The 1,052,541-nt window shown below is 42.0% G+C and overlaps 4 protein-coding genes and 4 long non-coding RNA genes across 9 annotated transcripts; 4 read left to right on the forward strand and 4 right to left on the reverse strand.

Annotated features, from left to right (window-relative positions):
- Positions 1–1,784: 1,784 nt before the first annotated feature.
- Positions 1,785–7,845, reverse strand: LOC140517624 (uncharacterized). Its single transcript, XR_011971653.1, has 2 exons — positions 7,280–7,845; positions 1,785–6,786 (listed from the first exon to the last, which is right to left on the reverse strand). It is a non-coding gene; the product is annotated as an uncharacterized lncRNA (long non-coding RNA).
- On the forward strand, positions 7,826–589,911 carry DOCK1 (dedicator of cytokinesis 1). 2 transcript variants are annotated; one of them, XM_072629055.1, is made up of 52 exons: positions 7,826–8,007; positions 67,012–67,095; positions 75,608–75,648; positions 78,861–78,916; positions 81,172–81,268; positions 83,132–83,280; positions 88,928–89,063; positions 89,313–89,470; positions 91,272–91,353; positions 91,787–91,922; positions 96,385–96,457; positions 99,758–99,900; positions 105,111–105,236; positions 109,539–109,663; positions 111,575–111,673; positions 113,354–113,426; positions 130,112–130,215; positions 130,782–130,965; positions 134,084–134,181; positions 140,502–140,591; positions 142,396–142,496; positions 144,805–144,939; positions 156,765–156,873; positions 187,491–187,561; positions 191,207–191,313; positions 213,245–213,372; positions 214,014–214,109; positions 366,225–366,326; positions 385,769–385,863; positions 459,202–459,280; positions 462,257–462,357; positions 479,881–479,939; positions 491,501–491,649; positions 506,231–506,316; positions 506,504–506,660; positions 511,233–511,273; positions 512,876–512,966; positions 522,211–522,330; positions 540,496–540,585; positions 541,648–541,752; positions 545,314–545,455; positions 545,593–545,671; positions 547,309–547,393; positions 551,266–551,352; positions 555,361–555,537; positions 556,831–556,914; positions 561,386–561,523; positions 566,007–566,152; positions 572,780–572,978; positions 577,516–577,666; positions 580,779–580,930; positions 588,563–589,911. In XM_072629055.1, the coding sequence occupies exons 1-52, from the start codon at positions 7,962–7,964 to the stop codon at positions 588,656–588,658; spliced, it is 5,658 nt and encodes a 1,885-aa protein (XP_072485156.1). In that variant the 5' UTR covers positions 7,826–7,961; the 3' UTR covers positions 588,659–589,911. The 2 variants fall into 2 exon arrangements, with proteins under 2 accessions (XP_072485156.1, XP_072485157.1); XM_072629056.1 differs by having other exon boundaries at positions 7,827–8,007; positions 99,821–99,900.
- LOC140517626 (uncharacterized) lies at positions 214,127–221,401 on the forward strand. Its single transcript, XR_011971655.1, has 2 exons — positions 214,127–219,802; positions 220,349–221,401. It is a non-coding gene; the product is annotated as an uncharacterized lncRNA (long non-coding RNA).
- INSYN2A (inhibitory synaptic factor 2A) lies at positions 224,328–278,974 on the reverse strand. The gene is made up of 3 exons (XM_072629057.1): positions 277,660–278,974; positions 249,137–249,208; positions 224,328–224,511 (listed from the first exon to the last, which is right to left on the reverse strand). Exons 1-3 carry the CDS (start codon positions 278,856–278,858, stop codon positions 224,328–224,330), a joined length of 1,455 nt encoding a protein of 484 aa, XP_072485158.1. The 5' UTR covers positions 278,859–278,974.
- LOC140517625 (uncharacterized) lies at positions 446,562–483,075 on the reverse strand. The gene is made up of 3 exons (XR_011971654.1): positions 480,911–483,075; positions 461,810–461,862; positions 446,562–446,998 (listed from the first exon to the last, which is right to left on the reverse strand). It is a non-coding gene; the product is annotated as an uncharacterized lncRNA (long non-coding RNA).
- Positions 589,912–709,986: 120,075 nt separating the features above from the next.
- Positions 709,987–714,996, forward strand: NPS (neuropeptide S). Its single transcript, XM_072628101.1, has 3 exons — positions 709,987–709,994; positions 710,091–710,172; positions 713,312–714,996. Exons 1-3 carry the CDS (start codon positions 709,987–709,989, stop codon positions 713,489–713,491), a joined length of 270 nt encoding a protein of 89 aa, XP_072484202.1. The 3' UTR covers positions 713,492–714,996.
- A 191,724-nt stretch (positions 714,997–906,720) lies between these two features.
- Positions 906,721–908,862, forward strand: FOXI2 (forkhead box I2). The gene is made up of 2 exons (XM_072640412.1): positions 906,721–907,312; positions 908,209–908,862. Exons 1-2 carry the CDS (start codon positions 906,721–906,723, stop codon positions 908,736–908,738), a joined length of 1,122 nt encoding a protein of 373 aa, XP_072496513.1. The 3' UTR covers positions 908,739–908,862.
- Positions 908,863–994,558: 85,696 nt separating this feature from the next.
- LOC140517627 (uncharacterized) lies at positions 994,559–1,021,825 on the reverse strand. Its single transcript, XR_011971656.1, has 3 exons — positions 1,021,472–1,021,825; positions 1,008,092–1,008,268; positions 994,559–994,985 (listed from the first exon to the last, which is right to left on the reverse strand). It is a non-coding gene; the product is annotated as an uncharacterized lncRNA (long non-coding RNA).
- Positions 1,021,826–1,052,541: the final 30,716 nt, after the last annotated feature.

Here is a 1,052,541-nt window from a genome sequence, read left to right on the forward strand (position 1 = left end):
AATCCTGGTTGGGTGATAGGGATTTTTGTTCTGTTTCAGTTGTGTCTGACTCTTTGTGACCCCATTTGGGGTTTCTTGGCAGAGATACTGGAGGATTTGCCATTTCCTTCTCCAGCTCATTTTGTAGATGAGGAAAGTAAGGTGAACAGGGCTCAATGACTTGTACAGGGTCTCTCAGATGGTGAGTGTCTGAGGCTAGATTTGAACTCAGGTCTCCCTGCCTCCATGCACTGCCACACCTAGCTGCTCAAAATATGGACTAAGTGAACTTCTGAGGAGGAGAGGTTACTGAGGAGTGGGGGTGGTAGAAGGGGCTTCTCTACCTTACAGCTTCTGGCATAACAAGGCAATATAGCCTTTGACAGCTTCCTCCTCTCAGCACTGGTGCTCTCTTTTCTTACTTCCCCAGGCACACACTTGCTAAATATATTCTCTGTGAGGTCAGCCTGTTCCCACTCAGCCCACACGGAGCAGGTAGATGACAACATAACTGAACTCCTACTATGTGCTCCCTCTTGGGCCAAGTGTGCCATTCCTGATGGCTATGTGGAGTGTTGCAGAAGCACCCTCAGCTCCTCCTTTGCCAAGAATCTCCCTTTCTGACTGCTGGTGGCCTCAGAGCTTGGCACTGCTCCTTCTCTGCTCAGGGACCAAGAACAGACCTACTGTGGCTTGCCTGGGTCTGCTCCTTCCATAGCACCTTCTCCTCTGTCTTCAGCCCAGAAGCTCTCAGTATGCACAACTTTAGGCTCGAGGCTTTGCTTATAGTCGAGGATTTTGTCATTGATTCTGGCTGGCTCTTGAGTATGTTCAGATGAGATACTAATTGTAAAGCACTTAATACAGTACTTGGCACATAGTAGGCACTTGTTTGTCCTTGATTTTTGAAGAGGACCAATGACATCATGATGTTGGGATAAAATAGTGAGCCAAGGGTGATGTCTTGACTTAGGTGTGAATTGGATTTAAGTGAGACAGAGTTACACAAAGTCATCAGCTCTTCCAGAGTTCAGTGACAGGACCAAAGTTAGGGTGACTGGGCTTTGGCTCTGGCGACTTTGGCAATGGCTCTAGATGCAATGGGTGACCTTGGCGTCTTTGATGTCTGACCAAGCTTCTAAGACTGTATCCCAAAGAGATCATAAAAATGGGAAAGGGATCCACATGTACAAAAATTTTATAGCAGCTTTTTTCATGGTGCAAAGTAGTGGAAACTGAGGGAATGCCCATCAATTGGGGAATGGCTAAACAAGTCGTGGTATATGAACGTAATGGAATATTCTTGTGCTATAAGAAATGATGAACAATTGGACTCCAGAAAAACCTGGAAAGACTTATATGAACTGATGCTGAGTGAAATGAGCAGAACTAGGAGAACATTATACACAGTAATAGCTACAGTGTGCAAGGACTGTTTCTGATAGACTTAGCCCTTCACAGAAATGCAAGGACCTAAAACATTCTCAAAGGACTCTTCAGGCAAAGTGCCATCCACATCCAGAGAAAGAACTATGGAATTGGAATGCAGAATGAAGCAGACTATTTTCTCTTGTGTTATGTTTCATTTTGTTTTGTTTTGTTTTCTCATGGTTTCTCCCTTTTGTTTTGATTCTTCTATGCAACATGACGAATGTGAAAATGTCTTTAATAAGAATGTATGTGTAGAGCCTATATAAGAATACATGCTATCTTGGGGTGCGAGGGGGAGAAAATTTAAAACTTATGGAAGTAATTGTTGAAAACTGAAAACAAATTAATTAAATTTAAAAAAATAGTACATATACTCAGTTTAGCACACTTGTTCCAAAGCTGTCTCTTGCCCATTTTCCCCTCTGAACTTTGCTACAACAGAATGTGCACATGGGCCTTTTCCCTTTTTCTTTCCTCTCTTTGGGAGCATACACAAAGGATCTACACAAGTAGAGCTTGGGGCTTCTATCTTTTTGTGCAGCAACAGAACTGGTGCCTTTTTTTAAATCATTGTTGGAGTCTTTGTGGGACTGTAGGGGTCCTCTGTGACCTCTCACAGTCATCTGAACTATAAGGTAACCTATTTTAAAACACAATATAAGTGCCTGTTAAAAAAAAACAAAAACAAAAAACAAATGTCCCAGATGTGTTATGTGACATTGTCCAGTTAATTTCCTAAAGTAAATCCCAGTCCATTGATGGGGAAATCACGGACCAGGCATCCTTTGGGAGCCAGCAGCACTGCCACTTCCCTCCTCTCTCCTCCTCCACCTTTCCAAGGTCTTCCTTTCATGATTCTGTTTTGTCCCCCTTTCTCTGAGCTTTGTGAAGCCAACACCTCCCAGGATTCACCTGAAGAACTCTGGATGCTTTGAATTCTGCTCCAAGGACTGGGGGAGAAAGAAGATGGAAAATTAGTACTCAGGTAATTCCTGTTTACTACAAGGAGCTGCAGCGATGGCATGTAGGGCTTTGTCCCTAGACTTTAACTTCTCATCTTTTAGAGGTGGAAGGACTGTGAAGATCTTCTGGTCCACTCTCCTCCCTTTCATTCCAATCAATCAATCAGGATTTATTTATCAATCCAAGCACTTACTGAGCACCAGGCACTGGGCTCAGTGTCAGGAGTACAAATGCAAGCCAAAAGAAAGGCATTGCCTGCCCTCAAAGAGTTTATAATCTAAAAGAGGAAGTTACACAGAAGAAACTGAAAAGTCAAGGGCGGGGGGGTGGGGGTGGCGCAGAAAGTATTAGGCCAGGGCATCGCAGTGAAAGTCCCAAGTCAGGAGTACAGCCTCCAGATGAAGGAAGTGGTTAGCTTGGGTGCTTTCTTAAAAGGAAGGTTCTGGGAGGAGTCAGCCAATCAGAGGAAGGGGCTGCAGGGGACCTCCAATGGGAAAAGTCCAGGGACAAAGTGGACTTCGAGGGTGAAGATGCTTTCTTGGCATCACAGAGAAAGTCCTGGAAGTCAGGAGGGGAGCCTGGAGATGGATGAAACACTTTATCAATTAGTAAATTTTCTATGTGCCCTCCCTCCCTCCTTCCCTTCCTCTCTGTCTCTTTCTGTCTCTCTTCTCTCTATTCTCATTCTCTCTCTCCCCCTCCTTTTTCTCTTCCTCCCGCTCTTTCTCCTTTCTCTCTCTTCCTCCTTTCTCTCTCTCTACTCCTCCCTCTCTCTCCTTTCTCTCTTCTCTCTCCCTCCCCCTCCTCTCTCTTATCTATCTCTTGCTGTCTGTCTGTATCTCTCCCCACCATGTGCCATGCTCTAGGCTAGGACCTAGGGAATACAAACAAAAAAGAAACACTCCCTGCCTTCAGGAAGATTCCATTCTATTCTACGTACATATACAGGCATATACCATATCCATACACATATATTCCGATCATGTCGATCCCTGTACTCAGTGAACTCCAATGGCTCCCAGTTTTCTGTAACATCAAATGCAAACTCAATTTAGTCTTAAGATTTATTAAGCTCCCACTATAGGCAAAGACCTGTTCAAGACCTAATTTTGTAGATGAAGAAAGTTAAGGACAGAGAGGGGCAGTGACTTGTCCAAGGACACACAGTAGTAAGTAGCAAGCTGGATTCTTCTCCTCTCCCAGCTCCTTGGACCCCAAACTCTGCCTCTGATGACTGCCCAGGAGCCAGACTTGCTCACTTGTAAAATCAAAGGGCTGAATGAGAGATTGTTGCATGTCCCTCTGGCTCTAAAATGCCCTGCTGTTCTGATTTCTTTGCCTTTGAACAAAAGACACCAGTTACTTTGTTTTTGTACATTGTGGCCCCCTCAGAAACTATGGGCAGGGACTGGCTGACTTTTTTGTCTTGGCACGCCTTGCACACATTAGGTGCTTGATGAATATCCTTGGGTTAGTTGTTTGTTGGGGTGAGAGGATCTCCAGTGTGCTCAGGTGAGTATCTGAAGCTTGTGAACCCAAGGCCCCATGGGGTGGTTGGATAATCTCTAAGGCCCTGTCCAGCTCCACATCCCACAATCTCTCTCCAGCAACAGGAGTTTTTCAATGAAGATCATGGAAAAATACCCAATTAGTCACGTGTTAAGCAAATTTGAATTCTAGGTGGAGTCTTCTTCTCTTTAGGTCCAGGCAATGTTTCAGCTGCAGTTGGAGCATGCTGCATGCTTTGACAGACAGACAGACAGAAGTCATGAGTCGGGCAGGCTTCCTGTAAAAAGCAGAGGGGATGACACATAGCCTTGGCAGCCTGCTGGCCTGCACAGAGAGAACTTACAACATCTCAAAGTGACTTCAAATTCCCTTGGGGGTGTCCTGGATGGAATGTTAGTAGTTTAGAGCCTGAAGGGACCTTATCTAATCCAAGTTCCTCAGTGCACTGGCACCTGACTGATTTTCCCAAGGTCAAACAGGTAAGGAGTGTTATCAGAGATGGGATTTGAACTCAAGGCCTCTGATTCCAGTCAGCTCTCCGTCTACACTCAGGCCTAGAGACAGAAGTAAAGTGACTTAAGTAGACACAAAACTCATTAGCAGCCAATCCAGGTCCTGGGGAGCAGCTGAAGCATCCCAGAAAGCAATTCAGATTGTTATCTGACCTGCAGATAACTCTGCCCTGAAGTGCTTAGCAAACAAGCTGTTTTGGGTCCTTTACTTGGGAAGAGGCCTCCAGAGCTCCTGGCCTCCACCCTCTCCAGTTAGGGTGACTACTCCTCTCTGAGCAGGGGCTCATCCTGAGATTGGTCTGTGGGGAAGGATGCCAGGGAAATTCTTGAAGAATAAGAAGTTCAAAGTGGTGCTAGCCCAATGTTAGTCTTTCAGACTCTGAAGGGAAAAGCATCTTAAGTATTAAGCACCTACTATGTGCCAGATGCTATATGTGAGCTCGCAGAATGTAGAAACAAAATAGAAATTTAAAGAATTTATATTCTATAAGAGAAACAAGGTGTATCCATATAAACACAACATTTATACAAAGTAATTTCTTGGGGTTGGGACACAGGTCTGAGAAGAGGCACAGTTTCTTGGCAATACAACAGGAGTCCACAAAGAAAGGTTGGAGATGAACATGTATGTGGCATGTGTGGTGGATGCACCCTGGTAAGAGGGCAGCCAAGAAGCCTCAAATCCGTGGGTGAAGTAGGAGGCGTCTACCCCAGACACATAAGGACTTTTCCCTGGAAAATAGGCAGATGAGAACAATCTGTTCCAATGGCCATGAAGGTGCCGGAAGCAGGCTCTGTACAGTTTGGTCAGCCATGGAAGATGCCAAGGGAGATGCTACTGCATCTCTGGCTATGGTCAGTTTTCCTGACTTTGGTCCTGCCATTGATTGGACTTTGATGGCTCTGGAGGAGAGAGTAAGGCTGCCAACTTTGTACAACTTTGCTTCACTTAAATCCTGTTCAAGACATCACTCTCCTGATGTCATTGGTCATTTTCAAACATGAAGGACAAACAACAGATATGAACAAGAGACACACTGAAGAGAAAAGGGGCTGGCTTGGAAGGTAGGAGAGGGCAGGGAGGGGAGAAAAAATCGACTCAAAGGTTAAAGCAAAAAGAACAAAAGGAGCTAGAATATGGCTGGGGAGTGGACAGTGCACCAGCTGAAAGTATCCTTTCCCTCAAATTTTTCTGGCCCACTCTGAGTCTTTCCTTTGACTCTACCTATCTCAGTCTACCTTGGACCACAAGTCCTCTAATAAAATCTATGCTTTTAGGGGTGGGAGGAGGGAGACGGGGCAGCCGGGATTGCAGCAGCCAGCACAGTGTCTTGTATAAATGTATAGAATGCAGAGGGAGTAGAAACTTATCTTTAAGAAAATCTCTAAAATAAATTTGGACAAAAAGGGAATAACTGGATGCGCAAAGAGCCTTGGAAGTCAAAACTGGCAGATTGTGGTGCTAAAGTGGGGACAGAACGGTTCAGAGTTTTACGCTGGAGAGAAGGATAATTCGAGAAAGGAAGGCTGCCACTTAGCGCTGCTCTCAGTGGTAAAATCACTGGACTTCATTTAAGTCAGGGGCCTTCATTCAAATCCTGTTTCTGCCTTTCTAAGCCTGTTTTCTTATCTGGTTAATGAGTTTGGATGAATCACTTCCCTCTTTGTCCCAAATCCAGTAATTCTGCTTATTCTTTCCCATTTCTGGGCTTCAGTTTCCTCAACTGGTCTTGAGATAATCTCTAAAGGGAGCTCCTTCCAGCTTGAAATTTAATCAGACAGCCTCAGTTGTCCAGCTGTAAAATGGGAGTGAGTGGATTAGGTATGTTTGATATCAAGAAATGGGGAAGCCCTTTACCTGAGTCCTCACTTATAACATGGGCAAGCCAAGTCTGTGGTAACATTCATCCTCCAGGACTGTACTGAGACTCAAAGGAGAGAAGGTTGGCAAAGCATCAATCATCAGGCACATCATTATTAACCTCAAAGTCCCTTCTAGGTCCAAGTCCTATAACAACTAATGTTTATAGAATGCTGCAAGTAGCATTCCCTTTCTCCCTCTGTAAAATGCGGCTTTTAAGATAGAGACAGCGTTTGTCATGGATCAAAGCCACCCTAAACCTCAGGAATCACTGGCTTCCAGCTCTGTTTCTGATGTGTGCAGGCTGGGTGACTCTGGGCCAGTCCTTAGCCTCTGTGCTCCAGGTAACTGCTAAGGTGCTGTTGCCCTGGACTGGCTGGGGGAGTGTCTTCATACAGGTGCTCCTGCTGTCACGGAACTCATAGGGATGGGTGACTCGGGAGGTCCCCTCTAGTGGTCGAGCTTATCAGTGTGTCAGTCACCTGGGTAACAGACACCTCTTAAGCACAGGTGAGCTGGGCACTGGGCAACCTGGAGATGAAGACAACAAACACATTTCTGCCCTCAGGAGGCCTACCTTCTCTCTGGGTGACCAGAGATTCCCAACTAGGACCTGCAGAGCACTGCAATGGGGTGAGCTAAGGTTTGGTTTGTTTTCATGGCTTGGGAAGGCCCTCGAAGCTGATTTGGATCTGATCATCTCCCAGGTCTCTTCAGACTCCAAAGTGTAAAAGCTCATTTTCTTAGCTGGCCTCACTTTCCTCCTCTGTAACTGCCTGGTTTGGATAAAATTTCTGACCTCCAGATCACTCGGTCCTGCAAGGGCAGGGGCTGTAATGGTTGGAGGGATGGACAGCTCTCAAACTTTTTGATCTGGGACCCCTTTACACTTTTAAGACTTGAAAAAAATGTTGGTAGACTATTTCTATGGATGTTTACTACGTTAAAAATAAACCTAGCTCCTATTATTATGGAAAGTGTTGACCTCAAGTTCTGACCCCCCTCCCCCAGAGCGTCCACGGACCACTCCCTGATGGCTGCAGGACTAGGCTCCCTCCTCGCTCCGACGTCGTTAGCAGCCGGCGAGCCGAGGTTTGCTTTTGTTTCGGACATGGATACGTCTTAGGGACACGGAATAACCACCCGTTCCTGATGGATCGGAGTGACTGAAGCGATCCTGGAAAAGGGGGCGGCGGCTGTTGGGGGAATCTCTGCCCACCCGCGGGGGATGGGGCTAGGTGGTCCCTTCCAGCGGCCCCAGAGCCCGAGGGCAGGCGCGGCGGCTTCCCCTCCCGCGGCTGGACAATGGCCAGACCCTTTCGCGGGAGTTTTCCCCGGACCGCGTCAGCGTCCCGTGGTGTAGAGAGCTGGGGGGCATGGGGAGGCCCCTTCTTCCAGGGGACCCCAGCCTCGGTGTCCTCCCCCGGGGCCCGAGGGGGTGAAGCTCAGCGCCCCGAGCCGCCTCAGTTTCCCCGCCCCGCCGGCCCGGCCCGCCGCCCCGGGCGGCCCAGACTCCGCCCGCTTGCCCGCCGCCGGCCCGGCCCCCGTGACGCCGCCTCCGCCCCAAACTTTTTCCTGCCCATCCCGGCGCGGCCGGCCAGGAATGGAAAATGGCGGCCTAGGAGCGGACCCCGCCGCCGGCCGGCCACCCGCGCCCCCGCCCCCCGCCTATCCGGCCACCCCGGCTATCCGGAGCCCCGCGCACCATGAGCCGCTGGGTGCCCACCAAGCGCGAGGAGAAGTACGGCGTGGGTGAGTGAGCGGCGCCCCGCGCCCCCTCCCCCCATCGCCCCGCGCTTCCAGCAGCGCCCCGCGCCCCCGGATCGCCTGGCTCCTCCCGCAGCGCCCCGCGCCCCCCCCGGCCCCCCCCGGGTCCCCAGCCCGGCCCCCCGCCCCCGGGCCGGACCGGACCAAACTTCGCGGCTGCGCTCGGCCAGCTCCGGACCCACCCCCGGGGCCGGACCCCGGCCTGGGCGGGAGCCGAGCCTGGGGGCGCGCTGGAGGAGGGGGCGTCCGTCCCTCCCTCGCTGCGCCCGGGGAGTCCCCTGCCCACTCCGGCCCTTTCTCTCCTTCCCTCCCTCCCTCCTTTCCCCGCCCGCCCGGAGCCTGTTGCTGCAGCTCGGAAGCGGGGCGGGCGGAGGACCTGGGCCGGGCCGGGAGGCCCCGCGGGCACCCGGGTTTCCGCTTCGGAGCTCCCCAGGCTCGCCAGCCCGGGCCCTCGGGCCTCGCCCTCCGCCTCCCCTCCCCCAGTCCCTCTTCCCCGCTCTCGTCCACTCCCCCTCGGGCCCAAGCCCACCTCCCGCGCGACGCGCCCCCCGCCCCACGTGTCAGCCCGCCGGCCCGCCCGCTGCTCTGTCCTGCCCAAGTTGTGCTGCCCGCGCTGACTTATCTGGGCACACTCTGTCTCCTGATGTGGTGGTGGGGGCAGCGCCCGGAGGGCACGGGGCAGGGACCCGCCCGTCGCTGGGCACCAAGCCTGGCACCGAGTGTGGGTACTTCCTAACCTCCTCGGGGTCTCGTCAGGGAGGATCTCTAAATGCCCCTCCCACTCTGCCAGCCCCCAGGCTTCTCATCCTGCTCCGTCCTTTCCTGCTCCCAGTCCCCACACCCCCAACATGTAAACACATGCACACACTCATACTTGCACCCACTCACAGAGGCACACACATGTTGGCACTGGGTGCTTAACTCTTGGCCCCATACTTGGGTCCTTACGTGTCTCCTTCGCCCAGATCTGGCGGCTGCTCCTCCAGGAATTGGAGCCTGTGTCCCCCAGATTTTAATGTACACCTCCTATTACCATTGCCCAATGGGCACCCTTCCAGAAGCCCCTTCCCCATTCAGGGCCACCTTCCCTGAGTAGGCTGGGCCAGGTGGGCAGAGCTCACGGGTCATGGTTCTTTCATCGCTTTGATTTTCTTGGATGAATTTGTAACCTTAGGAAACCCTTGAAGCCTTAGACCGCCCTTCCCCCCCCCCCCAACGAAGTTCTAGGATGTGGTAATCAAAAAAAAATCCTGCCCTTGGGTTCTGAGAGGGTGGGGCTGGTCTGCATCCCTCCATCCCTGCCCTGGAAGGTCCATGCCTCATCCCTCCAGTCCTAATTGAGCCCAGCCTTCATCCCATTCCACTGAGGCAGAGGGAAGGGTCAGGCAGGGAAGGGAGCAGCCTTGCCTGAGAAATCTTTGCTAATCCATGGGGAGACAGAAATGTCCTGTTGAGGTTGAAGCCTTACTGCCCAGATGACCTTGGACAAGTCAGTTTTCTCAGCTATAAAATTCCTAAGTTGGACCTGAGGGCCTCAGAACTAAATCTGTGACCTGATGATGACAGCTGCTCACTGTTCCCACACCCTGGCTCATTTCTACCTTCAGAGTTCTTGAACTTGGCTTAATCTCCTTCAATGCACTACTAAGGCCATCATCTCAAATGAGTTTGATGAATGCTAAATTAACAAACACCTTGCTCTGTGCCAGGCTGGAGTTGGAGGGAAAATCCGCATTTGGGAGATAGATCGTAGGTCCTTTGGAGTATAAATCCCCTTTGACCACTTAATTTTTGAGTGATTCTGGGCCAAGCACTTGCCCTCTCTGAACCTCACTTTCCTTATCTGTAAAATGAGTGATTATTCTCCTACCTCTCCTATTTTGTAATATCATAGGAAGTAAGGCAGTAGGTGCAGATGTATTGTTGATGATCAGCTTTTTGCAGATCTGAAGGTCTTCTCCAATGGTGACCAAGAAGAGTGTATGTGGGCAGTGCCAAGTGGTTACCTCTCACCCAGGTTTTTGTCATCACCACCTACTGGGGCTACTGGCCTCCCCTGTCTCTTCTCAGACTTTCCTAACACTCAGACCTGACCAGACTCACTTTGATGTCTCCCTGTTCCTCCGGGGATCACATGTCCACTCTGCTTGGTGCTTGAAGCTCTTTCCAGCTGTATTTCATTTCCCATTTCACACCCCAGCTCCCCATCTAGTCCAGCCCCAGTGGCCTCTTAACGGCTCTTCACACAGACAGACCCTTCCTCATCCCCCACCTCTGGACCTTTGCCTTCTCTTTTCTCTCTTCCAGGAATGGCCTCCCCCTTCTCTGCCACCTCCCACCTTGTTCCCTTCCAAACTCTGCTCAAGCAATTACTTCTGCATGGAGACTTTTTTGACCCCCATGTGGCTAGCACTGTGCCCTGTCCCTGGTAACCTTAGATTTATCTTGTATCTTGTCTGTACCTACATACTGAAATAAAGGAGTGTGTGACCCTCAGGAGCTCTTTTCTATAGTGGAAGGGATATGCATGTATAACTGTGTACGTGTATATGTGTGTATGCATGTACAGATGTGTATGTGTGCATGCATGCATGTACTTACAAATGTGTATGCGTGTATAATACATACACATGTGTATGTATGTGTACATGCATGTACAAATATGTCTGTGTGTGTGGTCTGCATAGGGGTGATGGGGGTTCCTGGGAGCTGGGGGATGGATGGACAGAAGAGGCCCCATGGAGTGGGTGAGGTGAACTGAGCTCAGAGGGAGGCTAAGGTCCAGGAAGTCGGAAGGGAGAGGATTCAGGGGGCTCATGCCAGGCATGGGGACAGAGACAACAGGCTGGTGGTGTGTTTGAGGAGCAGGAAATTGATTGGCTTATCTCAGCAGGCGAGCAGGTGAAAAGGGCATAAGGTATGATCAGTCCTTACAGGTAGATTGTAAGAGCTTTGGTGCCAAACGTAGATGTTCAGGGGGCCGCTGGCCTGCCTTTGTGCAAAGGAGAGACTTTGTTAGACTCTGCTCCTTTACTTAGTGATCCCATTTTGGTACTGGACAGAGGATGGATTGGAAAAGGGAGTGATTGGAGGTGGGGAGGCCAAGGAGAAGGGTCTGCTGTGGTCCAGGTGAGCAGTGATGAGGCCTGAGCCAGGTGGTTGGGGTAGGAGTGGCTGGTGAGAAGGGGCTGCTTCTGAGAGCTGGCATCCAGGCAAATTGGCAGCTGCTTAGCTCTGGGGGTGAGGTTAGAGGAGAGTGATGAGGAGTCAAGGATGTTGGGGTGACTGGAAGGATGGCAGGGTGGGGGCCCCTGACAGAAGTAGGGAAGTTCACAAGAGGGCTTGGCTTTGAGGTGACCATGAGCAGTGTGGCCTGGAGCTCAAGACAGACTTGGGCTGAGAGTATAGATCTCAAATCACTCAGATAGTGATGGGAATGGAACCTATGAGCCCCGATGGGGGAATATTGAGAAAAAAGAAGGCCCAGGCTAGCGAGAGCCCTCAGGTGACATGGCATGGTGCTGTGGGTTCAGTGATGGTTTCCCTGGGCAAGTCAATCCTGTTTGCTTCTGTTTTCTCGTCTGTAGAATGGGCGAGCAGTAACCTTTGCCTTCAGGCTGTTTCACGGATAAGACAAGATATTTGTACAGCACTTTGCGGGACTCCGAGAAAGGATAAGGAACTGTGAGACCCAGAGAAGGAGGCCCGTGACAGTGGTCAGCAAATCCAGGGAGGGGAGAAGAAAATGCTACCCCAAGGCATTGTCCATCCATCCCTGAGCTCCCAGGAGCCTCCATCACCCCCATGTTGACCACACACACGTATACATAGTTGGACATACACACACATTTGTACATACATGCATTTATGCAAACATATATGTAAGCATTTGTAAGTATGTATACATATACACAGTACATACCTGTACATACATATATATACATATACATGTACACATTTGGACAGGTAGGGGTGGTGACTTGGCCACCAGGAGGGGCCATGAGGGGGAGGCCATAGGGAGGGCTTTTTTAAAGCCTGGAGAAGATTTGCCAGGTTTGCCATAGCCGAGCCTGACGTTGGAGGAAGGCGGAAGAAATTGTCGAACGATGAGGGGCAGTGGTCTGTGTGGCCCCAATAGTCAGGCACCTGGGGAGGGCGTGGTCAGTGAAAAGAACCATCTCTCTTTGCCAGAAGGCAGAGTAAAGGCTGTGAGGATGGGGTACCAAGGGCTTTACACACACAGAGAGGGAGAGAAGTGGGAGCTCGGGGAGCGGCCTCGAAATTGTTTTTAATCTATGTTGATATAAATGGAGTGTCAGGATTACCAGTTGGCCATTGGCACGCTTTTATAAAGTGCCTACTGTGTGTCAGAGCATAGGGGAACAGTTAGGAAGAGTGAGACAATCTTTCTTCCTTTTAAGGAACTTACATTCTCTCCCAGTTATGTGCAGAAAAAATGTATAGAGAGGTAGCTGGTGGCATGAGGGATAGAGGCCTGGGCCTGGAATCGGGAACACCTGTGTTCAAATCCAGCCTCAGACACATTGGGCATGTGACCTGCACAAGTCACTTCATTTTGATTTGCCTCAGTTTCCTGAGCTGTAAAATGGGAATCATAGTAGTACCTACTTATCAAATGAGATAAGATTTTAAGCACTTAGCCCAGTGACTGGCCTGTGGTGGCACTATATAATTCCTATTCCCTTCTGTTTCCCTATAGAGAGTATACCCAAGGTGATCAGGGAGGTGGGCCTCTAGCACTTGGGGGAGGGGCAGGCTCTGAGATGGAGGGCAGGGGGAGGCATTCAAGGTATGGGGGACTGCAATTCAAAGGTAATAGAAGGGGGATCGGATATTGAGTCTGGGAGAAGTTTGACTCCAAGCCGAGCAGAGGGAGTCATGTCCACTGAGGTGGAAGGGTAATTTGGGTTGGGCTGGGAAGGGGTTCCTGTTTGATCCTAGAGCTGGGGAGGGGGTCCATTGAGGGGAGCAATAAACTGCTTATGTCCTCATTTAAGGACAGTCATTCTGAGCTTGTGTGTGGAGGCTGGCCTGCAGTGGTGATGAGGCTGGGCTTCTGATTCAAAGGCCATCGCAGTTCTAGTCATAGAGTGATGAAGATTCTTAAGGTTTGCAAAGCCCTTTGCATAGGTGATCTCACTTGGAGGTGCTCAGTAAGTGTTGGGTGAATCCAGTTTGTCTGGAAGCTGTGCAAAGGAGAATTGGAGACTGAGGACCTGAGTTCAAGTCCTTGCTCTTCTACTCAGTGCCTGTATTCTGTAGATGAACCATGGTTGACCCCTGGTCCCATTTTCCTCCTCAGGACCATGATGGCTTTGGATGGAGCCCTTTGTGAGGGCCTTCCTAGGCGAAGGGCAGTGTTCCTTTGAATTGCTATGATTGTGTGCGATCCTGGAATTGTTGAACCATGAGGGGCAGTGCTCTGTGTGGCCCCAATAGTCAGAGAGCCCCCAAAAGCCTTTTGGGCTGGCCCAGGGGAATGGCTCAGGCTGTCTGGCCAGACCTCTACCTCTGCAGGTCTAGAATTAGAGGGTCTTGGGGAAGCACCAAGGAAGATTCCTTTGTAGTATGAGAAACTGTACTAGTTATTGTCTGAGGACAGTTCATTCTACAGTTCATAAGAACTGATAAAAACTTGGAAGCTTTATCTGAGGATGGGGACCAGGTCTTAACTGTGCCTCCTTTGGATGACCTTGAAGCCCCCTGCTGGGCCTCAGTTTCATCCTTTGTAAATGAGGGGGTTGTATTTGATCATGTCAGGGGACCCTCCAACTCTAGGTGTCTTAAGTTGATCCCTCCCTCATTGCTCTGCACACAGTAGGAATTTAAAGTTTAGTAAATGACTCAGAATGAGACCTTGCCTGTAATTCAGGTCTCCTCTTTCTTACTAGGAAGGATTGGTTCCTGTTTTCCCACCCCTTTTAAAAGGAGCTGGCTAGCAGGTTTCGAGTCCTCTCAATGATTTCTGGGTGTCCTGGCATCTGTAGACAGGGTTTGCTTGAGGGGCTACTGGTCCCCTTTCCCTGGAGAGTGTGTTGTCTTGTGGCATTGTGGTCCCCTCCTGGGCCTGTGGATGGATCCCTGGGGTGATATCAATACTCACTCCTTTGTAAAAAGCCCTTAGCTCTCACTCCTAGTCCTGGAGGCCTGGGGGGTCTGGTCTGTAAAAAGGTAGAAGCCTTCACTTGCCAATGTGGAAGTGCATTTGGCCCAGCTGGGCTGCTTGCCTAAGAAATCCTCCTCCCCTGCCTCCCAACTGGCCATCCTGTAGAGGAAGGAAGGAAATCCTGCTAAGGCTGCTGGGGAGAGCCAGGGAGAGACTTAGTCCTTGGGGAGAGGGCGTGCTAATGACTTCCAGGGGCTAGCTTTGTCTGTCAGGCCTTGGCCCAGGAGGCACAAGGTGGCCCACCCTCAGCTGATACAGCTGCGTGGCAGCGAGCCCACCCCACCTGTGGCCCCTCAACCCTTCTGCTCTCCTCACTCCAGCTGGTCTGACCCTCCTCTTCCTCCATGGCTCAGCTCAGGGCCCCTCCCTACCCTGGGAGGTCTGCCTAGAGTCGTGGTCCCGTAGTCCAGAGGATGACATCTTTCCCTTTCTCTAGCTCACTGATCGTCTTTGGCCCTTCTTACATTCACCTTGCTCTTGCTGGGGCCTGGAGATACCAGGATGTTTGGAAAGTCCTCTTGGGTGGAGACAGCCTTGGGCCTGAAGGAAAGCCTGGCCCCTGGGAGAAGGCAGACGGGCGTTGGGGTGAGGAGTGGAGAAAGCCTAGGATTCTAAGAGGCAAACATTGGTTTAGCACCTTCTGTATGCCAGGTGCTGTTCAAAGTGCTGCTATAGTGGGAAGGGTTGGGTTCTTTCAGATGGCCTGGGTTCTAATTTTGCCTCTGTTACTTATTACTTGGCCTTGGGCAGGTCACTGGGCCTTCCTGAGCCTCAGTTTTCCCAACTATAAAATGGGGGGGGGGGATGTTTGGACTGGATAACCTGAAAGATCCATCCTAGGTATAGATCTGTGATCTTTTGACAGGTGAGGAGGGTATGTGCTCCCGCCAGGCAGCACCATGGTAACTTGTATAATTGTTGGCAGCGGGGAGGTAGAACTGAGTTTGGGGAATAGGAACTGGACAGTTTGGAGCTTAGAATGTGGAAAGGGGAGTAACGTCTGGGAAGTCCATAATGGCAAATTGCCACTAGATTTGTCTTTTATCCTAGAAACTATCAGAGCCCTGGATAGAGCTGAGGAAAGATGGGGTCAGGGTCTGGATTTAGGAACGTTATTTTGGCCTCAGCTCCGATGTCAGTCAAGATAAATGATTGTGGGAATCAAGATGGACTGGTGCCATGCCAGCTAGGAAGAGCAGTCAGTTTTCTCATCTGTAAAAGGGGGAATGATAGCAGTACCCACCTCCTGGGGTTCTTGGGAGGAGCAAGTGCAGCTCCATCTGTGAAGCACCTGGTGCAGGGAATGCCAGGTAGATTAATTCTATAGACCGTGTGCCTCATCGGTACCTATTGGCGTGAGGAGAAAGTTAGGAAGCCTCTTAGCAGGTTGGGTGGACTCCTGTGGTAGGGAAGGAACATCCTGGGGGGGTGGTGGACCAGAGCGACTGGAAGCCTGTGTCTAATGGGGGTTCCTGGGTTCCTGAGAGCAGGCACTGATTCGTTTTGACCTATATTTGTTATGTATTTGGCGATTAGTAAATGCTTGTTGATTGTTTTTCAAATTGTGTCAATCCATGGTGCTTACTATGTGCACTCTGTGCCAGGCACTGTGTCTAGTGTGAAAGGTACCAGGCCCTGCCCTCAAGGAGCTTCCTTCCAATGGGGGAGACCTTAATATGAGGATCTGACAGTGAATGGAGGAGGGCTCCGTTAGCTGAGAATGGAAAGAAATCACAAAGGGAAGGTGGTAAGGAGGGAGATTGTTCCAGGCCTGGTGACTGGGGAGTGTAGAGACAGAGGTCAGAGACAGATGGCTTCTAGGAACAATGTGAGAAGATTGGAAAGGCAGGTGGGGCATATTGTGAAGGCCTTTACGAGCTAAGCCATGGGGTTGTTTTTGATCCTGAGGGTGAGAAGGAGCCAGGGGCAGACCTGGGTTTTAAGAAGAGAACTTTGAAAGCTGAATGGAGGAGAGACCAGAAGGCTAGACCACAGCCCTCAATAAGTGGTTATTAAATTAAATTGTCCTGGGAGGACAGACAATGACAGTTCAGAAGTGAGGCCGGGGAGTCGTTGCTCATTCCTTTTCCCCACTCAGGAAAATCTTTACTATCCCAAATGCTCAAAGAAAATATAGATGATCACATATTCAAAAATTAAGTGAAGGCAGCATGTACTCCAACTCTTAATGATTTTTGGGGACTTCCTCTGCTAACCACTCTGATTTGAGAAGATTGATATCTAAAAATTGGACTTGGCAGAAACAAAAAGTGAATCTTTAATCTTTAAAAAAAATGTGAAAAATTCTTCCAAATTCAGAGGGTTCCTTTACATTGTGTAGAGGGGAGATTTTTGTGGTTCAGTCGTTTTCAGTTGGATCTGAGTCTTCCTGACCCCATTTGGGGTTTTCTTGGCATAGATACTGAAGGGATCTGCCATTTCCTTTTTCAGATCATTTTACAGATGAGGAAACTGAGGCAAACAGGGTGAAGTGACTTGCTCAGAGTCACATAACAAGTCAGTGTCTGAAGCTGGATTTGAATTCAGGACATTGTTTGTCACATATCTCTGGGCCTGAATTTCTTCAGTGAGATTGTACTGGATGACTGTTACCATTATTTCCTCAGGTCTCCGTGGTGTGGTAGATGGAGTTCTAGGCCAGAATTTCAACCTTGTCTCAGTCACTTACTGCTTTTCCCGACCAAGTCACGTAACTACTCTGTGCCTCAGTTTCCTGCATTGTAAAGTGGAGATGATTAACTGCACAGGGATATTCTGAGAGTTGTAAGGACATCATGTGGTAATGTGCTTTACAATTCATAAAACACTGTAGAGATGTGCTAGCTGTTATAGTCCTTGGTAAAATTTTCTCTTGAAAGTTTAGTTTCTTATCAGTGAGTATAATGGAAACGTTGCCAGCTGGGCTCTCTCTTTGGCATGACCCTTGAGTGAGGAGAATTGCCGGGTATGCTCACCTCCTTCCACAAAGCTGAAAGGTGGAGGAGTTGGGGACAATGCTAGCCAGCTGCCGTTTTGGGGAAGAGAAATGAGATTGACTTGGGGGCTCGGGGCAGCTTCGGCCCAGCTGACCTTCCTGAGGCCTGCGATTCTTTCTGAAGCGTAATTGACATAACTGGCCCGACACTGTGGGGGCCCCTTCAGGATGGGGGACTCTGCTGCATGGATGTTTCTTAGACTGGCAACATATAAATTCCTTTGAAAAACTGTAGAAATAGCTTCTGATTAGCTATTTCATTTGACATTGAAACTAAGACGTTCATCTCACTGATGCTCATGATGCAGAGGAGCCCAGATAGAGTTAGAAGAGGCCTTCCTTGTGCCCTCCAGCTTCCCCATTTTACAGAGCAGGAATTTGAGGCCCCAACAGGGGAAGTGACTTACTCAGAGTCCTATAAGATGTAAGAGGAAGAGCAGGAATTTGAACCCAGGTCCTTTGAGTCCTGATCTCATTGTTCCCTGGATGGATGCCATAGCATAGCCTGGTACCTAAAGGTACTGCCAGCCAGAATTTGCTTGTTTTGTTCTGCTGAATGCCAAGTTCCACCCAGGGCCTGGGGAGGGAGTGGGCATCTTTCTTCCCAGAGACCAGGCTAAGTTTGGAGAGGCTCAGGACCAGAGAATGGGCTGGCTACCAGTGGCCTTTTTTTTTCTACCTTTGGCTGAAGCAACTCAGGAAGCCTACTAAGGGGAGGTTGGTGGCCAGAATGTACTTAGAGGAGACGAAATCATAGGTCCCTGAAGTCCTTATATAGAAGCATTCATTCCACAAGCATTTTTTAAGCGCTTCCTATGAGATAGAATCTCCATGGGCGAGAATGTGGAAAACAGGACAGATCCTTGGGAGACACCCACATCTAGGGGGTTGGGGCTGGGAGCTGTGAAACTCAGAGGGGTGGGGGCAGGGAAGGAGTAGTTTTGGATGTGGGGGAGGCACCCCCTCCCCCAAGTTCTGAGGGGCAGGGAGGGAATGAGTAAAGTGTCAGCCCCAAACTGTATTTTCACATTATGATCATTTTCCTTGTTCAAGATTCCTATAAATGTTACCACAAGTCATCTGGGGGTAGGGATGTATCTGAGACCATCGCAGGAGACTTTGCCAGTTGGGACTTCTCTCTATAAGGTAGAGACATCTTGGATTCAGAGTAATATGAAATTAATAAAAATTGTTTGTAACATGCTCATGCCCAAAACGCAGAGTATAGTATTAATATTTTTAATTCTGTCCATAGTAGAATCAGAGGACCTGAGTTCAAATCCCACATTTAATGTTTACCACATGTGTGACTTTGGGTAGGCAATTAACCTCCCTCTGCCTTTGTTTCCTCATCTGTAAAATAAGGGACTAAGAATACAGGGGCTTCTGAGAGGTCCTTCCTATTCTAAAACTATGATCTTGTAACTTTCTCCTAGCCCGTACCAAGTCAAGAAAACAAAGAGAGACTTGCAGATTAAATGACGTTATCTAGTCTACATACTTTAGAATGTGAGCTCTTTGGGGGCATGGCCATCTGTTTCATTTTTGTCTTTATCTGGGCTTAAGGGATGCAAAGGGAGGCCACATTCCTATCATGTAAATAGAGTGTCCAGGTTTTAGAGAAAGTGCTAGGAGCTTGGAGCCCTGGCTGCTGGGCTGACCACGCCTCAGTTTCCTTTGCAGGATTTTCATCTGGGTCTCACCCACTCACCTCTTCTTCCTTTCTACCCTTGTGTCTGGTGATCTCATTAGCTCCCTTGGGTTCAGTGATCTCCATGCTGAACATTCCTCCTCCTTGTTCTCCCACCCCCATCTTGCCATTCCTAGAAGCCTTGAATTTGGGCTTTCAGAGCCTGCTGCCTTTCTAGTCCTCTGCTCTGGTCATTGCAGGGAGATGGAGATGAGGGCTTCATCCCTGCCCACCCTAGGAAGGGCATCGGAGATCCCACTAATTGTCTCCTTCCTTGCTGTTGGCTCTGCTTTTCGATGTGGGATTGAGATGTAACAAATGTTCTTTGTATGTACACAGACCAGCTTTGTGAGTCCCAGGAAGTCAGATTCTTCCTTGACATCAGAAGGCCACAACTAGGGACCGAGAGCGCAAAAAAAAAAGTGCAAAAAAACCCCCAAAACCCAAACCTTTCATTTGCCCACAAATCAACTGCCAGAGTCAAGTATCCCTCCCTTCTCACCATCGGCTATTTTTAGAGGGATCATTCATGTGGAGGAGGTCTGGGGCTGCATCTGTCACCCATTTCCTTTCCTCCACCCCCTTCTTGCACAGGAAAATAAAGTGGGATGTATGGACAGTCCCTCGACCTTCTGACCTCCCCAGGAAGATGACGGGATTCTGGAAGTCTCGCCTTGCAGTGATGTAGAGCACATTGTCTCTGTAGGAACGTGGGGTACCAACAGTGGACCACCAAAGTTTCTGGGACACAAGATTATAGAAAAGATCCTGGAAATTATCCAGTTCAACCCCTCCAATTTAGAGGAAGGGAAACTGAGTCTTGGTGATAGAAAGTGACTTGCAAAGTTCCAAAGCTAGTGACAGAGGCTTAGTGGCTGATTTCCTCCTCTTCTTCTTCTTTTCCCCCCTCCCTGCTCCTATTCCTTTCTTTCCTTTTCCCCCTCCCCCTTGTTTTAAAAGCAGAGGCCAAAGTGCTACATGCCAGATTTCTTAGAGTGGCAGTTTCTGTTCAGGTACATTTGTGCCAGATGACTGCTACTGTTGGGGATGGGGTCCTGCCAAGACCCTTGATTTAAGGTGGACACCACATGTATATCATGAGGTCCATGATTTTATCCTTGGGTGCAGCGTCATGTAGACTCTTATTTAATAAGGAGACTGACTTCATGGGTTCCCATCGCTGTTACCACCAGCCTTGGGGTAGAAGCCTTCACACACTGGGCTGGGCGAGTCCTGAGACAGTGTACATACAGCCCAGTCCTCACTGTGAAGTGGTCAGCTGCTATGGTCTTCAGCTAGCCTTTATTAAGCACCTACTGTGTTCAGGGCTGTCTGGATACTGAGACAAAATTCAAACCAATCTGCCCTCAGGGAATGTAGACTTTCCTGGCTCTCTGGCCCACCTCCTGCCCTGAGGGGAATTGGAGGGAAGGTGTTTGTGGGTATATTTTGTGCACATGCATGTTAGGATTTTATTTGGTTGGTTTGAACAGAGAAATGATATTTAGAGATAGCTTGGTTGCACAGTGCATAGAGCCCCTCAGATACTTAGTAGCTAAGGGACCCTCATTTTCCTCATCTTTAAAATGGGTTTAATAATAATAGGGCACTGCTTCATAAGCACTTGAAATGAGGATTGAATGAGTTAGTTTTTATGGAGCCCTTTGCGGGATCTTAAAGTGATCTCCAAACACTTGAGCTTATTATTGTTGTATCTATCACTGTTATTAGATGACTTATGTTGCTAAGTAGCTAGGGAATGAAAATTCCTGGGTTTTTGGTGGTGGTACCTTTTTGCTTCAGCATTGTCTGCGCCCCTGTCAGGCCTACTGCTTCTGGTGGTGCTGGGTTGTTGGGCAGGCAACGCGGGGCCCTTCAAACATCAGCGCTGTCATCAGATCGGCAGTGGCTGGTGTATGGGGGGCCTGGCACATGGAGAAGGACCTGCTTCATAAATGCTCACTGGATTCCTGCTCGAGGGGTCTGGGGTGGAACCCTGGCTCCAACGTTGCTAGCTCTATGACCATGGGCAAGTTCCTTCCCCTTCCAAAGGCAGCTTCTAATGCTAAGTTTATTTCCTCTGTTTGTTATGAGGAAAGCCCAGGAAGTGTCGAGGAAATCTGTGCTTTTGGTGCAAATAAAGAAATCCAATACTGACTCGTGACAGGAGAATTTGAGGCTGTTGGTGGCTCTGAAGAGAGGTGAGCTGATGAAGACAGCCATTCTCCCCATACTCTGGGGCCTGTGTCCAAGCATTTAGCCAGTATAGACATTAGCCAGTGTAGACATTAGCTCCCAAAGGGTACCACAGCTTCTGGCAACATGACCTAGTGGGTAATGCAGTCTGAATTTCTCTTCCTTCCACAAGCAGTATTTAGTAACTGTTTGCAAGGTGACCCTTCCTTCAGCGCACTCTCTGTTTCCCAGCTCTCCTCTCTTTTTATATCCAGCCAAAGTGGCCTGCCCTGGTCCTTGAACATGTTGGGTATCCTGGCTCCTCACGATGTCTCTGAAATGCCCTCCCTCTCGTTCCTCCTGTCAGCCAGTTTCTCACCCATTCTTTAAACCCCAAGTGAAATACCACAGGAAGCCCTCTTGAGTCTGCTTTCCCTTTTCCAGCTCAGAAATCAGTTTGTGTGACATCTCTTTCTCATGCAGTATTATATTTTAGGATCATCAGTGTGGGGTGGTTGTCCTCTGATAGACTTGTTGCCATGATGGCAGGGACCGCATGTTACTGGTGGGACAGCACTGAGGACACAGCCACCTTGGTACCTCTATGACCTTGGACCAGTAATGTCAACTCTTGTGGCCTCAGTTTCCCCTTCATAAAATGAGTGGTTGAACATGTCCACTCAAGTCGCTTGTAGCTTCATATTCTTGATCCTATGAACCTCGAATAAATGTTTCCTGTGACCTGTCTTTCCCTTCCCTTCTCCCCGCTGATTGTACCTTCCTTTCCGAGGTTTCCAGCTGTCTACTTTGTAAGTGTTTTCTACGTCCTTATATATGAATGTATTGTCTTTGTTGGCATAAGGTCATTGGAGAGGGCGGGGGTCCTTGTAGATGGTTTTGCTTCTTTCTTTGTAGCTGCTTACACACAGTATTGGGTAGATCATAGAAGCCTGCTGGCTTGCTTGACTTTTGAGGCTGAACTTAAACCTGCTGAGATTTTGGGGGCCAATCCTATTCAGCCCCCCTGTCACTTCACTGCTTAATCAGTAGTCCTTGAAGTCTCTTTCATTTCATTTCATTCCCACCATTAAACACAGTTAGTTAACATCTCTGTGCTCAATGATACTTAAACAGGTTAAAGAGTTGGAGGTGGGTGAGAGCCTGGGTGATGCCCCTGATGGAGTGGGCAAAGTGTGGTCTGTTCAGGGAACCCAAAGCCAGAGCTTGGGGGGAATCATGCTTGGGACTTTGGGGGACTGGACAGAATCACAAGCACCCCAAATTCCTATTTCCTGGAAGAAAAACACTTTAATCGGCCCTTCTTTCAAACAAATGCCTATTTCCATTAAGCTTATTGACTTTATGGGGACAGAATACATTTTAACAAGAGGAAAATTTGATTATTATTATTTTTTTGTCTAAACTAATTGTTGTAGCTTTTCACTTTCATAAGGTTTGGTTTGAATTCCTTTTGACTTGATGGATGACTTTGATTGACATTTTTCCATTTGTCAAAAATGAAACTGCCCTCATGCCCAGATGGAGAAGTTTTTCAAATATCTAGAAAGAAAAAAAGGAAAAGGTGGGGGGGTGGGGAGTGAATGCAATTTGCCTTTACATGGAGGAGAGGGCGCTGAAGAAGGACAGCCTTCTGATGCTTCTGCGCTTTGGGTGATTGGGGAAGCCATTGGCATTAGGATGCTGGAGGTAGGTGTGCGCTTTTAACCCCTTTGGAAAAGGTCTCCTTTATGTAAATCTATGGGCAAGTTGTTGAGTCAGGCCTAGGTTTGGCTATTCACAGTCAATAGTCACTTATTGACTCTACATCTATGCGCTGAACTGAAGATTAGACCATGCACATTGGCCAAGTGTTGTGCTAAGATCCAAAGAGAAAAGAAGATGGTGTCATTTCCTGAGGAGCTTACATTTTCATTAGGAGAGAATGCATTAGGGACAGGGCAGATGGAAAGGTCCGAAAGTCCTTGGGGATTAGAACTTTCAGGACAGAAGTGGGATTCACACCCTAGTTTTACCGATTGTGAGACCACTCTCATGCTATCCACTCCCCTGGTTGGATCCTCTCCCATGGTACTCACAATGTAATAGGGAGACAGGACACACAGTATTTGTCTTAATACAAAATAAAGGGCTGTGGGAGGGTTGGAGAGAAAGTTATTACTGTCTAGGGGCTAGGAGATCAGGAAGGGCTTCCTGGAGGAGGCAGGCATTGGGTTGAAAGTCACAACACTAAGGGGGTGGGGACAGAGGACTTTATAGACATCTGAGGTCTGATTATAGATTGAAAACCAGCTGTCGTTCTGGGCTGCTCTCTGCCTTGATGCTTTGTGGCTATGTTCTGTTTCTGTACAAGCCTGGTTTGGGGCTCAGGGTATGGGGTTCTGTCCTCTGTGCCTCCATTATTCTCTCTTCTCTCTGCTCCCTTCTTGCTGGGACCAGAAGCCTTTCCTGACTCACTATCAGTTATTTTTGTGTTCATGTGTCTATTTACTTGACTGCATATTTTTCTAAACTCTGGGCTTCCCCCACTCCGAGTTCCTAGAGAGCTGGGGTGGTTTCATTGTTATCTGGCATATAGTAAGCACTTAATAAATGTTTGCTGAATTGAATTGAACTGGGAGCTAAAAAATATGTCATGTTATATATTGCCTTTAACAGTTTTTTTCTTAAAACACTTTTATGTGTCAGCTTCAAGTCCACTCATATCCCATCCTGCCTAGATGTCTGGAGAGCCATCCCTTTTTTATTTTTTAACAAAGAAGGAAAAAGCAGGTCAGTAGAACTAACTATCACAGTAACCAAGTGTGACAGCATATACACCATTCCTCACCTGCAGCCCCCTCCTGCCCACACCCTTCCCCTCCAGCAAAGCAGGCCCCTCTGGTGACCAGGCTCGATGGTTTTTGCGATATGGGCTTTCCATTCTTTTCTTTTGTGCTGTTGTTGTCTTTGTGCCATTTTGAAAGGCTGTCCCTAAAGTACCCAGCATTCATCTTGGGTGGGGTCACTAAGACAGAGATGTGGAAATGGGGGACATCTGTCCTGAGGTCAGTGCAGGGCTGGAGCTGTCACCAGAGGGAAAAAGCCAAAATCCCCAGGCTCAGGTAGAATAGCTGCCGGATCCTTGCCCACCCCTGGCAGCCTGCGCAGGCACTAGGTTTAAAATCTCTATCCCCAGCTATCTTTGCAGTGGCGGCCAGGCTGTCTCCACCATCCCACTCCCATTTTCCTCTTTGGACTTTATGATTTACAGGGGAGCACTTAAAAGGTGAATTAAGTGCGAATGAACCTTCACAGTAAAGAATCTGATTCCCTGGAAATGAGGTTTAGGTGAAAGGGTGTCTTCAAGACAGATGTTTAACACTCTTGGCATAAACATTACAGTATTAGAGCTTCCCATTTTAGATTTAAACCAATATTTATTTACCTGCCCCAAAAAAGGCCTTTACTGGGCAGCCACAGGCAACAAACGGCCTTGCAGACTTTTACAAATGTATCTTTCGGCCCACCAATTATTATTTTTTTATGAACTTACAAAATTTCCACCAGCCCTTGACCCATTTATCAGGGATCCAGCCGTGATTCATCTCCTGGCCTGATGATCTTAGCCCTTGCCTGAAGGAACACAATCCTGGGCTTCAGTCATGTTTTCAGTTTGTATGAAAATTTGCGGTTTCCTATCATCTGATTTCCTTTAGGAAATCTGCCATTAGTTCATATTCTAAAATAATTTCATGGGTCATACTCACACATGTATACACAAACACATATGGGAGGTGATGTAGGGGTGTGGGGAGGAAAGTAGCATCACAGAGTCATAGACCCAGTGCTAGAAGACACCCCAGAGCCCTTCATTTTAGAGGTGGGGAAACTGAGTTCAGAAGTGATGACTTTTGGCTAGATGGTAAGCACCTGGACAGTAAGGGGTCAGGAACCTTCTGTTTCTTGTCCTGGAACCCAACACCCCTGGCCCTTAGCAGGTAAATGTTTATTGGGAGAGAGTCCTTGAGGATACTGCATCCTTTCCATTCTTGGCTTGCCAGCCTTGGTCAAATCCCTTTTGCTTCTGAGGGCCCCACTTTGTTCCTTTATCCAGTTATGGGGTAGGATGACTAGATTTCCAAGGTCACCTATACCTGTCATTGGATTATGGATTTAGAATTGGAAGGAACTTAGAAGTCTTATATTCAAATTCCATCATTTTACAGATAAGGAAACAGCCTCATAGGGAGATGGAAGTTGCCCAGGCTCATAGGTTGATGGTGGCTGAGCCAGGATTTAAACTCATGACCTGATTCTAGATTTTCCCCCTGCCCCTAGTTCTCCACTGGGCTCCACTGCCTCCAGTTCTGTGATTTTACACCTCCTTCTGATGTGAGTAACTGTTGAGGAGGGGGCCGCGTGCAGAACATCGAGGAGAGGGAGAGTCTTCGTAATGGAGACTAACTCTCCTTGGGGAAAATTGATGTGAGCAAAATGAATATCCTCTTGATCATGGAAAGGGTGAAAGAAAACCTAATGAGCATTGGAGTGACTGGTCCTCAGACAAATAAATGGAGCCCATCTCAGGAGCTGATTACAGCCGAGGGAAATCAGATGGGAGAAAGCAGCAAGATGTATGATGACCTGTAATGAAGGATTGGGAGAGTTTTCAATTCTCTGTTAATAAGACAGCTAGTGATGACCTTGCCTGAACCGCTCAGTAGCCTTCTAATGGGTCTCACCTTCACCCTCCTACACTGTTAGGATCCCCTCCCTGTTACTTCCCTTGATGACCTTGTCCTGCCTTGCCTTTCCTCATCCGAGACAATTCATTTCCCATTAGTCTAGGCAGCCTCCCCGCTTTGGGTCTTGGATACCCTCCCCTCCTCCTCTTAGAATCCCTCTATGCCTTCAGTTCTTAGCTCCTGTGAGCATCACTGATTGGGGCTGCCTCTTCCTCAATCTCCTTCCTTCTCCCAGTCCCATCACATCCTTAGGCTCAAGAAATTCTTTTTATTTTGTATTCCTGCTGTGTTGGAGCTAGAAAAAGGCTTCCCCAGGTCAGAGCCTGGGTTTTACTGTGGAGTTTTTGGGTCATTTTGTCCCCAATTTTTAGCATGTTTCCTTTAACAGAGTTAAATGCTTGTTGACTTGAGGTGAGTCATTTGATGGGCCACACACTTTCCATGGCTCCTCTTTGCTTACCAAGTCAAATCTGGCATTCTTAGTGGCCTTCAAGGTTCTGGATAGTCTGGATGCAGCCTGCTGCTCCTCTGGACTTCTCTCGAACCACAGCCCTTTATGGACTCTGTGCTCAGTCCAGATGGGCAGCTAGAAATTCTTTTGGTGCCCTTAGCTCTGTGCCTTGGGTGATGTCATTCTCTGAGACTGGAACCCAGTATGGAACCCACATTCTCAAATGTGGTGTTAGCCAGTGGGCCTTAAAGCAGCAGTTCTGTGTCCTAGGCACCATACTTGATACTGAGGTCTCCAGACACAAAATCAAGATAGTCAGAAGACCCAGGTGAAATCCTAGCTCTCCCAGGTCCTGCTAGCTGACCTCAGACATGTTGCTTCACTTTTTGTGTTGGAATTCCTCATCTTCAAAATGAGAGTGTTGGACCAGTGGACCTCCAGATCCCCTTCCAAGAGCCCCACCTTCACTGGCTGGGATTCTGTCCAACACTCCAGGCCAGCTGGGGGCACCTGTAGCATGAGATATTGAGCATAGGTTAGGATGGTGAGGAAAATCTCAGCCCCTGGATGCCCCATTTTAGCCAGAAGCCGCCTCCCTCCCTTCCTTAAGGCTTCTGCACTTTGTCCTTTTTTCAGGCAGTTATCCTATAAAATGAGGGTGGTTTTACTGCTCTCTTCTTAACTCTGTGAATGGATTGTAACACTCTTTGGAGGGTAAGGATCTTATTTGTCCTCTCCTTTCTCAAGAACAAGCAGAATGTCTTATGTAATGGGCAATGCCTAGGAAATAAATTGAATGGATTCTTTCATTTACCAAGGTATTTCCTGAACACCTGCTAGCTTTGAAATGCAAAATTTAAAATATTATTTGTTTTTACCTCACATTCTTTCCCAATGGAGAATAGGGAACAGAGAAGGGAAAAGAAAGCCCATGCGCCCATCTAACCTGACTTTTTAAGTGGTGTTTTCCCCTCGCCAACCTTGTGCTGACCCCCTCACCTCCAAAGGAAAGGTGGAAGGGATATTTGCCTGCCTCCTGCCATCTCGTCTTTGAGACCAGACAGGGCTGTCCTAAGGATGCCGTCTTCTTTCTTCTGGTCTTTCCACTTACCTTGTGTCTATTGTTAACCTGTCTGTTGGTTTCTTTCTGTATCTGTTAGCTTGGGTCTCTCATGTGAATCTCTCCCATGCTTCTCAGCACTGATCACATCCATCATTTCTTAGAAAGTCCCATCACATTCAGGTGCCTCAGGTTGTTCAACCAGTTCCCAACTGATGGCAGTCTGCTTTTGTTAATGGTGATAATGACTACGATGATAAAAATAAATAATGACTAGCATTTATGTCACCCTGTACAGATAGGATCTCATTTTATCCTCAAAATAACCCTAGGTAGTAGGGGTGCTTAGCATCCTCATTTTCTAAATGAAGAAACAGGCAGACAGAGAAGTGACTTCTTGCCCATAGCTAGTAATGTCTTGAGGCTGATTTGAACACAGTTCTTCCTGACTCTGAGTTCAGCACTGGCACCCCTAGCTGTCTCTATCACTGGTTCCGTTGACCTGCCATTGCCCAGAGAACTCCAAAGGGGGAAAGCCCACCAGCTCCCAAGGGAATGCATTCTACCTCTAACATTGGGCATCTCTGCACCTTCCTCCCTTTGCTCCTGGTCTGGACTTTGGGACTTGGCAGAACAGAACTCAGTCCTGCTCCCCATAACAGCCCTTTAAATACTTGAAGAGAGCTTTGCTGACCTCCCCTGGATCTTCTGTTCTCTTCTCCAGGTTAAACCTGTCCACTTCCTTCAGAGGTTATTCAGAAGGTAACATCTCGAATATGGTCACCGTTGAGGTGTTTGCTATGTAAAAATAATATCAGTTATACACCTATGTTCTTTACTCCTATCAAAGTTTTGCTCTATATATTTTGGTATCTACAGGGCCTTTCTCTTTGCCCTGGTCCTCTGCTGGCATGTTCTTAGCAGTGGTATCTGGGGGACTGAGTCACTTTCTTAAGCATCCTCGTGCTGGATGGCTGGACAGATTCCCTGGTCCACCCACAGTGTATCAGTGAGCCTGCTTTTCCATAGCTCTGCCAACATTGCCTGTTCCTGTCTTTTGTCATCACTGAAGCCCGTTGTGCTGGGTGGGAGATGAAACCCCAGAGTTATTTTGAGTTCCATTTCTCATATTTTTGGTGGTTTGAAGTAATCTTTCACATGATTACTCAAACTTTGTAGGTTTTGGTTTTTTTTTAATTATCTGTTCATGTTCTTTGACTAGGGACACTTGTGTTCTCTTTCCTGCTCTGCTTGTTAGAAATTGAGCGATGCTGGCCAAGCTGTCTCCCCTCTTGAACCTTGTTTCCTCCTCACTAAAATGAGGGGGGTTGAACCAGATGGCCCGAAGGCCCTTCCAGCATAAACATTTCTGGTCCCAGCTCCACCATTCTGTGGTTTTCTAATCAAAGGTACTTACTGGGTAGTTGCAGCTGATAAAGGCTTGACCAGTTTCCAAGCTGGAGACACCCACTTATTGGATGGAGTTTCAGCCATTGGAATCCTAACATTTCTTCCTTGTGACAAACCCAGCATCTCCACTCTCATGGCTTTGTGGTCTGTTCTAAGATCATCAACAGAGACATTTACAGTTAGAATTATAGGATTTCAGTGTCATTGACTTTTCTGTCTCTTGGTTCAGACTATTTCAGAAATGCTCATCTGAGTCAAACACATTCTGGTAAAGTAGTAAATCACTTTAAGGCAGATCTTCCTCGGGGCCCACACATTTTACTCTTAGTGTTTGTGGGCCTTTACATAATTTACAGAAAATATAACTGAAAACAGAGCTCTTTATTCTTGGGTTTCCTTCCCTCTTTCCTTTCAGTGTCTTGTGAGGTAGCCTGGAGGATGAGGCAGGGAAGACGATTTTGGTCATGGGTGGGGGTGGTTGGCAGCTGTGATCATGGTAGGGAATGGGAAAAGAGAATTGTGGAATATTAGAGCTGAAAGGGACTTTAGGGGTCCCCTAGAGGTCAGCCCTTCCATTAACCAGATGAAGAAACTGAGGCCCAGGAGAGAGGAAGGAACTTGAGGTCACCCAGATAGCAGTGGCAGAGCTGGGGTGGACCCAGCAGATGTGTCCCAATGTGGATGGGCTAAAGGCATTTAGGATGAGGGCTAGGGTGATTGACTTGCTCAGGGGTGGAAAAGAGCAATGGGCCTAGAGTCAGAGGAACTGAGTTCAAATCCTGCCATCGATCATTACTAGGGTGACATTGGACAAATCACATAGTCCTGTTTTCTCATGTGCAAAATGAGGGTTTGGACGGAATGTCCTCACAGGTCCCTTCCAGCTGGAGAGGTTCGGTCCAACATCTTCCCTCCCCCTCCTCACTCTCTCCCTGGTATCAGAACTCAAAGTAATCAGTAGCAGGGCCTGGCTTAGGCTCAGGACTCGAGGCTCCCAGGAACAGCAACAGGTATTCATGTAGTGCCTATTGCGTACCTAGCGCTTTACAGTTATTATCTTATTTGATCCTTACCACATCCCTGGCTATTATCCTTATTTCACAGGTGAGGAAATTGAGGCAAATAGGAGTTGAATGATTTGCCCTGGATTGCACAGCTAGTGTCTGAGGCTGGATTTGACCTTGGGTTTTAGGATTCTATCCACTGTACCATCTAACTGTCCTGCTAGTACAACATCTGCCCCAGTTTGGCTCCTAAGCCAAGCAGATGGTATGTGTTGATGCCCTTGTGGTTCATGGCAGGAGCAAAACTCTCAAATATAGACTTCTTGGGAAGAGTTGTGATTTTGAGGTTTCCCTCTAGGGCCACTGAATCATTTTTGGAGGAGTTTTCTTGGAATAGCACATGAATGGGGTGAGGTGGTCACTCTACACACCCATTAAGGGGCTGGGCTTCTGGGTGTGTCCTCAGGGAGCTTGAGCAGCTCTGACTGTCCTGGAGTGACCCGGCCTGGCCTGACCCTGCAGCCCCTGCCCAGGCTGCTGCTGCTTTCTGGACCCGGGAGCTCCTCCAAAGGCCTTCACATGTCCTTCCCTAGAACCTTGGCTCACCCCTCTCAGGTCAGCCACTCCCCAGCTTTGCCCCAAACTGCAGAGAAATGGCTTTGAACTCAGGCCATTTATAAGCATTGGTTTGCACAATTGCCACGCTGCCAGCCTAGCCTTGAGCCAGCAGGCCTTGATGGATTGAGTCTAGACGGGGATGATAGTGGAGTCTTCCATCACTTCTCATTCTTACTCTCTGCTTGGGCTGTTTACACTTATGGGGTATTCATAAACCTCTTGGCCTGAGGAGGTCCAAAAGGATAGAAAGAACGAGGAATTCATGCTAAATCTGAATGTCTGTTTTTGTTTTCTTAAAGCCTTGCTATCTAAAAAGCAACTTATGCCAAGACTGAGATACTCTATTTCCTGCCACCAGACCTTTGCATAGAATTCTCCTGCCCCATCTCCAAGTCTTCCATGGTCTCTCTCCTCATCTTGACCTTGTAGAATCACTAACTGTGTCTTTTTAAAAAAATAATTAACTTTTAGTTTCCAACATTCACTTTTATAAGATTTTGAGTTTTTCCCCCTTTCTTCACTCCTCCCTCCCCAAGACAGCATGCAGTCTGATGTGAGCTATATATGTATGATCATATTAAACACACTTCCACATTAGTCGTGTTGTGAAAGAAGAATCAGAACAAAAGGGGAAAACCGTGAAAAAGCAAAAGCAAAAAACAACAACAAAAAAGAGAAAATAGTCTGCTTCGATCTGCATTCAGACTGCACAGTTCTTTCTCTGGATGTGGACAGCATTTTCCATCAGAAGTCTTTTGGGATTGTCTTGGATCATTTTATTGCTGAGAAGAGCTAAGTCTATCAAAGTTGGTCATCACACACTGTGGCTGTTACTGTGTATGATGTTCTCCTGGTTCTGCTTGCTGCACCCAGCATCAGTTTAGCAAATCTCTCCAGGTGTTTTTGAAATTTGCCTGCTCACCATTTCTTATGTACCCATTACATTCATATGCCACAACTTGCTCAGCCATTCCCCAATTGATGGGCATCCCCTCAATTTCCAGTTCTTGGCCACCACAAGAAAAGCTGCTGTAAATATTTTTGTACATGTGGGTCCTTTCCCTTTTTTATGATCTTTTTGGGATACAGACCTAGCAGTGGTATTGCTGGATCAAAGGGTGTGCACAAGTTCATAGCCCTCTGAGCAGAGTTCCAAATTGCTCTCCAGAATGGTTGGATCATTTCCCTACTCCACCAACAATGCATTAGTGACTGTTTTGTAGACACAGCTCAGGCGCTTCCTTCTGCTTGAGGTCTTTTGGGATCCTCGGTGATCTCTTTCTCCACTGTGTATTTTGAATGCACTTACCCACCCACAATTACTTTGTATTTATATGTGTATAGAACATGCACATCTTCCCCTACCCCCATTCCACTAGTGGGTTGTAAGCTCCCTGAGGGAATCACCTCCTTTTTTTATCCTTTGTATCCCCAGAGGCTGCACATAGTAGGTGGTTAATAAATGATTGATTGTAGAATTAAATGTACAGCTGGTGCCCATTGTAGTGGCCCCGAGTGGTGAGTGGGCACAAGTTCCAACTCTTGCAGACTAGTCTCTCCCTTGGAAGTCAGCTGGTGCGATGGAGACGTAAGTATTTGTCCTGAACTCATACTATTTGATTTGTCTCCAAAGGGCCCTGGGAGGGAGGAACTTCAGATATGAGTGTGCCACTCCTCCCCCACTCATCCCCTCCACACACATAAGAATGTTGAGGCTCAGAAATGACTTGACCAAATGTCAGACAAGAACATGAACCTGGGCTTTCTAGGCTCCCAGGTTAGCATACCATTCCCTGTTCCACAAGGCCTTGTACTGGGGGTAAAAGAGAACTCTGGCAGCTAGATGGCACAGTGGGCAGAGTCAGGAAGAGCTGTCTCAGACACAGCTGTGTGACAACAATGGTGCCCATCTCCCAGGGTTTTTGTGGAGAATAAATAAGAGCATCGTAGTAAAGCAGGCAGGTTTGCTAAAAATCAGTTCCAGGTTTGAAGCCTGAGAGGAGTTGGCTCCAATTTTGATGTCTATGGGCTGTGTGACTCTGGGCAAGTCAGTTACCTCCTCTGGTCCATTATTATTATTTTTAAAAACATCATTTGGACACAGCACGGGACAGCAGGAAGTCCAGCGTTGGGAGTCAGGATCTGGGTTCAGATCACGAGCTCTGCTCTTGACTAGATTTATAAGAGAGGTCCAGTCTTTCATCTGTAAGTGGCAGAGGTTGGCCGGGATATTGAATGGAGGGTTGTTCCTAATGCTCAATCTCTGATCCGTTCAAAGAAAGATAAAGGATTGTGGGTCCAAGTTTTCATTCAGACTTCCAAGGGATCATTGATTCCGAGCTGAAAGGGAGTTTTGAGAGCACTGAGTCCAACCTTGCTGTTTTACAGATGAGAAAGCTGAGACCAAGAGAAAGTGGGCAACTTGCTTGGCCAAGGTCCAGAGAGGAAAGGGCCTGAGCTGGGATCTGGGCCTTAGCTCTGCCTTAGACATGCTGCTTTCCCCTCTTTGTGGCCATGGGGCAAGCAAGGCCCTTCCTCCTGTCACTGGAACATCTTGGAGACCTTTGTCCTTTTGTTCTGTGGGCTGCTTGGGGCCCTGGGGTATACTCATTTAAAGGGCAGAGATGGGCAAGCTAGATGGGAATTGATTACATTTGGTTCTGTTTTTTTATGAAAGTACAGAGGACACAGGCAGCTTCTCAATGTACTAAAAGAACACTCAGTTCTTTTCCCAGGTTGTTGCCAGCACTGGGAGGGTGGTCCCTCTTCACTTCTTCCGCCTCATCTCTCTTCCTTGAAAACATAACTTGTGCCTGCTGACGTTGGGGAAAATTAGTGGGGAACGGAGTTGGAGGGACCTTCTGAGGCTGTCTTGGCCATGCTGTATCTGAACAAAAACTCCCTCCAAACTACCCCAGCTAGTGGACCTGCCGTTGATTAGAGAACTCCAAAGGTGGATAGCCTACCAGCTCCCAATGGAATGCATTCTACTTCTGTATCACTCTTGGACATCTCTGTACCTTGCTCCCTTTGCTCCTACTTCTGACCTCTGGGGTTTAGCAGAACGGAACTCAGTCCTCCCCATGTCAGCCCTTTAGACACTTGAAGAGAGCTTTGCTCACCTCCCCTGGATTTTCTGTTCTCTTCTCCAGGCTCAACATGCCCAGTGCCTTCATAGGTTATTCAGATGGTGTCATCTAGAACCCAGTAACTATTGAGGTGTTTTGGCTCTGTAAAATTAATCCTGCTTATGCATCTGTGTCAATTGCTGCATCAGACTTTCCAGTCAGCCCAATAACTACTAAGTGCTGGGAAAGCTGGGTTGTAAGTTTTATTGAATTACAGCACTGAGCTACCAGGCCACTGATGCCTCCAGGAGGGTCTCGCAGAGCAGGGTTGTCTGCTTACCACTTTGTTCCAAGGCTACTTAATAAATGCTAGTCCCTAAGTAATTTTCTAGATGAATACCTTACCTGTGAGGTGAAACTATGCCTTTTAAAGGCACCCATCAGTAAAACAGCAGCCAGTCCTTTATAATTTATTTTTTAAAAAAATAACACTTCACTACTGTCATTTTAATTTTTCCATCCTCTACATTTCCCAATGTAACCCTCCCCTGTTCTCCCAGATAGCCATTCCTTATAACAGAATTAAAAGGAAGGAAAACACCAAGAGTTCAGCAGCTCAGACATCCCAAAGCCTGCGGCTCTGTGCTGGGTCCTTTCGGGCCCTTTGACACCTGCTTTGGGGCCAGGCCTGGCCCTCACAGCTTAGTGTTGCTTGTTTTGTGGTGGTCACTGCCCTTGTGGTGACTGCAGAGATTCTTTTGCTAGGTTTCCTTTCTTTGCGTCACCTCCATTCACATAATGCTGCTCACATCCCTCTGGATCCATCACATTCATCTTTTTCTAGAGCAGAGAGATTCTCTTACATGCATGGGCTTGGATTGTTGAGCCATGCCCCATGGAGCGGGCATCTACTTTGTTTCCAGTTCTTGCTACTGTGGAAAGTGCTGCTATCAATATTTGAGTAGATGGGACCTCTTTGAGGTTTTATCTTAGCAGTGGAATTTATGAGTCAAAGAATATGAGCATTCTGGTCCCTTTTTATGTAACTTCAGTTCACCATCACACCCACAGTGCCTCAGTGTCGCCGTCTGGCCACATTTACAGCAAACTTGGCTATTCCCATCTTGGCCAGTTTTCCTGAGGGAGGGGTAGAATCTCAGAATTGTCTGGATTTGCTGTTCTCTAATTCTTAGTATTCTGGAGGCTTCTTATTTATGGGTGTTAATAGTTTTCCATTCTTTTGAGGACCATTTGTTTGTATCCATTGACTACTCATTTTTTGGGGAATGACTTCTGTCAGTCTGTCAGGAAGCACTGATTAAGCACCTACTTATGTGTCAGACACCATTCTGCCATATAAAGAAAGGCCAAAGACAGTTCCTGCCCTTAAGGCACAACAATCGTATTTCATCCGGAGCAAGTGGGGATAATCTCAGAGGGAAGGAATGGGAAAGATTTCTTACCGAAGGTGAGACTTTAGCTGGGGCCAATGGGAAGCCAAGTGGAGGAGGATGGGAAGGGAGGGGACAACTAGCCACAATGCCCAGAGTCCTGGCCCTGGAACGTGTGTGAGGAGTAGCTGTATGGCGTTGTCTCTGGAATACAATGACACTGGTCCTCTATATTCCCATTAGTTGCTTATAAATCTTGTATGTCATATCCTTATCTGAGATACCTGATACTATTTTTAAAAAATCAAGTTCCTTTATCTTGGTTGCATAATTTTATTCATGCAAAAGTCTTTTACTTCCATGTCATTGAAATTTTTTTAAAAGTCTTTTGTAGCCCTCTCTGATTGATGAAGGATTCTCCCCTAGCCATAGCTGTAAAAAGTCCTTATTGGATCTCTCTCTCTCTCTTTTTTTAATGGTATGTATTTTTGTATTCAGGTCTCATGTCCATTTTGGGCTGATTATGGCATATGGTGTAAAATGTTGGTTCCACACTAATTTCAGCCAGATTGCTTTGCCATTTTCTCAGCAATTCTGATCAATTAGGAAGTTCTTTTCTAGGGATGAGTAAAGTGAGTGAATCAATGAACAATCATTTCTGAGGCATTTCCTATGTGCCAGGCACTGAGTCACATAGAAAGCAAGACGGCCCTTGTCCTCATGGACTTGGCTTCTCATGGAGGAAGACAATGCATATATGGGTTTGCTGGCCTGGGTGGGGGAATAAATAATGGGGTGGTGAACGGAGTCCTAGGGTAATTGATCATGATTCTAGGAATCATAGTGTTAATGTGATTACTGTTTCCAGAACTGGTGGTGGATTTTGGTGGAAGAGAATGGAAGGGGTATCCATATGGGGAACAGCATGAAGATGACTGGCTTGGGCCAAATCTGGAGAATTCTCCCCATTAACAAGGCTGGTGTGCCCAGTGGCAGGTGCAGGCCAGAGGACAGGAGCAGGGCATGTGAAGATGGTGGGGAAGTGGAACCAGATATGGGGAACTCTTGGGGTTTTTGAATACTGAGTTGTTGAGTTTAGTCCTTCCTCATTCTTTCTTAGCTTGTGTGGTCCATCCCTTAATGTTCCAGTTTTGGTTGTTTTTGAATCTAAACTGCTTCTTTATAACATGGTTGGAGGTCTGAAAGTGCTATTCCTACTTCATTCCTGCCTTTTTCATTATTTTCTTAGATTTTTCTAGAACTTTTATCCAAATGCATTTTATTCTTTTCTTGTTTAGCTCTGTCCAGCATCTCTGTGGTAGTCTGATTAGTAGAACACTTCATCTGTACATTAATTCCGGTGGTGCTGCCATTTTCTTGCGTTGGCCCAGCCTGGCTGCTAGAGAGCACTGAACATTGTTACTCCATCTGTTTAACTTGTCCCTTACATCTTTAAAGAGAAGCTTATGGTTATCCATACAGGTACTGAGGGTGTGTAAATGGATCTTTTTATAATTTACAGAAAGAGGCTCTGATCAGGGGCCTCCCATGGAATGATTCTTCCCTGATCTTCTCATCCCCTTGAAACTGTTCTTTTGTTCTCCTCAAATCACCATGTAGTGACCTCGGCACACATTTTGGATGGGTACAGTAGAATCTATGTATCTCGAGGGTTTTTTCCCTTTTTGTTTCTCCAGTGTCTAAGTCCAGCTTTTTGTCTATCTAATGAAGGTTCTCAATACGTTATTGTTAACTTGAAGTGAATCCTTGTGGGAGAAACGGTTCAGGGTTTCATGTGTGTGTGCACATGTGTATACGTGTTTAATGTGTGTGTGGGGTGTTTGCATTGGTGAAAACCAGCCTAGTATAAGTCTTGTAGACGGGCAAGGCTTCTTGAAAAAGGGAGATGGGAGGAGGACAGGGATTGTTCCTTTGGAGTCAGAGGGATGATCCTTTTCTGTATTCAGAATATGCAGCCTTGGCTGTGACACTGAGCTGATGGGAGCTTTGCTCTGGTCCCACTCTAGGGCAGCTTCCTATCTAATAATGGAAGCCAAGGACCATGTGGTGTTTCTCCTAATCATGCTGCTTGCTCTTTCAGGAGCCAGGCCTAATAAATTCTGCAAATACCTGAAAATGAGTTTTTAGCTTTATCAAAAAAAAAATCACTGATACCTGACCTAGAGCCATAAATTGGAGGAAGAAGGAGCAGCGAGTTTGAATCGACATGGAATGGATTTTTTTTCCTCCTAAATGATGGGTGTCAACTTTATCTCTTCTTCCACCTGCTGTAAGGCTGACTCTTTGTGTCTGGTTCAGTATGCTGCTCATCACTACATGTTTGGAATCGACAGCCTCGTACTTTTTATTTTTGCTTTGTCTCCCTGACAGGATTTATGTATAGAATGTGATGTCCAGAATTATTAAGAATCACAAACAACTCTTTGAACATTTCTATTGGAATACCAGATATTGTGTCTAAAAAAGGGCCCTATTCGGGTGTGTTAATAATAATGATAATAAAATAATAACTGGCATTTCTATAGTGCCTATTATATATCTGTGTGTATATGTGCTAAGCCTTTGTAATTATTATCTCATTTGATCATGGGAGCTATAATAATATTCATAATATAGTATCTAATATAATGAAAGCTGGGTGTTATTATTAATCCCCATTCTACAGATGAGGAAACTGAGGCTTGTCTAGGTTAGTAAATGTCTGAGGTCTTCTTTGATGCCAAACTCAGCGCTCTGCGCACTGTGGTGCCACCTTGCTGCCTCTCTGTTTGAAAAAAATGCATGTTTATTGATTTTTATCCTAAATGGCATGGGAAAAACCCAAAGATTTTTTGAAGAACTGCTTTACTTTTAATTCAGTAAAAAATTTCACACACAACCATGGGCATGTTTGCTACACACACATGTGCCTGCCTTCACTGCTGCAAACACGTTACCACTTCTCTCTACCCCAGGAGTATGGAATTGATAATAAGAAGTCATTTTTCTCTAATGCTTTGAGGTTTCCTAAATTCTTTCCAGTTGGTCTCGCTTGATCCTTGCCACAAGCCTGTTGATGGGAACACTTGATGTGTTATTAACCTCATTTTATAGAGTAAGAAATTGAGGCTTAGAGTGGTGTTGGGTTAAGTGATTCCCATTCCTGGGTGAGGTAGGATTGGAACCCAGATTTTCCTGCATTGAAGCCTAGCTCTTGCCATTCCTCAGTCTGCCTCTCTCAAGTCCCAGAGTTGTGCTGACCAGTCCTGGCTGCCCAGGTAGTTATCAGTCCTTGTTGTGGACCAGACACTGCCAGGCACTTAGGTTTCTTTATAGTGTAAGAAGCTAACATGCTCATGGATAAGTTTCTTTTTTTTAAAAATTAATTAATCTTATTTATTTTCAGTGTTCTACAATCTCTACCATATAACTTAGATTATTATTTTCCCCTTCCTCCACCCTACCTCCCCCTTCCTCCCTGAGATGGCATACAATTTTTTTTAAAATTTATTTATTTAAGTTTTCAACATTCATTTCCACAAAATTTTTGGGTTCCAAATTTTCTCCCCATTTCTCCCCTCCCCCCACCCCAAAACGCCGAGCATTCTAATTACCCCTATCACCAATCTACCCCCTCTTCTAACATCCTTCCCTTCCCTTATCCCCATCTTCTCTTTTGTCCTGTAGGGCAAGATAACTTTCTATACCCCATTACCCGTATTTCTTATTTCCTAGTTGCAAGAACAATACTCAACAGCTGTTCCTAAAACTTTGACTTCCAACTTCTCTTCATCCCTCCCTCCCCACCCATTCCCTTTGGGAAGGCAAGCAATTCAATATAGGCAATATCTGTGAAGTTTTGCAAACGACTTCCATAATAGTCGTGTTGTGTAAGACTAACTATATTTCCCTCCATCCTGTCCTGCCCCCCATTTATTCTATTGTCTCTTTTGATCCTATCTCTCCCCAAGAGTGTTGTCTTCTAATTGGTCCCTCCTCCCATTGCCCTCCCTTCCATCATCCCCCCCACCCTGCTTATCCCCTTCTCCCCGATTTTCCTGTATTGTAAGATAGGTTTTCATACCAAAATGAGTGTGTATTTTATTCCTTCCTTTAGTGGAATGTGATGAGAGTAAACTTCATGTTTCTTCTGTCACCTCCCCACTTTGTCCCTCCTCTGAAAAGTCATTTACTTGCCTCTTTTATGAGAGATAATTTGCCCCATTCCATTTCTCCCTTTCTCCTCCTCATATATTTCTCTCTCACTGCTTAATTTCATTTTTTTAAAGATATGATCCCATCCTATTCTATTCACCCTGTACTCTGTGTGTGTGTGTGTGTGTGTGTGTGTGTGTAATCCCACCAACTACCCAGATACTGAAAAAAGTTTCAAGAGTTACAAATATTGTCTTTCCATGTAGGAATGTAAACAGTTCAACTTTAGTAAGTCCCTTATGACTTCTCTTTGCTGTTTACCTTTTCATGCTTCTCTTGATTCTTGTGTTTGAAAGTCAAATTTCTTTTTAGCTCTGGTCTTTTCATCAAGAATGCTTGAAAGTCCTCTATTTCATTGAAAGACCATTTTTTCCCCTGAAGTATTATATTCAGTTTTGCTGGGTAGGTGATTCTTGGTTTTAGTCCTAGTTCCTCTGACCTCTGGAATATCATATTCCAAGCCCTTCGATCCCTTAATGTAGAAGCTGCTAGATCTTGTGTTATCCTGATTGTATTTCCACAATACTTGAATTGTTTCTTTCTAGCTGCTTGCAATATTTTCTCCTTGACCAGGGAACTCTGAAATTTGGCCACAATGTTCCTAGGAGTTTCTGTTTTTGGATCTCTTTCAGGAGGTGATCAGTGGATTCCTTCAATATTTATTTTGCCCTCTGGTTCTAGAATATCAGGGCAGTGTTCCTTGATAATTTCATGAAAGATGATGTCTAGGCTCTTTTTTTGATCATGGCTTTCAGGTAGTCCCATGATTTTTAAATTGTCTCTCCTGGATTTATTTTCCAGGTCAGTTGTTTTTCCAATGAGATATTTCGCATTATCTTCCATTTTCTCATTCTTTTGGTTTTGTTTTGTGCTTTCTTGGTTTCACATAAAGTCATTAGCCTCCATCTGTTCCATTCTAATTTTTAAAGAGCTACTTTCTTCAGTGAGCTTTTGGACCTCCTTTTCCATTTGGTTGATTCTGCTTTTGAAAGCATTTTTCTCCTCATTGGCTTTTTGAACCTCTTTTGTCAATTGAGTTGGCCTATTTTTCAAGGTGTTATTTTCTTCAGCATTTTTTTGGGTCTCCTTTAATGAGGTGTTGACCTTGTTGACCTGCTTTTCATGCTTTTCTTGCATCTCTCTCATTTCTCTTCTCAGCTTTTCCTCCACCTCTCTTACTTGATTTTCAAAATATTTTTTGAGCTTTTCCATGGTCTGAGACCATTGAATATTTATTTTGGATGTTTGGGATACAGAAGCCTTGACTTTTACGTCTTTCCCTGAGGGTAAGCATTGTTCTTCCTCATCCAAGAGGATGGGAGGAGATATCTGTTCACCAAGAAAGTAACCTTCTATGGTCTTATTTTTTTTCCCTTTTTTGGGCATTTTCCCAACCAGTTACTTGGCTTTTGGGTCCTTTGTCAAGAGTAGGGTATACTCTGGGTGCCTGTAAGATACCAGTTCCTCCAAGGTGGCACAATCCACATATACACTGATCTGGGAGCAAAGAGAGATTTTTGTGCCCAGAATCTTAGCAGTTACCTCTCCACAGCCACCTGGCCTTCAGTTCCACCAAGTAAGCACTGGGGGCTAATTTTCAGATAAGCTGGATGGGCAGGGCTGCCATTCAGTGTGAGACAAAGACCAGCTCCCTCAGGGCCTCTACACAGGGGTGAGGTAATATTCAGCTCCTCAGTGCTCCCAGGGGTTTTTACGATCCAACAATGTATGGTCTCTGTGGGCCGCTGCCTGAGGCCCGAACTATGGAAAGGCCCTTATCTCTTCACGGCCAGCTGAAAAAATTCCGTCACTGACCTTTGGCGCCTGTGGGTTGAGGGATCTGTGGACCTGCTGCTGCTGTGACTGGAGATTCCACCCCCGAGGAATCCTCCTCCCAGAGTCGTGCCACACCGTGGTCAAGGCTGTGCTGGGCTCTGCGCTCCTCTCCCCATCCAGTGCAACCGATGTAGGCCTTTCAAGTCACCCTGGGCTGGAAATCTCCTCCACTCTGTTGTTCTCCACTTCTGCTGCTCCAAAATTTGTTGAGAGTCCTTCTTTACAGGTATTTTATGGACTATGTAGGGAGACCCTGTGTATGTGTGTCTTTGTACTCTGCCATCTTGGCGCTGCCTGGCATACAATTTTGTATAGGTTCTACACATACACTCCTATTAAATACATTTTCACTGTAGTCATGCTGTGTTGAAGAATTAAAATGAGTGGGAGAAATCATCTAACAAATCAAAATGCAATACACACACACACACACACACACACACACACACACACACACATGCACAAAATGATCTGCTACCTTCTGTGATTGAATTCCATAGTTCTTTCTCTGGATGTGGAAGGCATTTTGCCTTAGAAGACCACTGGGAAATTTTTTAAGTCCTTACATTGCAATGAAATTCCAAGTCTACCTGAAAAACTCTCGCACGCTGTGGTTGTTGCTGTGTACAAAGTTCTTCTGGTTCTGCTCCTTTCACTCAACATCAGATCATATAAGTCTTTCCAGGACTCTCTGAAGCCTTCCTGTTCATCATTTCTCATAGCACAATAGTATTCCATTAAATTCATATACCACACTTTATTCAGCCATTCCCTAACTGATGGGCATCCCTTTGATTTCCAGTTTTTGGCCACCATAAAGAGTGCTGCTATAAATATTTTTTACATGTGGGACCCTTTCCCATTTTTATGATCTCTTGGGGATACAGTCCTTGAAGTGCTATTGCTGGGTCAAACAAAGGGTATGCAGATTTTTGTAACTCTTTGGGCATAGTTCCAAATTGCTCTCCAGAATGGCTGGATCAGCTCACAGCTCCACCAACAGTGTATTAGTGTTCCAACTCTCCCACATCCTCACCAACATTTATCATCTTCCTGTTCTATTAGCACGTGGATAAGTTTCATCCAAAGTGGAGACTGGGGAGAAGGCCTCCCTTCCTCTTAGGGGAGTCTTGAGCTGAATCTTCCAGAGAGAGAATTTTGGAAAAGGGAAGTCCAGTTATGGGGTTTGGCCTCTCAGATGCTTGGAGCCAACAGGTGAAGGCTGGATTAGTTAGTTCTTCTGGATGCTAATAGATGAAGGAGAATCATGTGAAGTAAGACTGGAAGGACCGATGGGTGCAGAGTTGTACCAGCTTGTTTCCTGTGCCTTAGAATCATGAAACGTTAGTGCTGGAAGGGATCTCCAGGGATCTCACAGATCATCCGAGACCAAGAAGCAAAGTGAGGTCGAGAGGGTGAAGTCACACAGGAAGTGAGTATGGGGGATTTGAACCTCAGTTCTCCAACTCCAGAGACAATCCTTCCCTCCTTCCTCCTTCCCTCCCTCCTTTCCTTCCCTCTCTCCCTCCCTCCTTTCTTCCTTCCTTTCTTCCTTCCTTCCTTCCTTCCTTCCTTCCTTCCTTCCTTCCTTCCTTCCTTCCTTCCTTCCTTCCTCCCTTCCTTCCTCCCTTCCTCTCTCCCTCCTTTTCTTCCTTCCTCTCTCCCTCCTTTTCTTCCTTCCTCCCTCCCTTCTTTCCTCCCTTCTCTCCTTCACTTTTTCCTTCCTTTTGTTAATTAATGAAACTCTTCCTTCTCTCCTTCCTGACCCCTACTGAAAAAAGAAAGAAAACCAAAGCTCTTCTAACAAACGTGTAGTCAAGCAAAGCAACGTCCTCCATTGGCCATGTTCACAAAAAGATCATGGTTCAGTCAGGACTCCTGGCCCCTCTCCTCTCACTCAGAAAGCAGTTGGCCTGTTTCACTGTGAGGCCTCTGAAATAGCATTAGCTGTTGTGTGGGTCTGAGTTCTTGTAAAGTTGTTTGTCCACAGCCAATTTTGTTTCCGCAGTACTGTGCTGTCTCCGAATGTAGACAGCCCTCTATAAACCAGACCTCAGACTGTTGGATTCACAGGGTGGAGTGGAGTTGGTCTCTGGGTCCTGTAGCATGGTTCTTGGAGAGCAGGATGATGTTAAATCCCTCTTAGACTTCAGGTGCTTCTGACTGGGACATGCCGCATTCCTTCCTTGGCCACCAGTTCAGTCTTTTTCCAGGCTCTTCAGACTCTCCTTGTAGATGGTTGAAAGTGAATTGTTCTTCCCCACAGAGAGGCTGGTTCTTAGACTTGATCAGCCACTCTGAAAGAATCAGGACACTGTGGCAGGATTTATCCTCTACCAGATTGTAATCATTTTTTGATAACTTGATCCAAAACGTTTTGGAAGCAAACAAACAAATGAGTAACATTAGGTTCTTCCTTTTCCGGCATGTTCTCCCTAAACTCTCACGTGTGTATATGTCCCAGTTCCTGCCAAGGCTGCCTGCTCTGATGGGAGCCCTGTTAGAGAAGGAGCGTCCTGAGAACAGAGACTGTCTTTGCCTTTCTTTATATCCTCAGCAATTAGCACAGATCCTTGCACATAGTAGGTGTTTCGTACATGCTTGTTGACTTGAAAAATGGTGTTGGCATAGAAAGCTTGGTCCAGCTTTAGAATGGCCAACACACTTGCCACATGGCTTCTACCTCCCTGCCCTCAGAAAGCTTTGATTATTATTTGTTCAGACTGGGATTACAGGTATGACCTTCAGAGAGGTCAATGAGCCACTAGCGAAGTTGCCCCATTTGGGGGAAACCTCTGATCTTCTTTCAGCTCAGTGAATTTTTTTGAATTTCCATTGATGCTATTTTTCTCAACCTCATCCACCATAGATGTCCTTCCTTGTCACCAGCAAGTGGAGTCAGTCAAGAAAAACCGGGGCATGGAGGCCTTGTTCTGTGCCTCTGATCTAGTCTAGTCCACCAAGAGCTTCCAGAGCATCAGCATCATCAAGAGGAGCACTGGACTTCTCCAGGGCTGATTGGGCAGGGCTCTGGAGCCTGTCAGAGTGGTTTTCTTTTGTATATTGTGGTCTTGTGTTCTTGTGGTTCTGCTTCCTTCCTTCTGAAACATTTTCTAGAAGTCTTCGCTGGTTTCTTTGGCTGTATTATTCCTCCCCTTCTTCCTCCTTTTCTTCTTCTTCTTTTCCTTCTTGCTGTTGTCTCCTCTACCTCCTCCTCTTCCTCCTCCTTGTGATTTTATCACTATTCCTGTTGAGAAACAACTTTACAAGAACGTAGGGTCACATTGCAGCTTCTGGGCGGCCATTTGTCAGGCGTGATACAGTGAGCGTTCTTTTGGTGTATGAGATAGACTAGATGATCCATCAGTCAGTCAACAAGCATTTATTCAGTGCTTGGCACTGGGGGTACAAAAAGGGGCATAAGAACATTGCTATCCTCAAGGAGGGCCTCTAAAGTTCCTTTGGACTCTCAAATTATGTGATTCTTGGAGAGTCACATAAAGCATTGGTAGTTAAATGACTTGCCCAGGTCACTGTCAGGATGTGTAGGAGACAGCACTTGAACCCAGGTCTTGCCTCGGAGGTGGGCCCCCTGTTCAGGAGCTGTGCTGCTCCTGTCATTGCCTATTGCAGAATCATCCTGTGTTACATTCATCCACCACACTCAGTTCGGCCATTTCCCAATGGTGAGGGCTTTCTGTGTTCTAGGTTTTGACTACAACAGAAGGAGCTTCCATAAAATGCTTTTGTCCATACGGTCTTTTTCCTCTTGGGGGTAGACACTCCCTCCTGACTTTTAGGGTGTCATTTCAGCTTGCTCACCAGAGAGTTTCCAGCTCCACCAACAGTGCCTGACTGTGCCTGGCTCCTAACAACCTCCCAACAATTACTTTGTCACATTTGTTGATTGGCTGGTGTGAGGCAGAGCCTCAGAGCACCCTCATTTTGCCGTGGGGAAAGTGAGACCCGTGTTGTGGAAGTGACCTGCCCCAGACACACAGATGGCCAATGGCAGAGCTAGGTTTGGAACCCCTGTCCTGACTGCTGGTCCAAAACCCTCTCCCTAATCCACAGTACTTCCTGCAGTATGTCAAGAAACATCCTGAGTGAATGAACCCAGCTGGGCATGTTACTGGAAATTCTGCCACCAATGTTGCTGCCTGCACTCGGAAGGGAATTGAGTCAGAATATTTTCAGACCAACCTCACCTTAGGAAGAGGATGTGCTTGTACTGATTCTTCCAGAGCTGCTGCTTCCCTGATTGGGTAGTTGAGGGGGATTGGAAACATTTCTGAAAAGATGCCACTTTTCAAGCTACCTGGCTCTGTAGAGTCTTGGCTCTTGCGGGACCTGTTGACTTGGGTAGTTGGCTGAGGCTCCTGTGATTAGTCCATTAAGTAGCATCTGCCCCCGTGGACGAGAACTTGGGTTGTGATAAACAATCACCACTCCATTTTTCTCTTATCAGGCAAGTGAGAAAAGCTGGGCCATTCCACGGTGTGGTTTTGTAACCAGACCAAGATCATTCTGTGGAGGGTGATTAGATGTAATCATGAATTCTCAGATATGAAAAAGGCAGCAGATGGAGAAACAACCCCCAGTGATTGTCAGCTGTAACGCTGCCTTTCTTCCTCCTTCATGATTTCTGGGCCTGTTTACTCTGCAGCTTGGGCATTGTTGTGGGTGATGGAATTCTTTTTGCTTTTTCTTTCCTTTTAAAAATATCAGTCATTTCTCCTCTCCTCCTCCTGTGGCAAAGAGGAGCAGGAAGCCATGCTGTCTGACAGAGCAGCAACATCTAATAGCGCATGCTGCATTCTGCACCAGTAGGCACCGCTCAGTAATGCAGGGTGCGGGGGAGAAGCTTCATCATCTGTCCCCCGGAACCAAGATTATTCATCGCAATTAGTCTGAGTTCAGCTGTTTTCATTTATGTTATCATAATCATTGTGTGAATTGTTCTCTTGGCTGGTTGGCCTTTGAATTTCTTATAGTCATTGTTTTTCATGGTACAATAATATTCCATTACATTAATACCAGTTTATTCAGTCGTTCCCCAACAGATGGGGAGCGACTTTGTTTCCAGTTTTTTGGTACTACAAAAATTACTGTTCTGAATATTTGGCTATATAAGAGGTTGTTGTTTCTGTTTTTGACTCCATTGCAGTGTGTGCCTCGCCCGTGGGATGGCTGGAGCATGTGCCTCATGGTGGGATGGCTGGAGCATGTGCCTCGTGGTGGGATGGCTGGAGCATATTTCTAGCAGTAGGATGGCTGGAGCATGTACCTAGTGGTGGGATGGCTGGAGTGTGTGCCTCGTGGTGGGATGGCTGGAGCATGTGCCTCGTGGTGGGGTGGTTGGAGTGTATATTACCTCATGATGGGATGGCTAGAGCATATTCCTAGCAGTAGGATGGCTGGAGTATGTGCCTCGTGGTGGGATGGCTGGAGTATGTGCCTCGTGGTGGGATGGCTGGAGCATATGTCTTGCCATGAGATGGCTTGGTTAAAGCAGAGCAGCAGTTTAATGACTTTTCTCCAATAATTACAAATTACAAATTGTTTTCTGGAGTAACTAGTCCAGTTCACGGTTTCATGCACAGATTATTAGGATGCCCATCTTCCCACAACCATGCCAACATTAAATGATTTCTAGTAGGAGAATGTGAGGTGAAGCCTCAGGATCATTCTAATTTTTAGTTGTTTGGAGCAGCTTTGCATACAGTTGTTGATGGCTTTCATTTATTCTGAAAATTCTGTTTATACCAGTAGGGGAGAGTTCTTGCTCTTAGGTAGGGATTTGTGTCAATTCTCTGTGTGGATGATGAAAGTTTTCACAGAGTGCGCTGGGCTGAATTTTTGGTTTATTTTTGGAGTGGGGTGGGGTCATCTGGACCTGAACTGGGGAATCCAGGTGTGGAAAACTCTGATACAGATAAGCCATTGATTTGTGACATTTGTGACATTCGTAGCTTGGTTCCTTGGTCTTTAATCTGGCCAGAGTGGCTACCATTTAGGGACAGATTTTTAGGAACATTATCATAGTTATTATTGTTTAGAAGACAGAGTGTAAGAAGAAAAGTTTATATTGTTTTTATTTTTTAGGTATCTCTCTATGAAGAGACAACATCTGGAATGCCCTTGGGGCACTAGGCAGGCACTTCCATTTTTTATAGAGCCTCAGGTCAGTGTGGATTCTAAGAAGGGAAGCTGTAAGATGCTTGGGAGATCAGCCTCCTAGCCCCTGGGGGTCTCCCTTGAGCTCTGCATTCTCAAAGCAAGTCCTTGCCCTCTTTAGCCCCCATTTGTCATCCCTAAAGTGAGGGAGTTAGATTGTATCCAGTTAGTCAATCAACACACATTTATTAAGTGTTTGCAGTGTGCCTAGTCAGTGAATCAGTATTCATGTATTAGGTGCTGGCAGTGTGCCTGGCACTGTGCTAAGGATGGGAATGAGGCAATCCATGTCCTCAGGGAGCTCATTTTCTCCCTAGGCTCCATCCCTTTTAGTTCTAAAATCATGATTCCAGTCTTTTTTCTGAAGGAACAAGAATTAACAGCATTTCTGTGGATCGCTTGCTGCACCCCGGTGCCAAGCCTTTTCGCTTTTTCAACTAGGTATCTTCTAAAACCATCTGAGACTCCTTCCTGTTGGTGTTCAGAGGTTGTGGTCAGAAGTCTGGGCCTCATTCCTTTTCACGCACATGATTAAGCTGCTTTATCCATAATGTGACACACTGTGTGTGGCAAAGCAACCCAGGTCTGTCCTGTGGGCACCTGGCATTCTCTTGGCATCCAATGAGTTTGACCTCAGAGAGGGGGGAAGGGCTACCCAAAAGGGGGATTAGCAGAGGAAGAGCTCCCCATGTTCACATCCACATCTCTTCCTAGGTTGGCGTCCTTAGGAGAAAAAAAATATGTAACCTATGTTTTATCCTGGAAAGGTTGAAATTTATATCTGAGCTTCATTTTCAGGCAGGTTATTGGGGTTATGACTGAAATAAATCTTGTAAGATCAATAAGTATTAGAATTGGAGAACTGATAAAGCTTCTTCTTTGTTCTGGAGTAAACTCCATTTCCAAAGCCTGGGCTGACATGGGAGCTCCCCTCAATGAAGTCGAGCCTTCAGGCCGAGCCTAGGAAAGGAATGGTGAGTCTTTTGCTGTAAATCTATCCAGCACAGCAAACACACATTTAAAGATAACGTTGGTCTGCTGCCCTCTGGGAGATGTTTAATTTAAGTTATGGTATTTACTCCAAGGAACACACCATGCATAGGATTTGGAAGGCTGGACTGGGGAAGCAAGAAGGAGCCAGACAGAGATCTCGAGACTTGAGGCTCTAATGGCCAAAAGGACATCTGGTTTAATCTAGTCAGAGTCAATGAGCTTTTATTAAGAGTGTGTCCCTGAAGCAGGCAGTGGCTCAGTCTTTCTTCAGTGTGGCAGACCCATGCTGGGCCCTGGGGGTGTTTAGAGACTCCTGAGGCCTCAGCCCATTGCTTGCCTGCCCATCCTCCAGGCCTCTCCTCCACATACTACCACAAACTTGTCCCACCTCCCAATGGGCTGGAGGTTTTGCTTGCCTCCTCTTCTGGCCTGCTCTTCCCTCATGGCATCCTTCACTGCCACCTTTGTGCTCACACTCTGGTGGCCTTCCGGATGGTGCCCACTTCTAATTCTGTAGAGATGAACATTCTGTGACCTGCTGCCATTTAATGACCTTGGAAGTGTTGGAATTACAAACCATAGCCTTTCTTGTGGGAAGTCTGGGATCATTTTAGGAGCTTTGCAATAGTTCCCTAAGGCAGCTGGGCCCAACATGCCTTTCATCCACACTGTCTGTCCTGGTGATACAAAGACAAAGGTCAAGTGGCCCTTTCCCTCCATTCTACTGGGAGAGACAGCATCAGCACATGAAGTAGATACAAGGAAATTTGGTGTGTGGGAGGGAGGTGGAAAGGCCTTGTGGCCATTGAGCCTCTGAAGGAAACTGGGTTGGCCTGTGTGGTTGGTGGGTGAACACTGGCCCCATCTCCTTTGCTGTGTGGCCAAAAGCCAGGCTTTTTTGAACTCTGGACGTGGCAGCTGTTTTTCCTGGGGGTCCCATGGATCGTGCCTAGTTCAGATTTTGTTGTTGGTCTCTGCTGTCCCTCCAAGGCCAGACTTTTCTCCCAGGGACATCTGGAGAGCTTAGAATTCTTTCTCTGTGACTATCTTCACTTAATTCTTTTCAGCAAGTATGGATCGGAGGGGCTGCAGAGCCTTCTCCTGCCTCAAGTCCCAACCCTGGCCCATGGAAGCCACGGGGCCACTGTGACAGGCAGACACTTCTCCTTGATGGAAAAAGAGGAATCCTGGTCCATCCAGGCTTGGTTGTGGGAAGAGCCTTCTTACAGAAGCAGCCCCCTGGGTCAGGGTTCATAGGACTCAGGCTTGGCTGGACCTTGGAGATGGACTGTTTTGTCCAACCCTTTTACTTTATGGAGGGGAAAGCTGAGGTTGAGAGGGAGCAGCACCTTGTCTAAGATCCCACAGAAAGCTTTGAACCTCGCTTTCCTCCTTATAATCCCTGCTCGTTACGTGACTAACTACATAAAGCCTGTTCACAAGCTGACTTCCACCAAACCCTGGTTCTCATCTCCTTTACCCAGTCACATCTGCCCGTTCTTGTATATGTGGATAGAACTCTGCATTTGAGAGTCAAGAAGGCCTGAGTTTGAATCCTGTCCCCCACAGCTTCTGTAGTTCAGACAGCCTGTGGCTGGTTCCCATAGACAGGATTCTGTCTTCAGCTTCTTTGCTTTTGCATAGGCTGTGCCCTATGCCTAGAATGCCCTCCCTCCTCATCCCTACTTCTTGGAATCTCTGCTTCTCCTTAAGACTCTGCGCCACCTTTCACAGGAGACCACTCTTGGGTTCTTTTTTTAGGCAGCTAGGGAGAACCAGAGTGCACAGAGTTAAGAAGACCTGAGTTCAGATCCAGCCTTAGACACTAACTAGCTCTGTTACCCTGGGCAAGTCACTTAACTTTTGTCTGCCTCAGTCTTTCCAACTGTAAAATGGGGATAATATTAACTCTTATTTTGCAGGGTTGTTATGAGGATTAAATGAGATAATATTTGTAAAACATTTAACACAGCTCCCAGCACATAGGAGGTATTTAGTAAAGGCTTATTCCCTTTCTCCTCTCTTCTCCCTAACCCATCCCAAGCTTCTACTGCTCTTTCTCCTGAAGGTCACCATGTTTTTCTTATGCATGTGTTTTAAATTTCCCTCCGTATACACATGGCATCTCTCCCAATAGAACCAAAGCTTCTTGACTGTAGAGGGTGATTTGTTTGTCTTTGGAATCCTTCATTCCTTTCAGGGTGTCCCCAGATGTTAATTCATTCTCATCCCCATTTCAATCAGTATTTAAATACATGTATGTGTCTGTATGTATGTATATATGTATATGTCAGTCAACAGGGAGTAAGCATTTCTAACTCATATAAATACATATTTTTACCTATACATCCCATATTTCCTTATTTTTGAACCTGTTCTCTCTCCTTATTGGAATTTAAGGGGGGCCTGGGTCTTCTCACATTTGTATTTTCTCCCCAGTACTTCTGTTTTACACATAATAAGAGTTTACCAAGTATTTAGTGGTTGTTTGAGGAGCAAATCAGGTCTGGGCCTCTTGAAATCAGACATGTTTTGAATTTTCTCCAGTGGTGAGGCCTTTAAAAGCCAAACTGAAACCCCAGACCCCCGCTTTAATGAGGTCGGATGTCATGCTGTTTTTCATTTGGGTTGCTAGTCCTAAGAGGCGCATTCTCATCAGATTGGGTATTTGTGGTCTCTCTTATTTTATTTCTGCAGTGGTGTAAACAAGGGCTTTCTCGCTGACCCGTGGAGATCTATGTTGGCTGGGTGGCGAGTAAAAGTTAGTTGTTGTGCTTCGTGGCTGCAAATGGCTAAGATACTATGTGGGCATGTGGATGCTGCACGTGGATGGGGCTTCTTTGGGGTATGTAACTCTTCACAGAAGGGTGTCCCCTCATGGGGAAGGAGGTCTCTCACCCTGAATTGGGAGTCGCCTCATCTTTGGTCTTGGAAGTGTGTTCTCCTGCCAGTGTGATCCAGGGGAAAGAGAGCAGGAGCCTCTTTAGTGGCTGCTGATGTTTTGTGGGTGTGTAGTGGCTTCTTAGTAAACATGTTAGTTAAGCCTATTTGGACTTTTTGGGAGAAGTCTGATCCTTTTCCTGGAAGCAGAATTTCATAGAGCAAAAAACAGCCCAAACTGAGCCTGCGCGGAGGTCCCAGATCCAAATCCTGTTAGCCAGTGGCCTCATTTTAGCAAGCGAGGAATGGAGTCCTGGCAGGGGAAGTCATTTCACAGAATTTTTGAGGGGCCCAGGCGTCCTGACAGCCGCTGGCTACCCCACTCCATGACATCTATCATCTGGTAACCACTCCAGCAGCCACCAGCCTTCCACAGTCAGAAGAGCTGGCCTTTGTTAGCGCTTTCAGCTTTGCAAGGCGTTTTACACATCTGTGATCTCATCAGATCCTCACACTGACCCTGTGAGGAAGGGGCGATTATTGTTCTCATTGTACAGATGGGATTGAGGGCGACAGAGCTAGTGAGTGTCTGGTCTGAGGCAGCATTTGAACTCGGTTCTTCCTGCCTCAGGTGTCTTATTCTAGCTCCACATCCAAGAAAGAACAGGAGGACGGGGCTGGGCAGAGGGGTTGAGACTCTGCCTTGGTGCTTTCTCTAGCCTTTGCTGAGGTCAGGATTGTGGCAAATAGGATAGCAGAGCCAGGATTCGAACCTAGGCCTTCAGACTCCAAGTCCTGTGCTCTTCTCACTGCTTGTCCCTACCTCTGCCCTGCGCCTCCTAAAGGGTTTGACCATATCCTTTTTAATACTACCAAAGGAAGACAGTGTTGTTTGAATAGGAATGAATGAATGGTGGATTGAGTTTAAATATCACCTTCCATTTATTTGTGTGACTTCGGATAAGTCACTGCCCCTCCCTGGGCTTCAATTTCCTTATCTGTAAAGTGAAGGAGTTGGACTCATTGACCTTAGAGAGCCCTTCTAGCTATAAATCTAGGACCTTTGTGAACCTTGAGGGGCTGGGCTTTGTCCCAGTCTTCACCATTGGTGCCCAGGCTGACGTTGAAATTTCAGCATGTCAGAGACCATGGAGTGTAACCCCCATTAATGAGAAGCCTTTGAACAGAATCTCCGACCACATGACATCCTCCAGCCTCCGCTGGAACCCCCTACACAGTGAGGGCAGTTCCTCCCCTGAGGCCCCCCATTTTTCCTTTTTGGGTATTTCTGAAAGTCAGGGAAGACCTGATCCCATGGCCCTCTCCCTTTTTGCCTTTGTTCCAACTCTGCTCTGGGGCCAAGTTGAGCAAAGCTTGTCCCTCCCCTCCCCCACAATTGGATCTGGGTCCCCCGGAGTCCCCCCTTCTCTAGTTGGAATGTGGCTGATAGTTGGGACATCAGATCGCCAGGAGTCGTGGCCTCTGGTCACAAGAGTGTTGGTTCTCTTTAGAGAAAAGCAAGATTCCTTTTAGTAGCTGTTCCACTAAGATTCACCCTGCATTTCCCCTGTGTTGGGGAGGAGCCCATCCTTGATCCTGTTCAGATTCCAAACTTGTTGTTTCTAGGGCCGGGGCTTCCCTGCCTTCTCTCCTCCTTGGGGACCAACCCAGGGTCTCTTTTGTTCTCTTTGTGGTTTCTTCTGAAACCCCTTTAGTGCAGGCTTTGCCCCTTGTCCCTCTCCCGCTGGTTAGTACAAGGGTGTCTGGATGCACCTCATGCCTCACCTGGGTGAAATCATGTCTGTAAAATGCTTCGCTAACTTTAAAACTTAAGTGTTTTTATTATTATCGTAGTCCTTACTGCTGTTTGTCATATTTAGCACCTGGAAGATTGTACCCTGTGAGTGGTTTGGTTTTCAGATTTGATTAAGAAAATAGGAATTCCTTTGGAAGCTCAGTGAATTCCTATCAGATGCCCCCCCTTCTCCAATTATATAATTTCTAAATCAATTCATCTGTGACCATGGGTTGGGAAGAATCACTTTGTTCCCTTAGTCCTCACATTTTGGAACTTAAAATGAAGAACACGGGGACACATTCATCTTAGTTTCTGACCAGATTCATGCCAACCAATGTACTTACATACATACATAAGTATGTACATATGTACACACAAATACATATAATGTTATATGCATATATTTTTTTCTTCATGACCTGCAAAACCACTTAATATACACCATATTATTTGAACTCCACTACAACCGTGAGATCTGGGTATGATTATTATTTCTATCTTAAACATGAGGAAACTGAGAGGTAGGTTGCATGTCTTGCCCAGGGTGAGGTGACCAGTAAGTGTCTGAGACAGGATCTGAATGCAAGTCTTCCCAACTCCAGGCTCAGGACTCCTTCCAGGATGCAGATTGCTTTCTGCTGCTATGTGGTTGGAAGGCTCAAGGTTAAGTGACTTGTCTGGGGTCACACGGCTAGTAGGCATTAGAGGTCTGCTGTCTCCGGGTGTTCTCTTGCCCCATTACCTCTTGAGATACCAGGGAATGGGCTTCTGAGAGGAGTTTGTCTTGATTCAGCCTCACCCTTGGGTACGCATGTCCTTTCTTGGGCCCAGTTCTCTGGGCTTTCAGCCTTTGTGGGGCCATATTCCAACATGACATCATGAATCTGGAGCTGGCGATGATGATTCTGGAGGACACAGTTCACCCCTCTCATTTAGACAAGGACCCTCAGGCTTGGTGCCTGCCCTGCCTGGGCTTTCCTGGGAGTCAGCGAAGGAACGAGACCCAGCCTCTGACTCCAACCAGTTTAGGCATTTTCATCTACGTGACCCAGAACTGATGAATAGGATCGCAAATAATCATTATGGAGCAAAAAAGAGTCTGAGAGCACTGGATTTGGAATAGGATCTGGGTTCGAATTCTGACTTGACTGCTTATGTTGCTGTGTGTCACTCTCTTTGCTGAGAAATTAAGTAAATTAATTAAAAGATTGGTCTTTGAGGTTGCTTACAGCTCTGATTTCAATGATCCCAGGATAATGATGATAATTAGAATAACATCCAATTAATTTTTTTAAGGTTTGCAAAACCTTATGCATATTTTATAAGCATCATCTCATCTGAGACCCACAACAGATCTTTGAAATAGGTGCTATTAGCATCCCGAAATATATGAGAAACTGAGGCAGACAAATTAAGTGACTTGTCCAGGGTCACCCAGCTAGTAAAGTCTCTGAAGCCAGATTTGATCTCAGGTCTTCAGCCTAGTGCTCTCTCTTGTGCCACCAGATGCCTCACGATGTCAGCCAAAGCTTCTGAACCCTGGCCCAAAGTGGACCAGGCGGCTTTGGAGGTAGAGGGCTTCTGGAGCTCCTTGGTGGTCTTGAAGCTAGGATTGGATGACCATTTCTCCTAGGTACTGTGGAGGGGATTGGGGCACATGTCTTCCAGAGCTGAGATTTTGAGAAAAAAATGTTGCTCAGGTGGGCCACAGCTTTGTTCTCCTTCTTGGACCTCGCTTTATGTGGGAGAGATTTCCGGGAAGGGTCTTCTGACTTCTTGCCTGTTGTGGGAGGAGTGGGAGCCAGAGCTTGGCCAGGGGTCAGAGAGAAACCATTGCAGACAGGTTGATGTTTGTGAAGCTCCAGTCAAAGGAGATCTGAAATAAAAAAGAAGCAGGTGAGACCTGGAAAGTTGTTCTGTTTTATGAATATGCTTCCCTGCTTGAATTATTGCTGGTCCGCCTATTTCTTCAAGGCAGGATGTGCTACAGGCTCAGGCCTGCATCTGCCCTGTTCTGAGACCTTGTTCTGGTCTCAAAAACAGTGTCATGTCGAAGCAAACAGGGTTTTATAGTCTCTTGCTAAGTATTTCAACAACAGGGCAAAGGCGATTTTATTACTTGGTGCTAGACTTTTATAGTCAATTGAAATGAGTATAAAAATATACCATCTCCTGTAAAGCTGGTATTTGCCCACCCTGAGGAAGGTGAAGTGGGCTCTGGGCCTCTGCTCTGGCCAGTAGAGGAGGCTGCCTTGGGCTGACCCTGTGGTCCTGGGAACTTGGGCTTTCTTCTCCTCGGGCTCCCAGCTCTTTCAGGGTTCTAGCGTAGCCACCCAGGAGGGAGATAGAGGCAGGCATTGGTGCTGCATGCACTTTGTCTGGCATGCTAAATTTCTCTGTCTGGGAAAAGACACACAGACACACAGACACAGACACAGACACAGACACAGACACACACACACAGACACACACACACACACAGACACACACACACACACACACACACACACACACACACACACACACACACACACACACACACACACACAGAATTGGTCCTCATCAGGATTCATGAGCGGCTTCCAGGGTTGACACATTTTTGGACCCTGGCTTTCTCTTCTCCAGGATCCTGCCAAGGGGCCACAGTCCTCTTCCTCCTCATGACCCTCCCCTTTCCCATTCTTTTTATTGCAAACTTTGTCATACTCTCCAGTAGAAGTATGTAAAAATGAAAGGAAGCCCTCCCTGCCTGGGCTCCCTGGTCTTGGAGTCTTGCCAAATTTGATTATAAAAGACCACTGTTGGGCGGAGTTTGGGGGATTTTCAGTGTCAGATGCCCAGTGGAAGAGAAGACACTTTAGATGGAGATGAAAATTAAAACAAAAAGGCTCCCCCTTCTCACCTTGGTCTCTTTTTTCTTCAAAGCTCAGTGTAATTCTTAGCTCTTCCTTGAGACCTCCCCTGCTGCCAGTGTGGGGGTGGGGCAGAGCAGGGGCTTAATTAAGAGCTTGCTGATTGATCGATGAGAGCTAAGCGCTAGGAAAGCCCCAAAGATAAACCGCTTGGTAGTTCTACCCTTAATATTTTGCAGAAAAACAAATTGATGCCCAGAGAAGGTCAGGGACTTGTCCAGGGTCACACATCTAGGATCCTAGGCCAAGTCCTCTGCCTACTTGCATATTTTGCATTCTTTCAATTCCACGGGGCTGCTATTGATTGTAAACATAGCAACCTTCTCAACAAATGTAAACCACTAGATGTGGGCTTGAGCCCCAGAGCAAGCGAAACAATGCATTTTGATTGAAAAGGGGAGAATCATGACTTCCAGTGTGGGAGTTCCCCCTGCCAACACAGATAGCAGCTGTCTGTGATTTAGCTAAGTCCTGGCGAATCTCTGAGCCCCAGACCAAGATGCACAACCAGCGTGCCAGAGGCAGAATTTAAACTCAGGTCTTTCTGACTGCGGCTGGCCTCTGTCCGCTCTGCAAAGCTGCCTCTTACTAAGAATAATACAGTAACAATAGCATGTAGCAGCAGTAATAATCATGATACAGACGATCTCTCTGATACAAGTAGCGATTCTACAGAGTAGGCAGTACAGGCATCAGACCTGGGCTTTCGCTGGGGTGGGGAGCTCTGGTGGGAGCCAAGTCTCTTTACATACAGTCTGAGAGAGCTGCCTGGGACCCTGAGAGGCTGTGACCTGCCCAGGCTTTCAGGGTCCCTCTCGTCACCATACCAGCCTGCCCCATTTTACAGATGAGACACCTGAAATTCAGAGGTGTGTTGTGTTGTTTTGCTCATGGTCACACAGCGTGTCAGAGGTGAGATTTTGGGGTGGATTGTGCCTTCTGGGGATCTTTCCTTGGCTTTCTTCTCCCTGCATTGCCTCTGTATCCCCAGTATCTCATTTTTCGATTTACCTATTGATGATCAATGGTCACTCGGCAGCTCGAAAGCTCCTTGGGGGCAGACTCTGTTTTCTTTCTGTCTTTCTAAAGGCTTGGGGATCAGTTGGTCACCAGCAGAACACAGAATTTCTGTTGTTATAATTCCCAGCCTTCATTTTCTTGTCTCTAGGAGACCATCTCAACCAGGAGATTCCTAGGTCCATGGGGGCAATCTCTTTGGGTATTCACCATTGGCGATGTGAACCTGGTCTCCATCCCCGAGGCCTGATCCACAGGCCTGCCAGCCTCACCAGGTGTGAGGGGGCTCATGCCTTAGTGATTGTTTTGGTCACTTCAGTGCCTTGTCAGCATCTTTATACAGTCAGTTACCAGGCCTTCCCTAGTGAAGCGGCCCTGTGCTTGGAGAACTTCCATAGTAAGCTAGGATTTCTGGCCTCCTTGACTCTTCACCCAGCTTGGCCCCTTGTTAGGCCCCTCACCTCGTTCTTCCCATCTTATTTGATGAGGGATACTTTCCTTATTGTGTAGATATTGTAATCAATATTATGTAGAATAATTCCTCACCATGTGTAATGAAGGATATTTTCCTTATTATGGTGAAGTCCTTATTGTCTTCTGTATAGTGAGGGCTCTGTGATACTTTCCTTTCCATGTGTGTGTTCCTGGGAGTCTGTCGCCTACTCTGACATGAATTCTAAGAGGCAGTGTGGTGCAGTATATCGATAGAGAACTTTGCTCAGAGTCTGCAGACTTTGATCTGAATCCTTGTTCTAGCTGGGTCACTATGGGTGTGTACTTGATCTCTTTGGGCCTCAGTTTCCCTCCCTGTAAGATGAGTGAGTTGGTGCCTGGAGGACCCCTTTGCTGCTCTGAATCTGGGAACCTGTGAGTTTGGATCCAGTGAAATGATGTGGGCCAGCTCCAAGGACAGACTTGGAAAAGTGGCCTGGCAGGTGAGGCCCTGGGCATCCGCCCTCAGTGTTCATTGTGCAGAGCTGGCCTTGCTCGCGTTTCCAGGCCTCTCCCTCCCAGGGTGACAATGGCCCGCTTCCCTCTGCGCAGTGGCCCCGGGCACAGGGCCAAGCAGTCGCATGTATCCCTAGTGTTTATTCACCAGTCTCTGGAACACTGAGTGCTCTGTGTCAGGCTTTCTTTGGGGAGAGGGGAAGCTCATTAGCAAGTCATCAGAAGGGGGGAAACGAGGCACAGGAAGGCGTCCTCAGCTTCACACGAGAGCTAGAGGGACCCTGGGCAAGGCGGTGCCTTCCTGGACACTGGCTATCTTTGTCTTATGCCGCTGCCTTTGGCAGGAGGTTAAGCGGCTAATGCTGGAAACACAAATGGCTACCTGGCACGTCAGTCCTTTGAGGCCATTTGGGGAGGGACCGATGTGACAGGAAGAGTGTGTGCCCATGGAACACAGTGTGGGAGGGAGCTGAGTGCTACCCGCTGGGGCCCTGAATTCCCCATTTCTTACCCAACACCCACCCAGCTTCAAGACTGGCACACAGCTGGGAGGGCCAGAGAGGGCCCAGGGACTGACGGCTTGCCTTGTTTTGCCTGTCACAAGAATGATTGGATTTTTGTTTGCCCTCCGATAACGGAGGCTTATTTATCAACCGGGTATCCTTGTATGCCCTGGGTGTCGAGCATGGGCCCAGTTTGTTGCAGATGGCTTCATAGCCTCAGCTCCAAGCCTTTCCTGTCTCTCCTCTACCCATGCCAAGTTCCTTGTGTTTATTCTGTTGTGTGTGTGTGTGTGTGTGTGTGTGTGTGTGTGTGTATGTATCTATGTGTGTCCCTATAGAATGTAAGATCCATGAAAACATGAACTGGTCCATTTTGTTTTGGCATCTGCACAGAGTCTGGCATATATAACTTGCTTATATGGATTGATTTAAGATATGTCTTCTGAATTAAATGTCAATGAGGCACTGAGATCCAAGGTCAGTTAAGTGGAGAAGAGGCTGATGGAGGCAGTACTTGAATCCAGGTCCTCTGCCATCAACTCCCATACTATATCCTGACAATGTCTTAGATAGGAAGATGGAATGAGTAGATAATTGTTTTTATACAAAAAAATTATAATAAAATGATGGAACATAGAAATGGGGACAATTGTCTTCCAGGTACAGGGGCCTCAGTGGGTTTTTCCTCCCTTCTTTGGATCATGGTGTCATAAAGGCCAGAGCTAGGACGACTCCCTTAGGCAATCTAGATTAACACCCCCATTTTGTGGTGGAGGAAACTGGAGCCTAGGACTTGTCTAAGGTCACGCAAGGCATGAAATGTCAGAGGAAGGATTTGAACTCAGACCCTCCCACTCAAGAGTCAGTGGTATTTCCACTAGACCAAAGTTGCTTCCCCAGATCCTACATTTGAGTGGCAGTGGCTGAGGTGCCAGTCGTTGGTGACTGGTCGGTAATATCCACAGGGTTTTGGATTTAGGGCCCTCCTCATACAGAGAAGGAAACTGAGATCGGGAGCACGGAAGTGTCTGGCGTAACGAAGGGTGGAAAGCACAGTAGAGTTGAGCAGAGTCTGGATTTGGAGTCAGAAGGCCTGGGTTCCAATCTCAAGCTCTGCTACTTCTTCCTTATGTGACCTTGGGTAGTTCCTTCCCTCTTCGGAGTTCTCTTCATAGCTTAAAGAGTTCAGATGACTTGGACATAGGTCACGCATCCAGAGGGTGCAGGCAGGCACGGCAGGGAGAGACCGGAACTTGTCTATCTGTCCATCCGTGGAGCTGTCTTGTCTGTTGGGAAAGTGTGTGGCTAAGGCAGGATTTGAACTTGGGTCTTCCTGATCAAGTCAAATCAAGTCGACAGGCATTTCTTAAATGCTTACTATCTGTTGGGTACTGTGCTAGACTTGGTGCTAACTGCTTGGGGATGCAAAGAAAGGGAAACTGAGGAAGTCCAGGGCTCTCTCTTAGCTCCTAGAGGGAATCTGTCTGTCTTTCTATCTATGTATCTACTCTGTATCTCTCTATCCTATCTATCTGTCTGTCTGTCTATCCATCCATCCATCATCTATTTATTTTATCTCTCCATCCTATCTCTCTCTAGCAAATTAATGTACTGACTTTGTGTCCTCAGGCCCTAGCAGGGGTATTGAAGCTTAACAGGAACTTTAACACAATATGCTAAATGTTCATAGAATTGAATCTTTGATTGTCTTGGCAGACACAACAGCCCAGGTTTCCCCCCACCCACTGCCTCATCTAAGTTGTCGATCTCATTACAATGTGAAGAATTCATTTTTGTCTCTATAATGCTCACACCTGCCACCAGACCTGCTAGCAGAAGAAGCAAGCACTTGTTGGGGGGGGCGGATTTCACAGATCAGGCCCTCAGTGGTGGGGGCCTCCCTCCATGAGGGAGCAGAGGGGAATGTCCAGGTGCCCATACTTATCTTGATTCTTTTTCTCTGGGGAAGGAAGTAGGGTAACAGAGATTCCATCTGTCTTGGCTGTATCTCATGACAGCATCTCTTGCATCTTGAATAAAATTAAGTGTGAATACGTAATATTTAAGTCTGCAAAATATTGTCTAATTTACAAATTCTTCTGTGGCACAGGCCATATGAGAATTAGTCTCTGGTTTTTGATCTTGTCTGGGGGAAGGGTATGTGTGAGTGACCTGGTTTTTTGTTTTTTGTTTTTTTTGGCCTGTCAAATACATACACCAGATGTCTTATGATAAAAGTTTCCTGAAAATCATTATCAGTTCCAAACACTTCCCCCCCACCCCCTAATCCCTTCAAGTGGCTTCTAGAGAAGATCCAAATCTTTCAGGCAGGCATTTAAGGCCACCCACCAACCTTGTCAGCCTTATTCTTTACTCTTTCCCTTCCCATATATGTATGTATGTACAAACAGGAAATATCTGGAATAAATTGGGGGTCATCTCAGAGGGACTTCACTAATCTCTGAAACCTTCTGAGGTCTTCCTTCATGAAGTCACTCCTCATCTCCCAGTTAGTAGTTTTCTCTGCCTTTTCAGTATTTCTTGTACAATACTTATTTGTGTTCTTGGTAGAATGTAAGCTCTCTGGGGTCAGGGATTTAATTTCTTTTTAGAAGTCCCTTCCCAGGGCCTACTATAATACTTTGCATATGGTGGGTGCTTAATAAATGTGCCTTCCATTGGTAGACATTTGGGCACTCCCTGGGATGTGAAGCCTTCTCAGCTTGATAGGAGGTACTGAGCTTACTCTGTTGGCAGGATCTGTAAGAAACCAGGTCACCTCTGTGCCATGAGGAGGCACTGGTGGGCTTTGAGGGAAGACACATTCATATATATGTGTGTGTGTACACACGCACATATGTATGTATGTATATATACACACATGCACACAAATACACACACATATATACATACATGTACATTATATTTGCATATATATGTAATTTGAATAATCATAACTGACTTTTCCCTTTTCTTGTTACAGCCCTGCCCCCCCCTGCCTCCCCACCTTCCTTATTCCCTTAATTATTCATATCATTTCTTCGATTCTCATATCCAAACTCTACATGAATCTTTGCTACAGGGCATCTTGCTGCTAGAAGGATGTTTGAGATATTATTAAAACCAGAAGCCACAAGCGGCGACCGACTGCCTCTTGTTCCTTTGAAGGTTCCTGATTCTCCCTGAATCTCAGTGATCTCTGTCTCAGATGCGGGCATGTGGGGGTGTTTGTTGTCCTGGTGGCTGTGTTCACTCATCATACAAGTCACCATAGGCCATGGGGGTGGGTTGGGTTTGGGTGTCAAAGTTACTTTGAGCTTGAGCGATCTCATCAAGGGACAAGAAGAGAAGAATCACCTTGGAGCTTCTGTGACCTCAGCACACATTTAGCAGGCATGGCCCGTGACCCAGCGGTAAGGGTGGAACATGCACAATTGTAAGGCAGGCCTCAAGAAACACGGCCTCGCCCCCTGCTCCAGACCCTGAAGGTTGTCTTTTCAGGCACTATGATGGAAGAAATGGCCAATGATGATATCACTCACAACTTGCATTTCCTTTACTCTCTAAGTTCTGCAAAATGCCTGCAGGATGTTCTCTCCCATGGCTGGGTTTCTGTGGTGCCAGGCAGCATGGTACCAGGTTTTCTGCTATTGCTGGGAGTTCTGAAGGGGGCGGTTTTCTGTGTAGAGAAGCTGAGCTTAATTCAAGGGGGTTTGCAAAAGGATCTGGGAGGGTGGCAGGTGGAGGTTATGAGAAAGAAGTATACGGATCCCTAGAGCCAGCCAGAATCTCTCAAGATTCATCATTCAGAGGCAGCACCGTGGCCAATGAGTACTGACTTTGGAGACACAGAACTTGGAGGTAGACCTTGGCTCTGCTGCTGCCTATTTATGGAAACTAATGGAACTGAAGCTCCACAGACCTCAGTTTATTCATCTGGAAAAGAAGAGAATTCTATGAGATGGTCTCCAAAGTCTCCTCCAGTCCTAATAGAATGTCAGAAGTGGGAAGGATTGTAGATAGCCTGGTGCACTGGATTCACTATATGGAAGGGAGAAGGGGGCAGAGAGCGGAGTGACTTGTCCAAGTCACTGAGCCTACTAAGTATCAGAATAGGAATTTGATCTAAAGTTTTCAGATGTCTGTCTTGGAGCTCTTCCCAATAGACCCCATTTCCACTGTTATTTCTACTTCTGCTCTTGCATTCTCACTTGGGTTTTGGACATTTTGCAAAAGGAAATTAATTATTTATTATGCATTTAACTTTAAAGACCAGCTAGACCAAATGAGCTTGCTTTACATCTATTTACATTTGAATAAATGAGCTTCAGCAAATAAAATGTCCCCAACAGCTGGACTGTTGATACCATTGGGTTTTCATTCACTTTTTTTTCTTAAGCTCTTTGTGCTTTTTCTTCTATGTAGATATGATTAGTATAAATCATATGTGCTGGGCTGCTTCTCACTTATTGTTTTTTTTAAAATTTAATTTAATTACCTTTTTTTGTTTGTTTTGCATTATTTCACAAGGACCCTTCCAGATTTCTTTACATTAATTATATAAGTTTATTGACCTTGATTACCCTGATGTTGTATGCCCTTGTGTCTCTTCTCTGGGAACTTTCCCCTTCCCCTTTGTTCATTCCTTGTCTCTCACCTTCAGTCTCTCCTCCTTCTCTGGCTTCTTCCCTGATGCTCTTAGACTCATCCAGATCTTAAAACCCTTCCCTTGTCCCTGCCATTCCTTCAGGCTGTTGTCTTATATCTCTTATCCCAAGAAGACTGTCTCTGCTCCCTGTCCTGCTCCCTTCTCAGCTCCCTGTGGTCGGCATTCTGATCCTATGACTCAGGAAATGGTCTTCCTTGCTCAAGGTGAGGAGGGTTGGCTTGCCTGTTCTCCTTGTCCTTGGCCTCTGAGTACTTGATTGGATGCTTTATGGGCTTTTGTGACCGTCGTCTGTATTGTTCTTGGAGTGCTTTCCTCCATCTTTGCCTGGGTGTTCTGCCATGCTTTGTTCGGCATTCTCTTCACCCCCGACTTTCTTTTGGTGACATCATCTTGCCGTGGGTGAAGTCATTGTCAAGGCAGATGCCTTCCAAATCGTCACTGCTGTCCTTGTCCCTCCTGAGATGATCCTGCCAAGGTCCTGGTGGACATGTCCATTTAGTATGGCCCATAGTGACCTCCAGCTCAACATAGCACTGTTGCAATGGGAACTCCCTCTTACACCTTCTCCTTCTCCCAACTTCCTCATTTCTGCTGATGATGCAGGCATCCTGATTGGGGAAGAGGGGAGAAGAGGCGTTCATTCAGCTCCTGTCCCTTCCATGTGTCAGGTACCTTGCTAAGTTCTCTGCAGAGATCTCCTTTGATCACCTCAGAGTCACCCTTGGCTCCTTGCTCTCCATCAGCCCTCCTATTCACCCAGGTACCAGATCTTCTTGTTTCCTCTCTACAACATCCCCTTCTTTCTTTCCACCTCAGCCCCCCTGGTTCAGACTTTCATCACTCTTGCCCTGAGTGATGGCAGTGGGTCTCCCTGCTCTGCCCTCTGCCATTCATCCTCTGTATGGCCTCCAGAGGACCCTTCTACAGGTATCTGCATGAATCATGAATCTTTGGAGCTTCCCTTTGCCTGTGTGATTAAATCCAGCCTCCTTCACCTAGCTTTGAAGAACCTCTGCAGCCTACCAGACCCTACCTTTCTGTTCTCATTCTGTGTGCCTCCCTTTCATGCAGCCTTCATCAGCTCTTCCTGATGCCTCTCCTTCCTCTGGGTCTTTGCCCAGGCTGCTCCCCATGCCTGGGACGTCTTCCTTCTTGCTGCCTCTTTGAATCCCAATTCCTCCGAGTTGTTCGTGTTCTTGACGGCCTGCAAACACTTTGTATCTAGTTACCTGTGTACTGTTTTACCTTCCGGTTTGGAGACAAACTTCCCAAGAGTGGCAGCCATTTCATTTTTTCCTTGTATCTCCAGTGCTACAAGCTGTATGATTAATTAATGTTCATTAAGTTGATTGTGTAGTTGCGGGAGCAGAGGGTCCTCTGTGCCATGGTCACTTCAGCAGCTCCCTCCATGCAGATCTCTGCCTACGTTTCTGGTTTGGGCCCATGTTTCACCTCTCCCTGATTTCACCAAATGACTCTCTTGAGGTCTTCAGGGCCCTTTTATTGTGGGATGTAGAATCATCAAGTCCAAGCAGCTTACTGCACAGAGGAGGAACCTTGAGCACACAGAATAAATGACTTGCCCACGGTCACACTGGTAGTTAAGTGAGGACTTGGGTCTGAAGCCCTCGACTCCAGATGCAGGAAAAAATGAGATTTAGACCAAGAAGAGCCTTCTGCTCAGGGAAGATGAGGCCACACCCTTTGTTGAAGGTGACAGGTTAGAAGGAGCAGATGTGGAATTGGAACCTTTGTCCTCCCCATCTCAACGTCAGAGTCTTTCCTGGTCCTCAGGTTTAGAGGAGTAGCCAAGAATCCACATCCCAAGGGAGAGGCTGCTGGGCCATCTCATTGAAATATAAAGATCCAGAGACCAGAGCTGCCATTTTCCTTGTGCAATTGCTGAAATAATGGGTCCAATCCCTTTTGTTGATTTTCTGTTTACGATCAGAGAGGATGAAGGCTGCTGTCAGAAGGGCACAGCCATTTCAGAGTGGGTCGGGAGGATGACTGATTTCATGAGACTGGTTCATTTTCTAGACGCAGGAGAAATAAAATACTTATCTTGTAACATTCTCTGAATGGACAACAGATGGCTAAGCAAATACAGATTCCATTTGGACTAGTAATAGGAAGCGGCCTTGAGGGTATTGGATTTTTGGTTGAATGGAGGAATTTCTAAATTGGAAAAATGCTGTTGATGATTCCACAGCAGGTCCACAGAGGCCAGATCTGAGTGTGTTAATAATAGTAACTGATACTTATACTTTCAAGTTGGCCAAGTGCGTACCATACCATCACTTAGCAGAATATCTGGCATATAGTATGTGCTTAATAAATGCGTGTTGACTGAGGATGAGCAATACCATCCTGCAAATGAAGAATTTCCCCCCAGAAGTTGGGCTGTTGGGCTAATGTGTGCTCCAGTGCCAAAGGCTCCCCTGATGGTCATTGCTAGACATGGTACTATGTAATTACAGTGCAAGTGCCTGCCCCCCAGAAGCTCACAGTTTGATGGAGGGGAGAACATGCAAGCCACTATATGCAAACAACATCTCGGCAGGAGAAAGTGGAGATAATCTCCTCATTCAACATTAAGGGGAATCAGGAAAGGCTTTTTGGAGAAGCTGGAATCTCAGTAAGACTTGAAAGAAGCTCAGGAGACTGTGAGACAGAGGAATGAAGGAAGAGAGGAAGAAAAGAGGAGAAAGAGAATTCCAGGCATGGGGGACAGCCAGGGAAAATGTGGAGTCAGAATTTGGAGTGTCATTTCCGGTTGCCAAGCCTGGTCCGAGTTCAAATTCCTGCTTTGCCAGTAATTAGCTCACTGTGGGTTGGTAATTCTATGGGCTACAGTGTCCTCATGTAGAAAAAAGCAGCATTGAACTGGAGCCCTCCCCCTCCCTGTCCACTCTCCTTCCTACCCACCTGCTGCCATTAGTAGAACAAATGTCTGGTCTTCCTGGACCAGACAGACAGTCCTGGGGGATAAGATCCCTTGCACCCCTTTTTCACTCTGAAAGAGTTTCATATCCACCAGAAACACACCACAGTGTCCCATCAAAAGCTTCATGAGGGCAAAAGCCTCATAGTTATTTTAATAGAGGTCCATTCTCTCTTTTTAAATTGAATTTTAAAATGCAACAGATGGGTAATTCATCAAGGAAAAAAATCCTCTCCTGGACTATTGACCCTCTAAAATTTTATGAACATGAGCCCTCATAGTGCAGAAGGAAGAACTCTGAATTTGGAGTCCAAAGGCTTGGGTTCAAATTTTGGCTCTTGTCCACTTATGTCTAGGTGGCCCTGTGCAAGAGCATCCTTGGACCTGGCTACATGGAGCAGGTGGTTACTTCCATAAATTGGCCTGGATGAATTTTGCCTTCTTAAGAATTAGGTCTGTCTTGGTACACAAATAATTCCTATCTGAGAACATGCCAATTTCTTATAGAAAAAACAACAGGAAAAAAGAACCCTCAATTAAGAGCCAATAAACTTCTATTAAAAAATGAAAATAATTCTTTTTGGTGAAGGAGGGAGTGATTAATAAAAATATTTGCCATGTTTCCCTGAATTTTTATCCCTCTCTCCCATTGATGTCTGATATATGTACACTGATATTTGACAGGAAAATGTAAACCTTCCATACAGCCAATATTTATTAAACTCCATGAGTCAAGCGCTGTGCTGAGGCTTGGAGATACAGTAATAAATTTGGACAATTGTCCCTGCCCTCAAGTAAATACATTCGACCATAGGATCCAATGTATAGACAGCGTAAATGTTATAAAAAGTGTCACAGCAGATATTTTGATATCTTTCCTTCCTGTCATTGACCTCCTTGGGCATATGCCTGGCAGTGAGATCTCTGTGTTAGAAAACATGAGTGTTTTAGTTACTTCTAACTTAGTCTCCATTGTTTTCTGGAAGTTGAACTCAATCACAGCTCTATCAATAGGAAAACATCATGCCTGTCTTTCCATAGTCCCACCAACATGGACTCTGTGTTTTGTCACACAGTAAAATACAAAGTAATTTCTTGAATGGGAGGAGGGTTGTGGGAGGTTCTTGCTTTGAGTGAAGCCTTCTAGAGTTACACTGGAAAAAAAATGAAGAGAAAGATACTTTCTGAAGTTCCACCAGAACAAAAAGTCTCATTTTATTTCAATATTTAAATAACAAAAATGACTTTTGTTGAGGGTGCCTTTATGTTTTCACTAATAGCTTTTCTCCCCCCTTTCTTCCAGCTTTTTATAACTACGATGCCAGGGGAGCTGATGAACTTTCTTTGCAAATCGGTGACACCGTGCACATCTTGGAAACATTTGAAGGTAGGCCTGCCTGTTAGGGTGTCTGTGGCATTATCTAGTGGGGCAGGCGGTACATATATTTCTGCACCTAATGGACATAGCATTGTATGGTGGCTTTTTTCCTGCCTCATGTTAATAATGGCTCCTTTTTTCTGAAGAGCAATTTTTCTGCCTAGTGAATGCTGCCTCTCTGCTTTCTTTCTCTGGAATAGTGCAGAGGTTTGCTATCATTTAGATAAAATATTCTTAAGAGAAACTCAGTTCTACAAGGCCATTATTTTAGCATATAAATGTTCCTTTGACACAGTTATGTGCCTTTTAAAAATTCAGTGCGTTTCTTGTAAGTGGATGTAGAGCTGAATTCTTATTCTCCCACCACTTATAAAGGATGACCCATTTGGTGTATTTTTGTTTCTGGGGCTTGGTTGGATCTGAAGTGGTAGGGACTGGGGGAAACTCAGTTTGGTCTGCTGATGGTCTGACTGGGTCACCTTGGAGCTGCTCTTCCTTGCCCCTTCTCTTTTCCACAAAGTGGTCCAGGGTGGTGGTGGGCCTGGTGAAGGGCAGCAGGGGCACTGCCAGAGGCACAGCAGGGGCTTGAGGGCTGCTGCCTTGGGCAGATCCTTGGCTTTTTGGAAACTGGTTTGGATTCTCTGCTTTAGGAACATCAGTGTGATGAGAAACCCTTTGTTTTTGGCTGTTAACTGTGGAAGAGAGAAGCAATGAGAGGCAAAGGGTAGGTTAGAGATCTCAGGATACTCAGCATTTCTCTGGCACTTTAAGATTTGCTTTACAAACATCCTCTCAGTTGATCTTTACAACAGCCCTAGACATGTTTGTAACTATAGATAACTGATAAATACTAACATGGGATTTTAGAGGTGGGGCAAGGGCCTGGACCTGTGAGACCCCTGGCAAAGGAACTCCTAGAGGAGGAAATGTTTTCCATGAGTGCAGATCAGGACTTTCTCTGCTACTTAGAATCTTACAGAATCACCTATAGCGTTGAAAAGGTAAGTGACTTGCTCAGGGCCATGCAACCACAATGGTTGATGGGAGACTAAGTCTGTTTTGGATGGTTATTCCCCTCCCAGATCTTGGAGGGACCATGAGGGCTTCTGGGACAACCTGTACATGGTGAAGATTCCTTCCCCAAACACGTGATAAGGGATTGGTTGGCCAACCTTTGCTGGAAGGCTGCCAATGTGGGAGAGTCACTGACCTTTAAGGGTGTCTGTTCCCCTTTGGGATCACTCTAGGTAGGTGGTAGGAAGTTTTTCCTTATATCTTACGATGGCATAGATAGACAGACAGAGAGACAGACAGATGGCTAGATAGGTAGATGGGTAGATATTTTTGTTGTTGCTTAATCATTTTCAGTTGCATCTGACTTTTCACGATCCTGTTTGGGATTTTTGTGGCAAAGATACTGGAACTGTTTGCCATTTTCTTCTCTAGCTCATTTTACAGATGAGGAAACTGAGGGAAACAGGGTGAAGTGACTTGCCCAGGGTCACACAGCTAATAAATGAGGCCATATTTGAACTCAGGAAGAGGAGCTTTCCTAAGTCCAGGCCAAGTGCTCTTCTCCTGAGCCACCTAGCTGCCCTATATATACAGACAGGCACATCAGATGAATAGCTAGCTAGGTAGCTAATAGGTAACAGAATGAACGTTTGTACCAGATACGAACTAAATGAACTGATAGTCAGTGAGAGGGAAGGAAGTTTTGGTTGGACCTGTCATATCTGGAAGTATCCTAAGGATCTACAAAGAATTCAGAAGCACCGTGGTGAACCTAGCCCTTCTCTCCATCTCCTCAGCCTCATTTGTTTCTGACCTTCTCTTCATGGGAGCTGCCTCTTGGGGGCTATAAACAAACAATATGGGGCTCTAGGACTGCCTATGAGTACTGGGAATGTTGAAGGGGGCTATGGCAGACACCCCTAAGAGACTGGCAGCAATCCTTGGATAAGCTCTAGCTCCAGCCCCTGAGGTCAGTTCTAGGAATTCACTTGGTACCAAGCATGTGAGGGCACTCAGCCGCCATATTTCCAGCAAGCTGTGACAGGCCTGTCTGTTCTTCTCAGACACCTTTTAGAAGCACAGATCTATTAAAATACCAATGTCCCACCGCCGCTATTTCTGTGTCTGACTCATGCTGTCAGAGAGTTTCATTCCATTTGTACCTTTTACACTTAAAATAGAGTATCTGTGAAATCTGTTTTCTTAAAGTTGGCCTTGCCTGAAAACAGATGTGAGACAGCAGGAACAGATGCCTGTCTTACAGGAGTTCAACTATTGGAGGGATACTTTCTGCTGATTTTCCATTTGTTACAGTTGGAGCTCCTCATCTGGGTCTCCTTTGAGGGTACCAATCACTCTAAGGTGGATAGAAATTCAGAAAGGGGTTCCTTCAGCTTGGAGCCCCCAAGCTCTTCTTAGGGACCCGAGGAATGTCTCATTATACGTACCAGTATGGTTCTGACATTGTAAAATTGTGATCCATTAAGGAAAAAAAACCCCAATAACTGTGTCACAGGATAATTAAATTTTTAAAATGTTTGTGCAGTCAAAAAGTTTAGAGCTAGGGAAGGTCATGTGGTCTGACCCCACTGTAAGCAGAGGTGTGAGAAAGGAGCAAAGGTTTGTAGAGGACAGTGTTCACCTGAGCTGGTTAACTAATGGTCTTGATTTGGGAAGGGAGGAGAAAGTATTGGCAGCATGGGTGACTTGAGAAGGTACTGAGGGCCAGAGGGATTGGAAGGACCAGTGAGGATGAAGAATAATGTTAGGAGTTAGAAGGAGCAAGGAGAGATGGGATGATAGGATTAAGGAATTTCAAGATTTTGGATCTTGGAAGTGGTATGTTTGTGGAGGATGATGAAGATCAAGGCTGTGCCCATCTCTTTGTGTGACCCAAGTGGAGTAGAGGCATTGACCCTAGGGAGCTGGAAGAACTGAGAATTGAGGCAGTCTGAAGGAACATCACTATTATCCCTGAGCTTGAGGCCAGCTGACTCTCTATTCAGTTTTCTGTACCACCCTTTTATTTTGCTTAATCTTATTTAACCATAAATCTTGTTGTTATCTTTGGTTTTTATATCCCTTAAATTTCTCCCTGCATCCTTCTCCCTCCCAGAGGGCATCTCATATAACAAGAATTTTTTTTAAAGAAAAAGATGAAAAAGTGGAAGAAGAGAAAAAAACCATCCATACTGATCAATACACATCTCCATTTTAATAATGGAACTCTTATTTTAATCATTAACTTTTTAAAGCAGCCATTGATTTTAGCCAATATTGTGGCAGTTGAGTTCCCGGTGGATGTTTGTTAGTCGGCTTTCCATCTTTTTCCATTAGAATATAAGATCTTCAAGGTCAGTGACTTGTACTTTTGTCTTTGGGGTCCTGATGTGTAAAGCAATGCTTGACACGCAGTAGGTGCCCAAAAGTCAGATCTCTTTGGCTGACTTCCCATGTTGTGATGTGAAATTAGCAGCCTGTTTGCTACTCTGGTTTCCATCTTGACTTGTGTTGGGGTGTCCATCAATTAAGAGGTGAGTTTTGGACCAGAGCTTTTACTCCAGAAAGGAGTCACTTGCACCAAGCTTGTTTTCTCAAGGGGTCACCTTATGCTTCATGGCCTCAGTTGATTATCATGAATTCTAAAACAAATAATTCCTCCACTTTTTGGCCCCGTCTTAGACCTTGTCTACTATCCTACTTTTATTTTTATAGCCCTCTATTGGATTCCTACATCAATAATAGTATTTCTCCTTCCCTATGAGAAAATCTATTTCTGTACATCATGTGACACACTTCTCTGCTTGGTGGTAATTTTTAGGATGTCATTAAGCTTACTACAGAGGATACGGTTTCTAGATGAGATCTCTTTGTTTAAGGATCAGGGGGTGAATTAGCCTTCAAATTTGAAGGTTCATTTTCCTAGGTCTTTAGCAGAGTTAGGAGTAGGTAGATCAGAAGTGGCAACTTAGATGGAAAATAATGCAGCTGGAAGGGTCCTTCATTTACGTCCACATGTATTTATTAAGCACTTGCTATGTACCAGGCTGCATGCTAGGGAGTGGGGGAATAAAGGTAAGATTGAAATGTTCTCCTGGGCCATTTAGGGCCCTTACATGCAGGGAGGTAAAAGGTTAATAAATCAGGGGCAAGTGGTTATTACAGTTCAAAATATAACTAATAAGTTGCCAACTGCTTGGCTAACATTTTCAAAGACACTGGTTAATCCCACAGTTCTTAAAAATCTTCAGGCTGTGGATGGAAATTTGAGTAAATCCCAAGAATTATGAAGGGCAGGCATTACCTGACCCTGTGACCTGTGGGAGGCAGTGGAGTGCCATGGAATCAGAGGGCCTGGATTCAAATTCCAGCTCTACAATTCATTGGCTGAGTGTCCTTGGATGTGATTCGCTTTCTCCAGCTCTCAGTTTCCTTTTCTTTTGGACTGTAATTGTCCCTTGTGGCTCTAATTGGATGAACTTGGGGCAATTTCTTTCTGTTCTCTGGGCCTGAGGGTCAGATGAGGCTGTGGGGTGGGTGATTGCTTGTCCCTTTTAGCCAGGAAAATCTGAGATGCTCTGGAAGAAAGAGGGGTTCTTCACATGTAGAACTCAGGCTACTTAAGCAAAGGAAAGGATTTTCAAAAGCTAATTATGTATCTTCAGCTAACAAGGTTATTTCTAATTTTTTTTAATGATATTTGGACCTGGTCCAACTATCACCTGAAGAGGACTCCTCAGGATCTTGCCAGTTTTCAGTTTCAAAGATGGGCAAATGAAGCTGTTAGTACAGAACTCTTGTCTTTGGGCTGGAGCAGGGCTTCCTCTTGGTGTCACCAAGCCCCTCTGTAGCTGTTTGGAGTTTGTGGACCCTCCTTAGAATCCTGATTATAAATCATGAAAAAAGTACAGGGGATCATCAAGCTTTTCCTTGCATACATACAGCAAAAGAGGATACTCACTAGTAACAGCAGTGATGATGATGATGGCTATCAGTATCACCACCCTCCATCATCTCATTAGAGTTTCACAACAACTTGATGAGGTAGGACTCTGGGTATTTTTATCCTTGTTTTACAGATAAGGAAACTGAGGCTCAGGTAAAGTGATTGGCTTACTTTGTGATTTGGCCTGTTGCATTCATGGATAGGGCTCCCTGTTTGGGTATGCTTTATGTAATTATATCATGATTTATCATTGTGATATGTAGCGTTACCTGTAGCACCACACCACGCAGTGTAGCACAAGTTGTTCTTTGTGCTGAGTTAGCATCTTCCTCACTGCACTTTTCATTCATTGGCTATTCATTCAATAATTCAGTAAATATTTATTAAGTACCTACTATGCGCCAGACACTGTGCTGAGCCCTGGGTCCTAGCATTTGCACAAAATAAACCCTATCCATTTCTTAAGATGGCAGCCCTTCAGAATTTTGGAGATGACAAGTGGTCAGTGCCCTCTTTCTGACCCCAAAGTCTCCCTTAGCTCATTCTACTCTCCATCCTGTGGTACTATTTCCATTGGCATTATGGTTCCCCCATGAGAAGGATGGACTAGATGATCTCCCAAGTTTAACATCTGGATTGCTCTCTTTGCTTGCTCCAGATCATGTCTACTTTCACATGTTGGTCAAGGCCACCAACAGTGTTCCAGATGTGGCAGGTGGAGAGGATATGAGGATGAGCGTTTTCTTTGAACCGAAAGCTTAATTAATGCAACCTTTCAAACTAATTTTCCCTCATCCTTAATTCATGTTCAACATTTTTAATATAAATGTAAGACTTTGTTCACACTTACTAGTTTTATCTTATTAAATCTGCTCTATTGAAAATCCTTCTGAGTTTTGTTATCTCTCTTAGCTTTATGTCATCCTTCTTTAGGTTTGATAGGCCTGCTTTCAGTCATGTGATTCACATTATTAATGAAAATGTTGACTAGACCAGGACTGAGTACAGAGACTTGTGCATGTGGTTAGACCTCCTTCTAGACGGACCTGAGTGCCCTTACTGATACTCTTGTACTCCCCTCTGCAGCCATTGACCTGCTCTTTCTCCTTACTTGGCTCATTTTTCCATGTTCAGAAGGATAACAAACTTGAATCCTTGGCTGATAACAGGCTGTCTCATCTCTACCGTGTCACCTCTATTCAGTCTAATAATTCTGCTTCTAAAGGGAATTAGTCTGGTTTCATTTTCATGAACCTGTAGCGATGCTCAGTGATCCCTGATTCCTTTTGCACAGACTCACAAATTCTCTCTTTAGTGAGTTAGTGATTGACACCAGATTTTACTGGTGGCCATTTCCATCACCTTCCATTTTGAAAATGGGGACAGCATTTGCCACACTATCTCATTTGGCACCTTTTTCTGATCATATATTGATAAAACATGGTTATGGAGAAAATTTGACTATCCTCATCTCCCAGGAAGATGGTTGAAAAGACCATTTTATTTTGTTTAGAAATCAACCCATAGCATCTTCCCTGAGTGTCATACTTCCATTTCAGAAATGTTCCTTTTAAGCTCTTTTCTAACATCCATCAGGACCACAGGAGGTGCTTAATGTATGCTCTGAAGTCTGATTGGTCCATTTAGATTTAATGATCTTTTGATATAACATTTGTTTTGCACAGAGAGCAAGTTGGGACCAGAAGGGATGAATGATTTGCCCCAAATGATGGAGGCAGGAATTAGACACAGCAAAGTGGGCAATAGATATAGCCCTGGGCCTGGAATCAGGAAGACCTGAATTAAAATCTAGCCTGAGACACTTACTAGCTTGGTGACCTTAGTCAAGTCACTTAACCTCTGCCTCTCTCAGGGTCCTCATTTATAAAGTGGGGTCAGTGACATCACCTCCTTCTCAGATTATTGTAAAGATTGTGAAGTGCTTTGCAAACCATAAGATGCTTTCCAATGCTAGCCATCATCGTTACCTTTAATATCATTCAGACACTTAGCCTGACTTGAAGACCAGCCCCTCTCAGTGCAGTCATTGGAATGATGCCAGCCTTCTCCAAGAGCCTTGCCCCAGGCTCCTGTGAGGATGCCAGCTCTGGAGGTGTGCGCTGAAGGCAGCACCCAAGCAGGGTAGGAATCAGGGGGTTGGCGGGCATCCCTTGGGTCAAAGGTGGAGTGGTGTAGAGAATTCAGTCGGAATTCAGGACTCCCGGAGAAGTATCACTGGAGGAGGGGCCCGTGTTCTCTGAACTCTCATTGATTTTCATTTAAATCTAATTAGATGCTGTCTTAGACTTGTGGCTCGGTTCTTTGTTAGCTTTCATTTCACTTCCTGATGTGGGCTGATCTGGAAAGCTGGCCCATGTTTGTCTTCAGGAAACATGCCTGAGATCTCAGACCTCATGGTCAACACACTCATAGCCAGGCACAGGAAGCCCCGAGTTAGAATCCTACCACCACTGACCTCCTACAGGCTGGCTACCTTAACTGGTGATTGTCAATTTCCTCACCTGTAAAATGCGATTATTGATTGTGGCACATTCCTCATAGGCGCCTGGTGAGGCCAAAGTGAGATAATGATCATCCAATGCATGGAAAACTCCTGCATGCTCTCTGCAAACACCTGGGAGTTATTGAATTACCTGCTTTATTACAAACCAAAAGTACCAGCTACTCGAGGGACGCAGAAGTCCTTCCTTGCTTCCTCTATTGCTTTATTTCCCATTTACTGTGTCTGAATTCTGTCTTTCCTGTTGTTTCTTTTCTGTTAGAATGGATGCCCCTTGAGGCCAGGCACTGTTGGTTATTCAGTTAAAAGGAGATGCTGATTATAAAGCAGTTAGCCCAGTGTGTAGAACATGATATGTGCTGGATGTTATTGTTTGTTACAGTAATTCTCATCAGCATCGGTACCCCCACAACATAGTCAGATTCTGGGCTTCTTCATCACTTTTGTTCAATGAATGAACAGCAGGTAAAGTAATGAAAGTGAATTCAGAGGGAGCAGGACAAGGATCATGCAGTTCAATGTTATTTTTATGAAAAAGTAATTTTTGGATGAGAGAGTTGCCTTTCATTATGCCAAGTATACTTCACAAGTCAGAGTGGATGTCACTCTGTCTTTTCACTGAAGTTCAAATACTGAGTCCAAGAAAACCTAATTTAGAGCTTTCCTCTAATTTAGAGCTCCTTCTCTGCACATGGTTCTGACCTATTGGATTATCGTTGTGGTCAGCCCTCTGCAAATTAAAAGGACCAGATTTGTTGCAAGTTGATTTTTATCCACTTCTTTACCCTGACTGTATCTTGCATGGATGGAGTTGTTTGCGTGCTGTTTCCTGCAGCAGATCCTGTGCATTATTTTTTGTCTTTCTTTGTATCCCCATGATTTAGCACAATGCCTCGCATACAATAAGTGTTTAATAAATGCTTGTTGATGTGACTTCTTTACTAGTGTGATGCACTTTCTTTGCGATTTGCTGGTGCCAGTATGTCCCTTTTACTATGTGGGTGTACTGATTTCTTTTTCCCCTTTTTCTCTTTCTTTAGGGTGGTACAGAGGATATACTTTGAGAAAAAAATCTAAAAAGGTAAGTTTTCTATGTTTTTCTCTCTTTTTAAACTTGAGAAACAGAAACATGTTTTTAATACCTTCTGGAATTCTTTATGATCAGTTCTAGTTTAGAAAGAGCGATCATCTGTTTTAACGCATGGGTTGGAAGCCTGCTGGAGCCTGTGCGGGTGCAGAGGGGTGAGCACGCTGACCTGTAGTGATGGGGCACTGACCTTTTTGGGAAAGATGAGGGAGGCTGGCCTCCTGCATGAAAGGACAACCCCATGCATCTCACTGCTGAGATTAAAGGGAAAACATGACTCATGGCTTCCAGTTTGGTTCTTGTGTTACACAAGCAGATTTGAGGTCTTCTTTGGCGGACTCCCCTCTGCTTCTTGTCACCTATTTGGTCATAGTTTGGGTTGCAAAGCTCTTCTCTCCTGAACTCAATGTCTCTCAGCTCAGGGCTGGCCAAATGCCATAGGTACAGTGGCCATAACACAGCCCCTGAGATGGGATTCCCCCAGCCCAGGCCACTCTCTCTCCTCCTGGGCTTTTTTCTTTCAGCTTCACCCAGTCTAAGGCCAGCTTTGGAAGCTTTGTCCACTGTGATCCGGAGTCAGGCCTTCCACCTATAAATGGGCATTTGAACGTAGTCCTGGATTTTGTCTTTTGGACTCTTAAGCTTCTAGTCTCATCATCTTCTAATTGGCCCAGTTGTTTGCTAGTTGCTACATCCCTGCAGCCAGTGCTTCTGGCTTTAAAATGTGCTTCAGGTTTGCAAAACACTTTGTGTGCTCAAGTTCTGGGTGTCACTTTCCTTTCCTGTAAAATGAGGAGAAATGGGATAGAGCAGGTAAATTCTTAATATTTTCTGTGACATTGATCCCTTTCCCTGTCTCTGCTGACACCTCTGGACCTCTTCTTAGAATTGTATTTGGAACTGCAAAAAAGAAAATACAGTACATAGAAGGCATAAAGGAAGTCAATTAGATTGAAATACAGTTGTCATAAAAGTAAAAAAAAAGTTCATGGGACCCAGATTAGACTGAATGATTGATGAGACCTCTTCCAATCCTGAATCGCTCATTTTGTCAATCTTATGAGGTAGGCAGTGTTGGCCTTATCATTCCCATTTTACAGATGGGAAACAGGTTAAGATTGACATGACATTCCCTTGGTTCTTCACACAAGTCACATACGACTGGTGGATGAACTTGAACCTTGGGCTTCCAACTCCCATTTTAGTGCCATATTATTCCCTGGCATACATTGGGATCCCCACCATCATGCCATCCCACTGCAGGTGTACTGTGTCCTGGGGAAGAGAAGGCTTCCAGGGAGCATCTTATGGGTGACTCCCTTGCCCACCTCAGCCGTCACCTCTCTGGGCCTGGTAGATGATGCGAATGTCTTTGGTGAGACATTCATTTCTTCCTGGGGCAGCCCCTCTCCCTTTGGCACAGTTCTTTTAGGAAGTTTTTCCTGATGTCATGCCTGTTGCCTCTTCTGCCCAGTTCTCCTTGGCTCCTTCTTCAAGTAAGACAGGGTGTGGAAGATCTTGAATGTTGGAATCAGGAACTGGTTTCTTGGGTAATGTGGCACCATTGGAATGCCTTGAGAAGAGAGGCTATGAGATCAAGGAAGATGATTCAGACCACAGTGTGGTAGAGGGAGAGGCAGAGGCTGTGACAAGTATCCAGGTGGGAAGTGATGGGGGCCTGGGGCTGTGTGATGGCAGAGGAGGAGTCAGATGGGAAAGATGGAGTGAAAGGAGAATGGACAAGACAAGCCAATTCTTGGGAAGGGCAGGATCAGAAGCCTGCAGGACCTGGAGGTCATGGTGTCTTCCCCAGCACGAGGGAGATTTGGTGAAAAGGATGATGCTTTTAGAAACTTTAGAAATGTTGAGATTGAGTTGCTGGCTTGACATTGAGGTGGACATGGGCCTCTGGCTGGAGCCTCTGGAAATCTGGGCCTGGAGTTCCGAGATGTGCATTGAACCTAGCTAGAGAGCAGGAAGGGATCTCACAGGCTTTGTGTCCAACCCCCATACTTTACAGATGGGCAAACTGAGGCCAAGAGAGGAGAAGGGACTCAACTAAATCCTCCTATCCTGTTGGTGTCCGAGCTGGGTTTGGACCCAGACCTTTCTGTCTCTAACAACTCCCCCATGCTTCTTTAGATTTGGAATGGATCATTGGGCAGAGGTTTTCTGAAGTGTAGCCATGTCCTGGTTCCTGTTCTTGAGAACTGGTCTGACCAGCCAGGCCCTCAGCCAGTGCTCATTTTGTGGGATTTGGTTGGCCCATTATGAAAGGAAGTTTGGATTTGAATTCATTCAGTTTCTCTAACGGCAGTTCTTGCAAGGGTTGAGAAGCTGCTCTTTTCCCACGCACAGGGCTGGGCAGTGGGGACATCTTCCTCATCTCAAGGCTTCATGGACTTCATTTTTTACATTCCTCTTGGTGATTGGCTCGAGGAGGACACTTGTTGGGGATTCCCCCCCAAAAAAATTGTTTCTAGGTCCAAGTTGGTTGCTACCTAGTAATGAATAATTGTATGCATCTGTTCCCTTGTAAAATAGATTGCCCCCCGATTCCTTTTAATTTAAGGCCTCACTGACCTCATTGTAGCTTGTGCATATCGTTTTTTTTAATTGTTAAAAACTTTTAATTAATTTTATTTTAAAATATTTAATTGATCCCCTTTTTAAAACATTACATATATTTGTGTCTTCCCCTCCTAGCCCTTATCACAGAGAATAAAAAGGAGAGAAAAAGTCTCCTTTTTAATGGAATTCATTAGTTAAATTTTTGTTCCTTTTGAGGAATGGATGAGTTTAAATTCCTTTTACAACTTTAAATGTTGTGTTTCTTTCTCTTTCACCATCTCTTCTGAAGAACCAAGGAGTGTGATATGTGGTGGATGGAACATTGGAACATGGAATCAGGAAGCGTTGGGCTTATATTTTTCTTTGGATATTTTTAAATAGTTTTGTGATGTTGGGAAAGTTGTCTAAGGGTCCATTTCCTCATCTGTAAAATGGGATCGTAATAATGCCTGTATCTCCCAGGAGTCTTAGGAAAATCATATGAGAAAATGTGTGAAAGTACGAGGAAATTGTCAGTTGCCATGATTGGTATGATGATGTTGGCACAAGGCATGGTGCCACTTTCCCCACTGAGGCAGAGTTGTCCATCTGACGTTTCCGATGTGTTGACATTTTTTTTTTTCTCTCTGTCCAAGGGCATATTTCCTGCTTCGTACATTCACCTTAAAGAAGCCATAGTAGAAGGAAAAGGGTGAGTTCAGTTTGGGGACTTTTTTCAACACTATTATTAAGCTTAAGTGGGCTGAATCTGGTTCTTTTTAGAGGAGGGAGAGGATGAAGGAAGGGCAACTCCTGGTCACATTTGGGTTGTGACATGAGATAGACCTTTGGAGAGATGTGTTTCTTCATCTATGGCTCTGTCTGAGCTGAGAAGATTTCTGCTCAGGGTGGGGGCCCCCTCCCGCCTTGCTGCGGGGTCCCCACCAGTAGTGACTCACATGTTCCTCTGCACATTCCTATGTCCTGAGTCCCTTTTCTGAGAGCTGTTCCCACCCATCTATGGCACCAGCCCTGTTCAGGGTAAAGCCAGACTTTGGACACAGCCTGCTTAGAGATGAAATGTACATCATGTCCAGTTTGATGTATGTTTCCTAGAGGTTAGAGTGCTGACGGATCAGGCCATTAAAAGGACATTTATGAAATGGGAAGCCATTAGCCAGGTGCATCTTCATCATCGTGGAAAGGCAGCATTAAACTGTTTTCCCTTTTTATCTCAGCTACACCTTCACACTCAGTTAAATATGTAAATTATAAAATTACTAATCATATGATTACTGCATAATGACATTTCTTTGGCTGATTACAAAATTGCCTTTCCAAGCCTGGCACTTTGAACGTCCAGAGTGGCCTAGCTGGGGTGTCCTGGTTGCCTGATGCATAATTAGAAAGAAGCTAATTTAGAGGCATGAAGTGGTGATGACCTATGAGAGGGCCTTCTTTTACGCAGAGGAAATGCTTCATCGGCAGAGTTTCAAAGGAAGTAAGAATCCAAAAGAAAATGCACCAGCTGAAACTTTCACAGAATCATGACGTTGATTGAATTAAATCTCTTTTAGTGGAACTTTGGCCCCAGATTGTTCCAAACATCCCTGTCCGTCTTCATCAGATGGGGATTTATTGAGCCTAATTGGATGTGACTCTGAATAATGTGTGTGATGGAGAATGGTCACTGCTCCATGAGCTCCTGATCTATGATGTGCAAATGTGGATGGGTTTACATGGGATGCAGATATACATTTTCTTGCAAGGCTTCCATCTGGCCTCTTATCCTTGTCCACTTATTCTGTCACAGACTCCTTGTCCTTAGCTCTCACTACCTGGTGCCATTACTGTCTCTACCCAATGCCCTTGATGCCTCTACTCAATAACCCTGTACATCCTTATTCTCCTTCTTAGTCCTAGAGCTGGAACAGACTTTAGGGTATACCCAGTCCAGTGCCTTTCTTTTATCCATGAGGAAACTGAGCCCTAGAGGTCAAGAGACTTTGCTGAGGCCCCCCCCCCCCCAAGGCATATATGGATGAACCAGGATTTGAATCGAGGAACCCTGACTTCATGTCCAGCCTTTTCTCTATGATACCACCCTACACCGTGCCCCATGGAGTACCCACTCTTCTGTGGGTAATGAGATGACACTCTTTAAGCCAGCCTTTTATTCCTCTCCCTCAGACCTTTTCCACCATGTAAAGATATGGAATTCCTTTGTGCTATCTCTCATGGAGTCCTCCTCCTTTTCCATGGAAGTGTCCTCTTCCTATCCCCACGATTCACCTCCTGCATTCCCAGTGGAGACCATGGAAAGGCTGCTCTCTGTGCTTTGCCTTTGACATCTGCACCATCCTTCCCGCATCTTTCCCGCACCTATTTCATTTCTTTTTCCAATTCCAACCCCCTTGTTGATGCATTTATCACCTTCTGCTTTTGGTAACCTCCTGGTTTCCTGTATCTCTTTTCAAACCCATCCTACACAGGACTGTCAAGATCAGTCATCCTGCAGTTACATCCCTCCCTGGCTTAGGGAATCTTCAGTGACTCCCCATTGCCTTTAAGCAGGATCCAGTTCAAGCTTTTAAGCATTGGGCCAGTTGACACAGGACTCTGATAATGCTGTGCTCTTTGTGGTGACACCTGTTTGGACTTGGCCTGTATAGTCTGCAAGCAGCTTGGGAATATTGCAAGAGAGGCTCCTTCATGCAGGCCAGACTGGACCTAACTTCAGGGAAATGAAGAGGACCTTGGGAGTCTGTGAGAGAGCAAGATCCTCTCTGTGTTTACTCCCCTGACAAACTCCAGTTTTTCTGGAAGGTTGTTCACTTGGGTATTGGTTTTCCATCAGTTATTATTGGATACCTTGACCTGGACCAAGAATGGTCAAGAGATAAGTCAGAGCTGTTCTGATGTCCAAAAGATATTTGAGTATTCTAACTTGTATTGTTAAATTTTCAGCCAACATGAAACAGTCATCCCTAGTGAACTTCCACTAATCCAAGAAGTCACCACCACTCTGAGGGAATGGTCGATAATATGGCGGCAGCTTTATGTTGTAAGTCACTTTCTTTTGCTAGAACTAGATGCATTGTATAGAACATTTTTGCCTAAAGAATGCTTAGAACCAAGCTCATAGAAAAGGACCATAATGATCAGAAGGAACATTGCCCATCATAGAATGGGGTGGCTTCAAATTTGATGGACTTTTTTTTACCTACCTGGAGAGGGCTTTTAATGTTCAGTCATGTGATCCTAGCATAATGTCCTATCTACCCCGCTATAACACTCATGTTGTAGAGGAATCTGAGATGTATTAGTACCAAAGCATGATGCGTGCTCATTAGCTCATGCTTGAGAAAGATATTAAGTTTTAAAGAAGAACTTAAGTGCCCACATTCAAGGATCCTCCATTCTAACCAGAGGAGACAGCATATATGGTGTTTAGGTGGCCAGAGAAAGATGAAGGTGCAGGCCTGGGGTGGGGAGCCATAGTACAGTCCCTTTATAAAATGAGTGGTTGTATTGGTTTTAATTTCTTTTCCCAGAGTAAGAAATGGGAAGGAGATGGGCATGGAGATAGTATGTAGCTGGGGTGAAGCTTGGTTGAGGTACTCACAGTGGGTAACCTTCCATCTCTAAATCTCTGATTCTTTGAAAGTATCCATCACAGTTTCATGGATGCCATTCCATGTGTATGCAAGAACAGGGCAGGAACATAGATAGTTCTAGTGCTTAACTAATATGGTGGTGGGACATGACACAGTATATGTGTGTGTGTGTGTGTGTGTGTGTGTGTGTGTGTTTTGTGTAAGTCAGGAAGTAAGTGATCACTGTGTGTATACCTTTTATTTTCTTAGAGTTGCTAACAGATGTCTTAGTTTCACTGAAGGAGATGTAAGCCTTCTCCCTCAAGGGATCTATTGTCTTCATGCAAATCCATGAGGATCTTTTTGCCACATGGTTGTGTTTGTATTTCATGCTCGAACTGTGGGGAAAATCAGAGCATCCCATGAACAGTGTTAAGATGAGCTACTAGCTAAGTTCCAGAAGACTAGGAAAAGAGTGGAGGCAGTAAAAAAGCTAGATGCATGCTGGGATTTCCTGGACAAGCCAATGATTTTGAGGTTTTAGTTTAGTTTCTTGTGTCAGAATAAGTCAGAATGGTGAGAAGACTGGGAAGAACAGTCGTGGGGATGGGAAAGGTGTCATGATGATGTGATGTGATGGCGGCCAAGGCTGTCCAGGAAAAGGTGAGGAAGAAGCTTAGTCAGAGGGGCCTCAGGAGCCATTGACTGGGTGCTGCTCATACCCGAGCACGAAAACAAATGAGTTGTCATCCAGCCTGTCCCTGCAGACTTCATTGAAAGGGCTCCTGATCAATTCTCTTCTGAATGCCTCGGTTTGTTGGGAAACTTTTCTTGACATCAAATCCAATGTAGATTTCTTGAGGGCTTCCTGCTTTGTGTCCCTGGCATTTGGCACACTGACCTACACATAGTAGCCACTTAGTTAATACTGATTGAATTTAATTGACTCATCCTCTTTCACCTCATAAAATTCACCAATAAAAACCTTGTGGGGTCTCCACAAGGAGTGGGGAGTGTAGAGGTGTGGACAGTCTACTTCACAGCCTAATTCTTGGCTTATTGGTGCCTCCTGTGGGGTACTGGATGGGTGTTTGAGACAGGATCTTGATTCTACAATTCAGTTTTTCTTTTTTTTAAAAGCATTGCCTTGGTACCAATGAATTGAATTCTTGACCACTTTTTGCTTACAGTGGTAAAAAATTGTTTTCCAAATTCCAGCTCAGGACAATGCTAAGTAGAACTAATCACTGCCTGCTTGTATTTTTTTTTTTTTAAAGTTTAAACTGAAAGGCTTACTCTCTATTCTCTATGCTTCTTTCAAACCCCCACAGCAAGACAACAGGGAAATGTTCCGAAGTGTCCGACACATGATCTACGATCTCATTGAATGGCGGTCCCAGATTCTTTCCGGAACTTTACCCCAGGATGAACTCAAGGAGCTAAAAAAGAAGGTCACTGCAAAGATTGATTATGGAAACAGGTTTGTTGGGGCTGCACTTTCTCCGCTTCATGTGGTCCTACCTCAGCCCAAAATCTTGAGCAGATAGGCCCAACTTTGTGTTAGAGGGTAAAAGTCCAAGATGCAGAAATGGCTATTTTGCTTTCTAAAATGATGAATTCTCTCAGTTCAGGGTCAGAAACTTAGGAGAGAGAGAGAGAGAGAGAGAGAGAGAGAGAGAGAGAGAGAGAGAGAGAGAGAGATTGAAGTCTTGTCAGAAAGTCTTACGTGGGGGCCTTCATGCTATTGAGAACTTCTTACTGGATAACAACCACCATTGGGAGGGACATGATGGTAGTGGGCAAGGTGTTGGAGTTAGGGAACATTGGTTCAAATTGGGGTTCTGCCATTTGCCACTTGTGTGGGCAAGTCACTGAGCCTCCTTGGGCCCCAGTTTCCCCATTTGTAAAATGAAGAGTTTGGAGGAGGTGAAGTCTCTTGACTTTAGGGATGAGTCAGCTGGATGATACAGTGGCTGTAAAAGCTAATGCCATCTCGGGCTATCCTAAAAGAGACAGAATTTCCATTAACAAGGAGATGATGGTCCACTGGACTCTCCCCTTGGTAGATCCTATCTGGAGTACTGGGTTCAGTTCTGACTTCTGTGATTTTAAAAGGAAAGTGATAAGATGGAGGATGTCCTAAGGAGGACCACCAAGATGGTGGAAGGCTGCAAGAGTGATCCATGGGAAGATGGGTTGAAGCTCCAGGGCTCATTTAAGTTGAAGAAGAGAGGACTTTTGGGGGGTAAAGGAAGAATCATCTTCAAGTGTTAGAAGGGCTGTCATGGAGAACAGTCTAGCCATGTCCTTGTTGGCCTTCGAGGGCGAAACTGGGGGCAATGAGGGGAAGTTGCCAAAAAGGTCAATTTAGGTTTGATCTCCTAACACTGAAAGATGTCCCAGAGGGAATGTGTTGCTTAGAGAGACAGTGGGTTCCTCTCTTTGGAGGCTTCAAGCAGAGGCTGTACCACTAGTTGTTGGGGAGATTAAAATGGGAATTCCTTTTGTTTGTGAGTTGGATGAGATAAATGCCAAGGTCCCTGTCACCTCTCAGTTCTATGATTCTCTTGTCATTGATCCATGTGAATTTCTTCTTTTGAAAGTAACTTTTTTTACATCTTCAAATCTCATATTTATTGGGCCTGGATTGATTGAACCTGGAAATCTGGAGTGTGATCATTCCTTCTTGTTGTGAGAGGGCCTGTCGGCTCAAGAAAAAGCTGGTCTCCAGGCTAGTATTTTCTCTAACTCCAAGCAGGGAAGCATTTCATATTGTCTTGACTACAGGATTATTTGGAAGCTTGTTGGATAGATCTGTGAAGTTGTTTGTGTGAAACTTGTGTAGAAAATACCCCCCTGCCCAAGGCCAGCCTTTCTGGGTGTGGATATTATTCTTTTTTGGTATAATGGGCTTTGCACTTGCACTCTGAGAACACCTGCTCAATGTGACTGAGGTCAGCTGCTAAAGTGGCTTATGTAGTGGTATAATTCTGTTATCAACGGAAGAAGGTGAAGATTCAATAAAAAAGCCTTCTGGGAGGCATACTATTCCCAGAGACTGTCGGGTCAGCAGTACAATGGTGACCCAGGGGATGGCAGATGGCAATCCCTCTAGGATTGACCTGGAACTTGGACTGTTCCATTTTCTGAAGGTAATCTTAAAAGGAAAGTCAGAAAAAATGTGAGCTGTGGTTCCAGGATGGTGATGGTGGTGATGATGTCATCATTCTCATCCTCATCTTCATCCTCATCATTATCATCATCCATTGATTTATTCCTGTAAAGTTTGCTTAGTACTTTGCTTATTTTCTTTCAGCCCATGAGATTGGGGTGAAAGTAAAATTTACTTTACTGATGAACAAATTGATATTTAGAGAGTTGAAGTGATTTTTCTCAAACGACTTTGTCTTTATTTTGGATCAATTTTGTGTGGGAGGCAGTGAGGCATAGTGGACAGAGATCTGTCCTGGAAATCAGGAAGCCTTGAGTTCAAGTTCTGCCACTCACACGTCCTGGCTGTATGACCTGGGCAGGCCACTTTATCCCTCAATGCTCCATGCATCTGTCTCAGACGGTAACTTTTAGTGTAGGTGCTGTGCTGCACTGATGGATGAGATTTCTTCACTGGAATTTCCCTGCACAAACGGGACAGTACAAAAGCAAAAGGGCCTTCGTGTGCAAAAATATTTATAGCAGCCCTTTTTGTGGTGTCAAAGAATTGGAAACTGAGGGAATGCCCATCAATTGAGGAGTGGTTAAACAAGTGATACTATTATGCTATAAGGAATGATGACTAAGCAGACTTCAGAAAAACCTGGGAAGACTTGTACGAACTGATGCTAAGTGAAATAGGTAGAACCAGGAAAACATGATACATAGTATCAGCAGCATTTTGTGATGATCAGCTCTTCTTAGGAACACGGTGATCCAATACAAGTACAAAGGACTGAGAAGGGAAAATGCTTTCTATATCCAGAAAAAGAACTGATGGACTCCAAATGCAGATTGAAGCATAATTTTTTTACTTACTTTATTCTTTTTGATCTGTTTTTTCTTTCATAACTGACTAATATGGAAATATAGTTTACATGACAGCACATATATAGAATATCCAGCCATTTTAGGAAGAGGGGAGCAAGAGAGGGAATAAAATTTGGAACTCAAAATCTGGTAAAATGAATACTAAAAAGTGTCTTGACTATAATTGGGGGGAAAATACTATTATATTAAAAAAACAACAACAAATGGGACAATACATAAAACAAATTCCCCTTTGTAAACCCCAAAGCCCTATACAATTGCTAGCTTTTCCTGTGTTATTATGATCTGATCCAACAATCCAAGAATATTTTATGTCTTTTATGAGTATATGTTGCCTTATAGACCAGAAGCTCCCTGAAGGCAAGGACTATTTCATTCTGAGCACTGAACACAGTGATTGTCATATAGCAGGAGCTCAATAAATGCTTACTGGATTGACAGATTGCCTAGTTAGAAATGGTTTTCCAGACTCCATGGGCAGCTCTCTGTGCTCTGTGTCACACTGATTCTCCACATGCAGATGGAAAAATGTCTGGTGCTGAGAACATCATGAGATCCCCCCTAGAGAAAACCTCTCACCCTTTCCGAGTGGACTGTAGTGAAGGGAAGGATATGGATCCTGGCTCTTGAGTTAGGGGTTCCAATCCCTTCTCCTTTTGTTCCCTGTTTGACCTGGGAGAAGTCATTTCCCTTTTGGGCCATTGGGATGGACTGGATGGTCTCTGGTGACCCTTGCTTCTCTAAATTTGTGACCTGCTCATGATCTCCAAAGGTCTTTCCTGCCTTAAAAGCCCCGGGATCCTAGTGTGTTTTCACCATTCTATACAAACTTGGATTAGAGTAGAAAAGAAAAAGACCATCCCCCTAACCCAAAGTTTGACTGGGGAGAGAAGGGTCTGTGGGGCTGTTTCATGACTGGAGTTCTGAGCACCGCCGAAAGATGTTCCAAGGATTTAAGGCAAAATTTCTCAGCTAGAAATATTTGTTCATGAGGCAGATTGCCCTCTAGGTGATGCCCATACCAGTCCCTTCTTCTTCATGAGCAGGGGCATGTTCCCAGTGGTTATGAAAAGATGACATTAATTCCAGTAATTGCCTTCCAAGTATTGCTGTGGCTCAGTAATCACTGTTTAAATACTAATACGTGTTAAACATGTGTCAAGACTTTTCTCTGGGTTAGGCCTATAACCTTGGTGAAGGGATGTCTCCTGTCTGGTTGTGCAGATGGAATTTTTGAGAGTAAAACTTAAAAACAAACAAACAAACAAAAAAACCCCACAAACCTACCACCAACCAAAACAGAAAAACAAACAAAAAACCCAAACCATTCTTATCATTATCTGGAAACTATTATATCTTTATTTTTGGTCTCTTTCAAATTGCTTTGTCTTTTCTATTATAGATCTAAGACAATGTATGTAAGATAGTCTATGTGGTAAATTTCAGTAAGTTTTGGTTATTAATGTAGGAAAGCCCAGTGACAAAGTCCAATTTCTGTTGATTTATTGATTGTAGGATCCAAAGTTACCCAATCCAGTTGGGAATTTCTGGTTAATCTGCTCCCTAGTTTTTATGTGGATGTTATTAACTAATTTTAAATGGTTTACTTTTAAAAAATTTTAATAAAAAAATACTAGACCTGTGATTTCATCAGCATAGGGACCTGTCAGTGAAGAAAGTATGCTTCCTTTTGCAGGTTGGTTGCCACCCAATAGAACTCCCGCTATAGGATTCTTACTGGATTTTGCTGTGGAATTCTGAGACGCTGCCAACATTTTATGTTGGGTTACATTGTCTGAGCTTCTGGCCAAGGAAGAGGCTAAAATCATTCGGAATAACTTGCAGGCTGAGGCTCAAGGATCCCACAGGACAAGGCATCATTTAAAAAGGCTCTAGTCTAGTTATTAAGTGATTACACCTACCTTTGTAGAAGGAAAGAAATGTATTTGAACCTGGGGATAAATATGAAAAATAAATAGTGTCATTAGGAACAGAATCTCAGAATCCCAGACCTAGAGCCAAAAGGGAACTCAGAGGCCCTTGAGTTCAACCCATTATACAGAAGAGGAAACTGAGGCCTAGGGAGGTCAGCGTGACCTCCCCAGGGTAGTAAGCATCAGAAGGAAGATTTGAACCCAGGTCTTCTGACTTGGAAGCCCACACCCTTTGCACTGGACCCCTTGGAGTCCCATTTTTCCAGTGAAGTGGTTGTTGGCTCCTTTCTGTTGGTTTACTTAAACCTTCTTTTGTTCTATTTCCTCTTTCCACCCCACAGAGGACCTCCACAAAGAGAGCCAACTTTGAATTTCTGGGTCTAAAGAACATTATTAAATGACCACCTTGGGCTTCAACCCATTATTTTCTTGCTGGTTTTTCTTCATTCTGATTTTGAACCAAACCTGAGATTTCATGAATGTTGGGAAGGAGCTCCTTGCATTGACTTTCTGCTAATGCAGGCTGAGGGTTTTTCTGCCATTTGTAAATTTAGGTTGTAGTATGAGGAGTAAGGTTTAGTGTCAGAGGAGGGACTGACATCAGTCTTCTGGACCCCCAGGCTGGCTCTCTCTCCACTGCACCCATTTATTCAGAACCATTTTAAAATGTTTTTCTGACTGCTTACATATTCTGGTGAGTGCCTTCCACTTTTGTGTTGAGGTCTTGTGCTGATGTACTTCCAAACTCCATAGAAGTCTTCCTTATCAGAAAGCTGAACACTTAAGTAAAAGCAGTGGATGCAGCAAACCTGGTGCAGCCAGAGCCCCTGTACCTTTCAACAGAGAGAAGAGATGGGTATTTCCTCTTCTTTATAATGACTTTTAAAATGGAGTCTGGTGGATCTGATACACTTCCTTGCAGGGAGAAAATATTTATTGGAAGGAAACTGAGGTTTAGGCTGGATTTTTTCTTTAAAGAATGGAGTGCATTTTGAGTTAGTGAAAAACTATCCAAAGAAGTAAGTTCTGGGTCTATGAAGCCCAGCAAATTTCTCTGGTGATGCAGTGTGTCCCATTGGTTGGTTGGTTCCAGGATAGAATGCCAACTGAATGACCTCTTCAGGATGTATCAGTGATTTATTCTTGTTGTAGAGTTCTGGATTTGGACCTGGTTGTCCGTGATGAAGATGGAAACATACTAGACCCAGAGCAGACCAGTACCATAAGTCTCTTCCAAGCTCACGAAATCGCCTCTAAGCAAGTAGAAGAAAGATTGCGAGAAGAAAAAGTGAGTTGACTCCTCTCTGGGCATCTTTTTTGCATTCCCCATGAAGCAGTGATCTTCTCTAGGGATGTGTCATTTTCTTTGAAGGATTTGTGTTCTTCACAAGAAATGTTAAGCATAAATTCTGAAGTATTTGTTCCTTGTGTTACCAAGTTCCATGGGCTACATCCTTTATACACTCTCGGCTTAATTTGGGAGCTCTTGGAATGGGCTGTTTTTCTTACTCTTTTCCTCTTCTTGCCCCCTTTGTAGTCTCAAAGGCAGAACATTGATATTAACAGACAAGCCAAGTTTGCTTCTACACCTTCATTTGCTTTATTGGTCAATTTGAAGAATGTTGTTTGTAAAATTGGAGAAGATGCAGAGGTGCTCATGTCCCTCTATGATCCTGTGGAATCCAAGTTCATCAGGTGAGTGACTCTCCCTGGCCACCATCTTGGGTGTAGGTGGGTCTGTGTTTTGTGGAGAGCCCACACTATGCTGGCTTCACCAGTACCTGGGAAAAATAAATTCACCAAAAAACATAAAGGAAGACATTGAAATGGAGACAAATCCAGCTAATTCTATTATATTGCCATTAGAGCTTGATTTATACCCAGCGCACTCTCCCAGACTAAGGGCACCATACCATTGTTATAATCTGGGAGGACTGGAACATCCCACCTATAAAGGGAGATCATTTTTGAGCTGGGCCTTGCCAACTCTGTCATGGGGGAAGCTATGTGGTATAGTGGATAGCGCATTACACTTGGAATCAGGGAAGAACCAAATTCACATCCACCTCTGATCATGACTAGCTGTATGACTATGAACAAGTCACTTAATCTCTTTGTGCCTCCATGTTCTCATCTGTAACATGGGGTAATAGGTATACTACCCAGCAGACCAAAAGGCTGTTATGGAAAAAGAGATGTCATGAAGAAGGCATTTTTGAATGCTAAAGCACTATTTAAATATTCATAGGCTTATAGACTTAGAACTAGCAAGGACCAGTCCTTTCATTTTACAGATGAGGAAACTGAGAAGTTAATTCACGTGCCCAGGGTCACTGTATCTGAGGCAGAATTTGGGCCCCAGTCTCCCTGACTGGCATTCTGAGCACCATGCGCCTTTGTACTATCTGGACTTTTCGTTCAGTTCCTTTGTTCTTTTTAAACTTTAAACTTTGAAAACTTAGGTTATAGGTTTGCTTGAAATCCAACAAACTTAAAGTACCAGCTGAACTTGAATGCTTTGTCTTATCTCCTTCTTGACATTTTCTCTTCAATGGCATTTAGATAGAAAGGGTCTCATGACAAGTTGCTATCCCACAGTTAATTGTACTTTTACATTTGATGTTTGACCACCTTGCCTTGTTGGATAAAATGATGGCTTTTGGCCAAGAAATGAGAAGTATTGAGGTGCAGGGTCCCCTTTGGCTCCCTGAGGATCTCTTTGGGGCCCCTCTTCGATGGAATGAACAAGAGAATGACGATGAAATGAACATTGCCAACCCATTTCCATAGGATTTTGACTTAGGATAAATGTGATCATGATAGGAACAGCTGGGAATTTTCTTTGCCTTTAGGCCTGCCAGGCATAGGACATGGTTTACCATCTTGCCCATGGTAACCATTTTTCATTTGTCCTGGGATCTAAAATAATATTGATAATAATATTAAGTTATAGAGGATTATGTAGTTGTTGTTAATAAGTGGTTTGGAATGACCAGTGGGCCGTAGCTCAGACTCTTATGTTTTGATTCTAGGCAGAAATAGAAAATATGGAAGATGGCAGAAATCCAATGTTTTATATTCTTCATTTAAAAAAAATTTTTTTCTTCAGTAATGTGTAAGAATAATTTTGTAACTTTAATTTTAAAAATTTTTTAAAATTAATTTATTTGTTTTCAGTTTTCTACAATCACTTCTATAAGTCTTAGATTTTCTCTCCTTCCTTCCCCCCATCCTCCTGGACGTAGCATGTAGTCTTATATGGGTTCTACCCATACATTCTTAATTAACTACCTTTTCACATTAGTCATGTTGCATAGGAGAATTAAAATGAATGGGAGAAACCATGAGATTTTTACACTGTTTCATTGGCACTTGGAAACTCATGCAACTCAGAACCTACTGTCAATTTGCTCTGTGATGGGCAAGTGGATATGAAATATTGGTTTGAACCCATATTTAGTGATGGAGATTAATTTACTTTTTCTCTTTTTCCTAGTGAAAACTATCTAGTCCGTTGGTCAAGTTCAGGATTACCCAAAGACATAGACAGATTGCATAATTTGCGAGCGGTATTCACTGTAAGTATATCTGTGTCTTTCACAAGAGTTAACCATTTTAACCTGATTAGACCTTCGTGTTCACTCTCCCCTCTCCCAAAATATGTCCACATTTTGGGGTTAGAGTTAGGGGTGGGAGGATTGTGTGCCAGTCATTCTATTGCCAGTCCTGACAAGATTTCTCCGAACTACCACAGTTCTCATCTGGAGAGCAGAGAAAGCCTTCCCCCAGGACAGCTGAGCCAGTCTCTTGAATTTCTGTCTTCTCTGCCCGATAGGAATGGATTATTCTTCCCGTGATACTTTTGTGTGATGCTTGTGTAAATAGCTTATTCAGATGCCAGGAATAGTTAGGGGGAAAGAACAGGGATTCATCTTCTTAGCTGACCATTGCAATTGAAACTTGGTTGAATGATGGTTTTCCACGATAATTTATGGAAATTCATCTTTCCAGGACCTTGGCAGCAAGGATCTGAAAAGGGAGAAGATTAGCTTTGTCTGCCAAATCGTCAGGGTTGGGCGGATGGAGCTTCGAGACAACCACACCCGCAAGCTCACCTCTGGCCTACGGCGGCCTTTTGGTGTCGCAGGTAGGATTTTTATCCCTTTTCTCTGCAATGATCTCCCATTGTCAGGATCCCCTGGAAATAAGAACTTTGATATTGAATAGTGGACAATGGGCAGCTTTGGGTTTTCTGGCTTTTTTAAGAAAGGAGGAAATCATTTGAGGCTTTTCAGTTAAAAGTTTACCTTGGCACTTGATGTTTGGGATTGGAAGAATTGAAATCTAAATCACTCTTTTGATTTTTAAAGTTGGTCACATCCATCCTGGGGAAGACAATGATCTACAATGTAAGCTTGTGGGAATAGTAGCGGGGTTCTAGTAGTCAGGTGTCAGTGACTGATTGAGTAGTAAATATATGGAGGCCACAGAAGGAAGGGTAAATTATTCAATGTAGACAAGGCACTTCACCAAAAATAGTCAAGGAGAAATGGATTGGTTTCATTTGTGAGCAGTTTCTGATAGTATTGAAACAGAGAGAGAAATATAGATAAGGTTTAGCTAGTAAAACAAGCTTTGGAGTGAATGCAATATGAATGAATAGGTCATTCTCCCTGAGTTCTGGAACTCAGGAAAGAGTGTGTGTGTGAGTGTGTGTGTGTGTGTGTGTGTGTGTGTGTGTGTGTGTGTGTGTGCGCACATGCATATGCGGACATGTTTGTTGTTTACTGACATGATGATATTCTGTCATGGTCTAGTCAGTAGAATTTTCACCATGAATTGGAAAGCACCCAGGGCAGAGAAGTCCCAGCAGGCAACACTTGTTGGAACTTGGGACTGGATAATGTTGATCTCCCAGTGGCCCATTTTTAGAAACACAGAGAGGCAGCATGGCCGAATAATAGCATGTTTGTCTGAGAGGCAAGAACCTGGGTTTACATCCTGCCTGTGGCATAGATTGGCTGTGTGACCCTGAGCGAGTCACTTAATGATCCAGAGCCTCAGACAATTCCATGGGGTTTATATTCTGATTTTAAGCCAAATCAATGGCCATTATTCAGTTCTCTTCCTTCTCTTCTTTCTAGTGTTGGAGCCTGATGATTAACCTCTCTCTGGATACTCCATTCTCTCTAGGTTTCCATAGCATTTCTCCTTCTACCTGTCTGACTACATCTTCTGAGTCTTCTTGGCTGAGTCATCATTTACATCACATGCTTTAACTGTAGAGATTCCCCAAGGCTCTTAGTGGGTCTTCTTTTCTTTCTGTGTTCTCTTTTTTGGTGATATCATCTGCTCCAAAGAGTGTAATTGATATGTCTACCCATCTGGTGACTGTCCTGAACCATGTCTGTGGATCCCTGGTCTCTTTCCAGAGTTCCAGCAGTTAGATATGCCTACTGGATGTCCCATAGCCACCTCAATCTCAGTAAGGCCCCGAACAAGCATGTCATCTTTCCCTCCAAGCCTGCCTCTCCTCCGGCCTTTCCGCCTTTCCTGTATCTGGCTAGACCTTCCTTCTGGTCACCCAGGTTTGATGTTATGGCATCATCTTCAACCCCTTTTTCTCCCTCACTTCCAATAACTCGCTAGTTGCCAAGTAGGTGATGCCTTCTGAGCATCTCCTCTCTGTCCCTGCTCTCTACTCACCCCCTGCTCAGTCGCCCCACTTCAGGCCTTTATCACCACCTTTCATGCCATTGTCCTCTACTTGGTCTTCCCATCTCCACTCTCCTGCCAGCCATCCTTCGCAGCTGCTGTGTCCATGTGCTTAATGCGCATTTCTCATTATGGCATGATGGGGACTCAGAGGTCTTTTAGTCTAGCCCCCCTCCCCTGACCTCCATCCCCATTTTACAGAGAAGGAAACTGAGGTCCCCAAATGTAGAGCATCTTGATGATGGTGTCACAGGGCATCAGATTCAGAACTTAGACTTGTATTTGGATCCTCCTACTCTTTCCACTGCACCCCACCCCAAATGTCCATTTGTATAAATTTAGATCTCTGTGAGGTGAGTGGATTCTCTGGGAAGGGAGTTTGGTTAGAAGGGAAAGCAGGTAGTGCTGATGCTGGAGAACACTGAGGGCATGGGGAGGCCTTGACTTATCCCTGGGGAAGGAAGTGCTGAGAACAGAAACGTTGGCCCAAACCAGCAGCAAAATCCAGTTTTTCTGCTCCACAGCAGGAGCTGTGGCTTCTTGCTGTGTTGAGATCTCAGGACCTGGAAGCACTCAAAGCCTTCTGGTGACAGCACAGGTAGATGCAGGCCTGGGAATGGCCTCGCCTGCCTGTGTCATCGAGGCTCAAATCCTGGCCCATCCCATCTGCCTGGGATGAAATTCTGTGGGTGGACTTCTGAAGCTGTTGGTTATTCAGAGTCTGTAGGCCCATAGCTGGGGACTAGGAATATTTAGAATCTCCAGAATCAGCACTTTTCTGAATTTTCATCAGAAACATCTGAACTTCCTGGGGGGTTTCATGGTGTAAAATAACTGGGTTATTGCCATGTGTTAGAGGCGTGTCATTGATTGGCACAGGGCCTCTCTCTGCAGTCTGCTTGTCTCACATTTTCTTCTTACACTTTTACTTTGTGGTTAGGAGGAGCTGATAATGTGCTCACCTTTCAGTTATGTCAGATAATGTCTCTGAGCCTCCGTTTTTTAATATATAAGATGGGAATGTTAATAGCACCTCCCACAAGGGACAGTTGTGAAAATCAACTCAATCAGGAATCAGTTCATAAACCTTTATAAAATGCCTACTATGGACCAGGCACTGTGCTAAGCACTTGGGATACAAAAAGAGGCCAAAGACAGTCCCTGCCCTCAAGGACTTTACAGGAGACAGCATGCAGACAAGCTGTGTTCAGAACAAAGAGAAATAATTAACCGAGGGAAGACACTAGAAGTGAGAAGGGTTGGGGGCAATGACGAAGGGTTGGAGTAAGAGATATGGAAATAATTAGCTACATAACGTGCTGAGTAGCATCTTGGTATAAGGCATCAATATCAAAAGGACCTGGGTTCAAATTTCACCTTTTTCACACTGATGAAATTACAGGGATGCCTCTCCCATGTCTATGTATATATGTATTGGTTTCCATATATACATATATATATACGTTATATACATATGTATGTATGCACATACATATACACACATGCACTTGTATAGGTAGATGTACACTTATGTATATATATTAATGTCTATGTATATTTGATATTTTTGTGATATAGACATCTGACTTTATATAGATACCTATATGTAAACATATAAATATCTATATCTGTACATAAATAGACATCTCTGCATGTATCTGTATAAATATCAGCTGTTATTCTAATAATTTAATTTTTCAGCTTTATAGCAACCTTTGGGGTCCTATGGTAGAGTTAGCACAACTGCTTAAATTGTACCAGATTAGAACTACCTTCAGTCCTGCTCTGCCAGGTTCTTTGAGGCTGATTATGTAAATAATTTGAAAATATTTTGAATCTGGCAATGTGTTGAACTGCTGGGAGGGCCACTTAGTTTTCTATGTGGCAGAATGAACAGGTCCTCCAGTTTTTGCCAACAATTCCAAGTATGTGCCTGCACCTAAAGGGAGTAAAATCTCCTTGGGAAATTCCAGTGGAAATAGCGGTTGAGTATTTTGTTCCATCAACATTTGAGGTATGGCCATTGCAGAAAAAGTCAAGTTTGGAGCAAAATTTTGAGTTAAAAAAACTGGAGAGAAAAAATGTTCATAAATGGCAGACTACGTAAATAATGTATTTGAGGTTTATCTCAGGATTTGGTTGCTGGCCAAATTTCAGTTCAGGGCTTTTGGGAAGGGCAAGAATAAAGGAGATGTTCTGTGTAGGGACCAGAGAATGGCCTTCAGTTGACCTTGAATTGGGCATTGGGCTGCGTGATGTAGTGAGAACTCAGCCTTATAGGATGCTCTGATGAGAGACTTAGGTATGAGGAGTATAGATGTGAGCATGAGCAGGTCTTGGGACAGGTCTTAGCAGGAATCAGCTGTGTCAAAGGGATGGACTGTGGGGAGAGGTGCCACTATGCTCAGGAAACCAGAGAACTTTGTAGATTCTAGGAGTAAGTGAACAGCTGATTAAATGACTTCCTGAATCATCTGTAGCTCTGACCCACTCAACAAGGTCCTTTTAAACTTGCTGCTTATTCTTTTCAGAAACCTTCAAAAGCCATTTGCACCTCAGGCTTTTTGTGAAGATCACCTGAGAGAGCACAAGGTTTTCCAAAATTCCACTCAGTGGACTTTTAAACTATTTAAAGCTAAAAGTATTTAAGTTTTAAAACTTCAAACTTCACTAAGACTTTTGGAACACCTTCAAGATGCCAATTACTTGCAAACGTTAAAATACTATATTGATGTTAGTTGTCATTGTTGTTATCTTGGCTTAGCAGGGAAAACCCCCAAACTTGAGTGTAATAAGTCAAAAGTAAAGTTTCTCTTCAATTTGGTGAAGGATATTTGCATGGCTCAGAACCAAATAAATACACATTTAAGTGGCTCTTCCCTTTTCTGTTGCAGTGATGGATGTCACAGATATAATCAATGGGAAAGTAGATGATGAAGATAAGCAACATTTCATTCCATTTCAGCCGTAAGTATGGCGCCAGCACAGTGCCTGGCAGTGTGACTTGGGGGAGGGCTCTGTTATGTTACCTTTGAAGTTCGCTCCCCAAAGGAGTCCTACAAAACCAGTTTGTGAAACAGGCCAACTTATCCACATTTGCATGCCTTATGTGTTTTTCCATTTTGTATGCTTAGGGCTTAGTACAGGGCTTGGTCCAGAGTACAGGCTCAATAAATGCTTTCTCATTCATTCATTCACTCACTCATTCATTCATTCACTCACTCATTCATTCACTCATTCACTCATTCATTCATTCCATCATTCATTCATTCATTCCATCGTTCATTCCATCATTCATTCACTCATTCATTCATTCATTCACTCATTCATTCATTGACTTCATTCATTCACTCATTCACTTCATTCATTCACTCATTCACTTCATTCACTCATTCACTTCATTCATTTATTCACTCACTCATTCATTCATTCACTATTCATTCACTCATTCATTCATTCATTCACTCATTCATTCCATCATTCGTAGGTGCTGCCGAGAGTGGTCGCTTCATATCTCTGCTCTTTCTCTGAGTGGAGACTGTGTCACCCAGGTGATGTGAAGACTTGAGTGATGGTTCCTTTCATCCTAGACACAGCTGTAACTCAGTGTATATGATTGTTTCCCCAAAATGTTGTGCAAGTGTAAATTTTTGATTTAAAACATACCACAGGAATTTAGTTCTCTCCTTTTAAAATAATCCACCTGGCCTCTAAATATTGAGGACCTCATTCTGTGGTGCATTACTTTGTTCAATGGCAAAGCCTTCAGGGAATGTGTAATTATCCCCTCAGTGCTCCCTTTTTCAAGTTCTTAATGTGGTCTTTCTCTGCATTGGACAATATTAGTCTGTTGATACCTAGTTCTGGCCAGAAATTCCTTGGGGGAAACAAGGGGCAGTGTGGAATCCTTAGAATCTTTGTTTCAATAGTGATGGGAGCTGGAGAATGATTTGTTAATAAATTCTAGGGGAAGAATTAAAAAGAGGAATTTGATCTGTTTCCTTGGAGAATTGAAAGGGAAGGGTACCCCAGCAGTGACCTTTGCTGGGGGCATTCAGAGAGTTTCCATCTAGGACAGGAAGATAAAAATCAAGATGGTAGCTATTGGCTTAGCAAGGCATGTTGCTCAATTGTTGTACCCTGGAACTTGGCCTCTTCTCGTGAAGATCAGGACTCATTGGACCACGATTTGTTGAAAACATCTGTCCCTGACTACTAACCCTGAAGTTTATAAGGTATTCCAGGCAAAGACCTGGTCCTAATTACTTGAGTAATTTGAGGCTTGTTCCCTCTGGTAATTTCATCCCCTGAGAACTTAGATGGAGAGATGGAAAAAAAATTCCAATGGGAGGCATGCCTGGAGTCCATCACAGTGCTGAAAGAGCTGGGAGTCCTTGGGCAAATTATTGATTCTCTCTTAGCCTCATTCACTTCATCTGTAAGATGGGGACAAGAATACCATGCCTGCTTGGCAAGGAGGAAGGTAGGACCAAATGATATTTGGTTAGGGCCACGTTCAAACTCTCTAGGACCTGTGATTCTGTGCTTTTAGAAAGGAGAGGTTTATGTTTGGAATCAAGAATCAAGGAAAAAAGGCCATTTATTATCTAATTCATAACTCACCTTCATCATTAGTCCATCGATTTAGGGAAGAAAGCCATTCTGGTGGACATGTGTCACAGGTATGTGTTTTTAGAAACAGCACCTAGTGAAGAGTGATGGAGGGTCACACAAGGGAGAAGACACTTTGGGATTTTATGGGAGAGGATTATCCCATGTAATGGGTAGGCAGTGGGATGAGAAATAATGATGTTTTTCTAAAATTAAAACATGCAAGTATTTTCATTTTCTTTAATGTTATTTGTTACAATATCCTCCTGAGTCCCTTGATGACTTGACAATGACTTAATATAATATTAAAGTGCAATAATTTATCAGCAAACAGGATCAGTTGGAGAAACTCAGGCTAAGAAAGAGAAGTGTTCTTGTTGGGAGGCTAGCGATTACTTTCAAAATAACTCAGTTTCTAGGAAGATGAGACTCTATTAAGCACCTACCTAATGGTCCAGTTTACCAGAATATAATCTCTTTAGCAAAGTGTCTCATTTTTACAATGTTGGATGTTAAATCTTTAAGTATAATTTGTGACCCCTTCCCCTAGTGCCTGGTAAACAATAGAACACTGCAAATAAAAGCTTAACATGATTTTAATAGTAAAACAAGCTCTACAACCAGGTCTTTGTGGAAGACTTAGATATCATGCTAATGAAACCATTTTTTTAATCCATTAAAACTGATTTATTGCCCTCTAGAAGAGATGTCAAGGAGGATGCACCATCTACTTCTTTCTCTTTGCTTATAGTAAATTAAAGCATTGTCCACATAGGTGATAGGGTGGCTTGAGCAGCATAGCACCACCCTCCCCTCTCCTTGATGGGCATCATGGTTGTTCCCTTCATAATATGTGGCAGGTTTTCTCTCTCTTTTCTCTATCCACATGTTGCTCCTTCACATTCATTCACTGGCTCCCAACATCTGTCCAGTTAACTGCCCTTGACAGGGTTGACCTGGGAGACATTTGTAAAGTTTCTTTTTTGCTTATAAATAGATCCACTTTCCTGTTTTTCACATGTGCTCTTAGGTTACTCCAGTGGCTTATATTTGATTTTCTTTTCCTACACATAGAGTTAGATATCTTGTAGATACAATGGAGAAGAAGCCTTTCTATGTTGAAGGTGTTTATTTTTTTTGTCTCCGGTGTGTTCTTTCCTTCAAACCATGTGTTCTCTGCTAGCGTGTCTAGAGAAATTTGCAAAAATCACCCTTGATTTTCTGTGAAATCACATTCTCTCCTGCCAAGCCACCTGTGGATGATAACACAGTGCGCTTATGGGCTGCTGCTGTCATCTGCTGGTAGCCATGGTTTGCCACACTGCGTGTGCGTGTGCATGTGTTTGCGTGTATATGTGCATGTGTATGTGTGCATGTGTGTGTGTGCGTGTGTGTGTGCGCGTGTGTGTTCTAGGGGTAGAGTGCTACCTAGATTGGCTTTGCCTCTCTCGGGCAGTGGAGTATCGTCCTGATCAATGATCTTCCTGTGTCTTTCTTGTTGCTTCTCTGCCTGCCCTTTTGTCCTGCGTTGACTAATAACCGGCTCTCTGTCACAACTCAATGATGACCATCTCTCGTGTCCCCTTGTTACGGTGCCTTGTGATTCTCTGTGCCCCTTTGTCTCCCGTGGTGTTGGTCGTCCCGCGCACCCTCCAGGCTAGCTTTGGACGACGTCATTCGACACAAGCAGCTGAACCTGTCATCCCGTTTTTCACCCAGGGTGGCGGGGGAGAATGATTTCCTGCAGACTGTTATAAACAAAGTGATCGCGGCAAAAGAAGTTAACCACAAGGGACAAGGTGGGTGAATGACAGCGTGTCCATCAAAATTTAACAGACTTTTTAAGATAAAATAAAATTATTTGTTAATTATATTATTAAAGTTAAGCGAAAAGCTTTTATTAAAAGTTGGCTTTTCTTGTTCATGTTCCTGGGAAAGGATGTGGGAGACTTGCCTTGCAGGTGCTTGGAAGGATTCAGGATTTCTTGTCAGTGAAGACTACATAAGCCCAAGATTCTGAGGTTTTGGGAAATTGGATGGGGCTGTGTGGAATGGTGAATGGAAAGTGGCCAGAACTTGGTTTATCTTATTAAGGAGACACGATTTGGAGCTGGATATGACCTCGTTATAGATGAGTTTAGAGTGGGTCCCAGAGAGGGAAGTGCCAATATTCCTATGGCCTTTGGAGATTTGTATTCATCTCATATGGCCCTGTGAAGGAGGTGCTCTTCTTTGCATTTTGAAGAAAACTGAGGCTAGCGGATCCTAAAGGACTTAGTCAAGGTAACCCAGCTAGTAAAAAGGGGAGCCTGCTTTCAGTCTGACCCCAATCCGACCTACCTTCCACTAGCCATGCTGGCTTGGCCCACCCATTGCTTCCTAAATCTTGTGTTTTCGTTATACTCAGGATGATTTCAGGTATGAATATAGGACTGTGCTCCCAATTATCCAGTGATACTGACCCAGCCACTGGTGGGAGAACCCTAGACAGTTTGGGACTGTTTGGTGTCATGATAATGAGGCACCCGGCTCTTCCTGACTGCCCTCATCCCCTGCTGATCATTTGTGCACGTGTCTTCTTGCAGTGTCTCTCTGGCTCATTATGGCCCGCTGCCTTCTCCACCCCCCTCGGAAAGTGGCTCTCGTCGCTCAGACCATTGTTCGTTTGAGTTATGTTACTGGAGCCACGTTGCTGCTCCCACTTCCTTCTCTGTTCTATCATCATTTTTAATCCTCCTGTGACAAGTTTCCCAGCCATTGACCTTCTGCTAGGAGAGGTAATGAATCCATCACCTCTGAGCGGATGACAGTGGCCACCGTGTGTTGATGAGGAGGGATGTCAGAGCATGGCTATTTACCAATGATACCCTTCCCCCGCAACGTCCCCCATGGCAAGAGTCACCTTCACAATTTACACTGAATCCATGGCATACTTGAAGCAGGGGGGCAAAGGCAGGCCCCCCAACCCTGGTATTGAATTACCCGATATCCAAACTTCATTTTAAATGGACAGTGATGATATAATAGTAACAGCAGTGCCTTTTCAGAGTTATGAAGGTATTTCCTCACAGCAGTTAGCTCAGAGACATGAAAAGTACCCACATTCTGAAAAAAGAAATTGAGGTTCCTTGAGGTGACTTGATTTGTTCAGGGTCATACAATAGGATCAGGATTCAAACCTGGTTGTTGTGATTCATGGGAGCTGAGGGGTCTATCTTCTCTCATTCAGAAGCTCCCACCCCAAGGTACCTTGTGGGGTGGTAGGAGCCTGATCTGTGAAGGTTTTAGAGTGCCGCCCTTTAATGGACTGGCAGGATGAGCCTGGCACAGTTGGGAGAGGCTTCTTGCTAGATGGCATGAGAAGCCGTCTCCTGAGATCTGGGACTGACTATGTTGGGGAATCACTGATCATGGGTCTGGGATTTAAAGAATGGAACTGAGAACTGCCCAGGAAAAAGTGGATTCTCTGGCCACCAGAAATTAATTCCTAAAGAAGGTCCAAATGGGCTGTCAGCCTGCTGTCATGTAGCTTATTAATCAGCAGGAGTATGAGTTATTAAATGCCAGATTCCTCACACTTCCAGGTGTACTCTAGTGAGACTGATTGTCATGTCACCTCAAACCACTATGTCCTTAGAAGTTGTTTGGGTCACCATTAGGTGAAATCAGTTGGGTGCTGTGGTGGCTTGTTATGTTGACCTTGAAGTAGAAATGGTAGCTGGGTGAGGGCATTGCCTGAAAGCAAGCAGTTTATGTAGTAGGGAATGGATGTGTCCCCATCTCCCAGAAGGGGCTGCAGAGAATTTGGCAGAGGGGATGAGAAGGTACTGGCTTCTGTTAGTGATTCATCCTTCATGCAGTGATGTGGACCAGTTCCAGCACTGAGTATCTAGGTATGGTTCTCTGTGTGTGCACACATGTGTACGTGCATGTGCACAGGCACCCATATACATGGGCATTGTTGGTATTGGAAAAAAGTTTTGAAATAACATTATTGACTAAATTGGCCTTAGCACATTCCACATGTGCTCTTATTTCTATCTTATCTAGTGATCTAGCATTATTCTAGAGCTTGTATTTTTTCATTTTTCAAAATATTTTAAATTAGGCCACAACCTGACATCTCTATGTCAGATTATTGCAGAACTTGTAGTGCATATGGACAGTGAGCCTACAAATATCCCCCAAGAATCTGCCCATGGCATGTGCTAAAAGATTTATTGATACTATTATGGTTGTGTATTTTTTATTAAAAAATAGTCCAGATTTGTAATTTCATAGATTTTTTTTTGAGCATTCTTGGTGTGCAAATGACCTTTACGACTACATGACTCATAGTCTACATGACTCATAGTCCTAGAGATGCTGAAGAGTTAAATGTTCCCCCCTACTCCTCCCAACTTCTTTTGTCTGGCTCTCTTGGGGTCGTCTAGCTGAGGTGTCTCTTGGGTATGGGTCTTTCCAAGGGTGGCCTTCTACCGATCATGGCCCATTACTGTTTCCTGAAATGGTAGATTAAAAACAAACCCCTCAAAACCATATGGTGAAAAGTGTTCATCTCTTTCTCCTTTCAAGTGTTCCTTTTAAATGAAATCTAATTGAGCAGTAAACATAAAGTCTCCCTAGGCCTGCACTATTTCAGTCAAAGGGGACTGAATCTCCCAGATGTTCGATTTCAAATTAAGATGCTGTATTTCCTTACACTATTTCCCCCTCAGTTTTTCTTAAAGAAACACCTCTTTTTGACATATGGGAGAGGAAGAACAGGATCCTGTCTGTCATCCTCATCCCCCTGAAACCAGCAACAGCAGGTCCTGCCAAGTCTGCCTTTATGCCTCGCCCCCTAGAAAAGAGCGAACCTTCAAAATAACAAGCGAACATTGGCATCAGAACGCCAAGACATTTGGAAACCTTCTTCTACACTGTTTAAAATGATGAGTGAGCAATTTGATCCTGCTTCTCCCATGCAGTTGATTATTAGTTTAGAGGATTTGCTTATAAAATAAAATTCTGGGCTTGGAGTTAAGATGATTTGTGTTCAAAACCTGACTTGGACACTTACTAGCTGCGTGGTTTTGGTCAGGTCATCTCACCTTGATCCGTCTTGGTCAGTGCCCTTATCCGTGAAATGCTGGAAATGGTTAGATTGCCTCCAAGGCATCCTGGTGCTGTCACTCTCATGTCACTCCTGTGACAAATGGGATCGTTTTCCTCTTCAGTGAGACTGGATTATAAGAATTTTAACAACTGACATATACTCACTTTCCAGATCTGTAGTGATGCTCTTTGTAAACTTTTAAAATGCTACATAAATATCATCTTTATTATTATTATTATTAGAGTTAGTAATAGTAGTAGCAGCAGCAGCAGTAAAAGCAGCAGTAGTAGATGTAGCAGCAGCAGCATCAACAGCACCAGTAGTAGTAGTAGCAGCAGCAGTGGTAATAAAAGTAGTAGCAGCAACAATAGTAGTGATAACAGGATGAAGAGTGAGAAGACCAGTGTGCGTTCATCCTTCCATGCAGTGGACTTTGCTCAGTTCCATGGATGGTGTTTCTTGCAAGGCTCGTCCACCCAGAAGTGAAAGTGTCTTTCTTTCTGCCCCTTTGCCATCGTATCCCCCTCCTTCTTCTCCAAATGAAACTCTAGGCTTGGCTTGACTGGCTTGTCATTGGTTATGAGGAGAGGGTCTGCCCTGGCTCTTTCACCTTTCTTCCTTATCTGTGGACAGTGTTCTGACCTCTGAGGACTGAGCCCCCTGTGTTATACAAGATACTCTCAGGGGACCACAGACTCCACTGAGACACAACATTTTAAAAATGTTTCTGAAGGACCCCAGCCTCAGTGCACTGTGCCATCTCTGTATGTCTTGCCATGCTGGGGAGCTGGTATTCTTGCTGGAAACAAGTCTTTATTTCTGCAGAAAAGGAAAAAGGGAAAGTAGATGTTAGCTAGGGAATGTACCATGGTGGGGGTGGGAGTGTTTAAACATGGGGAGGGAGACTCACCTTCCTTTGCAGACTGTTTATAAGTGGTGTAGGGGACAGAGGGCTGGGTTTGGAGTTAGAGCCTCTTCCAGGTGTGTGTGACCTCAAGCAAGTCACTGGGGCCTCAGTTTCCTCATTTGTAAAATGAAGTCACTTCCAGCTCTTAGTAACACTAAGCAGTGCCGCAGTGAATAGAAAGAACTCTGGGCTTGGAGTTACTAATTAGCCATGTGACTCTGTGCAAGTCACTTCACCTCTGTTTACCTCAGTTTCCTCATCTGTAAAATGGGGATAATAATAGCATCTGCTTCCAGAGTTGTTGTAAGGATCAAATGAGATGATATTTGGAAAGTGCCTTCCAAACCTTGAAGTGCCAAGTAAACGTTTGTTGTTATTGTTGTTATGATGGTGAGCTAGGCCTTGTTTCTGTTTTCCCAGGGCCATGTACCCCAGGAGGCTGTGAGCACCATGAGGTCAGGGATGGTGCCTTGGCTAGGCTTTACCCCTCGGTCAGCACTGAGTGCCGTTGTCTGCACCCACGACCTACGCAAGAAATTTTTGTTGACTCTTTTGAAAGAACAGTTTTGTGAAAGCAAAAATTGTCCCCTGAGTTGGCTTGATTCCCAGACATGCCCCCTCTTTGGGAGTTTCATGATTCTTTGTAGAAATGTCAGACTTGGGTTCGAGATCCTCCTCTGCATTCCTCTTTCTTGGATGAGATGCAAATGCCAGTCTTTGCAGCCTACTCCCTGAGCAGCCCAGCCTTCTTGCTTCCTTGAAATGCCATATGCCTGAGAATCATTTGTCCTATGGAGCAGGTGCTTCTAGATATGGTGGCAGCCTCCATCCCCCACCACCAGTGATGATTGTGTTTCAAAGGATTTTTGCTTCAATAATGCTAGTAATACAATTGTAAAAGTATTGATTTTGGATTCAGAAGACCTGAGTTCAAATTCTGACTTGTAAAGTAAATAAAATCTCTTAGAGTCTATTTTACTAAAACCCAGATTTTTCTCCCTTAGGATTGTGGGTAACGTTGAAGCTTCTCCCAGGAGATATACGCCAGATTCGCAAAGAATTTCCTCATTTAGTGGACAGAACCACTGCTGTTGCTCGGAAAATGGGATTTCCTGAGATCATTATGCCAGGTAAGTTTGAAGGAGGTCCAGTTGGGGCTGGTTGAATTAGCAGAATGCAGGCCCAAGGATGGCAAAAGGAAGGAGCTCTCCATCCCTGATGTGGTGCTGAATACTGAGGAAGTACGTCCTAAATAATGACTAGCTGGTATCCATTGGTGGGCAGTTATGGGAGCTGGTACACATGAGCCCCATCTCAAATGCTTCCCTCTTCACCTTTAGCTCTTAGGTGATTTTGTTCACTTCACTTCATATGTTGTGTTTGATCTGGTATTTGCTTATACGTATTGTTCAGTCTTTCAGTCGTGTTTGACTCTTCACGTCCCTGGGGACCTTAGCACACCAGGCCCTTCTGTCTTCCACCATTTGTCCAAGTTTATCCTGGCTCATCATTGATTCCATGATACTATCTATCTGTGCCTTTCATTGTCTGCCATCCCTTTCTCCTCTTGCCTTCAGTTTTTCCCAATATGAGAGTCTTTTCCAGTGAGTCCCATCTTATTATGTGGCCAAAGTATTTAAGCTTCAGCTTTAGTATTTGTCCTTCCAGTGAATAGTCTGAATTTTATTTAAGTATTGACTGATTTGATCCTTGCTATATAAGGATTCACAAGCCTTCTCCATCTACACGAATATAATATCCTTCTTTTCTCCCCCCAGTATCCAAATTTCATCCTTCCTTGTGTTAGGGCACTTGATGTGCAGCAGAAGATAAGAACATGGGGTAACCTTCCCTCCTGCAGATCACCATCATCATGGAGGATAGTCATTCTGCTAGCCATGCCCACAGTCTCTGAGTAGCACTCTGGGGTGTCCAGCCAAACAGAACAAGAGAGTCCCTGCCTTCCCTTACTCCCTTGTTGAATAGAGATAAAATATTCCATGAGACAACTGGCCAAAATAGAGTTGCCAACCATCAGAAAATGGTGGTAACCTTTTCAAACTGGATTGTAAAATCTGGTGCCTTTAAGAGGACACAGCTATCCCAGGGCTGAATGAAAGGTCTAACCTGAAGCACTACTGCTCAGGAACTCATCATCCAACATAGTGCGTGCCAGGAGAGAATGTGAGATTGGATTTCAGTTTTCAGTTTCCTCATCAATAAAATGGGAACAATAATCCTTGGACTTGGAACAATAATCCAGTAAGTGACTGCAGAAATGGACATTATTTATAACCATGCCAGTTTGCCACTTAGAATGTCGGCCACTTGATGACAGGACATAGTTTCACTCTTTTCTTTATATCTTTAATACTTAGCATAATGCCTGCTTTGCACGTAGTAAATGATTAATAAGTGCTTGTTGATTGAATGTTACTTTCCCATAGAGGCGCTTCCGACCTAGTAGAAATGATTATATGTACTTTTCTCTGCTAGCCTTTCCTCAATTGTGCAAATGTGGTTTTGACTTTTCAACATATGAAATATTTTGTAAATTCGTAGAGTTTTAAAGCCAGACAGCGCATGAGAGAGATCATCTAGTCCATTTTCCAAAGGAGAAAACTTTGGTCCAGGGAAGGGAAGAGACTTGTCTAAGGTGACCATGCCATTTGTGGGCAGACCCAAGACTCTCAGATCTCCTGACTCCAATGCTCTGTCTTTTCCTGAAAATATTAGATATTGTTTGTCTTATGGTTAGGAGGAACCCAGAGTTAGTGGCTGCTCCTGTAGGGCCCCCCCTTGGAATAAGGCAATAATAATGTTTTCATTTATTACAACTTAACCTATTAGTTTACTTCTTCAAAACAAAACAATACAAAACCTTCTTAATTGCCAGAAGCTGAAACAGAATCATTAAGAATCAAAATAGACAAGTTGACTCTGAGACATGATCTCTGCCTGGAGGAAGTTTTCCCAAATACTGGTGGATTGTGCCGGGTTTGCCTTGGTCTGAAGATGAGAGATCAGTGGGGGTCATTGTGGCTGACTTGGGAGACCCAAAGTCTGTTTTTCAGAATGTGCTCCTCTAGAAATCACTTTGCTCCCTGATTGTATTTTCCTGGTTATAGACTTGAAATGTTTGTTCAGTTTGTTTGAACTAATATTTGTCTAGCACCTTCTGTGTTCTGGGAGCTATGTCAGGTACAAGTGGTGATGCAAAGGGAAGTTCAGAATCTGTTCCTGCCCTCTTGTTGCTTATGGCCTAATAGAAGAATAATCCTAACAGGAAATAGCCCTGGAGCAAAGAGGTGAGCCATGAGCAGAGTGTGAGGGACCTTTGGTGAGGGGTATAGCCATGATGCACTACAGAGAATCTCCGAGGAAGGGTGCTGCCGAGTTGGATGTTAAAGGATCAGGGGTGGGACACGAAGTAGAATGAGTGATGGCAGCAAGTAGGAAAAATCCTGGGCCACCAAAGGCAAGTAAAGAAGGACCAGTTTGACTGATGGAAAGGTTGGCTAGCATCTGGTTGTTGAAAGCCTTGAATGCCAGATGAAGGCATTTAAACTTTACTCCTTAACAATAGGTCGGCATTGCAGGTTTTGAGAAGAGGTTGTCTTGAGTAGGCCACATGGGGTCTTGGATAGAGTCTTTGAGATTAGAACATGGTTTTGAGCCCTGGTTCCTTTTCTAATTAGCTGGGCCACCTTGGGCAAGACGTTTCTTCCTCCTCAGACTTGATTTTTTTCTTCTGTAGAATAAAGAGGGAAGATGAAGCCAACCTTCCAGCTTCTAGTTGTGATGTTATGATCAGTATTTGCTTAAGGGTGGTCCTTGAGACAGGAGGGACAGATTGGAGGGGAGTGCAGAGATGGGAGGAATGGAATAGAAAATGACTGCTGAAATGTGTAAGGCAGGGGGATTGAGGAGCTGGAAAGGAGAGGATTGTGAGAGGCAGCCTTGGCAACTTATTGGTTCTAAAGGTGAGAGATGGGGCAAAGTCAAATACTCAGGTTTCAAACATGGATGATAGGGTGGATGGTGGTGCCACTGGTGAAACTGGTGGGTTTGGAAGGAGGAGCACACATAGGGAGGGGATGGAGAGCTCGTGGCTCACACAGGGACTGAACTTGTCAAACTAACCTCATCTGCATGGAGACCTGAGGAAAGGCAGAACCCAGAGAATAGGTGAAGTCAACTTCATGGGAAGTGAGAGGATGCCGACTGGACCAAGCTAGAGCTAATTCCTGGGACCATAGGGCTAGGAAGGAGGAAGAGAAGGAAAATCCTCTTTTTCTCTGCCTCTGATGCTCAGCAGTTAGCCTATGACCTAGCATGAGAATTGTCAGCAGGAACAAAAGAGAGGACAGGGATGTGTAGACTTTTGGGCTCTTCGACAGCATGGCAAATGAGTAGCCAGGGCAGTGGGAGACATAACCGTGAAAAACTGTTAAAGCTGGAAGTGTATAACTGGAGGAGAAACTGAGAGAGGATCTCACAGGATGGTGAAGTCAGTGTGAAGACGCTTAGTGGTCAGTTCCAACCTCTTCATTTTACAGATGAGGAAGTTGAAGCGAGAGAAGTTAAGGACTTACCAAGGTCACACATCTAAGCGTTGAGGTTCAAACCAGGTCTTCTTTTCTCCAGGACTGCCCCATCCACCACGGCCCACTGACTCTTATAGATATACTCCTCTCTTAGACATACTGGTGGTCACAAGGAGGGCAGGAGATGGAACCTAGGGATTTTGCTTTACATTTCTATTGCTGAGCACAGAAACCAGGCACACAACAGGTGCTTAATCATTGCTTGTTGATTGACATCCAAGTGTGTGTGGATAGGTTAGTGCAAATGTCTTATCACTAGAGTGTTTGTGAAGTGAATAAATGAACAAATATTAGATGATGGAGTGGGAAATAAAGGAAAACTAAGGTTCTTTTGGCAGATGGGATAGTGGGGTAGCATCCCAGGATTTGAATGGGAAAAATCCGTTCACATCTTAGTTCTTCCCCTGTGGCCCACCTTTGTGAACTTGGGCAGTAATCTCATGCCTCAGTTTCCTTATCTGTAAAGTAACATTGCTGAGCTCGACATCCTCTAAGATTCCTTCCAGTTCTGAACCTGGGATTGATTGTCCGATGGTGGGTCAATTGTATCAGTGACTTACACGAAGGACAGAAGAGATAACCATGATTTCACCAGGCTTTATCTTTATCTTTGACAAGGCAAGGTGAAAATGAAGCATTTGGTGAATAAAGATGACCATTAGCCTGTCTTTTAAAAAATCCTCATTTGGGAAAATGCCTAATAATCGCCTGATATAATATTTATAATATTCTGATAGAGTAGACAGCAGTTTGGCAAATTTTGCATAATTCACTGTCATGCCATGCATAATGGATTGATTTTCCAGGTATCATTTTTCCCCTCAGGTGATGTTCGGAATGATATTTATGTAACTTTCGTTCAAGGAGATTTTGACAAAGGCAGCAAGACTACAGCTAAGAACGTTGAGGTCACAGTGTCTGTCTATGATGAAGATGGAAAGCGATTGGAGGTACCTATTTCTGGGGTGTGGGAGAGTTGCTGTTCCACACATCCATTTATGCCCAGTCCTTCCCTTGGTCTCAGAATGCGAAGGAGAGAATTCAGCCACATCTGAGTGAACACGACCTTAGCTCTTTTCTCTTCTGGAGATCTTTCTTTCTGTCCTTAGTCTTTATTTGCCCTCAAAGGAGATAATGTTTTTAAAGTACTTTGCAAACCTTAAGGAACTATGGAAATGCCAGGTCTTGTTATTACCTTTCTTTTCCTTACTTGTTCAAGGACTTCTAATCTGGAGTGTGAAATGCATGCTCCTTGGAAACCAGTTTGAATTTACTTTGGAGGTCTTGGGCTGACTTCCCTGTGAAAGTTGAGTCACCATGCAGAATTCCCATCTTTATTGATTTGACTCTTCTGAGATTGAGATGATGCTTGTCTCTTCCTTCTGGTTCCTCAGTGATTCATCAGAGGACCCACATGGTCTGGGCACTCTGTCCAACTCCTGGCACTATGCCAGGCTGCTTGGAAGGCTCTGGGGTGCTTTAGAATGGCCCCAAGACTGCCTTCTCTGATTTCCCAGACCCATCCCTGAACCATTTCTTGGTTGCCCATTCAGGGCAGAGCAGGGAAGACCGCCAGTGGAGATGACAGCCTGCAGCTCAGTGGGGCCTTAGAGCCCATCCCATCTGATACCCTCATTTTACAGATGAGGACATTGAAGCAAAGATATCAGGCTCCTTGCCTAAGGTCATACAGCCAATAAATACCTGAGGCAGGAGGTAGACCCAGGTCTTTTTGACTCCACATTCTGTGCCCTAGCTGGTACCTCCCACTGCATTTCAAAGAGACAGGCGCTTTGGGTTTGGAGTCCCCAAGGATGACTTGAGTTTCTGTCTCCTTTTCGATGATTCCAATTCAATTTTCCCATTTAAATTTTGTTCAAAACTTTTGTTTTTTGCTTCACTTTCATTTCCCCCTAATTTCACTTCTGTTTCCCCCATTTGCTCAATTTGAATAAGCATTTATTAAGCACCTACTACACACAAGGCATTTTGCCTGGCACTTTGATGAGGGTTGAAATAAAAACCGTTTCCTGCCGTTACAGAGTTTAATATTCTACCAATGCTGTCTTTTGATTTAAGATTTTTAAACGTATAACATGCATTATTTCATTTGATCATTTTGATAGCCCTGTCAGAGAGGTTCTTGCTCTAAGTGTCTAGGGGATGCCCAGGGTTGTGTTACCAGGAAAAGCCATAGGCTGACCCTCCGCCCACATGCTATTCCATGATGTTTCTTATGGGCTTGTACCATCCCAAGTTCTTCTGTCCATTTCTCTGGAGATCAGCAAGGATCTTTTTCATGTTGCTTGTAGGACATTCACTCTGTAGGAGAAAACATAAAGGAACATCTGTTTCCATTCTACGGTGTTTCTTCCTACATCAGCTTAAAAGTAGGACCTCCTCAACTAAGAGCTCTCCCTTTCCCTTTGAACTTATGGGAAGCTCTGGTTTGGGGGCATTGGTGACGCTGTTCTCACTGTCTGTAGCATAGCTTATAAACCCAGAGATCACTAACACCCAGAGGGAAGACTTTAGTTCTACCCTTTGCTCTGAGTCTGTCTCTGTCTCTTTATCTCCGTATCTGTGTATCTCTCTTTGTCTCTCTCTCTCTCTCTCTCTCTCTCTCTCTCTCCATCTCAGTGTCTCTGTCAATCCCTTTTTCCTTCCCCCTTCTCTCCTTTTCCTTGAATGTTTAGATGCCACTTTCTGATGACATCCCTCACAAGTGTCGCTTCTCCTTCTGGCTGATATTGCAAGAAAATGGGCCCAGATGTTTGTGTGTGTGTGTGGGGGGGGGGGGGGGAGGAGGCCAGGCTGGGCCAGCAGGGGCGTGACTTACCTTTCTGGTCCTTTCTTTGCAGAATGTCATTTTCCCTGGGGCTGGTGATGACGCCCTCTCTGAGTACAAGTCTGTGATTTACTACCAAGTCAAGCAGCCTCGATGGTTTGAAACGGTGAAGGTATCCCAGCCTGGGGGCTCTCCCTAGCTTGTCTCCCTGTTTGTCCCTCCTGTCCTTTATTCCTCTGTCCCTTTCCTCCTCCATCCAAGCCTCTCTCTGCTCTATCCCATCTTCTGTTCCTGGTGTCATGGGATCATAGATTTAGAGAGAGAAGGCTCCTCTAGTTCAACCCCATTTCAGAGATGAAGAAAGTGAGCTCCAGGGAGTTTTTGATGTGGCTGAGGATGGAAGATCACCGGGTCTGAGATCAAGGATGAGTAGGGATCCCTCAAGCCATTCTGTTGAATCCCCCCCCCAATTTTACAGGTAAAGAAACAGCCCTGGCGGGGTAAAATGTTCCCCAGGCTTGTACAGGTGATAAACTTCAGAAGTTTTCTGTCTGTGGAATCAGATCTCTTTATCAGATGTCATTTTCCCTCTTTTCCTTTTTCCCTCCCTCCTCCCTCTCTACTTTCTTCCTTCCCTTCCTCTCTTATTCCTCCTCTCTCTCTTTCCAATATCCCTCCATTTCTTTATCCCTCCTCCCTTCCCTTTCCCCTGTATCCCTTTATTTCTTCTTCCATCTTCCTAGTTTCTCTCACGTTCTCCTATTCTTCTCTGAGTCTCTCCTTCTCTCTCCCATCCTCTGCCCCTCCCTGTCCCCCTCCCCCAGTAATAATGTTTGCTGCCTGCCCCTGAAAGAATACAGGATGGCTGAGCTGACAAAGTCATCCAAGGTTGCTAAGGAACACTTTTCTTGGAATATGGTTCTCCTCCTTTGGGACATGAACATAAGACTTCCATGGAGAGAAATGACTAGAGTCCTTTTGAAGAGAGCACTTTGCTTTCCTCTCTATGAGATGGTGGTGGTGGTGGTAGTGGAGTATGTGTGTGCACACGCGCGCGCGCACGCGTATGTGTGTGTGTGTGTGTGTGTGTGTGTGTGTGTGTCTGTTAATGATTCCAAATGAAGTGAGAAGCCATCCTGTAATGTCCAGACCAGGTTACCTGGCACACAGAGATCTGAGATTTCTTAAGAAAGCCATCTGTTGATATAACCCAGTTAATCTGACTAGCCAGGTCTGAGCCTGGGTGTGCAAAGGTTTGAATATATAAAAACAAGACCAGGGCCAGCTTTCTGGGACATAGATACCGAGTGTTAGAGTGAGAAACAGTATCATAAAATAGAAATTGGAATTTAAAATGACATTCCAAATGAGTCATAGTTTCTCAGGGAAATTAGATGCCTTTCCCATCTGGCCTGCCAGGCTGGCTTGGCCTTTGCTTCCTGGGCATTATTTAAGTTTTCATTACAACTGCTACCATGAGAAATTGGAACCATGGGATTAAACCTGATTTCTTAGTGGTGAAAGAAGTATTTTGGTAATTGTATATCATCACTAGAACAGAATTTAAAGATATACTTAAGAACTTTTAAACCAGGAGTTTTCTTAACCTGGGGTCTATGAATTAAGAGAACGTTTTGATAACTGTTTAAATATAATTGGTTTCCTTCGTAATCACATGTGTTTTGAGTATTTAAAAAAAAACAACAAACCAACCATGATACTGAGATGGCCTCCCTTGGTGCCCTGGACTTGATCCTCTGGTATTTTTCCCATGGCCCCTCTCTGTTTTAAATTATGATGCCGTATAAAGATGTTATGAATTCTTGGATTTTTTTTCTTCTCATTGCTATAGGTGGCGATTCCCATTGAGGATGTCAACCGCAGTCATTTACGGTTCACATTCCGTCATCGATCTTCCCAGGATTGTGAGTAGCACTAGATTTTACTTTTCTCTGTTTTTCCTGGGGATGGCAGAAGTAATGTTGGGCCAGTCTTGCAAGCGCCCTTAAGTTCAGGCTGGAAAGACTCCTTAGAGAATTTTGCGTCTCTTCAAAGGAGAAAGGCTACGTTTTTTCTCTCCCAAACCTCCTCCCTTGTTCCACTGCTTTCTTTCCGTTGTAAGTGTCTGAATTGCCAAGGTCATGAGGTCCTGACTCCTCCAGCCTTAGCCTTGGTTTTATGGAAGTAGCTCTTAACTCTTATCATAGTAACTTTCTGCATTTTCTGCAGGTCTGTCTCTTCTAGGGCATCTTAGTGAAAACTTTCTTTCCATACTTGTCTGTTGAGAGTAGTCTTATTTCCCTCCTTCCTGCATGCAATAGTAATTGAAATAACTAACTGAAATCTAGCATTTAATGCTTTGGTGATTAGGAAAATAAAAGTCTTCCTGCCTTTTTCTAAAATACCTAGGTCATTCCATTTTATTGCTTGTGTATTCAATAAACATTTGTAGTTGTGCCTTTATGAAGGATAAAGTAATGTTATTCATATCTTTTACCATTAAATATTATTATAAATGTAACATTCAAAAAATCTCTAATAAATAATCCAACGACATATGGGTGAAATCTTCACTGACATCTCAAAAGTTATGGTATGTACATTTTGCTTAAAAGGAGAATAATAATGTACTATTGACTTGAAGAGAAATAAAACAGTGACAGAATATATTTACTTTCTTTTAAATTGGTTGTTGTATTTCTCAGGATCATAGAATTCTGGGCTGTAAAGGACCCCAGAAGCTGCCTAGTCTGATCTGACCCTGAACCAGCCTTTTTTCCATGGTCTGTGCACTTGTGGGGAGGTGTCCAACCTGGAAACAACTTTCTAAATTACTGACTTCATGTGGACATAGCAGTCTGGGCTGCTCATACTTCAGATCTCATAATCCCCTGCTAGGTTCTCTTGGAAGCACAGTCTTGGCTTTCCCCTCTGTAGGTCTGGGGCTTGGTTGGCAATCATCTTTGTTGAAGTGGCGGTACTAACAGCAACATCAACAAGACACTTTACCAGTGTTATCTCATTTTATCATCATAGCAACCCTAGGAAGGAGGTGCTATTGTATTATTGTTCCTATTTTATGAATGAGCAAACTGAGACAAACAGGTTAAGTGACTTACCCAAGGTCACACAGCTAGGGTATGTCTGAGGCTGAGTTTGAACTCAGGTTCAGTTTTGTATCCGCTGTGCCATTTAGCTACGGGAACTATTCTTCTTCTGTTGTGGATAGTGTGACAGGAAGGAATCTCAGCTGCCATGTAGTCTGGCCCCTGCCAGAGTAATCTCAGTGTCTCTGACAGTGGTCATCTAGACTGCTCAAAGAGCTGGAGTTACTGGAAACTCACTACCTCTCAACATAGCCCATTCCCCTTGGGGAAGGGGGTAATTATTAAGAAGTTTTTTCTCACCTCAAACCTAAATTTGTCTCTTTGCCATGTCTGTCTATTGCTTCTAATTCTGCCCTCTGGGGCCAGAAGGATTATCATTCAACTGTGAAATCCATCCTCACCTGATGGCCTTTCCTGACTTGAAAACACTGGCCCAACCCCTCCCCAGCTCCTTCAGCAGTTCCTGAGGCACCATCTTTCACCATTGTGTTTGCCTTCTGGATGATCAAATTCATTTCTGAAAATATGGCATCTGGAAAAGAGGACCATAGTCCAAATGTGCGGAGGCTAGTGGGCCTCTCCCCTCCCTGGCTCTAGACTTCTTCTTTAGGTCAATGAGCATGGACTTCTCTAGTGGCTACTGTCCCTCCCATTTGGCTTGGGATGATTTTGATTCTATAAAGAAATGCTGATCTCTGTCCCTCATCTATTATCTATCATCTATAACATTTCTTGTTCTCTCTCCACACACACACACACACACACACACACACACACACACACACACACACACACACACACACACACACAGGATATATTCCAAATTTGGTCAAAATAATATTTAAAATAAAATTCAGAACAGATGTGGGTGCCAAGAAAAATAACCTTGTGCTTTGTACCAATCTCAGCAATGCTTTTTGGATTCTTGAATAAGAACTTGCAGTTGGATTTTCTTCACCTTGAGCTCCAGTGCCACCATGACACCAAATTGTCCTTTGGCTTCTTCCATTTACTGCGTGCGCGCACCCCCCTTAGGTTCCTACTTAGGAGAATCCGAGATTTGAGTCAAGGGAGGGGACTAGGAAATGACTTTTGATTATTGTTATCTTCCAATCTTCTTTAATTGTGGATTCCTAGGAATTCTTCAGTGGCTCAAGACTTGCCCTCCCTTCTTTATGTGTATTGTATGGGCCACTGAAGTTGCATGTTTCCTTCCCATGGGAAGGTAAGATCCGTCCCCCAGTACTTACATAAGAAGCCCTTACTAAGTGCTTGGTCTTGATTTGTAGACCACACATGTGCAGATACACACGTGATCACTTATTCTCATGTTTTATCTCTGTACTAGTTCTTGGAACTCCTTCCATATTTGCATGTATCCTTCCTATTTTTGTATTGTTACTATTATTATTATTTGGTACCATTAGGACAGGGGTAGGGACAGCTAGGTGGCTCAATGGATAGGGCACCTGGCCTCAGGTCAGGAAGACTCATCCTCCTGAGTTCCCATCTGGCTTCAGACACTTACTAGCTATGTGACCCTGGGCAAGTCACTTAATCCTGTTTGCCTCAGTTTCCTCATCTGTAAAATGAGGTGGAGAAAGAAATGACAAACCACTCTCTGTCAAGAAAACCCCAAATAGGGTCATGAAGAGTCAGGCATGATTGAAACAACTGAGCAACAACAAGGATGGTGGAGAGAGCCCTGACTCAGAGATCCAAAGGCCTGGGTTCAAATCCCATCTCTGACCGTTGCTCCCAGTGTGAACATTCCTCAGTTCCCTCTTCTGTCAAATAATGGGATTGGGTTCTATGATCTCTTGTTCCATGGAGTGGGTCCCTTATCCTTGGACCTTGTATGGTTCAGCCATTCTGAGGTCTCGACTTCTTCAGGATTCTTTCTGTTTTTTTACTCCCTCTAAAGAAAGCTGGAATGAGTTTCTGTACAGAAAGGACCCGTTTTCTTCACTTACCACAGCATCCTCAGCTCTCCGTTCACATTGACATTCAGTGCTAATTCATTCTTCACTCTTTTGGCTACAAGGTCCCACAGTGTGTGAGCTGTTGAGTGGGGTACCCAGAGAACGTGTGAGATGGTCCTGCCCTCCAGGAACTGTGAGACTCCTTGGAGATAAGACAAGTCCATGAAGCATCCCTGTAATCTTGTTAGCCAGCATTGATTTAGCAGCAGAATGAGTAATCAGCACAACCAGGATGTGAGGAGCCCAGAGATGGAGGAGCTGGGCAGGGAGGCTTGGGTCGTACTCAGTTCACCAAGTCAGCCGAGGCCCCAGCGCCTTTTGGACGCAAAGTTTTAAAGAATCTTCCCTGATATCAGCTCTGACACACAAGGAGAGGTGCTCTCCTTAGGCCCATTTGACAGACAGGGAAACAGAGGCGAAGGTGCCTTGGATATGTTGGTGCCGGCTCTTAAATTCAGTTCTTATGACTCGAGGTCTAGAATTGAGGGACTTGAGTCGGGCTGCAGGAAGGGGAAGGGATATAGGTCATTTCATGGGCAGCAAGTGAACAAAAACGTAATGTGTCTTAATTAACTCCTCTGGGACAGATCGTTTGTGTTATTGGGAAAAAGGAAAGCTGGTTCTAGGCTAGAAGTGGAGACTAGATTAGGGAGGTGCTGAAGGGCATGCCAGAGATTCTGACCAAAGGGCAAAGTTGTAGAGCAGAGGGGTCACATGATGAAGCAAAAGATTTAACAAATGAATAGACCATGAGCTGAGAATCTGAGGGACATTTAGGGCAGCCTTTTAGCAACTTCGGGAACGTTCAGAAAACTCAGTAGTCTCCTTCTATGGTTGTTGCAAGTGATTTTGACAAGATTCAGTTATTATTATATCTTCTTTTTTTTTACCATAGTACATTTTTTTAATTCTAATTTATTTATTTTTAGTTTTCAACATTCATTTCCACAAGATTTTGAGTTCCGAATTTTTTCCCCATGTCTCTCCTCCACCCACCCCAAGACAGCATGCATTCTGATTACCCCTTCCCTCAATCTGCCCTCCCTTCTACCACACCCCCTCCCTTCTCTTATCTTCATCACCTCCATTTTCTTGGAGAACAAAATAAATTTCTATGCTCCATTACCTGTATATCTTATTTCCTAGTTGCATGTAAATACAATTTTTAACATTTGTTTTTAAAACTTTGAATTCCAACTTTTCTCCCTTCCTCTCTCTCCACCCATCCCCATTGAGAAAGCAAGCAATTTGATATGTGTTATACATGTGTAGATATGCAAAAGACTTCCATAAAAGTCATGTTATGGAAGACTAACTATATTTCCCTCCATCCTATCCTGCTCCCCCATTTGTTCTATTTTCTCTTTTGACCCTATCCCTTCTCAAAAGTATTTACTTCTGATTACGCCCTCCTCCCATTTGCCCTCCCGTTTATCATCTGCCCTTCCCCTCCCCCCACTTGTCCCCTTTTCCCCTATTTTCCTGTAGTGTAATGTAGAGTTTCATAACAAATTGAGTATGCGTGTTATTCCCTCCTTAAGCCAGATGTGATGAGAGTAAGGTTCACTTTTTCCTCTTACCTCCCCTCTCTTCCTTTTCATTGAAAAGGCTTTTTCTTGCCTCTTTTATGTGAGAGATAATTTGCTCCATTCTGTTTTTTTCTTTCTCCTTCCAATATGTTCCTCTCTCACCCCTTAATTTTATTATTTTAGATATCATTCCTTCCTATTCAACTCACCCTGTGCCCTCTGTCTATATATATATATATATATATATACATATATGTATATGTGTATATAATCCCTCTAACTACCCAGATACTGAGAAAAGTCTCAAGAGTTATAAATATTATCTTTCCATGTAGGAATGTAAACAGTTCAACTTTAGTAAGTCCCTTATGATTTCTCTTTCCTGTTTACCTTTTCATGCATCTCTTGATTCTTGTGTTTGAAAATCAGATTTCCTATTCAGCCCTGGTCTTTTCATTAAGAATGCTTGAAAGTCCTTTATTTCATTGAATGACCATTTTTTCCCCTGAAGTATTATATTCAGTTTTGCTGGGTAGATGATTCTTGGTTTTAATCCTAGTTCCTTTGACTTGTGGATTATCATATTCCAAGCCCTTTGATCCCTTAATGTAGAATCTGCTAGCTTGTTTTACCCTGATTATGTTTCCACAATACTCAAATTGTTTCTTTCTAGTTGCTTGCAATATTTTCTCCTTGATCTGGGTGCTCTGGAATTTGGCTACAATATTCCTAGTTTTTCTTTTGGGGTCTTTTTCAGGAAGTGATCGATGGATTCTTTCAATATTTATTTTACCCTCTGGTTCTGGAATATCAGGGCAATTTTCCTTGATAGTTTCTTGAAAGATGAAAGGCTCTTTTTTTGATCATAACTTTCAGGTAGTCCCATAATTTTTAAATCATCTCTCCTGGATTTTTTTCTGGGTCAGTTGTTTTTCCAGTGAGATACTTCATATTGTCTGCCTTTTTTTCATTCTTTTGGTTTTGTTTTATAATTTCTTGATTTTTCATAAAGTCAATAACTTTCATCAGCTTTATTCTAGGAATTATTTTCTTTAAATAATTATTTATGTAAATTTAAGAAATTATTTTCTTCAGTGAGCTTTTGGACCTCCTTTTCCATCTCGTCAATTCTGTTTTGTAGGGCATTCTTCTCTTCATTGGTTTTTTGGATCTCTTTTGTCATTTGAGTTAGTCAGTTTTTTACAGTGTTATTTTCTTCAGCATTCTTTCAGGTCTCCTTTAGCAAGCAGTTGACTTGTTTTTCATAATTTGCTTGCATCACTCTCATTTCTCTTCCCAATTTTTGCTCTACTTCTCTTACTTGATTTTCAAAATCCTTTTTGAGCTCTTCCATGACCTCATACCAATTCATATTTTTCTTGGAGGCTTTGGATGGAGAAACTTTGACTTTGTTGTCTTCTGTTTGCATGTTTTGCTCTTCCTTGTTGCTAAAGTAAGAATCTATGGTCTGATTCTTTTTTTCGGTTTTTGCTCATTTCCCCAGCCATTTACTTGACTTTTGAGCTCTTTGTCAAGATAGATCTCTGCTTCCAGTGGGGGTGGGGGGTGTAGTGTCAGCTGCTCAATTCCCCCACAGTCTGTGAGCCTAGAGCTCCAGAAACAGTCTCTGTCTCTGCCCCTGCTGCTGCTCCTCTGCCCCCTTCCCCCTCTGCTGCCCTGGGGCAGGGGCCAGACCACTCTGCTCTTCCACACTGGTCCTACAGGCTTTTTTCACTGACCTTCCAATTTTTCGTTGGTGTTTTGGGGTTTTGAAGTCTGGAAACTACCACAGGTGTGAGGGATTCAGTCTCCCCAAGGTCTGCTCAGGTTCTGTCTGTGTTGGCATGGCCCACGCTGAACTGCCCCCTGCCCCCAGCATGGCATGATAGATACTTCCCAGCAATTGTCCAGGCTGTCTTGGACTGGAGATTTGCTTGACTCCATCATTCCATGGGTTCTGCAACTCCAGAATTTGTTTAGGGCAATTTTCTAGGTATTTGGCTGAGCTTGGGGACAGTGCTCTAGAAAGTACATACTGTTGCTCCGCCATCTTGTTTCTGCGACCCCCCCCCCCATTATGAATATTTTGACTAAATAAGTTATTTAGGATTACTTCGATTTAGTGGATGCCTCAGTGGATCTCAATAAAGTGCATACTCCCTTCAATAGGACAGACATTGGCCCAGCTCTGGCTTCATTTTCTTGAGCAGTTCTTGGCTATGTCAACCCCAGGTCCCTCCAAGTTAAAGTATATGCAGTTGGCATTTATATGCCACTTTAGAGTATATAATATAATATAATGTAATGTAATGTAATATAATATAACATAACATAACATAACATAATATAATGTAGTGTAATATAATATAGTATAATACAATGTAAGATGTGTTGTACATGGTGTCTGATTTGACCTTTACAACAGTTCTGGGGGATAAGTGCTATTATTACTCCCATTTTTCAGATGAGGAAATTGAGGCTGAAGGCAAGTGATTGGCCCAGGACACACAACCAGTAAGCGTCTTGAGTGGGATTTTCACTTGCCTTCCAGACTCTTCCCCATGGGGCTGCCAAGCTGCCCCTCAGAAAGCAATTCTGCTTAACTGAGGTTTTCCTCTAGATCTTTTCATATTGTTGCTACTGGGGTCACACTTGACCAATTCTAGATCATTATTCATTTGGGAAATTAAGCCATGTTTTCCATTATCTTGAGATGTTCCCTAAAGGAAGAAAAAATCTTCCCTAAAGCCCTAGTGTTCATGGAATAGTGCATTTTTGGAAGAATCTACATGGCAGCCAGTGGAGAACCTCATTGTGGGGCCCAGGAAACTGCAGCAAGCACTAGGGACCAGCTGGTTTGTGAGGAGGGCCAGGAAGGTGAATATCATATGATCTAGAATGAGATGAGGAAGTATGCCATGGGGATGACAGTGACACTTGCCTCCTTGGGTTGTTGTGAGGGTCAGAGGTAATGATCATATTGGCAAAGTTCTTAGCACAATGCCTGACACACAGTAAAAACGGTATGAGTGCCAGCTGCCATAGAAATTCATGTTAATCATGATGAGGATAATGATGATAGTGAATATTGTCTGGTGTCCCACGAGAGACTTGGAAGGGACATGCTCTCTCATCTTTAAACAACTGAAGGGCTGTCCCACAGAAGTGGGTGCATTTTGGACCTGCAACCCCCAGAGGATAGAACTTGGTGTACATGGGGAAGGTAGATAGAAAGAAAAGCTTGATTGCCATCACAACTGTCCAAAGGTAGATGGGCCCAGCCCAAGGGCCATGTTGGTTCCCCTCCACTGGAGGTCTTCCCACAGAGAATTCAGGGTCCCTTGCTTGGTATGATGCCTTTGGTTAAGGGATAGCTGAGGTGGCTGGACTTGGTGTCACCCTCCCATCTCTGAGGTCTCAGGATTTAGATTCCTTCACTTTCTAGCCATTCTCAGGCCACACAGTTGATTGTAATCATTTGAGCACGGCTCTCATTCCTGAGCCTTTGGGTGTTTTTGGTCTCGGATTCCAGCTGTCCTTCCTGTCTTTGGATCGGGCTACTCTCCTCATGCAGAAGACCTCCGTCACATCCTAGAGAAGGGGCTTTTGTACTTTTTGATGACTAGTTCTCCTGCCCTGGGACCCCAGGAAATCCCCTTTGGAGCATGCCTGATTTCAGGTGTGGTGCTGGATGGCCTTGGCAGGTCTGCTCAGTCCTGGTTGGGGTCTCAGGGCAGCAGGCTCTGTTTGAGCCAGGCACTCATGGGTGCATGCAGTGCCCACCCACCCACCCGCAGCTCACTCCCGCAGGTTTGTCTTTGGTATGCTGGCCTTTTCTTTTTTTAAACATGCTTTTTACCAGAAATTACTTTCCCTGCCTCCATGTACATGACCACAGGAATCCGTAGACCAGAAAATGAAAGTTTTCCACTTTGTAGTTACATGGCGCATGGCCTAGTGTAGCAGACAGAGGGCCAAGCCTGCATTCCACTTCTGCCCCAGATAACTAAGCTGTGTGGCCAAGGTGTAAGGCCTTGAATCTTTTTCCTTGCCTCCCTCAGAGTCCCTCTTCATGGGAGGTCATTATAGGACAGCCAGTCAGTAAATACCATTTATTAAACACCTGCCATGCCCTGTGCTAAGCACTAGAATACATAGAATCTGGAAGAAAACAAGCATTTATTACATGCTTATTATGTGCCCGGCTTTGGATAAACACTTTAGAAATATTCTCATTGGATACTCACCCTGAGAGGTAGATACTATTATTAGCTCCATTTTATAGTTGAAGAACCTGAGGCAAATAAAGGTCAAGTGACTTGCCCAAGGTCACACAGCAAAGTGTCTGAGGCTGTAGTTGAACTCCAGGCCAGGCACTCTATCTGTTGCCCCATCCTGCTGCCTCTGTGAAGACCTTGCTAACTTTCTTGGATACCACGTCCCATTGCTGGCCATTGAGTTTTCATTCCCTACAAAACCCTGTACTGAACCAACCTTTCTGGTTGTTCATAAATGCCTATCGACTGACCCAATGCCCCAAATGAGGAAACTAAGAAGCTAGACATGTTAAGTCATTTGCTCAAGGTCTCATAAGTTATTAGTAGCTAGGCTAGAATGAGAAGTCTCCTCCCTTAATTCTACTTCTGAGTACTTTCCTCTGCCCAATTGTATTCCATTTTTCCCGTGTTGGCTAGGAGTTGCATCCAGGTTTCTCCATGTGGTAAGTGAGACTTCTCCCACTGAACCATCAGTATACAAGTCACTTAGTTTTTGACCCTCAGTTTTCTCATCTATTAAATGGGCTCATAAGACCCAGAGCTCCTTTTTCAAACTGTTGTTTTGAGGCTCAGATGAGATAATATGTTCAAAATGCTTTATAAACTTTGAGGTGCTGTGCACTTGTCTGTTGTAGGTGGTGTCATCCTCCTCATCCTTGGTATTTTCCCCATTAATTCTTTTAGTTCCCTTTCTGGGATCTTTATTTCCTTGAGCCTCCCTGTCTCTCATGAATTATGATTCCTTTGGGTGTCTTTGGAGCTATTCTTTCCTTTGTACACTTTGACATCTCCTTCCCCAAAGTCTGTGGGATGCCGTTTTCATATCAGTCACTCCCATGGGTCCCATTGCTTCTTTGCCCATCAGTCCATCTTGGCTGAGCAGAGTTAGGTTTAGACTAGGAAGGTGAATAGAGTTCAACGACTGTATCCCATTGGGCTCCCTCTTGGGTTTTTTTTTTTTTAATGTCTAATAGATGAAATCTTGAAGGGTCACATTTCATGATTTTTTAATGTTTATTTACTTTTAGTTTTTAACATTCATTTCCACAAAATTTTGAGTTTTCCCCATCTCTCCCCAACCCCTACCCCATAATGCCTTGCATTTTGATTACCCCTTCCCCCAATATGCTCTCCTTCTATAACATCCCTCCCTTCCCTTATCCCCTTCTTCTCTCTTTTCTTGTAGGGCAAGATATATTTCTATACCCCATTACCAGTATTTCTTATTTCCCAGTTGTATGCAAAAGCAATTCTCAACATTCATTCCAAATACTTTGAATTTCCACCTCTCTCCCTTCTCCCTCCCCACCCATCCTCACTGAGAAGGCAAGCAATTCAATATAGGCTGTACATGTGTAGTTTTGCAAAAGACTTCCATAACAGTCATGTTGTCTAAGATTAGCTATATTTCCCTCCATCCTATCCTGCCCTATTCTCTCTTTTGATCTTGTCCCTCCCCAAAAGTGTTTACTTCTGATTGCTTCCTTCTCCCATTTGCCTTCCCTTCTATCATCCCCCTTACCCCTCTTGTCCCTTTCTCCCCTATCCTTCTGTAGTGCAAGATATACTTTCATACACCGAGTGAGCATGTCATTCCTTCCTTAAGCCAAATGTGAAGAGAGTAAACTTCTCTTTTTCCCTCTCACCTCCTCCTTTTTCTTCTCCACTGAAAAAGCTTTTTCTTGCCTCCATTATGAGTGATAATTTGCCCCATTCCATTTCTCCCTTTCTCCTCCCAATATATTCCTCTCTCACCCCTCAATTTTATTTTATTTTATTTTTTTTGGTTTCATCCTTTCTTATTCAACTCACCCTGTGCTCTCTGTCTATGTGTGTGTGCATGTGTGTGTGTGTGTGTGTGTGTGGGTGTGTGTATAATCCCTCCAACTATCGAAATACTGAGAAAAGTCTCAAGAGTTACAAATATTATCTTTTCATGTAGGAATGTAAACAGTTCAACTTTAGAAAGTCTTTTGTGATTTCTCTTTCCTGTTTACCTTTTCATACTTCTCTTGATTCTTATGTTTGAAAGTCAGATTTTCTTTTCAGTTCTGGTCTTTTCATGAGGAATGCTTGAAAGTCCTCTATTTCATTGAAAGACCATTTTTTTCCCCTGAAGTATTATACTCAGTTTTGCTGGGTAGATGATTCTTAGTTTTAATCCTAGTTCCTTTGACTTCTGGAATATCATATTCCAAGCCCTTTGATCCCTTAATGTAGAAGCTTCCAGATCCTGTGTTATCCTGATTGTATTTCCACAATACTCAAATTGTTTTTTTCTAGCCGCTTGCAATATTTTCTCCTTGACCTGGAAGCTCTGGAGTTTGGCTACAATATTCCTAGGAGTTTCTCTTTTTGAATCTCTTTCAGGAGGTGATCAGGGGATTCTTTCAGTATTTATTTTGCCCTGTGGTACTAGAATATCAGGGCAGTTTTCCTTGATAATTTCATGAAAGATGATGTGTAGGCTCTTGTTTTGGTCATGGCTTTCAGGTAGTCCCATAATTTTTAAATTGTCTCTCCTAGATTTGTTTTCCAGGTCAGTTGTTTTTCCAATGAGATATTTCACATTATTTTCTTTTTTTTCTTTCTTTTGGTTTTGTTTTGTAATTTCTTGGTTTCTCATAAAGGCATTAGCTTCTATCTGCTCCATTCTAATTTTTAAAGAACTATTTTTTTCAGTGAGCTTTTGAACCTCCTTTTCCATTTGGCTAATTTTGCTTTTTAAAGCATTCTTCTTCTTGTTGGCTTTTTGGACCTCTGTAGCCAATCAAGTTAGCCTATTTTTAAAGGTGTTATTTTCTTCAGCATTTTTTTGGGTTTCCTTTAGCAAGCTATGAACTCACTTTTCATGATTTTCTTGCTTCACTCTCATTTCTCTTCCCAGTTTTTCCTCCACTTCTCTTACTTGATTTTCAAAATCCTTTTTGAGTTCTTCCATGGCCTGAGACCATTGCATATTAATTTTGGAGGTTTTGGACATGGCCTTGACTTCTTCTGATATTATGCTTTGTTCTTCCTCATCTGAAAGAATGGGAGAAAATACCTGTTCACCAAGAAAGTAACCTTCTGTAGTCATATTTTTTTCTCCCTTTTTTGGACATTTTCCCAGCCAGTTATTTGACTCTTGAGTCCTTTGTCAAGAGGAGGGTATACTCTGGGGACCTGCAAGTTCTCAGTTCCTCTAAGGTGGCATAATCAAGGGAGAGGAATTTACTCCTCTCCTGGCCTGCACACTGATCTGGGAGCAACCAGAAGCTTTTCTGCCCAGAATCTGCAATTGGATTTCCCTCACCACAACTGCCTCCAACTACACAGCCAGTACTCCTCCTCACCCCTGGGTGGATCTCAGGGCTGAGAATCAAATCTATGGCTCAGTTCCCCCAGAGGCTTTAAGCAGAGGTCTCCCAGGGTTGCCATTCAGGGCTGAGATGCAGATCAGCTGTTCAATTCCCCCAGGGGCTCTGGGGGAGAGCTCCAAAAATGGCAGCTGCGGCTGTAGTGCCTGCTCCCAGAGGTCTAGATCATGCTCCCCTCTTCTGGGTGAATGAGCCTTCCAGCTATCTGTGGTGTTATTGGGTTGAACAATCTGGGAACTGATGCTGGTGGTGCCCTGAGGCCTGTTCCGGGCCCTGTACCTGCTGCGTTGCTCTCGTTTGCACGCTGTGCTGGTCTGAGAACCATGCTGATCTGTGCGCTGCATACTTGGCTGGTCTGAGTGCTGCATGCTGCACACCAGGCTGCTCTGAGTTCATGGTTTTTTAGAAACAGATTAAGGTACCACCAAGGTGCACTTGTTCAGTCCTGACTCTGAGTATTTGAGCATTGACTCCTAACTCCATCAGTGGTTGAAACCTGCCACATCAAATTCAGATCAGAAATCGGTGGAGAGACTGAGACTATATTGTCATCCTCCTTTTCCTATTCACCTTTAGTGGTGGAATCAAATTTATTGGGAAGCAGTCATTCATTGACGAAAACATGACCTACCATCTAAAATGAATGCATGAGAGTTACTGAACTTTATTAAATTGATTTGAAAATGATATGAGACACTGCTGAAGGCTAAACTTCTGGAAAAGGAAATGGTAATCTCTAAGAGACATCATGACTTCCTGGAAACAGGACATTTGTGCTAGCGGAGCAGCATTCCCTCTTTGTGACTCGGCACTGAACTGGTGGGACAGGTGATAGAGTCTATTCTGATCTGAGCAAAGTCAAGCCTCTCATGCTGTTCTTATGGAAAAAGAGGAAATTGTCCATTGAAGTGCATTTGGAACACATTGGATGAATAACATGATACCAAGAGTAGTTCATCTTAGAAAATGATATCCAGTGGAGTGCTCCAGGGATCCAGGCTAAGCCCTTTGCCCTTTGCCATTTTCATCTCAGACTTGGATCAAGGTTCAGGTGACATATGTCTTCAGTTTGTAGTTGACGGAAAGCTGGAATTAAAGGTGACTAACACATTGGATGATTGACTCAGAGCTCCAAAAATGTGTGATGAGTTAGAACATTTGGTTAAATTTAATAAGAAATGGAGTTTAGTAAAGCTCAGTATGTTACATTTGATTACCAAAAAATTCAAAGTCACAAGTACAAGATGGGGGAAGCATGGCTACGTAGACATTTGTCTGCAAAACATCCTGGAGTGTGAGTGGAGTGTGAGCTTCATGTGAGTCAATGGTTTGAGACAGCTGCCAAGGAGGCTCATGCAGTCTTAGAACTAAAGTGACCAGGATTGGGGACATGTTAGTCCTGATTTCCTCAGACTTAAGGTTGGATTCTTGTGTTTAATTTGTATTACTTACTTTAGGAAGACCATGGTTATACTAGAGATTGTCCAGAGGAAGGCAGTCATGGTAGGAAAGGGCTAGAACCCATATTTTGGTTAGGGTAGGCAGGAATGATAAATGTCTGCAAGTATCCTGAGAGCTCTTTAGCTCTTTTGTGGAAGAGAGATTGATTTATGCTTCTTGGCCCTTGAGGGCAGAATTTGCCATAATCACAGGCAGTGGTGAAGTCAAATCCAGGCTTGCAAAACTTCCTAATAATTAGGATTCCCCCAGAGTAGAATACATGGCCTCAGGTGGTAAATGGACTCCTCCTCACTGGACGTCTGAAAACAAAGGCTGGTTGACAACTTGTTTGGGATATTGTAGAGGGGATTTGATGACCTCGGACCCCTTTCAACTATAAATCTGGTGACAATTCTGGGACAAATGCTCCCTAGAGAATGGGATTTTCAACACTGATCACACATCCTTTGGGGTGTTCTTTTGAGGTGATGACTGGCTCTAGGTGTGCTCCCAAGATCTACTTCCTTCTCCCTGTCACTGGTAGCAAGTTTGGTTGAGTGTCATTTGTTGAATTTTACCTTTACTAGGAACTCAGCTCTGTGTACTGTATTTGGAACGAGGACCATCCCCCCTATGACTCATGATTCCCAAATCAGCTGTGGGTTTGTTGCGCTAAGAACCACCTCCTCAGTAATGGTGCTTAATGATCCTCTAATAAAGTATAGTCACTTATTTTGATCTCGAAATTAGTAAGGTTAATAAAAGCAGCACTTACTATATTAGACTTCACCGTAGGATTAGGGAAATCGTGTGTAGACAATTACTGTCATTTATTCTTCTGAACTGCTGTTGCTTTAGTAAGAGAGAAGTACACATAAGCACGTCTGTCTGTATTTCACTTTCATCCTTGGTCAGACTTATTAGGCTTTTGATGCTGCAGTTAATAAAGAGTGAGATCTTAACTCTGGGAGTAGGGAGAACCTTGGATTTGGTGTCAGAGAGCCAAGGTTCAAATTGTAGCTTAATTCTCTCACTTGATCCTCACAAGTCTGTGAGTAGGTATAATTGTGTTCATTTTAAAGATGAGGAAACTGAGGGAGGCAGAATTCAAGGGAGTGGCCCAGAGGAACAAATAAATGGCAAAGGCCATTCAGTTACCCTATGTGACCTTTGGCTTAGCATGTAACCTCCTTGCATGCATTTCCCAAGTCTGTAAAATGAAAATCTTGGGCAGGATGACTCTGAGATCTTCCCTCATTCCAAATCTTTGATTCTATAATCATAAGTCACTGCCTTTCTAGGGGCCTAATATTCCTCTTCTGTAAACTGAAGAGACTGGCCTCCATTGTGTCTGAAGTCCTTCCCACAATGAGCTCTTGGACCCTGGGACTTTTCAGGTGCCTCCCAACTCTTAGTTCCTGAGCCTTGGACAGCTGAAGATGCTTCTGGTTTTCAGAGGCCCACTGAAATGGGTATTTTCTTTGTTCATATCCATATTTATCTTGTGACAGTAGAGTGTTACATTCATATGTGTAGAATAATTGGATTGCTGTATCTGGAAAACTGAGCTTATTTAGATTACTGTTTGGAGAATTGTCAGAGAATTTAATTGAGAACCACAGGACTTGGAGCCTTTTCTACCATTTGACTTCTTTTCTGATGATTGCTTAATTAAGGAGAGGAGCATCTACATACAGTCAATAAACATTTATTAAGCACCTACTGTGGCCTGGGCCTGCAAAGATAGGCAAAGAGCCTTCCTGGCCTCTAAGTGCTCACCATCTAATGGAGGAGACAACTATGTACAAACAAGTCCTAGGTAGGATGAATTGGAGATAATTGACAGAAGATAGGTATTATAAGGAGCAACAAGAAAAAGGCTTCCTGTAGAAGATGGGATTTTAGCTGGAATCTAGTTGGTAAGGAAGCCAGTGAAACCTGGAGATCAGGCTGAAGCAGTCCTGGCCTGGGGGATCACAAAGAAAAGACCTGAAATTGGAATCACCAAGGGGCTTCTCTGGCATATTTCCATGAAATTCAGGAGGGAATGTTTGTAGAATGCTTTGCCTTATGAGTGTTTGGAGAAGTTTTATTTTTCCAAGTGGGTGTCATCCATTAGACTCCCTTGGGTGGATCTATGGAAGCACACGGGATGGAGACGTGTGGGATTGGCTGTACTTCATGTTGTTAGAGGGAATGCCAACACTGAGGAGGTCACAGATCCCCTGACTGTTGGATGACATTCCTGTGACAAAAATCAGTCAGTGTGCCAGAGACGTGGACAGAAATCTTCCTTCCATGCTTCATCATCTAATGCTAAGGTCACTGGATTCTTAATGTCTTTGCCACTAGAGCATCATCTGATCCTAGCAATATGGAAAATCTTTGAGCTGGGGCCTCTAGTCTAAGGCTCAGACCACTGCATTTCAGTGAAATGTGTCACCATGTGGAGGGCTGAGAATCTTTCAGCTGTAGTGATTTGGGAAGGTCATTTAATAAGGTTTAGAGAGGTCGTGGTCTGATTGGGTGGAAGGAGTCCTGACATCAGTGACATTACTGATACTTGAGATACTGAAAAGAGAGAGAGAAGGGGGAAGGAGAGAAACAGAAGAAGGAATGGAGAGGAAAGAAGGAGGGAGAAAGGGAGAGAAGAACAGGGGAGAAAGAGAAGGGAGAGGAAGAGAGAAAATAAGGGGAAGAACGGGGGAGGGGAAGAGAAAAGGGAGAAAGTGGGGAGAGGAAGTGGAAGAGACAGACACAGAGAGATTATGTGTAGGGCAAGTTTACAATCTGTTTTCTATTTGTCCAGCTTTCTAGTCCATTTTCTCATTGAGTCCTAAATAATACAATGAAATAATGATTGTGAAAACAGGCCTGCTCTGTAATCAGTTGGTGTGTTTGTGTGCTTAATTCCAGCTAAGGACAAATCTGAGAAGATCTTTTCCTTGGCCTTTGTGAAGTTGATGCGATATGATGGGACAACTTTAAGAGATGGAGAACATGACCTCATTGTGTACAAGGTATGTCCTTGGATCAGCTTGGCTGCATTAGTTTCTTCAAATCCTTTCCTAGTGGGCTGACCTCAACTGGCTTTTCCCATGTTTATGAGAGAACTCATTACTCATGTAAGGTCAATTCTTTGGGAATGGAGAGGACCATGATGAAGTGGGAATGAGCCTTGTTTAAAGTGTTAAAGTTGGTTCTGCTGGTTGCCAGCAGATACTGGGAGATGGAAAGAAAAGTTAAGTAGGTGTGTGATCTAGGACCAATTAAATGGTCATTTTGATTCTTGAGTGGAAAAGTATGTGCATGTGCATGCATGTATGTATGTATGTGTGTATGGTATGTATGTTTATGTATGGGTGTATTGTATGGTATGTATGTATGTATGTGCATGCACAGGTTAGATGAGTACACGTGCATTTTCATGTGTGTATGAGTGTGTGTTAAAAGTCTTGTGTATGAGGGTATGAGTATATTGGCCATGTTCATGAGTGTGTGTGTGTGCGCATGTGTGTACATGTGCACGGACCTTCTTTTTTTCTGACTTGTACTGGATGTCACAATTTGGTAATCCACCTTCTAGGCAGAAGCAAAGAAACTTGAAGATGCCTCGACATACCTGTGCCTCCCATCAACCAAGATCGAGCTGGAGGAGAAAGGCCACTCAGCCACAGGCAGGAGCATGCAGAATCTGGGCAGCTGCACCATCAGCAAAGACTCCTTCCAAATCTCCACGCTCGTCTGCTCAACAAAGCTCACCCAGAACGGTGAGTCTCAAGGCATCTCGTGCTGCCCCATGAGTTTCCTCCTTCCTTTTCATGTTCTAGGGCTCTAGACTGTAGAGCAGGATGGACAAAGACCCTGTGGATTTCTGGCACTGAGAGGGGAAGGAGTAGGGAATAAGCCTTTGTAGGGAACCTGCTATGTGCTGGACACTGCGCTAAGTGCTTTCTCACTTGGATCTCATTTGATCCTCAAGACAACCCTGAGAGGGAGGTGCTGTTATTATTCTCATTTTATAGTTGGGGAAACTGAGGCAAACAGAGGTTAAGTGGCTTGATCTGGGTCACACAGGTGCTAAGTGTCTGAGGCTAGATTTGAACTTGGCACTTTCTTTCTCCAGGTCCAGTGCTCCAATGACTGGGCCCATTTGGCGCTTAGAGATCTCTTGGTCACCCGAGAGATCTCTTTCTGCCCTTGCCCTTTCTGGGCCTCTCCATAGTGCCATTGCAGCATGATCAAGGTGGACATCAGCTGTGGACATAAGCAAAAGGATCTGGTTTATTTTAGACATTCGTCATTTTGGTTTTCACCGTTGCTGGAAACAATGATGGATTCCAGTGATTAAGCTTTAGGGAGAGAGGCAGCTGAGGCATTGTTTTCAAAGGTGCCCTTTGGCCAAAGCTTGATCTGTAATGGGATTGGGGTCGCTAAGGCATCATTTGGCCAGCTAGCAGAGGTGCCTTTGGAAGAGCAGGGATAAGTGGGGTGAATCTTCAGCATCCCAGTACCTACTTGTGGGTCTCAGACAGCCCCAGAGACCTCGCTTTGTGTGGTCTCTTTGGCAGCATCTCTATGTCAAATGTCTTTTGGTTGCTTTGTAGTCTAAGCACACCAGAGACACTGTAGGGACTTGGGGGAAGAAGAAAGTACTTTGTCAAATTCAGTCATTGAAAAATGGCCTCTGTAATGTGGGACGCTTTGGGACCTTTGAGGCCATTTTGGTTCCTCCTCTCTGCCCATTTTCCAGGAAATAAAATCAAGACCTTCTCTTTTATGTTGCTTTGAAATCTTAGACCCCAATTTAGCACCATTGATGGTGGGATGGACCCTTACTGTGTCTGCTTCTATCATGACCTACATTCTCAGGGACAGTAAGTGAGTTGTGGCCTGTATCTTGATTTTGTATCATTGTTTGTACTTCAACAGCATCAGTAGTGGAGAGAAGGTAGAATCAGAAAAGGTCTAGGGAAAAGAGAAGGGAGATGGGAATTGGAAATCCCAGATTCTAGCATGGACCAAACTTTGTTATGTACCACTGTGTGACCCTGAGTTTACTTAACCCTTCCATGCCTCAGTTCTTTCCTCTGGAACAGTGGGGCTGTTGGGAATACAACTTTCATAATGATCAATCTTAGCCTTGGCTTCTTAGCTTTAGAGCTGATGGAGATGTTAGAAACCAACCTACCCGTTTTCCACATAGGGCAAAGAATTTGCTGATGATCACAACGAAATTAAGTGTTGGAGGTGGGCTCTCAGCTTAGACCTCTGATTCCAGTCCCAGATCACTCTCCACTTTGCAAGTGATGGGCAGAGGTGAATGCAGGCAGAGGAAGAGGTGGTTCCTTTCTGGAGAGATAGTGGCATATATGTGGAAGATAATTTTGGTTTGGAGTTGGAGAACTGGTTCTCTTCCCAACCCTGTTCCTAATGACCTACATGTTTCTGGACTTTACTTTGTCCTTCTTTAAACTGAAGTGAGGGGTACTACATGATATCTGCCTTCCTTTCCAATTCTAATTTTCTTAGCCAGGCAGCAAGCATTTATTAATCACTTATTGTGTGCCAAGCCAACATGATACTAAGCATTGGAGGTACAGAGAAAGACAAAAACATGGTCCCTGTACTCAAGATTTTATATTTCAATGGGGAGGGGACTACTAGTAAATAATTAGGTACGTACAAGATATATGTAGTATATATAGATGGAAGGTCACTGAGAGAAGAAGTGTGGGGGACCAAGAAAGGCTGTCTGTAGAAAGTAGGGTTTGTGTTGAGTGTTGTGCTGAGTCTTGAAGGAAGCCAAGCTATTAATCAATCCCTGTGTTGTGAATCTTGGCTTCTTTCTGGTCAGTGAACCATAACACTCATAGTCCTTGGGTCTTCCTGACTTCAAGGCTAGGGCTCTATGCCCCAGGGGACCTCCTGGATGCCCAATGTAGATGTGATCTTGTGCCCCATGCTTGGGCTGGTGGCATTCATTTTTGCTGCCCGGATCTCTCCAGTGGATGTTGCCAGTTCCCTGCCCTCCTCCCAGTGGCCACAGTCCTGAGTCCCAAGTTGCATCTCCATTGGCCAGCCTCTCTCTTCTAGGAACATTAATTAGCCTGTGTTCAGCCTTGACCTGACAAGCTGTACAGGTGTTTTATTTCTTCTTAGTGACTTGTTTGTTACACTACCTCCCTTCCCGAACATCTTGCAGTGCTTAAAAAATGTAACACTGTACATCGCTCCCACCTTTAGCCCTTAAAAATCAATTCAGTCTTTGAAAATGTTCTTAAAAAAAAAAAAAGAAGCCACACCCCTTCTGCAACCACCCCAGCCTCCCACAACAAAAGAGCGGATAGAGGCCAAAGAGCTGCGGAGGAGGACTGATATTATGAACCACAGGTCCTTAGAGCTCTGGGAGGTCACTTTCCTGGATCATGCTGGCTCTACGTTGAATCCATTTCTGGGATAGTATTTGAATTCATGGATTTTTTTTTTCTTTTTGGTAAAGGTTTGATCTGCAATGTGAAACTGCTCAGATAACATTTGATTCTGTGTTTTTTGGATGAACTCCAAATACCCGGGCACCCTGTCCCTCTCTGAAAGCCACTTTCCATCCAGAATGGAAAGCTTTGCCCTCCTTTGGTCTGGGCAGTCTAAATGGGTTTATGAAGCTGTTATAGAGAAATCATGTCCTAGTAAATGTTTTTGGGAGCCATCAGCCTGAAAGAGCAGGCACAGCAGTGGACTCCTTAGTCAGATGTCCTTGGGAGGGAGGCAGGGCCATCCCAAGCTGGCAAGAATCCTGTGTGCAGGAGGGATGGGGCTGGGATTCCTCCTGATGGGGAGGGAAGACAGAGTTTCTGGGCACTGCTGATTATTGATTTCTGTTTCCAGTGGATCTCCTGGGCCTTCTGAAATGGCGCTCCAACACCAACTTGTTACAGCAGAATTTGAGACAGTTGATGAAAGTGGATGGAGGAGAAGTGGTCAAGGTAATATACATCCCCCAACTCCATGTTCTTTTCCTCTTAATGCTGCAAGAACCCTTGGAGGCCATCTGGCCCAAGCCCCACATTTTACAGGGGAGGAGACTGAGGTACCAAAGGTCCTGAGATCCTGTAGTTAGGTCTGGATGGGACTTCAGAGCCTGCATTTCAGCCCATTCATTTTACACAGGAAGAAATGGAGGTCCAGAGAGGTCTAGTGAAGATATTGTGGGCATTCCAAGCTCTTTGTTCATGCCTTTTCTTGGGCTGTTAGTCGTTCATACTTCTCTGTTCAGTTCCAAGTCAAATACTGCTCACTCCGTGAAATCTTCCTTGTTCTTTTCTAGCTTTCCTCCTTATCCCTCAGAATGCAGTTTGGTTAGAAGCCTCTAAATATACTTACCAAGTAGTTGTGAGTATTAGAGCTGTATGTGTTGGGGATTTGTCCCCCTTGAGACCCTTTCATCCTAAGAGGGCAGATCCTCTGCCTTCCCCAAATCCTGCTTCTCCTCGATTGCCTACTGCAGCTACTACCTAATTTGACAAGCATTTATTAAGTTCCTTTTATGTGTACTTAATGAGTCAGATATAAATGAAAAAAATGAAATGGTGCCTGGCTTCAGAAACCCAACTTTTTGGGGAATGTGACCCGTCCACAAACATCGCTCAAGTAATTTCAAGAGGAAGAGAGCTCTGACAGTCTTCAGACAAGAGCTAATGAAGCAGGCTCCTGAGAAGGGTGTGAAAGGAGCCTGGGATCATGCTTTTGGTGAATGAATATGGGATTGTCTCCTTGGAAGAAGAACATTTGTATTTTCCATGAATGTGATAAACTAGGACAGTTTGCTGATATTTTGCATTTTCCTCTTTGTCCTGCGTATGGGGTCACGTAGGGCACTGTGTGGCTTCTTCGGCTTTCATCAACCAGGCTTGTGGAAGGAAGGAAGCCTTATCTGAACAAGAGTGAATGACTCCAGATATTTGGACCAAAGCTGGTGTTGTGACTGGCTTCTAGCCTAAAAAGGAATGCTACTCTGCTTCTTCCCAGAATTCATTCTCTATCTGTTCACATGTCTTTTTTGGCAAAAGAGCTAAGTTGCCTCTTAAGCCTGGATTATCATTTCAATTTCAAGTTTTTTCCTGATAGCAAAGGACCTTTTGGCCAATCAGGAGTGGGAACTGTTGACTTCTGCAGATCTCCTCATTCAGGTGATTAATTGATTCTCTCTCCTTGTGCCCTGGATCCTCTTCCTCTGGATGCTTGCCAGCTTCCATCGTTATCTTTCCACTGCTTTTTACTCTGTCTCTAGTTCTTCCCCCGCCTACCACTAAGCCCAGGCCTGCCTCAGTCTTTCAGACTTTCACTTGGTGCTGGGATCCCTCCAACATCCACAGCCAGACTTCTAGAAAGGATTGTCCATATTTGCTGTCTGACTGCTGACCTTACCACTTGACCCAAAGTCCTCTCAATGCATTGGTCAATGTTGACTAGTGTTCTTTTCACCACTTAGTTTGGCGGCCTTTTCTTTCTTCTTGACAGTGGTTTTTCACACAGCTGATCCCTTGGTCTCTAGGCACCTCTCTCCTCCCTTGACTTCATGGACTTTGCTGGTCCTTTTGCCCTTTTCCCGATGCCTGGCACACAGTGAGTGCTTAATAAGTATCTGTTGCCTGGACTTCTACCCCTCTTAAGTACTTTTCTCAGTTTCCTGTGTTGAGTCATCCCCTAACTCTTCTTCCTTCCCCTGTAAGGGTTTGTCTGTCCCTTCTTCTTCTCTATTCTCTCTCCCTTGCTTACCTCTAATGGGTTAAAGCATCATCTGTGCTGAGAATTGAAAAATCTATGTGTTCAGCCCTACTGTCTGTCTGGAACTTCATCCTTCTTCACGTCTTACCTTCTGGATAACCTCCGCTGGTTAGTCCCATTGAATGAGCATCTCACATTCAATGTGCCCTAACTGTAGGGCCTCATCCTCTACCCTAAATACATCTGGTCTCTAAGCTCCTTTTTTGTCCTTAGAGTCACAGCCTAGGCATGATTCTTGATGCTTTCATGAAAGGTGGAAGGGTACAGTAGAAAAACTGCTGGTTTGGGGGTCAGAGGATCTGCATTCAAATCCTCCCTCTGTTACTTAGGATCTGTGTGACTGTGGGTAAATCACTGATGTCTGTGGGCTCTACTTCCTCTTCTGTTAAAAATGGCTTCTTTGATTCTTTCCAGTGGTGAGTGTATGATCCTTTTTGTGACTGCTCAATCATTGTATTGTTTCCAATTCAAGGGACTTGTACCCTGGCAACATTTCTGACATCGGTCTCCTCCTAACTCACATGGGGCCCACCACCTCACTTCCTATTCTACTAGACAGGTGGATTAAGCTCCAAATGGGTCTCCCAGTGATAGTGTTCTATGCCTCTATCTTTCCAAAGAAGGCACTCTTAGTGTGCTCACTTAACTATTTCTTGTGGTGCTCTTTCCTTCCATGCTCTTCAAAGTCAGGGATTTGACTTGTCTGTTTAGTCAATCGCTAGTTCTTCCTCACAGAAGTAAAATTAAACATTCCTGTGACCAGGTTTGACAATTTCATCTTTTCACTCAAAAATCTTCAGTTGTTGTTCAGATGTTTCAGTTGTGTCTGACTCCCTGTGACCCCATTTGGGGTTTTTTTGGCAGAGATACTGAAGTGGTTTGCCATTTTCTTCTCTAGCTCATTTTACAGATGAGGAAACCAAGGCAAACAAGGTTAGGTGACTTGCCTAGGGTCTCCCAGCTTAGTAAGTGTCTGAGGATTTGAACTTAGGAAGAGGAATCTGACTCCAGGCCCAGCTCTCTGGGTGCTATGGGGCCCTCAGCTGATCTTCAGTGGCTCCCTTTTCTCTAGGATAAAGTGCAAACTCCCAGCTTAACCTTTAAGTCCCTCCAATGTTGACCCTCTCCTTTCTGTGTTCTCCTCTGTGTGCCTGAGCCTAGCATTCCATCTCTTGCCTCTGGTTCTCCAGGTTGTCTGGCCCTGTCCTTGGACATGCTCTTTCCTCCCCTCTGAACCCCAGTTCAGATCCCATTTGCAATATGGCTCATTTCCTGGTCTCCCCAGTTGTTACCCCCCATCTCTAAAGCTTGGTGGGAACGTCAGCTGCTATTTTTATTATCTCCTTGTTCTCTTTTTCCGTGGAGTTCAGACAGAAATGGTACCCACATAAGAAAATGACTCTTCTGCAATCATTCTTTTATATTTAATGCAATTCACCCTGTTGTAAGTGAATGATTAATAGTAACCATCAAGACGGATTGTCAGTTTGGTTGCTCCTGCTCTTGCCCTTTTCCTCTCTTGTGTTTCCTGATGTCTGTACCTTTGTATCCCCAATTAAAATGGAACCGCATTGAGGGCAGGGCTGTTCACTTTGGATCTCTGCATCCCCAGCAGTCCAGACCAGGGCTTGTTGAGTTGTTGACTGTACAGTATGAAGAGTAGCCATTAAGAGATTGTTTTCTCCCTTTCCCATCTTTCTAAAGGCCCCTCTTGTTCTGGAATTGCCCATTTAGTGTTTCCATTACCTTACTGAGATGGAGGATGAGAGCAATCTCAGATTCATCTCGAATCTTGCTGGTGTTCATTCTTCACTCCTGTCCCATCCCTGTCCCTTGTCAATTCTCTCACTTCCTTCTCTCTTGTGCCTAGGCCAGTCAATTCCTTCCTCACCTTTTACGGGGAAATCCTCATGGCCTCTTCACTGTTCCTCCTGAATTCTGTCTTTCCTGTCTCTGCTCTGGGTGGCGTGGACACTGACAGCATGTTAACCCCTTGTGGGCACTGTTTTCATCCTGATGCGCCCCAGATTTCCAAGAACATCCATCTAGTGATGCCTCATTTCCTAGAGAGTAAAGGCCACATTGTTTAGCCTGTTTTTCAAGGCTCTCCACAGTCTTGTCTGGCCTCCTTTTGTTGCCTTTTAAAAACTGCTTTGGTAGATTTCTCTCTGTTAGTCCTAGTGCCATTGAAATGCTTTCTCTGCTCTCCTCTCATCTTTTAGGCTGAATTCAAGACCCCCTCCTGGAAGGTCTTTCCTCCTTTCTTTGGATATTGTCAGTCTCCTTTTCCCAAATTCCTCTAGCACTGGTGGGCTCCCTTGGACTCTCTTTGGTACCGAGTCTCATGCCCTCTCTGTGAATTCTTGACCCTTCCTTGTTGGTGTGCTTTGCTTCCCCAATGGCCTTCTGAGTTCTGGAAGGCGAGGTACTGCAGCACATCCTGCTTAGAACCTTTCTCAGGGCCTCTCCTTGTGCTCTGCTCATAGTAGACCTTTCGTAAATCCTTCCTTTCATTTTCACACTCAACGATGAGTCCATGGAGTCATAATCTATGGAAAGAGAGAAGCACAGAATGCTGTCCCTTGCCCTTTCGTTTTACATATGAGAAAACAGAGGCCCCGAGAGTTAAAGGAGCTGGCTCATGTTGCGTATCTTGTTAAGGCCAAAGCTGAGCCTCAAGCCCAGCTTGCTTTGACCCCTGTATTTATGCCATTCCCATTACACTATGAAAGTCGGGCCTCTTTGCTCCAGACTTCAGCCACTGATGGGCGTTGGATTTCTGATGCTGAAGTTTGGAAACTTTTCTTGTTCATGAGTAGAAGCTGAAGTTTGGGCTGTAGGATGAGGGTTGGGAAAACTAATGAAATATTCAACAAAAATGAAATTTTCCATTGAAAATGTATAAAAAAAGGTCTATTTTGTAGTGTTCAAATTCAGGAACCATTTATTAATCTACTGTGTACAGAGCACTGTGCTTAAGTGCTACAGACAAACAATGTTTGATATTCTCTGGTCTGTGCTCTTAGGGACCTCAGAGTTTGGAGGAAAAGCAGCAGTATCTGCTTGAGGATGCTGAGAAGTTGTCAGGAGTGTGGAGGGCCAATGGGAGGTTTTTCAGTCTTTGGGCTCTAGCCTTCTCAGGGAAGGAGAAGATCAGTTTCCTGCCTGGGGCCAACTGGGAGGTTGGACCAGGATTGGGGCTCGTGCAGAAAGGTACCGGGGGAATTGCTGTGAGACTAAGGAAGGTGTGCTGGCCGATGAAGCCTCTGTCCAGAAGCTGGGCCTCGTTTGTTAGCCACGATGCCTAAGATGTCATGGAATATGTGGGTAAAAGGAATGTCAGGAAACTCCTGGATTGGTTGTTTATTAGCTTCATAATAATATCCATCTTTCTGGGGCGGTTTTTTGGTTTTGTTTTGCAAAAAGCTTCCCTTACAGCTCTTTGAGGAGAGCCACAGAAGTGCTCTGATCTGTGTTTTATGGGTGAGCAACTCCAAATTCTGGTGACTTCAGTCTCCTAGTAAGCATTTATTAAGGGCCTTTTATGTATCAGGCATTGTGCTAAGGGCTAAGGATTCAAAGAAAGACCAAGGGGCTCACATCCTTTTTATCCCCAAATAATATCTTATTTTTCCCCCAATTACATGTTAAAACAATTTTTTTTACATTTTTAAAAAAAATTTTGAATTCCAAATTCTATCCCTTCCTCTCTCTCTCTCTCCTCTCCCCTCTCCCTGAGACAGTAAGCAATCCAGTGTAGGTTATACATGTGCAATCTTTTAAAACATTTACGTATTAGTTATTTTGTACAAGAAGACTTGAACAAAAAAAAGAAAGGATGAAAGAAAGTGAAAGATAGCATGTTTCAGTCTGTATTTAGACAATGTGCCACAGCTTCAACCATTTTCCAGTTTTGTAGCCCTTTGGGCATAGTTCCAAATTGCTCTCCAGAATGGTTGGATCAGTTCACAACTCCACCAACAGTGCGTTAGTGTCTCAGTTTTCCCACATCCCCTCCACCATTTATCATTTTCCATTTTTTGTCATATTAGTGTCATATTACCTAATCTGATAAATGAGATGGCTTTGTTTTAATTGTTTTAATTTGCATTTCTCTAATCAATAGGGCTTTAGAACATTTTTTCATATGACTATGGATAACTTTGATTTCTTTGTCTGGAAGCTGTTAATATCTATCCTTTGACCATTTTGGAAATGAGATCTTTGTCAGAGATAACTTGTTGTAAACTGCAGCATGATAAAGCGTCTTATAAAGCAAAAGGAGGCCTGTGTCTCAGCTATTTGTTATAATAACAATAATGATCATTTTTATTATTTTCATTGATTCATGTCTAGGAGTGGCAGACCTCCTTTTGTGAACCCCAAGGCTAGGAGGAATCTCTTAAGACTGTTTCAGATTTCTTCCTCAGGGAGAGGTCAAATCCTTTACACCTTGTATAGAGTTATAGGGGATGGTCCTCGGGAGCCCCCAAGTGACAGCTTCTCCTCCCCCCTGCAGTTCCTTCAGGACACCCTGGATGCCCTTTTCAACATCATGATGGAGAATTCTGAATGCGACACATTCGACACGCTGGTCTTTGATGCTTTGGTAAGAAGCTGCAATTCAGAATGGGCCTTCTGTCTCTGAGCTCTGTTTCATACTGGGGGCCATTCCTTGATGCCCAGGGTCGTTAAGGACCCAGTGAGTAAACATCCAAGGCAGGTACCATATTGGTACAGGTTGATACCTCCCCCGAGCCCTCAGTTCACCAGTCTGCTTCTAAAACACCTTGGTTTGTGTGCTTGGTTTTCCAGGACAGACACACATCCTTTAAGGAGGCTCTAGGATTCTGTCTACATAAATGTTCCTCAGAATGATGTGGCCTTCGTGATTGGCCAGGATTAAAATGATCCAGTACCATCCCAATCAAACCTGGTGATCCCTCATTACAAATTGAGGCTGGTCTCCAGAGGACAAACGTGCAGCCTGGTGTGATGTTAGTCCCTTTTCCTGCCCCTGTTCTTGTGTGTCTCTCTCTCTTATCGCTCTGTCTCTGTCATTTTCTTTTCTAAGATATATCTGTTATGTGATAGTCATTCAGTAAACATTTACTAAGCACCTACTATGTGCTGGACATTGTACTAACGTAGATACATTGATGTAGTATCTTTATATTATCTAGATTAATGTTATATGTGGGATAGTTACATATCTGATTCTGTATCTATAGTATTACATATGACATAATTATGTGTTATATAAGTATATATGATATACAATTATGTGTAACATAATTATAGAGAAAGGTGATATATATTCTCTATAGTATACACTATATATATACAGATGCATGTCTGTGTATACATATTTACATATATGCACATGTATATATACATGTAAGGATATATGCATGTCTCCATATAGATACATTACATACATGCATGTATAGATTATTATAGTCGGGTGTCTCTCATGTGTGATACATGTGTTTGTATGTATATGTGTATGTGTGTATATATGTACTTATATGCATTTTTATGTTTTATACAACATACTTCTGTATATAGGTGACCCACTGTCTATCTTTCCATCCATCCATCCATCCATCCATCCATCCATCCATCCATCCATCCATCCATCCATGTGTCTGTCTATTCCCTCAGAGAAGTTGTATTTTTTTTGGTGGGCCCCTCTATTCAGAGGTCACATATATTTGTACCAATATGAGAAGCAATAGGAGAAACTGAGAAATGTGTCATTCCTCTTCCTGCTTATAAAAAAGGAAGTACTGCCCTAGAAATGTCACCACCATCATCAGGAGAAACCATCATACTCGACAGTAGCTATTGATCTTTAAATTCATTTCAGTGCTAGATGGTGAATGTAGCATGGTGCATAAGCCTATGGTGGTGGCCTGGGAGCTGGGAGGCCTGGCCTGACCCATCCTGGTTGTGTGAGCCTGGTTGTATAGGCATGTCCATGAACCCCTCACTGTGTTAACTCCTTAAGGGCACATTACTCGAGAGCCACCATTTGTGTTTGAGGAAAGCCTTTCCTTCTCAGCAGACCCAGGGCTGCCACGCCATCCCCTTTCCTCCGCATGTCCCTCTGTGTTCATTCTCATTCCCTTTTCCTGCTCTGCATCTTCTGTTGATTTTTATTATTTCATAAAAGGCTTTCCAAAGGTTGAAATGTTCCTTTTAATGCAAAACTGCTATTATTTTGAAAATGGGATTTCCATGTGGTAAAGGAAAGCTTAGTTAGTGGTGGCTCACTGCAGATGGCCCCTGAACCCTCAGACATAACAAACCTCATGGGCATGCTGCCTGATCCAGGTCCAGCGTGGGGGTGATTCTTGAGGTTGGCATTGTTTTTTTCTTGATTGGTCACTGGGCGATTGTTGCTTTGGCAGGTGTTTATCATTGGGCTGATTGCAGATCGCAAGTTCCAGCATTTCAATCCTGTTTTGGAAACCTACATTAAGAAGCATTTCAGTGCCACACTAGCTTATACGTGAGTCACTTTCTTCTGTCATTTTTACATAAGACCAAACAATTTGTGGGTTTTTTTTTTAACAGCTGGGGAAGAAGTGTGTTGGTAGTTTTGTTTTCTACTTCTGATGTTTTGTGTATAGACACGTATCAGGGATCTGTGAATTTGGAAAGGAGGGAATAGATATTTACACAGCTCCTACCGTGTGCACCAGGCTGAGCACTTTTTCACACGTGGTATCTCATTTGGTGAGGTACTTGGTTGGACATGGAGTGATTGTTGCTTTGGTAGGTGTTTATCATTGGGCTGTGTGAGGTACGTGCTGCTCTTATCTCCATGGTATGGCTAAGGGAACTCAGAAAACAGAGGATAAGTGACTTGCCCAAGGTGACACAGTGTCTGTGGCTAGGTTTAAACCCAGATCTTCCTGACTCCAGGAGAAAAAAATGACACCTTTATTTCAATATTATTGATTTCCTTTGTAATCCTGTGCACATTATTTTATGCCTTTAAGTCCACAGTTAGGCTTCTGGATACAGAAAGTGTTAAACAGATAAATAGCTTTGTAAGAAGCCCCCACTTTGCTGGTAATTCAGTCATTGTCTTTATTTTGCCCATTTGTTAATTAAATACATCTTTGGAGTGGGGAACATATAACTCCATTTGTGTAGGAAATGTTCTTCTTCTATATATAGCTTTGCCATTTCAAAGGTTCCTTGACCCTGACACTAAGTGACTTGTCCAAGGTCATTCATCTAGGAAATGGCATTGTACCTGCCAAGCCTTCCTGACTCCTTAACTGTACCCACTGAGCTGTACTGCCTCTTCATTTTACTAGGAAAGAGGTCCGTGACATGTGTCTTCCTTCATCTTCACTCCTTAAAAAAGAACTGGGTGATTTTGTGGTAATGTGACAGGGGTGTTCCTTGATCACAGGCCTTAGGACTCTCATCCCCCCTTTCAGTTCTGTGTATGGTTAGTCATTTCTGGAAGTGGTTCACGTGCAGTTCTTGCCCTGCATCTTGAATAAGGCTTATTCACATTCTTAGATAACCCTGCCCCCCCTGTCCCCTCCTCCCCTACTCCAAACAGGTTTCTCCAGGCACAGGAAGAATGAGTGACAGCTTTTTCCTGTGAGTGTCTATTTGTCAGTATTGCTTTTGACAGCTAAGCTCAGTTGTGTGAGTGTGCTTTACAGAGAAAAAATGATTAAATAGTCCATTAAAAGTAACAAACACTTTCCTTCAGGATAGCTGGAAAGGCAAGCATCTTCCAATTTAGGTGTTTCAAAAAGGCCCTTGTAAGTTAACGGAAACCTGTCCCATTTTGCCACAGGAGCCACATTGGTCATGGGGCTGAGGTTCCCAGGCTAACCCACCTGGGTGGAAGTGGGGATGGTTTGAGCTTCCTGCCTGAACAAAGTCAACTCAGCAAATGTTGATTAGAGGTCTACTCCAGGTTATATGTGGTTCTAGATCTTGAAGACATGAGGCAAAGAACAACATAGTCTTTACCCTGGAAGGTGGAAGGCTAAGAGGAGAGGAGGTGGAAGATTTGGGTGGATTGCTTTTTGCCTATTCTAAGAGCTACAAATGAGCCCTAGACCAATTGGTCTCATTTTTTGTTTTCCCGAGATGATGGTGGTTCAAGGCCCTCTCTGTGTGGAAATACCCTTCTCTGCTAGAGATAGCCTGAGAGAGTTGCCTGAGGTCAGGTGACTCAGCCTGAGTCCCTCAGCCCTTGTGTGCCCCTTCCCCATGCTTGCCTTTCCTCTTCCCCAGGCCACCTCCCAGGCCATCTCTCACAAGCTTATTGTTTAAGTCAGCTAAACTGAGGCAAATGGAGCTGAATTTCACTTCTTTCCATTTTAATGAGGAAACAGAGGTTTGGAGAATCAAGGCCGCCAAAGCCCCATGATTTCCTGACTCCAGACTGAGGACTTGTCAGTCTCAGTTTTATCATCTGAGAAATGAGAATAAGGGTGCCTCACCCATCCCACCTGGCTACATGAGGGTCCAGTGGGACAATGTTGTTACCGCTCTTTGCAAACCTTGAGCTGCTTTCCTGACATGAGCTGCTATTATCTTTTCCATCTGTCACAAGATGCTCACTCTTTCATGGCTGTGTAAGCATTTGGGCCTCATGGGTCACTCCCTCTGCCTGGGGCATTTTATCCTCCTCTTAGCTGCGACAGGGAAGACACATGAAATCAGAACTTGACAAACCCCTGAAAATGGAGAAAATTATTTCTCTGCATTTCCATCCACCTCCTGGACAAGGGCTCCATCCTCGGGATACTCACAGTCGCTTGTGTCTTGTGTTTGTCCAGGAAACTGACCAAAGTGTTGAGGAGCTACGTGGACAGTGCCGAGAAACCTGGTGTCAGTGAGCCGCTCTACAAGGCCATGAAGGCCCTCGAGTACATCTTCAAGTTCATTGTGCGCTCTAGGATTTTGTTCAACCAGTAAGTGCTGCTTGCAGCCTCTGAAGGGCCCTGCTTGTGGCTTCTGAGGGGCAGGCCAAGGTTGGGGGAGGCTTCTTGGGGTGATCATATTTTCTGTTGGATTGGCAGAGGAGGCGATGTTAGCAGGGATCACTAAGCACTTTGAGGGGGCTCCATGGCTGAGTTACTTCTCTCAAGTGTGGGGGGGGAAGGTATTAGGAGGTAGCCCAGAGTATTAGCTATAGGGCCATTAGCCATACACGCAGAAGAATAAAAGCTTGTCTCCTAGAAATATGGTTATGTTTTAAAAATTAGAACTATTAGAATGAATAAAGATGTAGTCCTTTAATGGCCATTACATTGAGAATGACAGAATATTCTGGGCCAGGAAGGGGACAGTTATCCTGCATTCTGCCCTCTTTAACCTTTGCTTGGACTCTCATGTTTGGCCATGGCTGAAGGAGGATGTTGGGTGAGTGTCCAGAGGATGGTAGCCAGCATGGTGGAGGACTTCGAACCCATGACATGAGACAAACAAGAAGCCAGGGATATTTAGTCTAGAGGAGCTTCAAAGGAGACATGAGAATCCTTTTCTGATCTTTGAAGGGGGGTCCTGCGGACAAGGGATTAGCTTCATTCTGCTTGGCCATAGAAGGCAGAACCAGGGTCAGCGCAAGAATGAAAAGAAGCCACTGTAGGCTTGGTTTCCAGACAGACAGACTTCCTCACTGGTTAAAGTGGGCTGGACTGCCTGGTCAGGAAGGGGCCTCCCTGTCACTGAAGGTCTTTAAGCAAAGTTCCCAGAGGTACCATTGGAGTGGTACTATTCCAGGAGGAAGGCAAGGGGATAAGCACTTTACCATTATTATCCTCACAACAACCCTGGGGAGGTCGATGCTATTGTTATCTCTGTTTTACAGTTGAGGAAACTGAGGCAGATGGAGGTTTAAGGGACTTGCCCAGAGTCACACAACTAGTAAGTTTCTGAGGCAGCATTTGAACTCAAGTCTTCCTGACTCCAGGCCCACTTTTATCCACTGTGCCACAAAGGTTGGACTAACTGGATGCTGGGTTTTTGGAATTCTGTGAATGTCTTTCCCTTGGCCCTGACTTTCTTGTCCCCCTTTCAATCATCCCCATTGCTGTGACCCTTTTCCCTCTTTCAGTAACCAGTCAAATAAAAGTGGGAGCAAAAATAGGAATTCTGGATTTTCCTTTTTTCCCTTTGTGTTTTGATTGAAGATTCTAATGGAAAAGTTTATCCACTGTTTCCTTTTCACGGGGGTTCCCCTTTGGAACTTGGGAGGTCTGGTGCACATTCAACTCTCTCAGTATATAAATTAATCATCTTATATGAGAGTACTTTGAGTTTTTTAAGATAGTTCCTAAAAATTAGAGGTAAAATGAAGAGTCTCAGCTATAGACCAGACTATACGGAGACCAGAGAGCCTTCTTCATTGCCCTAATGTCGCTGGGTGAGAAAAGGTCACAACTGGTCATTTAAACCTTCACTGTGGGAAGAGACCAGTACAGACAATTAATTGGTCTGACTTGGGAAATCAGAGTAGTAGAGCGGGAAAAACAAATCCCCTCACTGCCATCTGTCCTTCTCTATGTTCTTGACAAAGTCCTTTTCTCCTGCCCTGGGTTTCTTCATCTGTAAAATGAGGGGATTAGGATTGGTGACTTCTCAGGTCCCTTCTGTGATTGGTGACAGATGTTGATGTTGGTTTGGGAGTCTAAGTGTGTCTCTTGGTGGGGAGGCTTTCATGGAAATGGGGCAGATTCTTGGCAGCAGAAATGCCCCCATTACTGTCCCAAAGTAAAGAACCAGTGTAATATATTCCTATTTCAAAATCCAAGTTAGGTTATTGAAAAAAATCAATATCTTCATATTTCCTCTGAGTCACATTCATGTTTATGTAGCTGTGCCTAAGGCAACCTTCATAAGAGCTAAGCAGAAATTGAGGGAATTTAAAATCCAATTTTGTGCACCATGATCTGACTAAAGCCAAAGAAAAAGTTATTTTTTGTGTGTGAATCTTCGTAAAATTTATAAAGGGGCTAATGTCCATTAATAATCTATAGTTAGTATACTATTGAACCTTGCAAGGTAATAAACTGTTTTTGTTTAGTGTTCTCTTCTCAAGGCTAATTAAGAAGGAAATACAGTATAAAGCTTATTAAAAAGAAGGTCTGATTTTCTTTAAAGGCCAGGGCCATCTCTATCTAGGAGTCTTTTGGGGCAAGCTAGGGTAGAGTACAATTTGGAGACTGAACCCCAGTGATTAAACTCAGAATCTGTGTCTGTATGTGTGCACAGAGAGAGAGAAAGAGAGAGGGAGAGGCAGACAAATACAGAGAGAGAAGTGTGTATATGTATGTAGATAGACACACACATATATGTATGTATCTGTACATATATATGCAACTCTCCATTTTTATATATATTTTTATGAGAGAGCAAGCACATTAGTTCATGGATTATCAGGAAAGTTTCTCTCTGAATATAAACATTCAAATTCATCCAAATGACTCCTGAAAATTAATGTTTAATAGTAATCTTAAAGATAGAATTAAAGGTAATTAAAGATAATATCTAAGGCTGAAAGGGACCTTAGACACCTTTGAGTTCAACATCTTCATTTTGCATATGACAAAACTGGGGCACAGGGTTAGTTAAGTGACATACTCATGGTCACACAATTAATCACTGTACAAGATAGGATTTGAACCCAAGTTCTTCTGACTTCAACACCAGTGCTCTAGCCACTATACTTGAGAACAGGATGTCAATGTGTTGCCAATCATCACCTTTCTTAAGCTTCCCTATTTTGGAATATGTTGTAAGATCTTGGTCTAAACCTTATTTCTGCCTGACTAATTTCCGGTTTCACCAGAAGTTCTTGTCAAATGGAGAGTTCTTTCTCACTCAGTTGGGTTACTGAATTCAAGTATTTCTGCTTCTTTCTTGTTAGTCTGTTCCACTGATCTAGATTTTCTATTGTTTAACCAGTTTCAAATGGTTTTGATGACTGCTCTTTTATGATATATAAATATAGTGTATATGTTTGATGAATTGAAATATTATTTCTCCTTCATTTGAATAACTGGTGGGAAGAAGAATGATCATGGAAAAGGCCTGGGATAGGGACAGTGGCTAAATTCTTTGGAACATGGCTTCCAGCCACATTACTTCCCTCATGAATTAATATTTCTAAGAGTGAGACAGCAGAAAGAAGGATGTTGGAAAAACTCCATAAAAGTGCTTTCACTTCATGAAGAAAACAAGGAATTAAAGAATAAATAAATTCAGGATATAGACCATGAGTCTGAGAATAAAATTTCAGAATAGGCAGGACAAGAAGAGAACTGAGAAAAGTCCATCTTAGAAACAATTGCACGGGGGAAAGAACCCTAAGAAATAAGGAAAATCTTAATAGAGTTTTGCATTTGGAAGGGACATCAAAGATCATTTAATCCATTCTCTTCCTTTTATAGAAATTTTGGCCTAGGAAATTAAAAGTTCTATCCAAGGTCAAGTATCTAGTTAGTGGGAGAGCTAAGCATATCTCTAGCTGGTAGAAGTCCATGATTCTGACTGCGTATGGTCATGTGGCTTGAGTCCAAATCCCATCCCTTTTATCTAAAAGTCTGACATTGGGCAGCCTCCTCACCTGTAAAGTGAGGGTGTCACATCAGAACAAGCATTCTTCTGTATCATAGAGCTCTCCCACAGTCTGGTAAAGCTTGTTTTTAAGTTCATAAAGTAAGGCCCATTATATTGAATTATATTGAAAAACAGTGATCCAAAAAATAGTAAAAAAAAAAAAAAAAAAGGTGCCAGACTCCAGGTTAGGAATGGCTTAAATGGTCCCCAAGGTCAATTCCAGGTGTAAAGAGATGATCCTAAAGCCTCAGAGGGAGGAAGATGCAGAGAGAAGACAAGGCTTCTTGAGCTGGCTCCCATTTAACTTGGCTTTACCTTGTATCAGCACCACGGCCAAGGACAGCAACACAGTCCTTGAGTCTAGTCAATAAACAAGTATTTATTAAGCACCTTAAAGTGGGGGAAGCATTATGCTAAGGGCCTGAGTATCTGAGCTGTGAGGTAAGGATAAGATGACACAACTTGTGTGTTGGGATCTGGGGACCCTGGGGGAGAAGAATGCAGTCAGATGGACAGGCAGATACGAGCCAGCTGTGGTATCCTTCCTTGGGTTGCTTTGTTCATGGCTCAGAAATAGGCAGGACTAGGGCAAGGCCAGGCTGCATTGTCTGAGATCCCTAAGAGGAGAAAGGTTCCAACGCTGGTGTCCTCTGTCCCTCTGCAGGGTGCTTTCCTGTGAGAAGCCTGTCAGGGATGCTGCTCCCTGTGCTGGGCTTGGTCTCCATATTGTGTCCTTCTCTGTTGGGCCAAGCTTAGATAGTAGCTTCCTGCTGGGACGAGGGTCAGTTTTCTGGAACAGATGAAGTTGTGATGGGAAGTCCTTTCTGAGATGGTCTCTCTCTGCCCCATCACCTTCAGCCTCAATCATAAAACCACTTATGTTCTAGACAGTACCTGGGAGACAGCACAAGAACAAAATGTCTAATAGGAAAAGGATGTAAGCCTGCGCTGGAACCCTGAGACTTGGAAGTGACTTTTTAGTCCAGGCATTCTTAACCTGGCTGTGAAACCTTTTTCTTAATATTCTGAATCACTGTATTTCAGTATAATTAATTTCCTTACAAATGTGATGTGCTTAATCTTATACATTTAAAAACAAGCCTTGCAGAAGGAGGCCATAGGCTTTACCAAACTGTGAAGGGGTTCCATGGTACAGAAAAGATGAAGAATGCTTGTTCTGATGTGACACCCTCACTTTACAGGTGAGGAGGCTGCCCAAGGTCAGACTCTTAGATAACAGGGATGGGATTTGGACTTAGGCCATGGGGCCATGCGCAGTCAGAATCATAAATTCCAACTATAAGGGACCATCTTGAGGCCCTCTCATTGTACAGATGAGGAAACTGGGCAGCTCTGAATAAGCTAAGTGACCTGTCCAAGGTTAAGTAAAGTGAGAGAAGTTAGATTTGGATTCAAAATTCCAAACCCCAGGGAGGAATGTAAGAGGGAGCTGAGAGTTGACTGACATCCTAGGATTTCTAGTTCCAAAGGACATGTGATCCATCGCAACCCTAAGAGGGGATGGGACCATTGCAGCCTTGAAGACAGGAGTTTTTAAGGGACACACCAACACCCACCCTCTCTCTCTCTCTCTGTCTCTCTGAGACACAACTGAGAGGAAGGAATGTAGACCAGCAGCGGTGAGGAGACTGTCCTCAGCCCTGCCTGGGACTTCATGAGCAGCTTGAGAAAATTGGTGACAGGAGAAAGAAGATGAAAGGAGAAAGGGAGAGGTAGATTGAACAGTGACAGAGAAGGAAGAGAAGGAGGAGGGCCATTGGGCCCTCAAGGGTATGTTGGGGCACAGGAGTTGCACTAAAGTTACTAGTTCTTAAAGGATTAAAAGGAAGCCCCCCCAAAGCCTGCTCTTCCCCAAACTTCCTCCTTCCTGGTCCTAGACACTGTAATCAACTCTGTTCACTTCTTTTACCTTCTTTTATCCTGAGCTCGCCAAGTGTCCCAAGGGGTAGCTAGAGATAACCCCACATTCTCATTAGGGCAGAGAGTTCAAAGCAGCGTCTGAATGTCAGCAGTTTTCCTAACTGGGATCTCTAAGTTGTGCTGGTTATGTCATTACCTTTTCACTGAGAAAGGCACTTGATGCCATTATGTTTCCTCTCCTAAGATCATGCTAATTGTTCTAGCTTGTGATGTAGCTGGTTCAGTGTCTAGAGAGAAAGGAGGAGTAAGGGAGAGGGCAGAGAGAAGATCGTGCCCTTAATCACTGGAAGGGCAGGTACTCTTAGGAAAAGCCTGGGAAGGACTAGCTCTGCCCCTTCCTAACAGATTGACTCAAGCACTTGCTGGCCAAGTCTACCCTCCACAGTGACACCCACTAGTCTTATGTTGTTGTTCAGTTGCTTTGGTTGTGTCTGACTCTCCGTGACCCCATTTGGGGTTTTCTTGGCAAAGATACTAAAGTGCATTGTCATTTCTTCTCTAGCCCATTTGACAGATAAGGAAACTGAGGTAAACAGGGTCAAGTGACTTGTCCAGGATCCCAGAGCTACTAAGTGCCTGAAGCTGGACTTGAATTTAGAAAAAGGAGTCTTCCTGACTCCAGGCCTGGTCTTCTATCCACTGAACTACCCAGCTATCCATCATTATAACAAGTAGGCTCAACATTCTCAGATCATAGTATTATAAGCAGTCTAGAAGAGATCTCAAAGGCCACCTGGTGTCTATGTCCCCCTCCCCCCCCATTTATTTTATAGTTGAGAATTTGAGAGCCAGAGAAATAGTAAATTTCAAAGGTAGAATATCAACCCAAGGCTTCTGTCTTCAAATCCAGATTTCTTTCTGGGCCACCATGGTGGAAACAACTGACTTTTCCATAGAGCTTCATGACCCTCAAATGTAAGGTGGTCAGGACAGTATTCATATCTAATGAGCAGGAGATCTTTGCTATAGCTGTGGCCCAATCACTTCTCTCTCAGGATGATTGGTCTTGTCGTTTGTAAAAGGAGGCTGACCAAAGGTTTCTGGCAAGCACCGAATGAAATAATCAAAAGTCTTTTGCAGAGCATACAGGTCTCCCAACACTGTATTCACTGCAGAATCTAGGCTGCACCCTCAAGGTAATAAGAAGGAAAAAAATAGATTGACATATTCTGAAAATTCAAGCCAAGATCTGCATGTGTGGGGCCTGAGGCATGTGGCTTGTAATATTCCAGGGAGTGTCCCCTACGGGCAGGGACATCGAGGAGGCTGGCCACGTTGTGGCATCGTTCTGGGTGCTGGGGAGGGGGCAGTGAAGGCTGATGGCACTTCCTCTCAAGAGTCTGATAACTGAAGTTAGGAGTCAGAGTGTAGAAACATGAAAAGCTAAATAATCCTGAAGACCACAAAGAGGAGATCTCTGGCCAAATCAAATGCCCAGACAGTCTGTGGTGATGCCTATTTTTGGGTACACTAATTCTTATTTTTCCTTTTTCATGCATTTGGTAGATTTTTACAGAAATTCTCTCTACTGTAAGGGCCCTAAGTAATAAGGGGATAGGGGACTGCTTCCAAGGGGCTTTGTCTGTAGGAGAGAGATAAGAAAGAAATACAGGGGCTCTACTTCAGAGCAGACCATGGTGAGCAGATAAAAAAGGAGCCACAAACCCCAGGAACCTTCGGAGTGAGGGTGAGGGGGAAGGCTTTCTGCTGCAGCTGCTTCTAGGTCTGCCCAGTTTCCCACGTGAAGTCAGACCAAACAGCCAGTCTTCTCTCCTCATCACTGTACCTGAGCCCAAAGACTCCATTCCCCCATGGGGTTATGGCCGCTTCCTCATTTCAGACCAGAATGACCACCTGAGGACTAGATTTCTCTCCTTTGAGATCATATTATTGGCCTAGTCCATTGCCTATTTCCTCCTTAAGAAGAATGTCTTGTTTCTTGGTTTGATGCATCTTTCCTCTAGTGCAAGGGATCTTTACCTTCTTTTGTGTGTACCATGGACCTTTCTGGGGATGGTGACGCACATGGATCCATTCTCTGAATAATGCTTTTAAATGCACATAAAATAAAATTCCAGGATTGCAAAGGGAACCAAGTGTATTGAAATATAAATATAAAAACATATTTTAAAAAATACTCTTCATTGTCCCCAGGATCAGACTCCTACTCTGAGAGTCTCTTCTCTCCTGCCCCCAGACCACCCTCCACATACTAGAACAAATAGCTGAACATAGTTGATGTGCCTAGAGTTCTGTAGTCCCAGGTCCTTGTGCCAGATTCATCCGTCCATCCATCCGTCCATCCATCCATCCATCCATCCATCCATCCATCCATCCATCCATCCCCTCTCAATTCACACTTCCTCAATACTTCTTTTCCCGTTTTTAAAAATTGGGTAAGCATTTAGTAAGCATCTTTTGTATACCAGATACTGTGGAATGCAGTGATAAAGACCAAATGGACATCCTTGCCTGACGCAGTTTACATTCTTAACCAAGCCAAACATTTTATTAACTTCTTTGCCTTTCTAGAAAACCTTCGCTTCTTTGTCTGTACTTCTCCCTCATCTCTCATACTAAAGAATAAACAAGAAAAGGTTTAAAAAGAGCTCAGTAACCCTAAATAACACTTTACATGAATTTGCTGCTTCCATACCCATAGTCCCCTACCTTGAAAAAGAAGAAGGTGAGCCAGTGAGGAGCTAGGTGTCCACCAGCCTCATTCTCACTCGATTCCACCTTCTTCTAACCTGCTCTGAAATGGATCTGGGGAACCCTGGAAACCTCCCAGTCTGTATTAGAAGGCAAATGATTGTGACCCTGAAACTGAAAGTTTTAGGATGTTAGAAAAAGGAATTTTAATAATTCTTCCTGTTGTTTAGCTTTACTGACCTTTTTCAGATCCCCGTCTTCAAAAGTGATCCCCAGTTGCTGCTGTAAAAAGGCCTTTATTTCCATAGAAAACAGTGGGAGGGCTTGACTTTCCTTTGTAGGTTACAAAAAACTTTTAAAAATTGGACCGAAGTGTGTATCCTGCCCTCTGATGGCTGGCGTCACTAGGCTTCTTGGCAGGTTGGACATGGTGTTTTCAGCTGGAAGAAAAAAAAGTGACACTTTCTGTTACCTAACCTGCAGCACATTTATTATCTTGAGGGGGAGGGAGAGGAGAGTGAACTCCTGAATAGATTTGACAATTGTGCTTTTCCTCCTCTAGTTGAAATAAACTTTTGAAGTTTTTCCCCCTTTTTTTTGCTTGGTCTGCATTGCTGTGTTTCCTTTAAGGAAGACTCTTCACTGGGACTTAGTCATGTTTCTGGATAATTGACAATAACTTTTCTTCCAAGGACCTGACAAAGAATAAATCCTTTGAGCTAAGGACATTGATATCAATGGTTATGATCCCTTTCTCTTTTCATGTATGTAAAACTATACTTTTTTTCTTATTTAAAATCTTTTTTTCCCATAAATTTTTATTGATGCCTTTTGTTTTCTCATTGCCTACATTTTGCAGTATATTCCTCTCAGTCCTATCCCTCCATCCCTCCTTGAAAGCCCTTTTTTACCATAAAGAAGGGGAGGATATGTTTAATAAAGCTAATTCATTCACTGAAGAAGACTGACCTTATCTGTGGTTCTCCACTTCCTTTCAGGGAGACAGGGGAAGGTACTTTCTCACGTATTTTATTTGGGGCCTAAGTTTAGTCATTTAAATTTTTTAGCATTTAGTTTTATGTGTTTTCTTGTTTTTGTCCTTAACCTTTACTTTGGTGTCATTGTTTATGTTTTTTTCCTTGTTTGGCTTACTTTTCATTTGTTTCTAACTTTCTGTATTTCTCAGCATTCTTCATATTTATCATTCTTCCTCAGAAATACGTCATCATGTTCCTGTAGGATCATTCAATCAGTCAGTCTTCTGTTATTGGGCATCTACTTTATTTCCAGATCTTTGCCACTACAAATAGTGTTCTAGATGTGGCTTTTGTTTTTGTCACTGACCTCTCTGAAATATATACTTCCCAGCGGGATTTCTGGGTCAAGGGCTTTGGCTATTTCAGTTTCTCCCTCTCGGGGAGAGTGTGCTTGTTCTGCCACACCTCCTCCAGCATTGACCACTCTCATTTTTTGTCATCTTTTCTAGTTTGCTGAGTGTGAAGTAAAAGCTCAGAGTTATTTTGATTTGCATTTTTCTTATTCTTAATGATTGTTTTTAAATTAGAAAAACAGCAAGCTGTTTGACTCCAGATCATTTGTTCAGTGGCAGTAGGCTTTTTTCAGAGCCCCATCATGAATCTTTGTAGTGAATGCTCCCGTCTTGGCAGGGGGTTGGGTGTTTGTGAGTGTACAGACCCACATTAATGAGAAAACCAGAGAAAGCCAGCTTCAGAGACTGAATTAAGCCCTGCAAGTGCTAATGTTCCACCCCTAGGAAAATAGGAATGGCCAGATTCCCCTTCTCACTGTCCTTGTTCATGGCTGGACTTGGTGTCCCACCAGGGAATAATGCTTAATTTGGAGTCAAAAGATCCATCATTCCTTGGATAAAGTTAATGGCTACATAAGTGTCACTTGTGTTCTTGCTGATGACACTGAGAATGTTTAAAAGCAGACAATGAGTGATGAGTGGCCTTTACTCAAATCCTTGGGCTTTTGCTTGTTTTGCTTCTCCTGCAAGTTATTTAAGAAATGGGGCAACTTTTTGGTTCAAGGTCACTGGGATACTTCCTTAGTCACTGGGTGATTTTCTGTCACTCTTTGGGGCCCCCACCCTCATTTGCCATGCCAACAGGGGCCTTGAATGGCAATTGTGTGGCATGGTACTTGACTTCATGATGAATAAACATTCACCATCTTTCCTTGAAAGGTTCCCTCAAGTGGTGGAAATTTAAATACGGCCAGACTCCAGTCACACAGACCATCCGTGTCTTCCCTTTGTGTTGTAAGGGAAAGCTCAGCTTTACGAAAAAGCTATCATTCTTTCTTTGACTTGATGACTGTTCGTTTTAGGACAGAATTCATTCGTCATAGATTCAGAGCTGGAGGGGCCATCAACTTGAGTCTCTTTCTGAGTCTCTGTGAGGTTAGATGACTTGCCCTGGGTCATAAAGCTGGTGTGTGTCTGAGGGCAGATTCAAACCCATTTCTTTCTGATTCCAAGCCTAGCACTTTATCCGCTACACTATCCGAGATCCTTTTAAATTAGAATTTCTTTTAGTGCGTGTATGGATATTTTCTCAAGGATGTCTCTCGTCTGTGAAACTTAGTAAAAGTTCTGAAAAACTACAGGTGTCAGATGAAGCCATAGCTAATAAAATCCCGGATTTATTTAGGTTCACAAAGCACTTTACATAAGTTATCTCACTTCATCCTCACAGTAGCCTTGGAAAGCAGGTACTGTTATTATCTGCGTCTTACAGATAAGGAAACTGAGACAAATAAAGGGCAAGTGACTTGCCCAGGGTCACGTAGCTAGTAAATTTCATTTGAACTGTGGTCTTCTTGATGACAAGTGAAATACTCTGTGTACTTTGATACCCAGTTCTCTCCTTGCTTGGGAATGCAAATAAGATCTATACATCCATCTCTCTATCCATCTCTCCATCCACCCATCCATCCATCCGTCTGTCCGTCTGTCCATCTATCCATCCATCCACCACTCTGTCTCTATTTATCTATCTGTATGATGTATCTCTGTGGGCTAGTGGGCTCCTGGATTTAGGACTAGAAGGGACCTCAGAGATCCTTAGTTCAACCCCTTTATTTTTCCTATGAGAGACTGAGACACAGAGAGGTTAAATGACTTTTCTAATGTCACCCAGGACGTCACTGTCCTAGGCAGGATGTGGACCTAAGTCTTCTGAACTCGAAGTCCAGCGCTTTCTCAGCTAAGCCTCTATGTTGGTTGCTTTGCTAGACTCAGAGTCAGATTTTGGGCCCTTCAGTTATTACTTATGTGAATATGGGCTTAAACCCCACCCAAATCCTCCCAACCTCAGTTTTCTAATCTATAAAATGAAGATGACAATTACCTGTAGTATTGACCTCATGAAACTCCAAGGAAATCAAAAGCCTCAGCACACTCTAAAATAAATATCCAGTTTTATCAACGTCATCATTTTTTGTAAACATATGGATATGTGTGTGTGTGTGTGTGTGTGTGTGTGTGTGTGTGTCTGCCCTTGGATTTGAGTCCAGGTCACTGGACTCCTGTTAATTCCGTTGGCCGTTTTTTTTGCAGATTGTATGAAAACAAAGGGGAAGCCGACTTCATGGAATCCTTGCTGCAGTTATTCAAGTCCATCAATGACATGATGGGCAGTGTGTCTGATCAAACAGTTCGAGTAAAGGTAAGGCTTCTAGGACCTCGAAGGCTCTGGAGGAGCTATCCACTTCTTCTGAGGAGCTAATGTGGAGGGGAGGGGTGGCCAAGAGGGAGGGAGGGGAGGCTGGGAGGGAGAGGAAAAGGGCTTCTGATTGTGGGCTGGAGAGAAGTCCTAATTATGCACTCAGTGAAGCCTGAATGCCCCAGAGTATATTTTGCAAGGAGCATAATCGTGCTCAGTGTGTATAATGAAGGTTTTTTTTTCCCCCTCTCAGATGCTTTTAAATACTTTTATTGCTTATGTCTGTGCCCTCTCTGCAAGGCAGTAATCTGAATTTACTTTTCTTTAGATAAGCAGACTTGACGATCAGCTCCTTCTGCACTTTCTGACTCTCCTCGGGTGTCAAGGGATGGGGTTTGAGCTGCTGCTCATCACCCCCTAGGCCACTGCTTTCCTTCCTCCAGGCGATGTGTCGGAGCAGGCTGATGTCTCAGTCCTTTGGCCTCCTTTTTTGTTTTGATGTGAGAGCACTGCATGGGGCCTTTCTCTTCCTTTTCTTCATCCTTCATATGCTCTGTGCTCTCTATTGGCCATCAGATAATTCCAGATCCCTTTAACAGGATTGTTTTGCAAGCCATTGCTGAGTGGGGTTCTTGTCTTGTCAGATGAAGCCATCCTCTGTTCTAGTAGGTCTGCTTTGTAGAACATCATAGATTTGGAGCTGGAAAGGGCCTGAAAAGTCATCCAGTCTGACACCCTCCTGCCCCCAGTTTTACAGAGGAGGAAACTGAGGTCACTTGTGAGATGTTGCTATTAAGTGGTAGAACTTCTCTTCGAAGGGACACCCTCTGAATTCAGGTCCAGAGTGCTCTCCCTGGGCTTTGTCGCTACATAATTTGAAGTCTTGTAATGTGGTTTCTGTCTCCAGACACCATCTTTCCAGAGTGATGAGATTATAAATCTAGTGCTGGAAGGGTCCTTGAAGATGATGGTGCGCTGCCCCTTCCTTTAACAGATGGGGAAACTGAGGCAGTCTCTGAAATGAGGGTGAGGAAAGCTAAACTGCTTCAAGCATGGAAGTGGATCACATTCTATGGCTTTCAGGTCTATGATCCTTGACTTAGAGAGATTTGTATGTCATGTGATCAGAAATGGGCCATGATTGGTTTCCATGTTTCCCCATTCCACCCACGTGGGGTGTGGATCATGTCAAACATTCCTTTGGAGATGGGATAGCACCCCCTGACCCTCCTTACTTATGTCTCCAGGGCATCGCTTTTATTTTGATTCTCTGTGGATGACTCTTCTCCATTACAAAATTAGCCATGAAATTGGCGATGTGTTGTCAGTGTGGATGCCCTAAGAGGACTTTCCACCTGATTATCCCAACACAATGGCATCTCAGCTCAGCTTCACTTTCTTGTTTCCATTTCACAAACATTTATTTAATGTTCTTTTTAATGTTTAATTTCAGAAAACAACCCTCCAACTATTGTTTTAAAAGTGTTTTTGAGAAGTAATTTCCAAGCTATAAAAGCTTTGCCAAGCACTTCTGAACGAAGATTTATTTGTGTTCCGACATGTTGAGCGGTTGTTGTGACCAATGGAACAAATATATATCAACGTGAACAAAATAACTTTCCTTTAAAAAAAATCTCCTAGGCATTGCAGTTTTCTGACAGTAACATTTTATTTTTCTAAGAGAATTGTTCATCCTATGTATTGGTTCAACATTTCAGCAAACATTTGTCTTTTTGTTTTTTGATAAGATAAATCTGTAGTTTGTCAAAAGAGTAAAGTGTGTGTATAGTTAACTTGTTTAGTTTGGTTATTTTGGCAAGTGAAAGCTCCTAAAAACAGTCTTGATGGTCTAATGATAAAATGTGCTCTGTATCCACTATCTTATTAGTGAAATTGATGCCCGATAGGAGTCATTCCAATCACCAGTGATAACACAGTGCACAATGTCAATGCCCTCCCAAGGTTCATTAAGAGAGGCATAGGTTTCAGAAAGAAGTGATAGCTCCCCCTTCCTCTGTCCTGCTCACTTCATGTCTGGAGTGAGTTTTGTGTTCATTTTTGGGTGACACAATTTAGGAAGAGTATAGGAAACTGGATTGTATCTGGAATGCCCCTTGGCTGGTGAAGAGATTTGAGAGTTAGATACCTGAAGATCCTCTAGTGAAATTGGGGACATTTAGCTTATAGGAGACTTTAATGAACCTGGGGAGGGAGTGTAGTTGAATGACAGACTGTCACATGGAAGAGGAAGTGGGTTTGCCCTCTTTGACCCCAGAGGACAGAAGTAGGAATGGTGAGACAAAAGGGCAGAGATTTCAGCTTGATGTAAAGAAATCCTTTGTCCCCCACTCTCCTTCTGGAAATGGATGGCCTCACTATACAGTGGGCTTCTCTTCCCTGGAGATCAGTGAGGACAATTGGACCAACTCTTGTTTGGAAAGTGTTAGGGCTGGATTCTCAGTCAAGTGTGAATAGGCCTAGATGACCAAAGAAGTACCTTCCAAAACAGATGGGTGGCACAAAGCTGATGGGGCCAGCGATCACAAGAGTCATCCTTCAAAAGATCTTGGCAGGCAAGTGTATGGGTCTGAATGTAATAAGGTGAAATTCATTAGAAATAAACGTAAAGGCTCCTCTTGGGGGTGCAAAAAATAAACTTCACAGGTACAAGGCATGTATACCTATCTAGAGAGAGATAGCGGTTGTTCAGAAAAAGGTCTGGGTGTTTAAGTAACTGGCCAGCTCAGTATGAGTCAGTTAGGACAGTGACGTAGTAGCCCCCAAAGTTAAAGAGGTCATGGGCTGCATTAAGAGTGGTGAACATGGCTTCTATTAAGAAAGAGGTGTCAGAAAAAGAGGTTGGTTTAGACTTAATATTAGGGGAGATTTCCTAATCATTCCTAAAGAGGAATGGCCTCTCTTGAGAGGTCATGGATATCCCCTTCTTGGACATTTCAGAGCTAAACCTGGACAACTATTCTTTGGAAATATTCTCTTGTGGGTCCCTTTTGGATGAGGATTGGGCTTAGAGGCCATCGACTCCTTTCCAACTCCCTGGTTCTAGGCTTCTCTGAGAAGGCCTGTCTGTGATTCTGTGTCCCTGACTCCAACAGGCATTTTAGCAAAAGAGGAACAGTTAGTATAAGAATAGATGAAATTACAGGAAGTATTGGGCTCAGAAGAAGTTTGGGATTTCTAAATATATTTTCCCATCATTAAATTTAGCTAGGCTTTGACTTGCGTCTGCCTCCTTCCCTGTGTGTCAAATCATTTTGTGACGGAAACCGTGGGAGACCTTTCTTGGGAAGGTGTTTTATTATAAGAAACAGACTTCTGTGACGTTCAGACATCGGTGCCAAGCTTTCAATTGTTGAGATGGATCCAGCTATTTGACCTTGAAGTGATGTTTCTCTAGCTGCCGGCTCCTGTTCAAGCGCCATATGCCTAAAGGAGCCTGGAAATGGTCTCAAATTGGAGCGTTTCCATGTCTGAGGATTTGTGTTATACAACTCTCTGGGGTACGATGGAAGAGACCCTGGGTCACTGGGGTTCTACCCCTTCATTTTTACAGCTGAGGAAACAGAGGCCTAGAGAGGGAAAAGGTCTTGACTGAGGTCATTTAGCTAGTGAACCACAGAGGAAGCATTGGGTGCTGGGTGTCCTGATTCCAGATCCGTTGTATGTCGATGATTCAGTGTTGAGAGTGGACATGAAGTCATGAATGTTCAAGCTTGAGATATGTCAGCGATTAGCATGGTGCCTGGCACATAGTAGGTGCTTAATAAAGGTTCCTTGATTGATCGATAATGAGGAAATGCGGAAGATGGAGTTCTCAGCCAGGTGCTTCAATGGTTACTTGACTTCATCTTGGTAATGCTTTGTACAACCAAGATTTCTTCAGAAAGAGAGTTTTTGTTCATCCTGACTTGTGAGGGCTCTGACTGTCTGCCTTTACTGAATCTGAAATGGAACAGAGGCCTTTAGTAGAGTTTTGCAGCTGCCATCTTGATTTGTTTCAGTTCCACGAACCATTCCTAAGGGCCATCTCTCTTTTCACCAAGCACTGTCCTAGACATCATGAGATAAAGCCAAAGTTGAAATATTCCTATCCGACCTTCTTTAGGTTTTTTTCCCCCCCAATTTGAGGGGAGTTGATGGTTTTTTATAATAAGGGAATCTAAGTACCGGAACTCTGATTTCTTAGTTACGGGGAACTCCCAGTGAGGAAACTGCTTTGAGCAGTACAGGTTTCTGATTTCTCTGAAACTTGTAGTATTCAAGGGCACCTAAGTGGCCTCACAGTGTGACTGGGAGACAGGGAGGCCTGGGTTCAAATCTGCCCCTAGACACTACCTGCGTGAAACACAACCTCTGTGTGCCTCAGTCTCCTCACCTGTAAATTGGAGATAAGACAGCACCTACCTCTTAGATAGGGGAGGATCAAATTAGACAGTATTTGTGAGGCTCTTAAAGCGATATATAGATACTGTTATTGTGACTGTTACTGCTGTCAGTCATTATTATTATAACGAGTAAGTGATTGAGTGACTTGCTAATGGTCATATGGCCAATAAGTGCTCCTAGTTTTTCCTATTTTTATCATAGCAACAATAACAGCAATGAATAATAGTAATAAAAAAGTGACATTTATATAACACTTTTAGCTATCCTAGAGATCCTGGAATAACACAATACTTAGTACCCCAAAAAGGCAGCAGCAGAAATCTAGAGGACAAAAGGTCAGTGCAGACCTTACCTCTAGAAGTTCTCAGAGCCTGTCCCAAACATAAAGTCCGAAGTCAGGAAATAGACTGTACAAATGAGCAAACAAAACTAGAGTCCCACCATAAAAAGCTGTTGGGTTGCTCAAGACACAAATCCAGAGCGAATAACTCCCAAACATCTTCAAGAAAAGCCTTCAAGAAAAGCATATTGTGGGCACAAGTTCAACTAGAATTCATGAAAGAGATGAAGCAAGAGGCTTTTAAAAAAAATTTTAAAAGATTTGTATAAATGAAGTGAGAGTACTAATGAGGGAAAAACTGGAAAAGAAATGAGAGCTATGTAAGAAAGAATTGGAAAAAGAATTAACAGCTTGACAAAAGAGGTATAAAGCCTTACTCAAACAATAAACTTCCTGAAAATTAGAATGGACAAAATAGAAGCCAATGATTCCACAGAGCAACAAGAAATTTTAAAACAAAGTCAAAAGACTGGAAACAATAGAAGAAAATCTAAGGTATCTCATAGTAAAAACAACTGACATGAAAAACAGATCAAGGAGAGATACTTTAAGAATGATTGGACTACCTGAAAGCCATGAACAAAACAAAACAAAAAAGAAAGAGGCTGGAAAAAAATCAAAAGTGGCTCAGATCTCTTAGAACCAGAGGACAAAGTAGAAGTGGAATCCATTGCTCACCTCATGAAACCCAAAATGACAACTCCCAGGAAGATTATAATAAAAATCTAGTCCAGATCAAAGGAAAAAAAATGCTTCAAGCAGCCAGAAAAAAAGGATTTCAGTACCAAGGAACCTCAGTCAGGATCACACATGATTTAGCAACCACCAATATAAAGGAGCAGAGAGCTTGGAATATGGTATTCCAGAGGGCAAAGGCTATTGGCTTATAACCAAGAATAAATTACCCAGCAATACTAAGTGTAACACTACATGGAATCTTCAATGAGGTAGAAGATTTCCAAACATACTTGATGAAAAGAACAGAACTGCATATAAACTTCAAAGTGCAAACATGGGAGGTAAGAAAATCAAAGCTAAACATTAGCAAACAATCATATGGAGATGATACATGTGTCCTTTCAGAACTCTGTCTTCATCAGGGGTCATAGTGGGACATAAATAGACTGAGGGCCTGGAAGTGACTCTATTATATTTTGATTATCTTAAAGGAAGAATGAAAAGAGAGGGGAGGGGATGCACTTGGAGGAAAAAAGGGGAGAGAAAGGAGGAGGAAATTATCTCTTGTAATCAGAGTATGCAAATAGAAGTCTATGCAAAAGAAAGGAAAGGGATTGGGGAGCAGCTGCTAATTCAACCTCTTCTGAACTGGTCTAAGTAGGGAAAATGGAAGTAAGCATTTATATAGCTAAGCATTTACAACCTTGTTTGATAGGTGCTATTATTACCCTCATTTTATAGTTGAGAAAACTGAGGCAAACAGCAAATAGTGTGATTTGCACAGGGGTCATAGAGCTAGTTAAGTTAAGATAGGATTTGTGACAGCGTGTCCCAAATTCTTAGTGCAGCCTTAAGCTATTAAAGCTTGAAATGGCACTGAAACTTTTGGGACACATGGTTCATATTAATCTCATTGAGAGCAGACAGAAATTTGAATGAGCTTTGGCTGAATAAAAATTTCGCTAACATCCAGAGGCAGTATTCTGACTAACCCAGACTGAGAGAGGGAGGTGCTTGTACCATTGTGCCAATCTTCCAATAGAAAATCACTCATTCTGGATTTCCTTTGCTCTAAAGTAGGGAACAGGGATTTGGGAGCTTTATTTGGCAAAGTCTTCTGAGGAAACTGGGTTTGAGTCACCTTTTGTTCATCTCTATTAGGCACCTGAATGGCAGGGCAGACGCCTGGGCTGAGATGCCCACTCCGGCCTCCGTGTTGGGGTCTAAACAAAATGCTCAGGTCTATTCTAGCTCCTAAATACTCTGATCATCTGAATTTGTCATAAAGATTTATAATGTGTGCACCCTATCATGTGGCCACTTAAGCAATGTGTATACAGCAGGGAAAGGGCCATTTCATTGTTTTGTTTGTGGACCTTCTACCCTGAGCATGGTGTCAGGAACTTCTTCTGTCCTTTCTGGATTGAATTTGAATTGAAAGAAAAGACTGAGAAGAAAAGTCTGTTTATGTTTCTAGACATTAGGCCATGGCTGGATGTTTAGAAACATCTGGGAGCCTCACTTAGTGTTCTGGTCATTTTCACATTTGGCACCATTGGGACCAGTAGCCCTCATCCTCTCGAGAAGACCAGAGGGATTCTGGGGTTAGAAATGGTTTCTCCAAATCTGGATCTACAGCATTGGGAGCTTTTTCTCTTCAAGCTGATTCCTTTGTGTTCTCCTTGGAGACCCTGACTAATCTTTTTTCTTTAGCTGTAGAATTGTTCATAATAATTCTTCTTGCCCATCATTTACTCATTAACTCGTTGTGCATTTATTGAGCTCTGCTTTGTCGTTAGGGCCCTGGGGGCAGAACAGAGAAATTGATAATGTTCCCTGGAGGAGGTTAAATCTGGTTAGAGAGAGAACATGCATAAACTCCTGGAACAACTGGAAAAGTTGCTCAAGGAAATGGAAGAAGCGTTGGAGGAAGATGCTTGTGCCATGTTGCTCTAGTGTGACCCTGGGTGGTTGCCGATACCCCCTGGGCCTTTTCTGTAAAGGAAAGGGCTCCCTTCTGGCTCCACTCCATAATGTGTCCAGGCCACACTCCTCCTTGTCATCTCTTCCATGAATAAATCCTTATGTTCTTCTTTTCTGAGTCCCTATCATACCCTGCCTTGTCCTACACTCAACCCTGTCCATGTTGTATCTCCTCCCATTAGACTGTAAATTCCTGAAGAGGTGGATGTGGTATATGTCAGTACTTAGAGTGGTGCCTTGCACATAGTAGGTACTTCCTAGACTCTTGTTGAAGTGAGTGGAATTGGATCAGCTAGTTTTAGAAATGGCGCCTAATGGTTGTGGCAGACCTGAATCTGTAGGAGACAGCTGCCCTTTCCAGGGATTCAGCCCGTGTTGTCCTGGATTTGAGCTTTTTGACCCTGAGTGCTTTGTAATCTGGCTTGTTAGAGCAAATGATATTTTGGTGACACTCCACAAGGTAAATGCCTGTCAACTGTCCTTTCAGCTGTTTTTGATCTGAAGAAACACTACCTTTGAGTGGGCCTGGGCCATTCCCTTGTATTTGCAGTGAGTATGTCTGGAAACCTGCATCAGCTGTGGTTCCCTGGTGTTCAGTCTGGAAACTATCCTCTGATCTCTCCCCTGGTCATTGCCTCCTTGCCCTCTTTCCCTTGCTCTCTCCTCACCCTCTCTGTTTAGGATTTGGTTAAAGTCGAATGGTTCTGTCTGCTTTCTACAGATGTCAAGCTTGCATTTAGTGGGGGGCTCCCCAGAGCCTTGCAGCACTCCTCACACATTTAGCAAGTGTTGAAATTGTTTGCATTTCATGACTCTGGAGAAGATTGGAACAATGGACAGCCAAGTGTCCCCTTCTGCATCTGTTCCTGTGGCCACTGCCCTGGAGTGACCCTCTTCCTTTAGCTTTTCCCTTCAGGCAATTTACCCAGTTTTGACAGGATTAAATGCTGCAGAAGAATTGGCCCTCCCTGCCTTCTCCTTTACTTGGGCTAGGGGGATGAGTTCTCTCTTCTTTGAGGTGCAGTTTCCTGTTTCCTTAGAAGGGAGGCCAACTTGGGGTTCTAACTTCCCTTAGAATTATTTCTACTATTGTCTCCTTCAGGTCTTACTGTTTTTATGTTTACAGGTTATATGCATGGTCCTCCCATCATTTGGGTTTATTACTGTGTTCCTCTCATCATTTGAATTTATAACTATGGTCCTCCCATTGTTTGGGTTTATAATGATAGTCCTCCCCTTGTTTAGGTCTTCTTGTCATTTTGAATGTATTTTAGGCTCTCTTGACTGGGAGATGGCACCTCCGTGTGTGATAATGCCTTACATCTTTCATGTTGAGGGACCAAACCCTATGGGAGGTATCAGGGCAGTGGTGGACTAGTGAGTGTTTAACCACCTAACATATTTCTTCCTTTGCTTTCTTAAGGCTAGACAATCCACAATTTTCAAGCTTTCATTTGTAGTGTTTGCTGTTTTCTGGGTTAGAAAGGCTCATACTGGCTCCTGAGCAGGTTGGAGTTGGCAGGACTAGGGGAGATACAAACATGTTGATGCTCCCAACTTAGTTGCATGTTCCTCCCCTGTGCATCGTCTATGATCCAGTCCAGCTGGCCTGTTCTGGTTCTTCACTCCCACCTGTCCATCTCAGATCCCACCACCAGGCTTTTGCAGCAGGTACTGCTTTCTCTCATCTCCTCCTCTTCATAAATGTCCTGCTCTTTCTCAAAGACATAGTCTAAACTGTGTCTTCTACATGGAGTCTTTCCTGATCCTTTCAACTGCTGGTCTCCTCCCTTTCCTTCCCCTCCTCTCTGTTTTGAATGTTTAATTTGCTTATCCCTTCACATGTGTTTGTTGCCTCTCCCTGTGGTGCTGCTACAGTCTCAGAATCCCTGTTGGAGTAGACTTTGCAGTCCATGTGGGTGTCATCTCACCGTATCTCGGTCTCCCCCAGCCCCTTACTTAGTCTCAAGCTCTTGATTCCTTGTAGGCAGGGGCTATTTCCTTTGGCCTTGTTTCCTGAGCCCCTAATGAATGCTGGTTGGACTGCATTAATTGGGTTGGATTTTCTCTGTCATGTGCTTTAGTCTAAAATATCACATCATTTTTGCCCTTAATAAATTTGATGGGGATTTGAATAACCTTCTGGCCTTTGAACTGCCAGTCTGACATTTCCTCAGTCAGGTGTGGTTTATTTCCCTTTGAGGGCAGCTCATGCATTCAACTTTGGCCAGGCCAGTGGGGCAGAAGAAAACCGGAGCTACACGGTCAAGGTCTGGGCATGTTAAAATGAAGCTGTCTTGGCTTCCTCACTTGTGTAACCTTTAGATGGAATAATTTATAGTGAGAGATGCTCATCTAGTGGCATAAATTTCTCTGTATGTCTCATTAGATGATTAAGCAAGATTAACAGTCCTCGTTGTCTGATTAGCTAAACATCTCAAATACGTAATTAATTCTTGGAAAATGTCATTTTTATAGAATTTCAGGAAAATAAAGTTTGAGATATCCTCTTGTGGGTTTATCATTACAGAAGAAATAGAGACAAACAAGAGTCATGGAATAGAAAGAAGGCAATTATTGAGGTGGGATAAGTATTTGTGATTTTCACACAGTTGAGAATCGATTTCATTTTGACTTAAGATAAACATCTTGCCATATTTATGTTGAAAATGACTGTGTTAGACCTCAACCCCCTGGATTTGTAACCTTGGGGTCATGTCCCTTTTCCTGCTCTCTCTTTCCCTCCCCTCCCCGTCTAATCTGTGGCCATGTCTTGTCTGTATTACTTCCTCAGCGTATCTCCCAGCTGTCCTGTTCTTTCAAACGCCCTGGCTCCCAGCCTACTTCAGTAGTTCCACGTCTAGCCCCACTCCAGTGTGTTCCCCATCCAGCGGTATTGCTGGGTAAAAGGGTATGCACATTTTTGTAGCCTTTTGGGCATAGTTCCAAATTGCCCTCCAGAATGGTTGGATCAGCTCACAGCTCCACCAGCAATGTACTAGTGTTCCAACTCTCCCACATCTTCTCCAACATTTATCATCTTCTTGTTCTGTCATGTTAGCCAATCTGATAGGTGTGATATGGTACCTCAGAGTTGTTTTGATTTGCATCTCTCTAATCAATAGTGATTTAGAGCATTTTTTCATATGACTGTAGATATTTTTAATTTCTTCCTCTGAATACTGCCTGTTCATATCCTTTGACCATTTATCAATTGGGGAAAGAAGATGGCATCTTTAAAAGAGGAGAGGGTCTCTGAGGTGGGAGGGCTGGCTCTGCCCTGTCTGAGACAGCCGTAAGGGGCCAGTGCAAAGACTGCCCAGAGAAGAGGGAGAGTTGTGTGTAAAGAAACCAGAGAAGGTCAGTCTACATTGTCCTGGATGGTGGGAGGGGGAGCGGTATCCAGTGAACTGGAAAGATAGGTTGGGGTCAAGCTGTAGAGTGCTTTGACAACTCATTGAAAGAGTTTGTTTGCTCCAAGGGCATTAGGAGGCTGTGGGACTTGTTTTAGCAGCAAATTACACCTGTGTTCACATCTGTGCTTGAGGGGAATTCCTTTGGCCCTGTTGGGGCAGGGGGTGGTGATAACCGGAGTGGAGAGAGACCTGAGGCAGATGATGGATCTGTGGAGTTATAGACATGTTGACTTGGACACAGGCCCCCTGCCTAGATCACTCACCTTCCTCACCAGCCTCTTGGGATCCTGGTCTCCTTTCAAGCCTTTATCGAAGGCCTTTCTTGGCCTGGTGGTAGTTAGGGCTCCCTGCACCTATCATTCTCCCTTTGGGACAAGGCAGCCTGAAACATGGGGGTGCTATGCTCCTCAGCCTTCCCCAGGTCCATCCATCATGCATGCAGGTGATTAAAGAAGCAAAGCCCCCTCCTCTTGTCACAATGTGGGCAGGCCTGCTCAGCCCTGGCACGTGCCTTGGAGGACCTTCAGCATTCCGTATCCCTCTGCCCTCTTCAACCTTTCTCTTTTTGGGTGCCTCTCACACCCCAACCTCAGCCTTTCTGGGGCTGCATGCAGACATGTGTCAGCCTCCTTGTTACTGACTCTGTAATAAGGGTGACGACATTAAATACACCAATCAACTTAACCTTGATGAACATTCAGAGTGTGGGGAAGGGGCCTCTTTTGACCAAGGTGGCAAGACCTTTATGTCAGGCCAGCCAGATTGTGGTTCCCTCCACCCCAAATAAGGGAGCCTCTCCCTGGGGCTCCTCCCACGTGGGACTGAGACCTGGCCTGTGTGTCACAGGGTCAGCGTGAAAGTGGGGAGGGGACCTGAAAAGCCATTGTGCCTAGTCCCTTTACACATGAGGACACTGAGGTTCAGAGAGGTCAAGTAGTCATTATCTATGGCAGAATCTGAACCCAGTTCTTTGTGACTCCAAGCCTAAGACCTACCCCCTGCACCAGGCACATGAGTGCATCCAGAGGGGACGATGCTGGAGGCCTGGTCTACTGTGTTTGTGTAGACAGGAGCATGCACACCTGCTCATCTTTTGGCCTGTCCCCTGGCCTCTCAGGTTTTCCTTGCTCACCCTAGAGGGAGAATGGGCTGCCCAGGGCCTTCTGGCTCCCACTATCTGATTCTGTGAACTTCATACACTGGGTGGGATGAAGAGGGGGGTTAGGAGGGACGCGACCCTCAGGGACCTGAGGAAGCTGGAGGAGAGTGGTAGAGGGGACCATGGGAAGCCATGGCAAGAGGGCCAGCTTTGGAAGTCAGAGGACCTGCTCCAATACTCTTTATACCCTTCCTGGCTGGGGGTCTTTGGACCAATCAATTCCCCTTTTGGACTGCACTGTCCTCTGTAAAATGAGGAGGTTGGACACGCTGAGCTTGGTCTGTGATCCCAGGATGGGAAGCATTCTGCCTTTCCTTTGTCTTGTCCTGTGTAAAAGTCAGGGATTAAAGGTCAAGGTGAGTGGCAAAGACAGAGAATGTAGATATAGGTAAAGTTGCAAACATGTTGGCATCTGAGAGTTGAGGGAGACATTTTGTAGAGGGTAAGATTGGAGGTTTGAGGTTGACCTTGGAAGGCAGGAAGAAGCGTTAAGCCATGGAGCTTTTATTGGTTTAATTTTTTTTTTTCCTTCTGAGAATTAATGGGTGTGTGTGCACGTGTGCTTATGTGTGTGTGTGTGTGTGTGTGTGTGCATGCACATGGGTGTATTCGTGTGTGTGTGTCTAGTTTGAAACTGAGAAGTAGAAGATCTGGGCATTTGAGCATCATCATCTCCATTTCTGAAGGCCTCCCTCCATTCTTCTTTCCCCAAAGAACTATCTGTGGTAACAATGAAAGAGAAAACACAGTTTTGCAGAAGTAGCCAAGACATCAACTGATTATGAAAGTCTATGCTGTGGTCCCTATCCGTAGGATGCTATTTTCTGTAAAGAAAGGGGGAAGATTCATTTTCTCACCTCTTCTTTGGGAGGGGCAGCATTTCATACAATATAGCAGCTCTCAGTGAAGGCATCTGAAAGGAAATGGTACAGACTGGTCGTTTTGCAAGACCAAGTGTTCACTTTCATTCATTGTCAGTGAGCAGATGAGAAGCTTCCAAGGAGGAGGAGGAGGGGAAGGAGAAAGAGAAGGAGGAGGCAAAGGAGAGGGAAGAGTAAGAAAAGGAGGAGGGAGAGGAGGAAGCAGGAAGGTCTAATGAACTTTGGAGGATTGGGGGAGTTGGACGTTGACTAGCATGTCCTTAGATCTCAGAGACACATAGCTGCTGTGGACTCAGTGAGGGAAGACAGAGTCAAGGCTCTGCGAGCATTCTAGTAAAACTAAGCTACACTAAATCTTAATGAATCCCCTGGAAGACTCCAGAACACGGACTTCCAGGAGCTATGAGTTACTCTTTGCCACCTGTGCTTTCTGAGCTATACCCCACTTTCCCTTGGATTCTGTATGCACTAGTGACAAGTTGAGTCACATACTTTGGGGGATGCTTTGCACCAACTATGATAATTATGCCACCTTAGTAAATACTGCTTTCTCAAAGCTAACTAAATCTTGCCAGCTAATTAATGCTCCCTAATAATTATGGGAGGGAAGGATACCAGTTGGGACTTTATTCCATAGTAGACTAAAGATATCCCACAATCCTTAGAGAGTCTCCCTGAGGGAGGTGTACGCTATACTTTCTAGTTGTTTAATCTGCTATTGCAAATGAGAGTTAGTAGAATAAATTCAAGGCATGTTCTACTTTTTTTTTTATCTCTGTGTACATGCATATGGTGAAAAGTAGAGAAATTCTTTCAAATTTCATCTCCTGGAATTTTTCGTTAGTTTTTGTATTAGCATCATGGGATTTTTTTTTTAATTTCTCGTATTTTATAAAGAAAGAAAAAGTTTTCAGCTTAACAAAAGTTTTTATTTGAAATATATGAAAGTTTTGTGTACTTCTGTGGTTCTAGGTCTGGTTATGCTGATGGGTCTTTTCCCAGGTTTAGAGCCTGTGGTACTTGATAAAGGTATGATTTCTGATTTCATGGCACCCTGAGTGGTGATGGTGACTCTAGGGGAGGCAGTCTCTAGATTTTGTTGGTTTGGCCTATGTTTGACATTCCCAGAAACCCAGAAGTGACCTCTTCCAGACTGATATAGCAAACCAAACCTACATGGTTCTGCCAGCTGAAAATTCCCAGGGTGCATTTCCAGAGCTTCATGGTAATTCATATAGCATCTGGTCATTGAGGATGACCCTGATGCTTGTTGGTAGTGTGCGGTGATGTTTTCAAATATCTCTTGTTTCTTTTCTTAATGCCTATTGAATAATGAAAATGTCTTGAAAATCACTGGGCTGAGCATCACTCATGTAGCCCTTGAGCTTTCTAAATCTGGTTCTAAATGAGAAACTGAGGTTCTGTGCTTGAGGTCAGACATGGTATGAGGCAATAGCCCTCCGTCTGGTGTTGTTTCAGCTGTTTTCAAAGTGCTTTCCACACTTATCATGTTAGATCCACGGTGTCATCCTGTTCTAGTCCCTCATCTTCACCCCTCACATCTCTCTCGTTGGCAAGTTTTAGGAGTTTTGCCTCTGTGATCTCTCTCTTGCTCCTTGTTCATGAGAGAATGGATGGATGAGAATGCTTCGAATAAGTCCTGACTGTGGGCAAAGCTCTGTACTCAGCACAGAGAAAAGACAGAAGGCCAAATGGTCCTTGTCTTCAGAGAGCTCACCTTCCAGTGCTAGAGGCTGCAGAATCCCCATTGTTGCTTAGAATCCCAGAGTTTGAAGGGACCTGATAAACTTTCTGGTTCAGTCCATAGCTAAGCCTATATTCCCTCCACACCATTATCCTCAAAGACTTCTTCCCTTTGGCTTGTCCACCTCTGTGATGGGGAGCCCAGAGCATTCATTCTGCTTTGGGGAGTCGATGGTGGTTAAGGAATCACCTTGGGATTCCCACACTCTGGGAGGACTAGGATGCTTTTCTTATGTGAGTTTGCATTGTAAATGCCACCCACTGCTGCTCTTGATTTCCTCCCCTTCCCTACCCCAGCAATCTGTCTTGCATGTGGCAGCTCCATGAGCCCTTGAGCATTTATTAAAGCTCACTGTGTGTCCCAGGGTTATGCCAAGTGCTGTGGATACAAAGCAAGGGAAAAATGCTCCCTGCTGTTCTGGAGTTTGTATTCTAGTGTGAGACAACAGACATGAGTGCACACACACACACACACACACACACACACATGCACACACACATATACACACATAATATTCAGAAGATGATCTGGTGGGGGTGGAGGCACCCCCTCCTGTTGGGATATGTGTGTGTGTGACTGGAAAAGCTTCTCATAGAAGCTGGTATTTGAGCTGAGTCTAGAAGGACATGAGGGAAGCTTGGAAACAGAGTTGAAGAGGGGTGCTGGGCTTGGGGGGAGCCCTCCTGTTCCCTCCCGGTCTTCTCTTCTCTTGGCTGGGCATCCTTGGGTCCTTCGTTGGGTCCTCACATGAAAATTGAAACTATGGATCTCTTCCTCCCGGGGCTCCATGTGCAACCAGTGCTTAGTGTCTGGAACATTGAATGAGGTGGAATTGGAGACTCTTACACGTTGACCCGCTGGCAATATGGTGTATAAGGCATCTTTACAAACACTTGAGGTCACACATGTGATCTCCAGCCATGAGACAGATACAGGTGTTGTGCTTAGCATGTTACAGCTGGAAAATGGAGGTCCTGCCCCATAGGATCAGAGCCATCCCCTCCTCCTGAATTCATTACATATGTATTAAACATCTCTTAACGTGCCCAAATCTGTGAGCCCTTGGGTACCTTTGCTTATTTCCCTAGTTAATTTGTTCTTTCTTTCTCCTTAAATTTTTATATTTATTTATCTGTGTACTGTGTCATCCCCTGGTAGGGGGTAGTGAGCTCCTTGAGGGCAGGGGCATCTGGGCTGGAGCCCTCACAACACAACGTGGTGCCCTTCACATAGCAGAAGTAACAGCAGTAACTAAAATGTGTGGAGCACTGCACTTGCAAAGGGCTTTCACCTATATTCTCTTATTTGATTCTCATAACAATCTTGTGAGGTAGAGACTGATTATAACTCCCATTTTACAAATGAGGAAACTGAGACTCAGAGTTTTAAGTGTCAGATGAGGGGTTTGACTCAAAGTCTAACTCTATTGCCTCATGCTATCTGTCAAGTTATAACAATGTAATGACATCTGACTCTGTGTCTGTGTGTATAAATGTAACATTTTGTATATATACACACACACATTAACATGTTATATTTGTAGACAAAATAGGCCACAAATGAATAAATGACAGAACCGGGCACATATGAAATATATCCACACGTATGTCAAGTGCTTGATTTGATGTCAGGGAGGCTGTGACTGGCCAGGCTTCCTTGATTAATCGATGGGAAAATAGATCAGAACCATAATTCTGGGGGGGTTCCAAGGTCATTGTTCCTTCCATGGCCCTGGTGCCTTCACAGCGGCTCATGTTCTTGTGGAGGGAAGTTGTTCCAGATGTGATGTATGGAATTGAGAAGGGATCATTTGTGTCTGTTAGTTAATATGTGGATAGCATCTCTGGCCGTGCTTTCCTGCAGTGACATTATGTTCCCTCTGGAGCAGAACTTCATCTGAATATATATTAAAAAGCATGTGCATGTTTAAATATATATATATGTATATATATATATATATATATACACACACACACACACACACACACACACATGCATATATACACGCATACTGTATTATATATGAGTGCATTTAAATACTAGAGGTACAATTAAATTGGCCATAAGCAAACGCCTAGCAGCCTGCCTTGAAATGGGAAGATTCCATAAATCTGTCTCTTTTCTGCTGGGTGTGAATTCCTTCTTTCTCCAACACTAGTTTCCTCTTTCCTAAATGACACTATTTAGCATTTCATTTAAATGAAGATATAGTTGGACTGTGTCTCATTTGTTTCTCCCTCTTCATTCCTCCATCCTCCATTCAGTGCCTCAGAATTGTTTTCCTCTCCTTTTCTGAGACTCCCCTGACCCTGCACTTAGCCTTTTGGGAGCCATTGAGAGTGTGTGAGGGGGTGTCTTTCTGTCTCTAGGAAGCTGCTTCTCTGGAGCTATCAGAAGCATCACTGACCCGTAATCAGCATAGTTTGATGAAATAAACCCACCTGCTTCAGAATTAAAGGAAAACAATTGAATACATCATTGGCATTTCTTATTGTTTTCAGTCATAGCTGTATTCAGCTTTCAGAGCTATTTCCATTTCAGGATACTGATTCACATAAGCACCAACACCCAGGTCTTGCCCATTCAGTTATCACACTGTTCTCTGGGTTATGTGCAAACTTGTTGGGGGGGTGGGGCATATGCTGCTGTAGTACTTGAATCTCAAGTTGGACCCATCAAAGATGGACTCAGGAACTGGCAGAATCTCAGAGCTAGAGGAAACCTCAGCTGCCATCTAGTCTAGCCCATATTGGGATGAGGATCTCTTCTCCAGCTTCCCAATGGGTGGTCCTTGAACCTTTGCTTGGAGCTCTCCAGTGAGGAGGAGCCTTCCCAGCCCTAAGCTAGCCCATTCTACTTTTGAACAGCTCAACATGTTAGGAAGTGTGGCTTGATATCAAACATTAATTAGATGGATGTGTAATGCACAAGTTTAGAAGGTGTTTCCTTCCTTCCTTCCTTCCTTCCTTCCTTCCTTCCTTCCTTCCTTCCTTCCTTCCTTCCTTCCTTCCTTCCTTCCTCCCTTCCTCCCTTCCTCCCTTCCTCCTTCCCTTTCTCCCTCCTTCCCTCCCTCCCTTCCTCCCTCCCTTCCTTCCTTCCTTCCTTTCTTCCTTCCTTCCTTCCTTCCTTCCTTCCTTCCTTCCTTCCTTCCTTCCTTCCTTCCTTCCTCCCTTCCTTCCTCCCTTCCTCCCTTCCTCTCTTCCTCCCTTCCTCCTTCCCTTTTTCCCTCCCTCCCTCCTATTCCCACTTGGCCATGGTCCTTTATTTCCTCTCCATCTTCCATCTCAATGGTTCTCATTACCACTTATACAACTGAGCTATTCCCCATTTTATCACAAGAAAATAGTTTATTTTTCCTCCCACCCAATAAAGCTTCCATCTGATTCAGAGGCATTCTAAAGCAGAAAAAAAGCCCATTGCTCCATCCCAATGGGGGCCTGAGGAAGGGAGACAGATGCCATGGGAAGCTCCTCTCCATGGGGAAGTCTGACCCCTTAGGCCTGGGTCAACCTATGATTCCAAGACAGGGCAGACTCAGTCATGGTCCTGTGGATTCTCATCTGAAAAGCATCTTGACTCCTTTCTCAGTCATGATTGTACTTGTTAAAGTGATGTGTTTCCAGCATGCAGAAGTGGGTTGTTTAGCACCACTGTACCCCCACCCCTGGTGTCCTCCTATGATCTGGCACCGTGAAGGAGTCCCAGCCACTCCATTCTTCCTTAGTTTGGTAATTTCCCCTGATGTGGACGAAATCATTCCTCACAAATTCCAAATGAACCCTAGCATCCTATTGTGTGAATTAATGTCTAATTCTGAATGTCTTAACCTTGGTTCCTTTTGTTTACTAAAGGTAAGGAACTGCCTCCACCCAAATGAACTAAGGCAGGACCTTGGAATTTTCTCCACCTTATGTTTCTGTCCTTTGTGATGGAGCAGAAAATCTGCCTTTAGAAACAGAAAGTTTGGCTGCCTGCTCTTCTCCTCTTCACAGTTTTTATTGTCATTTAAATGTGACTTTTCTTCTGCCTCATTAGTAAGCATGGTAACCAGCAAATTCTGCTGAGAGAGGAAAATGTCATTTTAAAAAAAAATTTTATTGATGCCTTTTGTTTAAACACCACACTGATTTCTGGATAGTAGACTCCCTCTCTCCCCTCCTTGGCTTCCCATGTCAGATCTGATACCTCTTTGGTCATGCTTGTGCTTGACAATGTCTGCAGCCTTTAGCTGTGGCAGCTCTTGTCCTGAGGAGAGGGGCAATACATATGTCTTTATAATGCTCTGAGGCCATTCCTGATTTTCACTTACTCAGAATTCAGCTTTTTTAAATATTATATTCAGTCTGTATAATTGCTTTCTTGGTTCTACCTCTTTCCCTCTGTATCAATTCATAAACATCTTCTCATGATTCTCTGAATCCCAAGTTTTCCTTTTCCCCTTCTACACAATAGTGATCCATTACATGCACATACACTTATATAACTGAGCTATTATCACAAGAAAATAGTTTATTTTTCCTCCCAGCCAGTAAAGCTTCCATCTAATTCAGGGGCATTCTAAAACAGAAAAAAGCCCATTGCTCCATCTCAGTGGGGGCCTGAGGACAGAGAGACAGATGCCACTTCAGCCTCCATCAGACACTCAGTTCAGTTTCTAGTTCTACTTACTGCAAGAAGAGTGGTTATGAACCTTTTGTATGTAAAGTGTTTTTGACCTCCTTAGTCTCTAGATCTCACCTTGGGCTAACTGGGTCCTAAGACATGGACATCTTCTTCCTTTTTCATTGATAATTACAAATGCCTCTTCCCAAAAGTTCAAATAAGTCAGTTAACTTCCCAGTGCATGTTTCTGTTTTTGCTTCATCTTTGTTTTAATTTATCCCTTCCTTTTTTCCCTCCCTCCCACCCTTCCTCCTTTCCTACTTTCCTTCTTTCCTTCCTTCTTTCTTTCTTTCTCCCTTTCTTTCTTTCTTTCTTTCTTTCTTTCTTTCTTTCTTTCTTTCTTTCTTTCTTTCTTTCTTTCTTTCTTCTTTCTTTCTTTCTTCCTTTCTTTCTTTTTCTTCCTTCCTCCTTTCCTCTTGTCCTTCCTTCCTTCCTTCCTTCCTTCCTTCCTTCCTTCCTTCCTTCCTCTCTTTCATGATCATTAACAATGTACAGTTCTTTTGAAAACTGTCCATGTCTTTTGACCACTTCTATATTAGAGAATGACTTTTAGTCTTATATATTTCTGTCAATTCCCTGGATATTTAAATATCAGCAAATTTTTGCTGAGATGGAAGTCAGGAATCTCACTTCCACCTTAATGCTCTCCAAATCTGGACATACTCTTTTAAAAGAGTTATTTAATGAAAACTTAATTCAGAAATTTAAATTGCCTAACTCCAAGTCTTGTACAGAAATTTGTGCATTTTACCTAATTGCTCTTCATTATTTCAAGGGTGTATTTTGTATTTGTGCCTTTTTTTTTGGCTTTTTATTTACAGTTGGTCCCTAAGCATTAGCATTACAAAATTGGGGCAGATTAGTGTCTTCCTAATCGTGTATGCTGTCTTTTAATTATCCTCAAAAAATGAACATGCAAACTCCATCTTCTTAGTGGGTGATGATCACATCCTCTTTGGATTAGAAAACTAAGCTAGGGACTAGTTATTATGGCCTGTATCCCCATGTCTGTGCATGACAGCTTGCTCATGATTGTAATACTTAAGTGTATCACAATGACATTGAGTTGAAGGAGACCTTCAAGGGTTTTCTGTCAACAAGTCAGTAAACATTTATCAGATGCTCGCTTTTTCCTGACCACTGTGCTGGACAGACGAAGAAGGAAATGAAACAATCCCTACCTATAAGACACTTTTATTCTCTTGGGACATAAGCCTGTATCCCCAGCATTTAGCATAGCGCTTAGCATATAGTAGGTGCCTAATAGTTGGCTTGTTAATGAATTAAGATGTAAAAGGTGATGCAAGATGATTTTTTTTGAGGGGAAGGAAGAGGAGTATAGATCCTGGAAGCTCCAGGGACCAGGAAGGCTTCTTATTGTATTTGGGATTATATTTGACCCGAATCCTGGAAGAAGCTAAGACTGATTCTAAGATACAAAGGTGAAGAAGGATGGTGTAGCAGGTGGGAAGCCCAGGCCAAATGGAGGATTGCATATGAGGAAAATCTTAGAGTCCTTTGGCTGCACTAGAGAGAGCACAGAGGATCTTGAGAGAGCCTAGCAAGAGTTCCCACTGTTGTCTGAGGGCACCTGGCACATAGTAGTTGCTTAACAAATGTTTATTGACTGAGTGACATCATGCTATGTTCCATGGCTTTTAGCTGTATTGCAAGGATTCCAAAATATTTGTCAAATAAGAGAAGCAAGAAAGTCACCTTTGTGTTGAGCTTGGCCCCTTCATTTTGGAGAATGAAAGCAGAGAATGCGAATGCACTGTTGCCATTCATGTAGGGATGACCCTCTAGGTATCATGAACATGGCTCGTCAAAGCCCTTCCAGGTTTTTCTGTCTTACTGCTCTCTACTAATTGTTCTCCTGTAAGTTAAGGGACACATTGAGGTACCTCCCTCTGTCCTCTCCTGCCTCCCTTTTGAATGACTACTCTGCAGTGCCTAATGGCTCCTCAGTTGGGATCCAGGCAACAGCTACCTCAGTGGTCCTTTTCGATGCTGAGTGGGCATCCTACAAGGGTAACCCATGCCCTCCCTGCTGCCCGGTGGATACCATGTGAACCAGTGAGAGAGAGGGTCAGACTGTAGAGGTTTACATAGTAGAATAACTGCCCACTCCATTGGGCCATGGGTGCTGGGTTGGGTCTAGACTGGGCTAACTGGTGCCAGAAATCATCTCACCACTGAGAATCTGTGACTCCAGAGGACTGAGGGCAGTGAACACTAATTTCTAGAATAAGAATTATAAATTCCATTGTAGTAAAACAAAGCACATCAATTTTTAGAGACCTCAGATTACCAGTGAGATTTACATTCAAAGCTTTTTAATATTTAACTTGTTCTCTCTTTGTATGCCCTGGGCTTCATTTTCTTCTCCATTGGTCACTGGAGGGAGTATCATGGAAAACAGCTAATAAACCTTTCCTGCATGTGGTTCTTGGTGACTAACATAAAGGAGAGGGAGAACATAGGTAAAGAATACATGACAATGGGCACTGGTGGCGTCTCCCGTTTTAGGTCAGGTCTTTCAGATGGTGATCTCAGAGAGGAAGAGCTCAGGGGAGGCAGAGTTTAGAAAGGATGCATGGGTGGGTGGAATAGGTGGAGCGTGCCCGCCTTGCCTGGAGCCTGGCCTCCATGGCCATTTTCCCATCACCTCCATAGCAGGCCGTCTGCACAATGGTCATCCTCCTTTCCATCCCAATGAACAGTGGGCTGTGCCCTAGGATGCTGGCTCCTGAGAGGTGAGCTTTGTCTTGGCTCAGCCAGCACCAGGCCACCATGTTACTTCTTGGGCACCATTTCGAAACCTCCCTGCCATACCATACTCTCTAACCCCTTCATGTAGGCATTATCTTCCCCTACTATATGTAAGCTCCTTAAATCAGGAGCTATCTTCTTGGTATATATCTGTGAACCCAGTGCTCTCCCATTTTGCTTATGCTATCACCCTTTATGTTGAAATCATGTTGCTGTCTCTCCAATAGAATGGAGGTTCCTAGAGAGGAGAGAGTATTTGATTTTTGCCTTTGTAGCCTTAGGCAATTTTAGATGAGAGGCAGGATTAAGAATATTAAGACCATAGTTTCTTGCCTTTCCAAGCTCTCATCTGAAGAAGAGAAGGTCAGACAAAATCTCTGACTTTAAGCTCAGGTACAATCATTGCTTTCACTGTATAACCATGAGAATGCTGAGTTGGGGAGACAAGACAGTCTCATGGTCATTAGGCAAAAAGCTGTCCACTTGGGTACCTCCACCACTGGAAAAAAAGACATCTTTCTGTTTGGAATTAAAGTCCTTCTTGTCCTGTTTCCGTGCAACCTTTCCAGCCTTCTCTCATGTTGCTCAGCTCCCTGCACTGCCGTTCAGCTAAGCTAGCCTCCTTTGCTATTCCTTACCCTTGACATTCCATCCCCTACCTCCTTACCTTTGCATTGGCTGTCCCCCAAGCCTACAGTGTTCTCCCTCTTCACCTCTGCCTCTCAGAATCTCTGGCCACCTTTAAGACCCATCTCCAGGCTTCCTTCTTCAGAATGCCTTAACTGATTTTCCCATCAAGTTCACCCTCTCCCCCTCCCCCAGGATGTCTTGAATCAATGTCATGTACCACATCCTCTATGTGCCTGTATGTGCCCATATCTCCTCTCCTTTTTAGTAAGTTCTTTGAGGGAAAAGGCTGTTTGCATTTTTAATTTCTTCATCTAGCATCTAGCATAGTGCTTGGCACATAGTAGGCACTTAATAAGTGCTGATGGGAGTGAGTTGAGTAGAATTTCAGCCAGTGAACCACTAGACCTTGAACTTTGCCCTCTTCCTTAGCTCCTGTGCCCTCCCCATGGAAACAAAGGGAGGGAAGGAGACAGAAGGGGAGGGAAGCAGGCCTGAATGTGCCCTTTCACTGCTCTCCTTCAGTTCCAGGGTGAGAACAGGCCCTTTAAAGAGACTCTTGAGCCAATCAGTTTCTTGTTGAGAGACCTCAGAATGTCAGATGCCTTTGAGTAATCCTCCAACTTAGGAGTTGTCTTCTTCCTGTTGGAAATGAGGTCTAGACATGTAACCAATCCCCACTGATTTCTAGCCTTCGAACACCTCTTCCAAGTCTTTACTGCAGTCGTCTCACCTTTGCCATTCAAACAGTTAAGCAGCTCTCTCCCTGATGGCCAGAGGAGCTATTCACCTCAGTGGCTTCTAGCTTGCAGCCTATCTCTAGTCCATTAACATTTCATCCTCTGTGTTTCCCATTAGCTGCATTTTCGGAGGTTAGGACTGAGGTTATCACTCCACAGGCCGTGAAGTTTTCAAGCTCACCAGACTTCTGGTTCTCCTGGAAACCAGCTCACATTCACCATCTTAGTCCTTCCAAGCTTAGCAGAGCCAAGGATGTTTTCAACAACCCAAAGTCAAAGGCAAAGATGTTATCTGTGACCCAAAGTAATTGCACATCCTAGAATACAAACTTACTTCAAAATGTATTTATTAAGCACTTCTGTTATGCAGGCCTGCCTTCTACTGAGATGAAGATAACTTACCCAGCTGTCAGTTTTAGAGAAGCTGAGGAGCCTGTAGAGCCATGATTTGGCAGACAGGGCTTGACCTCAGCTTATCTTTATTCCACCTTGTACTCAAACCACTGCACTTCCTTTTCTAGTCTCAGGTGTCATTTGGAGAAGGGTCGTGTTTAGGAGTATAGAATGGAAACTCCTTGAGGTCAGGGATGTTTTTTCCTTTGTAGCCTTGGTCCCTGGTACAATGCCCAGCACCTAGTAAGTGCTTAATAAACACCCCTCCCTCATCAAATAATTAAATATTATATTATGCTATATTATATTTATTGTTATATTATATTACATTATGTTCCAAATTATTAATATGTATAGTATATTATTGTATACTATATATCTAACATAATAATACATAAATTAATGCTTGTCAAGTTGAATTGAATCAGTATATTATCAAGTGATAATGAGATATTGACATTCTAAGGTACACATCATGTCATCTTGTACATGGTTCTGCCTTTACTGACTCTGTTCCGGACTTGTGACCAGTCCAGTTCTGTAGGTAAATAATATCAATGTGAATGATGCTCAGTGAAGATTGGCAGAACTGATGGGGTTTGAACCATTAAATTTTCTTTGAGATATGTGCTCTTTGTTGAAACATCATTGTATCAGTGAATAAATTAATAGGACGTTGCACATCTTCACTATGTAGTTCAGACATGACATGTCAGTGACATGGATTCTCCCACGAGGTGAGAAAGGGAGATCTATTGTATTTGAAATCTTCTATGACTCATGTGTTTGAGTGCTTGTGTATGCCTGTGCTGAGTAAAGCCAGCCGATTTTCGATGGTGGATGAGAGATGGTCAGTTGCCAATATCCCTTGGTGGACCACCAAGGTCACCTCTCTACTGCATTTGTCTTGGCAAGCTGTCTTGTCTTTGGGCCTACAGCCTACAGCTGTTTTTATTGGATACCTTTAAGACCATTTGGAGACAGCCAGAAGCCAGGGCTGCAAGTGAGATTTGTGGATTATATCTATTTTCACTCGAAACCTCTAAGTAAAATCAATTTAATATGCATTTTCTTGAGAAATATGTAAATTAATAATTGCTTCATACATTATTCAAGAAAAAACTTATTTTTTATCATTGATAGCTCTTCTAATCTTATATAAAGATATGCTAATGGATTTAATTAAAATAATTATCCTGAATAATGTAGCCTGAACTTTACCCTAAAATAGTACATATTAATCATTATCACTAGTAACATTTTTAGCCAGAGAGGCACTTATAATATTAAACAGATCCCAGCAGCAAAGTACAGTTTTGGGGGTGGGGAGGGCATGGGGATGGGGAGCTCTGCTTTGCTTTACAGTACGATCGAGTTTCCATAGAGGAGAGCATAAAACTGATCGACTCTCCTGAACGTAACTCTTTCAGCATTTAGGACCCTTTCAGCCTTCTCTTTGCCTTGTCCTTCTTCCCCAGACTTCTCCTCTTGCTCATTGGTCCCAGAAATCTTAAGAAGTAGGACCATTTCTTGGTCCTTTGTATCTTAGGAATTTGCAGTTATCACCTCTGCTTCTCTGATAGGGAGGTGAGGGACCTTTGCTGTGATCAATGAGCCCACTAACATCATGATTAGAAGACAGGCTTCATTTAAATATAACCTCCCCTCCATCCCACCCCACCCCACCCCCAATTCCCCAGATAGCCAATAGAAATCGTAGATTTCTTAGAAATAGAAATATGGTTATCCTGCTCAACAGATTCTTCTGACTCTCTGTTACCTCCGGGACCAAATGCCACATTAAGCTCTTCACAGCCTGGTCCCTTCCTCCCTTTCCAGGCTTTTTATACTTTGTTCCCTTCTGTGGATGTGATGATCCTGGGACATTGGTGCCCTTGGAACGTGACCCTCCACTTCTCCTCTCCAGGTGTTGGGACTGGCTGCTCCTCTTGTCTGGAATACCCTTCCTCCTTCCATCTGCCTCTGAGCTTCCTTTAAGTCTCAACTCAAATCTCAAATCCACCCCCTTCCATGGAAGGCCCTGCCTGTGCCCCCAGCGAATGTCCTCCTCTCTGGGGTTATCTTCCTTCTGTGCTGTGGATCTCCTGTATGTGCCAAGTTATGCCCATTCTGTCTCTCCTGTTAATCTGTGAGCCGCCTCTTACAAGTGCAGACTTTTTCATTCTGCGTTCCTACGTCCCCAACACTTAGCAGAGTGCCCAGAACACAATAAAACCTTAATAAATGAAGGAGTGATTGACTGATCCCCTGGGCATAAATTAGACCAATTGTGATTGTATTAGCTTCTAAGTAATTGTTGTCCTTCAGTAACTGAAATTGTGTGTGTGTGTGTATGTCTACACCTGAGTTTAAAATATTCTGTACCTAATCCATTGGCTAATAAACATGACCCCCTGCAAATAAAAGGAAGGAACTTACCTAAGCACAGTAGAAAAGATTAATTCTGAGATTCCAAACAATCAGTCACCAGTATTTACTTAGTTATGATATTAATCATTATATTAATCAGTTAACAAACTCTTTATGAGTACTGGGTCCTATGCTCAATCCTGAGGTTAACAGCTAAAAATAAATCAGCCCCTCCCCTCAGAGGTCTTCCATTCTACTAAAAGCAATAAAATTAATTACAAATGCTATACACTAAGCTTAGAAAAGATAGTGAATTAGTCATTTTTAAGTTAAAACGGTGACTTAATAAGAGTGAAATCATCATTGCAATTTGGCACTTAAGAAAAGTGGTGTGCACTGACTGGTCCAATAAGCCTTTGGTACCCTGTTCTCCTGTGCCAGCTGCCATCCCAGCCCGGTTATGCTGGCAAAAAGGACATATTTCTGCCCCTACGGAGCCTAGGTCTCCACAGTCTCAATGCTATATTTCTATTGCTGTGTTCTTGATGCTCCATATATTCCAGAGCAGGGAGTTAGAAAGACAGTACAAACATGTGCTCTTTCCTCATTTTTTTTTTAACATACCTCTATCACACTCTTCTTTGCACAGGTACCTGTATCTTTGAACAGGTCCCATCTACCCGTTTTCAGATTGGCCAGAAAGTTTGCAAATCTCGCTGGCACAGTACCAAGAATTCTGAACTTGGAGTCAACAAAGCCTCCTTTCCTCATATGCAAAATGAGAGGCCCAAACAAGAGAATTCCTAATGTTCCTTTCATCTCTAAGATTATATTATTATGCAGATAAATATAAACTCACAAAGCACATCACTGGTGCTTTTCACTGAATTAAGCATAAGGTCTCATGTGTGAATAATGCAGCTAGATAAATGCTCAATGATAAAATATTTATATTGCAAAAAGCTATAGACGGCTAATTATAATAATAATGATAATAAAAGATAGTTAAAATCGATTCTATATTAATGGAGCAACTAGAAATTGTCATGAGGCCATAGAACTCAAGAGCCTGTTGCCACAGTATGTTAAAGTTTAATTTTTTATTATTGAATTGAGCTGGGTTGAGATTGAAATACAGACTTAGGACAGGCTGCTTGAGAAAATATTTGAATATGGATGTGTGAATGTGCATTTGCAAGGTTAAAAAGGCTGGAGGAAAAGCAATTGTTTAGATTGTGAGCCTCAGTGCGTGGAGGCCAGATGGATATGACCATTTCTAGCCTCGTATTTGGGCTTTGGGATCTAGTGGGGCAGAACTGGGGTGATTAAGGGAATAAGGAAATGATTTGAAAAGCCCCTGAGACAGAAAATCACGGATGGGAGACAAGATGAACATGGGGGGAGGTAAAAAGGGGGCAGAGAGAAGTGCCTGTGGACATTGAGTTAGGTGGAGGAGGGGGTTGAAATTGGAGTTGAACAATCCTCACGTGAATCTCGGCTCCTTCCCCTTGGGATGACATTCGGTGCTTGACTCACCTTCTACTTTTCTCATCTCTCAAAGGAGATTTTGATGATAAGACTTTGAAAGTCTCTTCCATCTCTAGATTTCTGACTACTAGACCTTGGGCAGGCCAGACTGCCTCCCAAAACTTTACTGTGGGTCCAAGCAAAGAAGCTTGACCTGTTAATTTACATTTAAAGCTGTAAAGGACCTGAGAAAACAGGCCTAACTCCTCTGACTGTTGGCATTTGTACTGTGCTTGTATTAGTGAATGCCTTCTTAAGAGGAGGATGGTTGAAGAACCAAAGTATTCTTGCCATGACTCTAAGGAGGAATTCATTCTCTCTCTCCCTCTTTCTCCCTTCCTTCCTCCCTCCCTCCATCTCCCTCCTTCCTTTCCTCTCTCTTTCCCTCTCTCTTTTTTTCTCTCTCTCTGTCTGTCTGTCCTTGTCTAGATATATATCACTTTATACATTGAAAAATGCTATACAAATATTTTACCATTTCATTCTTAGCCTCATAACAACCCTGGATGTAGGTGCTACTATTGTCCCCATCTTAGAGAGGCAGAGGTTAAGTGACTTGTTCAGGGTCTACAGCTAGTAAGTGTCTGAGGCCAGATTTAAACTCATGCAGGAGAGTCTTTCTAACTTCAAGTCTGGCATTTAAGGTTCTAAGAAAACCTCAACCCCACTGTGCCATCTCCCAAAACAAGCAAAATAAAACCAAAACAACAAAAAAAAAATGAGCAACTAACCAAAACACCCTAAATGTTTGCTCAGTGGGGATGCTTTGTTTTTTACCCGCATGGATAGCCTTTTCCTAGCCTTGCTTGGCCCTGGAACATTCCTGTCATAGCTAAGTACAGGCCTGGATGTTAAGCACACTTCAGGGCCCAAGGTGCCCTAGTTAAGAGAAGCCTCCTGGCCTGAGGGAAGAAGAATTGAAGGTGGGTTTAGAAAAGTCCCAATGTTTATTTGTTGATGTCCTTTTTTTTATATTGTTGCCCCTTTCAGATGGCATTTATTAAAGCACCTACAGGCTGAATGCTTTGTCGGACACAGGAGGCAGAAAATGAAACCGACATGTTCCTTGCCCCCTGGAAACTTACAAACTAAACTCGGTGCTTGAAGAGTCCCAAACCTCAGCCTCCCTGTTTGGCTGCGTATACGAATACCCTTAGTTGTCAGGAAAGATGTATTTTTGCTTGTTTCAAAACCACTCAGTGGGCATGGGAGCTGATTCTTTGCAGCCATCATGCAATTACTGAATGTAAATCTTTGTAACATAATTGGTCAGTATTCCATTTTTTAACAATTATGTTTTTGCTTGTGATGTTACATAAGTCCAGTAGAACCGCTTTACCTTTGCTGGCATTGGCTCAGAAAATCACTAGAGCACCTGATTGTGTGTGGTGTGTGTGTGTGTGTGTGTGTGATGGATTTCTGTGGCTATTTGGACTTGTGTACTGTGTCCAGTTTTCTGAAAGACATGCATGTATACATACAAATGCATGTACATATACTTGATGTCGGAGTTATTAGAAGAGAAAATAATTAGAGAATGTGAAGTGTGACATCTGTTTAATGAGGGTGGGGGTCCTGTGGAAGGGATGATGAATGGTTTCTGCTGAAAGAGACCATAAAGATGGAAAAGCTGTGACTCAGTGGAAGAGATGAAATTCTCAGTGGAGAAAGTCCCTGAGTTTATTGGTCCACCTTCATTGGATTGATAGTACCCTAGGGAAGCAAGTACTCTGTAGAGACTCTGAGCTAGCCATCCTCACCAACTGCCACACACAGGACATGGAAGCCAAACTTGGTACAGCTTCCGGGCACTCTGAGGAAGCCAGGCAAATCAGACCAGCACTCTGACCAGCATCTCTATCCTAGCCTGATGGAGACAGCCTGGGACCCTGAACCTAAGAGCCTTGGGAATAACCATGATTTCAGCCCAGAGCCTTCAGTCATCATCTAGTGAAGACATGTCTGTGGAGATGCAGCCTGACAGCCACTCTGGGAGATGCCTGAGCCCCTGAGGACCCCAAAGAGGAAGTTCTGCCCACCCAGATCCCTCCCAGTATCTAATGGCTCCATACCAGAAATGGATATTTTTCTTAGTAGAATCATTCTTTTCCAATTGTGCCCTAAGGCCTGTGGGATTTGTTCCATCTGACTTCCTTTTCTTTTTATATTTTCTGGGCTCAGCATAGTGGATTGTACATAGTAAATTCTTTATTCATTCATTCCATTTTTAGGAGAGAATCCTGCTGTCTTTGTAAGACATTATACTTTAAAAATTTTTGAAACATAGAAATTCAGAGTGGCAATTCAATGGCCCAATAAAAAGACTTTTGGACTTGGAGTCAGGAAGACTTGAATTCAAATCTTGCTTTAGACACTGACTGGTTGTGTGACCCAGGACAAATCATTTCACTTCTTTTTGCCTCAGTTTCCTTCTCTCTGAATGGGGCATTTCAATCTTGTTCCTCTTAAGTTCCTTGCAGTGGTAGCTCTGTGATCTTTGGATTTTTTCCCTACTGCTAATCCTTCTGGGCATCTAGGTAGGGCAGTAGATAGCCCACTAAACTTAGAATCAGGAAGACTCATTTTCATCAGTTCAAATCCAGCCTCAGACACTTAGTAGTTGTGTGACCCTTGGTAATTCATTTCCCCCTATCTCAGTTTTCTCATTTGTAAAATGAACTGGAGAAGGAAATGGCAAACCACTCTAGTATCTTTGCTGAGAAAACCCCAAATGAGGGCATGACACAACTGAACAACAAAATACTTCTAAAATTCATTCTACTGCAATTTTTTTCTTAGGTTTTAGTGTTTTCAGTAGTATTTTTTTATAGGAAAGTTAAAGTGTTGTTACCACCCTACTAGCATTGGTCAGATAACTCTTTTCCTTTGTTATTGATTTGCAGGGGGCAGCCCTGAAATACTTACCCACAATCGTCAATGATGTGAAATTGGTGTTTGATCCCAAAGAGCTCAGGTAAGGGAAAATCTGGGGAATCTTCTGCTTGGTATTTGCTATCATTCTTGGTAGCAAGTATCTATAATTATTACGTATATGCATTTAGGACTTTTAACTGAATGAAAAGGAATTTTGGAGAATTAACTCGTGCTTTTTTATATATACCTTCCCAGTGAATACTCAAACAATTCCACATACAAAGCATTTTAGTATTTTACTTTCAACCTTCTCCATAGCTCATCATAACTCAGTGCTGATCCCACATCTTCCATAGCTTTGCCAATGGAATGGGCACAAACTCTGGTTTCTCCTTCCAACCTGGAAAGTAACGGATGAGATTTTGTGACTGTTGGCCAATCATTGTTCTAGCTTGGAGGGATCACCAAAGGGTGACTCTTTTGGTCACAGAAACTCTTGAAGATCACGTACTAAACTATTCAGGGATTGTCGTCAGCATTGGTGGGAGAGTTACAAATGCCACCAATATTGCAGATTATTGAAGCAACTGAGTATTGTCGTTTTTTTGTTCATTTTCAATATATATTTTTTTCCCCTCCAATTACATGTTAAAATAATTTTTTAAACATTTTTACTTAAAGTTTTGAGTCTCAAATTCTATCCCTTCCCTTTCTTCCCCTCCCTGAGATGGTAAGCAATCAAATATAGTTTATACATGTGCAGTTATGTGGAACATTTCCATGTTAGTCATTTTGTACAGGAAGACTCGAATAAAAGAAAGAATGAAATAAAGAAAGTGAAAAACAGCATGCTTAAGTCTGTATTCAGACAATATCAGTTCTTTCTCTGGAGGTGGAGAGTACATTTTGGATAATTGTGTTGGTGAGAATAGGTATGTCATTCATAGTTTTTCATCAAACGATACTGTTGTTACTGTGTACACTATCCCCCTGGTTCTGCTCACTTCACTTTGCATCTGTTCACGTAAGTCTTTCCAGGTTCTTCTGAAATCATCCTGGTTGTCATTTCTTGTAGTACAATACTATTCCATCATAATCACATACCACAGCTTGTTTAGCCATTCCCCAATGGATGGAGATCCCTTTAATTTCTAATTCTTAGCCAAAAAGACCTACTACAAATATTTTTGTACAAAAAGTTCCTTTTTCCTTTGTTTGGATATCTTTGGGATATATACCTAGCAGTAGGGCATAGTTGCAAATTACCCTCCATAATGGTTGGGTCAATTCACAACTCCACCAACAGTGCATTAATGTCCCAGTTTTCCCACATCCCTTCCAATATTTTCCTTTTTTGTCAGATTAACCAGTCTGATACGTGTGAGGTGGTACCTTAGAGTGTAACTGAGTATTATTGATATCTGTATTTAACGTCTCCACGTTACAATGATTTCCTTTGGTGGTATATAACTGACGGCTCTTAGATGCTAGTCTGTATTGCCATCAGAGGATCATTAGTTTAGAGGTAGAAAGGGCCTTTTTGTTTAGTCCAGCACATTCATTTAATAAATAAAGAAATTGAGGCCCAGAGAGATGATAGAACTTATACTCACATAGGTCATATGTTGCAAAGCCTAAAAATGTTATAGCCAGATAGCTTTTTAAGGATCCTCCCTGAGGAGCTACTGGTATCATACCTAAAGGATACTAAGTGCCATTGTGGTTTTATGTCCATTTAGCAATGGAGTTTCCCATTATTTGTACAGTTTGGTGTTTGTATTCTTAAAAAAATACAGAAGAGTCTATCCTTAAGTATACCTTTCTTCAGTGGCAGCCAGCAAAATTGTGATATTCTCCTTTAAACCAAAGAATTGGTTAGCAGTAACAGGAAGAGAGAGAGAGGTTATTGGGGATATCTCTTAGAACTTTGCAAAATGGAGCGCTAACATGAAAGATCTCTTTGTAAGGGTGACATATATCATCTCATTTGAGTCTTAGTACAACAGCTTTGTGAGATATCTGCTACTGGAATTATTAGCTTCATTTGAAAGGTGAGGTAACCAAGGGTGAGGTCCTTGCCCAGCGTCACAGGTTATGAGTAATGTCAGGATTTTTACCCAGGTCTTCCTTACTGCAGTCCAGCATCTCTTATCCACTAAAGTGCTACAAAAAATTTGGCCATTTCGTTTTCATGGGATCAAAGAATTCTAAAGAGCTCCAGAAAATCTGAAATTAAAAGCGTACAGGTTCTGTGATCATGGGAACCTCAATTTAGTATTGGAAGGAACCATGTAACTAGTGAGTCCAGCTTCCTCATTTTCCAGATGTGGAAAGAGAGGCAAAGTGAGCTTCCCAGGATCACATAGCTACTCTGATGAAGGTGTGCTTGAGCCCAGAGCTTCCTGACCCCCAGGTGAATGCTCTTGTTACTCAATGACTTTAAATAGCCTGTTGTCTTCCTGACCTAAATATCTCTTAATGTGTTTGCTCTTATCTGCAGCATTTACTGGGTCTGCTGTGTTTGGGGCCCAGAAATAAATCCTGAACAGCCCCCACCTTTCATAATTTCTCACCTATACCCCTGGCAGGAATGGACATTAGTCAGTGGAGAAGGTGTAGAGATTCCAGCCCTGCCTCTTCTGTCTGTGTGGCCTTTGCTTCTGAGGAATCCCTGTTTCCTTGTTTGAAAGTGAGGCTCCTAGACTAGATGACATTGCTTTTTTCTTTTTATGTAGTTAACTATTTCCCAGTTGCATGTACACTTTTTTTTGACATTTAAAAAAAATTTTTGACTTCCAAATGTTTCCAGATCTATGATCTTAGTGAGTAACTATATGAGACACTGTAGCCTGATGGTTAGAAAGCTGGACTTGAATCAGGAAGACCTGTTGCTGACATCCATTTGCTGTGTGACTCTGAACAAGTGATTCCAGCTCTCTGCTCATTGGCTTTCTCAGTGGTAAAACCAAGCAAGGAAGCATTGGGTGGTAGATAGAGGTCAGGGCTGGGTTTGTCCAAGCCTTGCTTGGGACACATCTGGCTGTGTTACTTCCTCTCACCATGCCTCAGGCATCTTTAGCATAGTGAAGAAGATGCTGGTCCATATTAGGAGACTGAGTTTCTTCTATCCATGAAATCCCAGACATATGGGAATGACAAAACTGGGCTAATTTCCTCCTTGGGCCATTGTGGGACTCAAAAGCTTTGCCACTGTTTTTTGTTCTTGGTTCTTGAAGAGGACCAGTGACAACACAGAATCGAATTGAATTTAAGTGAGTCACAACTGCAAAAGTTGGCAGCCTCACTCTCTCCTTTAGTCATTGAAGTCTGATGGCAGGACAAAGTCAAAAAGACTGCCATCTTTAAAGGCCAGTGGAAATATCAGCAATGATCATGATGGTGATGCTAAGGAGGAGGGAGGGAGGAGGAGGACTCTATCTCTTTTGGCCAAAGCTCTTTTGATTTTCCTAACTACCTCCTCGTTATCATTTTATTCCCTTCTGTGTGCTTTTCATTAGAACCTGGAAATTCTCAAATGCCTCCTAAAAGTGTCTCAGGTAGGTTTTGAAAGTATTATGTGACCCAAAATATGAGGATGCCCTTATTATACAGCTTTGTATGAAGACCACTTTTCCTCCAGGATTGAAGAGCATCTCTTATCAATTTCATCTTGTCAATGGCTAAACTGGTCGTTGAAACAAAATCCCTAACAGGTGTCCTGTTTTTTTTTTTTCTTTCTACACAGCAAAATGTTTACAGAGTTCATCCTTAATGTGCCGATGGGCTTGCTGACAATTCAGAAACTCTACTGCTTGATTGAAATCGTTCACAGCGACCTCTTCACCCAGCATGGTGAGCCAAAGGCTAGCAATCCTTAAATTGTCACATTAGTCATTGTCTGCAAGCCTCGGTTGGACTGGTGGTGGTGCTCACTCCTCCTTGCATAAGGCAACAGAGGTTTCAGGCAATTAAAATTACTCTCTTACAAGAACAGGAAGATTTAGTCCCTGCAAGAAGATGCTAATTGACACAGAGTGTAGGTAATAGCTGACAAATGGAGGCAGAGATGTGTAGGTGGTAATTCCTGGGTGTGCTGGACAGCACCACTAATCAGCTGCCATTGTCCATGGGAGACAGCTATGAAAGGGGTGATCCTGGGAGCCTTTTTTTGGCGGAGGTGGGATAAGTGGATCTGCATCTATACTCTTTTGAGATGATTGCTGAAGAAACTATCATTTTCTGGAGTTTTGAAATAATGGTGGTCATCTGATCTTTGTCAAGTTTGCTTCCATATTAATAACTTCTCAATGCTTTTTATTGAGAGGAAACTCCCTTTCTGCTTTAACCAGGGAAGGGTGGATAGGTCATTATTCCCACTTTTTTGAACAAATGGGTATCATATTTTGTGCTTGTAGAGAGCACTTTGAGTAAAAGCTTTACGCCTTCGTAATCGATGTTCTTGCTTGTTTATTTGAGGCCTGTGTGAAGTCCTGACAGATGAGCATAGATTGAAGTCTTCTCTGAGAGGGTTTGTCTTCTCTATCACAGTTATGCTTGTACTTTGATATGATATTTTATTTTTTTTAAAAAAAGAAAACAACAAAAAACCCCCCAAAACTAAAGCTTCTGTACTCCTTCCTTATCATGATTCACATTGACTATGTGGAGAAGCTGTGGCAAAGCCAAAGGGACTGGCCTGAAATGAAAACCTCCCCGACTTTGACTTCTAGTGCATTTTTTGGCCCCATTTGACAGTGATAATTAGGCTCCAGTGTTTTCTTGAGCACATTAATGTCTTGTTGGAGGCAGGGAGAGAAAGAGAGGGAGGGAGGGAGAGAAAGAGAGAGAGAGAGAGATTGTGTGTGTGTTATAGACTGTGATTTCCTCAATGTAGGGAAATCTGAGTGTTGGAATTTATTCTATTGGTTTAAATTAGTTAAATTTATAGCTTTAGAGAGTTTTCTGGAGACACCAAGAGTTATATGACTTGCCTACCCACAACCTGCTAAAATGTATCAAAGGCAGGACTGATGCCCAGGACCTGTGCTAATTCTCTACCATATCTTACCTCTACTTACCAAGATAAGCTTGTATTAAAGGGATGGTGCCAGATTTTTAACTCCAACTTCAGACTGTATTTTTAAGAAAAATATTTTCAGTCTTCGAGTGTGCCTTGGTATTCCTGGAGGAGAAAAAAAAACTCCACAAAGGAAGTGGTTAGTGGTCAAAGGAGATGAGAGGATGACAGCGAGGGGTAGATGGAGACCTGGGGTAAATTGCCGTCTTTTTCTCAATGCAAATGGACAGTTTTGTTCTTGATAGTGAATCTTCTCAGAGAGGAAGCTGGTTATGAAACATGCACAGCCAGAATGATTATGGGCTGAGTCTGTGAGAGGTGGCCTGTAGCTCCATGTCCTAGAAGTTGTTTTAAAGTCACACTGGCTGCATATGGCCTCCTTAGGGGCATGGACTCTTCTGAATTGTTGTTTTTTAGAACGACAGCACCTAGCATCATGCTCGGTACACTGGGATCCCTTAAAAATCAAGTTGACCTTTTGTTGAATTTTAACTTTTTCCATGCTCCTTCTTCCACATTGGTCCTCGAAGAGGAAGGCCAAGCTTCTGGCAGCAGTGACCTGTTTACGTAATTACTTCACTCAGTTCAGTTCATTTTAATCCACAAGCATTCATTAAGCTTCTCCCTCCTCCCCCCCCCCCCCCACACACATACACACACAACTGCTAGGACCCTCCCTTCCGTAACCTACCTTGAATCATATTCTATTCATTCAGAATATACATGACCTGATAGAGTAGTAGTTCCTCCAGAAGAGAGACTACTGCATCTTTTCTTTGCATATTCTACCTAGCATACAGCTGGTGCTTAATCAGGGCTTGTTGAGAGATTGACTGAATGATTCAGGGACAGCCTGAGTAAAAGCACAGAGAAGGAAATATCTATGTTCGGATTTGAACGCAGGCCTCCTCAGGCCCTCCCCTGTCCACTGTAATGCACTATGACTGCTTGTCCAGTTGTATTAACCTGCATGCTCCTTGATTCTCAGAAACAGCTAGCAGCCATCTCATCTGCTTGTTAGAGGAGATTTAATAGTGGAGATCTCTGGGGAGGTCTCATTACAGAAATTTCATTGCTTTTACAAAATAGACCACCCTGCATTAACTATAAATAATTAAAGTCAAGCCACACTTGTGAACAGAAACAGCAAAGAACCAAGCAGAGAGATGGCATTGTTTTTTCTCCCCCAGCTGCCTGGATTCCCATTGTTTGCTTCCTAATTCACACGTCTCTCGTGAGTTCCCCAATTCGGCCAGAATTAGCCAAGTTCCACTACTTCCTGCTGCTTGGTCTCGGCTGTGTGAGATTTAGCTGAAGATGGCATTCTAGAGTGAGCTTCTTTCTAAAAAGACTCTGGGGAGAGTTTTCAAAATCTGTCACTGTCAGAATTTCTGCAGCCTTCTTTGTGGGGTCTTGGTGTACTGATGACTGTACTGTTGGTACATGGCTTGCTGCTGTGGGGTGGGGTGTAACATGCACCTGTTAGCTACATAGTGTGCATTGATACAATGGGCTTCACTGGTGGGGGTGCTGAAGGCTAAAATGAAAGTGGCCCCATTTTAAAATAGTGAGCTTCCATGTACTTAACACTGGGCCAGTATCATACAGTGGAGAGAGCTCTTGGGTTGGATCCCAGAGATTTGGGTTCATTTTCCAAGTTTGATGCTTCCAGATGGTGTGAGATTGAGCAAATCAATCTGCTTCTTTGTGCCTCAGTTGCCTCATCTTGCTGTACAGTACCGATCATGCTTGTGTGACCTAACTCGGAGAGTGGCTCTGAGGAAAGCTCTTGGACAGCCTTAAAGCACTGGAGAAATGGGAACTGTTAATATTATGATCCTGCCTTCATTCTTATTGGATGGGTTCAGCAACATGTGTTCTTTGGACTGATCACTAACCTGTTATGCTTCTAAATTTAAGGCTTAATGGACATTTCGTTGTTGAGACAGATAAAACGATAGCTTCTCTTCTTTCCTCTTTTCCTCCTCTTGCTCCTTTTCTCTCTGTCTCTTCCCCTTTCTCCTCTTGTCATAAATCACCTGGTCTTTGTCTTGTTGGTTAGCGAAACCAAGTGACTTCCTGGTCCCTTTCAGCACCCTGGCTGTTGGGATGGTTTCTTTCTCTTTTCCTAGCCTCCTCTTCTGCAGTAGGAGTTACTAGGAATCCATCTGAGAGTGAGTTTGCTCTCTACTTGACAACTCTGCTTTCGGTTCAAGTTTCTTCAGACCGTGCATGGGGTCAGTGTTACTTTCTCCCCTTCTTGAATGCTCCGAGGGGTTCTAGGAGAGGGTCCATCCTGGCTGAATTCGGTAGATCCAGAGATTGAGGTGTAATGAATGCTTGTCAAATAGGATTGAATTCTCCAACTATTTGTAGTCCAGCAGAAATCCCGGAAAATGCTTCTTTCCCCACGGAAGACAAGAACTGATTCTTACTGGAGGACAAAACAGGGGGCTGTCCTAGAATGGAAAGAGCTGGTCAGAGAAGGGCTGGCAGCTGCCATCATAGGTGCCTAGTTGGGTGAGCCCCTTTGGGTTGTGTAGAGAGGGACAAAGCTTCCAGGTTAAATGAGATTTATTTTAAACCCTAAGAGCAAAAGAAAAGTTGGTATTGAACTGCAATATACCACTTCCTCTTCCTTCCTTAAGAGAGTGTTAACATCTGGGGTTCTTTACCTTTGGCGCATCTTGGAGACCTGTGGCAGTCAGACGAGCCTGTGGACTCCTGCTCAAAATGTCGAAGTCTTCCAGGTGGGAGGTGCTGAAGGCCTGTAGTAGGCAGATGATGTTCCTGGCAAGAGATATTAGTAAAGATAGAATCAGGAGGACCTGGCAACTGATTGGATGTTTGGATGAGAGAGTGAGGATTGAGAATGACATTTAAATTGGTACCCTGCATGACTGAGAGAATGGTGGTACCCCCAACATTCATAGGATAAAAGACATTTTTCAGTAATATCCAATCATATGCCCACTTGGGATTTCTTTGGCAGAGATAGTGGAGTGGTTTGCCATTTCCTTCTCCAGCTCAGAAAACTGAAGCAAACAGGGTGAAATGACTTGCAGATATCTAGTAAGTGTCTGAGGCCGGATTTGAACTCTGGAAAATGAATGTTCCTGATTCTAGACCGAACACTGTATCCTGAAGCTGCCCCATTAAAGACATACAATAAAATGAAAGGCATAAAATTATACAGGAATCCAATTGTAGTTAAATCCAATTAACAAAAATTTAAAAAAAGTTATTTCACAGACCTCTTATTTGAGAAGGTAAGGTCTTTGAGGTGAAGCACTATTTTTGTCTTCCTCTTTTCATCTTCAAACTCTAGGACAGCAATTACCCTGTTGAAATGAAAACAGAACTAAATTTTCCCTTTAGAGACTACACAAACCCCCTTGGCTCTCTGTACAGGATGTCCCAAAAGTCTTGATGCAGTTTTAAGCTTCCGGTAGCTCTCCTTCCCCCCCAAAATACATTCCTTGAGGGCAGAAAGAGTTTCATTTTTTGTTCTTGTATCCCCAAAGCCTAGCATAGTTTTGGACACACAGAAAGCATTTCATGAATGCTTGTTGACCACCAGCCATGGACGTGGAATGGCCTTAGGTAGGGGCTGGCATTCAGTCTTGTACTTTTCCACGTTTCCCATCTCTGTTCCCAGGTGTGTGCATGCTCACCTAATGCTAGTCTGTATGGATGCTCAGATGACTCCTTGTTTGTGTCTGGAGTCTGCTACAGATGCCCCTCCTTCCTCTCTGCTTTTCCTTGCTCATGGCCCATGGTGTCTTGACCTTTGCTGAATGTCACCATTGAGGCAGCCAGTCTTCCCACTTTGATAAGTGTTCAGCCCTGCTCTGTGACCAATTATTGCTACCCTCAATGTCGTACAGTGGAGAGACCCCAGGGTGCGGTGCCAGGAGATGTCTTGGAGCCGTGCCTTTGTCTCCATGTGACTCTGGGCAAACACTTATGAGCCTGTGCTTCTGGAGCAGCTAAGTGGCCCAGGAGATAGAATGCTGGACCTGGGGTCAGGAAGACCTGAGTTCAAATCCAGCCTCAGATACTTAAAAACTATGAGATTTTGGGCAAGTTTTCCTCCATTACCTCAACTGTAAAATGGGGTTAACTGTCCTTCCTGGGCTTGTTGTTAGAATCAGATGAAGTAATGAATGTAAGTTCCCTCGCACGGTGCCTGTCACCAGTAAGTGCTACATAAATATTATTGTTATTATTACCGCCTGTTAAATGGTGACAATATACAGTCTCCTCCCTCCGAATCTCCCATGTTGTTGTTCGGGTTAAAGCATGTCAGATGCACAGAGTGTTTCAGAAAGATCTCTTCTTGTTTCTTTTCAAGGAGGTTCACAAACAACAAACTCACAGGCATCCACATAGGCAAGTTATTATGATTTGGAATCTTTGCCGATTTCAGCAGCATGGAAGCCGAATGTAGACCTTCCTTGTAGTTCTCTTGTGCAAATTGATTTTGGACTTTGTGTGAGTTTCTGAAGAACAACAGTATTAGTTCAGTTTAATCATCCCTGTTATCCTGCAGTGCTGATGACCACTAAACTGTTCTTAGCTTCCAGACACCTCCAATGATGCCCAGCTCATTCACTGGGCAAACATCTAGTTGAGTGTTTGAGTCACCTGACTCTTTGCCACCCAGAGTCTACAGGTTAAAGTCCTGCTTTGGGTAAAGCCATTGGTTATTTAAAAGAAAAAGCAGGGCTACATATTATTATCTTTTTAGACCTCAAGGGTGCTAACCACTGTTCATGTTGGGGTCCAGTAGTAAGAAGTGGGTACAAGTGGGGAAGGGCTTTTCTCCCTTCAATCTCACATTAGTCTGTTGGCATGGTTCTTACACATTACTCTAATGTTGGCTGTTGTGGGTTACCTGTTCCCTACTAGAGCAGGAGCTGTTAGAGGGCAGGCCCTGGTCTAATTTAATCTGGGTGTGTTCTCCTAGAGCTTACTTTTATATATAAAAGTTTGGGAGCCCTTTGGTATGAGGGGTGCCATTGGCTTGTGTGGGAGGGGAAGGCTATATTAGAAATCAATGAAAAACGTCTTTAGTATTATTATTGTTAGTAATATATACTATTGTAGTAAGAAAAATAGTAATATAGAGATAAAGGAGATAAAAAGTCAGAGGAAGAGGAGGAGAATAAGTGTTGTATGGTGTGTAAAGAGCTGACCTCTTAGAGACATCTGGCTTCAATTCCTGCCTCAGTGAGTCATTTAAGTTATTAAGTTTTCCAATATTCTAATATTATAAATTGCTGAGTAAGGACCAGTCTGCATTGAGAGAAGGAGTTTCTCCATTGGAGCTGCCATATAACAGTACAATCCCTAGTCTGGCCCTATAGTAACAGTAGTAATTACCATTTATGTAACACTTTCAAATTAGACAAGCATTTGGCCCAGGTTACCTTATAACATGGATAGCATGATGGATGTCTGGAGAAGATTCACGCCCAAATTGTGCTAGACGCAGAGCACCATTATCATCTCTGAAATGGCCAGAGCTTGGGGAAGAATGTAGCCAGGGATGGTGTCACATGATGACTGGAAAAAGAGCCAGAAATCCTCCACTAGGATTGGGAAGGAATGAGTGAATGAGCAGCATTTATACCCAGAGTGGGTCAGTGACTCCTTACATGATAATGGGGCAGATGACACACAGGACGGAATGGTGACTGGGGAGCCTGGTGAGTGAAACTATGGGGCATCTGACTGGTCTGTCCCTTTCTAATAGTAGTGGCACTGTTGATTTGCTTATTATTTTAGAAGTAGAACTGGGGCCCAGGTGTGTGGATGCTAAGGCCCAGTGATCTGGAGGGTCCAGGGGCAGTCAAGGCAGGTGCCTCCAGGGGAGTGTCAGGTGTTTCCAAGGCTGCTTGATACAGTTGGTCATCACAGTCATGAATTCTTCAGGTAGGTAGGGCCTTGCGGGCCCCAAGGGTGAGTTCCAGAGCTGGGAACATCCAAAGTACAAAGAAGTGTGAGAGGAGAGCAAGGATATAGGGTGAAAGAGAAAGCAATGTTAGCTGTCTTTAAGAGAATTGATTAAATCAAAATTATTCCATAGGAATCCCAGCTCATCACATCCTCTGAGGAGAATGTTGGCTAATTGGCCCCATGAGGGAGTGGTTACTCTCTCAGTCACACTGTTCCACTATCCTACCCCCAGAGAGGTGCAGGGGTATGCAGACCAGATGGTGATGGGTGATCAGGTCACACTGGTTGAAGGAAATGGGCATGGTGAGCCTGGATCAAAAAAGATGGAGACAGGACATGGTAGCTGTCTTTAAATATTTGAAGGGCTATGATATAGGTGAGGTATTGGTGGTTTTCTGCTTGGCCTCAATGAGTAAACCTAGGTAAAGTAGGAGGAGATGGCAGAATGACTTCTGTAAGCAAAACTACCACGTAGCCCATTCCAAAGTTCCCTGAGCTCTGTCCTGAGGCAGGGAACTCTCCTTCTCTACTGGGCTGAAAGTGGAGAGTCTGTGACTCCTGGATCAGGGTTATAGCCAAAGATTCTTGATCAGCATTGATTACAATAGATGGTCTTTGCCTTCAGTTTCTGAAATTCCAGTGATTTTCTGTGAAACCTGGATATAATGATCTCTGGGGTGAAGATCTAAAGGTGACATCATACATAAACCTTGTCCTTAGGAAGCTCCTATGACCTTGGGTAAAGAGGGTCAAGCAGCAAAGGAACACGAAGTGAGGGGGCTGTCAACCCTAGGATTCTGTGTGGTCACTGAAGTGGGAGCTTGTCTTCAGTGGAGGTGGATGGCTAAAGGGGGCTGGGCAAAGAAGGAGGTCTGGCTTTTGTGTCATTGAGCTTGAAAGAGGCTACTGATCCAAGTGGAAATGGCAGCAGGGCTGGTGAATTTATGTGATCGTGAACTGGGGGCAGAAATCCCCATCAGAAACAGGCTTTCTTTGACCTCAGGTCTCCATTTAAACTCTGAAAAGGACAGGGTGTGTGTGTATTTTCTGTTGGCAGGAGATTTGATAGGGAGGAAGAGGATGAAAAACTGCATACATGTAGGTGATGCCCTTGAGGAATCATCTGACCCTGGGTTAATAAATTAGGAACATCTGTTTCTGCTCTTGATTGATCAGCTTGTCATGGAACAGTGGTGCCCAGCTGTCCTTCTGAGCCAGGAAGGGACCACAGAAGGCATAATCAGATACTTAGAACATCAGATTGGAGAAAGATACTGGAAGATAGAATGTGGAGAAACCTTAGAACTTGAAAAGACCTTAGAACTTAGAATGTTAGATTTGGATGGGACTTCAGTGACCTGATATGGCAAAGCTGGAATCTGGGGACCTAGAATATCAGAGCTGGGTGACCTTTCAGAATGTGGATGGGCAGGGATGGCACAGACCTCACTAATAGTTTCATAATACTTTCAAGTTTTCAAAGCACCTGGCATGTTAACTCATTTGGTCATGGAATAGTGAATGTTGGTGCTGGGAGGCACCTTAGAATATAGAGACCTTAAGATATAGAATATCAGAGTTGGAAGGGGCCCTAGGACATGGCATGTTACAGTTGGAAGGAAATTTAGAAATGAGAAGGGTCTTAGAACGTAAGAAGACTGGTCAGGGAAGGATTTCCAAACATAGAGTGTAGAATGTTTGAGCTATGACAGACCTTAACATGTTCTGTCCCATCTATGTCATTTTACAAATGAGGAAACAGGCCTAGAAAGGGGAGCAGTTGGTGATGACTTTTCTAGGGAAATGTCTTTGGGTGATCACCATGTTAATGAAAATGGCTTTCCAAAAGGCCAGGTATGCGCCGTGTCTGAAGCAGGCACAGAAGCCTCCCTTCATGTGCCTCTCTCCTGGGTCATGGCTTTAAAATTCCTGTTGATGCATACATTGGTGATGGTGGACCTGCAACTCCTCAGCATGCAGCTTCTGTGCTGTTGGGTGGTCTGTAAGGGCCCCAGACAAGTCTACCCAATGGGTACTTAAAAAGATTAGAGGTTTCACAAAAAAGATGACTCGAAGAGAATCTCTGATGTGGAGAGAGCCAATTTCAAACACAAGTTACAAAGAGGAGGTTAGAGTTTTTGCATTTGTATCATTGCCCTTGCATGGTTATTCTGTTGTACACACACCTGGCAAAGATTGAGAAAGGGAAAGTTGAAATTGTTGACAAGAAAATAAAATTTCCAAGTAATTGAATTATTATCACAAAGAAACCCCCTCCTCTCACCTGAAGTGCCAGTGTTCCAAGTTGATGCTTCTTTTGGAAATGTCCTGCATTAATTTTAGGGAAGTGTGGAATAAAATGAATGTATCTAAGATGCATGCCTGAATGCCAGGCTTGATTAGACCCTGTCACATTAGAGGTGATTAATGAGAGGAGTAATGGAAATGTGTACTTTCCCAGCATCCCACAATGAAGCAGAAAGGTTAGTCAAGTTGTAGGTTCCGCACTCCTTCTTTTTCTTCTATTGAAATGTTTATGGATCAGTAATCTCATGGAATAACACTTCCGTTAGGATGCTTTTATCCCCCTTCCCCTTTGAATCAGAACTAAATTTTCTGCTAGGGCCAAATAACCCAACACACACACACACACACACACACACACACACACACACACACCCCACTTTAATATTTTTTCAGAACTTAATCTCAAGTGAAATGGACAAAGCCATAGCATTGTATGTGAAACTGTGAAGCAAGTTCATATAAATGCTCTTTTTCAGCATATGAGAAAGTCAACATGTAAATCTCCAGCTGCCCTGCTGGTGTGTGATTGTTTCTGGACGTTGTTTTCTTCTCTTTCTTTTTTGTGGGAGGAGGGACCCTTTTGCCATCTCTTCTTACCTTACTCTTACCTCCTTCCCTGTACTTTAATGTGGGAGCTCTCTTGAGGAATCATCTCACACCAGGTTATTACTGGGGGGTGGGGTCCCTGTGTTTACTTTGTATAAGTAAACAAATGAAGTCCTTATTTGGCCGTATCTGAAAATGTACGCAGAATTCTGAGTCTCAAATCCATCACCTCTGTGATGGGAGGGAACAGGCTTTCTCATTGGTCCTCAGAAATCATTGTCTTGCAATTAATGCCTCATTTTTACAACATTGTTGTTACTGTGTAAATTCTTCACGTCCTTCTGTATCTGTCAATATAGGTCCTCCTGAATTCCCTCTGAAAAGCCTTCTTTGGTCATTTCTTACAACACCTTCCACTGCATTCAGATGCCATAGTGTCTTTTCCCAATTGATGGGCACCCACTTTGTTGCAAGTCCTTTGCTACTACAAAAGGATGTACTATAAATATTTTTCTAAGAATGGATCCTTTCTCCAATAAGTCTTTTTGGGTAGCCGATGACACCTATTTTGTGGCATTTCCCTCACTGGGGTCTAGTGAAAGGTAATACAGGTCTGAATTTTCCTGTTTTACAGAGGAGGAAACTGAGGCTCCTAGACTCGATCAGGATCACAGAGCTGGTAGAGCTCAGAGCTAGGGTTTGATTCAATGTCTTTGAGTTTCAATTTCATTATTTTTTCATCTTTCTCTTTTTGCCTCGCAGGTTGGTTCTCCCTCAGGCTGGGCACAAAGCCCAGTTTTAGTTCCTGGAGTAGATAGGAGACTTCAGAAGAGAGAATTTCTGCCTTCAATGAGTCTACAGTCTATAGTCTTGTGGGTTTGTGTGTTTCTTGTTCAGAAAGTACCCTTCAGAGTATTACTTATTCAGAAATAGAACTTGAGTGAAGATCATTCCAGCTTTCTGATATTGCCACAGGATATTGGAGAACTAACATTGTTTACCACGTGCCTGATCTTGTGCAGAGTGCTGGGGCTACAGAGAAGGGCAAAGCTGAGTGCTTAGCCTCCTGGAGTGCTCATGGTGGAAACATTGGAAGGATCAGGAAAGACTTCATGGAGGGGATGCCATTGGATCTGGGCCTTGAAACAGACCTAGAATTTTGACAGATGGAGAAGAGGTAGAGGGAGACAAGTCAGGAATAAAGTTAAAAATCTACCTAGGCAGGGAAGGGTGGCAGCCCTGGTGGGTCTTCTAGCTTGGTTGGAGTGTAGAATATGTCTAAGAAAGAAGGGTATGAGAATTAGTAAGCTTCAGATTAGGAAGAGTGTCCATGAGATTAGCTGAAGAAATAGGTGTGCAGGCATGGGAGGGTGGCCCCACTCCTCTGGGAACTAGTTTCCCCTAATCATGCCTTTGTCTTGTAATTACAGAAAGACAACAAAAGGTGGTGGTAGTCTGCTACCGGTACTCTTATTCTTGCTGCTAGCTAGCTGCAGTGGTTTTGGTGAGACAGGAAGCAGTGTTGGGATGCCTATTGCCTCTGGAGCTGAGCTGATCTACTTGGGTTTGGAAAGGGAGCCTGGGGAAGAGCAGGAATTATGTGGTTTGTTGGTGTTGCTTAGGTTTCTGCTTCAGAGACCTTGGGTCAGTAACTATGACGGCATCCTCTTCTGTTCCCTGTGGCTCAAGGGGGCCCTTTCAGCTCCTTTGTTGCTATTATCATGGTCCTTTACACAAATCACATGGGCCAATGTGGATGCTTCTTTCCTCAACAGTGATGTACCTTTTTCTTCTTGATTCAAGAGCTCTAGACATATTTTGTATGTTTTCACTGTAAAAGCTTATTATAGTTATTGAGTGGAGTGAGAATCTGTTTTTGTTATGAAAGGATCTGTCTTTATTACCCCACTCTTCTAAACTTGAGGATGCAGAACTGGGTCCATCCACACTGGTTGGCTCATCCATTGATCTTGGGTTTAGTGACTGAATGTCACGTTCATAACTCTTGATGTTAGTGTGCTAATTATTTCAGAACCAAGAACTGTCCTTACCATAATGGTGCAGAATGTAAGTTCATGAATGTTATGGGGAAAATTGTGTAGTGTTCTGATGACTAAATCACTAAACGTCTCCTTCTTCAGCTTTGTGTTTCTTCTATTCAATGACTGCCCTCTTCCCTCCTGCCGAACATTCTCCTTTGTGCGAACAGTGTAGGTGGCTTCTCTTTCCTTTTTTTTTTTTCTGGTTTTATTTTATTGATGCCTGTGGTTTTTTAAATCAGTTCACTTCTGAATGTAACTGTCTCCTCCCACTCAGTGAACCTTGCCTTGTAAAAAAAAGTGGAAAAGCAAAAACTAAAAATGACATTTCCCTCCCCCCACCCAAACCACCTGATATATCGATTGCATCTGATGTGATTTTTTGCAAGTCACTTGACCTCTGTTTATCTCAGTTTCCTCATCTGTCAAAAGCAGATAATAATGGCACATAGCTCCCAGGGGGGTGGTGAAGATCAGATGAAATCATAATTGTAGAGGGCTTAGCTCAGCGTCTGAGCCCGTAGTAGGCACTTTCTAAATGCTGGCTGTTATCATTACCATCACTTAACATTCATTACCCTTTGTTCCCTAGGTATTCAGAGAAAAGAGAGAAAAGGCATGTTGTCAGCTCTTCTCCAAGGCCAGCCTTGGTCTTTGCCATTATTAGCTCATTTTTTAATCTCTATCCCTTTCCTCTCCTTCCCTTTCTTCTGTTTCTTTAAAAAGCGTTTATCTCTATCAAATTGCCTTTTCAGGCCTCCACATCTACACCAGTATTTGTTGCCTGTTTGTCTATAAAAAATGATATTGGACAAAATTAAACTGGTCTTTTGAGAGGGTTTTTTTTTTTCCTCTCTTTTACTTAACTTAGTTCCTCACTGTTATTTATGGACAACTCACCATATGGTTATTAGTGTTGGGAGAGCTTAGTGCTCATGAGACAACATGGAAGATTCATAGGTTTATGGAAATTTGGAGTCATTGTGAAACTGATGGGAAACAGATGGAGAGCCATAGGTCTGCCCCAGTCCTCACAGGTACAAGGCCTGGAAATGGTGCTCTGAAACTCTCTCCAGGAACTTGTCTTTTTGGTATGTTGATCACTGTGTTTCAATATAATTGGCTTCCTTTGTAATCTTATTTTATTGTGTGCTTTTAACAGTATTATCCTGAGAAGGTGTCTATGGGCCTCTCTGGACTTCCAAAAGGATCTATCCAGAACACACACACACACACACGATTACGTAAGAATCTCTGACTCAGGGGGAGGCCTCCATAGGAGGTAAGACAACGGACCAGAACACTCCTGAATGAGAAGCAATGACTAATTCTCTGCTGTCATAGGGGGTGAAGGCAAGTCTTCCCACTGATGAGATCATAGGTCTCCCTCCATTCAAATCTGCAAGCATTTATTAAACTCTTATTGTGTGCCAGGCTCTGTTGCTAGGCACTGGGGTGGTAAAGGCAAAATAAACAACAATTAGGCCCCGCTTTCGTACTTATATTCTCATGGGGGAGGTAGAGCTTAAGAATGACAATGCCAAGAGCAAACGTTTCTGTGAGCATTTAAGGTTGACACTTTCCATATACCATTGACTATCCGTTCTTCAGAGAAGCCTGCTGACACCAGGGCTGCTACTATCCCTATTTTAAAGGTGGTGAGACAGAGGTAGAACATTTAGGAAGTGCATGCTATGTCCTTGGCAGTGATATGGAAACCGAGGCTAAGTGAAAAGTGAAATGATCGGCTCTGGATCCCAGTGTTAGTAGGTGTCTGAGGGGAGATGCATACGCAGGTCCACCTGATGCTGTGTCCAGATATCAGTCTGCTAGGTCACTCTGCCATGGTTTGATGAGCCGGAGTTCATTAACAGGGCATTAAGAAGGACCCCGGGTGGGAGGAGAGCCTTCAAGGAGGCCTTTGAATCTGTGATAAGAAGATAAGAAGGAGGCAGCCTTGGCAAAGGTACAGACAGGATACTGAGATGAGAGAACATGGCCGCCAGCTGGGCTGACACCTAAGAGAGTCCAGCAAAAGATAATTTCACACAATCTCTGAAAGGTGTCCTGTTGCCAGAATAGGCAGGGCTTCCTATACTAATCAGAAAAGAAGTATATGGGAAGAGAGAAGCAAAAATGGTGCTCCTGGAGGCAGAGCCTGGAGGCCAGCGTGGGATCTGGGAGGTTGATCCTGGATGCAGCAGAATCTGACAACCCAGGGCGTGTCTCCTTATGACGGTGGGGGCTTCTGAGAGGGTGGGGGGCTAGCAAAAGGAGGGAGGAAGGAAGGACACCAGCCCTGACCATCTCACCTAGCCCTTGGCTTTTTGTCATGGTCCCACTCTTAGCATCAGGCATTTAGAGCTGGAAGGAAATCCTTTGACTGGCGACCATGTTGGGCACGGTTTGATGCCAGGCATTACTTTTTCCTAAATATTTTGAAAGCATCACCTGATGGCTATAGAATTCTGTGCACGTCCAATAAGACATTTTATATTGAAGTTATATTAGACTCATAGCCTGCTGTCCTGTAGATTGTATTTCATGGATAAGAAATATGGAATCTTTTTCTAATCCATTTTTTTGCTTTTCTTTCTTCATAAACCTGTCAACTAAAAATAAGAGAAATCTGGGGGAAATCTTGGTGTGGAAATTCCCTCTACCAATACTGATCAGAATCTGTTTTATGCTCTAGGCGATAAAGCTTAGAATCTGGTGAAGTTCTTTGGTGACTTGACCAGGGTCATACAGCCAAGAAGTTTAAGAGACAGGATTTGGCCCCAGAGCTTGGTGATGGCAAGTGCATCTATTTAACGCTATTGCATATTACCCCCTCCCCTGTGTGTGAAGACAGTAATGAAAAATAGACTATTCTGTGCTATTAATAGTGAATTATCATCATGGCTAATTGTCTTGGCCAGAGATACTTTCAAGCCCTGTTTTATGGACCCAGGGCTTAACTGCCTACAGATATTTTCTAATATATGCCGTTTATTTTCTCCTTTGCTTTATAACTTGCCTGTCAGGGGCAGACTTTAAATATTCCGTCATGGGTTCTTATGTTACTCGCAGTTAATTGGTGCTACAAAAAGGGCTGGTAAAATATTTTTGTACTGATGAGATCTTTCTTTCCTTCTCTTTGGTCTCCTTGAGATCTCTGCTGATGTTGTATCTCCGGTTTCAAGGATATTCACAGTTCAGTGATTATTCCAACTTACTATCCCTATCGCCTCTTGACAGAATGCACCATCCTCTCTTCGACATCGAAAGCCCAGCTTAGTTTGCCCTTCATCCATCTCTCTGGACATTTTTCAGTCTACACACTGTTCTTCCCATTTAATTATGTCCAGCAAGCATGTCTTTGAAGCCCTGGGGCTACAAAGACAAGAACAAAAGCATCCTGGCCCTCAAGGAGCTCACCTTTTGCTGGGAATGGATTGTTAGGCATTAGATACAGTTGGGTAAATGCAAAACAGAAAGTAAATACAAAGTCATTTCTAGGAGTAAAGGTTGAAGAAGCAACTCAGTCTTGAAGGGATTTTCAAGAGCCTTTTATATGTGAGCTGAATCTTTAACATGCATTTATTAAACACCTACTGTGTGCCAGGCATTCCAAGAATTGGAGGTAAAGGGATAGAGACCATTCCAGGTTGGGGGGAGAGGGGTGGCGCAATCTGTGCCAATGACATGGGGATGAGAGGTGGAAGGTCAGACCTGGGGAGCACAAGTCAGTTTACCTGAAATATAGAATACACTGAAGGGGATTTGGGGGGAGTGAGAGACCAAAGCCAGAACCACTCAGCTGAATTCTTGCTATGGCAGGGGTTTTCCACAGGTGTTTGAGGACAGGCATTCTTTTTCAGGTACAGGTTGAATCAGATGGGCCTTCCTTCACTGATTTCCATGATCCTACAATTCCCTCTCTCTCCTCCATGGCTTTGCCTAGGCTGTGCCTCACACTTGGAATACACTCTCTGTTCCCCTCCACCTTGTTGATCCCTTTGCTTCCTTGAAGGCTCAGCTCAAGTCCCGTCACTCGCCCCTGACATTTCCTCACCCTGTAGTTGTGAGGGACCCCCACCCCCTCGCACCCCTGTGTTTATATTTATATTTACTCTGTACGGACTTACCTGCAAACGTACTGTTCCCACTCAGCAGAATGTAAGCATTTTGAGGACAGGACTTGTTTCGCTGTTGTCTTTGGATCCCCGGAGCCTAGGCTGGCACCTTATACATCCTAGGTCCATGTGATAGATGCTGGATGAATGTTGAATGAAGGGATGTTATTCCATTGTGCAAACATCTCTGCTGGCTCAGTATTACCTATAGTGTAAAACACAGCTGGATCCACCCCAAACTTCCCCATCCTGACTGATTTCCCATTGCTCCCTTTCACACACTCTAATCTCCAGCCAAATGAGACTGCTCACTGTCCCTGGAAGCAACACTTTGTCTCCTGCCTCCATAGTGTGGCGCACGCTCCTCTCATGCTTAGAATAGTTTTGTTGCCCCTCTTGCCTAGATTCGGTGCCCGGCTCAGGTTCCATTTCTGTGAAATTCTGTTCCTCAATCTCTCCTTCCTCTGATCATCTCCTGTTTAGTTATGTTTATATCTTGTACTTGCCCTTAGAACATAAGCTCCTTGAGGGCAGGGTCTGTGGTTTTATCCTTCTGTTCCAACTGTTTGGCCCAGTTGTACAGTAAATGCTTGAGAAATGCCTGCTGTGTACAACTGAGTTGCACCCACAAATGCATAGATCATCTCCAAAGTTATTTATTACTTTTCCTTAAGGATTTACCTGGGCAGGTAAGTGGGGGTGGGAGACAGATGAGCCTAAACTAAGTTAAGTTCTTAGGTTGCTGAAAAATAAGATGATTTCTCTATTAAAAAATGATTTGTCCATGAAAAGATTAATGGAAAGCATCCCCCATTTATATGAGCTATTCCTGTCTGATTCTCATTAAAAGTGTTAATCGTTATCTTGGTGCCATATAATGGGAGCAGGGTTATTAAAGATCCCTTTATGGGTCATTTGTTTCCTGGGCCCAAACTCCAAATGAAGAAACATATTGCTTGGTGTTCATAAAAGCAAACGTCTTAAATGGATAAAACTATGCACATGCCCATGTTGGGCTGGAACAGGACTCTTATAAGATGACCAGATGTTTTGCTTGGGCATTGAGAAGGCAATAATGATGCCTGCTGAATATCTCTTTATTAAGATAAATGTTATTTTTTACATGTGTTATCCAGTGTGCATCACTGGGCTTTGGACCTGGGCAGCAGCTGGTGAGCTGAGGTCAAAATCCTGTTGTCTATGGTTGTGTATCTTGGTCATGAAGATCCCTGGATGGTTCTAGGCAATTCTGCCAACTTTTATTCAGCATTTTCTACATGGCACTTGCTTCCCTTGGTGCAGGGATGCCAAGGCAAAAAAGGAGATACCCCTTGCCCTCAAGGAGCATGTAGTCTGTTGATGGAGACAACTGGGGCAGAGATAAGATGCAGATACAGATAAAAGATACAATAGATACAGAGTCAAGACAAAAGAATTCCAGAGATGGGGATAGCACTGACAAGGGGAGGATCAGGAGAGGTGTAACAGGAAGCCACTTAGACTTTGAAGGAAGCCAGGCATTCTTCAATGTGGCCACAAGGAGAGTGAGTGTTCTGGACATGGAGGAAAGCCCATGCAAAAATGCAGAGGTGGCACAAGTAACATCAGGGCAGATAGCTGGGCTGGAACACAGTGTCTGAAGGAGAGTGATGCACAGTGAGCCTGGAAGGTCACTTGGGGCTTCCTCCATCCTTAAGCCAGGGGAGGTAGGGAGATATATATCTGGGGCCAATGGAGATTCCTGTGGTCTTTACTTTCCTAGGACTGGCCTCCACTTAAGATTTTGTTGTTTCTCTGAGATTATTTCTGGCTGGAAGATGGAAAAGTGATTACCCTCAAGTTATTTATTGCTGCTGAACCCTAATCATTGTGCCCACAGACCAAAGTCAAGTTGTGATTCTTTTTTCTTGAAATGAGATGCTGGGAGCTCCTCCAGGAAGGGAAAGAAAGCCCACTGACAGTGTTCCCTCCAGACAACAGTGCCGAGCTTTGTGAGCTGCTGGCTTAACTTTCAGCATCGTGATGTCTCTGGAAAGCACCTCAGTCCATTTAAAGTCTGATGTTCTGTTATCACTGAGCTCTTCTACAATCATAAGATTTAGTGGAGGCCAAATAGTCCAGTCTCATTTCACAAGTGAAAAAACTGAATCCCCTAGAGACAGTCATGTGCTCAGGGTCACAGACTATCCAGGGTGGGATTTGAACCCCCATCTGCAGTGCTATGCTACACATTCTCATCCAGCCCTCCTCAGAACCAAGGTCTTTATATGTTCTGAAATCAGACAGTGATTCTGGAATAGCTGGTTATGTCACAAGGGACTTTTGGAAGGCTCTGAGGTTTGAAACCGAGGAGGGAAATCGTGCTTGCTGGTCTCTGAGACATGTGATGAAACACAGCAACTTAGTTAAGGACTTAGTTAAATCGACTTTTGTTGTGAACTTTTTCTGAGATGTTATCCCTAATAAATGCAGGGGAAATAGAAGCTTCTGTGGATCAGGGCACTTTTCTTTATGAGATATGGACTCTGTTGTTTACCATAGGTTTGGATTTCAAATGAAAAGAATTCCCTGCTGGTATATTTGCCTTCTTTTAGGCTTTGCTCCTGGCAGAGTCTTTGAGACTATGTTAGCGTGTAACTAAAATGACCATTGTAGACTCTGTTTTAGCACAGTTCTGACCAGCAGTTTTTGTACCAGGGATGAGTTGTTGTGGTCAGGTAGGGGGCTTTGGAAGAGACCTTGGATCTTGGGATGCTGTGCCCTGTGAGATCTTTGATTATGTGGACACCGAGAATCTGGGAGCAGGGCATAGGCCTCCTGGTGGATAGCCCACCAAGGGATTATGGCAGGGCTTGCCAGGAAAGAATTCTCCCAAAGTATTGCTACCTCAGGTAATATCCCAACATCTGTTAGATTCTTGTCTTAAGAAGTAATTACTCTTGTTAATGAATTTCAACCCAGTTCTTTCCAGTGGATTGCATATCGCAAGTGGAGCCAACCCCCCTGTAAACATGGACATCCTAAGCCAAAAGTGCCCAGGGCTACCCCATTATCCTAGTTGCCTTATGGACATAAGACAAAGGGTTTTGGACATTTCTCTCAGTAAAGGGTGTCACAAATGGGCATGTTGGAAATGATAGGATTGGATAAGAGTGAGTGAGAGTGAGGGGCTAGGGATGGCATTGAGGCTGTGAACTAAGAGAATGGAAGGTGTTTGGAATGTTCTTTCTTCTGACCTCTGACCCCTGGACTCCCCGGGGTAACTGTGCACTTGACATAGGAAGGTTGGAGGAGGAAAAGTTTTTGGGGAAAGAAAATAAGTTCTTTTGGGGACATGTTGAGTTTGAGCTAAAAAAATATATTCATTGGAATGATATGTTCCTTCAGTGTCAGAAAGCCTTTGTGCCAAAGAGACTCACTTTAAGGTCAAATTAGATGCAGCTGAATTTAGTTCATTGTGTGCCCTGTCTGCTTCTGAAAGAGCTCGAGGGGGCTTCCAGATTGGAACACAGCTATGCAAGGCCAGAGCCCATGCAGTGTCACTTGAATTTGCTCATTTGAAGGCTTATTCTGCTTGAAGTAGAGGGAGAGGGAGAGCTCAGTCAGTTCCCCTTTTCAGGCAGGTCCTGCCCTGCCTAGGCTTGAGCTCTAGGTCTATGGAGGATGCTTTGGGGGGAAGGGAGAGGGAGCAAAACCAAGGGATGGGTTCTTTCCAGCCCCGTCTGCAGACTGGTCCTGCTTCTAATAAGTCTCACAGGTTAGATGATGTTCTTGGAAGGTAGAATGGGAGCTCCCTGGGGGGTGGGATACTGTTTTGTCCATGTGTCTCCATTTCCTCTGTGTGTGTGTGTGTGTATGTGTGTCCTTTGTTGCTGAAGAAGATCCATGCCATCAGAGAAATAATGACATGACGTGCACTTGACTTTGTTTTGAGTGAGGGAGGGCTGTGCAGGTCTCAGCCTCACTTCTCCTTCAGAGCTATCTGAATCCACTCACCAGATATTCATCAGGATGACTGGAGATGACCCAGGATGAGGCAATTGGGGTTAAGTGACTTGCCCAAGGTCACACAGCTAGTGAGTGTCAAGTGTCTGAGGTGAGATTTGAACTCAGGTCCTCCTGACTCCTATCCAGTGCTCTATCCACTGCACCACCTAGCTGCCCAAACATTCATGAAGTGCTTGTGAAATGTGTGCATTGAAAATGAGCCGATGTGGTATTACTGCCCTTGGGCCCTGCAGGAATACTCTGAGGGTTTGGTCCTGCTAGGATGGAGGGGCCCAGTCAAGTCTTGCAGAACGTAAACTCCTTGAAGGCAGGGCTTTAAAAAAAAAAATCATTGAAGCAACAAGCAGTTATTACGTGGCCACTGTATACCAAGGACCTTGCTAGCTTATGGATATAAAGAGACACAAAATCAGAGCAGTCCCTACTCCTAAGAAATTTATATTTTATGGCAGAACCTGGGATTCAATGAGAGACCTTACTCTTCTCCTTCTTCCGTTCTTTCAGGAGATGGGCATCAAAGAGTTCTAGAAAAGGGCAACAGAAGAACTAGGGGATGTTGTTTCACTCACATTTTAGAACTAAGAAAGGTCAATGCCAAGTCAGTGCAATTGGATGAAAGTTGGGCAAAGGTTCCCCTGCTCAGTTATTAGGCAAGATCTGGACCTCTTAAAGAAGCCCAGGCACCTTCAGAGCACAACTCGGGGGTGTCTTTGTGGGACGTGTCCTCATAATTCACTTTCTTTACAATTTCTCTGTGCAATTTACTTTGTATATAACTTATATTTATCTATATAAGTGTGGTTGTCATCTTGCTTTGTCATTGATAGCAGGGGTTAGTCTTGCTTCTAACCCAAAACTCTTTGAGGACAGCTCTCTCTCCCTCCTGTCCCTTCTTCCTTCTTTCTCCCCCTTATTTATTCATTTATTATTTTTGATGTTTATTTGTTTGCATATTCATTCTTTATTTAATTTTTGTATATTTGGAGGCTTCCACACTATGCCTGGTATATAGGAAACATTTGCTAAATATGTGATGAATTAATTGATTCTCAGCTACTGTATCTGTAGTTGCTTCAGGTCCACCGATCATTTCCCCCGCCAGACCCTTTTAGGTTGCTAATGTCATACTAATATTATCCTCATTTTATAGATGAGGCTACTGAGATCAGACAAGTAGCAGGACCTTCACTATGGCCCCTGGGCTTGTTACCCACTTGTCTCTGTCCTCTAAGTGCTGTGTTTTGCTGTTGCTCTTGTCTTTGTTTTTCAGTTGTGTCTGACTCTTTGTGACCCTTTTTGAGGTTTTTTTTTTTTTTGTTGTTTTGGTTTTGCAAAGGTGCTGGTGTGGTTTGCCCTTTGCTTTTTTGGATCATTTTACAGATGAAGAAACTGAGGCAAGTAGGACTCAGTAACTTGCCTAGGGTCACACAACGAGAAAGTGTCTGAGGCTGGATTTGAACTCAGAAAGACTCTTCCAGGCCTGGCACTTTATCCAGTGTATCATAACTGTCCCAAATGTAGATGCCCTCTAAATGTAGATGGGCATAAAAGTAGAAACACGGGCTCATCCAGAGATTTGATCCTGTCTCCCAGTGAGTTTTCCTGTTGTAAATCATTATTTATGGTCCTTAAGATGCCCGAAGGGGTAAAGTCCCTCCCTCTTCCCAGCTGAGATTGTGTCCTCCCTCTGTGCCTCTCCTAACATCTGTCCTCCCATTTCTGCCCAGACTGCCGAGAGATCCTGCTCCCCATGATGACTGATCAGCTGAAGTATCACTTGGAGAGACAAGAGGACCTGGAAGCCTGCTGTCAATTACTCAGTAACATTCTGGAGGTGCTCTACCGGAATGATGTGGTTAGTAGTGACCTCTGTGTGCTGGCTGCCCGGGAGACACAAAGCAGGGAGGATGGAGTCTTGGAAAGCTGGGAAGAAGATGGCATTGACATGTTGGGGGGGTCTGGGGCTTGTAGTTTCAGTGGGCACCTCATCTGTCATCTGGCTTTGGAGAGTTACCTGGAGAGACTGAGACAGGAAGCAAGTCCAGGGTCCCACAGCCAGGATGGGTCAGAGGCAGATAATTATCCCCAAGGCCTTTTGCTTTCCATTATACCATAATCCCACCATTAAATTATAGAGCAGTTATATTCATTGATTTAAAAAGTGACCAAGTCTTTAGATGGTTAATTGGTTGACTAATGAAAGATCATAAAAATTACGTTCTTTGAATGGATCTGCTCTTTATTTTTAAGATTTACTTAAATCAAATCCCTGTAATTGTACAACAAATTATCATTAATGGGCTATAATTAATAAAATGGCTTGGACTTTCTTTGTGTGGGCTTTTGCCTTTGACAGGGGCCATTTTTCATCTTGTTAAGGGTTCTAATTGATTTACTCTTAACTGAGTAAAAGAGATTTCATAACAAACGTCAGGGCTAGAATTTTGATGATAGTTTTTTGGTGTTTATTGTCACTGCTATATGATTCTTCTCCAGGGACCCACACAGCGACATGTTCAGCTCATCATGGAGAAGCTGCTTCGGACTGTGAACCGGACCGTCATCTCCATGGGACGGGATTCTGAGCTCATTGTGAGTGCTTACCCATGTCAGCCCTGTGTGTGTGTGTGTGTGTGTGTGTGTGTGTGTGTGTGTGTGTGTGTGAGAGAGAGAGAGAGAGAGAGAGAGAGTGAGATGATGATGATGATGATGGTGATGATGGGGGCTATTTCTTCATAATGAACAAATTTAAATGTTCATCACATTGAACAAATTTGATACTTTTATAATCTCTATAGTACAAAAAGCTTAGGAGTGTTGGTTTTTGTTTATTTGTGAACAAAACTTGGAGCTCATATGGCCAAAGAAAAACTGTGACCTGGATAAAATTATCTCATCAAGTCAGTCACTGCATGCTGGCCTTTCAAATGCCAAGTCAGAAATCTCTCATATTGTACATGTGGCTGAACTTGCCTTTCTGGTACTCCAAGTTAGCTGCCTGCTTTTGGTGAGTGTCATGGCAGCCCTGTGCTGGGTGGAGCTAATGACTTTGCCCAGACAAGACAGGACAAAATGTCCTTTAGCTCCTCTCAGAGTCTGCTTCATGGTAATAAGTGATTCCAGGCCTCTTCACAGCTGATAAGAGATCAACCTGCTCCCTACATTGTACAGAAGTAGAAGCAAAATTAGCACTTTGGTCTCTTTTTCATCTTAGTAAAGTAACTCATTTTAGTATGTCACATCTCCTATGTCTTCCTTCCTTCCTTCCTTCCTTCCTTCCTTCCTTCCTTCCTTCCTTCCTTCCTTCCTTCCTTCCTTCCTTCCTTCCTTCCTTCCTTCCTTCCTTCCTCTCTCCCCTCCCTCCCTCCTCTCTCTCTCTCTGTCTCTCTTTCTTTCATACCAAGCACAATTTGGGAAAAAGCTTGGATGAATTAGCATGTGAGGAGACAGAGAATTTGGTTTCAAAGGAATTTGGGTTCAGGATAAGTGTTCTCTCTCACATGAATGTGGCATGTGTTGTATGTCAATATGCTAGATTATTTCTGCTTTTGGTAAGATGGTTCTATGATGTTTCCAATTTTTTTTATCACTTTTCCTGTGAAAGTAAATTTTCCTTACTCCTAATTTTCTACTCTTGTTATTCTGTTCTCTGGTGCAAATAAGAGTTTTCTGTCCTAAAATAAAGAGGAAGCTGAGCCAACCCCAGGATGGCTGTGTTTCTAGGATGAAGCTGGGGCTTCTTTTATATGTGTTGCTGGCTACCCCTGTGGAATGGTCTTAGGAATTATATCAACTACCATTTCTGTTTCTGGTACCATTGGTACCCCAGTATTGCCCTGGTTGGGAGCTCATCCACGTGGGAATTGTTCCTTGGGTACATTCAGAGGTTCTTATCCCTTGCATTTCTTTTTCATGTTCTCATCTGTGTGGGGGTGTCTTGTGTTGAAATAACTTTTCAGATTCTACAATGTTGGGCCAAATGAGGATGTATACTAAATGTTGGAAGCGTTTCCACCTTAGTTTGTAGGAGACGTGGAGATGGGAACACAGAATCACTGGGCCAATTTCACAAGTCCATTTGCTGCAGCTTAGAATCCTTAAGTTGTACAGAATTTTGATAAAATATTCACCAAAATATTGGGAAGGATGGCTTAAAATTTAGTGAAGATGTAGGAAGACTTTAGAGCTGGAAAGTGCCCTTGAAGGAGAATGATCCAAGCCTTTTGTATGACAGATGAAGAAACTGAGTCTGGGAGAGTTCATGATAGGCCATGTCAGTAACAACACTTCATGTTTACCTAGCACTCCCATATGCCGTGTCGGCTGACCCTGCGAATCCAATGCAGTAATTATTATAAGTTGGTTGCAATTATTTTTCTCATTTTGGAGTTGAGGGATAGACATCTATGGGGAGATTCAGACTCAGGTCCACTTGATTACAAGTCTGTTCACTGTGCCACCCATACCTTACTGTCACATAAGGTACATAAGCAAGATGCTTTTGGGTAGGGAGGTAGGAGCCCGACTGAGCAGGGGATGTGTATTGGGAGGTCACGGAGAGTTTGTCAACTGAAAATATTCAGGAATCCTGTTCCTTAGTCATCCCTCCAATTTGTGCCAGTGTTGAAAAGAGATCGGGTCAAATTGTATAAAATCCTCTTGCTTGCCCTCAATCTCATGGAAGGAACATGAATGAGCAGAGTTGTATAAACAGACCACACCCTATCTATTTAAAAATGAGAGGTCACGGCATCAACTTGTTTTTCAAAGTCTTTCAAATGTCATATCTACTCTGCACCCAATGGACCTCTCTGGAATCAGCTGGTGATGCTGCAAAATGAGGTGGAAATGCTGCCTTTGCTTAATATGCATCCCCATGCTCTTCATGAGCATCCCTGGATCAGGATTCATGCATTAATTGCCTTTCATGTCAGTGTTGTTGCATCGAGAATTAGATTAGGGATAAGACAGAGAAGGCCCTGACAAGGTGGTGGACCTCAGCAAGGTGGTGGGGAAGAAGGCATCAGACAAGATTGTGAGTGGTCACAGTCCTGCTGGCTGAGGCAGGACAACTCCCACCTGCCAGAGGAGGACGCTCGAGAGCTTGATCTGTGTGTATTTGCAAAACACCCAGGCACAAAGTTCTAAGGCATCAGCAAAAATCTGGGCTTCCTGATTTAACCAGCAAAACGTTCCTCCTTGGAGCTGGCTCCTTTCATTCTTTTAATTGTGGCAATATAATAAGAAGAGAAGGTAATTGGGCAGATTGCCCTGGCCAGGGCACATTTCCTTTTCTTCCCTGATTCTCCAGTGCCTGATACAGTCTATGGTTCTCTGCATGCTCTCGTTTCTGTCTTGTGGGGGCATGTTCCCTCCCCATCATACTGTGAACTCTTGGAGAACAGGCAAAAGGACTGTTGTTGACTGTCTTTGTCCCTAGTGCTTTACCTACTGCCTGACACATAGTAGGCATTTCCTAAATGTCTGTGGCCTTGTTGACTTGACTTTCTTAATGACGGATTGTGAAGCAGTGAGGCCTTTCCCATCTTCAGCTGGGTAGGAGTGTTGTGAAGAATATTGTGCTGCTTTTAGGCCATTTTCTGTCTGTCTCTGTCCTTCTCCATCCTTCCCTCCCTCCCCTACCCTCTTTCCCTTTCTCTGCCCCTTCCTTCTCCCCTTTTCTTTTCCTTCTCTCCCTCTTTCTCTTCCCTTCCCCCTTCCTTTCTCTCCTTCCTTCTCTCTCCCTTGCACCCTACCCAGCCCTACCTCTATTTCTCTTACCTTTGCCCTGGCCCTGTGCCTACACAAAAATGTATGTCCTGCACTCTGCAAAATGACATTTATTGGTGTTCACTGGGGGAGGGGCTGCTGGGATTCAGTCTCCGGAGAAGGCCACATTGACCTTACCATGTGTGTAAGGGGTCATATGATTTTTATATTTAGCCTGCTGGAGTTTTGTTCCTTAGGAAAAGTAGGAGAAGCTGCTCTTGCCTGATTTATCGCACCGCAAAGGGGACAAGGTGACAACTTGGCATCACAGATACTCTTTTATAGCAGATTTGATTGGAAAAAGAGGGAGATCATTTCTTATGCCAGAAGCCTTTGTGAGCTTCCTGAGCTCAGCATTCAGTTAGGGACTATGTGTCATGTCACCAAGGCCTGCACCCTATGCATGTGGGGAGGTCAGCTCTTGTAGGTCTCATGTGGATCTTTACGAAGCCATGATTTTGGCCCCTGCATGGATGACCATCAGAGTGTGTCGGGAGCTGCCATGATGAGGGTTGACTTCCAGTCAGCTGAGGATGGATGATACTCCTGAGACGTCTTGCGGTAGCATCTTAGGTGCCCGGCCACTTGCTTGTTCTTAGGACTTTTCCAGCATGATGTGCACCTTTCTGTAGCCTAGATTCCCCTGGCTGAGCATTTGAGGGTCCAAAGTCACCTCCTTAATGAGATGAACCCTAAGAGGGAGGATTTTGAGGTCAAGAATTAGTGACCAGACGGAAGAGAGAATATGGTGGAAAATCAGATAGTGAACACGTCAACAATGAGCTTCCTTCGTTTGGAAATTACTCTCATTAAAGGAAGACTAGGAATTATTAAAAAGGGAAAATGTGTGTGCGTATCAATACAGCAACATGTAGATATAGAACTATATACACACACATATATGTGTATATATAGACAAACAGGGTCAAGTGACTTGCCCAGGGTCACATAGCTTAGTAAGTGTCTGAAGCCAAATGTGAACCCAGGAAAAGAAATCTTCCTGATTATGCTCTGTGGTAGCACCTAGCTGTTCCACACACACACAAACACACACACACACACACACACACACATATATCTATATAAAATAAAAGATGTATTTGTTATGTGTCATTTCCTAGACATGCAAAAGTGGGGCTACAGTATACAACCAGAACATTCAAAAAAAGTTGGCCTCATGAAAGAATAAATCTAGTTTATTAAATGTTACCTGTAAGCTGCCTTAAAGGTGGTAGGGGCATCTTAAATTCTCACCCATCCTCTTGAGTGAGCTGTGTTTTCCAAACATTCATCCTGTGAGGTGTTTACTTTGAAATAGATTGTTATTTTCAAAGCTGGTTCACTCTATTTATTTTCATAGGAAACAGTCTTTGAGGATAGTCAGTGTTCAAAGCCATTTAGACACTTTTGGTGGTGAAGAAGTCAATTTCTCTTACTTGGCTCCAACAAAAACTAAGAAAAGTGACTTTACTCCCATTTACTCTTTTCAAAGAGAACATTCCCTGCCTTGCAATGTCCTTATCCTCCTTGTTTGGCTGCTGACTTTTTCTAACTTTTTTGCTTTACTTGACAAGAATTTTTTCAGTTGTTCAGTGTGTTCTTCTCTCTTCACTTATGGCGAAGGAAAAGCTATTTATTTGAATAGAAAACATGAAGACTGATATTCTGGAAAGCAGGGAGTTACTTCTACTTTTCTTTGTATCACCAGGAACCTGACACATAGTAGGCACTGAGGAAGTATTAATACTGACTGATAAGTCTTTTATATTAAGCATCTTTAATAGTTTATTATTCATTCTGAAAAATTTCTTATAGATTCTTTCATGACTATTTCCGACATCAGTTTTTATTCTGTACCTTATAAAATGAATGAATGAATGAATGAATGAATGAATGAATGAATGAATGAAAAAGATGGCTGGGTATGATTAGTATGCAATATCATTATCAGAAAATTGCGCCAGAGAATACAGCATCAAGGGTGTCTAAATGTCAGTGTTAGGGTATCTACACACAAAAGAAAGAAAACTGATGAGAAATCCCCCTCCCTCCATTGGTGTTCCTGTAATGGCGGGTGCTTGAAGAATGAACACCAAGGGAGGGTGTTGATGGGAGAACATGGCTCTGAGACTGCTTGAATGGGTCACCAGAGTGTGGAATCCCCACATTGTCTCTTCTTAGAGCCTCTCTCGGCAGCCCCAGTTTGGCAAACGGGATCTGGTGTTTGGAGTGTATCATAACCACATCCAGAGAAGTGAGTTGGGTTTTTGGGAACCAAGTGGCCTCATGTGTAGACTGGGTCTAGTCAGGAGGTTCTTTGTTTACTGACACACAAAAAAATCACATTTATGTCTGTATCATCCTCCACATGGAGGGACTTTGCCCCAGTGATTCTGTTGTGATTGAGATGTTTTACCTGTGCACCAGAAGGCTCAGCCCCTCCCCCAGAATGCCCGATATCGCTCTTCTTTTCTTCCTAGAAGGAGAGGAGCAAGACAGGCAGTATGTTTTCTGTGGTGAGTCTTTGCTGTTGTAATCATGGGCATTTGTTCTAATTATGTCATTTGCTCCAACGAAAACACGTCTGCATGTGTCCTTCATGCAAGAATTATCCCTGTGCTCCTAAACCCCTGAATCTCTTGAAGCCACAGTGGCTGCCCAGAGGCTTCGGGGTGGCATCTGCCCCCTCCCCTTGGAGGGAGAAGTACCAATATTATGAAGGGAGGGTGGGGACCTCAGTTTCCTGCTTCACCTCCACCTCTGGAAGAGGGCCCTAGGTCGCCTCCAGAAGGTTAGACTCATGCTGGTGGTAAGAGTTCAAGGGAAGGCTCCTAAAGGAATTACAGGGCCTGACCCCTGCACTCCTTGGGCCATGAAGTAAGTCCCAGCCCTGTTAGACATTAGTGCCCATTTTAGTCACTGGGGCCATTGGGTGGGTGGGTTTCACCTGAAATGTTGACCACAGCAAATGCCTTAACATTTCCTGAGCCAGTCCTTTCAGTGAAATCGACTTGAGCTCTGCCTCCACCCATCACCTTGTAACTCTCTATTTGCCCACTCAGGGATGGAGCAGCTGATAACCAGGGAATTGGGAAGTGGTCTAAAGGATAGAGCCTCCAAGGAAGGGACTAAAGGGAAGATGGATGAATGAAAGAAAAAGCTTTTGTCATTAAGCTGTTGGACTGTGTTGCTAAGGATTGGGATTACAAAAATAGTGAGGACCTTCTCTCAAAGAACTTTGATTCACCTAGGGCAGAGGACCCCATGGGGAGGAGTAGGGATCAGGCCAGGGAGTTTGGGGCTGGGAATCACTGCTGGGGTGAGTTGGAAGTCATGTGCTACTACTCTTAGTACCATAAACCACAAAAAAGGGGGGAAGTGGGTGTGGGGCTAGGGTTGGGGAGGGGGTACGCAGTGGCTGTAGAAGTGTCACTTTAGTTCAACAACCACTTCCTACTGTGGGCAAGCTAGAGATCTAAAGCATAAAGGCCTCTTAGAAACTGACCAATGGGCCAAAGCTGGTTCCCCCAACCTCTGAATCTCTTGAAGCCACAGCGGCTGCCCAGAGGCTTCGGGGTGGCATCTGCCCCCTCCCCTTGGAGGGAGAAGTACCAATATTATGAAGGGAGGGTGGGGACCTCAGTTTCCTGCTTCACCTCCACCTCTGGAAGAGGGCCCTAGGTCGCCTCCAGAAGGTTAGACTCATGCTGGTGGTAAGAGTTCAAGGGAAGTCCTGTGCCCTCTTTTGGCATCTCTTCTAGATGTTAAGAAAGTGTGAGTGACTGACCCATTCCTGGCTTCTCATTCTTCATTTTGTACTGATGAGGGAGAAGAAAAGTGGGGCTTTGGCACATCTCTGAGGGGAGGCTGTTTATTTCATGGTACTAGGATAGAAAACTAGCACTCTTTCAAAACCAGAGTTTGGGTGGTGTCTGGGTAAAATGGCCTGTACTGACTCCATTTTCTTACCAACCCACGTCCTTTCCAGCTGTTTGATTTTCTTTAAAGATGTGACATATTGTTCCCAAATCTCATGCAATGCAATGAAATAAATGTTATTGTTCTATGTATTTTTCATAAAAAATTTAGATTCATTAAAAAAAAAAAAACTTGGATAGTTTGAGTAATATAGTTCTGTAAGGGATGCTCTTATCACCAGCTCTCTGGGTAAGGAAAGGCCACCTTTTGTTTAAAATCTCAAGGAGGGGTCATTGTTAATTACCTGATCTGTTTTAAGAGAAGAAAAGAACTGATTAGTGACTCATAGAAAAATAATAATTTTAGAATCATTTTAAAATGAAATTTGTCCTACTTTAATGAAATTTTATTTCCTGTGAAGGTCATCGGCAGTGGCTCCATCATGTTTTCCAGCTGAGAAAAGCTAGTGTTTTTGTGTCTGTCTGCCTCTCTGCCTCTCTGTCTTTGACCAGTTGGGAGGCTGCTTTGGAGGCTGCTGGCTGCTTGTTGTGGCTTGGGCCTGGGACTCACTCTGGCAGCCATGACCTTCCCTCGGGCTGCTTTGGTACCTCATGTTTACATGCCAGCTTTCACTTTGCTCTCTAGAAAGCTGCTAACATTCCAGGCCTTGCACTGAGATAGTTGCAAGTCTTCAGACAGAAGGTGGGCCAGCTTGTTCGAAACATTTTTATAACTTTAATTAGAAACTGTAGAAAATACAGGAAACACATTTTTCCCCCACACGAAACAATTATACTTCCTTCCTGGCCCAGTGTCACCTTACTCATTTCTTTCACAAAAATACTTTTGAATATAGTTTACTTATATACAAAGATTGTTAGCCCTCACGTAGTTTTGCCATAGAAGTGAGATGATCATTAAAGCCCCAGAGTCCAGGTGGCTTGCCCTGGCATCTCACTGAGCATTTGCAACTCATTTTCCTTATGAATGGTTTTCAAGGCAAGAGCCAACCTGCTCACTTCAACATCTTTGTAGACTAAAAATACTTAGAACTAAAATGGATTTGATGTGGAATAAGGAGGAAGCAGGACCCAAATTTGAAACGTGGGTTGAAGCTCCTTGTAAAGATGCTCACTCCTTCCCTTTTCTCTTTTCCCTTTCTTTCCCCTTCCGTCCCCTTCCTTCCCCTTCCTTCCCCTTCCTTCCCCTTCCTTCCCCTTCCTTCCCCTTCCTTCCCCTTCCTTCCCCTTCCTTCCCCTTCCTTCCCCTTCCTTCCCCTTCCTTCTCCTTCCTTCCCTTTCCTTCCCTTTCCTTCCCTTTCCTTCCTTTCCTCTTCTATCTCTACTCTCCTTCCTGTTTTTCTTCTTTCCTCCCTCCCTTTCTTTTTTTCTTCCCTCCCTCCCTTCATTCCTCTCTCCCTTCCATTTTTTCCCCTAGCTCTGCTGTAACAGTACTAAGGCTCTGTGGCATCACTGGTATTGTTACTCCCTCCACTGATGCAGATTACAACCCCCTAAAGACTTAGTTGAGGAACTGTATGAATTGCTGAGCCCATAAAATTCTTCACCCTCCAGCCAGCCTGATAATGAACTCCAGCTAAATTATTCCTCAGCTAAAAAATATACTGTCCATCACTGGGACCATATTTGAACATGTAAAGAAAGAGGCATTCATGTTGGAGCCCTGGCTTAGCTCCATGAACTGGCAGAGCTAGGATCTGGAAAGGACACGCATTAGTTGTGTGATCAACACACTGTTCACAATTATTTCTCTGTACAAAAAGGAGAATCTCTAGTTCCTACTATGACAAGCGAAGGTTTGACAGACAAGAGTTAGTGACACCTGGGGGATTTAGTGATTATAAAAAGATAGTTGTAAAGGTGCAAAGAATGAGTGAAAAAATAAAGATTTCCATTGTTATGTGGAACCAAGAAAGGATTCCAAGTGTCTTTGTTTATTTAAAAAATACCTAAAAACTTTTGATTCACAGCTTTTCCTAAGGATGTCAGTGAGTACAGCTTCCTACTAGATTAAGTGGCGATGATGTCTGTCCGTTGAGGCTGCTAAGCTAAAATGCACTGTGTTTCTCTTTGAGATAGTCAGGTCATCAACAGTTGTTACAAAGCTTAACAAATAATATAAAACCTCTGGCTGCTTTTACATTGGTATACAGTCTGTCTATCTGAAGAGAGCCTACAAAAACACATTTTCAGCCGAGGCAACAGAATGCCCATGATGCCTCAGTAACCGTGGTCTTCACTGTCTGTCTCTAAATAGGTGGTTTTCAGGTTCTTGCCAGAATTGATTATTTGGCCTTTGGGTACCAAAAAGATTAAAAATGAGCTCTAAGAAAGCTTAGTGTCCCATAGCTTTGACCCTGTCAACTTGCGGTGATTAAAGGCATGTCCTGACTTTGGGTGGTTCGTGGCTGCTTGCCAATTGGGAAATGAGCAGTAAACATGTCGTCAGTCTGGAGATGAAGAAGATGCTCAAAACAGGTGTTGACGAGACACAGAGATGGGATCACTTGGCTTAACTCTACAGCACATGAAGGCAAATATACACAGAGTCACATTTTAGAGAGTATTCATGGTCTCCGACCACTTGAAAAAAATTGTGCTTTCTCCAGAATTTTGTGTGCTGAAAATTGCACTCACCCCCTGCTTGTTTGCAAAATTAAATGTAAAAATGAAGTCCCTTGCAAACGTAAGGCTTGCTTTTTTCTTCTTATTAGTATTTCAGAAAAATAAAGGCTGGACACTAAGTGTAAGTTTCTCTGCTGTGTACAGAATGACAGCCTGCCCACCATTTCTTGAGCAGGTCTAGGGAACGGGGGGAAAGGGTTTTACTTAGCTGTCATCTTTGACCACATACGTTTCATTTCCCATTTTCCATCACACAGCAGTGAACTGCAGACATAAGTGGGCAAGGGCTGAAGTGAACCCTTGCCTCCATTTCATTATCTGTTAAGTAAAAAGGCCTTTTTGGTAAGCGTGGTGAGAGATGGATGTTGCCCCAACGACAGCACTGTTCAATTGATTGGGAACCTTTGAAGAAAGGGAGAACTTGATTCCAGTGTGTTTTCAAGATGGCGGCCTTTAGACTCCAGATTCAGTGGCTTTGTTAAAGAAACCAGAGTCTCCATCTTCCATGCTTTTTGGATTCAGTTTTGGATTTTTGCTTGGGAGCGGAGGAATAAGTCTCCGGAGAATAAGGCAAGGGTGCAACCTGAGTTTCCTCAATAGGATGAAGTTTTCTCAGAACTGGCTGGAGCTTATCTTCTTGCTGCTTAAAATCCAGTTCCACACTAAAAAGCGAAAGAGAGGAAGAGATTGAGTGCCGGGACATGTTTACACTAGACACTAGTCAGTACAGCTCAAGCTCATGAAGGGTTTTTAGGTTAATAGGGATTATTTGTTGGCTGGGTTCCAAAAATAGGTGTTTTCAAACATTTTTATGGTTAGCCTCCAACATTGTAGAAGTGCATGGGAAATCATTTCATTGGGCTGGAACTTAATTTGCTATATGCTTTAATTTCTTACCCTTGTAAACTCAGTGTGGCATTCTTTAAGGCATTAAATAGGTTTGTAAAGGGGAAAAAGTTAAGCTGTAAATGAAAGAACGTGATTCCCTCCCCCTACCCCCACACTTACACAAACACATTCACAGGCACGTATGCAAACTCATCCATACTCACATAAAACATATACAACACACACACACACACACACACACACACACACACACACTTTTGGAATACAAAACTCTTAATAATTGGAGTAAAAGGAGACAGCAAAAAGCAAGTCCTTGAAAGATCTGGATGCTGTTTAGGGAAAGTAGCTTAAGAATAGCTAACATATCCAGTGCCACACTTTCCACTTGTTATCTCACTTGGGCCTCCTGACAACCCTCTGACCAGGTATCCTTTTCTCCATGGAAAAATGAAAGAGCTATGTTGCTCAGGTCCCGAACATGCAGCAGCCATGGGTCACAAGAGGGAGGCAAATCAAGTTATCTCCTTAGCCCAGCATTCTTTCTCCCACACCCATTGCCCTTCAAAGGGGCTCCTTTGACCCCCGTATGGGAACCAAATTAGAAAATGTCAGCTGCATAATAAGAAAGCACTTATCATCATCATGGCACCATCTCACCAGCCCTGTGATGGAAATGAATCACAATGTACTCTTAATATCTGATTCCTAAACATAGATGGGCTAGAGCCAGATGTCCTGGTCTAGTAATTAGGTGAAATGACCCTCTCTCTTTGAAGTATCCTCTTGTCATGATAGAGAAACAATGTCGTGATGACTGTGACACATTACCGACCATTGCTTTTAAATGGTCAGTTTCCCCCCCAAAAAAAAATCTCTCCCCCTCCCAGTCCCCATCCCCACATTATGCTCATGGCATTATTTCCATATCACCTTCTCTGGACTGCAGCAGGAAAAGCTGAAACCCAAGGATTGGGAGCCTTCGTCTTTTGCTCCTTTCTCCCTCCCCAGACCCTTTCTTTGTGGTTAGAATGGGATCTCCGTGTGAGGAAGGATTGTTTCCTTCTTTGTGTCTGTATTTGCACTGCTTAACATTATGCATCCCACAGAGCAGATGTGCTTATATTTACCTTGTATTTTGCAAGTTTCATCTTTGCTGTTTCCTCCATTGGACTGTAAGTTCTTTGAGGTCAGGGGCATTGTTCTTTTTGTCTCTGTATCTCTATCACTGTACACTGTATCTAGCATATATTAGTCACTTCACAGATACCTGTTAGGTCTTTCCCCTTCATAAAACAAATTGAGATGACTTGGCAGATACTTTGTATTCATTTCTCTGTGCAGATGTTTGTCATCCCTCCCACCCCATGCAACAGAATATCAGTTCCTAGAGAGCAGGGAGTGACTTTTTTGTGTCCTCTGAGTATAACACAGCGCCTGGCACTTGACAGGGCTTTGAAATGATCCTTATTGAATTCAGCTGCACTGTCTGTCCCTTCCACGAGCCTTCTGAGAAAGGCTCTGGAGGGACTTGTGCGTTGTGATCATCATGATTGACTTACTCACCCCATTTGACTCTATGTAAAGTGTGTTTTAAACAGGGATGCTCTCCCCACAGAAATCAGCTGCCATTGTGATTACCTGAAGCACATGCAGGCCAATGGAAGCCTATCTAGTCGCAACAAATAAGCTAGGCTCCCCTGTCTTGGGGTCCTCTGCTTTGGACAAGTAGGGGGTAGTGGTGACCTAGACCTGCGAGAGCTCCATTTTCACATGCCCTTTGGAGTCAAAGGTGATGCCCAGCTTCTCCAGCTCCTCCTTATTTGCTGTGATGTTTCTGAGCAATGATGATGGAAGACATCGACCTTACAGGGAGGATGTCACTGTCTCTGCTTGTCTTCTTTAGAGGACCCAAAGAACTTAGTTTAAAAAAATCATAAAACTGCTCCTGGAACGTGCCCCCAGGCTGAATCAAGTCTGAACCAGTGGGCTGGGAAAATTCTTTGCCTTTACCTCCTCTGGTGGAATGACGTGCTTGCTGACTCTAAGCGCTGCTGGATCACACCAAGATTTTTATAAGCATCTACATTATCACATGTCACAATCCACCAGGAAACAGTCTAAAACTGTTGTCCTGTTTATTTTTTCCTCTTACCTCCCTCCCCTACCTCCAGCCCCCTTTCTATTTTCACGGCTGCGTGACGTAGTAGAAAGAACCAGAGACTCAGCATCAGGAGACCTGGAGGGAGTGGGATGCTGCTTCAGACGTTGTGGTTGTTACTACTGGGGGCTGACTTGACTCAGGCTGTTCTCCTGGTGGTTTAAGTTTGATATTGACAGAAAATGAGACACTTCTACGTAGTTTAAAACAGCAAGAGAAGGAGCATGACTTAGCCAAGATTTGAGAAGGATATTCAACAAGATGACTCAGCAAGAATCGTGCAAATGAATTTCTCTGAGCATACATCCCCTTCCCCTGAGCTGTTCCATGGTGGTCCAACAGCCAAGCATCGTTGGCGGGGCTGGAGTGCCTCATATTCTTTTTAAAACAAAACACAAACCCTCACATAGCCAGAAATTGTTATCGAAGACTGGAGATTCAGTCTCCTGAGTCAAACTAGCCTTGATAATGTTCTGAGTCCTTTTTAGAGAAAACAGCTAACCAAACCTACACAACAGGTGATCTCAGTAAATTCCCTCTACCCAAGAGACAATGAGGAAATCTATTTGTGCTCAGTTTGTTCATCTTTAAAATGGGGATAAGAATATTTACCTTAACCTACTTCTTTCTTATAACCGACTTGAAGAATGTGCCCTAGCAACCTTAAAGAGCTATGGACTTACCTGCTTTTGGGGAGGTCATTGTTATTCTATATGGTCAGGATTTCTGCATGAGTTCTCTTCATTTTTATGTGGCATCATTAACTTCTTAAAAATTCACACTTTCCTTTTCTCCCTAAATTGCTGTCACTTCCTGATGACTCTCACCCCTAACCGAATGTTCCCTCGTAACTCAGAGGTAGATTGGCCAAATCAATGTATTGACTCAGTCTGTCCAAATTGTGTTGACATATGCATATAGTGTGAGCTGTAAGGAATAGTCTGCATGGTTTGGGGTGTCATGAAGAGGAAGAAAACAAGAAACCCTATTTGCCCCTGTGCTTCTCTCTCTGAGAACAGGGAACCTATCTGGGTTCCTAAATCAAGAAATGTTAATAAACAAATCTCCAAACTTCCCAAGGACTTCCATTAGCTAAAGTCAAATTCATGTGAAGCAAAAGCTCATTAGTTCATATTCTCCTAATTAAGAATTTATGATAACTCAGATATGATGTGCACTTTCATCTTCCAGTCAAACACTTGGAAGAAGTGGTAGAGACGGGACTTTCCCAATAGCCTGGAGGACCACTGGAGGGCTCTCTTATAGACTCCATTTTGGTGATTAGGGCTCATTATTTCTTCCCTTCTTTTATGTGCTATGAGATCCATACCACTTGAGGATCAATGGAAGGAACAGGGCTTGTTTAGCTTGAAGAAGAGAAGCCTTGAATGTATGTGCCCTCTTGTTCAAGTACAGCCAAGCTGTCACGTGAAAGCTGAATTAGCTTGTTTACCTTGGCCCTTAAGGGTGGAACGGGGAATGGGTGGGCTGCTTGTTCTGACCTAACTTGCTCTGGAAGTCATCTGAGAGGTCCTTTCAAGGCTGTTATGGTCATTCTGAAGTTACAAGTGGCTAGATTTAAAGAGTTTAGAATAATAGCTCATCTTGAGAGAACATCAAGATTAACCAGTGGCTAAACCAGAATTCCCTGTACTATCCTTTGTTGAAGACCTTTAGCTTGGGGCAGCCCACTCCCTCGCTGCCCTGGGCCAAACAGGATAGATCTCGTCCCTCCTTTCCCTGAGCCCTCTGCAAGTGCCTGAAAGCCAGTGAGCATGCCCCCAGGAATCTCCCTTACTTTAGTTTAAACATATCCAGTTCTTTGAACTGCTTCTCCTAAGGCATGATGATTTCCAGACCCTTGACCATTGTGGTCGCCATCTTGCATTTTTAGTATCAGATTAAGGAACATTCAGCTCTAGCTTTACATCCCACCACATGCTCATTCCCCCTCCTCTGAAACAATCCGATATTAACTTCCTATATTTTTTTCCTCTGGTTATGGGTGAATGTGCTGTTCATTTCAGACGAGAACATAGGCTGGGGGGCACAGCAGATTTCCCTCTCATCCCCACTGTCTCTTAGCTTCAGCCTTTTCCAGTTATCTTGGAATGCCTTCCTAGCTGCCTTCACACTTGCCCAACTCTTCTCCATCCCAAAACAAGCAAGTCTTCATTCCCTGAGGTGTTGTCCTGTAGCTCTTTTCTTCTTCTCAACTATGTTCCTGTTGAAAAAAAATCCTCAATCTTCTTGACCCTCTCTAGCCTTTCACACTGCTGACCACCTTCTCCTCTTGGGTGCTTGCTCCTCTGTCCATTTTCAAGACATTTCCCCTTTGTGATTCTCCTCTGACCTCTCTGGCCACTCCTCAGCTTCCTTTGGTGAATGGTTATGCACACCCTTCCTATTCCCAGTGAGTATCCCTTAATGCCCTGTCCTGCTGGGAATCTCTCTGCCTCCTCTGACTCTGCCATCCAGATTGGTGTTTGCCCTACTAGGCCACCATTACTGGAGAAGCCCTACTTTGCTCTACTCTCCATTTTCCTCTGGACTCTACTCCGCTCTTTGGACTTAGCATAGTGACCATCACATAGCAGGTACATAATAATGTTTATTGAGTGATGATTGACTGACTGGCATCTGCTTCTCCCCCTCCCCCTTACCATTTTTCTTCCACCTCCTGAACTCTTCTTTATGTGTTACCCTTTCCCATTACAATATAAGATCCTTGAGGACCTGGCACACACAGTCTTTTTCTGTCTCTTCCCTTCCTCTCCCTCTCTTCCTCTCCCTCCCTCTGTGTGTCTCTCTCTCTGTGTTCATCTGTCTCTGTCTCTCCCACTCTTCTTCCTTCCCTCCCTCCCTCCCTCTCATCTCTACATTCTCTTGCTTTGTTCAGTGATCATCTCTATATGTCTATATGGATGACTCATAGATCTATAGAGACAGCTCACATCTTTCTTCTGAGCTCCACTCTTGCTTCACGAACTGCCTGTTGGATATTTCAGACTGAGCACTCTGTTGGCATCTCAGAGACAACAGGTTCAAACAGAACTCACTGATTTTCTTTTTTCTCAAACTTCTCTGTCATCATCAAGGGCACCGCTGTCCTCCTCATCAGCCTGTCTCACAGCCTGGGCATCATCATTCATCACCTCTCCCTCTCCTCTGTCATATCAAATCAGCTGCCATGCCTCTTTTTCCATCTTTACAACATTCACCTTGTCCCAGCTGCTCTCACTTAGACCTTTACAGCTGACTCCTAATTACATTCTCTGCCTCTTGTCTGTCTACATCCTTCCCTGGTAACTCCAATGGCTCCCTATTATCTTCAAGATCAAATGGAAACTCTCTTTGGATGCTACACCTCTTCACAACTGCCTGTTCCTTGCTTTCTTGTCTTTCCATAAGTTCCTCCCCTCCAAACACCCAATGGTTCTTCCTTTCCCTAGCTTCAACTGTTTTTTCCTTCCAATGTTACCTTGCCTATACTTTGTATGAAAGCACATATATATACACATACACAATGTCTTTCTCGCTAGATTGTAAGCTGCTTGACGGTAAAGACTGCTTTGCTTGTCTTTGCATCCCTGTCCCTCATTGCGTTGCCCGGAGTACAGTAGGTGCTTAATAAATGCTTGCTGTTTACTAGTTAGAGCGATCTCAAAATGAAATTGGCTATCTCTGGAAGGGCCGTGGAAGTGGGCTTCCCCTTCTTGGAGATGTTCCAGCAAAGGCTGGGTGCCCCTTGTTTGGAATGCTGCAGAAGGGGTTCTGGTCCAGGAGCAGATTGGACTCTGTGAGAAGTGACAGACTCCATAGAGACAAGAATTCTGCATTTGGGATGTTCCAGTCAGTTAAATTTTTCCCTTGAACTAGTGATGATGTATATCACTTAAGATGATACTGTTGAAAAAAAAATTAACATTTGCAGAATGTTCCTTGGACCAATGGATAACATGTACATACCCTTGAAATTTGTGCCCATTTTAGTGTCATTCAGTTAGTCTAGAATTAGCACAACCAAGAGCTTGGATTTCCTGTCTTAGTGCAATTTGGGGACCTGTAATTATTGCCTTTCCACTAAGCAACCTGTTATTAAGTAATTAATCACACTCTAGAACCATGTAATCATGGAAGAGTCTAAGGGGAGGCTTTGTGAACAAAATCTGTGGACTTGATCTGGAAAGACAGATTCTTTCCCATGTCCTCACTCTGTTTCTCATTGCAGTGTGGCATGGAGTAAAAAAGTTCAGTTTTAGAAGAGGCTTGAATATCATGCCAGCAAACATTGGGTCCCAGCACATGTGGCTGTGCCCTCCCTTCTCCTGAAATGGGAAAGGCCTACTAGGGTGGATTCAAAAAGCATTAATTACAAATAACATGAATTTCCATGATACCTTGCTTCCTGCCAGTGAATCCCTTGGGGTCCATGAAGCCTTGTACTCAACTCACTCATTAGAGTTGGAAACAGCTGGCAAGCAATGGAAGAGCCAGAGAGTTAATAGTTTGGCCTGGCTCTGTTGCTCATGGACACTAGAGATCCTATAGTCTTAATGGGTAAATGGTAAAAGAAGGAAACTCTGGCCTCCTGGATGAGATTAGCCTCCCTGTGAGAGAGCCATAGTGGTGGAGTTGGAATTCACAGGTCACATTTCATGACTTCTATTAGCATTTTCTCTTTAAGGTGGAGAATGCTCCTTATGGGGTTGGTAAAACCAGGTGGGAAAGGACAAATCTGTATACTTCTCTTGCCTCTGCCAATCAAGCCTGGGAAGAGACAACATGGAAATGTGGAGCAGAGCTGAAATCATGGAAAAGCACTCAGAGAAACGGAAACAACTTAGAGCCACTTCTGATAAGCATCGAAACCAAATAGACTTACCCAGGTTGTCGTACCCAGAAGAACAGGGGGTTGGGCCTTCTCCAAAGGCTCCCCTGGCCCAGGCATGCAGGAGACTGTTTAAGCACTGATGTATTGCCTGCTCAAAGGGACCTTGTCAGGGGTGTGGTAAAGTGGCTGCCCCGGATACATGGTGGGGGATGTTGGTAGCCTCTCCCTCTAACCTTAGGCTTTCCCTCTTCAGGTTGTGCACACCCCTTTTCCTGCTGCTGCTTTAGTTTCAGGGGTAAGCATACTAGTAATAGCTGGAAAGGGCCTTCATGATCTTGACTTAGAGTGAGGAGTCTTCTAGGTCATTTATTCCCCACCCAAGGTCATTCCTGGAGTGAACCAACAGAATTAGGCTTTGACTTTGGACTTTCTTACTCCACAGTCTTGTTCTTTTCACCTCACCTCTGTGGGCTTCACTTAACTCATTGGGAATGAGTGGACACTGGTCCTGGGTACTGAGGACTTGGTCCAACTCCCACCTGTGATACTTATAGTCTTTGTGACCTCTATAGTCCTTAGTTTCTCATTTTGTAAAATGAGTGGAGTATACTCAATGGGTTCTGAAGTCACTTTAAATATTAAAACCTTTACAACATTCCAATTTATTGATATGAACAGGAAACTCCATTTCCTGTAAGTCTTTCCTCCCACCCTAGCACCGTGCCAATGACCACAGGGGCCTAGAATGAGACTCTTTTTCCCCCTTTCCTGGATAAATTCATTTCTACTTTTAACAGCTTACACTGTTGTATCATATTGTTGGAATGACATTCTTAGTATAATTCCAGCCAGAGGGTTTATCCCATGGCGTCAGACACAGATGGGCCATGTTTGCATTCTGAATTCAAAGCTCTAGGAAAATCCTTGTTTCGTAAGGCTAGACCACAGAGGTTACATGGCCATACTCCACTCTTCCATATTGCATCTGATTCCAAACAGGTGTGGGCAGGGGTAGAAAGGAAACTTGGAGGCTGCCCCTTCATTGGTCTGGTGCATTTTCCTTCCAAGTCTTCCATAGCATGTCATCTTAGTGCATAGGATCAGGGCAGGGGAGGATGTAGGGGTCAATCATTCATTTCTGTATTCTTTGTCATAGATCACAGCTTGAAAAAATACAGATGAGTCTCCCTTGGTTTGATCCAGGCAGACTTCCCCTGTGCTTTTGCCTTGGTGGCCTCAGCTACAGAAGGACATGCCATATTTGCAGAGTGACAGCCCCACTGAGATACAGTTCAGATTTCCTCTTGTATTTTCACCGCTTTTTTAAATGGAAGAAACATCTCCTGTTTCATGGATTGGCGGCCAAAAGACCTAGATTCCAACTCTGATTTAGCCCTTCCCTCTTTGTGTGACTTTGGCCAAGTGATTGCACTTGGCTTCTGAAGGAGACCATGAGTATTTCTTCTCCTTGCTCCCTCCCCCTCCCCAGCTCCTAGTGCTTTCCTCCCTTGAAGATGTCCTTGTATCTGCCTTGTGGGTACCGTGGATGTTTCTGTTGAACCCTTGTCTCTGTTGCTAGACTTGAAGCCTGGGACCACTGATGCTTTTCCTTTCTCTCCCTTAGTTGATTTAGTTAAGTACTTGATTCATTATCTCAGTCTCACTTTCCCCTTTCGTAAAGTAGAGATGATGATAGGACTCAGACTGTCAATCTGGCAGGCTGGGTGGGAGAAGTAAATAGAATTTTCTATCTAAAGTTCTGGCAAAGGCCAGGTAATTTACAATGAACCAGGACTCTCAACAGTGAGGAGGGCAGAGAATCTGATAGGATCTTAATCTGCAAAGGAAATCTCCAAACTTATTTCCTCTCATTTTGGAGAGGTGACATAGGGTAGGGAATCAAATGGGTAGAAGCTGGAGTCATAAGAACACTGGATTTCAGGCTCCTCTTTCATCCATTTACTTGGCAAATGACAGGGACCTAGGTGCTCTTAGCTGTGATTAGCTGGTGTGTGTATTATCCCTAATAACGCTCGTAGGGTCTGGGCCATAGAGAGGAAAACGCTGGGTAAACTGTACAGAGCTCTGTAAACTGTGAAGATCTTTACCGAAATGTGATCTTTTGGCATCATTGCTTAGAAAATTAATGAGCTGTAGGGATAGAAATTTGTCAGAATATTTACCTCTGAGGTTTAACTAAACATAGTTTATCTAACCTTGTCCAAGGCCATGGTTTCCTATTCTGACTCTTCCATCAAACCAAAGTCCCACTTCCTTTCCAAACCAGACAATTGCAAGGCCTTTGTCTTCTCTTCCCTATCTGGAGAGTTCTCATTCCTTTTACTTATTTATTTTTTGTTAGAGTGTTTGCTCACAACTCCTTTCTGAATGCTTTCAACATTGCCTCATTTTATGGTAAAACACAGTAATGGATGTAGTGTTTTCATTGGTGTTAATGAGTTTTACCAAAGAAATGGATGCCCTCATCCTTGCCAAGTTCCCTCAGCCAGACTCCCCCCTTTTTCTTCCCCCAGACCCAAGCAGATGCCAAGGTCATTGATTTGGCCACCAGATTCCATGTCCTTTCAAGGCTCCTCATTCTTTAAATTCCCCATGAGCCCAGTTCCTTTTCACCTCCTGCACACACTATTATAACAGACTTGACTCTTAAGTGTTCTCACTGTAGTCAGTCTTTTTCAATCCATCTATCCATTTATCCATCCATCCATCCATCCATCTATCCATCCATCCATCCATCCATCCATTGGTTCATCCATCCATCCATCGGTTCATCCATCCATCGGTTCATCCATCCATCCATCCATCCATCCATCCATCCATCCATCCATCCATCCATCCATCCAGCACCTGCCAAAATAATCTTCCAAATACAAGAACTGAGCATATAACATCTGAGAAGCTTCCAGCCTCTTCCCATAGACTTTGGGATACAATTCACCATGCTTAGTCTTTTTCTCTGTGGCTCTTGGCCCCATTTTTCCCCTTGATGGTCTCCATTTTGTACTAAAATTGACCAGTTAACTGTTCCCTGCCTTCAACATACTACCTCCCTCACATAGGCTTTGCTGTTTCTCTTGAAGCCGTTTCCCTTATTCACCTGCTGATATTTTCCTTTTCCATCAAGGGTGGCTTCAGTTGACCCCTCCTTCAGGGAGCCTTCCCAGATTTCTTTCACATTTAACTCATTATCCATTAGTCAGTGAATTACTCTGATCCAAGGATCTTCTCTCCTTATCCACCTGTACAGGATTCCTTTACCAATGGGTATTGGCACCATTCTTTTCTCCTTGCCCCAGGTACAGGTCAGTGCCACCCTGTTCTTTGGGTTGGGCTGCAACTGAAATGTACACCTAAGGTCATATTAAATAAATTGAACCCTGTTAAATGGTCTTGGCGCATCTTTTACTCACTCTTTGGAAAACATCCCTAATTCTGTTCTCTCCAGCCTCTGACTAAAAAATTCTTCTTATTTCTCATCAGAGGATTTACATACTTGGGTTATTTGCATTTACATTTTTCAATAATTGTGTTCCAAGAAGAATGACTGTGTTCAGCTAATTTGATTGAAATCAATGCTTTTTCTTCCTTCTCCCCCCACCCCCCCCCCACCCCCATTTGATTTCTCTTGGTTCTCTTACTTAATCCAGAATGACCCAGATTAATCGAAAGCATCCCAGGCAAGGAGTGAGTGGCATAGTTTCTAACGTAGGCTCACTCTGCTCCTAACTACTGGTGTTAACTTAGAGAAGCCAATTCCTTTACCTCACTGAACCTCAGTTTCCATATTTGTTCCTCCCACCTCTAAGGTTTGCCCCTTAACTTCCTGCAGCCAGGGCCCCCAGGCTCTCAGTCATCATTCATTTACTCTCACTGTACAGTGAATTCTTAACATGCTCTTTTATCCAGTTTCCTGCTCACAGCCAATTAGATGATCACAGATGATGGTGGATGGGGTGACTGCTAGCTTGAATGAGGGACCTGCCCACAGCAGGGAGAGGAGGCAGCTCCCATCAAAGGGAGAGGCTGGAAGAGGAAGCGAGGGAAGGAAGGCTGTGCTGCTTTTGACAGTGGAATAAAGGATGTCCCCACAGGGGCACTGAATCATCAAGCCAAAGTTAAGCCATGCTTCATGCTTTGTTTCAGGATACATTTTTCTACAATACCCCTTGAAGATGCTTCAATGTTAATAAAAGTAAAAAAAGCCTTCAGGGTAATGAATGTTTATGAAGTTAGTATCATGTGCCAGGTGTGGGGTTCTGCTTGAGGGCACATGGTTCAGACCATGACCCCTCCTCAAGCCAAAGCCCAATCTGAGTCAGCCGGGAGACAAATAGAGGCAGCAGCCAGGTGGTACAAGGGATAGAGCCCTGTACTGGGTTCAGGAAAACTTGAGTTCAAATCCTGCCTTAGATACTTATTAGATATGAGACCCTGGGCATGTCTACCTAGTAGCTGTCTGCCTCAGTTTCCTCATCTGTAAAATAAGTCAGACCAAGTAGCCTCCGGGGTCTCTCTCAGTGTAGAGCCTGAATTCTATGAAACCCTCTCACATCTATATATCATGTTGTTCTCTCCTGTGAATAAATTAAGCTTTCCATTGCCTTTTCCTCTTAGCAACCCTGAGAGGGAGCTAATCAAAGCATTATTCCCATTTTATAGATGATATTATCGTCACCTGACAGAGTTCCATGGCTTGCCAGCAAGGCAGAGTTTGCACCTGAGTCTCCTTATGCATTGGTCCTCTAGGAGTTCACAGTTAGCAGAGTACAGGGGCTTCCAATCTCACCTTTGATGCTTACTGGCGTGACACTGGGCTAGTCACTTAACCTTTCTGGGCCTCAGTTTTCCCATTTTTAAAATGAGGGGGTTGGACTAGATTGCCTCTGAGGTTGCTTCCATCCCAGATCTATCATCCTATTGGGAACACTGCTATATGAACAAAAATGTTGTGCAAACCAGATTATTTAGTGCATGAGAGTGATCAGGAAATGATACACAAGACTCATTTTGAGAAGAGTCATTTCTAGCTGGACAGAAGAGAGGGAGTTTCATATGCATTGTCTGGCACCTTGGTTGGACCTTGAAAGAAAAGGGAGGATGTGGGAGAAGGTTTCAGGTTCAGGGCAGGACCAGTTATAGTGTTGAGAGAAGCATGACATAAGGGAGTAGGACACCTCGGTTTGGCCAGAACTAAAGAATAATGAAGATGAGTTATGTTAATAAGATCAGAAATATTGGCAAGCAGCAGATTAGGGAGGACCTGGAATGCCAGGCTAAGGAACTTTTATATCTTCTTGTAGTCAGAGCAGAAGCAGACACTTTTGAGAAGTTGAATGGTGTGGCCAGATGTGTGCCTTTGGAAGTTGATTTTGGCAGCAAGCTACACAAAGAATGGATTGTGGATGGGGAGGACAAGTCATGAGGCCTAGAACAGAGCAGGCATCGATAGATTGGGAAGGGGGATGTGCATGACAGCCATGCTGTCAACGTAGAATTGTTAGGACTGATAGGTAATGGGAAGGAAGGTGTGTGGGCAGCCCAGGATGACTCTGGAGGCTTGAGTCAGGGAATTGGGAGGATGGTGGTGGTATTAATAGAATGGTTCCTGAGCAGGAGGGAGCCAGCTGGGTTAGAGGGTTTGAGGGCATGTGGAATTTAGGGTTTCCATGGGGAATGCTTCAAGTGGCCATGGAACTGGCAGTTGGAGCTGTAGGACTGGTAGACAGGGGAGAGTTGGGGCTAGAGATGGCCACTAGGGACTGGTGAAACCGTGGAGGAGATCAACAAGGGAGGGAGGCTATGTGTGAAAATGAAATGAGGACCAAGGATGGTGCTTTGGAAGGTCACACCCAGGAGAACTGAAGGGGGCAAGAAACCAGTGAGGGGGACTGAGGCAGGAGAACAATTGGGAAAGTTCAGTGCTACATAAGTCAAGGAAAGAAGGAAGTTAAAGGGAACAAATGCCATAGGAAAGGTCAAGGGTGATGACTGAGAATATGGTCAAACCGAATAATCAGCATTTTTTGTCCAGAAAATTCATTTATGTGAAATGCCTTAATGAATATACCATGGAAAGTGGGCTGGTTTGGGAGTCTGAGGACCTGGGTTAAAATTCCAGGCCTGCTGCTTGTTACCATGTGACACTAGATAGCTGAAATACTTAGTCTTTTGCAAATTCAATTTACTCATCTGTAAAATGAGACAGTTGGACAAGATGGCACCTGAGCTCAAGATCTTTGGTCTCTTTCCTGAAGTCAGGTGTTCTGAGATCATTATTATCAGTGAACCCTCAGAGCAGCTCACCTTTACTAAACCTCTCCTGTGCCCGAGGCACTTGAGACACAGAGATCATAATATTACAGTCCCAGCTCTAAGATCTTATTTTCTATCAATGAGTCCATATATATGTAGACAAGTATATACAGAAAATATGCCCCTTTCCCTAAATATAAAGTGTTTGAGGGAGGGGTTGGAGACTTCCATAAAGTGATACTTGAGCTGAGCCTTGGAAAAAATCAGAATTCTGGAAAGTGCTGCTGAGGAAAGAGGGCATTCCATGCCTCCCTGAGGTGGGGGGAATGGACTGTTTGTTACATGTAAGGAAATATGAGGCCAACCTGGCTGAAAAGGAGACTTCCAAGTCCAAACTGTGCAGCTTATCTTTCTAATGGTAACAGAAATGATGACGATGATAACCCTTCACCCAAAACCTCCTCTGAGGCCTCCACTTAATATACCAATGACCATTAGGTCTGCCAATGGTAGCTCCTGCCTCACTGACAATACTCCAAATGTAGACCAGCCTACCCAAATACACAGAGGTTTATCACCCGAAGGTTGGAGGTTGGGAGGGGAGTGGTTGGCTTTCCTGTCCCTTCTGATTCTAAGGGGCTGTAATCTCCCCAGATGCTCACCCAGAGCACTAAAACAGTAACATTGTAATGGATCTCAAGGGATTACTCTTACACTCATTCATTTTCCTTCAGAGTTCCCATGGCATTCTTAAGATTATCTTTATTATGGTCTTTGGACCCTCAATTTTCTTTGCAGTTTAGGAACTTGGAGCAGATAATCACTGACTTGCACCATTTCAGAGCTGGCAGGGTTGTCAGCAGGGATCATCTGTTCAAATTCCAAAACTCTCTGTAGTATCTGCCAAGTGACGCACCAGCTGTCGTCTGATCACCTCAAACAAGGAAGGCAGCCCAGTGGAGCCTTTTGGGGTCAAAGAGACCTTTGTAATCCCTCCTGTCCTTCCTGAGGACACAATATCCCTGGATCTATCAGCAGCTTCTCTTCCATCAGGGGTCCAAAGCCCATCCCCATCCTCTATAACCTCTTCTGACTCTTCCACAGTTTGTCTCTGCCTTTCCTACAATAGGATGCTCAGAACCCAAGGCAGTCCTCCAGATGTGTGCTAACCTGGGCAGGGGGCAGGACAGTGATACCTTTTATGTAGACTTTAGAATCAAGGTCACATTAAACTGTATTAAAAAAATGGAAGTGGAGTGTCATTTGCAAATGGGCATCTATGAGCTTTTCAATCAATCAGTGGACATTGATAAGGCACGGACTGTGTCAGAAATTGGGTCAGGCACTAGGAACAAAGTGACAACTTAAAAATTTGAGTTTGTGCCTTTGCTGGGCCCGAATCCTCATTTTAGATATGTGGATGCCAGCCCTGTCTGAGAAGAAAGGACAGCCACAGATACCCAAAAGGTGTGAAATAACAGAATTGGGACCATACCCCCTGCCTCCTGAGTTCCCAGTCCAGTGGTGGTTCTGTGTGCCCTGCAGCCCCTGCTGTCTTTGTGTGCTTACATTCTCGCCTTCTCTATCCTCTGCACTCACCTTTGAGAGGTAACCATTGGCTGCTGGTAGAAGACATTTTCTAGCTTATTAGGTGTGAAGATATGTTTTCATTGGTGTTTGATTTATGTCCCAAAGATTTCTGACTGAAAGTGGTTAAAGTGGGCAGACGGTCCGTGCCTCTCTTGGTGGGTCCATGTTCTGGGCTTTTCCAGGCTTTGGTCCTAGGTCATGCCCAAGTTAATAACAATTATCTCTAGTGGTTATAACTTCCATATTGGAGATTCCCTTGACTAAAGGAATTTCATTTATTCCAATTCCAAGTTTTGTGGTGGCAATATGAACCCCATATTTAACTCTTAAGAACAATTTGACATTTATTTTTAAATGAATTCCATTTATTTTCTCATGAAATTAAATATTTAATGACCACCAACTGTTAGAAATCAGCATATGTGGCTTTAGTTTTGCCATAAGCCTAAAAATGCTGTGGAGTCACCCACGCTAGGCAGATACAGCTTTTGCCCCTTGACTTGGCTTTTATGTGGTGTCTTGAACAATGGATCCAGTGGAGATATCCTGATGCTCAAATTTCAGTTTACTGTTGAGGTGATATTGGAATTAATATGCTGCCAAAGATCTTACCGAGCTCTGAAGGCTAAGAATCAGAAATCAGATGCTTCTGATCCCAGGGAGGAGGAAGAGCTTTGGAGGTACTGGTGCAAGTAATTTTCAAGGAGACTTCTGTGTTTGGCTTTCTCCTTCTTTCTTCCTGAGTAATGAGTGAGTGACTGCCTTTTGAAATCATTCAAATAATAGAGACTGAGCCATATCTGCCCTTCCTGACCCATGAGGAGACTTATTTTATGTTCATTTTCTGGGATAATTCATAATAATTGCCTAAGAGCAACACGCAAACTATGAGACAAAAGGCTCATTTCTTCCCCATCGATTCCTGTTGTTAACGAACTTAATATGCACAAGTGATGGTAATTTAAGCAGGAATGGAAAGGGCATTTCCTCTAAGAGCTAATCAGGGAACGACAAAGACCGCCGAGCTTTTATTCCAAGTGGGCTTTGGACATGATCGAATTGGCAAAATTTCTGCATACAAATGCAATTACCTCTCCTCACAATAAGACTTCATTAGGCTGAAGTATTGGAGTTCTTGTCTCTGTCTTGATCGGGCACTATCAGAACCTGCTTCTCCTTCTGCATTATCTCTTTTGAGTTGGGTAGAAAAATGCTGATCTGACTGCAGAGGACTGGGAATTTGGGATTTTTCTCTCTTCAGACTTGGGAAATAGATTGTAATTCTTGAATATGTGATGGGAGGAAACACATCCATTAATTTTCTTCTTTTACATTTGTTGCAGAAAATTAGGAGCCTTTTTTCTTTGCTTTTATATGTGGCACTGTTAATATATAAATATTAGAGTTGGACTTTCAGCTTTCACTGATCTGGGTGAAATTCCCACAAGGTGGGCTTTGTCCTTCTCTGGATGGGTAATCACAGAGAGAGAGAAATAGAAAATAACCCTTGTCAAAATAATTTCAGGTCTGTGGGCCACATTTCAAGAAGGTAGACTCAAGGGAGAGTGATTTTTACTGCTGAAGGGGCAAGGGGCCATGTCCCTTTGCTCGTGTGTCCTACCATTGGCCCAGTCTGCACCTGGAATCTACTTGGCCTAATACCCTCAAAGCACTACCCTTTGCCTAGTCTGCTGTCAAGCTTGCCTCTTCTTTGGTCACCCAGGCACAATTATGAACCTAGTTTGGTACTTGGTGAGGATATACAGACACAAATAAAACATCCCTTGCCTTTGAGGTCTTTGCCAGTTCCTACTGAATTAGAAGAGGTCCTTCAACACCCTCCGGTTCTCCCTGAGCCTGGGGAAGCTTTCTGCCATGTTGGCTACTTAGACCAGTTTTCTGTGGCCAGGGGTTCAGGCATTCTGTTCATTCAGAGAACCATAAGAACTGAAAGAGGGGATTTTGGAGACCCTGCACATTGTTCCTCCTCCTCCAGCAGAATGTATGTCCCCTGAGGACAGAGGATGCTTCCTTTTTGACTTTATGTGCTCAGCATGGAGGAGCACAGGACTCATAGGGAGGTCAGCTTTTAACATTTGCTCACTTTGTGACAAGTGCTAGGAAAAGCCAACAGAGTCGACTCATGTACAAGTAGCATACATTCTAATCAGGGAGAAAAGATGCAAATGGTAGATATTTAATAAATGCGCTTTGAAGTGGATTGTGTTTAGGTGAAAAGAAAACAAACAAACAAACCCACAGACAAACCTAAAAATTTTGTTGTTGTTCAGTCATTTCAGACTCTTTGTGACCTCATTTGGGGTTTTCTTGACAAAGATACTGGAGTGGTTTGCTATTTCCTTCTCCAACTCATTTTACGGAGGAGGGACTGAGGCAAGCAGGGTGACTTGCCCAGGATCACACAGCTAGTAAGTGTCTGAGGCCAGATTTGAACTCAGGTCTTCCTGATTCCAGGCCTGGTACCACTTAGCTGCCGATGAAAAGAAAAGAAAACAAAAAACCCCAGACAATCCTTTGGCTACAATATTTCATATTAAGCTAGATGTTTGTCCTATCAAATAATAGAACAGCAATGTTAAAGCTGTCAGCCCAATTTGAAGTCTTGGTAAAGACACTTTTTCAATTACATTGAGTCCCCAGTGAATTATTTTGGAAAATGTTTTCTTTATCCAAAATTGTTGTTGAATCAAGGGTCATCTGCAGTGTTTTCATGGAAATGGGTCCAGTTGAATACAACTCATTATGTTTCATTAGTATCTTTGGAAATGCCCTCCGCAGGAAACAAAGAAATAAGTGACCAATTTTATACCTGTGTTTTTCCTTGTTCTCTTATGAAACAAAACCAGGACAAAAAGGTGCCTCATCAATGATGTGACTCATCAGATGAGTTTTGCAAAGAAAAGAGTAAGAAAGGTGGGGGGCAGGGAGGGGAGCAAAGTGTTTGGCCTCCCATGTGCAAAGATCCTATTGGTAATGGAGCCTTAAAATATTTTCTGAAATAATTAGAGCCTGTTTTGACAGCTGTGTGGATGGTAAGCTGAGGGAAAGGGAGGGAGGAAATTTCACCAAGAAAAAACTTCAGCTTCAATCTCTCCGTCTCCTTTCATGCTGGGATGGTCTTTAATTAGAATTTAACAACTGAGGTATGCCATCTTGAGAAAAAAGGGAAAAATTCTATCCACTGTTCCCAAATTCCTATTTTTTCTAAGGCCACCTTGTGGTTTGCTAGTTTTCAACCCCCCAATGCTGAGGGCTATTTTGCCGGGCTGTCTTTGAGTTGCCTCCATATAAGGAAAATGAAGTTACTTCATTGAGAAATGCCTGAAGTCCCTTTAAGGTTTAAGTAAGCTCTTTAAGCCTCAGTTTCCTCATCTGTAAAAGAAGGGGCTTGAGCTTCTAGGGGCTTGACTTCTAAGGTCCCTTCTAGCTCTGAGTCTATGAGTGTTTAGATGTGCGTGAATGCTTTGAATGTTCCCTTTCATCTTCCTTTCTTTTTTAGCTGTAAATCCAGCAATTCCAGAAATGACAGAGAACTTGGTAATCATGGATTCCAGTCCTTAGTTAAACAATTTGCTGATTCAAAGCCAAATAGAGATGCGAAAGGATGGATGTAGATCTTAAGTTTTGAAGGATCGAATGTCAATGTAACTCAACTCAATTTAATTAACAGTCAGTTAGGACCAAAATGGCACAGATTGAGAGTTCCAGGATTCCCAGACTTCATCTCCTTTTACAGAGGAGAAAAACCAAAGCCTGGAGAGATGACTTGCCCAAAGATATGTGGCTAGTGAGTTGGTAGGGCTGGGATTTGTACCTTGCTCTATCTCTTGTTTGCCCCAGTCCTCTCAATATCTGTTTTGTAATTATGCTTTCATTGAGATGTATTTCATGCTATCTGTGAGAAAAAGGGTACCAGGTATTAGAAAGCTACACTCACCTAAATTTGGAGCATAATGCATTTTTTTCCAGTTTATGCACATCCTAATTTCATGAAAACAATGTTCTGAATACTCCTTTGGGAAGGTCATTGAGTTTCAAAGGACAAAATGGTAACCCCCAAATCAAGATGGATTTGGTCGAGTTCACTGAGCCCACTACTCATTACTGGGTGTGCTGGTGTCAGGCTTTCTGGCCAGCAGGGAGACATGTCTAAGGAATTGCATGTGTGGAGGAGGCCTGATAGAATGCCCTCTTCTATTCAGTTTGAAGGAAGCATATGATCATTAAGAATTTGACATTTTTAACATATATTTGACCCATCAGATCCTATAGTATAGGATATGCTATGTCAGATGCAGTTGGGAAAAGTGATGGTGATGAGTTAGGGGGCTTTCCATCACTGGGAAAGGAAGTATGCTCATATGTGGCCTCCAGTGGACTGATTACTATTGGACTCACTGGTTTCTATGCTACGATGCGTATTTCTACCCCTGTTGCCCCTCTGTCCCCCTCTACATCACCCTCCCCCCAAAAAAAGCAAATCTAGCATTTCTTAAATTACTGGTACTTTCCAAATTCTATACTCAAATAGTAATTTTACCTCTTCCAGTCTGATCTCTTGAGATGATTGACCATTTTCTTAGTAATTCTATATTTGATAAGTAGTTGGGGGGATCTCTTGGCCAAGTAGCCCTTAGTGGAGGTAGTTTCTCTTAATTAAGCATTTTCTATCACAGAATGTTTTATTCCTTAACTTTGATTCATTTTATGCATTGGGACAGAATGATCATATTATCATGTACTCATAAGGGCTTTTAAAAGACTACTGGGCAAACTCAGCATCTCTTGCAAAGTATGACACTTAAAGACTAATTCTCTACTGCCTCAAGGTATGGTCTGGGGGGATGGAAGACAGAAAACTTTTCTGGGCTAAAAAAATAATTACTCCACTGATTAGGATGGAGCCTTCCAATATTGGAGAGTTTATTTTAAGAGCAGTCTTATAGAAAATTGATATTTTTGATAAAAAAGGTCATGGTTACCCAAACCAGATGACTCAGTGGAATTATATCTCATCAAAAACAGCCACGGGATTAATTCTGTGATGACTTTGGTGACTTACGGCACAGGGTTGTATGTGTTGGTGGTTTTCTAAAGGAAATTCTCTTCCTATGCCCCTTTGCTTCCAACTCTCCCCTTGTATCTAGTTGTTCTAATCTGGGAAGATGTTAGACTTTCTTCAATAGATGTCTTGCTTACATGACCATAATAAATAAAGAATCCACAAACCACATATGAAATCCTTAAAAGAAGCTACCTTGGGATTCTTTACCAAGACCAAATGGTGAGACATATTTCAAAAAAGTAACAGAAACACAATTTTGCAAGCAGGCCCAAAGCTGTGTTCTTGACCCTTTGACCAGAGCTCTCCTAGGGTAACTCTGTTTGCTTAAGTTAACACCCTTTTGCTCAGGTAATACCAAGGTGGAAGGTACCTTGGTGACCACATATAATCCAGCTCTTGCCTAAACAAGAATCCTTTCTACCTGACAAGTAGTCATTCAGCCTCTGTTTGAAGACCTCAAGTGAAGGTGAGCCCCCTGCCTCCTGAGGAAATCTCTTCCATCTTTGGGGAAGGCAGAAAAGTGACCCCACCCACTTGACCTGCCTCATTTTTATCAAATTCAGATGAACTTTGATGGGAAATTGATACCCCCTGCTGTGACAGAAGGCTAATATCAATGGATTAGGGATCACAAGTCACAGAAGCATCCTCAAAGATCATCCAAAGCAGTTGAAAGCCCTTATTTGCAGAAGATAAAAATGGAGCCTAGCAAAGTTAACTGCCTTGCCCTTGAACATGGCAGTTTTGGGATTCAAGCCTAGGTCATCTGACCCCAAATTTAGTGATGTTTCCCATTCCCTGTCACTGCACTGACCCAATTAACCCAAGTTTGTTGAACTCTCTCCCATTCTTGGCTGGGTCGAGTATAGCATTGGCTGTATAGACAGTATGGAGCTCAGTTATTGTCATCTCATTATTGTCATCATTTCTGTTGCTCTCCCCAACTGCAGCTATGCCGGATGGTCCTCTGGCCCAACTCAAGGTCAAATCTGACTGGGAAATATAAACACTGAACTCCTAAAACCTCTGATTTTTCCCTGGCTGCTTAAACTACTTTCAGAGGAGGATCAGTCTTGTGATTTGTTGAGGGACAAAGTTTTAATATCAGTTTTCTTTCTAAAGTTGCCTACCTTGTGCAAACTAGCATGGCATCATCCCACTTGGACCAGTCCTTTCATGAAATTATCCCTGGAGATTAAAACAATTTCAGGAACAGTGATGCCCCCTAGCTCTACAGCAGGCTCTCTGCTCTTGGCTATGTGTGTCATGGCTCTGGAAGTCTTCCAATGGCTTATGGCCAAGAGGAATAATACCTGACACAGCTTTCCATGCTTTTAAACTTCCTTATCTGGCTAGATGGGCATTAGTGTTCTCAGAAAAGATCAATGTCCTGCTCACCACCAGGTTACTGTGGTGGTAGACATAGGGAGGGTGTTTGAATGGCTCTTTCACAATATTGGTTCTTGGGATCAGTGGGCCACTAATGAACTTACATAGTTATGTGCTCCTCCTTAAAAAGCAGTCATGCCCATTTGGGACCATGAAGGTCTCCTCCAGCTCTTTCTCTGTGTGTTTGAGGAAACCAAAGCTCTGAAGATGACTTGCCAAAGGGTCACACTGGTAGTAAGCAGGAGAACCTGAAATCCAACCTTGATTCCCCATCCAACATCCCCTCCACTACTCCATAGTTCTGTTCGGGTGTAATCTTGGCCAATCCCATCTCCCAATGACATCATTAGTGTATTATAAGCCATTTGTTTACTGTAAAGGTCATCTAATTAGAAGTAGACTTTAATGAGTAGTTACTGGATTGACTTTAATGAGAACATTCCTACAATCTTTCTAAAGTATAGGTCTGACCCTCTCCCCATCTTTCCCAACTGATAAACTACCATGGCTCTCTCTTATCCCCAGAATAAAATGTGGAATCCTCTGTTTAGCCTCTCACACCCTTCATACCCTGGCTCCTTTCTACCTTTCCAGCCTTATACTTTCCTCCTCTCCATGCATTATAGGAGTTAGCAGTTCTTGTTCCTCACAGAAGGTAGACTCCCATCTTTTGTATTGGCTGTCCCTCATTCCTGGAATCCCATCCCGCCTCACCTTGACCTCCTAGATTCCTTCTAGACTCAGATCAGTGCCTGTCATTCTGCAGGAGGCTTGTCTCTCCCCAGCCTACCTCGGGCTAGTGCCTTTCCCTTTGTGGTTACCTTCTATGGATGCAGAATGTATTTTGTGTGTGTATCTATCTATCTGTCTCTCTGTCTATCACTATCTTTATTGTCATGTTATCTCACAAGATTCCACCAGTTTCTACAAAGGTTTCCGTGAAAGCCTGGACTCTCAAATCCTCTGGATTTTGCTTTGCCAGAGTCTCTACTACCATCATCATAGTCCAAGGCCTTGAATACTTTGTGTGGTTATAGATTCCTTCCCTCTGAAATTACTCATTTGTAATGCTGTCTGATAAACCTTGCTTACTGATTTGACCAGGTCTTTCTCAAATCTCATTGTGTCATGACTTAGATGCTGCATAGACCAGTCTCTTAAGCCAGGCATTCGTTCTATGTCCTTGATCAGGCCCTTTCTCTGTTCCCTGGGTTAACATGGCCCAGTTAAAGCTAGTCTATCCCCCCACCCCTACCCCAAGGCCTTTCACAAGCCATTTTTGCCTCCTTGGGCCCCTGTGATGAGGCAAATTCTATATTCTGGAAGGAGCATTTTGGGTTTCACTTTCCTGACCACTGAAGTTTGCTCTTGTCCAAAATCTCCTGACCTTTATATGCAATCTAACATAATTGGCTCTGTATGCCTTGTATCGCTGAGATGCTGGTAACATCTCCAGTTGCTTTCTCATATTTTCCCCTAGGTAAACATACCTCTCCAGCAACTGTGTCAAGCAGGGAGGGCTGGGAGCCCTCCCAGCCCAGCAGGATATGTGCACATAGGCAACATTCTAATGACTGTTGACCTGACTCACTGGAGACAAGCAATTTAACATTTCCCGCTGAAATACATAAAAAATCCAAGGGCAGCTATATTGTTCTCACTCACAGCCTTACATGCAGACAAGAAGTCTTGGGGTTGCAGTCCTAGAACCACCATATGTCAAAGCAGAAAGGGACTGGGCCATAGTCTGTCAAATGTCTAACCTAGGAGAGCATCTCATTCAGTATTTAACAGTTAGAGAAACTTAGGCCGAGACATGGAGGACTTGTCCTCCAGCCTCCCCCTTTCCCAGGACAGCCTTCTGTCATCACTGCAGCTGCCAAATGAGATTTCCAGAGTCCCAGACATGACCATGTCCACCGCTTCTCAAAAAGCTTCCTCTTGTCTTTAGAGTAAAATGTAGTCTCATCCTTTTAGCCTTTAATAATCTTCGTAATAGGTGCTGATGAGTTTTACCAGGCTGATTTCACAACGTTCACTCCTGCCTTCTAAATTCTTTGGTCTGGCCAAGCAAGTTCCCAGTGTGCCGTCAATGTCCTAGCTCTGAGCTTTGGCCCAGACTCTCCCCAGCCTTTATGATATACTCTTTCCTTGTCTTTCCCCCTAGAATCTCTGTCTCCACGCAGGACTTGACTTGCATGCCACCACCATTCAGAACCTGCCTGGTCCAGTGAATTGGCAATTCTTTTTCCAACAACTAATTTTTTTTAAAGGTTATTCACTTGATACAAATTGTTCCAACTATTTCCTCATGTATATATATATATATATATATATACATATATATACACACACATATATGTTCATGTATGTGTGTATGTATATACACACATACATAATATATACATATATACAAGTATATGTATATTTTGCAATATAATACAACTTAATGTAATATATACATGAATTTATACATACATACATACTTACATATATATTAATATCTATATCTACATCTCTCTATATATCTGTATCTATGTGCATCTGAGTTCCTTGAGGGCACAGGTGGTTTCATTTTTGTCTCCGTATTCCCAGTCCTGAATATAATGCTTTAGACTTAGCCACTTCATGGACCCTTGAACTAGATCTCAGAGACATCTTTGATTAGTCAGGGACATCGATGTGGAACTGAACCAAAGTTTCATGTCTCCTTCTCCTGTTCCTCTTGTGCTTTGCTCAGCACCTTGCAGGGAGCCTGATCAATCAGTGAAACCCAAAGCATGTAGGAAATATCAGTGCCAGGCCCTGGATCAGGTAATGGGGATGCCTTGGATGGGAGGTTGGGACTGACACCAGGCCTTTGGATCTAAAGATGCCCCAGGGCACATCCTTTTCAGGGCCTGCCAGGCAGGCCATAAATAAAGGAGGCAACCAGATTCAGACCCTCCTCTGTTCCCAGCCCCATCATGCTGAGGAAACGCCTTCACTGATGTCCCTGTCTTCTAGCTTGTTGTGAGCCTCCCCAAACCTAGCCAGTGATGGCAGCTCGGGGCTTATGGGGCTGTGGTGGGTGCACATCATTTCTTTCTGGGGAGATTGGTGACTTACCTATAGATAATGCAGGCGCTGTTCCTGCACGTGGCACAGTTTGCTGTGTCTTGGCCAGTCCTGTAGGAAAGCCTGCAAAGACAAGAAGACCTGAGTGTTAGCAGTAGCCTGCAGTCTACTGTCCTTACAGTTAGGCAGAAGCGCCACCCCCTACCCCTTCCAGACCAGGCCTCGTTGCTGTTCATAGTAATGAAAACTGATTAACATTGAATTTTCCGTTCAACTACTGATTATGTGTTTCTTGTCTTTAGATCTAATGTGTGCAGCAGGAAAATATTTCAGTTAAATTTTGTGTGGGAACAGAAGCTGTTGGTTGAACTAAATCCTCTTTATCATCAGAAATGGGGCTTTGATATCAGTCCCTGCAATTTATGTTTATTGTAATCTAACTTTGATGTTAAAGAAATAATAATTCTTAGAAATGGTGATGCCGTGTTTTGGACTTGCCTCTTGATAAGGGCCATTCTAAGCATTTGGAGACCATAGAGTAAGTGCAGCCCCTTCATTGTATCAGGGAGCAAACTGAGGACCAGGACTGAGAAAGGACTTAATGGCTGCCCTGGATGCTGGCAGGGATTCAGACCTGGGTCCTTGGAATTCAGAAGTATTGCATGTGGAACTGGATTTTGCTGCTGGGAGCAGGAAGCTTGGCCTCCTCCCTAGGCCTTGCTACAGGGAGCTGGGAGCTCGGCCTCCTCCTTTTCTGTGGTGAATTTTTTTCAGATGATTTCATTCAGCTGTATTATGGATGGTCATGAGGGTTTTGCAAAGATAGTCATTTTTGATATATTTTGGGCAATCAGTTCATATGAATACAAATGAACTGCTTTTTGGCCCACATTTCTTGGAGACATCTGGGTTGCCCTGAAAATCTGTTAGGTTCCTCCTGAGAAAGTGATGTCAAGATGACTTATAGTACTTCCCCTGGCTACCTTAGGTCTGCCTTTAATCTGACTTGTTTGAAAAATACTGAAGCATTTTTCTGCATTTTTTCTTCCTTTGCTTCCAGAGACAAGTAGAGTTGCCCAATTCCTTTTCATTTAGGGAAGAGGATTGACTCAGAAGCAAAGTGAGGAGTTGTTTCTGTGGATGGTCCATGTGCCTGGGCAGTGATAAGAGTGTGCACACAAAGGGTTTGGTCAACATCTGCCTTTGATATTTTTGGCGCTTTCACCGAATAAACTAAATGTCTGTTCTACGGATCATGTCATTTAAATAGAAAAGCACTTTTGTTTCTCTGCTGCTGTTTTCCTTTGCTCAAATATTTAACAAAAAGCTTTTCTCCTTAATGTCAGAGTCTGTCCTTGGGGATCTGTCACCTGGGCCTTGACCTTTGGTTTTGGTGCCCTTGGATATAATAAATGAATTCTATCTCAACATGAGCTCATCAGGCACCTGAATTTCCAGGTAGCGAATACAGGTAGGAATTTTACCGTCATAGTATGACCATACTTTTACCCTGGCTCCCTCCATCTCTGGTAATAGCCCAGCTCCCATTTGTCCAGCCCTGGAAGGTCCTTTAACTCCACAGCCCAGGGAGGCAGGTGATCTCCTGATGTCCTTAGTACAGAGGAGGAGCCAGAGATTCAGAGAGGTGAGGGGTTTGCCCTAGATCCCAGAACTAGGAAATGTCCTTCAAACCCAGACCTCCCAGACCCTGGATGCAGAGTGCCTTCTGCTTCACTTTCACCCTGTCAGGGAGAAGGTAAACTTGCTGGGTGCCTTCAGTCTAAGGGAGTGTGTTCTTATAGCCTCAGACAAAGAAGAGCAGACCAGCTTGACCCATGGATGTGGGCTCATCTCCTGGCTCTGTTGGTGTGACTTTGAGCAAGGCTCCAAGTCTCAGTTTCCTCATCTGTAAGATGAGAGACTTGGGCAAGGGGGCACCAAAGGTCTTTCTGGTTCTGGATTTCTGATCCTCTGACCTCTCAGAGCTGCTTCCTCCTCTCTAAGGTGAAGAGAGTTAGTGTATGTGGACCTGTGATCCCATGAAATATTTGAAATCCTTTTAAAAAGATTAACTTCCCAAGTATCCTGATGATACTCTGCAGCTCTGGGACCACACAGAAGGAAGAAGAGGTCTTCTTAGTCCCGTCTTTTCTTGCTCTTAGTTGAAGTCAGTCTTGGCTTGGCTTGAGTGTCACTTACTATCCATTAATCTGCCCTGGGAGGGCCTGGAGCAGGGAAGACTCATTGCTCAGCATGTGTTGTCAGTGACATCAGACAGACCAATTACCATGTAGCCCATTCTGGTGGGTGACACCTCTCTGTCTATCCCCCACTTAACAACTGATTCAGTCAATAAATAACCTGATGATAATGTGGCTGGTTTCCCCCTAAGTCTTGCAGGCAGTTTGCTGAAACATCAGCCCAAGTCCTGAGTGTCTGCTTGACAACACACTGGCTCAGTGGAATAATAACGTAGAGACCTCAAGCAAAGCATTTCAGAAAAACAATTCTGTTTAATAAGATCCACCCTAGGAGTATGGCTACAGTTGGGGTTGACTCAAAGGGACAAACCCCACTTGCTGCATGGGGAAGATCTCGGTAAAGTCTCCAGCCTCTGCCGCCGCCCCCATTTTCCATATTGGTTACCACTAGTCATTCCATAATCAGATGTTAAGTGCCTATTTAGCATCATACACTATGCTAACAGATTGACAATGCCAAGACAAATCTCGAAAGTTCTTGTCCTTAAAGAGTTAACAGTTCTTGGAGGGTCCATCCCAATGCGCTTTCTTGGTGCACAGTTCAGTACCTGCCACAGAGTAGACCCTCACCAAATGCTTGTTGACTGATACTGTGGAATGATGTCTCCCTGTGTCCTCAAGGCTTTTCAGCTTCAGAGTCTGCTTTGCGTCCTGTCTTGGGGCCTTAACTTCCTGCTCCATTTGCCCCAGCTATAAAAACTCTCTGGCTCAGTGGCGTTATGATCAAAATGTGTCAATGACATCATTTATGGAGGATTTTAAAGCTTGCAGACCAGCTCCCAGGTATGAACTCCTAGAAGCCTGACGTAACCCTGTTATGCTCGAGGGGTGGGGGTGTTTTTTAAATAGTTTTCTTTTATCTTCATTTTACTGATGTGGCAGGGGTAGCTGCGTGGTGCAGTAGATAGAGCACCCGGAATCAGGAGGATCTGAGTTCAAATGTCACCTTAGACACTTGACACTCACTAGCTGTGTGACCTTGGGCAAGTCACTTAACCCCAGTTGCCTCATCCTGGGCCATCTCCAGTCATCCTGCTGAGTATCTGGTCACTGGATTCAGATGGCTCTGGAGGAGAAGTGAAGTTGGTGACCTGCACAGCCCTCCCTCACTCAAAACAAAGTCAAGTGCAAGTCATGTCATTATTTCTCTGATGGCATGGTCTTCTTTGGCAACGAAGGACAAACACACATACTGATGTGAAAGTTAAATGTCAGATTTGTCCAAGGTCGCACAACTCTTCAACTTTAGGGGCAAGATTTAATCTCAGGTCTTTTTCTTTTTTTTTTGAATTTTGAACTTGTCATCAATGAACACAAATGTTTTGTAGTATAACGAAAACAACTTGAGAAACTGTCTAATAAATGATAAAACAAAATGCAACGTGATGATTTGACTTCAGGACATCCTGATGGAATGCCCAGGGCTCTAACCACTGTACTACTCTGGTTCTCTGTTTAAGTTGAAGTGAAACTGATGACCAGAAAGTTATCTGCATAGGACAGGGGAAAATTTGTAAAGGATTGCCCTTGTTTTTATTCTTTACCACTTCATTTAGAACAAGCTCTTCTAAACTGCTGAAGACAGAGAAGATGGGCAGGTGGCCCAACTATTTGGAAATAGTAGAGATTCCAACCCTATTCCTAACACTGTCCCACCTCTAAAATCTACCTTAGCATCTGTGCCTGGGTGGGAGGGCTCTGCCAGAAGACCCAGTTCTTGCTGAACTTCACTATGAAGTCTTGGTCAACCAGCTTGGCATCAGCTGGAGGTTGACCTCCTGGGGATGACCCTTGCTAAGCCTAGCAGGGAAGCCACTTAGGACAGACTGACAGCCATGAGGAAAACAAGAAAACAACAAGACACTTTTCTCCATTGCCTTCTGCTATACGTACTAGTGAAGGAGGGTAACAGTGGGGAGAATGAGCTATTTGAAGGAAGAACTGGGGTTGATTTGCCCACATGACCACTTGTGGTCCTAGCCAAGTCACTTTACCAGTCCCCTCATCTGCAGAATGGGGATTAAAATCCCTGTAGTGTACATTGCTGTCTGACCCCAAAGCTTCTTGTAGGTCCTGGGATGTGGTCTTCAGAGGCTCTCATGACCATAGTTTGGTATACCAATGGATGGTTTGTTTTGGGGGGTGGGGAGAGTGTATAGGTAAGCATCCCCTAAGACCAATCCCAAAGATGAGGAAGGGTGTCATCTTTTTTTAAAGGCATTTCCTGTATCAGAGACGTTGTTTCTAAAGCTGGAAGGGAACCAGGGGATGGTATTTTAGCAGGTTGACCCTGCTAATTTTCTAAAAGCCTTGCTAGAATATGGCTTAAAGCATTGCTACACATGCCCTGGGGAAGAATATCTTTAAGAAATGGTCCGAAGTGTGACACCTATTTCTAAAATTTTAAAACTCCTCCCAGGGGATCTGATATTTCTGGGCTCTCTCTAGTCTTGTGCTTACCCCAGGGTGAAACAACCAATGGGCAACTTGGAAGTATCATTAATTATATCAAATAAAAGAGAAGTCATTCTTGCTGTTTTCACTTAGCCCCATCCAAGATCACAGACTAATTTCATCTCTTTGTTCTGACAATATAAAAAGAAAATGAAAATCATAAATTGTGAAAATCTCTCAGCTCCATGTTTTCCCAACAAGACACCTCCTCTGGGCCCTAACTTTCTTATTTTGTGGTGGCCACAGGTGGATATGGGAGGTTGCTTAGCTTATACCCTTGTAGGATTTCATTGAAATTTCTGTTGTCAAGATTATGCATTGTGTTCAACATTTTGTGATCTTAGTATTGGCTAATTTTCTGAAAACCCTTTAAATTTGTAAGGTTTCTAGAGTTTGACAAAATGGCTCCCTGGACAGAGCCCTGAGTTAGAGTTAGGAAAGGCTTGGCTTTGAACCCAGGATATGACACTTAAGAGCTGTAGGGACACAGGCAAGTCTCAGTCTCCCCATTGATAACATGAGCCTTAATAACACCACCAATCTGATAATAAGAGCTGACACTTCTATGGCACATGAAGGTTTGTAAAACGCTTTACATACATTGACTTATTTTATAGTCAGAACAACTGTAAGATGATGTCTGACATTCTTTCCGGTCCTTACTTGGATCAGTATTAGCTGTTACCATGCTTTCTATTTTAAGTCTCTTGTAGGATGGGGCTTGCCTTGTTTAGCACAGTGCATAGCATAGGGCAGGTGTTTAATCAATGCTTGTTCATGGATACAGCATCGCCATCAGCACTAAGCACAGGAATTTCATTTCCCCAGAATTGTGTGGTTTTTCCCCCTTTGTTGTGGTCTGCCATATTATCCTTCATCATATTTAGGAGTCCTTTTCTCACTCTTCCTTCACCTCATGTCTTTTTCTTTTTTTCCTTAAGTCAAGTATGGGAAATCCCGATGGAAGTTAAGAAAGATATTTGAGACTGGGTGCTAACTACTCCTAGGCTCTGAGAAGGGAATAATGTGCCCAAGGTCCACACAAGTAAGTAGGAGGATAACTTTTGCTTTGGGTTGTTAGTGTTCAGTTGTTTTTCAGTTACGCTTACTCTTCATGACCCCATTTGGGGTTTTCCTAGCAAAGATACTGCAGTGGTTTACTGTTTCCTTCTCCAGTTTATTTTACAGATGAGGAAACTGAGGCAAACAGGGTTAAGTGACTTGCCTAAGGTCACACAGCTAGTAAGCCTGAAGGTGGATTTGAATGTAGGTCTTCCTGATTCCAGGTCCAGTGCTCTGTCCACTCTGCCACCTAGCTACCCTTATGCTAGAGAATTACTAAATGTCAGAATCAGGAGGGACCTTCTAATGAATCCTGTCCCTGAACCTTCTACAATATCCTAGACAAGTGACCACCCAGCCACAACTCAAGGTGGCCATAAAGTTTCTGTCTCACGGGGTTGTTATGGGAATCAAATAAGATAATATATTTCAAGCACTGAGTAAGCCTCAGAGGGGCAGAGAAATGCCAGCTGTCGCTGAAATCCCTTTAAAGCCTGAATTTGTAATCAAGCCCTACCCTGGAAACTCAGGCAGATCCCAAAGCTTGGGTCGGATGGAGCCACTGTGCTCTGAACAAGTAGAATCCAGTTATATCCATGTTTGCCTCATTATTGTGGAAAAAAACCCTGCTGCCTTTGTTCTCATCTTCTAGATTTCAAAGGATCATATTGCACTTCAGTAAAGGGAAATATTAGAAATCAAAGGGACTTTGAGCTGGAGCATTTCCTTCGGTCCTTATTTTGTTGATGAGTAATCCAGAACCCAGAGAGGTCTAGCGACTTCACATGTTCTCTCTGCGGGGTGATCTCGAGGCCCACCCTAGAATCCAGGGCTTTTCACCAGACCCAGCAATATCTATGTTTTAAGATACCTTATATTTACATGCCAACTGTGTAATCCCTGCATGAAAACTGTTTTTATAATGCAAATCAAAGCAACTGGGAGATGCTGCCTCAGCCCCAGCAAATTGGCCCAGAGAGCAAAATTCAGGGGAAAAGTCAACTTTGGAGTACTTGATGGAAGATAGGTGCATGAAGTCATCCTTGGTGAGGATAGTAACTACTCCACAGGTCTGGAAAACAGCTTCAGATTGTGCAGGTAAACTGGCTGGAAAGCTTATACATAGTCTTTGACTCCTGGATTCCCCATGTTAGACTTCTAGAACCCAAGGAAAACATTGTCATCTCAAAGCCTAGTTCTGTCTCTATCTCTGCCTCTATCTTTATGTCTACTTATGTCTATATATCTGTATTTACAACCTCACACATACATATACATCTGTCTATCTGTCTGTCTGTCTATCTATCTATCTATCTATCTATCTATCTATCTATCTATCTATCTACCTATCATCTATCTGCCTACCTAGCTAATTGTATACATACCTAAAATTAAAGAAAGTAAAATATGAATTCCATGAGTAAGGGAAGAGAATCTGGTTAAATATCTAATGGCAGAGAACACTGAGTATTCCATGAAGCAGGCAGCTTTCAGGAAAATAGCAGTAGGGTTGTTGGCCACAGTGCCTCCAGGGGTCAGAGGTGCCATGTACCGCAAGCCTCAGAGCAGCCTATCTGCTCTGTCTCATGCTCTTCCTCCTTCCTTTCGCTCCTGGCTTGGCTCCTCACAGCTGCCCTTGTTTGACTTATGGTTCTGGTTTTCTCAACTTACAAATGACAGGTCTCTTAATTCAGTTTAAAGGGCCTTTAGTCAGTGACCTTTCCAAAATCAGGCCCTTCTGTAGATAACTGATCCACTTTGATTTGGGACAAACATCTCCAGTCTAGACTTTGACTGTGGTCATGCTAATATATGTTTTTGTACTGGGTCAATGAGAAGATCTACACATGTCAACCAGTAATGGCACCTGCCTTGGTTTCCCTATGTGCAGAACTTTCAGTGACAAGTGCCTCATGGGGTCCTAAACTTAGAATTGGAAAAGTTTATAGAAGTCATTGAGTCCAGTACCCTAAGTTAAAGACTAAATATAAGGAAAGTGAGGCCCTATTTAATCCAGTAAGCATTTAATTAGGTACTTACGTGCCAGTACCCAGATCTTCTTGCAACTGCAGTTGTTCAGGTCACTTTGCCAGAGGAAACCTTGTTTTTTCTTATTTTTTAAAAAAATTAATTCTTATTCATTTCTTGTGTTTTTATATTACCCTTGGGTATGAATAAATCCTTCCCTTAGCTCTAACCCCCCATATTTCCCCCTTTCAGAACTTCCTTGTTTTATATATATATATATTCCTAATATAATTTATTTTGTTAAATATTTCTCTAACCCATCAAAAACTTTTTAACATTCATTTTTGAAAATTTTTCGTTTTAAATTCTCTCCCTCCTACTTCTCCAATACTCTTTGAGAAGGTAAGCCATGTGATAGTGATTTCATATATATATATATATAGTCATACAAAACATATTTCCATATTGGCCATGTTGCAAAAGAAAATAGGAGCCAAGAAAAAAATAAAGAAAATAGAAAAGTCTGCTTCAATCTACACTCAATTCATCAGTTCAGTCTCTAGAGATGGGTAACATTTTCATTTTGGGTTCTTTGGACTTGCCTTGGATCAATTGTCTTGATCACAATAGCCATCTTTTTTCATAGTTGATTGTTTCACAAAGTTGCTTGTACTGAGTACAGTGTTCTTCTAGTTCTGATCTCTTCATTTTGCATCAGTTCATTTAAGTCTTCCCAGGTCTTTCTGAAACTATCCTGCTTGTCTTTTCTTACAGTACCATAGTATTGCATTGCAATCACATACCACACCTCATTCAGTCATTCCCCATTTGATAGTCATCCCTTCAGCTTCCATTCTTAGCCACTATTTGTGACTTTGTTGAGGGAGATTCTCATCCTTTCAGTGATATAGACTCAGAGCCTTGGGTATTGTTCTCAACTCTGTCTCTCACCCCACAAGTCCAACCTGCTGCTGACTTGCATTGATTACATCATCTCTTGGAAATGTCCCTTGTTTTCTCTGACCCTGTCTCACTTCACTCCTGGACTTTTGAAGCAGCCTTCTGGTGGGTCTGCCTGAAGCTGGTCTCCTTCCTCTCCAGTCTCTTCTCCACTCAGTTGCAGATTCATTTACCTAAAACCCAGATTGGAACACCATGCTTACCTCTCCCCAGTTCAGCAAACTTCACTGACTTCCTATCAACTTAAGGATCAGAGGGAAAAATGTTCTTTGTCCCCCAAAACCCTTCACAATGTGCTTCTGCTCCAACTTTCCAGACTTCCTCTACTTTCCCTCCCCTCCTTCTCCCCTCAGTGTTCCTGAGACTCTGACTTCCTCCTTCTTCCTCACAGGAGACATTCCATTGTCAGACTCCAAGCATCTTCCCTGGCTGTCACCCAGGCTTGCCATGCTATCCCTTCTCATCACCTCCTAGCTTTTCTTGCTTCATTCCTTTCTCCTCAAAAACCTTACTTCTATAGGAAACTTTCCCTTGACTCTATTAATTCCAGTGTCTTCCCTCTGGTTTTCCTTCAACTAATACTGCTGAGAGCTTCTTTGTACACAATTGTTTTCATGTTGTTTCTCCCAACCAAGTCTGAGTTCTTTGAGAGAAGGGGCTGCCTTTTCCTTTTCTTTTCATTACTGATATTCAGCACAGGGCCTGGCATTCACTAAGTGCTCTCCCCATTCATTCATTCATTCATTCATTCATTCATTCATTCATTCTTGTACACCCAGCTGCCTCTTAAACACCTCTGTTAGATAATAAATGTTGAGTTGAATAAAATAATTAAATACCTATTTGCGAGTGGAACTGAAGGTGTCATAGTCGTCCAGGAACCTCAGTGCCTCCTTATTGCTTCTTGAATGATTAAAAAAGAAGAAAAAAGCCCTCTACTGGGCATTTCTCCCTCTTTGCAATCTGATTTCACTCAGACTATTTGGATTGATTTTACATCATAGACACACACACATACATACACACACACACACACACACACACATACACTCACTCACCTTACTGGCTTATCTGCTATCTATCTAAAATAACATTCATTATCCTGCCTCCATGTCTTTGCATGGAGGTCCCCCTGCTGCACCCTTTTCCCCATCTAGTTCTGTCTTCTTCCTCCTTACAGCTAGGTCTTAGCATCCCTCCTTCCTTCATGCAAAGTCAAGTTGCTGCTCTTCTGATCTCTTGCTTAGTAGTCCCCTCCTCAGTAAGACTGTATTCTCTTTAAAACACACACACACACACACACACGTATATGTATATATACGTGTGTGTGCATGTGTGTGTTTGTAGACAATGTTGTTTCTTCCCATTAGAACGTAAATCTCTTGCATGCAGAGACTTTTTATTTTGGTATTTGTTTCCCTGGCACATAATTCAGTGTCTGGCACATAGAAGGGACTTAAATACTTGTTCAATGAATGATTTAATGTGTATCCTCTTGGTGGGCAGCGACTATTCTTGACATTCCTATGCAGACTGATTATGGGATGAGGAGAGTATTGACATCTAAGGATATGAGAGTAAGCTGTATATTTAGAGGTAAGACTCTGGCTGAGTATGGAGGGAATTTATGGATTTTGACAGATGGAGGGAAGGATGGAGTTCATTCTAGGCTTTGGGATGTAGACTGTGCAAAAGTGTGGAGGTGAGATATGAGATGTGAGGAAGGGGAAAGCCACTCTTGCCATTTGACCAGAAGTCTTGTGAATTTGAGGGAAATGGCTGTTTGGGGCCAGATTGTGAAGGTCTACAAACACCAAACTGAGAAGTCCTGTCCCTTGGACCTCCTTCTTGTCCCTATGTACTTAATATCTGTATCATGGTTACATGTTTGGGAATATTAGACTTCTGGACATTGGGTCTCATTTCCTTGAGATGACTGGACTTCCCATTGTCCCATCTCACACATCCTCACTGAGTCAGAGAATCTTTGAACAGATTTTTGAAAGTTGGATTGAGGCTGCCCCTGATTTACCATTGACTCAGACATGTATATGTGTGCATGAGGAAGTTTGGAGTGTTGAGTGACTCTTGGTTCAGATGGTAGGGGTTTAAAAACTGGAGATTTCTGTGGGGAGGATTCAAAAACTTTTACATGTAGAATCAGGGGCAATGTCAGTGCTCATTCAGTCCAACTCCACATCATTTTAGTGCTGAGTAAACTGAAGCCCAGAGAGGTAAATTGACTTTTACTCAAGGTCACTTAAGTATGAAGCTGCAGAACAAGAATTCAAACCGGAGGCCTTTGACTCCAAAGCTAATTCCCTTTTCACTGTACCAGGGATACTCAGTCATTCAATTTCTTGGATTTCTTGGACTTGAGGTGGCTGCATTAAAAGCCCAGCTGGAGATTGTTGAGTGGAGCTGTATAAGCAAAGGTGAAACTAGAGAATCCAGGCACCTTAATCCTTTGCTTTTCTGGGCAGGGCATTTGGAGGTGGTGAGTGAGGGTTGTATAAAGGGTGTTGGTGCCATCAATGAACTCAGCCACTTTCTTATGTCTTCTGGGGAATGTTCCTGAACCCCAAAATAGGAGAATGAAAATTTTCTTCTACCTCCTACCCTGCCCCTCATCCACAGGTCCCAGGACAGTCCTAGAAATGTGATTGCCAATCTAGGTTATGGATTAAATATCCTTTTGGGCCTTTGCCTCAGACCACAAGGAATGCTTATAATAGTGTTTCTGTAGGAAAGTCCATTTTCCATCCCATGGAGTGGACTCATAAATGAATAATAACCTGTATTTCCACAGCACTTTGAGACTTACAAATGACCATTTTCCCAACAAGTCTGGGAGACTGATATTGCAATTGTTACCATCGACATTTTATAGGAGATTAGGTTTAAGAGAATCTAAGTGACTTCCCCATGACCACACAGCCAGTAAGCTTCTCATCTGGGAACCAACGCCAAGACTGGAGCCTGTGTCCAGCTTTTTTTCCACCACTTTGTGCTGGTGTAGATCATGGCTGCTCACTTCTATACTGCATTTCCAAAAGACCTACAAAGTGTTTCATGTTCATTATTGCATTTTTCACCACGTATCAAGGACCCCTGGGTTGCACTGCTGGGGGCTCCTAATCCTGCCTCTTTCTGAGTTATGGCTAGAGTGGATTGGTTGAGAACAGGCTTGTTTGCTCACGAAAAATAAAAGTTTCTTGTCCATGTCATATGATGGAGGGAGCTTTGTCATTTGAGACGTTTTCTTATTCTAATAGAAGCCATTGAAGAGCTTTACCTCTACTATGAGTAAGGTGGTTCAGGGATCATCACATTCACTTTACAAATGTGGAAACTGAGCTCAGAGAGATGCCATAGTCAGAGAAGGTCAGACTTGCCCTCACTTTCCTCCTGACGTCAGAACTAGAGTGCTGTGTACCTCTCGTACTCAAAGTGGGGCTGGAAGCTTTCTTCTCTATCTTTGATTTCACTGTAACCTACTTGTTCTTGTTAGCCTTTCCTTGAATGGAGCCTGTGCTTACCCCTCACTTGTACATCATGAAGATCCTCCAGTGATACATTCCCTTTTTTACTATTCTCTAAGACGGTGTGGACAAATGAACTTTTATGCTTCCAAAAGTCCCTCGGGGGGGTTGAAACTATAATTTTGGGCACCCTCTAGCTAGCAAAGAGGCTTTTATCATTTATGTTTTCATTGCCAAGAGTAAAAAGCAGATGTGAAAAGAATAGCTTCTGAAAACTATTGCTCCTGCTGCTCGTTTAACAGATTAAAATGGATGGTCTACCTTCACACCAATCCCAAAGCAGGTACCTGGACCATGGTTTGTTTCACCTTTTTCTTTCCTCCTCCCTCCATCGCTCTCTCTCTCTTTCCTCTCACTATCCTTTCCTACCTTCCTCAATTTTCTTTGTGTCTTTCTCCTTTCCCAAAGGAAAATAAGATGGTAGACGTTCAATTTTTGGCCTATGCTTATCTGCTACTATATTGGTGAAGTTCTGGAGATCTGGACCTCTGGTTTTCACAATATCTTAACAATTTCCTAACTTGCAAAAGGGACTCAGTTTGTAAAATGAGTTAATAGTAAACACAATTATCTCCCTCTCCTTGAAGATAATAGTACTGTGTTTTTGCAAGGTACTGAACTGATTCTTTTGTTTTCTTGGAAGAGAAGCAAATCTTCATCTGGGCTTTATTAAAAAATTAACACCAATAGAAATCTGGTCGGCTGGCATTACCAACACAAATACAATTATATATGTAAATTGACCCAATTAGATAATAATCTGCCACTGACACACCTCCGACTAGCCCGGGGTTATGTTTGGCACCTGTAATCTTTTGTCTTCTTAGCATTGTGAATGGTAAATAGCTATTGAAACTTTTAGTCTTTTATTTATAATTTTCTTTGATGTACTTTTTAGAGAAGTTCAAGTAACTGGGTTCCCAGCCCAAGTTGTTTTTTCATGGAAGCCAGGGTTATTTCTTGCTTATCCTTTCCAAAATCTTGGCTCACATTTATTTATCAATAAGTGCTAGAGAATTCTTCCTTTTCAATTTTCCATCTTCTGCTGGACTTTGGAAAACAGAGTAATTCATGGGAATCAATTTGGAAACCTCTGAGATTGTCTGATGGTCAATAACTTCCATTCCATCTGCCTCTGATACTTGGACACATTGGGCCTGTTTCATTAAAAGCATCTTTATAGGGAAGGTGAAGCTTCTTAGAGAAGCTTCATTCCAAGGGCTCCCCTTTTAACATTTGGCCTCTGAAATTCATTGGATGTTTTGATTTCTTTGTAGCCTGTCATTGAAAATTGTTCACTAAAATCTCAGCTTCTATTCATTCGTTCATTCGTCCATTTATTTAGTCATGACAAATGTCTTCTATGCGTTTGAGTTCAATATATTTTAGAAGACCCTGGGGAGAAAATGAAAAATATAAGCGATAAAAATAAACATATTAGAGCTCATTCCAGTAGAGGAGTTGGGTTTGAATCCTTTTTTTCCCCTGCTTTTTGCTCTTTATGTGACTCAGGAAAAATCTCATTCCTTCTCTGGTCTCTGGACCTCAGTTTCTTTATTTGTAAAATGACAAGCTTAGATCTGCTCTCTCTAATGTAGTTTTGAGGTTCCCTGAAGATCTCAAAGAGATGACACTCAGGACACAGAGAAACCTTTATAAATTCTTAGTGGTTGGATGATTGACGCTACCAACCAAATTCCAATTATAAAGTCCAAACGAGTCCTGGAAAGGGTCACCTGAATAATTGTAGTTCAATGCCTGTTTTCCTCAGGAAGGCAAACTAAAGCCTTGTGCTTTGCCTGAGGCTTGGTGCAGCTTATTAAAGCAGAGCTGGCAGGCTTGAACACAGGTCCACTGGGTCCAATTCACTGTTCCTTCTCCTGGACATGGCAGGCTGATGGCCCAGGCATCTCTGAGTCCATATGGTGATGTCAGTTGACCTCCATTTCAATGCCAGTTGGTCTTCCCCATCAGAAAAGAACCTGATGCTTCTAGGGGCACTTCAGTGATGTTTTCCCAAAAGACCAAAGATCCAGAATTATCTTGTCTGTTCCAGTAGTGTTCCCTGAGCCCCCAGCTCAAAATATCAAAAGCTCCTCATGATTTTGTGAGCTCCTTGAGGGTGGAGCCAGGTTTTTGCCTTTTCCTGTAGTCCCAGAGCTTAGCACAATGGGTGGCAAATAGCGGGTACTTAATACATGCTTATTGATGGATTGCTGGATTCGATCCTGTGGCCCCCTCAAAACAGAGGAAACCACACAGCTTGAGAGCAGTGGGGAAGCATTTGTTCTTGAAAAATGTTGAATACCTTTTATTGACAGATGCGTTTTATCTTTAGCATTGGAAGCTGAAAGTTTTCTCCAGCATAGCTACAATTTCCAACATAGTGTAAACCATGTACCTTCAGGTTTGTAAACATGTATAGACTGGCTGAGCTGGGATCTTTTTCTTTTTCCTTGAGCTGAAGACCCAATTTCTCACAATTTAAAAGACAGGATTTCTCAAACATGAATTCCATGTATTATCTCTCATACCCCAAATTGTTCCTTTTCTCTGTCAAAAGAATAAAGAAAAAGGACATCTGGGCAGCCTGGTGGTTTGGAGGAGTGGCTACTTTCCTCCTCTTGACTCCAAAGGCTTTGGTGGAATTGAAAGCCTCGTTTAGCATTCCACTTTGGAAGATGGCTTTTCCAAGGGTCTGGGTTATAGGTAATAGGGGAGCTAGTACTGCCTTGTAAGAGGGAGTCTCCTTTGCTAGGAATTCCATACGTAAGTCACAAGTCTGGTCCTTCACACACATCCTTCCAACTCCTCAAAGATATAGGGGCCACAAAGACCAAAGTAAATCATTCTTGCCCTCTAGGGATTAAGCAAATGCAAAATGTATATAAAATAATCAAAGTAATTTCATGAGGGACAGGTTACCAACTTCTGGGTGGATCAGGACGGGCCTTGGGCAGGAAACCAAGGACTCTTAGGAGGCTGAGGTGAGGAGGGAGAGAGCAGGAGTTCTAAAAATTCAGTCATAGGAGAGGCCCTGTTGAGGAAGTATATAAAGGAGGGAGGAAAGGAATTTTTTAAAAAAGAAATGTTTCAGTAAATATTTCTATTGCAAAATGCTGATGATGAATTATTGGAATCTGGATTTCAGACCATTGTCTTAGATGCTTTTTTTTGTGGGGAGGAGGGGGGAAGAGAAAAGCTGCTACTTTACAATTGAAAATGAAAAGGATGGGCTTGAAGTGAAAGTAGCCCATTAAGGAGAAAAGATGTAGCAGCTGTGCTGCTGGTACCTGCTGGGAAAACAAGGGACTCTTCAAATGTCAAGAAGAACAAAATGTGAGCACCATGAACAGGAGAGATGATGCTCCCTGACCAAAGCTGAAGGGAGGGATGCTTGCTCTCCAAACTCTGATGAGAATTTAAAAGGTGACGAATGAATCAGCTTGACCTTGTGTCTTCTGGGGGATGGGATAGAGCCCTGAAGTTCTGCTCCTCCAACTGCTTTGACTTTCCTACCTTCAGAGCTTATTTGTTTGCCTCTTTTGCTTATCTGTTATTCCCCCGACATTCTTTATTTATTTTGAGAGAGAGAGAGAGAGAGAGAGAGAGAGAGAGAGAAAGAGAGAGAGAGAACACGAGAGAACGAGAACAACAGTTTTAGCTAGAGGAAGAATTCTTACTCAAGCAAAAGTTAGAGGTGATTACAAAAGATAAAATCGAGAAATCTGATTCCATCAAACAGAAAGGCTTTAGCACAAGCAAAATCAATGCAACTAGAAAAAGGGAAGCTATCAGTTGGGGGTTTTTGTTGTTGTTGTTGTTTCAAATATCTCTGATGTTCAATATTTAGTGGGAATGAATGCAAAGATATCAGAACAGATCCTATGCCCCGATGGATTAGTGGAAAGGCATAAGAACATAGTCAAAAGAACTGCACATCCAAAATTCTCTCAGAAGGAGAAGCAGTGAATGGCAGTTTGAGAGAAGCCAGTAGAGGCCTGATGTGAGGGAGAATTTCCTAATGATTAGTATATCTCAAAGTGTGATATGATGCCCTGGGATGTAGTGGCTTCCTGTTCTTTGGTATTCAGGGAAAGAGTGGGTGATCACTAGCCATCACCATTAACATTTGGGTTGGCTTTAATTTCTGAGATCCCTGACAACTCTTAAATTCTGAGATCCCAATCTGTTGGGATGTTGGCTCCCCTACTAAACTTCCTAATGGCAAGGACCGTCACACTTTTGCATTTGTATTTCTTGCCCCTACCTAGCTCAGTGCTGGACACCTGGATAGTTTCTTGATAGATATTTGCTGATAAAGACCCAGACCTAAAAGACAAGAAGTGTGGCTCATCTATTGTCACTCAATTCAATTAGACAGTGTTCAGGTACAGAAGATCAATTGGCAGAGATCTCAGTTAAGTATGATTCTGCTTTTGTGGTCTATCCTCACATCCCCTCTATTGAAATGGATTGAATTTCTTTGGAAAAATCTTTCCTGGAAAAGATGGAGAACAACATTCTGGAAGATCAGTCAAAATGTCTTTGGGAGACTCTCAAAATGGCACCCATCTTCCCTCCTTACAGTTGGGCCATTCTCAGCAAACCAGGTGCAAGACTTTGATCTCAATTTAGGTTGTAGTTTTTGGCAACAGACATTCCCATAATCAGTCTAAAGTGTACTTGGCCAAGCCAAGATCAATCTGCCCAATAAATCCAATTTTCTCTGCTTTTTCAGAGGAAAATCCACATCGAGAGAAAGCTTGACAATGTTCTTCAGTTCTTTGAAATATGGTTGATGCTGCTGAGAATATTTTCTCTTGTAGATTTTAGTCTTTTTCCAGTGAGATAGTCCCCTTATTACCTTCAAAAGAGTAATGATGATGATGATGATGATGATGGTGATGATGATAACTGATATTCATATATCATACTAAAATTTGCAAAGCTATTTCCATGAGTTAATTCAGTGTATCCTCACAGCTCCTCAGTAGGCAGATGCCATTATTATCTCTAATAAGACTGTGAATATAGGCACTATTTTTCTTTATTTTGGCCTTTGTATCTCTAGTTTCTCTCATGGTGCCTGGCACATCATGGTAAACAACACATGCCTGTTGAGTGAATAGATTTTGCAAATAAGGAAACTACAGCTCAGAAACATTAAAAGTCAAGTCAGCAAGGATTTATTCAGTGTTCAGTAGATGCTTGGCTTTCTGCTAATCACTGGGAATATGCAGACAGGCAGAATGAGTGTCCCTGCTCTTCAGAAGCTTATGATCTATAGTATAATAGATTTAACTCTAGAGGTGATCACGAAGTCATTTTCACTTTATCGGTAAGGAAACTGAGTTCTGTGGAGATAAGGTGATTTGGCCAGGGTCATACAAGTTCATGTCAGAATTAGACCTTGAACTTGGGTCTTTCTGACTTTAGGTCAGCTCTGCATTGAATATAGCACTTTCCCTCACCTATGTTAAAAACAACAAGAACATTGAAAGTATAAATCCTGTTGTGTTTTGAGGCAATGGCGCAGTGGATAGAAGGCTGGGCCCAGAGTTAGGAAAGTGTGAGTTCAGATCCACCTTCAGGCACTTGGACTTGACTTCTGTCAGCCTCAGTTTTCCTTATTATAGTTTTGTTGAGATGATGTGTATACCATCATCATCGTCCCCTGATGAGCCACTGAGTTTCTCACCAGTTGCTCCAGTGACTAATGGCACTAAATTATTTATATATGTTCAGTAGTATAAAAGAATGAAAAAGTAGTCATTCTTTCCATGTTTCTAATTCTTGGAATAAGTTCAGTCCCCTGCAGCAACCCATCTGGAACATGGATGGTGAGCTTGTGAGACATTCTGTCCCCTCGCTCAATGCTATGGCATAGAGGAGATTTCAGGTTGTTTTCCTAAAGCCCAGTGTCTGAACAACTTAATGTGCTGTTGAGGTTTCCCCTTGAAGCCTATGATGGGCCTACAAGCAGACACCCTCCCCTCCGCTTCTCTAAAAAGCCAAGCCATGGCCCTGACAGTGAGCTTCAGCACTCACCTGGTGCCATCCAGATAAAGCATGTTTTGTGACTTTTCCCCTAAGCAAGAGCCCCTTCATCGACCTTGTTGTGATTCCCTTCAAAGGATTCCATACTTTCAGCTCAGCTAAAAACTATGTTAGCCTTAAGGCAGAATAATTTCAAGGACAGTTAGCCTGACCTTGAAGCCAGTGAATTGGCTGCCCCCAAAGAACTTATTTTCTTCATCAAATTTCCTTCTCTTGTGTGACCTGGACCCTTGAAGGGATATTCATTGATAAGACTTCATATAGGTAAGGGAGGAAAATGGGGATTTTACAAGAATTACACAAATAACCAGTAAAGAGACCATTAGGAAAGAAATTAATGAGGTAATGAACAAGGAAATTGAAGGTAATTAAGAAAAGGAGACAGAGGGGTGTGGTGGAAAGAATGCTGAGCTTGGCCTAAGGAGAGACCTGGTGCTCTTACAATTACTACCTTCACAATTTATCTTACCCTCAGTTTTCTCACGTGGAAAATGAGGGTAATAATATAAGTTGTATCTACTTCACAGTTTTGTTTTGAAGTTAGGATGTTCCAAAAGTCTTAGTTGCAGTGCTCCTAATGCTTAAGAATGCACTGCATAAAATGTTCTCATACTCTAAACAGAATGATATGTAAACACCAGATCTCATCATTACCCTTCTCACTGTCATCATCACCACCACCATCACCATTATCCCCATCATCATCCCTGTCATCATCTCCATCATCACCACCATCACCAGCATCATTTATTTATCTTTTATGGTAGGATTTAAAATTTGTCTCTTACTTCCATATGAGAGTTTTAAAAGAAATATTTTCTCATATTAAATCAGACTATTGTGATTGCAGTCTTCAGATTCAATTTATTTAAAATGCCCAAATCATTTTCTATCACCCTCATGTCATTGATTATACTAGAATAAGTCATCACTGAATCAGAAAATTTCATCAGTGAAGTGTTGCAAAGACCTTATTGTTCATCTATCCAGCCCTTCCTTTTGTGGAGGGCCAGAGAAATAAGAGAGTTGAATTAGTTGTTCTGAGGTCCCTTTAAACTCCAAATTTCAGAGCTTCTAAGTATCCAGAATTCCAGAATTTGAGAGCTGAAAGAGTTATCTATGATGAGCTTGTCCAGCCCATCCCCTGACAAGTGGTCATCCAGCTTACGCTTGAAGACAAGACCTCCCGAGCAGAGAAATAGTCTGGTTTGGGGCAGCCCCTCTGTACTAGCTCTGATTGGTGGAGAGCTTTTTGTGACATCATCTATATTGACCTCATTGCAAGTTTTACCTGTTTTCAGATCTGCCTGCTGAGCTCAGACCCAACAAGGCTGATCCTTCCACTACCTTACAGCCCTTCAAATCCCTAAATCTAGTTATCAGGGCCTATTCATTGGGTGACATTATCCTTGCCATTTCCCAGATTTTTTTTGCAGATGGCATATTTTCCATTATTTTTCTCTCCACCAGGCTAACTATGCCCAGTTCTTTTCAGTTCATTCTTTGTAGGAGATGAACTCAAGGCCTTTCCCCTTCCTCATCACCCTACAGAACACTCTCCCTCTCCTTTTAAAACTGTGTACCTGCGAAATGAATGGAGTCCTTGAGATGAGGCCTACTCTGGGTAGAATCAAACAGGATTCTCATTTTCTTATTTCTTGAAACTCTGTCTCTGGTACCCCAAAAGATGCCCACATTAGCTTCCTTGGCTGCCATGTTATACTGATGACCTAGTATTGAATATGGTTTCTACTAAAACATTCCAGAATGTTTTTGTTGTTGTTGTTGTTTTTTTTCAGACAAACATACCAAAAAAAGGAAGTGATCTAACTGATAAGTAGACATTTGGAGCCCAGAACTCTGGCTTTCTGATTCCTACCCATTGTGCTTTTCACCACACCACATGTAAGAAGACCAAAGAATTTAGAGTGGAAAGAGTCTTTAGAAGTTATTCAGTTCCAACTCTCCCTTTTTATAGAAAGGCAAACTGAGGCCCAGAGGTGAATTCTAAAGTGACATAACTAGGAAGCAGCAGGAGCGCAAGCCTTTTGACTTCTAATTAAGTGTTATTTCCACAGCCATGATTTCTAGTTTCTATGTCTTTTCCTGAAGCACACATGGAAGTGTTTCCCCATTCTGCTCTTCAAGCCTCAAAGAAAAGGTGGGGAAGGGCTGAAAGATCACTAAAGAATACTGCAGGAGGGTCAGAAATGGCATGGGGGACTCTACTCACTAGCAGGGATTGGGATTGAGTTCCAGCCTTGGTGTCAGGAAAGCTTTGGGTTCGAATTCTTGCTCAGATATTTCTTATTTGTGGTGATCGACAAGTAACCGACTCCAGGAACTCTAGTTTTCCATCTGTAAAATGATGACCTTAACTTTTATGCTATTCATCGTGATAATCAAATGAAATGCAGTACTGTATGGATCATCCTTCAAACCTTAAGATACTCCCAAAATATAAATATCTGTCTGCATTATGGTTTATTCAGAAGAAACTTGGAGAGCTTCGTTGTAGAGCAGTGTTACCAGTAGTCCATAACAACTTCAGAATGCTAATGCAGAATGAGAGACATTGCTTCTAAGAAGTAAATACTTCCTTTGCTCTCCTTCCTCCAGACTGCATCCCTGCCCTGTCCTGCCCCCCCACCCCCAGAAGGCTGTTTCAGTGATCATAGAAGCTAATAATAAGAAAGGAAAGAAAACTAGAATTTATTAATCACCTACTAAGTGCTAACATACAAATATTATCTTATTTGATCATTGAAAAAACTTTGAGAGGCCATGGCTATCATCATCCTCACTTTATTGTTGGGGAAACTGAGGTAGAAGGTCTAAAAGTGACTTCCTGGGTCACTTAGCAAGTAATTAGCCTAGATTTGAACTTATCTTCCTGATTCCAGGCCCTCTGTTCAGTGTACCACCTAGCTCCCTTTATCATTAGCTTTAGCTAAGTTGGTTGTTGGAAAGTGGGTCTCCGTAATAGTCTAAGTCTGGCACAGAATGGATTGGTCCAAAGTAGTCTACTCATTATGAATCCTTTGGAAGCTCTTGGGAATCCTGGCTGTTGATGTAAGTATTGCATTGGAAACCCAAGTATATTGCTTGTCTTATTCATGGTCCCCAGTGATCATTGTAGGTGGGGCTGACTAGTGGGACTGAATGACTAAATATTTGTAGGGGAAGGTCAGGAATCATATTGATAAAGGCTTAAGAGAGGCAGAGAGAAGCAAGTGTTGTCATTAAGGCTGGTGCAAGGACACATTTCCTGATTAGAAAAGGAGAATGCACTACCATGAGACAGACTAGGTTTCACCTCACTGAAAGTAGTTAAACAAAGTCTGGCTGACTGCTTGGCATTCTCTCCCAGCTCCCCATCCAAGCCATTGGCCACATGGCTGCCTCAGTGGTGTTCTTCTGGCTCAGCTCTCACTTGGGTAGAGTCTTGCTTGGGAAGTTCCAGTGATTCCCTGTCACCTCTAAGGTAAAGGACCAACTTTCCTGCTTTCAGCATTTAATGCACTCCACATTGTCTCCAGGATGATTACATATTGGGCTTCCTCATGCACTGAACACTTCAAGCAAATGAACTAACTCAATGTGCCCCTCCAATGACATTCTCTCTCCCTTTGTCCACATCTTGCCCAGTCTGGCCCCCAACCTTTGGCGCTCTTGCCACCCTTCAAGACTCCTCTCAGGTATTCTTTGGATCAAGGATTAGTGTGCAAGAAGTTAAAAAAACCTGACTAGTTATTCTGCAAAATGAATTGGTTATATTGATGTTTGATGTTAAGGTTTTAAAAATAAGAAATACATGATGGTCTAAGATAGATAGATGGGATAGATAGAGAGATGGATAGGTTAGATGGATGGATGGATGAATGAACAGATAGATAGAGAAAAGGATTCAAGTAAAAGAAGTTTGAGTTAAAAAAAAAAAAGACATCTCAAGGATCACCTCCTCCACCTACCTCTTTCCTCCACATGTTAATTACCTCCCCTCCAAATTATTATGTGCAACAGTCATAACAGTATGTGTGTGTGGGGAGGTAGAAGATGTGTGTGTGTGTATGTGTGTGTGTGCATATTGCCCCCCTCAGCTCAGTAGAGGATGTGTTTCTGAAGGGCAGGGGCTGTGCCTGATGCAGTGCCTGGCACATAGTACAGGTACAAGGTTTATTGAATTGTTTTAGAGAGGAATCCTAATCAGATATTCATTGGACTAGATGGTGTCCAAGATCCTTCCTAGCTGTTACAGTGTGCTCTGCGTGCTCTGAATAAGGAGAGCACTGTTGGGTTTTGCTGCAGGCCAAGGCCACGGCCAAGCGACCAAAGATAGACTAGGAAGGGCTGGTTGGAAGAGGGATCATTTCCATCCATTGCAATCCTGTTTTACAGGAGTCTCACTCAGAGGCATGTTTTGGAATACTCTGGGCCCAGCTGTCCACTGAGGCAGTCCTAGCTGCTGCATCCCAGCAAAGAGAGGACTCTTCAACACCTGTGCAATGAAATGAGACTAATGAATGAGGTCCTTGAAAGATGCTGGTCTCCAGCTAGAGTGGTCAGAAAATTTCATCCAGTATCTCAAAAGCTGCTGGGAAGAAACAAGTTGGAGGGAAAGATGACCAGTATATTTGAAGAGAAATCTTTCTGTGGGTCATGAATCCTGAGCCAGGATATGGGGAGCTTAGCCTTCTCCTCTCAAATTTTCCTGCTCTTTCACATTGTGTTAAACCTTTACAGTTTGCTAAAGCTTCTTGTGCTAGGAAATGCTGTCCAAGTGCCCTTGGGTTTCATTGTGTATGTATGTGTGAAAATGTGTGTGTGTATGTGCATGTGTGTGTGTATGTGTATTTGTGCATGTGCATGTGTGTATCAGGTTGGGGGGAGAGGGACTGATCTCTTCGGATTCGGAGGCCTATGCCACGGGCCTGGCCCCTCTGTCACTTGCTGTTGTACGTCACTATGCCCTAATTGTGTCAGTTTTTCTAAACATGCAAAAAGAACGAGCACAGCTGCAGCCTCCTTTCCCCCAAAGCGAAAACCTGCGTGTCATGATTCTTCTTCAGGGCTCTCATTCTGAGAGGGGTGGCAGACACCAAGATGGACCTTGTTCTGTTTCTGAGACCTTGCAAAGGATCCACTGGGCAGGGGAGTGGTTGGGGATGGGGCAGAGTGAAAGGAGTGATGGCTTTCAGGACTACCTCAGACACTTCCTAGCCTTGTCACTCTGAGAAAGTCATTTTAGCTCTCACTTCCTCAGTTTCCTTATTTGCAAAATATAACTAGTAATCACAGTATGATTATGGGGCAAGTGATCTGTAAGCTTCAAAGCAACAGGGACAGAAATATGAGTTGTTTTCTTTTAATATTTCAAGGAAATATTCTAATTTTATGTACCTATTAAATGATCACAAATTATACATTATATATGTAAGTATATATTATATATCTGTATTTATATGTGACTATTGATCTGTGTTTGTATAATAATATATCCAATAGGCAAAGACCCATTTCCTGGATACTCTTTTTCCTTTTCTGACAAAGAGAAAGATGAGGGCTGGATTCTAATTTCATTGATGTAGGAAGTCCCAAATGACAAAACAGATACAAGCCAGTGACTGTTCCCCAGCGTATGGTCTTAGAGAGTTGTCTCCAGCACAGAGGGGTTCAGCAACTTTCTTGGCCACAGCAAATACATCAGAAGTGGGCCTTGGAAGCCAACTCTCCATCCTGGAAGAGAAGCAGCTAACAAGCTCTTCTCAAGTCATGCCTCTAAAGTAACAATTTAAGGGAGAAAATGAGCCATATAACCAAGTACCATGGGCAGAACTTGAGATTTGGAGGCAGGAGACTTAAGATTCTTTTTCCTGCTCTGTTATGTCCAAACTGTGTGACCTTGGTGACCCCTTCTTCCCCCAGGTCTTTTATTTCCTCAACTCTAAAATGGAAAGGTCCAAGTAGATCCTGCCCACGGTTCCTTCTATCTCAGGCTTCATGATCTAGCATTAAAGGCATGAGAATAATACTAAACTTTGGAGTCCTTACCTCTCTTATTGTCCTTCCTCATCATTTCTCCCCTGACCTGCTGTGCCCATATTGAAAATTTATCAAGTTCATGACTCAAACTTACCAACCCAACCTTGTGGACTAGAACATTTCATGTTCAGGGTATTCAAATAGAGACAGAAGTCCTATGATCATGGTAGGCTTGCACTAGCAATATCTGTCTAGGGTCTGAGGGGATAAATCCCTTTATTTTGCAGAGGAAGAAACTGAGTCCCCAAGAACAGAAGTGAGTCTGACAACATAATTTGGGTTTCAGGGGTTTTTAAGGAACTCTATCACAAAGTTGTGACTTGTCCAAAGGCGCATAGGTCTTAAGTAACCAAAACAAGATTTGAACCGGGGTCCTCCCAGTCTAGTCATACTATACCACTGTCCAAGTAATGCTGTCCTTAACTATATGTATTGTCCTGCCTCAGAGCTGACCAAAAGAAATGTCTAAATATCTTCCTCTGCACCCTGTCTCCATGCACTATCCATAGCAGGGTTTTAAATTTATCTAGTGGACATAATTTCATGTTTAGTGAGCAGCAGTCCCAGGGTTTGGGGGACTCATTGGGCAAAGTCCATTCTTAAAAATATCTGTAGAGTGGGCATTCAGGGAGTTACCACATAGCAGAAATGGAAGGGAGGAAAGAGCCTTAGAGAAGACCTGGTCGTCGTCATCCCACCCCCACCCCAGGCATTATGTAGGAGGCCAAAAAATGTTAAACTTCTTGCCTGAGGTCCCTGAGCTAATGAAGGGTCACTCATCCCAAACTTCGAGAGTTAGAAGAGAGACCACAGGACCTCTAATAAGTTACAGCCTTTGCTTGCCTCTCTTTAGAGGAGCACTTCACTACCCACTGAGCCAGACCATTTCTATTTGGGATAATTCTGGTCATTGGGAAGGCTTTCTAGACACCAAGTGGAATTTCACCTCTTTGCAACTTCACCCTATGACAATTAGTTCTGCCCTCTGTGATCTGGTATAAAAAGTCTGATCCTTCTTTTGCATGACAGATAAGTAAAATGCAATTATTTGTCAAGGTGAAAGGCCCTTTGTTTCATATGCTAAGTTAGACTAGACAGAGGAGGAATAGTGAATAAGAACAAGGAAAGCAAATGCAATTTGTAATGGAGGAGAGAGACCTAACATGGAGGCTTTAAGCTTTGCTTTTCATGCTTCCCTGAGATATATGGAACAATGTGTTCACCAAATTAAGAGCAACTTAAATTCTCATGGAAGTTCACAACACAGGTCTACCTCTGTGATGACCAAACTTCTCCAGCTAGCTCCTTGTCCCTGTCCATGGTGCTGAAATGCCTGATTCAAATCTTGATCTTCTGGTGCCAGTTACTAAGCTGACTGTACTTCTTGTGGATAAAGTATTCCCACACACTAGCAGCTTAGCTTTACTGCATAGGCACTGGTCTTAGATGAAGGCTCTGGCTTTGAATCTTAGTTCTGCAATTTAGAGGTTCTACGACCTTGGACAAATCTCAGTCTCAACATTGCCACCAGTCAAGTGACCTACTATTGCTGCTGCTACTCATTCTATTACACACACCAGAGACTGTTTTTCATAGGAGGAAAAATTAGAAATGAACGAGTGTGAATTCTGCTTTTGCCATCTTTTTGTGAATTTCAGAAAGATTGTAAGACAGTGATTTGGACATCTGAATGCGTGTTCTAGTGCCTGGCACAGAGTAGGCCTTTACTAAGGGCTTCTGGAATGAATACCTAGATTTTCTGCTAACATCCTTGTGTCTAGTGTATGCTCAGACCCACTTAAGACTTTGATCCCGTAATGTACCTGAAATACAGACTCCTGTGATAAACAAGGATGGTAGGATAGAATATAATAGACTGCTGTAGACTGTAGTAATGTAATGTTCAAGGTGCAATCTCCCTATTTATATAACAGTGTTTCTATGTGAAAAATGTGTTCAGAGTTACAATTTGGAATTCCTGGAGCATGCTATATTGCCATCTTCCTTTTCATTCTCCTTCCCCATCCCCCCAGAGATAAAATTTCATTTGTCTTGGTATTCCCAGAGGCTGGCATAGAGTAGATCCTTAAAAATGTTTGTTGAGTCAAACTTAACCTCTCCTTAGTCAATTGATCCACCCCCAAGCATTTGTTAAGTGCCTACTGTGTATGCACAGTCCCCTTGTCTTTCCCACTCAGTAATCTGTTGGTCCCAAATGGTGTCTACTTTGACCCTAAGGCTGGTTGGTTCTGTGGTCTAAAGCAAGTAATTTAGGAGACACAGAAAAACATCCTCATCATAGTCATTCTGAAAATACTTTATATACACAATCTAACTTGGTTCTCTATCACATATTCCTGTGAGATAATAGTTTACTGTCATTATTATCTTCATTTTACAGATGTAGCTAATAGTCATTTGGATTTACTCCAGGTAAACTACAAAACCCAGCCTTCTGTCTCCACAGCCATTGCTACCTCTTCTATATCATGCATACCCACACTGATAGCCTACCTTGGTTGGAAAAGCCCAGGATTGGAGACTGCGAATTTGAGTTTCAATCTTAGCTCTGCCACTTACAAGCTTTTTTACTGTGGGTAACTTCCTAGATCTCTCAAAGCCTCAATGTCTTTACTGCTTAGCTGAATATGGCATAACTTTTCAAGTTTCTTTTAGCTCTTGGAATCTCGAGGGATTTCCACCATGTCTCTGTCCTTCATATACTATGCAGCACTGCTTTTGGCATTAGGATAATGGGGTTGGGAACAGGGATTGGGCAGGAAGAGGGATTCCAGGGGACTGGAACCATTCTCTCTGTCCAATCATGCCAGTCTTAACTTTCCTTCAAAGAAAAGCTGGAATGCTACATTTACCAAGAAATCTGATCCCAGTTACCTGACTTCCCCACTCATCTTTAGCTCCTACCATCAAGGCTGCTTTTCTCTTAATTTCTATTGCCTTCCTACTTCAGCAGCTAGTCCACTTTTGAGGTATTTGGGGGATATCTCTTTGTCCCAGATGTCTTTCCAGTCTCTCTTATTTTCTCCTCCTGCCCCAAGAAATGACCACTCTCCCAGTACAGCTTGTTGAACAGAATTCAATCCACTATGCATGTATTAAACACTTGCTACGTGCTAGGCTCTGGACATAACCAGAGGAAAACAAAATAGTTCCTGACTGCAAGCAGCTTACATTCTAGTGCTTTCAGCTAGCATTTACCCATGGTAGAACAGAATGAAGTCTCACATCTTTCCCTCTGTTTTTCTGCCATCAGAATAGCCCAAGATGTCATCAGAAGGTTGCTAAGGGTTTGTTATCGAGGAAGCCCCATAGGCTTTAGGAGCCATTCCTAACTCCTTTTTATTTTTATTTGTTCATTAGATAGGAATTAGATGTTTGTTTAAATGATTAAAGAAGTCTCTCCTGGAGAGTTCTATTGCACTATAAAAATATAGAAAATAACACATGGAGCTGAGTTTACCCAGACCATGTCGACAGGGAAGAATCAATAACGCCCAATCAACTCCCGTGGGTTGAACCATTGTTTGGCCTATCTACTTTATTTATAAAGGTCATTTTCATTGCCTTTCTGTCAGATAGGCATATTCTTACCATCATTACTGGTTGGAGAAATGGCATCAGACTTTTAAAAAAATGTCCTAATACATCTGTGCAATGTTGAAGAGAGATCCTCAAAATTCTTGTGTAATCAACAAACTTTCTAAATTCCTACTATGTGCCAGGCAGCGTGTGTGGTGCTGGGGCTCCAAAGATAAAAGTGAAACACAAAATATTCATTCATGCTACACCATAAGAATTGTTTATTTTTGCTTCCTTAATGTGATTCCTTAAAGAGAAATTAGTGTTAATTTAGAATTGGTGGTTTGGGGCATTCATATTAATATATAGTAAATAACTTCATTGTCATAATTCCAAGGTATAATTGTTCAAGAAGAAAGAGAAATAATTCTTTCAGCATATATGAGGACAATTAAATTTTTTTAAAAGCAAGACAAATAAGCAAGTTTGAAAGAAATTATGCCATTGCTTATAGCCATTTTTTCAGGTCCTTGAATAAAAAATGCAGGCATATTAACCACATTGAAGAAAGTGGCCACCCTGCTTCCTTATTGATTGGGGCTTTTAAAATGCAATATGGATATGAAAAGAGAGTTATTGCCACATGGCATGAGGACCTGGAGAAGACATGTTTGCTTGTACATACCCTTCCCGATGAGCCTCTCCCTTTTCCAACTCCTGGATCACGCCCAGTAGCACTTTGATTGTTTCCTGGCTGGAGCTGATCAAGTTTTCCATCATCTGGAGCTGTGCTTTCAAGTCTATTACTTCTGTGTGAGGCACAATATCCCGGCATTCTTTGCTCACTGCCACAGTCGTTGGACAGGGCAGATTCTCATCCGTTGGTGAGACGTCCCTCTGAAGGGTCTGCTCGTTACATTCAGTTGATGGGCACTGTGCCTGTGTGGGACAAGTTTGAGCATTTTCTGCCTGGGGATGGAGTCCATTCAGATGCCCAGTTCTCTTTTTCTCCTCCTCTATGGCTGGGCACAGTGACCATTCGCTCTCTGCTGCTGAGTTTGGCAAGGTGGACTCAGTGACTTGGGAACCAGATGCAGGTAAATAAACAGTTGCTACTTCTGTCTTAAATACTCTGCCTTGTGCTGATGGATGGGTATCCTCAGCATCTGGGAGCTCTTTGTCTTGTTTTGCCTTGTCATATGGCTGGTGATCAGACTCTTCAGAAGCCGGGTTGGTGGAGTTTTGAAGACGTGGGCCTTTAACACAACTGTACAGATCTGGGTTTTTACAAGAGTCTAAACAGGAGTCACTAGGAGCCCGGTTGATGGCATTCATGTGTTCATCAGAATAGGCCATCAGATTCTCTGCCTTTTGCTCACTGACTGTCTTGCTGCACTGAGCAGCCTCCCCTGAGTTTTGGCCATCACTCTGATCCTGGACGTCTATTAGAAATCCATTGTTTTGACTCTTGAAGGTGCTGGCCACCTGGGTGCTCTTAATGATGCTTCCTTTTTTGCGATCCAGAGGGAATGTCTGGTAACACTTTTTCAGATCTGGAGAAGTCTGTACTCCTGTGCTCTTGGTCACATTAGGGATGGACCTCCGGGCAGGCACCGTCATATACTTGCGGTAAGCAGCCGCTTTATAGGAGATGGGTTTGGTGTCCTTTCTGTCTGTAGGTGGAACAGCAGCGAGCTGTCTGTCCCTTTGTTCGCTCTGGGCTTCACAGATGTCTTTAAAGCGCACCTGTAGGGCTTTGTTTCTCTTCTTAATCTGCCTATTGGCATCCAGGGCATATCGCATCTCCAAGGCCAGTGAAGCTGCTGGCTCCACTTCACTTTCTGAAGGTGTGAGTAAGCATTTGCCAGGTTCCTTACTCACCATGATTCCTGCATTCAAAAACAGCACACAAAAAATCAGTTACAGAGGGAACAGGAAGGGGGAAAGTAAAGATATAATCAGCAAAAACTCATTTGTCTTTAGAGAAAGATATTAAAAACCATATAATATTCACAGGTGAGGTTGGCCTGAGATGTGGATTACCAGCCTCCTGAGAAAGCTGAGCTGACCCAACTTGGAATATCTCTGTGACCATCATGCTTGCGTGGGCTTCCATGTGGATTACACTACCTTTCTTTTCATAGCAATGCCTGTTTCCTCATTACACAATCCCACTTCATTCATCAGGCAGGCTAACGACATTCCTTGTTCTACTTTAGAAATTATCATTTCATATATTACTTCCTTTTTTTTTTTAACAGATGGTTTACCAAATGCTATTTATTCCACTTGGACTTTCCTTTTTCTTGAACATGACATGATTAATCTGTCCTTGGATCCTAAGAGCATTACCATTTCTGTATACCAGAGTATCTGAGCACTAGTTCTGAGTCCACACATCTTTCCACCTCTGCCTGTAAAACAACAGTTTCAGAGCTATTTTAAGTTGCTAATTATGGTAAGATGTGGAAGGATGTTAGTCATACCAGGCAGGCTCTCTTGATCAATATGATAGCATGGATAAAAATGAACTGTTGGGGGCATTAATGCACCTTGTGGAATGGACTGGGGGTTCCCCACTTTGGTGGAGGTTAAGGTAGAAGCAATAGCCTTGTCTGGAGGGCGGTGTAGCCTTCAGAAACAACACTTTGGTGGTTTCAGGATTTTTTTTCTTGAAAGAATAAATTTTTGTATTTTCACCCATAACGCTATAAAATGAAAACAATTGTGGTAGTTTCTGTACTTAAATCCCTCCCTTCCCCCCAAATCTGAAGGCTTTGTGTTAATCATGCAAATTCATCCCGGGAGATGATGGAATATGCCTGAAAGGCTGCAGGTGGCTGCTGATTCCTCTCAGGGAATACCCGCCGGGTAAAAATGCCCGATTTTTATTAGGCAGCTTCACAGATGTTGTGAGCACATGGAAAACCTTCCTTGAGTGTTTAACTCAAAGCAAGATGTAGTTAAGTGTTGCAATTGTCAGCAAAGATCCTACTTCCTCCTGCTTTTGTGGACAAAATCCCTGGAAGAGTTCGAAGGCAGAACTCTTCATTCTTGGTATTGGAGTTAGACAGCTTGGTTGGTTGGTCTGTTGGATTACTGAGGCCAAGGTGGCAAGCTGAAGCTTTAAATATGGCATTTAATGCAAAGCCAAAGAACTATCTAGTCTCAAAGTGACAGGGTGATACATGGATAGAGCTCTGAGCCTTGAGTCAGTAAGACCCAAGTTCACATCCTGCGTGAGCACTTGGTAGATAGGTGATGACCCTGGACAAGTCACTTAACCTCCCTCTGCCTCAGTATCTTTAATTATGAAATGAGGATAATAATAACACCTGCCTCCCAGGGACAAATGTTGTGAGGATTGAATGATATAATATTTGTAAAGTGCTTAGCCTAGTAGCTCTTACATAGTAGGTATTTCATCAGTGAATATTTCCATCCGCCAAAGCCCACAAGTGAGTGTGCAGTGATTACCATCAATAACAACGCTTAGTTGTAGCTAGCAGCACCCTTGCTGACCCCCATTATTGCTGAAGTTTAAGGTTCAGAGTTCCATAGCACAAGGACCCCATAGTGGAGATTTGTCTCTAATGCCTAGAAGCAGTGTCTTGAGAAGCATCGGCACTTAGTAAGCTCTTTCACAATTGAGTTGAATCCCCATTTTCCATGAGGAAACTGAGGCAGAATAAAGGGAAATTTGGACAGGTTCTATCTAGGATTCGAACTCAACTCACTATTCCTAATCTAGCTCTTTCCACCAAGGTATTTAATTGATTATGTGGAATGATCATAGGGCCATAGAATTTGGATTGGGAAAGGCCTAGATCATTACTCCACTTCTCTCTTTTTGTAAGTGAGGAAATAAGTCTTGAGTGGGGGAAAAAAAAACAACCAAAAAATCTTCCCCAAGCTGCATGGGGAGAAAGCACCCCTTCTCCTGAGAAGCACGACATAACCCAAACCAAAAACCCACCAGGATCACAGACCACAGTGGTCAGTTAACATGCGTTTCTTAAGTTCTTTCTATGTCCCAGGCAGTGTGCTTCAATGAAGAGGTCAAAGCCAGCCAACCCCTACCTCAGGGAGCTCCCAGCCTAAAGGGGAGGGGGACATGCCCACAGCTGTGTCTTCACAGATGAAGGATAGGGTATTCAGAAAAGGCTTTTTTTTTTCCTTTGGTGGTCTAAGATCATGAGCAGAAGGCCAAGTAAAATTTCCAGCACTTTGGATATTTGCCTGATATTTAAAAAGCAACAACCAAGACAAACAAACAAACATTTTATTTTACGACTAAGATAAATTAAGCATTTTATAAGTTGTGACATGAACAACTTAATCAGTGAACAGTTTGGAAGATCATGAAAATTAACAATGTCTGAAGACTCTTAGGCTTTTAAAAAATAGGGATAGGAGGGACCCTTGGAGGTCAGCCTTTGCCATGGTCTTTCATTTTAGACTCTGAGGATATGAGTCAGTTGAAGGGAGCAAAAAGTGATGGAAATGTACAGTGTGGCACTGGTACGTTGTAACAGCCCTCCAGACAACTTGAACTGTTTTCAGCACATTTGTTGTGCCAGATACAAAAACACAAGTTAGAACTTGAGTGATAAAACCTGCTACCCAAAGGGATCAGCCATTTGAAGATAAAGAAAGGGGCATTAGCCAAGTCAATCCAGAATGACTGAGTGCACGTACAGAGGGAGAGAGGGAGATGAGCTAATTAGTAATAGTATGATATTAAGAACTACTTAGAGTTATGGACCTTCGGGGTTTATAATAAACTTAAAGTTTTGCCATCTGCACAGCTACTCTATGAGGTAGGTAATGCTTGTTTGAGTGTGTTGGTACCATGTTACAGATGAAGAAACTGAGAACCAGAGAGATTAAATGACTTGTCCAGTCATACAATTCCAGCTATGATTTGAACCAAAGTCTCTTCCAGCCTCCCTTTTTTTGGGGGGTGGGGGGAGGGAGTTAGTTTGGTACATTAGAAAAGCACATATTGGTATATTAGAAGAGCACACACTTTTTTAGGTGTCACAGGACCTGGGTTCAAATCCAGACTTTACCACTTACTGCCTGGGTGACCTTGGGCATGTCACTCAGTCTTTCTTCTTTTTTGTCTCATCCATAAAATGAGTCATTTGGGCTAGGTGGCATATAAGGGTCTTTCCAGTGTTCAATCTGTTATCCTATGATCTAGAGTCTGTCATTCTACACCATTTTGAAAAACTCTTCCTGGTTTACCCATCCATGCATGATGATGGGGTTGGGCTAAATGGCTTCCTGTGTGAGGCAGGTGATGGTAAAGCAAGAAGTTTTGTGGGTTCTCTTGGGGGCATAGGATGGAACATCTCTTACCAGGGCTCTTGCCTCCTTCAGGGCAGGCTCTGTGGATAGCAGGCACTTGAAAAAGGCCTGATGGTGGTCTCTGACCCTTCCTGGATGGACCAGAGCTCCATGGTCACCCTTCTCCACCTCCTCCCTTCTTTTGGGGTACCCTTATCCTGAAGAAGGTATTCATACTGGGGGAAATCTGAGAGAACATTTTCACAAAAAGCAATTTACTGGTGATTTTTCAGCGTTTTCTCTGCCATGACTGAAAAATGTGTGTCTGAATAAATTTGTCCTATCATGCGATTCATCATGAAAATTGCTAGCAAGGACCCGCAGCCGGCCATTGGTTTTGGAAGGTATTCTGAATCAGCAATCTTCTCTCACTAATAAAGCAACGTTAGACATGACAATTATTTGTAGCAGGAGAAATTACAACTTAGTGCTGTAACTTGGGGATATTAGAGAATTGATGAGCTGACCAGCATCCAGAGGAGGCCAACTGTCATGGTGGAGGGCCTCGTACTCACTAGGGTGCAGGTTGGCAAAGGAAGACAGAATAGAAAACAACAGCAAAATACTCATGATCCTAGGCCTTTTCCCTAATGGAAGTCACTATCACAGAGGACCAGTGTGAGGAAGAGAACCGCTGGAAGACTCTATGCTATGCTGTGTCCTTCAAGTCTGACCCTTAGAGATACCTGTTCCTGACTTCCCTCAGCAAAGGGCTGGCACTAGTTATGCCAGTGGGCTATTACAGAGAACACCACTCACTGCCAAAGACCTCATTAGATGAGACATTCTCTCAATTGGAGCCTGCGTCCAAAATCTGTCATCTCAACAGGGATATCTGAGTTCTAATCTTACCTTCAGACACTTGCCAGCTAGGTATGAGACAGAGGGCAATGCACTTAAACCTTCTCTGCTCTAGTTCCCTGTCTGTTAAATGAGGATAACAGCAATTCTCCCCAGTCTTGTTATGAGAATCCAATGAGGTACCACCTGTACAACACTATAAATCTTAAAGCACTCTAAGAATGCTCGTGGTTCATGATGATGATGATGATGAGGAGGAGGAGGAGGAGGAGGAGGAGGAGGAGGAGGAGGAGGATTCCTGGTTTGCTTAGGGGCATGTTGCTACAGTTGTAGAGATTATTTACTTTAAAGTTGTGAGAGACCACTATGTTTGACATATAAAACCCTTCACAGTCTGGCTCCTGACTAGACATCTTGGTTATTCCATTTTATTCCCCATTTTGCCCTCTACAGTCCAACCAAATTGGCCATCCCACTGCCCATCATACCTATTCCTATTGTCCCTGTACAGGCTCTCTTCGTGGCACTTCCTCTTTCCCTGCGCTCCCTGGAACCCTTGACCCCAGCAGCATCACATTCTTCATGAGGCCTTTGCTGACTGACGTAGCTCTCCTGTGAAATATTACCTACATACATACGTATGTAAGCATGTATGTGTATAATGCATACTTACACAAGCCTACACGTACACATACTTGTAGCTGCTCTTTCTCCTACTATATTTTATAAGTTCCATGAAGGAAGGAAGTGTTTGATTTTGTCAGTGTGGCCCTGCTGCCTTGTAGCACCTCACCTGACACATAGGGCAGTGCTCAGCACATGCTTCTTCACTGATTACCTAATAAATATTTGCTGGCCATGAAGATCTGCTGAAGGGCTGGAGGCTGTTGGACCTGGAGGAGGGCAGGGTGACTCTAGAATTTGACTCTGGGAATTCAGTGGGGCATCACTCCCTCACGAGCCGTGGAAAGAGCCAGAATTTGGCCCCATAAGCCTAAAGTCAGAGCAGTGTGTGGAATGTGCACAGTGGCCACATTAGGCTTGAGGAAGGCAAGGTTTCTTAGTTCTGTCTCTGTGTGAAATGTTCTGCCTTCTCAGCTTATGTCTTCCATTCAGGAGAGGGCTTCAAGCAAAGACCGATTGATACCTCTCTGGTCGTAGGGTCAAAGGTTTGTTTTTCTAGTACAATTTGAATTCTGTGGCCTGAGACCTTCCCTCCATGTCTGAGATTCTGTAAACATCTACTTTTTTCCTTATTAGCAAAAATCAAATAATGCCTTTGATTTCAAATCTCTTTGAAGATACTGAAAAAGAGGTCTATTTTTTTCCAACTTTTATATTGTCCTGGTTTTACAAATAACAATGGGACTTGGGTAATTTGTTCTTTATAGAATTTCACAAGAATAAATTGCTGTTCTTGCAAGTTCATTACCCAGCCTTGGAAATAGTCCACATAAACATGTTTTAGGCCAAAACTCAATCCCCTTCCCAGTACTCATTCCATACATCTGATGGCCACAGGCGTTCTTTCCTGTTGTTTACAATTATGAGGTTGTTGGTGTAAGAAACCTTCTAGGCCTTGTCTCTTTGGTATATTTTGAAAATAACTAGAACATTGATTTTGCCTAGTTTGGTTTATCATCTGATAGGCGATCAATTGAAGTAACAGAGGGAGGGTACTTCGGGCTTCTTTAAAGAGCCAGATAAATAGGAGCAGAGTTTCTCATACTTTGGGGCTTCACCAGATTTTGTGATTCCAATATTTTGGACTTCACCTGAAGTCACTCTACAATGTTGATTCTTTATGAGTTGGCACAACCATGAGCACACCTGGTGACGACCTCTCCCCAACTCAGCTTGGCTAGTCCTTGGATGACAGGTACAAAGTTCATCCCAAATCCTGATGCTGAAGATTTCCTAACTGGGTATGCCTTGCCTTAATATGGAATTTACCAGCATTGTCCTTGAGAACCAGGATTCTTCCAGTTCCATTCAAAGATGACTCAGTATTTTCAAAGGCCATGCCAGTCAAACACAATCTGTGGCTGATGCCTCTGGGCTCTACCTCGGTCCCTAAGAGGGTGTCTGAAAATGGAGAAATGGCACCATAGAAACCAAGAACCCTGGGAAGCAGCTGGACCAATACAAAGAAATCCATGTGGGCTGTAACATAACAGTGAACAGTGGATTTTCAAGCTATTTGAAAGAGGGGATACCAAAATATAGCAAAATATTAGGTAACGTTAACTGAACCCCCAAAGAGCTGATCAAGAAGAGACCAGAAGCTGTGACCCTGTATGCTTTCTCATCCCTATCATATCTTGATGAGAATGATCTACTCTAGACACATATTCGGTCCAGGTTACTTGATGAATATAGGGAAGTGGAATAGATAGGCTTTTACAAGTGATTTTATACATTATTTTGAACTTTTAAAGTAACTGTTGACTGAATTGTATCAAAATGTAAGAGCTCATCATATAATGCTATTTAAAAAATTGACTTGGGAGAGTGAAATTCTGCTGGAAGAGTCTCTTCTCATTTGGTTTCTTCCTTGTGTAGGTTAGGATGATACAGGATCTATTCATAGATCTAATCTGAGAGATCTTTATTCAGCGATCTAAGCTATGTCAACTTGTAAGTTCACATGTGAGAGGGCTTCCCTAGATATGTCACCACCCTTCAGCTGATTGTATCCAGCCTCAGAGAACTGCCAAACTCCTCAGTGACTGAGTATTGTGGAGATGTAACCTGTCAGCTGGGCAGACTTACATGAATCGATCACTGCAGAGACCTTGAGCAAGGAGTACAGATGGACAATGAGCTGGACCCAGAATTAAAGAGGGAGAAGTGAACAAGTAGTCTTGATTGTGATTTTTACGAATTGTTAAAAATATCCTCCCGATCATGTTTTATAGCTACAAATTATGAATACTATAATCGCTAAAGAATCAAACTTTGAGAAACACATGATGGGTAAAAGGTGGCTAAAGCACATTATACACAATGAAGAAAAAGGGGCAGAAGAGAAGTAAATGCTATTCCCTAGTAAATTTATGGCCAGAAAAGAAGTGGATCCATCATTGAGAGAGAGAAAGAGAGAGAGAGAGAGAGAGAGAGAGAGAGAGAGAGAGAGAGAGAGAGAGAGAGAGAGAGAGAGAGAGAGAGAGAAAGAGAAAGAGAAAGAGAGAGAGAGAAAGCACAGATGGTATCATAGCCCATAGGGTTCATGGGTGCACAGAATGCTGATTGACCTATAAGAATGACTCCTGAATGTTGAATAGAAGATTCTGAACCCAAGTCTTCCAACTTCACATCCAGCCCCTGCCACACAGTATCATTCTGTTGAACTGAAGATGGTTTTTTAAAATGAATTCATAAATGAAACTCCATTGCTCTTTGTGGTTAGGTATCTAGTAATTTCAAATTAAAGATGAATTATCATACTGTTGATGTGCTAGCTCAAACTGAAGAACAGTGAACTCACAGGCCTGTGGAAAAACACAAATATTTGTTTGTGGAAAACACTGAAGTTATTAGACTGTCAGCAAGAGCAGTCCCCAAAGGGCCAGATTTTATTATTTCAACGAAATTTTGAATAAACAGAAATGTAGTAAGAAGGAAGGAGAGCAGATCCAAAGTCTCAGTGCTATAGTAGGATGTTAGAAGAAGACCTGTGAAGATCTCCAATCCTTGGAATGGAGCTTCCATGGAAGATTCCTGGAAGGGCATGGCCAAGGTTAGCCCAGGGGAAGAGGCCTGGATGGTTTGGTATCGACAGTAGTGGAGAGATCACTGACACTAATCACAGGGATCCATCAGGTATTGATGAACAATGAGTTTCAGAATTTTATGACTCTAATGATTCAATGGAACATGTCTCCATTAATTCTTTGAACAAGACTTGAGCCTAGATCAGCACAGGAAGGAGCCACATTTTGCTACTTCTGGTCTGTTTCATAAGCTTGGAATTTGGCCCTATAATATGATGCCACGTAAGATTGATGGAACAAAATCCAATTTGGAATGTTTGAACAGAGGGTGTTGCCAAGAAATGTCTCACTATGCATTGAGCCCAGAAGATCTCACCCGTGCCTGGTCAGCAATCTGGATAACCCAGCAAGGGCTGTGGGATTTTATCAGCTTTCCTGGTGACTGATCCATGGTTAGGACACCTTGAAGTCAGAGATGCTGACTCTCATTGGAGAAGAATTTGGCCAGCATTCTATTTCACAGCTGTAGGAGAGTCAGAAGGTTTGGCAGTTTGACTCAAGGAAATGGTAAAAACTGTTGTTGTTGTAGTTATACCAATGATGGGATAAAATAAAGAAGCCTCATTCGGAGACTTCCTCTAGGTTCAGGAAGAGTTAATTCTGAAATCAGCTTCATTGGCACCCACTGATTGTTCAAAAACGGAGTTGTCCTCTCTCTCTGGTCACAGACCACACACCTAGTCCAGTAGTTGCTAGGTTCATTATTCAGTTTAATCTACTCATACAATGAATAGGTATTTTTTGAGATATTTGTTCTCTTTCATGGAGGTCAGGGATTAGCATTTTTATGGCCCCAAAGGGGTAAGACAGCAGAGTAAATCCAATGGGTGATCCTTTCTTGAATAAAGAACTGATGCATTGGGGGTGGGGAGAAGCTGAGTCAGTAAATGAGGGGCTTCCCACTGGGTCATGTTCTAGGTAGTTATTCATTTTAGTTGCTCTGACAAGGAGTCAGAGCAAAAGGCACTGGTTCACAATAATTAAAAGGTCAAGCTGAATTAGGTAAAAATTTGAATTTTAAATATGAATTCTAAAAGTAAATGCTGTTTTCTGATTATTCTTACTATGGTCCTACTAGACCTATTCTAAGGAATGCATAAAAATCCAAATGATTAATTGCAATTATATCCAAGTGGTTATAACGGATCTGAGAATATCTGTTGTTAAATTATCAGCAGCCCCATCCCTTCTCTACTAATGCTATCCTATCCCCTCCACCCCCAGGTGAAGGTAAACTGTGTCCCAATTACCATGAGTTCTGTAGTTGTGGGTACCAAATTAATGAGTTCTGTCTCCCTGTTTAAAGCCAACAGAGGAGATGTTTGTAAAACTGAATTGGGTTGCGTGATACACTAGGACATGTTCAATCCAGATTTCCAGATCATCCTACCCACATCACTTGGTTGATTCCTTGGATTTACTTTTTTCTTTAGCTACCATATGATTCTCTTGTCAGTGAAATAGGTGCCTGAAATTCCCTGCAGTTCTGCTAATAACAGTAAAATAATAGGTGCCTTACCTATGGTACTGTAAACTTGTTAGGTATACCATGGATTTCCCATTTAGTATCTTACTTGGTCCTGCCTCCCTCTCAAATCTGCCTCATGTGTAGACTTCCTCTGTCTACATCTGTATCTGGATCGATATGTGCATCAATATCTGTGGGGGTTTTTTCTCCAATTGGAATGTAAACTTAACAGCAGAGAATTTTTTCTCTGGCACTTAGTAGGAGCTTGGCTGATTGATTGACAGAGCAAATGCATCTTTGCCTTCCTATCAGCTTAGAAAACAGCCAGTTCTGACCATCTAAACAGGTAGATTCCCAGACATTCCCTTGTTCCTTAAACTAATGGTAATTCCAAAAGAGGAGTGGCAGCTTGGTCTCATGGAAGCCACATTAGCTTTGAATTAGGAAAACAGAGATTGTGGAAAAAGTATGTAAGCTTTTGTTCCAGGCCCCTATGCTATACCCTGGTGATACTGAAGCCAGCACAGCCCTCACCCTCATGGAACTCATGTTCCAATGGTGGAGACAAATAACTAGGTACCCACGATATATGTGGAAGGTGACCCGAGAGGGGAAGGCACTGGCATTGAGGAAGATGGAAGAAGGTGCCATTTGAGCTGAGTCTCCACAGGCAGCCAAGAAACCTGGGAAGTGCGGGTGGGAAGAGGGAGAATTCCAGGCATGGGGGCAGGTGTGAGCATCTTATTCCAGGAAGAGCTGATGTCCTGGGAGACTGAATTAGGGAGTTTTTGAAGAGGACTCAAGTGTAAGAGACTGAAACCTAGAAAGGGTCTGTCTATAAAAGGCTTTCGGGGCCCAGCAGAAGAGTCCATATATGATCCTGGAGGAGATAGGGAGGCAGGGGAAGATTTCTTTTTACTGTACCTTTGAGGATACATATGTGAGTCTGTGTTGTAATGAGGTCAGCCTCTTATTAGTAAATACTAGGACTGTGCTATGTTAAGTAGGAATCTGACTAGAAAATAATCACTTTCATCTGCATTTGTTTACTGTATCATTCTACCAATTGAGAGAGCTGTTTGATCTGGTCTTTCATCAACTAGTGATTTCTGTTACCAAAGACTCTAAATTTCATTTTCAGAAGAGATCTCAAAAGCCTGTTCCACTTCCCTCATTTTATAGATGAGAAAACTTAGACCTCGACAGAGTATATCCTTCTAAAAAAAAAAACCCCAAAACAAACAAACAAACAAAAAAAAGGCTCGGGGATGGGGTTTTACATCATCTATTGTCTGTCCTCCTCCTCTCAGCAATTCACCTGTATATCAAAGAAGGAGAGAGAGACAGAGAGACAGAGACTGACAGACAAGTGGACTGTGCCACTGCCAAACTGTTAAATGTCATAAGGGCTGCTTGGCTCAATGGAGAGAGTATTGGATGGGAGTCAAAGGATCTGAGTTCAAGTTCTGGCACTAACATTAATATTCATGTTAGTAAAACTAATACTTTGAGCATGGACTGAAGGTCTCTGGACCTCACATTTCTCATCCATAAAGTGAAGTCAAGGTGCCTTTCAGCTTTATAGCTACGATCACAGAATTGTAGGATAAGGAACCATAGAGGCCACTGAATCATACCCCCATTTGCCAACAGGGAAAACTGAGGCAGTGTAATAAACCTAAGGGATTCATCCACTGCCTCCTTGCTTCTGAGGCAGAGTTGAGCTCCCATCTTCCTGACTCCGCACCCAGCATGCTGTTCACTAGGCTAAGCTGTCTCTTCTAGCCTCCACTTTGGGGTGATGCAATCCAACCCTTTCATTTTAAACATGAGACATCTGAAGCACAAGAAATAAAGGGACTGTTGCAAGGATGTAGCCATGGTGGAGAAGAGCAAGACCCACCTTGAAGGCTGCCTCAGCTCTGCTGAACAGTTTTCTATCCTGAGCCATGTCAAAGGATCAGCAGCAACATGTTTGGCCATGTATTCCAAGTCCCCAGCCTGGATGGCAGTGTTCTTCCTTGTTCCTTGGTTCCTCCACCAGGAGGGCTACAGCCCGGCCATAACTGAGTAGGTACAGTAGGATTTCTGCTTTGAGGTAACCATTTACTCCACATGGAATTTTCTTGACTCCCAGTTCTCATCTGTCTTTCTGGCAAGGCCATGCAGTCACCTATACATTACCACTGGCACTGGAGCTCACTCAGTATTTTTCATTGAAGTGGCATTGAGATATGGGCTAGGAAGCATCCCAAATGCCTTCTCCACTCAGCCTGGCCCAAAGGCTGACTCTGGAAAGTCCTTGATTCACTGCAGAGGTGGGTAAGCCAAAAGGAAAGGCTGAAAGACACACATTTTGTAAATGATTTCTATTTATAATTGGACGGTAGGATGTGTAGAAAATGTTTCCCAGAACCTTCATAAAGCTGATGCATCTTCTGAGGAGCCAGATGCCTTGTGACCTCAAAGCCCCCTCTCCTTTTCCTTCATCCTGCCAGAGATGCAAATCCTGACTCAGTTTCCTTTCTAGATTCTTTGTCTTGACTCCTAGGCCAATCATGCTGGGATTAGCATAACAGGAGGAAATGGCGATAAGTGGTTATTCCCTAAATGGAGCAATGGAAATGTTAGGAAATGTGGTAAAAGTTTGCTTGCTGCAGAATCTCCCTGAAGACTGGAGGAGCAAGTTTGGTAAGAGAAGTACCAGAGTAAGACGTATTTGTAGAACAGTATCCCTGGGATGGGGAGGGAAGGAAGGGGCGATGAGGATGGCATGTTAGGAGGATGTCTTGTGTGTTGGGTACCCTCTGCTATACCCTCTGCCTACCCCATGTGGTGTGGCTATGGCTCTTGAACGGTAGGTCCATTGAGTGGAATCCTGGGCAAATCCTGCCAGGTTGGAAGTACTTCATGCTCAGGCTTGATTATGGATGCTCTCATACATCTGCATGAAGACCAGCTTCAAGAAGTCCCTAGGAGTCCATCCCCAGATGGGTCAGGATTCCCAGGTTATGATGTGTTTTGTTTTCCCTCTGGATCCACATTGGTGAAGGGCATGTTGGAACCAATGAGGCACTCAAGAGTGGGCATTCCGAAAAGCTAAGTAAGTTCGCTTTTCATCGTGTGGGATCTTGGTATTTGTTTCATCGGTGATATCCAAAGGGCTGTCACATTTTGTTCCATCAGAGCCTATTTTCTGAATCTCCCATCAGTGATAATATCTGTTCCTGCCATATTGGATTATCCCAGCTTGTAGCATGTGTGGATGTGTGTGCATCTTATGCATAGAACCTGGACTTTTCCACTGCAGATATCAGGCTTCCCTTTCCTTAATATTAGTTCTGGAAAATTTAGGGGGAATAAGCAGCATTTTTTTTTTTAAATTTGAAAATGCTTTGATTTGGAGCATTCCTGATCCTTTATATTCTTTCTTTTTGACCTCAATATCTGGATGTCTGTGGCAGGGTTTGGGGTGTAGTTCCATCTAAGTCATCCCTATCAGCCCAATCAAGGCTGGACAATAGCTATTCCTCACTAAAAGGGAGAGGGTCCAATCACCTTGTAAGAGAATCCAGCTATTTTCTGCTTCTTTGTGTGTGAAGTTTCAGCGGGGTCTGGCAGTGCCAGTACAGGGTCTTACCTCACTTGGGCCTTTGGCCTCCAACTTATCCAGGAATTCAGAGTTAGGAGGAACCTTAAAGGCCATGTGGACTAATTTCTTCATTTTATACCTGAAGAAAACCTGCAGCATGGAGAGGCTAAGGTCACCTAGGGATCAAGAAGCAGAGACTGACATAGGCTAGCCAGGTGTTTTCACACAGGGGACTCACTCCCCCAAAGCTAAGTAGTTTGCCAGGCTGTTAACTAACAAGGATTTTTTTCTTTGAGTGCCTAGAGTATGTGACTCTATTGTTAAGCAGGTTTATTTCCTATGCCTAAAGGAATTACAGATGCATTTTGCAGACCAAACATATAATAAAGTAAATTTATACTCCACATCTTAATGTGTGGCTGTATCTTTGCCAATCCTTTGGCATTTAATGATATTCAAATTCAGAGTTAAGAAAGCTCACTTGGGCTGGGTGGCTGGGAAAACTTCATGGCCAATGTAAGACTTAAGCTAGGTCTAAAATCATGACTGGGAATAATACTTGCCACTGGGAAAAGGGAGCAAGGAGGGCAGGGCTGGGTAAGATGCACCTGTACCTAAGTGCCATGTTTATTCTCAGACTCTGAGCCAAGAAAACCCTAGAGATTTGAAAGTTGTGTGACTAGCATAGGGGCACAAATCAGAGGCCAGCTCATATAATGGAAGACAGAAAAATAGCCTAAGTCACACAAGCAGTGTAGACAGCCTGAGCCATTAAAAGAAATTAGATGTCAGTGGATTATTCACGCATACAGCAGGAGGTTTGCTATACTATGGGTGATCTGCTTAATTCAAAATTAAAATAGTTTGTCCTCCTTATAATATATGTTACAGAGGGGGTGAAGAGAGGTAGTCCCAAGGTGGCCCAGATGACAGGGTACATATTAAAAATGTACTGTGAAAAATGGGCATCAGGCACAAAGTCCTGACGCAGAGCTAACTTGGAGATTATTTCTTGCAGCTGGCATATAGTAGGCATTTAATAAATGCTTGTTCAATTGAATCAGTATAGTTGATGGTAAGAGAAATCGTCCACAGAGCATTTTTAAGATTAAAAATAGGATGCTAAGTTGAAGTGAGAATTATGGTTAAAAGTTTGATATTGGTTTTTGCTGCATAGCAGGGGTGAGAAACCATTTTTTATTTACAGGAGAAGTCAATTGAGGGTCACACTCTGGTGTGACAATTATGTTATTGAGAGGTTTGGAGTTTCTCCAGGATTATGGTGGGTGAGTGTGGGTGAGTGTGTATGGGTTGGAGTGTTTTCCAGCTAAAAGAGAATGGAAGCTTCACCTCAAATTCCTTTTTGTTTTTTATTCTGAGCATCTAGTACAGTGTCTGCCATATAGTTAGGCCTTAATAATAATGAACTAAATTGGATTAAATAAAGAAACAGGAAATTCTTAATTCAAAGGGCTTCTAAAATCAGAAAAAAGGATTTTCAAACTTCTCCACTAAAATATTATAGATATTTAGAAATAAGGCCCAGTTACATGAGGAAGGAGAGAAGACTGAAGGAATGGAGGGGAGAGGAAGCAGACACAGGCGTGGTATGGGGCAGATAGAGGAGCAGGAGGTTCTAACGCAAGTATTAACCTGCTTCATCTGCCCATGTGACCTGCTTCCTGATCAGCATTCTGGCAGTGGGCTGATCCCAAGCCTCATCAGTCTCTCTCTGTGGCTCCTCATTGGGGGGCATTGTGATGGAAGCCTGTAATGGGAGTGCCAGAACAGACCCGTCCTTCCCCTGGACTGGGGGCAGACAAACAAAATTTTACTCTTATCTGAGGGAAAAGACAAGGTCAGTGGAACTCAGGCCTTTGAAGGAAATCTAGTCAAATCCTGGGAAATTTTCTCCTCATGCTGTGCTGGGAAATAAACCTGGGAAACCCTGCTTACGATGGAAAGCAGAAGAAAACAACCCACAGACCAAACAACACAGGCAGGACTTTGAGACAGAAAGTTTGGGTATTTTTCTGCCCATCCTTCAGATAAAGAAACTGAGACGGGAAGAAGGAAAAGTGACAAGAATCTAGATTTGAATCTGTAGTAAGTGCCAATTGCTTCCCTTCTCCCAGCCTCAGATTTTTATCTGCAAGATGGGTATGAGAATACTTGTACGAGCCACTCTGCCATGTAGTTATGGGGATCTGGTCTAGATGCTTATTACAGGTGCAGGATGGATGACTTAGAAGCTGCTCTCTATTCCAAAAGCATTTCAGGCATTCCAGGCAGGGAACGATTACCAGCTATCATAAAAATCCCCAAATCGCAAGGTTGTAAGTAGAACAAAAAGAATCTTTAATCCCATACCCAAATGCCCTTCCCAGTGATTGTTTCTAGATACTCTCTGTTTTTGCTAATGGTGTGGGTGTTCAAGAAATGGTAAGTCATTGTTTAAAATTCATGAAAGGCATTTATAAAATACTCACATCTGTTTGGACAGAAAGGATGCTGGGCAGATGCAGAGCTATCCTACTTTGATGGCTACCCTAGAAAAGTAGGTGTCACGGGAGGGTGGCCAAGGTGTGCTTAGTTTGGCCATCTCTAAAAACCCCAAGCAGCTAACACATCACTGGCTCAATGGCCTGGCAACCTCACCATGACCCATTGGATCAGTCAATGTGCTGCCCCTTCCTGTACAGTTTGAGAAGACCTCACTGGGGTTTCCTATTTAATTCTACTCAACACACTTTTGTTAAGCTCCTACTATGTACATGTCTTATATGAGGTACTGAGTGCCACAAAGACAATTCTTATTTCCCTCAGTGGAGGCCCCATAGGCTTTTCCAATTGTTCATCTCCAAAGGAGAAGTCATCTTTCTCCATACGTGCCTCTGCTCTCCCATTTCTTTCAAGCATCTCCCAGTCACCCATACATATTTGACACCTTGGGTCCTAGACTTGCTATCCAGATCTAATCTTTGGCCAAGTCTGATGGATTCTTCTAATGTGCCATCTCTTCACTGCCTCATTCTCTCCCTGTCACCCTAATTCAAGTCTTAATTACCTCTACCCTAGAGTCCTTGGGTAGCCTTTTCATTGGTCTTCTTGCCTCACTCTTCTCTTTTACCACAACATCCTCCATAAAACTTCCAAACTGATCATTAGAATGCGTTAAGTTTGACCCTATCACTCTCCTGCTAAACCTTCTGTAACTCCCTTTTATTTCTCAGATAAAATATCACTGTGACTTTTGGCATGGTAAACCCTTTACCTTTACCAAGACTCCACCTTGTCTTTGCACACTTACTGTGCCTCAGTTCCCCCTTGCACACTCTGCTTGCCATCCTCTGTAAAGGATATTCCATTTCTATATCTGCAGCTTTTCTCTGGCTTTCCCCATGCCTCTGTCCCCTCACTTCCCTTCTTCTTATCCTTAGCTCCTTATCCAAGGCTCAACTCAACTGCTCCCTAGAATGTTCATTAAGCACTTAGCCCAATAATTAGTCCCTTTAACCCTCATCACTCTTTATATTCTTTTCTTTCAATGTATGGTATCCCACTGTGAAATAAAGATTTCTTGAGATTGTAAGCTGACTTTTTTTTTTTTTGCAGCCTCAGTGTTTAAGAGAGAACTTTGCACATAGTAGGCCCTTAATAATGGTTGTTGAATTGATTTTTTTCAAAGCTCTAGCTGATGACAACAGCCTTACTTCTGGAATCTTATCAAAGGGGGTGCAGTAACACTGATATTGTAGGGAGGGGGTAGAGCCTGGCTAGTGAGTTAAAAAAAAAGAAACAAAACCAACAATAATACCCTGTAATGATTGCATGGTCAGAGGTGATGGTCTGTCCCACTCCTTGGATTTGAGTTTAGGATCTTCCCTGCTGGGTCACATGTAAGTGATATGTACACTTGTCTATAATCACCCTGCCTCTGCAGGATGTTTTGCAACAGTTTTGAATTTAGAGTTTCTACCTCAAACTGAATTAGTTTGAAAATCAGGCAGTCTTACTTCCCTGGGTCTTTTGTGCAGTCATGATTTTATCCATTTCAGTGGTTTCTCTGGGCCTTCTCATCCTGTGGGTTTCTTTTCCATGTTTTGGTATAACTTTTCCAAAGAGGACTGACCCAACATGTTTTGGTGGTCTTACATGTCCTTGATGGTTTCTTTTGACCTTAATCATTGCTAACATTATAAACTACTTATGCCCATCATTCATCTTTCCATTGCTTCATTTTAATTCTTCTGAGATTAGAGTATTGCCAAATGAAGAAATAAAGGATGTAATGAGAAGTTAAGGAGATGTGATTGCTATCCTCAAGTAATGGATGGGCTGTTGCATCAAGGAGGGAAATTAGACTTCATCTTTTTGACCTTGGAGGGCAGAAATGCAAGTTTCTAAGGGGCAAAGGTGTACTTGATACCTGGAAATCTTTATTAACCATTAGAACTGTCCTGAAGTGGAAAGGTCCATTTGGGGCACCAAAAAGCCCTTCCTCGTGGCAGGGTTTCCAAGCTAGTGTCATCTGACACTTTGCTAGGTATATGATAGTGGGCCTAACTTTTCAGGTGTGGGCTGGAGTAGTGGCTAGTAAGGTCCCTTTCAGTTCCTAGAATATGTAATTTCCTGATTCCTAGGGATGTCATGGGATTTATCAATTATAGGATACCATCACATATGTATTAGTTTTGAAAAGAAAGTCATATTGCAGATAAGAAAAGTGACTGATATGTCATAAAATAGACTTTTTAGCCTAATCCAATTCTCCATATGAATCTTCTCGTCAGTGGTATAAATGTTCCTTGAAGTTTAACTTGACTGAGTGAATGCTGAAACTGACTAGGGCTGTGTCTCCTCAAAGATCAATAAAATTTTTCCATGAACAGCTGAGTTTTACATGGTACTGAACAATGTCCAAAGCACTCTCCTGATGAGGGATTTGAAACTCTGCAGAGGTTAATGGAGTGGTATAAAATCTCCCAGTTCTGGTGAGTAAGAGATGGGTTCAGAACATGGGGGTCCTGAGGGCTCTAAGGGGCCTGCTTTCTCCGTTGGACTGTGCCACCTTGCTTGGCCTCGGAGAGATTAAATTCCTGGATGAAGTTTAGTAGATAATATTTTAATGTGGCACAGAGAGTTATATAGATCAGTTATAGCTAATTCACATAAACTTGGAGACAATAGGTTGAAACAATAAAGACGATAGCAATAATTCCAACAATAATAAAAATACCTGAAGTTGATGTAGCATGTTAAGGTTTGCAAAGCACTTTACAAATATCATTTCATTTTACCTCATAACAACCCAAGGAATTAGGTGCTACTATTACCCCCATTTTGCAGATGAGACAGCAGGAGATTAGGGTTTTCTCAATTTCCATAATATCAAGGGAGGATGGCTTTCCCATTTATTGAAAAATTCATTGGAGTGCAATGAGAATTTATTGCTTAATTGTTAGTTTCTCCAGTGAAGGCTTCCTCATCTGTAAAATGGGGATGATCATAGCATCTAATTCCCAAAGCTGCTGTGAGAAAAAGCTTCCAGGCATAGCCTGGGCATCTGTGGTCTAAGGATCCACCAAGCTGTTTGAAGAAGTTTGACCACCATGGTATCAGTAGAATGACAATGTTATCCTTGAATCTGGGAGGTAAGACCCCTAGAGTGAGGGTCTGAGAGATAATAGCTTGCTAGCTACAGACTCCCTCCTATGCAAAGCTGGCTTTCCTCACCTGCAGAAGAAGGAGTTGGGATTAGCTGATCCCCATGGACTCTTGCTGGCTATCCACAAAATCTAAACATCATGACTTCAAGCACTGGTCTATTTCAAATAATTTTAGTCAATAAAATTCGCAATATTTCAGGCTTGATTGATTAGATCCCCTTCTCCTACAGTACTATCTTTCATTTGAATATTAACTCTTCTTTCTCCCTTATCACCATATCCCTCTCCCCAAATATACAGCTTAAACATTTGCTCCTGGAACAATGATTTTTAAAACAAAACAGATTACGATCTTTTAAATTAATTAGCACTAATCTGCTATGAAAGCATACTCTCAGAGACATAGAGATTTCTGTTGCTTCCCTAGATGAAGATCATTGAGAAATAAGACCTATTGATACTTGGGGGGAAAATATTTCCTATATGACACTGCCTTATGCCTGTGTCTTTGTCCTTTTTAATTTGTGATGTAATTGAGTAGCACGGAGAATAAAGAGTATAGGCTAGGAAGACTCAAGTTTGAATTCTGCCTCAAACATGTACCTTGGACAAGTCACTTAATTCCTGCCTACCTCAGTTTCCTCATCTGTAAAATGGAAATAATAATAGCCCCTAGCTCATATAATTGTCGTACAACCAAATGATTATACGTGTCTGTATGTTTATATATGTCTTTGTGTATATTTAAATATTTATATATGTATGTATATAAATATATATATCCCTTTGCAAACCCTAAAGTGCCTACACATAGCGTTTGTATATAAAAAGTGATATATATATATATGTATTTGTGTGTATATGTACATATTTGTGTGTGTACATACATATACATATGTATGCATACATGCATATATTTGTATTATCACTTAGCTCTAATTTCTACTATGATTTTAGTGTTCTTCGGGGTAGTGTTACTAAGAATCCTGGACTTGGCATTCTGGAAAATTTAAATTCAGGTCTCACTTCTGGCATTTATTCCTGGGTAACCTCATTTATGCATTTTGAAACTCAGTTTCCTCATCTGTTGAATGGGGATACAATTTCTATAGTTCTGACCTGCCACGGTTGTGAGGTTCAGATGAGATAGTGACTGCAAAGGGCTTCCCATACTATAAAGCCCCAAAGAATGCTGCTTGTCAATGGTTGTTGATTGATTAGTTGTTTAGTGTTATCACTATTTGGCCAGTGAAGAGACAGAGGCAGTTTATGGATCCTGTGTTGTAGTGGGTTGATTAGAAGATATTACCAATGCTGGATTTTCATTAGGAAACCTAGAAAGCTTGATTCCCATTCCCCACTATCTAGAGAGATTTGGGGAGGCCTTCAAGGCACACCTGCCTTTCCCCATTACCAAAGCGTCTCATTCAAACACTGAAAGTATTTACTGATTGTAGTAAAGATGGGTCAGGGTTTTTTCTCTCTATTATATATTAGTGTCTTTTTCTTGATCTATTAGCTACTGCTTTAAATAGAAATACTTGTCCTTTAAAAACCTTATAAATCATTTCCCCTTAAGCAAGCTTACAACTCGGCATTGTAGCCACCACCATCCAGTTCTACAGTTCTGCAGAAACAAAATGCCAAATGTCCTTATCCTTGTTCTCTTTTTGGAGGGCCCAAGGGAAGCTGGTATGGTTTATCTTCATTACCTTGTCCTGACTTTTTTTGTTTTAATTCTACCCCTAGTTTTTCCATTTATGTTCCCACTCCTGAGAATTCTACCTTAGCCCTATTTAAAATGGAAAGCCTAACTCTTTATCCCTATCAGTATTACTGTTTTGCTGAGGATCTGTACAGCGTGTATAGCCTGGTGGTCCCAGGTGGTCTGAGTGGCCATAGCAAGATATGCATTTGAATCTCTCCTCTGAGGCTTACAAATTCTGTGACCAGAGTCAACTTCTTTAATTTCTCTGGGCCTCAGTTTTATTATCTGTAAAATGGAGATGTTATCATCTCTCGTCCTGGTCTCCAGTGTTGTTAAGAAATTCAGATGTAATAATGTATGTAAAACATTTTGTAGGATTAGAAGCTCCAAAGTCAGTTATCAACATTGTCATTAACATCATAATTATTTTTTTAAATGGTTATTATGGCTGCCATCTTGAATTTATCCTCGAATTGTTTGTAGAAAGTATTTGATCAGTGTCTTGTGGGGAAGTGGACGGGCTTCCAGTACTGTGCTCTTGTTACCTGTGAAGTCATTCTGCCTCCCCTAGGCCTCAGTTTCCTTATCTGTATAACAAGGAGGCTGTACCTTTTTGACCTGGTGATCCATCAGGTTAATTTAGCCTCCAAATCTCTGATCTTTTCATCCCTTCTAATCTAGATATGCAATTCTCAATGTGCGTGTCTTATTTCTTCTTCTCCTCACTTCTGTCAGCAAGATTCTTCAGTTACAGCCCTGAAGAAAAACTGGGTAGGGAGGGGAATTTCCCACACTAAAGAGGGCACTGAACCTGAAGCTTCAGGTGTGGGTTCTCATCCATACCATGACCCAGTCTCAGCATCCAGAGCTAAGTCAACTCATTTCTTTCTGACTCAGTTTCCATCCCTGTTATGTGAAGCAGGGAGTAGGGGCCTGCCGTGTTCTCAGATCTGTGAGATTTGTGAAACCAATTTGCGGGGAGTTCATATCTACTGAAGAGGGGACATACATCTTCAGTGGCTCAGTGAGTCTCCAGAGTCAGCATGGCCTGTACCCTTCAAAAACCAAAGAGAACTAAAATGACATCCTTCACAGAAGTGCCAGGTAGCTTCCAGGTTAATCAGGGTTAACCCAGGGAAGCATGGCAGGGGCATGAGTCTGGGCTTCCTAGGGAGCATCTTCAGGGCCTGGCACCCTGCTCCCTCCCAGGGCTCTGCATACAGCCTTGTGCTGTGCCTAGCTGCAAATAGAAGCGCGTCTCAGCAATAAAAGAGATAAACACAAGGACCACAATCCCAGAAATTAGTTAGTGCCAAAGAGATAAGGGGAAAAAGGTCCAAGAAATAGAAGAAAACAAACAAAAAATGAGACAGCTTCCTGAAATGGGTTCCTGGGGGCATATCGGCTGGTCAAGTCGGAAAACATTATGAAGTGTTTAGTGTGTGCCAGGCAGTACCCTAGCCACTGAGCACAAAGCAGAAGGCAAAAGATGTTGCCTGCCCTCTGAGAGCTTCCTTCCTAATGGGGAACAGAGAGTCTTAGGGGGACATGCAGATGAGTTCAAATCCTGATTGAAACCCCAACAACTGTGTGAACTACAAGACATCGGCCTCAGTTTGCTCACCTGTTAAGTGAGCATCCTGATAGCACTTTCTTCACTGGGCTGTTGTGAGGATCCAAGGAGATCCAAAGAGCCTTGCAGTTATTAAAGGACTGTAGAAATATTAGCTATTACTATCACTGTTATTGTTATAGTTCTGATCGAATGAATTTCCCCAATATGAATCTCTTGGCATATGCAACTGAGGGCACCCTAAGGAAGCCTGGGGTTTCCCAGATAGATGTGAGACTCCCCCTTGGCAAATGGAGATGGTTTCTAGGCAGAGACTCTGCTGAGAGAAGTTCCAGGACTCTTGGATAGATCCACCTCAGCTGTGATGTTTATGGAATCAAACAGCAATGGCTGCTCCTTCTTCCCCATGAATGCTGTGTGGAAAGGGGGTGATGGTCTCTCTTTCTGTCTTTGTGGGACTGTCTTCATTTCTTCCTCATCCTGTGGCTCGCTTATCATTTCTGTCATGGCCTATAACTTACTGCTTTTAATGCTACACCCAGGACCACATTATTAAGGATTAAATTGGATTTTTCCATAGTAACTGCAATATAAACTTCAACCAGCATTTAGCCATGCTGTTTATTCCTTGGGCAGTTCATTCATCCTTAGGGTAGTCTCTTGTGTACATGGGTGCACAAACCCTTCATCAGTGACACCTGACACCTCAAGTCATTCTTGGGCCAGTACTCTCACCAAGAGAATGGCACCTTGAGTGATAAAGATGGAGGCTCTGGACGTGGCCACTGCTTTGTGCGCATTCGGTGAGACATTATGACAACCAGCTAACTCATTAATTCGCTCCGATCCCTGCACCGTACTAGGTGCTAGGGAAGATACAACACTGAAGTAAGATAAAGTCCCATCCTCTAGGGATGACAGCCTCCCAAAGGTAGAAAAGCACGGTTATGTCATTGAAATCAGCAAGCATTTACTAAAACACTCCCTCTCAGACTCCAGAGAAAGACTAGAACTCTTAAACAGGAAAAAGCTTATTTTGCTCATTTTCCAAATGAGAAGAATATATACAATGCTCTCTATACTATCTACCCGCTTGGATTATTACAGGTGAAGTGCTTGGCAAATCTTACAACCCTAAAGGAGCATGAACTGTTAGCATTCACTCATTCCCGCACCAAACATTTATTAAGTGCAATGCTCTATGCTAGATGTTAGAGACTATGACAAACAAGTAAGAGACCCTTCAGTAAGCTTATACGTTGTTATCTTGTGGTTTTTGTTTCTTTTTTTTTTTTTTGGAGGGGGACAGAATTTAGATAGAAATGGCCTTGGAACAAGTCAATATTCTAGTATTCCTTTTTAGTTAATATTCTAGGGATTATCATTATTATCATCACTACTTTTATTAGGTTGTTAGGTTTGTTAGGTAGGTTTCTTTTGGTTGTCTAGGTCAGTCCTCTCCCAAATTGTTGTCTGAATGGAGCTTTGGTCCAAGAGTTTAGGAGTATTAAGAAGATGTACTCATCTCTCTTTGTTCCTTGCATCAACTCTCACATTTGGGAGCTAATTTTCTGTCAGAACCCATTAGAGTCGTGAGGTCTGCAGGCAGCAGGGAGAGACAGCAGCTACAGGCTTAGCATATTTTGTTTTTATTTATTTTTGTGGTTTGCCCCCGGATAATACCTGAACACACCTCAGCGGCCCTCACCTCCTTCCATTCATTACCCTTTGTCTAATGGCCATTTGCCAAATGCTTCGAGGTCATCCTCTGTTATCCTAGTAGCTTTTGTGGTTAGTACCTGCTAGCCCGACCCAAGCTTTGGACCTAGGAGAGCCTGGTTTCCCTCATCCTCTTCATCATATCTTGGTGACTGAGCATCTCGGAGCCCTGCTTCTCAAGCTGCATTAGCTGTTTCTGGCCCTTGTAGTCCCCGTTAAGACGGAAAATGCTATGGTTTCCAGTGACAACCCCAAAGGATATTACTTTTTACAGTGAATGGGGGATGACTCACCTGCTCAGTTGAAAGCCATTAGCTGGGGGCAATCCCCAGATTGAATCCTCATTTCAAGTGGGAAAAAAATGGTGTTTATGCAAGGAATGGATTTAAATGTTGCAAAATATAATCCAGTTAAGGAAATTCATCAGATCACAGGCTGTACAATTAATAATGAATTTAAAGTCTCATCCAACTGTGGATATGACTTTCTGGGTAGTGTTTACAGTATTGTCATGTGATATATTAATCTCATTAAGTTTAGTTTAAAAAATTTAAATTAGCACCATGATATTGTGAAATATTAAAATCAAATTTGTAAAGAGATTTTTAAAAATCAGCCTTGTTAGATGAGGAACAGCTGAATAACCTAACAGTTATGACAGCTCAATTTGGGAGAGAGGTTTTTGAAATAATCTGTATGGGTTTTGAGGGCCTCCTAATCAGGGCTTTACTGAAATCAATGAGACCTTCTTAAGTGATCCAGGTTTACCTGGGGAGTCGTGCCTTCTGATCTCTGATTTTTCAGCAGTTAGACCCTGTGATTACTTGAGCTAAAAGCTCCCCTCTAAGCTGCTAGGGCTAGGAAGTGCAGTCACTGTCTCAAGATTTCACAGCCCAGTTCCTCAGTGGGCTTGTCCTTGATATAAAAGGAAGAATCCTGGCAGCCAAATGTATTTCAGAACAACACTGATCCCAAGCCTAATTCCTAATTCAATGGAGCTCCTATTCTGTGATGTAATTGTCATCCTCACTTTAATAGTAGACTATACTCTTCCTCCACCCCAATTTCTTTCCCTGTCTCTGGGGATCTTTGTTTTTTCTAAAAAAGAAACAAAAAAAATTGTGGAGCAGTGACCGGGAGGATCTTATTAGCTATAGAAATGTCAGCACAAGCTCAGCGCTGGAGGGGCCGACATCTATTTCATAGGCCTCTTCTTCTTGGATTAGTTTGGCTTTTTATGCTAATTTTAACAAGCTGTACCTTCTTTGGGTCCTGATGATGTCCTTCACCGTGCCATTATCACCTTTGCCATTGCTGGATAGAAGGCCGAGGTCTCTCATTCAGCTGGCAGGTAATACAAAGCAACATCTGGAGATGGCCTCTACCAGACCCAGAGGCTGGTTAGCTGAGGGAGCTGACCTTGGTTACTGCCCAGATGTTGTTTTCACTAATGCTTTACTTAGCTATCTTGTCTTCCCTACTTCCTTTCTAAATAGTCTTAATTCTATATGTGATTAAGGATCTTCTGTCTCTCTCTATCCTCCTCCCCCCCCATATCTTTAACGACAAATAAAAGTCTAGAGGGTTAACTAGAGGAGGTTTAAAGGTATGCTATCCTTTTCAAGGACATGGTGGGTTTTTTTCTTTTAGAGAAATGAAGTCCACTTAAACCCTTTATTTATTTTTTTTCTTGTCCCAGGAAGAGATGTATTTAGTGAAATGACAGGAGACTTGATGGGGATGTGACAAATAATCTATGCAAAACTTGCAATTAGTAACATCTAGATTAGACATTTTCAAAATATGCCTTTAATAAAACCATCACGAGGAGCAGTGCCATCTAATGTACGTAGTAAACATAGAGAGTGAATTATTAATAACTAGTGGGGCATGCGGCTGACAGGACTCTCATTTTTCTCCGAGCTATTTGTGTTCAGGGCTCTTAGAAAAAGGAACAGAAAGACAAATAGGAACTTTTCTTCAGAAACTAATTATAGTCCCCTAGGATAAGAATGTCCCTGGCCCATGAGCAGACCCTTAAATGGCCCAGTGGTGGGCACTGTTCTGCAAAGGGAAATACACCTCCATTTCTGCTTTGCTCCTAAGGGTCAGTTCCATGCCATTAAAATTAAATTAATCTGGATGTTATGTAGTCCTCGTTAGGAGTGTCACTGGTCATATGATTTAGATGGTCATTTGTTAGCCCTCTCCCAATTTGTAACCTTGAGAGTCATCTTTGCTGAAATTGAATAACTATGAACACAGAATCAAGCAAGCTTTTCTTTTCTTTTCTTTCTTTTTTAAACTAGTATGAATCTTTAAATTGCTTCTGACATGGTCCTTTATCTGCTCTGCTTTTTTCCTGAGATTTGCTTGTGGAATTGTCTTTCCTGTGGAAAGCCCAGGAAAAACCCTCTCAAAGTTCCGGCTGCCAGTTGCCAATGAGTTAATTTTCTCCCATTGATGCTTCTGCAGAATTGGGACTGTTTAAGTAGACAAGGTCAAATTAAAGTGTTTCACTGTTCATAGGTTGGGAGGAGAGAAGGAGGGCTGCAGCTCTTTCTCCTGGAGTACTGTCCTAGCTAGGCAAGAAGCAGGAAAGTGTAGACAGCTATCTCCCTGGAGCCTATCAAAGGTATAGAGATATCTCCTAATAATGCCCCAGCAACAAGACTCTGACTGATCATCCATCCATCTGTCCTGTGTTCCTCCCTCCCTGCTTTGGTCCCCAACTCCAGTTCCCTGTGGCATCTGGGTGCCAGCTAAGGTCGTAGGGATGGGTTTGCTCCCTCCGGGAGCCCTCCTCCCTAGGAAACTGCAAGATGCAGCGCCCCAGCCTCTGCCTAGCTTGACTTTGTTGCAAGATGCCCCCATCGGCTGCTGCTGCTGCTGCTTCTGCTGCTGCTGCATTTATGCGCCCCCCACGCCGGCTCAGGCTCTGGTTCCAAACGGGATGCCCGCCCATCCACTCCACTCCAAGGCGCGCAGTGGCCCCTACCGAATACTACGCTTCTCAGGCTGCCGCCACGCACCAGCAGGCGGCCTCGGGTCCTAGGGAAGGTGAAAGGCAGAGGGGGCCTGGAGGTGCCAGGAAGGCAGGGGGAGAGAGGGACGGGAAGATCACACTAAGTCTCGGTATTTGCTAGGTGCCGCCCCCTTCATCCCCCGCTGGGCGAGGGGTGCTGGCCATTTTCATCACCCGGGACAGGCGGGCCCCAGAAGTTGGGCGGTACCTTTGGGGTGCTCGCCCCAACTCCAAGGAAGTAAACCCAGCCCCAGGGCCAGGGCCACTTCCCGAACCCCCTCTCCCTGGCCTGCCCCCGTGACACTGCGCCTCCCCTCTCCTAGCCTAGGCGGGTTTCTAGAACAAACAGCCCGAGTGGTATTCGCTCCCTTGGCCTGGACCACCTTCTCCGCGCGCCCCCCCTCCGCCCCCCCACCCTTGGCGGCCATCAAAGTTCACGGCAGCTGTGAGGTAGAGAACCAGCTATGGAGGGGCGCTCCGAGGGAGGGGGTTGCGTAACTGCGCCCCCCCATCTCCAGCCGTCTCTATTCCTGCCCTTCTTGCTACCATCCTTCCCCCTGCCCCCCATCAGCCACACACACACTAGGCTTGAGGCGGCCACATTTGGCGTCTGCCTGCCTGTCTCCGGACTTTGCCGGCTAAAGTTGCACCCCTGGAGCCCAGGCAGAGGCCAGCCGGCAGCCTCCAGGAAGGAGCCCAGCACGGACACCCTCTCTGGTCTGGGGGGGCTGGGCTAGGCTGGGGAGCAGCAGCTCTGCGATCTACGCTAACACGTCGAACTGCAGCGGGAGGTGGCGGGGGGGGGGGCGCAGGGGACGGGATTGAGGGGGGGGCCCTGGTTGGGGCCGCCAGCTTACCTTGGGCTTCCTTAGCAGTGAGTGTGGGGCTGCGCGGTGACCGGCTGCTGCATCTCTCGGCGTGGCGCGGGCTGGGGCCGGCCAGGGGAAGCGGGAGCGGCTCGGGCTCCGGGTCCGGGGGCGCGGGTGCCCCGCATCCGCGGCCGCTGGCGGCCCGGGCAGCCCGCCGCCTCTCAGCGTCGGGGGGCGTCCGCCAGCTCCTAGGGCGCGCCCGAGCCTCCTGGCTGCGCTGCGCTGCCCACCGGCCCCGGCGCGGCTGCCAACGCCTCCGCCGCCTCTTCCACTACTACCGGCGCCGCCGCCACCGCCGCCGCCGCCGCCTCCTCCTCCTCCTCCTCCTCCTCCTCCTCCTCCTCCTCCTCCTCCTCCTCCTCCCCCTCCTCCTCCTCCTCCTCCTCCTCCTCCCCTTCTTCCCCCTCCTCCCCCCGCGGGGCGGGTGCTCCCCCGGTGCTCCTCCCCCCTAGGTGTCGGAGCTCGCCATGGAGCTGGCGGCGGCGGCAGCAGCAGCAGCACCACGGACAGAGGCAGCAGGGGCAGCCCAGGCGGCGGGGGCGGCGGCAGCACTACAGACTCGGGCAGCAAGGGCTGTGGGCGTGCAGGGGGTCCCGGGCAGGCGGGCGCCAACCGGGGGCGGGGACGCGGGCACAGGCAGCAGCGGCAGGAGAGGCGGCCGGTCCCCAGCGCCCCCCGCCTCCAGTGTCCTCATTGACTGCGCTCCGCTTGGGCTCTGGCGAGAGATCTGGGCTGCCTGGCAGTGGGGGAGGAGGGGGCGGAGAGGGGGAGGAGGGCGAGTGCTGGAGAGGGAGAAAGAGAGCTGGAGAGGGGAGGGTGGGAGAAGGCAGAGGAGGAGGGGGAGAGCCCGAGAGGGAGATGGAAGAGAAGTAGGTAGGGAAGAGGGGAAATGAAGAGAGGGAGAAGGAGAGTGGGGAGGAAGGAGGGGGAGCTCAAGGAAAGAGGAAGGGGAGCCCAGAGAGGGAGGAAGGGGAGCCCAGGGAGGGAGGGAGGGGAACCCAGGAAGGGAGGGAGGGGAACCCAGGAAGGGAGGGGAACCCAGGGAGGGGAACCCAGGGAAGTCCTAGCAGCAGCAGCAGCCGAGGCAGTAGCAGAGGCGGCTAATCGCTCTCTTCTGTTCTCCATACATGGCCAGCCTGAGAAAGCAGAGAGCTGCTCCCAAGCCCCTGACCCTACCCCCTTGCTCTTTGCCGGCCCCCTTCCTCTGCCCTCGAAGGAAAGGTCAACACTCGTATGGAACTGATGCCGGAGGGTGGAAACATAGAAGGGAGCAGAGACCCCAGGCTAGGCTGCCACGGCTGCCCTCACCAAGCCTCGCCACTGTTCCGCTCTGGCTCCCTTCTCCGGCAGCAGGGCAATGGTACGCGTGGCCCCGGACAGCTGCTAAGCTTATGCCTCCATCACTGGTCGCTCTTCCTCCGCTAGGGAGAGTTGTGGAGTTTCCTCTGATGTTATGGCTTGGCCCTGGAACTTGTTGAGTGCTCCCTGCAGGTGGCAGTCCCCTGCCTCAGGAACCTCCCTTCCTGGCAGGCCCCAGTTTGGAGATCAGGCCCCAGAAGAGCCCACACTCCCCCCAGAGCTTCTATTTGGGAGGGGGAGGCATGGGCTTCCAGGACATCGCAAGACCCTTGTTTTTCCAAGGGGAGGAGGGGACTCCAAACTGACTACCAGGAAGCCCCAGTCCTTTGTATTTTGGAAATTAAATCCACACCTTTTGGGGAGGGTTAGAGTCTTAACTTGTGACCTCCTGGACTGCTGGGCTCCCTCACAGCCCCAGGGCTCACCCCCTCTTTTGACCTGGTTCAAGAACTGAAACCATCTCTCCCCCTCTTCCTCCCTCAGCTCTCTATGCCTCCATTTTCTCCCCAATCTGGCTCTTGCTTTCTTTTCCAGGGTTGTTTTTCCCTACTCCCCTCCCTCTAGGGTAAGGACCTCTAGCCATTCCCTGACCCTGACCTGTCACTTTCCATCCCTCTGGGCTATATTTTGATAATCCTTACTTCAAAGAAATTGTTCCCCTTTGTAAGCCTTTATATTTAATGCATTTAAAACATTCTGAGAAGGGATCCATAGGTTTCCCCAGGCTGCCAGATGAGTCCATGCCATCAGTACAAATCAGATCCTATTTTCCAGTTGAGAAACCTGAGCCCCTGAGAGCTGGAGTGAATTGTGCCCTGTTGTCACAGAAGCTTGGACATGCCTCAGATAGCTGGGCAGTCAGAAAGGGGCTCAGCTCAGACAAAGCCTCTCCAGATGACCCCCTCCACCCTCATTTGCCACTCTCCTCCTCAAAGGTATTTATTGTTCTGTATCTGCAATATAGGCTGTCCGCCTCTCCCCATCCCACAGGCAAAAGGCAGATTCACACCCCTCCCCTTGGGCACCAGGGGATGCTCCCTGTTCTCCCCCCAGTGTACTGAGCTGTCTCTTCTCTTTCCTTGGTGTCCTCATGGCCTAAATGGCCTTAGACAGAGTAAACACTTAATAAAGGATGTATTGAACTGAGCCTGTATAATCAAGGCCTGGGGCAGGAATGGAGAGCCTCTAGTGGTACTTCCTTATAATCAAATCATCCTGAGAAAATCAAGTTTGACCTCCTTAGATGCCTAGTGCTACCCAAAGACTAGGTTGTGGTGGTGAAAAGCATCCATGTTCTGCCTTCTTCTCTAAAAGCACATGTCTTTAGTGCTCAGGATGATCTGCCTCAGAAACCAGCTGCCCACTTGGCTGCTCCCAGCTGACAGTGGAAAGACCATTGAGGTATTTACAGATGATTTCCCACAACTCTGACCTGTGAATGTCCTAGTCTAATCCCCCATTTTCCAGGGGAGGGAATTTAGCCCTAAAGAATTGGAGTGAGTTGCCCCCATAGTCACAAGAGCTAGGAAGGACCACATATGGGCCCCAGCTGGAAGAATGCTGAGCCCAGGTTTCATCCTCTAGGCCCCACTGTCTTCCTGACAAGAATTCTCAACTTGCTGCTTCTCCCTACCTGTTCTGGATCCAGCCTGCAGGGGAGGGGTTCTTAGTTTGAGGGTTAGGTGAAAGGAGCCTGCACTCACACCTCTATGGATACATACATATACATACACGTATAGTCGTTGTTGAGTCATTTCAGTCATGTCTGACTCTTTGTGACCCCATTCGGGATTTTCTTGGCAAAAATCCTAGACTGCTTTACCATTTGCTTCTCCGGCTTATTTTACAGATGAAGAAACTGAGGCAAACAGGCTTAAGTGATTGACCCAGGGTTACACAACTAGGAGGTATGTGTGACCAGATTTGAACTCAGAAATAGTTGTTTTCCTGATTCCAGGCCTAGCGCTCTATCCACTGCTCCACCTAGCTGTCCATACATATATCCATATCATGTGTAAAAGTTGGTTTCTCAGATTTGTGACATTATCTGTATTGCTTTGAAAGTCATCGGACATCTCTCAGGATAGAGCGCAACCCACTGAATCATCCCTAAAAAGCAAGAAAACCAAACCAGATAGCAAATCTGAACTTCTGGCTTAATTTTGGACATTAGCATCTGGTCATTTCTGACTCCATTTCTCTCCTCTCTTGTTATCAGTGATGATGATATTTGCTTCTGACCTTGAGGGACTGTTGCCTCCCCTCAGTTGCTGCCCTTCCACAATGTATGGTGTCATAGTCAGGGGGCCTGAGATCTACTCCTGGTTCTGCCACCAATGACCAACTACCTTTGTGACCTTGGCATGTCACTTTTCTTGAGCCTCTGTTGTATAATGTTGAAGAAGAAGGAGGAGGAGGAGGTGGTCAAGGGGATCGGACTAGAGGGCATCACTGTTGCTGGAGAACCTGTAACCACAGGGCAGGGGAGAGTTCATGTATCCGTAAAAACACATACATGTTCTTTGAGTCCATGCTATGAAAATGCCTCATGTCTATGGTCTCATTTGAGCCTCACAACAATTGTGGGAGGAAAATGCCACAATGATTATTGTCCTCCTTTTACAGACGAGGAAAAGGACAGATAGAACCCCAAGGAACCCCGAGGAGGCTGTGGGAGGCAGTCCTGGCTCTGTATTCTGAGTCTCCAGCTTCCATCACTGCCTCTGATGCTTACTCCCTCTTGAACCTTGGGCCCCAGCTTGGCATTCTTCAGTCATTTATATCATTTCCTCAGTTCTCAACTCGGGCCTTCCTGGGTCTCCTTCCTGGTCTAATCCAACTTCTTGACTTTGCAGGAGACAGCCAGTCTTGGATGGGGGCCTGGGCTGAACTTGCTGAGAGATGTTTGCCCAGGATTGTCACTCACTAGTTCTTGCTCCAGGCCTTTTCTCTCTCCTAGACTATTTTCTTATCTATTCAGTGAGGGAGTTTGTTTGAACTCCCTTCTAGAATTAATATTCTCTGGCCTGTTCTTCATAACCAAGTCCTCTGCTCCACATTATAGGCTCTGCGTTGTACCAAGCTAAGTGACAGCTGTTGTTGGACTACTTCAGACTGATAGATGGGAGGGTTTGGCCTATCTCGGTCTGCTCTACCTGGTTCCCATGGTTCAGGATGGGATGTTGGGCCTGTTTGTTCCCATAATTCTCCCGGTGGTTTGGGGGCCTTTCTGTAAATCTTACTTTATTGCTAATCCATAAAATCTAAATCTGCCTTCCATCTCTCTTAAACATGTCACTATAAATAATGCTGCCAAGGAAAGATGGAAATTACACTTGGTAACAATGGAGAACTCCATTTTGGGGGTTGTGTGTGCAAACATAAAAATCCCCATGCATGTACACAGTGTAGCCAAGAGGCAAGCCACATGGGGCCCAAGAGGAGAGCAGACAAACAAGAAAAGTGCCACTTAAGACCAGCAAATTTAATGCCTTAAGAAAAAAAAAGGAAAAGTAAAAAAGCAAATAGCAAGGTAGGAAATTCCATAGGTTAAATTTTAAATGAATATTTTCAAGTCTATAATTTGGGAGAAATGAATAATAGAAAACCACTCTTAGGAGTTTAGGCTTTTAGTAGACTGGTCCATAACCAAAACCGTTTGTGGCACTTAAGAGAGTATAGAGCCTGAGTTGACCTTGGACATGAAGCATCTGGAACAAGCATAATTTTTACATATATTCTCCCATTTGATCCTCAAGCCAACCCTGGCATATTGATGCCATTATTACCATCACCATTTTATATCTAAGAATTTGACAAGGGTTAAATGACTTGCCCAGGGTCACTTAACTAATGAGTGTCTGGGGCTGTATGGGGCAAGCATTTAGTCTGCTCTGTGATCTAGTTGTCTCTAGCATGTTAACCTATCTGAGCCTTAGTTTGGTTATTTGTAAAGTGGAGGGAAGGGTACATACCTCACAGGGTTTAAGGCTCAAATATGCTAACACATGCAGAACATTACATAACTCTTGGCTTTAGATCTCTGCTCCTTAGATGCCATGCTGTGTCATGGGCCTCAGTTTCCTTGGTTCCACTTATTCCTTATGCTGATAAGCCTGTTTGTAAACATGCCACATTCTTCCAGAAACCTTCACCTCATTTCACTTAGTGCACCCAGTATTTCAAGCACTTACTACGTCTGAGGCACTGTGTTAGGGGCTAGTATCAAAGATAAAATCTAACTCTTCCTCTCCCCATGGAGTGTGCTTTCTCCCTGGGTTGGAATAGGCTGGGTAGAATACAGCATTGTACACAGATAAGTTGATACCAAGTAGTTTCAGGTGGGAGAGAGCACATATACGTGTGTGGGCTGGAACTAGGTCAGGCAGCTGCTGTTTTCCTCCTAGCTGTCTCTGGTCAGCATCTCCCAGACCCACTTAGTCTACATCTCTCTGGCATTTGTGGGTGGATTCTTTGCAAGTTCATTGCCAAAGATGAGCAGTCATACTTGGCCATCTTTGGTTTCCTCTAGAGAAAATTTAGGAAAATAAAACCTAAGGTGGTTTCAGGAGACTGTGTGGACCTTGGCCTCTCATCCATTTTTTCTGTTTGTTAGTTTTGTTTTATTTTCCCCAGGCTGAGGGACTAGGTAAGGTGATCTGAGAGGGCACAACGGCTAGAAGACTTTAAGGGAAAAGGGACAAAAACAGGCATTTATTCAGCTTCTGCTGTAATGGGAACTGTACTATGCATTTACAAATATGATCTTTTTTTGATTCTGCCAACAGCCCTGTGAGGCAGGAGCTATTATCATCCCATTTTAAAGGTAAATAAACTGAGGCAGGTAACTAGAAGTTAAGTGACTTGCCCAGGGTTACACAGGTAATGAATATCTGAGGCCAGATGTCTTTTAAGATTCTCAACTCTCCTTTAGTATCTTTCTTGTTGCTTCCTATTGCTTTTGGATAAATGTGACTCCATTTCTATGAAAATATAATAACTCTCATTTCACTATGAGCATTTTTCTCATTTGCTCAATTAGTCCGTGACCCTTAAGTCAAGGCTTACTGTGTGCCAGGCTAGGCATTGTATTGGATGCTGGGGATGCGCACAACCCCGTGAGGTAGAAACCCCATTTTCCAGAAGAGGAAATTGAGGTTCAGAGAAGCAACAAGGATCATGCAGCCAGTAAGTATGTGAGGCCAGAATTAAACCAAGTCTCCCTAACTGAAGGTCTAGTGCACTATCTATTTGGTAACACTTCCTTTCAAATTTCTAATTCATTTGTTCTTCATTGTGATATATGCCCCAGACCTACTATTGACTATGGTTAGACATGGAAGGGGCCTTAGAGGGCATCTAGTCCAGTATCTTCATTTTACAGCTGGAGAAACTGAGGCCAAGCAACATGTGCTCTATCAGTCTTCTGTTTTTGAGAATCATGTGTATCCTCCCCAAGGAAAGTGAAGTGCTGAAAAGAATATGTCAACTGGAGCCACTTGACCTGGGTTCAAGTCCTGGTCCAGCCCCATGGCGTTGGACAGCCCTTTCTCTCCTTTTGATTGTGTCTTCCATGATTTCTGCTCCTCCTTAAAGCAGACAGATCAGGAGAGTTCCTCAACTCCCCTCCAGGGCTTTTCTTTGGAAAGTTAAACTTCTGCCAGTTCCCTGGTTAATTTTCTCCTTCCAGCCCCTATCCAGGGTCCTGGTCCTCAGCTCTTCCGCTTTCTCAGAGCACTTTGTCTGGAGCTGTTTTTGACTGGCCTCTTAGCTCCTCTGTCTTGTGTGTAGGCTATACTTCTTTTCATCCCCACTTTTTAATGTATACCTCTTGAGGGCTGGAACATGCCAGGCACATAGATGTTGATTAATAAATGCTTGTCAAGTTGAATTGACATGAGCTGAATCCCTTATGTTCAGCACCCTGCAGAGAACCCTGAGACCTTTCCTGACCATGTGACAATGAGCGGGCTATTTGATCCTTGGAATTTCAGTTTCCCCATCTCTAAAAGTACAGGCTGGCTTCAATGGCCTCTCACTTCTCTGCCTCTACCTTTGTCATCCTGTCAGTGTTTGTCGTAGGAATGACCTCTGGTCTTCTGGCATCTGTTAAATTCAGTGAACATTCATTAAAGCCAGGAATGCAGAACATTCCCTGTCCTCCAGGAGTCTACATTTTGTTTTCAGTAAACCAGTATTTTCTGCTTTACCATGAGGACCCTGGAGAAGAATGGTCCCCCTATCCCCTACCCCTTTCCCAAATGCCCTTGTGGCCGTACAATAAGGGGTGATAGTGGCAGATGATATGACTATGGAAGGGGCCTATCTTTGTTTCCCATTTAGTTGAATTTCTCTCATTTCTTTAAGGGTGCTCATTCCCAAGGAAGGAAGTTATGGTCTTTGTTGCCTCCAACCTTACTGATTAGTTAGAGGGTGTGGAATCCTTATTCAACCCTAAGCTCTTCTAAGAGCCAACATTTTAGCAAAGAAGCTTTTCCAGATGGTGAATGTCCACTTTCTCCTAACTGAGATCAGCTGCAGCCCTCTGGCTTGGCAGGAGCGAAGTATTCATTTTAAAAAGGAATAGACCTCCAGAGGTCTATGTGATGAAAAGAGCCTGAAGCCCTGGGTTTGAATCGTTACTTGGATAATAGCTGCCTATGTGACCTGAAGGAAGTCTCCTCCCTTCCCAGGGCTTCCTTTCACCCTGCTGAAATAATACCCTTGCTACCTGTCTCACTCACTGGTTATTTGGGGGATCCAAAGAGGTGATGGAGATAAAGCCCTTTGTAAACTGTTAAGGGCTATGTAAATGTCAGTTATAATAGAGTAGATGATCAGCACACCTGAAATCAAACATCTCAGCATTTTATTGATGAGGAAAACTGTGACTCAGGTTGTGTAAGCTCCTTGTGAGTAGGGATTGTTTCATTCGCTGTGTTTATTTTCACACTGGTAGTCCAGTGGCTCACATAGAGTAATTAATAAATACTAGTTGATTACATGCCAAGGATCAAGTCTCTAGGAAGTATCTGAGAAAGCATTTACTTCACTTCTCCTTGACTCCATGTCCCACTTTTAAATCCAGTATGCCCTGGCTGCTCTTCATCCCCTTCTACCCCCATTTTCTTTCATTTTCCTCACAACAATGTGGCCAAATTATGATGAAAAAGAAGTAGAAGGGGAAAATAAACATTCTTTTTTTCCCCAGTCTATCCCTAACACTTGCTTAAAACTAAGGTGTTTGATTATAAAATGACTTTGAAAAATACTATTATGTAGTTATTCATTTTGAAAAATTTTGAGAACATCTGGGGACGTCTTAGTCTTCAGCTCTTGGTCACTATCATATTGATAACTTCTAGCATTATTAAACAATTAAACCCCTTTACAATGCCCCCAGTTGGTACTGGGGTGGGTAGCTTATGACCACTAGGTGGTGCCTTAATGCACAGAACCCTGGACCTGGAGTCAGGAAGACCTGAGTTCAAATTCAATCTTAGACACTTACTAGCTGTGCGACCCTGGACAATCGACTTAATCTCCATTTGCCTCAGTTTCCTCATCTGTAAAATTGAGATAATAGCATCTTCTCAAAATTATTGTAAGAATCAAATGAAATGATATTTGTGAGTGCTTTGTAAACCCTAAAACATTATAGAAGTTGCTAGACTGAAGCTCTTCCTGGGAATGTTGCTAAAAATATATACAATTTTAATAATTCGTTTCTGACATACATGGGACAGAAAAATGAGGTTGTTGTTATGATGAACCTGCTCTAAACTTTTCTTGGAGGCTTCTTTTATTTCGTTTAAAACCATTCTGGTTTTTGCATCCCAATAGAATATAAGTTTCCTGAGAGCAGGAACTACTGTTTTATTTTTGTTGCTTAATGAATGTGTCAGATTTTAATATAATCATGTTGCCCCAAGGTGTAGACACAGTTTCTTTCAAAGGTTGTCGGAGATCTCTTGTTTCTATTGCTTTTCTATGGGACACAAAGTCCCGTCCTGTATCTCTAGCTTGAGAAAAATTTAAGTGAACCCCAAGTCCCAGGTCTGATTGTGATCCTTGTACCAGACAGTAATCAAATCAGAGAGGGGAAATCCATGAATACATCAGCTTCACTATAAAAACCCCTTCAAATGCTGGACCCACTTGACCCTAGGTCAGTGGCTTCCCTTTCCTGTCAAAGAGACAGCATTTTCCCATGATTTTACTAAGTCACAATAAATGTGGAATATAACCATTACAATTCATCCTCTCATCTTTCCATTTTCTTAATTATGTAAAGTATTTATTATTAAGCACCCACTTTGTAGAAGGCATACAAAAATGAAACTACTTGAGAGGATCCAACATGTGCTCACCTGAGTCTGATAACATACATGGAAGTGACAAGATCACTAAAGTAAAAAACCCTCAAAGTAATTTTAGAAAGAGAGAATGCTAATGTCAAGGGGATTCTTGGAAGAGGCCTCCTTTAACGATGCCTTCTGAGCCGTGTTTGGGAGGAAGGGAGGCAGATATGTATACTGACTCACATGCACCCTTCTCTCCTACATGAATTAAATCATATACTCTTCTGGTGGTGACAGGAGGAAATTTTCTGCTTATTTTCTCCTTTATTGTGAAACTTGAGGTTTGAATATGGAAATGGAATAGGTAGAAGTTTGTAGGCTGGTAGGTCACTCTGAAAGAGTCTCTGCTTCCAAGTAGGGGTTGAAGAAATGTTGGTGTTGAGTAATCCCCAAATAAGCAAATCACAGCATGTTGGTTCTGTGATACAGATGCTAGGTACAATAGGAAATGGATATGAGCAGGATGGAAGGAAGGTGAATGAGGCCCAGAATGACTACCTCTGGGTCCTATTTGAAAGGTATTTGTGGTTGTCCTTGTTAGAGATGATTTGTGCTTTCCCAGACCTTCCTTCTCTTTTCATTTTGGAAATCTTCTGCTCCCTCCAAATATAGATCACTTGTTCTCTGTCCATGGGTTCTGTTACAGAAAATACCAAATTCCAGTTTGGCGAGGATACCTTGGCTATGTGTGCTCTTCCTTTGAAGATTTAACATAAAGGAGAATTCATTGATGATTTGTTTTCCCCGATGAACCAGCATATGAAAATACATCTCCAAGTGTTCTGAAAATGGAGAAAAAGTTGTCTCCTGAGCATTCTGGTGATGCTTCAGATTATATCTAAAAACTGGCTCATGATTCATTCACGCTGTGAAAATAGTCACCAGCCAGCATTTTCACCTTCAAAATCATAAGTAATTGCACCTTCTTTTTTAGGCAGAGGGTGTTAATGAACATTTTCACCTATGCAGCCCTTTTTTCTTTGGAAAACTCTAGTTGGGATCCAGGATTCTATTTCAAGGAACATTCTGGAATGATATCTTGAAGTTGTCCTGGTGCGTCAGCCATCACTTTCAACATTTATCAAGCACCTACTGTGTTTAAGGCACTGTGCTAGGCGCTGGACCTATGGTTTCTCTGCCTGTGAGGAATGAACATTCTGCTGGGCAGATGCGGTATTATGCAGAAAGGTAAATACAAAGAGTGTACAAGCAACCCACAGAAAGTTTCACAAAGAAGAGAGTAGTAAATGGTGGGACTAGGAGATGCCTCATGTTGGAAACAACAGATGAGAGAGGTTTGCTAACAGCCAGGGCATCAACTGGCATCCAGAATTCCATCTCTGAACGAGCTGCTTTTGCATCCTTAGGCAGCTTTGTTTACAGGCCTGGTGGGCCCCTTGTGGGAGTTAGGAGAAATGCAAAATGCAACCGGCTCATAAAAAGTGTGCTCATATTTAAGGATTTGGGGGAGGGGGCAGTCAAGGAGAGTGGGCATTGGCAACTGGTGCTGTCCCATAGTTCTTTCTTGAAGCTGGATGATTTTTACAATGAAACTTTTCAGACAGTTATGGGTTTAAATACATGTTTGTGCATGTGTGTGCATGTGTTTTTCTGTGTAAGTAATGATGGTGATAGGTGTTTTCTGATGGCCATACTGAGTAGAGTGCCAGGTACATAGTAGGTGCTGAGTCAATACTTGTTAGTTTGCCATTCATCTAAACTTATCTCAAAGAAATCCTTGTTTTCAAAAAGAGGAATATCATCTCTGTTGATTAAAATGGCACTGACATTGATTTTATGGATCTCCCTGGTATTAGGAAGATTTTAATTCCTAAAAGTTATGTAGATTCAATGCCTTCAAATACTAAGTGATTGATGCCAACCTATAAAATTGCAAGCAGAGAGTCCATAGGAAGGATATCTTTTATTTTATTTCTGAATCTTGACCAACAAACAAATTAGGGAGATATTCCTTACTTTCCTAATGGATCCTTCTCTTCCCCCACTGTTGAGAACACATCTAATTTTCTCCCCTGGCCTGATCCCCAGTCTGTCTTGTTGTTTACAAACCAGATATCACTCATTTTATTGAGCTTACCAGATATTGCATTTTTTTACAAATTGAAGGTCTGTGGCAACCCTGCATCAAACAAGTCTATCAACTCCATTTCCCCAACAGCATGTGCTTGCATAGTATCTCTGTGTAATGTTTTGGTATTTCTCACATTTCAGACTTTTGCATTATTATTAAATCTGCTATGATGATTTGTGATGATCTTTGATGTTCCTGTTGTCATTGAGATTCTATAAACCATATCCATATAAGAGAGTGAACTTAATCAATAACTGTCATGTGTTCTGAGTGTTCCTCCAAGTTCCCCATCTCTTTCCCTCTCTTTGGGCATCCCTATTCCCTGAGACAACAATATTTAAATTAGACCAGTTAATAACCCTGCAATGACCTCTAAGTGTTCAAGTGAAAGAAAGATTCAAACAATGTGGCAAACTTCATTCTTGTCTTATTTTTTAAAATTGTCACCACTACCCTAACTTTCCATAACCACATCCCCGATCACATAGCAGCCATCAGTATGAAGGCAAGACCCTCCACTAGTCAAAAGATTGTTCCTTGCTCACGGCTCAGATGATGGTTAATGGTTTTTAGCAATAAAGTATTTTCTAAGTAAGAAATGTACATTTTTAAAGACATGATATTGTTGCACATTCAGTAGACTACAATATAGATTAAACAGCTTTTATATGCACTGGGAAACCAAAAGGTGATACGACTTCCTTTATTGTGATATTTACTTTACGGCAGTAGGCTGGAATCAAATTTACAATATCCTCAAATTATGCATGTACTAAGTATAGTTAACATAGTATAACTTAGATTACTAGATGTAGTATACTAATATACTTTGTGTAGTACAAACACTTGACTTCGATATTATCTGTGACATTCTATAGTATATATTATCTCTAATATTCTGTTGGATAGCCAAGAGTAGTGTAACGTAGTACACTGTACAAAGTCTGGTCTAGGATAGTAGTGATTTATGATCTGGTCTGATCTGGTCTGGGCTAATTCATCCCTCTCTTTAACTACAGAGTAGATTATTGGTGTCTATCATTAGATTCTCAGTCCCCTTGTGTACCACAAAACACTCTGTAAAGTTGGAAGCATCAACCTTTTAGTTCCTCCAAAGATCTCTGATTTCATTATCATGGCTATTTTATCCACCTATCCACATTATCATCCTCCAGTAGTTTATTATAATTGTTACAGGTTTCGAGAATAACTGTGTCCCAGAATTAGACTTCATTATTGTTGGGTTCTGCTTTTAGCAACTGGGCCCTGCTGTATATACGTCGATCGGCACTTCCCCACATGCCTCACAGTTGGACCCTGGCCCTGTACTTGGCACTGTATCGCTTAATTGGGTCTGCCAGTGCTTGTGCTACATGGACACAGCCCTTGGGAGCCCAGGGTCACCTTCATGCAACAATGAGCTTGATTGGGCCATTAATTTTCTCAGGTCATGAAATATGATTTGGCACCTAGAAAGATGTACATTTATTGAATAGTTCTTTAAAAGAGAGAGGGAGAAGAATTGGTGCCTATTATTATTAGGCCCAGGGATACTTATTAAAAAGAAGCTGGGCTCAATATATAGTGTACTATACACTATGCTAAAAGTGTTTTTACCTTCTGCCTCTGAGTTTGAAAATGAGACTTTTTGGCCCTAAATCAAGGTGCTGTGTGAGACCTGAGAAATCAACTCCAGCCCAGCCCAGCAAAGAGGATTCCTGATGAGTACTATACTCCCAGGGAGTGTTTAAAGCCTAAATGAATAGGATACTGAATTCATCATAAAAGGGACCCTCAGTTTTGTTTTGTTTTGTTTTGTTTTGTTTGGCAGGAGGGGGTAGGGGGCAGTGATCTTTGCAGGCAAACTCATGTATTTGCTATTTCTCATAAATGGCATCACAGCTCCTACTGGGGCTTCCTGCCTAGCACATCCTCCCCCTTCTCCTCCTCCTTTTTCTCCTTTTCTTCCTCCTTATCCTCACCTCTTGAAGAAATACTAGGCTTCCCCCATGCCTTAGTTCATGCACCATCTCCTATATGAGTTTTTGCCAAATGCTCCAGTCGTATGCGGATCCCCATTGATTGTAAAATGGTTGGAGAAAGAAAAGCCTGTGAGGATTGTTTTCCTTTCTTTATAAATGAAGAAACAGGTCATATTGGTGTAAAGATACACAGTGAGCCTGTGTCCTCCTGACTTTGAATTCTACCTCCCAGTCCAATGGTCTATCAACTAACCCTTTGTAGAGCTGAGCAAGGAAAAAGGGCAGATTGGCAGATCAGATGGTACCATCTATTTACTCTCCCAGTAGAAAGTAAACTCTTTTCAGCAGATATTATTATTCTCACTTTTCCAGTGAGGAAACCAGAGAATTTGGGGTAGCCAGGTGGTACAGTACATAAAGCTCCAGGTCTGGAGTCAGAAATACCTGAGTTCAAATCTGACCTCAGACACTTATTAACTGTATGACCCTGAGCGAGTTACTTGACCCTATTTGTCTCAGTTTCCTCATCTGTGAAATGAGCTGGAGAAGGAAATGGCAAACTGCTCCAGGATCTTTGCCACACAAATCCCAATGGGATCACAAAGAGTCAGACACAAGGGAAAGGACTGAACAACAACGGAGAAGTTTAGTAACTTGCCTGGATTCCATAGCTGGTAAACGTCATACATTTGACCCTCAGTCTTCTGATTCTTAACTCATCATTTTATCTTTTATGCTTCCTTACGGTTGGCTTTCTTATTGGATGGCTGTCATACATTGCTTGCCACGTATATTAAAAATATTATGGCTGCTATGAAGTAAGGAACTTTCAAAAAAATAATTGAGCCTGGAACTACAGTTATGATTCTTGGGGACTTGGGAGCAACACATGAGCTTGGTGAGATCCATTCCATCTCTCCCATCTACAAGGCACCCCTCCCCTCCCCAGTGGTGGTGCTGGAGCACCAAAGAATCTCGACTCCTCCATCTGTCCTTTCATTCCTAGCACCTGCTACCCAAAGACAATGATGTTTGATAATGAAAGAAATATGAGGCTGGTCTGTGTTTGGTGCCTCCCCGATCTGCTCTGCTGTGCGGCCCCTGAGAGCCCAGTGGATGAAGCAAAGACTTATTAGGAGCCAACGCTGAACAGTTAATATTGGATTTTTATTTTTTCTCTGATTTATTTCAGAGCTTGATGGGAGAGAAGGGAATGTTTGCCCTGGAGGCAGACAGCCCAGAAGCCCCTGTAGTGCCTTTGTTGATGGAGGCTTCTCCTTGGAGAGAGTGCTTCAGTCCAGCTGCGGGAGGCTGCCATTACTGTTTTCTAATTGTTCTTTGCTTCTGAAGGAGCAGTTAAATTGTAGCTTAAAATCAGATCATGCATCAAAACAAGGGCCATTCATGTGTCAGAATTGTCATTCTCAAGGCAGGATTGCATGTGGCTTAGAATAGGCTACGGTGTTGTCAGAGGTACCCTGTATCTATAGTCAAGGGACCTAAATACATGCTTGCCGATGGAATTGTTCTCTATCTCCATATCTTGGTTTCCATATCTTTAAGTAAAGGATTTAGGTTCTGTGGTCTCAGGGGTTGCTCCCATTTCTAAATCTGTGATCCTGAATGTGTTAATGGGGGGGAGAGGGTGTTTGAGACAGCTTCATGATGAAGGATCATTGCCTTAAATATGCATAAAATTATAAAATATTAATCATATGAAAACTCATATTAGGGCATACAGATTGAAAGAGTCTTCAATTTGGAGTCAGAAGCCTGAGATTTAAATCTGACCTCTGCAGCCTCCTAACTGAGTAACATTGGGCAAATCATTTTGCCTCAGTTTCCTCATCTATAAAATGGGAAGGTTGACTAGATGACCTTACGAGTCCCCTACAGCTCTAGAACTGTGCTCTTTTGATACTGCTCTTAATCGTACTACTATTCTGAAAAAATTAATACTTAATTAGCAAGATGTTTTGCCAGAGAATTACTCTTAGTAAAAATCCAAATTTTGTGGCCCTTTCTTAGAAATGAACAACCTGTGAGTTAGCTGACATAAGGATGTAATCCTGTTTTTCAGATGTGGAAACTGAGTCCCCCCAAAGATGATTACCCTCATTCAGATGTATAGACAAAACATTTGTTAAGCTCTTACTTTGTGCTCTGCACTGTATTAGTTCATATTGGGGGCAGGATTTGGACATGGGCTTCTGACTCCAATCTTTGTAATTCTTTCCCTCTACCATGTAGCCCCTCTCTTAATATGTGCCATCACCATAGTTGTTTTTGTTTGTTTGTTTTTAGTGGTCAGAACTACCATCATCTATTGGTGGCCAAGCCTCACTTCCCAAGTGATGGTGAAAAAAACACTCTTTGTTTTTCTTCTTTCCCTGTTTGTGGGTGAGGACATGGGCCATCCAAACCCCACTTTTCTGAAGCATTTTTAGTGGAGGAAAGTCTCCTTAAATTTATCTAATTGGTGGATGACTAGTCACACTCAAGTTTCTCAGGATATCCAGAGGCAATATTTTAGTACAAGGCTTTAATTCAACTGGCAAGGAGCATTGCTTTGAGAACTTGGTTTTATTCCCCTTCCCTCTGAGGCTTAATTTGACGAATAGCATTGTTTAACTTATGAGCGGAGCATGATTGCCTACTAGATTAAAAAAATCACCAGGGTTTTAGGCCTTCACTTTAATTTTCTTAAAAAATAAACATACACACATGCCATTTCAAATGGGAAAAATTCTATTTGGCCACCTTTGAGGCTGAGACATGGGGCAAAGAGATGAGGTAAGAATGGTAACGGCTCTACCTCCATCACCATTTATAATATAATAGTAATAATAAACAACAATGATGACATGTTAATAGTATTTTAAACCTTATAAAGGATCTTCTATGTACATTATCCCCTCCTCTATCCCATTAGAATCTTATCACAATCCTATGTGAATTTTATTGCAATTATCTGCATTTTACAGATGAGGAAACAGAGGCTCATGGATGCTTTAGTTTACCCACAGTTAGCCGGGTAGTTCCAAATCAAGTCTTCTTAACTCCAAGCCCATTAATGTTTCTTATGTATCCACAACCACAGGACCTATAACTCCCGTGGAATTTATAGTCCCTCAGAATGGAGACCAATAGGAAATTGTGTACCTTTCTTTACATGTGAAGATGCAGCTTATTCGTATTTTATTGGATACTTATTTAGATAAAATGGGTTGTTCCATTTAAATAGTTCAGTTCTTTCCCTGAATGCATATTTGTAGATGCAGTGGGTTAATTGCATCAGACCCTGGAATACTAAATCTGTTATCATTTAAGAGAAGTTGGCCTCCCTGTGCACGGCTGGGATACTAGGAAGACTAATGGGGCAGCTAGGTGACTCTGGGGATAGAGTGCCTAGCCTGGAGGCAAGAAAATGGTTCAAATACAGCCTCAGACACTTATTCCTACTCATTCTACTCTGTATCAGTTCTTCCAAGTCTCCCCCCATTCCTCTGGATTCCTATTTGTCCTTTCCTAGTGCACATAAATGTTCCATGATCTTCATATATTATAGGTAAACTATTCCCCAACTCTGTTTCTCGCTCTTTACTACAATGAAAGTGCTACCATAAGTATTTGTGTATGTGTGCAGCCACATGTATTTGTTTTAACAGTTGTGCTCTCTGAATGATAGCTTATGTTTGAGAATTCTAGTCCATCACAGTTTTGTGTGTTTTTTTTTAATAGACTTGATGCTCATATGTAATGCAATGGGATGTCATATGACACATGAAAGTGTGTGGTAGCCTATTTCTAGTGATGGTAGCAGCACAAGAAGTTGCATAAGAAATGTCATCCAGGAACTGTACAGGTAAAAGCGGGCCTCAGAGTGAGGACAGATTTGTGCTTCCTTAGTGCACAGAATGTGTTCGTCCTTCGTTGCCGAAGAAGACCATGCCATCACAGAAATGATGACATGACTTGCACTTGACTTTGTTTTGAGTGAGGGAGGGCTGTGTAGGTCATCAGCCTTATTTCTCCTCCAGAGCTATCTGAATCCAGTGACCAGATATTCATCAGGATGACTGGAGATGACCCAGAATGAGGCAATTGGGGTTAAGTGACTTGCCCAAGGTCACACAACTACTGAGTGTCAAGTGTCTGATGTGAGATTTGAACTCAGGTCCTCCTGACTCCTGCAGTGGTCCTCTATCCACTGCACCACCTAGCTGCCCTGATGCATGGAGTATTAACAACCCATAGGAAGGACTTCCTCCCCTTGAGCAACTCCTATGAAGGCTGTGGACAAGCATGGAGGAGGATTGCACAAGATGGGAAGGCCTGATTGGCAGGAGGGTCTCCATTAAAGACACCCCAGACTTGCTTTTTCCAATGAGTTGGATGAGACCCCAAAGACCATCTGGTCCATCTCATCCTTGACCTGTGATTTGCTCATTAATGGAAGAACCACTGAAACAATGTGGTCTGATGCCTTTTTTTCTTTGTATTCTGAAGGGAAATCTTACATTTTGAAATGAAAGATGGAAAAGTCATCAGTAAGGAAAAATATTCTCAGCAAGTCCAATGACAAATACCATATCAGAAAAAACTTGTCGTCTGAGCTTCACAAAATCTCAGTGGGATAAAACAATGAGAAGATCCCAAGATTCTCTTTTTAGCCATAAGCTAGACAAGTTTATTAAACTATTGAGAGTATTATCAAGTTCCTAAATGATAGATGACCTGAAATGTATTTGTCTAAAAGAAAGAATCAGAACAATAAAGCTAAGCCAAAAGCTTTCTATTTAGAATGGCCAGTCTTGGCCCAGAAGAAGACAGTGAAAAACACACAGCTTCCCTTTGTGGCAGTGATAGGAGATTACATATGTGGAATATTACATGCTCTGTCAAACTGCATCACTGTGTCCAATGGATTTGATTAACTATTTTCCTCTATCAAAAGGGAAAATTTGCTGGATGGAGGAGAGGGAACTGTCTCTGAAATTCACTATGTTCTAGAAAAAATAGTCACTTACTAAACAGTTCCTAGGTGCCAGGTACTGTGCTAAATCAAAGAAAGACAAAAGCCAGTTGATGCTGTCATGGAACTCACAGTGAAGAAGACATGTAACCAACTACATACAAATGAGATTTATGGGGTGAACTGAGGCCAGTCTTAGAAGGAAGTCCTAAGATTAGGGCAGTCTGGAAAAGGTATCTTGCAGAAGAAATGTGTTTATCCAACCACTTCTGTTCCAGAGTCAGAGTTTCTCCATGGTTTCTTGCATACATTAGGTGCTCTGTAAATGCTTGCTGAATGAACAAATTAATGTTCAGTTTTTCTGGCTGCTTAGACTAATCCATTGTTTGATGATTATTTTTATTATAGATGAATTCTTTCCTTTTCAAAATTGGCTCTTTAATCAGATGCCGGTTACGTTTAATCTCAGTATCTGCTTGACCCTGAGTTTGGGAGCAGAGAAACTCTCATGTTGGCTGGAGATCTAATATTTTCAAGCTCCCCAGAATCCACTCATTTCTATTTAATGAGATTTCTGGGTCTAATTTTCTTTTTGTTCCATTTCTGCTCACAAAGAACAGTCAATGGCTTGATCTGAAAGGCGGAGCCTTACGTTAAGCAAAATCAAAGCCAGTGAAATAGATCATAGACCTGGAAGCTTTCATTTTATGGTCATTGGGACGCAGTTTGACTTCATATGATTCCTTTTTCTGTTGTCAACCAAGAAAGAGATTCCTCCCCACCTCTTAACAACTGTTATATCTCTTGGTTTTTCCTGCTATATGAAGGAAATCTTTGCAGGGGACTCCCTGGCTCTTCACATAAAGGAAATATTACTGAGTTTCACTCTCTCTAGATAATGCTAGATAGTGCATCCATAGGCTAAAAGTGTCATAAATCGTCCATTGTGTCACATGTTTACTCACCTGGGCACTTTTGAGACCCCATGCATGGGGTCTGGAGGGCAGGAAAGGAAGTTCCCTATGAACCAACAGAATGGAGAAGCCAGGGCACTCTGTTTCAGTATCTAGAACCATAATAGGGCTTTGGACACCTATATTGGCCTCAAAGGGACACTCATACTCCACCTTTCCTGAAAAAAATCCTGCTCAATTAAAAAACTATCCTACTGTTGAATACAGTGGTTCTTTTCATTTCTCCTCTGCCTCATTTCATATGAAATTTGAGCTCTGCCTGCTTGGTCTCGTTTCTGTCCCCTCTCAGGATGCCAACATGAGGACTGAAATGGCATCGGCTGTTTTTACAGCACAACCGTTCAGCCCCAGAGCTCTGATTGGAGCAGAAGCCAGGAGGACAATGACCTCCACTGGTCTCTCCTTCTCCCTTTTTCTCTTCCTCTCTCCCTTGCTCTTTCTTTCCCTGTTGGATTTTTTCCCCAGGGCCTGTTCAGTAATCCCAAGTTTCTAGCATAATGCCAGCTTTTCCCTGCATTGTCACATGCCTTACATTTTTGAAATCTGTAAGGAGATTGCTGGGCTGAACTCGTATGTATGTCAAATAGTGGGTGACCTTTAATGTGGTCCAGAGCTATTTGTCCCAATCTCTTGTAGGTCCCTGATGGTAGGGAACACCAAAAACAAAAGGACAATGTGAGGGGCAGTGCAGAATGGCTCTCCTGCTGGTATTGTGGGTGTTTTGGTTTATTTTATTTTGTTGGGGTTTTTTTTCCCTCACTCTCGGATCTCAAGTCAGAACGCAGCTTGACATTCTAGAGGGAGGCTAGTTTCTCCTAGAATCACCTTAGAGCATAGAAACTAAAATCTAGACCTGATGCTGGGAGGTCTCTCTTTCTAGATTTCTCACAATGTCTGCAGGGGAGGGTGGGGCTCATGGGTGAGATCCCAGAAAATTAGAGTAACATCCTTCACCAAGGATTATGGATGACCCTTCTATGTGCCAAGCACAGGACTGAAAGAGTAGAGAAGAAATTGGGGCCAGGGTAATGGGTGTCCCCAGGAAGTTTACTATCTTGTGGAGAGATGACATCGAAGGATGATACATCATGATTTCTCCATGGTGTCTGTGGATTAGTCATGTCAAAGGGCCAGAGCTGAAGACTTCAAAAGGTCCTTCCTTAGCCATGGAGCAATACATCGAATACCAGCAGTAGCATTTTCATCTCCTTAGGGAAAGTCTAGATACTTCCCTCCCTCTTCTCTTCCCCTTCTCTAATAGTCTTTGTTCCAGATACCAGCCATTTTTATTAGGGGAATAGTGAATAGACAAAAGTCTTCTACATATTAAGTCACCAAGATCTGGATACCAGCTTGGATGTATTCTAGCTGGGTGATATTAGGTGACTTAATTTACCTTTCTGAGCTTATTTCCTTTATATGTAAAACCAAATTATTACAATGACAAGGGTATAGTAAAGAGACTTTACTTTGTGAAACTGTTGAGATGTAAGCTATTAGTCTTTCTACATGGAATGAGTCTTTGTATAAGGAATGTGTTTATTTTTAATCTGAGATGAAAAGCCCTCAGTTTTGACAATGGTTGAATGGCAGCATTCTGGTACTTCCATGGGGTAAAGCCTAGATTCAGAGTCAGAGGGGCTCAGTTGAAATCTCAGCCTGGCACTCACTATTTGGATAACCTTGGACAGGGCATTCTCCTCCCTGAGTCTCAGGATTTCCAAATGTAAAATGATAGGGCTGTAAAGCAGGACCACTAAAGTGACCCCTAATTATCACTCTTCAGTATGAAAGCCCCAAATGCCATATTTTTCAATATGATATTTACAATGGTCTCAAACACTTCAATTTGATTCTTTAAATAATGGAGTCAAGTTGGAAAGCTTTTATTAAATGCTGACTGTGTGCCAGGCACTGTGCTAAGTGCTGGGGATGCCAAGAACAGCAGAAGTCAATCACTGCCCTTAGGAAGCTCCCAGTCTAATGGGAAAGACACCATGCAGACAACTGTGTGCCAACAATATACATGTGCAAGCACATGTGTGCATGCATGCACACACACACACATACACACACATACAGAGGTTACAGTGGAGACAACCTGTGAGGGAAAGCACTAAGATTAAGGAAGAGTAGGAAAGGCTGAGACTTGAAGGAAGCTGGGGAGGTCAGGAGGCAGAGATAGGAGGGAGAGAATTCCAGGCATGAGAGAGACGAACGTGAAGTTGGGAGATAGAATGTTGTGTATGTGTACGTGTGTGGGGGAGGAGAAGGGGGTGGGGAGGAACAGCAAGATCAGTCACAGAATCTCAGACTAAGGTGTAAGAAGTGTAGGAAGCAGTCAGCTTATGAAGGACTTTGAACTTTAAACAGATTATTTGATATTTATTCTTAGAGTTAATGGGGAGCCTCTGGAGTTTCTTGTGTAGGAGGTGTCCTATGGGCTGGTTGGAATATTTGGAAGATTGATTTTGCAACTGCTGGAGAAAGGACTGATGTGGGGAGAGGAAGAGCTCTGAGGCAGGCAGACTTCCCCAACGGGCCCTTGCAGCAGTCCAGATATGACTCGATGAGAGCTGACACCAGGCTGGGGGAGTCAGAGGAGAGAAGGGGGCACATAGGAAAGATGTTGAAAAATTTTTTGGATCATAAGTTTGCAGAGTCTCTAGAGGCCAGATATTTGATCTAATCCCCTCCTATTACAAGTGAAAAACTAATGTAGGTAACTTCTTTACTGTCACAATAGTAGTAAATGGCAAAAAAAAAAAAAAAAGTTTCCTGACTGCAGAAATGTCTGCGATAGTGATTTTTCCTCTGTAATGTATTATCTTGTCCCTTTTAAAGTGATGTACTTTGGAGAATTAGCCAATAATCATACTAATTTTAAATGATAGTGGCACTTTAGTGCATATGTGTAGAAGATATAGAGAGGCATTGTAATGTGTTATTAATTGCTTTGGTAACACATTTCAACTATCATCATTAAAAATATAATTATCACTATTTTTCATCAGTAGTATCTTCTGTAATTTGATTTTTCAACTGATTACATCAGTTTAGTTTCCTGCATCTTTTGGTTAATTGCATGAACAAATCATAAAATTATACAGCTTAATTTGTGTCAATTGGTGCCAAATATGTTGAACACAATGTTATGTCTGCCTACTTAAATTGGTAAAAGCATTTCGTGCCTCATCCTCATGGCCTTCGAAATCCATTGTAGTCATTTTCCTAATCAGTCACTGATGGTATCCCTGATGAAAAAATAAGCATGATAACTGGTTACTCTGAATTCTCACTTGTCTTGAATTCCTGTCAACTCTAGATGCCCAAGTTGGAGTGTTATGCTGTACAATACCCAGTGCATTCTTCAATCCGACCTTTCTTTTCATTGAAAAACTATAGTGCTTCTTTTCTTTGGCATACCTTCATTTTCTTGGTTTTCCTCTTCCAGGGCTTCTGACGGCCCTTTGGCCATCTGATGAAACCTGTGGATCCCTTGTCAGAATCATGTTATTAATAGATAAAATAAAACACATAGGATCATAAGGAAATCAATTCTGTTGAAATACAGTCATCAAAAAATTTAATAAAACAACTTAATGGACCCCAGGACCCTGTGCTAATGGATGGTCACATGAAAAAAGAAATCATTTTTTCTTTCTCTTATTATATGTTAACAGTGGGATGACATTGGGGATAATGGGAATGACAGATTGCTCACTGAGAAATGTTTGTCCTTTGGCGTGGCCTCCCTTTCCTTTAATTAGAAGACCAGGCACATAGTAAGCACTTAATGAGTGCTTATTGATTGATTGACTTAATGTGAAAATACTTGGATCACATCTCGCCCTTGGCACTAACTAGTTTTCCGACCCTGAGAAAGTCACAGCCTCTCTGTACTTTATGCTTTTTCTCCTTCTTAAGTCATGTATTGCAGATCACTTGCTTATATCCCCAGTGAGTTTTGGCTTCATTTTAGTTAGGACAGGGGCATTGTGAGCCTCAGAACTGACTTCTACTCTCAGAAAGGTTTCAGCATCTCCGATTTGGAGAGCTCCCATATTGTTATACACTCCTTCTATGGCAACAATTCATAAAACTCATTAGTTAATTAATTTTGTTACCACTTTCTTTCACAGTAACCCAAGACTCAATTCCTTAATTTAGACATTGTGATGTGACTATAGAAGAAGCATGTTCCCATGCATTAAATATCTGTAAATTTCTCTTTACAAGTTGGATGATGTTATTCCTGATTTCCACCTCCTTCCCAAGTAGTTTCTGAAAGTTCTAATTATCCTTCATTCAGATGCATAGATGTGTATCTTCCCATGTCAAAAGTGGAATTTTCATGGCATTCCCATGGGTGTCGGGGATTTCAGCAGCATGAGACAATGTGGCTCATTCTCTTCTAGACTTCTCTCCACACCAGAGAATTAGGTTTGTTGTTCTGAACAGATCAAATATCACTTGGAATACCGTGGAAGACATCTTCCTGTACAGTTGCCCTGAAATGAGAGGTTTTGCTTCACAGGGATGACGACAGTGTACTTCACGGGTTCACAAAAAAATTACCACCCTTTGAAATTTATATTCTAATATGGGATTCAAGAAACTATCCCTGAATTATACATGAAAAGATAAAATTAGAGAAATGTTTAAGGCTTGAAATCTACTAACGGGGTCCCCAAAAACCTAGTCTGGGGAGTCTGGGCTTTTGTCATACTCCTTGGATAATAATGGAGTGAGGAAATAAAAGCCTATTTTCATATGCTGCAAAAGTCTTATGCATTCTGTAGAAATGGACTGCACATTTTTAGTTGTATTTTTTTTTTCATTTTTTTGCGAAGTGAGTTTGGAGGTGGCATGTTTTACCTACCTCACAAGGAATTTCTTGTGGAACCAAGCCAGGATTTATTTAACCTGTCTGCCTCATTGTCCCCAACTGTAACATGTTAACAGTAATAGCACCTATCTCCCAGGGTTCTGGTGAGATTTAAATAAGATAATAATTGTGAAGTGTTCACTATTTATTGCTTACAGAATATACTAGACAGATGCTAGATGATGAAGATGATGATGATCCCACTGCTTTATTTGGCTAGGTCAAGTCAGGCATTTTACTAAGTGTTGAGTATACAAAGAAAACAAAACCAGCCTTTGCCCTCAAAGATGTCATTATCTAACTGGGGAGGGATCATGCAATCAACTATGTACTAGTAGTTATTCATATAAATATGTATGCACACATCTAGACATTCCATGTATGTATATGGACGTGTATATTATATATATACACACATACATATATTCACACACTCCTACGTGTATTTATATATGTATATGCATATGTGTATACATATATACACACATTCATATGTGCACATACATATACGTATATGTATATGTATAAAACCATGATAACTTGGAGATAACCAATAAAGACATGAAGCAGCATTAGGGAGGATTGAGAAAGGCTTTTGGAAGAGGCAAGATGTAGGCTGAAACTTGAAGGAAGCCAGCAAAGCCAGGAGGCAGAGATGACACGGGAGAGCTCTGCACCTGATAGGATGGGCAGGATCAGCCCTATCTCTAAACTTCATCCCTCTGTCTTCAGGGCAAACTCTTTATTTGCCACTCATCCATTCCACAGTTTGGTCTCACAGTGTGGACTCTCTTAGAGTCTACCCTTTCTGCCAAGTCTCTTCATCTGATTAATTTATAATCTATCCCAACACATTCAATAAACTACGCCAGTAAGAACTCTTACCCATGTTACCAATGGCTCAGACAAGGAGTGTAGTTACCTGAGGCTCCATAGCTCAGCTTGCCATTTCCTTGTTTCTCATCTCTTTTGGATTCACAGCTCTCTGGTCCTCCAAGAGGAAGATTTTGTTCTTGCTCTCTTCTGTTCCAGAGGTGGAAAACTGTGTATCTCATCTGATTAGGTTCTAGTAATTATGTGAGCAAGCCAGTAGTGGTCACACTTTGCCTAATAATAGTCATGATGAAAATACTTCATTATCCTAATGAAATTGAGCCCCTGTCAATATGGATGTTTGCATTCATGACAAAAGGCACACTTCCAAGCCCAGCCATTCAAAGTTCTGAGACCCTTCCTCAACTTCTTTTGACCTCACTTGGATTCCTATAGTTCACACGGATTGTCCACAGCTTATTTTTTGCTCTTGCCGCATGATGAGGCCATTTTCTTTTCCTTCTTCTGGTTGTACAATTTCTTTAATGACATCCTTCACAGCCCTCTTCCTGTATAATTTCTCCTTTGCAACCTTCTACATCTTTCTCTTGCTCATTTTGAAACTTGTGGTAGGGGTGGTGAAATTGGTACTAGTAATAGCAGTGGTGGTGGTGATGGTGGTGGCAGTAGCAGCATTGGTAATAGTAGTAGTGATGTAGTGGATAAACACCTGCCTTTTCTAGCCAACAATAGGGAATTAGGAAATCCTGAGTTCAAATGTTATTTCTAATATATACTGTGTAACAATAATAGAACTTATTTATTCCTTCAAAATTTGCAAAACAATATATAAATATCTTGTTTTTTAACAACTCTGGGAGACAGGAGCTATTATTATCCCCATTTTACAGATGAACAACCTGAGTCAGAAGTTAGGTGACTTGCCAAAGTTACCTTGCTGGTAAGCATTGGACGAGAGATTTGTATTGTCATCTTCTTGACTCCCACGATCTGTACTCTATCTACTCTATGTGTCTCTGAGGATTTCACTGAACTCAGTGCTCTTGGCACTCTTTAAGAATGTAAGCTTCAAAGCAGATGCTGAGCAACATTGGTAAGAGAACTTTCCTAACTGTGAGTCATATACACTTAGTAAAACCAGCACTGAGGACATGAGCAGGTATTGCTTTATGGCAATGTTTCTTTAAGGTTTGCAAAGCACCTAACATAGAATCTTTCATTTGAGTTTTATTTGAGGGATCTAGCCTTTCATTTACTCCCTTTGGTCTGGTTGTGAGTCATTTCTTTATGATGTCAATGGAGTGCCTTCCACTACAGTGTCTTTTTATCCATATCTATCTCAGATCCTCCATGACGTTCTCAACTATGGGGGGTCCAGCCTGACTCCCCACCCTGCCACTGTAACTCGACTTGCTCCTCTGCCTCGTACATCAGGGCCTCTGCTAAGATCATGGCAGTGGATAGTGAGTCAACAGCCTTGCTGACTTTGTTGGATATATTGGAACAAATGTGATTTTTTTGATGATACATTTTAACTGATGTTCACTAAGCTTAACTGAAGATGGTACAGGTACTTAAAACATGCCTTCATAACGTTGGTTCAGGGAGAAATTGTATCAAAATATGTTGGACATAGCGGGAAATGGCAAAGAATTATATATGGAAATCTTCAGAATGACCCAAACGTAAAACCCATTAGCAAACTGCACCCTGGAATCAAGTGGTGAGAGTGACTCTCTCATTTCCCAGCATCCCTCTCCATCAGGCAGCACCATCCTTCTTCTCCTGCTGAGACACTCTATTCTGAATATTCATTTGACTTTCCAATAACCAAATAGTTCAGTGGTTCCTTTGTATGTGAATGTAGATGCAAGGAAATGTCTCTCTGGAGTAAATGCATCTCAACCTTGACAGGAGGATTTATGTAGCGGGATTGAAGGTAATAGAATCCCTGATCCCTGGGAGCCTGGGAAGTGACTGCTTGGGGAATTGGTGAATGAGATTGTCTTGCAGGGGGTGAGTATTCAGCAGCATTTGAAAACTGTATCCTTCTTAATGTCTTCCTTTGAAATCACAGGTGTGCTTGGGAAAATGTGTTTTTTCGATGCATCATTCATTAATAGATTCACATTGCCCCCATTAGGACATAGATATGCGTGAACCCTTACCAGGTTTAATAACAGATTAAAATAAAATGTGCAAGCATGCAGGCATATGTATGTGTGTTTGTACACACATGCACACACACAGAGAGGCAAAAAATTCAGATTGATTGTGAAAAGAAGTAAATTTCCCCTAAAACCATCCACCATTATTGTAATATACTTTGTTGGAGATAACAATTAGGAGGAGATGATGGATAGAGTACCACGTATTTTCTGGAGTATAACTAGAGAAAGTAGACTAATTCACAGAGGTGACACGAAGCAGAAAGTGAACGTGTCAGTGACATAGAAACAGGGGTGGGATGCAGCCTGGCTTAGGGAAGGGTGAGCCAGCCTCAGAAGCAGGAAGACCTGGGTCTAAGATACTGACATCTACTCAATGTGTGGTCCTAGGTGCATCACAGCTTCATAGTTATATGCACAAGGTGTGCATACAGGTGGCTTTATAAGACTTTACCATCTAATGACCAGTAGTGATACACTGGATAGGATCTTGGTCCTGGATTCAGAAAGACCTAGCTGGGTGACCAGGCAAATCACTTAACATCTGTTTGTTCTAGTTTCCTCATCTGTAAAAAGGGATCGTACCTACCTCCCAGAGTTGTGAGGACCAAATGAGATAATGTTTGTAAAAGTGCTTATTAGCACATGGTAGGACTATATCAATATTTAGTACTTTCTCCCTTTCCCCTCCCCCCTTTCCCCACCCTCAGTGTCTAAAGTTGATCATTGTTTTTCTATGGAAGCTGGTTGAATTCTAAGCATTGCATCTCTTCTGGCATCTCTGAGACAATCTCTCCTAGGAGTTGAATGGTACACCCAGTAGGGGGGGAAATAGGCCTGATAATGTGTTCCTTCAGTGAGGAGACTATATCTTCTTGACTCTTAAGGAAACAATTTGTGGGTGATTGTCCCGTCCCCCATTGGTATCTAATGGCAATGTTCAGACTGGCTCCTTCACAAAGGTGACACAGGGCAGAAAGTGAACATGTCAGTGACATAGAAACAGGGGTGGGATGCAGCCTGGCTTAGGGAAGGGTGAGCCAGCCTCAGAAGCAGGACAACCTGGGGCCAAGAAATGATTCTGACATCTACTCAATATGTGGTCTTAGGTGCATCACAGTTTCATAGTTATATGCACAGGCTGTGCATATAGGCAGCTCTATAAGACTTTACACACAAAGAAGGCACTGAGCCTCAGTTTCTACATCCATAAAATACTCATCAGTATTTGAAAGTCAAATGAAATAATGATTTTATGTCTAATTAAGAGTGCTATAAAATTAGAAGGAGTTCAGTAATTATCACTAATATTGATAATTCTTTCAGTGATTCAGATGGTCTGTGTTTTAGTCAGATGGGTCACCAAGAGCCTGGTGGCAGGCTCCTGGGAGCCTCCTTGCTTGGCAACACTTGCCAGGACTCAGGGTCTGTTGGCAAAGCCTTCAGAAATCAGGGTGACCTCCCTGCCACTGGGAGGTGCCTGAGGAGGACTGAGCATCACCATAGCAAGAAGTCAGAATCCATCAGCTTAATGTTCCTAAATCTATGTCTGGCATTATTTCCTCCCCTTTTATCTTTCCAAATCCAAATCTGCTGAGTACCTCAATCCCCTTTTCTCTTCCTCCTGGAAGGTGCTTCCTCCTGATCTAGTCTTCTCTTCTTTAGCTGGCTCGATGGGCAACCCTGAATCAAAGATGAGGCCAGTAGCCTCTCTCCTTCCCATGCCATGTTTGGGGCCTCGTCACATGGAGAGGAGGAGGAGGAGGAGGAGGTAAAGAAACAATCCCTCATGACTGCCATGGCTTCCTCACCTCGTGTTCCACATCATTTGTAGTGAAATCTTTTTTTTTTTTTTTTAACTCTGGGACAACTGAATATGTCACCTGTTAAAAGATGAAAATAAATATAGCTTTTCAATGCTATACTTGATTCATCCTAGATGTGTATTTGAGAGAGACTCTACTTGAAAATATAATAATGGTGATCAGAAAATTGTCAGCAATAATCCTTTATAAAGGATTTTAAAGCTCATCGCCATGTTCTGTGTCTCATTTGAACCCTTGTGGCCATTCAGTAGTTTTCAGTCATGTCCTGCTCTTCCTGACCCCATGTGGGGTTTTCTTGGCAGAGACACTGGAGTCCTTCGCCATTTCCTTCTGTAGCTCATTTTACAGTTGAAGAAACTGAGGCAAACAGGGTTAGGTTGCTTGCCCAGAGTCACATAGCTAGAAAGTGTCTGAGGCTGGATTTGAACTTTTGAAGATGAGTCTTCCTGACATCAGACCTGGCACTCTTTGCACTGTGGCGCCCCCTAGCCTCTACATTTGAACCTTATGACAACCCTATGAGGGAAATTCTTATCCCAGTTTTACTGATGAGGAAACTAAGTTTTAATCATTTTCCCCATGGTCCAATACCTACCTACCTATCTACATACACACATACATGCATGTATATGTACATACATGCATACATACATACAACACACACATGCATATGTGCCTGCATCCATAAATATGTATGTACAAATAGACATAAGTGCATACACAAACATATGTGTCAAATATAAGATTTAAGGCCAACTCCTCCTGATTCCAGATGGAGGTCTTTGTCTTTCACTGGGTGCAACTCTCAACTAGCAATTCAGAAAGGAGTCAGCTGTGTGCAGGGGATTGGCATTTTACCTCCCACTTTGCTTCTAAAAAACAAACAAAATACCAAATGTCACTTCAGTTCCTATGATCACTGCCCAGCATCTTCCCCAATAGATCAATGCCTGTATGCATGTTTTTCTTAATATACATTTCTGATTTTCCTAACGTCGTTCTCTTTGGCATATTTCTTTATCTGCTTGGAGAAGTAACTCTGAAATAATGGAACAGTCACTCTTCAAAAGTCATAAATGTAATTGTATTTTGAGATGTGAGTTGACTGAACATTTTCACACATCGGAGGATAAAGTTTTCATGTGCTTTGGTTATCATCTATATTCCCTCCTCATCCCATCCGCCCAAAAAATATCATTTAGCAAATACCTTGCTGAGGAGTGAAAATCCCAGCGTATAATTACTTTTACTCATCCGCAGGATGTCTCATTTCTTCTGTGTTTATTTTGCAGAAGTGCAAGTTCACCATGCCTTAGGAGTCAGCTCTCTTTGTGGGGAGCACTGTTAGTGGGGTGCACTAGTGTGATCCTAGAGACCACCAATCTGCCCTCTCCACTCCCAGTATTCCTGCTGGGTCTAAGGAATGGGCTTGACTGGGGTAGACGATCATGATGTCACAGAATCATAGGATGTCAGACAGTCATTTGAACCCAAGTTATCTTCCCACCATAATGCACTACCATCCTAAGTTGATCTGCCTGGGGTTTTAGAATAAAAATGTTCCTTCAAGGAAGATCCTTTTGTCCAACCTTCTCATTCCCTAAGCTAGAACCAGAAGCCCAGAGAGGAGTGTGACCTGATCACTTGTGTTAGTTTGTTATTGGCAGAACCAGGTCTACAACTCAGGTCTTTTGAGGCCCAAGGAATTTTTCTTTCCATTATCCCATGAGGCATCTCTTCAATCTTTAAATTTCAGGGGTTGAATGCCTTTTGCAGAACCTGCCTCCTGCCTCCCATCCACTCATTCAACTTCAGAAACAAACAAAAAATCTTCTGATGGCATTTAAAGCTCTTCCCAGCATCCCCCGCTCATCCATTTCCAGTCTTCTTGTACCTCTTCCCACCTTCACCCCAAGTATCTTGTGGATCCATCTAAACTGGCCTCCTTCCTGCACCTCACACTTGGCTCTTTGACTCATATCTCCATGTCTTTGAAAAAACAGCATTACCCCCCATCTCCCATATGCTTGGGTGCTTTCCTTGTTCATCTCTACCTCTTGTTTTCCCTGCCTGTCTTCAAGGCTGTGCTCGAGTCCCATCTGCAGGAGAGTCTCCCCCTTCTCTGCTCCCTGCTCCCTGCCCCCCCCTTGCTAGTGCCTTCCCTTTCTCTACATTGGATATATGTCTTGTGGACCCATTTACTTACATGATGTTTCCCCCATTCGAAGGTGAACTCCTTGGGAGCAATGGCTGTTTTTGCCTTTCTTTGAACCCTCAGCACTTGGCCTCAGACATAGTAAAACACTTCCAGATCATAGATGAGCCTTCCACTCTAAATACCCAACCCACCCTGAGCAGCCAACAGCCAGCCAGCTCCATGGATTGGGATGGTTTGGTCCAACTCTTTGTTGTCAGTTGTGAGAATAATGAGTGTGAAGAAAAGATGATTTCTCACCTTGGTGGCCAGAGCCTCTTGGAAATGTCGAGCAAGCCCCAGCAGGTCCCAGGCTCTTGGACAGGCCCTTCTGTGAGCAGTGCAAATGATGAGCTAGTTGTCAGCAAGCCGGATAGAGATTCCAGGGCTGGCTTTTCCATTGCAAACATGGTAAGGACACACATACACACACACACACACACACACACACATACACACACACACACACACATCAGCACCCACCCAGGCACACCCGTTCATCCTCCTCATAAGATGATTGCACATGAAGCAATTTTGGCTTTTTCATCTGGTGGGCAAGCCATCATCTCTCCTCTGACTTCTTTCTTTGCATTTCCGGTGATGCAGAGGGGCCAGCTGGCTTACGACACCCACCTTTCCTGTCAGTTACTCCACTGGGACAGAGCTGGTGACTAAGCTCAAAAACTTGTTTTTGGTTGGGTGGTTCAGAGCATGCACATTCCCTCTGTTACCTTCTATTTCTGAACACCAGAGTGGACACCTGGATGGGCCTGCCCTCCTCTGTTGAAGGAAGCCATCTCATCACTGTCCCTGACTCTCTGGACTTTGGGCCTTCTTATCATGCACTATATCCCATCTGTCTTGTGCCTTAGCCTCCATCTTCTGCTTTCTACAGCTCTGTTAATGGAAATGCTTTTTTTTTAATATCTGTGAGATATTAAGACAGGGTCAAATGCCCAGGTCCAGTGGCATAAGGCCAAAATCCAATGCTGATGTTTCTTCATATGTTCCTTGCCATGTGATTGAGGGACAAGCACACCTCTAGACCATCTCTCTTTAATTTCCCAGTCAGGACCTTCGTTAAAGTTCTCCACCAATACCTCCAAGTGTGGAGGGGACTTTGAGCTCCTGAAGGCCATAACCTAGAGAATGCCCAGCCTTGTGTGCCCTTCCATCACAACTGAGGGTCTGCATGCTTCAGCCCAATGTTGGACTGCATTCATCTTGTCCAAGGACCAGCCTTGTTCATTCCAGAGCTAGTTACCAGGTTGGCTGCAGGCTCAGGGCCTGAGTTCTTAGCAGATCACTTTAGTTCACTGAGATTAAGTTTTCTCTTTTCTAAAATAAAGAGATTGGACTGACTAGCTTCTTAGAAAGGGCCCTTGCAGCTCTAAATATGTGATCAATGCAGTTCTTTTTGGTTGTTGTTCCCTACCTCAGCAAGTTAAAAAAATGCCTTTCAACAATTTCTGTCTGTTCAGTGAATACCAACTCTAACAAGGCATTACTTGTTGTGTATATGTATCTGTATATGGTGAAAAGTGGTTATAGGTAAAACTACATGTGGGTTCATTTATATACATATATATGTATGTATGTGTATGTATGTGTGTACGTATAGAGAGAGGACATAGTGGACAGAGAGACCACAGGGCTCAGGAAATCCTGACACATCCTGGCCATGTAACCCTTGGCATGTCCCAGGCAATTTTCCTATATGTGTAGGGGATGTTGCCCTGCATTGGGAGAGTGTTTCTTAACTATGGGATTCCCTAGATCAATGAAATCACATTTTATCCCCTTTTGTCCTTCCTAGGTCCCAGTCAATTCTCCCAGCCCAGTAGTACGTTTTGTTCCCCAGGCCCTCCCCCAAGTTCTCTTGTGTTTCTTGCTCATATCCTGGAGTAAATTCAAGCTCTCTCAGGTTCTACCCCACTTTGGAAATAGATCTACTTAAGGCTCGGAGGATTTTGGTTTGCTGAATAGCACACACACACACACACACACACACACACACATATAATCATTTTATATGTATACATTCATTTGTTGGTTTGTTTGTACTTTGGACTTATTAAGTCCCTACCCTGTCCTCATTGTAGGGGATACTAATAGAAAAAGTTCCATCATCCTTCATTTCAAGTTGTTCCCATTCCAATTGGAGGAGGCAGTGCCAGAGTGGAAAGAAAGCTAGCTGCAGGATAGATCATAAGGCCCACAAGGCCCAGCTGAGCGGAAGAAGGGCAAGTGGTGAGGTCCACAGGTCCTTAAGTTACATCTATAGGTCATAGGATAATGCTTGGGGTCTGCCAGGTGCAGAGGCAGAGAATGATAAGGGCTGTAGGGTCTATAGAGACAGAGGCAGGGCAGAGGGTGGAGCCTAATGGCTTCCAGCCTCAAACGTTAGCTAGCTGTGTGACCCTGGGGCAGTCACTTCACCCTGTTTGCCTCAGTTTCCTCATCTGTATAGTGAGCTGGAGAAAGAAATTGAAAACCATTCAAGTATCTTTAAACATCACTAGCCAAGCCCTGTATGGGCAATTACAGTACAGAACGTTAGAACCTGAAGAAACCTTAAACATTAACTAGTCCATGAAATTAACCTTGGAAACTGAGGCCCGGAGAGGAAGTACCCTTCTTAATGTCACGTAGATCCATTGTGGTGCTATAATGTAAAGTAGTAAGTGCTACATTGTAAGTTTCTCCCTTCCCCAGATACTAAAGAATCAGGACTGAATTCAAACTGATCACGTAACTGATTTCACTGATAGTTCCATGACATTAATAAGGAGGAAAATGAATCAGTGGGGCTGCTTTCATCAAGTCTTGCTCCTAAGTTTCCAGATTATTTTTTAAAAAGAAGAATGTTGTTTTTCTTAATAAGGGAGGTGTTTGTATATAATCTGAGATTTATTTCTCCTAATTTTACTTACCCTGAATGAAAAAAAAATGAAATCAATACAAAAGTATTTATTAAGTGATTACTGTTGTTTCTCAGTCGTTTCAGTTGTGCCTGATTCTTTGTGACCCGATTTGGGTTTTCTTGGCAAAGATACTGGAGAGTGGCCATTTCCTTCCCCAGCTCATTTTACCAGTGAACAAACCGAGGCAAGGTTAGGTGACTTTCCCAGGGTCACACAGGTAGTAAGTGTCTAGGGCCAGATCTGAGCTTAGGTCCTCCTGACTCCAGTTCTCTGTCCACTGTACCACCCAGCCTTTCGTATGGACCCATAAGGCAGCAGATTGATACAGTCATTCTATAACACTGGCATTATGGGTTTGATAGGGGTTCTCTGATAGGAAAGCAGAAAAGTAGAGTGAGAGTGTGCATGTTTGGGAAAGAAGGTAGCCTAGGAAAAAAAGATGTATGGCTGAAGCCTACCTACTTATGATGGTATCACCAATCAAGATGGCAGCCCTCCCAGTAGAAGACATTTTCAGTCCTCCAGAGTGACTTCTCTGGTCCAGGAGCCCAGGCGGCTGGCAAGAAAGCGTCAGGGCAGTTTTAAGCTGCAGTTTGAAATTCCAATCCTCCATTCCTTATTCATCTCATTATTGTTGTTAAGGGTCCCTTTCTTGATTTTCTCTTTACTGAATTACTGAATGAGTTAAAATATGCAATGACAGGAACTTAATAGGCAACTCATGTCTGAAGTCCATAGCATGAGTCATTCCAAATGAGGTTGCATCTGGGGATCAGTGTTGGATCTGTGACCTGCCCTATTTGGTAACACAGTCTCACAGCTGGATTGAACTTGACGAATTATCCAGAGGAGCCTCCACCATTTTCCACAGGGATTATGGAGGTTCTCCCTGAGAATCCTTTTCCTCATCTCTTGGAGAAGGAAGTTGGAAATGAACATTTTTCATCCGGTCAAGAGTTTAGCTTTTGTCTGTAATCTTCTGTCTTGAAATGCCCCCTTGCTCATAACCAGCAAATTCTTTCTTATCTTTTCTCAGTTCTTCAATTATTTCTTTAATTTAATAAAGTGTTTAGTTCTGTTTCAATTAATATAACTTTACCGCTAAGTGTTTGGGGAAAAAAAGCCTCTGTGTCCTTTGATACTTGGTGGTTTTCTGAAAAAAAAATGATAAAGAAATCCATCTACTACAAATGGGAAATAAGGTTATTTTCAGTATTGCACAGATTGTCTTGCTGTCTGACAAAGCCCTATTAGAGGGACTGTGTTTGACAGGGACCTCTTTAATTTAATGAAATTCTATCACTGAAATGCAGTTTTAATAGCATTGTTCATTTCGTTCTGTCTCTGAGATATCATGGTGAGCAAGTTCTTGCTTATGCATTAGTTGTGGGTGGTGGCCTGTGTGGGACATCACAACGTGGGAGGCAGAGTCGTGATACTGAGCAGCCCAGATCCAAAAGAGACATTTTAGGTGCCTTGAATTTTTTGGAATTTATTTTTAATCATCAAGCTTACTAATGACCTGTTAAAGACAATGGCTTAATTACTTTACTTAGCCACCTTTATTGTCATCAGTATCTCTTCCATAAACTCTGAAAAATAAATTTCCTTGCCAGAAGCCCTAACAAAGTGACTGCTGTTTATTAGCTTCTGAGACGTACTTCTGGCAAATATAAAAACCCATTTAACATGGCTTTTAAGTGGTTTGTCTTTCTCTTTGCTGAGTTTATTTCTTTCTTTGCTTGTGTTCTCTCTTGGAATTATTTTGCATGAATTTATGTAGTCTTCAATCATTTGTTTACCTGATGATCCAATAGAATGTGATCTTCAGCTTCATCAATTGTCCTGTCAAAATTTATGGTTTTATAATTTAGGGTCCTCTTTTTAATAATGTGTAAGTACTTATTTTAAATATATTTCTTCTTCTTAAAAAAATAATTGTCCATGGTATAATTTAGGCTTAAAGGTAGTTAGCTATTACAAACAACTTTTTGGATGTTTTTTCTTTTAAATGGTGCCTTAATCTGTTCCCAGATGTTTTACAGGATCATATCTTGGAAATGTAAATTATGAAAGTGAGTCATGGAGACATTTGGTCCTTATGCCTTTTCAAAGGCTTGAGAGTATAGTATTTTATATTATACTGCGTTATCTTATCCTATCATAGCATGTATTATATGTATATTTTGTATATATATATGTATATAAATATACGTGTGTGTGTGTGCGTGTGTGTGTGCATGCGTGTGTGTGTGTTTAGGGTACGAAGAACATCCCCTGATTGCAGATGCCAGATCCAGCTGCCTGGCCACTCTTTGGGTTTATTGTAAATTGGGCATTCTGTGATCCACAGACACTGGTGTCTTGCTGTCCCTGGCCCATGCCGATCTCCATATTCCAGGCATTTTCGCTGGCTGTGCCCTATGCCTGGAATGCTCTCCTTCTCTCTCTCTTCCTTGTAATTTCACTGGCTTCCTCCTAGTCCCAGCTAAAAGCCCCCTTTTCCGTTACTTCTCAATGGGAGTTACCCCTCTCATGATTATTTCCAATCTACCTTGTCTAGATCTTGTTTGTATGTCATTGTTTGAATGTTGTCTCTCCCATTGGACATTAGTCCCTCTCCTTGAGGGCAGGGACTCTGTTTGTGCTTTGTTTTTTCCTTTCTTTGTATCTCCAGTATCCAAGCACATAGCACCTGCTCGGTCAATGTTCTTTGACTGAATGATGTATGATCAAGGTTGACTCTAAAGCCCCTTCACCACTTTGAGATTCTGGAATCTTATGTTTGGAACAACACGAGTCAGTAAATCACAGGATGAGAATGTATGGTCAGGAGGGATCTGGCTGGACAGAGGTTGTGCTCCCCCTCCCCCACCCCTCACCCCCCTGGGCATCGTCACCATCTCAAACACATACCCCTTTAGGTTAGGGTTAGTTTCACTTTTCTTTCTCCACCCGTCAGAGCTTCCCTGGCTGTCGTCTTGGAGTTGCACTGATTGCTTAAAGGACCTTGAGGAGAGCTGAGCATATCTGCGTGATGTGCCCAGCCCACTGGAGGTCCTGGAATCCCTCCTGCACACTTCTCTGTCTCTTGTTCAAATGCTGTTAGATGCTCCAATCTATGAGCTTCCTCATTATACACCATGTAGAATGGGTCCTCGGTCAATGCTAGTCAGGAACCAATCTTCTGTGGGTTAACTTGACAGCTCTTGTACATAAAACCAGAGGAATCATGGTTAATAGTCACACACTTTGCTGGAGTTTAATTCCCTTACAAGCTGTTGCATTTCTGTTGTTTAACTTAGTAAACAAACCTGTCTATTTGAAGGTACTAACAGTAAATGGCCATTTTCTTAAGTTTTTGCTTCAGAATTACCTTCCTGCCTCACTTGGGCTCTTGTTCTCCTTTGGAGACACTCATGTACTACATTCTTTTTCTGTGAAATCACTTCTTTCCATGATTCACCAGTTAAGTAATTAAGACAGAGTTCAATTTCTCCTTTAATTTCATCTAAATGGGCCACATTTTGGACCCCATTAGCCCAGTTTATCTTAGGGGGCTAGAATGAGGAAACCAAGAAAGATCCATTCTAAAGAAAACCATTTCAGAGAAATGATAGGTAGGTAACGACTACATGCCATAGAATGTGGAGATGAATATAAGCATAAAAGAAAGATGGTTCCTCTCCTCAAGAAGCTAACATTCTGATGGTGAAGACAGCACGTAAGAGAAAGGGCAGAAGGATGGCAAGAGGGGCACCTGCCAATTACTCATTGGCTTAATGTTTTGAGACTAGTGAGAGTCTCCTAAAATGTGAATTCTCTCCACTGGGCCAAGAATATGGAAGAAAGGAGGATATTTATCTAGAATAATAATATAAAAACAAATTATTGACATTTTAATCAATAAATCATCAATATATTATGATATTGAATAATATAATAACTGTAGCTAGCATTTCCATTAGACTTTTGAAGGTTTGAAAAGTGTTTGAAAATAGCTCATTGTGTCATCACAACAGCAGGTAGAGGGCCTGACCTGGAATCAGGAGGATTCATCTTTGGGAGACTAGCTGTGTGACCCTGGGTAAGTCATTTAACCCTATTTACCCCAGTCCTTCATCTGTAAATGGGCTAGAGAAGGAAATGGCAAAGTCTTCTAGTAATTTTTGCCAAGAAAACCCCAAATCATGGGTCAGAAGGCATGGGGAAGGACTGAAAAAAGACTGAACTGATCTGCACAACAAACTTGGAAGATAGGTCCCATTGTTATACCCATATTGCATATAAACAAGCTGAGGCACATAACAGTTATATGACAGGCTCAGGGTCATACATATAGTAAGTGTCTAAGGCTGAAGGCCAGATTTAAATTCAGGATTCCTGATTCCAAGTCTAATGCTGTATTCACTGAACCACCTAGTTGATAGATTTAGATTTTGAAAGGCTATGGCAATGTTATTGGTACTAACTGTTGTTATTATAGGCTTTATTATGGACAATTCTCTAAGAACTGAAGGTGCTTACCTTCGTTAGTAGAAGGTGCTCCCTCATATGGGAGTTCCTGTGCCAATGGTATCCCAGACCCAGACCTTCCTCTCCCCACCTCACAACTGATCTAGGCTGACTCTTGCCATGGAGCATCTCCCATCAAGGGCTCACCAAGCACCTTCTCCACAACCCTTATCTTGGACAACACATGACCTCAATTAATGAAAGAACCTGCTTCCAAGATGGCAGAATCCTCACCAAGGGTCAGTGGCAGAGCCTGCCAGGCCTCTCCACATTGGAGGGAACTGGGCAGGTCCTTCTGAGAGGGAGCCAAGAACCTGTCTCTGGGCCTTTGACCACATATTTATACTTATTCAATTGTTTGTTCATTTATTCATCCATTCATTCATTCATTCATTCATTCATTCATTCATTCATTCATTCATTCATTCATTCATTCATTCATGTACCACTTCACTTGCAGAGTCTGCTCTTCTCTGGGTTCAGCAACCTTATTGCCTTCAGTTCATGTGTCAAGTTCAGGACATTCTTTGTATATCTTAGTCACTCTGCTTTGCCCCTGCTCAAACTGGTCAATGCCTAGCTTAAAACATGACTGCGATCTATAAACAATCCCTAAATGTCTACTGTATATCAGGCCCCCTGCTAGACTCAGGTCCTAGTGCATGTATTGCAGTGAGGCTCTCACGAAGCCCAGAGAATGATATGATTAGAACTCTCCCTCTGAGTAATTAGCCCTGTGAATACTAGATGCCTGTGCTATTGAGGATGTTCATTATAAAAAGGAACCTTCAGCCTTTTCCCCTAGGCTGCTGTCTGCCAGCCTTCCTGCCACTGGATAAGCCCTATTTGTTTTAGCTCAGATGCAGAACTTTGTGTTTCTCCACATTACATTTCGGGATAGGATATTTGGCCCATTTTTCTTGTTCGTTGGAACCTTTGGAATTTCTGACTCACTCTCCTGGCTGGCATGGGAGCTCTTCCTCCCCTGTCAGGGGAAAACTGGATCAATGGTGCCATGGAGGGCTTCCTCCAATTTATTAATCTTCCTCCATTTTAAATATCCTCTTTAGTTGTTAGAGGACAGATTTTTGACTAACATACACTCCCTAATATGTATCTATGTATGAATACCAGTGTACTCCTACCTCATTAATTCAGGACTTGTAGCAGCTAGAACAGGGACTGGGATGAAGGTTATCTTTGCATTACTGAAGACAGAAAGAGTGTACTAGTCAAGTTAAATGTAAGGATGATTACAGGGATTGTTTATGATAGTCTCTGGTCATCCACTGGAGGTCATTCTCACCTATTCATTAAAGATCCTCTAGGGTATGTCATCATTGTTTTAATTGATGTTTGTATGTACAAGTAATATTCTTTTGAACCGTGGGTGAAATTCAAAGTTTTGACTCACCGACTAGGAACCTCTAGCATGTAAGGTGCTGTCCTAGGGGCTGAGGATAGGAAGAGAAAATGAATTTTCAGAACCCCCAAGAACCTCTGGGTTCCCAAGGAGCCAAAATATTCTCCTTCCCATCCTTCTCTTCCTCGTCAGTGAACAGTATGTCAAATAGAGGTCATCACATGCAGTATTCATAATCATCTAGTCAATCAGCATACATTTATTAAGTACCTTCATCATACAATGTTTGAGTTAAAGTCTGAGGTTACAAAGAAAATAATAGTCGCTGTGGTCAAGACCTGAGAGCCTCCTTTTCATGAACCACGAACAGTATTTCTAATAAATGCTTCCATGTGGAATACTCCTAATCAATTAATCATAAACATTTATTCGGATGCTTACTGCCTTCCAAGCTCTGTGTCAGACCATGATGGTACAAAAGGCAAGCAGTGAAATCATCTCCACTCTGCAGGTACTCTCCAAACATAAAGACATCTGTATCTGAGCACCCATATATCATCCCTGTTGTACTGAAGCTGCTTTCAGTGAACCAGGATGAGATGAAAAGGCATCCCAGTGCCTTTTTGCCATTTCAGAAACCAGTCCTTGTATCCAGCTGTGGGGGGGGGGGGTAGAGAAAGAGGGGAAGGAGAAAGAGAGAGAGAGAGAGAGAGAGAGAGAGAGAGAGAGAGAGAGAGAGAGAGGGAGAGAGGAAGAAGGAGGAAGAGGAGGAGGAGAAGGGGGGAGGAAGACAGTTAGTCAGTTCCAGGGTTATTTCTATCAGAACTCTGTTGAATAAGATGAAGAGAAGGCAGATAATTGCAATATAATGATGAGCATCTGTGTAGTGCTTTTGCACCCATGATCTCATCTGAGCCTCCAATCACCTTAGAAGGGGAGAGATACCATATGAGTTATCATTCCCATTTTACAGATGAACAGATCGAGGATCAGAGATGGAGCATTTTGCCTGAGGCTACACAGCTAATCTGCAGGTTTGGGGGTCCAACATTCTCCTTGCTCCCCCTTTCTGATTTTCCTTTAGCCCCAGAGAGTTGTGTGCTTCCTTTGGGCGAGGCGGCAGCCTGAGTATCATTCCTCAGCAGCTCTAGCTCTCAGACATACAAATGAGAAGACTGTGTTGCTGCTGGAAAGACTCATTTCCTCTCCTTGTACTGAGGTCATGTCTCTGCCCATTATAGGAGAAGGAAAACATTCATGATTTCCTGTTTGAAAATGGGAAAAATGGAGGCCAAATTAAACATGCAGGCAGATGTTGAGGAAGACTGATTCCAACACGGTCAGTTCAGCCTAGGAGCATCTGTTCTTATTGCATTCGGGAAGTAGTGTTGACAATTTACTGAGAGACCTTTGCTCATTCCTTTAGACATTACTGGAATTCTTTCATCCTGGATGGGGAAGACTTGTTACTTCCATCCAGAGGGACTGGGCAGGACACGGGCCCTCCATCTCATGCTCTTCTTGATCCCCAGATGGTTCCCTTTTTGGTATGAACCTGAGTGACAGTACCATTACATGTCCATGTTCTGTGGACTTGACTTATAAGACTGAGTCCCTCTTTCCCCTCCTGTTTAGGACCTTGTGGCATAGTAGAGGTTAAAGAGAGGCCCTGGACATGGAGTCATGGGACCTGGATTTAAATCCTTTTATTACTGCTGACTTCCTGTGTGACCTTAACCAAGTTTACCTCCCTCTCTGGCCTTCAGTTTACTTCTCTATTAAATGTCTTTTTCATTCAGCAAAACTTATTCTGAAAGGACCTGAATAAGTCCTTTCGTGTTTTGGAAAAAGTAGCCTATGCAGTGAGCAGAATGCAGAGTTCAAATACTGAAGTCTCCCTTTGGATTCAGAATTAGAAAACAATACCTCCCCCCACTCTCCAAATCCTCCAGCTGGACTCCATTTTCCTTTGAAAATGATAAATCACTGAGAACTCTCTTGAGAAAAGATTTGCTTCCCTGTGTCTTGGAAATATTTTCAATAGATTGAATATCGTTGCATCAAATTCCATTGTAATGAAACCCTCCATGCAGCTAAGAGACGACCATGGCCTCAGTGGTGACAACACCAGTTTCAAGCAATGATCAGCATTACAAATTTCACTATAGCCATGGCAGGTCCCTGTGGCTTATTATAAAGGGATCTGACTGATTTCTGGCATGTGGTCTTTAATGTTACACAGCATCTTGTCCACATTATCTAATTTATTCCTTATAACAACTTTATGAGATGAATACTTCTTAAATCTATGTTACCATTGCTCTCATTGAGGCCTAGGATGATAAGTGACTTGTCTAGGCTCATGCAGCTAGAAAATGAGATAGTCATGGAGATCCTTTATCTTGGAACCACAGATTTGGAACTGGGAAGGTCTTCAGAAGTCACCTTGTGCATTTACTGAGAAGGAGTGGGAGGCCCAGAGAGATGGGCTTGCCCAGTATCTTGTGTAGGTTGGGTTGGAATTGAGCTTTACTGACCTGAAATCTGGCAGACTTTGCACTCAGTCCCAGCTAAGCCCTAATCTGTACTTTTTGGTATCGTTACCTTACTTGGCATCTCCATAGCCCCCTTAGCTTTGAGGTTTGTTTTTCACACTTGGCATTCAGCAAAGGGGTAAAAAGTCTCCAGAGCCTCTAACAATATTAAGAAGAAGCCTTTGTCTCCCTCATCTTTCAAATTAGCATTTGTTTAATGAACACTGAGCTCTCCAATGTTCAATATCTTTTCCCATTTTCTCTCATAAACCAATTCATATTCTCTCTGTAAATTGTAGTCCTGATTGCAGTTAAACATTAAAATTCCAGGGGGAAAACCATCTCATTGGGCTTTTTCATTCTTCTCTGAGTTGAGTTCTTCATGTTACCTTTCCAGCTGTCCCCTATGAACTGATACTACCACCACAACCACCCTCCTCCTGTACCCTGTCTTCCTTTCAATTAATTCCTGGGAGGCGGAGAAGCTGAGGCTGCTGACACTATGCCAGCATGAGCTGTCTGGCCAAGGCTGCATTTCAACTCCAATGATCACCTTGACTCTTTGGGCCCCAGTCATCCATACCAATGCTGCCCTTGATTGAAATTCAGAGCCAGCGGACTTCATTAGGCCTTATCCTTTCCGTTGGTGCATAAATGAGGAACATTCCATTTCACAACATTTTAATTATCTAACCAGGTAATTAGCCTGTGAAAAATATGCTGAAATTTGAAAACAAGTGATGATTCTGGAAAGTAATTAAAATTCTTCATTATTGTGTGAATTTTTAGATTTCCTTTCTTATTAATGTTATAAGCCTCTCTAAATGTCTGGTATGAAGTTGCTTACTGTTTTCCTGGCTTCCTTGGGTTGGGAGCTGGACTGAACTTAGATTTGAGAAATATCAAGCTGAGACCTGGAGAGCGCCCCCTTCCCACCTCCCCACCCCCATTCAGTCACCAATACCATTTGGCAAACAGAAGTTAAACTCCTACATTGGACCTATGGTACTGGGAAAGATGCTGTGAATCTGAAGACAAGACTGAAGCAGTCTTTACCATGAGAGATATTGCATCCTCCTGAGAGGAGATTCCATTACACTTTATAAGGAGAAGTAAATAGAAGGAAATTTGGAGAGGATGGCTTTCACACCTAAGGGCATCAGGAAAGCCTTCCAAGAAGGGGATTCTTTTGCCATTCCAGACTGATGGCAGTCTTCCATTGTGGTCCTAGACAAGGAATTACAGCAAGCCCTGCATTGAGGAAATGCTCCAAACCATTTGAGTCAAACTTATCTCAGCAGCTCAGTATCTTTTTCCTCAATGAGAACATAGTGATTATAGAGGACTCTGTTCAAGGCTATTCAAGGGCCATCTGGTCACTTTAAAATGTGGGTTCTCTAATGGGCAGCTAGGTGGTGCAGTAGACAGAACACTGGACTTGAAATGAGGAAGATTAATCTTCATAAGTTCAAATCTGACCTCAGACACTTACTAGCTCTGTGCCCCTGGGCAAGTTACTTAATCCTGTTTACCTCAGTTTCCTAATCTGTAAAATGAGTTGGAGAAGGAAATGGCAAACTGCCTCAGCATCTTTGCCAAGAAAACCCCAGTTAGGGTCACAAAGAGGTAGGCATAACTAAACAACAGCACCAATAGAAGTTGTCTATTGTGCTTCATTGTTGCTTAGCAAGGTGCCTGGCACACAGTACTTATAGTAAAAGCTTAATAAATTCTTGGTAACATGACTCCATCTATAATTTCTCAGTTGGAGGATTGAGTACTCAGTGTACGTGGACAAGTTGAGTCCATTTTTAGCTAAGACCTCCCTATGCATATCTCCCTCATAGGGGCAGCAGCCAACGTGTTTGTCCAGTATGTCAGTCTGTAACCCTTTGAAGCATGACTTTGCCCTTGCTGTTGATACTGAACCTTTTTTTCAACTTCCCTCTAATTACCAGGTTTTTCAACATTACCACATATGAACTCTGCAGTTAATCTGAGCCACTAATTCAGACACACGTACTCCCTGAAAGCTGCTTCTCCATCATTGGCACCACTGTCATCATCAATCATTGAATAAAATTATCGAAATAATGAAGTGATTGACGATGATGATGATGATGATGATGATGATGATGGTGATGATGATGATGAAGGTGATGGATTCCCCCCATCACAGTCATGAATGCTGCATTGGGTGCAGTCTCATGTCACATACAGGTGCTTTTTGGTCACCGAGTCCTCCTTTTCCAGAGCCTTCAGTTACATAAACCTCTTGTTTTTCACCCTGCCCTTTTTTGCTCCTTTTCCTAAGATTCTTGGGGGCAAGACAGGAAGTGTATGCTCTGGCTTCTGAAGATTTTCCTTTTTCAGGCACTTAGTATGGAATGGAAACAGCTGTTTGGTTTGTCAGATTCCTCTTTCCATGTGGATGGAGGACTCCAGGCTTTCATGCCTAAAATAAATTTGGGGGGACTTGTTCATTTCACTGTCTTTTAGGTATAGCATATAGAAAAAAGCCAGCCTCTCTGGAGAATTGCTAAGGCACAGATAGATCACTTTGTAAAATTTGCTCTTTGCAGTGAAATGGAGATTTCCCATTAGCAGGCAAGGCCTGTCTCCCTCCCAGGTTGAATAAGAGCAGTACTTGAAAAACAACAACAACAGAAACCCAGCTGGTTATATTTAGTTTCCTATAAAATGGCAAACACTGTCTTACTTAAAAATTTTTGAACACTATCTTAATAATGTTCCACTTGAAAGATTGTGAGAAAATGGTGATTTTTTTTCTCTTACACCTATTGGACTTCACCTGTCCACTCCTTTGTTCTTGAGTAGGTTCTAGATGCAGACTTACTAAATCCTTAATGGAAGAGAACCACTCCAGTCTCATCACATTCCCACCCAGTGGGAAATCTGTATGATTCATAAAATCATTGAACTGCTATGTTGAGAGGATCCATGGAGGTCATTTTATCTTACTCCCCATTTTTACAGGTGAAGAAACTGATTGTGTTGTAGCTTATGCCAGATCCCTTCACTCTATCAGAGCAGCATTTGAATGGATTTCCACCAGCATCCTACAGGATGCAGGGCTTGGCCCACTGGGGGAAGATCTGGATATATGATACCCTTCTCCATACTTCCCCAAGAAGGTGAAGAAAATGCAAGTTCCCTGTTCCCACATTTCCCTGGAAGTTTCAATATTTGGGCATCCCCCATTTTTTTTAAGAATAATGCTGCCTTCCCGTTTACCTTGTTTCATAACCTTAGACTCATCCTTGAATCTTCTCACCACCAAATTTCAACAAGTCTACCTACATAACATTTTTCATCCAGCCCCTTTCCTGTACCCTAATGTAGGCACCCCTCACTTCTCACCTGGATTATTATAGTGGCTTCCTAATTCTTCTCCCTGCTTCAAATATTTCACCTCTCCAGTAATTTGCTACCAGGAAAATCTGCTGAATGCCCACGTCTGACTATGCCATTACCCTGTTCAACAAAATCTATTGACTCCATTCCCCAATGGATAAAATGATCAAAGGTATTTCTCAAAAGAAAAAAATATATAAATTATCAAGATGCATAAGAAAAAATAATGAAAATCACAAATAATAAGATCAATGTAAATTAAAATATTGCCGATCCTACCACACACTAACACTCACATCAGATTGGCTGCTATGATAAAAAAGGATGAGGAAAATTGTTGAGGTTGCAAGTGGACAAACACACTAAGGTGCTGCTGGTGGATATATGAATTGTCCAATCAATTTGGAATTCTGCATCCAAAGTTATTAAACCATGCCCACTCTTTGACCCAGTCATACCTGGGAGTGATACCACTCCTTGGCAAAGAGTTCTGAGGCAGAGGGAAGGCTTCCTTTGTCAATAAAATAAAATTAATTAATAGCAATGTTTTTTATTGTAGCAAAGACCCAACAACTAGGGAGGTGTCCATCATTTCTGGAGCAGACGATCATGTTATTGTATGTGAATACAATGGAATAGTCTTGATCTATAAGGAATGATGAATGGTACCCATTTAGAAGGACCTAGCAAAGACATGTATCAACTGCAGCAGGCAAGTTGAATGGAACAGGAGAATCATTAGACAATGAGCATCATATTGTCAAGCTAAATACCAGGGAAAGTCTTCAGAACTCTGATCAATAAAATTACATGGTATTGACTTTTTTGTATTTTTTTAATTGCTTAGGTTGTTTTTCAAAACAGAATATTTTGAATGCCCCTTGAAGGCAAGGCCTTTTTCATTCTTCTGTTTATATCCCAACACTTAGCATAGCATGCAGTAGGCACTTAATAAATGCTTGGTGAATGAATTATTCTTCTTACTGGTTTGTGATTTTACCATATTATCCATTAGAAAAGCTTCAGGCTTAACATTAATTTTATTTATATAAAAGCAGTTCTTTGATTTTCCCCCTCTAAAATAGTGAAAATATCTGAGAGAGCTGAAGGTCTTTCTGAACCCCATACTAAAATTCCATTTTATCTTAAAGAGAATTTCCTATACAGTCTATTACCTGGACAGCAACAGTCCTTTATGGACAGAAATCAACCTTGACATATCGATCTCTCCTTCGATACTGAGAGTTTATTAAAACTGAATTACTCTTTTTTCTATTAAGACACAGTTACAAACAATGCATCACGGAATAAGACTTGCAAAATCATAAGCTTACTTGGGCTCTCCTCTTGCCTATTTTATTGATTTTTAAAAGAAGATTAATTTTTCAGCATTCCTGGTTGTTTGTCTTGTGCTCTGAATGAATAAATTGCATTAAGAAACTGCAGGCAGGGCGCGGTTTGCATGTGGAATGCTATAAATTGCCCCTGTCCCCAGTGAGCCATTGCTGGAGCCTCCTTGCCCCAACCCTTTGGATCCACAGGGGAATACCTAGAGATGTGGTGTGGAATATTACTATACTATAGAACAGGTAGATGAGAATGACTAGAAGGGGTGACAGCTATGGGCAGATTTTCTCTTTTGGCTTGTTTCTTATGTAAACAACTGCTTACCCCAGCAGGAACTTAGAAACTTTTTTCAAAATTTGATTTATTTTTGTGGTTCTTTGACAATAAGAGACGCTGTTGTTGTTCAGTCTTTTTTCAGTCATGTCTGACTCTTTATAACCCCATTTGGGGTTTTCTTAGCAGAAATATGGGAGTGGTTTGCTATTTCCTTCTGCAGCTCATTTTACAGATGAGGAAACTGAGACAAACAGTTAAAGTGACTTGCCCAGGGTCCCACAGCTAGTAAGCGTCTGAGGCCTGGTTTGAACTCAGGAAGATGAGTCTTCCTGACTTCAGGCTCTGCACTCTATCCACTACCTACCTACCCAGGAGACCCTAAACCTCTCTGAATTCAACTTAGCTTTCCATGCCCCCCTAATATGTGTGGTGTTGCTTCTCATTAGGGCTCATTACCTTACAGGTGTAGGTATCTATTTTGAGTGTCTTCTTAAAAATAATACTTTATTTTGTTTCACAAACATACAACATTCTGATTGTAAACAATGAAAAATTAACTGCTCTAGGCAGGCAGCTTTTAACTTACCGTGAATATTTGCTCGCATGAAGAAAAGAATTAAATATTGGTCCTTCTTTTGATGAGAGTGAGCTGTTTCATAGGGAACTACTTGCATTTGACAGCAATTCAAATTTGGTCAGTTTGTCCTAGGGAATGACTCATGACCAGGCCCAGGAGAGACCCTGACAGTGTCTCAAGTTTCTCCCAGTGAAAGTGTGAAAAACCCAGCTGGGAGATGCTGGCTTCCTGTCAGAAGACAGTTATCAGAAATGGACTAGCTTTGTGTTCCGTGGCCCACGACAGTCATGCAAGGCCTCACAGCCTTGGTTTTCTCTTCTGCAAAATGGGGTTGGACAACCCTAACCCAAAAGACTGTCGTGGGATAAAAAGCCCTTAGGTCTCAAAATGCAAGTTCTTATTGTCATTGTATGATATTTTCAAGAAATAATTTCACCAAATTCATAAACAGGGTTAAGTGACTTGCTTATGGTCACCCAGGCAGTAAGTTTCTGATGCTGCATGGGAATTCAGGTCTTCCTCCATCAGGGTCTAGCACTCTCTCTACTGGGCTACCTAGCTTCCCCAAAGCAACTATTACTATTATTGTTACTTTATTTTAATGAGAAGCCTTCGATCCTGCCCTGGCACCTGTGATTTTTCAGTTTGTGAGATCCTCCGGAGCCAGATCCTCAGGCACTCCCAGAGAGGGCAGATGTGAACTTTAAAACTCTGGGAGAAAGGGGAGGCATGAGCTGACCAAAGCCATCCATGTCCTGAGGTGCCTCTCCAGGCCATGTCTGTCCATGCTACCTTGGCATCATCAGACCTTGCTTTCTCTCCCTTCTTAAGGATTTGAAGGGAACTTTCCTGTGGCTTTTCTTGTTGCACAATCCTTATTTTTAAAACTCCCCTTTTCCTGTCCTTTTGCACTTCCTGTGGGTACTTCAGTGGCTTGGGATGGAGGAGGGGTGGGGGGGTTTGTCTTGAACGTTTCCTCCTGGGATGCTGCCTGGAGCCCTTGGCTGCCTGCTCCTAGCGGGGAGCAGGGGTGCTGTCCGGGGCTTCCCATCACTCCCACCACTTTTTTCCCGCTCCATCCTCCACCCGCGCCGGCGCTGCTTCTTGGGGAGGCTGCTGCCCGGGGCTTCCCATCACTCCCATCCGCTTCCTTTTGGGGGGGAGGCTGCTGCCCGGGGCTTCCCAGCACTCCCCCCGGGGGCCCTTGCCCCTGGCATCCTGCGGACCCCTGGCCTCCCTGGCGCTGTCCACTCCCTTTCCCTCGCCCTTTTCCCTTCCAGCTGCCTGTTCTCTCCGTGGATGACACACCCGCTCCTATCCTCCGACATTCGTCCTGTGCCCCAGTGCTGCTGCTGCCCTGACCTGTGTGTCCTCTGTGTGTGTGTGAGGCTCATTTTCTCTCCTTTGGAGACTCTCGGTCCGGTCTCAGGCTCGGGCTCGGGCTCTCGAACCTCTCTGGGCAGATCTCAGTCTGGTAAAGATCTGCCTTTGTTTCTGGCAGCCGCCTGGGGCCATTAAGGGATTTCGCAGTTTCCTGAAGGCCATCCAGGCTGTCTCCTGCTCCTGGTTAATTCTGGCTGCTGCTCCGAGTCAGTCTGTAGCGCCTGCTCGAGATACAGACGAGAGAGGCAGCCTGGCATAGGGGATAGAGAAGCGGCCTCAGCCTCAGGGAGACCTGGGTTCAAGTCCGCCTCTGGCCCCTTCTGGCTGCGTCACCCTGGGCATCTCACTTAATCTCTCAGTGCCCCAGGCAACTCTCTTTGACACCAGGTGCAGAGAAAGCCTGGATCTGCCTCGGTCTTTTGTGCTTTTTCCTGCCTTGCACACTGCTCCCTGCTCCCTCTTTCTCCTGTGCCCTCTCTGTTCTCTGGGCTTTTGGGGGACTGCTCTCTCCCTACACCACTTGCTGCCCCTTCTTGTTCTCTTTGCTGCATCCTCGTCCCTTAACTGGGACTGCCCCCCAGGACTCTGTCCTGGACCCTCTCCCTCCTTTATTCGCTCTCCCTTGGGGACCCAATCAGCCCCATGAGTTCACTTGCCATTTCTTTGATAGAAGTGCCTCAGATCTAAGTAGCAGCGCTCATGGCCAGCTGTTTCTAAAAATGTTTCAGACTGGACGCCTCCTAATTTATTTAGAATCGACCTGTATAAAACAAAACTCATGATCTTTACTTCAGACCCACCTCTCTGCCAAAGGGCCCTATTTCTGTCCAAGGCACACACCTCTGGGTTTGCCAGACTCCTTGGTTATGAGCTGCTGTTAGCACTGTGCCTGAAACTAATAAGAGCTTGATGAATACTTATGTCCTTCCTTTCTATGGCTTCCTCAATTCCTTCCTCCCCCTTATTTCACAAATCTGTTGCCAAATTGTGCTGTTTCTAGCTCTCCAACATCTGCCCTACGGAAGTCCTTCTCTCCACTCACAATGCTGCTACCTTAGTTCAGAACCTCATAGCCCTTTCCCTGGTCTGCTAATTAATCTCCCTGCCTCAGGTCTTTTCCTCCCTCCTGTCCATCCTTGAGTCAACTGCCAAGGTGACTTTCCTTGAGTACAATCACACCCAGACATTCCCCTAATCAAAAAATTCTAGTGACTCCCAACTGTTTCCATGAGCCTAAAATGTCACTTCCTTGATTTGACTTTTCAAACCCAATCCATCTTGCCCCTAACCCGTTTTTAGTGGACTTTATGCTCCCTACTGCCTCCTTTGTTCCTATCAGTCTGATCTTCTATTTCTTCCTAATATTTGGACTCCATCTCTCACCTCCAAGCCTTTGCATTAACAATTTTGCATGCCTGGAAAGCATGCCTTCTTCATCCCTTCACTTCGTCTTTCATTTTGATGCCTTGCATAAGCACATCCTTCCTCACAAGGCCTCTTCATCTTTTGTATTTATTCAGCAAATATTTATATTCTGCTTATATTTATTCATATGTAAGCTACTTTTTTCCCTCCTTATTAGAAGATAAGATCCTTGACAGGAGAGATTATTTCATTTTTGTCTATTTCTCATGCCAGGCATAGTATTTGGAGACCAACAGGGGCTTAATATATTCTTGAGAACTGATTGGGAGAGGAAGTTTTTTCACCAACTCTCCAAACCACTGAAATCACAGGTCTGATCTGTGTGTGTGTGTGTGTGTGCATGTGTGTGTGTATTCATATATGTATCTAGATGTTCATATATAAGTGCACGAGTCTGTACTTAAAGCTGTGTGCATGGGTATGTGCATGTTCACAGGTATGTTAGGTGAAGGGTAAACAGAGCATGTAACTGTAGTGAATTGCCAATAACATGCCCTAATTCTTTTTATAGCTGTTTTAAAGAATTGAATATGGATTCGGAAAGTATTGGAAACTGGCCTTCCATTAATTAATGAATTGCTTGATAGATTAACTAATTCCACAAAGTCAATGGAAAAGATGGAGTTGGATTACCCCCTCCACACACAGCACCAGTAGCTCCCAGTGCTGCCTAGTCTGAAGCTGTTGTCATGTCTGGTCAGACCTTGCTTCCAGGTCTCCTTCCTTTCTCCCTGGGCTCATTCTCTCATTCTCCCTTCCTTCTGTCTCCCTGTCTCCTCACTGCCCAACCTGCTTTTACTCCACTTGGCCCTGTCCCCTCTGTCCTTGAGGGACATTTTTCAAAGTTGGTCCATGTGGTAGTAAAGTCCTAGCAGTTCCTAGGGGAGATCTCAGGACCATTTTGAGTACTGCACTCCATGACCTTGTTTTGCTTTTTTTTCTGACCTCTCTGGACTTCCCCCCAATCCTCTGCTGCCTTCCTCCTTGCTTCTGTTCTTTCTTCCTCTGTAACCTCCTTCTCTCTTTGACAGATTCATCCTGGAAGCTCCATTTTGAGGAAAAATTCTCAACATCCATCCTTCCTTCTTCTCCCATCTCTGCTTTTGATTCCCTGAACTGTTCTCCAACTCCTCTCCCCATTTATGTCTCTTCCCCCCCCCTTATATTTGTAAGCTTTTTAAAGCTTTTTTGAGGTTTGTATTTGTGTCTCTGTTGCTTAGGATGGTGCCTGGTGCATGCTAATAAGCCTTTAACAAATGCCTATTGGCTTCTATTGACTTGGATGTCCCTTCTGGTTCCACATCCATGACTGTGAACATGAGGGCTCAGCCTTCTGGGATGGACTCAGCTTAGGGATGGCTCTAGGAATGAGCTGGGCAGCACTGGAACAGTTAGTTAGGAGTGAAGAGAGCCTGTGTTCCACTCGGTGGAGGGCAGCCTGTGTGGGGGGGCAGCTCCTACATGGTTGCAAATGACCCAGTGGTCCTTGGACCTCTGGAGAGGGGCCCTCTCACATCTGTTTGCAGAGCACATTAGGACCTGGACTTATCTCAGTTCATTTGGTCCTGCCCGCCAGCTGGAGCAAAGGGAGTCATTGGCCCAGCTCTGTGAATGTGAATCACCAGAAGCCAGGGACTTCCTGGATGGTTATCTTTCAGCTCGAGAGTTCATTGTTTCTTGGGCTTTTGGAGTCAGAAGAGAAAAATAAGGGGGTAATTTATTTTGTACCTCCTTTTACATTATGTCTTAATACCACTGATGGACTTTTTATCAACTTGAAGGGGGATATCGGGGACATTTATAACTGTGTTCATTACTGTTCTGCTGAAAAGGGAAATGGATCACAGAGACTCAATGACTCTCTTGAAATCACAGAACAAACATTGCTTGGCCAAAGAGAATGCTGAAGTTTCTGTGCGTGTCCGATGCTGTAGTCTATGCTAACCTCACTCCAAGACAAAATCTCATCCTTCAGAGCTTTGCAGAATCTGTGAAAGGCACTGGGTCTGTACTCTAATGCCCCAGCAGCCCCCTCTGCCACAGACCGGCCCAGGGCTCTTCCAGGCTTCCCTGGTCCTTTCTGATCCCTGGCTCTTTCAGCCTGCACTCCTTCCCAAAGCTGCCACCCCCTTCTGCTTGAGGACAGGTCTCTGTCACAGTCAGGAAGGATTTGGGGTCATCAAGCTTATGACTCTATCTTCTGGGGTCGTTCACATACCTGACAAGAGCTTTCACGCCTGTCTCCCCCAAGTCTTCTCAAGGCCAAACAAAGTCCTTTTAGAGGATCCTCATGGTGTGATCCATAGAACTGCCCCTATCCCCTAAAGCATCTCCTCACCCTCTCTTCTGCTTACCAATGGCTTTGCAATAAATCAGCCTAGAACTGAATGCAAATCTTTCAGCATGGTGGAACCAAGCCCAGTACAGCATTGCCATCTCCTCCTGCGGCCTAATATTGCCTTCTCTTTCTTGACTGCCCTATGTATCACATCATAATTCATGTTGAATCATATGGAGCTTGTGGCCCACTGAGGCCCACAGATCAGAGAGTTAACGGAGAGTGCCAGCCTTGGAACCAGGTGGACTTTCTAGCCATAGCTGTAGCTTGAAACCTCCCCTCTCCATACTCATAAGAGTCCCTCTTACTCAGTCCCATATTCTCATTGTCCCTGATCATCCTCCACTCAGCTACCCAAGTCTTCTTCCTTAAGCCTGCTATGCCTCAAAAACCTTCTAGAACTCCTTGTTTCCTAGAAGTCAGATGTGTCTTAAGTGTAGAGAACCCAGGAGGTCTCTCCAGGATACTGCACTGGTAAGCCTGAAGAAACTGGTTGGCTCCATCCTGGAGATGAATGCCATGAGGATTTTATGCAGCTCAGGAAACCCTGTGGATAGAGTGCTGGGCCTGTATTCAGGAAGACCTCAGTTTAGATCAAGTTCAGATACCTAGCTCTGTGATCTTGGGTAAGCACTTGTTTGCCTCAGTGTCCTCAAATATAAAATGAATGTAGTTATAACACCTATCTCTCCCCACCAGCTTCTTATCCCCATTTCCTCCTGCAACATTACATAGAAAAACAACCAACTAGGTTTCATTCTGCGCAGCCACGTCACCATACTCCTCCCTTACAAAGCTGTTGTGAGCTAGCTCAGCAAGGGAAACTTTTCTAAACCTTAATGTGTTGTAGAAATGCAAGCTATTATTGCTTTTAATATTTTCACTATTACCAATGGCATTATTTGAATTTTCCTGTGATTCATTGGATTTCTCCTTTTCTCGTATTATATTTTGCCTTTTGTAGTTCTTCATAGATATTAGAGATTAACAAAGAGAACACACCAGAAGTGAAAGGAGTGACCTTTGGAGGTCACAGCTTCCTCCTCGTTGGATATGTTCTTGCAGAGGTTAGACCACCACTTGTCCAGTTTGTGGTAGAGGGAATTCTCTTCCAGATAGATAGATAAAGAGAGAGGGAGAGAGACAGAGAGACAGAGACAGAGACAGAGAGACAAAGAGAGAGACACACACAGAGGGCAGGGGGAAGAGAGGGATAGAGCATTTATTAAGAGTTTATTATTTGCCATGTTGGAAGCCAAAGGAAAAACAGCCTCTGCCCTAGCAGCTACCATTCTTATTGGGTAAGACATCACATTAAGCAGTGTTCACAAAAGGAGGCTGGTGGGTAATATGTGGAGTGACGTGGCAGGTTGCAGGAGGTCTTGCCCTTGACAGGATAAGTTCAAAGCAGAGGAACCAGAGGGGGCGTCCTAGGCTTCCCATCAGATGGAAATGGTTGTTGAGGAGGGCCTTGGCAAGTTGCTTCAGGAAGGGCTTTGTAACCCATTCAGTTATGGCTGGGACTAAAACCTTTGAACCCCCTCCAGGTCTGAGATTTTAGGAAAGATTCTGTACTATGTGAATTTTCCTCCCTATTAGATTGTGACAATTCTAAAAATAGAAGCTCTAGATTGTTTGATTTTTGCGTTGCAGTGGAGGCCATGGCATCCTCCTCTTCGCAGATGTGTGTTGGGTTTGGGGGAATTTTCCTGCACTCCCTGATTTCTCCCCACCTGCTTCTCTGAACCTTGACAGCACTCCGCATCAACCTAGCTGCTTAGCACCTGGCTACTTGGGCTCATTCACATGTTCTGGGTGATAATGTGTGTTAAAGTCATTTGAAATCTAGCTGCAGCAGGTGTAGGAACCCAGGAACAGCTGCTTTTACCCCCTCACCCACAAAGATTCCCTTTCCTACAACTCTTCCCCTTTGGCTACCCCACATTTGATGTCGTTTGCAGATATAGGACACACTGAACGTTTGTGTCATGGGGGCAATATCAACAGCAACCATCACTTAAGGAAAACCCCCATGAGCCAACTCCTTCTCCACATATGAGCAGCAGGTTGGAGTTCTGAGGTTTGGATACCTAGCTTTTTTTTTTCATCCCACCAGTCACTGTCAAATGAAATTCTCCTTGTAATAACTGAAGTGTTTGTTAAAAAGAAAGAATGACTTAAGGAGCTGGGGGGGGGTGGTGGTACTCATTTGGAATGGAAATATTCCTCTGGAATTCACCACAAACCGAAATCTACTTTGTTACCTGGACCTTTCTTGGACACAGGTCTCCAAATTTATTCTCACTTAAGAGAGGCAGGATGCCAACTGTTGGGACTAGTCCAGGGCCATGAATGGGACTCTGATTTTGAATTACATTCAATCAGTCTACAGGAGCAGTTAATGTCTTTCTGGACTTGCCCTGTACCATTTTAGGAAGGTTGCTATCGATTCCACCTTGGCCATAGTTACATACATTATCGCCTGTATCATTCATTATTCAGAAGAATAATATATGGAAAGGGGGAAAAAAGCCCATTTCCTAATGGGTTGCCTCGAATCAACCTCTAAAAGAGCTTAACTAAGAAAACCTGACTTCAGAGAGAGAGAGAGAGAGAGAGAGAGAGAGAGAGAGAGAAAGAGAGAAAGAACGAACGAGGGAGGGAGGAGAAGAAACAGAGATGGGAGGGAGAGTGAGAGAGAAAGAGGTGGGGAGGGAAAGAGAGAGACAGAAAAAATCAGTGCAAGTAAGCACTAGATAGAGAAGGATCTGTGGGAAATGTAGCAAGACACGAATGAATGAACAAGTAGATAAATAAAGCGTTTATTTTTTATGTTTTATTAAATTTTATTAATACCTTATATTTCCATTTCACCTAAATTCCTCTCTGTGTCCTTTCACCTCCCCCATTCCATAGATCCATCCCTTAGAATATCTTTTTCTAAAAATAAAAAGTAGAGAAGAACAATTCAGCAAAGCTAATCAATATATTGAGAAAAAATAACATGCAAAATTCAGCATCCATGAGGGCTGTCCCTCATTTCTACAAAGGAGTAGAAGGACCTAAAACATTTATTATAAACAACACTTCCAAGCTTGCTTCTCCATAAGTCAGCTGTTGGCATGGTAGACAGAGTACTTGCTCTGGAGTCAGAAAGACTTGAGTTCAAATTCAAGCTCCAGCACCAGACACATACTTGATTTGTGATCATGGCAAATCACTTAACCTCTGTGTGTCTCAGTTTTCTCATATATACAATGGGGATACCCACTTGCCAGCACAGAGTTCTGACAGAATATTTTTGAAGCTGCTTTGCCATCCTTAGAGCACCATGTAAATCCTACCATTGTTATCCAGTACTTAGTATGGTACTGGTACACAGTAGGTGCTTAGTGAATGCTTGTTAACTAGCTGATGGACTGGTCACTGACAATTTATTTCTTCCTATGCAAATTTTCTGTGTGTGTCCTTTGGCCGTTACTGTATTTGACACAGCAACTTGTTGTCCATTCTAGAAGAAACATAATTAAACACACATCATGTTGAGACAGTGAGTTGGAAGTCAGAATGATCCGGTTCTTGTCCTAAATTTTGCCCCTCTTGGAGATGATCACTCCCTCAATTTCCCTCCCCTGTAAAATGAAGGTGTAGGGCTAGGTGGTCTGAAAGGCTCCTTCTCTGTTAATTTCCTAGGTAAAATGTTCCACAATTCCATGCCACTTACTGGAGTAAAAGAGATTATTTGCATTTACCTGCAAAGGAAATCATTTGTCTAAGTGTTAAGGAATAATGGGTATAGAGGCTTCAGGGCAGGATCCCTTTAGCCCAACTTAAGCTCTCCATGTTTTGTTCGTGTTCAGCTGCAGATGTTGCACTTGGTGCATTCTGGAGCCATGGTCCTGAGCATTCATTTGGAGTTTACAGCTCAGTTAGTGATCATCCTTCTGCAGTGGTTTCCATTTCAGTGCCATTTGCATCAAGGCCCCAGATACGATTGTGGGCATTTTCCATTTTCCTAAAGGCTCCTTTGAGGAATGATAGAGCAACATAAGTCCATGTTGTACAGAGATAAAGTATCTAGACCAGTGTCTGATTTTAAATACTTTACTGGCATAAGAATATTCTCTGTTATTAAGACACAAGTCACCAAAGCATTGAAATTTACTATTTTTTAAAGGAGAGTTAGAGAAAACTGGCAATTCAAAAGTGAATCTGAGAGGAAACAGGTTTGGAAGAATTCATACTAGAGTTGAGCTCCATTGACCAACATTGGAAACACCAAATGTATCTGTGCTCTGTTTTGGTGAAACCCAACCCATGACACGGAAAACCACTTACTGTTCAGGCAGGTAAGGAACACAAAGCCAAAGCTGGATTCAAGTTTCCAGAATTGACACATTCATGTGTTTTCCTTGGTGAGAACTATTGTTGATTCTTGTTGAAAAACCAGGTCTGATTGGTGTCCTCACTGTTCCCTACCGCTGGCTAGGATTTTGCTTTTTTTTTCTAGATCCTCATTTTCTGCTCTTGTTCCATTTCCCTTGCTTTCTACTCTGCTCAGGTTGACAGATATCCATTTTCTCCCACTTTACATTCTGATGAGCCCAGGTCCCGGTTATCAGTCTTTTTCTTATGGAGAATTGGAACATTCCTCATTTTTGAGGTAACAGTAAAGGTTATTAGATTGGCCTAAAGAGGATAAATGTAGATTTTTTGAAATAAAAGGCATCTGTTTTCTAGCTCACTGCTAAGAACAGAGATATGACACATACCCTGTCTTCTAGCTCATTTGGATGACAAGTCTTTAAAAAAGTGAAAAATAAGTTCAATTTTATTTTCAACTTATTTGGATAGTAATAGCAGTGACCACAATAATAAAAATAATAACTCAGATGTCCATAACACATTGTGGTTTGTGTGGGACATTCCTTCCTAAGACGCCTGAGGGGTAGGTACATGTTTTTACCCTCATTTTACAGATAAGGAATCCCATGCCCAGAGGAGACATAAGTGATCACTCATTAAGTGTCAGAATTGGAGCCTAAACCCTGAGGTTTCTGACTTAAACCATGGAGCTTTTTCCCCCAGCACCATCTGCTGTTGCCTTCAGTTTATTTCCAAAGTGAGCTCTCTGGCTTGAGACTCATGTTCTGTGGCACGTTGTCTGTATGTCTGATTGAATGAAAAAAAAAAGAGCCAAAGGGATTTTTTTTGGAGGGAGGGGAGGGAATTGAATCATGCATATCAGCCTGAGTCCCTGACCTATTCAAGATGGAGCTGCGTTTCTCTGGTCTTCAATTCCTCAAGAGCAGAGCAAGGATTGGGGGCCTAAAAACTAATAAGATGCAGACTTAAACAATCATAGTGTAATGAAAGAATACTAGGTGTGAGGCCAAAGGACCTGTTTTTGAATCAGTTCTATGAACATAGCAGGGTGCCTGGCACACTGTGGATGCCCCTTCAGTGCTAACTGACTGACTCTTGTGTCTTGAGACATTGTATCTACCCTTGTTGCTCTTCTGCAAGTATTAGGTGCATATTCCATATTTGTGGAGTGAATGAAAGGAAGATTGAATGGACAATAGGTGCTTAATACATTTTTCTTCCATTTTGCTTCATTTGTATCTTTTGAAGCATTCAAACTATTGCAAAACCAAAGGATAAATTATTAATTGCGAAGGAACCAAACTTACATTATCAACCAGCCACTCCTTGAATTCTCTGAGTTGGGTATGTGGGTTGGGTGTGTGTGGGCAGGTGGGGAGAGGGATTCTGATTATCTTTTTAGCTGTAATCTTGCCTCAAAAGTCCCTTCCTCCTCAGGACTGAATGAGCCTGTGTAATGGAAGCTGATAAACTTAGCACATTTGAGTTGGATGGTTGGAAAACCCACCTAAGGAGCTGATAGCTTGTGGCTGTTTTTCTTTGGTTGTTGATTTGTTTGTAAACTTCTACTTCATCTCACCTTGTTTCTTGGTTGTTTCCTTCTCAGGGCAACTTTGTGGCTAGCATGACGGCGATTCTAAGACAGATGGAAGACTATCACTATGCTCACCTGATCAAGACTTTTGGAAAGATGAGAACTGATGTGGTGGTGAGTTCACTGTTGCCCCTCAGCCCCTACCAGATGGGCTGGTAGAGTGATGGTATATGTGCTTCAACATCTCAAGTCACAATCTTAGCCATTGTAGCTGTTAGAAATGGGAAAAAAGTGAGTGAATGTGTATTCACAACATTGGAAGAGGGTAGGGCAGCAGACCTAAAACTAGAAATAGTTTCCAAGTCCATTGAAATACAGATTCAGGGGACTGAAATATATAGCTAATATCTAAGGTCAAAAGGAATCCCACTGTGATCACTGCTCTGAATGATGACCTTGGCTATTGAAACAACTCAGTTTGGAGCTTTTGACCTTCACCTTTGCTCATACATGGCCTGCTGTTCCATGGTCTATACCATCACAGAGTCCAAAAAAAGTCATCTGTCAGGAGGATACAAGTGGTAATAAAAAGAATCCGCCTTGATTTATTGGGCCCCTACTGTGTACCAGAGCCAAAGTGTCCAAAGGTAACATAAAAACAAGCAAACAAACAGGCCGTAGTCATCAAGGAGCCACCATTTTTAGTGAGCATGGTAAAAATACTCCTTTGAATAAACAGGGAAACTACTCTGAGCTGAGCTGAAGAGGCCTTACTCTTCCTATCTCGCCCCCTGTCTCAGATGTTCCTGAACCCCAGTTCTGGGTGAGATATACTGGTCCACCATGTGGATACAAAGTACCTGCTCATTCAGAAGCCTCTCTGGAGTTTTCTGGGAGGAAAGGCTGGGAGTGAGAGGGCTGAATTTCAAAGTGATTTCCTTTCAGCTTCAGGGAAAGTAAAACAGAAGAAGGGTTTGGTGCAAACAAATCAAACAACTAATTAGAGTAGGTGGTAACTATCAGTAGACTTGCCATTGATTTGTGCTTTCCGTATGTTGAAGTTTAGAAGAAGCTATGCAGGGATAATCTAAAGGAGCTCGTAATTGGTTTGTGAGTAGGGTTTCCCATTGTCAGAAGGAGACCAAGCGTGTTTTCAGTTTTAAATGGCTCTGGCTTATTAATTAGCCCCAAAGACCAAAGCTCAGAACCACTTCTTGCTCTTGTTCTTTAGTTCTCACTAAAACTGAGATACAGCTTAATCAGGGACCCTGCAATAGAGGGGGATTTATCGCGCTACTTCCCTAATGACCTGGAAATTGCATCCCCATATGGCAATCACTTTGCAAAGTACCCACCCAACATGTTGGCCTCAGTTTGGATGAGTTAGACTTGAGTCCTGCTATCTGGGCACCCTGGTCACAAGGGGAGAGAATGTTGGGAGAATATATTAGTTAAATTTCTCTGCTATGGAAGCCACTTTGATGGGGAGCCAAAAATACTTTATCTTTTTCATCAGGTGACACAGTCCCAGAGGTGGAAGGGACCTCCGAAATCCTCTGGTTGAACCTTTGTCTGAGGGAGAGTCCCACCTACACCATCTCATGTATTGGGTGTCCTACTTTTCCTTAAAGATCTCTTGTCTTCAAGGTGGAACCCACCACCTCCATGGCAGAAACCCACTCCACTTTCTGATAACTCCCACTGTCAGCAACTTTTTAGTTAGTGAGCCTCTATTTTTCTCCTGTGATGTTCTACCAGGTACTCCTAGTTCTTGGCTTTGGAACCAAGAAGAATACGGATGAGTAATGCAAGGCATTGTCATCATCGTCATCATCATCATTAGGGTCACACAGAAAGTGTCTGACGCAGGTTTACGTGACAGGTCTTTATACATAAAACCATCTAGTTGCCTCTCTTATTTTTTTACATGATTTTCCTTTAATTTTTTAAACAAAGTGTTGTTTTATTCTTTAACTTAACATCTTCTAAAAAGCAACAGTAGACTGGGTTCCCCATAAAACCGCCTTAAGTCAGAACACGTAGCAATCAGCAGCAATGTTCCTGCATGGTGGCTTGCCTATTTGTGTGTGGAGCACATATACAGTATTCCCTAGGACACCAGTCTGCCCCCAATCTGTTTTACACCGAATCCAAAGGAACAAATCCCTTTGATGACTCACTGCTCATTTCCATTTAGGTCCTTTGCTATCTTTTTTCCCTCTGAAAGCCTCACATTAATGAAGGATTATTTTATTCTGTATCATTCAGGCTTAATCTTCAAACAGATCTCTGAACCATATTTAGGTCAGTGGACATAATGAACGAGAGAGTTTTGCCATATGGAAAAACAGAGTCATCCAGCTCGAGTTTGCCTGCAAAATAAGGGTTGACTCCTGCAGGCTAAGACTATTCCTCCTGAATCCGGCTTGGTAGAAAACCTTGGGAGAGGGTAGAATTGGAGGAATTTTTGAGTATTTAACACCACGAAGACAATAGTAAGATAAAGTGTTCTGGGGATAGAAAGTTGGTCTTGGAGTCACCATGACCTGGATTCTAATCCTCCCTCTGATATATACTATTGTCCCTGCATTTCTCAGCAAAGAAGGGAAGAGGAGTGTGTGTGTGTGTGTGTGTGTGTGTGTGTGTGTGTGTGTGTATGAGAGAGAGCGAGGGGAAGGAAGCCTGGCTTTAGATTCATAGAAACATAAGATCCTGACACCAAATGACCTAACCCAATGAGCCTACTATGTACAAAGTATGGTGCTGGGGAGAGGGAGTTCACCCATGAACTGGCCCATTGAACAACCATATGAGGAAACTCCCTCTGTCAATGCCGGGTCTCACTTTCTTTTAACTCACAGTCTTAGAGTTACCTATAGCGCCCAAAGATTATGGGACTTAACCAGTGTCAGAGAGATAGTACATATCAGAAGTGGGACTTGAACCCAAAGATCCCTGGGAGTGACAGCACCTCCCATCCCTTGGACTCTGGAACCCCAGTCCCCACCCCTCCTATACTTAATGGCCGTCGTCCAAGAAGAGGGGGCCAACTAACCCTACCAACTGCCATTCCCAGGGTAGGAGGGCCAGATGTGCCAGGCACCACCCACACCTTGTCCACCATCTCCTTTTGGATCCCAGTGGAGATTGCCTAAGACCTTGAACCCAAGAGCCTTGAGAACAGACATGCTTCCATCCCAGTCCCCTTAGCCATGGTCCTGAGAATCAGCTCCGGGGAGATGCAGCCTGGCTGTGTGCCTGTAAATGCTCCTGAAGACCTAGGAAAGAAGGTTCTGTCCCCAAAGTCATTGGTGCTGTAGGATGGTCCCTCATCAGAAAGTAAAGAAGAGACCTCCCTGTCTGCTCTGCTGCTGCTCCCTCAGGACCTCAAGCCTGTGCCCTCTGAATTGTAGCTGGAACCTTCCCTAAGCTTTGTCTCTCCCACTTGAACGTGGCCTCCCTGAGAGCCCTTTCTAATTTGTGTCCAAAGCACTCAGTACAGTTCCTTGCACACAGTAAACACTTAGCAAAGGCACATATCATTCATTCCTGACTGGATGGCCAGTTCTAACCACTAGGCTGTGCTGCTCTCAGGGGTTGCCTCCCAAGACAAACATTAAACACCGTCCTTGCCCTAAGCAGCTTCCATTTGGGGAAGGGGGTGCAAAATGTCTGTAGGTAAACTAGTTCTAAAGTATTTGAGGGATGGGACAGAGAATGCCAAATGCCAAACTCCAGCAAAAGGCTGGAATTTCACTTGTAGGACAGCAAGGAACAAGGATTCTGGGATGTGGAGATGGGGGTGGGGGGCAGCCCAGTCACAGTGGATGCCAAGGTGTGGAGGTGGGTGCTGGGAAATCCCTGTCCTCAGGTGAGGCTGGACAGGGTGTTCCAGGAGTAGCTGTTGGGATAAACCCACTAGCTTCCCCCTCTCATTACCAATGAATAATTCCCTTCTATGACTGGCACACACCCCCTTATCCCATGCTGGCCTCAGGACAATCTTCTTTCCCTTAGGCTTTGTTTTTCTTCTCTCATTCTCTATAGCCTTGGACCAGGATTACTTTAAATAGCCATGCACTTTAATTGCAGATCCAGATAGCCAGAAATACTGGCAGCCAGCAAAATAAAGCATTTTATGTGAATGATTCTCCTTTACAGTTTTTCTCTTCATATTTAAATGTTCATATTTGTTGATGCTTTATTAGATTTGTATAATAAAAACAAGGACTTTTTTTAAAAAAAATAATATAATAAAACCAATCATCCAAATCTGCATTATGAAGAGTAGTCAGGGAGTTCAGTCTTGGCCCCTCTATTCCTCCCTCCCACTTCAGTCCTTGTCTTCATGGTCAGAGTGAGAGCCAGGAAGAAAAGGTGAGGGAGATGAACAAAGGCTGACTTCCCCAGGTAATGTGTCAGGAACCAGGGGCGCCAAATGTCTTATAAATTGAGCTTCAGTTGTACTCATTGTTACCTCTCATCTGGTCTGGTTTAGCTGGTTTGTCCAGTGGTACGTCATCTCTTTGGGTCATCACATCCCTTCTGCTCCAGGTCTGATCACGTGTACTGTGCCCTGATTTCTAAGCAATGTTTGCCAACCCATTTACTTGCAAGGAGGGACAGAAATTTGGGGTTTGGCCTTTCTCCATGTCCCCTCTCCCCACCTCATGACTTCCCCATAGAATGAAGTTTCTTTGAGGTCAGAAGACCCAGAAGCTTGGGGAAGTCTGAGAAATGCCTTTCCTCTAGTCCATCAAGCACCCCCAGGCTCATATCTGGAGGAAGGGGCTGCCTCCATGAGAGAAACAGCCACAAGGCCAGTTGGGCTCCCAGTAGACCAGTGTCATGGAGAATGATCAACAATATGCCTGGAAAGATAGGGCCAAGCCATACAGTAAAGGGTTTTAAATGCCAAACAGAAGAGTTTGTGCTCCATCCTCGCGACCCTACATACCTTGTCCTTTGTCTCATGAAAGAAAAGATACTTAATCAGAACCAAAAAACTTTAATCTCTTAGAAAATTCCCCTGAACCTTTTGGAGAGTTATTGTTGGCCTGGACAGCCCTAGTGTATTATAATAAGGATTAAGCAAAATGATGGTAATAAAATTAATCTGATTTACTGGCCTCTAATGGCAATCATTCCTTGAGCACGTGGATAGCAAAGGCGAAGGATCTGGCATTTAGGACTTAGGTGGTCTTGATTTCCCAGGGGAATTGTTTCTCTTCTCTGAGCAGTCCCGAATAACAATTAAAAGGAGACAATTTCGTTTCCATTTCCAGCTGACATTTGTGTCTTGAATGTCATCAAATTATACTGATGAAATTTTTAACCTCTTTTTATAGCAGTTGATCCTATGTAAAATTTTTTAGAATATGTCCATATCTATTAACCACAGAAATTTTCTTTAAAAAGAATCTTTGGAACTCAGCTAAATTAGGAGCTAAGTACCAAACACATTAGGCTATAAATCAGGAGTTTTTCAATGTTCTATCTTCTGAGTATTTTGACGTTTTAAAATGTCCATTGTTTTTTAATTTATTCATTTAATATTTTTAATTATCGGTGCACCAATAACACCAACCTCTTCCCAACACAAATCCGAACAAACCTCCTACAAAGTACATTCCTTTATTTATTTATTTATTTTTATCAAATCCAGCCAATATCTGGGTTGGAAATGAGAGAACCTACTGCTTTCCATTTTCATAGGTTAGTGAACCACTCATTGATTGCAAAAAGGAAAGACCACATATTGCCAACTTGACCTGTTGTATTTAGCCTTGTTTTGTTGCCTCTAACTGTATTGTTGTCTTCATTTTCATCGTTTTTATGCAGTTTTTTTCTCTTTCTGCACACTCTATCATTCATGTGAAACTGCTGGTGGTCTTTCTCCCCCAAGTGACCAAACAAACTCAGAAAAAAGATGAGCACCCACGTGGGGTGTGATCAGTTGCCAGCAATTGCTGAGTGGTCTCTTGTATTGGAAGGGTCCATGAATTTTATGTTTATATGGTATGTGCATATGGTGCGTGGATTGCATGTGTATTTGTTCACATGCGTTTGTTTGCACATGTGTGTGGACCACATTAGTGGGTGCACATCAATGGGTCTGTGCTCTGTCGAACAATGCAGAACATAAAAGCTCAGGAGAAGGACATTTTGAATTGGTGTAATCAAAAAGTTCTTCCACCTGGAGCTAACCCAGTAATGAGCCTCTTACAATTTGGTGACCTTGTTATTGAGGGAAGAAAAACAGAGTCCATTGCTGGGCCTGTTCACAAAAGCTCTGCTGCTGCTAAGTGTTAACAAAGCCAACGTCCCCTCCTCACCAAGAGAGGAGAATGACATCTCCGGAGAAGAAATGCCCGACACCCGCTGAGGACTCTTGTGATGAGTGCTTTGTACATTATTAGTGAAGCTGCAGCATGAAATTAGTACACAACACAGTATTAGAATCAACTTAACTGGGACCACTGAAATTTCTAAGGCTATATCATGTGATATTAAACATCGACTGAAGATAAGCAGAAATATGTAAAACATCTTACAACTCACAGAATGTGAACAGAATGTGCTTAGAAGCCCCTGAGCTGGGCTTTGTGCTTCACGCTAGAAGATGCAGAAGGCTAGTGTTGGTTTGTTGATTATTCATCTTTAAAGAATGACCTGTGAAGTCACTGGCAATTTCATGTAAATAAAATAAAACTGAATCTTGGGACTCAGTAAAAAGTGCAACCAGATTATTAATACATGAAATCTGTTCCAAATAAATTTTTAATAAAAAACAAAAAGAATTTCCCTGATAAATCCCCGCCCAAAAGATACAGTGAAATACCTGTTAAAGAAATGTGTTGTGGCTAACTTGACGAAATCAAATGCTTAGGGTAAGAGTCAGGGCCCTGGGCAGCATAGAATAATCTGATTTGTTACCCACTGACTTTTTCAGAATTACATTGTCTGAACAGTAAAAGGAGGATAAATATAATAAAATGAACTGTTACTTGTAAAGTGAAGCCCTCTCAGGGTCTCTAACAAAGGTAAGATGTGACATTTGCCATGAACATTCTAATGAGGAGAAGGCTCCGAAAGCTAGCCCTGGTGCCCATCCTTCAGGTTTTACCTAACATCGTTACCACATAGGCCCCTTTCCCAGGCAACACTCCCCTAGGTGCTACTGTGGGCTTTCCCGTTCTGCTGCCTAATTATGATTTAGGAGATTAAGAAAATGAGAAAATTCAGCTTAGCTGCTCTAGCTCATATTCCATCAATTCCAAGTTGCTTTTCTCTTTTCCATTTTAATTTGTCAGTGAGCAAGTTGAGGTTCCTGAAAATTGAGTGTGGTATTCCAATCCTCTCGTGGAGTTTGGTTCATGTCAGCCAAGGGAATGTGTGGCTACCTCAGAGAGGTGTGGCCAGAGAGAAGGATTGCCCAGAAGCCCTGTTACCTTCTCTAGGAGGCCAGCTGAAGAGATGGCTGGATATAAACTAACAATAACATTAGCCTTAATCTTTTTTTTCAGTTTATTCAGTTTCACAAGCTTCTGAGTTTCAAATTTTCTCCTCCTCCCCAAGATGGTGTGCAATCTGATGTTGTCTTTACATATACATTCATATTAAACATATTTTCACATTAGTCATGTTGCAAAGAAGAATTATAACCAATGGATTGAACTACGAGAAAGAAGAAACAGAACAAAGCAAAACAAAAAAAACGAGAGAGCAAATAGTATGCTTTGATCTGCATTCAGATTCCATAGTTCTTTTTCTGCATGTGTACAGCACTTTCCATCATGAGTCTTTTGGAGTTGTCTTAGAACCTTGCATTGTTGAGAGGAGCCAAATCTATCAAAGTTAGTCATAGCATAATGTGTCTGGAACTGTGTACAGTGTTCTTTGGGTTCTGCTCCCCTCACTCAGCATCAGTTCATATAAGTTTTTCAAGGTTTTTCTGACTTTCACCTGCCCATCATTTCTAATAGCACAATAATATTTCATTACATTCATATACCACAACTTGTTCAGCTATTCCCCAAACAATGAGTATCCCCTCAATTTCCAATTCTTGGACACCACAAAAAGAGCTGCTATAAATGTTTTTATACATGTGGGTTTAGCCTTAATTTTAATGACAGTTTAAAGGGATACACATTACTCATCAGATCTTCTACTAGATGATGGTCATAGCCAGCATTTTTATGTTGCTTTGAAATTTTCTTTATTTTAAATTATTTTATTTGCTTTCAGTTTTCTACAATCACTTCCATATATCTTAGATTTTTTCCCCTCCCTCCTCCTCCTTCCCTCCTTCCTCCATGCTCCCTCCCCAAAATGCCATGCAATCTTACACAGGTGCTACACATACATTCTTATTAAATACATGTTCACTTAGTCATGTTGCATAGAAGAATTCAAATGAATGGAAGAAACCATGAAAATAAAGCACAAGAGAAGATGGTCTACTTCATTCTGCAATCCAATTCCATAGTTCTTTCTCTGTATGGGGAAGGCATTTTGCCTCAAGAGTCCACTGGGAAGTTTTTTAGGTCCTTGCATTGCTGTGAAGGATTGCATCTACCAGAAAATTTCCTCACACAGTATGGTTGTTGCTGTGTACAAATTTCTCCTGGTTCTGCTCCTTTCACTCAGCATCAGTTCATATAAGTCCTTCCAGGCCTCTCTGGAGTCTTCCTGTTTATCATTTCGTATAGCAAAATAATATTCCATTACATTTTTATACCACAACTTGTTCAGGCATTCCCCAATTGATGAGCATCCCCTTGATTCCCAGTTTTTGGCCACCACAAAGAGAGCTATTTAAATATTTTTGTACATGTGGGATGCTTTCCCATTTTTATGATCTCTTTGAGGTACAATCCAAGAAGTGGTATTGCTGGGTCAAAAGGTATGCACATATTTGTAACCCTTTGGGCATAGTTCCAAAATACTCTCCAGAATGGTTGGGTCAGCTCACAGCTCCAGCAGCAATGATTAGTGTTCCAACTCTCCCACATCTTCTCCAACATTTATCATCTTCCTGTTTTGTCATGTTAGCCAATCTGATAGGTGTGATATGGTACCTCAGAGTTGTTTTGATTTGCATCTCTCTAAACTAGTTCATATTCTTTCACCATTTATCAATTGGGGAATGACTTTTTTTCTTGTATTCTTGTAAATTTGACACAGTTCTCTATATATTTTAGAAATGAGACCTTTATCACAGATACTAGTTGCAAAAATTCTTTCCCAGTTTTCTGCTTCCCTCACCATCTTGGTTGCATTGGGTTTATTTGTGCAAAAACTTTTCAATTCAGTGTAATCAAAATTATCCATTTTGCACTTCATAGTGTTCTCTTTCTCTTGCTTGGTCATTAATTTCTCCATTTTCCATAAATCTGACAAATACACTATCCTTGCTCCCCTAATTTGTTTATAGTATAAGTCTTTATACCTAGATCATGTGTCCATTTGGACTTTATTTTTGTGTACAGTGTCAGGCATTGATCTTTGCCCAGTTCCCACCATACTGTTATCCAGTTTTTCCAGCAGACTTTGTCAAACAGTGAGTTCTTTATCCCAGAAACTGGGGTCCTTGGGTTTATCAAGCAGTAGACTACTATATTCATTGACTAATGTGTCTTCAGTACCTAAACTATTCCACTGGTCTACCCCTCTATTTCTTAGCCCAGCACCAAGTGGTTTTGATGATTGCTGTGTTATAATGCAATTTGAGATCTGGTAGGACTAGGGTACCTTCCCTAGCATTTCTTTTCATTAATTCCCTTGATATTCTGGACTTTTTGTTCTTCCAGATGAATTTTGATATTACTTTTTTCTAGCTCTAAAAAATAATCATCTTGTAGTTTGATTGGTATGGCACTGAATAAGTAAATTAATTTAGATAGAATTGTCATTTTTGTTGTATTAGCTTGGCCTACCCACAAGCAACAGATGTTTTTGCACTTACTTAGATCTGACGTCATTTGTGCTATTGTGTTCATATAGTCCCTGGGTTGGTTTTGGCAGATAGATTCCAATATTTTATAGCTTCTACTGCAGCTTTAAATGAGATTTCTCTTTCTATCTCTTACTGTTGAGGTTTGTTAGTAATATATAGAAATGCAGATGATTTATCTGGATTTATCTTGTAACCTGCAGCTTTACCAAAGTTGTTTATTATTTCAAGTAGTCTTTTACTTGATTCTCTGGGATTCTCTAAGTATATCATCATATCATCTACAAAGAGTGATGACTTAGTTTCTTCTTGCCTGTTCTAATTCCTTCGATTTCTTTTTCTTCTCTTATTGTTAAAGCTAACGTTTCTAGTACCGTATTGAATGACATTGGTGATAATAGACATTCTTGTTTCACCCTTGATCTTATTGAAAATGCGTCTAGCTTATCCCCATTGCATATAATGCTTGCTGGTGGTTTTAGGTAGATATTGCTTATTATTTTATGGACAGTTCCATTTGTTCCTATGTTCTCCAGCATTTTTAATAGGAATTGGTGTTGTATTTTGTCAGAAAATTTTTCTGCATCTGTTGAGATAATCATGTGGTTTCTGTTAGTTTTATTGTTGATATGATCGATAATGCTGATCATTTTCCTAATACTGAACCAATCTTGCATTCCTGGTATAAATCCTACCTGATTGTAATGTATTATTGTCATGATAAGTTGTTGTATTCCTTTTGCTAATATCTCATTTAAAATTTTTGCATCCATATTCATTAGAGAGATTGGTCTATAATTTTCTTTCTCTGTTTTGGCTCTTCCTGGTTTAGGTATCAGAACCATATGTGTATCATAAAAAGAATTTGGTATGACTCTTTCTTTACCAATTTTCCTAAATAGTTGATATAGTATTGGAATTAACAATGTTTGATAGAATTCACTTGTAATTCCATCTGGCCCTGGAGATTTTTTTCCTAGGGAGTTCATTGATGACTTGTTCAATTTCTTTTTCTGAGATGGGGTTATTTAAGTATTCAGTTTCATCTTCAGTTAATCTGAGCAATTTATATATTTTTAAAAATATCCATCCATGTAATTTAGATTGTTGAATTTATGGGCATACAGTTGGGCAAAGTAATTTCTAATTATTTTTCTCATTTCCTCTTAGTTGGAGATGAGTTCATTATTTTTGACACTGGTAATTTGGTTTTCTTCTTTCTTTTTTTTTAATCAAATTGGCCAAAGGTTTTTCAATTTTATTGGTTTTTTTCTTCAACCAATTCTTAGTTTTATTTATTACTTCAATAGTTTTCTTAATTTCAATTTTATTAATCTCTCCTTTGGTTTTCAGTAATTCTAAATTGGCATTTACTTGGGGATTTTCAATTTGTTCTTTTATCTAGCTTTTTCAGCTGCATACCCAATTCATTGATCTCCTCTTTCTCTATTTTATTCATGGAGGTATTCAAAGATCTAAAACTTCCCCTAAGAACTGCTTTTGCAGTATCCTATAAGATTTGTTAGATTGCCTCATTATTGTCATTCTCTTGAATGAAGTTGTTAATTGTTTCTATGATTTGTTGTGTAACCCACTTATTCTTCAGGATTAGATTATTTAGTTTTGAATTAATTTTTGGTGTATCTTTCCATGGCCTTTTATTACATATAATTTTTATGGCATTAGGATCTGAGAAGGATGCATTGACTATCTCTGCCTTTCTGAACTGGATTGTGAGGTTTTTATGCCCCAGTAGATGGTCAATTTTTGTATATGTGTTATGTACCGCTGAGAAATAGGTATATTCCTTTCTATTCCCATACAGTTTTCTCGAGAGATCTAGCATGTCTACCTTATCCAGAGTTTTATTCACCTCCTTAACTTCTTTCTTGTTCATTTTGAGGTTAGATTTATCAAGTTCAGAGAGGGAGAGGTTGAGGTCCCCCACTAGTATAGTTTTGCTGTCTATTTCTTCCTGTAACACCCTCAACTTTTCCTCTAAGAAACTGGATGCTGTACCACTTGGAGCATATAATGATATTGCTTTTAGCAGGATATAGTTTCCTTCCTTATCTCTTTTGATTAGTTCTATTTCTGCTTTTGCTTTGTCTGTGATTAAGATTGCTACCCCTGCTTTTTTTACGTCAGCTGAAGCACAATATATTCTGCTCCAACTTTTTACATTTACCCTGTGTGTATTCCCCCCATTTCAGTTGTTTCTTGTAAATACCATATTGTTGGATTATGGTTTTTAATCCTTTCTGCTATCCATCTCTGTTTTATGGGAGAGTTCATCCCATTCACATTCACAGTTATGATTACTAGCTGTGTCTTTCCCTATATCTTATCTTTTCCTCTGTTTATGCTTTTAGTTTTCTGTTTTCCTTTCCCTTCTACAATAGCGTTTTAATTTTGACCACCACCTCCCTCAGTCTTTCCTCCCTTCTTTCAGCCCACCTCCCTTTTACTCCCCTTTTCCCTTACTACTTCTTCCCTCCATTTTAGCCTCCCCTTTCTATTCTTTCCCCTTTCCCCTTCTACTGCCTATGGGGCAGCTAGGTGATACAGTGGATAGAGTACCAGAGCAGGAGTCAGGAGGACCTGAGTTCAAATCTCACCTCAGACACTTAACACTCACTAGCTGTGTGACCTTGGGCAAGTCACTTAACCCCAATTGCCTCATCCTGGGTCTTCTCCAGTCATCCTGATGAATATCTGGTCACTGGATTCAAATGGCTCTGGAGGAGAAGTGACCTGCACAGCCCTCCCTCACTCAAAACAGTCAAGTGCAAGTCATGTCATCATTTCTCTGTTGGCATGGTCTTCTTAGTCAACAAAGGATGAACATACACACATCTGCTACCTATAGAGCTAGTTAGATTTCTATACTTATCTGAGTTTGTTGTTCCCTCCTTAAACTAAATCAGATGAGAGTAAATCTCAAACAATGGTCATCTCCCTCCCCTCTTTCCCTCTACTATAATATGTTTTTGTGCCTCTTCCTGTGATGTAGTTTAACTTTTTCTGCCTCCTCTTTTTCAAATCTCCTGTTCCAATCCCTTAAATCACATTTTTATCATCACATCATTTGCTTTATTCCCGCTCCCTCTATCTATGTATATCTCTTTTAAATATCATAATAAATATATAGTTCTCAAAACTAACAAGTATCATCTTCCCTTATAGAGATGTGAACAGTTTGCCCATATTGAATAGCAAACTCTTCATTTCTCTGTTTACCTTTTTATGCCTCTTTTGTGTCTTGTGTTTGAAGATCAAATTTTCTATTGAACTCTGGTCTTTTCATCAGGAAGGTCTGGAAATCCCTTATTTCACTGAATGTCCATCACCTTGCCTGAAATATTATGCTCAATTTTGCTCGGTAATTGATTCTTGTTTGTAGTTCCACCTCCTTTGCCTTATGGAATATCATATTCCAATCCTTCCTATCTTTTCATGTAGAAGCTGCAAGGTCCTGTATGATCCTGACTGTAGCCCCTCAATATTTGAGTTGTTTTTTTCTGGCTGCCTGCAGTATTTTTTCCTTTGCTTGCTAGTTCTTGAATTTGGCAACGGTCTTCCTTGGTGTTTTTAGTTTGGAATCCCTTTCAGGAGGTGATTGGTGCATTCTTTCGATGACTATTTTGCCCTCTGGATCTAGGACTTCTAGGCAATTTCCCATGATGATTTCTTGGAAGGAATTGTCCAAGCTGTTTTTTTTTTCATCATGGCTTTCTGGTAGACAAATCTTAGATTTTCTGTCCTGCCTGGATCTATTTTCCAGGTCCATTGTTTTTCCAATTAGATATTTTACATTTTCTTCTGTCTTGTCATTCTTTAAATTCTGATTAACTGATTCTTGCTATCTCATGGGGTCATTAGTTTCTATTTACCTAATTCTAATTTTTATCAAATTGTTTTCTTCAGTTAACTTTTGTATATCCTTTTCCATCTGTCCAGTTGTTCCTTTTATGGAGTTATTTTCTCCATTTAGTATTTGTACTTTCCTTTCCATTTGTCCAGTTTTCCCAGTTAGGTTTTGTGCTTCCTTTTCCATTTGTCCAGTTTTTCGAATTAGGTTTGTGCTTCCTTTTCCATTAATCCAATTTTCCTTTTAAATTCTTCTGTGATTTCTTTTTTCTTATTTTTAAAATCGTTGGCAAGTTTTTCTTCTGCTTCCTTAATTTGGCTTTAAAATCTTTCTCGTGCTCTTCCAAGAATGTTGTTTGGTCTTGAGACCAGTTCATATTCCCTTCTGAAGTTTCACATGGGAGTACAGTCTCAATGCTTACCTCTTTGGTATTCTTGTTTTGGTCCTTGTCCCTATAGAAAGATTCTGTGGTCTTTTCTTTTCTGATTTGCTGCTTGCTCATGATGATTGCCCTTTTCCTGGATTTTAAAGTGGATCTCTGCTTCTGGGATGCAAGGGGCTCTGTTCTTCTACTTACAACTTGAGGCTTTGTGTATTTTGGCCTCTGGTTCTTTCAGCTAGAAGCTAGAATCCTGTAGCATACCTGTTGCTGAGCTGGCTTATATGCCAAAGCAGAGGCCAAGTGAAGTCTTTCTGAGTTTCCCTGGAGTTACCCTGGAGCTAGCCATGTTAAGTGTGTGAGAGGGGTGGTTGTGCCACAGGAGGTCTCCTCTCCTGAGCACAGGCTGGTTCAGTGGTTGGTGACCTAGTGTCTGCACTAGTATCTTCCCTATTCCCCTGGCTTTGCTGAGCCACACCTGGGGTCTTGGTGTTCACAATTGCAGGGCTCCATCCCCTGGGGCTCAGGATCTCCTCCTGGTTCACTGAGGTGGGGCTGTCTGGGACAGCTCCAGTCCTGTACTGGTCCCCTTCAGCCACAGCAAGAGGGGCTGCACTTTGTGATTTTCCTAGCCTCACAGGCTAAGAGACTGTTTATCCCTTTGGCTGATCCCACTGTTCCAGGATTTTTCCTTTGGAAATATTCTCTGAGTTTTTCAAGGTCCACAAGTAGAGGGGTAGAACATTTACTGATCACCTCATCATCTTGGCTCCCAGAAGTTCAAGTATGTGACTTACAGACATTTAGTCTGAGGGCTTATAGTCTCAGGGAAGCCTGCTGCAGTTACCAGCAGTTCTGTGCTTCTCTCTTGCTCAGTTCCCCTAGATTCCTGTCCTGGGCTGATACGTTTTAGATTCTGCACTGCTGCTGCTTCAGACTGCCCGAGGCTTCCTACTCAGCTTTGCTGTGGTGGAGTCTATGCTCTTACAGCCTACATGCTTCTCTTCCATCCCTGTGCAACAGATCCTTCCCATTGACCTTCCAGTCTGACCTGGGTTGAAAATCTGATGTGCTCTGTCTCCTATTGAATTCTCCCACTCAAAAATTTGTTCAGATTCTCTTTTTAGAGGTATCTGAAGGAGTTTGTCTTAGAGGTTAGGTGAGTATTTGCTCTCACTCTGCCATCTTCGCTCCACCCCTAAAGTGACCTGCTTTGAGATTATCAAAGCATATTCAATTCATTTAAAATTTATTAAGCACCTACTATGTGCTGGGCTTTTTGCTAAGTGTTGAGGATATAAAATGAGGCAAAAAACCATCCCTGCCCTCAGGGAGCTTGCAATCTGATGGAGGAGACAATATGCCAACCAAAATAACAGTGACATTTCTAGAATTAAGGGGGCAGGCTTCCTTTAGAAAGTGGGGTTTTAGTTGCAACTTAAAGGAAGCCACAGAGGTCAGTAGTCACAGCAGAGGAGGGAGAGTGTTTCTGGCATGGGGGATGGCTAGAAAAATTCCCCAGGCATGATACACTTCTGCTTTCAGAACAACCCTAAGAGTTCTTTTTGTGTCCATTTACAGGTGAAGAAATTACGATAGGAAAAGGTTTCAAAGACTTACCCAGGCCAGCTAATAAGGATCAGAAGCAAAACATGAACACATGTCTTCTTCACTCCTGTCCAGGGATTTATTCACTGCCTCCCTTCCCCCTCCCTCCCTCCCCACCCGCCTGTTATGGTTGTAATTGGGTAACCATGGTATAATTGTGTATGAATGTCTGGCATTTGTAATCCTCCTGAACAGTGCCCCGTAGCACAGAAACCCTGTGGGAGATTATAGTATCTTTTCTTCATTTAGCATATGTATTTTTTTTTTAAAGAATGTAATAAACAAAGAAACAAAAAGGCCATTTTCAGCCAATATTTCCTATTATCTCCATTCTGAATAGACTAGCTAGAGACTGCACAAGCTTGTTGATGCAGAAGGCAGATCTAAGCCCTTCAGCATCTTGGAATGACAAAGAATGCACCGAACAGAGTAAAAGAACAATAATAGAAAACCCGAGAAAGGAAATAAATCCTCACAAAGAACACGGCCCTGACAAGCCAGCAGAGGGACTAAAGAAATGAGTCGACACAAAAGAGCTCTCAATATGGTGAAGAAATAGGAGAGGGTAATAGAACACCTAGAGATGTCTCCAGAAGTTAACTGTGACTCTCCAGGCCCTGCAGTAGGAGCTTGAGAAGAGAGAACTGAATGCACTCAAGGAACCCAGACATAATTTTGGAGCTTAACTGGTGATGCGTGGCACAGACTATTCCCTAAGGGGACTGAGGACCATCAACCTTGCTCTCCCAGATTGTGAGTTGATACAAATACATGGCTCTCCCCACGCCTGTCCCTTGATGGTTTCAATGTGTGGCCACTGCTGGTCTTGGCCACTTTATCCTATGGTGGGAGAGAGTTGCCCAGATTTAAGGGTCAGCTGGTACATTGTTGTTATTCTAAGGTTTCCCATTTATTGAATAAATGTTAGGATCATTCTTGAGGAAAAAGGGAAAGAAATGAGGTACAGTATTGGAATTATTTCATGAGATTTTGAAAAGAGAATTGATGGTTTTAAAGAGAAGCTGATGATTTTTAGTAAAGGGCTTTACAGCCCAGCCGAGCAAATGGAAGTAATGGAAATCACACACACAGAACTCTCGCCAGAAATACCAAACAAAAGACCAGGGACAGGAAAATTGGAAGAAAGTATGAGATTTCTTAAGATGAAATTGAAAGACCCAGGTGTCTGACATCCAGCACAGGAATAAACAAGCAAACAAGCCATAACAACAACAACAAAGCCCCATGATTCAACATAATACCTCTGTATCATATTTCTGTAAGTCATTCTTTTTTTATTTTTTCCTGATGGTATTGGAACTGGACTAGACTTTCAGAATCAACAGGAGGCAAACAAAATGGAATCTCTGAGACAAAAGGAATCCAGGGACCCTCTCATCCCATCCATGTACTTCAGAAATCCCCAGGAGAACAGCCTAACAAATGGTCATCTCCCCTCCAGAGAGGACCACCCATTTGGGGACAGTTCTCATTGACAGGAAGTTCTGCCTGACGTTGAACCAATGTTGGCTTCTCTTCCACTTCCTGATCACATTTCCTCTTGCTAGACACATTTCACCACTCCAGCCTGTCAAGACCATTTTGGATTCTGACTCTGGCCTCCAATATGGTCACTAGCCCTCTAGGCTTTCTGTTTTCTACAGATTTTATGAGTTCATCATCTATGCCTTTGCCCAAGTCATCTATACCAAAATGACACAGCACTGGGCCAAGCACAGATCTCTGGGAATGCTTCCTTCAACCCCTCCTGCTTCACTGATGGTGCATCATTAAAAACCACTCTTTCAGCTGGGTCATCCATCCCATCAATTTATCTGGATATAGCTGGCATCTATCCATCCTCTCCACAAGAGAAAAATTGGGAAAAAAATCAAAACAGTACAACTAGATTCAGAAAAAAAGATATAGACTAGTGGGAGAAATTGCTTTATATATCATTGATAAAACTCTAGCATGAAAATCTATAAAATTCAGAGCTATTCCCCAGTAAACTAATGCCAAAAGCATATCAACAGTTTTCAAAAGACAAATGAACCATCAGTAACCACTTGGCAAAATATTCCGAATCACCAGTAATAGAGAAATACAATTGAAAACAACCACCAAACTAACCAATATGTTAAAAGATTTGAAGGAATTCTTTAAGTAGCTGCTGCAAATTGAGCACAATAGTGCTCAGCTCTTGCCACTGTAAACAGGCTCGGGAAATGTCAAAACAGTCTTGAATTATCCAGGAAAATTACCTAATTGGCTTGTGCCCTTTGATCTAGCGATCTCCCTACCAGAACTTTGTTCCTAGAAGTCACTGACAAGAGTAGATGCATGTAAACAAATGTTAAAAATTATTTTTACATGTCACTGGGGAAAAATAAAATACTCAATAAGAGTAGATGCACAAAAGTAGAATGCTTTTAATGATGTTATTTTGAAAGAAAGTAGAAACCAAAACATGTACTCAGTCATTGGGGATTGGCTAACTAACTGGTCCATGTGTGCATCGCATGGCCATGTAGTATAACATTGCTATATTCTAAAGGGATGGATGATAGATATGAAGAATTCAGAGAAACATAGGAAGGATACTTATAGAGTGATGGCAGGGGATGAATGGAGACCCAAGACAAGAGAGCACCTAAGGATCACAGCAACAGGCCACCTAACTTGGGGTGAAAGACAGAAGGGAACATGGCAGTACGCTATTAGTGTTAATGCAGCCAAGTTTCATTTATGTTGACAGTCAGTAAAAGAGAAAATGAAATATGACATATTTTATCCATCTCCGTGGTTCTTTGAGGCCATTTTGCTTGGAGGATGATCTCTCTAGGGAAGGGCTTATCATGATCCTTCGTGTCATGTCCCCATTAGGCAATCTGGTGAAGTAGATGAATCCCTTTGCAGAATAATTTTAAATGTACAATGTACAAAGCAAATTAATTATTAGAATGCAAGCAACAAAAATATTTTTAAAAGCCGAGTCCACGTGCCCAGGTTAAAGAGGAAGGTGGTTATTATAAATTGCTTATTGTGTCAAAAGCTCTTTTCTTTTTAAGGATGACTATAACATTCCTACCATTTTCTGTTATCAATATCTGATTTATTTTTTTATCCCTCAATTATACACTAACCTCTGTGGGGTTGGGGTCTTTGACTTATCTCCACTCTATATCTTCTCCCCCATTTATCACAGTTGTAAATTGTAAATTTGCATTGTAAATTCATTTATATTCACTAAACATGAGTCATGTTATTAGTATTTGATGCTATCTTTGCACAACTATGGTCTAAGTGTAAAGGCTATAAAGTTGTGTTGGCTTTTTGTGAACATAAATCTTTTACAAATCTATGAAATCCAATGGAATGGCCTATATCTTGGGATGCTGAGTTCACCTTCTTCTTCCAGTAGTCTCTTGGCAGTGCTGGGTGGCTCTCTATCAATACTGTTGTAAAGAAGGCACAGGCTATGGGTGTTGTCTGATGCTTGTGATCCTTTCCATCTCCTAGATTCAGTGATTCAAAGAACTTCCCCAATCATTTATTTCAGACACGTCTGAAAAGGTCTTTCCATGTGAGAGAAATTGTTTGAAAAGGAAGGTATAATTAATATGGAATTCCTATAAAATGTATCTACATTAGTGTTCTATGTGCTTTTCATTTAGCTAAAAGAGAGGTTCTTTGAAAATCCAGTCCATTAATCAAGGAAGTTTTTGTCAGCAATTTGGTATCACTTGGGATCTCTCATGATGGTGGCTTTTTTCAAACATTTTTCTCTTTTGTTTTAGGACTTTCTAATGGAAACATTCATCATGTTTAAAAATCTCATCGGCAAGAACGTCTATCCTTCTGATTGGATTATAATGAATATGATGCAGAATAAGTAAGTACAAAGAAAGAGCCTGCTATGGGTCTTGGGATAGCAATTTCCTGGAGAATCTGGAACGATGGCATTGCTCTGAAATGTTGTGCTTCCTTGCACCCAGTGCATGAGCTGGGTTTTGGACCGAAGGAGTTTGGCAAAGATTCTGATGTCGGGATTTGCTGGGATCTGCCAAGATGGGAGGGAGGATGGAAAGAGGGGAAGAAAGAAGCAAAGAAGGGAGGTGCTTATAGAAAAGCAAGACTGATTTATCTCAGTTGGTCGTGTAACTTACAGTTTATGGCTTTCCTTTGCTTCATTCCCATTTCCAGAATTCCCCTAACCTCATGAAATGTGTTTACATCTCACATAACTCATATCAAGGGGGAAAAGAATCAGCGTTTCATGTTGAGTGGACCTTGATGCTTGTTTACCTCAACAGTTGGAACATTTTCTCTTTTCTTATTTAATGGGCTTGGGTTTGAAATTCGGCTTCTGTTTTGTTTTTTTGTGAAAAGACAATGGACCAGCCTGTTGGCTTGTCTAGATAGCAGACCTTTTTGGCCTCTTCTCTGCTCACATTTGGACACTGTTTAAATTTACTGGTGAATAAGACTGATTTGGGAAGTGTATGCTACGGGGGGAGGAAGGCATCGTTGCCAACCTAATTTCCAATTCTGCCAATAACAAACAGGGTTGCTCCTTGCATGGTCTCCCCTTCTGGAACTGGATCAGGTGGAGGTCATGTCATATGCCACCATCTTTGTCTTTTCTTTGGGATGCTCTGGTTTTGATAGTAGGACTTGCCTTATTGTTTGTGGCCCTTTCTTGAGGGAGCATATCAGAGTGGGGATGATTCTGTCTTTAATGAAACCAATAGTCACCATATATCTTCTAGCCTGTGTTTTTAAATTTCCATGATTTCCTTTCTTATGCCCAAGTTTTTCAGATGGCTTCAGACCCAGATACAGGTCAAATGCTAAGGCTGTGAATGTAGTTACTTTGGGTAGAAAAAACAGACTGTATAATGGGTTCCTTCTCAAAAATAGTCTCATCCAAAAAGGCTCTTTTAAGTGTTTGGTATGTGTAAGTGCTGAAGTGCTGAGTGCTGTGGTTATAAACAAAACCCAAACCATCCCTGCCCTCAGAAGTTTGTATCCTAATTGCTCATCTATATATGTTTCATTTTCTTCTCATCAAAAAAAAAATCACATCAAAGCATGATCAAGTAAAATCTAGGAAACATCCGGGCCGTAAGTTAATTTCTACTGTTGTTATTCTTTTTACAAAAATGAATGAAATGTTTGCCAAGTATATTCCTAAGTGATTGGAAGCACCAATAAGAAGCTGACCAAAGCCTAATGGTAAGGATGGTAAAGTTCTGTAGTTGAAGCAGTTTTTTTGTGGGTTTTGCCATCTTGCTATGAGAGCTGCTTCTTTGAAGGCTGTGTGGTGGATTGGAAAGTGCTCTTGAGCTGGGATCTGGAGGGAACCCGGTTCAAGTCTATACTTGCTGGGGTGGGAGGGAGGAGTAACTCCCATATATTATCCCTTGTAAAATGGGGATAATAATGCCTGGAGGATTGACCCCTAAAGCCTTCTGCATGGAGGCACAAGGCCTGTAAAACACTCTGTAAAGCTTAGGTAGGATACCCTTTCTCTAAAGGTTGGGTGCATATTGATTATTGTTGGGATCTCTTGTATTGGATGACCCAGTGACTTTACTGATTTGAGATACTCTTGGAAGAGAAACGCAATCTGCTAGTAAAGAGAAGCAATTATTCTGTAGTTCATAGTCTTTGAGACTCTCCAAGGGCTTAGGGAGGTCAAGTGATCTCTGTGGGGTCCTCCCATCAGTCAAACACCGATCTGGAGCCTGGACCCTTAATCCCCCAACCACACTGTTGTCATCATTGCTGGGGAGGTCTTTGGTTTTGTGGTTGTTGTAAAGACTTAGAAAATGACTTTCCTCACAGTCACCCTCAGAAGGACAGAGAGGAAGGTAGTTTTTATCCATATTTTGCCTCTTAGGGAATTCAGTCTCAGAGAGGTGAGAGAACCTAGGGACAAATCAAGAAAAGCCATCAGAATTCTTTTGAGGATCCTCACATCAGATCTTGAATTGTTCTGATCTGAGATCTTGTTATCGAGGGTATATCTGACACCCTAGGGCCATAAGGAGGAAGCACTTTAAACAGAAAATGAATCTGTCAGAGTGCTTGGAGTCCTGGGCCCAGAAAGTGTGGGCTAGGGGATGTGGGCTTATACCTTGACCATCCTTGTAGTTGGCCAGAAAGGCCTGGCTGTACTTGTTGCAAGTAGCATTAGCAGCACTACATATCATGATAAAAGAAACTTGCAACTTGCTTAGGAAAGATTATTTATTTCATTAGTTTTATTTCTACCTCCTGTGTTTAATAGAGTGTCTAGAAGATACTAGGTGCTTAATAAATACTTATGATTAATCAGTTAAAAGCTGAAACTAGTTAATCATTATTAGATTAATAATTATGTCACTGAATCTTTGTGTTTCCTCCTTCCTCCCATAAAAGGAATAGTATGAAAAAGGTGATTTCATAGGCAAACTCTTAGGGTATGTTAAACGCCACTGGTATTTGGTTGTGGCCCAGGTGGTACTTCCCACCTCCCATTCCCCATGTATAACACTGTCCTATTGGTCCTTGTGACCAACTTGAGTTGGCATCCCACCTCAGACCCTCAACAAGTCCCAACCTTTCTCAGTCCATTTTGTCATCTATAAAATCAGAATAATGACACCATCTACCTCCCAGGGTTGCTGTTGTTGTAAAGATCAATTGAGATAACATGAAGAGTGCTTCGCAAAGCCATATAAATTCTGGCTGTTTTTATTGTGATCACTATCATGGCAAATATATGTTGTTGCAATAAAACGGGTCTGTAAGGATTATTTCTGTTGTTTCATATCCTTGGCATACTCAGGAACTCATGATGGGTAACTTTTTTTTTGGATTATTACCACTCATGGGCACTCTATGAACTGGCTGCCTTTATCAGGGGTCAAATACTTGAGTTAATAATCAATTGTTGCCACTGTATTTGAGGCCATTGAAGTTCATAGACCCAGAGCAGGCAGGAAATAGAGGTCTTCTATTTCCCTTTCAGGTTTTAATATCAGTCACTTAACCAATAATCATTATTACATGCCTATTGGATGCCAGGCATTTGGCCTATACACCATCCTTCCCTCAAGGACCTTCCATTACTCATTTATTTCAAATGAGGAAACTGAGGACCAGAGAAGCTAACCATCTCACAGTAAGTGTCAGAGCTAGGATCTGGACCCATGGTCTCTGCTTCCAAATCCTTTTCACTCTTCCCCACGGAGTTGCCTCTTAGAACCTCCCCTCTTTAGCCACACCCAGGCTTTCAAATGAAAGTGTTTTTTCTTATGTTTGTGGAAAAGCCTAGTGTTGATGTTGGAAGTCAATGATAGATGTTTCAGTGCTAGGGAGGGACTTGGCAAATCTCTCCAGTATCTCCACCAAGAAGACCCCAAATGGTTCACCAAGAGTTGGACCCAACTGAACAACAACTTCACCTCTTCCAAGGTGCCCACTCAGAGTCCCTCATAAATGTAACTCTTCTTCTTATTCTACGATTCAGCTTGCATAGAATTTCATTATTAGTGTAGAAGGAAAATTATTTTTTTAATATTTTTCCCTTCAACACTTGTGAATTAATTTGCTCTTGCATAGGCCCTGCTGTGAATTCTATTAGGGGAAACAAAAACAAAGAAAAAAACCTGCTTAGATTTCTGATATAATTATTTTCGTGTAAAATGGATTAAATCAGAAGAATTGGTGTTCGTGATTAACATTTCTTTATGTCATTCTCTGTTCACCATTATTTTTTGTCCAGGATGTGCTTAGCTCATGGTCTGATAGGTTGTGTGGGTTCTCCCCCCACTTCTGTCGTGCTCCAAGGACTTTCCTCCATCTCAGGCAGCCCATGTGAGTCTTTCCCAGAAGCCCGCAGTGTCTCTATTTAAGTTTTAATGGCACAGCTGGGCACCCCATGTTGCCACCCAGTGTCTGCAAATAGACAAAATACAACTTTACATTAGGTAAAATATTTGTGGATTTTTGCAGTTGCTTGAATTTGTGTTGTTGAATCTGTGATTCTTCAGTCTAGGAAGCTTGTGAAACTTAATTAAAAAGTAGCATCAGTTGATTTACAGCACTACTTATTTAATCTCAAATCCCAGAATTCTCCATTCTCAGAGGGAGCAGGACCCAGAGAGACTTCCTAGGGCCTCCCCTCTCCAACATACCTGCTAACAGTCCCACCTCTTCTGCTCGTCCTAGGATCCTGGCATTTCTGAGCTCACAGGAACCTTCGAGCCTGGCCAGCCTGATCTCTCACCCAATGTGAATCCCATGCCCATGCTTCCTAGTGATCATATTTTCCAGTTTACCAAAAGATAAATCAATCTTGGCTTCCCCCTCCATTGTTCACCAGGCCCTACACTAACAGGAAAGAGAAATCTGAATAGTTATTGTTATTGGTGGTGGAGCTCCTGTGTCCATTGGGACACTTGCCATCACTGTTTAATAAATACTGATTTTCTCTCTTGATAGATTTGGGGAGTCCAGCCTTTTTACATTCTGTCTTTGTATCCATCTATGCTTTAGCATCAGTTGACGATGTGGTTGGCACACAGCAGATGCTTCATAAATGTTTATGCCCTGACTGTCTGACCAATGTATATGCTGATGGAAATCCTAGGTAATGAAAGGACTAAATGTTCTTTCTTTCTGCCTCTTTTCCTCCCTCCTAGTCCTTGGTATAGGCAACTTTGTGTGCTAATTTTTGCCGTCATTGTTCAGTTGTTTTTCAGTCGTTTCTAACTTTTCATGACCATTTGGGGTTTTGTTTCTCCAGCTCATTTTACAGATGAGGAAACTGGGGCATAGAGGGTCAAGCAACTTGCCTTAAATCACACATCCAATAAGTGTCTGAGGCTGAATTTGAACTTAGGTCTTCCTAACTCCAAGCCCAGGGCTTTACCAATGCATCACCAACTGCCCATGTGCTAATGCTAAATGTCAAATAGCAGTAATGAGGATGAGGATGGTGAGGATCACAAGAGCCATGACAACTATCATTAATGTCTGGCTTTATCGTCACCAAAGCTTTAAGGTATGATCCCATTTGGACGTCTCAGCAACCCTGTGAGCTGGTACTGATTATCCCCATTTTACAGGTGAGGACAGTAAGACTCAGGGAGGTTAAACTACATTCTGGTCACACAAGCCTGGAAGGGCTGAGAGAAGACTCAAGCCTCTGTCTTCCTGGTTCCAAGGCCATGTCTCTTTAATTGTTTACGATTTATGTTTGGGAAATTAAACGTGTTCCCTCTCCCTGGAATCCTCATTCCTGGGCAGAGATCATGTAGCTGCCTTTCTTTGTACCTCCAGACCTGAGCCCAGTGCCCAGAACATGGTGGATGTTTCCTAATGGATGTTGACTGATCCCTAGTCCCCCAGAGCTCCCCCAGTGCCTGATTTCTCCTCATCACCAGCTGCCACTGGGGCGATTTTATGTCCATGAGCAATGAAAGCCCATAAGTTCACTGTACACTTAATCCAGGGAAGCACCTGCAGAGGGCAAGCAAAATTGGGGGGATACATTGGTCTTTTGAAGTTTCCTGTGCTGTTCGTCTTCAATCCTACATGTGCATCTTCAAGGTGCTTGGGGGAGGGGATCATTTCAGATCAAAGGCAGAAGCAACTGTGGGTCCCAGAAAGAAGCTAATGAAGCTGCCTTTGGGAGGTGGGGAGCTACTGGGGAGAATGTTGCATACACAATCTGATATGGTTGTTCCTTTGATTGACTTGGTTCAGTTGTTTTTCTTGGCTGCATTTTGGGAATTGGGGGTGATGTGCTGGAAAATGATTGTAGTGCAAAAAAAGTAGCAAAAGGCAACAAAAGCAAATGTTTGTCATTCTTTGTTTTTATTATGCTGCTTTCCCATAAGATAAGGGATGTGGAGCCAGAAGGGACTGGAGAGGGCTTTGAATCCAATCCCCTTACTTTTTTTTCCAGAATGTTTTTATTTTATTTCTCTCCATTATATGTAGAAAACATTTTTCACATTTTAGCATTTTTTTTAACATTTTTGAACTCCAGATTCCCTGCCCTCCCCGCTCCTTGACAAGGTCAGCACTGTGACATAGATTCTATATGTGCCATCGTGCATATCAGTCATCTGACCTCCATAGCCAAGCTGAGGTCCCAGAAAAAGGGAATGATTTCGCCAAGGCCACAAAACAATTAAGTTATTGAGGTAGGATTCAACCCCAGAGCTTCAGAATTCAGTTCTCTCCACACTACACCACCCTCCTGTCTCTTGGTTAGCAGGGATAACAGAGAAATCCAGGAATAATTAATAATAAGAATTACAATAGTTATAAAAAGATCATCGACAAAAACATTTATGTAGTGCCTACTGTATGCAGTACTTTACAAATACCATCTCATTTGATCCTCACAATACTCCTGGGAGCTTGGTGTTATTATCCTCATTTTACAGTTGAGGAAACTGAGGCAGACAGTGGTTAACTGACTTACCCAGGGTGACACAACTGTCAGTGTGTGAGGCTGGATTCGAGTTCTCTTCCTTGACTCTCAGCCCAGCTCTCTAGCCATTGAGCGGCCTGACTACCCATGATAATCTAAATGAATCTTCATGCTGAGGAAATGAAGACCTTTCTTTGGGATGGCCCTTCAGTCTTAGGCTGGATTCCCTACTTCGCCCCAAAGCCCAAATCAGATTGAGTGGTGTGTCTATGTCTGGGGGATTCCTTGAACTCATTTTTCCTCTGTAACTATGGCTTTGTTTAGATACTTGAACTCATCATCAAAGTATCAACACTGCTTCCTCCATATCCTCTAGTCCCCTAGTGACTGACCAACTTAAGCATGAACCTAGGCACATATTCTATCTGTGGGGATGAGCCCCAGGGAGGGGACACTGAGGCTGCCTCGACTTACCCTGGGGTCCAGAGGGGGACTGCATATATCCTGTCCCCATCTCTTGGTGAAGAATTACAGTCTCCTGCTGCTGTTGTTTTCCTAAGTCTTGATGCCCATACCCCTCCACACCCTGACATGAGGGGTCCAGGTGTCTGTCATCTGTCTGCGGTGATGGATGCCCTGGGTCAGGGCCTGTGCTGGCTGACATTTCAAAACTACTTTGTGTTCCCATCTCGAAGAAGAGTTTGATCAGAAAGCTAGAAGAGTAATGGTGTAGGGAGTGGGGTACTGAGGGCCATCCATGAACTAGACACTGTGCCCATGCTGAGCAGACAAATAGCAGGCCCTGCCCACAGGGAGATCACCCCCTAATAGGAGAAGCCAGCCTGCTGGATCTCTTTTGACTGAACTGAATTGAATTGTGTTGAGTTAGATTTCTACCTTCTGTGTTTTGTTCTTTCCTGCTTCTTAAAAATGTGCACAAGTCACTTCTTCCTGCCCTGTCAGATCCCCCAGGGCCTGGAAGAAATGGTGAACATGGATTAGCCTGGACAGTGGTTTCACAGTGTGTTTGATTTCCGAAGGAAAGTACCTGTGACAGCTGCAGACTCTTCCATGCTCAATCAATGAGAACAGTTCAATATCGCCCTGAACAAGGTTTCCTCAGGTGCCTTCTCTGACTTTTTGTATGGAAATCTTTTTCTTCCCCCCTCATCTTGGCCCTCTTGGCATTCACGTGGCCCTGGGTGACTCCCACTCTGGGACCCTCATGTGCTCTCCTGGGTCCGCCCTTTTACAGAGACACTGGTCCCCTTGACACGTTAGATGTGCAGCCTTTTCCTGCCTTGCTGTGTTATTCTCTCTCATTAGAATGGAAGTGATCTGAAGGTAAGGGGGGTCCTGCTTGTTTGGATTTGTATCCCCTGCCCTCAGCCCGGGCTGCCTGGCTCAGAGTAAGCACTTCTATCTCTCCATCTTTCTGAAGGCTGATGCCTTTTCCTGTCTCTGTGTTGTTCCTTCTGTTGTAATGTCTGAGAAACTTCTCATGAGTGTGACACTTTCACTGTTAGTGTCAAGGGTGTCAGTGTTAGAAGTAAAACCTTGGAAGCTGTTTAGAAGGAAGAGAGCTTAGACTTTAAATGATCTGGGATTTTACCCATGGCCAGCACATCTCTCCCTGGAGTCAAGCGCTCCAGGATACATCTCTCTGTGCTTAGCTGGTCTCATTCCCAGACAGGGGACCACCTCTGAACCCCATCCTTGAAGATGGACCACAAGGGTAGGACAGAACCTATGTTCTGCTGCCATTGTGACCTTTGAGAACAGTCTCATTTCCATGCCAAGATGTGCCAGCCGAGGACTGGTCTGTACTGAGTCTCCTGCCCCAGTGTTGCCCGTAGGGAGGTAAGTCACAAGCCATCATGACTGCCAGCCTGTTCTTGTCTTCCCCTAAATTTGCCACGGTTGGTTCATGCAACATCCTGGAAGCCTAGCTCATCTTTGCCTGTTATCACTCAGATGCCAGTTGTAGTACTTAGGCTTTCCTACCATCATCCCTTAACCTCTCCATTGACTCAGCCCATTTTCTCTTAAAATCTATTTAACTGCTGCAATCCATATAAAATCCTGTGTTTGACATTCAATCCCTTCCCAACCAGGCTCCTGCCCACCTTTCCAGCCTTCTTACACCTTGCTCCATAATCTAGTACCACTGGCCTCCTTGCTGTTATGCACACATGATGGACCCTTCATCTTTCCACTCCTGGCACTTCCTAACTATCTCCCCCATCCATGGAACTCTTTCTCCTCATCTCAGCTTCCTTATTGAGGTAGAATTCAACCCCAGGTCATCACACTACATCATTGTCCCTCAAGTCTCAGCTCAAATCTCAGCTTCTACAGAAAGCCTCTCCCCCATTCTCTTTAATCTTAGTGCATTCTTTCTGAGACTACTCCCAATTTTTCTCGTATCTATTCTGTGTATACATGGTTGTCTACACATTATCTCTCTTATTAGATCATGAGTACCTTGTGAGCAGGGCCTTTTTTTTGTTTGTTTTTTGGGGGGTGTGCCAGTGTTTAGCACAAAGCAGGTACTTAATAAATACTTGTTCACTTGACTCATGCCTTTCTTGGTTCTAAGCAATTTCCTGCTATGCCTGCTGTGTTCTTCTCCATTGCTGTCTCTCTGCTTCTGTCTATGGACAATAGCATTCTGGTAGCATCAAATATCAGGATATTGCATAGAGATTGGCCTGATCATCCATCACTGAATGACCAAGTGGATAAGGAATATCTCTCACTCAGAGGGTGGCATGAATTTGGATGCCTCTAGGGGTTGCCTACCAGTGTGTCCATCTGGCAGGGAGGATGGCAGAATGACACAAAAGGAGTTACAACCAACTGGATTGGCTTTGGGAAATTTTAGACTCCTTTAATGGCCCACAGTTTCTCTTGGCAACAGTAGTCTGTCCTCTTTTTATACTTGCTTTCTACAAGTGCTGTTGTTTGCCTGCAAATCTTGGAATGCAATAGACTCTGAAGACTTGAAAATTAATAACGTACAGAGAAAGACTCTAATGGAGGAGGAGGAAGATAAAAATCTATCTGATCTCATAAGGTCCCACTGTTAGAAAGGACCCTTGAGGCTATCCACACCTATTCAAGTCAGACTGGATAGGTTTCCCTGTTTATTGCATCTTTTCTGCATCTGCTTGAATACTTCCTGGGAGCAAGAGCTCATGACTTCCTGAAAGAACTCATTCATGCTCTTTTGGATACCTCTCAGAGTTTTTGCTGACATGACATCTCCCATCAATCTATTGGACTTTTCTTAATATATGAACCACACTCCAAAGCATAGCATATATGCATACATATATATATATACACATACATACATACATATATATGTATGTATGTATGTATGCATGCATGCATGCATGTGTATGGTAGACAATTGATAAATGCTTACTCATTTGAACTGAACTGAATTTGCATTAATGTTATTTATATTCCTCTCTTCTATTAAATCAGAAATTTCTTGAAGAAAGGTTCTATATTTTTGTTTTGTTTTATTTTTAATAGTTGTGACGTCTTGGAATGAGTATCGACTATGGAGACAAAGGATGTGGATTCAAATCCCTCCTCAAACCTTAGAACCTTTAATTATTATTTTTTTTACTTTGGCCAAATTCCTCGGCATTCCTAGTCCTTGGTTCTCTCATCCTTAAGATGAGGGAGTTGGACCAGATGACCTCTGAGGTCCTTTCCAGCTCTGAATCAAAGATCGTACGAACCTCTCCCAACACAGACACCCTGAGGTTCTTGTCAGCATTTACTGCCTCTTGCTAAATAGCTGACAGTAGTACATGCTACTTTCCTCCTGTACTGACTGATTTCCTTTCCCCCTTGTTCCTCCTCTTTCTCCATCCTTGGGATCTCTGATTTGCCACATTAGTCCTTCAGCAACTTTTCACATCAATGAAAATGATCTTGCTAGTGATGTAAGTGTTTAAGTAAGATGGTTGGAAGGAAGAGAAAATCCTTTTCTCAGATTACTCTGGGCAGCCTCCCTTGATTTCCTGATTCTTCTTTTCCTTGAGGGGTGGAGGGGGAGGACATGAAACAGAATGAGCTGGAAATTCTAGTGGGATCTGTCACATGGCTAGACTGAGCAAGGTGTTGCTCCTCCAGGGCAGTGGATCTACAGGGGTCTCTCAGCTTCTGGGTAATCCTGTTGGACTCATGGGTGTCCTCCCTGAAGGAATGTTTGACATATTGTTGGACGAGCTGGTCTGTTTAAGTTTTCTACACTCTTCTCATCATTGTGGCTTATGATGATTCTTCCTCCTTGGGAATTCCCTTGACTCTCCAGGCCTAAGTAGATTTTCTGTGGGGAGTTGGAGCTCTGCCCCTAGGGCTGCCATCTGTGGAGGACTGGGGGATGTGTAAGATTCAGGGATTCCCTCAATTGCCAAGAATTTAAGTGGGCTGCCATTGAATTTGATTGGATCCAGGCTAATGAGAGTGGCTAGTTTTTTGTCATCTTTTGACATAAGACTCATTTTCACTGAGATGTTAACCTAGAAACAAACTTGGAGTGCATCTTGAAGTGAACATTGGATACATTTCTTTTCTTTTTTGATACTAAAACTAAAGGGACCAAATTTTATTCCAAGCAGTTGGAATGGAGTGTTGTTTTTAAGATGACCACTTAGAGATAATCAGGATTTGCATATTACTCATGTGTCATTAACATCTTAAACTAGTGTTTATTAAGAATTTAGATCTTCATGGATGTCACAGAGCTTAAAGGGCTTGAACTGAATGTCATCTGTGCCCAGACATTCCCTTCTCAGGGTATCCCTGGAGAGTGGCAGCTTTTTGAAAGCACAGTCCATTTCTGAGCATGGAACTTTGCATACAGTAGGTCCTTGATAAACAATTATTGAGCTAAATTGAAGGGGATATCTTTTCCTTTTTCATTCCAACAATTTACATGTTTCTTTTTTGTTTTCTTTACCTTTTTATTCGCAATGTTTATTTCCTTTATGAAAGAGAGAGTAGTTGTCTGGAGCGTCAGGGTTTGGGAGTGGATGATCAGTGTAAGGGAAGGAAGAGAGAAGAATGAAGGTGGAAAGGGGAGTGGCATTGTATGGACTGGGCAAGGAGGCAAGGAGAAGAAGGTCATTGTAGGACATGGAGCCATTCAAGATATGGAGCATGAAGGGACTTTGGAAACCCCTTCATTTTACAGAAGAGGAAACTGAGGCCCCAAGAGGGAAGTAACTTGCCTTAGATTAGGCCAAAGTTGAGGGCTGTTCTGAATGGTCTTTGATGCAAAATGGTCCTTTCTATTGACTGATCAGTGGCATTGCCTGGAAGGAAGCTGGGAGGCTGGTAGGGAGGGCCTGTCTTAGCCAGTGATAGCACTTACAGCCTTGGTCTAAAGGTGGGCACTCAGACAATGTCCTTCAGGCACTGGGAAAACAATGGCACACACACAGGCTTGTGAGCTATGGCTGTGCCGAGTCTCCTTTGCTCCTTACTGCAGTGGCCGTGATAAGCCTTGTCAAGGAGTAGGGAGATTCTAGGAGGTAAGATCCGTGCCCTAAATCATGTTGTTGGATTAGTACAAATGTGAGTCTTACCCCACCTCCTGCCATGAGCCTTTTTCTGAGGCAGCTTGGGGACAATGTCTGTCATTTAATCCCTCAAAGAACAATACTGATTTGGGACCCAAGGTGACTCCTCCTCACTCTCCCTTTTTGTTATCATCAGGGCCATTTACTACCACAGCTTTGGACCATTACCCTCATGTCATGGGAACTATTGCCCCAGCTGTTGCCAGGAGTTGAAGAGGAGAAGAATATCATTTTTTCTGCCTTTATGTTTTTCATGATCAGACTTCAAGAGGAACTGAGATGGGTCATGGTGGTAACTGAAGCTAGCCTTAAGGGCTCCAAATACAATATTCAAGTTTGAGAAGAAAAACGTTCTGTTGCATTGAGTCCTTTCCTGAGTGGGGATGTCTATCTTAGTGAAATAGAATTCAGCTGGTACTTGTTGTTAAGGGCAATTGACTAGATCTGTCAGTCAATAAACATTTTTTTAAGCACCTACCATGTGCTGAGTTAGATGCTAAGTGCTGGAGATGTAGGAATCTCACAGTCTAATAGGAGAGTCAGAATGCAAATACCCTGTCCAAACGAGCTAGAAACAGGATAAGTTGGAGATAATCAACAGAGGGAAGGCCTAGAATTAAGAGGGATTAGGTCCAAGGAAAAGGCACAATGGTATAGTGTCTACAGCAAGATATGGATTTAGACCCCACCTTGGACATTTACTAGCTGTGTGACTCTGGACAAGTCACCCAACCTCTCTGGGTCTCAGCTTCCTCTTTTATAAAACAGGGGTAGGGGGTGGGGGGGAGGTTTGAACTCAGTGACCTCTAAGGTCCCTGCCAGGTCTAAATCTATAACCTTATCAACGTTATTCCAGGGAAAGAGGGAACTCTAAATAGAATGTTACACTGGCCCTGGCCAGAATTCCCTGAATAAGAAAATCAGTGACCTTAGATTTGGAATTGGAAGGAGCCTATACTAGAGGTCATCCAGTCATTTCTAAAAATGAAATTTATTTTTTTCCCAGTGAAGGAAAGTCCCCTTTTTTCTCTCTCATCTTTCTCATCCCCAATGAAAAAGAAAGAAAAGCAAACACTTACAACATCCATTGTCAGTCAAAACTAATTCAAGCATTGTCCATCTTTTTTAAGAAGTTCCCATCCTAGTGAGGGTAAGTGACATGCCCAGAGTCACACAGATGTCTCATGGCAGATCTGAGAAGAATTCCTCTAGGAAGTGCACCAAAATCTCACCTTCATTTAGTTCATATCAGTCTTGTGCTTAATCCTGCAACCTGGCATTATTACCAGACCACTGGGCAGTAAGGCAGAACTTGGTTCAAATCCCACCCCAGTTTCTCTGATTGTCAATTTCTTTATTTGTAAAATAGGGCTAATACTTGCACTCACCTTGTAGGGTTTTAGCATTTATCAAATGAGAAGCAAATAGAAAGTGCTTTGCAAATTTGAAAACACTATGGAAAATGAGTAGATCCTTAATTATAATGCAATCATCTGCTCTGTATTCTAGTCACCTAAATTTTGGGGGAAAAGGTATAGCATTATTTTAGGAGGCTTTGAGTCTTGGCCCTGGAATTCAAAACTCTGAGAAGAGAAAATAAAAAATAGAACAGAACTTTGCCAGCTTTCATGAATTTACCTGTAAAAGTATTCCAACAATACCTCTAGCTGTTACAGTGGTTAGAAGTCTGGACTCAGAGTCAGGAAAACCTGGGTTCAAATCCTTCTTTGACCACTTGATGCTGGGCAAGTCGCCTAATCCCCCTCTACCTCATTTTCCTCAGCTGTAAAATAAGAGGGTTGGCCCAGTGGCTTCTGGTCTTTCTTCTAGCTCTAAATCTTTGATCCTCTGATTTACAAATTTGGGGACAGAGCTCCTTGCAGTGGCTCAAAACCAAGGGATTCAGTCCAAAAGACTCCCTTGGGAACCAAGGAGAGGAATGCAGTGTTAATTGGTCCAGTTCTCTCCCTGAAGTGGTTGCCATTCTAGCCAATACCTTTTATGTCCCTCCCTTGGGATCTGCACAGAGGAGCTGGACACCTTGGAGGCAGCTGGACAAAGGAATCCCCCAAACAGCTTTTGGCCTCTTAAGATTTTCCTAGAGTGATATTTCCAGGGTTAGCTTCTCCATAGCCCCATTTATTGTTGGGGCATTTATCATATAAATTTCATTTCTTAGGTGAATGTGATACCTAGACCAAATTCAGGAAATATTTATTAATGTTTCTTTTGTAGAGAACTTGTGGCAGTCCCTGAGAAAGAGGAATTATTTAGATGAGAAATGGTCCCTAATTTAAAAAGGCTTGTAGCCTTGTACGAAAGATTGTGGTATAGGCAGGAAAGACCCTGGATTTAGACTCAGTAGGGTTTGGTGTTTTAATGCCATCTTGTTGTAGCTGTAAATACACTAACTTGGAGGCACATGACTTAGATTCAAATCCTGGCTAGTACTGATTTGGCAAAGAAGAATCATGGTACAATGTAAGGAGAAGAGACTATAGATTCCAAAGACCTTGGTTCAAATCCTCTAAGAACATTCCAAAGACCTTGGTTCAAATCCTCTAAGAACCAACTGGGTAGTTTTGGGTGGTTTAGGATACTAAATTGGGAGTCAGGAAGACCTCAGTGCAAATTCTACCTCAGAGACTAGATAGATCAATAGATAGATAGATAGATAGATAGATAGATAGATAGATAGATAGATAGATAGATAGATAGATAGATAGATAGATAGATAGATATGTATAGCTAGATAGATGACAGGCAGACAGATAAAGAGAGAGAGATTGATGATAGAGATATATAAAGATAGAGATGGTAACTATAGATAAATGATTGGCATAGCTGATTGATAGATGTAGAAGGGAAATGACTATAGAAGGATAGATCATAAAGACAGATAAAGATGATAGACAGAGGTAGAGGATTGATAGATTCTCTGTTCCAGGAACTGAACTAGACCCTGGGATAAAAACAAAAGCAGACTCAATGGTCTTTTCCCTCCAGGAGTTTTTATTCTAATGGAGGGAGACGGAATAAAGAAGGTATCTTTTCATGCCTCTATGACTCTGTCTATAAAATGAAACATTCAGACCTGGTCCCTTCCATCTCTCCATCTATGATCCTAAGACTTAGTTTCTCAATTTCTTCACTTGTAAAATCAGAAGTTTTCACTAGTATCTGAAGCCCCAACTAGCTACAAAACTATGGTCCTTATGTAACTTAACCTGGTTAGGCCTTATTTTATTCATTTCTGATATGAGAGAATTGGATAAGAGGACCCTTCACTAGGTCTACAAATCTTCCACAGCCCTTGCCTTAAATTCTGAAAATAAGTAAAAGGCCAATGAGGCCCCTAATAGGTGGAGGTGGAAGTGGGGGAGTCTTTTTTCTTGACCACCTCTCCCTGTCTTCAGCCTTGCACACATGTCTGGATGAAATATAAATGAATTTAGGTGTGTGTTTACCTGTGTTTGAATACACTCACCTATTGAGGTATGAAGACATAGATCTTTGATTAGTTGCTTAATGGATTGACTAATTGATAGCCCCAAAATTACCCAAGCATACATCCATAGAGAGTAGATGAAATAGGCCCCAGCAGGTGACTCTCCCTCAAGTCTTATGTAATGTTCATGCAAGAGGGGTCTCCTGAACTGCAAAGACAAATAAAGATATTGCTTTAAATACAGTCTATTAAATCATCCTTCTGTGAACATCTCCAAATGGATTTTATCTTTTAAGCTGCAGTTCACCCTATTAGCCATCAAACCCTTCTCTGGCTCAAAATAGCCCCTTTCAAATTTGCCATCCTCCACATTCCCTTGTGGAAACAGCTCTGAAGGTTGAGCTGAGGATAGTTCCCTCTGTGTAGGCCTTGTTCGTTAAAGGCCTCCTACCTAAGGGCTGGAGGACACTAAAGTAATTACTTGACAGTAATTAGATCTTACCATCCACATGCATTCTCGGAGGCCCATTATTTGGCAATGAGGCTGCCTGGATTCCCTTCCCTTTGTCAGTATCCTCTTTTCTAAATTTAACTAGCATTCTCAGCAGCCACCATTGATATGACAGTCTTCCTGCCCCATGATCTGTGAGGATGTTTTGGTTTTTTTTTTAAGACCATGAAAAGGAACTTGGCTAAAGACAGATTACTGATAACTGCAAATCTACTACATTTTCTTCATTCCCTCTATACCCTGCCAGTAAAAAAAAAAAAATGGTGGTTCAGTTGTGGTATGTTGTCAGTGATTGGTTAGCTGGCCATTCTCTGGTCTAGATTTGGAAAAAAAAATAACAGTTTCTAAAGCATTTAAAATTAAATTGCCCTTTTGAAGAGGCATAAAGGAGGCTGAGACTGGCCAATCTCTTGTGCTTTGATCTTGGGTGTTGGGAGCTGTGATGGTGACTCTTTGTGGCACTTCTTGACTGAGCCCCTGAAATTGGGAAGCCATCAGACTGTCCAAGGAGGAGCAAGCCAGCCCAAGATTTTCAGGCAAACAAAACTGTGAGTGGCCCTGCCCTTCCAGCTTCAGGGAGATAGGGAAGCCCAGTCTTATACTTTAAAAAAATTAAAAAGAGGAGGGTCATTCAGTCAGTCAACAAGCACTTTTAAAAATCATCTCCTGTTTCTCAAGCATTGTAGTAGACACTGGCAAAAGGCAGTTGCTGCCCTCAAGGATCTGCCAGTGTCTACTCCTGTGCCAGGAACTCAGAATTCAAAGGAAAAACAGTGAAAGAACCTCCCATCCCCACCCTCTCCCAGAGGGAATTGGAAAGGCTTCCTGTAAGTGGTGAACCTGGAGAAGAGAAGGGAGCTAGTAATTTGAAGAGGTCAAGGTGAGAAGTGTGTTCATTCTGGAGTTGGCAAGGCCTTCTGGGCCAACCAAGGCTTTAGTCCAAGAGATTGGAGCATGAAGGAGGTTCCCTTCCCCAGGCGGGCAGCATAATGATCAGAAAAGGCACCATAGGGTGATTCACTTAGGCAACAGAATTGAAAGCTTTTATTTCAGTCTGGTTTGAGAGGATTTCTAAATCCTAGACATTCTGAATCTGAGCATCCATTCATTCAGTCTACAGGCATTCCTTCAGTGCCTCTTATGGCTCAGAAGCTATGCTGGGTTGGGATGCAAAGACAGAAGCCCTTGTTCAGTCCAAGGAGTGAGCATCCAATCGGGAAAATCGTACTCGGTGTCCCTGGTAGGCAATTGTCCTAGTAGACTATGCCAGAAAGTAAGTGAGGGAGGAAAAGGCCAGGTAAGGTGGGAACGAATTCATTTTCCTTCTCCAAAATTGGCCATATTGTATAACAGTATGATCCATATTAAAGATGAAAAAGGAAAAAGGTGATTTTCATTGCATCTTAAAATTGGAAGTTGCCTTTCTTGCTTTTCTTGTCTCTTCCCCCCACGCCTCATTTGACATTCTGGGCATCAGCAAGAAGTGCATGAGGCACTGGCAGGTGCCAAAGTGTTTAGCGGTAAAAGGGTCTGGTAGCCTATGGTGTGTATGTGCCTGTGTTGGACGGTTTGGATGATACGTGGTTAGTCGTTACAAAATCGGTGAAATTATGCTCTCAACTTTAATCGATGCCTGAGCTCTCTGATGTGGCGGGTGCCTCCATCAATCCAGCCCAGAGTACAACCTTTACTGGTCCCAGAGTGTCCTGGGCTGTGACCTCTTCTGAGTGACGCCAAGAGGGGAGCAGGCCAAGAGGCTGGGGGCGAAGGGTCATCATCCATGCCAGGGCCTCTTTACCTCTGGTCCAAGAACAGTATTATTTAAGAAATTCTGATACCTGTACCTCATTATCATTGTTTTCCTTTGTTATCTCTTGTGTTTTGTTTTATGTGCTTCAGAATATCATTATAGGAAGGCATCTATAGGCTACACTGGTATTCCAAAGAAGCCTGAGACCAAAAAAAAAAAAAAAGAAAGGTTAAAAAGCCCCTTTCTGGGCTTGTCACTGTTCTGCTCCTGCCTGAGGAGTGCATTACTTGTGAGTGTAGTCATCAGAGAGGCAGCATGGGTCAGTAAATGGAGCACTGGCCTCTGAGCTAAGAAGATTCTGAACCAAGTGTTCCCTGGCTGAGTCACTTCAGAGCAACTCAGCTGCCGATTTGCACTGGAGGAGGGAGTTTTCTCCCTGGGAATATCCCGTACCAGTGTGATTATAGATCTGGCAGTCCCTCAGCCTCTCATTCCCTGTGCCAAATTACCCATGTGTATTCACGCCTATTCCTTCCTCCAGCAGAAGGAATGTCAGTGCCTGAAGGGTAGAGACTGCTTTTTCTCCCTCCCCCTTTACTTATCCCTTCCCCCTCCCTGGTATTCAGCCCAATGCCTGGTATGATTTACATCTTTGTATTGAATTGAAACTATCATTCCAGCTTCAGTCAAATGATGGTCTTTCTGAGGTAATTCCTTGTACTCTCATGTATAAATCCTTTCTGGAGCTGCACGAGGCTTTTCTCCTTTTCAGTTGAATTCATGCCTCTGGCCTCATTCATCATATGGCCACATCCTTAATACATTACAACATCCCTCAGAAGCTAAACGAGCCATTAACGGTGGATGTGTCTCCTCTTGAATGGGCCCTGCATCCTCTGGTTATGATGTTCCCCCATTATTTGCTGCCCAACTCATAGCCGAAAGGGCAGCAGACGTGTTGATAACACCATATCTTGGAGAAACATTCTGCTCACCCTTTCTCTGAAGGAAAACCCATTGTCGCCACCCATAACCTTCTGCTAGTGAAAGCAATGTTAGGACATACAAATATCGCTGTAATTTCAGTAGGAAATGTGTTAATATTCAATGCAAGGCTGTCCTTGCCTTTTCAAGACATGCAGAACCAAGCAGCCCAGCCTCCGATGTAGAAGAGGCAGCCATCCCCAGTGGTGGTACCTTCCCTTCATTTAGTCAGTGCACCGGCTTTGTCCGTCTGCGCTCACTAGGAGACTTGCTGGATGTCCTGGTGACTAAAGGATTATTCAGTGAAGCCCAAGATCTATTTTACTAGGGGACCCTCTCATGTGCCAAGTTATCAGCAATCTGTTTGAGAAATACTTTAATTCAGTCAGTGAACTGACAAGCATTTATTGGGGGCCCAGTTACCCAAGAGGCATAGCTTTCACATGGTTGTGCCAAAGTCATCTGCCTTAAAAACCCAGGTCTAACCAGCTAGGTATCGGGAGGAGAGGAGCACTGCATGGGATTCAGGGAGGATCTGAATTCAAATTCTGACTCAGACTGGCTCCAATTATTCAGCTTATCTGTAAAAAAGGCATCTGCCTCACAAGGCAGGTGTGTGAGGATTCATAGAGATAACCTATCTGAAGGGCTTCGTGAGTAGATGTGAAGAGCTTTGACCATCTTAAAATGCTACAATAAATGTAGCAATTATGATGGTACCTTGTATGCATATAAGGCAGTAGGTGGCTCCACAATGAATAGAGCATGGAAGACTCCTCACCTTCCTGAGTTCAAATTCTTCCTCCGACACTTAACTATCTCTGTGGCCCTGGACAAGTCACTTAACTTGTTTACCTCAGTGTTCTCATTTCTAAGATGAGCTGGAAGAGGAAATAGCAAACCACTCCAGTACCTCTGCCAAGAAAACCTCAAATGGGGGTTGAATGTGACTGATAGGACTGAACAGCAACGCTTATTCACATTATCATTTTTCACTTCCTTTAAAAAAATAAAAATAAAAACACTACCTTCTGACTCCTGCTGCCTCTTGGATAAAATTTTATTTCCCAAGCCTAGCATTGAAAGCTGCTCAGAACCTGTCTGCCCCTTGCTTCTCCAATCATATTTTATACCACTTCCTATCATGTCCTCCATATTCTAGGTAGACTGGAATCTCCCACCTCTGTGCCTTTTTCACAGACTGCCCCTCCTCCTCCCCACCCCAGGGGACATCCCCATTATGTCCAACTCCCAGAATCCTTGGCTTCCTCCCAACTACTGCTCTAAGACCACCTCCTCCATGAGGCCTGTCCCCATGCCCACTCAGCAGCCTTTTGAAATCACTTGGCATTGCCTTCTATCCATTCTGTATTTAATTATCTGCATCTACTTTATTTCTTCCAGTAGCTTAGAAGAAGCGGAAGACCCTGAGCAGCATCTAGAACAAGGGCTTGTCCATAGTCAGTCCTTTACAGGCATTTACTGCTCTTCTCCTCCACTCCCCAGCTGTATAATTAGATGTATGTCAAGGAAGAAAGCCTTAAAATATGCCCCACTGGAAATGTGGGTTCATTCATTCGCTTTTTCAGCAACTGGACAGACAGAAAGGCAGATAAAGCATTTATTAAGTGTTTATTATTTGCTAAACGTTGCGATAAAGACTGGGGATACAAATCAAAGTGAGCGAGATCAGCCTGGTCCTCCAGGAAACATTCAAATGGAGCAAGACGATAAATAAAGGGGACTGTGAAGGTGCCATACTAAGGGCCAATGGGGGCCCACGTATGTGCTGTAGAATTGGTGTCTGAGAATGTTGTGGATACCTGCATCTTGACAAGACCATCTCATGGCTGGCCTTCTCAGAGCAGATGTATCAGAAAAGTTGATGTTTTCATATACTTTTGTATGTGCATATGTGTATAAGTAATATGTAAATAAACTCAAAACTTAGAAATTTATCAAATTTATATACTTGCATTTAAATATGCTTATATATGTTTTTCTATACTTTTAGATAATAAAGCAGTAAAATATCTAACTTTATATCTAATATACTTATAAATGTTTCATATGCTTTTGTATGCATATATGTGTATATAGAAGTAACGTAAATAAACAAATTTATCTAAATTTATATATTTGTATGTAAATATAAGCATTCCAAAATAGATGTGCATTATGTTACATGAAATACTGCATGCTTGATGAACTTTATGCTACAAGTATAAAATATAGTTTGTCATTCCACGCCGCCTTAGCAGGCCGTCATCTTTGCCCTCTGTCTTCTCCGCCATCTTGCTGAGGCATTCGAGGTTGTCTTGCTTGCTTTCTTGGTTGTGAGACAAAGTACAGAATATTAAAGCGGTTCTGATGCTGACGTTCTTTCTTCCCTTTTCACAAACTTGCCATCACAGAAGGGTCTATTCAGCAGCAGAGCTCTGCCCCCCACCCAAGGCCTTCCAGTCAGCTCCACACAGCTCACAGTTATCAGGCATCCTCTCTGTGGCTCACCACAGAGTGCTTCTCTGGAGGAGGATAGAGAAGCTTACACAGAACAAAAAAAAGTAATCAAAAGGCGAGGGGAACTTGAGAGATTCAAACTGGATTTGGGAGATTCTGCAGGAGGGCAAGAGCAGCTTGACCAGAGGCCCTGGGCTGACTTCCTGAAGGAAGCAGCATTGGAATGGAAGGACCTGGAGGAGGACTGGCTTTCCAAAGACTGGTCTGAGGAGAGGAGCTTGTCTGGGCCCTCAAAATGGACTCCGAGGATGCTGTTTGATTTTAGAATTGAAAACTGGATTTGTTTCCTGTTATCCAAGAGGTGAATTCCTGATGCTCAGACTTATACAGAATGTCCTGCCAGAGTAAGAATGAAAAGAGCGCAGCCCTGGCCTAGCTGAGCATGACAGGGTGGATCTGTTTGCTGACTTGGTGAGGGATGTGTGTGTGTGTGTGTGTGTGTGTGTGTGTGTGTGTGTGTGTGTGTGTGTGTGTGTGTGTGTGTGTGTGTTCCTGCTAATGTAAGCACTAATGGTCCCAAACATCCTGAGATTCAAGTGGATGGGGCAGAGGGATTATGAGCTGATGCAGATTATAATCAACAGAACCAGGGAAACATCCACAACGACATGCATGGAAAGAAGAACACAGTAATTGAAACTTAGTGCTGCAAAATGCTAATCACTACACTTGGCTCCAGAGAGGGATGAGATGCTGGGAGGCCAGGTCCATAAAGAATGAGGCAGTGAGGCTGGAAGGTCAGCTTCCCTCCATCCTGTGCCAGAGGGGGGGATTGTGAGAGGGCAGCCTCATGGATGACACCATGCTTTCTGTCATTTTTGTTATTGATGGTATATTGGTTAGGGTGCTACACTTTTTTTTCTGCTTTCTTTTTTATTCTCTTTTTTAAATAAATGGCTCTCTGGAAGGGAGCATGGGGAAGGATTCAGTATGAGATGTAGAAGATATACATTTTTTTATAATAAACTTTTAAATGAAAAATTTACTTAAAATGGCCACACTTTAGTCTAGTCCATGCAGTGTTCTATTTGATCATGGACCCAAGGACACAAATGTATGTAAAATGAATTTATGGCCCTCAATCCTGGAATGCACCTCAAGACTCACTAACTTTGTCTTATTGCCACATCACAACTTTCCTCCAGAGCCACTGTGGAGTGATAGAACCCACTTTTTGGCCAACATAATGGGCAAGGGTGAGTGACAAGTTGGCTGTAATTTGGAGAATTGGATCAGCATTTCAACTGGATATTTTCTTTTTCAAATAAAATGCTGGAATTATATATCTTGAATTGGAAGAGGCCATTGTGCTCAATCCCCTCATTTACAGATGAAGAAACTGAAGTATATGGAGGCTAAGTGACTTGCCCAAGGCCACACAGGGCCTAAGTAACAGGATTTGAACTGAGGTCCTGATTCCAAACGTAGTACTATTTATTCTTCCTCCTCTGCCATGCTTTCTATCTTCTCACTCATTGGTCCCTTCTTTACTGGCTGTGTACATAACCAGTTCACTGTCATCTCTAAAAGGCTTTCACTTGATCCCCCCTTTCCCCTAATCTCCTCATTGACTTTTATGGTATAGCTGGCACAGTGGAGGGCAGTCAGGACCCAAATATCTTGACAAATTACTTGGGTCTGAATAGAAGGTGAAATGCAATAGAGCTGAGTATAAAGTATGATGCTGGAGTTTAAAAAAACAGCTTCACACGTAAAAGATGTGGGGTATCTGTAAGAAGGCTGGGAGTTTGGGTGAATGTCAAGTTCAGTCTGTCATCTGAGTAGTTATGGGAGACTAAAAAGTAAAGCAAAATAGCTAATGTCATCTTGGGCTGCATTGAGAAGCAGTGTCCAAGAGGAGAGAGCCCCTAGCTCTTTCTATTATGCTCCATCCTAGACACAACAAATATGGAAGGCTGCCTTCAACTCTAGACTCTGCATCTTAGAGGGGACATTAATCAATTGTAGAACATCCACCAAAAGATAATGTAATGTGTTTGTCCTTTGTTGCTGAAGAAGACCATGCCATCAGAGAAATAATGAGGTGACTTGCACTTGACTTTGTTTTGAGTGAGGGAGGGCTATTCAGGTCATCAGCCTCACTTCTCCTCCAGAGCCATTTGAATCCAGTGACCAGATATTCATCAGGATGACTGGAGATGACCCAGGGTGAGGCAACTGACGTTAAGTGACTTGCCCAAGTTTACACAGCTAGTGAGTTGTCAAGTGTCTGAGGTGAGATATGAACTCAGGTCCTCCTGACTCCTGCAATGGTGCTCTATCAACTGCACTGCTTAGCTGCCCATAACCACCAAAAGGTAAGGACAATGTCAAAGGGCATTAATTCTGCACTATCTAAGGAACAACTCAAAGAACTTGAAAGATTTGGTCTAGAGAACACAAGACTTGGGCTACATGGCATCCATATTCAAATATATAGAGGGCTGACCTGTAGAAGATTGATGAAATTTATTCCAGCAAAGAGGTAAATTTGGGCTGAATCTCAAGAGAGGCTTCCCACGGGAGAGTAGCTACCTTGGGACATGGTGAATAAGGTGCCACTGTCCATCTTGGATTGGACCAGATGACTTCTGTGGTCCTCTCTAGCCCTAAAATTTGGTAAACCTGGATTCTTGCTAGCTTTGGGTTTAAACATGGTGAATGCTTTAATATTTGTTGAATTGACCTGAATTTGCCAAATTCCAGGGATTTGGGGAATCAAAGATTAGTATGTAGGGTAGGGCATGGAATACTTAGGTAGATGTGTGAGATGTTGAACCTGGCACCAGACTTACATGAGCATTCCAGGGGGATCTTTATCACTTCTCACATTTGATCTGTTCCTGTCCTTTGGAGGGGATTGTGAAAACAGTTCCTTCCCTATTAGTGCCCATCTTCCTGGAAGGAGCTTTTCTTCTGTCCTATTGTCCTCTTTGTCCAGTCCCTGAGGGCATCTGTCTTTAAAGGGCATCCAGAATAGCTGAAAACACTGGCTCATATGTCTTCTTTGAATTAAATCATTGTCTCTCCATACTGACTGTAGCATGTCAGGGAGATGAGGGCTTAGAATATTCTATAGCTTAGAGATCCTAGCCATGGAAGCCTGAATAGCATTGAACGTCAGCACAGCTGGCTCTTCTGCATAGTTGGCTTGAACAAACGTGGATGCAGGTCAGGGCTTCCATGTGGAGGAGGTAAGGTAGGTAGGCAAGGGAACAAACCCTATTGATTCTATTCAGATGTGCTTCTGTCACCCTTTGGGGGTAGGGGTTGCGACATTCATGCCGGGTCCTTCTAGTATGCCCTACAACATTATCATGCACTAAATTGATACCGAGTTAGCTTGGTCAGGAACACATCCTGATTAGGACCTACCAGATGGTGTTCTGCCTGGCTACTCTCACACGTGAATGTAGTGAACATGAAGGCTCCCCATGTGATGAACCATGGGACCTTGTCCTCTGAACTTTTCCATATCCCACCTTTCTTTATCAGTCATTTGCATATACATATACATATACATATATACTCACACATATAGTATATATACATGTATGTATACATACACACACATATATACTATATACACACACACACACACACACACACACACACAATATGTCTAGACTGTAGTGGAAAGAGTATGACTATCCTGGCTTCAAATCTTACCTTCACCTCTTTCCAGTTATCTGGTTAAATTACTTAATATCTGTCAGCCTGAGATTTCTCATTTGGAAAGCAACAGTAATGATGTCTGTAGTGCCCCACTCATGAGGCGGCTGGAGGGACCTTTGAAGATCTTTGTAGCACCTCTGTCTTTCCCACCCGCCACTTTGCTTTAGTCCAGACAGAGGGGAGCAGAGAAGTCACTCTGAGGATTGTTCCCCACTTCTAATAGCCCAATTCTCTCTTGAAATTTCATCATACCTAGTGGATATTTATTCACACATGTCCACGCTGCATGCAGTAATAGTGGTAACTGGAATCCTTATATCCATGTTGCACTCTCCCATAGAGAGCAGGACCAGTTATGTTCTTGTCTTTATATCACCAGTGACTAGCCCAGAGCCTGGCAAATAGTAGACACTTAATCAATGTTTATTGAACTGATCTGAACTGAATCTGATTGAAGTGTGGAGACTTCCTACAGTGCCCAAAGTTATGAGAAGCCCCCCCTTTTTTTTCCTAGTGGAAGGTTGCCTCATAGAAGAGAATGCTCAGAAGAAAATAAAAATGAATAAGGAGTGTTTAGTTCCTGTCAGAAAAAGGAACTCAAAGGTCACCCTTTGCTTTCTCCTTCATCTATGCCTGAGTTCCCTTTCCATGCCATGTGCACATGTTCCAATATGGAGTTAAACAAGAAGGGCCCTCCAAGTGGACAGCACATGGGATCCCAGTGGTGTGTACAGAGCAGTTGGGCTCTGCTCTCTTCTCCTCTCCAATTCTCTCACAGGCAAGGGGATGTTGCTAGACTCCATGTCAGGTCACCAGGCTCTTTAATTTGTAAGGCAGCAGTGGAATGTCAACTGGGCCTTCTGCTCCTAGAGCTGTAACAAAGGGGCTTTCCTCTGTCACCTTTACAAATGAACCATTGCCCTCCTTCCTGCAGCATTTCTTTTCCTGCCCCTGCTCCCAGACTGATGGTTTTGTTCCTTGTCAGTTGGGCAGCAACAGTTTGGTGAAGGTAGTGGGATAGGAAAGAAAGAGAAGGCCCCCACCTCCACCTTTATCAAGCCCACCAAGGCCTGAGATCTGTCCTTTGTATACACAGGACCCAATTTTGGAGCAATAGTCTGATGAAAATTTCAAATTCTCCCTTTGCTGCTCTGTCCACTGGACCATAATCTCACCTAATTTTCATAGAATAAAGAAAATGCTGTCATAGATAGAAAGATGCCCAGATTTGAAGCCTGACATTCTGAGTTTAAATAGCACACGATGAGGAAAAGAGTTCTCCATTTGGGTGGTGTGGGCCGTGTGTTCTAATCTATGTTGTTCACCCGCTGCTAGGTGGACAGGGAGCTGGATCCAGAGTGGAGAAGAAACAGAGAATGAGCTGGTGTGAAAAGCCTTGTTTCTGACTCCAAGCTGGTGCTAAAACCCAACCCCAGCTTTTCAATTCATTTTACATCAGTAAGACTGCCTCTAATAAACTCCAGCTGAGCATCCCACTGGAGCAGTGGGGATGTGCCTGGCATAGCAGGGATAAGCCAGTTACCCCCATGTAACCTACAGGAGCTCTGAAGAGGAAGATGAGGAAGGATGTGGGCAAAGATGTGTGTGCTGCGAAGAGAAGATGGGCTGATTATGTGGTGGGAGTATGGGAGGAGAGCAAGGTGGCTTGAAGCCTTTTCTACCTTGTGATCTTGAGAGAAAGCAAGAAAGCATTTCATTCCACTCAGGTTTGCATGTATTAACTACCTGCTGTATTTTCTGTCATGAAGTAGAATGGTGGAGTATAAGGACCCAGCCTTGGATTGAGAGGACGACCTGGGTTCGAATCTTGCCTCTTATAAATCTTGACTTTGTGACATTGAGTATGTTATGTAACCTCATTCTCCCAGGAAATTTATATACATGTCTGTCTATCTATCTATCTATCTATCTATCTATCTATCTATCTATCTATCTATCTATCTGTCTGTCTGTCTGTCTGTCTATGCACATATCTGTTCATTTGTTTATTTACATCAGAACTGTATATGAAGCAGAGAATTTGCTATTTTCCCTTAATAGAGGGTGTTTACTCAGGGTTCTCTGAGCTGAAAAAAATTGCAAATAAATGAATATGGCATTGTGCTGAGCCCTGGAGATATAAAGACACATTTCCTGCCCTCAAGAATGTTATACTCTCCTGTGAATACTCTGCATTTACCTCAAATTCAGGACTTCAGGGGTCTGTGGTGGTGTCTGTAAGCGTATGCCATCCACCAAAGCAGGTCACAAATCTGCTCTGCTGGGATTCCTGTGGGTACACGAAGTCTCACTCTCCCTCCACTGACCTTCCAGGGGTTTAGATTTCCCATAGTGAGCACTGGAAGACTAGAGGAGACTCAGACAAAGTATAAGACAAAAACATGACCAGGGTGAGGCTGGGCAAGGCCAGGCAGAGCACACCAGGAAACTTGGGATTTGAGATGCAGACATGGAAATCAGTAATTCAAAGGAAAAAATCAGCAAGTGGAGCCAGGTGCAGACCAGTGAGAAGGTGGCCTGTTCACTGGCTCCTTGGGGAGGCTTGGCACAGCATTGAGGCACGTGCTAGTCCCACATAACAGTTTAGGAAGGCAGCATTGCTCAGAGCAAAGGCCCCTACATTTGGAATCAGAGGGCCCAAGCTGAAGCTTTAACCTCTTGCATGAGGGTCACACCCTGAATCACAGGAATCATTTATTAAGCACTGACTGTGATCGAGGTTGTGTGAGGGTACACAGACAGTAGACCCTGCCCTCCAGACTCTTACTTTGGGTGCCTCGGGGAGTAGAGGGGAGATGAGAGAGACAAAGTATGAACACAGACAAGGATGGATGGATGGTGGACTTGTTGGCTGCTGAGGTTCCATAGACCTCAGAAATTTAGTGAAGGAATTGTGTTTCCTCTCAAGATCACACACCTGACTTAGAACGGATTTGGGGGGCAAATAATCTAACTCACTCATTTAAGCCCAGGGAGGTGCAGTGACTTGCCCAGAGTCACAAAAGTCATAAGCATCAGAGGCTGAACTTGAACTCAGATCCTTTGGCCGTGTGGTATAGTTTATAGTGTACTGGGTTTAGAATCTGATGAACAAGAGATTGTGGCTTACTGTACACATTTCTCTGAGTGCCTGGTAGGCTCCTTTGCATGGAGCGCTTGCCTAATAAAGCTTGGTTTTATTATATTTTATTATGGCTGAAAATAATCACCAGTAAATTGTCCAACAGAAGAGAGGAAAATTTAAAAAGAAGTCCTTTACAGTCATGGCATCTAGGTGGCACAGTGAATAGAATGCTGAGCCTGGAGTTGGGATGTCTCCTGCGTTCAAATCCAGCTTCAGGTACTTATTACCTGTGTGACCCTGGACAAGTTACTGAACTCTATTTGCTTCAGTTTCCTCATCTGTAAAGTGAGCTGGAGAAGAAACTAGCAAACCACTCTGGTATCTTTGCTGTGAAAACCCCAAATGGGGTCAGCGAAAAGCCAGACGCAACTGAAGCAAGTGAACAACAAACTTTATCAAATCAATATCAGTATAGGGTCCTGCCTCTGAAAGTTCATGGACATGGGAAACAGTGAGTTTTGTTGTGTACCGTTTTCTCTCTTCTTCCGTGAAGAAATCCCAGAAAGATCTTGTCTCACATTGGTGCCTGCTAATGTTTTTTTTTAAGCAGATTATTTTTTAACCTATGATGTCCTTAGTGTATGGAACTCCCCACCAGTCAGCAAGCAATTATTAAGCACCTACTATGTGCTATGGTAACATTGTAATGGGGTAACAACAAATAAGTATAAAACGTCTATATTTCCCATTGATAAGACAATGCCCTTTGACGATGGAGATCAGCACCTACTACGTAAATTATCATCTGAGAGAGTTGCCAAGGGTGCTTAGGCTTGCCTGAGGTCACACTACCCTGATGGGTTAGAAGTGGACCTTGGGACTTGCGCACAGTCTTCCTGACAGAGGATCTCTCTTCTATTCAGTGCTCCTTTGTTTATCAAATTGTAATAATTTAAATTAATGCACAGTATACCTTTGGGATACAAGCTCACTCAACCTACAGGCCACATACTAAATCCTGGGGTTCTGTATTTGTTAAATTTATTCTTTTTTGCAGTGCATTAGCCAATCATGCTTGGAGTTAGCTTGGGAAACCATTCTGATAAAGGCTGTATCAGTTAGAGAAGAGACAGGAGAAATATTTAGAAGCATGGGTGACAGCACCAACTGGGAATGGTTTTCAAAGCTTCCCTATAAAGAGTCATTTAGCTGCTCTGTGGAGTTCAGTCAACATTTGTTTATTATGTTTTCTTTTTTCTGCCTCTGGGTCAGAATGGTGTCTACCTGAGCAAGATTTTATTTATGGTCTCTTGAGAAAAGGAAAAAACAACAGCATTTCTTATTAAATCCCAGCCTACATATATTGAAAAAGTGGATTTTCCCACAAATAGCATTGCTCAAGCTATTGGGGGGAAATAATCCATCAAGTTGGGGTTCTATATTGCTGATCTTGAGACCCAGTTTTCCCCTGCTTGTAAATGTTATAACCACCAGCATTTTCCTTTATCCATTGGTATCCATTCAGTGGTCTTGGAGGACCTCTGAGTTAGTAGCAGTGAGCCTCATGTGGAAATGAGCATCAGAGATAGAAAACCTGCCCATCTAAGTGCCTCACCAATAAACCTTGAGTTCAGTTACTTTTAAACATGGGACTGTTTCTGTCTTAATTACAAAACAAGTCTCACTAACGATTATTTTAGATAAGCACTAGCTTCCTACGTATTTTCAATAAATCCACTGTCAACAGAAGTAAAACTTTCGAGTTAAATTACCTCTCTCTCAATTTCTTGCAAGTAACTCTGGAGGATTTACTGTTGTATCCTTCAGTTTTCCTTGACTACACTAAGCGATCACTTTGGCCCTTGTCAGCCATCAAGACTTTCCCTCAAGCATCTCTCTTTCCCTGACTGGACCATAAATTGTCGCTCTCCCTGGATGGCTGTGCTCCACAAGGGAATATAGCAGCTAGTCATAGACCTCAGAGATGAGCATTGTTAAATCTCATGAAGGCTCATAAAAACAGTTATGGGTGGATTGCAAGGGAAACAGAAGCTTTTTGTTTGTTTGTTTACACCACAAAGCTGAGCGTATGGCATCCATGGGAAGACCAGGGCAAGTGGAGGTATGGCTGCCTTGGCCCCATCCTCTCCATCACCAGTTTGCAAAGGGAAGAAGCTGCCCTTTGGGGAGTGGCTCAGCTCTTCCTAGGCCTGGTCTCTGAGAGTCCTCTTTTAGAAGCAAAATAGCAGGGAGCTTTGCATGTTGGTTCACTCTCTTTTTCCTCATCATATTTATGGTCATTCTCTTTCTAAGGTAGCATAGAGGATAGAGGGTGACTGGTAGTCAGAAAGATCTGAGTTCTAATTCTGCCTCAGATAAATGCTTATTGTGTGATTCTGGACAAGTAAATTAACTGTCTCAGCTTCAGTTTGTTTGTCTGTAAAATAAAGTAATAATATCATTTAGTTCCCAGCAGAATGAGCAGCTTTCTGGAACAACAGATAGACTGCCAGGCCTGGATGCAAGAAAACTCATCTGCCTGAGTTCAAATCTGGCGTCAGACACTTACTAACTATCACTTCACTCTTTGCCTCAGTTTCCTCATCTAAAAGAGGAGCTGGAGAAGGAAATGGCAAACCATTCCAATATCCAATATCCAAGAAAACCCCAATGGGGTCAATGAAAAGTCAGACACAACTAAAAAATGACTAAACAGGTAAGGTTGCTTATAGTAAGGTCTGTCTCACTCTTGTATTTCTAACACTAGTGTTTGGCACAGAGTTAGTGCTTAGCAAAATGTTTATTGAATTAAATAAGTTAAATAAGTGAGATGAATTAAATTAAATATCACAGCCTTCCTTTTACCGGTGGGTCAAGTTGCATTTTTCCTTCTTTTTTTCAGTTTGCATGTATTCCATCTATCACAGTAATACCTTTTGTTTTTATGCCACAACCATTTCCAGGGAGACTCTCTGCAGTCATTGAGCACATCTTGGTGTGATGGCAAGCCAAATAGGATCTTTTGCTGTTTTTGTTTTAGTATAATCAAGGGTCTCTGATTTAATCTTGCCAAGAGTCTTTACTAGGAGTAAAATACAGAAAGTGTAGAAACAAGACTTTCTTTAACTACAGACAGTATATGTATTTGTATTGTTAATTATTTTAATGTGATTAAAGATCTTCCTTACCCATTAATGGGCCTGCCCATTAAGGGGAGTTTGATTAGAGAAGATTTGTGGGAAGGACCTTGCCTTTTTTTAATGAGGCACTGGTTCTCAAGGTTTGTGATGTCCTGTGGTTCTAAAAAAAAAAAAGTATCAGTACTCTGAGTTGAGGTTTTACTTTGGGGCTTACTGACTGGAAGTGTTTGTTTGGCCAGAGGAGGACTCTGGGAAGCTGCTAAGGAGGCCCCTATCTTGGAAAACCCAGATGTCGGTCCTTCACTCTCTGGTAACTATGGTCAGACAGTTGGACCTGTCTGTTGAATTCAGGCAGAAGAAGCCATGTCTGTTGGTCTTTGATTTCTCTGTATTTTCTTTGAAGTTCACAATTCTGGGTGCTGACTCCCCTAAACTAGGTGAATGATATATGTGCTTGCTTAAAGGAATGATACATATGTTTGACAGAAGTGATTGTTAACCCTTTGAAAGTTGCTTTCCTTTTATGAATGCAGATCTAAGAACCTGTGATAACAGGCCCCTCTGTGTATGCTGGGGTGTTTGCTGTTACACTTGGAAACAAAATGCAGTGAGGAAACTCAGTGCATTGGAGTGCCCATCAGACAGCTCCCTTCCTCAGTAATCCTCTGCCATGCCTGGAGGAGGGAGGTGCCATGTCTGTGAGAGCAAGAGCATCATTCCAGTTATTCAGAATTCCCCCTGCTTAATTCCTCAGCAGGTCTTTCTTTCTCAACTTCCCTTTGAGACATACAAAGGGTATTATACTTGTGCCTCACTAGAGAGAAGACACTGTTTTCTCTGAGCGGAAACATGTTCATCTTTGGGATTGACCCTTTTCAAGGAACAGCCTTGGAAGGAAGATGTATAGACAGGTGTGCAATTCCTGCCTGTTCCTGAAGGCCAGTGCCAAGCGTGGTTGCTGTCTTTCTGTCTCTGCCTGATCCCTGTGAGTTCTGGGACTTGCTTAACTAAATTGGAGGATTAATGATTCCATCCCTAGAAGCCTGGCTAAAAAATCAGTGTGTTGCCATTCTGGATAACCTAGACTCCTCTTTTGTTTGAACACTGAGCACTGTGAAATGGCTAGAATTGATTACCATAGAATGACTTCACATCCTCTTAGTGTGATTTAATGAGTTTCTAGAATGAACTTTAATGAACGTGTTATTAGCAAACATTAGCCCTAATTCTGAGCCCTGGAAAAGGATGCTTTGGCAAAGGATAAATATTTTTATCCAATCAAAAACCTATTTTTCCAAGGCTTTATAATCACCTTGGAGATGTGTGTATAGGTGTGGGCGTTGGTATAAAAACTGATTATCATCCTCAGAAATCTTCTAAGAAGAGCTAATTAAACAAGGCATCCCTTAGAAAATAACATTTGTTCTTTTTTCCAAACCTTGGAAAGTAGAGGTACTAGAATGTTTCTGGTAATGGCATCTCTCATTTTGGCAATAAGCCTCATCCAGAAAACCTGTTGGGGTGTTAAAACCTGTCCTAGCTTTTCCTCACAGGCCTGAATTTCTTTATCTTCTTGTCAATATCTTTAAATTCCAAGAGCAGGATGGATCCCTCCATATATGAGGAAGGCCTTTGTAGCAGACTGGTCCTGTCTCCCCTCACACACACTCTGAATTAGGAGAAAGCTGGCTGCTTCTGGTACCTGGCATGCCAGGAATCTAATGTGTTTAAGCACATCGAGGTGTTTCCCAGGTCTGTTTCCATGGTAACCTTCATGATTGGGGGGAGGAGGGCACAGAATTGTCACAGTTCTAGAACCTCTGACTGCCCAGGTCCTGTGACACCTGCCACAGGCAGACATGGAGAGCAGGGTTGGGCTCACAAGGTAGGATGGAAGAGGCTGCTCCTCCTGAATGGGTGCCATGCAAGGTGTTCCTGCCAGTACATAGGATTTTCTGTGCACCCAAGACCCTAGCCTGGCTGTAATCCAGTCCTTCTCAAGGTACATGCTTAGCACAGGAACATACAAATAAAGACATGTAACATGACTAATTCAATCTGATAGTGATTTACAAAAGGTTTACTAAGCACATTGGTGATGCTGGCAGCTTTGGATACAGAAGCAAACATGACATTTTCCCTGCCGTCAAGAATCTTACATGCTAGCTTAGTACAAGGGAAGACATAAGAAAATACAGAAGAGATGCAAAGTCATTTCAAGATACAGATGGGGAGAATAACTGGGAGGATCAGTTAAGGCTTAGTATAGGACATGCCCCTGTACTGTGCTGTGGAGATATGGAAGGCACAGACAGATTACACTCTAGACAGGGGGACAGCTTTGCAAAGGCATGGATATGGGGGATACTAGGAGCATGCTCCAGGTGATAACTTCATATCTAGGGCCCAATAACTTAAAATACTTTTCCAGCTTTTCCTGTGCTTGAGTATACAAAATGGCTCTTGAACCAGAGGATCCTAAGGAATTCTCCTCTGGCTCTCTTGCTTCCCTTCCCTCCCCGAAGCCTCACTTTCACAGTGCTATGTAATGGGTCCCTCAAAGTATCAGCCCAGAGAATGTCCCTTCCTACTTTTATAAGCCACCCTTGGGTGGATTTGGGAGGAGAGGCTGGGCTCCTCTTCAGGTCCACTAGCAGCAGTTTCTATCTTTTTGTTCCTATAACTTAACTCTATCCCTCTGCCAACAGTAGTGGGCGTGAGGGCAGAAGCAACAGCTGACAGGCTTAACATTGTTCAGGAGGAAGAGAATGTATGAATTAGGTGGAAACATAGATGTTAGAGATGAAAGAGGTGTGATGGACTGTTGTTGTCACATGATGGCTCTGTAAGCAGGAGATGGAAGATTATGGGCACTGGTAACTTTCCACAAAGATATTTAGAGGCTCCTCTTCCATACCAGTAAATTCAATGTCTGGTTTTGTCAGTGACCTCACTGGGATAAAGCCTTTCCCACTCGGTATCTTTTGTGATATGGTGATACCAGATCTCCCTTTTGAGAAGGGAGACCAATAGAAAATGTGAGAGGTTTGCACAAAGGTGAAGGGATGCCCATAAATACTACTTCTAAATTTGACATTTTTCCCTATCCAAATTTTTTTAATTGGCTTCAACAATTGTTGAATATTAAAGGCAGATGGATCTTTAGAAATTGTCTGGTGTAGGAAGCAGAAAACTGGAGAAATGCTTTTTTGTAGCAAGTATCTCTGATAAAGGTCTTATTTCTGAAACATACAAATATATATTCATTATATATATAAAACTGAAGCAGATTTGTAAAGAAAATGCAAGTCATTCCCCAATTGATAAATGGTGAAAGGAAATGAACAGGCAGCTTTCAGACAAAGAAATCAAAGCTATAGTCATGTGAAAAATGCTCTCAATCACTATTGATTGGAGAAGTGCAAATTAAAACAACCGAGGTACCATCTCACACCAATCATATTGGCTAATATGGCATATATGACAGAAAAAATGATAAATATTGGAGAAGGTGTGGGAATATTGGGACACTAATGCACTGTTGATGGAGTTGTGAACTGATTTAACCATTCTGGAGAGCAATTTGGAATTATGCCCTAAGGAATATAAAGCTGTGCATACCCTTTGATCCAGCAATACCACTGCTCGGTCTGTATCCCAAAGGGGAAAAAAACCCACTAGTATAAAAAATATCTATAGCAGCTCTTTTTGTGGTAACTAAGAATTGGAAATGAGAGGGATGCCCATCAACTGGGGAATGGCTAAACAAGTTGTGGCATATGATTGTAGTGGAATATTATTGTGCTATAAGAAATGACAAGAAGAATGATTTCAGAAAAACCCAGACATACATGAATTGATGCAAAGTAAAGTGAGCAAAATCAGGAGAATGTTGTACATAGTAACAGCAATATTGTATAAAGAACTGTGAATGACTTAGCTCATCTCAACAATATAATGATTCAAGACAATTACAAAAGACTGGTGATGAAGCAGACTGTCCACCTCCAGAGAAAGAACTGATGTTGTCTGAATACAGACTGAAGCAGGCTGTTTTTCCCTTCCTTCCTTCCTTCCTTCCTTCCTTCCTTCCTTCCTTCCTTCCTTCCTTCCTTCCTTTCTTCCTTCCTTCCTTCCACAAAATGACTAATATGTAAATGTTTTACATGATTGCACATGTATAACCTATATCAGATTGCTTACCACATCAGGGATGGGGGAGGAGAGGAAGGGAGGGATAGAATTTGGAACTTAAAACTTTTTTTTAAAAAATGTTAAAAAATTGTTTTAACATGTAATTGGGGAAAAATAAAATATTTTTAAAATTTTTTAAAATTATCGTCTAGTCCAACAGCTTCATTTTACAAATAAGGAAACCAGACCAGAGCAGTGAAGTGACCTGTCTGATGTCACATATCTTTAAATTTTTCTTATTTGTATAATGAGGCTAAGCGTATTTGGAGAGCTATTGTGAGCAAAGACTTTGCAGACTTTTCTGTGCCATAGAAATGGGAGCTAGGGTTATCTCCACTTTCAAAGGTGATGCCCTAGAGTTTCTAAATAAAAGTTCACTCTAAGTGCCTGAAGGAATAGGCAAGTTTTGCAGAAGGGAAGGGAACACACATTTTTTTTTTTAATTTACTTATTTTTAGCTTTCAACATTTGCTTTTATAAGATGGCATACAATCCTATATATGATCATATCAGACATAATTCCACATTATCCATGTCATGAAAGAAGAATCAGAACAAAGGGGAAAACCATGAGAAAGAAAAAACAAAAGCAAAAGCAGTAGTGTTCTTCCAGCTACATCCAGGCTCCGTAGTTCTTCCTCTGGAGGGGAATGGCATTTTGCATTATGAGTCTTTTGGAGTTGATTTCAATCATTGCATTGCTGAAAAGAGCTCAGTCTAACAAAGATGGTCATCACATGGGAACAGACATTTATTAATCATATTCTGTGTTTCAGGCATTGTGCTAAGTGGTTTGCAAACATCTCATTTCTCCTCACAACAACTTTGGGAGATAGGTACTATTGTTTTTCTAATTTTACAGTTAAGGAAACTGAGACAGAGATGACATGACTTTTCCAACATCGCACAATCTAGTGCTCTATCCACCTAGATGTGAGTGGTATTCTACAATAGGTAACTTAGAAAACAAAAGGATAAAGCAGCAGACTTGTGGATGAAGCAAGGGGTTAGAAATGTCCCTTGAATGTCCGATGTTCACTTTCTTAAGTGCTAAAATAGAGCATTCAGCAGCCAATAATCTGGATGCCTGTTCGACATGTCCAAGGTGCTCAAGAGCATGCAGAATGGTGATGAACTTGACAGTCTTTCTTTCCTGAAGAAAGGAGACACCTCACATCTTAGAGGAGAATTAGCACATGCACAAAAATAAATCTAGCTACACTCCTTGAAACATAGTAATCACAGGTGTTACAAAGTGCTATCAAAATTTAGGGGATTGTAAGGTCTTTTCTAATTGGAGGTAAGAAATAAGTCAGGTATGGTTTCATGGAATAAAGAGCATCGTTTCCAATCTTAATCAATGAGCATTGACTCTACCTATTCTTGTAACTCAAATTTGATTAGACTATTCCACGGATTTCTGAGTGCCTGGATGTGCATACTCCTTCCAAGGGCACCAATCTTAATTCATGAAACATTGTAGACCATTAATACATAAATATATTTAATAGAATTTTGTAGACTTTTGGTTCATTAACTTTGCTTTGTACAATGCAAACCTGGCTTTGATTTTCAGGTAGTAAATTCCCTCAGGTAGGGTATAAGACAGACTTCTTATTCTGAATAACGATGAAAATCTTCTCTGTATTTTTATGTATGATGGAAATTATCCAAACTGACCAATATTTGTAGGGCACTTTGAGCTTAGCCAAGTCCTTTGTAAACATTATTCCATGTGTCTATGGTTCCCATTTTACAGATGAGGAAACCCATGCTTCCATGAGGTAGTTTGCCCCATGTCCGCTAGTCAGCAGCATTGATGAGGAGCCCACAGCTAGTACTGATCCAACTTTTCATCTTCTTTGTCTAGGCTACTCTGCCCACACAGCCCTATCTTTCCATCTGCATCATCAGCTCATCACTTAGGAACGGTCTTCTTGCCATTTCCCAAAGTAGTGAGTCTGTGTTATTGCCATGTGTGTATGTTATTAAATGAGATATAAAGTGCTCATCACCAGGAGACCCATTGTCAAGTGGCAGCCCACATTGCCATTTGGAAAGAACCTGGGTGCCTTAAATTACGTCATTAGTTTCATGGAAGAAGATGCGCTTACTTCCAGAGGGAGAAGTTTTTTTCTTCTTGTACAGTCAGGCTCAACCCTGACTGTACAAAAAGTGGAATTTTTGAAGTTTGGAAATTTATCTGGGAAATACATTGTGCACATCCTGAGAACATCATTAGACACTGGAATGACTGTTGAGAGTGTCCTCAGTTTACTAGTGGGACACTTTTGGAGCTATTATGAAGCTAAATGGAAAGAACAGTGATAGATTAGTTTGTTTCTTCAAAAAAAATCTTTACCATAATCTCTCTCTGGATAAGAATTAAGAAAAACATCCTAGTTTGTTATGCGTGAAGTAGAACAGTTAAAATACCTCTAATTGAGGATAAATAAAATGCTGATGATAATTTTCCTGTTGTTTTAGTCATCTAAGTAAAATCTGTTTTTTTGGAATTATTCTGGTTTTTGTTTGCTTAATTGTTTTTGTGTTTGTTTAAAACAGCTGCTTCTGGGGTAGCTTGTACTCTCAAGATGCATCTTGTCCTGAAAGATCGTAAATGTCTGACCTTGTAAGGGGGTCAAAATCTTATTTTCCACTTGGGGGCTGGCTCCTTTGTTTCCACATTTGAGCATTTGACATGGTTTTCCTGACTCAGCTTCCTGGACTATTGTTTGGTCTGCTAAAATAACAAGCCTCCATGTGACATCATACATACGCTTATTCGTCTGCCTGCCAACCCAGCTCTTTAAATCTGGGCTTATTACTGCCATCTTCATAATAGGTGTTAAATACAAATAATTCCTATTGTTGGCGTTGTTTTGTAAACTAACGTAACAAGTCATGTGAATAAAAGTCTGTGAGTAGCATATTCAGTTTTAGATTGTTAGCATTTGACAGATTGAAGGGATCATAGTTCATATCTCACCTACTCATGATAATATGCCTGACACCTGGTCATGAATCCTCTGCTTGAAGACCTGTGAGGAAAAGGAGCTCACCACTTTTCGAGGTGAACCAACCTCATTTTTATAGCCCTCAATTTCAAGATTTTTTTTCCTGACAGAATGTTAACTTGTGCCTGCTTTAAACTTCCCTCCATTGCTCTTGAGGTCTAGTGAGGTGATATAATAATATTTAATGGTAATAATAATGACTAGTATGTATGTGGTACTTCTTAAAGTGCTTAATACATGTTATCTCAGTTGATCTTCACAGCAACCCTGGGTGGTAGGTGCTATTGTTATCCCTGTTTTATACATAACAAGACTGAGGCATGACAAGATATGCTCAAAAAAACATACACCTACAGATGTATGTAAGTCTGTGAAGCGGGATTTTTCTTCATGTCTCCTGAACTTCAAATCCAGTGCATTATCCAGGGTGCCTTGCTTCCCATGAAGGCTCACTTTACCTCTGGGTACTAGAATTTCCTCTAAGAGAGAAAATGCATTGTTCCTTTTCTGCCTTCCTAATGTAATGAAAATGATTAGATACTGTGGCATTCATTAGCAAATAGCCCTGGAAAATGAGGAAATCACATTGAAAGCTTAGGCTTTCATGACAATGTGCCAAATTAACAGAGATGAATAGATAGTGGGTAAATAAGCCCGGTTTGCCACTAGCTTATTATGGATTTGTTGATAGGAAATAAAGTACCTACCCATTTACAGCACACTGGTTTGATAACCTGTTTGTATTACTTAAGTGACATCCTAGGAAACTGTTGTCCAAGTAAAGTCATTTATAACAGACAAGGATGTACAAACTTCTCCCCTAAAAAGAGTTTTCTAAATTGCTTTGCTCAAAGCTATGAAGGCTGCCAGAAAGGACAATCTCTCATATTGAATTTTCTTAGCCACAGGTGTGTCCATAGAGCAGGAGAGGGAGCAACCTTGTGATTTAAGACTATTTAATGCCCTAGTAGTTGTGAAGTAGAATGATGTAACCTCCAGTGGGCTAACGAAACATTTGACTACAGTCTTTTGATTAGCTATTAGATCTGAAAAGATGATAGTCAAAAGAAGAGGGGAAAAGAACTGTAACTATATGGCAGAAAATTGATCTCAAATACTGATCATGTGTACTGGCCTTGTTAGTTTCCAATCCAAACTCATCTGTGTGTGCCTGAAGTTTCTTCTAGTTTTGACTTAGTTTTTTTTTTTATAGGTATATGGTTAGATAAGTCTTTTGATTGGACCTCGGGATAGCACCTAGTTCCTTCCCATGCCCTAGAGCAGTCCATACTCAAGCCAAATCACTCTGTCCTAATTTGGAAAGAGACTTGGGTCTATCCAATCACAACCACAGGGATGGAAGCCACCTTAGCAGCCATCTAGCCCAGCCCACACTTGAACAACCATCTCTAACACACCCAGATCATTGAGTCTTTGTTTGAAGACCTATAGGGGAAAAGAATGGTAGCCCATTCTGCCCTTGATGAACAATTAATTGTTAGGAATTGTTAGGAATTAGCAATATTTGGCTCTGCTCCTTTCACCCATGGCTGCTAATTCTGCCTCTGGGACAAAGCCAAACCAGGCTAGGCCCTTCTCCACACAAGAAGAGTCCCTCAAACACTTAAGGAGAGCTGCAATATCCTCCCTCTAGCTCTCTTTCTCCAGACTGAACCTCTTTGTTTTTTCAACTGATTCTCATGTGCATGAAGTCAAGGTCCTTCGCCACACTCCAGTTTATAAGTATCCTTCCTAACATGATACCCAGAAGTTTTCATGCATAGCTCACTGTGTCTATTTAAATATTTAAATTCACATAAAACTATCTCTTAATCTCTCTGGGCTCAATTTTCTCATCTGTAATTTTGAGATGAAAATACTTATTTTACCTTCTTTACAATGTTGACATTTTATGCGGTAAGAATGGACAAGTTAAGTACCACCAGGTGGATAGCCTTGGATAGCAGGCTGAGGAGTGTGAATTTTACCAGTTAGGCAGTAGGAGATAAAGGAAAAGTTTTCAGCAGAGGAGTCATGAGACTAGATTTATGCATCCAGAAAATTAGACTGGCAGCCTTAGAAAGGATGGATTCGAGAAAACAAAGACAGAATTTCAAATTAAGAGGCAGCTGTGAAAAGTCCTGGCATTTTGGAAAGTACTCAATGGAAAGAGAAAGCTAAGAGCAAGTTGGGAGAGGGACTGGAGTGTTAGAATTATTAGTGACTGGATGTGAGTTCAGGAAGAGTCAACTTTCAAAGAAAACGTATCACAAACCCCTGGAGGCTGACAATGCAGCCTTCCACCTTTCATTTTCTCCAAGAAAACCCAAGCTCAAAGAAGTCAATCCATTTCCAACCCTCCTACTGAACAGCAAGTGCTGAGGCCCCAACCCCGGCTGCTTTTCCCACTCTACAGCCATTAATTTGAATTAATAAGTTGTGGGTGTTCTGTAAATATTTGAGTGTAAATAAATATAGACATGAAACCATATGCCTTCACAGAGAAAAGTCAGCTTTGCAGTTTCTTCATTTCTCTCCAGACTGCAAAGAAACATCCAAAGTTTGTTCTGTTTCTCCTCTCCCATGGTGTCATCATAAACAGCATCTTCTAGAGAAACAGTGGCAAAGGCAAAGGTGGAGAAGCTCAAGCAATCATTTTCATTCACTTTTTCTACCAGAATTTCCTTTCTAAAGCATCTTTCACTGCATTGGATTCCACTGAGATTTACTCCTGGTTTGAAACCTACTGCTCTCCAGTAGAGAAAGAGGAGGGGGAGGAGGAAAGGAGGAAGAAAGAAATAAAGGAGAGAGAAGGAGGGAGAGATAAAGAGAGGGAAGAGAGAGGGAGGTAGGGACAGAGAGAGAAGACAAAATGTTTGAGGGAGATTTGAGTCAGCTGGGAAGGTTTCAATTCCATTTAAAAAACTTTTTTTTTTAATCGTTGACTCTTAAGTTTTTGTGGAGATTTAAAGACAAACTCCCCAGACAGTCCCCCCATACACTCTAGAATTGGCTTTCATGGCCTCCAAGCTCTTCTTCACAAATGACTCTCCATCCTCTGTCCCTGGGCTTATTATTGTCTATCTCTCATGCCTGGAATGTTCTTCAACCTTGTCCCTCTGCCTTTGAGTTTTTCTGTCTTCCTATTTCTTCACTTTCTTCTATCTCTTCTCTAGTTAATTTGAGGTGGGGGGACATGGGGCCTCTTCACTGTTAGATCTGGGATCCAAGTCACTACATAAATCCAGAGATTTATCCTTAATTTTACATGTGAAGCAAAGAGTGATTATGTAATTTGCATAAGGTAGCACAACTAATCAATGGCAGGACTGAAATTGGAACCCAGGATTTCTGAGTCCCAGTCCAACACTCTCTCCACAGCACCAATCTAATTGCTGTCTCTCCCATTTTCCTGTGGAATATTCAGCAAACTGCTCAGACACTTCTGTCGCCCTTGACATTTGGTACTCCCAAACGTTGGCCCTTGTTTTCTCAGTAGATAGCTGTCTTAGCAAAGACCTCCTGATTTAGAGTGGTAACATTTGAAGATGAGGGGAATTCAGTCTGGTAAAGTCTTTTAGCTTTCCATGCTGATAAAACCCTGCTACTGGGAAGCAACATCCAGAGTAACACATATGGTAATTACCAAGCTCAACAAGAATGGATTCATAGTCAACAGAGAAGAGAGCAATTTATTCCCTCGCCTAATGGACAACTCAGTAGGGAGTTGTCATTGATACTCAGGAACTCCTGTTACAGAAAATTTCCTCGAAATTCACCACCCTACTGCACTCCCAGGCCATGACAGAATGCTCACTGCTATACCTTATCTCATCCCTTTCTAAACCTGTACCAGGATCAGGGAACCATTGAATTAGATCTAGAAGAGACCGTAGAGGTCAGGTAGTCAAACTCCCTTCTTTTACAGGTTATAGTACTGAAGACAAGAGAAGTCATTTGCCTTTACTGTTCCTTATACAAGATCCTCAGACTCTAAACATTTCCCCTGGCTCTACCTAATGCCTGGAATGCTTTCCCTCCTCATCTCCATCTCCTGGATTTCCCAGATTGTTTTCAATCCCCAACTAAAATTCCATTTTCTCTGAGAACCCTGCTCTGAACCACTTAGGAGTAGGTAACAGTGGTAGTTAGCATTCCACCCTGCAGGACCTTGGAGAGCTTCCATTTCCTTCTGTGTTCTGCAGTCTCCCCATCCACCTACCCCTTGGATGTGTGCAGCAGTGGATGCTTGCTATTTCCTCCTTTTCTGTGGTAGACAGATTTCACCTAAGGACAAATTGACTTTATCAAGTAATAAAGAAAAACTTTGTGACTCATGTAGAGTGAAACGTGGGTCTCTCAGGCAGCCTCACCTTCTACTTTTCCACCTTGTTTTGAGATCTCCTCAATTGTTTTGCTCTGTTAAGAGGTTTTATATGGAACAGGTTCTGAGTTGTATTTCTGGCACTTTCTTCTCTTCAGAAAAAAATGGATTTTTCATGCTCTCTAATGTTGAAATAGGAAGTATCTCGCTTAACTAAGGGGCATCTTGCTTCCACCTGCGTTTTACACTTGGATGAATGAATTGCCTTCTGACATGAAATTCCCCTAGAGGCCTAGGTTATCATAATGCTGGTTATTTATAGGCTATCCTGGTGATGTGACAGGTTCAACTGTGGAAGTGGCACCCTTTGGGGTTGAGAATATTTTGTGATGGGGGGGAGGGCAGGTGGTCATCTCAGGAGCCATGATTTCAAAAGATTGTTTTCCCCTTGACTACAGATAAAGGAGGAAAAATAGTAATAAAACAGCCAAGGGAAACAGATACATTTCAAAGCAAGCGATTACCCCCTCAGGTGGATTTTTCTACAAGCTGAGGGTAAACTGTTCTTGCCTGTTTCACAGATTGTTGTCCCTTTTGTGTATGGAAGCTGGATAGGAAAAAACCACTTAGGAACTCGGGTTACCTATTGGAATTGTTCAGTTTTGTATTACTCTGTTTTCCTAGACTTGTGTCAGCTCTGTCTATGGGGAAGGCTACACTTCCAGATTCTGCTAACAGCATCTGGCTCTCAATGTTTCCTTCAATTTTTGATTTTGAGAAAGATGAGGAATGATTGGGTGGTAAAAATTGCTATATCTCCAAATATATAAATGTCATTTAGGCACTAGAAGTACATAAAGATGTATTTTCAGAGACTATCTGACTTATCTAAAGTAAAATCTAAATTCCAGAATTAGGGCAGGATCACTAGGGTTTGGACCCAATGTGCTGAAATATAAACTGTTGAAAGCACAACCTAAGGCTGGCTTCTTGCCCCAACAACCACACTTCAAATGTACTTTCCTCACCTCCCCAGCAGTAATCAATCCTTTACCAGCCTAGAAACCCTACCGTATTCCTCAGAAAATTCTTCTCCTGAATGTTGTACCCCAAAAGGAGCTTCCTCCACTTCATACTCCTCTTTCTATTTTCCCTTTTCCCAAGCCCAAGAATTTCTCATTAGAGCTCTCTGAACAACTCATGAACTTTCTTATTTATAAGTACCAGTTGTCAAGTCTGCACAATTTTTTATAGCATACAGAATGGTCCTCTGTTACTTTGGGGTTGGGAGTTGGATTTCTATTGATGGATAGCTGAGCACAGGAAGCTTCCCAGAAACCATCTCCCAGTAAGTATTGTGGGATTTGGAAAAGCAAAGACCCTTAGAAATCTTCAGTTCTTTTCCAGCCTCTTTATTTTACTGATGAATAAGCTGATGAGAAAGTGTGATGCCCAAGCCCCCATAGGGAGTACATAACTGAGCAGAGCTTTCATCCTTGGTTCTCTGATTCCTAGTGGCACACAGCTTGTATGGAGCCAAGGCAAGTTTGAGCTCCAGGCTTTCTATACTGAGTATAGAACTGAGTCAAATTTATAAAAACATAAATAAATAAGAAACATTCTCCAAAGGATATAAACAGACAATTTTCAGAAGAAGACATCAAAACTATCTATAGTCACATGAAAAATGCTCTAAATCACCAATGATAAGAAAAAGGCAAATTAAAACAACTCTGAGGTACTACCTTATACTTATCAGAAATGAAAAAGTGCTAGAGAGAATGAGGGAAAATAGGTACACTAATGAACTGTTGGTGGAAGAGTAAACTGGCCCAAAGATTCTGGAGAGCACTTTGGAACTAGACCTAAAGAGCTATTATTTTTATAAATTTGACTCAGTTCTATACTCAGTATATATTTGAGAAATGAGGCCTTTATCGGAGATATTTGCTATCAAAAATTTGGGTATTACTTCATTTTTAGTGATACCTTTAGCAAAATGTAGTTTCTCTTCTTATCTCTTTTAATTAGATCAGTTTTTGCTTTTGCTTTGTCTACAACATGATTGCTACCTCTGCCTTTTTTAGTTTAGCTAAAGCATATTAGATTCTGTTCCAGCCCTATTTTAACTCTATGTGTGTGTTTGTGTCTTAAGTGTGTCTCTTGTAAGCAATGTATTGTCAGATTTTTTATTTCTGCTACCTGCTTCCATTTTATGAGTGAGGTCATCTCATTCACATTCATCATTATGACTCCTAACTGTGTATTTCCCTCCATTGTATTTTCTTTGGTTTCTTCTTCTCCCTTTTTATCCTGTCCCTCCTCCAAAGGCTGACCTTTTGTTGGTTCTGCTTCTGCATAATTTTATTTGAGGCATTACTTTAAAGTTGTTTGGATGGGAAAGTGGAGGGAGTTCAGCTGTGTTAGCTCTAGTCTGGCATCTTTAAGTGTCCCTTTGCTGACTTTTTATATGATTTAAGGCAGCCTCTCTGTTCCTCATATGTAAATGAATGTAGCCTCTCTGTTTTCTCATGTAAAATGCAGGAGTTGTCCTCTGAGAGGTTTTCGTAAACCTATGATCCTATGGCTTTCTTTTTAAAGTCTATTTTGTCTTTCCTGTATTTTAAGATTTTCAGATACATATTTATGGCTGTTTCCTTTGCGATTTAGCACTAACATTTGAGTTTATTTTCTCTGACTAGGAGTTGTTTGGGCCAAGATGTCAGTCAGTCAGTCAAAAAATGTTTATTAAGCACCTACTTTGTGCCAAGTGATGTCCTAAACCCTGAGCGTAGAAAGAAAGGCAAAATCCAGACCATCACAACCTAGTGAGGGGAAATAGCAAATAAAGAGAAGCAGAAAGAAAGGGGTAGATACTGAACTTGCAGGGCTACCTGCAGCCAAGTGGGAAAATTCCCAGGTGGGAAATGATGAGATAACTGCCCTGGGCACCCTCCTTAAATGGAGGCTCTGGGAGGAGCTCTCTGATATCTAGTCAGAGAGGAGGAAGGGTCCCAGGACTAGGGGCTCTGAGGGGATAAATTTCAGAGTTGATGAAAGATGTCTACCTGCTTCTATTTTTTTTTTTTTATTTAGCTTTTAACATTCATTTTCACAAAATTTTGGGTTACAAATTTTCTCCCCTTTTCTCCCCTCCCCCCCCCAAACGCCAAGCATTCTAATTGCCCCTATGACCAATCTGCTCTCTCTTCTATCATCCCTCTCTGCCCTTGTCTCTGTCTTCTCTTTTGTCCTGTAGGGCCAGATAGCTTTCTATACCCCTTTACCTGTATTTCTTATTTCCTAGTGGTAAGAACATTACAGTTGATCCTAACACTTTGAGTTCCAACTTCTTTAGCTCCCTCCCTCTCCACCCCTTCCCTTTGGAAGACAAGCAATTCAATATAGGCCAAATCTGTGTAGTTTTGCAAATGACTTCCATAATAGTTGTGTTGTATAGGACTAACTATATTTCCCTCCATCCTATCCTGTCCCCCATTACTTCTATTCTCTTTTGATCCTATCCCTCCCCATGAGTGTTGACCTCAAATTGCACTCTCCTCCCCATGCCCTCCCTTCTATCATCCCCCCCCACTCTGCTTATACCCTTATCCTCCACTTTCCTGTATTGTAAGATAGGTTTTCATACCAAAATGAGTAGGCATTTTATTCTTTCCTTTAGTGGAATGTGATGAGAGTAGACTTCATGTTTTTCTCTCACCTCCCCTCTTTATCCCTCCACTAATGAGTCTTTTGCTTGCCTCTTTTATGAGAGATAATTTGCCCCATTCAATTCTCCCTTTCTCCTCCCAATATCTTTCTCTCTCACTGCTTGATTTCATTTTTTTTTAAGATATGATCCCATCCTCTTCAATTCACTCTGTGCACTCTGTCTCTATGTGTGTGTGCGTGTGTGCATGTGTGTGTGTGAAATCCCACCCAGTACCCAGATACTGAAATGTTTCAAGAGTTACAAATATTGTCTTTCCATGTAGGAATGTAAACAGTTCCACTTTAGTAAGTCCCTTATGACTTCTCTTTGCTGTTCACCTTTTCATGGTTCTCTTCATTCTTGTGTTTGAAAGTCAAATTTTCTTTTCAGCTCTGGTCTTTTCATCAAGAATGCTTGAAAATCCTCTATTTCATTGAAAGACCAATTTTTCCCCTGAAGTATTATACTCAGTTTTGCTGGGTAGGTGATTCTTGGTTTTAGTCCTAGTTCCTTTGACTTCTGGAATATCCTATTCCACGCCCTTCGATCCCTTAATGTAGAAGCTGCTAGATCTTGTGTTATCCTGATTGTATTTCCACAATACTTGAATTGTTTCTTTCTAGCTGCTTGCAATATTTTCTCTTTCACCTGGGAGTTCTGGAATTTGGCCACAATGTTCCTAGGAGTTTCTCTTTTTGGATCTCTTTCCTGCGGTGTTCTGTGGATTCCTTGAATATTTATTTTGCCCTCTGGTTCTAGAATCTCAGGTCAGTTTTCATTGATAATTTCATGAAAGATGATGTCTAGGCTCTTCTTTTGATCATGGCTTTCAGGTAGTCCCATAATTTTTAAATTGTCTCTCCTGGATCTATTTTCAAGGTCAGTTGTTTTTCCAATGAGATATTTCACATTATCTTCCATTTTTCCATTCCTCTGGCTTTGTTCTGTGATTTCTTGCTTTCTCATAAAGTCCTTAGCCTCCATCTGTGCCATTCTAATTTTGAAAGAACTATTTTCTTCAGTGAGCTTTTGAATCTCCTTTTCCATTTGGCTAATTCTGCTTTTGAAAGCATTCTTCTCCTCATTGGCTTTTTGAACCTCTTTTGCCAATTGAGTTAGGCTAGTTTTCAAGGTGTTATTTTCTTCAACATTTTTTTGGGTCTCCTTTAGCAGGGAGCTGATTTGCTGTTCATGCTTTGACTGCATGTCTCTCATTTCTCTTCCCAGCTTTTCCTCCACCTCTCTAACTTGATTTTCAAAATTCTTTTTGAGCTCTTCCATGGCCTGAGCCCATTGAGTGGGCTGGGACACAGAAGCCTTGATTTCTGTGTCTTTGCCTGATGGTAAGCATTGTTCTTCCTCATCAGAAAGGAAGGGAGGAAATGCCTGTTCACCAAGAAAGTAACCTTCTATAGTCTTATTTCTTTTCCCTTTTCTGGGCATTTTCCCAGCCAGTGACTTGACCTCTGAATATTTTCCTCACACCCACCTCACCTCCTGATCCTCCCAGCCAGTGTTTGGGGTCTGAGATTCAAATGCTGCTTCCAGCCTCAGGGCTTTGGGTGGGGGCAGGGCTGCTATTCAGTGTGAGATTAAATTCAGATGCTCAGGTGAGGGCAGGGCTGCCTCTCAGGCTCAGTTCCCTCAGGGAGTTTATGCACAGACCTTCAACAATGGATCCAGGCTCCTGCCTGCTTGGAGAGCCCTGTTCTGCCGCTGCCCCTCAGCTTCTGTCTCCCGAGGGGGCCCGAGCCATGGGGGCACCCCACTCCCCCCTCGACCCGCCAAAGGGACTCTCTCACTGACCCCCGTCACCTGTGGGTGGAGGTACTTGTGCGGCCGCTGGAGATCCCGTCCCTGAAGCCCGCTCGGATCTGTTCCTCTCGGTGCCGCGGCCACGGCAGGGCTGTACTCAGCTCCCAGTCCCGGCGCCCAGTCCGCAGCACGAAGGACCTTTTACGAGAGGTTTGCAGGTCTCTCCGGAACAGAAATCTCCCTCGCTCCAATGTTCTGTGGCCTCTGGGTGCAGAATTCACCGTGAGTTACTTCTTTGTAGTTCTATGGGTTGTGGGTTCGGAGCTATGTTACCTGCTTCTATTGCAAGATAATTTCCAAGGCTCAACTGAGCATCTTGGCCAAAGAAAAAGATTTGAAAGGACAAGAGCACATCAGGCAAGAAGAAGCAGAGGCCAGACTCGTCAGATTCCTTTTGGCTCTCAGTCCTAGGAAACCAGCAACCTTTGGGATCTTAACTATGGACAATATACAGAGATCACCCTTTGAACTAAAGAACCCAAAGCAAACAAACAAACCAGCAGAAGCAGGTCTAAACATGGCTGGGTTTTGTTCTCCCAAAGCCTCCGTTTTTATCATGACATTGGCACAGTAGGCATGAAGTCTCGCTGTGCTCAGTTACAATATGTTAGTGGTTTATTTCACAAATTTTGACAGAGCTGAGGAGAGTTATTTTCAGATTCTGCCGACAGTCTTCCTGGGCCTACATGATAAATTCCAATAATTTCAATATTAACTTCCAGTGACCTCATTATAAACTTATTTTTGCCTGAGCCTCTGGGTGTAGGTGCGTGTGTACATACACTATATTTTGATTAGAGCACTGCAGGCTGACACAGTGACATTTCTTTTCTACCCCCCATCAGAGTCTGCATTTAGATTAGGAATAAAAGGTGGAGCCTACAAGGTTGTTGAAAAGAAAAAGTTTTAGAATATTATTTTTTTTTCCTAAAATGAAACCTTGTATGGGAACTTTTGAATCCAATCAAGTCATATAGATTTTATAGCTTCATTTTTAAAGACGCTTTAACCTTCAAGTACAGACACCAAACTTTGACTGTGTAAAAAGAATGGGAAATTTTTCGAGAAGAATGCAAATAGCTAGAGACAAAATAAACTTTATTTCTGTTGGATGGAGGGAGTGCCCACGCACCTCCCCTACACTGATGAAATCCTAGGTCATGTGTGTCTCAGAATCAATGCCTGTTGACATTATATTCATTTACATTTGGCTCATTTTGTCTATTCCTCTTTTGTTTCTTTCTTTGCCCTGGATCAGACCATGTGGATGTTCCCATGTTTCTTTGAAGTTCTCCTGTCTCTCCTTCCTGGCCATTGTGGGCATATTTCATTGCATCTCTCAACTATAATTGGCCGAGTTTTTCCCCAGGAAGTCAGAAGTCCTTCCCACGTGGACATTTTTCCATTTTTAAATCATTTTTTGTGCCAATTTTCAGGATGTGAGGTGACATAAAATATAATTGACATTTTATGTCCCCAGTCAACTGGGACATACTTTCTTCCTGAAGGCCAGCTATTTCAAACTGGAGTACTTAAAGACTCTTGATGCATATGGGACCTTTTTATGTTGTTGATGCCCTTGGCCTATGAAAACATTAGTAGAATTACTAGAGTATGGACAACTTAGTAACTTTCATATAATTCTGAATTCTTTTGAATGAATGAACAAATCAACAGACATTGATTGAATACCTTCATTCTATCAAGTCATAAAGATACAAATACAAGAATAAGGATTGTTCCTGCCCTCTTAGAACCAACACTGTACTGAGAGAGTACAATATTCATCTTTATCAGCATAGGGGATGATGTGAAGTATAGATTTTCTCAGCTAGAAGGAGAGACTGCTGGGGAGAGTTTGTAGGCCCAAAGATGTGAGGATATGTATTGGTATGAGGAGTTAGCCTATCACAAGGGTAGGGTGTTGCTACCCTAAAATGACTGTAATTAATTTCTAATTTTAATTTATAATTTATAAGTTCTGTTTGCAAATATATTTGAGTTAATTATTGTATGTAGTGTCATATTAAATTTCTTTTTTCTATTTTTTCCTCTTGCCTTTTTTTAGTCTTATATTCAATCTTTTTCAGTCATGTCTGATTCTTTGTGTCCCCATTTGGGATTTTCTTGGCAGAGATGCTGGAGTGGTTTGCCATTTCCTTCTCCAACTCATTTTACAGATGAGAAAACTGAGGCAAATAGGGTCAAGTGACTTGCCCAGGGTCACATAGTTAATAAGTGTCTAAGGTCACATTTGAACTCAGGTCTTCTTGACTCCAGACCCAGTGCTCTGTCCACTAAGCCACCTAATTTCCTGTTGGTCTAATAGAGAAATACTAGTGATTTTGTTAAGTTTACCATCATGTTCCTTTGCTTAAAGCTACTGATTGTCCCATTTTTTTTTTAATTCTCTGGTGTTTTCAAAGATAATCCTAATAATATTAGCAGATAGATTTGTCTTTTCACTATTTTTGCTGGTCCTTATCTGTTCTTTAGATATTGCCCAGAGAAGGGCAACCAAGTATCCGTAGGGGCTATTAGCCTATCAGAAATGCGTTAAAAGCCCACTTATGGCTTTAGGAATAGACAAGTAAGCAGAGGCATAATTTATCTTGATTCTGGATTTAGCTAGTCTCATTTTGGTGTGCTGGAGACTAATAGACAAAGCCTTCTCCACTTTCCATAAGGGAGCCAGAATATGAGTGGCCACCCAGGTTTGGGACACCATGTTGTGCTCAGCACATTATTGTGCCTCCCCCCACCCCAAATAAGCTACAGATTGTGCACCACCATACCCGCTCCATGTTATTCTTCCTCCGTGGTCAATAATTTATAATTCTTCCATTACAAAAGCACAGCATTCACAAATAATACTGACACCAACCGCAGCATGTGTGACAAGCAGGGATAAGAGAAATGACAGATGGTCCATGGAGGCTTGGCCCCCTCCAACCAGCCATAAGCTAATGTATGGCACAGACATCAAAACTTATGACTCTTTCCTGCTTCTCAGCTCTGAGTAATTCTCTTATTTCATGGGCAAGGCATGGTCTTTGGGCTGGACGCCTTCCATTCAAATCAGGAACATTCCTCTAAGAATGCACAGGTGAAAAAATAATAAAACACTTTTAAAAAATGAAAAAACGGATGGCCAACCAAGAGAGTCCTATGTAACCTTCACCTAAAGTGCTCAATGCTTCCTTAAAAAAAGCTTCTGCCCACAGTTTGTTGTTGTCACATTCATTTTTAAAAGTGCCTAGTCTTTTGGCCTTTGTTTTTCTGCAACAGACCTTTCAAGATAACCCATTCAGCGCTGAACCTTCGCTTGAAACAGAGAGAAACAGATCAGCAGCACCAGCGGCTGCAGCTATCCCATCTTCCCTATTCATAGTGGCTAACGTTTCCATAGGATGGATTCAGTGTGGTTTTTTCCACCATGAGTTGCTTTTAATGACTATTATTTATTTTGCTTCATTTTGGATTTGTGATCATCACCTCCCTATACTGTTGATTAGGCATACTGACATGATTCACACAGGAAGAGGACTTAGTTTATTACATTAGCTCATTACATTGAGAAAACTCATACAGAGAATGGAGAACACTGTATGCAGTCTATATTTCTTACTGGCAGTGCTACAGATTATTGTTTCAATTAAGAACTTTAGCTAGCAAGTTTGTCACTGGCAATAGCATCATAGCATCTTTTTAGGATTTGAGTATGGGGAAGGAGACACTTGTCATCAAGATAGTAGGTGATCACCATTCCATAAGAACCCAGCCTAAAAAAATATAGCAAACACGGCACAAGATATGTTGTGGAGAGCTTTGTTTTTAGTGGTATAAACAAAAACCAGAACTGTCAGATGGATGAAATACAACTTTAGGTTCTAGACAGTTATGACTGAAAGTGGTAAGCTCCCACAGATCCTCCCAGACTGGGGAGGCTTTGAGTATACTCACCAACAGTGTATCTCGCTACCTCAGTCTGAGAGCCTTATCACCAGAAATTCAACCACAAAATAGTGCTCAAATGCTCATCCAGAGCATCCCAGTGATACTGTCTACTAATGCCATTGATTACAGATTTGAAGTACTTCTGAACCAAGATAGATGAATGTGAGTTACTGAATAGACCAAGGCATTCTCAAGGTCCCTGAACCATAAATATTGGCTTGTTCTGTTTCTTCAGAATGAGACAAGATGCCTTCTGAATCAGTACCCCACTCTCCTGAAAGAGGGTATACAGTAAAGATGTATTATGAGAGGCAGGCTGTGTCTATTTGCTAGCTATCTCCTATGCTCTAAGGAACAAAGGACTGTCTTAATTCCCACCTCAGTGGGTAAATTCTGGAGACAGACATGGTTCAAGGCTGTTCCACCCTTTTGGAGTCTATTTCATAGATTTATAGATGTTTAGAGTACAAAACAACGTTAGAGGCCCCCTTCTTGTTGTTTGATCATTCTGTTGTGTATGTCTCTTCATGACCTCATAGCCCACCAGTACTGTCCATGGAGTTTTCTTGGCAAAGTTACTGGAGTGGTTTGCCACTTCCTTCTCTAGTGGATTAAGGTAACAGAGGTTAAGTGACTTGTTGAGGGTTACATAGCTGGTAACTGTCTGAGGCTGGATTTGAACTTGGGTCTTCCTGACTCCAGGCCTAGCACTCTATCCACTGAGCCATCTAGCTGCCCTTTGAGGCCATCTAGATCCATCCATTTCTGGACAAGAAAGCCTTCTACAAAAACAAATGGTCTTCCAGCGTTAAAGAGAAGGCCTGTTGTGAGAGTGAACTGCATAGCGCTCCTTTGGAATAGCAATTGTTGGTAAGAATTATTTTTCTTATATTAAAGTCTCATTTTATCTCTTTGGAACTTCTATAAGCAATCTGAATTCTACCATGTGTGATCAAGGAGAATAAATCTGATCCTTCTTCCACATGAATTATTCCTTCAGATAATTAAAATCAGATCTGTTCTCCACCATTCATTCCCCACAATTCCAGGTCTTCTTTTGTCCAAGCTAAATTGCCCCTATTTTTGGGTCAGCGTTCATTCTATATATTTTCTAGTCCCTCAGCCAGTCTGCTTCACCTTTTCTGGATCTTCCCAAGCTCATCAATATCCTTCCTAGAATATGGCCTCTAAATATCATGTGAACCTGGCCAGAACAGAGGAGAGGGAAATAGGCATTTGCTCCTGAAGTCCAGGTGCCAATGCAGACCCCATTCACCTTAATTTCCTTTACTGCTATATCACACTGGTGACATATATTGAACTTCTACTAAAATCCCTGGATCACCCACAGTTGAGTTGCCACCTGCTCATCCCACCACCATATTGTGTTTCTGAAGTTAATGTTTTTATCTCTATTTAGTTTCCCAGAGATATCCTAGGTCTATATCAGAAAGGGACTCAGAGGTCCTCAGGGCTGGCCCCGTGAGACCCAGGGAAAGTCAATAAATCCCAAGTGTACAGAAATACTAGGAAGCACCATGGGATTTGAACTCAGGTCCTGTGACCCTAGTTCAGTCCTCCAGCTCCAGTTTTCTTCTGACTGAGCCATACTTGAGCTGCCTTTGAAGGCAATGGGTTCCCTTTCATTAGAAGTCTTCAAGCAGCACCTGGGTGACAATAGATTTATTGATAGAATCAACAGCAGCATTGCTATGCAGAAGCAGGATTTCAGAATGAGGTCATGGAAGAGAGGCTTGCCTTAAAAGGGCCCCCTGAGCGTAGAAAAGAATCAAAGTCAGATTAGGGAAAAACCAAGAGGGATTTGTTGGGAAAGGAGCCTGGGCTTAGTCCATATGAGAAGTCAGAATTCTGAAGTAAGAGAAGTATCAAACTGAGTGGCCAACAGATAACACAGATACAGTCCTTGCTCTCAAAATGGTAATAGAATATTGGAGATGCTACAGCAATGCAAATGGAAAGAACAGTGATGAAAATTCAATGCAGTGTTGTACAATGATACTGAAGAGAGGAGAAAATGCTTCTATTCCTTTCCATAGGTCAGGGGCCAGAGGTAGAGAGCCCTGTGTACAGTAATGCCAATTCATGTCTTAGCTTTTCTGAACAACTCATTTCCCCTCTCTGTCTCTCTCTTCTGTCTCTGTGTATGTCTGTCTGTGTTTGTCTTTGTGTGTCCATCTCTGTCTCTCTCTCTTACAAGACATGGCCATCTATGGAGGCAGGGAGGCTAGAATATTTTTGAAAATGAAGGGATTGTAAAAACAAAATACACAGGGGATAAAATAAATAGAATGCTAGACATGTAATAAGGAAGACCTCAGTTCAAATCATGCCTCATTCACTTAGTAGCTGTATGACTGTGGGCAAGTCACTTAATCTCTGCCCCAGTTTCCTCATCTGTAAAATTGTGAGTTGGATGTGAAACTTTTAAGGCCCCTTCCAGCTCTAACTATATGATCCCGTAATCAACCTTTTTTTAAGTATTGAAATTTGGTAATACTCAGGTAAAATGTAAATTTGTTTCCCTAACATAATTAGTTGATCAAAAATATTTCTCAAGTCTCCAATGTAGAAAATAACTGTGCTCAGGAGCACGGTAGTGAAATAAAAGAATGAGACACATCTGTTGGCATCCAAAATCAGAATATCCAGTTGAAAAAATAAGCTAAACGCAATTTTTGCACTGGTGAACAAAATAAGAGATCCACTGACTAAATTGTGAAGCATTTGCAGAGAGGAGGGAGAAGGGAACCATTCACACCCGGGTACTTCCAGACATCAGCAGACAGTTCCTCCCTCCACCAAAACAGATTGCCACCTCTCCAGCATGGTAGGGAATCACTGAGTGACTAAAAACTTATTAATTCCTTGCCATCTCAGGAGGACCTGCCTGGATCTGCATTTCCCGCCAATAACCTCAGAGATGCCAGTGCCACTTTGATGCCATCCTAGGACATTAGAGGAAGACTCGATTGGTAGAATTCTATTACTATGTCTAATTTTTTTAAAACAACTCTTCTCTAATCCATTGTTGGCACTAATGGAAGTGCCAAGCCATTCTGACAGTCCCATGAAGATGCTTAAACATAATTGGGCTTCTTTTCAATTGTGTACTTAAAAGAAAAAACCCAAAGACTCTTTTAGGCCCCATGCTGTTTAATGTTAATGTTTCTCTTCTTCTGAGATGGGCTTCTAGATCTCCAGCCCAACCGCCTCCGCATGGCTCCCACAGTCGGCCCATGATTGATATGTGCACATAACCATGAAAATAAATTGGTGCCTGGTAGGACTATTCCCGCCATCCTCCTCCTCCTCTAATTTGCCGATTGCAGATCAACTTTCAAAAAGCATTTTCATAAGGAGCTTCTTATATTTTGACACAAAAAAGTCATTAGGTTCTCTACAGCTGGCAAATTTTGATGGAGCTTCTTCACCCTTAGGGCAGTGAGGATGATCCCCAGTGCTCTGTGAATCTCACTAAACGATAACAGATGACTATTTACTCCACATTCTTCTGTTGCCTCTTCTTTCCCATTCACAGCTACCTTCTGAGAAGCCTGGACTGGCTGTTTAGCACTGGAGAATTGACTTCTATTTCCTCTCCAATAGAATCTTTCCTTGTTTTTTTACTACCTGTTGAAATTCCAGTATATTTATTTGCCAGGAGGCCGTGATGTACAGTGGAAGGAGAGCTGGATTTGGGGTCAAAAGATGTCAGTTAGAATCTAGGCCTTAGGGCTCCGGTAAATGCTGTTTGACCCCAGGCTCCTCTGATTCCAAGACCACTGTCTGTCTGCTCTGACATGCTAACTAAGGTTCAAGGAGGAATGGAACCCCAAGGCAAGAATGTGGAGAGAACAGTATGGAGGCCAGACCCTTAGGAGCACAAGGGAAGGTGAGTGAAGAGAAACCAGCAAGGTAGACGGAGGTATCAGTGGAGAACCAGGAAAGTGCAGCATCTTTATAGCAGTGGGATGATAGATGTGCAAGAGGATGAGGGCCGGCCTTTAGATTTCATGCTGAGGACCTCCTCAGTGACCCTTGTACTGCTGTCTCAGCAGAGGGGTGGGAGTGGAAGCAAGATGTCAAACAGCTGAAAAGTGACTTAATGATGAAGCAGAGTCAGCAAGTGTAGCCTCCCCCTTGAACGCACTGGAGGATGACGGGCAGGCGGGAGAGAATGAATCAAAGTTGAAGATGTGAGCTGAGTCCAGAGACAGGCTTTGGTTTGCTACTTTTAAAGAAAGAATCTGAGCATGTTTATATAGCCCCAAAAGGAGGACCCTGTGGGAAACAAAGACTGTGAATTCAGAATTATCATAGATTGTGTTTGGAGATGTTAGACCTAGCCTAGACTGATGAGTAATCCAGGTACTGGAGAATGGGTGGTGGATGATGAGAAAAGACAAACCTGCAAAGTCTTCTCAAGAGATTTTCTTCATGAACCTGAGCAGAGCAGAGGAAAGGCAGTGAGCTAGTCAGCACTATAGCAAGCTGGAAGCCTCCTTTGTGATGATTAAATTGTGGCAGTTCAGTAGGCTTTGGGAGCTGACTTGTTCGATTGTTGTTATGGGGAATAGCATCAGCAGAGAAAAGGCTAAGAATTGTTAGAGTGTGTGTGTGTGTGTGTGTGTGTGTGTGTGTGTGTGTAGTTGGAGATATGAACATATATACATACATACATACACATACATTTGCAAATCTTTAGGTGCCATGTAAATTGCCACTAGTAGTAATAGTAGTAGTAGTGTAGTAGTAGTAATAGTAGTAGTAGCAGTAGTAGTAATAGTAGTAGTAGCAGTAGTAGTAATAGTAGTAGTAGCAGTAGTAGTAGTAGTAGTAGTAGTAGTAGTGTGATAGAATTGGAAAAGCATTATGTGAACTGATGCAGAATAAAGTATGTGGGAGCAGGAAGATTCCATATACATATTTTTTATGTGCATGTGTTATGTGTTTGTGTATGTTATTATATGTTATTGTTATTGTAGACACATATCTGTATGTATTTATCATAGGGAACTATATTTAAAGAATCATTTCACATGTATTACATAAAAGTATGTGTATGTGTGTGTATATATATTTACTACAGAAGTGTAAATTAAAAGAACAGTAGTACAGTTAAGCTAAATGCAGCAAAATGCTCAGGTCCAAGCTTGTCTCTGAGGAAAGGACATGAGAAGACGCTTAGTATTCCTTTGCTGATGAGGAGAGCGCTCTGCATAATACTGGACTCTGTTGCTTACTTTTGCCAAATTGATTCTTGTTCTTTTTTATTTTTTTAAATGCTTTCTTAACAGGGAGAGTTCTCTGGGAAGTAGGGTGATATACATATAGAACTGTGTTGACTAGTCATTTTTAAGTCATGTTCAAATTTTCATGACTCCTTTTGGGGTTTTCTTGGCAAAGATATTGGAGTGGTTTGCCATTTCCTTCTCCTAGAATTATAGGTCATGTGAAACAAAAGATATTAATTACATAATTTTTAAAGTCAACAAGTAAGTTGTTGACTTTTAAAAAGTCATTGTATAGTCTTAATTTCCACAAAAGTTATTAAGGTAACAATATGCATCTTTAAAGAGTGAATGGGGTAGAGTGTGGATGTTATGTAAAATACTTTTGTGAACCTTCTAATGAAATAATTTAACAGTCTACTGGAGAGTTCAAGTAGTTCAAGACTTACTTTATAGAATAGGAAACCAATCCTCAGCTATGGGAGGGACCTTAGCTAGGGTCACACAATGTTAAGAGGCACAACGATTCGAAATCTTGTCTTTTCACCCCAAGTCTATTTCTCTTGTCATGACATCAGGCCATGTTCAAGAGCAGGCAAATTACTCCTCAAGGCTTTGTAATATAGCCACTGACACTTAATAGAATACAGTTAACATTTATTAAGCCCCTGTGCCTCTACTATGTGCACACAGTGTTAAAGATAAGATGCAATCTCTGCCTTTAGGGAGCTTACACTCTAGAAAGGAGATAAATCCTCAACACAGGTAAATATGAAATCAATACATTGGTAAGAAGACAAAACCCTCAGGAGATTTTTTTTGGAGGGTTGTTTTTTTTTTTCCTCACATGTCACTTGGATGAGGACTCTGTGGGGAACTCAAAAAAAAGTAATGGGAAGTAGATTTGTGAACGAAACTCAGTAAAATTCAAGTGGCTTCACCCAGGGAAAAAATCATCTCAGGTGTACTTAATTGATGGCTGTGATTGAGTATACACAAATGAGCTTGTGATTCCACTAGGTAGGGAGCTCTCTCCTGCCCTGCACATCACAGCCCCCCCACCCTAGCCTGCCCGTACTGTGCTCCCTCACCTGGACCCTCAAAAACACAAGGCTGCCACTGCATTCCACCCAGTTTGCTGGTGCCTCCCACCATTTCCCCTGACATTGTGAGGAGCACCTTGGGTGTCCACCTGTCCCCCTTGTTCTTGCCACGTGAGCAGCCTATGTTTCCTCCCCATCACACAGTTCCTTCATGGTCCTTCCTGATCTTTGGAGTTCTTCATTCCTTGTGTGTTGCAGCCTGCTCACATCCAGCATGGGCCTCTCCATTGTGCTCCTCTGGGACAAATGTGTCCTGTGTCCCATTACCAAAGAACATCGTCAATAGAACGTTAGTATTGAAAAGATGAGCATTTACTTTCATCGCAAGTTTGTTATTAGGAAAGCACCTTTATACTTACTTTCCTAAAATCCCACTCTTTTCCTTTTCAGCTTTGGGCTCAATTCATCCATCTGTATGTACTTTCTGTCCTAATTCTACATACTGTTAGACAAACTCTATAGGGTGACCATCCAAGTACATATTGAAATCCAGATAATGGGTTTTCTTCATCCATTTAGTCTATCCTGTGTGTACAGTATGCCAGACTCCTTTGAGTCATTAGAGATCTCATCTAGGGTCTCTGGAATGCTCTGGGATTGACACCATAGCTCAAGGTTACCTTCTTATTCGTAGAAAATTCCTTTTACTCTTGGACTCTGTGCTGAATAACAACAACACCTCTAATAATAATAATAATATCATATTATTATTACTATCATTATTGTTGAATCTTCTCTTTTTTAAGCATCACCTACTGTGTATTCTCAGAGGATCATGAAAAGGGTTGTTTCCATGTTATTTAAGGAACTTGGAATGGTTTTGATGTATGGATAGGAGATTCTGTATTGTAAGTGAGCACATAAAAGGCTCGCTAATGCACTCTTGGTAGCTATGAACTCATCCAGCCATTCTGGAAGCCACTAAACTGATCTGGCAATATCACTACTAGGTATATACCCCAAAGAGGTCAAAGGAAGGAAATATTTCTCACCATTCTGTTGGGAAGGATGGTCAACAGTTGGGGAAGAGCTGAACAAGTCATGGTTTAGGAATGTAATAGAATGTTACTGTGCCTGAGAGGTGATGCTTACAAGGAGTATTTAAATGAACCCTTGAAAGACCTGATGCCAGATGAAGTGAGGAGAGCCAGCAGAACAATTAATGGAACAACAATAAGACAGCAGAATCGCATAACTCAAATGTATCCTAACATCCTTCTCTTCAGATTTTATGAACAAATTTATAATCTGACCCAGTGTTATCTTTTGGAGTCACTGAGTCTTCTTAGACCTATGGTCTTATGGGAATAATACTGAAAAATAATCATCATAAGCATTTATGTAGTACCTACTGTATGCCAACCATTATTCTAAGCACTTTACAAAGATTAACTCATTTGATCCTCACAAAAAACCCTGTGAGGTAGACACTATACTCATCATCATTTTACAGTTGAGAACACTGAAGCAAACAGAAGTTAAATGACTTGCCCAGGGTCACACAGCTAGTAAGTGTCTGAGGCCAAGTTTGAATTCAGGATTTCCTGGCTCCACACCCAGCACTCTGTGCACTATAGCAGTAGCTGGCCACTTCTAACTGCTGTTAAATGCCTATCTGTCCATCAATTACCACAGTAAATGTCATAAAATTGAAAAGAGAAAAAAATTTGTTCAGAATTTTTGGGGGGAGTACAGATAAAGACAGGCTTTTGTGAGGAAAAGTGGTCTTTATCCTGGAACTGAAGGCATGTAATAATGGCCAAAAGAGACTATATGTGTTCTTTGCTATGGGGGCCAGTACCAAGGGTAATGGTAAAGACTTCAAGGAAGCTGATTTTCACCTCAAGGTCAGGATCAATTTCCTAAAGTTGAGATGCATCCCAAAGGAGTCGGGGGCTTTACTGGATGGAAATCTTCCAGGGAGGGCCAGAGGCCACTAGTCATTTCTCTCTGACTCTTGTGCAACTACATATTTTACTGGTTCCTGCACCAAAGCCACTGCCTCCATCTGAGATGCTGCCAAATTATTTTTTAAAAGAAGGAATAAGAAGATGGAACAAATGGTTCATCCCTCAGGTCCCTTGTTGTGAGTTTACCAGAGTCTGAGCACACTGAGGGTAGCAACAAAGTCCTTTTGTACCTTTGTCTTCCTAGAATCAGACCCGGGACCTCACATGTAGTAGGCACTTAACCGTGTTTGTTGAAGTGAATTTAATATAGTCATAGAAGACCCAAGCCACTGTTAGACTGATGTTTACTACGTAGTCCTTTCTTCCTTTGTAAAGTGAAGGAACTGGGCGTCACATTCTCTGAGGACCCTTTCAGCTCCTACAGTCCATAATCCTAAAATCTTCACGCATTATTCTGAATGACAAGTAAAACTAGTCTTTTTAGTTTGGATCTGAGGAATTACATAAATGTCGATGGGTATTTAGGAGCCATCTGGTGCCTGAACATTGTAGGATATCATTATTCACTTCTCAAGCTCTGTAAGTATCAGCCACTCTGTGGAAAGAATTGAAAGAATAAATGAGCTTAGAATCAGAGTAAAGAATATGTTGAAGAAATGCTGCTCATGCCAACCTCCAGACAGCTCGTGAGCTCCATAGGGAGCCAGGCAACATCAAGAGATCTAGAGCAAGGCCACCAAGAATGTGTCTGGGTCCCTCAGGGAGAGCATGGGCAAGAGATACCCAAGACAAGCACACGTGGGTGTGTGGAGATCTGTAGCACTGGAGGGAGCACTCACCTCAGTGAGGTCATGATTACACTGAACCTTCCTCTAGATGAATTGTGGTATGACTTAGTCATCTACGTAGAAAACAAAGAGACTCAATGAAATGGTGTCTTCTTTAGTTATATCCTCCTGCACAGGTTTCCCTGTGTCCTTTTGGAGGATTCTGTAAAGAAATCCCAGCAAAATTGGTAGTGATGATTGAGCCATCTCAAAGTTCCTATCCGGCTCTAAGATGTAGTCATTAAAGAATATCAACAGGGTTGCTGTCCTGTGGAAGTCAGGTTAGAAAGAAGAAAGTCAGCCCTCTGGAAACCCTGCTTCATTTCTTAAACGTTTACTATGCACCTTCTCTATGCCAGCTGCTGAGCCTTCAAACTTCCTGCTCATTAGCATCTTCTTCTGCTCCCTGACATCTCTGTAGCACTTTACAACTTGCAAATGTGATCTCATTGGATTATCACCACTCTGTGAGATGACCCTATTTTTGCCCCCAGTTTGCAGATGAGAAGACTGAGGTGTGCCTGGCTCATAGGACTCATTTTATCAATACTTATTAAATAAATGGAGTATAACCTCTTTCCCTCCAATCCTCTTCCAGCCCTGTGTGCTATTGGCTGGGCCAAACTCCAGTTGACCTTTTGACTTCCAGGGAATGTGTAGGGTATGGTGCTTTTAGTGATGAGGACTCTGGGCTCAGACCTCTCTGCTGAGGAAAGCCTCCCTGGCCATGAAGATTGACCTTTTTAGCCAGTGTCCCCATGGGCATGGAGGCCATTTGATGAGAGAAGCTGCCTGCCAAAGAGAAAGGTCTATTTCTTGCTGCACAATTTAGTTATAAAGTGAACGTCTGAATCACTCAGTTACAAAAGAGACCATCCTAATCAAGTCTGGTCCTACCAATTAACAGCCTCCATTTCTTGTGAGATTTAAAGTCAGAGCATCCTACATTTAGAGCTAAAAGGGACCTTGCAGGTCATTGAATCTGCCTCCCCCCTCTCCACCTCCCATTTCTAGAAAAAGTCAGGGATCTGTTTCTGGCCACACAGCTCCTGGGAGAACCAGAACCTGAACCCAGATCTTCCTGCCTCTTCCACTAAGCCACATTGCCCTTCAGGTTATCTAAAGCCCTTGGATCACCACAACTCTGGGAGGTGGAGGGTGCAAATGGTATTATGATTCCTGCTTTGTTGATAAGTAAACTGAGAATCAGATAGGTCACATCCCTGGCCTTGGCATCACACACCTAATGATCATTCACCCGATCCAAAGCCAGAGATCTTCCCATGACACCAGAATTGGCTTCCATATTTAGGATGGATCATAGATGGACAATAATGTAAGGTTCTATAACATGAAACTTTTTGTTATATTATTAAACTGGGAGGGTTATAAATTTTTCTTATCTAAAGTTCCCTTTTGGGGAGAAAAGCAGGTTTCAGAATCATCATCTGCCTGCATGTCCTTCTTGCTGTGGCATCAGTCCTAGTTCCTAGGCTGATATTGGTTCCAGCTGCAGAGAGAGGGGCTTGCACACCCACTGATTCTGGTAGTCAGATCACAACCTTGCCCCCCACCCACAGTCCTGGCTCGCTCCTCCTCTTATTGTCTTTAATGAAGCCCAAAAAGACTTGAAGTCAGGGAAGAGTCACTGGTGGCTCACCCAAAGAGGCAGATCATGGATATTGTGAACACCAGCAGCATGGCATTGAGTGCACTGCACCCAAGTCCATATGGTCTTAGCGAGTTCTGCGCATTAACACCTCTGGGCAGTCTGTGTACATTCCTGTCACTCTGGAGCAGAGAGACCATAGCCGATGATGGGAATGGGTTTAAAAGGGAAAAATAATTCAGACTGAGGGCAAAGAGTTTTATGGATGCTCTGCTACTATTGATATGAAAAAGAAACAAGGAGATGGAGAAGGGAACATTGTGTCAATTCAGAAAGTAATAGTTGGTAGAGAGTTAAATATTTTGAAATTAACAAATAGGACCTTTGTTTGAGATTGAAAAATGGATGGACTGACCATGCATAGTGACAATCCAGTGCTGGTTGCCACCCAGGAGCTATTTTCGTTTTTGCTAAAATTATCCTTCAATTTTTGATATCCAGTATTGTCAAAGTGAAACTTATGCATTATGACCTCTGAGACCATCTTCATATATCCTTTCCTTACCATTCTAAATGAGGGAAAGAGGGAGGGAAGGAGAAAGAGAGAAGAGAGAGACAGAGAAAGCTGCTATAACTGTTTTTGTACATAAAGAACCTCTTCCTATAGCTTTCTTCTCTTTGGGAGATTATCCTAGCAATGGTATAGCTCAGTCAGTCTGTTTAGTAATTTCCAAATTTTCATCTTTTTTTTAACCTAATTCATCATGCTTAATGGAATGTTGTATGTTCTTTAAATTTGAGTCAGTCTCTTTTGCTTCCCAGACATGAAACTTTTATCAGAGAAACTTGCTGCAAAGACCCTCCCCTTTCCCCCATACATACCTAATAAACTAAGTGTTCTATAGTACAGCTAGGTGGTCTCTCTTGTATCCACATATCCAGCACTGGCAGAATCTAACACTCCTTTAGTTTCTGCCTTGGAAAAAAATGTTTCCATCATTTTGATTGAACTCTGGGATTCCTGGCAAAATCAATCAGCTGAAATAAAGCATCCATGATCTCTCTTTCCAGCTTAATTGGGCTGGTAATTATAGTCTTTTCAGGAATCATCTCAGATTCCCTCTTCCAACCAATTTCTTCTCATTTTCTGGCCTTATTTCCGTGAACCATTTCTGCCACTGTGACTTGAATCATTGTTCAAAATGGAGGGAATCAGTCACTTTTAGTCTCTACCCATTTCAGATAAAATATTTAGTCAAAAAAGTATCCCCCAAAAAATATCTTCCATTTTTACACAGGGAGTAGTTAAACATCCTCATGCGGAATCATACCATTGAATTCTATAACCATCAAATGAGGTTTAGAAGAACAAAACTCAGTTTTAAAAATGTCTGTATGTTACCACTAGGAGTCCAGTGCCTTTAACTGTTTTTCCTTTGGTGGTAATGAGGCATCTTGGCCCTTTATTGGCACAAACACTGACTACCAGAGATGATGTGCCAAAGGCTGTCTCTTCACCTAGCCATTTCTGTGGCAGTGATTATGTCGGGAACTTGTAACAAACCAAATCTCCATTCTGCGCTGATCACTGTTACAGTGGATTATTATAGCATTTCATTTGTTGCTTTGTACCAAGGGCTCTGCAGGTTCCAGAAATTTCTGCTGTGGTTGCCACAGAATGCCAGACATTGCCTGGGCTGGGCTGGGCTAGCACCAAGGACAGGGAAGAAGCCAGGAAAGTAAGCTATTCCTGCTGTAGCCTTCCTTTTTTGAGACTGATGGTTACTGTAGAAGGGTTTTTTTTTTCTTTTTTCTTTTTCTTGCCTGGTGCACCTCAACCCTGAGTGGAACCAGATTAGACCAATTCTTTCAGACTCTAGCTACAGGTATTTTGTTTTCTGAATAGTTCCTTCATGTCTTCAATTTAATATTTCCCTAGACTCTTAAGTGCTCCCTAGGGTTGGTGATAGGATCAGGGTTATAATCTGATAGATCCTGTGCCAAGCCTAGAGATGCATAGTCAAAATAAAAAGCTATTCCTGCCCTCAAAGGACTTACAGCCTTCTGGGCTTGAGAAAAGTCATGTGTACAGATAAAGTTAGTGCAAGGGATATGGAAGGCAAGAAAAGCACTGGCAACTGGGAGTAGTATCAAGGAAGACTTTCCAGGTGTGGGGTAAAGCCAGAGTTGGGTTTTGAGGGAAGACAAAGGATCCAAGTAGTAAATGAGAGAAGTGAGAGTACCCCAGGCCCAGGAGACAGAGAGCTGCAAGGAGGTAGAAGATAGAATCATGAATTCAGGCTTTAGCACTTGAACACTCTCACAGAAGTCAGGAAGGGGAGTTGGGATCCAGATTATGGAAAGCCTTAAATTCTGTCCTTCCTCCCAGGTCATCCATTTCTTCATATTGCAGGGAGGAATTATCTCATTCTTTGTATGCTCAGGGTCTGGGTACATAGTAGGTGCTTTAAAAATACTGGGTTATTGGTTAGGTATATTGACATTTTGGGTTTATTTATCATTTTAAACTGAAAAATCTACTAAACATATTCTTGATTGAGGCTAGAAGTAAAACTGTCAATCACCATACATCACTAGATTATTTTTTAAAAATTACTAGAAGGGTTAGTCTCTTTGGAGTTTGTGGGTAAGTGGGGAGGTATGTGTGTGTGTGTGAGCCTGTCGGTAGAGGCCTGGTGTTTTAGGCTTTCTCTCTTCCTCCCATTTGTTCCTTCAGCCCCTGGCTAGTTGTACTTGAAACACTAGTAATTCAAATCCATAGGAGTTGCTTCTTGTCTGTCTGATAGGTTAATGCCTTGGAGTCAAGGTGGTGGAAGGAGAACTTGGTAGCCATCTTTAAATCTATGCTGTACAACACAAGGATGGGCTGTGTCTTTATGGAGAATCAAATCATTGAAAATGAGCTTCCCTTTCAAAAGGAGGATGAGACAGTTTCCCTTCCTGACTTGGCCAGCACAAGAAGAGGTTACCAAGAGGGGTTTTTGGAAACTCCTTGACAGGAGATTATTAAATCTAAGGCTGATGGTCTGTTCATCTTGATAATGTAGGGGCCCTTAGGCTGTGCGACTGGGCCAGCTGGGATCTGGAAGTTCTTTAGCAATCTGTGGCTCTGTGGGTGTCTGCCTGTATCACAGATAGGGCTCTTTATGTCTGTCCTAAAAACTTGTGTTTCAATAATCGCTTGGGGTAATTAGCATGATGGAAAACTGCAAAATGACCTCCATAAAATCCCAATTCTGTTGATAGTTTTACCAGTTTGAGACAACAACCGTAAAAGCATTCCCATTTCATATTGCTTTGAACTGCTGTGTTTGGAAATCACTTTATTCCTCCTGACAAACTTGATGATAAAGTCTATAGAAGGCACAGACTTTGAGATGGAGCTGTCAGCCCCAGAGTCACTTCTCTGAGTACTGATGCGCACTTTGCTGACTCAGTAGGGGCTCCGTCCTCATCACAAAATAGACTAGAGTATAGACAACCCTTGGGAGCTGGACTGGACTTCTGAGATCACCCAAGCTGCAATGTAAACTTCTGACTCCAAAGATGGAAGAGGCAGCTCTGAGAAATTAGTAATATATTCATCATACATCACACCAATTAATATGAAAATCATAATTTCCTTCATAAACCCTTTCATTTTACAGGTAAGGAAATTGAGGCCCAGAGAGGAAAAGGAATTGGTTCAGGGTCACACAGATATCAGAAATTGCAATAAGAATTTAAATCAGAACAATTTGACTCAAAAAATCAGGGAGAGGGAGAAAGAGGGAGGAGTGAGGAGCTATGTCTGAGATCATGCCATTTCTGGAGGAAATGGGGGTTTAATTCTGGGAGCACAGTTTAAGAAGGACATTAATAAGCTACAGAGATTCAGAGGAGGCCACCTAGGATGGTGAAGGGATTAGAGTGCATACTACAATAACTGGTTGAGACAAAGGTCTTTTTAGCCTGAGAGGGAAAAGCCATAGAAGGGATAAGAGCTCTCTTCAAGATGTGCAAAGCTGTCCTGAGCAGAAAGAAAGTGTGGCTTTTCCCCATGCTTGGACCAAGACAATAGAACTTGACTTACAAGTTTTGAGAAGGACACTTTAGCCTTGCTGCAGTGCAAAATCCCATGCCATGGAGCTGCCAGAGTTTGCTGTGTTGACTGCCTTCAGAAGTAGTAGATCACCCTCCCTGGAAGTCTTCAAATCAATGCTGAATGACCACTTTTCCTCTTAGGGGGGAAGGGCAGAGCAGTGCTATAAAGGGGAATTATTTTTTTGACCAAGTACCAATGGGATTAGATGCCTCTGGGACCCTTTCCTTTTCTGAGGTTCTGTGACTCTGGGAAAAACAAGGTCCTCTGACTTCAAGTCCAGCACTCTTTCTTCTATAGAACAAGATTTGCTGTGAGTCTGGCGGTCCCATCAAATGTGGAATCTGGCACAGAGCTTGTATTGTGTTTCATAGCTCTGAGGTTGAATACCTTGGAATGACCCTAAAGAAAAGAGAAATCAAGGAGGGTGGATGCATGGGTCCAGATGGATCATTTAGGAAATGCTTGCTCACATCCCTCCTTTCCTTCTGACATCCCCAGAACCTGTGAGGAGCAGGGCATCCATTCTGGATTATGGAAGATTTAGGAGTGCACTTATCAAATGTCTTCCATGACCCAGGTTCTGTGCCAAATGTAGCTTGTAGAGGTGGACCCAAAGGGATTTCATTTTTATTCTCCCTCCTAATCTCCCTCATAACATTGTAATATTTGATTTCCTTGAAAAGGGATATCCTACTCTGACTCTCAGCCAGTAGAATGTAAACTTCTTAAGGACGGGAACTAAGTGACTTTGGTCTTTGTAGTGTTCATTCATTTCAGTCATATCTGACTCTTGGTGACTCCATTTGCTGAGTGGAACCCCTTCCAGTAGCAGTGGTGGTTTGGATTTGTTAATGGTTCTATAAAAGGAAAGCAGTGGGGGAGAAGGGGAGAGGAAGATCCATGTGTCTGCAGTCTAGAAGGTGGCCTGATAGGCATCCATCTGGGGAAATGCCTCTCCAAACCACCCGACTTATCCTTAGGTGGAAACTTCATTTCAAGCCTTGACAGCCTGACAGGGCAGCCAGAGTTTGCTCCCCATGGATGAGCTTTCTAGACCCCAGAGACTTCTTCCAAAATACCCACAGAGGAGAATGTTTTAAAAGCTCCAAACCACCCAACTTGCAGACTCCTCCCCATCCCACCTCCCATTTTCTTGCGACCAAAAGTACTCAATAAATGGCATATATAAGCATTTTAAAGTTTTCAAAACGATACATAAATATATATGTATGTGTATATCCTGTTTGATCCTCATAGTGACCTTGTGGATAGACGCCATGTACCTTCTTTTATAGACATGACGTCAAAGGGGTGACTTGTCCAAAGTCATGCAGCAAAAATTACCTCACTCTTTTCTGCATTGTCCTTTTATTATGGAAATGCTTTCATCAATGGGTTTTTCTTCTTCCCTTTTCTGATGACATTAGGAAGGAAGGATATTTAAGAGTCAACACTAGAAAGGTTGTCCTCTTATGTCATCTCAGCCTCTGCTCATTCCTGCCCAGTTGAAGCAGTGATTGATTTTCTGGTGACCTGGGGATAGTAGCTAAACTTGTGGCCCATGGAGCTCTGCTCCCACAGAATTGGTCTTGTGGGAGAGATGCTGCACCAAGCTCTGGCTCATTCGATCTTTGTTTACTCCATCCATTATGCCTTTTATTTCATCTTCCTTTTTGGTTATCTAATGTAGCACCAATTATTCATGATTTATTTTGTTCTTGTCTCAGTGGATCAAAAAATATAGGACATCTGCATTATGGACAATGTTCCCCCTTTGTTTTATCTCTGCATGATATACATATATGTATGTGCATATATATGTGTGTGTGTACATTATCTATACACACACACACACACACACACACACACATATATACATATATATATGTGAGTTTACTAAAATTGTTTGACTCATTGGTGTAGGGAACCTGCTAATGTAGCAGTGAATGGGCCAGGGCCAGGGCCAGCCCTGGTGGCACTGAACCGTACTAATCACCTCCTGATGTAGAAGATAGGTGTAGGAGATAAAGGGACAAAACTAAATAAAACTTGTCCTCAAGGAGCTCAAAGTCTTCTGGGAGGGAAGAGAGAGGAGGATTCACCATTTGCATATAGGCTAGGCATTGCAGACACAAAAATGAAGCAGAAGTTTATATTCTTTGAGGAAGTATTAGGCAGAAATGGGGGACATACAGTATATATGCACATAAGTGTGTACAGGATTATTATAGAATCTTAGATTTCCACCTAGAATGGATCTTCAAAGTCAAGTCCAAGCCCTCATTTTACAGATGAAGTTACTAAAGCCCAGAGAGGTTAATAGACTTGCCTGAGGACACACAGTTTGTAATTGTGGGAAGCTGGAGTGGAGATCAGCCCTCCAGTATCCTGGGCCTTTGGGTGATTTAGTGGATAAAGCACGGGACTTGGAGTCAGGAAAACCTGAGGTCAGATGCAGTTGTGTGATCCTGGACAAGTCACTTCACCCTGTTTGCCTTAGTTTCTTCATCTGTAACATGAGCTAGAGAAGGAAATTGCAAACAACTCCACTATCTACGCCAAGTAAACCCCAAATGGTCTCACAAAGAGTCAGACACAGCTGAAATGACTGAACAACAATAACGCATGTATTCTAATTCTCACTATTTGAAGATATAATTGTGTAAAATATGGTAACTGGCTCCAGCTCAATGGAAATATACAGCAATGGGAATTCAAATAGCGCCACCACTTCCTAGGACTCATCCTTCGCACTAATTGGGACTCATCCATTCTTTTTTATCTCACATCCGGACTCTCGGAGCTGGAGGAAACCTCAGTGACCTCTAGGACAAGCTTTTCTGGGACCAGAATCTTCCCTCTAGTACCCCAGAAAAGTAGGCCTCCAGCCCCTACTCAGAGCCTCTGGGAGCTCACAGGCTCCTCACTAATTCCGCAGGCAGCGAATTCCTCTTCTGTCCACAGGACACTTTCCTTATGTTTCCTCCATACCCCTATGCCATTGTCATGCACTTGGTGGGTGTTTGCAAAATTGGATTCTCCCATATGGTGTTGTCAGAACTCTCTTTACCAAGGGTTGGCCAGGCCATTTCTACTTGGTTCTGCCTCCAGGGCAAACTTCTTTTTCCCATTCAGAGTGAGGTTGAAGGACTAGACCATGCCAGGCAGGAGATTGGAGACCTCAGAGAATCGCAGTCTGGGGTGAGTTTTTAGGGGCTAAAAGGGGAGCCCCCATCACTCTCTCAGAGGTGTATAACCAGGTCACAGTAAATAATGACTACATTTCCTCACAGGTGTTTTATTCCTTTCATTCTTTGCTGCCTAGGAACTCCAGCTGAAGCTCGTTTTCCCCTTAGTGTGGCCAAGATTCCATTTTCCTTCTTCTGCGTTTATACCTTTTTTTAGATGGTGCTAACAATTCTTTTAATGAAATTGTCTTCAGGGAGCCCCAGTCTTGGAGTCATGCCATATGAATCCAGCGAAAGAACAAGATGAAGGCTCCCAGGGCCATATACTTCTTTATGCTCAGAGCTGGTGTCCCCTCCACCTTCACCCCCCAGGCTAAGTGGTTTTTAATGGCCCTTCAGTTCACTGGCCTGGCACAAGCTCCAAGAGCCCAGATAAAGATAGAATAGAGCTGAGGATCCCCCTTCCTGGGAAGTCACAAAGATTTTTCGCCAATTCTTCAACCACTGCCTGTTGTCTGAATGGGGGAGAGCAATTAACTTTATTATCCGTGTCCTAATGTGAATTCCCCTTAGAGAAAGCCACTGCTCAAGGAAGAACGCCATTGCCAGGACAGACTCACGTCATTGTTTTGAACACCTTCATGGTAATAAAACAAAGATACCTTGTGAACAAGGTAGAAAAGGCTTGTCCATTGACCAAAATCAAGACTCATGCCCTGAAGTAAATGTTTGCCTGTAGAAAAGTTGACGACCAGCTATCAGAGAAGGAAGAGTTTGCTTTTGAGAGCCAATGGTCTAGTTTCTCAGGGTCTCTGAATTTCTTGTTTATAAAAGAAATGATTATTTTTGAAAAGACTGAGTTTTCTTAAATTCTGTCCCTACCAGATCCATTCCTTAGAATCTCTGCCTTCCTTCAACCAACCCATCAATCTACAGGCATCAAGAGAGGGCTTAACAAGAGTAGGTCATGTGCTCCAGGGCCAGGATATGATGACCAAGAACCTAATCCTGCCTCACATCCCAGCGAAGCTCACAACCCAGTAGGACTCAGCTCAGGGGCTGCTATGACCATAGGCCTTTCCTACTCCCTCCCACTATATCTATATATAAATATATGTGTGTACATATGTGTGTGTGCATACATACATGTGTATATATGTATGAACACATATATAAATGTTCTATCTATCTATGTCTATATATACATGCTCACACACGCAGACAGTCTTAGATAATAATAAATAGCTCACAGTTATGTAGGGCCTCCTGTGTGCCAGGCACTATGTAGAGCACTTTGCAAGTATTTTCTCATTTGATCCCCAGACCAACCTGAAGGGACAGGTACTGTTATTTCAATTTTTTCTGGTGAGGAAACTGAGGTAAACAGATTAAGTGACTTGCCTAGGGTCACACAGCTAGTAAGCATTTGAATCTGGATTTTAACTCAGGTCTTCCCATGTCCTGGCTCAGGACGCTGTCCTCTGCCTCACATTCCTGTCTCACATATGTACTCGTGTGTGTATGTGTGTATGTATGTCTCTATGTACATATAAGCATTGACATATATGCATCTACCTTGTTTTCCTGGGGTAGATTGTAAGTATCGTGAAGGCAGGGACTGACTGTTACATTAGTGTAATAAATGGCCTTTTCCTTTTTTTCTTTCTTTCTCTTTTTTTTTTTTTAACTAGACCTATCATGTCAATGGCATAGGGAGTTCATGATCAACAAACTCTCTTCACCAATGCAGATCATTACTTTTCTGAAATTTTCAGTTGTAGAGAGTTTCTTAGGGCACGAAGAGGTTGAGGGACTTTTCTGGGTTAACATAGTAAGTATCAAAGGCAGGACTTGAATCCTTTTATTTTCATGTTATTTTTTTCCAATCAGCAAAAATCCACTTTCTTGCGCCCCTCCCCCTAGCTTCTCTTCCCAGTTCAGAACTAAAGAAAAATAAAACCCGTTACCAGCATGTCTGGTCAAGCAGAGGCTGTTCCTGTATCAGCCAACTCCAGAATATGCAGCTCATTCCACATTGACCTCTCTTATCAAGAGGTGGGTGGTTTTAGACCTCTGTAATCCTGGGTGGTCATTGTACTGATCAGAGTTCTGAATTCCTTTAGAGTTGTTGAGCTTTGCCATACTGTCATCTATGTATCCTGTTCTCCTGGTTCTGTTCCCCACCCTCTGCATCAGTTCATACAAGTCTTTCCAGGTTTCTTTGAAATGATCCCTTTCATCATTTCTTACAGCGCAATAATATTCTATCACAGTTATGCACCATAACTTGTTTGTGGACACCCATCAGTTTCCTATTCTTTGCCACCTCCAAAAGAGCTATAAATGTTTCTGTACGTCCTGCTGGAGTTTGTTTTGCTTAGGATGGACCTCTCCTTTCATCTTTCCTCCCTCTAATTGCCGTTTCTTATCTTTCCCTTCTATTTCCCTGTGGAGTAAAATGTATTCCTGTATCCAAGTATGTATGTGTGTACTCGAGTGTGCCCTTCTTTCCCACTTTGACCAGTTCAGGTGAGCCTTCTAGACACCCCTCCGTGACCTCTCATCTGGAATATAGCAGATATTTATTTAATAACTCTTTGATCTTTGGTGGATTAAATGGTGTCCTAAATGAAACATTTAGTAAGCAGAACAGATAAGAATGGCCTGCTGAGCTCTCAGCTGTAGTTAATATTGTAAAAGACCAGAAAAAAACGGTTGTAAGAACATTCTGGCTTTAGCCTATCCCTTTAAGATACCATACCTGTGAAAAGGCTTTCATTTGCACCTTGCCTTGAAAATTGGATTTTTGTGATGAGGATCCTTCAGTATTTTGGGGAAAGGGGTATTTTGGGTGCTGCTTCTGTATGTGCTAATTTTCTGGATTAATTTAGAGAACATCTGCATAGCGGTCTGCTAGCACTCCACTGGCAGAATGGTACCTGCATTTCCAATAACGGCTCCAGGTTTCCCTTTGCAGGCAGCCTCAGATTGGATCAAATTGAAATGCTAAGCCTTCCAAGGTGCCAGTGTCTAAGTGTGTAATTATGTAATTTTCTCTTGATCTTTCAGAGTCTTCCTGAGAGCAATTAACCAGTATGCAGATATGCTCAACAAAAAATTTCTGGATCAAGCCAACTTTGAGCTGCAGGTAAGGGGAAGGCTGCATGCCCTTTGTCAGGAGGCCTTTCCAACCGGAGACTTTGGCCAAGCCAGCATTTCTACATTCATTGTGCGCTCTGCGGTCTAACTGATCACTTATCTCAGGAATCAAAATTGATTTGGTAGTCAGTCCTGGTAGAACCCAAGAAATAGAAGTGAGGGTGGAACAGGGAGGGATAGGGTGAATGCTTACTTCTGCTGGCCCAGCTCTTGAATGCTCTCTGAGACCAATGACTGGATCAGACAGACAAGCCAGGCAGGCAGCATCTATTAGAATTCAGCAAAAATCTATCCAGTGCCTACTCTGTCCTAGACACTGCTTTAGGCTCTAGGGACGTACAAACAAAAAAGAGATGAGCCCTGCCCTCATGGAGCTTAGATTTAATGGGGCAGCAAAAAGCATATATTATACATATTACATACTTTAAAAAGTAATTTGGAACTCAGAATTTTTTTCAAATGAATATTTTAAAAAATTTACATGTAATTAGGAAATATTTCATTAAATAAATAAACATGTGTTTTTAAAAAAGTAATTTCAGATGGAAAGAGGACCAGCAGCTGGAGGGGGATAAGGATGGGGAAGCAAACAGCACAGGCATTCCATGAGCCTGATCCTATTTTTGAGGAATGAATGGAATCTACTTACCCCCTACCAGAGACTTGGTAGACTCAATAGGCAAAATGAGTCATGTGGCTTTGGACCCAGTCAGAGTGGGGAGGTGTTAGGTGTTTTGGTTTTATTTTTTGAGGGTTTTTATCTTTTATTCCGGGGCAAAGGAGGTGGGAGAGCAGAAATAAATGCATTTTAATTGAAAAAGGGATGGATGGTGGAAAAACATATTTTAAGTAGTCTATGCAAAGTACTGTCAATTGCAAATTGAAAATAAGGGGTTTTTTTGACAGTTTCAGTTTTTTAAAATAATAACTGACTTTAGTTACTTTGGGGGTGGGAGGGTAGGGGCAGCCTCTCAGCTAAAGCATTAGATGAGCAACCAAAGATTCATTGGTTCTAGACCCAGTTGCTCATCCTCTCCCTCCCTAAAACATTTGCAAGGAAAAGGCCAATAGCATCATTAGGTGAGATGGCCTCGCTCCTTTCACTGTCCCTGCCCTGATCTCAAAAGTTTCCATTTTCCATGACCTAAAATGCCACCTTTCATGTTCCCTCAAGTCTTACAAATATTACCTGATAGCCATCAGTTTCCCAGGCAGTTAAAAATGGGGAAACACAAATCTCTTTCTAAATTTCTTCCATTAAGAGGCTCATCATTCCTTCAAGTAGAAATTGTTCATCCTCTCCAGAGTCAAGAGGAAAATAACAAGAAATAAGATGTCAAAGACATCTGTGCCCAGAAAGGGGGGAGGGGAAGAAGAAAGGCTAGGTTCCTGGTGAGTTGGATAGAGTCTACTGTGTCTTGCACATTGCTACCTCCTTTGACTGTTTCTTGTTCAGTATCAAGGAAGAAATCTTTAATTAAGGACTTCCAGGCTGACTTTTTATCCTGGGGATGACCTTCAGATTTTAGTTCTGTATCCCAGCATGCAGCATGCCTGTTCATGTCTTTTCAGGAAATAGACTGTCCCAGGATATCCTTTCTTGGGCTATATCAGGCTTCCTTTTCTAAGAGGTGGTCTTTTCCAAGCCAGCCATTCTAGGAAGCAGGTTAGCCTAAGCTGTCTGACCTATTCTTTCTAGGAAACAAAGTATTCTAGAATTTCTATACAAATGTATCTAGGAGCTGTCCATGACTTGCGAGTAGCACTGGTCTGTTCTAGGACAAAGATTTCTCCCCTCTCAGAATTCTTTCTGTTAATCACAACTAGAAATATGAAGGGCTGCGTGAAGGGAAAAGGACAAAACTTGGGCAGGGGGTGAAGAAGAGGGCTTTTATAATACATTTTTCCTCCTCAACATTTTGTCCTTTAGAAGACTTGAAGGGAGTCACTTTCCTAAACCTGTCATATCATCAGGCTCTGTTTTTTAAACTCTGTGAGACTGCAAGAGAAGGCTTTCTTAGGAAACAGCAGCTACTGGCACACTTGAATCCCCCACTTTCATGCATGGGAGGGGAGCCAGCAATAGGTAGGAAAAGCAAGTGTGGGTCCAAATGACATCCAAGCTTTAAGAGGAAATCTCACTTTTGTGCAGCAGTGGGGAGGGCAAGGCCATGACTTCTTGGTTACAGATCCATGACTGTGCCATCCTTTCTCATGAATCCTCTCCGAGTCTTGAAAAGATAGTGGCATTGGTATTTCCTCCAATTCCTGCCCTCCCCACCCCAGATATCAGAAGTAACTGTATCTGATACTCACATATACTGCTTTAGTAGTTACCACATGCTTTCTGTTCAGCCATTCTTTTAGAACTAAAAGGGACCTCAGATATCATCTGGACTACTCTGTTCATTTTATAAATGAGGAAACTGTGGCTCAGTTAGAGAAAGTGACTTCCCAAGGTCACATAGGTAAATAGTAAGGGGTCAGGCCCAGTTCTGACCACAGATGCTATTCTTACCATCATCCTTCCTTTCATGCTTCATGTGACTGCAATCAGTGCTCATGCCATACCTGTATAGGAAACAATATAAGTATTTCAGGCTGTTTCACCTGCCGCGGATATCATATTTGTCATCTACCATGGATAAAGCCCTGTGCTGTGCCATGTTACAGATGAGGAAACTGAGATTAAGAGAGGTTAAGCAGTTTGTCCAGGGTCACACGGTTAGTGTCAGAGGAGGAATTTGAATCCAGGTCTCCCCTGACCCTTTTGCTGAATCAAATTCACTCTCTCTCCCTCAGGAGGGAATTTTGTGTTTCTGTAATTGTGTAAGTTATTAGCATTTGTCTGTACTTCAGAGGAGGGTGCTGGGAAGAACACAATGTTTTGTTGTGCTTCTTATTTTTCTTTGTGTTCTATATTGCATGGCCAGTAATGTGACTGTTGTCCCCTTTTGGATTTCAGCTCTGGAACAATTACTTCCACCTGGCTGTGGCTTTTCTTACTCAAGAGTCTTTACAACTGGAGAATTTTTCAAGTGCTAAGAGAGCCAAAATACTCAACAAGTAAGTGCAAGTCCCCCTAAGAACCTTGGGCCTGAGCATTAATCAACAAGCACCTACTAAGGACTCTCAGCCAACAGGGTACACATGGAGATGCCCTTGTGCTTGGGGTAGGGGGGCGCATATTCCTTCTCTCGAATCAAGATTCAGAATTACAAGATTCATTGTAAATGACTCCCAGGCAATGCCTTTATGGAATATGGATGAGCAAAATAAGGCTTCAGAGAGATAATTAATTTTATTGTGATATCATCCTACATAGATTTCCTCCATTGCTTACTCTTCAAATTCTGTTTGTGAAGAATGCCTCTGTTTAGAGGATAATTCTGATAGTGACTAACGGGATGAAAATGACCATGCAGGAAGCTAGCTCAACTCTGATTAAATGTAAAATATCTCTTTCAGCTCTAGACACTCAGACATGAAATATTCTTCTCTCCCCTGGGTAGAAAAGCAACAGACTGTAGGTATAGAATGCTGCTTATAATGGCAGATGTGCTCACCTGATCAACTAGCTTTGCTTACTTTTATTTTAATAATTTTTAACATCTCTTCTTTATACATCACTTGCATTTCATAACATATCTCTCCTCCTTCCCTCCCCCAGAGTGGCATTCCCTATAAGGAAATTTTTAAAAAATTAATTTATTTTAAACTTAAATACACAATAAGAAAAGAAAAAGAAATATTATAAACTTAAATATTAAAATTTAAATACAGAAGAAAAGCAAAATAAGCATTTCCAAGTGCACAGCAGAATGTAATAGAGGATTCAAAATATACAGCAATAGATTTCCATTTCAAGAAAGTCTGTATGATAAATGCTACTCATCGTGTGGAGAGATGTCCATCTTTTCTTTGCTGCCTTGTAAGTTTTCTTTTGTTCTCTGCTGTGCAATTTTTACTTGGTTTTCCCCCGCTTCCTCCCTCCCCCAAGATGGCTACAATTAAGCACAGATATATTTTTATATACGTGTGTAGGCTGTGTGTGTTTGTATGTATGTATATGTGTGCGTACACACATGTATGTGTATACACACATACATGTACACACAAACATATATGCATATGTACACATATATACACTTACATATATACTTAGATATCTATAATCATACTGATATATAGATATATACATTAATATGCCTCTATTTAAAACCATACTATACTTGTTTGTCCTTTGTTTCTGTGAACATCTTCCTTCATGTATCCAAATCTTTCCATACTTTTCTAAATCCACCCACTCATCATTTCCTATACCGCAGCAATATTCGAATATTATACTGTCTAATTATTTTTAATAGTCTAAAACAACTGACATATAGTGAAGTTTCCCTATTTTCTCTTTTAATTTAATAAATTTTAGCTTTAACTTTGTCTGCCTGCTTTTTTCTAATAAATTCTACTCCTGACCTTTATTTTATGTTTATGTGTATCTTTTATTTCCTATCCCTCCTGACCCCTCTCCTTTACTTCTAACCACTCCCTTGCCCTCCTATCACTTAACCTACCCCCCAAATCCCTTTCTTATCCTCCTGTTCTCATTAAACATACCCCTCATCCTATTCCCTTACTCTTTTATTTCTTTGTAAATTTAGAAGACTTTTATTCCCTTCTAAATGTACATATTCTTCTCTCTTTAACCCAGATCTGATGTGACTAGGGTTCCCTCTAAAAATCCCTCCTTTGTCCTCCCATTTCTCTTGATCTAAATAACCTTCTATTATCCCCCTTTCTATTCCATCCCCTTCCTTCTAAAAATCCCTCCTTTATCTTCCCCACTCCCTATTCCCTTAGCCTTTTATTTCTTTCTGAATTTAGAAGACTGTTTTACCCTTCTAGATATATATGTATTATTCTCCCTTCAACCCATACCAATAACAATAGGGTTCCAGACCTCCTCCTCCATCTAATATCTTTGTCATTTCTTTCTCTTGCACCTCATTTGTATAAAATAATTACTCTTTTTACCTTTTCCTAAGTGGTTCTTTTTCAAAATCACATCTTACTCAGGTCTACCCCAATCTTTCTTTTTATACTACCCAATTACTAATAATAATATTGGACATACATTTTACATTTCCTAATATAAATAGTAAAGTTTCTCCTTACTGAGTCCCTAATTAGTCTTTGATGGATGCCTTTTATATCTCTTGAATCTTGTATGTCAAATTTTCTATTAAGTTCAGGCTTTTTGCAACAAAATCCTGAAAGTCTGGCAACTCATGGAGTGTTCTTTTTTTTCTTTTAGGATTATGCTTAAATTTGTTGTTATTTTTGGCTGCAACCCCAATTCTTTTGCTCTTCAATATATAGTGTTCCAAAACTTGTGTTCTTATAGTATCACCACTGCTAGGTCTTATGTGATTCTAATTGTGAGTGGAACCACCATATTTGAATTGTTTTGTGTTGTTTTTCTTGTTGTTCATAATATTTTCTCCTTGATCTGGGGGCTTTGGAGTTTGATTGTGACATTCCTATAGTTTTTCCTTGTAGGATGTATTTAAGATGGTGATCGGTGGATTTTTTGTATCTTCTTTCCTCTCTTGTTCTAACACTTCAGGATACTTTTTTTTAAATATTTCTTGTATTATGGTATCAAGATTCTTTTTTTGATCATAGCTTTCAAGTAATCTGATTATTCTTATATTTTCTGTTCTTGATCTGTTCTCTGGATCAGTTGTTTTTCTTATGAGATGTTTTACATTCTCTTCTGTTTTTTTCATTCTTTATTTTTTATTATTTCTTGGTCTCTTTTTTGCTAGCTTCCCCTTGCCCAATTCTAAATTTCAAGGAGTCCTCCTCCTCCTCGTCCTCGTCCTCGTCCTCGTCCTCGTCCTCGTCCTCCTCCTTCTTCCTTCTTCCTTCTTCCTTCTTCCTTCTTCCTTCTTCTTCTCTCTCTCTCTTGAGCAGCTTATTATTGTAATCACCTCTAACCCTGGGGGATGGAAGATGGTGCCTCTGGCCTCAGAACCTCTCTCAGTTCTCCCCTCTGGCCTGGAACCAAAACCAAGACCACCAGCCTCCTGTAAGTGCCCACTGCTTCTGCACTCGCTGGATACATGCTGGTTCCTTCTCACCCAGGGCCGTGTCTCATCAGCATAGCTGGTGCTGGCTTCCCTTAGCAGAAGTTTCCTCAATCTTCTTCAGTTCAAATGCCCAACTCTCCACAGTCTGAGAAGTGAAAATTCCTGTGTCTGAGGCCAAGGCTACCTGTCAATCTAGCTAACCCCAGGGCTGGCCTGGAGGCATTACACTTCACAGGGACCAAACCTCAGTCCTGGGATTTTTCTTCAAATCTTCTTCCATTGTCCCAGGAGGACCACTATTCTTCCCCAACACTTGTTCATTTTTACTGCTCTACATTCACCCTAAGGGATTGTTTTATCTTGTTTGTGGTGAAAATCTGGAGAGTTTGGAATTATCTGACCCACTCCTCCATCTTCCCAGAATCTTCTCTGAGAAACAATTTTCAAAGAAAAAATGTGTGTGTTCATCCTTCGTTGCCAAAGAAGACCATGCCATCAGAGAAATAATGACATGACTTGCACTTGAGTTTGTTTTGAGTGAGGGAGGGCTGTGCAGGTCACCAACTTCACTTCTCCTCCAGAGCCATCTGAATCCAGTGACCAGATATTTATCAGGATGACTGGAGATGACCCAGGATGAGGCAATTGGGGTTAAGTGACTTGCCCAAGGTCACACAGCTAGTGAATGTCAAGTGTCTGAGATGAGGCTTGAACTCAGGTCCTCCTGACTCCTGCAGTGGTGCTCTATCCACTGCACCACCATTCAACAAAACTGACCATCACATTGGGAAGAGCCTGACACCATAAACAGTGTTCCACAATCATAGGCCCCACTCCTGCAAAGGTGTGGGTCATTGGCGTTTCACAACATTCACTTTTGCCTCTCTGTGTTCCTCATGTTCGCCTCTTCTTAGATCCCAGTAAGATTCACTTGCATTCATGCACCACAGTGTGTTTTAGCCATTCCCAGATCAATGGTTGTCTCCAGTTCTTTGCTGTTACTAAAAGTGATTTTCCTTAACTTTTCATTGTAGTAAAGGAGGGTCGTGGGAGGGAGAATATAATCCAGAAATGACCATCCCTTCTGCTCAGCAGGAATTTGAGTATAATTATTCTATCACTATCTCTAGGAGTTGTTAGTGACCTTGGCAAAGTCACTCAATCTCTCTGGGCCTCAATTTGATCATCTATAAAATGAAGGGATTGGTCTCAATGGGCCCAATCTGTATATTGGTTTTAGACATTGATTTTTTAGGTCTTATCACATTTTGCGGTTGCTACTATGTAAATGAGGTCGATGTATCCCAGAAAGCTGCTACAGACACACCAGCAGTATCTGCTGGATTGGAGCTGCCTTATTTTTTATGGGGATCTCTCTGACTGGTCCAGGATGTTCTGTGGTCTTGATTGTATGCCTGAGATCTGAACATATGATAGGAAACCAAAGGCGGGCATAAGAGAAATGACAAAGACCATGATGTACTCAGCAGGGAAAACACTGCTTTCACCACTCCAGTAGCCAAGGAAATCCATCGTCCTCCTGTTTGTCCCTGCTAGCCATCAGAATCCCTCTTTTCTCTACTAGCACAGGAAGCAGCAGCAGCTGGATGTTCAGAAAGCACATTTTCTGAGAAAATCTTCTTTCTCATAGAAAAGGTCCATTGATCATTTCAAAAGTGTTTTAGCCCTTCTCAAATCATCCAACACCCAAATCTAGGGGCATTCTAGCCTAAGAGGCTGCAGCACCGAGATCTAAGGCCAGGTGATGATGCTGATATTCCTGAAAGAGAAGAGTTAGATGACAGCTTGTCTCCTGTAGATGTAAGAGACTGGGCTTCCCACCACTGAGCATTTTGCTATGTCCGGTGGCAAAAGTAAAGGATACCTGGACTACGACCTTACAGGTGTGTGGGCATCATAAAATGTCAAAAGAGAGAACCTCATGCTTTGGGAGGATCCTCTTTGGAGGATTGGTGGACAAGGATATCATGGGCTGGGCCAGCCTGGTACTTGCAGAGTTCTGATCTGTACCAGTGAATGGGGCCCCCATATCCATAATCCAGCATAAAAGTTAAATCTCCTTCATTTGAAGAAGTTACTTTTTAAGCCTGCTCTTGGAGACCAACTGCAACCCCAGAATGACAGAATTCACGGATCCTCATTATCACACATGCAAGTCTTAATTAACTGCCCAAATGGGTCACATTTAGTGGCTAGAGCTTTGGAGGAAACTTGGGTTCGCGTTCTGCCTGTGATGCTTATTAATTCTGTAACCATGGAGGGGCCACCTAACTTCTGTGGCTTTTAGGCAACTCTCTAAAAATATGTTATACATGCATCAGCGCCTTAGACTGATCTTGGAGAGGGAAGGCAGACTGGAGTCATATCCAGGTGTTCTTTCCAACACTCTGATGGATAACAAGGTCTCCAAGAACTGAGTAGTGTTAGCGGCTGTGGGGAGAATGCATTCCCAGCCCTTCCAAGATGTAACTAGCCAGAATATAATTAGGAGCACATGAAATATAATAGCACAGAATGTAATTGGGAGCACATGAGCAACAGGCAGAAGGACAAAGTGAAAAATCAGACTAAAGGAAAAAACAGAAGGAGGGATGAGCTGTAACAGAAAAGTGAAAGACTGAGGAGAGTTCTCAGGCCCCCATGGGCATTCCCAGACAGAAGACTCAGACCAAAGCTCCTGGTTGTGCCCACTATTGGGACCTGTGAAAAGTTCTCTGACTTCCCTTGCTTATCCCCATCTAGTAATAGGCACTGTAAAATACTCTGCTTCAATCTTTTACCTAGACATTAGTAGACATTTCCCACCTGGACTCCAGAACTCATCCTGCAAGATGAAATCAATCCTGAACCTCATACCTCCTCAGCTCTGCCTTCCCCTTGGACCACTCTCTTTCTCCGAGCAGAGAGGGTAGAAGGTGGAGGGACCAAAAAATGTACCTCATCCTTTCCTACCTGGCTAGTTTCCTGGATTTATTGATCTGCAGAAACTCATCATTCCTATATAAAATAATCTATGAAATTCTCACTTCCTCAGATCATTCCCCACCTTAGTTCCCACCTCTCCCCAGCACTCCCCCTCCTTTTCAGATTCTTTTTATGTATATTCTCCCTCATTAGATTGTGAGAGTAGGAATTGTCTTGTATCACCAGTACTAAGCATAGCGTCTGGCATATTAGTAGGTGCTTGATAGATGTTTGTCCCTGACTGACATTGTCCATGTCCTCCTATTTGCATCAAGTAGAGTAAGGCCAAGGGTTAAGTGAAGATAATAAAAAAAAATTATGATAGTCAAACTTTGAGTTGAATAGTAAGTAATTTCCTAACTGGGGGCTCTGAGCTATTATGATTATATTAATAACTTTTCTTCTGATACTAACTCTGTAAATTAAAGGACAGCATGAACATGAATCATAGTGGTAGTAGATTTCCCCAGGTTAAAAAGTGAGATTAGCAGTAGTAGTAGCAATAGTAGTAGTTAATTAAATCTCCAGAAAAGAAAGTGGGTAGAATGGAGAAGGTGGTAAGCTTCTTTTCTATTTCTATCTCCTGAGTTTAGCACAGTGCTTTTACACTTAGGGCTTAATAAATATTTGATTCATTCAGAAAAAGTCACACCCCAATTGCCCTCCACCCCCCAGAGAAAAGGGAGCAGAAGAGAGTAAATACTTGGAAGACAATTCCAGACTCAGAGTGTGACTGTCAATGTTATTATCTGTACAAAGAGAGAACCTTAGTGGGATGAATCAGTAGTTTGTGTGTGTATGTGTGTGTTTGTGTGATATACAAGTTGTGCAACTTGTCCTTAACTGCATTTCCTTTCCCCTTATGTAGACCTGGATTAAAAAAAAAATGTTATTGCCAGAGGGGATCCTCCATTGTATCTGTTCCATGCTGAGGATAGACAGTACCATCTCTCCAACTGACAGGAAATAGAAACCTGTCTTTCTTATTTGAAGGTCTGCACTTACATATTTCCTGAGGGAAGAAGGGGAAATAAAGTGTTTTGTATTCTAAAGCCCATTTTCTGGGCCAATATCTGCATTTGAATGAGAAAAAAGTATCAGTCCTAATGTCTCCATTGGGCTTATTAAGTCAGATATGGATCATGTCAGCCCACATCTGAAAATAATATTTACAGATTAACCATTATGTTAATGATTCATAAATAACTATAAATTTATAGACTAGGAAATCCTTACTAAGTATATCCATTATTACAGACTTTGAGGAGGTAGCTGCTGTTTAGAGGACTTGCAGCTACTGGTAGTAATGATTACCCCATGGAGGGTAAGAGGGTGTCAGTGTGTTCTCCTAGTGGTGGCAATCAGTAGGCTTGCTAGTGTAGGAAATTGGTTCCTGAGAGTGATGAAGTATTGTGTAGCACTTGAGTGCATGGAAGAAAAAACTCAGATTTTGCCTCTGTTGCTTCCTACCTTAGGTAATAATCAAAACAACTGTATATACATATTTAAACCACTTTTATGGCTTTTTAAGATTTGCAAAGGGACAGCTATGTGGCACAGTGGATAGAGTCCACTGAGTCTGGGCTCAGGAAGAAGGCTAAATTTGAAAATGAGTGTGATCTCACAGTGAGAGCTGTCAATTAATTTAAAAAAAAAAACACACCAAATTAACATTTAAGAAATAATTGAGTAGCTTAGATACATTGGTAGTATTAAGAGAAATCTATCTCTCTCCTACACTCGGGGAGGGGGAACTCATTTGTAGGCACACAAACAGCTCAACCACTCTTCTGGGTATTCTGTGAATAACATTGGTTTCCCATCTCCCCCAGCCCTGTTCCCCATCAGTCCTTTCACAAACAGCCCACTTATGCTGTTTTGACCAGAAAAGCCAAATGAAAGATGTTGTTCCTACTGTAATAACTTGGGCATCTCTTCCTTCAGAGAGATGCAATCCGCCCTCCCCACTGAATCAGCCTTCCGGCAGATGAGTTAAATGATAGAGATGAGAAAGCCAATAAAGAGGCTGTCACTGGCCCTCAGGGGAGCTGGCATTCTGGAGAAGAGGTTTTCCTGGCTAGTATAGCAGAGTACAGGCTGAGAGAAGATGCCCTCCTATGGAATGAATGCCTTTGCCTAATCTCAGCTTTCTGTGAGCTTTTCTTTCTGCAGCTTTAGTTAGAGCAACATTTGCAGCCTTCTTTAGGAGTTGGTCAATCAGGCTCCAACTCTCAGTGGAGGACATGGGGGAAGAGGAGAACAGGCACTTACTCAATTTGTACCAAATGTAGTCTTGTGCAGGTATCTGCAGTTTGCATTGCCATTCTGGGTAGAGTGCCAGACTTGGAGTCAGGAACACTTGGATTCTAGTCCTGTCACTGACACTTATTAACTACATGACCCTGGGCAAGACATATGATCTCCTCGAGCCTCAGTTTCCCCAGTTGTAAAATAGGGACAAAACCTGTAGTCTTAAGATTGATGGGAGGGACACAGTTTCACGTAATCTCAGAATTGTAAGAAAACTCCTGTTGTAACCAAACCACATCTGACCAAGAATCCCTCTTCTTCGAGCCCTGTAGAGATCAGCCAGCCTTTGCCTGATGACCTTGAGTGAGACTAAAACCACCACCTCTCAAGGCAAGCCAATTGGGCAGCTTTTGGTGAGGAAAGTTTCTAAGAGTGTAAAAAGCTGGAGAGAAGGAAGAGGAGGGAGACCAAGATGATAAAGGGGCTTAAGACGTGTCCTGTGAGGGTGAAAGGACTGGGGGGCAGTAGACAGGAATATCATCAGGAGTGCCTGATTCTCCCTGTTGCTGACAGTAAAGTCACAAAAGACCAACTCCCTAAGGAGATAGAGACAGGTAGCAGAGTCTCAACTTATGTCTTTGCCGGTTCCCTATGAATTCCTAACCAGTCCATGATCACTTCACGATATTATACCATAGACAGCACTGCTTCCCGGCCTCAAGGCTTCCCTGTCTCCCCACTCCATTCCACTAGGTATTAAGGGGCCAAAATGTCTTTTCTAAAATACAGATTGGTCCGTAGACTTCCCATTACTCAATAATTGCCAGTGACTTCCTACTGCTTCCATGATCAAATACAGACTCCTTTTTTGAGTATTTAAAGCTCTTCACAACCCAACCCCCTTTTACCTTTCTAGCTATTCTTATACATTACTGCACTCCACCCACCTACCCACCATGTGCCCTGTGGTCCAGCCCCAATGTCCTGCTGGCTGTTCTTGGCACAAGATGCTCCATCTCCATCCTTTTTCACTTTTTCAGTTTCTGTTTCCCATGCCTGGAAGGCCCTTCCTCCTCACTTCTGCCTCTCAGATTCCCTGGCTTTCTTCACAACCCAGGAGTCCCGTACCTTCAAGTAGTAGAGCATTCTTCTCTAGGTAGACACATTTTCCCTCTACTCTGTATGTATCACACTCACACATGGCTTTTTGCATGTCGACTGTGGGCTCCTTGAGGACAAGGTCTCTGTCTTTTCTTGTATCCCCAGCACCTAGCACAGTGCGTGAATAAGCAACAACAATATTTGACCCCAAATAAATCACTTCAGCTCTTCGTGCCTCAGTTTCCTAATCTGTGAAATAGGGGAAGAGATCATAATAGTATCTACCTCACAGGGTTATCATGAGGATCTGATGAAGTAATTTATGTGTATAAATCTCTGTGTGAACCTTAAAAAGTGTATGGTGTTATTATTGTCATTGGTTGTACCATCAGGCCCATAAAGCCAGTCCTTTGGGTCAAATGCACATAACTTGCAAGGCCTTTGAACTTCCTTAGAATAAGGGGTCCTTCCCACTGAAATACCAGGTATGTCACCTCCAGGAATTGGGGGTTGAGGCAGGTCCATTCCCTTGGGAGCAAAAAACTTGTGCCATCTCAAAAGCTAGGAAGCAAACACCCTCATTTATGTCACACAATTGGCAATACTTGGTGGGAATTTATTTTGCTCAGAATATTTCTCCCTTGAAACACATTTTCGTATATCTAAGGAAAGGTCAAGTGGAGGGCTCATCTTCCCATCAGTCAATGGTGCTTGATTTAATACCTGCTAGGAGCCAGCAATTGGTCTAGGCACTGGGACTGCAAAATCACAAGCAAAACCATCCCTGCCTTCAAGCAGTTCCACACACCATAGTCAATGATCTGTGTACATAAGTAGGTACATATATGACATGTTTAAAGTATATTCAAGGGAACCTTGAGGTAGAAGGTGTGGGAAGGAAGAAAGGGGAGGGACCAGGACAAGGAAAAGCCTCTTGCAGAAGATGACACTTGAGTAATCTGGAAGGAGACCAGTGATCTTAAAAAGCAGAGATGAGGAAGAAGGAAGAACCTTCCAGACATGGGTGCAGCTAGTGCAGAGTTGGGAGGTAGAAAATTAGTGGAATAAGAAGGCCAGGTAGGTTGACCATGGGGTACTTGGAGCCTGGAACGTGTAAGACAGTTGGGAAGGCAGGACAGAGCCAAATTATAAATGGCTATCAATGCCAAGATGAAAGCTATCTAGTAGAGAAATTACTTTTAAAGGGGTAGGGCAATTGGGCAGCTTTTACTCCATTTTCATAATCTTTTCCCAACCTCCAGTATTCAAAGCTAATAAATATGTTTCCAATATTTCAGCCTGAACCTAGAGTCTTTGACTGGATCTCTCTTCCTCAGCCACGGAGTATAGAAAGAATGACTCCATTCCATTTCTCTGCCTTCTTGCCTCTGGTCAGCTGTTATCTGAGGCACCCACCTCCCAGCCCTCTTTTCTAGGGCAGAGGTGCCCTGACCTTGGGTACCTCATTGGAAGAGGAAGAGAAGGGGAGAGACCTGGGATCCATTCACTGACTGATGGTCTGGGGGAGACCTCCTCCCCCACCCCAATCCCTGCCCTGCCGAGGGATACAGCCCCCTTTGAAGGCCCAGAGAGCCAGTCTGCCTGCACTGTGAAGACCCTGCACCTGTCTGAGGGCTGCTCTTTCTGTGGGAGCGCATCAGTGTGTTCTGGGTCAATCAGCTTTAGGCAGAGTTTCATCCCTAACAGCACTTTCGCTAAGAGCAGTAAACCTTCCACTGATTCATCTTTTCCAGATGGATTGTCTGCTTTGTGAATTTCCCCTGCCTTGTCCGTATCCCCTGCCTTGTCCGTATCCCGTGCCTTGTCCATATCTACTGCTCCCCAGACTGGAGGGCCCCCAGCCCAGCTGCGAGGGTTGCTCTGCATGGGCTAGGCAGTGGGGAGGCACACATCCAATTAGGTCTTGTTGTGCCCATCAAATCAAGCTCCTTGGCATTCCCATCCTGTCCCAGAAAGATCCATTTTGTCTCATTAGACCTCCTGGCTTCATGCTTTTGCCCATTTCGTTCCTTATGGCAGGAATATATTCCCTCCCCTTCCTGCGTCTCCAGGCTGCTCTCCTGACTCCCTGGACTTTTTCAGACCTCCCCCCCCACACCCCCTTCCTGCTTTCATCTCTTTTCCCATTTGAAGGTAAGCGCTTCTTAAATTAATTTATTTGTTTTCAGTTTTCAACAATCACTTCCATTAGTCTTTGCATTCGACCCCACAGCTGGCATACAGGAAGCATTTAATAGATGCTTTTTGATGTGGCTCATCTCTGCCCAGTAGAAGTCTTCTGGAAGGCATCACTCAGGGCCACCACCTCCACCAGGTCTCTTCTGATCCCCGAACCCCACCCCACCTTGTCCTTTTTGAAACTACATCATATAACTATCTATTTATTGTATCTTTCTCGTGGAAGGTGAGCTCCCTGAAGACAGAGACTTCCACTTGTCATATCAGGTGTATAGCAAAAGCAGACTTGAGTGGCATGGTTGACTTTGTCTTTATACTGTTCCAAGTCAATGTCTTCACATCCTGCACATGGAATAATTTAGTAATGCGCCCCTGAACCCTCTTTGCTGAGTAGCTGAGATCCTCTATAAGAAGTGAGGCCAAAATGGTAATGGTTAATATTTATTTCTCTTTTTAAAAGTTATTCCTATCAATTCAACCTCTCCATTAGCAGGGACACATCGTGGCATAATTGGATTGCTACTGCGATGTTTTCCTCAATCTTTCACCCAAGGATTTTTCTAATTTATTCTAAAGTTCATGGGATCCTTCCCTCTTCTCCACCCCCCTCCCCTTCCCTTCTCCTCCTGTCCCCTCCCTTCCCAGCATTAGAAGTCTCAAATTCTAAGTCTGGAGCATTAGCCCACAGAGGTTATGTCTTCTGAAAAACCCTCATTTTCTTCAGGAAGAACTTATAAAGTATTCAGCAAAACCTCCCTGGAGCTCAGGCACCAAACCTGGCTCCTTCAGGGATGACTCACAAACACATGTGGATTCTTCAAAGCCATTTCCTTATTAAAACTCGAGAAAAGATCAGGGCTTTCTGTTGGGAAGATAAAACCATCTCCTTCCCATTCTAACACCATCTTCCTTCCCTCACCTCCAAGCCACAGCCTTCGGCTTCTTGGTTTCACTCAGCTATTAAAATATCATTTTTAATACTGACAGGCTTTGCCTTGCTGACTTCACGATTGCCCTTTGAAAGAGGAATATTTGCAAGGCCTGAGAGCCCAAGTTGAATTTGAGGCCAGGGCAGCATTTCCTGCCTATGGTCAGCCAAGATGCTACACTTAGTGAGGTTAATATATGGATTAATAGGCTATAGCTTGTTAACAGAATGTCAGTCCCTTGAAGGCAGGGACCATGTCACTTTGTTTTCCTCTCCCGGACTATCATGGTAGTTGTCATATCACAGGCTCTGGATAAATGTTGGCTAATTGATGGATAATCAGTTTTCAGACACCAGGAGCCTGCTCCTGGTCAGGGCCTATCAAAGAAGCAGAGGAGAATTCAATAGTGCTTTAATAGAACAATAATATTAGTGACTCACATGAATGGAGTGTGCCTCACAACTGCTTTGGGAGGTGGATTGCATCCATATCACTGTCTCCTCTTAAGCGTATGAGCTTAGTAACATGAAGTGACTATCTCTGATTTGTTCGATGAATAAACCAGCAGAACTAGGGCTTTCCAAGACATCAGGAAAATACTTTTGATTTCTTTTACCGCTCAGGAAATAAGGGAAGTTAAGTTTGAATTTAGGATGCTTGAACACAAACGAGAACATTCTTCATCTTCACTGCTAAGACAGGATCCCTGTGTTATTAGGCTGGGCACAAGTGTCTCTGACTTCTTGCACCAAAGAGGACATTAATCCCCTGTCAGCCTCTACCTTGGGATGAGATAAATTGCACCTGAAGCACTTGGAAGATGAATCCGGCAGGCTTGGCCCTATATCACGACTGAGTGTTCTGGGGGTTAATCCTAGGGATGGCAGTGGCTGTTCTAAGCTTGGTGTGAGTGTGGCTGTTCTCATCTACCAATGTGCTGACTCAGAGTGGAGACAACCCCAGGGAGAGAATCAGGCAGTGTTTATTTTCCCTTTCTTCTTCCCTTAGTAAATTCATAATGGATACCTGATCCCTGAAGCTTCAGCTCCTCCAGCCATTTCAGGAGAGTGTTTCTGGTTCTGAGATTCTAATGAATCAGTCATTGACAACCAGGCAAATTCTCATCTGGGCCCTGTGAGGAGCACAGAGAGGCAGGGGGTGTCTTGCTGCTTCCATATGGGGCCATTCTTGTCCAGGTTTGCAGCTCTGATAAAACACATCCCAGTGTGGCACATTCTCTCTGAGAGCAAGATTGCCTGCATTCTCTCCTATCAATCCTGGGATACCAAGAGCGTTTTCCCACAGGAGATAAGGAGCTCATTCACTGGATAAAAGTCGGGGTCACAGTATACGCTTGTTGTTCTGTGTGTATCTCTGAGTAAGTTCTCATTTGAGAACCCCTCTGTTATAGTTCCCTTTCTGTACAATAAGCAGACTAATTTCACTAGCCTCTTATACTCTGGCGCCTTCAGAGCTGCTCAGCCGAACTTATTGCTTCATTCACCAAGCGTTTACCAAGTGTCAACTGTGTGCCAAGGCCTGTGCTGGGAGGTAGGGAAACAAAGTCCAAAGACGAAACGTTCCCCATCCTCAAACTTGACATTTTATTAAGAGAAGCAACAATAAATATGCATTTAAATTAAATTATACATTATATATAACATATGAATTATACATTATATTATGTATAATATATTTAATTGTGTAATTACTATATATTCTAGTAATTAATTATTTAAATATATTTCTATATATTATCTATAAATTTTACACTAAATATGTTAAATGGACATACATTAAGTGTAATATATACTCAAAGGAGAAACAATATAATCCCGGAGACAGGGTGTTAGCAATCAGGTGGAAATAAGGACTGGCTTCCTGATAGGGAGAGATACTTGAGGCTTGAAGGAGCCCAAGGATTCTACGAGAGTTCATTTGAGGCATGGGATTCAGCCTGTGCAAAGATTAGAAATGAATGATGCAGTGTTTGTGAGGAATAGTGGTCTAGTATGCCAGGAGCATGGCACACTAGATTGGAAAGGTGGGGGCAGCCAGGTTGTTGAGCTTGACATCTGAGCTTATGGAAGATAGGGAGGCATGGGAGAGTCTTGAACAATAAAGTGACCTGGTCAGACCTGTACTGGAGGAAGATCAATATGGCATTGTGTGGTTTAGAAAAGGAAGGGCTGGATGTGGGGAACCCAACCAGGAGTCCTCTTCAGTAGCCCAGATGAGAAGTGATGATGGCCCCTTGGGAAACTCCTTGCTATATTGGAAGCAAGGTGAACTACCCACAGTTTTGATATTGAACTTAAACCCTTCAGTCTTCATTAGAGGTAATTCAGTTAGGATGCTGCAGACTTATCTTCACAGTGAATTTCTTTGATAAAAGTCTCATTTCCAAGATATGTAGGTAATTGATTCAACTTTAGTAGAGTGAGAGCCATTCCCTAATCAGTAAATCAAAGGACACAAATAGTTAAGTGTCAGAGGAAGAAATCCAAGCCAGTGACAGTCACTTTATACAATGCTGTAAAGAACTAATAACTAGGGAAATGTACATCAAAACAACTCCGAGGTTCTACTTCATGTCCATCAAATTGGCTAATAGGATTAGAAAATGGAAAATGACAAGTGCTGGAGAGGATGTGGGAAAACAGGCACACTAACGTACCATTCAAGTGGAGTTGTTCCAGCCCATCTTGAAATCAAATTGGAACTTCACCCAAAAAACTATTAAATTGTGTCTGCTCTTTGAGTAATGATATCACTATTAGGTCTATACCTCCAAATAGACCAAATAAAGAGGAAAAGGACCCATATGTATGAACATTTATAATAGCTCTTTTTGTGGTAGCAAAGAATTGGAAACTGAGGGGATGCCCACCAACTAGGGAAAGAAAGAACAAGTTACAGTACATAAATGTGATTAAATACTATTTTCTTTTAAGAAATGATGAAGGGGATGATTTCATTGAAGCTTGGGAAAACTTATATGAACTGATGCAGAGTGAATGAGTGGAACCAGGACAATAATTCATATAATAAAATAATATTGTAAAGATAAACGACTGTGAAAGTTAGGAACTCTATTATCACAATGACCAACCATGATTCCAGAGGACTCATGATGAAACAGGCTGCCCCACCTCTTGATAAAAAGAGCACATTTTTTTGGACGTAGAAAATATGGAAATTTATTTGTAATTGGAATTTTGTTCTTTCTTTCCTAGTGGAGGAGGGGAAGTAAATGAGAGGATGAAAATGCGGATCTGAAAATAAAATAATATTGAATTTAAGAAAAAAGATTGTGGGTATGGAGGGCAGGGCTTGTTAATTCCATCCTTTATACACTCACCCCTTAGCCCAGTACCTGGCACAGAACTGATATTTACTTACTTGCTGACTTGTTGATTTAGGCAAGAGACTACCATAGAAGGAAGACACGTTAATACGCTGTTGCAGATGTGAATGGCTCTGATCTTTATGTAACTAATATGGAATTATACAAAAAGAGTGACTGGTGGTTCGTATTTTTTGACTCTGTGACTTTACAGTTGCTCATCTACTCCGAGCAGATCTTACAGCCAAAATAAAGCCCAAAATATATACACAGAACTATCCATAATAGCCCTTTGGAGGGAGCAAGAAAACTGTGAACAAAGTAGGTGCCCATCCGCTGAGGAGTAGCTGGACACTCCATGGTGCATGAATGTCGGGAACGTTATGGTGCCAAAGAAATGATGACTGAGGAAATCAGAAGACTTGTATGAACTGATGGAATGAAATGATCACCAGGGAAAGAACCATGTTCGCAATGACACCAATAATGAAAATGCTAAGAACATTAAAAGGATGTCAGTCTCTACCTAATTGGAATGACTGCTCTTGGTCCTGGGTAATAGATAATAAAACATGTTTCCCTCTCTTTGTAGAGAGCTGAAGGAATCCAGGAAAGTTGGATAAAATGGCAGATCAGGTCATTCCATCAGTTGTTTTCGTTTAACTTTTTTTCTTTCCAGGGAAGGGTCAGTTCTGGAGAGAGGGAAGGGAGGAGAGTCATGGTCAGAAATGACTGTGAGGTTAAATCCCAAAGTGCCAGCAAAACTCATTTAAAAAAAAAAGCAAAAGATGCCTCCGTTGGCTTCATCCACTGGAGGGATACTCAGGCTGATGACCTTTGGTGAATCCTTGACAGGAAGGAGGGCTGCCCTCAAACAGTAGAAAGATAACCTGACTTTTTGGATCCCAAGGTAGAGAAGTAAACAGACTAGGTTCTTTGGCACAGCTGCTGAGCTCCGGTAGTATAGGAAAATTTTTGCAAATTATTATTTTTAATATAATCAGGGTTTTGTTTCCTGAGGCAACAAGGTGGAGGTGGGGAGAGTAGAACTGCTCACATGCTAATAAAGGTTTAGCTTCTGAAGCATCCAATTCTGTTTACTTGTGAAACCAATACCTCTCCCTTTCTATTGGGAGGAGAATTAGTATTCATATACTTTGATCCACCAAACCTCCTGGCATTATTGGGTGTTGGTAGTGGTTACGCAACCCTTCCCCCTCAGTGGCTCTGGGGTCTGTTTTTTTGCCCACTGTCATGCTATGGTGTAAGCAAGAATTGGGAGCTTCCTGAGGAGAGGGATAAAGAGGGATGCTTCAGGCATAGTCTCCCTGCTTACATCATGGGCAGAAAATATCCACACCCCCTCCACCCCTAGGCTGGAAGGATGTAATGGGCTTCTTCCCCAACCACAGGAGACCAAAGAATTTCATTCCTCTCAGCATCCACCCCCACATCCCCAGTGGAAAGTGAGCCCATTATGTAGTTGAGAGAGAAGGGAAGGAGATAGTCCCTGGGCTGGATGGATTTCTTTCCAGTGCTCCTACCCCCTGCCCTTCCCTTAAATCAGGAAAAAACAAGTACAGGCAGGCCCTCTGATGTATTTCATTTCCCAAAACCCACTTTCTTGTCTGCTTTCTCCCCATAAAGCCATGGGTATGATTCATTTCTTTTTATTCTCCTTTTCCAGGTATGGTGACATGAGGAGGCAGATTGGCTTTGAAATCAGGGACATGTGGTACAACCTAGGTGAGTAACTCTGATCCCCAAGGACCTGGGCCTCCCAGTGTCTGTCTAGTCCTAGATGTTACCAAGTGATTGTTGATTGAATGAATGGATGAATGATGGATGTATGCATTGATTAACCACATCTATCATGGAAGACCTTGATGGTATTTTTCATGGATGTCTCAAGAAAGGCAGTGTGGTCAATTGGTTAGAATGCTGACTTTCTCTGAGACTCAGATGAGCCTCTAAGATTTGTTTACTGAGTTACAAAGAGAGTTGAGATGAGCCCTGCATGAAGGCACTTCTCCATTAAGGAAAGCACAAGTCCTTATTGCTTTAAATCTATCCCTTTTCCTGAAATCTTTGCTCAAGAACTAACAGACTGCAGAGGCATCTAGTTGAGCATCCTCATTTTCACTCAGGGAATCCGAGGCCCAGGAATGTGCAGTGACTTGCCCAAGGTCACCTAGACAATAAGCCTGGTACTAAGCTCCAGTCTTCTCCCTCTGGACCCAAGGCTCCATTTGCCGTGTGCTCCGAGGAGCCAACCTATTTTTAGAGACTGAGCTGCTAAAGCCAAAATACAGGAAAAAGAAATGAGGTTTGAGTGACAGATTGAAAAATGTGCAGGATATGTCCTTGTGGTCCATCTGTTCTGAACTATGTTCACTTCTGAGCAAGCTGGTAGTGCAATGGCCAGAGCACTGGGCCTCAAGTCAGGAAGCCCTGAGTTCAAATCTGGATTCATACACTTCCTAGCTGTGTGACCCTGGGCAAATTACTTCACCTGTATTTGCTTCAGTTTTCTCATCTGTAAAATGGGGATAAGAACAACACCTAACTCTCAGGGTAGTTGTGAGGATCACATGAGATAACAATTACAAAGTGCTTAGAGTAGTTCCTGGTGCACAGTAAGCACTGTATAAATGTGTGTGCTATTTCTTTATTATCATTATCATTACCAGCATGGATAATAATTTTAAAGCACTTACCTCACTGCCTGTCACATAATAGGTTCTTCATAAATGTTTCTTTCACACAGCCTCTTTCCCAAAGGCCTTTTTGTATGTTCTTTTCATCTTGTCCTGTTTTTGCAATAGATTTTCTTCCTTTTAAAACATTATCTGTTCCGTCATCTTGTGACTTTTGCAGACCGAACCTTCAAAAGGCCATTGGGTGGTAGAGCTCTTGACTGGGAGTCCTCCCTCAAACACTCACTAACCCTATATCCCTAAGCAATTCACTGGCACTCTCTTTGCCTCAATTTTCTCATTTTTAAAATAAAAGGGTTAGACTGATGGCCCCTAAGCTCCTTCTCAGATCTGTCTACATTGTGGATCCCATGACCTCTCCAAAATCCTGCCCTTGAACTTGTTTCTCCGCTGCCACCTGGGAGGGGAGTTTGGTGACCTCACAATCAAAGGATTGAGGCAAAAATCCAGCTGTGTTTAAAATAAGGGAGGAGCTTATTTTTCTCCTCAAGTATAGAATGAGGATAATCATCTCTGAGCCCTCCGCCTCACAGGCTCATGATTGATTGGTCAGCTTGAACAGACTAGGACAATGTGCGGTCTTCATTTCTGTGGTTTGAGAAGTCAGCGATTTCTTTGATGTGGACATCCCCTAACCATATTCTTGTAGCCCAGGGGAAGGGAACCACCCCAGACTTCCTGGGGGTCTTCCTCCAGGTCCCATCTCTTCTCTAGTTTGACTTGACAGCTTCCCCAATAAAACACACAATGATTTTGGATCCAACCTTCACAAGAAATAAATACCTAGGTCCAAAGACTGCCCATTCTTATGGTTTTTCCTCTGTCAGCTCACCATGAATTCTAGTTTGGCTTCAAAGCCCTTCCACCATCCCCCTTTACTGCAGCCAGCCTTCATATCTTGGACCCTGGACCAGTTAATCCACAGTAGCCAAGTGCCCAGTCCCAGCTACCACAGGATCTCTGCCGTATGCTGAAGACTTTTGGCTTTATCACATAGAAGGTGTCATTGCTCTTTTTATCCTCTGTGTTCCCAAAAGACTGCTTTCCTTCCCTTTCTTGTCTACCCTAGGTCTCTCCTCTCACTCAGGCCTGGGGTAGCCTTGGAAGCCTCTCTGCTCCCTCTTGGAAGTAACCAGAGACACCAAAGTGCACAGAGTCAGGAAGACCTGAGTTCAAATGCAGCCTCATACCCTTACTGGCTGGGTGACCCTGGGCAAGTCCCTGAAGCTCTGTGTGCCTCAGGCACTGCATCGGTAAAATGGGGCTGCCTTCCTCCCAGGGTTGTCATGAGATCAGATGTGATCATAATTCTAGGTGCTTAGCACAGTGCCTGGCAAAAAGTAGGTGCTTAATAAATACTTATTTCCTCCCTTGCTCCCCCCCCACAATTTGGAGGTCTAGGGTGGGAAAGATAGCTTTCTACTAGTATTTGTAGGCTGTTGCATTGAACAGGTTTAAATGCATTCTGTTTGGCCTCAGAGGACAAAACCTGGAACACTGGGAGGAAATTGATAGGAGAGAGGCAGAGGCTCTGGGTGAGGAAGGACTTTCTAATAATCACAGGTCCAGAGGAAATGGATGACCGCATGGCTTCCCTCACACTGGAGGGTCTGGGAGTCTCCTGAAGAGTCCCTTGTCAGGAACATTGCCAGGGAGAGGCAGTGTCTTTTTTCAGGTTTGTGTTATAGCTAAATGCCCTGTTTGGGCTGTCTTCCAGACTCAAATTTTGAGATTCTAGTACTTTAGAAATGGCGACCAAATCTAAAATCATCCTATAGTTTTAGAGAGTTCTCAAATGCTAGAAGTCAAAAAGAACATAAAGATGATCTAGTCCAAGCCCCCTGTTTTCATCAAACACTGATGTTAGACTTTTAGCTTGAGGCCTTCAGTTAACCTAACAGTTAGCTTCCACCCATGGATTCACCTTCCAGCTAAGTGGTTGCTGATGTAAACCAGGTTCCTTCCTAGGTGATCAATGGGAGCACAATTTCCACAGCTCTTCTTGTAGTTAGTCAACTGGGTATTGTCATAGTAAGAGCTGACATTTCCAGAGCCCATTAAGGTTTGCCAAACAATTTACATCTGTTATCTCGGTTGATCCTCACAGCAACTGCTATTTTACAGATAAGAAAACTGAGATTCAGAATTGTTATTATAACGAAACCCCAGCAGTCATGGGGGTCAGTGCCATCAATAGGTATCATTTGGCTCTCTTCCTTACCCACCTTCAATCAGCCATATTCTGTTACAACATTTACCCTTGCAGTCTTTCTTTCTTTCTTTCTTTCTTTCTTTCTTTCTTTCTTTCTTTCTTTCTTTCTTTCTTTCTTTCTTTCTCTCTCTCTCTCTCTCTCTCTCTCTCTCTCTCTCTCTTTCTTTCTTTCTTTCTTTCTTTCCTTCCTTCCTTCCTTCCTTCCTTCCTTCCTTCCTTCCTTCCTTCCTTCCTTCCTTCCTTCCTTCCTTCCTTCCTTCCTCCCTCCCTCCCTCCCTCCCTCCCTTCCTTCCTTCCTTCCTTCCTTCTTTCCTTCCTTCTTTCTTTATCTCTCTCTCTCTCCCCCTCTCTTTCTTCCTTCCTTCTTCCCTCCTTCAATCTTTTTCTTTCATTCTCTTCAATCCAGTGACCCTGGCATCTTGGCTGTTCTACAACATACTCCGCTTCTCAGCACTGAATATTTTCTCTGGCTGTCCCCAGTGCTTGCAGTGTTCTCCCTATTCATCTCAGCCTCCTGACTTCCTTTAAGTTCCAACTGAAATCTCACGTTCCACAGGAAGCCTTTTCCAATGCCTCTTAACCCTAGTGCTTTTTCTCTCTCTCATCAATTTCCTCTTTATCTTATATATAATTTGTTTGTACATGTGTATGCTGGCTGCCTCTCCTATTAGAGTATGAACTCCTTGAGGGCAGGGACTGTCTTTTGCCTTCTTTTATGACCCCACTGGTTAGCACAGTGTCTGGCATGTGGTAGGTGCTTAATAAATGTTCATTGACTGACTGTCAGAGATAGGATCAGAGCCTGCTCACTTGCTACTCTGCCTTTCTAGAAGCCCCAGGACTGAATTTGGGCCAAGTGGGAGGTAGGCTTTTTTGGTGATGAACCCATGTGTAGAACTGAAATCTCCTGAGGGCAGGGATGATTTCATTTTTATCTATATATCTCTAGTGCCTTGCGCAGTCTCTGGCCCAAAGTGCTTGACTAACAAATGGCTGTTGGTCAGTTGATTTTCTGTACCCCAGGCGTTGATCAGCCTCTGAGCCTTGGTACAAATAAAGGTCATCACTGGATCCTCAGTAACCTGATGGCTGTGGCCTTCTGACCTTAGCTCAGGGAGCTCTAAGTGTGGCAGAGGTATGATAAGGCAGTGTGGATGCTAGCTAGGCAGCCTAGAAGACTTCTATTTCTGGCTCACTTGTGAATCACCTGGGTGACCCTGGTCAAGTCATTTATCTTCTCTGGAATTCCCTTTCATCAGCTACAAACAAGAGGAAGGAAGAAATGATCTCTTTGCTCTTTCCAGCTCTGTGTCCCTATGATTTCATGACTGATATGTCATCTCTTCTATAAACTCCTAAGATGAGTGAGAGGTCCATTAAGGTTTAATTTTGTTTTATCTATCTCCTCCTAAGTGGGGTTAGATTGGCACATTTGTCATTTGCCTCAAAGGGCTGTTGGTGAAGCCAGTGAAGCAGGCTTCCTGCCAGAAAGAAGCCATATGTCTTTGCCATTGCTCCTTGAGGCCAAACTGAGCCTTGATGTGCTATACAACAGAATAACTTCTCCCCAAAGTGTGACTGAGGGTTTGTGACTACTCAGGTTTAGTCTTCCTTGAACTGGCAGGTGGGAACCAAAGCCTCAGCAGAGCTTCCCTCTCCCACACCTCAATGGAGTTCCCAGTTTGCTCTGTCTACCTGCCATACCTGCTCAAAGCAGTGACCAGAACAGTGATTAGTAGACTCCTTCACTGGTATTATCTGACTAATGTCAAGAAATACCCCCACCTTTTCTTCAGAGTGTACATTGGCCTTGTTATTTGTTCTTCATTCGGAATAAGGACCAAGTTTTAAAATGAAAACCATTCTGAGAATTTCTGGTTAAAGTGTATATATATATATATATATATATATATATATATATATATATATATATATATATATATATATATATATATATATATATATATATATAACTAAGGATACCATAGTGTGGTTAAAGTGAAAAAAATAGGGAGGATGTGAGATTGGATCACAAAACCAAGGTCAACAACCGCTGGAGTTGATACACTAAGCAGAATTAGTGTAGGTTCAGCCTCCTCAAGAAAGTAAATGAGAAGACAGGTCCAGAAGCATCTGTGTTTTATTGGATGCTTGAGCTATGGAAGCTCATTGGTGGGGAGTGAGGAATACAAGAGGTCTCAGGCCCTGGAACTTATGGGGATCCCTCCTTTGGTGCCAATCACCACCATTTGTCCTGGGTCACCATGGCCCAAAATCTCATCATTTAGATTCCAGCCTATTGGAGATGCCCTTTCCAAAGTTTGCTAGACAGTCTTGGAAAACAAACTCCAATCTGTCGTGGAAGCTTCTCAGCTGCCAGTACTTCCTGTCACTGGTCTAGGTTTAAAGGACTCAGCATCACTGCTGTAGTAGGTTAAGGATTGATGTCAGGGACTCATTTCATTCATAATGTAGCTTCATGGAGCCATTGATACAGTTTTCTGCTGTGACACACTCAGACTTGTATATATTTCTTCACCAAAATCAGAAATAGTATTAGTTTGCAGAGCACTTGGCTTTCTTAACATTATCTGGGGCTTTTCCAAATTGGGATGAAGTCAAGAGATGAAGACTTCTGATTTACTGCCTAAAGGGTGTCCCTAAAATGGCAGATTTCTCATTTTTTCTTCTTAGTTTCTAATTTGAATATGATAACTAAGGGATAGGCCCCTAGAACCCTGACCCAGGCATTGGTGGAAGGCTCACAACTGCTAGCTTGATATTTCTAAAACCCAGATCTCGACCACATCTCTTCCCTATTCAAAAGTCGTCATGGACTCCCTGTCATCTCTGAGACAAAATACAAAATTGTGAAAGAATCCCTTTCTTCTTTTGGGAGATGGCCCAGGTGACTTTCCAGGCCCTCCCAGGTGTTAATGTCCTTTTCTTTATAAAATTTCTCTGTATCTGCTTTACTTACTTCTGTCCTCATTTTCACTGGGGGCGAAGGGGAGGACAAAAAAAAAGAGGTGGGGGGAGGGAGAGAATGCCTAGCTCCTTTTTGTCTTTGTCTTTTCAACCCTTAATACCAGTGGGTTTTGCTTAAAAGGAGGCAGGTGACTTTATAAATTTCTTGTATCATGACCCTAGAGGTACCCAGCATCAAATGGAAATAATTGCCTGGCTAATGGAAAGTTCAGCAATTTAGGAATACCAGTTAAAGAGGTCCTGATAGAGAGGGAAGTTTGGTCTCATGGAATTAGAGAACTCTCCACTTTCAATGATAAAAATAAATGAATGTGAGCCCCTGGCTAGCCAGCTCCCCTGGCCATGGACCCCAGAGAAGAAGAGATGGCAGATCTCATTAGCTGAGAGTAAATCTAGGGAAGGCCACCCAAATACACTTCCACAGCCTCTTCTCCTGAGCTCCAGAGCTCTGCCTGTCTCCTGAAACCATTGATGAGGCTGTCTCTAGAAATTTCTGACAGCACATCTCCGTTTCCCCAGATGAACACAGCCTGTTTTTCCTCTAAAATGTAAATTTTTGTAAAGTGGATTTTGGTTGGGCAACATACTGGTAAGCTGATTCAGTTGGCAGTGCCAGGAAAATGAAAATATGAGGCTGATCTATTGATCATCTTGCAAATTGGTCACTACCTCTCCGTAGTTCAGAACCCACAAGCAAATGTTCCAGGGTTTTTTTTGGTCACATATTTTCAGCCATAAGCATCTGATGGTAAAAGCATCCCAGGAGGAACTAGCCCATCCCTTCCCCTGGACCAAGGATTCAGCAGCTATTGTCAGGAGGATCTGCAAGTGCCCTGGCGCCAGACAGAGAAGTGTGTTCTCCCCCTTCTCAGCCTGTCAGGTTTTGAGTCTAAAGGGGGAAATCAAAGGAAGCCACCCATTCTCCTGAAATAAAAAAAATGCCATTATTTACCCCTACTTTCTGGTTATTTATCAGAGCAGCGACTGCTCTGCAGCCAGAAGGGACACAGGCTCACCCAGAAGCTGCCTCAATGTACCTTTTGTTCATTACAGAGCAGAGCAGCCAATCAAATAGATGGGTTCAGGCCATAACAAACCTGCAAGCAGAGAGAGCTTTATCCACAGAGTTATTGCAAAATGGGAGGCCAGGAAGGCTAGTGGGGCTTCCAAGTGATGAATTCAATTCTGTCTAATTCAACACACATTAATTAAGCACCTGTTATATTCTGTACTATGTAGAGGAAGGGGTACAGAGACAAAAGTGCCTGTCCTCCAGGCACTTACATTTTGTAGCTTGGAGAGAGACCATTTGACTTAGGTGGGTTTGAATCTGACCTCAAACTCTTAGGAGATGTTCAACCCTGAGCAAGGTCCCTAACCTCCTAGCCTTGGTTTCCTTATGTGTAAAATGAAGGTATTAGACTCAGTGACCTCTAAGGGCCCCTTTCCACCTCTAAGAACAGGATTCTGCAATCTTGACTGGGGGTAGGAGAAGGGCAAAGAACCCTGGGTTCTAAGTCATGACTGTGAGCCCCCATTTCCTACCTGTGTGATCTTGGGCAGAGTCACAGGATTTCAGAGTTGATGGGACCAGAAGGACCATCTAGTCCAGCCTGTACATGAATTAAAATCCCATCTACCTTAGCCCCAGCACAGGCTTGTCCAAAGAGGGGGTTTCCACCTCATCTGAAGGAGCCCACTCCATCCAGGGATATCCAGGGTATCTCTGCAACTTTGCTCTCCGTTCTACCCTCAGGGGCCAGGTGAACAAAGCTAGTCCCTCTTTCACAAGACAGCCAGTCAGATATTGGAGACACATCAGCATCACAGCTTCTCTTCCTTAAGGCAGATCCCTCAGTGTCTTTGGGGCTCTGTTGCTCACCTGTAAAATTAGGGGAATGAGACAGTTAATCTCTAATGCCCCTCCCAGCTCTCTAAATCTCTGGTCTTAAATGACAAAGTAATTTGAAGAGGAAGAGAGTGTTCCCAGCTAGGGTGGGGGAGGTTTGCAAGCACCCCGTACAGATTGGGGGAGCTTGTCCCAGAGCTGAGCCTGGTCAGAAGCTGAGGATTCTAGGCAGAGGTTGGGGGGGAGGGGGCAGGAGAGACAACTTGATAGAAATAACTGGGAGAACTGCCTGATAGGAATAAGCTTTTAGAGTATTTCTCAATGCCCTTTGTGCCTGTAATCTAGGTTCACTTGATATGTTCCCCCATCACTGACTCTTGTGGATGCAGCTCATTTAGACATTGGCCACTGTTGCCACACAATGGGTCTGTTTATGGCTAAGGGACATGGCTGCCGCTTGAAGAACTCTATGAGTTTCTGCCAGTCTGGTGGTAGGAAGTAGGTGACACCCAAAGCCTAGGGGTAGTATGACCTCTTAGTGTCCTTGCTGCCCGACAGACCCCTTCGTCCTTGGGGAGGAAGCCTTCCCCTTGTCTGTTACCCTGGGTGATTCTAGTCTGAGTTCATGAATTATACCAGAAGGGAAGTATCTCCCTCAGTTAAGATGTCCAAGACATGGATACTCCAGGGGGATTTCCTCAAAAGTCAAAGTGTCCACCTCTCGTTCAGCCCAGGGAACCTCAGAGTCTCCTCTAAATCACAAGTGGGAATTCCAGTAGGGCCCCAGTTTTCTCTGCCTCTAACAGGAGGGGCAAGGGTACAGCCTCCCATTCCAAACTCCAGACCTTCTTCCTGCCTGGTCTGTATCTCAGAGCTCAGAACAATAAAATCTCTTTGCAGCAGATGTACAGCATGGGGTCCCAGACACAGCTGTTGATGAATAACTCTCTGTCACTCTCACCCCTTCCCTGAAACATTGGCTCTGACACCTCTGAAGCAGTCTACCAGAAAAATGTCCCTGAGAGCCTGAGCAGAGAAGCGTTTTTAAAAGAATGCTTTGCAGTACTTACACGCCTTTCAGAAATATTAAGTATCAGGGAAGGGAGTATGCAGCGGGGATGAGTCTGGTCACGTCTTTATTGGCCTTAGATAAAATATGAATGATTTCTAAAAAGTTGCAAATGGGATTTCAGGTCTAGTCAGGTTTTTTCCACTGAAGGTTACATTTTTAAATTTTCACCTGTGGAAAAATGGAGTCATGTAAGTGTGATCCATGAAAACTGGCTTCTGGATAATGAGATTTCTCTAGTGCTTTGGGGCTTGTGAATGGTCAAGTTTGTATTCTGGATTACCTCTGTAGATTTCTTTTTTACCTGAATGATAAATAATTATAAGTAAAAATAAATCCTTCACTTTTGTCATTCTTACTTAGGTTCCAATATTCAAGGAGTATCAATAGACTCAGGAAAATATGCCTAACCACCTATGCTAATAAAAGAGTATCCAGGGGGGTAGGTGGGGGGGATAAAATCACAATTGTATGGCAGTGATTGTTAAACATTAAAAAAAAAAAATTTGACTGGAAAAAAAAATAAAAGAGTATCCAAAATAATTCATTTTAACAGTTACATTTATTATGTTTTGTTTTTTGTAGATTTAAAAGGAAATAAAATGTATTTTATATATATATATGTGTGTGTGTATATATATAGATTTAGCTAAGAAATTCTTTCCCTAGCTGCTACCCAGAGGTTCAGAGAGAAAAAGAGATCAAAGCCATAGGAGGCTTCTTCATAGGAGGCTCTTTTCTCTGCTGCCATGGGTCACACTCAGAAATGCCTTAGTGGATTCCATTCAATCTTTGTCTTGCCAATGGCAAATTGTATTCCAGCCCCTACAGGGAAAACTCTCTGATTTAGCCTCCCCCCCCCCCCATTTTATAGATGAGCAAACTGAGGCCCAGGGTTAAGTGATCTGCCCAAGGTCACACAGTCAGTCAGAAGGTATCACAGCTGGTATTGTAACCTGATTAGTGCCTTTCTCTCTGTGCCCCAGAAAGTCAGGAAACATGGGTATTATACAAATGAAAAATTGGGCTCACCTGCTGATCCAGCCGCAGAGGAAGTCAGAGAAGCTTTTCCTGCTTTGGGGTCCTAGGTGTGAAAAAGCCATAACCATACAGGATAGCGTCTTTCAGAATATCCCCAAAGCAATCTGCAGCATTTGGAGAGGAAGCCAGTGACTCACTGCTGTAACTAGCTCAGGGTCACATAGCTGCTACAAGAGGAAGGGAGAACAAGTATTTATTAAGCACCTACTACTGCCTGGAATGATGCTAAGTGTTTTACAAAGATGATCTTATTGGATACTCACCACAACCCTGAGAGGCAGGTGCTATTATTAGACCCATTTTACAGATAAGGAACCTGAGACTAATAGGGTGAAGTGATTTGCCCAGGGTCACATAGATAGTGTCTGAAGCTAGATTTGAACTCAGGTCTTTCTGATTCCAGGAATAGGTAAGAGGCAGGACTCAAACTCATGTCTTCAGGACTCCTAGGTAAGCCTCCCTCTTGATTAGGATTCTTTGGGTTTGAGTCCCAGGGCTGATATTTACCATGTAGGTTCCTGGGCAAGGCACTCTCTGACCATAACGTAATTCTATTGGCCTTACCTGCCGAGGTCTAGAAAGGTTACAGTTCACCTGTTGGAAGAGGGAGTTCTGCACCAGGATTTCCCCTTCTGATGACACTGTAGATCCATGGCCTAAGGTCTGCATGTTCATTTCCCAAATCATCAGGTTTGCAAAGGGTTTTCCTCCCAGTCAACCCTAGGCTATAAACAGAAGGAATGGTTTTGGTTGTGTCACTCATCCTCTTCCTTCTGAGACAGGAAACTGAGGCTCCAATTCAACAATTTGTTCACAGTAACCAGCTAGTCATGGACAAAACTAGTTCAATTCAATGAGCATTTCACATTCACCAATATAGAGCTAGAGGGGACTTCCGAGGTTGTCTAGTGCAATCCCTTCATTTAACAGAGGAGGAAACTGAGATATGAGGGGGAGGGGAGGGGAAGGGCCTTGCCCAAAGTCATACAGGTAAGAACCAGGCAGGCCCTGGAATTAAACCTCTACTCTGCAGTTGGACCTGGGTTAGGAACTGAAAAAGCCAAGGTGAAAACTCTCTCTTCTGGGAGGGTCTAGACTAAACCTTGGGTCTCTTGCCTTTCCACTTCATTATCTAGTCTTGATTTTGCAGGTCATTCTCTTTATCAGTCTGGAATAGCTTTTCTTTATTTGTGTAAAGTTCTTGTACCATATTAAATTGTTTAATCACATTTGAAACAGAGCTCACTTCTGTGCCTACTGTCACTCAAAAATGCTGTTGAGAACCTCTAAAAATGAGAGCTCAAAGGCTATAGAACCCTAGGCCCACAGCCTTCTTGGTTACTAGCATATTTGTTCTACACTTAAATTCTTCACTTTGCAATGGGGAATTCCTCATTAATTCTCAGTCATGCACTTCTGTATTATTCCAAGGTCAACACAAGATCAAGTTCATCCCAGAGATGGTGGGTCCAATTTTGGAGATGACGTTAATTCCAGAAACAGAGCTCCGCAAGGCGACCATCCCCATCTTCTTTGATATGATGCAGTGTGAATTTCATTCTACCAGAAGCTTCCAGATGGTGAGAACCAACTATTGTTGGGCAGTGGAGGTCAGGATATGGGAAAAGAGGGTTGGTGTGGGCCATCTTTGCCCTTTATCAGGGATCAACAGGAATTGAGGACAGCTAGTAGAAAGACTAAGAGGTAAGAAATGGAGGATTGGAGGTAAGGAGTAAGTAGGACAAGGTGGTTGGATTGTAGAATACATAAAAGGAAGTAAAGTAATAATAGTTACCATTTTGATATTGCTGTAAGACTTGCAAAGCATTTTACAAATGTTATCTTATTTGATCCTCGCAGCAGTCCTGGGAGGTCAGTACCATAATTTTCCCTATTTTACAGTTGAGAAGACTGAGGCAGACAGAGGTCAAGTGACCTATACAATGTCATATAGCTAGTTAAGTGTCTGGGGCCAGATCTGAAGTAGGATCTTAATAGTCTTAAACACCTACTGTGTGCTGGGCACTGTACTAAGTTATAAGGAAAGGCAAAAGAGGGTCCCTTTCCTTGATGAGCTCACTGTCTAGTAGAGGAGACATATGCACATATCCACGCGTAAACCAGATGCATGCAGGAGATAGTGAAGGAAGTTCACGTAGGGAGCTGGAAGGACCCTGATTTGAATGAGATTGAACTTAGCCCTTGGTCTGACAGAGGCCTGGGGGGATGACCTGAGAAATGAAAACTCCTCCATTTTACCCAAATGACATTTTGAATTTAATCAAACAACTGCCTTGTTGGGTAGGGTTAAGTGCCATACTCTTGCTCATTCATATTCCTCCTAGAATCTGTCTTTTAGGCTGGTTCCTGAGATGGAGAGCTCCTATAGTCTGATGAGTGTGATCATCTTTGATCTTAAGTTAGCAAGGCCAAGTAACAAGCTGTTACTAAGGGCCTGCTGTTTGCTAGGCACAGTGGTTAGTGCTGAGAATACAAAGAAAGGAAAAAAGCAGCCCTGCCTTCAAAGGGCTTATCTCCTAATAGGGGAGATAAATGTGGAAATTAATAGAGGTTATAAATGGTGTATGTGGAAGGCAAACTGAACAGGGAAGGTGCTGGCATTTAAGGAAGGTGGGCCTGGAGCTTAGTCCTGAAAGAAGCCAGGGTTAGGAGGAAGAACATTCCAGGGACAGGGCCAGCCAGAGCAAAGGCTCTGTGGTGAAGTCACAAAATGGAGAACTGGGTTCACGGAACAGCAAATGGACCAGTGGAACCAGTCCTTCAAATCTGTGGAGGGCATATTGTGTGAGAAGATGGGAACAGCAAGACAGGATCAGTTTTGAAAGGCTTTGAATGTCAAGCAGAAGACTTTACATTTGATCCTGGAAGTAAAAGGAGTCGCTGGAGTTTATTGAGGAAGGAAGGATGAGGAGTAAAGGTTTACACCAAGCATTCAGTTTTGGGTGATAATCCGAGGTTTCAAATGTGAGTGACTTGAGTGCCTGATCAATACATTAAACTGGGGGTGGAGTCAAGATGGCCCAGTGAAACTGCCTCCAAACTTCACCTACAAAATGACCACAGAAAGTGCTAAATTGGATTCTGAGCAGAAAATCCACAAAAGGTCATGATGAGTCTTTTTTCCAGATAAGGGCAGCATTAGGAGACAGAGAGAAAGGTCTGTAGATCCTGAGGTAGGGGCTGACTAGGAATATAGTGGGCAGCAGAGATGGCACCAGCTGTGGGACTTCAAGGTGAAGTCTGCAGTAGCAGTAAGCATGCTCAGTGCACAGGGACAGTAAGGGGACTGAGCTGAGCAGAAAGAGGTTCCAGAGGGTCGCTCTGCCGACACTGGGCACAGGATTGGTCCCATTTGGAAGTTCTGGAACCTACCCAGTTCTAGAGTAGAGAGGAGCTTTGGCAGTCTTGAGGGAGCAGGGGACCTACCTGGGTAAGGACAGTAGTGTAGACCAGGAGGCCAGTGACCAGACCTCTCCCGAGTTTGTACCACCTTTAAAGCACCAGAAACTTACACATCCCCAGGTGGAGTGATAGAAACTCAAAGTCATGATTCACCCCATCCCCTTTTAGTGGTGAACAAATCCCAACTCAAAGTCCAGAGTCAAGAAGTAGACTGAAACAGTGACCAATTAGCAATAAATGAACCTGGCCATTAAAGCTTCTGCAGTGACAGGGAACCTCAAGATACAAACTCAGAAAAAGACAGTGTAAAAAAAGAGAAGGATAAATGAAGAGACTAGGAGGGAAGGAAATACACAGTTGTCTATCATAACTATGAAAGTGAATGGGATGAGCTTACCCATAAAATGGAAGCAGATAGCAGAATGAATTAAAAACCAGAATCCAACAATATGTTGTCTACAGGAGACACACTTGAAACAGAAAGACACACAATGTTAAAATAAGAGATGGGAGCAGAGTCTATTATGCTTCAGCTGAGTTAAAAAAAAGACAGGGAAGCAATATTATTTCAGACAAAGCAAAAGCAAAAATAGACCTAATTAAAAGAGATATTCAGGGAAACTGTGTCTTCATAAAAGATATAAACAATGAATAATGTCAAGACTGAATATATAAGTACCAAATGACATGGCCTCCAAATTCTTCAAGGAAAAGTTACAGGAGAATATATATAGTAAAACTCCATTTGCTCTTCTTGGGACTAAATAAATTTAACCATCATGTAAACAGGAAAGATATTAAGACAAATAGAATTTTAGAAAAGTTCATAGGATAGACCTGTAGAGAATATTTAATGAGAATAGAAAGGAATATACCTATTTCTCAGCTGTGCATAACACCTTCACAAAAATTAACCCTGTATTAAGGCATAAAAATTGCAGAATAACAGAAATGTTAAACACACCCTTTTAAGGACCTAATTCAGTAAGAAAAAATTATATTCAATAAAAGACCTTTGAATAATAGATTAAACATTTAAATAACCTAATTCTGAAGACTGCATGGATCAAAGAACAAATCATAGAAACTAATTTCATTAATGATAATGACAAACAATGAGACAATATACTGAAGTTAGTAGAGTGAGCCAAAGCAATACTTATGGCAAAATTTATATCTCTAAAAGCTTACAACAATTTAAAAAGGAAGGAAGGAAGGAAGGAAGCAAAGAAGGAAGCAAGGAAGGAAGGAAAAAATCAGATCAACAAATTAGGCATGCAACTAAAAAACCTAGAAGAACAATTAAAAATTCCCAGTGAAACACTAAAATAGACATCCTAAAAGTCAAAGGAGGGATTAATAAAATTTAAATTAACAGTGCATTAAATTTCATTGAATTTGCAATTCCTTCCCATTTGGGATCTATGATCCTACTGAAAACTGTTACAGTTCAGGTCAATAAATAATGATTAAATACCTTCTGTGTGCAAGGAACATTTTGACTGATAAGAAAAGAGAGGCACCACCTGTGTCCTGCTGTCAAGAAGCCTAATCTATAAATGAAGTGCCCAAGAGGTGAATGAGTATTTGACTCTCCAAAGCAAATGTTAGCACCTTTCTTTCCATTTTAGAAGAAAAGAAAATAAAGCAACCCCCCTCCATGCCATTTGTTTTGGTAGGAACCACCCACACAATTTCCTTTACATGTCATCACAACACAGATAATTATATCTTATGTGCTATGACCAAAATGTGACCATACTGTACAGGATTTCATTTCTTTTTTATTACGAAACACATGTCAACCCAGAGAGGATTTTGCCTGTTATCTAATAACTTGGCTTACCCCTATAAAATGCACAAGCAATAAATATGACTTGTACATGGTTGGGGAAGATAATTTTAAATAGAATTTTCCCCCAGATTTTGATTAGTTAGGAAGAGGACTCCAGAACTGTTTAAAATCCCACAGAAGAGTACAGAATTAATGACTCTGGCTGTTGAACCATAGTTGTCTAACCCAAGAAACTGAGATTTAATACACTAGCCCTTAGCTTAAAATCCCATGGCATTTTCATTCATCTGAAGTGTGTAGCGTGCCAAGATGTGGTAATGGCATATTATGGCGGTAAGGACCAAGACCTTCTGAATGGTTCCTTCATTTCTTAAGGGCCTTTGGATGGTTAATGGTTGTTCAACTTGTAAACAGACTCAGGACCAGTTCTTTTCCAATCTGTTCAGCTTACACCTATCCTAGAGAAATGCGGGTAGAAATGGCAGGCTTTGTTTTCCACGCTTCTATGATCCTCCTTCCAAAGGTGCCCCAGGTTTTCCTGGGCTGTGCTGGTGGAGTGCATTCTCTTGGGGTCCCAGGCCTGATGTATTCATGCTATCTTCTTTCTGAGAATCAGTCTCAGTCTGCTGGGTTTGGAGGGTCATCCTTGGGAGGCTGACCATCAAGTCAGGCATTTCTTTTTAGGGGACAGAAGGGACAGAATTTATGGTTTTGCTTCTGTGCCTTTGTTTTTAATTTTAATTTCATTTAACATTATTAATTAAACCTATTACTTATTGATCACTTATTATTACCATTTATTAATTTGCAATTAGCAAGCATTTATTTCTGTCTATCCTTACGTTGGGGTGGGGGTACTAACCGCCGCCCCCCCCCCCCACCACCACCACCACTACTGCCTAGGAGAAAAACAAAACAAAGAACCCTAAACCAAGGTGCTTAGTCAAATACAAATGTGAATGGGGTTGGCTGTTTCTACCAAAGATGTTGAGTGTGGCATTTCCTCAGGCACCTCCTTTCTAGGTGATAGGGGCTGGGGGGAGAAGCAATGTGATCCTTCCTACCAGTGTTGCCTGGCATGATTAAATCACGAATCATGGCTGCACTGAAGAATCCCTGTCCTTCAAAGTCAACCTGCTGATCACTGGCCTTTCATAAGCGGTCTTCAAGTGTGTTGGCCTCCATATGGCTTTGCCTGATAACTATCTATGATAACTATCTATTACCACTGCCTTGACTTTCTAGCATAGAAGCCTTCACCTTGAATGGCTGTCTGCTGTTTAACTAAGCTGTCAGAAATCCAGTTATCTAACTTTATTTCTTAGATCAGCAAGGTTGTGAGATTGTCTTGACCTTCACAGTCAACAATCCAAACCTATGGGAACGGGGGTTAGAGTTCAGATTTCTTGCCTATACTTTACTTTTTTTCTTAAACATATGACTAGCTTTCTCCATTAGATGCTATGTTTTCTCCCTGTTTCTATTTGACTATCAACATAATAATATTGATGATTCATAAAATAGCAAAATTGGAATAAATGTCAGTGACCGCCTAGTCCAACTCATGCTTGAAAAGGAAGTCCCTCTCCAAAAGACCTGACAAGTTGTTGTTTGGTCTCCCTTCCAGGGAGGGGAACCCCATTGCCTCTGGAAGTCCCTCTTCCACTTTGGGATATCTCTGATCATTAGGAGATTCTTCCTTACCTCAAGTCTATATGTGCATCTTGGTAACGTTCATCCATTGTCTTCTGGGGTCAAACATACATAAGGAGTGTCTTCCCTCTTCTATTTGATAATCTTTTAAATATGTGAAAGTAACAATAATAATAGTTAACATTTATATGGCACTTTAAGGCTTGCAAAGTATTTTACACATTAACTCATCTGTTCCCCACAACAACCTTGTGAAGTAGGAGCAATTACTATCTTCACCATTTTACAGATGAGGAAACTGAGGTGGACATTAAGTGATTTACCTAGGATTAACAGCTAAGTTAGTGTCCAAAGTTGGATTTGAACTCAGATCTTCCTCGATCTGACTACAGAAGTCCACCCACTATGCTGTCACTTAAATCTTGCAATAGCAAGTAGCTCTTACAAGCCTGTGCCAGCTTCTTTTCCCCTGTCTTCCCCAAGCTGTTTGGAAGTTGCTAATGTTAAACTCATCATTCATTCCAGACGCTGGGATATCTCCATGAGTCAGTCAACACCGGTCCCCAGTGGCCAATAGTGTCAGACCTTGCCTAGGGTATCTTCAGTGGCCAGCATGGGCTACACAGTGGAATGGATCCTGGATTCCCGATCAGAACATTTGTTTTCAACCCCTGACTTCTGACGACTTGCTCCATTCTCCAAGGCTGTAGCACTAAAAGCACAGGTGTAAGAGATCTCAAGAAAGGGCTTCATGATTGATGAATATCTCTTGTCTGATGTTTCCCCTCATTGAGCTCCAAAGGTTCATCACCAGATTAGCCTCAACCCCTGGCAAAGACCACTTATGAAAAGAGGTTGCACTCAGCCAGTGTGAGGCAACATGATGGAAGGCCAATGGCGCGATGTTCATGTGGACAGGGGTATAAAAGGAATACAGGTGTGGAACATTGTTGCAATTGGCCCATCCAGTCAAAGGACTGGAGGAGAGACAGATAAGACTGGACACCTGTTTGGTGAGTGAATGTGTGCAAGCCAGTCAGGTCATTTACATATGCCTGTTTTCAGGTATTGAAGAATGTATCTGAGATGGTTTTGATCACAGAATTGTTTTAGGGACTAGGAGTGTAAGCTCCTGGAAGGCAGGAAATATATTTAAGCCTCTCTCTAGGATTTAGCACAGTGCCTGGAAGATCGTAAATGCTGAATAGATGCTTGTTTGACTTTTGAATAACTAAGACACCTTTGGATTGGGGTCAGGCTTAGGGGTAGATCACTGTTTGTAGGGAGGACCTACTTTAAGTCTTGAGAAGAGAGGGAATCAGAAGATAAAAAGTTTCCCTTGCAGATTGATCTGTCTAGTGGTAGTATGATGGAAAGGGGAGGAGCCAGAGATGGCAAGACCCCACCTCAGCAGTGAGAGGAGTACTTGAGTAGTCCACAGAAGCAATGAGTTCCTGACCGAGGGCGATAAATGGGAGAGAGGAGATAAATGGGAGATCTATTGAGATTTTGACAGGTCTCATACTAAATTTCCCAAATGTCTGTGACTCCTTGCTTTGCTGTCTTGTGGATGGATAAGCCTTTCATAAAGGAGCATGGCCTGAAAGTCTCAGTTGGCATCTTTAAAAAAAAAATTGCTCCATTTTTCTCAAGGAAAAAATAAAGAAATAAGGAGAAAATATTACTGCAAATAGCCAGACGGGCTACATGCCATTAATGTAAAATGTAATGGAAAAAGCTACCTAGCAAAAATAATATTTTCAATCACAGAGCCATTTTGGGTGTTCTTTGGAAGGGTCAGTAAAATGCTTCATGATCTCAAGAAATTCCCATTCAGCAGCACTGGAACATGCATGATTTTGATGCTGGCTGCCTCCCCAAGTTCCAGAATAAATAGCCCCTTCTTCCCATCCAACCCTGGTAACTCAGAACACAATTTAATTAAAAAGCAATTAAATGTGCCCCGTTGATGTTGGCAGACTATGTGCTCACTACCATTTGTTGGAAAAGCCTGCAGATTTTATGCTGCTTGATGAATGGGAGTCAGCTTCCGTACTGCCGCCGCTGTCCCTCATCTTATTTGTTTTTAATTCATTCCTCTTTTTGTCACTTGGTTTCATTTTAAAAGAATGCTTTAATATTATCCTTGACCTTGGGTTGCTACTGTCTGGAGTTTAACCCTTAGACAAGAAACACAACCTATGTCTCCTCTAGAAGAAAGAGTTCCTGAGAAATCCCTCTGGCTATGAGTGAGACTCTCCCCAAATAATGCTGAATTTATGAAGAGCTACTTTGGTTCAAGTCCTCCAAAGGAGGAGAAGCCACAAGCTCCCCACCTCCACCCCAGTTTCTTTCTTCCCTCTCTACACACTTCTTGCCTTATGTCAACTTCAAATATTTGCAGTCACATTTAAAACCACTGCTCTCTGCCTCTTCTCTCCCAGTAAAGATGTAGACCATCATTCACAGCCAAGTTCCCAGGACTTAGCTCCTCATGATTTTAGAATCACCTGCCTATCTTGTAGGACTGTTATAAGACAAAAAAAGCTAAAGTACGAACAAATGTGGGTTCTTATTATTACTTTTGTTGATTCACTTGTTTTTTAGTCCTGTCCAACTCTTGGTGGCCTCATCTGGAGTTTTCTTGGCAAAGATCCTGGAGTGATTTGCCATTTGCTTCTCCATCTCCTTTTATAGATGAGGAACCTGAGGTAGACAGAGTTAAGGGTCATACAACTAGTAACTATCTGAGGCTAGATTAGAACTCAGGATGATGAGTCTATTTATTGATATTTCAATCTATTATACTTAGATACTTAATCTCTTTTACTTAGACATTTAATCTATTTTACTAATGCCTTCTGTTTTTTCCATCGGCTTTCTTTATGAGTATATCTCTCACTTACCTGATGGGCTATCCTTTGCAACAAAGATTAAAAAGGAAAGAGATTTGAAACCAATATGTCAATCATATATGTGATGTTCCATTACCCATAGTCCTTCACCTCAGCAAAGGAGGGTACATTAGTCTCCATTTTTTGTGGAGGTCTAGGTTGATCATAATTACAATGTTTCACTTCCTTTTTCTTTCTCTTTTGTAGTTTTAAGGTCATTGTGTTTTCTGGTTTTCATGGTTCTGCTCCCTTCCCTCTGTTGTCTGGTTAAGTCTTCCTCTACTTCTCTGAATTCTTCACATTTATGACTTTTTACAGCCCAGAAATTTCTCATTCTATTTATGTTTAACCATGGGTTTAGCTGCTCCGCAGGAAGATGGACTTCTAGAAACATTTTGGTGGATATTGGCCCTTTCTGTCTTTCTTCTCTAAGAGCAATATGCCTAATGGAGGGATCTCTGAGTCACCTTTTCTAGGATCATTCAAAATGCTCAACTGTTGCTGTATTTACTATAAATTACTATAAATTATTTACTGTAAATTATCATTTTTTCTGTACTTTTTAAAAGGCAGCAGAGGCTCCTGAGTTCAGTATTCTGAATCATCATCTGGTTTTTCTCTGAGCCAAACCAACACTCCACTCTAGCAGATGCCTGGTGTGTCATGGAGGCAACATTGGCAGGGCCCAAAATCTGGTTGGTTTGGCCAGGTTAATTCTAAAAATCATTTTCATTACTGATTGACTGTGTTCTCCTTCTCTGTGTGATATCAGAGCCGTCTCTTGGACTTTACCTTCATATTCTCATTCTTCTGGATTTTAGGGACGTGATCCCGAGTCCTCCGTGTATGTCATGAGCTGCCTAACTGATGGAGGGCAGCTGGCCCAGAGGTATCTGTTCTTTGGACAGAGTGCCAATGGTTAATTGAGTGTGTAATTACATTTACAGAGAAGGCAGGCAGGAGAAATGGTATTTGTGTAAAAGTTAGTTTACACGAAGCATGAAGATTAAAGAGCTAGCATATACATGTGTGTATAATGTAGATTGTGCTTTAAAGATTTCACAGCATCTTACAAATAGCATCTCATTTGATAATGTTATTAGATAAAGATAAGCCAGGTGCGCAACAGAAAGGGAACCGGTAGCAGTCAGCTCTGATACAGCATAGGGCAGAGCCCAAAGCATGTTCACTGCATGCACTTGTCTACACTGAGCCAAGGAGTTAATCCTGGAGTTGCGTTGGGGGTCTTGTTTCCACAGGCAGCTGAATAAGAAAAAAACAAAAATAACAAAAGTGGGACTGGGTTAGACCAAGAGCAATTGCTTTCTTTCAAGGAAGGATCTGAGGAAGAGGCTTTACACCCCACACAGGGAAATAGCCAAGAGCAAGACTCCTCAGGATGAGTTTCCTTAGCAAGGAAAAGAAAGAGTAGGGAGAATGCTAGGTGTCAGATTGCCAGTGTATGTCCTTTCATTCATTCAAATCATTCATTCCTCAAACCCGTCTTAAGGAAGTCCTGTGTGCAGGTACCAAGGAGACAGAAACTTTTCCCAAGGCAAGGCTCTTGTCCTCCAGCAGGAGGATGAAACAGCAGCTCAGACACATAATGTAAAAATATAAACAAAGGCTAAGGAGGTCCATGGGAGAGGGGCCAATAAAGGAAAACTTCCTCTGGGCTTCCTGTATCAATAATGATGGCGAAGGTGATAACAGTAATGTCATGCATCCTGAAAATCAGTAGAATTAACTCTAACTCGAAGACTTGCCATTGTCTGGGTTTGCTCATTCCATACTGGACAGATTCCCCCTCATTCATTCAACAGCCTTGACCTATCTTTCTAAGGATGTAATGATACCAGTCAGGAGCAGCAGCAGCAGCAGTAGTAGTTGTGGTGGTAGTAGTAGTAGTAAAAGTAGTAGCAGCAGCAGCAGTAGTGGTGGTGGTGGTGGTGGTGGTGATGGTCATGGTAGAGCTATGATGTAAGAATGATCCCTAATATTTTAAGCTCTTTTTAAAATCCAGACCTGCAATTTCATCAGGGATAGATAATTCCCCATATGGAAATTTCCTCCACAGAAGCCTAGGAATGAGATTCTTAAAATGGAAGGGTCTCTCATCCCATTCCCCAGATGAGGAAACAGCCCCTGAGAGATAAGCAGACTTGCCCAAGGTCACCTGAGTAAGAAGGAGCAAGGCTGGGATTCAACCTATGAGCCTGCCCTGCTGCCCCCTGCCCCTTACGGCCCTCTGGACTCTTTGGTCCAGAACTCACACAAAAACATGAAGTTCCAATGTCATGCCTCAGATTGGATTGCCTTTCACCTTGAATGATCCCAACCTCTGTTGCTTCAACCTCACCCCCTCCCATCCCCAAAAAGTCACCTGATGGCCTTACACTTGCTGATGAGCCCCACTGCCCTCAGTGTGACTGGTCCTCAGGTGGCAGATGTGCTACCTTCTACTCAAGGCTTATCCCGCCAGATTCGAGGACCTGCCAACATCATCTCCAGGCCATGCCAAGCATCTGCTAGAATGGGGCATTGGTTAAATGATGATTTAGAATATTGAACAGAGGAGCCTCTGCTGCCTTTTAAAAAAGATACAGTAAAATCATGTCAATTTATAGTAAAAATTTGGAGGCCCACATCAGATGTTCCAGTTTTACACATTTATGAGTAAGGTAATAAACATAATTTAAAAAACAAACAAACAAACTGTATGCCCTGATTTACCATCTTAATTTATTTTAATAGAGTGGCTTAATTCTAATTATGAAAGTAGTTTGCAGCACATTGGTAAATTGGTTCTGGTATTTTTTAAGCAATAATAATGAAGACTATAATCAGAGACCTCACCACAGATCCCTGATATCAAAATTCTCATTGAAAAAGAAATTGCCCAGGTGTTGATAAAGATTACTCAGCTTAGAGGTTGGTAAAATTAGAATCAGCCAGGTTCTTTTCTATTTAAATCAACCACAGTTTTGGAAAACGTTGAACTGTCAGTTAAAACTTGATAAGGCAGATCAGCTGGTTATTGCTAGGATTTGTGATGACCAGGTTTAAATGGTAGCAGATTAAAGATCTCATTTCCCGAAATGATGTTCTCAGAATGAGAATGTCCTTTGATTAACTCATGATGAGGGATTCAATTTCTGGGTGTTGGGAATAAACTTCTGCTGTCAGTCCAGGTTATCTTACCTGAACAGAGCAGAGAATCACCTCACTCAGATTTTCGCTGAAATGTAGATCTGCCACATCACTTTCCTCTCCTCCATAAACTCCTTTGACTGCCAGCTGCCTTCAGAGGCAAATATAAAGTCCTGTATTTGGTATGTTAAACTAGGATTGTGCTCCTGGTGAGCAGAGATCAGGGGTTACCTTTCTAGCCCAGTGCCTGGCAAATAGTAAGCACATAATACATGCTTAATAAATGTCGACTGGTTAACAGAAGAAATACTTTCTTAGAAATCTTACTTTGAGCCTCAGTACAAGCAGCCCAAGTTGCTTCATAGCCATTAACATCTCAGCCAGTCGGTTTCACTGTACAGCTGCACGCCTCCCTTTGAGTCCCCACCAAGATTCTTTCTACCCTCATTCTGATTCACTCATCCTCCTGTGACTGTAGTTGTTGACAGCTTATTCGGCTTCTGCTGTTTTCATTTCTTATTTTTCATAAAGTCCTTGCCCGACTGCTTTGTCTGCATCCACCCTACTGGTCAGTCTCAGTCACACGCTAATATTTCATTACATTAAGGTGCTCCAAATTATCTGGGCATTCTACTACTTTTAGATTTGTGTGTTACTTTCATTTTTTTTTTCACGTTTATGTATAATGGTATCAAAATCTTTAAATAGCTCTCTCTCTCTCCCTCTCCCTCTCCCTCTCCCTCTCCGTCTCTCTCTCTCTCTCTCTCTCTCTCTCTCTCTCTCTCTCTCTCCCCCTCCCTCTCTTTCTCCCTCTCTCTCTCCCTCTCTCTCTCTCTTTCTCTCTCCTTCTCTCTCCCTCCCTCCCTCTCCCTCCCTCCCTCCCTCCTCTCTCTCTCTCTCTCTCTCTCTCTCTCTCTCTCTCTCTCTCTCTCTCTCTCTCTCTCCCCTCTCTCTCTCTCTCCCCTCTCTCTCTGTCTCTCTAAATAATGCCTTCAGTATCTATTCCCAGCAATCAAATGATTGGGTCAAAAGGTAATATTATTTGTGTCACTTTTCCTGTGGGCTGCCAGATTACTCTCCAAAATAATTCTACAAGTTTGAAAATCTTCCAGCAATAAATGTAGGTACATAATTTGCCACAATCCTACCAGCATTTAGTTCATCTATTTATTGTAAAATATTAGTTGGTACTTACTGTTGTGTTTCATTCATGAATGAATGAATGAATGAAAAATGTATGTTAAGCATTTATTCTGTGCCAGGCACTGGCTTTGGTGAATACAAAAGCAAAAGCCTCCTTGACCAGCAGGAGACAACATAGAGAGAAGTGGTGGCCAGGAAAGAGCATTTTGGTTTAGAAAATGGCAAGACTGCTGAGTGGAGACATAAGGCAGGGCTTTGACTTCCCCTCTGCAGCAGCAGCAAGACTCATTTGAAATCCATTATACTCTGAGCCAAAGGTCGAAGGGAGTGGGGCACATAGAGATGGCAATAAGATCACCAGGACCAGCACTGGCCTTGCACATGAAGTGTAGTGTCTAAGACTACTCAGAGTGGGTGATGTGTGTCTGGGCACACTCACTCAGCAGTCAGAACAGCTCAGCCCCAATGTGAGGTCTGTGAACCAGAATCATCCTGTAGGTGAAATAACCTTAAAATTCAGTCCTTCTGTCAGTGGTCAGCTCGTTTGGATAGGCTCCAAGGAAAGCTGGCCTCATGGTGAATTCTTTATTGTGAACACATTGGAATGAGAAGTGTCTCATCCTGATTACACTAGATGTTCTGAGCTATAACTAGGACAGGGCAACTGGGGCTTTGGCCCAAGGGGCTGAACTACAGAGGATGTACTATTGCAGGAAGCAGAAAGAAATGGTGCATTGGGTGAGGAGCTACCATCCAAAAGCCATGACTCCTCTCAGTAGTGGGGTATTGACCCTACACCAGAGCCCTCTGCCTCTGCCATGTGACAGTTCCCACCCTGACCTGGGCTTAGGCCACTAATATTTACATGCATCCCTCTCCCCCACCCCCACCAGATCTCAAGAGTGAAACATCTGGGATTCATCGGCTCAGCCATGGGCTCACAGAAACACTGGAAAGAGATTGCCTCATTCCTGGCATGATTGTACCCGAGCAGAGCCAGGGGTCCTGCTGGCCCCCCACCTGACTCGTCATGAAACAGAAGCCAAGGAATCTCACCCTCTAGATGCTTCTAGGTGGCCCAATGGGTAATGTTCCTAGAGTCAGGAACCGATGTAGTCGCAGCCTCTGTCACCCTAGGCAAGTCATTTCACTATTGCCTGCCTCAATTTCTTCAAAATGGAGATACTAAAAGTGCCTACCATCCAGGGTTGCTGTGAGGATAAAATGAGATATTTGCAAAAGTGCTTTGTAAATCTCCAAATACATGCTATTATTCTTGTTAAATCCAGGATTTACATGAGAGTCCGTGGCAGCTAAGAGAGAGGCCAAGGCTTTTCTACCATCTAAGCTGCTTCCAGGCTGAGCCCCCACCATGGCCATCTCAGGGATAGCTTAACTTTGTCCCTGCAGAGGTCTCTCCTGCCTCCCCAAGTAGAGAATTCCAGCTCCCTCTGCTCTGGAGGCTCACACCTCAAGGGCCAAGGTTTCTCCTTTTGTTCTCCTTCCCCTGCTTATCCCAGGAGCCAGCACTTCTTGTCCCAGATCTGGGCATCCTCTGCTTTCACTCAGAGATCTCTTTCTAACTCTGTAGCTAATTAGGAGGAAATTGAAGTATAGTTACTCTGGTGAAGCATGGGCCATTCTTCTTTACTCCAAGGAGCCTGCCCTCGTATAAACTGACTCAACACAGTGCTCCTGATACAAGCTGTGTGACCTGGGACCAATCCTTTTCCCTCTCTGAGTTCCAGACTTCTCTGTAATAGGGATAATACTTATATACACTCAAGCATGAAGCTCCAAGACATTAAATAATGGGCCTACGGTTATATGGCTTGTAAGAAATCCAATTTCAAGAGGCTGTTCAGAGGGCCAAGCCAGATAATGTAAATCAATCTATTTGTGAACTTGAGATCCATCTGGTGCAGTTATTATTGTCTGTTATTATGATTACCATTTGTTAATGTTATTAACGTGGTGATCCAAGATGGCGGCCGAGAAGCCGTGGCAATGGAGAAGCATCTGCCGGGGACCTGTGGCCAGTCCCCGGGCCTCCATGCACCACTTGCCAGGCTGATTATTTACGCTTTCTTTGTTTAATTATAGTTTGAGAATGAGATCATCACCAAGCTGGATCACGAGGTGGAAGGTGGCCGAGGAGACGAGCAGTACAAAGTGTTGTTTGATAAAATGTAAGTGTTGATTAACAACAGGATTTCTATTAGAGGAGAGATAGGGAGATGGTAATTAGGTGACAGTGAACTTTGTCACCCAGAAATAATTAAAATGTGTTAATAATGTAAAATATTTAAAATTACACCTCGCCTGAGCTTTGGTTCCTGAATGTGATTCCCCAAGGGTGTGTCATTATTTTTTCAGCCTTCTGGAACACTGCAGGAAACACAAATACCTTGCCAAATCGGGAGAAACGTTCGTCAAACTCGTGGTGCGGCTGATGGAGAGACTCCTGGACTATCGAACCATCATGCACGATGAAAACAAGGAGAATCGCATGAGTTGCACCGTCAACGTGCTGGTGAGTCCAGAGTTCACCATGACTGGTGCCAAGGCTGAGCTCAGTCAGGGGACTCTACCTAACCCCTGGCTTCTCCATGACAGGATGCTGCCCCCTCAGAGGCCCCTGTACTGTGTACAGCCTTGCTGTCTGTCTGTTGGAGGGTCTAGTGGCAAAACCACTAGTCATGCTTTGGGTGGCCTCAGTGGTTCCTAGTGATTTCAGCCAACAAGAGAAATGGTCCAGAAAGAGTCAGAATTGCCATCAGCTTGTGCTCTACACTTCCATTCATGAGTTATAGCGCCCAGGGAATGCAAAAGAAGGAACTCCTTCTAAAGTCCAGCCCCTTCATTTGATGGAGAAGAAAACTGAGACACAAGAGTGAAAGGGACCTGCTCAAGGCTAATTATCAAATTGGATTTGAACCTAGAACTCCAATTTAATTCACCTACTATATACCTACCTATTTAACAGTGTGCCTGGCACATAGTAGGCACTTCATAAATGCCTGTTGATCAATAAAAATGTAATAGCTAACATTGATATAGCACCTATGATATGTTAAGCACATTACACTTATCTCGTTTGATCCTCACAGCAACTCTGAGAGTCAGGTGCTCTTATTAAACCCATTTCACAGATAAGGAAACTGAGGAAAGCAGTAATTTTTCTACACATAACACCAAAGCTACCAGGGTCACTCATGGAGAGGTAAGTTGAGTTGTACAAGACTACACAGTCCGGATGTGTCAGAGATACAACTCAAGTCTGAGTCCTGCTGACTTCCAGACTGGCCTTCTGTCCTCCATGACATGTTACCTCTCTCCCTCTTTGTTGAAGGCTATGAAAGTGAAACTGGATGGTGTGGAGGAGAAGGGTGTCAGTCAGGCAACCAGTCAAGTCAACAGGCATTTATTAAGTGCTTACTGTGTACAGGCTAAGTGCTGGGAATAGAAACACAAGCCAAAAAGAAAGACAGTGTTAATACAGACCAGGAGTGAAGCTTCCTTCTTTCCCTGGAGACGTTCTCTCTGCGTTTGATTTCTGTGGTTGTCAGCTGCAGGGAAGGAAGCTTCTCTTTGCTGCAAACATTGGGCACCTTGGCTCCTGTCTCTCAGCCTGTCACCTCCTCCCAGTGATAGACTTACCCTCCTGCATTCTGCAGAGAGGCCAGGTTGGAACAATGGCCCTTGATGGCCCTTGGTGTTGGGTATTTCTGATGAAGGATGTGATCAGCAAATTCCACCCATTCCAGAGGAGCCAGAATTGTTCATAAGATGGTTCCTAGTTAGTCTAGGATGTGTACCCGAAGCCCTTGGAGAGACTCTTAAATGCTTCCCTGTGATCTCATTTGAGGCTAAGGGCAACCCTGGGAAGCACGCCAAAGATGAGCATTCCCATTATACAGATGAGGAAATTGTGATTCATACAGGTCCAATGGCAAGGTTTTGTCCCTCTGCCCTTTATGAACTTCCTGTAGTATTTAACAGTGGTGACCCCCTGACTCCCCTCTGGTTTCAGCAATAGTCTGATGACGTTTTTCCTCTTCTAGCTACTGTTCAGTCTCTTCTGTTAGCTTCTCCTCACTTTCCTAACTTCCCAATGTCAGCCTCCTTTGAGCTTTTGTCTTGGCCCCCTTTTCTTCACTCTCCTCTAACCTTTATTCCCATGACTTTAAGTACCACTCCTAGGTAGATGCCTTCCAGATGCCTCCATCTTTATTTAACCCAGCCATCTGATCTCCAGACCTGTATCACCACCTCCCTATGGGACATCTCCATTTAGAAGTCCTCCCAGCTCACTATCTCCAAAAAACCTGAGATTCCCCCAGACCTGCTCCTCCTTCTGATTCGCCATTCTGTCTGTGGCATACCCTCGCCCATCATCCATCATCAAGTCCATGACTGTGGCACTATCTCCTTCCTTTTTCCACACCTCTCATGGCCAATGGGTTCTCAAATCCTGGTGAGAGAGTGACTTTACCATTGCAAGCAAAAGCTTTGTAATCCCTTTGCGGGCATATAGCAGAATGGATTCTCATTCAGATGTGATTTGGACTGAATGGTTGCTAAGGACCCTTCCAACACTGACACTATTAAGTAACTGGGAATTGAAGTGAAATTCGGTGATGCCTGCCTGGATGATTGAAATAGCATCCCAGCAGGGCAGGTCCATGCTATTCTTCCCTCTCACCCCTAACAAATTTTTATGCGACTAAAATACTATTGCTCTCTATCCCACCCTCCGGTCAAACTGGCCTAATCAGCCAGACAACAATCATTTGCAAAACTCTTACCATGAGCCAGGCCTGTGACTGATCTCAGAATACAAATACAAGCCAAAAGGAAGATAGTGCCTGCCCTCAAGGAGCTTCCATTCTAACAAGGGAAGTTAAAAACAAAAGCTGAAAAGTAGAGGGTTGATGAGGGGAGAAGGGAGATTCTCTGTGGGATATGGTGGCAACATCTAGACAATCAGAAGCTCAGGCAGGAAGGATTGAAGCCTGGCCAGCCTTGGACCCTTCTCCAAAATAGAGGCCTCAGAAGGAACCCAACCAATGGAATGGTGGAGGGATATTCTGAAGAGAGAAAGCCCCAAGGTCTGAAAGATTATAAGCCTTCTGAGTCATGGTGATGACAGCCCAGAAGGGCTCTGCTTTGTCCTCCAGACTAGAGGTGTCAAACTGGCCCACATGTGCCAGCAAAAATCCTAAGAGGTGAACCAGATTAAAATGTCCTTGGGAAATGCCTAACCAAAAAAAATGGGATACAATATAGATGATGTTAATTTGTGGTTTTCTAAGTCATTCTGCTGCTAGGAAGGATCCCTTTCTCTTGGAGTTTGATACCCCTGCTCTGGACACTCCCGCCATGTCTTTGCTCAGGTTGCCACATTCCTGAAATGTTCCTTCTCTTTTCCTGTCAGATTCCTCCATCTGATCTAGACCCTAACTCCACTGCCACTAACCCTTCTTCCTGGAAGCCTTCCCTGATCTCACTCACCCTCTCTCACCTTGTATTCCAGTTGTTAATGGCCTCTGGTCATCTAGACATCACACAGCCCTTTGTTTTCTTTCTAAGTAAGACAGATGTGGAGTCAGAGTGACCTTGGTTGAAATCTTGATCCTGTTCCTAACTGCCCTCATGGCCTTGACCCCAGCTCTCCAGCTGAATATTAAAAGAGAGAATTGGGGGGCACAGAGGATTCCGGGGTCTTTGATGGTCTTTGAGAGACTTCCCAGTTCTAATTCTGGGATCTTGGGATCCTGGGCCTTCATCTCTAAAATGATAAGGTCACAATAAGTTCGCTTTAGTTCCACACTGTGTAATACTATAAATTACTAAGCCATTAACTAAATTTTGAATGATTGAATATGCAGTTTAAAAGGGACACCTTCTCTTCAGGGTTTTGGAGTCCAGTAGGAAGGTGAACGGGGTTGGCTCCATACACCTCAGGAACAGAGGAGTCTGTCAGGGTATTGGCTGTTGTTGGCCTATGTGGCATACTCTGTTACGCCTCAATCGATCAATTAATTAATGATTAGGCACTTACTGTATGCCAGAAATGACACTAAGATCTGTGGATACAAAGAAAGGTAAAGTCAGTCACTGCCCTCAGGGGCTCACAGCCTAAGGGGGGGAAACAACATGCAGATAGCTAGGTACAAAGAAAATCTGTATGGGTGTTATTTTTTATACATATGTATATGTATACATATCTCCTTATAAACATATACACACACGTATTTATGTACAGAGAGAGGCAGAGAAACAGGAGAGAGAGAGAGCCAGAGAAGATAATAGGAAGGGAAGGTGTTAGTTGTTGAGAGGCCTGGAAAAGGTTCTATTCAGAAGGTGAGGTTCAAGCTGAGCCTTGAAGGAAGCCAGGGACACTCAGAGGCAGAGATGCTTTCCTGTCACAGACGCTTAGCTCTGGCCCAAAGAGAAATCAGCTGCTTCAAGGTCTGGTGGACTCAGTCTCACTGATAGCCTTTAAGTCAAAGCTAGATGGAAGAAGATTCCCTCCAGGTGTGGTCTCTATGGGGTGGTCTCACACATACCTTCCTGTTTTCATTTGCAGTGGAGTTCCTTTTACATTCTTTGGCTGTGTGTTTGTTATATTTGTCTAGTAGACTGGGAGCTCCTTACAGACAGGAATTGTTTCATTTCTGCCTCATTATGTCCAGCATTCAGCCCAGCACCTTGCAGGTACTAAGGGCTCAATATATATTTTTGGACTTCAGCTAAGTTGAGCTGCATGTAACTGGGCCTAGGGAGCTCTCTTGGATTTCACCTTGTGTGTTATTTTAATTATAAGCCTATAAGTTTTGGCTTTGAAATCATCAACCCTTCCTCCCCCCCTTCCCTTTTATGTATGAAGTAGAAGAAATGCCAAGGTTCCAACCCTACACAAAAATTTGCCTCAGAACTGGTTTCAGGTTCATCCAACTAGGGGTCCTGCACTAAAAGACAAGTGCCATATTGTCATCCATTCTCTTTGGTGGTCAGGGCTTGTTAATATCACATGTACATGTGACCTCCAGGGAAGTCACCTTTTCTAAAACAATGCTTTGTTTTCCACTCTACTTTTCAGAATTTCTACAAAGAAATCGAAAGAGAAGAAATGTACATAAGGTTTGTAAGCACCAGCTGTGCCTTTACCTTGCTTACGATTGCTGGAGAGCTGATGTGTGGATGGTTCACCAAGCAAATTGCTTTTAAAGTGTCTTTTTGCATCAGGTCATTAAACCTGAGGCTTGATTCCTGAAGTTTTCTGAAATTCCTGCGCATCTGTCAGTGTTAGTCCTGGCACATATGTGTCTGGCCGATTCACTTCTGGGCTGTGTAGAAAAGGAGTAAATTTGAACATAAGGCTTCTGGCCCTTTGCATCTCTCGGCCATCTTGGAGGTAAAGAGTGGAAACAAAGAGTGGGGTCCAGTAAGCACTGGCCCCAGTGACAGGAAGTAAAGACAAATAAAAAAGCAGCTCTGTTAGTAAGAGTAACCGGCATAGCACTATATGGTTGGCAAAGCACTATGTAGAGTCAACATGGCATCATGGAAGGGATGCTCAGCTTGGCGTCAGGAAGACTGGGGTTCAGATCCCCCCTTAGACACTACCTAGCTGCGTGATCCTAAGTAAATCATTTCACAGTTCTTTGCCTTGTTTTTCTCTTCCATAAAAGGAGGAAATCTGGAATCTATGGTCCATAAGATCTCTTCAGATTCTAAACATGTCATTCTATAGTCTTCTGAACCCCACAACAAGCCTGTGTAGATGGTTATTATTTCTACGTGACAGATAAGAAAACCAGGACAAAGGTCATGTGACTTACCCAGATTAAGCTAGTGCTTGACAAAGGTGAGATGTAAACCCAGGTCTTGCGAACATTAAGTCCAGTCCTCATTAAACTTTGTCTAATGGATCTCATAATTCTTCAGAGCATTGATCCTTCTCAAGTGTACTTTAAAAAAAAAAAATCACAAAGAATGTTCCAAACTTCAGTTTTCCTGGAAACATTTTGTTCTTTTTTTCCCCTTATTCCATATTTCTTTATATCCAGTCAAATTCACTTCAGGAGATGTGTTTTCTATATGAATTAAATCAATCATGAGTGTCTGAAGGAGAACTAAATGGGTCTCTTTCTGCAGAAACTTCAGCTCCTCCATCTAAAAGTCTCCCCCTCCCCTACTGCAGCCTTTGAGCCAGACCCCATAGTCGTGGGAGAACCTAGCAGTACTGCTACTGAAGATTTTTCATTTTCATTGATTTTCAACTCTGGAGTCAACAGAAAATTAAGAAATCACTTGAAAATGGAACTTGCATTGTGTCAGCCTGATTCAATTACATGAGGAAATTGTCTGGAAAAGGTGGGAATGAATGAGAAACCGATCATTTTTCAACAAGGTCTCTGGGGAACATTCTGCCGTCATGTCTTGGTTTCATTTATTTGTTGGCTTGACCTCATCATTCTCCTCTCCCCCTCCAAAAAGAGAAAAAAATACCACCACCCTGACATCAGCAAGAGTCATCACAAGCAAGTGATGGAATGAATTTATGAGTGGCCAGAGCATTCTCCTCTGTCACTGGAGCTGGTTTTTCTCTGCCCCTTCTGTGACTAAGAGTTTTCTTGGCATTAGGACAGAGAGGCAAGTGCACTGTGTGATGGGGAAGGCTTAGCATACACTGGGACCAGTATACCAATTCAAGATTCCAATGCTTTCTTGTTTTCCAAGGTACTTGTACAAGCTCTGTGACCTGCACAAAGAATGTGATAACTACACTGAGGCAGCCTACACCCTGCTGCTGCATGCCAAGCTGCTCAAGGTAGGACCTGGGAACCAGGGAGGGTCCCTGCTGTGGGGCGGAGGTTGTGTCCCTGTTGGACTGATTTCCTTTGTCCCATCAGCATGGGCATTGATGCACAGGATTGCCAAATTAGAATTGGAAAGATCCTCATAGCACTTCTTTTACAGAGAAGGAGACCGAGAGAGGAAAAGAATTGCTTGGGATCACATAGGGAGGGAGGAAGTGGCAGAACTTAGCTTCAAACCCATGTCCTTGTACACTAAATCTAGGACTCTTTCTACCTGGTAATGACCAGGTCCATTAAATGGGGAGTTGCTATTTTTATTTTTATATAATGGCCCCCAAAGGCTCCATTTTGCAAAACATGTGTTGGGTTAAAGGAAACACTTTCGTCCCACCTCTTAGTTCAGTCATACAAGTGCAGATCGAGCTAGCTAAACATTTTGCCATTCACAGCTGTCCACACTGAGCTATTCTGCCATGATCCCACAGCCTCCTCATTCCATTACTCATAGAGCTCATGAACATCACTAACCATGACTCCCATGTGTAATACCTCATGTGACAAGGGAAAGTCAGGAACTTCCCAGGCTGAAAGCATCCCCTTCTAGACAGCACCTTCTTGGTGCAAGGAGTGAGGACTCATTCTGGAGTCAAAGCACATGGCTCCAACCCTTCCCATGATGCCCACCCATGGGACCTTGGGCAAGTCACTTAACTATCTCAGTCCTCACTGTTGTCATTTATAAGATGAGGTGACATATCTTATCATTTTCACCTTCATAACATCTCCTGTGGTCTCACCATCACCCACTCAGCAGCCACAGTACTGGTGTGGCCATGCCAAACCCACTGCCTGGGCTGACCCCTCTGTCGCCCCTCTCTCTGCTTTTCCTTCCTTGGTGTGCTCTCACAGTTCCCTCTTAACTCTGGGATCAAATGTAAGGTCAGGGCATGGCCTCCTCCTACCCTTCTGGCCTTTCTTTGGCAGGTACTACAGTCTTCATTTCCTGCCAGCTATGCACCTTCCAACCTCTCCATCATGTCATGCCTTCCTTCCTCAGAAAACCTGTGATCAGGAAATCTCATGATGCCACAAAATTGAGTCAGCCTGGTTCTCACATCTCCTCAGGCTCCTCTGCCCCTTAAGTGGACCTTGTGCCTGCCCTCCAGCGAGGGCCATGAGTTCCAGGGCCTCTATTGAAGAGAGGACCTGAGCAGTCTTCAATATTTCCCACCAGCTATATGGCTTTGGGACCTCTGTGGGTGTCTCCCCCATGCCTCACACAGGACACCTTCTCTCCCTCCTTCCACCCTCTTTCTTCAGTTTATGTTTGTTAGTTGTCTCCTCCTGTTGGATGAGAAGCCTCTTCAGGACAGTCACCTTCTTTCTTTTACTTTGCATTTGTCTCTTCAGCATTCAGTATAGTGCCTAGCATGTGACAGGCACACAGTAAATGTTTGTCGATTATTGACAACCATCCATCCACCCTGGCACTCTTTATACTCCTCAGGTACAACATTCCATCTCTGTCTCCTTTGCCTTTGGGATATCCTTTTTCCTCATGTCCTCTTTCCCTGGCTTCTTTCAAGACAGTTCAGCTCCAACCTTGTTCTGGAGGCCTTTATCTGCCCCCCTCCCTACAGCTGCCAGGGCCTTCCCTTCTTAACATGATCTCCATTTACTCCACATGCACTTCTCTCCTATCAGACGTTGGGGATGGGACCTGGTTTTCCCTTTCTTTGTACTCTCAGCACTTAAGACACATCGAAAATATTTATAAGTGCTTGTTGACCAATTGACAAATTAAATATTTTACTAGAAACCCAACACTGAACTTTAGTCCAAATAACTGAGCTTGCTTATTAACCATCTACATGCCAATTTATTATTTTTTACTTTTTTATGCCCAATACAGAATCTGTTACATAGCAAGTACCTAAGCAATGCTTACTGATTGATTGACTAAACAGCTAGACAGTCTCTTCTTGTTCTGTATCCATGATTCTCACTGGTGTTTGCAAAGTTCTCCTGTTTATAGAGTCTAGTTAATAATAAAATTGGTTATAATAATAAAAGCAACAACAGATGTGCCAAAACTAACAAAATTAGAAACAATCTTACCTTATCTAATCTTACCGTAAACTTATCTTATTATAGATAAGGCTTTCATCCTGTTGGCTCCAAGTCACACCATAACAACCACAAACATGACATTGTCCCTAAGCTTAAATTATAAGAAATGTGAGGAAGGTATCAAGGAAGAATTAAATTATAAGTAGAGAAAGACCCTGAGGTTACAGAAAACTTCCACAGTATGCAAACTCCAGATATTATGCCTAATAGCAAAGCAGAGCACAAAAGCAACAAATCAGTTCAAATGATTTTGCAGAGGACTTGGATGTATTTCAAAATGATTTTTGAACGTCTCTTTTGAGTCTACCAGTTGGCCACTTCGACCAACAAAGCATTGGTCAAATGTTGGTGCCATACTGATTTGATTGTGGAAATAGAGGCATTAATGATGGAATTTTGGGACTGTCATCAGCACTCAAAATTACAAAAGGATTATCCTTAATGATCCATGTCAATTATGAAAAGAAAATGGCAAACAGGCCACAATACAGCACTTCAGGCTGCAGAAGTTTAGCACTTGGTGACTAGCCAGCATGACATGCCCTGTGACCACATTCCTATATCAGAAGCTGTCTATCTTCCACTGATTGACAAATGACAAATTTGGCCTCAAATTATCTAAACTGCCCTGGTTCCTGTCCATTTTCACAGACAAAACTGTTGCCCACACTTGCCACAACAAAACATGAATTTGTAAACACTTAATAACAAATTTTTAAATAGATACCATTATCCCTAAACTCATCATCTCTAGGGTACAGAAAATAAACAAATAAAAAAGTCTTTCATAGTGTAAAGACTGGACTGGGGACATCAAATTCACACTGGAACAGCATGAATATAAATCATCCCCAGCTTCTTGTCTGCTATTAAAGTTGTACCAAGGCTGCTTTCAAAGGATGCTCACCTTTTGAGGGTGAACTGACATAGTTACAAAAAGCTTTTATTTCATCCACTTCTACAATAGGGTATAGAACACTGACCATCGAGGAATAATCATATGATAGGATCTTGCCGTGAGGTTGTTTCTACTGGAATTCCATCACCAAAAGGAAAAAACAAGCTGATAATGGTGATAATCAATGATTTTGTAGAGATGAGCACACTTAGGCTGGGATTCTGAGAAGCCCCCTTTGAATAGGAGAGCATGGGTCCAATTAGCAGAGCAGCTACACCCAAACGGAGCTAGTGTCTACTCTACCCACTACTATGAGTAAATGCATTCATCGGTAGCATTGGATGGAAAGATTGAAAACATTTCAGGTCCTGCAGACAACTCCTGGAAGTACATGCCCCAGTCATTAAGGCAATAAGAATGAGAGGAGGAAAGAAGGGCTTCCAAGAGTTACCCTAAAGGATTAGTATCACCCACTATCTTGGCATAAATCTCTTGAGAGTTCTTGGAGATCTGGGGAAAGGTATTAGAAGTTTACTGGTTCCACAGTACAAAACTTGAAAGCAGTTTTGCCCAATTAAATATATCAAAAAGAAACATGTGAAAAAGAAATTCAAAACACAAAAGCATATTAGAAATTCTAAACTCCCTTAATCAGTGATGGAAAGTAAAAGTCAAAGAGTTAATGTGATACAAGAAATCAAAGCAAACAGCACAAAGGACAAGAGAAATGCTTCACTATCAATCAAAATGTTTATTGGCGAGGTTTGAGAAGTAAGAAGAAAATGGAAAATTCTGGTCCTTCAGATGGTCACAAGAAGTCTAAAACAGCAGGTTGTATCATCTGAGAAACAGAAAGCTTGCACCCTGTTAATACAATGAACAGCAGAGAGATCTCCAAGCCCTGTGCAGAAGCACAGGATCTGATTTGAAAGAATCACAGGGGTCATCTTGTCCAATCTACATATGAGTAAGATTATCTGTTTGATGATCTAGAATGTACTGAAAGACTTCCAATTGAGAGGTACCCCCTACCTTCCAAACACCTTATTCCACATCTGAACAGCTCTTAGTGGTAGGATGTATTTCCTTAGATGATACCTCTCTATCATTTCCACTTACTCCCCCTAGTTCTGTTGTCTGGAGCCAATCAGAACAAATCTTTGCCCTTTTCCACATGACTGCCCACAAGGATGGAGAAGCTAGCCACACAGTAATGTGAATAGTAAAGAGAGTTCAGTGGGAATCCAGTTTCTACCCACTCATTAGCTCTTTGAAGGCAGCTATCATCTAACTCTGCCCAAGTCTTCTTTTCTTCCAGCTAAGTGATCCCCAGTTTCTTCTCATCTGGCATATAAAGAAACCTGATCCTAGACTAAATTGTCATCCCTAGACCCCCTCCTCCATGGGAGTGTTCTTCCTAAAATGGAATCACTAGGAATTGCCCCATTTTCCATATGTGGTTTAACTAAACCAGGATCCAGAAGAGATATTGTCTATCGAGCCAGGGAATAGAAGTAGGTCCCACTACAATCACACTTTTTGGCTTGTGTCACTACTGCTGCATATTGAACTTGTGGTCTACTGAAACCTCCAGATCATTTTTCAAATAGATTGTTTTCTAGCCACTCTTCCCACCACAACCCCAACATCTTATACTTGTGAAATTAATTGGGTTTTTTGAAGATAAGTACAAGACTGATCATTGTTGTTATTCCATCTCATCTTATTGGATTCAGCCCAGCACTACTGAGCTATCTTGGGATCTTGTCATCTATGTGTAGGCTAAGAACTCCGACCTATGTGTCCTCTGCAGACTTAATAGGCTTTTTATCTTTCTCTTTAGTCCTTGATTCTTAAATGTTAAACAGAATAGAGCTAAGCCTAGATGCTTGGGACCTTCCTCTGGAGATTTTCCTATAAATGCATGTTGAGTCTTTAACTGTTCCTTGGACTTGGGCAGACCATGCCTTGATTTCTTCTACTTCACTCTCCTGTATTTAGCACAGCGCCTAGCACATGATAGATGCCTATTAAATACTGACTGACTAGCTGTATCATGTATTATGAGACCAAATAGAGACCTCTTTGTTAGTGTGACGTTGTTTCCGATATGTATATCTGTCTCCTTAATGACCAAGAAGAGATTTCCCTTTTTTCTTCCATTTTTCTCTTCGGGAATACAGAGAACTGTAATGAGCATTCCTATCTCATCCCCAGATAACTTGAGACAAATCTAATGGCATCCCTTTAAGAGAGCACCCAGTGCCCCAATGGATCGTCTCTGTTTGCCTCACTCATCAGCACCCAGTCCCTGATGCCAAACAGGACTCCCAAAGGCTGCCATGTGTTTGGTATGCCACTGTCTGGTATGGCTCATGAGCAAGAGAGTGTGAGTGAGCAAGTGAGCCTCGGTGTGGAATGTTGCCTGTGATAGCTGCCAAGGCAGCCACTCTCCCCATTAAAACCTGTTCCCCCTCAGAGCACACAGACTCATGATGAAGATGGGAAGGTAAATTGTTTAGAAGGAAAATAAATAAAATCATATTAGGAGAAGTCATGCACCCTGCTAGGCATCTCAGGAGAAAAGTCTTGATGGGTTTAGATATCTTATGTGTAAGCTGAGACCAGAACAAAATTGACATTAGGCACAAGCCAGACCGTGTGTGTGTGTGTGTGTGTGTGTGTGTGTGTGTGTGTGTGTGTGTGTGTGTGTGTGTGTGTGTGTGTGTGATTGTATGTAGGACAGAAGTGGGGCAGTCTGAAGGGAAACTTTCCTACGTAACAGCTTGTGGCTGACCATTGTCATCATCATCATCATCTCATCATTTTCGTATCCAAGAATTTGGACTGAACGGATCTCAGAGGGCATGTGACCTACTCCTTCATTTTACTCATGGGCATAATGAGGCCCAGAAAGCCTAAGAGAGGGTCACCCAGGCAATTAATGGGAGCACCAGATTTCCCTCTACCCTCAGCACTCTGAATTAAAATCCAGTGGTCCTCTCTTCAAATCAGTGCCTTGCAAGGATAGAGAAGCCAGGCACAAAATAATGCGAATAGTAAAGAGAGTTCAGTTGGAATCCAGTTTCCACCCACCCCTTCCTTCCCACAATAATGACATGGAAATGCAGAGTCCCACAAAGGAGCATAATTTATGAAAATAAAGATTTCAGGAGTTGGATCTGACATCAGCAGTCACCCTGGGAATACAGGTGGCCTTACCCGTCTTACCCATCTGAATTTCACTAACAAGCTATTTTGGTGAACATGAATATCTCTCTGTTACACCAGGGAAATTAAAATGGAATTGACAGCCTACTTGAAAACTGTCTATGAGTGTGTGTGTGTGTGTGTGTGTGTGTGTGTGTGTGTGTGTGTGTGTGGCAGGGGCCTGGGCGCTTGTCTCTGGCCCCACTGCAGGTACAGTGAGACTCTTGAGGTCACCATTGCTGGCCTGGTCATTGGTCACCCATAGATTCAGCCAAGTGTCCTGTGCTGCGAGGCCCTGTCTTTTCCAACTAGATGACCTCATATCACTCCATGTCTCTTACACCATTAGTCTTTGTAATTTGTCATAACTATGCCTAGCATATGGCTTCCAATGTGGATTTATAATGCTTAATCAACTCTCTTCAGAGCATGATTTTTATTCTGTTATGAAAAAAGTTCCTCTGATGTGATTAGGCCATTCTCGTTGATGACAGACACAATCTGAAAATAGTCACCTTTCCTGATGAGGTAATTTTGTGTGGATCAAGAGAAACAGAAGCCTCCCATCATATCTTCAGAATCAGCCTGACCTGGATGTATTCTCAGTGGTGCATATGGGACAGTCAGCTCTGCCCCCAATGCTCGTTTAAGCTAAAGACATCTCTTAATTCAGGCATTTCTCTTTTTTTATTTATTTCTTTCATTTGTCCCAGTCTGTGGAACATCAGAAGAGACCACTCTGGGCCCTATACCCCTTCTTTGCAAAGTGAGGGGGTCAGGGGCTCTGATCTCTAGGTTTCATCCATTTCTCCCTCTGGGCTGACACTTTTCCCTCTAAGTCAGTTTCTTCATTTATAAAATGAAAAATGATAAAGCTAGTAGTAGCTACCACCTGGCTGGAATATGCAGTGGTGCCTAGAGCTTTGTAAAACCTTCAGACCAAATGGGCTGTCCTGGGAGGTGGCTGAAGCAGGTCTTAGGACTCTCAGATCCCTTCCTCCCAGCTCCAGGGTGCTCTGATAATGTGATATAAACAGCAGCTATCTCCTTAGAAGTAGGCTTATTCAGCCTGGTGGCACTCCAGGGGGTCTATGAAGAAGGCCCTTTAGAAATGGGGCATGTGCTTGGAATGACCCTCATTGTTGCCATTCCCATGATGGTCAGTCTTGCCTGGGACATCCACCCCAAAGGGGGCTATTTCAGCAGAAGAGACCCGTGGCCTTGAATTAAAGGCAGGGCTGCCTTCCCTTCTGATAGAATCTCTCCCACTGAGAATTTGGTTTGCAGGGAAAGTCCCTGCTGGGGAGGTCAAAGCTATGAACCTCTCCTGGCCTGGAGGAGCAGCTAAGGCCCCCTAACTCCACAGCCAGCGACCATTATGTTTGACTGCTGTGTTCCTTTTTCTTTTTCAACTGTGAAATTCAGTAAGGCAGAGCAGGAAGAGACACATTTATATGCAGTTTTGCCTTCTCCTTTTGACCAAGACTACTCTCCTTCTCCCTCTTCATGCTCATTCTCCTGATTACCAAGTGCCATTTGTCAGGCATCTGCAGCCTTGTGTGTCTTCTCCATTGACTGTTTCTTGTAGAATTCAGACAGAGAAGGGATCTTAGAGATGATCCCATTCATACAATGGTGGCTTCATGCATTCAGCAAGCTTTTATCAGGCCTCTGTTATCTTCCAGGCACTGCACTAGGCACTAGAGATACTGAGACAGAAACAAAACCCCTGCCTCGGGGAGCATACGTTCTGTTGGAGGACCTTTAAAGCTGGAATGCACTGGGTCATCTCATCCAAACCCACTCCATTTGGAGAAAGAGAAAAGCAACTTGCCCAAGACCATTCACTCTCCTCTGTCTATCCATACTGCACAACCCTTGTTCTGACCCTCCTCTCGCCAGGACAAAGCTGCTTGGTATCCCTGGAATCCTCCGCTCACCTGCCAAGGCAATTCTTCTGAAGTCTAGGTCTAACACTTTCTTCTCCCTCAGAAAGCTCCACTGGCTCCCTATTACCTCTAGGGTAATGTCAAGTCCTCCATTTGTCATTTAAAGCCCTTCCTACCTTTGCCACCTTCTCATGCCTTGCTCCCCTGGGTGTACTCTACATTAGGGTTCTTCTGGCTTACTTGCATTTCCTTCAGTGCAGCATTCCCTGCATTGACTCTTGCTGGCTTCCATCTTGGAAGGCTCTCCATCCCCTACTCTGCCTCCTGGCTTCCTTCAAGGCAACTCAGATCCCACCCTATTCACAAGACCTTTCTCATTATCTGTTCCCACACTGTTAGTGCCTTCTCTCTGATAAATTCCCCCTGATTGTTTTATGTCTACTCTCCATATCTTGTATACAAGTGATGGTTTGCATGCTGTCTCTGTCATTAGAATGTGAAATCCTTGAGAGAATACCTTCCTTTGTTCCCCCAGGGCCTAGTACAGTGCCTGGTATATGTTAAGTGCTTAATAAATGCTTATTACCTTAGAAACAGAAATAGACTACCCAATACATAGTTGGACCAACAAAGGCTGGTTGCTTCAGTGAGCAGATTTAGAGTTAGAACTAGTTCAAAATACTAGCTCTTGTACTTATACCTAACCTTTCTGTTTTTCCCATTCCCATTCTTACTAATAGTTTAAACTCTCTCTAGATGTCTTTGTGATGAATTATTCATTCCATATTTTCACTGATGGAAATACTTAGGACCTAGTTTGGTCCTAACCTCCCTCCTTCCTTCTCCTCCTTCCTTCCTCCTTTCTTTCCTTGCTTCCTTTTTTGTCATTACTATCACTATCTTCATCTCACTTGTAGCCCTCCCACCTACATAATAAAAACTCCAGCCACACAACGCACATCTAGACCATGGGGCATGTCTGCAAATGCCCATCTCCTTCTGTTTCCCGAGCCAATATGATCAAGGTTTTAAAGGACATGCTCCATTGGTAATAGTGATAGGAGGCTCATGCCATCTTGCACTTTATCTCTTTATTTCTGAACCTTTCAAATTTTTTTCTTCTTCTAGTGGTCTGAGGAAGCATGTGCTGCCCATCTTACTCAGCGGGATGGGTACCAAGCAACTACCCAAGGTCAACTCAAAGACCAACTGTATCAAGAAATCATTCACTACTTTGATAAGGGCAAGGTAAGCCCCATGACTGTTTTTTCTCCCTCTTCTTCCTTCAAGCATACATACACAGAGAACTCAAATGAAGCCAAGGTTTTTCTTTGTTTCTTTCTTATCAAAGCTTCTCAAAGGAGGTTGAAATCAGCTATCAAATGCAAGTGAGTTTGTCCTATGTATAGTCTTTCTCTTTTGTGTGTAAAATTTAAACGTAGAAATCCTCAAAAGCAGGAAAAAAAATTAATGGTATATTTTAAATGTTTGGCTGAAAACAAGAATAAGCTATCAATTTTTTTAAAGGTATTTGTGAGGAAAAACTTGAGCTGGAGGACTTTCCTTTAGGGGCATCCCTGGGTGCGTGTTATAAGAATCTTCTGGCTATTTATACATTCTCTGTTGTTGAGACTAAACAAATCCCTTGATAGGTGAGAGAGGATGGTTCACCTGGCAGCTGGCAGGTTTATTGGACCCTATACCATTGTACACCCTGTTGGTTTTCATGGCATGGAAACCTGCCATGGTGTTCATCAGTTGCTAATGAATGTTATTTGTGGTCATTGTGAGACTCCAAAGACCCAATGATGCAGAGAGAGGGGAATAACCATATTGGTCTTGGCCCTGGTCACTCCCTAAAGTGGCCAGGGAACATTGAGACTTAGCCAGCCCTATGGGTTTTGGGATGCGCCATTTTGTTTTTCATCAGTTGAGCCAATGTGTTATGATCCACTTGGACCCTGCTACCCCAGAGATTCTACTCAGTTCTCAGAGTCAAAATAAACCTGAGTCAAAGCAAACCTGTCCCTTGTAAGTGTGTGGAGAATCCAAAGACAACATGGTTGAGAGTCAGTGCTGTCCAGAGTCCTTAAGTCACCCCTGACAGATGGAAGAGGTCTGAGTCTCTTTTTATTGTTGTCACCATTTTTATTCTTGTTATTTCTGCCATTGATGTTGATATCTAACATTTCAGTAGGACTTTAAGACTTGTAAAGCATAAGCACAGGACAGCATTCTTTCATCTGAGCTTCACAGCAAACCTAGGAGATAAGGACCAAGGACAGCACAGTTTCACAGATGAGAAAAGAGATGCTCAGAGAGGTGATAAAATTATAAAGTGGGGAGAGACTTTTGAGATTGTCTCGTCTTATGCCCTTCATTTTGGACGTAGGGAAATAGAAGACCAGAGAAATTAAGTGACTTGCCCATGGTCACTCAGCTAATAATGTCTAAGGCAAGATTTGAACCAGCTTTTACTGACCCCAAGTCCATAATTCTACCTAACATCCAATGACTACCTCTAATTAGCAGATTACCCAAGGGCAGATAGACTGGATTTATTCTGCATGGCTCCACAGGGCAAAAGTATGAAGATTAAGTAGAGAAAAAGCTGCAGAGGGACAAATGTAGACTTGATAGAGAGAGGAACTTCCCGGGGTAGAAGGAGCTGCTGCTTGCTGTAGAAGATGGTGCATTGTCTTTCTTTGGAAATCTCCAAGCAGACCATTTATCCACCTGATGGAGTGGGAATTTCTATTCAAGTAAGGGCTAGCCTGGTTGCCTGCCGAGATCCTTCCCAACCCTGGATTTCTGTGATCCTGCCATCTTCTAGCTGAGTGTGTGTATATTTATGTTGAGGGACGGTTTTCTCTCCTTATTTTCCATGACACATTAAACAACAAATCTGAAATTCTCATCTAGGTATGCAACTTGTCAGTGCTGTACTTTGTGGAATGAAATGTCTATTTCCAGTTGAAGCGGATTCCATTTTCCTCTCTCCTTGGCAAGAGGGATTTCTTTTTTGTTCCCATCCCTAGGAGCAGTAGAGCCCTACTTTCCGAGACCTGCTCAACCCCAGCTGCTTTCAGGTTTAGACTCAGAACAGGGAGAAGAGATAATCTCAGCAAGAAGTCATGTGCCAGGCAGATGGAGGGCCTAAGGAAGTGCCCAGTGCCATGGGTAATTAGGTACTTAATATATCCTTGTTAATGGTGATGACTGGGAAGGCTGAGAGAGTTGGGGCTAAGCCTAAGGAAGTTCTCAGAAACTGGGGCTGAGTCAGGTTTACACACAGACAGACTTCATTCTGTAAGCCTGCCTGGTCAGGATCTGGCCACCAGATTTTGTAGGCTCTAGCCATGTAAGGAAAAGCTTGTCCAAAGTCATAAGTGTTAAAGATAGACTAAAGACACAGACCTTAGCAAAAGTGGAGCAGTGGAATGGAATAAAAGAATAACTTAGTTTAAAGAAGAGGGCTTTAGCCCCCTGACCAAGCAATCATGAAGATAAGCCTGTCAACCACAAAGTCTAGATAGATTCAAAAACTTAATCATTAACAATGCTTGGAGCTCTAAGGAGAGATTAAGAGACATGTTCAGATTCCCAGAACCAGCCTCGACATCATACAACATCCCAAGATAAGTTACCCAGGGCACTCACTCTTAATGTCGATGGCTACAATTGTGCACTGAATACAAAGAGAGAGAAGGGCCAACTCACCTTCAGAAACCATGAAGTCCTTGTTCTAGTCCACTCCTTCTGCCCATTAGCAGAGTCTGAGGTCCCTGTTAAACACTCAGTAAACACTTTTTACTGTACTGAATGTTGAATAACCATTTCTTTCTTAGATTAGATATTCAGGAAAGCCCTTCCTGGTAATATTATTTTCTCTTGATAGCAAATATTGACCCTTCAGGGCAAAAAGCTAATCCAGTAAACATGGGGTCATCAACCTAGAGCCAATGTGCTTTAGAGTTCACCTAGCCCAATCTCTTCATTTTGTAGATGAGGAAACCAAAACCCAGAGAACAACCAACCCAAAATGGACAATAATAATGAACATGGGCATGGATTTGGGCACAGCCTTTACTGCCTGTGAAAATGGGAAGGGCTTTTGGGGTTTCTCTGAAATGTTCACAAAAGCAATTTATTCACACAAGTTTCCTTTGACTTTATTTAAGGCTGGCTGGATTTCAGAACAAATGATCCTGTTGATAAAAGGCCAGGGGAGGAAGGTCAGAGGTTATTGCTGTCATTGAACCCAACACACATTTGCCACTGATGACTTGGAACAGTGGTGGAAGAGGCCCTAGATTTGAAGTCTGAGGTTAGAATTCTAGCTCAGTGTGACCTTGGTCAAGTCCATTAGCCCCTCTGGGTCAGCCTTCTTCTAGCTCAGTGTGACCTTGGTCAAATCCATTACCCCTCTGGGTCAGCCTTCTCCATCAATCAGGACTGGGGAGAGAGATGACCACTTCCTAGGCTCAGAAAGGGCCATAGCATCTTGTTCACATAACCTTCTTCTGTTCCTTCAAGGACAACTCAATTCAATTGAATTGAATTCAACAAGTACTTAGTAAGTACCTGCTATGTGTTAAGCACTAGGGAATATGTATATATATATATATATATACAGATAAGCCAATGTCAACATGAACAAAATCAATCCTTCTTTTCTGTTCCACTGGATGTGTGGAAATGTCCATTTTATTTGGTATTTGTTAAGTTTATAATTAAATAAATGAAATAGGTATAAGGCAATCTCAGGACTCTGGGCACTAATAGCTTGAAGGGGATGGGGGATGTTTAGTTAAGGCATAATGCACCTCATGGCACCTCAAAAGCACTTCCAGGGGAGCTAGGGTCTCCAAGAGACCAAAGTGATGAAGGAGTGTACTTATGGGAGGGGAGATCCTCTGTGAAGAGCTAGGGGATGTTGTATAAAAGGAAAAGTAAAGAGGCTATTTTAGCTGGAATTTAGAGTGAATGTAGATTAGGATTATGAAATGTTTAAAAAATTAAATTGGACCCAGATTATGAATGGGTATAAGTACCTGAAAAATGTGTGTGTGTATACATATACACACGCACATCCATATATGTATATTTACACACACACACACACATATTTTCCTCCAAGAAGCCATAAGAAACCACTGTAACTCCTTCAGAATAGGGAGTGAGGTGGTCAGAAGTGTGCTTTAGGGACATTCATTCAGAAGGTAGGCAAAGGATTCACGGGAAAAGGGAGTTAGGGAATCCAGTTAGGAGGTGAACCTGCTTCAGGCTGGTGGTCTTAGGAGTGGAGAGAGGGCAGAGAAGCAGCCAGAATCCAGGAAGCTGCAATGCTAAGCCAGCCCCTGAATCTACTTCTTCCTTCTTTCAAGCACTTGCTTATAGATGATGCCTTCTTAAATTTCTCTGTTCTTTCCACACCAAAGCATTCTTCTATTGCTGCTTTTCCACTATCTAAAAAAGGATAGATTTGCTCTTAATCTGACTCTTAGTTTTTTAATCATGTTCTTTGTAAACATGAAAGGTCATTTCCATCTGCTTTCCTTTTCATCCTTTTTCCATCTCTCCTCCTGCTTTACCCATAATTACTCTTCACTCCTTTTACATTCCATTTTTACTGTGATTTTCCACTTTCTTGCCAAAGCTTTCTGTTCCTTTTTCTCATGACAATCTAGCATCCTTTGCTAGAGCAGCTCAGGTCTGTACTTTTTGTGTTTGGCTGAGGCCTAGTAATTTTCAACAAAGCCCTTAATCCAAGGACTCCACTGAAAATCACTCACCTTCTATACAGCAGGATGAGAGCAGAAAATAGAATGCTGGCTATTAAAAAAGAAAAGGTAATTTTATCATTGTGGGAAAGGAAGTATCAGTCAGTATTAACCCACCTTTAAAATCTGTAAGCAAGTGGGCTGCACACACAGAGAAAGTGAATAATTTATAATCTAAGGAGTGGCTTAAGTCTAGCAACTGTTTTCCACTCAAGTGAAGCAGAGTTCCCCCTCCCCGCAAAATAGCCCTTTCTTTTACAAAGTTCACACATCATTGGCTTTCTCCAAAGAAACAAGAGGACAGAGATATTTTCCCATTATTTCAGGAACTAAAAATAAAAGGTCAAGGAACTGCTCTACATAGTTAGTGACATGGTGGAACTTTTTAGAAGTGGAATTTTCAGGAATTCTGAGTTAATGGTTTGATGTTAGTGACCAACATTTGGAAAATGTATTCACAATTGCATGGGTCTCATCATACCCATCCAATCCATTAAACCTTTATTAATTGCCTGCTGTATGTCAGAAGCTATTCTAAAAAAGCTGAGCATACACAGTCAAAAGGAATTGTAGTCTCTACCCGCAAAGAGCTTATAGTCTATTGATATTTACCAAGGACCAACTTTTGTCTTTGTCTTTGGACATCCTACCCCCAAGTTCCCTGAATTTATAGTTAGTCCTACTGGCACATTTCATTGAGTAATGTGATTTTGCTATCAATGAATCAGGAAGCATGTATTAAGCACTTACTGTGGGCTAGGCATTATACTCAGTAATGGGAATACAGAGACGTATGATATAAGGTCCTCCCAAGGATCTTACTTTCTAAAGGGAGAGACAACATAAATCGATGTATGTATATCTATTGTACATTCAGAGCAGATCCAAGGAAACCTAGATGGGGAAGGCACTAAAACTGGGGGACCCAGAAAAAAACAAAAGTGGAAATAAAAACCTTCCTATAGAATGTGGGACATGTTCAGAGTCTTGAGAGCAACCAAGAATTCCAAGAAACAGAAGAGAAGAGGGAAAGTATTCCAGGGAGAGGGCACAGTTGGTGCAAAGGCCTGGAGTTGGGAGATAGAGCACCAGGTGTGAGAGGCAGCAAGAAAGGTCAGTTAGTCAGCCAGCACTTAATGCTAGGCATCGTACTAAGCTCTGGGGATACAAAGAAAGGGAGAAGACAGTCCCTGGCCTCATGGAGCTCAGTCTAGTGAGGGAAAATCACCATATACAAATGTCAAAATACATGTGGGAAAGATAATCTCGTTAAGGAAGGCATTGTTACCAACTGGGAAGCTCAGGAAAGGCCTCCTTTAGAAGGTCGGATTCTAGTAGTCTGGGCAAGAGTTGGGTGAATCAGTTTGGCAAGACCTTTGGAGATCCATTCACTTTATAGCTGCTCTATCATTAAAGCCTACCTTCTTCAAAAGCCTCCTTTTAGATTTTGGAAAGATAACATTAAATAATCTACCAGAGAAATTCAGCCCAGGTGGGTGGCTAGAATATTCCCATAAGGCATTGCTATTCATCTCAGAGAAGCAAGCCCTGATATCTTCCTCTTCAACCATGTTGTGGAAGGGACCAGACCCTGAGCTCTCCAAGTCTGCACCAGCAGACCCTGTGCTGTGGCAGGTTCTCTGAGCTGGAAAGACTGAGTCTGGGCCTGGTGGTGGCAAGTGAGGCTATTCCACCAAAGCCAGGACCCCTCAGCTAATAGAGGAGAAATCTGTCCCTAGCTAAGCTAAAGCCCTATGAACTTGGGTATCATTCAGAGACTAATGAGGCTCATGGGAAGGGGAGGGGGCTTGAGGAATGAATTAATGTAATCTCAAACCAGATCAAGCAATGGACTCATTTTCTCTTAAATGAAAAGTGACATTTAGTTATTTTTTGGGGGGGTTTCCCAAGTCCTTTAATGATACACTGTCATTTTTCCCCCTCAATTACTCTGTGAGGCTAGGATTACAGGTGTCATTATTCCACTTTATGGATGGGAAAACTGAGGCTTACAAAATTTAAAGTGAGTTGACCTTGGTAGCACAACTAGAAAGTGTTGGAGATGGGACAGACCCAAGACTTTCTTGACTTCTGGCCTATCAGCAGTCCTCAACTTCCTGACCTTCTGCTAATAATTGGCCAGGACACCTTCTGACCCCTCAAGTAACCCTTTTAATAGAGGCATTTTAGATTGTGTTAAGTGATTGTATACCATTTCCTGAATCAAGTGGGATCAGATCACTTTGGTCCAGTCCTCAAACCCTTTGACCTGCGGTTGCTAACTCAAGATGGTTTTCCTTCACAGTGATTAACCAGGTTCTACACTGGCATCAATAATCCTCCATGTGAAACATTGGCCTGTGGGCATAACCCCAGGTTTCTCTCAGAGGCTATGACTTCATTTTACATGAACTTTTCAGATTACATTATAGGCTTCTGCAAAAGGCACCTCATTTAATAAATCAGAGGGAGTTTATCAGAAATTGATGTAATCAAAGCTTTCATTTCCCACACAGCTGGGTGTGTGTGTGTGTGTGTGTGTGTGTGTGTGTGTGTGTGTGTGTGTGTGTGTGTGTGTGTGCGCGCGCATGTTGGATTTTTTTTTTTAAATCCTTCCCATAAGGCCTGCATTTTAGTGCTTAAAGCTGTCGGATAGCCCTGGGGCACATCCAGGTTTGGACTGACAAGCTTTGGCTCTTACTTTCTCGATGACCTTAGGGAAATGATTTCCCCTCTTTGGCCTCTGTTTGTTCCTCAGCAAAATGAGGGAAATGGACCAGAGGAGCTTTCAATTATCTGACGATCCCCCAGCCCTGGGACAAAGCCAGTCAGCCCAGACTTGAGAAGTAGAGTGAGTTGCCTATGATTGTGGGTCTAATAAGTGTTGGAGACAAGGTCTCCTGACTCCCAGGGCAGGGACTAGGGCTGGACCTGAAGGCTGATTATTTCTGATTCATCCTTTTTCTGTCTTGTTTGTACATGGTAGTTTGCCCTGGGGGGCAGGGGCTGGCTTTTGCCTTTCTTCAAATACCTAGAACTTAGCCCAGTGCCTGGCACATAGCACATACTTAATAAAGCATTTGACTGACTGAATCAGGAACTAGACCATCAGAGAAATCAGAGGAGTGTATTCTAGTTAGAAAACATAGACATGAGCCAAGGTGGACCCTAGGAGCCAGCATAGATGGTCTCAAGAAACATGGGTCAGATGAACTGTATTTGCTGTTTTCTTTTTTAAACAGGCTCATTGATCACCTCTAGGATGGTCTTGAGAAAATTTAGCTAGATTTAAGAGAAGCATTTAACACAGTTTCTTGTGTTGTTCTTCAGGAAAAACATGGAGCAATGTTGGTTAGGAACAGAGTCTAGCAAGGTCGATTCAGAGCTGATTGAAATTGGGCCACATGAGTGATCACTAATGGTTTGAGATCAACTTGAAGAAAGTCTCCAGGGCAGTTTCCAAAGGATTTGTGCCTGGTCTCATTTGCTTTCATCTCATTATCAATGACTTCCATCGAGGCAGAGATGTTATACTGATACAACTTTGCAGAGAGCACAAATCTGGGCTAGAGAGTGGACACATTGTAGAACAAGCTAATATCTTATAATATTAGATGTCAAAATATCTTGGTAGGGAGCCAGCCAACTAGCATTTGTTAAATGCCTACTGTTTGCCAGGCACTGTGAGAAACACTCCAGGAAGAGTGGAACACCAGGCTGAAGCTAAGGACATTTGACTGGGATTGATGCAAAATTGGAGCCTGATGTTCAAAGAATCAACTTCACAAGTACGTCACTGGGAAGACGTGGCCAAGAAGGCTTTCTGAAAGAGATCTTAGGTTTCAGTGAACAATCAACTGAATATGGACCCGTGTGAGATTTGTGTTCATTTGTCCCAGAAGACAAATCTTGGATCAATGGGGAAAGATTCCTGACAGCACTGTCTAGCAGTGGAGTGAGTGTTCCTTGGAGGTCTTTACTCTTCACTAAAGTTCTTCAAGCAAAGGCATTTATTGTTATGGAGGGGAATCTGACTGAGGTACAGTTAAAAATAGATAACCTCAGAGTTCCCTTACATCCCCAGAGTTCTAGGACTGTCAATGACCATGATATGACAATGATATCAACCTGATTAGCATGGAAGGTCATACTGGGGAGTTATAGAAAATACAGTGGAATAGGTAGGGCTGGTGAAAAAGATGGAAACCCTGGAAAAAGCAAAGTAAATATTTGGAAGTCATTATAAATTCTTGAGCAGGAGAAACACAGTGTTTTCTGTGGGATAGGTTAAAAGGAGGGGGAAACAAGGACCACCTCCCTAGTCCTGTATACTGTTTATCTCCCAATGTCACCTCATACGAGCTAGAAAACATAGGCATAAAGTTTTGGGAGCCTGGACTTTGGTGCTAGAAGTGAGAATTGCAAGGAAAGCAATAGAACTGGGAGCTAGTTCAGCCAGCATTTATTAAATGGCTGCCTCAAGAGGATTTGGTGGACCATGGATATGAAGAGCAAAAGAGGGAGAAGCGTCCAAGATGACTTCATGGCTCTGAGACAAGGCCAGCAGTTAACACAAAGAGGGAGTTGGGAAAGAAGCCAGGTTGGGATAGGAAGATGGCAAGATCCCTTTTAAACATTTTGAGTTTAAAATGAATTTGGCTTGCAAGTGGAAATGTTTTCTGGGACATTTGAAATCCAAGGATCCAAGATTTAGAACTGAAATGAAGCTTAGAAACCATCTAGTTCAACCCCCTGATTTTACAGATGAGGAAACTGAGGTCCACAGATGAAGTGCTTTACCCAAGGACATCCAAATGATAAATGTCAAAGCTGGGATTTGAACCCAACTAGGCTGACTATAATCTAGTACTTTCTCTCCTGTACTTCACCATAGTATAGGATAGGTGCTGATTTTTTCTTTTTGAGATAGTGAGAATTGATATTTGGATGTTATAGAATCTTAGTATTGGAGGTCATAGGTCAGAAGGTCCTGCCTATACCTGTGAGAGATTCTGTGTCACCAAATGCCTGACAAGAGTAACTACTTCCTCCTTGAGCTTCTCCTTCCATGCTGGGACAAGTAATTGTTAGAAAGTGTCTCCTGATATTAAGCCTAAACTCATCTCTTTGCCCAACACCCCTAGTTTTGTGTCTGCTGTGACTCCCTACATCTTCTCTGTGCCAGGTTAGACATCCCCAGTTCCTTCAGCTGATAGTTAAACATCCTGACCATCGTGGCCCTCTCTTCTGTGCTCCAACTTACCTTTGTGTTCCCCAAAATGTACTAACAAGAACTGGATACAGTATTCCAGGTGTGGTATGACCAGGAAGGAACCTGTAAGGACCACCACCTCCCTAGTTCTGTGTGCTGTGTATCTCCCAAGACCACAATGTTAATTCATATTGAACTCAGTCTACAAAAATCACCAAATCACTTTTAGACAAGCTGTTGTGTGCCCAAGCCTATCCCATCCTTTCCTGGAAAGCTTGATTTTGGACTCCAGTCCAAAAGTCACATTGAATCCTCTTTGATTTCATCATATTTAGTATAGCCCCAGTGCTAGACTGTCAAGAGATTCCTTGGATCCTGACTTTGTCATCCTGTTGCTATCTCTCCCTTCCAGCTTGTTGTCATCTGCAAATCTGAGAGGTATTCCATCTCTGCCTTTTTCCTTTATTAAAAAGGATTGATCAAAATTATTAAAGAGCCAACAGCATAGACATAATAGTTGAAATTTTGAGGGAACAAGGCTTGTCTGAGAGAGTAAACACAGTGAAAAGAGAATGGAGGGCTAAAAATTAAACCTTGGGAGCCATAGTTAAGTGACAAAAAGGCAAGAAGATCCAACAGATGAAACAAAGAGCACTTAGAGTCATAGGGGAAGAACCAAATGAACTCAGGATCATGGAAGCCAATTATGAAGAGCATCTCAGAGGACACTTTTCAGTATTCGAGGTTGCCAGGAGGTCAAGAAAGGTTGTGGTTCAAAAAAATTCTTTGGATTTTGTAGTAAGGTCACTAGTGACCATCAAGAGCAGTTTCAGAGGAATGAAGAAGTCAAAGAAAAATGGTGGTAGACCTGTCATCTGAGGCATTCCACAGCAAAGGAGAGGAACAATAAGAAGAAGAGTACAGATGTGTGATTGATTTGTTAGTCGTGGGTTAGATTTTTGTTTGCTTTAACGGAAGGGATCAAGTTAACTGAGAGAACAGTAAAGATTCACGAGAGAGGAGTAGATGGGAGAAGTGAGGAGGGATGGTTCTGAAAGCACAGGTTTGCACTGGAAAGAAGAGACCTGTCTTTCTCTAATCTAGCTATTCTGGGCTGGATGTGATCTAAGGTCCCCTCCAGCCTAGTATGCTTGTTAGCCTGTAAAGAAGGAGGACAGATGAATGGAAAAGTAAATGTGTTGTGATGGAGATGGGAGATTGCATGGTATGGGGCCCAATATTTTCAGTAAAGCCAGAAGTAATATCTATCCAAAAGAAGGAGGAAGAGGGTGGCTCCATGATGAGGAAAGAGATTTGAAATTGTTAGAATGATGAACAGCAGGCCTTTATGAACAACCTGCCATGTACCTGGCACTGTCCTAGAGGTTCTATGGACAGAAAGATAAAAATCCAAGTCTTTCCCCTCAAGGAGCCAACATTCTGTTGGGGGAAATAACACACCTGTGTGTAATACACACACACACACACACACATACACACACATACATATGTACATGCATGTGGTCATGAATCTATGCAAAATAAATGTCCTAACATACAAACCCTAGAGTCTCAGAACTGGGAGGGATGTGACACGCTACCTGTTCTCATTTTGACCAGAATTACAGCCCACTGTACATAGGACAACCACAAGTGACCATCCAGCCTTTGCTCAGCCATTGAATGAATAGAAAAGACCCAAAATAAACAGAAGGTGATTTGGTGGAGAGAAGCTGGGGCAGCTTCATGTAGGGCAGCTTCAGCATTTGAACTGAAGTCTGAAGGAAACTTGGGTATCTGAAAGGCAGAGGTGAGGAAGGAGGGCATTCTAGGCATGAGCCATAGTCAGTACAAAGGCACCAAAGTGGGAAATGGGAGCTTGTGTGGGAGGAACCCTAAGAAGGTCAGATTGATTGTCAAGTATGAGAAGGGGAATAAGTGGGAGCTGGGTCATGAAGGGCTTTAAATACCAAAGGAGTTTAGGTAAATGAAGAGCATGTATAAAGGAATTGTTAGGCAGTGATGGGTGGGCCAGTGGTCTGGGTGAATTTGTTTGTTCAATCATTTATTCAGGCAGCAGTGTCAGTTAGTGAAAGACATATTGGATTGGGCATGACCAAACCAAGCTGTGAATCTGAGCTATGACTCTTCATAGTGCTGTGAATGAGAATAAGTGACTATGCCTCCATGGAATAAGAATAATCTCACATGGACCCATTTCCTCATAGGGTTATGAGGAAGGACATCTGAATTATTGCTATTGCAGATTATTATTCAACAGCCTTATATATTGTATGCTTGCAGTGTGTTATGGTAGTGCACTAAATTCTGTAAGGATACCAAAATGACCGAGACAGGAGGGGATGAGTCATTTAGAGTCCAAAAGAACAGAGAGCAGGGACTGAACTATGAGAAGAAAGAAGGCTGCAGCCTCTAGAAAGATGATGTGCCACTGTGTTGGGGAGTTTGTGTGTGGATCACATATAGCTCTAGGATATGGCTCAGTGTTCAATGACAAGTTATTGGACTCCATCAGGGAATCAGTAAGTACTTATTAGGTGCCAAATGTGTGCCAGGCACTGTGCTGAAATACAAACAGAAATGGAAAATAAAGGGTTCAAAGGTGAGAAATATTGTAGAGGTTGAATGGACAGCTGAAAGGTGACTGTACAACAAAGTCTCAGCTTCATGAAAGAAGAAGCTGCTTTGTTTTTGTCTTTATGACAACTCCAGCTACTAGTACATGGTAGGCATGCAAAAGTATTTGTTGATTGAATGAATAAATTGGAGTGGATGGACTGATGAGGTGAGTGTGGCAGGTGGCGCCATTAAAACCAATGGAAATTGAGGAGTTACAGGCAATATTCCTTGCCCTTCAGAATCCAACATTCTACTGAGTCAAAGAGAGATTGGATCCATAAAATGGAAATTAGTTCTGATTATAATCAGGTCACTCACACAGCTGCCCATCCAGGGTCAGGCCCTCATCCACCATCAGTGAGACTGTGGCACCATAATCTTTCTGATCCCTCCTCTGCCAATCTGTCCTCCCCACAGCAGCCAAAGTCATCTCCCCCACTACCCGATTCTGACCATACTACTCCTGTGCTCAAAAAGTATATTCAGTTCACCAAATATTAAACAAAAAAGTATATAAGAGCTCTGGTGATACCAAAGACAAAATTTCTCTAATGGCTCTTAATTGGTGAACAGATAAAATGTAAATTTCTTTGCCTCCTATCGCAGCGCTGCTACAAACAGGTTTTGGCTTGCCCTTTGACCTCTGTTTCAGTCCTACTTGCCTGCTCATCATCATTCAGTGTCTGCTTGTACTCTGTGTTGTCTGCTTTAGCACAGATGTCTCCTGTGACCAAGTGGCACTCCATCTATATTTCTACCTGTTGAAATCCTTTTCCTTCAATGCCCAATTTAAATACCAGCTTCAACACAAAGTTTCACAGCAATTCATCTTTTCTTTTATCCTCATTCGTTCTCTGGATTTTTTTCTTTTCACTGAGCACATTCTAGCTTGCATTGTGTATGTGTGTGTATTTATTTGTATGAGTGTTTGTGTGACTTAGCTCCCCTACTCCCTCATTAGTAGACTGACAATCTAGACTTATTTTCCATCTTTATACCTCTAGCACCTAGCATGGTGCCTTGCATGTTCCATGTAATCAGTATCTAGTAAATTACTGTTGAATTTCATTGATTTGAATTGACCCAAGGAAGGCCTACAAGGCAGCATGGAGTGGAGAGTAGAGGGATAGATTTGGAGTCAGAAAGGCCTGAGTTTACATAAGGGACTTAGTAAAGTGGAACTGTTTACATTCCTGCAAGGAAAGATGATATTTGTGACTCATGAGGCCTTTTTCAGTATTAGGATAGTTGGAGGGAATGTGTATACATATATATATATATATACACACACACACATACATATATACATGTATATATTTGCATGTGTATCTATATATGTACATATGTGTGCATGCACGAATATGTAAATATATGTATATGTGTGTATGTATATATACATATGTAGAGAGAGAGACAGAGGGCATAGGGTGAGCTGAATATGAAGGGATGATTTCTTAAAAATAAAATTAAGTGTTGAGAGGAACGTACTGGGAGTAAGAGAAAAGGAGAGGTAGAATGTAGTAAATCATGTCACATAAAAGAAGCAAGAAAGAGCTTTTACAATGAAGGGGAAGAGGGGTAAGGTGGAAGGGAATAACATACACACTCAATTGGGTATGGAAGTTTATCTTACCCTACAGGAAAACAGGGGGGAAGGAGATAAGAGAGGGGTGATAATAGAAGAGATGGCAGATTGGGGGAAGGGATAATTGGAAGCAAATACTTCTGTAGAGGGATAGGTCAGAGGAGAGAATGGAATAAATAGAGGATGGGACATAGAGGGAAATAGTATTAGCCTTTCACAACATGACTGTTATGGAAGTGTTTTGCATGACTTCACATGTATAACCTTTATCAAATTGCTTCCCTTCTCAATGAGAGTGGGTGGGAAAGGGCGAAGGGAGAGAAGGTTGAATTCAAAACTTTAAAAACGAATATTAAAAATTGTTTTTACATGAAAGTAGGAAATAAGATGTATAGGCAATGGGGTATAGAAATCTATCTTGCCCTAAAGGAAAGTAAAAGGGAAGAGGATGGGAGGGGTGTTGATAGAAGGGAGGATAGATTGAAGGAAAGGGTAAACAGAATATATGCTGTCCTGAGGTGAGGAGAGGGGGAAGATGGGGAGAAAATTTGAAATTCAAAATTTTGTGGAAATGAATGTTGAAAACTGAAGATAAATTAATTTAATTAGAAAAAATGCTTATACATGTAATTGAAAAAAATAAAATGTGAAAGGAAGGAAGGGAAAGAAAAAGAAAGAAAGAAGGAAGGAAGGACGACCAGGGTTTAAATTCTGTCTCTAACATATACCAACTGTGTGACCATGGACCAATCAATGAACCTCCCAGGTTCCAGTCTCTGCTTGGAATACTATCTGTGACATTGGTGAAATCCCTTTACACTTGGGACTTTAGTTTCCTCATTTGTTAAGTGAGAGGACAGGACTCCATGACCTCTGATATTCCTTCAAACTTTAGCGTTCTGTGATCCCATGATCCTAAGTCATCAGTGTGCCTAATGTGCGACAAAAGTCTCCTCATCCCTACCAGATCACCCAGGGAGGTCCTTTTAGGAATGAAATCACAGATGTAGTCAAAATCCAATATGTCAGGCCTATACTCTCCTCCCTTCCTTCATGATTTTTAGCTTTGAGTCCAGAAAAGCAAGAGTCCCCCTCTTGGCTTCCCCGCTTTGATTCCCGAGACTGATTTTCCATAGGAAAAAAAGAGTTACTAATATCTGATAAAACTCTAAAATGCCCATTGTCCCTAGAAAATCATTCCTATCTCTGAATGCAATTGGTCTTGCCTCCTTCCCAGTCAGTGAGCCCATTGCCTTGGTCTTTGTCCTGGGTCAATAACCTGCAGCTGTTTAGGAGCCTCTCACTTTCCCTTGGGCTGTTCTCACTCAGCTGAGGGATTATACCACCCTTTTCCTCTTGTGCTGTGGAAGTAGAAGAGCTTGGGCTCCTGAATCAGCCCTTCACTGAATCATCTCCACTACAGATGCCTTGACCATTACAAAATGGAACCTGCCCCTGTTCCATCATTTTTGAGTGATAGAAAAAAGGTCATCCTCTCCAAAAGTCTTAGCTAATATTAGTGGAGAGGATAGAATTCATGCTTTTCCTGAGCTCAGATTTCAAGAATACCATCAAAAGGATTAAGGAGACCAAATCTGAACACGCAGCTTATTGTATGCCTTTGGTTTTGGGAGTGTGGTGAACCACAGAGGCCTCATGTACTGAGTGGCAGGAAGCTAGGGCAGATCATAGCTGAGGCTAAGGCAACACCAAGACTCCCTGAATCTGGAGCTGGTGGACTCTGCACTCCCTGCACCTTATAACACTTATAAAAATACAAGAACTGGTATTTCTATAGGTATGTTTCTATATATGTTATTTTTAGCTCACATTTGAAGATAGTCCTGTTAGGTATGGGTTGTTATTATCCCCATTTTACAGATACAGAAAGTGAGGTTAAGAGAGCTTAAAGAACTTGCCCATCATCATCAAGTGTCAGAAATGGCATAGTATTTGCAAAGCACTTTCCATACACGATTCCATCTGATCCTCACAACAAACCTGGGAGGAAGGAGCTATAGTAGCCCCATTTCAAAGAGGAGTTAGCAAGTGTCTCAAGCAGGACTCGAACCCAGGTCTTCATGACCACAAGTCTGACAATCTAGTCACTATACCAAGTTGTCCCTGAGGGTCCCAGTGTAACCTCAAGTACTTAAGGACAGTGCAAACAGGGATACAGAGTACAGTTCAGAATACATTCCAGTTTATTATAGCACAGACACAAAGGCAGTGAGTGAGTCATTCTCTGCTCGATTCCTGGACTTTAACAAAAAGGTCCCCAAATAGCAAAATAGAGTCTCTCCTTCCTTTGAGGGGTATGACTGGAGAGATTGCTGTTCTGCGCCAACCCAACTCATGCCTTCTCCAGCATCTCCTTTTTTGGTCTATAATTAACTTCATTGCCAGTTTTCACACAGATCCAGATTTTGCTTCTACTTCTTGTCCAGGCCATTAGCTATGTATTCACCTTGGGAAAACGCAATGCCGATAGCCTCTCTCTGCCTCCCTCTGATGAAAAGCCTTAAAGCTGATCACAGAATCCCAGAGATAAGTGGAAGATACCTCTCTCGGTGACCCAAGCCTCCAACTCAAGAGTTGGACAAATAATCCCTTTATAGCATCCCCAAGGGGTCACCCAACCTCTACTTGAAGACCTCCAGTGATGAGGGACTCACTAGCTCCAGGGTCAGGGCATCTCAATTTGGGATGAATGTAATTGTCAAGAAGATTCTTGTTACTTCAGACTGAAATCTACATCTTGGCAAATTAATAGAATTCAGGATTTAGAGTTAAGTAGGAACTCAGACTTCATTTGACCTAATCCCCTTCATTTAACAGCTGATAAAGCTGATGCCCATAGAGGTTACCTACTTGGTGAAGGTTGCACAGTAACTTGGTGCTGGCAAGATTTGATAGAGTTATTCTTGAAATGAATATATTCTAAAGGAGACTTTGCTTACTAGAATTTAAAAAAAAAATATTAAAGGAAACAGGAAATCCCACCTTACTGTATTTGTCAGTCTTAACAATCAGCTGTAACAATCCAAAATTCAAAATTGTGAAACCTCACCAGTGTTGTGGAAAGAGGGAAGGAGGATAGATGGAGAAGTGAACTATCTGGTCATCTCTTCCTCTATCCTCAGCCTCCTTCCTTTACCTCCTGGGTCTCAGCTCTATTTCTGAAACCACCACCCCTTTTCCCCTCTGGTAGAGGTCTTAGTTGCAATATTATATTTTTCAGGATGTTTGTCTAATTCCTAGGCAAAGACTTTCTTCTGGAAAATAGCAGATAAGCTCAATTAATATAAGGATTGAACATTTTCCTTCCTGGGTTCTTTAATGAAATTGTTACTATTCATGTAAATTTTTGTACAGGTGTAACATAGGTTTAATACCCCAGTAAGAAAGAGTTGAAAGATAAGAAGAAACTTTGCTCTCTCTCACTGTCATTACTCCCTCTCTCTCTCCCTCCTACTCTGGCACCATATTTAAGCATTGGTTTCCTGGTTTGGGATCCCAAGTAGAGTTAGTGTTGCCATCTCTGAGGAATTATGGTGAGTCACCAGGGAATCTTCCAAGCTCTGAAATAGTAGAGTTGATGAGACTAAACTCATCCTTGATTCTTAGTTTTCCATATTTTTCCCAACAAAAATTTTTCATAATATTTATCTGTAGTTGATCAAGATTTGGTGAAGGATAGTAGCATGTGGAAAAGATCATTCTTCCTCCTCAGTCATTCTGAATATAGGTCTGTGATTAAACATGGCAGTGTCCTGCTCATTGTCTCATTATCTGAATGTTCAACTTACCATCATGATGCATGAAATAGTGCAGTTTTAGAATCAAGAATAGTAGATTGGCTTAGGGGCTCTTTCAAACACAATTATTCTCTGTCCCTAAGCAGAGGCCAAGATATTCCTCACATGCGTGGATAGCCAGTTTAGTAATCTGGCATTTATTAAAAAGACAAATAAAAAGAGATTTGAGATAATATTAATATTTGTTCTCTAATTTTGTGTGCCTTGTTTTTCCAATAAACAATGATATCTTGCCTTGTTTTGATAAAAATGGTTTTAATATCAGTTTTACAGTTTGACTAATGAACATGATTCAGCATGGTTTTTTTTCTGTTGTAATTTTGTGCTTTGTTTTCTTTTGTGTGTGTATGTGTGTGTGTATGTGTTTTTAAACAGATGTGGGAAGAGGCCATTGCCTTGGGCAAAGAACTCGCTGAACAGTATGAAAACGAGATGTTTGATTATGAACAGCTCAGTGAGCTGCTGGTGGGTCTTTGTGTCCTTCCATTTAAATGACTATAGACTTTTCTGGCCTCTTGCTATGCATTTTAGCATTAGAATTTTTATCAGGATTGGGGCTACCCTGACTACCATAGCCTAGTTTCTCCAAGCAGATGACTTCCTTTACTTCTGAGCTAATCCTCTCCTGGTAGTGCATACAGCTCAGTGCTGGGGGAGAATGTCTTGTGAGTGAGCCCCCTGCCCTCTTCCCCTAATTGCCTGTGAACAACTCTGATTTTCCGAATCTGCTGTTGTGCCATTTATAGTGGATTGTGGACATGCTCAAGAGCAACCAGTTGTTAGTGCCAGCCTTGAGTGCTCTCTCTCTGCTCAGATTAGAGTATTTGAGATTGTCTTTCAGATATTGTCGCCCCCACTAGAATGGAAGCTCTTTGAAGGCAGGGATTGTTTTTCTGTTTTTTGCTCTTGTATCTATTTTTAGTGCCAAGGACAGTGCCACACATTTAGGAATGAATTAATGAATAAATAAGTTAACTTCCAGGCATGGTTGGCTTTAACTTAACAAACAGTTATTATGCGAGTGATATCTGCACTAGATGCTGGGGATACAAGGATAAACATAAAATCTTTCCCCAAGGGGCTTCCATTCTGCTGGAGAGAAGCCACATGTCCACAGATGGGAAAATGCCATCATCTCTTCAGTGGGAGATGAGCTGAACTTCCCTGAACAGGTTTCTTGTCTTCATTTGTACAAAGCTGCCAGAATCCAAGAGTACTCAGCTCGACACTGGACTGCTGAGCTCTCGATCAGTATGCAGTGTTGACTGACCAATTAAAGGACAAGAAGCTATTTTCAAATGCAGGAAAGACTGTTCTTTGGACTTTTATAGTCATCCTGTACAGTTCCCCCTCCCCACCCAAACCAAAGATTTTCAGGAAAAGGAAGAACTGTTCCCTATAAAGTTTCTGGCTAGTTCTATTAATCCCGTGTGGGTGGGGGCCAAGAGTATAAGCCACCAGGAAGAACTGAAGCCTTCCTAATGGTTTGGTCCTAATTTGAAAATGTTCTCACTGTTTCTCTTGCAGAAAAAACAGGCCCAGTTTTATGAAAGCATTGTCAAAGTGATCAGGCCCAAACCTGATTACTTTGCCGTCGGATACTATGGACAAGGATTTCCCACGTTCTTGAGGGTAAAGTGGAATGCAACTTAATTATAGTGAATAGAAATGCCCCTTGCTCCTAAAAAGAGATTCTAGCTCTCACTCTGTTCCATGTGAGATGGCCATCTTGTTGGTGCTGCAATAGCCACGTATTTCTGGAGTTGTTTCATTGGCCATCACAGACCCTTTTTTGCTCTTGGTGTCACTTTGCTACTACTTTCACAAAAAATAACTTTGTTTCATAGACACAGGTCAGTTTCATCTGTTGCAAAATCAAAAATGACTTCTTCAGCCATGTTAAGTGGATATCTCAATGGCTTTCTTGTTTGTTTGTTTTTTCTTTTTTGGATTTTCTTCCCACCTCCTTTCTGCCCTTCTCTTTCTCTCTCTCATTCTCTTCCCTTTCTGCTTCTCTCTTGTTCACTCTTTGTCCTTTTCTTCCTCTTTCTCTCCTACTTCTCTTCTGTCTTCTTTCACTCTTCCTCCTTTTCTTTCTTTTTGTTTTCACCCTCTCCCTTTCTTTTTGTCTCTCTCACTTGTTCTTTCCCTCCTTCCTTCCCTTTTCCTACTCTCTCTTCTTTCTTCTTTTCCTCCTTTTTTCTTCCTTTCCTCCCTCCATCTCTTTCTCCTTTCCTTTCTTCTTTCCTCCCTTTTTTCTCTTTTTCTTTCTTTCCTCTTTCCCTCTCTCTACTCGCTCTGTCTGTTCTTTCTTTCCTCCTTTCCTTTTCTTCCTTCCATCCTTCCTTCCTTTCTTCCTTCCTTCCTTCCTTCCTTCCTTCCTTCCTTCCTTCCTTCCTTCCTTCCTTTCTTCCTATAATCTGTTTATGCTTTCTTCACATTTCTTAGATGCTTCCTCTTATAGACATTGCTTTTCAGATACAAGATTTTCTCCTTTCATCATGGAGGGCAATCACATAGTACTCGTGGTTATGAAAAGAGCTGTATTGCAATTCTACCAACATTGTATCAGATTGTTCAAGCCCTCAGGTTCAGTAACTTTGTAATTCAATGGAGGCTGTGGGCTTGGTCTCTTAAGAATTTCTATTACAATTCGTCCACACTAGAGGGGCAGATAGTCTTCTATCCAAGAACAAATGGTTTACTTCTCAGAATTCTCACAAATTATGAGGCCCTTTTGTAAAGGGTGCACTTCTGGCCTGGGCCAGCCAGCAGGAGAAGGGTTTATGCAGTCCTCATTTCCTGAGCTGGGCAACTGCTTATTCTGTCCCCTGCTTTAATGAAATCCCTCTCAATGATGCATCTTCTGTACTCCCTGTGAGTCTCTTCTGCTGCTGCAGAAATACTGTCTAAAGGGAGTCGTTGATCAGAAAGCCTGAATCTGAACAGGTCTGCCCCAAAGTAATTCAGTAAAAAATGGCAGGAAATTTCGAAGGGACAGCCTCTAAATTGGATATGCGTTTGAGATGAATACTAATCCTCTAAAATTGGCAAAGAAGATAAATGCCCGGCTCAGGGTGGAAGTCATCAATAACTTCCCTGAGAAGTCTCAGGCTGCGATTGGCTGTAAATCTTGCCCCTTACGCACTTGGTTCTAATGAAGTGCCCCCTGCCCTCTTTGGACAGTTATCTGGCCATGATTTAAAGCCAGTGAGTTCAGTCCTATGGAAAATGATTGTCCTGGCATTATGAGAGAGATGGCAACTGGTCCTGAATATTTGAAGGAACTGGTCGTGGTCAGGAAAGCCACCATCAGCGAGAGAGCCAGTGACATATTTATACACCAACCCTGGGCTGAGCATGCACAGTGAGGGGTCCCTGCGGGAGCCCAAGACTCCAAAGAAGGAAAGCGAATTTCACCACATGCTTAATATTGAACGGCCTTCTCCTTTGCTAAATTATTTGGTGTTGCCGCAGAGATGTGTGTATAATGCTTCACGGATCACAGCTCCCACGCACAGGTCAGGGGTCAGTTTGTCAACAACATTAGCTATTTAGGCAAACCAAACACTAACATTCAGTCATTCATTCACTGCTGGAAAAAAATGGGTCCTGGGGGAAAACAAACAAAACAAAAACAAAAAAGCTTTTCATGCATCTGGGGTGTCCTCCCCCCTAAAGAATTGTTCTTTTCCCACATCTTTCCTTATCCTTGTGTTCTCCACAAAAGAGAAAAGTGTAATCTCTTTTTTTCATTGCCTTTGGAGGGAGGGAGCCTTCCAAAACAAAGTGTAAATTAACACTTGGAGAAAATGCTTTTGGTGCCTTTCATGTTAATAATGACGTTACTGGGCCTTTCTTCTGGCAAGAAGCCTGATGAATGCAGAGCATTTTCATATTTTCACATTATAATATCTTTGTATTAGTAAACTTTACATAGAGAGTTCCTGATATGACCATATCAGCGCATACCCCCTCCTCATCCCCAACCACACACACACACACACACACACACACACACACACACACACACACACACACACACACACACACACACACACACTCACACACTCTCCTATACGTTAGTCAAACTGTTAAACTGATATCTATATCAACCTTATCAAAGAATCTCTGTGTATACAGTTCTAGACAGGGAGGGCTAGTGGCCAGTTGGGCTTTGGAGTGAGGAAGACTTACATTCAAATCCTGCCCCAGAACCCTGGGAAAGTTATTTAGCAGCTGAGTACTGAGATCACTCTCTAGCATTGTCAGTTCCAGGTGAATTGCTGATACTTGTGGGAAAACCATTGCTGATAAAATCACTTTGATTTCCAAGTTTGTAGAAAGTTGCCTCAGGCACTGAGTGACCTGCCCTGGGTCATGGAGCCCATGTATCTCAAAGGCAGAATTTGAACTCATAATTTTTGGTTTTTCCCCTGACTCTCAGGGATCAATCAGTAAACATTTATCAAGGGCCTGCTTCATTGTACTAATTGTGCTGTGGATACAAAAAGTGAACACAGACGGTCCCTGCCTTCAAGGAGCTTACATTGAATGGATTGTAGCAGCTCATGCTAGCACTCCTCTCTTTCCTCCATTTTCCCTTTCCCTCCTCCTTTTTCTTTTCTCTTCCTTTCCTTCTCCTTTTTTCTTCATTTTTCCTCTCTTCTCTTCTCCTATCTCTGCTTTCTTTCCTCCTCTCTCCCCTGAAATCTTACTTTTTCCTCCATTAACTTTATTTGAAATGGTAATTTAAAAATGAGGTGAGAAAGGAGCCTGAATCATTGCATGGTACAGTGTGGAAAGAGTTCTGGATTTGGGGTCTAAGGCCCTGGATTTGTATCCAAGCTCTGCCACTGGTCATGCCCTTGGACAAGTCACTACCACTCTGAGCCTCAGTTTACTTCTCTGGATGGGCCAATGATCTCCAAGGCCTTTTCTCTGGTTTTTATTCTGTGATCATTACTGAGCCTTTCTGATTAAGTCTTCTCTCCACATACCTCCCCCCTCCCACAATGGGGAAGGACATTGTGAGAAGAACCAGTGACGTCTGTCATCTTAAGGGAGGTGCTTTAATTAGCTGACCTTTAAAAGCAGGCAACAGGTTGGGCTCTGGGCAGGCTGACACTTTGGGGTGAATGTCTTCCTAGCTTCTCCTATATGCTAATATTTGATGAAGGTCACTCTTTCTAGGGCAAAGTGTTCATTTACCGGGGAAAAGAATATGAACGTCGTGAAGACTTCGAAGCAAGGTTATTGACCCAGTTTCCAAATGCTGAGAAGATGAAGACAACGTCTGCCCCCGGGGATGACATTAAAAACTCTCCTGGCCAGTGTATCCTCCTGTGGTTTGGGGTTCAGGGTTGCTTAGTCGTTCCATGGCCTGGCTATGTCCCCTGGGGACTAAGATGCCCACTGACTAGAATACCCTTTGCCTTCTTGCATTCATTCACCCTTAATTGTTCCCTTCAGACATTCAGTGCTTCACCGTGAAGCCCAAACTTGACTTGCCACCAAAATTCCACAGACCTGTTTCTGAGCAAATCGTAAGGTAAGAAATTCCCCACCTAACTATCCTCTTGTTGATGAACTTCAAAGATTTTTTCCTTGCTTATTTTTCTGAATGGAAGCTTCCAATCCTCCTTTCCCCCTACCCCACCCCACCACCATGCAAGCATCCCTATCTGCTTTGGAGGAAAAACAAGTGGGTCACCATTTATAAGTGTCAGCCAAATAGAAGAAAAGCCTGTAGTCAGAGTGCAGCACGGGCCATGAGTTTCTGCCCCCAAATAGCCAGTGTGGAAACAAAGGGAACAAATCTGCACTGTACAGTGCTTCTGTCTTGTCCCAGAAAGACAAAGAGCATTCAGGGTTCCAAATGTTCCGAGACAGAGGTATCTTTTAATCTTCCCAACTGGCTCATATTTCTATTAGTGATCCTGCAGAAAGACGAGCAACTTTTAACAAGCGTTTAGTAAGCACTTGCTGTATGCCATTGTACTATACACTGACTTTCCACTCATTTTCAAAAATGAAAAGTTGCAGTGAAACATTTGCTGGATTTCTGGCTTCAAATGCTGATTTTACCCTGTGACTGTGGGAAGTCACCTGACCTGTCTAGCCACCACTCATCTGTAAAATAAGTTGAAGTCCATTTGAACTCCATCAATGGTCCCTGCTTTCAAGAATCCTGCTGGGGCTGTGTAACATGTAAAGACATAAATTACACACATGATTCATTCAGGAGTAAGGAGAGGGTACTTGGGGTATCAAAAAAGGACCCACTTTAGGAGGTGCCCAGCACCCGAACTGAGCTTGAGAAGAAGTCAGGAAAGGTGCCCTTGGCAGGAATCGCATGTTGAGCATACAAATATTCTGTCCCATGTGGTACCCCTCTTTTGCCCATGTTAGCCTGTGGCCAGACTTTGCTTGAGAATGGATTCTTCATCATCCTGACACTTGGGAATCACTGTTTTGCCCATAAAATTCAATGTTCTTTCTTTTACCTGTTGTTAAAAACATTAATAGAAGTAAAACTGGGCATCACATTTATTTATACACAGTTGTTTTTATAAATCATAAAATTTAAGCTTTCCCACAATTTACTCCGAGGGAAGCATTAAGCAAATAGAGAACCACACAGTGTCCTGAAATATTTATCGTTGACTTGGGGAGCACCACTGCTGCTCAGGGCGTTTGTTCATAAATTCTGTTCCCTACCTTGGGCACATGTGCGGAGCTGTGTTTAAAACGTGCACTTTGTATAGGAGAAAAACAGCAGAGTGATTTTTCTCACTTAAAGACTATTTTGCTATTTGTTAATCATATTATGTTCTTTCTCATTTATTTTAAGTCATTTAAAAAATAAAAATACAATTATTTTGGAGGTAAGATCCTCTCCCTCCTCCTGCATCGGTCCTTCTTTATTTCACTGCTCATTAATACCACTCCCGACTGCATGCCCAAGACTGAGCTGGAGTGGGAGGGGAGTTTGAAATGCCTAGTAAGTCAGGTTTTTATTTGGTTTGCCAGAAGGAACATAGATTCTATCTGGAAACAGAGGCCTCTGAGAACTAGGGCCTGGATGGGCCATACTGTTCCAGCCACAGGGTCATTTCAATGTCCAGTGACTGGTCATCCCATGGGTTCTTTCTTCTCGGTTAACATATCTGTCCTGTGTTTCAACAGCTTCTATCGGGTCAATGAAGTGCAGAGGTTTGAATATTCAAGACCTATCAGAAAAGGAGAGAAAAACCCTGACAACGAATTTGCGGTAAGAAAAAAAAACATCTTTCTGGTTGTGAAGCCTGGTGTGCTTCAGTTCATCATTATGGCTGCCCTCTGCCTCTGTATGAACAAGAGGAAAAGGGCCCAAATGGGCTCCAGAATGCCAGGTCAGTTTTCTTCTCCTAAGTATGGAACGCCAGAAAGACTTCCAGGTCCGAAGTCAAAGGAGCTAGATTAAATTCTTCCTTTACTCCCTGCCCAAGCTCCTCAACCTCTCTGGGCCCCAGCTTCCTCAGCAGTAAAATAAGGGGATTGGATTGACAGGCCTTGAGGCCTCTTCTCAGTTCAAAATCTAGGATCTCATGATTCCGTATAATGTGATATTAACGCTGTCCAATTGAATAGTGCTTTAAAAAAAACATCTCTGTGAAGAATTTCATAGTATTTAGAGCTGGAAGGAGCTGTGGGGATGTTCTCATCCAACACTCCCATTTATATAGAGAGAAACTGAGGCCAGAGAAAAACTAGAGAAAGGTCAGCCCTTCGCAAAGTTGGGCTTTGAATCTGGGGCCTCTTCCCACTTCTCCACTGCCTTGCTGGCTTCCATTGGTTGTCCTGAGGCCATGATCCCCAAAGGATCCAAGGTCAAGAAATCAAAGGTACCCGCCATGCCACCTTGGCCATCACCAAATAAGACCTTAGTCTTGCTGCCCAATAGTCACTTCTAGAAGAACCAGGAGATCTCTGGCATTCTAAGCAAGCTCTTTTCTGGAGGGATCAAAGCCATCAGAATGATCAAGGGACAGCAGGATGAACCAAGTCCATCTCTATCATCAGGATATCTTGGGCTCCCTGTGCATTTTTCCATGGCCCTTTGGCATAGACCCTGCAACTGGCTCTTCAGGAGAAAGGTTAGGGAGGGCCTTGGGGCTGGTTAGCCTGGAGAAGGCTGAGTGGGGTGTGATATTTGTACAGGAGCTATCCTGTGAAAGAGGAGCTAGATCCTCCAAACAGTTTCATTGTTTTAAAAAAAATAAGCAGAAGGGACAGTGTGCTATAATGGTTAGGGACTTAGGCTCCCATTTAGGAGGTCTTTAGCTGGATGAACCTAGAACCTTTCTCATCCTCAGTTTCTTCATCTGTAAAATGGGAATGACCATGGGGATGGGGATGCTAATGGCCCCTCCCTCTACCTCTCCAGCTTAGGAGAATCAAATGAGTTGTGAAGTGCTTGGCAGACTTTAAAGTGCTAACTCTGTAAATAACAGCCATCATCCTCATCATCATCACCATCATCATGATTAGCACTGCTGTTGTTGCTCTTGGTGTCTCTCTCAAAGTCACCAGGGTCAGAGGCAGACCAGCAACCTGGGGTCCAGGCTCAGCTACACTGCCCCTCCTTTATTTGTACCCTGGAAAGAGCAGTTGGATTCCCCTGGCTTTCTCTGCACACACAAAAGGTTTGGTTTACAAACAGAACAAATTTGGCTCAGTCTCAAACATCTTTTGTTTATTTATTCTTAAAAATTCACCAGTTTGGCAGAATCCCCAGCAGGCACCTATGCCCACCGGACCCAAACCTCTAGAGGCCTTTTATGGAATCAGCTTTTCCGTTAAATATAATCAGGATATATCTGGTCATTCAGAGATTAATTTGCAGCTGGACATGATGACTGTGCAGGTGCCCAGAGGCTGTGCCCTCCCCTCTGAGCTCTCTCAGGTTAAAGGCCAGTCAGTGCAGCTTGGGTTTTCTGGTTGCAGAACTCAGATGCACTCCCTCCTGGCCTAGGAACAGGTCTGTTCATGCTTTTAAGGACAGTGTAGAGGGAATCACAGGCAGAGATCAGGCTGAATTACCATGGAGAATTTGCATAGAACCTTAAGTGATTTCAGGCCACTTAGGCCAGAAAGACCAGCCTTCTAACTCATCCTCCCATCAGTTTACCCCAGTTGCCAGTCACAGGGCTCCATGATCTCTAACGAGTCAGTAGTGAGGACTTGGCAGTGGAGAGATCTGGAACAGGCATAAGGATGCAAGCTCCTTGAGGGAAGTGACGGTTTTGTTTTTGTCTTTATGTATCTTCGCCCCCTGAGCATTGGCTTGATGTAATTAACAGATCCAGTCAGAGAGCTCAGGAGACCTGGTTCCGATCTTGCCTCTGACACAAAGTAACTCTGTGACCCTGGGCTTCCCACATAACCCCTCATTGCTTTAGGTAACTCTGAGACTGTGATTTCCAAAAGGCAGGGAGTGTGGCTCCCCATCAGTCCTCTGAATTTCCAGCGGGTCAGTGCATTGTTCAGAATGCGGTTGTGCGGAGTTGTTGTGGTTGGAAATTATTGTCTCGGTTCTTCTTGTACCTGACCGTGCATCAGGTCATACAAGATCTCTCCAGCTCTTCTGAATTCTTTGTATGTTGTATGTATTATGTGTATTGTATGTTTGTATGTATCTTGTGTGTATTTTTTTTTTATGGTGCAATACTATTCTGCTAAAGAAATAAGAAAGTTAAGAGCTCTGAATTGAGGAGGAGGCATCGAGTTCTGTTTCGAAAGATGCCTGCAGGATATCTAGTTGTCATGTCCAGCAGGGCTACATGAAACCCTTTTATCCAGCAATACTGCTACTAGGCATGTGCACCAAGAAAGTCAAAGGCCGAGGGAAGGGTTCCATATGGAAGATGAGGGGACTGGACCCGAGCTCTCATTTCTTTCCCTTCCCCTCCAACTTTGGGCCCATGATCTTAATGAAACCCAACCCACCCTTCATGATAGCTATCCTAATTCACCTTCATGACTTGGCAGCTGGACTGTATTTGCCAGTAATAATGAAGGGAGCTATCTTGGTTGGTCAGATGATTCTGGGTAATGTTCTCTTTGTTATTTTGGGAGAAGTCCACGTGTTTGCACCATGCCCAGGCAGCCCCTCCATGCTTCCCTTGCCCAGCATACCCAGGCCTTCATGTTGCTCCCTTTTCCAGTCACACTGGCTGGGGGCTAGAGGAAGGGAGGACATCTCCAGATTCCTGCATTTCTGATCCAGGAGGACAGGCATACATTCCCCTGGAAGACCTGACATTTTTAGATCCTGGCAATATAATTCTGAAGAGCTAAATGCCTCCCTCTTAAAAGCCTCAACCAAGTTTAAAGATTTAATAGGTCCAATTTAAGAATTTTCAGTGCAATTGAGAGAAAGTATCATATCTAATGCTGAGGAAAAGTGGCTGGAGTTGAGAGCCCTGGGTTATTCTGGGCTGTGCCACTGATTGCCTCTGTCGCCTGCAGCAATTTGCTTAACCTTGGCACGTCTGTGGTCTCATTGTGCAACAGGAATAAAAACATTTGCAGCTGCCTAGTGGGAAGGAGGAAGTAGGAACAGAAGCCCCATCAATCATACACTTAAGAGATGAGACCCAAATACTAGCACCAAGGCCAAAATGACCGGAGCAAATATCTTTTGTCTGTGGTTTATAGCATCCGCATTAAGTGTGGGGAGCAGAACATCTGTCCATCCACGAGGTGGAAGGTAGGGGCTTGGAAGGAACAGTGACCTGGGAGTCAGGAGATCTGGGCTGTAACCTGGGCAGAGGGCAGAATACCCGGATTCAAATCCCCTCTCAGTTTGAACAACTCCCCATATATATATAGGGAGTATATACAGAGTGCTTTAAGATGACAAAAGGCTTTATAGAAGTTATCGCATTTGATCCTTACACAACTCAGTGAGGTAAGACCTATTATTATCCCCATTTTATAAATGAGATAGCTGGGGCCCATAGTGGTTAATGATCTGTCATTTCTTTTTATTTCTTTGTATTTCAGGTGTTGACATGATAAATACATCAGCATCACCATCCATCGACTGATGTGCTTTTCTTAATAATGTTTTCTCTTCTTCTTTTCATGATACCCACACAGAACATGTGGATAGAGAGGACCATTTATACAACAGCCTATAAGTTACCTGGGATCCTACGATGGTTTGAGGTCAAGTCCGTTTTTATGGTAAGGACCCTGACCCCCACCCCTGACTCACATGTTGGGCCCTTGGTTAACCTCACACAACAGGTCTTCTGCATCCTGAGAATACCAGGATTTGTCCCTTATTGGCCTGCTCAAGCTAAGCTTACTGAAGGTGCTTAATAAGTGCTCACTGGGTTGAATGGACCAAATCAGTGTGGTCACAGGCTCTCTGGCAAGCCATAAGTTAGCAAGGATGTTAGTGTTGTTTTTCCATAAGACACTTGGAAAAGATCAACTTCCCCACACATGTCTCTATCTTAGGACAGAAAACTTTGCTTTTCACAAGTGACTCAACCTAGTTTCCCATCACTGGTTCTTTCCTCCAAGCCCTTTGCGTATTGTTTCATTATCTCTCTGTTTAAACATTAAAACAAACTCAGACTTTTCTTTAAAGGCATTTTAGTTCTTTCTTCCTGGACATCAGCATGCCCGTCCACAAAAATGGCATCCAGTATTTTATTTCACAAAAGTACAGCCAGGCAGTGTTTTACTTCCAATTTTCTTCTCCTAAAAGAAAGGATAGTTTGCCTTGTGATTCATGATAATCTTTTTCATTGCTGGTTTAGGGACTTGGGGCTCAGTTTTTGTTTGTTTTTTAGGCAGACAGGCAAAAGTTGTGGAGTAGATGATGGTGAAGTAACTGGACATGGATGGGGTTGGTCAATACTTGGTAGCAGGATGGAATGTTTTGAATGGCTTCATGAATTCCATGTTAATATTAATCCAAACAAGTTTAACAGAGACAGGCTGATGAGGCAAAAATAACATTACAAGAGAAACCTGATTTAGAATCCCAGCTGTGAGATTTATGAACTGAATGACCTAGGGAAAAACAGCTGGCCTTGCTGAAGCTTAGTTCCATCTAACCCTGAAGCTCCCTGTCTTCCAGGGCACTTGGTAAGCCTTAAAGTTGTTCATTCCCAGGAGACCTGTCATGGCTCAGGAAAGCCCTTTTTGTCCTGGATGGACTGAATTGGGGATTTGTATAGTGACCCCAGAAGAAGAGACCCTTTATATAAACACGCACAAATCCTCCTAATGGCCCTCTGCCTGTAAAACCCTGTGTAATCGGGGATTATATTAGTCAGACTGCTGAGTGGAGAAGCTTAATAATGCCAGAAGAGAGAGAACGGAGGATGAGGCCTGACCTGTTGTGAGAGTGAGCACGCGTTCAAGTGAGGTGGCATTCCTCTGCAGGCTGGATTTGCCAGGGATGGAAATCTTCCTGTGGAAGGTATACTATCAGGAAGAAAGACAGGCTGGAACCCTCAGTTTCTGGCTTCCAGGAAATAGGGCCCTTCCTGATTTGTGCATTGGTCAGTTTTTTGGTGTGGTGGGTGGAGGAATGGATTTGGAACTAGGAATGGCTGGACAGACCCCTTAATCCCTTCATCTCGCTGTGCCCACAAGGAATGCTCTAAATCTCTAAATTGGGGGAAATTGCATTGGCAAATAGAGAGTCTCCATTTGTGAATTCCCTATGCCAGGAAATCACAGGTGTGTTACCTATCCTGAAGTTTTTGGTTTGCTTGTTTATTTTGTCAGGCCTCTGGAGAGGAAGAGTCCAGAGCCTCACTCTGCCACTTACCTCTTGCATGATGGTGGACCAGCCACTCACCCCCTGAAGGCCCTCATTTCCTCATCTGTAAAATGAGGGGAATGAGCTGGATGTCCTCATAAGTCCCTGGGGGCTTTCAACCTGGGATCCTACAATTCAGACACACACACACATATACACGCACGCACACACACACAAACACTCAAGTGCACACATCCATACACACACTCACATATACACATGCACACATACATTCATATACACACACACACTTATTTATACACATACTCAGACACTCCCAAGTGGGCATCCAGGAAAACTTTGGGGCTCTCTGCCCTCTCCAAAAGTTTGAGAGGCCTCCCTTAACTGACCCAGACCCCTCCAGGCCTCTCAGAGACATGCTAAGTATCACCTTCCTGGTCTCCAAGAGAGAGGAAAATGGATGGAATAAAAGGAAACCCCCAAATGCATCTTTCATTCCATCAGGAAGCTCTGAGTTTTGGGATCTCAGACAAGCCTGATGCACTCCCGCGTCTGACCACCTAATCGGGGCCTAGAATCATTTGAATTGAAAATAAGCCCACAGCAAATGCCGCTAAATGATAATTAAAACAAAGAGAATAATGTAATCAGTTTGCGGGTTTGAGGCTGACATTCGAAAAGGTTTGATTATAAGTGGCGTGTGTGTAAGTGGCTTGTGGTGTGCAGAGAGAGGCAGCCGTTCTCTCTGCTAATGAGACATTGATGGAGATGGAGAGCAGGCAATGAGCTCCCAGCTCCTGGGGCTCACTCAGACAGTGACCAGGCTCCCTCGCCTCCTCTGCCCTCCCCTCCTGAGGCCACCTTTGGTATTATTTCAGCTAAATAATTTTAGCTAAAGATGCTTCTGTCTCATTCCCCATCCATTTATCTCCCAATCATCTAGCCAGCTCTCCATTTAGGGGAAGGTTTTCCAATGTCTTCTTTGGTTCAGAGATGGAGCAAAGTATGATTCTTAAAAGGTTTGCCTCCTAACATTTTAAAAACAGTTTGTTAATGATAACCACCACTCAGAGGGCCAGAGCATGAGCTTGTACAGGTTGGGGGTTTCAGGACCCAGATCCATGAGTGGCATAGTACACTCCCCAAGGTGAAAACTGTATCTCTCCACACCAGGAAGTGATCAGTCAGCTAGTACTGAAGTGCCTGCCATGAGCCAACCTTTACCACTCTTCACTTCCTACTTTCAGAGAGTTGCTTACACCTCCTAGTGGCTTAGGGAGCCAGGCATACAGTCAGGAACCACTCACTCAATTTCTCTGGTCTCCAGGAAATTATAAGTAAGGTGCTGCTAGTCCCATCCTACAGATGAAGGCACAGAGGCTCTGGAAATTGTTATCACAGGTAATAAGTGTGAGAGCCCAGATTCAAACAGAAAGGTCTCTCCCACCTCCAAGCCCAGTTTGCTGTCCATTCTACTAAAGAGCAAGAGATGGTCAAAGGGGTCAGTGTATTCTGGGTCTGAACCTGCGAGATGGAATTCCTACCACTCCCATGTTTGTTTCAGCTCTCTTTCCTGGGATGACACCAACCTTGGAGCAGAGAAGCTTTCCCATTCTCCCTTTGAATTTTGAACAATCCCCATTGAAAGGTCATTTAAAAAGAAGATTGGAATAGCCCAAGTCTCGATGGCATGAACTAAGAAAGATTGCTTCCAAACTAGATCAGAGTGGGAGGGGCAGGAGCAAAACCAGGCCTCAGGTACAGGAGAGACCACTGGTTGGTGCAGGATTCAGCAAACACTGACCCAGAGCTGGGGGATTCCAAACGCCCCCTGCTAAAGCTTTAAATCAAGGTTCATCAATGGCAGTTATTGTTAGAAATGCTGTTACTGAAACCCCAGTCATAATATCATCAGGACACAGGATTGTGAGTGACATCCAGAATGTTCTCAATGACCCTCCTAGACATTGAACAGGAGACAGGTGAGGGATGTGGTGGACAGAATGCTAGGCTTGGAATCAGGAAGATTTGTATTCAAATCCCACCACTTGCACTGGCATTTCCTAGCTCTGTATCTTTGTGTGAGTCTTACCCACTCTCATCCTCAGTTTCCTTCTCTGAAAAGAATGGTGTCATGATTTCTCTCTCAGAGGTTGCTGATGACTGCCCAGTCAGTGCTTGGAACACAGTAGGTGCTTCCTAAGAGTTTGATGAAAGGACAGGTGAATGAATCAATGAATAAATCCATCCATGAATAGATGGAGCTGTTGCAAGACCCAAGTTAGCTGAAGTGTGTAAAGTGCTTTGCAAACCTCCCTCCAGGATAGCAGGAGGAACCCGTCTGGCAGCTCTTCCTGTGTTGCCTAGGGTGCAGAGAATCAGCAGCTGTTAGCTCCCTAAAATGATTCTACATCACGAGTGAAAACTCCTTCCTTCTTCCTTTCTTTCAGGTGGAAATCAGTCCTCTGGAAAATGCCATTGAGACCATGCATTTGACCAATGACAAGATCAACAGCTTGGTTCAGCAGCACTCCAGCGACCCCAGCCTCCCGATTAACCCCCTCTCCATGCTCCTCAATGGCATCGTGGATCCAGCTGTCATGGGCGGCTTTACAAATTATGAGAAGGTAGGTGAAGATGGAGCTGTCTCCAGCCCTCTCTCAAGACGACAGCTCCAGAACAAGCTCCCGCCTTCTTAGAATTCTGTCTGGGGCCGCCAGATCATTTTCCATGGCTAATTGTCCGTTATTCACAGTAGTAAGACAAAATTTACAACCGATGCCAGGAAAGAAAGCCATTTGAAATGGAATTCTTTGGAGAAAAATATAATGAGATGGCATTAGAAACTTGTCCCCTTCCTGACCCCTTTTTATCTTACTGCCACCCCACCCCCCACCATAACTGAGAGAGTAAGGCAGTCTTTCTCAGGGTTCCCAGGGCCACCCCACCCCCTGGCAAGATCTCTCCCTTGTATTCCTACCTTGATATTCCTGAAACAGAGATCTGAGCTCCCCCCAGCCCATGCTGCCCAACCCCCATGGACATACACCTACTAAAAAATCTCTACTGGCTCCCAGTTACCCTCAGGGTAATATTAAATCCTCAGCCTGCTGTTCAAAGCTCTGGACAACCTGGTTTCCACCATATTTCCAATCTTCATGTAATTTCCCCCTCATCTCCCATCTCTTTGCCTTTGCACAGTTTTCCCCATCACCTGGAGTGCCCTCCCTTCTCACCTTAACCCCCAACCCATCCCCTTTACCTTCAGCAAAGCACAGCAGGGGTACATGTGTCTTCCCTGACTTTCTTATTTATTAGCACTCTCTCTCTTAAAATTAATTTGAGTTACTTTGTATCTGCTTGGATTGTCTCTTGGGCTGCTTCATCAGAGGCCACCTAGTCCAATCCCCTTGCTTTATGTGGAGGAACCAGACGTCAGAGATCCAGGGACCGGCCCAAGGTCGCCCAGAGGCAGGACTTGGGTCTGCCTCCTCTGACTCCCATTTTGTGGAATTCTTTCCCTTGTCCTGTGCTGACATTTCAGCCACTGGCAGACAGGGACTGTCGTCCTGGTGGGAGGGCATATAGTGATAGGAAGATCTGTAACTTCAGAAGGCCTGGCTTCATGCCCTCTAACCAACACTCCCCACTCTTGTGGCCATGGGCTGGTCTCTGCACCAGTCTGGGCCTCAGGTCCCACCTGTCTAAAAGGCAGGAGTCAGGTAACACCCCAGGGCCCTTCCAGCCTTAAATTGGCAGTGCCCCCTCTCCCTGTGGGCTGACATCAATGGGGCGGTGCGTTCATTACCAGCCATCAAGGGCTGGGGGCTGGGAAAAGGAGATTCTTTAGCTGCTGGCCATCATCTTCCTCAGAGGTACCTTGATTTCTGAAGTAACCAGCATTTTCCCATCTTTGTCAGGCCTTCTTCACAGAGAGATATATGCAGGAGCACCCAGAAGACCATGAGAAGATTGAGAAACTCAAGGACCTCATCGCCTGGCAGGTAAAGGCGGCAGGGACTGGCTGGGTCAGGGGCAAGGTCAAGGGAATCATTCCCTGGCATACCTACCAACAGCGACATGCAGGCATCCAGCCACCCCCAGCCCTGCGTGGGCTGCACTCAGGACAGCAGCCAGTGTCTGACATTTTTGTCCCTCTGAATCATCCCACCAGTGACTCAGTTATTAACGCCACTCTTTGGCTCAGCAGAACAGTGGTGGACTGAGATGCACATCTCCCGTTACATGCTGCTAACCAGTGCTTGTCTGCCTTTTCAGTGCATGAACTATACACCCCAGGAACTCCCCAAAGCTGATGTAGCCAGAACACACCGTCCTTAGCAGTGGAAGCAGTGACTGACCTGGGGATCTAGGGCTTATGTGCAGAATCTGCCTGACTCCTCCAGAGGGAAAAAAGTTTCATAGAATCCTAGACCAAAAGCCAGAGGACACTGCCTTCAGCTTCTGTGTTTTACAGATGAAGAAACTGAGGCCCAGGATGGGCCTCAGTCTGTGTGCATGCATGTGTGTATCTGTGTGTATATCCACATGTATGCATCTGTGTGTGCATGTATGTGCATCTATATGTTAACATGTGTGCATCTGTAAGTCTACATATGTCTGTTTCCGTGGGGGAGAGGGGGAGTGGGAGTAGTCAGAACTCATTTCTCAGGACAGCAACCTAGCATCTCCAGAATCCAGAGGAGGAGGAATAGACTATTGGCCTGTCTGGATGACTGTCTGTTTGTCATGGTCTCCAGCCAAAGTGTAGCCCCCGAAGCTGCCCAGGCCCCCGCAGGTCTCAGCTGGGCTACAGCAGTCATGTTGACTCATTGTTTTCCTGGGAGCTTTTACAGTAAATTGGATTTTATGAGTTGCAAGTCTTACAGAGGAGACTAATTTGTTCCCAGTAGAGCATCTTGGTGTCAGTGCCATGGCCTTGCCCCCAATTGCTAGATTAGAAATATATTTTAAAGCAACTCATGTGTTTAAAAAAAAAATAACTGCACCAACTTTCTAAGCCACTCTTTTAAATGAAAAATTAATGAAAATATTTTACAAAACATTTAATTTGCTTTTGCTTTATAATTTACACATGTTTTTAAAGTTAACTTATGAGCCAGCAATACAGATAGAGAACCTTCCTTGGAGCCAAGAAGACCTGTATTCAGATCTCACCTCTGATACGTTTGAGTTGTGTGACCTTAGATAAGTCATTTGTCCTTTCATTGCATCAGTTAAATCTCTCACACTCTAAATTGTCTATGAGAAGGTGCCAATTGGCTTTGGGATTGGGAGTTTCCTCCCTTGAGAGATCTTTGCACCAGTGAGATCCCATGCCTGGTGGCACCTATGCCTCACAGAGCCAGTTTATGAGGGTGTCTGCTGGAAGCCCTAGCTCCACAGGGGGTCTGTGGGGCTCCACGTGTGCAAGGCAGACACTGTCCTCCCCAGACATGCTTTGAGGAAAGTACAGAGACCCATCCACACCCGTGGCAACAGGAATCCCATTGTCTGTATGTGTGTGGAGGGGGTACCCGTGTGTGTGTGTGTATGTATGTATGTAGGGGTGTGTATGTACGGGCAGCTGAACCTGAAGTCATGTGGTCTAGGTTCTGATCCTGCCTCTCCCTCCTCCCTGTTTGAGACCGTGGGCAACACACTGACCCTCTCTTTGCCTCAGTTTCTACATCTGCTAAACAAACATCTGTGAATGTATTAGGCACCAGGCACCTTGCCTTGCAGGAACATGAGAGATCACATAGACACCGACTGATTTGGGCCCCAGGTGCCTCCAACTCACCCCAAGAGCAACCAAAGCTGCCACCGCTCCACTGTTTACTCAATGCTTTGCTTACCTTGTCCCACTGGGACTTCATAGATGCCTTTGTAGGGAAGGGCTGCAGGTCTCCATTTTACAGATTAAGAAACCAAGGTTCAGAGAGATTTCCTTTCTAGGGTCACGTAGATGGGTGAGTTTCAGAGGCGGGAGGATCTGAACCCAAGTCAGCCCAAGTCCAAGCCCAGCCCTCTGCCCCTCTGGCCACTCTAGGGCAGGTGCCCCCCACCCCAGAGAAGCTGTATTTTATTAAGACTGCCCTTTTTAAGAAACACACTTATGACGTTCTATGAGAAGGCATCATGTATGCGAGGCATCACAATGTCTGTACAAAGTAAGTCAGGAAGATAAAATGTGCGACTGTGTGTATATGAGTGTGTGTGTGTGTGTGTGTATGACTGTGAGTATGTGTACGAGATTATGTTGTTTGAGTATGAGTGTGTGTGGGTATATATGAGTGTGACTGACTGTGTGATGTGTAAATGAGTGAGTGAGGGCGTGTGTGTGTATGAGAGTGTGTGAATATGTGTGTATATGTGTAGGAGTGTGTGTGTGAATGTACATGAGAGGGAGAGTGTGTGTGGGGGTGCCTGTCATCTGTTTCCCACCATCCAGCCAGAGCCCAGTCAGTTACTGATAATGGTGCCCCACTGTCCATGCTTCCAGTTTCCTAGACACCCAGGATGCACCAGCTGGGGGCTATAAATGGCACCAAAACACATTTTCTTCATTATCTCCCTCCCAATTGTCTCTCCCAGAATTCATTCATACAACATTCCACTGTGGGCCCGTTTCTCCCCAGGCTGGTAAATCTGCCCATTTGGACTGCTGTTCTGTCATGTTGGAAAAATCTGTTTTTAATCAGTATTAGAGCTTAATTATGAAATATGAAGAGGAGGCCTCTTAGCTTGATGACTAACTCAGAGCCATGGGCAAGCCCAAGCTGCTAAGCAGACATCGATCTCAGAGACCCTGGTCTATCTCATTGGACAAGTGGGGAAGCAAAGGGCCAGAGAAAATGGATGCCATGCTCAGGGTTGCATCAGTGATAGGCAGGAGCTTCAGAGTAAAGGAGACTTCAGAGGTCACCTTTCATGGGGAAACTGAGGCCCAGGGAGCTCATGACTTGCCCCAGGTCCAGAGGTAGTCAGTGACTGAGCCAGGATTTGAACCAAGGTTCTTGGACTTGAGAACCAGAGCTCCTTCTCATTGTGTCTCTGAGAGAGAGGAGTCCCAGCTTGTATGGAGAGGCCATGGCAAAGACAGTCTCCTGTGACACTCTTTTAAAGGTCAGCCCCTGTCCACACTCTATACCACCAATGACAGCAGCCTTGGCTAGAGAAGGTCAATTCCCCTTCAAAATAAGAACCTCAGAGGGTTCAGGACAACATCTCAGTGAGTGAGAGAAGTTCAGTTTTGAAACACTGTTAGCTTGGCGTTTACAACTCGTGTCCTCTGACTTGACCTTCTAATAACAGAACAGGCCACAGGGAGCCTGGAGAGCTGCTCATCTCAGACACATCTGTCCTGGGACTGATCAGCTAGCCATTGTCAGCCCAGATCGGGCTGCAGTCTGCCAGGATGCATCCACAGCAGCCACTTCCAGATCCTGTGTAGGCAGGGTGGCTGGCATTGGGGAGGTTAGCGCTGGCACTTAGGAGGACCCAGAGAGTTTCGCTGGCAAAATTGGGTTCAATTCCCCAAACATAATTTAAGCACCTGCTGCATACAGGATACTTTGTAGGGGATGGGGGTTTAGGGGAAGGGGTAACAAAGGCAAGAGCGAAATAGCTCCTAGCCTCAAGGAGCTTACATTTTGTTGGGGAAAAACAGCTGGGCACTGCTCCCTAAGTCCAAGACGGAGACAAAATAAATACCCAGGAATGGAGGATGGGGCACTGGCCACTATAAGAATCAGGAAAAATGATGGATTCTGGGCCAGAGGAGGGAGGAGTGAGACTTTAAACTTGATCAATGGAAAGTCGTTACTCAGTAATAATAATAAATAGTCATTAAAATAAATTATGAATGTTTTTGAAGTGCCTACTATGTGCCAGGCACTGCACTAAGTGGGTACAAAAAGAGACAAAGGACCTGCCCTGAAGACACTTCCGTGCTCCTCAGAGATAACATAGAAGAAAATAAGAGATAGCCTTAATATAGTACTTTAAGATTAGCAAAACACTGTCTTACAAGTATTTTATTTGTTATCTCCTTTGATCCTCACAACAACTCTGAAGTGTGTGGGGGATGGGTGGAATACACCCCCAGACCCCAGTGGGGGAGGAGGAGCAGAGGGATGCACCCCCAGGCCCCAGTGGGGGTGGGGGAGCAGAGGGATGCACCCCCAGGCCCCAGTGGGGGTAGGGGAGCACAGGGATGCACCCCAAAGATCCTTCCAGCTCCCACACTCCATGATTCTTGAGTTCTGGCTGATTTAGCCCAACTCTTGATGGGCTTCCTTAAGCACCTGCTACATGCAGCCAAGCAGCCTCGTTTATTTGCCAACCAATTTTTCTATCTCTGACCTTCTATTTTCACTTTGCTTTTCTTTTTCAGCCATCATTATTTGTAAGTTTCTGGTGCACACAGTCAGTCACGGGAAGATCCACTATCATGCTCTCTTTGTTTTTCAGATTCCGTTTTTGGCAGAAGGGATCAGGATTCATGGAGAAAAAGTCACTGAAGCGTTGAGGCCATTTCACGAGCGGATGGAAGCCTGCTTCAGACAGCTGAAAGAGAAGGTTGAGAAGCAGTATGGGGTTCGGACCATGGTGAGTGGCTCAGACTGGACCGTGTCTTGGGGGTGGAGGGGGGCAGCACAGTGTTCTCTGTGGTAGAGCTCAGAGGAGGGAAATAGGCAAGGGCAGTGAGGCCCACTCTTTGTTTGGAGAGGGAGGCTCTTTGAACCTTGTCTGAGAAAAGGGAGCTATGCTGACAGAAGGCCTTTACTCATGGGACAATGATCAAGCCCCTGTTACTGTGACCAAGGTAGAATGCACAGGCTAGAGGGAGCCATCTTCAGAGACTTTGGAGATCATCTGATCCAGCATAGACCTGAACAAGGTCTCCAACCTCTGCAACTCACCTGGCAGAGGGAGCCATTTCGTTTTGTGAGAGCTCTTACTGTGAGAAAGATATTCCTTTTTTTTTTTAATAGTGTTTTATTTTGCCTAGTTACGCATAAAGACAATTTTCAGCATTCATTTTTTATAAGATTTTGAGTTCCTAATTTTTCTCCCTTCATCCCTTCTTCAAATGGCAAGCAATCCGTTGTCGGCTGTCCATGGGCAATCACCTAAAGCACATTGAGGAAGCCGCTCCCTAAAGCCAGTCTGAACCCTCCTCTGTGGCTTGGACCCATCATTCTCGGTTCTGGGTCCATGCAGGGACAAGCCCAAGCATCTTCCACGGAACAGACGGCCATTGTGCTCCCCCTCGTAGCTTCCTTCTCCAGGCGGAGCATCAGCTGATTAGTTATCCTGATTAATCATTCAGTCAGTTAATTAGTCTGTCCATCAACAAGCATTTATGAAGCCTCTGCTTGTACCAGGAACTCTGCTACATACCTGAGATATCAAGACAGAAGCTTATATTCTCATGGGGGGGACAATATGCCAGCTGCCCCTCTGCAGTGGGCAAAATGCTTTCTTCTCTCCTCCCACTCTTGGAATTCATGGCTTTATTTAAGACTTGGATCAAGCACCACCTGAGGGAGACAGCTAGTGAACCCGTGTGTGTGTGTGTGCGTGCGTGTGTGCATGCATGCACGTGCACACGCCCTGCCTGCCTCTAGGGATGAGGGACCCAGAATACAGGAGAAAACAAGGAAATCTTCTGTGTTTCCTGCTCCTATTTGAATGTATCTCCATTCACCTGTGGAATGGAGCACCCTTGGAGTACTTTTTCATCCCAGCCTCTTCCCTCCCTTTCTCCTGGGAGGCAGGAGACCACCTAGTGTCTGCTCAAGTCTTCCCCCTGAAGCTGTTCACCAGGAAGCATCCTCTTGCCTTGAGTGTGAATGGGAGGCCCTGTCCCCGTGTTTATCCAATGTTTATCTTTGCACATGTTAACACATTCTTTTTTTCCATTAGAAATAGATTTTACCCAGCAGAGCAATTTGTAGGTTTCCACATAGATCAGCTGAGCGGTGGTGGAGGAGTAGGTCTTACTAAGACCCTCCCAGGGAATCACAGGGTCTCAGGAATTTGGAGGGACCTTAAAGGTATATGTGAACCATAATCCTTAATTCTGGCAGCAAACTCAAATAGAAACAGATGTCCGTGTCATTGATTTAGAAAACCACAAGTTAGCATTGTCTATGTTGTATTGTATCTGTTTTTTGTTGAGCATTTCCCAATTACACTGTATTCTGGTCATTTTGCCACATGGTCTATGTGACCATGGCCAAGCCATTTAATCTCTCCGGGCCTCAGTTTGCTCATCTGTCAAGCAGAGATACTGATACCTCTGATGCCTACCTTACAAAATGGTTGGGAAGTTCAGCTGAGTTCATGTGCACTGAGTGTCTGATAGACGTCATCACGTTTTGCAAGTCAGCTGTTTTCGTTATTCTTATTGCTTCAGTCATCCTTGGGATCACATTCAGTATGGGATCCCAGTGACTCAGAGGTCATCTTGTCCACCCTCCTTGTCCTGATGAGGAAGCTGGACGCTGGGGGTGATGAAGTCATTCGGCCCTGGTCCGAGAGGGAGTGAATGATGGCTGCCTCTTATTTCCATGGTGGCCTTTATTATTCTCTTTCTCCAAGGTACCACGGGAGTAAAAGTGCTTCAGTTTTCCTTCATTCACATGTTTAAGAAAAATGTCTTGAGTCCTGTGCCCTACAGAGCACTGTGCTCAGGGCTGGGGGAGAATCAGAGTTTAGATAAGACAAGTTTGCTGTCCCCACTCTAGTGGGGAGTGGAAGGAATCATTGAGCCAGATCATTATCACACAATATCTCTTTATCATGTATAAAAGGGGGTCTGAATAAGTACCTGGTAAGGTCTAAGGAGAAAAATGATGCAGGGAATTCAGGCGGAGTTTTTCGGGAGAAGATGTCAGGTCACCAAAGGACCTTGGGGAGCCAGCATGCACTGAGCTTTGGGACTAGGCTAGACCAGCCTACCTAGCCTTAGAAAGTCGGACCCCTGAGACCCTCCTTGCAGCATCTGTTTGGCTAGCTGATAAGCCAAGCTCCTTGGCAGTGGTAGCCCAGCCTGAAACCCTGCTGCTGAAGAGGCTCTTAGATATCAGGGATTTTTCTTGCCATGGGTCTGGTTGGAGGGTTCTTCACCAAAATCAGAATCTCTGAATAGTGCTTGATGATTCCATGTTTGCCTCTCGTTAGAATCAGCATCAAGTGCCAGGAAGATTTGAGAGCCAATGTCACATGCGCCCAAAGTTTGACTCCACTTGATTGAATTCATTTTAAGAAATCTCCAGGTGTTCAAGAGACCAGTTTTTTTTGTATGTGAAAGGCGCTATCAAGTCCATTTAGTCAAGTCCATCTCATGGATCCAGAGTTGAGCCCCCTGCAGGGTCGATGAGTGTGTGTGTGTGTGTGGCAGGGGAGGGGGTGGGGTGGGGTTGGAGAGCTGGGGGTGGTAGGGGTTGGGATTGGAAGGAAGCCAAGGCCATTAAAGATTAAGGAGCTCACATTCTAAATAGCACAAGATTTTGGGCTGATGATCCTTCCTTTGGACCTGAGGCCCAGAGCCCACACTGCCCAGCTCTAACCTGGGAGCGCGGGGGGAAGGCTGTTCACAGCAAGTCCCAGCCCTATGAGTTGCCAAATAAAAGCTTCCTTGCAAGGCTTGCAGGGACCTTAAGGATTAAAAATGCAGAAATGCATATAATTATGATAGAAATGCTGACAGCTTCAGATACGATTCTCACTTCTTTTAAGAAGTGGTCATTTTCCTTAACTTTGTGTCATCTGAAGGAAATATGACCAGATTTTTTACATGACTCATCAATAATAATTTAATCAGAAGGAAACATGTCCCAGGAATGAAAAACAGCTTTTTACATGGGCACAGATATGGGACTGAACTGGATTCTTCCAGGGGGCTCCCTTAGCAAAGTTGTTTCTGTCTTCTCCAACACTTGTTAGGTCTTCTGCACACAGTGAGTGCTTTTTGGTGAATGGAGTGGAATTGAAACCAACAGATCATTAATATTAACTACATCCAAAGATATGAAGGTCTCAGTAACACAAAACCATGTCAAAGAAACAATGGAGAATTTCTCTTCAGGGACTAGATCCCCAGATACTGGATTTCTAATTTGCCAGGGAGTCTTGCCAGGCTCTGCCAGAGCTTTATCATCTGGTGGAAAGATTTGTTCACTCAAGAAATATTTATTAATCCCCTTGTGTATGAAGAGCACTGCCTGAGAAGCATGCTGGGAAGCTGGGTCTAAGTAAGACCTGGCCTCTGTCCTAAAGGAACTGTGTTGTAATACAAAATATCTGCCTCTTTCTTGGGCTCCCTGGGTTCAGATCCCCCTCTGCCTCTTCCCAGACACCAATTTCAGACCAGCCTTGGCACCTTGATGTCCTCATCTGTAAAGTGGGGATGCTCATGTCTATGCTGGCTAACCCCATGGGATTGTGAACTACAGAGTGTATTGCAGAGAAAACTACTTTGAATGAGGAAAGCTGAATCTCCTCAGTTGGTGGAGCTCCCTGGACCCACAACAATGGCTGCAGTTTGGAAAAAGGCTGAACACCCTAGTTCTGACAAATGGCTAATTTCGTGTGGACAATAATTTAGTGGGGAAAAAGCAAAGTTAATTAGAAGAGTTTTCGGTTTCTCCAAACTGAATGTCAAAAACTACTTTGTATGTTGTTTCCTGATGGAGGGTTTTCAACTCTGAGGAATATATAATCCATGGTGTTTATGGGAATGTGGATGGGTCACATTCAGAGGAAAATTGAGTTTTCTCCTGGAAAGAATTTCGATCAGTGATCATGGGGCCAGATCTGGGAGTTCGTTTGATTTTGATTCCTCCAGACTAGCCTCTCTCTATAACTTGCTGTCTTAGGGGGTTCTCTAGAGCACTGAGACGTAAAATTATTTTCCCAGGGTCACACAGCCAGTAAGTATTGAAGGTGAATTTTGAACCAGACTCACCGGTTTGACATCCCAGGACTTTAATCACTGCACCACTTCTGATCCCACGCATAATTCTGAAATCTATCCAGTCAGTGGTGCTCACAGCTGGGTAAATCTTGGTCCTCTCATTTGCAGCCCTCGGGGATGGATGACAGACGAGGTAGTCGGCCGCGGTCCATGGTGCGCTCCTTCACCATGCCCTCCTCCTCCAGACCCCTGTCAGTTGCTTCAGTCTCTTCGATGTCCTCAGATAGCACTCCTTCCAGACCTGGCTCTGATGGGTAAGAAGGCACTACTGCAGAATGGGGGGAGGAAGTACCGAAAAAAAGTTGAAAGAATTGGAAATGTTTCACCTCTAGGAGACAAGACTAAGGATCATGCTGTGTCTTCAAGTATTTGAAGAATGGTCTTGTAGCAGAGGGTGTTGATCGGCTCTGCCTGGCCTCAGAGAGAGCTGCCCAGTGTTAGGGGCAGGGACAGGCTAGACATAAGCACACTTGCTCATCATTAGACCTGACTTCAAGTACATTGGGCTGTTTCAGGCACTGTGCTCTTTTCTCTCCCTGGAGGTCTCTGAGCAAAAGCTGGGTGACCCCTTTCTGGGAATGCCAGAGGAGACATTCTTGTTGCACTAGAGCCCAGACCAGATGGCAGCTGATGGCCCTTTGGTGCTGGGAGGGCTTGCACCACCGATTGCATTGTAGAAACCTTTGAGCAAGTCCTTAATCTTGCTGGGTCTCAATTCAAGCCTCGGTAGTAGGAGCAGATTGAACTAAGTGACCCCCAAGGTCCCTCCCCACTCCAGAGCCCTAATCCTAGGATCTTGTTTTCAGCTCCATTCTCTGGGAGTGGAGAAGAGCAGTTATGACAACAGAGAAGATCTCCCAGGAGAGAACTTTGCAGATGCAATAACCCAAAACACAGTAGCCTGGGACCATTTGTGCCAGGGCAGACCTTCCTCCCCCACAAACACATACATACCATCATAGACACTGGGGGCCCCACTAGGGCATGACCCAGGGGGAAACTGATGTACATACTGACCCTGAGTTATCCAAAAGGTCTGATGATATCCCGGAGCCTTTGGTGAAGAAAGTGAGGCAGTTTATGCTTCCATCTTAGGAATATTTGTATCCAAAATGCTGCCCTGCATCTATCAGCTGAACCTCCAAAGTCCTGCCTATGGGTTCAGGGGAGCCAAGTTGGTGAAATCCCACTCAGGGGCCAGCCTGCAGCCATCCCACTGATCATCCCAACTCAGCACCCTCCCAGCTTTGCGCGGTCATTTATTTAAGTATTTGGGACTCCTAGCTTTGACTTTGATCAAACCTATCCTTCCCTATGTTCCTAGCCCTTGCCTCTGTTACTTTGTAACAAAGAGTAAAAAAGAACAAAGCAGAGTTCTGCCAACCTTGGCAGCAGACAGACTGCGCCATGTGCCATGCTCTTTAACCCCCAGATTAGGAAGGGAGACACGGCCATTTCCTTGTCTCTTCTCCAAGGCCTTGTGTAGTTATCCAACAGCATTTCATTTATTTTTTCTTCTTTCCATTTCCATAGTGACTGTCATCATGTATATTTTTTCCTGATTCTCTTCCATTCCCATGATTCTGTGCCTAGTTCAGAGTCACCACTTATTACATTTGTTACAGTCTTGGGGAAGAGTCTTCTAGGCTGATGTAAGATGATGAGGTTGCCATGCCATTCTCATTATTTAGCCAAGACAAGCATCTCTCAGGCCTTTTGGCCCATCATCCAGAAATACCCAATATGCTCCCTTTTTCTTTCTCTTTCTCAGTATTAAAAGAGAGGCAGGCATACATGACTGATGTTTGGGGTGTTCCAGAAAGGTGTCATAAGGAGAGGCCTTTGCAATCTAAAACCTGAAGGAACATGAAACTCAAAAGAAAATGAGACTTGGGAGACCTAGGGTTAGAAGACCCTAGTGTGAATTCACCTGCTACTTGTGTGACCTTGGATCAGTCATATCCCTTCTCTAGGACTTGGGGATTAGGCTCAGCGACTTCTAAAGTACAAAAGTCTTTACCACCAATCCTATGAAAACACTGACCCTCAAGTTTGACCCATGTTAAATATTGTTTATTTAAAACATCCCAAAGTCTGATGGTAAGATCCTCATGCATTGACAATTATAACTCCAGTGGCTGTAATAGCCTCTATCTTTTTTTAAAAGCAGGGCTCCTTGCCCCAGACCAAAATGTGCAGACATCCCCAATTCCCTTTATCCCCCAAGAATACCTGCGCTTCTAACCCCTCTCAATTTTTACTCCTGATGGGCTAACTTCCTCAAAAATGGCTGTAACTTTCTTTTCCCCATCAGCTTAATACATGCTTTTTCTTCAAAGACAACCCCCATGTGGAAGCTTTCAATTTAGCCATATTTAAACCCTGTGCACTTATTCCAGGCCAGTTTATAAAGGGATTTAATTCCAGCTTCCCCCTAGACCATCCCAAGGAGAGCTTGGCTAAGTTTTTATTGGGTGAAAGAACCTAGAAATATGATCCTGTGATTGAGAGCAGCCCCTGGGTGTTGTGCAAAAGAAAATGTCTTTGCAACGTGGAGACATTTTCAGAAGAAGAGACGGAGCCCAGCTCCCACCCTCGCAGCCTCCATGGTCCCTTCTCCCAGGGATGTTTTTGTGTAACCTTTCACAGAAACCCAGCTTGATTCACAGACTGCCTTTTGTTCCCCCTCGGAGCTGTCACCTCTAGCAGCTCTTCCTGCTGCCACCAAGTGGGATCCACAGTGCCAGAGGTCAGGAGAAAAGGAAAGGTCTTCCTGTTGGCAGGTGCTTCTCATAATGTGAAAAGTTCAGACCATGACCCACTCTCTCACGTCACTTCCCAAGTCAGTCGACATTTCATGGGGTTTGTTGTCTCCACAGGCTCTGGCTTGTCACCAGAATCAATTCTTAGCCTGACTGATTGATTTTGAGATTTTTATATCTAGAAATTAAAAAAAGTAAAGAGTGCTCTCTAAAGTAATCCATGATATAAAAAATGATTCTTATTTTGACATGCAAGATTCCAATTAGATGAGTAGATATCTCCACTGATCATCAATGATATCACAAGGCTTTAAATTCATTCAACCAGATGTTTGTTTACTGCCTGTGTGACCTTAGGCAAATACCTCTAATTACCAGGGCCTCGGTTTCCTCTTATGTCAAATGAGAGGGTTGAACTTGGTGGCCTCTGAGGTTCTTTGCAACTGTTGATTTTCAAGTCTCTTCTGTGTGCCAGCACCACACTGCCGTGGATGCTACCCTCAAAGTCCCTGCCCTCAGACAGCTCCCATTCTGCTGAGGAATTTAGATTATAATCATGTATTCATTTGATGAATGTCAGCTTCCTGGAGGGAGCAGGACAGTTTGCTCTGTTATCCACACTGAAATATGGGCAGAAGGAGAGGTCACATCCTCTGTGACCAGCTCAGTCAAGGTAAAGTCTTTGAAGGGAAAAGTCCATTTTGCCATACTCAGAGACTCGATAAGGCTCATGTTCCACTTATAAAGAAAAACAAACTTGGGAATTCATAGAGACCATAGATTTAGAGCCAGAAGGAATCTCAGGGACTGTCTACACAACCCCCTACCCATTTTACAGAGGAGGAAAACTGAGTTTCAGAGAGGCGATATGACCTACACAAAGACATGAGAGTTTAAACCCAGGTCATACAGTCAGATCATAGATTGAGGACAGTAAGAGATGGTAGCAGCCAGATGGGCCCACCCCCCTCATTCTGCCGATAAAGAAACTGAATCTCAAAAGAAGTCACCTAACTCATCTAAGGCAGGACACAGAGGGATGACTTGACCCTGAGGCCTCTAAATCCATATCCAGCCTATGGTCTTCACCCTGTCTTACTGCTCAGGGCCTCCCAGATTTCTCCTCCTCAAAATCCACCCTCCAGCCTTCTTTACAGTTCCATACCCTTCATCTGAATGATTGCAATGGAATGGCCACTGAATTTGGAATCCAGATTCTGGCCCATGTGACCACGCCCTCTGGGTCTCAGTGACCCCATCTGTAAAATGGAGGGCTCAGACTCAATGATATTGCCTTCCAGCTCCACTCTCCTCCTGTGCTTTTCTCCTTTCCCTCTAACCCAGTTGTGACAAAGAAGTCAGAGCCAGGGATGGGTTGGGGAAAAAAAAAAGACAAAATTCCCGTGCTTCAAGGCAAAGACAAAAATGGCCTAGAACTGCCTCTAACCAGCTTGGCAGAGTGGGGAAGGTGCTGGACCTGCCCAGCCAGCTGTGCAACACCAGATGCCTCAGTTCTTGTCGCTGTAAAATCAAGATCTAAATGCTTGTCCTCCCAACTCATGGGGGCGTTGGGAGAAAAACAAGCTTTAAAACAAGGACATAAATATGAACTATGATTGTCTCAATAAACGTGAAATCCTGAAAGGCTGAGAAGGCTAAGCCGATGCAGCCATGTAACTACCAGCCACACAGACTCACAGGTGGGAGGTTAACAAATTAAAGAAAAACTTTTATTTTGAATTTAGGTGAATTTTTCTTTCATCTAATAAACAAGCTGTGAAGTTGCATTGGTGTGTTTAAAAAGAAAATGCCTTTACGTTAGATGAAAGGATCTTGAAAATTCAAAAGAAATTAAACTCCTTTTCAATCATCATAGCCTTTTAGTTGTGCCGTGTCTCTTAGCAACCAATCAGGGCTGTTTAGTGTCCCCTGACTCAGTGCCCAATCTGAGGCGAATGGCTTCTCATCAGTGCCTCTATCTCCAGCAGATTTTTCCATTTCCCTTCTAGATGTGTGCCTTGGTTTCTCCCAGTGTTTAGTTCATCTGAAATGCTCCCCAAATTTGGAGTGCTGGCTGGTTGACTGCATCTCAAGAGGTTGCAGATATTAGTATAATAAGTATGCACAAAAGTAGTTTGTTTTTTTAGGTCACTAACATGCTAAGATGCCTCTTTCTAAAAGCTCACTCTCACAAGAGGGAAGTTGATTTTCTCAGCCATGCCGAGGGGTGTTACCCGTATGAATCTCTTGCATGTCTATGGCAAGAGGGGCCCTCAGACCAATGACCAGAAAGAGGGGTGAGCAGCCAGAGTCCGTAGAACGCCATTACCTTCAAAATGTATCTCTTCCTGCTGCGGGGAGGTCAGACTGGCGAACCACACAGAGACTGGGACTTGTATACATTATTTCACACCTGCCTTCCTCCACCTGTGCAAAGGAATGGGGGAAGGTACCTTCCCATCTTCTTTGGCTTCATAAGGTGTTTTGGTGTCAATGCACTTAAATGCTGCTGCATAGCTCTTTTGAAGTTCTAGCTTCCATGTATAAAAATAGAGAGAGAAGAATTACTTTTGTAGACAGAACTTAAATGACAAATTTGTCATTACAGTGAGAGATGGGGAGTCACAGTTGATTGTGTTTTTTTTTTAATTAATTCATTGATTTTTTTTTTCCCCCTCCATACCTGCATTTAAGCCAATATGTCAGGAAAGCAGGCAACAATCATGTACTAAACCTTTACCATGCACCAGAGAGTGTACTAAGCTTTGGGGTATGAAGGTGAGAAAAAAGGAAACTAGTCCCTGTTTTCAATGTGTTTATAGTCCAACTGGGGAAGACAGCACACTTAAGGGAGCTGAAAAGTGTCTGGAGACAATGGGTAGGGAGTGGAAGATGTGGGAATTCTATTCTCTATATCTTTGAGAAATGAGACCTTTATCAGAGATAATTTTTCCCCAGTTTCCTGTTTTCCTTCAACTCTTGGCTGCATTAGTTTTGTTTGTGCAAAAACTTTTAAATTTTATATAACCAAAATGATCAATTTCCATTCCATAATGCTCTCTATCTCATGTTAAGTCATAAATTCCTCCCTTATCCATAAATCTGACAGGTACATTATTCCATGCTGTCCTAGTTTCCTTTAGATATCACGCTTTATGTCTAAATCATGTACCCATTTTGACTATATACCTGTATACAGTGTGAGATATTGGTCTATGCCTAGTTTCTGCCAAACTGCTTCCCAGTTTTCCCAGCAATTTTTGTCAAGTAGCAATTTCTTGTCCCAAAATCTTGGATCTTTGGGTTTGTCAAGCACTAGATTATGATGGTCATTTACTACTGTGTATTGTATACCTCTTTGATTCCACTGATGGTGGCTTGCAATCTTAACCATAAGAGGTGACCATTTACATGGTGAGCCAAGGTTTACAGAGTATCTTACATGTATTATCCCATTTGAATCTCCTAGAAAACCTGCGAAATAAGCACTACAGGTATTGAATTTATAGATTTAAAACAAGAGGGGACCTTGGAAGTTATCAGGATAACCCCTCATGTTACAGATGAGGGAACTGAGGCCCAGAGAGGATGAAAGAGTTGCCCACAGTCATAGTCAGTCAACAAATATTGTCTCCTATATGCCAAGCCCTTGCCAGGTGCTAGAAATACAAGTCCAGAGAATAAAATCATTCATGAGGGAGCTTATGTTCCATTGGAAAGACCACAGATATATGTAAAAATATATTCAGCACAAATATGAAGTAAATCTGTACAAAGCTGTTTAACAGAGGATAGTTCAGGAGTGTGAGAGGATCAAGAAAGACACGGAGGGGGTGTTGAAGGTGGGATCTGAAACCAGATCTGTTGACCCTCAACCCCCATCATATGTTGCTGTAACTATATCATGAAATTTTCTCTTTCCAACTTGTCATCCCTAGGATGCAAAATCATATTTCTTTTCATCAGAATCATCACATCCTATTAATCATTTCTGTCTCAGCCAAATTCTGCTGTTCCCGTTAAGTCTTTCAACTGAATTTTGAGTGATTTTTGCAGTCTGTCGTCATTTGCTGCATAGTAAATCTTTTAATTGATCGGAGTTGACCACATTCCCTGTAGGTTTGTTCTGGAGCCCCTCCTGCCAAAGAAGATGCATTCGAGGTCCCAAGACAAATTGGATAAGGATGACCTTGACAAGGAGAAGAAGGACAAGAAAAAAGAGAAGAGGAATAGCAAACACCAAGAAATATTTGATAAAGAATTTAAGCCCTCCGACCTTTCCGTGCAGCCCTCGGAGGCAGTGATTCTCTCTGAAACGGTAATGTCAGAGGGAAAATGCTGTTTCTTTGGGTTTTGCTGGCTAGAATTTGAGTGATGGTTGCTTCAAACTCATTTGGAATTGAAAGAGATGCTCAGGTAAATGAAGGTAAAAGAGTCACAGCTCCTGCCAAGCTAGCACCATGGCCTTCTGGGTCTGGGTTACTAGTCTGGCACCAGTAGATGGGGTGGGTCAGTCTCTAGATTTTAGCCAAGTGTTCAATCAAAGTGGAGTGCTATTTTGGGGGAGAGAGGGAGAGCTGTGAGCCAGACAGTAACTCAGGTAAAGAGATACTGGATGAGCAAAACAGTGTTCACTGTCAATTTTAGGGGGTGCTGAGGGTCGGAGCATCATACATCTTGGCTTTGTTCTATGTGTTGTCGAATTGTTCAAAGGCCTGTTTATCAAAATTGTGGATAAAACCAAGCCGAGAAGGCGAGCTAACACCTTGGATGGCAGTCAGGATACAAAAAGATCTTGACAGGTTAGAATGACACTCTTATAAGACAAAATGCAATAGAATTGGCTGTCAAATGTGAAGTTTTGTGTTTGAGTTACAGCAAGGTTAAAAAATCAACTTCACAAGTACAAGATGGTGAGCACAACTAGACAGCAGATCATGAAAGTAATCTGGGGGTGTTAGTGGACCCCACATTCAATACAAGTCAGCAATGGCTTGTGACATGGAAACGAAGGAAGCAGCTATGATCTAAGGCTACGTTAAGAGCTATTGTTTCTAGGACATGGGAGGTGACATTCCCTCTGTGCTCTGCACTACACAGACCCTGTCAGGAGCAGAGTAACAGCTCATTTTAGGAAGACCTCTATAAGCTAAAAAAGACCCAGAGGTGACAGCAAGGTAGAGGATAGAAAGACTAGCTCAGATTCCAGATGACCTGGGTTAGTATCTTCCCCGTGACACATAAGTGGCAATGTGACACAAGTCACTTGGTAATTAGGGACCATAAGTCATATAATAGATGCTGATCTGTGTTGGGATTAGGAGTTTCCTTGATGGGAGCTCCCCATACCAAGGAAATCATAGGAATGGACCAAAACTGAAGAACTAGAGAAATGACTTTCCAAGACAATGACTGTCGTTGGGGTATTTCCAGCAAAGGACTGGGGATGTTTACAGTCTCCCCTGCCCCCATATGTATTGGAAAGGCTACCCTTGGAAAGAGGAAAACTTCCTAAAAATCAGGGCTACCCCGAGTGGACTGGGAATCCTTGGGTGATAAGCTTCTTGTCCTTGGAGGTATTCAAACAGTACCTGGACAACTACTCATCAGGCCTGCTACATCAGGTATGCTTGTTCAGGTGGATGTGGTTTGAACAAGGTGGCACTGAGGTACCTAATAAGTCTGACATTTAGAGACTCCCTCAGTCTGTGACCCCTTCCCTCCCCAGAACTTAATAAATAAGATGCTGAAAAATCCATTAGATTATAAGCTCTTTGAGGGCAGGGACTATCTTTTGCCTCTTTTTATCTCCCTAGGGCTTAGCATGGGAGATGCCTAGCACAGGTGGTGCTTAATAAAGATTGATCAATTACTGAGTACACCCCCTCCTACCAGCCTCTGGGGTCTGTCTTTAGAGGTCGCCATATTTGGACTTTGAAGGGCTCTGTGCCCTTGGTAAACTTCCTGCTTGAGGACGCCAGAATCCTACAAAAACCTCCAAGAGTAAATCCCTTATTGCATTTGGTGCCAGGAGACACAGAGTTTCTGTGGCAGAAGGTTTGGGCTTTCTTCTGGCAAGGCCCAGAATGCCACCTGAGGGGTTTGCGCATTTGCCTGAGCTCCCAAAACACCCAGTGCCAGTCTGACAGACACCCTCAGTCCATCCCTGTGATTTAACCTGGAAGTCACCCTCCTCCAGAGCCTTCTTCATTAACGTTCATCCCTGGAGAGCTGTGCTTAGGGGTCAGCTGTCAGTCTCTACCTGATGCTTCACCTTTTCACTATCAGCGTGGTGCGGTGGAAGGGATGCTGAATCTAGACTCAAATGGCGCCATTCTTGCCCATTTTTCATGCCCTGACTTCAGATAGCTTACTCCTTTCTTCTGGCCCTCAGTTTCTGTATCTGTCAAATGGATGAGATGGCTATGGGGAGCAGTGGAAAGAGCCATGGAGTCCCAGGCCCTAAGTTCAGATCAACTTTGCCACTTGTTTCCCATGTGATCTTAGGCAAGTCATAACTTCCCTAGTCCTGTTTCCCATTTGTAAAATGAAGGAGTTGAACCAAGTTACCCTAGAAGACCCTTCCATATCCACATCTGGGATCCTGTGTAAGCACTGGCTTCCTAAGGCAAGGTTTGGGGGTTTGTTTCTTTCATTCTGACTTTAACAAACACCAAGTAAAATAAGCATTTCCATATCTTTAGCAAAACAGACATGGAGGTGCCTGAACCCAAAGATCTCTCTGATCATAAATTCAGCCTGTAGCTTTCAGAGCTGTCCTGCCTGTCTGGTCTCCTTCTGGTCACCCTTCTGTTCTGTTTGCTGAATTGTGAAAACAGATCCCTCAGTGATCCTCTTTTTCAGCCCAATCCTCACCCCCTTCATTCCTTCCTCTTTGCCTTGGGCAAAAAGGAAAGAAAAACCAAACCCTTGGAACAACTTGGCATGGCCAAGCAAACCACATTCCCACATTGGCTATTCTGTTTACTTGTTGAGATTAAAAACGGACACTGGTAACTTTTGTGTTACCATTGTTGAGAAAAGGAGATTGGTCTAGTACTTTCTCCCTTCAGTGACTGCAGAAAGGCTGGTTTTGAATCTCCTATCTCCCTGAGAGCCCAACGCAGTGTCCTGTACACAGCGGGCACTCCATCAGTGTGAAATTAACTGGAGAAAGCAGCTCCCTAGAAACACACAGCAATGTTTATGACTTCATAGGGTACTATAGACCTGCATTTCTGCAATGGACTTGTTTCCAAAGAAAGTCTATTTCTAGGCAGATGCTAGAATTCCAGAGTTGGATCAGGCTTCTGAGGCATTGGAGCATCCCCTTCCCCTCTAGGAAATCTAAGGAAGGAGAGAAAACAGGATCATACGAGAGAGAGAGAGATAAAGAAAGAGAGAGACAGAGAAAGGACCTGAGAAAGGGTCACTGTGAGGAATTCCTAGCATGGGACCTGGGAGAAGAACGGATCACTGCCTCTCTCTGACTCAATACACCAATCTCAAACTGCTGCCTGAGTCTCAGGGAATTCAGTGACTTACCCAGGGCCATAGAACTAGTAAATGTCAGAGGTAAGTTTGAATCCCAGGTCTGTGTTCCTGACAGCCCCATGGCAGCCTAGAAGGTCATCTAGTATTGGAGATGGCCAGATGTGGGGCTGCAGCTCATCTTCATGGATGGTAACAGCTGAACCAATGGAAGCCCATGAAATCACCAAAGGAGAGAGGAAGAGGAGGGGGCCAGGGATGTGGGAGCCAAAAGGAAATGCCTTTTCTTTGTCATACCCTTTGGGCACTCTTGGCCAGGCACAGTCCTTCTTCCCATCTAGTCTGTCAGTGAATATAAAAGAGTGTTGTGTGCCAGAGAAAGGCCCTGCACAGTGCTAGAATTGGGTGGGGGGTCTGGCCAGGACTGCAGCAGCCTCTGGAGGCAGGGATGAGAGGAAAGGGAGAGTGAAAGGAGCAGGCTGAAGGAGCAAACCAGGACCTATTGAAAAGTGGAAAAAGCACATGTGCTGTCTCCACCTGCAAGCCCTCCAGAAAATGGATCACATCCAATACCTAATAAAGCAGAGTCGTGCTGGTCCTGCATTGGAGGTTATGTCTCCTCATTCATCGGTGGCTATGTTTAAGAATTTTGTTAATTGCTTTAATTCCTTTGTATTTTTTAATTGCTAGAGCTCCCCCAGGCCTCTCGGCATGAGGCCAAGCTGTAAGAAATGCAGAAATAAAGCTAGCTGGTTTTATAAATCTGGGGAAATGACTGGGGTAGGGAAGAGGTCAAGGAGATCTAGAGAAGAGGAAAGAGGGAAGGCAAATAAACGGAAGAAAGTTTTCCTTTCCCAGAATGAGCGCAGGATAGAAAAGCAAGGAATGAACAGGGGGTTGGGTTGGGTACTGAAGGAGTGTCTAGACAGCATATACAAGGTGAAAGTAGACAAGAAATTCAGTGTCTCCAGGCTGAGCAATGACAGAGGAACAGGCCCTACTTAGGCTGTCTGTCGCATTCCCAAGCCACCCCATTTGTGTTTGCATTGTCCATTCAGGGAGGCACTATATAAAGGGCAAGCACGTTGGAGTCAGGCCCCAGCTCTGATGCTTCCTGCCCATGTGGCCTTGGGCTAGTCCACTAACTCCTGGCCATGACTCCTTCTCTAAAAAGGCCAGACTAGACTAGATGGCCTTCACGGGCCCTTCTAGCAGTAAATCTATGCCCTTATGGTCCTGCATTCTATGCCAGTGACAACGTCATTGTCACAAAACAGAGAGAGTGAGTCTGCACTGAGCATGTGAAAAGGCATCAATTATGATGGTCAGGACACTGAGGATCTTTTCTCTCTTTTCCCATGCAGATCAGTCCCCTGAGGCCTCAGAGGCCAAAGAGCCAAGTTATTCTTGTTGGAAATGAACGACGTTTCTCAGTGTCCCCGTCACCCCCATCCTGTCAGCAGACGCCTCCTCCCATCACCCCCAGGTCCAAGCTGACTTTCAGCCTGCAGTCGAGTAAGTGGGGGCTCTTTGGGGATTGGGGAAGATGCTGTGTGCCCAAATCTATTGCTGAATTTTTTCCCAGTGCATGGTAGGACCACTTTCTTCTTCTGCAGGAGATTCATGGGGTCTCAAATGAATGAGTGATTCCATTGGAAGACATGAGGCATCCAAGCTCTAACTCATCAGGCTGAAGCTTAGAACCTTCCCTTATTTCAAGGACAAGCACCAGATTCCTTCCCCCCTTGCTAGAGCACAGTTGTGTGCAAAGGATTAATTTGAAACCTCATGAGTCTCAAACTCCCAAATGGATATCTACTTAATGCTTAAGAAAACACATATTTATTGCAAAGAATGTAGTGTGAACTATTGAATAACTCATAGAATAAAGATGTCAGGAGTTCAGCATTGAGAGACCCAGGATGTTCAGTGGGGAAGGTGCTGAATTTGGAGTCCCAGGACCCAAGTTCTAATCTTACCTTTGCCATTTACTATGACCTTAAACAAGTCACTTCTCTGGGAATCAGTTTCTTCTTCTACAAAGTGAAAGCTTGGACCACATGTCTCCAGGTTAGCTTCTGGCTCATCAGTCCCGTGACTCTTTTTGCCCCAGGATTGGTATCTCTTCCCTTGATTTCCTCCCATGGCCCTTTCACTCCTTACCTACCCCCTGAAAGGATAGTAACAGATAATGAAGTTGTGCTAACCTTTCTAAGTACTTATGAGATCTAAGAATGAAGAAGAAAGCAGCCTGTCTTCTTCAAGCATTCATGACCCATTTGGGTTTTCTTGGCAGAGATGCTGGAGTGGTTCGCCATTTCCTTCTCCAACTCATTTTACAGATGAGAAAACTGAGGCAAAATTAAATAGCTTGCCCAGCTAGTAAGTGTCTGAGGTCAGATTTGAACTCAGGAAGATGAGTCTTCCTAATTCTAGCACTTTGTGCTAGAACAGCACTTTGCAGTGCCATTTACATGCCCTAGAAGGAGACAGTAAGGAGGAGCCATTGTCTGTACTATGCCCCCCCCATCCCCATTTCCCATTTTTTGAAGTTTCATTGCCATGTAAGTGTGACTCAGGAGTATGTGCACCATGGCTTCTCCTTCTAATCCTCATCAGGATGAGGGGGCTTTGGGAAATGTAGTTGTAACTGCCTCCCCTGAAGGGGGAGATCAAAGGGCCCTTTGGAGAAAACAGAAAAGGGTATCTCTAGACTTCAGTATTCATCTTTTTGTACTTTGGAGTAGAGATATTCTCATCTCAGCCTCCAGTATAAAGAAGACCAAGAAAACATCTATCCAGAGGATCTGTATCCCCTATGTATAAAACTGCCATTTTCCCCATAAATTCTGGTCTCTTTTTTACTTCTGGCTTTTTTAAAACCTCATCAACTCAAAGTAATAGCCTCTTTCCATATAATAATGGAGCTTTCAATTTTGAAAAAGATTGTAAAGGAAAGTAACTGGTGACCTTTTACATGAGTATTTCTAATTTAGAGCTTTTTCTCATAGCTGTCAATGGGACAGTAACTGTAGACACGCTTTCCTATGTCCCAGGTCAGAAATGGGACATAGAACGTTCCCCTTGCTTTGATGCGGCCAGGATCTTGTTGGTGTGGCCACCAGCACTGGATACAGCCCACATGTGCCTTCTCATCTCATGTGGTTCTTCCATGTCTTCCCAAGAACTCTCCATGGGGCATGTCCAAAGAGAACTTTGGACACTAGTGGAGGCCTTAAGCTCTACACCTGTTTCCCTTCACTCTGGTTAAATTGCCTGACCCATCTCTCTTTTGGAAAACCCCCATCTCTGATACTCTCTTTATGAAATTGGGCAAATCCCTCAAATTCCCTGAGGCTTGATTTGCTTATCTCTAAATAAACGGGTCAGACTCGATGGCCTCTAGTCTGGCCTCTGAGGCTATTATATTGGACACCATTTTCTTATGCCAATGTAGTATGCAGCATCCTTCTTACACCCATTGATTGTGTTCATGTCCTCTGGCTCCCCAGCAAGATGGAACATTTCTAGTGGGGCATCCACTGGTTTGCACCCATACAGCATCCCTGGCAGAATGTTGGTATCAGAGAGGGCTTTACATTGGGAAACAGTGTGGGATTAATAAGACTTCTGCACAGCTTCCCTAATAGTAATCATGACAGTATTGCCTCAGATTCTCAAGAGGGAGTGATGGTCAAATGCTGTATCACTCCCCACATCATTTCCGTAACTGCCCAGGCCCATGCTCCCTTGCCTGGCCTCCACTACCTCATATCAGTGGGCTTCCCTTAGTAGAACATATTAGCACAAGAGCTACCTTCCTTTTGTATGTAGATCTCCAAAAACAAGAACATTGTAGGACAGAGACAGGGGTAGGGCTTGGACTAGAGCTTTCAGTGGTATGGGTAACTCCCAGCAGGAGACTCCCTCCACCAATACAGGATGGCTCTAGCTCTATAGCTTATCATCATAGTGATTTGCCTGAAGCCTTCTCAATGAAGCCCTGAGAGATGAAGTGACTTACCTGGGGTTACACAGTGGTAGGACTTGGACTTGGGTCTTCTGAGGCCAACTCCCTATCTACTTTGTCATTCTGTATCTCTGTCCCTGGCACATAGTAGGTGCTTAATAAATGCTTTTTTTCATTCTTCCATTCAAATTCAACCCAACCCTGTCTCAGAACAAACCCTGGGATCTCAGTGGTAGCTGACTGCTGACATGCAGATTCCATCAGCACATAACCACGTGGGGAGGAGTGTCTATCTCTATGGTTCCCTAGGCCAGGCCTGGGATGGCAGACCTAACATCCACAGTCTAGCCCATCAGCAGTGCTTTTCCACCTGGGACTTGAGAAGTCTTCAGTTCTCCATGAAGCACCAGAGGCTGGCAATGACAGTAGGTCTGCATTCTAAAACCCTGGAGGTTGCTTCCATCCCTTTTGTCTTCCATCCTCCTCTTCTTTCTCTCCTCCATATAAAGGGAGCTCTCTACTAAAAGGTGCTGTGTGAGTTGGTATTTTCTTTTCCTAAATCACACCCAGGAGCTCACAGAATAAACCTCCAGCAGCTGAGTGTACACCAGCCTCAATCAGAACACTGATTGGATTTAATGGGTCCTCATTTTCCAGGTTTGGAGCTGAATGGGATGCCGAGCTTAGAAATGGCTGACGTTCCCCCGCCTTTACCTTTGAAAGGCAGCATGGCAGATTACGGGAACCTAATGGAAAATCAAGATATGATGAGCCCAACAACCCCTCCACCCCCGCCCCCACATCATCGAGTAAGTTTGCTATCGGCAGTGTGTGTTTACAGAAACTTTTCCCATTCTGAAAAACATAACCTCCTCCCTCTGATTATGAAAGCTTTCATCTACACCAGGGCTGACGACTTAGCATGGGAGGAAATGCTGGGGATTTGGCTTGCTAGGAAAGATTGGAGATCAATTAAGAAATTTATTTTTGAAAGCTTCTGGAGTTCAGTGCATTAGTGGTATCTAATCAAAGATACCTCCAGTTCCAATCAAACCCAGTACAAAAGAAAAAAAATTAAGTCAGATTCATCTTGCATGGTGGATAGCATCCATCATAGCTGACTGGCCATGCTACCTGTGACAAGCATCTTACCATGAATTCTGAATCACTGCAGCCCTGGGAGGTCAGTGCTATTATCATCCCCTTTTTCCAGAAGAGAAAGCCAATGGTTAAGGGATTTGTCAAGGCTCATGTTGCTAGTCCAAGCATCAGATGTTAGTCTCACTTTCCTTACATCCTGACCCTCTGAGTAACAAGCTTTTCCCTAGAGCCCATTGGCTTCTCCAGCAAAAAGCTAGGGAACATCTCCTGTGTACTCTGCATGGGGAGAGAGGACAAAATGGCGAAGGCATGACTCCTGCCCTCAGAAAAATTACAATCTCATGGATTCAGGAATAGGATGAGTCCACAGAAGGGGTATATGTAGTAAAGTGGGAAAGACCTTCAGATTTAGAATCAAGAGTCTTGGGTTTGAATCCCAGCCCTGATGTTTACTAGATAGATGGCCTTGGGCTATTCTTGAGCCTCAGTTTCCTTCTCTATAAAATGGGCATAAAAATGCTAACAGCCCTTTTTCAACTTTTCCTATTTGCTACTATGGATAGTCTAGGTTTATAAAGCACACTGCAGCCAATGACGCTGAGGGAGTACACGTGTGTTACAACCCATAATTGGTCCTCCCATGTGACCAGCCAGCAGTCAGAGGCCCAGGTAGGATTAGAACCCACATCTTCACTGACTCCAGGAACAGCCCTCAGAACCCCCTTCAGCTGAAGAATGAATGGCACAGGGTCTGCAATGCAGGGAGGGATGCCCAGGTTCCACCATTCTGACTTTATTCTCCCAAGGGAAGATGAGAATCCCAGAGGTTTCTTTGTGCCAGGCCCTTCATCTACCATGGTGTCTTAGCCCCCCAGGGGCAGCACTCCCCAGAGAACAGTCTTTATTTAATGCTTCATGGAGCTCCTGGAGGTCAAGGGAGCAGAGGGATCTCCTCCCAGGACCTGGGGGTCCACAGCAGCTGTGTTTTCATGTGTGTTGCTAAGAGGAATATAAGAAGTGACGGCTTTGTTCTTTCTGGCTCCTATGCTTTAAAGGGACCAGACACAGGCGTGATGTCTATCAGATGGGTCCCTGAGGGATCGCTGGAGGCATCCTCCCTCGTGTCGCAGGAAGAGAAACAGGACCAGATCTCTGGGCCTCAGTTTCCTCTTCTGTATAATGAAGAGCAGTGAATGATCATTCAGCTCTGTTCTGGCTCTGAATCTATGAGTTTCTAAATCAATTAATTCAGAAAGGGAGGGAGGATGACATTTGGGGCCTTGGTGAGCTCAGCCTTACATATAGGCTAAGTAGACAGCCACCCATGTGACATGACTTAAGGATCATGGGTTTGTACTGTGATCTAGTCCAACTGTATCAATTGACATATGGGGAAACTGAGGCCCAAAGAAGGGAAATGAATCGATAAAGGTCACATAGCCAGCACAGGAGAGAGTTCCAAGTCCAACACTCTTTACCTATTGCCTTCCCTCATCTGGGAAGTAGCATGGGGTAATGAATAGAGAGCTGGCCCCAAAGGCAGGAAGATCTGGGTTCAGCTCCTGCCTCTGACTCATTCGGGCTCTGTAACCTTGGGCAAGCACTCTAAGATAATATGTGTGATACAGAAAAGGTGTCAGTCTGCTTCCTCACCTGGGAGTTCCCAATACCAGTGTAATCACAAATAGCTCTCTGTGATATTATTCCTACCCCTGTTCACTGAGGGTAGGACTGAAAATATGTATGGTTCCTTCATTTGTGACAAAGCGTTAAGAGTGAACCTTCCTCAGAGAAGATGATGTGAAGTCAAATCTATCCGGCTGTAGGGGATGAGAAGCCCCGGGAGGCAAAGAGGGTGTGTCTGGTGATCCAGCACTGGGATCTGGGGTTGCCAGGGGCCAGGGAGCAACCTTGACAAGCTGCCTGGTTATGCAGGGAGCCGTGTGTGTGTGTGTGTGTGTGTGTGTGTGTGTGTGTGTGTATATGTGAATATATGTGAGTGGGTGAATATGTGTATATATGTATGTATAAGCATGAGTATATATGTGAGAATGTGTGAACATGTGTGTATGTGTAAATATGAGTATCGTGCATGTGTGTGAGAATGTGTCTGTGTATTATGTGCATGTCTGTATGTACAAACATGAGTGTGTGTGTGCGTGTGTGTGGATGTGGATGTGTGCATGCACTCTATGGACCAAGGATGATTTTTAACTGGCAGAATTCCTGTCCCCAGAGCCCTTTTCAATCCCCTCCTCATGTCCTCTGCTGGAAGTAAATTCTCACCTCCCTATGTGCAAGTATTACTCCGTACACATGTGGGTGAGGCCAAGTGACTGTTAGGGGAAAGGCTCCTTTCAGGGTTCGGGCTCTTGGGCTCACCCTTCTCCTTACCCCTCCTGGGTGACACATTGTGCCCAGGGCCCAGGTCAGCAAGGCTGGGAAGGAGATACCATTATTGATTGGTAGACACAAGAGAAACAAAGCATTCTGGGGCTGTACAGCTCCCCTGCTTTATCTTCCCCTTCTTTGTGATCTCATTAAATTAAATCAGTCCACTCCAGATTGTAAAATATTCCTCTCCACCTTCCCCCCACCCCCGCTTGCCGTATTTCTTGCTATTCAGTCTCAATAAAATAATTACATAGTAACGATTCTTGGCAAGGCCTAGAGATGGTGAAGGCTTCACTAGGGGCGGAGGGTTTTCACCAGGCTGGGAGGAGAAGGAGACAGTTTCTCTTTTCTTTAAAAACAGTATAAATCTGATGGGCAGTTTAACTTTTTTTTAAGCGGATTTTTTTCCTTCCCTATGATGAGGCATTTTCCTATTGGGCATCCCCCTTATTGCAGAGTACAGAAGAGATATTTTTTCCTTGCCAGCTTTTTTGTATGGAAAGACAAAGTCAAGTATACAATTTAATCCAATCAAACAAATGTTTATTTAGCCCCTGCTATGAAATGCCTTGTATTTGTCTCTGAAATGCAAAGACAAAAATGAAGCAATTCCTGCCCTGAGGAAGCTGCCAGTCTGTAAGCTCAGTGCCCTGCTATTGGCTGTACATCTCCTAATGGATGTGCAAGGAAGGGGGGATGCTGCCCATCACACCTTGATTCTCCAAGAGAAAGCCATGGCCCCACAGAGCCTAATGCTTCCCAGGCTCCTCCCCTGCTGGAGACGAACTCCCATTTACCCAGCATCTCTATTGTTTAGAGACAGTAAGTATTAGAATGTTGTTGTCCCACTCGTTGGCAGGGATGCTTCTCAGTGGGAGGGACTGGATTTTCATCTGCCTTGTGTCCTTGGTGATTCACACAGTGCCCAGCACAAAGTAGGCTCTTAAAGTGCTTGCTGATTGAGTAAGAAGGCTCAGGAAGAGCTAGAGAAATCTAATGATCTCTGAACTGCAGAGGCATCCAGGGGCAGCTGAACAGGAATCCCCTCTCCCCCATGCCCAGCAAGGGGCCATCTCCCCTTACGGGAAGCCCACCCTCTGAGGAGGCAGCCAGTTCCTCGATGGGACGACTGTTGGGGATTTGGAAACTTTTCCTTTCAAGACGTTTTCCTCTTTGTACCTTCCTCTCATTACCCTTAGTCCCACCCTCTAAGGCCAAGCAGAAAAAATCTAATCCCTGTGTCCTTAGAAGCCTTTCAGATAGCACTGACCACACCTTGGAACACAAGCCTCTCTCAAAGACATCTCAATTATGTGTTCAAGCAAAAAGACTTACAGTGAACATGTTAAGTCTCATAATGAATCAGACTGGTCTGCATATTAGAAATAAAGGCTGCCCCAGGAGATTAAGTCATAATATTCATAACTGAATGCAGAAAGTCATAGAAACCTTAGGCCTGGGTGATGCTGTAGCTGAGGATGACATCCAGGGATATCTTTGTTCCTGGTCAAACCAACCCTTGCTGTGTGACTGAGTTCTCAGAAGTAGCACCAAAGATCTCATACTGTTCTTCATGTGGCCCCTCGTTGGTTCTCCCAGTGAATAACGTGCTAAATTTAGACTGCCTGATAATGGAATTGTAAATCCAATTATATTAATTACCCAGCTCTCTCTGTTGTTTCTTTCTTGCCTAATTTACTTGCAGAATGTGAGCTCTTCCAGGTAATGGACTTGCTGTTTAGGTCTAATTTATGAAGCCAGAACCAGTGGCAGCTCCAGCTTCCTCGTTCCACTGTCAGCCCCACAGAGCTGTTGGGCATGAGTTGATCTTTGGATTGTGATGGGTGCGAACATCTGCTTGTCAGATCTGGGGAGACTTTGTCATCTAGTAAATTTCCAAGTGTGGCCACATCTCCCCATCATTCCCCTGGGAAGCCTCTTTCACTTTCGTAATCCAAGAAACTATTTTGCTTAATGGTCCTGACATCGAAATTTTGGCTTGAGAAAACTGACAAAAAAATCCAGAGAATTTTGTTCCTATTGAAGTTTAGCTTTTCGGGAGAATTCATTGTTTCCCAATATGTTGATCTAGGCTTTAGTAGATAAAGCATAATGATGTATACAATTAGTATAAACAATGAGCTTTGAGCCTTCCTGTCTATAACCTAAAAAGGTTCAAAATATACATGTGAATGTGTCTTTGTTGAAATGCCAAACATTTTTGTTGCATTCCTTTCTGGTTTTTTGTAATCTATAAATATGATTCTGACAAGTCACTGGTGTTCAATCAAGTCAGTTACAAATAATCAATCGAAAAACACTTTTTAAATTCCTACTATGTGCAAGTACTATGCTCAGTCCTAAGAACATAGAGGCAAAATCATGGTCCCTGACCTCAGGGAGCTCTTATAAGCTGTGTAGAGGATATGCAGGAGAATAAAGTATGAGTCTGGACAGGTAAGATGGGGGCCAGTGAGGAAGGGCTTTAAGAGCCAACAGAGGACATTCTTTTTGATCTGCAGGAAATAGGAAGCCACTGGCTTGTACTGAGTAGGGGGTGGATGGGGTCATACCTGTGTTTGCCAGCTGAGTAGAGAATGAATCTGAGTGGTGAGGTTTGAGGCAAAACCTTCTCCAGCTTGTCAACATCCTTCCTTAGATGGGAGCACACAATTATAGGTGCTGTCTGTTCAGCCCAGCTTCGAGGAGGACCACCACGTCCTTTTTCCTGGAAGTTTTACCCCTCTGAATGTAGGTCAAGATGTGAACACCGACCCTAAGGTCAGAGATATCCCACCCCAGACACTTACTGATAAATACCCCCAGTTCTCAAGTTCTCAGCTTTCTTACCTATATAAGGAGGGAGTGGGCTCTAAGGTTGAGGATCTTGGATCAGGTGAGCCACATGTTGGAAAGAGGGGAAAGAACAGAGAGTAAGAAGCAAAAAAAAGGTTGCCCAGATGGGGTCCTCATGGGGGGGGAGAGGGGGGAGACTGAAAAGCCAGGCTTAGTTTTGTCACTCCTGTCAGAATCAAGACATTACAGAAAGTAACAACCAAAAAGCCCAACACAACAAAAATCCCATCACTGTAATTATCCCTCATCCAAGTCAAGCTGACCCCTCACTGTCCCTTCTTCACAACTCTCTATCTCCATCTCCAGGCCTTTTCCCAGGCTGTCCTCCTTGCCAGTTCAGCTCCAAATGTCACCTCCTATGGGAGGCTTTTAGGGCGCCCCCAATAGTTAGTGCTGCCCCAGCAGCATTATAAATATATGAATTTATAAATATACCAAGTATACTATGGTTACCTGATACATATTTTATACTTAATTATATATGTCCTTTAGGACAAGGATCACTGTGCTAGCACTTGGCACAGAGTGGATGCTCAATAAATGTGGAATGAATGAATGAAGAAAATCAGTATCCCAGGTTTAAGAGGAGGAGGAGGGAACTCCCCTAGCCTTTCACTAAGCCCAGGAGCAGCTGGCACTGCCTGTGGGTTTTCCCAATAGCCAGGCTTTTATGACCTTCCCAGAGTGCCCTTGCTTCATGGAAATACGTTTCACTTAAAACAAAGCCCAGAGCAGCACTGGGAATCTGCTCTTACTCCTCCTCCTGGACCACAGAAGCAAGGTGGCTACATTAGCTTGTGGCAGGCTTCTCCGGGATCTGGAGGCATGATTTATGACAAGTGAATTGTTCTCTTGAATTATCCTTCAGAGTTATGACTTCCCCTATGGTATGTCTAGCAGAGGAAGAAGTTTTGGAGGTGACTGCCATTGACCCTCCCTAATGCAGACTATTGGAGAGAGTGCCATTTTAGTGAGAGATGAAGCCACCCGTTGCCATGAAGTATGTGGTATGCCTTAAAGTAGAACTAAAACAGGGTTACCCGACAAAGGTTCCAGGGGACCTGCTTAAGTGATGAGGACTGAGACATACAGTGAGTTGAACTGAGTAGATTAATTGAATTCCCATCAACGGTTGCCTCTAAAGTGGCTGGAATTCCTTTTCTTGTGAATTTATTTGACCATACTTGCAATGATCTTTTTTGACATCATTTAAATTATAGTTGAAATCAAATTTAAATATAGTTTAGCTGGACAGAGGTCAGAGCCGATGGGCAAAAACCCAAATTTAAACTGTGTGGGGTAGTTAAATTCTACAAACACCTGCAGAAAACCAGCAGGGTGTAAGACACTAGGAAGGCAAAGAAAGATCCTTGTCCTCAAGAAGCCTACAGCCTGTACATGGCCACAGAGCAGTCATTCTACCCCTCATAGCCCTCTCATTATGACCACTGGACCCAAGAATTCCAGGCTCAAGAAAATGGATGAATTATCTAACAAACACCCATCCCTTAGTGCCATTTTGGCACATAACAGACATTTATCAACTTAGAACAATTGGGGGAAAGGGTTTTCTAAGCAAAAGCTGGATTCGGTCTAGACGCTAAATCTTCACACAACCCAAAAAATGTCCAAAATGATGGGGCTTTGTGTGTGTGGTTAACCAGGACCACTATTTCTTTAGTTTGCCTATTTCAAGATTTCAGATTCCTTCCTAGAGGCTCATCACATCAGCTGTTGTTCAGTTGTGTTCAACTCTTCACAACCCCATTTGAGGTTTTCTTGGCAAAAATACCAAAGTGCTTTGCCGTTTCCTCTCCAGCTCACTGGACTTGAACTCAGGTCTCTCTGACTTCAGGCCACATAGCTGCTTCCTGGCACATAGTAGGTACTCACTTAAATGTTAGTTGATTAAGTTGGTGTCATTATGTTTTAAATTATTTGTACACGTGTAGTTTACTCCAAGTACAATGTAAATTCATTGGGGATAGAGGTGGTTTTGTTTTTAGTTTTCTCTCCCCAGAGTTTGGCGTTATGTTGAATTGAATTGAATTGAATTGAGGCCTTTTCTCCTTTTCTTCCTTCCTTTCTAGAATCTGCCTCCTCCTTTGCCAAGTAAAACTCCGCCCCCTCCTCCTCCAAAGACGACTCGAAAGCAAACTTCCGTTGACTCTGGGATCGTGCAGTGAGAGTGAGCGGGCCTTTCTCCAAAGATCAAGCTATCCTATTTCCTCTCCCTGAATAGGTCTGAAGTCTGCTGTTTACCTCATTTGGGCCTGCCGTGTCTAACGTTTAGTACAGATATTCTAATGGAAAAGAATTCCTGGCTAACAACGGAGTAGGCTTCTTAGTCAAAACCAAACAAAAATGGCACTCATGTAAAGCTGGCCCAGGCCCAAGGGGTACCTTGTGGGTTCCTGAAAGGTGGTGGCTAGCTGGAGCCTGGGCCTGGTCAGTGACTGAGGCCATCTGTGTGGCCATGGGGCTCCTCTTCCAGAGTTACCTTTCTTCATACCAAATGATTCACTTAGCAGACAGGCCCATTAAGCAGGAAGGACACATGCCCACCCATAGCTCTGCAAGGACTGACCTGTGCAGGAACCACGTAGCTCCCAAAGTGAAGAATGCTCATTGATATGATTGTAGGACTTTGAGCCAGAGGCCTCCATAGAAATCATCTAATTGGTTGAGGCTCATAGAGGAGGTGACTTCTCTGAAGTTGTACCTTGGGCTTAGGGCCCAAATACCTGTAGAATGAGTGCCAATTAAAAAAAAAACAACACAACCTTTTTTCCTTTTTTTGCTCCAAGTGAAGTGGTTTCTTATCAACTGACTTTATTTTAATTCATCAACATATCAAGCTCCTCCCCTTTCACAGCAGGTCCCCCATTCAGTCTGATGTAATTTAAAATAGGATATATTTCAGCTACTGAACAAATACTAATTTATAAGGGGGGAAGGGAACATCATTAGAACTTACTGGATCATTTTGGAAAAATCAATATGGACAATAGGAAGATGAAGTTTTTCTTTTTTTAAAAGAAAAAAACATAATAACACACATAGGTGGTTTTGATTAGCAGAAATCTTTTTGTCCTGTCTTCATTCTGTACAGAAATGTGTATATATGATGGATCTTAGAATGTTTTTAATGTGTACTACGGTGCCTGCTTCTATTATAAGAGGTATCTCCAAGTGATTCCCAGTGTGTGTTCGTAATTTTTTAACTGCTAAAAATGTATAAATAACCTCTTTTTTAGAATTTGGAAATTCTGAAAATATTGGATGATGGTTAAAAAAATATGGAGACTAACTTTTTATTCCCTAATTTTTTATTCTGCCAACTATATTTTTTTTACTCGCTACAATCATTATGCTCTTGACGTAGATGTCATAAATGTGTCACTGACTCCCAAGAATAAAACATTATTTAAAAAAAGAAGCCTTGGTATCTGACCTTGTTAATGTCACCTGGTGCTATCATCCTTTCCAGTTAAATACAGTCCTTGTTATTTCTCCAGTGCTTTTCCATATGATTTAGTTATATACACATGCATGGTTCCTCAGCAAGAACACTTGATCATCTATCCATGACTGAGTCCTGTTTTTCTAATATTAGACAGGAAGCAAAAATACAAAATAATGATTTATGTCCTGGACTCACTCAGGCATGCTCGCTGATCTCCATCATTCTCCAAGCTCCACTTCTCACAATGCTCTTCCTCAAACCTGGGCTTTCGCTTTTCTCATGCAGAAATGACTAAGGTTTTGGAGCTGTGCTGTGCAAATATGGGAAGGCACTCATGATTTCTCCTCATGTGATGGAGCACCATGACCAAGACACAGCACATACTCCATCACCCCAGCTAGGGGTGTGAACCAGCTTTGTCTTTCCTCTTTTTTCACTCCCACAAATCAAGGTTCCTCCTCAAGGCAAGTCCAGTCCTTTTGGGATCCACATATAGACTCACCCACAAACTTTCACATGAGCTCACATTATTTCCTCTCCAATTCAGTCATGTCACACTCTCTTTATAGTCCCAGACCTCTCCTACTATTTTTCACCCTCCCAGAATCCTGTTCCTATTCTCTGTGTTGGCTCTACAGCAACTAACACCCTGTCACAGATGCTGAGTGGCCAGTTTCATAACTTTACCACTCGACATTTTCCAGTGATTCCCAACATCATTAAAAGGTCCAGACTGCTCCATCATGTCCTAGATGGTAATGTAATTCAGTACCTACAATCAGCTACAAGCCCTCATCAATGGACAGAAATATCCCAATTTCTGTGTCAGAGTCTTGTCAGTCAATATACATTAAGCACCTACCTACTATGTGCCAGGCACTGTTAAGTACTAGCAATGGTTAGAGAATATTATATAAAGAAGGCAAACATTTTAACCATCTTTTTTTCCCAGAATATTTGAAAAGAACAAAATAGTCTAATCAAAGACAGAATGGTGACTTTCAGTAGAAAGTGTAAATAAATGGTAGAATGTAAGATCTTATGGATTTATCCATGGTCTTCCAGTCCTTGTTAATGTAATGTCTGTCATCAAACAAGAGAAGGTATAGATGGCCCTTTTCTTCTATGAAGCTATAGTATCTAAGTCTTTTCCAAAGATGTTAAAACTCAACCTGACCTCCAGCAGTCTGCTCTTTCTGCCTTCTGCCAACATTGGACTATCTCGTCATGTGGCTGAACCAAAGGACCTTAATATAGAAGCTGCTTTTTGGCCAAGTTTGCCTACTACATGATCAACTTCACACATGCATTTTAATTACCACCCATCTAATATATTTCTAGAATAAATTCTGTTGACTTCTCGGTCTGAAAATGTCTTCCCTGTCGTGAAAAACAAATACTTTTCCTAAACCTTGGTACCCTCTTAAGAGATTACCCCATATTTTCCCTTCCTATCACTGCCAGACTCCTTGGAAGGTGGTCTGAGTTCCACGCTTCTCATTTCGCATCAATACCTCATCAGCCCTGTGCAATCTGGATAACAAGTCTCAGCATTACACTAAAATGGTTCTTATCAAGTTCACCAATAAACTTGCTACCAAATCTCCAAGCTCTTGTTCCATCCTCATCCTTATTGACCTCCTTCAACAACATTCAACACTGTTGACTATCTCCTCTGCCTCTATACCTTCCCCTTTCCCTTCTAACCTGGATCAGACTACTGGAGAGAGAGGGGTCATTCTCACCTGAGAGCTACCTAAGAAATCTCCACGCAGTCTAACTTTGTATTTGAATTCTTGGCTACCAGGTCCCACTCTTGACCTTGGCTGACTTTGGACATCTTGGTCACCATCTGTGACTATTCTAAATGATGAGCGAGAGCTTGTGCGGGGTACCCAGAGCACCCTCTATTTGACCTCCAGCCAATCCTTCCCTTCTTTGTGCTTTCATTTCCTCTTATGTACAACAAGGTGGGATTCCATGACCCATAAGACCCTGCAAGCTCTAAATCCTTGGAAATTCTGCACAGGAGACTTAAGATAGAAAAATGATATTTCTTAACCTTGATATGAAGAAGGCCCATTAAGCATAGGACGGAGTAGAAGGAAGAGAGTAGCTTTGGGTCTGACTGGGGCTTCACTCCACAGATGCCCTGGTCACCAGTAATAGAAGAGTTGGACTCTCTCTGCAGAAAGGGAAAGGTCCTGGGAGCTGGCAGCATGGGCTTCTGGGAGCCAATTTAGCCATGGATTTATAACAGAAGCATTATCTATCCTGAGGTCCAGGCCTAGGGCAGAACCCCTAGGTTTCTCTTACAACCTGAGATTTGTCTCTGACCAGGCTCCTTCTGATACACCAATTCTTAAAGACCTTCCACACTTAGAAGTCCAAAGACCCACCAACAGTCCAAGTAGAGACCAGCTTGTGTTATCTACTCATTTGCCAGAAAAGAAAACTGAAGTCCAGAAAAAGGCAATCCAGGGTCACCCAGCAAGTCAGTGGTGACCCAGGATTCAGACCCAGAACTCCTGGCTTCTAAATTCAGAATTCCTTCCTTCTGCTCTCAGTTCCCCAGCTGCCATCACCCAGAATCTGGGTTTCTTTAATTATATTAGAAGTTGGTTTTCTTCTTACTTGTGCCTGACCTTCGGAGTATTTTCAGATCTCATCACTTGACCACTTTTCAGATTGTTCCTCAGTGGGAAGATTTTATCTTTTTAATTTGTCTTAAGAGTTGGGTCATCTGGTGCCCTTAGTTCTTTGATATCCGGATTTTACTGGTTCAATTACAGCCTGATTTTCTGTAGCTTAGGGTTTTCTTTGCTTTGTGTGCATTTTTATTTAAATGCCTTTTTAATGGGTTGCATTGTATCAGTTTACTTTTAACTGGACTTTAGAATTTTAGTACTTTAAAAAGAGTCAAACTCAGAGCATTAGTAGCTGGCCAGGAATAGGCATGGCCAGAAATAGGCTTGACCAGGAATGATCCTGCCAGACTAATCCTTGCCCCTGACCCCAGCAAGCCTAATGCCCAAGTTTAGCTCTGACTCCCCCTAAAAAGAAATGTGCCCTAGGATTCTGGGGCAGGAATATGCTGGAGCTAATTTCCCAGGGCTCTGGGCTGATTGTAAAATTTTTAATGTGAGCATTTATACCAAACTCTACAAATCAAGGCCTGATTTTTTGTTTGTTGATTGTCTAAATTTAAGAAAGTGATGCAGAAAATGATAATAATGCAAATTAAATGTAAACATGTACATAATTTCTTTTCCCCCAGAGAGCTGGTTGTTACACATTTGTGAGCACACTTCTGAAGGTGAGGAAGGGAAGAAACTCTTTTAGAGGCACCTTTACAACTCTTCCTAATCTGCCTCCAGCCTGTCCTTCCAAACTAATACACATTATTTCCCTTCATTCACTCCCTACTACAGAACAACCAGCCCACTGGCAGCCCCAAACCTGGCATCCATGACTTTGTGTAACCTGTGATTACCTTGGTGGCCAAGGCAGCTGGTGGAATAGTGGTAGAGCGCTGAACCTGGAGTTAGAAACAGATGAGTTCAAACCTGACCTCAGACACATTCACTGTCTGTGTGGCCCTGGGCAAGTCACTTAGCTGCTGTTTGCCTCAGTTTCCTGAACTGTAAGATGGGGGTAATAATGATAATAATTTTCCCTGCAGGGTTATTGGGAGGTTCAAATAAGACATTATTTTCAAAGTGCTTAGCACAATGCCTGGCATATGGAATAAACCTCCCCCTTCCTCCTATGGTGAGCCTGGGCCTTGGATGACAAAACATAAGCCACCACAGAGCCCACACCCAGTGCACTGAACTGTGCACTCCATAGCCTGAGCTCTCCAGGATTCAAGGTCACCTTGACATCATCCCGAATCGCTGGGGAAGGACTTAGGCTAATGTAACATAAACATCCAAGCTCTTCTTCTCATTGACTCCCCTGCTCCTTTATCTCCAATAATCTTCTCTTCCACTTGGACTCTTCATGTTGTTTGCCAATTATCTTCACCTCAAGTTCATAGTTAGTCTAATTAGATTAATAAAAGCATAGTAAAAATAAAATCCAAATATACATCAGCTCTCATCACTTGTGCGAACCTTTACAAAACAGCTTCTCTCCTCCCCCCTACTCCATCTGCTCCCTCTCACCTCAAAGACAAAAAGTCTTTTCTTTTCTCCCCATGTGCTATGCTAGTTTTGTGCTGTTGAGAGGGTGGAGCAGAGGGGAGAGAAGCTAACACTCCTGTCTCCCACTGCAGAGAGAGATATCCCTTGGTCACTCTTGGCAGTTAGCTCATGACATCTATTGGGGAAGCAGAGGACCAGTTGGGCAGAAAAGGATCCCCACTGCTCCAGGAGTTGGTAAGCACGGGTCAGGGTGCTAGGCCTTTTCAGTAGTTCAGACAACTGAGGGTTGGGGGCCACTGCACACAACAGTTCTGATTGCTCTGGTGAGTAGAAGAGGAGCTTCCTCTCCCCCAGCTAAATCATCTAACTTACTTGAGAGACAAAAAGGATGAATGCCCATCATGTTCCTAAGACTAGAAAAGAGCAGCTCACACATGGATATGGATATATTACATTACCTCTCCCTGTTGTTACTGCATCTCTCTGTCCTTTTCTCTTTTCAATATTCACTCAAACCAATCTAGGTCATGCTAACACTGAAGGCAAGTTCCTGGTACAAGTGAAATACGTTATTCCAATAGACACATTCCTTACATCTCTATAAACGTATTATTATTGTGACAACCGTTGATCAAATGGATGTGGGCACTTGCTCCAATGGGGGTAGATTATAATACATCTAAACATAGTTGGCCTATGGTTGTCCTGTCCGTGTCTTTCCATTAATTCTCCATAGAAGACCTACCCAATGTCCTGGAGATTTTCCTCTGGGTCTTTTAATTCTCTTTGGGAACCAGAGCTGTGCATTCACTATCTCTTGCTTTTGGTGTGTGACCAGCTTATCCCTGTATCCAATTCTAGATGATAACTTTCCTAGCATTTCTTGTCCAAAGACATCACTGATAATGTGCAATGGTTCCCTTATGACCACCAGGTATCTCTTATTTCCCTTTGGGTCACCTACAATTTTGATTCATTGGAGAGTCTGGTGTTTTCTGTAATTTACCAACATAGGCATCATTGGAAGTAAGTCAGTCAGAGGTGTGTCTGCAAGACTTATTGGATGTACCCAGACTCATGCCTGGAAAAAAAGAAAACCCAGCATCCCACCATTTTGTAGTCCAGTGGATTGAGGTCTGACTTTGAGCAGCATTCTCCTACTTCTGCCAATTATGACAGGCCGTTCCCTAAGACTGTAAAAGCCTCCCCCCATATGTTCCTATTGAATTTCTCTTTCTTCAAGGCCTTCTGCTTGTATGCCACCTCTTCCATGGAGCCTTCCTCAATGTCCTACAAATGAAAGCAATTATTTCTTTCTTAAAATGTTCTAGAACACATTGGATCTTTCTTAATATAATTTGATCAGCAGAACACATCCTTATGTGCATGACCTTCTCCCATAAGCTCTTTAGGGATTATCAGTTCAGATCTGAATGTCTTTTTTTTTCCTATCTTTGCCTTCCTGGTGCTCAGCATAGGCACTTGAACTCAAGTAATTTAAATGCTTGTTGCACTGACTTGACTATAACTGTTTCCTTCTGTGCTTTTCCACCTATCCCTTTAATTTATGTTGATGCTTTTAATTAACATCTATTTTCAGAGATGCAGTGCTCTAAATTTGTTTCTGTTTTCTTTGAACATTTTCACCTTTTCTACTTTTTTTTTTTTAGTTTAGGGGATATTTATAATTGGACTTCAGAGACTTTCTTCTATTCAAGATAAAATACAAATTCTTCTTCCTCACTGTGTACATCAATGCCCACTTTGGAAAACTTTTTAATTTGAGGTTAATTCTTCCCACCCTGGGCTCCTTCCTTTCCTGTCAAGCTGGATATCCTCTCTTTGATCTTGCTAGTTCATTTTCATGTCCAGTCAGTCACTAAAGATTTCCTTGTTGAGTAATTCTAGACTTTAGGGTTGTATACTGATTCTTCCTGCTCACCAGGATGTCAGGGAATTTTCTCACAGTTCAGTTTTCTCAGAGACATTGCTACTAGGCCCCCAATTCCTCAGGATAGAGGAATATCCATAGATTCAAGCATATTTGGTTTAACCCCAAGGATATAGAAAAGCAAAAATGAAAAAAAAAAAGAAAAGCCCTCAGAATTTCAGAGTCTCAGATTGGACACCTAGAGCTGGCCTTCCCTTAACTGGAACCATCTCCCCAACATCCCCAGCAAGTGGGCATCCAGCCTTCCCTAGAATACTCCAGCGTGGAGAAGTCCAGCACCTTTCATTGTTGAATGGGGCTAATTGTTAGGAAGTTTTTCCTGAATTCAAGCCTAAATATACCTTTGTCATTCCTGAGAAGTCTTCCTAGCTCAGTCTTTTGGGACAAATTGGGACAAATCCAGTCCTTCTTCCAAAAGATAACTCAGTACCTGAGCACAGGTGTTGTGCTAGTGCCCTTACCCTCATTTTCCTTGCCTATAAAATAGATTGGGTTGGATGATCTGAGATCCTTCAGGCTATACAACTGTGATTCAATGCTAGGGCCCTGTGACCTCAGACTGGGAGTCTCTCGATTGGAGTGCTTGTCAGTTTCACCATACTACTGCTGCACTACTCTAAGGACTCATGATGACACAGTGGATAGAATGATGAACTTGGAGTCAGGAATACCTGAGTTAAAATCCTGCCCCAGACACTTACTTAGCTATGTGACCCTGGGCAAGTAGTCATTCAAACTCTCAATTTCACTCTCTTCTATTAAATGGAGGCAATCATAGTTCCTCCTTCCCAAGGCTGTTCTGAGGATCAAATTAGATAATGTCATCAAAAACTTTGCCAATCTTAAAGTGATATGTCAATGCTAATTATTTTTGTTATTCCCATTTTGAAGACAGAGAAACTGAGGTTCAGCCAAAGGAAATGACCTGCCCATGGTCACCTAGTTCAACTGACTTAGAATATCATGTAAATAGTTTTGGACTAAGTATAGTGATGTGGATTTGAATTTCTACTCTTCTTCCAAACTCGGTGTGTGAACTTGAGGCAGTCACTAGCCTCCTTTGGGCCTCAGTCAACAAGCATTTATTAAATGCACACTATGCTGAATGCTGGAGTTTAGCCTCAGTCTCCTGCTTTGTTAAATAAGGGGGTTGGACTGGATTACCTCCCTTAAAGCCTTCTCTCTCATGGAATCCCATATACGAAAGGAACCTCAGCAGCTATCTAATACAACAGGACCCAGACAAGAATGTCTAGCTGACAAGTCAACCAGTTCAACAAATCTCAGAGCCCTCCAAAAGGGAGACTCCTAGTTCTTGAGAAAGATCAAGCCATCTGGAGATAGTTAATTAGTCGGGAGAGCTGAGTATTCCAATCTAGACCTTCCAGCTTGAAGCCCAGAAGGGATTTCTCTGTCTCTCTTGCTTCAGTCTTAATGGCCACATTGGAGAGAACCTCAGTAGCCATCCATCCAGTCCAACCCATAGCTAAGAACATCATACTCTATCCCATTCTTGGCAAGTGGGCATCTCTCCTTTGGTTAAAGACGTTCAAAGAGAAGAGTCTACTGCCTGGGAGCTCTTGTGTTTAGAAAATTGTTTTCCCCGACACGTTCAGCCTAAATCTGCTTCTTTGCAGCTCTGATCCATTCTCCCTGTTTTGCCAAACAGAACAAGCCTAAATTCTCTGCTTCTTTGCGCAAAAGCTTGTTAACCCATTTGCTGCTCATTGGGACAAGGGGTTTTACATCATTCCTTTAAAAAGGTCAGTAGCCATAAGGGGTTTGAGATCCCTGACCCAATATGTGCCTACCTTCAGGCAAACTCACAGCTCAGTCTCCCCAAAGAGCAGAGCATTTATCAGATTTGGGAAGACCTTCAGGCAAAGGGCTTAGGAACTGTCCCTGGTACCTGGAGGTATGCTCCAGCTTGTCTCTTCCTTGGCATTTTTTCATGCAGATAAAATTTTAAGAGAGGTGGAAGAGTAAGCTTTCTAGACTATAAATAGTCCAGTCAGTGGAAATAATGCTGCCTTGGGTCAGCCAGGCTCTGGGGAGGCCCTGGTGAGGGGAGAATTCTAGATCTTGGAAAAGTTGCTGAGAGGCTTGTTGTCATCCTGCATGTGTCTTAACAGGTTTCAGGCTGAGGGGTTCATGCTGGCATTGCAACAGAGACCCAGGGGAACCTGGCTTCAATTCCCAGCTCTTTCTTATAATAGCCACAGGACCTTGGACCCTCCCTGGGCCTCAGTTTCCTCATCCGTAAATAGGGGAATTTTCCTAGATTTATCTCTAAAAGCCCTTCCAATTTTAACATTCTTGGCTCCTGCTGTTTGCCCAGCACTGTACTAGGCACTGTGGGAGGATGCAAGAGAATCAGAAGAGAGTCCTAGCCTCCTGAAGGGAATAGAGTGAAGATAATAACAATCATTTATTATATAATAATTCATATTTCTACAGCACCCTGAGATTCAGGCTTTCCTTACAACAAAGCTGTGAAGTCTTTGGGGCAAGTGTTCTATCCTCCTTTTACAGAGGAAAGGAAGTACATGACTTGAGCTGGGCTAAAGGGCTGTCAGAGCCAGGATTTGAACCCAGGTCCCTTCTGACTCCAGGCCCACCTCCCACACACTGTAGTGACTTTTCCACTGACAACGTTGAGAGCCTGAGTTTATCTAGTGCCCGAAGAGCACACAGCAGTTGGGTCCAATGATCAATCACTTTTGGGGAAAAAGAAGACTTTGAAGCCTTCAGGGGCCCCAACCAGGAAAGAAAACTTTGTTTCTATTTTTTCCTCACATAGAACTTTGTGTTAGAAGCACTGGATGTACCCACTAAAGACAGAGGAGGAGAAGGAAGAGGAGAGGGAAGGGGGAGGAAGAGGATGGAAAGCGGGGGAGTGGGAGGATGGGGAACAGGGGGGAGAAGGGGAAGGAGAGGAAAGGGAGAAAAGGGGGGAGGAGGAGAAGAAGAGGGAAGGGGAAGGAGGAGGAAGAGGGAATAGGGAAGGAGAAGGTGGAGAAAAGGAGCAGGAAGAGAGGGAAGGGGTATGAGGGAGAGAATGGAGAGGAGCAGGGGGAGGATGGGGAAGAGGAAGAGAATAGGAAGGGGAAGGAAGTGGTGGAGGAGGAAGAGAAGGGGAAGGAGAGGGAAGGAAGAGAAGGAGGAAGAGGAAAGGGAAAGAGTGTGAAGAGGAAGGTGGAGAGGAGGGGGGAGGATAGGGAGAATGGGGAATAGGAAGAGAAGGGGGAGGAGTTTTTGGAGTCTGTCCCACCAGCAGGAGGTGCAGTAGTAAGAAAATGTGGGAGTATATCGAGGTTTCTTCCTCCTCCACCCCAAAACTCATCAGTTGCCAAGTCTGGTTGACTCACTCCCCACACCTGTTTCATATTCTTGCCTTCTCTAACTCACAAGGTCACCACCCTAATTCAGACCCTCTTCACTTCTCAGTAAACTCCTAATTGAACTCCTTGACTCAAATCTCTCCCTCCTCCTATCCATCCTATACACAGCTGCCAAATCACTTCCTAGAACCTGAAAGAACACTATTTACAGGTAGAAGACCTCCTTCTTGGCACCTGTGTGACCTTGTACAGGTCACTTCCTGTCTCACTAGATCAGTCTCCTCATCTGTACAATGAAAAGGTCAGACTGGATCACTCAAACAACAAGAAAGTGTTAAGCTCTCACTCAGAGCTGTGCTAAGCATTGTGTATACAAATCAAAGGTAAAAATAGCCCCTGCCATCGAGGAGCTTATATTCTAATGGGGGAGAAAACTTGTACCAATGTAGATATGACAAAAAAAACCCATACAGAGTAGATACATATTAATTAGAGGAAAAGGTCCTGGCAGTTGGGACTAAGGAAAGGTTGACCAGGAAGGTTTTCCTGAAGAAAATAGCCCTTGAGCTGAGTCTTGATGGAATCTAAGGATTATAAGAGGCAGCAGTTTGGAGGGAGAGAATTACATGTTTCCTATGGGGGAAAGCCAATGGAAAACCATGGAACTAGGAAATGCAGTATTGTGTGTGTGTGTGTGTGTGTGTATGCATGTGCATGTGCATGCGCATGTGCGTGTGCATGTGCATGTGTGCGTGTGTGTGTGTGTGTATGTGTGTGTGTGTAGACTGGGGCCAGAAGAATGGAAAGGTGGGTGGGGCAGATCATGAAGAGCTTTAAAGGCCAAACAGAGGAATTGGCACTTGTTCCTGGAAGCCATAGGGAGCCACTGACTTTATTGAGAATTTATTGAATGGGGTGATATAGTCAAAGTTGGGCTTTAGGACAGTTGTTTTGGTCACTGGATGGAGAATAGACTGGAGTGTGCAGAGACTTGTGGCAGAACCAGCAATTAGAAGACTCTTGTAATAATCTGGGCAAGAAATGATAACAGCCTTATGAATGGAGAGACGGGGACTCGGAATGAGATGCTGTGAATACCAGGCAGAAGATGGAACATGTGGAATGAGGGTCAGTGAAAAGTGGAAGATGCCTTTGATGTGGTAAGCCTGGGTGACCGGGGAAGGCAGTAGATGGAAGTTCAGAGTAGTGTATGGGGGAGGCATAATGATCTCTGTTTGGGCCATATTGAACTGCCCAGGGGACATCCAGTCTGAAAGTCTAGGGGGCTGGTGATGATGTGAAATGAGCTCAGAAGAGAGGCTAGGGAAGGATGGAGAGATCTGGGTGTTACCTGTACACAGTTCATTGAATTCATGGGAGCTAATGAGATCCCCAAGTAGAAGCGTGTGCAGAGAAAAGAAAAGAGGGTCTGGGAAAAGGCTTGGCATTACGCTCTCAGTTGGTAGACATGATGTAGGAGGAGACCCATCAAAGGAGACAAGGAAAAGTCAAAGAGAAAGGAGGAGAACCAGGAGGGAGCAGAACCATGAAAACCCAGCAAGAAGAGGGCCTCAAGGACTAGGAAGCCACAGGTCAGGCTACAGAGAGAGCTCCACGAGGCTAGGGCTGGAGAAAGGACTAGCTGATGTGACCACTAAGAGATCACTGATGTCTTTGAAGAAAGCTGAATGATGAGCTCCCACTTAGTACTGGAGATGAGCTAGGGAACCTGTAAGGCATCTTCCAGTCCAAATCTAGAATCATATTGATGTTATTTATCTGCTCTTAACTGCTTCCAAGATAAAAAAAGGAATGAAAGAAAAACTAAACTTCCTACTTCTGTGTAAAGCCTTTCACAATCCATCCCATCTAGTTTTGTAGCTTATTTCACTTGACTTCCTTCATCCTCTTCCTAAACTCTGAATTTCATCTTCTACCTTTGTGTGACCTTGGTCAAGTCACTTCACCCTGTTTGCCTCAGTTTCCTCATCTTCAAAAGGACCTGGAGAAGGAAATGGCAAACCATTCCAGTATCTTTGCCAAGAACACCCAAGTGGAGTCACAAAGAGTTGGATATGACTGAAAACAGTGAACAAACACCTTTATGCTTTTGTACTGACTGTCTCCCATGTTTGGAATGTACTCCCTCTGCCCTCCCCCCATTAGAATTCTGAACATCTTTCAAGGTGAAGGTGATTGGTGGAGTCCTTCAACAAGCCTCTTCCATCTCCCCAGGTGTGAGCACAACATTCTCTCATTCCCCAAATTCTGTATCTTTCCAATAGGATATAATTTCCTTCAGGTCAGGACTCTTCATTTTGTCTTTGTGTCCCCAGTACCCTGTTTGCTCAGTGCTAGGCACACAGAAGGTGTCTAATAAAAATGCTTGCTGATTGATTGATTGATTGATTGATTGGTGCTGAATCACAGTGGGCTGAGTTCTGAGCCACTCACTGAAAAGGGCAGCAATTTGGGAGGTAAAAATAATCAAGTTTCAAGCTGAAATTTTTATGAATTAGCATAAATTATTCTATTTCAAATGCTTGTTAACAGTTAATTTAACTTCATGAACACTTGTGTTTGAGAAGAGTGCACTTAATATCGAGTAAGATGCTGCCTGCAAAATACCAAGTTATTTTTAAAGCCCTACCTACTCTAAGTTTCTCTGCAGGAAAAATGGTGCACTCTCATTTGTTTTGACTGCCTTCTGAAGACTTTTCAAAGAAATTAAACTTCTAAAAACATCAGCAATAATCCTGAAAAGGAAAACTCCCCATCCACCCTAGGTTTTCAAGTAATGAGTGAAAGGTGATTGCATTTCAGCATTTCAAAAGAGGTTATTTGAAGCTGGAAATGAGGTGACTGAAGTTTCCAAAGAGCTTTGGAATTCATTTCCTGTCTCTCATGCCAAGTGTGTAAGTAAAGGAGCTGTCTTTGTTGCTGCCCTTCATCTTCTGAGTATAATTTTGATAAACCCATCTGGAGGGAGAAAGCTGGAATTAAGTGGAAGAGGCAAAGGTCAGCCCTGTGCTGTTCTGAGATAAGCCATCGTCCTTGTCAAGAGGAGAGAGGATTTGCACAGCATGGCAAAGGGCTTTCCACCTAGGTCTACCGAAAGCCAAAATTCGGATTCACTCAAGGACCACCTATCCAAAGCCTCAGGTCAAGGATGTCAGCTGAAATGTAACAGGTAAGCCAGATCCCTCTTCAAATCTCTATCAAAGCCTCTAAGAACTATAGCTAGGAGTCATCCTTTTCTCTAGGAATTATGGGAACTCAGAAACTTGTGCTGCTGATGTCCAATCTTTAAAAAGCACCCTGCATTTCAATCCTTCTGTGGCTAATTTTGGTGCCAGGAATAAGAAATGTCTTTCAATGCTGAGAATTTATAACTGTCTCTTTTTTCAAGCATGAAATGAATCATGGGACCATAGAATGTCAGAGCTGGGAGGGACCAGAGACCAACTAGGCAGAGTCCCCCATTTTACAGGTGATAAAATTGAAACTGCTGAAAAATGAGGTAATTTGCCCAAGGTCAACTGAATATACTCCCTCTAACTGAGCCTTCATGAAGTGCTTAGGTGTGGAAAAAGAACTAGTGCCATGGTTTCACTGGTGTATAAAGACCTCCTAGGTAAGGAAGCTCTCATTATCAATTCAAGTCATTATAACCACTTACACATAGGCATTAGGTGTCCAAGGCAGGACTGGAATGCAGGTCTTTCTGGCTTCTGCCACATTGTCCTCTCCATGTGGGTTAGGAAGGGGGGGAAATGAATCAAGCCTTCATCTCAAAAAGCTTATATTCTGTTGTTCTACTTGTACATGGCAAAGCATGGATTCAAACTTTGGGCATACAATTTTTGGACTTGAAGAGGGACCTCAGGGGTCATCTCCTCCAGTCCAATAGGCTCTCAAGTCTCTCATCTCACACATAGAGGCAACTGAGGCCAGGAGGACCTGTAGAAGAGCCCCCAGGTCTTTCTGGCTCTTAGCTGCCATGTAACTCTGAGAAGGGACATCCAGGGACGAGCAGACTCAGAAATGCTCACAGTCTGCCATAAATCCAGAGCAGCTTGCAGCAGCTCCTAGGCTTCCAGGCTGCAGCTTCATCTCTGCTTTGCAGGTAAAAGCATTTTGCCCAAGGAAAGGTGGGGGCTGGGGGGAATCACTTCTCCAACAATGGTCTTATTAAGAACTTGAGCGCTGCCATAGCAGATGACTGTATTTTTTCATGCTACAGCACATCACAAAATTATATCTGCCTTAATTACTGGAGCTTCTTTCCCTGCCAGTGCTGTTAGTAATCACACTTTTCCACAGGGTTTGATGGGTAGCATTGTTTCATGACAGAAAATGAAGGGAAGAAATGTTATAGGTGCATAGATCAGACATTCATTTTGTCTTAAAATGCCATCCCGGGACATTTTATAAAAGCATTAGTAACTTTCCAAAGGGAGGGTTTTCAAGTGAGAAATTCAATTATTGCTCTTGGCTGACAGAGAATAAATCTATTTGAGGTCAGAGGGAGGGGGATCCCCACTCCACAGAAGCTGGAAGTCATACCTTTTGTCAAACCTCAGTCTTACGCATACTTAAACTGAGTTGGGATTTCCTTATTTATTTCTCTGACCCTCTGGCTCTCTCCCTCCTGAATGTTCTGCTCCATTCAAACCATGGCCTAGAGGCCCTTCGGTCATAGATTGAGAATTGGAAAAGACCTGAGACCACCAAGGCCACTTCCCTCCTTTTACAGATGGGTAAACTGAGGCTCTTATGAGTGACATATAGTGATTTGTGTAAGCATACACAGTAGTAAGCATCAGAGGAGCAATTTGAACTCTGGTCCTCTTATAGTGGTAATGATTTTTGTCCTATGCCATGCCCTTTCCTTTTGGATCCAAAAAACCAAACAAATATCTAGACTGGTCAAAATGATGAATCAAATTTAATGTAATTAAATATAATGGCGGCAGCAAAGTGGCACAATGGAAAAAGGGTTGGAGAGGAAAACCTGAGTTCAAATGTGGTCTCAGACACTTCCTAGCTGTGTAGTCCTGGGCAAGTCTCTGAACCTTTGCTTACCTTAATCCACTGAAGAAGGAAATGGGAAACCATTCCAGAATCTTTGCCAAGAAACCTTCATGGACATGATAGTGCTATGGTCCATGGGGGCACGAAGAGTTGGACATGATTGAACAACTGTACAATAACCAATGAGGATGGTTGATAATCATAAAGTCTTACCTTAGGTTGGTAAGATGAAGGAGGGGCAGTTTGTCTAGACAAAACCTCCCATGAAAAAACCTAAGAGTTTCAATGGACTGCAAACTGAATACACATCCATAGTATGAAATATTCAATTTCACTGGATCCTTGATCTCCCTGACACAGGTCCTTCTCCAGTGGTGTCCATCATAATCTAGCTTCACATTCTCATGCCATACAAGTCATCCCATCATTTTTCCTTCCAGAAGGCAGTTACTCGACATGGTGGATGTACACCTTCCTCAAGAGTTACAGTGTGGCACTTGATCTGATTGCCTATTACTATTTGCTTTTACATAATTCCTGGCACACAGCCAGCCCTTCCTATGTGTTTTTTGATGGATCAGTCACTCCATGAGTGGGCTTTCTCCCCTTCTAATCCTGTTTCTTGAATTATACCTTTCATGGCCCATCCTGTGCAGCGGTCATTCCTGCTCCTGCCTATTAGACCAACATGTGTCTGTCTGTTGCCTTTTAGTTCACTTATTTAAGGGTTCTATAACTTATAGCCATATAAGGAATGTGGATATTAAGAAAAGAAGGCTTTAATTTAGCACATTGGGATTGTTGAAAATATTTTACAATATCCCAATGAAGATAGTTTTCCCTATGGTGAGGTCCTCCAGATACTCTGGTTTATAGTTGACATTGTTGTGGTTTAGCCCAGAACAATAGAGGTCTTCCTTATCAAAGATCCATGACATCTCAAAAGAACTACACAATCCACACAGGATAAAACAAGTGGATGAAAAATTACCCCTTGCCCAGACTAGGTTGACTAGATACAGTTAGATGACAGCCTATTGAATGAGTCCCTTAGCATATAGGCTGAGGGCAGATGCTACACAGTGACAATTAACTGGGGCCCAGACTTAATGAGGAGGAGGCAGAAGAGAAGGATGAAATCCAACTGACTGTTCTGGGAAACTAGGGAGTGATTTCAGCAGTGTGAAATGGCAGCCAGAAAACATTGTGTCATGCAGTGTTCAGGATTAGGAAGGCAGTAGTCCTGCTGGCCTCTGTCCTAATCAGATGACCTCTGGAGGAAGGAGGAAGTTCGATTCTGGTACCACATTTGAGGAAGGAGATTGACCAAAATAGCCCTAGCCAATAAAAGTCAATCTAAGATGGTAAATGACCTAAAAACCACATTACACTTGAATTGGTTGAAGGAATTGGTAATGTTTAGTCTGGAGAAGAGAAGACTTCCAGGGAACATGAGAACTGTCTTCTAGTATTAGAAGGTCTGTAATGCAGAAGAGGGAGGGATTCGATTTGTTCCACTTAGTTTTGGAGGGCAAAAAAGGAACCATGAGAGGGAGTTGCAAAGGATGGGGGCAGAGAAGGCAGAAAGATTGAGGTTTGGTGTCAGGGAATATTATAGATGGGATTCTGGTTTGGGTATTGATTGGACTAGATACACCTTCCAACCCCAAGATTCTCTGATTTTGTGATTCTTTGCCCAGAAAACAGAGGAGATTATCTCAAGATCAAACCCTCCTTAGTTCTTGATGGGATAGCCAAAGGAAAATCAAATTGAGTATTATTTTGTCCCACTCATAAAAGTTTCTTTCTCCTCCAAGTCATCTAAAATGTTCTAGAAGCCCTAGTTCTTCCAGTAGGTCACTGTGTGACCTTGAGCTAGTACCTTCTCTTTCTGGACCTGTTTCATCATCTTTAAAATGAGAGAATTGGTCTACACTGGGCCATCAGCATGGGGATGTGGTGGGGTGGTGGAATGAAGGAGAGAAGAAGCACCAAAATGATTAATGATCAAATGGCAAATAAATAGGTTGAAGCATCATGGGCCTGGGGAGATGGAGGGAGCGAACATAAGACTTCTGAGTTGATAGAAGCAAGCTGTTTGAGTTGGTAAGACAACAAGTGTGGGAAGTTACTGGACCAAGTTGGACTGAGATCTTCTCTTTGGTTCCCCATGTGGTTATAGACATGGACAGAGCTAACTGGAGGCTTCATTCAGTGAAAGTGCTGCAGAAGTCAGACTAGCCCAGAGGTGCATTCTAGCCTGATTTGCTAAGGATAGACATAGTCATGCATGCATGAGGCTCTTCTGACCTGAAACTATCATATGTGGAAAACGCACCTGAAAAACTAAGTGAGTGGATGCCTGTTGTCTAGAGAATGGCTGAACAAATCATCTATCTGCATGTAATGGAATACTATTGGGTCATAAAAAATAGGACATATGAGGAAATCAGAAAACTTGGGTAGACTCATAGATAAGAGTTGAGAAGCGTATAAACAGAGACCCTAGTAATGGAAAAAAAGACAACACTGAGATCTGATCAATGACAGGTGATGAAGTCCACCTTTTTCTTAGCCTCCAACACTGTGGTGGATAACAAAGGCAGCAGGGAGCCTATGTGGTCACAGTGCGTATATCCAGTGGTCTTGCTTATCAGTGCCCCTTCACAAGGACAGGGATCTAATAGAGTAGTATCAGGAAATGATAGTGATGTCTTAAAGAATTATAAAAAAATTCCTCTTTGAAGAAAAAGAAGGGCACCAAGACTCTGTGCACTACAAAGTAGGAATGAAAGAATTGACCTGTGTATGCTGTGAAGGCTTCTGAAGAACTTTTCATTGATGATCTCACTCAATAACCACAACAATCCTGTGAAGATCATAGTATCCTGAAACCAGAAGAGACCTCAGGGGTCATTTAGGGGAGCCCCTACTTGAGAAGAACCCCCTCTATGGTATCCTTGACCAGTAGTTATCTATTTACAATAAGAATTTGTAATAAAAAAGCTGTCCAGAGCATGTCGCACGCACTCATCATCCAAGCTTTTCTGAGATGGTTGTTATTCCAGGCCTGTCATGAGCAGAGCTACAAGGTGGGACAGTGTGGAAGGACCACTCTGAATTGGAAATCAGGTGATCAGGGTAGAAATCCCAGCTGCACTCTTTATTGTCTGTGTGACATGGGTCAGGTCACTTCACTGCCCTGATGCCTCAGTTTTCTCAACTGTAAAATGAGGGGCTTCCAGTTCTAGACAATGACCCTAAGGCTCAATGGCAATGTGTTGCTACATGGGGCCCCCATCTCTTCGGGGTGCTAAGATTTATAAAACACAGCCCTCACCGCAGGGTCAAGGTAAAGAGTCCTAGCATTTTCATCCCCATTTTACAGATAAGAAGGATGAGGCTCAGAGGGATGTAGTAACTTACCCAAGGTAAAACAACTAAATATTCCAGAGCCAGGAAATGAACCTGCATCTCCCAACCCCAAGTCTACCGCTCTATCCACTGAGCCACCCACCTGTTTTCTGACTCCAACACCAGGACTTCTATTCCATGAGGTTCCTCCTAATTCTGAGAGGGATGACTTTTCCAAGTGACAAGGACATTCCAAATATGCATTTTCCAAGTCACCCTTCATTAAAATATGCCTTTAAGACTGGACAAGACGTAACAGCTTTTAAATTCCATCAGGCCTGGAAACACCAGTCTGCTTTTGCTACCCCCCCCTTTTCTTCTGGACAGTTTATCCTGGCTCAGCTGCTCAGACAGCAGTACCTCCCTCCCATCTCTCTAGGGCCGCCAGGAGAGCCGTGTTTAATATTCTCCTCACCATTCTCGGCTCTCTCCCCAGCAGTGAGCTTGTCCCCAGCAGAAGGCGTTTGGCCTGTGCATTAAGAGTGACTGAGGAGAAAGGTTTTACTTTCCCAGTGAAAAATGAGTTTTCCTTGTTTCTGGTGGCATCTGGTATTCCTTCATGGGACCTACTAGTGCTGTGGGATATTTGTTCATTCTTCGTATTCTTATCACCTTGGGTTCATGCGTAGGATTTCTGTGCAACCTTGGCAAATCACTTCTCCTTCTCCCCTTATTTCTTCCTTTACAATGAGAGCTTTATATCCTGAGGGAGATGGTCTCTGAGGTCCCATCCATCTCTAAAATCCTATGATCCCATGAGCCTCTTACTCTTATGTAATAGTCTGGTGAGTGAGGGAAAAAATTGAACTCAGTAAAAGAAAATCATAGAATCAAGATTCTAGAACAGGAAGGGAATTTTAAGAAATTGTCCGGTTCAACCTTGTCATTTTGCAAATGAGGAAACTGAGGCCAAGGTTAAGTGACTTGCCCGAAGTCGGAGAGGGGAGCTGTGTTTCCTGACTCCCAACTCATTACTCAAAGGAATCTTTTTAGTCCCTTTCTTATGAATACTAAACTCTTGATTAGATTCCTACTCAGATAATTTATCTTCCTTTTTATAAATCAATATATTTTGTTTTCTATAACAATTCTTGCCAAAGAAAACCCTCCCATCGTACCTTCCCTTAATAAGAAGCCAAATAAATTCTTTTGATATAAAAATCACAATTGGCAGCAGGACATGCTTTCCCTTCTTCCATTAACTATTTCTTAACAGAAACACAGTGGGCTTTACCTCTGAGGTCCAGCTCAGCTCTTGACATGGCTATTCTGTTGCCTTCCTAGTAATCCTTTCAATAATGCAGATGAAGGCATTATGTCCCTTTCTTTCTCTCTTCATTCTGATAACTCTCTATCTATGCACATTTTCCTATGCTTTTCTGAATTATTCCTATTCATAGGATTTATAGATGGAAAGAACTTCAAAAGCCATCCAGTCTGATCTTTTCATTTTGCAGATAAGAAAACAGAAGCACAGAGGGGAAGTGACTTGCTGAAGGTCATGGAGAAAATAGGAAACAGAGTTGGGCTTTGAATTCTGGTCCTCTGACTACCAATCTCATCCTCTTTCTTCTACACCAAGTGGCTTCTCATATGCATTCCATCTTCATGACAGATCCATTCATTCCTATTCTGTAATTTGTTTAGTCATTCTCCAATTGATGGCATATCATTGGTTTCCAGATTTTTGTTACTACAAATTGTGCTGCAGTGGATACTTTGGCTAGGGAACCTTTTTTCTATCTTTGGCTTCCATAAGGTATAAACCCATTTTTCTTGATTCTATGAAGTCTGGTTTCCACCTTCATTATTCAACTGAAATTGCTCTCTTCTGTGTTACTAAGTAAATCTAATAACATTTTCTTGGGTCTCATCCTTCTTGACCTCTCTACAGCTTTTGACACTACTGATAACCATCTTCTCCCAGATACCCTCTTCTCTATAGGTTTCCATGACATGACTCTCCTTCATCTCTTGGAGAGTCCAATAGAGTAACTCAACTGAATCTCTACCTTCTCAGCAGATCAGAAGAGAGTGCCAGGGGTGGAGTCACTGCTTATAAGGTCTACTGAGTCAGCTATTATTGCTGACTCAATGGTCAAGCCTCTTTGACACAAGTGATACTTGCCTCCATCACAGAGGCCAAGGTGTACATTGACAATCCAAGGTTCATGTCCTTCAAGGTTAAATTGCATGAGTCAGTGATGTGGCCAAGGAAAACTCAGCTCAGCTCCAAGCATGCTGATCAGGTGAGTTGGGCCCTAGCCAGAGTAGACTGGGTGGTTGGAAGAGAATCTGACTTATAAAGAGTTAAATCTGGAGATTAATTTAGATGATATGTCATTCTAAATGTTATATTGGTACAACCCAGGATGAACATTGAATAGCTCTCTTATTATTTAGGTCTTGCTTTCTTTCTGTAAAGATTTTTTAGTTATATTCATGTAAATCCTAGATGTGTCTTGGTAGGTTAACTCCCAGAGATTTTAGGTATTGTGTAGTTGACTTAGAAGGAATTTATCCTTTTTTATCCTAATTTTTTCTATTAACATACAGAAATGCTAATATCTATCTTTTATTTTGTCATTTTGCAAAAGTTACTACTTTCTCAATTTGTTTATTCATTGATGGGTTTTGCTAAGTAACAAGGCAGCTAAGTGGCACGGTGGATAAAATGCTCAACCTTAAAGTCAGGAAGACTTGGGTTCAAATCCAGCCTTAGGCATTCACTAGTTGTGTTACTTGGCAAGTTACTTAATGTCTGTCTCAGATTCCTCATCTGTAAAATGGGTATATTCCCAGAGCTGTTGTGAGGATGAGATGAGATATGATTTGTAAGCATTTAGTACTCAGCATCAGGCACATAGTAGGTTCTTAATAATTTCTTGTTTCCTTCTTTAGTCCATCACACCTTCTCAGAAAGGGCATAATTCTGCTTTCCTTCATTGTTTCTTTCACGTTACTTATCACTGTAGCTAGCATTTCTACACTGTATCAAATTTCACTGTGGTTGTTCAGTTCTTTTTCAGTCATATCTGACTCTTCATGACCCCATTCAGGATTTTCTTGGCAGAGGTAGTTTGCCATTTCTTTCCACAGCTTATTTTACAGATAAGAAACTGAGGGAAAAAAGACTAAGTAACTTGCTCAGGGTCACAGTAGTAACTTACTGGCTAGTAAGTGTCCAAGGTTGGATTAGAACTCACAAAGATGGATCTTCCTGACTCCAGGCCAGGCACTCTATCTATTGTATCATTCAGCTGCCTGATCAATTAGTTATAATCAATTTAATAAAAAATGAAATAATATATTAATTCATCCTTTAATCTCTAACACAAATCGAATGTGATCAAAATAACAGCTTTTGGATATATTGCTATAGTCTCTTTGCTATAACTATATTAAATACATATTCATTAGTGAAATTGATTTATAGCTCAATTCTGCTTTATCCCTCCCTAGTTTGTACATCAGGATCACATTTGTCTCATAAAAGGAGTTTGATGGAGGACCTGCTTTCCTAGTTATTGAAAACAATATACTGCATGTAGCACCAGGAGTAGCTGCTCTTTAAATGCTTATGGTTCACTTTTGAGTCTCTCTCAGCCAACAGGGTTTTCCTCACTTTGGTAAATGGTTGATGGGTTGCTTGATTTTTCTGACTGAATCATTTACTACCTCTAGTTTCTGTTTTATTGAGATGGATATTTTATATTTTTGTAGATTTTCATTTAAATACTCAGTATTGGAAGATGATGTTGTGCTAAGACAAGAAGAATCCCAGATGCCCCAGAAATAAAATTCCCCACAGGGCTTACAAATCTATGACTCTAGTAAAAGATAAAATCACCTCTAGACTTCTCCACCCAAACCAGGAATCCACAGGCTGTTCCCCTGAAGTCCTGGGAAACAGGGATGCACTGAGCTTGGGGTAGACAAACCAGAGCAGGCTGATGGAGAAATACTGAAGGATGACCATAGTATTCCCTAATGGATCCTGGCAGAGGACAGTCCCCACACGCGGTCTAGCCCAGCCTGATGCAGCCCCAGCCTCGCCCAAGGTTCCTAAGGACATAGGAAAGGCAAAAGAACCAAGCTGGAGAGAGCAGCTTTAGTGCATTCTTGGAAGGTCCAGCTAGATACTAGTGTCTCAGGCCCTATGGGAAGAGAAAGACCCAGGTAAAACTCCAGCTCAAACAGTCACTGGAGCCTGTGGAGGGAACTCAGAATGGGATTAACTCTGGATCCCTACAACAGGGAGGAAGCACAGAATTTATGTCAGTGGATGGATCCAGACACCTGGAGCAAGAGGGAGGACACAAGCAGAGAGCCCCACAGTCCCTGGAAAGAGGGATGTAGTCTGTCTGGGTCATTATACCAGGACCAGGAAGGTCTTGTCCATGCCATTCAGCTGTAGAGCACATGCTGCTTCCCCTCACTCCTAACCCAGATATGAGGTGGAAGAGGTGTAAACTCAAGAAACTTCTGAATATTATAAGGCCATACCGTGGTTTGGGATGTCCAGAGAGTTAACTTCAAAGAGAATAACATCTCCATGACAAGTCTAGGGAAAGCCTCAAAGAAAAAAATGTCATGGTCACAAAGGCTATCTGGAAGAAGTGGAACGAGTGAAAGGAAAAGAAAGGGGGAGAAGGAAGAGAGAAAAGAATGGTAAAGAAAATTCACTCCTTAGAATAAGTTGTAGAAAACCTCATCCTAAATCATTTATGAATGTTCCCAAATTAGAATGAGCTAGACAGAAATGACTCAAAAAGATAAGCTAGGCAATACAAAGATCTAAGACAATTCCAAAAGACTCATGATGGAAAATGCTATCTACATCTAGAAAAAGAACTATGGAGTTTGAATGCAAATCAAAGCATACTATTTTCTCTCTTTTCTTTCTTGTGGTTTTTTTCCTTTTGTTCTGATTCTTCTTTCACAACATGACTAATGTGGAAAAATGTTTAATATAAATTGTACATGTACAGCCTATATCTGATTGCTTGCTGTTTTGGGGAGGGGAGAGGGAAGGAGAAAGAGAGAGAAAAAAATGGAACTTCAGAATCTTATAGAAGTAAATATTGATAACTGTCTTTACATGTAATCTGAAAAAAGATAGTGTTAGGTGGAAAAAAAAGATAAGCTAGATTTTTAAAAAAAATATAAGATTGCAAAAAAGAAAAGAAAATGTAATAAGTATATTATCAAAAACAAATTATCTGGAAAAAGGAGAGATAACATAAGAATTATCAGATGATCTGAACACCATGATCTGGATATCATATTTCAAAAAATTTGTACTAAGAATTTTAGAACCAGAGGGCAAAGTGAAAACAGAAAGAATTAATTCTTCTCCCCCAAATGAAAACCCCTAGCAACATCATAGCCAAAATCCTGACCTTCCAGGTCAAATAAAAAATTACCATAACGAAACTCCAAAAAGGAGTTTCTAAGTCTAATAAAAAATGCAAGTAAAACTCTGAAAAGTAGTTTCATAACCAAGGATCCAGGACTGCATAAGACATAAGATACTAAGGGAGAAGAGATCTTGGAATATGGTATTCCAGAAAGTGAGAAATAGAGGTTAATAAACAAGTATAACCTTTCTGACAAAATTAAGTATAATCCTACAATTGGGGTGGGAAATAACCTTCTTGATAAAAAGATCAGAAATAAGAACACATTTTGAAATGTACATGCAGGCCCCAAGAGAAACATAAAAAGGTTCATATCTTTGTATAATCGAAAATAAATGTGTAAGGATGCATTGTTTAAATGTTACTAAGAAAATAAAAAAACAAATATCTTCTCAGACCTTTAAAACTTTTAAGCATCATAAAGGAAGATTTAAAAAATGGCAGAAGGTCTGTGGGTGATTTTGATCTGTTTTAAATGTCTTAGTGGAAGACAAAAATGGGAGGGACAAAGAATTATACTGGGAAAGAAAAGAGGAAGAGGGAGAGGGAAATCACTTGCATCACAGAAGTACATAAGATGAATAGTTTATGGTCATGGAGGGAAAAGGTGAATGTGACTTTCATCTGGACTGGATAAAGAAAGATTGAACACAACACACATGTTTCAGTGTATTAGTACATTACATGGAAGGGACAGAGATGATAGAGAAGGGTCTAAGAGAAAGAATGTGATAAATAAAGGGATAGACATAAATTAAAATATTGAAGGGAGATACGAAAATGGGATTAAAATAGAAGGAACAAAGCACAAAAACTTGGGATCAAGGTCAAGGTAAAGGCAAGAGAAGAGCTACAACAAACAAGGCATTTCACTTCTAAGATCCCAAGTGTCAGCCAAATTCCTTCTCTTCTACCACCTTCTCATTTGTGAAAAGGGGAGTTAGCAGAGGAAAAGTGTAAGAGGACAGAACAGAAGAAAATACACAGTACATAATCATGCCTGCAAATATAAAAAGAATGAACTTAAACATCAGATCTAAGAGGATAGTAGGGTAGATCAGAAAGCAGAAACCATCAGTATGTTGAAACACCAAGATTAATAATGTTAAAATGAGAAGCTAGAGCAAAATCTATTATGCTTCAATTGAACTCAAAAAAGCAAGGGGAACAATTATGATTTCAGCTAAGGCTACAATAAAATAATACAAGTAAGGAAATTATGTTTTGCTTAAGGGCACAAATCAGTTATCAATACTTAATACATATGTACCTAAAAGTATATCATCTAAATATTTAATGGAAAAATTAATTGAATTAAAGTGAAAAATAACAAACTACAATAGAGGAAGACCTTAATGTACTCCCTTTTGGATTCAGATAAATTTAATTAAAAAGTTAATAAGAAAGAAGTTGAGGCTCTGATTGCAATTTTAGAAAAAAATAATGATAGATCTCTGGTGAGAACTGAATGGTAATAGAAACAATTTGCATTTTTCTCAGCTTTACATGGTACTTTTATAAATATCAACCACATATCAGGGAATAAAGACCTTAGCAAAACATGTATATTCAGAAATACAAATCATCATTTATTGATGAATGAAATAAAAATTATTTTCAAGAAAGAATTAAAAAGTAATTCTAAAGAACTTGTGGGTCAAAGAACAAATTATAGAAGAATGGGAATTTTTCAACAAAGGAAATTATTATAATGAGACAATAAATAAAAATTTATGGGATATAGAGGGAAAAACACATCTCTAAAAGATTTCATCAATGAAAGAGAGAAATAAAAACTCATAGAATTGAGAGTTGAATTTTTTTTTGGGGGGGGAGTGGAATTTTAAAAACTTTAATGACAGCAAATGAAAATTCCCTAATAAATAGCAAAGTAGAAGTTCTGTCTATTAAATAAGAAAATAATACAAGTGAAAGCACAGAGACATTGAATTGGTAAATAAAATTGAGTTGTATTGAAAATGAATAAAACAGATAAATTTGATTTCTAAAAGAAAAAACTCAATTGTTCATTTCAAAAAATGAAAAAGTAGAACTTACAATTCCTGTAAAGGAAATAAAGACATTTTTCAAAAAAACCCCCAATACTTTATAAAGTAGTAATTATCAAAACAATCTGGTACTGCCAAAGAAATAGAGTGGTAGGTCAATGGAATAGATTACGTGAAAATTGCATTATGGTAAATGACCATAGTAATCTAGTATATGATAAATCCAAAGATCCAAGCTTTTGAAACAAAAATTCATTGTTTGACAAAAACTGCTGGTAAAACTAGAAAACAGTATGGCAGAAACTAGATATAGATCAACATCTCACATGAATTCCAAGATAAGGTCAAAATGGGTCCATGATTTACCCATAAAGCAAATTTACCATAAGAAAATTAAGAGAGAATGGGATAGTTCATCTACCAGATTTATGGATAAGGAAAGAATTTAGGAAGAAAGAAGATATAGAAAGCATTGTAAAATGTAAAATAGATAATTTTACTTATATAAAATTTAGAAGTTTTTGCACAAACAAAATCAATGCAAACAAAGGAAAAGCAGAAAACTGGGGTGAAATTTTTGCATCAAGTATCTCTGATAAAGGCCTCATTTCTCAAATATATATAGAACTGAGTAAAATTTATAAAAATACAAGTCATTCCCCAATTGATAAATGGTCAAAGGATATGAACAGTCAGTTTTCAGACAGAGATCAAAGCTATCTATAGTCCTAAGAAAGAACGCTCTAAATCACTATTGATCAGAGAAATACAAATTAAACAACTCTGAGGTACCACCCCACACTTATCAGAGTGACTAATATGACAAAAGAAGAAAATGATGAATGTTGGATGGGATGTGGCAAGACTGGGACACTAAGGCATCGTTGGTGAAGTTGGGAACTGATTCAACCACTCTGGAGAACAATTTGGAGCTATGCTAAAAGGGCTATAAAACTGTGCATACCCTTTGATCCAACAATTCCACTGTCAGGTCTATATCCCACAGACATACTCCCCCAAAAAAGGGGGATGGGGAGAAGGGCTTATTTGTACAAAAATATTTATAGCAGCTCTTTTTAAAGTGACTAAGAATTGATAATGTCTAAAGAAGTTGTGGTATAAGATTGTATTGGAATATTATTGTGCTATAAGAAATGACAAGCAAGTAGGATGATTTCAGAAAAACCTAGACTTACATGAACTGATACATAGTGAAGTGAACAGAACCAGGAGAATATTGTACACAGTAACAGCAATATTGTTCAATAAAGAACTTGGAGTGACTTGGCTATTCTCAGCAATAGAATGACCTAAGACAATCCCAAATAAATAGTGATGAAGCATTCTATCTGCCTTCAGAGAATGAATTGATATTGATTGAGTATAGACTGAAGTATGCTATTTTTCACTCTTTTATTGGTCTTTTTGTACACAGTGACTAATAGGGGAATGTTTTCTATAATTGCACATATATAGCCTATGTCTGATTGCTTACCATTTTGGGGAGGAAGGAGGGAAGGGAAGGTGGGAGGGACAGGATCTGGAATTCAAAACTTTAAATAAAAATTTTTTAAAATGAAAATTCCTATTTTACCTAATTACATAATCATAAAGCTGATAACTTAGAGGAAATAGATAGATCCCTTAAAAAAAACCTTAAAATGCTCAGATCAACAAAAGAAAAACAGATTATTTAAATAGCTCATAGTAAGAATAATAATAATTAATAGTTAACATGTATCTATTATTATCCCCATTTTACAGATCAGGAGACTGAGGCACACAAAGGTTATGTGATTTGCCCAGGGTCACACAGCTAGTAAGCCCAGTCTGAATTTGAGCTGAAATCTCCCTAACTCCAGCCTGGGCACTCTATCTGCTGTGCCCCCTAGGTACAATAAGAAAAAAGAAATTGAGGGAGAAGGAAATTGAGGTCAAATCAAGTCAAATCAAGAAACACTAAGCACTTACAAAATGTCAGGCACTGTGTGAAGCTCTGGGGAGGCATTCCTGCTTTCAGGGAACTTATTGACACCTAACAGCATATCATCTACATACTTAAAGAAAAAATGTGTTAATGGAGGAAGATAATATGTACAAAATAACTGAATAGGCAAGAGATAACATCAAAATGGTGGTGAAACCTGAGAATGAAGACTGACTGGTCTGGACCCCAACTCAAAATGGAAGCACCTATGGGAGAAAGGGGATGCAGGGGAAGGGGAAAGTTGGAAAAAGTTCAGAGAGTTAAACCTATGGTGGGAAACAACTTGGCAAAGAGGAAAAACAATTATGCAGGTGGTAGAATTGAATACTCAGAGAACATGAGAGAGTCAATGAAATTGTGAATACATTCAGCGAAGCTGCAGGATAACAAACAAATCCACATCTATCACTAGCCTTACCTTAAAGGCCACCCTTCTAAAGGAGTCTTGCAAGCTGATATCAGAATCTTCTAAGAAAGATTTAAAGAAAAAGCATTATTTGATGCTTTTAGAGTCGTTGCTGTTAAAGTAAAACAGGAAGATAAGTACCCATCAAAGGGCTTTGCCATTATCATGGATGCTAGTCAGTTCAAAGTTCAAATCAAGGTGAATAACTGAACAAGTTATGACACATGAATGTGATCAAATACTATTGTTCTTGTAAGACATGATGGGAGCAGCTAGTGAACAGAGGCCTTGGAGTATAATAGTAAGGCCCCTGGTACACACAGGAGAGCCTGCCACACACGTTCTTAGATCTGCTTTTCTGAAAGGAAAGCAACTTTTGAGGGGTCAACAATCTACTTTAACATTCACCAACAAAGAAAATACAAGTAGAGAAATCAAGACCAACAGACAGGGCTTCTAACTCTCTGACCATAAGCATTACATACATCACAGATCAACAGACAGATCCAACTATCTGACCATTACATACATGCAGAGTTAGCAGAGAGAGAATCACCAGCATCTGGGTTTTCAAAGTCGGGGGCTCCTTAAAGGCTGCCCAGAGTCTCCTCTGGCCAAACACACACTTCCAATGAGTAAGGCCCAAAGCAAAACCTCATCTCAGAGTATATATACGTTTCTAAGAGCTGGAAGACATCACAACCCTTGCCAGCCAGTGCCTCATTAGAAATTAGCAAAAAAAAAAAATCTCCCCTAATCAAGCTTCCCTTAATGGGCAGGCCCATTAATGGATGGGAAAGATTTTTCACTTTATATTAAAATAATTAATATTACAAAGAGTCAGGAAGACCCATATCCCTGAGTTCAAATCTGGCCTCTGATCTAGCTGTGTGACCCTGGGCAAGTCACTTAACCCTGTTTGCTTCACCTCAGTTTCTTTATCTGTAAAATGATTTGGAAAAGGAAATGGCAAACCCCCCCATTATCCTAGCCAAGAAAACCCCAAATGGGGTCACAGAGAATCAGACACAACTGACATGACTGAATAATAACGAGAACTAAGAAATGATGAAAGGGATCATTTCAGAAAAACCTGGGAAGACTTATATGAAATGATGTAAAGTGAAGTGTGCAGAATGATGAAAAAATCTATATAATAATGGAAATATTGTAAAGATAGTGCACTTTAAAAGAATTAGTAAAGGGCAGTTAGGTGGTGCAGTGGAAAGAGCACCAGTGCTAGAGTCAGGAGGACTTCAGTTCAAATGTGACCTCGGACACGTACTAGCTGTGTGACCCTGGGGAAGTCACTTAACCTGATTGCTGAGAGAGACAGACAGACAGACAGACAGACATAGTAACTCAGATCAACACAATGACCCACCACAATTCCAAAAGACTCATGATGAAACTTGCTATTCAAGTCCATATAAAGAACTGATGCACTCAGAGTGTAGATTGTAGTATTTTTGGGGGGTCTTTCTTTTTCTGGGAACTTGACTATTACAGAAATTTAGTTTATTTGACCATACATATTTGTAAAAAGTTTTCTTTGTCTAGTCTTCTAATTGGGTAAGGGAAGAGGGAAGAGAAGGAGAGAATTTAGAATTAAATAAAAGAATAAAAAAGTGTCTGTGCTTTAAAAAAAGGTGCAAATCAAAGATGACTTCCCTTTAAATACTGATGCTTTGATTTATGAATGGCATTGGGATGACTCCCTCAAGTCCTAGAATGTTGTGGAAACCCCTAAATGAGACGGTCCCTCAGGAGTTCAGCTTCACTGTACATATGGGTTAAAAAGAAATGGATGAAGAATAACTCTTCAATCTGTCGTGTGCAGATATTGCAAAGAAACTGGGACTGAGAATGAATAGGGGGAGTACATTGCGCTGGATCCTCTGGGAAATTCTACAACACTTTTGATGGCCTTCTAGTCTCTCTCTGAAACAAAGACTTTTTTTACACCAATATTCTGCCTTTGATGTGGGATGACCAAGTGTCATGGAATATCAGTGGCAGCAGAGAACTGAGGTCAAAGATCTCCCAAAGCCCTGAAGATGGAAAAATGCATAGTGAATGGGTAAGCAGATTCTTCTGTACATTATGAACAAGAAACTGCTCAAGGGAAGATATGTAAAGGAGACTGACAGAGAAAGGATGACTAGAAAAAGTCTGGGGTGACCATGCAGTGAGAGTAAGTGCTAACCATTGGTCAGTCATGCTCATGTGGGGGAGGGGAGGTAAGGGGTATCGGTGAGAGGAAATGGAAGGAGTATTTATATAGAACTTACTATGGGTCAGGCAGGCACTAGGCTAGGTGGGTGCTTTTACAAAATCACATTTGATGCAATATCAAGGGAACCAGAGGTAACCTCCACCCAGAAAATAGAGGGGCTCCTCAGTAATTAACTTATGAGAGGAGAGGGATGCTTGTCATATGCAGATATAATTATATGGTGATCATCATTGGAAAGAGTGCCTGCTGGTGAGACATCACAGATCTATTGATTCAAGATAACACTGAACAATGCCATAGTTTCATTATCTTCAGTGCCTTTAAGCATAATGTAGTTTCCCTGTTTTTTCCCCTTGGCAGGATCTATTTTCATGGTTGCCTTATCTGAGATCATGACAACCCCCACTTTTGGAAAGCATAGTAGATATTATTCTAATCCCTCATTTAAATCCATCACTGTCCTTGTGCTTGTACACAGCAGAAACTTAATAAATGTTTGTTACATTTTTTTGGGTGAACTTAATATGCTTCCTTTATGGAACTAATTGCTGCTTTCTGTTTGCTAAACGTTTGGCCATTCTTTTAGTGGATTGATGTCTATTCATATTCGGGGTTATAATTGTTGAGCTGGTATTTCCTTCCATCACATTCTGTTAAATTAATATTTTTCTTTTAAGCCTGCACTAGGTCCCTGTTTGCTTTGCTTATATCCATCTAATCCCTTTGGTGCCCCAAGATACCCCCAGCCTTGTACCATGTAGCCCAAGTCCAGATTTCTTGATTCTACTTTTCTTGTTATTTTCCCTGTATCTGTCTCTGTCTCTCTCTCTGTCTCTGTCTTTCACTGTCTCTACCCCTCCAACCCAAATAAGAGTTCAGTTTAGAATCTTCTATTTTATCCATCCCTTGCTCCAATCAGCCCTTCTCTTACTTTGGATGACATTCATCTATGGCAAAATCTATTTCTAAGAAATCCATTTGACAGGTACAGGTCCAAGCTGAGAACTTCACCCTTACCTCAAAAGAATTGGAGTCTCATTTGTCTACAGGCTCTGGGAACCCCCTTGAGCTCTCCTTGAATCTTCCCACTTAATCTGGCTTTTCATGCCAAAATCTGTTACCCTTAACTGAATCTAGCCCTCCATTGTCTATTATCTCTAAGTGGCCTTTAGCTACTTCCCGCCTTTAATCCCATTCTCTTGGTTCCTGGATTCTAACCTTTAGTCACCCCACTCCCATCAAGACCTTCTTTATATTCTTCCTCCCAGACTACTAGACTACCCCTAAATACCTCCTACAATTTTTCTGTATGTAAATTCCATCTTGCCTCCATGAAGGTGTTCAGATTCAATCTAGCTCAGATTCTATCTGACCCACTTGTCAATACAAGCATCCCAAATGGTGAGATTTCTTAAGACTCAGCCCAATATGGTAAATCTTTGTTTTTTTTTTCTTTGTCCAAAAGAGGGCTTGGGTAAAATCCATTCAGGCAGGACCCATGTGTCAGTATTTTGGAGTCCTGAGCACCTTCTAAGCCCCTAAACCTCAACATATTCCCAAGAAATATTAATTGAATTCTTTTCTCCCCCCCCCCCTTTTTTTTTTTTTGCTTCTAAATTATTCACGGATCTAAGCTCCCATCATAGGCTTTGTATATAAATAGTCTTTATTTATTCTCTTAATGACCCTTATACAAAGTAAGAGAGCTAGAAGACAATATTGCCACATCTCTTCCTTTCCTTAGCCCAGATAAGAGTGTGATTGTGATCTCCCCCTCCTCCCCAACCTCCTTCTCTTTGTTGGGAAGATATTTATATGTGCAACCCCATTCCTTGAACTTTATGAAAGAGACAAGCTGGAACTGTGGATGGTATTATGGACTCTGAGTCAATGATGAACCAAATCCAGCATCTGCCTTTCCCTGTGTGAGAAACAAAGAAAAGTTTCATTTCCTCAAGGTCAAAACTTCCGGTGGGGAAAGTTAATCTGTGGCCTAGCAGAGTCAGATGAAGAAAGTCAGAAACTTTGTGCAGGCTTGACAAACTGAGGGAAAGTCTACCAGAAGGGAGAAAATCCAACTGCATTTGTTAATGAAGTACAGTGGGTGTGTCAAAAGACTGTGACCAGAAAGAGAATGGACCAGTCCATCCTCTGATGGGAGTATCTGTCCTACTCGAACTTTATAAATGCCTTCACTTCTGAATCTTGCTCTGTCCCTTTCTGAAGAAGGGTGGAGTTCACCTTGGCCAAGGCATTCGATTCCTCTGAATTCTATTTTAATAAATTTTCTTTGATACCTTTTTGCGTGTCAAGTCCATTTCTTAACAGCTGTGGCTCTCTTTCTCTGGACCTCACCCTCAGAATGCAGGGAAACAGTCTATTTGGTCCTCCCGCTCCCTCTCTCCTAAGCCATGCTCCTATTTATTGCCTTTACCCCTTCCTATTTCTTCCCCTCTAAAAGTTTGTCTTACATCTACTGCAAGTCCAAAGCTTCCCTTCAGCTCAAGTCCCAGGCATTCTGGCTTCTCCAGGGTCCTGTGCTGGACTACCTAGCTGCTGCCTGGCATCTAGAAACTTGACTTGAAATGCTCCATGGCTCCAACTTCTGGGTCTGTAAAGGATCACCCCTGAAACTGAGAACAAAAGGAACAGAAACATTCCAGACCCATTTCTTGGAGATATCTTCCCCTTTCCCAGTTCAATTCCTGGTGTAAATGAAGTTTAATCTCCAGACATAGCAGGAAAAGAGAGAAATTGTCTCAATCTGGCAGCATTTACAGACACAGCCTATTCTAGCCATGTTGCCAATCAAAGGAGATTACCCCTAGTCATATGACAGGACAATCTGGGCATGATGCAAGCCCCATTGCTTATCTCTTTGGAGCTTTTCTTGGTATATGGAGTGAGATGTGCGTGTCAAAAACCCAATCCATACCAGCATCCTTGTAGCTCAGATCTTTTCATTTATGAAACACTAGGCCACTGGGTTTCTTTGTTTCTGTATGTTGTAAATCTAATCTGTCTGATTGTACTGCTAGATGTACTTTGATTTCATCCTCTCTCCCTTTTCACTATTATCCTTAATATTCTTGACCTGTTGTTCTTCCAAATGAAATCTGTTGATTTTTTTTTTTGAAAATCTATAAAATAATTTTGGGGAGATTGATTAGTATTGAGTGAAATAAGTAAATTAATTTAGATAGCATTGTCATTTTTATTCTATTGGCTCAGCCAACTCATGAGCCCTTCTCCAATTATTTAGGTCTATCTTTGTTTCCATATAAAGAATTTGGTAGTTCCATTCACATAATGCTTATGTATATATTAGCGGGTAGCCTGTCAAGTATATTATATATTCTGTAGTCATTTTAAATAATTTCCTATCTTCTGCTAAGTTTTGTGGGTAATATATAAAAATACTAATAACTTATATGGATTTATTTTATATCCAGAAACTTTACTGAAGTTATTGATTAAATTAATTTTTAGTTGACTCTTTAGAGTTCTTTAAATAAACCACAATATCATTTTTTTGGTTATTTTTATAAGTAATATGGTCAATTATATGGATAGTTTTCCTAATATTGAGTGACCCTTTCATTTGTGATGTAAACTATTCATTATATATAATCTTTGTGACATGTTGCTGTAGTTTCTTTACTAATATTTTAGTCATAAAATTGTTATGCTATTCACTAGGAATTTTAGTTTAGAGTTGACTTCCTATTTTTTGACTCTCTAGGCATCAAGATCATATTTGTGTTACAAAATGAATTTGGTAGGATCCCCTCTTTTTATTTTTTTTCAAAAAGCTTTTGTAATATTAGAATTTATTGATCTTTGAATGTTAGAATTAATTTGTAAGTGAATCTCAAGCTTTTTTTTTCTTTGGTAGCTCATTGATGCATTTTTCAACTTTTTTTGATATTAGGTTATTTTGTTTTTTTAATTAATTAATTTATTTTCAGTTTTCTACAATTGCATTCATAAATCTTAGATTTTCCTCTCCCTCCCTCCACCTTTCCTCCCTGCTCCCTCTCTGAGATGGCATGCAATCTTATATGGGTTCTATACATACATTCTTACTAAATATATTTTCACCTTAGTCTTGTTGCATTGAGGAATTAAAATGAATGGGACAAATCATAAAAAAATCAAACCAAAACAAAACATAACACAAAAGAAAATAGTTGGCTTCATTCTGTGATCCAGTTCCATAGTTCTTTCTCTGGATGTGGAAAGCATTATGCCTCAAGAGTCTATTAGGATTTTTTAGGTCCTTGCATTGCTGTGAAGGGCTAAGTCTATCAGAAAAATTCCTCTCACACTGCGGTTTTTACTGTGTACAAAGTTCTCCTGGTTCTGCTCCTTCCACTCAGCATCAGTTCATATGAGTACTTCCAGGCCTCTCTGAAGTCTGTCTCTTCCTTATTTCTTATATCACAATAGTATTCCATTACATTCATGTAACACAACTTGTTCCGCCATTCCCCAATTGATGAGCATCCCCTAGATTTCCAGTTTTTGGCCACCACAAAGAGAGCTGCTATAAATATTTTTGTACATGTGGGACCCTTTTCCATTTCTATGATCTCTTTGCAATACAGTCCTAGAACTGATTTTGCTGGGTCAAAGGGTATGCGCATTTTTGTAGCCCTTTGGGCATAGTTCCTAATTGCTCTCTAGAGTGTTTGGATCTTCTCATAGCTCCACCAACACAGAATTAGTGTTCCAACTCTCCCACATATTCTCCAACATTTATCATCTTCCTGTTTTGTCATGTTAACCAATCTGATAGGTGTGATATGGTACCTCAGAGTTGTTTTGATTTGTATTTCTCTAATCAAGAGCGATTTAGAGCATTATTTCATACAACTATAGATAGCTTTAATTTCTTCCTCTGAAAACTGCCTGTTCATATCCTTTGACCATTTATCAGTTGGGGAATGACTTATATTCTTGTACATTTGACTCAGTTCTCTGTATATTTTAGAAATAAAGCCTTTATCACAGACATTAGTTGCAAAAATTCTTTCCCAGTTTTCTGCTTCCCCCCTAATCTTAGTTGCATTGGGTTTGTGCAGATCTTTTCAATTTAATGTGATCAAAATTATCCATTTTGTACTTCATAATGTTCTCTATCTCTTGTTTGGTCAAAAGTTTCTCCATTGTTCATAAATCTGACAAATACACTATTCCGTGGTCCCCTGATTTGTTAATAGTATATTTGGACTTTATTCTTGTATGTGGTGTCAGGCATTGGTCTATGCCCAGGTTCCTCCACACTGTTATCCAGTTTTTCCAGCAGTTTTGTCAAATAGTGAGTTCTTACCTCAGAAACTGGGGTCCTTGGGTTTATCAAACAGTAGATTGCTATATTCATTGACTACTATATCTTGAGTAACTAATCTATTTCACTGGTCTACCCCTCTGTTTCTTATCTAGTACCAAGTAGTTTTGATGATTGCTGCTTTATAATACAGTTTGAGATCTGGTAGGGCTAGGATACCTTCCCTAGCATTTCTTTTCATTAATTCCCTTGATATTCTGTAACTTTTGTTCTTCTAGATGAATTTTGATATCATTTTCTCTAGTTCTAGAAAATAGTTATCTGGTAGTTTGATTTGTATTGCACTAAGTAAATTAATTTAGGTAGAATTGTTATTTTTGTTATATTATCTCAGCCTATCCATGAGTAAATGATGTTTTTCCACTTACTTAGATCTGACTTTATTTGTACGAAAAGTGTTTAGTAATTGTGTTTATATAGTCCCTGGGTTTGTTTGACAGGTAGACTCCCAGATATTTTATAGTGTCTACCTTAGTTTTAAATGGAATTTCTCTATCTCTTGATGTTAGGCTTTGTTAGTAGTATATAGAAACATAGATGATTTATGTGGGTTTATTTTGTAACCCACAAATTTGTCAAAGTTGTTTATTATTTCAAATAGTTTTTTACTTGATTCTCTGGGATTCTCTAAATATACCATCATATCATCTGCAGAGTGATAACTTAGTTTCTTCTTTGCCTATTCTAATTTTTTCAATTTATTTTTCTTCTCTTATTGTTAAAGCTAAAATTTCTGCTACTATATTGAATAACAATGATGATAATGGACATCCTTGTTTCACCCCTCATCTTATTGGAGATGCAACTACCTTATCCCCATTACATATAATGCTTGTTGGTGGTTTTAGGGAGACACTGCTTATTGTTTCATAGAAGGCTCTATTTATTCCTATGCATTCCAATGTTTTCAACAGGAATGTGTGTTGTATTTTGTCAAAAGCTTTTCCTGCATCTATTGAGATAATCATATGGTTTCTGTTAGCTTTATTTTTGGTATAATCAATACTGCTCATAGTTTACCTAATATTGAATCAACCCAGGATTCCTATTATAAATCCTACCTGATCATAATGTATATTCTTGTGATACGCTGCTGTATTCTTTTTGCTAATATCTTATTTAAAATTTTTTCATCTATATTCATTAGAGAAATTGGTCTAAAATTCTTTCTCTGTTTTGACTTTGCTGGTTTAGGTATCAGAACCATATTTACATCATAAAAAGAATTTTGTAAGACTCCTTCACCAATTTTCCCAAATAGTCTATATAACATTGAAATTAACTGTTTTTTAAATGTTTGATAGAATTCATTTGTAAATCCATCTGGCCCTGGAGATGTTTTCCTAGGGAATTCATTGATGGCTTGTTCAATCTCTTTTTCTGAGATGGGGTTATTTAACTACCTCTTCTGTTAATCTGGGCAATTTATATTTTTAAAAATATTCATCTATCCCACTTAGATTACCAAATTTATGGACATATAGTTGGGCAAAGCAATTTCTAATTATTGTTTCAATTTTCTCCTCGTTGGAGATGAGTTCATGCTTTTCATTTTTGATATTTGTAATTTGGTTTTCTTCTTTATTTTAATCAAATTGACCCAAGGTTTATCAATTTTATTTTTTTAATAAAGCCAACTTTCATTTTTATTTATTAGTTCAATAGCTTTCTTAATTTCAATTTTATTAATCTCTCCTTTGGTTTCAGTGTTTCTAATTTGATATTTACTTGAGGATTTTCAATTTTTTTTTGCATGCTTAGTTTATTGATCTTTTCTTTTGCTATTTTATTCATGTAGGCGTTCAATGAGACAAAAGTTCCCCTAAGAACTGTTTTTTCTGTATCCCATAAGTTTTGGTAGGTTGTCTCATTATTGTCATTCTCTTTAATGAAGTTGTTGATTGTTTCTATGATTTGTTGTTTAACCCACTCATTCTTTAGGATTAGATTATTTAGCTTCCATTTAATCTTTGGTCTATCTTTCCATGGCCTTTTATTGCATATAATTTTTATTGCATTATGAGCTGAGAAGGATGCACTAACTATCTCTGCCTTTCTGCACTGGATTGTGAGATACATGTTCTATTTTTGTATATGTGCCATATACCAATGAGAAAAAGGTATAATTCTTTCTTTCCCCATTCAGTTTTCTCCACAGATCTATCATATCTATCTTATAGAGAGTTTTAGTCACCTCTTTCTTGTTTATTTTGAGGTTAAATTTATCAAGTTCAGAGAGGGGGAGGTTGAGGTCCCCACTAGTATAGTTTTGCTGTCTATTTCTTCCTGTAACTCCCTTAACTTCTCCTCTAAGAATTTGAATGATATACCACTTGGTGCATATCTGTTTAGTAATGATTTTTCTTCATTGTCTATGATGCCTTTTAGCAGGATATATTTTCCTTCCTTTTCTCTTTTGATTAGATCTATTTCTACTTTTGAATTGTCTGAGATTAAGATTACAACTCCTGTTGGGTTTTTTTTTTTTACATCAGCTGAAGTATAACATATCCTGCTCCAACCTTTTACCTTGGCCCTGTGTATATCTCCTTGTTTCAAATGTGTTTCTTGTAATCAACATATTGTTGGATTATGGCTTTTAATCCATTCTGCTATCTGCCTCTATTTTATGGGAGAGTTCATCCTATTCACATTCACAGTTATGATTACTATCTGTGTCTTTTTCTCCATCCTATTTCCCTTTGTTTATGCTTTTAGTTCTCCATTCTCCCTTCCCCTCCACAATAGACTTTTAATTTTTGGCCACTGCCTTCCTCAGTCTTCCCTCCCTTCTATCAGTCCCCCTCCCTTTTACTCCTCCTTTCCCTTACTACTTCTTCCCTCCCTTTTAGCCTCCCCTCCATTTTCTTTCTCTTTTCTCCTCCTACTCCCTATAGAGCTAGTTAGGTTTCTATCCTTAACTGAGTATACTTAACCAAATCAGAGGAGAACAAATCTCAGACAGTGCTCATCTCCCTCCCTTCTTTCCCTTGACTGTAATATATTTTTGTGCCTCTTCTTGTGATATAATTTACCTTTTTCTGCTCTTTCTTTTCACATCTCCTGTTACAATCCCTTCACACCCTTAAATCACATTTTTTATCTTCACATCATTTAAATTATACCCATTCCCTCTATCTATGTATATCCCTTTTAAATATCACAATAAATTTACAATTCTCAAGACTAATATGTTATCATCTTCCCTTATAGGGATGTAAAAAGTTTACCCATATTGAATAACACCTTTTCCCCCCTGTTTACTTTTTTATGCCTATCTTGAGACTTGTGTTTGAAGTCTGAATTTTCTATTAAGCTCTGGCATTTTCATCAGGAAGGTCTGGAGGTCCCTTACTTCATTGAATGTTCATCTCCTTGCTTGACTTATTATGCTTAACTTTGCTAGGTAATTGATCCTTGTTTGTAGTCCCAGTTCCTTTGTCTTATGAAATATCATATTCCAATCCCTCTGGTCTTTTGATGTAGAAGCTACTAGGTCCTGTGTGACACTGATAGTAGTTCCTCAATATTTGAATTGTTTCTCTCTGGCTGCCTTCAGTATTTCCTCCTTCACTTGATAATTCTGGAATTTGGCAACAATATTCCTTGGTATTTTCAGATTGGTATCTCTTTCAGGAGATGATCGGTGGATTCTATTCATGACTGTTTTGCCCTCTGGGTCTAGGGTGTCTGGGCAATTTTTCTTGATGATTTCTCGTAATATATTGTCCAGGCTCTTTTTTTCATCATGGCTTTCTGGTAGACCAATAATTCTTAGATTTTCTCTCCTGAATCTATTTTCCAGGTCAGTTGTTTTACCAATGATATATTCTACATTTTCTTCTATTTTGTCATTCTTTAGATTCTGTTTGACTGATTCTTGATGTCTCATAGAGTCATTAGCTTCTACTTGCCCAATTCTAATTTTTAATAGATTGTTTTCTTTAGATAACTTTTGCATCTCATTTTCCATTTGCACCATTGTTCCTTCTAAGGAGTTATTTTCTCCAGTTAGGTTTTGTACTTCCTTTTCCATTTGCCCAATTTTCCTTTTTAAGGAGTTGTTCTCTTCAGTGAATTCTTTTTTCACAATTTTAAAATCTTTGGCCAATTTTTCTTCTATCTCTCTAATTTGACTTTTAAAATCCTTCTTGAGCTCTTCCAAGAATACTCTTTGGGCTTGAGACCAATTCATATTCCCTTCTGAAGTTTCAGATGGGAGTACAGTCTCAGTGTTGATATCTTTGGTATTCATGTTTTGGTTCTTGTCCCCATAGTAAGATTCTATCATGTTTTTTTTCTAGTTTGCTTCTTCGTCATGATGATTGCCTTTTTTCCTGACTTTTAAAGTATATCTCTGTTTCTGGGGCGCAGGTGACTATGTCCCACAGTTCTTGTGCTTGGAACTTGAGGCTCTGTGTATTGTGGCCTTTGACTCTTTCAGCTAGAAGGTTACCTAGTGCTGACCTGGCTGGCATCCTAAGGCATGTGTGTGTGTTCATCCTTTGTTGCCAAAGAAGATCATGCCATCACATGACTTGAACTTGACTTTGTTTTGAGTGAGGGAGGGCTGTGCAGATCACCAGCTTCACTTCTCCTCCAGAGCCATATGAATCCAGTGATCAGGGTGACTGGAGATGACCCAAGATGAGGCAATTGGGGTTAAGTGACTTGCCCAAGGTCACAAAGCTAGTGAGTGTCAAGTGTCTGAGGTGAGATTTGAACTTATGTCCTCCTGACTCCTGCACTGGTGCTCTATCCACTCTACCACCTAGCTGCTCTGTCCCAAGGCACAGGCCAAGTAAAGTCTTTCTGCATTTCCCCAAATTACCCTGGAGCTCGCTGGGTGAGGTGTGGGGAGAGGGGTGATCTGGCCACAGGAGGTCTCCTCTCCTGAGATAGGCAGGCTCAGTGGTTGGTGAACCCCATCTATGATAGTGTCTTACTGATTCCCCTGGCTGTGCTGAGGCACATCAGAGGTCCTGGCATTGGCGCTTATGGGCTCCAGCCCCTAGGGCTCAGGATCTCTTCCTAGTTCGCTGAGGCATGGCTGTCTGGGAAAGCTCTGGTCCTGCACTGGTTCCCATCAGCTACAGCAAGAGGGACTTCCCTTTGTGATTTTCCTGGCCTCTCAGGCTAAAAGACTATTTACTCATTTCACTGATCCCACTATTCCAGGATTTTTCCTGGGGAAATATTCTCTGGGTTTTTCAAGGTCAACAAGGAGAGGGGTAGAACATTTACTGATCTCTCCTCCATCTTGGCTCCTGGAAGTTTAAGTAGGTGAGTTATAGACATTTCATGTGTGGGCTGATAGTCTTAGGAGAGGTTGTTGCTGTTACTTGGAGTTCTGCACTTTTCTCTCACTCACTTTCACTGGACTCCCATCTTGAGCGGATATGTTTGAGAATCTCCACTGCTTCAGACCACCAGGTTTCCTGCTGGGCTTTGCTATGGTGGGGGTCTGTATTGGTACAGCCTGTGCACTGTGCACTCCTCCAGCCTGGAGCAACAGATCCTTCTGTTGAAAGGCTGTGCTGGGCTGGAAATCTGCCACACTGTCTTCTAGTGTATTCTGTCACTCTAAAATTTGTTCAGGTTCTCTTTTTAGAGGTATTTGAAAGAGCTTGTCATAGAGATTAGGTGAGTACTTGCTCTCACTTCTCCTTCTTAGCTCTGCCCCCCTATTAGATTATTTTAATCAAGTAATTTTTGTCCTGTTAATCTTGGTGTCTTATACTTTTGTAGCTATGCATTTAGTTCTTTTAGGTTGTCAGTTTTATTGGCATTTAAATAGGTCAAATAGTTTTTACTAACTTTATATCTGCATTCTTTGTGAATTCTTTTTAATTTTTGATACTGATAATTTCTTTTTAATAAAAATCAAATTATTTCAAAGTTATTGTTTTTTAAATAGCTCCCAGTTTTATTTATTAATTCCATTTTTAAGTTTCAATTTTGTTAATTGTTTTATTTTTCAGGATCTCTTCTTGGTAGTTTAATTGAGTTATAAAAATTTTTTATTTTTCTGGTTTTTTTTTTTATTGTGTGCCCATTTCACTGGCCTGTGTTTCCTCTGTTTTATTGATGAAAATGTTTAACCATATGAACATTTCCCTAAAGACTGTTTAAGCTACATCCTCAAATTTTGGTAGGTTGCCTTATTTTTATCTTTAATAGTTTGTTCATTCAGCCACCAATTTTTTAGAATTAAGTTTTTTAGTGTCTAACTTTCAATGCTTTCTTGATCAACCTTTTGTGAATATAATTTTATCCCAATGCAGTCAGTACAAGATACATTTACTATTTCTGCTTCTCTACATTTGCTTGTGAGGTTTTTATGCTCCAATAAATGGTTAATTTTAAAAATTTTATTTATTTATTTTTAGTTTTCCACATTCATTTCCACAAAATTTTGAGTTCCAAATTTTCTTCACATCTCTCCCCTTCCCCTACCCCAAAACATTGTGCATTCTGATTACCCCTTCCCCCAATCTGCCCTGCCTTCTATCATACCCGTCCCTTCCCTTATCCCAATCTATATTTCTATATATAGATTTGTATACCCCATAACCTGTATTTCTTATATCCCAGCTGCATGCAAAAACAATTCTCAACATTTGTTTCTAAAACTTTGAGTTCCAACTTCTTTCCTTTCTTCCCTCCCCCCCCCCCCTTCCCCACTGAAAAGGCAAGCATTTCAATATAGGCTATATATGTGTAGTTTTGCAAAAGACTTCCATAATAGTCATGTTGTGAAAGACTATCTGTATTTCCCTCCATCCTATCCTGTACCCCATTTATTGTATTCTCTCTTTTGACTTTGTCCCTCCCCTGAAGTGTTTTCTTCTAATTACTCTTTCCTCCCATTTGCCCTCACTTCTGTCATCCCCGACACCCCACTTATTTCCTTGTCTCCTACTTTTCTGTAGTGTAAGATACATTTTCATACCAAATTCAATGTGCATGTTATTCCCTCCTTAAGCCAAATGTGATAAGAGGAAGCTTCAATTTTTCCCTCTTACTTCCCCCCTTTTATCCTCCATTGAAAAAGCTTTTCCTTGCCTCTTTTATGAGACATAATTTGCCCCATTCCATTCCTCCCTTTCTCCTCCCAATATAATCCTCTCTCACCCCTTAATTATATTTTTTAGATATCATCCCTTCCTATTCAACTCACGCTGTGCCCTGTGTGTGTGTGTGTGTGTGTGTGTGTGTGTGTGTGTGTGTGTGTAATCTCTCCAACTACCCAAATACTGAGAAAAGTCTCAAGAGTTACAAATATTACCTTTCCATGTAGGAATGTATATAGTTCAACTTTAGTAAGTCCGTTATGATTTCTCTTTCCCATTTACCTTTTGATGCTTCTTTTGATTCTTGTTGTTGAAAGTCAGATTGTCTATTCAGTTCTGGGGTTTTCATCAAGAATACTTGAAAATCCTCTATTTCATTGAATGACCATTTTTTCCCCTGAAGTATTATACTCAGTTTTGCTGGGTAGGTGATTCTTGGTTTTAATCCTAGTTCCTTTGACTTGTGGAATATCACATTCCAAGCCCTTCGATCCCTTAATGTAGAAGCTGCTAGATCTTGTGTTATCCTGATTGTACTTCTACAATACATGAATTGTTTCTTTTTGGCTGCTTACAATATTTTCTCCTTGACCTGGGCACTCTAGAATTTGGATACAACATTCCTAGGAGTTTTTCTTTTTGGATCTCTTTCAGGAGATAATCAGTGGATTGTTTCAATATTTATTTTACCCCCTAGTTTTAAAATATCAAGTAATTTTCCTTGATAATTTCATGAAAGATGATCTCTAGGCTCTTTTTTTGATCATGGCCTTCAGGTAGTTCCATAATTTTAAAATTGTCTCTCCTGGAACTATTTTCCAGGTCAGTTGTTTTTCCAATGAGATATTTCACATTGTTTTGTATTTTTTCTTTCTTTTGGTTTTGTTTTGTAATTTCTTGGTTTCTCATAAAGTCATTAGCTTCCATCTGCTCCATTCTAGTTTTTAAAGAACTGTTTTCTTCAGTGAGCTTTCGAACCTCCTTTTCCATTTGGTTAATTCTGCTTTTTAAAGCATTCTTCTCTTCATTGGCTTTTTGGACCTCTTTTGCTATTTGGGTTAGTCTATTTTTCAAGGTGTTATTTTCTTCAGCACTTTTTTGGGTCACCTTTAGCAAGCTGTTGACTCATTTTCCATGACTTTCTTGCATTGCTGTCACTTCTCTTCTCAGTTTTTTTTTTTGACCTCTCTTACTTGATTTTCAAAATACTTTTTGAGTTTTTCCATGACCTGAGACCATTGCATATTTATTTTGGAGGTTTTGAATGCAAAAGCCTTGACTTTGATGTCTTCCTCTGATGGTATGCATTGTTCTTCTGCATCCGTAAGGATGGAAAAAAATACCTATTCACCAAGAAAGTATTCTTTCCCCTTTTTTAGGCATTTTCCCAGCCAGTTATTTGACTTTTTAGTCCTTTGTCAAGAGGAGCGTATACTCTAGGGACCTACAAGTTCTCAGTTCCTCCAAAGTGGCACAATCATGAGAGAGGAGTTTGCTCCTCTCCTGGCCTGCACTCTGGTTTGGAAGCAACCACAAGCTTTTCTGCCCAGGATCAGTGAGTTGATTTCACTCTCCATAACCTCCACCAGCTCCACCATGCCAGTGCTCTTCCTCTCTCCAGGACTGTCACTCAGTGCTGAGATCCAGATCAGTGGCTCAATTCCCCCATGGTCTTTAGGCTGAGGGCTCCAAAAATGGATGTTGCCACTGCCTGGGTCCATGGTTAGGGCAGGACCCTGCTCCTTTCTCACCCAGATGAAAGAGCTTTCTCACTGATCTTTGAAGCTGTCTTTGGCGTTTGTGGGGTGAGAAATCTGGATGATTCCATGCTCTGAAGTGTACTCTGGTCTTGTCCATGCCATGCCACCCAGTCAAGACTGGGCTACCCTTTGTGGACTGTGCTCTGTTCTGAGACTGCTGCGATAGACCTTTCCTATCAGCCTTCCAGGCTGTCTGGGGCTGGAAATCTCTTTCACTCTGTCGTTTTGTGATGTCTGCTGCTCTGGAATTCAGTTAGATTCATTTTTTGCAGGTATTTTTGTGGACTGTTGGGGGAGAGCTTCTACAGGTCTGTTCTTGTACTTCACCATCTTGGCTCTGCCCCCTAAATGTCTAATTTTTTAAAGGTTCCATGCATACCTGAGAAATAAATATACTTCTTTCTATTTCCATTGAGTCATCACCAGTAGTATGAAACTTTTAATCTGTGTTGTCCTCCCCAGCCAAATGTGAGCTCCTTGAGAACAGAGAGAATGTCTTACTTTTCTGTGCATCTCCAGCACTTAGCACAAGACTTGTATATATTCAAATTACCTAAAATTTCACTCAGGTCCTTATCCTCTTTCTTGTTTGGCTTTTTGGTTCAATTCTGCAAGGGCTATATTGAGATACTTGGCCAGTACAGTTTTACTGCCTATTTCTCCTTGTAAACTTGTTTACCTTTCCCTTAAATTCTTTTTTCAAATATTTCCTCAAATGCTCTCATTTTCTAATTCTTTCTTGTAGCACTTTTATTTCATTCTTAAAAGTATTTTTAAAGTCTTTTTTAAAGTGTTAGTTCATTTCTTTCAAGAATTCTAGTTGACCTTGCAGGCAAGCTTGTTTTTTTTTAAAGATTTGTTTATTGGTATTTTGGAGTTATTTACTTATTTTGGGTTAATATTTTAGAATTCTTTGGTAAAATAAGGACTTCATATTCTGGGAGTCTGTTTTATTTAATCACCCTTCTAGCCTAATGGCTCCAAATTTGGGTTTTTTGTTAGGATCAGCCTCTGGCTACCTCTGGAGGCAATGTCATGGCTTTGTTTGGTTCTATTGCATTTTATCTGGAGTCTTGCTATTGATTTCTTTGGAATTTAATTCTTTGTTCTTCAAAAATCTTAGGAATAGCTCAGACCATAGCCTTTGCTGTGCCTTGTTAGTAAATATTCCTTTGTAATAGCTAACTGATTTCAATTAGTTAACTGATGTTGAAAAGCACATCAGGTAGGGGCTTATGAACAATAGTATCACATGTCCTTTAGATTACCTTACCTCTCTGAGGGAAGAATTGATAAACATTCTTCTGGGGACCCAACCTGCCAATGTGAGAATGTTTAGAAAAGTGAACCCAGAGAGGCTACTATGCAAAGTAATTTCAAGGAGAGATCAGTACCATATGAGGGTATCAGGAAAATCCTGATGTATGTTGTAGGATATGAACTTATTTTGAAGGAAGGATGCTGCTTATTCTACCATACTGAGGAGCAGACAGAGTATGCCATATGTCAGGGGCCACCTGTTCAAAAGCATGGAAGCAGGAAATTCTCCAAGTCTCACACCACTCCAGTCCATCTTTCATTCAGCTGCCCAAGTGATCTTTCTAAAGCTCAAGTATGGCCATGTCACAGAAATTGATCAGCTTCATTGGTTCCCTTTCATATCCAGGATCCCATATAAGAAGGTCTATTTGACTTCTATAGCCCTCCATAACCTAAGAAATTTCTACCTTTTCAGTTTTCTTACATTCTTCAGACTCCACCTACCCATACACATGAACTCTGCCACCCAGTGACTGGCCTTTTTGCTAGTCCTTCTGCATGGGACTCTATTTCCTGACTCTTATTAGCTTCACTGGCTGTCTCCCACACCTGGAATGCCCTCCCTTTTCATCTCCATCTTCTGTCTCCTTCAAGCATCTCATAGAGTCACATCTTCTATAAGAAGCTTTTACCAGTTCTCCTCAATCTTAGGGCCCTCTCTCTGATACTACCCCCAAATTTATATTGTATGTGTCTTGTTTTTGTACAGTTGTTTGTGTGTTATGCCCCCTATTAGACAGTGACCTTCTTATAATCAGGGATTATCTTTTAGGTTTTTGTTTTGGTTTGCCTTTCTTTGTATCTCTAGTGCTTAACACAAAACCTTAATCGTAGTCCTTCATTTTCCAAGAGGACCAATGCCATCATAGAGTGATGTCTTGACTTGTGCATGAATTAGCTATCTTGACTTATAGAAAATATATACTAAATACTTGTTGTTTGGCTAATTGAGATGGAAAGTGTGGGGGGGGGCAGCTATCACCATTATGTCATTGGATTGAAGAATTCATGTAAAACAACATTATGAAATATACCTGGAAAGGTAGGAGAAAACCATATTGTATTAAGCTTGACATAGGAGATTCAAGATTTTGTATTTTATTCTAACAGTAACAGGGAACCAGTGAAGATGTTAGGGTAGGAGAAAAACTTGATCAAGTCAATGCTTTAATATTACCAACAATAATATAATATCTAGCAGCTCATCACTATCATGCATTTTAAGGCTTAAAAACTGCTTTCCTTATTTAACCACTAGAAAGAAGATGTGTAATACACCAGGAGCCCTTTAAGCAATGATCAGTCAGTCCTCCAACAGTAGCTCCCCACCCCTACTTCCTCAGACCTGGCTTTGAGTTAAACAGTCTGTGGGAAACCCACCATCCCGGGATAACCTTAGGTTAATGTGGTAGTTTTCTTTGCCTTATATCAGGTTCATACAATGGATGGAACTCAGAGAAACCAGGAAAGATTTGTGTGAACTGACACAGAGTGAATGAGAAGAACCAAAAGTACAAATTCCATAAGAATGTCAATGAACAGATCCTAGAAGTGAGCTACTGTCTAACTACCTGAGGAACCAGTAATGGTTCCCAGGGAGCAGGTGATGCAACCTAACTCTCCCACTTAGTAGAGGCAGGGATCACTGGCACAGACAATGGTATCGATTGTCATTTGCAGTCACTGTAGGGATTAGCTTTGTTAAACTGTTTATCTTTGTCACAAGGGAGAGTTCAGTATGGAAGGGGTCAGTGAGATGACTGTGATGTGAAGACAAAAGGCATCAATCAAACATTGTAATACAAGCAGTGGCCAGTGCCCCTTCAATATGGTAGCGATGATAGAGGAAGAAAACCATTCCAGCAGAAGGAATAGGAGAGAGATGATAACACCACACATTTCTATCCTACTTTGTATTTTGTGGAGCACTTCACAAACAAGATTTAAGTGCAGCAGCCTGTACAGGAATGATACTGAGTAAAAACCTCAGAAAGCTTTTTTGTTTTTTGTTTTTAAGAGAAGAATGAGAAGCAGTGGCCTCTTCCTGCTGTTTGGTGACTGTACAGGCATCAGGATAAAGGCCCTCTCAGTGGTCAGGCAGAGTAGGCTGGAGTTGCCTGGGAGTTCTACAAATTATTTCTTTAAACAGCAATTCAGACCTATGGGTATTTGCACATTAATGACATTGTTGAGGATTGTCTGGTATTTTTCTAACCTTGTCGAACAATGTTGTTTTTCATTTAAGACTTAGGATGGATTTCCCAGAGAGGCAGGTTTTACATTTATAAACCAACTCATTGGGAAACAGGCTGCGTGGGGTTTACATTTTCACTTTGATTCCCTGGGAAAAATGACAAGAGTTAATGTTTCTTCAATGGAAAAGCTTATTGTGTCTAGTCTACTCCTCATAAATACGTCTGCTGCTTTGCAGTGTCGAGAATAGCCAGCACAGGTGTCAGACGAGGGAAGCTGAGCAGAGGAGGGACCTCAGAAACCACTTAGATTTACAGATGACAAGGCTGAGGCCCAGAGAGTGAAAGTGACTCCCACAAGGCAGCATAGGCCAAAGTGACAGACATGATATTTGAATCCAGGCCTTCTCATCCTAAATCCACTACTCTCCTCACTGTACCACACTACCACTTCTGCCTCTCTGGATCCCTCAACTCTATTCTCAACCTCCAATGGCCCTTCTGGTTCAGTCAGCCTGGTTCCCTGGCAACATCTCATGCATCCTAGGACCATAGATTTAGAGCATGAAAGGACTTAGAGATCACTTTAGTCTAAAGTCTTCATAAAGTAGACCAAGAAACTTAGAACCAATCAATCCAATCCAATAAACATTTATTAAGCACTTACAGTGCCAGGCACTATACTAAACATTGTGACTACAATTAGTGAAGTTAGTCCCTGCCCTCAAGACATTTACAATCTAATGGAGAAAGACAACACAGAAAAAAAGGCAAGATCAGGAGGTCCTCCCATGGGGAGTTGAAACCAGGCAGAGCAGCAGATACAGAGTGGATTGAGCCAAAGTCTAGTTTCTGCCTCTATAAAGGAAGGAATTAGGAGGAGGTGGATAACCAGCTTCTGGTTATCCACCCTCCAGTCTTCCAATTAAAATGGAGAGGAGACTGAGGGAGGTTGTGTTAGTCAAGGCTTGAGTTAGCAGCATGGAGGTGAGATGAGAAGTGATGAGCTCCTGGGTGGGACATATTGTTCCATGGAGTTGAGACCAGACAGAGCAGCAGATGAAGAATGTAGTGAAACAACTTAAGCAATGGGACACCCGCAAATAGTGAGTATCAGGGCAGGATTTGAAATCAAGACTTACTCCAAGTTTAACATTCTCTCCATTCTACCCAAAGGCCTTATCTAAGTGATAAAAAAGTACCCATTAAAATCAGAAAAATCAGAGTGGTAAAACAGTCAAAAGATCTGAGTCTTTGCTCTGTTCCTTGGGACATATGTGGGCTTAGGCAAGTCCTCTCCCCTTTCTGGGCCTGAGTATCCTCATCTATAAATTATGGCACTTGGACCAGAAGGTTTTCAACATCCCGGGATTCTCACATTTAGTGCATAGTATCTGCCTTAAACTAATCACTTCGGAAACACCCATTATCTCTTAAATACTTTTTAAAGATCATTGCAAGTTATACAATGATTGCTTCCAAAATTTAGAATGTGTCAGTATACTGCCCTTGAATGAGTCAATATAAGACTTAGCAAAAGCTAAAGTTTGGAGAAAAATAGTGCTCACTTGACTTCCTTGCTATCCTAGATTAGACCCATGGCCAACCACTTGCATTAAGCAGGAAATGCAAGGTTTACATTCTAGAGAGATGACATCCATCTTCAAGGTAGCCTTGCATGGAGGGATTATTTAAAATGCCACTTCTTTCATTTCCACCAGAATATTAGAGTCTGGACTCCTGTTCTTCATCTCTGCTTCATCTGTTTGACAAGGGATGTTCATCTTGCCATAGATTTGATTTCTATTTCTAGGTAAATGACTCCCCAAACCAGCAATCTAGCTGTAGTATCTTTCCTAAGCACCAGTTGTCTACTACCTATATTTATCTGGATGGCCCATAGACATCCCAAACTCCACGTGTCCAAAATGGAACTCATTATCTTAAGACTTTCCTGTTTTCCTAACTTCCACATTTCTGTTCAGGATAACATCATCCTTCCAGTCATGTGGGTTTGAGACCTCACAATCATCCTCTACTTTTCCTTCTTTTTCAATTGATTGTCAAGTGTTGACAATTCTGCCTCCATGATGTCTGCCATAGTTACTCCTCTTCTTTCCACTCAGATGGGCCCCACCTGATTTCAGTCCCTCATCACATCTTGCTCAGGCTATTGTAATAATCTCCTAATTGTGTCCATCATTGTCCTTTTCAAGATTGCCTGAACTCTGAAACTTCCCCTTCCTCAATGCCTTTAGACCCTTCCCTCCCTCGGATTGGTGGACCTTAGAGTGTTGCTCCTAGAGTCTCTATTTAAGGAAGGGGCTCAAGGCAGCCATGTCATCATCACACATCTGACTGTTTGTCCTCATCATGCCCTTCTTCCCCACCTTCCAGCTGCTTTTTATATTGTCTCCCCCATCAGACTATGAGTTCCTTGAGAATAGGGACTGTTTTTTCCCTTTCTTTATATCCCTTATACTTAGCATAGTGGTTGGCATGCAAGTGGTGTTTAATAAATGTTTACTGATGATTAAATAATGGGGCATTTTTTTTGGCAATGAAGCTTGATGTTAGGAAAAAGCTTCCCAACAGAGATGTCTCAATGCGGAAAGGCCTGTGCTCAGAGTTGTTGAGACCCCTCTCCTTGAGGGGGGTGTTCCAAGGAAAAAGAGAATAATAGGATAGGAGTCCTCCTTTTAGATATTGGTAGAACTGCATAGCCACTAAGCTCCCTTTTAACTGCCAGATTCTGCGATACTTTGTTGGTTTATTATTCCCTTCCCCTCACCAAGCTTCAAGGCTCCTGAGAGCAGGCTCTGTATTTTATTGAAATTACATGTCCCCCAGAAAATCTAGAAAGATTCCTGCAAATAGAAAATGCTTAAGAAAATTGTGTTGGGTGGATTCATCCATGTGATATAGTTATTAAATTCCCACTGTCTCCATGTTCCCTGGCTAAGCCCCTCTGTGTGTTCTCACTCCCGAGGGAGGTGGAACTGACCATGGATTTTGCCTGGCACATAGTAGGCCTGTTTAGTGATTTCATGACTTAACTGTCTAGTAACTTATTAACCTAATTGAGCTAATGGACTTTTAAAGAAAAAAATAGGGATAAGGAATGTAGATGTTTACATATGTACTTGTCTCTCCCCCTTAGAATGGAAGATTTTTGTCAATAGCGATTGTTTGATTCTTTGTATTTGTATCCCAAGCCCTAGCATGTACTGGAGATACCAGAGTGGTTGGCCATTTTCTTCTCCAGTGTGTCCCTATTTTACAGATGAGAAGCTGAGACAAAAAGGAGTTAAGTGACTTTACCCAGGGTCACACAGCTGTTAAGTGTCTGAGGCAGTATTTGACTCAGATTTTCCTGACTCCAGGACAGGTGCTGTATGCACTGCACCACCTAGCTGCCACAAGCTGTAGCAGAGTGTTTGGTATATTGTAGGAGCTTAATAAATGTATGTTGATTGATATAAGAAGGCTAGTGATTTGTTGTCAAGGGAGGAGAACAAAAAGTCACTATATCTACCCTCCCTGTCTGATCTGGCCAAGTGAAGAGCTATACATAATGGTAGGTAAAGCATTTTTGGAAGGGAATTTTCTGGTCACCAGCTATGGAGCAGACAGAGTTTAAGGAGCCAAGGGCCTGGAGCAGAAACAAAAGAGTTCAAAAGGCAGAAGTTTAAGCCTGAGGGCATCTTCTGGCTGCTGCAGCTTTCCTAGCTCAGGCTTTGGGTCTGACTCCTACAAAGAGAAGTATTGTCCCTGAGGCTACGGCTAAAGAGCTGAGCCCTTCCAGTCTGGCAGAGGCCACACAAAAAAATGTCACTCAGTGGAGAAGCAAGGCTGTGGAGTGCAGCCGAGGATGCGGAAAGGACAGACTCCTGCAAACAGACACCAGCCGGGAGGAGAGAGGGCAGGTGAGTGATACCACTGAGCTCTAGGACCTTGGACAGTGCTACGGGGGCACCTTGGAGGTCCAGTGGAGGCCCAGCCCCAGATGTGTGCCAAAGTTGTCCTGTCTGGGGGTGGAGGTCCCTCTCGCCTCAGGGGTGTACTTTCAGAAGAAATATTTGTCATTCTTTATTTTCCTGTTTAATTGATGGGTACAAGGAAGCTCAGAGGGGGATGATCCCAAGCCTAGCTTAACCTGAGGAAGCTTTCAGGGATCCAGAGTATGCAGAAGTCAGCCAGTATTTATTAAGCACCAGCTATTTGCTAGGTACTCTGCTAAGCACTAGGGATACAGAGAAAGGTGAAGAAACAGCTTCTGCTTTCAAGGCTTAGATTAGGGCAAGACGTTATGCAAACAACTATGTACAAACAAGATGTAGACTGGAGAAATTAAAGGAAAGAAGGAAGCAAACAAGTATTAAGCTCCTGCTATGAGAAAGACCCCATACTAAGCGCTTTACAAATTCTGTCTCGTTTCATCCTCACAATGACCCTGGGAGGAAAGTGCTGTCATGATTCTTATTTTATAGTTGAGAAAACTGAGGCATGAAATGGTGTGGTGTCTTGCCTAGGATCACACAGCTAGTAAGGGTCTGAGGCTACATTTGAACTCAAGTCTTTCTGACTCCAGGCCCAGAACTACTCCTTGTGCCACCTCTTTGCCTAGAGCAGAGAAGCAGGATTAAAGGGTACTAAGAAAGGCTCCCCCAAGAGGGCACCATTTTGGGCTGGGACCTGAGAGAAGTCAGGGAAGCCACAAGATGGGAATGAGTGAAAAGACAGTGCCAGGTATCACGGACAACTGGGGAATGTGGCTGGAGTCTGTAGATGGAGGAACAGTAAAGAGGCCAGCATCACTGGATCAGGGAGGACCTGAAAGGGGGAGAAAGGTTTAAGAAGACTGGAAAGGTAGGGGCCAGGGGAGGAAGGGCTTTCAAAGCCAAAAAGGTTTATATTTGACCTTGGAGGTGATAGGTAGTCACTGGAGTTCATTGAAGAGGGAATGAGATGGTTAGATATGGACTTTGGGAAGATCAGTTCGACAGCTGAATGAACGATGGACCAGATTTGCGGTCATCTGGGCATGAGACTGCAAAGTAGCAGTGACATTAGTGCTGAACCCATTGGTATCCAACTCTCTCTTCACTAATGGAGAGCAATGTCCTGCCTTTGTGGAAGGGTGGGATTTCTGGAAGACATGAGAGGAGCCAGCTTTCTCCATTCTGTCATCTGCTTTCCAGAATCTTTCCTTCAGTAAACTGAAGTGGAGTTGGCATCTTCTAAGCCAGACTCAGAAGTGCCCACAGCGACTGTAGCATCCCAAGCCACTCAAAGAATGAAGAGCTCTCCTATCTCTTGCTCTTGCCACCTCTCCTCTTGCCTTTACACAGGTACAGGGCATTGCTTGTCAGTGAAGAGAAAGTCTCATTCCAATGGGCTTTGGACTAGCGGTACATATAGCTCTTTTTTCCTTTGATTTCTTTGGGGTATATTTTTAAGTCTAAAGCTATGTATCCTTTAGTAATTTTGACAACAGAGTTGCAAATTACTTTCTAGACTGGCTGGACTAATTTACAACTCCACCAACAGTGCATTGGTAAGTCTTTTTTTTTCTTGTAGAATCTTCAAAATTTGTCATTTTCCTCTTTATCAATTTTGCAGGTTAGATGGGTGTGAGGTGGAATCTTGAGTTATAGTTTGAATTTGACTAATTATTAGTGATTTGGAGCATCATTTTTTCCCCCACATATTTGTGGATGGCTTGACTTTCTTCTTCAGAAAACTGCTTATTCATAACCTTTCATGATTTATCGGTTGAGGATTGTTTTTATCCTTTACATGGGGTCAGATTCTTTTAATGGGAATGTGAGATATACTCAGTGTTCAATAATGTCCTAGTAGACTAGAGAAGTTGAAGACTGTTTAAAAAATGCCAAAATTATCTTCTTTCCCTCCATTTCCTGCACCCACAACTTGGACTGAATATTGGAAACCCTGAATGTTGGAACCTTCATTTCAATGTGCTTCCAATGTCCAGGGTTCCATTAAGATCATGGCTTGTGCCTTAGAGATGCATACAAACCTGGGCTCAATGTTGCCTTAGTGTTAACATTCTAAACCTGGAGTGGATCAATTTTTATAAATCCTCTTTCAACTCCAGTCTTGTCGAGCTCCATTATTCTCAACAGAGTCTGACAGATTGAGGTAAAAAGACATCAATTACCTTTTGAAATTACCCTCGCTGCTCTAGGATTATCAGAATTTCTGCTGACTTTGAAAGTTCATTGCATGAAGTGGATTGAAAAGATGCTGAGCATTCCATTTATAACTATTTAGCCACCTCTTATGGAGTGGTATTCACTTCATTGTGGGTCCCCAGTGCCACTGTCTGCCCTGCACTGAATTTGCTGGTGGGGGGGGGGGGCTCATTTCTATAAATTAATCTCTAGAAAGTGTCTCCATTTTTTCATGTTTTATTTTATTTGTTATGTCCTGAAAGCATTTTAAATATAGATCTATTTTTAATATGCAAAGATTCCATAAATAAAAATTGATCCATTTAGTGTCTGGCCCATCTAGTCATTTGTTCTTGTTGTTCAGTTCAATCATGTCTGATTCTTCATGACCCTATGGACCAGAGCACACCAGGCCCTTTAACCCTCCACTATTTCTTGAAGTCTGTCCAAGTTCATGTTCCTTGTTTCCATGACCCTATCTCTCCATGTCATCCTCTACCATCCCTTTTTCTTTTTGCCTTCAATCTTTCCCAATATCAGGGTCTTTTCCAATAGCATACAGAAGAAGTAAGTACTTAATAAATACTTGTCAATTGACCACTCATTCGTTACACAAACATTTAATAAGAGCTTACTTTTGTAGTACACTTGGTTTCACATGAATACATACATTTTCTTTCTTTAGTATTTTGTTTTTATGAGCACTTTGTGCCCAGCACATAGTAGGGACTTATTAAATGTTTATTGACTTGCTAGGTTGAAAGCAACACATACATGAATTATTTGTGCCCAACCGGTGCTAGAGTCTTCTGAGCTGCTCTGACCAGTCAAAGAAAAACACAGTGTACCTGGATCCCAGCTGCCATTTTGGTCTTCTTTGAACATGAAAGACAACAACCATTCAGGGCTGTGTGCAACTAAGCAAGTACTTAACTTGATCTGACAACTTTAAGGGAAGCAACCACAATAAGGACAAGGGGTGGGGGTGAGAGAGAAACAGACAGAGAGACAGAGACAGAGACAGAGAGACAGTGACAGAGAAAGAAAGAAAGAAAGAAAGAAAGAAAGAAAGAAAGAAAGAAAGAAAGAAAGAAAGAAAGAAAGAAAGAAAGAAAAAGAAAGAAAGAAAGAAAAAGAAAGAAAGAAAGAAAAAGAAAGGAAGGAAGGAAGGAAGAAAGAAAGAAAAGGAAAGAAGGAAAGAAAGAAAAAAGAAAATAAGAAAATTGTGCTCTTGTATCAGGGCTCTGGCTGAGGAGGACAATCAAAGCAGCTTTTTGGACTCCAGTATTTTTTTTCTTCTAGCAATTTGTAATGAATATCACTTTGCCCTCTGTTGAATGTCAGAGGTGAATTTTGGTTAAGAAAAGTAAGTGGATCAACCAATAATAGTCTTTAAATGTTTTGACTTGGTGATATAAAGTGTGAAGTATTTTTAAAAATGTTTCCATAAAGAGAACTCTATTTCCTCTTGTTTTTTATGTAGCCTCCTCATTCTTTCACTTTCATAGGTCAATAGGCATGAATGATCTCACGATGGTTCCCTCTATTTATTGTATTACAAAGCTGACTTCTAAAAGTCCTAAATATTATGTTCTTGTCGACAAGAGGAAGGGAGTGTTTCTCATGAAGTTTAAGTGCAAGGCAGTCAACTCTCATTTTTGGGAGTGGGTCATGGGGTGGGGGTCACATTGCTTAATCAGAATCAGGCATTGAACAGTTAACTTTAAACTATTTCACCAGAAAATGTTCTCCTCGAATCAAGGGACGTGAGGATGGATCATAAATTTGTAACAAAGCTGTTGATAATAAAGTTATTTCTGTCCAAGGAGAATAGTTAAGACAGGCTAAAAAATTAAATGCCCTCTTCATTCCCTTTTGAATCTTCTGCTTGAAGCACAACAGTATTTGCAAAATGGGTTTAATTTTTGCCTCTTCTAATATGATGTATCTAAAGCTTGAATTAATTAAAATAAACATGGAAACATGAATTAAATAAGGTAGATAAATAGGTTCATTCCTTTTGTACTAAGAATATCAGGTGCCCTGCTCTCATCTATGAAAATATGTTTTTTAATTCCCTGTATTTTAAAGTCACTGTTTTCAGAATTTCTACTGATCCCCACTTGAATCCAAGAAAGCATTGTGTGTGTGTGTGTGTGTGTGTGTGTGTGTATGTGTGTATTTTGGAGGTGGGGTGGAATACTCCATTTTACAAGTTTTCCAGTTAACTTAAATGATCAGAGTGCGAGGGCATAGTTGTCCCATCCAACTTGAAATGAGGCAGCTAGGTGGCTAAGTGGATACAACACTGGCCTTGAATCAGAATAACTCATCTTCATGGGTTCAAATCCAGTCTCAGACACTTATTAGTTATGTGACCCTGGGCAAGTCACTTCATCTTGCTTGCCTCAGTTTCCTTGTTTGTAAAATGAAGTGGAGAAGGAAGTGCCAAGAAAGCCCCAAATGAGGCCACAAAGCATCAAACACAACTGAACAACAACAATTTGAAATAAGAGATCTTAGGCTTTACGCTAAGGGTGGGAAAAGGCCTTTAAACTGGAAGGGGCAAGGGGAGAGAATACACCTTCTATGTGTCAGGAAGTGATGTGCTCATGCAGTTTCCTTCTCTAAGGAAGTGAAAGTGGATTGGAGCACAACAGGGGGCCTCCATATGCTTCCAGGGATGTCTTGTTTGGGCCACATTGATGAATCCCAAATATTACTATTTAAGAGAGAAGATTTTGTGTTCTCTAAGCAGCCTGTTCTCATAATCTAGGCTTCTAGTCAAAGAAGGGAGTTTTCCTGGGCAGTGCCGGTCTTAGAGGACAGATATGATCCTTTGAGAACTGCATATTTTAATTCTTAAAGAATCCAAATCTGAAGGCAGGAACCCAGGCTGATCTCAACTTTATGTTCTGTACTCTTTAGGTGCTAGTAAATCATTATTTACTGAATGAACATGTACATAATTTAATGAAATGAAATGTGAGCTAGGATCTAAAGACATAGGAGGGTCTAAGGGTTTGTGAGGGAAGGGTATTCCTGATGTGTTGGGGGAAACTTGGACAAGAAAAAGCAAGGACAAAAGCATGAAGATGGGGTGCTAGGGACGCCATAGACATGGAAAGGACAAGGTTTGAGCAGAAGGTTGGTATCTAGCATCAGTGGGAGATCATGGTGGGATGGATGGGCATTCTCAGATTGTGGAGCATCATTGGTGGTGGCCTCCTCTCATAGATGAGAGGAGCAACTGAAGTTTTTTGAATAGGGACGTGTGACTTAGTGTAGGGTCAGGAGCTAGGTGGCCTAGTGTCCTAGAATGGTGGGCCTAGAGTCAGGAAGACTTGCATTCAAATCCCACCTTACTACTTGTGTGGTCTTGGGCAAGTCACTTAACCTGACTACCTCAGTTTCCTCATTTGTAAAAATGGTCATAATAATAGTACCCACCTCCCAGAGTTGTTGTGAGGATCAAATAAGATAATATTTGTAAAGCATTTAACAGTGTCTGGAACACAGCAAGTACATATAAATATGATGATGATGATGATGACAGTGGTGGTGGCGGTGATGGTGGGAGAGGTGGTGGCTTAGAGCTAGTCACACTTACACATTAAGGCGGAAATGCTGATAGACTCTAGGGAAACATGAATCTTGCCCTCTGGGCCTAGCTTCTGTTCAGATTTGTTTGCATGGCAGAACTAAAGTATTCTGGGGCCACTAAGGGATCAGAACCACATAGCTCTATTGGTTTCTTTAGCAAAATGTTTGTGAAATTGGTTTGGAATATAGGGTACCCATTAAGGAATAAAGCAGAGACTTGTAAGGAATTTCTAGTCTCAAGTCAGAGTGAGGCTTCTGACAGAGACCCTGTCAGTGATCTTAGTGATAAGAAATTGAAGGGGGAAATAAATTTGCTTAATCTTAATGGGACTAGACAAAGATTATCCTTTTAAGGTTTTAAGAATAGGTAGACCCCTCTTATGGGAGAAAAAGACACTAAGGAGTTTTCCCTCTAGTCCAAAGACTGTGGGGATAAGAGACTGCCTTTCTAGAAAATATAGAGAAAAACCTTAGGATTTTTATTTAAAAGAGAGATGCCTGAACCCTGGGCAGGGGAGGTGGTACCTTAGCTGAGTACTCCAATTCAAACCAGCAGCTGGAAGCAGAGATAATCCTTAGTGTTTCATGCCTGGGGATTAGGGGATTGATGGAGCTAGATGTCTACATAAACTCTAAGGCTCATTCTGTCTCTAATTCTGACTTGTTAAGTTAATGTTTTCCCTAAAATAGGTCCACCAGAACTAGATGACCACTCCAGATATAGCCCCCATGACCACTTGTGAGGCTAGTCAGCCTCATATCCCCATTTTACAGATGAGAAAAGTAAGGATCAGAGGAAGGCTAGTCAGTGGTGGAGATAGGAATGGAATGCAGGTCTTCTGACTCCCAAGGCCATCCCTTTGCACCTTACAGTGGCCCTCCTCCCACTCACCCCTTTGTCAAAGTCCTATTTTTCTTCAGCTCCCTCATCTCAGCCACTCTGATTCATTGTTACTCAGAGCTTGGCCCATCAGAATGAATCAGCAGCACGCCTGCATCATTTGACCTTGTTACCACTGAATTGTTGCTGAGTATATCATTTGAGAAGACAATTACTGCTTCTCTTTCAGTCCTAGAATCTTTGTTGTTCCCTGTGTATGGTAGGGTACAGATCTTTAATGCGCCTGCAGCAGCCTCTTAGCAAAGCATTACGCAGGTGCCTTCTTTGAGTGGCATATGATATGACACCTACATTGGCTCCTAAAGACCCATCTTCTTGTCCATCATAGCATCTTTTCAATTCTTTCAAAGCCCTTCTCTGTTTTCCCCAAACTGCCTTCTTTTCTGCTTGTTTAAATGTCAGACTGAGGCAAGCTCCTCACACAGTCATATTTTCTGATGATAGGCTTTTTATGTTAAGGATCTTGGAATTGAAGACAAACTTGGAATAGTCTTCCCCATCAAAAACCTCACACAATTGCCTGCTTATTTACCCTGCCCCCCCCCCCCCCGCCCAAATGAACAAACAACAAACAATGCCTTGTTCAGAAAGGTTTTTTTTCCTTTTGTAATAGCAATCCTTTTTTTGACTCCAAGGATTTCCTTGAAACAAAATCCTATCCTTTAACATTAATATTATCCTACTGATACTGCATAGCTGCAAGCCATAGAAAATTAAGTTTCCAAAGAATCAAAGTGACCTGTCACCCAAAGGGAAACAGAGGTACCTTGGTTGGGCAAGTAACCTCCAGCACATCACCAATGACATCAAGCTGTCCAGGAAAAGCAAGGTAAAGACTATCATCAGAGAGATGCATTCCTGGAAAGAGAGGGGGCCAATGGACAGCTCACATGTTCCTTGAATATCCATGCAGTGGCAAGACAGCCCATTGGATAGACCCATGTAGATTTACAGGGTCGCTAGGTGTTGCCATATGCATAGAACATTCGGCTTGGAATCAGGGGGACTCATCTTCATGAGTTCAAATCCAGCCTCAGTCACTTACTAGCCATGTGACCCTGGGCAAGTCACTTCCTGTTTGCCTCAGTTTCCTCATCTGTAAAGTGAGCCAGAAAAGGAAATGGCAAACCACTCCAGTATCTTTGCCAAGAAAACACTAGATTGGGTCACAAAGAGTTGGATCTGACTAAAATGACTAAAGAACTACAACAGCATGTCTTTAGCATTCATAGAGCTTCATACCTTGGCCCATTCCTACCTTTCTAGTCTTCTTACTCCCTTCCCCACATGTAGGATCCAGATATAATAGTGTCCTCGCTGTTCCTCACACATGATATTCTGTCCTTATCTCCCTGTCTTTGCATTGGCTCTGCTCATGGTTGGGATGATTGCTCTTCCCATCTCTGTTAGCCTTGCCAAGGCTCTGCTCAAATTCTGCCTGCTGAGGAAGACCTTCCCTGGTCCCCCTCCCCCAATTGTTAGTACTGTCCCTTTCATTTAGTTTATCTGTAGCTTGTATCCACCTAGCTATTGTTGGGGTGCCTCCCCACTAGAAAGTGAGTTCCCTGGGTGCAGGCATTGTTTTGTGTCTTTCTTCATTCTCTGCTGCTTAGTGCAGGTCTTGACACACAATAGGTACATAAGAATAAGAGTGATAATAGCTAACGTTTATAGAGTGCTTTCTATGTGCCAGACATGGCACTTAGCCCATTGAATGCTCATCGATTGATTTCGGTATGACCATTAGGGTGAGTTCACCACGTAGGACAGGATTGGCCAGGGAATACACATGAGTTTCATATAAGTACAGAGAACCTTGTAAAGGGACGTGGACACGCATGAGATACGTATAGCCTGGGGATGTGTGTAATGGGTTGGTGTTGTTCTCCCGTGATGTCCACTTGTAGCTCTCTGCCTCTGTCGACTGAGGGTCCTGCCTCAATTATACTGTGCACCTTAGCTTTCCTCTGTCTGTTGCACCTGATTTCTTGGTCAGATGAGTCTCTGGGTTCCCCTTATGGCTCAAGATTCCTGGGGTAACAGCAAGCCTCTCTATGGCAAAGGAGAGTTAAGCCCCAGGGCACGTCCCAGGGCCAACTAGGGAGCCAGAAAGGGTATGGAAGCTAAAACAGTTTATTCACTGGATTGCTTTCTTCCACTGCCCCTTGATGTCCTGGGCTCATCTGACATGGGCCCATAAGGTTATTTTTGTATTCCTGGCAAACCCATGACTGTCAGCCTGAATTCCTCCAAACAGTTTTGTGGATTCCCCCCAAAACCTCAAAGAAGCTATGAGGGGCTGGGGGAGGGATATTCTTGTCAAACCCCTCATGCTCCTGGTTACTATGCTGAGTACCCCAGGAGGTGAAAAGAGAAGACCTAGGGGAAGTCTGTGAAGTTACTGTCTTCTGCCTTTGCTTCTCTATTCTACTTCCTGCTTTTAGTGTGCATTCCTGCCACAACCAAACCTTTTGTTTCCCACAGCTGTGTTTTATCTGTATTTTACTAAGCAGCTAGATGGCACAGTGGATAGAGGACTGGGCCTAGAGTCAGGAAGGCCTGAGTTCAAATGTAGCCTCAGATGTTAACTGGCTGTATGACCCTAGACAAATCACTTAACATTGTTTCCTCATCTGTAAAATGAACAGCAGAAGGAAATGGCAAGTTATTCCAATATTTTTTTATCAAGAAAACCCAAAATAGAGTAACAAAGAGTCAGATGTGACTAAAAGAGCTGAACAACAAAATATTTTGTCCAAGAAAATGAAACATCTTCAGTTAATCTGAGTCTTTCTGCTCATTTGTTTATTGTCACATATATTTTTAAAATTATTAAGTACCTATTGTGTGCAGAACACTATTAGATCTTCAGGATTTAGATTTGGTACAGTCTCTGCCCTCATGGAATTTCAGATTTCACAGGAGGCTAAGATGAACACCGATGAAAATAATTCACAAGATAATGGGATAAGTACTCTAATGAGGAGCAATAGTCAACCCCATAGGTCTGAGAGGGGAAGTTGTTGTCTTCCTGTGCCCATGTAAGTGGTACATTATCCATTTCCCCTGCTTTGGTATTTAAAGGTCTGGATTTTTTCTTTAAATCTGTGTTTGGTAATCATTCAGGTGGTGGCTGCCCATAGATTTCTGTAGCCTTTTAACAGGCCACTTTCACCCTCATCTCCATGTTATTGATATCCCAATGCCACTGCTTCCCCAGCTCTCTGCTGACTTTTATCCCTTATTGAGAGCTTTGCTATGTGCCACACTACTCTACTGGGTCCAGGGCATAGCCTTCCAGCCCATTCTGCCCTTGCCTTCATTATTTTTGGCCTCTGGGCAGACTATCCTTTGCATTCATGAGACTCATGAGGGTCCCTTGCCCAGGCTGGATCCAATAACCATCTGGTTGCCTCCTATTTTGTGAGCTGCTGGCCTTTTATTCAGGAACCAAGTCAAAGGTTTAGTGAGTATTCTGCCCAGTTAAAGAACAACTGGTGTAAATAAAGAAGAGGCACATTAGCAATTCTCACTTATCCCCAAAGTTGCTTCACAGCCCCACCTGCCATCATGAACTGTCTATCAACGTCTCTTCTGAAGAATCAAAATCACTGATTGTGTATGCACCAGTAATGACAGAGGCTTAAAAGGCATTTAGGAAATGCAAATGTTCATAGGGGGCTCTTTGGGCTGCTTCTTTTGTATGTTTGGGTCCTGGAAAAGCATGCCTACCCTGCTCTTTCTTTCCTAACTGTTTGCAGTAACACTAGTGAGTAAATGAAGGGGTCTTAAATCCTGTTTGGATCTTATTTATGGAAGGCATGGGCTGGATCAGAGGATCTCAACCAACAATCATCACGATGCACCTTTAGTCGATCAGTCTTGACATCCATCCAACCCCATAAACATTTATTAAGCACCTACTATGTGCCAGGCAGTATACTAACTCTTCATATACTTATGCATTTTGTTACCCTCTCCATATATTCTCTGGTCCTAAATTCTTCCCTTATCTGTAAATCTGACAGATGAACCATTCCCTATTCTCTTCATTTGCTTATGGTATCACCCTTTATGTCTAAATCATGTACCCAGTTTGGCCTTTCTTGGAATTGCGTGTGAGATGTTGATCTGTACCTAGTTTCTGCCATACTGTTTGGAAGTTTTCCTAGCAGTTTTTGTCAAATAGTGACTTTTTGTTCCAAAGGCTTGGATCTTTGGATTTATCATATACTAGAGTACTATGATCATTTACTATAATGTAATTTGTACCTAATCTATTCCACTGATCTACCACTCTATTTCTTAATCAGTACCAGATGGTTTTGATAATTACCAATTTATAATGTAGTTTAAAATCTGGTATGACTAGACCACTTTCAAATTTTTTTCATTGATTCTCTTGGTATTCTTGAGTTTTTCTTCTTCCAAATGAATTTTATTATTTTTTCTAGTTCTATAAAATATTTTTTGATGGCTTGATTGGTTTGGCACCAAATTAATAGATTAATTTATACAGAATTGTCATTTTTATTTTATTGGCTTGGCCTACTCATGAACAATTACTATTTTTCCAATTGTCTAGATCTGACTTTATTTGTGTGAAAAATATTTTATGGTTGTGTTCATATAGTTCCTGGGTTGGTCTTGGCAGGTAGATTCCCAAGTATTTTATATTGTCTATAGTTATTTTTCATGGAATTTCTCTTTGTATCCCTTGCTGTTGGACTTTGTTGGTAATATATAAAAATGCTGATGATTTGTGTGGGTTTATTTTGTATTCTGAAACTCTGGTGAAGTTGTTAATAATTTCAAGTAGTTTTTTACTCGATCCTCTAAGATGCTCTAAGTACACCTTTAAATCATCTGCAAAGAGTGACAGTTTTGTTCTAGTTCCTTTCATTTCCTTTTCTTCTCTTTTTGCTATAGCCAATATTTCTAGTACACTATTAAACAATAGAAGTGATAATGGGCATCCCTGTTTCACTCCTGATTGTATTGAGAAAGCTTCTAGCTTATCCTCATTACAGATAATGCTTGCTGATAGTTTTAGATAAACATTAAGTATCATTTTAAAGTAAACTCCATTTATTTCTATGCTCTCTAGTGTTTTTTTTTTTTAAAAATAGGAATGGGTGCTGTATTTTGTCAAGGTGTTTTTCTTGCATCTATTAAGATAATCATAGGATTTCTATTGATTTTATTATTGATATGGTTAATTATGCTGATAGTTTTCCTAATATTAAACCAGCCATGCATTCCTGGTATCAACCCTACCTGGTCATAGTGTATGATCCTTATGATATGTTCCTGAAATCTCTTTGCTAGTATTTTATTTAAAAAATTTTTGCATCAATATTCACTAGGGAAATTGGTCTATAATTTTCTTTCTCTGTTTTGGCTCTTTCTATTTTAGATATCAGCCACCACATCTGTGTCATAAAAAGAATTTGATAGGACTCCTTCTTTGCCTATTTTCTCCAACACTTTATATAATATTGGGATTAATTGGTCTTTAAATGTCTGGTAGAATCCACTTGTGAATCCATCTAGTCCTGGGGATTTTTTTTTTTTAGGAAGTTCATTGATGGCTTGTTTAGGGTTAGGGTTTTTTGCTTTTCTGCAATTGGTTGTAAGATTTTTACGTCTTAATGCTTGGTCAATTTTTGTGTAGGTGCCATGTACTGATGAGAAAAATGTTTATTTCTTACTATTCCCATTCAATTTTCTCTAGAGGTCTACAATATCTAACTTTTCCAGAATTCTATTCACCTCCTCAACTTCTTTCTTATTTAATTTTTGGTTGGATTTATCTACTTCTGAGAGGGTAAAGTTGGGGCCTCCCACTAGTATAGATTTTTATCTATTTCTTCCTGCAACTAACTCAACTTCTTCCAGAATTTAGATTCTATATCATTTGAGGTATATATTTTACTATTGATAAGACTTCATTGTCTATAGTATCTTTCAGCAAGATATTGTTTCCTTCTTTATCTCTTTTAATTGGATCCATTTTTGCTTTTGCTTTGTCTGAGATCATGATTGCTGCCCCTGCTTTCTTTCCTTTAGCTGAAATGCAATAACTTTCCTCCACCCCCTTACTTTCACCCCATGTGTACCTCTCTGTTTCAAATATGTTTTTTTTGGCAGACAACATATTGTAGGATTCCGTTTTTTAATTCATTCTGCTATCCACTTTTTTTTATGTGTGAGTCCATTCCATTGCGTTTATAGTTATGATAACCAACTATGCATGCTATTTTTTGCTCATTTATCTCCCTCCCCTTACACTCACTCTTTCTCTCCTCATAAGTGTGTTACTTCTGATCATCATCTTTCCCAATATACCCTCCCATTTATCAGTCTCTCCCCTCCATCATCCCTGTCCCTTTTTACTTCCTTATAGGCTAAGACAGATTTCTATATCAAAATTAGTGTGTATATTATTCCTTCTTTGAGACTATGTTGATGAGGGTAAGTTTTACCACTTTTGTCCCACCCCATCTTCCCCTCCACTGTAACAACTCTTTCATGCTTATTTTATGTTGAATAATTTACCCCCATTCAATCTCCTTCCTCCTTCTTCTTCCAATGCAATATTCTTTCTCACCCCTTTATTTATCAATCACCTTATATCCACACCCTCTGTCAATATACACCCCTTCTAATTGCTTTTATGGTAATGTAGTTGTTAAGAGTTAAACATATTATCTTGTCATATATAAATATAAACAGATTAACCTTATTGAATTTATTATGTTTTCTTTTTCTTTTTTTAAACTTTTTGTGTTTCCCTTGAGTCTTGTATTTGGAAGTCAAATTTTTTTATTCAGCTCAGGTCTTTTAATTAGAAATGCTTGAAAGTCCTCTATCAGGTTAAATGTCCATTTTTCCCCCCTGAAATATTATATTCAGTTTTGCTGGGTAGGTGATTTTTGGTTGTAATCCTAACTCTTTTGCCTGCTGGTATATCATATTCCAAACCCTCTGTTTCTCTAATATGGACACTGCCAAATCCTGTATAATCCCAATTATAACTCCATCATAGTTGCATTGCTACTTTTTGGCTGCTTTGCAAATAAATTAATAAAATAAATAAATAAATAAATAAATTGATAAAGTTAACTTAAATAAATTAATAAACATAAATAAATAAATGAAAATAATGATAAATAAATAAAAGTTAAATAAATTAGTAAAATAAATTAAATAAATAAACCAAATAAATTTGATTATTTTGTTGTTGGAAGTTTTCATTTAGAATCTCTTTCTGGTGACGGTTGGTGAATTGGTGAATTCTTTTAATTTCTATTTTGCCCTGTGGTGCTAATATATCAGGACATTTTTTCTTTGATAATTTCTTGAAAGATGTTGTCCAGGCTTTTTTTTTTTTTGATTACAGGGCTTTAGGTTGCCCAATAATTCTCTCTCCTAAATCTATTTTCTAGACCAGTTGTTTTTCTAATGAGAAATTTCACATTTTCTTTTTGTTTTGTTTTGTCATCATATCGTGATGTCTCATGCAATCATTAGTTTTTACTTGTTCAATTCTAATTATTAGGGAGTTATTTCTTCAGTGAGATTTTGTACTTTCTTTTCCATTTAGTCAATTCTATTTTCAGGGGATTATTTTCCTTGATAAATTTTTGTATATCTTTTCTCATGTTATTGACATTTTTCTCATGATTCTCTTGTATTACTCTCATTTATTTTTCCATTTTTCTTCTACTTCTCTAATTTACTTTTTAAAATCCTTTTTTAAGTTTTTCTAGGAATTCTTTTTGGTCCTGAGATCAAATTATGTTTTTTTTTGAGGCTTCAAATGTGGCCATTTTGACACTATTTTCTTCATCCAAGTTTATGCCATGGTCCTCCCTAGCACCATAAGAACTTTCTATATTCATGCTCTTTTTTGTTTCATTTTTGTTTTGGTCACTTTTTCTGCTTTTTGGTGACTTGGTACTTTTAGGTGAGAGTTAGGCTCTGGTTTCTCATTGTCTCTAGCTTTTTGTGCTGGGGCTCTGGGTCTTACTGTTGGCTTTCACTGGGCTTCAAGACTTAGCTGCTTGTTTTCACTGTACGGTAGATTTTCCTTACGGCTTTTACTGGGTGTGTGTGTGTGGGGGGCTCCCTGTTGGCCTCCCCTGGGTGTGGGGTTTAGCAGCTGTCCTGTTCCAGTGGTGATGCCTTGCTGCTGGGTTGCTATGGTAACAGAGTCTTTCTGGTGGTTGGCCCTAAAGGGGGCATCTTTTTGCTGATCTGCCTGAGGGGTGGAACCCTACTAGGATTAGAAAGGATACAAACCCATTTAGCAGGGAGTTGAAAGTTAATAAAAAGATTTGCTCTGTAAAACTTAGACTCAGTCAAATGACTTCCCCAAGTACCTTGTGACCTTGAAGCCTCAGTTTCCCCTGGGGTAGTTCATAAGAAAGATTAAGGGAGACCTGAGCATGATATGACTTCAAAAAGTAAAACTGTTCAGAAACAACTAAAAAGAGTAATTATCTTATACAAATGAGATGTAAGAGAAAGAAATGCTACAGAGGAATTAGATGGCAGAAGAGGACTGTTCATTCTGAAAACCTACTTTCATCAGGAATGGGTTCAAGAGAGAACAATACATATATGTCTAGAATGGTATAAAAGCCTTCTAAATTTAGAAAGAAATAAAACATTAAGGGGATAGGGAGGGGGAGAGGATAAGAAAGGGATCTCTAGGGGGAGGGGGAGGGAACAGGTTAAAGGGGATATAAAAAGGTGTTCAGATTAATGGGAATAGGAGGATAAGGGGGGGATCACTGGAGTGCTGGTAAGTTGAGTAGTAGGAGGACAAGGTAGCAGGTAAAACAATAAAGTAGAGGAGTCAAGAGGGATAGAAAATAAGAGATATGCGCAAACATAAAAAACAAAGATTTGGAGTAGAATCTCTTAGAGAAAGTATATATTTACATATGTATTACGTATATATGTGTGTACACATATGTATATATCAATATCTACATATAAATGCATCCACACTTAATTGTAGCCTCTGGGAAAAGGAAGCAGGGACAACAAAGTAAAAAGTGCATAGTAGAGAACAAAAGAAAACCTACAAAGAAGCAAAGATGGACAGGTCTCAACACAACTCATGGTATTTAAAAAACAGGCTTTCTTGAAATGGAAATTTATTGCTATATATTTTGCAACCTCTCTTACATTCTGTTATGTACATGATATATGTTTTTCTTTTCTTATTTTATATTTAAGTTTGAATGTTTAAGTTTATAATATATTTCTTTTTCTTTTCTTATTATGTATTTAAGTTTTAGTATTCAAGTCTAAAAGAAAATAATTGTATTGATGTCAGCCTGAAGGATGTTTCCTTGGAAAGTGACCTGGGGATCATTGCAGGGTCTACACTATTAAAACATTTTTATTAGTGATTAGACAAGAGTATAGAAAACATGTTTGCTGAATTATCAGAGAATTACAGACTACGAAAGTTTGCTAACATCTTGGATTTCAAAAGCTCTTGAGAGGCTAGGATCATATGTAGAAACTGTAAGGTGAAAATTAATAGGGATATTAAGTGAAAAATTTTCCATTTGGGTTCAAAAAAGCACCTTTACAAGTGTAGGCTGGATGAGTTGTTTGTGGACAGCAGTTTAGGCGTGAGTGTTAGTGGACAGCAAACTCTATATGAATCAACTGTTTGACATGGTGGCCCAATGGGACCTCATTATAAGAGTCATAAGATCAAGAAAAGTGAGAGGAAAGCCCCACTGTACTGTGCCAAGATTACTAATGGTTATATTGATATCTAGGCACATTTTAGGAAAACCATAGACAAATTGGGGTTAGCAGAATGGTGAAAACACTGGAGATCATGGGGTAAAAGGATCAAATGAAGGAAATGGAGATTTTTATACTCAGGGTAGACATGATTGCTCCCTTCAAGTATCTGAATGGTCATCATGTGGGAGAGAGACTAGACTTTTTCTATTTAATCTCAGAGAGAAGAACAAGGAGTAATGAATGGAAGGTTCAAAGAAACAAATTTAGGCTTGGAGTCAAGGGGAAAAAATAACAACTTCCTAAAAATGAGGTTTTTTTGTTTTTGTTTTTGTTTTTGTTTTTTTGTTTTTTTACAAGAAATGGCTTCGTGCGGCTTTACAAGAAATAGGTTTTGTATCTGGTTAAGTTCAAGTGGGGAAGCTGAATTGCCACTTGCTTGGATTGCTGAAAGAGAATTTAGGGGTTGTTTGGACCAGAGAGAATCTAAGCTCCCTTCAAACTCAGAGGCCTTGTGATTTTTGCTACCTAAGATTTTCCCCCAGCCCCTTAACCAACAACCATCATTTATTTCTGAAATAGTTGAATTCGTCATAAAAGTTAAAGCTATTATGTAAGGAATTTTGCCTGCCACCTTGGAAAACTCATGTCACTTTGTGGACCTCTGTTTCATCACTGGAAAATCAGAGTATTGCACTAGATGATCTTGCAGGTGCCTTCCAACTGTGAGATTCTAAATCAAGTAGCATTGAATTATAGTCAGGTGATTTAAGGATCATTCTGAAAGCCTTGAAGTATTTATTCATAGATCTGACCACTTTTTAATGATACTGAGCATTTACTCTTATTTTTTATAGGAAAACTAATTTTCCCATGATTGTGCTCACACTGAGCTATAGTTTAACTTACTGGAAAGCCATTGCTCTCCTTTCCTTGTACTCTTTCTGTTGTGAGATTTGTGCCAAGGATCTGAGTTCATTCACCTACTTAATGTTCTATTTGCCTTCTTACAGTCTAGTGAAGTCACACTGTAAATTTCTTCTGTGGTTGTTTCTGATTTCCATACTCCATCAGCCTCATCAAAGTACCATTCTCTGACCTGGATGTCTTGACTCTTTCTGATTTCCAAAGATTGTCTTGATCATTAGCAAGAAGCACATCTGAATTTTCAGTATTCCTGATAATGCCTCTGACATGTAATCATTTCTAGCTTACATCATTTCCACCCTCCTGTTGCCACATGTCAGAGAAGTTCCCCAATTAATATTGGAAAGGTTGAGATCTGACAGGTGGTAATCATGGCTGTGTTATTCCATCATGGCTTTTCTGTCTCAGATATGAATGTGCAGGAGGAAAATGTGAATAGAAGAGGATTATAATAAGACATTTAAGACCAATTTCCCTGACTGGTAAAAAGAGAAATTGACAGACCTTTTCAGTCAGAAGAAAGATGAGCTCCTTATGCCCTCAATGAACTCATCACCACCTACAAACATCCAGGAATGTCAGGTGCTATTTTCCATTACAATTGTTAGAGGATCACATGTTTAATTCTAGGCTTAAAGGAAAAAATGCATAAAGGTTTTCTGTAATTCTTTCTTCTTTGGAAAATAAATCAGTCTCTTAGAGGCGGAAGGGTTTTTTTTTTTTTTAATAACAGCCCTTCATGCCCCTCTCCACAACACCCAAACTAAAATTACTGCAAATTTTCCCAAAAACAATCAAGCCTGTTCTCTTCCTCTTAGTCAATTCTGGACCTAGTTTATTACTCATCCATTGGTTCTATCTAAAATATAAGTATTGCTAGGACAACTTTCTGGGATGTCCATCCCGTGAATTTCCTGGGCTAGAAAATATACATATTTCATCCATTTGGTTTTCCTTGTGTGAATGGTTAGGACAAACCCTTTGAATTACTGGTCTTGGGCTTAATGAAACAAACACAATATCATCCCCAAAACAAGAATGCTGACAAGTCCTTGCCAACTTTAGGTGATCTTTCTGACATTGAAAAGAGATAATAGACTGGACCCCAAATGAGGACAAGCTCAATTACAATTTGGCAGTTATACAATTCTTTCATTGACCTCAAGCTCCTTAATATTCCATTGTCTCTGAATATATCAATTAATCAATGACCATCTATTAATCATTGCCTATCACCAGATGCTGGGTTTATTAAAACAAAAGTGAAACAGTCCTTGCCCTCAAGAAGCTTACATCCTTAGAGGGGAGAATAAGTACACACCAAATAAATCCAAGGTAATGTGAAGCAGTAGGGAAGGGTAAAGATACTAGCAGCTAGAGAATGAGGGAAGACTTTCCATTTCAACTGAACCTTGAAGGAAACTAGCTATTTTAAAAGGAAGAAACAAGAAGAGAGTCCTTTCTAAGCATAAGAGACAGCAAGTGGACAAAGGGAGATGGAATGTCCTACATGTTAACTGGGAGGAAGGCTATTGAGCTGGATCACAGTATACAGGGGAGGGGGAAATTAGGATCAACAAGGCTGAACAATGACAGCTGCAGCTAACCCAAAGGCCAGTGGCAAGGTACATGGGAGAAAGGAGCAGGTTGGAGCATGTGACACAAGAAATAGTAAAACTAGGATTTCAAGTCAGGTCATTGGAATTCAAATTTAATGCATTTCCACCGTGAGGATTAAAAATCACTCATTAAGCACCTAGTTCTTGGGGAAGTCCTTTTGTCTCTCTGAGCCTCAATTTCCTGTGTAACCAACTTATTATTTCCAACTAAATTATCTCCAAGATCTCATATGGTTGGGTAAAAAAGATGAAGATTTTCAATAGCTTCCTCTTTGCCCAGAAGTGGCAGTGCAATGTGGTGACCAAAACGAGCCCTTTCTTGGTCAGGAGCCAGGTAGACCCAGATCACCTCTCATTTGTCACTACCTCACAGTCTGGGCTACTGGGCTCCTGCTCTGCCCTGGATTTCAATCTAGTGGGTGTCACTTTGGAAGAGCTTTATCTCATGTGTTGATTATTCAAATGCAAACCCTTAAAAAAATTCTGATTTTTTTATGCTGTTTTCTCATGTCCTTCATATACTCTGGCTCTGAGGATCTATCTGGCTATCTTGAGGAGGGAACACAGCACTATTTCCTGATCACTAAGGAGCCCACTAGCATAGTTTCTCCAGGTTGGGAAAAATTGCAGAGGATAGCTAACCTCCTGTTTTTAAGGAAAATGCAATTTAAAATTAGGAGTTATCATGGACATGAGAGTATCCACTCAATGTAGTCAAATCTGAGTTCAAATCCAACCTCAGATGCTTACTAGATGTATGATCCTAAAAAAAATAACAACACATGCACACACACAAAAATCTCTGCTTGCCTCAGTTTCCTCATCTACAAAATGGGGATGATAATAATTGCACCTATTTCCCAGAGTTGTTCTAGGGATGATGCTTGCAAAGAGCTTTGTAAACTTTACAGCACTACATAAATACCATCATTGCTAGTTAGAATACTAACCATATGCTAGTTTTTATTTCTCGAGCTGAAGTCTGAACTTGCATACTGCAGAAATAGTAATAATACCTTAAGCTTGAAGGTTTTTGAAGCATTTTACATACATTTCTTCATTTGATTTTCACAGTGACCATGGGAGGCAGCTGCCATTATTATCTCTATTTTCCAGATGAGGAAATTAAGACTCAGAAAGGTAAAATGACTTGCTCAAGGTCACACAGATAGTAAGTGCCCAAGGACAGATTTGAACTCAAGTCCTGCTGACTCCCTGTCCAGTACTCTGTCCACCTTTCCCCTAGCTGCCTCCTAGAGATAAGTATGTTGCTGTCTGGATAGAGACACCTATACGACAACAACAACAGATATTTGTACAACATATAGTATGTGCCAAGCATGGTGCTAAGCAGGTTACAGTTATCAATTCTGAGAGGCAGTTGTTGTTTTTATCCCTGATTTACACAGAAGAAAACAAATAAACAGTGCTTAAATCACTTGCCCAGGGTCAAACACTAGTAAGGGTCTGAAACTAGATTGGAACTTGTCTTCCTGACTCCAGGCCTGACTCTATCCACTGCATCACCTCAGAGACATGTAAATTAGCACAGTTATTTGGTTTTAGGACCCCATTGAGTGCTTAAAAATAATTGAAGGCCTTTCCCAAAGAGCTTTTGTTTATCTGGGTGGTATCTGTTGACATTTTCCACATTAATAATTAAAACCAATAAATTTAAAAATCTCTTTATTCATTTCAAAATAATAACAAACCTATTACACGTTGACATAAATAGCAGATTTTATGGGAAAAAATACATTTTCCAAAACAAAAATAAATGAATGAGTGGCATCGTTCTATATATTTTTGCAAACCTCTTTAGTGTCTTGTTTAATTGGAGACAGTCGGATTCTCATGTCTCCTTCTGCATTCAGTCTGTTGTGATGTGCCATTTTGGTTGAAGTAAATGAAGAAAATCCAGGCTCATGCAGATATGCAGCTTGAGAGGAGAGGAGCATTTTAATGGATGAACAACATCTTAGCAATGTTATGAAAATAATTTCAAACTGACAGACCCTCTGGAAGGGTCTTGGGAATCCCCAGGGGCCTTCAAACCATCCTTTGAGAACCTCTGCTTGAATGAAGATGGAAGGTTCAGAGATTCAGAACCAGCAGTAGAGTGAATGCAAGCCAACAATGATACGAAGACAATATTTGGGTTATCTCTGGCTTGAGATAAGCAATGGGAGTCAGTGTAACTGCCTTTGCTTTTGCCTTTTTATATTGTATAGACAAGGAAACTGAGACACTGAAAGGGGAAAAAATGGCTCAAGACCTTTCCCCTGCTCTCAAAGATCTAAGCTATAACACACTTTGAGGATTACTGGATAAGGAATTCACTTGGCACAAGTGCTAAAACATTGCTTGTTCAATAAACATTTATTAAGAGACTTATGCTGTATAAAGTGTCAAGAATATAACCAGTGGTGGATAGGGCAAAGAACCTGCTTTCATGAAACCCTCAGTCCCGTGGAGGAATAAACAGATACCAGAGTAGAGGGGAGAGTGAGGTCAAGATAAAACACCTTAGAAAAATCCTCCAACGCAGCAGGATTCACTTTTCATTTCCAATGGATGGCCTGGTCAGTTTATTCTGGTTAGCTCGGCACAGAGACAGTTTTATGCTTGAATTTTAATGACCTCAAATGATTCTCCAAACTTGTCTTGGTATATCTTGGCACATAAACACAAACACATGCAAAGCAGACAGATACCTGATAATGAACCTGTTGTCCCTGCTGCTCACAATTTATGGATCTTGTTAAAATTTAATAAAAAATAAATCGGATGTTAAGTGAATCAAAAGTTCAGGAGGAAAAGGATAAATGGGTTAGAGAAAATACTCAGTACAATTAAAATGCCACATATATTTAAGGGCAGGCTTTCCAATTTGCCACAATCTGTATCACTCTGAGTCTGATTTCATTTGGTATAATTATTTTTTCTCAATAATTTTGTAAAGTTGCATAATAATTCAGGATCACAAATAAAAACAAACTCAGCCATGCTCCCAACACAGAGATAATTAGTTTCTATAGTTGATGCATTCACTTCCAGTCTGGTGCAAGGTAATTATGTTCTCTCTTGGTGCAAAGCATTTTTATTAACCCCAAAGAAGTTGGGAAGTGCCTGGCACATAGTAGGCACTTAAAAAGTGTGTGTGTGTGTGTGTGTGTGTGTGTGTGTGTGTGTATGTCTATGCGTTGAACATTGAATGAAGGTAAAGGCTGAAGTGCAAGAGAATCATAGGCATCTTTACAGGAAAATGCTCAGTTTGGAACAGAACCATCTGAAATCCAGCCCATGCTTGTTTTTATAGAACTGATCCACTGAGGAAAGCTGGAGGGACTATAGGGCATCTCTGTATCCTAGAAGGGTAGAAGGCAGCCTTCTGCATGCTCACTGTGTCTTTGTGTGTGAAGATCATACAGGATGAAGAGATACTCAGGAAATTATAATAGTCCATATCTGCATCGCCCTCGGTTTATCACATCTTCCATCTTGTTTGGTCTTCACAGTGAATCTGAGGGGTAGGTATCATTGTTACCCTTAATTTCCAAATAAGGAAACTGAGGCTGACTGAGTTAAGTGACTCAGCCATGGTCATATAACTAGCATGTGTCCGAGATGGAATTTGAACCCAATTGGTTCCAATCAAGTCTTTCAGTCTACTGTCTATGTCTCTTTGCCACTTTATGCTGACTTTAGTAGGAGCTATGAGCCCTGGCTCCCCTAATGCTGTAGCCAAGAGGAATGTTCCAATATATCCAACAGTGAGTTAATTGTCAATACACATTTCAATAAAAAAGTCACTGGAATAGATTTAAACCTACCTTCATTAATGCCTTCACTAAATGAGCCCATTAATTCATTAAAAAAAATTTTTATTTTAGGAAACAAAACAAGCATTTCCATAACATAGTATAATTAAAAAAAAGATGATTACACATGAAACTGCAGATCTATTTTGTATAACTTGCTAGTCCTTTAAAGCCCATTTTCTTGGTGGGACCATAGAGAAACAGCCTCCCTCCCCAGCCATCCAGCCTTTCCCTGAGTTGCTGAGATCATGCAAGATGCTTTAAGCTCTTGCTTTTCTGGCTGGCGCTAACTGAGGATGCTCTGCACAGTAGCTGAGTCTCCTCATCAGGGCTGAAATGAGCCCAAGCCCTGCTGCTTGGCTTTTCCATCCCTTTGGGTGTCAGGCCCACACAGCTCCTGCTAAGCAGGGCTAATCAGGCTGAGAGCTTGGATAGCCCAGTTTCATCAAATGCCAGGCTTTTCTCAATGTGCTGCCCATCAGGGAGATGAGAATACCATCGAAAGCTCAATTTAGAGGATGGGCCTGGATGGATCCCAGGGATACAAAGGGAGTCTTGTTTCCCAGGCAACAGAAATGTCTTCATCCCCATCAGGGTTCAGGGGACTTTCTTAGACATGTTTCTCCCTGGGCACGTACATCTCCTTGGGAGCCAAGCACTTCCTTCCCTTCCTTGCTAAGGAGCCTAGGCTAGCCTGGGAAAGCTGGCTGAACAGAATGGTGATCCCCATGAGCCTTCACAGATGGGCTAAAGAAAATGGAGGCATGTCACAGAGGATGAGGCAAGCTGGCAGCAAGCTGGGATTTGGCACCAGGCAAGGCAAGCTAGGGGCTTTGTGTTTCCCTCTCTGCACAGAATAGGGGATTCTGGAAACAGATGGCACCATCTGTGACCCAAATTACAGGAGGTAGATCTGATGAAGCAGGTGAACAGCACCCACTATTTCCACCAACAAATGGGCAGGATCCCCACTCTCTATCAGGCTCCAAGCTGTGCTTCCCACAACCTCTATTACAAATGTCACCCAAACTGCTGCCTGGATACAAACCAATGGGAACAGATCCATTAGGTCCAGGAGAAGACAGAGCAGGACTCTAGGGTCTGGGCCACTCTTGGGGCACCATTTCAAGACAAGAGCTAGTGGGGAAAAAGCTTCCCTGCTGTGGTGGAAATGACCAGAGCTGTAGAGTGCCAACTTCAGAAATGAATTGAGAGGTGTCCCACCAAGCCTCAGTGTTTTTGTCTGTAAAAAGAAATATTTGGGCTAGATAATCTCTCTGCCTCCCCTAAACTCTGCAGCTTAGTGGAATGAGTGTTGAACTCATTCAGAAGACCTCCGTTCCAATCCCACTGGTGACATTTAATAGCTGCATGACTCTTGGCAGGTCGAGTAAGTCCTTTGACCCTCAGTTTACTGATCTATAAAGTGGGAATCATAACAACTGTATTAATTACCTACTTCAGAGAGTTCTTATGAGGTTCACCTGAAATCAGATAAGAAAGGTATTTTGCACACTAAATCAATTTTTATCTCACACTTAAAAGTGAACATTGTTATCATGATTATAAAATCCTAATCAAATGCTCACCATGATAGACCTAGATTATCTTTCATAGATCAGAGATTTTTACAGATTAGCAAATGCCAAGATCAGAGCCTGCCCACTTTACAGAAGAGGAAACAGAGACCCAGAGAGGCCAAGTCACTTGTGGAAGGTCATGTAGCTAGTAACTCAGAGGAGTAATTTGAACCTGGGCTCCTCAGTTCTGTATAATATTCTCCTCTTTGCACAAGGAGAGAGTAGCAGGGATGATGCAGACCAGGACAGTTGGTTTGGGATGGTGTGGACTATAAACAGGACTTTTTGGGCTCTCTCTGAGAGCTGGGCCACTTGGGTTCCACATGAGGTTGAGGTGGGAATACATTGGGGGCATCTTGAGTTTAGAAATCTCAGACCTGGCCTTAACTTCCTGGGCTCTGGGTGACACCCAGTGTATGTGAGACTGTGTCTGTGGAGGGGAGAAGAACGGGAGCTCTCTGACCTGGCACAGCACAGGGTGCAGAAATGACTCAGGCATCCTCTTTCTCCCTTGGCCCAGGGACGGCAGCTCCCAGGGATTCCTCTGTAGCATCAAGTTTTCCTTGGGGACGGCTGCTCATGAGGCCAGGGCTGGTCCTAAACAGGCATCTCTTAGAACTCGCCCTGCTTCTCACTGTTTGCAAAAACAGTTTTTCTCTCCAGACAGGCCCATCTTTCTCTGTAGTTCGTGCAAGGCAGAGAAAGGATCTTGAAGAGCCAGGGATATTCACAGTTTACTGCCTTCAGGATTTCTGCGGCAGTGACAGTTATGCTGGTGACAGAGAAGGCAGGGGGGTCAACCACAGTTATCCAGGGCTGACCCAGGCACCCACCCTATCTGGGTCTCAGTTTCTTCATTTCTAAAGTAAAAGCAGTTGTACTAGACAAACTTGACCTGTGGAGTGCTGCTAAAAGGAAGAAAAACCGCAACCACAAATGAATCAATGAACAAGAGGCAATGGAAAATGTTAAGTAAGAACTCTGGAAAACAAGTCTGCAAAAGAATAATGTCAGTAGCGGATATTTCCAGAGTGCTGTAAGCTTTAGAAAGTGCACCATATGCATTTTTCATATAATGATAATAATTATGTAGGTAATATATAATAATATAGAAGTAATATATAATAATGTCTAATCACAATTATTATATAATTACTGTGCAATAATAACAATTGATACAGCCAGCTGTGATGAGTAAAAAACCCAAGAGACAGCATTTCTGAATAATTAAAAATCAATTTATTAATTAGATTAGCTAACAATTGATAAATTGATGGTCACTGGTTTCTTTTGGTAACCAAAGAGAAAGACATGAAGAGACTTAAAGTTTTAATTTACTTTTAGAAAAGGGGGTGTCCCTGACAGGTGAAAATCAACCCTGATTGGTGAACAATTAACGAGAGGGTAAGCTAGAAGTCTTCAACGACTCCTGTTCATAATGTGGCTTGTTCAAAAAACTCAGCTGTGTCCAGCACTCTGGACAGAGGAATTCATCTCTACCCAGACCACTCTGGCCGATTTTCTCCTTCATGGGGGGGGGTCTCCCCAAACTCCAATGGAGAGGGGCAAGAACATGGGTTTATTATTTGGGGTAGGAGTTTACCTAAATTCAATTCTGTTTACACTCTAAACAGTAGAAAGGTCTCCTAGTTGGGTGGGATCCTGTCCCCAAGATGGAAGAGAATGCATCCCAAGGAACAGGCCAATCTCCTCTACCAGCTAGATCCTGCAAAGACTGGCTGGTTGAACTACAGGGGCTGGTCCCGGAATGAGGAAATAGGAAAAGAAAAGCCTGGATCCCAATTTAATAATTGTTATTAATATAATAGAAAATAATTTCCCTTCTAGCATTTATATAGGCACTGTGCTAAGCACTTTACAATTATTAACTCCTCCGATCCTCATAACTACACTGGGATGTGGGGACATTATTATCCCCATTTCACAGATAAGAAAACAGAGTTGCAGAAGGCTTAATTGAACTGCCCACGGTGATGGAGTTGGTAAGTGTCTGAGGTGGTATTGGAACCCAGGTCATCCTGACACCAAGGCCAAGTTCTTCATCCATTGGGCCACCACGACTCCTTTCATTTGACAAAAAAATAGGAATAATTTCATAATTTTCTCCATAAATCTGACAAACTATTTCTTGCTCTCCTAATTTGTTTATAATATCAGCCTTTATACCTAAATCATGTACCCATTTGGACTTTATTCTGGTATACACTGTCAGGCATTGATCTATGCCCAGTTTCTGCCACACTGTTTTCCAGTTTTAACAGCAGTTTTTGTTAAAGAGTGAGTTCTTATCCCAGAAGCTGAGGTCTTGGGTTTTATCAAACAATAGGTTGCTATAATCATTGATTACTGTGTCTTGAGTACCTAACCTACTCCACTGATCTACCCCTCTATTTCTTAGCCAGTACCAAGTGGTGTTTATGATTGCTACTTTGTAATGCAATTTGAGATCTGGTATGACTAGGCCACCTTCCCTAGTATTGCTTTTCACTAATTTCCTTGATATTCTGGACCTTTTGTTCTTCTAGATAAATTTTTATATTTTTTCTAGCTCTAGAAAATAATTTTTTGGTGGTTTGATTGGTAAGGCACTGTAAGTAAATTAATTTTGGTAGACTTGTCATTTTTATTATATTAGCTCAGCCTACCCATGAGCAACTGATACTTGTCCAGTTATTTAGATCTGACTTTATTTATGCAAAAAGTGTTTTGTAATTGTGTTCATATAGTTCCTGGGTTTGTTTTGGCAGGTAGATTCCCAAATATTTTATAATGTCTACTGTAACTTTAAATGGGATTTCTCTTTCTATCTCTTGATGTTGGGCTTTGTTAGTAATATATAGAAATGTAGATGATTTATGTGGGTTTATTTTGTATCTTGCAGCTTTGCCAAGATTATTTATTATTTCAAGTAGGTTTTTACTTGATTTTCTAGGATTTTCTAAGTATCTCATCATATCTTCTATCCCTATTCTAATTCCTTCAATTCATTTTTCTCCTCTTACTGCTAAAGCTAACATTTCTAGTACCATATTGAATAACAGTGGTGATAATGACCATTCTTGTTTCACCCCTGATCTTATTGGAAATGTATCTAGCTTATCCCAGGAATGGACATTTTTAATAATCAAACTAACGAAACCAATACAACTAAACTGAATTTAAAAACAATTAAATTTTATTTTAAAAAGTGACATAAAATTCCAACTTGCTTGAGAAAAGAGTATACCTGGGCACAAATGATACTCCCAGCGTTCTAGGTGTGCCAGTCTTTGGGTCACCAGGTTTGTATCAGAAACTTTCTGCAGTTCTAAAACTCTCATTGTTTTATTTATAATTTTAACAGTATTTTATTTTTTCTCCAATTACATGTCAAGACAATTTTTAGCATTCATTTTTACAAAATTTTGAGTTCAAATTTTTCTCCCCCTCTCTCTCCCCTCTTCTGAAAATGGTAGGCAATTTGACACAGGTTATACATATGTTATCATGTAATACATATTTCCATCTTATTCACAGTTGTGGAAGAAGAAACAGATCAAAAGTAAAGAAACCACAAAAAAAAAATTAAGTGGAAAAAAGCATATTTTGATCTGCATTCAGAGTCCATCAGTTCTTTATCTGAATGTAGACAGAATTTTACTTTGTGAGTCCTTTCTATTTGTTTTAGATCGTTGTGTTGCTGAGTCATTCATAGTTGGTCATCACATAATGCTGTTGTTACTGTGTACAATGTTCTCCTGGTTCTGCTCACTTCATTCAGCATCAGTTCATGTAAGTCTTTCCAGGGTTTTCTGAAATTTGCTGCTTGTAATTGCACAAAATAGTATTGCATTTCATTCATATGTCATAACTTGTTCAGCTATTCCACAACTGATAGGCATCCCCTCAATATCCAATCTTTTGTCACCACAAAAAGAGCTGCTATAAATATTTTTGTACTTGTGAGTCCTTTTCCCATTTTTATGATCTCTTTGGATATTAGTGGTGTTACAGCTGGGTCAAAGGGTGTGCACAGTTTGGTTGTCCTTTGAGTTGTTCATAATTTTTACTTCATGTGTTCTCCTGTTATAATACCAGAAGTTTTGACCATACGGTAAGGAATTTCTTTCAACCCACAGCAACTTAGGAAGATCATCTACTCAAGTTTAGAGAAGACACTATCTGCATCAAAGAAGGGAAAAATCATACAAATTATCTTTAAACCATTGAAGTATGATTTGCAGGAAAAACACCAATAGCTAAAATAAACAAATAAAAGCTCCCAAACTCTTGTCAGTCTTCAAAGGAAAATTATGTCTGTGTTTTAAGGAGTAGGCAGAGAGAAGAGCTACTTTTAAAAATATTAATTCATTTATTTTTAGTGTTCAACATTCCCTTCTATAAGATAATTGAGTTTTAAAATTTTTCCCCATCCATCCTCTTCCCCCTCCCCAAGACAGCATGCAATCTGATACAGGCTATACATATATATTCATATTAAATATTTTCACATTAGTAATGTTGTAAAGAAGAATTAGAATGAATGGGAGGTATCATGAGAAACATGCACATACAGAGAGAGAGAGAGAGAGAGAGAGAGAGAGAGAGAGAGAGAGAGAGAGAGAGAGAGAGAGAGAGAGAATAGTCTGCTTCAATCTGCATTCAGACTCCATATTTCTTTTTCTGGATGTGCATAGCATTTTCCATCATGAGTCTTTTGGAGTTGTCTTAGATTATTGCATTGCTGAGAAGAGCCAAGTCTGTGAAAGTTAGTCATCACTCAATTTTGCTGTTACTGAGTACAACATTCTTCTGGTTCTGCTCACTTCACTCAGCATCAATTCATGAGTCTTTCCAAGTTTTTCTGAAGTCCTCCTGTTCATCGTTTCTTATAGCACAATAACATTCCATTATATTCATATACCACAACTTGTTCAGCCATTCCCCAATTGATGGGCATCCCCTGAATTTCCAGTTCTTGGCCACCCCAAAAAGAGATGCTATAAATATTTTTGTACATGTGGGTCCTCTTCCCATTTTTATGGTCTCTTTGGGATATAGCCTTAGAAGAAGTATTGCTGGATCAAAAGGTATGCACAGTTTTATAGCATTTTGGGCATAATTCCAAATTGCTCTCCAGAAAGGTTCCAAAATGTTCTCCACAAACAATGCATTAGTGGGGAACATCTACTTTTGCAGCAGTATGGGAAGAAAGGATGATGACTGTCCACATCATGTAAAAAAAAAGCAACAAAAAAGAAGGAAATTAGGAAGCTAAGTCCTGAGCCTTCCAGTTTCAGGAAATATGTTTTAGGAAATTAGTTGTGTGCGTGTGTGTGTATGTGATGTTGGGGACAGGGCCAGTAGTGGATAGGAAAAGGAGAGATCATGCCTATTTTACCATAGAAATAGTTAATCCTCAAAATTGATGCTTAACTTTTGGTGACTTCAACCATTTGCATGATTTTACTAGTTACCTCTTTTTCATTTCAGAGTTGACAGCCCCACATATTTGCAGCTGTGGGCAGTAGAGAACAAAAAAACAGAGGTGCAATGCACCTGAATTAGTGGAGTGGCTAGTATCCTATGAGATACTTCAATGGTCTTGTTCACTCGACTCTTGTAAAGAGTAAAGACATTTTCATTGTTTGCCTTTAAAACTCAAGTTTTATGTTGCAATTCTGCCCCTAAAGCACAGTGCAAAAAGAATCCTTTGGACTCTGAGTCCAGGAATGCAAAATCAGTGGTGAAGCTTAGTGAGAAAATAAAGATGTTAGATCAACTTCATACTATGGCTAGAGTCTGGTGTCAATGAATCCATGGGTCCATGTCAGCAAAAAGGAGGAAAGTTATTTCAAACTGGTGCATCCTTCACAATCTCTAACACTATCCACAATCCATGAAGGACAGGAGGTCAGAGGCGAGGCTGAGACCTCACCATTCACAGCTTCCTATAGCAGCAACTGAAGTCCTAGCAAAGTCTGCCTTGATTTTTAGAGGGTGGCCAAGGTAGAGAGGTTTACAGCAATGTAATATACAACATAATATCCTTACACTGCCATCTGACACAGTAGAAGATAAAATTCAGGTTAAAATGTTTTAGTTTTAAGAATTCTATTTGATGTATAGTATTTATGGTGCTGTAGAGTTCATGTGTTATGAAAAGTGAATATTGTCTGAAGTCATTTTTTAAAAATTGAGATGTTAGCACAAAAGGTCAGAGAATTCTAAGGAATTACTAGTGAGAAGAAATGTTTTGCACTTTGTCAATTTTATTTTTGTGCTTTATTTTGTGAATTATTTTATGGTTACAATGTTAGGAAAAGTGCATATGATCAGACAATGTTTTGTTATAAAGAATTGTATGCTGAAAAGTGAATAATTAGCAATATCTAGTAAAAGATTCCCATTTTTCGTGCTTGTGAGGACCTGGGTGTGTGTTTGTCCTTCACCGATGAAGAAGACCATGCCATCAGAAAAATAATGACATGACTTGCACTTGATTTTGTTTTTTGAGTGAGGGAGGGCTGTGCAGGTCAGCAGCCTCACTTCTCCTCCAGAGCCATCTGAATCCAGTGGCCAGATAGTCATCAGGATGACTAGAGATGACCCAGGATGAGGCAGTTGTGGTTAAATGACTTGCCCAAGTTGACAAAGCTAGTGAGTGTCAAATATCTGAGGAGAGATTTGAACTCAGGTCCTCCTGACTCCTGCACTGGGGCTCTATCCACTGCACTATCTAGCTGCCCTTTGTGGGGACCTAAACTTGGGTTCAATGTATCAACATTCACATTTTTGACTTTTGTACCCCTTTTTAGGAATGTTACCCCCCTAAAAGTTGAAGATCAGCTGTAAATGATGAGGGAGGAATTCTTTAGAACACTAAGGCAAAAAGAAAATCTTATCACTGATACTGCCAAGGCCAACTAAGACAGTAGAGGTGGAGGATGTGAACAGAAATCTTAGTGTCTGAGGCATCTTGTGTATCCCACAAAACTTTCAGATAGTCCTGTGTCTTCAGATTAGCATGACTTTTGGAAGGCTGAGTACAGAGGCTGAGAAAAATCAAAGAACCAAGAATTGCATCATCCTTAAGAGGTATAGTAGAGATAATAATGGGTCATTGCCTGGTGGAAAGGATGCTCGAATTGAGCCTCTAAAGAGGCAGAGATGAGAATAATGTGTGTAAGTGACACAAGACTAATTTTTGGACTCTAGAGTGATGCCTTTTCCTGTATAGCCAATCACAGCTAAATTTGTTTTCACATTGGGGAGAATGTTCAGAAGAAGATGGTGAGGATGGTAACTAGAAGCCATACCACAGAAAGATCAATTAAAACATCAGGTTGCTTATCTTGGAAAGGAGAGGGCTTGGGGTGGGGTGCAATAAGAACTCTTTTCAAATACATGAGTTTGGTCACGTTAGACTTCTTCTGCTTGTCTCCAAGGAGCAGAACTAGAAGTGATGCTTACAGGCAAACTTAGGATTCATATCAAGAAAACTGCCTCAGGAGGTAATGAGATGTTTGTTGCTGGATGCCTTCAAGAGGAGATTAGATGATTACTCCTCAGGGAGCCGAGTCCCTGGTTTGGTGACTGGTCTGAGTAGTAGAGAATAACACTCACTGACTTTCATATGGTGCTTTACAATGACTCATTTGAACTTCACAACCAGCTGGTGAGGCAGGAACTCCTGGCTATTTTGTCACCCCCATTTTGCAGAAGAGGAAACTGTGAGAGGTAAAGTGGTAGTGGGAGGTCAAGTGCCTTGACTGGGGTTGGCCAGCTTTGGAGTATCAAGAGGTAAGACTTGACCCCAGGTCCCCTTGCCTCCAAGTCCAGCTGTCTTGCCATGCCACGAAACTGAGTCAAACATAGGTCCTCTGACTAATGACATATCATTCCGCCAACAGCTGTGAGCAGCAAAGTGACCAGGAGAACTACCTGCTTTATCAGCCACTGCAGCACATCAGAACAGCTCTGCTTATGGAAGGTATTTCAGTCTCTTTCTCCTCACTTGAAAAAATGATAGCTTTGAGAAAGACATGACAAATTGATCTGGGAGAGAAAAACATAACTGATTCTCCTTTGTTTCAATCAGGGGCTGATAAATCTCCCAGGGATGAAAATGTAGGTGGGAAAATGAACAAGCAAAGGGAGACAGTGAGGGTCCAAGGACATTTGGGGCCATTGGAGAACAGTGCAGAATCTCTCTTGGGACAAAGGAGGATGTACTCAGTTCAGACAGTGTTGGGGGCAGAAGGGATCACCAAAGAGCCTTTCCATTCCAAGCTCTGTGATTTTCTCTAGATGAGTCTCTTTTCTCCAGCATGAATCAGGAACAGAAGCTTTGATTCAGACAAAAGACTTGTCAAACTGGGTGCTGGGTGGTAAGATTGCGCCGCTCACTGTATTCTCGAGGAGGACCTTTGCGTTGGCAATGATAAGCATCTCACCCTGGGCTCCTGCTGACATTTGCAAGCATGGCAGGGCTGGCTTCCTGTCAGTCATCATCTCTGAAAGGGAGCTGGCTGATAACACTGAAGCAGCTGCAACCAGGTGCGGGGTTACCTGGGGCCTTTCTTCTACTATGAAATTGCAGCTTTCAGATGGCCCTTCTCTTTTTAGAATGACTGTTTACTTCCCCCAAACCACAGGCATGGCAGGATTACAAAATAGCCCTGGCGGCCTTCTGTTTTAGCTATGGTATTCATTCCACAGATCGTTATTAAGTACCAGCTGTATGCAGAGCCTTGTGCTTGTCACAGATAATTATCATGAGCCAGATGTATGTAGAACACCATGCTTGTCATTGATAGGGATGACCAGGTTTGGATCTTATCCTTGGGAAATTTACAATTTAATAGAGTAATGTCAAATATATGGTAGTGCATGCTTTGGATTGGGAATCAGAGGACCTAAGTTTGAGTCTTGACCTTGGGCAAGACACTTCATCCTAAGTTCCCCAGTTCATCCTAATAAAATGAGAGAGAGAGAGAGAGAGAGAGAGAGAGAGAGAGAGAGAGAGAGAGAGAGAGAGAGAGACAGAGACAGAGAGACAGAGAGAGACAGAGACAGAGAGAGACAGAGAGAGAGACAGAGAGAGAGACAAAGAGAGACAGAGAGAGACAGAGAGAGGGGGAGGGCAATGTGACAAGAAGTGCAGAAAGTTGCCTTTGGCATCAAAAGGCTTGGGTTCAAAGGCTTGCCTTTAACACTCCTGGCTGTGTGACCTTGGAACACTCACTTAACTTTTTGGTGGTCTCAGGTTTGACATACAAAAATAGAAATACTAGTATGTAACTGTGCAGTTAGAGAAGGGAGCAATGACTTCCCTATCAACTTCTCTGGAGAGAAGAGAAGAGGCATTGGAGCCAGGACTTGAAGGGTGAGAAGAATACTTACAGGCAGAAGATAGAGGTCATTCCAAGTTGAGGGAGGTGTGGGGGGCGTGGTTGTTCTGCAAACTAGCTGGTAGTTTTCAATCACCAAGCAATCAGTCAGTGTTAAACATTGATTAAGCACCTACTCTGTGCCCAGAATAGTTTGGGAAAGAGCAAGTGCACAAATCTGGCTCTAGCATAGCATGTGTGATGGGGAGAAGTCTGCAAAAAGCCTGGAAAGATGGACTGAAGCCAGATTGTAGAAGGCTTTCAATGGCAGAATGAGGTCATATGCTTTCCTAGAAACCATAGGGAGCCACAGAAGACATTTAAGGAGTAAAGTGTCATGGTCAGACCTGCTCTTGAGTCAGGTTATCTTTGTAGCTGTTGGGATAGCAGGTTGGAGGGGGAGAGACTGGAAGCAGGGGGCTACTTTTGGACTCTCAGATGTGATCACATCCCTCCTAGCATGGTGGTGGTTTGAGTCAAGAGGAGGAGGACACAAGAAGTCACAGAGTTAGAATTTATGTTTTAGCAACTGATTGGACATTGTGGGGAGGAAGGAAGGGAGACGTAAGAGTCAAGGATGACTCTGACATTATGAAGGGAGGACTGGGAGGACAGTGATGCTCTCAGGAGAAACAGTGAAGCTTGGGGAGGGACCAGATGGGAAGCAGCTAACAAGAGCATCCAGCATAGCTAAGAATTGATTGCCCTCCTTTCCCACCCCCATACAGGAGCCTCCTTTTCTGGGTGAATGGAGCATATTCTAGAGGCAAGAGCCCATTAATTTGGGTCTTCTATATTTTGATAACTGTATTTTAATATAATCAGTTTCCTTTGTAATTCTACATATTTTATTCTATGTATTTAAAACATATTTTATGCAAAAGGGATGATGAGTCTCTCTAGACTATCAAAGGAGCCCAAGACATCCCCAAAACCCCCTGTTTGAGGAATGATGGACAAGCTCCATTCCTGGGTGGTCCAGGAGAAGGACATTGAGTTGTTCCCTAAACTTTTTGGAAGTACCAAGTGCCAATCACCTATACTGGGGAGAGCCAGAGGCAAAGAAGGTGGGACTTCTCAGGCCCACCTTCTGGGCAATGCACCGTAAGCCTTTGGCCTCACCTGCCTTACAACATCTTTTCTTGAAATCTTTTGGTTATTTCACATGAAATCTTCTGTCTCCTTCTCCTTAATATGCCTGATTCACAATCTAAAGCACCAACAGGGCACATCATTAATTTTCTCTGCATTCAAAGAAGGTAGTCTGGGGAGAGGAAAATAGGGCTGTACAGGGAGAAAAGAGAGCTACAAAGACTGCGTCTGATACCATGTGCTTACTCGAAGGAGTGACCTGCACTTGGCAGCAATTAGGAGATTGGTGAGGCTCCTCAAGCCTGCCAATATCAATTATGCTCTCAGCAACTGTGTCAATGGATCCTGCAGAAAGCCTCCTCTCCTGGAAAATGTCAGTCAACCTGATGAAAGAGACACCTGTCAGTGAGGGAATGCGGTTTCACTGCAGGCCAGTCTGGCTGGATTGTGAAGTTCATAAAGAAGAGTAATACGTAATGGGGTCGCAAAAGTTGGACCCAGAGTGGGAAGGGCTTTCAATGCCCAACATGAGCTTATATTTGAGCTCAGAGATATACAACATGGAACCACTGCAGTGTGTTAAGCAGTCAGGCACCATGGTCAGGTGTGTGACAGGTAGCACTCTATGAAGGATGCACTGGAAAGGAGAGACACCAATTAGGAAGATATTTCAGTAGTTCAAGAGAGATGAGAAGGGCTTAAAATTGGGAAGTAGACATGTGAGTGGAAAGAAGGGAATATGGGAGAGAGATTCTCAAAGGTTTGCAAAGCACTTGACATATGTTAACTCATTTGATCCCCACAACAACACAGTAAGATAGATGCTATTATACCTATTTTACAGATAAGTAAACTGAGTCTGGTAAAGGTTAAGTGATTTCCTCCATGCTTAGTACAATGCCTAATGCATAGTAGGTGCTTAATAAATCTTCCTCTCTTTCATTCCTTTCTTCCTTCCTTCCTTTCCTCCTTCCTCAGGGTCACACAGGTAGTAATTATGTGAGGCATGATGTGGATTCAGGTTTTCCTGATCTCAAGTCCAATGCTTTGTGCAATGTACCACCTAGCTCCCTAATGGATGTGAGAGATGCTGTAGAATGTTAGAATCCTTCCTTTTCTTCAAGGCTGAACTCAACTGAAACCTTCTCTGTGAAGCCTTAATGGGTGAAATCTAGTTTCTCACCAAATTTTCTTGTATTAACTTATATGTATATTTCTCCAGAAGTGTGTAAGCTCCTGGGGCAGGAGATGGAGGGTCATATATGGGGAAGAGTGAGTAGGGCAGGGCACTTGGAATGAAAATAAAGATTAGGGATAGAAGGGGAATGATTGAAGGAGGAAGCCTCCAGAAGATATGTGTACAAGGACACACATAGAGGGGCTAGCCTGACAAGGAGTGGGGTCACCTTTTTCATAAGATACCTAAATAATGAAGACTAGAATTGAGGGAATTTTGAGAGTTGTGTATTGAGAAGGGGGGGAATTTCAAATGGCTAGCTTCTATTTTCCTGATAAAAGATGACATGAGGCCCTTTGCTAAGAGAATTAAGCTGGAGAAAAAAAGAAAAGATTTGAAATAGTAGCTGTGGGGAAATGTGATAGGGAGTCAATAAAGCAATAGGAAAATACAGCCTTGTGGCAGCGAAGGATCCATTGAGACTAGGTCACTTAAATTTGTCGTGAGCTCAGTAAACACAGATGGATAACTTACTTTAGCATTTATCAACAGCACATGCACAGGAATAGAGAAGGCAGAGGTGGGGGGGGAGGGGAGTGGTGGTGGTGGAAGTAGTCCAAACTTGGGATTTTAGAAGGCAGAGGTTTTGATCTAAGACTTCTTCTCTTCACTCTGTACCCTTTTTCTTGGGGATCCATCAGCTCCCATGAATTCAAACTACTATTTCTATGGAAACAAGTCCCAAATTTAGGTGTCCAGCCCTAGTCACTCTCATGAATTTCAGTCTCATATCATCAACCTCAAATTGGAAATTCTTAAATAGATGTCTTATAGGCATCTCAGATATAACATATATAAAAGAGAATTCATTTTTCCCTTCTTGCAAAACAAGTACATGAATAATCAATTAGACATAACCTCCAAACCTTAAACTTGTCTTGACTTTTCCATTTTTTACAAAGACACCATCCTCTAGTCTCCCAGGTTCATAGTCTTGGAGTCATTGTCAAATATTTCTTATCTCAAAAAATAAATTAAAGGAATTAGAATAGGCAATGAGGAAACAAAACTATCATTCTTTGCAGACGATATGATGGTATACCTGGAGAATCCTAAAGAATCAACTGAAAATCTAGTTGAAATAATTACAAATTTTAGCAAAGTTGCAGGATAAAAAATAAAGCCACATAAATCATTGTCATTTTTATATATTACTAACAACATCCAGTAGCAAGTGATAGAAAATTTCTTTTAAAATAACTTTAGATCATATTAAATATTTGGGAGTCTACCTTCCAAGACAAACCTGGCAACTATATCTATATGAATATAATTACAACACACTTTTCACACAAATAAAGTCAGATGTAAAAAATTGGAAAAATATTAATAGTTCATGGGTAGGTTGAGCCAATATTATAAAAATGACAATTCTACTCAAATTAATTTACTTATTCACTGCTATACCAAACTTCCAAAAATTTTAGAAAAATTTAGAAAAAATCATAACAAAAATTCATTTGGAAGAACAAAAGGTCAAGAATGTTAGGGGAATTAATGTAAAAAACGATACGAAGGAAGACGGCCTAGTCAAACCACATCTCAAACTATATTATAATGTGGCAATCATCAAAACTCTCTGGTACTGGCTAAGAAATAGAGTGGTGGATCAGTGGATACATAAGACACAGTAGTAAATGACCACAGTATTTGACAAACTTAAAGATCCCAGTTTTAGAGACAAGAACTCACTATTTGACAAAAACTGATGAGAAAACTGGAAAACAGTATAGAAGAAATTAGATATAGACCAATATCTTATACTCTAGCAAAATAAGGTCAAAATGAGTACACATGATGCCATAAACAAGTTAGGAGACCAAGGAATATTTTCCCTGTCAGATCTATAGAAAAGGGCAGAATTTATGACAAAACAAGAGACAGAAAACATTACTAGATATAAAATGGATATACAAAAACAAATGCAACCAAGATTAGAAGGAAAGCATAAAGTTGGGGAAAACTATAGCTAGCACTTCTGAAAAAGGTTGTATTTCTCAAATACATAAGGAATTGAATCAAATTTATAAGAATACAAGTTATTCCCCAATTGATAAATGGTCAAAGGATATGAACAGGCAGTCTTCAGATGAAGAAATCAAAGCTACCTATAATCATGTGAAAAAATGTTCTAAATCACTATTGATTAGAGAAATGTAAATTAAAAGAACTCTGAGATGCCACCTTATACCTATCAGATTGGCTAATATGACAGAAAAGGAAAATGATAAATGTGGGAGGAGATGTGGGAAAATTAGGACACTAATGAACTGTTGGTAGAGTTGTTAACTGATTCCACCTTTCTGGAGAGCAATTTGGAACTGTGCCCAAGAGGCTATAAAACTTTGTATACCCTTTAATCTAGAAATACCGCTACTATGTCTTTATCCCAAAGATATTTTTTTTAAAGGGAAAAGGACCTATTTAAATGAAAGTATCTTACAAATAAATTAATAATAATAAATAAATAATAAATAAAAGCAGTTCTTTTGTGTAGCAGCAAAAAAACAAGGAAAATGGCTTAGCAAATTATGGCATATGATTTAAATGGAATAATATTGTGCTATAAGAAATGATGAGCTGTATGCTCTAAGGAAAGCCTGGAAAGACTTGCATGAACTGATTTTGAGTGAAGTGAGCAGAAGCAGGAGAACATTGCACACCGTAACAATATTGTATGATGATCAACTGTAAAAAGACTTAGCTATTTTCAGCAATCCAATGATTCAAGACAATTACAATGGACTCATGATGAACAATACTATCCACATCATGAGAAAGAAATGATGAAGCCTGAATGTCAATTACAGCATATTTTTTTGTTAACTTTTTCTTTCATTTTTGTCCTTTATGTCTGTGCCTTTTTTCACAACATGACTAATACAGAAATGTGTTTTACATGATTGTACATATCTAACCTATATCAAATTGCTCACCATCTCAGGGAGGAGGGAGATGAGAAGGGAGAAAATTTGGAATTCTAAAACAATAATGTTAAGTCTCTACATGTAATAGGAGAAAATAAAATATTTAAAAATCCTCTTCCTTTTTCTCATCATTTTTCCTCTCTGGCCACATTTTCTCATTTCCACCCAATGTTTTGCATCTATGCTCTGTTCCTCACTCCTATAGCCAACATCTTGAGGCTAATCACCTCTCATCTGGACATTTACAACAGCCTCTTAATTGGTCTCCCTAATTATAGTCTGTCAGCCCTCTGATTTATCTTTCACACAGCCACCAATATGACATTCTTTTCTCTTTTTTTGAGCCTTTTTATTTTTAAGTGAAAATTTTTATATTTTATTTTTCCATTTACCTATAAAATAATTTTAACATATATTTAAAAAACTTGAATTCCAAATTCTCTCCCTCCTTTGAGAAGGCAAACTATTTGAAAAGGTGGTACAAAAGCTCACTAAAGAAAATAATTCCTTAAAAATTAAAATGGGGGCAAATGGAAGCTAATAACTTTATGATAAACCAAGAAATTATAAAACAAAACCAAAGGAATGAAAAAAAAAAGAAGACAATGTGAAATATCTCATTGAAAAAACAACTCAACTGGAAAATAGATCCAGGAGAGATGATTTAAAAATTATTGGTCTACCTGAACACCATGACTAATAAAAGAACCTAGACATCATCTTTCAAGAAATTATCAAGGAAAACTGCCCTAGTGTTCTAGAATTAGAGAGTAAAATAGAAATGAAAAGAATCCACATATCACCACCTGGAAAAGATCCCAAAAGGAACTTTTAGGAATAGTGTAGCCAAATTCCAGAGTTCTCAGGTCAAGGAGAAAATATTACAAGCAGTCAGAAAGAAATAATTCAAGTATTGTGAAAACACAATCAGGATAACACAGGATTTAGCAGGTTCTACACTAAGGGATCAGAAAGCTTAGGATATGATACTCCAGAATCAAAGGAGCTAGGATTAAAACTAAGAATCACTTACCCAGAAAAACTGAGTATAATACTATGGGGGGGGGGGGGGGAAATGGAATTTCAGTGAAATAGAGGGCTTCCAAGCATTCTTTTTTAAAAATTATTAATTTATTTATTTTAAATTTTCAAAATTCATTTCCACAAAATTTTGAGTTCCAAATTTTCTCCCCATCTCTCCCCTCCCCCACCTCAAAACACTGAGCATTTTGATTACCCCTTCCACCAATCTGCCCTCCCTTCCCTTATCCACATCTTCTTTTTTATCCTGTAGGGCAAGATAAATTTCTATATCCCATTACCTGTATTTCTTATTTCTCAGTTGTATTCAGGAACAAAACTCAACATTTGTTCCTAAAACTTTGAGTTCCAACTTCTCGTCCTCCCTCCCTCCCCATTCATCCCCACTGAGAAGACAAGCAATTCAATATAGGTGTAGTTTTGCAAATGACTTCCATAATATTCATGTTGTGTAAGACGATATTTCTCTCCATCCTATCCTGCTTCCCATTTCTTCTATTCTCTCTTTTGACCTTGTCCCTCCCCAAGAGTGTTCACATCTAGTTGCTCCCTCCTCCCATTTGCCCTCCCTTCCATCATCCCTCCTACCCTGCTTATCCCCTTCTCCTCTACTTTCCTGTGTAAGATAGGTTTTCATACAGAATTGAATGTACGTTATTCCTTCCTTGAACCAAATGTGATGAGAGTAAGCTTCACTTTTTCCCTCTCACCTCCCCCCTTTTTCCCTCCATTGAAAAGACTTTTTCTTGTCTTTCTTATGAGAGATAATTTGCCCCATTCCCTTTCTCCCTTTCTCCTCCCTATATATTCCTATCTCACCCCTTAATTTTATTTTTTTGATATGATCCCTTCCCATTCAACTTACCCTGTGTGCGTGTGTGTGTGTATGTGTTTGTATAATCCCACCAACTACCCAGACAGTGAGAAAAGTTTTAAGGGTTACAAATATTATCTTTTCATGTAGGAATGTAAGCAGTTTAACTTTAGTAAGTCCCTTATGATTTCTCTTTCCTGTTTTTTCATGCTTCTCTTGATTCTTGTGTTTGAAAGACAAATTTTCTTTTCAGCTCTGGTCTTTTCATCAAAGATGTTTGAAAGTCCTCTATTTCATTGAAAGATCATTTTTCCCCTGAAGTACTATGCTCAGTTTTTCTGGGTAGGTGATTCTTGGTTTTAATCCTAGTTCCTTTGACTTCTGGAATATCATATTCCAAGCCCTTCTATCCCTTAATGTAGACATTGCTACATCTTGTGTTATCCTGATTGTACTTCTACAGTATTCGAATTGTTCCTTTCTGGATGCTTGCAAGATTTTCTCCTTGACCTGGTAACTTCAGTAATTGGCTACAATGTTCCTAGGAGTTTCTCTTTTTAGATCTCTTTCAGGAGGTGATCAATGGATTCCTTCAATATTTATTTTGCCTTTTGGTTCTAGAATATCAGGGCAGTTTTCCTTGATAATTTCATGAAGGATGATGTCTAGGCTCTTTTTTTGATCATGGCTTTCAGGTAGTCCCATAGTTTTTAAATTGCCTCTCCTGGATCTATTTTCAGGTCAGTTGTTTTTCCAATGAGATGTTTCACATTATCTTCCATTTTTTCATTCTTTTGGTTTTGTTTTGTGATTTCTTGGTTTCTCATAAAGTCATTAACCTCCATCTGTTCCATTTTAATTTTTAAGGAACAATTTTCTTCAGTGAGCTTTTGAATCTCCTTTTCCATTTGGCTAATTCTGCTTTTGAAAGCATTCTTCTCCTCATTGGCTTTTTGAACCTTTTTTGCCAATTGAGTTAGCCTATTTTTAAAGGTGTTGTTTACTTCAGCATTTTTTTGAGTCTCCTTTAGCAAGCTGTTGACTCCCTTTTTATGATTCTTGCATCACTCTCATTTCTCTTCCCAATTTTTCCTCTACCTCTCTTACTTGATTTTCAAAATCCTTTTTGAGCTCTCCCATGGTTTGAGAACACTGAATATTTATTTTGGATGTTTGCGACACAGAAGCCTTGACTTTTATGTCTTTCCTTGGTGGTAAGCATTGTTCTTCCTCATCCAAAAGGATGGGAGAAGAGACCTGTTCACCAAGAAAGTAACCTTCTATAGTCTTATTTTTCCCCCTTTTTGAGGGAATTTTCCTAACCAGTTACTTGACTTTTGGGTTCTTTGTCAAGAGTAGGGTATACTCGGGGAATCTGTAAGATCTCAGTTCCTCCAAAGTTGCACAATCAAGGGAGAGGAGTTTACTCCCTGGCCTGACTCCTGGCTGAGATTCAGGTCAGCTGCTCAATTCCCCCAGGGGCTTTATGATGAGGCCTCCAACAATGGATGTTGGCTACTGCCTGTGATGGGAGCCAGGAGTCACTGCCACCTGGGGCTGGTGCTATAGGGGGACCCTGCTCCCTTCTCAGCCAACTGAAAAAGCCCTCTCACTGACCTTTGGTGCCTTTGGGTTGAGGGATCTGTGAAGAGCTGCTGCTGCCACTGGGATTCTGCCCTCAAGATCTGCTCTGGTCCTCCTCCTGGCACCTCAATGGGCTGTGCTCTGCTCCATGTTTGGTGCAACAGACCTTTCACGTCAGCCTTCCAGGTCATCCTGGGCTGCAAGTCTCCTCCACTATGTTGTTCTATGGCTTCTGCTGCTCTAGAACATGTTGAGAGTCGTTCTTTACAGGTATTTTATGGGCTATGGGGGAAGAGCTAGAGTATGTGTGTCCTTCTGCTCTGCCATCTTGGCTCCCCCCCCCCCCCCAAGCATTCTTGTAGAAAAGACCAGAGCTGATAGAAAAATTAACTTTCAAGTATAAGAATAAAGAAAAACATGGAAAAGTAAACTGGAAAGAGGAACCATAAGGGACTCATTGAAATTTATATTCCTACGTGGAAAGATAATATTTGTAACTCATGAGGGTTTTCTCAGTATTAGGGTAGCTAGAGGGAATATATATGTATATGTGTGTGTATGTGTGTGTATACACACCCACATATATGTATATATATATATATAATTGTGTGTATGTCTATATTATATATGTATAGTGATATGTGTATGTATGTATGTGTATAGTGTCTCTCTATATATATATGTATATATATATATATACATATATATATACATATATACACAGAGGGCACAGGGTGAGCTGAGTATGACAGGAGGATACATAAGAAATAAAATTAAATGTTGAGAGGAGTGTACTAGGAGAAAGAGAAATGGAGAGGTAACATGTAGTGAATCATCTCACATAAAAGAGGCAAGAAAGAACTTTTACAATGGAGGGGAAGAGGGGAGAGGGAATAAGTGAGCCTTACTCTCACTGGATATGATTTGAGAGAAGAAAACACATTCAATTGGGTATGGAAATCTATCTTACCTTGCAGGAAGAGAGGGAGTAAGGGGATAAGAGAGAGAATATAATAAAAGGGATGGCAGATTGGGAGAAGGGCTAATCAGAAGCAAACACTATTTTGGGAGGACAGGTCAATGGATAGAATGGAACAAATGTGGGGCAGGACAGGATAGAGGGAAATGTGATTAGTCTTTTGAAACATGACTGTTATGGAAGTGTTTTGCATTGCTACACCTGTATGACCTATATCGAATTGCTTGCTTTCTCAATGAGGGTGGGTGGGGAGAGAGAGGAAGAGAATGTGGAGCTCACAATTTTAAAAAATGAATGTTAAAGTTGTTTTTGCATGCAACTGGGAAAAAAAGTTGTACAGGCAATGGGGTATAGAAATCTATCTTTTTCCACAGGAAAATAGAGAGGAGGGAGATGGGAGAAACGTGTGATAGCAGGGAGAACAGATTGGGGAAGGGGGTGATTGGGGTTCATGCTATCCTGGGGTCAGGGGAGGGGAGAGATGGTGAGGAAATTTGAGATTCAAAATTTTGTGGAAGTGAATGTTGAAAAATGAAAATAGATAAATTATATTTTTTAAAAAAGAGAAGGTGAACAATTTGATCTAGATTATATGCAACATTCTAGTTTTAAAACGTGATCTGGCCATATTATTCCCCATCTCAAAAAACTCCTGGGGCTCATATGTTAAAAGCCTTCATTTCTTTCAAGGTCCTGTCAATGGCACCTCTCAAAAAAGTCTAGCCTTCAAGGTCCCTCAATTTCTTGGACCCTCCTCTCTCCCGACAATTATTTTGTATACATGTTGCATTTATTTATGTCTCCCTCAATAGAAATGGATCTCTTTGAGGGCAAGGATTATTTATCTGTCTTTGTCTTTGTACCCCTAGGGTCTCAAGCAGTGTCCAACAGGAGTGCTTGATAAATCCTTGCTGAATAAAATGCATTCTCTGCCAATTCCAGCCCATATTTCTGTCGGTTTTAAAGATTTACAAAATGCTTTCATCTCCAGAGCCCTGTGAGTAGGCAGTTCAAGTATGGTGAAAGATAATGATGAATAAAGTGAGAGTTAGATGGGGAAGTGACTTGTGCAAGCTCACAAAGCTAGTCTGTGACAGAGCCAAAGCCCACACCCAGGACTTCTGACTGAAGACTAGAGAACCTTTTACTATTCCACATCACCCCCAGAAAGGAGATCAAGAGATGTTCTTCCTTGCAACTTGATGGGCAAAATATCAAAAAGTAACCTCCAAGTCAATGACCTTATGTTTTCTCCTCCATCTTATGAAGTGCAATCATTTTCTTTCTGGCTTTTAGTATGATCAGACTGCTTGACTGACCTCCAGAGTAAGACCAGAGCTCCTGAAGAGATAGAACATGGGCCAATCATTCCTTTGCCCTCTTCTTCCCTCCCTATCATGAGCTCTTCTCACCATTTCACTTTCCACTCTCACTGGCACCTAATCTGTATTAGAAATATTCTTTCAACTAGATACTTCACAAATGAAGAGTAAATGACACGGACTTTTATAGTAGGAGAGACCCTCTTATTGGCTCCTGCAACCTTAAATTTGTGGCTTAAATAAAATAACAATTGCTTATCAAAATTAGAATGTTTATATTTTCAGATTATCAGAGACAATTCAATTTCATTCAATGTAACAGGGACACTAATCGATGTCTGTTCTGAGCAAGTTCTATCAATAAAGTAATCCTTACCACATGTCATTCATACCATTTGAGATCAGAATAGACTGTCACTATCTCTTTATCCCTGCTTGGGACAGTGAGGTAATGTAATGAATAGAAAAAAGTACTTTGAGTTAGGAAGCCCTGAGTTCAAATTTGACCTCTAGATGTGACTTCTGTCACACAGACACTTACTGGCTGTGTGACCCTGGGTAAGTCACTTAAGCTTGTTTGCCTCAGTTTCTTCATCTGTAAAATGAGTTGTAGAAAAAATGGCAAACTGCTTTAGTATCTCTACCAAGAAAACCCCAAATGGAGTCATGAGCCAGACTCCATTGTAATGACTGAACAAAATTTGGAGATAATAATAATAGTATGTCTACCTCAGAGTTTTGCGGTGAGGATCACATTAAATAGGATTTGTAAAGGTCTTAGTGCATAGTGCTTGGTGCTTCATAGGCATTTGATAACATTAGTGAGCAGTAACAAGCAGTGGAATTAGGAACAGCTCAAGGAAAAGGTGGCACCTAGAATCTTTGAAGGAAAACAAGAATTCTGTGATGTGGCATTGAGAAGGGAGGGCATTCCAGGCATGGCATATAGCCTGTGCAAAGGCACATAGGCAGGAGATGGAGCACTATTGACAGGGAGCCCCTAATATGATGACTGGCTGTTTTAAGATAGGACCAAAATATGACAAGCAGCCATGCCAAAATAGAGTCCTGAGCTCAGATCCATTCATCGAAAATGAGGATACTTGGGATAATGCTTTACAAAATTTAACTCACTATGTGGATGAAACGTGCTTAATTGTCCCTGAATTTTCCAAACTGCTAAATCAAAGCAATGTCCGATTTCAAAAACAGCAAAGTTACCAAACACAAACATTTTGGTTTAAATTAGAACATTTATCTCCTCCCCTCAGTGGAAGCATCCTATCCAGAATTCAGAAAATGGGTATCTTTCCAAGGTAATCATTTGAGGTCATTTTAGCAAAGGAAGCTGTATGGTTTCCAGCCAATAGCAGAAGCTTCCACTAGATAAAATTTCAAGATCCTTGTATTTATTTGTCCATGAATAAAATCCCAATAAAAGGCCATAAAGTTTAAAAGGGTGAGGAACAGAACAGGGCCCATCAAACCCAGGGAGTGGAAAAGATGGGAGAGGGAGACCTGCGAAAAGACGAAATGATCACTACAGAAAGGGAAGGCAGGAGAGTTACTGAGAAGGACATTGGGGAGGGGAATCTGTGCTTAAGGCTATTTTCACAAAACTCAAGAGCAAGGCTATTCCAGGAGAGCTCTTCCTGAGGGAGGGATGAATTGCACTTTGACTGTACCCCAGCAATGAGCCTGAGAGTGCTGCTGTGCCCAAGGGAGGACCAAGTGTAAGGATCTCCACACTATGAAGGCATACCAACTTTACAGATCTTACTCCCAAGGTCAGGAGAAACTGTCATTCTCACCTAATTATTTCCTGCCTTAATCAAATCCCTCCCCTACCTCTCAGAGCAGGTGTGAGGATGGAATGAAGCAAGTGTAAAAAAAAAAAAAAGGTTAGATTCTTTAGTAATAACAACAGCTACCATTTGTATAGCACCTTAAAGTTTGCAAAGCACTTTACAAACATAATCTAATTTGATGTAACAATAACCCTGAGAGGTAAGTGTTGTTATCCCCATTTTATAGATAAGAAAATTGTTGCAGACAGAGGTTAAGTGACTTGCCCAGGGTCATACAGCTAATGAGAATGGATTTGAATTCAGAGCTTTCTCATTCCAGGCCTACTCCTCTATCACTGTACTGCCAGGCTACCAATAGTAATTCTTAATCACATCCTCACAGGAGTTCTCTGAGGAAGGGAGTAGAGGATGGTCATGCACATATTCCCTTGTGACACATGAGGAAACTGAGGCAGCAGACATGAAGTCATGGAGTTGAAGGCTGAATTGGAATCTAGCCTTCAGTGCCTTTTGGTTCCCTGACCTCTCTATGAGCTCATTTTCCTCATTCTGCCACCTTCTATATGATCCCCCAAGGAAAAAAATAAGTGCTGCTTGGTTTGTTTGGATTTTGTTTTTCATTACCTATTTGTTCTATACTATCTCCTTCCCCCCTCACCTCCCTAGAAAGGAAACACTCTATGGCAAGGTGACTGGTCCATTTATTGTCTTTATTGTGTGAGAGCCTTTATCCCTAGAACTTAACACTGTGTGCTTGACACATAGTAGATACTGAACATGAGTTTATTGGTTGATAGACTTATTGATCCAAGAATAGAATTTAACCAGAGTGTGGTCAATTTTCTGGAAGAGGGAGGGAGCTGTCCAGTTACCAAATCTTATTGTCCACAATAATCTGGGAGGGGAAGGGAGGAAAGAAAGGAAGGAAGGAAGAAAGGAAGAAAGAAAGAAGGCACTTGAATCTCTGCTTGGTGCTATGTAAATGATGAATGGGATTTCCAAAGCAAAGCACTGTCAATAATGCAAGGCAACCACATCAAATGCAGCATCTGCCTTTAAAAAAAATAATAAATTCATGATATCATTAAAAACAATCAAAGTGTAAGAAAACAGGTGCAGAATTTTGTAATACAAGAGCATATGCAAGTCAGAAGAAAATGAATAGCATATTTTATTATGAATTATTGAAATCAGCACATAGCATCTCAAATGTTTACCTAAAATATCCCCATTTCTACTTTCGCATCCAAAAAAATTTAATTATGTTCTATTGGACCAATTCATTCATTGCTAGATTCACTCATCAACAAACAAGTGGTATTTTACAAACTGAGAAGCACATCTTGATATGTTTCAATAGGAAGAAACGAAAAAAAAGTTTAGCCTATTCACAATTCCTAGTTTTGGCAATGAGTCAATCACTACCAACTGTATGTGTTCCTTTAGGAGGACCATCACCCTTTCCATCTAAAGAAGGAATGGTAATGAGAATGAATCATCTCTATCCACCGTGCTTTCCATACAATAATCCAAGAAGGGAGAAGTAAGGACATTCTTATCGTTCTTTTACTAATAAGGAAGTTGAAGGGCTGGGAGTGGAAGCTCATTGAGGCCAAGAATTTTTAGTTGTTGCTTTTGTGTTTTTAGCATCTGGTGCCTCATGGATGGTAGGTGCCTACATATTTGTAGAATTAAATTGCTTTGTATCAAGTGACTTGCTTACAATCACAAGGCTTTGTAGACAAGAGACTGAACACTCAAACTCAGGTCTTCTTACTGCTAAGATCTCTCCACAGAGTGACCACAGTGAATCTGAAATTGAAAGGTACCAACTTTTGAGTTATAAGTGCTCTGAAAACTGCCATTATTTCTGCAAAAATCCCATATTAGTCTTCCAAGGTTGTGTGGAGAAAGAGCTGGAAAAGAAGGATTTGAGCTAGAAGTACCTCAACAAATTGTGATTTGGAGTCCTTTGGAATTGAGAAGAAGGTCAGATCCTGGAATTGAGGAGGAACCACAGTAAAAAGTGGATGAGCAATGATTCCAGTTAAAGCAAGAGAATGAGGAGAGGGTCCTCTATGAAGGTAGGGGATTGAAAAGAAAGACCTGAGGAAGAAGAGGAGAAGAAGGTGGAGCAGCTAGGAAGGAGTCAAGGGGACAAAAGCAGAGGGAAATGACCATTTGAGTTGAAAGATGAAAAGACAGAAATGGAAAAGGTTACTTGGAAATCAATGAAAATAAGGAAAGGTAAATAAAACAAATTGGTAAGACAAATCTTGTTGTTTACTTGATAACAAGACAAGATTAGAGCTTGAGAGAAGGGAAAGGAAGTTAGATTGAACTATCAAGTTACTAAGTGGTACTAAAGATGTTGTCCAGGTGTTGTGTGAATAAGGAGTCATAATCACCCACCCAGTTGAAAAGACAAGATCTGAGGATCCCATTTCCAGTGTGTATGGACAGCAGGTAGTTTATTGGGTTATCTGTGGTGTGACTGAGTGATGGTTATGTAGGCCAACTGGTCCCTTCCTAAAAGGTGGGGGACATCTCTCAGTGTGCTGAGTTCTCAGGACCTGAGAAGAAGAAAAGAGAGAACCTGGGAGAAGGGCTTCAAGGTAAAAAGGAAAGGAGTCTGGGAGCAAAGGATGTCTTGACCTGGAGCAAGAGATTGACTAGAGAACACCAGACACAGGCAGGGGAGAAGGACCACAGAACACTTGGGGCTCCGACCAACTTGAGCCTCTTTCCTAGAGAAGGTACTGGGGTCTGAGTGGAAGAAGCAGCTGTTTGTCTTCTAAGAAAAAGGATCAAGGGAGGAAGGCTGACAGACTTCTGGAAGGACTTGGATTGGAGTCACTCAGGATGAGCAGGCACAGATAGGTGCAATACACAACATTGAAAGCAACATCTACATAATCAGTTAATTAATTAAAAAGCATTTATTAACCTTCTACTATATACAAGCAATGTTCTACCTGAGGGTGCAAAGGCCAAGATGAAAAAGTCTGGGTCCTTAAGAAGTTTGTACCTAGAGAAATACATATGGGAATTCTATCTATCTATCTATCTATCTATCTATCTATCTATCTATCTATCTATCTATCTATCTATCTATCTATCTATATCTGTCTGTCTGTCTATCTATCTATGTATATGTATACACACACACACACACACACACACACACATATACACACACACACAAACACACGGTGGTAGATGGCGCTAGACTTGATATCAGGAATACCTGAATTCAAATTTAGCTTCAGACACTTACTAACTGTGTGATTGGCAAGTCACTGAGCTCTGTTAGCCTCAGTTTCCTCAACTGTAAAATGAACTGGAGAAATAAATGACAGACTTCTGTAATACCTCTGCCAAGAAAACCCCAAGTGGGGACATAAAGAGTAAAACACAACTGAAATGACTCAACAAACATGAAGAATAAAATCAGAGCATTTGGAGGAAGGGCACTAGTATCTGGGTGCGAGGTGGAAGAGTCAAGGAAACCTTCATACAGAAGAGGGTGTGTGAGCCTTATGAGCTTTAAAGGAAACTTGAGATTCTAAAAGGTAGAGACAAGGAAGAAGGGCGTTCCTAGCATAAGAGCCAGTTTGGGCAAAAAAATTCTTATTCGTCCAGCTGAAAACTTGTTTTGTACAAAATTGTATCACATGCTAATCATGAGATTGTAAGCTCCTTCAGAGGAGAAAATGTCTTTTGCACTTTTTTTGCCCCTGGGGCTTCACATAGTTCCTGGTATACAGTAGGCACTTAATAAATGTTGATTGATTGAATTGAGCAGTAAAAAAGCCAGTTTGGCTAGATTGTATAGTGTAATATAAAATGAAATGTAGTCAGATTACATTTCATATCATTATATTTAATAATATAAGATGGAACTGGAAAGATGAGTTTGGGAATAGATTGGTAAAGGGTTTAAATGCCCCGAAGAGGAACTATGCATTTTTTCCTGGACAGAACTCCTACAGTGGACTCAGTATGGGAGAGGCATGGTCAGATGTCAGACCTGTCTCACTTTAGCTGCTGTGGGTGGAATGGAATGGAGCAGAGAGAAGCATGAAGCAATTAGGAAGCCAATTAGGAGCCTCTCCCAGTAATCCAGGTGAGGGGTGATTGAGGGCTTGATCTAAGTGGAGGCTGTGTGAGTAGAATAAAGTAATGGCATTTGAGATAGAATTGGCTAGAGTGAAACTGTAGCTGATTAATGATGTGGAATGAGGAGCAGAGAGGTATTTCTGGGGTGGGAACCTGGGTGACTACAAGGGTGATAGTAGCCTTGATAGAAAGTGGGAAGCATATGAGAAAAGTGGGTTTGAAGAGAAAGATGACAGCTTCTGCTTTGGACAAAGTAGAGATGCCTTCAGTTTCCCTGATTTGAAATCTCCAGCAGTCAGTGATGTGGCAGAGGAGCTCAGGGCAGTGGTGAAGGCTGATCTAGGAGTAGAGAATATCCTTAAACTCATAGGTGAGATCAAATGCATTTAGGTACTTCCAGAATGATTTCATTTTCCATTTGATCTATGATGATGACAATTTCTTCCAAGGTCATTCTCAGGATGATTATTAGTTCCTGCAATTGGGCTGGTGGTCCACCTTGACATAACAACCACCTCCCAAGTTTTCTGTACATGTATTATGTATCGTTAAGCTAATAATATAGACTACCTAGTACAGGTCTCCAATTCTGGTGCCACTGACAAGGTTGAATGTGAGTGTATTCAGGCTGAGAGTCATGAGTTCAGACAGATTGTTTCAGTATCTATAAGCAGCCATTTGACATTCCCAAACCTTCAAAGATTAAAAGGCTGAGAAGTGATGTGAGAAATAAGACCTTTTATTACCATTGAATAGGAACAATGGCCTCAAATGGCCCACTCCCAAAGGGGCATCACTCCTTGGATATCAGAACTGAGGGTATGGTAAGCTTCCTTGAAGCCACAGAAGAGAGAGCAACAGCAGAGATGTTCTTGTGCCCTCCTGCATCCTCTTAGAAGCTGTCTGGCCATGTATGTCAACAAATCCCACGTGAATATGACATATGTTGGGCTCCACTTGCTTAGTGGTGTGGTGTTAAAGTTTACCAGGTTTATTTAGAGAGCATTTCCTGCTAAATGTTAGGGAAAGTGCAGGAGAGAATGACTACCTCACTAACCTCTGGAATGAGTTCTTCAATTTCAGAATTATTTGGTCCAAAATAGGGTGTCACTGAATATCCATAAAGTGAAGTGAGGGTGTGTTGTGATAAGAATTGTCTGTAAGGAAGATTCTTCTAGCAGTGGGGTGAATTTAAGTCCATGCTCCAACGCTTACTAGTTAAGTCAATCTCACTTTTTTTTTTTTATGTGGCACCTTCACTAGTCTCATGACCCCAACTTTCACTTGAATGACTGGCTGGTTCCTCCAAGGGTGGCCAACCACCACTCTTCTGAGGGTTTCGGGGTAAGTCAGAGGGGGATATGGGGATTTTAGTACTATCACTCACAAACTTCCACCTGTGTGCTTCCTGTGAATTTTCAGTTAAATTTCATTAGCCTTCACAAAAGTTATTTCCTAAGCAGGTAGGGCAGTGATTTTTGTTATAGAAATAGCCCCTTCAAACCCTTGTAAAAGGTCTCTGGGAGTAGTATCCTTAAACTGATAGTAAAGTATAGTAATGCACAGGGATAGGGAACCAATGTGCCCAAGGGTAACTCATGACTCTGGGGAACTGAGGATCCCTTCATGGAGCCCTCCTCAAGGTCCTCTTAAGTATAGCTCTGTTCAAACAATCAGATGCCATTTCCTTTGGGATTTCATCCTTTTATCCAAAGCCTTTCTGATCCTTTTGAATTGATAAAGTACTTTTGCATATTAATTTTACTTTTGATTTACTGATTCAGTTCTAGATGTCTGGGTCTTCTATTATTAATTGAGGCGGGAACAATCCTTCACTCCTTAATTTTCCAATTTTTTAAATAATTAGTTTATTTATTTTTAGTTTTCTACATTCATTTCCACGAGATTTTGAGTTCCAAATTTTCTCCCCATCTCTCCCCTCCCCTACCCCAAAACACCATGTACTTCAATTATCCCTTCCCCCAATCCACCCTCCCCTCTATCACACCTCTTCATTCCCTTATCTCCATCTTCTCTCCTTTCTTGTAGGACAAGATAGATTTCTATACTCCATCACCTGTATTTCTCATTTTCCAGTTGCATGCAAAAACAATTCTCAATATTTGTTCCTAAAACTTTGAGTTTCAACTTCTCTCCCTTCCTCCCTCCCCATTCATTCCCACTGAGAAGGCAAGCAATTCAATATAGGCTATACATGTGTAGTTATGCAAAAGACTTCCATAATAGTCATGTTGTGAAAGACTATATTTCTCTCCATCCTATCCTGTCCCCAATTATTCTATTCTCTTTTTTGATCTTGTCCCTCCCCTAAAGTGTTAACTTCTAATTACTCCCTCCTCCCATTTGCCCTCCCTTCTATCACCCCCCACACCCCACTTATCACCTTCTCCCTTACTTTCCTGTAGTGTAAGATAGATTTTCATACCAAACTGAGTGTGCATGTTATTCCCTCTTTAAGCCAAATGTGATGAGAGTAAGCTTCACTTTTCCCCTCTCACCTCCCCACTTTTTTCCTCCATTGAAAAAGCTTTTTCTTGCCTCTTTTATGAGAGATAATTTGCCCATTTCATTTCTCTCTTTCTCCTTCCAATATATTCCTCTCTCACCCCTTAATTTTAATTTTTTTAGATATCATCCGTTCCTATTCAACTCATGATGTGCCCTCTGTCTATATGTGTGTAATCCCTACAACTACCCAAATACTGAGAAAAGTCTCAAGAGTTACAAATATTATCTTTCAATGTGGGAATCTAAAGAGTTTCAACTTTAGTAAATCCCTTATGATTTCTCTCTCCTGTTTACCTTTTCATGCTTCTCTTGATTCTTGTGTTTGAAGGTCAGATTTTCTATTCAGCTCTGGTCTTTTCATCAAGAATGCCTGAAAGTCCTCTATTTCATTGAATGACTATTTTTCACTCTGAAATATTATACTCAGTTTTGCTGGGTAGATGATTCTTGGTTTTAATCCTAGTTCCTTTGACTTTTGGAATATCATATTCCACACCTTTGATCCCTTCATGTAGAAGCTGCTAGAACTTGTGTTAACCTGATTGTATTTCCACAATACTTGAATTGTTTCTTTCTGACTGCTTGCAATATTTTCTCCTTGACCTGGGAACTCTGGAATTTGGCTACAATATTCCTAGGAGTTTTTCTTTTCAGACCTCTTTCAGGAGGTGATTGGTGGATTCTTTCAATATTTATTTTACCCTCTCGATTCCTCACTCTTACATCTGAAAAATGGAAATAATAATATAATTGATTTGTAGTGTTTCAGGAATGGAAAGAACTTCATTAATTAAAAAAGTTCTTTTTTTTTAAAAAAAGGCAAAAAAGACTTTAAAGATAATGTATCTGGATAGGGATCATTTCTGTAATATCACTTTCAAAGGGTCATCTACTAATAGCTATTAATAATAATTAACATTTGTATGGTGCCCACTATGTGTCAAGCTCTGAGCTAAGCCCTTGTAATTACTATCTCATTTGATCCTCACAACAACCCTATATGGTAGGTCCTATTATTATTACCATTTTATAGATGAGAAAACTGAAAATCTGAGAGGAAAGGTTATTTTCCAAGGGTCACATAATTATTAAGTATCAGAGTCATGGTTTGAACTTGGGTCATCTTGACTCCATTCATAATATAATGAGATACTAAATATGAGTAGGGATTTTGGGGACTGATGTTTGAATGATATTTGGGGAGGAACAAAAGAGTAATGAACCTTTTGAGGATAATGAGCACAAAAGGAGAAGAGGAGGTAATGAGCTTTTCTAATGACAATATCCCTAAATCCTCCAGAGAGGTAGAATTAGAACCAGATTTATCATAGGAAACATTCCCTTTAGCCACTAGTCAGATCTATGTTGACCCAATAACATACTTAGCTAGATCCAAGTTTCCTTTACATTCCTTTGAACCAAGAAAAGTGTGATGGAAGGGAGACCAGAAGATACCAATGAACCATAAGGGAAAGGGAATCAAGAGAGTGACATCATCTATTTGTGTCCCCCTCCATTTTATTGAGTGCTTTATGGTCATGGTTTCATTTGATCATCAAGGCTGCTTGGCATGGTATCTAGACTATACTGCTGAACTTGGAGGCAGCAAGGAACTGGTTAACATTTCACTTCTGCCAATCACTTACTGTGTGAGGCCAGAACTCCCCAAGCCTGTCTACTGGATTATAGACTGGTCCTGAAATAGACTTCTTCAGATAGCTATCATACTGAGGAAATCACAAACTCTCGACCTCAGCCTCAGCAAGGGAATGAGGGCTATGCAGGCAATGCCTTTCACTCCTGAAATACTTAAAGCGCTACATGAATGTGAATTGTTGTATTTGTTCCTGTTAGAGGATACTGTCAAAAGTCCTCCACCCAAATCAACTTCCTATGACCTTCAATGACTAGTTTGCCTCTTTGAATCCCTAGGACAGTTACCTGTGGACTGATGGACTCACCCAGATCATGTCCTTGAACAAACATGAAGTATATTTTATCACTTTTCATATTTTCAGCTTAACCTGAAGCAAACCTTTTTTAAATTTTCTTTTTGTTCAACCATACTGAATCCCATCATTTCTTGATTTACTTTTCCTTCCATGTTTCAAAAAATGTGCCTTTGTTCCATTCAAACTATTTGCATGAAGATGGTCCCAAGGAATTTCAGGTAACCAACCAGAATTGGGCCCATGATTTATTCCAAGAAACTAAACCCTGTACCAGCCTTAGTTTTCACAATACTTCTAGAAAGATAGAAAACATACTTACACACATTCTGCATTTTAATTATACTTTCTGAGCATATAAGGTTTATATGTATTAAGATACTGTAAAAATAAATAGATTTTTCCATACCCACTGAAAGATGCAGGGCTTAATGGGCATTATAATTAGAGAAGGGGAAATCAATTTGTATATATTTTTTAAAGGAAGCAAAAGCCTCAGTTGGATTGAGACACTAACCTTTTCTGGCTTGTCATTAAAAAAATCATTTAAATGTCTTTACTATTCTGAATTTTGGCTCTGAGCTAAGAGGCTAGGCCAGAAAACTAGTTTTCCTTGCTCCAGTCTTCTCTTCCTTCTCCCTGCTGATCCCTGGGACAGTCACACTAAAGCTAAATAGCAAGAGCTCCTGGTGATCTTTTAGAAACATTGATGTTTTTTTCCTGCACTCCTTTCAGCCTGTCCTGTCTGGCTGGTTGAGGTTCTGATGAGCCCTTGATCTTCTAAGGAATGAATCAACCTTTTAAATTTGGCAAACTGCTCACAGGAGTTTAAGAACATTGGCCTCATTTCACTGATGAGGACTCACAAGGAGACATTTGAAAAGGTTTCAGATGGTTTGACGTTGGAGGCCTCATGAAATTATGTGACTAAGTTTTGACTATCCACGTCTGTGAAACTCCAAATTGGGTGGGAATATAGCATTGCATTCAAGATGCCTATGGAGGACATGAAGGTTTTTATGAGTTCTTTCAGTATCCAACATGGATACCCAAGTGAGATGTGAAAGGGAGACTTGTATTTCCCAATTCACCCAGGACCAGCCCCATGTGATAGTTATTCTTTTGCTTGAGGATGTTCCAATTCCCATCCTTTTGTCTTTGGATGGGTTGTTCCCTCATGCCTACAATGCCCTCCCTCTTTACCTCCACTTCCTGATTTCTTTTAAAGGTCAATTCAAGAGCTACTTCCTACAAAAGACCCTTCATGATCTCCCTGTTTGCTAATGTTCTCCCTCAAACCCAGAAATTCTTGCATCTTTCTGTCTACCTATATAGTATGTACGTTTCTGCATGTAAAGTAGAATGTAAACTCCTTGAGAGCAGGCTCAATTCATTCTTGTCTCTCTCACTAGCATTTGTTACATATAATGAATGCACACTGATTGATTGATTATCTACATATATGTAAACATATTGTCTCTTCTGGGAAACAAAACAAAATAAAACAACAACAGTAAGTCCGTGAGGGCAGGGACTGTTTGCACTTTGTCATAATAATGAGAATTCCCAGCAACTGAACAATTTACATGACTTTTCTCATTGGATCCTCACAACAGCCCTGTGAGGTAGGTACTATAATTATCCCCATTAAAATTATGAGGAAGCTGAGGCTGAAAACATAATGTGACTTAATGAATGGGGTCCCATGGCTCCTAGCTGCTTGAGAAAGGACTCAAACATTTCTGAACCTTCAGTCCCTTACACTAATCACCACGCAACACTGCCTTGATGCATGCCCTGTCCTTAATATAGTGCCTAGCACAGAGTAGGGGTTTAATAGATGTTTGATGGTAGGATGAATGAATCCTGTGAGATAGAAGTTATCTTTGATGCTCTCCCCTGCCTCCCTCATGCTTTTGTGTCTTATTCTCCTCTCCTTACCTCTTCTCCCAACTTGAGGTAGGGAATGTCCATAAGCCTCATGGTGGGGACACAGAGACAAAAACAATATGTCCTTTAGCTCAAGAAGCTTAGATTCTGTTGGGATGAAACAACATTGACACAGCTAAGGAAATACCAAATCCATTCCCTAATGGATGTGTGGTCTCATATATTTGACTGCTCCCTCCAGGGGTTCCCAAGTTCAGCATGCCTTCCTGACATAGAGGACTCTTGTCTACCACTTTCCATCAGTTTTCCTATTTGAGAGTCCTCACCAGTAGAGGATATGGATTGTCCACTGCAGACTCCCCTCTCTATCTGAAAGAATAGATGTGACATAATTCATCTCCACTGTAGTAAGAATCAGTGTGGATTATAGCTGAGGGGAAGTCACAGTGTGCTCCCACTCCCACAAAGCATTTGTCTTTTAAAGTATAACTATGATGGTGGAGTTGACAGGCCTCCCCACTTCCTTCTTAATGGAATTTCAAAGAAGAAAGGTGGGAGTGATTTTATTCTCAGACAGAGATTCTCCTAGTGCCTCTGAAGTCACTCTTATATAGGCAGCCAATTACTTTACCTGTGTATAAGCTGGAGGCCTGGCATACATGTAGGACATAATAAATGCTTGTTGAGTGATTAATTATATCAGACCAACCTGATAGGGCAGTCCTGTGTTTTAGGATCACAGATTGTTAGAACTGGAAGGGAAGTTGAGGCCCAATCCAGTCCAAAAACTCCATCCAATCCACCAAGCATTTATTAACAAGCCTACTGCATGGCAGACCATGAGAGACACTTCAAGGAAGGATTACAATGGTCCATGTAAAAAGTCTATGCCCTGATGGGGGACAGCTTAAACAGAGGAGAGGAACAACATGTATACTGATGAGCAAATGCCACTTGTGTGTGTGTGTGGGGGGTGGGGGTGTGGGTGTGTCTACAGAAGGAAGACAACATAATTTTGGTGGGGTCAGAGGAGAGGGCAGTAACTGAGGGAGTCAGGACAGGGCTAGCATAGGAAAGAATGTGGCCCAAACCTTGACAGGTGCCAGGGATTAGAAGAGGTAAATAAAGGAGTGGGCTACTCAGGCATGGTGGGGAAAGGCACTCTGCTCAAAGATGCATACTTGAATAAAGGAAAAAGCTCCATATTTACTAAATCATGGACGACACAAAGCTAAGTAAATGGCTAACATGCTATTTGACAGTCAGAGTTCATCAAGATCTCAGCAAGTTGGAACACGGCCAAAATGAGTGAGACAATGAACGACAGAGGAGAAAATGTGATTTAACATGGGTTCAAACAAATGAATTTCATAAGGTGGGGGAAAGAGAGAACAGGTATTTATTAAGCTCCTACTGTGTGCCAGGCACTGTTAGGTGTTTTACAAAGAACATCTTCACTGATTCTCCGTGAGATGGAGGAGGTAAGACTAGGTAGAAAGCCATTTGGACTGCAAACTAAATGTGAATCTACTATGGGATTTGGTGGCCCAAAAAACTCTTGAAGCCTCAGGCTGCCCTAAATGGTAAATGTCCAGGACAAAAGGCCCTTCTGAACTCCATCCTGGTCATAGCACCTCACTGCTATCTCATACAGCCCTGGGTGCCACATTTTAGTAGAGAAACTGATCAGTTGTCAAGTGTGCTAGTGAGGGAAATTAGAACTGTGAAAGGCCTCAGATTCATGGTGTGGGAGAAAAGCTACACAAATTGCAAACACAACAAAACAATATCAGTTACAAACATATGCTTCAAATGCCTGAGCATCCAGGAAAGGAAATTTATCTGAGCTTCAAGAAGACATAGAAAGTAATATAGTAGTGACAGGAGCCTCAATGTCTGTCAATCAGTTTTGGATAACTTTAACAGAAAGATAAATGAAAAAATATGGAATTAAACACATTTATGAAGAAACTAAGGTTAAAAAACATAGTGTTTTCTAAATGAGACAGCAAAAAAAATACATATTTCTCTGCTTCACCTGGAACTTTTTTATTTTTTATATTTCTGTTTTTGTTTAATATTTTATTTTCCCCCAACAATTACACGTGGAACAATTTTAATATTTGTTTCTTAAAATGTTGAGTTCCAAATTCTCTTTCTCCCTACCTTCCCACTTCTACCCCCATTGGGAAGGTAAGCAATTTGACATAAGTGATACATGTGCAATCATGAAAAACTTAATTCCATATTAGTTATGTTGTAAAAGAAAACACAGAACCAAAAAAATGAAGTAAAAAAAAGTATGCTTGCATCTATACTCAGACTCCCTCAGTTCTTTCTTTGGAGATGGATAGCATTTTTCATAAGTCCTTAGGAATTGTCTTAAATCACTGCTTTTCTGAGAAGATCTAAGTCATTCATAGCTACCATCAAACAGACTGTTGTTACTGTGTATACTATTCTGGTTCTGCTCTCTTCACTTTGTCAGTTCACATAAGTCTTTCCAAGTTTTTTTGAGAGTGTCCTCCTTATCATTTCTTATAGCACAATATATTCCATCATAATCTTATACAATGATTTGTTCAGCCATTTTGCAACTGATAGGCATCCCCTCACTTTCCAATTCTTTGCCACCAATAAAGAGCTGCTATAAATATTTTTCTACATATATATCCTTTTCCTTTATAAAAATCTCTTTGGGATACGGACCTAGTAGTGGAATTGCTGGGTCAAAGGGTATACATGATTTTATACCTCTTTGGGTACAGTTACAAATTTCTTGACAAAATGATTGAATTAGTTCACATCTCTACCAACAGTATATTAGTGCTTCAATTTCCCATCTCCTCCAACATTTGTCATTTTCTTCTTCTGTAATATTAACCAATTTGATAGGTGTGTCGTGGCATGTCAGAGTTGCTTTAATTTGCCTTTCTCTAAGTAATAGTGACTTAGAACATTTTTTCATATGACTGTGAATAGCTTGGATTACTTTGTGGCTGTTCATATCCTTGGACCATTTATCAACTGGGGAATGCCTCATATTTGTATAAATTTGAGTCAGTTCTTTATATATTTGAGAAATGAGGCCTTTGTCAGAGATACTTGCTGTAAAATGTTTTCAGTTAAGATTACTGTGCGTTTCCCTCTATTCTGTTTCCTTCCCCCTCTCTTGTTCATCCTCAACAGGATTTTACTTCTAACTACCACCTTCCCCAATCTGCCTTCCCTTATGTCAGAATTCCCTTCTTTTATCCTCTTCCCCTCCTACTTTACTATAGGGTAAGATAAATTTCTATACTCAACTAAGTGTGTATGTTATTCCCTCTTGGAGCCAATTCTGATAAGAATAAGATTCAAGTGGTCCTGCCTAGCTTTCTCATCTTCCATTTCACTGTAAAAGATCTTTTGTGTTTCCTTTATGTGAGATAATTTACCCCATTTAGCTTTCCCTTCCCTCTTCTCCCAGTGTATTCCTCTTTCTCACCCCTTAATTTTATTTTTATAGATATCATCCCTTCATATTTAACTCACATCTGTGCTTTCCATCTATGTCTGTATTCCTTCTCACTGTAAAATAATGAGAAAGTTCTTAGAAGTTATAACTATCTTCTTCCCATGTAGGAATGTAAACAGTTTAATCTTATTGGATTTCTTATGATTTCTCTTTCCTGTTTATCTTTTTATGCTTCTTTTGAGTCTTATATTTAAAAGTTGGATTTTCTTTTCAGCTCTGGTCTTTTCATCAGGAATGCTTGAAATTCTTCTGTTTCATTGAATGTCCATTTTCTCTCTGAAGGATTATACTCAGTTTTTCTGGGTAGGTGATTCTTAGTTGTAATCCTAAATCCTTTGCCCTCTGGGATATTATTTTTCAACCCCTTCAATGCTTTAATGTTAAAACTGCTAAATCTTATGTTGTATTGACTATGGTTCTATGGTATTTGAATTGTTTCTTTTTAACTGCTTACAATATTTTCTCCTTGAACTGAGAGATATAAAATTTGGCTATAATATTCCTGGGAGTTTTCATTTTGGGATCTCTTTTAGAAGGTAATCAGTGGATTTTTTTCTACTTCTATTTTACTTTCTGGTTTGAGGATATTGGGTCTGTTTCAATAATCATAATCATAATTATAATAATAATAAGCTATTCAGCCTCTTTTTTGTAAATGGCTTTCACATAGTTCAATAATTCTTATATTCTCCTATATCGATCTTCCAGGTCAGTTGTTTTTCCAACAAAATATTTCTTATTTCCTTCTATTTTACATTCTTTGATTTTGTTTTGTTTCTTGATGTTTCATGGAGTCATTAAATTCCACTTGCCCAATTCTAATTTTTAAGGAATTATTTTCTTCAGTGACCTTTTGTACCTCCTTTAACATTTGGCCAATTATGCTTTTTAAGGACTGCTCTTCAGTGGATTTGGTCTATTGGTCTATTCTGCTTTTTTAAGGCATTATTTTCTTTATTATTTTTATGCCTTCTTTACCAAGCTATTGACTCTTTTTTCATGATTTTCTTATATCACTATCATTTTCCCTCCAATTCTTCCTCTACTTCTCTTATTTTATTTTTAAAATTCATTTTTCAGCTCTTCTAGGACCTGATACAAATTCACATTTTTTTCTTTTAGGCTTTGGATGAAGTAATTTTAACTTCGTTGTCTTCCTCTGAGTTTGTTTTGATTTTCCCTGTCACCATAGTAACTTTCCATGGTCAGTATCTTTTTTCCATGGTCAGTAGTTTTTTAAACTACTTTTCCCAACCTATTTCTTGACTTTTAGCTTTATATTAAAGTTGGAATCTGTTCCTAGGGCAACAGGTGCACTATTCCAAGCTTCAAGATTTTTTGTGTAGCTGTTTTTACAGGTAGTTCTGGGAGATTTTGTAAGCTTTCAGTTCTTCCAAGTTGCAATGATCTAACACAGGCCTGCACAACATACAACATGTAAGCCATACACAGCCTGTGGGATGTTTGCAGTCCACCAAAGAATTTTGAGCAGCCAGCAAAAAATGTAGGGTTACCACTGTGTACTCTCCTGTTTGTCACATGACCCACAACAACCAACCATTATCAGCCTGTCTCTAGTCTAACCTATCTGCAGCCTGAAGTTTATAAGTTGTATAAGTCTGATATAAGAAGAGACATATTTACTACTCTCCTGATCTGTGCTTTGGTCTTTGAGAACAACCACAAGCACTCTTTTCTACCCTGGAATTGTGACCAGGATCCCAGCTCCCCTGTGGCCACAAGCTCTGGTGTGCTAGTGCTTTTCCTTGGCCTGAAACTGAAATCCAGGACTATAATCCAGACCCAAGTGTGGGCAGTGAAAGAGTCTTGTCACCAGTGCCAGCAAAGGGACCCCTATAATCTTCTTCTAACCAAGTTCCTGAGTCCCTTACTCTCTGTAGGATGGGAGCTCTGGAAGCAGTCACTGTCCACTGCTAATTCAGTTGCCCCAAGACCTGTTTCTGGGTTCCTGGGATAAGGCCTGTGCTGGTGTATCCTGTGTTGTTCCACTCTCTCCCTGGAATGCCAAAGCTTTCTTGCTGACCTTCTAAGTTGTCTTGGGAAAGAAAATTTTTTCACCACATCTTTTTGTGGGTTCTGCCACTCCAGAATTTGTTTAGAGGTATTTTTAAATGTTGTTTGGAAGAGTATTTGGGATAGCCCAAGTGAGTCTCTGCCTTATCTCCACCATTTTGTCTCCAACCTACACATGAAATTTTTATAAAAGTGGACCATGTACTAGGCACAGAGATATTATAAACAAATGCAAATAAGTGAAAACAGCCCATATAAACTTTACAAATCATAATGCAGTAAGAATTAAAACTGGTTCATGAACCACAAACAAAAGACACATACTGAAATGGAAACTTAATAATGAAATCTTAAATAATGAGTGGGCTAAAGAACAAATCACAAAAACAATAACTATGTAAGAAAAAATAATAGTGATGAAACAATATAATAAAATTACTGTTATGTAGCTAATTCAGTCCTCAGGGGGGAAATCATATCCTTAAAATTTTACATTAACAAAATAGAAAAAGAGATTAATGGAGCAAATATGAATTAAAAATTAGAAAATCAACAAAAAACTAAGATAAGCACGAAAGAAGAGATAATAAAATTAGAGGGGAAATAGATAAACTAGAAATGAAAAAGCACCATAAAAATGATAAATAAAATTAAAAGTTAGTTCTTTTAAATGAATGACAAAATTGATAAATTCTTAACTAATCTTGTTAAAAAGAAGCAAAAAAATCAATATAATAGTAAATGAGCAAGGTCAAATCACAGAAAAACCAGACTAAAGGAATTATCAGAATATATTATGCCCAATTACAGGCTAACAAAACTGAGAACACCAAAGAAATAGAGAAATATTCTCAAAAGTATAAAATACCTAAACTATCAGAAGGCTAGATACAGATCTTAAATAATCGCTTCCCAGAAAGAGAAATAGATCTAGCCATAAGTAAATTACCAAGAAAAAGATACCTAGATTTGACAGACTCACAGGAGAATACTATTAAACTTTTAAAGAAGTTAATTTCAATACTTCTCAAAGTATTCCCAAAGGTGAAGAAAAATCCTACCAAAATTCTTTTATGGGAAAAAGGTAGTACTAATATCTGAACCAGGGAATGATAAAACACAGAAAGAAAACTACAGGTTACTATCTTTAATGAACATTGGCACCCTCAAAATAATCCTATTTAAAAGATTACAGAGATTTATCCAAGAAATCATTATTATGATCAAATAAGATTTAGACCAGGGTTGCAAGAATGGTTCGACATTAAGAAAACAGTCAATATTGTTAATCATATTAAAACCCCAAACATCTCAAACTGCATGATCACTTCAAAAGATTCAGAAAAGGCCTTTGAGAAAGTATAACCCTCTTTTTATGCTAAAAATCCCATAAAGAAAAGGCTTAGAGGGATCTTTTTTTTAAAAAAGAAATATATCACAAAATTATTAAAAATTATCCAAAAATATATCATAAAATTTAAAAAAAACATATGCAATAGGGATACACCAGAACCTTTTCCAGAAAATATAGGTATAAAGGAAGGATGCCCACTCTCCCCACTATTATTTGATATGATTTCAGAAATGCTAACAATAAGACAAGATAAAAGAATTAAGGGAATAAAAATAAGTAAGGAGAGATGAAAATACCCATTTGCTGATGATATGATGGTATGAAAACTGAGGAAATCAGCAAAGATATTAATTTAGACAATTAATAGCTTCAATAAAGTTGCAGCTTACAAAATAAATATTCAAAAATCAACAGTATTCCTATGTAATCATAATAAAATACAAGAATCAATGATAGAAAATGAACTTGCATTCCAAATAACTAAAGGCATTAAATATTTGGGAGGCAACCTCTGAAAGTCCCCAAAAGATAGTATTGGTTCAATTGTTATTTTTTCCTGTTGATTTATCTATTTTTGTTCAAGGTCTTTGAGATTTCTTCTTCCTGGAATTCTAGATACTTTCAATTCTTCCCCTTTTCTTTTGAGAAGGAGTTGAACAGAGGTAAGATATGAGACAGAGGAGGTAAGGGTAAACAGAAAGGCATTTGAACTGCAAGCTTAATGAGAATCTAAGTGGAATTTCATGACCAAAAAGCCTTATTTTCCTTATCTCTTGCTTCTGACTCCCTCCTGACTATGGTTTCTTTATGAGTGAATGTCAAAGCATCTCAACGTCCTCCCAGCCTGGGTCTCTGCCCCACTTCACTTTTGGGTGGTCAAAACTGACTGGAGCTAGATCTTGTGCTCTTCCCTCAGGCTTGGTGGAGTGTTGCCCAGTTCCCTTCATCCACAATGTCCTGTCCTGGTGAATTGTGGCACTTCCTCTTTTCCTTAGTTCTTTGGTCTAGTACTAGCAGTTCAGAGCTTGCTTTTCCTAGCATTTGTAGTGGATGTTTTTCCTAATATTAGTGTTGGTGCTTCTGGTTTGGTACAACCCCCAATAGGCTTTTGCTCCTGAAAGGCTGTGGCCATGGTGGCTGTTAAGGCCTGAAGAAAGTCCTATAGCCTGGAGCTGATATTCTATGGTGCTGGAAAGAGGAAGAGGAAGGGAGAAATGGAGTGAAGGGATGAGTTTTGATGTAAACTTGTGTTGTGTTCTTGGGTCTGCTAGTAGAGCCTCTTTGTGGGCAACATGGGAAATTGGAAAGGAGTGCTAAGTAAACTCAGGGTTAGTGAGCATCAGATCTTGAGTTTTAGAGTTGCACTTTCTTTTGAATTCTGTTTGTCCTAGACCATGGAAAAAGAGAATTATTTTGTCTTTGGTTTGTAATTTCTGTTTTGGAGAGATATGGAATGTCATTGGTATTAGTGAAATTGTCTAGTCTGACATCTTGTTGCTCACACCCAGAGTAGCATAGTTTATTCTGTGGTTAGATTTATCTAAGTCTGAGAAAGGTAAATAAAGGTCTCCCACTATCTTACTGGCTATTTTTTCTATAAATCATTTAATATTTCCTTCAAGAATTTGGATGCTACGCCATTTGATTCAGCATTGATATTAATTCATTGTCTATTGTACCTTTTAGAAAAATGTAGTTTCTTTTATTATTTCTTTTAGTTAGGTCTTTTTTACCCTTTTGCTTTGTCTGAGATCATGATTGCTATCCCTACCTTTTTAAATTCATCTGAAGCAGCTTTTTTCTCCAACTTCTTATTTTAATTTTGCACTTATATTTCTTTTTCGAGTGTGTTTCTTGTAAAACAACATTGTTAAATTCTGGTTTCTAACCCATTTTACCATCTTCTTCCATTTTATGGGTGAGTTCATCTCATTCATATTAACAGTTATAGACTACTAACTGTATATTTCCCTCAATCTTTTTCTCTTCTGTCTTCCTTTTTTACCCTGTCACCTCCTCAAGATTTTTCCTTTGTTTTTTTGCTATTGCCTCCCTTATCTATTCTTTTTCTTGTCTTCCTCCCTCTTTCTCTTAGTCCCTTTCCCTCCTACTTCCCTGTTAATTTTGTTTTATTGTTTCTTGTTTTATGAAGTCATTAGTTTCTATGTGACCAATTGTAATTTTAAGGAATTGTGTTCTTCAGTATTTTTGTACCTCTTTAACCAACATGTTAATTCTCCTTTCATAATTTTCTCATGTAACTAACATTTCTTTTCTTATTTTTCCTCTACCTACTCTTACTTGATTTTTAAAACCACTTTTTTTGCTCTTTTATGAAATCTCTTTAGTGCTTCTAGGAATTCTTGCTGGCCTTATGTCCAATATGCATTTTTATTTGAGGCTTTGCTTACAGATATTTTCAAGTTATTGTCTTATGAGTTTGTCTTGAGCTTCCTTGTTGCTATATAACATTTTATTTTCAGGTTCTTTTGTCTGTTCATTTTTTCCAGCCTAGTTCTTGACTTGGAACTTTATGTTAGAGCTGAGCTCTGTTCAATTCTGGGTTAAGGAGGGATCTATTGCCTGAATTTTTGCTGCTTTTCACAACTCAGTCTGGGAGCCTGTAATTTTTCAGTGCTGTCAGTATGATAGTGATCCATGACTAGGTTGGCTCAATGCCCTCTTAATCTGTGTTCTGCTCCTTACACAGGTAGAGCCCCTGCACTCTCATGATCCCCAATTGTTCTTCTGCTCTGAAACTCTGACCTATAACCAAGTGACAGAAATGCTAGATGCCCTTTCATCCTGCTCATAGTGCTAATACAAGGGCCCTCTGGGATCTCTATCTGTCCAAATGTTTAATTCACTTGCTGCTCCAGAGCACTGGGCTCCTCTACACCATTTCTGCCCCACCACAACCTGCTGTTGCTTCTGCTGCTGTGCTATGCTCCTAGATAGCCCCCACCACAATGTCTGTAAATCTCTCTTTTTTATCTTTCTAAGCTGCCCTGCCCTAAAAAAAAATGACTCACGGTGACTTTCTTGGCTTTGCAAGTAAGAATGAAGTTTGGTAACTTTTCTTTAAAGTTACTATGGAAGAAGTTTGGGTGAGCTGCAGTAAAGTCCCTAAGTTCTTACTCCACCTTCTTGACTCTTTGCCCTTGGGCATAGTCCAGTTTGGCAGAAAAGTAGAATGCTTGAAGGGGAGTGTATGTAACAAGTCTTGAAAAGGTCAGTGGTGCCAGACTGTGGACTATCTTGAATGGTAACATAAGGAGCTTAAACTTTGCCCTATAGACTGGGAGCCAGTGAAGATTTCTGAGAAGAGGAATTCTTGTAAAAGATTATTCAAATGGTCAGAAAAAAATTAAGAGTGGTAAGGTGGGGGTGCGGAGTGGAGAGAAATGGCTTGGGAAGTTATCAGAATGGTATAGGCAGGAAAGAGTATGCTGTGCTACAGTGGTGGCCATGCAAAAGGCAGGAGAGGGCAGATTGGAAAGAGAGTTGGAGGTGGGTGAAAGAGGCAACCAGACTCAACTGGATGTGAAGGCATAAATAGGAGAAAAGAGTAAAAAAAATGATTTTGAGGTTTCAATCATTACTATCTGAGTGGTCATCAACATAGAAAGGAGTGGAGGAAGTGGGTAGCATTGGAGGGAATGATGATTTCAATTTGGATGTCAATTTTATTGACATAAATTATAATATCCAAACCATCAGCTCCAGTCAACAACCTGACTTCCTCATATGTCCCCTAGATTTCGAAAGAAAAGCAGAGCTGTCCAGGAGGATTTCACAGAATGCTAGATCATGTGGACAGAGGAATTTGGGGAAAAATTTCCTCATTCTCCCTGGAGGACTGGTGAGAAAGAAGCATCATTCTTTAAAAATGCTTAACTTCCAAACTCCAAAAATAGGACAATGGATGAAGGACAGTTAGTTAACTTGAGAGTGTTGCCAAGGAAAGGATCTTCCTTGTCTTTCTTCTCCTAAGATCTCATTTTGTGTGGGCAGGAGAATGGGTGCACCCCATTCCAAGGATTAATGTCATTCTGCAGGAGGGTGTAAATTCCAGGCATAGCATACTTTTGACAGTTTCTAAGACCTCTGTCAGACGTGACATATGTTGGAAGTCGAGGACTTGGAGAGACTCTTTTGTTTAGTGTCAAAACTTGAAGGGACGTCAACAGCAAGGAGCAGGTTGGCCCTGCCACTGAACTCTTATCATCTGCCACTTAACAAGGAGGAAAGGCCACCACAGGACCAATTAGTCACTTTAAGATGGGAGCCGGTGACATTTTTATTCCTATAAAAGAGTCACCCATGGAAAGGCTTGCAATAAGTCTGAGGGATTTGGCTGTAGAGAGCTGTGGACTGGAACAGGTTTCTGAAGGTAAAACATGGCCAGGTAAGAGGACTATGCTGTTGCAAAGGCAAGGGGTGGTGGCTGCCACTTGGATGATGCTGGCTTGTTGGTGACTCATTGAATTTTTTTCTTTTGCAGTTCAATGAGATTGAATCTTTTTCTGGTCCTCTGGATTTCTTCCATGCAGATGCTGTGCTGCAACCCAAACCCCTCACCCATGGTAAGACTTGGCTTCTTTCTCTGCTGCTTACACTGATAATTGTAATACTGAAAAAGTCATACTTGGAAAACTGTCACTTAGAAAAGAGGGCCTTGACGACTATAGCTGAGTACAGTTAAAATACCACGAGGACCTGGATGTAAAGTTACTCAGGGCCGTGTTTTACTCAGTAGACTCAGAGAATATTCTGCTTGGTGTCCTATCTGTGTTGACAACATAACAAAAATGCCCATTTTAGCATATAGATCTACCTTTTTTACTCAAAATTTTGCATTCTTTCTCCTATATATATCCATTCACAAAGCCAAAGCAAACATTTATTTTGATTGAAATTTTCATCTTACTCTTTCTGTCTCTCGGTGTCTTGCGTTTTCTGTCTGTCTCTGGTTCTTTGTGTCTCTGTGTCTCTCATTCTCTGTTTCTCTTTTTCTTTCTTTGTCATCAATCCTATTTCTCTCACCTCTTTCCTTCCCACTCTCTGTGTCTCTGTCTCTTACTTTGTCTCTAGCTCTCTGTCTCTCTCAGTCTGGACATGTGATTCCATTGGTGTAGGAAAGCTCCTCAAAAATTCAGGTCAGCAGTTCAGAAAGAGCTGCCTGGGGCACTGAAATGTTAAAGCACTGTCCCAGGGCCACTCAGCCAGCTTGTGCCATAGGCAGGAATTTTACCCAGATCTTCTTGATTCCATGCTCAGTCTACTGGCTACCTCTCTCTATGACTATAATTTCCTCTTGTTTGAGCATGAGGGCTCTTGTATCTGAAAATGAATGTTTCTGGCATTGCTTCTTTGTACATCATCCCATTTTTTCAGATCAGAGAATTTTCCTAATTATATCTCTTATAGTCAGTAGTGGTATGATAGAATAGCCAGAAGAATCTAGCTTCTTTGGTAAATGAATTCTCAAACGATGACTCTAGGGTTCCATGGTCTGCACAGAGATGATCTGGAATGGTATAACCTAAAAATACAAGTCAGAGGAGTTACATCTCCCCTCCCAAGAGTCCTGCCAGTCAGTCCACAGAGGGATTCAATTCTTAGAGTTGGGAAGTGAAGATTCCAAACTAATGCTTCAGACATTTCCTTTATCGTTTTAAGGGGACAGCACCATATGTATTTCTGGGAAGATGAGTACTGATGGAGTGACTCAGAGCCATCTGGTCCCCAATTTCAAAATAGATGAAGTTATAAGCTATGTCAATCTCTATGGTCATGGCCATCCAAGTCTGTGTCTAGCAAAGCCTAGGATACATTATAGGTGTGTGGTCAGGCTTTATGGACCAATTGCCTATGCATGTTGTCCCTGAGACTACTTGGTCCAAATTCCTGGAATATTCTGCTCCTTGATGGAGCAGCCTCTTCACCTGGACTCCTTTAATGCATTCAACTAAGAAAGGTTAGAAATAATGTCCTGGCTAGCTTAGATCTGAATTACTCCCCAAACATTATGCATAATGGGAGGCCCAGGAGCCTAGGGAAGCCAGGCATCTCCTTTACTCACTATTTCAATCCATTCCTGATGTAGCTTGAAAGGAAATGTGTTTTTTTGTGTCAGAATATTGGGGAGGAGGAGTATATCTTGTGTAAAATGAGGCTTGAAGCCTCTAAGGGTTTTGATTTTCATTTTTTTCGGCTTTGATGTTTTTGTGCTATCCAGACCCTACTTGGGAAAGGTGCTTTCTCAAGCATCTTAGCTTAGAGTGCTCTACTCAATGATCATTTTTAAGCCTAATTATCCTCTTCTGAATCTAGTTTGGTGCATTGCACACACTCTGAAACTATAAAGGAGAGAAAACCTAATGAGTGTGGTAGCTCAGGATATATGCTGCTTCTTTTCTAATAGAAAAAAAACTAATATTTTTATACAGCAGAGGGAGATTTCCCTCAAGAAATGACACTGTCCTGACCTTCAATCCCCCTAATGGACAGTTAGACTAGAACTTTAAGAGACACAAAAAAAACTGTTAACGCAAAAAGTTGATAAATAGACCCTGATAATATTTTTAAATGGCATTGTATAGGTCAGAGAATCAAATTTAAAAAAAATTCTGTTACTTATTTTTTAATATGTGCAGAGATGGGGACACTGAGTGTGGAGTATCGAATTTACTATCAGACTCAGTTGATATGTTGATTAGCTTTGCCAAAGTGCCTTTTTCTCTTCCTTTTATTTACTTATATGAGCTATTTATCCTTGGTACCACGGATGACTCCTTGTGTAGAAGAATACATTCAGAAATGAAGTGATGTAAAAGAAAGGATATCAGTAAAAATTAATCTTTAAAAAAAAAACCCACCCCTTAAGTCCTCAGATGCCTCCTTAGGGTGTGAAAGTGGCTTTGAGCTCTCAAAGTTTATGCCAATGGCAAATAAGCCCTGAACAACTGTATAAATTTGGAAAATCTTTGAATCTGGCCCAGTCATGGACTGTGGATCTGTCAAGAGAAGATGAGCCACCTAGTGCTGTAGCAGGAAATGTACTGGTGTTAGAGTCAGAGGACCTAGGTTTCAATGATGGTTCTACCACTTACTGCCAAGGGTGACCTTGGACAATTCCCTTAATTTCTCTGATCCTCAGTTTCTCCCTCTCCAAATGGGGTAGAGGTGGAATAGAGGATGACTAAAATCCTTTCCAGCTCTAAGCTAAAGAGTCTCAGCTGAATCAATCATGGAAAGAGGAACTCCTTCCTAGGTGTTGACTTTGGGAGTCTAGAGCTGTCCATGATGACTATCTAGTAGATATACTTTTGATTGGCAAAAGGGAAGAGAATAATCATACCAAGGAAATCCAAGATCTTTTGAAGGATTGAAAGTCCTCAATGCTATGTTATTTTTAGTGTCATCGAAAAGATGTAATTATGTCTCAATCATGCTGGTCACTTTAAATGTGAATAGCAGTTGGAAAAACAGCACAAGAATACAATATTAATCTGTATATGGATAGAGAGCTTGCATTTCAACAAAATTGCTGATTTAAAGGGGAGTCAGTTTTGTTGATTATATCAAATGGAGTAATTTCAAATGTTGGACATGTTTGCTTTTTATGATGAAACAAACTTTCAACTCTAACTCTTGCTTTTTAGGAAAAAAAAGAATGCCCTAAAGCAATAATTCCTTTTTTTTTTTTATTTGAATTGCCAGCTGTCTGAAAAATCTGATTACTTTCTCATCCTGCTGAATAGTTGCTTAGCTGCGGTGGACAGGAGTGAAGAGCTGGCTTTTCTAAAGCCATTTTTTATGAAGAATGTCATGAAAAGGTCCTTTCGCAATGGAGTTGGAACAGGAATTAAAAAAACTTCCTTTCGAAGAGCAAAATCATGAATCAGTGCAAAAAAGACTCAACAACTTAAAAATTTTCAAAGCAAATTTTAGCACAATGAATGTGCTAAAAAATCACTTTTATTTCAATAATTAAGAATTGCTAAAACACTTCTCCCCCAGTGCTACTCCCTATCCCACAACCATACTAACTGCATAACCATTTACCAAAGTAGTGTTCCCAAATTTCATGTATTTGTGAAGATGACAGAAAGTAGAGTCATTGTTGTATTAATTGCATGAGTATGGATTGGTGAATTAATTAGATCACATCCCATTGATCTAAAATTGGACACGTACTTTGAATACATATGGTAATGAGTGACGTAATTTCCTGCCTGTATTCCCAAGAGTCATTGGCTGCTGCAGACCATATGTAAAGTCCTAATTGCTTTTTAATACAGTTTTCTGAATGATTTACCTGGAACTGAGTCCCTTGATATGCGTCATCTCATTTTTAAGTGTCTTGGGAAATCAAAGAAAGTTGAGCTCGAAGCATAGTTACCTTGTCTTCAGTTAATCAATTAGTGCCAGGAACAGACATCACCAGGGATGCCCCAATTTGATTCTTGCTCTCCCCTTGCAATTTTGATTGTATTAGAACAACAGATGATCATTTGGCTGGGTAGAAATCCATTTGTTACTTTCTCACCAAATGAATGGGGTAGGGATGGGGGGAGTTGTGCCAATAGCAGCAACCAAAAGTAGGCAAATGTTTGTTTATTTGTTGTCATTGGTATGGCTGTTTTGTGGACTCTGTCTCAAGAATCTTGGGAAATTAGACCTCATTTAAGAAACATCTGGGCTCTTTGGCAACCCTAGATCTAGACCTCCTCTATTTTACGCTATTAAAAAAAAGCTATTACTTAAATGTGTAATGGATTAAAGACTAGGACAGAAGCAAATAAATTTGTGGCTATTTCTGAGGAACAGAAAAATGCTTCTTTCAAAACCTGGTATAGAAAGACAACATAATGAACAAGATGGAGAATTGTTACAAAACATCAAGTCCTTGGCTCCCAAATCAGCATTGTTTTTTCATATAAGTCAATGAACTGCTTGGCCAATCCTCTCTTTTCAGAATAGAAGGCTTATACATGTAGGATTACATAGTAGTGATCTGTGGTCCAATGCCTGCCAAAATTTAGAACTCATGTATGCTAGATCTAAACTGAGGAGCCATTCTCAAAGGTGTCAACAACTCTTTTGGCTCATGGGACCCCACCCAGAATTTACTCTGAAAAATTTGTAACTGTATGGGTTTAGGGTTCCTAGCTCCTATACAAACACTTTAGGTGGCAAGTGAATTCCAGGTAGAATAGCCTCTTCTTGCATTCTACTAAAGCTACTAACAGAAGCTCAAAAACAGAAAACATAAAGCATTTACCATAGTCCATAAGATTCCCTAAGCAGATACTTGGGATTTCCATTAGAGTAACACCCTGGCATTCTGGTTAAAACCCTAATTTCCACAGAGATCCCTCCCCAGCTTGTAATGACACCCTATGAATGAGATTCCCTCTCACCCCCAAGAAGGCAAATTTACTTTGTGTCTGTTCTTCACTGTCCTAATTACTTATGGTAATAATAAAGCTCTTCTTCTCCATCTATGAAGGCCACATGGGATACTGATTTCTCCACTAGGAACCCTATTAAAGAATCATTACTTTCTTCAGGAGATCAGATTTTTGGATTCTTATATTTGAGGTTGTTTTCAAAGTTGACCAAGGACACCGTCTGGAAATATGCCTCTTCTGTTAAATTCTAGAATTGTACTGCCTCTTGGAAGCTTCCCTTCACACTATCAGAGGCTGAAATTTAGGAACATTGTTCACAAACTCCTTTCTTGGGATGTCTGCTTCAGTTATGTGTTTCTGCAGGAACTATTGATACTCCATTACTGACCTGACTACTGTCATCTCTCAGGTTTAGAAAGTTCACTTTCATTTAGTTCTCTGTTCTCTGACATGTTTTCAGAAAGGAAAACAAAGTCAGAAGGAGGTTAGGAATTTGAGTTCAAAGCATTCTCCTCCTAGTCCCTCAGGGGACTTGCAAATGCCTGCATACTATATGCTTCATCTAAAAGACAGTAACCATTAGTTACTGTAGGGAAGGAAGTGGGACACCCTTGCACATTGTACAACTCTAGAGGAAAGGTGTAAGGAAAAAGTAAAAAATGGATAAAAACGACACCAAGAGGGGTCTGTCAGATCTTTTGTAGCCCAGAATAAAGGGTACAAGATTACATTTTTTTCTAAAAGTTTCAGGTAACCAAATCATTTCATGAATTTTAGAAAGAGTTGCCCGTTGTATTCTTACCAAGGTGCCAATGGACAAATCAGTTCACTATGGCACAGTATTTTCTGGGTCTTAAACAATCAAATCCCCACAAACACATTGAAGTAATTGGGAAATTCTCTTGCATAAAAAGCCACCCAGTTCTATTCCACAAATTCTAAGAATATTTGAAGCTCCGAGGATATCAAAGAATTAAAGTTAGTTGGAGCCAGAAAGGAGCTCAGAAGACATCAAGTCCAACTCATTCCTAAACAAGGTTCATCTATACAATGTACCTAACAAGTGATCATCCCACCTTTGCTTGAAGATCTCCAATGAAGAAAGAACTCATCACCTTTGGAGAAAGCTGATTCCACCTTGGGACAACTCTAATTGTTAGAAATTGTCCCTGACATGTAACTCATTGCTCCTAATTTTGCCCTCTAGAGTCAAGCAGAACAAATCTAATCCATTTTTCAAGTGTTGGTCTTTCAAGTTCTTGAAGACAGTTCTCTTGTCTCTTCTAACTCTTCTTCAGGATAACCATTCCCTGTTCCTACTACTAATCTTAATGTTCCACACAGTTGCCCTCATCTCAGCTCAAGGGGCACCTTCTACTTGAAAATGAAGTGGATGGCAATGAGAAAGATGGATTGCAGGAGGATAATACTACAGGTAGAGATGATGCCTTGGCTATTATAGTAAAGAGCTATCAGCCTGGCCTTGTCATCGACAGACTTTTAGGTCCCTGAACCTTAAGAGACAGGGAGTCAAGAACTGAAAAGATGGTCCTAAAGAGTTGAATTTCAGAAGAACACCATAGAGGGAAGTACAGAGACTAAGAGGCCAGTGGAGACATCCAACAGGAACAACCCTATTTCCCTTAGAGGGTATAATAGTGATACCCAGCATAGAGTGTCAGAGAGCGGTACAACAATATTGATAGAGGTCACCAGAAGCTGTACGGTGCTGATAGTTTGAGTTGCCCATTCCATATATGGTTTCAGGACATGTGTTCCCTACGTATGTACCCTCCAGTTGTGTGCCCTGGCTAAACGCCATTTCTACATGAGTGCCCATCATATGTATTCTCTGTATCTGTTCCTTTCCCCACTGAATGTATAGTAGCCTGTGGAAAAATATTTACTCATGTAGGGCAGCTAGGTGGTACAGTGGATAGAGCACCAGTGCAGGAGTCAGGAGGACCTGAGTTCAAACCTCACCTCAGACACTTGACACTCAGTAACTGTGTGACCTTGGGCAAGTCATTTAATCCCAATTGCCTCATCCTGGGTCATTTCTAGTCATCCTGATGAATATTTGGTCACTAGATTCAGATGGCTCTGGAGGAGAAGTGAGGCTGGTGACCTGCACAGCCCTCCTTCACTCAAAATAAAGTCAAGTTCAAGTCATGTCATTATTTCTCTGATGGCACGGTCTTCTTTGGCAATGAAAGACAAACACACACACACCCATGTGGTGTGGTATGGTGTGATGTGGTGGTGGTGCTGGTGTGTGTGTGTGTGTGTGTGTGTGTGTGTGTGTGTGTGTGTGTAACTTCTCACTGACTTCTTGTCTCTCTTATGTTACTTAATTAAATACCCATTGTTTTGTCCTCTGCTGACTCATAAAGGATGACTGCAGATAGGGTCTCAGGAACTATAGTTCTGAACAGGTACTAACTCACCAAGTGCTTTGAACCCAAGGGGTAACTCTTAAATTCCCAATGGCAGAAGAAGGTGTCCTGGGTGATATATAACATTTAATTTAACATGTGATTCATATTTCAGGAAGTTTTCTGCAGTGTAAGAATTTAAATTCCAAGCTATACAACCAGTACTAAGATTAGTCTTTGAATTTGCAAATGGAGAAATAGAGGCAGAAACCTAGTGGCCTAAAATTCAGTGGTAAGTTAGAGAGCAGCCTGTCTTCATGATTTCAGGCATGTACCAGGAGGGTTCATCTCTTTTAGCAGCTTGCCTGTGTGAGATTTATTTCTGAATTGGCAGCCACCTATCTTGCTGAAGCCTCCGGTAGTGGGACTTTCTCAGATAGAGTCATAAAACTTGCACTTCCATTACTCAATCCCATTAATATTTGAGTGGGTGAAGAAGGGAACCAGATGGGAGGGACAGGAAGATGAATCTATCTCAGAAGGGGCAGTCTGAGAATGACTGGACTTCATCTCCTATTGACTGTGGGGGCTAAGACAACTCTTTAATATGCACCTTCTGTTTCCACACCATCATTCCACCATCCATTCCATCAACATTCACTCTGATCTGATGAGTGCAGAGCTTTAGAGTTGACTCTTTGCAGATTCATACTTATTGTTCCAGTTTCTCTCTATTTTACTTACTCTCTCAAAGCAAGAGGGACAAAGACAGAAAAAGCAAAGTGTCCAGAAAGAAGAGACAATTTTCCTTCTGTTCTTTTCCCATGGTCAAACACATGTGGAGGAAGAACATTGACATCATGGAGTATAAGCAGAGGAGGGTAGATGGGATGGTTCAGGAGGGACAGGGATAGGGCAACGGAGATCATTCAACCTGAGGAGTGGTTGAAAGAAGAAGGGATGAGGACAGCATCACTAAATCAAAGAGCATGTGATGGAGAGCAAGGCACAAGACTGGAAAGGTGTGTATGTGTGTGGGGGAAAGGGGAGAGGGATAGGTTATGAAAGACTTTGAATGCCAAGCAGAGGAGTTTGTATCTGCTTTCAAAGACAATAGGGAGTCTATTGAGTCTATTGAGTAGGGGAGCTGCTTTAGGAAGATCACTGTGACAGCTGAATGGAAGATAAACTGGACTGGGGAGAGATTTAAGGCTCCCAGAGGCCATCGCTCCCAGAAGCCATTGTGATAATCCAGGTCTGAAGCCATGAGGGTATGCACCAGGGTGGGAACAGTCTCAGAGGAGGGAAGCGGGGAGGCTGGAGAAGTCTTTTCTGTACTGTCTTCCTGCATCTCTCAATTCTAGCCTAAGCACTGACAGGTTTGAGCATTCAGGCTCACAGCCCAATGGGACAGGCTTCATCCTCATCACTGTTGACATCATTATGGTGACCACAGACACTAATTTAATATTTTAAAGTCCCCAAAGTACTTTACAAACATCACATGGGAATTCTTTTATGCACACTGATGTCCTTTAGAGTACTCAGCCTCCCAGTTCATCAGCCTCACACTCATTCAATCTCTAGCTTCACCCCATCCTAGCCATGCATGAGGATGTTCATGCCTTTGATCTCACCATCACCCATACATGGTTTATGCCAATTATGCAGATCCATGAAATTCCACTGTGACTGTAGCCTACTATTCTTTAAACTCTCTCTCTCTCTCTCTCACTTCCCTAAGCTTCTTTGTCTGGACCATGAGCTCCAGTCCCTCCGCTTACCACTGTTCTCCTAGTTAGTCCCCTTACCCCACTCTGAACTCCTTTCCCTCCTCTCACATTCTTATCTCTGTTGCTCAGTTGTTTTTCAGTCACTCCCAACTCTTTGTGACTCCATTTGGGGTTTTCTTGGTAAAGATACTGGAGAAGTTCACCATTTCCTTCTCCAGCTCATCAGGAAACTGAGGCAAACAGGGTAAAGTGACTTGCCTAGGGTTACACAGCTTGTAAGTGTTTGAGGTCACATTTGAACTCAGGAAGAGGAGTCTTCCTGACTTCAGCTCTGGTACTCTATCACTATACCACCAGTAGGTGGTATTTCTTTATCCCAGGTTATCCAGCTCAACCATACCCAATCAGCCACTTTTGGATTCCTTAATCCCTTGCCCTATTACCAGGTACACTTTATAGTCCCATCTCTGGGGACAGTTAAAATACTTTTAAAGGAAAAATATGCTAACTTGTATGGGGTAAGTTAGGATACTGCTCCCACCATAACATTGCCACCTTGACTTATGGACCTTAGATTCAAATATTCAAAATGAAACTCATTACACTTCCTTCCAAACATATCCGCCCTCCAAACTTCCTTCTTTTTTTTTAATGGAGTCTACCACCATCCTTCCAGTCACTCAAGTGGAATTATCCTGTATTCTTTCTCCTTCATCTCTTATATGTCTGCCACCAAATTGATTCCCTTCCCCCAACTCCCATCAAATGTTTCTTGGAGCCATTTCGTCATCTCAACTCATGCAGCCCTCTTCCCATAGCTGAAGCCTTTGTTACCTCTCACCTGAATTCTGGTAATTGTCCCCTGATGTATCTGTTTGTTTTGAACCTCTCCCTGTGTAATTCACCTACTGCACAGCTGTTGAACTGATATTCTTAAGACATAGATCTCACCAAGTTACACCCACCACTGCTCAAAAATTCTTAGTGGCTCACCATTGACTTTAGGATAAAATATAAACTCAGTCTGTCATTAAAAACCCTCAATATTCTGCCTCTCATCTGTCTTTTTAGATGTATTTCACATTACTTCTTGACAAAGTTCTAGTAAAACTGGAATGTTAGATATTTTCCTATATACCACCTCAATGTCTTGGTACAGACTGTCTGTCCCCACCCACCAGCCTGTCTTTCTCCCTCCAGTTGTAAAGGACCCCTTCCCCCTATCCTTTAAAGCACAGGTCAGATTCTTCTCCTCCATGGGGCTTTCCTCACCCCCTCCTACCCCTCACAGGTTGTTACTGCTTTTTACCTCTCGAAATTACTCTGAATATATATTTTATTTATTTTTCTGTGAACGTCTACTCACTCAGCACAGGTCAGCTTCCTGAGGGTAGGGACTGTTTGATTTATGTCTTTGTATGCACGTAGATGATTCTTAATAAATCTGTTCTGAATTAAGCTGAATTCCCCAGCCATACTACAAACAATGCCATCCTGGCCTTCACCAGATCAGAAACACTGTCATCACCACCTTGTAACCACTCCCAGTGACAAACAGCACATTGAAAACTGTCTAGAAACCCCTCCAGGTAGTGGACAGAGCTGGGCTCCCATAACAGACACTGAGCATCTTCCCTGGCAGAATCATGGACTCCAAGTGATGACTTTTTGGCCATCTGTGACATGATGGTTGCAGTCCGTCATGAAATTTGTGAGTTATCTTAAAGCACTACTCCTTCCAGAGGAGCACCATACTTAGCATGGCCCATTACAAAATGAATGGGGGTGAAAATAATATTCATTAAGAAAAAGAGTGAGATATCAGTACTGCCATTTTACCATCACTCAACTTCCTAAAAACTGATCATGGTCTGGCTAAGTGCAGATTCACAGAATCTCAAAGTAGGGAAGAGACCTCTAGAACAACCTCACATACCCCCTTGGGAACCTCATTCTGAAAGGTAGATATCCAGCCTTAGTGTGATTTCCTTTGAGGGGGATCTCACTCCCTCATGTGAGCCCTTTCTCTAACAGCTGAAGACTGAGAAGTAGTGCTGTAGTAGTGTGGAAAAGCACTGGATTTAAAGTCTGGAAGACCTGAGTTCAGATCTTACCTCAGATACTCATTATGTAACTGTAGGGAAGTCACTTAGCCTTTCTCTGCCTTGGTTTCCTCTTCTGTAAGATAAAAATAGTAATAACATGTACCTCATAGGGTTGTCTTGAAGATCAAATGAGGTAATATTTGTATTTTGTAGACCTTAATGTATTATACAAATACTAGCTATTATGCTTCTTCTTCTTCTTCTTACCTGTTCACATCTCCCCAGAATGTGTGCTCCTACTTTAACAGAAATATCTTTGATATATTTGAAGACAGCTGCAATGTAACCCTTCTTTCAATCCGGGTCAGCTGAGAGGCCCCACTTGTGTTGTAGTGGAAAGAGCCTGAGATTTGGAACCAGAAGTCTTGGATTCAAATCCGAACTCTACTTCTATGACTGTGTGACCCTAGACAAGTCCCTTCCCTTTCCTGGCCCTTGTTTTCCTCACCTATACAATGAGAGGAGTATCTAGCTAATCTTTACTTTTCTCATTGAAATTCTATGCTCCTGGCCAAAGGAGATGAATAGGCAAGTTTCAGAAGTAGAAAAAACCAAAGCTATATATAGTCATATAAAAAAGTGTTAAAACAGTATTGATTAAAGAAATGTAAATTAAAATAACTCTGAGGCACCTAATCAGATTGACTAATGTGATAGAAAGGGAAAATGACAAATGTTGGGGGGAAGGATATGGGAAAATTGGACACTAATCTACTATTGGTGGTGTTGTGAACTGATCTAACCATTCCAGGGAGTAATTTGGAACTATTCCCAAAGGGCTATCAATGGTACATACCCTTTGACCTAGCAATACCATTACAAAGTCTATACCCCAAAGAGATAAAAAAAAAGGAAAAGGACCTATGTGTACAAAAATATTCATAGCAGCTCTTTTTGTGGTAGCAAAGAATGGGAAATTGAGGGGATGCCCATCAATTGAGAAATGGATGAACAAGTTGTGATGGAATACTACTGTGCTTTAAGAAATTACAAGTGGGATGGTTTTAGAAAAACCTAGGAAGACTTATGTGAACTGATGCAAAGTGAAATGAGCAGAACCAGGAGAACATTATTCCCAGTAACAGTAATATTATACAGTGATCAACCGTGAATGACTTAGCTGTTCTCATCAACATAAAGATCCAAGACAATTCTGAAGAACTTATGAGAAAAAATGCTATCCTTCTCCAGAGAAAGAACTGATAGAGTCTGAATTCAGATTAAAGAATGCTTTTACTTTCTTTGTTTTTGTTTTTTTATCTACATTTTCTTTGACAACATGGCTAGTATGAAAATGTTTTGCATGACTTCAGATGTGTAACCTGTATGAAATTCCTTGCTTTCTCAAAGAGGGGGAAGGAGAAGGAGGAACAGAGAGAACTGAGGACTCAAAATTAAAAAAAAACTGAATGTTAAAAATTTTGGTTTACACATAATTGAGAAAAAAGAAAAAAATTAAATATTAAAAGAGAAAAAATGAAAAAAATCTCTGCTCCTCCATCATCATTAACAGCTGAGAGATGATGTGTAATTTATGACTGCACTTTCTCTAATTTGAATTGTATTAATTAGATTGTACAACTCACAAAGACACCATCATTATCAAAATGTCTCCTCTCACAACCACGTCTGATCAAAGTCGTGTTCTCGGGCATTTAATAAGTCCTATTCTTAAGCATGTTGCATACATATCTCATATAATTATTATTTATGTACATGTTACAATGTCCCTTAAGTTCACTACAATGTGTCTCCATCGACCCAGAGTAGGCCTAGCTCTGAGGGCTATTTTGGGGATACCATTGTGTTGGCCTGGTTTTGTCTGTAGTTGACTCACATCTTTAGGGAAAACTCTGAGGAGTGCCGTAAAGAATGACCTAGCTCCAAGGCTAGAGTTCAGGAGTCACTCTCATTCAGCCTGGATGCTGCCAGGAGCCTTTCTCACTTCTCTTCTGTAGACTCCAGGGCTGACTCTGAGTCTCTTGAACTAGACTGGGAAGCGAGCTTCCTCCAGGCATGTGGGATGTCAGTTCTCAGCAATCAGGCATGTCCCCATGTCGTCTCTGCAAACTGTACTCATAGGCTATGTAGAAATATCAGCACCCCAAAGAAGCGATACTCCTTAATGTCTTTGGGATCTCAGTGAGGTAGGTGTTCCTTCCACCAGGATGGATTGTAACTCAGTCCTACTCTCTCCTCCTATGTGATTCTTGTTTCCACCAGGGACCAAAGCATTCACCCATGTCCCTGGTGGCTTCCCTAGCTGGTAGGGGGTGCAGTGCCCATCTCGGAGTCCAAAAAGGAAGACCTGGGCTCCAGTTCCACTTCTAAGACTTCTTGCTGTTTTTCAGTCATTTCAGTCATGCCCAACTACCAATGACTCCACTGGTGATTTTCTTGGTCAGGAGTAGCTGCCATTTCCTTCTCCCTCTCATTTTACAGATGAGGAAATTGAGGTACGTGACTGAGGTTGTGACTTGTCCAGAGTCACACAGCTAGTAAGTGTCTGAAGGAACTCAGGGAAATGAATCTTCCTGATTCCAGGCCTGGTACTTTATCCACTGTGCCATATAGCTGTCTCTGCCAAGATTACAGGTGTGTATAATCATGGAAAATCACTGCCCTTCTCAGAGCCTCAGTTTCCTCCTCTGTCAAATGAGAAGAAGAATGGTTGTAACTACTGCCTTACAGAGTTGTTGGTGGACTCAAGTACAATGATGCAAGGGAAGTGCTTTGCAAACTTTAACTCTTGTATCACTACTGGTTATGACGATCATTATTATTTGAACATATTTAGGGGAGCCATAGCATGACCCCAAGATGTAGTTACTCGTATGTATGCAATATCTTTCATGCCTCTTCTCATGTAGAAAAACTTTCGGGTCACAAGCTGACACCTTTTTTCTCTTTCTGTAGATTGTTACCCTTTGGGTTTGTTAGAAGCATTTTCCAGATTTCCCCACAAGATATACGCAGAGAATTCCTAGAAACCTCAAGACCACATTTTCCCAGCAACACTTTTATCAACACTCCCTGAATTATCTCTCAATTCGAGTCAAGGTTTACATTGTTTTTCCTTTTATTTAATTCAGCAGTCATGTGCTGAGTGCTCACTGTGTACAAGGAGCTCCATGATGCCTCCTCCAGCATCCTGAGCTTTTGAAAGCTAGGCCAGTAAGGGCCAAGCTTTGACAGGACTTGGGAGGTGGCAAAAGGCTTCAAATCTCATCCTAACAAACAGACACTGCGTGTGCTTCATTGTGCCCAGAGATGCTGATCACTTGTCAAGTAACCATTTGGTGATGGATTCTTGGCCATGGCAGAAGGGCAGGTAGGTGATGGGGGTATTCCTAGGCTGTGTGATGGCAGACCATGAACAGCACAAGGGGCTGAAGGATTCATGGATAAATGACAGTGGGTAACTACCTTTGTCAAGAATAGGATCAAGACTCCAAAGAGAAGAAAGTGAAGTCAGAACAGGGGTGATAGATTAAAGATGCCTACATTAAAGGGGATGAGGAATAATAAGGTTAGCAGAAGGAGAAAGAAGTGGAGGAGAGAGTCAGAGGATTGGGATTAGAGAGAGGGATTTCAGAGTTCACCATGCTAGTTATGGCTATTGGTGGGTGTACCTCACCCCTTCTGATGGGCCCATCCTCAGGTCATACCCTGTGCCAGATGGGCATAGTTTTTGACCTGGAGCTAGAGATCATGTCCCCAGAAGCAGCCTGAGCATGGGCTTCCCAAAAAGAAATGTGTGCAGGTTCAGCTTCCTCACCCTATTACACAAAATACAGCTAATTTTGTAGGTATTTCAGCTAGAGGAAGCTGTGTGTCATATGATTTTAGAAAGCTGATGAACTAGGAGGCTAGGGTATTTGAAAAGATATCAGTACATATGTTAAAAGCCCGAATTACTCATTAGGTTCAATTTCATAGTCATTTATTAATGCTTGGAGCTGGGTTGGAAAGTAAGACTGAGTCAGGTTGTGAAGTCTTGGAGCAAGGAGGGAGAATGACCCAGAGACCAGGAAATTGTGTGAGATGACATGGTTGGAGTGGCCCTCAAAGGAGAGACTGCTGAGTAATAGTGGCCAAGAGAGGGTTTAGAAATGGCATTGAGGAAGCAAAGAATGTGTTTCCTCTGCCCCTTGGCCCAATGTGTTAGGTTCCATGAGAGCAGGAGCAGCCAGCCCTGGGGAGAGTGGCTAAGGATGCATTGTCTTTATGAAAGAGCCAGATTTCTGTGAAGGGAAAAGAGTAAGATGGAAAGAGTAAGAAAAAGAGTGAGACAGAGAAAGAGAGAGGGAGGGAGAGAAAGAAAGAGGAGGGAGAGGGAGAGAGGAGATGTAGGGAGAGAGAAGAAAAGAGAGAGAGAAGACAGAAGGTGATGGAGAGGGGGAGAGAGAAATGAGAGAGAGAGAGAGAGGGAGGGAGAGAGAGGAGAAAGATAATGAGAAGAAGAGAGAATGAGGGAGTGAGGGAGAGAGGAAGGACAGGAAAGAGAAAACCTGAGCCTGACTCACTGTCCACCAGCTGGTGCTTTGACCTCCAGGAAGAAGGATAAAGAAAAAAGAAGCCCTCTAAAGATTTGGGTCTTTAAACTCTGCCCACTGCTCCCGGTCTTGTCTGCTCATTTTCAACATTGGAACTTCTAGTGTTTGTCCTGCAGGAGCCCCTGAGAAGTTCTCTGCCATCTGCATGAAAAGTCCTGTGTTGTTTTGGAATGTAGTGTGTACAGTGGGAAAAGTATCGGCTCTGAATTCTGAGGTTCAAAATCTGCCTCTTTATTTAGTTTATTTTTTCTGTATTGTTTTTGTATCCTTTGACAAGTCATTTAACCTCTTTGGGCCTAATTTTCCCCATACGTAAAAGGAGGGGACCTGGACTGGATGGCTTCTGAGGTCCATTCTAACTCTTGATATATAATCTGAAGATATATTCTTTATCAAGGGACAAGGCATTTCTGAAACAGTGGAGTTCTGGCATATGAGTAAAATTCACAGCTTTCATTGGAACCTCTGTTCCTGAGGCCAATTAATTTCTCTGGAGCTGATTGGAGGTAGGGTCAAATGATTATGTCCTTACCCCCATTCTACCTCGCCAGCTCCAAACAATTAGAAAATATTTGTTGTAATTATGATACTGCCAGGTGGTGCTAAGTAGGCTGCCTTTCTTCTCCTATGACTACATGGTGGCATTCCATGGTCATTGTCATATGATACCACATGGAGAATACTGGTGCTAACAAGAGGGGTCTGTGAACAGGGAGCAGCTTGGGATGACTCAAAGCCCCATGCCATTTCCCAAAGGCAGTATCTCCAGCAGTTTTTCTCTTATTCATCTCTAGGTTGGGCTTGCTGCCCATCTCCAGTGCCAGGCTGGGCTAAAAACACCAGATCGACAGTGTGTCCCATTAGTACTAGTGCTCCTTAGCAGTAAAATTGAGACATATTAAGAGAATGCATCACACTGATTTCTTGGCATTGTTCCATTAGACCAAGAACCCAATTTCTTCCCTCTTTCACTTCCTATAGACTTTTGGAGTTATAGGAGATCAGAGAGATGAAGTCTTCCAAAGATAAATCTAAGAAGCTTTACAATCCCATATGACCCACCACAGGCAAGGAAGCAGGCTGGCCATTCATGACCCAACTCAACTTCCCTGGGGAATGTGGGTCTTCTTAAGATTACCTGTGCATGTAGACCAATTTAGCCCTTCCATTTAATCCCTCTGTCCTTCCTGAAAAGCCTCCAGCCCACTGAGCCTTCCCACAACATGGAGACAATCTCCCATACCCCAAAAGCACATTCAGCCTAGAGGCTCCTGTAGTATATTCTGAGGTCATCTCTCTTTCCCTGTGGTCTAATTATACATTATCCCTTAGTGGCAGCTATAATTCTTTATCATTATCTTTTCAGCTTTCCCCTTCTTTGTTTTTAAAGTTGATGCCAGATCTCAGGAATCCCAGGTAACACACATTAGGATGGCAGATGCTTAGAATGGAAGCTTTTTGAGAGGAGGGCCTAGCACAGTGCCTAGAAGTACATGGAAGCTTCTTAATGGCTTCTTGCTCCATGGCTTGGCTGTTGACCCATCTCCTTCCCAAGCAGTGACTGAAGAGGGGTTTTCAAAACAGTCCTTTTGGCTTTCCTTAAGCACAAGGCAGATCTCTGGGCTTTGGCACCTTGAATATCAGATCTCTGTCACCTTCTTGTGGAAGATAAGCTTTCAGCTTCAGAGGCATGAAGGCATCCAAGATCCCCTCCACCTCTAAAACAGCAATGTAACTCATTAACTAACATAATATACGTCATTTAGTGGTGGAAGCCTACATCCCACTACTGACTAAAGCCATTTCAAGGCCTTCAGAGAGCTAGTGCCTTCCTTCAGAGAGTGTCCACAATTTAGTCTGCCCGGACCTTGTCTGTCGACCTGTTGTCTCCCCCATTAGACCGGGAGGACTAACTGGTGCCTTCCTTTGTCTCCACAGCACTTGGTACGATGCCTGGTACACAGTAGGTGCTACATGGAGACCCAGTCCAGTCCCCTCATTGTCTACAAGAGGAAATTGAGGTCCTTAGATTTAAGATATACAAATAAAGCCCTTGCCAAATGTCACACAATTTATGATCATCAGAGCTGGGATTGGAGCTCTAGTGTTCTGGTTCAATGTCCTCTATGATGTTGATTTCCCAGTGTCTCTGACCTCACCTACATGGATTGTAGCAAAATCTTTCTAATCAGAGTTTTCAGTCAAACCCAGAGGCATGATGGATACTCTGGATCCCTAAGCTGAAATTCTGGGAAGGTCTGTGTTAGCTTCTATTTATAAAATGAATAATCTCTCTCTCTCTCTCTCTCTCTCTCTCTCTCTCTCTCTCTCTCTCTCTCTCTCTCTCTCTCTCTCTCTCTCTGTCACTGTCTCTCTGTCACTGTCTCTCTTTGTGTGTCTCTGTCTCCCTCTGTCTCCATCTGCCTCCCTCTCTCTCTTTGTCTGTCTCTTTTCTCTGTCTCTCTCTTTTCTCTGTCTCCCTGTCTCTCTCTCTCTGTCTCCATCTCTGTCTCTCTCTCTCCTCACATCTCTCTGTCTCCCCCCACCCCAGACTGTTTGAGAAATTATTAGAAACCCTTATCTGACTCCTTGGGGTTCTCCATTGCCTTTTGTAGTAGGTTCTCACCTCTATTGTTACTACTTTACTGGAACATTACAAGCACTGTCATCCCCCTCTGCATTTGGCACCTTAGGATAAAGCTCCAGTCACCTTGCCCTAGTTATGGCTCTGCCTGAAGGGGTACTATTTAGATTCAATTAGAAAAACTGACCCTGGCATTATCTCAGCTGGATGTTCTACATCACTGGGCAGGCAAGTTGCTAGTTATCATGGAGAATTATGGCTGCTGCCCCAAGGATGACGTGAGACATGTCCCTGCTTGCTGAGAGTGTATTGTCCATCCTCAGGGGAGGCATGGGAATTATGGGTGAAATGTCCTTTATGTCTCACAATCAATCATGGTGAGTGCAAGACACAGTCCAGGACCTGGGCACCCTCTCCTTTGTCCCTGTGCCCTTAAGCAGTGCTCACCTGTGACTGAGTCATGGAAATCAATTCCCACTTCCTATTGGGTGGCAGACTGACAATCTTGCTTTTTATTTGACAAAGGAATTGACTGAGCTAATGCAGGAAGATAGAGGATGAAGGGACTACTTCTGTTTGTTGGGGATGGAAAAAAGGTCTGACTCTCATCCCAGGCAGAACAGAGGAGATCATGGAGAGCCACAATTATCCTAAAATGCCTAGTGGAGACAAGGGAAATATAACTCAGCTACGAAATACCGGGAATGTTGCTTAGTGCTTATCATGACCAGGTCCAGGCTAGACAATTAGAGGGTGAGGTTCATCAATTGTATCATTTGATTGTTTCCCAACTAAAGACAAGCATTTATTAAACATTTATTGTGTGTAAGGCACAGAGGATACTAAAGAAAAGACCAAAAATGCTGTTACTAGGACTGTTAGGAGACAAGTAGCCCGTTCTCCAGTTCCTCCCCTCTGTTGGGGTCTTCTCTTCCTCCAAATGTGTTAGAAGTGTCAGAATCCTTGACCCATTAAAGCTGAAACCCTCAAATAACTATAGTTTTGCTCTTGGGAGAAGAGTATTCAATTGGAATCTTTAGGATATGTATTATAGACAAATTCTTAGGTACATGACGAACACACCAATTTAGTATAAATGAAACTACCAAGCATCCAGACCGCCTAGGGAATCATTATCTCAATAATATACACATCTCTCAATACTGACTTTTATAAAATAGCATCCTCAACAATAATCCTAGAAATAGAAGGCACATAATTATTCTTGGAAATAGGATGCTTCTGAATGATTTCTCCTAGGTCTATAGAGGCATTTCGGGATATGCATCCAAACGCTTCTTTGGAGCAGAAAAAAAGGGAGAGAGGAAGGAAGAAGAGAGTGAGAAAGGGGGAGAGACACATCGAGAGAAGGTAGGGAAGAAAAGAGGGAGAGAGGTGATATGGGTGAGGTATAGAACAAGAAGAAGAAGGAGGAGGAGGAGGAAGAGGAGGAGGAGGAAAGGAAGGAAAAGAAAGAGGAGAAGAAGGAAAAGGAGAAGGGGGGAGGAGGAAGAGAGAGAGACAGAGAGAGAGAAAGGAAAGAGAAATTGAGGGAGGGAGGGGGGAGAGAGGGAGAGATAAGAGGTGTGAGCAGAACAAAAGAGAACAAATTCCTCATGACCAACTGAGCAACAGCCTGTTGCAGCTCAGTCAGTTTTCAATTGTGTCCAACACTTTGTGACACTCTTTGAGGTTTTCTTGGCAATAATCTTGGAGTGCTCGACCATCTCCTTCTCAAGCTTATTTAATAGATGAGGAAACTGAGTAAAATGGGGTGAAGTAACTTGCCCAGGATCACACAGCTAGTGAGTGTTTGAGGCCAGATTTGAACTCAGGTCCTCCTGACTCAGGGCCCAGCACTCTATCTTTTGTGTCACCTGGTTGCCTGCCTGGTCCAGGCTAGAGATCATTAATAACACCCACATGAAGAAGATAGATCTGTTCCTTTATTAGAGGCAGGAAAGCAAACTAAAGTCAAGAACAGAACTTCAGACCCCTGGCTGTCCATCCAACACCAGCTGGGACTGAGATGTTACATCTCTACATGGCCAATGAGAACAGAGTTTGGCTTGAGTGGATTCTGCCTCCCTTTAATTGAACAGAGAGTCTTTCCCATTCTCAGAATTCATAATATCAAATCCAGAAGGCACAGTCTTCTGTCTGTGATAGAAAGTTGCCTCCTCCATCCCATGATCAATGGAGAAATATGTCTGGACTAGCAGGAACTGGTCAGGGAGGCAGACTTTCTCTTATCCCCCTCCCCATTCAGATAGACAGAAGAGATCAGTTGTTTTAAATGCTGACACCAAGGAGGGAAGAGCAGTGTATCCAACTCTAAGGAACCCATTATTAATGATGGCATTACTTGGGAAAGTGGAGAACCAGGGATACTTCCTAACAATAGTCCCTGCCCTCACTTTGGGGATGGGGTTGTAGAATGATTTCTGGAGGAAGAGAGCAATACTGGGGTATGTATAAGGTCTTCCTCAAGGAAGAAGAAGCACCTAGTGGTCTTTGAAGCCCCCCAGGGGTTTCTCAAAAGTCAGCGCAGATGGAGGACAGATCTTGGGAAAGTGACCCCAGACAAGGATATTTGGAATACAACATCTCCCTCAGACATTAGGAAGAAAATTGAATGTGTGTACCAAAATCAATTTCCTTTAGAAAGTTATGTGTTAGTAGCCATTCTGAAAGACCCTATTAGCCAAGTTGGAAGAATGATGACATCACCCCTTCTTATGATTGTGTGACTACCTTCATCAGCCAATTGGACAAAGAGCCTTGGACAGGGAACCAGGAGATCACAAGCTCAGCACGTGACATTGGGTAAGTCACTGGACTTCCACTTCCTCATCTGTAAAAGAGACTGGGTGATACTCATGGTTGCTTCTAGCTCAAAATTTATGATTCTCTGATCTTAAGAATCCTATCCCTACTGCTTCCTGTGGTGTGACCTTGAGTCTGTCACCTAACCCTAATCCTAACCCTCAGTGGTCCTCAGGCTCTTCCCAGGGAGGCAGACTGGATGAGCTCAAAGACCTTAGTCATGATGAGTGCCCAGCATAATGGACAGAGTAATAGACTTCACATCAGGAAGATCTGGGTTCAAATCCTGAGTCTAGTATTTATGACCTCTGTAGCCTTGGCATATCTCTGCTCTTCAACGAACTCAAATTTCACTTGTAAAATGATAGTTGTGCCTCCATTTCCTCATCCATAAAATGAGGGGTTTGGATATACTGGCCTCCAAATCCCCTTTCAGTCTAAATCTATGATCCTGAACCTCCAAAGTCTCTTCCATCTCATTACACAGTCAGACTGATCTCCCTGGAGCTGCCAATGTCTTGAATTTCTGCTGTCGACTTGGATGTTCTCTAAACCCTCAGCAAAGTGTTTCACTCCCAAGGGGAATCTGTCTTCAAAATGTTTGTTCCTTTGCATGTTTGCATAAGGTTCCCACAAGCCAAGAGAACCCAGACCTACTGACTTCTGAAGAGTGAGGCATCTTGTTCCTTATTCAGAACAGCTGCGTTCTTCTGCGTGCTCCATCTTGTCTCACTCTGGGGAGGTGAGAGTGCCACTCTCCCCTTCATCTCCAATGCAAAATGAATACATGTTTGTAAAAAGTGGGCCTGGAGAGTAATGATGCTGAGTGTGGGACACTCAGCTATGTAGTCAGAAATAAAGGGAAGATGCCCTGAAGGAAGGGGGGGAGAATGGAGAGGAATTTTTCCTTAACCTCCTTTCTTGGGAAACATATATAGGCGACAATATTTATTTACAGTGACTTAAATTTAACTATGCTCCTTATGTCATCTATCTTTCTAACCTGTGATGCAGGTACGCCGTTCGTTGGTCTGCCCATTTCATAGATAAGGACACTGACAGCCAAAGAAGCTGAAGTTAGAATACCAAAGCTGTGGTTAGAATACCGAATCTGTTCTTTACTGCCAGCATAATTGCCACCTCACCTTCCCTCGCTGGTCCTCAGTTTCCTCACCAGTAAAATAAAGTCTGGACAAAATGATTTTTAAGGTCCCTTCTACTCAAAATCCTGTGATCATCAGTCTTTGTAGATACAAAAGCAATCTTCCCACAGCTCAGATCTGGCTGACTATCCTACTCCCTTGCTCATATGTCTTCAGTGGCTCCCAGTTACGATGCAAACTCCTGAGCTGGCATTTAAAGCCCTTCTCCATTTACCTGTTGGTGGGATCCGTCTGCAGCCTCATTTCACAATCCTCTGCTTCACCAGCTCTACATTCCAATCACACTAGCCAGTGAGCCGTTCTCAAGCCAGGTATTCCACCTTTGGAAGGTGTATGTCCCCAATCCCCACCTGTAAGCTTCTTTGTTTTCTTTCAAGGCTCACGTCAACTGTTCCTTCTCCCTGAAGCCTCCCAGCAAGCTTTCCTCTCCACAAGTTAACCTGAATTTACTTCCCTGGGGACAGGATATATATGCCCTGGACCCAAGAGCAAACTCCTCAAAGGCAGAGCTTGTCTGTTTTTGTCTGAATCCTCAGCACACAGCCCAGGGCCAGAGCATGATAAAATATTGCTATATTGAATTTAAAAAGAGAAAATTCCCTCTCCTCATGCTGGTAAGCTTCCTCCTCTTCTTCCTCCTCTTTGACTTCTAATATCTCAGGGGTCTCTCTGGTCCTGGGCTACGGCGATGCTGCTTCTCCTTTCCATTTGTCCACCTGCCCCCTCCATTTCTGATCTTACCTATCCTTCCTAACATCTCCTTTTCCCTGCTCCTTGTAGAGTATCAGTTCCACACAGGCAGGAATTTTGGGATTTCTATTTCGTATCTGGTGCCCAACAGGCCTCCCATATAGGGAAGGGAAATAAACACTTATTAAGGATCTACTATGTGTTAGGCACTGTGCTAACCACTGCATAGATATGATCTCAGCTGATCCTGAGACAATGGAGGGGATACCGCAAGGGCCTGGCCCTATAATGTCATATGTACAGGAGATTCCCAGTAAGGAAATTCTCTCTACTGATGCCAGTGGATACATTCTGTGCCACTTATCACCTTACAAAGTCAATCAGAGCCCTGAGAAGTCATGTCATTTGGCCAGTCCATGTCAGAGGTAAGACTTGAATCCACATCTTCCTGTCTCGGAGACTGCTCTCTATCCATTAGCCCACTCTATCTCACTGCCTCAGGACAGAGAAGGGGGTTTGGGGAAATGAATTCTTGCTGACTTTGCCCAAGAGCACACAGTATTTTAACATCTACTGTAGGCTAGAAACATAGATCTATTTTGGTATTTCCCTGGCACTGCCTTGATGTCTGTGTTTTCATTTGGAAACAGAGTTGATGCCATTTTCTCAACTTCAGGGTCCCACGGACATCAGATGAAGTGATGACCCAGGAGACAGGTATGCTGAGGGAGTGGACTTAACATCACTCTCTGAGTCTGCCCAATTCCCAGGGTACATCATGCCATCTTGCATGGAGACAAGTTTGTTCGCCACTGGCAGACCAATGAGTCAATCAACCAACAACACCTACTATGAGCAAGGCACTAGGTTTGCCCCCTTTCAGGCAGCAAGTGCCATCAGATTGAATGTAGGGCCTTCTTCTGAGCCTCAGAGTAGTTGTTTTTTAGCCTCCCATTAGGAAATAACTTCACTAAGTTGTCAGAAGACAGCCAAGTGTGCCATTTGTCAGCCGGAGCTGTTATCTGTGACCACATTTTCCTCCAGCTGTATCACTCTCCAGCACAGCCCACACATCAGTGAACAAGACCCAATGGGATCACAGTCCATAGCGGCAAAGTCAGTTCTCCCTCCTTCAGGCGCTATGAAACCAACTGTTTTGCTGTGATAGAGCCCAGGTAAGCTCCCTCATGTCAGTGATATGTCACCTATGGATGCCTTCTCCTTCCACACAGATGTCCTTTGAAATTCCCGATGCCACAGCTTGCATAGAGATACAAATTAGTGATGCCTGGGAGCATCTCTCGTTGACGTGGTCTCCTGCTGAAGAGGCTTCTGTAAGCAAAGAGAACTCTATGGCCATCCAAGGGTTTTCCATCCCAGAGAGGGGTCCAGTGTTATTCCTCCTAACGAGGCTGAGCAGTAACGACTGCTATTTCTGACTTCCTGGATGGGAAATGTTGTAAGGATTTAGCAAAGGAGGAAACTGATGCTCAGGGAATTGCATGAGCCCCCACAACCATAAGTGTCAAAGTCAAATCATCTGGCTGTAGCCATCTGCTTGGCTCAGTGCTGGATATTTTTCCTTCTCATTTTGCTTCTAGTGAAGGTCCACAGGACATGAAGGGATGTTCTCCTTCATTAAGACTGGAATACAGCGAAGTGATACATTGAACCCAAAGTTCCTGCGAGAGCCCAGCTGGACACTTTGACTTGTGACGGGTTCACCAGCAGGTGCCTCTTTGGGATAACCCCTAGAATCAGAAGCAAATCAAGGAAAGAAGTCACCTGCCACAAAGGCTACTTATCCTTCCTCTGTGACAGACTTAATGTGGTTCTCGAACTCCTTATCTATTCTCTCTTTCTGTCTAGGCAGTCTGCAGTAAATTCTGATAAAAATTAATTTTATTTTCCCCCCATTATCCCCAGCCCCTAACACACTGCCAGGAACATAATAAGCCTTTAATTATTGATTGGCTTATTTATTCTATTCCTTTCCTTACTGACCTACAACCTAAATGTTCTCAGCTATAATTCCTTCCTCTGGCTCCCAGATTTTCTCATAAGACTGTGTCTTAAAAAGTCCTTCTCACCTGTATCCACATTTACTAGTGTTGTGGTTTTGTTTTAAGCTCTATCCCCCCAACCTATATATACTGTCCCACCAGGTTTGAGCAATACCTGTGATCAACTAAGCGGCCAAGAAGCATTAATTAAATATGTACTATGTGCCAGGGGTTGGAGACCAAGTGCACAGGATCAACCAATCTCCACTCTCAAAGAGCTAATATTCTATGGGACTAGAGGGGAGAGGAAGGCTATGTGTGTGTGTGTGTGTGTGTGTGTGTGTACATAAATGCACGCATATATGTGTATGCATACATATACGTGTATGTATGTATATGTGTATATATGTATGTTTAGTGTGTATATATACATATATATGTGTATACACACACACACACACACACACACACACACACATATATATATATATATATATATATATATACACACATATATACACACACACAGATTAAATGGAAAATAACATTTGGCCCCTGGCCCCTCACCATGCTTGTTGTCCATGCATTCTACGTTTAATTCCTCATTTAAGTGTTAGATCTTATTATTAGCAGGGTCACATGTGTCTCCTACTGAGCCTGAAATCACATGGTAAGTTGGTTGACTGCGACATCTATTTATACTCAGTCAAATTTCCTTTGCATGATTTAAGAGCACACGTTCTCTCACTCTCTTTTCTCCCCCACATTCAATTCAGGTGGCGCTCTGGTTTATACACCTCCACAGAAAGTATTCACGCCCCCAAAATAGTAAATGCTGCAATCTGATGATGAGCTGAGCAGTTGAGAATGGAGCTTCCCTGGTGCCAAGACAAGGTCCAGGTAGTCGGCTCTCTGCTGACACTGCCCCAGCATTTCTGGCATTGACTATTGTCAGTCACATCTCAGTTGCCCTTAAGTGTGTGGGCATGTTGAATTCAGTGCAATTAGACTATGACCCCACTGAAATGCTTCCTTCTGGGGCTAGAGTATAATTCCCATAATTCACTTTCTATGGCATAGCTGGAGAGAATCATCAGGCTAAGGAAAAATAATAATGGTGATAATGGCAACAATAACAATAACAGTAGTAAAAAGCTGACATTTTCTCTTGGCCAGTCCCATGATGCACTGCCATGATGAACTCCTGTTGAGGAAATGCTCCTGACATCTTTACAGTGCTTTCAAATTTGCAAAATATTTTACACGCATGATCCCATTGGATCCCTATGAAGTGAATTGTGTTATCATTCTCATTTTTCAGGTGAGGAAATTGAGGCTTGGCAAGTTAAAAGGTCCTCTGCTTGGTCAGGGAGCTAATCAGGGTCTGAGGTGGGATGCGGCCCAAGTTTTACCTGACTCCAGGCCTAGTTCTTCTCAGCTAGAGGGTACTAAGTCTCCTTTATGCCCAGGAAATGTTGCTTGACCATCAGTGAAAGATGATTTGTGATTAGGTAACCAATCAATAGCATTTATAAACTACCTTTTATGTGTCTGGCATGGTACTCAGTGCTACAGAATATGCCCAAGAAGAAGGCATATCCCCAGCCCACTAGAAGACAGCATGAAGGCACAACTATGGTTAGAGCGAAAGAACCTGGGTTTGTTTTCCCACTGCTACTGCTTACTATGCATATGAAAGTGGGCCTCAATTTCTTTATCTGTAAAATTAAAAGAAGATTCAGTGGGTTAGTGGATAAGGAGCTGGCATTCTAAATCTAGCATCCTCTGGTCTCCCTGCTATTCCTGGAGTGTGCTGTGCCTTTACCAACTCCCTTGGAATGCCCTCCCAACTCCCCTTCCTTACCTGATAAAAACCTACCCAGCTCAGGTGCCACCATCCCTTCAGTCTCCTCTGCTCCTGCTGGTCTACAAGGACCACCCACCCCCCAACACGCTACACAGTGCTTTCTGCTCTGGAATGCAATATTTTATATTTTACTATCTATGTTGGCACTTGGTCCCTAAAAGCTCCATGAGGATAGGCAATGTGCCTTATTTAATTCTCATATTTTCCTCCATTGTTTAGCAACACTGCACTCAGGAGAAATTGACCAAATACTTGTTGAATGAATGAAAGAGGAAGCTACCCAAGGCAAGGTCACAAGCTGCTGCCTACTCTCTTTGAATATATGCCACTTGAACACCCAGAAAATCTAAGGGAAAATGATTCTATAGATCAGGGTGGCACAAGGCTCATCACCATTCCTTCTGTGATGCCAAGTGGCACCATATGTGTACTTAGTTATATAGATTGCTCACAAAGTGCTCTTTAAAGAAATAAGGAACAAGCTAAATAGCTGGAGAAGTATTCTATACTCATGGTTAGGCTGTGCCAATATAACGAAAATGACAAGACTACCAAAGTCAATTTACACCGTTAATGCTATGCCAATCAGTTTACCAAAGGGATAGTTTATCAAACTTGGCAAAATAATAACCAAATTTATTTGGAAAAATGAAGTATCTAGAATGTCAAGGGAAATGATAAGAAGAAATAGAGATGAAGCTGCATTGTAAAGCAGCAGTCATCAAAATCATCTGATACTAGTTGAAAAATAGAAAGATAGATCAATGGAGCAAAAAGACAAAGGAAAATCAGAAACAGCAATATTTGATAAAATGGGAAATATAAATTACCTAGAAAAAAAGACCTTTCATTTGATTAAAAAAACAGAAAAACATGTAAAGGAAAACTGTGCTGTGGGACCAAGAAGCTCGTTTGCATCTCCTGGGTGGAATAAAAGAGGAAACCCTTGGCTTGCTTGACTCTAGAAGGGCAGACTTAGATCTGGAACTACTTAGGTTTGTATTGTCTGCCCGACTAGCATGCAAGCTGAGTTGGGCCTGGGGGCTTGCACCTGTAGTTGGGAACATTAAGATTGGTGGGTTCCTCAAAGTTAGGCATTCTGAGCTACAAAAGGGCCACACTCAATCTAGATGCTATTTGACTAATAATGGACAGAACTGGTACTTATACGAAGCTTTCAGGTTTGCAAAGCACTTTACAATTAGTGTCTTATTTGAATCTAAAAAAAACAACAACACTGGGATCACCAGTGGATAGCACCTATGCATGCTAATGTTATCTTCATTTGACACTTGAGGAAACTGAGGCAGATAGAAGTTCTTCCCCAAGGTCTTGCACTTGATAAGTGTCTGAGGTGAGATTTGAATTCAAGTCTTTTTGGCTCCAGACTCAGTACTCTAACCACTGAGCCACCTAACTAAGTGTGTCATCAATGTGGTGAGCCCACAGGAGCAGAGGACCACTAAGCTGCTAAGTTCAGAAAAACAGGGTAGATCAAAGATTCCACATCAGTATTGAGATCAGGACCATGAGTTGTTCATGTACTTTCAGGCTGGGTGAGAGAGATGTGATGAGGAAGGGGAGAAAGGGAGGGTGACGAAAAGGGGGAGGAGGAGGAGATCTCTTTGAGGTCAGGAAATATTTTTGCTTTTATGTATTTATTTTAATCCAGATGCCTGGTCCATAGTTAGTGCTTAAGAAAGGCTTGTTCCTTGATTGCTATAGGAACAAGCCCCATATACATAGGGTTTATACCTTTCTTATGTCATTTACATACCTGCACACACACACACACACACACATTTTTTGGATTATTTTCAGTCATGTCTGACTCTTTATGACCTTATTTGGAGTTTTCTTGGCAAAGATACTGGTTTGCCATTTCCTTCTGCAGCCCATTTTATAGATTTGGAACTGAGGATGAATGGGGCGAAGTGACTTGCCCAGAGTCACACAGCTAGTCAATGTATGAGACAAGATTTGAACTAAGGTCCACTACACCACCTCTCTCTCTTTCTCTCTCTCTCTTGGCCATTGAACAAGTATGGTAGAGTGCCAAGAACCCTGACTCTGCAGGAAGAGGACCTGCATTCAAATTCTGCCTCAGAAAATATAACCTTGGATAAGTGACCATCTCTGTAAGTATCAATGTCCTCTTCTGAAAAATAAGGAGGTTGTGATAAATGGATTCTGAGGGTCCCCCCAAGTCTAGTTTCATTATTTTGGGATCTTTTAAATGTCCACATTGATCCAGCAAGGAGACATATTGGGAAAATGTGATTGAATTTCAGCACAACTGCATTGTCCCTGAAAGACATAGTTTAATCTAATTTCCATCTTCCTGAAAAGTTTGCAATTGTTGCTGAGTAATGTGATTAATCGCACTCGCCTCTCATGCTCGCCTCCCCACTCCCTACCCCCAACCCCACTGGTGCTTTTTTTTGAAAACATCCCTTCATCCTCTGAAGCATCTCCCTCAATCTTGTTCCTTCCGGCTAAACAAACACTCCCCATTCCTTTGATAGATACTCCTAAATTGTGGGTTGGAGGCCCTTTATCTGCTTGGTCGCTTTCTCCTGGTCACTCCAGCGTATCCACATCCTTTGTCCCTACAGCATATACCCTGAATGCTGTGCATTACTCCAGTGATGGTGTGACCAGGTCCTGAGCTGCTTCCACAAGGCCACCAAAAGGAGATGGAGGTGAAGCCCTTTCTCTAAAGGCTTGTGGTGAAACTCTCCCAAATGACTCGAGATCCTCATACCCCCCGAGGCTCCCAACTGTCTTTGCCATCAAATTTGTGAGCAAACTCTAAGGGGTTCCATGATGTGAGAAATGAAATACTCCCTCACTGGGAAACTGGGTGAGGTATGTTCATTGTTGCATGTGCTATCATCATCTTCATGTGTTTGAAGGACTATCATATGAAAGAAGGACTGTGGAATCATAGCTTGAAACATTAAAGGGATATTAAAAGTTTTTGAGTCCAACCCCCTCATTGCATAGGTGAGAAAACTGGAATCTGGAGGGAATAAGGAATTTGTTCAGGCTCAAATATCATTGGAGGGATGATTAAAACTCAAGTCTTAGTTCTATCCACTCTGTCATTTACCTACCTAGAACTTACTCTCTCTAGCCCCAGAGGGCAGAACCAGGAGACGTTTCATTGGGTTTCCTACGAGAAAAAACTTCCTAACCCTCATGTTTTTTTCAAGTCAAAGGAGCTGCTGCAGTTGATGGTAAGACTCTCATTAGTGGATGTCTTCAAACAAATGCTGTTTGCTCCCTGTCCAGAAGGGAATTCTTTCTCAGGTCCAAGTCTACCTATGAGACAATTTCCATGCCTGAGATTCTAGAATTATGACTCTCCAGAAAGACAGTGGCATATTGGAAAGAGAACTATGTTTGGGATTAGAGAAGATCCTCTAGCACTTAGGATCTGCATGGCCTTGGGCAACTATCTTAATCCCTCTGGGCCTCAGTTCCCTCACCTATACAATGAAGGCATTAGGCTAGCTTAGTTCCAAGGACTCTTAGCTCATGGTCCTACGATCCTTCTGGTATATTTAAATCCATCACTGACTTAATAAGAATGTGAAAACTCAGAGCTGGGCCGAATGTTCTATGTGACCTCATCCAGATGACTTTTTCCCTTTGACACTTCAGCCTTTCTCCTTGTGTATTGGGAATGTTCCCTCAGTGGGGGGAGGTGGGATGGAGCAGAAGACCTGATGGTGACTGATTAGTGGGATGATGCTAAGTACTTTGTAAATTATATAAACATCTCCTGGAAATGAAGACAGAAGCATAACACAATCAGAGACTGATCACGAGGGGAAGAGGATGTCACCGATTTTAGCTTCTGAGGAAAAAACTGCAGACTGGTGGATTACTGTATATGGCATCGAGTGGGCTGCAGCGGCTGGGAGGTCATGGTGTCTGCCCCACTGAAGCACTGGCTTTAGCTACGTCTGTGTAGGCTTACGGCGCTGCTTCCAGATGGAGGTAGAACAGATGGGAGAACAGCACATATGGGTGGGAGGATGCAGGCCCTTCGAGGAGGTGGCGAACAATCCGCCCAGATGGAGGGGTCAAAGACACTTCGTATTTTTGGTAGCTCTCACTAGGAGGAGGATGTGAGTCCCCATCCAGACTCCCAGTGCCTCTTGGTGATACGTTCTGAAGGACGCTGTCTTATGGTTGCCTTCTTGGGTGTCATTTGAGAAAGCTAAGGATTGACCTAACGCACGGATGTGATCATGATGGTGCTATCTGCCTCTGTCCATTGTTTAGGGTTTGGAGGAGGCAACCAAAGGGGCTCCCAGGCCCCCTGCTTAACAACAGGAGGACATGTAAACCAAAGGACTGTGGGAAACTTGTCTTCAACGTCACTCATTCCTTAAATTCTAGTCAAAGTCATGAAGCCCACCCACCCAAAGTTGCTGCCAGGGAAGCCATGTTCTCTTAAGATCAACAGTATAGAAAGGGCCAGATTGGGAAGGAAGCTCACCAATCCCTTTGTCCCACCACCCCTACCCCAAGCACACACACCCTGCAATTTCCCAGAGGAGACATTTTCCAACAGCCAGGGCCATGGTTTCTCAGAGGATTATTTTTAAGCCTTTTTAGGGGAGAGAGCAAGTGCCTGATGAGATGGATGGAAAGCTCTGGGAGAGAGAGCCTCTGTTCTTCATGAAAACAGTGCCACCCACTGGCAAAGCTGAGACTAGACTGTTCTGTGAGCCCAACTAAGCCATGGCATTTCCTTTTTAGTTTCTGACTTCTCTCTCTGTCTGTCTCCCTCCCTCCAGACTCTTTCTCCCTCCTCAATGTTTGTTTCTGTCTCCCACCCCCACCCCCTCTCTGTCTGCCTGAAGTCATTACCTATATCCAGAAAGGACTTTCTTCTTTTCATTTAGATCAATGGCTTTTAAGAGTGGTCATCATTTCACTTCAATCAGATAAAGGGCGAATGGTTTAGAAAGAGACATGGGACAGTTATTTACTTGTAACTGGTGCCCACTCAGGGGCTGAGGCAGCCCAGAAGCTGGTACCATAGATGAGGCAGGGGATACTTCCAGTATCTCATCTAACACCCTCCCTTTACAGAGGAGGAAACTGAGGAAACAGAGAAGGTGAGGAGAAGCCTGCCCGAGGTCACACAGCTGAAACAGTGGCAAAACGGAGATGCCAATCTTAGCTCCCAGTCTGTGGCTTGGGGAAAAATAATTGCTTTCTTCTGCTTTTCCATCCCCAGTTCATCTCCACCTCCAAGCAGGGAGCTGCCCCTTTTAGCAAAAAATGAAAAATGAAAAGAAAACCCCCTACATTGCATCAAAACTAACCAATAAATCAACCAAGTTCAACGTTATAGTCTGGAGATGTTGTATATGCCCCAAGGCACATCAAAGGATCCTGGGATTTAGTGCAAGATAATGGAAGGAGCGTAGAATTTGGAGTCAGATGCCCTGAGTTCAGATCCTGTCTCTATTTCTTATTATTTGTATGACCTTGGACAAGTCCCACTTCCTCTTTGGATCTCATCTTTCTCATTTGTAAAGTAAGGAGGTTGGAATGCATGAACTCTAAAGTGTCTTTAATATCTAAATCTATGATTCAATGATCCTATGAGTCATAAGGATAATCCCAATCAATTAACTCACTTTACAGAAAAGGAAACTGAGGTCCAAAGGTGGGCAGTGTTCTTGCCCAAGGTCTGGGGTAGGGGGTGTGATATAACACAGCAAACTTGCCTGAAACAAACTTTGGGACACATTAGGTTGTTCTAAGACTTGCCTGTTTCCCTTCTGAATGTGTCATACAAAAAGGGAAATTGAGAGAATCAGAGACTCATGGTTTGGGAACTAGAAGGGAATTCACCAGTCATCAAATCCAACCCTCTCTTTTCTATTTTTTTTAACATTTTTATTTAAAGTTTTAAGTTCCAAATTCTATCCCTCTCTCCCTCTCCTTCCCCCTCCCTGAGATGGTAAACAATCGGATATGGGTTATACATGTGCAATTATGTAAAACATTTCCGTATTCGTCATTTTGTACAAGAAGATTCAAATAAAAGAAAAAATGAAAGAAAGTGAAAATAGTTTGTTTCAGTCAGTATTCAGTCAATACCAGTTCTTTCTCTGGAAGTGGATAGTCTGCTTCACTATTAGTCCTCTGAGATTTTCTTGGATCGTTGTATTGCTGAGAAGAGCTAAGTCATTCACAGTTATTCATCATACAATATTGCTGTTATTGTGTACAATGTTCTCCTTGTTCTGTTCACTTCACTTTGCATCAGTTGCTATAAGTCTTTCTAGGTATTTCTGAAATCATCCTGCTTATCATTTCTTGTAGCACAACAATATTGTACCATACTCATATGCCACAGCTTGTTCAGGAATTCCCCAATTGATGGACATCCCTTCGATTTCTAATTCTTAGCCACCATCAAAACAGCTGCTATCAATATTTGTGTACACATAGGTTCTTTCAACCCTGTTGCTTTAAAGAAGAGCAAAATGAGACCTGGAGGGTTGAAAAAACTTGTTCAAGGTCACATGGGTAGAAAAGAGCAGAGCAGAGCCTGACATCTGAATCTGTAGCCCCCAAATCCCATGACCTTTCCACAGGGGGCAGGCTGACTACTCTTTTGTCTTGCTCACCATATCTCCCTGACCCTTTTAGCAAAGCCCAGGTCTTCATAGATTCAGAGGAAAAAGGGTCCATAAAGATCATTTTCACCACAGCCCTCATGGGGTAGCTAGGTGGTCAAGTGGATACAGCACAGGCAGATGGGAGATCAGAAAACCTGAGTTTAAATCCTGCTCCAGATACTTGCCAGGTGAGTCATCATGGGTAAGTGGCAACCTCTGGGAACCCATGAAGTTTCCTCATTTATAAAATGAGAGGGTGGTTCCCATCTCAATCCATCATTGTGAAGATCAATGGAGACATCTCTGAGCCCTTCATATATCTTAAAGTGCTAGCTATTATTGGTATTATTTTATAGGTGATGAAAGTGAGGCGGAGAGAGATGAAATGACTTGTCTAAGACCACACAGGCAGTAAGTGATTCGCACTCAGGATGTTTGACTTCATAAGCAGCATTCTTTCCACTGTCCCATGTCACTCCTCTAACCATGGTGCTGATATTTGTAATGAGGAATTTTGGACAATTATGGACCAAGTTCTTCTGGGAAGTTCATGGTGGTGTTGACTGATGAGGTCTTTGGAGTGCTGTTACACAGTTGTCAGATTGAGCCCTAAGTACTTGGATTCCAGTGCCAGCTCTGCTTGTCAGTATTTGTGTGACCTTGGGCATTTCCCTTCCTGCTCTGGATCCTTGACCCACTTAATGTTTTTCTCCTGCCTCTGCCTTTAAATGGCTGCCCTGCACTGAAACAACCTCCCTCTTCTCCTGCTCCTCCCCCAGGATCCTCAGCTTCCTCCTATCCTCAGTGTGGGCATCTCCCACTGCCAACAGCTTCTTTACGTTCCTCCACTCATTCTTATATTCTTTCCCACCCCAAAAGATCTTGTCCTTCCTCCCTTTTCTGAGTGCATGGTGTATTCCCAGCAGTGTGTAAGCAGCTTGAGGACAGAGCCTGTGTCCCTTTTGTATTGATACCTATACTTCCTGGAACCCAATAGTTCAGTCACTGAGTCAGACAACAAGCATTTGATAAGCACCTACTATGTGCCAACACTGTGCTAAGCACTAAGGATGCAAAGAAAGGCAAAGAAACCAGTCCTTTCCCTTACAGCTCTCACAGCTTTATATAGGGGAGACAGCATGCAAGCACACTCTGTGCACACAAGGTACAGAAATGGGGGGTCTCAGAGGGAAGGTAGTAAGATTAATAAGGATTGGGGAAGGCTTTTGTAGAAGATGGGGACATAGCTGAGACTCAGTGGAAACCTAGGAGGCCAGGCTGGTGAGATGAGGAGGGAGAGCATCACAAGGATGGGGGAAAAGTTTCCACGTTCGTTGGGAGATGGAGCATCGTATGTGAGGAATAGTAATGAGGTCAGAATCACTCAGTTATGGAGTAAGCAGAAGGAAGTGAGGTGCAAGAAGATTGAAAAGGTAAGAGGGAGGGAGGACCAGGTCATGAAGGGCTTTAAAAGCCAGAGGATTTTATGTTTGAACCTGGATGCAATAGGGAGGCACCAGGTGCTCCATAAATCCTGGTAAAATGTTGAATGAATCTGAAAAATAGGAGGGGGGACTAGTGATCTTTGAGGTCTCCATGCTATAAATCTTATTATCCTAATTGCCCCATATAGACAAGATTGATGAAAACTCCAGCCTAGAGAGCCAGGTAGCCTGGGACCTCTGGGTAAATGTTCTAACAGCATCATAAACTCTTTGAAAGACACCAAAATGAACAGAAAACTGAGAGGAGTGCTTTGGCCCTTTTTGGAAGACATCCAGCTTTCCTGGCTTCCATTTTTACATGATATATTCAGAAGCTCTCAAGTTTGACCTTGGACTATCTTACAATGTTCTAAAATGTATTTAGGACACCCCAAAATGGACTCTTTTTCCACAGACCTTCAAGAAGAGAAAGGTGAAACCAATTTGGCAAGAGCTCCAGATGGAAAATGCGACAAATGTGACATGAATTCAAGATTTTAATATCTTGAGTTTTATAAAATTGGAACCGTTGGGTCCATAATTTGGAAATGCTGACTAGGGAGATCCAAAAAGACTTCCTGTGGGAGACAGTCCATGAACTGAGACTTGAAAGAAGCTAAGGATTTTGTTAGGTACAAATGAAAGGAGAGGGAGAGGGAGAGGGAGAAGGAGAGGGAGAGGGAGAGGGAGAGAGAGACAGACAGAGAGAGACAGATAGATAGATAGATAGATAGATAGATAGATAGATAGATAGAGAGAGAGAGAGAGAGAGAGAGAGAGAGAGAGAGAGAGACCTCCAGGTCTGGGAGACTGCCTATGCAAAGGGGTGGGAGAAAGTATGTCTTGTGTGAGAAATAGCAAATAGTCCAGTTTGATTGGATCATGCAATCCATCAAGCAATATGGAATAATCTATGAAAGGTGGACTGGATCCTGATTGCAAAGGGTCTTATATAGTAAACTGAGGACTTAATTTTATCATAGAATTAAAGGACCACTGATGCATTTTGAGAAGAAGAGTGTCATGGTCAGGCCTCTACCTTAGGAATTTATTTTTTTTTGGCAGCTGCAAGAGCCAGGAAGCTACTAGTTGGTGCATCAGGCAGTAGGCTGGTCTTGGGACCTCCTTGCCTTGGGAGATTCCTGGACCTTTGGAAACACCAGGAGACACATGCATTTCCTGTTGTATTACCCAAACCGGATTAGAGAAAAGAGTCCGAGCAATTCTAAGGGAAAAAAATGAGAAAAGATCAAAGACAGATTTTTTTGTTTTATTTTATCTAGTGCTGACCCGAGATTTCTTTGGTGTAGGGAGCTCTTATTGAGAAAGTTCCCTTCATCAACACAGATTGCACCTACTCTGCAATTTACAACCTGGAAAATTGCCCAAGAACACAGAGGAATTTAATGACTTGCCTAGTATCAAGCATCTAGTCTCTACTGGGGGCAGAACTTGAACTCAGTACAGTGCTTCCTGAACCCAAGGCCAGGTCTGCATCTACTTTGCCAAGCTGACTTTGGGAGCTTCCATAGATAACCAATGATTGTGAGGAGAACCAAGTTCATTTCAATTCAATTGAACAACCATTAAGAACCTACCATGTGAGATAAGTGTTAGAGGAATTTCAAAATTTAGATGCAAACAATAGTTCGGTTCCTGGTACAATGCTGGCACATACTACTGATGCTTGTTAATTGGTTGATAATAATATCATGAACTTTGTCCTTTGGTATAATACATGCATACATGCACACATATGTATAAAATGTGTATGTGCACTTACATATGTGTATGCATGTATGAATGTGCGAGTAGCACCTGGAACACACAGTTCCAGTTCATATCAAGTTGGATTCAAAACTGAGTAGGAAAAGGCGAGACAACTGGATGGCCTCCAGGAAATTGAAAAGTCCTTTCAATGGCACCAAATTGGTCCCTGAAACAAGGTCCATCATTTTTAATGTTCTACTGGTTGTAGGTGGTTGTGAATCATGGAACATTATAACCTCTAAAGACTTGAAAATACGAATCAGAGAGAAAGCAGTAGGGAGAAGCATAGTGCAGTAGAGAGGGTAAGAAAGTTACAATAGATGACCAAATAGAACTTTGAAGAATTGGAGCAAAAGGAATCATCAAAGAGTGTATTGTCAAAAAAAGTCAGTGGTTCAGTGGCTCTGAAGGTGGAGTAGGAAAGACTTTAGTCCAAATCTAGCCTCAAGTGCTTACTAGATGTGTCACCTTGGACAACCTCTGGGTGCCTTTTTTTCATCAATAAAATGAAAATAATAATAGCACCCACCTCCCAGGGTTGTTGTAAATGTGTGTGTGTGTGTATCCACATATGCATATATGCACATATACATACACACATATATACAAATAGATAAAAGCACTTTACAAACCTTAAAATATTATCTATATAAACACCAGTTGGCTGCTGTTGTTGTTCAGTCATTCAGTTGTGTCTGACTCTTGGTCACCCCATTGTCCATAGCACTCCAGACCCTTTTATTCTCTACTATCTCTCAAAGCTAGAATTATTAGGTACTAAAGAGAAAATGATCTGGCCATATGTCCAGTGGCACGGACGAATAGTCTGTCGGTGTGTTCCACTGGAATGCTTCTGATGTCTAGAGAGAGCAAAGAAGACCACTAGCCTTGGTGGTGGGTGTTGGGTCCCCTGTGTTATGGATGAGTCTCCAAATATAGACAGGCAGGGAGGGTCCTTAGTAGATCTTTGGAGGGAATCCCTGGGCCAATGAGATCAAAGATCCACTGGAGTACTTTGAGTAATAATAGTAATAAAGTTCTGTCAAGTTTAAAAAGTCATTTACATTGTCATATCTGTCATGTAATATTAATATGATAATAACAATAATATAATAATATTAATTAACTGATAATATTAATAATAAAAGTAATTTATATTTACCCTGAAATTTAGATGCAAAGTACTTTATCTTATATCTTTGCATCCCACAATAATCCTGTGAGGTAGGTGCCACTGTTGTTATCCCCAATATACAGATAAGGAAACCAAAGTTAAGAGAATTTAAGTTCATCATTTAGGGTCACATAGTCAGTAAGGATCTGAAGTCAAATTTGGACTAGGGCTTTCATGGAGCTTACTATCTGCCAGGCCCATGTGACATACCAAAAAAAGGTGGAAATAATAGTGAAAAGTATAGGAGAAAGAGGGAAAGGGATAAAAGTGATGATTAGGCACCTACTGTGTGCCAGACACTATGCTAGGTGGTTCACAAACATTATTTCATTGGACTGTCATATAGAAAGTCACAGTACATTCAATTACATATCCTAGGCATCCTCCCTCCTTGTCTTCCCCTTCCCCACTCTCAGTTTCTGCCTTCTGCTCTCTATATAACAATCAGATCAATATAACCATTACTTCAGGAAAGGGCACTACAATCCACTCCCTGGTGGTTACTCACAGACCAAAACTCTCTCCCTTAGGCAGCACCTTACCATAGGGGATGCATTCTCCCTATGTGAGTGATGTAAGCTCATTGAGGGAAGTTGACTATCTAATTTTTGTATTTGTATCACCCTGGCTTAGCACAGTGCTTGGCACATAAGGATTTAATAAATGATTTGCTTTCATTCATTTATGGTCCAAACACACCATGCAAGGTCCAAAGAAGGAAACTCTATCTGGGCAATGCACAATACTTAGAGTGAAACAGAGATGGGTTCGCAGATATACCCCAGACCAAATAAATTAGAGGTTTATTGCTTGGATTTCTTCATTAGATTTATTACATTTGCTTCACTCTTACACATTTGGGGTGAACTATGCTAGATATTGTGCATTTTGACCAGAGAGAAGGCCAATAATGGCTGTGTCTCATTCACTGGAATAAGTATTCTGCTAGCTAATGAGAAACATTAATTTTCTCCTTAAAAAAAGACTTCTTCAAAAACATTTTAACAGCAACAAAGAAAATAATAATAAAGGGAGAATCATCTTTAAATACTTAAAGCAGAGAAATAAAAGCTTTCCAAAGATTCCTAGGCCTTGACATTAAATAACATCCTTTATTTACATACCTAGTTATTCAGAGTTCCTTAAACTTAATAATTAATACCTTTGGTTTCCGACACAAGGGAATATTTGGGCAAATTAACTTTGCGTGCACAGAGTGACATCTCAAGCGCAGTACCAAAGTTCTGACACTTAAGTTCAACTGGAAAGCCAGCTAATGCGACCTGTGACGGCTGACCTGCTTACTGCTGAAACTGATGGGCAAAGTCTGCTTCTTTGGGGGCTTTGGATAACTGCCTCTAAATTAGACAAGAGTTCATATGATAGAAGACTAGTTTGGAATACTTAGAAAGACATAACTTCAAATATAAGCAAAATTAGTCAAAGCATAAGAAAGTTATCTTTCAACACTTACCAAAAAAAAGGTAAATTATGTTTTTTCTTCTCTCTGACTCTGTCTCTCTCTGTCTCTCTGTCTGTCTCTGTCTCAGTCTCTGTCTCTCTCTGTCTCTCTCTCTGTCTCTCTCTCTGTCTCTGTCTCTCTGTCTCTCTCTGTCTCTCTCTCTGTCTCTGTCTCTCTCTCTCTCTCTCTTTCTCTCTCTTTATGGGATACTGGGTTTGCTGCCAACTTTTTCCTCTCAACCTCAAATCAGTCTGACACTTTAATAATATCATGGCTTGAAATAATTCATGTTATTGGTTTTAGCACAAGATAGCAGTGATAAATTATTGCAGGAGCCCTACTCCTCTGCAGGCATTCCAGGTCCAGCCAGGCCACAACCTGATACACCTGTGGGCTCTCCCCAGTTGATGGGCAAGCTCTCTGGCATTCATGAGAAATTGAACTCAGGGTGCCCGCTCTTCTCTGGAATCCTCTAATGACCTAATTGTTCATTAAGAAGGAATACCCACAAACTGGACCAAAATAAATTTGCCAAAGGGCCTTTTCCCCAAATTGGACAATCTCTGGCCTCTGCATTATCCTCAGAGAGCCTCAGGCATGGTGTCTCAAATCTGGATGAAATTAACCTCATTTTCTTAGTGCCCTTCCTCCATTTTCACTGGCATGCCTTTCTTCTCAGATCTCTGGCTGTCCAGTGAATTTCCCCTCCCATTTCAGTCTAGATTCTTAGATAACAACCAAGCTGGGAATCTCACTTTGACTCATTCCTCTAACACAGAGCCTAGGGCTGAGTGATAAACTGTCTGTTTATGGGCTCGGTCTTTTCTTCTTTAGCCCTTTTGGTTTCTGAGTCAAAGTGAAATTATGATACAGTCTCACTGTTCTGATGGGAGGGCAAAGGAATTTCAGAGGTAAATGGAATATCCAGTTCACTGGCATCAAACTTGGCCTTCTCAATCTGTGCTGTCTTGTGCCACCTCTTTCTGATCATATGAAAAGACAAAGAATATGTTCCTGGCTACTTAAGCATTACCAAGCCTTAGAAGAACAGCTTCCCTTTTTCTTCATTTAGAAATATAAGCAAATCAGAAAGATCTGGATTTATTCACATAAGGCATCAAGCTGCAGTGGGAAGAGAATGGGATTTGGGGTCAAACATCCTGGATGAAAATCTCAGCTATTGTATTTAGTATCTTTGCAACTTGTGTGAATCTCTGACCCTCTTCAAGCCTTTGTTTCCCCAATTGTAAAGTGAGGATTTTAAAAGTTCATCGAGTCTCTAAAGTATATGATAGAATCACTTCTTAGATAATATAAGTGTGTGTCTAGAGCCCCCCCACCTGAAGTATGACAAGTGCATAATAAAATAAATAGTAAATCCAGATTACAAAAGTCAGGCAAAATTATGCTGACTCAGCAAATCAATTACTTCCTACTTCCCAAGGATCTTCAAAGTTACTGTGTTGCAACTGGGGAAGGTCTAACACTGCATCCTTTCCAGACTCATTCCCTATAAGGGATATGCAGCCCATCTAACCAAACCTGATAGACTTGGAACCAGCTGGAGAGGTCAACGCTAGTCAATGACCACGAAGCTAGACCAGAGGGAGCAGGAAAATGGCAGTGATCCTCATGGCTCTGTGCCTGAAACATCATTAAGTCAGTTCCAAGGTGGATAAAGGTGAAACTGCTCTTCCCAGTTTCTCCTGATGTACAATAGCACTGTCTGACTGTCTCAGAATTACAACATCCCAGAGGTGGACGACACCTTAGGGGCACTGAGTTCAATGTGTACTAACTGGAATCCTTTCTAGAATGCACCTGACCAGTGGTCATCCAGCCTTTGCTGGATGACATCTAGATAGGGAATTCACTATCTTCTTAGGCAGTTAGGTGGCACAGTGCTGGGTCTGGAGTTAGGAAGATCTGAGATCAAAGTTAGTCTCAAACCTTACTAGCTGTGTGACCCTGAGAAAATCTATCTCAATTTCCCAAATGTAAAATGGGATTGATAATAGCATCGACATCATTGGGTTGTCATGAGGATCAAAAGAGGTCTTATTTTTGAACTTTTAGCATAGTATCTGACAGGCAAAGCCAGTGCTTAATAATTGCCTATTCTGTTTCCCCCTTCTTGAGATCATGTAATTCTCTTGAGGACAGCTCTACTTGGTATTTGAATGACTTCTTTTCCTCATCAAAGCTCCCGTGGATGTTCATCCCAAAATAACAGGACTGAGATTGCTGTTTGCACAGCATGCTGGGTCCTAGGCTTTATGTTTCTCCAGCCATGAGCTGGCCTGAGTGTGGTACCTTTGCAGGCCGAATATGCTCTGTGTGAGAAAGATGCCATCTTCCCCTTAGTCCTCCTAAGCAAAGGAGAACAACTCATCCTCCCCCTTTTCAATTCAGCAAACATTTATTGTAGCTGGCTCCATGCCAAGAACATAACAATCTCCACCTGATGCTTTTGTTGCCTCACTGCCCACTCACTGCTCTTGGAATCTGGCTTCCCTCCCCACTACTTTACAGAAGCTGCTCTTTCCAAGGTCACCTTCTAATCCAAAATCCCAACAGTTTCCTCTCAGTCCTCATTCTTGGCCTTTCTGCAGTACTTGACACTACTGACCACCTTTTCTCCTCCCCTCCTGATTCTCCTCTTTTGAAAATGTCCTCTAATTCTTTTTCTGTCCAATGTCCCAATTGAGGAGCTCTCCAAGGTTCTATCATTTTCTTCTGTTCAATACTCTAGCTTAATGCAGGGACTTTTCAAGGAAATGTGTCATTATCATCATCATCTTCTCCTCCTCCTTTCTCTCTCTCTCTCTCTCTCTCTCTCTCTCTCTCTCTCTCTCTCTCTCTCTCTCTCTCTCTCTCTCCCTCTCCCTCTCCCTCTCTCTCTCTCTCTCTCTCCCTCTCTGCCTGTCTCCTCCTTCCCCTCCTCATTTTTTCTCTTACCAATATTCACCATTCATAGGGCTTCAGTGAACACTTCCTTGACTATAATTGCCAAATCTTTAACTTAAGTTATGATCTTTCTCCTAAACTCAAGAACAAGTTTCTAATGGCATCCTAGCTGTTTCCACTTGGATGTCTCACCAGCACCTCAATATCAACATATCAGTAACCAAATTTATCCCCCAAAGGGGCCATCTAGTCCAATGCATATTTAAACAAGAATATTTTCTCAAACATGTCAAAATGTAGTTATCTAGCCTTTCCTTGAAGGTCTCCAGGGATGAGAGAATCATGACCACATACAGCAGCCCATTACATTTTTAGATATTTCTCAACCCTAAATTTGCCCTTTGCAACATCAACCTAGATATGTCTCCTGAAGCTGAGAAGAACAGGCTGACCCTTCTTATACATTAAGGAGCATCCAAATACTTGAAATGCTTGAAAAGATTTATTGTTTTCCTCCTAAATACTTTCTGCTGGAAGCTAAACATCCCCAGTTCCTTCAACTGATATCAATACGATATGAATTCTAGTCACTTTACTAACTTAGCCCACTTTCTCTTGAAACTCTTCAGCTTATCAATGACCTGAATAAAATGTGCTGTTCAGAGCCAGGGCATTCATTAACCTCTCAAGAGCATCTAATAATCACTTACTATATGCTCAGACTTCTTGGATCCAAGGGACAAAGACAAAAGTGAAACAATCCTTGCCTTGAAAGAGCTTCCATGCTATTGAAGATAACAGCACAGTCTAATGGTCACTTCCTTCTTCCTGGGGGTTGGGCCTTTTTTATTGTTGCCTAAGACACATAAGTTTTTTTGTTGACCAATTTGGCAAGTGCTTGCATTTTGCCAGAACCTCCAAATAACTTGAGGTGGTTTGGGTACTCTAATCTTCCCTAACCCTCCCCTCAATATTCTGTTTGCAACATGGTTTTTTTTTCTTTTTTCCTTTCTTTTTTAAACTCAAGTGTTTATACCTACGGCAGCCATGTAGTACAGTGGATAGAGCACCTGACTTGTAATCAGAAAGATTCATCTCCCTGAGTTCAAATCTAGTCTTAGACACTTACTACTATGTGACTCTGGGTAAATTATTTAACCTGGGCCTCAGATTCCTCATCTGTAAATTAAGCTGGAGAAAAAAATGGCAAAGTACTCGGTATCTTTGTCAAGAAAACCCCAAATGGGCTCACAAAGAGTCAGACATGACTGAAAACAATACTACAACAGCAATTCATTTCTATGAAATTTTCTTTTTAGATTCTGGCCAAGATTCTAGTTTGTACCATAGTATATCAGCAATCCTTCCTTGCACTGTGCCATCTTAAAGTGGATATTTTCCAAGGTTATGTTCTTGCTTCCTTGTTTCTCTTCTCTTCCTACATTCACTGTGGGCCTGTAAGGAAATCTCTGGGTTTTGAGGCAGAGGCCTCCATTCAGCTTTCAGTTCTGTTCTTTATTTTATGTGACTATGAAAAAGTCATTTCTTCTTTCTCCATCCATAAAATGAGAACATTGTAATAGATAGTAGATACCTTATGATGCCCCTTCCAACTTTCAAACATTGATCCTGGGATACTTGACAACATAAACCACTCCACTGTCTTCAGATATCATGACTAAGAGAACAATATCCAGATATCTAACTCTTCCCTCTCCCTCATATCGAGTCAATTACTGCCAGGTCTAACTAAGGCAGTTAGGATTGGATAAAGTCCATGGCTCAAAGTGAAGAAGATCTGAGGTCAAATGGTACATTGGACATCTAACAGTTATGTGACCTTTCTCATTCTCAATTTCCTTATCTGTAAAGCAGGGGTAATAAAAGCACCTGCTTCACTGAGTTGTTGTAAGCATCAAATGAGATGGAGAATATAAAATATGTGGCAAACTTTAAAGCACTCTGAAAATCTTAGTTACCATCATTATTATTGCTAATTACAAAATGTGGCTCACGTCCATTCCCTGCCAATGACCCCATCTTGGAACCTTTATATGCTAAATTACCTTTCAGCTGGTAACAAGTAGCAGAACTGAGGGGGCTACTTTACAAAATCCAGGACAATAAGGAATATCTAACTTGGTGTTTTTTTGTCTTTCACTGCTACCCAAGCACTGAGTATCATGCTCTGAATATTGTGGGTACCTAATCAATGGTTGTTGAATTAGGGTGGACTGAATTTAGAATGCTCTAGGGAGAGAAAAAGATGGATAGGAAATCATTGTTCAGATTATGGTTCCTGAATGTATCCGATCACATCTGTGTTATACGAAATGACAGAGGCATGGGAAGACTCATACAGATGGATCCATAGTGAATTGAATCAAACTAGGAAAATAATAGACACGGTGTCAGCCCCAATGTAAATAGAGTCAATATGAAAAATCTGTAGAAATTCACAGTCTAGTACTATTAGCAGATTACCAAAGGTCAGGGATGTATGCCTCCTTTCTGTTAACAATCAACAGTTTGGCAGGGTAGGGGGTGAGGTTTGTTTGGGTGGTTTGGGGGAGTGTCTATCATGTCGCAACCATCCATCTGGCCTCCAAAAGCCTCCAAAACCCCTCTAAACTTGTCTCTCCCTCCATTTCCTGTCTTCTTACACCTGACTCTCCTCAGCCTTCTGGCTACTCCTCCATTTCAGCTTTTGACTCCTGATTGTCCCTCCTTTTTGGGCCACCCTCCTCCTCTCTGCCCTCCACCTTTCAGCTTCCCAGGCTTCCTTCAGGCCTCATGGCAAACCTGATCAACAGGAGGCCTTTCCTGCTCCTTCTCCCATCATTCCCTAGGAGACTGCCTCCAATCCACACTAGCTCTAGCTTTTCTATGCACTAGAAGGGGAACTCGTTGAGAGCAGAGTCCATATTTTTTTCTTTGTAGCCTCATCATTTAGCACACAGTCATCACTTATTAAATGCTTTTTGATGGACTGACTAGTTAGGGAAATCGAATGGCTGAGGAAAGAGGCATATACAAGAAATCACATTGATTTTTAGTCACAAATTAAAGAAATTTGGGGGAACTGAATCAAGACGCATTTATTAAAGTCTTACTATGTGCCAGGCCCTGTATTATGTCTTGGAAATACAGAGCCAAAAGCAAAACAGTATCTACCTTCAGGGAGCTTATATTCTAATGGTCAGAGGGGGAACTTACACGGTTATAAGTGTATATAAAGCACAAATCAGATAAAAGGTAGCCTTGATTGGGAAGGTTCTGGCCACTCAGAGGATCAGGAAAGGCCTCATGACCAAGGTAGCACTTGGGCTGAGTCTTAGCTACCTGATTTAGGTATTCCAGGAAACAGCAGCGATGAGAGCAAACATTTCAGACATATGGCAAAGGCATGGAGATGAGATAGACTGTTATGTATTTGGAACAAGTGAGCCAATATACCTGCACCATAGATAGAATGAGGAGAGCAATGAATAAATAAATTGGAAAGGAGGGCCCGGTTGAGAATGACAAATGAAGGAATTTATGTTTGATCTTACAGGTCATAGGGAAGCAATGGCATTTACTGAATAAAGGCTGGGCCAGAAATAGAAGGGTGCCCAGAGCATGTGGGCCTTGCTTTGGGAAGGGTAAGATGGAAGGGAAGAGGAAAACCATCTGTGATAGGACAAGGAAATAGTGTGAGCAAATGTGAGAAAGTAGACTGTGCAAGGCATTGTGAGGCAGAAAGATCATCAAGGAAAAGTTTGGCTAGAGTGGGGAGCAGAGACAAAGGAGAAAACATGGGCTGGGTCTACATTATGGAAGCTTTTGGATATCAGACTAACAAAAATCCTATGAACAAGAGGGAACCAGTGAAAGTGTTTGAGTAGGGCATGGATGGTTATGGCATCTGGGGCTGTTTGGGATGTGTTAGAGGCCAAAGATGCTGTTGGCTTCCTGAAAATTGGAAACTCAACAGGGCTGTGGATTTGGTCAGTTGAGAATGCCCCCTTCACCTGAGTTAAATTTATAACATTTTTTACATGTAGTTATTTTGTTTCATGAAAGAGAAAGTGAAGTTCTTATCACAATTTACTTTCCTGTCTGTAATATGCTTAAGCCTACATAGTATATTCATGGGCAAAAAAACAAGAACCAAAACAAAACCTTCAGCAAAGAAGATTCTAATTCCTTTAATGCACTGAGTTTTTTTTAAACATTAATTCCTCTGCTATTTATCCTGATACAGATTGCAGACTGAAGAATAAATCTGAAACTATTGGTAGTAGTTTAGATGAAACTGTGGGTCACTTGCTATTTAAAACAAAACAAAAACTTGTACACCATCTTCTCAAAATAATCCCCAAATATTTTTCTCTATATAAAAGCTAATCAGTTTTGTCTCCCTTCTCAAACAGTCCTCCTAAATCCCTTATATACAGATGTTCGAATGGTTCTATGACTTATGAGAACTCAAAATATGCATGAAATGGATGGAATAACTGTTTTATTGATTCAAAACTGTGTTAACAAGAAAAATTATTTAAAGCCATGCAATACTTCATCTGTGGTTCTAAAGTATAACCCCAATGGGAGGATCATTTGGAAGGCATTCCAATGCCTGGGACTGATCCTTGGCAGAGATGAAGTGCTCTAGAGTGGGAGTGACTGGAAGGACATATCAGAAGGGGGCTCACAATTTCTTAGGTAGCAGGACTTAATGCTGGAGGAGGCCCTACAAAGTACCAACTCCACCTCTCCCTCTTTGTGGGGGAAAGAATCCAAAGAGATCAAATGTTTGATTCCTGGTCACATGGCTTATATGTGGAATGAATAACTGGAAGGAAATCATACCTCTCACTTCTGGATCCTTTGAAGTTTACAAAGTGCCTTCTTGACGTAAACTAGCCCTGAGAGGCTGGAGGTGCCAGGGTCACTGGGTCCATTTTATAGAAGAGGAAATCAAGCTTGGAGAGCGGAAATGACAGCAAGTTTGTGGTGGAATTTAAACCAGGGTTTCCTGACACTATCTAGTGTCTTCCCTTGAGCTGATGGGAAAAAAATCCTCAGGCTGGAGCAGCTTCAAAGGGAACTTAGAGCCCCAATTAGACGGAGAGGAGGAGAGCCAGAATTTAGCAGTAATCGGGAAGCCAAAGGTGATGAGAAGTCAGGGGTGCTAAAGAGTGTTGGACACTTCAGAAAGACTCACAAACATAAGGTCTGAGAAAATCCCCTGGACCTGGCTTCCTCCCTCCCTCTCCTCCTTCCCTCCTTCCCTCCTTCCCTCCTTCCCTCCTTCCTTCCTTCCTTCCTTCCTTCCTTCCTTCCTTCCTTCCTTCCTTCCTTCCTTCCTTCCTTCCTTCCTTCCTTCCTTCCTTCCTTCTTTTTTCCCTTCTACCTTCCTTTTTCCTTTTTCATCATTCTTTTCTTCTTTTTTTAATATGATTGGCCATTATCATCATCATCATCATCATCATCATCATCATCATCATCATCAATAGTGTACTTTTCTATTGCATTTTAGGTGCAGAAATGGGCAGCTGGGTGGTGCGGTGGATAGAGCATCAGTGTAGGAGTAGGAGGACCTGAGTTCAAATTTCACCGCAGACATTTGACACTCACTAGCTGTGTGACCTTGGGCAAGTCCCTTAACCCTAATTGCCTCATCCTGGATCATCTTGTCATCCTGATGAATATCTGGTCACTGGATTCAGATGGCTCTGGAGGAAAAGTGAGGCTCCCTCACTCAAAACAAAGTCAAGTGCAAGTCATGTCGTTATTTCTCTGATGACATGGTCTTCTTCAGCAACGAAGGGCAAACACACACAGGTGTAGAAATGTATATCACTTCTCAGACATTGTTTCATTTGCTCTCCAAAACTGAAGCCTTGGAAGGTGAGGATGGTTTGTTGTCAAGTGATAAAAGGTTTTAAAGGCCAAACTGAAGAGTTACTATTTTATCTTGGTGACAGTAGGGAGCCTTTGAAGTTTATAGTGTAATGTAGCAGGGATGTTTTGATGGCAGCTACACCACATCTCTAGAGAGCTTCTTCCTTTACTGGCTGGTTTCTATTCATAATTTCCCACCCAATTATTGAGGCTGAATAGATCTGCTATAGTTTAAGCTCATTGTTTCTTGTCCTAGTCTTAATGAGAATAATTACTGCCTTCATTTTCGAAAATAGCTTTATTTTTGCTGAATTTTTTCAATCTTCTCTCAACATTCCATAGTGCCATATGCATAATTAAAAGCAGAAACAGTGTATCCCTTAATCCCGGGAAGTGCCTCATCATGATTTTGATGAAGGATTCTTGGTAAACAAATAAAAAAAAGAAGAATCTTACATTGGCAACTTCCTCAAGCTTTGCTCAGAGATTTTCAGTAATGAAATATATCATTATCATTATAATAATTACTATAATTGCCATTATTATTAGGGTCAATTCTATCAATGGGAGGGAGGGGAAGTTCCTCTATGAAGAACTAATCAAACTCCTGTGGTTCCTTTATTAACTAGCCTGGTAATCAGGCCCTTGCTCAAATGACACCCCATCAATTGATGATTTGTCTGAATATTGTCAGTAGTATTGCTGTAATATACATATTTCATGGCATGGGTCCATGAGGATTCTAGTTTTTCCCATGTAAATACTTCTATTTAACCATACTATAATTTTTCTAACTTTTCTTTTATAAATAAACAAGTTAAAGTACACTGAGATTCTCAGCTTTTTGTTAAAAGAAAATGGATAAGTCCTCATCACAACTTTTAGGAGCTTCCTGCTTGGATTTGCAACCATCCAAAAGTATTTCTGCCTAGCTAGTTTCCTGCAAAGATGTGCACCTTCCTCATGGCCTCCACACCTGAGGAGGCTGCTCTCCACTTAAAGCTTCAGGATCTGGGCCAGTCTTCCCCCAATCCAGGTCCTGCTTTAATCTCCTCTACAAAGTGATTGTTACCTGAGTGACCTGGACTACATATGGGAAAAATAATGGCTTGAATTTGGAGGACTTGAGTTCAAATCCTGGTTCTACAGCTTCTGACAATTTAGAATGTGTATGACCTTACAAAAATTATCTTTGTACCTCAGCTTCCTGTTTTACAAAATAAAAGCAACAGGTTGTAATATCTCTAGGTTCCCTTCCGTTGCTAGATTCCATAAAGTTCCTGACTATATCTACTTTGAAAATACTTTAGCCACTTTTTAGCAGGAGTTAGTATTGGGGGGAGGGGGTAGGTATGTGTATGCATATGTGTTTGTGTGTGCGTGTGTGCACACATGAACGTGTGAAACTTGGAATGACTTCTGTCACCACTTCCACTCTGACCATGCACGTGATCCGCTCATCCATCAATCATTTAAGATTTGGGAAGGAAAAGAGGAGTGAAAGGGAATGGAGAAGCTATTTTAAAAAATTCCCAGGCATCAGGCATAGATCAACATCTGACACTGCATACTAGAATAAAGTCCAAATGGATATACAACCTAGATATAAAGGCTGATATTATAAACAAATTAGGTGAGCAAGAAATAGTTTATCTGTCAGATTAGAATAGAGGAATTTGTGACCAACCAAGAGATAGAAAACATTATGAAATGCAAAATGGATAACTTTGATTACATCAACTTGAAAAGGTTTTGCACAAAGTCTATGAAACCAAGACTAGGAGGGAAGAAGAAAACTGGGAAAGCATTTTTGCAATTAGCATTTCTGATAAAGGTCTCATTTCTAAAATATATAGAGAACTAAATCACATTTACCAGAATACAAGTCATTCCCCAATTGATAAATGGTCAAAGGATATGAACAAGCAGTTTTCAGAGGAAGAAATTAAACATCTATAGCAATTGAAAAAATGCTCTAAATCACTACTGAGTCGAGAGATGCAGATCAAAGCAACTCTGAGGTACCACATCACACCTATCAGATTGGCTAACATGACAAAGAAGGAAAATGATAAATGTTGGAGAAGATCTGGGAAAGTTAGAACACTACTTCATTGTTGGTGGAGCTGTGAACAGATCCAACCATTCTGGAGAGCAATTTGAAACTGTGCCTGAAGGGCTATAAAAATGCACATTCCCTTTGACCCAACAATATTCCTTCTATGGCTGTGTCCCAAAGACATCATAAAGGTGGGAAAAGGATCCACATTTACAAAAATATTTACAGTAGCTCTTTTTTTGTGGTGACCAAGAACTGGAAATCAAGGGGTTGCCCATCAATTAGGGAATGGCTAAACAAGTTGTAGTACATGAATATTATGGAATACAACTGTACTATAAGAAATATTGAACAGGTAGACTTTGGGAGAACCTGGAAAGATTTATATGAATTAAAACTGAGTGAAGTGAGTAGAATCAGGAGAACATTATATACAGTAACAGTCACAATATGCAGGGACTGATTTTGATAGACTTAGTCCATCTCAGAAAAGCAAGAATCTAAAACATTTCCAAAGGATTCATGATGCAAAATGCCATCCACACCCAGAGAAAGAACTATGGAGTCAGAACTCAGAACGAAGCAGACTACTTTCTTTTTTATTATGTTTTGTTGTGTTGTGTTTTCTTTTTCTCATGGTTTCTCCCATTCATTATAATTCTTCTACACGACATAACTGGCGCATAAATGTATTTAATAGGAATCTATGGGTAGAGCCCATAGCAGATTGCATGCTGTCTTGGGGAGGGAGGGGGAGAAAATTTAAAACTTTTGGAAGTGAATGTTGAAAACTGAAAACAAATAAATTAATAAATTTGAAAAAAATCCCAGATGTCTCCAATTAATTTCAAAGAACATTTGGGATTTGGTACACAATACATCGTAGTAAATGACTATAATAATTTACTGTTTGATAAACCAAAGATCCAAGCTTTTGAGACAAAAACTCAAAAATGTCTGGGAAAACTGGAAAACAATGTGGCAGAAACTAGCTATGGACCAACAACTCACACCATATACCAAGATAAGGTAAAAGGGGTTTTGAGTTAAACATAAAGGATGAAATTACAAGCAAATTAGGAAAGCACAGAAGAGTTTACCTGTCAAATCTATGGATAAGGGAAGAAGTTAGGACAAAATAAGATACAGAGATTATTACAAAATGTAAAATAGATAATTTTGATTATGCAAAAATAACAAGTTTTTGCGTAAATAAAACCAATGCAACCAAAACTAGAAACAAAGTACAAAACAGGAATACATTTTTTATAGCAAATATCTCTGATAAAGGCCTTATTTATCAAATATATAGAGAACAGAGTCAAATTTATAAGAATACAAGTCATTCTCCCAATGATAAATGGTCAAAGGATATGAACAGGCATTTTTCAGGCAAGGAAATCAGATTGGCTAATGTGAGAGAAAAGGGAAAATTATAAGCATTGGAAAGAATGTGAGAAAACTGAGACACAACTACATTGGGAACCAATACAACTATTCTGGGAAGCAATTTGGAACTATACTCAAAGGACTATAAAACTATACCCTTTGATCCAGCTATACTACTACCAGGTCTGTATCCCAAAGAGATTTTAAAAGGGAGGGCAGGGAGAGGAGAAACCTATTTGTACAAAAATCTTTATAGAAGTTGTTTTTGTGGTAGGTAAGAACTGGGAATTGAGGGGATGCCCATCAATTGGAGAATGGCTGAACAAGTTATGGAAAATGATTGTAATAGAATATTATTTTCCTATAAGAATGATAAGCAGGACGATTTCAGAAAAACCTGGAATGAATTACATCAACTGATGTAAAGTGAAGTGAACAAAACCAGAAGAACACTGTAGACAGTAACAATATTGTATGATGACTAACTTTTCTATTTTCAGCAATACAATGATCCAACACAATTTCAAAGGACTCATAATGAAAAATGCTTTCTACATCCAGAGAAAGAACTGATAGTGTTTGAATACAGATTGAAGCATACTATCTTTCTTTTTCCTTCCTTTTTTCTTCCTTCTTTTCATCCGTCCTTCCTTCCTTCCTTCCTTCCCTCCCTCCTTCCTTCCTTCCTTCCTTCCTTCCTTCCTTCCTTCCTTCCTTCCTTCCTTCCTTCCTTCCTTCCTTCCTTCCTTTCTTCCTTCCTTCCTTCCTTCCTTTCTCTCTCTGTATCTTTCTGTCTCTGTCTGCCTGTCTCTCTGTGTGTTTCTCCCTTTCTTTCTTTTTTGTTCAAGTTTTCTTTCACAAAATGACTTATATATGAAATGTTTTACATTACTGAACATGTATAACTTATGTGAGATTGCTTACTCTTTCAGGGAGGAGGGAAGGAAGGGAGGATGGGATAGAATTTGGAACTCAAAAGTTAAAAAAGCCTTAAAATATTTAAAATTGTTTTTCATATAATTGAGGAAAAATAAAATAATATTTTAAAAAGAGTGGGGGATTAAAGTCTCAAAAAGAAACAGTTTCCCTTAAGTTTCTTCTTTGTCAAGTGAGCAAGCTCACTCTGTGTGTGTGCTTACATGTGTATACATGTGTGTGTGTGGGGGAGAAAGAGACAGACAGAGACAGAGAGAATCAGAATCACTCTAAATCACCTTGTGGCTTTTCTAACTGTTCTATTACAGGTTTGCAACTTCACATCTTTTGGATTTTGTTGGACTTCCTAGTCAGAACATGAACTTCTCAAATATAACTCCATCTTTACTGTCATTTCTTTCCTTTCTTCTTAAATCTCCAGAGAGCCAAGGATGGTGTTCTGCTTCCCTCTGACCCAGAATCAATGTTGTCACTCTTCTCATTCAGCAATCCCCACCAACATTTCTGAGTCTCTCCCACTTCTTGGAGTCCTGCAAGGGAGATGCCCACGGCTTTCTCACCAGTCCAGATAGTTTCTGGTATGAGTTTCTTGTGCCATCTGGAAGACATGCTTTTAGGCCCTTACCAATCAAAGCCAGTCTTTGAGTCACACAATTTTCCATGGGTGAAAGAGGCATGGGAATCACTTGTCACCTCTGTGCCTGGCTGAGATCTGGATTAACTGATTTAAAATTTTCAGTTTTATCTCATCAAGAAAATGTCTACTCTACCCATCTGTTTGTTGCTTCCTATAAATATCCCAAGACATGAATAATAATTGGTCAGTAACTCATTAATACAGGCCTATTAGACTATGCCTCCTCTTCCAGGTGAAGGGGGGGGAGGATGAGGATGCAAGAACAGAAGCAGCTAGAATGACTGATGAGTCAGCAAAAATAGCCTCTGTTGCCCAAGGACTAATACTAAGTTCTTTATCCTTTTCTGGCCTACTTAACACCGGAGTAGTCCTAAGGACCTTTGGTTAGCCTATTTCAGGTAGATGGCTGCATGTGAAACTGACTGAAGGATTCCTTTGCCAACCTCAATATAAAACCCACAGACCTCAACTGTGCCAGGTCACTCCAAGGTTCTGGCCATGGTTCTGGCCACAGTTCTGGAAAAAAAACCTATTTCCTGTGCCTAGGTTGGGGTTGTAGCTTCCTTTTTTAGAGTCTATTTCTTTTATTTTATTTTTAATTAATAAATAGAAGGAACATTCCTATAACAATTAAAAACAAGATAATTGCAATGAAACTGAAAATCTATTATGTATAACCTGCTGTTCCTTTTAAATAGTAAAGCTATTGTGTAACTTTCTTTTTTCTGCCTTTTTTAGTCCCTCCCAAGCGTGACAGGGAGGTAAGTGGTGACACAAGGCTCCTTGAGATCGAGAACTGAGCTAACACATTAGAATTTATTAAAATTATGAGAATGAATGTTGGTCATTTCTTCCAAGTTTGGACTTCTCCAAGTGTTAGCTAATTTATTAGATTCAAAGTTGATTCAAAGTTTCTACAAAGCTCTTCTCCATGTAGAATATTTGTGCATTGGACATATTTCCATGAAAACAATAAAATATTTGTGTATTTTCTGTTGCCATGGCATAATGGCTAAAGAACCACCTCAAGCCTAGGAAGATTTGAATTCAAGTTCTACCCCTGAAACTAACTGACTGTGTGACTTCTCAGGGCTCTTGGCAACTCTCTAATATTGCAGAAAAGATGCTAACCTGGGTTGGTAGAGAGTGGTTTTTTTTTTTTTTTAGCAAAGTTGGTAAACTACCTAAATTAACTTATAGAATCAGCGTATTACCAATGAAATGATCATAGAAACAGATTTTATTTGCATATATTATATGCATATCCACATATATATTTGAACAGATGCCAATACTCAACAGATAATTATTAAAAGCCTACTATGGGAGGCAGAGCCAAGATGGCAGAGGAGAAAGATACATATACTCTTGCGCTTCCCCCACAGACCTCAAAATATCTGTAAAAAATGACTCTCAACAAATTCTAGAGCAGTAGAAGCCACAGAACAACAGAGCAAAAGAGGTTTCCAGCCAAAGGTAACATGGAATGCCAACAGGAAAAGTCTATCTCACGGGACACTGAGCAGAACGCAGCTCAGCCCTGGCCACAGTGACACTGGGAGGAACAGGACCTGAACAGACCTCCAGGGCAGAGTTCCCAGCAGGGAGGGTCCCAGATACCTCAACCCACAGGCAACAAAGAAAGCTCCAAAGGTCAGTGTGGGAGGGCTTTCCCAGCTGAGCAAGAGGGTAATTCCTCCAGCAATAGTCCCAGGTGACAGCAGCGACAGTGGCTACAGGCAGCTACAGTGCCTGGAAAGCAACCTGGGTCCATTATCCAGGCAGCTCAGCTTAAAGCTTCTGGCAGTAGGGAGAAGCTGATCTAAATCTCAGCCCTGAGTGATGGCCTCACCCTCACTCAAAGCCCTGGGAAATTGAGCAGTTGAGTCGAATCTCAGCCTTGAACATGATACTGGGGAGAGAAGGGGCAATAGGACCATCCTCTTGACAAAGGATTCAGAAGTCAAGTAACTGGCTGGGAAATGCCCCCAAAAAGGGAAAAAAAAATAAGACCACAGAGGGTTACTTTCTTGGTGAACAGGTGTCTCCTCCCATCCTCTTGGATGAGGAAGAACAAGGCATTCTGACACAGGAAGTCAAGGCTCCTGCCTCCAGGGCCTCCAAAGGGAACTTGAACTGGGCTCAGGCAATTGAAGAGCTTGAAAAATGAGTTAGCAGTTTGCTAAAGGAGAACCAAAAAAATGCTGAAAAAAATAACACCTTTAAAAATAGGCTAACTCAATTGGAAAAGAGGTCCAAAAAGCCAATGAGGAGAAGGAGGTTTTAAAAAGCAGAATTAGCTAAATGGAGGAGAAGGTTTAAAAGCTCACTGAACAAAATAGTTCTTTGAAAGAGAGAATTGAGTTCAGGGAAATGAATGACTATGAGATAAACCAAGCATTGAAAAAAGAAAACCAAAGGTTTGAAAAAATGGAAGATAATGTGAAACATCTCATTGGAATAACAACTGACCTGGAAAATAGATCCAGGACAGACAATTTAAAAATTATGGGACTATCTCAAAGCCATGATCAGAAAAAGAGCCTAGACATTATCTTCCATGAAATTATCAAGGAAAACTGTCCTGACATTCTAGAACCAGAGGGCAAAATAAATATTGAAAGAATCCACTGATCCTCTCCTGAAAGGGACCCGAAGAGAGAAACTCCTAGGAATATTGTGGCCAAATTTCAGAGTTCCCAGGTCAAGGAGAAAATACTGCAAGTAGGAGGAAAGAAACAATTCGAGTAGTGTGGAATGCAATCAGGATAATAGGATCTATCAGCTTCAACATTAAGGGATCTAAGGGCTTGGAATAGGATATTCCAGAAGTCAAAGGAACTGGGATTAAAACCAAGAATCACCTACCCAGCAAAACTGAGTATAATGCTTCAAGGGAATAAATGGTCATTCAGTGATATAGAGGACTTTCAAGCATTCATGATGAAAGAATTTTGACTTTCAAACACAAGAATCAAGAGAAGCATGAAAAGGTAAACAGGAAATAGAAATCATAAAAGACTTTCTAAAGCTGAACTGTTTCCATTCCTACATGGAAAGAAAATATTTGTAACTCTTGAGACTTTTCTCAGTATTTGGTTAGGTGGAGGAATTGTACACACGCACACACACACACACACACACACAGAGACAATGAGTACAGGTTGTGTTGAATCAGAAGAGATGATATCCACAAAAAAATAAAATAAAAATTAAGGTGTAAGGGAGGAAAATACTTGGAGGAGAAAGGGAGAAATGGAATGTTGCAGACTATAACTCATAAAAGAGATAAGAAAAATCTTCTTCAATGGAGTAGTAAAGGGAGAAGGGGAGAGGGGAAAAGTGAAGCTACTCTCTTCACATATGGCTTAGGGAGGGAATAACATGCTCACTAAGTTTGGTATGGAAATCTATCTTACACTACAGGAAAGTAGGGGAGGAGGAGACAAGTGGGGTGAAGGGAATGATAGAAGGGAGGGCAAATGGGAGAAGGGAGTAACTATAAATAAACACTTTTGGGAAGAGACAAGGTGAAATGAGGGAATAAAAAACAAGGGGGGATAGAGTAGGATATAGGGCAATATAGCTAGTATTGCACAACATGATTATTATAGAAATCTTTTGCAAAATGACACATATTTTATCTGTATTGAATTGCTTGCCTTCTCATTGGGGATGGGTAGGGAAGGAGCGAGAGAGAGAAGCTGGAATTCAAAGTATTAGAAACAGATGTTGAGAATTATTATTGCATATAACCAGGAAATAAGAAACACAGGTAATGGAGTATAGAAATTTATCTTGCCCTACAAGAAAAGAGAGAAGATGGGGATAAGGGAAGGGTGGGGTGTGATAGAAAGGAAGGTACATTGAAGGAAGTGGTAAACTGAATGCAAGGTATTAGGGTATGGGGAGGGGAGAGATGGGGAGAAAAATTGGACATGTTACAAAGTGATATAAAAGCAATTAGTATTAAAACAATTGACTGAAGTAATTATTTGAGACTAAATCAGAGACATCTTTAGTTTGGGGAAAAGAATTTTAGTCTAAGTTTCCTACAGGTAGGTAACCTCACGTAAAATTTGACATTGATGGAAAAGTTAAGGTTTTCATGGTAAATTTAATTTTATGATTGTTATTTAAGCAGGAACTGGAACAGGTATAGAAAGGCATGTAAGCCACCTAAGACTTGCCTCAAAAGATGTTCCTTAGCCAATATGAAATTATAGTCATATCTGAAACCTGATTATTGGAACTTGCTATTTTAAGATTCTATGGGACTATTAACTGACTGTTCTTCTAAGTCTAACTTCAGGTATGGATAGCAAGAAAGGCAGTCTGAGCCTCCAATCCATGATGACAGTAAGTCTGTGAGATGCTGGTATGAACTGAAAAAGGTGATCTCATGGAAAGGGGGGGGAAGCGAGTGTTCAGCTTGGGCTGAGGTAAGATTCTCCTGACTCCACTTCCCCACTGACACCTGGAAGACTTTAAACCTGACTGAATGCAAGTTGACAATTTACTCCTGCCTGGAATTGGCATGATGTTGGGGAGAACTTGTTTCCCTGTAATGTCCCTACTCTTAGTGGCAATTTTCTGTAGTCAAAAGGTTTGTAAGTTTAATACCTGATCTATTTAATTATGGTGTTGGTAGAGGAACATCCGAGGTTAATTCTAAAATTAAGCTATTAGGCTTAGGACTTTAGACCAACAACAATAAGTTAAAGTCCTTTTATTCTTAGTAATAGTGTGGAGACAATTAGGTCAAGGGCTTGTGAAGTAGCAGACACAGTTACTATTTGTGTCTCACTTGGTTAATGTTAAAAAAAATTCATTTGTGGTATATATTGTAAATGACTTAAAAGACGTATTACTTGACCAAAAGTTGGAATTGTTTTATGTGATATGAATTGTTTTAAAAATAAAAAAATATAAAAATAAAAAAAAAGTCTACTGTGTGCTGGGCACTATGCTAACAATAGGAACACAAAGAAGAAAAAGACAGTTCCTGCCCCCAAAATGATTACAATCTAATGGGGGAAGATAATAGACAAAAAGAAGGTCAAAGGGGAGGGGCATCAGAAGTTAATCCAGGCCAGCCATGACATGTGTAGAGTGGAAATCAGGCAGATAGAAAATGGAAAGTTACCTGAAAAGTTCTGAGCCCTCTATAAAGGAAGGCTTTGGGAGGAGTTCTTCATCTAGCCTTCAGCCTTCCAGTCAGAAGGGAAAGGTAACCAAGCTGCTGAGAAGGTACTGAGTATCAAAGCTGAATCAATTTTCATGGTGATGAGATTTCAGGAGAAGAGTTTATATCCTGGGGGAGGTGGGGTGTTCATGGAGTCAAAACCTTGAAAAATGAACAGAGTGGAAAAGGTGCCTCTACTTCACCCTGCATCTGAGCAATTACCAGATCTTGTCATTTCTGCTTTGACAATCTCTCTCCACTCCTGCTGTCTCCAGCCTGCTGTCTCCACCTAGTGAAGGTCCTCATCACCTGTCACTTAGACTCTTGCCACAGCCTCTGATGGGTTTACCTGCCTCAAGTCTCTCCCTACTCCAAGAAATCCCTGCCCCCCCCCCCACAGCTACCAAAGTAATTTTACTGAAGTGCAGCTTTGATTTTGTCACCTCTCCCATTAAAAAAAAATTTGTGACTCAATAAGCATTTTTTTTTTAGTACCTGCTATGTGCCAGGCACAGGGGATGAAACACACAAAGAATGAGCCTGAATTTCAAAGAGCTTCCATTTTAATGGGGTATGTGGGTTTCATTCTAATCATTCAGTGAGGATTGTAAAATGAGGGCTGCAATTTTTTCAGCTTTTGTATCCCCCTCCCCAATCCCTGACCCAAGGTTCTGCGTATAGCAAGAGTTTAGTAAAGCATTTGTAATATTCTATTGTTTTTCAGTTAGACCATTGAATAAGGCTTTGCTTTTGTCATGTTGGTAGTTTTGTCAGGGAATCCAGTGGCAATAGCTGAACTCTGAGTAACAGGAGCTCAGTTTGAGTCCTGGCTCGATCATTACTCCTGTGTGACCTTGGGAAGGGCATGTTCCCTTTGTACTATCCTTTCCTCGTGTGTAAAGGGAGGAGGCTGAGCTAGCTCTTATGATGCTTCTGTTTCTGCTTTCTCTGATGGTGCTACCAAATGCCAACATTTTCTCAGCCTCCTTAGAGCCCTGATGCATCTCCTGCTTGTTCATACAGGGTGGGACACATTTCCTTGCTGCTTGGCATGTGATGCATCAATAGTTGCCTTGCTGTTGACTCACTGTCTATTATGCTACTAAAGGGCACAAATGAAGATTGGATCATGGAGGCCATTTTACATGATGTCCTTTGCAGATTTATGGACCTGTCCTTCCTTTCCATTTTCAGCAGGAATTTGGCATTCAGAGACTGCCTGGGAATTAATTGGCTAGCCCAAGAAGACACATTGTTTTCTCCAAATAAAGCCATCCTGAATTGAAAATTAATAGAAGGCCTCAGTTATTCCCTCCTCATTAAAGGGTAGCTTTTCAAAGAGAGACTTAATAATCTACATTTTAAAATGAAATATCCTGCCATGCACTAGCTATCTTCCTGGCCCCTGAAACAGTTTCATGAAGTATTTAATTCAGACTCTAAAAACAAATCCAAGGTGGGAGAGAGAAGGACAGAATGCACAGAGACCAATATTGAATTGGAATCATTAAATTTGGATTGACCACAAAATGTTAAGGATCATAGAACTATGGATGGCATAAAGGAGGTTCTCAATGAAGGTAATCATGTATTTAGATGTCAGTTGTCAATTCGTACAATTTCCTCCTTTTGTAGATGAGAAGCTCAGGGAGCTCAACTCCTTTGATTCCAAATCTAGCTCTCTCCCCACCTCCTCCTATTGTTGACCCTCAGTCACCCCTTTGTAACAGTTACACCAATTAGCTCCTGTCATCCTAGAGGTGATGGAATGGCCTCTGAGCCCCATAAGGCCTCTCATGTTCAGATTTAGACAGTATATTCTGGAAAAAATTCATGAGCTTAATCACAAATTGCTTCAAGTCCCCAGTAAGGAAGTTCCCAACAACCAGTCAGAGGCTGGACTCTATGTTTAACTTGAAATCTCTATCTGTCTTAATTGACCCAAAGTCTCTTTGTAGGCACAACAAAATTTGGTTTGCTAGAAATCGTGAGTGACAAAACATCAGGTCCTATTGTAGTGGCTGTAACTACATAAGCACCAGTGAGGGAAGTTGTGAAATGAGCTACCCTGTTCTTGGGACTTCCCTCAGCCTGTGTTTTTTTGTGTGAGACTCTCGCGAGCAAATGACCCTCCTCAAGCTTTCCCTTCTCTGCTCTTTGCCAATGTAGGGTCATGGAATCATGTACCTTCAAGATGGAGGGGACTTCAGAGGTCACCAAACCCAGCTTCCTTAATTTGGAGGTGGGTAAGTGGAAACTCAGAGAGGGTCGGTGACTTTTACAGGTAGTATGTGACAGAGCTCAGATTCAAAAAAGCTCCTTCTACTCCAAATACAATTGTCTTTCCAATGCAGAGCTGCACCTGCTCTGAGGAGGAAGGAAGGAAGCATGGATTGATTAAACACCTACTATGTACCAGGCATGGCCCTTAGTGCTTCACAAATAGGATCTCATTTGATTCTCACAACAACCCTATTAGGTAAATGCTATTATTGTCCCCAGTTTATAGTCAGAGAAATTGAGGCAAACAAAAAAGGTTAAGTGAATTTTCCAGTGTCACATAGCTCATAAATGTCTGACACCAGATTTTGAATTCATGTTTTCTTGTCTTCAGACCCTGTGCTCTGTCCACTTACCACCTGACTGCCCTAGGAGCAAGTGATTTGCCTATGCATAGAAGTCTCTCTCCTTCCTGTAAAACCACTAAAGTTACTGGATATGTGGATCCATGGACTGCAGTAGATTGAGTGATAAACCTGGAGATCCAAGAAATACATCTCTGCTTCCATTTGAACTGGATGGGGATTTTTCTTCTTATACTTGCTAACTGCATGACCATTAGCAATTCATTTAATATCTCTGAATCTCAGTTTCTTATTCTGTAAAGTGGGAGCAATAATATTTGTAGTACATTCTTCACATGGTTGTTGTAAAGATTAAACATAATCGTTTAAAAAAATTGTTACATTCTAAGTTCTGCACTGCCTCCCTCCTTTCCTCCCCATACCACACTTGAGAAGGCCCATCACACACAAGCACACATCTATATGTGTATCGTACATATGTAAAACCATACTATACATACTTCTATTTATCAGTCCTTTCTCTGGAGGTGGATAGCATTTTCCTTCACAGGTCCTTTGTAGCTGATTTGAATATTGATAACATTCAGAGTAACTTGGTCAGTTACAGTTGTTCTTTGAAAAATTTTGTTGTTACTATATAGAATGTTCTTTTAGTTTTGCTTAGTTCATTATTCATTATTTCATGTAAGTATTTCCATATTTTTCTAAATCAACCAACTCATCTTTTCTTACAACCTATCAGTATTCCATCACAATCATATATCACAAGTTTCCCAATTGATGTACATCCCCTCAATTTCCAGTTCTTTGCCACCATGGGAAGAGTTACTATAAATGTTTTAGAATATGTTGATTCTTTCCCTTTTAACCTAATCACTTTGAGAAGCAGTAGCATTGCAGGGTCAAAGTTATATAACTCTTTGGGTGGAGCTCTAGACTGCTCTCTAACATGGACTGAGCAGTTCACAACTCCACCAACAGTGCAACAGTCCCAGTTTTTCAACATCCCCTCCAACATTTGTCACTTTCCTCTTCTATCATTTTAGCCAATCTGATAGGGGTGAGATGTTGTTTTAATTTGCATTAATCCAATCAATAATATTTCAGGGCTCTTTTAATATAACTATATCTATATCTATCTATCTATCTATCATCTATCTATCTATCTATCTATCTATCTATCTATCTAACTATCTATCTATCTATCTATCTATCTATCTATCTATCTATCTATCTATCTATCTATTGATAGTTTTGTTTTCTTCATTGGAAAACTGCCCGTTCATATCCTTCGGCCATTTTTCAATTGAGGAATGACTCATAGGTGTATAAATTTGATAAAATTCTCCCTATATGTGAGATGAGACCTTTAGCTTAGAAATTTTCTATAAAATTTCCCCCCAATTTTCTTCTAGTGTTGGTTACATCGGTTTTATTTGTGCAAAAAATTTTTAATTTAATGTAATGAAAATTATCTATTTTTATATCTCACAATGCTCTGTCTCTTGTTTATTCATAAATTTTTCTCCTATCCATAAGTCTGATAGGTAATATACTTCATGTTCTTCTAATTTTCTTATGATGTCTCCCTTTATTTCTAGGTCATGTAACCATTGTGACCTTATCTAGGTAAATGGTGTAAGATATTGTTCCATATCCCATTTCTCCTAGATTGTTTTCTACTTATTCCAACAATTTTTATCAAAGAGCAAATTCTTATACCAAAAGTTTAAATCTTTACATTTGCCAAACACAAGGTTACCATGATCTTTGCTACTGTGTATTTTATGTCTACTTGGTTCCACTAATCTAATTTTCTCTTTCTTAGCCAGTACCAGATAGTGTTGATAATTGCTGCCTTATAATATAGTTTGAGATCTGATACTGCTAAAACTCCTCTCTCTACATTTTAAAAATTATTTCCTTTAATAATCTTGATCTTTTGTTCTTCCATCGAATTGTATTATTTTTTCCAGCTCAAAAATGATAACTCTTCATGATTTAATCAGGATGCCATTGAATAAGAAGATTAGTTTAGGTGGAATTGTTATTTTTATTATGTTGTCTCTGCCCAACCATGAGCAATTACTATTTCTCCAGTTATTGAAATCTGACTTTATTTGCATAAAAAAATATTTTGCGGTTACATGTATGTGGTTCCTGGGTTTGTCTTTGCAAGTATTTTGTATTCTCTACAGTTATTTTAACTTTTATATTCTCTATAGTTATTTTACATGGGAGTATCTTTTATCTCTTCCTACAGGGTTTTGTTGATGATATATAGAAATGCTGATGACTTTATGTGAGTTTTTTTATATCTGCTACTTGTCTAAAATTATTGTTTCCACTGACTTTTTAGTTGAATCTCTAGGATTTTCCAAGTATATCATCATATCATCTGCAAAAAAAGATAGTTTTACTATCTCATGGCGCATTTTACTTCCTTCAATTGATTTTTCTTCTCATTGCTATTGCTAGCATTTCTAATGCAATATTGAATAATATTGGTGACAATGAGCATCCTTATTTCATTCATGATTTTATTGGGAAGGTTTCTACCTTATCCCCATTACGAATAATGCTTACTAATTTTTTTAGGTAGATGCATCTTTTCATCTTAAGGAAAACTCCATTTATACCTATGCTTTCAAGTGCTCTTAATAAGAATGAGTGTTGTATTCTGTCAAAAGCTTTTTCTGCCTCATATGATTGATATAATCATATGATTTTTGTTCCTTTTGTTATTGATATAGTCAATTTTGTTAGTAGTTGTCCTTATGCTAAATCATTCCTGGATTCCTGGTATGAATCTCACTTGGTCACACTATTTAATTTTTGTGGCATATTGTTATAACCTCCTAGCTAATATTTTATTCAGTATTTTTGCCTCTGTTTTCATTAGAATTTGATGTAGAATTTTCTTTCTTTGTTTTTGATCTTCCTGGTTTAGGTATCAGTACCATACTGATTTAGTAAAAGGGGTTTAGTAGAACTCCTTCTTTATTATTCCATGTAATTTCTTCACTATTGTAGTTGGTTGATCTTTAAATGTTTGGTAGAATTCTCTTGTAAATCCAACTTGTGCTGATGCTTTTTTTCTTAGGGAGCTCATTTGTGGTCTGTTCAATTTTTTTCTTCTAAAATGATTTGTTTAGATATTCTATTTCCTCTTCTGATAATCTAGGCAGTCTATACTTTTCTAAATATTCTCCCATTTCACTTAAATTGATAAACCTATTGGCATATAACTGAGCAAAATAATTCCTAATAATTGCTTTGATTTCATCTTCATTAGTGGTATATTCACCCTTTCCATTTTTGATAGTAGCAATTTGTTTTTCTTCTCTCTTTTAAAAAATGATATTAACCAATGGTTTGTCTATTTTTTAAAATAAAACCAACTTCTAGTTTTATTTATTACCTTAATGGATTTCTTATATTTCAGCAAAAATTGAGATATCTTCGCTCCAAATGTTCACGTGGACTATTTGTGCCTGATCTGTAGCAGAGCCTTCTAAGCCTATTTGGGCTGATCAGCCACAGTTTGACACAGTGTACCTTAACTTTAACATAGTGATGTCATGTTGGTCATTTTCGAAAATGATGGACAGCAACTAACCAACCAATCTGCATTCTATTTTATTAATGTAGCCTTTAATTTTTAGGATTTCTATTTTGGTGTTCAATTGGGAATTTTTAATTTGTTCTTTTTCTATTTTTTTTAAAATTGCATACCCAATTCATTGATTTGCTCTTTCTCTATTTTATTAATGTATTTACAGATACATTTTTTCCAGTTACTGCTTTTGCTGCATCTCATTGTTTTGCTATGTTGTCTTATTATTATTCTCTTTAATAAAACTATTTATTATTTCTATGACTTGTTCTTTAATCCGCTTATTCCTTATGATTAGGTTGTTTAATCTCCAATTAATTTTTAATCTGTTTCCATGGTCCCTTATTAAATATATTTTATTGCATTATGATCCGAAGAGCATGCATTTAATATTTCTGCTTTTTTGCATTTAACTATAAAGTTTTTATTCCCTAATACAGGAGCAGGAAACCTGTAGCCTTGAGGCCATATGTGGCCCTCTATGTCCTCAAGCAAGGGCCTTTGACTGAATCTAAACTTCACAAAACAAATCTGTGTAATAAAAGGATTTGTTCTGTGAAGTTTGGATTTAGACAAAGCACTGTATGTGAGGACCCAGAGGGCCACACGTGGTCTCAAGGCCACAATATCCCCATCCCTGCCTTAATATATGGTCAATTTACAATGGACCACTGAGTAAAAATGGTGTATTCATTTATATTTCCATTCAGTTCTCTTCTGATATCTACCATATCTAGCTTATCTAAGATTCTAGTCATCTCATTGACTTTTTTTTGTTAGATTAATCTAGTTCTGAAAGGGAAGGTTAAAGTCTTCCACTATTACAGTTTTGACATCTATTTTCACCTGTAATTCTTTTAGTTTTTCCTTTAAAAATGTGGATACTATAGCATTTGGTGCATATAGGATTAGTACTGATGTGACTTCATTATCTATGGCACCTTTTATCACAATGCAGTTTCCCTATTTACCTCTTTGAATTAAATTTCTTTTCTCTTTAACTTTGTCTGAGATCATAATTGCTTCTCTCTGTCTGTCTGTCTGTCTGTCTCTCTCCCTTGCATTGGCTGAAACATAAAAAAATTCTACTTCAGCCCATTACTTTTACTCTATGTGTGTCTCATATTTTAAAATATGTTTCTTTTAAAGAACATATTGTCAAATTCTAGTTTTTAATCCATTCTGCTATCCTTTTCTGTTTTATGGGTGGATGCATTCCATTCACATTTGAAGTTATAATTACTAGCTGTGCAATTCTCTCCATCCCATTTTCCCCTACTGTTTATCCTTCTCTCTTCTTGTTTTGCCCCTTTCCCTCTTCAAATGTCTAATTTGCTTCGAACCAATGCCTCCCTAATTCATACTCCTTCTAAAAGCACCTCCCTTACCCTCTCCTTTTTCCCTCCCCTTTCTTGATCTGTATACCCTTCTGATGTGATCATTTATCTCAAGCACTTCACCAGCCTTGAAACATTATGCCCAGTTTGATTTTTGATATTCATTTTCACCTGACACTTTGTAGGTCCTTCCAGTCCTATTCATTGGTCATTTGCTAACATGGAGCTGCTGTTGTCTTATAGTCCTGGAAGAAGTCAAGAACTCCATCCTAACCCTAAACCACAAAGCTTGGAGCCTGAGGGATAAAATTCTTAATGCAGAGTCTTTGATTTTCTTGCTTCATATAGAAAGGAATCTCCTTGAAGGCAAGGACTGTTTCTCTTTTCTCTTTGCTTCCCTAGAATCTTCTATCACTCCTGGTACTTGTCAATTAATTGAATGATTGAAGAGAGTAGGCTTATATCAGAAGTTGCAAGATAGACAAAATAGATTATCTGAGGTCTTGGCTCACCCCAGGATATTTGCATATTGACTCACTCTTCGGCTGCTTTCTACTGACACCTATTTTTCAACTTCTTAGGTCATTCATTCCCTACATTTAGACCCAAGACCCTCCCCATATTTATTTCAAGAAAGTTTTCTACTTCTATCCAATTATTGCCAAACTGTGCTTATGTAAATAAACAATTTTAATAACCATTAAAAGTAGACAACCTTTCTGTTGCAAACTTTTCTGTAGGCAAGGTTCTAGTTGCCAGATATTCAGTAATTGCCAAGATGAACACAAAGATGAAGTGTCTTGTGCCACTACATTTCCTGAATATTGTTTACCCTGTATCTGGGTGAGATTGTGTAAGGCACCTGATGACTCAAAGTATGGACAAATGCCTGAAAATATCTTCCTACCTGACTTTACTTGTGCTGCTGACTGTAGAATGTTGAGTTTGCTCCTGGAAGATGCCCTCAGTGCTTTGCTTCAGGCCATTCCATGACAGAAATACTTTAATACTGCAAGGATGTGAGTAATCCTAAGTGTACATGTGGGGAAAGGGAGGAAAGGGGTTTCCTCTGTCCATTCAGATTGTAGACCTTTCCATCACCTAGTAGCCAGTTGTATGTGGTTGCTCTGGCTAAAAACATTGCTTGTCCCTGTGCTTGACCTTGTAATGTTGGGACTTCTAAACTTGGATGGCTTGGCTCTTAGAAATAGTCACATTGCTCTTTTTTAGGCATCAATTCAAGGTCTCTCCAATTCAGAAGGGTCTGTCAGGGCTTTCTTTGTTCTGATTGAGCCTTAGAGAGCCCAGATTAGGGCCATGATGCATCAAGCAGTCAGAGCAGGATGTCAAGAGAGGATGATTCAAAAGGCATTGTAAGAGCATCCATTCATTCAAAGCATTTGTCACACATTTTATAGAAGGGGACCAGGGACAGAGCTATTTTAATGTTTCTTTTTAAAAATTAATGTTATTGAAACTTCCTCTGACATGCACCAGCATTCAAATACATAAATAGAACAAAAAGAAAGCCCCAGAAAGAGAATAAAAAACAGAAAACAAAGACCAGACTGTGGATGGTGGCTACTAGACCCATAGACTTTGACTTGTCACTGGTGGGGAAAGCCAGCAAGGAAGTTGTCTATTCCACCCTTCTTATTAGCCTCCACACGTCACCTCTAGTTCCCTAATCCTTTCAGGCCTCAGTTTTCTGGGCACTTATTTTTATGTTGTTGATGGAATCATTGTCTCTTTTTGCCTCCTCAGAGCCAGAGTGAACTTGTTGTAATTTATTTTGGTTTTACTTTCTCCTCTCTGAATGATTTCAAACAAGTTTTTCCAAATTTAATTATTCATTCATTCAATTAACAGTTAGGTGACACAGTGGGTAGAGCACTGGGAATAGAGTCAAGAAGACCTGAGAATGAATCTTCTGGCTGTGTGGTCTTAGACAAGTCATTTAATCTCCATCTGCCTCAGTTTATTTATCTGTAAATTGGGGACAATAATAGTACCTACCTCCCACGGTCATACTACACTTCACTACAGTCATACAGTGTAGAGGAATCAAAATGAATGGGAAAAATCATGTAACAAACCAAAATGTAATATAAAAGAAAATGATCTGCTACATTCTGCAATTGAATTTCATAGTTCTTTCTCTGGATATGGAAGGTATTTTGTCTTAAAAGACCTTTGGGAATTTTTTAAGTTCTTGAAATGCCATGAAGTTCCAAACCTACCAGAAAAACTCTTGAACACTGTGGTCATTGCTGTGCACAAAGTTCTCCTGGTTCTGCTCCTTTTGCTCAGCATCAGATCATATAAGTCTTTCCAGGCCTCTCTGAAGACTTCTTGTTCATCATTTCTTACAGCACAGTAGTATTCCATTACATTCATATACCATAATTTATTCAGCCATTCTCCAATTGATGGGCATCCCCTTGATTTCCAGTTTTTGGACACCACAAAGAGTGCTGCTATAAATAGTTTTATACATGTGGGACCCTTTCCCATATTTATGATCCCTTGGGGATACAGTCCTAGTAGCGATATTGCTGGGTCAAAGGGTATGCACATTTTTGTAGCCCTTTGGGCATAGTTCCAAATAGCTCTCCAGAATGGTTGGATCAGATCACAGTTCCACTAACAATGAATTAATGTTCCAACTCTCCCACAACCTCTCCAACATTTATCATCTTCCTCTTCTGTCATGTTTGCCAATCTGATAGGTGTGATGTGGTACCTCAGAGTTGTTTTGATTTGCAGCTCTCTAATCAATACTGATTTAGAGCATTTTTTCATATGACTATAGATAGCTTTAATTTCTTCCTCTCAAAACTGCCTGTTCATATCCCTTGACCATTTATCAATTGGGGAATGATATGTATTTTTGTACATTTGGCTTAGTTCCCTATATATTTTAGAAATGAGGCCTTTAGCACCAAAACTAGCTGCAATAATTCTTTCCCAGTTTTCTGCCTCCAAATCTTGGTTACATTGGGTTTGGTCGTGCAAAACTTTTCAGTTTAATGTAATCAGAATTATCCATCTTGCACTTCATAATGCTTTCTATCTCCTCTTTAGTCAAAAATTCTTCCCTTCTTCATAAATCTGATAAATACACTGTTCCTTGCTGCACCAAATTGTCCATAGTATCAATCCTTATACCTAGATCGTGTACCCATTTGGACTTTATTCTTGTGTACAGTATCAGACATTGGTCTATGCCTAGTTTCCATGACACCATTATCCAGTTTTCCCAGCAATTTTTGTCAAACAATGAGTTCTAATCCCAGAAGCTAGAGCCCTTGGATTTATCAAACAGTAGCATTGCTATGTTCATTGTCTACTGTGTCTTGAGTACCTAGCATATTCCACTTGTCTACCCTTCTGTTTCTTAGCCAGTGTCAAGTGGTTTTGATAATTGTTGCTTTATAATACAATTTGAGATCTGCTAGCACTAGGCCACCTTCCCTAGCATTTTTTTCATTAGTTCCCTTGATATTTGTGACCTTTTGTTCTTCCAGATGAATTTTGATATTATTTTTTCTAGCTCTAGAAAATAATTATCTGATAATTTGATTGATATGGCACTAAATAAGCAAATTAATTTAGGTAGAGTTGTCATTTTTAATATATTGGCTCGGTCTACCAACGAGCAACGAATGTTTTTCCACTTATTTAGATCTGAATTTGTTTGTGCAAAAAGCATCTTGTAATTGTGTTCATATAGTCCCTGGGTTTATTTTGGCAGGTAAACTTCCAAATATTTTATAATGTCTACCCTAGCTTTAAATGGGATTTCTCTTTCTATCTCTTGCTGTTGGGCCTTGTTACTAATATATAGAAATGCAGAAGATTTGTGTGGATTTATATTGTAACTTGTAACTTTGCCAAAGTTGTTTATTCTTTCAAGCAGTTTTTTACTGGAATGTCTGGGATTCTCTAAATATATCATTATATAATCTGCAAAGAGTGATAATTTAGTTTCTTCTTTGCCTGTTCTAATTCCTTCAATTTTTTTGTCTTGTCTAATTGCTACAGCTAAAATTTCTGGTACCATATTGAATAATAGTGGTGATAATGGACATCCTTGTTTCATCCCTGATCTTACTGGAAATGCATCTAGTTTATCTCCCTTGCATATATTGCTTTTCTCCTTCACTTGATAGTTCTGGAATTTGACAACAATATTTCTTGGTGTTTTTAGTTTGGGATCTCTTTCAGGAGGTGATTGGTGGATTCTTTTCATGACTATTTTGCCCTCTGGATCTAGCACTTCTGGACAGTTTTCCTGGATGATTTCTTGGAAAATATTGTCCAGATTTTTTTTTTTTATCATGGCTTTCTGGTAGGCCAATAATTCTTAAATTTCCTCTCCTGGATCTGTTTTCCAGGTCAGTTATTTTTTCCAATTAGATATTTTACATTTTCTTCTATCTTTTCATTCTTTAGATTTTGATTGACTGATTCTTGATGTCTCATAGAGTCATCAGTTTCTACTTGCCCAATTCTAATTTTTATCAAATTGTTTTCTTCAGTTAACTTTTGCATCTTCTTTTCCATCTGTCCAGTTATTCCTTTTAAGGAATTATTTTCTCCAGTTAGTTTTTGTACTTCCTTTTCCATTTGTCCAATTTTTCCAGTTAGGTTTTGTGCTTCCTATTCCATTTGTTCAATTTTCCTTTTTAAAGAGCTGTTCTCTTCATAGAATTCTTTTTTCATACTTTCAAAATCATTGGCCCCGTTTTCTTCTATTTACTTCTTCAGCTGTTCCAGGAGAGTTCTTTGTGCATGCAAGCCATTCATAGTCCCTTCTGAAGTTTCAGATGGAAGTACAATCTCAATACTGACCTCTTTGGTATTTGTATTTTGGTCCTTGTCTCCATAAAAAGATTCTATGATCTTTTCATTCTTGCTTTGCTTCTTCTTACTCATGATGATGACTCTGTGTATTGTGGCCTCTGGTTCTTTCAACTAGAAGCTGGAGGACCTGGGCTTGAGCTTGCTGGTGTTAGAAAGCAAAGGGCAGGTGCCTTTTTCTCTTTTTGTTTTGTGTTTCCCTGGATTCGTGCTGGGGCTAGCTTGTTAAGTGTGGGGGAAGGGTGATCTGGTCATGAGAGATCTTCTTAGCTGAGCTAGAGCAAAGACAAGCTCAGTGCTTGGTGATCCCAGCTGCCTTGTTGTCTTCTCATTTCCCCTAGAGCCCTGAGGCACCTGGGTCCTGATGTGAGGCTCCATCCCTCTGGGCCTCACTGAGATAGGGCTGTCTGGTACAGCTCCAATCCTCCACCACAGTAAGAGGAATCCTCTTTAGTTATTTTCCTACCCTCAGGTGCTATGAGACTGTTTGCCTCTTCTGTTGATCCCACTAATCCAGAAGTTTTCTGGGGAAATATTTTATGGTTCTTTCAAGGTCAGCAAGGGGAGGGGCAGAGAGTATTTACTGATCACTCTGCCATTTTGGCTCCCAGAAGTTTGAGTAGGTGACTTACAGATATTTAATCTGTGGGCTGAGTCTCAGGAGCAGCTGCAACTGAAACCTGGGGCTCAGGGACTGCCCTGCAGAACAGATCCTTCCCATCAACCTTCCAGTCTGTTGTGGTCTGTGAATCTGCCAAAGTCTGTCTCCTATTGGATTCTGTACCTCCAAAATTTGGTCAGATTCTCTTTTTAGAGGTATCTGAAGGAGTTTGTCTAAGAGCTTAGGTGAGTAGTTGCTCTCACTCCACCATCTTGGCTCTGCCCCCTCCATTTTTTTCCCTGTTACAGATAGTGTCAATAGAAATTTTTTCTTTGAACAGATCTTTTATTTTTCTTCCATTAATAATATCCCTAGGGTAGAGTCCTAGTCGAGAGACCATTATATTAAATTGAATATATTTCTATGTAATTTACAATGTAATTTCATACTACTCTCCAAAATGGTTGAACCATTTTCAAGTCGAGTAGCAATGCATTAATGGGCCTCTTTGTTTTCATAGTAAAATCAAATTGGTGCTTAATGTTATTGACTTTTATTATCTTTGCTACTATTAAGGACGTCAGGTGGAAGCTCAGCATTGTTTTCATTTTATTTTTAAATCACTACTAGAGATTCCAAAAAAATTCTTTGTGTGGATGTTGATAGCTTGTTTTCTTTTTCCAAAATGATTTGTTTATATCCTTTGCCCAAGTGTCTCCTAGATAATTTCTTGGGAGAGGATTCTGGGAAAATGATGGAATTAGTTAGAAAATTCTAAGCTCTCAAGATTTCCCCACACACAAGAGATAAAATGGCCCTGTGGGCAAACATAGAGTAGTAAAAATACATTACAGTAGCAGCAGAACAGGGGTCCTTCTACGACAATCTGAGAAAACTTGAAGAAAAATCCTAGGATGAGGTTTCATCCCTGTGAAGAGTAAACACCTCTAGGCTAAGAACCACTTAACCAACAAGCAGCAAGCCCTGGGGTTGGCTAGGTTGGGAGACTGCCTTTGCTCCAGTCACAGGAAATTTGACCCTTCCCCCTGGACAGAGAGGGTAAGTGGACATCTGAGCCAGGGAAGATTGAGGGAAACTCTATTGAGAAGTAATGCTAGACCCAGCTGTGCTTGTAGCTGAGGATGAGAAGGAGCCAGCACATGCCTGGTGAGTACAGAAGAAATGGGGCAGGGATGCAGCTGACTGTTAGCACTTATAGGAGGCTGGAGGTCTTGGTTCAGGTTCTAAGCCCAAGAAGAGAACTAAAGAAGGATATGAGGCCAGAGCCACCATTTCCCATACACCAGGACTGGAGGTGATGAAAAAAAATTAAGCTATTACCAAAAAAAAAAGCATAGGTAAAGGAGAAAGAAATCAACCATAGAGAATTACTGTATGAATAGAGAAGACCAGAGTTCATCTTCAGGGGAAAATAGTGAAGCAAAGAAACCCTCTTCTACCCCAAAGAGTAATGTCAAATGTTTACCTGCCCAAAAAGAATTTGTAAAAGAACTTTTAAAAAAAGACTTTAAAATCAAATGAGAGAGATGAGGAAAAACAAAAAAAAAATCCAAGAAAAGCAAAACAGATTATGAAAAGAAAGTCAACCAATTAGAAAAGGAGATCCAGAATTTTAAGGAACAAAACAACTCCTTGAAAATCAGAATTGGAAAGCAGAAACCAGCGAAGTTGTATGACATCAAGAAATAATAAAACAAAATCTAAAGAATGAAAAAAATAGAAGAGAATGTGAATATCTCATAAGAAAAATAACTTATCTAGAGGACAGATCAAGAAGAGAAAATGTACGAATAATCAGACTATCTGAAAGCTATGATAAAAAAGAATTTTGATACAATAATACAAGAAATAATTAAAGAAAATTGTCCTGAAGAATTAGGATAAGAAGGGAAAGTAGAAATAGAAAAAATTCACTGATCACTACCTGAAAGATATCCTACATATCCTGCATACATATCCAGGCATATTATAGTCAAATTCTGAAACTCCCAGCTCTAGTATAAAATATTAAAAGCAGTAAGAAAAACCAATTTAAATATGGTGGTGTCACAATTAGAATCACACAAGATGTAGCAGTGATGACACTAAAAGACTTGAAACACTATATATCAAAGGGCACAAGAACTAGGTTTCTAGTCAAAAATATCATACCAAATAAAATTAAGCATAATCCTGAATAAAAAAATGGATATTTAATGAATTATCAGACTTTCAAGACCTTGTTAAAAAAACAAACACCTAAATTTAATAGAAGTTTTGACATACAAAAGCCATGGGAAATATAAGGTACAGAGCAAAAACTAATTACAGGGGATTCAATAAGGACAGACTGTTAGCTTTTTATGTATGTGAAATGCAAAACACATGACTAAGATGGTTATTAGTAATGGGGTAGGGAGACAAGATGGCGGAGTAGAAAGACGCACATACACATAGCTCCGAACCCACAACCCATAGAACGGCTACAGGGAAGTAACTCACGGCGAATTCTGCACCCAGAGGCCACGGAACATTGGAGCGAGGGAGATTTCTGTTCTGGAGAGACCTGCAAACCTCTCGCGGGGGTCCTGCACGCTGCAGACTGGGCGCCGGGACTGGGAGCTGAGTGCAGCTCTGCCGCAGTTGTGGCACCGAGAGGAAAAGATCCCAGCGGGCTTCAGGGACGGGATCTCCAGCAGCCGCACAAGTCCCTCCACCCACAGGTGACGGGGGTCAGTGAGAGAGTCTCTTTGGCGGGTCGAGAGGGGAGTGGGGTGCCCCCATAACTCAGGCCCCACTGGGAGGTAGAAGCTGAGAGGTGGCTGCAGACAGGGGCTCCCCAAGGGGGCAGGAGCCTGGATCCATTGTGGAAGGTCTGTGCATAAACCCCCTGAGGGAACTGAGCCTGAGAGGCAGCGCTGCCCCGACTTCAGCACCTGATCTTAATCTCACACTGAATAGCAGCCCTGCCCCTGCCAAAAGCCCTAAGGCTGGAAGCAGCATTTGAATCTCAGACCCCAAACGCTGGCTGGGAGGATCAGGAGGCATGGTGGGTGTGAGGAGAATATTCAGAGGTCAAGTCACTGGCTGAGAAAATGCCCAGAAAAGGGAAAAGAAATAAGACTATAGAAGGTTACTTTCTTGGTGAACAGGCATTTCCTCCCTTCCTTTCTGATGAGGAAGAACAATGCTTACCATCAGGCAAAGACACAGAAATCAAGGATTCTGTGCCCCAGCCCATCCAATGGGCTCAGGCCATGGAAGAGCTCAAAAAGAATTTTGAAAATCAAGTCAGAAAGGTAGAGGAAAAGCTGGGAAGAGAAATGAGAGACATGAAGTCAAAGCATGAACAGCAGATCAGCTCCCTGCTAAAGGAGAACCAAAAAAATGTTGAAGAACATAACACCTTGAAAACTAGCCTAACTCAATTGGCAAAAGAGGTTCAAAAAGCCAATGAGGAGAAGAATGCTTTCAAAAGCAGAATTAGCCAAATGGAAAAGGAGATTCAAAAGCTCACTGAAGAAAATAGTTCTTTCAAAATTAGAATGGCACAGATGGAGGCTAAGGACTGTATGAGAAAGCAAGAAATCACAGAACAAAGCGAGAAGAATGGAAAAATGGAAGATAATGTGAAATATCTCATTGGAAAAACAACTGACCTGGAAAACAGATCCAGGAGAGACAATTTAAAAATTATGGGACTACCTCAAAATCATGATCAAAAGAAGAGCCCAGACATCATCTTTCATGAAATTATCAAGGAAAACTGCCCTGAGATTCTAGAACCAGAGGGCAAAATAAATATTCAAGGAATCCACAGAACACTGCCTGAAAGAGATCCAAAAAGAGAAACTCCTAGGAACATTGTTGCCAAATTCCAGAGTTCCCAGGTCAAGGAGAAAATATTGCAAGCAGCTAGAAAGAAACAATTCAAGTATTGTGGAAATACAATCAGGATAACACAAGATCTAGCACCCTCTACATTAAGGGATCAAAGGGAATGGAATAGGATATTCCAGAAGTCAAAGGAACTAGGACTAAAACCAAGAATCACCTACCCAGCAAAACTGAGTATAATACTTCAGGGGAAAAATTGGTCTTTCAATGAAATAGAGGATTTTCAAGCATTCTTGATGAAAAGACCAGAGCTGAAAAGAAAATTTGACTTTCAAACACAAGAATGAAGAGAACCATGAAAAGGTGAACAGCAAAGAGAAGTCATAAGGGACTTACTAAAGTTGAACTATTTACATTCCTACATGGAAAGACAATATTTGTAACTCTTGAAACATTTCAGTATCTGGGTAGTTGGTGGGATTACACACACACACATGCACACATGCACACATACATAGAGACAGAGTGCACAGAGTGATTTGAAGAGGATGGGATCATATCTTAAAAAAAAAAATGAAATCAAGCAGTGAGAGAGAAAGATATTGGGAGGAGAAAGGGAGAAATTGAATGGGGCAAATTATCTCTCATAAAAGAGGCAAGCAAAAGACTCATTAGTGGAGGGTTAAAGAGGGGAGGTGAGAGAAAAACATGAAGTCTACTCTCATCACATTCCATTAAAGGAAAGAGTAAAATGCACACTCATTTTGGTATGAAAACCTATCTCACAATACAGGAAAGTGGGGGATAAGGGGACGAGCAGGGTGGGGGGGATGAGAGAAGGGAGGGAGGGGGAGGAGAGTACAATTCGAGGTCGACACTCATGGGGAGGGATAGGATCAAAAGAGAATGGAGGTAATGGGGAACAGGATAGAATGGAGGTAAATATAGTTAGTCCTATACAACACTACTATTATGGAAGTCATTCGCAAAACTACACAGATTTGGCCTATATTGAATTGCTTGCCTTCCAAAGGGAAGGGGTGGAGAGGGAGGGAGCTAAAGAAGTTGGAACTCAAGGATCAACTGTCGAGTAATGTTCTTGCCACTAGGAAATAAGAAATACAGATAAAGGGGTATAGAAAGCTATCTGGCCCTACAGGACAAAAGAGAAGACGGAGACAAGGGCAGAGAGGGATGATAGAAGAGAGAGCAGATTGGTCATAGGGGCAATTGGAATGCTTGGTGTTTGGGGGGGGAGGGGAGAAAAGGGGAGAAAATTTGTAACCCAAAATTTTGTGAAAATGAATGTTAAAAGTTAAATAAATAAATTTAATTAAAAAAAAAGAAACTGACTGCAGTGATATATAGGACAAAACAGTGATTGTGTTAAATTTTATAAGAAAAATTTTCAAATGTAAATAACTTTTCAAAACATTGAGTTATTAAAACAAATTTATCATTCTGAAGTTAATAAAGCTTAAAACTGCAAAAAAAAAAAAGTAATTGGGTAGTTCATAAGAAAGATGAAGGTAGACCTGAATATGATATGACTTTAAAAAGTAAGGGGGTGGAGCCAAGATGGCAGAGTAAAAGCAGTGACTTGCTAGAGCTCTCTCCCCAAACCCAGCCAAACACCTGTAAAAAAATTGCTCTAAACAAATTCTGGAGCTACAGAACTCACAGAATGAGAGAGTGAAGCAAATCTTCTGTCCCAGATAGCCTAGAGGATCAATAGGAAGCATCTATGATGCCAGGCTGGTAGTGGAGTGCAGCCCAGCATGGGCCACACTGGCACACACAGGGCCTAAGCAGGCCTCTGGGGGACTGAATCATTGCCAACTCTGGTGTTTTAGAGACTTTTTGACCCCAAAATGCAGAGGACAATTTGGAAGGTCAGTGGAAAAAACCTGTCAGACCTATGTGAGAGAGAAGTTTGGTCTGACTTCAGCCCCAGGGAGAGGTAGGTGGTGAAGGAGCCTACAGCAGCCACAGCAGTAACAGCAGCAGCAACAGTGGCAGTAGAATCTTTTACTGGAGTTCTAGATGTACAGATTGTGGGGGGAATGAGCAGCAAACAGTACACCCCCTACTCCCACTGGAAGCAGAGAACTACCTTAACAAAGAGTTCAAAAGTCAAGTAATTAGCTGGGGAAATGAGTAAAAATTGGGGGAAAAAACAGACCTCAGAATATTACTTTGGAGAGGATGAAGATCAAAATATACAACCAGAAGAAGACAACCAAGTCAAAGCTCCTACATACAAAACTTCCAATAAAAAGGTGAATTGATCTCAGGCCATGGAAGAGCTCAGAAAGGATTTTGAAAATCAAGTAAGAGAAGTAGAGGGAAAATTGGAAAGAGAAATGAGAGTGGAGCAGTAAAATTATGTAAAATGAGTCAACTGCTTGCTAAAGGAGACCCCCCCCAAAATGCTGAAGAAAAAAACACTTTAACAAAATAGACTAACCCCAATGGCAAAAGAGATTCAAAAGTCAACGAGGGGAAGAATGCCTTAAAAAGCAGAATTGGCCAAATGGAAAAGGAGATCCAAAAGCTCACTGGAGAAAATAATTACTTAAAAATTAGAATGGAGCTAACGATTTTATGAAAAATCAGGAAATCATAAAACAAAACTAAAAGAATGAAAAATAGAAGATGATGCAAAATATCTCACTGGAAAAACATTGACCTGGAAAATAAATCTGGTGGAGATAATTCAAAAATTATTGGACTACCTGAAAGCCATGATTAAAAAAAGAGCCTAGACATCATCTTTCGAAAAATTATCAAGGAAAACTGCCCTGATATTCTAGTACCAGAAAGTAAAGCAGATATTGAAAGAATCCACTGATCACCTCCTAAAAGAGATCCCAAAAGGAAAACTCCCATGAATATTGTATAGTAAAATTCCAGAGTTCCTGGGTCAAGGAGAAAATATTGCAGGCAGCCAAAAGGAAACAATTCGAATATTGTGGAAACACAATCAGGATAACACAAGATCTAGCAGCTTCTACATTAAGGGATTGGAGGGCTTGGAATATGATATTCCATCGGTCAAAGAATCACCTACCAGAAAAACTGAGTATGATACTTCAGGGGAAAAAAATGGTCATTCAATGAAATAAAGGATTTTCAAGCATTCCTGTTGAAACAACAATAGCTGAATAGAAAATTTGACTTTCAAATACAAGAATTAAGAAAAGCATGGGCTCAGATTCAATCCAGCTCAGACTCTGTCTAACTGGGACTCTATCTATCCTGCTTGTGAGTACAAGTGTTACAAATGCTTAGGCTCCTTAAGAGCCAACCCAAGGTGGTGAATCTTTAGTAAACTTTGTTTTGTTTGGCTTTAAGAAGGCTTGAGTCGAATTCATTCTAGCAGGACCCGGGATGCTGGTATTTCAGGATCCCCAGCACCCTGCAACCTCATCATTTATGGTTCCCTGACTGGGAATAGCTGCTAATCTCAAATTCTTCTGCTAAGACTGGAAGGTATGTAAGCCTACCCCTCTCCCTATCCCCTTCTCACTCTCCAAGCACCTTGGAAGCAGATTTTCAGACCTGGCTTCAGGTCTCAGTATTGGGCAAAGTCTCTGAATTTCCTGGGAGCAAGGGAATTAGAGAACGCTCTTAGGTTGTTGGTCCAGTGGCTGCGTTTGAGGCAGTGGACCTGAGCATACCCTCCAAAGCAAATGTGCACAATTCTCTGAATTTCCTTGGCACAGGGAATCAGGGAAAACTCAGTTACTTTTTTTTTTTGTCCTCTTCTCTTTTTTCTTAAGGCTTACTCCCATGTCCTCCTTTACAGAGTGAGGGACTTCCAGCCCCATGCCAAGTAATGGGTCAATCCTCTTAAATTCCAAAAAATTCGCCTTTGGGTTGTCTCTTACAAATTTGGAAAAAATTTAGGTTCTCTAAAGAACTTAGAAAGAAAAAGTCCATGCTCTTTTGCAACACACTTTGGCCTCAGTATCACCTGAAGGACAATGAAGTGTGGCCCATATTTGGGACTTTACAATGTAATACTCCTTTACAGTTAGAATTATATTATCTCCAAAAGGAAAAACTCTCTCAGGATCCCATTCTCAGAAAAGATTGTAAGATGCTTGTAGCCAGAGCCACCCCACAAAAGGACAATGGGGGTGAATTGGACGTTAGGGTCTTGGCCTTACCTACTCCCCTATTTCCGTTCCCAATCCCTGCTCAGTTCCAAGCCATGGGACTTGCTGAGGTGCCTTCCTATGCAGCCCCTCTCACTGGGGCAACATTCACTCAGGCTTCAAGCCCCACCCCTACAGCTGTCTCTGGGGTGTCTCCCTCTCTAGCCCCTTCACTTCCTCAGGTGCCAGCTGATCTTTCTCCTTATCAGTCAGGTGCCCTGGCCTTGCAGTCCAAACCAGTTGAGTTAGCATTCCACATCCCACCCTCATGAAAACTGGGACTTCTTATCTCTCTAACCAAGCCCCTGCCCCCACAGAGCCTTCAAGATTATTTACCATGGGAGGTGGAGCCAAGATGGCGGAGTAGAAAGACGCACATACACATAGCTCCGAACCCACAACCCATAGAACGGCTACAGGGAAGTAACTCACGGCGAATTCTGCACCCAGAGGCCACGGAATATTGGAGTGAGGGAGATTTCTGTTCTGGAGAGACCTGCAAACCTCTTGCAGGGGGTCCTTCGTGCTGCAGATGCGGAGCCCAGCCCAGCCCTGCCGCCGCCGCAACACCGTGAGGAAAAGATCCGAGCGGGCTATGGGGACAGGATCTCCAGCGGCCACGCGGGTCCCTCCACCCACAGAGGGACCTGCAAACCTCTCGCAAAATGTCCGTCGCGCTGCAGACGCGGAGATCAGCCCGGACCTGTGGCGGCCGCGGCTCCGAGAGGTACAGATCTGAGCAGGCTTCAGAGACGGGATCTCCAGCGGCCACACAAGCCTCCCCACCCACAGGTGACGAGAGTCAGTGAGAGAGTCCCTTTGGCGGGTCGAGAGGGGAGTGGGGTGTCCCCATGGCTCGGGCCCCCCTGGGAGATAGAAGCTGAGAGGCGGCTGCAGACAGGGGCTCCCCAAGCAGGCGGGAGCCTGGATCCATTGTGGAAGGTCTGTGCATAAACCCCCCGAGGGAACGGTGCCTGAGAGGCGGCCCTGACCCGACCTGACCATCTGAACTTAATTCTCACACTGAATAGCAGCCCTGCCCCCGCCAAAAGCCCTAAGGCGGGAAGTAGCATTTGAATCCCAGTCCCCAAACGCTGGCTGGGAGGATCAGGAGGTGAGGTGGGTGTGAGGAGAATATTCAGAGGTCAAGCCACTGGCTGGGGAGAATGCCCAGAAAAGGGAAAAGAAATAAAACTATTGAAGGGTACTTTCTCAGAGAAAAGACACTTCCTCCCTTCCTTTCTGATGAGGAAGAACAATGCTTACCATCAGGCAAAGACACAGAAATCAAGGATTCTGTGCCCCAGCCCACCCAATGGGCTCAGGCCATGGAAGAGCTCAAAAAGAATTTTGAAAATCAAGTTAGAGAGGTGGAGGAAAAACTGGGAAGAGAAATGAGAGGGATGAAAGAGAAGCATGAAAAGCAGATCAGCTCCCTGCTAAAGGAGAACCAAAAAAATAGTGAAGAAATTAACACCTTGAAAACTAGCCTAACTCAATTGGCAAAAGAGGTTCAAAAAGCCAATGAGGAGAAGAATGCTTTCAAAAGCAGAATTAGCCAAATGGAAAAGGAGATTCAAAAGCTCACTGAAGAAAATAGATCTTTCAAAACTGGAATGGTACAGATGGACGCTAAGGACTTTATGAGAAAGACAGATATCACAGAACATAGCAAGAAGATTCGAAAAATGGAAGATAATGTGAAATATCTTATTGGAAAAACAACTGACCTGGAAAATAGAATCAGGAGAGACAATGTAAAAATTCTGGGACTACCTGAAAACCATGATCAAAAGAAGAGCCCAGACATCATCTTCCATGAAATTATCAAGGAAAACTGCCCTGAGATTCTAGAACCAGAGGGCAAAATAAATATTCAAGGAATCCGCAGAACACTGCCTGAAAGAGATCCTAAAAGAGAAACTCCTAGGAACACTGTGGCCAAATTCCAGAATTCCCAGGTGAAAGAGAAAATATTGCAAGCAGCTAGAAAGAAACAATTCAAGTATTGTGGAAATACAATCAGGATAACACAAGATCTAGCACCCTCTACATTAAGGGATCAAAGGGAATGGAATAGGATATTCCAGAAGTCAAAGGAACTAGGACTAAAACCAAGAATCACCTACCCAGCAAAACTGAGTATAATACTTCAGGAGAAAAAATGGTCTTTCAATGAAATAGAGGATTTTCAAATTTTCTTGATGAAAAGACCAGAGCTGGAAAGAAAATTTGACTTTCTAACACAAGAATGAAGAGAACCACGAAAAGGTGAACAGCAAAGAGAAGTCATAAGGGACTTACTAAAGTTGAACTGTTTACATTCCTACATGGAAAGACAATATTTGTAACTCTTGAAACATTTCAGTATCTGGGTACTGGGTGGGAGTACACACACACACATGCACACACGCACACATACATAGAGACAGAGTGCACAGAGTGATTTGAAGAGGATGGGATTATATCTTTAAAAAAAAATGAAATCAAGCAGTGAGAGAGAAATATTGGGAGGAGAAAGGGAGAAGTTGAATGGGGCAAATTATCTCTCATAAAAGAGGCAAGCAAAAGACTTATTAGTGGAGGGATAAAGAGGGGAGGCAAGAGAAAAACATGAGGTCTACTCTCATCACATTCCATGAAAGGAAAGAATAAAAAGCACACTCATTTTGATAGGAAAACCTATCTCATAATACAGGAGAATGGGGGACAGGGGCACAAGCAGGGTGGGGGGGAGGATGGAGGGGAGGGCATGGGGAGGAGAATGCAATCCGAGGCCGACACTCATGGGGAGGGAAAGGATCTTAAGAGAATAGAAGTAATGGGGGACAGGATAGGATGGAGGGAAGTATAGTTAGTCCCATACAACACAACTAGTATGGAAATCATTTGCAAAACTACACAGATTTGGCCTATATTGAATTGCTTGTCTTCCAAGGGGAAGGGGTGGAGAGGGAGGGAGCTAAAGAAGTTGGAACTCAAAGTGTTAGGATCAAATGTAATATTCTTACCACTGGGAAATAAGAAATACAGGTTAAGGGGTTAAGAAAGCTATCTGGCCCTACAGGACAAAAGAGAAGACGGAGACAAGGGCAGGGAGGGAGGATAGAGGAGAGAGCAGATTGGTCACAGGGGCTACTAGAATGCTTGGGTATGGGGGGGGAGGGGAGAAAAGGGGAGAAAATTTGTAACCCAAAATTTTGTGAAAATAAGTGTTAAAAGTTAAATAAAAAAAAAAAGATTATTTACCATGAGGGAAGTGCATGCTCTGTATCTTATTCAGATTAAAGAGAAACTGAGGAGATACTCAGAATACCCCACTAGGCTTACTGAGGGTTTTAGGGACATATCCCTACAATCTGAACTTTCTTGGAAGGATCTGCATATTCTTTTCTCTGCCTGTTGTACCACTGAGGAGAAGGGAAGAATTTGGGAACATGCCCAAAAGTTTGGGGATCATATGGCTAGCAATGATCCCATAAAATACTCCCCAGGAGCAGTTGCTGTTCCTACTAGTGACCCAGGATGGAATTATCAAAAGAGTGAGGATAGAGGAAAGAGAGACCTTATGGTAATTTGCCTGTTAGAAGGCCTAAAAACTGCATTTCAAAAACAAGTAAATTTTCAAAAATTTAGAGAAATTACTCAGGGAGAAGAGGAAAACCCTGCCCTTTTTCAAGAGTGGCTAGTAGAAGCTATTAAAAAGCATACAAATTTGGATCCTGACTCCACAGAAGGGGCAGCAATCCTTAGCATGTATTTTATTAATCCGTCTGCCCCAGATATTAGAAGGAAACTGTAGAAATTGGCAATGGGACCCCAAACACTTCAGGCCCAATTACTGGATATAGCCTTTGGAGTCTTTAACAATAGAGACCTCTTTGCAGCAGAGGAAAGAGAATGGAGAAGAGCCAGGGACAGAGAGGATGCTCAATTCTTGGCTGCTGCCTTGGCTAGTAAAAGACCCAGGGAGCACCCTTCCAGGGTGCCCCCTTGAAGAAAGGATAGCTACTTTGGCAGTGGGGAAACCTGCTTTTGATGCCACAAGGAGGGTCATTGGTCCAAGGAATGCACCTCTTGGGTGACCCCCAAGAGGGAGCTCCAGGAACCAACGTCTGTGGAACCGTGCCCATGTGACTGGGAGGACATTGGAGAAAAGATTGTCCCTCAGGTTGGAAAAGTGGTGGAGCCACACCCCAGTACCCTGTCCTCCAGTCTTCTCAAGCCTTGGAATGACAGGAAAGCCTGGGTGCTGGCAGTGCTCTCACTTTCTCCATCTCTCTTGCCAAGCCCTGGGCAAAAACAGAGGCTGAAGCTAAGGTTACCCATTTTAACATGGCTACATTCTCTGCTTTAACCAGTTACTCTGGCCACACCCACCCCTTGACCCCTTGGGCCATAGATATTGAAGGGAAAACTAAAGAAACTAACATCTCCAGATGCATCCCCTCCCCAGCCTACTCGAGAATCTGTTGTTTAAACACTCCTTCCTTATGCTCTCCTCTTGCCCTACCCCCTTGTTGGGAAGGAACCTGGTGGTGAAATTGAGGAGTCAATATTCTCTAGTTAATCCTCCCATCTCCCTTTTCCCTCTGTTTGCTAAATCTCCCCATGTTCCCTTAAGAGCGTGGGAGACAGTCGAGCCAATTGTTTGAGATCTGGGAATTCCAGGTTGAGCTACTTCTGCCACCCCAGCTATTGTTAGCCTCCAAGACCCTAAAGTGCTCCCCCATCTCAGCCAGTATCTGATTAAACCTGAGACCTGGAAAGGACTACAACCTTTAACTGAAAAATTCCTTAAGTATAAAATCCTTGTCCCTTGTTCATCTCCATGCAACACTGCAATCCTTCCTGCAAAAAAGCCTAATGGAGAATACTCACAATTTATTTTTGATTTTGAACATACTTTTCCTGGAGAATCAAGTCCATGTCAGCTAACATGGACAGTCTTGCCCCAAAGGTTTCAAGATAACCCTCATTTATTTGGCCAGGCTTTGGGAAGGGATTTAAGGCACCTGAAACTTGCAGGTATAGATTAATTCAGTATGTGCATGATATTCTTATTTGTAGCTCCACCCAGATGAATTCTTTGGCTGCTGCCACAGAAGCCTTTAATTTCTTAGTCATTTTAGGCTATAGGGTCTCTTTGAACAAAGTCCAGATAGCATGCCAGTCCATAAAGTATCTGGGCCATGAACCCACGTCCACCTCTCTCTTCTTAACCTCTGAGAGGAAAAGAATAATCCTGTCTACCCCTGTTCCAGCCACTAGGAAACAAGTTTGAGTGTTTTTAGGCATGACTGGATTTTGTAGACTCTGGATTCCTAATTTTGGTTTTATTGCTAAACCCCTTTATGACTCTACTCAGGACTCTGACTCAGACCAGGCTAAAGCTTTTGAGACTCTGAAAACTAATTTGACCACCACCCCATCACAAGACCGATCCAATCTGGGAAAACCTTTCAGGTATGTTGATGAAAGGAGAGGACAGGCTTTGGGAGTCTTAACTCATTCCTTAGGACCTGACCCAGGCCAGTTGATGTTTTTATTTACTCAGAATATGTTTTCCTTGTTCTACATGCCCATGGAGCAGTCTGGAAAGAAAGGGGATATCTGACAGCAAAAAACTCCCCTATCAAACATACCCTTCTATGTTTTGGTCTTGTCATAGTCATCTTTAATTCTCTCCAGAGAAATTATCTTTTATGCCAGGGAAATTGTCTTTTCTTTATACTTCTCTTGTGCCTGTTTGGTGTATGTTTGCCTAACCTCCTTACCAGGTTTGTCTTTTCCAGAGTGCAAGCCATCAACTCCCAGATGACAGCCCAGGCTATATAACAACCTCCGACTGAATCCAAGGTCTCCAGCCCACTGGACCTGGCACCACCTAGGTTCTGAAGTCTGACTCCTTGAACAGGACCCATCAAGGCAGAAACAGCTCTACACCCCTTGCCAGCAGGAAGCAGTTTCAGAAGCTAAGACCTTTACCCTTTACCCCAAAAGAATTTGGGTCCAATCTTTTTGAGGGGGGAATGATGGAGTTCTGACTCTGGGAGCCTCCTTCAGCTCTCCTTGAATTTTCCCACTTAACCTGGTCTTTCTTACTCAAATCTAATCTTCCCATTTGTTCTGGCAGTCTCAGGAAGCCCATGGGCTTTTCATTATCACTGTGCTCCGGATCTCTGTTATCCTCCCCACCCTTAATCCCATCAAAACCCCATTTCCCCAGGCTGCTGACCACTCCCATCAACATCTCACTGTAGTGTATCTCTATTCATTCCCATACCGCTCCTATCAAGATCTCTGGATTGCCCCATCTGCTTCCCACCCAAGCCCTGCATTGTCTGATATCTCCTGATTATATCCCCTGATTGCCTCTAGCTGTTCCTAACCCTGGAGGAGTCACCCTAGTCCCACTGAGGTCCTCCTTGGACTTCTCCTCAAGACCCTCCCTAAACCCCTCCTCCCATCATCTTAGACTACCACACTACCCCCAGATCACTCCTATAGTCTTTTCTGTATTTAAGTTCCATCTTGTCTCCTTGTAGATGCTCAGATTCACTCCAGCTCAGACTCTGTCTAGCTGGGATTCTCTCTGGCCCCCTTGTGAATACAAGTATTACAAATGCTTAGGCTCCTTAAGAGCCAACTCAAGGTGATGAATCCTTGATAAACTTTGTTTTCTTTGTCTTTAAAAAAAGCATGAAAAGGTTAACAGGAAAGAGAAATCATAAGAAGTTGAACTGTTTACATTCCTACATGGAAGGATATTTGTAACCCTTGAGAGTTTTCTTGGTATTAGGGTAATTGGAGAGATTTTATATATATATGTAGATATAGATATAGATATAGATACATACATACATACATATATAAAGAGTGCATAGGGTGAGTTGAATATGAAAAGATGATGTCTAAAAAACTAATATTGAAGAGTGAGGGAGGAATATGTTGAGAGAAGGAAAAAGAGAAGAAAAGAACAGGGTAAATTATCTTACAGAAAAGAAATAAGAAAAAGCTTTTACAACGGAGGGAAGAGGGGAGAGGTGAAAGGAAAAGAATGATCTTTACTCTCATCAGATTTGTTTTGAGGAGGGAATAACATGCACACTCAATTTGGTATGAAAATCTATCTTACCCTTCAGGAAAGTAGGGGGGAAGGGAATCAGCAGGAGTGGGGGAGATGATAGAAGGGAGGACAAATGAGAGGAGGGTGTGATTAGAAATAAACACTTTTGAGGAGGGACATGGTCAAAAGAGAATAGAATAAATGGGAGCAGAATAGAATGGAGGGAAATATAGTTATTCTTTCACAACATGACTGTTATGGAAGTGTTTTGCATTTCCATTGTCTTTCAGAATTCCTAACAAAGTACGCTGAACTCTCCTATTACATTATTTTTAAATTTATTTCTATAAATTGTTTATTTTGTGACTTTATGTAAAATCTTTTATGTGCCTTGGTGGGCTCATGCTTATATATTTAATGCATTTCCTCACTCATTCATTAGTATTTTTCTATTCAGTTTTTCCACTTTCTATTACTATAAATGCATCCAAGTTTAATGGAATAGCTTTGTGTTCTATAATTTTGCTTCTTTATTGTCTCGGCTTTGCCACTGCCAGTGTGACCTTGGGTAAATGACCTTAACTCTCTGAACCTCAATTTCTTCCTCTGTAAAATCAGGGAGATGGACCAGCATAATTGCTAAGGTCTATTCTAAATTTGTGATTCTATGGTTTTATTATTTGATCCCCTTGTTGATTTTTTTGGGTTTCCTAGATAAGCCACTGCCTCATCTGCCCAGGAAGACATTTCAAATTCCTCTTTACTGATGATTATGCCTTTCTTTGCTTTTTATTTATCCTGTTGCTATAGCTGGCATTTCTAGGATTCTCTTCAGTTAACCATGGCAAAAACCTAGGCTTTGCCCCTGTTTGTAATATGAAAAAAAAGGTTGTAAGGATTCCCCATTCCATGTTTTGAATCATAGAACCAGAGGTTCAGAGTTGAATGTGATCTCAACGGTCAACACTGAAAAAGGATCCTCAGTATTACAAGTAGTCACCCAGGCTCTGCCTTCAAAGCAGTCATGAGGCCAAACATTTGCCACACAAGGCAGCCCATTCCAAGACTCCATGCAATATGATCAGATTTAAATGGCTCTTTTTATTGTGGTAAGAAAAAGACCTTCTAGGTTTTTCCTTTAGAATTTTAAAAATGTTAACACAAATGAGCATTATATTTATGAGTATTTTTGCATTTATTGATCTAACTGTATATTTTATTTTAACATTACTATTATTTAATATAATTATTTTGAATACTTGCAATCTTTTTGTACACATACATCTTGCTAATTATGAGTATTTTTGGCATGCTGAAGTGTTCTATAGTAACAAAAATTTCCATCATCCCAATTACTTGGAGATTTGTTGCTGGGTTAATTTGCATATTCAAGGCTTTTTTCTTACAGAAATCCTTAGAAAAAATAAAATAGACCAAAATTATACTTTCTGTCTAAATATTATCTTATCTAGATAGAATATTCTGGAATGAAATTTTTTCCTTTGATTTTTGATGAATTCCTTTTCAGTTTTTTCTATCTTTCCCATATTAAATGAATAATCCTGTGTATAGCTTGTTTGTATAGTTTCCTTTTTCCCCCTCATTATTTCCCCCATTAGATTGTAAGCTCCTGTGGTCATGGATTATCTTTTGCTTTTTTTTGTACCCCTAATAGTTAGCATAGTGCCTGGCACACGCTGGCATTTAACAAAGAGTTTATTAATTAATGGCTTTTATTGCCTGCTGGTAAAATTTTGTATCAATGAAGCTTTGGAGCTTAATAACAGTATGTACGGATGGATAAATTGAAATCTGTATTTCTTTGCATTGACATCTCTACATCAGTCTGTATTCTATCACGTAATATGAGTAATTCTAGAAACATTTTTAATGTGTTTCCCTAAAATAATGGTTGTCAAACTCTCCGTGTCTCTTTCTCTCTGCCTCCCTCCTTTTGTTTTTTTAGAGGAAGTTCAATTTTTTGTTCTCTCTCTAAACTCTGCCATCTGGTTCTAACATTTGTACTTGCAACGTCTTTTTCCTTTCCTGAATGTAAAAAAAATCAATCAACACAAACATTTTAATATACTAAGAACAGAAGACTGTCTATGAAATTGTGAAATTACATGTAGTTTGTTTTTTAAAAGTATGTTACATTTACCACATCAGTACTGTAACAATACTCTCCTACTAGTCTGTGGGCGCTTTTGACTTCCTTCTGCTTTCTTCTGTGTATTTTTTAATGTTGCATTGATGCTTTTTTTTTTTTTTTGATCTTTATTACTACCTGCCAGGTCTCCCAAATCTCAAATACATATCCTCTCTTGTAACGGAAAGTATAACCAGGCAAAATGAATCCACACATTGGCCATGTATGAAAATCTATGTCTCTTATACCCCTAATTCCCTACCCCTCTATCAAAAAAATAGAAGACATGCCTCATTTCCAGAATTCTGAAGCCATAATCATCACTGCATTGATCAGAGTTCTAAAATCTTTCAAGAGTGTTTTTCTCTGCAAATTCATAAATTTTCTCATGGCTCCATTCACCTCATTTACATAAGTTCCCAAAAGTCTTCCCAGGTTTCTTTGAAACTTATCTGTCTATTATTGTTATGGTGCAGTTAAATTCATACAGCATAATTTGTTCAGGGCACCAACTGGTAGGCACCCATTTTTTTTTTACTTTTGCTTCAACAAAAAGTCCTGTCATGCATAATTTGTGTGTGTATACATATTTCTATGTGTATACCTTGCTAGTTTGATTGGTATGACACTATATATATATATATATATGTGTGTGTGTGTGTGTGTGTGTGTACACATACATACATACACACACATATATATGAAGTGTTCTATAGTATATATATATACACACATATATAAATGTAGGTAGCTCTGTCATTTTTGTCCTATTATCATGGTCCAAACATCAACAATTAATATCTTATAAATTATTTCTTTATTTCTGTATAAATTGTTTTGTAATTGAACTCATATTATATCCTGTCTTTGTATTGAACTCCCAGATATTTCATATGTTGAGTTGTCATTATGAGTAGGCTTTCATTTTCTTTTTCTTCTTGCTAGATCTTGTTAGTAATTTAAAGAAAGATGGATGCTTTTTTCTTTTATATCTTACTTCTACCAAAATTATTGTTTAATTTTTTTAGTTGAATATATAGAATTTGTTCATTTGCAAATAGCAATAATTTTCTTTCTTTTTTGCCTGTACTTATTCATTCAATTTATCTTAGCTTGTTACAATAGCTAGCATTTCTAGAACTGTATCAACTGATAGTGGTGAAAATGGACATCTTAGCTTTATTCTGATTTTATTAGAATGACTTCTAGCATTTCTCCATTAGAGATAATGCCAGTTCTTGGTTTTGGATAGTTATTATTTACCATATGAAGGAAGGGTCCATTTATTAATATGCTTTTTAGTATTTTGAGCATAAATAATTGTATTTTTTTAAAAAAAAAACATTTCTTCCCCTCTTGATATGATTATATAATTTGTATTATTTTTATGATTTTCACATGGTCTACTTTAGTTATAATTGTCCTAATGTTGAACTAATGCAGCTTTCCTGTTATAGAAACAACGTAGTCAAAGTTTATAACCATTGGGAGAGTATTCAAGGCTTCTTTCAGATATGTTTTCTTTTGATCTTATAGGACTAATTCTTCTCATTACTCTTCTTCCATCCATGTTTTTATTCAATTCTCTCTATGATATCCCCATATTGTTTCTTTTCATTAACCTCCCTTGTCCCCTGATATAGAAGGTAAACTTCTCATTTTTTCCCTTTTTAGAATTCCTATCCCCTAGCTGTCTAGCACACGGCCTGGCCTATGTTAGACATTTAAGAAAGACTTGTTGATTGACTAGCAGGTCCCTTTTCAAATAAAGTCACATCTTTCCTTATTAGCATACTGGTTCCTACTTCATTTCCAGAGTTACTATTTGAGTTGACATGTCTAATGCTAATTTCAGCTTTCTGTCAGAAAAATTTTAAGGCTAATAAGTTATATTTTCTCTCTGATGACTTCTGCTCATGATTTTTTCATCTATGACATTTGCTCGTCATTCATCATTCATTTACATTCATTCAATGTTACATATAACATTTACTTCCTCATTTATTGTCTCTTCCTTTTTCTTACCTGAGGGTCCATTTTTTTAAAAAAAGATTCAATTCAATAAACCTTTATTAAGTTCCTTTTATGTGACAGGCACTGAACTAAGCACTGGGGATAGAATTTTATAAAAGAAATACAGTTCCTGTCCTTAAGGAGCTTATAATCTAAAGGAACCTGGCACAGGAGCTGTAGGACTGGAGATGAAAAGTGAAGCGTGAGCTGGAGAACTCAGGACCTGCCCTCTAGAAAGGAAGATCAAAGGTGAGAGGAGGCTGGGGGAATCTTTTTTTGGGGGGGGGGTAGGGAAGTATCCAGGGCTAAAAAGGCATCATGGGATGAGATTGAAAGTGATCAGTTTATATTGGGAGAAGTACCTTGTTTTATGTAATTGAACCCAGGCAAAACTGCAGGGGACAGAGCTGAAAGTCCAAATCTCACCCTCTCTAAAGGAAAGTTTTGGCAGGAGTTCAGTACTCCACATTCTTCTCCTCCTTTCCTGTTTTCCCCTTAAATCTGAGGTAATTTCTTGCAGTAGATGTTGGGGCACTGGGTTTTGTGTGATCTTATACTCCACTACCGTGTTCTACTCCATTAGCTTGTTGATGTGACTGTTTTGCAAAGAACCCCAACTTCCAAAGTGTGATTAGTGCTTGTGCTCCAATTATTTCAGCCCACTGAAAACATTGCTTCATAATTCCATAGTTTTTTGAAATCTTGAAAGTGCATAGCATTTGCTAATGCTGCTGAATGAGTCATGTTGTACTGAAATTCCATCTCCTCTTTAAGTGCTTCCCTGACCACTGTAGCCCCAAAGTATCCTCTCCCTCCTCTGAACTCTTTCAAATGCTTGCTGTGCAATTAATTCATCATGTGACATTCCTTCCCTGATGTCTTCAAATTTGACTGAAATTTTTTTTATTGATCTTTTCTCACATTTATGTCGTTTCCCCAACTGGATTGAAAATGTCTTGAAGTCAGGGATAAAGTCTTGTGCTTCTTTGCATCCTCCAAACATCTGGTCTATTGACTTTCACAAAGTTTTATCAAAATCTTTTAAACTGAAATGAATACAATGAATGACCCAAATAAGAGATTTTTGGGAGACTTACATTTTAAAGTCAATTTTAATAGTGACAGTAATTATAGTAGGTAGCATTTGCACAGCACTTTTAAAAGTTTGCAAAGAGCTTTACATATACATCATTTGATCCTCCCAACAACTCTAGGAGGCAAGTGGTATGTTTATACTCATTTTATAGATGAAGAAACAGAGGCAGACAAAGGTGAAGTGTCTTGCCCAGGATCACACAGCTATTAGTATATCAGGTCAAATTCACACTCAGGTCTTCTTTACTCCAAGTCAAGCCCTCTCTGCACTATGACACTTAGCTTATGAGTAGTCCGGAAAATTGAACTGTCTCTCCTTGGAGTATCCATGAAACACCCTCATTCTCTGCAAAGGTCCTGTTGTATTTAGCGTTTGATAAGGTTGACAATTACTTGGTTATTTCTTCTGTACTGGTAAAGAAACATTTTCATAGGGTACTATTCAGCCCACAGGTCTATTTTCATCATGTAGTATTGTGTACCATAGTCACTTGTTAGGATCTTGTCTCTTAGCTTTTAAGCTCCATGAGGACAGGAACCTAGTCTCAGCCAAATTTTGTACTGCCTCCAGGGCCGACCAGAGGGCTCTGCACCAGGAGATAATTCAGAACTACTTGTTATTCCTTTTAGTGAATGCACCAGCTGTTTTCCATTTCTCTGCTTCATCTTATACCTGCTTCACCAGACTGACAATTTAAGAATCCAAATTCAAAGGAGTAGTTTTCTAATTCTAGTCATCCTTGTCACAAACACATCTGATTATGGCTGACTTGACTCATTGCTTGTTGACTCATGATGGCATTCTCTCTATTGCTTGTATTTTATTATAGTTCGACTTTTCTTGAAGATTGATTTGACCTACTACATTAGTTTAAACAAACAAGCTCATTTATACTTATCTGACATAATCTCAGCTGATTTACTGTGCTAAGATGGTTTCATTGGCTCCCAGCCTGTGGGCTGCAGAATTATGGAAAGGAGTCTACAAATCTGTACAGGAATCATAATAAGCAAATACATTTAGTAGAATGAATAAACACTGTGTATTGGACCTTTGGCCTACAGTTGGAGCTAGGAAAAACTTTGCCTCAGTTTCCTCATTTGTAAAGGTGGGATAATAATACATGCCTTCCAGGGCAGTTGTGAGGAATGAAGGCGATCATTCATGGAAAGCCCTGGATAAATATCTGCTGTCATTGTTATTTCACTAATCTAGAGGAATCAGTCATTTTACTAGCATTAGGAGCTACTGTTTTGGGAGCTCCCTCTGCCTGCACACATCACAATCTTTCTGTAACAAGCAGTTTCCTAAGGTACAGAGAACTTAGGTAACTTGTCTGTGGTCATAGAAGCTAGTATGTGTCTAAGGAAGGACTTGAATTTAAGTTATCTAAGCCTAATTAATACTCTGTCCATGTTATCATCCCAGTTCTGCATTGTTTCCAGAGTTAATGATATAAAATTCCTGATCCTAAAAGAGATTAGGAGCCACAACTATGTACAAAAATAGCCAATCAAGTGATTAGTTTATTCTATTTTTCTATGATTGTTTTGATGTTGGGGGAAAATAGCTTCCCTCTCAGTTCTCTCTTGATCTCTCCTTTAAAAAAACCCATTTTCAGACCAATACTAAAGGAATAACTTTTTTAACTCTAAAGATGTGATTTTAACACATTAATTTATAACCAGGAAAATTCTTCTGCCATTGCTATGTCTCTAGCCACATTTTGCAATATTATTTATGACTGACCTCATATAAAGTAAAAGCCTTCCCCTTCTTCAGCCCACGCAAAAATGGCAGCTAGATGGTATGTTGTGTAAACTAGACTTATACAGGCCAAGAAGAGCTGAGTTCAAATCCCACCTGATACTTTTATTACTGTGTGACCATGGAAAAATCCCTTTATCTTTCTCAGCCTCAGTCAACTCATCATAACATGGACCTGCTAGCCTCTAAGGTCAGTGTCAGCTTATATCTATAATCTTATGATTCCACAGTCCTTATTTTCATTTTTTTAATGTGCACAAACTGGGCAATGACAAAGGCACTGTAGATTCAGAGTATATTATACAATATTTGCTTTCAAAGCTCAATGTGGATATTTGTTCTGCCTAAGAAATCAATGAAAGGTGCTCTTAGGGGTCTGCCTTTAGTTGACATGGTCTGCTTTTGTAAAACTGAGTATGATAACAAAAGAGTCTCTTTGGGAAGGAATGAGCAGCTGAAAGCCAAAGAGCTCCCGTTCCTTATAACTCAGGGCTCCATTGTGCATGCCTGACTTTCTCATCATTGCCAAGGCAACAAAGCAGAGCTCAGGTAAGTCAACCCTTTGTCACTAGTTCATCCAGGCTGTTTATCAGAGAGAATTACACTTTGGAAAATATCCATTTCTATAAGTATTCTGTGTTTTCTCTAACTGTCAAATGGAGAGACATAAAAGGAATGATCTCCACTAAAGATCCACATGTAGTTGCTTATAAATACCCATAATAGGCAAATTAAAGCTCTTTTTCAAGGTCACAGGATGTTACAACTAGAGGAGCCTTTAGAACTTAACTAGAATGTACTCCTTATTTTACATATGGGAAAACTAAGGCCCAGGGAGGGAAAAACCACCTGTCTATATAAGTATCATAAGGTCATATAAGTAGTTAGTCGCAGATCTGGGACTCAAACCAACCAAGGAACCCCATGTCACCACAAATATTTTCAAGTATTTTTATTTTATTTTAGTTTTCATTGTTATAATGATATTTTCTATTACTTATATCACCATAGTTATCCTAAGTATCCAATTTGACAAAGAGTATGTTTTACAAAGGGAAAAAAAATCAGCACAACTGAATAATACATTGGAAAAGTCTGAAACTATGTGCCATGTGTAACACCTGCAGACTTCCTACTTGCACTAAGGGGTAAATTGGGAAGTATCATCTCCTATCTTTTCAATCAAATCCCACTTTATCATTATACTTTTATCACATTGACTTTCTTTTGTTTGATGAGTCATTCATTGTTATTTCTATTCACATGATTGTAGTTTCCCTATATGTATCATTTTCTTGACTCTACTGACTTCATTCTGCATCAGTTCCTATGGATCTTTCTATGCTTCTGCTCTGAATTTATCACATGCATCATTTTTTAAAGCACAAAAGTATTCCATGGCATTTGTGCACCGCATTTTTGTAGCAATTCCCCAATTGATGAACATCTACTTTTTTTCTAATTCTTAACTAACACAAAAAGGTGCTACTATAAATATTTTGTAGTATATGGAGACTTTCAGTTTTATCAGTGGCTTCCTTGGGGTATAGCCCAGTAATGGAGTTTCTTGTTCAAAGGGTACAGACATTTTAGTCACTTTGTTTGCATAATCCCAAATTGTTTTTCAAAATGGTTGTGCCATTTCGTAGCTCTACCAATAATGCATTGGTGTGCCTATTGTTCCACAACCTCTTCAATGTCGACTCTTCCCATTTTTTGTCATTTTTTTTTTTCCAGTTTGAAGGGTATGAGGTGAAACCTCAGGGTTATTTTGATGGATATTTCTCTTATTAGTAGTAATTTGGAGAATTTTTTCATGTGGTTTTGAATGCTTTGCTGTTCTTCTCTAGAGGACTATTCAAATCCTTTGACCATTTATCTATTTAGGAATGTCTATAAGTCATATATATTTATTAATTGTTTATATGGTTTGGATCAGGGAACCCTTATCAGAGAAATTTGATATGCAGGGATTTTACCCCCATTTGAACACTTTTTTTCTTATCCTAGCTGCATTAATTTTGTCTGTGTAGAACTTTTCAGATTCAAGTAATCAAACTTTTCAGTTTTATCTTTTGTAATTGCTTCTTTCTCTTGTTTGGTTAAGAATACATCTCCCACCCATAAATTATAAAAGACATGTGATCTGGTTCTCTTTTAATTTTTTAATAGTATGATCTTTAACATTAAGATCATATACTCATTTAGAATGTACTATGGAATATGGAATTCCAACGAAGAGGAAAGGGGAATTTCTCTGGTGAAAACAAGGAATTTCCCAGACAACTTGGATTTAAAAAAAAAAAAAGTAGAAGAAGGAAGCAAAGCCAGGGAGTAGAGGGTGAGTGTACAGAGAGTGGATGCTAGCATGATGAAGGGGCTTGAATCCATGTAATAGGAGAATCATTTGCAGGAACTGGACACATTTACCCTGGAGAAGAAAAGTCTAAGCGGAAGGGGAAATGAATGAAGTGTTCAAGTGTCTAACAAGCTGTTCTATAGAGGAGGGATAAGACTTATTATTTGGCCTAAGAGGATAGAACCTGGAGCAGTGCAGTGACATAAACAGACTGATTTCAGAAAAACACTTTTTAAGCAATGGGAGGGCATGAGTTCAAATCCAACCCTAGATACCTACTAGTTATGTGACCCTTGGCAAGTCATTTACCTCTGTTTACCTCAGTCTCCTCACCCATAAAGTGATCTGGAGAAGAAAATGGCAAACCAGTCCAATGTCTTTGCCAAGAAAACTTTAAATGGGATCATAAAGAGTTGGACATGAGTGAGACAACTGAACAACAGCAACAACAACTCAGATAACCAAATGATTACACTGAAGTCAAATTAATGTAGATGAAATTATGCCCATGTTGGGGACTTTCATGTCCAAAATTTCTATGCTTTATAAAGATAGACTGCTATAAATTCTTTGCTTTTTTTCCTACAATTTTTCTGAGGGATGGAGTAAAATCTGTCCTGTACTCATCATATATTGTGACCTTGAGCACATTCATGAAATGCCTCTGTGTTTGCACAATTTTGCCTGAAGACTGGAATAACATTTGTCCTGTGTCAGATTGTATTGATACCTTGATTAATAAAACTGTAGCTGGGGACTCTTGGATCCACATTGGTGGATTGAGGACCCAGAAGGTTAGGACAAAACTGACCAAGGAAATATGCTTTGTGGAGAAGACTCCAAGATTGAATTCAGGAATTGGGGTCCTTGGCCACAGGCCAGGTCTGTACACAGACACCCACACACAGATACACAGATACACATGCACACACACACACACACACACACACACACACTAACATACAAGAATATCCCCAATAATAGTTAACCTTTATATAACGCACTTCATAAATGTTATCTCATTTGATCCTAACAATAACACTGATAGGTAGTAACTCTAAATCTCCCTTATACAAATAAGGAAACTGAGGAAAACCGAGGTTAAGTCACTTGGCCAGAGTCATACAACCTATAAGTGTTTTATGCCCGATTTGAACTGAGATTGTACTGATTTCTAATCCAACCTTCTATCTACTGCATCACCTACTTGCCTCTTGATGAATACACAGATATGTATGCATATCCATACATAATCACTCATGAATATGGAACGCAGATGCAATTTCCTTTAACAATCAATTTTTAATTAGTTGGGAAAGCCCTCTGCAACCTATTTAGAATGCAGCAAGCTTTCTTGTCGAAATCAGCACAGTTTTATCAGGATAAACTGGAAGCAGACTGACAAAGCTTACATCCTTCTAGTCATCTTCAAAGCCAACATTTTCTGTCAAGGAAAATATGTAGTTGGAGTGAGACAAGTTTCTGCATTTTGAAGCAGTGGCTGTATAAGAACAGTTAGAAGCCTGCAAGGAGGTGGTAATTTCATCACATAGAAAATGATTGCATTTTGTGCTATGGAAAGGAAATACTTTCCTCTTGCTTACGGTGTGTGCAACAGGAAAACCCAAAGCATTTGACTGCTGTGAGAATATGCTGTCATGGAAAGCCCAGCCATGTTTTCAGTACACTGAATCATCCACTGATAATGCAACCCACCTTGTGGGATTAGTGGACTAGCCTTGTTTGCCAAGGGTTGAAAGATCGTAGACTTGGAGCTGAATGGAACCTTGGAAATCACTGAGTGAGATCATCTCATTTTACAGCTGAGAAAGCTGAGGATCAGAGAGCTTAAATGCCTTGCCCAGATTCACCCAGCTAATTCCAGAGGCATGATTCGAACCTAGAACTTTTGGCTCCAATTCCAAAACTCTATTCATAACACCATGCCAGACTTTAAAGATCCTGGCAATTGGTTTCATTTAAATTAGTGAGGACTGCTTTCTGAGCTTTAAGAGGAATTTTGTTGTAGGATAAACCATGGCTAGCAGTGTGAATATGGCAGTAAGTGGAGACAGAGAGAGAACTGGCTGAGTGGTCAGAAAGGTCATGCATCTGACACATGCTAGCTGGGTGACCTTGGACAACTCACTTGTCCTGGGCTACAAGTTATAAATTATTTTTCCATCCTTTTTGCTGATGAAGTCACAAGTGTCACCAATCTCCCTCTTGCATCATCATCATCAACGTCATCATTCCTTGCTTAGGACTTAATGATGTAATATCCTTAATCTGGAAGAGTTTCCCAAAGCAATTGCATAGATTTAACTCAAAATATTTGGAGTATACAATTCACATTTTAGCTCATAAAGATTAATAGCTCCTGTCAAAAGCACTGATTTTTGTTTTGTTTTGATTTGGTGTTTTTTTTAAACATACTTGGGATTTCAGTCATGGTGGTGAGTTCCTGGTGGGAAGATTGTCTCTACTAATGCAGGGGAGAAATTCATCATCTTAGAGAATTGCTTGAAACAGTGAGAAGATGATTGATTCATCCCAAATCATTCAGATTATCTATGTGAGAGGCAGGACTTGAACCCAGATCTTTGTGGTTCTGAGGCTGGCTCTCTGTGACATGTTATTCTGATAGTCAAAAAAGTCCTAGAGAGCTAGATTAGTGGTGAAAAGTGTGGAAGATGCAAACAGTCCTACTGTTTCAAAAGTGAGAAGCTCTACAAGGCAATCACACTGAGCAGAGGCTCTTTGGAGGAGGAAAGAGGTATTATCTCTCCATTTGTCCACTACTTGTAAGTCTAACAAGATCAACTCTGAAGCTACGGCTTTGGAGTCTTCGTTTTGCTGGGTAGAGTCTCACCTTCGCTTTTCAGCAAAGCAAGGGCTGCTGTGCTCCCAAGTGTACCAAGCACAGTTCCCCCCTTTCCCTAGTACAGGGTCATGGGACAGTTGCCTGATGGAGGGGTCACTGGAGCCCAAGAGTGTCAAGGCAGTTGTGACAGGCAAACCAGCAGTATACTAGGATGCTCAATGATTTGTCCTGACTCTCTGGAAGGAAGCCCTCTGAGATGGCTTTCTCCAGTCCTGGGATAGTGACTGTTTTTAAAAATCCAAAGCTGTTGTTATTTCCCTGCTAGGGTTGGGGGAGGAAGCAAGTTAACCAGCGTTGGAGAAGTGTGTCACTTATTCCCAGGTGGCCTCTGCCTCTGCTTCTTTCCTCCCACTCAGGTTCTCCGATGCTCAGGCTCTGCTCTGGGCAGCATCTCCAGGGGGATACAGCTATGTCCCAACAAGTGACGTATGCTAGACTTAGGAAAGGAAATCCAAAGTATATGTTTGGTCTCCCTTGGCCCCTTTCTGTGCAAACATACATATGGTGATTTTGTTCATCCCTATATGCCAAGGACCAAGGGAACTTCTGAGATACACTCATTCTCCTCTCTGTGGGCCTCCAGTGAAATAATGGGGAAAGTACATCCTGTCCCCTTAGTTCCCTTTCCTGGGTCCCTCTTTAGAGCCCAGTAGATATCTATGGGACAGAGCCATTAAACTGGCTACATACACCTCCCCTCTTCCATCAGATTGTGAGCTCCTAGAGGGCAGGGGCTATCCTTTTCCTCTCTCTGTATCCCCAGCCCTTAGTACAGTACTTAAAACATTTGTGTTACCTATATCTATGACTACTAAAAATAGAAGAAATCTATTTCCCAATTCAGAGTACACACAGATATCCTGTTTCCTGTTGGCATATTGTGACGTGAGTAAGGTGCTTAATAAGTGTTTATTAAAGGATTGATTTTATTTGGCTTATAAGCTGGAACTGAGTATGCATAGCAGAGATTTCAGCACAGCACCTTGAGAGCTCTTCAGTCAAGACTTCCAAGTGAGGAGCATTGCTGTTAGAGGAGGGAAGAGGGCTGCCATCCCTCCCACCTGGGAACCATGTGTCCGTGAGCACATGGTGCCTCTGTTTCTGTTGTGTTTCCTTTTCCTGATCTTAGGAGAATAAGTACCCAGAAATAGAATGGATGAGGTTATGATCATGTTAGCTCCTAAAGGTCTGAAGAGCCATCAGAAGTCCCTCACCTAACACCTCCTGAGCAAGTAGAAGCAGTGTCTGAGTCTGGTGCAGGCCAGCCCTTAAGAACAACTTGCTTGACCTAGATGAGAAGTGAATTAATCCACCAGCCACAACACCGTGTGTTCCAAAGAGTTAGCCCGTCTGGGCAAGGGAGGAATTGCCCTCAGTGATGCTCACTACAAGTCAAATTGGTGGATGTTCCTATAAGGGAAAAAAGAATTCCTGGGGCCAGGAGGCACCAGTTACTTGATGGCAGCAAATCTTCCTTATGTGTATGCCTCAGCATCTCCATAAATTTGGAACCTGCCCTCACCAGGAAAGAGAGCAGAGTAGCTGCTCTCTCTCCCTCTCCCTCTCCCTCTCCCTCTCCCTCTCCCTCTCCCTCTTCCTCTCCCTCTCCCTCTCCCTCTCCCTCTCCTTCTCCCTCTCCCTCTCCCTCTCTCTCCCCATATACATATATACATATGTGTATGTACACATATACATATGTATGTATATATACACATGCATAGTAAACATTTCTATTAGGAGTGTTTCTCCCAGTGCCTGGCACATAATAAGTACTTAATAAATACTTGCCTTTCCATGTTGTCTTAACTCTTTGGGATGCCACATGTTACCGTTAACACAATATTAAACTTGCAGGCCATGAAGACCTCTAGAATAAATGGCCTAATATCTGCTCACATCTCCAACTTGTGAAACTTTTTATTTTATTTATTATTTTTATTTTTCATTTTTAACACAGTTCATATCACATAAAACAATTCCAACTTTTGGTCAGGTGATACTTCTTTGAAAGTATTTACAATATAGACCACAAATAATTTTTTTTTAACATTAAGCAACTGAGACACAAATAATAACTATGTAGGCTAACTTCATAAACCCTTGACCTAATTGTCTCCACACTATTACTAAGAATTAAAGGACCCTAACTTATTGTTGTCGGTCTAAAGTCCTAAGCCTAATAGCTTAATTTTAGACTTACCCTCGGATGTTCCCCTACCAACAATCAATAATTCAATAGATCTGGTATCAAGCTTACAAACATTTTGACTATAGGAAATTGCCACTAAGAGTAGGGACATTGCAGGGAAACAATACCTCGCCAACTTCATGTCAAATCTAGGCAGGAGTAGATTGTCAGCTTGCAGTCAGGCTTAAAGTCTGCCAGGTGTCAGTGGGAAAACTGAGTCAGGAGAATCCTACCTCAACCAAGGCTGAACAGCCACTCTCCCATGAGATCACCTTTTTTAGTTCACATCAGCATCTCACAGGCCTACTGGCATCATGGATTAGAGGCTCAGACCTCCTTTCTTTCTATCCACACCTGGAGTTAGACTCAGAAGAACAGTCAGTTAATAGTCCCATAGAATCTTAAAATAGCAAGTTCCAATAACCAGGTTTCAGATATGACTATAATTTCATATTCATATCTTTTGAGGCAAGTCTTAAGTGGCTTACATGCCTTTCTATATGTGTTCTAGTTCCTGATTAAATAACAATCATAAAATCAAATTTACCATTAAAATCTTATCTTCTCCATCAATGCCAAATTTTCCCCTGGGTTACCTGTCTCTAGAAAACTTAGACTAAAATTCTTTGCCCCAAATTAAAGATGTCTCTGATTTAGTCTCAGTAATTAGTTCACTCAATTGTTTTAATACTAGTTGTTTTTATATCACTTTGTAACACGTCCAATTTTTCTCCCCATCTCTTCCCTCCCCCTACTCTGTAATACCTTGCATTCTGATTACCCCTTCCCTCAATGAGCCCTCCCTTCTATCACACCCTCCCTTCCCTTATCACTATCTTCTCTCTTTTCTTGTAGGGCAAGATAAATTTCTATACCCTATTACCTGTATTTCTTATTTCCTGGTTATATGCAATAATAATTCTCAACATCTGTTTCTAATACTTTGAATTCCAGCTTCTCTCCTTCCCTCCCTCCCTCCCTATCCCCACTGAGAGGGCAAGCAATTCAATAGACTAAATATGTGTCGTTTTGCAAAAAACTTCCATAGTAATCATGTTGTATAATACTAACTATATTGCCATATATCCTATTCTATCCCCCCTTATTTTTTTATTTCCTGATTTGACCTTGTCCCTTCCCAAAAGTGTTTATTTCTAGTTACTACCTTCTCCCATTTGCCCTCCCTTCTATCATTCCCCTCACCTCACTTGTCTCTTCCTCCCCTACTTTCCTGTAGTGTAAGATAGATTTTCTTACCAAATTTACTGAGCATGTTATTCCCTCCTTAACCCATATGTGGAGAGAGTAGCTTCACTTTTCCCTTCTCCCTTTTCTACTCCACTGAAAAAGATTTTTCTTTATTTCTTTTTTTGAGTTATAGCCTGTCCCATTCCATTTCTCCCTTTCTCCTCCCAGTATGTTCCTTCCTCATCCCTTAATTTTAATTTTTTTTTTGGTGGATATCATCTCTTCTGATTCAACCCAGCCTGTACTCTGTCTGTATGTGTGTGTGTATGTATAATCCCTCCACATACTCAAATAATGAGAAAAGTCTCAAGAGTTATAAATATTTTCTTTCCTTGTAGGAAGGTAAACAGTTCAGCTTTAGAAAGTCTTTTATGATTTCTCTTTCCTGTTTATCTTTTCATGCTTCTCTTGATTCTTGTGTTTGAAAGTCAAATTTTCTCTTCAGTTATTGTCTTTTCATCATGAATGCCTGAAAGTCCTCTATATCATTCAATGACCATTTGTTCCCCTGAAGTATTACTCAGTTTTGCTGGGTAGGTGATTCTTGGTTTTAATTCCAGTTCCTTTGACTTCTGGAATATCCTATTCCAAGCCCTTTGATCCCTTAATGTTGAAGCTGCCAGATCCTGTTATCTTGATTGCATTTCCACACTACTCAAATTGTTTCTTTCCTCCTACTTGCAGTATTTTCTCCTTGACCTGGGAAATCTGAAATTTGGCCACAATATTCCTAGGAGTTTCTCTCTTCAGGCCTCTTTCAGGAGGTGATTGGTGGATTCTTTCAATATTTATTTTGCCCTCTAGTTCTAGAATATCAGGACAGTTTTCCTTGATAATTTCATGGAAGATAATGTCTAAGCTCTTTTTTGATCATGATTTTGAGGTAGTCCCATAATTTTTAAATTGTCTTTCCCAGATCTATTTTTCAGGTCAGTTGTTTTTCCAATGAGATGTTTCACATTATCTTCCATTTTTTCAAACTTTTGGTTTTATTTTTTAACTGCTTGGTTTATCTCATAGTCATTCATTTCCCTGAACTCAGTTCTCTCTATCAAAGAACTATTTTGTTCAGTAAGCTTTTGAACCTTCTCCTCCATTTAGCTAATTCTGCTTTTTAAAACCTCCTTCTCCTCATTGGCTTTTTGGACTTCTTTTTCCAATTGAGTTAGCCTCTTTTTAAAGGTGTTATTTTCTTCAGCATTTATTTTGGTTCTCCTTTAGCAAACTGCTGACTCGTTTTTCAAGCTCCTCTATTGCCTGAGCCCAGTCCAAGTTCCCTTTGGAGGCCCTGGAGGCAGGGGCCTTGACTTTCCTGTGTCAGTATGCCTTGTTCTTCCTCATCCAAGAGGATGGGAGGAGACACCTGTTCACCAAGAAAGTAACCTCCTATGGTCTTATTTTTTTCCATATTTTTGGGCATTTTCCCAGCCAGTTACTTGACTTCTGAATCCTTTGTCAAGAGGATGGTCCTATTGCCCCTTCTCTCCCCAGTATCATGTTCAAGACTGAGATTTGACTCAGCTGCTCAATTTCCCAACCAGTTATTTGACTTCTGAATCCTTTGTCAAGAGATTCGACTCAGCTGCTGGGTTCCCCTGGGCTTTGGGTGGGGGTGGGGCCATCACTCAGAGCTGAAGTTTAGATCAGCTGCTCTCTACTTCCAGAGGCTTTAAGCTGAGCTGTCTGGACAATGGACCCAGGTTGATTCCTGGCCACAGTAGCTACCTGAAGTCTGCTGCCACCGCCTCTGCCTGGGGCTATTGCTGGAGGAACCCCTTCCCTTCTCACCCAGATGGGAAAGCTCTCCCACACTGACCTTTGGAGATTTCTTTGTTGCCTGTGGGTTGAAGTATCTGGGACCTTCCCTTCTAGGGATTCTGCCCTGGAGCTCTGTTCCAGTCCTGTTCATCCCTGCGCCATGTGGCCAGGGCTGTGCTGTGCTCCACTCAGAGTCCCATGAGATGGATCTTTCCTATTGGCCTTCCAGATTACCTTTGGCTGAAAATCTCTTTTGTTCTGTAATTCTATGGCTTCTCTTGCTCTAGAATTTGTTGAGAGTCATTTTTTACAGGTATTTTGTGGGCTGTGGGGGAAGTGCTAGAGTATATGTGCCTTTCTACTCCACCATCTTGATTCTGCCCCTGAAAATTTTTAAAAATATTAGTTAATTTATTTTTAATTTTCAACATTTGCTTCCACAGGATTTTGAGTTCCAAATTTTCTCCCTCTCCTCTCTTCTTCCCCCACCCCAGACAGCATGCAATCTGATATAAACTCTCTCTCTCCTCTCTCTCTCTCTCTCTCTCTCTCTCTCTCTCTCTCTCTCTCTCTCTCTCTCCATATACATATATATATGTATATATATATATACATCCATATGTGTATGTACACATATACATATGTATGTATATATACACATGCATGGTAAACATTTTCATATTAGTCATATTGTAAAGAAGAATTAGAACCAATGGGAAGAATCCTGAGAAAGAAGAAACAACAAAAAAAGAGCAAATAGTCTCTCTGTATTCAGACTCCTACTTTGTTTCCCTGGGTATAGATAGCATTTTCCTTGATGAGGCTTTTGGAGATGTCTTAGATTCTTGCATTCCTGAAAAGAGGTAAGTCTATTAAAATTCATCATTGCACAGTGTTGCATTCCTATGTACAATGTTCTCCTGGTTCTACTCACTTCACTCAGCATCAGTTCGTATAAATCTTTCCAGGTTTTTCTGAAGTTCATCTAATCATCATTTCTTATGGAACAATAGTACTTCATTACATTCATATACCATAACTTGTTCAGCCATTCCCCAATTGATGGTCATTCCCTCAATTTTCAAAATTCAAAATTGAAAAAGAACTGCTATAAATATTTTTGTACATGTGGGTGCTTTCCCCATTTTTATGATTTCTTTGGAATATAGACCTAGAAGTTTTATTGCTGGGTCAAAGGGTATGCATATTTTTATAGCCCTTTGGGCATAGTTCCAAATTACTCTCCAGAATGGTTGGATCACTTCATAACTCCACCAACAATGTGTTAGTGTTCCACTTTTCCCACATCTTTTCCGACATTTGTGATTTTGCTGTTTTGTCATGTTGAAGCTTTTTTTAAAAACACAAATGTTGAACTTTGCATTTATACCTATTAAATTTCATCGTATTAGACCCATTTCCCCCTTAATCCTAGGAGATGATAAATCAGTAAATCAATCAGTAAATCTCTACTCAGGTCCTACTGTGTGCACATCACCACTGTAGTTTGACAAAGAAGAAGAAAAAGCTGAATTAAAACCATTAAGAAGACTGGGAGTTATGATTTTCAAGAGTAAATCCTCCTGCCAGGAATTAAACTTTTATTCAAAGCATTAAATATTTACCATCTGGATTAAACTTGAGAAGAACTTAATCAGAGAGTACTTCCTTGTTGGATATAAGAAAGAGACAGAGAGAAATAGAAAGAAACAGGAAGACAGAGACAAAGAGAGAGAGAAGAGAGACAGAGAGAGATAGAGGGAAGGAGGAAGGGAGGGAGGGAAAGAGAGAGAGACAAAGATAAGAAACAGAATGATACAGTTAGAAAGAGACCAAGAGAGGGGGAAAGACAGACACAGAGAGACAGGGACAGAGGTAAAGAGAAAGGAGAGACATAGATAGGGAGCCAGAAGGAGGAAAGGAGGGAAAGGGAGAGATAGAGACAAAGAGAAAAAAATGGTAACAGATAGAGACAGAAAGTTAAAAACAGAGAGAGGGAGAGACAGAGAAAAATCATCCTTTCAATAAAACCTGTTAAAATTAACTGCTCTTCCTTCAATTATAAAATCATTTAAATTCTCTCTCTGAGGGATTTGACTTTATGTTTCATGATACACCCCTCAGTTGTTAGTTCTCTTTCCATCCCTAAATTATTTGTGTATGTGTGCGTTTATGAATGTATGTATGTGTGTATGTATAACAAGGATTGGAATCATTCACATAAGTAAGGTCACCTCTTTATATCTGCTACTGGATCATTTTCCTTATTTATTCTCATCATTCTTGTTCTAAAATGATCAGAACAGATATCTTGATATTGTTCATTAGTTATTGAAATTAGGAATCTCTGTCAATTAGCTCTGAACCTCCACGCAGTTTATTAAATGTTATTATTTAATAAGTTGGACAAACCAACTTTCTCATAAACTTTTTCATCTTTCTGCGTCCCTGTTTTTGTCCCCCTCTCTTTCTCTCTCTTTCTCCCTAATCACTGACATTTAAATAGCTTTCAAGGTTATTGGCTGTTCTCTTTGTTGACAGTGTAACTAACAATAAAACTGGCCCAAATGATTATTTACAATGTCCCAGTTATAGGAGGAAAAAGCCCATCCTAAGTATCTATTAACACAACTGCTTACCTCCTAAATTCTGGAAGAAAAGTCCATTAGGTCATTCCTTCAGGAAAACAATTACATTCTCTTAAGGATTTCTCCAGTTTCTATGCAAGAGTTCTCTCAAATTTATCTCATTTCTTTCAGGAAATAAATTCTCTCAATCTCTTTTTTTCTCTTCTCTTTTCAGTCATCCCCATTAATAGACTTTTCTAGACAGTTTAAACTCTCAGTCTTCTCACAAACTTCTCAGAGCACCACAGCAAAAAGATAATTGTCCAGAATTCTATGTTCTAAGTGGGGGGGAAGTTTCTAAGCAAATGAATGTAAAGATTAGATAAATAATGCTCATGCCAGTTAACTAAGCCAACAAATCATTTACAAGCAACCATTCATATAAATCAATTGATGTGCTAATTAAAGTCTCCTAATTTCTTTATTACAAAGCAAGTCACTTAAAGAGATGACCACTGAGATTCCTTCCAACTTGGAGTGACTCCATCCTAAATCCTGATTTCAACTAAGGAATCCCAGTGGGCTCTCCACAACCTAGCCTAGTGCCATTCACTCTCAGTTTTTAAAAAATGAAGAGTGAATTTATCTTCATATATGTATTATATTCACATATAATTCACATGTAACTGATCTTGTCTTTCCCCTGTCCTATTCTTCCCCCTTCCCTCACAGTTACAATCTTTAGTTTTACTATTATTTTCTCACCGTCACTCCCACCACGTTTCCTCATGGGCTATCACAGGTGATCTTGGATTTTGGAAAGTTATGCTAGTGGTATGTCAGCTCAAGCAGGTCTCTGCTGGGCAAATGTCAAGTAGGGGCCTGATGATGGATTGGACTTCCCTGTTGTCCAAAGATCAGCCTATGAAGGGTGGAGAGCTTTATTTTCAGATGACTGGCCAATAGATAGCCAATCAGCCACAGCCACTCATGCAGACTGCTAAGGTATACCCTACTGGGAAAACCATAGCTTTGACTATGTGGACTTGATTTGTCAGCAAGGTGATAACCTGCTTTTCAGTGTGCTTTCCTGATTTGCTATAGCTTTCCTTCCAAGGAGCAAGGGTCTTTTAATTTCATGGCAGCAGTCACTCTCTGCAGTGATCTTTGAGCCCAAGAATATAAAATATGAAACTGCTTCCATTTCTTCTCCCTCTGTTTTCCAGGAAGTAATGGGACCAGTTGCCTAGACTTTGTTTTTTGTTTATGTTTTTATGTTAAGCTTCAAGCTAGCTTTTACATTGTGACTTTTTATCTTCAAGAAGCTTCTGAATTCTTCACTTTCTGCTATCATAGTGGTACCATCTTGCACATCTAATACTGCTGACATTTCTCCAAGCAATCTTAATTTTGGCTTTTGATTCAAACTGCTTGGCATTTCACATGACATACACTGCATAGAAGTTAAATAAATAAGGTGACAATATGCAGCCTTGTACTTTTTTCCCAACCTAAACCGATAAGTTGTTCTATGCTCAGTATAAACTGTTGATTCTTGGCTCATATGCAGGTTCCTCAGGAGACAAGATAATCTGGTACTCCCATTTCTTTGAGAACTTGCCACATTTTATTGTGATCCATATAGTTAAAGCCTTTAGTGTAGTCAATGAGGCAGAAGTATATTTTTTCCCTGGAACTTTGCTTTCTTGCTTTCTTCATAATCCAGTTGGCAATTTAGATGTAGTTCCTCTGCTTCTTCAAAAAAAAACAGCCTCTTCTTCTGTTAATTCTTGGTTCACATATTGCTGAAGCCTAGCTTGCTGAATTGTAAACTCAACCTTGCTGGTATGTGAAATGAATTCAGTTGTTCAGCAATTTGAACATTCTTTGGCATTGTCCTTCTTTAGAACTGTGATGTAAACTGATCTTTTCCAATCCAACAGTTATTGTGGAATTTTTGAAATTTGTTGGCATATGGAGTGCAGCACTTTAACAAATCATCTTTTAGGATTTTAAATAGTTCAAGTGGAATTCCATGACTTTCACTGGCCTTATCATTTGCAATGCTTCTTAAGGCCCACTTGACTTCATTTTCCAGGATATCTGGCTCTAGATCAGTGACTTCACCATCGTGGTTATTGGTAATGTTAAGATTTTTCTTACATAGTTCTCTTGTGTATTCTTGCCACCTCTTTTTAATCTCTTCTGCTTCTGTTAAGGCCCTACTATTTTAGTTTTTTTGTCATTTTTGCATGATATTTCCTTGATATCTCTAATTTTCTTGAAGACTTCTCATCTTTCCCATTCTTCTACTTCTTTGTTTTGCTTCTACTTCTTAGCATTGCTTATTTAAGAAACTTTTCTCATCTCTCCTTGTTATTCTCTGGAATTCTGCATTCAGTCAGACATATCTTTCCCTATTTCGTTTATCTTTTGCTTTCCTTCTTTCCTCAGCTATTTGCAAAGCCTTATCGCACACCAAGGTCAAACGTGCCTGGTTATTTTCAATTATCTTTTGATTTCCTACTTTAGCATTTCAGTGTCCTATAAGAACGCAATGCTTATTTTTTTGGCAGGGGTGGGGGGAATATTTCTCGAAGATGTTGTAGATCTTCATAGAACTGATCAATCTTTGCCTCTTCAGCATCAGGGGTTGAAACATAGACATGTATACTGTGATGTTGAATAGTTTACTTCAAATTCAAACATATATCCTTCTATTATTCTTGAGATTTTATATATATATATATATATATATATATATATATATATATATATATATATATATATATATATATATATATATATATATATATATGCTTTTCTTATTCTTTTATTGATTTTGAGGGCTACTCCATTTCTTTTTTTTCTTTCTAAATTTATTTATTTAAGTTTTCAACATTCATTTCCACAAAATTTTGGGTTCCAAATTTTCTCCCCATTTCTCCCCTCTCCTACCCCAAAACTCTGAGCATTCTAATTATGCCTATCACCAATCTCCCTTCCCTTCTAACATCCCTCCCTTCCCTTATCACCATCTTCTCTTTTGTCCTGTAGGGCAAGATAACTTTCTATACCCCATTACCTGTATTTCTTATTTCCTAGTTGCAAGAACAATACTCAAAAGTTGTTCCTAAAACTTTGAGTTCCAACTTCTCTTCATCCCTTCCTCCCCACTCATCCCCTTTGGTGAGGCAAGGCATTCAATATAGGCCATATCTGTGAAGTTTTGCAAATGACTTCCATAATAGTCATGTTCTGTAAGACTAACTATATTTCCCTCCATCCTGTCCTGCGCCTCATTTATTCTATTCTCTCTTTTGATCCTATCCCTCCCCAAGAGTGTTGACTTCTAATTGCTCCCTCCTCCCACTGCCCTCCCTTCCATCATCCCCCCCACCCTGTTTATCCCCTTCTCCCCCACTTTCCTGTATTGTAAGATAGGTTTTCATACCAAAATGAGTGTGCATTTTATTCCTTCCTTTAGTCAAATGTGATGAAAGTAAGCTTCATGTTTTTTCTCTCACCTCCCCTCTTTTCCCCTCCACTGGAAAGTCATTTACTTGCCTCTTTTATGAGAGATAATTTGCCCCATTCCATTTCTTCCTTTCTCCTCCCAATATATTTCTCTCTCACCACTTAATTTTATTTTTTTAAAGATATGATCCCATCCTATTCTATTCACCCTGTGCTCTCTGTCTCTCTGTCTGTGTGTGTGTGTGTATGTGTGTGTGTGTGTGTGTGTGTGTGTAATCCCACCAACTACCCAGATACTAAAAAAAGTTTCCAAGAGTTACAAATATTATCTTTCCCTGTAGGAATGTAAATAATTCAACTTTAGTAAGTTCCTTATGATTTCTCTTTGCTGTTTGCTTTTCATGCTTCTCTTGATTCTTGTGTTTGAAAGTCAAATTTTCTTTTCAGCTCTGGTCATTTCATCAAGAATGCTTGAAAGTGCTCTATTTCATTGAAAGACCATTTTCTCTCCTGAAGTATTATACTCAGTTTTGTTAGGTAGGTGATTCTTGGTTCCAGCCCTAGTTCCTTTGACTTCTGGAACATAACATTCCACACCCTTTGATCCCTTAATGAAGAAGCTGCTAGATCTTGTGTTATCCTGATTGTACTTACACAATACTTGAATTGTTTCTCTCCAGCTGCCTGCAACACCCTCTCCTTGACCTAGATACTCCAGAATTTGGCCACAATGTTCCTAGGAGATTCTCTTTTTGGATCTCCTTCAGAAGGTGATTGGTGGATTCCCTCAATATTTACTTTGCCCCCTGATTCTAGAATATCAGGGCAGTTCTCCTTGACAATTTCATGAAAGATGATGTCTAGGCTCTTCTTTTGATTCTGGCTTTCAGGTAGTCCCATAATTTCTAAATTGTCTCTTCTGGATCTATTTTCCAAGTCAGCTGCCATTCCAGTGAGACACTTCACATCATCTTCCATTTTTTTCATTCTTTTGGTTTTGTTTTGTGATTTCTTGGTTTCTCATAAAGTCATTAGCCTCCATCTGTTCTGTTCTAATTTTTAAAGAAGTATTTTCTTCAGTGAGCTTTTGAACCTCTTTTTCCATTTAGCTAATTCTGCTTTTTAAAACATTCTTCTCCTCATTGGCTTTTTGAACCTCTTTTGCCAATTGAGTTGGCCTATTTTTAAAGGTGTTATTTTCGTCAGCATATTTTTGGGTCTCCTTTAGCAAAGTGTTGACCCATTTTTCATACTTTTCTTGCATCTCTCTCATTTCTCTTTCCAGTTTTTCCTCCATCTCTTTTACTTGATTTTCAAAATCCTTTTTGAGCTCTTCAATGGCCTGAGACCATTGAATATTTATTTTGGATGTTTGGGATACAGAAGCCTTGATTTTTATGTCTTTCCCTGATGGTAAGCTTTGTTCTTCCTCATCTGAAAGGATGGGAGAAGAGATCTGTTTACCAAGAAAGTAATCCTCGATAGTCTTATTTTTTTCCCCTTTTTTGGGCATTTTCCCCACCAGTTACTTGACTTTTGGGTCCTTTGTCAAGAGTAGGGTATACTCTGGGAATTTGTAAGATCTCAGTTCCTCCAAGGTGGCACAATCAAGCGTGTACACTGATCTGGAAGGAGGAAGAGATTTTTGTGTCAAGAATCTTAGCAATTTCTTCTCCACAGCCACCTGGCCTCCAGTTCCACCAAGTCAGGGCTGGGAGTTGATTTTCAGATAAGCTGCATGGGCAGGGCAGCCATTCGGTTCAAGACAAAGTCCAGCTCCCTCAGGGCCTCTACACAGAGCTGAGGTAATATTCATCTCCTCAGTGCCCCCAGGGGTTTTTACGACCCAACAATGGATGTGGGCTGCTGTAAAGACTGCTGTGAGAATTGCAACCACCTGGTCAATGTGGCCTCTGCTGGCCACTGCCTGAGGCTGGAGCTATGGGAAGGCCCTTCTCCCTTCCCAGCCAGCTGAAAACACCCGGTTAGTGACCTTTGGTGCCTGTGGGTTGAGGGATCTGCGAACCTGCTGCTACTGGGACTGGGAATTCCACGACTGGAGATTCCACCCCCAAGGGCTGTTCCTCAGCCATGTGCTGTGCAGCCAAGGCTGGGCTGGGCTCCACACTCCACTCAGCATCTGGTGCAACCAACGTTTCCCGTGGGCCTTTCAGGTCACCCTGGGCTGGAAATCTCCTCCACTTTGTTGTTCTCCACTTCTGCTGCTCCAAAATTTGTTGAGAGTCCCTCTCTACAGGTATTTTATGGGCTGTGTGGGGAGACTCTGCATATGTGAGTCTTTCTACTCCACCATCTTGGCTGTGCCCCCTACTCCATTTCTTCTAAGGGATTCTTGCCCACAGTAGTAGATAGTCATCACCTGAATTAAATTCCCCCATTCCCATCCATTTAAGTTTTCTAACACACCTGTGATGTCAATGTTTAGTCTTTCTCCCTCCTGTTTGACCCTCTCCAGTTTACCTTGGTTCATGGATCTAATGCTCCAGGCTTCTATGCAGTATTCATATTTGCAGCATCACTTTCCTTTTGTCACTAGAAACATCTGCAACTGAGCTTCCTCTTGACTTTGGCCATGATAGAGCTATTTGTAGTTTTCCTCTGCTCTTCCCCAGTAGCCTATTGGATGCCTTCTGACCTGAGGGGGCTCATCTTCCGATGTCATCTTTTTTATGATTTTAGTACTGCCCATGGGGTTTTCTTGGCAGAGATACTGGAATGGTTTGCCATTTCCTTCTCCAGTGGATCACCTTTTGTCAGAACTCTCCACTATGATCTGCCTGTCTTGATTAACCATGCACAGCATAACTCATAGTTTCATTGTTTCACTCCTGTGCCATGACAAGTCAGTTATCCAGGACCAAGCATTCACATTGCCTACTGTATTTCATCTCAAAGTTTTTCATTCTGCTCTGCTACTTCAATAGGTACTGTTTTCAGAGGCCCCCATTATCAGTGCATTTATGTCAAGGGGACAGAGGTAGTTACAAATTTCTGAAGTGAGAGTGAGAATTGCCTGTCCCAGTTGGGGGATAAGTGCAGGTACAAGGAATTGGTACAGAACATTGTGGCCTTTTCCAGTTTTGATCTCTTCCCTTTTTCTTCCATTCAATTTTAGTTGTTCCCTAAAAGACTACCTATAACAGTTAACCATTCAGCAACAAGGCCTAGGAGGTGGGGGTAGTGAGGAACTCTTGCCAAACTCCTACTCACCCAGTCTGAGGTGATTAATGGGGTTGGTGGAGGGGAGGAGGGAGGACATAATCATGACACAGTCACCTGCCTCTTGTGCACCAAATCCATGGTTTCTGAAGTAACAGGGTCAGAGGTGTCTTCTTTCTCATTGAATCTGGAATCAAATCATTTGACTTCAGTGTAGCTTTGCCCCTTTTTATTAACCAGTTTGATCTTGGATGAATGACTTAAGCTCCCTCGGTCAGGTCCTTCATTTGTAAAATGATGAGTTTTGACTAGATGGCTAAAGTTTCCTTCAGCTCTGGATCTAGGATCCTCAATCACTAGATGACCACTCTGGGACTCAGTTTCTTCCTCTGTAAAAATGAGTAAATTGGACTAAATGGTCTCTAAGATCTCTTCTAGTTCTACATCTAAGTTCCTTGGTCCTTTTAGAAAGTGTTTCTTGTTTTACATAATTTATTTTAATTTGCATGGGCACCAATGTTGAAAATAAATTCCCATTCTTAGCAGCAAAAAGCACTCTAACAATCTGGCCTCCATCTCTCCTTTTTGGTGATATTGTCCAGGTGCAGTTATTCTCTGGCCCAACTTTGTTCTATACTGACCAGCAGAACTGACACGAGCATAACCTGCCATTCCTGGTCAAGTCCATGGCAACATAGCCAAAGCCTTCACTCCTTTCAAGGCTCAGTTGGGTCACCCTAGCTTCTGTAAAACTTTCATTCTTTCAGTGGAACATTAGCTTTGAATTTTCTAGGAATACTTTGCTTCTTCATTCCTCTGTTGGTATTTCTTCCTGGCCAGTATCATACAGATTTGTGCACGTCATATTTCCTGCTATTCCAATGAAAGTTCCTTGTGGGGCAAGCTACACCTTACCTTGTTTATCTCTTGTATCTGTTATCTCCAGCTGACTTGTCCATGCCAGGTACTTCAAGAGGGGCAATGGCTCATTTTGTCATTCCATACTCAATTAAGTGGAGGGCAGAGGAAATCAGTGAGGGCTTCCTGCAGAAGGTGGGAGCAGAGTTCATCTTTGAATAACAATGGCTCCTGTATTAGATGGGACTTCAAAGTTTGCTGAATAACTTTCTCCAAATGGATCCTGGAACACAGAGACTACAGGTATTATGATCCTCATTTTACAGATAAGGAAAATGAAGTTCAGAGAAGGGCATTGTGGGCCCAATGTCACACAGCTAATCAGTTCCAAGAGCAGAATTAAGATTCAAGACTCTCCAGCCTTCCAGATCAACACTCTTTTTTCCCCATCAAATTGCATCTCAAGAGAATTTAGATCTAAACTCACTCCAAATTGGTGATCTAGGAAAAAAACAGGGAACAAAGAACATGGAGGCATAGAAGATGACTCCAAGGCATGGAGGGTGAAACCATGGACTCTAGATGACTGTGCAATGGAGGTCGGGGAAACTCTGAGTTTAAGGAGACAAAGTATTCCTCTGCTTCCTCGTAATGACCTGGAGATAGCCTGGGATTTTTCCCAGAGCCACACTAGAATTCAGCCCCCAGTCCTCTGACACCACCTCTGTCGTTCTTCCTCCTACACCAAGCCCTTGAAAGAAGAGATGAAACAAGTCTTGGTTGTAGATTAAGGAAGGTATTTTCAAGGAAGAATGGGATTTTTGAGGGTTTTGTTTGAAAGAAGCCATTATTGCTTCTGGGACATAAATTGACCTAGCTGGAACACAAGTGTTGCAGAATATAGGTCAAGAAATTGACTAATTTCACTCACTCTATATTCAAAGAATACAACCAGAATTAGACCCTTGAAGCTGCTAAACAAAGCAACTTTTCTACCCTTATCAACTCATGATCACATTCCTCCTGGTGACCGTCCCAAATTTTCTTATCTGTCTCTTGTATTCCTCCTAGCCCTCCCTCTCCCACCCCCTGCACTCTCTGAGAATACTGGAATGCTCAAGTCTGGTCCTTCATTGGTTCAAGTGACTCAGCTGCTCTTTCAGTTTCCCCTCAATTGCATCACCTTTATGCAGAACCAGAAGAGGCCTTTTGCATTTTCACAGAGGCTGATGACTCTATTTCTACCCTTGATCTCATTCCTTTCATTGTAAGGAAGGTTTTCCTTTAATGGACCCTTTTGCCATGTAAATGTGGTCTTCCTAGTTCCACCTTCTTGTAATAAACAGAGCAAGTTTAATCCTGCTTCCTTGTGACATTTCTTCAAATATATGAAGACAGTCCCTTGATCTTCAGTATCTTCTCTTCTCTAAGTTTAATGTCCCCAGTTCTCTCAAACATTCCTCATTTGACATGAACTCAAAATCTTCATCATTCAGGTTGTTGTTGTGTTTGTCCTTCATTTTCAAAGAGGACCATGACATCAGAGAAATGATGACGTGACTTGCACTTGACTTTGTTTTGAGTGAGGGAGGGCTGTGTAAGGTCACCAACCTCACTTTCTCCTCCTGAACTGTCTGGATCCAGTGATCAGATATTCATCAAGATGACTGGAGATGGCCCAGGATGCAATGGGAGATCTTGGCCTTTTAGGCTAAGATCTTTTCAGGTACTCACTCAAAGTGAGGTAATGCCCATTCAGTGAATAGGCCTCTTTAAAAAGTAGTCAAAGGATGACCCCTTTAATAGAAAAGAAAATAATAAATAGATAAATCACTCTGGGAAGGGCAAAACCTCAGGGTTGTTGCTTGGAATAGAAACTGTTACAGTTGACATTCACTCTAAACCTAGAAGATCCAAAAACAGTGGAGGTTAGGCAGGGACTCGTTATTCAATCCATGGGCTTCAGAGGGCCCTGGATCTAATGTTTTAGGGAAGACAAGAAAGAAAGAAGAAAGGTAAAGCAAGGCAAGGAATCTTGCCAATGTATCCCAAGTTAACTGGGCAGATTCTGACCATCAAAATTTACCTTCTTTTGGAGAAGAAAAGGAAAGGAAGAGGGTTAAGTGGAGAGACAGGATGAGCTGCATTACCCACCTAGCTGGGTCCCCATTTAGGCAGCTCGGTCTGCTCACAAGTTGTATTTGTCCTTTGTTTTCGAAGAGAACCATGACATCAGAGAACTGATGACATGACTTTCACTTGACATTTACTCTAAGAATGGAGGTTCCAAAATATAGCCATTAAGTGGCGCTTGGGCAGGGACCTATTGTGGCCAATCTGTGAGCTCCAGAGTAAAATAGGTTTAAGGGCTGGTCTTTCAGAAAAGAGGAAGGAAGGAAGGAAGAGGGAGAAAGAAAGAGAGGAAGGAAAGAAGGATGTAAGCAAGGGAAGGAAGTAGAAAGGAAGGAAGGAAGGGAGGGAAGTAGAAAGTAAGGAAGGAAGGAAAGAAGGAAGGGAAGAAGAGAAGTAGAAAGGAAGGAAGGAAGGGAGGGAGGAAGGAAAGAATCTAGCCTGTAAACTCCAAGTTTACTGGGCAGCTTCCTGCTATCTAAATTTACCTTTGTCTGGATACTCTGAAGCTTATCAGCATCCTTCCTAAAACACAAGGTTCAACCTTGACCTTATCTCCCCAGACTTGGTCCAGCCAAAGCTGAATCCAACAGGGCCACCACTGACCTTGTCCTGAGTACCAAGCTTTAATGAATCACTTCATAACTGCATTCACAATTGAGGCTACCATTTTACATTGTCAATTCATATTGAACTTGGATTTCACTAAGGTTTCAAATATTTTCCAGGTGAACTTTCTCTAGCCATGAAGCCAAGGGTACAATTTTACATTTGTTCCTATTAAATTTAATCTGATTAGATTCAATGCAATGTCCTTGCTTGTCTACATCTTTTTGAATCCTGACTTTGTCAGTCTGTATGCTAACTATTCTTTCATTAAGTGTTATCTGAACATTTCATAAGCATGGCATCTATGCCTTTATCCAAGTCCTTATTATATTTACTATTAAAAAGAATGGTTAAGCATACTAGATGGTCGGGGCACCCCCTGCAACTCTCTTGGCAAACTGACATTAAGCTATTAATAATTATTCTTCAGGTCTAACTATTCCACTCAGTTTCCAAATCCACTTAATTATTCCATCTAACCCAACTCTCTCTCTCTCTCTCTCTCTCTCTCACTCTCTCTCTCTCTCTCTCTCTCTCTCTCTCTCTCTCTCTCTCTCTCTCTCTCTCTCTCTCTCTCTGTCTTTTTCCTAGTAACAATATTAGGGATTTGGTCTAATGCTTTGCTAGAATCTAGGTTAAATGTATCTACAGCAGCCCTCTGTCAATTAATTGGTGACAAAAGCTTCAAATAGTTTTTAAAAGTCAAATCAACTTTTAAAGTCAAATTCCATTTCAGTAGGGAGAAGAGAGAGCTTGGACTTGAGAGCAGAGGGATGGGATATAAAAGACCCTGGGCTTCGATAGAGGTTCTTACTCCCACTGAGTGGAAGCACAAGGCCAAATGAAGGAGGAAGTCACCTGGTGTATGGGTGCTGGTCATGTGGATAGTACATGAGCCATCTGATAGCTTCTTATTTTAAATAGTTACTTTTCTAGCAAGGTGGCAAACTCAATTGTTCATATCTGCTGAAGAAATAAAAGTGCTCTTAGTTAAAGTGTGTTTAACATTTTGGGCTCAGGGCCAATGTCCAGTTGGGGTTTTGCTAATAACATCAAAAAATGAATGGCATTTAATCTGACATGAATAATAAAAGTAGGCTGGCCCTTTCTGATTAATCTCTGCTTCCTTTTCTAAACCTTCACCAACTGTTCCTTCGGTAAATCATAGAATTTTGCTTGAAACTGAATTCATGAGTTTGTAGTTTTCAAATTTCACTCTACTCTTTCAAAACAAAACAAATAATGCTAGGTCATCATTTGACCTTCTCCAATTATGTGGCCTCTCTTTCTTTCTCCTGGTCATTCAGAATTCTGCTTGTCCCCTGGGGTGCAGTACGTCTAGGCCAGGTGACTGGAAGCCAAGGAGGGTAGCTGGGGACTCTGTGCTGTCTCCTCACTCTTTCTTGTTTCAACTTTCTATTAGCCAGTTTTGCTCAGTCTTTTCCAGTCCAAGGATTATCCTCCACAGAAGAAAGAGAAGGTGCTGTCCAGTCTTTGTCCCATTGTTTTCCATCGCCATTGTCCTGATCAGCCTGAGCAGTGAGTGGTCTTTTCTATTCTGCCTTCTTCCTCTTTCCCCAAATGCACCTTAAAAAACTCATTTTAATGCCCCTCTCCTTCCTCACCAGCCTCGGCTCATTCTGAGCATCCAGACACTCTTCTAACTGAGATTGTGTCAGAGATTTGTCTCCTCCTCTGATACCCGAACTTGCTTTTGTCTTCTGTCCCTGTCATCTTAACATCGGGGTCTGTTAATGAGTTTCTTTTGCCTTTACATCATTGTCTTGGAACAAGTCCATCTTTTGCTCCTCATCAAATTGTTTCTTTGTGGCTTCAAAATTTCCTTTCTTAGCATACTCTCTACCTCCAGTCCTCATTTTCCCCATAGAATGGTGGTTTATGAGATCCTGGCTATATTTCCTCTGAAAATTTTCTCCAAAACTTCAAAAACTCTTTCCAGATTTCCTCTGTTCTTCATGATCCACATCATTTCCAACCTAGGAATCATTTCATCCTCATTGGTAATAGCTAAGTCTGGGATGGTAGTTGTTCCTGGGGCAACTTGACTTTTTGAAAAATGAAATTATCATTAAGGCATTCGAGAGAGAGCAGTTAGTCGGATATGACCTGTACTTAATGAATTCATATTGTCTCTTTATGGTCACTTCTTCTAAATGATCAGGGTTGTTCGGGGCAGGGGAAAAAGAGGTACCACTGAATTGGAGAAGGGCACCTGCTGCCACAGTCTTATTTTCTAAAAGAGAAGAGTACAGTGTGAAAACTATAGACCCATTAGTTCAAATCCTAGCAAAATTCTAGAATTCACTAAAAGGATGGTTAGTGAATGTTTAGAAAAGGAAGTAGTGATATATCACAAAGTCAGTCTGGTGTCAGTAAGCACAGGTCACATCCAACTGGGTGCTTTTCATTTTTGAAGTTGTAATTATCAAAGCCAGAACTAGGTCAACATCTGCTCTAGTAACTGTCTGAATCTTTGAAGTCACTCATCACTACTATGATATCTCTCTGTGCTGGGCTTGGGAACAGTTTCCTAGGCTCCTCATCTCTTTCCTCCTTCTAGCTTTATGGTTTGTAGCTTTCTCTGATGACCAAATTGCTTTTGCTTTTGCCATCCTTAATCTTAACACAAAAATTACCACTGCCATGTTTGTTTCTTCTTATGTCTGAATTTTGCCCTTGAGGATATCTTTCTAATATATGACTACATTCCACCACCTTTGATGTTGGAAACAATTCAAAACAAATGAGTCCTCATGGGGATGTTTATAACAAAAGCATGTACCTTCACCTTTACTGATGGTCATTTCTTTTCAAATCTTTCATCTTATCATGCTGACCTCTTTGTATTTGCAGTAATTTCCCTTGGGTTCTTCCCTAATAATAATAACTCACATTTCTCCATATAGCACTTTGTAATTCCATCATTATTATTTGTGAGGTTGGTGGTACAAGTGCTCTTCTCCTAATTTTACTAAAACTCAAAAAGGGTCAAAGACTTGTCCATGGCCACGTGATGAGGAAATAAGAGTTAGAGTTTGAATTCAGGTTGCTGCTGATCCCAAATCCAGCTCCCTCCCCTATACCACTGAGCAGAGCTTAGGACATCTACAACATGGGTAGCCATGTCCTTGCTGAAAGTGTGTCCTTCAGCTGCAAAGGCAACCTCTTTTCCACTGGCTCACATTGCCTCCCAGTTCTTGATGTTGGTGTCTGATCCTCCCACTACATTGCTACCTGGCTGTCTCCAAGCTCGTAGGCATTACTGCTTCAAGGTCACTGAAACCTACTCATCATGCCTACCCCAGTGGAAGAGATGCTTGTTTCTCATTATGAATATTTAGTAAGCTTTGAAAGACAGTGAAATGGATTCTTCTTATGTATGTAACAAAGACTTGTGATAAAGGGGATAAGTGAGAGTAATAAGCAAGCGAAGATGATTTTTATCTATCAAATGAAAGGGTTGGATTAGATGGTTGCTAAGGTCCTTCCCAGCTCCAAACCCAGCAAATTCTAAGTGTATGGGTGTGTGATTGTATCTCTTCTTTCCCCCTGTCACCTTCACTCAGCTCTTGCCAAGGGGAGGTGAGTTTCCAGTTTGTCATTTGAATCACCTTTTCCTGCTTCCCCACCCAAATCTTCCTCTGATGGGTCATCATGTGGGTGAAGGTCACCTTGAACTTTGGAAGGCTTTGCTAGCAGAGTTCACACTTTGGTCAATTCTGCCAAATCAGGAAGCTCTAAGTTGAGGCCTCATCTCTGTACACCACCCTAGCTGAGTTTAGAAAGGCTCAGCCTCTGTTTGGCCTTGAGATTGGCCTTTTCAGCCACAGCCCTTCCTAATAGTCTGACCTGGAGGCACGGGAGAAGTTGGCCTTTGTGACAGTGGAGAACAACCTAAGCTGAGGATGGAACAGTCCCTGAAGTGTGGGAATACAACTGTCCTTTTAGGTCATACTTTATTGCTTTGCTGAGTGTAGTGTCATTTAAGTCTGCCAAGCTGAGGCTACAGCATGATGGGAAGTACAATGGGACTTCACTTGGGTCAGTCTTGGCTGTGTGACTTTATGCAAATTACTTCACCTATCATCTGCTAAATGAAGGGGCTGGACCAGTGAAGGTCCCATCTGTGATGCCACAAATATTATCAAGAAGTGTCAGTTGGTGTAGTGGATAAAAGTCTGGACTAGTAGTCAGGAAGACCTCAGTTCAGAACCTTCCCTCGCACTAAATGGAGTACCATCTCTTAGCCTCAGTTTCATTCTCTGTAAAATGGAGATAATGATACTGCCTTCCTCTCTGGGATGCTATGAGGTTCAAGTGAGGTAACATCTAGAAGCCTTTATTTCACAAAATTTTAAGAGTTGTAGCAATATCAGCCATCATTATTCAAGAAGCACATCTCTGCCCTGAGGTGACTTGCCAAGCCTCCACTCTTATGGCCAGTCAGGTCTCCAGAGCTAGGCTGGCTACTTCCTATTCCCTCATATTCTAGGGGTAGTCCTGAGGAGATGAAAGGTGTCTTTCTGGAGTTAGCTGAAAGAAAGTGTCTTTTCTAGTGAAGACACTTAAGCCCCCCTGCTTCCTGTCATGATTGTTGCTTGACATAAATTAACAAGTCAGACTTAATTAGCTTTTTGAAAGGGGTATTTACTGTGGTAGAAGAGTTGTTACAAAGCATCCCCAACAGTCTGTAATACTCTCTGTCAGTAACATGTAAGAGACTAGGAGAAAATGGGGAAACTCACAGGGTAATCCTTTTGCTAGAATCTTCCAGATGTTCTTCTTCGAGATTCTGTAGCTTTTTTTCTGCTGGGTTCTTTGTTGAGTTTGAATCGGTTTTTTCTCATCATGTCCAGTCTGCTTTGGTTCTCCATGGAGACACTGCTATCTGATATCTGGGGATATTACTAGGATGCTAAAAAAAAAATGCATTTTTTTTTGTTTTAGTACAATCAAGTGCCTCTGGTTGAATAATGTGATTAAAGAAGATCTTCCCCACCCATTAATGGGCCTGGGAAGATCTGTGGGAAGGCCGTTTGTTAATGAGGCACTGGTTCTCAAGGGTTGTGATGCTCTCTGGTTCTAAAAAATGTATAAATACTCTGAAGTGAGGTTTGTGTTCCAGGTGAGACTCTGGGAAGTCGCTAAGCAGCCCCCTGGCTTTGTTGGTGCTTCTCTCTCTGGTAACTATATATGCATGGTCAGAAAGTTATCTGTCTGTTGATTTGTGATGTATGTATGTATTGCTCACAGTCAGACAGCTGAAAGCTTTGTCTATCGATTTTAATTTCTCTGTATTTTCTCTGAAGTTTGGGATGCTGACTTTTTCCCCTGAACTAAGTGAATAATACATATGCTTGATTAAAGTGATTGTTGACCCCTCAAAAAATGCTCTCCTTTTAGCAAAGCAGATCAAAGAACCTGTGAGGGCAGGCCATCCTGTGTATGTCAGGGTGCTTGCTTTTACATGAGCAAAAAGTCCAAACTTTCTGGACACTTGGAAGTTCACAAGTTACCCCTGCCTGAGGAAAAGAGGGCTGAGACCAAAGTCAAGGTCCAGGGCTTTGCTCTTCCTCTCAGTTGATTCCTTTTCAGGGGTTAAACTGAAATACTCTCTCCTCTCTGCTTCCAGGCACATGTATCTGCTGTTTCTATCTAACTCCCTTCTTTTATATGGGCCCCAGAATATATGATCAGACCCCGAAGCCAAGACCAACAGCCCTTGTTCATATGTAGAGAACAGTTAATATATGTTCTCACCTGCTAAACTACCAGGACTTGCTTAGCGTGTACTTGACATGTACTTTAAATGGTTTGGGGCAACTTGATTGATTAACTCAATCACTCCTCCTCCAAAAACAAACACTAAACTTACCTTGACTTTCCTGACTTCTACTATGCCCCATAGAGATGTATGCAGGTGAAAGTGGGATGGTAATGAAGTTTAGATACTACCCATTCTTAGTTTGTGAGGAAATGGCAACAATATTCACAGGATCAGAGAATATTCGCATCCACAGCATTTGATTTATATCTTGAACTGTGGTATTGATTCCTTGAGGAGTCATGTTTTAGAGCCTTTTAAAAAGTTTGGAAAAAGCATTCCTTTTATTTCCTTCCTTTTTTGTACATTGCCTCTTCAAGATGTATGCTTAAAAGGTGAATTGGGGGACTTTCAGAGAGAGATATAATTCCAGGTGTACTTGAAAACTCTTATACTAGAGCAGGGAATACAGTACCTAGCACAAGACATTTCCAGACTGACTTGTGACCTGTTGTGGTTTCCAGCAATATGGATGAGTCAATCACCACTGCCTCTAAGTCGCCCATGACCTTGGACCCAGCTCTATCACTGGGAAACAATCAGAGGCATTTCTTGTGTCCACTCAGCAAAATGTCAGAAAGTGGTATCCTCCAGACAAAAATCCATGTCTTATAGTGTCATTAAATGGATTGAGAAATTCAACATATTTATCTGAAGCTCTCCAACCAGCTGCCCTTACATTTATATGAAATCTAAATATCTTTTCAACTTCAACCTATTTTTCCTAGTTCTGATGTTGGGGGCCAAGCAGAACCAATCTAACCCTGCTTCCACATGCAGGTTTTTAAAAACTAGATGAGAACTGGCATGTCTTCACTGAGTCTCTAGGTCTTCAGGCTCACCCTCCTTGGTTTCATCAATGAACTAGGGCATCCAGTCCCTTCTCAATCTTGGTTATCTTCTTCTGGACATTTTCCAACTTGTCAAAATCCATCCTAACACTGAAGATGACACTCCATCTGTATTGTGTATGTACTGGGTAAGTGACCAGGACAGAGAAGAGCATAAATGGCTCATTCTAGGTCTTAGGCCTCTCTAACTGCAGCTAAAAAGAGCAGCATCTGTGTGGCTCTCAGGTCATCGCAAAGACTCAGACTGAGCTTGCAGACCACTCAAATCCCCAGATCTTTTTTTAGATGGACTTCTGGCTAACCAAAGCCTCAGCATACTTGTCTTTGTGTCATTGGTCTTTTTTCCAACATAAGCATAGGATTCTACTTTAAAATTTAATTTGCCTGAATTTGGCCCAATATTCTAGTATGCCATTTTTCTCAGGTGTTACCTGCTAGCTATATTGTAAAAATAAAAAGTTTTATCCTGATCTGGGATTTCATCAGCGAGCTTTTCTTTAGCAGTGTATATTGGTACCTTTTCTACTACTGAAGTCCTTAGAGAATTCCCAAAGGAAACTGGGAAGTGAAAAGGCCTTTTGAGTCACAGAGTCAGGTTGAGATCCAGGTTGGACCCACCCACAGTCATCTTGACCTGGAGGCCCATTCTCTATCCACTGTGCTGAAGGTGGAAAGCCTTACACATCCAATCATTGTATCTATCTACAGCCTTGGAAGTTCTGGCTTATTATTTCTGGAAATGATTTTATTTCAAAAAATAGAGGATTCAACAGGAAGAATTCTTGTAGTAAAAATATTTCAAGCTTCACTAGGTTTCTCATTGTATTCATTGCCTGTTCAGTGACAAAATTTCTGAATGTCTCTAGTAGAGTGGCCCAGGGACCTGTTTATGGCCCTGCATTTCATATTTTCATCAATAACTTGGGGAAATGTATAAATAGCAGGCTTATCAAGTTTTTAGTTAAGAGGGGGAATAAGCATGCATTAAGGCTCTTCTGTATACCAGGCACTGTGCTAAGTGCTATATAAATATTATCCCATTTGATACAATAACCCTGGAAGGTAAGTACTTGATTATTCCCATTTTACAGTTGAGGAGACTGAGGTAGACAGTGGTTAACTGACTGCCCAGGGTGATACAACTAGTAAGTATCTGGTGTTAGATTTAAAGTCAGGTCTTCCTAACTTCAGGCACAGGGATCTGTCTACTCTGCTTCCCTGTAGCTGTCTATAAATGACAAATGACACCAAGCTAGGAGGGACAGCTAACATATAGAATGACAGAGTCAGGGTCTAAAAGTATGTTGAAAAGCTCAACCTTTGGGCTGAAAATGATGGGATGCAATTTAGTGGAGATAAATGTGAAGTCTCCCACTTGAGTGCACAAGGTCAAGCTCAAAGTGAGCCAATGGGGTGACTTTGAGTTGAAAAACAGCTAACATGACCTTGGGCCATTAAGAGGTGCCAAGGGGTGACCATATTGCCTTCTCTGCCCCTGTTGGACTTCCTTGAAGGAAATTGGTCAGCTAGAAAGGGTCAAGAGATTAGTCAGAATGGGGAAGGATGGAGAGTCAATGCCATGGGAGGGGCAGTTGACAGAAGCAAATGTTTTGCCTGAGAAAAAAAGACACAAGGGTGATATGAAAGTTGCCTTAAAGTATCCTGGTGTGTGAGGGAGAGAAGAGATAAGGCTTGTTCTGATGGACCCTGGAGGGCAGGACAAGGAGCAGTGAACAGGGAATCTTCAAAGAGGAAGCTGTAGGCTTCATGCAACAAAAAGCCTGTTAATTTGAGATGAACATAAGGGGGATGGGCTGCTTTGCAAGGTGGTTCTCTCTCTCTTTATAGGTCCTCAAGAAAAGACCAGAAGTCCATCTACTCCTCAGGTGTGTCAGAGGGAGGATTCTGCTCAGGTATAGCTTGGACTGGATGACTGCTGTGGTCACTTCCAGTTCTCTAAATCCATGATGCTGTGGTCATCAGCTGCAGGAGAAGCAAGCATCCTCTGAAAGTGATGAGGAGGCCAGGCCTGTAAGAGGAGAGATCACAATGACCCAGGGCTGGCTCAGCAGCCCAGAGAAAAGGATGACCACAAGAAAGTGTGGGCTAAGCGTGGGCAAAGCTGTGTCAGAACAAACCAATGACCTCATGGGGAGAAGAAACAGCAAAAGAAAGGGACCCTTATGTGGATATCATTTGGGGAGGGAGAAGAGGACCACAGCAGTTAAGCTGCAGTAATAGTCAAGGGGAAAGAGGGAGGCCGGAGCTAGGCCTCAGTGCATTTCCGGAGAAAGGTGACATTTTAACTGTGGTTTTTAGAGTAAATTTGCTTCCTGCCATTGTTAGCCAGAGCTATGAGTCCAATAAGGTATTAAGAAAAATCCTGGTTTCCACATCATTGCCTACCCTGGAAAGCCAAGAGGGACAGAGTCAGGGAGGTGGAGCAGACTCGTGAAACACCTACAGCTTCCAGTTAGTGGGAAGAGCATCAGCAGGAAAGTAGCTGCAGTTCATCAGTCATTAAGCATTTAGTGAGCACCTACTACGTTCTGTGTACTGTGCTAAGCCCTGGTGTAGCCAGGGTACCAAGCATCTAGACAGGACTTTAATGTGTTCAGCAACGTCACTTTGCACAAGCTATCTTTTTGTGAGCTTCCAAGAAAATAGAAAGGAGTTATTATGGGTATCAGGATCCCATTTTACAGAGGAGAAATCTCGACCAAAGCTCACTGCTCCAGTCACACAGCTCAGATCTTCTCTTATTCCTGGCTAAGCATTGTTTGCACTACATCTCACAAAGTACACACAGAACTCAGAACTTTTGATTTCTGGTCTAAGAGAAGTGGTCTAACCCCTGAATGATTGCAGGGTCCTCTGTGTCCTGTGTGTCTCTGTGAAACACTTTAGATGGTAGACTTATTCCTGCTGATTTTGGATAGGAAGGAAAGTTGAGTAGACCTTTAAACCTAGGAAAGACACCTCAAATGGTAAAGTTCTCACTTTACCACTGTCCAATGCCCAATCTCCTCCAGCCTGCTGAGGCCTGATGGGAGAATGGTGAAAAGCCCGTTATCCAGTTTGAGCCAGAATGACTACTTATCCACTTGTAATCCAGATGTCATAAAAGAGATTTTTATGGACTGTGTATGGATTGAAAGCTATATTATTCTGGGGGAAAATGAATTAATTCCTCTCCCAGAAGCATCTATCTTTCAGGGTGGCGTACATGCAGAATGCAGATGGGAAATATTTAACTTTATCTGGAATAATTTTAACCTTTCCCCCAACATAATAAACTGGTTTTGTAAACTTTCCAGAATGAACCCTATATATAGTCATTTTTTTCTTTACACTCCAGTGGATGCCCCCAATTAAAAATACCTATGACACCTCCCATTCTAAGACACCCAATGATAAGTTACTGGGCTGCCTCATTTGGCCCCAACTTTTCAAATATTAAATGGCTCTGTATTTTTTAAACCAACCACTGCATAAAATCTACATCATCAATCTAAGGCTACAATTTATATCAGGTTTCAAGCTGAAATACATTCCTGTGGTTGAGTTCCAGGTTTCTGAAAGTAGAGCTGAACACACAGTACAAACCTTGGGTCTTGCTAGTATTCTATTTTCTATTTGAAATCCTCTTTCAGTTGAGCAGGGCATAGACCCAGTGTAAGGAGGGAAGGCCAAGTCTGGTTTCCATGTTGCTCCCATATTTGGGTGCTGCTGTCTGGCAGGGCCAACCTTGATCCCACAGTGGCTGTTTCTCTTGTTCCATTTCAGACACTCCCTAGACCTCAGAATTTGCCTGACCTTGCTTAAAGAAGTCTATTGGGAGCTTCAGAATTCATAAATTTCTCATTAGTAACCCTTCCTTCAGAGAAATCAAATTTGACTCTTCTTGGGATGAAAATCATAGGCATCTATTCCATGGGCCAGAAAATGAATGCGCTGTCTAGTGGGCTCCACTTTGAGAAGGGATTCACTTACCAGGCCTTGTCTGAAAAATGAATTTTTCCCAGTTTTTTTAAAATGATAATTTAGATCAATGTGTCAGAAAGTATAGACATGAGTTCACCCTAATCTGATAAAGTCTTATGAAGTGAGGGAAAGAAAGTATCTTGGAAACCTTGGGAAGGAAATCTTTGTGACTGGAGAAGTCACAGTCCTAAGAGGAGAAATCAGAAAATCATGGCATTGTCCTGGACACTTGGGCCCACAAGACTGTCATCAGTTCATGCTCTGCTACTGACTAATCATGTGACCCTAGACAAGTGATTTCTCCTCTCTGACTCTCAGTTTTTTGATCTGCCAAATGGGATGGCTACAGTCAATAAAGTAATTGGTTCATTTTCAAGTGGCACAGAAACTGTAGCAATTGTGACTTTTTTTAGAGGTTCTAAATAACAAATGTTCAGTGAGGCCCTTTTGATCACCAGGGCCCTTTACCATGAGTGAAGGCATTAACCCTAGTTTCCTAAATCAAATTGGAAAATTACTGGTAAATTCTGACAGTCTCACGTAAGCTACTTAGGTGGACTTGAAATCAGAAAGAACTGAATTTGAGTTCTATCTGACTATGGACCATTTAGAGCTTAGTAACACATATGGGAAGCTAGGTGGTACCATGAATAGAGTTCCAGACCTAGATTGAAACTCATCTTCCTGAGTTCAAATCTGACCACAAGCATGTACTGACATGTCACTTAACCCTAAAGCACTTAACCCTAAATCAGTTTTCTCATCTGTAAAATGAGCTAGCATTTTGGAATGGCAAACCACTCCTTTATATTTGCCAAGAAAACCCCAAATGGGATTACAAAGAGTCAGATATGACTGGAAAACAAGCTGAACAATAAAAGATATAAGTGAGGTTCTTTCAAAAGGTGGAGAGCTGGACCAAGTTAGAACAGAGGGCCTTCTCAAGCTCTTGTGTTGTGAGAGACTGTCTCATAAGTGTCAGAAGAAGAAAAAAGGAATAGAAATTAATGATGCCCAAATGAAGAGCAATTGTTGACATAATAGAAACACTAGAGATGCCTACTCTTTTCCAGTGACATGCGTTGAAGATATGGTGCTAAGCAGCCAGACAGCTGGCAGACATGCCAGCCACTACCAACACTCCATGCTCCATAAGATGGAAAATGGTATCGCGTAGAAGAAACTTCTCTAGGAGGAGTTCCTCAGCAGCACAGGGGACAAGGGCTTTAGAAGCAAGAGGCCAATTTGGGAAATCAATAGACTATGGTGTCTAAGAAGAACTGAAATTGTGGTCCGTGGCAGAAAGAAACAACACTTGGTCAGAGAGTATGGAACCTTTCAAGGAACAGCAAAGCTATATTTGTCTGAAATCTGACAAATATCAAGAAGGAAGAAAGCCACTTCCATAGCTCTAATCAGCCTGGAGCCATAAAGAATAACAAATGTGATAGAGGTCAAAGAAAATTTAAAAAGATCAATAATACATGAGAGACAATAACTAAGAAGGGGTCTGGAGAAATCAACTAACCAAGCAACCAATCCATGCTCTCAGACTTCTGTTCACAAAAGCACAGTCTGAGTAACCAATGGGGCAACCAAGGATACCTCTTAAGTCAAAGCAAGGTTTGGTAATGTAGAATTTGTAATTAAACTATGGCCCTGGATGACTTTGTCTTGGACAAAGCAAAAAGGATTACCAAGAAGATATATACTCATGGGAGGATACTTCAGGTTACTATCTAAGGTATTGAAGGGAAACAAAGAGGAGATATTTGATGAGGATCAATGCAGACAGACACAGAAGCCATGTTGTTGTCAGAATATGCTAAAGACCCTATGGATGAAGGGAGAATTAGATAAGGAATTCTAGAAATACCCCAGACCTGGCATAAAAGTATGATATTATGGTAATGCAAAACCTCAAGGATCATACATCTACAGAAGTACTCTTTCTTCCAGAAGCAGGGGGGGACAATACATTCATTACTTATCTTAAGGATAGTTTCAGTCTTAAAAGGTGAAATTTATGGGGGTGGAGCCAAGATGGCAGAGTAGAAAGATGCACATACTCTAGTTCGTCCCCCACAGCCCATAAAATACCTGTAAAAAATGACTCTCAACAAATTCTAGAGCAGCAGAAACCACAGAACAGCAGAGTGAAAGAGATTTCCAGCCCAAGGTAGCTTGGAAGGTTGACAGGAAAAGTCTATTGTACGGGGCATGGAACAGAGTGCAGTCCAGCCTTGGCCACATGGCACTGGGAGGAACAGGACTGGAAGAGGCCTTGGGGGCAGAATTCCCAGCAGCAGTGGAGATTCTCAGATCCCTTAACCCACAAATACCACAGGTAGCTTCAAAGGTTAGTGAGAAAGCTTTTTCACCTCAGGGACAAGGGAGCAGGATCCTCCCCTAGTCCCAGCCCCAGGAAGCAGCAGTGGTGGCAGCAGCAGCATCCATTTGTGGAGCCTTCAACCTGAAGCCCCTGGGGAAGGTGAGCCACTGATCTGAGTCTCAGTGCTGGGTGGCAGCCATGCCCTCTGCCTAAAGCCCCTGGGGGAATTGAGCGGCTGATCTGAATCTCAGCCACAAGTCTGACCCGGGAGTGAGGAGGTGCATGGAGCTGGAGATGGTTGTGGAGAGGAAATTCTACTACTGGCAGATTCTGGGCAGAAAAGTTTTTGGGTGTTCCCAGACCAGTGCACAGAACAAGAGAGGAATAAACTCTTCTCCCTAGATTGTGCCACCTTGGAGGAACTGAGAACTTACAGGTCCCCAGAGTATACTCTCCTTTTGACAAAGGAGTAAAAGTCAAATAACTGGCTGGGAAAATGCCCAAAAAAGGGGGAAAAAAATATGACTATAGAAGGTTACTTTCTTGGTAAACAGGTGTTCTTCCATCATTTTGGATGAGGAAGGAAAATGCATACCTTCAGAGGAAGTCAAGGTTTCTAAAACCTCCAATGGTATCAGACCATGGAAGGGCTCAAAAAGGATTTTGAAAATCAAGTAAGGGAAGTGGAAGAAAAATTGGGAAGAGAAATGAGAGCAATGCAAGAAAATCATGAAAAGCGAGTCAACAACTTGCTAAAGGAGACCCCCCAAAAACGCTGAAGAAAATAACAGCTTTAAAAATAGGCTAACCCAAATGGCAAAAGAGGTCCAAAAAGCCAATGAGGAGAAGAATGCTTTAAAAAGCAGAATTAGTCAAATGGAAAAAGAGGTTCAAAAGTTCACTGAAGAAAAGAGTTCTTTAAAAATTAGAATGGAGCAGATGGAAGCTAATGACTTTATGAGAAACCAAGAAATTACAAAACACAACCAAAAGAATGAATAAATAGAAGATAATGTGAAACATCTCATTGGAAAAACAACTGACCTGGAAAATAGATCCAGGAAAGACAATTTAAAAGTTATGGGACTACCTGAAAGTCATGATCAAAAAAAGAGCCTAGACATCATTTTTCATGAAATTATTAAGGAAAGCTGTCCTGATATTCTAGAACCAGAGGGCAAAATAAACATTGAAAGAAACTACAGATCACCTCCTGAAAGAGACCCAAAGAAAGAAACTCCTAGGAATATTGTAGCTAAATTCCAGAGTTTCCAGGTCAAGGAGAAAATATTGCAAGCAGTTGGAAAGAAACAATTTGAGCATTGTGAAAATACAATCAGGATAACACAAGATCTAGCAGCTTCTACGTTAAGGGATCTAAGGCCTTGGAATATGATATTTCAGAAGTCAAAGGAACTAGGATCAAAACCCAGAATCACCTACTCAGCAAAACTGAGTATAATACTTCAGGGGAAAAAATTATCATTCAATGAAGTAGAGGACTTTCATTCTTGATGAAAAGACTGGAACTGAAAAGAAAATTTAACTTTCAAACGCAAGAATTAAGAGAAGCATGAAAAGGTAAGCAGGAAAGAAAAATCATAAGGGACTTACTAAAGTTGAACTGTTTACATTCCCACATGGAAAGATAATATTTGTAACCCTTGAAACTCTTCTCAGTATTTGGGTAGCTGGAGGGATTACACACACACACAGACACACACACACACACAGACACACACACATTATATACATACATACATACATATATATACATACATACGTATGTATGTATATATATATATATATATATATATATATATATATATATATATATATATATATATATATATATATATATATATATACACATAGAGAGAGAGCACAGGGTGAGTTGAATAGGAAGGGATGATATCTAAAAAAATAAAACTAAGGGGTGAGAGAGGAATATATTGGGAAAAGAAAAGGAGAAATGGAATGGGGCAAATTATCTCATAAAAGTGGCAAGAAAAGCTTTTTCAATGGAGGGGGAAAGGGAGAGGTAAGAGGAAAAAAGTGAAGCTTACTCTCCTCACATTTGGCTCAAGGAAGGAATAACATGAACACTCAATTTGGTATGAAAACCTATCTTACACTACAGGAAAGTAGGGGAGATGGGGAGAAGCAGGGCAGGGGGATGATGGAAGGGAGGGCAAATGGGAGGAGGGAGCAATTAGAAGTCAACACTCTTGGGGAGTGACAAGGTCAAAAGGGAGAATAGAAGAAATGGGGGGCAGAATAGGATGGAGGGAAATATAGTTAGTCTGACACAATATGACTATTATGGAATTCATTTGCGAAAGTACACATATATAGCCTATATTGAATTGCTTGCCCTCTCAGTGGGGATGGGTGGGGAAGAAGGAAGGAAGAACAGTTGGAACTCAAAGTCTGAAGAACAAATGTTGAGAATTGTTTTTGCATACATCTGGGAAATAAGAAATACAGGTAATGGGGTATAGAAATTTATCTTGCCCTACAAGACGAGAGAAGATGGGGATAAGGGAAGGGAGGGCAGATTGGTGGAAGAGGTAATCAGAATGCTCAGTAATTTGGGGTGGGGGAGGGGAGAGATGGGGAGAAAATTTGGAACTCAAAATTTTGTGGAAATGAATGTTGAAAACTAAAAATAAATATTCAAAAAAGAAAAAAAGAAGAAGGTATGTGTAGAACCCATATAAGATTGCATGCCATCTTGGGGAGGGAGGGAGGAGAAAAATCTAAGACCTAAAGGAGAGTGACCATTTACCTTCTGAGTCAGGCAGCTCTAATTGAGAGGAAGTTTCTCTTAATGGGGAGTGAGGTGTCAAAAGACTAGAAAGGGAAGCAAAGGGAAGGTTAAGAAGATTCAGAAGAGACCCAGGCTTAAATGACTGGAAAATTCTGTTAAAAGAAAAAGTTAAACCTGAGGGCCCTAATAAACCAGGAGTAACAGCTGAGTAACATGCTAGGTATTCCGAGCAGCTGGGCACCTGAGGCGAAGAGTTTCTTTTTGAAGTTGAAAAGCTGTTAAAAGTCAAATTTGCAAAGTAATAAACCGACTACACCTTGAATAAAGAAGCCAGAGTTTTGTGATTTTTTTTTTCCTTAGGAAGGACTTTTCCTAGTCCTTTCTTGTAGCTGTGTGTATTAAGGACTTCTGCTTTATAAAGGAGTGCTAAAAAGGATTGGGGCTTGAAAGGAAAAGAGCTTGGTAAAAGCCACTGTTTGAGGCAGAGAAAGCTGGGTGCAGGGGAAGAAAATAAAGGAATACTACAACCATGGGGGCTAGTAGAAGGGGCCTTTCCTAGTCACAGCCCACAGTCACTGGACCATGGATAATGGAGCAACCCTGAACAGCAGCCCTGGAAGACCAGCAACTAGCAGATTGGTGTGAAGACTCCCTCTGGTGGACATGATGTCCAGAGGACACTGCTCCTGGGGAGGGGAAGCGGTGAATCATGAGATCAGGAGGAACAGACCTGGTAGGAGCAGCACTTGACAATACCAGAAAACATGCAATGTCAGAGATAGGTGCTGTCCCCCATGCATGCCCCCTGGCCACACACCTTCCCTTCACATGTCTCCCAGTCTCAGGGATTGCCTACACCTACCCTGTGAATTTATTGGAAAGTATGACTTAGGTTTGTGGGGAAAGTGTATCATTGCTTCTTTCTTATTAGGTTCACTCATTTAGTGCCTTGCTTTGAATTAATTGTGTCCTCTGAGTAAATTCATCAGTGGGCATTTGTGAGTTATGGTTTTGAGTGTAGGAAGACCCATAGAATATCTTGAATCTGGTGAGCTTGTCTGGGTGAATCTACTCTGAGACCTGGGGGTACCCCAGGTGTTATAGATTAACATAATTCAGATCTTTCTCTGCTTCTGACTTTGTTGATTTCCCTTTTGAATAAAGGAAAAAGAGGATGATTGTGTTTTCAGAGAGATTTCTGTGCTAATTAGAATATCTTCCTGTTGAGTCCCTAATTAACAGAATTACACTGCATTCCCTATCTCATTCCCCACCCTTGCCCCAATCCCCATTCTGTTTTAAGAGTTGAGCTGAAATATTTTGAGTAGAAAAGTCAAGGGAGATCTAATAACTGGCTCCATGACCATGGACAAGTCACTTAACCTCTCTGAGGGCAAAATATTTCTCAAAAAAAGATAGGCTATTAGTAGAAAAGAGGGGAATAATGACTTGAAAGCATAAATAATATGGTTCAAAGTTACTATTTTGTATTTGTTGAATCCATAATTTATACCTTTAATAAACTTCAGTATTTTTTTTTTTTGCCAAAGTGTATCCCAGCTGTCTCTATTATCTGCACACCGGGAAAATTCATTATGGAATATCATTATCTTGTATAAACAAACTTGTAATCACTGTTAGGAAATTATTTATGAAGATGTAACTGGAAACAAAAACCCAACACCAACACTTCTACCTCTGTTGCAACGAAATGACAACTGTGTGGTCTGGACTTGCTAAATGGTCTTTCCCCTTTCAGGGCATGTGAAAACAAAACTGGGACCAGCTCTTCTTCCTATTCCAGAAAGCCAGTTCACTCCTGGAGACCAGAGATAAGAGTGTTTTTCATCATCATTATCCCAGTACCAACCACCTCCATGACCTTGTGTCCCCAAAATAATAGATGTTTATTTAGGGTTGTGTATTTGAGCTTCACAACCTCCTTGTGAAGGAGGTGCTATGACTATCCTCATTTTATAAATGAGAAAACTGAGACTTAGAGAGTGGATACACAACTGATGATTATTCTACTGTATCCTCATTCATCACTTTGACCACTACAGTTAGTTGGTTGTTGTCCTTCCTTCTCGAAGAGGACCAAAATGACATCACCATGATAAAGTGAAGTTTCAGTGTGTCCGATTGTGACTGATCAGACCAATATGAGCTCGGGCTGCTCTACCACAGGTTGTGCACAGATAGTCTGTGTGAATATTTGGGGTGGATACCCCAAACTTGCACATCCCATGTTTACTTTGTGCTGTCTAAATTCTGGTTTGCTCATAGAGCATATCACCCTTTTTGATGTGGGCATGTCATGCTGAGCAGTCCTGTGCCAGTGTTTCCCATGTTGCACAGTTAAACCCAAAGTTCTTGAAAGACACCTTGAGAGTGTCCTTGTATTGCTTCTTCTGACCACCATGTAATCACCTACCCTATGTGAGTTCTCCATAAAATAGTTTTTTTGGCAAGTGTACATTTTGCATTCGAACAACATGGCCATCCCATCCAAGTTGAGCTCTCTGAAGCACAGTTTGCATGCTGGGCAGTTCAGCTCGAGCAAGGACTTCAGTGTCTGGGACTTTATCCTGCCAGGTGATCCTCAGAATCTTCCTAAGACAGTTCAAATGGAAGCAATTCAGTTTCCTGGCATGGCACTGGTAGGCTGTCCATTTTTCACAGACATACAACAATGAGGTCAGCATGACTCTGTAGACCTTCAATTTGGTAGTCAGTCTAATACCTCTTCTCTCCCAAACTTTTCTTCAAAGCCTCCCAAACACTGAGCTAGCTCTGGCAATGCGTGCATCAACCTCATTGTCAGTGTGTACATCACTAGAAAGTACACTACCAAGGTAAGTGAACTTATCCACACCACTACAGTAGGTGCTTAATCAATGTTGTTGTTTTGGAATGAATTCTATCTAAAAGATTCACACTTTCAGAAATTCCAAGTTGAACCAAATGCCTGTGTAACGTTACCAAAATTTTTTATTCTAACAGCCTGTTTTTTATCAGAGGTACATCTCAGTTCCTTCTATCCTATTTACCTCAAAGCACAGCATATTACAGAGGCTGCTAAAAAATCTCTATCTGTTATGCAATCTTAGTAGGTGTCATATTGTACAGAAATCTAGGGATGGAATTAGGAGGACCCTGAATTCAAATCTGACCTCAGACACTAGCCATGTGACCCTGGGCAAATCATTTAACTTCTTTTTGCCTCAATTTCAGTGGAGATTATAATAACTCCTATGTTGTAGGATCATTGAGAAGATCAGATGAATTAATATTTGTAAAGCATTTAGTATAGTGCCTTAGTAAATGCTATATAAATGTTAGCTTATACTAATAGAAATGTTTATTTCTGAACACCGTTTCTTTTGTTGTAGCTCAAATAACCTTTATTTTCTTGATTGTGCTGCACATATAAGGCATGTGCTTCCCATGTAATATAAACATAGAAAGCCACTCTAGGGGAGGTGTTGATAGGCTATCTCTGGAAGGGAGACCATGATTCATCCCTTGAGGGAAGCAGGAGAAACGGCCATGGGTTGGCCATTCTACTCTCCTTTGGGAGAGGGACACTGGATTACAATTACAACTTTCTGCCTCTCTAAATACTCTTGGCCTGGGGCCATATTGATTTGAAACACCAAAAAAGCTAGGTTTCTGGTCTCTAACTCTTAAGCAGGGAGGGGCCACTAAGCTTACACTCACCAGCTTCACCCCTTCCTTCTGAACATTGGTTAAGAAAAAGACTATCACAAATAGTGAATGAGTAAACCCATTTGTCCAAGAAGAGAGCAAACAAAAATCAGAAAAATTCTACAGATTAAAATATATAAAAAATACATAGATTGGGTGCGCTTTTTAGATGGAACAAGAGGAGATCCTGCTCAATCAAGAGAGAGGCCTTGATCTCACTCAAGGGGAAACCCCACAAAATCTTTAAAGAAAGAATTTGGAAATCAAGAACATGTTGAGGAACTATTCTCTACCAGTTTGCTTTCCAAAGTCTATCTTCTTGCTCCATACATCTTTCCCAAAGGGAGTCTTGATGCACAGGTAAATCTGCTGAATTCAATCCAATCTAATAAACATTTAAATGCCTATAATTTGCCAGACACTGTACTAAGTGCTGGGGATAAAAATTAATAGAAAGAAAAATACTCTCTGCCTTACAATCAAATGGAATTTTCTGTTGAAGAAGGAATGGAGATTCATTCACAACAAAACTCTAACATGAACTCTGTACCTTCTTGAAGGCAAGAAGCATATCATTAGTCTCTCCAAAAATTAGGAGAGTCTCATGCAAAATACTCTAGGTTTCTTGCCTGAGTAGTCCAAAAGTTTTTTAAATTGTCTCTCCTGGATCTACTTTGCAGGTCAGTTGTTTCCTTTTTAGTTGTTTTTCCAATGAGATATTTTACATTGTCTGCTACATTTTCATTCTTTTGGTTTTGTTTTATAATTCCTTGATTTTCATAAAGTTGTTAGTTTCCATCTGCTCCATTCTAATCTTTAAGAAAGTATTTTCTTCAGTGAGCTTTTGGACCTCCTTTTCCATTTGTCCAATTCTGCTTTTTAAGGCATTCTTCTGCTCATTGGTTTTTTGGCTCTTTTTTGCCATCTGGATTAGTCTATTTTTTAAAGTGTTATTTTCTTGAGCATTTTTTGGGTCCCCTTTAGCAAGCAATTGACTTGGTTTTCATGATTTTCTTGCATCACTCTTATTTCTCTTCCCAATTTTTCCTCTACTTCTCTTACTTGATTTTCAAAATCCTTTTTGAGCTCTTCTGTGGCCTGAAACCAATTCATATTTTTCTTAGAGGCTTTAGATGTAGGGGCTTTCACTTTGTTGTCTCCTTCTGATTGTATATTTTGATCTTCCTTGTCACCAAAGTAAGATTCTATAGTTTGATTTTTTTTTCTGGTTTTTGCTCATTTCCCCAGCCAATTACTTGACTTTTGGGTAGCTCTCTGCTTCCAGTAGGAGTGTGGGGGTGTACTGTCAACACTCAATCCCCCCACAATCTGTGGGCCTAGAGCTCCAGAAACAACTACTGCTGCTGTCCCTGCTTCTGCTGTGGCTGGTACAGGCTCCTCTGCCCCTCCGCCACCCTGGGGCTGGGACCCAACCAGGACTCTCTTATAAAGGTCCCGCAGGTTTTTTCCACTAACCTTCCAATTTGTCCTCAGAGTTTGGAGTCTAGAAGTCCAGAAATAGACACAGGTGCCAGTGATGCAATGCATCCTACCCAGGCTTGCTCAGGTCCTGTGCCAGCACTGCTCATGCTGAATTTCACTCTGTTCCCAGACTGGCATAATAGATACTTCCTGACGACCTTCCAGGTGTCTTGGGTTGGAGATTTGCTTCACTCCATCATCCTGTGCATTCTGCCACTCCAAAATTTGTTTAGAGTCATTTTTTTTTTTTTACAGATATTTGGCAGGGCTTGGGGGGAGAGCTCTAGCAAGTTCCTTCTTTTACTCTGCCTTCTTGGCTCCACACCTCGAGAAACCTGAGTAACAGCTGCCATAATCCACCACTGAATCAAATGGAGCTTACAGTCCATCCCTTGTCCCCATATATTTTCAGTTCAACACTATTTTTAGGGGATCTCATGAAAAACATTCACATCTTCCTATAAATGGCCATTGGCATCCCTATGAGAGGCTGTAAGATAAGGTTGGGAGGGTCATTAGTGGAAGCTCACATTCCTATTCATATGTTTAAAGAAATTGATGCTTAAGAGTTCATCAAATGGTCTTTGAGTGGAGCTATGGGACAGATCAGTCTTCATTGTGAAGTTATAGCAAAACAAGATGATGACAAGGTTTGGCATACACCCCACTGACATTCTTTTTTCCCCGTAGCATTTGGAACATGTGAGGAGGTACATTAAGGAATAAACAACTTCTGAGAAAGAGAGAAAGACAGAGGGGGGGGGAGGGAGAAGGAGAGGGAGAGGGAGAAAGAGACAGAGAGAGACAGAGAGAGGGATGTTCTTGTGAAGTGCAATAGAGCTAGCCTAAAGGGGAGAATGAAGGGAATACAATACTACTGGCATTAGAGCTGCCATCAAAAACTCCCAAGTTTTCTCACTGACTTGGCTAAAATGGAGGATAGCTAATACTGGGAGGTCAGTAGACAGTGACATCAGCCAAAGAAAAAGAAACAATAGGAGCTTATTGCTCCTGTAATTAAAACCCCAAAGTAGCCAATAAGGGAGGTAGAAAACTCAGAAGGTGGACTTTGGAGGTTTGTAAGAGGTAGCTAATGTAATTGAGAATGAGCTTGTCCAGTTCCAAGAGTATTTCCAGGTAATAAAAAAATCCATTTCCATCTCAGGAAGACATTGATTTAAAATCGGAGTGTGTTTTAGTTTAGTGATTTCGGGGACTTTGGTGTCCTTCAGGACTCCCAGTGTCTTCACTTTGGAAATTTCATTTTCAGCAAAAATAATTCATAAGAGGCTCAAGCCAACAATTTCTCTGTAGAGCTCCATTACTGCTATGTTGTTGCTGAATTCTCGCAAGAATTGACCTTGGAATGATTGTTTCAGGTTCCACATCCAAAATGGCCCCAGGGAACCTAGGATTGCTGATGCTGCACCTCTGTGGTTCTTCAAAGATTCGAGCCAGCTCACTGGGATATCCACTCCCTGAAATTGTCTCAAATCAGAGGTATATCACTATAGTGTCTAGTCATTCTAGATTAATGAAAGTATCCCTGAATTGGAGAAAAGAAATGAAGGAACCTACTCTTAATGAGATTTTTCAAAGTATTAGCCATGTGGCCTTATTTTTAGTTTGGAAAATAAAGTCAATGTGTGTGTGTGTGTGTATGTGTGTGTGCGTGCATGCACATGATTACATGTCTGTGACACATGTGTGTACACATTGATTTTTTTTTAGTTTGGGGAACTTTACAGATAATAAAATAAATGTTTATTGACTAACTTGCCTCACCAATATTGTGCATATTGGCAACTCTTCTGTAACTTAGAGTCTTAGAGATCTTTCTTGAAATCACATGTGCAATTTTACATCAAAAATAAGACATATCATGTGTATTATATACATGTACATACGTACATGCATATTATATAGAGACAGGGAGAGATAGAGAAACAGAGAAAAACAGAGAGAAACAGACAAACAGATGGATAGAGAGAGGGACAGAGACAGAATGAGGGGCTGATAGGCACCATGTGGCATCTTTGACAGTCTTGCTCCCCTTGTGACTGTGAAAGTCACAAACTCTCAGTGGCTCAGGCAACTCTCTGTGATGATTAGTTACAGAGCAGGCACATTGGTAGAGGAAGTTGTTTGTTTGTTTGTTTGTTTTTTAACTGGAAATTCCCCCATACTGCTGAAATCACAGGAACAGTCCAGAGAGCTCAGCAAACAATGTTACCTCTGCATCTATATGAGATCCTCCCTTCCCTTCACTGTCTAAGAAATTCCGCTCCAGCATTTACAGCTCAACTCAAAAGCCCCTTCCTCCAGGAGACCTCTCTGATTCTCTTTTCTCCTCAATCCACCCAGAACGATTTGATTTATACATCTTTAATGCATGTGTAAAACTGAAATGGAAATCATCTCAGCTTGTGATAGCTCTAATTAGGTAACTGGTGGCTCAGTAGATGGAGTACCAGCCTGAAGTCAAGAAGATCTGAATTCAAATTCTGACTCAGTGTGACACTGGGCAAGTCACTTAATTTCTGTTGGCCTCAGTTTCCTCAACTGTAAAATTGGAAAAATACCTACGTCAGAGTCATTGAATATTTGTAAAGCTCTTAGCACAATGCCTGACACATAGTAAACATGATATAAATGCTTATTACACACACACACACACACACACACCTCTTGACACTTTAAATAAGTAACAACATATCCTAATCAATTAAAAGACCTTATATAATATGTAGAGTCTTTGACAGTCATTGGAGAAAGCTAAATTATGCTGAAAAGAGGTCTATTCCATTACGCTGGGGAATTGCATTATGTTCTCTGGGCTTTGTATATAAACATCAAGTTAGCTATGATAAAGAAGACTTCCAGAAATTGAAATACAAGAATTTTTAGCATCTGCTTGAGGAATAAGAATCAGATTGAGCTATGTCAGGGAAGGGAAATATCAAGATGGGAGTCATTGGCTCTCTAGGCATCTCAGACTAGAAGATCCAGGCTGGGGAAAGTCTCAAGAAAACATCACCTCTTTCCCCAGCTTTCCTTTTGTGATGCCCAACTACCTATAGATACTATAATTTGCTCTTTTGTTAGCCACATGATTCCATGAAAAATGAATTTTGTCTCAACCACAAAGAACAAGGAGTTAACTAGAGATAAATGCAAATGTAAAGTTAGGAAAAGCCCCCCCCAACCCAATCTATTCCTAAATGTTCGGAGATTTCCTTAACTTGAGGCTCAGAGTACTTATGATGCATTTATAACTGTCTAAAATAAACTTCCTAAACCTGAAGAAGAGGGAACCATGTGGACTTCAGGGGCCATTGTTTGCCACCACCACCCCCACCCCTGCTCCGTGATTTAAAATGAGCTAATTATTCTAATAGAGTGTTATATATCTGTGTCCCAAATTCACCTGGGGCTATCTCATACTTGTATAGCATGCTAGATTGGGAATTAGCTAGATCTGGGTTCAGTTCTCACCTCTAAAATACACTATACATTTGTGTAACTATAGGCAAGTGTTTGATTCTAGGCAAGAGCCATTAGGGCTCTGAGCCTCAGTTTCCCCTCTGATAAATTAGAATAATAATAGATTCAGTACCAACCTCACAGGGTCATTATGAAGTTCAAATGAACGAATGTATGCAAGATGCTTTGCAGACTTGTTCGACTTCTCCCCATTCTCATGCATTTATTTCTCTGTGTGCACATTTTATCTTTCCAGAAGAGTGTAATCTATCTGAGGGTAGGGGCTATTCCATCTTCATTAAAGCATGATGGAAAGTACAGTGCATATAGTAGATATTTAATATTTGTTTAACTCAAGCTAGCATGTGTTTGTGTTAGTGTCTTCCTCGGTAATGAAGGATGAACACAAACAATTCAAGTTAGCATGTGTCAGCTTGGACAGGTGAGGAGCAAAATAACTTAGTCCTCACCCCCTCAATTCCAGCCATTATAAGATCTTAGGAAAGAATCCCAAACCCTTTTCCCCTCCTCTTTTTCTCTCCCTCTCTCTCACTGTCTCTGTCTTTCACTTCTATCTCTCTTCTCTCTATCCTCTCTCTATCTCTTTCCATCTCTTTTCTCTCTCTCTGTCTTTGTCTCTGTCTCTGTCTCTCTGTCTCTCTCTGTCTCTTTCTGTCTCTGTCTCTGTCTCTCTGTCTCTGTCTCTCTCTCTCTCTCTCTCTCTCTCTTCATTTAGCAGTGTCTACTTGCCCAGAGATCTCCGGGTCAGTGCCTGGGCAGATCTGCACAGAAGTGTTCTACTTGGCCCGAGGACTAAGAGGTGGGGATGGCAGAGTGGCAAATTTAAGCTTACTGTAAAGAAAATTTCCACCTCTGAACATTTCCTAAGTAGAGATAGTGGGCAATCCCATACAGAAGGTCTTCAAACAGATACTGTATGACTCCTTGTCAGGTACACTGTAGGAAGGATTCTCCTTGGCCTGCAGAATGGACCATCTGGCCTATTAGGTCTTTTCAGCTCTGATGTTCTGTGATCTTGAGTCCTGACCTTCCACCTCTGAGGCATGAGGCAGCAGACTCAGGAACACTGTTGTCCTAGCACAAGAAGTCAGGAGAGCCCCCATCACCATAATGGCCACAGGATGGTGAGTTTTTCAGTCACAGAACCTTTAGCAAACTCTCTATAGGGCCAGATGGGGATCAGAGTTCTGACAGCAGAGGGAATACCCATACTAATGAAAGCCAGGGTCCTGGAAATATAAAGCACATAATACAGACAGATTGGGGACTGATTGTTCCCTGGGTCAGAAGGTTCATTAGACAGTGTCTCTAAATAGAAACCCAAAAGAGCCATGTTTTCTCCCATCTCTTTATAGGTCTTCAGTCACCGATTGGATGACACCTTATGGGGCATGTTATAATGGGGATTGCTTTTCTCAAGTGGGTCAGACAGACTAGAGGATTCCAGAGATTAATTTCAAATCTAAAATGCTGTGATTTGGTGGCATGCTCCCTAATATCTTTAAAGTATGAACCCACTGATAATCAATTCCCACAGTTTGTTCAGAAACCCATGGATCACATGAAAAAGCCAATAAGACAGCAAGGCCTTGGAACTTCATCAGTATTGGACCTATCTCCACTGAGACAACATACTGCAGTCACCAACACACTGCATATGTTATAAAGGTTTGCCCAAGACTCAGACATGTTTAGCAACTTGTCCATAGTCCCATTGTAGTATGGGTCCATTGCTTAGCACAATGCTTGGTACATAGTAGGTCCTTAATAAATGTTGATTGACAGGAAAATCCAAAACAGAAAAAGAAAATCATAGACAAATTTCACTAATGAATATTGATGCAAAAAATCTAAATAAAATATTAACAAAGAGATTATAGCAATTTAATAATAATACACTATGACCAGGTGGACTCAGCAAAAATGCAGAGCTAGTCAATATGAAGAAAACTATTAGCATTGACCATATCAATAACAAAACCAACAGAAATCATATGGTTATCTCAATAGAGGCAGAAAAATCTTTTGACAAAATATAACATCCATTTCTACTTAAAAAAATCATTATAGAACATAGGAATAAATGGAACTTTCCTTAAAATGAGAAGCAAAGTCTATCTAAAACCATCAGCCAGCATTATTTGTAATGTGAATAAGTTGGAAGCCTTCCAAATAAGATTAGAAGTGAAACAAGGATGGTCATTATCACCACCATTATTCAATATTGTACTAGAAATGTTAGCTACAGTAATAGGAAACGAAGAAGAAGAAGGAATTAGAATATGCAATGAGGAAATAAAGCTATCAGTCTTTGAAGATCATATAATGGTAGACTTAGAGAATCAAATAAAATTATTTGAAATAATTAACAATTTTAGTAAAGTCACAGGATATAAAATAAATACACATAAATTACCAGCATTTCTGTATATTACCAGCAAGGCACAGAAAGAGAAATTCCGTTTAAAATAATTGTAGACAACTTAAAATATTTGAGAGCCTACTTGCCAAGACAAACCCAGGAACTTTATGAACACAATTACAAAACATTTTTCAACAAGTAAAATTAGGTCTAAATAATTAGAAAAATATCAATTGCTCATGGGTAGACTGAGCTAATATAACAAAAATGACAATTCTAGCTAAATTAATTTCTTATTCTGTGCCATGCCAATCAAACTACCAAAAATTATTTTATAGAGCTAGAAAAAATAATAGCAATTCATCTGGAAGAACAGAAGGTCAAGAATGTCAAGGGAATTAATGAAAAATGCAAAGGAAAGTGGTCTAGCTATACCAGATCTAAAAGTATATTAAAAAGAAATAATCATCAAAACTATTGGTATTGACTAGGAAATAGAGTGATAGATCAGCAGAATAGATTAGGTACGCAAGAAATAAGTAAATGACTATAATAATCGACTGTTTGATAAACTTAAAGAGACTCCAGATTCTGGGATAAAAACTCACTACTTGGCAAAAACTTCTGGGAAAACTGCAAAAGAGTATGAGAGAAACTAGGCATAGACCAACATCTCACACCACATACCAAAATTATGTAGAAAGAGACACATGCGTTAAATGTAAATGGTGATATCATAAGCAAATTAGAAGAGCAAGGAATAGTTTACTAGGCAGATCTATGCAAAAGAAAAGAATTTATGACCAAGCAACAGATAAAGAACATTATGAAATGCAAAATGGATAATTTTGTTACATTAAATTAAAAAGGGATTGTGCAAACAAAACCAATGCAAAGATTAGAAGGAAAGCAGAAAGGTGGGAAATAATTTTTACAGAAAGTGTGTCTGATAAAGGTCTCATTTCTTTTTTCCAAGTTATTAATTTATTAATTTTTACTTTTCTGCATCACTTTCATAAGTTTTAAATTTTTCTTCCCCTCCCTCCCTAAGATTGCATGTGATCTCATACGGGCTGTACATATAAATTCCTATTAAATATTTTCACATTAGTCATGTTGCATAGAAGTATAAAAAAATAGAGAAATCATGAGAAAGAAAAAACAAAACAAAATAAAACAAAAAAAGAAAATAGTCCACTTTGCTCTGCATTCCAACTCCGTAGTTCCTTCTCTGGATATGAATGGGATTTTCCATCATGAGTCCTTTGGAATTATTTTAGGTCCATGCATTGCTGACAAGGACAAATCTATCAAAATCAGTCATCACAGACTGTGGCTGTTACTGTGTACAATGTTCTCCTGGTTCTGCTCACTTTACTAGGCATCAGTTCATATAAGTCTTTCCAAGTTTTATCTAAAGTCCTCCTTTTCACCATTCTTATAGCACAACAGCATTCCATTACATTCATATACCACATTTTGTTCAGTCAGTCCCCAATTGGTGGGCATCCCCCCAATTTCCAGTTCTTGGCCACCAAAAAAGTACTGTTATGAATATTTTTCTACATGTGGGTCCTTTTCCCATTTTTATGATCTCTTTGGGATACAGCCCAAAAGTGATATTGTTGGGTCAAAGTGTATGCACATTTTTGTAGCCCTTTGAGCATGCTTACAAATTGCTCTCCAGAATGGTTGGATCAGATCACAGTGCCACCAACAATGAATTAGTGTTCCAACTTTCCCACATCTTGTCCAACATTTATCATTTTCCTGTTTTGTCATGTTAGCCAGTCTGATAGGTGTGATGTGGTACTTCAGAATCATTTTGATTTGCATCTCTCTAATCAATAGTGATTTAGAGCATTTTTTCATATGACTATAGGTATATTTAATTTCTTTCTCTGAAAACTGTCTATTCATATCCTTTGACCATTTATCAACTGAGGAATGACTTGTATTCTTGTAATTTGACTCAGTTCTCTATATATTTTAGAAATGATAAAGGTCTCATTTCTAAAATATATAGAGATTGAGTCAAATTTATAAAAATACAAGTCTTTCTCCAATTGACAAATGGTCAAAGGATCCAGCAACACCACTACTAGGTCTGTATCTCAAAGAGATCATAAAAAAGGAAAAAGGACCCACATGTACAAAATTTATAGAAGCTCTTTTTGTAGCTTATAGCTTATAACCAAGGATTGGAAATTGAGGGAATGCACATTAATTGGAAATGACTGAACAAATTATGGGATATGAGTGTAATGGAATATTATTGTACTATAAGAAATGATGAATAGGTGGACTTCAGAAAAAGCTGGAAACACTTACATGAACTGATGCTGAATGAAGTGAGCAGAACCAGGAGAACACAGACACAATTTTCAATGATCAGTTATGACTAACTTAGCTCTTCTTAGCAATGCAATGATTCAAGACAATTCCAAAATTATGTGATGGAAAATTAATCTGTATCCAAAGAAATAAATATGGAGTCTGAATGCAGATCAAAGTATACTATTTTCCCTTTTTTTGCTTTTCATTGCTTTTCCTTTTTGTTCTGTTTCTTCTTTCACAACATGGCTAATGTAGAAATATGTTTACATGACTGCATATTTATAACCCATATCAGATTGCTTGCCATCTGAGAAGGGGGGGGGATGAAAGGGAGGGAGAAAAAAATTGGAACTCAAAATTTTAAAAAATGAATGTTGAAAACTATGTTTACAAGTAATTGGAAAAAATAAAATACTATTACCAAAAAATAAATAAATAAGTGTCAGTTGATTGATAGCTGAGACAAGACTTGAAACCAATTCCTCTTGACTTCCAGGCTGACTGTCTTTCCACCATGACACACTTATACTAGCTCTCAAGATCCATATTGACCTATACCCAGTACAAGTTACAGGAAACCCAAATATTTAATCTGGTCCCACCAGTCTGTTAGAGAAGACAGAAGAGTTATTTAAAATACAATTGCAATGACTGTTTCACGAACCACTTATTCTTGGGAATATATGGATAGTCTTGGAGAGACAGAAAGGAGCATTATTTTGTACATGGGTCAGTTATCACTCATCTGTACCTAATATTAGTATCAGTGACTTAAATGAAGACCTAGGGTGATCAGTTTATTAAGTTAAAGGTCATAGAAATATGAAGGATAGCCAACACATAAGGTAAGAGTCTGGATTAAAAAAGACCTCGGCGGAATAGAACAATTGCTTTGAATTTACCTGTTGAAGGAATACAAATTCTCTAAGTACCTTCCAAATTTTGGTCCCTTGTCACACAGCCCTGATTGCTATACCTTAGTTAAACTCTGTTTTGTTGGACTCAGGCCCAGTACCATTCCAAGAGAATTTTAGGCATCACTCTACCCAATGTAAGATTCTGCTTTCATTGGAATCTTCCCTCAAAGAACTTCCTCAGCTTGACTCCTGCCCTGGTTGTATATTTTTTATGAGTTATACACCATCAATTGCTTGACCTAAGAAATTCAAACATCCATCTCCTCCATCAGCTTCCATCATTTAGTCTTTAAATATGGCTCAAGTGAATTCATGGAGGCATGAGGTTGTCCTCCCTGGATCTGGAATTTATACAGTTTCTCTCTTTTGTCACCTGATGACTGGGGGATTTGCCACCTTTTGTGATAGTGCAACCCACCATAAAACACAAAGTTTGTTTTTCTTCAAGCTAAGGAATGACTCATCCGCAGGGCCCTTCCTGATGATATACAATATGATGCTTATAGATCAGAATGAAAACCTAATGTATTATCAGCATGAACTGGAGCTCTTGAGCTGCATTATGTAATCCATCACCCCAACAAGCTGTTGCCCTAATGATGTATTAGTGTAATAATCTGAGCAGGGCCCAGCAATGATATATGACTCCAAAATGGCACTGCTTAAGGGAATCTGCTTCCAGGAAGATGCTCAAGCCTAGAACGGGCGTCTGGATGACTTTTACTGGAAAGAAAGTCAGCCAACTTGAACGACACTATTGCAGCCCCTATCCAGGCACCAGCAAGGAGGGCTGGCTTTCATTCAGCTTTCTGCCTGCCTGTGACAACTTGGCCACCCCATTTGACCTCAGGGCCTGGGATGATTCCAATGTGCAGGGATTGCCAATCATGGCAAACTCAGGGTGCTTCCCTCTCTCATATCCCTTGTCAAAGGATGCCTTGCCTTTGCCCATACCTATGATTCCATTCCATCCAATACAACAAAAGGGCCCCTGACTCCAAGGGGTTTATATGCTGTAACTCTCCTGGTGATGGGGAAGACCAGCAGGTTTTGGTGTCTGTTCTCCCCCTCCTCCTCACATCCTCCAGGCTTTTCCAATAGCCCTATCTTTATGTCCCACTGGCCCCAGATGCTTATATAACCTAAGGAACCCTGAGCCTTGCCATCTGTCCTGCTGAAGCCTTTGGAATTCCTGGATCTTTCCATTTACCCCCAAATGGAATTTTCTTTTATGTCTTATCTCAATTACAGTATAGACTCTTGGAGAGCAAAGACAGTCTTAATTTGTCTTTCTGGCTTGAGCACTTAGCAAACATGTATCAAGCATTTAATAAATGCCTTTTTACTCATTCATTATTTCATCTCATCATGCTATGAATGGGAAACAATATGTTTATAGCTGAGTAAAAGCAAAATTAAACAATATAATGTTTGGATGAACTGGTGGTGGCAGTGTTAACAATTGGGAGAATCAGAAAACTCACTTGAGCTAAGCTTTGAAGAGAACTAGAGATTCCAAGAGACAGAGTGGGACATTGCAGGCACTGGGCAGGAGATCAGGGGTGGGAGGGAGCCAGCACCAGCCAACTTAGGAGAGTTGATTATTAAATTTTCAGTGTGAGCATTTTTATCTCAGAAACAGCAATCACTAAAAATCTGGGCTTGATTTTTGATTTTAGGGATTGTCTAAACTTAAGAAAATGCTAATAAAGTAAATGAAACTTAAACGGAAGTGTGCATTTTACTACTATATCCCTCTAGTATTCTATTCACATTGCTTGAATTCTGTTAGAGGGCACTAGAAGTCTCAGGGAATGGAGTTGTTACCCCACTGGAGGCCTGGGGATCATAAGATTAATAATAATAACAGTAGTAGTTGTAGTAGTAGTAGTGGTAGTAGTAGTAGTAGTGGTAGTAGTAGTAGTGGTAGTAGTAGTAGTAACAATAGCAGCAGCAGAACTAGCATTGATAGACAGATTTAAGGCTTGCAAAATGCTTTCATTCGTTATCTCATTTGAACCTCAGGATACCCTTACAAGAGATGACGTGAATGTCATGTACAGGGAGCAGCAAACATGCTGCCCTTCTGGTCAGGAGGCCAAAGAGACAGTACAAAAGACTTCAGAAAATTTGCAAATAGTGTAGAAAAATTGAAATATTGATTTATAAGTGTAGCGTGGTGGAATGGAAAATTCTGGTGCCCTTGGAAGTCTGGAGAGGAAAGAAGTTTGAATCCCACCTCTAACACATCTTGACTTGGTAACCATGTCAGAGAACATCACGTTTTCAACCCCTCAGTTTTATCATCTGTTAAACGGGTATAATGTGACCTACCCCTCAGAGCTCAGACAAAGCTCCAATGCAAGGATGTTGTAAAAGTCCTTTGCAAACTTTAGGGTGTTCTCTCAATGTTATTATTAATGATCTTAATTGAATACACTGACTTGGCCTCCTCCCACCCTATCCCATTGCTTCTCTGTCCTATCAAACTCAATTTATTTTGTCCTCCCTGTTTTGGCTTCTTCTAAATGTTTCATGTCATTCAAGACAGAACATTGGTTGTTAAGGCTTCTACTTCCCCCCACATGTCTAGGTGTTAATCATCGTAACTGGATGCTTGTATGCACGTGTGCAATTAGCTGAAGGCTCTCCATGAGACTGATGGAAGCCTTAAAATCAATACATTTGTACATAAATCATATGATTAAAAACAATCAACTTTCACCTCCTCTCCTTGCCACCGTCATTGTACTTGAAATAAGAACATGATCAGTGTCACAGGACATGGAAAACCCCCACTGGAAGAGTCAAGATAGCCGAGCAACCATGAGGGGATAACATCTGAGGAGAGATGGCCAGTGAGGCATCTGAGCAGGGCAAAGCCTTGTCAAGGTGGCCAAGAGGGAGAAAGGGAGACTGGTAGAAGGAGGGGGACTCAAACTCTCTTGGTGGGCAGCCCTTGCCCAAACTGCCACTCCAACCCTTTGTCAAGGCAGAGTCCCATTGTGATGAAGCAGACCCATTTCAAAACAAAACATTCTGTACAATGAGGCTTTTTCCAGAAGATCTTAATAAAGATGGTTTATGAGCAACTGGGCATTGAGGAAGCAGGTCTGAAGCCACTGGGCTGAAAATATTGAGAGAGTGCCTGGATTCTGGACGTGGGCACTAGCCACTGGCTATGTGGACATAGGACAGTCAGGCTGCTTCTCTGAGGCTCATCTCCTCATCTATAAAATTGGGATATCCAGGTAATGCCTCCCTCAAGGACCGTTCTTAGATTCAAGTAGGGTAATTGATGTGGAGTACTTTGAAAAATCTGTAGCACTATTGAAGGTCACTGTTATTGGTGAATCATGCTTTGGCCTATAAATCATAGGCAGATGTTCAAGGCTCAGAGATGAAATGTGGTCTAAACTCATCTCAATTTTATTGTCTACCAAAGCCAGAGAGGCTACAGAGCAGAGACAAGGCAAGGGCCAGGGTGGCTGTGACCCATCTGCATTCATAGTTATGGGTGTATATCTGGTCCCATCCATGGGAGAAGACCTGGCCCCAGTATGGACCAGAAACCATCCCCAGCTTCTCATTCTGTGAGATGTTTGTGCCTTTCTCTGAATGACCCATGAAGAGGAGTATGTGGACTGGTCATCTTGGCAGCTGGGTGGCTCAGTGGCTAGAGCACCAGACCTAGAGTCAGGAAAACTGAATCCAATCAGCGTCCAACACTCACTAGCTGGGCAACCCTGGGCAAGTCACTTGACCTCTATTTGCTTCAGTTTCCTCATCTATAAAATCAGCATAATCAGAGCAACTACTTCCCAGGGTTGTGTGAAGATTAAATGAGATAAATTTGTAAAGAACCTGGCAGAGGTCCTGCTGTGTAATTCACACTTAACAAATGCTCATCTCATCTCTTCCCTCCCTCTCACCAAAGGTACATCCCATCTCCAATTCTGGTCGCTCATGTCATCGGTGGATGTCTCACGATGAACACTGACACCATTATTTAGGTCCCCCTATGTTTTATGAGTCATTGTGTAGGATTTGATAGGTCATTCCCCAAGCTGGAAGGTATTGTGAAGTTATTTTGAATGGAAATTTTCTGTTTTTATTTTGGTTCTTATTAGCAATAAGACTATGTGTAATGGTTCAGGGGGTTACTGTATACCAAGTTATTTTATGGAGTTGTTCTTTATTTCAATTAATTTCTCTGCAGGTTCTTTAGGGCTTTCTAAGCAAAGCAACATATGTCCAGACAGTGAAAGTGAGGGATAGCTGGTGGACAGTCTGAGTGCCCTTGGAGTTTGGGGCCATACAGGCTTCCAGAGAGAAGGAGAACCAACAGAGGCCACCTGAACAGTGACCTAGTCAAGAACCACATGAAAAAAGAGAAAGGGCTCAATCAGTACCTGTAGACAGAGTGTCCACACTTGGGAGATCATGTGTCCATTAAAGTACCACAATATCCACATTCTCATCACAGTTCCCTCTTTTGAGCATATTTCAAGAGAGTTAGCCTGGATTCATAGGAACAAAATAGGGTGACATCTAACCAGTGCAGGGGAGGGGAAAGGACAATATAAAACAGACAACAGGCATTTATTAAACACCTATTGTGTGCCAAGGACTGTACTGGATGCGTGAGATGTAAAGACAAAAATGAATTAGTCCCTATCTTCAGTGGGCTTACATTGTGTTAGTGGAGACAATGTGAGCATATCAAAATGTATATACACACATATACATATACATACATACTACATGTATGTATATATATGTATATACAAGTGTTGTGTATGTATGCGTGTGTGTGCATGAGAGAGGGGAGAAAGGAAAGGAGAGGAAAGGAAAACAGAAGAGAGAATATAATTATCCCCACTTTACATATGAGAGGAAAATGGAGAGGAGAGGAGAGAAGAGGTGAGAGGAGGAGAGAAGAGGTGAGAGGAGGAGAGAAGAGAAAGGAAAAGAGGGGGAGAAAATGAGAAGAAAGAAAGCAGAGAGGGAAGAGAGGAAAGAAGAGAAAAGAGGAGAGAAAAGGGATAGAGAACTTTTTAACATAATGTTCTAACCAAAAAGAAAACTGACCTTACCTAAGTCACAAAAACATGGAGTATGAAGGTCAGGCAATCCAGATGAGCCCCCATAATCCTGCTCCCCCCATGTCAATGAAGAACTTTCCTGCCTACAAGGGCAGCCAATCATTAAAACCTAGAAGGGCAGAACTGGAGGGCACTTTAGGGTGGACAGACAGTCAAAGCCAGCTCCCTAATTGGATGTCAGGGCAAAATTGGATGTCAGGGTAAAACATGACTTGAGCAAGGTCACAGCACTAGCTAATGTCATTACTGAGGTTTGAGCCTGGGTTTCCTGACACCTTGTCCTATTCGTTCAATCATCTGTTCTCCATCACAGAGAAGAAAGAAAAGTAGACTCCCACTGAGAAAATGGTGTAAGAAATGTTGAAGAATTTCCTAGTGGTAAAAGTTAGCAAAGAGCCTCTCAGCATGTAGATAAACTAAGTGCTCCCAGGCTGGCTCATCAACAGGCTCCCACCAATCTTTCCAGTCTTATTTCCTATTATTCCACTTCCCATACCAGATGTTCCAGCTGAGTGGACCTGTTGGCCATAACCTGGCCTTGACCTTCTGTCTTCTCTCTCCCCTGTACTCTAATATGCATGTCCTCCTTCCCCAGGCTCCTCAGGCTCCTGAGGTTCCTTCAGGCTCAAATGCACTATTGTTCACTGCCAACACTCCTTCCCCTCCTCACATTGTCATACCGCTACTTCTCTATGTGCACAGTTTAGTCTTCCAGGAGAACATAAACTCCTTGAGGGCAGGATCTATCATCTTTCATTTTGTCTTCATCTCCCAGCACCCACTGCAGTGTCGTGCCCATAGCAGACTTTTTATTTTGAGGCAGTGGGGGTGAAGTGACTTGCCCAGGGTCACATAGCTAGTACGAGGTCATATTTGAACTCAGGTCTTCCTGACTTCAGGCCTGGAGCTCTTTCCACTACCAAAGTAGACTCCTGATAAGTGTCTGTTGGATTACAGTAATTTATATCACAAGTAACCAAAGCAAGGACTGGAAGTCAGGAGACAACATGCCTGCCAGAGTAGACAACTCCATTAAAAAAAGAACTCAAGGATGGCATTCAAATCCTGACTCTGCCACTTCCTAGCTGTGTGACCTTAAACAAGTCACTGCCTTTCTCCAGGCCTTAATGTCCTCAGCTATGGAATTGGGGAGTTGGGCAAGATGGCCCAACCTGAGGTCCTACAAGCTTTCTCAGCTGCTACATGGGACCAATAATGCTTTTGCTTCTTACCTTGCTTGATAAAACAAGGGCAGGATTTTGGAAAGGGAAATGTACAAATTGAGTGATTGCTGTTATTTATATTATCATCATTTATCAGAACGCCAGGGACTAAGCAATCTAAAATTTTCACTACTAAGACTGGACTACTTCCTATTTAGGGTCAAAGAATCTAAATTTGTATCCTTGTCTTGTCATTGATTTTGAACTAGTCATTTAACTTCTGGAAGCCTCAGCTTCTCATCTGGAAATTAAGGTAATTAGACCAGTTAAAGCTTCATCTCTTTCAGCTGTGTCTATGACTTCTTTTCTATAAATTCTATCTCCTTCGGAGGCTGAAATTTCAATTTGTTAAAAAAAAGAGGGGAGCTTTCCTCCCTCTCTTGTGTTTGTAGTTTGAAATTCAGGCCAAGCTGTCATTGACAGTCGATTGCTCCTGGAGACAGCCCAGGACCCATCTGAGCCCAGTCATGATCTTGTGGACAAGATATTGTTTGACATAAAATGTCTCCAAGTCTCCCATGGCTCCACCTCCCAGGATGGGCACATTGAACATAGAAGTCAAGGACCCAAGGGACCTGAAAATTGAACTTGCATTTGTCCCTTGCAATTCCCTTGCTTTGCTTTAATCAAAGCCCCTGAACTGAGGAGAGGAAGAAGTAATGAGCATTTCTCTTCCTTTCCCATATCTAGCAATGTAAGCCTTCAGTCAGTCCATCAACATATATTTATTGTGTGTACCCCTCATTTACAATCCTTATTCAGAGCACTGGGGGGAACCACAAAGACAAAAAACAATTCCTAGAAACAAATGCTCTTTGGGGAGGGCACAGTCAGGTGCAAGTGTCTCTGTAACCTCACAGAAGGATGCAACCTCATGGAAAAATATTTTTCTGGAAGGTAATGTCTTTGACTTGTTTTCCCTTTGAAAGATGCCCAAGTGTCTGATCCATCTTGTAGTTTGTTACCAGCCTGGCAGTAAAACGGGAACTGCCATAATTCCCAGGTCAATTGAAGTACGGACCTTCCTCCCGTGGAAGAGATTAGTGGGGTCATTGCTTGGCTGATAGTGTTTCCAGCCTTTCTGTTATACATAATTCAGAGCAAGGGTTGTATGAGATAGCGTGAGTCCATTTAAAGAGAGGCTGTTACCAGGGTGATTAGTTATGTTTAGTCTTTAACTAATGCGATGGGAGGTCCAGCCCTGGAAATGGGGCCGATTTGTCTGGGTGGCCATTACAGCAGCGAGTCACTGTAATGAGCAGTTAGAAAGAAGAGAACTATTTGACTTTCTGACCACGCATGGTGCTCACTCCAGGAAACAGTCAAGGAGGTCATTTTTTAAAGGTGGATTCTAAACAAAGCCAAAATATTGGCTTTAGTCCATGTAATATCTTAGACCGCCCTTTGCTTGAAGATTTGGCACACACACACACACACACACACACACATATAAACACATATAGATATACATATGTATATATTTATGCCAAATATGTATTGTGTGTATGTATATGTATGCGTATGTGTATACACATATACACATACGCATACATATACATGCATGCATGCATCTATGCATGCAGACAGACAGACAGATAGATAGACACATAGATAGAAAGATAGATGGATCAATCTCCCAGACTGCCCAGCTCTGCCAATGCAGAACCACCTCCTGGAAGGATATGTTTGTTTTCTGTAGTTACTTGTAACATTTGGGCGCAGTTGATTTATTCCTCTCATAGTTCTCTGGTTATGTTCACTTCAAATTCAGAGTTATTTATGTGCTTCCCAGAAATGGCTGTGTCTCACTGACATGAAATAGGACGTCTCTGTCCAAGAAGGCTACGATACTAGCTTTCCAAAGACAAGACAAGACATTCCTGCAGAGGAATGTGTTCCCATTCTTTGACCTTGGAGAGAAAAGGCGAACCTGAACCTGTCAGAATGCTGGTGGCCACTTGAAATCATTCTGTGCCACTTTCCCATCTTTATGCAATTGGCCTTAATCAAAGTTCGAATAGAATTTCTAAAACATCCAGGGGTGAAACCCACCCTTTGGCAATAAGGCACCTGGAGGCTAAATGGGTTATTCTTTTCTCCTCATTCTTTACTTTCTCTGAAGTACCTTTTTGTTCACTGCAAAATGTCTCTTAGCTCAGCTATTTGCACTGCATGGAAATCCGTATTGACATTCACATTCTAATAAATCTTTAGAAACTCTGCCAAGGCAAAAAGGACAGTGAGTGCTAGTTTATAACTCAAACGGCAGAGAGAATTCACAACTATTTCAGATTTTTTAAGTGCTCAGGAAAACTCAGGTAAGATCATTAGTTTGAAAAAAAAAAATCCAGGTCCTGGCAGTCAGTCAGAAAAGCTCTGCAGGCAAGTGAGCTAGTAAATCAGCCCTTAGTGGGTGCCGGGGGGAGGCTGAGCAGACTGCTGTTCTTGATATTAATGAACTGATAGAACACCTAAGACTCATTTTCTCATTTCACAAGTTTACATTCTAATAGGATCTGCTGTCTATAGTCAGATGGAAAAAAATGTTTCAAATCATTCGTAATTGGAGGAAAGCAAATCAGAGCAACTCTGAGATTCTACCTCATCCCCATCAGATTGGCAAAGGTGAGAATAAAATATAATGGCAAGTATTGAAGGACTCACAGGTAAACAGGCACGTGAATGCAGTTTTGGTGGACTTGTAAGTTGTCCAGCCAGCAGAACTATGTCCCAAAAGTCAGTAAAGCCTCTGTACCCTTTGACAGAGTTCTACTATTGCTAGGGTGGTACCCAAAAAGATCAAAGAAAGAGGTAAATGGTTCATCTACACACACATTTTAAGTAAACCTTTGAAGTGGCAAAGAACTAGAAAGTGAGGGCATGTCCATCAATTGGGTACAATTGAACAAATTATGGTGTAGAAATGGAATGGAATGCTAGGATGATTTCAGAGAAACCTGAGAAGACTTGTGTGAACTGATACAGAGTAAAGTGAGCAGAACCAAGAGAACAATTTTAACATAATTATGACAATATTATAAAAATGAGCAACTTGGAAAAAATGTTAAAATTGATTAATATAATGACTAACTATGATTCCAAAGACAAAAATCTTCTGCTTACCTCCTGAAAAAGAGGTGATGGAGTGAAGATATAGAATACGACATACATTTTTAGATAAAGCCAACGCGTCTAAATTTGTTTTGACTGAAGTGTGTGTGTGTGTGTGTGTGTGTGTGTGTGTGTGTGTTGTAAGGAGGTTTTTTTCCCTTTTTTTAAGGGGAAAGACAGACATGGAATAGAAAATAAATGCATATTAATTGAAAAAATGAACTGAAGTATCTAATTATCTAATTGGGACCATACAACACCTACAGCTAGAAAAACAGGAATAATTATATGCAGAATGGCAATGAATATGCACCCACTGAGAAGGAATTCTAGTTGAGGATTGGAAATAATCAGAGAAAATTCAGGATTTAGAGTTAGGAGAAACATCAGAGGTCTTTAAAAACCAATCTTCTCATTTTAACAATGAATACACTAAGTATCAGAAAAGTTACTTGTCTTACTCAGGGGCTCTCAGTCAATAGTTGAACTGTCGATCAAACTCATCTTCCACTTGGGTATCCAAGGCCGGCACAGTCCAGCCTGTTGGCTCTTCTTTGAGGAGAAAAGTTTTAAGTCAAATTATGGTGGAGGGAAGAAACATAAATTGATAATGAGGAGGAGAGAAATCTGCATATAAGCAATAGAATAAAATAGCATATGAGAGAAATAGGCAAGTTTGAAGGATGTTTGTTTTTGAAATGTTTAAATAGATATGAGTAAACATCTCTTACTGAAGAGATCCAGTAGTGATCCAGGGTCTGATGCAGCCAGTTCCAAGTTATCTGTAAACAGAAGCACCTAGCCTAGTGTAAAGCCAATCACTCAGCAGCACAAGTGAGGACTGCTGCTATGAATGGTTTGAAGGGTCTAATTGAATAATATAATGAACTCTCTATTTATTCAGCAACAAACTAAGCATTGTTCAATGGCCACCTCACAGCGGGCCTAACTGTGTCCCAAGCCTGCCCACAGTCGTTTCTCTCTCAGCTCTACTTCTGACTCTTCCCTCTAATATATATATATATGTATATATATGTGTATGTATGTATATGTATATGTGTATATATATGTGTGTGTATGTGTGTGTGTGTGTGTGTGTGTGTATATATATATATATATACTGTTTCTAATCAAAGACTCTTGCCTAAAACTCAAACAGCAAAAGATCCTACTTTGTTTGCCCTTATATCTAGTGCCTGGTACATAAAAGACACTTATTTTTTGTTAAATGAAAAATGAAGCACCAAAAGAATGTGACCACCAGTAAAGTATCACCAAATACTTTCATATACTTTCATAACCATGGCTGACAGTAAGGTGGGCATGCCATCCTATTGCATGGCTTCATTGATGCTGCTACTGTGTTGTTGAACAAGAATTGTGCTTAGACATCCATACAGGAAAAACAAAGTGAATGAAAAATGTATATTGTCCAGATTATTACATGCAATGAGACAGTCAATTCATTGATTTTAGTTAATCAGTACATTTATTTTTGGTACACATAATGGCTCAACCAGGAGCTGGAGCCAGAAATGAATAGAAGGAAGAGGGCAGACTAGACAGTACTTAGAAGACCAACTAACACCTGTTTTGACCCCAGGCTGTTAGCCATTGCCAAATTCCATTTTCTTCGCACCAATTTTGTCCAAGGAATGCTAAGTGGTAGAGAATCATGTAACACCACCAGCACCAAAAATGAAAATCACAAGTAACCCAGGGTGAGCACCTAATGAGCATCATCAACAGACTACAATATATTCTCAGTGAGGACTTGAACATGAGAAGTATTGCCAAATACAACACTGAAGACACATAAGGAATTAGGTTGAGTGAGGGTGGAAAATAATGAATGAGCAACCTGAGCATCACACCACCAATCACAACATGTTGAAAGAATCAGAGCTCTAGTTGAGTCCTTCATGGAAGGACAGAAGTAAGAGTAATAAAGAGGTATGAAGGGGATGCAATGCACATCAACGGAAAGATCTTGTCTACATCAATGAAGTCAGGGATTCAATAGTATCCTCTAGCAAGTAGTTATGTAAATGTCCTGGTTGGTAACAGTCTGCAGTAAGGAAGAAGAAATGAGGACAGAGGGACAAAGTATGAGCCAAGGAAGCAGTAATGCTTGCTCAAGGAATAATAACCAAAGCAAAGAATTGGAAATTGAAGGAATGCCCATCAGTTGGGGGAATGGCTGAATAACTTGTAGTATGTGATTATGATGGAATACTATTGTACTATAAGAAATGATGAGCAGAATGCTTTCAGAAAAATCTGGAAAGACTTACATGGGCTGATGCAAAGTGAAATGTACTGTGTACAAAGTAATAGCAATATTGTAAGATGATCCGCTGTGAATGACTTAGCTGCTCTTGGCAACACAATGGTCCAAGACAACTCTCAAGGATGTAAGATGAAAAATGCCATCCATCCCCAGAGAAAGAAATGATGGTGACTGAATATAGATTGAAGAATGCTTCTTTTTAATTTTATTTTTCTTGAGTGCCTTTTTTTGGTTTATGTTTTCTTAAAACAACATGACTTATGGAAATAGTTTGTATGACTGCACATGTATGACCTGTATCGAATTACTTGCCTTCTCAATGAGGGGGGAGTGTGGAGAGAGGAAGGGAAAGAATTTGGAATTCAAAGTTTTAAAAACAAATGTTTAAAAATTGTTTTTACATGTAACTGGGGAAAATAAAATATTAATTTTTTTTTAAAAAAGAATGATAACCAAACGCATTCACTTGAAAGGTCTCCTTAATGTCTCAAAAGAGAGGCTAGAGTCAAATGGTGAAGGACTTTAAATGGAAAATAAGTAATGGAGACAATGATGATAATGATGATAAGTGACATTTATATAGCACTTTTAAATGTCTCAAATAGGTTAGGTGTGCCATCTCTCAGAGCCACACTACATCCTGATGAGGTAGAGATTATGGACAATCTTACCCCCATTCTACAGATGAAGAAAAAAACTCGGAGAGAAGTGATGCACAGTCACACAGAGAAAGCACCAGAGCTGGCCTCAAACCCAAGTCTTCCTGGCTCCCAGTCCAACATCCTCTCACTAAGCTATGTTGCCTCTCCCAAAAACCAGTGCTTCCTTGGTCAGTCCAGTGACCTCCTGCTCCTTGTCTCCTCTTCCTCTCTCTCCTTTGCTGGCTCCCAGGCTGCCTCCTGATGTGAGTATTGGCCAAAGCCTTGGACCTTCTCTCCTCTTCTATCCTTTCCCTTAGTAGTCTTGTTTGCTTCCCCATTAAACCACCACTTTTCTGGGCCTCATTTTCTTTTCCAAGGGACTCCTCAGCCAAGAGGCTTTCACTACATACTTTCTAACTCTCATGCTAGGGATTGTTTTGCTTTTTGGTCTTCATATCCCTAGTACCTAGCACAGCTAGTTGGTGTAGTGGTTAGAGCACCAGTGCAGAAGTCAAGAGGACCTGAGTTCAAATCTCACTTCAGACACTTGACACTCACTAGCTATGTGACCTTGGGCAAGTCACTTAACCCCAATTGCCTCATCCTGATGAATATCTGGTCACTGGATTCAGATGACTCTGGAGGAGAAGTGAGGCTGGTGACCTGCGCAGCACTCCCTCACTTAAAACAAATCAAGTACAAGTCATGTCATCATTTCTCTGATGGCATGGTCTTCTTTGGCAATGAAGGATGAACACACCCAGCACAATATTTGGTATGTAGGAAGTGCTTAGTAAATGCTTGTTGGTGGACTGATTCTCTATTTCTATTTATTTATCATATTTTTTAATTTATGAACTAAAACAAGTATTCCTATAATATAGAATAATAAAATGATGACTGTACATGAAACTTCAAATCTACTACCAAAAATGCAACGAAATTATCATGTGAATTTCTTTTTTTTCTTCCCTCCTCCCACTCCTAGAGATGGCTCTCTATTTCTATTTTACTAAAATTCTGATAAAATGAGTAAATCAATTTATCTCATGAGTTGTAGCAAGTTCTTCCCTGAATATTTTACTAATTAGTATCATCGGGTCACAGATCAGCAGCTAGAAGGCACCTCAGAGGCTGGCTACTTTGGTGCCTCATTTTAGAGACAATAAAAGTAAATTCAGAGAGATGAAGTGCCTGTATCCATAGCGTCCAAAGCAGGGTTTGAACTGAGCTCCCCTGACTCTGGGGCCAATGCACTTTCCATCACACCACACTGCTTTCTAATAGCATCTGCTCCTTTATGGAAAAGAACTATTACACCAACAAAAACTCAAGAATAATTCATAGTAATTGTGTGTGTGTTCGTCCTTCATTGCCAAAGAAGACTAAACCATCAGAGAAATGATGACATGACTTGCACTTGATTTTGTTTTGAGTGAGGGAGGGCTGTGCAGGTTACCAGCCTCACTTCTCCTCCAGAGCTATCTGAATCCAGTGACCAGATATTCATCAGGATTACTGGAGATGACCCAGGATGAGACAATTGGGGTTAAGTGACTTGCCCAAGGTCACATAGCTAGTGAGGGTCAAGTGTCTGAGGTGACATTTGATCTCAGGTCCTCCTGACTCCTGCACTGCTGCTCTATCCACTGCATCACCTAGCTGCCCCTAGTTCATAGTAATACTTAGTACTCAAATGGAAATTAGGTGGTGCCATAGTGAATAGAGCCTGGATTCAGGAAGACTCCTCTTCTTGAGTTCAAATCTGGCCTCAGATACATACTGACTGTGTGACCCTGGGCAAGTCACTTAGCCCTGTTTACCTGAGTTTCCTTATTTGTAAAATGAGCTAGAAAAGCAAAGCATTCCAGTATCTTTGCCAAGAAAACCCCAAATGGGGTCATGAAGAGTTAGACATGACTGAAATGACTGAACAACAAGAACAAAATATCTTAAATAGTATGTTAAGGCTGGCAATACACTTTACACAAAATGTACTTTTCATTTGATCCTCACAACAATGTGAGGTAGGTGCTATTATTATCCCTATTTTATAGCTAAAGAAACCAACACTTAGAGAGGCTGTGATTTACCCAGGGTCATAGGGCTTAAACATCTGAGGCATGATCTGAACTGAAGTCTTCTTGACTTTAAATTCAACACTGTCCACTATACCACCTGGATATATTGCTGGAAATGAGATCTGCTCGTGCACCTGTGGATACGAAAATGCTTACCTTGTGAATAGGGAATGGGGAGACTTTTATTTTATGTATAATTTTCATTCTGTTTCTTCTTCATGTGACTTTATATTAGGTAGTATTTTGCTGGAATTTCTGGGTTCTTTCATGAGAGGCATCACAAAAGACACCCAGGACCTATGTAACCAGAAGAGGGAGTGGGTCAGCAATGTAGCAAAGAAGAGGCACAACAAATGGACAGCATAAGTGGCACATAGGTACCTCCAGGGTCCAAAAGTAACAAGACAGCTCAGTCTCCAGTACATTGGGTGGATCCTTCATGGAGGATATATCACAGATGATGGTCAAGAATTAGTGGACCAGGACTGGGAGAGAGCTGAGTTTTGGATCCTTATTCTTACCGTTATAAGCCATGTGACCATAGACAAACCACTTTCCCTTCTCTGATTCCCTATTTCTACAATTATAAAATAATTATAACACTGGCATGAACTCTATAGGGAGTATTAAATGATATAATACATATAACGTGGTGATATAGAAGTCAGCAGTATGTAAGGACAAAGTCACAGACTGTCCCACTCTACCCCCGTTACATACATACATACAAATGTGTTATCCTTGTGGAGGATGTGAAGAGATATGTTCTAGACCATGGTACATTATGGGGATTCTGCAATAGTAGAATGGCAAGACTCAAAGAAGAGCCATCAGTGGTTGGTTCCATGCAAACCTTCAAGGAGACCTCCAATGGAGAGCACCATCAATTTGTGCTTGGCCCTTTGCTAATTTTGTCAGAGACTTGGATGAAAACACACATGACATGCTTTGAAGATGTGCAGATGACTTAAATCTGGGAAGGAGAACTGACATACTAGGTGACAGTGACCACCCAATCCAATCAGTTCTTACATAGAATATTGGGCTGAATCTAATAAGACAAAATGGAAAATGAAAAAAAAGTTTAGTCCTATACTTGGACTCAGACATAACAAATATATAAAGGAGTGGATGCAACTGGAAATAATTTGTCTAAAAGTAATTTTGTGATTTTAGGTGTTCCCCATCTGAGTAAGAAGTGCATTATGGCAGCTAATGTGGTCTTAGGTAGAGAGAATTGGTCAGTGTAGAGAGAACTGGACTTGGAGTCAGGGCAACTTGAGTTCAAATCCTGCCCCAGACATTTCCTCACTGTATGACTCTAGGCCAAGTCATTTAATCTTTCTAAGCCTTGGTTTCCTCATATATAAAATGAGTTTGATAATAGCACCTACCTCACAGAGTGTGTGAAGATCAAATGAGATCAATGATATAAAACATTTTGCAAACCTTAAAGTCTTATAGGAATGCTCAATATTAAGAGAGGTATGATGTCCAAGACCAGGAAGACAGTAGTCCCTAGTACTCTTCCCTGGCCAGATCATATACTTGGAGTATTTTTTTAGCCAGATCCCAATTAATGAGAATAATGAATCCCATGAAGGGGTTGCATTATTCACATTGCATTTGCCCATTGGCCTGGAACTAATGATCACATTTTACATATAACTGTAACTTCAAGTGGTGTGATTCAAATAACTTCATTTATCTTTGGTCTTTAAAGGACACTGATCAGCTTTAGAGAGCCTAGAGGAGAGTAATCAAAGTGTTGATGTGTCCTGAGGTCCCGCTAAGTGAGGCTCCAGGGAAGGAACTAGGGACAAGTAGCCAGGCAGCATTCAGGGGCATGGCAGCTGAGTACAGCATGTGGAAGACAAAAGGCATTTCTTCTGCTTGGCCCCCCAGAATGGAACTAGGAGCAATAGGTGGAAGTTGAGATGAGGCACATTTAGGCTTGATGTAAGGAAAAAAATTCCTACCATTAAGGACTGTCCCAAAGTGAAATAGACTGGAGTGGGCTCCCCCTCACTAGCAGGCTCCCCCCAACTAGTGGGTCTTTAAGTCACTAGTGATCCTTAAGTTGTTCTCGGCCAACTACTTGCTGGGGATGTTATAATGAGGATTCATGTATACACACACACACACACACACACACACACACACATACATATGCATAAACATACACACAAACATATATATACATATATATAAATGAATATGCATGGGTATGTTATATATAATATACATGAATATATATTTTGCATATAATATATATAATTCTCACTTATTATATAAATATATAATAATATATATGTAAAGACACAGAGAGAGACTGGACTCAGTGGCCTTGGAAGTCCTTTCCAACTCTGAGATTCTGGGAAGTATGATCATTGTATTGATTAGGGTTTCCCAGGATCTGAATATCACAAGATCACCAATTTAAAACTGGAAGGAACATCACAAGCCACTGAACCCACCCTCCTCACTTTATAGCTTAGGAGACTGAATCCCAGACAATTACTTCAGGTCCCAATGGGAGGAAGAGGAGGAGGCAGGATCTGAACTCTGATCTTTGAAACTCCACATTCAGTACTCTTTCCCTTGTGCCTCTGATTCGCAATCTGCTGGCTAAATGTCCTCTAAAGTCCAACATCTTTAAGAATACTTCACTTTAAAATGAGATACTTTACATATTTCTGGGAAGAAAATAGATGAAAAAATACCATTTCCACACAGAAGCAATTGTGCAGGATTTGGACTAATTTGCTGAATCCTACAGAAATGAGTGGAGTCATATGATGGAGTCGGTAAGAAGACACTGAAGTGTTCAATCATCTGTACATGAAGAAGTGATTGGAGAAAGGTAAAGACTGTGATTTCTTTCTCTCTCCTTTCCTCATCAAATGTGCAAAGGAAGAAAATCCTACCTAAGGCCTAATATGTGACCTCTGAAATATTTCTTGGTCCTATTTGGGATAACTGGTCTGCCAGAAAAGCTGACTGATTGATTGTCCCCAACATTTTTTTATCCCCAACATTTTCATACCACTTTCATAAACAGGATCTGAAAGCACCTCAGTAGGGAGATATGAGATCACTTCAAATGTCCAGCATTTTAGCAGTGATACAATTAACCACAGCCTGGGTTCTCTTGCATGATCATATTCTACTAGTAAAGCCTTTGGAGGGCAGAGAAGCTCTTCCTATGAAAGTCTTCATCACCTTGCATGTCAAAGGATCTCAATTCCCAAGCAGAATTGTTTAAAGGGCTGGGTGATTTTATGACTAATAATAACCTTTGTAATTATTCATGTTAGGAGAGACACAATCAGGAAACAAACTGATTGCTTTGGATCTCTGGAAGGTCGTTTAGTTCTCCTGACCTAAAGAGAAACTTCCTGGTAAAGAAGGGAATATTGGCGAAAACACTGGGCTTCCTCATTGAGGGGATGAAGGTCATGCCATTAATTGCCTTCACTCCTAGAAGTCTTGTACATGGTGGAGAAATTCAGGGTTAGAGTTTCTAATCTGTGCCAATAGTATTCTAAAGTGAAATATTTCTGACACACTACTTCACATCAGTCAGTCAGCTAACAAGTATTGGGATGCACCTATTTAGCTGGTGCCATGTGCGACTTCAGTTCCGTGCTTGGGGGGACTCCATCTTATGGACCAAACTCCCTATCAACTCTCCTTCCTGTCCTCCAGTGTTTGGAGAAAGAGCACCATAATAATGCCACTCTCCATCAGAAGACTTTCCAAAGTAAAGAGTAGAGTGCTGACCAACTGGTCTTTCCCTAGACCACCCAATTGGCTTTAAGATATCCTATACTGTATCTGAAAATTTCTGTGACCTTCTAGACTCTGGCTAATCTCATTCCCTTTTCTTTCCCTAGGAGTACCTGGCCCACAAGCTTTCAGCTCCAAACTTTCATACTTTGAAACTTAAGTGAACTCATCGGTATCCTCTCAAAATACTTTAGCTTCTTATTTCTTCATCCACCTCAATTACCCAGAACTCCAACTTCACTACATTTCGGCATGTCTAGGAATGGTTTTTCTCTTGATCTTACCCTCACCAAGAACTCTTCAGACTCCATGTCCTGGAACTCTGAAATCCCCTCCTAACTTTCCTATTTCTGTAGAGAACAATACATCCTTCCCATCACTCAGGTTTAGAACCTCAGCCCTATCCTCTAGTCTTCAGTCTTCCTCACCCCCTCCCCATATCCAATCCATAGCTTGATGGAATTCAAATGGAGCTATTTGAAACCCTAAAAGATGTTAAGTGCTGCCCTTAACATGCCAGCAAATTTGAAAAGCACAACAGTGACCTCTAGATTGGGAAAGATCAATTTATGTCCCAATCCTAAAGAAAGACAATGCAAAGGAATGTTCAAATGTTCAAACAATGCACTCATTTCACATGCCAGCAAGGTTATGCTTAAAATTTGGCAACTAGGCTTCAGCAAAATATGAACCAAGAATTATGAGTAGAGCAGGCTAGTTTTCAAAGAGGCAGAGGAACTAGAGACCAAATTGCCGGCATTCGTAGGATTATAAAGAAAGCAAGGAAGTTCCAGAAAACATCTACTTCTGCCTCATTGACTATAGTGTTCTTTTATTAAAAGAATTTGCTTTATAAAATTTGAATTCAGTCAAAAGGCCACACTTAAGGATTTAGAAGGCCACATGTGGCTTTGAGGTCGCAGGCTCCCCACCCCTGAACTATACTAAAGCCTTTATGTAGATTACAGCAAAATGTGACAAGTCCTCAAAGAGACAGAAGTAACAGATCATCTTATTTGTTCCTGAGTAACCTGTATGTGGGTCAAGAAGCAACAATTAGAACCAACACGGAAAAACTGATTGGTTTAATATTGGAAAGGGAGTAGGACAAGGGAGTATACTGTCACCTTATTTATTTAACTTCTATGTGGAGCACAACATGCAAAACGTCGGGCTGGATAAATCAAAAACTGGAATTAAGGTTTCTGGGAGAAACATCAACAATCTCAGATATGCAGACAATAACCATTCTGGTGGCAGAAAGTGAAGAGGAATTAATTCTCTTGAGGATGAAAGAAAAAATTATAAAAGCTGACTTGAAGCTTAGCATTGAAAAAAACAAGCTCTGGGCAACTGATCCCATCGTATCCTGGCAAATACAGGGAGAAGAATATTTATATTCTTCTGCTGATAATGACTACAACCATGAAATTAAAAGACTCTTGCTCCTTGGAAGTAAAGCTATGGCTAATCTGGACAGCATACTGAAAAATAGAGATATCACCTAGCCAACAAAGGTCCATAGAGTCAAATCTATGGTTTTTCCAGTCAACACATGGCCATGAGAGTTGGACTATAAGGCAAGCTGAGCACCACAGAATTGATGTTTTCAAATTGTGGAGCTGGAGAAGACTTTTGAGAATTCCTAGGATAGTAAGGAGATCAACTCAGTCAATACTTAAGGAACTTAATTCTGGCTATTTACTGGAAGGTCAAACACTTAAGCTGAAACTTAAACACTTTGACCACATAACAAGAAGGGAAGACTCACTGGAAATGACCCTGATGTTGGGAAAGATTGAAGGCAAAAAGAAAAGGGGACAGCAGAGGAAGAGAAGCATAGAGAGTGTCATGGAAACAACAAACATGAGCTTGGGCAGACTTTGAGAGACAGTAGAGGACCAAAGGGCCTGGTCTTCTATAGTCCACCAACAGCAAGTTGCCTCTTACTGACTCTGCCTCCATAGCATCTCTTTCATTTGCCCCTTTCGCTTTACTCAAACCTCATCTTCCTGGCTCATCAGTTCTTTCTTGCAATGACGTCCAAATGGATCATTCTGTTCTATTCTTCAATCTGTCCTTCACATAGCTGTGAGATTGATATTCCTTAAGCACAGATCTGACCAGGTCACTCCTCACTCAAGAAATTTGCATCTAGCATGAAACACCAATTTTTTTTTCTTTTTGGCATTTAAATTTCTTCACTGCCTGGCTTCAGCTTCCTTTGTGTATTAGACTCCTTCCCATACATTGTGCTCCAGTGATACTAACTGACTTGGCAGAATTATAGGATCCAAAGGGAACTCAGCATCCATCAATCCCTACTATGACATACTGCACCGTGGTTGTCCTGGCTCTGTGTGAAGCCCTCTAAGGAGGCTGGCCACTCCAGCCTTCAACAGCTCTTGTTGTTTGCAGACTTTTTCCTGACATGAAGTCTAGGTTGACCACCCATTTCTCCTGGTTCTGCCATACTTGCTGTTCCCTCAACAGAACAATCCATCCTCCATATTTGTTCTTCTGCACAGACTGTCTCCTTTCTTAGGATGCCTTCTCTCCTTACTGCCACCTCTAAGAAAACTTAGCTTCCTTCAAAGGATCTACTGAAGGACTACAATCTTTCCAGGTTCCCCCAGGCATTCTTGCTCTCTCCACCCTAAATTACTTTGTGTTTGCTTTTCACATAGGAGGCAGTATGCCATAATCAATAGAGTTAACCTCCAAACCAGGAAAGCCTGAGTTCAAGTCCATTACCTGACACATCTTGGCTAGGTGACCATAAGCAAATCACTCACCCTCCTAGTGATCTAGACAATGCTCTCAGATTGCAAAGTGCACAGAAGAGATATCTCTGCATTAGTACAGGGAGCTTTCTCAAAAAGAATTCCCCAGTACCAATGAAAACCCCTCCCAACAAATTCAGTTCATATCCACACATACATACACATACACATACACACGAACATTCATGCACCCATGCATACACAATACTCACACATAAATACACACATGCATTTTCACTTAAAAATGCATACACACATATATACATATATTCACATATACATAACCACTCATGCACATATACATGCACATGCAAATATACACATGCATTTACACACAAATGCACATGTTGCCACAATACACATCTATATATCTACATACATACAAACACATTACACATTTAAATACAGACATGCATTTACAAAAAAATGCACACGTACACATATAGATACATATATTCACTTGCACAAATACTTGTGAACACATATATATACAACTTGCACACACAAATATACACATACATTTATACACAAATGCTCATGTACCCTCAATACACATACATATATGCACATCCATACAAAAACTCATATACATGCATAAATAAATACACATACAATTACACACAAATGCACATGCGCACACATGCACGAAGAGATACTAAGCATAGCTATATAGTTATATGGACTTCTATATAGACTTCTCTATGTCCATGTATTGTCCCCCTAGAAGGACAGGGACTGTTTCATTTGTATCTTTGTGACTCCCAAGACAGTTCCTTGCACACTTAGTAAATTCTTGCTAAATTGAATCAGACTGAATTGAGGCTCAGGCTTTCTTGTCCCCCATTGCACTTTTGGTCTCTGAATACCAGACACATGTTTTTTTTCTAGCTTTTGTTTTTTTTTTTAACAAAATCCTGACCCTCAACTGGAAAGGCTCTTGTATCTTACTCCCCTTCCACTAACTTGCCCAGTGTAGCTGAGCGTTGACTACTCATAGAAACCTCCCTGTTCAAACTTAGGCCATTATGTCATGGGATGGGCCACCAAGAATATGGCCATCGCTGATAAGACATTTCAAGAAGAGATGATCCATGTGAGGTGAGTCTTGGGCCTCGGGGATTGTCATCATCCTAAGCTTTGAATTCAGTCTGAATGTGCTACCCCAGCCTCCATCTGCTGCATGGTGTAATACGAAGAATGCTGGACTTGATGTCAGCAGAGACTCAGGTTGGAATCCCAGCTGAGGAACTCTGACCTGGTCATTTTGCTTCCTTCTGACTCAGTTTTTTCATCTGTAAAACAGTGATAATGATATCAATAGTAAACACCTCAAAGGTAGTTGTGAGACCCAAATGACACCATACAAATAGTCAGTCAACTAGCTTTTATGAAGAGCCAACTATGTGCCAAGCACTATGCTGAGTGCTGGAGAGGCTAAGAGAGAACAAAAAACACATGAAAAAAGACCAGTTCCTAATCTCAAGGGTGTCACACTCATGCACACATGTTTGTGTATATATGCATATATGTACATATATGTGTATACATACATACATACACACATATTTGTATACATATATATATGGGCATACACACAGCTTGGTGGTATGGGCCTGGAGTCAGGAAGACTCCCCTTGCTGAGTTCAAATCCAGTCTTAGATACTTGGTGGCTATGTGATCCAGGACAAGTCACTTAACACTTTGCCTCAGTTTCCTCATTTGTAAAATGAGTTGGTGAAGTAAACGGCAAACCAATCCAGTATCTCTGCCAAGCAAATCCCAGATGGGGGCATGGAGGTTGTATATGACAAAAAATGACTGAACAATAAAAATATGTATGTATGTGTGTATGTATATGCTCCCCCAGACAGCAAGAGTGATTTCTTATTCTATTTCTTTAGGATCTAATCAGACCATTTTCTAGGATACTGTCCACGTAGCTGAAGGTCAGGTAGCTCTCTCCTCTAGGAAACAAGTGAGCCACTCTGAGGTTTTGTGTCATTAGTAAGTCCACAGTGCCCATAGGACCAGGCTGACTATCCTGTCATGGAGCTGCCCTGAGTTGGCCTGGTCACCCGTGAGCCTAGGGCAGCAGGAGCCAAATCAGCCCTGTGTCTGCCTTAACATGGCTGTTGCACTGAGTTCTTCCCAGGAGGGGTAGCCTGTAGCCTCTATAGGACTGTACTGGGGATGAAGTAGCCTTGATTTATTACACATTTGCTATTCCATTGGAGTTTTTCTGACATGAGCTGGTGCCGATTTGAAATCAGAACTGTAAATATCAACAGAAGTCCCATCCCTCTTCATTTCCCTCATCCCCCTGCCTTGTTAATCATTTTAATCACTTCTAACCTTTATTTCTCCAATTATATTTTCTTTCTCAATTTCTCAGATTTGGTGCATAAGTAGGTGGATTTCTTTGCAAAATAAAATCCAATTTCATGAATGCTGATTAATGATGGAGCTCTTTCTTCCCAGAGTTCAGCCTAATACTTTCCTTCAGCCACATGTTTGCTATTCAAATGTCAGCAAACACCCAAATATCTTGAGTGGCTGTGAAGTCTAATTCTCCTAAATGTTCCTAGGAAGATGAGTGGAATTTTTTAAAGCCCATAACCTTTTATAGATTGTTTCTTTATCTCATCATGCATCTTTCTTGAACTCTGGGTTGGATTTTGGCCCCCCTTTTCTGCATTGTCTTTTCCTATTAGAACAGAGACTCCTTGAGAGTAAAGATTGACTTGGTAGTTTGTATCTGTGTCCCCCCAGAGCTTAGTACAGGGCCTGGCATGTCAGAGCCACTGAATAAATTCTTATTTACTCATTCATTCACTCATTTATTTGGGTGAGCAAAATAGACTTTTCCACATTCACTTAACCACATTTGTGCCTGTGATCAGAATCCTTAAAAAAAAACAAAAAACCTTTCAGCAGAATTTCAGCAATAACTTGTCTGAGAAGGATACATCCAGAGACCACATCTGATGTAAAGCGTGTATCTCTTCCAGTGTCAGTCAGTCAAAAATTATTTATTAAGCAACTGCTATGTGCTAATCTCAAGATTATGAAGAAAGCCAAAAACAGTCACTTTGCTTAAGTAGCTCACAGTCTAATGGGCTTATTCTTGTCTGCATAAGTAGGCAATACTCTCACTATGGCTTGATGAATGTTAATTGAATGAATGATTTAGCATTGTTTCCCTTCAAACTCGTAGCTTGTATTCAAATGCTTGGGGCAGCTAGGTGGTGCAGTGAATAGAGCACCAGTGCAGGAGTAAGGAAGACCTGAGTTCAAATCTCACCTCAGACACTTGACACTCACTAGCTGTGTGACCTTGGACAAGTCACTTAACCCCAATTGCCTCATCCTGGGTCATCTCCAGTAATCCTGATGAATATCTGGTCACTGGATTCAGATGACTCTGGAGGAGAAGTGAGGCTGGTGTCCTGCATAAGCCCTCCCTCACTCAAAACAAAGTCAAGTGCAAGTCATGTCATCATTTCTCTGGTGGCATGGTCTTCTTTGGCAACGAAGGATGCCACGTTCAAGTGGTAACTGGTGAAAGAGCTCTGGAACTGGTCAGATGAAGTTTTATGCCAATTGACTCAGTAACAGTTCACCTCCATGAAGATGTGTTTGGCTGGCCCTGAAGGAGATGTTAGCCCCATTGGACACACAGTGCTGCTTGTTTTAACTGAAAATCATATTTAAGACACATCTATGGCAATGATATTAGAAAATGAAGCTAGAAACTGAATTGGTCAAATTACTAGTGTGACCCTGATCCAAGACATGGATGTCTGTGAGGTACTCTCTGTGAGACTTTGTGTCTCAGTTTTCTTATCTGTAAAATCAGGAGGTTTGACTAGATGGCTTTTAAGGTCTATTCCAACTTGAAACCCATAATTCTAAGTTGAAACCATATTTTGCCTCGAGTACATTAATGGCAGAGAATTGATCTGCGCACAATCAAGATTGAATAGGGTCTCAAAAAGGTGGAAAGTGCTTCAGTGATCTTTGTTCCTAAAAGTCTGGGCTGAATCTAAGGAGAAGAAACTTAAGGAAAATAAATGTAAAGCATTAGACTTGAGTTTAAAATGTCAGTATCTCAAGTACATGATAGAGGTGGCATGGTTAAGCATTGCTTTACCTGTGGAAAATCTAAGGGTTTTAGTGAAAAAAAAAGCTCAGTATGAGTTAATAATGTTATGTGGTTGCCAAAAAAGTCATGTTATATTGGGCAGAAGGAAGCATGGCACAGCATCTAGGCATAAGGAGAGTAGAGTTCCTCTGCTTCCAGTCCCGGTCAGGCTAAAGCAGAAACTTGTGTTCAGCTCCGAGTCCCACAGCTAAGGAAGGGTTTTGAGTTCATGATGTATGATAATCACTTGAAGGAATAGTGCATGTTTAGCCCGGAGAAAGGACTGTCATGTGGAAGGGAGATTATACTTGTTTTTCTTGGCCTGAGGGCTGAGTGAGAAAAGATGGATGAAAATTATCAAAAGCCAAATTAAGGACTGGTGTCACCAAAAATCTTTTTTTTTGTTTTCATAAGTTAATATTTTATTTCCCCCAATTACATGTAAATATAAGTTTAACATTCTTATTTTTCAAATTTTGAGTTCTAAATTCTCTCTTTTCCTCCCCTCCTCCTAGCCATTAAGAAGGCAAGCCATTTTATACAGTTTATACATTAGTCATGCAAATCACATTTCCATGCAAATTATTCTGTGAAAGAAAACACAGACAAAAAACCCCAAGAAAAATAGAGAAAGTAAAGAAAATGTATCTTGTATCTGCATTCAGGCTCTACCAGTTCTTTCTTTGGAGATGTATAGCACCTTTCACTGTAAGTCCTGTAGAATTGTCTTGGATCATTGCATGTCTGAGAAGAGCTAAGTTATTCACGGTGGATCATCATACAATATTACTGTTACTATGCACAATGTTCTTCTGGTTCTGCTTGTTTCACTTAGAATCATTTCATGTAATTCTTTCAAGTTTTTTCTGAGAGCACCTTGTTCCTCATTTCTTAAAGCATATTAGTATTCCATAACAATCATATACAACAATTTGTTCAGCTATTCCTCAATTGACGGACATCCTCTCAATTTCCAATTCTTTTCCATCACTAAAAGAGCTGCTATAAATATTTTTGTACACCTAAGTCCTTTACCTTTTTGTTTTTGATCTCTTTGGGATACAGACCTAGTAGTGGTATTGCTTGGTCAAAAGATATGCATGGTTTTATGATTCTTTGGGCATAGTTCCAAATTGCTCTCTAGAATGTTTGATTCAGTGTACAACTTCACCAATAGTATATTAGTGTTTTAATTTTCCCACATCCCCTTTAACATTTGTCATTTTCCTTTTCTGTCATATTATTCAATCTGATAGGTGTGTGGTGGTAGCTCAGAGTTGTTTTAATTTGCATTTCTTTAATCAGTAGTGATTTAGAGCATTTTTTTCATATGAATACAGATAGCTTGGATTATTTTATCTGAAAACTTCCTGTTCATATCCTTTGACCGTTTATCAATTGAGTAATGGTTCATTTCTATAAATTTGACTTCATTTTCCATATGTTTGATAAATGAAGGCTTTATCGGAGAAACTCATTGTAATTTTTTTCGCTGTAATGAATACCAACTATATATTTCCCTCAATTGTATTTCCCTGGTTTATCTCTCTCTCTCTGTCTCTCTCTCTCTCCCTCTCAGTCTCTCTCTCTGTTTCTCTCTCTGTCTCTCTCTCTGTCTCTGTCTCTCTCTCATTTTTATCCTATCCATTCTCATGAGTGTTTTGCTTCTGACTTTTACCAACCCTAACTGCCCTCTCTTATATCAGCCCTACTGCCTTCCCTTATCCGCTTCCTCTCCTGTGGTATGATGGATTTCTACACCCAAGTAAATGTGGATGTAATTTCCTCTTTGAACCAATTCCAATGAGTGTAATGTTCATGTGCTTCCCTCCACCCTTCCCCTATTTTCCCCACCACTGCAAAAAGTTTTTAGTGCCTCTTTTATGTTAGATAATTTACCCCATTCTAACTTTCCTTTTCCTCTTTTCCCAATGCATTTTTCTTTCTCATGTTTTAATTTGATTTTATATTTTATCTAATCATACCACCACATTCATCTCACACTTGTGCTTTCTTACTCCTTCTAACTCTCCTAATAATAAGAAAGGTTTTTTGTTTTTTGTTTTTTGTTTTTTTTTTAGGATTTACAAGTATCACTTTCCCATGTAGGAATGTAAACAGTTTAACCTGATTGAGTCCCTTATGGTTTCTCTTTTCTGTTTATCTTTTAATGCTTCTTTTGAGTCTTATATTTGAAAGTCAAGTTTTCTGTTCAGAAATACTTGAAAGTCCTCTATTTCATTGAATATCCATTTTCCCCCTGAAGGATTACACTCAGTTTTGCTGGGTAGAAGATTCTTGGTTGTAATCTGACCTCTTTTGCCCTCCAAAATATTGTATTCCAAGCCCTCTGGTCTTTTAATGTAGAAACTACTAAATCTTATCTTATCTTGGCTATGGCTCCATGGTATTTGAATTGTTTCTTTTTGACTGCTTGCAGTATTTTCTCCTTGACCTGGGAGCTCTGTAATTTGATTATAATATTCATAGAAATTTTCACTTTTGGGATCTCTTTAAGGAGGTTATTGTTGGAGTCTTTCAATTTCTATTTTACCCTCGGGTTGTAGAATATCAGGGCAATTTTCCTTATTAATTTATTAAATGATGATATATAGGCAGTTTTTTAATCATAGCTTTCAGGCAGTCCAAATATTCTTAAATTATCTCTCCTTTGTCTATTTTTCAGGTCAGTTGTTTTTCCAATGACATATTTCACATTTTCTTCTATTTTTTTAATTCTTTTGATTTTTTCTTGATGTCTCATGAAGTCATTAGCTCCCACTTGCCCAAATCTAATTTTTAAGAAATTATTTTCTTTAGTGAACTTTCGCACCTTTTCCATTTCCATTCTGCTTTTTAAGGTGTTCTTCTCTTCAGTGAATTTTTGTATATCTTTTACCATTTGGCCAATTCTGCTTTTCAAGACATTCTTCTCTTTATAGGATTTGTTTTAGTCTATTCTGAGTTTTTTCTTCCATAATTTTTTATGCCTTCTTTACCAAGCTGTTGACTCTTTTTTTTCATGATTTTCTTGCATCTCTCTCCTTTCTCTTCACAATTTTTCCTCTACCTCCCCTACCTGATTTTTGAAATTCTTTTTAAGCTCTTCCATAGCCTGGGGCCAATTCATATTTTTCTTTGAGGTTTTGGATGTAGCAGTTTTGACTTTGTTGTCTTCTTCTGAGTTTGTGTTTTGATCTTCTTGGTCACCATAATAACTTTTTATAGTAAGAATCATTTTTTTCTGCTGTTTGCTCATTTTCCAGCCTATTTCTTGACTTTTAACTATTGCTAATGGAGGATCCTGCTTCTGGAATGGAGGGGGAACTGTCCCAATCTTCAGATTTTTTTGTGTAGCTGTTTTCAGAACTGGAGATCTGTAGATTTTCAGCTATTCCAAGGTGGTATGATCTAGGGAGAAGTGTTCACTACTCTCCTGGTCTACGCTCTAGTCTGTGAGCAACGACAAGCAGTTTTTTCCACCCTAGAACCATCACTCGGGTCTCTGTTCTCCTGCAGCCACAAGCTCTGGTGTGCTAGTGCTCCTAGGATGAAACCTCAGCTCCACATATAGGCAACACAGCAGAGTTCTGCCCCTGGTGCCAGTAAAGGAACTCTTGAAAATCTCCTTCTGAGCAGTTGTTCGACCCCCTTACCATCTGTAGGCTGAGAGGTCCAGTAACTTCACTGCCACCACTGATTCAGTTGTCCCCTGATGCCTGTTCTCAATTTTCTGGGCCTGGTCTGCACCTGTGCAGCTACTGACCTGTACTCTACTCTCACCCTGGTGCAACAAACCTTTCCTACCAACCTTCTGAGTTGTCTTGGGCTGGAAAATTGTTTCACTCTGTCTTATTGCGGGTTCTGCTGCTCTAGAATGTGTTTAGAGTCATTATTTAAAGGTATTTAGAGGGGTTTGGGGGAGAACTCAGGCAAGTCCCTGACTTTACTCTGCCATCTTAGCTCTACCCTCTCTCATTTATTTTTATGTGATCAATGAAGAATTTTGTTTTGCTTGTTTATACATATTTGTTACAAGAGTTTTGATCTTTCTTTTTCATTTAAGAGAAGGTGAAGTAGGAGGGAGAGAGGGTAGATTTTGATTGATTGAAAAATGTTTTGTGGGTTATAGTGGGAATTCCTTTTGATTCTGGGTTCCACTAGGGACTTGAGTATGGATTTGAGCGATTACTTCCTTTAAGTCCCAACTAAAATTTCATTTCTACAGGAAATCTTCCCTAATTCCTCTTCATTCCAGAGTTTTCTTTTTGTTAGCCACTTCCTATTTATCCTGTATAGAGTTTGCTTTGTGTATATTAGTTTACATGTTGTCTCCCTCCCATTAGATTGTGAGCTCCTTCAGAGAAGGGACTGCCTTTTGCTTCTTTCTGTATCCCCAGTGCTTAGCACAGTGAGTCAAGGGATGGCTCCTTAAACTGCATTCTGGGCCATTTCCTGTTTTTCTGATTGATATCTAGCCACTGGAATCAGATGGCTCTGGAGGAGAAAGTGAAGCTGGTGACTTTGCACATCCCTCCATCACTCAAATCTAATTCAACTTCAAGTCATGTCATCATCTCCCTGCATCATGGTCCGCTTCAAGAATGAAGGACAACCCACAACCACAAATTTAGCACACAGTACCTGAAACATAGTGGGTACTTAGTAAACATTAATTTATTGAATAATTGATTAGATATCTTTTTTTGCCCTTTTTAACTCTACAATTCTGGGACTCCAAATGCAGTGTTCTCACCACCTTGACGTCTTTAACATGCTACCTTATGCTGAGGTTGTTAGAAAACTGGACTTGTATTGAAGAGATCTCTGCTTTTCTAATCCTAGAAGCAGAACTAAACCAAGTCATTTGACCTTAGAATATAGTGTGGTAAGGTAAATGTGAAGCCAAAGCATCTGCCTCTAAATTGTGGCCTGCCTGGATCACTCTCTGGGTGACCTTCAGTAAGTTGTTTACCTTTTCTAGATCTTGGTTTCCTCATCTGTAAAACAGTAGGAATTGGATTATTTGACCTCTAAGCTCCTTTCCAGTTCTAGGCTTTTGATCCTATGATCCTTCGAGACTCTGTTCCCTTTTCTGTAAAACGGATTTGTTAATACCTGCAGTACTTACTTCATGCAGTATAAAGAAAAGATGGCTGTCCAGAACTTTCTAAGCCTCAATGCTCCCACAGAAATGACAATTCCCATTATGATTATTTTAGTGAATCAATCATTACACTGAACATCACTGAGTCTCCAAAATGGAAAGGCATGCACCTCTGTGTCCCAGAGGCCTGCTAGTGTGGCTTGAAGAAGGACTTGCCTGGGAGGTCTGCTGAGTAGGGCATTCCCTAGGAAATACAAGGGCCATCCATGCAGCAGAGCCTGCATAGGTCACTTCCCTGGAGCTTATTGACTAATTAGAATATTGTCATTGGCTCAGAACCATAAACTCAAGTCTCTTCTCTGCAAATGTGTGAATAGCCTGACAAGATGTTGCCTATTACAGGTTCAGAGAACTGCAGTGCTAGTGAGCAGCTCACTGAATGTGGTAGCCAAGGACAAAGTGGGCACCAATTCCATGGTCCAGGATAACTCTGGGAGCTACCTGGCCAGCAACAAAGTGGCCCAAGGGAAGGGAGCAGAGCTCTTATCTGCCCTGATGGGCCGACTAATGGGAAGACTGACACAATGGAAATGACAACCTATGCCACTGCAAGCAATCCAGAAGATTCACAGAAGATAAGGAGACTAAGAAGCAGTAGAGAGCAAGGGCCATACCTTTAGTCTTAAGTCTGCTCAAAGGAACTTACTACTCTTTTCAACACAGGGTATTGAATCTGGCATTTGGAGTTTCAGGTGCTGTCATTTTTTTCATTCTTTCTATTTAAATGTTTGTTTTTGTGGATGGTTACTAAGTTTAACACAAAAATTAATTGATTTTTAAAAAAAAAAAAGACAAGAGCTTCCAATCTCCCTCCCACTCAGCCCTCTGTGTTCATCACTGTGACTTTGCCCTTGCTATCACTGATGGATGGAACACCCAAGCACCCCATTCTACATGGAACCTTTGCTGATGTCCCCAACTACCAAAGTCTTCCTCCTCTAATCACCTTGTGTTTAGTGTGTGTGTGTGTATGTCTCTGTGTATGTATGTTTACCTTCAAGTTCTTAGCATCTTCTTTGAACGATAGAACCTCAGCTCCTTGTGTCTTAGTATACTTAGCAGTTGCTGCTTACTCTGTGCTTGTCCCTCTTCTCAAGGCTCTCTCCAACCTTGGCTCATTCCTTACAGTTTCTTTCATCTTTCAAAGGGCCACCAGGGTGTGGTTAAGCCTTAGCAAACTGGAAATTGACGGCACCTTAATTCCTTCAATTTTATGGAGGCTTTGTTCACATCTTACAGAGAAGATACCAGAACTGAGAGGTGTTTTTGCACTTGGTTTAAAATTTCCATTATTTAATATCTCTTTTTATCTGAGCCTTTTCTTCTGTAATTCCATCAAATAGACTTGAGGATGTATGTGTGCAGAAGGAGAGAAGGGTTGGTAAAGCAAATCAGTTGATCAGAGATGTCCTGATGGCCCCCCCACCCCCACTTACATATGTATAAGCTATTTCCTAAATTCCTAAAAGCCAGAGACTGTCTCCTTTTGTACACACATGAATAGATGGTCCAGTCACTGAGATCAGGGATGTCCTTTACCTTCCTTTATATCCCCAGTTTTTAACACAGGGCTTGGTACATAGTAGGCACTTGATAAATGTTTGTTGACTAACATGCACTACTGTTGAATGGAATTACATTGTTAGCGTTGTCTCCCTCTTCATATTATATCCTATTATCTCTTTATGTGGATCTTCTCAGTTCTCCCAGAAGAGAAAGCTCCTGAATTCTTGAACCTTGTACCCCAGAATGCCTTGTGCAGTGTTAGGCATATCATAGGTGCTTATTCCGTGCTTTTCAAATTGAATTTAGTGAGAAACAGAGAGCTGAATCTCATCAGAGAACACAACCTTCTCTCCAGTCAATGAATGATGAAGTTCTATTAAACCTCTCAGGAACATTCCTTTCAGACCCAACACATCCCATGTCAGCAGCAAGGTACATCCCATGACACAGTGCTCTGTGTGTGCGCTGCTAAAGCCTTAAAAAAAAAAAACAAACCCATGAAGCATAAATGGCCAGTCCCTAACATCTACAACTGTTTGTTACAAAATGGCTAGAGCCAAGAGACATTAAGTAATTTGCCCAAGGTCACACAGCTAATGTTGAAATCTTGGTTCTCTGGACTCTCATATCATTGCCCAGAGGCTAGTTGAAGAGACTTTCACAGAAAGTAAAGTTTAAATGACTCTTAAAATAAATTAAAATCCATTAAATTAATGTTAATCACTGCATTTTTAGTAGAATAAATATGACATCAAAGGGGTTGTGTTTTGTTCAGAAAATTCAGGGAAAGCAATTGTACTGATGTAACTTTAATAGCTCTTTCTCTTGAACACAATGTGGCTACGCTTCCCTTCCTGAAGTTAAGTCCCATATAGGAACTTTCAAGTCCCTCCCCTGCTCTGAGCCTCAGTTTCCTTATCTGTAATATTAAAGGATGGGGGTGCTGGCTAAAGGATCAGTAACTCTGGGTTGAAATCTTGCTTGTGACCATCATTATCTGTGTGTGCTGGGCAAGTCTCAGCTTCTGTGGATCCTCAATCTCCTCATCTGTAAGGTGAGGGGGTTGGACTAGTAGGACCTTGAGGTGCCTTCCAGCTCTGGAGCTATGATCCTATGATTTCCAAGGGTCCTTTCAGCTTTGACATTCTGGGATTCTGCTGGGAGCATGTGGAACCTAAGTAGGGAGGAGCTGATGTTCCAGCTCCCTTTTCCAGTGGTACAACTAGAGAGGGAGAAAAAAAGAAAAACGACTGTGTCCTCCTAGGAAACTTCCCTCCTGTAAATAAGTAATTTCAGAAGACAGGCCGTGCTTACTATGCTGCAATATACAATATATCAGAGCCAAGCCATCTCATAGGAATGTAGATTCCAAGCGAGGCGCTGTCTCCAAGGTTTCCTAATTCAATCCCTTCACTTTATCTTTGAAGAGAGAGCCTCGGCTGGTGGGAGGTTTGGGGAGGGGGTGGGGGGGTGTTGAAGGGCTTGTCCAGCATCACAGAGGTAGCAAGTGGCCACACTAGCAATTGAATCTATCTCTTCTGATCCCCAGTCTCGATTTCTCTCCCCTTCTCTAGGCTACCTCTCCTTTCCCAACGAAAGCTTTTTTTAAGGAGGTAACTCCAAACGTGCCACTCTCCCATTGCCCAGGTGGATGGAAGGCTTCTGGAAGTCTGGACTATTTTTTGCTGTGTTCTGTCTCCTAATCCTTCCCATCCTATCTGGTCCTCCATAATGAATGAGGCCACTGGAGCAGGAAGCAGACTCTGGTTTCCACTAGATGGCATCCCAGCCATATAATTAGACCACCCAAGTCAATGCAGGAGAGAGTGAATGCTTGGCATCCCAAACAAGGTTCCAGTGAACTCTGCCAATGATCCAACAATCAAAACTGCCAGAAGGTCAAATCAGTGCCCTCCCTGCAGCAGGGAGGCACTCAGCTGCCCCTCGTCCCAGTTGTAATGCACAAGCAAACATTGACGTCGTAGTCTATATCCACAGCATGGCCTGATTTGCCACAGGAGGGTCGTGGAGAAGCCCAAAGGATGAAGCTGAGTTCCTGGCTTCACCAGCACCTCAGGCTGTCACTGAAAGTACTAGGAGGTCAGAGAGAATGGAGGGGATGATGGTGGCACCAAAAAGGACAGGAGTAAGACTGTTCATCAATGCTAAGTCTCATTTATGACCAGCCCATCTCAACATGGAGACTGTGGGTGTTCAGGAGAGGAAAGGGGAGCTGTAATAGAGAATACAGAGAACTGAGGGGTAGAGGGATGGCAATCATGGCCAAGGAGCCCTTTTGGGGAAAGCACATCATGGCCAAGGAGCTCTTTGTTCAGTTTCATAAGAAGACATAATGCATTTGTTTAAGATGGCCCTTTGGTAGAAAAATAGGAATTCCCAGAACCAAGACTGACTATACAGGCATGAGCAGGGAAACTAAGACAAAAGACCATAATAAGAGCACCAAAGATCGCTTTTCTTTTTTGCCTCTCATGCTAAAGGACCACCTTCAAGACTTTGAGCCCATCCCTCTCATCTTGCCAAGGAAAGAAGAAAACCAGCCTTTATTAAGGACCCTCTAATATGCCAAGCACATGGGGTGCTTTGCAACTATTACTTCACTTAAATCTCACAACAATCCTGGGAAGTTGGATGCTAGAATTATCCCCATTTTATAGTTGGGAAAACTAAGAGTGGGGGAGAACAGAAATTAAGTGATTTGTCCAGGGTCACACAGCTAAGAAACCTCTGAGATCAAATTTGAACTGCAGTGCTCCTGACTCTAGGTCCAGTACTCTAACCACTGCCTCTGTGAGCCTCTTTGAGCCTCTGTTCCCTTTTCTGTGAAATGGATTTGTTAGTACCTGCAGTACTTACTTCATGCAGTATAAAGAAAAGATGCCTCTGTTTTGTGTGGAGTAAAAAAAGGCGACTTGGCTAAGGTCCACGAAGCAGTAAAGAGACTATATCCCTGATGGGCAGGGGCTGCATCCGACTCCTGAATCAGGGAGCTTGGCTTCAAATGCCAGCTCAGTCAGTTACAATCAGTAAGGGCTCCTGTTTTCTCACATGTGGAGAGGCTCTGAATGTGTTGTCCTCCAGCGGCAGTTTCTAACCAAACTCTGCCATTTTCTTGCCTGTAGAATAGTGCCCTGGGATGGTGCGCTGCAGGGCTCTGTGCCTCTTAAGGATTCAGTCTTCTCATCCATACAATAAAATTGGGCTCAATGACCTCTGAAGTCCCTCAAAATAATATAGTAAGGAATAACATAATATAGTACATTATAATAATATAGAATTATACAAACATATAATAATGGTTGCCATCTTTAACCGTTGCAAAACTTGTCATTTAGTGGGTCCTTAGAACAACCCTGGGAGATGGGTACCATCATTATGGCTACTTTGCAGATGAGGAAACAGACTTAGAAAGACTGAGGGACTTAACCTTGAGTCTTCTAACTAGGGAGGATGTGAGGCAAGATTTGAACTCACATCTGTCTTAACTCTTGTTGAGCCATTTCCTCTCTAGTAAAGAGCCCAGTTAAGATTTGAACCTAGCTTCTCTGGCCTCCACATCTTTCATCTTTCTTTCATCTCACCAGATGCTGGATTGTATTGGGTGATTCTAACCATAAACCATGGCGCCCATGTGTTCCATCTCCCAGAAAAGTAAATGCTCATATTTGAATTTGTTGTTCAGTTGTTTGGGTTGTTTCCAACTCTTTATGACCTCATTGGAGGTTTTCTTGGCAGAGATACTGGAGTAGCTTGCCATTCTCTTCTCCAGCCTATTTTACAAGTGAGGAAACTGAGGCAAACAGAGTGCAATGACTTGCCCAAGGTCACATAGCTGGAAGAATCTGAGGCCAGATTTGAACTCAGGAAGTCCCAGGCCAGTCCCTCTATGCACTATGGCACCACTTAGCTGAGAGTTTGAGAGACAATGAATCATTGGTCAAGAAAAGGGAGAGAGGCTGATTCAGTCCAAGACCATTTGGAGCTTTGAGAGTGTTGCTCCTGTAAGCCTCTAACTAAGATGGGAAGACGGAATGAGTTTTCCCAAATATGTATAGCTCTTTTTTCTTCAAATACAAGAGATTTCTTACTCGGTGGACTTTTTCTAACTGTCTCTTCCCCGAAATTCAATAAGCCCACATGAGAATTTGCCACCAGAAACCATGTAGTCAATCCCATGGTGCAGGAGGTGGGACAGGGAAGAAGGGTTTGCCCTATGATTTCATCTTAGGGATATCCTGGCATGGAAATTCCCTTCATTCATAGTCATCTTGGAGAGTTTGCTGAGGAGTTCAAAGTTTAAGTGACTTGCTTTAAACTTTGGTCAGCATGTGTCAGAATCCCTAAGTCCAAGGTCATCAGTCTGGCCCTTGGGACAAGTGACATCCCTCACAGGTTCTGCAGAGGGGAGAAATATTACACTGAGCTTATAGAGTCCAATGCACTTGAAGTTAACAAGTTGCCACTCCTAACAGCCATCTTGGCTGAAGAACTTAGAGGATACAAGCCACATACAAAAGAATGAGCTCCTCTGACTCCCGTAACAACTCTGGGAGGGGACAATCAATGTGAGGGATACACAGAACTCTGGGCTTCATCTCCTCAGACTCAGATCATTGGTGGCTGTGGTACCTTGGGCAACTTCACCACTCTGGGGCTCAGTTTTCTCATTTGAAAGATGAAATTTTGGCTAGAATGATCCCCAGGGTCCCTTCCAGCTCTGAGTCCTATGAGCCCAAGTACCCCTAGTGTTCTCAGGCTCAGTTTTTTTCATCTGGACAATGTGGATGGTAATTCTTGCATGGCTTTCCTGGCAGTATTAAGGATATGGTGAGGTAGTATCTGGAACAGGTAGGTGGTGTAATGGATAAAGTGCTGGACTTGAGTCAAGAAGGCTCCTCTTCCTGAGTTCATTCTGGTCTCAGACGTTACTAGCTGTGTGACCCTGGGCAAGTCACTTAACCCTGTTTACCTCTATTTCCTCATCTGTAAAATAAGATTAATAAGGAAATGGTAAACCATACCACTATCTCTGCCAAGAAAACCTCATATGGGGGCATGAAGAGTCAGACATGATTGAAATGATTGAACAAGAAGTAGTATCTATCAGATTCATAAGTATCAATAATTGGAGCTCCTGTTAGTAGGAGCTATAGTACCTCCATTATACAGATGAGTAAACTGAGATTCAGAGTGGTTTCTCCGATGGTCTATACTAGCATATGTCTTCCGACTCTAAGTTCAAAATTCTCATCACAGTCTTTGTTTCAACTTTATTCTCTTTCCTTGAGCCACTTTATTCTCAGAAGTCCAGAGGTGAAAGTAATATCAGAGTTGAACCTGTACCTCTGGGACACCCCTGCCAGGTGGCCATCATTTAATCTCTGCTTGAAAACCTCCCTTGAGGATGAACTCACTACCATGAAAGGTAGCCTCGGTTCTATTGTAGATATGGTTCCCAAACCATATGGTATACTGCCAAATGCATGCATGGTAGGGTGAGTGGGCCCCAGAGTCACTAGAGCTACATTTGGCTCTTACATTTACAATCACTCAGGTGATTTTCTCATCTGTAAAATGAAGATAATAATTCTTTCCATGTCTACCTTATGAGGATGATGTAAGTGAAAGGAAGCATTTTATAAGCTATATTGTATGATTGGAAGCATTATATAGCTATCAGGTATAACCATGTGATATCAAATGTAGAAGAAACAATTTTTAATCTTTCATATTTACCTTCCTTCAATAAACCGCAATATAAAACTATAAATGATGACTATTGCTTTCCATCTGCCTTCCTGGCACACAGTAGGGATTTAATAAATACTTGGTAATTGTTATTTGATATGGGACACTTTCTATCTTTATTTTCAATAAGACTTTGGAGTCAGAAGACCTGGGTTCAAAAGCCACCTTTGATGCTTACTTTATACATAATCTTGATGAGCCTACATTTTCTCATCTTTAAAATCAAGGAATGGAACTAGGCGACCATTAAGATACCACCAGCTCTCACTCGGTGACTCTATGATGTATCAAAATACTCAGATATGGAGGCGTCCATGGGGACTGTCTCAGGGAAACAAGCTGTAAGATCACCTTCTAGATTTGAGTGGAAGAAGGAGTGGAATCTGGGCTAGCATGCTGGATTTGGAGCTACCCAGAGTTGGGTTCATGCCTGTTCTCCAACACTTTGTGATCGTAAGCATGCCACTCTATTTCTCTGAGGCCATTTGCTCATCTGTTAAATGGAGACAAAGAGGAACTAAATCTCTGATTTGAAGAGAGCATGAAACTCCCAGGTGAGGGAATTCCTTCTACTGTTTCAGGTTGGCACATTCTTTGCAATTCATTGTCTTAGAAAATTGTCAAAAAATACTGAGAAGTACGTGACTTGACCAGGGTAACCTAGGCAGAATCAACAAAAGGGAGAAGATGATAACTATGGTATCTGTCTGTTGTGAAGATCAAATCAGATAATGTTCATTATTCAAGAAATCAATAAAGACATATTAAGCACCCACTGCCTCTAGTTTTCACCATCTATACAGAAGAGATAGAGGTAGCTGGGGGGGGGGGGGGGTGCAGTGATAGAGTGATGAGCCTGAAGTCAGGAAGACCTGAATTCAAATTTGGACCCAGACATTACCTAGCTGTGTGACCCTGGGCAAATGACTTAAACTGTTTACCTTAATCCAGTGGATCAGGAAATGGCAGACCAGTCCAGTATCTCTGTGCAAATACTGGGGTCAAGAAGAGAAGAGTTGGACAAGACTGAATAACAACCACAAAAGAAAGGCTGAAAAGGACTAAATAAAAATAACTGTTAAGAGGTCTCGACACAACCTAAGTAAGAAGATGGTAAGATAGCACCACTATCTCTGGATGCCTTCAAGTCCCAAGGCTAAGATGAGCTACTTTTGGGATCTTAAAAGGAAAGATGTGATTATAAAGCCCCTATCAATGGTCATTGAAGTAGCACAGAACCGAAGGACTACAGATTTGAAGAAGGCAAATAGTGTCTCAATTTAAAAAAAAATCAAACTAAGGATTAATAAATTTACCTTCAATTTCTGGCTAAATTCTAGAACATTTTATTAAAGGGATAGTTAGTGGATATCTAGAAAAGGAAGTAATAACCATGAACAGTTTCATCAAGAATGAATGACCCAAGACTTTTCTTTCCTTTTTTTGACAGGGATATCAATAGGTTGGGGAACACTGTATATATCATTCGCTTAGATTTAAGCAAAGCGTTTGACAAAACTGCTCATGCTATGCTCATTGAAAAGATGGAGAGATGCAGGATAGGTCCTGTAAGGTGAATTTAAACCTAGCTGAATGGCTAGACTCAAAGAGAATAATCAAACATTTCTTAAACACCTACTATATCCCAGGCACTGTGATAAGCACTAGTGGTACAAATATGGAAAAAGACAGTTCCTGCTTCCAAGGAACTTATAATCTAATCAGGTGGGGGGGGGGGGTGCTGCTGGGGAAGAAATCAAAGCAGTTTCATTAACTGATCAATTTCAACTTAGAAAGAGTAAGTACTCCAATAGAATGTCCCAGGAAACCAGGCTTAATCCTTTGTGATGTAACATTTTACAGTAACTTAGATAAAAGTATAGATGCCATGCTCATCACAAAGCTGGAAGGAATAGCCAACACACTAGACAATAAGCCAAGATCCAAAAAGTTGGTCAATAAACACCTATTATGCAACTTCTATGTGCAAGATTTCATACAACTCTGCCTCACTTAAATATAATTTATGCACGAATCAAGACATCACCATGCCATTTTACTGTTATACTTCAAAGTCCTGTGACAACAGGAAAGTTGATGAAGCAGCAGGTGTGGATAACTGGGAGCCACAGCCCTTCACACAGGCAGCCCACGCCATAGGGTCATTTTTCACTGTAAGCAGGAGTGGGATTTGGTAGTCCCTTGTGCGTCTGAGCAGCCTTCTAAAGATCGCCCTACTCACATCCTGGTGTGAGAAAGGGGGCTAGAAAAGGTTCCCTAAACATTGTCTGCTTACCCAACCCTGGCCTGATTACTGCAGGACGTGGGGAATCCCACTATGCAGTCGAAACACAAAAAAATGTACAAAATGTACAAAAGCATCTGCAAAGATGATTCCACTCATTATCAGCACATGGAACTTATAGACACTTATAGACAATATAAAATCCAGTAAACCTGAAAGACAAACTGATCCTGTTGCAAGAGAACTCTATAGGTATCACATCCAAATAGCAGCCCTGAGTGAAACAAGACTGGCAAATGAAGGACAGCTTACTGAAGTTGGAGCTGCATACACATTTTTCTGGAGTGGTTACAGTGAAGGGGAATGCCATGAAGCTGGTGTAGGTTTTGCAATCAAAACTAAACTAGTCAGCAAGCTGGTGTGCCTGCCAAAAGGAGTGAATGACAGGCTCATGACAATGAGATTGCCACTTGAAGGAAAATACCATGTTGCCATCATCAGTGCCTATGCTTCCACCATGACAAACCCTGATGAGGTCAAAGAAAAATTTTATGAAGGCCTAGAGACCATTATCATCATTGTGCCAAAAGAGGACAAGCTGATAATTCTGGGTGACTTTAATGGTAAAGTAAGTTCAGACTACCAGACTTGGCAGGGAGTCCTAGGGAGGAATAGAGTTGGAAGCAGCAATAGCAATGGTCATTTACTGCTGAAGACTTGTACATCACCTGACCTTCTCATCACCAACATTGTTTTCCAGTTACCTAAATGCAATAAAATTTCATGAATGCATCCTCACAGCAAACATTGGCATCTAATAGTCTATGTGATTGTAAGGAGAAGAGACAGACAAAATGTGAGAGTGACAAAGGCAATGTGTGGTGCAGAGTGCTGGACTGATCACAGACTTATCCTTTTCAAGCTAAATATTTGCATTCATTAAAACCACGGCCCCCAAGGCAAAATGACTACCAGAAGAATTAATCTCAACAAATTAGAGCTCTTCTCTGAGTGTGAACAGTTTGTTGCTAACTTGGAGGGAAAGTTGAGCCAACACACAGTAGGCAACAGTGGAGCAGAAAAGGAGTGGGCAGCTTTCAGAGATTTGGTGTACAGTACTGCATTTGCTCATCTGGATCAGAACACTTGCAAACACCAAGACTGGTTTGATGAAAATGATGGGGAAGTTCAAAAACTGCTAAATGAAAAATGTGAACTCCACAGGTTTTGCCAGCAGGATAGTTCATCCACCTCTAAGAAGGCAGCATTTAATTCCATCAAAAGCAAAGTACAAGCAAAGCTTAGAGAGAAACAGGATTCCTGGCTCAGTAATAAGGCAGATGAAATTCAGTTTTATGCTGATAGTAACAATCCAAAGCGCCTTTATGATTCCCTGAAAGCTATTTATGGACCAAAAACCTATGGTGCATCACAACTACTCAGTGCTGATGGAGCCATATTAATTGGTGATAAGGACGTGAACCTACAGAGATGGGCTGGATACTTCCATAGTGTTCTCAACAGACCATTATCAATCAATGCTGAAGCGTTGACCATTTACTTCAGGTTAAAGTCAACCCCTCCCTGGCTGAACTTCCAACTGAAGAAGAGGTTTTGAGGGCCATTAGGCTCCTTTCATGTGGCAAAGCACCTGGTGCTGAATCTATTCCAGTCAATATTTACAAGGTAGGGGGACCATGGCTTATACAAAAGTTAACTAAAATTTTCCAGGTTATATGGCAAGATGTTATCCCCCAGGAGTTTAAGGATGCCTCCATTGTACATCACGGTAAAGGAAAAGGGAATAGATTGTCCTGTGACAATCACAGGGTGGGTCTCTCTCTTAGTCATTGCTGGCAAAATTTTTGCTACAGTCCTTTCTTCATAGGCTGATCCTTCATCTGGAAGATGGTTATATACCTGAGAGTCAGTGTAGCTTCAAAAAGGGGTGAAGAACAGTCAATATGGTGTTTGCTGCCCAACAACTCCAGGAGAAATTCCAGGAGCAGAACAGAGGTCTGTACACAACATCTGTAGATTTGACCAAGGCCTTTGACACCATTAGTCATGAAGGCTTATGGAAAATTATGTCAAAATTTGGTTACCAGGAGAAGTTCATCAGCATTGTATGTCAGTTTCATGATGGCATGTTTGCCTGGGTTCTGGATAGTAAACAATGCTCTCATGCCTTCACAGTCACCAGTGGAGTGAAACAGGGCTGTGTGCTTTCTCCCATGCTTTTTATCATGATGTTTTCAGCCATGTTATCAAATGCTTTCAACGAGGATGAACATGACATCAAGGTCAAACTATCATACTAATGGTAAGTTCTTCAGTTTGAAAAGGCTGCTAGCCAAGACCAAAGTGGAGGGAGTTTGGGTGCATGATTTTCTGTTTACAAATGATTGTGCACTCAATGCAGCCTCTGAAGCTCAGATGCAACAAAGTATGGATCAGTTCTTTGCTGCCTGTGCTAATTTTGACCTAATAATTAACACCAAGAAAATGCGGGTGCTCCATCAGCCACCACCACACCACCCATCTGTGGAACTATCCATTACAACAAATGGAGAAGTTTTGAATGCTGTGGATAAGTTCACTTACCTTGGTCATATACTTTCCAACGAGGTTAATGCATGCATTGCCAGAGCTAGCTCAGTGTTTGGGAGACTCCGAAGAAAAGTTTGGGAGAGAAAAGGTATTATACTGACTACCAAACTGAAGGTCTACAGAGCTGTGCTGACCTCATTATTGTATGCCTGTGAAACATGGACAGTCTACCAGTGCCATGCCAGGAAACTGAAGTGCTTCCATTTGAACTGTCTTAGGAAGATTCTGAGCATCATCTCTCAGGATAAAGTACCAGACACTGAAGTCCTTGCTTAAGTTGAACTACCAAGCATTCAAACCATGCTTCAGAGAGCGCAGCTCATGTTGTTTGAATGCAAAATGTATGCTTGCCAAAAAGACTGTTTTAAGGAAAACTCACATGAGGCAGGGGATCACATGGTGGTCAGAAGAAGTGATTCAAGGACACTCTCAACGTCTCTCTCAAGAACTTTGGATTTGACTGTGAGACATGGGAGACACTGGCACAGGACTGCTCAGCATGGTGTGCCCACATCAGAAAAGGTGCTGTGCTCTATGAGCACAAAGTAAATGTAGGATGTGTATATTTGGAGTAACCACTTCAAATATTTACACAGACTATCTGTGCCCAATCTGTGGTAGAGAATTCCGAGCTCATATTGGTTTGATCAGCCACGGTTGGACACACTGAAACTTCACTTTATCATGGTGATATCATTTTGGTCCTCTTCAAGAATGAAGGATAACAATCATGTGCAAGACACAATGCTAAACACTAGGGATACAAAGAGAGGCAAAAGATAGATCCCTAAACCTCAAGGAACTCACAGACTAACATGGAAGACAATATACTAGATAAATAGCAAATAATTAAAAGTGGCCTGTATTAGATAGAAGAGGGATTAGGGAAAATTTCCTGTAGAAGAGAGGATTTTAGATGCGATTTGAAGGAAGGCAGGGAAGCCAGGAAATGGAAATGAGTAGGGAAAGCTTTGTAGAGAGAATGCTCAGAGTCGGAGATAATTATCTTTTTCTAAGACCAGCAAGGACAGGAGTGACTGGATCAGAGTACCTGAACAAGAGAGAAAGGTGTAAAAAGACTGGGAATATAGAGACTGAGGCTAAATTGTGAAGGACATTGAATGCTGAACAAAGGATTTTTGAATTTGACCTTAGAGGTGATAGGGAGCCATTGTTATTGAATGGAGGAGGAGGTGAAATTATCAAACTTGTACTTTAGGGAAATTGCTTTGATGGTTGAATAGCATATGGGCTGGGGGAGGGAAAGACTTGGAGCAGATAGTACTTCGATAACCCAGGTGTGAGGTGATGAAATCCTGTACCAGCAGTGGGGGCAGTAACTGACAATCATGCAGTGTATTAAAGTTTTCAAATCACTTTTTCTTCTTTATCCTATTTAAGACCTCAACCCTCCAAAGAGGCTTATTTTCTTGTTAAGGAAAACTGATCAAGTGACTTGCCCCTGGGGGTCACACGGTACTTCAATGAGGTAGTTCTGAGTCCAGAACTCTAGCCAATTTACCATACAGTCTTAGAAACAATCCCACCCCCCCACCCACCCCCTCCAGACACAGAACAAAGGTAAAATCACAAGGTGACTTCTTGCACCCACCTGGCAGCTCCTTCCCATCTCAGTTGTAGCTCAAAAAATGCCAAAGTTTGATGCCTTTCATTTCCTACTAGAGAATACAGAAAGCACCCCCCTCCCCAACACACACACCTTTTTAAATTTGGATATATTTTTGTGAAGCTCATTTAGGTATGATAGATATTATGTAAAATTGTGGAATCTTAGTTGGAGGAGGAAGAATAGTCTTTTAAATCCAATAAAAACTTCACTAGCACTTTAGAGAGGTCAGCTTGATATGGACTCTTCTAAATGCTTCTCCCCATCCACTCAGTCTTTGGCTTGGAAAGGTTGATTAGATTTTCCAACTTTCTTTCATTCCTCCACCCAGGCATAACCAGCTTCTTCCCTTCCCTCCCCTTCCAGAAGAAAAGGGTTTAATTCCCTGAGTGGGGTGGTGGGAATCACCCAATAAGATCACTGATTCACATAATTAGAGCTGGGAGGGACCTTAGATCCCATCTAGTTCATTTTCCCCCTTTAACAAGATGATGAAATAGATACTCTCAGAGTAGTAACCAGCTCAAGGTCCTGAGGTTGGATTTGGAGCTATCTTGGGACTCCACATACTACACCACCCAGCCTTGTAAGGATGCCTGGGGTCAAAACACTAGCTGACTTCTTCCAGATTTCTTTACATGGTCATCCTGCATTCTTAGCCTTATCTGAGCCTTAGTTGTCTGAGCTCTGAGTTTGAATCCTAGAGCTGTGTGTAGGCTTGGGACAGTCCCTTCTCTTCTTGGGATATAGCACCTTCCTCTTTCAAAGGAGTGTGTTGTAGTGAAGCGAACAGAACCAGGAGAACTTTGTAATCACAGTATCGTAAGGATGATCAACTTTGAAGGATTTAGCTATTTTCCGCAACACAAGCATCCAAGATAATTCCCAAAGACTTAAGGATGAAGCATACTATCCAACTCCAGAGAAAGAAATGATATTGACTGAATACAGACTGAAGCATGCCGCTTTTCATTTTCTTTCATTTTTTTTCTCTTTTGAGTCTTCTTGTACAAGATGACTGATATGGATTGCACATGTATAACCTATATCTGATGGCATACTATCTCAGTGAGGGAAGAGGGGGAGGAAGGGGGGACAGATGGGGGAGGAGGGGGGACAGGAGGAGGAATAGAAATTGGAACTCAAAATATTAAATAAAAATATTTTAAAAAACAAACACAAAGAGGAATGAGTATGTTGGACCAGACCATCTCTACAATCCCTTTCAATTCTAAATTCCATGACCTAAGCAGCCTCTCTCCCTACACTTGAATAGCTTGGGCTGGGAGGAAACACTGAGGGAGGTGAGGTGGAAAAAGCCCAAACTATGTTTGGAAGAGCCATCTCAGCTGGTGGGCAGGGAGAATAGCACTGATGACATTGCTAGGAAATCTACTGAGGCAACCAGATGCACAGTGGATAGCGTGCTGGACCTGAAACTGGGAAGACCTGAGTTCAAATGTAGCCTCAGAACCTTGCGAGCTATATGACCTGGGCAAGTCTTTTAACCTCTGTTTCCCTCAGTTTCCTCCTCTGTAAAATGGGAATAATAATAGCACCTACTTTCCAGGGTTGTTGTGAGGATTAAATGAAATAACTCCAAAGTGCTTAGTACAGTGCCCAATCCATAGTAAGCATTGTATAAATCATTATTATCTAGAAAGGGTCAGTCCAGGGCCAAGGAGGTGCCTCTGCTCCTCCTTCATTCTCTACAGTCTGACTTCCTATCTCAGGATTCAAGTGAAATTGTTTTCTGCCAAATTACCAATGATCTCTTCATTGCTGAATCTAATGGTCTGTTCTTAATCCTCCTCTTTCTTGATCTCCTTACAGCCTTTCATATTTTCAATAATCCTCTTCTTGATAACTCTGCTCCCCCTGGTTCTCCTCCTACCTATGAGACCTCTCCCTCTCAGTCTTCTTTGCTGGATCATTGTGGTTTTTATTTTATTTTATTTTTATTTATGAAATGAGACAAACATTTTCGTAACATAGTAGAACAAAAAAAAGATGATTGCACATTAAACTGCAAATCTATTATGTAAAAATTGTTATTAATTTTAAATATATAGTAAAGTTATCATGCAGATTCATCCCCCTCCCACCTCCACCCTACAGATAGCTATCATTAGACACAAATACATACACACACATATGTAAAGTCATCCCATACATACTTCTATTTATCAGCTGTTTCTCTGGAAACATAGGTTCTTTGTAGTTAATTTGGACATTTATAATAGTCAAAATGACTTAGTCATTCAAAGTTGTTCTTAAAACAATATGGTTACTGTATACAGTGTTCTCTTGGTTCTGCTCATTTCATTCTTCATTATTTTGTACAAGTCTATCCATATTTTTCTAAAATCAATGAACCCATCATTTCTTATAGCACAGTAGAATTCCATCACAATCATATACCATAACTTGTTCAGCCATTCCCCAAGTGATGAGCATCCACAGAATTTCCAAAATCTAAAGAATTTCCAGTTCTTTGTCACCACATAGAGAGCTGCTATAAACATTTTAGAACATATAGGGTCTTTCCTTTTTCTCTAATCATCTTTGGAAAAAAGACCTAGTCATGGTATTGCTGGGTTAAAGGGTATAGGTCAGTTAATAACTCTTTGGGCATAATTCCAGATTACTCGCCAAAATGGCTGGATCAGCTCACAATTTCACCAACAGCAAAGTCTCAATTTTTTCACATCTCCTCCAATAGTTGTTGCTTTCCCCTGCAATCATTATATAAATTCATATCTCAATGTTGCTTTAATTTGTATTTTTCCAATCAATAATGATTTAGAGCTTTTTCAATATGACTATAAATTGTTTTTACTTCTTTGTTGGAAAACTACCTGTTTATATTCTTTGACTACTTATTGGTTGGGAAATGAATTGTGTTCTTGTAGATTTTACAAAGTTCTTTACATATTTGAGATATGAGACCTTTATCTGAGAAACTGTCTATAAAAAATTCTCCCCCTCCCACCATTTTTGGTTTTCCTCCTTATTGTGGCTACATTTGCTTTATTTGTACAAAACCTTTTTAATGTAATCAAAATTGTCCATTTTATACCTCATTCTGCTCTCTTATTTCTTGTTTATTCAGAAATCATTTGCCTACCGATAAGTCTGATAAGTAATATGTTCTGTGTTCTTCTCATTTTCTTGTAAAATCTCTCTTTGTGTCTAGGTCATGTATCCATTTTCACCTTATCTTAGTAAATGGTGTAAGATAATGGTCCATGATCAATTTCTGCCATATTGCTTTCCAGTTTTTCTTTGCTGGCTCTTCATTCAGGTAAGATTCACTAACCATGAATGTTCCTCAGGACTTTGTCCTGACTCCTTTTCTCTTCTCCCTCTACACTATTTCACTTGGTGATCTCATTAGCTCCCAAGATTCAATTATTATCCCTATATTGTTAATTCTCAAATCTACTTATCCAGCCTGGAGTTTTCTGCCAACTTCCAGTCTCACATCTTCAATAGCTGCCTAGTAGACATCTTAAACCGTATGTCCAGCAGGCATCTTCAACACATGTCCAAACCTCATTATCTTCCTCAAAAAACCCTCATCCTTTCAGGCTTTCCTATTACTGTCAAGGCTAGTACTATGCTCTCAGTCTCCCTAGATTTGAAATGTAGGTATCAGCTTCAACTCCTGACTTTCCCCACCATCCCCACCCCATATCCAATCTGTTGCCAAGGTATACTCACTTCATCTTTGTACCCTTCTCTAATGCTGTTGTGGCAAGCCCTCATCTCTTCATTCCAGTGCTATTTCAACAGTCTGTCTGTTGGTCTGCTTGCTACAAGACTGACTCCCTCCACTTTAGTCTATCTTCCACCCAATCATCAAAGTGATTTTCCTAAAGTGTATGTCTGACTGGGTCACCTCTGTACTTAATAAACTCCTTATGACCTCCAGAATAAAATTTAAAATCCTCCATTTAGCATTCAAAGCCCTTCATAACCTGCCCTTCCCACACCAACACCCCTCACATGCACAAACACCTTTCCAATTTTCTTATACCTTACACACACACACACACACACACACACACACACACACACACACACACACACACCTTTTACTCTTTTGATGCAATGATTCTGCCCTCCTTGCTATTCCTTGAACAAGACACTCATTTTTATTGCCTGCATGTCATGCCTGGAAGACTCTCCCTCCTCATCTCTGTTTCCTGGCTTCCTTCATGTCCCCCTCTAAAATCTGACCTCCCTCAGGAAGCCTTTTTCAGTTCCCCTTGACCCTAGCACTTTCCCTCTGGTGATTATTTCCTATTAATTCAATGTCTGGCTTCTTTCTAAGTCCTTTGCCCATTATCTCCCCTATTAGATTGTGAACTTATTGAGGACAGCAACAATATTTTGTCTTTCTTTTGTGTCCCCAGGGCTTAGCATAGTGTCTGGCACATAGCAGGTGCTTGATATGACCCAATGACTCCCCTTGGTGGTCTTCTTGAAATCGAGATCATATCATGTGGAAAATCCTTCAGTCTGGAACAACTTTTCTGCCTCCCAGCAGGCTAAGGGGATCTGCTTCCCTAAGCTTTGGTAGGAAGGTGCTAGGGTTAAGAGAGGGCAGAGGACAGTGACAGGCTTCAGAAAAGTCATCTTTGCTTATTAGATGATTGGAGACCTGTGTGTGCCTGAGAAGGCAGGATGCCAATCCCAATTGGGCTAGTTCCTGGTGGGCAATCCAGTTGTACTATCTGGGCCCAGTTCCTCATTACAAAGCAGAGGATAATGACCTCCTGTCTCCTGTTTCAAAAAGACCTTTTCAGAGTGATTTGTCCACAAATTCCTGGAAGTTAGTTGGAGCAGACATCGTGTGTGTGTGTGTGTGTGTGTGTGTGTGTGTGTGTGTGTATTCCTCATAAATGAGCTACACAGGATCCCAGAGACAGGAGGGACCTGAGGGCCATTGTTACTAGCCCAAGATTCCCCTCTGGATGACACGGGGCCATCCAGTCATCCAGTCTCTAACGGCAGTGGAGGGGGAGACTCCCATCTCCAACTCATATTCCCTTGGGAGGTCTCTCCTCCTGAAAGTTTTTGTCTTTTTATCACTCCCCTAGGCTCCCACAGTTAATGAGCCTTAGTCTTCACCTTTCTGGCTCCAAGGCCAGGGAGCTTGTCTTGCCCCTGCAAAGGGCCTTCTCAGCCTTCTCTCTAACGTCCCTTGCAGCCCTCACGTCCACGTTCTCTGATCCAGGAGCCGGGGATGTAAGACAGGAAAGACTGAGAGCAGCTAAGGGATAGGTGCTGGGGTCAAGTGTAGGCAGAGAGGAGAACTTGTCTGATGAGAGGTGAAAGATTGAAGTTCTTCAGGCGGGGGGAGCAGAGGTACTTCTCCCTGAAAGTGGGGAATACTTGGGCTGGGAAGTGGAATCCCTGGGGTTGGGGGGGACTGAGAAGGAGGGTAAATGAAGTAAGAATTGGAAACGGTGGGAGGAGGTCAGAGATTAATGTGCGTGATGGGCGGAGGAAGAAGAGGAAGGGGAGGAAAGGAATTTGAGTACCCAGGGAGGGCTGGGCTGGGCTGGAAAGGGCTGGGTTGAGCTGGGCTGGAGTGATATGAATAGTATCTACCTCCTATACCCACTGCTCCCTCTGCTCCACCTTGGGGTCAGTGATTGCCACCCTCCCCCCTGGACTGCTCTCGGCTCCTTTTGGCGGTCTACGGAGCAGCGCAGAGTTCCATGGGCCCGTCATGAAAGTTCCGGGGCAGCCGTCAGCCAGCCCGCCGGGCCCTTCGGGCCAGCAACATGCCCCCAGTGCCCAGGAGCTGTTGGATTTATCCGTCTACGGAGACCACTTGAGTCTGTACCAGCCGGGAGTCCCCCAGCACTCTCACCGCTCATCAAGAGCCCCCTCGGCGCCCTCCACCGGCTTCGGACTCTCTGACTACGGTGGTGCGGCGCCCAACCCCTACCTGTGGCTCAATGGACCGACCCTCAGCCAGCCCTCGTACCTACCCGGCTACGGCTGCCCAGGACAGCGACCGTTCCTGCCCGCTTCTCCCGGTTTCGGGGCGGCAGCGGCCGAACTCACCTGGTTGTCGCTGTCCAACCAGCAGGAGCTCCTTAAACTCATGCGGCCTCCGTACTCGTACTCGGCGCTCATCGCCATGGCCATCGAGAACGCCCCTGACAAGAAGCTGACTTTGAGCCAGATCTATCAGTACGTGGAGGGTACCTTCCCCTTCTACAAAAAGAGCAAGGCCGGCTGGCAGAATTCTATCCGTCACAACCTTTCCCTCAATGACTGCTTCAAGAAGGTGCCCCGCGATGAAGATGACCCAGGTATGCCGTCCCTTGACCTTCCCTGTAGATGCCCCCACCCCAAACCTGACCTATTTCATCTCCTGCGGCTAGAATGCCTTCTCTGGCTGGGCTTGTCCTACAGAACCTCGGGGTTCTTAACAAAGTTCTGAAGGTGAACTCAGAAGACCCAAAGGGAAGCCCTACTCAAGTACTTCCTGTCTGTGCCACTGTGGGCAAGTCCCTTGACCATCCTAGGCTTCTGGTTTCCTCATCTGTAAGAAAGGGCCATTGGGCTAGATCCCAACTCTAATCCCAAAATCCTACAATCCTAAACCCTAGTCCTTCCCCTCTCTGGACCTAGGATCACATCTTCGAAATGAGGGATGAGCTTTGTTTGATTTCTGAAAATAGATCTTGCTGAAGGGGATGGGCTTCCTTGGGAGATGGGGAGCCCCCTTCTTCCTAGAGACCTTCAAGCAGAAGGTGAAGCATACATACCTGTCTGATGGGTTGTAGGCAAGAGATTTGTTCCAGCCTAGTCCAAAATGTCACCTGCGTGTATAATATGTGAGAGAGTGGTCATCTTTCTGAAGGAGGCTACTAGCCTCCCCAAAAAATATAACTAGCATTTACATAAAATTTTACAGGAATTCTGTCATTTGAGTCTCCCAACAACCCTGTGAGGAGGGTTAATACCTGTAATACACAGGAATTCTTATTCTCATTTGTAAAATGAGAAGCTGAAACTCAGAGAGAAAGTGAGTTGCCCAGGGTAACATAGCTTTTGTCAGTAGAAGGTTTTGTACCCAGGTATTTCTGATTCCAAGTCCAAGGCTCTGCCTACTCTATGCCATTACTTGAGTGGTCCTAGGTTAATTTACAGGAAAGTTGGTTATCAATTCATCTTTAAAAAACAATTTACTATTCTCCTGCAGGGAAAGGAAATTACTGGACCTTGGACCCAAACTGTGAGAAAATGTTTGATCATGGAAACTTCCGGAGAAAGAGGAAAAGACGAGGGGACCCCAATGGAACAGGGACACTAGGAGCTGTCTCTAAGTCTGAAGACAATAGCTCTGGGACCCTCAAAAATCCATCGGAGAACCTAAGCCTCTTTGACTCCACAACCACAGCCAGCTCTGGGACTGAGTCCAAACCCCCCCTACTGGCTATAGAGCCCAGCCCATGTTTCTCTGGCTTCACTTCCACCATGGGGGCCCTGGCTAATGGTTGTGGAGTCTTCCCCAGACACTTCACAGGAGCAGGAGGTGTACCAGTGGGGGACTTAGCTTCGGGAAGGCAGGTGAGCTCTGGCCTTAGCTCCTACCCAACTTGTTCCAACATGGCACATGGTGTAGATCTTGACTCCCAGGCTCAGTCCCAACACATGAATGGTCATGCCACCAGCTTTCACAACTTCCACGTCAACAACTTGATCTATGGCAGAGAAGGGACTGAGGTTTAGAGTGAAGGAAGAGAGGTATTCAATCTTCACAGAAACTGCTTTCTGTTCTTGGATTGGGCCCTAGTTCCTTCAACTGTTACTCTTCCTGTCTGGCTAGTATAGCCTTCACAGAAGGTTGGAGGAAGGAAACAAGCATTTGTTCAGTGTTTACTGTATGCCAGGCATTGTACTAAGCACTTTACAAATATTTTGCTTGATCCTCACAACATATCTTGAGTGGGTAGGTCCTGTTATTATTCTCATGTTACAGATGACAGTCAGAAGTGACTTTCCCAGGTCACCCAACTAGTAAATGTCTGAGGCTGGATTTGAACTCAGGTCATCCTGACTCTAGGCCCAGGGCTCTATCTACTGTGTGAATATCGGCCTTAATGGATTATTCCAAAATTCCCTCTAACCCCCAATTCAGCCCAGAAAATGGCCTCTTTTGGGCTCTATGAATGAGCTTCAGTCTTGTCCTTTCCAGGATGAGGGAAGGAGAGAAATAGTCTGTGAGGTCCCTGTCCATTCTCTGATTTTAACATCTGGCAAAGAGTCCAGGGTTCCCAGAAACCAGTTATATAGAAGGGGTTGGGGTGGTGATGTAGTGGTTTCTTCCCTTTAAAATGAAATAGAACTGCTTTTAATTTTCATCACTTGGGCTCCTGTGTTTTCTTTTCAACTTTCCAACCCTCTTCATTGAGCTGCTTGGGAGTTTGCAGTACACTATATAGTCTATGGCTTGGATTTGAATCTTGTCACAGTCACTGTCTCAATGATCCATGGCTTGACCTTGGCTCCACTTATCTCCAAAGATCCAACTCTTAAGACAAGTGTCTCAGTGGCCAGATTTTGTATTAAAGGAGGCATCTCCTCAGTACTGTCTTGAGAACTCTATTAGGGATCCAGGAGCTTCTCAGAGGCCGCCCCTTTCTAAAGGATCATGTTCAGAGGTGATTAAGTTCTGGGTGGCTCCCCATTCCTGAAGTGAAGAAACTCTCTCTTCCCTCCTTTTTCCTCAATGTCCTCTTTATTTGCTCTCTCCCCTCTATCTTACTGTCTGTATGTCCCTCTCTTTCTTGGTCCATTTTCCTCTAAATGTCCAGCTATCTGTCTTAATCGATCATTGTTCCTGTATCTGTCTCCTTGTGTGTCTTTCTCTGTATATTTTTGTCTCCCTTCCCCTCTCCAACCCAATTTAAAATGGGGGGACCTTGATCTCATTAATTTCTCCTTCAGTCTTTTCACCATCCCTATGCTGTGTCTGACCCACAGATAAGCCCTCCCTACCTCTTGTGCTTTCAGGTGATCCCTCCCCCAAGACATTTTTGTCTGCTTTGGCTCCTGTATGGAACCTTTCCTGGATGATTGTTAGAAATAACAAGTTCTGATTTTCACTATGAATAGGAACCCTCAGGATGAATTTGAGACTCATAAACTCCCAGAGAATCCAGATTCCTGCCAAGATCTTTTTAATGGGACAGTTCCCCAAATTTCCCTTTGATATTCTTTGGGACACTGTGGGACACAGTTCTAGCCAGCTGCCTAGGGAGGGAGTAAGCAAAAGATGGAAAATACTCCCCCCAAAAACTGTCTGGACCCCATCAGGTAGCCTAATTTCTCTGCCCTGGTGGAAATAGAGAGCTTTGTGATTTTCCTGTGGAATGGGCCAAGAGTATATATACATGTGAGTCCTCAGTCCCCAGCAAAATGTCCAAAAGGTGGGGCTTGGAAAACTAAGATTCCCCTCCAGAACTGCTACTGGGGTCAGGAACCGGATTCTCTTTTTCTAAGTCCCCTTCCTTTTATAGAAAATAAAGGCATGAGAATGAAGGGGGTCATAGTGGGGGACTTATAATCTCTACTGAAGCCAACAGTTCAATCTTCTCACCTCAGGGCTTAAGAGGAGCTCCTTCTAACCTAGAAAGGCTTGGCTTTTCCTGTGGATCTGTCCAGCAAACAGCTTGCCTCCACCTCCCCTTTGGCCATGGCTCTTCAAAGTCATCTGCAACCCCTGGCCTGGTCCCATTATGCCCATTGAGCTGCTTCACACTGAGGTCTCCAATTAAATTTCTGGAAGATTTGGGGGAGTGAGGAGGACAGGAGTTCAGGAGATCGGGCACCATCCCCCGGCATTCACCGAACTCCTTTCCCTGTTGTGGTAATGTGGTGTGTTTTCCCCCTCTTCCCTTCTTTGGCATCTTCCCTTTTGTCTTTATGTACACAACCCAGAGAACTGTCATCCCAGTATTGGCTCTTGTGTCCATTGAGGGAAAATGATCACAGAACTGCCTGGAAAACTTGAACTTGTCAATGAATGAGCCTTTTCTCCTTTTTAATTGGATGCAAGGTTTAAAAAAAGGCCACCCAATCAATGTCACAGCCTAGAAGAAATCTAGCTCCTCACATGTGACCTGAGTTAAGAGACTTCAGAAACGAGGCAGATTTAGCCTTGACGCCTCCAGCTAGGTGTGAAGTAGGGGCATGGGAGGGAAGGAAGAATGAACAAGTTCAGACCCATCTTCTGATGCTGCTCTTAGCTTTTACAAAACAAAATGGCCATTTCCTGGGTTTCTGGGAGTGTCAACTCAGTGCAAAAAAAAAAAAGTTGCCTTGGGGAGAGAATCTATTGCTATTAATAATAGCTGTCATTTCTACATGGCTTTAAAGTTTGCAAAGTGTATTCTAAGCTCTCTTATTCTCACCCTGATCCCAGGAGGTATCCTCCCCCTTTTATTAATGAGGAAACATTCTTGCCAGGGCTCATGCAGCTAATGTGAAGTAAGATTCAAATTTATGTTTTCCTTACTCCCAAGTTGAGCACTCTAGACTCTGGGTCACCTGCTTTAAAAGGATTTCTTAAAAATATTAAAATGAAGTTCTTTTCTACAGGGTTTTCATTAGTTTCCTTTGCCTCAGTTAATGTCTGAAATGGGGCAACTATATGGCCCAGGACTAGACCTAGAGTCAGGAAGGCCTGAATTCAAATCCAGTCTCAGGTACTTAGTATCTGTGTGACTCTGGGCAAGTCACTCTATCCTGCTTGCCTGTTTCCTTATATGTAAAATGAGCTGGAGAAGAAAATGGCAAAGCACTCCACTATCTCTGCCTAGAAAACCCTGAAAGGGGTCCCAAAGAGTTGGACGTGACTAAAACAACTGAACAACAAAAATGTCTGACAAGGTTTTATGGTGGAGTCAGCAGGGATGAGAGGGATGAGGCTGGGAGTTGGGAGTCAGAGGACCTGGTTTGGAAAGCCAGCTCAGTGTAGACACCAAATGCACTGTAGGCAAGTTATTTAAGAATTGTTCGAATGCTATCAAATGAATTAACACAAAGTAATATGCTGTGTAAATGCAGGCTGTTATTGTTGACAATAATCACAGGGGGACTTTAAGATTTGCAATGAGCTTTACTCGTGTTATCTCATTTGATCCTCACGGCACTATGTGGCTCGGTGTCCTCATCGGTAAAATGAGGGGGTTGAACTAGACAGGACCCAAGGTCTCTCCCTACTTAATCTCCGATTTCATGGAAACTATACATCCAGGACAGTGAATCCAAACAATAAAATTTACTAGAAAGCATGACCGTTAGCTGATGTTAGCAGAGAATGGTTCCCTGAAATGGCTCATTTCATTCAGCAAGCATTTACTAAGCACATGCTAACTGCCAGACACCGATATCAGTTGGTACCCCAAGGGTGGAAACAGCCAGGGAGAAGCATTCCTGAATGGTCCAACATGTTCAGTTTCTGGCTGTGCTGGGTGGCACTGTGCCCAGGGGTATTTGGTTAGCAGGTACGGCAATAGCTTTTTCCATCTCCTATTTCAGCCATTGCTCCTGAGCATCCCAAGGATGATAATTGCACCAGAGAAAGGGCATTCTGAGAGGAAAGAAATGCATCCCCAATCTAAACAGTCAAACAAATACCTCAGAAATAGTCACCCCTTCTGTGCGCTCTTCCTCTCCTCCCTACAAAGATATAACAAGGAGTTGGCCACCACCCTCCAGGTTACAGTCCTGAGATAAATTCCTGTTGGCATGCCCAGGGACCTCCTCCTGAGACAAGGGAGCCCCTGTGACCTCCAATCTGGGAAATCAATTAGATCGTTCAAACTCCATTTTCTTCTCCTCACTGGACTCCAGAGTCAGTCTTGTTTTAATGTTTGAGAGACCCGAGTGGGGGACTCATCTTCATTCCAGAAATAGCAAACACAGGAAAAGGAAGAGATGCCTGACATCCTTAGATGTTATTTTCCTTGTGGGCCCCAAGAAGGGATGGGTGTATAACCAATAGGACCACAAGTGATCGAGAACCAGAAGTTTCTATACAGAGACCTCAGGGCTCAATCCTCTCATTTTACACAGGGGGAAACAGACCCAGAGAGAAGGGATGTGTCCAAGGTCACAGAGAGAGCTGAGAATCAAAGCCACATCCTGTGACTTCCAACTTCAGTTCAAACTCTTTGACTCAGTCTTTGAAGGGATGTCAACATTAAACATAGTTTTTCTTTAACTAAAAAACTCTTTAACCTTTAAAAAAATTGATGTTATAAAATGAGCTTCAATCAATTCTCCCACAAAGACTCTAGAGACTGTTCAAAATTAAACTTTTAAAGATGTAGTATTTGTAGTTTGGGCACATTTGTTTTTGTTTTTATCCATCCTTCGTTGCCTGATATATCCCTCCTCTCCCCAGAGAGCTATCCCTTATAATAAATAACAAAAAAAAAGAAAGGAAGAAAAATACTGAGAACTGAAAGAGACCTGAGAAGCCAGACAACCCAAACTTTTCACTTTACATGAAAGTTTTACTCACTTCTCTGGCATAGAGCGACTTGGCAGCAATCTGGGGAAACCCATGAACCTTGATTAAGAGCACTTGATTCTATAAATAAATAAACTGAGGCACAAAATCAAAGCTGAGTTCAGAGTTGGTGCTCTTTCTGTCTGATTGTCTTCATATAACTTTCAATGTTGATACATTGGAGTTTTCAGAGAAAATGTCCATTAGAAACAGCTATTCCCACAATCCCATGTCTATTCTGGCTCCTAAACACCCTTCATGGAGATTTCCAGTGGTTGGAAAACCAGTGTTTAAGAGTAAAATACATCAGAGTCTCCATAACATAAAGTATTTGAGGGCAGGGGCAGATCTGTTTATGTTCATACCCCTACATTTCTCTAGGTGCTAACACATACTTCTGGATCTGTTAATTGATTGATCTTTGTTGCTGATTTTTTAATAACGTTTCCGAGTTTCTCAGGGTGCTTTTTGTAACTTCACTTGATCTGCCCAAGATCTCTGATGGACGGGCTCAGACTCTAGGCAGTGGCTTAGATGGGCAGCCTCATTTTCCTTCAGTGACCCCCATGGGAGAGCTATACCCAAGTGAAGATTTTCTTCTGCGCATGAATTTATCAGAGGTCCAGTGTATCTTTAAGAAATCCCTGGCTACCTGTCCATTTCACTAAGCCTTCTCACATAAAAATATCACTCATGGATTTATTTAAAAGCAGGAAATCTCAGAGTTTAAGGAACATCAGCCCAAACCCTTAACAAGAATCCTCTGCAAAGCCCAAACAAATGTTGAGCATCCAGTCTTTGTGTGAAGAGGGGAGGGAATGCATTATTTTCCAAAGCAGCTCACTTGGATAACTAGAATTATTAAGAAGCTGTTTTCCTGGTGGCAAGCCTGACTTTGCCTTATTATCCATCCACTGCCCCTGGTTAATAATAAGGATGATAGCTAATATTTATATAGCATTAAAAATGTGCAAAACATTGTGCTAAATGTTTTACAGTCACTCTCATTTGATCCTCACAACAATCCTGGGGGATAAGTGACATTATCATCACCATCTTACAGATGAGGAAACTGAGGCAAAGTGAGGTTACATGAGTTGACTAGGGTCACAGAGTGAGTGTATGAAGCCAGATTTGAAGTTATGTCCTCCTGACTCAGCAAGCTAAGCTAGACACTGTGGAGCCACCTTGGGTAGTATAATTATTCTATGGCACAGCCCTTCAAACTCTTGAAGATGGCTATTTTGTCCTCCTATGTCTTCCTTCTAAAGGCAAAGCATCTCATCACTTCATTCCCTCTATCACCCTGATTGGCTTCCTCTGTATACTGTCATCAATGTCTCTCCTAAAATTGAATGCCTAGACCTGAACACAAGATTCTAGTCGTGGTCTGACTGGGGCCAAATACTGTAATGCTATCTCTTATTTATTCCAGGAAGCTCTTACTCTCTAAATACACACCATGCTATCAAAGAGCAGGCTCCCAATAAGTCCCTATTAACCGATTCCAAAATGATGAAATTAAGAACAAGGTAATGCTTCCCATGCCAAAATGGCAGGATGAGGAAGGAAGCCTCAAAAGCCATCCCAGAATCCCCTCCAGACAATTAGAAAATCACCTCAGAATTGGTCTGGTAGCATGAAAGCAATTTATCAACCTGGCAAGAGAGGTCTGTCTTACTGGGCAGGAGATTAAGGTCCAAGAGCAGCAGCAGCAGTAGTAGCAACAATGGCAGTAGTAGCAGTAGTAGCAGTAGTAGCAGTAGTAGCAGTAGTAGTAGTAGTAGTAGTTGTAGTAGTAGTAGTAGTAGTAGTAGTAGTAGTAGTAGTAGTAGTAGTAGTAGTAGTAGTAGTAGTCATCGTTGTCATCAACCTCACAGCAACCTACATCAAGGCTCCAAGCCTGGGAAAAACAACTGACTTAGAAAATAGAGCCATGATGAAAAAAAAAACCTAGATAACATCTTTTGAGAGATTATCAAACTTCCCTGATATATTACAACCAGAGAGGAAAGTAGAAATTGAAATAATCCACCAATCATTGTCTGAAAGAGATTCCAAAATGAAAACTCCCAAGAACATCATAGCCAAATTCCAGAGCTCACAGACCAAGCAAAAAGTATTGCAAGCAGCCTAAAAGAAATAACTGAAATATCAAGGAGTTACAGTGAGGATTGCACAGTATTTGGCAGCTTCTACATCAAGGAACCAGAGGGCTTGGAATATGATATACCAGAAGGCAAAGGAGTTAGGATTACAACCAAGAATCACCTACCTAGCAAAACTGAATATAATATTTCAGCGGGAAAAAAATGGACATTTAATTAAATAGAGAACTTTCAAGCATTTTTAATTAAAAGATAAGAGCCAAATAAAAATTTTAACCTCCAAGTACCAGACTGAAGGGAAACATAAAAAGGTAAAAAAAAGAAATAAGAAAGAGAAAACATAAGAAATTCCATAAGGTAAAACTGTTTATATTTCTATTTGGCAAGATAATATTTGCAACTCTTAACAACTTTATTACTATAAGAGTAAAATTGGAAGGAGTATATGTAGACACAAGGTGTGGATATAAGGTAACTTTGATGGCATGATAACACCCCTCCCCCCCAAATAATAAGGGAGTGAGAAAGAAATTTGCATTGGAAAAAGGAGGGGGGTGAGTAAGAAATTAATTGGGTAAATTATCCCACTTAAAGGCACAAAATAACTTATAATGGAAAGGAAGATGGGGGAAGGGAGGTGGTGGGCAAAGTTTAAACCTTACTCTTATCAAAACTGCCTCAAAGAGAGAATAACATATACACTCAGTTAAAGATAAAATCTATCTTACCTTATAAGGAAGGAAAAGGGGATGGGGATGGGGATGATAGAAGGGGGAGGAGGGGTTGATTAAAGGGAGGGTGCAGTGATCAGAAGTGAAACACTTGTAAGGAGATAAAGGGTGGAGTACAAGAATGAGAGAAGGGGATAAACAAGGAAAAAATAAAATGGAGGGAAATACATAGTTGTCATAACTATAAATGTGAATGGGGTGAATTCACCCACAAAACAGAAGCAGATATTAACATGACAAAATGGGAAGATGATAAATGTTGGAGACCATGTGGGAGAGTTGGAACACTAATTCATTGTTGGTGGAGCTGTGAGCTACTCCAACCATTCTGGAGAGCAATTTGGAACTATGCCCAAAGGGCTACAAAAATGTGCATAGCCTTTGACCCAGCAATATCGCTTCTAGGACTGTATCTCCAAGAGATCATAAAATTGGGATAGGGACCACATGTACAAAAATATTTATAGCAGCTCTCTTTGTGGTGGCCATAAACTGGAAATCAAGAGGATGCCCATCAATTAGGGAACGGCTGAATAAATTGTAGTATATGAATGCAATGGAAAACTATTGTGCTATAAGAAATGATGATATAGGAAAAATTTATATCTCTAATTGCTTATATTAAGAAAATAAGGGAAAAGTAGATCAACAAATTGGGAATGCAACTAACAACAATTAGAAGAACAAATTAGCAATCGTCAGTTAAACACAAAACTGGAAATCCTGAAAATCAAGGGAGATTAATAAAAATACTGAAAGCTATGGAACTGATAAATAAAACTAGAATCTGCTTCTATTAAAAAAATAGATAAAATATTAGATATTTTGATTTAAAAAGAAAGAAGAAAAATAAATTACTAATATCAAAAATGAAAGGGATGAATTCACCACCAAAGAAGAGGAAAATAAGACAATTGTAGGAACTATTTTGCCCAAATTTGTATGCCAATAAATTTGACAATCTAAATGAAATGGATGAATATAAAAATATAAATTGCCCAGATTAACAGAATAAGAAATAAATTATTTAAATAACCCAGTTTTACAAAAAGAAATTGAACAAGCCATCAATGAACTTCCTAAGAAAAAAATCCCCAGGACAAAATGGATTCACAAGCAAATTCTACCAAACATTTAAAGAACAATTAATCCCAATACTACATAAACAATTTGGAAAAATAGACAAAGGCATTCCAACAAATTGCTTTTATGACATACATATGGTGTTGATTTCCAAACCCAGAAGGTCTAAAACTGAGAAAGAAAACTATACACTAATTTCCCTAATGAATATGAATGCAAAATGTTAAAAAAAAATACTAGCAAAGGTATTACAGTAATATATAACAAGGATCATACATTATGATTAGGTGGAACTGATTCCAGGAATGCAGGGCTGGTTCAATATTAGAAAAGCTATTAAATATTAGTATAATTGACCACATCAATAACAAAACTAACAGAAATCATGTTTATCTCAATAGATGCAGAAAAAGTCTTTGACAAAATGCAGCACCCATTCATGTTAAAAAAAAAAAACAACACTAGAGAGCATAGGAATAAATGTAACTTTCCTTAAAATGATAAGCAGTATCCATCTAAAACCATCAACAAGCATTATCTGCAGTGGAAATAAGCTTGAAGCTTTCCCAATAAGATCAGGGGTGAAGCAAAGATGTGCATTATCATCTCCATTATTTAATATTGTACTAGAAATTTTAGCTAAAGCAATAAGAGAAGAAAAAGAAATTAAAGGAATTAGAATAGGCAATAAGGAAACAAAACTATCACCCTTGGAAAATGACATGTTATATTCAGAAAACCCTAGAAAATCAAATAAAAATCTATTTGAAATTATTAACAACTTTAGCAAAGTTGCAGAATATTAAAAAAAACCCACATAAATCATCAGCATCTCTACATATAACCAACAAAGTCCAGCAGTAAGAGATAGAGAAATTCCATTAGTAATAACTGTAGACAATATAAAATACTTGGAAGTCTATCTACCAAGACAAACCCAGGAACTATATGTACTCAACTATAAAACACCTTTCACACAAATAAAGTCAGATCTAAACAACAGGAAAAATATTAATCATTCATGAGTAGGCCAAGCAATATAACAAAAATGACAATTCTATCTAAATTAATCTATTTATTTAGTGCCCTATCAATCAAACTATCAAAACATTATCTCACAGAACTAGAAAAAATAGTAACAAAATTTCAAGGATATCAAGGGAATCAATAAAAAACATGGGAAAGAAGGTGGTCTAGCCACACCAGAACTCAAGCTGTATTATAAAACAGTAATTATCAAAACAATCTGGTACAGGCTAAAAAATAAGTGGTGGATTAGTGGAATAGATTTGGTACAATTTACATTATAGCAAGTGATCACAGTAGTCTACTATGTGATAAATCCAAAGATCCAAGATTTTAGAACAAAACCTCATCATCTGACAAAAACTGCTGTAAAAACTGGAAAACAGTATGGCAGAAACCAGGTATAAACCAACATCTCACACCATATACTAAGATAAATTCAAGATGGGTAAATGACTTAAACATAAAGAGTGATACCATAAGCAAATTAAGAGACCATGTAATATTTCATCTGTCTGATTTATGGATAAGGGAAAAGTTTATGACCAAAGAAAATATAAAGAGCATTACAAAATGTAAAATAGATAATTTTGAGTATATAAAAATTTTAAGTTTTTGTACAAACAAAACCAATGAAATAAAAATTGTAAGAAAAGCCAAAAACTGGGGGAAATTTTTTGCAGCAAGTATCACTGAGTCAAATTTATAAAAATACAAGTCATTCCCCAATTGATAAATGGTCAAAGGATGTGAACAGGCAGTTTTCACACAAGAAAATCAAAACTATATATAGTCATATAGGAAAAAATTGCTCTAAATCACTATTGAGTAAAGAAGTAAAAATTAAAACAACTCTGATGTATCACCTCACACATCTCAGAGTGCCTAATATGACAAAAAAGGAAAATGTTGGATGTTGGAAAAACTGGGACACTAAGGCTCTCTTAGTAGAGTTGTAAACTGATCCATACTTTCTGGAGAGCAATTTGGAACCATGCCCAAAGGGCTATAAAACTGTGCATACCCTTTGATCCAACAACACTACTTCTGGGTCTATATCCAAAAGACATCCAGAGAAAGGGAAAAGGACCTATTTGTATAAACAATATTTATAGCAGCTCTTTTTGTTGTGGTTAAGAACTGGAAATCAAAAGGATTCCCATCAATTGGGGAATGGCCAAACAAGCCATGGTTTATGATTATAATGGAATATTATTGTTCCATAAGAAATGACAAGCAGGATGATTTTTTTAAAAACATTGGAAAGACTTTTGTGAACTGATGCATAATGAAGGGAACATTGTACACAGTAACAGCAATATTATTCAATGAAGAACTGTGAATGACTTACCTATTCTCAACAACACAATGGATCCAAGATAATCCAAAGAACTAATGATGAAGCATACTATTTCCCTCCAGAAAAATGACTGATATAGATTGAATACAGACAAAAACATGCTGTTTATCACTTTCTTTTTCTTCTTTTGAGTCTTCTTATTCAAAATGACTTAAATGTTTTACATAATTGCACATGTATAACCTGTATCTGATTGCTTACCTTCTCAAGAAGGGAGAGGAAATTTGGAATTCTAAAACTTTATGTAAACTTTAAGCAAAATTGTAAAACAAAAAAGGTAACAAAAATCCACTTAAAAAGAAAAAACTCACAAAGTTTAGAAAGAATTTTTTTGACTCACTGCTAAATTAGGAATATTTTCATTAACTCTATGCATCAATTATCTTCTTTACCCATTAAGCACTTAGCTCAGTTGTCTGATGTGTTGGCTAAGTCTCAGACTGTTCAAACTCAAAAAGATTTCTGATAAATTATCTTGAGTAGGGAGTAGAGTCCAGTGGACTGCTTTAGGGGTCAGAGGATCTAGGTTCAACTTGAGACTCTGGGTCTCATTTTGTGATTGACCCTTCCCTAGGCTTTGTATTCATTTGCAAAATAGGGAGTTGGAATGTATACAATGATTCCAATAACAGAAATGAAATGAGCATTCAAAGATAAATGATGAGAACACATGATGATCATTAATCTTGCCCTCCTCTAAAATTATTTTAACTCTCTATCTCCTTTTAATAGAGAAGTGGGAGAGTCTGGGTGCAGAACATTGCATGTACTGCCAGTTAAGGTTGCTGTGCTTGGTTTTGCTTTATTGTTTCTCTGTGATACAAGAGAGGGATCGTTAGGTAGGATATGCATTGTAGAAACCAAAGGTATCAATGAAACTTGGTTTAAAAAACATTGCCTCTTACATGCTGACCCACTGATGCTACTACTAGGCTTCTACACCAAAGAAAGAGAGATATCTGTACCAAAATGTTTATAGTAGCATCTTCTGTTGTAGCAACAGACTGGAAACTAACTTTATCTATCAAAGGGGAAATGATTGAACAAATTATGGCATGATTGGGATAGGATATCATCATGTCATAAGAAATAACAATAGCTAGAACTGTCAGAGTGCTTTAAGGTTTGCCAAGGGTTTTACAGATAATATCTTGTTTTATCCCCACAATATATCTATTTTATAGAGGCAAAAAGTGAGGCAGTGGTTAAGTGGCTTGCCCAGGGTCACACAACTAGTGAGTATTTGAGATAGTCCTTGCACGCAGGTCTTCCTAACTCCACATCCAAAGTTCTATCCATTTCACCACCTTTAGGGAAATCTGAGAGGACTTATGTGAACTAATGCACAGTAAAGTGAGCAGAAATACATAATACTTGTAAAATTGTATATTTATATAATATTAAAATATTGTAAAGAAAAATAGCTATAAATCACTTGGACTCTGGTCAATGAAATGGCCGAACACAATTCACAGAGATAGATGAAAAAGAATACAGAGGGTGAGGGACTAGAGAGGCACAGTCAGACATGCCCTTTCCCAGGGTCATTGAGGGGTTGTTTGGTCTTTTAGTAGAATTTGTATTAATTCCCATTGTCCAGACGTGAAAATTAGGAAACCTGGCTTTTCTACGTTATTACAAAAAAGCAAAGGCAGAAATTCCCTTGTATGTTAAAAATCACTTTGAAAAGCATCCTATTCATTTATTCTGTCTTGATTTCCTTCACTGTCCCTCTCCCTCATCATTCTTACTTTCTTTGCTTTCATTGAGTCATGCATTCTAACAAATTGAGATGCTCGTGCTTATAAACTGGGGGAAAAGGTTTTAAGGGTGGGTTTTTCATTTTCCTTTTGGGGAGAGGGAGAAAAATCATGCAAGTGATAATACTAAAAATGTGTCAGTAAATATTTTTTAAATAAGCAGAAGAAAGCAGAAGAAAGGACAGGAGGGAAAAGACAAGCAGGGATAATGTTGGAATTACCTTATTAAATTTGACTAATATGCTTCAAAGGTTGTGTGAAATGAGAAAATAAAACTGAATATAACACAAGGTGAAAATGTCACATCTAACCTCTTTGTTTTTCTTTGCATATTAAAGATTTCTTGGCATACTCATGATTGTTGATATTTATTAAGTTCAGGTTAAAAGAGAAAAAAATTGAAACAAAATTGAAAGAGATAATCTTGATGATTCCTAAAATCCCTTCCAACTCCATGGCTATGATTTTCAAGTAGAAGAACCTGGCTCCAGGCTTCTGATTGTCCTTAGACACCATTCTACTCTGCTTTACTTGTTTCTCTGGGGAAAGAACAATTACTCATTCATTCTTTTAAGAAACATTTTCTGAGGGTATCATCTTTTAGGCTAGATCCTATGGGAGATGGAAAGATGGATAATGATTGTGTCCTTGACCTCAAGATTTAAAATACACTAAAGGGATATCTAGGTGGTATAGTGGATAAAGCACCAGTGCAGGAGTCAGGAGGACCTGAGTTCAAATCTCACCTTAGGCCCTTGACACTCACTAGCTGTGTGACCTTGGGCAAGTCACTTAATGACAGTTGCCTCATTCTGGGTCATCTCCAATCATCCTTATGAATATCTGGTCATTGGATTCAGATGGCTCTGGAGGAGAAGTGAGGGTGGTGACCTTCACAGCCCTCCCTCACTCAAAACAAAGTCAAGTACAAGTCATGTCATTATTTTTCTGATGGCATGGTCTTCTTCGGCAATGAAGGGTGAACACACACATTTCATTAGATAATATCATAGTAGGGAATGTGAGACATGTACATAGAATCCAATACCATATGGCCAGTTCCATAAGAAGGGCACAAAGTAAATGGCATGGGACTCAGGAAATGAAAAGGGGGCTGTAAGAAAATGTAAAGTAACACAGGTTGGGAATGCTGAATAATGATAATGGTAATAGACAAAGCATTTATTAAGCTCTTGCTAAGGTGCATGGTGCTAAGCATGTGGGCATACAAAGGCAAGCAAAAGAGACAACCTCTGAATGAGTGGGCAGAGGACATGAATGGGAGGGTGGAGGACAAGGGTTCTAGTGAGGAGGTAAAGCAATCTGGAGAGTGAATGGTGCTGGAAGCAAATTAAGCGAGTGGCTGGCATCCCTCATAAAATGGAGAGCGTGGCCAGGGACTGGCCAATGAGGAGAAGAGGTCTCCCAGGGAAGAGGAGCAGCTGAGTATTTCTACTGTCCCTTAAGACATGTAAGTACTTTATAAGCATACCTTGTTTTATTGTACTTCACTTCATTGTTCTTGGCAGACATTTGGGTTTTATTCTTTTGTTTACAAATTGAAGGTTTGTGGAAAGTCTGCTGTGGAGTAAGGTTTTTGGCGCCATTTTTTCCAATAGCATGCAGTCTCTGTGTCACATTTTGTTGATTCTTTCAATGGTTCAGGTTTTTTCATTATTATTTTATTAGTTATAATCATGTAGGAGCAGTGACTTTTAATGTTACTGTTGTCATTGTTTTGGAGTTACATGGTAAACTTAATCAATAAATATTGTGTTTGTTCTAACTGCTCCACAGACTGGCCATTCCCTCTTCCTTCTTCCTCTCCATGGGATTCCTTATTCCCTGAGATGCAATAATATTGAAATTAAGCTAATTAATAATCCTACTTAATAACTCTAAGTGAAAGGAAGAATCTATCTTTGCAGCAAACTTCACTGTTCTCTTATTTTAAGAAATTTCTTCAGTCACCCCACCTTCAGCAATCACCTCTCCATTAAGTCTGAAGCCATCAACGATGAGGCAAGACCTTTCACAGGCAAAAAGGATTAGAACTTGCTGAAAGATCAGGTGATGGGTTGGCATTTTTTTAGCAATAGAGTGTTTTTCAATTAAGGTATGTATCTTTGTTTTACACATAGTACTGTTGCACACCTAATAAACTTAATAGTGTAAACATAACTTTTATATGTACTAGGAAACCAAAAAATTCATGTGCCTCACTTTATTGTGATATACACTTTATTACAGTAGTCTGGAATCGAACCTACAGTATATCTGAGATACGCCTGTATGTTATCTCATTTGGTTCTCCCAAGAACTCTGTGGGATAGGTTCCATCATTATCCCCATTTTATAGATGAAGAAACTGAAGCTAAGAAAAGTTAAATGACTTGCCCAGATTCACCCAGTCAATAGCTGTCTGAGGCCAGATGTAAACCCAGAGCTTCCCTACTTGAAGTCAGATGCTCAACTGGGAATTAGAAGACCTGGTGATCTGTTTCATCATATAACCCCACTGAAGAACTGGGCCTTCTCTAGACCTCAGTTCCTTCATCTGTAAAATGAGAGGATTAAAGGAGATGACCTTTAAGTTGCCTTGAAGACCTGAATCTATGATCCTTACATACTCTGTCCTTTGGATTAGGGGATGGTTATTGATGGACGTATCTGTGTTTGTTTGTGGGCAACTGGGAGGTGCATAAAGTCACAACTGAAGAGATCCAGTCTGATTTTTTGGGAAGCTAAATGTGAAGGGAGCATTGAGATCTTTGGCTCCTGGGAAGAAAGGAAATGTTAAACTTTAATCTAAAAGAAACTCTTGCTTGAAGATACAGGGATCACAAAAATGGATGAATGTCTCAGGTGTCTGCTACCCTGAGCCAAAAACATTTGCGGTAAACAACGCTCAGTTATGAGCCCCTAAGTTACGTCATAAGAATCTATTGGTTGCATTTCGAGTCAGGAAAAAAAAACACATAGAATTTTAGACCTCAAAAGGTGCATAGAAATCATCTACACTTTCATTTAACTGATAATAAGAATTATAGCCTGAGATTTCTTTGGGGTTTATGCATATCATTTCATGTTTAATGTAGGAGATAGTCTCAGAGGTGAATATTGAAAATAAAATGGATAATTTTGATTGTGTAAAATTTTAAACATTTTTGCACAAACAAGTCCAATTCAATTAAAATGAAACGGGATACAGTTAACTGGGGGGGGGGGAGGATTGCATTTTCTCTGATAAAGACCTCAGGTACAAGACACATAAAGAACTGATTCAAATTTTTAAGAATAAGAGCCATTCGCTAATCAATCAATGGACTAAAGATATTAAAAGGCAATTCTCAAGGAAAAGGCTTTCTATAGTCATATAAAAAAAGCTCCAAATCACTAGTAATTAAAAGAAATATAAATATAAGCAGTTCTGGGATTATACTTTACACCCATCAGATCACTAAGATAATAAAAAAGAAAGAGAGAAAGAAAATGACAAATGTTGGAGGTACTGTGAGAAACTAGGTACATGGAGCCACTGTTGCCAGATGTAGTGTCTCATTTTTGCAGGGGAAACTGATCCAGAGAGTTGGAGGCATTTGTAAAAGATCTCTCTGACATTTGTGTCACTGAGTACCTGGTTACAGTTACTAGAGAATTCTGATTGATGTTACTTTGAAAAAGAAATTTGAACATTAAAAAAAAAAAAAAAAGAAAGAAAGAAACACTTTCCCAAACACTCTGACACTTCTTTGAACTGTTAATTGACTCCAAAGAATGACTAGGAGCCTGGAGTTCCCACCTACTCAATCATGCCCCGGGCTTTTTGTATATTTGATGCTCTGTGAAAATGGGCTTGCTGGCCTCCTTCACCTAAACAACCTTCAGTAAAAGAAAAGTGATTCCCAAAGAGGTTTTTTACTTTGATACAAATGGAAAGGTCAGATAAATATTTTCAATAAAATTTTCCTACTTGTCAAACCTTAAGAAGAAAAAGAAAGAAAATCAATTTCCACCCCCCATGCTTGGAAGTATAGGCAGGTTATGTTTCATTTTCAGAAGGGCAGGCTGTCTTTCAGACATTAGCAGTCACAAAAATATCCTCTTACACCAATTTTATACTTGAGTGCCGTTTTATACCAATAGGATAAAGTAGGTGAATTAATTAGGTGACCATTTGTCTTTAGAATATGCTAAACTTTGCCCGTGAAAGAAATTCTCCCTCCTACCTCTCTGCCTCAGTGGTTAAGAATGGGCACATTAAGCTTTGACCAGCCATCTCTGCCCATTCTTCCATTTGGGGGTTATTAAGCCCCTAGAATCTTTAGATTAGAAGCAGCGGTCATCTCCCAGCGGGGAATCGCTTAACTTCTGTGTTCATCTGACCATCATTTGTGTGACAACAGTGCTATGTACTGGTGGGCATTTACTAAATGTTTGTTGAATTAAATAGAATTGGCTTTGTCTATATTTACTACTGCCAACTTCATAACTAAAATCCATATTTTGTCACTGACTAAATACACTTTTTACTCAGAGGCAAATATGTCCAGAAAGCTAATTTCATTTGCTTATGAATTAATTAATCAAGAAACAATTATTTTACACCTGATCTCAGTGGCCACTACAGAGCCAGGGTGGCATGGCTGGGTTCAGATGCTGCCTCTGATTTTCCTTGCTCTATAACAGTTTTCTAAATGATAGTTGGATTTGTCTTCATAGACTTCTGAGAAATCACAGAGCCCTTTCCTACATGCTCATTGCAAGGGAGTGGTTCTATAAGTAGATGAAAAGAAAATATTTACCACATTGGAAACCAAGTAAAATAGCCAGACTCAGTGCCGATTTAACAAACACTCATTGTGTTCAATTATCCAGGGACTAGAGGGACAATAAAACTTTTCTTCCTTAATTTCCCCTATATTTAATGAGTCATGTTCCCTTGTCTACTGAACAGTGCCCCTCTATGACCTGAGGATTCTTATGAGAGCCACACCTGGCTTGGAGACTCATCACCCAGCTTTCCTGGACCTTGGCTGGGCTTTCTGCCCTTGGGTTCAGTACGTGTCCCTCAATTTTCACAGGATAGGAACCTGATATTCAAGATTCCTGGGACAAAGAGCAAGCAGGGTTCGCTATTGCTATATGAAGTTTAGAGGTGATATTCCTACTTCGTGGGCTTATAGAGCCTTCAACTCAGATCCCAGCGCAGTTCAGGGGTAACAGAAGCAGCCTCCTCACCCTGCTCATCACTGACGGCAGCCCACTTTCCAGGTTTACACAGTACTTTCTTCACAGTCCCGTTAAGTGGTTCAGCTGCCATGTCACTGGAAGTACATTTCTTCTGACTCCAAGTTCAGGACTTTTTTTTCTGCCAAGTCCATAGTTCTTCAATACAATACCATTAATATATACTTGACACCTTTTACTTAATTAGATCAGTGACCTCAGATTTATCTTGGATTTTCCAGTGAAAAGAGCTCCAATAAAGGATGGATGTTGAGCCAGGAAAAATGGTGACAATCATTTCCATACTGTTTTCCATGCATGAAATAACAAATGCCCAGAGTTTTCAAACTTTAAAACCACACATAAATGTTAGCTGTTATCATTGTTTCTAAAATCATAGATTCTGAAATGGAAGGGGGAAAAGGGGATCTTTATGGTCATCTAGTGCCATGCCCTCATTTTACAGAGGAGGAAACCAAGGCAGAAAGGTAAAGCAGCATGTCCAAGGTCACATAGAGAATAAGCAAGAGAGTCTGGATTCACACTCATTTCCTGTCTGCCCTTGCTCAGATTTCTTTCCACAGCCACATGATCACTGTCCCGGGACTGCTGCCACTATATTGTCTTACCAGACTGGCACTGAGCCTACTTCAATGACAACCACTTGGTATAATAGAGGCCATCCCCACAGTCAGCAATTTGCTCAGTATATAAAGAATCCTGGGACCACACACATCTGCATTTAGATGTCTGCTGGAAACCCTTAAGTAGAATATCAAAGGAGAACCAAAGACTGGGGAAATGGAAACTGTCTGTTAGATTCCTCTTAGAAGCCCCGGGTTTGGAAGGTGGTTAGAGAGCAGGTTTTTTATTCCCATGATTCATCACCTGGGGCCCAGTTTTCCTCCTCTCCGCCTGGCTGGCCTCATCTGCCTGGGGCATCCATTAACTCCAGTACCTGAGACCCAATATCTGCCTTCACCTGGGCTGACTGCCCTGACCCCTCCTCACCAAGATGAGCCTGGGGGCAGGATGATTTAGCCACCAGGAGGGGCCTTTGGAGTGAAGGGGATTAATACTTTAATGAAAGGTTTTGAATTCAGACAGTCAGGGGCTTAATTCTCCTGTAGCCCTTCCCTCTCCTACACTTAGCAGGAGATCAGAGATCTCTCGGAAAGGAGCCTTGGCTGTTTCTTTAATTTATGTTTCTTTCTTTAGGGGCTCTTTTCCTTCCAAGGAGGCGGCTGGGCTTCTTGTAGCTTACCTGGAGATAAGAATGACAGACAGCCCAGCCTGTGAAAGGCAAGAACCCGGAGAGAGGGAAAGGGGATTGTTGTTGTCGTAAAATCCTTCTTAGGTGCCTCATAAAACTTCCCAGGGCAATCTTCAATCGTACAAACAGTGCTCAGTGCCTTATTGATGCAGGGCACGTTTTGTGTTAACTTTTGAAGGAGAATGATTTTTTTTTTTTTTAAGTAAGTAGGAAGTATTAGGCTGATCCCTGGAATTACAAACCCACAGTTGCTCCCCGGGTCCCTGCGTCCACACGAGTGAGGGAAACTTAAGCCCATGTTGAAAGCAGGGGGGAATTTGTCAGACAGTTTAGTCTCAATGACCAAGTACCTTCAGTCGAGGCACAGGAGGTCACTTGGGAGCAAGTACAAAATGCTCTGTCTGGCCCTCCAATTCCCTCTTAACCTGCCCCTTCCCTCCTGTCCAGTCTTCTTACATCTCATTCCCCAACATACACTCTTACATCCAGTGACTCCAGCCTCCTGGCTGTTCCATGGAGGAGATGCTCCATCTCTTGGCTCCGAGCCAAAAGATGCCTCCCCCACCCCCTCACCTCTGCCTGCTGACCTCCCTGACTTGCCTTTAAAGTTCCAACCAAAATCCCACATTCTTTTTTTTTCCTTGTCTTTTTATTTTTTTATTTTTATTTTTTAATGTTTAACAATCACTGCCATACAATGGAGATTTTATCCCCCCCACACCTACCCCCCTCCCTCCCCACGACTGCATACAATTCTGTATACGTTCTACATATATTTTCCTATTGAGTGTATTTTCACTATAGTCATGCTATGTAGTCAGACTAAAATAAATGAAAGAAATCATATAACAAATCAAAACATGATACACACAAACTTACACATACACAAACATGATCTGCTACATTTTGCGAATGACTTCCATATTTCTTTCTCTGAGTGTGGAAGGCATTTTGCCTTGAGAGCCACCATTGGGACAAAATCCCACATTCTGAAGAAAGCCTTTGCTACCCCTCTTAATTCTAAGGTCTCACTTCTGTTAATTATGTCTGACTTCTCCCCTATATAGCTACTTTGTGTATATCTGTGTGCTGTCTCCCTTGTGAGATTGAAAACTCCTTCCCTCTTTTTGTACCCCCAGTGCTTAGCACAGGGTCTGACATACAGTAGGTTTCATAAATGTTTATTGATGGATTGACTGATTGAAATAAATACATACATATATATTTACTATACATAAATACAAATATACGACTTAGATATGGGATAATTTGGGAAGACAAAGTCCTTAAAGTTGGGGGTATTCAGGACAGGCCTCAGCTGGCATTTGAGCTGGGTTTTGAAGAAGGCCAGAGGACCTCACCAATGACCTCATGGATACATTGAGTATTGAGTTATTCATTCTTGTCTTTGGAATTGTGCGGAGTCTTCTAAGCTAGTATTTCCTTTCCTTGGATTTCTTTTCTTTTTTTTTAAATCATTGTCCTCAGTAGACATAATCTAAGTGGGGAATGGAATATTTTATTAATAAACCATATGGCCTTAGAGCAAGAAACAACGCTTCCTCTCTGCTTGCATGTAATTGCTTTGTTTCTCACACCTTGATTTCTTTGGAAATTATGTGATGAAAAGTTAAAGAGAAAAATATGAAAAGAATTAGTCTACTCTCTAGTGCTTAGCAAAGAGAAGTAAATGAAGATAAACAAAGTCTCCATTAATGTGCCTTAAGACTTAATCAGACATGCCTCATAAAATTGTATGCAGCATCGTTGAGTTAATTGGGCTGGGATCAGATCATGTTTCAAATCAATGAGAGAAATGTTCTTCACTCAAGAAATAACCAACTCCACCAGACTGACAGACTTCATTTCATCATTCCTATCTTTTGAGACTAATTTCAAAAATATCAATCAAAAGTGTGAAATAGGTTTGAGGGCTTCTTCTTAAGGCTTCAGGGATAGAAGTATCTCAGCCCAATTGCATAATGAACAGCAGCTAAAGACTGTGATGTCAGCAGACTAAAATCAAATCTCTTAGACCACTTTCATGATTCCAAGAAAATGGGACATTGTTGCCAATGGGAGAATGCTGTTATATCATTTATTTCTGTGCATTTCATTAAATCGATAGTTCTTCCATCCAGAATAAATTAAATGATGTCCCAAAGACAAGACTATAACTAAAAATGTTGGTGCCCAGGACAATCAGCATGAACTAAGCCCTCAGATCGACTTTGTGATTCATGATGTGAAAATAATATGTGAGGTAACTGAGACAAACAGCTGACTGGAGAAAAATGAGTTACAATGGTAGCTGGAAGAATACTTGGGCTAAATTTTTACTCCATCTAAATTTCAGCGCCTTAGGGCACTAGAGCAAATAGCCCCATCCTCGTTACACCTCTGCTGAAGATTTAACCAAAACGGAAACCAGAAAACATTACGAACTTTTCGAACCCGGTCCTTAACTGCAGAATTCCATAAAACAAATAATTCTGGACTTCCTGATAAAGCTTTTTCATGTGTGCTAATTTTGACCTGAAAAGATTTTTTTTTTTGTCCTTAAATTCTCTTCTCTAGCTCTGGGACTATTTAATTTCAATTCTTTACTGGTATTTCCCCCAAACGACAATAACATCAAAATCTCCTCCGTAGTCTTAATTGTGACTTTGGTGAAGTGGACACTTAGAGGTTAGTTTCCAATCAGTGGTTATTCAGTCGAAACAAAGGAAATTGTGTGCTCATCAGTTCTCTTTCTGGTCATTTCGAAAAGAGACACTTCTTGTGTCCTTCCCCAAATGTCTCATCTTCATGTCTCGCTTGAATGGAAGCGCTGGTGTCACTAGAGCATCTCTGCCAAGTCAGGGCTTATGCTGCATAAGTAAACACTCCTTCCTCTCCTGGAGCTGGGATGTTGAGGTAGCATGATGGTGCCTCGACTGTTGAACACAGTTTCACTTTTTCCTTCTCCAGTTTCAAGTTGGCCAAGACAACATTCCTTGTGTCTAGATTTTTGTGCTTAAACCTAATATGAATGATTACCTGGCATACAGAAAAGGCACAAATCCTATACCATTCTTGTTTGTGTGATATAGTCCTCCGCCTCACTCACTATGGTGACCATGACCCAGCTCTGGCCAAACCCAAGACCAAGCATCATCTACCAGGGGTGGGGAACCTTCCACCGTGAGGACACATGTGACCTTCTAAGTCCTCAAGTGCAGTCCTTTGATAGAATCCAAACTTCACAGAACAAATCCCCTTACTACAAAGATTTGGTCTTTAAAACTTGGACTCAGTCAAAAAGCCACACCCAAGGACCTAGAAGGACATGTATCACTTTGAGGCCGCAGGTTCCCTACCAGAGATGAGATTACCATCCAGATTCTGGGCATAAAAGATGGCATTTCTTGGTGATGCCCCTATTAGGATTCAGTCAAAAGACAACCTGGGCTAGAGCATAAACATATTTGTAAAAACATTATGAAATCAGAACAAGCAAGCAATTAACAAGCATTATTGAGCACCCACCTTCCCCTGACACTGTATTAAAAGCAGGATATACAAAGACAAAGTATCAGCAGTTTATATCCCATCAGGGGAAACCAACCTAATTTTGAAGAGGCTTAGCCAATAAACGGGCAGGTAATTTGTGGGTGTGGAGGGACAAAGAGCTATGGGCTGGGATAGACTGGGAGTGATATCATTTCACGTGGCAATGAGAACCAGTGGAAAGAAAATAAGATTAAAGAAAGCTTGATGAGAGACCCAGCTGAGCAAAATCATCCTGAGGGCAGTTAAGGGTGAGGCTGGGAGGAGAAGGCTAGCAGTGGATAAAAGTCAGGAAATTTCTGCAAAGTTTTTTATAACAAGGGGGATAATCACACTTGGACTTTGATATAAGTCTGCTACGTGCTTAGAGAGGAAGGAGAAATGAGGGGAACAAAGGAGGCATCTGCTACATGAGCCCACAGCATCCCTGCCATGGAACGGCTTTGATATAATGCAGCTGCCCAATAGCCAGGCAGCCATACTCACCAGATGCCCCTTGGGTGCTGCGATAGGGACAGCTGCTCAACCAGAATATGCTGTCATAATTGGATGACCTTGTGAATCTATGATGGATGAGGTTTGTCTAGACAACAGAACATGTGAAAAAGATCTGGGGGTTCTAGTGGACTTTAGGTTCAATATACATCAACAGTCTATAATATGACAGCCAAAGGAAGCTAATGACATCTTAGAATACAATCTTAACTCTTATGGCTTTAAGTCCCAACTAAAATCCTATCTTTGACAGGAAGTCTTTGCCAGCCCCTCTTAATTCCTGTGCCTTCCCATCATCAATTAGTTCCTATTTCCCTGGACAAGACTGTGAAAAGACCAATAACAAAAGTTTCATTGTACCTGTGGACTTTATTTCTGCTCCAGGACCAACACTCTTTCCACTATAGCATCCTTCCTCTTGCAGAAACCGTTGAGTATTTAACCATCACATATCAAAGAAATGCTTTTTTTCTGAGAAAATGACACTTTTCTAACACAAAAACACACTGCTGAGAGGGTTTTTATAGGACCTTTTAGAGTCTTTGAAGCATTCCCAAAGACCAGCTTAGCTTCATGTTTTCAGGGAAGAAAAATGTGCTATTAGTTTCACTTCAATCCCTCCTATCACTTGATAATGAATGTGAGTCATTATCATCAGAAAGTCACCGTCCATCTCCTCCTGATCTAGTACTTGGGTAATGACTGTCCTCATAGTTTGGAGTCATCGGCTGGAGGCTCCAGAGAGGTGAAAGTGGACCAAAGGGTAAGGCAGGAACTGAGTCCTGAAGACCAAACTCAGAGAAATCCAGGTACTGGAGGACAAATGAGCAAAATGCCAGCTCCCCTTAGGTAACCAAAAGCTGCTAAAAAAAAAGTGTTTCCTTTGTGCCCTGCTGCACAGTCAACCCTGTGCTGCTATTATGAGACTAGGGGGAGAGATGAGGAGAAAACAGAGTGGAGATGACAGTGTATAACCTTGCTTCTTTTACAAAGGAGGAAGCAGAGGCCAAAAGGGGAAAGTGGTCTGCCAGTAAAGACACTGGGAGTAAATGACAAACTTAGGATTCAAATGCAGATCTTTGGAGCTCAAAGCCAATTCACTTTCTAGCAGCCTCCTAACCAGCCTCCCTGCCTCCATCCTCCACAAAGCTACCAAAATGATTCTCCTGAAGAACAGATCTGACCAGGTTATGTCCCTTCTCAAGAAATTCTGGAGGCATCCTGTTGCCTCCAGGATCAAATATAAGCTCTGTTTAGTTTTTAAAGCCCTTCACAACCTGGCCCCAACCTTCTAGCCTCGTTGGTCATTACTCTCTCTCTTCCTGCATTCTGAGCCAAATTGACCTTATTTTTTATTCACCACACTCCATCTCCCATTCCTGAGTCTTTGCATTGGCTGTGCCCCATGCCTGGGATGTACTTATGAAGTAAATATAGAGTCATTTCAGGGAAGACCCTGTGTAGGTGGCAGATTCTATATGGAGTCTCATAGGAAGCTTGGGATTCTAAGCAGTGGTACCAAGCATGGAAGATCCTCGGCAAAGACAAACAAGAGTAAATGTTCGCAAAAGTGGTTTCTATTGAATACATAGGTAGAAGCTGTATTGGAGAGTACCCAGGAGACAGTTGACACCAGGAGGGTATTTGGCATATTCTGTGCATTTGGATAGTACAAAAGAAGAAAGATCATATATGAACCAGGAGCCCAACTGGCCCTACATCTGTCTTGAGAGGTGTCTTGAATTCACTTTGACAAATGCATTCAACATCCATTCTATATGAGGTACAAGACTGAGTGGTAGAGTGATTAGGGAACTGACCTCAACTCAGGAAGACCTGGATTCAAGTCTCACCTCTATGGGCAAGTCATTGAATTGCTCGGTGTGCCAGGTCAAACTCTAAGACTATACAAGAGAACATGCTACCTTCCATAGGTAGTGAGTCTGCTATTTCCTATAGTGGAGGTCACTCCATCTGACCCTTCTCTATGGTTATTCAGATCCATCCATCCAGCATGCATATATGTGTGTCTATATATGTATGTATGTATATGTATATATATGCATGCATATGCATATATGTCAATATACATGAACATTTGTTTTTGCATAATTGTACATATATAACCTATATCAAATTACTTACTATCTCAGGGAGAGGGGAGATACTGGAGGGAAAAAATTTGGAACTCAAAATTCTTAAAACATGAATATTAAAAACTGTCTTTACATGTAATTGGGAGAAAATAAAACATTATTTTTACAGAAATCACCAGGGTAGAAGAGGACTATGAATCTTAGCCACACACTTTAGATAAGAGCTGTGATGGTTTTTGACTGGCTGAATCTTGAAATTTTAACATCCAAAGAGAAGAACATTGGGTGCTCTTAGTCTGTAGGATGTGTGAGGCCCAGACTGGAGGCTCTACCAATGAAGTGTAAACAGCCAAGACTAGGAATTCTGCACCAGTATTTAGGGAATTCCTGTGAGTTCTCCACCTCCAGCCCTGCCACAAAATGCCTGCACTTGTCATCACTTCAGACATCCCTGCCAGCCTGGGAAAGTTGAAGGTAGACTAACCATACCTAGCTTCGTGTCAGGCAGGCTCAGCACTTAGGAGAGTGCTCCTAAAAGGGCAGAAATGATGACTCCATTCATTCAAAGCAACCAAGGTCATGGATAGATCTTTTGTCAGAATTCATCAACTTTCCAGACAAACTGCAAATAATTGAGCAAACAGGCATGCTAAATGGTTGAGATTTGATGATGCTGAAATTTCTTCACATATTTAAGAGTCTGAAATATGAAAAGAAAATCATTCTATTATTCAGCATACATTTATCAAGGACTTTGCATATAGAGTAGGGTAAATTGGATTTTATAGGGGGGCAAGTTTAGGGGGTGTCAAATAACAGTTCTTATGACAACAATCAAAAACAACATGTATCCCTAAGTGGTGCAGTAGATAGAGCATCAGGTCTGTAGTCAGGAAGATGCCTCTTCATGAGTTCAAATCCAGCCTCAGACACTTCCTACTTGTGTGGCCCTGGGCAAATCCCTTAGCATTGTTTGTCTCAGTTTCCTCATCTGTAAAATGAGCTGGAGAAGGAAATGGCGAACCCCTCCAGTATCTTTGCCAAGTAAACCCCAAATGGGGGCACAAAGACATACCTGAAAACAATTGACTAAGAAACAACATGTGCTAGGCCCTGCATTAAGCTTTGGGGATATAAAGAAAGGCTCACTTTGGCATCAGGAAGACCAAGGCTCCTGCGTGACCTTGGATCAGTCCTTTTACTTCTTTGGGCCTCAATTCTCATTTTCCACAGCTATAGAATGAGGGGGCTGAACTCAACGACCTCTCAGATCCCTGCTCATTATAAAACAGTCTTCACAATTATTTAGGGTATGCTTGATGACAATTTGAAATGGAAATAGGGAGATCTTCACAGATGTTAGGAGAAAGTGGAATACATTGTAACTTGGAAGCTGCTTAGTGCTTTCAATGACCTCTAAGCTGCTCCCTGATGGAAAAATTATTATTCTCCTGGTGATACTACAGTCACAACACCAATCAGCCGATATTTATATGGTATTTTAAAGCTTTTAAGGTACTAAGCATAATAATTAATAATAGCAGTTAGTATTTATAAACTTCTTTGAGGTTTGCAAAATGCTTTCCATATTTTATTTCACCCTCACAATAGTGAAAATAGTACAAAACCCCAGAATCTCCATAGAATCTCAATCACAAATATTCCAAAGTACAATAGCGATGAATGTCATAGCAGTTCTGATTTTGCTAATTCCATAACACCTCTTTCCATGAGTTTTCCATGTCCTCTCTATTTATCATTTTATGGCACCCTAATATTCTATTACACTAATCTTCTGTTATCTGTTCAGCCAGTCTTCAGCATTATATTTAAAGGTTGTTTCTATTTTTTTTCCTATTGCCAACAAAGGACTTTATTAACTAAATTTGCCAAAAGTTACACTATAAATCACAAGTTTACTCTAAGACTGAAATATATATATAATTGAAGAAATATAAAATTAAAACCCTTAATAAGTTATATTTACTTTTTTTCTTTTGTCCTTACTTTATTTTCATAAGCATTTATTTTCTCTACATCTCACTTGCCTCCTCGTTGAACAATAAAAAATGTAAAAAGAACCATTTAAATCATTTATATCAAATGTGCGTACACAAACAAAACAAATGCCTACATTTGCCATCTTCAAAAATATATTCAAACGCCCATAGTAACTAAACTCTCTGAAAATGTTGCTTACGTAGAGATCATTTATGGTCTTCCAATTAAAAAAGAGTTGGTACTAGCACATTTGCCTTTCCATGTGTGAATTAATTTTAGGAAAATGCTTAATAAGGAAGGTTTGTTTTTTTCATTTTAAATATTGCTCCCTTGATGCAAATATATAAGAATAATAGACATGCCTTAACGTGGAAATGGTCAGAGGACAGGAGATTTGAGAAGAGCACACTATCAACAACCATATGAAAAATGTTCAAAATCATCAATTACAAGAGAAATGGAGATTTACACAACACTAAGCTTTCTCCTCAAACCCATCAAAGTGGCAAAGATGATGTTCAAATATTTCAGTGAATCAGTGACCCCCTTTATTAGGAAGTTTCCACTACTTAGACAGGTCCCAACTCTTACTATGTAACTCTCCTCCACCTACTCTCAGCAGTTTTCTATAGAGGTTCCACCCAACATGTTGGAGGCCATCCTCATTTTCTCTTGACAAAGATGATAAAAGCTGCAAATAATCAATGCTGGAGAGATTATGGAAAGGTAGGGGCTATGAGTGGTGCTAACCATTTTGGAAAACAATCTGAACCTATCAAAAAAACAAATAAACAAACCTCAATACCTTTTGGCCCAGAGATATACCCTTAAGGAGGCAAGAAAGGCAAAGTCTCCATATTAGCTAGAATACTCATATCAGTTTTGCTCTTGATAACAAAAAATCTAGAAACAAAGCTAGAATTCATTAACTAGAAAATGGTAGAACAAATAACATGCAGGAATATAATAGTAAGCTATTTTATTGTAGAAAAAACGAATGTAAAGAATTCAGAGAAGCATGACAAGACCTGATGAATGAATACTGAGGGAAATAAACAGAACCAGGAGAGAGAGAGACAGAGAGAGAGAAACAGAGACAGAGACAGAGAGAGAGAAAGAGAGAGAGACAGAGATAGACAGAGAGACAGAGACAGAGAGAGAGAGAGAGAGAGAGAGAGAGAGAGAGAGAGAGAGAGAGAGAGAGAGAGAGAGAGACAGAGACAGAGACAGAGAGAGAGAGAGAGAGAGAGAGAGAGAGAGAGAGAGAGAGAGAGAGAGAGAGAGAGCAATAACATAAATGGAAAGAACGTGGAAAAGCAACCTGACTGATGAATTATAATGTCTGACACTGGTGCTGCAGTGTATGATAAAACAGGACTCCCTCTTCTCAGTAGAGAGGAGGTGCCACTATGAATGCAGACTGTAGCATTGACTATTAGATGTGAGCTCTGGGTTGGTTGCTTTTGCTTAACTATTTATTTTTAATGTTTTTACTGTAACAAGGAGTATTCAATAGGGCTGGGGGTAGGGGTTATGTCTAGAAATACCTGCAATAAAAGTTAATAATAAAATCTATACTTTAAAAAAAAAACAAAATAAATACCACCCCTACACTGTTTATTCTATTAATGGGATATGAATTAGTGAGGTTATGCTATGTAAATTTTTTGTAAAGAGCATTTCTAATTTTTTCCATTTATATGTAAAGATAGTTTTCGATGTTGGTTTTTTATAAGATTTTGGGTTCCAATTTTTTTCTCCCTTCCTTCCATCCGCTCTCCTCAAGATGGCAAGCCTTTTGATTTGGATTATACATGTGCAATCATCTAAATATATTCTCACATTAGTCATGTTGTGAAAGAAGAAATAAATCAAAAGGGGAAAGCCACACAAAAAAGTGAAAATAGCTGCTTCTATCTATATAATGCATTTGTAACTAAGGATCTCCTAAATAAATAAACCTCCCCATCCTGTCTGGGTTGTACTGTTCATTGACTTGACTTTTTCATTGTTGTCATTGGTTTTTTTCCTAGTCAGTGAGTGCTTATCCTTGACCAGGGTGTGACAATTTCTGGATTTGGGCAAACTCAAATGAATGAAACTTTACTGTCTTCCAAAGCCCAGGAGGTCCCAGCTACATATTTTCTTCTATAACGGCCCATTGTATGATGTTGTATAAAGGTTCCAAACCTTTTCAAGTTTCAGTACTTACTCAAACCATAATAAACTCTTTGCAGACACACTCTCAGGGGACAGTAGCTGGGCTGTAACTAATTATCTGTGTGTGTGTTCATCCCTCGTTGCCAAAGACCATGCCATCAGAGAAATGATGACATGACTTGCACTTGACTTTGTTTTGAGGGAGGGAGGGCTGTGCAGGTCACCAGCCTCACTTCTCCTCCAGAACCGTCTGAATCCAGTGACCAGAAATTCACCAGGATGACTGGAGATGACCCAGGATGAAGCAATTGACTTGCCCAAAGTCACAAAACTAGTGAGTGTTAAGTGTGTGAGGTGAAATTTGAACTCTGGTCCTCCTGCCTCCTGCACTGGTTCTCTATACACTGCACCACCTAGCTGCCCCAATTAATTATCTACTGATAGCAAAAAGACACAAAGACAAAAACCTCCTGGCCTTGGGAGTTCCTCCTTTTTGAAAGCTTCAAAAATTGATTAGTCTTGTCAGGTACGTTACGTGGGGATTCCATTTGTGAATAGGTTGACGGCTCCTGATTCCTTCTTATTCTCAAATTTCATCATTCCTTGGAATTCAGGATGCATTACAATGAATTTGTACTTCATTAGTCACTACAGAATCAGCATATATTTGAAACAGCAACATATTATGTATGAGAAGTACTGTTGAACCTGCAGAAGATATACAGGGTTACTAGTCCCAATGAATCAATTTATTTCAGTGAACATGTATTAAATGACTATAATGTATGAGGCACTAGCCTTAGTAATAGGAAGAGTGAAGCATGCCAAATGGATGGGGTCTTCTGGTTGTGAATATTCTCTTGAATAACTCATGCTAGAATTTTTACATGTTTACCCATCCTGTGTGATTCTCATACATCTCATAACGGAAATCCATCAGTCAAGATCTTCCCAAGGGGCTCTAGACTTTCTCTATTTTCTCTTGACAAGGGAAGGATGCCTGTAGACTGCAGAGACTATCCATTGATTATCCCTTGCTCTGACCATGTGACAAACTTATCTTTTTTTATCACTCATTTCTTCAATGACAAAAATGAAAGATGAAAATCTTCACAACTCCTTATTTGCAAAGTGTTCCTCCCTCATGATTTATTTTCTTTTTTCCCCTTTGACCTGGTTTTATTTTTTTTTTGAAAAAAAATATATTTAGCTTAAAACATTTAGTTCCACAGGCTTGTGAGTTTTAAATTCACCCTCCCTCCCCAAGATGGCACACAATCTGATATAGGTTCTACATATACATTCCTATTGAAAATATTTGCACATTAGTCATGTTGTAAAGAATAATTATAACCAATGGAATGAGCCACAAGAAAGAAGAAACAAAACAAAAAAGAGAATAAATAGTATGCTTTGATTTGCATTCAGACTCTGTAATTTTTTCTCTGGATATTTATAGCATTTTCCATCATGAATCTTTTGGAGTTGTACTAGAACACTGAATTGCTGAGAAGAGCCAAGTCATCATACAATGTGGCTGCTACAGTGTACAATGCTCTCCTGGTTCTGCTCTCCTTACTCAGCATCAGTTCATATAAGTCTTTCTGAGTTTTTCTGAAGTCCTCTTGTTCATCATTTCTTATAGCACAATAGTATTACATTATATTCATGTACTCCAACTTGTTCAGCCATTCCTCAGTTGATGAACATCCCCTCAATTTCCAGTTCTTTGCCATCACATAGAGAGCTGCTATAAATATTTTTGTACATGTGGGTCCTTTTCCCATTTAAATGATCTCTTTGGGATACAGCCCTAGAAGTGGTGTTGCTGGATCAAAGAGTGTGCACATTTTTATAGCACTTTGGGTATAGTTCCAAATTGCTCTCCAGAATGGTTGAATCAGTTCACAACTCCACCAACAATGCATTAGTGTTCAAATTTCCCCATATCTTCTCCAACATCTACAGTTTTCTTGTTTTTTCATATTAGCCAATCTGACAGGTGTGAAGTAGTTTAAGAGTTGTTTTGATTTGCGTTTCTCTAATCAATAATGATTTAGAGCATTTTTATATGACTATAGATAGCTTTGATTTATTCCTCTGAAAACTGCCTGTTCATATCCTTTGAACATTTATCAATTTAGTTCTCAATATATTTTAGAAATGAGGCCTTTATCAGAGACACTGGTTGTTTTTATTCTTTTTTAAAATTGCATTTATTTTACTCTAAACTTAAGAAATAAAACAAGCATTCCCGTAACATGGTAGAATAGAAAAAAAAAAGAATTGCACAGGAAACTGCAAATCTGTTATGTATAACTTGCTGTTCCTCTTAAATATATAATAAGGATATTTTGTAACTTTTTCTTCTTTTTTCCCCTCCCTGCCCTAGAGATGGCTATCCAAGTGTGTGTGTGTGTGTGTGTGTGTGTGTGTGTGTGTGTGTGTGTGTGTGTGTGTGTGTGTGTGTGAAACCATTCCATATATTATTTGTATTTATCAGTTCTTTCTCTGGATTCAGATAGTATCTTACTTCATATGACCTTTGGAGCTAATTTGAGAATTTATAATAGTCAAAATTACTTAGATGCTCAAAGATGTTTTTAAACCAATATAGCTGTTACTGTATACAATATTTTCTTGGTTCTGCTCATTTCTCTCTCCATTGTTATTTCATCAAGTCTTTCTATTTCATTTTCTAAAATCATGGAATATTTCTTATAGCACAGTATTATTCCATTACAATCATATACCACAATTTGTCTAGCCATTCCGTAATTGACAGGCATCCTTTCAAATTCCAGTTTTTTGTCAAGAATATCAAAGGAAATAATTTTTAAATGTAAAGGAAGGAAGTTTAGCAGTACCAGATATTAAACTATATTACTAGGCAGTAATTATCAAAACTATCTGGTACTGATTAAGAAGTAGAAAGTCAGACCAGTGGAACAAAATGGACATACAATTTACAGCAGCAAATGACTGTAGTAACCTTGTGCTTGTCAACTGTAAAGACTTAACTTTGGGGGATAAGTTTTCAATTTTGATAAAAAATTATTGAGAAAGCTAGAAAGAAGTTTGGCAGAAACTGGGCATGGACCCATCTCTTACACCATGTACCAAGATAAGGTCAAAATGGATACATGACCTAGCTATAAAGAGAGATGTTACAAGAAAATTTCAAGAACATGGAACATTACCTATAGACTTATGAACAATTTATGAATAAACAATATAGAAAGCAGAGTATGGTAAGAAATGAATAATTTTAATGACATTAAATTAAAAACTTTGCTATAAATAAAACAAGTGTAACCAAGATCAGAAGGGAGGTGGAAAATTGGGGGGAAATTTAAAGACAATTTCTCAGAAAAAAGTCTCATATCTCAGATATATAAAGAACTTTATCAAGTCTATAAGCATACAAGTTATTCCACAATTTTTAAGTGGTCAAAGGATATGAACAGGCAGTTTTCCAAGAAAGAAATAAAAAATATTTATAGTCATATAAAAAAAGCTCTAAATCATTGTTGATTAGAGAAATGCAAATTAAAATGACCTTAAGACCTTTCACCTATAAGGTTGACTAAAATGAGTAAATGTTGGAGAAAATGTGGAAAAACTGGTAATTAATTTTCAGTCCTTAAGATTTGGTAATGTTCTGTGACTCAAAGCCATATAGCACCAAAGCAGTATTGGTATTAAATAATAGATGGACCTTTTTTTCCGAGAAAAGTTCCAGGTCATCAGAACTGAGTATCTCCCCAAAGATAATGAAGGTATCACTTTTCTTTATTCTGGACTCCTCTTATTGTCCATTTGCAGTGTTCAACCAAAGAAATGAAAGAGGTCCTGGGAACTTGAAAACAAAAATGAAACTGTCCCTTCCTTGAGGAAGCTTCCATTCTATTGGAAGGATACAACAAATACCTAAACTGGGAAATGCAAGGTAATTATGAGGAACATGTTGAGGGGGGATTCCAGAAAAGGCCTCGAGTAGGAGGTGGCACCTGAGCTGTGCTTGGAAGTCATACACCCTTTTTTGTTGGAATATTATAATATCAAACTAGCAATGCTGTGTTTGACATGTGGATTCATGACCTCCATGCAAAGCTCACTTTTACTTACACATTGGGCCTTACTGGATGGGATAACCCCAGAGTTCTTTCCAGCCCTGAGATTCCACCACAACTCAACTTTATAGCATCACCTCTTAAGGAAGGAGTCTAAGGTCTGTGTTGTATCTGAGCCTCCAAGGCATGGGCACAGCAGATTTTAGTAACTTTTAAATCTCAAAATGTCTTTTTAAGAGACTCAGCATCACCTGTTTTAAAGGGCAGCAAGGCTATTGCGCTGACAGCTGTAAAACAATTCATTGCAGACTTCCCAGGCTTTTCAAAATGAGTTTTGCTCTTTCTCTTCTGATGCATCTTGGTTTAATGACCTAGAATACCAATGCTTCTTCATCTTACAGACTCATGGTCACTCTAGTGTGTTTTCTAGATTTGTGGAGATAGCAGCCTGACCAGATGGCTGCTGGAAAGGGAGGAAGCTCTCCCTCCTCCCACACTCCTACTTCAGGAAAAAAATAGAATTTGTACAAGACAAAATAATGATCAATAAATTTATACAACAATAATGAGTTCCTCTATTCCAGAGGTGAACAAGAGGTCAGCCAGAAGCCTGGGGGCAGCCAGCAAAATCAGCACCAGCACAAGGTAGAATACTAGTGCAGGCAGAGATGACTCAGGAACATTAATAGTCTTCTAGAATCTATATTTTGAGGCAACAGGAATGAAAGAGCCCTTAAAGAAAGTCTCAAGCTGATGGGAGAGAATCTAGATGGGGACCATGGAAGCCTCAGGGACCTAGAGAGCAGCAGGAGGCAACCTGTGTAGCATCACAGGGCTCAGACCAGGGTACCTCAAGCCCAGAGGTCCTACCACTTTATCTTTAAATGCCAGAGTGGGACCTGAAGAGCCAGAGCTCTGAAATTCCAAGATCTAAGAGGTCCTTTCCCTGGGAGGATGGAGCAGCTAGGTCACACACTTGAAAGAGCTTGGGGTCAGGAAGACCTTCCAAATCCAGCCTCGGATACATACCTGTGTGACCCTGGACAAATCACTGAACCCTGTTTGAATCAGTTTCCTCATCTGTAACATAAGCAAATGAGAAAATGGCAAACCATTCCAGTATCTCTGTCAAGTAAACCTCAAGTAGGGTCATAAAGAGTTGGATACGACTGAAATGACCAAACAGCAAACCCTGGGAGGTAAAGGTCAAAGCAGGAGCACAGGTGACTCAAGATGAGAACAAAGAAAAAACAAATATCTCACTCAAAAGGGCAACAGAGCGCAGTTCCTGGCCATAGCATAATTAGTCGTTTATTAAGCCCCTACTGTGTGCCAGACGCTGCACTAAATACCAGAAATACAAAAAGAGGCAAAGGACAACCCCTGACCTCAAGGAGTGCGCAGTCTCATGGGCGAGACAACATTCAAACAACTATGTGGAAACGAGTTATATCTAGGATAAACTATAGATAATCAACAGAGGAAAGGCACCAGAATTAGTACAGTGTCACTGTATGTAAGAGTACATTGAGGAGGGGTCAGAGAGCATAAGGTATATGAAGACTGGAAAGGTGTGCATAGAGGAGGAGGAGTTAGCTTATGAAGGATTTTGAATTTCATAGAGGCACTAAACCTCAATTCAAGGACTAAAACTGGAGAGATAAGTAAATCAAAGAAACTGCCAACTAATATAAAAAATCATTGCAAATCTAGAGATCCCTAAACAAGTAACTATCTAATAAGCTACTCAAAAGAAGAAAAAAAGCTTTTCACAAGAATTACATGAATACCTAGAAGAAATGAATCAAGAGATCAAAAATGAAATAAAATCTCTGGAAGGAAGTATTGGAAGGGGAATAAATAAATAGTTTAGAAGAGATGTGGAGTTTCTTGCCTAAGTAAATGGAATTATCCAAGAAGCCGACAATTTCTAATCCTGTAAACTAGAATAGATCAGATAAAAATCGGTGGCTCCATAAGATAGTTTTTTAAAAAAGGCTGAAAATTAAAAGGCTCGAAAAAGTAGAGGAAAATGTGAAGAGACCTGATATATTTTAAATGACTTGGAAACAGGTCAAGGAGACATAATTTAAGAATCATGAGACTTCCTGAAAAGTATGCTTCAAAACAAATCCTGGACACAGTATTTTAAGGAATCATAAATAAAAAAAAATCGGCCATATCTACTAAATCAATGGGCTAAGAAAAAATAAACTCTACTGATTGTTTCCTAAAAGGGACCCCAAAAGTAAGAATCTCAGGAATTTTATACCAAAATCTAAAATTTCCATGCCTAAGACAAGATACACTAAGTATCTAGAGAAAATTCCAGAGTTAAGATACTAAGGAACCATAATCAGGATAAAAAAAAAAAAAACCTGGATTCTTTTACTATAAATCAGAGGAAATCTTTAAGTATTCCAAAAGTATACTTGAAATATTCCAAAAGTATTTTTTAAAAGCTTAAAATTAAGAATAACTCACCCTTCAAAAGTGAGTATATTCCTATAAGGGGGAACATGGAATAAAAGACTTTCAAGTGTTTCTGATGAAGAACAGAGCAGAGTAAGAAGTACAAAATACAATTCGAATCCAAAGTAATCTAGAAAGGTAAAATTATGATGCAGTACTAACATTGTGATACAGGAGAAGAAACAAATATCTTTTTTGAAGCTTAATGTCTTCAAATAACATTCAGGGTATCAAATAAGAAAAATAGAGATCCTGGCAGTAGGTAGGTCCTGTTTTGAGAATTCAAAAGAAAGGAAAAAATAAGAAGAGGGAAAGGAGTACACTAAAACAGAAAGAAGGAAGAAAAGAATGGGATTTGCCATTTTTCATAATTGGGAACCTGAAAAGAAGAAATTACAAATATGGAGGAAGTGGTGAAGGCATCAGATGAATGTCACTTTTACCTGAAATGGACAAAAGACATACAGTTTGACATAGAAATACATCAAACTCAACAGAGAAATTAGTGGAGATAGGAGAGAGATGAAAAAAAGGAAAGATAATAGGGAGGAGGGAAGATGCTAACGGGATTAAAGGTGAAAAGAAAAAAGAATTGAACCAGACTTTAAACAGTTGCCTTAGATTGCTCTTTAGACAATTGGGGAATGGCTGGACAATTTGTGATAGAGGAATGTCATAGACTATTATTGTGCTATAAGAAAAGGAGAAATATGATTTCAGAGAATCCTTATCATCCACTGATGCAGAGTAAAAGGTGCAGGCTAGGAAAACAATTTATACAACATTGTGCAGATAAACAACTTTGAAAGACTTAAGAATTTTGTTCAGTATTTATCATGACTCACTGTGACTTACTATGTCCAACATTGACGTGTGAAATTCACCTTCTGATAAAGAGGTGATGAACACAAGATGCAAAAGGAGACTTGCTTTTTGGACATGCAGACCATTTGAATTCATTTTGTTTGACTATAGTTGTTACAAGGTTTTCTCCCTCCCTTCCTTCATTCTTTTCTCCTTTCCTTCCTCCTTTCCTTTCTTATTCTCTCCCTTATCCTTCTTTCTTGTTCCATTTTCTTCATTTCCTTCCCTTCTTTCTCTTTTCTTTCTCCATTCTTTTCCTCTCTTCCCTTCCTCTCTTTCTCCCTCCCTCTTCCCTTTATTCCTTTCTTTCTCCTTTCTGTTCCTCATTTTCTTTTCACTTCTTTTATTCTTTTCCTTCATTCCCTTTTCTTTCCATCCTCCCTTCTTTCCTTCCTTCTTTCCCTTCCTTTCTTTTCTTCTTTCATTCCTCTCTTCCTCCCTGCTTTCCTTTCTTCCTTCTCTTAGCCTTTAATGAAAGGGAAGTGGAGTTCAGGGGAGTTCTTAATAATGAAACCCTCCCAAAAAGTCCTTGAAACATATTTTAAAACACATATAAGAGAAGAGAAAGAAGTTTAGAAGGAAGCATAGCCAACCAAGAGAGTTTTTCAGAGTAATGTATACAATTTATTATATCTTAAAAAAAGAATGAAATGACACTCATGGCTTCATATGGAATTTTCTTTTTTTTCTTTTGCTTTTTGTGAGGGCATTTGTCTAACTTCAGAATTTAAAAAAAAAAATGTATGTTAAAAACACCCCTACCTAACAATCTGAGCTATCCCGAAGGGCAATGGTCTGCCTCAGAGAATCCTTCTCACTGCAGTTTTGCACACAGGAGTTGGATGGACCTTTCTGGGGAATATTGTAGGGTGAATTCATATTCACATATGGGTTGGCTTCAGTCCCCTCTGAGGACCTTTGCATCTCCAAGAGTCCATGATTCTGTGAAAACGAATAACAAAAACCAAAACCTTGTAGTTGGCAAATTCTACCCTGAAGAACAAAATATGCTTCTCCCTGAAGGACCAATGAAAATTAAAGTTATAATGCATTCGTGTTTTTGTCATCCCACTTAAATTAAATTGTTTTACACCAAAATAATTGAAACTGTTAAATCTGAGCCTATGAGAAAATAACAAAATCGAACCTATCTTGTGAACAAAATGAAGCTGGGGAATTCTGAGGGTGATATTTGGCTGAGTGCAAACACAGGCTGGTAAACATCCCTGTTCTGTTCACTTTTTCTATTTCTTGCCCTTTGTTTCCATCCCTTGCATTTTCCTTAAAGAGCTGGGATCACTGCAAAGAGAACACTCTACAAGACACACAGAGACCCCTGCACTTGAAGTATATGAGGAAATTGTGACTGGATGACTCCCAAGGCTGACCTTGTGCCTGATGGGGTCTTTGCCCTCTAAAGTTCTAGCAAAAGGCTTAATTGATGTTTGTTGGTTGATTGTAGGGCTCCCCAGGCCTGGAGTTCAGCAACTTTTCCCCACTCCACAGGAAGCTGGAAAACTTGAGAATGATGTGTACCCCACCCTCAAACTCCATGAAGAGACCTCCTCCTCATTTCTTTGGGATCTGGCTAGCTGAAGCTACAGTGAGTAGGAGGCATTATTCAAGAAGCAGAACTAATGAGAACTGTCTAATATCGTAAACTACAATTAATGTCAGAATACAAAGTATAAGGGTACACACTCCTGTAGCGCCTTAAAGCTTACAAATTGCTTCACTCAGAAGATGAAGGAGGCATCTTATTACCATTCCCAAGAGGGAAGATTTGATCCCAGGTCTCATGTCTCTGAATTCATAGCTCTTTTCTGCATTTAACCAAATGTAACACCAACTGATTGGTCCAGAGAACATGCCAATACCTGGCATGCTATTTCTTCAATCCATTTAATAAAAAAATATATATTTTAATCATCTATCATGTGAAAGGCATTGTGTTATATCTTGGGGATACTGAAGTACATCTGACACAAGCAAAACTCATTCATTCAAATACAAAGAAGGATTGGTCATTTTCATAAGGGTTTGATGCTTAGTAAAGTCAAGCTAACAAATTTTTATTAAGTACCTACTATATCCCAAGAACTGTGCTAAGTGCAGGGGATACAAAGAAAGGCATGAAACAGACCCTGCCCTCAAGGAGCTCACATTCTAATAGGGAACCACCACATAAACAACCATATACAGCCCAGTTGTATGCAGGATAATTTGGGGATAATCAACAGGAGGAAGGTAGTAGCATGAAAGGGAATTGGACAAGGCTTCTGTAGAAGGCTGGATTTTAGCTGAGCCTGGTAGGAAGACAAGGAAGCCAGGAGGAGGAGGAGATGAGGAGGCAAAGAGCTCTGGGCTGGGAGAACAGGCAATTTGAATGTCCCAAGTTGGGAGATGGATTGTCTTGCTTGAGGAATAGCAGGAATGCCAGTGTCACTAATCCCAGAGAATGTGGGAGAGATAGAAGGTATAAGAAGACTGGAAAGGTATGAGGAGGGGAGGGGCTCCAGGCTACAAAGGATGTTGAACACCAGAGGATTTACTATTTGATCCTGGGACTGAGAGGAAGCTGATGGAGTTTATGGTTCCATATTAGGGAAATAATCAGAATAATGAATTATTTCCATGCGAAAAACAGTAAAAATATGGGTTTCTCAAGAATCACCAAAAATACATGTTATGTTAAATAGGCTAAAAAGTAAGAAATAAGAAGGATTTTTCTTTAACATGATAAAAACTGGGACTAGTGATAGAGTCTTTAAAGTAGAACAATCCACTTTCTCCATTACTATTTAACATAATTTTAGGGTTTCTAGTAATAATAGTAAAGTATTTTTTAATTAGGCAAAGAGGTTAGAATATTTCTACTTGCAAATATGCAAGTTTTAGAAAAACAAAGTGACTCAATCAAAAATTAATTGGAATTAACAACTGCAGCCAATAAAAATATAAACCTACAAAATTTGTCAGGATCTTATATGCCACTTTAAAAAATCAGAAGGAATGCTATTTATAGCAATAGCAAAATATATCAAACACTTGGACATTAACCTAGCAAGATACCCCCAAGACCTATAAGAAGACAACTATAAACTATTTTTAATAGAAGCAAAGGAATAATTGCAGAATTATACAGCCATTCAATTTCCACAGCTAGGTGAAACCATTAGAGTAAAGATAATAATATTATACCAATTCATTTGTAGCTTTAATGCAACACCAACCCTAATACCAATGGGACATAGCATAGAACTCAAGTGATACAAATTTATATTGGGGAATAAACGGGCAAGAATGTCCAGGGGAATTATGGTAGAAAATGAGGAAAGGTGATTTGTACTGCCAGACCTTAAATTGGGTTATGAAGCAGTAATTAGCAGAAACTACCTGATTTGACATCAAAAAAGAGACCAATGGAACCAAATCAAGAACCCAGAATTAGATTGAAAGGTATGTGATTGACTACTTTTTGATAAATACAAGATCCCAAGACACTTAGAAAGAGATTAGTGATTATTAATTCAGTGAAACCAATGTGAAAAATTAGATGATGGTAAGGTGAAGAGTGAGACTAGATTTACATCTCACACTATATGCTGTAATCAATTCCAGAAGGATTAATCTCAGATAAGAAGAAGTATCCCCTAGTGGCTAGAGAGCCAATATTGTCAAGCTTCTAGCATAAGGCCTGGCACATAGTGGGGGCTTTATAAATTCTCTCTCTCCTTTTTCAAGTTAAGATCACCTGATTTTAACATACTTGCCCTTGGGACCCTGGTCAAGTTATTTTACCCGAAGTGTGCTAGGCAGCTCTCTAATACTATAATTTGAAAAGATACAAACCAGCGTTGGTGAAGGGAGTTTCCTCATGAGGGAATTACTTGTACTGAAGAAATCTCAGGTCTACTTCCTATCCCTTTAGAAGTTAAAAGAAAATAAAATACTCTATCACAGTTTGGAGAGGAGAAAAGATTTTGTTGATTCAGTAAATATAAAATGAAGCAGCAAAAGTGATGGATTTGATTATTTTAAAATAAAATATTATTATACAACAATTAAAAAGGAGAGGGCTCCTCTGGATTTTCCTTATTTCCTGTCGTGCCACCTGAAGCTCCAGCCTCCTGGTCCAGAGGGATGGAAGGCCCTGCCCTCCCTGATAATCCTGGGTTCTGGTTGGTGAATCTTTACCTTATCTTTCCATCTTGCCCAGTCTCAGGCCTGCTTTCACACCTAGCTCTCTCTCCCAATGAGGATAGGAAGCTAACCAACATTACCATTCATGGAAAGACTGGTTCATTTAATTGCCCTGTGCTCCAGTCATTATTCCCTCCAATCTCCCATCCCCCAACACTCCTCTTGGGCCATGGTGGCCCTGGGTGTGTTGTCTTTCCTGTTAGAATATAAGCTTCTTGAAGAAAAGGATGAGCTTGATAGCTTTATCTCTACAGCCCTTAGCATAGTGCTTAGTACCAAATATGTGCTTAATGAATGCTTTTCCATTAATTCACTTGGAAAAAGAAAATTCTGCTAAAAATTTAACATCCAAAAGAAATCTTCTCTAATTTAGAAAAGATACATGCCACATTGTAGAAGTAAACAAGGAATATGAAGAGGCCTCATTCTCTTTTTTTTTTTTATTTTGTAATGTTTAACAATCACTGCCATACAATTGCGATTTTATCCCTCCCCACCTACTCCCCACTACCCCCCTCCCTCCCCACGACTGCATACAATTCTGTATAGATTCTACATATACTTTCCTATTGAGTATATTTTCACTATAGTCATGCTATGTAGTCAGACTAAGATAAATGAAAGAAATCGTTTAACAAATCAGAACATGATACACAAACACAAACACATACACAAACATGATCTGCTACAATATGTGAGTGACTTCCAAATTTCTCTCTCTGAGTGTGGCAGGCATTTTGCCTTGAGATCCTCCATTGGGATTTTTTTTTTTTTTGGTAAGAAGTTCTTGTGTTATTACAAAAATCTAAGTCTACCAGAAAAAACTCTCACACACTGTGGTTGTTGCTGTGCATAAAGTTCTCCTGGTTCTGCTCCTTTCACTCAGCATCAGGTCATATAAGTCCTTCCAGGAAGAGGCCTCATTCTCAAAAAAAGAAACGAAAATTTTTCGGCGCTACCTGAGAAATGCTCCAATCCCAGCAATCGTAGAAATGCTGGCTAAAGATCCCACCTCTCCTTCATTAAGTCCGTAAAGAAGGTGACCTTGGGCAAGTCACTTAACCCTAATTGCCTCATCCTGGTCCATCTCCAGTCATCCTGATGAATATCTGGTCATTGGATTCAGATGGCTCTGGAGGAGAAGTGAGGCTGGTGACCTGCACAGCCGTCCCTCACTCAAAACAAAGTCAAGTGCAAGTCATGTCATTATTTCTCTGATGGCATGGTCTTCTTCAACAATGAAGGACAAACACACACACAAAGAAGGTTAAAAATGACCAGATTTCAAGCTGGTAGAACTATGGAGAAATACATACACCAAATACTTCTGGCAGGGCCACAAGTTATGAATGTTTTGGAAAATAATATGGTGTCACCCAATAAAATTCACTTAACCATCAGAACCCTTGACCCACTGATCCTACTACTAGGATTGGAATCTTAGGATAGTATCAACAACAAGAAGAGACCCATTTGTACAATAATACTGACAACAACATTATTCATAATGGAAACAATCGTATTTCCAATAATTAATATTACCTAGTTCTTCTATAGCACTTAAAGTCTACAAAGTGCTGTATTATTATTATCTAACTTTAACTCACAACAACTCTGGGAGACAGGTTCTATTATTATCTCCATTTTAAGTATGAGAAAACAGAGGCTTGTCCTGAGTCATAGAGTCTAAAGTAGAATTTGAACTCAGGTCTTCCTGCCAAATTCTCTTCTCCAATATACCCCTTTCTCTCATCTTACACCCCCACCCCCACCCTCATCCCCTCACACATGACTATTGCAATAGCTGCTTGTGAGTCTGTCTGCCTCACATTTCTCTCCACTCCAATCTATCCTTTATTCAGCTACCAAACTGATCTTCCTAAAGTGCAGGTCTGATCATGTCACCCTCCCCCTACTCAGTGAACTCTCCTGGCTTCCTATCACCAACAGGATCAATACAACATGCTTTATTTGTTGTTCAAAGCCCCTCATGACTTAGCCCTTCCTATCTTTCCAGTAAGTACTCCTTACTTCCTGACATATGTTCTTCCATTCAGTGATGCAGGTGCCCTGGCATCTACCTCTCAGCTCTGGGTATTGTCTCTGACTGTCCCCTGTAGCTGGAATGCTTTCCCTGTTCTCCCTCCACCCCTCTGACCATTGATCCCCCTAGCTTCCTTCAAGTCCCAACTAAAATCCCACCTTTGGTAAGAAGCCTTGCCAACCCTTTTTAATTCCGGTGCCTTCCCTTTCTAAATTATTTCTATTTATCCTACACATAGCTTGATTTTATATATATGTGAGTGTGTGTGTGTGTATTCATACACACATCTATTCATTTATTTGTACACCATTTCCCACATTAAATTATATGCTCCTGTAACATTAGTGGGATATAAGATCTTCCCCAACCATTAATAGGCCTTAGGTGGAGTCAATTAAGGGAAGCTTGCTCAGGGGAAGTGGCTTGTAGGAAGGCTTTCACACATTTTGCCAATTTTTGATTAGGCACTGAGTCAAGAGGGTTGTGATGCCTTCTGGTTCTGAGCCTACTAGCTGAAAGAGTCTACATGATCCTGCTATCACATCATGCTGCTTTTAAGAAACTTTTCAAAAAACAACCTCTAACTATGTGAGAAAAGACACTAGAGTTCCCACGCTTTCACACAGTAATGCCAATAATAGAAACGTGTGTCTCTACACCCAAATATTCCTTGCTCCATTAGTTGTGGTAACTAAGACCTGGAAACAAGATAGAAGCACAGGTTGAGGAATGGATGGATAGATTCAGGTGTTTTGAGGTAATAGAATTATTACTGCAATGTAAAAGGAGATTAAAAGGAGAAATATCGTGTTCATCCTTCATTGCTGAAGACCATGCCATCAGAGAAATGATGAGATGACATGCACTTGACTTTGTTTTGAATGAAGGAGGGCTGTGCAGGTCACCAGCCTCACTTCCCCTCCAGAGCCATCTGAATCCAGTAACCTGACACTCCTCGGGATGGCTGGAGATGGCCCAGGATGCACTGGAAGATCTTGGGCCCTTTAGGCCAAGGTCTTCACAGGTACTCACTTAGGGTGAGGCAACATCCATTCATTGAATAGGCCTGTTTAAGAAGTAGCCAGGGCATGGCCCCTTTAATGAGGTCAAGAAAAGCAAAGACATCAGGCTGGGTGAGAAACAATAATAGTTACTATTGATAATCACTCTAAAGCTAGGGGAGGTCCAGGAGCCTTTGGCAGGGGCCCCAGTGGAGTCCCAGTTTCAGAGTCTGGTAGGTTTAAGGTTTTAGGAGAGAAGTACATACATATATACATACACACACACATACATACATATACATGTATATATATGCATATACATATACATGAAATGGCTACAATAAGATCAAAAGAAACATGAAAAAACAAATTAGCTCAGGTTAAATGCAAGCATTCATGCTTCTGTATTTGTATCCCCAGCATTTAGCATGGCACATAACAAAAACTTCAGAAATGCTTTTCCATTCATTTATTCATTCATGCACTCATTTAATCATTCAATGACCTGCATCTATTCCAGAAAAAGGATGATAAAATACAACTCCCTCCTCTTGGGGTTGGGTGTTTCAGATGACCACCAATACCAGTTAGAGAAGACCAGGACAAAATTGCTGTACTGACCAGTTTTACTTGACTAATTTTTTTTCCTTATTAGAAGAGAAAACTCTGATTAGGGTGATCGTAATGTAAATAAATAAATATAAGTAAAACTAGGAAAGAAAAACTAGGAAAATAAACACTCTCTATACTTGTGTTCAGACAGTAGTCATTGGAGTCAGGGAATTTAGGCTCAAATCTTGCCACAGACACTTATGAGACCCTATGCAAATCTTTTCACCTCTAAAAGCCTCAGTTTTGTCATTTGTAAATTAGGGATAATGTTCAGTGCACCATGATGTAGTAAGAAATATGCTTCACAAACTTGAAAGCACTACAAAAATGTGAGATATCATTATAATTCCAATTCCAAAGACATTTATTATAGACCTACTATGTGCATGATGTTTTACTAGCCTCTAGGGATACAAAAACAAAATCTTTTCTGCTCTTGAGTTCACATTCTCATGAGATGCTACAGTTGTAGGTTGTTCTTGTTAAATTTGCATTTTTGTTTTTATTATGAACCTAACAAATATGAACATTTTTATATTCAAAAAGGAAAAGAAAAAAAAGCTTTTTCAGTGAAACTATGAATCTCTATTAAAAGGTAAGCTCTTTTAAGAAGGGACCGTCTCTTTCTTTGTATTTATATCCTATCCCCTATCATAGTGTCTGGCACATAGTAGGCACTTAATCAATACTTGTTAATTGATTAGTACAGTTTAGATTTATTTTTGTCATTTGTATTTATTTTCTTTTAAATTTATGGAATAAAACAAACGTTTCCATAACACAGTATAATAAAAAAAAATGTTTGCACCTGAAACTACAAATGTATTAGTACAACTTGCTGTTCCTTTTAAATACATAATAAAGTTATCATGTAAATTTCTTTATTTTCTTCTGTCTTCCCTTCCCCCAGATGGCTACCATTAGACACAGATATGTATGTATACAAACATACATATGTACACATATATATATGTTTTATGTAAAATCATTTTATACATCTCTTTATCAGTTCTTTCTCTAATACAGATAGCATCCTCCTTTATAGATCCTTTATAGTAAATTTGGGTATTTATATAATCTAAATGACTCATTCACTCAAAGTTCTTAAAACAATATTGCTGTGACTGTATATAGTGTTGTCTTGGTTCTGCTTGGTTTACTCTTCATTGTTTTATGCAAGTCTTCCCATTTTTTCTAAAAATTATTGATCTTATCATTTCTTATAGCACAGTAGTATTCTGTCACAGTTATCACAATTTGTTCAATCATTCCCCAAGTGACAGGCATCCCTGTAATTTCCAGTTCTTTGCTACTATAAAGAGAGCTGCTATAAATATTTTAGAACATATAAATTCTTTCCCTTTTCATCTAATCATCTTTAGCAATAGACCTAGTAGTGGTATTGCTGGGTCAAATATATGCATTTCTAAAGCATATATTCGATCTAATATGGTGGTACCAGCATTGCCCTTCTTAGCTGTCTCTGGCTTAAATTTCTTCTACTTTCAGTCATATTTTTTAATGTTTCACTCACACTGTTCTCTTTTTTCTTTTTCTTTTTGGAACCACTTTTTTCTCTCCGGAATCACTTTTTTCTCTCTCACCCACCATACTGAAATAAATGTATTAAATATTTTGATTCTCCTCACTTTTCTCTGCATCAGTTTATGGAAGTCCTTGCAATTTCTCAGAATCCACCCCTTTTGTCATTTCTTGCTATGAAATACTAACGCATCATATTCATTCATTCATTCATTCATTCATTCATTCATTCATTCATTCATCTGCTCTGTTTGGTTTCTAGGGAACTCAGATTTTCCAGCTACCTCTTCATCCCTTTCCAGTTTCTTGTCTTGGTTACTATTCCACTGACATCATGCCCTTTGTGCTGGGTCCTCCCTTGTGCCCCCCCCTTTCTTTTTCATTTTCCTTGTGTGTGTGTGTGTGTGTGTGTGTGTGTGTGTTTTTCTTCCCCCATAAAATTGTAAGCTTCCTAAGAGCCAGGTACTGTCCTTTTTCTTATTTGAATTCTCAGCACTTAGCACAATGCTTGACACACAGTAGGCACTTGATGGATTTTGACCGGATTATATTCATCATAATTGTTTTTGCCATTCCCCAGTTGATGGTCCCTCTCATTGTTTCCAATTCTTTCCTATAAAATAAACAACAAAAAAAGCACTACTATAAATATTTTCATGCATGTTTTCTTTCTCTCTGTTGTTGATCTTTTTGGGGTATATTGTATACCCTAGCTGTAATTATATTTTCTATAAAATATTGCTTTTTTTGGTTTTGTTTTTTAGATTACTGTATTTTTCCAGTGACTACCTCAGCCTTTCTTTAAAACAAGGAGCAACACTGGCTCTCTCTGAGAATGTGCCTCATCCCACGCTTGTACTACATGGCCTCCCCAACCAAAGGTATGCGGTATGGTCCATAACCCTCTGAAGTTGGGACTGGTCACTGCATTGGATCTCAGAAGTCTTTCTATCTTGTTTAACTTATCATTATTGTGGTCATTGTGTCAGTGGTTCTCCTGGTTCTGATAACTTTGTGGAACTTCATTAGATCATGGACATTCTTCCAAATGTTCCAGAATTTTGTGTATATGTGTCATTTTTATGACAATACTATTCTTTTACATCTCTCTAGAATTACACACTCAGCAGCTCCCCAGTCAATGGGTGCCCACTTTCTTCTCAGTTTTTGCGTACCTCAAAGTCCACTTCCATGGATATTTTACAATTATGTCTTCTTAACCTTATTTTTTATTCTAAATCTGTATGTTGCTCATAGAGAGCCTCTCAGATATCCATCCAGGTCTCAGTGTCTTGGCTGAGTGCATCACTTTCCACCAATGGGATCTGTGTGCTATTTATTGTGTGTGACTAGCCTGGATTTGACGTCAGTCATCAGTGGATAAAACAGTCACTGCTCAAATAATTTGGGCCATCAAAAGCTGTTTACTATTCTGGTGAAGGGATCTTGTGGGTTTGGAAAGAGAACTGGACCAGCTGGACTTGGTGTTACATTAATGAGTTGAGTAGCTCGAAACAGCCACCTGAGATGTTAACTGCTGCATGGACATCTGTACCTGCTGGGACAGGCTGCCCCATGCTGGGTTTAAGTGTCTGCCTTAGAATCTTAAGATGGAAAATTAGACCTTGGATTGGTTTATGGTCAGTCAGTGCCAAGGTCGAAAAGAAGGGCTTATAAATCAGATGTAAATTAGTAGCAAAAGGAAATCCTTATCCGAGGGAACTACAACTCAAAGAACTTGCTTTGTATCTCTATCTCTATCTACCTCTTTATCTCTCTCCTCCCCTCCTTCCCTTATATTCCTTCCTTCATCTCTACTTTCCTTTCTTCCCCTCCTTCTCTGCCTTTCATCTTTTCTTTCTATCCTTCTTTCCTTTTTTTCCTTCCTTCCCCCATCCTTCACTTCTTTCCTTCCCTCTCCCACCCCTCTTTCCTTTTTTTTGCATGCTTGCTAGCTCTTCATAAATCTAAAATGTCCCAAAGGTCTATTTTGCTCTTGTTAACTTAAAGCTTTAAACCTGGGTCATTGGGTGACCAGAAACAGATGTTCAATTAAATAAATGGTAAAGAACCATCTGGTTTCTACACTTCTGATCAATGGCAAAAGAGAAGAAAATGACCCTTAAATGTAAAAATCCCTGCTCTACACTAAAAGGGAAAAAATGGTTTTCATAAAGTTTCCAATCAGAAACTCTGAAGTGGTCAGAGAACATTAGTGTAGAAAAGGGATTTCAAAATCATGAACTTGACCTTCTCTCCCATGTCTCTTGATTCCAGTCCCCCTTCACCATCTTCCTATTGGACGATTTCTACAGGACATCAATGTGTTTAAAAGAAAATTTGTTGTCTTTGCCCAACCATTAGCTGTCCCCCAGTAGAATGTGCTACCTCAAGAGGTCTTCTGGAAGAAGGTACATGACTGATCACTCATTAGGTAGGTGAATGCCTTTGCAGAGTGGTTTGGACTGGATGTCTGAGGTTCTTTCCAATTGCCAAGTTCTGCAATGCTATGATTCAGCTCAAAGTCAGCCCACTCCCTCACTTCCTTGCTTCTGCCAGGGCATCCTTTCAATGATTCAGGCTAGCCACCTTTGAGCAATCCTCAATCCCTCCCTGCCCTCCAATCTCCATATCTCCTCAGTCTGACTTCTTTCTGCTGTTCATATTCTGTCTCCTATCCTTCCCCTTTTCTCTTTCTACTCACACAGTGGCCAACTTAGTTTAAGCCTTTGTCCCTTTCTGCCTGAAATATTGCAATGGTCTTCTGATTGTTCTATGACCTGAAGGTCAGGTACTGTTTCCTCACTCGTTTTGAACCATCCCAGCTTCAGGCCCTTTGCAAATTTGACAATTACTCTGATGAAGACAGTGACAGCCCAGTCCTAGTCCCATTGCTCATAATGTCTCATCTGGACTCTTAAAACGCACTCATACTGAACACTTTCTCTCTTTTATTTCTTCAATTCATCCTCCACATAGCTGAGAGATCAATATTCATAAAATGAAGATCTGATCACATCATTCCCCTGCTCAACAGGCTTCTATGGCTCCTCATTGCCTCACACGCTTCCATCTGATGTTTCAAACCTTCACTCTGGCTCCAGCTGACATTTCAAGACTTTTTTTTTACATGACTCTTCTTTAACACACTCTTCATTCAGGTCTTCTTAGGCAACGAAGAATGAACACAGTAACAACAATTCAGCATTCCATCTGCAGTCTTTGCTCTGATTCCTTCTTGCCTCAGATCCCTGACTTCCTTCATGACTACCTTCTCCTAAAGGATATTGTTTCCCTTATTTCCTGAATTGTCAGGGAATCTTATCCTCCCCAAATTCTACTGTATTGGTTTATCTGTATCCCTCAGGAGAGGTGAAGCCCTTCAAGGCAGGGACCATCTTCCTTTTAGCACTTAGAGCTTTGAACTTAGTGAAAAACTCTTGAAAAGAGTCCAAGGACCTGATTTTGAATCCCCAGCCTGTCCCTTAAAACCTGTGTGACCACGGACAGTCACCGAACATCTTGGAGCTTCAATTCTTCCTCTGTAAAAGGGAACTATTGGGCAATGCAACTTCTAAGTCTTCTTTCATCTCTAAGCCAGAGGTGGGGAACCCATGGCCTTGAGACCACATGTGGCCCTCTATGTCCTCAGGTGCAGTCTTTTGACTAAATTAAAACTTCACAAACAAATTCCCTTAATAAAAGGATTTGTTCTATAAAACTTAGACTCAGTCAAACTATCATATCCAAGGAGCTAGAAGGCCACATGTGGCCTCAAGGTTGTGGGTTCCCCACCCTTGCTTTAAGCTCTTACATGCTTACCTTACTGCATGAGTAAGTGGAAACAAGAAAAGAAGGAAGGAGAGAGGGAGGGAAAGAAGGAAGGAAGGAAGGAAGGAGGGAGGGAGAAAAGGAAGGAAGAAAAGAAGGAATTGTCTGAAGCCTGGGTCCTCAAATGCCTTCAGCAAAATTAGAGGAGGTTTTATGAATAGTGCTGAGGGGAGCGTGCATGAAGCAATAAGTAAGGAGACTGACTATCTTAAAGTGGAAGAATGGAAGACTGGAGGGCAAAACACAGAGGAAAGAAACTTGGCTCTGGAGTCCAAGGTCTTGGGTTTGAATCACAGTCTGGATGCTTACTGCCTGTGTGATCGAGGACAAGTTCCTTTACACCTAGGTCTGAGTTCAAGTAGCCTTCCTTAGCTGGACATTTTAACTTCTGCACTCGTTCCTGTTCCAGCTCCTGGATCTTACCATTCCCCTTGGGCACCCTCCCAGTGACAATCGTCACATAACCACAATAGACCATTGCTGCCTTTCTGATGCCTCATTGGCATTATCCTCCCAAGCAGAGGGCTATTTACTGATATTTGTTGACTGAAACATGATGCCCAAGGCCTTTAAACAAAGGCAGCACTGTGCCCCTTCCTGAAAGGCTCTGGTTTGCATTGTCCAAACAAAGCTGCAGCCTGACTTCCTCCAATTGGTCTGCAGGTATGTGAGGAGGGCAGTCCCCTGCTCAGGTAAGAAGGCCACCAATTGCCACCTAACACCAAGCAATTGATTGGACTTCTCTTCTCTCCCAGTGCCTTAGCAGGATGCCTGAACTCCTCCTAAAATTATGAACAGCAAATAAACCAAGAACCATGACAGACCAAAAAATACAAAAGGAATGTGACAAAATTGTAAAGATCCTCCAAGGAAAGGAGATGAGCAGACTGCCCAGCCCAGCCTGTGTGGAAGTGGGGGGTCCACAGGCGCTCATGATTTTAACCTTTTTCAGTGTATCAAGTGGTTGTGCTGACTTGTTTTTCGTCTTTAAAAAACGTTATTTGTTACATGGACTGACCCTCTGGGATGGGGAAGGGAAAGGATGCCAGAGATAAGTAAGAGAAGCCATCAAGAAAAAGTTCACTTTTTTAAGTATTTGTTATTGTGTTTATTTATTTATTTTTAGTTTTTAACATTCATTTCCATAAGTTTTAAATTTTCTCCCCCTCCCTCCCCTCCTCCCTCCTCATGGCATGTAATCCAATATGGGTTCTACGCATACGTTCCTACTACATACATTTTCACATAAACACATTTTCAACAAACACATGTTGCACAGAAGAATTATAACGAATGGGATAAACCATGAGGAAGAAAAAGCAAAACAAAAAGGAAAATAGTCTGCTTCATTTTGCATTCCAACTCCATAGTTCTTTCTTTGGAGGTGAATTGCATTTTCCATCATGAGTCCTTTGGAATTGTTTTAGGTCCTTGCATTGCTGAGAAGGGCTAAGGCTATCAAAGTCAGTTGTCCCACTGTGTGTCTATTACTGTGTTCAATGTTCTCTTGGTTCTCCTCACTTCACTCAGTATTTGTTCATATAAGTCTTTCCAGAAAACTTTTACTTTTCAAAATACCCCAGAAAGCCTACTGTGGGCAAAGTAGAAAGAAGGGGGATGGACACACATGATCTCACAGTCCTACTTTGAGAGACACTTCATGGTCAGAAAAGGGAGGTGGGCAGTATCCCCTTCTGTCTAAACTGAGCATTAGTGACCTAGGGGATCTCAGGCTCATCTATTTTCTTTCACGGTGTAAGGCAGAACTTCCTTCTAATTTAAAACCCAGAAGATTGCAGGTGGCTAGTGCTCTCCTCTTCTAAATTATTTTATATTTATTTTGTGTAATATTAGTATTTTACCTGTCTGCATGCCCTTCATTGCACAGTAGAATGTAAGCTCACTGAGAGAAGAAACTGTCTTACTTGTGTCTAATAATCATCTAGGTAACTCAGTAAATACAATATTGGACCTGGAGTCAGAAAGATCTGAATTCAAACTCTGCCTCCAATGATTAATAGCTTTCTGACTCTTGGCAAGTTACTTAAACTCTCCCAGCCTCTGTTTATTCATCAATACATAAATAAGATACAAATGGCAGAGAATTGTTATGAGGATCAAATGAGGGAACAGGTATAAGATGCTTTGCGAATGTTAAAGCACTATACCAACTCTAGCTACCATTTTCCCCTGTGCCTGGCAGATGCCAAGCTCATGGTGTCAGAGATCATCAGGGTTGATGTGGGAGAAGGGATTCTTTTATGAGAGAAGCAGGGACATGTCTAGTCTAGGGCCATTTGTCATTAAGAAAAGGCAGAACCCTAAATAAGGAAAATTTATGTAAAGGACTAGCTTGGTATGTTGTGGGAAGGTGAGCTCAGGCTAGGACTTGAGTGGGGAGAAATATTGAAAGGGAAAGGCAACAATCTGCATCTCTCAGGATGTGGGTCATCCAGGTTCTGGCAAGTTTCAAGCAGAGGAATGACATGACCAGGTCCATTCAGAAGGAAGATTAATTTGACAATGTGTTAAGAGGGATAGAAGAAGAAGGGGAGGAAAGCAGAGGCAGGATACACTCTTCAGAGAACATTACAATAGTCCAGGGAGTAGGGATGAGGGCTTATACTGGGACAGTAGTCTTTGGAAGAGAGAAGAGACACAAAAGACATTGCAGAGCATAGGAGCACAAACCTTTAAAAGGTTGGAGGACACCACTGGTGGGGGCACTTCCTTCTGTGTGTGATATCCAATGTCATCTTTTAGTGATTTCTTGTAATTCCATTGACAGAAGAAGCAAGAGGCTGAATGAGGTGGGAAAACACCTGAGTAACATAGGGCAAGGCCATAGGGAGCACTGCTAGCTGGTGCTATCCTAAGGAAGCCACAAGGTATGTAACAGGATGAGTACAGCCCTTAGCAATGTAAGCAAGTCACTTCACTTTGGTTCTCAGTGACTTCCACGTTATTGTTGGTGGAGGTGTTAAATCATTTCAGTCATGTTTGACTCTTTGTGACCCCATTTAGGGTTTTCTTGGCAAAGGCACTGGAGTGACTTGTCATTTCCTTCTCTAGCACATTTTATAGATGAAGAAACTGAGGCAAACAGGGTGAAGTTTCTTGGCCAGAGTCACACAGCTAGGAAATGTCTTCCTGATTCCAGACCCTGTACTCTAGCCACTGCACCACTTAGCTATCCTGGCTTCCACATAGGAGGCACTAAATAAATATATACTACTTCCTCCTGCCAGCAGAATCATAAAGCTCCCTGGGCAGAGATGGTTTTTCATTTTTGTCTTTGTAAACTAAGTATCTGTCCCTGTACTTGGTACATGCAAAGTGCCTAATAAGCACTTATTTGGTGAATTGAGATCCATTGATTTAGAAGGGATTCCAGCTGATGTCCCTGTTGGACATCTAAAGTCTTTCTCCTCTGGGTTTCTGACTCCCCTTCCCCCAATCGTCTCCCAGGGTTCCTGTATTGTAACCATATAGCATTCCATACAAGATGACTGCTGGTCCCTCCCCTATAGCCTTTTCTGGTGGGTAATTGAACACTGCACCCAGTGAATGGTAAGCTTCAACAAGCTGGCCTTACCTAGCTGGAAAGTCATCCAAATGTCACTCCTTCAGAAGATGGTGATCTGCCTGGCTAAATGCAGAGAGGCTCAGCCTCAGGGGAGAGAGGTTTGAACTACAGCTGCTGAGTCACAGAAGCATCAAATTCCGCATTACTGGAGGGGCTGCCAAACAGGAAATCACACTTTTTTTGAATATTGAAAAATTATTACAGAGTCAAGGGCTTTGTAGTCTTCCATATTCAAGGGACTCTTTGTCTCTCTGAGTCTTTACACTCACAAGTCTCTAGACAATCAATAAATCAGCAAACGTTGATTTAACACTTACTATGTGTAACCAGGTTTCCAACCAAGTATGGTGTGTTTTGCATATACAGAAGAGGAAATGATTTCTATAACTACATAAGGGGCAGAGTGGGTCCCACAGCTTCTTGGGAGAGAAATCCTGGACAGAGGACACTTTTCAGGAGAGAAAAAGAGTGAGGGCTGGGAGGGAGATGGGAAACTGTAGAGGAAGCTGATTCTTCCACTTATTTCTGATTTCCTGCTTCCCTCCCTGGAGACTTTGGAAAGGATACCACTCTTTGGGTGAATTCTCTCTGTTGAGCTGAGATTTCATCTCACTCCCATCTAAAGATATCATCCTTATATATTTTCTGTCATATCCTAATCTGTGTAACTCCTCCAGTTTCTGTTTGTGGATTTACTTAAGATTCATTCCTTGTGATGGTCTTTCGTGCAGTCAATATTTGGCAGAAAGGAACTTGCTCTCTGCCCACCTCAGCAGGATTAGAGGGCCAAGATGTCAGATATCAGAAGTAGAGCAGAACTTGGTCCTCAAAGTTCTCTGGATAGATCGAAAGAGAGTTTTGGGCTTGCACTTAGGAAAACCTGAGTCTAAATCTGACTTCAGACATTTACTAGTCATGTGACTTCTGTTCACCTGCCTCCTTTACTATGAAATAGGGATCTGGATAGCACCGACTTCTCAAGGTTGTTGTGATCATCAAATGAGGTAATACTTATGTAAATAGAGTAATATAATATGATAATAAAATAATACTATGTAAATGCAGTTATTATGATCATTATTATTGTCTAGAAAATTTGCCAGGTCAAATACTGATAATACAAGAATGCAAAGATATACAAATAAGACAAGAATACAAAAATACAAGAAAAAAATAAAATTTGATTTAAAGAAAAGAATGGTCAGGGAAATATCTTTTGTTGTAAACCAAATCACAGTCGAAATCCATCAGTACTGGGGACGGGTTTGGGGATAGATCTAAATTTAGCTTAATTCCTTTCTTGGAGACAGGAAAGGTAAGAAGCAGGCATCCAGCCACAGCCCTTCAGTAGAAATCAGTTTCCTTTAGAACAAGGCAGTCCAAATCCCAGGGATTTCTACCCACAACTCCTGTTAGCCAGACGTTTATACATTTAGACAACCTATGTGGACATGTGTATCTTCCATGGGCCCCTACATAAGTCCAGTCCTGTTCTAGGGAGTGAGATGACAAAGACAAAAGTGAGACAATTCCTTCTAGTAAATGAACACTGAAAAGACCGACAAATCTGTCTCACTTTTTCCCACCGCCTGCCCCCATTTTACAGAAGTAATGGAGGCCCAGACAGAGGATGCAACTTAGGGAGATGTCTTTTCAGTCAAGTTGTCATGGAGTCAATGCTGCAAATGATGACTTGTCTCCACTAGACAGCTGAGGATTTGAACCAACTTCTCTGCCCTCCATTGACTCCTTTCTTTCTCCTTTCTTGGTTTTCCCCCTGGCTTTCTTCCCCCTGTTTTTCCTGTGCTCTGTCTGTGGCACTAGCTTGAAGCATTTCACAAACTCAAGGTTGGGTCTTCATGATGAGGAGTGAGAAAGGAGCTTTCTCTCTAGATTCAAGTGTACATTGTGAAATGATCCTTGTCCCCATGGGGGACCAGCTTTACCTGTAGGTATCAAATGAAGAAGAGAGGGAACAGACTGAGCCAGTTCAGCCTTGCTCATCCAAGCCTCTTCGTTGGCACAAAGCTCACCAGCTCTCAGCTTCCTGGGCAATGGACCTGCCTGCTTTGACCTGTGATATCTTCCTAGTTCCTGATGCCCTCCATTGCTTCCGTGGACTGGTCCCTTTTCTTGTTTATGACAGTTATCAACCTTGTTGAATCCTTGCCTATACCCTTAAATGGTTAGAAGATCCTAAAATTCAATCCTTGGGATTTAAGATGAGTACATCAGTGCCAATTAAACACTGGTAGGATTTGTGATTTAGAGCTGGGAAGGGGAGAGACACCTTACAGATTATTCACTCCATTTTACGGAGGAAGAAAGTGAGGTTTGTAGAGAGGGAAATGACTTTCTTAAGGTAACACAGGTACTAGCTGTCAGAATCAGGATTTGAACTCAGGTCTTCTGATGATAAATTCAGTGTTCTCCTTCTGTCATACTATGCCATCTTATTTCTGTTCAATGCTGAATGTTAATCCTATAATAACTAACCCTAACCTGTAGATGTCATCTCAGTTGAGTCACTTGACCTCTGATGTTCAGTTTGCTTTTATGTAAAATGGAGGGTGATCCTTCCAAAGTAAGACCTAGGTTCCTTCAAACTCCAAATCCCCTTCCAAGCCTTATTCTGACCTTATGATCTTTTGACCTCTACTGTCCCTGCTAGGACACCAACAACAGAGAAGAGATCTGTCCCTAAGTTGTTCAGCCAGAGCAGACATGCACAAATGGAAACAAAACAAAAAGAAAGCCTAAAAAAAATGATGAGAATAAATGCAGTGCACCTGTGCATGCTCTGTTGCTTTTTCCTCTTCCAGGCTGGAAAGAGGCATTGTTCTACAGATGATTGCTTCTCGTTCTAGTCTTGGCTACAATGTGATCCTGGGGAAACAAACAGCTTTTCTTTCATTTCCTAAGCACAGAAATGCCACAGATTCTAAGGATACTCCAGGGGTCCATCAATGGCAGCTTTTCATCAGCTAGGACAAGTTGGGGAGTCCCATTGGGCCAGTCCAAAACTCAAAGTCATTGGTGCTGTGGTTGGATGGTGCACTGGTTTGCAAAGTCTTGACAGGGGCAGGAATAGTTTGGTACAATGGACAGAGCCCTGGAATTGCAGTCAGATGTGGCTTCATATCACAGCTCTCCCACTGATGAACTGGGTGACACTGGGCAAGTCCTACTTCTCTGAACTTCAATTTCTTCATCTGAAAAATGACCTATGAGGTCCCTTCTAGCTCTAGATCACTTCATCACCTGATAAGGAAATTGACAATTGGCTCAGTGGAAAGAATATTGGATCTGAGCTTGTTCCCTAGTTCTGAATTTCCTTCTTGACCCTAGATGAGTCTGTCCCTCTTTCTGAGCTCCAGTTTCCTCATCTATAAAATGAGAGGGTTTGGATCCTTAGGGTCTCTTTCAGATTGAAATACTTGGTAGCTATACTTTGTTGGGCAAAGCACATAATGAATTATTAATAAATGCTCAACGTGTGTGTGTTCGTCCTTCATTGCCAAAGAAGACCATGCCATCAGAGAAATAATGACATGACTTGCACTTGACTTTGTTTTGTGTGAGGGAGGGCTATGCAGGTCACCAGTCTCACTTCTCATCCAGGGTCATGTGAATCCAGTGACCAGATAGTCATCAGGATTACTAGAGGTGACCCAGGATGAGGCAATTGAGGTTAAGTGACTTGCCCAAGGTCACAAAGCTAGTGAGTGTCAAGTGTCTGAGGTGAGATTTGAATTCAGGTCCTCCTGACTCCTGCGCTGGTGCTCTATCCACTGCACCACCTAGCTGCCCCACTCAATGAATGAATGCTTGGGTGGATGCATGAAGACGTGGAGACAGGCTCATGGTCTTCTTGAACAATTGAGCCTTTTTCAATGAGAATGGCCAGGAGTAGTTATTTCTCCCTGACTTGCCATCTCATTGCTAACCATCTATGAGCCATTTTGTTAATAACCTTTTTTTTTTCATCTGGAAGAACAAAAGGTCCGGAATATCAAGGGAATTAATGAAAAGAAATGCTAGGGAAGGCATGCTAGCCCTAACAGATCTCAAATTGTATTATAAAGCAGCAATCATCAAAACCACTTGGTACTGGTTTAGAAATAGAGGGGTAGACCAGTGGAATAAGTTAGGTACTCAAGACACAGTAGTCAATGAATAAAGCAATCTACTCCTTGCTAAACCCAAGGACCCCAGCTTCTGGGATAAGAACAAAAATCATTGGGAGAACTGGAAAATAACATGGCACAAACTGGGCATAGACCAACATCTTACAACCTATACCAAGATAAGGTCAAAATGGGTACATTATTTAGACATAAAGGGCAAGACTATAAGCAAATTAGGAGAGCAAGGAATAATTTAACTGTCAAATCTTTGAAGAATGGAAGAATTTATGACCAAACAAGAGACAGAGAACATTATGAAATGCAAAATGAATAATTTTGATTCCATTAAATTAAAAAGGTGTTTTTCCTTCCAAACAACTTTATTTATCTATTTATTTGTTTATTCATTCATTCATTTATTTTAGTTTTAGTTTTCAACATTGACTTCCATAAATTTAAAATTTTCTCCCCTTCTCTTCTCAAGATGCCATGCAATCTTATAAGGGCTCTACACATACATTCCTATCAAACACATTTTCACATTAGTCATGTTGCATAGAAGAATTATAACAAAATGGAGAAACCATGAGAAAGAAAAACAAAACAATAAAACGAAAAAGAAAATAGTCTTCTTTGCTCTGCAATCTAATCTCATAGTTTTTTCTCTGGATATGGATGGCATCTTCTATCATGAGTCCTTTGGAATTGTTTTAGTTCCTTGAATTGATAAGAAGGGCTAAGTCTATCAAAATCATTCATTGCACACTGGGGCTGTTTGTTTGTTTGTTTGTTTTAATTAAAAAGTTTTTTTTGCACAAAGTTATTACAACCAAGATTAGGAGAGAAGCAGAAAGCTGGGAAAAATTTTTTTTACAGTCAATGCCTCTGATAAAGGTCTCATTTCTAAAACATATAGAGAACTGAATCAAATTTATAAGAATACACATCATAGTCAAAAGATATGGACAGACAGTTTTCAGATGAAGAAATTAAATCTATGTATAGTCATATGAAAAAAATGTTTTAAATCACTATTTCTTAGAGAAATGCAAATTAAAACAACTCTGAGTACCACCTCACGCCTAGCAGATTAACTAACATGGCAAAACAAGAAAATGATAAATGTTGGAGAAGATGTGGAAAATTAGAAGAGTAATGCATTGTTGGTGGAGTTGTGAACTGATGCAACAATTCTGGAGAGTAATTTGGATCACTGTGCATACCCTTTGACCCAGCAATGCTGCATTAGGGCTGTATCTGAAAGAGACCATAAAAATGGGAAAAGGACCCAAATGTATCAAAATATTTATAGCAGCTCTTTCTGTCGTGACCAAGGGTTGGAAATTAAGGAGATGCCCATCAGCTGGGAAATGTCAGAACACGTTGTAGTATGTGAATGTAATGGAATATTGTTGTGCTATAAGAAATGGAGGGCCAGAAAAGCCTGGAAAGACTTATATAAATTGATGTTGAGTGAGGGGAGCAGAACCAGGAGAACACTGTACATAGTAACAACTACATTGCGTGATGACTGACTTTGATAGACTTAGCTCTTCTCTGCACTGCAAGAATCAACTCCAAAAGACTCATGAAGAAAAATGCTATCCATGTCCAGAGAAAGAACTACGGAGTCTGAATGTAGATTGAAGCACACTATTTGCTCTTTTTTTCTTTCTTGTGTTTTTTTTTTTCCTTTGGTTCGGATTCTTCTTTACAACATGACTAATGTGGAAATAGGTTTAATATGATTATAGATATATAGCTTATATCAGATTGCACACCATCTTGGGGGGGTGAGGGAAAAGAGGGGGAAAACTTAGAACTCAAAATCTTATAAAAGTGAAAGTTGAAAATAAAAAAAAAGAAAAAGAATAACCAATATTTTTAATGACATTTATCTATGAAGAGGTAACTATTACCTAATAATAACTGTAATTAGAACTTATAAAATTCTTTGAGATTTGGCAAAGAACTATCCATTTGTTATCTCATTTGATCCACACAACAACCCTGACAGGAAGGTAAAATTAATAACCCCATTTTGCAAATGAGGAAACTGAGTTTCAGAAAGCTCAAAGGACTCCCCCAGGGTCACCCAGTCAGGAAGTGTCTGAGACCAGATCCAGCCTCAAGCCCAGGGGCTTAATACTAACACTCTGATTTGTAGCTCTTTAATAGGTAGACAGCCTCAGAGTTAAGAAGATCTGGATTCAAATTCTCATCCTGGTGGTGTGACCCTTGGGTCCATCACTTACATCTCTAGGCCTCCAGAAACTACAAAACCATATGTTGAGGAGCAGGAACTCATCTGCATTCATAGAGAATTTATTTTTCCTTTCCAAGGAAAGGTCCTTCTAGTTCTAGATCAATTGATTACTTGATAAGGAAACTGATGAATGATGTAGTAAGATCATAGGTCTGCTTCAAGTTAAAGCAGAGAACTTTATGTACATTATCTGATATGACCCTCACAACAATCCTGTATGGGAACTACCATGGATCTTATTATTCTCATTTTATCGATGAGAAAACTGAGGCTCAGAGTGATTAAAGAACTTGCCTACAGTGGAACAACTATCATCACTGGTGGCATCTGGAATCAAATTTCCTTGACTCAGGTCCTGAATCCTATGTGTGGCAATCTTTTGTCTCTCCTTTCAGACAGAGTTCCAAAGCCACTTGTCCTTCTGCCTCAGGGATGAAAGTTGCGTGAGCTCCATAAGAAGGTGACCACACTGTCTGATATGTCCCTCTCCCCCTCCATCCACAGTAAAGTCATGCTAGAGCCATTCAAAGGAACATGAGCTCTTTCCAGTGAAGCAAAGGTATCCCGACAGGTAGGTGGACTTTCACTGGTTGCCATGGAAATTCTATCAGCTGCTGCTCCTGCCTCCCAGATCCACACTCATCCATTACTAGGTTTCCAATGGAGAGACAGAACACATTCCATCCCTTGGTGGGGGTTGTGGGTGGAGGGAAGCGGGAAATTTAGAGTAGTCAGGGACAGATGAGGAGGAGGGGGTCACTGCCATTTTGTTTCTTGATTAATATGTTTCTCCAAAGGTTGAAGCCTGATTCAGGCATGTAAATTCATGTTTTTTTCAAACAACCCTCAAGGCTCCCCCTCTCAGTGATCAGTATCCCGTCTCCCTGCACACCCCAGTCCAGGGATATCTGAAGATGTCAGTGGTTTATCTGAAGCTTGGATGACCCTCATCAAATATGTAGGCCAATTTCCTTTCTGAAAGTCTTTGAAGCAGATATGAATCAACACAGGATGATTTACAGTAAACATTCATTTGACAAGTGTCAGAACCAGAAGGAGACACACCTGCCTGCCAACCTCCATCTTCTCCCAGCTGAGACAACTCCCCTTGGTGTTGACTGTCAATAGCTTCAACCATGAACTGGGTGCCTGGGGCTGTCCAAGGTCACATCTGCTCTCTGTCATCCAGACTGGAGCTACCAGCAGGCCAGAGGATTGGAGAGGCTGGGACAGGGACCCCTGAGGGCTACAGGGATGGAGTTATTCTTCACTAACCAAAGAATAGGATCATCTTCCTTCATGGTGCCATTAGAAATAAGAAAGAAGGCAGATCAGAGAGTTAGGGTGGGAAGGGTCCTTGGAAATCTCTAATCCAACATTCTCATTTTATAGAGGAAGAAAATGAGTCTCCAGAGGTTAAGTGATTTGCCCAAAGTAATGTAGGTGTTATTATTATTATAAAAAAGAAGTTAGCCTTATTATATAGTGATTTAAGGTTTGCAAAGTTCTTTATATATGTTATCTCAATCATCAGAGCAACCCATTAAGTAAGCACTGTAATTATTCTCTTTTTACACATGGGAAAACAGAACTTGAGAGAAGCTAAATGACGAGCCCAGCACCAAGCCTGATAAGAACCTGAGACAGAATTTGAATTCCAGCCTTCTTGATTCCATAGTCTACATTCTTCACTAGGCCACCTGGAAGAAGGGGGAGAAAGGAGGTGAATCCTGCTGCTCTGACTCCCAATCCAGGTATAGGGAAAACAGGAAAGATGGCAGAATGGAAAGCAAGAAGGAAGGAAGAAAGAAAGGGAGGGAAGAAAGAAGGAAGGAAGGAAGGAAGGAAGGAAGGAAGGAAGGAAGGAAGGAAGGAAGGAAGGAAGGAAGGAAGGAAGGGAAAGGAGACAAAGGTGGATAGAAGGAGGGAGGAAAAGAGGGAGAAAAAGGAAGAAGGCAAAATCTTAGACAGCCTGGCATTACCCCAGGAGGCCTTTGTAATCCCCAGCTGGGAGACCTGAAAGTGAAGTACTAAATGTCATAGCTGCCATCTCTCTGTGCATCTGAATGTTAATAAGCATGGCCTGATTAGGGAAGAATCCATTCATTCTAAATACCAGCAGCAAATCCCCTTGCAAGCCAATCAGAATGATCACAGGATGCTTGAGCTATAATGGACACTCAAGGACATCCAGTTCCTCCCTACCTCATTTTACATGTGGGGTAACTAAGGAGCAGAGGAAAGGCCTGGCCCAAGGTCCCTATGGCAGGATGCAGCTCTCCACCCTGAGGAAGGGGCTGAGCCTGGAACCTGGGGCACCTAATTCCAGAGCTCCGGTGGCATTTCTGAGCATCACCCCTTTGTGTGCCAGGAAAAATGAGCAGAAGGACCTGGAAGACCTCCTTTTAATATCTCCCAATCATCCAAAAGGGAGGGCTGAGCAATACAAAGATTGGTGACTTTGGGATGAGGAGAGCCTGGACTATGTGACCACAGGCTGGCTACTGAGCCTTCAAAAGTCTGGACTTCCTCACTTGCAAAATCAGGTCATGCTTGTACCACCTGCCCATATCACAGGAGTATGTCGAGGGTCTCCTGGGATGATGAATACAAAGTAAAGGGATTGATGATGATGATGATGATGATGACGACGATAAATAGCTAGCATTTATATAGTACCTACTATGTGTCAGGCACTGTGCTGAGCACTTTCAAGCATTATTTCATTTATTCCTCACAACAACCATGGGAAGCAGATGCTGTAATTATACACATTTTACAGATGAGAGAGGCAAACACAGGTGACATGACTTGCCCAATGTCACATAACTAGTTAATGTCTGAGACTGGATTTGAACTCAGGTCTTCCTGCCATTCTATACACTGTGGCATCACCTAACCACCCCTCAATAGATAACATCATAGGATCTTGATGTTGGAAGGGATCTTAGAGGCCATCTAGCCTGAAGGACCCAAGGCTCCACTCCTCCCTCTTTACAGAGAAGGGAGCTCCAGGGAGGAAGAAGAAACCATTACTTCTGGAGACAACCACTGAGAGTTGCCTAACATTAAGCCAGAGGTTCTTGACCTTTTTTATGTCATGGATCCCTTGGCGGTTGGGTGAGGCCTCTGGGTCCCTTCTCAGAACAATGTATTTAAATAATTGATAGAAATGCCAAATTTCAGTCACAGGATAGAGAGAACAAAAACGTAATTTTTTTCCCTATCCAAGACCATGAACTCCCTGAAGTCTATCTACTACCCTTTGGGGAGGGTTCTAACCACACCTCTAAGACCCCTGCATTAAGTCTAATTTGGCTACTTTACAACCTCAATGCCATGCTTCTGGGTCAAGCAGACAGGCCCAATCCTTCCTTCCATGCTGCTGTGGCACACCCTCTTGAGCTGCTTTGCCACTTTTCATTTAAGTTGGCCCACTGGGTCACCAGAGTGGCTAGTCCCTACTCTCATCAGAGACTAGGAGCGACTTCAAGGGATGGTGTTTTTTCTAGTATGATTCCTGACAAACTCCCACCAGTGTGCTTTCTATTTGTTATCTGCCAAATTTAATCAGCTTTTAGAAAGGGTATTTATCAAAAAAAATATAGCAAGTACAGTTGTTACCAAAACTATCTCCCCATTCCACCAAAATCTGGGATACATTCTGTCTTTGAATACTCAAGGTCCCTGGGAAAAGAAGGTCCACACTTTAGATACTTAAAGACAGCTAAGCTGCACCCCCTGAATCTTTTCTTTGCCATGCTAAATATCCCTAGTGCTATATATCAGCCCATTATCATAGACAATTATCTTGAGACCCTCCACTCTCTCTCCACTATCCTTCCTAAAATGTGGAGCACAGAACTGAGGACTCTATTTCAGACTTTACCACCCAGGGTAGGAAAAGGCAGGATTATCACTTCTTTCATCTTAGGTACTATTCTTTCTTTAATGCAGCCTCAGGGGGCTTTAATTTTCTTAGCTGCCACATCACAAGATATCTCAAAATGAGTTGTGGTCCACTAAAACCCCCAAGTCTTTTTCATCTTAACTTCTATCTCTCCACATTTCCCTGATCTTGTCCTTAGGAAGCTGAATTTTGTTTTAAATCTTCACATTTATCCTCATTGAATTTCTATTTATTAGATTTGGCCCAGTATTACAGACTGCCTAAATATTTTTGCATCTCAACTATCCTCCAGGGTGTTAGCTGCCATTCTCAGGCTTTATAGCATCTGCAAACTGACAAACAGGCCATCTAAGTCTTTATCTAAGCCATTAAAAAGTTCCCAACAGTGATCTCTCCCTGGTGAGTTTTCTTTCTCTCCTTAAATTATTTTGTATTTACTTAACTGGGTTGTATCCCAACAGCAGAACCTTGAGGGCACGATGCTTTTTGTTTCAGTCTTTTTATCTTCATGGCCTGGCCCATGGAGTATTTGATGTTTTTCAGTTGTTTCAGTCATATATGACTTTTTGTGACCCCATTTGGAGTTTTCTTGGCAAGGATACTGGAGCAGTTTGACATTTAACATCTCACACTGACAGTATTCTGGCCCAGAGTTTAAAAAATACCCAATATATATAATCAGAACACAAACTTCCAGCTCTCTGGAGGCCTGGGCACAGATGCAGCTTGTAGTGTTGGGAAATAGTGCTTCACTCCTGTCATCACCCACTCAAAGATCAATACTGGCATGTTCAGCTATTACAAGTACTCAGAGAGTGCTAGGGGCAGGGCGGGGAAAGAGAATGCTGTGACTTCTCTGCGAGGTGGATTAGCAGGCCTGGGAGCAGGAAGGGGGCCCTCCATTTTAAGGGCAGCCATCACTGATACCTACCTCACATGGCTGTTGTGTGTATCAGATAAGATTATGCAAGTAATATACTCGGAAAAGCATAGACCATCACATGGGCAGCAGCTACTGTCATCTGTCCATCCATTTGTTCCACATTTACTGAGCTGCTTGGTGGGTCAAGTTAATTCAAACAGGAGCATATGTTCAGGGAACGTGTGATTGAAATGTTAACAACAATAGAGATAGGGGTGGCTAGCCTTAGCTGAGAGATGGATGGAAGAGTCCGTGGATGATGAGGATTCCAATGTTCATCTCTGGATTGCTTTTCCATCTACCTCCTACTCTGTCTCAGATTTTATCTCCAAGACACCCTAAAAAATAAGAAACCAGATAAACCAGATTACATTACAGTTTTTGGTTCTCTGGGGATCCATGAAAGACCTTTTCAAGTAGCTGAATAACTCACACATTTGACGTTTTACTAACACAGGTCAGTCTATTGTTCCATGCTTGGTGTCCTACCTGGTCCAGTGCTTTGTCTGTGCCTTGAACATTTCCTTCTGCTCAGATGTTATCTTTGTCACTTTGCTCCACCATTCATAAATTGAGGGGATGGAGTGATTGGACCAGAGATGGGCTGATTGCCACGCATGGCTCCTGTGTGGGACCTACGCTGACCTGGCTTTTTTGGGCCCTTTTCTTTGTACATGCAAACATAGCTCTATAGGATGGGTCCCTTGTATACACAGTGCTTTTACAGTAAGGTTCAGAAACATTTCAAACCAAACATTTGTAATTACAAAATAGTCTTTTTGGAATGGACAGACATTTCTGTGTGGACCTGGGCACCAAAGGGACTCCTTGGTATTACATTATCTAGTCAAAGCTCCAAAATGACTTACCAGTCACTCCTGTGAGCTCTGCCTCTGCCCCAGGCCCAATGGGACTCAGAGAATAAGAAGACAAACCAGAAGACTGACTCCCTGAGATGTCTGAGCCAGACTTTCAGCTGTTTGTCATTAGGGATCTCAAAGTGTGACAGACTCTGGGACAAACAGCTAATATGTGAAAAGTGACCAGGCATCCTAGGTCACTGAGAGAGGACTTTGACTTCCTTAAACCTCCCAAAAGAAACAAGTGAGTCTCCTCTTCTGCCCTGAAGAAGAATGGTCATGTCAGCTTGCTGGGATTTAGAGAGAGCGATGCTTTCTGGGATGGGGGGACTTTCAACCTCATGTTCAGCTGGGGCACAGGCTGCCTCCTGACCCCTAAAGAGACCACTGAAAGGGTTCTCTTGGTAGGCCAGAAGAGGTCTGGGGGCTTCTCTCACCCAACATTTTGCCTGGAATATTTGAATGTTCTAAAATAGTCTGGATTGTCCATGGGAGAGACATGTACAGATACCTTCAAGGAAGTCAAGGGGGCTCCTGGCAGGTGCCCTCTTTGGCCAGGATGATTGAATGGAGTATTGCTCTCAACTGGGCCTGCCTCCTGCCTGGATGGGCTCAGGGGTCAATCTCAAAGGCTTTCTTAGCACAAAACTCCCTCACAAGCTTCCTCTCTGGGTCTTTTCTCTGAGTTAGAGAGCTGGGTCTAATCTTTAAAGAATGATCTAAGTACAAAGGACTCAACCAAGTGCTGCAATGTGTGTGTGTGTGTATGTGTGTGTGTGTGTGTACTGTATCCACTCTCAGATATATGCTATGCTTTCAGAGTTAAGTGATTTGCCCAGGGTCACACAACTATTAAGAAAAAAGAAAAACCTTCAGAAAGGCCTCGAAAAGTCACTGAAGATTGGCCCAGTGCCTTGCAGAACCTTCTTTTTAAGGCAAGTATTCAGGCTGACTGGGCTCCCCCCTCCTTCACCTTCTCCTGGTCCTGCTCCTAATTCTCTACCACACCACCTTTGCCACTGTCCTCCTTCATCCCTCCCTCATCACCACAGCCCTCTGTGTCTAGACTTGGGCATGCTCCCTGATTGCCCCTCAACCTTGGAGAGCTCTCCCTCTCCCTGCCTCCAACCTGGCTTCCTTCAAGTCTCAGCTAAAATCCTGCCTCACACAAAAAGCCTCCCCTCCATGTCAGAGCCTTCCTTTGCTGATGACCTCCATGTCGTTTGCATGAACACATTTGCATGTTGTCTCCCTAGCCAGAACAGGAGCTTCTTGGGGGCAGGGACTGGTATCCCTAGTGCTTGCCATAGTGCTTGACACATAGTAGGTCCTTAACAAATATTAACTGGTTGGCCACTAACTCAGCCAGCTAGAGGGGCCAGCATGGGAGCCAAGCTCCAAATATCATCCATCCATAAGTGTCAAGGTGTGCCAGCCCCAATGCCAACCCTAGACCACCAGACCATCTGCTGTACCTGAAGAGCCTCAGATAGCCAATTCCATGGTTCTGGGACCCTCTGCCAAACCTTGGTCTTTTCTTGGGAGCATCACTATGGAACCTTTCTTGATGTGGCAGGAAATTTACATCAAGAGAGAAATTGACTTTTCTTGTTTGGGTAGAGAGAGTTGGCATCCTTCAGAAGGGCAAGTCTGACCTCTTCTGGGAGACACCAGGCAGTGATCAGGGCCCCAGATTGAAATATGAAGATATTTTTCTCCATGTTGCCTTCTATGGCAACAAAGAGGGCTAGGATGATGCAGCAGAGTATCTTCAGACCCTGTACTTCCTGAAGTTGGTTCCCCTTGTTTTGAGGCTCTTTGGGCCCCACTGCAGGAGACAAGGCAGCTTCCATCAGGGTGCAAAATCAAGTCTTTGGTCAGTTAATGATCCTCTTTGTCAATGGCTGATATTTTTCAAGTAAAACTCTGGGAAATGTGATATTTTGAGCAACTCTCCTGTAATGCTAGGCTTATTCTACATGGTCTCACAGACATAGAAAAAGAAAATCCCTACTCAGTATTCCTGGCAAGTTCATGTTTTCTTATAGAAATGCATCTCATAATGTTCCCCAGAAATACTACCCCTCCAAACTCTCAGAAGCCTAGGGCATGCAAAACCAAGTCAAACACTATCTCCAGCTCGGGGCAGGATTGATGGCATCACACATTTTGACTCCATCCTGGTTTCTGATGGTGATAGAAAGAGACTGACTGAGAGCAACCATTGTCACTGTGACTGTTGTTATTAAGAGTTTGTTACTGAAATTCTGCCTCTGACACACCCTAGCTCTCTCCTAGGCAGCTAGATCAGGCATCCGACCCTGATTAAATGTGTGACCCTGGGCAAGTCACTTGACCTTTGCTTCAGTTTCCTTAACTCTAAAATGGGGGTAATAATAACAACTACTTTTCAGGATTGTTACGAGGATCAAAAGAAGGTTGGACCAGGCGGTATGAGACTTTCAGTGCTAAACAGAGGGTTTCACTTTGGATCCCACAGGTAAAAGGGAGACTGTGTAGTTTGTCAAGCAGGGAAGTGACGTCTTCAGTCCCAGGCTTCAGGAACAATTGCTTCGGCAGCTACTTCGTGATCATTTCAATAGAATTGGTTTCTTTTGTGATTCTATGTATTTTATTTTATTCTTTGAAAAGGATGATTCTGAGAAGGGGTCCTTGGCCTGATCAAGAGGTCTGGGCCATTGGTCTAGGCCAGAATTCAATCTTTGCACTTGGGAGAAACCTTTTGACTTGGCTGCCCAAACTCGTCCCACAGATAGATCCCCATGTGCCTGGGCCCTGCCCCCCAGACCTCAGGGCCAGCATTAGGCATGGGCTTAAGCCTCCTCCAGGGAGGTCAGTCTGGTCATGGACACTCATTCTGGACCTGCAGGAGAATGAGTCACCCCTCTCTAGCAACAGAGTCCCAGGGTTCCAGAATCCCTGAGAGAACCCTGGACATAGGCTCTGTGGACCTGTCAGGCTGCCTAGGGGCAGGCTACCCTCCCATCGGCTTCAAGCTGAGGCAATGAAAGCCCTGACAAGTACAATTTAAGGAGTGTGGCGGCATTTGACATACAAATGATTCTCTTGCATTTTCCATCTTAAAAATTCTTTATTGAGACTGTCAAATCTGTAACGGAGGTTGTAAATCAGTTGTACTTGGTGATTACAGACTTAACTAAGGACATTGACTCTTGCCTTCTCCCCACACACCACATCCTGCCATCATGCCATCTAGCTGCCACCACCTCATGCTTCCCTTCAGACCAGGGGAGCCAGTGCGAGTCAACCCACCCTTGTGAAAATCTCTGTGAAGAAGGGTCAGACTGAGCCACTGGAACAGGTAGCTGTCCAGCAGGGACAAGTGCTGAAGCCAGCAGCCTGAGGAGGCTACGGCTTTCCACTCTGCCTGGAGGTAGCCTGTGGAATCAGGGAGAAGCAGTGTTTTCTCTTTGAATGTTTGGAAATTAGCTCTCTTCACCCTACTTCACAGAGCAATATGGGGCTTAAAGAACAATTACAATAGGATCAACTATGATAACTATGTGATTAAAAAACCACATTTATAGAGCGATTTAAGTTTTACAAAGCGCTTTACAAAGATCCCTCACAACAGGTGCTATTATTAATATTTTCTCTATTTTACTGATGGAGAAACTGAGGCAGGCATAAGTATAATGACTTGCCCAAAGTGACACAGTTAGCAAACATCTGAGGCCAGATTTGCACTCAGGTTTTCCTGATTTTAGAGTCAGAATTCCATCCCCTGTAGCTGAAGCCTAGACCTGAAGGGCTGGTTCAGAGGATTTGGAGGTTGGCATTGCTAGGTGTCTTTTCCTTTGATTATTAGGGTGATCCTCTTGTCTTAGGGGGCAAAGAGGAATTTTCTTGTGTCCCTGCTCATGTCACCGAGCTCAAGGCATATTCTGCATCACTATAAGGTTGTCTGTGATATTTTTGTATCTTGGAGTCAAGTGCATTCCTACCTGAATATTGTCATCTGAAGGGACCCTAGGGGCCATCTCCTTCAACCCAGACCCATGCGGGCACCTGTTTTATAGACTTGCTAAGTCACCATCCATCCTCCTTCTCAACACTTCAGGAGAAGGAAACTTCTCTGCTGAACACTTAGCTCCTAAGTACAACCTGCTGCACTTGAACCTGGACATACTGGCTCCATTCCACCACACTGAACCCTATATCAATAAATTCTCTCAGTTACAGACTGTGGGAAGCTAGGAAGATGCAGTGTTGGCCTACATATATGTATATATGTGGGTATTTACATATATACATATGTGTATATATACACATGTAGTCCCTACACACTACCCTACATGTAGACATGTGTGCATAATAATAACAGCCAACATTTGTATACTGCTCTGAGGTTTCCAAAGTACCTGCTGTATATCAACTCATTTCATGTATGAATTTGTACATAAATATGTATAGATCTACATCTCTCTATGTACATATATCTACATATAGCTACGTACATGTCCATATCTATCTATAGATAGCTACAATCTCTGTCTCTCTGTCTGTCTCTCTCTCTCCTTCTCATTACTGGAACATTTCTAACTAGAGAAGTTAATGAATCTGAAGTCTTTCATTGTGTCTGAGGGACCACTTAGAAGAAAGAGGGTCCTTTACCCCAGGTAGTTAGGTGTTCAGGGGAGGCCTTATTCTCTAAGCAGACAGGAATGATTACTGACAATGATCTAGTCTCTTCCTTATGTGATCTTATGCCTCAGATAATCCTTGGGAGATAGGTCATTATCTATCCCCATTTTTCCATTCCAGAAACTGAGACACAGACAAGTGAAATGACTTCCTTGCCCCAAGGTCATTCTGCTACAAAGTGTCAGAACTGAGATTCTGCCCAGGCTTGGGCACACTCCCCTGCCCCAGCTCCCAGTCCTGTGTCCATCAGGTTCTCTGTGTCAGAGCAGGACTCCTGAGCCTCTGGCAGGTCCACTAGACAGGAGACGGAGATTGAGCAGTGGAGATAGGCTGTGGTAGACAAGCCTGGATTCCCCATAACTGAGACCAGCTGGAGGCCTGTGTGCCCAGCACTCTGAAGTGCTGCTGCTGATTTCATGTTCCCAGCTATCCATCCCAGTGTTTTTTAATTCTCTTCCCCTCCAACAAACACAGAACAAAGTTGACTTTTCACAACATGTTCTTTCTGGAAACTGAGGTGTACAATGTCAATGACTCAGGGTATCTCCAAAAGTGGGGGGTTTCAGCTGATGGCTGCCATTCAGAGATGTTCTAGCCTTACAGATCCCACTTACCCATTTGAAAACTAAGACTGCTCTTGCAAGATGAGTAAAATTTGAATGTTTAATATAATAACCTGAGACAAAGTCAACAGCCAAATGAAGGCTTTGACATCAGAAATGGATCCCCATTGGGACAGGCAGGCCACCATGTTTCCCCCACCCCAGAGCCAATAAGACGCAGCACCATGCAGATGAGAACAGCAATTAAATCCTGCCTAATTGCAAAATTGATCACCAAAATAGCTTTGTCTCTTCAGAGCACCTATCAAAAATGTTTGTTTACAGAGACACCGGGCTCCTAATTATCTCCTGACACCCTGGAACTGCACTCATTCATTTCAGGCACTCTCCTTGACAGCCGCAAAATGTATGCTTGTCGGTATCACTTGCCAAGTAGCAATTTCTTTCTGTTAGACCACTGACCCCTCTCTTCTCTGAGTGACAGAGATCAGACATTTCTTCATTGCTGGCAACCCAAGGCTCAAACAACCTAATCTATTTTTTGTGGTAATAGCATCAACTAATGAACCCTTGCTCATTGGGCCAGGTTTCCATATAATTGGGGGGGTGATTGTTTATCACACAGAGTCTTTGACAGCTCATCATGGTGGAGATGGAGGGGTGAGAAACCCCATAAAGACTCTAGAGAGACAGACAAGAAGGCAGGCATGAGTTTCAGGCTCCCTTTGCCTCCACCCAACCTCCTTCCATCAGCCTATTAAGGGGACTTAAGGAGTTCCCTTCAGTGTAGACACCTCCTGGCCACTACTGGATATGCCAGAAAATGTCCTGTGGTAAATATCATTGGCACTGGCAAAGCATTCTATCTCCACTGCCTAATTTGACCCTCACAGAGACCCTGTGAGGGAAGTACTCTAGCTATGATTATCCCCGTTTTATGAATCAAGATACTGAGGTTTAAAGAGGTTGTGTTACTTAGGATCGCTAGGGCTAAAAGAGCCCACTGCACTCATTTTACAGATGAGGAAATTAAAGAGGTTACATGACTTGCCCAGGGTAGTACAACTAAAGTATTGAACCTCAGTCTGCCTGACTCCAAGTCCAGTGCCCTGAGCACTACTCCATCCTACCATTCAATATAGGCTAGAATAGAGGACTTTCAGGGTCATTGAACACAACCCCTTTTCTATAGAGAAGGCTCAAGAAAGAGATTTTCTGCCCTGCCAGCTCCCTGGGGCTATCCTCAATTACTGCAGTTCAGCCTTCATTCCCAGAGGCTTTGGACTCCAAGTGCCAGGTCCCCAGCCATAACTTCAGTGAACATAACAGCAATCCTTGCTGCTCCTATGGCAATTATGCTCCACAAAGCACTCCTTTCATTGAAACCTTGAAATGCAAGCAGGCCTAGTATTACCATACCCATTTGACAGATGAGGAAACTGAGACTCAGGTTTCTTCCAAGATCGCCAGGATTGTAACTGCCAGAGTCAGGACTAGAAGCCAGATCCAGGTGTCCTGATTCTGAGTCTGAGACCTCAGGGCTGGTAACTTGGAGAAAACAGGAACAAGGAAGAGACTTGGAAATATACCTCCTTCATTTTAGAGGTGAGGAAACTGAAGCCCAGAGTGATTGCATGAATCATCTCCCAGATAGTAAGGGAGAGAGTCTAGATTCAGACCCTGGGTTTCTGACACCAAAGTCTTTTCTAGCTCTGAAATCTTAGGAATATATTTTTCTTGCCTCAAACTCGATTTCTGTGTGTAGGCATAGCATACGAATGGGGGCTGCACCTGTGATTTAATTGGCCTTGGGGACACTCAGTTAAAAATCCTCTTATCAAAATGAGTTGGCAACTTAGCTTCAACCCAGTCTCAGAGAATTGTCTGGGGGATCAGGAAGAGGTTTTCACTTGTCCAGCGTGGTGAGGCAGCTAACCTGGTGGACCCAGATATTCTTGATGGCAAGGCCGGGTTGGAGGATGGTCCTGCGTATCAAAAAGTCCAAGAGACAGAGTTTCTGTCTACTTAATATGAGGAAACAAAAGAGAGGGTCTTTGGGTCCTGTATGTTACATGGATGATCAGTATAATAAGAAAATAATCATTTGTTCTCACAGTCAGATTGAGAAAATGCTGATTCCATGGAGGTCTCTGTTCTCATCTTGGAGTGACTCAGTCTAGGACAGCTGCGAATCTTCCCCACCCATTTCACATCCGGATAAGATATTCTTAGCACCAAGTGACCAAGAGAGCAGACCTTAATAACTTCCTAATGCCCCTGTCTTTGGCTGCTGTGGCAGAAGTCTCTTAGGGAAGCCCAGGGAAACCTACCTTTCAGAATCACTCCTGGATTGAGTTAGGGTCCTGGGGACCCTGTCCAGGTCTGAGATTTATGTAATTCAGGTGATTAAAAAAAGGCAAAAGATCATCCCTGCCTTCAAAGAGCTCATAGTCTGATGGAGGAGACAACATGTAGACAAATATATACAAAGCAAGCCTCTATCTAGGATAAATAAGAGATGATTAACAGAGGGAAGTCACTGGAATTAAGAGGTATTGGGAAAGGCTTCCTGTAGAAGGTGGGATTTTAGTTGGGGCTTAAAGGAAGCTAGGGAGGTCAGTAGTCAGAGCAGAGGAGGGAGGGCAATGAGAGCCTTCCAGTCCTGGGAGCTAGTCCTGAGATGAGAGACGGAGAGGCTTGTTTGTGGAACAGCTAGGGGACCAGCATCACTGGATCAAAGAGCATGTGCCAAGGAATAAGGTGTAAGAAGACTGGAAAGGTAGGAGGGGACCAAGGCAGGAGGGGCTTTTGATAACAAACAGAGCGCTTTGGCTCCCATATTCTGATTTCCCCAATGTTTCTATATGTTATCATGTGTGTGCTAGTCTGTACAAACAGCAGATTTCTCGTGAGACGTGAGACTAGTTGACCTTGGTGATTCAAGTTACACATGCAGAAGACTGGCACATTTTCTGGGTCTTCTGGGAGTGCTTATTTTCAGTTTCAAGGAAAATTGAGTCTATATTCACTTAGAGATCCTTAGTTTCTCTACATGACTATAATAAAATTATTATTATGTGGTATATGACAATATAATATAATTACATAATAATTATCATCATTATTATTATAGCTTGCATTTATATAGACCCCTGGAGTTCTGGAGACCTAGTCTCAGCACCTTCAAAAACAGGGGTGGTAGTGATGTTGTCCTCCCATGTCTAAACATGGGGAAGGAGAAGTTGGTAGGGGCTCCCATGGCATCGTAGCAAGAACATTGCATTGGAATGTGGGCTCCCTGTCAGTCCCTGCTCTGCCACCAAGACTCTGGGAGAACTGGCTCAGGACATTCCCCTTCTTAGCCACAGTTTAGGAATTTGTAAAGGGGGATGATAGCCACAGCCCCATTGCTTCACCCCATGGGAGGGGTTGGTTTTCTGAACCAATATAGGGGAAAGTGTTTTGTTGGTCCAATGCCCAGTTTAAGAATCATCAAGTCATTATTTACTGGCTATTTGCTAAAAAAAAAAAAAAAAAGCCTAACAGAAACTCTCGTTGGTTCTTAGGCCCCTTCTGTTCTCTCCCTTCTCTGTATTGGTCTATGTTTTGTGGTTTATCAGGGTTTTTTAAACATCCTTGTCCTCCCTCTTCTGAGTCTGTTTCCTTCTCTTTGCATCACTTCACATAAACCTGCCCATATTTCTTTTTATGCCTCATATTCATCACTTCTAATGGGGTAATAATATTCTGTTACAGTCCTAGACCACAATTTATCGTTTCATGTACAATCATTTTTTCTTTGTCTCTGTATTTCCCTGTTGGTTTTTGTTGACAGTCTCTGGGTTCAGAATAAGAGAGGAGGAGAAAAAGGATCAATGACAAGGTTTGTTACTGTCATTGCACAGTTAGAACAGGCTGAGACTATGGAGAACTTCCCTTTCAATCCCCTCATTTGACAGAGAAGATGCTTGAAGCCCTTCAAGGCTTCAAGGGTCCCATGTGCCAGGTCACCCAGACAGAATGGGGCCGTGGTAGGGCTCAATCCCAGATCTTCTGCCTCCAATGACAGATCTCTTACCTCTCACATCACTCATGAGAGCCTACGTCATCTGCTGAGTTCCTGGCCTAGAAGCTTGGGATGACCACTATGGCCTTGGGAGCTATCTGAGCCCCTCACAGACTGTGTATCCTTGGAAAAGTGACTCTCTGTCTCATGTCATGGGCTCAGGACCTTAAAGCTGGACAGGACCTCTGAGGCCTCTTGTCCAATCTGTGCCTAAACACATCCTTCTTGTTACATCCCCAACAAAACACCATCCAACTTCTGTTGGAAGACCTTCCATGACAGGGAACCCAATACCCAGTATATACTTTGGGTCAGCTTTAAATATAGGGATAGTTTTCTTACATCAAGCTGAAATCTATCCTTTTGTAAATTCTACCCATAAACCTCAGGGACCACATTGAGCAAGCCAAACCTCTCTTGTCCTTGACAACCCCTTGATTATTCCACTGGGGAAGTTACCATGGCTTTAACTGCCAAGTTTTCTATCTTATAACAACACATTTGCTATATAAATGGAAGTACATTAAAATCTGACAAAGGAAGTCTGATATCTGTCATACAAACACAAAAGGGGGTGCTGGCCTACCTTAAGGTAAGTAGCAGAAACCCTGAGCTCTTATTCCTCCTGGACTGAAATCTCCCTGAAAATAAGATGTCACTATGATTCCTGGAGGCCTGGGCTCGGACTTTTAGAACGCATTTTTCCTCCAGGTTCTAGTGAGACGTTAACACAAATCCAATATAACTGAGCGGTAGCACTAGGTCTAGAATCAGGAAGACTTGAGTTCAAATCCAACCTCAGACACATACTAGCTGTGTGACTCTGAGCAAGTCACTTCACCCTGTTTATCTCTGTTTCCTCATCTGTAAAATGAGTTGGAAAAGGAAATGCAAACCACTCTAGCATCTCTGCCAAGAAAACCCCAAATGGGGTCATGGAGAGTTGGATGCAACTAAACAACAGTAACAAAATATGGCTTCTATCTGAGCTTGATTTTCCCCTCTATAAAATGAAGACTTGAGCCAGACCATCCCAGAGGTCCCTGGCAGCTCCTGATGGTCTAAGAATCTGTGATTAACATTCGCTTCCATTAGGAGCTAAGGGTCCCTGAGACCTCAGCTTTCTTTTCTGACAATGACAAATGGAGGGCCATTATGTCCTGGGTTTGCAAAATAAGCTCAAGCTGTCATTTCTCTGCAGGAAAGTCCAAGAGCAAAAGAATGTGGAGGAAGTCAGCTTCCCTTAGGCGAATTCTCAGGCATTGATCAGTGAAGGAAAGGCCAGACCACCTGAGGAGCCAAAGGAAACCAGTTTGGTGGGTTTCCACAGGCTTATAAGGTGTCATCATGGGGCCCTGGGAACAGAGGAGCCAAGTGAGCTTGTATAGGTTCTGAAATGAACACTCTCCATGACCCTCAGCACAGAGGTGTCTGACTAAGGCGGGACCTCAGAACATGGAGGACACCAATGACCAGCTTCTCCTTAAACACTCTTAATGACCTTCCTCTAAGGCTGCTCATCTGCTGTATTTAATTGGGTCAAGGGAAGAACCGACTGTCCCTAATGGGAACCAGACATTGTCCCAAAGGGTGACAGTAAGAGACTGATAGGACCTCTATAGGTTCAGAGTCTACCCTCGAGTGCCAGGCTGGAGGGGTGAGGAAATTGGCCAGGTCCTTTGCTCATGGAGAATATCCAGCTGCTGGGCCCATTATAACATATGTACCCACACTGGCAGGCAGTGCCTGGGTCCTAGCTAGATGTTATGTCTCCTGGGGCTTAGCACAGTGCTCTCTCCACTTAATAATGCATGCAACAAATCACACAATTTCAGTGGTCATTTAGCACAACGCTCATCTGGAAAAAGAATCCTCTGTAGAACACACATGATGGATGAACATCCAGTTTCTCTCCAAGATTTGCTGTGAGGGGGGACCCATCACCTCTGAAGCCCACCCCACTTTGGGGTCATCCCAATCCTTAGATGTTCTGGTTATACAGAGCTCAACTTTGGTTTTTGTCACTTCTACTCATTCATTGCTCCTGGTTCTGCTCTCTGAGGCTAAAGGGAACAAGGAAATCATTCCTCTGTGGACCGACTGTTAAAGATCTGAAAATAGATGCTCTGTCTTCTGTTATCCAACGTCCCTTCAGTGCCCCCTCAAGTGGACCCAAAGCCCTTCCTCACTCCAGCTCTTAGCAGGCATTTAACAAATGCTGATTGACCACTAGATAAATTAACCAGTCCTGCTCTCATTGTTCTCCACCTTTCCTGGACCTTTCCTAAATAGTGGTTCCCCTATATTTCAGTGTTACAGAGAGAATGAACAAATGAATGTTTAATGAGCAAACATCTGAATGAATAGTGGAGCTACCCAGGGAACTCTAACTATTTACATGTTCCTGTGAACTCATAGATTTGCGATCTCTCTCTGGTGATGCCCACCCTTCCATGTCCAGTCTTTGGCCCTGCCCTCCAATAAGTTCACCACCAGGGATCCACTCAAAAAGCACTGAAGGCCTTTCTCAATTTCTCCTGGCCTCAGGCAGGTACCACCTCTGTCCTCTGACCAGCCTTTATTCTTGTCAGTCCATCTTTTCTTCCAGTCGTAAAATTCCTTGACTTTTGAAAAATAAAGATAAGAGCTAGTGCTTCATAGCATTCTCAGGTGTGCAGAGCTCTTCATGAGACATGAGTTTCCTCATTTGATCCTCACAACAACCACGGTAGGTAGGTGCTGTTCTAATTCCCATTTTACTGGTGAGGAAACTGAGGCTAAGAGGTGTTAAGTGACTTGCCCAAAATAACCCACAGCTAGTGTTTGAGGTCAAATTTGAACTCAGTCTTACTGACTTCAAGTCTGGTGATCTATTCACCATGCCATCCAGTGGCCAGAACTGTTCCTCGAAGTTCCTTATTACACGTAGGTAATATATCTTCTTCGCACATGCCATAGTCCTCTCCACTGACTGCCCTCTGCGTAATCCTTGTTCTTAGTTCTTCAGAGGCAGCTGTTGTCTGTGTATCAGTACAATGAGAGATAGTGACTCCATTAAAATGTTGCTGTCAATCAGGACTGTCTGATCCAGATATACATACTAATGAACATACTCTGTAGGGTCCCCATCCAAGTTCAAGTTAAAATTGGGATAATTCACTTGCCTTTTATGTACAGATGGTTTACTCACCATTACAGATGGAGGGATTATGGTTCTCTTCCAGGAGGTTGCACAATATTCTGGGGATTGATGCAATCAGCAGGATGTCATCATCCAATGGAAACATCTAGATGCCCTCACTTCCCGTATTGATTCCTTCTTAAACCTGAGCTCTCCTCCACCCCGCTGGTGAATACTTTTGGTGAACATCCATCTCCACCTTTTATGTCTCACCTGAAGGTGGATGTCAGAGGGTCATTAAACCCAATTATTTTGTTGTTCCATGTTCCAGGGAATTTGGAATGACTTGGATACACAGATAGGATACTCTTTGTCATAAAAGAGCCAGAATTTTGCTCTTCCAAGTCAAGCACTTTTGAATAACAACAAACAGTAAGCACAGGGGGATCTGGTATTCTCTACATCTTTCGGTGGCTTATGAAAAAATCAAGATGTGGTCTATTGTGGAAAATCACTTACAAGATCCTGCTTGTTTCCTGCTCCGACTTCCCTTGAGGATATCCTCAGTTCATACACAGATGACTCCTAGAAAGCTTGTGTAGAGATGTGTAGGTGAATAGAGCAGCAGTTACTGATGTTTAGATCTTTTTTTGGTCCTAATAAGCCCTAAGATTTTTCTCCCCACCATTAATGCCTTCCTCCACTTAAGGTTATCTTCTCCATTGGTCCCTCAATATTTTCTTTCCCAGCATTCCTCCCCTCTACCTGTCCTCGATCCAGCTCTGTTCCCCATCTTTTTTTGCCTTTGGTACTATTTCTACCACCTTAATTAGAACTCTAGAACTACATAAAGGTCCAAATGGGCTGTTTTCACTGTCCTTGTTGGATAAAACAATGTTATAATGATTTTTAAACATCTTTTCCATTTTTCTTTTGTCTGCTGTCTTGCTTCCATTTTCATCCTTGAATGCCTTCAGAGTGGCTTTGCGTAGTTGGGTACTTTGCCAAGCTTTCTTTCAACTAGTTTTAACCTCCTTTACTTCTCTTTGATTTATGAGATGACACAACTCCCAGTCGTCCATCATGTGCCTTCATCAGATTCCACAGATGAGTTTATGGTTTAGCCCAGTGTTGTCATTGGCAGCTGTCTCTATCAAAGGAGGGAGATGTTTGCTGAGTCAGACATTTTCTCAGTTCTTCTGTTTTCCTTGTTATGGCAATTAATGCATATGGAATAAAGTTGTGGATAAAGTTAGTATACTTGGTGTCAGTGTCTTTTCTGCTATCCAGTTTCCATTCTTAATTTTCAATTAACTGATTAAATCATCCAGGACCAAGTTTCAGTTATGCGCTATATGTTTTCTGCATTATTAGTCTCTCATTTTTAAAATTATTTTTTTACTACTTTTGATAATAGCTCTGAGGAGCTGATGATGTAACTGTGCCCAGAAAGGTGCCTCACATCAAGTCTTTCCCAGATTATTAATATCTAATCTATTTTTCTCTTTTCATTCTTCCTACCTAAAGATGCTTTGTTCTTGAGGAGGCTGGAATTCTGAGCCAGCTTTTGGAGATAGGCAGCACACAGATATTGAAAACCCCTAGTTCTCTGCCATTAGCAGAGGCTTGCTTACACACACACGCACACACACACACACACACACACACTCACACATACACACGCCCCACTAAGGCCTGAGAGCTCCTCATTAGGGATGTCTACATGAACTAAAGCATCCACCCTACTTCATTCATCTTGTGGAGCTGCCTCCTTCTCCCTGCCTCCCCCTCAGCCTCCAGGTAATTGCTGTCTCCAGATAATAGCAAGCCAGTCTCTTTACTTAGCACCTGTAGGCCAAGGTGACTGACTGGGAGCACAGACAGCGGATCCCAAAGTCTCATCTACATGCCCTATTAAAAGACTGTCAGTGATGACAGGAGCTCCAACACTTCAGCAAGATGATTAAGGTGGGTGTTGAATTTCCTTTACTCCCATCCCAATAAATGGAAAGAATTCCTTTTTCTTTTGTAAGGTGGTCAGCTACTGGCAGTTCACCCACTATGGCTAATGACCCCAATACAAAAAGAGATGGAGAAGTCCTGGCCATAAAAATGTGGCTTGACCTGTAGAGTGATTGTTCTGTTCTTTTAGCTTCTTTATGTTATCAGCAAGGCAGCTAAATGGTGCAGTGGATAGAGCACAGGGACAGAGTCAGGAAGGCCTGAGTTCAAATCTGGCCTCAGACACTTACTAGCTCTGTGACTGTGGGCAAGTCACTTATCCCTGCTTGCCTCAGTTTCCTCATCTATAAAAATGAGCCAGAGAAGGAAATGGCAAACCACTCCAGTATCTCTGTCAGGAAAACCCCAGATGGGATCACAGAGAGTCATGCATGACTGAAACAGCTGAACACTGCCATGTAATCAGCATTCAAGTGAATCAACCTGGGGGTCCCTGATGGCTTCCCCCAAGAAGGCAGAGAACTAGGGGCTTTCCTGTTGAGAATTTCTCTCCTCTCAGTGGGAAGAGTTTCTTCCTTCAGTAGAATGGGAGCTCGTTGGGGGTCAGGCCTGCTTAGCATTTTGTCTTTATTTCTAGTACTGGGTACAGCTCCTAGTTCCATTTGCACAGTTACAGAGTCAGTTCAGACCTTGTCAGCCTCTCAGAGAAGTGACAGTAGCTGCTCACCATCCTCCCTTGACCCACTTTCTTGCCGCTCCAGTTGGGCCTCCACACTACTGTCAATATGATCTTCCTGAAGCACAGATCTGTCCAGGACACTCCTTTGCTCATGTATCTGCAGGGCCTTCATATGATGGCCACTAGACCCAAATACCCAAGCCCCCTTTTCAGCCTCATTGATGTTAGTTGCCTTTCTTGACTCTGTGACCCAGACAAACTGGCCTTTCTGTCCCTCCCACATGCCCCCCAGCTCCCACGTCCAAGCCTTGGCACTGGCATCCTCGATGCCTGGAATGCACTCCTTCCTTGCCTGCCTAGCACAGACTCCTGCTCTTTCTTCAAGGCTCAGCCCAAGTATTACCTTCCATGGTAAACTTTCCTGAGTGAGCCCCTTTGCTGCAAGCTGTCCCCAACGTAAATACTTTGTACTTATTCCCCTCAGTCATGTTTTGTAAATGGATTTAAGCAGTAGAGCCTGTAGAATGGGATCTCCTTGAGGAGAGGAGTCCTTTCATTCCCAGCTTCCTCTGCCCAACCCCGACTCAGGTGTCACTTAATCCAAGTGTGTTGCTCAGTCAGATAGATGAGAGCAAAGCCAGAAGGGGAAGCCAGGCCCATTGACTCTGGCTGTGGCAATTCATGGAAATATGTAGGTGATGAACCTTCCCACCTCCTAATCAAAGAGATGCTTCAGTGCCCTGTGTAAAGGCTGAACATCCAAAATGGAAAAGGTGGGTGTGCAAATTCAATTTTTCCTCTTTCCTTGGGTCTGACTGTGGGAATTATGGATCCCAGAGAGTGATAAGGAGTCCATTGGAGCCTGCCACAGGATGAGAATTGCTTTCTGTTTCTGGAGAGAGAACAAAAACCGTCCCTGGAATTTCTTCTTTGTCTCCTTCTGCATTTGCTAACAAGCTTCTCATTCTCCCAACAGCCATCAAGAAACGCTGATTAAGTTGTCATGCTCAAATTATGTGTTAGGCAGAAGCTTGGGCACCAGCCAACAGGATGCAGGAGAAGAAAATAAGCCCATTCCCTTCCTGGAGAGTGGGCCTGCAGGAGAGGTGCTGCTGGGGAGATGGGTTCAGATTCTTGACATCTTTGAGTCATCCGTGACAACAGGCAATGAAATGGTGAGTGGCATCCTACAGGCGGGAGGGCAGCCCTCAGAGCCTCTGTCTGAGATGAAGCTGGAGAGTACAGGTCCACAGGGCAGGGACCCTTATGTCACTGGGCCATGCCTAGAAGGGGAAGATTAGACAGTGTCTTCATGTGAGTGTGTGTAAGCATGTATGAGCAAATGTGTGCATATATGTGAGGTTGTTCATGCACATGTGGGCAGTAATCATGGCACACTTTGTCATATGGTCTTGCAGCCCTCAGGATGCACAGATTGTATGTGGTTTTTATTACTATGCCTTGGAGAGCCCAAGGTGCTGCTGACCATTTTTTTTGTTACAGCCTTGGACAAACCATCTGAGACAGTGCAGTATTGTGAGGGGGAGGGTCTTAGAGCCAGACAAACCTGGTGTCACATCTGCCTCTACATTTCCAAGCTGTGTCTCCCTAGGTAAGTCACAAAACCTCTCAGCCTCAATTTCCTCATCTGTAGTATGGGATTAACTAGCTTTGACCTCACAGAGGTGTGGTGATACAACTAAAGTGCTTGGGGACCCACACAGTGTTTTATTAACTATTGTTAGTATCATAGACCTTAGCATCTTTCTGGTCCAACTCTTCCATTTTATAGATGAGGAAAAAGAGACCCAGAGATAGGGATGAAGGCTGGACCATTTCACTAATAGAGGGAACTCCCAATTGGGGGAGCTCCTCTGCCAGGGCAAGTTGGCTCCTTCTTATCTTTTATCTCTGAGAGCTGTCCAAAGTACTGAGAGGTTGGGGTTTGCCCAGGGTCAGATGTAGGTCTGGAACCCAGTCCTTAGCACTCTTAGCACATCAAGAGCCTCCCCACACCCTGCTGCCTCCTTGTTATGGACAAAGTTTCAGGGTTGGGAATCCTGGCTCTGAAACAAGTGATCTGTGTGAACTTGGGCACAGAGACAGGCTGGGGCAGTGGTAAGGGCACTGGCCCTCCAGGTGGAGGACCTGGGCTCGAATCTACCTCTGGTACTTATTAGCCATTTGACAAGTCACTGAACCTCCCTGGATTTCAATTTCCTCAACTGTAAAATGGTTCTGAGGTCCCTTCCTGCCCTACTCCTACTTTGTGTGTATTTGCATGTGTGCTTTTTCTATTTTTGCTGTGTAGACTTAGATTGTCTCTGTCTCCTGTTAAGAGGAAGCCTCTTGAAAGTAGGGATTGTTTCATTCATTGCATTTGCATCCCCGGAAGCTAGCCCAGTGCCTGGCACATACAGATGTTTCACGAACATTTGATTGATTGAGTAAATGAGTCTAAAAGTCACTTCCCAGGGCTGGACCCCAGTTTTTGTCTCTTTAACAATGAGGGGGGTAAACTAAATGGCTTCTAAGGCCCCTTACACTTGGCCTTGATGCATCATTTTAAAGATTGCTGATGCTATTGCACGTTATCTTATTTGAGCCTTCCAGGGATCTAGTGATGTAAATATTATCCCCTTTTTATGGAGAAGGAAAACTGAGGCTCAGAGACCACAAGGGGGAAAAAGCTCATGGTTACATGACTAGAAAGTGTCTGAGGTGAGATTTGAATCCATGCCTTCCTAATGCAAACTCTAACAGTCTCTCTACTGTGCCATGTTTCTTGTCCCAAGGTTCTTATATATTTCTCTAATTTTCACAGTTCTACTACCCAGACAACTCTTTAAGACTACAAGTTACAGAAGAGGTGATGAGCTGCATTGGTGGAGTTACCTCCTCTGGAAATTCCCCAGACTAATAAAATCACAGGTCCAGGCCCAATGCCTATCACTATCACTGTCTCAGCCTTCCAACATCTATCAGATGCTCAATAACAGATCCTAGTGCTGTAAACAAGTGTCTACTTCTCTCGGCTCTTAATGGGAAGATCAGTGGACCTTCAAGAGACTGGAAACCAGTTATGACTGCCAAGCACTGAAGGGAAAGGTGATATTTTCATTTTTCCAACTGCCAGGCAAATGCCTGAGTTCCTGTTTAAAACCAAAATGGAGCAGACCCAGAAATATCTGGAGGGGATATGGAGTGATGATAGAGATTGTTATCATTGAAAATGGCTAGCATGGGGAATTGGAAATAGAAACCTTAATGGGAGGGCCGCCCTCTGCATTTGCTGCAGACAAATGAAGATGGATGAGGCTGAGGGGGCAGGTGCTCTCTTGTGTTGATTTAAGGAGTGGGGATGTGGCCATTGATGTGTCAGGTAGGTAAATCGCCAGGAACATTATTCTGTCATGATGTCAAAGGGATTCGCTGTTCCTGAAATCCATCAGCTAGTAACCTCTCAAGCTCCACAGTCCATCAGCCTTCGGGCCTGGAAGTACTGACTGGTTCAACTTTTAAGCTGACTTTCTTTTCTAAGTTCTACACTATAAATATAAGTTCACTTCTCAGAGGAATAAACTAGAATACTTTGGTTGAACCAACCCAAGATTGGAACTCAGGCTTGGTGGAGATGCCAACACTTGGGCTCTGAGTTCAGTTCCTACCTCAGACATGTAGTAGGTGGGTGGCTAAGGCACAGGCTCACCAGGTCTCAGAGTTAGAGCTGGGCATCTGGTTCGATTTATCTTTTTTTACAGATAGAGACGCTGAGACGCTGAGAGGGGAAGTGTCCAGTCCTAAGTCATACATGGAAAAATTAGCAGAGCTGGGTTTGGAACCTGTGTCCTTTTCCCACTGTACCCTTTGACCTTGATGTATCTAGAGTTATTCTTATCACTTTAATCATAGATAGTTTGCAATTACCTGATGAAGGGATTTCCTACCCCCTCAAAGTCAGAGATCTTTTACTTCCTTGCATAGCTGAAGGACACAGTATTTAGAGTCAGAAGAGGTCTTAGAGGCCATCTATTATATAGTCTCTTCATTTTACAGATGAGGAAACTGAGGCTGGAAGGGGTAGCAACTTCTCCAAGGTGACTCACTGATGAATGGCAAAGCCAGGTTTGAGGTCAGCACAGGTCTTCTCAAATTTGTGTCAAGCACTGTGATTTACAGCTGAGAAAAATGATCAGGACATACAGAGATCTCTGTCAGCAAAGATTGAAGCACCCTGGACAAGCAAATTGCAACCTAGAATAGATGATCAGGAGCCTTTCTATTTGGTGCTGTTCACCTATTATTGTTTTTTTCCATATCCCTAGCTCTTAGCACAGTGCTTGACACATTGTACAGGCTTAATAAGTGGTTTTTGATTGGTGGATGATTTATTAACCTTGGTAACATGATGAAAGGGAGGAGTCTTCAGAGCAACCAAGGAAGGATTCAAGGACTGTGTTCATCTAGCTTAACCAATGCGTCCCTTCCTCCAGCATAAGAGAGACAGCATCCTGTAAATCAGCTAAGAAAGAAACAGCCTAGCTCAAAGTGCCCTGAGATCTGAAGACAATGAAGCGTTCTCAAAGCAACTGAGACCCTCCTGAATCCCTTTCTGAGGGTGGGAAAGAGCAGCATGGTACAGTTGACACATGGTTCAGAAGAAACTCTAGTTCAAATCTCAGCTCAGAGCTTTGGAAAGTAAATTCTCCTCTGTGCCTCAATTCCCTCATCTATTAAATGAGACAATAACACCTGCAGTGCTTACCTGGTGAAGCTCAAATGAGAGCTTGGATGTGTTCTACTTTGCAAGCCCTGAAGTATTCCAAAGACATCCACTCTTGGCATCTTGACCAAGGTCATGCTGTGCCATGTCAAGACTGTCTAGCTTTGCATCCAAGGGCACTGCATTCACTTGTCCATTGTTAAACTTTCTCTTCATGAAAGTGATAACTCTGTTTTAAGGACTAACTGACTGATGGGGTATTTCAATGCAGGTCTTGCTTTCTTGTTTTTTATCAATGTTTTATTGATGTTTTTCTTCTTTTACCATTACTTTCTTTTCCCAGTGACTCCTCCCTGGTCCAGCCTGAAAGAGGCCTCTTTGTACCAAAATAGTGCAAGCAGACAAAGCAAATCAGGACTTTGGCAAATGTCTGACCTTGAATGTTATATTCTGGACCAACAGGCTACCACCTCTCTGCCAAGAGAAAAAAGGCAAACTTCACCATCAATCTTCTGACTGATCATTGCATGGAATAAAGAGCTAGAGTCTTCCTCTGATTATGGACTCAGAATACTGTGACCTATAGTTTTAATTCTTTTAACAGAGCAATAATGTACCTCTGCTTTCATAAACGACAGTTTGCCAGCCATTCCCCAATCAATGTAATGGCTTTGTTTTTAGGTTGTTTTATTTTTCTGCCACAAAAAATATTTCTAGAAATGTCTTAGCTACCTATGGTTTCCCTCCATCTTCTCTCCCCTTAGGTGATATGCCCAGTAGTGTCGTCTCTGGGTCAAGTGAAAGTGGGACTTTCTTCTTGGCTAAACAATGGAAATCTTAAATGGAAAACGTTTCAAGGAAACCACCATTTCCTACAAATCTGACTCTAACACTAAGTGCTTGAAGGTAATTGTCCCAGCTTAGGGGGTGAAGCATCACATGCAGCTAGCCCCAAAGACCAGAAGTGAGATTCTTCTGGGGTTTCCCTTCCTAGCAGAACATGGCTGTGGGGAGTGGTCTTGCCCAGTAAAACCAGCTCCAATGGTCTTTCCTAAGAGGAGAGGGTCTCAAAATTGACCAAGGGCTTTCCATACATGTCCTCAGTTCAGGTTCACAACAGCCATGGGAAGTAGGTGTTCTCATTATCCCTATTTTACAGAAGGAAAGCCAAGATGGAGAGAGGTCATCTTGGAAAGTCCCTTAACCTCTTCACTCCTTTCACACTTTCACTCCCATCCACCAGTCACCAGACATCTACTGAGTGCCACCTGTGTACACCACCATCACAGGAAGTCTCAGCCTGGGTTTTCTTGTTAGTTACCAAACCGTTACCCCACACCTCCCTGATAGTTGGAACTTCCTGTTCATCTTCCTTCATCCAAACCATTTGTATCAGCCAAAGAAATGAGGCGTTTGCACACACACACTACGCTTTTGTTCTTTCTCCTTTCATTTCCAGTCAGGCCATGGAAATGAGCTCATTAGGCTTAGCTTTGAGCAAATTGTGCAACAATGTGGGATATACTTTCCTTGTGTGGGCTCAGACTTCTTCACACATGCCATCTTCCTCCTCCTCCTCCTCCTCCTCCTGACAGAACCTGGACTCTGCCTCTGGGTCTCCTGGCTCTAATTCCCTCCCATGCTTTCCCAGCAGCTGGAGAGGGGCTGGGGAGTCAGGAAGATCTGAGTTCCAATCTAGTCTCAGATACTTACTAGCTTTGTGACCCTGGGTCAGTCTGTTTGCTTCCATTTCCTCCACTGTACAGTGGGGTGATAATAGCAACTCCTTCTCAGGGTTGTAGTGAGGATCAAATAAGATAATATTTGTAAAAGTGCTTAGCAAAGTGCCTGGCATACAGGAGGTGCTTAATAAATGCTTCTTCTCCTCCCTTTTCCCACTAAATATGCCATCAACTTCCCCCATAAGAAGGTAAGCTTCTTGAGGACAAGGACTGTCCTTCCTTTTGCATTTGTACAGTCAGTGTCTCACACATGGAATGTTCTTAATAGAAGCTCCATCCACCTATCACCTTGAGGAATGTTCTGGAATCTTTGGTCTCTGGTGGGGAGTTTTTCCTCTCACTCAGGTCTAGACTCTTCCCGGACTCCTCCTCTTCCTCCTCATCACCTACATTGCACTTTGCAGCCCCTAGTGAGTCTCTCCCAGGATGTTCTTGAAAGTACCCAAATAAGCTGACTGCTCAGGGCTACCTTCTCCAGAAGCTCCCTCCTCTTCCCTTCTACTGCATTGGTCCTGATGGGAACCTTCTCTCCTCTCTGTCTGGCTCTCTGTCCTTGGTGTGTTCTCTTCCCACCTAAATCTAGGAGCTGCCAGAGACTGAGACCATATTCCTTGTTGTGTGAGCATCCCGAGCATGTAGTGCCTGGCACTCAGTAAAGTACTCAATATGTGTTTAGTGACTGACTGCATAGGAAGTACTTCATCAATGCTTTATCTATTTTTCATTATGATTCAACAGATACATTGAGTGCCATTATGAATGTGGCTAAGCTCTGCAGACACACAGAAAAAGTGATGCAGCTCCTGCCCTCAAGGAGATCAGGAGAGCAAAGTGGATGAGTAGAATGCCAGGTAGCCTGTGGTGGGGCTGGTGAAGGGTGGTGGTAGCAAAGAAGTGGTCCAGATAAAAAGCTGGAAGAAAACTGGAGAAAGGATAGAGCTCACTCAGCTGGAGTAGACTGGAAGTGGAGGATTCCATCAGGCAAAAATGAAAGACAAAGACCTTCCAGGCCCAATGGACAACCCATGACCAAAGCCTCCATTGAGAGGAATTTGGAGAAGATCCAAGAAGTGCGTGACTGGTGCAGAAAGCAGGGGGTGGTAGCTGAAAATGAAGGTTGGCACTGGCTTGGGGAGGGGTTTCAATGCCCATACTCTGTAAATACCCCAGTGAATGTGAAGATGAAGAACATTCAGCTCTATTCTGAAGGACCTGGTCACCTTCCTCGTGTCCAAAAGTCATCAGGCTTAAACCGGAAATAAATGGACATGGCATACTGTGATTCAAAAACCTGACTCTTTTTCTGTCCCACAGATTTCCTGAATATTCTCATGGCTACAGGCAGAGCTGGGGTTCAGTTACAGTCCTCCCTCCTATCAGCAAGTGACAGGAATCTTGGTACGTGATAAAAATGAGCCTGCTGCAGGCAGTAACTGGAGATGGAGAACAATCTTATCTTCATCATCAATGCTATCGGATGGGGAGATCATTGAACATGGCGTAACCTGATGCATGAGAAACCTCTTTGGATGTAAGAGGGGCTTGTGATTCCAGACATTGCCTGTTGGCCTCAGGGTGACCGGAAGACAAAGATGGGCAGCTGGGGATCTGATGAATCGTAGTAAGACTGAGGGACCTTAAGATAACTCCTTCATAACTCCTGCCCCCAATGTTGAGGTTTTCCCCACCTAGCTACTTTTCTGTGCTTGGGGGATGGGGGCTATTGTGGGAGGCAGGGGGATAGAAGTGTAAAGGCTCACTAATCACAAGGAGAAAGGGGATATTTACCAGCCATAGATCACCTACTAGAATAGAGGACACAGTCAGTTCTCCTTTGTCTCTCCTTGATATTAAGAGGACTGTCCCCTAGGAGGGCTGCTTGAGCAGGTTTCAGAAGCAACTGTGGGATCAATTAGAGGTCAAGGGAGAATCAAACCTGCCTCCTTTGAAATCTGGCAAAAATGACTTTTCAATTTGTATTTCACTCACATATAGATTCTGAAACTATAGGAAGGGCCAGCAAACAGGATGCACTTAATAAATGGTTTACCATCCATTCATCCAATTATTCATTCATTCAGTCATCTATCCAACCCAGCCTTCCATCATCTACCTACCTACCTATCTATTGATCAATCAATTGATCTATTGATCTATTCCACCTATCTATCTATCTATCTATCTATCTATCTATCTATCTATCTATCTATCTATCTATCATCTATCTATCCATTGATCTACTCTATTTATTTCTCTATCTATCTATCCAATCATCAATTCATCCATATAACTATCTGTCATCTATCTATCATCTATTTTATTAACAATCCATCATCTATCTATAAATCTATATATTTGTCTATCATCTACCTACTTATCTAATTATGTAGCTATTAGTCATCTGATTGCATAACTATCATCTATCTATCAAATTACCTATCTAGTTACCTAATCTAGATCGATTATCTAATTATCTCTCTATCTATCCATCTAATCCATCCATCTGTACTGTCTTCCCCAATTAAAATGTGAGCTTTGGTACAGGAATTATTTTGTTTTTTCCATCTGTATTCTCAGTGCTTTGCACATAGCAAACACTTAATAAATGATTTTTTAATCCATCTCTCCATTCATGATGAAAAAGGATGTTTTCAGGAAAGTCAGCATCAGCAAATATACTCAGGGGGGAAAAACAACTCCTCATAGATGGTAACTAAGGTGATAGTGAATGGAATGCTCAGCCTGGAGTCAGGAAGATCTGGGTTCAAATATGGCCTCAGACACTTAACTTACTGTGTGACCCTGGGCATCTGACCTATATTTGCCTCAGTTGTTTCAGCTGTAAAATGGGGATAATAATAGCATCTACTTTGAAGGGTTGTTGTGAGGATCACATGAGATAATAATCGTAAAGAACTTAGCAGCGTGCCTGGCACATAGTCAGCTCTGTCCAAATGCACACTATGATGAAGGTGGATAGCTAGATAGGAAGGTGTTAAAATAATCTGATGTGAGACAATGGAGCCTTGGAACAGAAAGGGCCTGAGAAATGAACCAAAGGCAAACACTCTCCAGGACAGTAACCACAAACATCTTTGGCAACCAAAGAGGTCTCTCCATGTGCCTAAGTGATCACCCCTCTGATGTCACAGAAAAGAGAGTCCTTGCCATTGTTCTGAGATACTTCTCAGGTTGAAATTTGAGGGATCGACTGGGCAAAAACAGTAATGTCTGGGCACTTTGGTCACCAAATGCTCGTGAATTTAAAGGAACAGGACACTTGGTTTGTTGGAGGGAACAGAGAAAAGGTGAAGGGAGAAGAGACCAATCAGTCAATCGATCAATCAAAAACCATCGAGTGCCAACTGTGACTAAGGGCTTTTAAAATAGATTCATGCCAAAAGATCAAAAGGCACTTTTAGAACTGTATCTAAGCAAGACCTCAATTTTGGTTGTTGTCCTTAGTAAAGTCCAATTCTTTGTGACCCCATTTAGAATTTTCTTGGCAGAGATGCTGGAGCAGTTTTCCATTTCTTTCTCCAGTTTATTTTACAGATGAAGAAACTGAAGCAAACAATATTAAGTGACTTGTCCAGCTAATAAGTATCTGAAGCCAAATTTGAACTCAGGAAGATAAGTCTTCCTAACTCCAGGCCTGGCGCTCTAACCACTGCACCACTCAGCTCTGTAGAGATTCTTTAGCCATTGTAAATCATCACAGGTAAAGTAGATCAATACCAGCTAAAGAGTTAAAAACACATTCTCTCTGAGAAGCAGTCAGGCTACTTGTCCATTCTCCATGACCACAGGGCACAGGAAGGTATTGGTGGTATTGTTGTCTCAAGTCATTTTGAGGTGAAAAGAATGCCTGGACTGGCCAGGAACCATAGTGCTACAGCAATTCACTGTGTGACCCTGAGCAAGGTCACACAATTCAATCTAATTCAACAAGCCAAAGCCCCCCTAAATCTCATACATTGGTGGTGGGGCTCCAGCCTGGCACAAAGAGAGAGCAATCTGGTCGTATTCAATGTCATAAGACTGGTCATCCCTTTCAACCCAGCCTTTCCAGTGCTAGGACTTGACTGTAGAGTCAGAAGAGGAGAAGAGGACCTATTTATACTGATAAAATAGTCAGGGCTCTTGCAAAAAAATGTAAATAGCTTGTCTACCCAACCATTAGAGAATGGTTGAGTAAATTATAACATATTAATTCAATGAATATTATGGTACCAAGGAAGGAAGGAAAGAAAGAGGGAAGGAGGGAAGGAAGGAAAGAGGGAAGGAGGGAAGGAAGGAAAGAAGGAAGGAAGACAAGGAACAGTAGAAGGGAGACGGAGGGATGGAGGGAGAAAGTGGGGACAGTCAGAGATACAAGAATTTCAGGCAAACCTGGGAAAGGAGCAAAAGCTTTGTTTTTGTTGATCTTATTACTGTTACTTTGCTTGTTAGTTCATTTGGCCCTAGCATTTGGAAAAGACTTTAGCAAGGTCATGAAGTCCATTCCCTAAAGATAAATTGCAGGGAGATTATAGAGAGCCTTGAATGCACATACCATAGTCTTTCCTGGCCTTAGTTTTCTCCTTTGTAATATGATTGAACCACACAATCTCTAAGGTACCCTCCAATTCCAAGTTTGGACCACATCAATTAAAACAATTGTGTAGAATTTATTGGCATTTCATTCATTTATTCAATGAGCATTTATCAAATGCCTACTGCCAACAGAACCCTGTGCTGGGGCAGGGTGGAGTGGGGGCAAAGGATGGGTCACTTCAGCTCTGATGCCCAGCCTGCTCTCCTCGAGCTCCTGGTCCAGATGGGTTTATATTTATCATTTACCAGACACACAGGCCAAGTCAAGTGGAGTCAATGAGCATTTATTAAAGTTTCTACTAGGTGTGAGGCACTGTGCTGAGCACGGAGGATGCAGAGAAAGGCCCAAGACTGCTCTCAAACTCATATTCTGATTAGGAAAAGAACGTGCAACAGTTCTCTAGAGGGGAAGCGAAGTGAATAAGTGTTTATATAACACCTACTATACACTAGACTCTGTGTTAAGAACTAGACAAACATTATCTCCTTTGATCCTCACAGTCACCCTGCAAGGAAGGTGCTATTATTACTCCCATTTTATAATTGAGGAAATTGAGGCAACAGAAGTAAAGTGATTTGCCCAGGGTCACATAGCTAGTCAGTGTCTGAGGTGAATTCTGTCTGATCTTCCTGATTCCAGGCATACTACTCTATGCATTCTGACACCCCTTTGCTGCCTACAAACAAAATAGAAACTGGATAAATTGGGGGTAGTCTCAGAGAGAAGACACTAGCATTAAGGGCTATGATTCCTTCTCCCCAATACTGTTCCAGTGAGGAATACTCAAAAGATTCCCATCCACAAGCTCAGCCCTATGAGCTTTCTCTATGGGCAGCAGAATGGCATTCCAGACCTTTTGCCAAATTCCGTTCCATCTCCCTCACCTTCTGGTCTCCCTTTTTTTTCCAATCCCCTTTAGTGCTGCAAGTTTATGGAAATGGATGCTTAGAATCCTTCAGAGAGACTCCCAGGAAAATTACTTATGGTCCTCCCCCTTCCTTCCTGCCCCCCTAACAAAAAAAAGTATTCCAGTCTCCTAGGCTTTCTTCTTCTTTACAAAGCTTTATAAGCACTAATCCTTGCTGATGGCATTTAAAGTCAGATAATGTGTGTCTGAGTGGATGGATGGATGGATGGATGGATGTGTGGATGGGTGCATGGACAATGGACAGACAGACAAATGGATGCATGGAGATGTGAGTGAGTGGATGGATGGATGGGTGGGTGGGTGGATGAGTGAGTGAATGAATGAATGAATGACTACTCACTCATCAGTCCAGAGGATCAAGACTTAGAGATCTAATTGAAGCCTCTCCATAAAGCATTTTCTGAGGCCTCCATTTCTTCAAGCAGCTTTCAAAGTAGAGGATCTCTGGGGCCCCCTTAATCCTTGTTATCTCCTGTTTAAATGAAGGGGCTAAAAGAGGAAGAGATTAAGGGGCTATTTGGATCCCCTTGGTTTTTTGCTTACAGGGTAAACAAGGAGAGATTTCTATCACTGTCCTGGGTTTTCATTAATTCCTTGCCCCTTTTCACAAAGTATTTATTGAAACTAATCTGGAGAGAAGAATTCAATGGGTAATGATAGTCCTTTAGCTTCTGTGGTCAGGGCTCAAGGTGCTGCAAGGAAATGGTCAACTAGGAAGCCCCAGACAAAGGATTTCAGAGTGGCCCATCCCCTCCCCCATTTTGTTTAATGATCCTTTGGTTATTTCCTTAGACCCTAGAATGTTGACTTTAGGGCCAGAAGGACCTCAGAGGCCATGGAGGCCAAAATCTACCTTTATATAGGAGAAGATGGGTTCTCCAGAGGAGGCTGAGCAGCCAGGGAATGTCTCTACGACTCTGGGCCTGGACTCACAGAGCCCAGGTGCTCAAAAAATTTCTGCTGATTCCACTCCTGCTTCTCTGCACAAGTGTTTGGTCACAGGCAGAGCCCAGCGCAGCCTCCCCATTTGAGGCATGGTGCCGTGCACTCAGGGAGCTGCTGCCGGTCAGTGTCACAGGACCACAGTCTTGATGCTTAATTGAGCTCTGAATTTGAAGTACTGAGCATTGAGTTCTAATCCCATCCTGCCTCTCATTACCTGTGTGACCTGGGGCTGTTGGCTTATCTTCTCTGGGCCTCAGATATCTCCCTCTATCCATCTCCATGACCTCCAATTTCCATTCTGACTGGAATTATGATCAATTATTTTATAAGAGAAGAAATCAAGACCCAGAGAGGTCAATAGACTTGCTCAAGGTTTTACAATGAGTGTCAGAGCCATGATTTGAACCCAGGTCCCTAACTCCAGATATGGCCCTCTCTCTACTTAGCGCATACTACTTCCCTCATTGATTTCTGAGTGGATGCCAATGACATCATTCACTCAAGAAAATGATACCTAGAGAGTGTCAGTGCTTGAAGAAAATTTTTGAGGAGCCATGAACTGAGGTGGCTTTGAGGGTCACATAATAGGCCCTCTATTCTCTGATGTGGCCCTTGGAGGGATAGGGCTCTTTTGGCTCACTGACTGTGTTGTTTGTATCATGGATAGAAATTGTAACTCTGGTGTCTATGGTTCTTTAAGTCTGTCCCAACAACCAAGAAAAAGTGGGTAAGGTAAAGGTTAATGTCTGCATTTTACAAAAGAGGAAACTGGGGCACAGAAAAGGAAAGGTTTTACCCAGCACACACACCAGTAAAAGTCACTTTGAGATGAGATCTCTAGACCCACTGTCCTTCCCCCCATTATCCAGGCTGCTTCTTTCCAAGAAGGAAAGAGAAATCTCCTCAAGACTGAGAGAGTACTTTGGGTTACTCCTCTAATCACACAATCATGCCTTTAGAACTGAAAAAATTGTAAAGGCCATCAAGTCCAGCTCCATCATTTTATAGATGAAGGCATTATGACATGGAAAAGCTCAGCGACTTGCTCAGAGTCATATAACTAATAAGCATCTAAGGCTGGTTTAGGCTAAGGCTCCTATGCACCACCCACTACACCACTCCCCCTTATAACAAATATCCTGAAGGAATTGGCACAAGATCATAAATCTTGTGTTGTAACAGGGGTTAGAACCCATGTCCTCTGGCTCCAAGCCCAATGACCTTCAGTATCTCTTTGTTGTTGTTCAGTTGTTTTGCAATTGTACCTGACTCTTCGTGACCCCCTTTGGGGTTGTTTTGGCAAAGATATTGGAGTGGTTTGCCATTTCCTTCTCCAGCTCACTTTTACAGATGAGGAAACTGAAATAAATAGGGTTAAGTGACCTGCTCAGGATCACACAGCTAGTAAGTGTCTGAGGTTAGATTTGAGCTCATGAAGATGATGAGTCTTCTTGACTCCAAACCAGGCACTCTGTGCACTCAGGCACCACCTACTGTCCTCTTCAGTGTCTTAGAACATGGTAACCAACAACTGCACCAACATCTACAAAGTATTTTACAGACGTGACTCCATTTGATCATCAGAACAACCTTGTTCAGGTAGATGTTTTTATTATTTCCATTCCTCAGTTGAGAAAGTTGAGGCATGGAGTGATTAAATGATTTGCCTATGGTGGCAGTGTCTGACATAGACTTTGGACCTCAATCTACTTGCCACATAGTTGCCACATGTTTAAAGGTGTGTGACCTTGGTTGAGTCCCTTCCTACCTCAGTTTCCTGTTCTGTAAAATGAGGGGGTTGAGCTGGATGAGTTCTAAGAACCTTTCCAACCCACATCCTCCATGAATCTCTGTGTGAATTGGACTGGGCTCTTCCCAGTTGTATACTTTATGGAGTAAGACAACACTGGCCCATCAAGGGTCAGGGAGAAGAGAAGTCTTCCTTTCCTAAGTCCAACTAATATTCATTAAGCACCTACAGTGTGAGCAGACATTTAGTTAATTTAGTTAAAAGAAGGCTCTCATGTTGTAGATCGAAAAACAGTGTCCAAAGAACCATTAATCCTGCATGAGAATTAATCTGTATGGAAAGAGGGAATGACTGTTGGTGGGAGGCAAGTCCAGGATTCTAGAGGACAGTAACCAAGGGGAGAGGCAGTGTAGCCAGTAGAAAGTGAGCCAGATTTGGAGTTCAAATCCCAACCCAGTCACTTATTAACTGTGAAACTTGGTGCAATCATCCAACCTCTCTGAGCCTCAATTTCCTCATCTGTAAAATGAGAGGATTGGACCAAATGGTCTCTAGAATTTAAGATCTTGAGAAATTTGAAATCTCTGACCCTCTACTTACGGGTAGTAAATGGCAGAATTGAGATTTGAACTCAGGTCCTTTGACTCCAAAGCCTAATGACGCCACATCTTGCTAGCTGGGGTTTTTCTTCCTATGATCATTCCATAAGTGGATTGATTGAAAGGAGCTGGGAGTGTTTAAGTTTAGCCTAGAAAAAGAGAGCAGTAGGAAAGAAGAGAGGAGGAATGCCCTCAAGGATCTGAAGTTCCACCATACAGAAGGAGGAAATTAACCTTGTCCTGCTTGACCTCAGAAAGTAGAATTAGGAGCACTTGAGAGTGCAGGAATTCTTCCTAGTCATTCGAGCTGACCCAAAGTGAAATGGGGGGGTGGTAGCAAGTTCTGGTCCACGAGAATCTGTATAGCCATTGGTCAGGGATTCTGTAGACAAGATTCTTGGTCAAATAAGGATTAGACTAGATGACAACTGGACCCCTGAGGTCACTTACAGTTTTGAGAGTCCATTATTCTCTTTTTCTTGGGGATGAAGAAGGAAATACACTGGAGTCATTTCTTTGCTCAGTTTTGTGTGAAAAGGATGTTGTATGTAGATTTCTGACTGAATTCTCTCTGGGAAGAATCCAATTTGAAAGAGAAGAATTTCAGGTTTTGAGGAATCATTTTTTTTTAACCTTCCTGGCTTCAGATCCCAGGACACAAACCACCATATCTCCCAGTTCAAAAATCCAAGACTATTTCCAACTGTTGTAATCCCATCAAAGTGGGAAAGAAGGTGGGAAAGGTTTCTAGTAATCCCTTAAAGTCTTGAGAAGGAAGTTGTTGAGTCTAAATGCAAACAAATTTCCACCCCAGGGAGGATTAGACAAAGATGCATTCCTTAATCCGCTTCACTCACCAGGAGAGAACTGCCCTGGGTGCTGAACTTTGGAGACCTCCATCACTTGGATTTTTTAAATTAGATGTTGGATTTAAAACAACATTGAGCACTGATACAACCAACTAGCCTTGTTTAAGATTCCTATGGAAATGAATTAATTTGTAATATCTTTCAGTATATGAAATCAGGGGAAATCCCCTTTTCCATAGTAGTTCTCTTTTTTATTTTGTTTTGATTTTACCAACAACTGGAAAAACAATAACCCTGGAGTATACCCGCAGTGTACTGACCCCTCCCTCACCCTTTCAGCCCCATTGCGGCAGTAGCCTGGTCTCAGATTCCCCTAGAGCCTTTTCTGATCAACTACAAGTTAAAATCCATTATAAAAAATAAATGAGAAAACAGTCATCCCCAAACACTGGCATTGTTTCCCCTTAGTCCAATAACACAATTAACTTATACACCTCAACTTAGAATTTCCAGAGGCCAGAGGGCCGATTTCTCCTGTTGATACTTTCAAGGCCAGAGATAGCTCAGAGAAGAATTAGCTGAGTGAAGAGAAGGGAAAAGGAGCCTTTTCTATTCAGAAAATAAGTGAGATTGGAGAGGCTGCTGAAGAGTGAAGGCTCAGCATCCTCTCTCTTAGAGACAGACTGGCCCTATTCAGGTGGTTTTTCCTAACACATTTCTTCTCATAAAGACCATCTCAGGAAGAAAAAATAAATCAACCAGAAACCAGGGTTTAACTGGTACTGTTGAACTCTGGGAGGGGAAGGGGGAGAGAGGTTTAGAGAATTAAATTACTGGAAAGAGTTGCTTAGCGGTTACACACTGAATTGGAGCCAGAGAAACCTGAGTTCAAACCTATCCTAGTTATAGATAGAATGCTGAATTTTAGATACTTAACCAGTCTGTAAAATGGACCAAATGTATCAACCTTAGAGGTTTATTGTGAGAATCAGTTGAGATAACGTATATATAAAGTGATTCACAGATTTAAAGTTGTAAGAATGTGAATTATGATTATGGTTATTAATTTTCTTCCACTCATTAGTGAAGGATAGAGAGGACATGGAGCAGAGCAGAAAAAGTGCTGGACTTTAGATCAAGAAGGATTCAGTTCAAATCCCACCTCTGATCCTTACTAGGCAAATCTCAAGTTTCAGTTTCTTCTTCTGCAAATTGGGGATAAGAGCTACTGTAGTACCTGCCTCACGAAATTTGTCAAAAAGATCAAATGAGATAGTATGTGTAAAATGCTTTGACAGCCCTTAAAGTGCTATATAAATATTGCTATTTTGTTATTATTATAGGTTCCACATTCTCCTAACCCTCTCAGTCTATTTCCTGTGCATCAGACTCTTGGCTCTTTAAAGGAAAGGGTGACTCTTTCAGATCTTCTTTCCTTTGTGTAAATCAACCTTTGGGTCGTAGAGTAGAATTATATTGGCTTATTTCCTATGAAATAGCATGGGGAAGAGACCCTGGCTCCACTTTTAAATTCTTACCTATGAAATTTTTGTGAAGAGATAAGATGATATGGATTCTTGTGTATAGATTTACTTCTAGATATACAAGCAAAAGAAATATAGCAGGCTTCCCTTTTCCTTTACTGAGCCCTCATAAATTCCCATTCCATTCCTATATTTCTGGGGAAGACTCTAAACTGAAATTGTCAGGGATGAAAAACCCAGCAAGGAAGATATGAAACCATCAAGCCCCAGGCTTTGGAGTCAAAGGATCTGAGTTCAAATTCCATCTTTGCCACTTACAATCTATAAGACACTGGACAAGTCCTTATCCTCTCTGCTCCTTGTTTCCTCATCTATAACATAAGGGAGTTGGACGATATTTCCTCCAAAGTTTCCTTGAGGCTTAAATCTATGATGCTAATATTGAAAAAACAAAAAGTAACCAGAATAACATTTACAACTCTCAATCTACATTCCTACTTCCTCACATATATGAATGTATATAAGAAACAGTTATCTACAGACTGAAGGTATCTGTGATGTGAGTATCAGAATAGGACTATCAGGTTTTCTCAAATGATAATAGTCCAGAGTAAACTACACCTGTTCCATCCCACAATTGATTAAAAGATGTGGAGAATTTAAGATTAAAATGTGTTTTTTTTATTAACTGTGAAAAAGCATTTAAATTTCGTAAAACAAGCTTACCCTTAAGTTTACCAAAAAGATGAAGTAGAAGACAGAGAGACATGCTTGAAAGTATGAGACTGGATGCTTTCTGAAGTCTTGGTCATTGCCATAGAGGAGACACAGCACAGAATCCAAGTTGAAGGAAGATTTCCTGTAGACTCACAAGTTAATGGCCCAGACCCAAATGGTTTCTTTCTGGGTTAAAGAGATTTAAGAAATATAGGTTATTAATACTGATTATTAACAAACTTATGACAAACTCCTAAGTCCCTAAGTCCCAAATTCCTCCCTATCCCAACTCCTGATGAAAAACTGGGATTTCTACCCTGTCTTAATTTCTGCATAAATTTCAGTTAACCCTGGTGTATCCCACTGGTCCCCTTTCTCTGTTCCAATGAGATACAAATATTCAGTACACAGAACTCATGGTCAACCACTGGAGTTTTAAGTCTAGAGAAACAGAGTCAAAATAAAAGAACAACACAAAACATAATAAGAAAACAAATCACAAATGGGCATCTAATAAAGAACAGCTCTGTGGAGGGGAGATGGAGAGGAAAATGTCTTATTGACCTTCTTCAGCTCCTCAGATAGGAAGAGTTAGTTCATCCACCTTCCCTGCAAAAGGATTTCCTCATGATCAGAACATCAAGCCACAAAGTGTGCATCTGTGATTGAGGGCAGGCTTTTTATCTTTCTAGTCACCTTTGCAGACTTCCTTTATCTTTTTCCTAAGTTCAGGAGTGGATGATGCAGCCCCCCAAACTTTGCCATTGCCCCCCTGTGTCTTCAGATCAGCCCCCACAGGGCTTGATCACTCCATCCTTTCCAGTCGTCTCAAATTCAACCTTTCCCCCCAGGACCTTTCCTCAGAGATGATGTTACATCTGTATATAGCATATAGTACACAGTTATACTGGATATATGTATGTGTGTGTGTGTATATACATATATATATATATGTATGCATGTATGTATGTATGGATGGATAGTTTTCCCCCTCAGTGGAATGGGAGCTCCCTGAGGGCAGGAACTGCTTTAACCTTTCTTTGTATGTCCAGTGCTTAGCACAGTGCCTAGCACTTAGTAGGTGCTTAATAAAGCGGCCAACTAGTCCAACCAAAGCACCAAAAGAGCCTCACTATAACATACTTTATGAATGGTCCTCTCACTTCTGCTTAAAGGCCTATACCTCTCAATGAAATTTAACAAGGAGAAATAGACATCTCTGCACTTGGAGGAAGGGACAAACAATCATCTAAGATTGGGAAAACTGCTGAATTCATTTTGCATTGGTCTATGGGTTTTAAGTGGCCCTGAGGTTGACAGGACCCAACAGTGTGACACACCCACCACTGTGTCAAAGATCTGTGACTTCTTCCACGTGGCAATTCCCTCCACCTTCCCAGGCCTTCTCTAACTTGGTAGATGCATCTTTGAAAGTAGTCCAAAGCTCAGAGATGGTAAGTGATTTGCCCATGATCACACAGCATCAGTGGTAGCATTCAAACTCATATCTTTTTGACTCCAGTTTGGTGTTCTACCTTTCATAATTATAGGGTATGGAAAAGAATGATAGTGCTCTGGGAGGAGCAGCAATGGTCTTCATTTCACCACCACAGATCAGAAACTTTCTAGGACTTGGCAGATAGGCTTTGACAATTGCTGTGATAACTCTGGGGCCACCTTGATTCTAGGCCCAGCCCTCTATCTACGTAGTTATCTAGCTTCCCAGTATCTCCCCAGTAGAGGGGATTCTCCTTGAAGGTATACTATGTTTTCTGTCTTAGCATTCCAGGTGCCTAGTACATAGTAGGTGCTTACTATCTCCTGGTTGGATTGGATTCAAAGGAGAAAGCCAAGGCCAGAGAGGTGAAAGGACTGGTTGGTTGTCAGCAGATAAACCAGGTTTCTAGGTCGCTTCTTGTTCTAAAGGCAAAGACCTCATTTTATCCAGGAGGAAATCATGCTCCAGAGAGAACTTACTACCTTGAGGTCATCTATGACGTGGGTCAACCAAACAGCATATATTGAACATGTTAAAGAAGAGACTTGGGAAGAACAGAAGAGTCATCGTCATAGCTTGGAAATGAAGACCTTAGGATTGGACAATCACTGATGTCTTTTCTAGCTTCCAATCTTGTGGCCCTGTAAGCCTCTACTCCTCTCTGACTCGAGGATGCCTGAGAGCCCTTCTAGCTATGACTCATCCACCATTCTGCTCCCTTTTTCTGGGCCTCAGTTTCTCCTCTCTTTAAAAGAATGGACTCTAAAAATCTGCCCTTGGGTCCCTCCAACCTTCCTTCTCATCATATCAATAACCCAAGCTGTAATTACAGTTAAATTCTAATTTGATGTTGAAATAGTGGCAGCTTGTTTAGAGAATGGTGAGAGATGGTTTTCTTTGATTGTATTCCCTCCCTCCCTCCCTCTTCCATTGTCTGCCCCTAAGTTTTGCTAAGGGTGGGAAAGTAGCACTTTATAAGCCCACTAAAAGTATCACAGGACAGAAGAGACCATAAGGATCATCTACTCTAACACTCTCCTCAGGTCAGAAAGGACAGGAGACATGTCCAAAGTCATCCAGTGACAGAGCCAGGATCCAAGTCCTGCCTCCAGATGGAGGGGTCTTTCTACCACATAATGTTATTAGCCTCATTGAGCAAAGGGAGAAACTGAGGCCCAGAGATACAGGTGTAGTACAGCAACAAGAGCTCTAGCTCTGGGGTCAAAAGACCTGGGTGGAAATCCTGCCACCGGTGCATACTAGCTGAGTGGACTTGGACCTTCACCTCCCTGGACCCTAGTCTCCCTATCTGTCCCATGAGGAGGCAGGAGCAGATATCAGCTCCAGACTAGGATGCCATGATGTCACCAGCAGAGGTAATCAGCTGGTTGAATGTCAGGGATTCCCAAACCTTGGCAAGCTCCAGAGCCCATGTCGGGCACCTGCCCCTGCCCTCTGGTGCCCTATGACTCCTGTAGCCAGTGCCCAGGGGCTCCTGGAGCCAGACTGAGTCTACGACCCTCTCCCAGACACTGAGGCTTTTCCTTCCTGGATGCAGGGACCATCCCACCATCAATGAATGGTGACTGATGCTTCCCCACCCAGGCTCAGGTGAGCAACTTAAGCAGCGGGCCTTTGCTGCCCTCTTGTGTCTCTTGGAAGAACTTCTCCCCCTGAGCTTCTCAGGCTAGCTGCCTTTGGCAGGGGCTGAGATGGAATTTTCTTGGGACAGAGAATGGGGAGGTCAGCTCTAGAGTCATCCTGCTGTCCCTGAGTTCCAGATGCAAAGTGTCAGCCAGTCTACATCTCGAGTGTCATGGGAAGGTAATAGAACAAGAGTCAGGAATCCTCATTCAGAGCTACTCACCTGGGAGTTTCCTGCCCTCCATGAACCCTCAGCTCCTCATCAATGAAAGAGGAACGATTCTATTTGTTTTGTTGGGTCTGTTCTGAGAAAAAGACTCTGCAACCTGGAGGCTTAAAGACACAGGCTCCAGCTGAGTTCATCACAAGGAACCTGGTCTGCTTACGCCAGCCAGAGACTGGGTGAACTCCCCTAGCAGAGACTGAGTGATGGGCTTTGGGAGCCAGGCTCCTAGGCTCTGTCTTCAACTCAGGGGGATGATTCAGAATGGCCATCTACTCCAATGACCTCCTTCCTTTTTACAGGGAGGGAACAAAGACACAGAAAACTCAACAGACTGGCTCACGGTCACCCAGATTGCCAGGATTAGAAACAGTGTCTGAATTCACATCTCCTGAGCCCAGAGCCTGAATGTCCCCTCCGTGTTGTTCAAGGAAAGCACCAGGGCAGGAAATGCTGGAAGTGGAGGATGGAGCCTTTCCTCAGAGTCACCGTCCATGGAGGATCCTTCATCCCAACAAAAGCAGAGAGACACTCCACTCACAGACCTGTCAGTACATGACCCATAGTGAGGGCTTAAACGCTTTGCATTTATTCATTCATCCATTCATCATTCATTCCCCCTTTGCCCCATTCCCTGGAAAGTCCATCACCTTTACATAAGGCCTGGAGTCAGGAAGACCTGGGTTCAAGTCTTGCCTCTGTCACTAGCTATCCAAACCCATTTATCTCACTGGTTTTTCCCCATAAAAAGCAGATGATAACAGCCCCTATTCAGAGACTGGTGTAAGAGAATGTGTGTAAGAAGTTCTGTAAGCCTTCAGGTGCTGCACAAAAGTTGGCAACCATCAACAAAGAACCAAACCATGTTAAATCTTTAAGCAAAACTCTTTACATTTTTCTAAGGAATCAACATCATAGACAGTTCTAAAATATGAAAACAACATACCACATTTGCTCACTGGTCCTGTCCCTCCTAGAAAGTCCAAGTGTCTGTTTCTTGCTTTGGGGTTCTGAACATTCTTTCTCCTTGCTGGAGGATGGCTAGCTCTTCAGCCCGCATCTCCCCAAATGCTGGCACTCTCTGGATTTCTTCTTTTCCGTCCCTGAGCACATGTTCCATGCCTTTTATGCATCATGCTTCATTCAGCTCCACCCTAGTTGCTCAACATGTAGGCAGTTTTCCAGTTCTCACCCTTACAAACTAAATGTTTGGGAGTATTTCTGTACCAACAAATATGTCCTTTCTCCTTTTCCTGATATGTTTGGGACACAGTCCTGACAAAGGGATCACTGAGTGGGTCTGAGATATGAACAGCTTTATCATCATATTTTAACCTACCTGAATTGGAAGGGACCCCGGGGGACCTTGAGTCCAGCCCAAACCTCTAAAGAATCAGCACCTGGATGTAAGAAATCCAGTTTGTGCGTGAAGACCTCTAAAGAGGAGGAGCCCTTAGCCTCCCAGAGGTGGCTCTCTTTGATTTTAAAACTATAAACATTCCTCCTAAAATGTGGTACTTGGAGTTGAGCACAAATCCTTAGAGAAGGTCCTCAGAGTATGCTGCTCTTGAGACTGGCAAAAAATGTCCTTGGTTTGGGTTGCTGGGTCATCTACGGGTATCTTCAGACTTTTATGTTTAACAGCTTCCTGTCCCTCTTTGGATAACCTTCCGTACAGCATTTTTAGGGGCCAGAATGTTTCACAGACTCCAAAATGAAGTCCAGATCCACTGAGAAAAGTTTGACCCGAAGATCCATCCAGGAATAAACAAATTGCTGAAGAATACCTATTGTCTGGTCTAGGACATACTGCTGGATGGACATCCAGGCCTTTAAATCAGGGCATCTAACTGCAGGGGGTCAGGGAGCTGAGCCAAGAATTGAACAGGAAAGACAAGAGGGACTGTGATGGCTTTTGGAAAATTATTTCATAATTTGAATAAATTTTCATTCAGGTCCTGCCCCAGTTGATGGTCTTCTTTTCCGTCCCAGGGCTGTGTCCTCTCTCTCTATCTCTCACTCTCTCTCTCTCTCTCTCTCTCTCTCTCTCTCTCTCTCTCTCTCTCTCTCTCCCTCCCTCCCTCCCTCCCTCCCTCCCTCCCCTCCCCTCCCTCCCTCCCTCCCTCCCTCTCTCTCTCTCTCTCTCTCTCTCTCTCTCTCTCTCTCTCTCTCCCTCCCTCCCTCCCTCCCTCCCCTCCCTCCCTCCCTCCCTCCCTCTCTCTCTCTCTCTCTCTCTCTCTCTCTTTCTCTCTCTCTCTGTCAATTTTCCTGTATTTCTCTCCTTTCTACCCCCATCTCTGTCTCTCTCAGTTTCTCTCCTTCCCCTCCTTCTCCCTATATCTCTCTGTCTCTTTCTGCCTGTCTTTGTATCTCTCTGTTTCTCTCCACCCTCTTCTTCTCCCTGGACTATTATTCAAGCCTCTTAATTGCTGTCCCCTCTCCAATCCATTCTCCACTCTGCTGCCACAGAGGTTGTCTGAAAACATTATTCAGAACGTGTCACTCTTGCTTTAGGGCCTCCCTGTCCAAGCTGGCCTCTATGAGGATAAACTAGAACTCCTTGGGTAGCTTTTAAGCTCCTCTCCATCTTACTCCAGCTCATCATTGCAGAGTTATTTCTACATTCCAGAACACTGGCCTGACGGTGTTGCCTGTACACTGGGCTACTTTCTCACCTGGTGTCTTTGTACAGAATGTTCTCTCTCCTTCCCTCTGCCCCTGGGAACCTCTTGCTTCATTTAAGATTCAGTTAAAGGGCTACCTTCTTATGAAGTCTCCAGGAATTACCTCTCACCTCCATTTCCTTCCAAATATTGTATATTTACTTTGCATAAATGGTATGGAAACTTATGTGTGTGTCCCCTAGTAAGATGTCAGTATTAACCACAAGATGGTGCTGTTGAGCATGCCAGGACCACTCAAGTGGCTAGGACCTGACTTGTCCTCTTCCCTTTTTGCAGTCAGGTCCTCTCCAGTCTCCACTGCCGTTTGGGGGCCTGGCTTCCTCTTTCCAGCACCAAAGGGGTTCTCAGGTCAAAGGGAAGCAGCCATGACCCCCACTTGACTGTTTCCCTCCATCCCGCTCCCTAACCTGCTCCCGCCCAGTTATGGGCATGTGTGTGTGTGTGTGTGTGTCCAAGGGCTATCTTCTGTATTCCTCAAACAAACAATCACCTCTCTCATAGCTTGACTCCTTGAACCCCAGCCAGAAATCTTTCTTTGGAAGGATTATGCAGGGATGGCTTCCCACCACGCGCGCGCACACACACACACACACACACACACACACACACACACACACATGCACATGCACACGCACATGCACATACACACTCCTTTGTTCCAAGATTCTTTTCTCTGCACCCCATCTGCCATACACATTCAGACAACACGCACCTAGCACAAACAAGACAGCTGCCCTTTACTCAGTTCCCAAATGCACTACCACTGTAAAATGCTGTTAAAGATGAAGTTGTCTGGACCTGGGATGGGTGGAGGGAGGAGAGGAGAGAAGCAGCTCTGGGCAGCCATCCCTCTCTCTCCAATTCTACAAGGATGCTCACAGCAGAGAGAGGTGAGGGCTGGAAAGGAGGAAGCACAATGTCACCCTTATAGCCAGGAACCAGAAGTCTTCTGGCTAGATAAATCCTAGCAGCCCTGCACTCAATGTCTGCTGTTGTACAGGTCCCAAGTCCAGCCAGGGTGTGGTCTTTAGTCTTCAGCCTTCTCAGTGTTGCCATGTACTCCACCACCACTTTTCCCTGGTGGTAATCCTCCTCTTCTCTATTTCACCCTTCCCTCTTGTGTGTCTTGCTCCCACAAATCCATTCAGTCTCAAGACAAGAGCAAACGTCTCAGAAGGAGAGGCTCAAGGAGGGACATGCAAGGAAAGCTCTGCTGAATTTCCAGGTATCCCCTCCCTTTCCTTCCAGTCTCTGAGGAGCCTTCAAGAGATGGTATTACAGCCAGGATTACTTTGTCTTTGTACGTAGCACAGTGGCCAGCACACACAACATGCTTAATAAATGTTCAATTATTTGCATTGTGTTGAACTGAACTATATCTTCTTTCTGAAACAAAGGTCTATCTTTCCTAACATAAATATTCTTCAAGTAAAGAAACAGCAAAATGAAACAGAAAGAGCCCTGGGCTTTAAGTCAGGAATACCCGGGCTCTTCCATTTCCTCTGATACTGCCTAGCTTTGAGACCCTGGGAAAGTCTCTCAACCTGGGTGATGCTCAAGGAACTCCCTTGGATTTATCCAGGAAACGATAAATAGGTGGTGGTCAGTTCCCACACCCATGTGACCAACTTCATACATCTATGGATTCTTCAAGGGAGGCAATGTAGCTGTGAGCCTCAGAACGACAAACTCTCTGGCGAATTCCAGTTGTGGGGCAACCAAAGGGCAGTGGAGAAGCCCATGGTAGTTTGAGTCTACAAGTGGAGTCTACAAGATATGACAAATGAAGAATATACTGGAGAAATACAGTAGCATAAAAGATGTCTGAGAGCCAGGTGACCAGAAATGAAGTGGACGAGTCAGGGGGATGAGTAAGAAGAGCCCAAAGACTCACAGGGGTCTGTGCAGGACAAAGAATAGAGAGGAAGAATCCCCAGCTTTGAGATAGGATTGGTGGCATGACCAGGAAAGTCACACCGGATGAGAAAGTATGGCAGGGTGGCAACCTGGACAAGTGCATGAACTACCCCTCTCAAAGTGTTTGAAGATCTACTATGTGCTGACATGAAAGTATCGTGGGTAACCTTTCTCAGACTCCTTTGAGATCTGTTCCAACATCTCAGGGCACCCCAGTCTATTCCTGGCTTCACCTTTCTCAGGAGTGACCTCAATCCTCTAAAGGAAGAACCAGTGCTTTCTTGTGACCTGGACTCTGCTTCAGAAAAGGAATTTCTTTTCTCAATTTCTTGACTTTAAAACAAACTAACTTAGGTTATGCCTTTTGCTTTAACATCATAGTCATGTTTGAAAATGGCTATTCTCTTCCTCTCACCTTTGAACAGCCTCCACAAAGAGCCCTCCTTGCGTGTAGCGAAGAAAAGCAGTTAAGCAAAAATACAGATCCAGAGACCACATCTGACCAGGGCCAGAACATTCTCTGGGACTGGTCTCCACCCTCTCTATCACGCACAGGAGTCTACCTTATCCTGTGCTCTCAGACAATAGCTGATTGTCTAGTTATCCAGCATTTGATGTTTTAGTGACCTTTAGATGTACCTCTCATAGGCGTCTGGTAAGCTCTTCTGGTTGTGTTTCGAGGGGCTGTCAGAGTACTTCCTTTGGGCCAGCAGCTTCCAGAGAGGCTTCTTCCTTAGTGGCTGCCTGCCCTCCCCACAAGGACCCCTCCTACCACCCCAAAGGCAGAATAAGAAGTGGAAGTCTCTATTCCCCTTCTCCTGACCATTCCTCTTCTAGCCTGTCTCATCCCACACTCTCCATCCTTGCTCAAAAATCCTTGTGTGTTATCTCAACAATGAGAATACTGATGTCCAAACAAGGGAATACAATTTCAAAATCTCTTTCTTCTCTGCCTGTGTTTTTTCCCTTATATCTTTTCCTCCATAAATATTGTAGCTCACTGGTATTCATGTCCTTCTAAATGTCTCTCAGAAAGCGTATGAGTTTTGTTGTTGTACCTGTTGTAAAGAAAAACAAAACAATTCTAAACATTCTCCCACACTGTACTCATGATTTTATCTTGGTCTTGGCAGCTAGGCAGGTCCTCAGTGGATAGAGTGTAAGGCCTGGAGTCAGAAAGCTCTGAATTTGAATCCTCCCTCAGACACTACTTTCCAGTGGTGTGACCCTGGACAAGCCACTTGACCAAGTTTGCCTCAGTTTCCTCATCTGTAAAATGAGCTGGAGGGGGAAACACAATCACAAACCACTCCAGCATCTTTGCCAAGAAAAACCTCCAATGGAATCATGAAGATTTGGACAGAACCGAGATGACTGAACAAGAAGAAGCCTTAGCTACATAAAAACAAACATTTAATTTCCTAAAGTCTAAAACTTTCTTCTGTTTGGCTAGTTTCGATATTGAATGCCCCATTCACCTACGGGTTCTTTTGAAAATATGATTCAAATTCTTCCCTTTTGTTAATGTTTCCAATAATAGTTTTGCCCATTAGGTTTAGTCACGTAGTTTGTTTTGTTTGTTATAATTTATTAAGAATAGTTGATTGCAATCATTATTATGAAGAGATGCCTACCAATCATCCTTTTGCTGGAATATCAGATTCCTAATTTCCTTTCAGTTCTTGTTAATAAAAAGAAACTGATTTTGATAGTTCTTAGAACATTAATTTTTTTCCTTTGTATCCTGCAAAATTTGATGTTTTATGTTGTCATTCCAAAATTTGACTACAATATTTGGGTGATTTGAAAAACCTGCTGGACCCCAAAGAAACATGCTTCCACAACATAAATGGGAAGCAAGGTCATCTTTGGGCAGACTCCCCTCTTTCAAAGGCTCTCATGGTCCCTCCATTATCCCCTCCCTGGGTCCTATAGCCATGTCCAATGGTGACAAACAACTCGGCATAAATAGACTGGACCAAGGGAAGACACCAGCAGTAAGGGGGACCAGGAAAGGCTTTCTCCCAAAGGTGGGTTGTAGTTAAGCTTGAAGGAGTGCAGAAAGATGAAGAGGCAGAGGTGGAGGCAGCCAGTACAGAAGTAGGAGACGGGAGATGGGGCCTCACCATCTAATCCTCCAAAAGCTAAGTTCAGGCCCTCAGGAAGTTCATCCACTCATCTCTAGAACTTCTGACTTAGGATCCAACCCAGATGATGGGTCATATTGGTGGTTGTTGCTCAGTCTTTTCAGTCCTGTCTGACCCTGTGATGATGGTGGATGAAAGATGAAGTGACTGAGGAAACAAAGGTTCGAGCTTCTGAGCAGATGGATTTATGAGGTAAAGCATGCCAGTTGCCCAACAAATCGGATCAGAACTCCTCAGTCTAAGCCTGGACCCCAATCACAAGAGCAGACAGACTTTTATACACTAAAAATAGCTAATCAAATAAGACCAGTTAATTCAAAGAAAACAACTAACCAGGGTACAATATGAGGTTATCTGATTTCTAATCAGATGAAAGATTAGAGACTTTCCAAGTTGGGAGAGGGAGAGTGAACAGTGCAATTCCATGAAATCAGGAAGAAAAAAGTATCCCACTCCCCCCTGTATACAACCAAAAGAGCATGGAAACAATAACTGATTGATTACCACAAGACCAATTTTTAGATTGCTTGAGATGTATTTGTGAGAAAACTCCTCCTATCATTCTCTGAATCTGACTGAGTTTGTGGTCAGCATAACCCAGATCCTTAGTTAAAAGTCTCTAAGTAGAACAGGCAATCCAGTTTCCCAGCCACACACAGCTATGTTCAAACAACATTATAAAATTTTCTTCCAGTTCCCACAACTGAATAAAGTTTTCTCACAAGAGAGAAGTTAGAATAGACCCATAATTAAAGAGAAGAAAGGGAACTGAGTTAGCTCCAGAATGGGCTCACAAGATGGATTCAGTGGAATTCACTCAGTTTCCATTACTTGCTGTCTCAATTCCCTCACAACCCCATTTGGGGTTTTCTTGGCAAAGACACTGGAGTGACTTGCCATTTACTTCTCCAGCTCATTTTACAGATGAAGAAACTGAGGCAAACAGGGTGAAGTGGCTCATCAGTGTCTGAGATTGGATTTGAACTCAGATCTTTCCAACTTTAGGCCCAGCACTCTGTCCACTGCCCCATTTAGCCATCTGTGTTTTTTTGGGACTATCTCCTTCTAAAATATTTGTGTCCCTTAGCACAGTGCTTAGCCACTTCATAAGGACTTTTCATTCATTCGTTTATTCATTCAGCACTGGGCTTACCTGGAGCCCCAGCAGCAGGCAGGCATTCCGCTATGGAAACAGTTTGGTTGACTCCTGATAGTTGTTCAGAAAAGTGGGAAAAACATTGACTCTGGGGTCTGAGAACCTGGATGCAAATTCTACCTCTGACGTAATTCTGTTTGAGAACCTGGGTAAGTGATCCTTCCTGGGATTTTTGATCACAGGTAAAATGAGGAGGTGATATTGGATATCCTTTGGATGCCCCCAATGGCTTCATTCCATGAACCAGGATCCATCCCATGAGCCAGTTAGCTGAGTGGGGCACCATTTCTTGATAACCACGTGCCTAATCGCCTCTTATTCAGGCATACTAAATGATGAAGCAGAGGATAGCCTGCAATGCAATTTCAGGGATCCTAAATAAGTCTTTGCTGGCCCCCAATGCCATCCCTGCCATCCTAGATCCCAGCCTCCACTGCTGCCCTTGGAGACTGCTCTTCATCAAACACAGAAGTGAGGCATTCAGGAGTTTTTGCTCATTGATAGCTCAGCACAACTTACTCTTCTAAGTGTGAGAGCAGAGAGTAGATTTTGATAAAGGCAAAGATGTCATTTCTTTTTTGCATGCATCCTTTTTATTATCTTTATATGTATATTTAGATGTTATTTTTTGTAAATTACATGTAAAAACAATGTTTAACATTTTTTAAAAATTTTGAGCCTCAAAGTCTCTTCCTCCTTTCCCTCCCCAGTCATTGAGAAGACAAGAAAGTTGATCTAGGTTATACATGTGCAATTATATAAAACATATTTCCATATTAACCATGTTATAAAAGAAAACACAGAACAAACAAACAAGAAAGGTAAAGGAAGTTTTAGAAAGTATTGCTCAATCTGCATTCAGACTCCATCAGTTCTTTCTCTGGAGGTGGATAGAATGGTTCTCATGAGTCTTTACATTGCTGAGAATTGCTACGTCATTCACAGTTCTTCATTGTACAACATTGCTGCTATTGTGCATAATGTTCTCCTGGTTCTGCTCATTTCATTTTGCATCAGTTCATATAAATCTTTCCAAGTTTTTCTGAGAGTATCCTGCTTGTCATTTCTTATACCACAATAGTATTCCATCACATTCATATACTATAACTTGTTCAGCTGTTCCCCAGTTGATAGGCATCCCCTCAGTTTCTAATTCTTTGCCACTACAAAAAGAGTTGTTATGAATATTGTTGTACATATGGGTTCTTTTCCCTTTTTATGCTCTCTTTTGGATATAGACCTAGTAATCAGTAATCAGTACCATCTATTGCTAGGTTAAAGGGTTCGCACAGTTTTATACTCCTTTGGGAGTAGTTTTAAATTACTTTCCAGAGTGGTAGGTCAGTTCACAACTCCACCAACAGAACATTAGTGTCTCAGTTTTCCTAGATTTCCTCCAATGTTTATCATTTTCCTTTTCTGTCATATTAGCCAATCTAACAGGTGTGAGGTGGTACCTCAGGGTTGTTTTAATTTGCATTTCTCTATTCAATAGTTATTTAGAGCATTTTTTCATGATTTTTGATACCCTTAATTTCTTCATCTGAAAATTACCCATTCTTATCCTTTGATCATTTGTCAATTGGGGATTGACTTGTATTCTTATCAATTTGACTCAGTTCTCTCTATATTTGAGAAACAAGGCTTTTATCAGAGACGCTTGTTTCATGTCCTTTCAAGTTGTTTCTGTCACTCCAGAATTTGTTTTGAGGCATTATTGTTAAGGAATTTGGAAGAGCTCAGAAGAGTTCCTGCCTTTTGTCTGACATCTTGACTTTGTCCACCCCGCCCCAAAGTAATTTCAAGTCAAGCCAATAAGCTTTTGTCCAAAAAGACCTTACTACTGTGGGACAGGCAATGTGCTAAGTAGAGAGGAGACACTGGGAGGCTGGGGGATGGAGTGTCCCAGAAATGACAGAATCTAGGAGTTGAGACATGGAGTTCATCTGATTCAATCCATACCTGAACAAGATTCTCCTTTACGAAGTACCTCCAAGGATGGAAAACCCACTACCTTCCGAGAAGTCTACTTCTGGACACCTCAAATTGTCTTGGGCATTCCTAAGGGGCAGGAAGAGTCCTGAAAAGGTCTGTGGGAAAGTATTTAGGACTAACTTTACCTGGTTCTCACCTATGCCGAGGAGAAAACTTAGCCCAACTAGAAATACCAGGCAGCTCTGAGTAGATCCCATGGTCTAGCATATTCAGAAGTATCCACTGAAACTGTTCCTGAAGAGTTTAATTCCAGTCTTGTGCAGCACATTTCTGGAGTGACTGGGGCTCAGCCATGGATACTGATGTTGTCTGTGGGGACCTTGAAGCTGAGCGATCTCACAATCATTGCTAAGAGAGTGAACCTGGGTTCCGGAATCCTGACTTGCTTCACTTCTACTTCACTGTAGTAGAGGTAAGTTAAAAGGCATCCCTCATATCTGTTTCTCTTTCTTCTGTATCTTCACCTACCTGAGTTGTGATAGCTGGGCTTGGGTGGGCCCAGACTTGAGAATAGGACAGAATGCTTCAGGACACTTTCATCCACCCATTCTCTTATTTCCTAGGCCTAACTTCTCCCTCTCCTAATGCCTGGGCCCAGCCCCCTCAGCTCTCTCTCCTGAGCCCCCACTATGGCTACCTACCCAGAAAACCTCCCCAGATCTCTCTCCCTTTCTCTTATAGACTGTTGGCTTCAGAATCTGAGATGGGTACATTAACCCCACTTGCAACTGAAGGAGATCCAGAAGGGCAGAGAGCCCTGCGGTATGGTTGCTTTGCTCCAGACACCAGTCTGCTATCTCAAGTTTTTGTCTGTCTTTCTCTTCCTGTTCTTGTGATGATATTGGTTTTCTGTGTGTTGGTTTCTGTCTCTATCTCTCCATCTCCGCTTTTTCTCTCCCTTCCTCCTTTTCTTCCAAGTCTCATTTAACTTTTATTTCCTTTTTTTAAGGAAAACCCGGACCCCAGGGTGGTTGAGGCAGGACACTGGGAGGAAGGTATCACATGACTACCCAGAAGATCAGGACCCACTGGATGTAGATATCTACATCCCCACTTCCCCTCCCCAGGACCAACCTCTGTGGACTTGGAAAGAAAACCCCCAGAATGATCCCCCATGGACTCTGTCCAATTCCCCATCTAAACAGCTGAAATCTCCCAGACTTCATCTCTCCAAGGCAGCTCACATCTTCAAGGGTTCTGGATCACAAGAACGGATCCCATCATCTTGTTCTTTCCCCTCTATCCAAGAGGAACAAAGCAGCTCCTGCAGGTCTTATTCTTGGACCCATCAAAACCTCCAGCCTTTTCGGAAGTTGGCCCCTTTGGAGAGTCTTTGTTCCCTACCCCAGAGTTCACCCCCTGCCTCCTGCTTGACTCACAGTAAATCCCTGCCACCTAGAAGACTGGCCCCACTAAAGCTCCCCTATCCTCAGCCCCAGCCCAGCTCTAAAGGTGGTGTAAGGACTTGCCAGAGGCCCAACAAACGGCCACCCCACAGACTGGCTCCTTTAGAAGCACATCAAAGAGGCCTCACAAAAGCCCCACCTACATCTTCCCACTCAGAGGTTCACAGATCCCTAACCCCCAACTTGAGATGCTCCCCATCCCCAAATGATGTAAATAATAAAATTAAAATTTCTTAATATAGTCTTTTGTATGTAGGAGAGGAGAAGGGTATATCTGGGGCATCATCAGTTAACTGGGACACAAGATGATTGGGCTAAAGATAACAAAGCAATGGAGGAAGGCAGAAAAGCTTGGGCCAAGTCACTTCACCTCTTTGGAGCTTCAGTTTCCCCATATGTAAATTGAGAAGATTGAACTGAGTGGCTTCCTTGATCCCTCCTAGCTATCCTTGAATATATGAGTTGGTGGGCCATTGAGTCAATCACTTATGTTGATCTCAAGAAGGCTCTTTTGCTAGGACAGGGAAGAGATTTTGTAACGTAGATGATACAAGGATGACTTTGACTGGAACACTTCTTTCCCTGGAGTAGCAATCTGGGAGCGGAGGACTGGTCAATAACTAAAAGAAATGAGTGCCTTGGGCCACACCAGCCACACCACCCAATCTGCTGGGGGCTTTCCAGGTTTCCATGGGGGCCACGCTCCTGCCCATCCCCCTGGTCCAGCCTTGGTGTATGTGCCCAGCCAGGACATTCCAGCATAAAGACATAGTGATCATCAGTCTCTGGGTACCTTTCTATTACTCAATTTTTGCTGACAAGAGAGACAAATGTCTGAGATGATTTGAGAGAGCCCCAGATTTGCAGATCAGTGAAGTGACAATGAGCTGGCTTCCACTCATGATGCAGAATTCTATTAAAAAAAAGGTTTGATGAACTAGCTTCATAAACCTTAGAAATGTAACAACATTTATTTCTGGGGAAATGTGTTGTGATTCTACTCATTCCACATTCATTGCTAATGTTATTCATATACTGCTTTTTGTGGGAATGAATTAGGAAAGTTGTTGAAATCCAGAAAAAAATAAGACTCTGGATGAATGGAAGGATGACTTTACAGCATAAAGACATTTGACCCTGCACCATGAGAGTGTACGTGACTCACCTACCTCGCACCATCAGCCGCATCAGTGAGGCCCTTCCTCATTTCCTCTTTCTGCAGGCCAGACTCTTGCAGCTAAAGGAAACCAATAGGTAGCAGGGTGGAGTGGGGGAGGAAACAGGCATCAAAAGCAGAGGGCCTGGATTACAATTCTAGCTAGGTCATGGATCACCTGTGTGGCCTGGAGCAGATCATTCTCTTCCTCTGCAGGCAAAGGTGTTCATCTGCATAATTCTCTAGGATCCTATGACAGGTTCAGATTCATCTCTCTCTGTCTCTGTCTGCTTATCTCTGTCTGTCACTTTCCTCTCTCCAACCCAAGAACGAGAGTTATTATTTAGCAATTATAAATTACAGAAAGACCTCCTAAGACCAAGGTAGAACCAGAGGATCTCCAAGTTAGAAGGGGTCTTAATATCATTGCCCAATAAATGTCTGCAAGGCCCCTTTGCTTGAATACATCTAGTGAAGAGCAGCTCATTCACCAGCCACAATGCAGTCCATCTCATTTTCTTAAAATTCTAATTACTATGAAGCCCTTTATATACTGAAAACAGTTCACACACAGTCCTGCTAAGTACCTCTCCCAGCTAACTATCCCAAGATAGTGAATAAGACAGTGCTTTGAGGTGGGTGGAGCCAAGATGGCAGAGTAACAGTGCACATGTTCTAGAGCACTGACCCCAAGCCCAGTCAAATACCTGGAAAATGGCTCTAAACAAATCCTGGAGCTGCAGAATCCTCAGAATGATGGAGTGAAGCAAATCTCCAGTCCAAGACAGCCTGGAAGATCACCAGGAAGCATCTATTGTGCCACACTGGGAGAAGTGTGCAGTCCAGTGTGGGCTGTGAGTGCACAAAGGGGACCTAAGCAGGCCTTGGGGAGACTGAATTTCTCACACCTGTGGCAGTTTCCAGACTTCAGGACCCCAAAAAGCTGAGGACAAATTGGAAGGTCAGTAGAAAAAGACTGTGGGACCAATGTGGGAGTGTGGAGTGGTCTGGCCCCAGCTCCAGGGCGGCAGATGGGGAAGGGGGGTGGAGGAACCTGCAACAGCCAAAGTAGCAGCAGGGGCAGAGACAGTCACTATTTGTGGAGTTCTAGACCCACAAATTGTGGGGAAATTGAGAGACTGAAACCTTTCCCCTGTCACTAGAAGCAGAAATCTGCCTTGACAAAGAGCTCAAAAGTCAAGTAAATGGCTGGGGAAATGAGCAAAAGTCAGAAAAAGAATCAGACTATAGAATCTTACTTTGGTGACAAGGAAGACTAAAACATGTAAAAAGAAGACAGCAAATTCAAAGCTCCTCCATCCAAAGGTCCAAGAAAAATATGAATTGGTCCCAGACTATGGAACAACTTAAAAAGAATTTTGAAAATCAAGTAAGAGAAGTAGAGGAAAATTGGGAAGATAAATGAGAGTGATGCAAGTGATGAGTAATGAAAAACGAGTCAACTGCTTGCTAAAGGAGACCTCAAAAATGCTGAATAAAATAACATTGTAGAAAATAGACTAACCCAAATGACAAAAGTGATTCAAAAAACCAATAAAGAGAAGAATGTCCTAAAAAGCAGAATTGGTCAGATGGAAAAGGAGGTCCAAAAAGTCACTGAAGAAAATAATTCCTTAAATATTAGAATGGAGGAGATGAAAGTTAATGACATTATGAAAAATCAAGAAATTAAAAAACAAAACCAAAGGAATGAAAAATAGCAGACAATGTAAAATATCTCATTGGAAAAACAACTGACCTGGAAAATAGGTCAAGGAGAGACAGTATAAAAATTTTAGGACTACCTGAAAGCCATGATCAAAAGAAAAGCCTAGACATCATCTTTCAAGAAATTATCAAGGAAAACTGCCCTGATATTCTAGAACTGGAGGGTAAAATAAATACTGAAAGAATTCACAAATCAACTCCTGAAAGGGATCCCAAAGGGAAAATTCCTGGGAATATTGTAGCCCAATTCCAGAGCTCCCAGGTCAAGGAAAAAATGTTGCAAGCAGCCAAAAAGAAACAATTTGAGTACTGGGAAAATACAATCAAGATAACACAAGATCTATCCATTTCTATAGTAAGGGATTGCAGAGCTTGGAATATGATATTCCAGAAGTCAAACGAACTAGGATTAAAACCAACAATCACCTACCCAGCAAAACTGAGTGTGACACTTCACGGGGGGAAATGGTCATTCAATGAAATAAATGACTTTCAAGCATTCTTGATGAAAAGACCAGAGCTGAACAGAAAATTGGATTTTCAAACACAGGAATCAAGAGAAACATGAAAATGTAAACAGGAAAGAGAAATTATAAAGGACTTACTAAAGTTGAACTGTTTATATTCCTACATTGAAAGATATTATTTATAACTCTTCAGATTTTTCTCAGTATTTGGGTAGTTGGAGGGATTATATACATATAGACAGAGGGCACAGGGTGAGTTGAATAGGAAGGTATGATATCTAAAAAAAATAAAATTAAGGGGTGAGAGAGAAATATGTTGGGAGAAGAAGGAAAAACAGAATGGGGTAAACTATCTCTCACATAAAAGAGGCAAGAAAAAGCTTTTTCAATGGAAGGGAAGAGAGTGGAGGTGAGAGGGAAAAAGTGAACCTTACTCTCATCAGATTTGGCTTAAGGAAGGAATAACATGCGTACTCAATTTGTTATGAAAATCTCTTACATTACAGGGGATAAGGGGATAAGCAGGGGATGGGGAGTTGATAGAATGATGATAGGGCAAATGGAAGGAGCGGGTATTTAGAAGTAAATACTTTTGAGAAGGGGAAGGGTCAAAAGAGACACTAGAAGCCAAGATGCAGAGTCACTGTGATCCTTGAGAAATCAAAGGTTTAGGGTAACTTTTTTCTCTCCATTTCAAATGCTATATTAGAAAGCCTCCAAATCATTTCTGTCCCCTCCCAAAAGGGACTCTCTAATGCCTCAGTTGGCTTTCCTACATTCTAGAAATCTTCAGAATGTTTTCTAAGGGTGTAGTCAACTGCTGTTGCAGAATATAACAAACACATCATGACATTGTATGACATGACATGATCAGACATGACATCACATGACATGACTTGGTGTGACATGCTATGGTGTGCTATGGTCATGACATCTGGCATGACCAAAAATGGTAACATGTAACATAAAATAACACAGCTTACAACCACATAATCTAACATAAACTTAACCTCATAAAGGGTGACTTCAGAAACTGGAGAGGCAAGGAACAAATTACCTCTCACATCTTTGGATAGGGGAACAGTTAATGACAAAGCAAGAGGCAGAGAGATAATATGGACAATTTGGTTAAACAAATTTAAAAAGGTTTGTACAAACACCACCAATGCAACTAAAATTAGAAGAGAAACAAGTCACTGAAGGAAAAAAATCTTTGCAACAAACTTCTCTGATGAAAGGGATTGTTTCCAAGATATATAAGAAAGTGATTGAAATTTATAAGAATAACAATCATTAACCCTGGATGGAGCCCAGATGGCAGAGTGAGAGCAAGTACTCACCTAAATTCTAAGCCATACTCCTTCAGATACCTCTAAAAAGAGAATCTGAACAAATTTTAGAGTGACAGAATCCACTAGGAGAAAAAATGTGGCAGATTTCCAGCCCAGGACAGCCTGGAAGGTCAACAGGAAGGATCTGCTGCAGGGGGCTGGAGGAGGACACAGCACACAGGCTGTACCAGCACAGACCCCACCATAGCAAAGCCAAGCAGGAACCACCTGGCAGTCTGAAGCAGTTCGAATTCTCAAAGACATCAGCCCAGAATGGGAGTCTAGTGAAGCTGAGTGAGAGAGAAGAGCAAAACCCCAGGTAACAGCAACAATCACTCCTGAGACAATCAACCCAATGATTAAATGTGTATAAGTCCCCTACTTGAACTTCCAGGAGCCAAGATGGTGGAGAGATCAGTAAATGCTATCTTCCTCTCCTTGTTGACCTTGAAAAACTCAGAGAATATTTCCCCAGGAAAAATCCTGGAATACTGGGATCAGTCTAAGGGGTAAATAGTCTCTTAGCCTATGAGGCTAGGAAAATCACTAAGGAGGGTCCCTCTTGCTGTGATTGAAGGGGACCAGTGCAGGACTAGAGCTGTCCCAGGCAGCCTCACCTTAGCGAACAAGGAGAATGAGACAACCTACCAAAACTTATGGGATACTGCAAAAGCAATTCTTAGGGGAAGTTTTATATCATTGAATGCCTGCATGAATAAAATAGAGAAAGGAGATCAATGAATTGGGCACGCAGCTGAAAAAGCTAGAAAAAGAACAAATTGAAAATCCTCAAGTAAATACCAAATTGGAAATACTGAAAACCAAAGGAGAGATTAATAAAACTGACATTAAGAAAACTATTGAACTAATGAATAAAACTAAGAATTGGTTTCATGAAAAAACCAACAAAATTGATAAACCTTTGGTCAATTTGATTTAAAAAAAGAAAGAAGAAAACCAAATTACCAATATCAAAAAGGAAAAGGGTGAACTCACCTCCAAAGAGGAGGAAATAAACAAATAATTAGAAATTACTTTGCCCAACTGTATGCCCATAAATTTGGCAATCCAAATGAGATGGATGAATGTTAGACATATATATATATATAAGTTGCCCAGACTAATAAAGGAGCAAGTCGAATACTTAAATAACCCAATCTCAGAAAAAAGAAATTGAATAAGCCATCAATGATCTCCCAGGAAAAAATCCCCAGGGCCAGATGGATTTACAAGTGAATTCTATCAAATATTTAAAGAATAGTTCATTCCAATACTATATAGACTATTTCAGAAAATTGGTGAAAAAGTCCTACCAAGTTTTTTTTTCTTATAATACTAATATGGTTCTGATACCTAAACCAGGAAGAGTCAAAACAGAGAAAGAAAATTATAGACTCATTTCTCTAATAAATATAGATGCAAAAATTATAAATAAGATATTAGCAAAAAGAATATAGCAACTTATAATGAGAATAATACATTATGATCAGGCAGCATTTATACCAGGAATGCAGGGCTGTTTCAATATTAGGAAAATATCAACATTATTGATCATATCAACAACAAAACTAACAGAGATCATGTGATTATCTCAATAAATGCAGAAAAAACTTTTGACAAAATGCAACACCCATTCCTATTGAAAACACTGGAGAACACAGGAATAAATGGAGCCTTCCATAAAATAATAAGCAGCATCTACCTAAAACTATCAGCAAGCATTATATATAATGGGGATAAGTTATCTGCATTTCTAACAAGATCAGGGGTGAAATAAGGATGTCCATTATCATCACTCTTATTTGGTATGTTACTAGAAATGTTAGTTTTAGCAAAAAGAAAAGGAAATTGAAAGAATTGGAATAGAAAAGAAGAAACTAAGTTATCACTCTTTGCAGATGATATGATGATATACTTAGAGAATCCCAGAGAATCAAGTCAAAAAACTACTTGAAATAATAAACAACTCTGGCAAAGTTGCAGGTTACAAAATAAACCCAGATAAATCATGTGTATTTCTATATATTACTAACAAAACCCAACAGCAAGAGATAGAAGGAGAAATCCCATTTAAAGCTATGGTAGACACTATAAAATATCTGGGAATCTACTTGTCAAAACAAATCCAGGGACTATATGAACAGAATTACAAAACACTTTTTGCACAAAGTCAGATCTAAGTAAGTGGAAAAACATCAATCGCTCATGGGTAGACCCAGCTAATATAATAAAAAATGACAATTCTACCTAAATTAATTTACTATTCAGTGCCATACCAATCAAAGTACCAGATAATTATTTTCTAGAGCTTGAAAAAATAATGTCAAAATTCATCTGGAACAACAAAAGGTCCAGAATATCAAGGGAACTAATGAAAAGAAATGCTAGGGGAGGTGTCCTAGCCCTACCAGATCTCAAATTGTATTATAAAGCAGCAACAATCAAAACCACTTGGTACTGGTTAAGAAATAGAGGGGTAGACCATTGGTTTAGATACTCAAGACACAGTAGTCAATGAATATAGCAATCTGCTGTTTGATAAACTCAAGGACCCCAGTTTCTTGGATAAGAACTCACTGTTTGCCAAAAACTGTTGGGAAAAATGGATAACAGTGTAGTGGAAACTGGGCATAGACCAAAGCCTGACACCATACACAAGAATAAAGTCCAAGTGGATACATGATCTAGGCATAAAGATTGATACTGTAAACAAATTAGTGGAGCAAGGAATAGTGTATTTGTCAGATTTATGGAGAATGGAGAAATTTTTGATCAAACAAGAGATAGAGAACATTATGAAGTGCAAAGTGGGATAATTCTAATTATATTAAATTGAAAAGTTTTTGCACAATCAAACCCAATGCAACCAACATCCAGAGGGAAGCAGAAAACCAGGAAAGAATTTTCACAACTAGTGTCTCTGATAAAGGCTTCATTTCTAAAATATATAGAGAACTGAGTGAAAAGTACAAGAATACAAGTCATTCCCCAACTGATAAATGGTCTAAGGATATGAACAGGCAATTTTCAGAGGAAGAAACTGAAGCCATCTATAGTCATATAAAAACTTTCTAAGTCACTATTGATTAGAGAAATGCAAGTCAAAACAACTCTGAGATACCACATCACACCTATCAGATTGGTTAACATGACAAAACAGGAAGATGATAAATGTTGGAGAAGATGTGGGAGAGTTGGAACACTAATTCATTGTTGGTTGAGCTGTAAGCTGATCCAACCATTCTGGAGAGCAATTTGGAACTACTCAAAGAGCTACAAAAATGTGCATTCCCTTTGACCCAGCAATACCGCTTCTAGGACTGTATCCCAAAGAGATCATAAAAATGAGAAAGGGTCCCACATGTGCAAATATATTTATAGCCACTCTCTTTGTGGTGGCCAAGAACTGGAAATCAAAGGGATGCCCATCAACTGGGGAATGGCTGCACACGTTGTGGTATATGAATGTAATGGAATACTATTGTGCTATGAGAAATGATGGACAGGAAGACTTCAGAGAGACCTATTATATTCTTCTGTGCAACATGACTAAGGTGAAAATGTATTTAGTAAAATGTATGTGTATAAGACTGCACACCATCTCACAGAGGAAGGGGGAAGGAAAGGGGAAGGAGGGGGAGAAAATCTAAGATTTGTAGAAGTGATTATAGAAAATTGAAAACAAATAAATTTTAAAAATTATAAAAAACAAGAGCCATTTCACAAGTGATAGTCAAAGGATATGAACACACTGTTCTCTAAGGAAGAAAGTCAAGCTATCAATTGTTGTTCAGTCATTTTCAGCCATGTCCAACTGTTCATGACCCTTTTGGGGGGTTTCCTTGACAAAGATACTGGAATGGCTTGCCATTTCTTTCTTCAACTCATTTGACAGATGAAGAAACTGAGGTAAACAGAATTAAGTGATTTCCCCAGGGTTATACAGTTAGTAAGTGCCTGAGACCAGATTTGAGCTTGGGTCTTCCTGTCTTCAAGTAATATCAGTAGCCATATATTTAAAAAGCTCTAAATAATTAATAATCAGAGTAAAGTAAACTAAAACAATCCTGAGGGTCTTCCTACTTCACATATTGGTAAAGTTTATCAAAAAAGGAAAATGGCCAATGTTGATTGGTGGACTTGCCATTCTGGAAAGTAATTTAGAACTATGGCCCTGAAGTCACTAAAAACTCTGTATAGCCTTAGAGCCAGTGATGCCATGACTAGGATTGTACAAAATGAAAGAAGAAAAGTACCCATACAGAAAATAACAGCTTTTTTGTTCGGGCAGAGAATTGGAAAGTGATTGGGTGCCCATCAGTTAAGGAATGGATGAATGATTTGTGGTGTAAGAATGTAATGGAATAATACAAGGATGTTAGGTATGATGAAAAGGACGATTTGACAGAAATCTCAGAAAATCTCTGAGAACTGATGCAAAGTGAAGTGAGCAAAAGTAGGATGATTTATACAATAACAACAACATTGTAAAGACAAACAATTTTAAGTCTTAAAAATACTTATTAATTTGATAACCAATCATGATTCCAGAGGATCATTGATAAAGTAAAATACTCACTTTCTTACAGAGAGCAGATATACTCAGGGTACACAGAATGAGACATAGACATTTTTGGACATGGACAGTTTGAATATTTGGGTTATGTTTGTTACAATATGTCACTATCTGTATCTGTTACTTCTTTTTTTCATTTCCAGTGGGGAAAGGAGAAAAATAAATTTCTGCTCTTGCAAATAAAATTGTTTTTGAAAATAACATAATATGATATGAAGAGGACACAAGTATCAGATGCCACAGTAGTGTACAAACTTGACTCTTGAGAATTGTATCATATCTGATTCTGTCTCTCCTTTGATCCAAATTGCATATAAGTTACTATACTATGCTGTCATACCATACTATCCTTCATTGCATAACCTCCTCAACATAGCACACTATGCTCCTCTAACCTGAAAATTCTTCAAGAACACGTGATTTTTATTGACAGGGCCGGTCTTTTCACCCGTGATTATTCAGACACTTTGCAACTTCTAGAAACTCTCTCTTTGGAGTTGCTATAACCTAGGAGATTATCTCATGACCACCTTAGAGAAAAGTCCCTCCTGGATCTCTGGTGACAGACAATACTGTCCACTCCGGCCAAGGTGGAGGACTTCTCAAGGGCTCAGGGAATTCTCCATGCCTGTGAGCTTGCCAAGAGGTTGCCCATCTGCAACAGTGAAAGGAGTTTTCTCACCAGGATGTTGTTATCTCAATGAAATCACATGTTCAGACCCTTCTACACACACACATGCACGTGCAAACACACATTCATAATTTCAATGCTTTCTTCCATATCTCAAGGATTCCAGATTTCCTTGGTGAGAGGATTCTTGCCAACAAAATGTGTTGCACAGCCCCTATAACCATGCAGCCTACTTTAGGTGCTGCTTTGGGAAGCACCTCTCCTCCTGAGCCAGCAGACATATGCACAAGGCCCATCCCTACCCACTGACTTTCTAGAAGGCCAGAACCCAGCAGAGGTTCTGTTCCATTCGCATAGATTTCAATAGTCTCCACACCAGGATGAGGCTCTGAAGGAGAGAAGAAAGAACAAACCAGAAATGTAATCTAACATAACATTATTCAATGCCACATGAAATAATTACCTTCCCTTGGGACAACAACTGTCCCCTGAGACCACGTGTCTCTCAGATTCAAATGAGGTGGACAGAGATGAAAGAAGATGAGAAGGTCCCATAGAAGTTATCAAAGGAAAGAAAAGGCAGGATATTTGTCAGAATGCCTCAAGATAAAGCATCCTCCCTTTAGAATAAGTAGGCTACTGAGACTTTGTCCATTAGACCTTTCGTATCTGGGAGACTGATGACACCTACTCCATTGACTCAGTGTAAGGGTGATCTCTGAGTTTGGTCTGGATCAGCATCTGGGCTGTGGCTGCAGATAACCTGCTGACCTGAACCAAAGGGCTTGTGGGATGAGCAGCCTCCTTCAAGCCCCATTAGGTGTAAAGAAGCCATCCCAGAGGGTGTCACTACAGCCCTGTTTATCTTTGCTGACAATCTGGTTTGCTCTATATATTAGAACTAAGATGAGAAGATGAGAGTATTCCATGACTGTGGGAGAGGCCTCAAAGGGGACAAAAGGCTAAAAGATGATGAGGAAAGAGGTTCTCTAAATCCTTTATCAAACTGAAAAAAAAATCATCTTCAGATAACTATAAAGTGAGGCTCATGAAGGATTTAGCCTTTTTGAATCTGAATCTGTGCCAATAAAACTTGAAAATATAACTTAGGTATAATTTTAAAAGGTGCCCCATTCCCTCCATAAGATTTGCTCTTTTGAAAAATGTCACTTTTTTTCCTGGCAAATAACACCTGGGATGTTTTTGCTGACTGGAAAAGTTTAAGTCGTTGTAACCTGAGCTTATCCAATCTGTAGGTTATTGATGTGAATAGCTTTGATTACCCCTTTGAATAATCTTTCTGTACTCAGAAACCTCTTTCTCTCTCCTTCCTTCCTTTCTCTCTTTCCTTATTTCTTCCTTCCTTTCTTTTTCTTTTCTTCTTTTTCCTCCTTTTCTCCCTCTCTCCCTCCCCTTCCTTCCTTCTTTCTTTCTTTCTTTCTCTCTCTCTCTATATTCCTTCCATCATTCTTTCTTTCTCTGTCACTTCTTTCTTTCTCTATCTCTATTTCCTTTCCTCCTTTCATTCTTCATTTCCTTCTTTCCTTCCTTCTCTTTTCTCCCTCCCTCCTTTCCGTTCCTCCCTCTCTCTCTTTCTTAGTTTCTTTTTCTTTCTCACATGCATGATACCTGAGCAGGCCTCGACCAGTAACACAGGCCTTTGTGTTATAGGAGTTACCTCACACTTGAAACAAGAAGCTTATTGAGAAGAAGCAGTATCCTGGCACATTTAGTTCCCTTGTCAATCTCCATTTCTTGTTTATTCCTCTGAATCTTCCAGCACCATAGGATTCCAAAGCCTTCTTTTCCCTGTTCCTAATTCTACTTTGCCAAGGTCAGTGGCTAGGCTATGTCTTCTATCCCTTTCCTGGGGTCCCTTAGACTTGTCACCAGCCTTCTCCATAAGGGCTTTCTTGATCTCTCCATTCTCCCTCCTGAGGGGACAATTTCCTTTTCCAAGAATGAGATCCTTCTTCACATCTTGTCTGTCTTGGCATGAGCTGGGCTTTTCCATTTTCCCTCTCTGAACTTTGATTATTAGGAACATTATTTCCCAGGTAAAAAACTGCTCAGAAGCAACAGAGATGCCGGTGCCTTACCAAGTCTCCCAGACTCTTGCCGAATATACTGCAAAGGCAGCTTCCAGAGGGAGTGAGGATGAGCCCATTCTGCTAAGTAGGCCAAAATGCCGGCTCCCCCCCATCCTCAAGGATGCAGAGTAAAATGGACCCATAGAATATAAAGAGTGTCAAGTACTTTATCCCTTCAGATCAGGAGGCTATGGAACAATCTAGACTTGCTCAGCAGGGAAGACTCCCTTTTATCTGACATTGTCTCCACTGACATTCTAGAACATTCAGCCGTGTTCTAGAACAGCAGTGTCAAACTCAGTGAGAAACAGGGCCATTGATCCATACAGAAGGATCCCCACCAGTCATGTATGGACAGCTTAAAATATAATGTTGTCTGTGTTTTATTGTATTTTATTTAGTGAAATATTTCCCAATTAAAATTTGATCTGTTTGGGGCCACATTTGGCCACATTTCTGTGGCCAGCCGGTGGTGTGTTTGACCTCTGCTTTGGAATGTTCTCTGCATGGTCAACCACTATCTCATCATAGAACATGAAACGTTTCACTGTGGTTTGTATTCTATTGACACTCTCGAGTCCTCTAGAATGGTCCAGTCTCTGCTTATGCTAACTGCTTCTCCAGTTAGCACCTAGAGGACCAACTGCTGGACCCCACTGTAGGACTCTGTGTTTACCCACTACATTCCCTTTTCTTTTACTTATTCCATTGCTCCAGTTGGTAAGCGCTTTGGGATCCTGTGTCTACTTTAATTCTCTTTCCCTCTTTTTCTAGTAAAAAGTAAACTTGAAAATATATTTTAAAATATACCTGAAAAGGTATAGAAAATATTTCTGTGGGTAGCCCCCAATCTGTCAATCTCTTATCACCGATAATTTATGTTGTTGCTGATAAGATGCAGGGCAGATCCTTGAGAAAAACTGGGAACTAGCTGGAGTGTGTTTCCTGCCCTCTGAGCCCCCTCCCACCTTTCCAGTCTTCTTCCTTCTTACTACCCCCCTCACCCACCGCTCCCACTGCTCCCACCACATAATCTTTGATGTAGCAATGCTGACTTTCTTGGTGTCCCTTGAGTAATACCCTTCATCTCTCAGGTCCAGGTTTTTTCTCTGGTTGGCCCCATAACTGGGACACTCTCCCTCCTTATTTTAACTACTGACCTCCCTGGCTTCCTTTAAGACCCGACCAAAATACCTTCCCCAGCCCCTTTTAATTCTAGTTCTTTCCTTTTAAAATTATTCCTTATTTGTCTTACATATAGCTTGATGTATAGATCTCTATTTGTCTGTGTTTCCATTAGATAGTGAGCTTCTCAAGGTCAGGGACTGTCTTTTTCCTCTTTTTGTATCCCCAGAGATTAGCCCAGTGCTTGGGGCATAACAGCTGCTTAATAAATCTTTACTGTGTGTATATACACGAACATGGATACATATAACCACTGTAATGGGTAGGTAAGATTTGTTATATGTGATCTTGGAGCATAACAGCTAGGCTCTAAGGAGGAGAAGAATATTCTTTTCTAGTCTAATCACATCTGAAGTATTTTGTTTTGTTTTGAGCACCAGAGTTTAGTCCATACATTTTTAAATAGGAGATGTCTAAAGAGAGATACCCCAGATGGGGAGGATCCCTGAGGTCATGTCCTCTGAAGATCATTAAAGAACTAGCATTCTTAAACCTAGAAAAGAGAAGACTTGGGGGACATGACATATATGATCAAGCATCTGAAAGGCTGTTTTTGAGGGGTTGGATTGGGGTTTAGCCCCAGAGGGCAGAGAACCAGGAGCAGTGAGTAGGGAGGGACAGCGAGCTGGACAGAGGCAGGTTTAGGGTTGGCAACAGGGAACAGAGGAGGCCTGGGCTGCTCCAGTCAGGAAGCTTCCCCCTTATTGAAGAGGTTCTTAGGTGGAGACTGGGAAAGTACTTGTTGGTCCAGTTAGACATGAGGAGTCTTGCTTGGGTGAGAAGGGGGCTTGACAGTTTTGGAGGTCTCCCCCAACTCAAACATTCCAGAACAACAGCTGTTCTTTATAAAGTCCTTTGGAGTTTACCAGACACTTTACATGCACCATTTCCCTTGAGGCTCACAACAGCCTGAGGAGGTAGGTACTACAGATATCATTTTGCCCATTTTACAGACAGGAATACAAGGATGAGAGAGTCAAATGACTTATCTAGGGTCACAAGGCAAGTGAATCTAGGGTCATAAGGCAGGCTCCAAACCCAGGTCTCCCAGCTGAGATTTCTAGGGTCCTATCCAGTGTGGCTCATGACTGATAATAAATATAGGCATGATGGCATCTTCAGTGGGAACCTTTTTAATAGCAGTGATGCTTTGGTCCCGAGAATGAAGCTCTTAGACAGACTTTGGGGGATCAGTGATGAGCCTCCACTGAAATTCTCCCTCTGATTCCTCTGATGGTGGCCGAGGGCTGCCTGTGGGCTCTTCCAGGCTATATGGGGGGATGAAGTCTCTAATGGATCCGACAAACCAGCAGGACTTTGAGGACAGTCTATCTCCTGAACAAGGACCAAAAAGGGACTTTCTCTGGGAGATTTCAGAATATGAATATGGCTGGATCCTGTTTCCTCTGATAGTACATCAACTTACTGATCTTTTGGCAAATGCAATTTATTGCTCTTAGAAGAGGCTTGCTCTGCTTGGCCCAAAGAGGCTCCCAACTGGGAGCAGTGTGTAGGTGTTGAAAATGAGAGAGTCAGATTTGGGCTTGATCTGAGGACAATCTTCCCACAGCTGGAGGTATTTAAAAGAGAAACGAGCTGCCTCAAGAGGTGGTGGGTGCCTACTCAGGCACTAGGGACTCTTCCCAAGTCCTTCTGAACTCAGCTCCACTCTTGTCTAATTATGTCAACAGAACTGGACGTTTCTGTGCCCAGAGCAAGGAGTTTCAACTGTACATAAGGCAAGCATCCTTTTCATTCATTCATTCATTCATTCACTCATTCAATAAACCTTTACTAAGCACCTTCTATGTGCCAGGGGGTGTGTTTTGAAGCACTCAGAATTTTGTAGAAAGAAGGAGGTGAAAGAGCACGGAATACGGAGGCTCAGACCGAGGAATACCAGTTTTCTTCCTCCACTGTAAGACCACTACAAGGGAGGCTGCTGAGGCAATGGGGAGAGCCGCCCCCCCCGCCCAGAGCACAGCTCCCCAGAGCACAGCCTCCAGGGAGAAGTGTGTCTGGCAGCTTCCCATTTTTACTCATTCTTTTAACTAGGTTCTAAGACCTACGATGCTACTCAAATGCATAGTCTGTGCCCCCTAAATTCCAAAGGCCAGGAGCAAAGCCCCATTCATCCTCCTTAGTTTTATCTCTACAGCGCCAGCATCTGGTGGCTATTTGCTTCTCACTCCCCTAAGTAGCCTCACCCGGCAAGTCTAGATGTTTGCATCCTAACAATTCCCTTTCAAATAAACCCTTAAGTGTACAAAGTACCGCTGTCTCTAGAGTATCTTCTCTGCCTTGAGGTAGACACCTCCTAACTCACCGATAAGTTTGATACCTCTCAGCTACCCTACATGAGCGCACATGCTACAGCTTCTTGGAGGCTCATGTGAGAGGTGGATCAGGAGGACACTCAAGGTTCCTTTCCACCCAAGGGGGAAAGCAGCCCTCATACCAGAGATATTAATCTTCCCTGAACACATTCTACCGACCAGGAAGGGAGAGAGGGAAAGAAGCTGCTTGTGCTAATTTTGACCTAACAAATAACACCAAAAAAATATAGGTGCTCCATCAGCCAGCACCACACCATCTATACATGGAACTATTGGTTCCAGCAAATGGAGAAGTTTTGACTGCTGTGGATAAGTTCACTTACCTTGGCAGTTTACTTTCCAGGGATGTACACATTGATAATGAAGTTGACATATGCATTGCCAGAGCTAACTGAGTGTTTGGTAGGCTCTAAAGGAAAGTATGGAAGAGAAGAGGTATTAGGCTGACTACCAAACTGAAGGTCTACAGAACCATTGTGCTGAACTTATTGCTATGTGCCTGTGAAATCTGGGTAGTCTGCTAGCACCATGCAAGGAAACGAAACACTTCCATTTGATTCTGAAGATCACCTGGCAGGATGAGACACCAGACACCGAGGTCCTTTCTTGAGAGAAACTGTCAAGCATTCACACTCTTCTGAAGAAAGCGCAAGTCTGATGGGCTGGCCCTGTTGTTTGAAGGTAAAACATTCGAGAGCCAAAAAGACTATTTTGTGGAGAACTCACACAGGGCAAGCATTCACGTGGTGGTCAAAAGAAGTGATGCAAGGACACTCTCAAGGTCTCTCTTAAGAACTTTGGAATTGATTGTGAGATATAGGAGACACTAACACAGGACCACCTAGCATGGTGCTCACATCAGAGGTGTTGTGCTCTATGGGGAAAGCAGAATTGAAACAGATCAAGGAAACGTAGGATGTGCAAATTTGGAGTATCCACCCCAGATATTCACAAGGACTCTCTGTACCCAATCTATGTCCAATTCGGAGCTCATATTGGTCTGATCAACCACCGTTGGACACACTGAAATTTCACTTTATCATGGTGATGTCATTTTGGTCCTCTTTGAAAACAAGGACAACAATCAACCAACCAATCCTTCCTTCATCCTTCCCTTCCTCCTTCTTTTCCTTCTCACATCTGAACCTCTATCCATACCTGTAAAAGTAGATTGTTATCCCTAGTTTACAGAAGGGCCTCATAGACTAAGTGACTTAACCACACAGTGAGTAAAAAGGATGGGTGGAACTTGAACTTAGACCTTTTGACTTACCATGCCATTCATTCTTTCGACCATGACACATTCTCACATGTTGGGTTCTTTTCAGACATAGCTTCAGAATTATTCTGGACACTCTGTGTCAACTCATGTGAATTTTCCTTGCACTATATCACAGCTGGGGGACAGACTGTGCTGTTGCCAATGACTAGCCTGATGAGGGCTTTCTATTCTTCAGAACATCCAAGGAGGAGAAAGGAGCTGAGCACAGGTATCCTGTTGATCAGAGCTGGCTTTCTCACCAAGTTCCCAGGGGTCCTTTGGGAGCTTAGGATTCTCCAGACTCGCCTCTAAGGTCATCTCAGAGTTGGTTTCAGGTGCCTTCATTTAAAAAAAAAAACCTTTGTGGTTTTCATTTTCCTTATATTCAGTTCCTGACGATGGAGACTTCCAACTTTCATCAGGGGTGGCTTGACTCTGAATTTCCTAAGCCCTCTTCTCCCATAGACCAAGCCTCATGGAGAGACATGAACTCTCTCTCCTTATACACAAGAATGGCCCTGTGTATGATCTTTGAGATGCATAGGAGATGCAGTAAGCATTTAGCACCTGCTGGATGCAATGCCCCATGCTCTGTGTTGGGGACACAAGGATAAAAATGAAAAATAACCCCTGATTTCAAAGAACTTGCATTCTATTATGAAGACACAAGAGATGCAAATAAGTAAAAAGAAAGAAATGTGAGGAGATAGAGGAGGGAAGGAGGGAGGAAGAGGAAGAGAGAGAGACAGAGACAGAGACAGAGAGACAGAGAGAGATTACTGAAGGAATCAGGAAGGCTTCTCATGGGGATGCCCCCTGAGCTGATCTCTGAAGGAAGCTAAGAATTCACAGAGGCAGAGGTGGAGGGAGGGCATTCCAGGCATGAGGCATTGCCTAGGCAAAAACATAGAGGAAGGACATAGCATGGTTGAGGTTGGAGAATTATGGAGAAATGATCTGCAAATGTGAGTGGGAACTAGGTTGCAGAGGGTTTTAAATACTAGACAAGTCATAGTCTCCAAGATTCCTTGGGAATCACTCCTTCTTGCCATGGGATGTTCCTACCCTGACAGAGCTTCCCTGACCCATCGGTAAGTGATGAGTAGACAGACCTCAGTCTCCAGAATGACTCATCATTGGCTCCAGGTGGAGACAGACACCTGCTTTTATCTTAATGACTTATAAAGTTGAGGGTACATCAAGGTCCCTCCCTCTCCTTCCATCAAAGGAGACACTAGTAGGATCAGAGCTGATTCAGAGGGTACTGTGGGAGGCTGAAAAGATGCCACGAATCAGCACTGAAGAGCTTGGGTTTTGATCCTGGTTTGACCCTGGGCAAGTCCCTGGGGAGCTGGCTGATCTGGTAAACAGAACACTTGACACTTGCCGGCTGTGCATCCTTGGCCAAGTCACTTAACCCCTACTTGCCTCAGTTGACTCACCAGTAAAATGGGAATAATAACGGCACTACTACCTCCCAGGGTCGTTGTGAAAATGAGATAATATTCATAAAGAGCTTAGCACAGCGCTGGCACATAGTAGGTGCTTAATATCTGTGAGGATGCTCATGTTGATGATGACACTGCCCCTCTGCCACTCTGGGTTTTGGTTTCTTCATCTGTAAAATGAGAGTGTTGGATTGGTCACAGTGACTCTAAAAGCCTCCCAGCCCAGCCAGATAAATGCTGCTTTGTTTGTCTGGGGGCTGGTTAAGCCAACCCTCCAAACAGAGGATCCCCTTCTGAGGGATTCTTCACATTTGAAATGGCAGCTAGGTGGTGCAGTGGATACAGAACCAGTGCAGGAATCAGGAGGGCCTGAGTTCAAATCTCACCTCAGACATTTGACCCTCACTAGCTGTGTGACCTTGGACAAGTCACTTAATCCCAACTGCCTCATCCTGGGTCATCTCCAGTCATCCTGATGAATACCTGGTCACTGGACTCAGATGGCTCTGGAGGAGAAGTGAGGCTGGTGACCTGCACAACCTTCCCTCACTCAAAACAAAGTCAAGTACAAGTCATGTCATCATTTCTCTGATGGCATGGTCTTCTTTGGGCAATGAAGGAGGAAAACATATACACATTTGAAATGAGGAATGGTTTTCTCCTTTGCTTGATCTTTGAAATGACAGTTCATTACTCTTGCAAATGCCTCCTTCTTTTACTGACACTTCATTGGTTGTTTCAAGTTCACCAACTCATGTTAATTTAAAGCTAATGGGGGGAGAAGAAGGGGAAGTGTGAATATTTTCTGCCACAGAAATGTTAAAGGTGTGAAGCATGCAATCTATGTCTGCAGAGTGCCAGCCACATTGTTTGTTTTCTGGACATTTGGAATGAGAAAAGTCCACTCTAATGATCCACCAGCAATTAATCTATGTTCCTGGGGGAGAGTATAACTAAAGTTGCAATTTCTGTGTAAGAGTTTGTGTTGGACCATTAAAGTCTGTAAAAGATCTGAGCTATGGATCTTCAAGTCCTCTTCCACAGCAGAAGAAGAAAGGCTGGGGACTGAGATGAGAAATACTCAAACCTGGGACATCTCAGAGTCCAGCAGAAAGTGGGACTCCTCAGGACTGAGAACCAGTCATGGCTTTCCCATTTATTCTCTGTTGACCTTGGACAAGTCACTAAAAAGTGTCTCTTCCCGCTTGGCCAAGGACATTTCTGAACTCTCCTCAGCATCATTCCCCATCCCCAGTTGCTGATTAGACATTTCCCATCAGATGCCAGTAGGCACCCCAAATTCATCGTCTTTCCTTAAAGACTCATCCTCTCTTCCTGCCTTCCTTGACTGTTTCGAGGGCCCCACCAGCCCTTCTGTCTCCCCCAATCGTCCTGATTTATGACCACTGGGCCCACCCCTTATCCCACATAGTCATGTTCTGAGTCTAAGCCATTCAGCTTCCTTGTCCCCCTCCTTCCGCTTCTCTACCCTCACTGGGTCCTCAACCTTTCAGGTCTCCTGGGACCTGAGGTATCTCAATGGTCTCCCAAGCAGGATCTCTGCCTCTATCCCTTCTTCTCCCCAAACCATCCTCCACTCAGATGCCTAAATGATATTTTTAAAATGAGTTCTGACTGCATCATTCCCCTGCTCCAGAAACTCCTTTGGCTCCCTATTACCTCTCAGATAAAACAGAAACTCTCCTGGATCTTAAAATTCTTCAATCTGGCTCTAGTCTCCCTTTCTAAGCTCATCAGGCCTTCTGGTCACTAGTCTATGGTCCAGCCAAACTAGCTTACTCCTTGTGTCTGGTGTTTCTTTGCTTCCTCTTTATTTTTGTCTACTTTTAAAAATCCCGGGTAGACCCCCCCAGGTTCATCCCAAGAACCTCTTCTCAGGCTAGATTTTCCTTTTCCCTTTAGGAGTCAATGCCCCTGCCCCACTCCCCCACCAATTCACTCTAAACCAATTTCATGTATTTTGTCTCTATCTCTGCGTGTACCTACCGTTTCAGTCCCAGAGAATAAAAGCTTGTGGAGGTTCAGAATTGCTGGTTTTATGACTCTGAATCCCCAATGTCTGGTATGCAATGATCACTCAGCAAATACTTGTGGAATGGGTATCAAATTTTACACACACACACACACACACACACACACACACACACACACACACACTCATATAGACATATATTGCAGAGAGAGAGATAGAGACCGACAGAGATAGATAAACAGATAGACAGACAGACAGACACACACACACACACACACACAGAGGGAGTGGAAGGGCTGTTATTAAGTTCTCATTGTGTCCAATAGCCAGGGTTGAGCAAGGAGGATGATTTTATAAAAATAAAGCCCAAAATGTCCCTGCTGTCAAGGAGCTGCCCGAGAAGGGGGAGGATGGTGCTCACATAGCTAAGGATGGTATAACATAAGGTACAATGAAATGCCCCCAAGAGAGAATCCAGACTAAAGGCTCCAGTGATATCTGAGGGAGGAGAGGTCGCTTTGGGGAATAGGGAGGAGGAGGCATGGAGGAATTCTTCATGGACAAGGCAGCCCCTGAATTTGGTCTATTGAGGGGGAGGGGTGTTCTGAGTTTGGGGCATCAGCAGGAGCTGCAGGGGAAGGGGCGATAGGGGAGAGGCAGAGGGAGGCCAAGCCATAAGGCCCCTTGGGGCTGCAGTAAGGGGGAGAGGGATGCCACCTGGAAGACCCAAGGGATTAAAATCTTTGTCTCTCACACTTGCTATTGGTGTGACCAGGGGCAAGCTACTTCAACTCCCTCTCAGTTTCCCCATCTGTGATCATAACAACTACTTTCCAGGGTTGTTTTGAGGACAAAATGAAATAATGTTTGTAAATTGTTTTCCAGACCTTCAAGTCCAATGTAAATATCAACAGGTATTGTTAAGTATTAAAATTATTATTAAGGGAAAGGTGGAGCCAAGATGGTGGAGTAGAAAGATGCACATACACTTGCTCTTACCCCATAGCCCATAAAATACCTGTAAAGAATAACTCTCAACAAATTCTAGAGCAGCAGAAGCCACAAAACAACAGAGTGGAGGAGATTTCTAGCTCAGAGTGACCTGAAAGACTATGGGAAAGGTCTGTTGCACTAGACGTGGAACAGAGCCCAGCCTAGCCTTGGCCACATGGCTCCAAGAGGAGCAGAACCTAGCAGGCTTCAGGGACAGAATCTCCAGCAGCAGCACAGATCCCTCAAACCACAGGTGCCAAAGGTCAGTGAGAGGGTCTTTTTGGCTGGCCGAGAAGGGTGCAGGGTATCCCCATAACTCAGGCCTCCTCAGGTGGCAGCAGTGGAGGCAGCAGTGGAGGGGAGGGGCTCCCAACGCAGGCAGCAGCCTGTATCCATTGGTGAAGGTCTCATCAGAAAATCCCTGAGGAAACTGAGCCCTGTGTGGCAGCCTCGTCCCCACCTGAGCAGTTGATCTTAATATCACACTGAATAGTGGCCCTGCCCCCACCTAAAGCCCCTGAGGGGCTGGAGCAGCTACTCTGAATCTCAGCCCCCAGTGCTGGCTTAGTGGAACTGGAGGTGAGGTGGCTGTGGAGAGAAAACTCAGAAGTCAAATAACTGGCTGAGAAAATGCCCCAAAAAGAGAAAAAAAAAAGACCATAGAAGGTTACTTTCTTGGTGAACAGGTGTTTGCCTCCATCCTTTTGGATGAGGAAGAACAATGCATACTATCAGAGGAAGTCAAGGCCCTTGCCTCCAGGGCCTCCAAAGGGAACTTAACTAGGCTCAGGCAATAGAAGAGCTTGAAAAATGAGTTAGCAGCTTACTAAAGCAGAACCAAAAAAATGCTGAGGAAAATAACAGCTTTAAAAAGATGCTAACTCAATTGAAAAAGAGATCCAAAAAGCCAATGAGGAGAAGGAAGCTTTAAAAAGCAGAATTACCCAAATGGAGGAGAAGGTTCAAAAGCTCACTGAACAAAATGATTCATTGAAAGAGAAAATAGAGTTTAGGGAAATGAATGACTGAGATAAACCAAGCAGTTAAAAAACAAAACCAAAAGTTTGAAAAAATACAAGACAATTTGAAACATCTCATTGGAAAAACAACTGACCTGGAAAATAGATCCAGGAGGAACAATTTAAAAATTGTGGGACTACCTGAAACTCATGATCAAAAAAAGAACCTGGAGAAATACAGGTAAAGGGGTATAGAACGTTATCTGGCCCTACAGGACAAAAGAGAAGATAGAGACAAGGGCAGAGAGGGATGATAGAAGAGAGAGCAGATTGGTCATAGGGGCAATTAGAATGCTTGGTGTTTTGGGGTGGGGGGAGGGGACAAAAGGGTAGAAAATTTGGAACCCAAAATTTTGTTAAAATGAATGTCAAGTAAATGAATGAATGAATGAATGAATGAATGAATGAATGAATGAATGAATATAGAACATCGGAGCTGGGAAGGATTTCTGAACACAGAACGTGCTGCTCAGAAGGGACCTAAAAGACAATTCCAGTCTAACACCATCTTTTCTTTTTTGTTTAGCAGACTTTTTTTCATTAAATTTTATATAGAATGAGTAGCACTGGAAAAAAAAAAAAAGAACCTAGACATCATCTTCCATGAAATTATTGAGGAAAACTGACCTGATATTCTAGAACCAGAGGGCAAAATAAATATTGAAGGAATCCACCAATCACTTCCTGAAAGAGATCCCAAACAGAGAAACTCCTAGGAATATTGTGGCCAAATTTCAGCTCTCCCAGATCAAGGAGAAAATACTGCAGGCATCTAGAAAGAAACAATTTGAGTATTGTGGAAATACAATCAGGATAACACAGGATCTGGCAGCTTCAACATTAAGGGATAGAGGGGCTTGGAATGGGATATGCCAGAGGTTGAAGGAACTGAGATTGAAACCAAGAATCACCTACCCAGCATATCTGAGAATAATACTTCAAGGGAATAGATGGTCATTCAATGATATAGAGCACTTTGAATCATTCATATTGAGGAAAAGACTAGACCTGTATCGAAAATTTGACTTTCCAAGACAAGAATCAAGAGAAGCATGAAAAGGACTAAGGATATATATGTATCATAAAAGGATTCACTGGGGACATTTCTCAATTTTTGAAAATAATTAGTGAGTATAGATACTGTTTTGTTTTTTTAAGTTTGATAGAATTGTTCTGTGAATCCATCAGGACCAGTGATTCTTTTTCCTTCAGTAGTTCCTTTACAACTAAATTTACTTCCTAGTTTGATATTGGGTTATTTAACATCTTTAACTGGTCTGATAGTTTGGGTATTATACATTTTTGAAAGTATTCCCTTATTTTTTGTGTGGTTTGAGTTTTGTCTGCATATAACTGTATATAATGTCCTGATTACTATTCTTTATTTCTTCTGGTATTGCTGTGGTTTTTCCTTGTTCATTTTCTATTTCATTGATACATTTTTCTGATCTCTTTTTAAAAAATTTAGATAAGGTAAGGGTTTATGAATTTTATTAGTATTTTCAAAAAGCTAGCTTTTAGTTTTACTAATCATTTCTATGGAATTTTTATTTCTAATATGTCTATTTTACCTCTAAATTTTAATATCTCTTGTGATTATTTATATTTATTTATTTGTTGGGGTTCTATTTTTTTATTGAACATACATATCCAGTTAATTTATTTTGTATTTTTCTATTTTGTTTAACATATATTTGTAAAGACATTTTTCTCCAAGGACTGCTTTAGTTGCATCTCAGAAATTTTGATATGTTTTTTCATCATGATCATTTTATTTTACATTGCTATTGATTGTTTTTAGGATTTGTTCTTTGATTCACTAATTATTTAAGATTTCATTTTCAAGTCTTCATTTTGGTTTGTATTTTTTGATTGTGGTTCTTGAGCCAGTGACTATTTTTATGATGTTATAGTCTATAAAGGATAGATTAGCTATTTCTGCCTTTTTGTATTTGTTTTTAATACCTCTAAGGCATTGTACATGATCAATTTTTGTAAAAGCTTTTTGTGATACTAAGGATTATGTATATTCTTTTACTTTACCATTTAGAAGATGCCAAAATTCCTTAACCTCTAAATTTCTCTAGCAATTTTTTCAGTTCCATTTTCTCTTATGATTTTCTTTCTGTTAGACTTATCTAAAACTGATAGAGGGCTCCCATTACTATTGTGTTACTATCTATGTCTTATTGTAGCTTGCATTTCCTTTACAAATTTGAAATGCTAAGTCATTTGGAGTGAATAAATGCATTGTTGAGAGTGGAAAAAAACCACATTATTATTAAGATAGGGAAAGATCTGTGAAGCCCAACTGGAAAGTAAAGTGGATCTTGGCCCAGAGTCAAGAGACCTGGCCCACCTTTGTTACTGACCAGCTGGGTGGACCTTTGATTCTTCATTTCCCTAGTTGGAAAACTGAGAGGAGTTACCAGTGAAGCCCCGACATTCCTCAGTCTTCCCTTTTAGATCTGTCAGAGCAGGTAGAAGCAGGCTCAGACTTGGCCCTTTTCAAGTGTTTACAAAGATGTCTGCTGAAATCATTACTCACTTTTAAAATTCTTCCATTCTCTCAGGTGGGAAGGAAATGTATTAAATACTAGTAATTAGGAATAATGAGAAGGGAGAGAATAAGCGTCTATATAGCACCTGGTGCTAGGCACAGGGCTAAGTCCTTTTTTACAAATGTCCTCTCATTTGGTCTGATTTGATTTTAATGGAGAGATAGCTAGGAGCCCACTCATACTGAAGGACAAGGATTAAATTTTGGTGGGCAGATGGGCACAATGTATACAAAGCACCAGGCCTTACCCCTCCTTCCCTGGCCTTATCAGACACCACAGAAACCCCTGAAACTAATGGTTGCCCTGATGTCTCTCTCAGGGACTCTGATGAGCTCCCTGAGCCCCTCAGCACCCATGACCCAACCCCTCCCTTTTCACACACACACACACACACACACACACACACGCACACACTTCCTTATTAGTCATGAGGCAGAGCAAAATGTTCTTTCTTAGTCATCTCCAAGAAAGAGAGAATGTAGATGAATGTGGCATCAACTAGTGAAATCTGGGATCCACCGGTAAGGTGCCCCTGCTACCCTCTGATGGCACTATCTGCCAGAAAGCTGCTAAAGCTACACCTATCTATCACAGCTGTATTCAGAAAGTGCTTAATAAATGTTTGTTGAATTGAACTGAATTGACTTGAATTAAATTTTGACCTTTAGCCCCCAGATTGCTCTGTATAACACAGACTCAATAGGCCTCTCATTATTGATAAATTTGTTTTCATTTTTTAAAAATATATTTTGTTATTTACAAAATATTCACAAACATGTTCACAAACATCCTTATAAACTTATTTACTGATGCTTAGAAATGTATCTATAGTATTTATCTATCCAACTTATTTCTCTATTTTGTCTCTGTCTGTCTTTCCTATCTATTCTTTCTTTCTCCTTCCTTCCTCCTCTCCCTTTCTTTCTTCCTTCTTTCCTTCTTTCCCTCCCTCCTTCCTTCCTTCCTGATTTCTTCCTTCTTTCTTTCCTTCCTTCTCGCTTTCTTCTTTCCTTCCTTCCTTCCCTCCTTTCTTTCTTTGTTTCAGTCTCTCTATCCATCTATTTCCTATCTATCCTGTCTGTCTGTACTGTGTCCATCTAACCACACATCCATTCTATGTCTATCTCTGTATCATACATGGCTACTTCTATGTGTCTGCCCTCTGACCGTCTGTCTGTCTCTGTGCCCTCTGCTCCCTATGTCTCCTGTTTTCCTGGTGAATGTTCATTCATTGTCTTTAGATTCCAAGACCTTTGGGCCACATGTTCCATTCAAGACTATGAGCACCGTGTGGAATAGAACCCACCTCCAGTGTTTCTGTACAAATGATATCTGGGTTTTTTTTTTTTTAATTTATTTTTATTTATTTATTTAACTTTTAACATTCATTTTCACAAAGTTTTGGGTTCCAAATTTTCTCCCCTTTTGTCCCCTCCCCCCACCCCAAAACACCAAGCATTCTAATTGCCCCTATCACCAATCTGCTCTGTCTTCTATCATCCCTCTCTGCCCTTGTCTCCATCTTCTCTTTTGTCCTGTAGGGCCAGATAGCTTTCTATACCCCTTAACCTGTATTTCTTATTTCCTAGTGGCAAGAACATTACTCGACAGTTTATCCTAACACTTTGAGTTCCAACTTCTTTACCTCCCTCCCTCCCCACCCCTTCCCTTTGGAAGGCAAGCAATTCAATATAGGCCAAATCTGTGTAGTTTTGCAAATGACTTCCATAATAGTCATGTTGTATAAGACTAACTATATTTCCCTCCATCCTATCCTGCCCCCTATTACTTCTATTCTCTCTTTTGATCCTGTCCCTTCCTATGAATGTCAACCTCAAATTGCTCCCTCCTCCCCATGCCCTCCCTTCCATTATCCTCCCCCCCCCCCCCGCTTATCCCTTTATCCCCCACTTTCCTGTATTGTAAGATAGGTTTTCATACCAAAATGAGTGTGCATTTTATTCCTTCCTTTAGTGGAATGTGATGAGAGTAAACTTAATGTTTTTCTCTCACCTCCCCTCTTTATCCCTCCACTAATAAGTCTTTTGCTAACCTCTTTTATGAGAGATAATTTGCTCTATTCCATTTCTCCCTTTCTCCTCCCAATATATTTCTCTCTCACTGCTTGATTTCATTTTTTTAAGATATGATCCCATCCTCTTCAATTCACTCTGTGCACTCTGTCTCTATGTATGTGTGCGTGTGTGCATGTGCGTGTGCATGTGTGTGTGTGTAATCCCACCCAGTACCCAGATATTGAATAGTTTCAAGAGTTACAAATATTGTCTTTCCATGTAGGAATGTAAACAGTTCAACTTTAGTAAGTCCCTTATGATTTCTCTTTGCTGTTTACCTTTTCATGCTTCTCTTCATTCTTGTGTTTGAAAGTCAAATTTTCTTTTCAGCTCTAGTCTTTTCATCAAGAATGCTTGAAAGTCCTCTATTTCATTGAAAGACCAATTTTTCCCCTGAAGTATTATACTCAGTTTTGCTGGGTAGGTGATTCTTGGTTTTAGTCCTAGTTCCTTTGACTTCTGGAATATCCTATTCCATGCCCTTTGATCCCTTAATGTAGAAGCTGCTAGATCTTGTGTTATCCTGATTGTATTTCCACAATACTTGAATTGTTTCTTTCTAGCTGCTTGCAATATTTTCTCCTTGACCAGGGAACTCTGGAATTTGGCCACAATGTTCCTAGGAGTTTCTCTTTTTGGATCCCTTTCAGGCGGTGATCTGTGGATTCCTTGAATACTTATTTTGCCCTCTGGTTCTAGAATCTCAGGGCAGTTTTCCTTGATAATTTCATGAAAGATGATGCCTAGGCTCTTTTTTTGATCATGGCTTTCAGGGAGTTCCATAATTTTTAAATTGTCTCTCCTGGATCTATTTTCCAGGTCAGTTGTTTTTCCCATGAGATATTTCACATTATCTTCCATTTTTTCATTCTTTTGGTTTTGTTTTGTGATTTCTTGATTTCTCATAAAGTCATTAGCCTCCATCTGTTCCATTCTAATTTTGAAAGAACTATTTTCTTCAGTGAGCTTTTGAACCTCCTTTTCCATTTGGCTAATTCTGCTTTTGAAAGCATTCTTCTCCTCATTGGCTTTTTGAACCTCTTTTGCTAATTGAGTTAGCCTATTTTTCAAGGTGTTATTTTCTTCAGCATTTTTTTGGGTCTCCTTTAGCAGGGTGTGGACCTGCTTTTCATGCTTTTCTTGCATCTGTCTCATTTCTCTTCCCAGTTTTTCCTCCACCTCTCTAACTTGATTTTCAAAATCCTTTTTGAGCTCTTCCATGGCCTGAGCCCATGGTATATTTATTTTGGATGTGTGGGATACAGAAGCCTTGACTTCTGTTTCTTTCCCTGATGGTAAGCATTGTTCTTCCTCATCAGAAAGGAAGGGAAGAAATACCTGTTCACCAAGAAAGTAACCTTGTATAGTCTTGTTTCGTTTCCCTTTTCTGTGCATTTTCCCAGCCAGTGACTTGACTTCTGAATATTCTCTTCACACCCACTTGGCCTCCAGATCCACCCAGCCAGCACTTAGGGGCTGAGATTCAAATGCTGCTTCCCAGCCTCAGGGCTTTGGTGGGGGCAGGGCTGTTATTCAGTATGAGATCAAGTTCAGGTGCTTAGGTTGGGGCAGGGCCACCTCTTGGGCTCAGTTCCCTCAGGAGGTTTATGCAGAGACCTTCAACAATGGATCTGGGCTCCTGCTTACTTGGGGAGCCTCGGTCTGCTCCCACCTCCGCTGCTGCTTCCCAAGGGGGCCTGAGTTATGAGGCACCCCACTCCCCTCTCGACCTGCCAAAGAGACCCTCTCACCAACCCTTGTCACCTGTGGGTGGAGGGACCCGCGTGGCCGCTGGAGATTCCGTCCCTGAAGCCTGCTTGGGTCTGCTCCTCTCGGTGCCCCGCGGCCAAGGAGGGCTGGGCTCCGCTCCTGGTCTGGTGCGCAAAGGAGCTTTTGCGAGAGGTGTTCAGGCTCTCTGGAACAGAAATCTTGTCTGCTCCGTTGTTCTGTGGCTTCTGCTGCTCCAGAATTTGTTGGTAGTTCTTTTTTTACAGATATTTTATGAGCTGTGGGTTCAGAGCTAGTGTATGTATATCTTTCTACTCCGCCATCTTGGCTCTGCCCGCAATGATATCTGTTTTTATGCTTCTCTGAGCCCTTCCTTTCTATGAGCCTCAGTTCCTTTCTCTTTAAAATGAGGAGATTGGAAGACATCACCTGGAGGCTCCCTAAAAGCTCCCAAACATCACTACTATATTGAACATCAAAAGAAGTTTTGAATTGAAATTTTACGTTTAATGCTAGGAGGAAAGTCATAAGTCTGATCAGACCTGTTCAAAAAGGAGGATGAGCACTTGGGAAGTGGTGAGCTCCCCATCACTGGAGGTTTTCCAGCAGAGGATGGAGGACTATTTGTGAGAGGTGTTGTAGAAGCAATCCTTGTTCAAATCTGGGTTGGACCAGATGGCCTCACTTGAGATAGTAAGGTTCTGTAGCTGACCACGGCCTTGTCTATACTGCAGCACCCAGAGTCTATCTGGGGGGACTTGATGGCAGTTACTGGAATGTTTGAGTTTTCTCATTTCATCTATGGGTTTTTAGTCATCTCCATGGATTTTCTTTTTAACTCAAAGTCTGCCTCCAATCATCTTTAGACACAGGGACCACCCCTCCCCCCATTCTTTTCACATCTGGACTTCATTTTGGCCCCTGAAGTCAGTGGTGAGTGCAAATCTCTCAGCCTCCCAATGTCCTTCCAGACCTGGCCGTGTTCCATCCCAAAGACAAACCTTTATGAATAAAATTGATGGTAGCATCAAGGTAGCTTTTATCTTGAGAGACAACCTTGATAACAAGACCCTGGGAAACATGGCCCCTTCAACTACAATCCATTAATTTGCCCCTAAAATTTTTCTTTTTGACACTGGGGAATTAGATGCTCCCTTCTGACTTTTTAATCCAAAGTATTTAATAAAATGTGGTTGTGTTCAGATATACCC

This window comes from Notamacropus eugenii, chromosome 1 (assembly GCF_028372415.1).
Source record: "Notamacropus eugenii isolate mMacEug1 chromosome 1, mMacEug1.pri_v2, whole genome shotgun sequence".
Classification (NCBI taxonomy): domain Eukaryota; kingdom Metazoa; phylum Chordata; class Mammalia; order Diprotodontia; family Macropodidae; genus Notamacropus; species Notamacropus eugenii.

Excerpts from the sequence above, each read along its gene's own strand:
- DOCK1 (XM_072629055.1), top strand. The coding sequence starts at position 7,962 with ATGAGCCGCTGGGTGCCCACCAAGCGCGAGGAGAAGTACGGCGTGG. Across the intron at positions 156,874-187,490 it reads ATCAAACAGTTCGAGTAAAG|GGGGCAGCCCTGAAATACTT; the intron begins GTAAGGCTTCTA and ends ATTGATTTGCAG. Across the intron at positions 577,667-580,778 it reads GACTTTCAGCCTGCAGTCGA|GTTTGGAGCTGAATGGGATG; the intron begins GTAAGTGGGGGC and ends CTCATTTTCCAG.
- INSYN2A (XM_072629057.1), bottom strand. The coding sequence starts at position 278,858 with ATGGTGAGTAAGGAACCTGGCAAATGCTTACTCACACCTTCAGAAAGT. Across the intron at positions 249,209-277,659 it reads GGAGAGGCTCATCGGGAAGG|GCTTTCCTACAGGACTGGCC; the intron begins GTATGTACAAGC and ends TTGTCTTTGCAG. Across the intron at positions 224,512-249,136 it reads AGCGCCTGCATTATCTATAG|TGTGGAACTGGATTTTAAGC; the intron begins GTAAGTCACCAA and ends TTCGCTTTTTAG.
- NPS (XM_072628101.1), top strand. Across the intron at positions 710,173-713,311 it reads ACCCAAACCCCTCACCCATG|CTGTCTGAAAAATCTGATTA; the intron begins GTAAGACTTGGC and ends TTGAATTGCCAG.
- FOXI2 (XM_072640412.1), top strand. The coding sequence starts at position 906,721 with ATGAAAGTTCCGGGGCAGCCGTCAGCCAGCCCGCCGGGCCCTTCGGGC. Across the intron at positions 907,313-908,208 it reads CCGCGATGAAGATGACCCAG|GGAAAGGAAATTACTGGACC; the intron begins GTATGCCGTCCC and ends ATTCTCCTGCAG.